This window comes from Lissotriton vulgaris, chromosome 8 (assembly GCF_964263255.1).
Source record: "Lissotriton vulgaris chromosome 8, aLisVul1.2, whole genome shotgun sequence".
NCBI classification, from domain to species: domain Eukaryota; kingdom Metazoa; phylum Chordata; class Amphibia; order Caudata; family Salamandridae; genus Lissotriton; species Lissotriton vulgaris.
The window spans coordinates 1506420214-1507263458 of record NC_141696.1 but is presented as its reverse complement, the minus strand read 5'-3'; the positions used below and the strand labels follow the sequence as shown (position 1 = coordinate 1507263458).

At 46.0% G+C, this 843245-nt stretch overlaps 6 protein-coding genes and 1 pseudogene across 9 annotated transcripts; 3 read left to right on the top strand and 4 right to left on the bottom strand.

Moving 5' to 3' along the window:
• Positions 1–87764: 87764 nt before the first annotated feature.
• On the bottom strand, positions 87765–111554 carry LOC147699018 (uncharacterized). The gene is made up of 2 exons (XM_086936297.1): positions 110484–111554; positions 87765–87929 (listed from the first exon to the last, which is right to left on the bottom strand). Exons 1-2 carry the CDS (start codon positions 111552–111554, stop codon positions 87765–87767), a joined length of 1236 nt encoding a protein of 411 aa, XP_086792423.1.
• Positions 111555–141753: 30199 nt separating this feature from the next.
• Positions 141754–146450, bottom strand: LOC147699017 (uncharacterized; annotated as a pseudogene).
• Positions 146451–158340: 11890 nt separating this feature from the next.
• Positions 158341–243748, bottom strand: FBXO40 (F-box protein 40). 2 transcript variants are annotated; one of them, XM_086935615.1, is made up of 4 exons: positions 243456–243748; positions 209209–209241; positions 195163–197067; positions 158341–165063 (listed from the first exon to the last, which is right to left on the bottom strand). In XM_086935615.1, exons 2-4 carry the CDS (start codon positions 209209–209211, stop codon positions 164857–164859), a joined length of 2115 nt encoding a protein of 704 aa, XP_086791741.1. In that variant the 5' UTR covers positions 209212–209241; positions 243456–243748; the 3' UTR covers positions 158341–164856. The 2 variants fall into 2 exon arrangements, with proteins under 2 accessions (XP_086791741.1, XP_086791742.1); XM_086935616.1 differs by lacking the exon at positions 243456–243748 and adding an exon at positions 242259–242495.
• A 66389-nt stretch (positions 243749–310137) lies between these two features.
• On the bottom strand, positions 310138–598879 carry NDC80 (NDC80 kinetochore complex component). 3 transcript variants are annotated; one of them, XM_086935611.1, is made up of 17 exons: positions 498420–498554; positions 457835–457933; positions 444149–444235; positions 439837–439960; positions 425243–425415; positions 415922–416024; positions 411587–411670; positions 410819–410912; positions 366089–366195; positions 361162–361306; positions 350304–350509; positions 341503–341655; positions 335649–335738; positions 327354–327446; positions 322339–322469; positions 315913–316015; positions 310138–312488 (listed from the first exon to the last, which is right to left on the bottom strand). In XM_086935611.1, the coding sequence occupies exons 2-17, from the start codon at positions 457924–457926 to the stop codon at positions 312348–312350; spliced, it is 1926 nt and encodes a 641-aa protein (XP_086791737.1). In that variant the 5' UTR covers positions 457927–457933; positions 498420–498554; the 3' UTR covers positions 310138–312347. The 3 variants fall into 3 exon arrangements, with proteins under 3 accessions (XP_086791737.1, XP_086791738.1, XP_086791739.1); XM_086935612.1 differs by lacking the exon at positions 498420–498554 and adding an exon at positions 598769–598879 and having other exon boundaries at positions 311919–312488; XM_086935613.1 differs by having other exon boundaries at positions 311919–312488; positions 498404–498438.
• Positions 499083–539621, top strand: TAF13 (TATA-box binding protein associated factor 13). Its single transcript, XM_086935609.1, has 4 exons — positions 499083–499387; positions 531847–531925; positions 537329–537426; positions 538894–539621. The coding sequence occupies exons 1-4, from the start codon at positions 499361–499363 to the stop codon at positions 539062–539064; spliced, it is 375 nt and encodes a 124-aa protein (XP_086791735.1). The 5' UTR covers positions 499083–499360; the 3' UTR covers positions 539065–539621.
• LOC147699014 (uncharacterized) lies at positions 555017–556980 on the top strand. Its single transcript, XM_086933542.1, has 2 exons — positions 555017–555155; positions 555269–556980. Exon 2 carries the CDS (start codon positions 555441–555443, stop codon positions 556920–556922), a length of 1482 nt encoding a protein of 493 aa, XP_086789668.1. The 5' UTR covers positions 555017–555155; positions 555269–555440; the 3' UTR covers positions 556923–556980.
• On the top strand, positions 559793–830601 carry LOC147699012 (importin subunit alpha-5). Its single transcript, XM_086935614.1, has 14 exons — positions 559793–560014; positions 611096–611232; positions 618756–618860; positions 631886–631985; positions 684667–684761; positions 710000–710131; positions 756539–756627; positions 772725–772824; positions 773181–773344; positions 774984–775062; positions 778877–779002; positions 790829–790956; positions 791056–791234; positions 829132–830601. The coding sequence occupies exons 2-14, from the start codon at positions 611104–611106 to the stop codon at positions 829317–829319; spliced, it is 1614 nt and encodes a 537-aa protein (XP_086791740.1). The 5' UTR covers positions 559793–560014; positions 611096–611103; the 3' UTR covers positions 829320–830601.
• Positions 830602–843245: the final 12644 nt, after the last annotated feature.

Below are 843245 nucleotides of genomic sequence, written 5' to 3'. Positions count from 1 at the left end.
TTCTTCCTTACGATTAACATCTGTGCGGTTTCCTGATCCCTTTTATCTATCTCTTGATCTCTTATCATTTACAGGGATTATTCTTCCTGTGCCATTTTGGATTTGGGTATGTCTGTGCATGCCCCTTACTTAATTTATACTCTGTATTGCTACCATATCGATTTTTTCTATTACTATGGGTCATTACTCTTTCTCACATTTTTCACATCAATCGTCACAGGGTGAACACTGGGTGACTGTGATGTATACTTTCAAATGGTTTTTAAACTGATGTTTTGAATGTGGTTTAAACTTTTTTAGATAGTTGGACGTTGATAAACAGAAAACAGTAATGATACTTTGTCTAAACATGTGTAGCCTTACCGTACGGTTTCCACCACACTTTCAATGGCTTTCCTTTCGACCTTTGCTCAACTGCACGGAGACACTAGGTCTATTTTGGTCAATGAAGCTGACTGCTGTGTAAAGTAATGTGATCAATGCTCAAATGTCATATTAGCTACTGAATGCTGCTTTGCACTTTTTTCCGTTCAATCTCACTTAGACTCATTCATTTTCTGTCGTATTACTGGTTGGTGATACATGACTTGTTTGAGCCTTCTTTGTAATATTAATTCAAATTCGTTAGAGTGTTGATTTTGAATCAGCAGTGGTGTTCTATACCACTAGTAATTGTACTGTATTTGTTGTTTTTTCCAGCCCTGAAGATTTGGAGTGTATTTCATTCCAATGAAACACGTGTCGGCTGGCGCAATAAAACATTATTGCTACACTTACCAACTGTCCTTTGTTGTTGCTACAAAATCAAGACCAAAGAATTTATTATAATTCTGTATCAATTTGTGGTTGCGCAGGTTTTTTTGCTCACTAAATTATATGTATGTGTTTTCACATTACATTGTCAAGGGGTTGTACAGGTCACCCCTTTCCTAGCAGCACCACTCTAGTACAATCATTGCTTAGACCAAACCAAATACTCGGTGGTGCGCAAAATTTCCCTTCAACTAAGTACCTGGCGCTTTGTCTGGATTAATCATACAGAGATGTCTTACAGTTTTGTTGTAAACAAACGAGGAGGCAACGTAGTGAAGTGAGTTCAGTCACAAGGTTTATTCAAGTTAAAGGGTAGAAAAACCCGACCAGCAAGACCGGGACCAAACGGGCAATAACCGCCGTTGGGACCGAACACTGGCCATGTAGTGCAAGCAGGCAGCTCGAGCTCAGCGCGAGATGCACGCTGAGAGTAGGGGAAATATAACACATCTCCTTTCCTTAAACAGTGGAAAAAGAGGAATGCACTAAAGTAAATCAAACAAAGAAGCACAGCAGAACACAAAAGAACATTGCTTATAACACGCAGTTTTCACTTTTGAAACAAGGTACCAAGTAACATGAAACTTGGCAAGTGGCATTTCCTAGAACATGAACTTAACACAAAACTTTCAAGTATCATAAGACCAAGTAACCCCACACCCTTCCTTAGGCAGGCGAAGAAAGAAAAAAAACACAAAAAAAAAACGTATACAAAATCTTTCAAATAGGCAGGAGCAACTCTTTTCCTAGCCGGTCTGCACACTTCTTCATTGACAGCCTTTTTGGTGACAGGCATATGAGTGGTAGGCTTGGCCTTTTTCTGGTAAAGTGCAACCCTGCGGAGGTTCCAAGTTTGCCCATTCTGCAGCCTAATGTAGTTACCAAGCACAGATTTTACCTGGTAAGGTCCTCTGAACTTGTTAAACATATTTTGATTCCCACCCGGTTTCACCTTAACCAAATCCCCTTCAGCTATGTTGGTGGAAACACTATTTCCCAATTTACTGTGACTGCTCCCCTCTACTTTCCCATGCAGCCAAGTGGGAATTAGCTTCGTACCCAGGAGTCTCCCTCGCATGAGTTCGAAAGGTGTGACAGACATGTTACTGTGAACAGTTGTGCGGTATGCCCACAACATTTCTTTAATCTCCTTCTGCACTGACCGACCGGAAGCTAAGGCAAGTTGCATAGTGCCCTTTACCAGTCTGTTCACTCTCTCGCACAATCCGTTCCCTTGAGGATTGTAGAGTCACGTGCGGAGGTGCTTTAAGCCCAAAAACACAAAATAATTCTCCATGGTCGCCGAGGTGAGTTGTGTACCGTTATCTGTCAGGACCATTGAAGGAATCCCCTCACGCCTAAAAATCTCATCTAGAACCTTGACTGTGGACTCAGCAGTGATGCTCTTCATGAAAGCAACCTCTACCCACCTAGAAGCCGAATCCACTAGCACCAAAGCAAACTTCTCTGAGTCCAGCAGGTCATGAAAAGGACCTATAAAGTCAATGCAGACCTTCTGCCATGCACCATCATCAGAAACAATTTGTCCCCTAGTGTCCTTACTAGCGCGAACCTGTAGCCTCTTTTCTGACTCTTTACACGACTGACACTGCTCAACCCAACTCTTCACCTGCGCATCAACTCCCGGCCACCAAAAGTCAGCCTTGACCCGTTTGCCAGTGAGGGTTTGTCCTAGGTGGCCCTCATGCGCCAAAGCAATGATACGAGGTCTAAGGGACACAGGAGGTATGTATTTCTCACCCCGCACGAGGATGGACTCAGTCAACAAAGAAATTTCATCCTGTAGCTGGACATAAGGCCTGAGAGCAGGTGAAACTGTACTTTGCCTTGACACCCCTTCCTTGCACATCTTAACCAACCCTTCCATCACAAGATCCTTTTTCATCTCCTCCACCCATTCCTCCTTGGATATAGAAGAGGGTAAATCACTCCCCAGGTCATCTAAAAATGCGACTACACTCTCAGTTACTAACTCCTTGGGCAGTACTTTAGTGTCTGGTAACCTCGACAAACAGTCAGCAACACTGTTGCACCAACCGGGTAGGTATTCCACATTGCACGTAAACTCTTGAAGGCTAACAGCTAGTCTCGCTAACCGCCCAGAGCAATTCCTAATACCTCCTGGAGCTAGAACCTTCAACAGCGGCTTGTGGTCAGTTCTGAGTGTGAATGTGATCCCCCACAGGTACCCACTTGTGGGACACCCCCGCGCCGCACGGCCACCAGCTGCTGCGTGTGCCCCAGTGCCTGCCTTCTGCCTCAGCGCCGGCCTCGCTGCCGCCTTGAGCGCTCCCCTTTGGTTTTCGCCGGTTTTTGACCTAAATTTGTGCTTGTTTTCTTTGTGTGCCGTATGATCGTTTGTTTAACTGTTTTTCCTCCGTTTTGACCTGCATTTGTGCCTGTATTTTTTGTGCCGTTTTTCTTCGTGTTTTGCCCTCCATTTGTGCATTTGTGCTTGTCTCCTTCCTGTTTGCCCGCCTACCTCGCCGCCCTCCGCTCTCCCTCCCCGCTCTCGCTTCCCGCCACCGCCATTAGCCCCGCCCCTTTTCTCTTCTGTTCCCTCCCCGCTCCCACCTCCCAGCTGCTCCGCCCACCCGCGCACTTGGCCTTAAATGGCGACCGTACGACGCAGGTGAGTGTGACCCACTTGTGGGACACCCCCGCGCCGCACGGCCACCAGCTGCTGCGTGTGCCCCAGTGCCTGCCTTCTGCCTCAGCGCCGGCCTCGCTGCCGCCTTGAGCGCTCCCCTTTGGTTTTCGCCGGTTTTTGACCTAAATTTGTGCTTGTTTTCTTTGTGTGCCGTATGATCGTTTGTTTAACTGTTTTTCCTCCGTTTTGACCTGCATTTGTGCCTGTATTTTTTGTGGCGTTTTTCTTCGTGTTTTGCCCTCCATTTGTGCATTTGTGCTTGTCTCCTTCCTGTTTGCCCGCCTACCTCGCCGCCCTCCGCTCTCCCTCCCCGCTCCCGCTTCCCGCCACCGCCATTAGCCCCGCCCCTTTTCTCTTCTGTTCCCTCCCCGCTCCCGCCTCCCAGCTGCTCCGCCCACCCGCGCACTTCGCCTTAAATGGCGACCGTGCAAGCGCGCAGCGGTCATGCGCAGCGGGCGCGCCGATTGTGCGCCGAAGGCGCGCCAAAGGTAAGCCCGTCTGCGCCCGTCCGCGACCGGACCGCGCCCAGCGCCAGGACCCCTGGCCCCCGAAGACCCCGACCGACCCGCCTGACGTACTCCGCCGCCACCCTCACCGCACTCAACACCGGCCGACTCCCAGAATGCCATCAAGCCACTCCACGACGTACCCACGGACCTTTCAGCTGCCACACCTGCAAATTCACCTGCATCCGGACCTGCCTCGCACCAGCACCCGCCAAATCGAACACCAGCAGCACCCACCTCAAGTGCATCCTGCTCAACACCCGCTCCGTCCACAGACACGCCATCGAACTCTGGAACCTCCTTGACGCCACAGCCCCTGACGTTGCCTTCCTCACGGAGACCTGGATGAACACCTCTTCAGCTCCCGACATCGCCATCGCTATCCCAGAGGGCTACAAGATCGTCCGGAGGGACCGCAACGCCAACCAGATGGGAGGAGGCATCGCCATCATCCACAGAAACACCATCCGTCTCACGACCAGCACCGACAACACCCTGACCACCGCCGAACACCTGCATTTCCAGATCCACACCAACCCGAACACCACCCTCAGAGGCACCCTGATCTACCGACCCCCTGGACCACGCACACAATTCAGCGAGGACATCGCCGACTTCGTCAGCCCGCATGCCCTCCCCGCCTCTGACTACATCCTCCTGGGGGACCTCAACTTCCACCTGGAGAACAACAACGACCGCAACACCACCACCCTGCTGGACAACCTCGCCAACCTGGGACTCAAGCAACTGGTGTCCACCCCCACCCACCTCGCCGGACACACACTCGACGCAGTATTCTCTTCCAGCACAGACATCGACTTCAGCCACGCCACAGAGCTTCAATGGACGGACCACAGCTGCGTCCACTTCACCTTCAAGAGAACGACGACCCACCACCACCAGCAACAGACCGCCCGCAGAAGCTGGAACAAGATCACAGCAGTCCAGCTCGCCACCTCCCTGAGCCAGCACCCTCCTGCCAGCTCAGAGGACCCCAGCCAGGCCGCCGACAACCTCACGAAGTGGATCAGCATCTGCGCGGATGAGCTCGCCCCGCTGAGGACCCCGCCCAGCAGACCCGGCAGCAAGAAAGCCCCATGGTTCACCGACGAACTCAAGAGCTCCAAGAAGAACTGCCGAGCCCTCGAGAAAGTCTGGAGAAGGGAACCTACACCGGACAACAGGACCTCCTTCAAGCTTGCCACCCGGAAGCACCACCAGCTGATCCGCGCCGCCAAGAAAACAGCATTCAAGGAACGGTTGGACAACAACGCACACAACTGCAAGGAACTCTTCAACATCGTGAAAGAGCTTTCCAACCCCAGCGCAGGAAACAACGACATCACCCCATCGCAAGACCTCTGCAACTCACTCGCTTCATACTTCCACAACAAGATCGCGGACATACACAACAGCTTCAACAACCAACCAACGCACACCATGACCGAACAATCACAATCACCCCCCACCACCACCCTCCACGCCTGGACCCCGATCAGCACCGAAGACACCATCCGCACGATGAACTCCATCCACTCCGGATCACCGACCGACCCCTGCCCTCACCACGTCTTCAACAAGGCCGACGCTGTCATCGCACCCCACCTGAGAGACATCATCAACACATCCTTCGACACCGCCACCTTCCCTGAGAGCTGGAAACACGCCGAACTCAGCGCTCTACTCAAGAAACCAACAGCGGACCCCACCGAACTCAAGAACTACCGCCCCATCTCGCTCCTCCCGTTTCCAGCCAAAGTCATCGAGAAGACCGTCAACAAGCAGATGGCCGCCTTCCTCGAGACGAACGGATCCCTCGACCCCTCACAGTCCGGCTTCCGAGCCAATCACAGCACCGAGACCGCCCTCATCGCCGCCACCGATGACATCCGTGCCCTGATGGACAATGGAGAAACAGCGGCCCTCATCCTCCTAGACCTCTCCGCGGCATTCGACACGGTCTGCCACCGCACCCTAGTACAGCGCCTCAGCAACATCGGAATCCAGGACAAGGCACTGGAATGGATCATCTCCTTCCTCGACGGAAGAACACAGAGAGTCCGCCTACCACCGTACAAGTCAGAGGCCTCCGAAGTCATCTGCGGCGTCCCTCAAGGATCATCTCTGAGCCCCACCCTCTTCAACGTATACATGAGCCCCCTCGCGGCCATCGTACGCAAACACAACCTCAGCATAATCTCCTACGCCGACGACACCCAGCTGATCCTCTCCCTGACCAACGACCCCGCCAGAGCCAACCTGCACGAAGGGATGAAAGAGGTAGCCGAGTGGATGACGACCAGCCGCCCGAAACTGAACTCGGACAAGACGGAGGTCCTCATCCTGGGCTCTTCCCCCTCCGCCTGGGACGACTCCTGGTGGCCTCCCGCCCTGTGCACCGCACCCAAACCGACAGACCATGCACGCAACCTGGGCTTTATCCTGGACTCCTCCCTCTCCATGACCAGGCAGGTCAACAACGTCTCCTCGGCGTGCTTCAACATCCTACGCATGCTACGGAAGATCTTCCGGTGGATCCCCACCGAGACCAGGAAGACCGTCACCCAGGCCCTCGTCACCAGCCGACTGGACTACGGCAACGCCCTCTACGCCGGTACCACCGCCAAGCTCCAGAAGAGACTCCAGCGGATCCAGAACGCCTCAGCCAGACTCATCCTCGACATCCCACGAACCAGCCACATCATCCGACATCTGAGAGACCTTCACTGGCTCCCCGTCAACAAAAGAATCACCTTCCGCCTCCTCACCCACGCACACAAAGCCCTACACGACCAAGGCCCGAGCTACCTCAACAGCCGGATCAACTTCTACGCTCCCAAACGCCACCTCCGATCAGCCAACCACGCCCTCGCCGCCGTCCCCCGCATCCGAAGAGCGATTACAGGAGGAAGGTCCTTCTCCCACCTGGCCGCCAAGACCTGGAACTCCCTCCCGACCGACCTGCGCCTGACCCAAGACCACCTCTCCTTCAGGAAGAAGCTGAAGACCTGGCTGTTCGAGCAGTAGCGGCACCCCCCCCCCCCCAGCGCCTTGAGACCCTACGGGTATGTAGCGCGCTCTATAAGTGTCATTGATTGATTGATTGACACGGAAATACCGAGTGGCCCACGCAGCCGCCAATGCTTCACGCTCTATGACCGAGTAATTCCTTTCAGTCTCGGTCAAGGAACGTGACGCAAACGCAACGGTGTTCTGTTTACCACCACCTTTTTGTGTGAGAACTGCCCCGATCCCAACAGAGCTAGCGTCAACGGTGAGGATAGTGTGAAAAGATTGTACAAAGCTTGAGAGGATATTAGCATCTAAAATATTTTGTTTGATCACTGAAAAAGCATTTCTCTGGTCATCTCCCCATGTAAAACCTTTCCCTTTCCTCATGATGGCACGTAAGGGTTCCACTTTCTCTGCAAAATTTTTAACGAACTTGGCATAGTACTCTACCATACCCATAAAAGACCTTAGTTTGTCTTTGTCATCAGGTTCAGGCACATTGCATATTGCACTTACTAAATCCTTCTTTGGCTGAATCCCAAGGCCAGACACATGATACCCCAAATAGTCTACTTCCCCAACAGCAAAAACACATTTTTCTTTGCGCAGGGTCAAACCAGCCTTTGAAAGAGCAGTGAGAACTTTGTTAAGAATAGCATTATGATCATCAGCATTTAAACCATAAATTAGGATATCGTCTTGAAAGAATACCACTCTTTCTATGCCTTTCAAAACGTCAGTGATGATTCTTTGAAATGCGCTTGCCGCAGAGCAGAGGCCAAAAGGGAGTCTTTTGAATTGATATGTTCCCTCCGGAGTGATGAACGAAGTGAATTGTCTTGAGTCCGGGTGAAGTTTTACCTGGTGGTATGCGCTGCGAAGGTCCAACTTCGAGAAAACTTTGCCTCCGCCCAAACTCAGAACAATTTCGTTTATGTTGGGGAGTGGAAAGTTGTCCATTATCACAGCCTTGTTTAGACTTCTCATGTCCACACAGAAACGCAAAGAGTTGTCCGGTTTCTGTGTGATAACTACAGGACTTAACCATTGTGTGGCCTCTACAGGTTCAATTATGTTATCGTCCAACAACTGTTTGATAATCTTCCTAACTTCATCTCTTGCGGACAAAGGTATTTTCCTTGCAGTGTGTTTCACTGGTGCAACACACTTCTTAGTTTTAATAATATGTTGATAACCAACAGCTTCCCCCAATTTCTCACAAAATATATTCTCATGCTTTTTTAGAATGCTCTCTAAGTCCCCAGGAAAGCTATTGTATTCGTTCTCATTATCTATACACAACACAGGTGGATCTGCTCTCGGGTTCACCCTTATGTTTAGTTCGTACTGGTGTAGCCATCCCAAAATGGCAGGACCATGAGGTGACACGTATACCTTCCCTCGAGTAACCCTTCCTTTAAACATAATATTGGCCTCAAAGAACCCAAGAACACCAATGCTTACACCTTGATAACCTCTCAGGGTGATGTCAGATTTGATAAGAGTTGACTCTTTGCATGAGGAATTAAACAAACTTTTTGGGATTATAGTATATAATGACCCAGTATCTACCATCAGGTTTATTATACACCCATTCAATTCAAAATCGGCCTTTGGGCGAGACAAAACAACATCTTCCGTCAACTCTTGACTACCAGCAGATGTAATCATCATTACCTCCGCCTCATCATCAGTGGTTTCACTTTCAATTATGGCAACTTTTTTAGAACCACTATTAGTTCTACACATACGTGCATAATGTCCTTTCTTTCCACACTTTAAACAATCCCTGGACAAAGCTGTACAGTTTTTTGAATCAGCTAAGTGAAAAGGACTACCACACCTGTTGCAGGAACGTGTGGTTTGTCTGAATCTGTTTGGTTGCCCACTCTTACTAAACGAGGTTGAGGCTTTCCCTCCTCTATTCACCAGTCTCCCTTGTATTGGGTTGACACCCTCTGAGCTATCAGTTTGTAACACTGCAACTTCCTGCCCACTGGCGTGCCCATGTTGTATCCTCTTAAGTTCCTTCATGCATCTGTCACTTTCTTCAGCTACTTTGGCAATCGTGATTGCCTCAGTGAGAGTGGGATTTTTAGCTGCCCACAGCTTTTCTTGTGTTTTTTTGCTAAGACATTGCACAATTAACTGATCACGGATCATTTCATCCTGAATATTGCCAAATTGACACTTCATAGAAAGTTCTCTTAGCCTAGACACAAACTCATCAATTGTCTCATTCTCTCTTTGAGGGGCAGTGTAAAATTTATGTCTGCGCATTACCACATTTTCTTGTTTTGCAAATCTCGTATACAACCTAAACAAAGCATCTTTATATACATCATCAATATCTAAGGGTGGGCTCGGTAAATACTTAAAGACTCTCTGTCCCTCTTTCCCTAATGCACCCAGTAATAAAGCCTTTTTTCTGACAGCAGAAAACTTTGTGCCATCTAATGCTACGATGTAGTTCTCGAATGCCTCACACCAGTCATCCCATTCCATGGATGGCTCACCCGGGGCACTCAAGAAAGGGACAGGGGCTAGGATGGTGTTGTTTACATTCATGGCGTGAACAGTGAATTAAAGTCACAGTAAGGTGAACAATTAGTGTGTGTGTCACTGCAGTTTTGGTTTGCAATTGTATGACACACTGGATTTAAAGTGAGTGTGTCACTGTTGTCTACAAATTCTGTGGCTTCCCATATAAGTGTGTGTGTCACAGTTGTTTTAATCTCTTTTCCTTTAGAATGACACACAGTATTTAAAGTGAGTGTGTCACTGTTCGCTGTATTCCAATGCAGAAAGTCTCTACGTTTTAAATTTGTTCCTGTGCCGCTTTCAGACGTATTCTATGTCAAGTTCAACAAGTTTGTCTCTAACCCTTGAGCACGTTGCCCTTTTAAGTAGTCTTTTCCGTTTTAATTTTCTGCTCGTGCCGCTTTCAAAGCAACTTGCATCAAATCCCTTAGCGCGTTGCCCTTTTAAATAGTCTTTGCCAGCGGTGGGGCTCACCAATGTTGCCTTTCGGTACAGAGGGAGATTTCCCTTTTAAGCGCGATGGCACAGAGGCGCTGCTGTCTGCGTTGACGGGCTGGGAACTAATATCCACCGCTCCGTCAAGCTTCACGCACAACTAAACTTTCCCGGTGAGTTATTTTAACATACCTTCTTTAAAGGCTTACGGTACAGTCTTTTCCTCTATGCGACACTTCACGCCGAGTCGCAGGAGCTCTCCTTTGGTCGGGTCTTTCGGTTTTTGCCCTTTCGACGTGTTCGTCGTCAGTTTCCCCTTTTCCCTTCACTGTCGTCTTCTGAAGTCGCCAAAATGTTGTAAACAAACGAGGAGGCAACGTAGTGAAGTGAGTTCAGTCACAAGGTTTATTCAAGTTAAAGGGTAGAAAAACCCGACCAGCAAGACCGGGACCAAACGGGCAATAACCGCCGTTGGGACCGAACACTGGCCACGTAGTGCAAGCAGGCAGCTCGAGCTCAGCGCGAGATGCACGCTGAGAGTAGGGGAAATATAACAAGTTTCAAAACAATTATTCCAGTTCGTTCATAGTTCTTGTGAAGAATAAAGTGACTAGTGCATTGTGCAATTCTGGTGCAAAATTTAGCAATTTGAAGACAAACAATATTAAAGAAACACGTCAGTCGATAGTGTATGTTGGAATGCCTAAATGGGAGGGGAATTAGATGTTAGGCTTCCTGAGATATCTTGTAGGCCCTCTATATCAATTTCATTTGATGTGTATTGTCCTTCTATGTCTGTCTTTTGTTGGGGTTGCCCAACCATAGTTTGCTCTTCCACAGATAACATCCTCTAATTCTCATTTGTATCCCAATTCCACTCTTTCCCCTTTTGGGTAGGTTCTTAGGTTCCACTACTATTTTAATTCCTGATTCCCAGATGTACTTATGAAAATTTTCCGTCTCCTATGCTCCCAATATCTAATGCTGTATATCAGTCCCATGTGTTTTCACAAATGAACATGCAGCTCCGCATCCATATTGTGACCAAATGGTTTCTCTGTTCCCAGAGCCAGAATTAATTTTGACTCAGCTCTTCTTAAGTCCAGGTTTCTATCTCCCCCTCTTTCATTCTGTTTTACCAATTGGGCACCAAAATATCTCAGTCCTTTCGTGTTGCCCTGATGTTCCTCTGCGAAATGTTTGGCCATGGGGTACGATAGATCCTTATTCATTATAGGCTCGAAGATGTTGTAGGATCTGTAGTTTGAGTTTATTGATCGTACTCCCCACGTATATTTTCTTGCAGGGGCTTTCCAATACGTATATTACGTATTTTGATTCACATGTGATATGATCAGTGATTTGTAATCTTTTTGCGTTTAGCAATGGATATATTTTAGTGTTATGTTCATGTTCACAAGCTTTACACTTGGATTATTTCCAGAATCCAGGATTTGTTAGCCACGTGCCTTTTTCTTTTTCTTTTCCACTTGCTTCCATGTGGCTATGTGTCAAGAGGTCTCCTAGTGATGCCGTTTTTCTGTAAGTGATCTCTGGAGTCAGTGGCATATTTTTCTTTAGGGAGTCATCAGGCAGTAAGATCTTCCAGTGCTTTTTGATGATATTTCTTATGCATCTATTTTCCACATTAAAGTCCAGGATGATTTGAGTAGTGTCCTCATTTTCCATCTCTTCTCGTAATCCAGATCTTGGTTTCTCTTTGAATCTGTTTTGGCACCTTCAACGACATCCAGAGGGTAACCTCTTGCCAGAAATCTGGTACTGGTTTCTTCCAGATGTGATCTGATGTTGGTTGGTTCAGAACAATTTCTCTTGGTACGGAGCATCTCCCAGTACTGGTTGCTCCATTTGAGATGTTGTGGATGTCCACTGTTTCCATGCAAGATACTATTTGTGGCGGATGGTTTTCTATGGATTCTCGTACTCATTTCTTGTTTTTGTTCCTGAACAAAGACTTCCACATCTAAATAGATTACCTTCGTCTTACTGTAGGTAGATGTGAATGATAAATTGAAATCATTTTGATCAAGACTTTGGAGGAATCCATCGAGACTCAGCTGGTCTTGTTCCCAAATTAAAAACAAGTCATCGATGTATCTCATCCACGATTTGATATTTTTTAAACTTAAAGCTCTCTGAAACTACTGAACAGGTTAAACGAAATTATAAAAAGCACACTTTTTGGACCAAATCTAGCTTTCTGCCAAATTTGGTGTATTTCCGTTCAGTCGTATTAAAAAAATGAAAAATCCCCATAGATATAAATTGGGGAAAACCCATTTTGGGACCCTCCTTTTTTCTTGGTACCTGCTTGATGGATCACTCACAACACAGCAGCTGAACCAGAAAGGGGACCTTTTTGGAAAAGTTTGTAAAGATTCGTCAAGCAGGGCCAAAGTTATTGGCAAAACATATATATACATATATATTTACCTAGAACACAAGCACCAGGACGCTCTGGTTCACTCATAAGTACGGCTTTATTGTTGCTTCACAAGTAACTGGTAACACGTTTTGACCGCAGCCGCTGTCTGTGTCAAACCCTCTACCATTGTCATCAACCAATTATTTACACATGTTTATAACGTTGAAAACTTTTTGGGAAAATTTCAAGTGACAGTGTCACTATCAAAGTTAAAGTGATACGTGCAAGTGTTAACCTGACATGTTCCTTTAGTTAAAAGGTTAATATATGCTAAAAGGTAAAGTGACAAGTGCCTGAATATTTGATGTCAGATTACCATAATGTTGCACATGTTGCGCTAATGTAATTTCATATATTTACACATTCATATATAGAAATGCTTTCACATAGCCAGTTCATAAGTGATTGACAACACCGTTGAAAATTAGAAAAATCACAAATTAAGAATTAAGAATTGCGAATTAGGGGCAAGTGCCCTTTCCTAATCTCGTCATGTGTGTTCCATCCCCAAATGACTCAAAACCCGTATTAGCAGCATCAACAATATTGTTAAAGAGTGTGCAAAATCGCAACATTCAACATGGCATCATTATTACTAAAGTGCATGTGCAATAGACAATACAAAAACATCAGGAGTTTAATATATTGCATATAGAAAATTCATGGATGGCTCTGGAGAGAAATGCAGATAAATTCTGGTACCATATCACAATTACATTGTTTCTACAGTAGTCGGAGTGGGATAACTGGTTTATTTTACAGATGTACGTGCATATCCTCCTCAGTGTTGAGACCAATCGGAATCATAGAATGTATCTGGATTCAAGCTGTTTCAGATATCTTTCTCTGTTCCCACCTCTCAGTCTTAGTGGCACCTGGTCGAGTCGAAATATTCTAAATCATTGATGTTACTATTGTGGCTCATTTAAAAATGTCTCACCATTGGATATGTCTGATCTTTATTTCTAGTGGCTCTAATGTGTTGCAACACACATTGATGTGCACGTAAAATGGTGCTGCCAATATAAAGCTTTTGACAGATGCACCTCAACACGTGTACTGAATATGCACTCCTGCAAGTGAGAGGCTTTGTAATCTGCCATTTTCTGTCCCCAATATGTAGAGGCACCTCTGTAGTATTAGTGCTATAGTTACAGGCTTTACATTTATGGCACCGTCTAAAGCTTCTTCTCCCTCATGTCTCATGTTGTTTGTTCCCTGGACTGTTAACTACTAGGTACTGTCTCATTGATCTAGCTTTGCAGAATGGTTTTTTATGTAATCTGGATCCTAATATGGGATCGCTACATAATAGAGGCCAGTTTTGCAGAAAAATTGCCTTATTTTTTGGTGCTGCATATTGTACCTAGTAATAAAACGAAATTTCTGTTCAGCTGTATCTGGAGTGCTTGTTTTTGTTTCCTCTGTGAAAATCAGTTGTGTCCTAGGTTTTAAATTAGCTTTGCGCTTCGCTTCCTCTAAGATGGCTTGATTGTAACCTCTCGCTCTGAACCTTTGTGACAGGTCAGATTGAGGTTTCAGGAGCTGTTTGGAACTGCTACAGTTTCTTCTCATTCGTAGATTTTCCACGTAGGGAATATTGTATTTTTCAGTTTCGTAGGATGGACCCACTGTGCATACAGCACTGTGTTCCCTACTGTGCTCTTTCTAAATGTCTTTGTTTGCATTTTTCCATCTGCCACATATACTCTTAAATCTAAAAACTGTACTTCCTGATCGCTGAGATGTGCAGTAAACTGTAGATTTAAATTGTTATTATTTATTCTGTCCACAATACCTTCCACTGAAGATTTGTTGCCATGCCATAGGACAAATAAATTGTCGATATAGCGTTACTACAATATCACATTTTCAGACATTTCTTTAGCATTCTCGGTAGCTGGCACCTGCCCATCTGCAAATTTTCATAGCTGGGGGTGAACCAGGTGCCTATCGCAGTACCTCTCAGTTGCTGGTACAGCTCCTAACCAAACAAAAAGATATTATAACGCAAGCACCCTCCCAGCATGCACATCAGTATTTCAATGACTGATAGAACCTGGTGGCAGCTGGTTCGCAGCTGCTGCGGTGCTTGTTGGCTCGCCTTGTAATTTTATTCTGCTGCTAATTTTAACCTTTATTCTTGTCGGTCTCCAACCTGGTCGCTGCTGCTCCCTCGCTCCAACTACCACTCCCCTAGCCCCGGTCCGGCACGGCTGAGTGCCGCTTGATCCGGAGGGCTGACGGGGTTGCGGCCGCCATCTTTGGAGGGGCAGAGCATTCCCTAGGGTAGGGCTCCAGTCACCGCGCACCTAGGCTACAAAAGCCACGACCCATGCGCATGCGCAGCGGACGCGTTAGAACCTGGTGGCAGCTGGTTCGCGGCTGCTGCGGTGCTTGTGGGCTCGCCTTGTAATTTTATTCTGCTGCTAATTTTAACCTTTATTCTTGTTGGTCTCCTACCTGGTCGCTGCTGCTCCCTCGCTCCAACTACTGCTCCCCTAGCCCCGGTCCGGCACGGCTGAGTGCCGCTTGATCCAGAGGGCTGATGGGGTTTTGGCAGCCATCTTTGGAGGGGCAGAGCATTCCCTAGGGTAGTGCTCCAGTCACCGCGCACCTAGGCTACAAAAGCCACGACCCATGCGCACGCGCAGCGGATGCATTAGAACCTCGTGGCAGCTGGTTCGCGGCTGCTGGGCTCGCCTTGTAATTTTATTCTGCTGCTAATTTTAACCTTTATTCTTGTTGGTCTCCTACCTGGTCGCTGCTGCTCCCTCGCTCCAACTACCGCTCCCCTAGCCCTGGTCCGGCACCGCTGAGTGCCGTTTGATCCGGAGGGCTGACGGGGTTGCGGCCGCCATCTTTGGAGGGGCAGAGCATTCCCCAGGGTAGCGCTCCAGTCACCGCGCACCCAGGCTACAAAAGCCACGACCCATGGGGGGGCGGAGCCAGACTGGCGGCCAAGATGGTCGCCCGGGCTCCCGGCCCTGCCGGCCCTTCTCCCCCGCCGCCTGATTCTATCGACCATCCCGCTCAGCTCCGGTGCTCCCGTGTGTCGGAAGGGGCGCTGAGTAGATGCGTCCGACTCCGAGGGATTTCCGTGTCCCGAAGGCGGAGATACGGACCTTCGTGATTCTGGCCTGCACGAGCTTTGAAGCCGGGACCCCGAGTGATTCCACCGCTGCCCGATAGTGCAACAACAACGGCCGCACGGACTCAGCAGGTGCAGGTCAACCGCTATGAAGGTCAGCCCACCCCCGAGAGCTCGCCCCCAGCGCTCGCCCCACGGACCACGAGGACGAGAAATATGCCGTCCTTCATCGCTGATCTGGTGTCCCCCCCGTCCCCCCGACGGCCTTGGTTGCCTAACAGCTGCTCTTTGTTCCCTGGTTGGAACCCTGTTTGGCCCGCAACGCGCTGCTCACACTCCGCGCCCCACTTGATCGGAGTAGGTTGCGGCGTAACACCATTGTGGCACCTTTTTGGATTGCGGGGGCTCGTATGTGCTCCTCCGCCGCAAAGTGGGGATGACACTCTCACTGTGTACCAACGTGGGGGAACTGATGACACCATGCCTTTTTCTACACCTAGGGCGGGCGGCCCTGGTATTTGGCGACGCGGCGTTCATGCTGGGGGTCCCTCCTGTGAGCGGCGCTTTTATAAGATACACCTGCAAATGGCGTTGGCAGTGCGCACTGTAGATCTAGGGGAGAGGATCGTATACCCCCCGTGCACTGAAAGTGCGGAATCGGATATGGACTACTACGGGGGTGACCCGGTGCTCTTGGAATGAAAAGACGACCCGGCGCCGGTGTCCTCTTTGCGAGACTTTGTTTCATGTGGCCCCTGTTATACCTGCTGTACCGGCGCTGCGGTGGGAACTAGATTTGACTCTATCGGTGGTAAGATAGGAAAGTTTGCACATGTGGGACTCCTTGTTTGTTCCTACTGGATTACTCCATGGACACTTGATTTCAGGGATACATCGCTTATTTGGAGCAACCACCAGTTGTGTTTCACCATTCTCCCTCTCGCGCGCCTCTCCTGGCGACGTATATTGCTGTTGGATCCGGAAACTACGAAATGGCTGTTCTTGTTGTGTTGCACATTGTTCTCCAGACCGCGGGCGGCCAAAATGGCGGCGGATGACTTTTGACTGTACAGTTTCCTGAGACATTGCAAGGTTTCCTATTCCTTCCCGATCTGGCCTGCCAGTTCACCGTAGTCTTCTGAATGCCTGATCCCGCTTTACAATGTCTGGGTCATGTTTCTGATTAGGGCTAAATATGTTTACGTGAATCAGTGGTACTTTGGTTCCTTTGTAGCAACACGGGGGAACTTCCATCTTGCTCGGGAAACTTGAGGAGCTGGGCTGTAATTGCGATCCTGATTATGTTTGTGTCTTTGATGCTTTATTGTCAACTCCGGCATCATAGCAATGACACGAGGCGGCGGAGGGGGGGGGCGGGGGCCTGTAATGGGGACCCTCCATGTTCTCTTCTTTCCCTACCGTGGGGTTCTATTTCATTTCTTCCTTTTCCCTTTCTTCTACTTTTGTGGGGATTATTGTTTCTTTCTCCCTTCGTATATTTCTTCCTTCTATATTTCGGGTTTAGTCACTGGGCGACAGGCACGCTGCTAGGGGGTAGGCCGTAGCCGTATGCAGGGGTGCAGGGTGGGGGGATTGGGGGGGGGGTATTTTTGTTTTTTCCCTTTCTGTTCTATGGCCTTCCTTTTCTTGTTACATTTGGTTTCTCTTTACTTTCTTCCTTTTCTTCTTCTCTTTGAGGGGGCTGTTTAGAGGTAACTAGTTCAAAATAAGGGTGTATGTTTTTCAATGCTTTACGATACGGCGGGCAGGCACTGTTTAGGTGGGGAAATGTAATGTTTATTGTATATCCTGATTCAACGCACTGATACCAATATCCTGCCTACGGTGGTCCTGCTTGTGAATATCCTGTATTATGTGTAACCCTTGCTTTGGAATGGTCTAATTGTGCGGCATCAGATCCTGCTCCTTCCTAATTCCTTTAAAAAAAAAAAAACCTTCTTTAATCCTGTTGCCAAGTTGGTACTAAGCTTTCCTGAGTTACACCATAGTTTTTGGGAGGCGTACTCTTGCATTTCTCCTGTTTTATACTGTTTGCTTCGATCACCTCCATATTTATGGTCAACTGTGATGGTTGGTAGACTCTGAATGTAACTGATTAATGTACCAATAAAGGTTTACCAAAAATAAAAATAAAAAGCCACGACCCATGCGCACGCGCAGCGGACGTCTTAGAACCTGGTGGCAGCTGGTTCGCGGCTGCTGCGGTGCTTGTGGGCTCGCCTTGTAATTTTATTCTGCTGCTAATTTTAACCTTTATTCTTGTTGGTCTCCTACCTGGTCGCTGCTGCTCCCTCGCTCCAACTACCGCTCCCCTAGCCCCGGTCCGGCACGGCTGAGTGCTGCTTGATCCGGAGGGCTGACGGGGTTGCGGCCACCATCTTTGGAGGGGCAGAGCATTCCCTAGGGTAGCGCTCCAGTCACCGCGCACCTAGGCTACAAAAGCCACGACCCATGCGCACGCGCAGCGGATGCGTTAGAACCTGGTGGCAGCTGGTTCGCGGCTGCTGCGGTGCTTGTGGGCTCGCCTTGTAATTTTATTCTGCTGCTAATTTTAACCTTTATTCTTGTTGGTCTCCTACCTGGTCGCTGCTGCTCCCTCGCTCCAACTACCGCTCCCCTAGCCTCGGTCCGGCACAGCTGAGTGCCGCTTGATCCGGAGGGCTGACGGGGTTGCAGCCGCCATCTTTGGATGGGCAGAGCATTCCCTAGGGTAGCGCTCCAGTCACCGCGCAGAGGAACTCTACTGTTGTCAAATCCATGGAACCCTTAGCCCCTTCCTGTTCTCTTTTATTGACAGAAACTTGGTTCTGCCCAGACTCCCTTCCCAATATCCTTGCATCACTACCCTCTTCTTACTATGCCCTGTGGGCTGATCGACTGTTGGGCAAGGCAGGAGGAGACGTCGCTCTGATTGTCCGGTCGGACCTCCACTTTAAACTCTCTCCTCTCCGATCATCCAGGGAGCTGAGTGTTTAGTGATGCGATCTGCTTCTTTTCAAACCCCTATCACCTGTGTCCTTGTCTACCGCCCACCTCACCATGCCCCCTCCTTTGTGACCGAGTTCCAGGAACTACTTGCCACACTAGCAGTTAACCACTCCTCTGTGCTAGTTCTCGGCGATTTTAATTTCTGGCCACTTGACCCCGCAGAAGACGCTGTATCTAGAGACTTCACAGACCTTCTTCATAGTTTAAATTTCACCTCACATGTGTCTGTTCCTACTCACATTAAGGGTCATATCTTAGACCAAATTTGGTCTCTGAACATCCTGATCTCTCCTACTACCATCACTCCCTGCCTCTGGTCAGATCACTTTTGAATTCCGTTCTCTTTAGATTTCCAACGGTCCAAGCGCCCCACCCTTCCTAGGAATGTCTGGGCCCGCAGTTGGAATAAGGTTGACATCCCTGCCCTCTGCCTTTCCCTCCAAGACTCCTCCCCGGCTTTAGAAGCACTCCCTTCCTCCTCCCGGGTAGCCGCTATCAACGCCTGGCTATGTAGGTCATGCAGTCAAGTGGCCCCCTTGAAACTTGTCGCAGTGAAACGTGCTCATAATGCCAACAAATGGTTCACTGAAGAACTCAAGGCAAAGAAGTTAGCTGCCCGTCAGGCAGAACGTGCATGGAGGCGTACCTACTGCCCAATATTGAAAACTCACTATTCATCCATGCTTAATGCATATAAAATCGCAATCCTTTTAGCCAAGACTAATCATTATTCTGACAAAATACTCTCAGCTGAAAATCAGCCTAGAGAAATTTTCTCTACTGTTCACGAGTTGGCTTTGTCAGATAGAACCTCCCTTAAACCTTTCCCTTCCCAAGCCCTCTGTGACTCCTTAAATACTTTCTTCATTGAGAAAATTGCAGCTATTAACGCCGCATTCCCCCCATTCCCCTCCGGCTCCCGAACCCCCCCTAATAAGTTTCATTTAGATCATATACCTCTGCTGACCAGAGAAACGCTATCTTCTCTGGCGGTCCGTGTCAAATCAGGCTCCCCCTCTGATGTCTGCCCAGCTCCCGTCCTGAGAGAAATCTTTCAAGCCTGCCCCATCTCTCCCTTGGTATTCCTTAATGACTCCAGGGACGGTACGGTCGCTGATCTCCATAAAACAGCTATAATCATTCCCCTACTGAAAAAACCTGGTGCCGACCCTTCCTCCCTCACTAATTATCGCCCCATCTCCCTTCTCCCTTACCTGGGTAAAATCTTGGAATGCCATATTTGCTCTGTCCTCAGCTCTTTTGTGGAGGAAAGTGGCTATCTGGCCCCCTGCCAGGCTGGATTCCGCCCTCGTCATTCTACTGAGAAGGTCGTGGTTTCAGTCTTAGACAGCCTCAGGGAGGGGATGGACAAGGACTGCCCCCAGGCTTTGGTCCTTCTAGATCTGTCCGCTGCCTTTGACACGGTCGATCACTCCATTCTTCTCGACCGTGTCAGGGCAGCCGGCATCGGCTGGCCTCCGCTGGCTTGGCTTACTTCCTTCCTGAGGGACCGTACCCAGGCTGTTCATCTAGAAGGGTTTTCTGCTCCCCCACGCAAGGTACAATGTGGTGTCCCTCAAGGTTCCTCCCTTTCCCCCCTTTTATTCAACCTGTAAATTTTCGCCCTCATTTTTGCTTTACAGCAACAGGAGGTCACCGTCTTTAACTATGCAGATGACTTCCAGTTAATCTTTAACCTTTCCCAGTCTCCTGAATCCATCCATAACTTCCAATCTATTATGATATTTATCAGGGACTGGATGAACTATAACCACCTTAAACTGAACCCAGATAAAACCGAGTTGATTTTGACGGGTGGTACATCCAGTCCCTGGACCCCCACGTTTTGGCCCCCCTCACTTGGTCCCCCTCCCTCACCTTCCCACTCAGTTAAAACACTTGGGATCACGGTAAATCAAAATTTAACCCTGCACTCCCAGATTAGTATGGTGGTATCCTCTTGTTTTTTCACTCTCCGCATTATCCAGAAAATTTCCAGATTCTTCTATCCCTCTGCTCTCAAATTCATCATGATGGCAATGGTATTATCACGACTGGCTTATGGTAATATCTTGTATAATGGCGCCCCAGCTTATGCCCTCCGACGCCTACAGCTGGTTCAGAACCAAGCGGCCCGCCTCATTCATGGTCTCCCTAAATTACATCACGTCACCCCTGTATTGAAGAACTTACACTGGTTGCCTATTAGGGAGCGGGCCCTCTTTAAACTTGGCTGTACCGCGTTTCAGGGCCGAGCTGGAACCGCCCCAGCGTTCATAAATTTGGCAATCTCAAGCTACATTCCGGTAAGAGAGCTGCGTTCATCCACCCAGTCCCTCCTCTCAGTCCCCCGTTTTAGAAAGAAGAGGATGGGGGTGGTAAAATTTGCTGTTCTCGGTCCTACTTTTTGGAATTCTCTCCCTCTTGCCCTCAGATCCATTCTGTCCTACCCCGACTTCCGTAAGGCCCTAAAATCCCATCTTTTTCTGCAAGCCTTCTCAGTTTAAAGTTTTCCCACAGTCTCCATCCAGGCCCTAACGTTCCTCAGCGCAAAGAAACCACCAGGTATATGTGCGTTTAATAAATGTTTTTAAATTCAAATTCAATGTGTTTATAGAATGACATGGGTCGCAAGCTCAAAAAAGTGTTGGACTTCATTCATGCCATCTGAGTGGGAAATGCTTGTATACAGGTACGAGACATCTAATGTAATCATTAAGTTGTCTTGTTCCACTCTACATCATAGATTTTCTTCAAAATGCCTCCTGTATCCTTGATATACAAACTACAAAAAAGGTTTTTTACAGGGTCTTGAAGAAAGTGGTCCAAATATTTAGAGGTCTTTTCAAATAGACTCCCTTTGGCCGAAATTAAGGGACGGCCAGGTGGTACATTCATATTCTTGTGAATCTTAGGTATAAGATACAAGATGGGAGTGATAGGGGAATATATTTTGAGGAATTTGTACTCGTGATACGAGTCCTGATATTTTCCATTGTAATAAATCAGCATGAAATTTCATTGTTACGTCCACGAGACAGCTCTTATCAATCTTCGAGTAACAGTTACTGTCATTCAGCTGATTCAGGGCCTCCTCTTGATACATGGTGAGTGGCCAAAGCACTATATTGCCACCTTTGTTGGCCTGTCTCACCACTATATCAGGACAAAGACGCACTTGGCCACTAAACGTTTGTACCCTACTGATGACTTTTCTCCTGCCGGGCTTCATTCTAAATTACTATATAACTCTTTTATGTCTTGCACTACGCGGTCTGAAAATAAATCTATGGGATACCTCGGAATCTTAGAAGAAAACGCCAACCTAGGTTTGAAAGGTGTATTTGGCCTCTTATATACATTTAGGGCATAATCTCTATCCAATGTGTCATCAGTTCCATCGTTTGAAATCGCCTCTCGAAAGGCTGTCCAAATCCTGTAAAAATAAATTATATATATATATATATGTATATATATATATATATATATATATATATATATATATATATATATATATATATATATATATATATATATATATATATATAATATCCAAGTCAAAATTCACACTCCAATTCCTTACTTCTTAAGGCAAGTATGAAAAGCACGAACGCGGCTTGCATCAAAAAACATTTTTTCGGCAAAGTTCATCGGCAACAAAATAACAACTCGACGCGTTTCGGGGAAGGGATTCCCTTGGTCACGAGTCAAGATGTGTGCAATCAATTGGTTTAAATAAACAAACATGTGATCAGGACAAAAATAATCATAAACATAAACAAAGGACTCTCGTTTAGCGTTTGCATTTCGCTAACATACCCGAAAATGTGTATCTACATCTTTATGTTCTGCCAGATTATATGACACCATTCAAAAGGCATGAGAGACAGAATACAACTTAATAAATCGTCAACTGTTATTAGCAGTATGTCCCTTCTGTTTGTGCTATTAATTTTCAATAAAGTTATTTCAACATTTCCACTTATTTACAATGAATATCGCTTTCGAATTAAATATTCGGACTGAAATCACGAATATTGCCCCAGTGGGCAAAAAGCGCTTAAGATTATATCAGTCAAATTTGGAATTGACACGAAAACCACATCAATGTTTCATATTATTTTGTTAATGCCTGAAACACTATGCATTTTTAACCCGCATATCAATAAAGTTATTTTAACACTTTTCAATTTGTGTAATGGAATTGCGCCCAAGTGGGCAAACCAAGTATGACTTGATGCGGGGTTCAAACTCCTCAAAATATCGCCCAAGTGGGCCAAAGCGCCTAGGATTATATTAGTCAATACATCATTTCTAAGTGGAAAAACCATTATTCACAATTAATTGCCCAAAATTCATATAAATAGCATATAATCCTGCCCTTGTAGTCATGGCTTTCAAGTACTGTTTTCTGTCTTCAGATGTCCAAAACATTCCTTGTGGCAGTACTACTTCAGTAATATGTCAAAAACACATTTCCTGGAAATGAAACCAAATAGTGCTCTAAAAAATCATTTAAATAATTTTGTGTCAAAATGTACATTAAAACACACAAACTTGATAAGTGTGGAGAGTTAAAAAGACTGTATACGGGCACATGTATTTCTTTACGAAAAATGGGTTCTCCATCGGCGAATATATATATATATATATATATATATATATATATATATATATATATATATATTCACTGAAAAAACCATAGGTTATAGATCATATATAGTTAGGAATTCGCATTTACAAAACCTTGAAAATTCAATGAAAAAACCATAGGTTATAGACCATATATAGTTAGGGATTAGCATTTACAAAACCTTAATTTACTCGCACAAAACCATTGAAATTCGCATATATAGTTAGTTGCACTAACTATATATCGCGCACCCTCAATCCACTGCTGATGATGTCACATATTACATCATTCACTGATGACATCACTGATGACATCTCAAATGACATCACTGATGACATCACTGATGACATCTCATTTGACATTACTGATCACATCACTGATGATATTATTCATGTGATAATACGATGAACCTCTTCCGACTCTAATATAACCTTAGATACAATCAGTGTAAACAGACACTCACAGACTGTCACTTATCCATGGAGTTACTCACACACCTAGTCAGTCATGCAAAGAATCAATCACACCTCCATTTTCTCAACTATACAGTTATACACACCTTACTTATTCAAACATATACTAACACATATTTACTCTCTTATAGAATCCCTGATACATGTTCACAATGATCCATACAGCCACTCACACATTCACTGGCTCTTATGCACATTTATTTATATATGTCAACTCTCACATGTACTGTGTTTTACATATGTACTTACTTTGACATGTAGCACTGAGAAATCCATTCACTCACCAATACACTCATGCAGACAGTCAACCGCCCGTACAGCTGTTTCCACATGCACTTTTGAACCCATACATATAGTGAATCAACTACTCACACATCTATGCACAGAGTCACACACCTCCCAGCCACCCACACACACACTCAGTCTCCCATACAAATACTTGGGCAACCAATCAATAACCCATATAGTTACTCATATAGCTACTGATCAACACATGCAGCAGTTTACAGAACAACAGACATAATGATGCACACATTAAGACAGTTTAGTCACTAACCCATGCACTCAGTGAGACACATTAAATCACTCACTCATACAGTGAGTCATGCACCTACTAAATCCTTCATCCAGACACTTATACATCCACTCATTCTTCAATATGTAAGACATATTTTAACTTTACAGAAACATACAGTCACTGGGTGTTGTCATCAGTGATGTCATCAGTGATGTAATTTGAGATGTCATCAGTGATGTCATCAGTGATGTCACTGACCATGTCATGAATGATGTAATATGTGACATCATCAGCAGTGGATTGCGGGTGCGCGATATATAGTTAGTGCAACTAACTATATATGCGAATTTCAATGGTTTTGTGCGAGTAAATTAAGGTTTTGTAAATGCTAATCCCTAACTATATATGGTCTATAACCTATGGTTTTTTCAGTGAATTTTCAAGGTTTTGTAAATGCTAATTCCTAACTATATATGGTCTATAACCTATGGTTTTTTCAGTGAATTTCAATGGTTTTTTAATAGCAAATATCAAAAGCTGTAAAATGTCAAGTAAGTGATAGGTAAAAACATTTTCGTATTTATGCACGCTGATGTGCTTTGAATGCTGCCCCCCCTCCCTCCCTCCTCCTCTTTTCTTTTAGGAGTATTCTCTCTTTGCAGATAGTGAAGGAGTAAACAAAAGGAATCAAGCAAAATCAGTAGGCCACTAATGGGATCTCTTTTTGACCTCGCTAAAATAGAAACATTAGGAACAACCCCTCATGAGAAATACGAAACTAGTGAGAGGAACTGAGCTCGACACCATGATGGCTGCAAGACAGCTCGGCTCCGCCGCCCACCCCGCCCAAAACAACGACAAACCCTATGCAAATATTATAAATATATACAACACACCAGCAAAGTAACAGGGTAAAACGTTTTATTAAATAACTATTTACATGGCAGCCCGCTGCAACATCCATCACTGTTCCTGTCGAGGTAGCATAGCTGGCGGCCTAGGGGTGGAGGACCGTTGTGCAAATTGCCCGGGGACGACACCATGCGCCTAGGCTCGTCCCCAGTACATCCAGAGGTGATGTCCGACAAGTTGTGTGGGGGGATGCCTTGCTGATGCCGCCACCCCCACCACCACCTTCTTATTGCCTGATCCGGCTAGCTCAATCGATCGAGCATGAGACTCATGCACTCTCATCTCCTTGGCCTCAGTCAAGCATCAATATTAAGATTTTCATAGGTGAGTGTAGGTTCATGGTTTTCCATCCACAGACTAAAAGCCTGGAGTGGCAATGAAAGAACAATAACTAGGTAAGAAGGAAGGCAGAGGTTGTGGGAAGGACTCTGAATATGGTATGTTGCTTGGTCCCTGAAATGCTTCGATGTCACTGCCTTGCACAAATGGCATAAGTCCTGGATGTTGAGTGCCATAGTTGAGGGTTCGGAGCAGCGCTTGTAACACAGTCTGAAGCTTATTTGCACCTGCTGCAGCTTCACTATTCTCAAAGTAAGTGGGGGCTGTTTGTGGACCTGACTGCATTGGAAAACAATGTGATACGGTGCCTCCCTGAACCGCTTGACAGAAACCCCTGAGATAATTGCGCCTGCTCCACACCTTGTCCCACAATCCGTTTGACCTAAAGACACGTCCTGCGGTACCCTGGTCCGACCATCACATATACCTGCGCCAGGAGACGGCATGGGGTGCAGTAGAAGGGAGAGGCGGCGCGAACGAGCCTCCCCCACCTCCCCAGGTGGAGGTTTCTCAGCTACACCCCAGCGCTTCACTCGACCAGCTGACTTGCGCCCACTCTTCCGACACAGTGCCTCGCTCGGCCAGCTGAATTGCGCCTGCTCTTGCTATTACAACATCTCACCCGCCATCCAACGGAATTGCACCCAATCTTGCGGTACAGCGACAGGCGGCTGCTACGGAGCTCACGAAATGGCGGTCGGCTCCACAGACTTGGGCCTGGCCTGCAAAGATGGCTCTGGGCAACCGTGGAACTCGGACGCTTGACTGCTAGGGCATGGGCCCCATTCCCAAAAGAGTTCCCTTCAGCCTTGAAGATTCTACAACAGTCACCGAGACCCCCGACTCCCGTAGACTTCCGGTGGGGAGCGACTGCCACGATTACTCGCGGAATGGCCACGACGTATCCACGAGATGGTGGTGCTCTCATGCTGACGCCAGCTTCAGTCTGAAACATCTAGAAACACTGTAGACTACCAATTCGATCCGTTCCGGTGGAGCCCCAACGTGACCCGGTAGAGAAGAACTTGCCCTCCCCTCTTTGACTGATGGTTCTTGTTGCCTGTCCCTTCTCTTGTCATTTAACAGAACTTTTTGGACTGCTGCAAGGGGTTGTGTTCCGACCGCTGGTTGGTGGAGACATTTTGACTATATTCTGGACCTGCGTTGTCGCGTAATGCGTCATATGACGTGCCGCGTTAGCGCACCCGGAAGTGCTCCGGTGCGCGAGGCGCAGCTTCCCGGAAACGATCCAGAGCGCGGCGCGCAGCGCGTATCGTAAGCATAACAGATCATGTGACTTGTTAATAAAACTTTTCATTGGTTCATTTTACTTTTGTTATTCTAATGATGAAAGGCTTGGTCATATGACCTAAAAATAACACTTTTCATTGCTTTCGAACATTTTTTTTGCCCAAATGATGAAAGCCCCACCTTTTTTTATCTCACTCTGACTTGTAAAGCAAAGGACCCAGATGCATTTACAGTTTATCACTAACAATGTTCCAGGCTAATGTATTTTCCCGGGAAATTTACAACTGTCCTGCAAGTAAAATATTCCCTTTTCGAGAAAAAGGGCGTTTCTTCGTCCCATGAGGGAGCCGTTGACCAAAAGAGGCTCGGCCTGCTGTCTTAGTCGCTGATAGGCATGAATATCGGATTCTTATCGATCACTTTATGTTGCAGGACTGGAAAACACAACAGCCCTTGACCATTTATCTTTACTGCTTTCCTGGGTATTATACCTTTTAACCGTCATGTAATCGGGCTGCTTTATTTCACTTGCCTTTTACTGATTCGAAAACAGTAGCTATTATTCAAAACTTTACCAAAAAAGGTACTACTACCATGTTTTGTTTTAAAAACCTTTATTGTGAAAATGTCAGTATACAAATACGGGCCTATAACCACGTGGGCCGGCCACGGAGCAAACTGGAATCGTATATGATGAGGGGACATTTACACTGTAGAAGAACGTAACGGGCGGGCCATTAGGTTGCAAGAACTAAGGTGTCTAACAGTTGCGGAATCGGTGGACGTACATTTTATAATTAAAGTACGACAGGGCCAGTTACAATAAAATTATGTACATATACATTTTCGGGCAAGTACCATGGGTGACGTTAATTCGATCTTTCAATAGTACAGTAATCAATAACACATCAGAACTTAATATCAATAGGGATGTCCAAATGTTCAATCAGTACTCGTCCCCGCCCGCCATGTGCTTCAAAACTGCATACGTATCTCGTGATATCAAGGTTGGACAACCAGTACACAACAAGGAGTTACGAGTCCCATTTATACCGGCACCATTTTAGGCGAGGCCGGGCAGGTCCAGGATATAGTCAAAATGTCTCCACCAACAAGCGGTCGGACCAGAACCCCTTTCGGCAGTCCAAAAAGGTTCCGTTAAATGACAACAGAAGACATAGGCAACAAGAACAATCAGTCAAAAGAGGGGACGCTTTCGTGAATGGGGCCCATGCCCTAGCAGGCAAGCGTCCGAGTTCCAAGGTGTCCCAGGGCCATTTTAGTGGACCAGGCCCAAATCCAAAGAGCCGGCCGCCATTTTGAAAGTCTTGTTGCAGCCGGCTATCGCTGCACCGCAAGAGTAAGCGCAATTCAGCTGGATGGTGGGCGAGCCGCTGTAGCCGCAAGAGCGGGCGCAACTCAGCTGGATGGGGGGGGTGAGGCACTGTGCCGCAAGAGCGGGCGCAATGCAGCAGGAAGGCGAGTGAAACGCTAAGGGGCGCCCCACGCCGTCTTTCGGCGCAGCATTGTAGGATGGCCACACCAGTGAAACTTGCTGGACACCACCTCGGTGCCGTCCGGATCTCGGCGCGTTCGAGCCACTGTACCGCAAGAGTAACCGAAACTCAGCTGGATGGCGGGTGAGTCGCTGTACCGCAAGAGCGGGCGGAACTCAGCTGGATGGCGGGTGAGTCGCTGTACCGCAAGAGTTGGAGAAACTCAGCTGGATGGCGGGTGAGTCGCTGTACCGCAAGAGCGGGCGGAACTCAGCTGGATGGCGGGCGAGTCACTGTACCGCAAGAGCGGGCACAACTCTGCTGAACGGCGAGTGTAACGGCAAAGGGCGCCGCACTGCACATGAGGTGCCTCCACCTAGGGAGGGGGGAGAGGCCCATTTGCGCCGCCATTCCCCCCCCGCCCCCCCCCCCCCCCCGCGGGCACCCCACGCCGTCTTTCGGCGCAGCAGTGTAGGATAGCCACACCAGTGCGGCAACTTGCTGGACACCACCTCGGTGCCATCCGGATCTCGACGCGTTGTGCTGCCTTCGGCCTATTCACACATCGGTCCGCTACTGACGCCGCCTCACAGGCCAACGGATTTTGTAGGCTTTTTATAGCCCAAAGCCGCATAACAGGTCATGTGACTTGTTTATAAAACTTTTCATTGGTTCATTTTACTTTTGGTTTCCTAATGATGAAATGCTTGATCATATGACCTAAAAATAACACTTTTCATTGGATTGAAACATTTTTTTTTCCCAAACGATGAAAGCCCCACCTTTTTTTTTCTCACTCGGCAATCCAAAAAGGTTCCGTTAAATGACAACAGAGGGGACAGGCAACAAGAACCATCACTCAAAAAAGGGGAGGGAAAGTTCTCCCCTACCGGGTCACGTTGGGGCTCCACCGGAACTCATCGAATTGATAGTCTACAGTGTTTCTGGATGTTTCAGACTGAAGCTGGCGTCAGCATGAGAGCACCACCATCTCGTAGCTCCGTCGTGGCCATTCCGCAAGCAATCATGGCAGCAGCTCCCCACCGGAAGCCTGCGGGAGTCAGGGGCCCGATGACTTTTGTAGAATCTTCAAGGCTGAGGGGACGCTTTCGAGAATGGGGCCAAAGCCCTAGCAGCCAAATGTTCGAGTTCAAATGTGTCCCAGGGCCATTTTAGTGGACCAGGCCCAAATCCGAAGAGCCGGCCGCCATTTTAAGAGTCCTGTAGCAGCCAGCAAGAGTGGGCGCAATTCTACTGGATGGTGGACGAGACGCTGTAGTCGCAAGAGCGGGCGGTAAACAGCTGAATGGCGGATGAGGCACAGTGCAGCAAAAGCGGGCGGAAAACTGCTGATTGGTGACTGAAACGGTAAAAGGGCACCCCACTACAGCAGACGAGCCTCCACCTGGGGAGGCCCGTTCACCCCCCCACCCCCGGGGCGCCCCACGCCGTTTTTCAGTGCAGCATTGTAGGATGCCAAGACTAGTGCGGCAAGTAAAGGACATCACCTGGGTGCCGTCCAGATCTCCGCGCGTTGTGCTGCCTTCGGACTATTCGCACAATAGACCGCTACCGACCATTGTTGCTTTTGTTTAAAAAATTTTTTTTTAACGTGTTTACTGTTTTTGATGCATTGTATATATTTATAAGGTATTAAAGTGTTATAATCCTACTACTTTGTTGGAGTGCTATATATTTTTAATGTGACACATAACTGTGAAGACTTTGATGTACAAAAAGGCATCCCTGGAATCTTCCGCTTCAGGCTCGGTCCCACACACCCTCACAGTGAGAATCCCCTCCCCAATCACAATACAGGATCGTTATCAGATAGTAGGAACGGGTGTGGTGTGACGGATCTCATAAGGTGGGGGCCTTGATCTACTGTAACTCCTTTGAAGAGGGGTGATTCTTTACAGTTGGGGCCATAAACTACATCCGCAGGGCTAGGTGATAGCCTGGGACCGGCCTGGACAATCAGACACAAAGGAAGAGGAGTGTCAGAGGGTGCGGTAGTGAATAGGATGAAAGGGAGGTGTCGGGCGGGCACAGGGTGTGATTCTCAGGGAAGAGCAGCGCAGATGGGGGGAGGTTTATGGCCCATGCATAAGACAGAGAGCGGGGGTGACCAGTGCGTGGGGGAGATGTTTGCGAGGGTGGGGAGCCATGCTGAGGATCGGCGGCGTGCAGAGAGTGGGTCTGGTCAAGGCATCTAAAATGGCTGCCGTGCACGACAAAAGTGTGGCATTGGAAAAAAAGCAAGATGGCGCAGACAATGTTTATCAATACGGATTAATTTATAACAATTATTTTTAACAATATATTTACTCGCAGTGTCAAAATGGCGTTCAACACTTCCTGATTTCCTTCGAATCGAACGTTAACAGACGTCACGCAGCAAAAAAAAAAAAAACAGCCGCTGGAAGACAAGTATCAACATATATGAGCATCCTCAGCCACCCTCAGAAAACATAGGGGGTCAGGATAAGGATACGTCTCCCGTACCCCCTTATACCCATTTCTCACATTGTTTTTCCTCCATCTTGTAACTTAATTAAAACGAAACACAAAATGGCGAATTCCCGTTTCGCGTCCCGATTCGCTACCCGGTTCGCGAACCGGAAAGCGCTACTACCGCAAAAAAATCAAATTTTTTTTATTTGCCCCACGGGAACCTTTAATAACCCCAACATCATTCCTAGGGGGTCAAGAAGGGTCTACATTGCCCCCTTTCATTAAATTCCCCCTCCGTTTTTCTCCTCTTCTTGTCTCTCGATCCTACCGAGAGACAAGATGGCGGCCGCTCCGGACTGTTTAGAATGTTGACAAACACCGGAGAGCCAATCAGCTTCGCTTCGCAAAGCTCCGTTACGCGAAAAGTACGCGAACCAGAGCGCTACCCGGGACGCTGTCACAGATATATCTGTTTTTTTAAACGTTAATTTCTCAAAATCCACTGGAGCACATATATTGAGACCCAACAAAGGCAAATCGGGCTAACAGTCCCTACAATTTTGCCAAGTTTCGTGCAAATCCATTCAGCTGTTCGAGCTAAAAGTGAGGCCAAACGCCCTATGGAAAACTCAAAAACGCGTTTTGGGACCCCCCTTTTTTCTCGGCCCCCCCTTGACGAAACCCCCCCAAATTTTCAGGGGCTGCTCAGAAACAAAATGTGCCATTTTCCTGAATATTTCAGCCGATTCCGTCCACAAACGCCAAAGTTATTAGACATAGAATTTTCAAAAGTCCCATAGAGAAAAAATCCTAACTATATATACCTACTGGCGACCGCGAACTCAACAACATGGCATGAGCACAATTTTCATTACAGAAGAACACATTCATTTGTGGTAGGCACGGGGAGACAAAGCGATTTGCCTGGAATCACAGGACGTTGATCTGATGCCGAGATTCGAACGTAGCTCCCCAGCTCTAAAGTTCGCAATTCTAGAACTTGTGGCGGGAGGTGTGTCTAAAAGTGTATGTCGGTACTGGCCATCAATGAGAGAGACCTGTGCATTTTTCAAATGGGTGGTGAAAAAATATGAGTATGTTGCTGGAGATGTGGGCCGCCGTGCCACCAATGTACTTACTGGGGGAGGGTAAACACCCATTATTCCGCAACTTTCTTTCCGAATACCATCACTCCGCATACTTTCATTACGAAAGTACCATGACTCCGCAATGCCATTATAACGCATGGCATTACATTTTATATTCTTTTACCACGCATACATTTACAACGAAATTCATTGTAAATGCATGAATGGTAAAAGCATGTTTTTTTTCTTGTTTGGATAAGGTAAGTATGGGTATAGGGGTATATGTTTTGGGGTACTGAGGTATTTTAGGGTTCAGGGGTAGGTTTGGGTTTTGGGGTACAGTGGTATTTTTAAGGTTCAGGGCTAGGTTTGAGTTTTGGGGTACAGGGGTATTTTTAGGGTTCAGGAGTATGTTTGAGTTTTGAGGTACAGGGGTATTTATAGGGTTCAGGGCTAGGTCTGGGTTTTGGGGTACAGGGGTATTTTTAGGGTTTAGGGATAGGTTTGGGTTATGGGGTACAGAGTATATTTATAGGGTTAAGATGGGTTAGTGTTTAAGGGTGTTGGGGTATTTTAAGGTGATAAACAGGTTGGTAACAGTTAATAGGAGCGCACTGCACATTCAGGTCAATGTAGGTTAGCAATTGTAGAAGGGTGCTCAAGAAGAGAGGGGGCCCGTCACCACAACCCCAAAAGATCAACCAAAAGTGGTTGAATAAACAGTTTAAAGTTCCTCTGAGCACTCCATAAAATTACACACAGTCTCTGTAAAGTCTTCTTTGATCAATTTAATGTCCAGTTCGAACTGTATTCATTTCAGGTCCCACCAATTAATAGGAGGCTGCGTCTTATTAATTGTTGGAACCTGAAATGAATACAGTTTGAACTGGACATTAAATTGATCAAAGAAGACTTTACAGAGACTGTGTGTAATTTTATGGAGTGCTCAGAGGAACTTTAAACTGGGTATTTTAAGGTATAAGGGTGGGTTATGATTAAGTGGTGCAGGGGTATTTAAAGGGAGCAGGGTGGGATTAGCACACGATATGAGACATGGCATGAAGGGCGGAACGTACCACATGCCCCCAGCGTTTGTCACGCCCCCAGCACACGCCCACAGCACAACACAGACACGCCCACAAGAGACTACTTCGCTGGCACGGTTCTTTTACCTTTTAAATGTATATGGTGGGCGTCTGCATAGCCTATGTCCTTCTGCTGCAGCTGCCCTTTCCAACGCTGTATTGGGTGTTGTGATTGGTGCTGTGGTTCCTGAGATTACCCGCCTCAAAGGTTTGGGCTCTCTCTTAATTATATCAGTATGGATATATATATCGAAAAAGGTTCTTGGTCGCAAATGCACGGCGAAAAAGATCAGGTGCAGACCTCGTAGAGACCTCTTTTTAATCAGGACACAGCAAACAGTCTTGAAGTGTAAGCAGAGTAAAAATGTATTTTACCAAAATAGTTTGACAAGTGTCAATCCATGACGCGTTTCGCTCCACGAAGGAGCTTGGTCACATGATGCGCCCCAGAGTGCATTGTGTTTTTATAGTAAACATAAAAACAGGAAAAAATTAACACCACACCTATTGTGATAGACATAAATAACAGACTATGTATGCAGCCGCCTGAAGTTTTGTAAAAAGTACAAAATACAATTTGAGACATAAAAGTTTGGTCGGACGGCGTGGTAGCTGTGGGGCCGGTTGGTCGGCTGACTGACGGAAGAAAACGGCAACCTAGGTTTGAAAGGTGTATTTGGCCTCTTATATACATTTAGGGCATAATCTCTATCCAATGTGTCATCAGTTCCATCATTTGTATCGCCTCTCGAAAGGCAGTCCAACTCCTGTAAAATATCATATATATATATATATATATATATATATATATATATATATATATATGATTGAAAGGGCTCCCGACCAGAGTTTCTTCCTCCCAGGAACCACACAAACGACTCGCACACCAGGGTCCGTGTTCAAAATGCGTTTATTGGGACGCGTTTCGATCAAACGGTCTTCTTCGAAAGCCAACCACATATAAACACAATCACCATTTTATACACCTAGCAGTGCTCCAGGAGGTAGAGGAAACTGAGGTAGGACTACATTTTAAGTCAAGACTACATTTTCAAATGAACTACAAATGAGGTAAAAGACAGACTGTGTGGGGATACGGTCTCGAAAAATAAGGATAGCCATGATTTAAGGTGTACATTTAAACACAAATTAAATGCTTTCTGCTTGAATTGAAATTAAGGTTAAAATTAAAACTAAAACACAAGCATGGACAATTACATACAATTGTTCGAATTGTCGTATTAATCAATGCACAGTTCATGTACGTTTCTAGTTCATGCCTGAAATTAAATAACAGTTGTGCATAGAAACATATATTTTCTCCAAATATCTTAGAAACCAATTATTACTGTCACAGATGTCTGTCTTGTTAATGCCAGCCCCAATTCAGGTAGGATAGAGCTGGAATGGGGAAATGGGTGCGCGCGTCACGGCCAAGTGGTCAAATCTTTATTACTGTAGACGAATTTTTGAGTGGTAGTCTAGGAGTAAATTAAGACTTAAACAATTAAAATTTGCAATCCTCTAAGGAGGGGGGGGGTTTCCCACAATCAGTGACGGACTTCTCCAATACCATGTAGGAGCCGCTTCATAAGAAAACTAAAATAAAATAAAAGAAAATTAAAGGTGAGAGGGTGCCGAAATTCTTCTTTCAGCCCCGTGAACTATACAAAAAGTGAACCCTATGCTGCTGAGATTTGCCTAGCCAGACAAGCCATGATCAGACACTTAGGTGTGATTGTGAAAAATAGAAATTGTGGAATTTAAAGGAAGTGCCCATAAAAGGAACAGGAAAGGTCATTTATCCTAATATTAGTGCAATATTGCTCCCGTGTCTGCCAGAGAGTGGATTTGGCAATGGTGTTAGTTAAGATCTAACATTCTAAGCTCGGATGTAATAATGAAATTAGCACACCTGCATTAGAGAGAGCCCTCTCTGCGCAGGATTCATGTGAGTGAGGGGAAAATGCAGACACAGAAGCCCAGATAGAGGGATCCGGGCAAAAGCATTGAATAGGACATGGGTTGAACTGGTGCAGTATAAAGGCAGATCTTCCGGCTCAACATAAGGTTCTTAGCCAATGTGCACGTACAGTTCCTCATCCTCGTTCAAACCAAAGGGGTTTCTCGAATCCAGGCGAATGATATATCGAGATTTCAGGACACGCAGCTGTTTGAGACGGTTACCCCCTCTGGGGTTCGCTGGGACTCTGTCAATACCAAAAAAGGAAAATTGGTTAACATCGCTGTTGTGGACACGCAACCAATGTCGAGCAGTAGCATAGGACATATCAGCATTCTTGATTGCTCTCATGTGTTCTAGAATTTGCTTTTTTATCGGGAAAATGGTACTCCCAATGTAGAACTTTGAGCATGGACATACAATTACATATACACAATGATCGGTGTTACAGTTCATGAATTTACTTATATTCTCACTTTTTCCTGTGGGGAGAGGATAGGACTTAACATTCTTACTGGTAGCACAGGCCTTACATTTGCCACATTTGTAAAAACCTTTTTGTTCTTTTAACCAGTTCTTCTTCTTCACTGGGCCCTCAAAGTAACTCTTAACCAGGATGTCTTTAAGAGAACGTGCCTTTCTGTAAGTAACCTGGGGTGAGCTGTTGACCAATTTCCCTATAGTGGGATCACTTTTGACAATGTGCCAATGTCTCTTCAAGATTTCTCGTACTCTGCCTGCTTCCACACTGTATGTCGTTATCTTCCTGACGTTACTCGATCCCGGGCTATTGGGATGTTTGGTTATTCTCTTGCTCAGAAGTGACTCCCTATTCCTGGCTTTCACTTTCTCCCTGGCTGTCAGTAATGCCTGGTTTGAGTACCCCCTCACTCTGAATCTCTGGGTCATTGTGTCCTGTGCTCTCTCATAGCTATCATTGGAGCTGCAGTTTCTTTTGGCTCTTAAAAATTCTCTGTACGGAATGCTATCCTTCAGGCTGCTAGGGTGGTGGCTTTTCGCATGCAAGATGCTGTTCCCGGAGTTGGGTTTCCTGTATAAGTCTGTTTCAATCATCCCTTCCTCTACTCTGACTGTGATGTCCAAAAAGTCCATTTCCAAAGGATCTACCTTACTTGTGAATTTAAGATTCACATCATTTTTGTTGTTGTTAAGTAGGAATTTATTCAGATCAGATCTTGTTCCATCCCAAATCAGAAAGATGTCATCTATGTACCTGGTGTAGAATACAATATTGCGGGTAACATCAACATTGTCCTCAGACCACAGAATTTGCTCCTCCCACCATCCCATTAGCATGCAGGCAAAGCTTGGAGCAAAACAACTCCCCATAGCAGTCCCAACTTCTTGCTTGTACCAGTTGTTTTCAAACAAGAAGAAATTATTTGTAAGGCAAAATTCCAGCATTTCAAGTAGCATTTCCGTCTGGTTAAGGTAGAAGATCGATCGGTCTCTCATAAAATGTCTGCAAGCTCTTAGACCATCGGCGTGTTTAATGCACGTGTATAGAGAGACCACGTCAATTGTAACCATACAGAAACAGTCCTCCCATCTGATACCCTCAATCTTGGAAATAAAATCAGTGCTGTCTCTACAGTATGAGGGAAGGGTCAAAACATATGGGAAAAGAAAGGTGTCCAGAAAAATGGAAGTACTTTCAAGGAGACTGTCATTGGCCGATACAATTGGTCTCCCAGGTGGGTTAGTCTTGTCCTTGTGGACTTTAGGCAACATATAGAAACAGGGGGAAACTGGATGTTGTACACGTAAGAATCTAAACTCAGATTCAGCTAACAGATTCTTGCCTCTCCAGTCTTTCAGTTTTTCATGATAAGTAGAAATACTAGTCACATAGTCTTCCCTGTTCGCTCTTCTATGGTTGCCTGATAGCTCCAGTTGTTTCCTAGCTTCCTGTCTATACAGATTAACATCCCACAAGACAACGTTGCCACCCTTGTCTGAGGGTTTGATTATGAAGCTTTGGTCAGTATTGAGAGTTTTTAGAGCTTCCCTTTGTCCTGGTGTCAAATTGTGGGCATGTTTATTCTTACTCTTTTCCCACAGAACAAGAAGATCCCTATTGACTATCTCATGAAAAGTCTCTAGATTGTCATGGGGAGTAGTGGGGTTAAAAGTGGATTTAGGTCTGTGGCACGTTACACTACGTCCTCCTAGTGTTAGTCCCATCCTGTCCAATATTTCCACATCATCCAAACCACTCACATCTTCTCCACACAACTCAAATGCACTCGCCAAGCTGTCAACATCCTGTATCTGTAAGACTTTGGACACCTGTGGGCTCCAAACAGTATCACTGCTCCTATGTTCTAAAGCACGTTTTTTCTTTAGTGCAAACATTTTCATCAGTTTCAATTTTCGGACAAATAGAAAAACATCAATCCTGGTTTGGCTGTAATCGAAGTTGGCTGTCGGGCAAAAAGTCAAGCCCAACTCCAAAACCGATTTTTCAGCCTCAGTCAATACGTGGGAGGAAATGTTAACAATGGTCAAATTGGGCTCACCCATCATTGTTGCTTGTTCTGTCGTTGTGTCTTCCCATACGACATTACTCCTCTTGTGTTGCTTCCCCCCGCGCCTTGTTGTTTTCCTCTTGTGTTTCCTCCTCTTCCTCTTCCGTATGTTCGATTTGGTGGTCTTGCTCTTAATGTCAGTGTTGACTGTAAAAAATTATATTCTTCCAGGGGTTTAAAGGAAAGAGCACTCCTTCCACTCGTATCCACAATCTCTTCAAGGTCCGAATAGGTTTCCGAACCAGATTCAGAAACCGTAACATTGCGTTGTTGCCCTGCCAGTTGTTTAAATTGTTTAATTGCCGCATCATATTTCTTTCCAAATGTGAGAATCCGCCCACTGGCATAATCTTGTTTGTCTCTTAAGAACTTGGTCTTCTTCTTTTGTTTGATCTCATCCTCGTACTTTTCGAGCCTCTTCTCCATTTGTTCGATGGCTTTGGTTATTTCTTCTTTGGCATCATGTTTATCCAACTCAGCTTTTAGTTTGGCAATGTCCGAAATGACCTGTTCCAGCTCCATACCCGCATACTTTGACAGCAGGCCAAGCATGTTCTTGCAGGTCCCTGCCATTAATTCAGACCGATCCGAAATCAGTTTAGGGTGGGGGTTCTGGTATGTGGGGGTAATCATGATTCTCAGGCCCCTTGGCACCCTCCCCACTTCTATGTAGTTATTCAACGAGGTTACCTCCCACCATCTATTGACTTCTTTTTTCAAGAGTTTCTCATACTGAAACAGCATCTGTTTTAATGTCTTATCTGGTGTTGTTGTTACCGTTTCATTGATGTTAGCTGGCCCCGTGTTTGCCGTTTCATCTTCACAGAATAGTGATCGTGCCTCATCCATCCTGCCTGCACGGCGACTCAATGTTTTTGCACTCGCGTTGGTGCTTGTGTTGGTGCTATTCATGTCAGCATTCATATTTGTTTCATTCCCCGTGGTGTTCTTATGGGTTGCAGCTGCAGAAGCGGCCGCCGCCGCTTTCTGTGAGCCTCTCGTCATGTTGTCGTTCGAGGCATCCCGTTCCTTTGTAGGCACCAATGCTTGTTTCGGAACACGGATGAGAACTCTGCCGCGCCGCCGTCCTCGAATGGTAGCGCGGTACCTCTGCCCGATTACTCCTCTTCAGGAGGAGTCACAGGTCATGTGAAAATCAGATTACAATAGCTGTAGACTTAAGCTATCATTATCCATAATATGTCTGTTGACGTGGTTGGTGCAGTGGCAGTCTCCTATGTTGTAACATTTAAGTCTTCTAATTGATGCAAAAAGCTGTGTTTAATACATAGGTTGTGTATATAACATTTTTAGATATACTCTTCCGATCTTATGTTTGCGTGATGCCATCTAATCAATTCCACAGTGTTAAACTTTTGTATCTGATCAACCCCACCCCATACAGTACACCAATGCTCATGATGGACAGAACATATGACCGATTATATTAGTGGTTCCATAACATGCAGTAATGTGTCCATTCTCAAGGTGAACTCTGCAATGGTTTAGACAGCCCAAGTGGGCTGGGGTATATCACGTCAAGCTGCTACTGTATAGTCCATTCATATTGTGGGTTTTTTGCTGCCTCCATCTGTGGATTCAAAGAACCACTCCCAAAGGTGAGAACCCCTGTATCTTTCATCTTCTGTTACCATCTTGAAATGTTTCAGTCTATCATCAATGGGCCAATCCAATCAGAATACTTATGACTACCAAATCGCAAGCCAAATCCAAGCAGTGGGTGGGGGCTTTCCATATTTCCAAAAGATTGTTCTGCAATTCTGACAATTGTGTTTACTGCTTCATGTGCCCCTGTATGTATGTACTCCCTGTTGAAAACCGATTTTAGAGCACCAATGAGCAATCAGAAATCACAATATTCAATATCCGGTTGCAAAACAGATTGTTTGAGGTGATGGAATGAAAAGTCAGCCTTTATTCACCGAAATGAGATATTGAAATAGGTATTATGCCAAAAGGTAAGTCTAAGTGGTGGTATTGATTTGGCATTCATACGTACCCTGATATGGTTAGCCTCTATGCGAACCTTCTAGTTCCCTTTTAGCCCCCTATTCTCACTTTATCATCCCCTACACATGCACAGTGGTATGTGGCCAGCACCTTTTAAATGGTGTTGTGCACTTCTCTTGTGCAAGATTCAGGAGCTGTTTAGACAAGATGGGCCTTCCTCTTTTAGGTTTTGGAGAAAAACTCTTTCCTTGAACACACAAAGATCAATTACCTTACTTGAATTGTTCCCCGCAGCTGCACAGAGGGGCAGACAGACAAGCTTTGGGGTTTTAAGCTGAGTGATGGGTCTTACAATGCAGTGTCTTACAGTGCAAAGTTCAGTCAGCTTGGTTATGGATATGAATCAGAGTCCGCTCAGGTACAGAACACAAACTCTAAAGGGCGAGGGAGTACAGTTTGCAACAGCAGGCCTCGAGATGCAAAACTGCACGGCCTGCTAAAATGGAGACAAGGTGGGGTTACACCAAAGCAGACACAGCGCTCACAGACCAAGCCTGGCTGGTGGCCAACTATTGAGTACTAACAACGGTTATTTAGGTAACCCTAAATTTTAAAGCCTGGGGTACCACAATGGGGCCTATTCCGATATCGGATGGACTCAGGTCCGTCCGACATCCGCCAGGAGCAGTAACCCACCAACCTGCTGTTGTGGGTTACGGCCCTGCTAATACGATGCACACTTGTATACTTCACAATGCAGGCATGCATTCCGAGCGGAATGCATGCCTGCATTGAGAAAAGCCGGGGTGCAGTTCATCCATGCACCCTTTGGCCGGCACCCCAAGGTACCTGCGAACGGGTGCAGGGATCCACAGAGGGGCACCATAGGCCTTGCACCCATGGGGGCCCTGCTGGGGGCCCCCAAAGACAGTTTCTGACTGCCTTTTATTGTCGGACAGCCTGGCACGAAAAGGCAGTGAAAAACTGCCAGTAGGAAAGAGGCGACCGGGGGAGTACTGACGGATTTCCCGATGGCAGACGGGTTCTCTTAGCCCATCGAAAGCCAACCTGGAAATCTGAGTCGGATTCCATTCCGACCGAGCCCATCGGAATGGCTCGGTAGGAATGGAATCCGGCCGGCACTGACCGATTCGGTCGGAAGGACTCCGAACATGGTTCGGAGCCCTTCCGACCCGAATCGGAATCGGCCCCTATAACTGAACAACTCAGAGAAAATTTGACATTGCCTGATCATTGGAAGAGGACTATTGTCATTTGCGATTAAATGTATCATAAATCTGAATTTTTCTTTGCCCCTCCTAGGAGTGGACCCTGTATTTTGAGAATGTAATTAACTGTGACCGTTTGAACTGCAGCACGCCTATATTTTGTAATTGGTATTTTATTTATATAGTGATTGTTATCCCTGATAAGTCATTGAAGCGCTTTTCTGCAAGCAGCACGCTACTCAGGAGCCCAAAGGTGGATTAGTAGCGGCAAATATAAATTATTCTTGGGAGTGGTAGGAGAAGTAGACATGAGTCTGTTAGTTAGATGAATAGGAGAAAGGATGAATAGAGGAGGGACGAGTCGAGAAAAGGATTATTTAGACGTTCATAGGAGTAAAAGAAGTTTAGGATGAGTGGGAGATCCTGTTAGTTAGATAATAGGATAAAGGATGGAGAGAGGAGAGAAGAGAGAAGAGTTTTGAAAGAGTTGTTTGGGAGTTCATATCAGTAAAAGAGGTGTGGGAAGTAACAGAACAGAGGTAGGGTAAATTTTCTAAGACTGATCGGATGAGTTATAGAGTGGTGATTTGATGAGTTTTGGGAGATTAACTATATTTTCTTTTTTTCTCTCTGTAGTTGAAGGAAAATATATAAGTATGTAGATACATGACCACACATGAAAGTTATGTATACATAGATATTTTAGCATGACACGGATATGGAAAAAAATTAGGAGATATAAAATTGTATTTGATAAAGTCCTATTTGTACGTGCATGAATAAATATTTACAAACTCATGCTTTCCACTTTTAGGAGAATGTGTGTGTTTTATATTTTATTTAGTATGTTTCTTCAAGTCAAGTCAAAACCACTTTATTCGATGTTTCTTAATTGTCTTTTTTTTAATATTTATCCCAATATTTCGATAGTGAAGCACTTATAGCTACAATTAATAAAATCATATTCACACATTGTGAACGATATGTTATTATAGGAAAATAAACGCATAAGAATGCACTTGTCTCCATATATGTTATTGATGTATTGATCTTTATGGTTAGAATGATAAAGTTGTATGTATATGTATGGAATATGTATTTTTTTAAATATATTTCATTACTTATTGCCATTGTCTAGTAAGTATAAAATATATATATATATCACTCCACCAGTGCCGGTATGAGTACTGCAGCTGTCCTGAGCGGTCCAGGTCAGGTCACCGGCAGACCTCTGTATTCACTCCAAATCACCTCTCGTTATAAGAAGTTGACCAAGACACTCAGAGCTTGCTTGCAATCCATTTATTTCTGCAAGTGAAAAGTCACGGCGCGTTTCACCATTACAGCTTGTTCACGCTCGCCTGACCAACACAAGCGGCCATTTTTAAAATACCTATGCTATTTATGTAATGATCTATATACATTTTAAGCACACATATGTAATCATAAGTAATTATTTCATGTGTACATATGTTAAGCATAAATATAAGACGGTATAAACATTTATATTCATATGTATTACATGCATTTACACAAAGAAATGCACATATCTGAATACATGCATATAGTCACAGTATACATATTTACAAACACCAATATATGCCCTATTGGTGCCTTGTGCATACTACTGCTGTACAGTGGTAGAATATGGTTGTCATGAGGTCCAGTGGACTATTGAAGTTTCTGTCCATTTTTAATTGTACTTCCTGTTTGCTTGGTTGAGTATAGGTAAGAAAATGGAGAACAGCGAAAGTAAGGAAAATGCTTACAAATTGTATCAAAAATAAGTTTGAGTGAATAAAGTTTGGAACTGGAAAATCAAGAAGAAATAAAACTGTTAGCAGCAAGAAAAGGTGTGTATATATATATATATATATATATATATATATATATATAGAGAGAGAGAGAGAGAGAGAGATATATATATATATATATATATATATATATATATATATATATATATATATATATATATATATATATATATATATATATATATATATATATATATATATATATATCTCTCTCTCTCTCTCTCTCTCTATATATATATATATATATATATATATATATATATATACACACCTTTTCTTGCTGCTAACAGTTTTATTTCTTCTTGATTTTCCAGTTCCAAACTTTATTCACTCAAACTTATTTTTATAATATATATATATAATCGCGCTTCCGCCGGCAGTGGATTTCGCACATTTCTCGCAGCAGATATTGAAAGAAAGCAGGTCCGTCCGTGCAGGCAGCATTTATTTACAAGCTGCAGCGACCAGCAGATTCCAGGGCACAGCTGGCCTCCCGGAGGGTACCATTGCGCCGAGGTGTTTGGCCCCGCGGAAGGCGCGGGGCTGTCAGTCACCGAGTGAGCACCTCTCTAATGAGCCGTGCGCCGCGAGATGGAATCGCAGCTGGTTGGCAGCTCCTGGCACAGCGGTGCCCACCGTGGCGCCCGAGCAGCAGCTGCCCCGAGGTGATAGCGAATCTGAACGTTTCCCACTCTGGCGGGCTCGTAACGGGGCCGTGACTAATACAACCCCCCCTCCTCGCGCACGCAGAGCCAATGGTCTCCCCCTGGCCTCGCGCTACCTGGGCGCGAGGCAGGACAATCGAGCCGGCGCGCGGCTCCGGGTGTTACAGGAACAAGGCGCGCGGGCAGCTGTGCTAATGGAAAAGTGCAGGCCCAGCAGCGGGCCTGGGCAGCGGGGGACATCGAGGCGCTAACTCGATGAGCTCCCAGCTGCGACAGGGAACAACAGCCAGGCCTGCTTAGCATGGGAAACGTGTGTCCGGAACCAATGTGTTTCTGCCTCAGGCTTGCACGTCATTTAGACCATCAGTTTTTCAGTACCTGTTGTATTCAGACTAGAGATTCGGTTAAATGCAAACAATCGTGTCCCTTTGTAATGTCAGTCTATTAGGGAATATTGTCTTTTTAATTTCACCACGTCTCACCTGTGTTTTGTGCCACATCATTATAATATGTGGAATACATTTCCTCCTGCAGTATATTATAAGGATATTGCGAGTCACCCAGGAGTAATATGACCATACACAGGAACAAGGGGGCATATTATCAAGGGTGTAATCGCCGCTTTTTCAGCACATAGCGCCGAAAAAGCAGCAATTTTTATATCACTCTATCAACAAGTACACGTTAACAAGCGGTAGCACGTGGTTCCTTGCTACTTTGCATGTCAGCAATCAATATCGCTAATGACATGCAAAGTAGGCGTTCCCGTCCATAACTCCATGTCAATTCACGCTGACAAGGCTTTGCGCTATTTACAACCCTGCAGCAGACCCGCGAAGCGATAAAAAAAACTGCGCTAACCACGTTTATCGCTGGAATTTAACGTCTGCTTTTTATTTGACTTAGCTATGCTAATAATGGGAGGTGGATTGTATGATTATGTCCACACTCCCCTATCAGCAAGCAGCCCCATGGCGCTGTGAAATTTTCGCTGGATTTCACACGCTATTTCTAATTTTCGTCCCCTAGCGCTGGAATTACATCGCCTGTTAGCAAAGCGTTGATAATACGCCGCTAACATGGCAATGTAATCCGGCGATAGACGTCGATAAACAGAAACACGCTAGAACGCTTAGCGATGTTTATCGCTATTCTTTGATAATATGCCCCAAGGTCTTTTCGCCCTCGTTCCTCTCTGAGGTTTTTGGCCTTGTTCCTCTATAACATGGGTACTCACAAACTTATTCCCAGGGTCCAAAAGGTGTGTGATGTCTGTGATGTGACTAAGGGCCGCATGGCCAGTGGGGTGCAGTGGCCCTTTGCTGTGGGGGGCATTGGCGGTAGGGTGGGTGTAGGGGAATCAAAAATTAGCTAGCATTCGCACCAAGAATTTTCAATTCTATTAAGGACATAGAGGCAAGGATTATGCTATCTCTTTCTTTACTGTAAAATCACAGCAGCCAATAAACACACAATTAGTATATAAAACAAGCATTTACAATGCAACGGTCTCGCCTTAGCAAAAGTTAGAGCTATTGGCATTGTAAATGACAACATTTTTATGTATGTGTTGGTTTTGAAAACAGATAAATAAATGGCATTGTCATTTACAATGCCAATAGCTTACTCTCTTGCAAATGCAAGACCTATTGCATTTGCGCACACACACACAGAGCCACACACACACACACACACATACACACAAACACACAGAGCCACACAAACAGAGCCACACAAACAGAGACACACACACACACACAGCCACAAACACATAGCGCCACACAGAGCCACACACACACAGAGCCACACACACACAGAGCCACATACACACAGAGCCACACACAGAGCCAAACACACAGAGCCACACAGACACAAAGAGACACACAGAGCCAGACACACACAAAGCCACACACACATGCTCAGCCAAACACACACAGAGCAACACACACAGCTATGGCCCTGCAATGGGCTACACGTGTGAGCTGCCTGACACGTATAAATGAGCAAGCTATTTATGAATGCGCCCCCCTCCTCAACAACTGCAGTCAGTCTCACAACAGATCCCTGGGGAATGGGAGCGGCAGGCGGGGCCAAAGGACCGCTTATTTTATGCAAAATGTAGATTCGCCATACCCCGCTACCATTTTCAGTGACAATGGGAACTTCAAGCAGACACTTGCACAAGAAAGGAACGACACATTACTAGAGGAGGGCGAAGGTGCTTTGTACACATGCAGCTTTTATTCCCGTTCAGAACTGGCTCGTTTCAGAGTTCTTTTGTAGAGCAGGAAAGGTGTCCAGGAAAGTGCTCTGGGACATCCTTGGAGGCATTAACTACTCACAATGACCGGCAGGCCCAAGGCTTTACCCCAACTAGGCGCTAAGTAGACAGGGGCAATCGGGCGGGGGTGTCCGTATATATACAAGAACACATACTTGTGTGCGCCTCCACTGTGTGGTGTGAGACACATGTAACTGTATTTGCACGTGTAAAAATAGTGTAAAAGAGCGCCTGCCTGGTCACTCCCATACCAAAAGTAAATACATTCTTGCGAGAAAAAAAGACAGTGGGCCTGGGGGGTAATGGAGGAAGAAGTGGTGGAAGCAACAGGCAGTGGGCACTCCTTAAGTGTGTGGATTCATTTACTTTCACGTGGAGTTGGCATAACCTGTCTTTATTTGTATTCTAAAATGCCTTACGTCATGCTCCACCATCAACACCTCCGATCTAACAGTGGTAGGTAGCCCCAGGGATCGGTGGTGGGTTTCTGTGGGTTGTATGGTACGGTAACCCTACTACGCAGCTACTGTGAACATCTTGAAGCTTACACTCATAAATAGCCATCCTGGAGCTATGCCCCTATACCGCTCCTGGGGGCTGTTAGAAGCCTGCAGGGGTAACATCACCCATACCACTACCGCATTATCCTAATGCGCAACGGGCCCGTAGGAGACGCAATCCTCCTCCTGAGGTCTGAGGCGCAACAGTGTGGTAAGCTAGCAATAATTCAGCTGCAATTAACCGATGACCTCTGCCCATTTTAGCATGCGTTTACACAAACCCATCCAGTACTTCAAGCTAGGGTTCCAGCTGGCCCCGGGGCACCACATGCCCTGGAGCGCATCCCAGACTGGGTAAAGCACGCATGACAACCCAAAGGTCCCTGTCCTGGGCAGACCTTAGGTCGTATTAGGTGTTAAAGCAGGACGGAATAATAGCACACGTCCCCCGCAGCCGAACCGGCACTCATATTTTGCCGAACCACGTAACGACCACCCCTGTGGCAACTCTGAACTGGGCGCAACCATACACCTCTCCAGAATAGCGTGTCCAAACTAATGATAATTAGCTCCATCATGAGGGGAGAGCTGGCGAAAACCCTTGACGGGCACAGCCGAACAGTTGTCCTGGACAGCATGTACAAACTACTCCTTGTAGTATCTGGTGACCATACCGGCAAACAACTCGCGCTATCCTGTAACAGAGTACACCTGAAATCCATCTGCACCGTAGCAGCACAAAATCACGTCGTTCATGTAGTCTTTAACACATAATGTAATCCCGGGCCTGTCCTATCCTGCGTGCCTCACAAAACACTGAAGAAATCATTTGTGGCCACTGGGGCGCCATCCCCCACGAATGAATAAATAATCCCCAGAGGCTCATGACCGGGAAAACGGTGATTTATCATGCATTCTGAGGCCATAAAGGTTTTCAAATCCCCACTTTCTAGTCCCGGTGCAGGGACATTACCCGAGGCGGAAATACCGACGTTCGCGGGAGTGTGGGGGTGCGTCGGATAGACTCACCGCCAAAAACCGACGAGACCTGCTTATTCGAGCAATAAACACGACACCCCCTCCTTCAGCACCTTGAGACCCTCACGGGTGAGCAGCACCCTCTATAAATGTATTGATTGATTGATTAATATAATGGACGAGTTTTACCTGATCTCGGTGACGTGTCAGTTGTAGCATGAAGCATAACAGATCTGATCCTTTTCATTCACAATGTTACTGTTTCACGTACTTTGATTACTATGCAAATGGATACTTAAGCAGACAGCAGTTGCATGTTTGCTCTGTTTGTCAATCTAAATGGATTTTCTGTAATTTGTTTCTTGAAAGGTACAGTTCAAGGCATGAAAACCAATAAAGATCATTGTTACGTCTCACAAGAGCAGCAAGTTCTGGCTTTATGAAGTTTATCAAATCTTGTTGCAAAGCTACAGTAGCAGCGCCAAAACCGAGCAACCTCTGTTGGTTGCTTGCCGTATTTGACCATGGCCAACTCCATTTAATGGAGCAAGTAGCAACAGTGAAACTTTCTGCTGATATGATATGCTCAGCATATTTAACACGGGTTCAATAAAACAGGCTAAGTACAAGAAAAGTGTATGTCCTTGACCTTGTGCTTTCGATCTGTCTAGAAGGGGTTCTAATAGGTCTGCAAACAAAATGTGATGATCCAGACACATCACACGCCAGTGCCTGTAACACACTCGTCTCGGTTCTGCGCTGTGCAGTGGAGTCAGAGAGTGAGTCTCTTGAGACTAGAACAACCGCACCAGAGCCTCCAGTTTGTAAGTGAGAGGCTAGGAGGGCGCCCATGCCCTTTTTGTTGCACATACCATCAGATTAGGCCACAATCTGATGGTATGTGTAAAAAAATGAATTGGGCCTGTATTACTTTTGTTGGCCGCCCCATGCAGTTGCGCTGAGCCTGCCCTTCTGCTGTGGATGCCTGAATGTCAATCTGCAGGTGGGATGTCTGGTGGCCTAATAATAATAATAATAATAAAAAACATTTATTAAGCGCCTGAATACACTGGAACAGTGCGTCTCCGCGCTAGGATGCGTACCAACATTGAAAATCAAGAACAAACCATGGAGATGAGGAACAAGGGGAAGGGAAACCAACAGAAAACTAATCTTTCGGGAATAGATGGGTCTTCAGCTTCTGCCGGAACCTAGTTTCCGATGGCTCCATCCGCAATTCAACAGGAAGATCATTCCATTGTTGACTGGCCAGGAATCTAAAAGAACGCACTCCCATCCGTGCTTTGTGTATGCGGGGTATCACAAACTGCATACTGCCCGTGGATCTCAGGAGTCGTCTGGGACGATAAATAGTTAGCAGCTTGTGGAGATAGACCGGACCCTTGCCATGTGCAATACGGTGACTAAAGCACATGGTCTTAAACCTAATGCGCTCCCTCATGGGGAGCCAGTGCAAGCGTTGCAGTGCACATTTACCAGACGACCTCCTCGGCAACTTCAACACAAGCCTGGCCGCCGCATTTTGGACACACTGTAGCTGGGTCAATCCCTTTTTACTAAGGCCACAGAGCAGGACGTTCCCATAATCAAGATGGGACGTGACCAGTGCGTGGACCAGGGTTTTCCTGTCTTTCATAGTTAGGAGATCCAGGATCTTCCGCAGGACCTTCAGTATGCCGTAGCATCTCCCCGCCATCTTACCTATGTGTTGGGAAAATGTGAGCTTGGAGTCCAAAAGCACACCCAAGTTCTTCACAGTGTCAGAGGGGATGGGTGTAGGACAGCTGAGGCTGGCTGGACTCCTACAGTTATTTACTGCACTGCAGTAGAGGGGTCAGACTTGGTGAGATCCCTACGGCTCCCCTGTTATAAGACATGTGACATAAATGCAGTAAGGGGGACTAAAGACAATGAGCTACTGCCTTTTCACTTGCTACTGCTTAGACCGCCCAGCTCCTGGTGTAGTCTGTTTTGTGTTTCTAACCTTGTTATTCTCTCTCTACACCAACCCGTCCTTGGGATTATTGTCTCACACCTGTTTTTCATCTTTGCCACATTCTTTAAATGTTCATTGTACAACGTGAAAGTTGCAGCTTTTACTAATTTAATAGGTTGGTTAAAGTGTTCAAAGGAGTGGCTCAGAGCCCCACTATTGCATTTTTAGTGGCTGTGGACCTGAAGCCGAGTCCCTCATGTTAAGTGCGTAATAGTCACTTGTGTGCCACATCCAGGGCTTTAAGTGGGCCGGGTCTCACCGGATCTGAGCACCGGCAGTTTTTTTAAGGGGGCCTCGAAACGGGTCTCTATCGGGCTCTGTTTTGAGCCCTGGCACAGGCGGTCCGTTTTTTTCAGGACTGCAGTGACAGCAGTTTGCTGTCACTGCAGTCTGAAAAAAAGTGCCAGTGCTCAAAACAGAGCCCGATAGAGACCCCTTTCGAGATAGCAAGCACATCGATGTGCGCTGCTCACACTGCTCACTTCTCTCTGGTGGAGAAGTTTGGGCATGACGTCATGCCAGGTGAGTGTTGTGGGGGAAGAGGAATCCTTTAAAGAGTCATTTTCTTTCTGGATTTCTTCTCTTTCTGAAACGCAAGAGAAGCAACATTGTGGTAGGGTCACCAGGGCTTTAATTGGAAGCTTTTTCAATATTATATGTAACAAGCCATAGTTGCAGCTGTTTTTATCTTATGCACCTAATAACCATTGACAAAGCCAATAGTCGTGAATTGATGTAGGTATGATGTTACTTGCGGTACCACATATCTGAATGCAAAGACAGAAACAGCAAAATACAAGTTGGGCGGCACACTATGCTAAACACAGATTTTTATTGTGTTTTAAAGCCACACCCTAATTACACTGGCCTCGCCCCTTTGAGACCCCCCCTTTTTTCATCCCACTTAAAGCCCTGGCCACATGACTGTTTAAGCTATGGTTACGAAAGCGGTCAGTGGGACTCAACTACACGAACATGATTGGGAAGACAGTTGGGACTTGGGAGTGATAAGTATTTACTCCGGGAAGCTGCACGCACCGTCGCGCGGAGTTTGCAACAATAATGTAATCATGATGATTGTCACGGTGACAATCATCATGATGATGTGACAATAATTATGATTAAAATGGTTGATTTATTGCAGTCTCCGCCGCGACAGTTTGCCCTGCTCAGCACCACAAGCCATCTCGCTCCCGCAATACCACTCAGGCCACTCCTCACAGAACCATGTCAGTCTGGGGGCTACCAGTATCCACAACAGTCTGTGGGCAAAACACCACTGCGCAGATGAGAACCGGGCCAGGGCCTATACCTAAATGTGGCTTTGATTTAATCCCGGGCCGGTCGCGATCCCTGCCCAGTGCCTCCACTGCCCATGATCATTCATTCATTGCAGACAACTGCAAAGACAAACTCACCTCGGCGGATAGGGGGGCTACTGGAAGAAAGAATTAAATTATGGCCGGACGGCCAGGCCTGCGCACGGTGCGGTGCGGCTGTCTCATGGATGCAGGCAGTCACAAGTATTTTAAAGTGCGCAAGGTCAAATGCGCATGCCCCACCCCAAGGGCGAATTAGAGAGTAAGCTTGCAGACACGGCCGGAGTCTGCATGCTGCGCACAGTGCCACAGACACCTCCTCCTGTCCTGATTATCAAATCTACCGGGCAGAGAGACCAGGTCACGGACGGGGGTGCACCAGAGCAAATGCAGTTGTGCTTTTTACCCATGCACCGCGGAGCGGAGACACTTATGGAGAGGAGTATTAGTCTGTCTGACTACTGTGACTCTGACTCGCGTCATGGACCGAAAATCGTCCCCAGACAAAAAACCGGACCCCTTTGAGCAAACCGGCCCCCCACCTCATTCAGTCTACCGGGGGATTGCGGTGCCCGGACTTACCAGTCTGGCCCTGCGTGGGAGCACAGGGAGGAGACTGCGAGCGAGCGGCGGAGCTGACACAGACTGACGAAAAAAAGCCCCGGGAAGAAAAAAAAAAAAGTAACACCCACAATGGCCCACCTCTACATGACGGCAAAAAGGGACGGGGCTTAAAAAAAGACAGAAACGCCCAGGAATCTGTTCCAAGACTGATTGACATAATTCTCTTCCAATGGCTAGCCTCCATTTATGGAGCTAGCCAATGAAAGAGAGAGGCGGGTTCAACCCCAGTACTGAGAAACAAATCTCTCGAGCTGCGCGTCACTGCTGCGCGGTGTACACCAGTTGAGACCTAAAAACTACATTGTCCATGATGCTTTGCATCAGCAATGCCTCCTTTGCCCTCATAAGAGCCCTGGGAACAGTCCCATCTTCCTCTTTCTTTGCTCGAACTTGCAGAAAAAAGTCCATAAACCAAAAGTCTCATAACATCCTCCAACATGGAAAGTAACAGGAAACTCATTTCCAACTCAATACTTCAAAGGCAGAACTTGTCACTCATTCTTCTTATCAGCACCTAGGAAGATAGATATAAAAACAACTCGTAACTTCTTTTTAGCACCAGCTTTTAGCTTCATAACAACGGGTGGGTAAGCATGATCAATACATTGAAACATAGCCAAGTGGGATAATCCTCGCCTCCGTGTCCTTAATAGAATTGAAAATTCTTGGCGCGAATGCTTGCTAATTTTTCATTCTATTACAGGACCGGAGGCTTCGGATTATGCTAGTTTAACGCTTTATCAAAAACAACAGATGTAATATCTCCCACCGGCTTATAATAAAATTGTTTGAATGTCGACTCAGACGACCAATCAGCACAATGCATGATATCTTGAATATGCGCTCCTAGCATATATGACTTTGATGCCATGGCACCACGCACTAAATGAGCGTCAAACAGTTGCACATCAACACCAGCTTCTTTCATGATAAATTTGAGCCATCTGGAAATAATCCCAGCAGACACAGACTTAAAAGGTTTCTGCACAGCAAGCAAAAGCTGGGTGACCTCCACTGGTCTCAGAGAACGAGTACATTCCTCGTAAGTTTTCAAGCATTGGACAACACATAATTTAGCATTACTTGGAAAAGCATTATATTGAATGTGCCTGGATAGAGTTTTCGTATGACCTGTAATAGTAAAAGAAACTCCTTCTGGAGTAAATACTCTAACTGTAATTTTCAACGCCCACACATCCGATGAACGTCTGCAAGCCGATAAGCATAAAAGCATAGCTAACTTTGCAAACAATTGTTTTCGCAAGAGAAGATCATTAGAAGGCGAACTATCGAATAGTTTAATGACCAAAGATACATCCCATAAACCAGAGCACTTGGGTTTAAGAGGATTAGCCACTCTAATGCCCTTAAGAAGTTTATATATCATAGGGTGCATACCTACCGGTTTCCCGTCTATTTGGATATGACCCGCAGAAATGGCCAACCGGAAATTATTCACTGACCTATAGGCCAAACCGCCAGCTGCTTTTTCCGAAAGAAAATTCACGATATGGGAAGGTCCTGCCCCCACGGGATCCAAGTCCCGTTCCATGCACCAACCCATCCAGCCTTTCCAGGCTGAAGAATATCGCTTCCTAGTGGACGGGCCCAAGCCTGTTTGATGAAGTCCGAAGTTATTCCCGAAACTCCAGGCAAACCCCACTGTTGCCCGAAAGCCTCCATGCCATCAGCGACAGTCGCCGTGATAGGATCAGCGGATGTTGCTCCCCGAGAGGTCCCTGGAGAAGAGACTCCGACCAAGGGAGCATCCTGGGGAGATCGCAACACATCCCCAACAGAACCGGAAACCAAGGTTGCGATCTCCACAGAGGCATCATTAATATAACCTCCACCTTCTGCTTGAGAATATGAGAAGTCACTCTCGGAATGAGAAGGAAAGGTGGGAATACGTAGTTCACTGCTCCCGACCAATACTGGAGAAATGCATCCGTTGCTGTTGCTGCTGGATCTGGCCTCCAACTGAGAAATTTGGGAAGTTGCCGGTTCAGCCTGGAAGCAAACAGGTCTACCTGACACGGACCCCACAGGTCCTGCAACCATAGGAACACACTGGAAAGAAGCTTCCAATCGCTGTAATCCCTGAGATGTCTCGAATTCCAGTCCGCTATGACATTGGACTATTCCGGTATGCATTCTGCTATAACCGTAATCTGACGGTTGAGGCAATAATGCCAAAAGTCTTTGGCAATCTCCACCAGCATGGACGATCTCGTCCCTCCTAACTTATTTATGTACCTCACCGCAGGCACGTTTTCCATCCGAAGAAGAATGCAACAGGATGTCTGCCTGGGAGACAAGGTCCGGATCGCAAACGACCCTGCGAGGTGCTCTAGACAATTTATGTGTAATGCTTACTCTTGAGGGGACCACCTTCCGCCTGTGGAAGCACGGCCACAGTGCGCTCCCTAACCCCAACGGCTGGCGTCGGATTCTATGACCACCTCGGGTTGTGAGCCGAAAATGGCTCTTCCGTTCCTCGCTTCCACGTGGCCCAGCCACCAGCGCATCTCGTCCCTCACCTCTTGCGAAAGGGGGACTAGGTCTGTATAAACCAGACCCTTCTGATGCTGTATCTTGAGTCTCTGTAACGCCCTGTAATGAAGGGGTCCTGGAAAAATTGCCTGAATGGACGACGCCAATAAGCCCACAACTCTGGCAATCGTCCTGAGTGAAACCATCTGTTTGCTGAGAAGTGACACAATCTCCTTTTTCAGGTCCTTTAACTTCGATTTCGGAAGGCTCAACTGAGACTTCTGGGAGTCTATCACAAAATCCAGAAAGTCTGTCGACTGAGACGGGCTCAACGCCGATTTGGCCTGGTTGATCACAAACCCTAGGTTCTGTAACAACGAAATAGTCATCTGTAGGTGTTGCAATACTAGCTCTGAACTGTGGGCCATGATCAATATGTCGTCCAGATAAATTATCAAGGGCACTCCCTGCTCCCGGAGATGCGCGACCACCGGCTTCATTACCTTGGTGAAGCACCATGGAGCCGAGGAAAGCCCGAAAGGAAGAGCCAAATACTTGAACCACCGACCGTTCCATTGAAATTGAAGGAAACGACAATGAGGAGGATGAATGGGAATGGATAGATACGCATCCTTGAGATCTAGTCTGACTAGCCAATCTCCTTGCTCTAACAAATCCACCAACAGGTGGATTCCCTCCATTTTTAAATGGTAGTAGACTAGGAAATGGTTGAAATCCCCCAAATTCAAAACTAGTCTGTGACCTCCACCCCTCTTTTGAACTAGAAAGATATTGCTGCAAAACCGTGCGGACTGTCGTCGCACAATGCTATGGCGTGCTTTTGAAGCAATTCTTCTATTTTGCTGTCTATAAAAACTCTCTCTTGTTGGGAAAAATGGAGAGTCTTCTGAAGTGTGCCCTGCCTGGGTGTGTCGTAGAAGTCTAGATGAAATCCCTGAACTGTCTGTAAGACCCACGCATCCTGAGTAAGGAGGCGCCAATTGTGAAGGAAGAACTAAGTGCGACCAGCCCAATGGTAAAAGAAAACAATCTGGAATTCTGGCCGTGGAAACCAGCTCTGTTGCCATCACCTTTAAATCTGCGTCGAGTGGGGTAGAACGTGCCTCCTCTTGTCGAATCCCACTCTCCTCTACCACAACCATGGTCACCTCTGGGGGACCCTGGTTGGTGAAGCGGCCTGGCGAGCGTCCCCTGCCTCACCCGGCCCTATTAAAAAGGCCCTGCTGGAAAACCCACTTGATTCCTGACTGTGCCTTATCAAGTGAGGTGAACGTGCCGACGTATTTAGACACATCCTTTACAAAGCGAACACCAAAGAGGTTGCCCTCGGCTAGGGGGCCTGGTTCTGCTGCCGCTAGGTCTGTAAGGTTAGTGTCCATTCTCATGAGCAAGGACTTGCGCCGTTCTGTAAAAAGTGCGTAATTGGGATTGCCAAGCAAGCAAATGGCCCTTAGAGTCCAACCTGCTAGGATATCGGGGTCCACCGGGACGTTGGCTTCTGTTGGAGCCGGGACCCTGGCCGGCCAAGACTCGCGTCGAGGTCAGTCAGGGATCACCATTTCCAAGAGTCAGGGCAAGGGAGTCACACGCCAAGGCAACCCCCACTCGCCCTCTAGGTAACGTGGCGCGAGCAGTCAAGGCTAAACTTGGAGGCGATGTAAGTTAAGTATTTGCGCACGCACCCCAGCAACAACACCCAAGGCCCACCACAAAGAAACACTCCACACAAGGTTATGTAAAAATAGCCTTTGTATTATAATAAATATACATCAGATAAAACACACATCTTGTTACACTGTGCCAACAGGCACGGGCGGAATTTACAAGGGATATTTGTACAGGACAGGGCCACTTGGACACTGTCAAGGGTATCAACACTTCTAGCAGCAATACTTTCAGTAATAAAGCAATACCTTCAGTAATAACACTTTAGCAATACCTTCAGTAATAAAGCAATACTTTCAGTAATAGCACTTTAGCAATACCTTCAGTAATAAAGCAATACTTTCAGTAATAGCACTTTAGCAATATCTTCGGTAATAGCACTTTAGCACACAATATAAAAGTAGAGCATACAACCAGTGATCACTGGTAACAGGGCCTCTCTAGCACCACCTGTACTAGGGAGAAAACAACCACCTACACGTCACACTACCTGTAGGGGTGTAAAAGCAAAACACATGATGCAATAACATTCAGAGGTGTAAAGGCACATGACGCATAAATAATACATTCAGCGGTGCAGAATCAATAACAATTGCGCCAAACTCACAAGTCACCACCTGTGACTGTCCCGGTGTCCCAATGTCAGGGCCTAAACGTGGCAGTTGCCCACAAAGTGCTGGGCAACTGGAGCAGGGAAAGTTAGCGCAAAGTTGGAGCCTCTCTGGGCTCAAAGAACCACCACTGTGGCACTGGTGAGCCTCTCTCAGGCTCTCTTACACCAGAAAGGGGGGGGGCTGCTGAGCCTCTCAGGGCTCCAGTAACAAAAAGGTGCAGCCTCGCTGGGCTGGGGGGTCCCTCTCTCTGGGGACCCGGAGTAAAGACAAGGCCCTTGCGTGTGGAACATGAGCCCGCATTACTATCGATGCCCAGGCTGCTGGCGCAAGTCGCCTATTAGTTTCCATTCTGAATAGTTACCAAAAAAAGAGACGGGCGCTGGAAGCCGGAATCAAAGAACAGAGTTTATTTCTCATGAGGAGAGCCAGTCATTTCAGACACGAAACAAGGTGTCATCGGGAGGTGCTCTAACAAGTGAGCTGAGACTCCGTCTTTTATACCTTACAAAACACTTGGCATTACAATCAGGACATTGTGACACAAAGAAAAGACATCCCTATAATCCTCGTGTCAATCCTACCCCACATATGTTATCAATAGAGACCCTTGAACTGTAGATAAGAGAGGGGGCAATGACGCAGCTGAATGTTCCGCTGATTATTAGGATGTGTGCGCCTGATCGTAGCCCAGGGGGTGGGGAAGCCAGGATCAATAGTGGGTCCTTTGAAGAGGAATGACTCCATACAATAAAGGGCAGTAAACAGTATCTCCCGGCTTAGGCGATGGCCTCGGACATGTGCGGACAGTCCATCGCGGAGGGAGGGTTTACTAATAGAGGGGTTATTCATGAAAGGAAAGGAGATGTTGGTCAGGCGCGGCCGTGACTCCCAAGGACAGGGTCTTGCAGAGGAGGAAGGTTTACGACTTGTCCATGTGAGGGAGAAGGAGGGGGTCAGGGTGCGCGCAGGGACAGAGTCGCACAGAGAGAGAGAGAGAGGTCTTATGACTTATGTGTGAGAGAGCGGGGGCAGTCAGGTGCAGCTGGGGAGGGCTATGTCAGCTAAGGCAAAGGATGCCTCTTCAAGAGGGAATGGGGGAGTTTGCGTGGGTCAAGCAGGAGGGTTGTCTTTCAGGGCAGGGTCGCGCAGAGTGCTGGGTTTCATGGTCCATGCATGTGAGGGTGGGAGGGGGGTGCTCAAATGCGCGCAGGAGGGAAGCCGGGGATTTTATAAAAACGGACAGAGAGGCCATGGCCTAAAATGGCTGTCATGTATATATGGGCACGGGCTTTCATTGGCAGAATGATGCGGTCAATATTTCAGGGTATACGTGGTGCCTACAGGGAGGGGGACGGGAGAGGGCAAATGAACGCCGCTTAGGTACATTAATTTTGCTAATTTCCACAGTCGCCGCTTTTAACATAAGCGAGTTCATTTTCCTATTCTTCCTGGTTGATGGGCGTACATATAAACAGGTGGTTGATGAAATAGCATTTGTCAATACTAACACATTGCACAAAAATCATGAACAGTTGATGTGATGGGCAGAATGCAGCACATAGGAAATTGCATTTGTCGAGTTCCTATCATTTCAGAAGCACTACATAGCATACATGTTTCTGACTTAAAAATGTGACCAATGGACATTTTGACCAAGCAGTTGAGGGCGGAATCAGTTCAATATACAAGATCTCTTCGTCACAGTGTCTTTTAGCAATGAGCCATCACTGGTAGGCTCTAGTCCGTGTCCTTTCGTTGGCGCTGTTGAGCACCGGCGGTGGAGCTATAGGTCCAGCTCGGGTCTATCCTTACGCGTTGCAGGGTGCGGTCAGTCCTCTGCTGTTAGACCACAGTCCTGTTCCCTAACCAGTCCTTTTAGCGGTGCCTTATGCTCGGCACCTATATTTCCGTGGCAACACCCTTTTCCCATCTGAACGCTGTTCTTCCTTTTGGCAACAAGTCACGGGGAAAAGAGGGTGTGTGGTTCAAATAGTCGATAGGAGAGTGAGTGGAGTTGGGTCGGAGTTCCTGGGACACCCAAAAGGGACCAGGGGAGCAAAGGATAACAAGCAGGCAGGCCCATCAATCGGGCCCAAAGAAGGGGGACGGAGACTCCAGGCACACGTGGGTTAGCAGGCGGAGGGCTTCAGGGTAGCCCGTCGCTTCCACGTTTGGGATTGCTGTCTCGTCCCGTATCTAGTTGCTCTGCGGCTCCACCTTTGGTCGAGGTCGCGCGTGTCTCAAGGTCTGCAGTCAGGCACGTCCGACCCTTCTCCTCCGGTGATCGCAAATCTTTGAATAAGTACAAAACAAGTTTTAGAGAACTGACAGAAGAAGTCATTTATGCAGGTGAATTCCTCCCTCATTCCTGCGCACTTGGGAGATACGCTCATCGGTCACGGTCAGAGATCCATTACCGGGCAGTGCATATGTCAACATTCCTACTGTGTTCATGCTAAGTGCATTCATCGTCTATTCATGACATAAATGTATAGAAATAATATTCCCATCAACTGCGCATTTCATCGATTACAACATTCTGGAACTTCCAGTGGAGACTTGCCTTTCAAACCCAAGCCCTTAACAATCTAACATTTTCCTTCGAAGCTGGCTAACCTTTCCAAACAAGGCGGGGGCGCTATCATCGAGAGTCACGAAAAACAGGTTTTTCTCGAGGGACGACAGTTACTCATGGTCATCATGTTTATATCCGGGACAGCAGCTGGGGTCTATCAAATGGGGCGGGGATGCTTCAGGCGCTCGCGCTTGGGTGCAAAAAGAAAGGGGGGGGGGCAATCTGGGCATTGGGGGTCAATCTGGACATTGGCGTTCGTCTCTGATGAACAGAAAAATAAGGTGCCATTGACATACAGTTCCCCTATAAGGGCCAGATTGGGGGACCTTAGTCGTCTTACCTGTCCTTTCTTTCTCAGCCAATTCGAGTTCATTCATTTTGCAGAAAGGAGAGGTAGTAATATGGCGAGGTACAATCATTTTAGTTTCGGTCAATTTCGCTGAACACCTTCGTGTCCAATAATTATCCAATCAGACTGGTGCCTGCGAGGCACGATTTTACCATAAAAAGGAAGATGAAATAAGGAGACTCTCATAGAGTGAGAGTCGTCCGCGATCTAAACGAGCCATTTGGTACACGTATGACATGTAGTGAGAGAGAGAGAGAGAGAGAGAGAGAGAGAGGGAGAGAGGGAGAGAGAGAGAGAGAGAGAGAGAGAGAGAGAGAGAGAGCGTGAGGGAGAGGGATAGAGAAAGGGAGAGACGTGTACAAAAATAGGTCATTTGGTGCGTTCACAACACAGAACAGTAGGGGGGTCAGGTAACGGAGAGACGTAAACAAAGAAAGAACAGAAACCCCTACAGTACACACACACACACACTCAGACGAAGGAAGACAGTACATGTATTACATACATAAGACATTCACAACAAAAACATAAAACAATAGTTGGCCAACGAGATCTATATATATTTTTTATATCCTACTTATCTTTTACTATCCTATTTACCTATGTGCTTAGCTCTGTCTACCTTTCCCTCCCTTTTCCCTTTCGCCTGTTATCTTTTCGAGCGTTCTCAATTGCCAATACTTACACCTTGGTTAGTCGATCAGAAATGAACCTGGTCGCGCTATTTACCCATGGTTGGATTTTAAACCATTCTCCAGTTTCTTCCTTTGGTGGGAAGTTCTTCAGGCTGATGCAACGGCAAGTATTGGTCGGGAGAACAGTCGGACAGCTTGGCTAGATCTATGAGAGTGTGAGAAGGGGGCAGTACATTTTGAACATCAGCAACATTTCTAACTTCCCAGACGGGAGCAGCCTTGGTAACCCTTACCCGTGCATTTTTCTTTTGTCTTTTCCCTACCTAGTCAAACGTCTAGTTACATTCTTTAACGTGTTATCTCAAGTCAATTTTCGTACAGTACCCGTCAAGTCTCTAGGTCAGTCCATCCTCCCAGCCGTTCTAACGTGCTAATTTCCAGTCAATTTCCGTCATACAGTACCCGTCGAGTTTCCATGTCAGTCCATTTTCCCAGTCGCTATGCTCTAATGGAGGAACAGTCATATTTAAGTCTACGTTTCTAAAAACTTATCGTCATAAGGACTATGCTCATATTCCCTCCTTCCCTTTTTCGTCGGTGGTTCGATCATCGTTCTCCCATACTTCAGCCGATGTTCCAACGCGACCTGCAGAAGGGAGGAGAAAGAAGGGGTGGGGGGCAGCATTCAAACCTCATCAGCATGCAGTAATCCAGAAATGTTTTTACCTACCACATACTCGACCTATCTCCACGTAGTGCATTTCTTTGCCATCTCAGCGTTTAAGCCCAGAGGGACCAGTAGCGTCAGATAGATAATCATTGATGATCTGCGTATCTACGTGAGTTACTTGGTCGCGACCCCTTTAGGTTGCGTGCAAGGGTGGCGGTCAGGTGGTATTTCTGTGGTGTCGTTTAAAAGCGTCTAAAACTCTTTTCCGGCTGCCTGTCACACATAATGTAGCTGCTAAATATCGGGTCCTTTTTAACCTTCAGCCTTCATCATACTTTTCTCGTTGCTCACAGTAGTAATACATTCAAAACTCATTAATGCAACCGCTACAACTATGCCTTCTTTTTCAAAAATATTTTAATAAAAAGTGCTGGTGTATAAATACAGGCCTACAACCCAGTGGACCGGCCACGGAGCAGATTGGAACTGTACATAGGAAGAAAGAAGTTGGTGGCAGTTCATTGCACAAAGTGCGGCAGTGCAATAAAATTGTATCGAACTTTACTACAGAGCAGGCATGATGCATATCAAGAATTCGGTTTTTCAATTAATTCATTAGTTCATTATCCAGGTGCTCGTTCACTGTCTAAATTACACCAATCCATAGTTCCCATTCATAATTAGTACCTGTGAGAAGTTGGCCCGATATGCAACGTTCGCTATTCTAGCGACCGCTATGTATCGTTCCAACGACCCTTATGGTGTTTGGTTGTAAGGTAACCTATAGACCAGCTATCCTAGTAGCGTGGATACGAGCAGTCTAAGGCTAAAGACTCGAGAGGGCGTGTTAAGCCAGCTGTTTACCACACATGTACCCCTTGAATACCCAGTGAAAGGACACCACACAAGTGTTATGAAAATAAACAGGATATTTATTAAGAATCACAACAGCCCTGTACTCTTTATGAGGACAGGGTACTAAGCACAAACCAAATCTCTTTAGCAAATACTTCAAGTGCACAGTTTAAAACAAGTGTCCGAGGACACGGAAAGGTTAAGGTCTCGGGCGGACCCGATAAGGCAAGTCGGAAGCGAGGGACTCGGGACCCTAGAGTAAGGAGGCTATGCAGGCACCGAAATGCCGAGTTACCTAGCCACAAGGGCTGCGGCTGCACAAGTCTTACAGGCGTCGGGGTCTTCGCTGACGAGCCAGGAGCCGGAAGGAAGGAGTTGCTGGCCGGCGACCAGTGCTGAATAGTTCGTAGAGATCCAAGCCTGGATCGGAGATTGATGAAACCTGAAAGCAGAGGGGACCAAGTTCGTACTACTAGCCAGTAGTCAGAGGGTACCAGGAAGGCACCGGTTGGCCGTCACCTCGACTAGGTGAGTGGGCGACGCTAGGCTCTGCAGTCTCGCGGACCAGGAGGCGTTGTCGGCGACCACGGTGGAGGTGCGAGCTGTCCCACGAAGGATGATGCTGTCGGCGTCGCTGGGCCCAGGATGGGGCAACAAGCCTTGGCAGATCTCAGGGCCACGGGGTGGGCCTAAGATGGCGTCTTGAGTGGACCAGGAGGGTCCGGGGTGCTTCTCGCAAAGATGGAAGCAAGGGCCAGTCTGGAGCAACCAGACCAGCAGTGATGATTCTCGGATGTCGTCACAGAAGGGCACAAGCCAGCGGCGAGTGACCAGACAACGTGCTGAGCAGCGAGCAGAAGGGCCCCACGCAGATCGTGGAGATGCTGGGAGACTGCACTTCGGTGCTAGAGCGGCTCAGGGTCGGGGCTTCTCGGACCCCAGAGCACTCACCAGAGAGTTACCTCGATGGTCGTGCTGGTTTTTAAGAGCGTGCAGGTTTCTGATGATGGCCGGTCCCTCGAGGTCTCGTCGCACCCACAGATCACAGCTGAGCTGATGACGTGGGTAGAGGTCAGAGGTGCCAGGGAAGCCGGTTCTCGTTGAGCTGGGCCGTCGGATCCTTGAGGAAGGACTTGCAGCAAACCGCAGAGTTCTTAGATGGTGCCTGCTGATGCAGGGTGACTACTCCTTAGCCACAAGGGAGAAATCTTGAGAAGAGTCTTGAGTGTCCTTTCGTAGAAAGTAGTTCTTGATTCAAAGATGATCTAATTTGGAAGGGTCCCCGCTCCGGCCTTTATCCTAAAGAAAAGGGGTGGGTACATGACTAGGTCCTGCCCTAAGGGTGGAACCAGGAAGGGGGGTAGTTACGCCCCTCTCCCCTGCCGGGCTTTCCCCAGGCCAGGGCTGTCGCCCCTGGAACTGGTTCTAACCGGCAGATGCGTAGTGAGCACCGGGGTGCCACTCCGCAGTCACCTTCTCGCCAAAGCCCTACCTACCCAGAATACACAAACCCTGTCTGGGACGGTGCGAACAGCGCCCTCGACAGGAAACCCTTTGTCCAAGCGCTCCTCGCTGGAAGGACTCCCAGCAGCAGGAGGTCAGACTCGTGTCTGTGGTGGCAGCATCCATTTTGTGGAGCTGAGGCTTTCGTTAACTCTAACCGGGGTTCACAGTTACGTACATGTCGTGTCCCTCTAGAAGGGTGGAATGTTAACCTCGTCGCCAGGGTTGGTGAGAGGGCAGCATCCCGATTCGTATGACACCTTACTCGACATGTCTTGATAACGCGACACCGAAGTTACCGATGTGGTACGCGTTATCATGGAACAGCCATTGGGTCTTGATTCCGCAAGCTGCAACCGGGCTCGGCTCGGGCCTGAACCTAGCTCACACGAGCCCACGCACTCTGCCTTCAGGATTGTTAAGGCCTGCCATAGGAGTGACTGATAGGAACTCGGGTGTCCATTGTATGGTTAGATATAGAGCTACTATACCTAAAGCGAAGGGTGGTTACACGTCTTCGCCCCAGCTGTCGTGCAGCCAGTTGTGTCAAATTTAGGAGGCCAGCCAGGGGTGGCATAATACATGCTTCAGCCCCTGGCGGCCCTGGGAAAACCTATGCCCTGCGTTACGGGGTCTGATAAGGTGGCCCAGTACCAATTGGAAATGTACCTAGGGTACATGGAATCCATTTTAAAGAGAGAGCAGTAGGCCTGGGGTCCTGATTGGCAGGGTCCCAGGTCGACTATGTCCAAAACCAGCTAAAACACAGGGCAAAAAGTTGGGGGCAACCATAGTCAGGGTGTACCTTCCTACACAACCCCCCCCCCCAAACGAAAGGAGATAAGGCTATCCTTGTCCAGGTAAGCCTCTATTACCTAAGTGGCCATATAAGGAAGGACCAGCTCTGGCTTGGTTTCCCCCTGTGTCATGGTCCACTAGGCAACCCCTCACCCTAAGGGTATCTGAGGGTCTCCACCATAGGGAATCTCTGTCTTTGGTGTGTTTTGGGAAAGACGAAGGCTGATGCTGGGATGGAGTACTGAAGTGAGGCTCCTCTACCTTTGGGCTCAACTTCCTCCAATCACCATTCATCATGTGTGCCTTTCTTTCTTTAGCTGAGATGCACTGAGCTCTCAGGGTCAGCCTCTGGCTACCTAAAGCTGGAGGCTGAGTCCCTCTGTTTGGTTTACTGGAGGGACAGGTCAGGTCTGGGGTTTTTAGGCCCCATGTTTGGCTGTGCCCAACAGTGTCCAGCTGTGGGAGTTCCCTAACTACTTTTAAGGGGGATCCCTCAGGAGTCTGTTCTATTTTCACTTGGCTAGGTTTACCAGCTTCAGTGATCCTAATCTGTTGATTAAGGGGTTCCTTTGGACAGGGGGCCCTTTTGGGTCCACCACTGGCCTCCCTGTTCTCTTCAGCCCTGGGCTGACTGAGGCAGGGTAGAGAGGTGCAGGTTACCTGCTCCAGACTGGGTCCCACCTGGGAAGGTTCCACTGTCATCAGGGGCTCTGCCAGGGTAGGCCTGACTACCTCTGGGGCAGTTCCTTCAACAGGGGTAGAGTCAGTTCCCTGAGGGGGCTGGCTCTCACCTAGTGTCTGGGAGGGGGAAGACTCTTCTTCCTCCTCAATGCTCTCTGTTTGAGTGGAGTGATCCATTGTTTCAGGCTTCACAACCTCACTATCTGTTTGAGTAGAGGCTGAGACCATTTCAACCTTGCCAACCTTTTCAGGAGGGCACTCAGTCTGTGTTTGGGCTGTGACTGTCACAGCCCTCCTATCCTGTTCTGGAAAGTCTGTCTGAGCCTGGGCAGTGGCTACCACTGCCCTTCCAACCTCTTCAGGGAGGAATGGTGCTTGGACTGGGGCTGTAGCTATTACTGCCCCACTAACCTGTCTGGATAGGCCTATCATTCTGGAATGAGTTTCTTGTTCCACCTCAGCCCATGCTGAGAGTTCCAGGTCATTCCCCAGTAAGCAATCCACAGGTAGGTTATCTGTCACTGCCACTCTCATGGGCCCTGTGACATTACCCCAGCTGAGCTTGACTACTGCCATGGGATGCCTTCTCTTCATTCCATGAATGTCTGTCACCTGATAAGTAAAACCAGGGGTCAGTTGAGCAGAGGGGACCAGATGGTCACTCACCATGGTGAGGCTGGCCCCTGTGTCTCTGAATGCCTCAACTTTCCGACCATTCACTAAAACTTCTTGTCTATACTTTCCCAAAATGTGGGGTCCAGTAGTGAAGTTGGCAAACCCCATGCCAGTCTCACAGACAAGAGTGTGGTCAGGGAACCTGGCTAGGCCATAGTCCTCCTGATTGCCCAAAGTAATGCCCACCACATTCTTGGGGGCACTCCCACCACCTGGGGGATTACCACTAGTGGTAACAGGAGGTTTAGGAGTATTACCTGGGGGTATATTTCCCCTATTACCATTTTTAGGGCAACTGACATCACTCTTGTAATGACCCACCTGTTTACAGGTATGGCAATAGGGTTTCTTCTGTTCTGAAGGAGTGTTCTGGGACCCACCACCCTTGTTGGAGTTTTGGGGCCCTTGGGAAGTCTTCTCTGTGGATTTATCCCCACCCTTCTCTTGAGGCTTGGTTGATTCCTTTTTCTGGTCACCACCCTGGTTTTTAGGCCTAACCCTGGTTCTGACCCATTTGTCTGCCCTCTTACCCAATTCCTGTGGAGAGGTCAGATCAGAGTCTACCAGGTGCTGGTGTAATAACTGGTTCTGACAATTATTTAAGATTTGCTCCCTCATAATTAGATTATACAATCCTTTAAAATCAGTAACCTTACTACCCAGTAACCAGCCTTCAAAAGCCTTAGTGGCACAATCAACAAAGTCAGTCCAATCTTGAGACTGAGTTTTCTGGGTGTCTCTGAACAGCATCCTGTATTGTTCAGTGGTTAAACCAAACCCATCAACCAGTACATTCTTCAAGATTTGGTAATTGTTAGCATCCTCCACCCTTGTGGTGAGGAGCTTATCTCTACCTTTACCATCAAAGGAGAGCCACAAGATAGCTGCCCACTGACTTTGGGGAACACCCTGCACAGTGCAGGCTCTCTCCAAAGCAGTAATCCATTTGTGGATGTCATCCCCTTCTTTAAAGGGGGGCACTATCTTATTCAGGTGCTTTGTATCAAAACTCCTTTCCCTATTGCTAGGTTTATTGCTGCCACCAGTGGGCTGTAGCCCACATAATTCTTGCTCTCTAGCAAGGGCAAGTCTCTCTTTGGCCTCTCCCTATTAAACACCAAGGGAGGCGCGGACGCGCGCAGCGGCGCCCTGATTAAGAGGGTGAGTTATTTTTGAAGGCTGCATTTCTCCTTCGAGAGTTACAGAATGATGTAAAAACTGCCTGAGACCTAAAATCCATTTAGCCTGCATATTTTAATCCCCACACTCGATCCTTCTTCGTCTAGTACCCCGTGATACTAGTGACTTTTAAACGGTGTGGAAAGCACTTATTTTAAATTGTTTTGCAACACTTAACAATTGTTTTAACACGGACTAAAAATGTATATTGTTGTATTTCCCTGCTGACCCCGGTCCGCCGCGGCTTTTGCCGTTTGTTGCGGAGGGTCGCTTGCAGGCATATTCACTTCCGGTTTCCCACACGGAAGTAGAGGTCAGCGCGATAGTGCTCCGACTCCCTCTCCCTATTAAACACCAAGGGAGGCGCGGACGCGCGCCTAAGGCAAGCCCGTCTGCGCCCGTCCGCGCCTGACCGCTGCCAGCTGTCCAGTCACTATCTTTCCATCTATCTACCGGATTTTTCTGCACTTCCTTGGCTCTAGAAATGACTTTCTGCACTCCGACCTCCATCAGGTATGCACGACAAGATCTGGTGACTCTAAATCGCCCTCCCCTAACGTTATCTGACAATCTAAAAACTGATCTCTCAAAAGCCCCCAAAGACTGTATTAGGTCGCCTTACGACCAAACAAAACTCTGTCCCATATTAGGGAAATACACTGCTATATATGTGAATGCCAGATCTATCCCTAAACATGCCATGGAAATATGGAGTCTCCTTAATGATGAAGAACCAGAACTGTGTTTCATTACGGAAACCTGGCTGCATGAACATGCAACCTCGGACCTCCATATTGCCTTTCCCCCACAATACACCATAATAAGACGAGATAGAATAGGAGGTAAAGGTGGTGGAGTACTCATAGCAGCTACAAAGAACATAAATGTTCAAATCATAGACAGTCTAGTAGTAAGTGACACTGAAATTTTAATTTTCAAAATCAACGAGCTAGAAAAGGAAGGTATTTGGAAAGGGGCTTTATTATATCGCCCTCCAAGAAACAAAGGAGATTTTGCAAATGCCCTACTAGAAACCATCGCCCCTCACGTACTGACGTCTGACAATTTCTTACTATTAGGCGATTTTAACTATCATGTGGATGATCAGTCCAAAGCGGACACAGATAAACTGATCTCCACAATGAACACACTTAATCTGACACAATTGATCACTGGTCCCACCCATCTAGCTGGTCATACTCTTGATCTTTTATTCACAAATTCGCCAAATGTCTCACTAAAGACTCCCACTCCATTATTATGGACCGATCACTTTCTGGTGAAATTCTCTATAAGTGGACATAGTGCTAAAAATATAATAAATAAAACGCAAAAAGCATGTCGAAACATGAAAAGGGTTACCCAGGCCTCTTTTTCAGCTAATTTCAAGATAGATCACATAAATCTCAAGGAAAATGTACACCTCGGAGCTATACACCTGGAGTCTGCCATTCATAAAACACTAGACAAAATAGCCCCCTTACGAAAGGTATACTGTAGGGAAAAAACCTCACCATGGTTTACCGACCAACTGAAATATCTTAAAACTCAAACAAGAAATGCCGAAAAAATCTGGCGTAAAACAAAAAACTCCAATGATCGCCAAATTTACCAAACCCTACATACTGAATACATGAGGAAAATCAAAGCGGCAAAAAAAAACCATATAGCTGAACGCATAAGTAAAGCTAAAAACTCGTCCAAAGAGCTCCACCACATACTAAAAGAACTTACGTCCGTTAAAAGCCCACCAGAGGCCCCAAAAACCAAAGAATGGACAGAAGATCTTTCAATGTTCCTAGACGATAAGATCACAAAAATATGTCAACCATTCAATGTAGAAAATACATCTCTCCAACACCTGGACATAGAACTACACATGAACAAAGAGGTCTCTTCCTCTAATTGGTCCACTTTTGAATTACTAGACGATGATAAAATTCTACGTCTAGGACATAAAATAAAATCCGGATCTCCCTGTGACCACCTAACATCCAAACTATTTACTACTCTCTCTCCAGTGTTGGCCCATCCCCTCTCCTGCCTCCTAAACACATCCCTGAGAGAAGCGGAATTTCCTCAAATCTGGAAAGCGGCTAGAGTAAAACCTCTACTAAAAAAGCCTGGTGCGGATGCAAACACCTTTTCAAACTATCGCCCCATCTCCTTGCTACCTTTCTCGGGGAAGGTGCTGGAGGCATTTGTAAATGAGCAGTTGAGAAGCTATCTCGAGAAGAACAATCTACTTGACACCTCACAGTCAGGTTTCCGTGCGGCACATAGTACGGAGACAGCCCTGATAGAGGTGACGGATAACATCAGAGGTGCCCTTGACAAGCGCCAATCATGCATTCTGGTACTTTTAGACCTATCAGCTGCCTTTGACACCATCTCCCACCATATCCTAATCAGACGATTGTGGGAGTATGGTGTCAAGGGGCAGGTCTTAAAGTGGTTCATTAGCTATCTGTCAAACCGAACCACCACACTGCAATTAGATGAAACTTTAGCCAGCACACGGCCAGTTACAAGGGGTGTGCCACAGGGCTCTATTCTCAGCCCCTCACTTTTTAATGTTTATATGGCCCCTCTGGCCAATCTCATTAGGGCACATGGATTTGACGTGTTATCATATGCTGATGACACGCAAATACTTGTTACCCTTGAACATGATATTAATGACACCAAAAAACGCTTTAAAAAGTGCCTAATAGAGGTTAAAAACTGGATGAGTCTAAACCATTTACAACTAAACGGCGCAAAGTCTGAAATAATGACTTTCGGTCAAGCCAGCGCACACTGGTCTCAGGACTGGTGGCCCCCGGAAATGGGGGAATGTCCGGTCCCAAAAGAATCTGTCCGAAATCTTGGAATCCACATGGATAATAAATTATCCATGAAGGACCACGTGAACCACACCGTTGGAACCTGTTTTGGAATCATGCGAAGTCTCCGTAGAGCCTTTAAATGGATACCAAAAGAAGCACGTAAAGTTCTAGTTCAGGGCCTTATTATAAATAGGCTAGATTACTGCAACTCCATTCTGCTTGCCATAAATGAATGCCACATAAAGAGACTGCAAGTTGTTCAGAACACTGCTGCTCGTCTGATTTTAGGACTCCCAAAACGATCCCCCTCCCTTCCTAGCCTGAAAAATTTACACTGGCTACCCATAAAAAAGAGAGTTATTTTTAAAACCATGTGTCTGGTCCATAAACATATGCATGGCACTGGACCCAAATACTGGAACCAAAAATTGACTTGGTACCAGCCCGGACGAGAACTGAGATCTAGCTATAAGTTCCAACTTACGCCATCTAGAATACAAACAGTCAGGAATGGGGGACGTGCTTTCTCACATATGGCACCTCTCCTATGGAACAAACTTCCTCTGAATATTCGTGCAACGACCGAGCACATGAGTTTCCGAAGACTGTTGAAAACATGGCTCTTCAGCTAGGTCTCCGCCTTTTTCGCAAGATTTCTCTCCTTTTTACTCCGGGGCTGTCCGCATGCGCCATGAGACTCCCTCACGGGACGTGATATGTTTTGCGCAATACAAATTTCCAGACTAGACTAGACTAGACTGGCCAGGGCAAGTTCTTCCCTTTCAATCCTCAGTTTGATTGCCCTTTCTTCAGCTTCATACACTCTCCTCTTAGGGGAAGACATTCCTCTGTGAGAAGAGTTGAGAGAGCCATTGGTTCGAAAGGATCTGTTAGAGCCTCTTGATAGAGACCTAACTCGTCCATTCCCAATGTTAAGCTGACCTGATAGTGGTCCCAGGGGTCCCCCAGTACCACTGTCATGTTTGCTTAAGTTGGACCTGCTTAGTCTGACGACTTCTACCTGTCCCTTATCTGCCTCATCCCCAGAGAGATCCTCATCCTCATCCTCCTCCACATCTTCGTTCTCAGTTGCGAGGTGGATGAGGTCAGGATCGTCCCGGGTTCCCTCGAGGGGAGGCATGTCTCCTTCTGGATTAGAAGAGCTACGAAGTTTCTCAGCTCTCCTGGCATCATAAGTCTCCAGGAGACCAATCAGAAAGGACGTTGTGGGGTTAGACCCCTGCTGAATCTTCCTGGAGTGACACAGTCGTCTTAACTCCTTGAAGCTCAGCACAGTATATCCTGAAGGGATGACCTGTGGAGGGTCAACTGACACAAGGGGAGACCCAGAGTTTCCTCCTTTGTCCGACATACTGTTTCTAGTGTGGTGTAAGTGATGCACCTACCTACACTATGTGTTTACCTACTGTTCCCTTGCTAAGAGTTGTAGCTAAGGTGTGCTAAGCCTTGAGGAGCTACAACAGCTGGTTCAGTAGAACTCAGAGTATTCTAAGCTTTAGTTATATGTACTAACAGTACTTGTGCGATCTTTCAACAAGATATTCTTAGGATACGTGTGGTAAAACAACAGCAAGCTCAAATCCCAACCGCTGCTCACCAATGTGAGAAGTTGGCCCGATATGCAACGTTCGCTATTCTAGCGACCGCTATGTATCGTTCCAACGACCCTTATGGTGTTTGGTTGTAAGTCAACCTATAGACCAGCTATCCTAGTAGCGTGGATACGAGCAGTCTAAGGCTAAAGACTCGAGAGGGCGTGTTAAGCCAGCTGTTTACCACACATGTACCCCTTGAATACCCAGTGAAAGGACACCACACAAGTGTTATGAAAATAAACAGGATATTTATTAAGAATCACAACAGCCCTGTACTCTTTATGAGGACAGGGTACTAAGCACAAACCAAATCTCTTTCGCAAATACTTCAAGTGCACAGTTTAAAACAAGTGTCCGAGGACACGGAAAGGTTAAGGTCTCGGGCGGACCCGATAAGGCAAGTCGGAAGCGAGGGACTCGGGACCCTAGAGTAAGGAGGCTATGCAGGCACCGAAATGCCGAGTTACCTAGCCACGAGGGCTGCGGCTGCACAAGTCTTACAGGCGTCGGGGTCTTCTCTGACGAGCCAGGAGCCGGAAGGAAGGAGTTGCTGGCCGGCGACCAGTGCTGAATAGTTCGTAGAGATCCAAGCCTGGATCGGAGATTGATGAAACCTGAAAGCAGAGGGGACCAAGTTCGTACTACTAGCCAGTAGTCAGAGGGTACCAGGAAGGCACCGGTTGGCCGTCACCTCGACTAGGTGAGTGGGCGACGCTAGGCTCTGCAGTCTCGCGGACCAGGAGGCGTTGTCGGCGACCACGGTGGAGGTGCGAGCTGTCCCACGAAGGATGATGCTGTCGGCGTCGCTGGGCCCTGGATGGGGCAACAAGCCTTGGCAGATCTCAGGGCCACGGGGTGGGCCTAAGATGGCGTCTTGAGTGGACCAGGAGGGTCCGGGGTGCTTCTCGCAAAGATGGAAGCAAGGGCCAGTCTGGAGCAACCAGACCAGCAGTGATGATTCTCGGATGTCGTCACAGAAGGGCACAAGCCAGCGGCGAGTGACCAGACAACGTGCTGAGCAGCGAGCAGAAGGGCCCCACGCAGATCGTGGAGATGCTGGGAGACTGCACTTCGGTGCTAGAGCGGCTCAGGGTCGGGGCTTCTCGGACCCCAGAGCACTCACCAGAGAGTTACCTCGATGGTCGTGCTGGTTTTTAAGAGCGTGCAGGTTTCTGATGATGGCCGGTCCCTCGAGGTCTCGTCGCACCCACAGATCACAGCTGAGCTGATGACGTGGGTAGAGGTCAGAGGTGCCAGGGAAGCCGGTTCTCGTCGAGCTGGGCCGTCGGATCCTTGAGGAAGGACTTGCAGCAAACCGCAGAGTTCTTAGATGGTGCCTGCTGATGCAGGGTGACTACTCCTTAGCCACAAGGGAGAAATCTTGAGAAGAGTCTTGAGTGTCCTTTCGTAGAAAGTAGTTCTTGATTCAAAGATGATCTAATTTGGAAGGGTCCCCGCTCCGGCCTTTATCCTAAAGAAAAGGGGTGGGTACATGACTAGGTCCTGCCCTAAGGGTGGAACCAGGAAGGGGGGTAGTTACGCCCCTCTCCCCTGCCGGGCTTTCCCCAGGCCAGGGCTGCCGCCCCTGGAACTGGTTCTAACCGGCAGATGCGTAGTGAGCACCGGGGTGCCACTCCGCAGTCACCTTCTCGCCAAAGCCCTACCTACCCAGAATACACAAACCCTGTCTGGGACGGTGCGAACAGCGCCCTAGACAGGAAACCCTTTGTCCAAGCGCTCCTCGCTGGAAGGACTCCCAGCAGCAGGAGGTCAGACTCGTGTCTGTGGTGGCAGCATCCATTTTGTGGAGCTGAGGCTTTCGTTAACTCTAACCGGGGTTCACAGTTACGTACATGTCGTGTCCCTCTAGAAGGGTGGAATGTTAACCTCGTCGCCAGGGTTGGTGAGAGGGCAGCATCCCGATTCGTATGACACCTTACTCGACATGTCTTGATAACGCGACACCGAAGTTACCGATGTGGTACGCGTTATCATGGAACAGCCATTGGGTCTTGATTCCGCAAGCTGCAACCGGGCTCGGCTCGGGCCTGAACCTAGCTCACACGAGCCCACGCACTCTGCCTTCAGGATTGTTAAGGCCTGCCATAGGAGTGACTGATAGGAACTCGGGTGTCCATTGTATGTTTAGATATAGAGCTACTATACCTAAAGCGAAGGGTGGTTACACGTCTTCGCCCCAGCTGTCGTGCAGCCAGTTGTGTCAAATTTAGGAGGCCAGCCAGGGGTGGCATAATACATGCTTCAGCCCCTGGCGGCCCTGGGTACACCTATGCCCTGCGTTACGGGGTCTGATAAGGTGGCCCAGTACCAATTGGAAATGTACCTAGGGTACATGGAATCCATTTTAAAGAGAGAGCAGTAGGCCTGGGGTCCTGATTGGCAGGGTCCCAGGTCGACTATGTCCAAAACCAGCTAAAACACAGGGCAAAAAGTTGGGGGCAACCATAGTCAGGGTGTACCTTCCTACAGTACCCACCCTAAATCAGTTCATTGTCCAAACACATGATCAACATCGGTATTGCCTTTCTTTTCTAAGCACATAATCACTATCCATCTTATCGACTTTCATTGTCCAAAAATGCATACATATCTCAGAGCATCAATATTCGAGCAATCCAGGTGAACAGGGAGTTCGAAAGTTTCCTTTCGTGTATCGGCGCCATTTTGGGCGAGGTCAGGCAGGTTCCGGTATAGTCAGAATGTCTCCAATGACTCATGGTTGGACCAGAACCTTCCGTTGGCAGTTCAAAAAAGTTTTTTTCGCAATGTGGTAACAGTCTAACAATATGGACCATCAGTCAAAGAGTGGGGAGGGCAACAACAATTTTCCTACCGGGTCATTCTGGTGTTCCACCGGAACTGAACAAGTCTGTGCCGTGGCTGTGTTTTAGCCATTTTCAAACTGAGGCTGGCGCCGGCAGGAGTGCGTCGATGTTGCGGGTCCCAGTGAGGGGGACGGGGGCGCCCATGTAGAGGGGTCGGGGGCCCCCCGGCTCTTATAGAATCTTCAAGGTCGAGGAGAGATGGCATGGGGCGTGTGCCCGCCCCGGGCAAAAGACCGCTTTTCGATGTGGACCCTCTTTAAGTAAGAGCGTTGGGGTGTCGCTGGAAGCCTCCACCTGGAGGGAGGTGGGGGAGGCTCGTTCGCGCCGCCTCCCCCTTCCAGCGACCCCTCGCCGATCCTCGGCTCCGCCGCTTCGATATTGGCCGTGCCGGCTATTGAAGATGGGGGGGGAGGTCGGTGGCTGAGGCAAGACAGCCCCCCCCCCCCGTGGCCTGCAGGGCAGCAGAAGAGGAGAGAAGGAGAGGCCATCACGGTCTTCTGGGCCGTCCGCCCCACAGCCTCCCCTTCCGACTGCGTCCAGGCGAGCCCCGCATGCCTCGAGGCCTCGCCTACCGGATGGGCGTAACCGCGGACCTGTGGCACTTCGGGAGTTTCCGGAATGGGGGTAGGTACCTATTGATTTGTATCTATTTCATGTGACCGTTATTGGGGCGTGGTGGGCAATGAGGCAGACATGTTTGGGGCAGGAATAGGCAACGGAACCTAGCTACCTCGTGGCTTGCCTTGATGTCAAGCTTGTCTTCCCTCGCCATTTTTATGTTTCTTATTACGGGTTATTTCTAACGTTTCTTATTTTATTTTTAGCGAAGTTGATAACTCCTCAGTGGCCTACTGATTTCGCTCAACTCCTTTTCTTGTATTTTTATGCCATAACCTATTATAAGCTATAGCGACTAGTCCACACTTAATGAACAGGTCCTTATTAGGCGTGCCCTTCAGTGGAGCTGGGTGGTTCAACTCTAATAAGCGGTCCGGGTTAAACAGGCTACCAACCAGTGGGGAGAAGATAGGCATGACGGATTACAACGGGGACAAAAGTCTGCACTACCTATCTTATCACGGCGGACAAAGACTAGACAGAATATTTCTATTCTCCGTTGTTTGCCGGCGGTGAATACCTCAAACGAACCAATACCGAACAATCGGTCAATCAAACAATCAGTGGGGAGAATAAGTGGGCACGAAAAGTTATCGTTGCCCACTCTTTCTCTACCTGCAAAGCGAGACCTTGTTCTTCCCTGTTTGCAGACAAAGAATCTCCAGACAATAATCCACGAACGGCAGTTCGGGAAACAGTGGGGGAGGAAGATAGGCACGACGGATTACAATGGGGACAAAAGTCTGCGTTACCTATCCTTCACTGCTTGCAAAGAGAGAGCCTGTTGTTTTCTCCGTTTGTAGACAGTGAATCTCCAGAGGTTTCAACAAAGCGTAATACTAGTATTATCCCAACCAAACAATCAATTCACAATTTGTCGCATTTACGCGACCTTACCCGGACCGGACCGTGTGGGCAGTTCTTCGCCTTCCTCCTTCCAGCGCCCGATCGTTCTCTTACTCCATGATTTTACCGCAGCAGTCCTGTGGGATTCCAGTCAGGACAGTAGGTCACTCGAGAGAGGTCCGTTCAGAATCGGTGAAGTTCATTCAATCGGCAGCCGGACGAGGGCCCTCTCAAGGCAGGTATACTCCGATCATTTTAGATGTTCACCTCATCGTCTGGATCTCTCTCACTGGACCTTATGTCACTGATGGGCCCCGCGTTGGGACGCCAATTGTGGAACATGAGCCCGCATTACTATCGATGCCCAGGCTGCTGGCGCAAGTCGCCTATTAGTTTCCATTCTGAATAGTTACCAAAAAAGAGACGGGCGCTGGAAGCCGGAATCAAAGAACAGAGTTTATTTCTCATGAGGAGAGCCAGTCATTTCAGACACGAAACAAGGTGTCATCGGGAGGTGCTCTAACAAGTGAGCTGAGACTCCGTCTTTTATACCTTACAAAACACTTGGCATTACAATCAGGACATTGTGACACAAAGAAAAGACATCCCTATAATCCTCGTGTCAATCCTACCCCACATCTGTTATCAATAGAGACCCTTGAACTGTTGATAAGAGAGGGGGCAATGACGCAGCTGAATGTTCCGCTGATTATTAGGATGTGTGCGCCTGATCGTAGCCCAGGGGGTGGGGAAGCCAGGATCAATAGTGGGTCCTTTGAAGAGGAATGACTCCATACAATAAAGGGCAGTAAACAGTATCTCCCGGCTTAGGCGATGGCCTCGGACATGTGCGGACAGTCCATCGCGGAGGGAGGGTTTACTAATAGAGGGGTTATTCATGAAAGGAAAGGAGATGTTGGTCAGGCGCGGCCGTGACTCCCAAGGACAGGGTCTTGCAGAGGAGGAAGGTTTACGACTTGTCCATGTGAGGGAGAAGGAGGGGGTCAGGGTGCGCGCAGGGACAGAGTCGCACAGAGAGAGAGAGAGAGGTCTTATGACTTATGTGTGAGAGAGCGGAGGCAGTCAGGTGCAGCTGGGGAGGGCTATGTCAGCTAAGGCAAAGGATGCCTCTTCAAGAGGGAATGGGGGGGTTTGCGTGGGTCAAGCAGGAGGGTTGTCTTTCAGGGCAGGGTCGCGCAGAGTGCTGGGTTTCATGGTCCATGCATGTGAGGGTGGGAGGGGGGTGCTCAAATGCGCGCAGGAGGGAAGCCGGGGATTTTATAAAAACGGACAGAGAGGCCATGGCCTAAAATGGCTGTCATGTATATATGGGCACGGGCTTTCATTGGCAGAATGATGCGGTCAATATTTCAGGGTATACGTGGTGCCTACAGGGAGGGGGACGGGAGAGGGCAAATGAACGCCGCTTACGTACATTAATTTTGCTAATTTCCACATGCGAGCCTCTCTGGCTCTCTAAACCAGAAATGGCGCCCTGAGCCTCTCTCAGGCTCTAGGCACAACTGCGGCGCTTCTCTTTGGGGAGTCCCCCCTCTGGGGACTCGGAGTGAAGGTGGGGCGCTCAGAGCCTCTCAGGGCTCGTGAAATTACTGTGGCGCCTTGGAGCCTCTCGTTGCTCCAATACTCAGATGCCCCCTGAGCCCTCAGGCTCAAAACACAAAGGCGCGAGGTCGCGCTACAGAGAGGGGGCGGGCGGACACCGGCAATGTGTCCCGACGCTCCCCCCCTCCTCTGCAGGCACCTGCACTCACCGGGTTCGCAGCGACGGCGGGTCTCTCCCGCTGGTCCCGGGGCTCTCCTTTCCTCTCGGGGAGCCTCGGCAGGCTCTCTCGCGGCTCGGTGGAGAAGGCGGGACTTCCAGGTTGACTCTCCCGGGCCGCGAGGTGATTGGACGGCCGTCCCTTCACTTCCGGGTCGCCGCGGGCAGCGCGGCGGCTCGCTTCTAGGCAGGCAGGCGGCTTACCAGATGATCCGAGGAGTGGGCTCCCTCGTAGATCAATAAATCGGGCAGAACACTACGGCAATAAGCGGGGTGGCACCCGCACCGTCAACTCGCCACACGGGGCGATCGGATGCCGGGTGGGCACCGGCCTCTGCGGACCACAGCGCTCCCAAGCGCTGCAGGCACCATAAAGCGCTCGTGAGCGCTAAACAGCAGACAAAAGCGCTCTCCAAGCGCTAGGGGTAAAATCCAGCGCTCTCCAAGCGCTAGGCAGGCGATCTCCGTGCTCCCAGCGCTGAAGGGCAGAGAGCAGCGCTCTCAGGCAAGAAGTCCTCAGTGCTCCCCAGCACTGGAGGACAGGGCAGGGCTCCAGCAGGGCTGGAGGCAGGCAGGGGGGGCAAGGCTGGGCCAGAGCCAGCACACTGGGTCTCCAGGCAGGGAGACTCCCCAAGTGGCGGTCCTTCTGGCCCCAGCAGCGGCACAAGCCCCCTCTGGCAGGATTCAAAAGTAGAACATTTTCCAAGGGGACACAGCCCCTTCTTATACTGTAAATTCCTTTGTTACAATGTGCAGGGTGGGGGAAAAACCAGTCGCAGCTGGTTCTGGAGCACTCTTGATGGCCCAACCACCCATTCCTTTCACTGGGGAGGCTAGGGTCATTAGACACACCACAGGGGGGCGGAGCCAGCATTGTGTGGGGAAAACCCAGCCCATCCAGGACACAGGTACACTCCTCCCACACATCACTCATGCTAATCTCCCACTCACCACCGGGCAGACCCATCCAGTCTTCCTGGAGCCTGGCATGCCAGCCAGCTCCAGCCAATCACGCTCCAGCACCCTCACTGCACACATATCTCAATGTCCAGAAGTAGCACTTCCCAACTAGACACACACATGCCGCAGACACCATCTCGCGGCATTCACTCTCACGAGTTTAAGCATACCAAACTCGAGCCTGCACTCCCCATGCATCAGGAACTACCAGGGACACACACATTCCCCATGCATTCCTATGGGAGGGCAGGCCAGCCATACTACACGCACACACTTTCACTCTGGGACTCAGGGGAAAGTGCGCAGAGACCCAAAAATCACTAACACAGGGTCACAAATAAGGCAAAAAGTCTAGGGGTGAACCTACCCTGCGGGCCAAGTCCAACACAACCCCCTTCCAGCCAAAACGCAGGGGAGAACAATCACCACCGTGATGGACTTCCCTGCTTGGGGCGATAGAACACGGACGCAGGCCCGCCACTGCCGGGACACCCTCCTGTTCTATGCCACGGTGAACCCCTAGGGTTCCTTCTAAAGCTACTGTAAGGACCAACTGGGCTACCCCACTGGTACTCCTCAGCTGTCCGCGGCCAGGACCAGGCCCTGGGCCACCCAGGTGCCACCGGTCCTTGCCAATTCGCAGAGCGGGGGGTAGTAACCCCTGGCACATAGTGTCCATTCTCCACTCTCCCTGTCTTCAAGACAGGACTAGACTGCCACTGGTTCTCCAGCCTAGGGCCTACAACCTCAGGCGGACCAGGAGTCTCAGGGAAGGCTCTCCTCCCCTTACCTCTTCTCCTAGGGTTCCTCCTCCTCCTGCGAGGGGTACCCTTTAACCGCCACTCCAACCCAGGGTTTAACCCCTCAGGTTGCACCGGGGTCAGAGGTGGGCTTTCCCACCCTCTGCACCCCCTTCCAGAGGTCTGCCCTCTCCCAACTGGAGAAGTTCCTCTGGAAGAACCGGTCAGGACACTGGTTACAGTCGTCCTACCCTTCAGGTGAGGCCGAACCTGAACCTGGCCTCCCAACCTCCGGTCTAAAACCTTTGGTGGAATAATTGCCTGGCACTCCAGGACTTCTGGGGATTCACACGCAATCCCCCTGAGGCTGACACATGACCCATGTGTCGTGTGACCGTCTGTCTGGCGCAGATCTCCCGCTTCCTGTCCACCTGACAGTGCGCAAAGATCCCCCAGACCAGAAGTGGCGCCACCCGGGTCCACCCAAGAAGATCTAGCCCCACTGGCTAGTCTCTGGTCCACTGGTGCATCCACTGGGAAACTCATCCCCCAATCACTCCTCGCTTCGGACTTCTGTGCCCTCCCAACTGGAGCGACACTGCCGGACACTGGAACCCCTGGAGTTCTAGTTACAGACACTCCAGGTTCCCTAGACACTAGGAGATCCTCCTCAAGTGTACTAACAGGACAGCTTAGGTCCCCAACCTGGTGTTCCCTCAAGAAACCACCCAAGTTCTGAGACAGGGCTTCGGGCCTCTGGGTGCTCTCAGCCACCCCCTGACTCCCGCTCCACTGAGCCAGGCAGTCAGCCCCTTCACCCTTCTCACTATACTGGGACCTAGCTGGGCTACACTGAGCCTCTTCCACCACGCTGGGCTGGAAGCTCCCTGTACCACTGCTGTTGGACTCGCTCACCAATGACTCTACAGAACCTCTGGCCCTCTCCCAGCGGTCTGCTTCCACTGCAAGCTCACATGGTTCAGACAATCCACACCCCAACAGGTGTGTGCGCAACCCTGGAGAACAACAACTGAGCAACTGCTCTCTGAGAAACATATCGAACAATATGTCCCAATCACATTTCGTGGGCTCCTGTACCCAATCACACAGGGCTCCACAACAGTCCTCCTCAAATTCTACCCAAGACTGGTGAGGCAGCTTCCTACTGCCCCTGAATTTCAACCTTAACTCCTCCTCTGGGGAAACAGGTACCATACTCTGGGAACTGGGAGTGGGACTGTCAACACCAACACTTAAAAAGCTGCCACCACTGGACTCCACCCTCCCTGGGGGATCCAGAAAATTCTGACTGCGGTCAGGGGATAACCTACACTCTAGGGCTATCTTCTCCCTGGCCAAGGCCCTCTCAGCCTCTGCAGTCCGCTCATTCACACCCAGCTGCGCCATCTTCCAGGCATGCTCTAACCTGAGCTTCTTCATGGCCAGCTGGTGCTCCCTCTCTTCTCTCCTATCCACCCACTCCTCTGGGGACAGGGAAAGGGATGGGGTGCTACATCTGACACTGGACCCAGCAAGGGACTCCCTATCTAGGGGGTACTCGCTCTCTGCTGGCGCCCATCCACTGTCAAACTCACTCTCCACATCAGACTCTTCCGGGCTCTCCTCAGACCCACCACCCTCATGGTGTGCGGTCCGGGCCCTCTCCCTCTCACTGTGCTCACGCTCCCAGTCACTCTTCTGCCACAGGATCATGTTATCCCTAAGCTTGGACTGGGTGTCTGACTCACTCACTGTGATGTCTCTCTCCTTACATAACCGTACCAACTCATGCACACTGTACTTAAACAGGTCACAAAGGTTAAAAGGAGATTCCATCTTGACAGGATGCTCACAGACACATGCAACACAAGGGACCTAGCAATCTGAAGTAAAAGTACACAATTCCAAAACTTCCACACTCTCCTTAAAAAAAGAACTCACTCATGCGTCCAGGGAAACACACCATTCATCCACACACACCCTCCCCTCGGATCGGTAAGGCAGTTTCTACCACCCCTGACTTCTCAACCTGACCACATGTGACACAGGTACCAAACTCTGGAAGCAGGGCGGGGGACAAATGTACTGAACACAATTATCAAATGACACTCTTCAGGAGAAGCAATAATGGAACTTCACCAAAAACACAATAATCCCCAAAAATGTGGTCATCTAAAATGCAGAGCTTTGTAGTGGCCAGTTGCCACTGTGGTACAACGCAAACACAAATCCTTATCCTCACCGCTTGCCGCCAATGTTGGAGCCGGGACCCTGGCCGGCCAAGACTCGCGTCGAGGTCAGTCAGGGATCACCATTTCCAAGAGTCAGGGCAAGGGAGTCACACGCCAAGGCAACCCCCACTCGCCCTCTAGGTAACGTGGCGCGAGCAGTCAAGGCTAAACTTGGAGGCGATGTAAGTTAAGTATTTGCGCACGCACCCCAGCAACAACACCCAAGGCCCACCACAAAGAAACACTCCACACAAGGTTATGTAAAAATAGCCTTTGTATTATAATAAATATACATCAGATAAAACACACATCTTGTTACACTGTGCCAACAGGCACGGGCGGAATTTACAAGGGATATTTGTACAGGACAGGGCCACTTGGACACTGTCAAGGGTATCAACACTTCTAGCAGCAATACTTTCAGTAATAAAGCAATACCTTCAGTAATAACACTTTAGCAATACCTTCAGTAATAAAGCAATACTTTCAGTAATAGCACTTTAGCAATACCTTCAGTAATAAAGCAATACTTTCAGTAATAGCACTTTAGCAATACCTTCGGTAATAGCACTTTAGCACACAATATAAAAGTAGAGCATACAACCAGTGATCACTGGTAACAGGGCCTCTCTAGCACCACCTGTACTAGGGAGAAAACAACCACCTACACGTCACACTACCTGTAGGGGTGTAAAAGCAAAACACATGATGCAATAACATTCAGAGGTGTGAAGGCACATGACGCATAAATAATACATTCAGCGGTGCAGAATCAATAACAATTGCGCCAAACTCACAAGTCACCACCTGTGACTGTCCCGGTGTCCCAAAGTCAGGGCCTAAACGTGGCAGTTGCCCACAAAGTGCTGGGCAACTGGAGCAGGGAAAGTTAGCGCAAAGTTGGAGCCTCTCTGGGCTCAAAGAACCACCACTGTGGCACTGGTGAGCCTCTCTCAGGCTCTCTTACACCAGAAAGGGGGGGGGCTGCTGAGCCTCTCAGGGCTCCAGTAACAAAAAGGTGCAGCCTCGCTGGGCTGGGGGGTCCCTCTCTCTGGGGACCCGGAGTAAAGACAAGGCCCTTGCGAGCCTCTCTGGCTCTCTAAACCAGAAATGGCGCCCTGAGCCTCTCTCAGGCTCTAGGCACAACTGCGGCGCTTCTCTTTGGGGAGTCCCCCCTCTGGGGACTCGGAGTGAAGGTGGGGCGCTCAGAGCCTCTCAGGGCTCGTGAAATTACTGTGGCGCCTTGGAGCCTCTCGTTGCTCCAATACTCAGATGCCCCCTGAGCCCTCAGGCTCAAAACACAAAGGCGCGAGGTCGCGCTACAGAGAGGGGGCGGGGCGGACACCGGCAATGTGTCCCGACGCTCCCCCCCTCCTCTGCAGGCACCTGCACTCACCGGGTTCGCAGCGACGGCGGGTCTCTCCCGCTGGTCCCGGGGCTCTCCTTTCCTCTCGGGGAGCCTCGGCAGGCTCTCTCGCGGCTCGGTGGAGAAGGCGGGACTTCCGGGTTGACTCTCCCGGGCCGCGCGGTGATTGGACGGCCGTCCCTTCACTTCCGGGTCGCCGCGGGCAGCGCGGCGGCTCGCTTCTAGGCAGGCAGGCGGCTTACCAGATGATCCGAGGAGTGGGCTCCCTCGTAGATCAATAAATCGGGCAGAACACTACGGCAATAAGCGGGGTGGCACCCGCGCCGTCAACTCGCCACACGGGGCGATCGGATGCCGGGTGGGCACCGGCCTCTGCGGACCACAGCGCTCCCAAGCGCTGCAGGCACCATAAAGCGCTCGTGAGCGCTAAACAGCAGACAAAATCGCTCTCCAAGCGCTAGGGGTAAAATCCAGCGCTCTCCAAGCGCTAGGCAGGCGATCTCCGTGCTCCCAGCGCTGAAGGGCAGAGAGCAGCGCTCTCAGGCAAGAAGTCCTCAGTGCTCCCCAGCACTGGAGGACAGGGCAGGGCTCCAGCAGGGCTGGAGGCAGGCAGGGGGGGGCAAGGCTGGGCCAGAGCCAGCACACTGGGTCTCCAGGCAGGGAAACTCCCCAAGTGGCGGTCCTTCTGGCCCCAGCAGCGGCACAAGCCCCCTTTGGCAGGATTCAAAAGTAGAACATTTTCCAAGGGGACACAGCCCCTTCTTATACTGTAAATTCCTTTGTTACAATGTGCAGGGTGGGGGGAAAACCAGTCGCAGCTGGTTCTGGAGCACTCTAGATGGCCCAACCACCCATTCCTTTCACTGGGGAGGCTAGGGTCATTAGACACACCACAGGGGGGCGGAGCCAGCATTGTGTGGGGAAAACCCAGCCCATCCAGGACACAGGTACACTCCTCCCACACATCACTCATGCTAATCTCCCACTCACCACCGGGCAGACCCATCCAGACTTCCTGGAGCCTGGCATGCCAGCCAGCTCCAGCCAATCACGCTCCAGCACCCTCACTGCACACATATCTCAATGTCCAGAAGTAGCACTTCCCAACTAGACACACACATGCCGCAGACACCATCTCTCATTCACTCTCACGAGTTTAAGCATACCAAACTCGAGCCTGCACTCCCCACGCATCAGGAACTACCAGGGACACACACATTCCCCATGCATTCCTATGGGAGGGCAGGCCAGCCATACTACACACACGCACTTTCACTCTGGGACTCAGGGGAAAGTGCGCAGAGACCCAAAAATCACTAACACAGGGTCACAAATAAGGCAAAAAGTCTAGGGGTGAACCTGCCCTGCGGGCCAAGTCCAACAGCTTCTTTTGCCGCTAAGGCCATCTCCAGGATCTTCGCGAGATGACCAACCACGTCAAGAAGCTTATCTTGAGAACCGGGCCAAGCGCAGTCGATCTCTTTCATCGGATCTTTTGCGAATTTATTTAAGAGTGTATGCAAGCTAACATCTATTTCTGGTGTATCAGCGACCTTGTCCGGTAAGTCAGGTCGAGGGCACTCTGACCTAAGTCGGTTCCGAACCTCCTTATCAAATCCTTTCCTGATGTTTTTGTGTAGGTACTGCGGCACCGGAGCCCAATCGGATGACCTTGGGTAAACAATCTCACTAGGATTGAAAGTAAAAGGTGTATTAGCCGGAGCTACTGCACTGGAAGAGGCAACTTTCTTTGCTTTTTTTCTTAGAAGGGGCCTCCTCATTGGTAGTGGTAGTGTCAGTATCAGTATTAGTAGTGTCCGTGTCAACGTAGACCTTCTGTTTGGACTTTGCCTTACCGCCGGAAGCGTACTCATGATCCGCACTAGACACAGGGGGAAGGGAACTTAAAGCACTAGCGTGCGGCCATTGACTTTCTTTCACTGAATCAGTAGCTGGTTGAGCAACATTGATAGATTTATCCTTAGTGAACCCATGACGCTTTGCAAAAGTTTCAAGCTGCTTTGTTATTGGCTTAAGAGCAGCTGCCAATGCTTGTTGCACAGTCGTGGGTACTGCGCTCTCGATTGCCCTGTTAACTGAGGATTGGACCGACGCGTCCAGAGCCTCCACAATCTTGTCCTCAATAACAGTCTCAGGCTGTTCATCATAATATTCATCCTCCACATCCTCACCATATTGCACCCACTCCTCCATAATAGCACAACAGTGGGGCAATAGAATGCTCAATTAAATGCAAATGAGGAAGGAAATCCAGGAGGAGTAAAGGGGGGGTCAGGCCAAATGCACATTACATTATATCCAGTCAACAGAAGTACCAAGACCCCCTCAGCAAAGCTGTACTCAAGTTCTTGCAGCCCAATAAGGCGTAGGAGTCGAATTCAAATTATATATATGGAGCGTGTGTACACTCCTGAAGGGCACTGCTATTACAGCTAGTTAGGCGTCCAACTCCACCAGCATCCAGGCAAGAAACGCGGTGAAAATACGAAAAACGGGCCGATTCCGACGTGCGTAACCCAACGTGCTCCCAAAACAACCAAAAACTAGCCCAATGGGCTCCCGCACGCTGCGCACGTCGGCCAGATGGCGATCGGCTCTCCCAGCGCTCCAGGCGATTAGGGAGAGCCCTGCGCATGTCAGCGTCAGAGCGCGACTGATGCAATCAGTAAATTCAGCCGCTCCGCGGCCCGGTACTTCTCACGCTGCACAGCGCGCCGCTACACTACTGGAGGAGAACAGTGCAGAGCTCCGGCACAGAGTGCCAGAGCGCTGGGCAGTAAAACGCTGTCAACAGAGTAAACCAACAAACACAGAGAATGCCCTCAAGAAACGAAACAAAGAGTCGGAGCAACAATAATGGAACAATGCACCCTGCAATATCGCGGAAACATGCTGCGTTCGAGTATTTACAATAAACATAAGCTTCTTCAATATGACAAAAACGAGAGTAAACACCAAAGAAAGGTAAACAAAACATTTCCTGTATACATGTAATACGAAGCGCAAAGCGCTAATGTCCTATAAGCATAAACCTAAATCAAGTTAGGCAAGTAAGCATTATCGAGTAGGGTACTTATTGCTTGTTGTGAGCAGCAAAGAAAGAGGAAGAGGGGACTGTTCCCGGGGCTCTTATGAGGGCAAAGGAGGCGTGGCTGATGCAAAGCATCATGGACAATGTCGTTTTTTTATATACTAATTGTGTGTTTATTGGCTGCTGTGATTCTACAGTAAAGAAAGAGATAGCATAATCCGAAGCATCCGGTCCTGTAATAGAATCAAGGCAAGTACATCTAGTTGCTAAATTGCACAATGTGAAACCAGAAAATCTGGGATTAATCCCAGCTTCCTCACTTTACCAAATTGTGTGATCCTAGGCAGTAGTTTATTTCACTTTCCCGTCTTTTTCTTCATTATCACAGCAAAAAATGTGGGTGCCCTGGGCACAAGGATGATTTTGCAACACTTGTACATACTACTTATACTTACATCATTCTATGTTTACCATGTATATAAGTGACTGCATAAAGAAGTAGATCTTTTATCATAACTATTTAAATACAATTGCTTCACTATTGAATAAGAAAAAATGAAAGTACAGCAACACTTGAAAGTCTGAGTTTATTAAATGCAACTTTAATCTATATATATTACCTTATTTATACATATATACCATCCATGTACTTATGTATCTTTATATGTATTACTTTGTTTCTAATTCAGCACATCCAATGCACTACCCTATATTTCACCCTATGGGGCACATTAGGACGGCGGGCGGACTTTGTCCGCCCGCTATCCTATCGCAAAAATGGAACTGCCCGCCATCAAGGCGGGGGTACCTTGGGGGCCATTAGGATGCGCCCACCACAGTGGCGGGCCCATCCTGCATTCCTGACATTGTGGCGGGCGGTGCACTCAGCACTGCCCGCCACAATGCCAGAAAGGCATGTTGTGCACTTTCATGCACAACATGGCAGGCACCGCGCGGTGCCTTCCATGTTGTGCATGGAACTGCAGGGGGGTACCATAGGTACCCCCATGTGCACCCCCACCCCCCAGAGTCCCTGAAGCGATTCCCAGAAAGGCATGTCCTCGACATAATGCTAATATTGATGGCGGTGTCTCCCAGACACCGCCACTATGAGTCGTCCGGGCGGAAAACCGGCGGACGGTCTTTCCGTCTGCCGGGCTTCCCCCCGCCATGGTAATGTGGCGGGGGTGAATTCGGGCAAAGGTTTTTTGCAGGTGGATCGCCACTGCCATACGGGCGGTGGCGATCCGCCCGCAATCATAATTGACCCCAATATCTCTTGCAATATATTCTCTACCTCACCTATCTGACTCATCTCAAACCTCATTCTACTCCTCTCTACCAATGCACTACCCTATTTCTCACCCTATACCTCTCTCAATATATTCTCTACCTCCACACACTAATTCATTCCAAAACCCATTCCACTACTATGAGCCCCAAAATAACCCTTTCTAGACTCTTCCCTCCTCCATCCCTCCTTGCATCATTTCTTACATCTTTTACTATTCAGATCTCCAAAACAAGCCTTTCTAAACCCTTCCCTCTGACTCTTCCCCCTCCTACTGCTATGAACTCCAAACGAAACAACAACTTTCTAGACACTTCCATCTTCCATCCCTCCACTATGCCTTTTCAATCCAAATAACACATCCTTAAGATGGTCTGACAGACAAATTTGCCACAAATAGACCGAAACATCGACTGATACATCTATTTTCTCAGCATCTGTTGCTCTTTAGGAATTGTTCTCTGTTGTTTCAGATTCATTTCCTTTCAATTTTCATTTGGAATAGATGTTTACACCTATGATTTGTAGTTTTTTTGTATATCCTCTATCATGGTGTATTGTTGTATTCTAATGTACCCTTTTTACATTTTGTTTACATTAAAAACTGTGTACCTTTAAAAAAAAGATATACCTATGTTTGTTAATTTTCTGTTGTTAAATACCTAGGTTTTGAATAGCCTCATTGATGTTTTTGATTTTTCAATGGTTAGCTACCAATAGTGGTTGAACGTATAAGTAACTCTCTTGTATAAAATTGGACTAAGAGTAGCTAATAAAATCCCTTGAAGGCACCTTTACCTACTACTAATCTACCTTGCCAAGCCTCCAAGGGCATATTGGGTTTCCCACTTCTCTGTTACTATTGTCTCCATGCAGGCTGCAACGCAGCCTACCTGGAAAGAATGGTCTCCCAATGGGCGCCTGGCTGGGCGCCGTCCCGACCAATGACAACCCTGCCAGCGTTGTGATTGGATTAGGGGAGGGAAGGGATGCTCCCTGCCTCCTGAGGCAGGAGAACAGAAGCAGGAGCCAAGAAAACGCGGGACCAGCCAGCCGGTGGACAGGTACGTTTTAAAAATGAATTATTACATGTACAATCCCCCCTCCCGACGCGATCCCCCCTCCCCGCGATTAATGCCGGCAGCGACTGTGTGTCCATCACGTTTTGGATGATCTGTCTCTCTCTGTTTTTCTCTTGTTTTCTCTCTCAACGGTACATAGCTGCTATGAATGTTTGCACAAGAACTTTAGCATTGAAACAGGCCCCCTCAGTGGTTAATGTGTAGAAATGTAAGTGCCCTGCCCCTTTCTCAGGAGTCTACTGTGGCCTGCACAACTCACTGTCCCTGTCAGCGCTGCTAACAACAGAAACAACACGAGCAGTAACCATCACACTGCAACAAGTGTGATAATTCAAACTATCCTAGGGCACCCAAAGCTATAATAATGGTTTGAGCGACAGATGTTATTCATTTTTGTATGGATGTTGACGTATTAATCCCTGTTGTGCTTATATCAAACTTTGACAGACAGCGCGACCATGTGATGGACTATCACTAGACCCAATGCTGACAATTAAGTGCCGGTGCCGAGCACCGGAAATCACCGGCTCAAATTAAGCACTGCTAAGCCTGCATTTGTTGTTTGGTAAGGCAGCACCTGTCTTGATAATAACATTATGGTGACTTAGCACTTCACTCGCAGGCACTCTCTGTCTGCTCTGGAAGTCACAAAACTCAGCCCCTCCCCTTTTTAGGTCGAGCCTAGACGTGCAAGCAATGCAAAGCATTGCTTGCTGTCTGCTCGACAACTATTGCTGTCCTTTTCTGGGAATGTAGACATGAGTCGGACGCGCGCTTTTCCAATCTCAATTTTGACCGCGGGAGCGGCATTCCGAGACGCTCTTGCGCAGATGCACACACAGCCCCTGCTTTCGCTTGGCTCGCATGCACTAACGGCGCACACACACACAGCCAGCCCCCACCCCCCTGCACACACACACACACAGGCGCGCGCACACATACACACACTGCCGCCCCCACCCCACCTGCACACACACACACACATACAGACACGCACACACACAGACACGCACGCATACACACGCCGCCGCCCCCTACCCCCCCTGCACACACACACAGACACACACCCCCGCCCCATGCACCGGGAGATCTGCCATACCCCCGAATTGGTACTTACTGGTTAGGCGCAGGAGCGGTCAGCGGAATCTCCAGCTCTTCCTCCTCGTACTCCGGCCCGTCTAGAGAGTCAGGCTCCTCTGCAGCTCCGGAGGCTCCGGGTGGAGGAGGCAGTGGTGGGAAGCCCGGCTTCAGGGGAAGGACCGATAGGATCATCTCCCGCTGGGGAAGAAGGTGGAGAGAGTGGCTGCAAAACCGGCAGCTTCCCACAGACCGGGGGCGCATCCGCGCCAGCCTCCACCAACATCGCAGGGAGCGGCGGTTGCAGGCCCCCAGCGTAGGAAACAGGTCTTGCGTTGCACCCACTGGGCGGGGGCACTACCAGGAGCGGAGTCTTCCAAACGGAAGAGGAAAAGGGGACGAGACCCATGACGCACGACACGGCACAGGGAGGCGGTGCGCGCCAGGCTTCTGTGGCTGCCTGGAACCTGTGCGCGCGCTCCTTCTGGCTACGAGCTGTGCGTGCACTGTCCCAGTGCCGCGGTCACAGCGGGCCGCCTCTCCTATCAGCTGGATTCGCTGCCGGGGGTGGGGTGGGGTGCGGTTCATAGGTTCTATCTGCCTTCCCCTTTGAAAAAGAGGGCTCTTCCCATTCTTTTCATGTCCGAACTTGAAGAGCGGGAGTGCTAAGACTGTTTCCATTGCAAGGTATCGGTAGGTGCCCTGAGTTCTGACCCTGCCGACGTCCAGCGCGCAATGGACCCTTAGTATCGTGACAATTGCACCACGCTTTGCTTCCCGTCTTAGGCTTCTTCCCTGTCAGCCGAATTCCACAAATCGGGCCGTGGCACGCCCGACAATGTCCCTTTTTGTAGCGCCTCTTGCCAGTTCCCCTCGTGACCTCATGGAGGGATGGCCATCGCAGTCTTTACTGACCCGAAAACGAGTATTACCTTTTCAAAGCCACTTAAAATAGGTATTTTACAGATTTATGACTAGCTGGAATCCCTCCTTTCATTCAAACCTCTTTATCAACGCGATTGGCTGATGTTGAAGTCTGATACACATCTGTTTTGTTAATTGTTCCTTTCTGTATAAGGTTGTATGTTTATGCCAGTAACGACATTTGTGACACTTTAAGTTTTGTGCCTATGTTAAAGTTTTTCTGACGTGCAATTTTGGGTCCGTATGCAAGTTACTAATTTTAATATTGAATGCAGTAGTAACCGGTGAATTAATGATGTTGCACTTGAAACAATTTTACATTATTTTGTTCAGACGTTTGATTAATAATGTTGAATAGTTAGACTACATTTTCGGACGAGACACCATTTATTTCAAGTGGATGCAGTTTCTGGTGTTCTGATCATCTTGCTCCTGCTCATTCCCCCCGTCCATCCATCCATTCGTCCATGCATCCATCCACTCACTTATCCATTCATCATCCATCCACTCACTGATAGATCCATTCATCCATTCAACCTTCCATCCACTGACTGATCCATCTATCCCCTCACTGATCCAACCATCCACTCACTTATCCATCCATCCATTCATCCATCCACTCACGGATCCATTCATCCACTCACGGATCCATCCATCCACTCACGGATCCATCCATCGCCTCACTTATCCATCCATCCCCTCACTGATCCATTCATCCACTCACAGATCCATCCATCCATCCATCGATACATACATCCACTCACGAATCCATCTATCCACTCACGGATCCGTCCACTGAACGCCACAGCACCACTGAACGCCACAGCACCACTGAATGCCACAGCACCACTGAACGTCACAGCACCACTGAACGCCACAGCACCACTGAATGCAACAGCATCACTCAACGCCACAGCATCACTCAGCACCACTCAATGCCACAGCACCACTCAATGCCACAGCACCACTCCACGCCACAGCACCACTCCATGCAACAACATCACTCCACGGCATCACTCCACGCCACGGCATCACTCCACGCCACAGCATCACTCCATGCCACAGCACCACTCAACGCCCCAGCACCCCTCAACGCCCCAGCACCACTCAACGCCTCAGTACCACTCAACGCCCCAGGACCACTCAACGCCCCAGTACCACAGCATCACTCAGCACCGCAGCATCACTCAGCACCACAGCATCACTCAGCACCACAGCATAACTCAATGCTACAGCATCACTCAGCACCACTCAACGCCACAGCACCACTGAACGCCACAGCATCACTTGGCACCACTGAACACCACAGCATCACTCAGCACCACTAAACGCCACAGCATCGCTCAGCACCATTGAACGCCACAGCATCACTCTGTGCAACCATTCAATTCAACAACAACTGGTTCAAATATGCTCTCTCAATGTTTCAAGCTTTATTACAAATGTCACCAAAAAAATGTTAATATTTCACTTCTGTTCTTGGATTTTCGTCACAATAAAATACAATGAACATAATCTTCCCAAAAGTTATTTACAAAAGTTTAAGGTATTGCCATTATAAATTACAATAACTTTTATTTAAGTATTAATTATTTAAAAAATAAAAGCCATTGGTATTTGCAATACATGTAAGTCATGTAAATACAACACATATTGCATTACAAATGCTATAGGTGTCACATTTGCGAAAGGTATAACTATTGGCATTGTAAATGGAAAGGGGCGACCATTCGGTCCCCCCGAACGTATGGCTGAGTACCACGAGCCCCCCGGGAAGCCATTTTTTGGGCGGGAGGCGAGCCTCGGCTGGTATGCCCGAAGCGGCGTAGCCGGGGCGCGCTTTTTCCCGCCCTAGAGTGGGCTGGCCTAGACACTGACGCGGCCGGCCACGCCCTAGGGGCAGGCAGGGGCGGGTTTACGCCCGCCCTGAAGACGGATAAAAGGAGCAACAAGCCAAGAACGCATCCTCTTGTTCCTGTGCTCTGAAGCTGCACCCCCTCGCTGCACGTGAGCTCGAGACGGAACGAAGAGCCAATTTTGAGTGTGGTAATCTTTCTTGTTTGTCTTACAGATACTCTGTTGGAGAATGCCTAAGAAAGTCGGAAAGCGAATGACTACCGACCAGATGCTGCGTGTTCTTATGAAGGAGGTGACCGACCTAAAGAAGCGAATGGCGGAGAAAGATGGGGAAGAGGGGCCGAAACGTCCGTTGGCTGGAGCAGCTCCGGGAGGAAAAGGCAAGAGGCCCAGAAGGGGAGCAGCTGGAGGGGACACCCCGGTTCCCTGTACCCCACTCCAAGAGCCAACTCCGGTGCCGGCGGAGGGGAATCCGATTCCCGTGGTGGTCACCCCCGTGTCCGGGGAGGATATGCCGCCCGAGCTGGCAGCACAATTAGCAGCGTGGTTGGGTAAAAATAACGAGGGCGCCACGGCTGACGACGCACGGGTTTTGATGAGGCAACTGCGTGAAACAAGGGAGGCGGCGAAGGCAGCATCGCCAGTTATCACGCCGGCCGCGGCAGGAGGAAAGCCACCTGGGATAGGCTCAGCCGCAGATACAGCTTCCGGTTCAGGTAAGCGGCCATTGCTGATTGCGAGGGATGAGTCTGCCCCGTCACGAAGGGAAAAGTTGGGTCAACATGTCCCTCTAGCTATTAAGGAGAAGATATGGGCAGATGAGTATGTAAACATCTTCTCGTTGCTTACCGATCATTATGAGATGGAATATGTTAAGAGCCAAAAGGAGCTCATGCATCCGGGTGTTTGGCGCGCAAAGATGGCCGCCTTCAAGGTAAATGAAAACATTGGCAATTGGGGCAAGGCGTGGGGGATTTTTACATCCATCCTGGGCGAACGTAGGCCCGAATTGCTGTCTGAATTGCCGATTTATCAGTCACGGATCATGGGGTATTCTGTGTCATATGGGGGCAATCAGTGGTTCTGTTACGATAATATTTTCAGAAAAGCGAAAGAACATGATAAAAACTTAACTTGGGATTGTTACGATTCTGTGTCATGGTCGAAAATGGCGGATACGGGTATGTTGAATCTGCCATTGGTAGGGAGTAGTGTGGGGGAGTCCTCCCGCCAATATTCTGGGACCCCCTTTCGATCAGGCGCGAGTAACGAATACCACTCCAGGCCGAACGGCACCACAGGTAAAAAGGGGAGTTGTTGGAATTTTAACAGGGGTAAATGTACGAGGCCCCAGGGGTCATGCAAATTTAGGCACGAATGTAGTGGGTGTGGGCAAGCGTCCCATCCTGAGTCCATGTGCAGAGCCAAAACGGGTGATAACGAGGGTAGAGGAGGCGCCAAACAGGTCTGAAATAGTCCGAGGGGCGCCTTTACCTACTCCGATTGATACCATGGCAATGATTCCTTGGCTCAGCGAATACCCGGATCACGCTTCCGCTGGGGTGTTGCGGAACGGGTTTTCATATGGTTTCCGCATCCCAGTGGGGGAGTTTCAGGGTTTAGCGAAATGTAAAAACCAAATATCAGTCTTGCAGCACACGACCGTGGTACAAGAGAAGATTGGGAAAGAGGTGGCTCGAGGTCGAGTCGCCGGTCCGTTTAACGTGCCACCGGTTGCTAACTTTGTTTGTTCCCCTTTAGGGGTGGTCCCCAAGAAGGACCCGGGTGAGTTTCGGCTGATACATAATTTGTCGGCCCCACGTGGTCTTTCCGTAAACGATGCGATAGACCCGGCAGTGTGTTCAGTACGGTATGCATCTTTCGATGAGGCCGTAGCCATATTGAATCGCCTAGGGCCCGGTGCGCTGATGGCGAAATCTGATATCGAGTCAGCGTTCCGGTTGCTCCCGGTACATCCAGACGATCAGCGTCTTCTTGGTTTCATGTTTCAGGGACACTATTACATGGATAGATGTATGCCAATGGGGTGCTCTATATCTTGTTCCTATTTTGAGCAGTTCAGTTGTTTCCTGCAATGGGTCTTCACAAGAAAGACGGGGTTTCATCAGGTTATGCATTATCTCGATGACTTTTTGTTTCTAGGGGCAGCCGGGGATCCGGAATGTGGTCAGGCTTTGAATGAATTTTGTGTCTTAATGAATCATTTTGGTGTGCCATTGGCACCCGGTAAGACGGTGGGTCCTTCGACTTGCCTCGAGTTTCTGGGGATCGAGCTCGACTCGGATGAGGGTTGTTTTCGTTTACCAAGAGAAAAAGTGCTAAGGTTCAGGGCATCCCTGGAGACGTGTATTAGTCAGTCTAAGGTTAAGTTGCAGCAATTACAACAATTGGTGGGACAGCTGAATTTTGCCCTGAGAGTAATACCGATGGCCCGCCCCTTTTCCCGCTCGATCGCTCAGGCCATGGTCGGCCTGAAGGAGGGTCACCATCGCACGAGGCTCTCGGCCGAGGTTCGCCAGGACATGCGCATTTGGTTGGCATTTCTGGCGGATTTCAATGGTCGAGTTGTCTGGAACAAACCGGCAGTGTCCTCTGAGGAGCTGGGCCTGTGGACAGATTCGGCAGGGAGCATTGGTTTTGGCGCCATATTTGGCACACAATGGTCAGCTCAGAAATGGCCGTCATGGTGGCATGAGGGTGGGCTGACGAGTAACATTGCTTTTCTTGAACTGTTCCCCATTCTGGTGGCCCTGAAAACTTGGCCTGAGGGGTTTAGAGATCACTCTGTGGTATTCTGGTCTGATAACATGACCGTGGTTGAGTGTATCAATAGCCAGGCGGCACGATGCAAATGGATCCTGAGGCTGCTCAAAGAAATTGTCTTGTTGTGTATGCAATTGAATGTCCTATTTAAGGCGAGACATGTGCCGGGGGTGATGAACCAAGCGGCTGATGCGCTTTCTCGTTTCCGTATGCAGGCCTTCTGGGGTTTTCTGCCCACAGCGGACCCGGTGGCGGCACCCTTTCCCGAAGCTCTCTGGTCTCTCGGTGCCCCGAACTACGAAACCTCGTGGGAGAGAGTTTAGCACCCAGGACAAGGAAGGCTTATGAAGGGGCGTTCCGTTCCTATTTGGCCTTTTTGGGGACTGCTGGAGGGGAACTTTGGGGCCAGGAGGAGTGGGTGGTAAATTTTTTGCTGTCTTTACATCAGGCAGGCAAATCTGTGGCTACGGCCCAGAGGCATCGGGCAGCCATTTCCTTTGTGGCGAGGGCTTATGGGATCCAGGACCCGACAGCGTCTTTCGTTGTACAAAAAGCGCTACGTGGGTGGCAACGCCTTGAGGGTCGCAGAGTAGATGAAAGGCGCCCGATAGGTCTGGATAGGCTGGCCCTGTTATTATCTGTACTCCCTTCAACGTGTTCATCCCAGTATGAAACAGTGTTATTCAGAGCCGCTTTTGCGCTGGCATTCCATGGGGCTATGCGGGTAAGCAAACTAGTGGCGAGGAACAAGCGGGATGTGACGGGGGGACTGTGCCGAGAGCACGTTCAGGTCAGAGGGGAGACAATGTCCATCTCATTTGCCAGGTCCAAGACCGACCAGGGTGCGATGGGGGACTGCATAATCATACAAAGGATTCCCGGGTCCTCCATGTGCCCAGTAAGTTGCGTAGAGGAATATTTAGCGCGAAGGGTGGCATCATGGGGGGGGACCTTGTTGAGACACGCTGACACCACCCCATTGACGAGGTTTCAGTTTCAGCGGGTGCTTGCGATGTCAATTTCCGCTGCGGGCTTGAACCCCGGCGAGTTTGGGACCCATTCCTTTCGGATAGGGGCTGCTACAGAGGCTACAGCCAGGGGTCTGAATGTCGAACAAGTTAAACGTGTGGGGCGTTGGTCCTCGAACTGTTATAAAAGGTATGTGCGGTTGCACATGTTGTGAAGCTGTAATGATGTACTCACGCTTCTTGTTTTTGTTTGGTTTTTCAGTTGCGCAAGCCTACGAGGCGGGGCGGACTGTGCAGTCGACCCAACACCGGGTCAGCGGTCAGACATCACCGGCTGTGAAAAAGGAGGTGTGGGTCGTGGGCCACTCATACGTGAGGCGGGCCGCGGACGTATTCAAAGCAGGTGACATGATTCACGTGGCTGGGGAATACGGGTACAGTGTGTCCTTCTACGGAAAGGGCGGGCTCTGTATTGACCAGTTTCAATCATTTTTTGAGGGTTTGTTAGGGCGGACGAGGTCACCGCCGGCTATAGTCATAGTACATCTTGGGGGCAACGATTTGGTGTCCACTGGTAGACGACTACTTCTTGAGGCGATGCTTTCCACTGTAAGTTGGTTAGCGAGAAGAGTTCCAGGGTGCACAATCGCATGGTCCCATTTGATCCCGCGAAAAGTGTGGCGGGGGGCTCTTTCAGTTTCTGCTCTGAATCATTCAGTAAGGAAGATTAATAATAAAGTGAGTCGATTGTTCCGTTCAAGTACACTGCATTCTATTTCGCATGGTTGTATTAAAGGGGACAGTATGTATTTGGGTGATGGTGTTCATTTGTCCCGGGTGGGGAACGAGTTACTCATAGGAGACCTGATAGCTTGGCTGGGGACTTTGAGACATGACCTTTAGGTAGGAGTGTGTGGGGGGTCCGGATAGCCGGTCAACTATCCGGCCTGTGGCGGTAAGGTCATGATCGGTGAGCACTAATTGGTAGATCCCTATGAGTGGGCGTCACCCATTACGGATGGGAGCGCTCGAGGGAGGTGGCCATTGGCCCCTCAACGGGTAGGCGGTCCCTTCTAAGGATGGGACGCCGAAAGGAAAGGAAAGGCGGTCAAGGCCCCTTCCTGGGTAGGAGGGGCTACAGCCCCCTCCTGGGGAATTTCCCGGGGCCAGGATATCTGCGACGGCAGATGTGGTAAGTTGTGTGGGGTTTGGGAGGGGGTCTACGCTACCTTCTAGATACCTCACACGAGTCCTCGGACGACCTTTAAGTGGCGTCGAGTTTATTGGGGCCCCCGTCAAGTCAAGGGAAATTGGTAGTTGCACTTGAGGTACACCTCTGTGCGGTCGCCCCTCACAAGTGAGGGGGATATTTCTGGTTTAGGGATCTTGACACCGGTTACGACCTTGCCGTTGGCCCTTAAACGTTAGGATGTATAATTTCAAAATGTCAAGTTAATGTTTTGTAGGATGTTAGTTCGGCTAGGAGAACCTTTGTATTAGAGAATATGTTAAGGTTAGCCAAACATCGCAATGTGGTAATGAAATTGTACATAATATGAAACTGTTATTTTAATGTTTTAATTTTGTTTCATATTTTAATAAATACGGCCGGGAGGGTCACTCCCTCCCGTCTTCCAAAAGTTCAGAACTGTTTCCGGTTTCCCATCCTTGGGGAGTGTGTTGAGAGGGGGTGGCGGGTATCTCGGCCATATGGAAAGGGGCGACCATTCGGTCCCCCCGAACGTATGGCTGAGTACCACGAGCCCCCCGGGAAGCCATTTTTTGGGCGGGAGGCGAGCCTCGGCTGGTATGCCCGAAGCGGCGTAGCCGGGGCGTGCTTTTTCCCGCCCTAGAGTGGGCTGGCCTAGACACTGACGCGGCCGGCCACGCCCTAGGGGCAGGCAGGGGCGGGTTTACGCCCGCCCTGAAGACGGATAAAAGGAGCAACAAGCCAAGAACGCATCCTCTTGTTCCTGTGCTCTGAAGCTGCACCCCCTCGCTGCACGTGAGCTCGAGACGGAACGAAGAGCCAATTTTGACCCACCCACCGGCCCCTGAGGACAGCCAGTTGTTTTGAATAAAGCTTTGATGTGGTAATTCTATTTCTTGCAGGTTGTGGTGATTGTCGTGTTATTTTGAGTATGCAATAAAGAATGGTCAGCTACAGTATGTTTTTCAAATAAAGTAATTCTGCACTAGTATTGATCAGTAATCACACGTGAAATGGTTATGGTTGTTTTGTAATTGAGTGATTTTAGTTAAATTGTCGTATTTATTTTTGGTCGGGCGGTAAGGTCATGATCGGTGAGCACTAATTGGTAGATCCCTATGAGTGGGCGTCACCCATTACGGATGAGAGCGCTCGAGGGAGGTGGCCATTGGCCCCTCAACGGGTAGGCGGTCCCTTCTAAGGATGGGACGCCGAAAGGAAAGGAAAGGCGGTCAAGGCCCCTTCCTGGGTAGGAGGGGCTACAGCCCCCTCCTGGGGAATTTCCCGGGGCCAGGATATCTGCGACGGCAGATGTGGTAAGTTGTGTGGGGTTTGGGAGGGGGTCTACGCTACCTTCTAGATACCTCACACGAGTCCTCGGACGACCTTTAAGTGGCGTCGAGTTTATTGGGGCCCCCGTCAAGTCAAGGGAAATTGGTAGTTGCACTTGAGGTACACCTCTGTGCGGTCGCCCCTCACAAGTGAGGGGGATATTTCTGGTTTAGGGATCTTGACACCGGTTACGACCTTGCCGTTGGCCCTTAAACGTTAGGATGTACAATTTCAAAATGTCAAGTTAATGTTTTGTAGGATGTTAGTTCGGCTAGGAGAACCTTTGTATTAGAGAATATGTTAAGGTTAGCCAAACATCGCAATGTGGTAATGAAATTGTACATAATATGAAACTGTTATTTTAATGTTTTAATTTTGTTTCATATTTTAATAAATACGGCCGGGAGGGTCACTCCCTCCCGTCTTCCAAAAGTTCAGAACTGTTTCCGGTTTCCCATCCTTGGGGAGTGTGTTGAGAGGGGGTGGCGGGTATCTCGGCCATATGACAAAGCTATTAATTTCGCTATTTTCAAAACCAACACATAAATAAAAAAATTGTCATTTACAATACCGATAGCTCAAACTTTCCTAATGCGAGACCTATTGCATTGCAAATGCTTGTTTCATTGGTTGCCCTCTGTGGATGCTCCAGTTGCCTCAACAGTACAGTGTGCGGTAAAGCAAACACAGCAAACACTCACTCAGCGGGGCAGTGGAGTTAGGTCCTCAGGAAAAACATGGTGGCTGCAATTGCTGATTCGTCTGCCTAACATCTCTATGGGATTTGAATGTTTTTTAGCGGCAGTGGCTGGCAGTGTCACCCCTCCACTTTGTTTCATTGGCAATGAACGGTCTAATCCTCCAGATCAGAATGCCACCTAGCGTACAGAGCCTCTTCTTGCTCCTAGGTCTCTTGAATATTTATTCGGACTCCAAGCCGTCCACCCTTTATGTTGGAAATTACTGTCAGTGTCACACTGTTTATACGAGCTGCGAGGTACACCTAAAGCAGAGGAGCCGAGGGTCCGGAGGTGAGGGCGAGGCCTCGGGATCTCTTATGGAACCCATGGCTTCCAAAGAGGGGGCACTTCACCACCTGCCTGTGCCACTAACAACGCTGCACTTCCGTGGTGTATCAACTTTGCCAGTGCACGTGCTGAGGGAATGGCAGAAAACTTCCAGAAGGAGCATGGTAAGCGACCCTATCACCTATCTCAGCCTCACTCTCCCAATGCCAATCAATGGAGAAACATGACATTTAGTGCCAATCTGTGGTATGTTGTTTCACGCACAGCAGGTGGGTTCAGTAAATATGGGCGCACAGGTGAGATGCTTGTCCAATATGCTTTTGTTTATTGTCAGCAAGCTACTTTTGTCTGTATTGAATTTAATACTTAGAAACACCCGCTGTTTGATATGAACATGGGTGGGGGCCTCCAGCAGGGTGCACTGTTGCTTTGTGCAATGGCAAAGTAAGACTAGGTCATCGAGGGACCTTGCTATAATCCGGTTGATGGTCCTGGTCAGACTGTGTTGAGTAAGAATGCACTTGGAACACACTGGGACTCTGTGCCTGGCGTAACTTCTGGTGTCTCCACTGTTGAAGTTAAGGTCGCGCATCTAATGCGCTTGAGGAATGTCACAAAAGAGCTTGTTCCAGACTTTTCATCGTGGCAGCAAAGAAAGCCCTTAGCTGCGTTTCTGCATCCTGCGGAGTGAAACGCTGTCTGTCATCCACTCTGGTGCCAGATGAGAAAAACAAGGACCTCCTGGGTAGTAGTGTAGTCCACTCTGGGGCCTGCACATCCTGCTTGGTGCAGCCGGGTCCCCCAGTGCCCTTCCGTTTCTGGTACTTTGCAGCAGTTTTAAGATCTTCTGTGAGTTTCTCGTGATCGAAGAGGTGTCATTTCTAATATTTATATGTTTCTGTGTTTTCATTGCTTGATTTTACTCACAAGAAAGTGTCCCTCATAGTTGTTGAATGTCACTCATTATAACACTGAAATTATGAACAATTCACATATAAGCAATCTGAAACCTTGGCAGCTAAGCCCTTGAAATGTGTGTGTGGGAACTCACTGCACATCAAGTCTGTGGGCTCTCTCCTTCTCATCCTTCTTGATACATTTCTTACACATGATTTAAGTATGCTGTTGCACTGTGGCCTTTTGTTTGCATCTCTCTTGACAACAGTCTGGGCTACAAATTCTATCCGACATGACCCTAAACATAAGCTGAATAGTTTTGTATATGGTTTGCTATCATAGACAGTGCAGGGCAGTGCAACACATGGGATGTACGTTGTTACAACGCATGCTTTTACCACGCATGCCTTTACAACGCAGGTTTTTCAACGCAAGTCGTTATAATGACTTGCGTTGGGGGGTGCTGGATAGTGAATAGTTTAATTTACTATTCCAACTCCAGTCCCCGTGGATAGTAGGGAAGGTGTTGGATAGTAAATTAAACTATTACCTATCCTAAAGCGCCCCCCAGCGCAATTCGTAGTAATGACTTGCGTTGAAAAACCTGTGCTGTAAAGGTACTGCGTTGTAAAAGTTGCGTCGTAAAGGATTTTTCCCAACACATGTATTGACAGGCATAGACTTTCTTGTGACTTGTGCAAATATTTGGTCTTCACAGAAAATCAATTTATTACTTTTATTAAGACGTTTTAGTCACAATTATATGATAAAAACATTTAAATTACATATTTAAATCCTTTACTGCCATCTGATGAATCGAGTTCAATACACACACAATTTAATTATAACAAAAACGTCTGTGAGAAAGACAATTCATAATAGGTTACAGTTTTGTGCAAATAATCCAACCCCCTATAGCACCAAAGGTTATGTATAAATTATTCCAGAGAAAGTAAAATCAATGACAGTCATAGCATGCTCTACATATAGACCCAAAATGTACATTCTTGCTAAAAACTGTTACTGTGGGGCAAGATTTTGAACAGAAACTGATACGTAATTTCTTTATAATTAAAACGTCTGTAAAAGGTAAAACATATCAATTCATAAAGGATACCATTTTATGTAAGTAATCCACTCCCCCATAGCAGGGGCGTAACACAGGCTCCCGAATCCCCTGCGGTGCGGGGGGTCAGAGCTGTAGGGGGCCTCCTCAGCACAGTACTCAATCCTGAGCGCTCCGGATTAAATCCAGAGCGGGGGCCCCTCTGTGTACATTGCAGTGGGGCCCCTTAAACGTTCGTTCCGTCACTGGCTGGAAACGTCTCTTTTTCTAAAAAATTTCAATTTTTAAAGTGTGCAGCCTCGGGGTGGATGGAAATAAAACATTCAGCAAATGAAAAATAACTAACTAACAAACTAAAGCAATACAGGGTGGTTGCAAGGTGGCCAGATGGATTTATTCACACCTAAACCCATTAGCGCCACTTTACAGTGAATGCCAGTGAAGCGCTGCTTTTGTTTTCTCATTTCTCAACATTGCTTACCCTGGGTGGGAAAGTGCACTATTTCTGGAGGTACCGAAATACCTGCTTGATGGGTGAATTGGAAAACAAAATATGTACAGCGGCTTTGTGTTCACAAACGTGGTCTTTTTAAACCAAACTGCTTATGTTTTGTATGGATATAAGCAATGGGCATTGAAACACGTCCCTTCTACGCCCTGTAGTCATGGCCTTAACTTTTCAGGCGAAAGCACTCACTAATTTCTGCATAATGAGTGTAAAAAGAAAAAGGTAACCATGTTGTTTCCTGCTTACATTTCACATGCTTTACTTAATCTTTTATTCCCTATGAGTGTTTGCTTTTTCTAGAATGTTATTAACTTTTTTTTTAGGCAGCATATTGCTCTTGTCTAGTGCGTGATTTGAATTGAGTCACACCCAGCTGCTTATAGCGGGTCAGTGCAGTGCAAGTTTCTCTCAGTGGGGCAGTATGGTGTTCAGTGGGGGAGAGGAGGGGTCACTATGGTCAGAGCTGCTGAATTTGGAACTGGAAAACCAGGTTCAGCCTTCATGACCAGTCCACCAGACCACTCTACTGAGGGAGCACATTCCCATGCTAGACCTTAGAAGGCCCCACAAGACCTTAGAAGCCCTGGTGTCTTACCACCAGCAGGTGGACCCTAGCAGTGGCAAGTGTGGGTTAACCTAGAAGGCCTGTCTGCCACATATAATTCTGAAGTTCACCTTCAGTCTTGCAGGCAGGCCTATAAAGCAGCACACCTTAGAGTGACAGTGACTCTGTCACTGAGGTCACAGGACCCTTGAGCAGGGTGGCTCTAAGGCAGTGTGACCACACCAGGCAGTGAGAAGCCGCAGTTCGTGCAGGTAACAGCAGTGAGGCAGAGGGGCCGGGTAAGGGGGGATTCGAGAGATGATGCAGAGGGAAAATCAAATAAATAATACATTTTCCCTCTGCATTGTCCCTCATAATCCCCCTTTACCCGGCCCCACTATCCACCGCTCTTACCTGCACGGACCGCGGCTGGCTCTGTCTTCAGGTGGGGGTGTTGTGTTTGCAAGTATAATATGGTTTTAAAAGCACTTGCTACCTCCTTCCTGGCCTCCATCAATTTTTGGCAACAATAAAAATGGCATGATAACTCCAGTGATTCATGTTCTTAGAAGACACAGAAGGTGTTTAGTCTAGTGGACATTTTGACTCACGGAAAGAGGGATAATGTGCCTGCTGCTAAGAACATGTACCATACAGATCACAAAGTGCACATAATGTAAATAGTGTAACTGTGCTACAGCGTGACTCAAGAAATTAATTCTAAATCACCATGGCCATTTCTCCAAAACCTCAGCAACACGCATAATATTCAAAAGTGGGGCCCATTACACTGCACACTTACTCTGTTCATTCGGCTTCACAGATTTGGCCAAAGAACCAGGAGTCCTACTATTACATTGGCAGAGTGTCTAAACCTATTTAACTATTTTATTTACACCTGCAATGTAAAGCAATTTACCATGGTTTCATTTTAAACACCATTTTATTCAGACACACCACCATTATGGCAATGGATCTGCTAGAATGAAAACTAGGCATAGGAAAAACCAAAGACCAACTTTTACTTCTCCATTTATCTAATTTTTATTCAAAACAAACTTTTAGTATGTCCGACATTTAGGCATTTATTTATTTCTTTATTCAATAAGAATCTTTAACTTTATTTTCAAAAATGATCATTTATTTTAAAGCTCAGAAATAGACATTTATTTAAAGTTTAGTAAAAGTTTAGCAGAGAACAGATAGTTCCAAATTCATTCTCTCCTAACATCCCTCGCTAACACCCTCATCTTATCCTAAAAGACCTGCAAAGAAAACCAAAATAAATCAGAAGTTCTTACATCCAAGAATCGATCTTCAATCCGGCAGTACTTCCAAAGGAAATCGAAAGAGCGACCCCTTCTAAGCAAAATCAGGGGTTTATATACACTATTTTCTAGCTTAGTCTATCTAAAAAGTAACTAACATCACCAATTCGAGTTCTGATTGGACAAATTTGGGGTAGATGAGCGCTTCCTCATTACAGCATGTTTTTTCACGATGATTCAGCAGAAAAATAAAGGGGCTTTGTTTAAGACAGTTTGTGGCCTAGGCGCTTCCTTTACTTGAAACATAGGAGAAAGTTTTCAGGCTCTGAGCATTACATCGTCCATGCTTGGCATCCATCCTAGGTTCCGGGGCAAGGTGTCCTTGAACCTCCCATCCAAGCACAGTTAGCTCACTCGCGCTGGCAGAATTTTGAATGCACATGCGCAGACCAATACTTGCTCGCAGTGACTCAGAGCGGCCATTTTCAGAGTAGGCCTCACAGGCCACATTTTGGAACTATCATAGAAACAAACACAAATTCATGTTAATTATGGTAATGAAACCCTTCTGTTTACCTCCCACCATTCTAATATTTCCCTATTAGTTGTTACCAAGCAAATAAGCCACATAAATGTGCTTCGTACTTACATATCCAGCGACTTTTTGGCACAAAACGTTTACAATAAGCACATTTTAATTGCGTTTGTTTATACTTAAGCTGTGCATTAATTCACATCACAATAACAACACATATTAGCTCATTTTATGGCATCATGCAAGCAAGATTAGTACTCCCCATATTTTCGTGAATGCATCTTTATACTATGATTGATTAGTTTACCACATCACACTATGAGTAAAATATTAACGTTATGGAACATTGATTTCGAGAGGGGTACACAAAATTTTGATTTACCACCTCGCTCCATCAATTCCCTCATCTGGTGATCCTATTACCAAATATCTCTCAAAATTTGGGAAAATTTAGCTGAACATGTTTCAAGTTCTTCATATTAGTATCATTTATACTCTAGTATCCTTCTCCTTTATTTCTTTAAAAATCGTTTCTCTGGAATGTCTATAGAGGCGAACTTTGTAGTTCCCCTACAACTGAAATGGCGATGACCAGAACTGGTCCTCCCCGAACTCGCACTTGCAATGCACCGCTGTAATGTATGCCTTCTATGTCAATTATTGTACGTAATGTCTGCCAATTGATCACTTACTCTGCTTTGTTTAATAAAATATATATTTTTTTAAAAATCGTTTCTCTGACTTCTTCCATCTCTGTTTCATTCTTTTCTCTTTCTCTTGCTTTTCTTTCTTGAATTGTCTTTTTTTAATTGATTTTCTAAAATCTCTTCTACTTTTGCAGATACATCATAGTCTTGTCAGAAAAATCACTATTACTATAATTGTTATTGGTATTAGTATTTTACCTACTATTGAACTACCTAGTTCCTGAAACCAATGCTTAATTGCTGTAAGACTTCTACCTAATTTCTCAAGAACACCTTCAACCTCCAGTGGTTCAATCTCTTTATGTAAATTTGTAATGTTTGTAATATACCTTTCTAAATTTTGACTTTTATCTGGAATATAAGTACAACAATGTTGCACTTTCAATATTCCACACACTCCTCCCTCTTTCGCTAAAATTATATCAAGGGCAAGTCAATTTTGCATTACAATTGCTCTCATGGCAACCATTTCAGTATCAACCACCAGGAAACCTCCTGCAGTATCTGTTGACAATCGATCAACTATCGTAGACAATTTTCGGATTCTATTTGCATTGAATGAAGTTCCCACTGCTGGTATCAGTGCTCCAAAAACATCACCTATTATTTCTAATACACGCTCTCTTTTCTGTCTACTAAGAACTTTGCCTATCTCATGTTTACCATTAGTACCTCTATCTACATGAAACATTTTTGGAAAGACCAAACCCACATAACAAGTGCCATACCAATGGTCAGGTAACTTATAATAAGCTCTATTCCCACAAATAAAATAAACACCAGGGAAAACAGGATCTTTTCCTCTTTTAAATCCCTAACCCCCTATAATTCTATAGGTGTCTTTACATTGACTTGCACCCACGAAATAATTGTCATACCCAGTATTTTCTCTTCTTATACAAAATTTCCCTAAAATTGGTGTATCTATGTTTATAGCTACATTCAAATTCTTATCATCCAGATTTTCATCATTAAATGTCCAATACTTTGATTTTTCATGTTTTACTTTCTCACTTCTTTTATAAGCACTTCTTCTCTCTTCAACCATTTCTAAAAAAGTATTTTCCTCAGTTCTCAAATTACATGTCAAATTATGTTTAAAAGCATACTCATGAGTCAATTCTTCTATTTCTAAGAAACATTCTCCCATAACTTTTCCAGATCTCTTTTTGTTCAATGAATTATCAATTCTTAATTTAGCAAAAATCTCATCTACATTGGAATAATGGTATTCCAATTTTCCAACCTGATAAAACAAACTTGCAATTACACTACAGGTTACTCAATTTGTAAGAGAAAGGTGATGATATGTCACACCTTCTGACACTGATGCAGGCAATTTTACTCAAACATAGCAAGCATCAACATTCATGGTGTTGATATACTTAAGCAATAGCTTTGAAAATGTATTTTGTAAAAAATCACTGATAGACCTATCCTGATGCAACTCTGGTTTATACACATGAGTCTCATGAACTTCTACTTTCTCACTTGGCTTATTCAGACTCACATTTGCTTTTAATTTTGTTAGATTATCCTGGAAAGGAATAACAATAGCTAAAATGATCCATAATATTATCAATAATCCCATACAAATGGAACAACATCTACACCATTTTCTAAAAATAGAACACTTTGTTTTATGGTTATTAATAGGCATTTTCCCTAACACAATTTTCTTCGACCTTGTGTCACCTATAGATTCTACAATATTTGTTTACTAACAGAGTTTTCTTCGACATTGTGTCAATTCTATTCTACTCTATATTATAAATTATTTCTCTAACAAGTTTTCTTCGACCTTGTGTCAACTCCGACCTTTTCTATATTTACAATATCTGTCTCACAGGACTACAGGCTTTTACTTAATATCATTTTCTCTTAATACCAATCAATTTTCTCATAAGATGACTTCTTTACTCACTTTTCCCAATTGCTTTTGGGAAGTACAAGTTTTCTTGACTACTATTACCATCAGCAATGGGTGGTAGGACTCTATAAGTCCACTCAGGCGATTTGTACTTCTGATTTGGTTGTCTTACTCTTTTTGGCCTTTGAACAACTTCTATTTTCTTGCCCAGTGTTTCTCTCTGGCTAGTGATCTCATTCACTTGCTCTTCTGTCTCTTTTGCTTTGTTTACAAGTTTGAATCTCAATTCACCAGTTTCTTTAGGCCAATTATCTCCCTTACGGAGTCTCTTGGTCTTTGGCTCTATTGTGTTATGCTCCACTCTCCAAGATCTTTTCCTTGGACTTTTTCTTAATACAATTTCATCTGAACTGTCATCAGTTTCACTTTCAGTATCTTCAACTGTGTCATTGATTATGATTTTTACAAAGTCTTTGTCTTCGTCAGATTCAGCTTTCTTTTCTGTTACTCTGTTAGGAACACCTTCATAACTGGTACTTGGAATCTCATCCTTTTCGTGAGTCACTTCCCCTTCCCCAGTTTCAGGATTTCCGTTCCTGCCTTCAGAGTTTCCTGATTTCTCATCAGCTTTTTCCACTTCAATGACCTTGTCTTCACTTGCTTTTGTGTCTTTATTGGTGTCTGTCTTTACCGATTCTCGACCTTCAAATTGATCTTCGGAGTCTGGTATCTCCACAATCTCCCTTTCACCTTCACCTTCAGACACAGAACTGGCTTCTGATAATTGCAGATGTTGACGTTCCTGTCGATCTTCAGTATCTGGATTCTCTTCTGATTCAGCTTCAGAATCAGAGTCAGTTGTACTTTCACCGTCGTATGGGTATTCAGGTGCAGGCACACGGATGGTGGGACTGGCATGTACCCGCCTCTTCAATCCAGCACACTTGACTGCAGTAGTTACTGACCAGGATTACCTGTTGTGGCTTCTGCCACCGAGGTACCACACAGTTTCTTCTGCGATGTACCTTCCCTCGAACCCAGTTTCCAGGGACTAGATCATGAGCTGGATTTTTCTCTTTAGAATTTGACTCAGTTCCCACCTGTTGGAGCACAGAAGTTACCACATCAGACAGATTTTTGCAGTAGTCCAATATGATATCATCATTTATTGTTAGCAATTTGTTAACAGGTACATAAGCTTGTCTCATTACCCTGCCCATCAAAATCTCATGTGGACTTAGTCCAGTTTTCTTGTCAGGAATACTTCTCAATGTCATCAGGACAAGCGGCAAAGCATCTGGCCACTTAAGTCCTGTTGCCAAACACATCTTTGCAATTCTGTTTTTAATAGTTCCATTTACCTGCTCTACTACCCGTGAAGCCTCAGGTCTGTACGCACAATGCAGCTTCTGGCGAATGTCCAGAGCTTCACAGATATTTTTGCATCAACTCATTTTGAAAATGTGGTCCGCGGTCTGATTCAATGGACACTGGGAAACCGAAAGGCAGAATTATTTCTCGTAAAAACAATTTGGCAACAGTTATTCCATCATTCTTCCTTGTGGGGAATGCTTCAACCCATCGGGAGAACAAACAGATTATCACAAGAACATATCTAAGCCTGTTGCATGGGGGCAATTCCACAAAATCCATTTGAACTCTTGTAAATGGACCACCCTCCCGTCCTATGGTTCCCAAACTCACAACGGTTCTTCTGTTTGGATTAAATTGTTGGCATACTAGACACCTTTGGCACAAACTTTCAGCAATCATCCTGAACTTGGGATTATACTAAGTTTGAAAAGACGAATCATGGCATCTCTTCCAATATGGGCTTGACCATGGTGCATTCGAGCCATGTCTGAAATCATGCTATCGGGCATTGCTGGTCTTTCATCTTTGTAAACCCAAATTTCATCATCTTTCCTTTGTCTACATCCTGCCTTTAGCCAAATATCTTTTTCTTCTGATTCTGCCTCCTCCTGCATATGCTTCACTTCCTGCCATGTCTCAACTACAGTGGTTAGCATCAAAGGCTCGGAACATGTTCTTTTGATTTATCTCGATTGATTGAAATTTTATTTTTCACACAATGCTTTGCAATGGCATCCGCATAATTATTTCCTTTAGAAATATAATCCTCATTCTTTTTGTGTGCTGTACACTTTACTACAGCTATTCTTGCAGGAAGCTGAAGTACATCAATCAGTGTCTTCACGAATTCAACATTCCGAATGGGTGTTCCCGCAGAAGTTAAATAACCTCTTTGAGACCAGAGTTGTCCATAATCATGAACAACTCCATAACCATATTGACTATCAGTCACTACGGGTACTTTCACCTCTTTTCCCAGTTCACATGCTTGTATCAAAGCAATCAACTCCGCTACTTGAGCAGAATGAATTCCTTTCAAACAAGATGCTTCCAACACTTCTGCTACTGTACAAATGGCATAAGCAGCACTCAAAATGCCACTCTCTGTCCTCAGACACGATCCATCTACAAACATCACATAATCTGATTCAGGTAATGGTTCATCCTTAATATCCGGCCTAGGTTTTGTGCAATACTCAAGAACATCCAGACACTTATGATCAAGCTCACCTTTCTCTTTTGCTTCAATGGTGTCAGGTAATAATGTAGAAGGATTAACATTCACACATCTGGCAATAGTCACATTTTCAGCTCCCAAAATTACCTTTTCATAACGGGTCATTCTGCTGTTGGTCATGTATTGTGTCTTTGCTCTTGTGAGGAGAATCTCCACTGAATGAGGTATATACACCCTCACAGGAAATCCCATCACAATTCCCTCACTTTGCTCCAGACTTACACTGGTTGCTGCTACTGCTTTCAGACATCTTGGCAAACCCTTTGCAACAGGGTCCAAAACAGCTCAGAAATACGCAATTGGTTTTCTAATTTTTCCATGTCTCTGAATTAATACTGACAATGCACATCCGTCTCACTCACTGCAGTACAGTTCAAACTCTTTTTCATAATCAGGCATACCTAATGCTGGTGCTTCACACAGTTTTGTTTTCAGCTGTTCAAATACTTCCATTTCAGTTTTAGTCAAAACCATTGGGTCTCTGATGTCTGCTTTTGTCAATCTCTGTAGTGGTTTTGCAATCAATGAAAATCCACTAATCCACTGTCTACAATAACCTACCATTCCCAGGAACATTCTCACGTGTCTTTGAGTTTTGGGTGGTTGCATTCCTTGTATCATTCCGATTCTTTCTATCGTGACTTGTCTGATTCCTTTTGCAATCTTATGGCCTAAATATTGTACTTCTTTCTGACAAAACTGCAATTTTGATGGAGACACTTTATGTCCCTCTTCTGCCAAATGATTCAACAACGCTAGTGTGTCATTTACACATGCATCTTTTGTTTTTGATGCAATCAAAAGATCATCGATGTATTGTACTAATATAGACTCTCCAGGCATGTTCAAACTTTCTAATGATTTCTTTAGCAACTGGTTAAATATTGATGGACTCTCAGTGTACCCTTGCGGAATTCTACACCATGCTAGAATACGATTCTGCAATCGGAACGCAAAAATTGGCTGACTTTCTGTATGTAAAGGGACAGTAAAGAAGGCATTGCATAGGTCAATCACTGTGTACCATTCTGCATCATGAGGAATTTGGTACAAAATCACTGCTGGATTTGGAACAATCAGGCAAAATGGAACAACAATTTTATTAACCTTTCTAAGGTCCTGAACAATTCTAAATGTTCCGTTTGGCTTTTTCAATCCCATGATCGGTGAGTTACAAGGACTGCTTTCTATTTCTCTAAGAATTCCTTGCTCAATCATTTTGTCAATCACTGGAGTGATTCCCTCCATTATTTCTGCAGTCATCTTAGGTTGAGTTATATTTGGGTAATTTGCACCTTCTTTCACTGTAACTTTTAGAGGATCAACACCTTTCATCAATCCTATACCTTTTCCAGTAAAATCCCATACTTCCTCTTTCACCACTTCTTTCAACTCAAAAGGAATCTTTTCTCTATCAAAAACAGGAAATAACTTGCTCTGCTCTGCCTCAATCATGAACATCGTCATTTTATACAGATTGTCTTCATCTGGGGTTAGCAATTCTATGCCATTTGGTGAACTATATATGGCGCAATTCATTTTACACAATATATCCCTACCTAACAGATTAACAGGACTACTGTCACACACCACAAATCGATGCATATCTTTGTAACTTCCAATTTCTACTTAAACTGGTTCTGTCAAAGGGGTTTGTATCTGTCTATTTGCTAAACCTACAACTTGGATGCTCTCTCCCGAGAGGGGAAGATTTTGAATTTCCACTGACCTAACAGTAGAACAGTTAGCACCAGTGTCCACTAGGAAAGTTATTTATACATCATTCACCTTTCCGTTCACAAATGGACCAGACTGATCTACCTCAAGAGTGGCTCCAAGCACACACTCTTCTCCCTCTCTCAGGCACCCTCATAAACTTTCATCCGACTCACTGCGACCTTCTTCTTGTAACCAATACTGAGGACACGCATTCCCTCTTTGCGGTCTTTTTACCTGTTCACCTCCGCTGAATCCTGTCTCTGCACTGTATCTCTGCTGGTTTACACTGTTTGGCAGTGGCGGGTGTGGCACATGACTTTGCTGGTTTGTTATCTGCTGTTGTTGCTGTTGTGGATTTACCTCAAACTCCACCTGCAAATTCAATGAATTATTTTCTGTATTAACTCTTGGCGGACATTTACACTCTTTCTTCCAGTGCCCTAACTTGCCGCAGTTAAAACAAGGATACTTCTTCTTTAGTTCATCTATGTTTCCCACTAACTTTGGTTTACCCTTAAAATGTCCTTAATTCCCTGCATTTTTACTTTCCATTTGCGCTACTTGTTGTTCCGCTACTTTTACCTGTGCCCACATGGCTTTCTCTTTCAGCTTTTTCTGTTTTGCATCAATCTCTTCACTGCAATATTTCACTTTTCTCAAAACATCATCCCCAGTACCTGACTGCCAACCTATCATGTTGTGTCGAATCATGTCTCCAATCTCTGGTCTTAATCCATACACAAATCTGTATATAAAGTGGCTCATATCCTTCCCATTTAATTCCTCATAACGACTATACTGTTTAAAAACTAACAGCAATCTTTCATAAAATGAATGTACTTATTCTTTTGTCTCCTGTGTGGTCCTGTCTATTTTTACCCAATCAGTTTCTTTTGGAGGTATTTTATTTTTCAACCATACTATTACCTGTTCATATTTCCGCATTACATCTGGTGACGGATCTCCTGTGACTTTGTCTCTGGCAAATTCTTCCCTTGGCCAATCTATAGCTATTTTATATTCTGTCCATAAATCTGCTGGCACTACTATGTCAAACAATCCATCTAGATCAATCCATAGGACTTTTGACACTTTCACAAATCTATCTACTTGTCGATACCATTCTACCGGTTTCTCTCTCAATCTTGTGAAATCATTAGTAAATGACAATATATCCTGTCTACTCCAAGGAACATGTACATATCCTCCTCCAGGTATCTCTCTCATAGGAAACTCAGTTGTTACTGCCTCTTTTTCCCTGACCGGAAAAGCTAATGTGGATTTGTCACTATTGTCTTCCTTCTTCTTTGCCCACTTAAGTCTCCATTTATTTACATCTCCCCATCTTCGCAACAGCACAATTAGCTCTTTTATTTGCAACAACCTTCCTGCAGTATTCATATTCTCAATGTCTCTTTCTGCAAAATCCACTCTGTATGATTTCTGCAATGATTTAAATTTTGAAAATTCCACTCCCAATTCACTCGCTAATTCTTCCAATCGATCATACACTGTTTTAGCTCTCCATGTAATACTTTTACACATAAACATAAGTTCATCATCCTTATACGTTTTTAGTCTATCTGTACCAATTGTTCCAATAATTAGTTCTTCCATATCCACTTTTAGTTTTGCCACATCCAATATGTTTGGCTCATTCTCTTTTAATTTCAAAGTTTTAATCCAGTCACTCAACTCCCTATCTGACGGTCCTACAGGAGTTTGTATTAAATCTATTTTATCTAGACTTTTCTCTGGTGTTGCAGAGTCAGATTCTGCACCAATCGGGTATTTGTACAATGAACTTTGGTTAAAAGTCAATTCAGGTGGATTCACGTTAACAATTCGCTTTATTTCTGACAAATCAGGATAAATATTCTCTCTTGCTTTTTGCAAACCTTGTTGTAATGGAATTGTTAAACTTGGTTCTTTTATTTTCGGATTTTCAAATACTGGTATTACAGGCCCTATCGTTACAGGGACAGTCACTGCTTCCATGTTTTTAGTAAGGTTGATGTTAATGTGTAGAACGTTCATAATCAGAAATATTTGGTTGCACATCATTTCGATTTTCACTACTTTGCACACTTCTGTGTGAATCATTCCTTGATACAGGAGTACCTGTAATTCTAGCTTCCACAACAGGTGTATTTGGAATATATCTAACCTCTACTCTGTCTGGCACATCTTTCAAACTCGAATATGGTCTTGGGGGTTCATTATTTCTTTCATCGATTACCGGAGCATTTGGAGTAGTCCATAAAGAACTTGGCTGATATGGTGGCGGTCTCCTATTTAATATTTCTTCTAATACAACATCTTCTGATTCACTGTCACCATAACTTTGGTTCGCTGTCTCTATATTCTTTTTCTTTACTGTACATTTCCGACCCTCATATTCATCCACTAACCTAACTGGATACATACCATCAAACATATTACTCTCTCTCCATCTACGCAGTCTGCTTTCATGAGTTTCACCCCATAAATTTTGACCTCTACCTCTCGGTCTGATATGTCTGCATAGCCTTTCACTCTCTTGTGCATGCATCTCGTCTTCCCATTCAACTAAGGCCTCAAATTGTGTCGGTCTAGGTCTTGGCTCAAGCTTCATCATTTTGTCTCTCAAATTTCACAAAAAACTGCAGAATCAATCGATCCTTCTTCAGGAAAAGCTAACACACCATCATCCTGAGTATACCTTGCCCAGTTCTGTAACCAAACACATGTATGGTAACCATATTTTGATAACATGTAAGAAGCGGGCGTTTTCGGTGGACGAAGTAATTTTCCCTCTCTAGTCACAATTTCTTTGTCTTTTGAAAAGAGATTCTTTAATTTCTTAAACCATGAAGGTTTCTTCTTCTCTTCTTCGTAATAATAAGGCACTTTCTGATAATTCTCTGTCTTTCAAAAGATCACGCACTTCCCTGTTTGCTGTTCCGTACACCAACCTATCACAGCGCAGTTTACACTAACGCACCAATTAGAACAAGATATGTCTTTCTAGTGCTTAACCAATCACTTTGCTGCTTTTTCATGATGAACCTATCAGCTCCTACTCTGTCTTGGTCACGTGAACCAATCCCAGCGCGACACTTTTGACGTCACCAGCGCTCCGGCTTCAGCAGCGCCAACTGACCCCTCCTTTACAGCGTTTTATCAAGAAGCCGTATTTACAAGATATTTTACAAAAAATCAGTTAGTAACTTACATAAAACAATACCATTTGCCTGTTTCGCTAATAAAGTGATAGAATTTTCAATCGCACAAGTATTCTGTAACCGGAGTAGGCGACGCTTATCTCCTCAGAATTTTAGACTCGTCGATAAAGCAACAATACTGGCCTTACCCTTCTATCAGGCAATAACGAACTTGTTTCTCCAGGTAAGCACATACAGAGATCTTTTTCACCTCCTTAGAGACAATCCCAGAGTTTCACTTGAACGCGTATTGCAATTTCATTTACACACGCTCATACAGAAAACCCTATTCATATATACATGAACTCTGTATCGCCAGTAGGCAGCGCTTCCAGCTAACTCACCACAGAATTCCTCTATCGTTAGTAAAGTAGACACCACTCCTTTACCCTTCTATCAAGCTCGGGTTGAGTCCTACTACTCTCCTCAGCGATAAGTTTTAGTCAGGATCACAAAGATCCCTATGCTTGAAAGCCAAGATTTCATAGACTACCCTCACTATACATTTATCCCTTCACACCTAATGTCCCTAAACAGTGATATACGACGATACTACCGCAGTATATGACAATACTACTTTTTTGAAACAGACCAATGCACTGTGCGACTTTACTTGCCACACTTCCTCTGCCTGCAGACAGAGGCACTAGCTTCACACAACACTTGGAAGCTTTTCTGAACTACATACAATGTAATACAAACTCAACAGATGTTAGTTCATAAATCTGTAAATTTTTAACTCTATATAATGCTTTATACATAATCCTAGCTAATTTCCTTAGCAACCACTACTCTGCTACCAAGATATTACTGCTACAGCGGGACTCCAGAAATTAATTTTAAATCACCATGGCCAATTCTCTAAAACCTCAGCAACACGCATAATATTCAACAGTGGGGGCCATTACACTGCACACTTACTCTGTTCATTTAATTTGGCTTCACAGATTTGGCCAACGAACCAGGAGTCCTACTATAATATTGGCGGAGTGTCTAAACCTATTTAACTATTTTATTTACACCTTGTCAACAACCCCATGACACGCCTGCAATGTAAAACAATTTACCATGGTTTCATTTTAAACACTATTTTATTCAGACACACCACCATAATGGCAATGGATCTGCTGCTAAAACTAGGCTTAGGAAAAACCAAAGACCAGCTTTTACTTCTCCATTTATCTAATTTTTATTCAAAACAAACTTTTAGTTTGTCCGACATTTAGGCATTTATTTATTTCTTTATTCAATAAGAATCTTTAACTTTATTTTCAAAAATGATCATTTATTGTAAAGCTCAGAAATAGACATGTATTTAAAGTTTAGTAAAAGTTTACCAGAGAACAGATAGTTCCAAATTAATTCTCTCCTAACATCCCTCGTTAACACCCTCCTCTTATCCTAACAGACCTGCAAAGGAAAACAAAATAAATCAGAAGTTCTTAAATCCAAGAATCGATCTTCAATCTGGCAGCACTTCCAGAGGAAATCGAAAGAGCGACCCCTGCTAAGCAAAATCAGGGGTTTTTATACACTATTTTCTAGCTTAGTGTGGGAGGGCAGGCTTGATAAACAGGCGCGGAGGCTTAAGTATAGGTTGAAAAGAAGGTTTATTAACAAAAGTAGTAGATGTAGGTTGTTGAGTTATGGTTATTGGATGTTTTTCTTCTTCATCCGAGGTATCCCTTGAACTGGAATGGTCTGAGGATAGGGGTGTTCTCCTTCCTTCTGGTTGTCCTTGACCGTGATGTTCACCCCGGAGGCTCATAGGGGGATAAAGAAATGACAAAGGAGCCATCAGAATAGTTTGGCACTATTTTAAGGTTGTAATTACCATCACCTCACCTTGGTGTACTAGGGTTTTTAAAGTGTCGCAAGAAGAGTTCCAATAGCCCAGGTTATGGTAAGCCAAGGATAAGAAAAGAAAATGAAGAAGGAAATATAGGTGTATTTACCCGCCTTGTGTTACTCCTTATTAACGATAACGTCTGTGCTCAGCTGAGAGAAAGAAACGGTGCCCACATACAGTCAATCCGACAGTAAGCGTTTGTAGTCACAAAAGAGTTATCCTTCACAACCCTCTGTTACACGCAACTGCCTCGACTTCCCACTCTTTCCCACCCTCTTCCAACTGCTCCCAAGACCCTGATACTAACCTGGCTCCGCCGTAACTCTCCTGAGTCACGGCCACTCCCCAGCCACCTCCGGACACCACCAGTCTTCGGACCAGGCTTCTTCTTCTTCCTCAATGTTGTCCAATGTCCAGCTCTTCTTGGTACCGGGTCCCGCGTCTTCTCTCTGCAAGCTGGGTCCCACGTCTTCTCCTTTCCTCAGGTCGTGTCCCGCGTCTTCTCTCTTCCAACCGGGTCCCGCGTCTTCTCTCTTCCAGCCGGGTCCCGCGTCTTCTCCTTTACTCAGGTCGGGTCCCGCGTCTTCTTTCTGCCAACCGGGTCCCATGTCTTCTTACTCCCTCGTTGTCTCTCTTCCGCCTTCTTCCTCAATGTCACGGTTGTTCCGCTCTTCCCTTATTGGTCCCGCGGTTCCACTTCCAGGTCGCGAAGGCGGAACTTCCGGGTTGTTTCTATCGCGTTCCTGTGAAGATAGAAGAGAGGAATCTGGATCTTGTGATCTCGTATAACGAGATGGAACCTCGCTCCGCTCAGGTACTTTCTCACACTTAGTCTATCTAAAAAGTACCTAACATCATGAATTCAAGTTCTGATTGGACAAATTTGGGGTAGATGAGCGCTTCCTCATCATTACAGTATGTTTTTCACGATGATTCAGCAGAAAAATAAAGCGGCTTTGTTTAAGACAGTTTGTGCCTAGGGGCTTCCTTTACCTGAAACATAGGATTAAGTTCTCAGGCTCTGAGCATTACATCATCCATGCTTGGCACCCATCCTAGGTTCCGGAGCAAGGTGTCCTTGAACCTCCCATCCAAGCACAGTCAGCTCACTCGCGCTGGCAGAATTTTGGATGCACATGCGCAGACCAATACTTGCTCGCAGTGACTCAGAGCGGCCATTTTCAGCCTAGGCCTCAGAGGCCACATTTTGGAACTATCATAGAAACAAACACAAATTCATGTTAATTATGGTAATGAAACCCTTCTGTTTACCTCCCACCATTCTAATATTTCCCTATTAGTTGTTACCAAGCAAATAAGCCACATAAATGCGTTTCATACTTACATATCCAGCGACTTTTTGGCACAAAACGTTTACAATAAGCACATTTTAATTGCGTTTGTTTATACTTAAGCTGTGCATTAATTCACATCACAATAACAACACATATTAGCTCATTTTATGGCATCATGCAAGCAAGATTAGTACTCCCCATATGTTTGTGAATGCATCTTTATGCTATGGTTGATTAAGTTACCACATCACACTATGAGTAAAATATTAACGTTATGGAACATTGATTTCGAGAGGGGTGCACAACATTTTGATTTACCACCTCTCTCCATCAACTGCAACTAATGAAACTGGTCCTAGGATGCTTGTTTCCAGTTCAGGGAGGACCTGACCTGGCAGTTCGGGCTGGACCGTTCCCATTAAGCGCAGGGTGAAGACTGATTTGCAGATTGCTGGGTTCAAACTGAAATGGCATGGTGAGCAAAAAACAATGGATTTAGGCCCAGATCTCTGTACTGAGTTGAATGCATGACATTGATCTGCATTCTGTTCATCAATTGTTGTTTTTTGCATAATGTAAATAGGTCAGTGGGTTTCTGCTTTTGCCAGAGAGGCCCTATTGTTACTTGTAGTTAATAAGTTAAAATCCTAACATAGAACAGTGAGCTATTAACTGTTATGTAAGAGCTGCATGCAAACTGACTGCAAGGTATAAATTAGAGTGTAATGGGTCTTTGATTATCCTAGTGTTATAAAAAGGGGTTCATTTGGGTAGAAATCAATTCTGATTATTAAAGAGAACCCCCAACCATGATATTACGTTTTAAATTCCGAGTTTGTGTTTCTCCAGACCAATCACTATTAAGCTATGCTGTTTACAGTATGGTTATCATGTGACTCCTACACCTTGTGGTCCTTTTTCTCATGTAACATTTCCTATACAGTGATGTACATATGTATGATTGATTGTCTCTTTGTAATATGTGTGATGTAAAGCGCTCTGACACTCTGCACGGGTATAAGTGGTGCTGTAAATTTTCTGATACTTTATTATTTTGACATTTTTACACATGCTAACATCCTTTGCAAAGATTTTTACTTATTAGTACCAGTGGAACATACAACTGCAGTAGTGAGAAAGGTGACCAGTCAATTCTTTCATGGGGCCCTCCATTTCACAGCAGCACAAGTCACATTTCTTAGTAACTTTTAATACGGTTGAGGTATAAACAATTTATTAGTTAGAATCGTCCGATTACGCAGCAGATGATGTATTATGTGGCAAATATGACAGAGCCATAACTATGTGGAAAACATTTGCAAACTAGGATATTTTGACATTCATGTTTGAACTGCTCTTGTGGAAAAGGGATGATGACAGAAACTCCATGGCTGGGATACAAAAGGCTTGAAATTCCACTTTTAAGGATATTTGGGACATTCTTTGATTGGAAACGTATCTTTCTTTGTGAATGTATTTTAATGTCAATAACTAATATTAAACCTTAAATAAACATGTGTATCCGTTGGTTAAATTAAATAACGTAATAAGCTGTAACCGGTTAGTGAAATGTCAAACAAATACTAAAAATTGGGATAGTTTGCTCTTTCTGCCACTCCTCTGACTCTGCCCACTGACCCAATCCATGGGTTATTCCTGCCCTCTAATTCTCCGCACACAGTTCCCCTACTTTTTTTCCCCCACTTCGACCACTGGGTGGTGGGCGCCGGGTGGCACTGTATGGGGGCATCGTGACCGGGCCAGAGAAATTAATTTAAAGGAAAAGAGCCCTTAAGCGGCAGCAGAGCTAGACGCCAGCCCGGTTCCGCAGCGTAGTGGTTTAGTTTGTTGTGAGCAGGGGCGGAGCGAGGTGGTGGCTGGCCTCAAGCTCTAGGCCAGGCAGGCTCTGATTGATGACTCGGGGAGCGGCTATCCCGGACCCTGGTCCTCCATTTAACTTAGCCAGCCATGAGCCATTACCACCCCTCAGAGGTCGAAACATGCTACATATATCAACCTGGAATCCAGGAGGACCTCGAGGGCAAGTGGTGAGCAGGGGGCAGGAGGAGGCGGAGAGTATTCACTATATTTCGGCTAAAGCATCACTCAGGCCTTTTCCAGAACTCATTAGAGAATACATATACAGCAAAACTAATTGGCAAAACATACATTGCCTCACTCATGGGAAACCTAACTGGTCTTCTGTTACTAATTTTTTTAAAATTATTATTATTATTATGGGCCTTTTTTTCCTCAATGAACTGAGAAATTCTGACACTTCCCTTTTCAAGAACTTTTTCAAGAACTATTCAGTGAGTGCACCCTTATGGCTGAAGGACTCACCCCAAAAGGCATCCAAATCTTGCAGTTGCACCAGACCGCTACGAATATCAGTCATTCTGTATATAAAGCAAACAAAATATGCCTTAGCCCACTCACACCATTGCTGCAAATGGGTTAGCAAATGTTTAAAATAAATAAAGTGGGTACTCACTGTCCAATATTGCTGCATTAACCTCAGAAGTGCAGTCACTGATCTATCACAGTTATTACAACCTGGCAGTGACGTGCTGCACCACGAAAGGAAATCAGTCCTCTTTAGAAGTGTTACTTCCGGTCGCACTAAAGAGTAGTAGCCCTTTGCAAAAGTGTTGGTACCGCAAGGGTTGAAGTACACATTGTTTTGTACACTTTTTACTATGAACCTTTGCACAATTGTTTGAAGTTAAGTGTCCAAGCAATTCTCTTTTAGACCTGGGAACTTGCTTAACAAAGGAGGAACACACCTGCCTAAAGATGAATGGCGGAAAAACAGAGCTAATGATCCTAGGTAACACCCCAGGCCTTGACCTGAAACAAATCTGGCCCAGTTGTCTTGCGCCTGCTCCTCTTACTAAGACCAAGATAAAAAGCCTGGGCATTTGGCTAGACAGCTCCCTTAAATTAGATGACCAAGCTGTAAAAGTCACAGGAGCATGTTTTGGGATCATGCGACTCCTTCACAAGATTCTTTCCCTTCTCCCAATGAGTGCCAGGAGGATCTTGATACAGGCCCTGGTCCCATCTCAATTGGATTACGGAAACTCTTTATATCTGGGAGCACCCATAGCGACCCTGAAGAAACTTCAGATTGCACAGAACTGTGCAGGTAGACTACTGATGGGTGTACCTAAAAATAAATCTGCCAAACAACCCCTCAGAATCCTCCACTGGTTACCGGTTGCGGCGAGAGTTAAATTTAAGGCCCTTTGTATAGCCCACAGGACCTACTGGGGGCTAGGCCCGGCCATTAACAGACCTCTCATTACTCCTTACCAACCAAGAAAATTCCTGCGCTCCTCCAATCACCATCTAGCAGTCACATTGAAAATAAAAAGGTCGAGAAGTGGAGGCAGATCGTTTACCTATAATGTAGCTAAACGTTGGAATTCTCTGCCCCCCCTTATCCGTGGCGAATCCTCTCATCTTACATTCTGGAAACTGCTCAAAACGTGGTTATTCAATCAATCTACTTAACAATTATACTGCTTTCTGGCTAGTCACAAGGGCTGGGACGCCCTCGGGTAGCTATGCGCTATACAAAAATCCAATAATATTAATTTTTAAATGACTTAATGCTATTTTATATGAAGAATAAATTGGTTATATTTACATTCATGTTTCGTGCTCGACAATTCATTTTTTAGTGTTCTCTGTAGGAATGTCTGTGATTTATGACTGGGTATCCTGGTGCTCCATAAGGTAATAATTTACTATGCTTTAAAAGTTAATACAATCTAATATGTAACAAAAAATGCGTTGAAAAATGCTTTGTTTGGCCTTTCTGTCTAAAATGTTCTTGGGGGGACAACCCCCCAAACTCCCCCTAGTAGTGGTTACTCTCTGCGCTTGCTCGCTACACGCCATGTGGGGGCGGCTCTAACTTTTAATTTGTACTCTCTGATTCACTACTTGTGTCTATTTTTGGTACTCTCTGAAAGAAGGACTATGGGTATATATGACTTAACCGCATCGCTGCTGCGGCTTTTCCCGCTGTGTGTGGCAATTTTAAAAAATTTGTGTTACAGCTCGTCATCAGCACACGACCGCCGTAGCTGATGACGAGCTGAGCTCGTCATCAGCAGCGAAGAGGTTAATGGGTAACCTGGTGCTCTTTAAGCTCATCATCTACTATTTACTGGGCTTTGAAAGTTGATACAATTGAATATGTAATGGAAAATGTGCTATAAAATTCACCATTTTGGTCTGTCTTTTTCCAAAATCTTCTTGGGTGGAGAACCCCCCCAAACCACCCAAGTAGCGGTCGGGCTCGCTCGCTGAACTCACTCGCTACAGGCCGGACAGGGGCTGCTCTGGAAAAATTTGCCAGGGCTGCTTTCAGTTCCCAGTCCGGCCCTGCAGGGAGCAGTTGGGCAATTAAACACGGAGTGTCACACTGGTGATTTGACCCCCACTCACCACATTCACAAGTCGCCGATCACCTCTGCACGGTTATAACTACCTTCTCAAGATTCTGCTGCACTCCTCCCCTTGAATGTGCTGCATGCTCTACTGACTTCCTGTGCTGCCCAGACCTCTTTTTTCAAGGCTTTGCTCCACTCGTTGGTGGTGTTCGACCCCGGGCGACAACACCCTGCACTACTCATGCCTGCTTTGTCAAAGCACTGGTCCACTTAACGAAGAGGGACGCTGCTCACCAATGCCATGCCTTCCCGCGGGTGTACAGACAAAATATCGACTCCAAAATATCGACTGGACATAATATCGAGTTTTAAATATAGACTGGACAAAATATCGACTGGACATAATATCGACTACAAAAATATTGTTTTTCAGGTAAGTGAAGTAATATCGACTGTATAAAATATAGATAGCAAAAATATCGAATTTTTAATAATATATAATATTTTATAGTGTATTTTTATGTAATAATATGTGTGAATAGTGTGTATTAATGTTATAAAATATTTTATTAAATGAATTTTGTTTTTATAATAATTGCGTAATGTAATTCTGTAGCGGGTTGTGGGTTTATAGGGGAATAGGGTGGGAAGTAATTTAATAATAATTAATTAATTAATATATGTTTGTTAATATTTTTAATTAAAAATTAATTGATAATTAATAAATATTAATTAGTTAATTAATTAATATAATTTTGAACATATTTTGTATTAGTAATTAATTGTTAATTAATTAATTGTAATTAGTTAATTACATTAATTAGAGTAAATATTTAATATATATAATTTTGTGTTATTTTTAAGTAATTAATTTGGAAAAAATAATATTAATTATTAAAATAATTACAGCTAATGTTCTAATATATTTACTTTATTGTTATTGTTAATTAATAATTAATTGGTAATTAAATAATATTGATAAATTTTGGGTAAAGGAGCATTTTTAGGGTTCAGGGTCAGTTTTCTGTTTTAGGGTAAAGGGGTATTTTTGGGGTTCAGGGTCAGTTTTCAGTTTTTGGGTAAAGGGGCATTTTTAGGGTTCAGGGTCAGTTTTTAGTTTTAGGGTAAAGGGGTATTTTTAGGGTTCAGGGTCAGTTTTCAGTTCATGGGTAAAGGGGTATTTTTAGGGTTCAGGGTCAGTTTTCAGTTTTTGGGTAAAGGGGTATTTTTAGGGTTCAGGGTCAGTTTTGGGTTTTTGGGTAAAGGGGTATTTTTAGGGTTCAGGGTCAGTTTTGGGTTTTTGGGTAAAGGGGTATTTTTAGGGTTCAGGGTCAACAAATAAGATTGTAAAAAATTATTTTTATTATTTTCATTTATTATTTAATTATTATAATTTAATTTAAGTAGTTTTAAGTATATTTTAGTAATTAAAATTTAATATTAATTTAATTTAACACTGTTTTTAATAAAGTCGATATTTTTTACATCTATATTATTGTTAACGATATTTTGTACTCGATATTTTTGTACTTACCTGTTTGTAGATACAAACTCGATATTTTGACTGTCGATATTTTGTCCACGATATTTTGGCAAGTCGATATTTTGTCCCTCGATATTATTTCAGTGATCCCTTCCCGCGTAATGCTGCTCACTCCAAGCACTGCTCATTATCTACTCCTGCCCTTAAAGCTGAACATTCTATGCCGACATTATATTTCATTTATTTATTTGAAAAGTTGTACATAGCGCTGGCTAGACCCGGAGGTACATGAGGTAGGACATAGGTTTCAGAACATTGTTACATAGTTACATCAGTTGCTGGAGCAACGCATAACATAGAAAGGGAAGCAGTATCACGTAGATACCTGAGTAGCGGAAGCATAACATAGCATTAGGGGGGAAAAATCCCCTTATATCCCTCGATCCATCATTTGTGTCATTCTTCCCATGGCTGTGTCGTTGTGACTCGTATGGCTATGGCTGGGGTTCCTTGGTGTCGCCTCTCCGCCTGGGCTCACAGGTGAGCTTGCGGCTGCACTGAATCGGCTTGTCAGTAGCATGTAGGAGCAGCTGCGACAAGAAAACATGTTATTTCACGCTGTAATAGTATTTGTGTTCTGCTCGTGGTCCGCTTTGACATTGCTGCAGGTGGGTGGCGTTGGAGCATCCTTTTTGGAATCCACAATAAATTCCAGCAATGCGGCGAGGCTTTCCATACCCTCTCCCCTCCATCCTCTGAAGGGGCCAGACATCACAGGAAGTAGGGGAGAATCATTCCTGCACCTTGGGACAATAAATCATCCTGGCTGGTGGCAGCCCGTCCTTGGTTTTGGGGAAGCCCAGGCCCTCCAGGCTCACTCTAAAAGTGTGAGGTGGTCTCCTCAGTGGGGTTCACGAATTTCCCAGTCTTTTGATCTCCCTTGTAGGACCAGAGGCATAAGCATGCATCCCGAAGGCCAACACCACACCCCCTCCTAATCCTGCACCACTCACACCTGCTTGCTCCACTTAAACATGGTGTACGCTGTTCACTCGTGCCTCCTGAGGGCCTTGCCCTGCTCGCCCGCTTAGGTGAGCTGTTGTGTAGCAGAAGTGCATCTTTCATCTTATTTCTCATAACAATGATCACTTCCACTCGATGCTCAAGAGCTCCCTAAGCATCTGACAGCACCTGGACTCATTAGACAGACTCTCTCGCTGATCTCACTTCAGCTCAGAGCTGGAGCATCAACTGTCACAGGCCATAACATAACATAACATAACATAACATGTATTTGTAAAGCGCACATTTACCGCAACTGGTATCTTGGCTCTGAATAACAGATGTGTATTGTTACCCAACTCAATGGTACTCATTTTATCGACCTCAGAGGATGAAAGGCTGAGTGGACCTACCGGGATTTCAACTTGTGGCCATGAGGCCAGAGCTGCAGCAAATGTAAATGTGTGTTGTATTTGTATAGCGCGAACAGTAACCCGTAAGCACCCCGGCGCTTGTACTCCTACCACAAGGGAACCCCTCCTGGCTTTTCCTTGTGAGGTGTCCACTCCTGGGCATCCCATGGTGAAACCAGGCATCCCTTGTGTATCGGGGGCCGTTGTGGAGACTAAGCAAGCTATTGCCCAGAGTTGCAGCGTGGGGCCCATGCTTAGATTCGACACTGAGGCGAGAATATCCGGTCAGAGGAATTTAAGCCCGATCCCGCCGAGGCAAGAATTGAACCCTGGTCCCTGGCCAGTGCTCTGCATCAAGGTCTGCCACTCTAACCATTGAGCCACACTTCTCCACTGACAAATCGGTCCAATGACACTCAAAATATTAGATCATATTCAGGCAGGTGTTTTTGGATTTGTTTATGTTTATGCTGATTTAAGTTAAGCCTGACAAGCCATTAAGCCTGCCGGTAATCACTACAGGCCTAGCAGTTTAGGTGAAAAGCCGTGCCAGGATTGACAGTCACTAAGCGCTGCCTGCTCAGGGCTAAAGATGTCAGCCTGTCCCATGGCAGTTCTACCCGAGGAAGTGCACCCATCACAGAGCACTAGCAAGGAGGCGGAGCTGATCCTCCGTGTCTTTCTTAATTCACTCTCCTGCTGCTTCTGGTGGCTTAGTGCACTGATGCCTCCACTGTAGAGGCCTGTGTTTAACCTCATGGTCACAGGTTCAAATCCCAGGGGGTCCACTCAGCCTTTCATCCTTCTGAGGTCGATAAAATGAGTACAGTTGGGTAACAAAAAACAACTGTTATCCAGTGACAAGTTACCCTTCTGGGTGAACGTGTGCTTTACAAATACCCATGTTATGTTTGTGCTTCGGGTAGGTTTATAAGCAGGTTTGGTGTGTTTGGGGAACACATGCTGCCTCTTCTTTACTGGCCCCGGCTTTGCTGTGGTGAACTGTGAGCACGGTGCTCTATTTCATCACTGAGACTCTGAAGTGCCACTGTCGGTAGTCACATTCCGTCCTTTTCCTTGCTGGTCCAGTCTACTTTGTTAAACAAGAACTGGCAAAGCCAAAATGTCTGGCACTAATATGCAACTACAAGCAATCCTCATTTGTGTTTGCCTCAGCAACAGCACTTTAGAATCAGATCCATGGGCGTTACCAGAGCCAACTGACATCAGCAAATGTTAAAGAAGTTATGCCCATGCTGCTGGGTGCCTTCTGAAGACAAGCCAGTCACAGTAAGGGCTGCATTCAGCCTGATAGGTGGAGGGCACATGAGGCAGTTAATGAAAGAACACAGGGTGATTAGGACAGAGTGCTGGAAATGGAAAATGAATGTTTGTTTAATTTTGTGCTAATAAATGCACAGGTAACTTTAAACAACTTCTTGTTTAAGCTGATGCACAATTTTTCTTTATTAAAACCAATCATAGGAATAGATATCCTTCTGAGACCCATGGAAACCTTCCAGAATCTTACAAAACAAGATATTGCTCCTCAGAGGGAGATTTTGAGGGAGGAGGAACTAGAATAACATTTATACACAGGACCGTAGTAGATAAGGACGAGCCAACAACTTAAGAGGGGAGCTGAGCCAAAGGTCTCAAGGTCCAGGCACAAGCGGAACAATGGAATAATTTGGCATGGAAATCACGCAACAGATATTGTATTAAGACGCACGGTAAAAAATAAAAAATTGACTGCAATCAGTTAATTTGAAGCCAGGATTGGTTCCAGGTTTTTGTTTACACTACAAAAAGAATAACTGTGGGTCTACAAGGAATCTATGTGTGTCAAGATAACTTGATGTGCACTCTAAGTGTGTTAGTTGAGCACACAACAGGATATCACACTGTGTGGGAAGATATCCATCAGTTACTCTTCCTTTGCCGCCCTTTCATCATTTAAACCACTTCCCTAAGTGGAGAATCTTTGTTGTTGCCACCTCACTTAGTGTAGGTTGGAAATGGCTAGTTCTATAGGGTAAGGGGCAAAAGGAACTAGTGTTAGTAACTGAAAGCAGTGCATGAAAAAGTTGTGGAAAAGAAAAAGTGCTCTATTAAAATTGGAGAGCGAACGCAAAACTATTTTATTCTGGTGCCGTTCACTTCCAAAGTTAAAAACAATTCTGTGCAAAACAGCCAGTAGGTTCACCTAATAGCTATTGACCATTACATCTGGCCAGTAGCTATTAGGTGAACCTACTGGCCTACTGGCTAACACTAGTTCCTTTTGCCCCTTACCCTATAGAACTAGCCATTTCCAACCAACACTAAGTGAGGTGGCAACAACAAAGATTCTCCACTTAGGGAAGTGGTTCAAATGATGAAAGGGCGGCAAAGGAAGAGTAACTGATGGATGTCTTCCCACACAGTGTGATATCCTGTTGTGTGCTCAACTAACACACTTAGAGTGCACATCAAGTCATCTTGACACACATAGATTCATTGTAGACCCACAGTTATTCTTTTTGTAGCGTAAATAATGTTTAGGGGGTTGTAACTGTGTGGTCGTTAAATATTCCCTAGGACCCTCAATCCACCTGTTTGTTGTTGTTATTCCAGGTTTTTGTTCTCACTCTGTGTAATGAAGCCATTTGATTAGTATCCCTTTCTCACTCCGGTTTGATATCAAATGTTATTTTGCCTTTCATTCTTTGTGCATGAGGCTAGAGCGTTGGCTAGCAGCAGAAGGCACAAGAAAGCCCACTGCAATGTGGGCTAAAGGGCTCAGGAGAAGCTCGAACTGAACCAGAGTATAGCATCTGCCTCGAGCATTCAGTGGCTCACCCACCCTATACTGAGTATTATGGGCCTGAAATAAGCTTAGATGCTTTCTCCAGTGTGATACCAGTTTTGTATGTGAGGATATATTAGCTTGCATAGCTGAAGACCTTCTTGTATCTGTGTTGCATGTGAGGGAAACTTGCACTGCTCCAAAATGGTATGCAACGCTTACAACGCGCACGTTACCACGACCTACCATTACAGCGCGGTCGTAACAACGAAAGTTGTTACCACGCATTGCGCTGGGGGGGCGCTCAAGGATAGGAAATGATTTAATTTACTATCCCAACACCTTCCCTACTATCCAAGGGGACTGGTGTTGGAATAGTAAATTTAATTATTTAATTTTACGCCCCCCCCAGCGCAATGCGTGGTAACAACTTTCGTTGTTACGACCGCGTTGTAATAGTAGGTCGTGGTAACGCGCGCGTTCTAACGTCATACATCCCTCCAAAATGCTCCACAGTGTGTGTGTGTGTGTGTTTGCACACAGTCTTGGGTTGCTGTTGCAGATACTGACCATGTTCTGTGCACGCAAGAGAAGCTTGCATTGTTTTTTACTAGAAAGGTGTGTATTCTATGGGTATGAGGGAAGCGTGCACTCTAGCCTGTCACTGTACCTGTTTTGTGTGAGGACGTTGCTATGTGCGTGAGTCAAGTTTGCACCCATACCCCCCAGTGCAGTTCCTTACACTTGTACCAAATATTAAATCCTGCTTATTCTTTGTATCTAAAGGAGGCATTAGGTGGTACTGCACAATGCCACGCTTGCTCCATGTCTTCAAAGGAAAATCGCACTAGCCCTGCAATAGCCTTCTTCATAACTTTGGAGGAAGCTTGCACTGGCTAGCCCTGCGGTACCACATTTGTTCCATGTTTTTAAGAAACCTTGCTTTCTTGTCAGTGCTTGGCTCTGCCTAGTTGACAACCCCTAGTCTTTAGGATGTCAGGCAGTCTGAGTGCCAGTATTTTGCCTACTTACTCTGCAACCAGAGGAGTCCAACCTCCGAAGATATTTCCTTTAAGTTTATCCCCAGCAGCTTATGCAAGGTCAGACTAGTGCTAATAGAGTAATGAGACTACCAGCAGCTGCGCTGCCAATGCTACTGGACCACAACTTTCGTGTGCAGAGCACCGGACGTTACTGCTGCCAGCTTCAAAACCATACCACCATCTTTAAATGGTATTCTCCATACTCCGCATAACGTTTTTACTGTTCTTCAATTAGCAGACCATTGTGAACGTTAAAAAAAAATCTTTTATGGAAGCACATGCAATCTACACTTAGGGGATGTCGCCATGGAAGGGCTGGCAGGGATTTGCTTTGGGGATCCGTTGCGGGACCCCGGGGATTGGGAATGCAGTGCCTGCCACATTGTGCATGGCAATGTACAACATGGCATTTTACCATTGCGGCGGGTGCTGCAGCCACAAGCACCCACTGCAATGTTAATATGCCAGATGCAACCGCCGCGGTGGTGGTCTCATCATAATTGGGGTGGCTGGACTGCCGCATGGCAGGCGGGCAGTCTTGTTACCGCTAGGGTGGTATGCAGACCAAAGTCCGCCCACCATCCTAATGACCCCCTTAGTTGCCATTTTTATGTTTTCTTCATTCATTTTTATCCTATACTTGTACTACAAAGAAAACAACCTCCTTGGTTTTTAGACGGCACAGTGGAACATTTTTTGTTGTAAAAACTCTTCCCGGCAAACATTTACCAAAGATCGAACTCAGACTCTTTTCCAGGGCCTGATTTAGATCTCTGCGGACGGGTTACTCCATCGCAATGGTGACGGATATACTGTCCGCCGAAATATTAATTCCATTATATCCAATAGCCTCAGGGACATTCTGGCTTCAATGCAGCTCACCTCAACAGCTTTGAATTGTCCGAGTGGCCCGATGCACCAGATACTCAACCTATGCCTCCCGGGCCGCCATCTATCCAAACTCGGCTCCTTCCTAGTCAGCAGTGTAACCAGGTGTGAGCAGTTCACTTGTGTGAGTCCAAGATAGCTCCCATGGGTAATGAGTGCATTGTGAGGGGTTTGCCTGTGAAAAAGCCGGATTAACATTGTCTTTAGTGAGCGCAGGGTAAGTGGTCTACAAGTTGAAAGTTGCAGGACACTCTTGGATGATGAATTATTAATTTTAAGTATGTTTTATATGTACACATTGTTGTCTATGTCTGATAGTGATGTGTGGATTTTATTTATTATATGTATATATTTATGTACCTATGGTTATTATAAATAGATATTTCATATATTTTGATGCAGCCCTAAAGAATTTCGTTTTTTTTAAACGGAACGCATAGGCTGTGGCTGTGCTTGCTGTAATCAATAACAAAAAGAGAAAAAAGTTTGGAAGCAAAATGAAGAAGACAGAAAAAATTTCAGAAAATGTCATTTGGTATTTTAGTCTTATGATTTTGGATGCATGTCTGTAATTAGAGATTGAAAGTTGTGCCTTTGTAAGTGCAGAGTGAGGCATATGCTTGTGTGAGTGCTGGGAGTGGCACGTGCCTATGTGAGGGTAGCAGGGTGAATGTGGGGCCCCTGCTTGTTGTGTCTATGTGTCCATGCACTTTACAAGGGCCTAGCCTATTGACTTTGTTAATGCTTGTTAGGGATAGGACTTTGACTTGCAGAGATACACTGCAGAGGGTGCAAATGCAATAGTGTGTGTGTGTGTATAAAAATAGCAGTGGTTTTTGATACTGCAGATATAGACTAACAAAGGAGCTTGAGGAGTGTTGGGGCAGCTGATATACTGAAATGTCACCCCAGTGAGGGGGCTCAGGTACTTTTCTTGCACTAGTGCCCATGGAAACCTAACTACGCAACTGAGTCAAACTTGTGTGTGTTCCTCACCTGGAGCATAACCTCTTTACCACCCTCTTGACAAGCTGGCTTGTGTCCTTCCACTTCTCACTTTTGGGAACTTTTCGTATCTTTTTGATTAAGCACTCCACCAGAGTACATATGTTTTCCAACTCTCGCCCTCTTTTGTTTCTTACTCCCCCAGCTGAGCACTCTTTGTTTCGCCCTCATGTGTGCTTCTCCATGCTTCCCCCATGTGCTCCTCCCTTCAGCGTGTGTTGCTTCACCCTTCCCCAGCTTTATGGTTAATTTATCCCCCACCAACTCCCTGCTGCTCCCCCGTCAACTTGCTCCCTCCACCCACTCCTCCGTTGCCTCCCACCCTGCGGTTCTGTTTTTTAACTTTTTTTAGAAGTGCAGGCACCAAACTACTGCCATTACTTAAGATGTATTTTGTTTTACCAATTTAAAAGTGCAAAGTAAAACAAAATGGCTCCACATCATTCTGTTGGCATGTGCTTGCTTGGTGACGTATGCGCGCGCCTACAGATTAACATAACTGCCAACAACAAACCTTTTTTTTTATGGGCAACACTAAACAGCAAAATCATTGTGCTTTTTAATCATCCTGTTCAGGATCGCAATAAAGTTTTGGCAAAATCAGTGGGCAGGGGCGGCTGGTGACATTTGAAAGTGGTGAGGCGTAAACTAATTTGTATATTGCACCGCAGCGAGCGAGCGAGCCCGAACCACCTTGCATCCATCCATACATCATTCATGCATCCACCCATCCATCCATCCACCCATCCATCCACCCATCCATCCATCATCCATCCTGCATCCATTCATGCCTCCACCCATCCATCCATCCATCCTGCATCCATAATTCATTCATGCATCCACTCATCCACCCACCCATCCATCCTGCATCCATCCTGCATCCATCATTCATTCATGCATCCACCCATCCATCCACCCACCCATCCATCCTGCATCCATCCTGCATCCATCATTCATTCATGCATCCACTCATCCATCCACCCATCCATCCTGCATCCATCCTGCATCCATCATCCACCCATCCATCCACCCACCCATCCATCCTGCATCCATCCTTCATTCATGCATCCACCCATCCATCCACCCATCCATCCATCCTGCATCCATCCTGCATCCATCATTCATTCATGCATCCACCCATCCATCCATCCATCCATCATGCATCCATCATTCATTCATGCATCCACCCACCCATCCATCCTGCATCCATCAATCATTCATGCATCCACTCACCCACCCATCCATCCTGCATCCATCCTGCATCCATAATTCATTCATGCATCCACCCATCCATCCATCCACCCATCCATCCTGCATCCATCCTGCATCCATCATTCATTCATGCATCCACCCATCCATCCATCCACTCATCCATCCTGCATCCATCATTCATTCATGCACCCATCCATCTATCCATCCACCCATCCATCCATCCACCCATCCATCCATCCACCCATCCATCCATCCACCATCCATCATTCATTCATGCACCCATCCATCCACCCATCCATCCTGCATCCATCCTGCATCCATCATTCATTCATGCATCCACCCATCCATCCTGCATCCATCCTGTATCCATCATTCATTCATGCATCCACCCACCCATCCATCCTGCATCCATCCTGCATCCATCCTGCATCCATCATTCATTCATGCATCCACCCACCCACCCATCCATCCTACATACATCCTGCATCCATCATTCATTCATCCACCCATCCATCCATCCATCCACCAATCCATCCTGCATCCATCATTCATTCATGCACCCATCCATCCACCCATATATCCTGCATCCATCCTGCATCCATCATTCATTCATGCATCCACCCATCCATCCATCCATCCACCCATCCATCCTGCATCCATCATTCATTCATGCATCTGCCCACTCATCCATCCTGCATCCATCCTGCATCCATCATTCATTCATGCATGAGGGCAAACCGATATGTTGTGGGTATTAAATTGCTTAATAAACGTCAGTATTGGAATTAGAATTAGTAGAGGGGATCTTATGTTATCATTACACCTGTCAAATGACTGCATTGTTACTTCATTCAGTGTGTTTAAGAGTTTAGTGAAAAACGTTTTCTGCACAGGAAAATGTATGTTTATTTCGGTTTTCATACTTTTACAGACTGTCTTCCTCTGTTCTAAGTGAAATACTTTTGTCATCTGCCTGGGGCTTCTTATCTCTGTGTTCTGGGAAGTGCGGGCGGGTTTTCTACACAGTAATATAAGGCCACAATTGTTATATGGGGCAGTCGCGGCCAGTGGAACGACTCCAGTCACGGCCGGCATGAATCAGGGGGCTGGGGGGAAAGGGGGTAACCGCACGGAGAGGGGGGGTTAAATTTTAATGCAATGAATTAAACTTACCAGGCATGAGGCATCTTCTTCGGTCCCACATCTCCTTTGCAACGCTCAATAGGAAATACTAACGGCGCCAAATCAGGAGACCAAATGCGATGGGGGTGGGTGGGGGGGGTGCGGGCGGCGGACCCTTGTTTCCTTGTATCCTGGCATTTGATAGGGCATGGGGCGACTTTGCGCAAAACGCATCACCGCCCGGGCAGGAACCTATCTACAGACGCATGCACTATACTGGGCATGCGCAGCATCCTAATGGTGTGTGAATGTGAGTGAGGGGCAACGCTCCTCACTCACATGCGCAGTTAGACCATCTTCTGGAAGCCTGCTCTCACCTGCGTGCGCAGGCGAGAGCAGGAGACATGCGCACTTTAACCCCTGAAGCACCGGCCGGCCGGAAATGTAAACAGACGAATTGTGAAAGCTGTCAATTCGTCTGCTTACATTCCTGTTGCCCAAACTGAAGTGAGCAGTTTCTTTTGTGGGGCGCTGCCCCGGCGCCCCTATGGACCAGCCGCCCCTGTCAGTGGCTTCAAGAAGTGAGACCTATTGGCTTTGCCGGTGGTTGTTGGAAATACCACCAACTTCTTAGTGAAGGTTTAAGTTTATTGATCCTGTTCAGACCAGAAAATTTTGTGGCATTCCAGCCGGTGTTACTGCTTATATTATATGTAACCAGCAGAGAGAGCACTTTTATTAGAAATGGCTATAGGTTTTGTGGTTCTTAAATTCATGGAAACTTTATAACAAGAACTGGCAAAGCAAATGGTTTGGGCATTGGCTGTCATCCGTTTGGCTTTGTAAATCCTTGTTTTGTTTTTTCATAGTTTTCGTAAATTTTTATTTTTGAAGGAGGTGTCAGGCTCTCACCAATATAAATATTTAAACAAATTGCTAAATGCAACTGTTAGAAATTGGGTCTCTAGTTGGCAGAGATATGCACCCTGTCGAAGTAGGGTCTACAATCCTAGCCAGGGTAAGTCAGATACACACCCTTAAGTTAACTTTTGCTCACCTCTGGTAGCTTGGTACAGAGCAGGCAGGCTTAACTTAAGAGGCAATGTGTAAAGTATTTGTGGAATACTTGTTAAATATGTTCGGAAAATAGAGCGTAATTTATTGAACAAAACAAGGCCGAAATGACAAAAATACAATAAGTAGAAACGGAGTTATGAATTTTGAAGAATATCTTAAAATATAGTGCTTAAAAGCATTAAGCGCCAATAGGGGCCATCGGGTCGTGCTGGACCGGGTCAAATCTGCAAAGTCAAGCCGACCGCAACGGAGCGTGAGTCAGTTACAGGAGCCACGCAGGGCCAGCTGCAAAAAGTACCTTCACGGAGGAAGGGTTGACGTCGAGGAGCAACTGCAAGAAGCAGTCAGTTGTAAAGCCTCGTTGTGATCTTTCGGATTGTAGACAATGCATCGGTTCTGAGTCACGCAGTTGGCCGATACATCGTCGTCGAACCCCTGGTGATAAAGGCATTGCGTCGTCATCGATCTGCGCAGTCGGCTCTGTGATGTCCTCATAGCGGCTATGCGTCGGCCTCTGAAGGAAATGCTTTGTTCCTACTGGCATAATGTGTGGATTGTGAGGCTGCAGCACAGAAATACCCACTTTATAGGGCCCAGGACTGGATTGGCACCACTTTGCAAGGTAGGACTCACAGATGGCAGAGTCCAAGTGCTGGTTGGAGAGTTGCAGGCAGTCTTTAATGTCCCTGAGACTGCAGAACAAGCAGGAAAGCCCTTGGAGTCACTCTGGGTTCAAGTGGTGTAGGTCTAGTCCTCCTCAGCGAGGCTGGGTGGGCAGCAGGCAGGTCAGCCCAGCAGCAAAGCAGTTCTTCCAGACCATCAGACTGGCAGTCCTTCAGCAGTACAGCAATCCTTCTTCCTGGCAGAGTATCCACAGGTCCAGAAGTGTACTGATTTGGTAGGGTCAGAAGTCCAGTTCTTATACCCAGTGGTGCCTTTGAAATGGGAAACTTCAAAGAGGGGCTTTGAAGTGCACAGATGTCCTCCCTCTCCTGCCCTGGCTCCAGACACACTGCAGGGGGTATGCAGATCTTTGTGTGGAGACAGGCACAGCCCATTCAGGTGCATGTGTCAGCCCTTCCCTCCCATCCTGCCCAGGGTGACCCATCAGGATGTGAATGGCCCATCAGGATGTGAATGGCCCATCAGGCACAACTAAGCTCCCTTTGTGTGTGACTGTCTAGAGCAGGGGTCTTCAAACAACTAAATGGGCTTTAATTGATCCCAGGGCGGGCACCAGGCTCTGGTTGAAAGAAGCAGCATGCTGAAAGCAGTGCTTTGCTTTAGGCTGAAAACAAATGATCAGCAGTAAGCCACTTTGTAATGGGCCATTACTAACATATTTTGTAATTTATATCTTGCTGGGAGTATGTGTTAAAAGTGGAGAGACTACACATATTCTTCAAACTTCCCTGCCCCCCATGTTGGATAATCACACTGTAGATACCTTAACACATTAGTAAGTGCTAGCTAATCAGAATAGTATGTTTCACAATCATGCATTTTTAAAATGTTTAACATAACTGTAATGTTTAAATAAGTCTAGACATATTTAACCATTGCATTAGGGGACACCATATTTAAAAGTTTGACGACCACAGGTCTAGAGGGAATGTACAAAACCCAGCTATCAACCAACCCAGGTTTGTATTGGGGACATGCAGCTGGCACACAGGGCATAAGAGAAGGAAAATGGCAACTTTCTGAGAATGGAAATATTTAAGTTGTAATCATAAATCCAACTTCACCATTAAATAGGACATATCATTACAAGTCCATAGGTACCAAACATGAATGGTCTACTCCTTCTCAATCAGCAATTACATGTAATAAAAGTTTTAAGGAATCCCCAATGTTATCCTATAAAAGGGGTAGTTCTCACAGTAGTGAAAAATGAATTTGGGAGTTTTTCACTTCCATGACATGTAAAACTAAAGAGCATATGTCCGACTTTTTATTTACACAACATCCTGCCCTACCTTAGGGGTGACATGCATGCAATAAAATGGAAGTTTAAAGCTTGGCAAGAGATTTTAAATGCCAAGTCGACATGACACTCAAATTGCATGTACAGGATCTGCAGTGGTAGGCCTGAGACATGTTTAAAGGGGGTGGCACAATCAGTGCTGTAGGCCCACAAGCAGCATTTACTTTACAGGCCCTGGACACATATACTGCATTTTGCCAGGGACTTATAAGTAGACCAAATATACCAATTGTGGATATACCAATATTACCATGTTTTAGGGGATTGAGCACTTTAGCAATGGTAAATTGCCCAGAGTCCTATGGCCAACAAATATAGATCAGCAAAAAGTGAGGCAAACAGGCAAAAGTGGCTTGTAATGGTGATGAGGCAACCCGAATTAGACCTGAAGTCGATGGACAACCTTCAACTTCAGGTGTATTCTTTACTCTTTTTGGGATGTTATTCCTACTGAGCCAATCCTGATCAATAAAAAATCTGCAGACTCCACTATTTAATAATGCAGATGAATGAATTGCTTTCTCTTCTTCCACTCTCAAAACAAAAGGTGAAAAGAATAGATGACTACCAGTGTTATTTATAGATAATCCAGTACAAGGAAGCCAATGCACTCTTCTTTTTCTTAGGCGATGAATGGATCCTTCCTACATTCTTCAAAGATCATCTAACACCCGTCTGAATCATATCTCTAACATTAAGACAATATAAACATAAGCAAGACTTTTGCAAGCATTCCTTTTCACTCTCACAAAAAGGACTTCTTACTGATCCTATTTCCATATGTTGGCCATGAGAAAAAGTATCCACTGGAAACTCTGACCAGCCATATAAGGTAACTCTGGATAAACTAGAAAAATGTCCTCAGGAAGAGCTGGGTGAGCATGCACAGAAAGATGGCCACAACCCAGTAGCTCCGGATATGCCCTTCACGAACGGCGAGCATTAAAACTTTATTTTGGGCCATTTTCTATATTAAATGTCACATATTTTTACCTTTAAACCACAAGGCTATCTAAAATCTGACTTTACCATGAGAGAAGATTTTTCGTTACAGTTTCAAAGACACCAAACATGAACTAGTTACCTGCTCCCATATGGATATTATAGCTTATTAAATGTAATCAGGTAACTTCAATGACACTGTCCAAGGATCCCTTCACCACTAAAGCTAAAGAATCTCTGCATGCCTCCTGAAGAGACTTTAGACAATACAGAACTCAGCGGCAAGGCTCATACTCGACCTCCACAGAAGGATCCACATCACACCACATCTCAAGAAACTACACTGGCTCCAGATTCAGAAGAGATGGCAGTTCAAGCTGCTGACCCATGCCTACAAGGCCCTATTCAACGAAGGTGCAGCATACATCAACAAACGCCTGACCCTTTGTTCAGCTTCCCTCTCTTACACAGATACTTCACAGATCGGTCAAGCCTTCTTGCACTTGGCAGTGAAGACTTGGAACAACCTCCCCCAGCACCTCAGGACTGCATTGTCATGTCAGCAATTCAGAAGAGATCTAAAGAAGTGGATGTTTGAATGATCAATCCTCCACGCAGCAGCAAACAGCTCCAGCGCCTCGGGTCCCTCACGGGTGAGTTGCTGCGCTCTATACATGTCTGATTGATTGATTGAGCCTATGGGACTGGTAGGCCTGCAGTCGTGGATTTTAAAGTGTCTCACTACCAGGAAATGTAAAACTTAAAGTTAGATGTCCTACTTTTTAAATACACTGCACCCTGCCATCTGGACTATTGAGAGCCTACTTTAGGGGTGTCGTATATGTATTAAAAAGGAAGGTTCGTACCTGGCCAAAGGTTTATTTTGCCAGGTCGAAATGGCAGTTTAAAACTGCACACTTCAGACTGCAATGGCAGGCCTGAGACATATTTAAAGGACTACTTAAGTGGGTGGCACAATCACTGATGCAGGCAATCAATTTACAGGCCCAGCATACATGGAGGATGTATGACGTTACCACGCATACCATTACCACGCATACCGTTACAACGCGGTATTTACAACGCATACCATTACAACGCATAGCGCTTTGAGGTGCTGGATAGTGGTAAGTATAATTTTATATTCCAACTCCAGTCCCCGTGGATACTAGGGAAGGTGTTGGATATAAAATTAAACTTATTCCCTATCCTAGAGCGCCCCCCAGCGCAATGCGTTGTAATGGTATGCGTGGTAATGCCTGCGTTGTAAGTGTAGTGCGTGGTAAAAAATGCGTGGTAACAGTTGTACACCATCCATGGAGTACCACTGTACTAGTCTTTTCAAGTAAATTAAATATGTCAATTAGGGTTAGCCAATGTTGCCATGTTTTGAGGAGTAAGCACATGTCCTTTTGCTCTGGTTAGTAGTGGTTACCTGTGCAGAGTCCTAAGGCCAGCAGAAACGAGATCAGCAAAAATAAGGGGAGGCAGGCAAAAGGTTTGGGGGAAGACCACTCGAAGGCTGAAAGGTCTAACAATGGCGCTTATAATTTCCAACTCATAAAGATTTGACTTTTTTCTCTAATCACCATAGCTCATATTCTCTAATTGATGAGTATTATCCTCAAGAAACATATTCCATTCTATCACTGAACGCATTATTGGAAATATTGACGTATCAGATCATGCAATGACTTCTTTAGGTTTACAATTGGCTAAATCTCACTTATCCCAATCAAGATGGATTATGAACTTGATGTTGCTCTTAATGAAAATAATAAGACTAAAATGTTTTAGGGATTGAAGAATATTTTTTTCACAACTATTTCCATAATGGCACACCAAAATAAATATAGGCAATAATTTATGACCTATAGTAACAAATAGCTAATTATGAACACATTTAATAATAATTCTTTTAAAATTCAATTACAAAAGCTTTGTTCCGAATATAATTTTTGCAAAGTAAATCAAATCAAAAGCTACATTCTATTTTAATGCCACTAGATCTGGGACCCTTCTAGCAAATTAATTTACCGTTAAGAAAAACAGAACTCAAATTCATGCTATCTATAGGAATGATGGAAAATTGCATTAACTAATACTGATATTGATAATGAATTTTTAGAATTGTACTCTTCATTACATTTCAAATCTGAACACATTAACAGTCTCTTATAGTTTTGTTTTTGAAATCCTGTAATCTTCCACTAATTTCCTAATCTGACAGATCTATTTTAGAAATACCCATTACCAATGAAGAAATTAAAATAGCTATTAATTTGTTGATGCCATGCAAATCACCAGGATGGAATTAATAAAATATCTTCTCCTTGCCTCACTCTTTACTTGTTTCAGTTGTTTACTAACTTTAGTGATACTGGTGTAGTTTCATGTTCTTTTATTGAAGTATTGGTTATAAGTCCCCCTAAACCAGATAAAGACCATACTAAGGTATCAAACTACCGCCCTATCTTCTTAATCAATCAAAATTGTAAAGTTTATGCAAACATCCTGACCACTAGACTATCCAAAATTCTATCATCTATCATTCTAGTAGATCAAACAAGTTTTATGAAAAATAGATGCTCTGTTAATTATACAATACATTTCTTCTATGTTTTTGAAGCTATTCCATCTTTATCTTTTCCTTCTGGCCTTCTAGCACTTGGTGCTGAGAAAGGTTTTGAGAAAGTTCACTGGCAATTTTTATTTCATACTCTTTCTACCTTTATTTTGGTGAATTATTTATGAGAATGATTTCTGTTCTACACTCGTACTCCTCTGCCAGACTATTTAGCAACGTACACTTTCCTAAATCTTTTCACCTTTTAGGGGCACTAGACAAGGTTGCCCATTATCACCTTTATGTTTCTTTTTTTGCTATTCAATCTTTACTTTCCATTATCAGAAATTCATCTGGAATTGAAGGTCTCACTATTAAAAACATTACCCTTAAAACCTCTGCTTATGCAAATGATGCTTTATTATTTATTAGTAACCCAGAATTATCTATACCTTATATTCTCACTCTTATAAGGTATACATGAATATTCTTTTGTTTCTGGTTAAAATTTTCAACACATATGAACATTAAATATTTCCTTTGAATGCCATTGTACTCATGATATGCTAAACAATACTAATATAATACGTCAAAAAGAGGAAAAAAATATAAGGGAATTAAATGTTCACACTCAGCAATCCATTTCATTAAATTGTGAGTACTTAATTTCTAAAATTACTGAGAAAATCCAAAATGTATCCACATTACATCTTTGATGGTGGAGTTAAACTGAATCTATTAAAATGATTATTGCTGCTAAAATATTTTATCTATGCTTCATACGCATTTCCCTCTCACATTTTATAACAAAAAGTAGACAGGACGGTATCTGAATTTATTTGGAGTCATAAACCCCTACGTTTAAGCTATGCTATACTGAAACTTGCAAAGATTAATGGAGGACTTGGTTTACCATATTTTTATACATATCACAAAGCTTTCATTGTAAAACAAGGCTTGCTATGGTTTACACAGGTAGACACCCCTAATTCATCTACATGGGTTCAAGTTGAACAAAAACTAATTTTGCCCTTTCCATTACCTGCACTAATATCCATGTCTAACTACAGTCTTCTAGTAAAATCCTCCACCATTATTACATTTACTACAGTCATAATACACGATTGTGACTCTTTAATTAAATCACCTATTTCTGCATCTTCAAAATTGTCTTTATGGCATAATCTACTAATACAATTTGTTCATAGCATCAAATTCTGGAAATCTTGGATTAATGTTGGAATTTTCTATCGCAGTGATATTTGTGATAATGATGTCTTTCTTATCTTTTTCACAATTACAACATAAGTTTTCATTACCTTCAACAAATAGTTCTAAATATAAACTTTTATGTAACTCCATTCGTATAGTTTTCTAAACAATTTACCCAAAATCAAAATGTTCGATTTAGGAATATGCATCAATGTTTTCAAAGTGGTTTCTAAGTTTTATAAAAAATTACATAACACAAGTAATGTTAATGTACCCTTTATCAAAGTAACACCTTTATGTTGCTGAACTGTCTCTGTACCCTACATAAATTGTTTAAAGCCAAACTTTTAGATTCCTCGCTATGTTGGCATTGCAAAATGATGGATGGTTCATTAACACATGTATTGTTTGAATGTACTAATATTTCAAAATTGGAAAAATGTATGGGACATATTTATGAAAATACATCACATTCCTGATAGTCTCCCATATGACAAGCTTATCTGTAAATCTATTTCTTTGACCTCTAAATTATCTGATATACATAACAAATGATTTAACTTGCATCTTTATTACCAATTCATACATAGTGATCCTGGTTTTCATTCGCTCAACAATGAGCTAATTTACTTCCTCTTTTTATTTGTTTTGGAAACCTGCTGAGGATTATAATGCATTGTATTTATATTGTTCACAGCTTATATATATACAGATTATTCGAATTTAGGCATGTTATTCCTTCTAAGTGATGTGGCTCTTGTTTCATTTATTTTTCAGTTCATTTACAAATTACATCAATTTTTTAAATTTTTTACTTTTACCGGTACAGTATTACTTAAATATATTGTGTTTTTGGTAACGTGTGCGAGAAGCAGACCAGGACAAGATAGGGTATTCTTTTAACAAAGTACTGTTTATTGGGACTCTAAATCAACAATATGAAAACAAGGGGTGTTATCCCAGAGACTTCTGGGGAGTCTTTACTTGGTCCTTTGGTACAAGGGATTATGGGAGTAGTAGTCCGGTTTCTTGAGACGATTTTGTGCTTTGTTGTAGTCCCTTCCGGCGCTAGACTGGGTGATGCTCCGCAGGGTGTTGCGCCGGACCACAGGGGAAGAAAGAAAGCAAGAAAAGAAACGACAGGAAGGAGTTTCTCCTTCCTCTCTCTTTCATAGGTAAGGGAGGGGGGGAGTGGGAAGAGTCACCACCGTCACCAGTGTATCAGCGGTCTTGCTAATCTCTTTCTATTTCGTCCTATCTGATTCCTTCGCTCATGCCTCTATACTTCCTTTGTTAATAATGGTTTAGCGCCTTGACGCCCAAGGGTATAAGCAGCGCTTTATAAATATTAAAAATAAATAAATAAATAAATTAGCGGTTTTAGGTTTTTCTCATTCGTACCGCCCCCACCCTTCCCTTCAACCCGGGTCCCTCCCGGAGTCAGCCCGAGACGCCCCCGTACCTTGTTGAGCCACGACCCTTCTCCTGGGCCGTGGCGGTCTTCAGCGCTGTGCCAGCTAGGGTCTGGCTGCCCTCCTCTTCGCTAGTCCGTTCTCTCCTCCCGCGGTGCAGACTCTTCGGTGCTGGCTTGTTCTGGGTTCTTCTGCGACACGTTGTTCCACGGCAGCACTTCAAAGGTAGTCACCAGCGTCTACTCCTCCCAAGCGTTTCCTAACGAACAAATGTCCTCTTCAGTGTCTTCCTTTTTCAGCACGCGTGAACCACGTGATCCCATCTGCTGACCGGCCCAGGCATGTGAATTAAAGGGGCCGTACTCCCCGGGGTCGTTCTGTAAACATAGAATGGGAGAACAGTGAGAGGAAACGTGCCCCGATTGTGCGTCCATAGAGTTCGAGTCCTCACACACCCCTACCCTAGTTTGTTCATGTTCGGGGAACAAAGGAAGGCGGGAAAGAAAGTCAGCATTTCCATTGTCAGTTCCCTTCCGATGGACCACCTCAAAGGAAAAGGGTTGGAGGGACAAGAACCATCTCAATATTCGTGGATTGTTTCCCTTGTTGCGGCTCATCCACTGTAAGGGAGCATGATCGGTGTAACGAAGGAAACGGGCCCCCTCCAGATTGTATCTTAGTTTCTCAATTGCCCATTTAATAGCCAACCATTCTTTCTCTATTATAGGATACTTCTGCTCCCGGGGAAAGAGTTTTCTGCTGATGAAAAGGATTGGGTGTTCAACACCATCCGATGACAACTGGGACAAAACTGCCCCTAACCCATGTTCAGAAGAATCTGTGTGTAACAGGAAGGGTTTTGAAAAATCTGCAGTCCTCAAAATGGGGGCAGAGGTTATGGCCTTTTTCAGATTCACAAAGGCTGTTGTGGCGCTCAAGCTGGGGTGTTGGAGGTCTTTATTCTTCACGTTTTTCTGCAGTAGGTCGGTTAGGGGAGCAGCCAGTTCAGAATATTGTGGGATAAATCCCCTGTAATAACCCAGGAGTCCCAGGAACGCCCTAACCCCTTTCTTGGTTGACAGAAAAGGGGCCTCTACTATTGCCTTCACTTTCTCAGACTGTGGTTCGATAACACCATTTCCCAAAAGGAACCCGAGATATTTCACCTTCCTGAAGCCTGCTCTGGATTTTTTTGCATTAATATGAAATCCTGCTGCTTGAAGGGGCGTAAGAACCTGGGTACAATGTTCTAAAGGGGTTTCCCAGTCAGGACTGAATATAACGATGTCATCAAGTTATGCGGAGGAGTACTCCTGATGTTGCTGCAATACCTTGTTCATGAGACGTTGGAACGTGGCGGGTGCCCCGTGCAATGCATTGGGTAAGACAGTAAACTCATACAGGCCTGTAGGTGTAACAAAGGCAGTCTTTTCCTGGTCTTCTGGTTTGAGGGGCACCTGCCAATAGCCTTTTGTGATATCAAGGGTTGTAATGTATTGAGCCTCCCCAAGTTTCTCTATTAATTCGTCAACTCTAGGTATGGGATAAGAGTCACATTTTGAAAGTGAATTTACAGCGCGGAAGTCGATGCAAAAGCGAACTGAGCCATCCGGCTTTGGTACAAGCTCGATTGGAGAGGACCAGTTGCTTTTGGATGGCTTGATAACGCCCAGGTCTAGCATGTTCTTAACCTCTTCTTCGATGGCTTGTCTCCTTGCGTCTGGGATGCAGTAGGGTTTCTGTTTTACGATTTTTCCTACTTGTGTTTCTATGGCATGCTCAGCTAACTGGGTTTTCCCTGGTAGGTTGGAAAACAGATGGGAAAAGGGGGTCAGGGTCTCCTGAAGGGTTCTACCCTGGTCTGTCGTCAAATCAGGATTGACAACCAGCTCCTTCGGTGTGGTTTCGTTCTGGGATGGTTTGCTTATGTGATGTATATTTTGAGGGGGGGGGGGCTAGCCACTTTTTGAGCAGATTTATGTGGTACAGTTGGGTCTTCTTAGGTTTGATCTGTATCTTGTAAGATGTTAAACCTACTTTCTCTGTGACTTTATATGGGCCTTGCCACCCTGACCGTGTTTTTCCTAGGTTAGAAGGTAGGAGGACCAGTACCCACTCTCCTACATTGAGGTGGCGCCACTTTTTCCCTTTGTTATGTAGCGTTTGTTGTTGTCTTTGGGCTTTCTCTAGATTGGAATCAGCAAACTCCCTTAGTTTATGAAGTCGGGAGTGGAGGTTTTGTGTACACTCGAGAAAATTTTTAGTATCCTCTTCCTTTTCCTGTTCCCATACCTCCTTAGTGATCTCCAAAAGGCTCCGGGGTTCCCTTCCATATAGGAGTTGGAATGGGGAGCACCCTAGACTGGCTTGATCCTGGCTCCCGTTTACATACAAAGCTAGAGGAAGTAGGAGATCCCATTCTTTACCCTCAATGGTTAAGAGCTTCTGCAGTGTCAGCTTCAAAGTAGCGTTGTAACGCTCACAGAGTCCATCCGTCTGGGGATGGTATACAGACGTTTTAATGTGGGAAATATCCAAAGACTTACAGATTTGTCCCATTAGCTTAGAGACAAAGGGGGTACCCTGATCGGTCAATATTTCCCGAGGGAAACCGACCCGAGAGAAGAGCTCTAGGAGTTTCTCAGAAATGTTGCGGGTTGTGGGAGTGCGTAAAGGAAAGGCCTCCGGATATCTCGTGGCATAGTCAACCACGACCAAAGCATAGATATGACCCTTCTTGGTATGTGGCAATGGACCAATGAGATCCATATATATCCTTACGAATGGGTTATCCACAATTTGAATTTGAATTTGAATTTAAAAACATTTATTGAGCGCACTTATACCGAGCGGTTTCATGGCGCTTTAGGATTACGACCAGCAGATAGCAGCAGGAGAAGGCATACTAAGTGGCAAAGGCGCTAGAAAAAAGAAAAGTGTTCAAATTTTTGTGGAACTCTAAATATGAGGATGAAGTACGGAGCGCCAAGGGGAGGGAGTTCCAGAACACTGGTGCAAGGGCCGAAATTTTGCCCCGCCAACTTTCTTTTTCTTGAAGCGGGGTATGGTCAGAAGTGCCATGTGGGTTGAACGAAGTTCTCTGCCCGGTAAGTAGGGACTGATGGCTGAGCTGATGAACTCAGGGGCAGTGCCCATCCTGGCCTGGAAAGTGAGGCAGCCTAGTTTGAATAGGGATCGTTCTCTCACGGGCAGCCAGTGAAGTGCCTTCAGCAATGGAGTGGCTCAATGGTATTTGGGCAATCCATGAATCAGGCGGACAGCCTGATTCTGCACTAACTGCAAGCGATGTATGGCGTAGGCCGGCGCGCCGTTGTAGATTATGTTTCCATAATCGAGGCGCGAAAGTACCAAAGCCATTACGATGACCTTTAGCGCCGGGAGGGAAAAAAAGCGAGATATTTTCCTAATTATCCTGAGGGAAAAGAAGCAGGAGGATACCACCGAACTAACTTGGGAGTGCACAGAGAGTTGTGAGTTAAGCAGAATCCCAAGGGTCTTAACTTTAGGGACCGGGAGTGGGGGAGCACCAAGTGATGGGGGCCAAAATAACAGGGACCATGGACTGCAACCACCTCCAGTCAAGACTAACTCAGTCTTGTCTGGATTGAGCTTGAGGTGGTTGCAGTTCATCCAGTCCTGAATGAATAGCATAACAGTTTGAACGTTCTGAGCGGACGAGGGGGAATGGGAAAGATTGAAGATTTGCTGGAGGCCATTGGCGTAGTTGAACTCCGTGACTTCCAGCTGCTGCAACATAAAAATGAGGGGGTAAATGCATAAATTTAACAAAAGGGGGGAAAGTGATGAGCCCTGAGGGACGCCACACTCCACCTTGTGGGAGACGGCCGTGAAGTCAGCAAGGTGGACCGCTTGAGCCCTATCACATAGGAAGGACTCAAGCCATGAGAGGGCTAAGCCCTCTATGCCCGCCGCTTTGACACGGGTGAGGAGGGTGGAGTGGTCCACCGTATCAAAGGCGGCGGACAGGTCCAGAAGGATAAGGGCCTGCGAGAGATTGGTGTCAATGCCCTCGCGAAGTCCATCCATTACCGAAATCACTACCTTCTCCGTGGAGTGTAGCGGTAGGAAGCCCGCCTGGCGGGGGGAGAGACAGTGATTTGCTTCCACGTGAGTGCTCAGGGTGGTGGTGACATGAGTTTCCAAAACCTTTCCCAAATAGGGTAGCAGGGAAATAGGGCGGTAATTGGAAGGGGATGAAGGGTCGACACCAGGTTTTTTCAGGATTGGAATAACGACCGCTGCTTTGTGAAAGTTGGGGACAATTGGCAATGGTTGTAACGGAACTGCTGGTGGTCTGTATGGGTTCTTTTTTTGGCAAATCTCGCACTCTTGGCAGAAACGAGTGACTTACGAAAATATGCCAGGCCAATAAAAATGTCGCAATAACATCTGCATTGTCTTTTGAGCCCCTCTGTGCCCTGCAAGCAGATGTGAATGAGCAAAAAAAAGAACCTGTTCTCGAAAGGCTTGAGGCACCAACAGCTGTGGTTCATCCCCTTGTTTCCCTATGCGATATAACACGTTGTTTTTTGTTTGGAAAGACGGGTAACTACTAGATGTTTGTTGCACTTGAGCCCATGCTGATTGTAAGGTTGGGTCATTTTTCTGTGCATACTTGAAACTTCGATCTATGACCGATGGAGCTTGGGTTAGAAGAGTGGGGACGGACGGGGAAGGGATGTTCTGCAACATGTTTCTTAGCATTTTAAGGAAGGAGGGGTTGTCTTGCCCAATTATCATCTGCTCGGGCAGACTAGGAACAACCCTGAGCCGGATACCTATAGTCTGACCTTGGGGAAGAGTGACAGGGACGTGTATGACCGGATAGACCTTAACATCCCCGTTGACACACCTAATTGGCACTGAGTCTTTGACCTTATCAGGGAGAGGTAACACAATGGACTGGAGAATGACTGACTGTTTGCACACTGAGTCTAGCAACGCCCTCACTTGTACCCCCTTTACTTGGACACTTACGTGGAAACTGGGTCCTAGTTCCGCGGAATATAGAATAGAACGGGGAATACATCCAATGTCCATCGGCTCCTCAGGTGGTTTCTTCCTGGGACAATTTCGTGCTATATGCCCCCACTCTCCGCATTCAAAACACTGTGGATTACTTAGGGGAGGTGGTTCTAAACGGGGTGTTCTTGGCTTTACTAAGTCCAGCGGGCCTTTAGGGGTTTCTTTTCAGGTTTTACTGGGCCTCCCATCGGTTTTGTAGATTTATCAGAGTCCCATGGTAAGGTCCTGGGTTGTGCCCTATAGAACGTAGTGGTCATTTCTACTGCCTGTTCAGGACTTAGGTGTTTGTGCTGCTTCAGCCATCTTTGAATGGGGTATGGCAGGGCCTCTAAGAACTGCTCTAAATAAATCATGTCCATGATCTCATCCTTTGTTTGTGAACGGGGTCTTAGCCACTTATCCGCTGCTGCTTTTGGCTTAAAATATAGAGTTTTGGGATTATCAGATGTGGTGCCGCGTTCCTTCCTGAACCGAACCCTTTATGCCTCCGCATCCATGCCCATATGATCCAATATTAGGTCCTTTATTTCTGCATACGGAGTATTGCCATTAGGATTAGCCACCTGGTAAGCGGCATGTGCTTCTCCAGTAAGAAGGGGCGCTAAGAAGAAAGGCCACTTTGCTTCAAGCCACCCAGATGCCCTTGCTGCCCTTTCGAAGTTAAGGAGGAAGGCATCCGGGTCCTCTCCTGTCACATACTTCTGGAGAGATACATTTGGCCCAGTTCCTGCCCTTATTTGTAGTTGTGTGGTTAACTCCCGCCTGTCGTCAGCTACTTTCTGCATTTGGTCTGCATGGTTAGCCAGACTATCTCTCATAAGTTCCCGGTCTGCTTGGGCAGAGGTCATGCAGAGGTCATCGGTTTTTCTACTGACCATTCTAGCTTTTCTTGCCCACGGATTAGTTGCTGGATTAAGTTTTCCATCGTGAGGTGACCAAGATCCCACTTCTGACACCACGTGTAACGTGGGCGAGTAGCAGACCAGGACAAGATAGGGTGTTCTTTTAACAAAGTACTGTTTATTGGGACTCTAAATCAACAATATGAAAACAAGGGGTGTTATCCCAGAGACTTCTGGGGAGTCTTTACTTGGTCCTTTGGTACAAGGGATTATGGGAGTAGTAGTCCGGTTCCTTCCAGGGTTTCTCGAGACAATTTTGTGATTGTGGTAGTCCCTCCCGGCACTAGACTGGGTGATGCTCCGCAGGGTGTTGCGCCGGACCACAGGGGAAGAAAGAAAACAAGAAAAGAAACGTCAGGAAGGGGTTCTCCTTCCTCTCTCTTTCCTAGGTAAGGGGGGGGGAAGTGTGGGAAGAGTAACCACCATCGCCAGTGTATCAGCGCTCTTGCGGCAATTAGCGGTTTTAGGTTTTCTCACTCGTACCGCCCCAGCCTTCCCTTCAACCCAGGTCCTTCCCGGAGTCAGCCCAAGACGCCCCCGTACCTTGTTGAGCCACGACCCTTCTCCTGGGCCGTGGCGGGCTTCAGCGTGGTGTCAGCTAGGGTCTGGCTGCCCTCCTCTTCGCTCGTCCGTTTTCTCCTCCCGCGGTGCAGACTCTTCGGCGCTGGCTTGTTCCGGGTTCTTCTGCGACGCGTTGTTCCACGGCAGCAAGGTAGTCACCAGCGCCTGCTCCTCCCAAGCGGGTCCTAACGAACGAATGTCCTCTTCGGCGTCTTCCTTTTTCAGCACGCCTGAACCACGTGACCCCGTCAGCTGACCGGCCCAGGCATGTGAATTAAAGGGGCCGTACTTCCCGGGGTCGTTCTGTAAACATAGAATGGGAGAACAGTGAGGGGAAAAATGCCCCGATTGTGCGTCCATAGAGTCCGAGTCCTCACATTTTAATATTTTCTTTCAATATGTACTGTTTCTGTATTCTTGTATGTATTGTCCTTTTCATTTTCAACATCAATAAAATATTATGAACTCTAGAAAAAATTCCTCAGGACTTCTTTCTTTCTTTTAATCATTTGTGCAGCCTATGCTCAATTAACAACACTTGACTACTGACTAGCCAAGAAGTGTCAGCTGCCAATTGACGAAAATGAGTTGCATAAATCATAACATCCATTCCACTTTGCTGAATACCCCAGAAATTAGAGTAGTCCAAATGCCTTATGTTTCCAAACAGGCTTCTGAATTTGTTACATGAGGGGTAGCCCAAGCCAAAGCAAGTCCTGTAAGGCAACCAATACCTTGATCCACCTTTACTTATTTTGGTTAATCTGTGGAGGGCAAAAAGCCAGATGCACTATTAGAAACTTCAAATATTCTCTTACGTTCATAGGATCCCTAGAGAACCTTGAGGCATTGGTAAAGACTTTTGGGATGGTTCTTCACCTAGAAAACCAAGATCTGTTTTAATTAGGAATTCTCAAGGCATAACTGTTGTAATTCTTGTGGTACGTCCAGAAAATTGAAATGCAACTTACTCTTGTGATTGCCTGATTTACATATGATTTCACAGAAAAGACTGCCTCTATTCGAATTGTCAAAATATTCCATCATCATGGAAAAGTAATTCATATGCTTAACTGTGCCCTCACCTTTATAATCATGTAAAGAAGACCAAGTTTAACATCCTGTGTCCACTGCAATATTCTGCAACTCTACCACCTCCACTACCTGTCCTGACTAATGCCAACTGATAACAGAACAGCCCTCCAATTGACACAGTACCATCAGCGCAGAACATGCAGCGAGAATGCCCAGCTAAACGTTGGGCGTGGTACCCGGAGCACACCACCTGAGTTTTCACAATCTTCCTCTGCCGAAGGACTCCCGTCAGTAAATCCTGAATATGCCCTTGGTTTTCCTGATTGCCCTTCTTCATCCATATCCTTATCCCTGTGGAGACAGACATTAAAGTAATCTGAAACCCCCAAGTATGCTTTAAATTCGCTGCAGCGGCAATTCCGCCACAGCGCTGGGGGGGGGGGGGGGCAGAGCGGCGGCCGCATGCTCGTGACGGAGCAGCTCCGTCACGAGCCGCGGTTGCGCTGTGCTCATTACTGAGCGGTTCCGTCATGGCCCCGCCTGCTCAATAGAACGCGCCGCGCAGGCGCGAAATCAGCGCCGCGCAGGCGCGGTGGCAGGGCCATGACGGAACCGCTCCGTCATGAGCACAGCTCAGCCGATGCTCATGACGGAGCGGCTCTGTCATGAGCATGCAAGGGGTTAACATGTACCTGTATGCCCATCCCTATATTGTCACAGATATTAATATACTCACATAATATAATACAAGCACTGAGTTTTGGCTTACCCCTGCATGCTCTGTCCCTGTGAAGTCACACATTAAAATACTATGAAAGCTCTCACACACAAACACTATGCTTGGACACGAACCTTCATGCTTCTTCCCTGCAACGTCACACAAATTACAATACTCTGAGATTCTTCATATTCAAGGACTAAGCTTAGGGGTTTTCCTGCATGCCCTATTCCTCTGTGTGCACACCATAAAATAACCTCAATGCTCCCAGATACAATGGTTATGCATGAACCTTCACCTCAATATCCCCTCTCTATGGGCCCGATTCACAGAATGAACTTAAGACTCAATCCTAAACTTACTACTATTTTGGTATTCACAGAATGCACTTACTACTTTTGGCATTCACAGAAGTTAGGATTTTGTCTTAAGTCTGTCTTAAGTTTGTCTTAAGACAAACTTAAGACAAAATCCTAACTTCTGTGAATACCAAAAGTAGTAAGTGCATTCTGTGAATACCAAAATTGTAGTAACTTTAGGATTGAGTCTTAAGGAATCGGGCCCTATAGGTCAAAGAACAAAGAGAAAACATTCCAGCTGGGCTTCCCGAAACCTAATCTACAGCTAAGATGTAGATTTCTTTGATGGCCACAGTACCATTTCCTAAACGTTCCAAATAGGAGAGGTGTCCTTCATGATATTATTAAAGGTTTCCAAGCACCATTTTCCAGTTATCTCCACCTGATCAATGAGATATGTGATGGTAACCACTGGATAGGATACAGTGATTCCTGCAAATCTCAATAGACTGATGTCAGATCATTCTTGACTTCTAATGATTCTAATGATTCGAAGATAACCTTGAGCTGTCCACTCTTGACGCATCACAAGGACCATTTTGTGGTGTGCTCAGCTGCGTTGTTATGATTTCCAGTGGTAAAAAAAAAGACTTACTCTATCTCAAAGAGTTTCAAACACCCAGTTTATTCTCAAAAACAGGCAAATGGGAAGACACAACATGTGTATATTAGAACGCATTTTCATAATAATAAACTCAAAAAAATACATCTTTGGCCTTCTGTGCAACAGCTTGCCCATTTGGCATAGCAGTAAGAGTGCTTTTCATAGTGTCCTAGTTGAGTAAATATAAATATTGTTGCTTTTTATCATATCATTTTAAAGATCTAGACATTTAAAGCATTAACAAACTGCATGTTTATGGTATCACAGGTAGAAAAATATATTAGATTTACGCTTGTCCCACATCTGGTCTAGTCTTAGCAATGGTGAGCTGGACAACATGGCTAATAAGTGCTTTCCCACATGCATGACTGTCCAAGAGATTATGTACTGGTAGGTAAGCAATGGGGGTAAATAGACTTTAAACATTCTAGGGAAAGGGAATATCATTCTTATGGAGATCAGCTTCTTCAAAGGTGCTTCTCTAGTGCAGTTGTTCATAACCTGGTACCTGTGTAACCTTGGGTCTCCATGACAGCTACTCAGGGGGTCCGCAATTTGTTATAAATTTAAATATGAGCAGAACAATTTAAAACCCCTGTACATGGGAAGTAATTTGAAATTGGACACTAAAAATGTGCATCCTTAGATTGTTTTGTAGGAGCAGCAAACATAATCAGGTATAGCCAATTGGTGGCTTCAATTAAAGCTCGGGTATCCGCCAACAAGATGAGAGCATGCATCAGGGGCAAACAAGACAAAGGGCCGGATTTAGAATTTGTGAGAGATGTTACTCCATCACAAACGAGCAGATATCCCTCTACCTAATTACAAGCGCATCATATCCTAAGGCAATTTTTATAAAGCAGGATACCTGTCATGTTTGATGACCTAACCCAACATCCAAACTCTAAATGAGGCCCAAAGTAAAATGCTAAAGTCTACTGTATCGCATTATCTTTCAGAAATGAACTCAGATTTTGTAAAGCTCTAACCTTCCCATTACATTTTTTTAGTGTGAATTAAATAACATATTATGTCATTTGTGTATGTGTATGACGTATACTTGTTTTTTGTATTTTTGTGTATTGTTTTGAAGCTCAAATCGGAGAAATTTCTTAGATTGAAATTCCGAGCTCTCAGTAGTGATTCTATGGGTGTCCATACAAAAGGTACATTCAGTTCCTGCTCTAACTTTGCCACAAGGCATCCAGACTTGTTGTGATATCATACTTTAGTGCATTTTTAAAAGTTTTCGCAAATTACCATCGACTTTAAATTTATGGTAATATGCGATCCCTAATTGTGAACTCTCAATTTAAAATTGCATCATGCATTGCATTTAGGGATTCGCAATTTGCAATTCCATAAATGCATTTGTAATTTAAGTAATCTGAAATTTTCAGATTACTTAAATTGAGAATTTGCATTTGGGATGATGCATTCCAAATGCAAAAATACTGGTCGCAAAGAGGGCGATTTGCAGAATCGGCCTGTTAGCGACCGGTATTTTCAATGATGTATGTGCCCCAATGTGTTTAGCGAATTAATCAGGTCACATAGTTCGTTGATCTGCCAGGAAGTAGCCTGCAAGGTCATAAATAGCTTGCAGTCAGAAAGTTGAGCTACTACATGAAGCATAGACCTTGGCTTCTTCTTGACTCAAGTAGAAACTGCAAAAATAGGTTATCACAAGTTCCATCTGCTAGAGAGATAGGCTAAAATGCACCAATTACATAAGAGCCTGCTCCCTCTATGCTATGGTTTCTTACACCTTTAAACCTGAACACGTACATAGGAAGAAATGCCCGGTGCACATCCTGCCATAGCACACACTGACACACATGTGTACGCTTATGCCGAAATCACACCTACACGTCTGAAATTTGGCCACTCGCTTCTGCAGAAACCACAGCTTCACACCTAACTGGCTAGATGGCTTAAAGGAACATACCACATACAAAAGAAGTTTGGCCAATAGGGATTGAGCAGGACAAAACCACTCGCTGAGCATTTAACCCTTTGTATGCGGGGTGGATTTCCACGATGTGCTGGGGGGGGGGCGCGCACAGCGCCCCATGCTCATGACGAGCTCAGCTCGTCATGAGCCACGGTGCTCGTGTGCTCATAACGAGATGAGCTCATCATGACCACACCCGTTTGTGTAGACGTTCGTACAGCAGGGGAATTTCCCCAGCGTTCGAGCGTTCTAACGGTCATAACGAGCTCAGCTCATCATGATCACCGGAGCACGTGGCTCATGACGAGCTGAGCTCGTCATGAGCGTTCAAGGGGTTAAATAAAGATATCTGTCACTTAGATTTCGAGCACTGAAACCGAGAGGCAGGTTTCCACGCTCATCATATGAGGCTAGGCCCACCTACATGTGTTTCTGTTTCCGAGAAATTGCTACATCTACTGATGCTATCTTGTATGTCCTGTGTGAACATTACTTACGTCATTGGTCCACTTGTGACCTTTTCCTTTGTGGTTTGGAAGAATAAATAGAGCTGATTCTGAGCTAAAACCAGAGACATCAAGTTGCTTCTTCTCTGAGGTGAACTGATCGCTTGTGTAGTGACTGATCCTCACTACAGAATTGTAATAAACCCATATTTTATTGTCAACTTGCTTTTTTGCTGTTCGTTCAATAGATTTTCTTTCTTTTAACAGGACATATTGTCACAAAGAAACAAAAAGCAGATGTAAATTCTAAGGATGTTGAAAGGATCCCTATGACTTACAGAGGAAGAGCGATAGGTAATTTGATAAACAGTTTAAACATAAAACATATTCCCTCACTTCTCTATGCAACATCCATCTTTAGTGATAAGGTAATATCGGACATGAACGCAATATACATGCAAAATACCAGATCCATGCTTGAGTTTCGTTCAGCTACACCTCACTGTTAACTATACTTTGAGTTACATTTGAAGTCAATATATGTCCATGACATTATAGCTGAAATTTATTATATCTGTGACTGCAGCACCGCAGGTAGAAATACATTAAAGTGTTTAATTGTGGAAGAGTTCAAATCCAGGCACTTAAGAAAAATGGACATGGAAATTTCAACACTTAACAAAGTGATTAACCGCATGCGCGCTAGCGGGTTTTCCCGCTGCGTGCTGAAATTTGAAAATCGCGGCTTTCGTGACAAAGCCAGCTCGTCATGCGCGCAGTGCAGGTAACGCCCATGACGAGCTGGCTTTGTCATCCGCATCGAAGGGGTTAAAGTACATGAACGACCACAATAGGTTGATCTCCCCCAAATGACTAGAAACTTGAGTATTAAATTATTAAAGAAAACTTTGCTGAGTAACAGCCATGATGAAGATTCATTGTCAATTTTGAGGTATAAACATACGGATTTGATACCTGACTCTTATTTTACACTAAAGCAACCATATATCAATTGTAATTTGGGGGCTGCATTAAAATACACACTAGACATATTATCTGCTTCTGCCCATAACAATTAGACATCCGGAAATAATATTTATTGCCAGCTTTAGAGAAGCCAAAATGAAGATGGTTAGTGAGACTGTAAAATACTGTTTTACTACAGAAACTAATCATTTTATTAGCACACTTATTAATTTATTGGATTATGCTTACTGTCATCCAAAATGAATAAAATAAGTAATTTTAAATCTACTAAAATTTTATATAATGGGTTTTCAAGGTTTTTAACTTCATATGCAATGGTCTTTATTGAGCTACGTGCCAATGAAGAATCGATCTCCCGTATAATTGTATTTTATCTTATTTTTTATGCATAAAATATTGTAACCACTGATTTATGCAACTACCTTTTCTCTTTCTCTCTCTACAGGTAGCCTTGTTTGTACTGCTAGAAGAGCCTACGCCAAGCAACATGCGATCCCAAACACATTCCCTCTTCTAAGAAAGACAAAGTTTGGAGAACTGTGGATATTCCGCAGAATGGTTGTTAATTAATTCCACTCACTGCTGTTCCTCCTAAAATTAGGTTAGCAAGTCATTCCATTGACAGAATATTGTCCACCAACACTCCTACATTTTTATGGCCACAAGGCTATAATATGTGTCCTGCTGGGCCATGCAAAAAAGGCCCTCTAATCTCATCCCTGCCATTATTCTTTATGATGAAAAGAAATAGCAGTTCAAAACAAACAAATATCTTCCAAACCAAATTCAGAAGGTGCCTGGCTTCTCACCACCTATTACTTTAACACCGTCGCTGCTAATGGAATTCCCCTCCTGTGCTGTCCCTCATTGAAATGGGTGTGGTCGTGACAGAACCATTCCGTCATCAGCACAGCCCAACCGTGACTGATGACGGAATGGTTCCGTCACAAGCATCGAAGGGGTTAGCACATGCTTTCTTTATATCCCTGTGTCTCAGATGTTCTTCTCCAGATGTACTTTGACACAACCCACATGCCAAAATATCTGTACGTCCTACTACATATTTTCAGCACACCCCGCCTATAACCACTAAATATGTTGATCGTGCCACAGAATATCCATGAATAAATAAATATATGACTAGATTCTGGGTTTATGGCAGTGCTGGCTAGGTCTAGTAGACAACAATGTTGGTAGGAGTTAGGCTGAGTTTTTAACAGAAAACTGCTGCGGGGTTTTAGGCAAACATGCAGGGTGCTCGAATACACTCATCGAAGGCTGATAATGCTTTAAAAGCAATGGGTCTCTTCAGAGGGAGGTGTATTTTAGTAACTTGTCATTGAGCACTTGAGTAAATGTTTAGATGCTGCCAACAACATTTGGAACTGTCTGTTCAATCCTGTATCACCTTACTTAGGTGAGTGACGACCTAGAAGACGATGTCTCCTGACTTTTGCGTGTGATCTGGGTGCTCTCCAAATTTTTGTCAGTCTTCCAACTGGTTGAATGTTACTCTATTTTATGCCACTACACAGGCTGGCAAATACATCATGGCCCGTACATCAAGGGCTGTTACATTGTCTTGATGGTCGGGAAACTCCTCGGACCTCCATTTTTTAATTTCTTAAATTAAGTTACCATTACTTTATTTTTATATAAATAAATCATACCCTTACCTAATGCCTCTGTAGTAGGAGTATACCTTCCATTCAGTTACTCCCTTGTCCCATGCATAGTTTATAATGTACCTAAGACAGAGAAGCCCCTGGTTTTGTTGTCAATGCAACTGTCCAATGTCGGAGTGGAGCTGTGGAGACCAATGCACCCGCCACCCTAATGGAAAAAGTTAGAATGAGTTTAATACAAAATTAACAGGTGTTGCAAAGTCATACTGTGCCCTGGGCACCCCCCTACAATTTGCTGACTGATACTGGTGGTAACTGACTCTGACTGACCCTGGGCTCTGCCTGACCGGGCCCAGGGCCAATGCTATGCTGAAAGATACACATTAGAATACCGTTAAAACACCTATGTACACTAGGTTACACAATGGTATGGTGGGGTACCCCTTTGATTGGTATGACCTACCCTATAGGACCCTAGTATATAATAGGCAGGGGGATTGAAACTAGCTACCCGGAGGTTAGCGCCGGGAAACCTCTGGGTAGCTGCGCGCTCAATAAATGTAATAATAAATAAATAAATACCTAGAAGTCCCTAGTACTCTTGGGCATGGCGGTTTAGAGGTCAGCAACTCTTTTTGCACTTGCATGTGTGCACTACTGAGGCCTGAGGTCAGTGTAAAAGTAGCCCTGGGTGCCAGGCTGCTTTTAACAAACATTGGCGTAGCCAATAGGTCTCGCCTTTGGGACCTTATAAGTGTTTAGTTATCCAGCAAAATATCCTTGGTGCAACAACATCAAGTGCTGCATGGCTAAACACTTATAAGGTCCCAAAGGCAAGACCTATTGGCTATGCCAATGCTTGTTTAAGGGTAGGGCCTGGCAGAAATTTGCTGCCTCTCTTTCAGAAAAAAATGTAATTAAAAAAGAGGGATAGGTGGACTAGGGAGGAGCATATGGGGGAGTAATAGGTAGTGATCATGGGGAATAAACTAATTATAATGCTAAGTTTGGGAGAAGGGGAAAGCCGCACACAAGGGAGAGAACAACTTAGGGTGCACATAAAGGAGAAAACAACATGGAGTGTGGAGAAATTTTGTAGCCGGAGAAGCACATAGAAGAGAGAAGCAGAAGAGGGAGAGAGCAACGTGGAGCTTGAGTGCAGGTATTTAACTGGGAAAAGTACACAAAGGAGGGATCTGGAAAACACATGCACCTTCATGAAATGCTTAATCATAAAGAAAAAAGTGGTTCCCTAAAAGTAAGCAGTGGAAGGAAACAAGTCAGCCAATCAAAATGACAGTAAACAAGCTATGCCCCATGGGAGGGACAAATACAAAAAGCGGAAGGTAAGACATCGAATACGAAGCACGTAAATGAGAGTGACAATGAAGATAACTGATGGTAAGCAATGGGTAGTTTGTAGGTCCACTGCAAGTTCTTGGTAAAGCTACAATAGTTCTTCTGCAACCCTACAGTATACTCGGTCTGCTACGCAATCCCTAAAAACAAAGGTGAGTCAGGTGCTCAGATCTGCCAAGTGATCACATAGTATGAAAACAATCAAGTTAACTGGTAATGGTGACCCATGGCACCTTTGAATGGCTAGAGTGATCCGGTCGAATTGCATTGTCTAAATATGACAATGGCAGCAGAGTGGGAAACTGCTTTTAATGGTGCAAGGAGGGGCATAGGAAGCAGTTTTATATTTGATTCTCGATATGACCACGTCTTGAACTAGGTTCTTAATAATTCTGGATTTATGCTTTTTGGACAAAAATAAAAAGGTAGAGAAGATCAGAAATGTAAACAAGACATGAAAAGAAACATTTGGAGTGCGTGAATCGAATAGATTACAATATCTACCAGTTGGAAAACGATCATTACACTATCAGAGCAAGATGGAGGCAATAAGAGAACTTTACCCTGTGAAGAAGTTTACTCAAACGCATCTGGTCTCCAAAGGGCTTTATAAAATCTTAATTGACGCAAAAAAAAACAATCAAGAAGGGATTGCAGATCAAATGCACATTGAGAAATTTATGAAAAGAAATGCTAGACAATATAGCGAGACATACCAACAACGTTTATAAGTATGCTAGAGAGGACATTAGGATATACAAAACTGTACAAGTAGCACATAACTCAAGAATGGCTACACAATGTATATACCTCTAGCTCAGGTAGGTGCTGGATCTGCACGTTAGACATGGGTACATTCAGACCAATTTCGTGGACCTGTTCATATCTCAGGAAGTTTTGATATTACCAGGGGTAACACATCTAGAACTAGGAAATATTACTAAAGCAGATAGGTTACTAATGCGACGGATGCCGGGAGCATCATGCATGCTCGTATTGGGCTACTGAAAATAAGCACTTCCCCCAGTGTTGGTTAATGGTCCCTTAAATTGTGGTTACTGCTAACAAGTGAAAATTTGACACATGATCCATCATGACAGAGAAAAATATTTTTCAAACGTCACGTTTATGGCTTAAAATGCTAAAATGGAGGCATAACAGCAAAGAAATGGACTTTAAACGTACAGGAGTGCAAACACGGTTCTGCATTTTGGAAGTATTTCACAACTCAGCTTCCAATAGTCAATAAGTAACTGATTAGCCAAGTATGTTCCTCTGTAATTTGGAAATGTCGGGAGAAGGATGGGAACAGCTCTTTAAGTGGGCAGGGGCTAACAGGTACCTGCACTTCTTCAATTTTGAAGGCATGGTACCGGCACTTCTCTGCACTGATCCAATGTTTTTAATCAGAGTGCCAGCACTTCTCAGAAGGAAACAGGTACTCTGGGCCAAAGAGTAGCTGCACTTTTATATTTCCATTTTAAACACTGGTTGGAAAATGTATACATTCTGAAATCCTAAATTACAACATCTTGCCCTACCTGAGGTTGTTTACACTAAAATAAAGGTCTAACAGCCTGATTCATCAATCTCCCGTTTTGCGAGGCCCTAATAGCGAATTATAGCGATTCGCTATTAAGGACTCGCAAAACGGGATTCATGTAGGATTAGCAAAATTTATTGCGATTCCTACTGATTCCTTAATTGCGATTAGCAAATTGCTAATCGCAAATAAGGAAAAACTCCCCATTCATTCCTATGGGCCAAAAGGCCCATAGGAATGAATGGGGAGTATTCCTTATTTGCGATTAGCAATTTGCTAATCGCAAATAAGATTGCGATTTGAAGGGTGCCAGGGGTGTCCAAAGGACACCCTGTAGCACCCCTCAAATGCACATTTGAACAGGTGTTGCGCACACACATGTCCAGAGGACATGTGTGTGTGTAACATGCAAAAGAAAAAAATGCACTAAAGTGCATTTTACTCTTTTTTCGCAATTTACCACCAAGTCTGACTTGGTGGTAAATTGCGACCAAATATTGCGAATTCGCAATTTCCAATTGGTTGATGAATTGGATTTAAGGAATCTCTATTAGAGATTCCTTAAATCCAATTCCTCGCAAATATGCGAGTTTCTAGATAGCGATTTTTGCATTTGGGATGATGAATCCCAAATGCAAAAATCGCACTCGCAAACGGCCAGATTCTCAGAATCTGGCCATTTGCGAGCGCAATTCTTGTTGATGAATATGGCTGTAAATATACATGCATAAATAACAAAATCAAAACCAACCTAATGTGGCTCTGAATGTGCCTTGATTTCCGCTTGCAAGTGTGAGAGCCGCTGTAAGAATTAAAGAAAGACAGGCAGACAGTACCTTTTCGTCTTGCATTTTCCTGTCCATTGTTTCCCTGCTCCACTCTGTGCACCTCCAGGCCAGTGAGACACACTAGCAGTTTGTGCAGCTAGGTATATCAGTTGGGGGAGGAAAAGGGAGGGGACTGGGGGAGGGGTCAACAGCCACAACCCGAGTTTGTATTAATAAATGCACGTAGATAATAATTTGACATAAGTGTATGATATGTTGGACAGAGCTGATAACTTAAGTTTTTTTGCAAGTTAAAAAAAATGAATGGTTTGTAAAAATAAAGAAAATGTTTTAAAAAGTAGCAGTCTTCTTAACACACTGATCTGTCCAGTTAGAGCAGTGCTTTGAGGACTTTTTTTAGTGCTGCTCCGAGAGATTGGTGTAAACTTCGTGTTTTTGCTGAACTCTGAGATTTTTTTGTCTGCTGTTTTTTCTATAGGGCAACCTAGAGTTATTGGGGAGACTTTAGCTACAAGGGGAGGGACGGAGATGCGGAAGCAACACTGAGGAGGCAGGGGTACACCAGGTCAACACTGGGGAGGGCAGGGGCGGATAAAACACTAAGAAGCCCATGAGCGAGTGCAAGTGGGGGGATGGAGGAAAAGTACGCAGCGACAGGCAGCCGCACAAAGGGGGGGGAAGAAGTAAACCAGGGAAATAGCTCAAAAACAAGAACTCTAAGAGTTCTTACACAAAATGAAACTAGCGCGTGAACATGAAATTGGACATCTACAGCTCAAGCCTGCCTGGGCTCCCGGGCTAAATAAATGTTGTGAGCTGAATTCAAGGCGCGCAACGCGCTGAAAATATGCCAGGGCACACCAAACAAGCATTGGCCGCGTGGCCGGGCCACAAAATGAAAAAAGAATGACAAACTTTTTAAAACGCAAGTTGTGCGCAGGCACGCGCGCGACGAAGAAAAGTGTTGTACATGTCGCCGCGTGCTTGTGCGTGTTGGGGTAAGCTGGTCGCCGCTTTCGCCGCTTTGGAAGCACTTCCAAAAGTGGCTTACTAAATGTCTCGATGACAGCGCATGTGCGCTGGATCAGCGAGACCTAATAAATTGTGCCCAAGCTCTACTTTGGGGTTTGGGGCACCTAAAAATGGATAACCTACCATGTTTGTCATATTAGGAACCCCCAGGGTCTCCCCTAGGTGTCCCAGGGGTGGGGGGGTCAGATATTTATAAGGTACACCCTTATAAAATGAGTTTTATATGTCCTGGGTTAAGTGAAATTTCACATTTTACTCTCCACATTGTTGTAAAGTGCTGCTCAAATTCGACTTTGATGCTAGGAGCACTGTGGAGGGAGGATCTGCATTATTTCTACAGATTCAGAACCCCTAAAGTCTTCCGTAGTTGCAGATGGGGTGGGGAGCCTGTAGAAATGAGTAAAGTACTTATAACATATATTTTTGTACGCCATAGTGCTGGAAAAATGGCCCAAGTCATTTTCCCCATTGCAAATCCCAGGCCACATGGGTTAACATGACAAGAGGTTAGTAACTAATAACTCTTGATGGAAAAAGGCTAGAAATACCATTCAAAGACTTCACAGAATGGCATTAAAAAATCCAACAATATCATATTGTTGAATTTCTCCTAAAATCCCACAGACACAAATTTATAAGACTTTCTTGTTTGTTGATCCAAATTCAGCATTCCAGGATTAGCCTGGCTGCTTAGAAGAGGTGATAAAGGACCCCCTGGGGTTAACCAGCTCCGCTGGGAGGACAGTGTGCTGCTACACAGGAATGTCAGAGCAGGGGGAGGAGTCATAAACCATGGTTTTCAAAGAAAGGGGATGGCCTCAGTGTCAGTTTCCACTCCACACTTTTGACCCCAAACAGACCTAGGATTAGGGAAGGTATGTGCAGATGGTGGGGGGGAGAGTCTATGGAAATAAACCATCCTAGGGGATATGTTTTGCCAGCTCTTGACTCTCTGCTTGCTCCAGAGAACTGGGAATACGTATCTGAGAGGTGCAGAGCCTCTAAGATCTGCTGCTTGAAACTAACTGAAGCAAAAGTGCCCTGTTGAGAAGATTTGCTGTGAAAAGATTTCTTAGGCCTGACCTCTGAAGACTGCACCATCTGAAACTACAGCCCTGTGGATTATCTTGCTGCACAATAACTAAAGAGTGGACTCCATGAAAGCTACAGGTTAAAGGAACTCATCTGGAATATCACCAACTAAATCTGCACATTGGAGATTCACCAGTGGATTTGTAAGGGTTTTGTACCAGTGGATTGTGGGAACTGAAGTCCTCAACTTTCAAGGACCGTCTTGGAGCTTCCAGACCCTTGGAGTGAGTTTGAGACACTTAGGGACCCCTTGAGGAACTTCAGGAAGAAGTTCAAGAAGTTTGGAGAACTTTGGAGCAACTTTGGAAAAAAGCTTCATAGAGGGACTGACTCAACCTGGCCAGCCAGGCCACCTGCCTTCAACCGCGAGCCGGCCAAGCCAACCAGGTTCGTCCCACTAAAAGCACTATTGGTCCAACTTCCAGAGTTTGATTGGGACTAGAAGAAATCTGAAGCCGGCAAACCCTCACCAGATCAGGCTACATGAAGAGCATCGATAGACCCCTGGAGAAAAATCTCCAGAAAAGTTTTTAAGTCTGCTCGTAGAAAAGCTGACTGGGAGCAACCGCGGACACCAAGCCGCCTGCCCTCCATCGCATGTCCGCCTGGATTCCTGGGCTGCCCCGCTGAAGCGCTAAAGAAAAAGTTTCTAAGTCCACTCCAGGGAAGTTGACCGGGAGCTCGTCGAAAGGCAATCCGGCGAACCCTCGACGAATCTGGACTGGCTGGGAGCTTTGAGGGTCCTTGGGGAGAAAAGCTCAAGAAAAGTTTCTAAGTGTAAAGGTAGAAACTGAGAAAGGGACCTGCAGCGAGCTGTAGCTGCTCAGAGCTCCATCGTGGTCGGCCTGAAACTTTGACTTTGACTCAGTCTATCGCGAACAGGTACCGCTATATTTTGCTAAATCTTTGAAAATTCATATCTCCTGTTCCCTACATTGAATATTTGTTGTTTTGGTGTCATTTTAAAGATAACAATATGACCTGTTTTGATAAATTGGTATTGGATTTTTATTATGTGTTGTGTCTTAATTATTTACTGAAACTGTGTTTTTAAATGCTTTACATACCTGTCTTTGAAGTTACGTGGAGAAGTGTGGCTCAGGGGTTAGAGGCGGCAGACCCGGAAGCTGAGATCGGCCCTGGACCAGGGTTCAATTCCCCACCTCGGCGGGTCTTGGGCTAAAAATTCCACGGACTTGATAATTCTCGCTCTGGTGCCTTCTCGACACACTGGTTCACACTCTGCAACTCTGGGCAATAGCTTGCTTAATCTCCACAACGGCCTCTTGCGGCGGGATGCCTGGCTTTCACCCTGCGGATACCCTGCCGGGGTTATCTCACAGGGGAATACCAGGACGGGTTCCCAAAGCAAGCGCTTAGATACAGACCTCGGTCAGTGATTTGCGCTATATAAATACTTGTACATTTACATTTACATGTACATGCCTGCTCGCAGCCAAGCTACCAAGGGTTGAGCATAGGAATACTTTTCTAAGACCTATGCTGAGTCCTACCATGTGTTAGTGGCCTTATTCCCAGTGGCAGACCTACATTTGCCCCTACCAATAACTCACTTTCCAACAGCAGGAATTTATGTTCTGTGAAAAGGTGACAATATTACCTTTCCTGGTGGCTTTAGGAGTCCCCTAATTTGAGCTGAACTTCTTCCATTTTGTTGTGCATCAGTTTGACCACATTTTTCAAAATACATTTTTAGCTGTTTCAGATATGAAATACCATTCCCTTTAAAAAACCATAACCATGTATTCCTGTTGCCTTAAATGTTAATGCTTCCTTGCACATGTATATCACAATGTGCTCTGCGATATTAAATAATTGAATATGGATTTGGTTTTTATTTTAACCTGAACTGTTCATCAGCCGTGACAAGCATGCAATGTTTCATGATAATCATAGGCCTAGAAGCCATTTTATTTTAGGTAATATATCTGCCCATCTCCTGCTTAGCCTCACTTTCAATGTTGGCAAAGAGAAGCATGATTTTAGTAGAATGTGTATGTATCTTTGTCTTCATTTCAAAGACTTCCTGCTTCTCTCCATGAGAGCATCCTACCTACTGCTCACCATTTAGTTGAGTTGAAGCAACAGTTCTTTCAAATGTTTATGTTCCATAAACTTGTATTGCGAGAAAAGTGTATAAAAACGATGCAAAATTTCACGTGTTTTAATGATATATGCTGCAAATGGCATTTTGAGCCAGAGCTCTGGTTGGTTGAAATAAATAATGGGTGTGTCGCTTAATATTTATAAATGTCTTACATGCATGTTAGACCATTAGGCCCTCTGACTTGTATTTTATTTCAAAACTTATTTATAATTTAATTATACATAATGTTTACACTAGTTTCTATGGCACTACGCTACTGTATTTTGAATGTATTATTACCTCTCTACTGGACAGATTGCATTTTTATCTGTTATTCACTTATGTATACCCTGTAAACAGGATCAATGGAATCACACAGCAGAGAAGGTCAAAATAATGCCACAGGGTTAACTAAATTATGAGGCACGAAAATTGTAAATGATGTGGCATAATGTGGCACATGTTATGGCAGTATTGCTTCATTATTTCGCCTTTTTTACACGTTTACACGTACTGATCAAACGTTTCACTCCATTAATATCCATGTAACACTTAAATAGAGCAATGTGCAGCTGACTGTTCATTTTTACAAAGGCCCCCTATGCAGCATCATGTGAAATGTGTGAACGTGTATTTAGTAATATTTGATCCGTTTAAGTTAGACACCATTTTTTTTGCTAAAGTCTGCAAATTCTGAAGCATATGATGAAATGTGTGGCAAGTGCAGCGAATCCAGCGCTCTGAAGAAAATGCTGCGGCATCGCAAAATCGCCTAATTCCAGTGTTCTTGTTTATGGGATTATAAAATCCGAGCTCTGGCAGCAGAGATCCACGAAGGTCCTCAGTACATAAAGGCATTTAATCCTGGTTGCTGGCCACATTATGCTACGGGCCATCATGAAAAAAGGCTATTCGTCTCCGGCAGGGTGCTCAGCTGGCAGTAAAATCTATCTGGCTAGATAGACTAATTTACATAGAGGCATGCCACATGGACCTGACGTCCACCGCGGGCAGTCTTATACACTTTGGCGTTCCATTGCTAGCTCGCGGTGGAAGTAGTATCATTGCTAAGAATAAGACCAGAATTTTTCTTTTTACTGTTCTGTTCCTCCAAAGTTTTAATCTGAGGAACCCTTTTTTTTCAAAAGGAGTACCTCAATGGCATTGACAAATATATAGCCAAAGACAAGGCTCTATGCATGCTGTCATAGGTAAATTACCTTCATTTCACATTCAATAAGAAAACCTCCTTCCAGGACCCAACAAAATGGGCAAGTGCATGGAAATGCTTTCTGATACCTCCAAACACTAAAAACAAAAAAAGAGTGGATAGACTGCCAGTTGCTTATGCAATTAGGGCTGTGGGAGAATAAATGTCCGGCTAGGAAGTCTTGTGCTTTCTCTAATGGTGCACAGTGGTGTCTCTTAGGTATATGAAGTAAGGCTCTTGTATAGACAACTATCAATTATTGAGGTTTAAAAAAATAATTATGTGTAGTGCAGGTGACCATAATAATAATAATAATAATAATAATAATAATAGTTGCATTGGTAAAGCGCATGGTTACACTGAGCCAGTGTGTCCCCGCGCTACTGTACTTGACAAGCGTGGTTCCACTATGGAGAGACACCACTGCCACACTTCCAAGCTATGTGCATAGGATGATCAAATATGTAAAAGTCAGTGATGCATTATGTCTACTGCATGTAGATGTGTTCTGGCCAATTGAGGTTGGTTTGTATTACACACATTGATGTCCTGTTATATCTGACTGACTTTATCCCACATTGGGTAAGAGATGCAATAACTTGAACAGAAAAACTAGCTATGATATTGCACATAAGGAGGATATTACAAGATGTGCTACTAACATCTATTATACTCATTTTGCCCGAAGAGGTACATTTCGCACTTTCTGCCTCCTCAAATGCTATTGTCCTCTAGAAATTTAAAAATTGTCCATCTTTAGAAATGGAGATGACAGCAATAATTTGTTTTCTATTTTTTGCATTACTTGTTGATGATTGAGTGATGGAGAACAAGCCTGGATTAGCTCTGGTGACACAGATCTGATCTTGTAGATGGCAGACAGTAATTATTCACTAGGGTACCATGATACCGTGATGTTGCTCTGAAGTCCTTAGAGAGTCTCCAGCCTCTTGATGTCGATCCGCTTCTGATGTACGACACAGCGAGTCTCTGAAGGTTCAACTGCTCAGAGCCTCTGCCTTAGGTTGATGAGGCGTGCCTGGGATGGCCTATTGGCCCTTTCCTTGGGTCCACACATGCTCGTTAGAGGGAAAGGGTCCTTCTTCGGTTCCACGGCATAGAAAGGGCAGGTCTTTAGATGTTCGGACATTGATGGGATGTCATTGAACTCCCATTTGGACACCGTAGAGAAGAGGCTGCTGAACTGCCAAATCTGGTTACAGCAAGAGAAAAAATAAAATAACAATAAGTAATATTAAAAGATACTAGCAATTATAATGTTTTTAACATTACCAGTCAGTAAAAGTCACATATAAGAATATAATATTTTAAACATTACAATAGAAAGCTATCATTATTAAAGACACTTTCAACCAGTGTTGAAGTGCATGTAAGACAACTCATAATATAATAAATACTAAACAGCCTGTTTAGCTCTGATGCAATATAAACAAATTACAGAAATTCCAAATTTCTGTATAATATTCCTGTATACTCTGTGTTACCAGATCCATTGATTAGGTCAACACCGAAACATCAACCTTTTATGTTGGCTAAAAGCAATGTAGAGGCCTTTAAGAAAAAAATAGAAAGGGTTTCCCTTGGCCTTCCTACTGCAGGAACCTGACAGTTCTAAGAACCTCCACCCCTCCATTAAATGGATGTATATGATGGTGAAGTAGGAGCAATCTTGTAACAGTTTCAGGAGGATTCTAAGATGCACCCTGTAGCATATTTATCTAGAAAAGTAAAATACACCATCTTTTGATCTAAAGTAACTTAAAGCAGTGGCCAATGCATGTAGTTGTCGTGGATTAAATCTAAAAATATTCAGAAGAGCTGTTAGAATTAATTCCTGATCACAGAAATTTGATATACTATTGTTATAAGGATACTGCTTGTCTCCTGATTAAAATTTATGAGCATCAGAATGTCAACGTTGGTTTCTAGACCAAGTAACAGACGATGACAGAGAGTCTGAATCCATTGAATAAAAAATGTAAATCAATTGGAGTAGTGGAGTGATTTAATCAGCTAATGTTAGTATCATATGAAAATTTGGGACTCCTAAATAAGAATTGAATTCAGCCTCAAGTAAAGGAAATGTAGTGTGCAAACTAGATCGTTGTATGAACCTGCAAGAGACAAGGAGGAAGTGGGCTTGATTGCAAAAGACACTGGAGTTGTTTTTTCAACTGTTTGCCAGACTCAAGAGGAAAGAAATTGAGGGATATGTAAGGTCATGTGGTCCATATATATATTACTGATGCCATTCCTCACTCTTAGTACAGGTTGACATATTGTTTTTTTTATTTGCTGAATACCTGTTTTACATTAGAGCAGAACAGTATGGTGCAATTATGGTTGCAATGGGTGTGGTTTCAAATATTTATGAAACAACAAAGGAGCGTCATAACAAAAAAAATTAAAAAGAGCAAGCATTTAGCAACTCTCACAGTCTCAGTCAGCTGTGAGGGGAACCTCTTTGGGTTGTTCGGAAAGCTCTCACTTACCAACCTGGTTGGTAACATGTTTCATCATTGGGCCCCACCAGGAGCGGCCGAATGCCACCCTTGTGTGCTGCAACGCCAGGTTACTGCGGAGCAGGCTTTTTCAGTGAAGTGTGATTTAAAAAATGTACCAATTGTGTCAAAGAAAGACATTTTAATAGTTTTGCCAATTGGACATAAATAAAAACAATGGTGTGGGATAAAGGACAAAGATTAAAAGTCCAGATTTATCCTATGTGTGGTCAACATGTTTCTGCCTCAATGTTAATGGTATATCAGGCGTTCGTCAGGAAAGTGAAGTAGAAATATTATAATAAACCCCGGTGGTACGGGCGCGCTGAGGCCCACCCTAGCCTGGGGTACAAGTGTTAAAAGAAAAAATATCAAAAAACACTACCTCAAGATTCCGATTTGTTAGAGTGGAACGGAGTTTATTAGAAAGTGCTAATCGTTAAAGCACCATTGGTCTCAGGTGGGGGGTGGTAGCAAGATGGTACACCGCCCTGTATGCTAGGCACCCGCTTGGTACCTAAGCGAACCCTCGATTGCTGGACCCCAAGTGGTTTCAAATATGGCAGAGTACTGTTGCATTATGTGGGTTGTCTCTTTGAGATTTGCTTATCTATGTTGATGAGTCACCTGGACTCACAACATATGTAAATATCTTCTGCGGTACTTATTGGGTTGCTGAAATGAAATCTTTTTAGCAATCCATCCACAGTCTGAGGGCCATAAAGAACCCTTTTTTTGCACTGGGCCAGTTTGCACAGATTTGTGGTTCTTAGGACCAGATGTATGACCATTTAATTTTGCAACTTGCAAATTGCGATTTTTAGCGACTCACAAAATGAAATGTACCAATGTGTCTCATTTAGCGATTCCAAAGGGGTCACCAATGATCTACCCCACTAATATTCATGAGGTAGGTTTAAATTTGCAACTCATTGGGAATGGCCTGTAATCATAGAGCTGGTGGCAGGCTGGGGTCAGCAGACCACCATCTCTGCGATTGTTTTTTAAATAAAGCATTTGCTTTCTAAAATGTAGCCCCTTTTACTTAAAAGAAAACAGGGTGCATTTAAAAAAGAAAAATGAAAAGTTTCCTTTATCGTTTTTTAAAAGTAGGCAGTGGTCTGTGGGACTACCCCCTGCACTTAAAAAATGTTGCCGCCCACCTTCACAAAGTTTGTGAATGGATTACTGCCTCCTTCACAGAGTCAGTAAAATATTAATGTTTAGCAACCGAATTCTGGTGGCAAAACATTTATACATGCCGCTGCGACTCTCTATTAGGAAGGTATGCCCTTGAAACGCCCTAATAGCGCAAACCCTATTTTGCGAGTCGGTAAGAGGCTACCGAATAGCAAAATTGGGTTAGCACATTTCAAAAGCCGTTTTAGCAGTTGCAAATGCACAATTCTCCATTTGCGACTGCTAAAAGGGTCGCATATCTGGGCTTTAGAGTTTTTAGATTGGGCACCACTCAAAACAAGAGAGCGACTAATAAATGCCAAGTCATGGCTGGAAGCTACCTCTTAATGATCATTCTCTTTCATCAGTTTGCACTCATGGTCTACTCAGCACAGCTCATTGACCATTGGTAATGTGTGCCACTATACTAAACTCTGTACTAAATAAATAAATACATGAGTCAATAAATATAAAGAAGGTAACTCTTCTTGAGGCCTTAATGGGAAAGCCAAGGCTAGCTGGTCTTGTTTTGGACTCTGATGACCTAGTTCAAGCCACCTGAAAAATGTTGATATTAATCTGAGAGAAAGCAACTTGATTGTAGGCTGTTGTTTCAGAAAGCAAAACTCAGAGAAAGAGAACAGAGAGAGAGGACTAAACACCATTGATGTGGTAGAAGATCCAGGTCAAAGAATTATGTGTCCAGAGGGGGCGTGGCTTGCGCGCCGCTTCTGCATGGCGGACTGCGCTTGAGCTCCGAGGCGAGTTCTCCCGTCGGGCTGATTTATCCGTTCCCCGACTGTCCCTGTGAGCGGAAAAGGCAGCCTGCAACAGCGGAATGTGAGGGGAGCTGTTTCCTGAGGTTTTCCTGCTGCTTTTGACACCGGCTGCATGTTTTGTATCTGACGCTCGTTTTCCTCACGGATGGCCGCCATTTCCTTCCCCTGACGCAGTGACATTTTCTCCTCAGGAATGCCGGCTTCGCTACAATGTTGCAGGTCGTGGGGGTTGCCCAGTGAGTTTCTTCTATGATGCCTGCACTTGGTAACGTTTTTGCCTATTTTATGCTATTTTCTTACTGCTTGGCTGGGAATTAAGCTGTCTACGCGCTATTTTTCTCTCAGTGCAACTTTCTCATTCAGGTGTGGAGATTTTTTCCTGCGAACTCCGTGCTGTGCCCTCCTGCATTAATTGTAGCTTTATCATTCTTTGGCTACCTGTCTGCCTTGCATATAAGTCCGCCGCTATTTTATTATAAGTGCCCATTCAGCTCAGTGTGCTGTATTTCTTATTTTGGGCTGAAGGCTGCGCAGTTTTGGCTCTTCTCTCTCCTTCCAGTGGCTATATATTTTTTCTTTGTGGTTACTCCTTCATGGCTACAAGTATGGGTCGCTCCATGAGTAACAAAGACGCTAAAGATGTTGGTACGTCACTGAAAAGACCTAAGGCGGTGTCTCCTACGCCTGAGTCTGCTCAGTCAGACACTACCTCCACGCTGGACACCATCTTAACGCGCCTTAATGAGGTACATGATATTGCGCAGTCCACGAAAACTAACACGGATTTATTACAAGTGAAGGTGTCTGCTATCAGGAATGACTTTAAAGCCCTCCCTCTTCGTGTATCTGCTACGGAATCTCGAATCAGTTGTGCAGAGGATGGTATGCATAAGCAATCCAGATCCCTCAACCACTTGGAGCGCTCAATGGCGGCGTTGCGCAGAGACCTAACTGAGCAGGAGGACCGTAATCGTAGATCTAACCTACGCATTTTTGGGCTGCCGGAAGATTCAGAGAAATCATCTTCATCTATGATAGAGTTCTTATCCCATTGGATTCCGGATACCCTACAAATCTCTTTCCACAGAGACTTTGAGATAGAAAGAGCACACCGTGTTCCAACGTTTCGGTCTAAGACAGCTACCCAGCCAAGAGCAATCATTTTTAAACCATTGAGGCATCAGCATACTGAACTGATTCTCTCTCATATGCGGAAAGCTAAACAAGTCGTCTGGGAAGGTCATCGGATCTCAATTTCTCAGGACTTTGCCAGAGATACGGTTTTATAAGGAGAAAAGGCTTCCTGAATCTTCGTAAACGTCTTTCTGAGATGGGTATTCCCTTCTCGTTTTCTGGTCCATCGAAATTCCGCATTACTTATAAAGGACGTTCTAGAATTTTTGAGGAACCGGCTGATCTAAATACTTTCCTGGACAACCAGTTGGAGATAGAGATGGAGATTCAAAAAGCGACTTCACAGTCTCCTGGTGCCTCGGGCACTTGAACTGTCTTCTTCTTATCTCTGGATGTATCTCTCTGCATGTTTGGTTCTCTCTTCTCTCCTGTTGTTCTTATGGGCCGACCTTAATGTCCATAAATGTTCATGATATTTTTCTGTTCTTCTTATGTTCACACTCATTTCTGTTCTATCCTTCTTTCTGACATTCATACTTGTCTGTTCCCTTTATCGCTCTCTTTCTAATAGTACCTCTTAGTATCTCTTTAATGTGTTCTTCTCCCCTATTTTACTCCGCTTCTTCAACTTTTCGTTCTTTCTTCTTACTCATTTAATCATTTCTTCTATGCTGCTCTTTTAGTTGACTTCCATTATTCTTATTTCTCATCTCTGTCATCTTTTCTTTCGACTTATTTCTCCATTTTTTTGATGCTCATCTCTTTATAGTTACTTTGCTTTTTCTGTAGGGGATTTTTTCTATCCTTCTTTTTTCTCTTTTTTCCTCCTATTCTGATATTTTCCTACTTTTCATCTCTCACATATATTATTATTTTTTTTTTTTTTTTGAAAATCTTTATTGAGATAAAGTCATCAGTGAGATACATAATACATTCGAAGGATGTACGTAATCATCATACAGGTTGAATGAACAATAATCATGGTCTTGTAGTGGTCGATAACTATATGACATGGGGATCATGCACATAATTAATGTGCCATTCATAATCAGTTGGCAAGCATTACTGTCGATATAGTAAGTACGTCGGATTCCGTCCCTTACATTATCCCCAAAGTTGTTCCTGAAAATGAATCATGGTTATGAGTAGATAGATTGTATCAAAATCAATGAAATGAGTAATGGAATAACAAGAAACAGAAAATTAGAAAATTAACATCGTCATCATCAAGCAGTTTTTAGACAGTTGTACATCATCACATAAAGCAGTAAGTTGATAGAGTCTGCATAGTCCGGTATCCTGACAATAGCGGGTGCCTAGCCGTTCATGGTGCCCAAGGCAGGACATACCCCCTTTCAATCCTCATCCTCCTCCGAGTCTAGATCCTCGTTTTCTGGGAGAGGGTCACAGATGTCACCCCTGTATCTGTTCCAAGGGGACCATATTTTATTCCACTTCCTGGGGCTCGCTCTGAGTACATACACTCCTCGTTCCACTACCATCAACATGTCCATGTTTTTGGCCCAACTTGCTGCCGTAGGCGTGTCCTGTGCACCCCACCTCTGTGCTATGTCTCTTTTCGCTACGGTGATGGCCAGGGTGGCCCATAATTGCCCATACCTGTCCAGATCATTGGGGTCCCAGATGTTTAAGAGGCATTTACGGGGTTCAGGCAGGACAGATATGTTAAGTGTCTGAGAAACTGTGCGTAGAACCTGTTTCCAGAACTCCTGTATTAGTGAACATTCCCACAATGTGTGAAACAGGGTTCCCTCCTCCCCACAACCCCTAAGGCAAAATGGGTGAGGAGCTCTCTGGATTTTGTGTAGTAGTGACCTCGTGTAGTAGACTCGATGCAGGATTTTAAGTTGTACTAGTCTAAATTTCATTGATATGCCCACTTCCTTCGGCGAGGCCAGTGCTTCGTTCCATTCCGTCTCGTCTACCGCCCCTATCTCTCTCACCCACCTATCCTGCAGCGGCAGTGTGGGGTCTTTCATATTATTGACCAATTTCTTATACGTAAGGGAGGTGGCGCTTTGCGACATGAACTCTGTCAGGAGCCTATCTTCCAACGGGGATGACTCAGGAAGATCAGTGCCCCGTGGAATCGCTTTAAGTAGGGCGTGACTGATCTGAACATATCTAAAGGTCTCGGTTGGGCCCAGACCATACTGTTGTTGAAGCTGCTGCAGAGGAATCACTGCGCCCTTGTCCCATAGGTCCCCCACTGTGGAGATCCCTATGTGGTCCCACTGTGTGAACCCCTTACATGCTCTGAGATTACCCAATTGCTTGGTGTCCCATAGTGGTGTTAGTTTAGTAATTCTGCCCTCCCAACCTAATCGAGCCTGCGCTTTGTGCCATAATGTTGCCGTGTGGTGTGTTGGGCCAATCAATCGTTTGACTTGGGTTTTGTTGTACAAAACCGAAAGCATTCCCTCGGTTCCTAACTGTGACCAGTCGGCCTTATAGGCCGGATCTTCTCGCGAAACATGCACCCAGGAGTTAATCACCTTAAGTTGGGCCGCCCAGTAGTATAGTTGGACGTTTGGAAGAGCAATCCCTCCTCCGTACCAACTCCGCACCAATTTATCATGGGCAATGCGTGCCGGGCCATTGCTCCAGAGGAGGTTGGAGACTATTGCTGCGATCTGTTTGAAGTAGCGTGGTGTCACTAAGTGAGGTGTATTCTCCAGAACGTATAGAAACCTGGGAAGCGCCATTATTATGTTTTTTTTAATATATATAGTTATAGTGTATTCATTGAATATGTAGTTATTTTTTTTTTAGGATATACATATTGCGTGTCATGCATTAATCTACTGTTCATGATTTTCCTCATGCTTTCTTTTCTTATCATGTTTTCTAATAATATTTAGTAATATAGCTATGTTTCGAACCATTGACTGCTTTATATGTGCTTATACATTATCTCAGTTAGAGTATGCTTATTTACGTTATTAAGCTGCTTGGCGGGACTGTTTTTTGTTTGTTACCAGTTTCTTTTTTCCTGCCATCCGGATATTATAGTTTTTTGGGGCTATTGTTATCAACTGTTTTTTCGACTAGTACGGTCCCTTACTTGCCTTTCCACGTTCTCCCTGATATGCTGTCGACGTCTTAGTGCTATTATATGCAGTTATGAATTGCTTATTCACTATGCAGTTTTCTTTTGTAGGACTTAAATTTTGTTTGCCATGCTGTACTCTAGTGTTCATGCTTTACATCTTGCTGATTATTCTCTTTAGAATTTGTTCTCTTATATTTGGTACTATAACTATGTTTCTCTTTATTAGACTGTTAGCTAAATGTGTTTATGTATTTTATTAGCTATAGTTTACTTATTTATCTTCTTCAGTTGTTGTGCGCTGCTACTTTTGTTTCTTACCAGTTCCCCTATTCCTATTATTTGGTCACCATATCTCTTTGGGGCTATTGCTATTACCTATTTATTTGCCTAGTACGGGTCCCTTACTCGCCTCTCCACGTTCTCCCTAATATGATGTTGGTCTCTTTTAGGCCTTCCCTCCTGTTTCTTCTCTCCCTCCTTTCTTTTCTCTTTTCTTCTCTTCTCCCTTTCTCTTTTTCTTGGATTCCCCAAATTTACCCGCCTAATGTGGTTCTTTTGTTTGATGATTGGCTCCTTGTAGTTCTGTCGTTGGTCTTGTTTCTGTCACCCATGTTGTCTTTTTTCGATTTTTATGTTTTTCCATGCCGGGTTTGAATGTATTATCCCTTAATGTTAAGGGGTTAACTCATCCGGTGAAGAGGTCAAACATTTTAGATTATTGTAAATCCCTGTCATCTGATTTGGTTCTTTTTCAAGAGACCAAGCTCACTAACAAAGAAGCGTTGTTTTTGAGGAAGGAATGGGTTTCGGATGTTTGTTGTTCTGATGCCCTGGGTAAACGAAATGGAGTTATTACATTAGTCTCAAAGAATTCTGGGTTATCGCTCCTTTCTTCTGAGCATGACTCTGAGGGTCGTTGGTTATTATCTAAATTGTCGGATGGCCAGCATGATTTGTATGTGATGAATATTTATGCACCTAATATTGATGATTCGTCCTTCTGGAAATCGGTTACCAAAAAACTAAATGACACCCCGCACTCTGGCAATCTTATTGTTGGTGGTGATTTCAATTTACCAATGGACCCCCTGTTAGACAGGAATTCTGCATTCCAGTTTCGTCCTCCTAAATCCCACAAACAAATGCTCAACATGTGTTCGATTACTCAGCTTCAAGACATTTGGCGTCTTCATAACCCCACTGGTAGTGATTTCTCTTTCTTCTCTTCGCCTCACTCTTCCTTCTCTCGTATTGACTATCTCTTAGTTCATTCTTCTCTTGTTTCATCTTCTTCTTCTCCGCTTATACATCCTATTTTAATCTCTGATCATGCTGCGGTCACTTTTACTTTATCATCGTTTGCCCCTCGTTCACGAGCTCGCTCGTGGAGATTGAATACCGAAGTTTTACATGACTCTTCTCAGGTTGCTGAATTCTCTGAAGATATTGATACCTTTTTTCGTGAGAACGAAGGCTCTGTCTCTTCCCCAATTGTTCTATGGGATTCCTTTAAATGTACTTTCCGTGGTCAGGTCATTAAATGTATGTCCAAACGTAATTCGGCTATTAAAAAAGAACTTACGGACTTGTCATCTGAAATAAAGACTTTGGAAGTTTCCTTCAGGCATTCTAAGGATCCAACTTGTTTACAACAAATAAAGTTACTTAAATACAAATATAATACCATTGTTACTAAAAGAGCCTATATTGGGGTACAAGCTCAAAAATCAAAGAAGTTGCTGTTAAAAAATCGAGCTGGGAAAATCTTGGCTGCTACACTAAAATTTAAGGACTCTTCTTTTAAATCCTCGCAGATCTCTTCTATTACTGACCACGCCGGTTCTAAAAAATTCCAAACACAAGAGATACTGGAAGTCTTTCGTGACTTTTATAATAAGTTGTATACTCCCTCTAATCAGTCCTCTTTTGACCAGTGTCAAGCTTTTTTACAATCGGTTCCGATTCAGTCGGTCTCTGATGCTGATCGCTCTTTTTTGAATAAACCGATTTCCCCCGACGAAATCGAGTCTGCGATTAAAACTACTCGGTCTGGTAAAGCTCCAGGTCCTGATGGGTATCCAATCTTATTTTATAAAACTTTTCTCCCTACACTTGTCCCCAAATTAAAATCTGTTTTTGACTCTTTTATTAAAGATGGGTCTGTATCGGGTACGTCTGCTGAAGCTACTATTGTAGTGATTCCGAAAGAGGGGAAAGATCATTCGGATCCTAAAAACTTCCGACCTATCTCTCTCCTTAACATGGAAGCAAAGATTTTTGCTAAAATCCTGGCCAAAAGACTAGAATCCTTTGTCCCTCTTCTTGTTCATCCTTCCCAAAATGGATTTGTGAAAGGCCGTCTTGCGCGAGACAATGTCCGCACTTTCTGTCATGTTCTCGGTGTTGCCAAACGCTCTCTACTTCCTGCCGCGGCCTTGGCCCTTGATGCGGAAAAGGCTTTCGACAAGGTTTCTTGGCCGTTTCTTCGTGCGGTTTTATGCGCGCACAATCTTGGTGACTCTTTCATTAATATGATTATGTCCTTATATTCTCAACCCAAAGCTAACATTAGAGTTAATGGTGCGACGTCCTCTTTTTTCAATCTTAGTCAGGGCACTCGACAGGGTTGTCCCTTATCCCCACTCTTATTTTTATTATCCATTGATCCTCTTCTTCGTTTGATTGACCTACATCCTGATATCAAGGGTTTCTCTTTTGGCCCTCACTGTATTAAAACTGCTGCATATGCAGATGATGTTCTTATTTTTTCGGATGATATCGTTCTGGCAATCCCGGCTATTTCTAACATCATTTCTCTATTCTCTTCGGTTTCCGGATATACCCTAAATACAGACAAGACAGAAATGTTCCCTTTAAATGCCTATTGTTTCCCCTCGCATATGGGATCAGCGGGCTTTAAATGGCAGTCTACACGCTTGAAATACTTAGGGATTTATTTTTGTTCTGCTTTGACTACCACTATTGCCTATAATGAATCTCAGACTATACTTAAGGTGCGTCGTCTTTTGGATACATGGTCTCCGAAACATATTTCTTGGTGGGGTCGCCTCCAAACTCTCAAAATGATGATCACGCCGATTATTAATTTTGTTTCATCCATGCTGCTGATTAAATTGTCAGATTCCTTTTTTCGCGAAATCGATATTCTGACCTCTAAATTTTTGTGGAATGACAAACGTGCTCGACTTGCCTACAAATTTTTGCGTCGTCCTTGTGATATGGGAGGTTGTAATTTTCCTGACTGGGAGAAATATCAGACTGCTTTTTTGGCGTCTCAAGGCGCTTTATGGTTTTCTCCGCCATCTCTGCATGTTCCTTCTTGGCTGCTCATAGAACAGCATTTAGCATCTCCTTTGCCTACTGCCTCTTTTTGCACTGCATCCACTTTGCATATCCTATTTTCCCGGTCTATAATTCTTGATACAATTGCGGCGGTTCGTAAAATAGACAAGAAGGTGGCAATTCCGTTGCATAAAACCAGGTGGACATCTATCTGGAGAAATTCCAAATTTAAGCTTATCATTTCTCCCACCCTCATTGGGCAGACAAAGGAATCTCTCTTGTTAAACATTTATATGGTGCTTCTGACGAACCATTACCCTTCTCTACCTTGGCTCAGAACCATTCCTTAACAAATCTTGATTTTTATACTTTTCTTAAAATTAAGGTGGCCATTGCTAAAGTTCGTCTTCATCCTACTTCTTCTACTATCTCTCTTTTTAATATTTGGATCAAATCTGGTCATGTTGCCTCCAAAATTTATAAATTTTTGTCCTCTGCTTCACTCCCTGACCAGACGGTTGCTCATCGTAAATGGTTACATCATTTTGATCATTCCACTACAGAACATATTTCCTCTGAAACTTGGCAATCAATTGGTAAATTCTCTCTTCGTAATAAAATCGCACCTTCTTTAATGCAGTCTAAGTTTTTTTCTATTAATCTTCTTCATTGGACGCCTGTACGGCTTCACTCACTTCACCTTAAAGAAGACAACTTATGCTGGAGCTGTGGCCTGTTGGCAGGCGACTTTCCTCATATGTTCTTTCATTGTTCCTTGCTTCAACCTTTTTGGAACCTCATTCAGAAACATCTCTCTCTTATCTTTGGTATTGAGCTCCAACTTTCCTTCCCCGTAATTTTATTAGGCCCACTGGCTGCCCCTACTCCTCTTTTTTTAGATCCATTGGAGTTACAGTTGTTGGATCTTCTCCTGACTGTAGCGGTGAAAATTATTCTTATGGAGTGGAAATCCTTTTCATCGGTTTCCTATCATACGTAGTGGGCTTGGGTCTCCTTTTTACGTAGTGCTCATACTTCGGTTGATCAAGCTCACCTCTCTCCATCTATCTCTAGTGGGGTTTGGAAAGCTTTGGATGATTATATGGAATTGTCTTCCAAGGGGTTGGTTCCTCAATTTCCTTTTGATGTGTCTGTCTAATTGTTGTCTGCTATTTGGTCTCCAGGCTGGGTTAGTCATGTGGGAATCCTTCTTCTCTCTTTTTTCTCTTCTCTCCTTCCTGTCTTCTTTTCCTACTCATTCTTTCTTTACTCTTTCTCTTTTTCTCCTCTCTTCCTCTCTCTGTTTCCTCCCCTATCCCCTTCTCCACATTTGATAGTGATTCATATGTTTTAAGGCCTTGGTAGAGGTTTTTACTTGAATGAAATCTATAGCTCTCATGGGCTATTGTTCATTATCTATATTTAATATCTTGATTTTCCTATCAATTCTAGCCCTTTTTTGCATATCTCTATTGCATCGATTGTATCACTTGTATTGCATTATATATTCATTCTTCTTACCATTATTCTCATCAATAAAATTTTCTTGAAATGAAAAAAAGAATTATGTGTCCATTTGTCAACCCCAGGAGGATAGAAACAAAAACAAAACAACTGTCCGGCTTAAGAACCACAAGAATCCTCTGCCACTCTCGAGTGTTCCAACATTTGTGTATGATTATAGGGAGGTTGGCAAAATACGTCCATTACGGAGTCTGTGGCTTGAAGTAGAAAGTTTTTTTGGAGTTGAAAAACCTGACAGTCTCAAAATGTCAAGCTTGGCATTTGCATAAACTTGACTGTATTGTATTGAAGGCACTTACCAGTTTCCAATGCTTTTGTGACTCATAATGTACACATTATGCCCCATTAAAAATTAATAGAGAAATGGGGATGAAATCGGTGCCCCCTATCCTAGAGGGCTACAATGATGAATAAGTGGTTAATAACTGTATATGCCGCTGCACGCCATCGTTTAGATACCAACGTCTGAAATGGGTAGTATCCATTTGTAAAGTGGAAGCTGCTCTAAGAGATGAGAAGGCCATATCCATTTCAGATTTTTAGGATATCTGTATAAGATACATTTAAACTCAGTGAATTTAAATGGGCATCCTCATTGATTTGTCTAGCATAGATCTGACCCTCCTGGATTGAGGTTGGACCCTGTACTAGAGCATCGGGCCACCTACCCTACATTTCAAGTGTAAACTACAACACACAGTGACCAACCAAGAAACTGGGACGTTGGCTGACCCAACAACCGCAGATCCCTTCTATACACTTATTTATTTTATTTTTATTTTTTGTTTAATGCGATTTTATATTGCGCGAACTTTACCCGAAGGTGTCAGAGCGCTTTACATAAGAACTAGTTGCAAAACATAAGGATTTAGGATTACATGCGTTACATAAACGATACACACAGAAAAAAAAATTGCAAATGTACAAGATGTAAAGTCACACAAAGAAGAGACTGGTGATTATAGTTATGTCAATATACATAGGGAAGGGATATGAATGGATATACTCTAAGAGTCACATAGGAATGGTAGAGAGTACAATGGTCTACTGCATATACTAGTGAATAGAGTTATCTCTATATACATAGGGAAGGGATACGAATGGATCCGGCAATCCTGCAAGGTGGCAGCCTTATGTTTTACCATCTTGAAATGGCTTACAAAAAGTCTCTGGATGCTGCCCATTTCCACCCAAAAAACCGTAATCAATGCCCTTATCACATCCCGGCTTGACTACAGTAACATCCTGTACCTGGGTTCAAATAAAGCCGTAGTGCGGAGACTGCAACTAGTCCAGAACTCAGCTGCTAGGCTGCTGTGTAAAATCCCAAAAACCGCCTGCATCTCGGCTCATCTGCGAGACCTACATTGGCTCAGGGTGGAGAACCGTATCAAGTTCAAAGCCCTGAGCTATATGTTCAGGATAAAAGCGGGCACAGCGCCTAAATATCTTCAAGCTTTAGTCCAACCTTACACACCTAAGCGTAGCCTACGGTCACAATCCGCAGCCAATTTTTGCGTCCTAGGTTCAAACTATCAAGAATGGGAGGTAGATCATTCACACACTTAGGTCCATCTCTCTGGAATGAGCTACCCTCCCCCCCCCCCCCCCCCCCCCCCATATACGCAAGGAGGTAAACTACTTGAGGTTCCGTAAAAACATCAAAACCTGGTTGTTTGATCAATAACAGCTCCTGCCAGGTCCCATGCCTTACCACTGTGCTACGTCATGGCGCCGGGAAACCCTTGTTGGGTAGCTGCGCGCATTATAAGCTTAACAAATAAATAAATGGATATACTCTAAGAGTCACATAGGAATGGTAGATAGTACAAAGGTCTACTACATATACTAGTGATTAGAGTTATCTCTATATACATGAGGAAGGGATACGAATGGATATACTCTAAGAGTCACATAGGAATGGTAGAGAGTACAAAGGTCTACTGCATATACTAGTGATTAGAGTTATCTCTCTATATATAGGGAAGGGATATGAATGGATATACTCTAAGAGTCACATAGGAATGGTAGAGAGCACAGTGATCTACTGCATATACTAGTGATTACAGTTATCTCTAAATACATAGGGAAGGGATATGACTGGATATACTCTAAGGGTCACATAGGAATGGCAGAGAGCACAGTGATCTACTGCATATACCAGTGATTAGAGTTATCACTATATACATAGGGAAGGGATATGAATGGATATACTCTAAGAGTCACATAGGAATGGTAGAGAGCACAGTGATCTACTGCATATACTAGTGATTACAGTTATCTCTAAATACATAGGGAAGGGATATGACTGGATATACTCTAAGGGTCACATAGGAATGGTAGAGAGCACAGTGATCTACTGCATATACCAGTGATTAGAGTTATCACTATATACATAGGGAAGGGATATGAATGGATATACTCTAAGAGTCACATAGGAATGGTAGAGAGTACAAAGGTCTACTGCATATACTAGTGATTAGAGTTATCTCTATATACATGAGGAAGGGATACGAATGGATATACTCTAAGAGTCACATAGGAATGGTAGAAAGTAAAAAGGTCTACTGCATATACTAGTGATTAGAGTTATCTCTATATACATGGGGAAGGGATACGAATGGATATACTCTAAGAGTCACATAGGAATAGTAGAGTACAAAGGTCTACTGCATATACTAGTGATTAGAGTTATCTCTATATACATGGGGAAGGGATACGAATGGATATACTATAAGAGTCACATAGAAATAGTAGAGTACAAAGGTCTACTGCATATACTAGTGATTAGAGTTATGTCTCTATACAGTAAAGAAGAGTTCCATTAAGAGGGGTCGGAGGGGGGATGCAGTCACAGCACCAAGGGAGGGACAGAGAAGGGCAGGAAAGTGAGACAAACGAGAGAGGGAAGGAGATAGTAATGAGTAAGACAGTGAGGAGTGTGTCAGAGGCAACAGGAGAGACAATAGAAAGGTCGCTAGGACAGAGGGGGAGGTCAGAGATTGCTAAAATGGCAGAGGAGAAAGGTAGAAGTAGAAGCGAGTCATTAAAAGAAAATAGTGGAGAGCACAAAGGTCCAAGTCCGAAAGTCCAGAAAGAGGGCTGACATAGCCTGCAAGTCCAGGGTGAGAAAGGCAGTCCGCAGCAAAGTCACAGCCTCATCGTTCATAAGGAGCTGGGGCAGAGGAGTTCAATCCGGAGACCAGGGGGTCAGGGAAGAAAGACCACAGGCGCCAAGGCAGAACGGGAGGCAGCAAGTCTAAAACAAAGTTTGAAGGGAAGGAGGGGCCTCTCACCAGAGCCCATTTAAACACGATGTGGGTGGTGGCGTTGTGCGTAAGGGGTGAAGGTCATGTTGACGCTGTAGGTGCGGTCCCGCTCCAGCGCGTTGGTCATGTGGCGCTGGCACGGCTCCCGTTGCAGCGGGTGGGTTGTGTGTGGGTTCATCCGCCCTGGTAGTTGTGTGGGAATCGGCGGCGGGCCGGCAGGGGTGCAAGCAGGCAGCAGACATATGGCAGCAATATGTGGGAGCTATGGACGCAGAAGGCAAAGAGCGCCCAAATGAAGTCCTTCACCGCAGGAACTGCCAGGAGAACGGGCGCCTGAGATGTTGAATCCCGAAAAGACCGCCGTGTGGGCAGCGGCGGCCGCCATTTTAGAGTCAGGCACCGGTGGAGGCTGCAGCAGTGATGCGGCGCTTGGTGCCGATCATACCATCACTAGCGCTTCTTGCCTGTTTGGCAGTCGGGCGAGGTGGGGGATCTCCGGCGGCAAGTCCTCCCCCAGCTGTCTCAGCGGGAGCCAGCAATAACGCTGCTGCTCCGATGTCCTGCCGCCATGTTGGGAAGCTGGTGAGCGCTCTCCTCAGCAATCCGGGTAAAAAATCACCCCGGCCCCGCGACTCCAAGATCTCCAAAACACTTCCGCTAATGCCTCACAACCTCCCACGCCCGGGACACGAAAGATGGTGGCCCCAGCTGTCTGTGACCGCACAAATCTTCGCACAGAGGGCGTGTGAGTCGGGAGCCGAGACGGATTAGGTCCAATCGGCTCCCGGCTTGCCTTATAAGGCGAGGTGGGCACTTGCTGGAGGCCCAGAAATCTGCAAATAAACGGGGCAAATACCGGATGGGCACCGGCTGAGAGCAACAGCGCTCCTAAGCGCTAGGCAGAAGAAAAGCGCTCTCAAGCGCTAGGCAAAAATAAAGTGCTTTCAGGGGCTGGGGTCCCAAAAGCCCAGGGACCAGCACAAAGTCCTTCCAGAGTCCAGAACAGCAGTAGTCCAGGGGTTGGGCAGGGCCCAGGAAGGCAAGCCTTCCCCTGGGCCCAAGCAGCCGCATGCCCCTGGTAGATTCGAGTTGGAAACTTATGATGATGGTATTTTTTTCCCTATCAAGGACACTGGACCACATGTGACTGGAAATGGGCTGAATTATAATGTGTTCAATTGCCTTTATATTCATGTCAATTTGTTCCAGGTTTTTTGTATAGAGTATGCTTGAACCTTCTGCAGCCTGCGGAAGTAATTTACCTAAAGTATGGATTGGTATCGTTGCTACCCTTGAAAAATTTCAATAAAAAGATTTTTACATAAAATCTGAAGAGTAAACATCTGTCAATCCTGGGGTATGTTTAAACGGGGAGAGAAGCTTTAATGTATTTAATGGGCATTTTTTTCCACTTGTTTCTCTTTACAAAGGATGTCAAAGACTAAGGTTCAGTGACCCTGTTCTTTTGTGATCTGTTTTATGGGCTATTAAAGTTTTGATTATTTGATACTTTGTCAGACAGCATTTTTAGCTCTTGTTTTGAATTACTTTCCTTTAAACTGTTGGATTTTGCAACTTTTTCCACAGACTCATCTTGTGTCAATTGCTGACCATACGAGTTCATTCTGGTTTTCTGTGAAACATCACTGCTCTGTATTCTGTTGGTATTTAGAGCTGCACTATGTTGGCTTAGCCCAATTCCCCTTTTCCTTATCCCATTGAAAGTTGAATAGGGGTTCTTCTTTCAGTTTTCTGTAACCCAGCTGATATTGTTTCCTTTATTGTCTCAAATAAGACAAATTGTAATTGGAGATAAGCTTTAACCCTCCCATGCTCATGACGAGTTCAGCGCTCACACAAGGGTATAATCCCCCTGCTATGCTGAGTGTTCTAAAGGAACGGGCGTGGTCATGACGAGCTCAGCTCGTCATGAGCACCGGGGCCCTGTGCGAGCCCCCTTCACCCCAACACAGCGGGGGAATTACCCCCGCGTCCAAGGGGTTAAAGACCCTGCATTATAAAATCTATGTTTGATAAGAATTGTCCGGAAGGTAATATATTCAGTCCCACCCACCCCCTTCAGCGCTTTGAGACCCTCACGGGTGAGTAGCGTGCTTACAATTTCCTGTTTAATTGAGTCCCCTTTCTGTCTACTTTATCATTTGGCAACCCGTCATGGGGTAAATACAACTGGAACATGATCTTCTCCCAGATTATTCGGTGAATTGATAAGTCCGTTTTCCAGGATCACACTTATTGGCATAATTAAAGTGGGTAAACAAATGTTCACTTAGTCGTTCCCCAGTTATATTTTGCGGGAGAGTTGTATGGGTCTTTTGGTTTTTGTTTATGGCTACTAGGGCTTCTAAAATACCCTTAAGAGACCCTTGCATAAGCAATAATGCATCCAATAGAGTCATGTAGGACCTATGTTTACACTTGATACCAGTAAAGAGGGCAACAGATGCCAGTTTCAACGGAGATCACAGGATCTCAGTTTATAGAGGCATCTGTTAAACATATTTGTTCTACTTCTTTGGGCATGTGGGAGTGTTCTACTTCTGCTCTAAGGTTGGACCCTTTAGTGTCATTCATCAGTATCTCTCGTATACACTGTGATAGACTGGGACTTGGAGACCCATCAAAATAGACCAAGTGATCCTGTAATGTTCATACTACTTTCTCCCCGTGGATCTCTTACCAAATTTGTCCGATTGTCTACTGGAATACTTTTCTGGGCTCCCCATTTGCAGAAAAAAATGCTTTAAGACAAATGTTCCTGCTGGAGTCTGATAAAGGGGATCTATTGTCTTTATCATTTGAAAATGTAGCATTTTCCACCAATTCATATTCATGGCTACCACTGGGGCTTCTAAGTCCTTTATATGTTGCTTTGATGCTTTACCTTTTCCCTTGGACTCAATTTTCAATTCAATTCAAAAACTTTATTCGATCATTTTTTTTAAAATAATCATAAAAGTGCATACAGTACATCACATAATATACAATTAACAAATTACATTTTATAGACATTAAGTTACAAAAGACATACTTTTCCTGACAGATACAGATTTTAAAATATATACAGCGGTAAAAAAGCACACATCAGGTTCATCAAGTGCAAATAAAAGGCTCATGGCTGATTTCATAGAAAATACCTTATATTTTTTAAAAAGTGGTTTCAAATAGATAATACGGAATTGCAGGTAATAAGGGCAAATCAATAGAAAGGGCTCAGTGCTCTGCTTTGAGGTCCCATCACACCGGCATGGGGCTACAGTATGTAACTTGATGCGCGGACAAGCAACAAGCATGTGAACAGTCCCCATTCGTAGTCTAGTAAGGACATACTGGTGTGATAGTATAGTTACCATTTTTAGATATTCTGCAAAACCAGGTTCAGCCCTGTTATATGAATTGTAAAAGCGGTGTGTAGAGTACTGGCTGGTGGCAGCACTACGCTTTTGTGCCTTAGCCCTCATATACACGTGCTTTAGCTCTTCATTTGGGATGTCCGAGGCACTGGAGGGGTTTTCACGGACATTCAGCTTAAAAACATCTTTAAATGAAGAAAAAATGTAATTGAGCCAGGGAATCAGGTTACACTTGTCCAAGTGGAGACAGTCATTAATGATTTTCCTTGTGAAACTGGTTTGTTCTTTAAGCCAGATAGATCTCCATACCAGTAGGGGTCTAAGGCCAATAAGATCTGATAGATGCTCCAAACCAACCTCCTGGTGGATCAAACTGGTAGAGACTGAGGATGGTAAACAGAGGAGTTTCTTAATGAATTTAATTTCTTCAACTTGAAGCAAGTTATGATTACAGTGTCCCCATACCCCTGACCCATAAAGGGCCAGAGCTACACATCTATGGCGATATATGTACAACATATCGAATATGTGCCTTGAGCCCAATTTGGATGCGAATTTAAAAATACCAAATGCACATTTGCCCATTTTTGCCCTGACGTTGGTCATCTCATGAGACCATATACCCCCGCTGTTAAAAGTAATACCTAGGTAACAAAATGTGTCAACCACTTGGATCGTTTGATCCTTAAACGAAAATGATCTTAATTTTTTTACTTTCTTTCCACAAGCCAAGATGAAAGTTTTTGAATTGTTAATCTTAAGTTTTCTCCCATTAATAAAATCCAGAAATGTATCCATAAGTCGCTGCAGCCCGACAGGGGTTCTGGATAAAAGAACCATGTCGTCCGCGTAAAGCAGTACCGGAATTGCTAAACCATCAGCAGACGGAGCATCGGCACTAACTAATCGCAATTCCGACTCTATGGCATTAATAAAAAGAGAGAAAAGAAGGGGGGGCGAGAACACATCCTTGCCTAATGCCGGAACCTACTCGGATACTAGAGGTACATTCACCCATTTGCCCAAAACGGATCTTAGCAGACAAATTGCTATACAAACGTGCCAAAAAATGAATAATTTCGGGTGGGGCCCCCATATTCAATAAGGTTGTCCATAGTAAACCGTGGTCAACCAAATCGAATACACTTGAAAGACCTGCAAAACAGAGGAACAGCGAACCCTGTTTGGCACGCGTATACTTGCCTATAATAAGGTCTAGGTTGATGCACTGTTCTATAGTGCCTAGCCCCTTGCGAAACCCAAACTGGGAGTCCGCAAGGATGCCATAGTCTTCAACCCATTCCTCCAGGCGAATCAATAACACCTTGCTCATTATTTTCATGGAGGAGTCGAGGAGAGAAATAGGGTGATAGTTCTTGGCCTCGCCCCTATCTCCCTTTTTATAAATAGGGATAATAATCGACTCTCCCCAGGTCTGTGGTGCAGAGACCATAGCAACAGCGTTAAAGACCTTGGTCAACAGGGGGCTCCATAGCAATACATCTGTTTTGTATAGGTCGATAGGGACCCTATCAGGGCCGGGTGTCTTCCCTCCCTTACTACACCGGATGGCATTAACCACCTCAACGATTGTTCGCTTTTGGGCTGAGTGGTCGCTCCCCAGTGTCTCTGGTGACATCTGGTATCGTTGTGCTGCGCTTTCACCTTCAACTGCCTCGTATTTAATTGCCTGCAGTGCCGCTTCGCTTTGTTTGCACTTTACATTGCCACTGTTACTTTCACTGTTAATGCGCGATATCCCCCGGCGCTCTGCTTTGCTCTCCCCTCCGCTGCCATTTTGTTTGTTGTTGTCGTCCTTTTAAGCCCGCCCGCCTCCCAGCTGAGCCGCCCTCGCCCCTCCCCCTCCACTATCCATATATGACAGATGCTTTTTCGCGCAGCGTTCACGCGCAGCGTTCACGCGCAGCGTTCGCGCCCCAGTCGCGCCGAAGGTGCGCCAAAGGTAAGCCCATCTACGCCTGTCCGCGCCTGGACCGCGCCCAGCGCCAGACCCCCTGGTCCTCGTATTACCCTCCCTCCCCGCATTACCTACGATGCCACCACCCTCCTAGCCCTTAACCCCGGCCGTTCCCCCAACTGCGTCCAAGCCGCTCCTGGACACACCCACGGACCCTTCTCATGCAACTCCTGCAAATTCAACGGCACCAACAACAACGCCTCATCTACGATCACACAACAGACACCCGACCCCAACCACCTACAATGCATCTTGCTCAACACCCGATCGGTCCACAGGCACGCCATTGACCTCTGGAATCTACTAGACACCATCTCTCCGGACGTCGCCTTCCTGACAGAAACATGGATGAACGCCACCTCAGCCCCAGACATCACCATTGCCATCCCGGAAGACTATAAGATCATACGCAAGGACCGTACCGGCCACACAGGAGGAGGTATCGCTATCGTCCATAAGAAATCCATCCGCATCTCAACCAGCTCAGACGTCAATCTCGCCAACTCTGAACACCCCAACTTCCAGATCCACATTGACCCCAAGACCACACTCAGAGGCACCCTCCTCTACAGGCCACCAGGACCCCGCGCAAAGTTTAGTGAAGACATCACGGACTTCATCACTCCACACGCGCTCCCCTCCGAGGATTACATCCTTTTGGGCGACCTCAACTTTCACCTTGAAAAGAACAACGACCGCAACACCACCACCCTGTTGGACAACCTCGCCAACCTCGGACTCAAACAACTTGTCACCACCTGTTATGTTATGTTATGTTATTTATTCTTTTGTATAGCGCAGCGGTTACTCAAAAAGAGTGTCCCGGCGCTTTAGGTAAGGAGAACTGATTTCAGAATAACACAACACTGTTAAAAAGGTTGAAAAGCAAACAGACAAAAGAGAGGAACTGCTAGCAAACCTATTGGGTAAACAGCCAAGTTTTAAGACCTCTTCTAAAATCAAGGAGAGTAGTCGCCCCCCGCAGTGGGAGCGGTAGTGAATTCCACATCTGTGGAGCCAACAAACTGAAGGAGCGGCCGCCCAGGCGAGCCCTCTTAACACGCGGAACAGCGGCCAAAAGTAGAGATTCAGACCTCAGCGAGCGGGCCGGGTGATAAAAGGCCAGTCTTTTTTGGAGATGTTTTGCTCCCACGGCATGGAGTGCCTTGTAGGCCAAAGTCATAGCCTTAAAGGCGATCCGTTTGCGGATGGGTAGCCAGTGCAGCGTCACCAATAACCCGGAGACGCTGGTGCGTCTATTTAGGCCAAAGATGGCCCTGGCCGCCGCGTTCTGCGCAACTTGAAGCCGCTGCAACAGGTACTCTGGCAGGCCCAGGTAAAGAATGTTGGCATAATCCAACCTGGAGCCTATCAGAGCCTGCACAGTCAGCCTCCTGTGCTCCTCAGACAAGAGAGGCAGAAACCTCCGCAACATTTTTAAAAGGCCGAAGCAGGTGCCGGTCACCCCCAAGATCTGGGCTTTCATCGTCAGCCCCTTGTCCATCTTGACCCCCAGGTTTTTAGCCATGGGGGAAGAACCGGACGGAGGGAACATGTCGATGGGCCACCAGGCCTGCCAGCTAGGCTCCGTATCGCACCCGAAGAAGAGTACCTCAGATTTGTCGGAATTGCACTTGAGGCTGTTCAGTTGGAACCATGTGAACACAGCCCCAAGGCAATTCCGGATACTCTCCCCGTCAAAGTCAGCCCCTCTCTCGCAAGAGAAGAGGAGTTGGGTGTCGTCGGCATACGACACGATCCGGGCACCAAATGACTCCGCCACCGCCGCCAAAGGGGTCATAAAGATGTTAAAAAAGGGTCGGGCTCAATATAGAGCCCTGAGGGACCCCAACTCCCAAAGGCGGCATCACAGCGGTGTCAGATGATGTCCAGACCGTTTGCCGGCGGCCGGCTAAAAAGGACGAAAACCATCTGAGCACCGTCCCCCGAAGACCAATCTCAAAGAGTCTTGCGAGCAGGCCCTCATGGGGGACGGTGTCAAAAGCCGCCGACAAATCCAACAACACCAACATGACTTTGCCCCCGGTATCCAACACCCCTTTGATGGTTTCAGAAACCTCAAGGAGCGCGGTCTCGGTGCTACGATTTGAACGGAAGCCCGACTGGGAGTCATGTAAGATCTCATGGGACTCCAGAAAATTGGAGAGCACCGACTGAACGTGCTTCTCCAAGATTTTTACAAGGGCCGGCAGCAGCGAAATTGGCCTGTAATTGGCTGGAGCTTTCGGGTCAAGTCCCGGCTTTTTCAGCAACGGGATGACCATTGCCTGCTTCCACACTGGCGGAACCACTCCCAGACTCAACGAAAGGTTGAGAAGAGGGTGCGCCAGTGGATTAACCACCTCCGCCAATTTACCCAAGAGCTTAGCAGGGCAGGGGTCAAGCGGAGACCCAGATTTTAAATTGCCCATAAGCGCTAAGGAGGCGGAGGCTGGCAAAGATGGAAACTCGGTCAATATGGCGCCCTGCACAACTGGGGGAGACGTACCAACCTCGGACATCGGCGGTCTAACAGGTACACCAGATGGAAAAGAGTCCTGGATGAGTTTAATCTTGCTTGTAAAAAAACAAGCAAGATCCGCCACCCAGGATTCTAAGGGCCCCTCTTCCGATGCAATAGTCCGAGGGGAAATGAATTCTCATACAATGGTAAAAATCTCCTTACTAGAGTTCGAGGCTCCACCCACATCGCAGGTCACACACTCGACCCTATCTTCACCTCCAGCAAACATGTCTCCTTCAGCCACACCACAGCTCTCCTTTGGACTGACCACAGCTGCGTTCACTTCACCTACAACAAGCCCACCTCCAACAACCACCCCCAACCCACTCTGCAAAGAAACTGGAACAAAATCACCATCGACCAGATCTCCTCATCACTTCTTCTAATCCCCCCAGCCCACTCTTCCAACCCAGACCAAGCAGCCACCAACCTCACCCAATGGTTATCCAACAGCGCCGACATCCTAGCACCACTGAAAAAGCGACAAATCAAACTAGGCAGCAAGAAAGCCTCCTGGTTCAACGATGATCTTAAGAAATTCAAGAAACTCTGCCGCTCCCTTGAGAAGGCCTGGAAAAAAGACCCAACCACCAGCACCAAGGACGCCTTCAAAAACGCCACCCGCATACACCACCAACTGATCCGGACCGCCAAAAAAGCCGCTTTCAAGGACCGACTAGATAACAACCCCCACAACAGCAAGGAATTATTCAACATCGTCAAGGAATTTACCAACCCCCCGGCCAACTCCAACGACATCACCCCCTCTCAAGCCCTCTGCGACTCCCTAGCCTCATTCTTCCACAACAAAATTGCAGACATCCACAACAGCTTCGACAACCGACCCGAAGACCAACCCTCCCAACCCCCTTCAGGACCCCCAACCCCCCTGAACATCCTCAACGACTGGAAGCCTATCTCCACTGAGGACACCATCCGTTTGATGAACTCTATCCACTCAGGATCCCCCACAGACCCATGCCCTCACCACATCTTTAACAAAGCAGACTCCATTATAGCACCGCACCTCCGAGACGTCATCAACTGCTCCCTCAACTCCGCAACCTTCCCGGAAAGCTGGAAACATGCCGAACTTAGCGCCCTTCTGAAGAAACCCACAGCTGACCCCACCGAACTCAAAAACTACCGCCCTATCTCACTCCTTCCATTCCCTGCCAAAGTCATCGAGAAAGCTGTCAACAATCAACTAGCCGCCTTCCTCGAAACCAACAAATCCCTCGACTCCTCACAGTCCGGCTTCCGAGCCAAACACAGCACTGAGACCGCTCTCATCGCTGCAACTGACGACATTCGATCTCTACTGGACAACGGAGACACAGTCGCCCTCATCCTCCTCGACCTCTCCGCAGCCTTCGACACAGTCTGTCATAGCACCCTTCTACAGCGCCTCAGAAACGTCGGAATCCTAGGAAAAGCACTGGAATGGATCACTTCGTTCCTCACCGGAAGAACCCAGAGAGTCCGCCTCCCACCATTCAAGTCAGAGGTCACTGAAGTCATTTGTGGCGTGCCACAAGGATCTTCTCTCAGCCCCACCCTCTTCAACATATACATGAGCCCCCTTGCGACCATCGTTCGCCAACACAACCTCAACATCATCTCCTACGATGACGACACTCAACTGATCCTCTCACTCACCAAAGACCCTAACACCGCCAAAACCAACTTACACGAAGGAATGAAAGACGTAGCTGAGTGGATGAAGCTCAGCCGTCTGAAACTGAACTCCGACAAAACAGAGGTCCTCATCTTAGGCACCTCCCCCTCCGCATGGGACGACTCTTGGTGGCCAGAGGCCCTTGGAAAAGCACCCATCCCGACAGACCACGCTCGGAACCTGGGCGTCATACTAGACTCCTCACTCTCGATGACCAGACAAGTCAACGCCGTTTCATCATCTTGCTTCAACATTCTTCGCATGCTCAAAAAAACATTTCGCTGGATCCCCACCGAAACTCGTAAAACGGTCACCCACGCACTGGTCACTAGCCGCCTGGACTACGGAAACACCCTCTACACCGGTACCACCGCAAAACTCCAGAAAAAACTCCAACGCATCCAGAACGCCTCTGCCAGGCTCATACTCGACATCCCGCGTAAAGAACACATCTCTGGTCATCTGAAAACCCTCCACTGGCTCCCTGTAAATAAGAGGATTACTTTCCGCCTCCTTACCCACGCACACAAAGCACTCTACGAACTTGGACCTGAATGCCTCAACACACGACTGTCCTTCTACTCCCCCTCCCGTCAGCTACGATCCTCCAACCAAGCTCTTGCCACTGTACCTCGCATCAACAAATCCACCATGGGAGGCAGATCCTTCTCCTACCTGGCAGCCAAAACTTGGAACTCCCTTCCCACACACCTTCGCCTTACTCAGAACCACCTAGCATTCAGAAAGCAACTTAAAACTTGGATATTCGACTAGTAACTCCCCACCCCTCCGCAAGCGCCTTGAGACCCTATGGGTATGTAGCGCGCTATACAAATCTTTTTGACTTGACTTGACTAATGTTAAGCGGTGTAGGGGGACCAGAGTCAGCAACCGTGTCTCTCTCTGGGGATGTCCCTCCTGGGTTAAATATACTAGAAAAGTAGGATACCCAATTTTTCTCGCTTACTTGGGCAGAGAGTACAGGGTATACCTCGTTATGTAGGAATGGCCTATTAACAGTATTCCAAAATAACTTGGTGTCCCGGAGTTCCACGGCCTTGGACATGTTGTCCCACGCTTCCTCCCTTAATTCCTGCTTCCTTGAATTCAGGTGCATTTTGTAAGTACGCCTTAGAGAACTGACCGCTTCCCTGTCCCTGGGTTTACTAGCGAGGGCATTTTAAAAATTTTGTAAGGATTTTGTACATGCCCTGTTAAACCACCCTCTAGGGGCCCCTAGTCCCTTTGCCTTGTTGCTAGTCAGAATCTTTTTCGGAATCACGTTAATTGTATCAAACCCAGCTAATATACCTGTCAGGCCTGTATTGGGCTCGAGACAACATTCCACCTCCTGGAGGCATGCAGACACGATTTTGATCAACAGCTGTTCCTCATTATGCCTCCCCCATTTAATCCTTGGACCATTCGGTCTAGCGGGATTAAATCTGCCACTGTTCCATGTGACACGTCAGCCTTATCCCCCCACATAAACAAATGCGATGTAAGACAATTGTGATCACTAAGAGCCAGATCTAGTACTTCCGGGGTGCTACACAAGGTGTTTATACTTGCAGAGGCTATGAGGTAGTCTATGATAGTGGCAGAGTTCCTTCCCACAAAGGTAGGTACCAAATTACCCTCGTTATCTTTCCTGGGCGACAAAATCAGTAAATCCAATTTAAGCAGAAGGGTATTAAGTGAATCACCATAGGCCGTATGTAGGAAATGAGCCTGGTCTTCCCCATCCTCCCCTCCAAAACCACACACCCTCGAGAAAGAATAGGGGCACATATGAATATTAAAATCTCCTCCCCACAAGATATCAAAGGGAACACAGGTTTGCCCACACAAATTGTCGACTGCCGCATCAAGTTCATCGACCACTAAAGAACTGGAATGGTTAAACACAATATTATAATGGTTGATTATTAAAACATTCCGGCCACCATTGTGCTGCAACCATAGTACCTGTGAATGTGAACCAACTGTCATGTGAGTTTTAACTCGCACCGGCAGACTCACTGACAGCAGAATCACCAGCCCACCTCTGGCTCTACCCATATTGGAGCTCTGGGCCAGACAGTTATAAGCAACATAGCCATCCAGAAGGATATCTTCAGTACACCGCGTCTCCTGGATACAAAGAATATCAAACTTAGTAACAAAATCCGACCAACCAAGGCAGTCCGCCTTATTATACCACCCTGCGATATTCCAACTCATTAACTTATATCCTTTCCTGGAATACTTGCTTCCCCGGCAATATGTGTTCCCATATGGGGGGGATGCAGGAATCTATTCAGTAGTTCATCTAAAAATAGGGGGTTGGTAGGTGCCATCCGGGGTGCCATGGGGGGTGAACTAACGTTTTGGGCAATGACTGAATCCGGGTATACCTCTAATCCCTCATCTCCATTTAGCGGGCAACCTAAGATAAGTCCAGTGTCATAATCATGACAATAACCCGGGAATCCCTGCTCCCCAGAGTCATTAAGGGGTTCCATTTGGGCCTGATTATATTGTGAGCAAACTTCCCCGTGAAGAGTAATAGAACCCGAGGGATCATTGCACCCCATGGACCACTGAGTATTGTCAAACAATCTCGGGGCTTCGGCTTCAGTTCTTCCCGTCGGGCTACTTAGGCGTGTTACAGTAATTAAAGTGTTGTCCCTAGGAATCCCCATCACATCAGCTCCGTTATTAGTGCCCTCCGTGCTGAAGGTATGTATTCCACTTCCCTCAACCATGTTCACTTGTGTAGCCCTTTCTTCGTCTCCATTCCTTAATGTCTGTCCCTCTTCTGAAGGATTCAAATCACTCTTCTCAATGGTCCTCCACTATGTTGCATCGACGCATCGCCTCAGCTCATATCCGCATCGCCTCAGCTCATCTCCGCATCGCCTCAGCTCATCTCCGCAGCACTCCTCTTCCGTTGAACTGGGTGTCATGCTCCAGAGTGCAAAGGGGAAAGTGAACAATGGAACCCAGTTGGTAACTTTATCGGAGATGGCCACCCTCTTTGTGCTGTGTGGGTAGACACAATTTATAAATAAATCCCCTTGTCTCAAGCTCGTTCTAGACTTGCAGCAACCACTGCAGACCCAGGTCCAGAGGCCGAGAAAGTTCCAAATATACTACTAAAGAGGAAGCACAAGTCCAGAGCCCACGGACGGAGGTTGTTGCAGAAGTCAGGGACAGCAAGAACATTGTAAGGAGAGAGTGCCTGGGAACTAACCACAGAGGACATTTAGGGCCAGGCCACCCCTGGCAGGCTCTTTGGAGAACGCTTGCTGACGCACTGCTCAGTTTAATTCGCCCGCTGTCGATTTGTGCTGCCCAAAAGTCTAGGACTGCCGTGAAGGACATGAGAGGCAGAGTCAATGGTTACCCCTGGGCCAATTCGTGGCAATAGCCACCCTAGATCAAGCCCTCAGGACACCGCGTGCTGCCCCGTCATAGAGTTTCTGTCCTTAGCTCCATCTCCATCTGTGTCTGACGTGGCAGTGGACGTTTCCAGCTGACCAGGACCAAGCCTTGATGTTCAAACTGAGGGAGGAATCATGGGAGAGTTGGTCCCAAGGAGTTAGGTCAACAGGTGGCTAACCAAAAGGTGTTCACTCTGAGAAAAGTGAGGGTTTTCCCTTTTCAGTGGTCAGCTTCAATTGGTGTTAGCTCTCATCCAGTGAGAGATTGCACTTAGGCACCCCTGGAACCAGATGTGTGGTTGCAGAATGTATTGAGTGTTATCTACATTGCAATACAACTGCAACCCAAACTAAGCAATTTGGCTAAAAGGGTCCCATAAATATTAAATAAGGTCGGACTCAGAGGGTCCCTGCAATGGAGGGAAGAAAGGGGCAAAAGTAACTGACTGTCTTTGATCTTCAAAATCTGATGCCAGTAAACTGAGGGTATGTTGTGCGCCCTAAATGCTGCCAAGGCAATACAGCAGAATGTGGTGAGAAACTGTTGAAAGCTGCAACAAGCTCAAAGTGGACGGAGATCGCTGGTCCTCCTTCAACCCAAGAGCAAATGACCAGTTGTAACATATCACCCAAAAGTCTTGAGGCGCTGAATAACAGATGTATATTGTTACCCAACTCAATGGTACTCATTTTATCGACCTCAGATGCATGAAAGGCTGAGTGGACCCACCGGGATTTGAACCTGTGACCATGAGGTCGAACACAGGCCCCTGCAGTGGATGCATTTGTCCACTGCACAATCAGACCCGGCTTTTAGACTGCTCAGGAACCGATTGAAACATACTCAAAGGAATTGTGATCGGATTCTCAAGGTCCATAAACTGCAGTTAGAACTGATTGTGTCACCTTCGAAAAAGCTCCTTTTTTTAGGTGATTATTTTTTGTACGTGGGAAGAACCTCAGGAGAAAAACTCGATGCCAAGGTGCGGAAAAAGCTACTGAATGAACATTATGTCGTGACTCTAGATCAGATCCCAATAAACCCCTTTCACCTCAGACATGGACACAGATTTCATGTATCGATCCACATCCAACACATGTCAGTACAGTTTTAATTTGGAAACAAAAATCCATTTGGTATGGCATGTGATTTGTTTTTTTTTTTGGGGGGGGGTTGTTCTACTACCACAATAGTCTTTCCAAATGTTCTCCACCATAGTAGAAGAAAGTAGACCAAGACCTTCAAGTCTAATATAAAATCAAAGATTTCAGAGAAATTAAGAAATGTGGCTGAAGGATGAGTGTAATGAAGGAATTTCTAATCACAAACATGGAAGACCTAATAAGAACTGTCATAGCAAAGCACACTAAACAGTACACTAGTATTACCTATCACTGATACTTCAGGGTAGCACAATCGCTTATAGACACTAACACCTATGTCTGTGGCAAATCTTTGACATTGGCTGTTGCTTGTGTGTGCATGGTGCCGGCAATTTTATTAAGGACTTCCAATAGACTATTTCCTGCCATTTGTTGCGTTAACTTGCCTTTGCACGGGGTCTCCATGACTCGCCTCCATGCGAGTAGCTCTTCTTCTCCCACCTCAGAAGGACCATTCCTCGCTGATGCAGCAGCGTAGAGCTGACATCTCTCATTAGACTCGACACCTGGGACAGCTGCGACAAGCTGAAGCTGTCCAAATAACTAGCAATATGGTGGAGGATCTCCAGCGGCAGGGCGCCCAGAGCATCTTTGCTCTTTCCTCGCTTGCTCCTGGAAAGGTTGGGCTTGACGCCCTGGCAGAGGACTGAGGACAAGTGTGGCCGACTGGCAAACGTTCCAACCTCTTTACTGTAGATGATCTTGGCCTGTTGCCCTGAAGGGCGGAACTGGTTCTGAACGAAGGTGCATCCCAAGTAAGAAAGCGGACAACGCAGTTGGAACCAGCCATTGAGGGAGGACTGTACATCCGCATGAACGTTCTTGAAGTGAGAGGGAAACTCATCTCTTCGGAAGAAATGATTGCAGGTGAAGGTGAAGGCAGAACAGTTTCTGTTATGTCTTCGGGTCACGCACTCACTCTGGAGACCCAGGTGGAGCCTTGGGCTCTTTTGAACCTCCAGATCTGCAAGGACTGTAGTACGGGAGAATGGCGGCAAGCCAAAATCATACGTCTGGGTTGCAATATCAACTAGCAGGCCATCTGTGACATTCGTTTGAGATATAAAATTCATTTTTAACTCCTTTTCCATTGAACACAGCAATGCAGTTGCTACAGCATCCATGTTGGGAGTACCCACAGGGGTTGATGCCAAGTCTGATGTATCTACACCCTTGTTTGCCTTTACCATCCTGAAGCCCTCATTTCCTATACGTGCCCTGTTGCCACTTCTGTAGCTGGTGGGAACCCTAAACGTGTTCACAATCTTCAGCTCTTGCGCCTCAAGGTTACCATACACAAAGTCCTTCTCCTTAGGCGTGCATGCCTCCATCTGTCCAAAATGAATAAGCATCCGTCCATGATGAACCAGATACATGTTGTAGTCACTCACAGGTGCTTCATTTCTTAACCTCTCCAACACACCCTCCTGCCAAGGCGCAAAACCAGTTTTCTCTACATCTATTTTACGTTGCTCATCTATATTATGTTCAGCAGCTGTGGCTTCGGTCTGCTTATGGCTGCTCTCACCGCTTGCATCACTGACGTTCCTGGGGCCATCCTTTTCTTTCGGTTTTGACGTCGGTTCCTTGTTGAGAAGAATAGATGCAGAAAGCTCTTTACTAAATATCCCCTCCCATTGTCTGTACTGCGATAGATCCATACCTTCCTTACTCCTTGCCAGTTCTTCGTAGTCTTTCTGGGTGAGCTCCACCTGGTCACTGCCGTTCATATACACGTCATCAGCCTCAGCTTCATCGGCTGGTCCCTCATCGATGCCACCAGTAGCCCCTTCTTCCAAGCCAGTGGCGCCGTTGACATCTTCGAGATCTTTGCTCTGTTCCACAAGTTCTGGGAAGAGGGAGGACATTTTCAGTGAGTCAAAGAGGGTGTTCTGGTCCCTGAGGGCAAGAGCGGTGTCTAGGCATTCCTCAGCATGCCCTTCCTTCATGATGTTGTCATGTAGCGTAACATCCGCGTCTATTGTGGGGAAACGGTTCCACTCCATGGCGCAGCAGACCACGCTGGCAGGACAAGACTTCAAGTGCTTGGCCAACTTACAGCGGAGCATGGAGAAAGGGCATCCGTAGCCAGAGTTGAGGCATGGCACCTGTTGCATGGGGCAAAGCAGTAGGTGCTCCTCCTCCTTGCACAAGTGGAAGGTGGCACCACAGTGGGAGCTGCATTTGACCATCACACAAGAGACGGCGGGATCCACCGGCGCTCGGCAGTGACTGTTGAAACATTTTTCACAGTGTCGGTGCTGGCCCGGGTTGGTTCTTTGCGCTCTTCCCTGGGAATGACAGCAACAGAAGAAGAAAGAGAAGTTACTTGTATCATGAGAAATGTATTAGTCGTTAGATAGTGTATGCTTTTAGACATATAGTACAACATTAGAGCATTATGTGGAGCCATTGAAGTAACATGGTGCAACTCAGTGCTGTCATTATGGCTATGGATTCTAAAATATAAATCACAATTCCTGTCTCTATCTGGACTTCGGATAACATTAGCAATTTACTTCACACTAAATTCTCCTGATATCATTTATCTACTACAGAATTTAAAGCATGTGTAAATGTAGACTTGAAAAACATCTTTTTGGAAAAACATGGAGAAACTACCAAAATATTGACCTTACATCAATATATCTCTTCAGAAATTGCTTCTAACTTGCACCTAAATCTGCTATCCAGCACCGGCGCCCAGATTAGCTACCACTGGAGCTAGAATAGTAAATTAATCTAGGATTTAAATAAGTGGGTACTGAGTTTGGCTGGATAGAAATCAAGATTTTGTTCACTAGGGCCAGGCGTTTTTCATGCAGGTAAAATATTTTGTTACACACATTTTGTGAAGTTTTGCAACATTTTCTTGGCCCATATTTTATATGATTTTCACCCACAGGAGACTGATACAAGCAGAACACTTGGGGACATTGTCTGCTTTATGCAGTCTCCCAATATCTCACCTGTTGTTTCAAAGCGGTCCAAATTCCATTGAGACCCCAGCAAGTATATTTTGGGAAATGTCACATCATTTCAGAAGATTTCACAAAGAATGGTGATTTGCCTGCCTTGGGCTCTTGCACGTTGCAGCCGTCCTCCCAAAATACACTTTAAATCTCCTAATATGTGACTTTTTCTGTGATGATGGATGTTACTCAACTGTATACAAGGCATCAGTGGGTCTAATGTCTGGCAGAACAGCAAAAATGCATGTAACCATTGCTCATGGAGTCACCATAAGTCATGACACCAGATACTAGGAATGAACAAATATTCTAGCTGTTGAAGTTAAAAATTGAGACCATGGGGCAGGTAAGTTGATCAGATATGGCTGACTTCCAATCGTTCAACCACTGTCGTATGACATGGTCAAAGAAAGATCTAATGGTGACCAAAGAACTGCAAGACAAGACCTGCATCTGAGTTATCTTTATACAAAGGAGCAGCGGGGTCCTCAAAATTCGGAGAAGAGAGGGGTAATCGATAACTTCAGTCGAATCTGAGGCGGAAATGAAGGACGCAAAGGGTTCCTTTAAGGTTGGCTGGAATCAAGATCCGCACCTCGCTGTGGCGGAGGAAACACCTCCATTATACCTACGATGGACGGTCTACCAAATCTTAAGCTGGACGCTCTTGCTGCAGAGCTTTTTTTACACAGTGACCTTCCGCCAGCCTCAGGAAACAAGCATTGGCATAACCAATAGGTCTCGCCTCTGGGACCTTATAAGTGTTTTGCCAGAGGGATGCAATTTAACATAAAGGGATCCCCCACCTTGTTGATACATGCAGTACCTGCAGTTCAATTAAACGAGAAGAGGGCATGGGTAAACCTCTTATAAGATCGCAATCAATAGAGAAGGCATGCAATACTGTAACTTGTGCGTGCTTTCACCTTATAAATATTTAACACATGATTCGAGGCAGTTGAATGCTAGAAGCGAGAAGTGAGGAAGAGGCGGGGAGAGGAAGGTTCGGAGAGAGGAAGGGACGGAGAGAGGGAGAGAGGAATGGAGGGAGCGAGGAAGGGCCCGAGAGAGGAAGTGAGGGAGAGAGTAAGGAAGGGAGAGAGTGAGGGAGAGAGTGAGGAAGTGAGGGATAGAGGGAGTGAGGGAGTGAGGAAGTGAGGGAGCAGGGCCGGTTCTAGGATTTGCGAGGCCCAGGTCTAAAAGGGAATGCGCGAGGCCCCTCTAATGTAGATAAGTGGCCCCTTGCAAGGAGACCATTCACAGACACTGTGGGAGGCCTATTGTCCAGCATTTTTTCGCCCCCACAGTTTTAACTTTGAGCCCACAAGCATTTCTCACACCTTAAGTCCGATAGGTGTGAGAATTGCTTGTGGGCTAAAAGTTAAAACTATGGGTCTCCCACAGTGTCTGTGAATGGGTCTCCTTTCAATTGAAGGGAGCGTCTCCCTCCCTTATGTATCCAGATACCATCCCTGAGAGGCCCGGGGAGGGGGGCCCCTCCATTTCAAAGAAAGGTGACACCTTTCTTTGAAATGGATCGCCAGGGAACTGACAGGACACATCACCAGTGCGGGGCCCCATGCTGGTGCGAGGCCCTGGGCAGCTGCCCATGCCTAGCGCCAGCCTTGTGAGGGAGGGAGAGAGGGAGGGAGGGGGAGAGAGAGGAAGGGAAGGAGAGAGGAAGAGATGAATGAGGGAGAGAGGAAAGGAGGAAGAGGGGGGAGAGAGAGGGAGTGAGAGGGAGAAGGAGAGAGAGCAGGAGGAAGCGAAAAAGAAAGGGACGGAGAGAGGTAGGGACTGAGAGAGGGAGGGAACGAGGGAGGGAGAGGAAAGGAGGGAGATAGGGAGAGAGATCGGAAGGGATGAAGAGAGGGAGGGGAAAACGAGAAGAAAGTGAGGAAGGCAGGCATTAGAAAGGGGAGGTGGAGCGGATAGAGTCTGAATCGTGTGAGGCGGAACGAGAAGAAAGCTGATGATCACTCCAGGTTTTCGGGTACCCCGCCCCACCATACTTGGGTTACATTCTCCACTGTCCGATCACGTCACAATTCTCTGGAGAATTTGACATGTCTCTCATTTAACCTTCCAGCACATCATTGTCACTCGCCCTGAAAGGTTCTTCTCCCTTGGTTTTAGTGTGTGACCGCCACCCCCCAAAACACGTTAGCACTCCCTGCGAAGGATCAAGGCATTGAGCGTAGGTCGAAAGGAGGGGTGAAAAGGAGAGCCGGAAAAGAGCACGGGGGAGCGAAGAAAAGTACCAACCAGTTCAGGGAGTGGTCGGAAAAGTGATGGAGACCTGCACGGTGAAGGAGGGTTGGAGGGCTATGCAGAGTTGAGGGGAAGTGGCGTGGAGTGGTCTGGTGAAGCCGAGACCCTCTGAGAAGTTATGAGCGACCCTCATTTGACACTCCTAGGGGCGTTAAAGGCGACTGGTTGATTGCTCCTTCCCACCTGCTTCTCCCTCACTTTCTCCATCAGCATTCAAGCACCAGGGGCGGCCTTAGGCATGTGCAAGCTGCGCACCTGCACACGGCCGCCAAACCCCAGGGGCCACCACGCCAATATATATCTTTAATATAACAATCCTCTGAGGATGGATACATATTAGCGTGGCGGCCCCTGGCAGGGATTTGTCAGGCTCCAGCTCTGTTCCACTTCCAGACACCCTTTACCCCCCCCCCTTCACTGGCCTCCGTGCTCCGCCCTGCCCAGACCCCTCTTCCGGGCCCCCTACCTACGCTCCCTGCCAAGGGCCACCATGAGCCTAGAGCCGCAACTGCAAGCACTCCGTTAATCACAACTTTTGCAATATTCTTCAAGGATGCCTTTAGCCTGGAATAGATAGGAAAGTCTTGAGCAGAACTAGGCTCCCATTAACAGCCCCCTAACATTCTGAACTTCAAATGCCTGCCAGGGTTTCGGTTTATTTACAATGTGACTTGGAGGAAAAAGCTCCAGCACAAAAGATGCTGTGACCAATTCAACTTTAGAAACTAGTTTTTATCCCGAGGGCAGAGAAGTCGAAGTTGACAGGAAGTGTTAGGAATTGCTTTTACATACTTTTTTAATTTACAAAAGCTTTTGCTGTACTCGGCATTAAAGGACGGGCAGTGTGGAATTTTAACATTGGATGGTTGGCATTATATTGAATTAAATACAGTAGTGACTTATTCTTGCTTGCTTCATGAGTCTTTGTTGTGTGGTCAGTCCCAGGTATGGCCCCCAAAGCTTTTAGCGCAGACTGGCCATCCAGCATTACCTCGATTGAGTTATCGGTAAGGCTGTACCTTTCTTTAGCATGCAATGTGATCATCTCTCCACCTCTCTCTTTCTGGACACTTCCAGCACCAAATCGTAAGGTAGACTTCAACCTCTCTGTCCCTTTTTGTACAAACTCGACCCCTGGCACTGGGCAGTGCCACTGGAATTATGTGATTCTCTGGCAAGGGCGTTTTTGCATAACTATAAATGTTCTGCATTTGCCACTTAATCCATCATCTGCTACATAATCTGTAGATGTTAACAAAAGTATTGGTTTCTAGCTCAGTGACAACAAAAGTTACTAAAAACGTGGCAACACATGTTCCAGTACAGTGGAAAGCCCTTCGTAAAGGCTGACTGGTAATCGTTCAGTTTTTCATAACTATATTTGATTATTAAACTGGTACCAATGAGGTAAAGCCTTTGCTCCGTGATACTTGTGTAAAAATAGGCAACATAATGAAGAAATACTATCATAAAATGTGGTGCAGCAGACCACATAATGTGCCTTTTTTTGCCGCACAATTTAGTAAACCCTGCCGCACAAATGTAGGTCCTCTTCTGTCGCATAATTCCAATGGCCTTTGTATGGGGACATTAACATTAGTGCTGTGGGCCCTGCACATCATCAATGGGAATGGATTTAATAAAAACATGATAATGTGTCACAAAACAATCAAATAACAATATATGTTAATACGCGTGTCCACATGTTACATTCCATGTATATAATTATATTGTATGTTATGTCTCTTTAAATGCATTGCATCTTTCAGTGTTCTCACTACCATGCTTAGAACCTGTACTGCTTCTAGGCACCAGGTCAGTTGCTACTGTTCCTGCCTGCCAGCCAGATGCTGTGTTGCTGTGCCGCATTACTTGGAATAAAAACCTTCAAATTATTACCAGTCTCTACCTGACTTGTAACAAAATTTGTCGACGAGGGTCAAGTAAGAAGGAACTACACTCCATCAACTTTGTAGCGGCACAGGTCTGGAGTAATTTCTAAACTTTCTAGCAATCCTTGCGTTTAATATCGAAATATAAAGAAGAACTATTTCAGAGGAGGATTTTCTACTATTTTCCTGGAAACCCGGTAATTATAGGCATTTTGGGTCGGGAGAAATGCATTTTTGATTGAAAAGAAGATTTTTCAGCTGTATTTTCTTTTGAAAGCGGAATATCAGCGCGAGTGTTGCTCACCTGTTTATCATCCGCGTGCGTATAGCTGTCTCGAGCCTGAATACTCTTGGATCGCATCACGCACAGCTTAGAAGAACGGTCATCAGCAAGCTTTGTTGACGAACAGAAGACGTGGCGCCTTTCGTCATTGTAAGGAACATTCCTCGGCAAGCCGTGTTGACGCAGAGAAGACGTTGCATCCTACGTCATTCGAAAACAACGTGGCGGCCATTTTGTTTATGTTAGTTTCCATGACTACACTTCACCGAGTGCAATTGCAGTAATCGGGATATTTTCTTTGTGCTTTTACCGATACAAGCGCTTTTAAGACTTCAAAGTAAGTGGCGCTTATACTTTACAACTTCCCAGCACTAAGACAGCAAAGTATTGATATTTTTTTTAAATTTTGTCCTTTCCACGATGTTGCTTCACAATTCAAGTAACACATGGAAGTTCTTCTCTCGTTATACTTAAGGCTGACTGTTGGCAAATATACTTTTTCTTCACCACATATTTTTTTTTTTTTAAAAAGGGTACATTTTACAGTTATGGCCATGCAATTTGATCCACCGGACAAGTTTTTACAAAATAAAGGGGATCCTCCTTTACCCTGGACACGTTGGAAGGAGGAGTTCATCAATTATATGAAGGCAATTGACGGTGAACGCATGGAAGCCGAAAGAAAAAAAATGTTACTACATTGTTTAGGGTCAGAGGGACAAATGGTTTTTAGGGCCCTTCCACAAATTCCACCTTCAGAAGGTGAAGGTGAAGGTAGTAATGTATACAAGGAAGCTTTATTAAGGCTAGAGAAAAGATTTAAACTAGTTACAAATATTGCGTTAAATAGGTATACGTTTTATACTAGAGCACAACATGTTTCTGAGTCGTTTGATGATTTTATTACTGCTCTGAGGTTGTTATCCATTCATTGCAATTTTGGCACTATGTGCGATGAAATGTTAAGGGATCAAATTATTGTTCACGTAAAAAATCAGAAAACACAAGAGCATTTGTGGGAATTGGGTGATCCTAAATTATCTGAAGCCATTGCTATTGCCAAATCGTTAGAGCAATCGGAGAAGTGGATGATTACAGTTAAAAAACACACTGAACATAAAAATGAGTTGGTTGATGAAGTGTGTTCGCTCAAACGCACGGAGTCAAATTCAAATGTAAGTGTCCATCCCAGTGCTAATTTCAATTCTAGTAAGACAAATTTTCATGGCACTGTTAGAAGATTCGATAAACCTTTTATATGCTTCAGATGTGGAAGTAGAACGCATTTAGCTTCATATGGGGGATGTCCCGCCATTAACAGAGAGTGTAGGAAATGTAGTAGGTTGGGGCATTTTTCAAACATGTGTAAAGATGTAAAAAAATGTGTTCCTAATTCCCAGGTAAAGATGGCATCTGTTCTGGAAGAAGTTTCCAATGTATGCAAGTGTGAATGTTCTGGAAACCATTGTGGGGACAAGAAAGGTTTTGTTGTGTTCTTGATGGAGGGTATGTCAAACGTCAATGATCCTGCTGATTGCATGTGTATTAAAAAACCACTGTGTGAAGTTGAAGTCTTGAACATCAAATTGAACATCATGGCTGATTCATGTTCTCCTTGGACAATTATTACGAAGGAATATTTTGATATTCGACTAAGTTCAGTTCTTTGTCTTAAAAATATTTTCCCATCTGATATTTGTGCTTTAAGTTTCAATGAAACTAGAATTGATATGTTGGTTTTTTTTGTGGTGGATCTTACTTTCAAAGGAAAATGTGTGAGTGTTAAGTTGTACATAGCTCTCAAAGGTATTAATGTACTTGGTTGGAGAGACCAGTGGAAATTTGGAATCATACTCAATCCTCGTGCGGAAGAGCCAGTGATGTTGGATGTGAATGCGGAGATAAATAACATTGCCATGGTTGAAAATGAGAATTTAACCAAGTTGAGTATGTTAATTAAAACAGAGTTCAAAGATGTTTTTTCAGATAGATTGGGGAGGATTAAGGATTATTCGCACAGAATTAAACTCAAGAATGATGTGATTCCTCTCAAACAAAAACTGAGAGGCGTACCCATTAATGTTAGAGAGGAACTTAAGAAAATGCTTAATGATTTAGTTTCAGAAAATATTATTGAAACAATAGAGTCTGCAGAATGGGTTTCTCCCATCGTTTTAGTTAGGAAACCGGATAAAAGTTTAAGAATGTGTGTGGACCTTCGAGCTCTTAATGCAAGTATCATTGTAGACTGTCATCCTCTTCCCAATATAAATGAGGTGGTATCAATGTTGGAGGGGGCGAAGGTATTCTCCACTTTAGACTTAAGATCTGCCTACCATCAGGTTCCCCTTACTGAAGACTCAAAATGTTTAACAGCTTTTATCACTCCCCAGGGGTTATACCAGTATACTAGAATGCTGTTTGGCTTAGCTTCGGTGGCCTCTGTATTTCAAAGGGTCATGTTTAACATGTTTAGAGATTTTGATAATTTTGTTAAGTGCTTCCAGGACGACATTTTAATTTTTTCAGCTACTACTGATGAGCATTTACAACATCTACAGAGTGTGTGTGGAAAGTTGAAGGAAAATGGTCTTACCTTAAAACCTAGCAAATGTAAGATGTTTCAACACTCTGTAGAATACTTGGGACATACTTTGTCGGGAGATGGTGTGGTTCCGAAAAAATCAAATGTTGATGGTATTACAAATGCCCCTGCTCCTAAAAATAAGGAACAGTTACTCTCTTTCGCAGGTATGTGCGAATGCTATAGTAAATTTGTATATAATTTTGCATCCAAGATGGAACCTTTAAGAAGACTTCTCAGGAATAATTCAGTTTTTCTTTGGGGACAGGAACAACAAACAGCTTTTGATCTTATCAAGTCTGATATTTTACAAGCTCCCACTCTTAGGCCTTTTTGTTTAAACAAAATGTGCATAATTACTGTGGACGCCAGTATGTACGGGTTGGGTGCTGTTTTGTCTCAAATTTCTGGGAAGGAGGAGTGGAATCTTTGTTTTACTTCACGTACACTCAATGAAACTGAACGGAGATATGCGATGATAGAAAAAGAACTTTTGGCTTGTGTATGGGCCATAGAACATTTTCGTAACTACATATGGGGTAGTAAGTTTCTTTTGAGGACTGACCATAAACCTTTGGTTAATATTCTCTCTACGGGTGGTGGATGGAGTTCTACTGCTCGCATAGCCAGACTGACTTCAAGGTTGCAGGAATACTGTTTTACTCCAGAGTTTGTTCCTGGTAAGAAGAATGTCATTGCGGACTTTATGTCTCGTATGCCTTGTAAGACTATTTCGGATAGGAAAGCTGAGGAAGGTGATATAGTTATGTGTTTACAGGATGTTTTGTCAGGTTCGTTTGATGATATTTCTGAACAGGCTTGGAAACTTGCTGATGAGCAGGATGTTACCTTACAGAGTATTAAGAAGTACATTTTGGAAGGCTGGCCTGACAAAAGGAACTTATCTGATAGTGCCATGCCTATGTTTTCTGTTCTTGATGAGTTAGAATTAGAAAATGGTTTGATTTTTAAATCTGGTAAACGTGTTCCTCCTTTTGATATCCAGAAGGTAATTTTGGACTTGGCACATAAAATGCATCCAGGAATGTCGGCTATGAAGCGTCTTATAAGAAATTACTTTTGGTGGCCCGGTATCGATAGAATGGCTGATCGCAAGGTAAGAGAATGAGAGGTTTGTATGGGAAGTGAAAGAATGTTGAAGGTCAATGGTCCCCCCTTAAAAAATTCAACTTGGCCAAATGTACCTTGGAAGAATTTTTTTTTGATATTTCTGGTCCGTTTATATGTCTCCCTGTTGATTCCCGTTATGCTTTGGTTCTTGTGGATTACCACTCTGAGTGGCCTGAAGTCAAGTTTGTTTCTTCAGTCTCAACTAACGTTGTGATAGAGTTTTTCAAGGAGGTGCTTTCCAGAGAAGGGTCTCCGTCAGTCCTTGTTACTGATAATGGGGTGCAACTTACCTCTTTAGAGATGGAAAGTTTTCTTAAACAACTTAATATCAAACATTCTTTGGTTTCTGTTTATGAACCGCATGAGAATGGTTTGGTTGAACGTTTCAACAGTGTCTTGAAGGGTTTTGTCTCTGAGGTCATTAAAATTGGGTCTGGTTGGAAGAATTTATTAAGAGAAAAACTGTGGTTATACAGAATAACTCCCCATTCAACAACTGAAGTCAGTCCTTTCCGTTTGTTAAAAGGGCGTGATCCAGCTTCGTCAATTTGTCCATGGTGGTTAAAAGACAAGTGTCCCAATATTTCTTTCTCTGAGAATCTGTTAAGGGATGTTGCACAAAAAGTGGAATGCAAACAAGCTAAAGTTAAAGAATGGTATGACAACAAGTGGAAGGCCAAAGAGCCACATTTTTCTATTGGTGATTGGGTCAGGATTAGAAAACCTGGTTTCATCACCAAATGTTCAAATAAATATGGTAAACCCATGAAGATTGTTAAAGTTTTTAGCAACAGTGTTATTACTCAAGATGGTAAGTTATGGAACATCAAACGTGTTGCTAAATGTCCTTCTTTGCAAAAAGTTTCTGAGCCAGATGTACAGTTGTATCCCAATGATGACATAGCTTCAAGAGTTAAGACGTCGGTTCGCTCCCGAATTCCACCTGGTAGATTTGCTGTTTATGTAACTTAAGTTTCCTTTTATTTCCTCTTCTTTTCTTTGATAAAAGGGAGATGTGTTACATTCCATGTATGTATATGTTATGTCTCTTTAAATGCATTGCATCTTTCAGTGTTCTCACTACCATGCTTAGAACCTGTACTGCTGCTAGGCACCAGGTCAGTTGCTACTGTTCCTGCCTGCCAGCCAGATGCTGTGTTGCTGTGCCGCATTACTTGGAATAAAAACCTTCAAATTATTACCAGTCTCTACCTGACTTGTAACACCACACTTCGCAGAGGCAGTTATATTTCAGAAGAACAACAGGTAAAAATGAAGCATTTTCACTACGGAAAATAACAGGCATGGGTTAGATTGTAAACCTCGAATTTCCGTTGAAAACACATGCAGCAGATTCGAACACTAAAGCAGACCCAAGCAAAACTTTTTATAATTATTGTTTTCCAGAACTTGCTTTCCTTTTTCAAATACACAGTTTGCAAAATAAAACCGTTTATATTTTATTTTATTTTTATAGTCGATTGGAGCCTGAGGAATGTTAAGAAAAATTCTTAACTAACATTTCTCACATCATTTTAGGCCTTGAAATCTAGGGTTCGTATTGCGATTCCTCTTAACCCTTAGAATACTTAAGGGACATTCTGCAACTATTGAGTGTGCCTATAGTGAGTGAGAATGGCCACTGAGCCGACATCACGATTATCAGGCGTAAATCCTGATACAGGGTGAATTAAACAAGACGCTTGCACAACTGGGAACACTTCTGACTTTTAAACTTTCGATCTGAACCTAGTTGCCTAGAGTGGGTTGACGTCGCCCACTGTCACATACCTTGGACAAAGACCACTGTATTTTCATGGGCACACACAGAGCCCTGTGTAGGTACTGTGACTCAAATGCCCAACTACTGAAAGTATAAAAGACATCAAACAGGGGACAATTCACTCGTATGTAACAGGGTCGGTCAGGTGTAAAAAGAACAAGCATTGGCCGCGCGGCCGTAAAAGAAAAGCCACGCGGCCACAAAATGAAATTTTAAAAAACATGAGTGGTGACGGAGTGGTGCACACACGTGTCACCGCAAGTGCTACCTTGCCGGCCACCAGCTTGCTATTACGCGCATGCGCACAAGCTCTTGTGCGCGTGATAGTAAGCTGGTCTCCGGGAAAGTAGCACTTTTCCAAGCAGCTACTAAATGTCTTGACCAGACCAGCGCATGCGCTGGCTTAGGCCGAGACCTAAAAATGGCCATGGCCGCCATTCCACTATGCCCGCATGGCACAATGCAGTTCCCATTTCAGACTGAGGTAATTTAAATGTCTTTTTGATAGTTTTTTAAAATAGTTTTATTGATTCAAGATGCAACATATATTTATTATCGTATGTTCTTTTATGATTTTATTTGTAAAATCGAATTAAGATGTTTTGAATTAAATTGAATTGTATACCCCAAGTTGGGGATAAATTTCCAGTACATATATGACAAATGTCCATGACCTGCTGGGAGTTTCCTCCCAGCACATTAGGGTGTTGTAAAATGCTTTCCTTAAAAGACAATCAGGTGTTTATGTTGGATCTATTGATGGACCCACAAGTGTAAATTGCTCGACCTAGTCGGCAGGCATAATTTCTAGTGCTATCGCAGGTGAAATGCTGAGCTCAGGACAGCTCTATCCCCAGACAGACTTGTTCCCTCCCCTGCGGTAAAGGAGGCAGGAGAACAGCAAGGTGGGCGACCAGAACATTCCCCATTTTTGGACAAACGCTGTGTTTCCACCAAGCTCTAAATCTGACCCTGTGCTTCAGAAGACATCAGTTCCAGAACACATCAATGTCGTCATCACTCCTCCCAAAAACCAGACCAATGAAGTTGTTACCACGAATGAGATGCAGCGGGGTGTCTCAAACTTGAGAGTGCAAGGGAGGTGCCTGTCCTACAGTAGGAGACTCCTGACACGTGGACCATCCTGCAAGAGACATCGAGGCGATGGAGAGGGGTCTGGGTGGTTGTGACTCAAGGTAAGGAAGCACGGTAAGAGGGCTGAGCCTATCCACTGGCATAGAAAAGATTATTGTAAAAAAAAGGAATTTGTATGATTCAGAGTATTGGTTTACTTGCACCGTGCACTAAATTGCAGGTACTTGTCCATGACTCTTTGCTCTCATATGATCCAAGCTCAAATCCCTTTGCCTTACAGTCCCTCAGAGGATTAGGCGCCGACTCGGCACACCTGTGGCCACTCTTTGCAACACTCACTCAATATGTTTTCTGGCCTGTTTTCCTCACTCATGAGCACCTGTGTCATTACATACAAACCAACCATGCAGGTCACACTTACCATGGCATTGACAGTCTGATGGTTTTACAATCCCTGTAAAGAAAATAGAGGTAATTAGCTTTAAGATTGTTTTAACTTCTAATCAATTTGAAGAAAGCATGTGAAAAAACAAAACTTATAAGGCAATTAAATCTTGTTAGAAGAAAACGTATTTGATTTAAAACGATGTTATGGCACCTCAGCAGGGAGAAACATCCTTTACAACGCAACTTTTACCACGCAGTGCCTTTACGACGCAACTTTTACAACGCAAACCATTACAACGCATTGCGCTAGGGGGCGCTCTAGGATAGGGAATAGGTTTAATTTACTATCCAACACCTTCCCTACTATCCACGGGGACTGGAGTTGGAATAGTAAATTTAACTATTCACTATCCAGCGACCCAAACCACTATGCGTTGTAAAGGCATGCGTTGTAAAAGCATGCGTTGTAACGTCATACATCCCTCAGCAAGATCTGGGACATTTAGTAAACATGCCCCACCTGAAGCAGTTGCCCTTCTCCTGGCTTCTATTTAGTGATTAGGAAGGCCGCCTCATAACTCGAGTGGGCGGGGCTCACTGCGTAGTGAGTCACTGTGACATGGGACGTAGGGCTCTTTAAAAAGGGGCGTCTTCAACTCTTTTCTACTCTGGAGCAGGGCTGGGGCGGTCCTGAAAGATATATTTATGGCACTTAAAACACTGTTGTGTTCAAAATGTAATGCGCAGACTATAATCTGACAGGATAATCTGAACTAATTGATAACAAATATTATAATAAAAACCCATTGCAGGCCGATCCCATTCAAACCCAGCCTGAGAGAAGGTTTAGCTGATCCGAGTTATTCGGCTACATGCAAGCAGTGCTTTAAATGGGCGGGTACTCATCGGTACTGAGTACCGGCACTTCTTATTTTTACCAAGCCGAGTACCGGCACTTTTTATTTTTCCAGTGTTAAGGAGAGTACTGGTACTCTGGGTCGGACTGATAAGGTGGCCACTAAACTGGTGCCCGAGGGCCAGCTGTGTAGAAAAGTAGAAATATTGATGTACATAAGCAACGTTCATTTCCCTTTTCCCACTCCTCTCCCTGCGCGTACCATGAATACCGTAAAGCATTAACTACATCCCACTGCCAGCAAAGGCCTGTACTCCTGTGTACATGACAGCCATTTTAGGCACCCTGGCCTTTCGCCCGCCTAAGATTAGAATCACCGGCTTCCCTTCTGCGTGTATTCGAAATCTCTCTCGTGCATAAACCATGAAACCCTCTCCCTTTGCGCGACCCTGCCCCAAGAGGCAGCCCTCCTGCTTGACCCGCGCAAACACCCCCCCTTTTCCTTCTTGAAGAAGCATCCCTCGCCTCAGCTGACATAGCCCCCCAGCTGTATCTGACTGCCCCTGTTCTCTCATGTACGGGTCATAGGATCTCTCTCTCTCTGTACGACTCTGACCCTGCGCGCACCCTGGCCCCCTCCCTCTCCCTCACATGGACAAGTCATAAACCCTCCTCCTCTGCAAGACCCTGTCCTTGGGAGTCACGGCCGCGCCTGACCAACACCTCCTTTCCCTCCATGAATGCCCCTCTGTTGACAAGCCTTCCCTCCGCGCTCGATTGTCCACGCGGCATGAATACCACTCCTTTGATGACCCCTTCCCCCGAGTCCGGCTGACCACACATGTCCAGGGCCATCGCCTAAGCCAGGAGATACCATTTACTGCCCTTATTGTATGAAGTCACTCCTCTTCAAAGGACCCACTATTGATCTTGGTCTCCCCACCCCCTGGGCTACGATCAGGCGCACACATCCTAATAATCAGCGGAACATTCAGCTGCGTCATTGCTCTCTCTCTTATCAGCAGGTCAAGGGTCCCTATTGTGAACACATGTGGGGTATGATTGACACGAGGATTATGGGGTTATCTTTCCTTCGTTTCACAATGCTGTGACTGTAATACCAAGTGTTTTGTAAGGTATAAAAGGTTGAGTCTCAGCTCACTTGTTAGAGCACCTCCTGATGGCACCTTGTTTCGTGTCTGACATGACAGGCTCTCCTCATGAGAAATAAACTCTGTTCTTTGATTCCGGCTTCCAGCGCCCGTCTCTTTATTTGGTAACTATTCAGAATGGGAACTAAGAGGCGTCTTGCGCCAGCAGCCTGGGCATCGACGGTAATATGGGCCCCTGTTCCACAATTGGCGTCCCAACGCGGGGTCCATCAGTGACATAAGGTCCAGTAAGAGAGATCCAGACGAAGAGGTGAATATCTAAATGATCGGAGTATACCTGCCTTGAGAGGGCCCTCGTCCGGCTGCCGATTGAATGAACTTCACCGATTCTGAACGGACCTCTCTTGAGCGACCTACTGTCCTGACTGGAATCCCACAGGACTGCTGCGGTAAAATCATGGAGTAAGAGAACGATCGGGCGCTGGAAGGAGGAAAGCGAAGAACTGCCCACACGGTCCGGTCCGGGTAAGGTCGCGTAAATGCGACAAATTGTGAAATGATTGTTTGTTGGATAATACTAGTATTACGCTTTGTTGAAACCTCTGGAGATTCACTGTCTGCAAACGGGGAAAAACAAACAGGCTCTCTCTTTGCAAGCAGTGAAGGATAGGTAACGCAGACTTTTGTCCCCATTGTAATCCGTCGTGCCTATCTTCCTCCCCCACTGTTTCCCGAACTGTCGTTCGTGGATTATTGTCTGGAGATTCTTTGTCTGCAAACAGGGAAAGAACAAGGTCTCGCTTTGCAGGTAGAGAAAGAGTGGGTAACGATAACTTTTCGTGCCCACTTATTCTCCCCACTGAATTGTTTGATTGAACGAACATTGATTGTTCGGTATTGGTTCGTTTGAGGTATTCACCGCCGCCAAACAACGGAGAATAGAAATATTCTGCCTAGTCTTTGCCCGCAGTGATAAGATAGGTAATGCAGACTTTTGTCCCCGTTGTAATCCGTCATGCCTATCTTCTCCCCACTGGTTGGTAGCCTGTTTAGCCCGGACCGCTTATTAGAGTTGAACCATCCATCTCCACTGGAGGGCACATCTAATAAGGACATGTTTATTAAGTGTGGACTAGTCGCTATAGCTTATAATAGGTTATGGCGTAAAAATACAAGAAAAAGAGTTGAGCGAAATCAGTAGGCCACTGATGAGTTATCAACTTCGCTAAAAATAAAATAAAAAAAAAACGTTAGAAATAACTCGCAATAAGAAACATAAAAATGGCGAGGGAAGACAAGCTTGACATCAAAGCAAGCCACGAGGTAGCTAGGTTCCGTTGCCTACTCCTGCTCCAAACATGTCTGCCTCATTGCCCACCACGCCCAAATAACGGTTACATGAAATAGATACAAATAAATAGGTACCTACCCCCATTCCGGAAGCTCCCGAAGTGCAACAGGTCCGCGGTTACGCCCATCCGGAAGGCGAGGCCTCGAGGCATGCGGGGCTCGCCTGGCCGCGGTCAGAAGGAGATGCTGTTGGGCGGACGGCCCAGAAAACGGTGATGGCCTCTCCTTCTCTCCTCTTCTGCTGCCCTGCTGCAGGCCACGGGGGGGGCTGTCTTGCCTCAGCCACCGACCACCCCTCCCCCCCCCTCTGTCTCTCGCCTGGTCCGACCCGCGAAGAAGGCCGAAGCCAAAAGCGAGAACGGCGACGCTTACAGGTAGTCCCGCCACATGTCAAATTCCTGGATAGTTACAGGTAGTGCCGCCACATGTCAACGCCTGGACAAGCGCAGGTAGTCCCGCCACATGCCAACGCCTGGATAGTTACAAGTAGCCCCGCCACATGTCCACTCCTGGAGAGTTGGAGGTAGTCCTGCCACATGTCAAAAAGGGGGGGGGCTGTCTTGCCTCAGCCGCCGACCCCCCCCCCATCTTCGATAGCCGGCACGGCCAATATCGAAACGACGGAGCCGAGGATCAGCGAGGGGTCGCTGGAAGGGGGAGGTGGCGCGAACGAGCCTCCCCCACCTCCCTCCAGGTGGAGGCTTCCAGCGACACCCCAACGCTCTTTGCTTAAAGAGGGTCCACATCGAAAAGCGGTCTTTTGCCCAGGACGGGCACGCACCCCATGCCTTCTCTCCTCAACCTTGAAGATTCTATGAGAGCCGGGGGGGCACCCCGATCCCTCCGCATGGGCACCCCCGCCCCCCTCACTGGGAACAGCGACATCGGTGCACTCCTGCCGGCGCCAGCCTCAGCTTGGAAATGGCTAAAATGCAGCCACGGCACAGACTTGTTCAGTTCCGGAGGAACACCGGAATGACCCGGTAGGAAAATTGTTGCCGCCCTTCCCACTCTTTGACTGTTGTTGGACTGTTACCACATTGTGCAAAACTTTTTGAACTGCCGACGGAAGGTTCTGGTCCAACCACGAGTCATTGGAGAACATTCTGACTGTACTGGAACTTGCCTGACCCCACCCAAAATGGCGCCGACGCAAAATGAGACTTTTTGAATAAACTTTGTTGCACCCTGACCACGCAGCTTTTTGCACCGAGATATGTATGTAGTTTTCTTGGATAATGAAAGTAGATACGAAGGATATTGAGTATGTGCTTGGACGATGATCTGACTTAGGGTGGGTACTGATTATGATTTGGAAAATGAATTGGTATAATTTAGGTGGTGAATGAACATTGGATAATGAATTTATGAATTTATTAAAGATGAATTACTGACATGCATCATGCTTGCTCTGTAGGGAAGTTCGATACGATTTTATTGCACTGCCGCACTTTTATGCAATGAACTGCCATCAACTTCTTTCTTCCTATGTACAGTTCCAATCTGCTCCGTGGCCGGTCCACTGGGTTGTAGGCCTGTATTTATACATCAACACTTTTTTTTATTAAAAGTATTTTGAAAAAGAAAGCATAGTTGTAGTGGTTGCATTAATGAGTTTCGAATGTTTTGCTACTATGAGCAAAGAATAAGTATGATGAAAGCTGAAGGTTAAAAAGGACCAGATATTTAGCAGCTACATTATGTGTCACAGGCAGCCGGAGAAATGTTTTAGACGCTTTAAAACGACACCACAGAAATTCCTCCTGACCGCCACCCTTGCACCCAACAAAAGGGGTTGCGACCAAGTAACTCATGTAGATACGCAGATCTTAAATGATTATATATCCGACACTACTGGTCCCTCTGGGCTTAAACGCCGAGATGGTAAAGAAATGCACTACGTGGGGATAGGTCGAGTATGTGGTAGGTAAAAACATTTTCGGATTTATGCGCGCTGATGTGTTTTGAATGCTGCACCCCCCCCCCTTCTTCTCCCCCCTTCTGCAGGTCCCGTCGGAACGTCGGCTGAAGTATGGAAAAGCGACGATCGAGCGACCGAAAAAAGGAGAAAAAGGGGATCTGAACATAGTACTTATGCTAACAAGCTTTTGACAGACGTAGACGTAGATATGACTGTTCCCCCGTTAGAGCATAACGACTGGGAGGATGGACTGACATAGAAACTTGACGGGTACTGTATGACGGAAATTGACTCGACATTAGCACGCTAGATAACGCGAGTTTAATTAGATAGGGAAAGGACTAGGAAAAGTCCTGAGGTAAGGGTACCCAGGCACCACCCGTCTGGGAAGTTAGAAATATTGTTGATGTTCGAAATGTACCACCTCCTTCTCACCCTGTTATAGATATAACCAAGCTGCCTGACTGTTCTCCTGACCAATACCCTCTGTTGCATCAGCCTGGAGAACTTCCAATCAAAGGAAGACACTCGAAGATGGTCTAAGATCCACCTATGGGCAATAGCCCGACCAGGTTAATTTCTGACCGGCTGACCAAAGTGTAAGTATTGGCAATTGGGAGCGCTCGCAAAAATAGCCGACGAGAAGAGAAGGAGGAAAGGTAAAGAGAACTCAGCCCATGGATAAATAGGAGATTAAAAATGCGCAGCGTGCGCAAGGAGATTTTTGTTTGGCCAACAACTGTTTTGTGTTTTGTCGTGAACGCTTCTGTATGTAACACATGTACTGTCTTCCCTTGTCTGAGTTTGTGTGTATGTAATGTACAGATTTATGTCTTCCCTCTGTATGTGTTTGCGTGTTACCTGACCCCTGTCGTTCTGTGTTGTGAGCGCACTAAATGACCTATTTTTGTACACGTCTCTCCCTTTCTCTGTCTCTCTCCCCCACTCTGTCTCTCTCTCTCTCTCTACATGTCATACGTGTACCAAATGGCTCGTTTAGGTTGCGGACGACTCTCACTCTCTACGAGAGTCCCCTTGTTCCATCTTCCTTTTTATGGTAAAAATCGTGCCTCGCTGGCACCAGTCTGATTGGATACTTCTTGAACGCGAAGGTGTTCGGCGAAATTGACCGAAACTAAAATGATTGTAACTTGCCATATTACTACCTCTCCTTTCTGCAAAATGAATGAACTTGAATTGGCTAAGAAAGAGAGGACAGGTAAGATGACTGATATCCCCTAATCTGGCCCTTTTATAAGGGGGAATATATGTCAATGGCATCCTAATTTTTATTGTTAGAGACAAGCGCCAAGGTCCAGATTGACCCCCAATGCCCAGATTGCCCCACCCCTTTGCACCCAAGCGCGAACGCCCGAAGCATCCCCGCCCCATTTGATAGACCCCAGCTGCTGTCCCGGATATAAACATGATGACCATGAATAACTGTCGTCCCTCGAGAAAAACTTGTTTTTCCTGACTCTCGATGATAGCGCCCCCGCCCTGTTTTGAAGGGTTAGCCAGCCTTGAAGGGAAATGGTAGACTGATAAAGGCTTGGGTTTGAAAGGCAAGTCTACACTGGAAGTTCCAAAAATGTTGAAATTGGTAAAATACGCAGTTGATGGGAATATTATTTGTATAAATTTATGTCATGAATAGACCGTTGGCATGAACACAGTAGGAATGTTGACATATGCACTGCTTGGTAATAGACCTCTGACTGACCGATGAGCGTATCTCCCAAGTGCGCAGGATTGAGGGAGGAATTCACCTGCATAAATGACTTCTTCTGTCAGTTCTCTAAAAACTTGTTTTGTACCTATTCAAAGATTCACGATCACCGGAAGGAGAGGGGTCGGATGTGACATACAGCCTGGCTACAGATCTTGGGACACGTGTGACCTCGACCAAAGGTGGAGCTGCAGAGAAACAAGATACGGGACGAGACAGCACTTTCAACGTGGAAAATGAGGAATGACGGGCCGCCCTGAAGCCCTCCGTCTGCTAACCCACGTGTGCCTGGAGTCTCCGCCCCCCTTCTTTGGGCCCGATTGATGGGCCTGCCTGCTTGTTATCCTTTGCTCCCTTGGTCCCTTTTGTGTGTCCCAGGAACTCTGACCCAACTCCGCTCTCTCTCTCTCCTATCGACTATTTGAACCATACACACCCCCTCTTTTCCATATGACTTCACGCCAAAGGGAAGAACGGCATTCAGATGGGAAAAGGGTGTTGCCACGGAAATATAGGTGCCGAGCATAAGGCACCTCTAAAAGGACTGGTTAGGGAACAGGACTGTGGTCTAACAGCAGAGGACTGACCGCACCCTGCAACGCGTAAGGATAGAACCGAGCTGGACCTATAGCTCCACCGCCGGTGCTCAACAGCGCCAACGAAAGGACACGGACTAGAGCCTACCAGTGATGGCTCACTGATAAAAAGACACTGTGACGAAGAGATCTTGCGTAATGAACTGAATTCCTCCCTCAACTACTTGGTCAAAATGTTAATTGGTTGCATTCGTTTTTGAAAGTCAGAGGCATTTATGATATGTAGTGCGTTTGCACCTATGTACTGCATTCTGCCTAACACATCAACTGTCCATGATTATTTGCCATATGCCAATATTGACAATGCCAATTCTATGACTGCGCCTGTTTACATGTACCATCATCGATTACGAAAATGAACTTTTGCTATGTAATAAGGGGCGACTGTAGAAAAGTAGAAATATTGATGTACATAAGCAACGTTCATTTCCCTTTTCCCACTCCTCTCCCTGCGCGTACCATGAATACCGTAAAGCATTAACTACATCCCACTGCCAGCAAAGGCCTGTACTCCTGTGTACATGACAGCCATTTTAGGCACCCTGGCCTTTCGCCCGCCTAAGATTAGAATCACCAGCTTCCCTTCTGCGTGTATTCGAAATCTCTCTCGTGCATAAACCATGAAACCCTCTCCCTTTGCGCGACCCTGCCCCGAGAGGCAGCCCTCCTGCTTGACCCGCGCAAACCCCCCCCCATTTCCTTCTTGAAGAAGCATCCCTCGCCTCAGCTGACATAGCCCCCCAGCTGTATCTGACTGCCCCTGTTCTCTCATGTACGGGTCATAGGATCTCTCTCTCTCTGTGCGACTCTGACCCTGCGCGCACCCTGGCCCCCTCCCTCTCCCTCACATGGACAAGTCATAAACCCTCCTCCTCTGCAAGACCCTGTCCTTGGGAGTCACGGCCGCGCCTGACCAACACCTCCTTTCCCTCCATGAATGCCCCTCTGTTGACAAGCCTTCCCTCCGCGCTCGATTGTCCACGCGGCATGAATACCACTCCTTTGATGACCCCTTCCCCCGAGTCCGGCTGACCACACATGTCCAGGGCCATCGCCTAAGCCAGGAGATACCATTTACTGCCCTTATTGTATGAAGTCACTCCTCTTCAAAGGACCCACTATTGATCTTGGTCTCCCCACCCCCTGGGCTACGATCAGGCGCACACATCCTAATAATCAGCGGAACATTCAGCTGCGTCATTGCTCTCTCTCTTATCAGCAGGTCAAGGGTCCCTATTGTGAACACATGTGGGGTATGATTGACACGAGGATTATGGGGTTATCTTTCCTTCGTTTCACAATGCTGTGACTGTAATACCAAGTGTTTTGTAAGGTATAAAAGGTTGAGTCTCAGCTCACTTGTTAGAGCACCTCCTGATGGCACCTTGTTTCGTGTCTGACATGACAGGCTCTCCTCATGAGAAATAAACTCTGTTCTTTGATTCCGGCTTCCAGCGCCCGTCTCTTTATTTGGTAACTATTCAGAATGGGAACTAAGAGGCGTCTTGCGCCAGCAGCCTGGGCATCGATGGTAATATGGGCCCCTGTTCCACAGCTGTGTGCCGTTTTTTTGGCTGCATGTTGGCTGTTGCTATCTGTCTGTATTATTCTATGGCAAGCTGCCCGATGTGGCCTGAACGGCCTATTGTAGGCCTGCCGCAGGGGCAAGAGGGCCTCCGCTCCCTTCCTACCCAGATGTAAGCTCTCCTTGTCCTCACCACCCCCAAACCAGGCGTCGATGATGAGTCGTCTTTATTAGTGTTTGGGACATTGGTGAGGGCCTGTGCATGAGTGGGCGTGCATGAACGCGGGTACAAAGGGCCATTTTCACCCCTTGGCCTCCCACTGGGGTCTGACTGTCTTTTTCCTGACTCACTTGCCCCTGCGAATCCACCCCCGCCCCAGGCCTCCCCATCGCGCCTGCTGGGAATTCAGTCCATGAGGGGCGGCAATGAAGTGGTGGAGATGGCATGAGCGGCCTCCCTGGTGTCCAGGTGAGGTGGGAGGAGGTCACTGACCTTCCCATTGTAGGGCAGTATTGTTCTTCCCGTGACCTCTATCCTGTAGGACTCTGCACATGCAGTGGAAGAGGTGTGGCACCCTGGCCAGGGCGACTGACGTGGGAATCTGGGGCCCACGGTTTGATCCCCCTCCACCGGCGGCAGGTCAGCCCAGCACCATGTGACTCTGGGCAATAGCTCGCTTAATCCTCCCGACGGCCCCCAGCGCCGGGATACCTCCGGGTAACTGTTCGCGCTTTACAAATACTGGATTTACATTTTACATGCTCACCACCCTGCAGTGCTCACTGTCTGCCACTTCAAGCTCTCCTGCGGTGGGGCCTTCTGCCCACTGGAGGGGAGGAAAAATGAGGGTGAGTGAAGGCGAAGAATGAGGAAGAAGGAGCAGAGAGTTTAAAATAGGAAACGATATAAAGGCAGACAGGCAGATAGAGATAAGGAAGAGATCCAGACGGCTATGGAAAGAGGTAGCGAGGCGCGGAAACGGCAGATTAGAAATAGAAGGAGTGGTGGTAGAGAGAGTGCTAGGATACATTTGGGGTAAAGAGAGTGGGACAGAATTAGCTACAAACAGGAGAGAGGTGAGTGCGGGAGGGATCTTGAGGTTAAAGATGTGAAGACAGAGAGTGTATGTTTGAGAGGAACAGGATCAGGAGCCATTTGAAAAGAAATGCCTGTAATGCTTGTTTGTGTGTGTGCACTCTTGAATATATAAGGATTGCGCCAAATGCAAACAAGAAGGAACATTAGAATTATTAGGATATTAAGAAGCTGAAAATATTTCAAAACAAGGAAACATGAGCATTTGGTGTTTGGCCTTCATTTTGTGTAACGAGTTAACACATTTTGATTGGATTGATACATTTCTCACATCTTTTGTTCTGTCCCGCAGCCGTTGTAAGTGCCAGCGTCTCTCTCTTCCTAGAGCACATTGATTATCAGCCTGAAAGTGATAAAAGTACTGTTGATGGCTTGGCTCATTCAGGGTTACAGCTGTTAATCTGCAGGTATGGAAAGTCTGAGTCCACAATCCAGGGTACACAATAGAAGTGTTTTTGCATCATCATGTCTCACTCCGCCTCTAGCCACGCCCCTAGCTCAATTGAATGAGTACCTGCACTTATTTTTTCCCATTTAAAGCACTGCATGTAAGGATGGAGGTAAGTAACTGTATTAGCCTTTCCACTTCTATTATGTAAATTTGAGAACATTTGTAAAAAGACAGCAATAAAAATTGGAAAAAAAATTATCGCTGGGAGGAAATTCACTGGCAAGTTGGGGGTGAGGGTGTGGCACAGTCCTGGGGTGAACTGGGTCTAGGCTTCCCGACCGCCCAACACCCACTCCCCGCAAAACCATAGGTATAGGAGAAGTGTGGCTCACTGGTTAGAGGATGCAGACCTGGCAGCAGAGGTCAGCCTGGGACCAGGGTTCAATTCCCGGCTCGGCGGGGTCTTGAGTCCTAAAATGTCAATGGACTCGACAATTCACGCTGCGGTGCCTACTCGATTCACGGGTTCACACTCTACGACTCTGGGCAATAGCTTGCTTAATCTCCACAACGGCCCCTCGTGGCGGGATGCCTGGCTTTCACCTTGCGGATATCCTGCCGGGGTTATCTCACAGGGGAATACCAGGACGGGTTCCCTAAGCAAGCGCTTAGATACCACTCCCAGCAAAACCATAGGTATAAGCGGAGGTCCAGCAACTTCAAGCAGGGCACTCTTCAGAGATATACAGGTGTGGTGCGTAATGTGACAAAAAGCAAAGCGCGACAGCCCTACAGAGTAAAGAGGACCACACTAACTGAAAGTGCAAGGCAAATATTTTACAAACAAATGAAATAAAAATGAGAAATGAACTATTATTCGGGAGTTATTTATTTGTTTTGCAACACTTATTTAATGGCTATCGGAGTACAGAGAGCAACGTGTACCAAGCAGGGTATCGATTCAACTATACATAGAAAAAGAAAAATGTATTTGTTTTCACTCGTTTCTTCTCCGCGATTACAGTGACGGAGTTCATATAAGAAAATACCCCGGCTGTACACAATTCTGGAAGGTGCAGTGTGTACACCGGGAATGCATGAGCAGGGACAAGGGGTATGGGACAGTGGAGCACTAGGAGGTAAAGAGGAGACCAGGGTGGGGATTATGGGTGTCCGCAGGGAGGGGCAAGGAGGGGCGCTTACCCCCCACCCCCGGATTTTTCACGTGCCCTTTAATGACTTTACCCCTGCCCTTTGACATAGTCAACAAGCATTTGCAATGCAATAGGTCTCGGTTTTGTGAGAGTTTTAGCTATTAGCATTGTAAATGACAATACCTTTTATTTATGTTTTAAAAACCAAAACATAAATAAAAGGCATTGTCATTTACAATGCCAATACCTCAAACTTGGGTAAATGCGAGACCTATTGCATTGCAAATGCTTGTTCAGCAAGGAGGGGTGGATGTTCCTTCTCCTTCCAAGGAGTGCAATGATATTTCTTCAGCCTTGCGGTTTTTGGTGAATGAAGACTAGTGTAGGAAGGTGCCGAAAACCTGGCTTTTTGGTGTAAATTAGTTGGGGCACAGTCTCTGTCCGCCTTATTAATTTTACAGAGCCGGGAAACCTATGGGCAACTGTGCATTTTACGTTTTATAAATCTGCATTATTACTATTAATAATACATTAATCTCAGATGGCACAACAACTGAGCAGCCTTGAGTGCCTTCGACCAGGGCAGGCCTGCTTGTACAGAAGAAAAGCCGAATAAAATATACCTGAATGCACTCTGACAGGGGTTTTAAAAAAGAAGTCAGGCGAAATTTGACTACTCTGTGCAGACTAAACTTGTGTGATGACACTGACAAAAGTTGTGCCTGGCCCCCCAGAAACAAAATGCTCCTTTAATTTGTGTTAGATGAAGGGGTGCTAACCAGTGTAAGAGAAGGGCGGCTCCCACGCAATACCTTTGCAAGAAAACAAATCCCCAGTTAATAGAAATAAGATGGGTGAAATGTATGAGTTGGGTGAATATATTCTGGAAAAAAGGACATTATATATGTAGGGTAACTGGTAAAAAACAGATTGTGCTGCCATGGTGTTTTCAACGTGGACCTGGATATACCATGCTTACCATACATTTCACCACCTGCCACCTCACTTACAGGCTTAAATAAAACAAATTTGGTTCAACATTAACTAATACAATGAGCTGCACATAGTGCAGTGCAACGGCAGACACTTTGGAGAGGGCAGCTGCACAGCTGACTGCTGTATTCAGGTATTATTAATCTGGGATTAAGTGATGGCATTAATTAAGTGAAAGCTTTTGTCCAGAATGAGAATCCATCAATGTCCCTCATTGCTGAACGTCCCTGAAGGATGCTGCGTTGAAAAAACATCCAGACTTATTCAAACGTAATTCAAACAGGTTGGAAACAAGGACTGCTTAATTGTCACGAGAATTACTAGTGTCATTATTTTGTTGAAATCCATATGACACCATTGGCGCATTTATTAAAAGAGCTCCTATTTTAAGAAGACAGAGTGCCGGAAAATCCCAACATTGGATAGCTCCTCTTAAGGTAATAATAAAATGCTGTTTCTGTGCTTCCATCCAAAGCAACAAGTGTACATATAGATGTGTATGTATGTATATAGATGTGTAAGTGTGTATATATATATATATATATATATATATATATATATATATATATATATATATATATATATATATATATATATATATATATATATATATATATATATATACATACTACTATTATAAAGAGAGAACTGTGTCCTTTGAGCCAGGTAAACTCGAAAAGTACAGCACCAATCCAAACACCCGAAGACATATTTGAAAACCTCAGGGCAAGCAGAAGGACATAGGCTATATAAAAAGAAAAAATATACATTGTTAAAAAAATTAGAAATAAAAATAAAGTAGTGCCTTGTAAGTATTGCCAGCCGCGACGTCTGCGTGATGACATCGGGAGCGCGGGGAGGAGCGGCGTTCAGAAGCAACAGGAAGAGCGGAGGACATGAGCGCGGGGAGGAGCGGCGAGCGGCGGTCAAGCGGTGAGGAGCAGCGAGAAGCGGAGGAGCAGTGGAGCGGTGAAATCAGCAGCGCGGGGTGGAGCGGCGGGTGAGGTAAGTGAAGCAGCCAAAATGCTGCCCCCAGCCCCCTTCTGCCCCAGGCAACGCTGGGGCGGGCTGCTAGTATATATATATATATAGAGAGAGAGAGAGAGAGAGAGAGGGGGGGGAGAGAGAGAGAGAGAGAGAGAGAGAGAGAGAGATAGTATCCAGAGAGAGTGGGGGTCAGAAAGCAAAAGGGGGCCACAGAACACAATAAATAGAGAGACAGATTAAATAGACAGGCAGAGAGAAAGGCAGACAGACACAGAGAGATAAGCAGGCAAATGGAGAGTGAAAGAGAAAAACAGACAAAGAGAAAGGAGAGACGCAGAGAAAACTAAAGAAATGCAGACAGACAGAAGAAGGCAGAGAGGATGTGAGAGAAACAGAGAGAGGCACAGAAATAGAGAGGTAGTCGCAGAAAAGAGACGGTAATAGAGGCAGGGACAGAAATAGAGGGAGAGAGAGGTGGGAGCACAGAAGAGAGAGTGTGGGCACAGGTGAGGTAAATAGAACGAGGGCCAGCGAGAGAGGGAGAGACAGAAATAGATGCAAAGAGGGAGACATACGGACCTGGGGTTTCCCCCAGCACGCGTTGCCCCACTGGTTTGAAGACACTCTGGCCTGGCCTGCAGCTCCGGTTGTGCTTTGGCGGGAATCGTGATACCAGGACAAACCCGGAGACCCCTTATCGGCAGAGACTCGTTCTGTGACCTTGTGGGAGCTCCTAAGAGTCACTTCCGGGGACACTTGTGACTCAGGAGCGTCGGGTTTGAAGGAGGCCGCTGGGATTGGGGAAAGGAGAGGAAAAATTCGGAAGCATGGAGGAAGGAAAATCAAGGGTGGAAGAAAGAGAATGACACAGCAGGGAAATAAATTAGACAGAAATGGAGGGGGTAGAAAATACACAGCTGGGGCGTCAACACAGAAATAGAGAGGTAGTCGCAGAAAAGAGACGGTAATAGAGGCAGGGACAGAAATAGAGGGAGAGAGAGGTGGGAGCACAGAAGAGAGAGTGTGGGCACAGGTGAGGTAAATAGAACGAGGGCCAGCGAGAGAGGGAGAGACAGAAATAGATGCAAAGAGGGAGACATACGGACCTGGGGTTTCCCCCAGCACGCGTTGCCCCACTGGTTTGAAGACACTCTGGCCTGGCCTGCAGCTCCGGTTGTGCTTTGGCGGGAATCGTGATACCAGGACAAACCCGGAGACCCCTTATCGGCAGAGACTCGTTCTGTGACCTTGTGGGAGCTCCTAAGAGTCACTTCCGGGGACACTTGTGACTCAGGAGCGTCGGGTTTGAAGGAGGCCGCTGGGATTGGGGAAAGGAGAGGAAAAATTCGGAAGCATGGAGGAAGGAAAATCAAGGGTGGAAGAAAGAGAATGACACAGCAGGGAAATAAATTAGACAGAAATGGAGGGGGTAGAAAATACACAGCTGGGGCGTCAACACATGCAGAGCGCTCAAAGGAGAGAGGAAAAACAGAAGGAAAAAAACTATGGGGGAGATCAAAGTTTGAAATCTGATAGAGTTAGACGAAGAGAGAGGGTGAAAGAAAACGAGGGAGAGAATTTGTGTGAAAAAAGAGACGGTAGTGATGAAAGTGAGGAATGCAGTGTAGTGGCGGCAAAAGTGAAAGTAGTTTATGCGAAAATAGAGATGGTAGTGATGAAAGTGAGGAATGCAGTGTAGCAGCGGCAAAAGTGAAAGTTAAAAAAACAAGCCCGGGAGTTGTGTGTGCGTGCGCGCTAAAAGAAAATTTTAAAAAAGCACGCGAGTGCGCGAGTGGTGCGCGCGCGCTCATTGGCAAAAGTGAAAGCAGCTGCAGCGTCACGTCTGGTGAGTGGTGTGCGATGTGCACACACCATGATGAGAGAGGAAAGCCAGATGGCACCTCCGCTCGTAACTGTGCGCGTAACTGCACGCTCTGTGCCACACAAAAAGCTGTGGTTGGCTTTTTAAAGCCCACTCACTAAATGTCTCGAAAGAGTAGCGCATGCACTGGCTCAGGCAAGACCTAAAAAGGGTCTGAGGATGCATGATGTTAAAATGATGCCCATGGTGCGGACGATATAGAAGGGTCTGCGCCAGGGCGCCTTGGCAGGGTTATGGGAGTAGGGACTGAGATCTCCTAGGGGTATTTAGGATGGTTTATCATACTGACGATTTAACTACGGGGCACGCCATGGTACCCATATGAAGGAAGGCCGGGTAGGTGGACTCATGGGGGCGAGGTGTTAAAACTTATACGGAAGGTTCCCCCATACTGCCTCAAGGACCTGTATTTTGTTGATGAGTTTCGAGGTAGTGCTCATGGCTACTCTCTCTATGGAGCTTGATCAGCCCTTCGGTGCATGTCGGGGTACAGGCTTGTCGCCAATGGAGGAGTAGGCACAGCTGGACTACAGAAGAATACGTTCTGCATAGAGTAGTGCCTTTCATTTCTCCTACATCCGCAGTGATCCCTTCTACTTCTTGCACAACTCGGACTGCCGCTGCCAAGAGTTCTAATGCTAAAAGGAAGAGAAGAGAGGACAGAGGGCACCCCTAGTGGGAACCATGGCCAATTTTGAAGGCCTCCGAAAGGAATCATCCACACGCAACCTCTGCTGTAGGCGCATCGCACAAGAGGATAACCTTGTGGAACCTTGTGTATGAAGTTATCACTCAGAACCATATAGGACAGGATGTACAACACACTCCACCCAGTCAAATGCTTTCTCAGCGTCTAATGCGAGCGCCAGCGTCTGTCTCTGTTGGATCATCTTTCGTCAGCCATAGAAGGTGTGCCATCTCCCACAAATGAGTGCAGGAGCTATGGTCCGAGACAGACCCCACCAGAGATTCAGGATAAATTGAGGGATCAATTTACCTAGGTGCGTCGCCAGGATTTTAGCCAAGATCTTTAGATCCACAGCCCCGTAAAAGTAAAGATATCAGGAGGTAACTGGTGCAATCCAGTGGGTTTTTGTTAGGGCCGGCTCTAGGGCAGTGCAAACGATGCCACGGCACCTGCCGCTGACTTTGGAACGTGCGGGAGAGTGTTTTCAAATATATTGTGGATGTAAAAGCACCGGCTGCAGCTTCTTTGCCTCCAGAAACTTCTAGGCAACAATAAAAATGTTAAGATAACGCTGGTGATTAATGTACCTGCTGGAGAGAGATCGGAGTTTTGTCTAGTGGAAGTTTTGACTCATCCTAAGATAGCACAGAGGGTTAATATGCCTGCTGCGAGGAGAGTGCAGCATACAGATCACGGAAGTGCAAATAATGTAAATAGTTCAGCGGGTTACTGCTTTTGTCACAGAGATCCTTAACTGTCATCAAAAAGCTGCATAAAGACTGCAAGTTATAGGTTAGTACATTATGTTTTCTTACCCAGTCTTTCATTATCCTGATGTAGCAAAAAGGGTTCGTTTGGGTAGGAATACATTCTTATTAGTAAAGAGAGCCCCCAACCATGGTGTACAATTTTAAATTCTGAGTTTCTGCTTTTCCAGACCAAGCACTCAAACTACACTGCCTACCAGTATGGATGACGTGACTCGTACACCTTGTAGTCCTCTGTCTTGTGTAACATTTCCTATAAACTAAGTCACACACGTATGATTCATTGTCTCAGTGTAATGTGTGTGTGTGTGTAATGTAAAGCGCTCTGACACCCTACACTAGCATGAGTGGCGCTATAAAACTAAAGGAATCAATGTGAGAGCGAGTGGTATGGAACCTTGAGGGGCTCTGTTAAGGGTGCCGTAACATAGGCCCAGCGGTTTACACTGTGTACTTTAAGTTAAATATTTAGTTGTTTATGAATTACAGTACCTTTTCTTTTCTAAAGTAAAAGCACTGCCTGGACATTTATTTATTTCACGTTGCTGCACACAAAACGGAGGTCTACGCTTTCTAACCACCACCCCCACCTCTCTCAGTGACTGAAGGCATGGAGGAGGAATGGGTGAGAGAACAGATGGATGCTTCCAGACACTTTCATAGATAAGCCTTTGCCAATGCCTGTTTTTATTTGCAAGGAAAATAATGTTCCTGATGAAAACTTCCCTTCCCCTCTATGCCCCTAGAAAGATGTGGTTGTAACATGCTCTTTCGCGGTCTTCGTGTGCTATTATCGTCCTGTTCTTTTAGATGTAACTTTGAAACTGCAGGCACGTGAGGAAGATACCTCACCAATTATATTTATTCTTTCTGAACCTGAATGTATCTTGTGTTTGCAACTTTTAAATTGCGCGCCTGCGGACAGTACATTGTGTGCATTGAACCCGCCGCATTCTCTGGTTTACTCTTGCACTTACATGCTCACTCAAACAGGGCGCTTGGGTAATTAAACAATGACGTAAGGAACATTGTTTGCCAGCTGGTCTCCGAATGCCAGAGCATGACGCGCTGGTTTCCATGAAGACGTCGCCCATCTCTATGTTTGGGATGGAAAGAACAAGATGGCGGGAGGCCAGTCAAACCCCACGCTGCAGCACCCGGAGTGTCAGGAATAGCGCCGAGAAACTAGCCGAGCCGCCCATCTGTTCCTGGGTCTGTTAAAGCGTTTGCACAGTCGTAGATATCATTGGTGCAGCAGGTGCAGCAGCACCAGGGCTCCTTGGCGGGATGGGCCCTATGCACCCTAGTTCGGCCTGTGTTTTTTCGTAATGACCTAAGGTGGGGATAGGCACACTTCAGCCTTGTGGCATGACCATTGTGAAACTGACGTAGCAGGAAGGAAGTGGCGTCTCAGGAATGACGACACAGGAAGTGGCATCAGAGTAATGGACATTTAATGATTGGCTCCGTGAGGAAGCCAGTGGGCAGAGGACCAAGAGTGTGTGCGAAAACGAGCTCAGAGGCAGTGATTCGAACTGGTACTGGGGCAGGTGAATATACATGGAGACTGGCACTGAGTGATGGCACTGGCACGGTAGAATACATGGAGAATGGAATCGGGCAGTTGGCGGAGGTGAGGTGGCATGGAGGCTGGCATTGGGTGCTGGTACTGGTGGAAGTGGAGGTGGGCAGGTTGGCATTAAGTGCTGGTACTATGCCCGGGGAGGTGCATGGAGACTGGCAGTGTGTGCTGGTACAGCAGGAGGTGGGTGTATGGAGGGCGGTATTCAGTGCTGTTACTGGAGAAGGTGGGCATGCTTGGAGGATGGCACTGGATGCGGACAATGGGGCGGGCGGGCTATGGAGGCTGCCATTGGACATTTTCACTGGGGCCGGTGGAGGTGCACGGAGACTGGCATTGGGTACATACTGGTACAGGGGTGCGGAGTGCACAGAGGTTGGTACTAGAAGCTGGTACTGGGATAGATGAGGGTAAGTATAGGCTGGCATTGGATGCTGTCACCGGGGCAGGTGGGGTGCATGGAGCCTGCGATAGGGCACTGGCCTTGGCAAGTTGCGGTGCATGCGGGCTGGCACAGGATGCTGGTATTGGCACCAGTGGGGTGCAGGGAGATTGGTGCAACCTTTTGAAACAGGTGGTATGCATGAAGGCTGGCTTTCGGCACTGGGGCAGGTCAGTATGTGTGGAGGTGATCCCAGGGTGTTGGTACTGGGGCAGGTAGGGTGCTACGAGGTTGGCATATGGCATTGGTATTGGGACAGGTGGGATAAAAGGAGGCTGATACTGGTACTGGGGTATTTTGGGGTGTATTGAGGCTGTCAATGGGCGCTGGTACTGGGGAGGAAGGGTTGCATGGAGGTTGGTAGTGGGCACTGGCGCTGGAAAAGGCAGGGTGCATGGAGGTTGGCTTTGGGTGCCAGCACTGGGAGAAGTGGGGGGGAATGGAGGCTGGCATTCGATACTGGTATTGGTGTACATGGGGCGCATAGAGCCTGGTAAAATAAACCTTTTGCCATGATAATCCTTCCATTTTAACACTTATATGACACCCCAAAGTAGGTCCTAAAGGCCTACAGGGCAGGATGCATGGTATTTAAAAAGTAGGACATGGTCCAAGCGGTGAAAAACCCTCAAAGTCATTTTTGACTGTAGCAAGGCTAGCTCTCCCAAAGACTAACACTGGGTTACCTTATTACGCTTTATAAGTGATAACTTTACTTTGGGAGCAGATGGAGAAATACTTCCACTCATTTGAATTGTAAGTTAAAATCCTCTTTATTAGTAAAGTCAGATTCTAAGTTCCTATTCTGAGAATGCCACTTTTTGAAAGTTGGCATCTTTCTGCTTTAAGCAAATATCCCTTTCTGCCAGTGTCCAGGGTCACATTAATGTTAATGGTTCACCTGTGGTGTGATGTGTATTCTTTCCGTACGGGACAAAAGGGCCCTGGGTGTGGGGAAAGCTGTTCATCTCCTAAACAGGATGGGCTGGTGTAGTACTCTGCCATTCCTGAGCTTCATAGGGTAGTCTGAGGGCTGTACTCAGCCCTTCCTAACTTCCGTAGGTTCCTGCCCTTTTGCTAGCAAATGCAGCTCACACTTGGGCCTGTCTGCCCTTTGTCCCCCTCGACAGAATGGAGCCAGACCAAGGGAAAAGGGAAGAACTGATCAGAACCAGTTTAGGGCTAGACAAAGGGGATGCCCTCCACACGCAGGTTGACACTAAAAGGTGCAGCCTCAGAACCTCTCATCAGCCCACTCCTGGACCTGTTGAGGCTCAGAAGAAGGACTTCCCTTTGTCTGAATCCCAAAGGACAACTGGACCTGCTTGCCTTGAACCCAGTGAGGAAAAGTGTCCTTCTTGTCTGCATTTATTTTGTGTCAGGGATCCATTATTTTTCCATTGAGATTTCGTGTCAAACACCACTGCACGACCCTCCTGGTCGTTTTTGCTGATGTCTGATGCCTGATGAAACTCTAACCGTCACGACCACCCTGCCCTTCCAGCTCCTTGTGGTTGAGCCAATTTCGAGAAAGGGAACAAAGAATTGGTCTCACCACCCTAGGGCTGAACTCCTGCACGCACCCACCTGTTTCACAAGACTTGGTCACATCACAGTCCCAGAACTTGTTTCTTTCACATATCATTCTGTTCAAGATCTGTCTGTTCTCTCACTACATATCCTGTCTTGCAAGACCGGTCCGTAATCTTTTGCACCATCTGTTGCAGCACTGTCCTGCCTGAACAAAGGATGGCGTAACTGCATTCTGACTTGGGGGTGCCAGGCCCCCATCCGAACGGGTTTCTTAAGGTGGGAAATGTGTATTTAAGGCCTGTAAGCTGCGGAGTGATGCAGCAGCCTCCTCTGTCTTGTCTATGACGAGCTTGGGACTCTGTTCCTTAGCCCGGGCTATTTGAATAAGACTTGGTTCATCCTGCAGACGAAGGCTTCTGTCTCTCCTTTTTTCTATATAAGGAGGGTATGGAAGACTTGGGCGGTTCCCCCGCCACCGAGACCCAGTAAGTGGGTGTAAACGGTTCTTCACCAGGACCCCAGAAGTGAATCCCATGGTCACTTGGCAGACCTCCTGTTTCAGCACAGGGGCTCAACTAGCTCCCAGAGACCGTCCCTGCAACTACCCAGCTAACAAGTGCCAACTGGACGTGCCTGAACCCTGCTGATGGCCTGTGCTAGAGTGAGCCTCGATCCCCAAGATGTATCCCCAGGAGAACACTTGGCTGGTATCAGAGTGTACTCTTCCAAACTTAAAACTGCCAGAACTGGACTCCAGAGGTTCTGGGCTCTTCGCGTAGAAAAGAACCACCCCTGGTCTCCTTGTGAATGTGAGCGGACTTCACCAAAAGGCCAATGCAGATCTTGCATATGATTGCCAATGTGACTTATGGGATACAGACACCAGACTTCAGCGCCCGTAGCTCTTCGTGTTGACAACAACTGCCTTACATTCCCCCACAAGGTAAAGTATCAATTGGTGACCAGCTCTTTGTGCCGATGACAATCGCACCACCAACACGAAGTGCTGACCGAGGTTTCTTGCGTGGAATAGGACTCAGTTAGGAAGTAATCTTTCCACCGGTCACTGTATTCAACCTGCACTTCATCGCAGATGGCCTGAGCTTTTAAATTTGCCCTGATCCAGCATGATCAGATAACCCCAATTGGTGCTTTCTGCTTCTTGGTGCTGTTTTTACTTATAACTTATTCTTAACTCTGGTTGTACTTTTTGAATTTTTGTTGTTTTGGTGTCATTTTATTTACTAAACTTGTCTCTATTTTTGTAAATTGTTTGACTTTTTTTTGTAAATTGGTAAGGATTTTTCTTGTGTTGTGTTTTCACTTTAATACTGTTTGAGTGTTTCATATGTACTTTAAACATTGCCTCTAAGTTAACCCCTTCGATGCGGATGACAAAGCCAGCTCGTCATGGGCGTTACCTGCGCTGCGCGCATGACGAGCTGGCTTTGTCACGTTACCCGCGATTTTTAAATTTCAGCGCGCAGCGGGAAAACCCGCTGGCGCGCATGCGGTAAAACCGACTGCCCCTGGTTCAAGCTACCAGAGGGTTAAGCAGAGGCTTAGTTATTGACAATTGTGGTTTGCTCTGACAAGGATTGTGGTTGTTGCCCGAGTGGGGCGCTCTCTTCTCTCAACTAATAACTACAATTCTTACATCATCTAATGGTTTATGCTGACGTGGTTTTTATTATTTTTAGTTCTTAAAGGTATGTCTATATGTAAATCAAGATGCTGCATTTATTGCAATGATTGTTTAGTCTTAATGATGCTTTGGTGGCTGCAACTTCTACATTTGTTTACAAAATATCAGATACAATTGACAATCAGATACTATAAAAACCCAGGTATCGAATCATAGTCAGAGAGGGACTACGCGCTAGGGCTATCACACCCGAGGTTATGTCGGTTTACAGCCCCAGTTTGAGGTGACGCTGTGGACAGCGAGAAGTGGCCGTAGGCCAACCGCTGTTTATTCCAAAGCCCCAAGAAACTGTGACAGAGAATAGCTGTGTTGTTATTAAATAACAAAACAGGTATGCTGTGCAAAGCAATTTAAGAAACTCAACTATAGGCTTGCTATTTACGAATGCTGCTAAATTTTAGCAGGGGCTTAGAAATTGCTTGAAGTTGTTTGGATTCCAAGAACTCAATAACAATGCTAGAAATGTTATTGCTGTTTTCGCTGACTCTGATTAGGTCCCCTGGAATTATGTGGAATGGGAAGGCCAAAATATGCACCAGGGTTAAGTAAATTATGCGGCAAGAAAAGGCAAATTATGCAGCATAATGCACCACATGTTGTGGTAGTATTGCTTCATTATGCTCTAATTTTTTCACTTGTCAACACTGTTCGGGCATTGGTTGTATCTCATTAGTACTAGTTTAACACCCAAATATAGCAATAGGCAATCGAAAGGTGACCAGTCAACATTTGCAAATGGCCTTCCACTGCATGGTATCGTGTGTTGCTTGTTTTTTGGTAACTTTTGAACTGTTTGAGCTAGAAACTCTGGGGCATATTAGCAAGAACCTCGTTAAAATTATCGCTGTTTTAGCGGCAGGAAACTGCCACTAAAACGGTGATAATGGGCTTGATAATATGCGTTATAGAATTCCAATAGAAGCCCAGGTTAGATGTGCAGGACATCTAACCTGGGCTTCTATTGGAATTCTATAACGCATATTAGCAAGCCGATTATCGCTGTACTGGAGACAGTTTCCTGCCGCTAAAACTGCGATAATTTTAACGACGTTCTTGCTAATATGCCCCTCTTTTTTTTGGTTAAAATCTGCAGACTATGCAGAGAACTCAAGTGGCTCCCAGTGGAAATGAGGGCTAGTTTCAGAACAGCCTGTCTCACTCACAAAGCCTTGCACACGGGCAAACCTGAATATTTGGCGGCTAAACTCAAAAAAGCCGGTCAGGCCAGAAACCTCAGAAGCTTGAACTCTCTTCTACTCATCCGGCTGAAAACTCGAAAACAAAATACTGCGGCTCGATCTTTCGCCGGGAGTGCGCCCAAAATCTGGAGCTCCATTCCCCTCCACATCAGAACTATCCCCTCCTTTGTAAAATTCAAGAGTCAACTCAAAATCTTGTTCCTCGACCGCTCCCTAGGGAACCGATAGGAGCAGTCGGAGGCCGGAAACAGGCCCTATGTCAGCAAGACCTCGAAGCAGAACTCTCCGCCGCTGACGTCCCTATTATTGTTTTATGTGATTATCTGCATTGTATCTTATGTAAAGCGCTCTGATACCCCCGGGTCAGGCCAGAGCGATATAAAACTTCCTAAATAAATAAAAAATAAATATTGTAGCAAATGCGGCAAATCTATCATTATTCTGCAGCCGCACAGTGGCATAATTCCAGTGGCTCTGACTATGATATGCTTTGTTGCATTTATCTTTGTATTATGTATGGTTATCATACATATTTTATGCACTAGGCTAGGATTTCCAAATAAACATTTCAAAATACATATCCCGTTTCTTAGTGGTGGTATGCGTGTGTTATTCATTCATGAAAGAGGGTTTGGAGTTCCACTGTGGGCCTGAACTCATTTTTTAGGACTGATTCTTACCAGAAAACACTTCCTGCACAGTACTGCTCAGTGGGTTCTGTATGGGTTGCAGTCCAATTGGCGTTCTAATTCGTATTTTTGCATTGACCAGGTCCTGGCACCGGGGATTAAAAATCCAAGCACTGTGGCTCTTGGGGTGCAGGCCTCATATCGTATCAAGAGCAGACAAATAAATACCTGACGGTAAATCCATAGGACAGTCAATAGACAGTACAAGCAAAAACACAGGCTAGAGAGGATACTGCGGGCAAAAACACAGGCTAGAGAGGATACTGCAGGCAATAACACAGGCTAGAGAGGATATTGCGGGCAAAAACACAGGCTAGAGAGGATACTGCGGGCAAACACACAGGCTAGAGAGGATACTACGGGCAAAAACACAGGCTAGAAAGGATACTGCAGGCAATAACACAGGCTAGAGAGGATATTGCGGGCAAAAACACAGGCTAGAGAGGATACTGCGGGCAAACACACAGGCTAGAGAGGATACTACGGGCAAAAACACAGGCTAGAGAGGATACTGCGGGCAAAAACACAGGCTAGAGAGGATACTGCGGGCAAAAACACAGGCTAGAGAGGATACTGCGGGCAAACACACAGGCTAGAGAGGATACTACGGGCAAAAACACAGGCTAGAGAGGATACTGCGGGCAAAAACACAGGCTAGAGAGGATACTGCGGGCAAAAACACAGGCTAGAGAGGATACTGCAGGCAAAAACACAGGCTAGAGAGGATACTGCGGGCAATAACACAGGCTAGAGAGGATACTGCGGGCAAAAACCCAGGCTAGAGAGGATACTGCGGTCTAAAACACAGGCTAGAGAGGATACTACGGGCAAAAACACAGGCTAGAGAGGATACTGCGGGCAAACACACAGGCCAGAGAGGATACTACGGGCAAAAACACAGGCTAGAGAGGATACTATGGGCAAAAACACAAGCTAGGGAGGATACTGCGGGCAAAAACACAGGCTAGAGAGGATACTACGGGCAAAAACACAAGCTAGGGAGGATACTGCGGGCAAAAACACAAGCTAGGGAGGATACTACGGGCAAAAACACAGGCTAGAGAGGATACTGCAGGCAAAAACACAGGCTAGAGAGGATACTACGGGCAAAAACACAGGCTAGAGAGGATACTGCGGGCAAACACACAGGCTAGAGAGGATACTACGGGCAAAAACACAGGCTAGAGAGGATACTACGGGCAAAAACACAAGCTAGGGAGGATACTGCGGGCAAAAACACAGGCTAGAGAGGATACTACGGGCAAAAACACAAGCTAGAGAGGATACTACGATCAAAAACACAGGCTAGAGAGGATACTACGATCAAAAACACGGGCTAGAGAGGATACTGCGGGCAATAACACAGGCTAGAGAGGATACTGCGGGCAAAAACACAGGCTAGAGAGGATACTGCGGGCAATAACACAGGCTAGAGAGGATACTGCGGGCAAAAACACAGGCTAGTCAAAAAGTTGAAACACAAGGCAGGAGAAACTCATCACTGCTTAAGAGTAAAAGTCTAAATACAGGACTGCTAAACTCTAGTGTAAGATGCAAGACAAAAACACGGAGCATACAAAACATGTGAACAGTAGTAAGTAGAAGCGCAACATCATAGAACGACGAAATCAGCGACCAATCAAAACACAGGACAAGTAAAACACGGTCGGTCAACACACAGGATAGTCAGAACACAATACAACCAAAAAACTGGTCCATGAAAAAAAAAACAGGTCAGTCAAAACACAGGGCATTATATTTGGAACCCCATTTCACTCACAAAGCACTGGTAACCATGAAATTCCAATCTAAAACTTGAATTATGATCAGTAGAACCAAAAACCAGCATGACTGAGGGCACCCATTGGACCTGCTCCTTGGCACAGGGACAGATCAGCTGCTGCTAGGCGCGTTGCATGGGTAAGTGGAGAAGTGTGGCTCAGGGGTTAGAGGCGGCAGACCCGGAGTGGAGAAGTGTGGCTCAGGGGTTAGAGGCGGCAGACCCGGAGTGGAGAAGTGTGGCTCAGGGGTTAGAGGTGGCAGACCCGGAGTGGAGAAGTGTGGCTCAGTGGTTAGAGGCGGCAGACCCGGAGTGGAGAAGTGTGGCTCAGGGGTTAGAGGCGGCAGACCCGGAATCTGAGATCGGCCCTGGACCAGGGTTCAATTCCCCGCCTCGGCGGGTCTTGGGCTCAAAACTTCCACGGACTCGATAATTCTCGCTCCGGTGCCTTCTCGACTCACGGGTTCACACTCTGCGACTCTGGGCAATAGCTTGCTTAATCTCCACAACGGCCCCTCGCGGCGGGATGCCTGGCTTTCACCTTGTGGATACCCTACTGGGGTTATCTCACAGGGGAATACCAGGACGGGTTCCCTAAGCAAGCGCCGGGAAACCCACTACGGGTAGCTGTGCGCTATATAAGCTCAAATACAAATACAAATACAAGTGATGGTGGCGGCTCTCTGGCAGTGGCAGCATTGCTGTGCCAGCCCCTGGTCTGCAGCTCGATTGCAGTTAGTTATGCAGCTGTGTTGCAGCCAGGGGCGTTGCTTTCTTTGGTGCAGCAGGTGCAGTGGCACTGGGGCCAAGAGGCAATTCTTTCGCTGGAATGCAATAGCGCACTGCAGTCTCAGTACAGGCGCTGGATTACAGCGCGAGTCCAACAGCTCCACTGCAGTGTCAGTACGGCTGCAGAACTCGGTTTCAGTTTGCTTGTTGGTTTTCTTTTTTTTTTCCACTTTTTTTTATTAACATATAAAATTGCATATCAGAAAAAGTACAAACAGTATGTTCTGCAGCTGAAATGCAGTGACGCGCTGCAGACCCAGTACTGTGCAGGATTGCAGTGCAAGTTAAACAGCTGGACTGCAGTGTTCGTACTGCTGCTGAACGTCGGTTTCAGTTTACTTGTTCTGCAGCTGGAATGCAGTGTAATTTCTGAATGTGAATGCAGTGTCGGTGTTGTGCTGGGCGTGCAGTCACATCACAGCTTCTGTATTGCAGTGTCAGCACTGTAGCTGGGTTAGAGTGTCAGCTCCACAGCTGGGCCACTCAGTTCTGTGGATGAATTAAAGTGTTAGGTCAGCAGCAGAATTGCAGCCACCACACTGCTGCTGAATTCCAGTATTGCCACTGCTCCTGGTTTGCAGTGTCAGAAAAGCAGGTGGATTGCACTACCAGAGCTGCTGCTGAATTGCTGTGCAAATTCTGCTGCAAAATTGCAGTGCAAATTCTGCTGTTAGACGACAGCGTCAGTTATGCAAGTGAATTGACGACACAGAACTGCTGCTGAGTTGTACTGTCGGTTTTGCAGCTGGATTGCACTTCGAGTATTGCTGCTGTGATGCAGTGTCAGCTCTGTAGCTAGATTCCCACCATAGCACTGCTGCTGCAGTGCAGTCAGTTCTGCACCTGGATTGCAGTGCGACTATTGCTGCTGTGGTGCAGTATCAGCTCTGCAGCTGGATTGCCACCAGAGCATTGTTGCTGTGATTCAGCGTTAGTTCTGCAGCTGGATTGCCATCAGAGCACTGCTGGTGTGGGGCAGTGTCAGTTCTGCATCTGGATTGCCACCAGAGCACTGCTGGTGTGGGGCAGTGTCAGTTCTGCATCTGGATTGCCATCAGAGCACTGCTGGTGTGGGGCAGTGTCAGTTCTGCATCTGGATTGCCATCAGAGCACTGCTGGTGTGGGGCAGTGTCAGTTCTGCATCTGGATTGCCACCAGAGCATTGCTGCTGTGACGCAGCAACAGCTCTGCAGCTGAATTACACTGCGAGTATTGCTGCTGTGGTGCTGTGTTAGTTCTGCAGCTGGATTGCCACCAGAGCACTGCTGCTGTGATGCAGTGTCAGTTCTGCAGCTGGATTGCACTGTGAGTATTGTTGCTGTGGTGAAGTGTCAGTTCTACAGCTGGATTGCCACCAGAGCGATGCCTACTACTGTGGTTCAGTGTCAGTTCTGCAGCTGGATTGCCACCAGAGCAATGCCTACTACTGTGGTTCAGTGTCAGTTCTGCAGCTGGATTGCCACCAGAGCATTGCTGCTGTGATGCAGTGTCCGCCCTGCAGCTGAGTTGCCCCCAGAGCATTGCTGATGTGGTGCAGTGTCAGTTCTGCAGCTGGAGTGTACTGCGAGTATTGCTGATGTGGTGCATTGTCCAGTATGCAGCTGGATTGCCAACAGAGCATTACTGCTGTGGTACAGTGTCAGTTCTGCAGCTGGATTGCACTGCGAGTATTGCTGCTGTGGTGCAGTGTCAGTTCTGCAGCTGGATTGCAAACAGAGCATTGCTGCTGTGGTGCTGGTGCAGTGTCAGTTCTGCAGCTGGATTGCACTACTAGTGTTGCCGCTGTGGTGCAGTCAGTTCTGCAGCTTGATTGCCACCAGAGCATTGCTGGTGTGGTGCAGTGTCAGTTCTGGAGCTGGATTGTACTGCCAGTATTGCTGATGTGGTGCAGTGTCAGGTCTGCAGCTGGATTGCCACCGGAGCACTGCTGCTGTGGTTCAGTGTCGGTTCTGCAGCTAGATTGCCACCAGAGCATTGCTGCTGTGACGCAGCAACAGCTCTGCAGCTGAATTACACTGCGAGTATTGCTGCTGTGGTGCTGTGTTAGTTCTGCAGCTGGATTGCCACCAGAGCACTGCTGCTGTGATGCAGTGTCAGTTCTGCAGCTGGATTGCACTGTGAGTATTGTTGCTGTGGTGAAGTGTCAGTTCTACAGCTGGATTGCCACCAGAGCGATGCCTACTACTGTGGTTCAGTGTCAGTTCTGCAGCTGGATTGCCACCAGAGCAATGCCTACTACTGTGGTTCAGTGTCAGTTCTGCAGCTGGATTGCCACCAGAGCATTGCTGCTGTGATGCAGTGTCCGCCCTGCAGCTGAGTTGCCCCCAGAGCATTGCTGATGTGGTGCAGTGTCAGTTCTGCAGCTGGAGTGTACTGCGAGTATTGCTGATGTGGTGCATTGTCCGGTCTGCAGCTGGATTACCAACAGAGCATTACTGCTGTGGTACAGTGTCAGTTCTGCAGCTGGATTGCACTGCGAGTATTGCTGCTGTGGTGCAGTGTCAGTTCTGCAGCTGGATTGCAAACAGAGCATTGCTGCTGTGGTGCTGGTGCAGTGCCAGTTCTGCAGCTGGATTGCACTGCTAGTGTTGCCGCTGTGGTGCAGTCAGTTCTGCAGCTTGATTGCCACCAGAGCATTGCTGGTGTGGTGCAGTGTCAGTTCTGGAGCTGGATTGTACTGCCAGTATTGCTGATGTGGTGCAGTGTCAGGTCTGCAGCTGGATTGCCACCGGAGCACTGCTGCTGTGGTTCAGTGTCGGTTCTGCAGCTTGATTGCCACCAGAGCATTGCTGGTGTGGTGCAGTGTCAGTTCTGGAGCTGGATTGTACTGCCAGTATTGCTGATGTGGTGCAGTGTCAGGTCTGCAGCTGGATTGCCACCGGAGCACTGCTGCTGTGGTTCAGTGTCGGTTCTGCAGCTGGATTGCCACCGGAGCACTGCTGCTGTGGTTCAGTGTCGGTTCTGCAGCTAGATTGCTACCAGAGCATTGCTGCTGTGGTAGTTCTGCAGCTAGATTGCACTGCTAGTGTTGCTGCTGTGGTGCAGTCAGTTCTGCAGCTGGATTGCCACCAGAGCATTGCTGCTGTGATGCAGTCTCAGTTCTACAGCTGGATTGCCACCAGAGCAATGCCTACTGCTGCTGTTCAGTGTCAGTTCTGCAGCTGGATTGCCACCAAAGCATTGCTGATGTGATGCAATGTCAGTTCTGCAGCTGGATTGCCACCAGAGCATTGCTGGTGTGGTGCAGTGTCAGTTCTGCATCTGGATTGTACTGTAAGTATTGCTGCTGTGGGGCAGTGGGGCAGTATCAGCTCTGCAGCTGGATTGCCACCAAAGCAGTGCTGATGTGATGCAGTGTCAGTTCTGCAGCTGGATTCCCATCAGAGCAGTGTTGATGTGGCGCAGCATCAGTTCTACAGCTGGATTGCAGTGCTTGTATTGCTGCTTTGGTGCAGTGTCAGCTCTGCAGCTGGATTGCCACAGAGCAGAGTTGGACTGTAAACTACAGGCATGAATTAGGTGACTGAACTGTAGAATACAGCCATAATATGGGTGCATTGGGCTACAAACACCCTGGGGTCCAGGCGCCATTGCACCTGCCGAACTATTGACAGTTGCACCCCTGGATCTAGGGTGCTCCTGTAATATTCTTTTATGTTGAATGTGTTCTTCGCTCTTTGAACTGGGAGAGCACTCAATAGCACACCATAGGTTCCTTGCTTATTTTACATATTTACTTCAGTCACATTTGTAGCAAATATATTCACAAGTTCGCACCATAGGGAGGTGAAGTAATTGGACCAGAGTCGAACAATTTTGGGGGGTGAAACCCGAGATGGGATTCCAGTGCATGATAATGCTGTAACATGAAAAGGAAATACAAACGTCTATCCCTCAGCCTTCAAGCCTGATCCCCCGCCCCCGTCTCTCCCTCAACCTTCAAGCCTGATCCCGCCCCCAGTCCAATGCACGGTTCTAGAACACATCCACACAAACTCCTCACTGCGCAAACTGATAACTAGACTCTACGCTTTGGCGCTCGCTGCATCCCCAGCCGATAACGAGCGGTCACGGCTGGCCTGGGTGTCTGATCTCGGTAAAGTCTGGACAATGGACATACTGCTGCAACCAGTCCCAGAGACTGACCCCGAATTGCCGTTTGCGCCTCATACACCTAAAATATCTCCACAGACGCTACCGTACGCCCACTATGCTTCATGAAAACATGAAACATGAACATTTTATTGTTCAGTTACTAAAAACTTACAATTAAAACAACATTATACAATTCTTCTTACATTTCACACATTATTAAGACCACATAATTAAAAGAAACTTTTCATCAATGTATAAAAACCAAATATAAATAAAACCATCCTCATTGTCCACGGTTAAGCAATTTCTTCTCCACTATTTCTATAAACTTCAAAAGTCTACCCGTAAATAGCAAGCTTTCTCCTTGTAAACTGGCTATGACTGCTTGTCGGCATGTTCGTATAATTTGACTATTAAAGTCCGACCTTAACAGCCTCCTACGTTCTTCTATTAGTGCAGGGCAGCTACAGATGATATGACAAATGTCTTCCCTCTTGTAATACCAGAGGCGGCACACCCTCTCACTACTCATCAATTTTCATGTAGGAGCGTCTCCAAGAAATTGGCTACTTCCAAATCGGAGATTCATCAGCTTCAGCTTTGCTTCATAAAATGGGATTGTGTGCAGACTCCAACAGCTTGCGATGCGCGGCTCCCGACACCCCATTCATGCGCCTAGCCTGGACGTGCCCCAAGGTTGTGGCTTTCTGGCATGACGTATCAGGAGTGCAACACCCATTGGGCTCCCGGGGCTTCAGCCCCCCCCCCCCCCCGTTGTGTGTGTCAGCCCGGGCTGACACAGCTTTGCGGGCTGGCGAGTGTCTAATTGCAGCAGCACCCGAGTACTTAACAGATCTTTAAAAGACCATTTACTTGTAAATGGGGCTTTTGTTGTGTGTTCACCCCTTCTTACATCCACTCTGTCTATGGTTGGAAGAATTAGCTCCCCCCGAAATATTTTCCAGCCCCCACCCCCGAAATTTGGCTCTAGTTGCCCGCCTGTGACGTATGCCGCATCATCGGCGACATCACCTCGATCACCCTATCTCCAGACCCTGTGGTCTGCCTAGTAGGCCATGTCAAAGACCTACCAGATGCCAACAGTTGTTGATTGCCATGCTGTTAATACTTGCTCGGTGCCGGGTGACGATCCATTGGGGTCGGAAACCGGGGCCAAGACCCCAGGCATGGTTGGCGGACGCTGCACATTGTCAAACTCAGTTGATGGAATACTGGAACCTTATACCCCCAACCAGTAGACCACATGATATATGGGTCTCCCCTGATAACGTATCTACAGAGACCGCACAGTAGGCCTCCCACCCCAGACCATGCCCAGGTGAACCTAAATGTGCCCCCAAGGAATACGGTTCGAATACAGAACGCAGACCCGTATGCAGATATGACGCAGTGAGGCTATATGCACTAGGTTTGGTCTGTCTGGGTATCCGCATGTTGTACAATATAGCCTCCCAGGAGTTCATGCTGTGCCAATGTTGCCATTTCAATCCGATGCCATCATGTACTACTGTGTCTTCTAAATGCATAACGTGTAATGTGTGATTTTCCAGAACAAAGTAAAATTAATTAAAAAAATAATACATTTATCAAAAACCTGCAATCCTGACGATCCTCCAAAGAAAGCAGCAAAATGTGCCATATTCTTTGATGAAAAAGTGAAATCATTGGTGGATCAGGTCATTGATCCTACCCCTCTAGAGGAGCGCAAATCTTTAGTCACTTGGCAGCACTTTGACGTCATCTCTGAAGATGCCTGCCTCAAATGCATTCTCGAAACAAAACCCTCTAACCATTCTTGCGACCCCATCCCGAGTGACATCGCCACCGACTTCTACACCCACACTCTTTCCTATTGGAGCAGTCTGATTAACATTTCCTCAGCCAAGGCTCTCTTCCTGTTGCCCTTAAAACAGGGCAGGGTACCCCACTTCCAAAAAAACCTCCGCTGATGCCAACAACCTCAACATCTTCCACCCCTTCACCAACCTCCCCTTTCTTGCAAAAATCACAGAAAAATGTGCAGCGAAACAACTTTCCCTACATATTAAGGATAATAACCTTCTCGACGAATTCCAATCTGGTTTCATGCAAGACTGCAGCACTTTTTCCAATTAAAATAAAGCAACTAAAAAGATATATATATATATATATATATATATATATATATATATATATATATATATATATATATTAACAACTCACCTAAACTGGACTTCAAACCAATGCAAACGGCTACAAGTCCAATTTCCGAGGGACCCTCTTCCTTAGGGTGAATGTTCAGAGGGTATAAAAAGTCTCCTGGCGCATTCCCCAAACTTTGCCTCACGCGTCGGAGGGTCGTCAATTGATATGTTAGCTTCAGTTCAGATTCACAAAGACGCCTTTTACGTCTGCGGTAGGGGTCGGATTCTGGGTTTCAGGCACTCTCGAAGCATTCTAAAGGTGCTCCTGCGACACGTCAACCGTGGCACGTGTTAGGAGCGCTGACAGCATCTGTGACTACGGAACCGGAAGTGCACAGATGTGCATTTGTGGGCATCCAACACACCTTACCCGGCAGAGCCACACTCGGGGTCTACCCACAACCCCCCCCCCCCCCCCCTATCAGCAGCGTTGATCACAATGAAATGTCACCATATTGAGTAAATCTTCATTGCCAGACTAAATTCCAGCCAATCCAGAGTGTGTGGGCGAAGAACATAAGTTTGTCCTCATAAATAACCGCAGCTGCCCACCCAGGGTCACCTTGGGAGTTCAATATGTTTAGAACACTATCCAAAGAGCAAGGTTGCTGGGTTGGTGACAACAGGAGTCACGAAGTGCATGGTGACCTTGTAAGGATGACAGGCTCTGTAGGCCCTGCCAGATCTGTATTTGTGACGCCACATGACCTCAAATGTCAGCGATCAGTGTTTAACTCACAGAGACACTCTGTCAGCTTCACTTCAGAAACTAACATCATTGAGGGTCGGCCACCACAATAACAACTTAAAAGTTAATTAGATTTTTTTTTAAACTGCCAATCAAGGCTAGAGCAATCGCTATTGTGAGCAAGTTACAGGTTCTCTCCCTGCAGATCGACGGCTCGTGATGCCCAGAATGCCACCGGCTTCCATCTCATCACCCCCGGGTCTCCCTCGTGACGCCCAATCCTTCTGCTTCCCTCTCCAAAAAGCGAATCTCCAAGTCGGGAAACAGCATCTAAAGCCCTGAAGCGCCTTGAAAGCAGAATCGTAACTTCAAGGCGCCCCCTCGTGTTGGTTCAATCAGTGTGCAATGCCACTCGTCTCAGCCAGCAGGCAACTTAAGGAGGGTTCGAGATGTCAGCGGATGGTCTTAAAATCTGGCACGCGCAGCTTCCTTCAAACTTTTGGTGTGAATTTCCCAAGTTTTCCTTACCTCGAGGCCGGAAGTCCACGGGTGAAGTCCCCAGAGGTGTGCACGAGGGCCCTGCTGTGCACGCGGTGCCCCTACCCGTGCAGAGGTGTGCACGCGGTGCCCCCTCGTGCAGACTGCAGAGGTGTGCCCGTGCTCTGCTGCGGGTCTCTGCTGGTTGTTTTGGGTCCAGTGCAGCGCGGTCTGGAGCGCAGTAGCAGGCGGGGGTGCGAGGAGGCAGCGTGCACACATATTTCAAATGTTCCTGTGGTTATAAATACAGCCGGGCCCGCTGGGCCGCGACACGCCGGCTCGGCTTTCCAGGGCTTTCTTTCTGGCCTCTGCGCGTTAACACTGTCACCGCTGAGGGGGGAAGAAGGAAGGAGAGCGCGTGCCTGCCCACAGTGGCACGGGGGAGGCCGGAGGGGGCTGGCAGAGTCACCAGGCCGAGTCCCACATACCCAGCCGCACACGTACATCCCCTTAATGTCATCTGTGCCCTCTGCCAACCCTGGCATCCGCCACACTCGTGCCAGTCACCTCTGTCCTTTCTGTGCCCTCTGCCAACCTTAACACCCCCTCCACTCGCTTGCAGCGTGGGTGCCAGTCACCTCTGTTATTTCTGGTCCTTTCAAGTTTTCAAGTTTAAATACTTTATTCGACAACATTGTCATAAAAGCATATTTCCCTAAGCTAAGCAGAATAAATACTACGCTAGAATTTTAAGAACAGAATAAAATACATATTAAATACCATTCATTTTATACTTTGTTGACGAATAATTCAATTTGTAAAATTTATACATTATAAAATCAAGTCACAGCACAAGGCCTTTGCATGTTAAATTTGTCATTATAGATACATTTCCCATAATTAATTGCAGTTTTAAAGTGCGCGTTCGTATTATCCAGGCCCACCCCATGTATTTGGCTACAGCAATTGCAAGATTGGGGGCACAATTTGATTTTAAAATCCTTAGTGCCTCTAGATATTTCCTTGTCCCCATATTCCTGCAAACCGGTTTTAACCATCTGCTTCTTGGGGCAGCATATAATGGGCAAACAAACAGAAAATGTGGGATGTCCTCTACATGTGCTTTACAATAAGAGCAAGTATTTACATTACCGGGGGACCATTTGGCCGTGAAGGCATTGAGGGGTAAAGAGCCAATTCTAAACTGAAAATACAGCTTCCTATCTAGGGGTTTAGAAATCAAATCCCAGTACTGTTCACATTTAGGAGTGATTTTGAAATCCAAGAACTGGGATGTCAACAAAGATGGTTGGTTGGAAATCAATACAGTATTATTTATCATGTCCCAGTACATTTTTTCAATGAGGCCTTAGATGGGAAGGCGTGTGGGTCTACTGTAGTCCACAAATGATCAAGGTGCAGTTTATGGAGCATAGTCCTAACTTCTTTGAGCCAGGATATTTTATGAAACCGGTCAGAGCTAACAACATCCATAAGGGCAGCTGCGTAGTGACTCAATTCAGGAGTAGTTTTTACACGCCTCCAATATAGGAGGGGGCTCAATCTGACCATGTCCTCGATCTTTTTCCTCCCGAGATCATATTGGAGCGGGGTCGAAGGAGTGCTCTGGGGGACACCAGTTATTCGTCGAAGAAATTTGTTTTCTGCAACGACTAATGTGCTCAGATTGGTGGAGCCCCATAACTCTGATCCGTAAAGGCATGCGCCCAACACTTTCATGCTATAAATCTCCATTATTGGCTGGATAGGTTTTGTAAATGAAGATTTATGTTTTTGGGCTATTGCCCCTGCCAATTGGTTAAACTTTAGCACCACAGAGTCCATATGGGATTTCCAGTTCATGTTGGCCTGTAAAGAAATACCTAGATAGGTAAAAGTATTCACTTCCTCCAGTGAAGACCCATTAAAATGCATTTTCCCCTTGAATTTCTTGACAGGATTCAGGTTCATACATTTAGTCTTTGTTGTATTTATTTCCAAGCCCCGGATCTGACAGAAGTCACCAAAAGCGTTTATTGTCTTTTGCAATCCGCTAGGGGTCCGCGAGACCAGCAAGGTGTCATCTGCAAACATTAATACTGGGACCCGCTCCCCATCTAATATTGGGGCATCTGTCGGAAATTGCTTTAAAAAGTCAACTATGCCGTTGATGTAGAGGGAGAATAAGGTGGGGGCCAGGACACAGCCCTGCCTTATCCCTCTATCCACGGGGAAGGATTCAGTGACATCTCCCTGAGCACCCCATCTAATCCGGGCATAGTTGTTTTCGTGCATCCTCACGAGCAAAGTCAGCAATTCAGGACTTATTCCAAGATCCCGCAAGACGATCCAAAGTTTTTGTCGGGGAACTAAGTCAAACGCTGACTTCAGGTCAACGAAAACAGCAAATAATGGACCATTTGTCAGGGTTACATTTTTCCAGTACATAGTTAAAAAATGGAATGGTCGACAGAGCTGGTCAAAGGGCGGAAGCCAGCTTGGTACGGGGAGAGGATATCCTTATTATCTATCCAGGCTTGTATTTTGTTTTGTATCATCCTGCCCATTAGTTTTTGTGCAGAGTCGATAAGGCTAATGGGCCTGTAGTTACTTGGTAAAGCCTTATCCCCTTTTTTAAAAACAGGTATTATTTCCGCTCCTTTCCATGTTGCTGGGATCATTGCTCCTTGTGCGATAGCGTTACCAAGCCATACAAAATATTTACACCAGTTGGCCCTGTCCGATAAGAACACATCCGCCGGTATTCCATCAATTCCTGGCGCTCTTCCTCTGGTTACTCCATCCATTGCCTCGTTTGCGTCTTTCAATGAAAATAATTCATGAGTATAGAATACCCTTTCTGGAGGGGGTTCAGTTTGAGGAGGCAAATTGTCTGCATATTGTGGTTTAAAAAAGTCCACCCAAGCCTCCTCTGCTACATGATTTTTCGGGCAGTCAGCTATTCCCCCACTGCCCCACTTTAGGATGGCCCAGAACTCTTTCTGTTGTTTGTCTGCACATGCTTTCTTCAGATCTAACCATAAATTCTCATCCCACAATCTTTTTGCCCTAATTTGTGCTTTCCTGTACTCATCCCTGGCCTTTATAACTCCTATTTTAGACCTCAGCGCTGTACTGAGTTTCTGTCGCGCTTTTCTCCAGGAATGGTCATACCACCCTCTTTTTATTGGTGGTCTGGTACCCTTCCTCTGCTGTTTTTTTTTTAAAAATAACTTCTGTAAATTAGCAAAAAACTTTGGCTGTGACTCTTCAATCAATTGATTAAAATTTATTTCATTAGTGAAAATCTGCAGTCTGGTAACCTCTTCAGTAACTATCCTCTCTAGGGCCTGCATATCCCCAGGTTTATCTACCAAGGTTGCCCATTTAATGTGACAGAGATTATTGGTTGAAACAACATCTAGTGTCGTAAGGTCCCTGTTCAGGTTAATTGAGTTTACACCTTGTTCCAGATTAAAGAGCAAACACAATGGGTTGTGGTCGCTCTCCAATCTCGGAATCACTTGCATATCTACCACTTTATGCCAACCTCTGACATCTATAAGGATGTAATCTATCCTGCTACTTGACCTCGAGTTGTCGAAGGTATGCTTACCCTGTGGATCAGAGGGGGTGCGGCCATTAAGTGCCCTCAATCCCCTGGACAGACATAGGCTCTTAACCTGTATTGCCACTTCTGTCCACTTTTTTACCAGCGGGAGATCTAATTGGGGAATTCCCCATTTGGTATCTTCCTCTTGGGCCAGATCATTATCCTCACATCCTAGTGGTTCGAATGTTGTGTTCAGGTCTCCCCCCACCAGGATAGTGTACTGCGAAGGTAGAATCTCTAGGTCGTTATCTAATGCACCTATCACATCAGAGGCTGTACCCCCTTGGGTTCCCCTGGCATAGATGTTGTATAAGGCCAGGTTATGGCCATCAGCCCAGGTGAGCACTAGAGGGAGTAGGTCACTATTGTTAATATGTCTCTGTTTGATGGTACATTGCAAGGATTGACGTATCAAAATGATTAGACCCCCAGAAGGCTGCCCCTTTGTATTCTTTTTCGCAGGTACATAGAAATGTAAGAAACCCTGGCGAAAAACTGATGCCACTGCCCATGTTTCCTGCAACATGATAACATCATGACGGTCAATGAACTCACACCATTCGGGAGTTTCTAGTTTATGGTGGATTCCCGCTATGTTCCATGAAGTGAATTTAATGCTACCTTTCAACTCAGTGTTCCCCTCTTGTAAAGGTGTGCCCTGATTAAGGGGAAGCAAGAGGGATAAAGAAGTACTTTCTTCATTGCTAACAATGGTATGGGTAGTTGGTGGGGTGTACTCTACTATACTAGGAGTATGTTCTCTATGGTCGGGTGTCTTACCCTCACTATAATTTGTTTCTAGGTTCTTTATAATACCATCGTTTCCATAGTTGACCTCTACAGCCATAACCTTTCCTAAGCTCCTCCATTCTTCCAGTCAGTCGCATTCACTTAGACCCGAAAGGGCCGAGAACCTATTTTCCGTCAAGATACCCCAGTTATTTCTATTACCAAGGGTTTTGGCTTTTCTTGATACAGGGTTCCACTTGGTTTTCAACATTGTTGGATTTAAGGTGTTGCCTTTTTTGTATAAAAGAAATCCAACGTTAGTGGCACTATTTCAGTTGATCTACGCTGAGGGGGGTATATATTAGCTTGGATATTTGGCAGAACTTCTGGGTCGGAAAGATGTAGCACCACACTATCCCCCTTAAATTTTTTGGTACCACCCCCGATCCATTCAACTCTTCTAGCTTTAACTACTTCCTGTGCCAACTGATCCCTGCCTCCCGGATTAAAAGCCATGTTCCTTGATATCCAATGGAGTGATTTATTTATCAAAGAAGGAATGTTCTCTACTTGCCCTGATTCCAGTTGGGGGACGTTTGCTAGGACCAATATTAATGGAGAAGCCTCCACAATAAATTCAACGAGCCCCTTCTCTAGATTGTCATCTTCTTTTCTGCCTCTATGACTCGGCCCTGCAGAGTCCCCTTTATTAATATCTGGATCTGAGTCTCTCAAGTCCCCCCTCCCTGGAGCTGTACTACCCATGGTGTTCAAGGGAGTATTTGCAAATAGATCTGACCTAGGGACAATTTGGGTAGATTTTGATTCGACTCTTGGTGTTTTTGGCAGAGGGGTTTTCGTTTTTTCTTCTAGCGATTTTTGCAGGAGAACCCCCAGCCTGTTCACCTCTTCTGTAAGCTGGTCTATTTTACTTAGGAGCGGTTTGGTTATAGTTTTGATCTTATTATCTACGGCATTAAGCAACTTCTTGAATTGATCTTCATCCAAGTGAACCTTCCCTCCTAAGTTACCCCTTGTATCATCTCCACTATTTTCCTGAGGGGAAGCATCGGGGCGCTTTTCACTTGATCGGAGGCCGCCCCGTTTGGATATATTCTTCTCCCCCCCCCTTTGTTACTCTCGGAGCAGGGACCGGTGCAGGGGCCTCCTCTTCTAGAGAAATAATTTCTTTGTCCTGTATGCTCTCAGGAGCTGGTCCGGAGATGGCTACTAGGAGCTGAGTCAATGGATTGTTATCTGGGGTCTGGAACACCTCATTGCTAATATCAAGAGCGGGAGTAGATAAAGGCGTGTTATCGATAAGCAAGTCTGGCGAGTAACTCAGTCCCAGGGATGATCTCCTGTCGTGGTTATTTTGGCAACTTTCTGAACCATATAATTGTCTATGGTATTAATGGGGACTGTTGATTTAGTTTTAGACATTTTAATAGACAACTTTTCCAAGTAGCGACTATGCGGGTCTGTGAGGTGTTAGTACAAGGTGGTATCCCAGACACATACAATTATTTTTGGGAGATTATGACTTACTTGGGAGTTTTGCACAGCGGTCTGGGCCCTGCCCCTGTCTCTTCCTGCCGATGAGGGCCGTAGAGGGCCCGCCCTTTGCCCGGGCTTCGCCCCGGGCGTCCCGCTCGCGTCCCGAGAAGCGGGGTTGTCAGGGAATTTATTGCGCCTCCTGGCGCTTGCTCCCCGCGTCTGTCGTCAGCAGCTACGCGCCGCCGCGAGGCCTGCCGGGTGTTGTAGTCCCCGGAGCGGCGGTGCGGCGTTTGTAGGCTTCGTGACTCTTGGCGGTGGCGGCTGGTACCTCTGGCAGCTATCCGTGACTCTCGGCAGTGGCGGCGATAAGTAGATCTCCCCCGCTCTGCCGGGGTGTCAGGGAATTTATTGCGCCTCCTGGCGCTTGCTCTCCGCGTCTGTCGTCAGCAGCTACGCGCGGCCGCGAGGCCTGCCGGGTGTTGTAGTCCCCGGAGCGGCGGCGCGGTGTTTGTAGGCTTCGTGACTCTTGGCGGTGGCGGCTGGTACCTCTGGCAGCTATCCGTGACTCTTGGCGGTGGCGGCGGTAAGTAGATCTCCCCCGCTCTGCCGGGGTGTCAGGGAATTTATTGCGCCTCCTGGCGCTTGCTCCCCGCGTCTGTCGTCAGCAGCTACGCGCCGCCGCAAGGCCTGCCGGGTGTTGTAGTCCCCGGAGCGGCGGCGCGGTGTTTGTAGGCTTCGTGACTCTTGGCGGTGGCGGCTGGTACCTCTGGCAGCTATCCGTGACTCTCGGCGGTGGCGGCGGTAAGTAGATCTTACCGGGTCCTTTCTACCACTGGCAGCGGGTGTTGGCAGCTGGGGGAGCCCCAGTGCTCCTCGTGTGGCGGTCGCAGTGTCTGTTCCCGCCTGGCATGTGATGCCTACATAATCCTTCCTACTTCACACGACTCTTGTTGCCCAGTCATACTTTCTCAGCACAGGCCTTGATGATTGGATGAATGAATGAATGACGTGACTTGTAAAGCACAGGGCTGCTTCTAGAGTGTCTAGGTGGCACACCCCAAGAGTTTATTCTTTAAACAGATGGGGTTTTAATTGTTTATGGACAAATGTTTTGTCTGGCATGCATCTAATGTGAGAGGAAGAGCATTACAGTGTTTGGCCGCAGGGACTGGACAGGCCGAGCCCCGCCCGCCCCCATTTCTTCTTTTTTAAGTTCAAAATATGTTATTGAAGTTTCTTAATGGACAATAAACATGGACATACATAAAACAAGCATTTGAAATGCAATAGGTCTCGCATTAGGAAAGTTTGAGCTATTGGTATTGTAAATGACAAATTTTATATTTATGTGTGGGTTTTGAAAATAGAGAAATTAATAGCTTTGTCATTTACAATGCCAATAGTTGTAACTTTCGCAAATGTGACACCTATAGCATTTGTAATGCAATGTGTTGTATTTACGTGACTTATGTGATGTATTGATATTACAAATAACAATGGCTTTTAATTTTTTTAATAATTAAAACTTAAATAAAAGTTATTGTCATTTATAATGGCAATAGCTTAAACTTTTGTAAATAACTTTTGTGAAGATTATGTTCAGTGTATTTTATTGTGACGAAAATCTAAGAACAGAAGTGAAATATTAACATCTTTTTGTGACATTTGTAAGAAAGCTTGAAACATTGAGAGAACATATTTGAACCAGTGTTGTTGAATGGTTGCACAGATTGATGCTGTGGTGGAGCTGAGTGGTGCTGTTGCGTTCAGTGATGTCGTGGTGGCGACGAGTGATGCTGTTGCGTTCAGTGATGTCGTGGTGGCGACGAGTGATGCTGTTGCGTTCAGTGATGTCGTGGTGGCGACGAGTGATGCTGTTGCGTTCAGTGATGTCGTGGTGGCGACAAGTGATGCTGTTGCGTTCAGTGATGCTGTGGTAGCACATAGTGATGCTGTGATGCCCCTGAGTGATGCTGTGGTGATGCTATCAATAGGCAGAGTGAGTGAGGGCGATAGATATATAGATAGACAGAGTGAGTGAGGGCGATAGATATATAGATAGACAGAGTGAGTGAGGGCGATAGATAGACACAGTGAGTGAGGGCGATAGATAGACAGAGTGAGTGAGGGCGATAGATAGCCAGAGTGAGTGAGGGCAATAGATAGACAGAGTGAGGGCGATAGATAGACAGAGTGAGGGCGATAGATAAACAGAGTGATGGCGATAGACAGAGTGAGGGTGATAGATAGACAGAGTGAGGGCGATAGATAGACAGAGTGAGGGCGATAGATAGATAGATAGATTGAGAGCGATAGATAGAGGGCAATAGATGTGTTACAAATTAAGCCCTAGGAAAGGACAGCACTCTGACACCTTCGGGTAAAGTCCACGCTTTATAAAAATGCATAAATACATCTGTTAATAACACGTTTCAAGGAGCGCAGTCGTCCAATTCGACTGTAGCTGTTGGGCTGGTACTTAAAATGCATATGTCCACTGTTTGGCAGGCCACTCTGTCCTTTGTGCTTTGGTGTCACTGCACCTGCTGCGCCACTAATCCATACGCTTCAATCTGAACTCTAAACTATGCCCATGCTCTTAATAAGATCTCTGCTAGCAGATGTAACAAAGCCAGGATTTAGTTGTAGTTTCAGCCGATATTGTAACAATATTTTTATTTAGATTAAAGCCACATTGTGTATACTTTATGTGCCTTATAACATAAACTGATAAAAGGAAGAGAATCCGTGAAGCCTCATACATCGCGTTAAGCTTCAAAATAATGTGAATACAGGCACTTTTTTTTGTTCACAAAATAACGACTAATAAAAAAAAAATCAACTTTAGGTACGTATGTAGACGTGCACGAAAAAAATTGTTTCGGTTTAACAAAAACAACGTTTAACACAATACGCTTTAAACTATTTCCCGAGAAAAAAATTATGCACATGTTTATTGTGACACTGGGATAATTGTAATGCATTGCCATTTAGTTCAGACAAAAACACAGACTGAAAGTCTGCTATAGTGTGAAACATCACGTTTTCACCATTTGGAAAGGAAACCAGACCAGGATAATTAAGTGCTTTAAGCTTTGTAGGGGGTGTGTGAGGGGTGCAGAGGCCTCAAATGGGCATCTACAGCATGTCTGAATGCTGCGGATCCAGAACCCTGATGCTTGTATCTTCTTCTAGAAGAATGCATGCGTTTACTTAAACCGCACTTTCCAGCACCCAGTACTCGGCGCCAAGATGTCATAGGAGGTGAACGTGTGAGCTGCAAAAACGCCTGTGATGTTACAGAACAAAACTAAAGTAACGCTCTTCTTGACCAATTCACAGGGACACAGTGAGCTAATCCCCTGACTCATTATGATCACAGCCACTTTTGCTGCTGCCTGATCAAAGCTGGCCTTTGAAACTTTACCTTCAGCTTGTTATGACAAATTCACAGCTGATCAGAGAAAGTCAGGAAACAACAAAGGGCAGCCTGATAAGCCATAGCATTGCCAAGAAGGGGGTGGCATGGGGTCGATAAGGGGCAGTTTCCAGTACACACTTCACTGCTGGCAGGTTCACCTTCATTGCTGGTGAAACAATAATTTCCAAGAGCAAAGGTAAGCATCAGCCGTTCACTGCAAGGCACGGCTAGAGGTGTATTTACATTAGGTGCAAACTGCAGAAAAGTTCCGAAGGCAGTTTTTTCTTTCAATTTCACTTATGTTCGCTGCTGAGAAGTCAAACAGAAGGGGCAAGCTGCAAGGTCTAGCATGTATGAATGTAAACATGCATAGAGGATGTGGCCTAACGTCTAGAGCGGTTGACCTCTATGCTGGGGATGGGAAACCAGGTTCGAGTCTCAGCAGAGACGGTTGACATTCTGTGAGTCAGAGCAAATCACGTAATCGTCCCGTGCCTAACAACACCATTGCAATTATATGTGCACATTGCACGCATATAATACAACTCAGCTATCAAGCTGAATTGAATTATTTTGAAACAGTAATTATTTGCGAGTACCTGTGTGCCTGCAGTTAATGTTTGTGTCCCCACCAGGCATCTAATCCAAAGCATGCAGGAATAGCTTTGGAAAGACGCCTACACATGCTTGGCTCCTATCAAAAGAAGCCCAACGCTAGGAATGGCTCAGTTTGCTGCATCACTTCTCCGTACATATGCCCTGTCTCTTCAATACACCCTATTTAAAAAATGCCAACATTTCATGCTTTCTCTTCCCGGTCTCTCAGCTTCAGCTGCACGGTGATGTGCAGCTTACAGCCAGGCAGTGATCCCTATCTGGTGAGCACTTGGATTCTGGAGTCCAGCAGAGGGCTGCCACTGCAGTGCGCCACACAAGCCGTGCAAGCATTGCCCTCACCATAGTAAACCGACCACGCAAACTTCACCTGTAGTCAGTAGATGCGGAGCCGCGCTTGCTGTCAATTAATAACTCTGTGGCAACGTTTGAAAGGCAAATGTTCTGTGTTGCCTCGCATTACCTGGGACCTGTTCTCTGCAGCCTGATATCTCCCAAGTTCCTGGCTCCCTGCAATACTTACTGCCGGCCGCAAATCCTTTTTTTATGTGAGCTCGGATCTGGGGATAATTTGCTAGGTGACCAGCTAATCCGATGTCTAGCGAGATCGGCAGCACAGGCACAAAAGGTAGTGTTTTAAAAATTGCAGCGTGAATAGTAGTGCTCGTGAAAGGCACAGCGCTCATAAAAGCTGTGGGGAGGAGAAATGCGAGACACAGCCTGGCGGCCGTGAAGTGTGAAGCAGTGGGCGGGGGAGCGGATGCCTTTGAAGTGAAGCTCTCGGAGGCAGGCGGCTCGGGAGCGAGGGGTAGGGTAATTGGAAGTGTAAATCAGCATGAAAGCTAATGTGGGGGAAAAGCTCGTGCTTGTGTTCACGTGAACTGTTTGAAATCCGCCGATGGTTTGAGAACTTATTTTGCCCACTATAATTCTCCCCTATCCATTCCTTGCGGAATGGGATAGGCGAGGCCTAAAAATAGTATTGAGCAATAATATCTATCACAATATATAGAATACAAAATCCTCATTTTCATTACAATAGATATGAAACTATTCATATTCATAGAGAAATAAAGAGGGAGGGAGGGGCAAGAGAACATCCAAAAACAACCAATGCGTAAGCTATAAATAGAGCTACTATATCTTATTAGTTAATGTAATACATAAACACTAAATAGGGAAACAAGCAATAAATATACCATTAAGACGATAAATAAACATCAACAGGTATCCAGAATGACTGATAAGAGTTAGAGTTATGAGTAACCCATTTCTTCTTTTTGATAAGGATGAGCTATCTGCGAACAGAGGGGTCGTGGAGGACAGTACCTGAACAGCCCTTTCTGCAGGTAGGTGGGACCTGTTTTGTAGGAGGCCGCATGCGCTACCACCAGCCGGGCGGCTCTAGGCTCATGGAGGCCCTGGGCAGGGAGCGTAGGTAGGGGGCCCCGGAAGAGGGGATCCGGGTGGGGCAGAGCGCAGAGGCCAGTAAAGAGGGGGGGTCAGGGTGTTCGGAAGTGGAACAGAGCCGGAAGCCGCCAAATCTCTGCCAGGGGACTCCACGCAAATATGTATCCATCCTCAGAGGATTATTATATTAAGGATATATATTGGCGTGGTGGCCCTTGGGATTTGGTGGCCCTGTGCAGGTGCACAGCTTGAACATGCCTAAGGCCGCCCCTGCCACCAGGGCTTTGGCGATAACCCCTCTTTGTTGCGGGGAGCCAGTGCAGCTGGATGCGGTATTGAGAGACAGAGGTAGACTTAGGGGGTTTCAGTAGCAGGTGAACTGCATGTATTTAATCTTTCGTAGCCTTGATGACTACTTACCGTCCGCTCTCAGACTATCCACCCTGTCCTTGCCTCTCCACCTCGAGCCAGACTTCAGAAGATGCTACAGACTCTGGAAGACTCACCTCTTCCCTCAAATATGCTGGTTTCCACTCACCAGAAGTCCTCTGTCGGCTCTCCTGTTCCACTTACACACATTTACAAGCACTATGAGGCAACTTTTATTATAAACGTTTATTACAATTGTACTTGAGCATAAAACATCAAATAAAATGCCATCATATAGATGAGGTTAAGTCCCATTCCATGGTGGGTCAAGAAGGAACCACTGGTTCACACCGCTGATGGCCAGATGTGTTTGCTTGACCAATAGCACCCTGGAAGTCTAACTTAGAGGAAGTGATTGTCTATTTCCTAAAGGAAAGACTCCTGCCACCTTGCTTGGATCCTGAAGGAGTAACCAAGACGGTGTGGAGCTGACCAGTTAATGGAGCATCATGCCTACTGTCAGAATATATTTAAGAACTATATATATATAAACTAAAGTCTTCAGGGACGTTCTAGTTAGGAAATAGAATTTAAAAAAACCTTAGAAATTCCCTGAAAAAGTAAAGATGACAGGGAATTTATAGCTAGGTTCAGATTTCACTCCTACAAAACCAGTGAATTTCAGCAGTTATAGTTTCCTGAGCTAACTATAACTTACGCCCCCACAATGCACTGCTTATGACATCACATATATCATCAGTCATGACATGGTCAGTGACATCACTGATGACATCCCAAATAACATCACAAATTACAACACTGATAACATCCCCCACAGAACCCCTCGCACATCCACACACACCCACACAATCACTCATACACCCACTCCCGTAGTCATTCACACCCCACTCACTCACCCACACACTCACTTTCCATACATCTACTCACACAGCCACTCCCACCCATACAGCCACTCACTCACGCATACAGCTACTCACACACCCACTTATTCACCCATACAACCACTCACACACCCAGTCACTCACTCATATTGCCTCTCAAGAGAGCCCCTCACTCACCCATACAACCACTGAAACACCCACCCATGCAAGCACTCAAATGTGTACTCACTCACCCATGCAGCCACTCATATAGACACTCACTCTCCAATACAACCACTCATACAACCCATCAGTTAAACTGGCACGCTCTCAAACAGCCACTCACTCACCCATACAGCCACTTACACATAGTCACTGATCCATACAGCCAATCACTCAACAATACACTCATACACCCACTTACTCATCCATAGAGCCACCCAAACAGTCACTCACACAGCCACACACTCATCCATTGATACATTCACACACCCACTCACTCACCAATACAGCCAGTCACACATACACTCCCACACCCATACAGTAACTCACACACCCCACCCACAAACAGCCACTCACAAACCCACTCACAAACATCTACAGGCACCCAGGCATCCACTCACACACAGATACAGTGACAGAACCAATCACATAATATATGTTTGAGTAAGTATCACTCATTAGTAGTACACAGTCTAATCATTTAACTTTTGCAGTACCTTAGCATGTATGTTTAGCAATCATAACCGTTTAGAAAACCCTCACAATCACCGGATGATGTCATCATGTACCCAGAGACATAGCAGGAGCCGGCCCTGGAAGGTGGTGGTGCCCACAGCCATGTATCGCTCCTGAAGGGCGGAGGGGGGGCACACAGACCCCCTTCTTTCATTTAAAAGTGCCTGCCCTGGAAAGGTTGTGGTCCTGGGACCGAGAACGGCCCTGGGGCGGAGGCTCCTTAACTTTAAAACAATATAAAGCCCCAGGGAGGTGGTGGTCCCCTTGGCTGGGTGTTCGCACAGACCCCCTCTTGAGTGTGTATTTGTGCCCTGGAAGGTGGCGGTCCCCAGAGGGTCCGCGCTGCTCCCCACCCCATAATTAAAAGATAAGCCGTGGGGAGAAGGTGGTCCCCGGGGCATAATTAATCGCCAGGAGAGAGGCCCATGCACATTGCCTTTTTTTTGGGGATCCCCTGGACCTGCCCCAGCCAAGTGCTATAAGCTAAACAAGTGTGGAAGACCGGGATTTTTTTGTTTTTTTCGGCGAGAGAGCACAGGTCCAGTGCGACTCCCGCTGGAAAAAAAAAGAGGTTTTTTTTTTTTTTCATTTCCAATCTTTATTTCGGCCATTTGGCCATAAAAGATAAACAATACACATATACAGAATAAGAAATCAGTGCATTTACAATATAAAACATTGGAATAGTATACTAGAATACATTAAAAGCTATGAGTCTTAAAATTAGGGGGAAACCAGGGTCTTTAAAATGCGATTACGGGTGTGCCAGACATTAGTAAGGAATTTAGCCAGAGCGAACACAGTTGGGCCTGAAACATCAGATTTTAAAATCCTGTACATTGGGGCGTATTCCCTGCAGCCCATATTTCTTATCAGTGGCAACAGCCAATATTTCCTTGCGACCCTATAGGCTGGGCAGAAAAAAGCCACATGTAAGTCAGTTTCCTCCGTGGCATCACAGGCCGGACACTGCTTGATAGAGGGGGGTGATGACCAGGAGCTAGTAAAAGATCGAAATGGCAGCGTACCGTATCTCCATTGGAGAAAGAGCTTTCTGGCCAGCACTGGGGAAATGGCATCCAGGACCCCCTCAAACCTATATAGGTCCTTACTTTGTACAAATACCGAGGATAGTGACCCTTCGGCCTGACTTTCTAGGGCCCTTGCTCGTTTTTGTTCAAAGTATGCATTAGCCAGAGATCTTTTGGAGATATTTGGTGCGGCACTGGCAGTCTCAGACCATAAGTCGGAAAGCCCTAGTTCCATGCAAGTGTTTTGGATGTATTTTATCCACGGGATCCGAAACGCTTTTGGGTGGGTCAATAATTCCAGCAACTCCGCCCTGTAGGCTGCAAGATTGTTACTGCTCCACAGCCTACGTCAAAAGGCTATGGGTCTCAGACCTATTTCTTCGGCTATTGGTCGTAGACCTAAATCAAGCCTTAGGGGTAGGAGCGGGGTGCTGGGCGGGAGTGCGGCTATCTGCCTGATAAAATTGTTCTCTGTTAGTGACAGACTGCGGCATGATGTGTGTCCCCAGAGTTCAGCCCCATACATTGTCGCTCCCCTGGCCTGGACCTTATATATCTGGATTAGTGACCCCAGCGGACGGTATGAAGAAAAGAGCTTTTATTTTCAGACTCTAGAAATAGACCCCCCGCCCAAAGAGGCGTAGGAGTGAGGGTATTCCTACCTGTCCCCTTCTCTTTTTTCCTGTTTTATGTGAGCCCCAAGATGGTCAACACTTCCTGGTTGAAGAGTTAGCAGACAATCACATTTCAGCACAGGGACTGCCGGATCCTCGGAGGATCTGTGTCCTTATGTATCTAAACTTGAATTCCTTTTAATATCTAAAAAACGACTTTACAGATATACACCCATTTGCAAATTGTTTGCTTTATGGACCAACAGCAACTTTTCTACCAAATTTGGGGTAATTCCGTTCAGAGATTCCGGCTGTAGTAGTTTCTAAATTTCCTATCGGAATTAACATGTGAAACGCACATTCTTTGACCCCCCTCCTTTTTCCCAGACGCCGCTTGACTGATTGTTCTGAAACTTTCCATGAACAATAAGAATCACTGGGGAATTTTTCTTTGAAAATGTTGCAACTATACCTCAATCGGCATCAAAGATATGGGCAAATCAAAAAACGCGTTTCCTACAGAAACAAGGTCCGAACTATGACTACCTACTGGCAACCACCACATAGATATGGAGTTATGAAAAGTAACTCTGTACTTATCTATATACCTTCGCAATAGTTTGACCTCAATATTTTGACCCTGCAATATTTCTGTTCTCACATACAACCGTGTAGTAGTATTTAAAAACAAGAGAAAGTAAATCCCAAGCAGGAAGTTTGAAGATGTCCATCCTAACCTAAGAAGCCCCTGTAAAGAGGTCTCTACATTTCTATGAAGGTCAGATGAATGATAATGCGCTAACATGATTGTTGAAACATTTCTTACAAATTTCACTCAAATAGCTCCCTCTTCCACTCTCCCTTTACCCTTACTATCTAAAATAAACACTTACTCAGTAGCGTTGCTACTCTCATTAAAGGCGTGGTAGCCCTTGGCCAAAGTATTAGTTATTATGGTTCTGTTATGGTGGTGGTATGGTGCCCTTCTAAAGTACATCTCAACTTTGTAGCAGATCAGCTGCCTTCTACTGTGAAGACTGCGCTTCACTCTCACATCTTGAACTGTTGCGAGACTCATCTACAAGCACATTTTTCTATTTCCAGTAAAGGAACCCATACTTTCTGTTATCACATTACAGAAAGAGACTGCTCCAATCAGCCCCTGTCTGTGTATATGTTGTATCCCCGCCCGCTGCCTCCCTCCCCTGGTCTTGCCCACCTTAAAACACCACGGTTATGAATGTTCTTTACAACAGGAAGTGCCAGTTTTTCTCATGGAGGAGCTTGGGTGTCCTGAGTTAAGGCAGCAGAGGAACATACTCATTATGATATTAGGAAGCCGGGATTAGGTTGGAGTAATATTGCAAACCTACTTGCTATAAGTATAATGTTAGAGATAAACCATTTCTACACCAGGAGGCTATAGGAAAACAAAACGTATGGTAAATTGTTGAGTGTGTTGAGAAGTTTATTAACAACGTGTAACTTTGATGCCACTACAAACCAGGGGCCTCATTTATGAGGCTGTGCGTCACTTTTTTACGCCGCCGGTGCGTCACTTTTTGTGACGCACCAGTGGCGTAAAAAATGCGCCTTGTTGCGCCATATTTGCAAAGTGACGCATCTAGGTAGATGCGTCACTTTGTAAACCCCTGCCCCACATTATACCTGCTCCAGGTATAATGTATGCAAGGGGTGCATATTGACGCAAGGAAGGGTCGTAGAAGTAACGCAGTGAAATCTATGAGATTTCACAGCGTCACTTTTAGGGCACCGTTGCGTCAAAATCTTGCTCCTGCTTCACAGCAGGCGTAAGACTGACGCAGGCCCTTTCACATTGGGCTTGCCCCATGTGAAAGGACGCTTTGCTGGAGTTGTGACACACTCCAGCAATGCGTCACTTTTGCGCTTACAGAGACGTCAGAAATACTGACGTATCTGTAACTCCTTGCGACATGATGCGTCATACATTAAATATGACGCACCAGGAATGTCGCAAGGAGTGCGCACTGAGAAGTGACGCATCGCTGCTTTCACGCAGCGATGCGTCATTTCTCATAAATGAGGCCCCAGGTGTTGAGAGACCAGCTGATGGTGAACACGAATAGCAAAAGGACACAGGAGTGAATGTGGGTTAGTAGTGGCTCCATTCTTCAAGAAGTGGTCAAGACCGATAAAGCTATCACGCAATCTGTGACATGGGTGAAGGGAGTTAATCAGAGCAAGCATGAAAGAAGAGTAAATGAAATTTGCTTTGTAAGCTGCAAGCAGTGTAGAAATGAGCAGCCACAAGGAATAGCAGTGACTCTAAGACTGTGTGCTACAGATATTGGAGTCAATTTCACATGACAATTGTTGGAAATTGGGTTACTGGTTGAGGGTGTTGAAACCCTATTGAAACAGCAGCCACAATCTGTATCAGGGTGAATCACAAGCAAACACCACATTGACCTGTGCTTAACCCTCTGGTAGCTTGGTACAAAACAGTCAGGCTTAACTTAGAGACAATGTGTAGTGTATTTATGCAGCACTTCAAATAGTAAAACATTATTTGAAACCAAAATGGCAAATATCCAATCAGTAGAGCTGAAGATATGCAATTTTAAAATTGTAAGTGAAAATAGTGTCTAAAAGCACAAAGCGCCAAATATCGTTATCTGGTTGCGCCAGACCGGGACAAAGTCATAGGTGCAGGCCGACAGCGATGGAGTGCTGGCCAGATTCAGGGCCCAAGTTAGGCCCGTTGAACAAAGTACCTGAAATCCTGGTTGCAGAGTGGTGCGATATCCCACTTTGAGAATGCGTTGTGCAGCAGCAGTTCTGAGGAAGCTGCAGGGCTGTTATGCAGACTCCTGCATCGTCATCGAGGATGCCGTCAACAGGGGCTTGCGATGCGAAGTCCTATGTCGAAGAAGTGAGGTTTCTTTACCCTCATTTTGCCTCAAAACACTATTCAACTTGCACCTTATCTGGGGTGTCCGGCCCTTTTGCTGGGAAATGAAAGAAAGAGGGTTCACATTGTACTGCCCTTGGATTGTGAAGACCCCTTTTTCAAAACACATTTTCTGCGAGCAATTCTGCTCCTTAGAAAAGTGCTGGCGGAGTAGGCTTAATCATTGAACTCCTGATCTGACCTGCTTCCCTGTTGTTTAATCCACCTTAATAAGGGTAACTAGAACTTACACCTTCTATGTCCCTCCTTCGAAATATCCAGTCTAGCGATGCTCTTTACCGATTGTAGCCAATCCTTGTATCAAGGAGGGGTCTGGGCCACCCATTGATTGCACATTTCTCTGCATGCCAGTAATATTGTATAGGATAACAATTTTTGTTTGCGGGTCCAGATATTCAAAAATAATCAGCCGAACGCTTACCTTAATTTGGATCTTCAGAATATCAGACAAGGCTCTACTCACGCCCTCACAAAATAACTGGATCGTTGGGTAATGTAAAAACATATACACGTCATCTTCTTCATGCTGCTGCATTTTGGACACGCCACCTCACCTCCCTTTTTAAATTTCGAGAGCCTTTGTGGGGTCCAATATGCCCTATGGGTGGTGAAAAGATGATTGCTTTTTAAATAGACAGGTTTTACAATTTTGTACATCTTAGACATAGATACTTGCACTGGTACTCCAGCGAGGTCTCTGGCAAGCATCCTCTCCACAACTACCCCGACAAGGTGAATTCTCAGTCTTCCAACTCGATCATAATCCAATACGATACAGCTGTTTCTTTCTTCACCAAAGTTTCCAACATCAATTCAAGTTCATTCTGATCACCTACCGTTTTGCCTAGAGATTGGTACCAGCTCTGTATCTGGAGGAACTTGAACGTAGAGACCTTATGATATGTCTTTTGTTTGCACATCTCACAAGTTATCAAGAGTCCCTCGTGGAGTAAATGTTCCCATCTTGTTATACCGGCCTCACGAAATGGTATCGCCAGCATGTTCTTTGTCCATCTGGAGAGCCCGGAGAATCCCAAATGGGGGCTAAATGACTGAAGTACGGAAGTTTTAGAGTTTTAAAAAATCTTATACCATGTCTCAGCCATGCCCCTAAAATTTTCAACCTGACCGTCTTGAATTTTTTAGGATTGGCATTTTTGTACCTAAAGCCACCTTCCCCTCCTTTATCCTGCTTTAGCATCTCCACCAGTAGCCTTCCAATCTCTGAGCTTGTGGGACTGTCTAACAGCATTTTCCGTTCTTTAACAAGCATGCCCAAGAGTAAAATAGGAAATCTGGTAGTGCTAGCCCCCATTCTTCCACCCTCCTTCTCAACTTCCTCCATGCTATCCGTGGCCCTTTAAAAGACTAAATGAAGCTACTGATCTGGCTTTGCAGCATCGCAAACCCCTCCTTCTTAAAGGGTAAAGGAATTGAATTGAATAGGAAGGTGAACTTGAAGAGGACCATCATCTTTACCAAGTTAGCTCGACTGAATAAATTGAGCGGGAGATATGACCAGTTTATCAACATAATACCACTTCCTTCCTGACTTTTTCAAAGTTTCCTTGGATAGCTTGATGATATCTTGAGTGATCTTAACCCCCAAGTATCTCATTTCCCTCTTAACCTTATCACCCCCTAACTCTGTGTTCCAAGCCATTATCCCTGTCTTCACTTCATTGATGTCATAGCCAGAGGTCTTCCCCACATCAGCAGTTAGTGCCATCCCGTGACCCAGAGTTCTAAACAGGTGAGTTGTGTAGATAAGAAGGTCATCCTCATACAACCCTAATGTTCGAGGCATATGAGCTGCAGATTGTACACTATGCATTAGATCGCCACCTGGTGTTGGGCTCGGATGATTGCAGGTGGTTGTCTTCTTGGTAGAAGTCTTTGTAGTCACAAGATAAGTGACTCCTCCCTTGGACAATACTGCGCATGGGCATCGGCTCCATCCTTAGATTGTTTTTTTCCGCCACTGGGTTCGGATGAAAGTTTCTCCGCTCCGGCTAGAAAAACACTTTTCAGCAACTTCGAAGTGCAGAACTTCCTCAAACTTCTAAAAACTACCCTCGACATCGACTACAATACTTTCTACGCCATCAGTTCCATTTCGGTCATCGACGCGGGCCGTTGGGCCTACCGACGCCGTGCGGCCTACACCACATGGAAAGAACTCAGTTCAAAAGATGCCTGTTATGTTGAGCAAAGTTTCCACATAGCGACCACCACGAGGTCTGCAACCTCTGTCTATCGCCGGAACACGACGAGTCGACCTGCACAGCTTAGGCATCCTTCCGATCGAAGAAGACCATCCGGGTTCGGAGGGCCCGTCGACACGAAATGAGGAGATCAGCTACAGCACCGGAAGGCATCTTCGACGAAAAGGTTCCCCTCGTTCCCGAAGAAGACTCACCTGATCTCTAGATGGTATCAGAGGCAGACGACTCAGATGACTCCATTCCATTGGGTCAGCGCGTGAGTACTACTGCTCCTGCACCAAATATTCTGGCCAAACTGAAGGCAAAGGTCAGCACTCCGCCCAAAGGGTCCAGTCGAGACCGAATACCTGCTTCGAAAGCCCCGCCTTCCAGCCCGGCTCCGAAGAAACCAACTAAGCCTTCTAGTGCCTCAACACCGAGCAAGCCTCTTCCATCGGCACCGAAAAATAAAGATGCCTCGGCGCCGAAGCCAAAAGACACTTCTGCACCAAAGCCTAAAATAGTACCGGCACCGAAACATAAAAACGTACCGGTACAAAAACCGAAAGAAGCACCGGCTCCGAAGCTATCCACTTCCACATCTTCGGCGCCGAAGAACACAAAGCCTGATTCCGAGGTGCCTAAATCCTCAAACATGCCTACAAAGCCGAAAACGACACCTTCGGCACCGAAAACTATGCCACAGGATGTTATAACACCTCCCAAGGCTAAAGACACACAACAACCTCCCCTGGTACTGAAAAAATCGACGCCCAAGAAGGTTGTAGAGGAGGAGGAACTTTTTTGACCAGATCCTCGACAAAAGAAAATCTACATAAACCCAAAGACACGCCATGTAGGTGCTACACCTCACAAGAAGAGACCAGCAGATGCACCACCCACACCTGTGGTTCCTGCCAAGAAAAAGGACTGTGCAACATCTCCTATGCACCCTTCCTCTCCTATACCTTCTCTTCCTTCTTCTCCTGTTCCTCCTCACATTTCACCTCAAATCTCTCCTGTACATTCTCCATTATCATCACATTCCCCACAGCAGAATGATGATGAATACAATTTGGGTGGAGGGGAGGACATTCAAGAACCTGATCGATACCATGTAGATAACATTCCTGAACCGCAGTCATACCCATCAAAACCTTCCCCTCCAGAAGATACCATTGGTTTAGGTCAGGGGTCTCCAACCTTTTCTGTAGTGAGAGCTACTTCTGATCAGTGAAAATCATAGTGAGCTACTAAGGGCCAAGCAACTGGCGCATTTTTCCGAGAGACTCTCTCACGTGCAGCTTCATTGACTTTTTAAGACGACGCCTAATTTCTTCAGAGCCCATACTGTGGTTTGAACAAAATACTTGGGTTCCCTAGAAAACACTGACCTCATCTAAGCTACTCAGCACATTGGTTGGCCTTGCCGTGCTCCTCAACGTGAAGTCCTTCCCATTATCCATGATGGTGAACCCTTAGTTTAATTTGTTGCAATGTAATCAAATTTAAACAGACGGTAACCATGGGTGGAGGGGAGGAAATGAATCCTTAATCTTCATGCTGAGGATCTCTGGCCTTCACCTGTAGGCCATAAATGACTCCCTTACTGCTTCCCAAAAGACCACTTCCCATCAAGGCGAGCTGCCCTCCTCTCCTGCTCTGACTGCAAATATGTCCCCTGGTGAAAGTGTTGTAAGCCAGGCCAAAGGCAGAGATATGGACATCTTATGGATTTTTTGGGCCTGGGCCAAAGGTATCTTGGAGGCCCCTGTTCGGAAAACAGCTTTGAATTTATGATCCATTCTCAGCTCTTGCATGTAGTCTTTGGTCAGGTCACTGACAGTGCAGAGGTACATTTGTCCAAATTCTAAAGCGGTTACATTTTATATATTCAGGGATAGTGGGGTATGTTTTCAATGTTGTAATGCAGCAGCTCACTAATATTACTGCAAATAATTCTTGCGACACCCTCCTATTTCTCATATAGGAGGTCTTGTTTTGATCTAATAGGAACTTTATTTATGGATGTTGCATGAAACAAACACAACATTTCTCTGCAAAAACGTCTGTAATAGACTTTCACAGACATTAAAAATAAATTAAAGTTAAACAATAAAACAATATGTTGAAGAATTATTCACGGTTATAAGTGCAAGACTGTGAAGAACAGAGCTTGCTCTATCAGGGCCCCTTGGAAGGCTGGGACCTTGGGCCAGAGTCCACTTTGCCCACGTATAAAACATTCCTGAGCAGAGGTATTTATAACTTCTGAGTTGGCATCCATTCACACCCACTATACTTTGAGAGCTTAAATCAGGGGGTCTGTACTTCAAGATCCCCCTGCAAATCATTTTATTTTTAGATATTTCGTAAAATATGCCAGTAATCTATATCGTGATGAAAATGCAGTTTGCTGGGAAACTTCTACTATCTTGCTAATTATTTCGCTGCATCCTACGGATGTTGTTTGTTCACTCCAAAAGTTTGCCATTGAGTTAGGCATCGTGGCACGCGAAGCATATTCTTGACCTCTGAGTGTAACTTTCCCCAAACACCAAAAATCAATTTTTAGCATTTTAAAGGCAAAACAACAGTAAATGGCCACCGTAGTTTTATTTTCCATTAGGGAATGCTATCTCTGGGAATCTACATGTTGCACTAAATATTGTAATTCACAAGTGCATTTTAAATTACTGAATTTTGGTATGATCAGCTTAGGTTTGTTTCACTGCCAATATTATGAAGTACGTTTTGACATTTTTATTTTAATGGTTAGCATCACGGATCTCTTCTCCCCCTCCTCACTCTCTTCACGCCCTCCATACTCTTCACTGGCCGTGGTTCTGGGCAAGAATATGTTTGGCGCCTTTGGCTGAGAAATACTAATGCTGGCTTACGAGCAAACAATTATGCTGCGACTAATTCAGGCAAGATATTCTGCAGGCTGCAAACGCACAACATTGGACGTGCACAGTGCCATGATGAAACATAAAGCGGCCTGATAAAAATCTAGGAAAGAATTGTAGGAAACGTCTTCTCGCATAGACAGCTTACACTTACAACTACACAAGAACAATTAATTCAGGCCAGGGCTTACCGGTCGATCTGCTACTTCACACGCAGAACAAAGATGCAGTGCCTGCCTCGAAAATGCAAGTGGCGCGGGTACTGGTAGGGTAGCAGTTCAATACTGCCTGTGCCACACCACTTGCTCATTACCAAGCTCTCCAGCCCTTCCTGCTCTGCAGTGGAACATGTCCTGCGGGATGAAAGCGAGGTGCCAGGCTGCGGAAGGCAGGTGGCGCGAGTATAACTCTAATGAAGCTCCTCTTCAGCCCGCCCCGCCGGCTTCATCTAAGCTTAATTGAGCTTATCAAAGCAGCAGGTTTGGGTGAGGGCTGCAGCAGCTACTGAAAAAAGGCCAAAAAAACAACAAGGACAATAAAGGACTACACAATAAAAATGCTGCCACGAGCTACTCACAGGGCCTCAGTGAGCTACTGGTAGCTCGCGATCGACGGGTTGGAGACACCTGGTTTAGGTCATCTGTTAAACAGAGCTGCTGTTTACCATCGAGTCCCTATGCATTCCGATGACATTGAGGAGGATTTTCTCCTAGATACATTTGAGCAGTCTCAGCGGTCTGCTCAAATTCTTCCCATGATCAAGGGGGCCATCAAACACGCTCCAGGGGTATTTAAAGACCCTGTACACACTAGAATATTAAACCCTAGAATCGAGACTAAATATAGACCGACACCCACAGATTCAGTCTACATTAAAGGCCACCTACCACTAGACTCATTAGTTGTGGCCAATGCTAGGAAAAGGGAAAACTCTCAAACTTCTTGCGAAGCACCCCCACCTGACAAAGAATCAAAAGTAATTGATGCATCAGGTAAAAGAATAGCTGCACAAGCTACAAACATTTGGTGTATAGCAAATACACAAGCCCTCCTCTCTCGTTACGATAGGGCTCATTATGATCAATTAGAAAAACTACTTGAGCTCCTACCAAATCAGTACAAAGATCAAGCAAATGACCTTATACAGGAAGGCAAGTTATTATCCAATACCTCAATAATATGCGCGCTAAATGCCGTAGACACAGCACCTAGAGCTGTAAATACCAGTGTCATACTTAGGAGACATGCGTGGTTACGCATTTCAGGGTTTAAACAAGAAGTGCAAACCACCATTTTAAACCAACCATTTAATCAGAACCAGTTATTTGGCCCAGAAGTAGACACTACACTGGAAAAAATGTCTATGGGGGCTTTACAGTCCACACCAGCTAGATGCTCCTTTCGTCGCTCCTACTACAGAGGAGGCTCCAAACAAACTGTAGCAGACACTACAACATCTTTCAAATCACAAACATCCTCTAACAAGGGATACTTTAGAGGAGGATACAGAGGCAATAGTAACAAGGGCAGAGGTAGAGGTAATAACAACACCCGAGCCTCTTCCGCCACTAAGCAATGACTTCCCTACGCTCCCCCCACAGCATTCCACTCCTGTAGGGGGGCAGATGAACACAGTTCCTGCCTGTCTGGAACTCCATTACAACAGACAACTGAGTAAGACAGATTATTCAACATGGCTACTGCCTAGAACTTACAGCAACCTCTCCACACATCCCTCCCAGACAGCGTCCAATGTCTACAGACCAACTGACTCTGCTTCAACAGGAAGTTCTGTCACTTCTACAAAAAGATGCTATTCAAATAGTTCCTTTACAAGAACAAGGAACAGGGGTTTACTCGCTGTACTTTCTAATTCCCAAGAAGGACGGGACACTAAGACCAATTCATGACCTCAGGCCCCTCAACCATTACATACAATCAGATCATTTTCATATGATCACTCTACAACAAGTGCTTCCACTGCTGCAACAAGGCGACTTCCTTACAACACTAGATGTAAAGGACGCCTACTTCCATATCCCCATACATCCTGCTCACAAAAAGGATCTAAGGTTTGTACTGAAAGGACAACACTATCAGTTCAAAGTCCTTCCATTCGGAGTGATAACTGCACCACGGGTATTGACAAAGTGCCTTGCAGTGGTAGCAGCACATCTCAGACGACAACACATACATGTCTTCCCTTATCTAGAATACTGGCTCATAAAAGCCAAGTCATTCAATCAGTGTGTCCAACACACACATCAGACAGTTCAAACGTAGCACGACTTAGGGTTTACAATAAACTACACCAAGTCGCACCTGCAGCCTTCGCATGTACATCAGTATCTAGGGGCTACACTAAACACGTCTACAGCCCTAGCGTATCCCAGTCCAGCCAAGATACAGAGCATTCAAGCCTTAGTCACAGCTTTTCAACACCAACAGACTCTGCAAGCCAGGGTGTTCATGAGACTAATAGGCATGATGGCATCTTGCATCTTCATAGTACCACACGCAAGATTGCAAATGCGTCCGTTACAAGAGTGCCTAGCACAACAGTGGAACCAAGCTCAAGGTCAACTAAAAGACCTGGTGTTGGTCGACAGCCGCACACATCGCTCTCTGCAGTGGTGGAAACCAAAAACCTGGCAAAGGGGCGGCCGTTCCATAAGTAGTGCTCACAACAGATGCATCCCTCACAGGATGGGGAGCCCATCTCTTACATCATACAACTCAGGGTCAATGGAAAAATCAACAAACTGTTCCATATCAACCATCTAGAGCTGCTGGCAATATTCTTAGCACTCAAGACTTTTCAACTTTAAGTACAAAACAAAGCTGTCTTAATCCGGACGGACAATATGACAGCCATGTATTATATACAAAAACAGGGAGGGGCCCACTCTGCAACTGTCCCAGCTTGCACAGAACATCTGGAGATGGGCCATTCCTCAAAATATATATCTATTGGCAGAGCACCTTCCAGGAGTTCACAATCAGGTAGCAGATCTGTTGAGTCGGCAGTCACAACAGATTCACAAATGGGAACTACATCCGCAAGTTCTTCAACCATTCTTCCAAAGGTGGGGGCACCCACACATAGATCTGTTTGCCACCCACGAAAATGCAAAATGCCCAGCCTTCGCCGCCAGGTTTCCACACCCACTGTCCGAAGGCAATGCGATATGGATGAACTGGTCAGGCAGATTTGCGTACGCTTTTCCGCCTCTCCCACTAATTCCATTAGTGGTGCGCAAGCTCAGACAACAGTCTCTCACATTGATCCTAGTAGCTCCCACATCGGCACGCCAACCGTGGTTCACCACGCTACTAGATCTCTCTCTAGTTCCACATCAGAAGCTACAGCTCACACCCTCCCTGTTAACACAGAACCATGGAGAAATCAGACACAAAGACCCAAACCAACTGAATTTGGCGATCTGGCTCCTGAAGTCTTAGAGTTTGGTTATCTAAACCTACCACCAGACTGTATGAACATCATTAAAGAGGCTAGGAAGCCCACTACCAGAGCGCGTTATGCTGCTAAATGGAAAAGATTTGCAATATATTGCAAGAATAATCACATCGATCCCCTGGATGCTTCCATCCAAAATATCATTTGTTACCTTTTACATCTACAAAGGTCTAATTTGGCATATTCTTCCATACGCCTGCACCTTGCAGCAATTGCAGCCTATTTAGAAAACAGGCAACATGTGTCTTTCTTCAGAGTACCTGCAATCAAAGCATTCATGGAAGTCAAGTCAAGTCAAGTCAACATTTATATAGCGCATTACATACTCAGAGGGTCTCAAGGCGCTTGAGGAAGGGGGGAGAATTATTTATCGAATATCCAGGTTTTAAGTTGTTTTCTGAAGGCTAGGTGGTTTTGAATAAGGCGGAGGTGGATGGGAAGGGAATTCCTGCTAAGTAGTAGAAGGATCTTCCCCCCATGGTGGTTTTGTGGATGCGCGGAACAGCGGCGAGGGCTTGGTTGGACGAACACAGCTGGCGGGTGGGGGTGTAGAAGGATAGGCGCGTGTTGAGGCATTCGGGTCCAAGATCGTAGAGGGCTTTGTGTGCGTGGGTGAGGAGACAGAACGTTATCCTCTTATTGACGGGGAGCCAGTGGAGGTCTTTCAGGTGGCCGGAAATGTGGTCTTTGCGAGGGATGTCTAGTATGAGTCTGGCTGGAGCGTTTTGGATGCGTTGGAGTTTTTTCTGAAGTTTTGCGGTGGTACCGGCGTACAGGGTGTTTCCGTAGTCCATTCGGCTTGTGACCAGTGCGTGGGTGACCGTTTTTCTAGTTTCGGTGGGGATCCAGCGAAATGTTTTTTTGAGCATGCGTAGAATGTTGAAGCATGATGATGAGACGGCGTTGACTTGTCTGGTCATCGAGAGTGAAGAGTCCAGGATGACGCCCAAGTTCCGTGCGTGGTCCGTCGGTATGGGTGCTTTTCCTAGGGCCGCTGGCCACCAAGAGTCGTCCCAGGCGGAAGGGGAAGTACCTAAGATGAGGACTTCCGTTTTGTCCGAGTTCAGTTTAAGACGGCTGTGCTTCATCCACTCGGCTACTTCTTTCATCCCTTCATGTAGGTTGGTTTTGGCGGTGTTTGGGTCTTTGGTGAGTGAGAGGATCAGTTGAGTGTCATCAGCGTAGGAGATGATGTTGAGGTTGTGTTGACGTGCGATGTTTGCGAGGGGGCTCATGTATACGTTGAAAAGGGTAGGGCTGAGAGAAGATCCTTGTGGAACGCCGCAGATGACTTTGGTGGCCTCTGACTTAAAAGGTGGGAGGCGGACTCTCTGAGTTCTACCGGGGAGGAACGAGATGATCCAGTCCAGTGCTTTTCCTTGAATTCCGGTGTTTTTGAGGCGTTGTATAAAGGTGTTATGACAGACTGTGTCAAAGGCTGCAGAGAGGTCAAGGAGGATGAGGGCGACTGTGTCTCCGTTGTCCAGTAGTGTTCGAATGTCGTCTGTTGCTGTGATGAGGTCGGTTTCGGTGCTGTGTTTGGCTCTGAAGCCGGACTGTGAGGGGTCGAGGGATTTGTTGGTTTCGAGGAAAGCGGCGAGCTGATTGTTGACGGCTTTCTCAATGACTTTGGCCGGGAAAGGGAAGAGCGAGATGGGGCGGTAGTTTTTGAGTTCGGTGGGGTCTGCTGTGGGTTTTTTCAGAAGGGCGCTGAGTTCGGCGTGTTTCCAGCTTTCCGGGAAGGTGGCGGAGTTGAGGGAGCAGTTGATGACGTCTCGGAGGTGGGGTGCGATGATGAAGTCTGCTTTGTTAAAGATATGGTGGGGACATGGGTCTGTTGGGGATCCTGAGTGGATGGAGTTCATCAGGCGAATGGTGTCATCAGTGGTGATTGGGTTCCAGTCGTAAAGGATGTTCGAGGGGGGTTTAGGTTCGGAGGTGGGTGGGGTGGGTTGGTCTCCGGGTTGGTTGTCGAAGCTGTTATGGATGTCGGCGATTTTGTCGTGGAAGAATGAAGCTAGGGAGTCGCAGAGGACTTGAGAGGGAGTGATGTCGTTGGTGCTGGCGGTGGGGTTGGTAAATTCTTTGACAATTTTGAATAGTTCCTTGCTGTTGTGGGCGTTGTTGTCCAGTCGGTCTTTCAATGCTGATTTATTGGTTGACCGGATAAGTTGGTGGTCTTTGCGGGTGGCGTTTTTGAAGGCGTCTTTGGTGATAGTGTTTGGGTCTTTTTTCCAGGCTTTCTCAAGGGAACAACAGAGTTTCTTGGATTTCTTAAGGTCATCGTTGATCCAGGGGGCGTTTTTGCTGCCTAGCTTGATTTGATGTTTTTTCAAGGGTGCTAGTTTGTCGGCGCTGTGGGTTAGCCATTGTGTGAGGTTGATGGCTGTTTGGTTAGGGTTCGACGAATAGGCAGGGGGGTTTTGAAGAAGCGATGTGGAGATCTGGTCGATGGTGATTTTGTACCAGTTTCTTCGCAGAGTTGGTTGAGGGTGGTTGTGGATCGTGGTCTTTTTGTAGTTGAAGTGGACGCAGCTGTGGTCCGTCCAATGGAGAGCTGTGGTGTGATTGAAGGAGATGTGCTTGCTGGAGGTGAAGATAGGGTCGAGTGTGTGTCCTGCGTAGTGGGTGGGGGTGTTTACAAGTTGTTTGAGTCTGAGATTGGCGAGATTGGTGGTGGTGTTAATGTCGTTGCTCTTTTCCAGGTGGAAATTGAGGTCTCCCAGTAGAATGTATTCCTCGGAGGGGACGGCATGTGGGGTGATGAAGTCAGTGATGTCTTCACTGAATTGTGTACGGGGTCCTGGTGGCCTGTAGCAGAGTGTGCCTCTGAGTGTGGTCTTGGGGTCGGTGTGGATCTGGAAGTGAAGGTGTTTGGCGATAGCGAGGTTGTCGTCTGAGCTGGTTGAGATGCGGATGGAGTTCTTATGGACGATGCCTCCTCCTGGTGCGGTCCTTTCGGATGATCTTGTAGTCTTCCGGGATGGCTATGGTGATGTCTGGAGCTGATGAGGCATTCATCCAGGTTTCTGTTAGGAAGGCGACGTCCGGAGAAATGGTGTCGAGTAGATTCCAAAGGTCGATGGCGTGTTTGTAAACTGAGCGGGTGTTGAGAAGGATGCATTTTAGGTAGTTGGTGTTGGATCTCTGTTTGGTGTTTGTGGATTTGGTGTGGGTCTTGATGCAGTCGAACTTGCAGGAGTGGCAGGAGAAGGGTCCATGGGTGTGTCCAGGTGCGGCTAGGTGGCACTTTGGAAGGATTAAAAAGAATAATCCCACCCAGATTGCCACCTTCTCCTGTGTGGAACCTGAATCTTGTCCTTACAAGACTCATGGGCCCCCTTTAGAGCCTCTACATAAATGTGAACTGCAATTCCTAACATGGAAAACAGCTTTCCTTGTTACCATTACCTCTCTCAGTAGAGTAAGTGAGATACAAGCTTTCACTATACAAAACCCATTTTTTCAAATACATCCTAACAAAGTGTTTCTTAGATCTAATCCAAAATTTCTTCTAAAGGTCATTACTCCTTTTCACCTAAATCAATCCGTAGAGTTACCTGTGTTTTTCCAAAACCCAGACTCTGTAGCGGAAAGGGCTTTACACACAATAGATGTTAAAAGGGCTCTTTTATACTATATAGATAGAACTAAATCCTTTCGAAAGACAAAACAACTGTTGTATCTTTCTCTCCTCCACACAAAGGCAACCCCATCTCGAAAGGTCGGATTGCATGGTGGATTGTAAAGTGTATACAAATATGCTACATTAAAGCTAAACGTACATTAACCGTTCCTCCTAGAGCGCACTCCACTCGCAAACTAGGAGCCTCTATGGCTTTCTTAGGAACATACCCCTAGAGGACATATGCAAGGCAGCAACATGGTCTACACCACACACCTTCATGAAACACTATTGTGTTGATGTGCAAGCCAAGCAGCAAGCTGCAGTAGGCCAGGCTGTCCTTAGAACTCTCTTTCAAACTACTGCAACGGATACAGGTGACCACCGCTAAGGGAGACACTGCTGCACAATCGATGCATAGTGTACAATCTGCAGCTCATATGCCTCGAACGGAAAATGCTACTTACCAGTATGCATCTGTTCTTGGCATGTAGAGCTGCAGAGTTGTACACGCCCTCCCGCCTCCAGTTTTTCATCTTACTTAGATGCACATGCATGGACATCCTTTTTTTCTTTATTTCTACTGACTCCATCATTTCCCAATATGGCGAAAAACAATCTAAGGATGGAGCCGATGCCCATGCGCAGTCACCTATCTCGTAACTACAAAGACTTCTTCCAAGAAGACAACAACCTGCAATCATCCGAGCCCAACACCAGGTGGCGATCTAATGCATAGTGTACAACTCTGCAGCTCTACATGCCAAGAACAGATGCATACTGGTAAGTAGCATTTTCCTTCTTCCCCCAGTTTTCAAATTGGAATGGTACGATATCCGGGTCATTCCTGATTTTCCTTGCTAATGGTTCGATGTATAGATCGAACTGTAGTGGTGACAAGGGGCATCCTAGCCTCATGCCCCTGGTGAATTTGTCAGGAAGCCATTGACCAGCACCTTAGCTTCTGGTGCAGCATAAATTCCCGCCAGGGCCTTGCAAAAGTTTGTTGCGAGGTTTAGAGACTTTACAGCAGCTTATAAGAAGACCCAGTTCACTCAGCTGAATGCCTTAGTAGCATCTAATGCCACTACCACAAGTGGGAGCTCGTATGTTGTAGCCAAACCTATAGAGCGGATAAAAGTGTAAGTCTGCTCTTTCAAAGATTTTCCCCATATAAACCCCTTTTTTTTTTTTAAGATTTTTATTTTTCATACCATCAATGCAGTATAACATTTTTGTATAACGAAATTCAATGTCGCACAACACTTCATTACAGTTCAGCATACTAATCATTGCAAAGTCACAATATTGTAGTCTGGCATCATTATAAACCGCACCCGCACACCCTGTGAGCTTCATTGTCCATCAGAGTCTGAGTCTTCATCTTCTCGGTCAGGTGGTGGATCACATAAGTCTCCCCTATATTTATTCCAGGCCCCGAGATTTTACTCCACTTTTTGGGGCACCCTCGATTACTGAACACTGTTCTTTCGGCTATCATGGACGCGTCCATGTCCCTTCCCCATGCAGCAAGAGACGGTGCCTCCGCCCCTCCCCATTTCTGGGAAATGTTCCTTTTTGCGATCATGATCCCCAGTGTGGCCCAACTTTGAGCCGGACGAGTGAGGTCATTGGGTTCCCATAAACACCGTCTATGCTCCGGTACCAGTGACAGCCCATCTGATTGCGACATTGTTCTCATCACTTGTGTCCAGTATTCCAATATTTTAGGACAGTCCCATATGGTATGAAAAAAGGTGCCCTCATTCCCACAGCCACGCAAACAGAAGGGGTGCGCTATTTTTCCCATCTTGTGTAAGGTGTGTCTGATGTGGTAGGAGCGGTGTAGGATTCGGAGCTGCACTAGCCTGAGAAGTGAAGGTATGCCCACCTCCCTTGGGGAAGCCAACGCTTCCTGCCACTCCGAATCGTCAAAAACGCCTACGTCTTGGGACCATTTGTCTCGCAAGGGTCCCATCGGGTCAGGGAGGTTGTTGACTAATTTGCGATATGTGAGTGAGGTGGCCTTCTTTTGCATGTAGTCAGTCAGTAACCTATCTTCCATCGGTGATGCCTCCGGGACTTTGGTACCGGGTGGTAGTGCCGTCATTAAGGCGTTCCTTATCTGCGTGTAATGAAACAGTTCTGAAGACGCCAGGTCATATTGTTGTTGAAGACTCTCAAAGGGGACTATTTCGCCACCATGCCACATGTCTCCCACCGTGGATATGCCAATATCATCCCAATTATCAAAGCCCTTACTTTTTCTGAGTCTGCCTAATCGCTTTGTGTCCCACAGTGGAGTGAGTTGGGTCAGAACCCCACGCCATCCCAGTTTGGCCTGGGCAGCATGCCATAGGACAATTGAATGTCATAGTGGTCCAATCATTGCTGGGGTCAGTTTCCTGTCGTAGAGGGGAGAGAGCATACCTCTCGTGCCCAATAGTGCTCTGTCCGCCTTGAATGCTGGGTCTGATTGTGGGGCATGCAGCCATTGATTAATTGCCTTCAGTTGCGCCGCCCAATAATAAAGTTGTATATTTGGGAGCGCTATTCCTCCATCATACCAGCCGCGTACCAACTTGGATTGCGCAATGCGTGCTGGCTTGTTACCCCATAGAAGAATACATATAAGAAGCGGGGCAGAGCCATCATTTTGAAAAGCGCTGCTTTTCCCAACAAGGTCAGCGGCAATGTTCCCCCATGTCGGACATCTCTTTTGAGACGGTCCAGTGGTGGTTGCAGATTCCTGTTAAATGATTCACTAGAGTTGGTGGTGACGTAGATGCCCAAATATTTAAATGTACTCTCTGCAATCTGGAGTGGGCAGTTCTCAGGAAGATGTGGCGGGGGGCCGTGTAGCACATACAGTATTGATTTGGACCAGTTTATGGTGTTTATGGTGTACCCAGATGCTCTACCGTAAATCGTACAGATATTTAGAAGGGTCAGTATGGAGCGCATAGGAGAAGTCAGATAGAGCAGGATATCATCTGCATATAATGAGACGCGATCTTCCCAACTGTCTGTCCATTTGAGTCCCCGTATCATTGGCTACCACCGTATCCACGCTGCCAGGAGTTCTAGTGCCAAAGCAAAAAGCAGTGGTGACAGGGAACAGCCCTGGCGCATGCCTCTTGCCAGGGGAAAATCGTTAGAGACGTGACCATTAGCAGTGACATGAGCCATTGGTTTGGTATACATAAGTTGAACCCATGCACAGAAGTTTGGCCCAAAGCCCAGGTGATGTAGCACAGTGAACAGAAAGGGCCATTTGACCATGTCAAATGCCATTTGAGCATCTTTTGACAGTACCACCGCCGGTTCCTGTATATAAACCGCTCGAGCAAGCACTCCATGTAATCTCCTCAGGTTGAGGACCTTGTTTCTGCCTGGCATGAAACCTGATTGGTCTGGGTGTATGAGTGCTGATAAATGAGGTGTGAGCCTATTAGCCAGTAGTTTTGCAAGGATCTTAGCATCTGCATTTATCAAAGAGATAGGGCGATACGAGGTACACTTATCAGCAGGTTTGCCCGGCTTCGATATAGCCACTATGGTGGCCGTCTGTTGCTCCAGTGGGAGTTCGCCTACTTTCAAACTGTCAGTAAACATATTTAACAAGTGAGGTACGATGGTCTCTGCCGTCCTCTTGTAGAGTTCGACAGGTATGCCATTTGGTCCTACAGCTTTACCCGACTGCAGCCCTCCGATTGCCACCTGCGTATAAACCCCTTTTGATCTTCATGTACAACCTCAGACATAACCCATTGAGTCTTCGAGCCATAATTTTCGCAAAGATCTTATAATCGCAATTTAAGAGCGATATTGGCCTATATGAGTCACAGTTCTAGGGGCATTTCCCTGGTTTCAGAATGAATGTAAATGATGGCCTCTTTCCATGCTCAATCCCCTTATTATCTCCTAGAAGGGTCCCTGTTTGCTCACACCTAACCTGTTTTACCCTGTTTCTCACCTGATCATTTTGAGCTTTCCATGCAAGTAACTTACTGCATCCGCCGCCATATTCAATGTGGGCAAGCCGACTGACCTCCCATTTTTTCCTAACCCTATCTTGTAGGACTGTGGTTAACTTTAATTTTACTTCGGTTATTTCCAATAGTGAAGCTTCCTGGTCCCCCTGGCTTATTCTTGGATTGACCAGTTCCTTTTTTAATGTCCGCACTGGCTCTTCTAACATTCCAACTTCTTTGTAGTAGTGGCTCCTATTTGCTGCCCCTAGAGCACCTAATCTGCCTCTCAAGTAGGCAGGAGTGACCCAGGGGGTTTCTGAATTTAGCTATACTGATATATACAGGGCCATCTTAATTTTCATTTAAACACATGTAAGAAGGAGAAAACTTCCATGAATGGAACATTTGTGAATTGTACATGGTTTCATACCAGCCTCCAGATTTATATTTCTGGCAGTCATGAAAATGAAACGTATAATTGGTAAAGAAAGCTAAAAGATTTGATTTGTCATCTCTCTGAAAATAAGGGTAATTTCTTTAAGAAATTAGAGTAACTATCAGGAGGCGGAGCCTCACAATTTTTCTATTGTGTGTAATTGCCTATTTCCCTTGGGTAGCTCGTTCTATGTATGTAATAGTGTGCATGGTGATGGTAACATTTCTTTGTAATTTGCTGAATTCAAATAAGGATCTTCATTACTCAAAGTAGCATATTCCGGTAAATCAGACATCATTCTTTGGTCTTTATGTCCTCGTCATCTTGACTACAACCTGTAATAATAATGTCATTCATTGAAACATTTATCACATAAGGTAATTGCAATGTCTCAGTAGGTCCCATTAGCTGATATGGAACCTTCTCCCATAATATGCCCTCAGGCACAAGATAAGCTGTGATGGTTGCATAGTAGAGATCCATTCAAGCTTTGCGAGATGACGAGTGTGGCTGCAGCTCACGAACCTTAGGTGATGTAATTGCTCTTGGAGGGACGAAGTGTCCATTCAGTAGCAGTAGACCGAGGATCATCTTGGATAGCCACATGATGAAAAGAAAAGTTCCCAAAGTGATCCAGGAATAAGACTAAAGTGGAATCAAATACCTCTTATGAACAGGGCCGGCCCTAGGCATGTGCAAAGTGTGCACCTGCACAGGGCCGCCAAACCCAAGGGGCCGCCACGACGAGGATCAGATGGATCACTGTGGTGATTAGTGCGCTTTACAGATACTGTTTGACTGAGGCGCCATTTTTGACGGCTGGCAGGGTCTTGTCCTGACTGCTGTCTGCTTGTGCAGAAGCCCCCAGAGCAGAGGCCCTTTGTACCACCCCCGGCGCGGCCCCTGACTCCAGGTGCTGCTCCATGACGCAGAGGATTGAGGGGCCCTTCATAAGGCTTCATCACTCCTCTTACATATCATGGCATCGTCTAGGCACACGAAGAATAATCATAAGTCAGTCATTTTGCTGTTACTTCACTGTACGGCTCCGCACTCCAACTGCCGCACGTTCCCGCTGGTGCCCCATGCATTTGACAGCAAATGTGGAAATGTCCTCAGGATCAGAGCCGCGAGGATGCTAAGCCAAGGGCAGGGTCCAGAGAAGCGCCGTCTTTGTAGTAAGGACAACATTTCCTTCTCAACACTTACTTCCTATGTAAATTCCCAGCATTGATGTTACAATATCCTCTTGTTCTTTGAACCTCTATCATGTCCCTAACTATACACAATTACTGCAAAATTTACGTTGCCTGTAAAAGATATGAAAAATACAAGTATTTCTCTGTCTATGCTCATACCTTGCAGCATGTTTTTTTTATCTTCAAAGCTTTCTGTTATGAGTGCCTTTTTCCCCTATGATTTGTGTGCGTGTGTTTGTTCGTGAGTGTTTTTTTAGGTATTGCCTATTATCTGGCGAGCTTATTACTTCACTGCTTTGCATTTTGTTCTTAAAGATGTCCACATTGGCAGATGACTGTGGCTTCCCAAAGGCCTACACGTCATATTGCCAGCACCAGGGATACGAATAAAAACATAGGTGTTAATCTCCTTTGCTTCTGAAAGTACCCCTAATATTCAGACCCAAAAACATGCAACTTCGGCAACCTCTTCCCATGTATGCAAGGCTGCTGGCAGGTTACCCTCTCAAAGTGAAAATAAAGAATTACACCTGCAAATGTCGCTTTTTAAATGTTCTCTATCTGTAACCCTCAAGCTATGTAATTCAAATGTAGACTTCATTATATTAAAATGTCATTAACCTGTAGCTCCGATCTATGTATTGTATTGTATTGTATTGTAGCATACTTGTATAGCGCAACCTGTCACCACCAAGGGCATCCTGGCGCTTTGACCCATGATCCAGCGGAAAACAGTGGCTCAACCTATCCTGGGAAAGAGATGGGTTTTCAGAGCCTTTCTGAAGGCCAGAAGATCTTCAAGGCTTCTCAAGGATATTGGCAGAGAGTTCCAAAGTTTGGCCGCCGCTACTCTGAACGAGCGGCCACCCATTCTCACTCTCTGGAAGCGCGGAACTATCAGTAGCCTGGACGCCGAGGAGCGTAAGGCTCGAGATGGACAATACCAGGCAAACATTCGCCGCAGAGGAATAGGGCCCAGGCCATGAATAGCCCTGAACACAGTACAAGCTGCTTTATAGCGAACCCGCAGGTGAACCGGCAGCCAATGGAGTTCTCGCAGCGCTGCCGTAGAAGAACTATGATAAGGGCGAGTTTGGCAGCGATGTTCTGCACCCTTTGCAGCTTGCCCAGAAGTGTTACCGGGGCATCCAGAAGCAGTGCGTTACAGTAGTCAAGTCGACTTAGAATGGTACAACGCACTACTTCTGGCCTGGCTTGCTCCGGGAGAAGGGGTAGGACCTTGCGCAGCATACGAATAAGCATCATACATGTGGAAGTGGTCTTGTTTACATGTAGATCTAGCTGCAGGTTGGGCCCAAAAGTAACGCCCAAATTGCGCGCAGATTGTGCGGCTGACACCGTCTCAGAAAAGGACGGAGGCCAAAAATCGGCCGGCAGATCGCGATGTAATGTAATTGTAAAGCTTTAGGTGACCTTCACGACCAGATGTGGACTATAAAGCATCCTCAAATTAAATATATTAAATACATTAATATATTCCTCATGATTGTGCTCCGACTTGGAGCTTGGCTTCCGTTGGTGAGAATAACAATTGTTGTTTATCACTTGTTTGTCTGGGCCGGATGATGCGCACTTTCTTACGTTTCTTTCCTCATTTCATTTGGAGCGAGTTTTGCTAATTTTATGTCCTCCTTGAGCAGGGTACTACACAGTTATTGCTCGTTTTACGCTAGCCTTTATACCTGGATTCCTTGAACCCCGGACTTGCTGTTTGGCCCCAAACACCCTCCAGGCGCTGCCCCGGGCCCGACCTGGCTTCTTGGCATTCTGGCAGGCGGCGTGTCTCCTCTCGTGCCAGGGACAGCCCCGCGTTGTACACAAACACCCATACGGATACTTTTTCGCACGCAGCGCATGTTGTGACCACAAACAGCGCCTCAACGAGTATAAATACCCTCGAGGCCGCACGCTGTCCGGAGGTCGGCGGGTTTGTTGTGCGCCCAGAGGCCGCGTCACAGCGGGCCTCGGCCGATGGTTACACCTGCCACCGGGGGAGGTTTACACCCAACAAGCAGAGCTTCGAGGAGTCAACTGGCCCATGACCCTCGAAATATGAAACAAACAGAACGTTTGTCCCAACTTGTGATGCCGGAGGGCTCGCCGCCTCCTGGGCAGAGTGCCTCGAGTCGAAGCATGCGCTCTTGCGCCCAGGCGCTGCGAGGGAAGGGTTTGGCCTGGTCCCCTTCCCACATGCACACCTGCTCAGATTGTCCTACAAACAGTGTGCACAATGGCAAATATTTAGGATAACAAGGAACCAACCGGCAACCGCCCCTGAGGAGAGGGCGGGCACAGGACACCAGACCTCCGCAGAAAGACGGACAGGACACACTGACAGTCAGGCCCGGCTCTAAAGGGCGGGCAGGACACTAGACCTCCACAGAAAGACAGACAGGATACACTGACAGGCAGGCCCGTCTGGCGGCCCCCTGGCAGGATTTGGCGGCCTCCGGGCAATGGCAGCGTGAGTGTTGTTGTTTTCAGTTTCACTTGCCCAGCCAGCCAGCAGTTTGGGTCCCAGGGCCGTCAATCTTAGCCCTACTATACCAATGACGTGACGGCCCTGGGACAGCCCCCGCGCGCTGTGCGCAGTGCGCAACTGTGCACCTGCTGCTCTTAGCCGCTCAGTGACGCGTCACGGTGGTCACACTCCCGCCAGGGAGAGTGCGTGACGTGAGTGAGCGGTGCGTCGTCATCGTGTGAGATTGAGAATAAAGAACAATTAACGTCGCCACCCGATCATCAGACAGAGAACACCTGTCCGACTCCGGCACTATCTCGACTCTTCCCCGAGTCCGACCCTTCAAATTTGGAATGGTGAGAGTCCGACTCTGTCTCTGAGACGAGACTGCTCACAAAATATTTATTATGTAATCGCCTGTCTTTCCAGTTGAGCTGCCTAGTTATGTGAGTGTTAACAACATGTCTCAGATGCGCAGCGTAGTCAATACTGAATGGTTTGTCTGCATTATGCATGTTCACGACACGCGTGTGTATGCACATTTGAGTGTGTGCCTGTGCATAACCGAGAACTCATGAATGCATGTGTTGTGTGCTCCTCAACTTGTGTGTGTGTTCCTGTTGTGCGTGAGTGCGTGTGTGCGTGCATGCACATTTGTGCGTTCGTGAGCACGCGAATGTGTGGTTGTTTGTTTCTGGCTGCCTTTTATATGCACTAGCCGTGCTTGTTGAGTTGAAGGGTGACATACGAGCAGCGAGATACGCCATCCGCCAAGCGTAAGACACCATATTCGATATGGCAGCCATATTACTGTTTCCGGGCAAAGAGCCACCGATTATTTCTCTGGGGGGTTGTGGGGGTCCGGTGCCCCTGTCATGGCAGCTGTCTGTGCGCCCAGTCCCTCATGTCTTGTGTCACAATGCCCTCCTCCTCCTAAATTGTATCGTTCTGAGACAAATTCGGAAGGGTATGAGCAGCCGCAGGTACTGGTCAATCATCTAACGACTTTTCTGGACGTATTATTAAAACCCCTTCCTGAGCTCCGCCCCGTCCGGACCCCCTCTTCTGGGGCCCCCACCCACGCTCCCTGCACAGGGCCACCATGAGCCTAGAGCCGGCCCTGTTATGAAACCAATGATAGACACGTAGCAATCTCTGCCGTTAAGTGACTGTAGTGTATGTTGAAAAGTCCTCTGTGTTGAAGTCAGAGTCACTCTCATAATTAGTTGTCTCTCGAAAAGGTGGTAGTTAATAGTAAGCCATGGAGCTGCATTGAACAGTAGCAACGGTAGCGATGGCAGCATCAGATTCAACTGTGGAACTTCATGCTCTGCAAAGAGCTGGAGATGTGATATGCTCAAATATCCCTGGCTGGGAACTCGAGCTAGTAATATTAGTTTTTTGTTCAATGGGTACTTCTTTTAGAGTAGGGAGAGGTTCTTCTATGAATCCTTCTTGATGTCTGTGATGGTCTGCTGTAGAGAGACACACAGTGCTTTTTCATGTGGTTAACAGACACCTGTCTGTTTTTCTTGAACCAGACAAACAAGGCAGGATGACATTTCTTTTGCCTTTTAACCCAAGAACTGGAATGGGTGGTCTGAGCAGACAATGGTTCAAAAGCTTGCTTGTGGAGTTTTTCATGATCTAAATCCCCAACATTGAGAACCCACTCATCAGCATCAGTTATAACCTTCTCTTCACAGTTGGCAGTGTCAGAGTGGCTGACGTTAGACAGCTGGTCTCTGACCTCGTGGAAACTCTGAAAACATTCAACCGCTTCGCCAAGTCAATTTATCTTCATCACCATCTTCCCAGGAATATCTAAGCCAGTCACATACATAGGAAGTCCAAAGAGTGCAGCCTTTTAATACTCTTCTAGGCAATTTATTTAATGCTCTATGGACATAGATATAAATCATGCCTTTAGCGTGTTCAACTAAACTGTTTAACTCAACCCTAAACGGGTTTCTGAATTGCATTCAAACTCCCAGAGCAGATATTGAATCCCTTTAACCCCTTAGGCGCGGCCGCGATTCTGCGCCTGTGCGGCACTTTTATTGAGTGGGCGGGTTCATGACGGCCCCAGCCGTCATCAGCACACGAGCACCGTGATGCATGACGGCCGGGGGCCGTCATTAGCATGGAAGGGGTTAAGCCTTAGAGCCGAACACAGGACAGTGAAATTAATGTACTGCTGCAACACTGCAAATCCTTTACGTCTGCTAAAGCACTTGTATTTCTCTGTTGCCACACCCATAGAAATCGAGAACATGAATTGATTACTACCAAAGGTACAAATATTGTTTAACAGAATCTATTGGACCGATGTGGTCTAAACAAATCTCCCTGAAAGGGATGATGGTGGCTGTGAGAGGAATTGACAAAGGTCTCTTGACAGTGAAATGCTTAATTTTTTGACAAATGTCACACCATCTAACATAATCTCAAGGCTGCTTGTATAAACCAGGCCACCAGTAGTGTTGCTGTAGCATTGCTACGGTTTCATTGACTCCTGCGTGGGCAGAAGCCAATCTCATGAGCTTCCCTGGTTGAATCAAATCTTGACAGCTTATTACGAATTCTTCTGTCTCCCACTCCTGAGGGTGTGACTACAGGAGTGTGACATGGATTAAGGGTGTAAGAGTACTTGGGAGGAAAGCCTGCAGGAGGCTTCCTACCTTGCTTGGTTGTGTGTATGCCTGTTAAGATGTTCATCCTTCACAGCTAAGTTGGCCGCTCAGTTCCATTTGGTGTTAATGTCATCACGCTGACTTCCTAAAGTGTGCGTCACATGGACGTGGAAGCTTAATTTGTGAGACAGATATCTTTACCCACAGCTGGGTATTCTCGATAGGTTTTCTATTTGAATCCTTGAATTCATTTAAATGCCAATTTTGCAACTCAACATTATAACTTTGATCGCAGAAGGACACAATGAGCGTGGAAACCGATGAGTCAACCTTTTGCAATACAAGGAACAGGGCATGAGGTTTTGCATGTTGTGCAGTGCTATCACCTAGGATTTTAGTGTGGGTATGCTGTGGACTGAATTCACCATGCACTTTTGCATGAACTGTGGAGTACCTATATTTTGCTCCTACCACTGGTTGTGCAGAGCCATTCGTTTACATTATGCTCTGGTAAGACTCAATGGGCAAAGCAGTTGGAGCAATTTGTTCCTATATTAGAGAAAAACATGGGTACAAAGAGTGAGATCATACTGAAGCTTTACATCCACTGCATTTATGGAAGAGGTCTACTGCCCCCACCTCGGGTGTAGGTGCAAACGTTAGTAGTGCTTACCTCTGTGGCTGCCTCTAGTGCTAGTATGGGTGAAAATGAAATGCAATCATTAGTTTTCCCTACCCCAAAGGGTACTCTTCAAAATAGATGTCTGCACAGCTGCAAAAATCTTATATGCTGGTGGAAATATGAGTGACTTGGTATGACTGATAACCAAGTTGGCCTTACTGTCCATGGTTTTAAATATTTAGTCTTGAGTATGTTTACATGCAGAGCACGCAAGATATTGGTCTTTATGTTCGTCCATTGTTTTGCTGAAATTTTGGGAGAAACCAAGCCAATCAAGGGCTTGACTTGCTCAGCATAGTAAGGCAAGTAAGTATGTACAATGTTGAGGAATCCCAGCAGGGACTGCAACTTTTCCAGCATGTCAGGAGGAAGCAAGGTAGCAAACGTCTGAAGGAAATCAGGAGTTAAACTCTTGCATAAGCTAGATAACTCATATTCTAGGAAGGTCACCACTAGGTAGGCAATCTTAGATTTTTTAGGTTGATTTTCTAACCACCATGTGATGTCAATATAGTCACAAATCTGTACACTTTAGTCAGATGTACATCCAGATCATCATCTGGAAGATAGGTATCATCAATGTATGATAATACCTCAGGGTCTGCTTGTACCAGCTCTATAACTCGTGATGAGAAAAAGCCAGGACTGTTCTTTTAGCCCTTAGGCCCATGTTGAAATTAGAACTGCACCCTGTTGAAACTAAAGGTGGCTAGATACTCACTTTCAGTTGATGTTTTGACTGAAAAATCCATTTGGAAATGACCAGGGTCATTTTGGATTTTTTCTGCACCAGATTGGTCATTACACCTGTGCTATGGGCATTTTTCACTGCTTATGCAAATCTAAATTCCTATAGTCTAAAAGTGTCTGTTGGAATCAGCACCTTCTGGTTGGATGAAGGGGTACTCCCAACCAGGCAGAATCCACCACTCCCATCAAGGGCCGCTGATTACACAAACTGTACAACCCAAGCTCACCCTCCGGTAGCTTGGCACTGAGCAGTCAAGCTTATTACAGAGGCAATGTGTAAAACAAGGGTATAGCACTTGGGGGGCGAAGCTTGGCACCAGCCAAGATGGCCGCGCAGTAGGAGAGCTCAGCGGCAGCCTTCCCGTTCTCATCGAAATCCTGCAGGCATCCCCCCCGACCCTGAGGTGCAGGTAACACCGGGGTGTCCGTGCTGGTTGTGGCTTGCTGGTTGTGGCTTACACCTGAAGCCAAGGCGGGGACAAGAGCTAGACACGACCTTGGCTGGACGCCACCGGCACAGACCTCCATAGAACGGTGAAAGACCGCGGGCCTCATCACCAGCCAGTCTACGGGGGATCGACGAGATATGAGACCCCGCCAATGCTCTGAAGTGGAAATGAGACTCGGCTCCTGCCCCCCTCTTCTGCAGTCGTGAGTGAAGACGGTCGGCGGTGTGGATGGGGCCGAGCGGGTCGTACTCAGGGACTGAGACCTGAGCCGCACCATTCTGCTGGAATCGTAAGCAACACTGGACTAGGCCGCATCATCGAAGATCCCTGGACCAGGGGCGAGACGGGTGGACAGGGAGGCGCTGGCCCCAGCGAAGTGCGTGGACCGCCTGGTGTTCTGTGAGTCTCTGGGCGGGGCTGCAGTCCTGGCCTGCTATAGGGAGGAACCAGAAGGTCCCCTCTGACTGGGTCAACACCGGCGGTCTAGTAGGCAGGTAGGGGGGGTCTACACTAATAGGACTAGTTCAAAAAGATCAAAGTTATGTCTGTTTAATGTTTTTCCTAACCCACACACGATCCACTATTTGAGTTACCATTCCAAACACAACACGATGGGCAACAGCAAAGGGACATAAGGGCGGGGAGGGAGGACCAGATACCAACTATCTGAGCACCTTTATGGGATCACAATCTACGGCCACATTAAAAATCCTGACATGGAACGTCAATAGCCTAGGAGATAAAATTAAGCAGACCATGGTCTTATAAAACTTACATAGGCATTCCCCGACCTAGTCTTCTTGCAACAGACGCACCTACGAGGCAACCACTATCTAGCACTTAAAATATTTGGATACACCCTCCTAGCCCATGCAGGCTTTATGTCAGGCTCCAGGGAAGGGACGATTTTGGCAAAAGACTCAGTACCTATCTGGCTGAACCGCATCTGGCAGGACCCATTGGGTGGGTCTGTGGCACTAGCTGAGACATGGCAGGGCCGGAATCTAAACCTATGCTCCATATACATTCCACCAAAGTTGTACACGGAGACCCTCCCAGAGCTAAGCAAAACATTACTAGACATGCCTCCTGGTGTGCTCATATTGGGAGGATACACGAATGCTGTAATGTCCCAAGACCTGGGACTGTGGTGTCTACCCAGGCTGGGCGGCCGGATCCCTTACAGCGATTCGTGGAGGCAATGGGCCTCTCGCATCTATGGAGACTACACAACCCGACCAGCAGACAATATACACATATTTCTGCAGCACATGGTAGTGGGGCGTGTCAAGACTACCTCTTTACACAATGCATGCATGTGGGACACTTCCGTGGGGCACAACACAAGGCGAGGAACATATCTCTCCAGTCGAGGCTCTGTTTCAGGGCACTTCCAGAGACCATACCCATACCAAGTAGAGCTTCCTGGTATATTAAGGACAAAGAATTCCAAGATAAGTTGAGAGAGCAAATGCAGTAGTATCTTTATGAAAATATGGGGTCGGTTAGAGGGGTGACAAACTGGAACGGGAAATTGAAGCCCAAGAGCGAACAATATTGCACAATGGGACAGGTGACCCCAAACTAAGGCACAGGGTATGCCTCAAACAAAGGGAGCTCAGATACCGAGAGAAAGACATATAACAACAGCATGCACAGAGGCAGCTATATGATCTTGGATACAAGGTCAAGACAGATAGTGGAACTGGGTTGTGGAGATCAGAGGGACTGCCTAAATGGTATGAAGTTCTGGAACAGTTATAGCAGAGGCCTTTGCATCCTATTATGAGTCACTTTATCAATCAGTGACAACTAGGAGAGAAGAGTGCTGAATTGTTTAGAGACATCTCTCTGCCGACAGAGGACAGAGAAACAATTGAACAAGACTTGACAAAGGAAGAAATTGAAGGGGCCATCCGGGTCCTACAGTCTGGAAAGGCCATAGGCCCAACGGGCTGTCCGCAGAACTCTGTAACTGTGTGGCAACAGGGGTGGCAGAACGAATGTTAGATATGTATCACTCTGCATTACAGGATGGGAGTCTACCGGAAGATCTAAGATTAGCCACAAGCATGGTCATTCCAAAGAAGGAAAGCCATTGGAGTTGTGCAGCTCCTACCTGCTCATTTCCCTACTTAATTTTGAAACCAAAGTCCTGGCAAAGAGGTTGTCAAATTGACTTGGCCACATAATTTCCACAATAATCCACCGGATCAGTAGGGTTGATGCCTCAGAGAGGTACCAGACTGAACCTTAGAAGGCTTTATGGTGTAAAGCACATTACGGCGTCGCATCTAACTGAACTTGCTGCAGTACTGTCACTGGATGCCCGCATGGCATTCAACAGCATTGAATGGCCCTACTTACTAGTGGTCCCGTCCAGACTGGGTTTTGGACTGAACTGTTGTGCTTGGGTCTGCCTCCACTATCGTGACCCAATGGCCCGGTCGGTCTCTAGATTGTTCACAATTCACAAGGGTGCACAACAGGGGTGTCCGCTTTCACCCATAATCTTCACGATAGCACGTGAACCACTCATGGCGTGGGTCCGTGGGGACCCCCCGATCAGAGGTATTGACATTGGGGGTGAGTGAGAGGAGCGTATTTTCTTGTACGCTGATGACATATTACTGTACAAATATAGACCCAGACAGACGTTTCACAGGCTCATCAACATACTGACTCTTTGGTAGTTATTCAGGGTACCAGATAAACTGGGATAAATCCCTCATTTTCAACTGGTGAAATCCCGCCACTCACAGCTTACTGCATGGTCCTAGTACAGCGTGACAAGTTCAGATACCTAGGTATTTCGATTACGAATTCGGACAAGGATTTCCTAAACCTAAATATACATATCCACCTGACGAGGCTACATGGGGAGATAGCACACTGGTGGTGGCTACTGATATCCCTCATGGGTAGAACGTTCTTGTTTAAAATGATGGCCCTTCCGTGAAGAAAACCCCCTGGAAGATACTGGATACTTTTTTTGAGAGAAATTGAAGGGGAGCAGCGCAACCTCCTGTTGGAGGGTGGTAAACCATGAGGATGAGGGTCGGAGGATGAGGACTAATGTCTTCTTCCAGTGGAGCTTCAGGCAGCTGCTGCTCAATCAGGTCGTAATGTCCTACATTCCTTCCTGGAAGCTGAGTCTGGTGAGGGAGAGAATGAGCTGGGTATCGTCGCCGTAAGATACTATGCTGAGTCCATGCTCTCTGACGATGGTGGCCATGTAGATGTTGAAAAGCATGGGGCTAAACGATGATCCTTGGGGTACTCCGCAGCTGATCCCTGTGGGTACGGAGAGAAAGTCTGATTCTTCGGGTGCTGCCGGTGAGAAAGGAGCTGAGCCAGTCGAGGGCAGTCCCCTGTATGCCGGAGTCGTGGAATCTGGCGGTGAGAGACGGTGTCGAAGGCATCAGAGAGGTCGAGCAGGTTCAGAGCTGCGGTGTGTCCTTGGTCGAGGAGCGTGCAGATGTCATCTTTGGCAGCGAGTAGGGCGGCCTCGGTGCTGTGGATGCTGCGGAATCCAGATTGGGAGGGGTCAAGGATGGAGTTCTCATCTATGAACTTTGTTAGTTGGGAGTTTGCGATCTTTTCAGTGACTTTGGCTGTGAAGGGGAGGAGAGTGATGGGTCAGTAGTTCTTGAGGTCTGTTGGGCCTGCTGAGGGCTACTCGAGGATGGGCTTGACTTCCACGCGCTTCCAGTTGGGGAAAATGCCGGTTTTGCGGGAGGCGTTGATGGTACGTCGTAGATCCGGGGCGATGGCGGCAGCAGCTCTGTGGAAGATGTGCAGAGGGCAGGGGTCCATGGGGGCTACTGAGTGGATGCCTTTTATGGTCGATGCAGTGTCTTCAGTGGTGACTGGGGTCCAGGAGGAGATGGTAGGTTGACTTTTGTTGGTGGGGGCAGAGTGGGTTCAGTGTCCTGTGTTTCTTAGTCAAAATTGTTGTAGAGGGATCGTATTTTCAGGTGGAAGTAGGAGCAGAGTTTGTTGCAGAGGTTCTGGGAAGGTGTGACGTCCATGTCTTCGCTGGGCGGCTTGGTAAAACCCTGGATGATGTTGAAGAGTTCCTTGGCGTTGCTGGTGTTAGAGTGGATTTTGTTAGGGATGAAAGTCCTCTTTGTGGATCTGACGAGTTGGTGGTATTCTGTCATGTGGAGTGGTCTTCCGTAGTTTTGATGTTTCTCCAGTTCTACTCGAGGCGTCTGCAGGTGCATCTGGCTTCTTGGAGGTCGGTGGTGAACTAGGAGGCCTTCCTAGGTCGCTGTCTGTCCAGATTGCGGAAGGGCCGAGCTTGTCTGCGCATTTGGTGATCAATCTGTGAAGTTCTTTGGCTGCAGAGTTGACATCGTTCGCGGTGGGGGGCCTCGCAATTAAGGGTGGAGTTGAGGTGTTCCCCAGTGATCTTGTTCCCGTTCCTTCGTGGTGGGCTGGGTGCCGGTTTGGGTGCGGTGGGTTTTTCGACATGGAAGTGAACACAGTGGTGGTCAGTCCCGATTGGTTGCATGGTGTGGCTGAAGTGGACGTTGTTACCTCCTGCGAAGATGGAGTAGAGGGTCTGTCCTGCCTTATGGGTAGGGGTGGTGACGAGTTGTTGTAGTCCGAGGTTATTGAGGTTGTCGAGGAGGGTGGCGGAGTTGGGGTCGGGTGAGGTTGTCAAGGTCTTGCTCAGACACCTGAGCAGCGGCGCCATTAAATAGGGAAGGGGGAGGGAAGCGCAGCAGGGAGGCGGGAGCTGGAACCGGCAGGGTGGAGTGGCTGATGGGCAGCAGTGGCAGGAAGGAAACAGGCACAGAGGACACAAACAGGCCAAAAACAACAGGAAGACAGAAAAACAGATAAAAAGGCACAATAACAAGACACAAAGGCACAATAACCAGACACTAACAAAGACAGATGGGAGAAAAAATGGGCACAAACACTGAGATATGCAGCAGCGGACCAGGGGAAGAGCAAGTTCTCCCACTGGACCACCAGGGAAGAGGCGCAGGCAGGTGCTTGCAGGTGGAGGAGGACCTCGAACACCTACCATGTAGCAGCAACTGGTGCTCGATAAAAAAGCGCTCTGATATCCGATACCTTTGGGTCAAGTATGCGCTATATAAAACTCTGTAAAATAAAAAACTAAAATACCAGCTCAGAGGTGAACAGGGTCACCGGCAGAGGCACAACAGCGGAGCTGCTGGGAGAGAGAGCAGGTCTCTGACCAGGAGGTAAGAGGTCTTGCTCAGACCCCCAGCAGTGCACGCCTTTAAATAGGGAAGAGGGGCCAGAAGCGCACCTGGGAGGCGGGAGCAGGAAGCGGCAGGGGCCCCGGGGCAGCAGCAGCAGGAAGGAAGGAAACAGGCACGGAGGACACAAACAGGCCAAAAACAACAGGAAGACAGAAAAACAGATAAAAAGGCACAATAACAAGGCACAAAGGCACAATAACCAAACACTAACAAAGACAGATGGGAGACAGAAGAACAAGTTACTTACCTTCGGTAACGATATATCTATAAGAAACATAGGTTAGTTATAGATTCCTTACCTTAGAATTACCCCCAAGCATCAGACTGAATCCGGGAAGTTTCTAATTAGCAGTACACCTGCGCGTCGAAAGGTGGCGTTGTTTGGCTCCGTGTTCGTCATGGTCGCTGGGATGACATCGCAGTAGCTACTTAGATGCCGCCCTCGCACGCTGACGTCTGTTCTGTATAGAACTTTCCACACCAGAAGCGCAGAGCCATGCAAGACACTGACCACTGGTGCACAAAACTAGGGCCCTGAAAGGAAATCCGTAACCCTAGAAGTCAGTTCACAGAACGGGGAGGATGGGTGGGGCAGTAAGGAATCTATAACTAATCTATGTTTCTTACAGATATATCGTTACCGATGGTAAGTAACTTGTTTATCTGAAAGAAACAGTTATTTATAGATTCCTTACCTTAGAATAGTTACCCCAGCAATACCAACCCTGGAGGTGGGTCTGCGATCCAAGTTCACACCCCAATGCCCTGGAGAACAGACCAGCCAAAGAAGCAGTCTCTCTGGGCTTGGCTGTCCAGGCAGTAGTGTCTAGTGAACGTGTGCAGCGATGCCCACATAGCTGCCTGACAGATGCATTGAGAGGGCCCCCACGCCCCAAAGCAGTGGCAATTGCTGTCGCCCTGGTGGAATGGGTGCTTAGCCCCACTGGAGGCTCCTTCTTTGCCAAGGAATAGCACAAAACGACCCATCTAGAGATGGTCCGTTTGTGCACGGTCCAACAAAGAGCTGGTCATCCACCCGGCATTGCTTTGTGCGATCCAAATAAAATGAAAGCGCACTTTTTGGATCCAGACAGTGGAGCCGCTCTTCCTCTTTGGAAGAATGCGGAGGCGGAAAGAAGGTGGACAAAGTGATGGTCTGTCCAATATGGAAAGGAGTAACTACTTTGGGAAGGAAGGATGGACGAGTTGTAAGGACAACCTTGTCTGGATGGACAGTCAGAAAAGGAGGCTTAGAAGCATACAATCCTACTAGGTATGTGGGTGAGGGTCTTCCTAAAAAAAAAATGTTTTTCCTTGAAACATAAACATGGATCTTTTACCCCGTAACTAGTTCCTATTGATTTCTGCATACATTAACAGAGGAAATGAACTAGTACACGTCCTTCCCCTCTCCCCCGCTTGATACATAGCATTACCTGACAAGATAACATCACAGACTTCAGGAGGCAGGTCAAAGAACGTCAACTACAGCCGCTCAATCTCCACACAAAGAGGTGGAGGCTGGACAGGTTCGGGTGGAGGACCGTCCCCTGCTGCTGCGACAGAAGATCCTCCCGAAAAGGCAGTCTGATCGTAGGATCCATGGCCATGTGTAGCAGCGCGGGATACCAGACTCTTTGTGCCCAATCCGGAGCCCCAAGAATGACTTAGGCCCGGTCGCGCTTGATCTTCTTCAGCACTCTGGGCAGAAGTTGTATAGGCAGAAAGGTGAATAGAAGACCGCAACTCCACTCGCAACGAAAAGTGTGACCGAGCGAGTGCCGCCTTGGAAATATCAACACGCAGAATTGCTGACATTGCATGTTCTCTTCGGTGGTGAATAGATCTAACCAAGGCTCTCCCCACTGTTGAAAGAGTCCTTGCACCACCTCCGTGTGAAGACGCCATTCGTGATCCATCATGCACCTGTGACTGAATTCGTCCGCCCTCGGCGTTTAGGGAACCTGCCTGATGTTGAACCACCAGGGATATGCCCTGATATTCTAGCCATGTCCAGATGCGGAGGGCCTCTTGACATAGGGTCCATGACCCCACCCCGCCTTGTTTGTTGCAGTATCACATGGCGGTGGTGTTGTCCGTGAACACCTGCACTACTCTTCCCCGGACAGAGGGAAGGAATGCTTTGAGTGCAAGACTAATCGGCCGAAGCTCCAGAAGGTTGATGTGGAGCCTGCACTCCGCCAGAGACCTCGATCTCCGCCTCCCCCATGTGGCCGCCCCATCCCAGAAGGGATGCATCAGTCACCACTGTGAACTCTGGTTTGGGAAAGGGTGAGGGATCTGCCGTTGACCCAATCCAGGTTCATAAGCTACCACTGCAATTGATGTGCAATGCCCTCCAAGATCTGGATGCAATCAGACAGGTTCCCCTGATGTTGTGCCCACTGGAACTTCAGGTACCACTGCAGAGCCCGCATATGCCATCTGGCTTGGTTCACCAGCAGGATGTAGGAGGCCATCAGGCCCAGTAGCTGGAGAGTCAGCCTGACAATACCCGAGATAGAGGCTGAAATATCGGAATCATAGCCCGAATATCCCGGACTTGCTGTTCAGGAGGGTAGAGCCGAAACTGCATCGTGTCCAGAACCGCTCCGATGAAGAGGAGCTTCTGAGAGGGAGTCAGGTGTGACTTTGGCACATTGATGGAGAACCCCAGCGAATGCAGGAGGTCAGCCGTAGTCTGGAGGTGGAAGACGACAGCCTGGGGCGAGCCCACCTACAACAGCCAGTCATCGAGATAGGGGAAGTGTGGAACCATGGATCTGCGCAGATGCGTTGCGACCACCGCCATCACTTTTGTGAACACCTGACGGGTGCTGATAAGGCCAAAGGGGAGCACGGTAAACTGCTTGTGGCCTACAGTGAACCGTAGGTAACGCCGGTGGGCCAGCAGGACGGGGATGTGAAAGTAAGCACCCTGCAAGTCCAACGCTACTATCCAGTCTCCAGGGTCGAGGGCAGACAGGACCTGGGCTAGCGTCAACATTTTGAACTTCTCCTTCCGGAGGTAGCGGTTGACGTCCCTGAGAAGCAAGATAGGACGCAGGCCTTTGTCCTTCTTGGGCACCAGAAAGTAGTGGGAATAACAACCACAACCTACTTCTGGGACAGGAACTCGCTCAATGGTACCCTTGGCCAAGAGTGCCGAAACTTCCTGTTGGAGAAGGGTCAGATAATCCTCCGACATGCGATGGTACTGACGTACCATGGATGGAGGGGTAGTCTCGAAGGTGAGGGAGTGGCCCCTTCGGACTATTTGCAAATCCCACCCGTCCGACTTGATGGTGTGTCAGTGGGGGAGGTGATGGCGAATCCTGTCACCCACTGGCGATTGGTGGCACTGAAAGGTTGCACTAGGAGGGTTTGGAGGCTGCGGCAGGGGAGGCTGTGGTGGACTGGCCCGCCCGCTGGCCCCCGGAACCACGGCAGTGGTTCCCACGTCCCCGGCCTCGCAGGGGCTGAACAGCCTGCGCTGGCCTGTGGCTCTGGGCAGGATGTGGCGGGGCACCCCTTCTGTAGCCACGAAAGGGGTGAAAAGCAGACTCCACAGGGTGGGTGGTGGAGAGGCCCAAGGACCTGGCCTTAGCCCTAGAGCCCTTATAGCACTCTAGTGCATTGTCTGCCTTGTTGACGAAAAGGCGACGGCCATCAAAAGGCATGTCCATAAGAGTGGATTGGACATCCCCTAAAAAACCAGTCGACCTCAACCAGGTGTAGCGTTGAAGGGTTACCGACGTGGAAATCGTCCTGCCGAGTGAGTCAGTGGTATCCAGCCCACAGCGGATGGTAAACTTCGCTGCGTCTCTCCCCTCGGCAACTGCACGAGAGAGGACGGCCCGGGTCTCCTCCGGGCACTGAGTTAGCACTTGCACCACTGTATCCAACACAGAGTTGATATAAAGGCCCAACAGACATGCAGTGTTTACCGACCGCAGTTCCAAGCTGGAGAAGAAAACATCTTCTTCCCAAGATGGTCCAGCTTTTCGTATTTCCTATCAGGTGGTGCGCTGGGGAATGCACCTTTGGAGGTAGAAGCTTGGACTACCAAGTCTAAGGGGTAGGGTTTTGGGAGAGGAAAGATGGGTCGCAAGGAGCCGGAAGGTGGCGTCAGGCAATCATCCTATCCACAGGAGCCCCTGTGATGGGCATGGACCAGGTGCCCAAAAGGATGTCAGTGAGGGCTTCATTAAACAGCAGCAGGGGCTCAGAGGGGCTGAACAGCTTGCGCTGGCCTGTGGCTCTGGGAAGGACGTGGCGGGGCACCCCTTCTGTAGCCACGAAAGGGGCAAAAAGCAGAATCTACAGGGCGGGTGGTGGAGAGGCCTAAGGACCTGGACTTAGCCCTAGAGCCCTTATAGCGCTCTAGCGCGTTGTCTACCTTGTTGCCGAAAAGGCGACGGCCATCAAAAGGCATGTCCATAAGAGTGGATTGGACATACACTGAAAAACCAGTCGACTTCAACCAGGTGTAGCGTCAAAATGCTACTGACATGGAAATCGTCCTGCCTAGTGAGTCGGCGATATCCAGGCCACAGCGGATGGTAAACTTTGCTGTGTTTCTCCCCTCGTCAACTGCACGGGAGAGGACGGCCCGGGCCTCCTCCGGGCACTGAGGCAGCACCTGCGCCACTGTATCCAACACAGAGTGGGTATAACGGCTCAACAGACATGCAGTGTTTACTGACCGCAGTTCCAAGCTGGAGGAAGAAAACATCTTCTTCCCAAGATGGTCAAGCTTTTTGGATTACCTATCTGGTGGTGCGTTAGGGAATGCACCTTTGGAGGTAGAAGCTTGGACTACCAAGTTCAAGGGGCTGGGGTGTTGGAAGAGGAAAGATGGGTTGCCCGAAGTCGGCGGTGGCGTCGGGCAATCATCCTACCCACAGGAGCCCCTGTGTTGGGCCTGGACTAGGTGCCCAAAAGGATGTCAGCGGGGTCTTCATTAAACGGCAGCAGGATCTCCGAAGAGCTCGCTGCCGGTTGAAGCACCTCTGTCAGGAGGTTAGTCCTGACTGCCACCGTAGGTAGCTCGAGGTGGAGAGCCTCGACCGCCCTACACAACACCACGGCATAAGACGCTCCCTCCTCCATAGCCACAGTAGGAGGAGACAACATGCCATGGTCTGGTGAGTTATCCAGACCACTGACTTCCCCAAGTTCCTCTCTCAGTCCGGTTCATAGCCTAACTGGTCAGTTAGAGGGTCCCCAGACCCCTCCCAGTCCTCCTTACCCTCTTCTGGCTGTCAATCTGGTCTAAAATAGCCAGGGTAGAACAAGGGCACAGAAGTACCTATCAGCGCCGGTTGATGCTGGTCCGGCTCCGCGTCTACTTCGAGGTGGAGGCCGGGGTCGACATCGGCTGGGGACACAGTTGACGCCGGCTGCAGACATGGTGATGGTGAAATCGGCACCGCGGGAGGTGTCACAAGGTCAACCGGCACCGATCCGAATCCAGGCCTGCCCTGCGGTGCCAGGGCCGAAGCCCCCGGCATCAAAGGCCCAGGGAACCCAGCCGAGTCCACGGGGCCCAAAGGTACACCAGCGGAGTTGGGCTGCCCAAAGATAGCATGCATCACTTCGTAAAATTGACGAAGCTGGGCAGGGGTCGCTCCGGGTCCCGGGAAGGGAGGGTGGGAAAGCCGGAGTCGACCCTTCAGGCTCCGCATGTGGAGCCGCGGGAGGAGCACCACCCGCATCCCTTGTACCTGACTTGGAAGACGAATGATGATGGTGGCTCCGCGACCGGTCCCTCGACCTCCCACGCGACTGGGACATCGAACGGTGCGGAGCCGACTGCCGGGCCTCATAAAGCTTTCAGGACTGCTCCTACAAAGACTTCGGGTTCATGGTCCAGCAGTCGGAGCACGACTTGGGGTTGTGGTTGTGCTACAGGCAAAACAGGCACATGCAGTGCGGATCCGTCACAGACATCAGTCGGCTACTGGACCGCTGGCCTTGAAGCCGGCATCCGTGACATGCACCAGGAGTCGAAGACTCAAAAACAGTGTCGTCAAAAATCGGCAAAAAAGTCAGTCAAAAACAAACGCGCGAGGGCGGTGTCTAAGTAGCTACCGTGACATCATCCCGGCGACCATGACGACCGAGACCACCTTTCGACGCGCAGAGGTACTGCTGACGAAAAACTTTCCGGACCCAGTCTGACGCCTGGGGGTAATTCTAAGGTAAGGAATCTATAACTAACTGTTTCTTTCAGGTAAAACGGGCACAAACACAGAGACAGACAGCAGCGGACCAGTAGAAGAGCAAGGCTCTCCCACTGAACCAACAGAGATGAGGCGCAGGCAGGAGCCTGCGGGTGGAGGATTGCCTCGAACACCTACCAGCTCAGAGGTAAACGGGGTCAGCGGCAGCGGCACAACAGCGGAGCTGCTGGGGGAGAGAGGGCAGATTGGTGGTCCCGGAAATCTATAACTACTACCTGGCGACCCAGCTTATTAATGTAAATGGCTGGGTTTTCGTGCCGAACTCTGAACCGGCATACCAGGTTGATCATCACTCAATGGGGTATGGAGGGTACTCTGCAGCCCTGTATCGCAGGAGCAGGAAAAGGTCTCTGCCCATACACACACAGACAGTGGTATGAGCCTGGCATGCAGCTACACAATCACGGGGATGGGAGTCCAAACTAATACAACAAACTCCGCTCTGGGGAAGTGATGCATTGGGCAAAGTAGGACCCCTACAGGGCTTCCGTAGATGGCGCCTTATTGGCATATAAAACCTCGAGGCTATATGGCCCATGGTCACCTTCGAAGAACTGCAGACAGCATATCAAATGGCCGATGGGGAACGGTTTCGCTACCTACAAGTGAGACAAGCCCTAAAATGTCATGTGCTAGAGAGGGAGTCATTGCCAGACTACTCCCCGCTGGAGGATCGACTGTTACTCGACCCCATGATTGATAAGGTGGTCTCCCTCACATATCGGAAATTAATGAACAATCTCCCATTGTTCATAGTCAAGACACACATTAATCCATGCAATATGAATATCATGTACTAATGGGCATAAATCACTCTTCGCAATAGTACTAGCAGTGCTAGGCCCAATCGTGTTGATCTATCACATCAATAATATGCACACATGAGAAAAAGTCCTATTCTAAACCCTACGCAGCACCCCTCCAGATACTAGGACACACGCAGCAGAGGTCACACTTAGTCTGGGGCCCCGAAAAGAAGGTGGGGAAGGGTAGTCAGAATACACAAGAGGAAGATGTCAACAAGAGGGTCTTGGCACCACTCGGGAAGTTCACCAACAGGTTACGAAGCAGAAGCAGGCTGAGGACATCAACTGGTTACAAACAGTGGTCCGTCCTGGCCTTCTGGCACCATCCAGTTCTGCTGAGCACAGGGGGGTCATGCAATCTCTTGACCTGCTCCTGAACCTTCTCGGAAGCATTCCTCCAGCCTAGTCATCACTCTCCCGCCTACCTGGCACCAAGACAACAGTGTCCAGACCGCGTCAGCACAAGACACTGTTCGGACACAGTTGGAACTACTCAACGCTGGAATATACACTCAAACTCTTGCTTCTATTGAAGCTTCACTGGCTGCTTAGCTGAACCAACTGGACCTAATTATATTCGACCAACTAGGACATACAGGCGGTCGTTCAGCTTGAAGGCTTCTATAGTTACTACCTTACGACTTTATACAGATAAACTACGCCGACTTCGGCTCATGATGTCTATTACTTTTGCAAGACACATTACTTTACAACTTGTGCCCTGAAGAAGCCTATGCTCGGGCGAAACGCGTTGTCTGTCTCCAACAAAATTTATACCAGGTGCATTTGAAATAAAGATACACAAAGACCGACGACTACCGATTGTTTTTACATTCTGCACATGTTACATTGATCTACTTGTTGATAATTGATATTGCCTCTCATTCACATTCAATACAGTGGAAACATGTTCAGAGTCCTAGGGTCAAGAAAAGACTAGGAGGGCAAAAAGCAAAAAGGTTTGGAAAATTCTCCCTAATAAGGCCATGTCTAAGACTATCCTATAGGATCCATATGGTTTAGAGACGGAAAACAGGAGGCGTGTTCACTGGTGACAGACTAGGCGCTGCGATACCCTGATATTGCAATTGATCGAATATTGCTTTTATACCACATTTTGCTTCTGGCTTTAAAGTGTTTTGCACTTGAGGTTCACTGCATAAGAGAACGACATGTGGAATGGATTGTTTATTCCAACCTGCTTGATTTCTGTATAAGGCTAGAGCATGTCTTACAGCCCAGTCACTGATTTCCCTGATGTCTTCAGGTACCACGGGAGAAAAAGCTACCCTGATAACTTCTCCCAGGAGCGGTTCCCTAATAAAGACTGGAGGCAGGCCTCTTTAGATAGGATGATGTCATAATCATCAGACAACTGGGACCAGAAGACACCCATTCAATTTGTATGCTTAAGCAATAACCCTCTCAGGTGGATTTAAATGATTATCTAGAGTCTCAACTCGTATAACATATCGGTTGGATTTGCATCCAGTACCGGTCTGAAGCACTACTGTGAATTCTGCGCTGTCTAGAAGTGCTCTCTCCCAAGTCCTGTTACGCAGGAGGACTCCAAGTTGTATTAGCATGTTTTTGTTTTTTAAGAAACTCCAGCTACTTATTTTCTTCTTTAATGGAGTTCTTGAGTCCAATCCTTTTTCCTCCCTCTTTACACTGACGCCAGTCTCCCGCCCTGCTTCACTTTTCCTGCTATACTCCTTCTTTCTTCTTCTTCCCTTCTTCACTTTTCCTGCTATACTCCTTCTTTCTTCTTCTTCCCTTCTGTTGCAGATTTCTCTTTAACTGAACCCTCATTGTCCTGGTAAGGTTTTAGATGTGGCTTAACTGCTTGTGTACTCAAGGTAATACGAGCAGCAGAGGTATAAACGCCTGCGATTATTTTCGGTGGTTCTCGTTCACAATACTGAACCGGACTCCGGAGCCGGTTCCAGTCTGACATATAGCCAGAACCAAAGTGACTCCCTTAATTATTGAGGAGACAGAATCTTCAGATTGGCTCTCACCTGTGCTCCATGTGAAGAAGACCAATGGAGATCTGTGCTTATGAAAGATTTTCACAAATGAAACTTTGGTATTCGCAGAAGACAATGAAAAGCATTACGCTGCCCTTAATGTATATGATATCCCCTGGGGAGGGTTAAACTTTACTTCGTGCATAGATGGGCTCTGCCCAAAGCTCCAAGGGTACTGTTTTGAACTATCATATATGCCAGGGAGCAGGAACCAACCTGCGGATTGCTTGTTCCATTTACCATGCGCAAGCTGCACGAGAGAAAGGTGGAAGTGTCTGCATGCATCGGTGATGTTTATTCCATACAAGGACAAGAGTTTACTGGAGAGCAGTGGTTCTTGGACCATGCAAGCGATGGGGTGCTCAACCGTGTAAAACAAAATACACTTGCAACGGTTGACTTCCTAAAAAAAAAAAAAAACATGAAGTGGGCAATGCATTCTTTTGCCCGAATCTCTTTGAAATTAAGACTTTGTTTTGCACAATGGCAAGTGTTTCTCCAGAAGGAATACGGAATCTTTAATGAAGATTTTCCACAAGAGGCATTTAGGGATGTACACGCTAAACACCTACTGAGAAGGCATTTCTGGTGGCCAGGCATGGATGCTGAAGCTGAGGGTTTGGTGAGTGTGAGGAGTGCCCGCAAGCGACGAAAACTGTAAAATCCCCTTCCTACCTATGCGACAGGGACAATGGTAGGCTTGTGCTCGGCTATATATTGGTTTTGGAATTGCTGGATCATTTAAGAGATTACTCACTCTCATCTAGTATGTGCTTGTCCTTAGAGATACCATTGAAAAGCGCCCATGTACGTGGAGATGGTGTCTAGGGCACTTGATTTCATCCTCGCAAGCGTTCAATAGCAAGGGGTACCCTGAAAACACTGTCACTGACAACACTGTACAGTTTACTTTGAGGGACATGTCAGAGCTCTTTCTACGCCATAGCATTAGGACTGCACTTAATGACCCGCGATATAATGACCAGGTGGAACGTTTCAATTGGCGCCTTTAAAAAAAGTGCGCATCCGGCCTCTGAGGACATATCCCTGTGTCTCTGGCCATCAGAAGCCAGGGACAAACGTAAAGCACCATGCAAGTGGTAGCAAATTAATAGAGAGAGCAAGGTTGCAATACAACAGGAACCTGGATCCAACTCATGAAACCACTAAGCACAAAAAGAGCATTGCTTCCTGGCCACCCTTGCTAAGTTGCTAGTGCTCTTACAGACCAAAGGCCTCCAAGAGGTCCATCCATGCTTTGCTGCCGGCTGTCCAAGGAAGGCCCTCCTTTTGTACAGCCCCTAAACCGAGGACCGCCATCAATAAAAGAGCTGTGCAAATGACTGTTTGTGTAGAACCGAGGAAAAAATATATGCAGTTTATAATGATGCTTTTGAGCCAAAGTAATCTAAACATCCACATTTATATGCAGAAATGTATTGAGGAACATTCCCTTCCCTACTCCCGAATCAGTTATTTTTAATTTAAATAATGATGCACACTTACTGCCTTAAAACACGTTTTTTAACACCGTCTTTTCCCAAAGATCCATTATGGCCACTCTCCAGACTTCCTGTAAATGTCTTTTAATTCCATCTTATTGTTCATACAGTTATTATCCAGTAAAAATGCATTGTATGCTTTAAAACCTTGTATATTGTACCATTTTGCCCACAAATGTCAGGGAAGAAAGCCACTCTGTGCCCTACCAATTATGACTGATTAATGAGGAGCGTGGCACCTAGTCTTAAAACTATTCCCGATCAATCCGCTAGATGGCAGGCACTGGCAAAGAATGTGAATTCTTTAAATCTAACCATGTCAAAGACAGCACCTACGGATTACAGTAGTATGCTCGAATGCATAGATTGAGACTTCCACTTCAGAATAATTCAGCGAGCAACCTGATATTTATAATTTGTCCTGAGGCTTTTCACACTAAAATACAGTGCAACAAGGTAGTTTGCATTTCCCATGTTTACATGTAAAGTTGCATAATTTCCCCCAAATTTTGGATAGTTACGCAAAGAGAAAGTTTTACCAACATGGGAAGGTCAGACCTAGTTGAGAACCCGGAGTAAATCTTCAGGAGAGACCTGCATAGTGTGAAGTAGAATTGTTTTTAATAAGCGCACTTGGGTCACGGAAGAAATGGAGCTGAGGAAGCCCAGTGTCCGAGTGTATTCCTTATTGAAAACAGGGCCCTAATATGTGCCAGGGCCCTTGTCCGATGGCTACTGCAGCTCTAACCACCCATTGCCCCTGCCAGGGTTGCAAACGACAATACCTATTCAACTGTTAACCATAACACTCATACACGTGTGATAATTCAGACTATTCTAAGCCCCCAAAGTTATAGGAATGGCAGGAATTTATCGTTTTAATGTATATTGAATTAATAAACAGCTGTTGGTCTGCTCATCTCAGAATTACATAATTAAGTGCTGATGCAGCGCACCGTAAACCACCGGCTCAAATTAAGCACTGGTTTGGACATCTTTCAGTACCTTCTGACCCACCCTTGGGCACAGAAAGGGCAGCTTCTCTCACCCTGTGGCTGCGACAGGAAGTTTCCACAGGACATGATGCACTTCTTAATGTTCTGTAGATTTTAGGAGGTACCAAGAAAGTCTTTTTATAGTTCCTATTCTTAAAAATACAAATTTTAGGCAGGTTAGACCTTCTTTCATCTTTTTACAATTACTCTCAGAGAATACTGTATTATATGTTCTTAGTTTTTTAAGGGCCACGATCAGACTTGGGACCAGTTGTGATTAATTCTTCATGGACAAATCTCCGGCACAGCGGTGACTAGAGATCCTTCTTAATGGTTTAATTTATGGTCATGATATGAGATCCCTTATTTGTTTTGCACTCTATGGGGCCATGATGAGATTGTTTCTAATATAGTGCCTGTTATTTATCCTGTATTTTATGGGGCTCTGATGAACAATTTTACTGTGTTTGATATAACATTTTGTGTATTCTTAATTTTTTTGGGGCTGTGATTATGTCATTTTCTTTTATTTCCGAACTTCGCTTACCTCTTGATACACGTTTTGGTGAAATGATGAATCCACTGAATTGCCTCTTTTAGTCCTTGATGCTAATTGTTTACTATGTTTGATTGACTTTTATGGTTTTCTTTGTAAAAATCGAATAAAGTTTTGTTGACTGATTGAATAGTAACACAATTGGAATTACATGAATGCTGCATATGCTTGTTTCAGAGTAGAAAAGGGCAGGTGGTCCCTCACGTGTAACACACAAAAGGTGATGGGACAAATGCTTGCAATTGGAAGGGTGCAATAGTAAAAGCCCTCCTAAAAAAACCTAGCCTAGACCCCCTTGACATGGCGCACTACAGGCCCATCTCGCTACTTCCGGGACTCAGTAAAATCACGGAAAAATTGGTTAACTTCCAGCTATCCAACTTCCTTGAGTCCAACGGTGTGCTGAGAAGTTCCCAAACAGGCTTCCGCCCGGGTCAAGGCACTGACACTGCCTTGCTGGCAGTCGCGGAAGAGGCACGTTGCATTTTGGATTCAGGAGGATCAGTGGCAGTGATCCTCCTGGACCTTAGTGCAGCGTTCAACACTGTTAACCATTGAGTGTTACTTCAACGACTGTCAGATGCCGGAGTGAGGGGGACAGCGCTGAAATGGCTCAGGTCATTCCTCAGCGAACTGACCTTTCAGGTCTGGGAAGGGGGCGCACGATCGCATCCACCCACCTCCATTGTGGAGTGTCCCAGGGCTCCTCCCTGAGCCCCACATTATTCAATGTGTACATGGCCCCCTTGGAGGATGTGATGGCTCCATTTAACATCAAAATCGTGAGCTATGCCAATGACACCCAGCTGGTGTTTGCCCTCTCCCAGGCCACGGAAAATCCCCAGGTGCTACATTCCTGCCTATCCAAAGTCCACACCTGGATGGGGGAATGAGCACTTAAGCTGAACGGTTCAAAGACCGAGATAATGCTGATGGGGATGAAAAGCCCCTCACTCCCCCGGTCTGCCTGGCCTAGCTGCCTGGGACCCCCCCCCCCAAACCTAAGGCTGAGATCAAGAGCCTTGGTATTTGGTTGGAGCAAGATCTTTCCTTCAGGACCCAGGCTACCAAACTGGCTGGTGTCTGTTTCGGCCTTCTCCGATCGGTGCACAAAGTGCTGCCTCTGCTTCCATTTCTATCTCGGAAGCTTTTGATCCAGGGCCTTATTATATCTAGATTAGATTTCAGTAATGCAATCTATCTGGGTGCCCCTGAGATCACTCTGAACAAACTACAGCAATTTCAGAATGCGGCAGCACGAATGCTCCACAACACCCCTATGTCACGATCGGCCAAACCCGCATTGAGGGCGCTGCATTGGTTGCCAGTGCGAGAAAGGGTGAACTTTAAATCTCTCTGCCTTGCACATAAAATCTTGCAAGGCAAAGGCCCTCCTGCCCTTCAAAAGCTGGTGAACCCATATAAGACAAGTAGAACACTACGCTCAGACCAACAACACTTACTCATGATCCCCAGGGTCAAAAAGGCCCGCTCTGGATGGAGAAGATTCTCCGTAAAGGTTGCAACCCTCTGGAACTCACTCCCCCTAGGTTTGCACTCGGAGCCATGCCTTTTGCGTTTTCGTAAACAACTGAAAACTTTTCTCTTTTGTTAAACCGCTGTGCCTCTCTCTCTCTTAATTTGTTACTCTGTTTGGTGAAGCGCTGGGATGCTCTAGGGTAACCACGCGCTATACAAAACTGTTTTAATAATAATAATAAGTCTAACCCAGGGGTCTCCAGCCTTGCCTGTAGTAGGAGCTACTTATGCTCAATGGAAATCATCCAGGGCTCTTATTATTAGTGATTTAAGTGACCACTTCCAACAAGATAACCTAAGTGTGCCACCCCATGCAAGATGGTCAGCAGTGACCAGAGAGCATCGGGCAGGATTGACAGAAGTAATGTAAAAAATGAATGCTTTATCGATTTGGAATGCCTTTACAGTGGCGGTGCCCAGGGCAGGAGGCCATCGTACGCAAACACAACCTCAGCATAATCTCCTACGCCGACGACACCCAGCTGATCCTCTCCCTGACCAACGACCCCGCCGCCGCCAGAGCCAACCTGCACGAAGGGATGAAAGAGGTAGCCGAGTGGATGACGACCAGCCGCCTGAAACTGAACTCGGACAAGACGGAGGTCCTCATCCTGGGCTCCTCACCCTCCGCCTGGGACGACTCCTGGTGGCCTCCTGCCCTGGGCACCGCACCCAAACCGACAGACCATGCACGCAACCTGGGCTTCATCCTGGACTCCTCCCTCTCCATGACCAGGCAAGTCAACAACGTCTCCTCGGCGCGCTTCAACATCCTACGCATGCTACGGAAGATCTTCTGGTGGATCCCCACCGAGACCAGGAAGACCGTCACCCAGGCCCTCGTCACCAGCCGACTGGACTACGGCAACGCCCTCTACGCCGGTACCACCGCCAAGCTCCAGAAGAGACTCCAGCGGATCCAGAACGCCTCAGCCAGACTCATCCTCGACATCCCACGAACCAGCCACATCTCCGGACAGCTGAGAGACCTTCACTGGCTCCCCGTCAACAAAAGAATCACCTTCCGCCTCCTCACCCACGCACACAAAGCCCTACACGACCAAGGCCCGAGCTACCTCAACAGCCGAGTCAACTTCTACGCTCCCAAACGCCACCTCCGTTCAGCCAACCACACCCTCGCCGCCGTCCCCCGCATCCGAAGAGCGACTACAGGAGGAAGGTCCTTCTCCCACCTGGCCGCCAAGACCTGGAACTCCCTCCCGACCGACCTGCGCCTGACCCAAGACCACCTCTCCTTCAGGAAGAAGCTGAAGACCTGGCTGTTCGAGCAGTAGCGGCACCCCCCCCCCACCCCCCCCCCACCCCAGCGCCTTGAGACCCTACGGGTATGTAGCGCGCTCTATAAGTGTCACTGATTGATTGATTGATTGATCACAAGGCCACCGCTTCAATGCCCCTGGCTCCAAACTACTAATGTGAGTAATAAGCCTCCCCAACATAGTAGGATATATCACTCAAATGGCAGCTTTAAATATATTTTGGCATTTCAACCATTTTTCTCCAAACATCAGCATTTGAATTCTGAGAATCCGCCTATTTGCTCTCAAATACACACTTGCCAATTACAGTCTACATATTTTGATTCAACCAAACAAACACATATGTGGTTCACTGGGCTGCTCACAGGAGAGATACTTACAGGTAGCTGGAGAGCTATCCGTAGTTCACGAGCTACCCTTTGCAGAAGCCTGGTCTAGCCAGTGGCAATCACTTGGGGCAGCATTCCAACCAGTTGTGGTTTTGGCCACCATGCCACCTCAGACTAGATGAAGGCATATGCAATCCATCTTGGTCTTACCCCAATAGGAACAGCCCACCCCAAATTGCCTAGCCAGGTCCTCTCTGAACAGGAAGACAAGCAACCCAAGAACAATTTATTTGATTTGATTGTAGGATTTATATAGTGCACAGTGCCCGGGGGCGCCTAGGCACTCAGAGGATAGTCAACCGGCATCTGAATAATGAAAGTGGAATTTAGCTAGCAAATAACCAGGTTTTTAGTGATTTCCTGAAAGTGAGTAATGTCGGACTGTTCTTAATCTGGGATGCCTCTGGGTAGCCATGTGCTATATAAATGTGTATTCATTCATTCTATCTGGAGTAAAATCCACTCTTTCACTGTACCTAGAACGAAGCTTCTTCCTCCCCAACGTGCTTTCTTATCTTTGAGTGTCTGAAGTAGTTTGCACTGAAATGAACGTAGGTTTCTAGCAGGCTGGTACCAAGAAAAGTGTTGTCTCAGAAACATAGGTCCGGTTACCTGCAGAGCCTTGTAAACTCGATGGAGGGATTTTAATTCTGTCCTCTTTATCAAGGGAAGCCAGTGAAGTTTCTTCAAGCCATGGGCAATAGGCTGGCATTTGGCAATGTCCAGCAGCAATCTGGCAGCTGCATTCTGTGCCCAGGACGTGTAATTGTCCTGTTCACAGTAGCCCCTGTTCTAGGCTTGGACCGCGTGCCTAGAAGGACATGTGTTAGTGCTTCATTAAAGGGCAATAGGGCCCAACCAGCACAGTAGAAATTTACTTCTGAGAACCAGTGGGGGAAAGGAAAAACTCCTTCCTTTACTGCCTCTTTGTTCCCCCCCCCACCCCCAGGAGAAACAAGCATTGGCATAGCCAATAGGTCTCTCCTTTGGGACCTTGTAGGTGTTTAATTATCCAGCACAATATCCTTGGTGCAACAACATCAAGTGTTGCATGGCTAAACACTTATACGGTCCCAAAGGCGAGACCTATTGGCTATGCCAATGCTAGTTTTGAGTGAGTAGCTCGTGCAGGTATGCCACTGTGAGGTAGAGATGCTGCAAGTGCTTTTACAGGAGCCCCTGTGACATTGCGCCTCTTCAAAATGTATCTTGGGTCGGGTGTAATATTTCTAGCCCCTATTCCCATCTTCTCGCACCCAATGCATCCTTAAATGTTCCATGTAGAGCCGGGGTTGACACTTCTATTACCCCTGCCCTCTAGTGACACTTTACCTGTCACGAGTAGTGGTGGACGTGGTGGTGATGGACGTGGTGGTGGTGGTAGTGGACGTGGTGGTGTACGTGGAGGTGGTGGACTGGATGCTGGTGGATGCGGTGGTGTACGTGGAGGTGGTCATGGTGGAGGACGTTGTGGTGGATGACATGGTCGTGGTGGATGTGGTGGTGATGGGTAGAAAGGCAACTCTAGCTCCTGACAGAATGAAACTCTGGACACAGAAGACAAAATAACATTTTGAACGTATCACAAAAGGAGCGCACGCTGATGTGGAGAGTCACGAAAGGCACGCACGCCGACATCACATGTAATCCCCAAGAAACGCTGTACTTTCTCCCCCCCAAAAAGTGCCTAGTGTCACGTCGCCAGTAAAGCCTTCAGTCTGCGCGTGCACATCTTCTGTCCCTCCGCGTGCACATCAGAATCATATCGATTCCAAAAGGCCCTCGCCTTGGCCAGAGCATGCGCGCTAACGCCAGGCGAGACCTAAAAATGTACTTTTTATCCTGCGCGCTGGAAGCAATTGCTCCCCGGCCTGCTCCGATTACATCGGCAGGCCTTGCGTGCGCCAACATTATCAGATCGCCAAAAGAGGGTCGGGGTGGCAGCAGAAGCGGTTCCACTGGCATCCCCGGTAGGGGCCCGTAAATGGGAGGGCCATGGGGGTAGCACCAGCGCGTCCCCAGTGGGTTAATGCCAGGACATAATGGTTACGTCCTTGGCACAGCAGGAAAGGACATAACCATTATGTCCCTGGCACACAAGGGGTTAAAAAGGCCTCCCTAGTCACAGGTAAATGTTAGCGGACATCTGGGCAGGTACCTTTTTTAGTCCCACCTGACTTCTGTCTCTGGGGGCGCACTTGAAAGGAGGGGAATCATGAAGCAAAAACAATTCTTGTGCATCCACTGTCTGTGTGCTGGAAAACCTTGCTTTTTTCTACCAGACTTTGGTCTCTGTGTTTACTTTACCTGCGATGGAAACATACAGAGGTGTAACGACAGCGTTGTGAAGGTCGTTTTCCCCCAGGAACATTTACCCCATTGGTTACCGTGAGCCCAGGAGTCATTCACACCAACTAGCATGAATGTGGCATCTAAAGGCACCCACTTCAGAACACTCAGATGTGAGTAAGATCAGCGCTGACTAAACTTTCTGTCTGCGACCTGAGAATAGCCCTGAGGTACTGGACTGGCTCGCTTTTGTACCCAGGATAAAGAAGTGGACTCCAAGGGTCATAAAGCTGACCTCAAGTTAAAGAAACAACAAGCTACAAGAGGTTGTTACCTGCAACTACCCAGTTAACCAGTGTCACCTTGACCTGGACTGAACCCTGCTGGTTGCCTCTGCCTGACACTCCAAAAGTCTCTGCCTCCGTTGAGGTCCACATTGGGGTGGGGAGAGCAGGGAGAGGGAATGGTTTGGGACTTTTGAAGTGTAATGCTGTGGTGTATTGGGGTTTAGTAGAGGGCAGGCACAGGCACAAACGAAAAATGAAGGACATCCACCTATATGGGCAAAAACTAGAGACCACACAAAACTATTCCTATTTGGGCGTAGCGATAGATAACAAACTAGCTTGGAATACAGCTGTAGAAACCAGAAAACTACTTTTCCTAAGAACTACAGCAGCTCTAGCAAACTTTTCCAGAAAGCCAGGGAAAAGACCTCCTTGTGAACTTATAAAGATTTACCAAGCCAAATGTCTATCAGTGGCTCTCTACGGTGCCGGCGTCTGGGGGTTCGCACCGACAGATGAGATCCAGAAAGTGGAAAGCTGAGATATATTTTGGCGGTCCCGAGAAGCACGGGTACTATGGCGTGCCACATAGAGTTGGGTCTGCCACATGTTCCTGATCTAGCAAAAGCTGAACCAATATTATTATGGCATAGAATCTGGAGGGACGAGAAAGCAACTCTTACCCAGTCCATTTTAACAGACTGCCTAGCATTGGATAAGGCTCACAACTCCAGGTGGCTGTGCTACATAAAAAAGTTTTTGCAAGATCTAGGATGGGCAAGGTACTATTACGATCCCTCTTCAATGTCCGAAGTCTCAAGAAAGGAACTAAAAATGAAATGCTTATCCCATTTAGAGGAATTGAGACTAACAAAAGAGGTAACAAAACCGTCAGTAATACGTTTATTACAAATACAAACGACCACCTCCATTCAGCCATACCTTACACTAAACACTTCAGGTTATGAGAGGTATCACCTGGTAAGGTTTAGGCAGAACCTGTTCCATCGATTGGTCACATTCCCCACAAGAAATAATTGGGCCAAAGACCTTCCGTTGTGTCCATGTGATGACATTTCCCCTCAATCGACCATGCACACCATCCTCTTCTGCAAATTTGTCCACGATTTCAGGAAAATGTGGTTGATCCAGCTACTAAAACAGACTGGACTCAGACAATGCCGCCTAGCTTTTTTATTTCTGCAGCAGTTGGATGGTGAAAGGACTACTTATCTTGTTGTGAACTTTCTGAAATGCACGGTCAGACATAGAGCCTTCTTAAGCTAATTATTTGTTATTTATTTTTCATTTTTTAATGAGTCATCTATTGAACTTTTGGCGAACTTTTAACCACATGGCTGCTAGGCGTTTTCCCGTCCTGCGCTGAAGAACCAAAATTACCATTATTCATGACGAGCTGGCCTTGTCATCCGCGCACGGCAGGTAAGCGCCATGACGAGCCCAGCTCGTCATTAGCTTCGAAGGGGTTAAATGTATCAATTTAGTTTTAAAAATTAAAAGCGAGAACTCTCACGTATAGTCTCGTTTTTTTTAATATGGTATAATTGCATCATTTTTTAACTGAGCTCTGTACGTGGAAGACTTGGCATGATGGTTTTTATTTGTATATATTGAATTTATCGTAAATGTAATGTATTGTCATATGATTGTTGTTCGCTTTTTATGATTTATACTCTAAATCGAAATAAAGCTCAATTGACTTGACGGGTTTAGTAGACTTGAGTCAGAAGGTAAAATCTTTGATCAGGATAAACCTGGTTGTTGTATCCATCCCAAGCTCCATTGCGGTTAGCGTCCAATTGCGCCTAGGTCCTGATCATTGGCACTGTATGCTTCTTGGTGCTAGTGCTAATAAAATGATAAAAAGTTATATTTCCAGTTTCCCTAATGTATGTTTATCATTTTCTTTCTTACATTTTACTCAATTTCTCTAATTTGGCTTAGGATTTTTATTGTGCTGGGTTTCAACTTTATTTCTGTTTTGGTACTGCATAAGTACTTTATATATGGCTCTAAGTTAACCGGGTCTGATCTGTGCCATACGTAGCAGGGGTTAAGCTCAGGTTAAGTTACTAACTGGGGGTTTAGCCAAATAATGGTTGTGATTATTCTTTGAGGTGGGTAGTCATCCCCAAATAATAATCCAACAGATTCCTCATGTAAAAAGTAACAAGGGATCTGTCTGGTCCACGACAAAAACAATAGGACTGCATAAAAGGAATTCTTTCAGATAAAACATCACACATCCTGCAAAAACTATCCATTTAGGAAACTGAGGAAACAGGTTAGTAGAGAAAGGCTCTCCAGAACAGGTTTCCTTAGGTATGCTTTTTCTTCATGATCACATACAACCAAAGACACAGCCAACAGGCCATCAAAAAATCATCAAATGATTGTTTCAACAAACAAATGACAAGTGATAGCACATGGTTCATCCTCCCCCCACACACCAAAGTCAGAGGGTCCTCTTTCTCAATGAACAGTTCATCACCAAGGAGGTGATTATGGATTCTACGTCTGCTGGATCTTTGACAGACCAAACTTGAGGAGCGTGCTGAATTCAGTATGGTAAACGCACTAACTCCGCAATGTGCAGGAAGGTCTTTCGCATGGAGACATTTTAGGTCTTCGGTTTAGTGATGAAAGTGGAGGGGAAGCTTTTAATAAACAACAGATTCTAAAGTTACTATTAAAGGCTATCTTATATATACAGATTGTTTTGCATTAAAAGTTGGCACAATGAAAACCATAAAACAGACTGCGAGTGTGAACACTTAAACATATAAAAGAGACGCTGCTAAAGAACAGGTATGTACAAGACAAAGCTATGCTAAGGAGCATGCACGACATGTACTACAAGGTACAGCTAAGTTGTTGTGCAAGAAATCTTCAGAGACAGAACAATGAAAGGTGCAGCGCTTTCCATTAGCATGATGCTGAAAGCAAGTCTGTACGTCACGATGCCTTCATATGGTTCTCTGGTGGATCTCGGCGTTAGCGTAAAGGACCTCCCAAATTGACACTTTGTTCCACAGCAAATGAGGAAACTCATCTTGTCATCCTATCACCTCACTTTTCTTCCGGGTGCAGACTTTCTAGCACTACTTTTTTATATTTGTCAGCCATCTCCCTGAAGTCTTTCCAAACATCATCTCTCTGCACCTCTTCCAGGTCTTTGGCAGCCTTTGCATTCAGGTCATCCAAATATTTCTAAGGGAAAAACAGATTTTGTGAAAATGGGCAAAGTTTTCCAAGTAACTTTTCTATCAAAATACACAGATCCAAGAAACACTGCTGCCTAGTATAATACACACTTGACATAACAGGTAACATTTGATCTACCATGAGCTGTTCCTTCACTGGTTTAGCATAAAACAAGCAATGGCAAAGACAAAACATAGGGCCTTTTTATTACTGACAACAAAACATACACAGCTTCTCAACCACATGCCCATAACACCATTTCTCTCTCTCTCCCTCCCTCCCTTCCTTCCTCCCTCTCTGTCTCCACCCATAAACTCACACACAAATGTGAACCACACATTGCTCTTACACATACACAAAATAACAAGGATACTGTGGGTGTGATAGTAGCGGTGGTACTGATGTGGCAGTGATGGTACTCGAGGATGGGGATCATAATGCAGATGTTGTTAATGGTAATGTAGATGATAGAGGTAGCAGTAGTGATGTTTGTGATAGTGGTTCTACTGGTGATGGTGGCGGGAGTGATGACAGTAGTAGTAATTGTGGTGACAATGGTTATGGCAACTGTGGTGGTGATGACAGTTGAAATGGAGGTAATGAGTCACTACAGTGTGAAGATCTCAAAAGAATATGCACGTCACTGCCCCCATTCCACAAACGTCACCTTGCAGGACTGGTGCCGGGCGCGCAACACTGAAAAGATATTAGCGGCCACATGAAGCAGGCACCGCAGACTAGAAGCAGATACCACAGAGAGCCATGGGAAATAGGGAGGCGGGACACAGCAGGAGCCAGGATCCCTGCAAGCATCAGTGAAAAGGATGGGGAAGAAAAGGAGCCAGGGCAGCACTCATTAGGAGGGTGAGATTGAGCAGGAGTCAGGATCACTGTGAGCAGCAGGGAGGTGCTTACTATGGGGGAGTGGCAGAGCAGGAGTCAGGCTCACTAGGAGAATCAGTGAAGGGGGGTGGGTGCGGAGAATAAAACAGGATTGCTGTGAGCAGCAGGAAAGTACATATTAGTGGGAAGGGGGGATTGGGAGGGGGGAGGGGGGGTAGAGCAGGAGTTAGGATTACTGCGAGAAGTGAAGCACCTACTAGGGCGGCGGGGCACAGCAGAGCGGGGACCACTGTGAGCAGGAGGGAACCACTCCTGAGGACGGTGAAGCAGAGCAGGAGCACTGAGAGCAACAGTGAAGCACTTACTCGAATAGCGGGTACAGCAGGAGCCAGGATCACTGAGAGCGGCAGTAAAGTGCTCACCGGGGGGCGCGGGCTGAGGCTAAAGGAGGAGGAGCCAGGGTCGCTTTGAGCAACACTGAAGCGCTCATCAAGGAGGTGGGATAAAGCAGGCGAGAAACAGATTGACACAGACTCTTTTGGGTCTCGTGGAGTGGTGTGGCTCACTGGTTAAAGGCGGCAGACCTGGAAGCAGAGAACAGCCCGGGACCAGGGTTCAATTCCCGACGCGGCAGGGTCGTGGACCAGGGTCAGCGGCCTCGATAATTCTCGCCTCGGTGCCTACTCTAACCAGGGATCACACTCGGCAACTCTGGGCATTAGCTTGCCTCATCCCTACAACGGCCCCCCAGATTCGCCGGGGATGCCTGGTTTCACCTTGGAGATACCCAGTAAGGACCATCTCACAGGGATAGCCAGGACGGGTTCCCCAGCGGTCTACAGCGCCACAACGCCTCAGGGCAGCAGTGCACTTTACAAGACCACATACATTACATTACATTGGATGTTCTGTCCAGAAAGACACTAAAATAGCAAAAACCTCACTCACACTGCCTGACCAACCATACAAGGAAAGGTGTCCTGTGCGCTGACGCAAAATGTGACTAGCATTGCGTACAAGCCAATGGCTGAAGCAGGCTGACACGCCTTCCAGTCTATGTATACTCTCTCGTGGGATAAACTAAAGTGTGACTGAAACAGCAATGGCTGAAGCACTCTGACACCAAAGCGCCTTGCTGTATTGTTCAAAGAATATGATATATTCATAAGTGAGATCACTATATAGTGATGAAAAGTCTGAAGCTGTTAATAGGCCAGACCTAAAATTACACCAAAGAATCCTTACAACAAAGGCAAATGTGCTTGCACATGACCACAAGACATCATGTTTCTAGAACATTGGCCGGTGCTCTGACATTGACTAACTATAGTTTTATCCTCTAAATTAGAGAAGCCTCCAGAGATCCTATTACCAGAGGAGGCAGCCAAGAAGAACAGAGCAACCGGTTTGTTCTCTGAAGGTCAACCCTCACTTAGGGCTTTTCTTCACCATTGACCACCAGCTGAATACGCCCGGACAACAATAGGATTTCCTGCTGTCTTGCTTCACCTTTTGTTTTTCTTGTAAATAAATATGGCTACAATGGACAGAGCCTGTGTTCTGGGACCTCCAACATTGAAGCAGATAAAACATCTGAGGTGTTGGCTGCCAGTGCAGCATGCTGGGATTGTGGGAACTCCTCCTGACTTAACTGTTAAGCTTTTACTTTATACGAGATGGCATGCCTATTGAAACAATGTCCTTTCATGTCTTCTCTTTTAAAAGGCCAAAATTAAAACAAAACAAAATGGTTTGAGCAGAAATGCAGTCTTGTGTATTTGTAAACCCAAATTCCATCTTTGTAGGGTTTTTACATAAATTGTGGTTTTTGTTAAGACAGAACATGGGAACAGAAGAAATACATCTTGTGGGAATTGTTATTGGAGAGATTCATTTCAAGTAGGTTTCCTTGGTGCCAAGTATACTGAGACTTCAGATGCCACTGAAGAGCCCATATTGTTTCATGGTAATGTACACTAGCAAGATGCAAGCTGCCAGTGAGAGCTGTTCTCACTGAGACCCAGATCAAGGGTCGAAACATTAAGTATCTTAGTCCAAATGTCCTGGACTCGTCTAGGTGGAGTGAAGACTAAAAACAGCACCAAATCAATGATGGTTCTGATAATATGTAGCCTCTGTGAAGGAGTCACGTGTAACTTTGTCACACTGTCACGGGTAACTTTGTCACACTCATGAAAAACCCCATGGTTGACCACTGTCTGGAGATGCTTCACAAATGTTTGAGGCAAGCCCGTCTTCAGCAACCAGTCGTTGAGGTATGGAAAGGCTGGTATTCCTAACCTCCGAAGATGGGCAGAGACTACCACCATCACTTTCATGAACACTGGTAAGGCCAAAGGGGAGCATTGCAAACTGTAAATTCTCCGGACCTACCTGAAGCTGCTAACCGTCATTCATTGTAACTTCATTCTCTCTTGCACAGCACTTTCAAGTCCCTCAAGCAGCACAACTGATAGTGCATTTAGGTGAATATTATCAATTGGAGAAACAGCATAAGCACGAACAAACCAACCAAATCTAAACTATCTCCTGGACATTTTGTTTGACATTACCAAAAATGTTATACCTCAGTTGTCTCCAAGTGGAGGCCAATGGCTTCTGTCACTCTATTTAATTTGTTCCACAAATGCCTTCCCACATCAGTCGTCTGTTGATCAACCAGTTGGAGCCTGTGAAACGGAAAGAGATACACGAATCAACCATTTGTTAGAACTTTCAAGTAGCAACTTGTTAGCATATTTGTTAACATTTTATTGAAACGGATCCTATTATGAGCATTATTCCTTGAAGCCGCAAGGCTTATATGGTGCCTGGATCCTGTTCGAACCACAATATGAAACACCAAAATTAACAGGTGCTCGATCCTGAGTCTTATTCACCTCAGTCATAATTCCACACTCTGAAATCTCTGTCCTCTAGCCCTTTCTTTAGAAAAAAGTCAGAGCCATGCTACCAATGACAATCCAAGCACAAACGTCTACTTTATTCATCAAGTTCTAGTCATGTAAATTGATATGTAAATTGATACTTGTATAGTGCACTACTCACCCGCCAGGGTCTCAAGGCGCTTGTACGAATACCGCTGTGGAACCCATCCTGGCTTTCCCTGTGAGGCGTCCACTCCTGGGCACCCCCAAGGTGGAGGCCAGGCATCCTTAGCGTTGTGGGGGCCGTTGTGGAGATTAAGCAAGCTATTGCCCAGAGTTGCAGCGTGGGGCCCATGATTGTAATAGGCACCGAGGCGAGAATTATCAGGTCCGTGGAATTTTTGAGCCCAAGACCCGCCGAGGCAGGGAATTGAACCCTGGTCCCGGGCCAGACCTCTGCATCAGGGTCTGCCGCTCTAACCATTGAGCCACACTTCTCCACATTGAGCCACACTTCTCCACAAGATAGGTGGGATTTTTCAATCCCATCTATCAGGTTAATCAATCCTTGAGCCTACAGGGATTAAATGCAATTCATCTGGAAATTTGTACTGTGCTGAACATGAATGGAAATCTGATGTAAGTACAGTGAGAACTGCCTTGTGGTATTTTTCCCATGGTAGGAAGTGCTTTTTCAGTGATTTGCACCATGAGAAGGGGTTCTCTGTCTTGATGATGGGTTTCCAAAGTTGGGCCTCTAGCACGGGGAGGTGTTGTGCAGTCAGTGATGAAAGTAAATGTTGCTGGAGAAGAGGATGTAAATCCTTTGGTCCATGTAGAGTTACTGAGGTGCACTCTGTGCCCCTCAAGGATTGCTCTGTTTCTAAAGTGATCCACTCTGACCTTTCTGTAGTTTTCCCAGGTACACTGGGCTCAGAGAATCTCAATTCACAACTAGTGATGGATTATCGTTCTTAAGAATCTGCAGGGAAGGAATAGAAGCATGTGTCGCTGCCTCTGGGGTGCTGATTACTTGCCTCACCGTTGGTCTGGGAACATGAAAAGGATTTGCCGGTTTGTGATATGCTAAGAGTATCAATTAGGGCAAACCGATTAAGACAGTAAAATAGCAATGAACAACAAATATGCTTCATACTATGGTGCTTAATAAAGCAAACAAATGCCAAAACCCATCAACTGAGGATGTGGTATGTTTGAAGAACTCTAATGGTTTTTCCAAATAAAAACCAACTCTTGTTCAGTGAAGACACTGAATTCTGAAACACTGGTCTGTCAAACTCCTTCACTGCAGTCAATGACAACCCTGTATCTCAGATTTGAATTAAGAAGACACAGTAGTGAACTGGAAATCACTCTGTATGAAAATGGGGAAAACTACAGCGCTCAATCTCAACTTCTTCCTAACACTCTTATTGTAACTAACAAACTAATAGTTCTGCTTTACTGTCCCATGCATTAGCTCAAGCTCCTTCGAGCATGCCTTAGATCCTACGCTCCTCCAAATGGTAAATGATTAGCTACAACAGGCACCAGTCAAGGTTTATCCCTGTGAGCGAGCACTGCATGCTCCCTCTGTTACGCACCAGTCGAGGTCTATCCCTGTGAGCGAGCACTGCATGTTCCCTCTGTTACACACCAGTCGAGGTCCATCCCTGTGAGCGAGCATTGCATGCTCCCTCTGTTACGCACCAGTCAAGGTCTATCCCTGTGAGCGAGCACTGCATGCTCCCCCTGTTACGCACCAGTCGAGGTCTATCCCTGTGAGCGAGCACTGCATGCTCCCTCTGTTACGCACCAGTCGAGGTCTATCCCTGTGAGCGAGCACTGCATGTTCCCTCTGTTACACACCAGTCGAGGTCTATCCCTGTGAGCGAGCATTGCATGCTCCCTCTGTTACGCACCAGTCGAGGTCTATCCCTGTGAGTGAGCACTGCACGCTCCCTCTGTTACGCACCAGTCGGGGTCTATTCCTGTGAACGAGCACTGCATGCTCCCTCTGTTACGCACCAGTCGAGGTCTATCCCTGTGAGCGAGCACTGCATGCTCCCTCTGTTACGCACCAGTCAAGGTCTATTCCTGTGAGCGAGCACTGCATGCTCCCTCTGTTACGCACCAGTCAAGTTCTATCCCTGTGAGCGAGCACTGCATGCTCCCTCTGTTACGCACCAGTCGAGGTCTATCCCTGTGAGCGAGGACTGCATGCTCCCTCTGTTACTTACGTCATTCGAGGCTGCACACCAACTATGAGACGCCATAACTTTTCAGTAAAAATATATTGTTTATTTGCTTTGGATTCTGTTCACTTTTCATTTCGAATAATTGATCCATTCATAATGCACTGTACATATTTTTCAGATAATCAGTGATGAGAACATTAGTATTTTCTGTGTGTTGTACATTTATTTCAGAAGAATTCACCGATATAAGGCTCCTTGTAGATTGTCCACCAAGAAATGTATTGGGGCTATCTAACAAAGTGACTAAGATAACATTTGTGGGTGGTTACAACTAAATGGGGTTAACATTATTTTCTGGGATGACCACAGCTCTTTAAACGAATCTCCTTACACAAGAGTGAATACGCTGTTCAATGGGGAGTGGGAGACATTTCGTGTTCTAGATTGGGTGCATGTATATTCTCATTCCCGGCATCCCCCGCAACTAACAAACCTCCTTTACAGATATCCCAAACTCCTGCCCCCAGTATGGATCCCGTCCATGTGCTGCTTCGCCATCTCTACGTCCAGTAGACACGGCTCCAATGATGGGTGTATCATCTGTCTGTCTTGAATAACACCTCAACTTCTTCTAACACTGAGATTCTCTACAGTTCAAGACACTCAAACCCACACACTATCCAAACTCCTTGAAATTCAGCGACACCCTCATAACATTTTCACAAGTTTAGTCCTCCTCCTGGGTATCCACAAACATCACCCATTCTGCTGGGAAAAAAAATCCCATCAAAGCACCAGCAGCTAATCTAGACACAGACCTGCACTCACTGACATCAGCCAAAGCCTAACCTAATTACTCCTCTTGATGACAAGTCGTTAAAACAACTCCCCACCTTACAAAGACCTTGTAAGTATGGCCATGTTAATTAATGGCGGCCTTTCCACACACTCTGGATAACAACCAGCCAACACTGAACACAGCATTGTTCCGACACCAAATGCACACAATGTGCAGCAGTCCACCTGAGCCCGCTGACCTTCCTCTATATTCTGCTCTGTCTTCCTAAGAGACCTTAGTACTTTTTTGACTTTCAAAACTGAATGCTTAGTATTACCTTACCCTCTCTTTTCTCTTCCTCACTTTCTACCCCATGTCCACAATTCCTTCATTTCTATTGGGGCACGGATCTACGCACCTGCTAACCCTTCGCTCGCCCCATCTGAACAAAGGTTCTCTCTTCTCATGGATGCAGTCTGTCCACATCTGCATCCTTTCCAGATCACCCCCACCCCCCCCGCACCCTCCCCTCCTCTGATATGGCATCTTGCCTCATTCGTTCAAACACACCACTATCCTACCTATTCTTAGCCTTTCCTCTCTGCCGAACTACCGCCCTATTTCACTTCACCCTCATCCTTTTAATATCTTGAAACAAGTTGTATTCAATCAAGTGTCTTTCTAGCTTGATCTTAACTCTCGCCGCTTCCTGTTCCACTACAGCGCTTGACCCATTTACTGACTGCTCTTTTCAGTCACTAACATCACCTTTGCTCAGACCAAGCTTCCTTCTCTTCTTTACCTTTCGCCTCTTCAAGTACTGTTAACAACTCCATCTTGAAACCCTTTCTTTCCTCCTGAAGTATCAGGGTTACACTTCTCCAAGGGCCCTTTCACTACCTCTCAAACCTCACCACTGCACTCCAAACCTTTCGACCCCCTCTTTCTTCCCCTGTTAGGGTCTGTCAGATGTATGCTCCTTTTCACCATCCCTCCAGGTTATCCTACAGTGTATTTTCTACACTTATTATTCTCAAAGCCTTTTTCTCCTTATTTGTCCCTTTTCTTAATACTTGGCTTTCCAACTATCTGTCCGCTAGCCAGACTTTCTCCCATTCACTCCATCCCACTTCACCTATCCTTGCCGCATTCCTTACAATTTTTATCTCCATCTTTTTTATTTTTCCTTCATGTTCTCTTATGTATTTAGCGCATTTCTCACCCAAGAAGCAACTTAAATCCTTAGGTCCACTCTGTCCCTGTTTGCTATGCTCTGCCATTTCTGTTTCCACCCTCCTCTCGCGCTGCCTTTTAATTTGTCGTTGCAGCTCCCTGGCTCCTCTATGTTCAATTACATTTTAGCGACGCCTCTCTATTGGTCCTCAAACATAGGAATTCTCTTTCATTTACCATTTGCACGATTCCCTCACTTATTCTTTCCAGTCCCTCTAAAAAGAAGTCTACTAGCTTCGAGCTGAGCTGCATAATTGGAACTGGGTTCGAGTCTCGGCAACGACGCTGAACATCCTGTGATTCTGGCAGATCACTTAAATCTCCACGTGCCTAACAAAAATGTATGTAATGCAACTGCTGCTATGTAAAGCGCTCAGATACCCGATTCGGGTCAACTCGCGCTATATTAAAACACAGTACAAAAAAGTGTATATTATTCTGTGTGCTTTAGTATGTTATTTTACCACACTTACGTTTGTTTTGCCGATCACTTTAGCAATAGTGGAATATAAATTCAATAAAACATGAAACGTGAGAGACGGTTAGTCCCACTCAGTGTATGGGCTATAGGAGACCAGAGTGGCTCTCTGATCATATTCAGTCAGAGGGTGATGGCCTTCGAGAATGCACCACTTTGCGGGGAAGGAACGCTCACATTCGCAGTTACTTTTTTTTTTGTTTTTTTGTTTTTTGTAAAACAATTTTTTATTATTTTCTGTGTAACAAACATACACGTTGACATTCAATACGACAATAATACTGTAAAGATGCAGAGAACTATTCCCCACATTTGAAGCTTCACATCACAGCAACATTTGCTAAGGATCAGTAATCATTTTTCGCAGGCTCATTACCCGGTAATACCCTTCCCGGAGTTACTTTTTGAACGACTTTGGCTCTAATACAAGACGTAAGAAAAGGACTGCGAGTTTCCTGTCTGCATGGTCCGTGCCCTGTGCTTCGGTTCTACCTCCGCACAAGTAAAAGTAACCCCCCCTTGATCTGCGAGTGGATGCGTCTTTCTAGCAGACTAGTGTTGGATGCAGGTGAAGTCGGAGGCTGTGGAAGGAGGGAGAAGGGTCTGAAGAGGAGGCGCAGATGGACAGTAAACTTCAGGGGACCTGAGGGGGATATGTTTGGAAGCAGGAGGTCAGGGTCCGAATGTCAGTTCCCAATAGCCCTGTTGCTCTCTTTCTGCAGGGCATTCATGACTGTCATTTCCTTTGCACCTACTGAGTGTCTTCACTTTTTTTAAATTTTTTTTAATCTTTATTTTTCAGTTTTAATGCACACTGCTCAGGGAATCCATATTAGAGCGGTACATGGTCAGGCGCTTCATCCTACAACAATGATATACTGCGATATTTATGGCATTATTTGGCAGCAGTAGATGGATTCCTGGCATCAGGGCAGTGCAAATGAACTAACAGCCAGTCCAGATGTCTCGGAGTCAGCAATATTGAGAACTATAACGACTGCGGATTCAGCAACAGATGCACAATCCTCAGCCAAGCGCCACCCCAGAGATCAGCGCGGTGCAGAAATGTGGATATAGTGTACAATATTAACCGGATCATCACTCCCATGTGACGTTTTCTTGGCCCACCCCTTCTGGCTCAAGGCCTCTCTCCACCTGCCTTTCAGAGACCCTGCTTTTCTCAGCAATATACGCCCTGTAAGGGCCCCAGGTCTCTTTCGGGCGTGAGTGTCTTCACATTCGGGTTGACTCGACGGGCAATGAACAGCCTTCATTGCTCATAGTGCCGAGCAACAACAACTAGGAATATTTAGCATATGTACAGTAAAATAGAACTAATGCGTGCATGTTCAACGGAAATATAGAAAATGAGTCAGAACTCTTGAGAAGGGACGCCCTCCATTCTGAAACGGTCATGTCCCAGGTACAGAATACTCACTGCTGCTGGGCCTCCTGCAAGGACTTGAGTGTTTCTTCCAGGTTTGTGCTGAGGCCGGACTCCAGAATCTGTCGGTGCTTCTCAAGAGATTCCATCTCCAGAGCAAACTTCTTCTGCTCCTCTTCAGATTCCTGCAACAATTTTAGATCATAGAAAGAATAAACTGCAAATGTTTTATCATAACTGGAAAGTTTATACGGGCTATTGTCAGTATAGTCGTACCCATGTCTCTATTGGACCAGTAAAAACTGGTTGCTGATCTTATCTGTAACTGCAGACCTCCCAAAACACTGTACTTGGCATGGTACAGGATCCCATCGGTGGCCAACGGACACCCCAGCCAAAGCGCCCCAGATGTTGACTGGGATGAGAACGGGGCACCCGATGACACAAGCCCACAATGAGATGTGGTACTGTTAAGGATAGGGGTGCACACAGAAGGGTACAAAGTTCCCCGGGGAGAGGGCTACAGTGTGGAGAAGGAAAAGGAGTGCAGAATCAAGGAACTAGGAAGGTTCCCTTGTCGGAACTAGAGAGCCTCACACACCCAGAGTGCTAGGTGTGAAACACACCCTGACTGTAGGATGTCCAGTTTCATCATCGGCTCACTGCTCCTCGTCAGACCGGCGCTGCAATGTCTGACGGAATGCCGAAAGGCACTCTTTTGGCGGAGTTCTTTTGTTCCTTGCCGATGGTGTGTGTGAGTGAGAAAAAGAGGAAGTGTAGTCGGTGCAAAGTGAGTGAATATTAAAACGGGGTAAGCAGTCCACAATGGATTTTATTGACGTGGCTGATTCCCTGATTAAAAGGGGTGAGAGGGGAGCTAGAAACTGTAGAGTGTGCAGAAGACTAACTCTACCCCCTGATGTGGTCAACATGTTTCTCGCCAACCGGCGATTCGTCAGGACCTTAACAAGGTACTACACAAAAAAAGGTGATACAATGCTCATTCAGGAAGTAAAAAGCAAGTGAAAATACAACCTCACTGGGTCGGGTACAAAGAGGGCCATTGGGTCCTGCTCTAATTAGGCGACCCTAAGGGAGAGTAACACAGGCCTCGCAGCATGCTCCCGTTAGGCCAGCGCTGTCTGATGGGTGTACCTGTGTACAGACGCTGGGACGGCGGCGACACCTACCCCTCACGCTCGCGGCACCTGGTCAGGATAGGGGTGCAACAGTGATCGAGGTGGACATGAAACAAAGAATTCTTGGGGGAAGGAGATCACGTTAAAAAGGACTGGGATGCAGTCACCTTTTATCCTGACATGAGCAAAGGCAGCTGATCACGGAAACAAATCAAGACGGACATAGCTTTTCACAGTGGCAACTGCCAAGGAAAAGGCAAAGTGCAAACACCGGTGAGATGAGACTAAGAGGGTTCAAAGTCAGACCAGCACTGAGCAAGAAATTGTAAACACCATGGACCAACTTGGTGCCAATTTCTTTCGACAGACAAGGTTATTTTTGCCACCGCTAGTGGTCAAGGTCTTTGATTGGCTGAAGTGTCTGAGGACTGATGTAGAGGAACCGATCATCCTGCTGCAAAAGCAGATCCATCCTGTGTGGAAGAGGAAGTGGGGAAGGAGTGCTGAGTTCCAAAGAATTCAGAGCACCAAATTCTCCTTCCTCAATCTGCAGAACCTTTGAGAGACGTGGGATTGGTATGAATACTTCGCGCAGACCCCCTTGACCATTTGAACCCAAGGCATCACCCAGGTAACTCTTCTAAGGGAGGAAAGAGCAGCACTAACAGAGGACACCTCGAGTGATGGACTTTGATGACGAGATCCACACAAGAACACCACAATCTGGAGACTGAAGGGCACCTGCCAGATGAACACCCTCAGGGAAGCTGGCCTGCTGAAGGGCCCATGGCTAAAGGCATAAGGGCTCGAAACAAGGGTCCAAGACTCTACACCACCCTCTCTGTTCACATAATGTACGGTGGATGTGTTCTCTGACAGAATTTCAACTGTGTTTCCTGATATGAAAAGGAGTAATGACTTAACAACAAAGCGGACTGCCTGCAACTCCAGCACATGTATGTGCAGCTGTTGCTTAGACAAAGACCGAAGACACTGCATGGTCATCTCGCCCAGAAGAGCACCGCAGTCCAAGGAGGAGGTGATTCTAATGACAGTGGCTGGCACCTGCGAAGGGCTGAAGGTGCAACTGACAGAGATAGGAAGAGCAAATCCATCAATGGTGATCTGGGAAAAGGAGATGAAAATCCACTACCAAGCCGAAAGGCTCATGATGCTGCAGCCGCTGCCTTCTCAGGCACCACTAAAGGGGTGCACAGGCCATCCAGCATTCAGAACACACAAAATGCATGACGCCCTGTAGCCAAAGGACCAGCAGAACACGTATCGGAGTCCGATTCAGAAACACTGGAATCATACTCAAAGCATGTGCAATCCTCTGAAAAGGTGATAAAGCCTGCGTGCAGATCACATGCAACACTGCACCTATGAAAGAGGAGGAGGGACTTCTGGGCGCTGATGGAAAGCTCAAATTGAGCGTAAGGGTCACAGTGCACTGAAGATGACAAGCATAGGAGACCTCGCCTTCATAGCACAGTTATCCAAGTTTGCAGAGGTATCTGGACAAGCTGAGGTTGCGGACGTTGTGAGGGCTGCCCTTTGGAGAAGCCCTTTAGCGACTGCACTGCTGGTGGAACTGCTTTGCAGGGGTGCCAGACCCAGCAAGCTTGCAATTGGAGGACTATTTCCAAGACGTTCCCAGGTTGAGTAAGCCTTCTCCACATAGAGCTGCTCACCAGTGAAGGGCACACCTATCAATGTTGCCTGAATATTTCCCAAAAAACCTGTGAAGTTCATCCATGCGAGTCTGTGCAGAATTACTGCTGTGGCCATGGATCTTGCGCAATTGTGTTGGCAGAAACCAAGCGGACTCAGCATTTGCTTCAAAGTGCCCAAACCATCTCTCACCTAATCTAAGATGCTCATGATGTACAGGCCGACCAAAAGCAAAGCTGTGCCATGCACAATCTTATCTGCCCAAGCAGACTCACAATACAGAGAAGCCATGAGAAATGCATCTGGATTCAGTTTGGCTGAAAACTCTAGTAAAGGATTGTCACCCGGAACTTGGAATCTGAGGGTGCATCAAGGTCAGAAGCATTTTGTAGGTGAAGATAAAGACCAGCATTTCAGTGACAAAATGGAAGACTGTTATCTGCCTATGAAACCTCTTCCTTTGTGCTTCTATAATCTCAGTTGGGGATGTGTAAGGCATCAGGATATGAGCCAAAAATCTCTTCAGTCGAGTGAACTGTGTAAGGAGGTGGTCCTCGGAGCAGGGTAGGACTTCTTCTTTTACCAATCAAACATTGTCAGATGGCTGAAGCACCGCAATGGATGGGTTCAAAGTGGCGCTCGCTTCATGGGCAGGGTCGAAGGCAAGGGTAGGATTGAGGGTCCAGCGTCATAATAGGTAATGGCTTTCCAGCAGCAGCGCTAAGGCTTGAACCTGAGGGGGTGTAGAGTGTGGGGGTGTGTAGGATGGACCCACTACAATCATTAAACTTGCAATAATGCCCCATCCTTGGGGAGTGGCCCAGAGGGCTGTTAACCACCCTGAAAAAGGCCAACACCGCCTTTTGAGGGCCTCAACCTGTGAAGGGTTAGTGGGGCTGGAAACTTTGGTTTGTTTGCAGAGTCACTGAACGGCCTGTTAGTGCAGTTGTTTCATTATGGAATAAGAGGTCTTCCACAGACGTTATTGTGGGAGGATCCATTTGGAATTTAGGGAACTTATCTGAGGGAGTGGGGTAAGGCTGTTTTTAGAGTACCCTTATGAATCCTCGCCAGGACATGCACATGAAGCGCTCCAGACCTGTGTCGATGAGGTATGGAAAAACAGGAGCTGATGACAAGAAGGCACCATGTATAGCTGGCCATATATAGCAGTATATTACAAAAACAAAATAGCCTCCACCCCTTAAGTATCATACTTTGTACCGCCTCAGATACCAATGTACCATCAATACAAACCAAAATTGCGGATTTTTTCCTCTCCTTTTCCCTAAATAGTTCCTCTTTCCTCCCTTGGTCACTACAAGTTCTTATAGCGCGGGGATGCCTCCGGGTCACCAGGTGCTCTACAAATCGTTAAATAAATAAATAAATAAAATTACAACTGGCACTTTACTGGGCTGCAGTGATTGCCCTTTGAGGTTGTGAGGATCTGGGTTTGTCACTCAACAAAACAATTGTGCATATGCACTAAAAATGTACATGTACATGCACATGTACATGTACAGGAATTTATATAGCGCAAATCACCAACCGGTCTCTAAGCACTTGCTTAGGGAACCCGTCCTGGTATTCTCCTGTGAGATAACCCCGGCAGGGTATCCGCAAGGTGAAAGCCAGGCATCCCGCCGCGAGGGGCCGTTGTGGAGATTAAGCAAGCTATTGCCCAGAGTCGCAGAGTGTGAACCCGTGAATCGAGTAGGCACCGGAGCGAGAATTGTCGAGTCCATGGACATTTTATGACTCAATACCCCGCCGAGCCGGGAATTGAACCCTGGTCCTGGGCTGGCCTCTGCTTCCAGGTCTGCCTCCTCTAACCAGTGAGCCACACTTCAAACATTATGAAAGTTCTTAAAATGATTAACAGCATATACAAATATCTTAAAAATATATTCTAAAGTGCAATCTTGCAAACAAGCAACTAGCAGCATTGTTGTACGTGTATACACGATTATAAAAAGTGAGGGAGAAGAGGTGAAAGGGTGCACAGGTGGCAGCAGTTTTCACAGACTAACATCAACAGTGCTACAGAAACTAGTAATAGGGATTAGGACAGCTACTACATTAATTAATTTTTTTTAAAAAACCTTATGGCATGGCCATTTCAGGAATCCATTGGGGGTAGCTCATCGAAACATGCAAATAAACAGAAACCCCTTTATTAGAAATCACTCAATTATGGATACAATGTAAAATTGGTTTATAAAAGGTAGACTTCGTTTATGCAGCGACTCTTACCTCCGTTTTCTGCTGATGCAGCTCCTCCAGCTTTTGACATTCATCGGCGAGCAGCTTTACATCGTGTTTTTTCTCCGCTAACGTTGTATTCACCTGTGAAAAACATTCCGATTAAAAATCTACACAAAGCAAACCCTTCTAGAGACAAACCTGTGTGTTACTGGAAACAGTACTAAATGGTACAACTTTCAAAGAAGAACATCATCATTATCTGTAACTCTGGATTGTATATTTCAGGTCAAGTAAATGCCCCTAATATTTAATATGAGGCACGTAACTAAGCCACTCCCTTTGTAATAAGTACACCATAATAATTCCATTAACAGAATGACACGCCTCCAATCAACCGCCTCTGGGATTATCTGGATAAAGCATAGAAAGAACTGGAACGAGCCGGTGCCAAAGACTGCATAGAGTCACCTGGCGGGCTTTGAAAAGAAGGTACCACAACGCAAAGCTACTATATAGCAATGCGAGTTGCAGTTGCCACTGCGATATGAAAGGCACACATGGACTCCTGAAGATGGTGGCAACGGGGTGTTCCACCTTTACCTGCATTCGAAAGAACGTGCTACAATGTTTTGTGACTGCTCGTGAGGTTGTCGAACAATGAATGCTCACCAACTACCCTTGTCAGTAACCATTAAGTAGTTAAAGACTGTCCATGTCATTAACCATTCACCACGTGTAGCTGAAAGTCGTCTGCTATATGATCCCCCTACCAATGTGTCCCTTCCATAGTTTGTATTTTTGTGTGCATTGCAAGTCCTCTTCCTTTAAACATCAGGGGCTGGCATGAAACCATAGCGAATCCAGCACTGGTTATCTAGTGTCTCTTGGAAACCTCCATCTCTGCATTTTCTGGGAGTCACACAGTAAACCTGCCTCATGAGTGGATGAGGCAGTATTTCTTCAAAGCCTTGCCTTGAGTTGTGCTTGAATAGCTCAACTGGCAGAGCGTGAACCATTTGCTAGGTAACACTGCAGACGCTGCACAACCACAGTGCTGCATGCAATGTGGATAACTGCTCCTATATCTCACAGATGCTCGGGACAAAGGTTAGGAATGGATAACGCTGATCTGCTTAACTCACAAGTCTGACACAAATACGAAATTACTAGTAACTTGTTGTTCCTCACCAATATACTTGTTCTCCCATAACTTGTGCTGCAAGGTAACTATAACTCATACCTCTTCCATGCAGTTTTCTCAATAATGTACCCCCGGGGACCCGACGCACCCTTGGGGCGTATAAAGAAAAAAAACAAGGGCGGGAAAAAGCAACATTTTTTATTACATTTTGTTGGGGATCCTACACATTAAAAAAAAAAAAATAGGGGGAATCGCCACCTCTCCAGGGCCACACTCTAAAATTAAATAGGGGGCCACAACCTCTCCGGGGCTAAATTAAAAATTTGAGTGGGTGGGGGGGCGCAGCCCCCATCCTGGAACCAATAATGGCCCTGAGGACGTCCAGCGCCAGCTCCTGCAATGTCCCGGGGTTCCCACCCCTGAAACATTGCTGTTTGCTATGGCTTGACACCAGAGGTCGAAATCGACCCGGGAGGGGGCCGCGCTGCCCCCATCCCCATTTCATAATAGACTGGGCCCTGGTTATGTGGTTCCAGGGAAAGGGGGCATCGCAGCCCCACTTCGCTAACAAATGAAAAAATAAAATTAAAATTAAAAACCTGAGGCAAATCGACGGAGGCCATGCTCCTTTCACCACCACTCTTCAAATGCACCTCCTGGCACAGGGGAATTGAGTCCTGTTGAATGCTGAGGGTCTTGGTTGGGGAATGAATTTCACTTTACTACTGAGGGCCTCAGGACTAAAGTGGACTTCCTCCCCCAACCATTGGTGTACCAGGAGGCGAATTGCAGAGGGGTGGAGGAAGGTGTGTGTTGCCTCTGACAACCTTTCAGCAATCCAGCTGTGTGGGTCCCTCGTTGCTCAGGGAGGGGGGCTCCTTACCACCCTCCATTAAAAAAAAAAAAATATATATATATATATATATATATATATATATCCAGTCTTGCCAAACTTGTACATTTTGAAGAAGGCGCTGACACCATGAATCTGAATCCAAACTCGATTTATTCGATCAGTATCTGCTTAGACGCGTTTCGGCGTTGCCGCCTTGTTCACTACATCTGCATTTACATTTCGTTTCTACATATATACAAGAAAAGAGTCATGGGCGTGTCAATCAATTAACATACAAGTTTAAACCAGATGTTGCCATGGTTACACTGAGGCTCACCTGTGTGTTAGAAAGGTCTTTCTTCAGTTTTTGCACATTTGACACGTTGTGTTTCAGAAATATATTTTAAACATGATTTAAATTCAAAAATCACCAAAACATGTGTTAAAAATAATATTAGTTACCTTATTCGTCATGTAGCCTGTTAATAATCACAGCTAACATTTAAGGTAAATGACAATGCATAACATTCTCGTGAAAGAAAGAATATATATTGGTTAGCACACTTTGCTACTGGTTCCCCGTGTACTTGCCATGGATGTTCCAAATAAAAGGTCCTGTTTTGGTATGCCCTATGGTTTGCCTGTGTTAGCTTTGTACGTGATCTCCCAACGTGACTGCATGTTTGATTGAGCATGCTCACCAACCCGGTTAGCTGCGTCGTGTCACCGACTGAGAACTACTACAGTAAGTGTTGCGCGCGCTTGGGCTGCAGTGTGTTTGACCGTAAATACATGCTCATTGCTACTGCTCGTGGTTATGCGCCAGAGTAATATGTCGTGTTGCCCGAGTGGGCATAACTACTTGTACGATATTGACAGGCGAAAAACACTTGTTACTGACTTGCGCATAAATCACTGTTAGTGGTTTGTAGTCAGTAGCGTGTTTGGTATTTGTAAATTTTGTCACGTCTGGAGTTTAAGGCTTTGTATAATACTAGCGCGTGTGTTTATCACGCTGGCCATCCAAGAGATGTCTCTATAAGTGGACTGAGTGGACGGGAGGTACATGAGGCAAAGTGGCTGCATATGAAACGTGAGGTGTAAAATATGGTGATAAGTGCTATGTGCTCAGACATGTTAACTGTTTAAAATGTGCTTAAATTGTGCCCCTGGGTGACCCGTGAATTTAGTAGTAGATGAACTGCAGATGTTACACGAATGGTGTTTCGGGAGAGGAGGACATACAAAGGGTGTATTCTAGTAACATGGTTATAAGTGGACACTTAAGGCTTCGTCCGCATTCAGACCGAATGGGATCTTGGAGTTAAGGAGTATAATATACCTTGACTCCAAGCGGCGCAGAGCTAGGGGGCGATTGCCTCCTCTCATGTTTTTCGGAATGCTATCAATTACAAAGTACTGGATGTTTTTAGCATTACCATTGTGACTCTCATGTATATGTCGCGCTACGGGGTACGTAGGATCATTATTGGCGATTGCTCGCAGATGCTGTAAGATCCGTACGTGTGCCGGGTGAATCGTGGAACCTACATATTTTTTCCCACATGAACATGATAGCACATAAACTGCAAATTCTGTTTTGCATGTAAACACGTCTCTCAGAACATATGGTTTAATTCTGAAAGGGACTTGTACTTTGGTAGTGTTCACACCATGGGTGCAGGCTTTGCATTTGGAACACTTTTTAAAGCCCCTTTGTGAATCTAACCAGTTCTTTGTCTTTTTGAGAGCTGGCGCATTGCATACCAGTTCTTCTCTCATAGATTTAGCTTTCCTGAAAGTTATTAATGGGCTAGTGCCCACCGATTCACCTATGCTAGGGTCTCCCCGAACTAACGGCCAGTGTCTGGTCAGGATTTTGCGTAGGTTACTGTGGTATCTATTGTAGCCTGTTATTAGTCTAGGAGGATCTTTACTATTGGGCCCGGTTGTGGTCTTTGTACTGGTCATGGGGAAAATAAGATCTTTCCTGTTTTTACCCTTACATTTGTCATCGGCCCTCTGGCAAGTGCTGTTAGTGTACCCTCTTTTTCTTAACCTGTTAAACAGCTCTAGTTTGGCATTGGAGAGTCCCTCCTTGGTGCTGCAATTTCGTGTCATTCTCAAGCACTCTGCATAGGGAATCGACTGTTTTAATGGTGTTGGATGGAAGCTATGCGCGTGTAACAGAGCATTACCTGCAGTGGGTTTTCTATACGTTCGTGTCTGTATTTTGTTGTCTTGCACATACAGTTCTAAGTCAAGGAATTGGATCTTGTGGGCATTTGTGTTACATGTGAACTTTAGGTTTAGTGCATTTTCATTTAGTGCCAATGCGAAAATTTCTGCTTCTTCAACACTTCCTTGCCATAAAATGAAAATGTCGTCAATATATCTTTTGTACATCACAACATTGTTGACCATAATGTCTCTGTGTTGGACTCTCAGGACCTGCTCCTCCCACCAGCCCATGTGTAGATTTGCATAGCTGGGGGAGAAGCAAGTACCCATGGCTGATCCTTGGAGCTGTTTATAATGAAGCCTATCAAAAATAAAGATGTTATTTGTCAGACACCACTCCGCCATTTCCAATACCATTTGTGTATGCTGATACAGTTCAATGGGTCTGTTTCCGAGGTAGAATTTCATGGCATTGAGGCCGTCTCGATGTCTAATGCTCGTATAGAGTGACTGGACATCCAGTGTCATGAAAATATATATATTCAAACACTTCCTCCGGCTCGCCAAAGAACTGGGGCACACTTCTTTAGTTTTCCACAACAGGATTTTATTCACGATCTTTTCAACATGAAAGCGAGTGATCAAAGCGTTTCGATGCTGCTGGCATCTTGCACGCGATTGTGAGCCCCAGTTCTTTGGCGAGCCGAAGGAAGTGTTTGAATATTGAAACGGCGTGGTTCTGCCGTAGGGAGAGGCACCCATAACGAGCGTGTAACGGCTGGGAAACCTGAACCGCTGCGAGATATATATATACAGTCCCCAGGGGGTGCAGCCCCGCGGGCCCACAAAGGGTCGGGAAGGGAGCCTCACGGACCCCTCCCTTTCAAATTAATATGGCCCAGCGGGATGGGGTCCCTGAAACGTGCTAAGGCTCAGGGAGACGCAGGACAACCTCACCAATTATTATATTTCGGCACCAGGGGATGGGGTCCCAGGGCCTCAAACAGGCTTGGGGACTGGGGCAGTGGGACCAGAATCTGCTCTGAGTGGGGGCCACACGCATGTCCTGCCCCTCAAATAATCATTTAAATCGACCTCCGGGGCAATTAAAAGTAAAACAAATGATGGTGGCCCCAAAATTGTTTTTTTTTTGTGCTATCCAGTGAGAGTGTATAAAAAGATTGCGGCCCAGGGCCCCATCCTCCCCAAGGGCTTTAGATGCACATTTCTTTAATACTGAACCACATTACGAAAAGCATACTTTCTGAGTAATGTTTGAGCCTAATGTGGTGTAATTTCGTTCAGTTGTTTTGGCTATATAGGAGAGCAAAGTTTCCGAAGGGAAATCACATGGGAAATCGATGTTTTGGGACCCCCTTTTTCCTTGGTTCCTCGCTTGAAGGATCAGCACAAAAAGTTCCATTAAGGAGCTGAAGTGAGTGAATCTTTTTATTAGAAAGCTTTCTGCAGATTCGAACAGCTTCAAAATTATTTAAAAAAATCAAAATATTACTTTCCTGTGGAAAGTCAGACTACAATTACGTTATCTATCAGACACTCATGAATTTCTACATTACTGAAAGGCAGCGAGGTTCACACATACATCCACTTTTTGCATTTTTGTATTTAAGTCAACTGATGCACAAGACATTATCCTTCGAATATTTAATCTACAGTACATATGGAGAGTTGTTCTGGCTTTTGAACTGTATTAACGTTTTAGAAAATCTCCAGCCAAGGATGTCCAGAAAAATGGGCTGCATGTTCGAATATGGGCCTATATCAATCACCGAAGCAGCATCTTGAGAACCCGCCCCCTCTTCATTACTGATCAATGCTGGACAGGTGGCTCGAAAGATTCAGCCTCCTTAATTGTATATACCCATGGTTGCAAACCTGTTTTTTAAATCAACTACATTCATGTGTACTTTCATATTTATTTTTTGGATCAAAGAATATATATTTAGGAAAGGAGAATACCTAATTAAAACAAGCACTGGCGTTGCCAATAGGTTTCGCATTTGGAAAGTTGGAGCTATTGGTTTTGTAAATGACATTTTATATTTATATATTGTTATTGACAATGCCAATAACGATATATAAATATAAAATGTCATTTTCAAAACCAATAGCTCCAACTTTCCAAATACGAAACCTATTGGCAACGGCAGTGCTTGTTTTGCTTACAGTGTGGCAGGCGGATTAGGGAGAGGCGTGGAGGGAAGCCGGATGGGGGCGGGAGAGCCTGGTGGGGGGGCGGGAATGCGAGCGAGGGGAGGAGAAGTGTGGCAGGCGGATTAGGGAGATGCGTGGAGGGAAGCCGGATTGGGGCGGGAGAGCCTGGTGGGGGGGGCAGGCATGCGAGCGAGGGGAGAAGTGTGGCAGGCGGATTAGGGAGATGCGCGTGCTTGTGTGGTCACGTGACCCGCTTTTGTGGTCACGTGACCCGCTTTTGTGGTCACGTGACTCACATGCACTGTGAAAAAACCGCAGTGGTTTGATGAGTCGATGGAGCACTTGAATTCTCGCCTATTACATTCGCAAGCGAATGATAATAGGCGAAAACTAAAAATACCTGACGCAGGCAGGCGACAGTAATTCTGTGTGCACGAAAACAAATTAAACTTTTAGATTTTTTTTTAACAAAACCATAAACTCTCTAGAATACATCAATGCTTACTGCAAGAACAAGTGACGTATGCACCCTTTTGTCCTAAGTGCAAGTATTGAAAACACAAGAGAAACACCTATTGGCTGGTTTAGAAAACACCAATTTCACTTTCAATTCAATATAGCAGTCTCAATCGCTGTTATATGTGGAACACAGATTCATTTGGTAAATTTTTGAAGTTTCACAAAAACAGCCAGTTTGTTTCATTCAGTCGGAGGGGGGGGGGGAGGAGGAGGGTGTGTGATCTCCAACCTTTCCACCGATAACAGCTACTTCTGTTCAATGTTAATCATCTGGAGCTACTATATTTAGTATAGTAAACATATCAAACCAGATTACATTAGTTACCACACTATGCACGTTAACAAGCAGTAAACATGTCCATGCGTTAGGCAGGGTTGCCAACAGTTCTGTCAAAAAGGGTTTGGCAATTTGGGATTCCTTGTCATGGGTAATATGTAATAGCCATAGCTGCAGTGCTCCTGGCACTAAAGTAATAACATTAGTAATAATTCTCCCCAATGTCAAATGAATTATCAATCAATAGCAGATTTATATTTATTTTGGAAATTCAACCCTTTTTCACATAACATCAGCTAATGAGTACAAAACACACATTTCTGCCTCAAATACACTCTTTGCAATCTTGGTAGCCATATTATTCTATCCAAGCAAAAGCTTCTGGTTTATTAGGCTGGACTGCACACAGGAGAGCTACTTACAGATAGCTGGAGAGCTACCAGTAGCTCACGAGCTACTGGTTGGAGAAGCCGGTCCGATAATGGACTTTTTAAAGGCTTACGTACACTGTGCAACCCAAAAAGATGTCACTTTTCAGACCCAGAGTTTATATCCAGAGCAAAACCCATATTTGTTTTATCACCTGTCGTAGACTGTAGAAGTATCCATGTCTGGCAGCAACTAATTGGATAAACAGAGAAAACTAAGTGGATCCGCCCTTATCTTTTAGAGCTGTATAGGTTTCTGAACACACTTTTCCCAAGCAGCTGCAATAATATCTTGCCCCAACGTGAGCAGGAAAGTCCATGGTCAGTTTTGCTGTGTTAGTAAACAGGGTGTGAGAAAAGCATGCCTGGCCTTACAAAGACCAACCTATGCGCTGTGTCAAGCAATGGCATAGTGGTGGGTCAGCTCTTTCCTAGGAGTAGGAAATCCGACTGCGTAAGGTAAGCAAGTCATAGATGTAGCTGTATCATTCACTGAAGCATTACTGACCAGCTCAGCGCTAGACCGGTGGTGAGAAAGATTTAGTTTCTTTAGTCTTGAATACGGATTGTAGGACTAGTGCATGCTTTTCTTTGTAGATCAACTCAACTCCAAACAATTTATTAGATCATATATTTTTGGATGAAATATTTGATATACGAATGGCCAATAACGCACTTAAGTTCTCAAAACAGGATGAAATTTACAAGATGCCCCAATACTTCAACAACACTTAAAACAAAGTCTTCTTTGCGTTATAAGGCCTGGCGACAAAAAATTGAAACTCACATGTTCCAAAATTTCCTCTATACTGATTTTGCGGTTGTTGGCGACTGTGATTTCACCTTCGATGTGATTCATCAGCTTCATCAGCGGAGCCTGCAAATTACAAATCCACAGCTTACATTTTCACTTTCTTTGCGATGTAATACTGTACCGCATACAAACATGGAAAAGTGTATGCACTGTGAAGTGGAATAAACACAAGAAAAGTACACTTACTTACTGGCTCCCTTATCCCTCCCTACTGTACCTTTGTATGATTAGAATTATTTTTCCTATGACAGACGCATACAGAAGGGTCCACAAGAATGAAACAGGAGACCTGAGGGCAAAAATGGCACAACCCACATTCTGTCCTTGCCCAACAGAAGCATGTTCAGTCTCACTGCCTAAGTTTGCTTTTAGTACTCCGCTACATTAAAATAGCATACATAGAGACACTCAGTCGGTTGGAAGGCTGCTGGGTCAAGTGAAGGAGTAATTCAAACAGTATTACCAGAAGTTATAAACTTTAGTAACTAGAAGTTGTTTCCCTTACATTCTAGCCCCTCCTCTAGAGTATGAAAGACTCCTGGGGTAAGACTAATGTCAACAGAAAGGATAAACTGTCCCAGAGAGGGTGCACTGCAGAAGAGAGTCACAGAAAGGCCACTAAAACTGCCTTGGACTCAGCAGTGCAGATATTGATCTATGGAAGTGTATGAATATTATCAAACGTAGAGCATCTTAGAATGCATGGTTTTATGAGAGGTCGAGGAATGCTATGGTACAGGTAACTCCAGAATGCAAGATACAACCCAGGTGCAAAAGATGTCTAAGAATGTTTGCTGGTCATGCTCTTGAAGGAACAAAGCTGTCTGATATCTGGGTTAAAATAAGTTCCTTTAGCAAAAAACAAAAGGGAAGTGAAAACACTGAGTGGAATCTGTGTAAAGAACAACTTACAGTAACACTCTTTCTGGAAGAGAATTTATCTAGCCGCAGATTCCTCACCCACCCCGACTGGATTCTATCCATTAATATGATCTCAAGTCTAGGAATCTGCACACTGTTCACAACCAAAGATTACCACCTGTTCAATAGATACGAAAGCAGTACCTATACAAATGTGGGTCTCTGAATTGACCCAAACTAGAAAGTCCTGCATTGACGAGGGACGGAGGGAGATCCAGACGAGGACAGGGGAAGAAGAAATAGAATATCAATCACATCGAGAGCAGCAGACGGGCACAGATTAACTTGACTTAGTCTGTGCTTGGTACGTGCTCCACAGAAAGGAACAGAAGTGACTCTTGGCTTCCATGGGCCAATTAGGAGACTACAAACAGGAGTGACACTGAAGCCAACAAATGGTAAGCAATGGGCAGGCTCCAAGCCTTTTTTTATACAAAATTAGTGTCTAGGAAGGGAGTGCATGCAGCGCATGCACGGTCCCAGGCTCAACCTAAAAAACAAAAAGCAATTTATGAGAAGACCTAGCCTGGTATTTAATCTCTGTCATTACAGCACAGCGAATGAGACAAGATAAATACAAAGTTGACCGGCATCTTTCACTACCTACAAAAAACCGTCTTGGTCGCACACCACTGTTTGGTGAACTTCTGCTCTGGAGGGTTTTAGTGATTCAAAATGAATGTGCAGCTGCCTCTTGCGGCAGTTCTGAATAACAAAGTCTCAAATAATAACTGATCTTTGAATATCACAATTGCTTTTTACAGACCGATTGTACCCCTTAAATAATGTAATTGTTTTGCTGCGATTTTAAACATTATATTTATTCCATTTTCCATTTGGTGATGCAAAAATACTTTACAAGCATTTTCCCTGAAATCAGTCTGTCAATTTCAGCTTCTGCTACTAGGTGTAAGGTCCTCGAAACCTGCTTTTCTTAACAGAAACTAGATTGCTTTATTTTTGGGAGTGCATACCCTGCTCTCCTCCCAATTATTAATTCAATTCCTTATACTCAGAAAAGAAACAACGTACAATGAAAGCGAGAATCTTTGGTAGGAGTTCTTTCAAGGAAAAGTTTTAAACTTTTACATTCTTTATATACATTTACAGATTACATCCTGTAGCAAAATGGGACATGTATGGACAATAAATAGAAGGTATAGGGACAAACTCTCCCATTGATGTACCAATGAGAGGAAGGTGAACTGATATCTGAGAGATGAGATTATTGAAATAACTTATTCAACACTCATGTCAAACAGAGGCTGCTGCATTTTCAGATGGTCTGTACATTCCGAACAGACATTATGGAGGTGTCTTTTAGATTCCAGTACATTTTAGTTGCGCTCTACCACAGTCATCACTTTAGTAAACACAGTAGTTGTGAAGCTCAGGTGCCTGGCAGAACCTAATACAACAAATGCACTACCCAAGCCACCAACTGGAGAAACTTTTAATGGCACCACTAAGATTTTACGGTGGGTATTTAATTTTGGCTACATTTGAATTGCACTAAGACTACATTTTGAGTTGCACTAAAGAAGATACAAAACAAAACTAGGAAGATGAATGTAATGAATAAAGACATTCTTTTGAAATAAACCTGCGGAGTCTGCGCATCATGTTAGATAGGAACTAAAAATGTGGAAAACCATATAACTTTGTATACTGAAATGTTGTGCTGGACCACAGGAGTTTTATATCTTGGGAATTGTAAGTAAAGAATAAGTCTCTTGACTAAAAGCAGGAAAGAATAAGTCTATCTAGTTGCCAACAATCAAAAACATGGAATAGAACCAGGAAACTGCTAGAACGCCCTGAGGTTCCGGACGTGCTGTATTTCCAGAACAGAACTATAGAGACTGCATGTTAGTTTCAGAGAGGTGGGATGCACGAGGAGAAACCAGACTCCCAGGTGATCGACTGGATTAACACTAGAATCAGCCACAGGAGTGAGCAAGTCGTTTGAAGGGTTAGGCCAATCACACCATATTGGCCAAACAGTTATGGTGTTTAGTTCTGCTCCAGCCTGGTCAAATCACAGTATCTCCGGTGCTACGACACGGCCATACCTTACTTGATCTGATAGCTCTCAGGTCACCAAACACATTCATTCGATAAAATGCCACCTTCAGGAATGCATTTTTAGGTGTGGCATATACCGATGTTTAGCTGTCTCCCAGAGCTCATATGCATACGAATAAATAATAGAGCTGGGGAATGGGCAGCCATCACCCATTCATTTGTTGCAGTGCCATTCACATTTTGGAGTAGCCCATGAGATCCATTCATTGATTAGAGCATCAAAGTGACATCATTCTCCCTGCCACCAGTAGCACACTTTAAATCAAGCCCTGCTGTCACAGTAATAGTTTTGAACCTCACTGCTATACCAAAACATTTGTATAAAGAACTAACAAATGCTACTGCTACATCACACAACACACACGCCTTGAAACCTATCCGATAACTCACCTAGCTCAAGTGTTTCAAGGCCATATTCTCATATTAGTTTATTTTTACGAAGCCCATGAACCGATGTTTTAGCCTGGCTGATGAGGGTTATGAACCCGATACCAGTCCTAGGATGCTTGTTTCCGGTCCAGGGAAGACATGGCTCGGCAGTTCGGGCTGGACTGTTCCCATGAGGCACAGGTCAGACTGATTTGCATATGGCCATGTCTGAACTGGGGTGGCTGAGTGGGCTAAAGAATGATGATGGATTAAACCCAGATCAGTTGACTGGGGGTGAGTTTTTGATTTGCTCAAACGCTCCGTCCATCATCCCCTTTGGTATCGCTTCGTTTTATCTAGGCAGAAAAGGATGATTATTTACACCTAGTGTTATGACCATCACATACAGTTAGGCCAGTGGTTGAGTGCCCTCACAGAGAACTTTGGCCAATGACACAGTGAAACTGTTGATCCCTAGATCTGCCTCATCTGATCCTTCTTAAGGAATCACTACACGCCAAGAATGCCATCACCTGTGCTGCTTTCTCCCATGTTGACTGCACTGAGCCACTAAGCAATGTTGGTGACGGGACGAGAGAGGTTTGGGCTTTCGGGTCGGATGCAGGATGTTTGAGTGCGTCACAGTATTTGGAAGATCCCAGAAGTACAGCTGTACTAATATAACCAAAAGACAGTACCAACGCCAGCGGTGAGCTCAGGCTCACAAGCATCTTGGGCATGTCATGCACCATGAATGTGTTTTAAGAGAGTGGAGTGAGAGGTGATCTTACGTTGAGGAAGTAAATGTGGGAGACAGACCAGAAGAGCATTACCTGACAGAAATGAAATCTATTTAGCAACCTAAGGAGCATAATAAAAAGAGAACTATTGGATCTTTCCAAGACCTAGAAATGTCCTCTGTTACTGGAGAATGAAGCCAAGTATGGAGCTACAAAATGGTCATGAAGGGAAGCTAGGTCTGAAACACTATCCAATGAACACACCGTTAAAGGCTGTGACAAGAAGCCAGACAGCCGTCCTAAAGCTAAGACAAACTAGTTAATTTACAGGTATAAAGTATCTACCTTCTTGGATCTTTATGGGCAGGGCTGATGGATTTCCAATTAGTCAAATAAGCTTTGATACGACTGGGCTTCAAGATGGGCATCATGTAAGACACTGGAGGGGACTGGGTATGGGGCAATAGGGCTAAACTTTGTAGCCAAATCATAGAGGGTATATGGTCAGATGTTGGTACTTGGGCTAAACAAAGTTCAGCCAAACGTAGGGGGTGACGCAACAACACCACTAATTGGATTAAAAACACATTCTGATTGATTGAAATGTGTGCATTTTAAAAAGGAAAGATCAGATTCTGATGTTACCATTCCATAACTTCAATAACTTCAGAAAGCAAACATACCCTTTTCCCATCACCAAGACATGTCAGAACTTGGTGATGAAGTCCAAAGAGGAGGAAAGGTAAATAACCAATGGGCGGCTGGTGCAGCAGAGTGATTAGAACAATTTCCTGATACATCATACCAATAGGTTGTGCATGTTGACAATGTCCAATGTCCAATTCAACTTTAAATATCATTACAAACAATTAAGTCATAAGTCATAAGAAGAGTTGCAGGATGTAGTGATAGGAGGAAGATGATTAGGAGGAGGAATAACAATTGTTTCTAGCTCTGCGCTACTCCAACCTTCATTGGCACCAGTTACTCTTTATCAAACGATCTTTGGGGATCAGACAGGTTCTTTAAACGGTTGCAAACGGAAGCTTGAGACTATTCAGCTATCACAGGACAGACAGGAGGGGATTTACTGAAGGTACCCGTCATCATTTAAATAAGGAAACAAACCACTGCTGCATGCCTGGGAGGAAACAGCCTATTTAGGCCCCTCACTATGGAACACCATGCCCACAGCTCTGCGTAACGACACGGATTACATCCACTTCCGCAAATCCCTGAAGACATGGCTTTTCAATAAATAGTTCTGCCAGCCACTACCATTTGGTCTCCGATCTGCGTTGCGCCGGGAAACCCTTTTTGGGTAGCTGCTGCGCATTACAAATTGAATAAATAAAATATTGCATTTTCTTGCAGCCAGACACAGAAACACAACCTGCAAAAGAAGGAATTGGCAGGCAAATCAAGGGAAACTTCCTATCATAAACACCCTCCAGTACTACAAAGAGGACACTTTATTAGGTAACTTTAAATTATTATAGGTGTAGAAGTACAGTGTCTGATTCTTTACAGCTGCTCGAGATACTTTGTGCTCTGGAAAGTCCTAGTGCAAGATGCAACTGCCAGGAACAAAACGTTATATTATTATGGATCACCAAATACCATCAGAGATTTTAATTGTGAACATTTCATATTTTTCATTTCACACTCAGATGCTTAACATGCAAATTAGACAAACTCTTGATAATACTTACAATGATACTAGTTCGGTACTGAGTGAGACAAGTTGCGTCACTGTTTGGATTAAACTCAATCTGAAAATTGTGACCACTTGCATTTTCTGCTGATGAAGGGATTAATTTTAGCTTGCGAGCCACTTTATGATATTCTATTAGTTGGGCTTCGACCTGCAGAGGAAAGAAATTGTTATAATGCGTTGAATTCCCCAAGAAATTCAGTTAAAGCTAAGAACAACTTTTAAATCAAACTAAAAAAGTCAGTAAAACACATTTCACATTTGTTTTCTTCCATTTCATTCCTCTGGGTCATTCTCTAGCCATGGTCCATCATGCTCCCATTCATGACATTTCTAGCTTAACTCTACATTGGTGGTTTGAACTGTCCTGAAGCCAATCAAGTGCCATCTGCAATGGAAAACACTTGTTTCAAAGATGGGCTAGAAATGTGTCATCAGTCTTTGGGCTGAAAGTCTTTTCCGCCTCAGCTGAGCTGTGGCTCCTCCTTTTCTGGTCCGCAAGTGAAATTCACTGGTACCAGAGAGATCGGAATTGACCAGCCGGATGGATATCCACTCGTGGCACCTGAGGTGATGTCTACTTAGAAAATCACATGAAAACTCTAGCACTTGTGATCACATTGGGAAGTAGCCACTACAAATCAGATGGAATATAGAGGACATTTTCCTGGCAGTGCTTCAACATGAGCGCATTTTGCTCAAGAGCCTGAAGTCAAAGACCAACTCTGCCAAAGTTGTGCAAGAGCTTGTTCTTTTGTGCAGACCACACTAATGCCTGTGGTGTTGTCCCTCATATCTTTTCATGTGGTACCCCCAACAACATGGACTTAGGTTTTTACTTGAGACTCTAATGGGCGAGTAGTGCGCACTATTAACCCTGATTGACTGATCAATATTGGATTATGCTCCTCCGAGATAGACAATTGGTACTAACCACATTGAGCATGCTTCCGTGGATGTAGCAGGTGAGTCGATGGTCATCAATATTGTCTCTGGCCACAAGCAGGTGGGGCCAAGAGTGTATACGGTTAGTTTCTTAAGAGCGTCAATCCAGTAAGTCCACAATATCCCACCCTCCAACACTATCTTAACTGTTGACCACGTGGGGGAAATGAAATAGGCCACTATGTAGCTGCATTGCCAGGGGTGGACTACTGGTTTAAAGATTGTTACTTCTGAAAGAGGTATGAGTTTAGTAATATTTGTAAAATTTTAGAGAGGCTTTCTCTTTTTTTGATTTGGCCATGATTGTAACGAACTTCTTTTTAAATGTATGCATTTAGGACCGATCATGGGCCACAAAGAACTGCCTTGACCTTTCTTGTAGAAGCCAAATAAAACTGAAGACTCCTGAAGCGCTAAACATTAAGCATGGGCCATGGAATACGATTCATGATGGTTTACAAGCTAAGATTATTTGTGGAGAGGTAGACTCCTATAATGCAGGATGGTAGTGTCCTTTGAAGAGATAAACCTGTTTGAGGCTCTTTTAGACATCTGTTACTATGGGTAATCCAGACCGGTTGGCACGCTGGACCTCATGGTCATAACTAGTGTTCAGAAAGCAGTTTCACGAGTTTCTATGCCATGTGATGACAATTAAGGAGATGCACAATCGCCTTTTACTTTCCTGGGCTTTTAAAGACATTATTTTAATGAGTGTCAGATGTAAACATGATCACTGGGATGACCGCATGTTCCGGACAGTGACCCATCCTGAGCACTATGTTCTTTCTGACCATCTTTGCCATAATGGAAACTGGAGGAAACACGTAATGGAGACGTGTCCCATTCAAACCTGAAAGCAGCCCAGGTTACCTTTTAAGGGGGAATTCTCAGAAGCAAAAGTGGGCACCTTTATGGATGTTGCAAGTGGAACAGAGGTATGTATGACATGTTAGCAACTGGAAAGTACTTTGCCCACATTTTCGAGATGCATCTCCACTCATGGGTGGGTATTATCAGTCAGATGACCGCATCAGCCAAGTGTCTTCCTCCTCCTACTTCACTAGACGTGCTTCGGTTATAATGACATTGTTAGCAATCTCCAACACAAGTTCTCATCAGCCCGCTCAGTGTTTAATTAAGCCCACTTCCCAACTTATTTTGATGTAATGGAAAGGCTTCTTCAAGAAGCTATAAGTATCCAACCAGTGAAGGCTTCTCTCCTATCATCAAAGGGGCTTGGTAAGGACATCATCAAGGGACAGCAATACGTCAGACCATGCACTCCAAGGCTCCAGAACCTCCATGCCTATTAGTAGTCACTTCAATGGAGATGGCCTCAGTTTGAAGACTTTCAGCAGCCTTACTAATACATGAAAAAGAACCAATTGATGGACAGAATGCTGGATAATGCAAACATTCACCCCCAGTCACAAGGATCTGGGTTTAATCCATCATTTTTTTGCTCACCACACCACCCCAGTTTGGACCCAGCCATATGCAATTCAGTTTTGATCCTGTTTCTTGTGGGAACAGTCCAGCCCGAACTGCCAAGCCAGGCCCTCACTGAACCGGAAACAAGCATCCTGGGACCGGTTTCAGGGCATCACCCTTTATCAGCCAGGCTAGCTTGAATCCAGTAGTGTAGGTAGCACGGGACCCACGTCTGGGCATTCCCTTCCCACCTAGGGCGACATATGCAAAAGAAACAATTGATGGACGGAATGCTGGACAATGCAAACATTCACCCCCAGTCACAAGGATCTGGGTTTAATCCATCATACTTTTGCTCACCACACCACCCCAGTTTGGGCCCAGCCATATGCAAATCAGTCATGACCCTGTTCCTTGAGGGAACAGTCCAGCCCGACCTGCCAAGCCAGGCCCTCACTGGACCGGAAACAAGCATCCTGGGACCGGTTTCAGGGCATCACCCTTCATCAGCCAGGCTAGCTTGAATCCAGTAGTGTAGGTAGCACGGGACCCACGTCTGGGCATTCCCTTCCCACCTAGGGCAACATATGCAAAAGAAGCAATTGATGGACGGAATGCTGGACAATGCAAACATTCACCCCCAGTCACAAGTATCTGGGTTTAATCCATCATTCTTTTGCTCACCACACCACCCCAGTTTGGGCCCAGCCATATGCAAATCAGTCATGACCCTGTTCCTTGAGGGAACAGTCCAGCCCGACCTGCCAAGCCAGGCCCTCACTGGACCGGATACAAGCATCCTGGGACCGGTTTCAGGGCATCACCCTTCATCAGCCAGGCTAGCTTGAATCCAGTAGTGTATGTAGCACGGGACCCACGTCTGGGCATTCCCTTCCCACCTAGGGCGACATACATTCACCCCCAGTCACAAGGATCTGGGTTTAATCCATCATTCTTTTGCTCACCACACCACCCCAGTTTGGGCCCAGCCATAAGCAAATCAGTCATGACCCTGTTCCTTGAGGGAACAGTCCAGCCCGACCTGCCAAGCCAGGGAGGACCTGGCTTGGCCGTTCAGGCAGGACTGTTCCCATTGGGCGCAGGGTCAAGACTGATTTGTATATGGCTGGGTCCAAACTGGAATGGCGAGCAAAAAAAATATGGATTTAGGCCCAGATCTCTGTACTGGGGTGAATGAATGACATTGTTCTGCATTCTGTCCATCAATTGTTCTTTTTGCATTTGTCACCTCGAGTGGACGGGTATGCCTAGACGTGGGTCCCGTGCTCTCCGTGCCATTGGAAAGCTATCCTGGCTGAAAATCCGAAACCGGTCCTAAGATGCTTTTTTCCGGTCCAGGGAGAACCTTGCCTGGCAGTTTGGGCTGGACTGTTCATTCCCATTGGACGCAGAGTCAAGACTGATTTGCATATGGCTGGGTCCAAACTGGTGAGCAAAAAAACAATGGATTTAGGCCCAGATATTTGTACTGGGATGAATGTATGCCATTGTTCTGCATTCTGTCCATCAATTGTTCTTTTTGCATTACTAATAAATGAAGCAAAGGAACAGCATCGCTCCAAGGCACTACAAAATAGGAAAGGAAATCCACTTGCAGCGAATGAGTGTGGCCTCATGAATGACATCGAAGGAAATGCCAAGGCAGGAAGTTGTCACAGTCTTGGTGTGAGCGGAGTCAGAGTTATTGCAGTGCACCAACCTCACAGGGAAAGTAGTTTCACTGAGTGGAATGCGGGAACACCTATGGAGGGTCGACCATTGCGAGAGGTATGTATGTTTGGAAAGGGTGGTTGAGCAAACTAAGGCAGTTAGCTGATGGCTACCAGCAACCTCTCGGGTATTTCACAAGAACTGTGATGGCTGACATTCTACCAGTGGCTGTAGTTGTTGCACTGTTATGGAAATGTGTGTACGAGAGGAACAGGGATGCTACAGCAAAATGTTGAAGTTTGATGTAAAATAGCTATTGATTTTTCATACTGACGAGAGAGATTCAGGACCAAGAAAAGGTTTAAGCATGCTTGACTTTGAAAAGGCTTGAGCTCAAATACATGTGAACTCAAATGAGGAATGTTTGAGGCACATGTAATGCTTTTTAAAGATGCTAAAATGACCAGCCTTTAATAAGCCTTAGGACTGAGACCTTTTCGCTGGTGCGATCCTAACTTTCAGCACATCATTTGAAAGATAAGCACACAGAAAGCACATGAAATGGCGGACAGATGGGCAAACACAGGAGGCAGTGATTGTGGAGTTCTAATCCGTGCTCTTAACCCGGTTTTTGCCCTCCGTCATCAAACCTGGTGATCTGTATCATGAAGAAGAGGCTAGCAAGTGTTGTGGTGAAAACTGAGATGCAATGCCAATTGACAAAAATGAATGCACAAACAGGACAAACAAGAGCATATTGATCTGTCCCCTTACAGAAAAAAGCAGGAACAGATACATCACAGATCCATTGGGTGAGGGGGTTGGAGGGTACACACATGACTAGTAAGGCTTGCTCCAGTTCCATCCTTAATCTGGAAGGATGTCATAGGAATAAGAATAAACAGCATTGGGATGTTAGAGTAATTTACTGCAGCAAACATATATATAAGATACAAAGACCATGGATGGTAAATCACCTGTTAGGATAATAAAAGTATGCTCATTCTTTCAAACAACCTTTATTATAATCTTATATCTTGTTAGATGTCTAAGAAAACTGGGATTAATAGGATATTTGTGGGGTGGTTACCTGCTTGAGACAGATACAGATCTTATCAGCCGTAACAAATGAATTCCCCATTGGGGCGAGACAATACTTTATATATAATGATACTATGATTTGAAAGACTAATGCCATTATCTATTATTCCAAGGGTCGGCACTCCTCGCCAGCCCATGAAGTAACGGACAACGCTGGGCAGGGTGAGCTGAAGGAATGCATGGTTTACCACACTTGCCACTGATATACAAGTGTTTGCAGTGTCACTTCCTCTTCACGTTGATACAAGATTTCTACATGTCAGACTGCTACCATTACAGCATTATGATGGGTACAAACGATAATGTTGTTGTATTTTTTATCCTAAGTAAGCGGATATAATCAGTGGAAGTAGGACTTTTGTGTCTCACCTGGTGTGATTTATCCACAGAGACTTAAAAATAAGGATAGCTGAGTAGCCCCGAAGAATGCCCCTCACCATTTACATGGCACACAGAAGGGCAGAAACATATTGGCACATTAGAAGATTGTTAGCACGATTGTACCCTTAAATAATCATACCTAATGTGGCTTGCTACGTATGATTCATTGGTATCCCATGCATTGAGCTAGGTGGTCATAAGCGCAATCATGAGGGGGGGTGTAGGTTAATTGGCTCGCCGGACTCAGTTCTCTGGTGGAGGTACCTGTTTCTCTGTTAAGTCCAAGGCCCGCTTGAGCTTCATATATTGCTGTGGCCTCTGGAGTGCAGAGCCCTGCGCCATTAGATGGGCGCTTTGAACGAGATTTTTATGGGACAGGAATGTATTTCCTTTATTTGGGTGCCTAACCCAGATGCGCACAGAGAAATAAGGTTGACACTGCTACATGTTTTGTTGTCCATTTATAAGTAGGATGAGCCAAGGGGGTGGGGGTTGGGTTTTGTTCCCTTTTTAGGTTCCTTATACGTTAATTGAACACGGATATATAGTCACTGTTAGACCTGTCTGCCTTTGGGTAGTCCCTCCTAATTAATTATTTATTTTGTCCCCTTTTCGCCCCTCAAACCTTTTTATCTTTTTATGTCCACTGGATTTTTGAGATGTTGACCTAGAGGTTAGGTGCTCTTGGCCCTCATAGTTTTCTTTTAAGGCCTAGGTGCCTTCCTGACTAGATTTACTAGACCCACAAAATGGTCGTCAGTAACTGTCATAACTGACACTTCAAGAGAAGGGACCATTGGATAACATTAAGAAGGTACTTGAACCTCCTGGAGGGTTCTGAAAGCCAGATCCAACCTATATAAGGCCAGAACCAGGGCGGCCATTTTAGAGTTAGTGGAGAGTGACCAGAGGAGGTTGAGTGATAGTTGGCGAGGAGTAAAGCAGTAGTGAAGGGAGGAAAGCGCACTGTGAGGGGTTAGATCGACCCACGGGCCGGCTGCTCTACTGTGCTGGTTTGTCCCCCTTTCTACTGACTAAGCCCTAGCACCGATACCTCATCCCTAGCTCCAACTATTGACTTGTGCCCGGAGAGTAACTTGGTTGGACTATCCTGGATAAGCGGCTGACTGGCTAGGGAAATCACCCAAAGAGGCTCCCATCTGTAGGCGGTTAATTTCTGCCTGTCCGGCCCTTCGGGAACTAAACTGGACTGTCGCCTTGAAGCGTGAGAGGGAGCGGTATTTTGACGGTCCACCCAAAGTCCTGAGCGCCCGTAAGGAAAAGGGAAGAATCCTACCGTGTGAGGGCCTGCCGCGTTGTCCTTGCCTCGAAACGGCTGGCGCATCCTTACCGGGCCGTTCGAGAGGGCTAGCGGGGAGAGCCGCTTAAGGAACCCAACCAAGAGACTGGCTTCGTGGAAGTCTGCATTGACGAACCAGTGACGCGGAAGAAGGGGGCGGGAGCCCGAGGAGGTTGGCTGGCGTCTGTTTCCACCCTTCTCGACGCCTGAGGTGAGGGCGGAGCGCTGAATAATCAACAACGCGGAAGGAGGAAGTGCGGGGAGATTCCGGGTCTGTCAACCGCCGGAGCTGTCAGCGCCAGGTCAGAGGGCTCCTCGGAACAACGTCGCTGAGGTGAGCGGAGCTGCGGGACCGGACTGAGGCGAAACTCCCGGTAAGACTGTGGGGAGGAAGCGCTAAGTCTAAGCGGATGCCGATGGTGCCTGACTGAGCTTCGTGAAGGAGAGCCTGAGTCTCCACCGGCTACCCACGTGGAATAGAGAAAAGAGCAGATCGCTGAGGTCGTCTGTGAGCAAGACTGGGGTAAACTTTAGGCAGTACTTAAGCAAATAAGTGAAAGTGCAGTAAGGGTGAACATTGTTTAATCCCCATCAAGATCTGTGAACTCCATCGAGACATTTGCCTAGGCAATTTCACTGAATCTATTTAACAGTGCTATAAGTAGAACTGTGTAGGCATTTCACTGAATCTATTTAAGAGTGCTATAAGTAGAACTGTGTAGGCATTTCACTGAATCTATTTAAGAGTGCTATAAGTAGAACTGAGCAGGCATTTTACTGAACCTATTTATATGTGAAGACTGAACTACCTCACGCTGGGTTACTACTATCAGAATTGAATGAATAGCTCAATCTGGATGTAGGAAATATCTATGCTTGCTAACTTCTAAAGTTTATGATGCATGTCTTATTTGTTTAAGATGCAGGAGTTGTTAAAGAACTCTCCTTTCAGGGTAAAGGAACGTCAGGAAATGCCAGTGATGATTTTTCTTCTATAAAAACTGTCTAGTTGCTGATTTCTTTTATGTAAAGCTAATTTATGTGCTGTGACTAAAGACTGCTAAGTAACCACGGAGATATAGAGAAATCTTTTCATAAAGCAAACCGTATTTTTCTAACATTGGTGTAGTGTCCTTATTTTTGAGTGGATGAACGTTATGTTACTGAAGGGTGTGACGCAAACTTAGCACATGTACTCTGGAGTTAGGCCTTCCTACTTAGTGCCAAGCTACCCTATGTGACGGAGGTCCCAGGTCCAACAGTCACAATACAGCTGGGCGATATGTCTGATTTATGCATGATGTGCTGCCCTCAAATTCAAGGTACTAAAATGTAATTCATGTCTAGGTCTCCTCGTGGGTCTGCATTCTATCTTGTCACAATTCCGTTGGGGGGTATGCACAGTCTGATTATGTACTGTAATGTTTTTCTGCAATAAAATATGTTTAAAAAAAAAAATCATACCCAAGTTAGTACCTTAGGTATGATTACTTTTATAATCATACCTAAGGTACTCCCTAATAAAGGGCACTCCTGTGGTATACCTTAAGGCATTCTTAACTCTAAGTGGATCACTGTATTATCTAGAAATGAGCTTATCGCAAGAATATCCACATAAAATGAGGTTGAGTCCGTCCTGTACCTAGGGTGGGATAGGTGGCCAATGACGAAGCATGCCAAATGACGTGGGCGAGACCTTCTCATCCAAGTAAATGACTTTTTGCACATCTTGCCTCTAGGTATTTGTATTAGGATAGGGAAATATAAGATAATTTACAGTGCCTGTGTGTTATTAAGATAACAAAACCATCAGCTGCCACATTGTTGAGTGTTGTGTAATATTGCGCTCCTTTACGAAACAAGAACTGTTATTTGAGTAAAGAGGCATAAAAAAACACCCCCGTGCCTGGTCTATTAAGCGATTATTTTTTTCAAATCTTTTAAACGGAGAGACTGGTTTTACTTACACTTTCTCGTATTTTGGCAAATCGCAGCTCCTCATTCCATAAATTCTTTCTGTCGTCATCCAGCTGCTTGGTGTGGTTGTTTATAGTCTGCTGTAGCTCATTTTGCTCATACTTGATCCGCTCAATGTCGGCCACCGAATATTTCTGATTCTCCAGAATGTTCTTAAGGCGAGCGTCCTCCGCGTTCATTGCTTCAAACTCCAATTCTGTGCAAAACAAAGACATTATAAACTCTGCAGAAGGGCTTTAAAGCAGGCATTCTTCTGTGTTTTCTCACCTTGAAAATGGCTTCGTCAGGCTGGGACCACCCTTTTCAATAAGCTGAAGTACACAACTATTTCTGTATGTTTTGTATATTTGTGTCCTCCTCAGTGTTCTCTGCTCTCCTCCTTCCCACTTCACCACATATACACCATTAAATGATCCGCATATTTTTTTTGCATGACCCATCTTGTAACTGGTGTCTTGAAACTCTGTTTCTGTAAATGGGCGTCAACTTTGTTATGGTTGGGACTGAAAACCTAGTAAAGCACTGTCACCTATATTGGGTCTCTCATGTGTTACTTGGAACCACAAATAAATGCATTTTGCTTTTATCTGGTCTCTGGGACTCACCAGTAGACCTCCTGGTCCAGTAGTTTAGCACTGCTCTAATCCTTTGTCTTCATCAATCCCAACTAGAACTAGGAAGGTAGTACCATTGGTTGTAGTAGTAGTAAAATGCAAGTAATACACTCATAGTGGTTCGCAGTAGAAGTAGAGTCTGAACTAGAAGTAGGTTTAGTACCAGTGGTTTCAAGAGCATTTGTACGACTCTAGCTAAAACTGAGAAACAACTTTACTAAACTACTTAAACGTGATACGGGGCAAATCAAACCTTTTCGCTGCAGTGCACAGCGGTGTAACAATTCATGTGATGATTAAGATTTTGAGGTTTCATTAGGAGTTCACTTGTCATCATTTTAATAACTCCCATGTGAAAGGCACAAAAACATACTTTATATTAACAATAAAAAGAGGACAGAACTTGGAGCATAAAGTTACTTGACGAGAGACTAAAGAGCAGAAGACTCCTTGAATATCAGCTGTTTAGTGGGGTGAATTCCCTAACTGAGGCTGCATTGGAGTACCTGTACCAGCACGGTACGGGTAAGGAGGCAGTCCTTCCCATAGCATGGTTTAATATCTTAGTTCTGTTCAAACACCCTTCAAGGAGCTCAGGCAGGAAGTGCAGGTCCACTGGTGAAGCAATCTACATGGCAAATACCTAAATCCAAATCTTACAAGGGTCTCATGTCATGATGGGATTTGGGAGAATCAACATAATAGTTTTTCAAAAATGAAGAAACTAAATGTGAAATTGCACGCAAAGGAATTATAGTTTGAGTTTGTGTGTTGCACTAGTTGAACCTCTTCTTGAAGCCACAAAGATAATCAAGTTCTAACCGCGGTGGCTACTTTACTGTGCATGTTAAAGACAACAATGAAATCGCATGTACACTGATTTTGGGCAAATTATTACTTTGGAGCCTTTGGTCATCTCCTCTGACCAAACCTCAAGCAGCTCTCTGACCGCATAATCAATAATTTCACCTGGAGAAGCGTTAGTGTGTCTGTCTTCATTGAAGTGGCAACTGCAGCTAAACAGTTTGTCAGTGAATAAAAGTCTTCATTTGGCTGCACTGAAATGTTACCAGCATCCTGGCAGACCTGCCTCTGAATGAAGTTAATATAGACCCCTGCACAAACCATTAAGCAAAAGCCTCAAGTGACACATGTCAGTCAATGGCAACCTATTGCAGAAGAGAGGGGACTCTATTGCTTGGTTGAGATAACAGAGTCATCTAGCCGCATATTCAAAATCCTGCCACCTATTAACAATAGCATAGGAAAGTCCAGTAATAGAGAAAGAATAGGTCCAGCCGTTGAGGCCCAGAAACAATGCAGCATGTCCAGCTAGCCCATACGCAAAGGTGATGTAGAGTCTGTTCCTGCGAAACGGTACAACCAAAGGTCACAGTCAAATATGAAACAGATCGAGCTTGACTGAAATACCCATCTTTTCTAACCAGCTCTTACCTCCTGCGACACAGAGACCCAGGCAGGGTGCAGGCCGGGCAAAGGTTGCGTGAATGAGGAATCCGACACATTATTCAACATACCACAGGGGGAAATAACACGTTAGTACAATGGCATTGGTTTTCCTCACTCTACCCTGATTATGAACCTTTGACAGACTCAGGCTTGTGAAACTCAATAAGATCCGGATGCACCAGACCTCTCAGACTTGGTATCACCCACTGTGACATCTCTTTGGCCATTTTTAAAGAACCAGATAAACCAGTGGCCACAGTGGTTTGGTTACAACAAACGATGATCTTGGCGCCCCATTTAGGACCTAAGATCTCTACATTTGATATTCATTTAAATATCTTCAGTAACTTAGAAAATGGTTTGGTATAATAATCATAGAGCTGTGTAGTTAAATCCATCACCTTGGTATTCTTTTGTACACAAAGCAGAACCGTTCCCACCTAATACATTCACAAAACACATGCGTATGTGGCTTTCTAACTTCCCACATCATTGATTACATGTATGATTTCCTTAGCTGCAACCAGCTCCTTTCCCACCAAGCCGTCTCTATAAACACTCCAATTAGGTTTGTAACTCAACAACACATCTAGCCCAAACCTGTATGTAGTGTTGCTAACTAATAGCAATCCTGAAAGGAACTGAAAAACCAAACCTTAATAGTTATTTTATTACGATCTTCAGCCATGCCAGTGACACTCAGGGTCATTCAACCATGCACATTTCCTGACCAGTGCATTTTGTGGCATAAATTATATCTCATTTTGTGTGCCCACATTTGTCACAAAATTCCTTTATTCAGCGACAAAGTTTCCAGACATTGTTCTGCTGTACCAGCTCCCGTTAAACTGGCCACAAAATATATTTGTGTAATTCACAATCCGTTTTTACATACTTCAAATATTTCCCACAGTGTGCTAACAATCGGGGCCAACCTCATTCGTCGAATAAAATTTCCTAACATTATGTGGTAGTTTGTAGAGAAAATGTTGCTACTCAATATACATCAGTCTTAGATCACCAGCTAAACCCAATGAAGCCTAACGCCTATCTTTCCAGACTACCACACGGTCTTATGTCAGCCTTGGCTAGGCGGAACACTCCTCTCCACCCCTGCATAGGAAGTGGAATTTCAGGAAACTGATCTCGGAACAGGCATCCCAGATGGATTGCATGGACGCATACTTCTGGTACAAGAAAATAAACTATTATATACAAGGTGACTTTTGGGCATCAACAGTGCAAATTCTCTCATCTTCACTAGACACAGACAGGAAGCTGTGTTACCTGTGCCGTGCCATAGGCCCATCCAGGGGATTACAGTAGGCTCCCACTTGGCTTACTTTATTAATGATCTCAGCTCAAAGCCATATTTTGGGACTGCGTGATTCAAATTCAGTAAAACTGCTCGACTTCAGTGGTAAATTGTGCGCATAATGTGGCTGCAGTAGGAGTCCACGAGGGGAAACCACAAACACACACAGTCACTGGACACTCCCACCCCAAGTAATTTGTTTTAAAGTTTTTAACATAGAGGTAACACACAGAGAAAATTATTTCCAAGTAATGGATTTCACAAGGCCTGCGAAGATGAGCAACAGCCAAGAAATCCATCCTCATAACTCCACCTCCCCCAACAACCATGGTCACAGATTTACCATAGATGAGAGATCACCTCTACACATCAACTGAAGCAGTAACAATAACACCTCTAAGGTTTCATAACATCTACAGTAAGCATAGGGGCAATCTTAGTATTTATATAACAAATTTCAGGATCATCCATTAAATAAATAAAAATAAATAATATGCAAATGCTTGGAGCCCTACTAAACTTGATAGCGCTAAAATAATTATCAGAAGAACCAAGGGCAGATTTATAGATCATATCAAATTTGGAACTTTTCCCATTCAAATAAAAGAATCTATCCATGGCCAACTGGTTAAATATTGAAGCAACTTTTAAATGAAGACTATTACTAGCTGAAGACTCTGCTAGCTTGGAATCCTATCACATTTACATATCATCTCTATACATGGGAACCTGAGCCTCAGTAGGGCTACATTAAAGGTGTCTTGGATCAGGTGTCCCAAATGATGTTATGCCGGTAAGGATCTATTATCAAAAGATAACCAGCTGAAGATATTTCCACCAAATATGCATCATATTTCGGGGCGTTCCACATCCACTCCAACGGCTGGCATTGGAGGAGCAGTTTGCCATTGTACCCCAACCATACTGCATTGAACAGTCGTAAAACACCTTTCAGTATTTTGTGTATATCTCATGCTTTTCGATCCTACATCTCATAGAGCCCTTCTGGCTCCATTACTACGCAACAGTTACGAATGCCTAATGGTAAGTGTCCAATGGAAATGGTACCTTTAGATCCTGGAGCTTGGGCCCGATTCTGTTGCAATTGAATAGACGCCTTTAAAGCAGCACATATCACTGGTGTGAGAATAACCCATTGCCCAATCTGAACAGAATGTAGATTTCCCCTACTTCCAACCTAATGTCCTTCTTGCAATGGCCAATCAATGTCATCCTACCATCTGAAAACATGAGGGGTCTCAGAGGAGTAGCTGGGCTAAATTAATTTCTAAAGCATGGTGTAGTGCGAGAGAAAAGATGTCAGCTATGTGTGATTGTTGCTAAGTACCAGTTAAAACTTCTTTATCTGCTGCTGATGTAAAAAGACAGTTGTATCTCTGCCTCAGGAAGCCGACCCATGCCTAATAACTCCCATCCCCATCACTGCATGCTCTATGTGAATCCACATTTTATTGGTAGCAAATTTTAACAAGTGGGTAAAAATTTTGTGTTGCACTGTTTGGTAATACAAGCAAAAATCTGTTGGCGACAAACTTCAAATGATATTTAACCCCTTCGATTCTGATGACGAGCTCAGCTCGTCATCAGCCACGGGGGGCGTGTGCGGATGTTACCGCCGCAGCGATGAGGTTAAGGTTTAGTAAAGTCTGCTTGGGCAGACCAACCTTTGCCCATTCAAAAACACCGTAGAGACCATCGCCTGAAACTTATGATAGAATTCCCGTGCCACAATACCACTCTAAAACAGGTCTCCTAAATGGATGCTCTGCTGCTAAACACCAACAGGAATTACAAGATGGTATTGCCCAGTCGAATCGTAGCCGACAATTGATACTGGAGTTGCCATTTTCAACTTGGTTCCCCCAAATTACTGCATCTAAAAACAAGGCAGTCATATAATGAGAGGAATAGAGGTGCAGAAGCTCAGTTTCAATAGAAAACACCCTGCCATCTCAACTCCATCCAACTCTGAAACTCTTATTTTTTTTTTTTTTTTTTTGTTCCTCATCTCCACCATGGTACTAATCTGTCAAGATATTCGGACAGGGTAATCTGGCTCATAGTATGACTGACACGCTGCCTCAGCCAAAGGCTGGAAGGGGCCATGTTCGATGTGCAATTCCGTCTGCACCCCTCAGCAATGTCATTTGAACTATTCACCTTAAAACCCCATTATGTTTGCGTTAGACAGATATTTACCAATAGCCAGTTACCACCATTGCTTTTGCCACCTGATCGCTAAATAAAGAGCGAAGATGTGTTAGCAGAAGAAGTGTATCATGGCTTCGTAATCATTGGAACTGGGGGAAAAAAAAAAACAAAAAAAAAAACAAAAAAAAAACCCAGCTCAAACTCATAGGACTAATATCTGCCAAAATGCTCTTTTATTTGTTATTCCAGACCTGGACATGTCCATCTTTGATGTTTGCAACATTGAGGAGCACCAGTCGTAGAAAGTCGGGGGAGAAGCCTCTTTCCACCGCTTGCATATTTCTCGTCGGGCCAACAACATGGAATAAAACAATAGGTTATTATTAGGGCTGCGTTTCTGCTCCTTAACTCCAAATATTACCAACCGGAGATCTATTACAACGGTGGAGCCTGTAAGAGATGTTAATTTGTTACCTATTGATTGCCAATATGATGTTAACTGTGGGCATTCATAGAACATATGTGTGTCTGAAGCCCCCACTAGGCCACATCGAGCACACGCAACCGGCTCCGCTCTTGTAAATTTAGACAATCTTTGTGGGGAATAATATGCCCTATGCATAGTGAAAAGATGATTTCTACGAAGCCAAGCCGGTTTCACTAAGTCCCAGAGAACTTTGCAAGATGTTATCCATAGTTCATGTAAATTAACAGATGGCAACAGGGAACCCCAAAGTTGATCCAGGAGATGGAATTCACCGTCTATTTCCTCCAAGATTAAATTATAGAAGAAAGAAACCTCCTTTGGTACAGATGTCTTATCTAACAGAGAAGATTCCAAATAACTGCTGCCACCAATGGGCAAATGGACGCGGCGAGATGTCCGAGAGGATAGTGCTTGTGCCCAGCTTGAAATTTGTAAGTACTTCAGTCTAGAAAGATTGGGGCCCACTTTACTTACTAAATGTTCCCAGGATAGCATAACCCCTTCTACAAACAGGTCACCCCAGGTTGAGATGTTAGCATCTTTTAGTGGATATGTTAATACATCGTTAGCCCAACCAAGAGAAGCAGGAAGGTCCCATATGGGAGAACGGTTTGAGTAATATCCTATTTTGGTAGCAACTCTGAGATTATACCAGGTTTTTGCTAGGCCTGACAACACCTTCAATTTGATTTTTTTGAAAAATTTGGGGTCTCCAAACTTAAAAAGAAACCCCTTCTGCCCTATCCCTTCATACTGTAGTAATGCTTTAAACATTAATCCTATGCCATGATCTGATAGAGTGTTTAAGAGCATTCGGGCATGCGACATCTGAAAAGCCCAGGCATAGATCTGAAGGTCCGGGCCTGCCAATCCCCCCTTCTCCCTGCGCCGCCTTAATTTCTTCCATGCAATTCTTACACTTTTCTTCTTCCATATAAAAGAAGATATATCAGATTGCATCTTCGCTATTAGTGAGGTTTCAAAAAATAGGGGGATACTATTAAAAATAAAAGTTAACTTAGGTAAAATAGTCATTTTCACTAGATTTGAGCGACCCAAAAGCGTTAAAGGGAGATGACTCCAAGAGCCCATTAACTTCCTACATTCCTTGGCAACTAAGTTAAAGTTTGTAGAAGCAATTAGGTTTATGTATTTAACAATTCTTATACCCAAGTACCTCATACTGCTACAGAGTTGCACTGGAAGCCCTGTTGTTATACTGTTCCATTCCATGACCTCGGTCTTGGAGGCATTTACTTCATACCCGGAGATCTTACCAAATTCCAGTGCTAGTTTTATGGCAGATGGAAATGCAGAGCTGATGTCTTTTGTAATTATCATGATATCGTCCGCATATAGGGACACCTTATTTTCCCAATCTCTATATTTAAATGGTATAATGCTACTCTCATCTCGAAACTCTTATTTGTTAGTATGAGTGCAACCTCTCTCTCCTTAACATTCTTCTAATCCTCCTCAACCTTTGTACTAGTAGATTTGAACATATACCTTGATATCCATTGGGATTAATCTTTCTTATGGTTTAACCACATCTCTTAGAGAAATGCGTTTAACCCACAGCAAACGGCACAAGGTTGATGCAGGGTTCATTCAGAATATGGAAACGGACATAAAACATCTGCCTGTTTGGTCAGACAACGTTTTGATTGGCTTTCAAGTTTCTCCTCTTCCTTATTCGGCCCAGAAGGATTCCTGAAGATCCAGATTCATAACCGGTCTCAATATTAAGATTTCTTCTTTGGCCTAACGGATATTAGCTCTAGATTTCACCATCTTCTTTCATACTGACACTTGCAATATGATATTTCATCATCTTTCTTCCTACAAGTAAAGCTGTCTCTCACCTATAAACTGACCAAATCCAGAGTTCAGTCACATCATGCAGTCTGGTTTGACAACAAGCTAAATGTCAAGAAACTGGCTGGACGTAGAGATGAGCCTAAATGGAGAAAACCCCAAAGCCAAGATAGCAAATGACCACTGCTCGCTTATGAAACAATAAAAAGCTGCCATCAAAGAAGCGAAACAAAGTTTCTTGGATGGGGAATTAGGAAAGATGTGGTTTGGTTGCAACAGCTGCCGGTTTGGGAACCTGAGGAAATGGGTCTGAATGCCAGCCTCAGTGCTTTTGGGCAAGCCACTTAATCACCCTGTGCATAAAAATGTGGACTGTAAGGTGTGAATCGTATGTATGTAATACCCATTTCATTTTTACGATCTTGTAGATCTTTTCTCAAGTAATGTACAGCACTCCGTTGCTTCCTAACATTGGTCTGTCCTACATAAACACCCATACACAGATACATACAAGGAGGAGGGTCAATCTCGAAGGCTATTCCAATTAGAAACATCAGTAACTTAGGGTCATTAAGGTTACTTACGGGTGGTCCGTTCTCTTCAGCTCTTTTGAAGAACTAAGTCAATTATTTGTTGAAAAAAATAAATATCATGCGCCTTGGACTGTCCAAGATGACTCAATGGCCAGTCAGGGGTGCTTATGGATGGCAGTGTCCTTTCAACCTACCATGCGGAAGAGGTTGATTCCATACTATGGGCCCTCAAACCACCCGACTCCACCTGCATCCACCACCAGCAAGGCTCCAGAGAGCAGGCCTTCTAATTCTGCTATCCGTCAGCTTATGGACTTCATCATTGGCAGTGCCATCTCAGATTACACACAAAAACTATATTTAGTGCAGTCCAACCACCAACCTGTAATGTAACTTGGACTTATATAGCGCAAAACTGCCACCCTGCGGGTTTCCTAGCGCTGCGACTCACCCTGTCAGTGTGCATAAAGATAAGATATTAGCCGGTTTGGAAAAGCTCGTTTTAGTAATCCCTGGGGAAGAGCCACGGGAAGCTGCCTGTCTTTACAAAGATCTTGGAAAATAAAATCTGGTCAAACAACTCCAACTGCACCTGCACATTAATTGGATGTCTCCCCTTCAATCAGGTATTTAGCATAAAAAACACTAAACACTGTACAGAAAGTGTGCTTCTGGGCTGATCCCCTCAGATCTACTGAGGATTGACTTGGCTCCCAGCTCCTTATGTTGGCTTTGGCATCTGACAACATGGCTTGGAGTGATTGCTCCAGAGAGCGAAGAATTAGTAACTCATCCTTTTGTGGAAAGTATAGCAGATTGTAAGCCAGGTATGGTGGCTTGGTGGACTAATACGTCCTCTAAAGGGGCCGGTGTTTGACCTCATGGTCACAGGCCAAATCCCAGAAGGTACACTCAGCCTTTCATCCTATCAAAAGCCTTCTCTGCATCTAACACCAAGACATAGCAGAAATGATAGGACCCCCTCAAGATTTAATCAGGCCAGGGAAAGGAGGGGAATGAAATAACACACAAAAGGAGAAGAACAGATTTCCCTTACCGGCCACACGATCTAAATGCCAATATGTCTCAAATTCATTATATGATATAGGTGACAAAAGCTCAACAATACATTACTTTCTTTCAAAAGGTATAAGTTTTATTTCATTATTTTTTATAAAAATAGGTCAGAATCGAGCAGAACGAGGAAAAATAAAGGCCAGAATTGTGCAGAATGAGGCAAAATAGAGGTTAAAATCAAGCAGAAAGAGGCAAAATAAAGGTCAGGTCTCAATGATGAGGGTGAGGGTGAAGATGGTGTCCTAGACTTCTGTGGTGTGTTTGCAGAGCGATCTGGCGTTAATCAGGAAGCATGAAAGTAGTTCCGGGGTGGTGTCGGTCTGCGGGTTGGCATGGGACGGGTTTCTGTGTGGGTAGGTTGTCCTGGGTTGCAGGTGAAGAGACAGCTGGGGCAGGTGAATGGTCCTGCTATGGAGCTGGGGATACCAGCCAGCAGTTGAAGATCTGTAGACTAGTACATGCGAGTGTCCAGAGGACCAGGGTTCCTGGCGCTGGGTGCTATCCAGGAGCAGACGGGCTTGCATTTGGAGCAGCAGCGGCGGCGTAGATGCGTTGCAGCCTCCATTATGTAGGTCCTGTGAGGGTGAAGTGTCGCTGGGGAGGTAGGCGGGTTGGGAAACAGGTGGCGAAAAATGGGAAAAGCAGATATTTGAAAAGAAGCAACTCCTGAGGAACCAATAGCTGGATGGCAAGTTGGCTGCTAGGGACTGTTTAGCCAAGGGCAGGAGTAGCCCTATCAGCGGTCCAGCAGTCCAGAGTATGGAGGCAGGTAGGAAGCACTACTGGCAGCAAGGGGAGCTGCTGAGGACTCCCTACTGCTGAGGACTCCCTACTGCTGTGGACCTCTTACTGATCTGGACTAAAGTTGGTGCGTATTGCATCTCTGCTACCGGGAAGCAATGCAACTATGCAAATGGGTTGCTGAGGCTACAACTTAAGACTGCACGCTCTCTAATGATATGGGACCGTGTTACATGGTGGAATGTGTGGTATAAGGTGTAGGGAGGAGGGTGTTGAACTCGGTGTTATTTGTACAGATCACTAAATCAGAAGAAAATTTAAAATGGTCTATACTATTTCTAAAATGCCCTGTTGAATATTGTCACATGTATTCCAGTATTGGATCAATAAAAATATATTAAAAATAATATGTTCTTCTAGGTTTACCTTAAAGTTACTCAGTAGTGCTGACACAATCCACATATTTCTATACTACATCATGTCTTCAAAGTCAAAAACTTTACAATGTTTTATGCTGCATATTAAAGCGGAACAAAGTAATTGCACTCATTTATACGTTATGCCATCATGGTTAAAAAAAGGTCTGCTCAGTTCTAAAATATAAGAAGTAATCCTACTTACCCGCAGCCTCTACATCTTTAGAGATACACTCCGCTTTCTGCTCCAAATTAGACAAACGGGACCGCAACTCTGCCAAGTAAGTCTCATATGTGTAGATGTCTTTTTCAAGTGAAGCTTTCTGCTTTTTCATGGCAGCCAAACGATCCTGTAATGGAAAAAAGATAAAGTTACTTTTAGGTTGGCCCAGTTACTCCTAGTGCATATGCTCTCTACTATTCCATAGGTGGCTGCCATGCCAGATACTGTCAGGAACAGACCCTGCTTCAACAGCTGCAAACAGAGTCTGCCCACCTGATGCCAGGTATGTGATCCTCACATCCTTCTTCCCTTATGAAGGATGGCTCAACCACTAACCACTCTCATCTGTTAAAATGAGACTAACTGAGGGTGGAAGAGAGCTGGCAATGGTCAAGACCTACTAGGATAAGGAGGCGTCCTAAAGGTAACCTAATTCTATTCTTACATCCTGGCTCACTCTCATTTTCAAAGAAATGGAGCATTAAGATTATTCCTACACAAACGGGCACTGCCGAGCCACAGGCCAAGTGTGCATTGCTTGAGAAGGAAGGCAAAGAGACCAAAGAATTATTGTGGTGTAGCCAGTGGTAACAACCCTACAAACCATTCTGCAAACAACCGTCGGGGGAAAAGGCACTGAAGTCACCCTAATTCTGGTGCAGCGAGCTGGGACACCGGAAGGAGGATTCGGATGCAATGAGCAGTAATCGACATTGCAGGAGGTGAAATGTTTGGAAAAGATGGCCTTACCAGCATCTCTCTCAGTTGGTGGGTTTCAGCTTAGTGAAGCAGAGAGCATGCCAGACATCAATCTGTGCCTGGGAAAAGATACTGGGATGAATCACAGGCATCACAAATCCCCCGACGGAAACACAGTGTTCAGAGGTACAGTGGCTTGAAGTGGATAGTAGTAATAGCAACTAGAAATTAAGTTACTCAAGAGAGAAGGCTCATGTCTAGAAGACGATGGCCTCAAAGGGATTGTGCATGAATTTAGCCAGGGCCAGATTCAAATTCAAACTCATGCGAAATGTCTGTCAGAAGGTTTACTCGTGTACAATTTAGCAAAATGTATTTTGCACAACTTTCGCCCAAATTATGCATGTTATGATCCTCACAACAAACACCACTTACCAGCTATGCATGCTCTATAGAATCCTTTCTCTGCTACCCATGTTCTACCAATGGTCTTCACAAAGATCCACTATTGTAATGAAATCTCGTTAGGCCTGACAGCCAGTACAAAGCTCCAGAGAAATAAAAGCAGGTCACTCCTGCCACTCTTGGACAGAAGGACACAGACCTTATAGATCACTTCACTGGCTGTCAACCAAAGAATGTGTTGAATTTAAGAAACTACACTTCATCCATAGAGGCCTCCATTATCCATAAACTTCCCACAATTGCCTTAGGGCCCAGCTGTTTAATCACCAGTCACCCTTCCTTCTTTGATGGAAAGGAAGCTCACAAGGACATGGCAGAACACGTTTTGCCCTCAGTTATTGCCGACTCCCTCTTGAGGACTAAATATGTAATTATGAATGCAAAATGAAGGAGCAAAGCATGCCTAGTCTGTTATCTCTTTCTGAATCATGTATGTTATCTATGACATGTTTGAATAAAAATATTCTGAACAGAGAACACTGATCACAACAAAACGATTCCTCTTGAATTTCAAAAACAGTACTGAGACAGGAGAGTTACTTATCTAATTGGCACATACCAAGACAGGAAGAAGTTGGTCAAAATCAAGTGGGATTGTAACAAAAGATGGTGTGGGTAGAAATACAAAATAGAGTATTATAAACAAGACATCTCTCAAAGTTAAAAGAAATAAACATCTGCATACAGTGCATGGGAGTATCAAAAGAATTGGCCCGTTGTCATGCTCCATCCATGTTCTTTTCGACATGTGCTTTATCCTTTTCCTGCTTTTTCAATCCTCACTGCGTTCAGTCATTTGTTCGTATGCACATCATTCAAGAATAGCGTGCATATTATTTTTGCTGTTTCATTCATACGTATTCACAGTACAATTATGCTTCTTTAACGGTTGCTAATGCGTCACTACAATATATTATTTATATTCGTGTAGTATGATATTGAGAAAGAAACAATAGTTTTAGACAAATGTTCAAGAGAATTCCCACATTTGTTTTCGGAACTTACATCGCAAATCACAAGACAAATTTTTCTGATAAAAAAGTTGAGTAAACTTATATAGGATATATAGACACACATTGTAGCTAGAATGAAAATTTCAGCATTCTATGAGGAAGTATCACATTTATAAACTTTCCATGTGAAAATTGTATATTAGAGCTTGCGGACGACAGTGGCTGGCTAGATATCTGGTTCTAGAAAGAACTGCAACACACCAAAGAGTGACCTTGCTTCCCACACAGACTGAAAGAGCATTGACTTATAAACAGTAATGTTTGTGCCAGGCTATTTGGGGAATACTATTCATGCTATTTTGGTTCTGAAGTAGATATTGGCTTGAGGCTAGGAAAAAAAGGATAACATCACTGACTAAGGGTATCCAAATATTTATTGAACAATGAGGAAATGAGAGGAACAGACTATCTGAAGAGGACCCTTCCTACAAATAATGCAATAACCAAAGCAACCCTTCAAGATTGTGAGAAAGAGTGGTGCGTGACTTTAGCATAGCACTTTACACTGTTCCTTTACTAATGTAAATAGAGCATGTTAGGATAAGTGAGAACTAATACAAGGCTCCTCCACTTGGGGAGGGGCACCTCTGAGCACAACTTCGGGGGACTCAGACGGTCTTATTCCATATATCTGTGGATCAACATAAGTTCATTCCAAAAAGTTCATTCCAAAAGTACCATATAGTTCATCCAACATGTGAAATTTATTAAACTTATTGCAAATTCATAGTTTAAGTGGCATCACGATGTTCAAAAGATTCTGGATGAATAATGCGATGTGACACATGTTAGCAAATCCCGATGCATTTCGGGCACCGCCCTTCCTCAGGGGGTTACTCTACAAGCAAACACAAAAATCTACGTATCAGTTACATAACCTCATCTTCACATTAAAACAGAAGCGATTAACAGGTCTCCAATCAAACGAAAAGTAATCAGACAGTTAAGGTAAAGAAAAGACGGTGCTGTAACCGTAAAGAAGTGAATCGAAGATACGGAAAATGTGGACTAGCCCGTGAAATAACAAAAGATCTGAGTTGATAACTGACGCCGATGAATCCCAAGCTGACGAGAGGTCACCCAGTGAAAGTAACCCCCCCAGTGTCTAAAAAACATTATTGCGTGTTAGCAGTGTGAAACAAACAACAGACCCCCACTCAATCGTGAAATGTGACGATTCAAACTATGAAGTCCCGAAAGGGTACTTACAGTGTCAGAACTTCGTTAGAACTCCGTGGAGTTCCGCATCAGAAAGGTGAACCGAGCCCACAACTACGCGGGCGTATAAGGGTGTACAGGGTGATCAAGACAGAAGAAGGACTAACAGAGTAAAGCCTGTAGGTGGTCGCCATCTTGTAGCGGGCAAGATAATGAGAAACGGAACGTGAAAAGTTCTCACAGATCTTTTCACTGTTTGGCCAGACAGTGTTACCTTTTTGAGCACACTACAGAACATTACAAATCTACAACTTTTTAGATTTACCTGCTGTGCGAGTTCCATTCTCTTCATGTTAGGATAAGGACAGCATAAAATAGGGGTCCAAGTCCTGAAGAAAGCTGCTGACCTTTCAGGAGGCTTGAACGGTCAGCTGAAACATGTTGGCCACTGGAAATGTGGACCATTGATTATCCTCGCTATATGTTCCAATATTACTGTTTTTAATCTTATCCTCGGAAACCCAATTAAAGTTATTCAAGGTTCACCTCTAGGAAATTTAAAAATTTTTCCATGTGGATCCCCTTGTCTATTTATGCGTCTTTGGATTACTAATATTCGCAAAAAAGGCCTTCATGAAGGGTTTGCATACAATGGAGGCCATCCATACTACAAGTAATGGAGTCCAGGTGAGGAGCAACCCAATGATGAAGACTAGCACCCTAGGTGAGTGAAGCTTTTCACCCTTTTAAATAAAATGAATAAACCATGTTCTGATAGAGATGAACCACTCCGTTCCTATTTTTCTCATTATTTAATCAGTTCTCACAGTCTGAATATTGGTTTTGTTTGCTGTTTCATCTAAATATTGCAATCTAACATTCTGCCAATTTGATCTTTTTCATGTATTGCATTTATTCTATTCGTTATAATTTCTGCAGCTACATTTATTCATATACTCTGCATTAGCCTAGGAGTAAATGAAGCCTCAAACTCCAGTGTGGATTTCATGTGTGTGTTTATTTTTAAGGAAAGGTGTTCCAGTAACCCATTTTAAATAAATGGATTCCTGCGGTCTCTATCAGGAGTGATCCTGCCCCAATAGACATGATCTTTAGGTAAGATGTAGGAAGTGCATGTTTACAGCGGACATGAAAAAGGTACTTTAAATAAAGTTTTTGCAAACCTAGCAGTCTTATTTCATAAGTACAAACTATCATTTCACAAACGTCTCTACTTTAGTGACTTGAATGAAAGACTAAGGAGATGTATTTATGGTATGGGGTAAAACAATCTGCCTTCTTTGCCATAAAATTGAGGGTGGTGGTGAATTGTTTTGTTATTCATTTGGTGCGATTATTTGGTGGACTGAGGCATACACTGCAGGGAATTGTGTAACCTGAAAGTCACAGGTTCATATTTCTCTGGGTCCAGTTCAGCCTCTCTTCCTTAGGACAATGAAAGCAGTACTAATAAGTTGGATGCTAAAGCCCTATGTTAGTCCGAAGCCATAACTTTGGTGATAATTCTACTAAGACCTAAACATTGGAAAGACGATTCAAAACACTTTACTTACCGGTTCATTGTCTTTATCTCTTTCAAGCCTTTCCAGTTCTTCAAGCAATGATTTGTGTTGTTCGTGCTGAGCTTCCAACTGGGATTCACTCACTTTATAAATATCCTCTACAGAAAAAAGTGAAAGTATTAAAAGCATAGCGATCATTCCTACTTCGCGCAGAACAACTACTACTGGCTGTGGTAGGCCACTTTATATAACCAACTACATAGAATGTGTTTGTCTTTTATTTTACTTAAACAAGAACTCTGAGGAACTTTTGGTATAAGCAGTGAAAAATAGACTGATTTATTTACCCATTAGTTCAACTAACACTTGGATGCTGAGATTTGAGGAATATTGCCTACTGTCACCATTACAAAATAGCCTGAGCAAGTGCCATGTAGTTAAAGAAGCTGCCTTTGAAGGAAAATTACAAATGTGCAGGTTACTTCACTATATAACTGGTTCTCCAACAAAGACCATCTAGGTCACAATTGTGGATACGCTTTCTGAAATCTTTAGACCCTGGGGCAGAGCAGACTTCGTCAAATTACCATCATGAGACAGAGTACCCAATGAACTGTAATTCAACCAACCCACTGAGCACTACATAATAAAAGTGTGTATTAGGTAATGATCAGTCCTGTGAGACTCACAGCATATTTGTTATTCGTGACTCCAATCCTCTTTTCACTATGAAATGACAAACCCAAGAATTTACATTAGGAATATTTCTACAACTTTATTCAAATAAAAATATGACCCTAGTGTACACAACATGTACCCTGGTTACTACGAAAACAAACAAGGTAGTGGCAATAACATTTGTTAATAAAAAAGTAAATAATGCAACATTAAATCAGTAATTTAGAGTTCCTCTGCATCAGTTCTCCATCCCCTCCCTAAGCTAATGTTGGCACTGAAAAGGAGTCAGTGTTACTTTCATCGATGGCCTTTTTCTCACTCACATACGTTGAATAAGTTGGGCAGTGCAAAGCTGTGAATGTGCACAATTATGAGATGAACCCCACAGATTGGTGCCAGGCAATCGACTCCATGAGGGAGTCAACATCCCCTGCAACTACACGGTCACCTCAGCAGGGCGGAATGGCAGTAGCGGGCATAGGGCATTTTCCCGGAGGGACGGAAGGGTGGGGGCCGGTATTGGATCCATGGGTGTGGTTTTGGACCCATTGGGGCCGGTTTTTCAGTAGTGCTGGAATATCAGCCCCCTGTAACAAAAGCAGGAGCGATGCTTCTAACTAGCAATCCACCCCGCTACTGGGGCCGGTCTAGCAGATTGCCAGGGCTGGTTGATGGTCCCCGTCTGGCCTTGCACCTCAGTTCTTGTGGCAAAGAGACATCTGCAGCAGGCCCAAATCACAGCACACTTCATTATGCAATGTTTCAGAGTTCCTGCTTTGGTTCATCACCTCTGCCAGAATATCTGCAATATGGGATCCATGTGCCGAATCACTGACAAAATATCGACTACAAGAATATCGACAAAAGTAGTGTTCTGTAAGAAGATGGTGTGCCCTCTGTCTCTGCCCTGAACAGCTAAGGTGTCTCATAAGCCCATCTAGAGCTAGATGCGCCGTCCTTTAGCCTTCAGAAATTAGAAGGTATTTACAGCTTTTGGCTTTGCAACCCTCAGCATGCTGTCCCTTCGAACAAAGATTCCTCTCTCCTATTGACATTCTCATTCGGCTTATATACTCTCCTTCAGACATCCTTGAACGATTTTTAAACAATCAATATGAAGGCTCTAATATCCTTTCACCTACATATGTTTCAGTGAAACCTTGTTTACAGTTTAGAAAAAATAACTATAAAAACAAGATTTGAGATTATACTGAAACAAACATAAAACAATATAGTCGAGCAAACTGAACTGCAATGAAACAACAAAATTATTCTGGCTTGTGTGCATTTCTAGTTAAAAGAAAATGCATTTGAATAAATGTATAGGAAATATAAGGGAGGAGACCTATATAGGAAACATATGAAGATCATATCAATGCTTGCCTAATATTATGCCAGAATTGAGTGGATGATTACAACACTTTGGTTAAAATCTTTTATTCAGTGAGTCATACATTTGGTTTGGGGCACAAAGGAATGAAGTTACCTACCTTTAACTCCTGCTCTCCAGTACTAGTATCTTTCATAGATTCACATGCTTGCATTATTCCCAGTCAGACTTGGAACAATCAGTAACAATGTTCATACAGAAGAATAACCCTTATACTCAGCAACCTTTACATTCCAAATACTATCTGCAATCTAGCCACAATTGTAAGTGATCCAAACTAAAGCCAATCAAAGAGCAGCCTCCCCCCAACCCCCCTCTTGCTGCTCCTTGTCAGAAGCTTCCAACTATCAGAGTTTCTACCTCATAATTTGCTCATTTGACAATTTCTTCAAATCTCATGGCAATTGGGTGGGTCGCATGTGAATCTATGAAAGAGGTCAATGCTAGAGAACAGGAGATACAGGTAAGTAACTTTTTTCCTTCTCCAGCATTGGGTCTTTCATAAATTCACAAGCTTGAATTCAGATCATCACAGCAGTACCCACCAAGGTGGCTGGAGGGCATGAGGCCTACCTTATGCAAATAGGTTTCGGAGTGCTGCCTTTCTTACAGCTATATCCTTGTTGGGATCAACATCAATGCAGTAATGCTTAATGAAAGCATGTGATGTCTTCCCTGTCACTGCTTTACAAATGTCTTTTGAAGAAAGTCCAGCAAAAAAGACTGTTGTTGTTGCCATATTAGAATGTGCTTTAACTGTTCTTTTCAATGGCGTGTTCATCAATGCATGAGACTTTTCGATACAAGACGCAATTCATCTCGCCAGAGTCTGCTTGGTTAATGAATGTCCTTGTTTGCGGTGTCAGAAGCCACGGATAACCAACGTGATTTCTGAAGTCTTTTCTACTACTCAAACATAATTTAAGACTTCTCATTACACCTAAAGAATGCAATGTTCTCTAGGCTGCCGGTGTTCGATTTGGAGACAATGATGGCAAGACAATCCTCAGTTTTTTACATAAAATGTAGATGCTCCCTGCGGACTCGGCCGCTCCCCACGCTGCTCCCTGACTCGCCTTGCCTCCCTGCTGAGTATCTGTAACGGGGGTGAGGTCGGAAAGCGTACCCCGGGGGAATGGTGGTATCCGTGCCCCGCTGACCCTGAACCTCCTCCTTCGTTACAGACTGACCCCTGGAGGAACGATCAGTGCAACAGCAGCGTGGACGGCGATCACAGGGGCCCCTTTAACTGGGCGTTCGATTCCGAGAAGGAGGACCCGCCCCCTGTGGACGTCAGCACTACCGGAATGGTCAAAGGCCAGGATGTGATGTACGGAGGGTGTGTTTACACCCCGGAGGAGCGGAAGGAGGAAGTCGAGACGGAGACAAGCGGAGAGAAGGACGGAACCGAGGAAGAAAAGACCCCTGAAGAACATCGAGGAGGCGAGGTGGAGCCGGTGAAGAGAGGAGAGCCAGGAGGCCAACGACCCCGTGAACCGCCGTGCCACACTCCCGAGGGAGGAGTGTGGCTGTCACAGGTACGGCGGCCTTGGGCAGCCTGGGTGGGGAGCTGGAGTGCTCACGTGTAGAATAGTGTAAAAAGCCCTTGTTTGTTTCATCCCTAACGTGTTTTCGACCCCCCCCTTCCACTACCCGCTTCCGTCCCTGTACCTCACCTCCTATCCCGCCCTTCGATCACCGTTGCACTAAGACTTATGAGCACTGCTGTACACTAGGGCTGTCCTCACTACCCCGGTCCCTGAAGGTGCATAAACTGAGAAGAGCATACAGTAACGGCCTCCCTCTCTCTCTGGTCTCTTACATGTCACGGAGCTGGTCGGAGTCCCGCTAGAGCGTCCACACATACCATCAAGAAACTGACGGAACAAAAACCACGGATCCCAGCGCATTTCCCCGAGACCGCCTGACCCAGAGGAGGAGAAAGACATTTGTATATAAAAGCACCTTAAAAATAAAACCCTCTTTGCCCGCAACACCTGGTGTCAAGGTCGTCCCTGTAACCCCGCCTACAGTATCGTTACGCAGCTCCGCTGCTCGCTTTGGCCGCCACTGCATTGCTGCTTGACACTGCCTTGATTTGTCTGCATCGCACTAATCTGTATACTATTGCTTATTTAGAATTACTGCTTTGCATTCATTTAAATATTCAGCGCCGCTCCGCTGCTTGCCCTGGCCGCTGCTGCCTGGTTGGCATCACATTTCCTTTTGCCGCTTTGCGCTGTGTGTCACTGGGGTTACAATCGATTTCTGCAGGTTCAGTGCAGCTGATCGATCCTGTAAGGCCGCCGGCCATTTTGTTGTTGTTGTTGTTGGTCGCCCTGCCCTAGTCTCCACCCCGCTCCCGCCTTCCCAGCTGACCCGCCCTCCCACTAAGCTCTACCTCCGCACTCTGACCCTAACGCGCTGTGACCGTTCTGCTCCCTGCGGACTCGGCCGCTCCCCACGCTGCTCCCTGACTCGCCTTGCCTCCCTGCTGGGTATCGTTGCGCAGCTCCGCTGCTCGCTTTGGCCGCCACTGCATTGCTGCTTGACACTGCCTTGATTTGTCTGCATCGCGCTAATCTGTATACTATTGCTTATTTAGAATTACTGCTTTGCATTCATTTAAATATTCAGCGCCGCTCCGCCGCTTGCCCTGGCCGCTGCTGCCTGCCTGGCATCACATTTCCTTTTGCCGCTTTGCGCTGTGTGTCACTGGAGTTACAATCGATTTCTGCAGGTTCAGTGCAGCTGATCGATCCTGTAAGGCCGCCGGCCATTTTGTTGTTGTTGTTGTTGGTCGCCCTGCCCTAGTCTCCACCCCGCTCCCGCCTTCCCAGCTGACCCGCCCTCGCCCCTCCCCCCCTCACCACCTTATATGACAGGAGTATTTGCGTGCAGCGTTCACGCGCAGCGATCGCGCCCCATTCGCGCCGAAGGTGCGCCAAAGGTAAGGCCGTCTACGCCCGTCCGCGCCCAGCGCCAGAGCCCCTGGTCCTCGCAATGCCCAGCCCTCCCGCATTACTTACGACGCCTCCACCCTCCTAGCCCTTAACCCCGGCCGACTCCCCAACTGCGTCCAAGACGCTCCCGGACACCTCCATGGACCCTTCTCCTGCTACTCCTGCAAGTTCGACGGCACCAAGAACAACTCCTCAACTACGTACACACAACAGATATCCGACCCCAACCACCTACAATGCATCCTGCTCAACACCCGCTCGGTCCACAGGCACGCCATCGACCTCTGGAATCTACTAGACACCATCTCTCCGGACGTCGCCTTCCTAACAGAAACATGGATGAACGCCACATCAGTCCCAGACATCACCATTGCCATCTCGGAAGGCTATAAGATCATTCGCAAGGACCGTACCGGCCATACAGGAAGAGGCATCGCTATCGTAAATGTAAATGTAAATGTAATGGGCATTTATAGAGCGCTGCTACCACTCCAAGGAGTATCTTGGCGCTTACACAACCCAGGTGGAAGAGTTGGATAGGGAAAGAAGTCCAGGTTTCTTAAACACAGCCACTACACTAGGGTTCTACACAGAGTGTCAGACATGGAGAAAATCCAAGTTTTCAATGCCTTCCTAAAAGGGGCTTCTTGGGAGAAAGACCGCAAGGAAAGGGGGAGTTTGTTCCAGGCCTTGGTTCCTAGTACAAAGATGGATTTGCCACCCTTTGTAGCCAGTTTAAAGCGGGGAATGGTAAGTAAGTTCTGGCTAGCGGATCTTAAGCAGCGTGCTGGGTAGTATCTTTTGAACCCCCTTCGTAAATAGGTCGGGCCACGTTGATGGAAGGCCCTAAAAGTGATCAAGAGAAGTTTAAACAGAATTCTCTTTCCTATTGGCAGCCAATGTAAGATATTTAGACCTGCAGAGGCAGATGATCTACGGGGCAGACGCAGTACGAGGCGGGCAGCCGCGTTTTGGATCATCTGCAATTTGTGGAGCACGATTTTGTTTGCTCCAGCATAAAGTCCATTGCAGTAATCCAGCCTAGAATTTATTAAGGCCACTGCGACTGTTTTCCTCGCCGAAAGAGGAAGGAGGTCAAAAAATTTCCTAAGTGCTTTAATAATTTGGAAGCACATACCTGCCACTGCTACAGCCTGAGGTTTGAAGGATAGGCAGTTGTCAAACTTTATGCCTAGGTTACGGGTGGATGCAATTGTGTTAGGTGGAGCTTCTGCATCCGATGGCCAGCATACTGTGGGGGAAAAAGGATTATTGATCCCTATGGGTAAAATTTCCGTTTTTCCGGCGTTGCACTTTAGATGGTTGTTATTCATCCATTTGAATGTTGCTGCAAGACAGTTCCTAAGATCTTCCTCGGCACCTGGTTGTTCCTTATCCAGCACCAAAATCAGTTGGGTGTCGTCAGCGTATGAAATAGAACTGATCCTGAATGACTCGATCAAGTTCATCAGGGGTGCCATATATAGATTGAAAAGGACAGGGCTCAAACTGGAGCCCTGTGGCACCCCTGAGCAGACGTTTTTAGCCTCAGACTGATATGGGCCAAGCACTGTTATTTGGCGTCTGTTTGTAAGGAAGTTCCTACACCAAACCAACACCTGTCCTCCCACACCTGCGGCAGCCAACCGGTCCAGTAAGATGTTATGGGACACGGTATCGAAGGCTGCCGACAGGTCAAGAAGGATAAGGACAGCCTGTTTTCCCCGATCCATTGCTGCTCTTAAAGTTTCAGCAGAGTATAGTAAAGCTGATTCGGTAGAGTGTTCTGACCGGAAGCCTGACTGATTGGGATGGAGAACGTTATTCTTCTCCAAAAAGTTTGTCAGTTGACTATTGACAAACTTTTCAGTCAGCTTAGATAAGATGGGTAGCAGAGAGATCGGGCGCAGGTTGGAAAGGGTAGTAGGATCGGCCAGGGCCTTTTTTTGGAGTGGCTTGACAGCTGCAAGTTTCCAATCCTCTGGGATACTTGCTGTTGCTAGAGAAGAATTGATGATACTGTTAATCATAGGATTAACTATCTCTATTAGATGGTGCAACACCGGAGGAGGACAGGGATCAAAAGGGGAGCCTGATTTGATGGCTAAAATAGCTTTGGCAGTTTCCTCCAGGGGGACTGGGGCGAACTCGTCAAAGCGGAGGGGGGAAGTCATCTTCGCTATCTTTTCGCCATCCGTTGTGATGGTGGTTTCTGATGGGAAGGTATTAGTGATAGTTAGGATTTTGTTATCAAAATAATCAGATATCGCGTTACAGAGATCTTGCGATGGAGGGATCTCTTGCGATAGAGCTGAGGGCTTGATAAAATCCTTAACAATCCTAAAGATAGCTTTTTGCTCTTGGCCTGCTGAAGAAATGGCCTGTAGGTAATGGGATTTTTTTGCTAATTTTAATCCTACATGATATTTCCTTCTAGCTGCTATATAGATGTTACGTGCGGCTGTGTCGAAATTACGACGCCACCTCCGTTCTAGAGTTTTCACTTCGCCTAGCTCAGCCTTAAGAGCTGGTGAAAACCACGGGGCATTTTTTTTTCTTATTCCTAGGTTTCATGTTCTCATTGTTAGCTGGTATAAGCAACTTGCCCGCTCCAGCAATCCAATCACAGAAGATTTGATAGTCTGAAGAAGTACAATCGGCAAAAGTTGGTAATTCATTTTTAAGTTTTTCAACAATGTCGGCTCTCCTGGCTAATGTCTTCCAATTCGGAGTGGGTTTTATATAAGGGTTATCTGTACCTTTTAGGGAGTTAAAAAAGGATTTCCGGGTTTCAGCTATAAGGAAGGGAATTAAAAAACAAGCATTAGAAATGCAATAGGTCTCGCAGCATTAGAGTTAGTGCTTTTAGAATTGTTTATGGGTTTTTTTGTAAATCTTTAGCATGAGGTTGAGGGTGAGTGAGGGTGAGTGAGGGTGAGGGGTTGAGGGTGAGTGAGGGTGAGGCTGAGGTGTTGAGGGTGAGGGTGAGTGAGGGTGAGTGTGGGTGAGTGTGGGTGAGGGTGAGGGGTTGAGGGTGAGTGAGGGTGAGGGGTTGAGGGTGAGTGAGGGTGAGGGGTTGAGGGTGAGTGAGGGTGAGTTAGGGTGAGGGGTTGAGGGTGGGTGAGGGTGAGTGAGGGTGAGGGGTTGAGGGTGGGTGAGGGTGAGTGAGGATGAGTGAGAGTGAGGGTGAGTGAGGGTGAGGGGTTGAGGGTGGGTGAGGGTGAGTGAGGATGAGTGAGAGTGAGGGTGAGTGAGGGTGAGGTGTTGAAGGTGAGTGAGGGTGAGGGTGGGTGAGTGTGAGTGAGGTGTTGAGGGTGAGTGAGGGTGAGGGGTTGAGGGTGAGTGAGGGTGAGTTAGGGTGAGGGGTTGAGGGTGGGTGAGGGTGAGTGAGGATGAGTGAGAGTGAGGGTGAGTGAGGGTGAGGGTGAGTGAGGGTGAGGGTGAGGGTGAGTGAGGGTGAGTGAGGGTGAGGGTGAGGGTGAGTGAGGGTGAGTGAGGGGTTGAGGTTGAGGAAACTGAGTGATGTTGTGTCCAGGAAAGAAGTCCCCATGCTTACCACAGCAAATGAAGATGTTACTAACTTGTCATGAAGGTTGGGAGGCTACTTGCACCAGTTTTGGTAGAATGTCAAAGTTACCCAAAGCATTGGAGGATTATATAGTGAATTAATCGCTTCTTTATAAAGGGAGATGTTGTAGGTCTCGTTGTTCTGTTTATTTACTGCACGTGCTCACATTTAATTGGTTATTTCAAGCACTTAATAGTGGAATTCTCATGTTGTATTTAACTGACGTCAACTCCATATGTTGGCATTCCGACTTCCCTTCTACTCTGCGTTGCCACTCCCCCTTATCTTCCCCAAGCTCGTTTGTCACAATAAATACTTGAATTCAAGTAAGCAGATTTCTCTATGTTATTTAACCGTCACTACAAGCATCTTCCTGTACCACAGAATTATAGATGTCTGTAAGAGTATATTAGATCAAGTAGCTATATGTCAGAAGTAAATTGTTTAAAAATCAACCAGTGATGTTCTCCATAACATTATAAGAATTTCCATATCCTTTTTCAACCTTCAGTTTCATAATTGTTAAATAAGGCGTTTAATGATGTTTTAATACAATATGTACCAATACGTTTTCAGGATTTATGGTTTAAATATCGCTGATAATCCTTCTGGAACCAGAGGCGGTACACTGTAATTAACAAATTTGACCTTACAAGATGGCCGCATCCTTAACCACATTACTCTATATATGAACCACGTTGTTTTTAAATGCCGTTTTCTTTCTCGATGGCTTGTTATAGAGAAAGAGGGACGGAAGGCAAAAACTACTACGGGGCAAACACACTAGTTTGCCTGGCCACGGAAGGACCTGTTAGCCAATGGAGAGCTAAGTTTCCACTCGCATTAACCAATCAAACTACAGTATATTTTCCCCAGCCCCTGTGATGGGTGGGAATTTTGGCAGGGAAGGCGGGGTTATACTAGCAGCATGGTAGTGTGGCTCTCACATGTGTAAGTGTGCTGTGCAGGAACAGCTCACAGACGAGTAGCAGAGAAACGTCCAACGGCAAAATGAAGAGGAAAGCCGAGCAGCCACTCGCTGCCAGGAAGGTACAGTGTCTGAGTGCTGATAACGCTGTAGATCTTGAGTGCTGAGGTGGCCCCGCTGCACACACGTTGTTCATAGTGCAGGGTCTGTCCAGTGTTTTGGTCCTGATGGATGTCTGCAGAGCAGGTCGGGTACTGGGTGACGGTGAATTAGATGCCTGGCATCTATGCAGATGATGTAAAAAATGTACGGAACTACGTAACCGAAAGTAAAGAAGAGTTCGATAGTCCGAGTGATGGGTCTTTACAGAGTGTCACTGCTTTGTATGTACAGAGGCCGGGTGTGATGAGAAGGCACAGAGAGGCATATAAGCAGATTGTAGAGGAGGTACAGAAAACCAGGGTTGAGGTGTAGAATCAATGCATTCGCTGTGTAGAGAGAGCCAACGTGTTGAACTGGGGGAGGCTGTGAGAGAGAGTAGGCAAGGCTAGCGGCAGGCAGGCAAGGGAGGAGAGGAGGAGGGGGGAGGAGAGTAGGGGAGGCACGGCCTAGCGGCCGTGCAATCAAGTAGTGAGGGGGCGGAGCTGGGGGAGGCTGTGGAAGAGAGTAGGCAAGGCAGGCGGCTGGGGGCATGTGCACGCGCATTTAAGCTCAATGCGCATGCGCATTGAGCTTAAATTTCTCGTGCACTGCAAGGAATCGCCACGATTCCTTGCAGTGTGGATAAAGAGCGGATAAGTGCCAATACTCTCGCCTTGCTCGATGCGCATGCGCATCGACAGGCGAGACCTAATGATCTGTCCATACCTAAGGGCAGGGAGGTTTGACTATCAGGCTGGAAAAGTTAGAGCAGATACCGTCTAATAGATGTCCTGCTTGATGTGTAGGTTCACGGTTCAGCAAAGTGAGTCCCAACACTTCAATTGTGTCTAGAAAGCAAATGACTCCAGGATCAGTTGGGGCCTCAAGATGTAAGTTGAGGTCACCCAACACCGTAAAATTAGAGAACCTGAGAGTTAAGTCACTCAACACGTCACCAACAGAGTCTAGAAATGTGGAGGGTGGGCCTGGGGGGCGATATATAAGGACTCCAGAAAATACAAGAGAGTAATGAATTGCTAGAGAGAAAGCTAGTGCTTCTGACTCTTTTAGCTCCGTCAATGCTTCAATAGTGCATTTAAAATTATTCCGATAGATAATTGCAAGACCCCCTCCTCGTTGTTCCTGCCTATCCAAACGTAGGATATGATAGTCATGTGGTAGGGCTATGGCAAGGGCAGGATTAGACCATGGCTTCAGCCATGTTTCCGTGATGAAAAGACAATCCAGATGAGATTCAGTAATAAGATCAAAGATGTTCTGAGCGTTTTTTACTAAGGAGCGGGCGTTAATTAGCCCGCCTCGAAGTAAAATGGAATCACTGGATGTCTCTGACGGCAAGTCAGAATTTAATGTTAGCCGGCAGTGAGCACAACAAGCCCGGCCATACCAAGTGTGGGAACTAAGGAGCGATGACAGGGAGCATGAGGACCCCGAAGTGATAGTAAATAATCACGTGACATACTTGAATCAGGAGGCATCCTGGGGCGATAAGAATGAAGATCAGAGTCTCCCGCCTCTCGCGCCTCCTTAGCGCTGACGGGCGCAGACGGGCAGACTCTGGCTTGACTCAGGCGAGAAACAGGCGCTTCCTCTGCGCGTCACCGCTGCGCAGGAGAATGTGAGCTTTAAATACAGGCTCACCTGGTGTCCACGCAGAGCACTAGAGCGCTCTGACCAGTGGCACACTTGATCCAGAGCAGTCCCAAGATGGCGGCCGGGCGCCTCGAGCAACACTAATATACCACAGTAATCCGCTCAACAAGCGGTGGGGACACAATTTAAGTGCAGGTATGTGGGCGGACTGGTGGGAGTTAAAAAACAAAGATTACAATTAAATTTTTCAAGTTTTGTGAAAAACGAAAGTTTTTTAAAAAAGTTACAGCGCTGCGCGCCTAAACACACGCTAGCACTAATGCGCGTTTTAAAACAGGTACAGCTTTCCCTCCATAAGAAATCCCTCGTCCATAAGAAATCCATCCGCATCTCAACCAGCTCAGACGTCAATCTCGACAACACTGAACACCTTCACTTCCAGATCCTCATCGACCCCAAGACCACACTCAGAGGCACCCTGCTCTACAGGCCACCAGGACCCCGCGCACAATTTAGTGAAGACATCACGGACTTCATCACTCCACACGCGCTCCCCTCCGAGGATTACATCCTTTTGGGAGACCTCAACTTTCACCTTGAAAAGTACACCGACCGCAACACCACCACCCTTTTGGACAACCTCGGACTTAAACAACTTGTCACTACCCCCACCCACATCGCAGGTCACACACTCGACCCTATCTTCACCTCCAGCAAACATGTCTCCTTCAGCCACACCACAACTCTCCATTTAACGGACCACAGCTGCGTTCACTTTACCTACAACAAGACCCCTACCAACAACCATCCTCAACCCACTCTGCGTAGAAACTGGAACAAAATCACTATCGACCAGATCTCCTCATCGCTTCTTCAAAACCCCCCTGCTCACTCCTCAAACCCCGACCAAGCAGCCACTAACCTCACCCAATGGTTATCCAACAGCGCCGACATCCTAGCACCACTGAAAAAACGACATATCAAACTAGGCAGCAAGAAGGCCTCCTGGTTCAACGATGATCTCAAGAAATCCAAGAAACTCTGTCGCTCCCTTGAGAAGGCCTGGAAAAAAGACCCAAACACCAGCACCAAGGACGCCTTCAAAAACCCCACCCGCATACACCACCAACTGATCCGGAATGCCAAGAAAGCCGCTTTCAAGGACCGACTAGATAGCAACGCCCACAACAGCAAGGAATTATTCAACATTGTCAAGGAATTTACCAACCCCTCAGCCAACTCCAACAACATCACCCCCTCTCAAGCCCTCTGCGACTCCCTAGCCTCATTCTTCCACAACAAAATTGCAGACATCCACAACAGCTTCGACAACCGACCCGAAGACCAACCCTCCCAACCCTCTGCAGGACCCCCACCCCCCTTGAACACCCTCAATGACTGGAACCCAATCTCCACTGAGGACACCATCCGTCTGATGAACTCTATCCACTCAGGATCCCCCACAGACCCATGCCCTCACCACATCTTTAACAAAGCAGATTCCATTATAGCACCGCACCTCCGAGACGTCATCAACTGCTCCCTCAACTCCGCAACCTTCCCGGAAAGTTGGAAACATGCCGAACTCAGCGCCCTCCTGAAGAAACCCACAGCTGACCCCACCAAACTCAAAAATTACCGCCCCATCTCGCTCCTTCCATTCCCGGCCAAAGTCATCGAAAAAGCAGTCAACAACCAGCTCGCCGCCTTCCTCGAAACCAACAAATCCCTCGACTCCTCACAGTCCGGCTTCCGAGCCAAACACAGCACTGAAACCGCCCTCATCGCAGCAACAGACGACATTCGAACTCTACTGGACAATGGAGACACAGTCGCCCTCATCCTCCTCGACCTCTCCGAAACCTTCGACACAGTCTGTCATAGCACCCTTTTACAGCGCCTCAGAAACGTCGGAATCCAAGGAAAAGCACTGGAATGGATCACCTCGTTCCTCACCGGAAGAACCCAGAGAGTCCGCCTTCCACCATTCAAGTCAGAGGCCACTGAAGTCATCTGCGGCGTACCACAAGGATCTTCACTCAGCCCCACCCTCTTCAACGTATACATGAGCCCCCTCGCGATCATCGCACGCCAACACAACCTCAACATCATCTCCTACGCCGATGATACTCAATTGATCCTATCACTCACCAGAGACCCTAACACTGCCAAAACCAACCTGCACGAAGGAATGAAAGAAGTAGCCGAATGGATGAAGCACAGCCGTCTGAAACTGAACTCAGACAAAACAGAAGTCCTCATCCTAGGCACCTCCCCCTCCGCCTGGGATGACTCTTGGTGGCCAGATGCCCTTGGAAAAGCACCCATCCCGACGGACCACGCACGGAACCTGGGCGTCATCCTGGACTCCTCACTCTCGATGACCAGACAAGTCAACGCCGTTTCATCATCTTGCTTCAACATTCTTCGCATGCTCAAAAAAACATTTCGCTGCATCCCCACCGAAACTAGAGAAACGGTCACCCACGCACTGGTCACGAGCCGCCTGGACTACGGAAACACCCTATACGCCGGTACCACCGCAAAACTCCAGAAAAAACTCCAACGCATCCAGAACGCTTCAGCCAGGCTCATATTAGACATCCCGCGTAAAGAACACATCTCTGGTCACCTGAAAAATCTCCACTGGCTCCCCGTCAATAAGAGGATTACTTTCCGCCTCCTAACCCACGCACACAAAGCACTTTATGAAATTGGACCTGAATGCCTCAACACACAACTGTCCTTCTACACCCCCTCCCGCCAGCTACGATCTTCCAACCAAGCCCTTGCCACTGTACCTCGCAACAACAAAACCACCATGGGAGGTAGATCCTTCTCCTACCTGGCAGCTAAAACCTGGAACTCACTTCCCACTCACCTTCGCCTTACTCAGAACCACCTGGCATTCAGAAAACAACTTAAAACATGGATATTCGACAAGTAACTCCCCACCCTTCTTCAAGCGCCTTGAGACCCTCTGGGTATGTAGCGCGCTATATAAATCACTTGACTTGACTTTGGGTATGACCGCCATTGTACTGAGTTTATTCATGCTTTCGCCTCTTTGTACAGCGCTCCGATACCCGCAAGGGTCACGTTCGCGCTTTATAAAACTTTTCAACTAAATTAATTAATTCATTCATTCATTAATTCATTCATTCATTTTGGAATGGTTCCAGGTTGGAGCGGGAAAACTGGCCCTCCTGGACTTCGAACCATACTACTTAGGTGCACAACTCCAGGGTGTAGCTTGATGGCTCTCGGGGCATTCCCTGCACGAGGCAGGCCTCTCTATAACGAACTTTCAGAACAGTCTTTTGATCTATATTCTATAACTCTCCACTTGTTCGGACTCTCGGGCTACCAGGGCCTGTTTAGCCAGAACTAATAGATGAAGGAGCTTGACGACGACTGTTGCTCCTGCTACCCTCTTATTTGGGAATACTGACCACAAGAGTGCGACAGAGTAGGGCATCAAAATGCTTGGGAGGCTGATCTAGCTAGATCATTTCAATACACAAAATGAACAAAGGCTTTGGAGAATCACCTAAAGGTTTCTAGAGTGGCACGTTTTACATATGCACAATTTAATATTCTAAACAAAACCCATCTCATGCTAGCCCGCATCAATAATATATTCCCTGGTTCAAACATTAACTGCCCGATGTCCACCTCCACATGCCATGGTCCTGCCCCTCGACACAGACCTATTGGTCATGGTACAAGTAGGTACAAGTATTATCAAGCACAACTGGCCTTCCTGTGCCTAGGGCCCCTGATGCTGTACTCGTGGGGCTGTTCCCTAGTCCAAACTGGAGTGACCAACTATGCTCTGGAACCTCCCCCCCGCGTTGGCAAAATTCCATTACTTTCGCGCTAGACACACACTCCGCACAATGCTGGGTGAAGAAATGTTAGAATCACCGGAATATAATCCACTGACGTATATAATAACAGCTAAGGGCCCGATGTAGTTAATTCCTATTTACCTACTCTTAAATACCGAATCATACCGATTCGGTATTTAAGAGTAGGTAAATAGGAATCGGGCAGATGTAGGTAATTCTTATTTTTTAATTACCGAATCTGTAAAATTCGGTATTTACCGATTCAGTAAATACTGAATCAGTATTTCCTATTGATTCCTATGGGCCTTGAAGCCCAAAGGAATCAATGGGAAACACCGATTCGGTATTTACCGAATCGGTAAATACCGAATCCTGCAAGGATGAACAGGTTGTCACTTTGACACCCTGTAGCACCCCAATTCCAGGCTTGAGTGCCATGTGGCACACATGCAGGCCCTAAGGGCATGTCTGTGTGTCACATGGCACAGGTGTACATGCACAGATGTGCATGTACACCTGAATTCGGTATTTTACCACCCAATTGTATTGGGTGATAAAATACCGAATTCTGAAGGCCTGTAGCACTGTAAAAAGTGCTACCTACATCTGGGATTTACCGAATCGGTAAAATTACTGATTCGGTATTTTACAGAATCGGTAAATTTACCGATTCGGTAAATTTACTGATTCTGTAAAATAATGGCCCCTACATCTCAATCACTAAATACCGGTCGGTAACGGACGAATTCGGCCGTTACCGACCGGTATTTGGTGACCTACATCGGGCCCCTAAATCCCCACAACACATGATCTCGATATTATATACTCTTTCCAACACAGGCACTGGTCCTTCCTACATGAAAGCTCTACTGGAATGGCGCGCAGAATTAGAGATAGACATCACGGATGAACAGTGGATGTATTGTTGAGCAAGTACGAGCTCTATCTCTCAGAATGGAAGACATCATTTAGAACACTTTAGGTTTATACAAAGGGTGTACTATATTCCAGTCCGCCTACATAAGTATAGTCTCATAGAGGATGACAGATGTGCTAAGTGCGGGCGGAGTCCACAAATTTTACACATCTCGCTTGGGATTGCCCTGGTAGCAAGAAGTTATGGGAGGAGGTACATGTTGCATTACAAGACATAGGGGGGGTGAAACTCACTCTAACTCCAGTGGAGGCCCTATTGGGCTATGTTAAGGAGTACCCGAAGAGCTCGCGTAGATTACTTGCACTGGGCATCCTGATTGCGAAATGTAGAGTAGCGATGCAGTGGATGAAAGGGCCCACCCCTACAATTAAGGAACGGTGCACAGACCTGACGTACTGCAACACACAGTCGGAAAATTATAATGCTCTCACGCCCACTCAGTGTAAGCCAAAAGATATTTGGGACCCTTTTAAGGCATACCTCAATCGCCACACCATTTTCGATGAATCAGAGGAAGAACAAGATAGAACAGGGGTGGCTAACTTAGCAAGCATGCAAATTGTAGGCACATAGTACGGATTTCCTCTTTTACACAAAGGGTTGGGGCCGGGTCTGGTCACCTTTATAGCAGGAGTAATTTATTTTCTGGTTTCTAGAGCGTAATGTATGAATAGCAATGGGAATGTCTCTTTCGCTTTATATAAAAAATGGTTGTAATTCAGCTGTAACTGTCATGCTACTACATGTCTTCTCCGTGGGCTGCCCCACTTAATGTAAAGATTATTGGAGTACATGTTTGTATGCATAATGAAAAAAAAAGTTTTAAAAGAAAAATCTATGCTCTGGAAACAATATTCCCCCCCACCTTGGCAGTCTGGGCACAAGCGATTGCTTCATGGAGCCGGGTGAAAAGCACATTGTTACACCGCAAGGAGCAAGCAGGCAAGAGAAAGCATTGTATTGCACACACGAGACATGATATTGGAGAACTTTCAAAGAAAACACTAAGGACAATATTCACTCACCAAGATGCTCCCTTGACCCACATGGACCAGCCTTACATACACACGCTGTAGATGACTCTAACCACTGGCTGGATGGAAAGGGACTTGACATGAGGGGAACCCTAGCTGGACACTGCTATTTACTGTAGAACTCAAGTGCCTTATGCGTAGATATAGTTGGATTACACCCTTAACTGCAAATTATTCTGATAACCTAGATAGAATGGAAAGGGGTGGGGAGGAGGTCCTACAGTCATTGCCGTTATGTTTAATCTGTAATAGGTTATGTAGAAAACTGCCCTATTGACTATCTTACTCCATGCAGACAATGTGATTCTGATCTTAAACTGAAAATGCATATTTTACTCTGAACATGTATGTAGTACATCTATAACTACATGTACTTTATTCAAAACATATATATTTCTCAAACCTGGATTCATTCTAAGTTAGTTGATCCTTTGCAAAATGTAAAAAATGCTCTTTACATGAAAATGCCTGTAATTCAGTTACTCTCTCACCAAGTTATGGCTAGAAGCAAAGCTATCTTCAATGCACACAGCTCTTGCAGACTACATCAATGCTAGCACAAACAGCAGCAAGGAAATCTTCACAATCCCCCCTTGGAAGACCTTTGTAACAACTTCTTGGAATTCTTCTCAAACAAAATCACCTACAAATATGGCAACTTGATCCTACACTTGATCCCATCTCCGTCGCAACTAAAATCCCCATCACAGCCGAAGAACAAACCCTGACCTCATGGTCCATTGTCACACCCGTCAAAACCACAGCTATAATGAAGACCATCCACTCAGGCCCCATCTGACCCTTGCCCCCACCATCCGTTCACCAAAGGCCTCCTATATATCAGTGAAGCAGTAATACCAATCCTCAACAGCTTCATCTGTTCAGCCACATTCCCGGTCTCCTGTAAGCATGCCACTGTCACGCCCCTGCTTCAGAAACCATCCACTAACTCGGTCACATTCTTCAACTACAGAAACATCTCCCTGCCACAATACCCGGCCAAGATCTTAAAGAAACAAATCAACTGACGCCTCACAACCACCACTACCTCACCACCACACAATCTGGATTTAAGACCAAGCAGAAACAGAAACAGCACTTGTTACAGCCTCATATGAGATCAGCATGATCCTTGACAAAAGAGCCACTCTGGCTCTAATCCTCCTGGTCCTCTCTACAGCATTTGACACTCTCTCACATCCCATCTTAATCAGGGGTCTGAATGAGATTGGCATCCAAGGACTCGCTAACCACTGGATCGGCTCCTTAATGGATAGATTCCAAGTTGTCGGTCTGGCACCTTACTCCTTGGAAAACCGCAAACTGATCTGCGAAGTGTATCATGGATCATCGCTCACGTACAACAGCTTAAAACACAAACATGATCCTTCTGGCCAGCAGCATCCATGCACACATCAACATCCTATCCTATGCCAACAGCACGCAACACATACTCTCCCTTTTGGACAATACCCTCAAATAAAGAAACAAGTTCACCATACGCATGACCAAAGTCACTCATTGGATGAAAGCCAAGCGCCTCAAGCTCAACATCGACAAGACAGATGTCATGATCTTTGTCAAGAACACCTCATCCTAGGAATTCAACTTGTGGCCAGTAGACCTCGGGCACTGACTCAGCACCCGCACCAGGAACCTCTGAAACATCATCAACAGCAAACTGGACATAACTGCACAAGTCATATCTGCCAAGTGATTCCTGCTTCTACACCCTGAAGATGCTGAGGAAGATCTTCATGTGGCTCCCAGGCAACACTCACACTGAAGTAACCAGCAAGTTGGACTAACGGAACACCCTCTATGCATGGATCACCAAGCAACTCACCAGAAGACTACAAACCATCCAGAACTTGGCAGCAAGACTCATCCTCAACTTCCCGCAGAGAACTCGCATCCCACAACAACTCATGGAACTTCACAGGTTCCCAATACACAAACGTGTTATTTCGAACTTCTCACACACACACACACATTCAAGGTACTACACAGCTTAGGCCCCACTTACCTAAATAGTCATATCTCCCTTCACCAACCACCCAGACACCAGTGCTCCATAGGAATCCTGCTCACATACGTCTCATGTATACAGAGAACCAGATCAGGAGTGCAGGCCGTCCCATACATTACTCCTAAAATATCAAACAACCTCACACTCCACATCTGAGACACTTCTCTTGAATTATGCTAAAAATGCTGAAGACCTGGCTTTTCAATTAACCAACTTACCATAGGCAGGGCTAGTAGAGCACACACACCTATTCAGTACCAGGATTCCCTTGTGTGTGATAGGGTTCTTTACATATACATGTAACATAAGGTATGTTGGATTGACGCCTAATGAATGGGCTCAAAAGGCAGGTGCATCAAGGCTGCTAGGACTGTATTTCGCTCCCATTTTGGAACCAGCTTCGGAGCAGTAGGAACCATTCTGAATAGATTCTTTTATCATTATCTATGAATATAGTGATACTTTATCAAGTACCCATAGAAACTGTGATACTGCACCTACATGTATCTTAATTGACACAATGGATAGGCCAGCTTTTTCTAAACTTAAGACAAATGGCAGAAATTGGAGAGGTGACATCTTTATTGGGATTGAGTTTAAGGTTTCGCCTGCACAGCAGTTGAGCTTTGCTTGCAAAATCTCTTGTAAATAAAATGGTAAAAAACATTTTTTTTTTTAAAGGGGCTTAGATCCTGCCCATTGCTTACCTTCATTTATCATTGGTTGGCTCCTCTATCACTCTTGTTTCTTTGCTTCCTATTGGTCAGCGCCTCCTCCTCGCCTCTAGCTTCCACCTGGGTTTCGAGTCTTCGTCCTGCCATGGGGCTTGGACCAAGAACTACTTCCTGTGGCCATTGTCTACTTTCATTGGCCATAAGCTCCTGCAGGTACTTTTGTATTTTTATTTTTTATTTTCCACGTGCATTAACTGTTTTTTTACCCCCTCCTCCCTCCTTGTTTTGGTTTTTTATACGCACAGGGAGATTTCATGGTTCTTGCCCATAATCTCTGTTGAGTCAACACAGACTCAAACCTTGATCCCCCAGGTCCAAAGTCGGCAGCTCTGTCCGTACCACGCCATCTGCCCCAATCTAGCCTAGGGTTAGATTTCAGGGGTGGGACTATGACGCAACCTCTTCACATGCTGTCCTTCTCATCCCCTATTCCAGTTCTTCGCCTCCATTTGCAGTCTTGTTACTACATTACTACAACATGAGCCATCTGGTGCTATTGGTAGAGGAGGGGTTGAGGAAAGTGCTGTACTTCAGTAAAGTATTTACAACAAGGGGTGGTGAGGGACAGAGTCTCTGAATTAAGCAGAAAGCTCTCACCCAGTCAAGAGATCAGGGCTAGATCCAACACCGTTTTTTAGCTCACTGCACCATCCCAGTTTCAGAACCTGGCTGTTTGCAAATTAGTCTGTTCCTGTCCCAGTGCATGATGGGAACAGGGCAAACCAAACTACAAAAGCCAATTCTTACACTGGGAAGGAAACAAGCTCCCGGGGACCGGTTTCTGGCATTACAGCCGTCTTCGGCCCGGTTTGCTTGAATCCTGATGGTGCAATGAGCAAGGGTCTCACATCTGAGAATACCCTTCCACGCTTAGGGTGGACAAAAATATTTACAACAAGGGGTGGTGAGGGACAGAGTCTCTGAATTAAGCAGAAAGCTCTCACCCAGTCAAGAGATCAGGGCTAGATCCAACACCGTTTTTTAGCTCACTGCACCATCCCAGTTTCAGAACCTGGCTGTTTGCAAATTAGTCTGTTCCTGTCCCAGTGCATGATGGGAACAGGGCAAACCAAACTACAAAAGCCAATTCTTACACTGGGAAGGAAACAAGCTCCCGGGGACCGGTTTCTGGCATTACAGCCGTCTTCGGCCCGGTTTGCTTGAATCCTGATGGTGCAATGAGCAAGGGTCTCACATCTGAGAATACCCTTCCACGCTTAGGGTGGACAAAAATATTTACAACAAGGGGTGGTGAGGGACAGAGTCTCTGAATTAAGCAGAAAGCTCTCACCCAGTCAAGAGATCAGGGCTAGATCCAACACCGTTTTTTAGCTCACTGCACCATCCCAGTTTCAGAACCTGGCTGTTTGCAAATTAGTCTGTTCCTGTCCCAGTGCATGATGGGAACAGGGCAAACCAAACTACAAAAGCCAATTCTTACACTGGGAAGGAAACAAGCTCCCGGGGACCGGTTTCTGGCATTACAGCCGTCTTCGGCCCGGTTTGCTTGAATCCTGATGGTGCAATGAGCAAGGGTCTCACATCTGAGAATACCCTTCCACGCTTAGGGTGGACAAAAATATTTACAACAAGGGGTGGTGAGGGACAGAGTCTCTGAATTAAGCAGAAAGCTCTCACCCAGTCAAGAGATCAGGGCTAGATCCAACACCGTTTTTTAGCTCACTGCACCATCCCAGTTTCAGAACCTGGCTGTTTGCAAATTAGTCTGTTCCTGTCCCAGTGCATGATGGGAACAGGGCAAACCAAACTACAAAAGCCAATTCTTACACTGGGAAGGAAACAAGCTCCCGGGGACCGGTTTCTGGCATTACAGCCGTCTTCGGCCCGGTTTGCTTGAATCCTGATGGTGCAATGAGCAAGGGTCTCACATCTGAGAATACCCTTCCACGCTTAGGGTGGACAAAAATATTTACAACAAGGGGTGGTGAGGGACAGAGTCTCTGAATTAAGCAGAAAGCTCTCACCCAGTCAAGAGATCAGGGCTAGATCCAACACCGTTTTTTAGCTCACTGCACCATCCCAGTTTCAGAACCTGGCTGTTTGCAAATTAGTCTGTTCCTGTCCCAGTGCATGATGGGAACAGGGCAAACCAAACTACAAAAGCCAATTCTTACACTGGGAAGGAAACAAGCTCCCGGGGACCGGTTTCTGGCATTACAGCCGTCTTCGGCCCGGTTTGCTTGAATCCTGATGGTGCAATGAGCAAGGGTCTCACATCTGAGAATACCCTTCCACGCTTAGGGTGGACAAAAATATTTACAACAAGGGGTGGTGAGGGACAGAGTCTCTGAATTAAGCAGAAAGCTCTCACCCAGTCAAGAGATCAGGGCTAGATCCAACACCGTTTGTTAGCTCACTGCACCATCCCAGTTTCAGAACCTGGCTGTTTGCAAATTAGTCTGTTCCTGTCCCAGTGCATGATGGGAACAGGGCAAACCAAACTACAAAAGCCAATTCTTACACTGGGAAGGAAACAAGCTCCCGGGGACCGGTTTCTGGCATTACAGCCGTCTTCGGCCCGGTTTGCTTGAATCCTGATGGTGCAATGAGCAAGGGTCTCACATCTGAGAATACCCTTCCACGCTTAGGGTGGACAAAAATATTTACAACAAGGGGTGGTGAGGGACAGAGTCTCTGAATTAAGCAGAAAGCTCTCACCCAGTCAAGAGATCAGGGCTAGATCCAACACCGTTTTTTAGCTCACTGCACCATCCCAGTTTCAGAACCTGGCTGTTTGCAAATTAGTCTGTTCCTGTCCCAGTGCATGATGGGAACAGGGCAAACCAAACTACAAAAGCCAATTCTTACACTGGGAAGGAAACAAGCTCCCGGGGACCGGTTTCTGGCATTACAGCCGTCTTCGGCCCGGTTTGCTTGAATCCTGATGGTGCAATGAGCAAGGGCCTCACATCTGAGAATACCCTTCCACGCTTAGGGTGGACAAAAATATTTACAACAAGGGGTGGTGAGGGACAGAGTCTCTGAATTAAGCAGAAAGCTCTCACCCAGTCAAGAGATCAGGGCTAGATCCAACACCGTTTTTTAGCTCACTGCACCATCCCAGTTTCAGAACCTGGCTGTTTGCAAATTAGTCTGTTCCTGTCCCAGTGCATGATGGGAACAGGGCAAACCAAACTACAAAAGCCAATTCTTACACTGGGAAGGAAACAAGCTCCCGGGGACCGGTTTCTGGCATTACAGCCGTCTTCGGCCCGGTTTGCTTGAATCCTGATGGTGCAATGAGCAAGGGTCTCACATCTGAGAATACCCTTCCACGCTTAGGGTGGACAAAAATATTTACAACAAGGGGTGGTGAGGGACAGAGTCTCTGAATTAAGCAGAAAGCTCTCACCCAGTCAAGAGATCAGGGCTAGATCCAACACCGTTTTTTAGCTCACTGCACCATCCCAGTTTCAGAACCTGGCTGTTTGCAAATTAGTCTGTTCCTGTCCCAGTGCATGATGGGAACAGGGCAAACCAAACTACAAAAGCCAATTCTTACACTGGGAAGGAAACAAGCTCCCGGGGACCGGTTTCTGGCATTACAGCCGTCTTCGGCCCGGTTTGCTTGAATCCTGATGGTGCAATGAGCAAGGGTCTCACATCTGAGAATACCCTTCCACGCTTAGGGTGGACAAAAATATTTACAACAAGGGATGGTGAGGGACAGAGTCTCTGAATTAAGCAGAAAGCTCTCACCCAGTCAAGAGATCAGGGCTAGATCCAACACCGTTTTTTAGCTCACTGCACCATCCCAGTTTCAGAACCTGGCTGTTTGCAAATTAGTCTGTTCCTGTCCCAGTGCATGATGGGAACAGGGCAAACCAAACTACAAAAGCCAATTCTTACACTGGGAAGGAAACAAGCTCCCGGGGACCGGTTTCTGGCATTACAGCCGTCTTCGGCCCGGTTTGCTTGAATCCTGATGGTGCAATGAGCAAGGGTCTCACATCTGAGAATACCCTTCCACGCTTAGGGTGGACAAAAATATTTACAACAAGGGGTGGTGAGGGACAGAGTCTCTGAATTAAGCAGAAAGCTCTCACCCAGTCAAGAGATCAGGGCTAGATCCAACACCGTTTTTTAGCTCACTGCACCATCCCAGTTTCAGAACCTGGCTGTTTGCAAATTAGTCTGTTCCTGTCCCAGTGCATGATGGGAACAGGGCAAACCAAACTACAAAAGCCAATTCTTACACTGGGAAGGAAACAAGCTCCCGGGGACCGGTTTCTGGCATTACAGCCGTCTTCGGCCCGGTTTGCTTGAATCCTGATGGTGCAATGAGCAAGGGTCTCACATCTGAGAATACCCTTCCACGCTTAGGGTGGACAAAAATATTTACAACAAATCGATTTTGGCCACTATAGGTGTGGCAGGGTATACTCAGACATGAGTCCCTTTCTCACTGCTCCATCAGGATTCAAGCAAGCCGGGCCGAAGAGGCTGAAATGCCAGAAACCGGTCCCCGGTAGCTTGTCTCCTTTCTGGTAAAGAATTGGCTTGGTAGTTTAGTCTGCCCTGTTCCCATGATGCACTGGGCCAGGGACAGACTGATTTGCATATAGCCAGATTCTGAGCTGGGATGGGGCAGTGAGATAAATAACGGTGATGGATCAAGCCCTGATCTTTGGACTGGGTAAGAGTGGTCTGCTCAATTCAGACACTCTGTTCATCACCACCCCCTTTTGTAAATCGATTTTGGCCACTATAGGTGTGGCAGGGTATACTCAGACATGAGTCCCTTTCTCACTGCTCCATCAGGATTCAAGCAAGCCGGGCCGAAGAGGCTGAAATGCCAGAAACCGGTCCCCGGTAGCTTGTCTCCTTTCTGGTAAAGAATTGGCTTGGTAGTTTAGTCTGCCCTGTTCCCATGATGCACTGGGCCAGGGACAGACTGATTTGCATATAGCCAGATTCTGAGCTGGGATGGGGCAGTGAGATAAATAACGGTGATGGATCAAGCCCTGATCTTTGGACTGGGTAAGAGTGGTCTGCTCAATTCAGACACTCTGTTCATCACCACCCCCTTTTGTAAATCGATTTTGGCCACTATAGGTGTGGCAGGGTATACTCAGACATGAGTCCCTTTCTCACTGCTCCATCAGGATTCAAGCAAGCCGGGCCGAAGAGGCTGAAATGCCAGAAACCGGTCCCCGGTAGCTTGTCTCCTTTCTGGTAAAGAATTGGCTTGGTAGTTTAGTCTGCCCTGTTCCCATGATGCACTGGGCCAGGGACAGACTGATTTGCATATAGCCAGATTCTGAGCTGGGATGGGGCAGTGAGATAAATAACGGTGATGGATCAAGCCCTGATCTTTGGACTGGGTAAGAGTGGTCTGCTCAATTCAGACACTCTGTTCATCACCACCCCCTTTTGTAAATCGATTTTGGCCACTATAGGTGTGGCAGGGTATACTCAGACATGAGTCCCTTTCTCACTGCTCCATCAGGATTCAAGCAAGCCGGGCCGAAGAGGCTGAAATGCCAGAAACCGGTCCCCGGTAGCTTGTCTCCTTTCTGGTAAAGAATTGGCTTGGTAGTTTAGTCTGCCCTGTTCCCATGATGCACTGGGCCAGGGACAGACTGATTTGCATATAGCCAGATTCTGAGCTGGGATGGGGCAGTGAGATAAATAACGGTGATGGATCAAGCCCTGATCTTTGGACTGGGTAAGAGTGGTCTGCTCAATTCAGACACTCTGTTCATCACCACCCCCTTTTGTAAATCGATTTTGGCCACTATAGGTGTGGCAGGGTATACTCAGACATGAGTCCCTTTCTCACTGCTCCATCAGGATTCAAGCAAGCCGGGCCGAAGAGGCTGAAATGCCAGAAACCGGTCCCCGGTAGCTTGTCTCCTTTCTGGTAAAGAATTGGCTTGGTAGTTTAGTCTGCCCTGTTCCCATGATGCACTGGGCCAGGGACAGACTGATTTGCATATAGCCAGATTCTGAGCTGGGATGGGGCAGTGAGATAAATAACGGTGATGGATCAAGCCCTGATCTTTGGACTGGGTAAGAGTGGTCTGCTCAATTCAGACACTCTGTTCATCACCACCCCCTTTTGTAAATCGATTTTGGCCACTATAGGTGTGGCAGGGTATACTCAGACATGAGTCCCTTTCTCACTGCTCCATCAGGATTCAAGCAAGCCGGGCCGAAGAGGCTGAAATGCCAGAAACCGGTCCCCGGTAGCTTGTCTCCTTTCTGGTAAAGAATTGGCTTGGTAGTTTAGTCTGCCCTGTTCCCATGATGCACTGGGCCAGGGACAGACTGATTTGCATATAGCCAGATTCTGAGCTGGGATGGGGCAGTGAGATAAATAACGGTGATGGATCAAGCCCTGATCTTTGGACTGGGTAAGAGTGGTCTGCTCAATTCAGACACTCTGTTCATCACCACCCCCTTTTGTAAATCGTACTTCAGTAAAGGGCCCTTCAGCTGACTACTCAACTATCTTTGCCCGTTTATTTATTCACAGTAGAGCCCAAAGCCAAGTAAGGGGTGGAATGTTTCTCTGTGGCGTGAGTGGCAGAAGTCTACTTACTCATGACTGGAGAGGCCTGGCTAAAAGCAACTACCCATAGCTGCTCTTGTTTCCTAATCTTTCTAACAGCATAGCCACTAAGCCTCACATGTTTGATAACAGTCCTTCCTTCCACACCTCCCCTTTCCCACAAACAGACGTTTGAAGAATGCTGAAGTGGTATTTAGATAAGCGAAGGAGGAAGGTGTGTTGAAGAAAAGGCCATCACAAGACACCTTTTCTGTTGATATTCTGCAGAAGCAGCGGTTTCAGCTGTTGTTTTTTTCCAAACCCATAAAAGCTTGTGTGTCTCACCTTACTGAAAACACAAGCAGCCTGATTTTCATCAGTCCACTGGCAATTAGCTTGCTTACTGCATCTACATGTTCACTTTTGGTGTACTGTTAAGGTAGGCATATGGTTTGCATCTGAATATTCCAGATAATTTTGAGTTTCTGTATTATTTCAAATTCACAAATAATCATAATGATAATTAACCAAAATGGAAAGTAGTGCCCAGTCTGAGATACTTTATGCGGCTCTAGGCAGGGAGTTTTAATATCATTGCTTAGATTGAAATATTTAGAATGGCAAATTTTGTGCTGTATGCCCTCCCTCTGAGACGCCTCCCGGTCCGCCATCCCACCAGAAATTTATATTAACAAAAAGCTCTATGATGCGGCCATCCACGCAGCTGAACGAGGCTAAAAACATTGACTAGGCCAATAGATTGCACAGGCGAAACCTATTGGCTTGATCAATGCTTGTTCCACTGGTCACCCACTGACGGAAACTTTTAGACTTTGGATTGTATGGCTTAACCATTGATAGCGCCCTTGCGGCCTTCAATACTTGTCTGCAACTCTCGGGGATTGGCAAATGTTCAAACTCTGTTGTCATGATGGTCTATGCTGTTAATCTCAACAATTGTGGATTCTGGCATCTTTCTCTTGATTCTTGAAAGCAGTTGAGGGTCTGGCTTGAACTGTACTTGTGGCCACAATTCTACATACCAGTGTTGGCATGACCATGCCGGGGCTATCAGTATGACTGCACGGTTCTCTCTTTTTACTTTGCATATCACTCTGGGAATTAGAGGAGTTAGAAGGAAAGCATAAATTAACATTATTATCTAATCCATTGCAAATGCATCCCTTTTGAGCCGGACATGGCCACCTGCATGTGAAATTCTTGCATTTGCGGTTTTGCTATGTAGCAAACATGTCTCATTCAGGAGTGACATCTCTAAACGATTAGGCGTATTTGACGGTCATCTATTTCCCGCTCATGGACATCAGAGTATTGACTGCTCAGACGATCTGCCACATCATTGTGCACTCCTGAAACATGTTCTGCAGACAGTTCCACATAGTGTTGAATCGTCTATAGCGACAATCTTTGGGTTTCTTGCAATAGTAGAAGTGATCTAGTTCCTACCCGTTTTCATATATAAAATGTGGTTGTGGTGTTTTGCTAATGCACCACTAAGTGGGTCTTGAATTGTAGTCAGGAAAGATTTTACTACCAACCACACTGTTCTGAATTCCAAAACATTTATGTGCAACTGGCACTCTTCTTTTCTCCTGAAGGGCAGGTTTCATGGATGGTGTTACAATATTACCATTGTCCCCATCTCCTGAAATCTGCTGCCACTGATTGGTCAGTTGTTCTTTTAATATGTTCATGTAAAGGCGAAAATGAGGCATCAAAAGAATGCACCAAGGCATTGCTTGTAGACTTGCTTTCACCTTTCTTACTGTGGTCATTTCTTTGAAATCAAGAATGTTGCTTGATGAATCCATTTGTTGCCTCCTCTTGTGATGGATAAAGTAATCCCTCTTATCACCTTCAGCGCGGCGCAGATTCCTGCGCTGTGCTGAACGTTCTAATGAGCCAACGGGCTCATGACGGAACGGTTCCGTCATGAGCACAGGCCAACCGACGCTCATGACGGAACCGTTCCGTCAATAGCATCGAAGGGGTTAAGTGGAAATTCTAGCTCCCAGGAAAATCAAGTCCTTGCTTGGGGTTAAACACAAGTTTGTTTTGCTGCCAGCCAAGCCTAAATTTAACGAGCTTCTTCTTGTTAAGTTCGTTATCAAGTGTTATGTTTCTGCCCTTTTCAGACAGTTGTCTAAGTGCAGATACACCATACATCCCTTTCATCTTATGAAAGCTACCAGTGATGCTAGTCATTTGGTGAAGATTCAAGGAGCTGACGTCAGGCCAAAAGGCAAGGCTTGGAAGTGGTAGTGGTGACCAGCAACAATGAAACAAAGGAATGTTTTGTGTGTCAGATTTATCAGGTGTTGAAGTACACATCCTCCAGATCTATAGATGTTAGATTGTCTCTCTATTTTAGGAATGGTAGTCTATCTTGTCACGTAACCATGCAAAAGCGTTGGCTCTTCAAGAATTTGTTAGAAACCAGGACTGTTCTTCAATCCCCTGATCTTTTTAATATGAGAAAGAATCTTGAGTAAAAACCTTTAAATGTTTCCTTTATTAGTGCCTTCTCAGTCAATTTCTTGCTGATCAATTTGGAGATCCACAACAGTAGTTTTTGCAGGTGTTGGTGGAAATTTAAGAGGGCTTTCCGTAAATTCTAGGGTGTGTCCATGATGGACAATGCCCAACACCCATGTGTCTGTAGTAATAAGCTGACAGTTTACTTGGAATGACACTCTGCTGCCCTACCCCACCCCTCCAGTGACAGTTCGACTGGAAGTAGATCTCTTTCTGGAAATCAAGTTCTTATCCCCTTTGAGTTGGATTTCAAAGACTGATTTCCTCTTCGCCTTTGAGCCGTTATTCAATTGGGACCTCTGCTGTCTTTGCTGATGATTTGATCCATATTGCTGTTATGGAAAAAAAAAATGATCCTTAGACATATGACTTGATTTTGCCACCTGAATCCTGTGTGATGCTATTTATTTTGCAGCAATCCTAAGGTTCTGGCTGTCTAGCATATCATCGTTTTTCTGAAAAACATTCCAGAGGTACAGTCCATTACAATGGACTGTACCTCTGGCTTGAATTATGTACTTTTCAGCCATTCATATGTACGCATCTGTGAGGTTTGCTAATGCTGGGATAGCAAGAAACCAGAGAAGAAAGTATAGTGGCACTGAAGGGTTTATTCAAAGTCCACACGTTTACAAAGCTGTAGGTCAAACATAAAGTAGATTCCTCCGTCAGGCCAGGGGTCCCGGATGGTACGTCTGAAAGGCGTCTTCTTACTCCCAGGTGGCGTGGCGCGGAAGGGAAAAGAAAGAGAGAAAACGCCACATTACTGGACTATTTTGTTTATCCGATATGTGGAAAGGGTAGGGCAAGGGCGTGAGGGAACACCAGGGACCACCACCGTCTGTCGTGTTTCTAAACCAAGGCGACACCGTATCCAACCCCGTCCCTTAGTCACTCTCAGCCGCCCCTTTAGCTGTTCCTCCCTCTGTGTGAAACAGTCCCCGTATACGAGCTCGTACCTTGCGGTGCCACACTTCTCCAGGTGAAGTGTGGCTGGGCGAAGCGTAGTACCGTTGGCCTCCTGGCTTTCCAGCGGTCGGTCTTTCCCCGTCTCCTGCTTCCGTCTCTTCGGGCAATTCGGTTCCGGGTTCCTTCCGTCCAGCGGCGAAGACGTCCGATGCTTCCTGGGCTGCTCCAGCGTTCGCGCCCTCCTGTTCGAAACCTCGCGTTATCAGCGCCGTCGTGGAAGATGATTGGACATCAGGGTACGACGTCACCGCCGAAGGCCCCGCCTCGGGGTAAGCCCAGGCGGCTGTGGAAGGTGCACAAACATCCTGTGTCCGCCGAGGCGGAAACGAAGAGGGACAAACATCAGTAGCAGAGTCGTGGCAGGTAGGAACCCCCTGACAGCATCAAAGTCGCATTATCCATCTGCCTAAAAGTTCAGGTGAAAGTGTCCATAGCAGCATCTATTAGTGTAGCTTTTGTCTTGTCCTTATCTTCTTCTGACAATTTTTCTAATAGCAACGCGGTTTCACTCTTTAGTCGTCGGTAAAATCTTCCAACTATGGCTGACGTATTAGCAAACTTGATTGAATCTGAAGCAAACGCATTTACTCTTTTTCACATTAAATGTCACTTACTGCCTTCCTTAACTGTTGGGGCAGTACATGGAGTTGAACGAACCTTAGACCTGCTTTGCACAGCGGCTGACACCACTAAATCGTTTTTGACTGGATTTAGAATACATGCTTGTGCCAAATTTGTGGCCTTCTATTTCTTCTATAGCCTAGATAGATTTACAGTCACTATTGCTGCATTGTGAGCAGACCACCTTACCATAGAAGTACTAAAATGGAATAGATCTAGCACTCCTAGGGGATTCTCTTTGAAATCAAAAAGAAAGCATACATTCTCTATAGAAGTAGTCAGTAGAGTAAAATGACGGGATGAGGCAAAATCTTTCTATATCATTCAGTGTAGAATCTCTTGGTATTGTTTATAAGCTTGCATCTTCTGGAATTAAGAAATCATTCCAATCTGAATCTATGCGCAGAGTTGCCAGAGGGTCTTGGGGAGATGTGTTTGCACCACTATCATTTTTTTATTTTATTTTTATTTATAAAGTTTTATATAGCTCGAACAAGATCCCAAGGGATATCAGAGCGCTTTACAATAGAATGGAAGGAAGGACATAAACACTCAAATGTCATCAAGTAGGGGTAAAAAAGACAAAGAAACAGGATTAATTGCAGATTCCAGGACAATTGCACAATGGAGGGTAATACAATAAAACCGGTGTGAACGGGCAACGAAGGGGGTCGCGGCAACAAGGAGCAGTAACAAAAGATGGTACAATGGACTTAGGAAAACAGTGTCTTCGAGCAGTTGAGCCTAGCCCAATTAGGGTAAGAATTTATTCATAAGGAATCTTTTGGCTTCCAATTTGAACACCTTCGTTGAGGAGATTCTGTGTACTTCCGGTGGAAGAGAGTTCCATATATTTGGGGCAGCGCCAGAGAAGGGTCTTTGACAAGTTCTCTTTTTGCTAAGGATGAGTGGTTTCAGGAGGAATGTATTGCCGCTTCTTGAGGCTCTTGCACAACAAGACCGCTCAAGTTTTTGCGCAAGGTACCTGGGAGTATTGAAGTGAAGGGCTTTGTGCGCCAGAACAGCAATCTTTAACTGAATTTGTGCTTCGTAGGGCAACCATTTAAGAGATTTTAGGACTGGGGATATGTGTTCATTTTGTTTGGTGCCTATAACCAGTCTAGGCGATACAAAAGGGGATGATGGACGGAGAGTTTGAGCAAATCAAACACTCACCCCCAGTCAACTGATCTGGGTTTAATCCATCACCATTCTTTAGCTCACTCAGCCACCCCAGTTCAGACATGGCCATATGCAAATCAGTCTGACCCTGTGCCTCATGGGAACAGTCCAGCCCGAACTGCCAAGCCAGGTCTTCCCTGGACCGGAAACAAGCATCCTGGGCCCGGTTTCGGAGTCATAAGCCTCATCAGCCAGGCTATCTTGAATCCAGTGGCCAAGTGAGCAAGGGACTCATGTCTGAGCATACCCTGCCAACTTAGGGCGAACAAAGCGATACAAAAGGGGATGTGGAGTGCAAAAAAACGATGGATTTAGGCCCAGATCTCTGTACTGGGGTGAATGTACAACATTGTTCTTCATTCTGTCCATCAATTCTTGTTTTTGCATTTGTCACCCCGAGTGTGATGGGTATGCTCAGACGTGAGTCCCATGCTCTCCACACCACTGGAGTCAAGCTATCCTGGCTGAAGACGGCTGATAGCCAGAAACCGGTCCTAGGATGCTTGATTCCGATCCAGGAAAGACATGGCTTGGCAGTTCGGGATGGACTGTTCCCATGAGGCACAGGGTCAAGGCTGATTTGCATATGGCCATGTCTGAACTGGGGTGGTGTGGAGTGCAAAAAAACGATGGATTTAGGCCCAGATCTCTGTACTGGGGTGAATGTAGGACATTGTTCTGCATTCTGTCCATCAATTGTTGTTTTTGCATTTGTAACTAGTCTAGCCGCTGTATACAGGGATGCCCTTAGTGGAGCCAGGGTGTATTTGGGAAGGCCACAGCAGGTAGCGCTGCCATAGTCCAGCCTCGGCTTCCGTTTCCGTATCAAGAATGTCTCACACGGCCAAGGCGATGTGAGGTCCGGGCGTAGATGTGATGCAAAGTATCGGTTTTGGGAAGCTGCAAGGCTGCGATGCAATGTCCTGCGTCATCGTTGAAGAGGCTGTCGACAAGGGGGGTTACGATGCGAAGTCCTTTGTTGAGGATGTGTCGCGCACCGGATGGTTCCAAAGAATCTGCGTGGCTTGCACTGCGTTGTCACTGGGGATGCCTGCGGCGCAGGGCCAGTGTCTGGTGAATGAATGACAGTATTTATGTAAATGTAAATGTAAATGTAGGTGTATTTATATAGCGCAACCTGTCACCCAAAGGGCATCCTGGCGCTTGCCTAGGGAACCCGTCCTGGTATTCCCCTGTGAGAGGCCCCAGCGCAACGTTCACTCCAAGGAGTATCTTGGCGCTAGAGGGGAGGAGTATGGAGGTCAATGGTGGAGGGCAGAGAGAGGGACAACTCTAGAAGAAGAAAGAAACTCAGAGAGAGTACCAATTTATCAGGTGTGTAAAATAACCAGGTTTTTAATAGTTTCCTGAAAAGAAGCTCAGCAGCTGTGCAGCGGCATGTTAGATGAGCCTGCAACGGCGATGTAAAGTCCTTAGAACTGGAAAGTCCACGCAGCAGAGGTGATGTTTCAGTTCTTCTCAGGCTTGAGCTGCGCAGCAGAGGAGATGCGTCCTAAATTAAGGTGCTATACAACAATCAGAATCGTCTGTATCATCTAACAGCAGTCCCCTGAACTGGATACATCTCCATCCATCCATCCCACTGTTCACTCTTATGGGAGAGACACCTCCCTTAGGTGATGGGGACTTCGCAGGGATTTTATTTCAGGCACCGGAATTGGTATTAATGCTGGTGTTTGAGGTGTGGATACCCCTTCTGACTGAGAGCCGGAAGTAGGAGGAGGAAGGGGTCTGTGATGAATGTCTCATCGCATTCTGCATGCTGGCTAGCTTTTGCAATTGAACTTGAACCAATTGCAGGGGAGGTAGACCCCATCAATGTCTTGTGAGTGCTTCGCGCAAAGGTCTGGGGGACCGCAGTTGCTGAACCTTACATGGAGGAGGATTATATTCTTTGTATTCCTTCTCCGAGTTCCACATACTGTATGTCGAGGTCTGAAGATTTGATAGTCTCTTCTCACTTTCTTCACTGGCTTGACGAGGCGTCTTGTAACAACTTCTTTGGAGGGAGCAATGGAACCGGCTGCACCATCGTAGTCTGTAGAGGTGCCTCATAATCTATGTAGCGCTTTCAGCTGAAAAACGCTGACTAGTCGTAGCACCATCTTAAGAATCAGCCTCATTTAATATTTTAAAATAATCACACTGGGGTTCTTAAAAACCAAGTTTGGAAATAATTGTGTGACACAATCTGCTTTGCTGTAAAAATTGTTTGAATAAAGACAAAAACATTTTATACAGAAAACGTTAGTAAGCAATCATGGCCTCCAATTCTGTGAACATCGTTACCAAACCCAAGCAGAAACATGGGGCAGGAATTTATTTTCCGCTGCATAAATTACAAACTTTCTATGTTTGAAAAAGCTGCAAGATATAATACAATAGCTACAATTGAATAAAAATGCAAGGACCCTAACTGGAATTCCTCATGGAGATGGGATTAGTTCAAAGAAAGGGGCAAAAACTGTCTATGCTTTGGTTAGTTAGTGTCAAACAAGGGATTTAATGAAGAGGATTTTCGCTTACGATCAAAGTTCTCCCAAAGTTCTTTAACACTTCTTTTATTTGATTCTAAACAATCATTTCAGTCCTCCGTAAAAAAAAAAACATTCGAAGCACTAAATAGATTTATGGTGCAAGGTTGTCTTTTCGATTTATGCCACACATCCCTGGCATAGTAAGCGTCACCATACCATTATGAATAATAAAATAAAATGACCCATTAATAGGATTTTCACTTAAACTGGTCTTCTGGCAATGATTTTGTATTTCTTCTTATAATCTAACCTATAGCTGTTCCGAATGGGTCAAAATATCTTCTCGCGACCAATCAACTCATCAGGGATGGACTGTCCTAATCACCATTTGTAATTTCCAGACAGTGAAATAATAGAGTCAAAACACAGATGTTCACAATGGTACAGATTCCACTGAGGGTGGGTCCTATTCTGTACGTTGATCCACAATGACCATCTGAGCTATCTTTGCAGCTACAATACAATAGGAATTACTGTTATGGTTTGCCTTTTGTTAAACTATGGAGTTACAGCTGTCATGCTTTACCCAGTGCTCATTTCACATACAAGATTATGGTTTCTGACTACGTATACTGAAGGTAGATCGGTATGGGCCATCGTTTCTTGGGGATGTCCGCTATTTCTATGCTATGAACCAGTTCTCAAATGCCATGTTTGGCACCTTGGTTCAGCAATGCATCCCTGCACTGTGATAAGACTCTATACACATTTGTTTCAATAATGTTTCTATACAAGTTTTTTTTATGAATGTTTTAGGAAAATGTTTCTGAAAGTTTGCAGATATTTCGCTGTCATTTATAATCAATGCCTCTTTGTATAACTGTAATTTGACAATCACAAAGATGTTACTAAAAAAGCTTAGAGAAAATTTCTTTAAAAGATTTTAGGAGGTACAGCGCCCTTCGTGTCAGTATCTCTATCCTACTGATGGGGAGAAAGAGGAGACTGGAGTGCCAGAGGAGGGCGCGTGCATCACCATGGCAGCAAGCCCTGGATCCCATCAGCCATCAGCACAGGCCTGCCTAGCAGACTTATGCATCATGGTTAGCAGTATTGTGTTTGTGCAGGGTTGCCAGAACAGGTATTCGTGAAATACGAACAGCATCTCTAACAAATGTATTTTTCTTTTTTTAATTCACATTTTGAATACATGTTTGGTGGTCAGATCAGGGCAACAAACTCAGACGTTACGAGAAAGCATGGCTCACAAATGAAACCATCCTATAAACCTTTTGTCGCCTCTGAGCTCTGAGGAGTGCCTCGAGTGTTCAAAATAAGTTCATTGTAGTCTCTACACTAAATCCCTAAAATCTGAACTAGAACTGTAGATCTTTGTAGCAGCCACGGGTAGTGAAGTATGTACTTATCTAACAATATTGATAACGCAGGCGTCTCTCTCGCTGTGTGACTACATCGGCGTATTCCATCTACTTGAAGAAAGGGATCGATATCCTTTCATGCTGGAAGTAAACGGATCTACTAGAGCTAAATTCAGCAGTTTGTAACACCAAATGTATTTTGTGGATTGGGGGTGTCTGGAGATCATCAGGTCTATATAATTTACATTTTTGCAGCAACTCCTGTAATATTCTGCAGGCCGTGCTAGTGAGTCACCGTGTCTCCTCCCTGCCACACAATAAAATAGGTAAGAGTCCCAATGGTAAGACACAACTCTAGAACCCTTTAATGCACCTTGGTGCCTCTTTTTTTAGAAGACTTGGAACCTTCAGACAGCTCCACCAATCATAGAACAAGGCTGCTGGCTACATCACTTCCCCTAACAACTTCCGTCCGTTACATTTGGGCTGAGCTGATGTTGCCTACGGTAGATCATCATCACCTGCAGCATAATTTAGGTATTATCTTAGTCATAATGATGCACTTTATTGTGAAACCGTTTTTCACTTATATTTTAATAATGTATAGTGTCATGCTTTATGGTTGTAAAAAAACAAATAAAGAATTTCTACTTAAAAAAATCTTAGCCACAAATTTATGATTGAGCAGCCAGACCACATACCCTCTGCCGAGTTTCATCACTGCTTTCTCTATGTCAATGATAATTCCAGCTTGCTTTTTCGATCACTTTGTAGTTTCCTAAGTTTGTTCATGTAACAAACCGTGATCAGCAGTGTGGCAGCAGGGACTGGAGTGGGGGTGCTGCTGGGGTGGCAGGAGGCATATGGCACTGGAAGATGCCGTTGCCTCTGCAATGGGAAGCAGGTCTTCTTAAGCAGATTGTTTTGGACGAGAGGGGTTTTGAGATGCAGGTGCATCTGTGACCACCTTTTCTGGCCGCGTGCTCCCTTTCGTATATCAATGCCTTCCAAGGAAAACAAATATTGCACTGGGAAAGAAGAACAAGACTGTCCTTACCGAGACCTTTCACCAGCAGAGAAGCCAGGCATGATTCACTAGTGGAGAGTGACCGCACAGCAGCGTCTCGGACGTATGGGAAATGCTTAATGAAAGTGTTAAAAAGTGAGTCGCAGTGCGTTGAAGAGGTGGATTATTCTGTTGAAGAGAAATTGGGCAAATTCAAGTTGCCCACCTTACAAAAGCAGGGAAGGATGAGCTCACACTTCAAAATGAGATGATCAAAGGGGAGAGCTCATGACAAGATAAGGAGCTCAGTGTGCCCAACAATTTTAGGACTTCGTTTAAACATCATATTCCCAGATGGAACTTAAGATGGAGGATTTTGAAAAGGAGGTGAAAACCTAGACAGTCTGCCCAGTTATGCCACCAACGTGGAGTTACAGGATAAGTTGCTTTGCTTCATTACGAACAAGTCCTGTAGTAGGACAGATACCCTAATGACAAGATTGAAAGTTATGTCTCCTCCCACAAATGGTCACTATGGAAAAAAAAAAATCAAAGCAGGCAGGCTTACCTTGGTGCTTGGACATTTCAGGAACTGTAAATTCTAAACCAGACTACCAAGTGAAAAAGAATAATCTCATCTTCAGTAGTTTCAAAATGTATGTCTTTAAAGACGTTAGCTTTGCTACTATAAAAAGGAGAATGGAGTTGCAGTAAATTAAAACATATTTTTTTGAGTGTCAGATGCTTCTCTGTGGTTTCCAGTGAAGGTGGAGGGAAAGACTGTTCTGATTCACCACAGCAGAATCTTGTGATTTATTGTAATGATTTAGCTGGTTGGGCGGGTTGAACCGTCAGGACTCAGCATCCAGCATCCCAACCTTGATATTGGTGATGACGTTTTCCGGGCACTGCTGGACGACAAACTCATGGTCAAGAGGAGAAGGAGAGGTGGATTCTGTGTTGCATAACCTTCGTTTGAATACGTGGTCTAATTATGCTTTCAATGGTGGAGGAACACTGTAGGAAGGGGGAGGCTCTAGTTGGCGCAGTGCAACACTAGCGACAAGCAGGGACTCTCTCTTCCTCGTCAGGGCTGAGGGTTACCTTCCAGACAACCTCTGCTTACCCTCTAGGTAGTGTGGCTTAAGCAGTCGTAGGCTAATCTTTGGGGCACATAGGGTTAAACACTTGCAATAGTACACCTTCACAACCAACCCACCACACAACGAGACCAGACTGTATTCGGTAAAAATATATATCTTTATATAGATTTTAAGCAGGCTTGTGAATACAGTCGATATACTTTATGAAAACGGTTGCAGGATACTTGATTCAGGTTACCACAGTTCTTATAGCAGTTCTCTTGAGGCCCGTAGGCCGGGGTTAACCAAAGTTCTTTGTGGAGCCGGCGGCTTCCAGGGGATCTGTCCCACGTCGCGTTGCCTTCCCGGGGTCGCTGATCGTTGCGGCTCTTCGGCCGAGCAGGTCACTGGTCGTCCGGGGCAGCGGTGTTCTGTGGCGGCACGGTCCTCTCCTCGTCGTCCGCTCCGACCTTGGAGACGGCGGCTGTGCGGCGGTGACAAGTGGCAGTACGGTCCCCAAGTGCAGGACGTACCCAGCCAAATGCCGGTGCAGCTGTGGGCTCACAGCTGGGCTGTCGGGCAGGCTACCGACCTTGTGGATTCTCGTAGGGCAACTGCCCGTCCTTGCAGGTGAGTGACTGCTCGCTGTGCAGTCTCCTCGAGAGCTCAGACCGGACGGGTCCTCCTTCCCTTTGCTCTCGGGCTCCCTGTGCAGTTGCGGTCACGGTGTTCGGGCCAGCGGCGGCTGGTCCTTGCTTTGCTTCCGCTGTTGCTGTGGGCCCCGGTCACGGTGGTCGGGATGACGTTGATGCCTTAGAGGAGATTCCTCTTTGTCGATACTGCGGCGATGGTCAGCACTCGCAGTCGCTTTCTTCCAAGGGGGTAGCGTCCACTGGTCCTGGGACGCTGGTCAGGGGGCAAGTTCAGTTGCAAGCCCTTGGAGATCTCTTCAGCAGAGTTTGGCACAAAGTAAAGCAAAAGTCTTCTCGTAGTCTTTTCTCTAGTCTCTCCTTCAGCAGCAAGGCACCAGACACAGGCAAGAGTCAGCACCCCTCCTTGTCTCTCGCGGTCCTTCTCGTCGGGCAGAGTCTTTCTGTGGCCCAAACCGGATCTAACTTTCAAGGAGCAGGGCTCCTTCTTTTATAGGCCAATTCTTTTGTTCTCGCAGGCCAGGGGGGCCTTTGCATAGCCACTCTCAGTTCTGGAGTACCCCGGCGGGTGTGCTCCGGCTTCTGCTTTCAGTGTGAGGGGCAGGCGCATCAGACGCCCCACAGGCGGTGGAGCCAGCATTGTCCAGACAGGGGTGGCCAGAGTACCTTGTTGATGGGGGCTTCGCCCTTCCTGGGCCAGGTGCCGGCAGAGTCATCCGCCGCTCCCCAGGAGGGTGGAGCCAGCATTGTGGTGGCCGAGCACAGTGACAGTTCGAGTCAAGAGGCACTCCTACCTCCCACTAAGGTGTAATCTGCGCATTCACCACCTGTCATCCCTCCAGCCCTGTCACTCACACATCCCAGACAGTCGGATACACATACTGGCAGAGGCAACTGAAATGGTTAGGCAAGCAAATGCTAACTTTCTAAAAGTAGCATTTGCAAACCCAGGATACTGAAATAAACTTGCCTACAAGAAATATCTCATCATCCTGAGTTCAGGCATACTAAACATGACTCACTACCATGCTCCTTGAGCCTGCGGGGATTATAGGGTGTAATAATCCTCGCAGCTCAGTCTGGCCTAACGGAGCAGGTAGCCTTCAGCAGTGAAATACGGTCTTCGTTGTAAGTCACTACCAGGACATGCCACGCTCATCAGGGCTTGTCCTACCTTACACCTACAACGCACCCTGCCCACAGGCCTACCATAGGGGTGACTAATATGCAGTCAAGGGAAGGGTCGGTGCGGGCAAGTGGGGACACTTGCCCAGCTAGCGTGACAGTACGAGACCGCACGCGGGTTCTGCGGTCGCAGTTCCCAGACACATCTTTACGGCTGCTTCGGTGGGTGGCGCAACCAGCGCTGCAGGCCCACCAGCAGTATTGGCATCTACAAGCCCCGGCACTCTCTCGTGCACTTTACTAGGGACTGACAGCAAATCCAATGCACCAATCAGGAATACCAATCGTATATACAATTTACAGTAGGGAGCACTTGCACTGCGGCACGGATCAGCCGTGGCGCAGTGCCCTGAGTATCGGAAAACCAGCAAAACATCGGAGGCACATCAGCAAAAAGTGGAAGGGAGACTCACGCCAAGGTGCCAGGTCTAACAAACACTATGTTGACACTTTCAACCATATTCTTCTTTTCTCTTTCCTTCACTTCCCAGCACACCTGCTTGTGTAGGAAGCAGTAGTTATATGCTTTGCATTTCTTCTTCATTGTGATATGAAGAATATTTTTTCATAATTAACCAGTTTAAGACTGAAGCAAGGGGGAGGTTCTGGGGGTAGCCAAAGCCCAAGATGGCTGTGCAGTCTCCAGGCTCCCAACCAGATCCACTTTTGTCTGCCTGCTGGAGTTCTCCGGGGAGACTTGGCACCCATCTGGACACATCTCCCAGCAGAAAAAGTAGTGACGCCAACCTCCTGGTCAGCAGCGGTTACAAAGTCGCGGGCCTGATGGAAAAGCCTGCTGAGTTCTCGTTCATGGCCGTATCAGCCTGTCTGCAGCGAGTGCATTCATATGCAAGCCCCTGAGGCGCCCATGATGGTACTTTGGCATGCCCCAGTTTCCGAGTAGGTGGTGTGTGAAACTGGAAGCATCTGAGGCCATAAATCCACTGTGTTGGTAAGGAGAATAAAGTTAGTGTGCCTACTTAACCAGGTCTGCAGCAATTCTGAAGGGGTCCTCCAAGGCACTGAGGGAATGTTAGATTGATCTTGAATGGACAGATGTGCCCTACTGCAGTTCCAGGCATCCTAAAAACAGTTCTAGAGACAGTCAACATTAGGAATTTGCACCCTGGTCATAGCAGTTCATGGAGACTTTAATCTGGCTAATCTCAACCCAGAGATCTTGTCAGAGAGGTGATAAAAGGGATGATCGTAAGAAGTGGATGGAGGAATTTTATACACCCTACTCTGCCATAAACAGGGAATTAAACAGAGAGAAGTGGTGGCATGCCTTTCTGTAGAAGTGCATCTCACAGGGATGGTAAAGTCCATTAAGATGCATTAGTGAGTTACATGTAGATTTACTTGGGAGGACCTCAAAATGTGAGGCTGCAGTCATGGCAGTGCAGCAGAGGTGAGCCTATCTGGCAAGGTGATCATAGAGAGGCGCGGAATGGAGGCAATAGTGAGAGGAACTGGAACCCTGCTTGTCTGCTGTCAGAAAGTCCTTCAAAGCCTGAGCTGTTAGGAGCATGGTGAATCTTCATGAGTACTTGAAGCTCTTAGACAACCTGAGAAGTGGGGCAAACCAATCTGGTAACCACAATGCTGTGGAACCGCTGGCGAGTGAAACGGAGGGTGCACCGCAAGTCCACTTTGAACTGCATCCAGAGCAGAGATTGGTGTGGTATTGTTACCAACTCTGTTTAGTGCTGATTCTTCATTCATGGGAGCTGAGGAGAACGTTTTGAGAACTATAAGCTATATCTCATCCTAAGAAGAGTAGACTGCATATCCCAATCTGGAGAATTTGGCTGTGAACTTTGGGCGACTTTGGTATCATGAGGCTTTTGCTTGATTCAGTGCAAAGGTGGAATGATGCAGTTCAAGACCTGCTGACTTAAAGATCTCTCTGTTATTGTCGGAAAACAGAGACTTTTTGTTTGCATTGTGTATGCTAATCATCTTAACTTTGTATCCTTTTCCATAGTCGAATTGTTTGGTTTTAAGATGCATAAATTCTACAGCTTTTGACAAACGGAAATGACCGTTTTATATACTTGCTTACCTCATTGGATTCCAATTTCTTATGTTTCTGCTCTAAAGTTAACTCCCCTCATTTTACATAGTGCGAAACTTAGAGCAATATATCCTTTAATGATCAATACGGCCGCCTCACAGTTTGTTTCTCAAGTCTCAATTTCTGCTTGATTCTCTAATAAATAATGGTTAATGAAGTCTTATTATATAACATATAGTCCTTCAAATGCACCTTATTCCGCTTCCACGAGCCAACAGAAAACCTGGCGCCATCTTCCCAATCATTCGTCAGCCTCCTTCCTCAAATTCAAGAAGCGACCATTTGTCCAGGGCGTGGGAGTTCCACGTTGTAGTGGTAACCCAAAAGTGAATGGTTATGATCTAGAGCATGTGACAGTGAGTCTCTTATGATGTTCCTTCCCTAATCTTTCATTACTTCTTCCTTGTGGTAAAAGCTATCAAGAACAGTATTCCAAGATGATGAAACTAAGATTTCAGTCTGCTTAGCTCCCTCGGCCATCCAAGTACGCCCATTGGGCTGGCTCAGGGTAATCCGCTGCCTCTCTCTCTACTTCAAACTGAAGCCCCTTCCAGGTGATCATCGTATCCACTGTACATCCCTGCGTATGGAAGAAACCAAGTTGGCTGGGCTAAGGCTTTCATCAGAAAGGCCCCTTCTCCATCCACACAGTCTGGCCTTTGGAATGTGAATGATGCTGGCAGGCTGCCTTGCCTGCTTTTCGGTGACAGATGGCCAGAGTACCTTTCCCAATCTAGCCCTAATTAGTCCAGCAGAGCCCTTTTATGAATGAAACTCAAATCCGTGGAGGCCAAAGCTCTGAATTCAGGAGCAGGACCTCAGGCTGCCTGAACAGGCCAGTTAATTTTCAGTTTACTGGGAAGAAATGTAAAACCTTTCTAGAAATCATACTTGGAGCATTGATACTACACATCTATGTCTGCCAATGAATTACACTTGCACCATGGAAAATTGCAAATATTTAGTTTATAGATTACGCCTAAATCATTCTGTTAAACGAAGCTTCCAAATCCCTGTGCAAACTTTACACCAGCCCCTCTGGTGCTGCGACTGCTAAGATCCTGATACCGCTCTAAATAAGTAGGAATCTCAACACTCTGGTTTTAAATCTGCTTCTTAAGGAACTGGCCCTTGCACCTGCAATGCACTTGTACATTTTACTTACCTGGGTCAGTTTAATCCTTACAGGTGGACATTGGATTTGATTTAACATGCCAATATTGGGGCGTACAAACTAACGTGGCAGGACTACTTTTTAGCCCATAAATTTTAGCCCATTGCCTACATTTTTAAAATCCCATATATGATGGGTAATACCACAAGGCAACCAATTTGTGCATTTGACCCATGCCACCTGCACACAGGGGACTTATCTACAAGTCAAACAAGCGAACGCCATGTTTTTGGGTATAGCATACATAGGGGGAAGCTGTTTAGCAGTTGTCCCCACTTTCCAGTGTCAAAATATGCCAGACATTCAGTTCTTTACAAAGCAAAAGAATTCTGGGGAGACCATGTGGAAAGCAGAAATGTCATACACCGATACAGATAGCATCACTTTCTTACGCAACCATCTTGTGATCTTGCATATTTTCTTCAGTTTTTGGACTGCCCTCAAGATATTGAGGACTTTCATCACTCGTAGGCAAACACTGCCAACATTTTGTTGGAAGAATTTTCTCCATCTTCTGGTTTGGTTGTTACGTTCCTATACTGCTCTTCCAGGTTTCACAGACCGCTCCATAACAACGATTACTCATTGCCCTGAAGCCCAAAACAGGGTTCTGAATCTGTGATCCTTCAGTACACTGCTAGAATGTTAGTTATTGTCAGTTATGCCCCAGTATGGATTTCAAAAGGCCACCTCATTCTTGAGAATTATTTTAAATTTGATTAGATCACTGCTTTTGATAGAGGGCTCACACTGCATTAGCGTTGCCTAGAACCGATGTAACCTCGCCCTCAAAGTAATGAAGGTATGGCTGTCAATGCTTTGATTGCCATTACTTAAACGTACAAGATAGGGAGTTGGAGAGGGGATGTGGACAAATGCTCCACCTAAGAGGCAGTTTGCAATTCATCTGCAATTTGATTGGTCAATGTTTTTTTCCTGGTTTTCAGGTCTTCTAGATAGCTCAGGGGCCAGATTACAAGAACAATCATCCAGTTTGGAGAATGCAAACTCATGCAGCTGATCAAAGGAGTAAACGACGGCAGAGGGAGCCGGCTAAAGAGGGACTTACAGGCGGCACAGAGTCTTACTCTGAGGGATCATTTGTACAGTGAGAGGCACATGAGTTACATGCATTTTATACAAAATTGTCTGACAGAATATTACAGATAAGCTGTAAGTGAGGATATGTGGGCGAAAGAAAGTCCCGAAGTCCTGTTTGTTGGGTCAGTTAGAAGATTCTTGTGTCCAGACAGGACATCTTCATGAATAATGTGACTGGCAAAGTCTACAAGCCAGCATCCAGTACAAAGAGAATCTTAGGTCTGTGGTCAATGAGAGCATCAGATATAAAAAACTGTTTTAATGACATACATATAGAGTTGGGAGGGTGCACAAGTTAGGTGGAGATGCGGTCATGGGTAGAAAGTGCGAAGAGGGTAAAGGTGTAGGGATTGATCTGAGGATCCACAAGGGAAATAGATGGGGGGAAGAGGCAGGGCAATTAGAACATCAGTGATACACTGTGTGTAGTGGGCTGGGAGAGAGGAGGAGTAGCAAGATCATTTGGAAGCGGGTCGGTAAGAGACAAAGGAAGGAGTAGCAGGAAATGTCATGAGGTAAAGGGAGTAGAAAGTGCAATTGACAAGAAAGAAACCGTGGATTTGGTGAAGAGGGTCACTTAAAGGTAGGTGAGGTTAGAGTATTTAATGAACTATTTGGAGGGGCACAGTGTGAAGATAGAGATCAATAATGATGGTAAACAGTCTGTTTAATTTCGTGGGCATACTTGTCCAACTGTTCCTGGAAAAAGGCAATGTAAATTGAAGCACTCACAAACTCATGCTGTCTAGATCTAGATTCCGTAAATCAAAAGAGCTATTAAATATTAACAGTCAGGAGCCTTCCAAGGCTTTTTAGCTGTAGATGATATTATAACATACTGAATTTAACAAAACCAAATCACCCCCAACGCTAAAGTGTACATCACAATCTTGGTGAACTTAAAATCACACATCACTTACTTAGTTTTGAGCACACCTCGCTATCAAGTTCTTCATACGAGTCACGACCCTCCATAAACAGCAAGTAGCACTTTGTAGTATAATCCATGAACAACTGTAACAGATTCAAGAAAATGGAAGTTTAAAGTTGATGCACAAATATACACTAGATACTGACAGAATAAACCACGGTCTTTTTACCTAAATGTCCATGTGATGGCTTATCCAATCAATTCACATTGCACGTGATGTTTTTGTTGTACATTTTACAAGACACCTCAGAAGCATCTTATTCTACCTATTTTATGTGAACATAATTTTAAACAATGTCGCCCTGTCTTATTATTTTGCAACAATTAACATCTTCATCAATTTGTTGCAAGGTATCCAATTACCTGTGGTCCGTGATTCACCTTAGGAAAAAATTGGACTATTAGACTTTTCTAGGTAATGACAGGGTGGCTTCCTTCATGCTGCATACTTAATACAACGCTATTACAATGTTTTTAACTTACTTGTGCAATACTGTCTTGTTTTATTTTTTATAATTAATTGATATTGTAATTTTTTTTATGCTTATATGATTTTATCAAAATCGAATAAAGTAAAGTATTGATTAACCGAAAAAACAAGGATATTTTAATAAGAGTTCTGTAACATAAATCTCAGAGTGAGCGGAGTGAGAAAACCAATGCAAATCTAAATATCAGTAACTCAAATTAAGCACTAGATTCTGCAAGTGAGTTAGAAACAAAATCGACCCAAGCCAACATCAAAAGTCTTTTTCACCTTATTGTTCTCAATTCCATCTTCAGTTACTTCTTCCTCCCAGGATTCCTGGTTCAGCCTAATTTCCCTGAGATGGTAAACCAACTGAGAAGCCAAATAAAGATCAGAGTTAAATGAGAAAGACCGGCAGGGTCAACTCCGTAAACCAATATATGCATATTTCATTCAAACCAGATACCACTACCACTGTCCAATGATAAACTATCAATTGAAGCATTACAGGCCATTATTCACGTATAACTTTAAGGTCAAATAACCAAGTTAGATATCTCATTTCTTAACATATATTTGGCCTATCCCTAACACTGTATTTTACTACGAGAGGCACAATTTGACAACGTTTATTGTTGGCTCTTGCGTGACTCTTCCTTCATTTGTTTTTCTTTCTTATTCATTATACACACAGCTTTGGGGGTCAGGACCAGAATGTAGGGGGCAAAAACCAGCACCAACGGTACAAGAGCAGCCGGGTGCAGGGTGCAATTTCCGCCTCAGGCGCCCAATGCTTTTCAATGAGAATTCTGTTTTCGACAAACAGGCTGCAGACTTTGCACATGAGGTTGCAGAAGGGAGGCCAACGATAGCAGATGTAAGTAGAGGTGTAGAGGGTCATAGGAGCACAATCAATAGGAGCACAGTCTATTCAGATCACCAAGGCCCATGGCCATAGGGTGCAGGGGTGCCTTTAGACGTCGGAGTCATCTTCCCGGAGCCAGTCACGTTCGGAGGGAGCCTCTGGATTCAGGCTGCAGGCTTCGTAGTGAAGTCCAGTAGGGGTCAGCCAACTTAAGGTTAGGACCGCAGGGGAACCGGTTCTGGATTTTTGGGCCACCTGGACACAGGCTGGAGGCGTTGGGTGCAAGTGGTCAGGACTCGCGGTTCCAGCTGGCATGGGGTCCTTGATGTTAGATTCTTAGCGACAGAACCTCGGACCTCAGGAGTTCTGGTCTTTGTGAAAGTTCAGGCAGTCTTCCTCTGGTTTCTGGAAGTCACTAGCTGCACGACAGGCAACTCCTTCTCGCAAGGTCGTTTTAAGCTGAATACAAGTCGGTAGGGCTGGGGCAAGGTCCGAAGTCTTTTTCAGGCTGCGCTGCACGGTGTCTTCTTCGTCTTCCTTCTTAGATTGCAGGTAACTAGTTTCAAAGTCTGAGGGAGCCTCCTAAATACTAGATTTAGGGGGTGTTTTAGGGGAGTAACAGGTAGGACAAATAGGCACCTCGTCTGGGGTGATTACACCCTCTAATATGCCACCCTCCGGTGGGAGAGGGCATACTCCAAGCCCTGATTGAAGGAGTCTCCTCATCTTCAAGATGAAGGGGACTCAACAGTGTGCTTAACCTCGCCTCCTCCACCTGAGGGGTGGAGTTGGCAAAGGGGGGCACACCTCCTAGTCTTTCTAAGTCTTCCCGCCCAAAGTCGTGGTAACTGGGGCTGCCATCTGCTGCTAGCAGCAGAGGCTGGCGGTTGCATTATTAAGGTGGCTTCCCCTTTGAGCACTCTGAACATCCTGGGGGAGGTCTGACACCTACACCCAGGATGTGCATTATTTCTGGTCCCAGAGAGCAGAGGCTCTCCACCCAGGGCTCCAGAAACATGTCTGTGTGTGGCAGGCTGCCTAAAGCCAGTCCATGACCACACCAGGGTTGGAAGGCTTTCAGGGGGCACCTCTCAGGTGCCCTCTGAGTACATAGTTTAATAAATCTCACACCGGCAGCAGTGTGGATTTATTACAAGGAGTCGTTTGGTACCAAACACTCCTGGTTTCAGTGAAGCCATCATGGTGCTGGAGAACTCGAGTGGTCGAGTTTTCAGCACAAGTACTCCTTATGGCTTCCCCCGCACTTACAATATTTAAGAATTGACTTAAGTTTTGTAGGGGCTTATCAACTCATACAGATATACCCTCACCTGTGGTATAATGCACCCTGCCTTAGGGCTGTAAGGCCTGCTAAAGGGTGACTTACCTATACTTTCAGGCAGTGCCGGCTGACAAGACACCCAGGCAGGGTTCCATGTCGAATTTGTCATTTTTCACCTCACAGGCGTATGCAAGCAGCTAGGGTAGTGGCATGGTCCTAGTGAGGGTGCTCCAGGGGACCCTCTTCAACTTCCAGGCCTAGGTACCCAGGGTACCACTTAGTAGGGACTTACAGGGACAGAAGCACCAATTGTGGCTATGATTTAGAGAAAGAGTACTGGTGCTGGGAACCTGGACAGCAGGGTCCCAGTACTCTATAGTCAAAGTTGCATCAAAAGCCAGGCAAAACGTGTGTGTGTGTGGGGGGGGGGGGGGGGGGGGGGGGGGGGGGGGAGGGAAATGGGGGGGTGTTCTGCAATAAAACCAGATTTCTTCACACCGTCTCACTTTCACTCCACCTTTGCCCTCCTACCCACTCTCTCCAATTCTTTTCTTCTCTCTGTTTTGCCTTGAATGAGCAAAATGTCATTGTTTTACAAACTATACAAACCAGAGAAAATAAGCGTATTGATTGCCTGATGTGAGGTCTGATATATTAGCCATAAAATCTAAATTTTCATCAAATATTTTTATGCAGATGAGGAAGATTTCTGCAGACCTACATTTTACTGCATTAAATGGATGTTTAACAAAATGGGTGCAGAGTAAGGAACTGTAACCTTATCTTCTGGGGCATCAGTACAATAGCTGTTTCAGTCGCACTCCTCTTCACCCATGACAGAAACCTTCCAATCGTCGATGTCCTTACTGTAAGGCTTTGTATTATCTTAGTGTCACTATGAAAGTGTCCTCTTCGTGATGTAGGCCCAGTGGCATCTACCTGCGGTCTATGGTCAGGTGAAGATCATCCTGGGTCACAGGTCTTCCCCACCATCTAGAATAGCAGGAATAATGCCTCAGAATGGCAGCCCAAGAGTAAAATTGGGGGGGTACTGCCCCAGGTCTGCGGGGACAGCTTACAGAAAAAGAACAAACGGCGGACCAAGGTCAAGCACATCCAGTCCATATGTACAGTAAATTGAAAAATGGTGCAACCACTTCCTGCACCCGCCGTCCGGAGGTGCTACTGATAACCACATTTTGGAGAAAGATGGAAGGTGCACTCGTGAAACCAAACAAGCAAAGATCAGTTCCGTATTGGAAATATGGGCAGGTCCCAGTCACCACTTTAAAACGGCATGTTTGCGTCTATCTGCATGATAACCGGCAATGCCGATCGACGCGAACATGCCGTTTTAAAGTATATTTTCCAGGACTGCATAGATAATAGGCCCCCTGATGGGACAGTGGTGACTGGGACCTGCCCATATTTCCAATACACAATTTGTGATGCTTGATACCTTGCTGCTCCTGGGCGCTAGATTACGAGAATACACACTACCACTGTGGCCAGACTTGCCCCTGAGGTCTCCCCTCTCACCATACATTCCTCTTACAATCACCAACTAGCTGGATATTTAAGAGCCCTGACCAAGTTCCCTCTGGAAAAATTGAGAACGTGGTTTCAAGCAGGCAGGCCCCAGGACTTAAAACCCTGTCAGTAAAGTTGATTGTGCAAGCTAGTCAGTAACAAAGGGGGAAACTTCCGTAAGCCCAGGCTTGACAGAAGCTCTATAACTGCCATATTGAGCAGGCATTGCCAGAGATTAAAGTCCGCTTGATAAGCATATTTATGCTATTGAATAACCAGGATCCTCTATCTCCTGTACTATTCATAAAGATATTTTGTTGTCCAGCAGCTCAATATGTAACTCATTAGAATAGCTTAAAGGAAGATGCGTGCTGAGTAGACCTGGTTACTTTCTATTGATGCGTTAATGGCAATGCCTAGGGCTCCACTCAGGTGGCAATATTCAGACTTCGGAGACATCATTTGGCTGGCTGCTGGAAACAGTTTGCATTAATGAACATGTCAGATACTTGGCTGTGTGCCAGTTTTTAAGATTGACTGAATAAAAGAAGTAATTTTGGAACTGATCTTTGCTTGCTTGATTGACTTCACAGCGAGTGCACCTCCCATCTTTCTCGAAAACTGTGGAGACAGATTCCCTTAATTCAAGTATAAATTCCCAGAATAATAGGCTCTTTTAGCATCCACAAATTAATATACTAGGACCTCTGGCACAGCTGGTCCATTGGGACCATACAGTTCATGAAATGTGATTTTCTTTAAGGGCACTCCAAGGTGCAGCTGGATAGGTTAGAAATGTAAATTTATGCTTCTTTCACTAGGACAATGTGATTGTATGGAATTATAATATGGTTATAAGGTGTAATACTTACACATTGGCACATCTTGAGATGTGATTTTTGCAAATGCATCCATGTATGCCACCATACAAACAACAAATTAGTACCTTGACACATTCCGTTAACCAGACCAGAGCTGCTACAATTTGGGGCCAAGTGTGTGGTGCTCCTACAGTGTACATGGAGCTTTTCGACAGTGGGAAAGGATACCTGAAAAAGAAAAAGGGACATAGCTGGACCATTCAAAAAAAACATTTCTAGTCATACGTTTATCAAATTGAGGGTTTCTAATGCATGCACTGTGAACCCCTACAGTTGGGTCTTGTCATGATGTTTTCTGGCCTTCTGGGTACATAATTCAGAGAGGAGATGGCTTTTATAAATACTATGTTTTGAGGAGGGGTTCTGGGAAAGCCTTCAGAAGTTAAGTACAGCAAAGAAGAGACTATATTAGCTTTTGCTTGTGCTGTTAATAATGTAGAGGAGCTGCTTTACATGGAAAGGCACCTGCTTCAGAGATGTGAGATTCTTTAGAGGGCTCTGGACCTCAGAGCAAGTGCTTCTGATGAAGGACTGGGATATAACCTGTATTGTTCGGTGGTCTCAAGCTAGCAGGCCCCAGGACTTAAAACCCTGTAAGTAAAATTGATTGTGCAAGCTAATCAGTAACAAAGGGGGAACTTCCGTAAACCCAGGTTGGACAGAAGGTCTATAACTGCCATATTGAGCAGGCATTGCAGAGATTAAAGTCCGCTTGATAAGCATATTTTTGCTATTGAATAACCAGCATCTTCTATCTCCTGTACTATTCATAAAGATATTGCATTGTCCTGCAGCACAATATGTAACTCATTAGAATAGCTTATAGGAAGATGCGTGCTGAGTAGACCTGGTTACTTTCTATTGATGCGTTAATGGCAATGCCTAGGGCTCCACTCAGGTGGCAATATTCAGACTTCGGAGACATCTTTTGACTAGCTGCTGGAAACAGTTTGCATTAATGAACAAGTCAGGTACTTCTAGTATTAGCAAATTTGAAATTCACTAGTAAGATTGTGTAATGTGATTTCAGCTTGCTGCTTGTTGGACTAGGAGTTCTGTGCAGGCACTGAACTGGCAGATAGCGGAGGTGGTGTTAAACAGGTGCTTTGTTTCAAGGGCTGTAGAAAGTCTGTGCTAGAGCACTGTGGTGAGACTAACAGTGTGGTCTGTAGCCTTGATAAAGAACTGATGTTCAAGCCGTGCTATAAACCATGTGCCTTGCTTTGCTATTTGCTTTTTTCTATGTTTATCAATTCAATTCAATTTCAATCTTTATTTCGGCATGAATGCCATAAAAGAACAATTGTATACATACAGTAAAACATGTTTATAAAAAACAAATTAGTACATAAATTCATTTTTTTTAAAACAATCGCATATATTAAAAAAGCGAGGAACATGAGATCATTCATTAAAAGACTATTCATTCTTATTGGAGACAGTTATAGACAACAGGAGTGGGATTTCGTCAATTATCCCCCTATTATATGATTGGACCGCAATTTTAACACATCTACTTAATTACAATCCTTAGCCAAGTTTTCTTCTTTGGAAAAAGATACAATACAAGAATCTGCTTACACTAAATACAATAGGTTGGCTTGTGTTGGTCGAGAGAATTCTCAAAGCCTGAGAACAGGATCTTACACCTAATGCTATACATATTGGTTTGATCCATCTTTTCCTGGCCTGAGCATATACTGGGCAGAAAAAGAGGATGTGTAACTCCTTTTCTTTTTGGTTACTTCCACACATGGGACAAGGTTCATCTTCCACATGGTTTGAAATATTTGCACCGCCAGTCCAGCGAGCCAATGTGGAGCCTGTTTGGAGATTGCCATATCTAAATTTCAGAAATAGAGTCTTTGCTAAAGGTGGTTCTATTTCGTCCAAAAAGGTCTCAAAGGTTGGTTCATCTTTGAAGGTAAGGAACCTGGTTACTATTGTCCCACTGGATGAAGCACTTTTGATCATGTCAGTAATATAAGACCAAAAGGCCTTTTTTACCATAGTTTTTGAATTAGCTGGTAATAGATCGGGGTTTTCCCAATAGTGTGTCAGACCTAGATTGGTAAGCCAGAATTTAACATGTTTGAACCAAGATATTACTTTGAAGCTATCAAGCTCCATAATTTCTATAAGCCCGTCTCTATAATCTTGCAGCTCAGGTACCTGCCATAGCCTAACCCGTAGCAATAGAGGGCGTAAAATGATATGATGGTCCGTTCTACGAAAATTTAAATCCAATTGGAGGGGCACCAGAGGAGTACTTCTGGGGACTCTGACCAGACTTCTCAAGAAGTTATTATCTAAGACACTAAAAGTGTCTTTCAACCCAGGGCCCCAGATTTCTGAGCCGTATAGCACTGCAGGTTGAACCTTAAATTTAAAAAGTTCAACTGCAGGAGATACGGCCTTGCTGATGCTCTGACCTTGCTCCCTGAGAATTGGTTTTGTATTCTGACTAAAGGTCATCTTGCTTTTTTCCAGTTGGGCTTTCCATGTAAAATTGGAATCCAGTGTCACCCCTAAGTATGCAAAATAGGGAACCGATTCCAATTTTAATCCGTTTAGAGTTAAGCAGCCTTTATCGGATTTGGTTGGATTTAGGGCCATACACTTTGTCTTTTTCCCATTTATCTCCAATCCTTTCTTATTACAATAATCATTAAAAGAATTTAAGAGAGCTTGGAGACCTTTTTTTGTCTGGGAGATCAAAATGGTGTCGTCCGCGAATAATAGGGAAGTAACTTTTTCCCCGTTTAGCTTGGGAGAATCGTTTTTGCATCCCTCTAGATGTAAAGGAATGTCATTCACAAAGAGTGAAAAAAGTGTAGGGGCCAGTACGCACCCCTGGCGCACACCACGCTCAATAGGAATTTTGGGGGTTAGTTCTCCTTTTGGGCCCCATCTAACTCTCGCGAAGTTGCCTCTGTAGAGCTCTTTTATTTGCACTATCAAGGTGGGTGGCATCCCTGCTAAACTCCGTGCTTCCCACAATAGATTGCGTGGGACTAGATCGAATGCTGCCCTTAAGTCAACGAACGCAACATATAGTTGGCCCTTTTTAATCTTAATATATTTCCAGTAGAGGCAGCAAAAACTGAAAATTTGGTCAATTGTACTAACTTTGGGTCTAAATCCTGCTTGATATCTAGTCAAAATTGCCTTTTCATCCAGCCAATCGTTAACACGAAATAGGATATGTCGCGCATAGATTATTTGAAGTATATCCATTAAGCTTATTGGCCGGTAATTAGAGGGGTCCATCCTGTCTCCTTTTTTAAAAATTAAAACAATTTCAGCCCCCTTCCAACTCTCTGGGAAGTCTAGATTTCGGGATAGCTCATTACACAAGTAATTAATGTAAGGAGCCCATATTTTTAATTCGCGTTTATACAGGTCTCCCGGAATCTTGTCTAACCCAGGGGCTTTACCAGATTTAATTTGGGTTATTGCCAATTCTGTCTCTCCTAAAGTAAAGTCCAAATTGTCTGTTGGAGGAGCATAATTTGGGATAACCGTGTCTGTGGAGGATTCCTCATATTCCTTATAGAGGCTAGTGAAGTGGTTTACCCAGGTCTGTTCGTCCAAGTAGACGTCCTTGACCACTCTCCCTTGGTGGTTCCCATTCGCTATTAACCTCCAAAAGGCTACATTATCACGTGTTTTTGCTGCGTGCAGCAACTCCGCCCATTTCTCTTCCTCCCAAGCTAATTTAGATGCCTTTTGGACCAATTTATAATTGTTCCTAGCTAACTTAATATCCGAGAGTGCCTTAAGTTTAACCGCAGCTAAAAGTGCCCTCTTGGACTCCCTACAGGCTTTGTTGTACCAGGGTTTGCTGTGAGACAAATTATGTGTCTTCTGCTGCACTTTCCTTGGCATCTTAGTTACTAGCAACTTTAAAGCATCAAAAAAATGTTGGTGTATCATCTTAAAGTGGCTATTGTTTCCCTCCTTTGAGGTGTCATTTAAATATGGGCCAAAGGTACATGCAAAAAGTGTGTATATTTCTGCGACAATTTCACCATTATCCAGTATAAGTGGCCATTTAAGAGAACGTCTATTGTTACTAATATGGATCTCATTGTGGTCACCATTAGTTACTTCTTTGGTCGTGAAGGAAGCTATATCTCCAAATAGGGAGGCCTCGATTTTAAGTTCTAGAGGGAAGTGATCACTTTCTAATCTTTCTATTACCTCCATGTCAAGGAGATATTCCCATGACGACACTGAGGCAATAATAAAATCTATGTTACTTTTGTAGTACCGTGTAGTTTTGGGGAATGGAGATTGCCTTTTCCCGGATCGCTCCTTAACAACTTCAAACATCTCACTTGAAACTCTTGTGTTAGACTTTCTACCCTTATTCGATGTTGACCTGCCTTTAAACAGAGCTTGGCTTCTTAAGCGCTTTAGTGAAATTAATAGTTTACATCATATCCAAACTAGGGATATTGAATTAGTCTCCCTGTTTGGTGAAGCCAATGTAACAAGTATAAGGGTGAAATTTTACTCTCCTATTATTGTAAATCTGATACTTCAGCAAGCTGAAAACTTCCAACGAATAGGCATTGATATACTCCCGATCTTTAACCCTGGAAATAAAATCTTGGAGTTTGGGGAGGTACCAAGAAGGGAGGGACACAATGGGGTAGCCTCCCCTCTTAGGGACCTAAAGATTTGGGTAGCTAAGGGAAAACGCTTGGTCTCACAAGTGAAGCCTCTTCCGCTGACTCGAAACTCCTCACTGGTAGAGGACAATAACCAGTGGAACTGGCTGCAAAGTGCCTTATCTACTAAATCTAAAGATGATCCAAGATTGTTTCAGCACCTTTAACACCCCACTAAATATTATCTCCTGGAATACCGCAGGGATTCACAGTAGCCCTGAGAAGTTTGAGTTGCTTGTTTCTCTAGGAGCAAATGTGATTTGCCTGCAGGAAACGTGGTGTATTGATATGCTGAAGGTTTCTAAGGATTACTATGTTCTGGAAGTTCCCGCCGTTCCCTCTAAGAAAGGCCATGCCAGGGGCGGGATTGCTTGCCTATTATCTAATAAATTACAGTGGAAATTTAGTCATTACATGGATCCTAGTAAATTGTTCCATGCTATAACTATTGACAATTTGTTTAATAATGGGATAAAATCCCCTGTGGTAATTTTGAATGTTTATATTCCTCCGGAAGAGTGTTTTAATGTGCTTTTAAAGCAGGTATTCCGTTATATTGATTTAATTAAAAATGTCCCATCCCCTCCGTACATTCTGTTGGTAGGAGACCTGAATTGTAAAATATCTAATTTTAGCCTGAATCTATTTAGGAATAAACCTAAAGAAGAGGCATATTTTGTTCCGCAGGCACTCTTCCCTGATAAATTAGTGACAAATAAAAGAGGGAAGATCCTACTAAATGAATTAGAGGCCGTCGATGGACTGATATTAAATGGGAGATTTCCGTCTGATGTGCCTGCTAAATTTACTCACAAGTCTCCGTTTGGGACCTCTATATTGGATTATGTTATCTCTGACTACGGTTTGTCCCCCCTTGTGCAGGATATTAAGATAATATTTACCCCGTTGAGCGACCATAGTATATTGCTTGTTACTCTTTCTTTAAAGCCTTTGATAATGGCACCTTGGTCTTTTAAGGGTAGTGACGTCGCTTTCCATGCCTCCTCGGGGAGGTGCTATTGGAATCCCAATGCCATTAATGGGGTACAGGACTTCCTAGACGAGACCCTATTAGTTTTAAATAAGTGGCATGGGAACGAAATAGCATATTTTGAAGAATTTGTTCGTAACATCACTTCTTATGCCAAAAAAACTTTTCGACCAAGAAATAGGGTAGCGGTCCCGAGTATACTGCATAGCCTGAATAAGGAAATAAACAAACTGGTTCGCAAACAATATCTTGATAGGGTTATGGATTGTGGTAAAGAAATATCAAGGTTAAAAAGAAAGAGAAGCAGAGTCCAATTAAAATTAAAAAAAAGAAAGGGAGGATAATGGATTAATTTGAGGGAATCGGTGGTCCATGGCAGGATTAGAGATTTTTGGACAATAATTGGTAAAGGGTGTGGGTCTAGACTTGGCCCCTCGCCTATCCCTATAGCGGAAGAGGATTGGATATCTTATATTCGGGAACTCTATGCTGGGAATGGGTTTTCAAGTAACAATATTAACACCAGTGGTCATTTAGGCAAAGATAATGTCATTAGTGCCTCTCCCGTGGGGCTTACTAACTACCCCGTTGAGAAGGAAATTGAGATGGCGATAAGAAACATGCGGGTCTCCGAGGCAATGGGGCCCGATGAGCTCCCCATGACGGTCCTTAAATCTGATCCTGTAAGGTGGAGTAAAATCCTGTTTCCCCTGTTTAAAGCATGTTTTACGACGAAAATGGTCCCTGATTCATGGAGGGGTAGTATCCTGGTCCCTATTTTTAAGAAGGGAGTTAGGGACAGCCCCAGTAACTATCGGCTGATTGCTCTCCTCGACTCCATCGGAAAAGTGTTTGCGAAATGTTTACTAAAAGCCCTCTCCGATTGGGTCGAGGAGAATAATATTCTGCCGCCAGAACAGACTGGCTTTCGTAGGGACCACGGTACGTTAGACAACCTTACCGCCCTGCATGTGGTTACGGATAAGTACGTTCAGGTGAGAGGTGGGGTGGTGTATGCAGCCTTTATCGATTTCTCCACAGCGTTCGATAAAGTGGACCGTGGAACGCTGTGGAGAAAATTGGCAGCGCTTGGTCTGCCATCCTACCTATTGGAGCTGGTGCGGGCTCTACATACAGAGACCTGGTGCAGGGTGTTGATGGGAGGCGAAAGGGGTCTTTCTGATATAATTCCATCTCTGAATGGCCTTAAGCAAGGTTGCTTGTTGGCCCCCCTTTTGTTTTCTCTGTACACGGTGGACCTACCCGCAGCCCTTTCTTCCAGTGTGGGCATTGCCCCGGTGCTCGGGGGGGCCCCTATATCTTGCCTGATGTACGCCGATGATGTTCTCATTTTAGATTTATCCCCCAAAGGACTTGCAAATCGGCTCAATGCGCTTCATATGTTTGCTGTGGCGCATCAGATGAAGATCAACATCACTAAAAGCAAAGTTATGTGTATAGCTGGTAAGAAGAGGTGCCGCTCCGTTGATTTTGGTTGGTTTATAGGGGGCCAAAAACTTGAGGTGGTAAAGTCCTACACTTTTTTGGGGAAAATTATTATGGCTAATTTGAGCGAGAAACTCCACATAGAACATTGTACACGCAAAGCTATTGCCCATGGCAAAGGTTTAAACTCTCTTTACCATGCAACGGGAAAACTGCACTTTCCGATTTTATTGGAAGTGTATAGATCAAAAATCCCCGCAACAATATTGTATGGTATTGGACTTATTGATATGAAAAAGTGGGACTTTTGCCATAAGATAGAGGGTAAACTTCTAAGATCTCTCTCCTCCCTAAACAACGCGTGCCCCTTAGCTGCCTGCAGGCTGGATTTCGGCCTCAGGAGTAGCTGGGTACAGGGACTATCTGCCCTTGTTAGATGGGTGGCCTGCCTTGCAAGAGCTAAGGTAGGGACAATGAGAGCTATCCTCAAAAGTGAACTACTGGGTAATTTCAATGAGTTTTCTCAACTTGTGCGTAATTTTCGAAAAGCTGTAAGCCTCCTCAAATTAGATGAAACTGCTTTGTTTTTGTATTCTTCTTTACAGTTAAAATTTGCTTTAAAAGCAGCTTCATGGGACTTGTGTTTCCAGACGGATAAAAAAGTAATTTGTGGTAAAAGAAAGGTAGAACATCTCCTTGATTCCTATCTGTGGAAACTCCCTCAGCCCTATGTAAGATGGAACCTACCACATGGTATCCGTAGATTTTGGTTTCTTTTACGTTATGATTTATTACCGTTAAACCGACTGTTATCCAAATGGAATGGCTCCTCTCCTCTGTGTAATTTTTGTAAAGTAAATATCCAGGATTGTATGCATGTGCTGCTGATCTGCCCGGCGCTTCGTAAATTACGTTGTAGATGGATAAAAGTAATCTGTTTGAATCTTGGCATTGTCACTTTGAACGATTTCCTGCTTGCACTTTATTCCCCTCCCAATGAAATGTTCTGTTTTCATATTTTTAACTTTTTTAAAGGGTTTTTAGCTATTTAATAATATGTCTATGGAGATGTACCTTGACTGTCCGACTTGTGTAGCTTTTTGATTCATATGTCAGCTTCGTATTTACCTTTGGATATTTTTGCTCCTCTCTTTGAGCAATGTAATGGTCGCGCTGTAACTGTTGTGTGTTATATTTTGTATATTTTATGTGGCCCTCTTTGAGAGCCAAAATCATAATAAAATTAAAAAAAAATATGTTACTTTTGTAATTCCCCCTAAGGAAGGTAGGCTTCTTCAAGCTATCCGACGATAGCCGTCCATTGCAGGCCCTAAAGCAGTGTTCTGCACATAGTTTCGTCATTTGGAGGGCCAGGGACGAACATTTAACTGGTTTGGTATTATCTAAAGCAGGGATCCTATTTGCCTCATCTTCTTCTAGGAAGATGTCGCTGAGTCCCATGATCGGCTCAAAATTACAGTTAAAGTCACCTGCCATGATAACAAAGTTCTCCCTCTATGTTTATCATCCTAGATGTGGGAACAGTCAATTATTGGCATGGGCAGTAATAAGCTTTATCCAGTTACTTTTAAGTAACGAGAAGTGCCCTAGAGGTTTAGGTGCTGGCTGTGAAGCAAAGAGACCAGAGTGCTAACCCTAGGCCTCCCTTTAAATAAATCGTACAATTATGGAAGACTCACTAGCTTTCTGTGCCCCATACTCAACAGCAAACAATCGGAGAGCACGTAAAACAATCAACTGTAATTTTATGTGCCATATGAACAAAATATATGCTACTATTAGGAGCAGACTAATAGTTAGGGCTCAGTCCATAAGCCTGGAGCATTTGAATAATTAATATAATTAATCTTGATGAAGCAAAAGTAATATAAAGCAAATTCTCCAAGTCACATTTCTGACACTACTAAGCTTCCATTTATTACAATGATTGCATGTCAGTGAAATCTGACACGAAAAACAAAATTATGCAATGAGGTTAAAAGAAATGGGATTTTATAAAAGTGGCAAATGCAAGAGTTCCAATTTGCACCTCCTGTTATTGCTAAACTAGCAGTCCGCTAGCAGTGGGCAGGTGATTTTTTGGCTCCTTTTCACAGTGTTCTTGATAACAAATTGTCCCAAATGTAATACATAAATAAATAACAATCTTGAATGTCTACAATGCTAGAGAAGCCTAAATTGATAGATAGGAAAAGGCCAAACATTGCTACACTTAACAGACCAAAGAATAGAACTGTGACCATATTAAATACCCAAGATCTTTAAATATCCGCGGAATCTCTTCTTCAAACTTGGCGAGAGGTGCCTCGTATCCTGGAGAAAGGCAGTTATAGATGAACGAAAAGATCTTTACAAAGTCCTTCGAAGAAGGTGCCTGGAGGGACTTCACAGATATGTTTTGGGAGTAGCCATTTTCTACAAGAAACTGAAGACATTAAGCAAGTTACTTTGGTGTAGCTGGCCTGCATACATACACACCCTTGGCAGGTGAAAAAAGGTAATACAAATGACACATTACAAGCTTCACTTACTTCTATCAGCCACAACTGGTTGGGGGAGGTAAGGGAGAGGGGGATAAAAACTCACGCAGCAACTATAATCCTGGTTACGGTGAAGTCACAAGCGAACCCAAAATTAACCTTTGCTCAACCCACAGGTAGCTTGGCACCGAGCAGTGAGGCTTAACCCAGAGGCACTGTGTTAAGTACTTGTGCAATGCTCCAAACAGTAATAACATGAAAATACAACCGAAGAAAACACACACCACATTAGAACAATAGAGTGAATTTTTATAAAAAATTAAACCTACAATGACAAAAATACAATCAGTAGAACTGGAGATAATAGCACCAAAAAGCACAATGCTGCAACTGTGGTTATCTGGTAGTGCTATACAGGGACAAAGTCATAAGTTCAGGCTGACTACAAGGACCCAATTAGGCCCGATGAACAAAAGTACCTTAAATCCTGGTTGTGTAAAGTTGCATGTTTCTGTGTCAAGGATTTCTCACACAGCCAAGGCGATGTGAGGTCCGGCCGGAGATGTGATGCAAAGCGTCAGTTCTGTGGAGCTGCAAGACGGTGATGCAACGTCCTGGGTCATTGTTAAAGAGGCTGTCGACAAGGGGGGGTTGCGATGCGAAGTCCTTTGTTGAGGATGCGTCGCGCGCCGGCTGGTTCCAAAGAATCTGCTTGGCTTGCACTGTGTTGTCACTGGGGATGCCGGCGTCGCAGGGCCTGTGTCTGAGGTTCAGTGTGCAGCGGCATGTCAGATGAGACTGCAACTGCGATGCAGAGTCCTTGGAACTGGAAAGTCCACGCAGCAGAGGTGATGCTTCAGTTCTGCTCAGGGTTGAGCTGCGCAGCAGAGGAGATGCGTTGGTTCTCCTGGGTACACACATGGGGTGGCAGAGAACCATCTGACCCACTTCCAAGGGTCCAAGACTCGGGTGGCAGAAGCTGGCAGAGTAAGACTCACAGTTGGAGAGTCCAGCTGTAAGAGACTAGCCCTTAGAGTCACTCTGGTGATCCTGGGTACAGGTTCATTCCTTCTCACCCAGGCAAGAGGGCAGCAGATCAGGAGAGTGGCAGTACTTTCAGCAGCACAGCAGGCCTTCTTCCTGGCACAGTTTTCCACAGGTCCCGAAGGGTACTGAAGAGTTGCTGTTTGAGGTCCAATATTTATACCTGGCGCCTTCTTTAAAATGAGAGAAGCTCCTACAGGATTCTTTAGAACTGCTCAGTTTCCTGGCTCCAGACGAACTACAGGGGTTATGCATTCCTTTGTGTGAAGGCAAAAACACAGCCTATTCTGGTATCAGCTCCCTGCTCCCCCATCCTGCCAGTGACTGCCCATCCAGGCACAACTAAACTCTCCATTGTGTGTGGCTGCTTGGGAGGAACACACAAAGATTGACTGTCAACTACACTTAGTCATGTGACCCAAGGACACGCTGGAGGCTCTAAATGGGTACTGAAGGACATGCCAACTTTCTAAAAGTGCTATTTTCCAAATTGAAATCCAACTTTACCATAAAAGAGGATTTTTCTTTACAATTCCAAAGACACCAAATATGAACTGTGTACCTTTTCCCTTAAAGCCATCCTTTTTAAATGTAATAAGGTAACCCAAAAGTTATCCTATCAGAGAGGCAGGCCTTGCAGTAGTGAAAAATGAATGTAAGAGTTTTTCACTGCCAGGACACGTAAAACTCAAAAAGTACATGTCCTACTTTATAAAATGTACTGGACTGCCCTCTGGGCTGTTGAGGGCCTACCCTAGGTGTAACTTATATGTATTATAAAGGAAGTTTTGCGTCGGACAAAAGGTTTATATGGTTAGGTCGAAAGGGCAGTCTAAAACTGCACACGCAGACTGCAAAGTTTGAGACATGGTTGGAGGGCTACATAAGTGGTGGCACAATAAGAGCTGCAAGCCCACTAGTAGCATTTAATTTACAGACCCTGGATACATGTAGTACTACTTTACTAGGTACTTACAGGTAAAAAGATGTGCTAATTGGGTGCAAGTCTATTCTACCACATTTAAAGGAGACAGCAAAAGCATTTTAGGACTGATTAGCAGCGGTTAAACTGGGTTAAAGTGCAGAGTCCTGAAAGCCAACAAAAATGGGGTCATAAAACAGAAGGATGAAGGTAAAAGGCTTGGGGATAACCCTGCATAAAGGTCCAAGTCCAACAGGCATCTAGACGTTTGCAAGGTAGGATTTCCCTTTAGGAGTCTACGCAAGCCTTATACAATAATGCCGTTTTCACTACACTGACAAACTGTCGACCATTGCAGTTTGTGGAATCACCTTGCTTGGCATGTGCACATTCATATACCAAGTTTCAGAAAGATGGATCCTTTGACATTATTTCATAAATGTCCTAACTCTGTCATTTAGCCTCAAGGAAGCCCAACACCTAGAGAAGTCCTGATCATAAAGTAGCCTACATAAATGTTTTTACTTTCTAAAGTCTACGTCACTCGCCATTAATATCTACCATTTAAACAGGTGGAAAGCCATTTTGTATGTATGGGGAGTTCATAGGAAATGTAAATGGGACCAGAAGCCAACTAGCATCTTGGACAAAGGAGTGCACAAAGTTATTGGCATACAAACATTTTAAAACATATCAACAATAAAGTTTGTTTGCATTGATCACTTTGCTTTTATTGCAATCATCCTTGATCCAAAAACAAGGTAATGCTTCACAATAATTCTCAAGGTGTATTGACACTATACATATATCAACTTCAAATTTTGTACAAGCAATCCCTAAATGTACTTGTAAATATGATTTTTATATTTTTGTACAGATGTGCCCCTGATGAAGGACACTGGTCCTGAAATGCATTGGGACGATGTTAATCAAGTTGTATGACACGGATAATTGAATTGCTTGTACAAAATTCGAAGTTGATATATGTATAGTGTCAATACACCTTGAGAATTATTGTGAAGAATTACCTTGTTTTTTAATCAAGGATAATTGCATTAAAAGTGATAAATGCAAACAAACTTTATTGTTGATATGTTTTAAAATGTTTGTATACCAAGAACGTTGGGCACACCTTTGTCCAAGAAGCAAGTTGGCTTCTGGCCCCATTTACATAACTCACTGTGGAAGGTAAACACAAAGAAAGGTGTAGCACACGGATCATAAAAACTTGATTACATTCTAGATTAAGTCATCTTTTACAAGGAGTGCACAATCTACATATAGTTTTGAGTTCATAGGAAAATCCCATTTTGTTTTGTTTTTAACTTTGTCAGTGTTTGGGAAATGTGCTCAAAACTTTCTCAAAGAAAATTGTAATTTACTTTTTTTTTGGTCTTGTTCATTTTGTACAGAGTGGTTACTGCGGAGCAAATTGATACAGGTGTGGGTGCCGCATGATTTCCTGTGGTTACCTACTAAAACGAAATCCATCCTAAATACTGCTGAATGGATCAACACCAAACAGAGCCTGGAGTGTGCTTTTCAAAATTTGGTGTGAGTGTTCAATATGTTTGAAGGGGTTTATTGTATATGCATCGAACAGTAAAAACTACAGTATCTGGATCGTGAATTGCAAAATCATACCTTAAAGGTACGATCATTTGGGTAGGAAGGTAATATGGAGTGGTGACTGGGTGCACACCTCAAATACCAGATATCCACTTGTATTCAAAATCGCAAATTAATTGATAATAGGTACAACCTACTTAATAGTGATATAACAAATGTATAGAACAATTTTCACGTGAATAAGAAAAAAATGTATTAGACTTGTAAATTCATACAGGGTAATGCCAATTATATTAATATGGTAAGAATAAATCCAATTGATTGTCATTCTTATAATGTCCCAGATCACAATTTTACAGTTCTTTATCCAATGGCCAAAAGTGGTCATATAATGTTTGCGTTCAGACCGGACAAACGATCTTGCAACTTTTAAAATCGGAATTCCTGAAATGATCTTAACAAATCTTCAATGCTGACAACATATAAAGTCATAGGCAAACCTTAAAGTTAACACTTTCCCCCCAGACATTTTGGGATTCACTAACCTCTCAGGCTGGCAAACACAATAAAAGAGATGGTTTGTCGCCATGTGCAATTGTTTTTCCACTGCTATAAAATGTAGGCTTCGAAATCCTTGTATCGGAAAAAAAGAAAATCTCAGGGTAGCATTTGGGGGTGTGAATACACACCACTACCTCTGTGATGACCAAGGGAAAAACAAGAGGATTGAGAAATACCCTACATAAAGAATAAAATTGCAATGTGGGTCTAAGGAGGATGTGTAAATGGTATAAGGTTGACAGAGCAATGGAGACGCTAAGCACATAGACAATGATCATAGTCATGATTAGTTTGTGAATCCAGCTACATAAAAACAGGGAATGTTTGCAATCAGTGGTGGTTTGTGAACCATGCTATGCACATAACAAAAATCTATACTCATTGTGTGCAGCGGAAGTCGAAGAATATTTCACGAACTAAATATAATTTAAATTAATTTTTACGTAAATAAAACAAAATCAGTATCCAAATCATGAGCAAGGAGGTCAGGAAGAAGGGTCTTAGACTAGAGTGCTGTCAGAGCTCCCAGCCCACTGTCTACGGTTGGGTGCAGCAAGCTCTGCGAGTAGAACTGGGTAATGAGCAGCCCCACTTACTTGCCTCTATGGGCTCAGAGGGTATAGTGTGTTACCAACCGTCACATCCTGCAACCAAAGCCTGCTAGGCATAACCAAAAAGGACAATAAGTGCATAGACTGTACTCGGGGCACTCATGCTGAGAACAAAGCCAGGGCACTGAGGGTGTTTGCACCCACTGCATTTTAGAAAAGGTTGAGGTTCATGCCTAACAACCTCCGAGATGCAATGTCTGGCCAAGACCAGGCCCTGTGCGCAGATCTTATGTCCGACTGGATGCTGTATCCCGCACGCTCTGAGGGAAGTGGTGTTCACCACAAGACATGGCTACATTTCAGGCTTGATTATCAAGCACAGCAAAACATGTTTCATTTAAGACATAGATGCCAACGGTGATATGGTATGAAGTCACAAGTGATTTCAGTGCCCTCTGCCATAGTGGGATCATGAAAAGTGTGTAAAGCAGGAGAAGGGCGTATAAGGTAACATCGCTCATCATAACGGTAGAATGTTAGTGGTTGTTTTTGATTATAACCAGAACTTTGCTTTAAATTGAAGATTTTAAGGGAGATTTGCATTTTTTTGTACTGAACACTACTTTTTAATGTAAGAATAGATCCTTAATATCCATTTACCAAAGTTTTAATTAAAATAATTGCCTTTCATGACAATTTAAGAAGGGAATATCTCTGCACTCCTTCCTCCACAACCAATTTTCAAAACTGTTATGGGGTTAGAATGTTCTCTTTAAAAATTATATAATGGCTGTTATTAATTCAATCACAGCCCACTTTATGTGCGTTCTCTATGACCACTAGGCCTAGCTTGCTCCTGTGCATCCACCAGCCCTTAAGCTCCACTAGTTTTTACACTAGGTTTGCTATGGGAGCCCAGCATATACTTCTGGACGGTAGCCAGACAGGACTGGAGAAGGGGTGAGGTGAAGCACTCCAGCACTTGAATGAGGATAGGGAGACTTTCTTCACTGTTGTCCTGGTTTTCACTGTTGATATTATCTACTGATTGTGCCAATGTGCTACATGCTTTGTGAGCTGGAAGTAATTCAACCAGATAAAATTGAGGACAATCTTTTTAAACTCATTTACAAGTAATCATTATTACTTTTAGTATTGAGGAGCTGAGCTTGCGTATGTGTCACCTCATCCATATTTAGTGGATGTCACTCTCTTTTTCACTTGTATTCAAGCAACTAAGAAACAAATAGCCTCCTGGATCATATTCCAAGTTAAACATACACCCGACACCCTCAGGGGACCTGTGCCCAAACTTGTGGGAGAACTGCACCCAACCCCATGTGGGCGGCCAAATAGCCCCAAAAAGCAGAACTGCAGCGGTGGACTGGCAGCCGGGCATGGCGCTCAACCCCCTACAAGCAGCCAACGCCCTCTGTGCACATCCTACAATCTGCACGCTGGAGGTTGGCTTCAAGGCATGGTCCACGACAAGACCCTTCTGTGATGACAAACAAAAGGCAAATGGAGAAACAGAGACAGATGCAGCCAAAAGATGTGCTGACCCAACATGAAGACGCAATCCCAAGAACCACCTCCACCATTCTCATGTGGCTTCAAACCCTCTTTTGGACCCAAACATGGAGACAGCTGCACTCCATACCCACACTGCTAGGTCTCCATTCTGCTTTTGTGGCCTTACTCTGGCATCTTCCTTTGTGTTCGGATATGGCGCTGGAGGTAATGCTTACTCCTTAGTATTGTCCAAGAATATGGAGACCGTACTTCAAATTTGCTTGTGCTGGCTGCCTTTTTAGGAAGGAAAGGTTGCTGGTCATCACAGAGGACTGGTGCAGCCTAAACTGACGCTGTATGCCAAGGACACACTGCGTGGCACAGGGCTAATAATGAACTACGGCTCCACCCGGCCATGAACGCCTGCATGTTCCAGAGAGATGGCAGTCATCTTGGATTATTGATTTCAACTCTGCTTGTGGTAGGTGTTAGAACCGGCTGTCTCTAGTTGGCAGAGGTATGCACTTCTGACAAATAGGGACACACCTTTTCTATTCAGGGCAAGGGGATCACACCCTTTGATAACCCCCGCTCACCCCCTTCGTAGCTTGGCAGAGCAGACAGGCTTATCTCAGAGGCTATGTGTTAAGCATTTATGACCACATACAGTAATACAGTGAATACACCACAAATGGACACGACACAGTAGTATTATCAAAATAAGGATTTTTATATAAGGCTTAGCACGAGACCAAATAACAACAAAAATATACCACAATCTTAATAAATACTCTTGGAAGGAAAAATAATAGTTCAAGTGTAGTGTCTTCTTAGCACAAAGTCTTTAGTATCCAAAGCAACTCTTCTTCTTTAAAACACAGTTCTTGGCAACAATGTAACCCACACGGGAGTCACTCGACGTCGAGGCAAAGTTAATCCAAAGGGTTCGGCGTCGACCGCGAGGAGCGCTACGTCGAGCCCGGAGTCACACAGACCCCTAACACAGTACCTTAGGAAAATGAAGCACATGATGATCAGCGGCGTCGAGCAATCCGCCGTCGCGCCTTCGGTGTCGATCAGGCCTCAGTAGTCGTCGATGTCGATGATGCTGTTGCAAGAGTGAGCAGCGCTCACAGCGTCGAGAGGGCATGAAGTCGAGGCGATCAGCAGCGGTGCAGACACGAGGTCCCTTGGAGCTGGAGCCGAACTCACTACTCACTGGCGTTGCTGCTGGCGTCGATCAGGCCCGGCGGCCGGCGTCGAGGAAGCGGGACACTGGAGCCGTTACTCACGATGTCGAGCTACATTCGACGACGTCCGTCGGCGTCGAGATTGCTGGTTTCTTTCAGAGGTGCTGGATTCTCAAGTTCCAGCAACAAGCACTTTTAGCAGATGAAGTCCTTTAGCCCTGTGACTTCAACAGGAGGCTGGCACTCTTCCAGCCCTTGGAGATTTTCTTTAGCACAGCTTGAGAGTACACACTCAGTTCCTCTCTCCTGGTTCCTTGGCAAAATAAAGAAGCACTGCAGGATTCCCCCAACAAACAGCACACTGGCGGAAGGGGTAGGCAAGTCCTTGGATCAGCAGGCTTCTTGTCCTTGGTTCAGGTTTCCTTGTCAGAAGTGATCTAAATTCTTGGTTCCGGGGTCCTTCTCTTATACCCCTTTTTGGCTTTGATCCCTTTGTCCATGCAGGGGAATTTCCCAACATCCTGGGTCTGTTGTGGGTGTAGCCAGGCAGAGGCACCTGGCCTATTCACTGAGCAGGGCTGGGTCCTCAGACGCCCAGCAGGAGGTGGAGCCAGCATTGTCACTGGCAGGAGCAGAGCTATCGGCCTCCTGGTAGGAGGTGGGGCCAGGATCGTCCATGGCAGGCACAGAGCCATCAGTCGCCTGGCAGGAGGTGGAGCCAGCATTGTATCAGGCAGGGCAGGCTATCAGCAACTACTCTCCCCCTACTCTCAACGCAAATGTCCCACTCATCCCACACTGACTCATTCAGACCTCTGGAGCCACCCAGCTCCTGTCACACACACACCAAACCAGCAGAAACCAGAAATAGTTAGACAAGAAAATAGCCACTTTCTAAAAGTGCTATTTTCAAACCCAGAGTCCAAAAACCATCCACACCAATGGATGCGTGATTAAACCCCGAGTTCAGGGATACCAAACTCGACATTGCACCATGCTCCCTGGGCCAGCTAGGATTATAGCATTAATAATCCTGGCAGCCCATTCTAACTAATGGAGAGCAGGTTACCTTACAATAGTGAAAAACGAATATGGCTGTAATTCACTATTAGGACATGCCAACTTGGTCAGGCTTGTCCTACCTTATACTTACAATGCACCCTGCCCGTGGGCCTACCATAGGGGTGACTAACATGAAGTTAAGGGAAGGTTTAGGGACTGGCAAGTAGGTGTACTTGCGCAGTCAGCGTGACAGTACCAGACTGCACGTAGGTCTAGCAATGGCAGACCTTCAGACACACTTTTACTAGGCCGCTCTTGTGGGTGGCACAACACGTGCTGCAAGCCCACGAGCAGCATTTGTATTTACAAGCCCTGGCACTCCTGGTGCACTAGACTAGGGACTGATAGTAAACCAAATAAGCCAAACATGGAATTCAATCAATACAGTAATTTTACATAGGGAGCACTAGCACTGTGGCACTGATTAGCAGTGGCACAGTGCCCAAAGCAATATACCAGCAAAAACATCGTAAAACAGTGGAGGCAAACAGAAACAAGCATTGGAAATGCAATAGGTCTCGCATTAGGAAAGTTTGAGCTATTGATATTGTAAATGACACTTTTTTATTTATGTGTTGGTTTTGAAAGTAGCAAAATTAATAGCTTTGTCAGTTACAATGTCAATAGTTTTAACTTTTGCAAATGTGACACCTATAGCATTTGTAATGCAATGTGTGTTGTATTTACGTGACTTAGATGTATTGATATTACAAATAAGAATGGCTTTAATTTTGTAAATAATTAATACTTAAATAAAAGTTATTGTAATTTATAATGGCAATAGCTTAAACGTTTGTAAATAACTTTTGTGAAGATTATGTTCAGTGTATTTTATTGTGACGAAAATCCAAGAACATTGCATTTGCACCTAAACACACACAGAGCCACACACATATAGATGTGGTGGTGGTGGATCTGGGGGATATGGTGGTGGTGGATGTGGTGGTGGATGTGGGGGTGGTGGTGATGGTAGATGTGGGGGTGGATGTGGTGGTGGTGGAGGTGGTGGATGTGGTGGTGATGTGGTGGATGTGGTGGTGGTGGATGTGGTGATGTGGATGTGGTGAAAGTGGTGGTGGATGTGGTGGTGGTGGTTGTGGATGTGGTGAAAGCGGGATACATGATCATACATGAGCTGTCGGTACGCGAGGCCTTACGCGAGGCCTAAAAATGAACGTATGTAGAACTTGGGGAAGAGGTGATATGACTTTGTGCATAATACAGATGATAGCAGAAGAAAGGTAAATGTAATCTAAGTGGATTCCGAGGTGGCAAATTGGTGCTCTTTTAATCATGGATAATGGATGAAATATTTTTTGAAAATGTTCAAGAAAGATGTATTCAGATTTTTTTGAATTATAGAAATGAAGGTGCAAGCATTATGTGTAGAAGGGTGTTGCTCCATTTTCAAGGCGTAATACAGGTTTGCTTCCTTGATATTTTATTTTTCTCACTCCACCTATAAGTTAGTGATCTGTTAGCTCATTGTATTGGTTTAGATCAAGGGAGGTGTTTGGATGAAAAGCTTTTGATCTAGAGCATGGCTGTTGTATTGAATGACATGGATGTTACACACTCAACGACATGCTTTAGTTTCTGGAACAATTGAGCATTTCAATTTCAATGACAGCTCAGAAACTGGCTTTAGACTTGATAGCAGTAGTCATGCATTGAATAAGGGATGTGCCAAACCAAAATGTGTCTCTAGTAAACTTTTCGTAATACTTGCGAATGCATAATTGCTACCTGGAGTTAGCAGAGTTTTTTACATTTGTGTTTTCAAATTAAAATCAGGACTTTTGCTTCCCTTTTAAAATGTCGTGAGAAAATAAAGATCTCCAACATCCATCAAATTCGCGAGGCAAGTGGTGTTGAAATAAAATTGCGAGAAAGTGCCAACTTGCACTGAGAAATAATAATGTCATTTTGCAGGGAAAACTGCGAACTGACAAACATGAGGAAATGAAGAAAAAAAGTCGGGGAACATATGAAGGGCAATAATCGGGCAGTTGTTTAGGACTATGCGAAGAAGCTATAACAATCGTGGTTGCATATACACAGCCATCGAAGTCGACATTATGAGAGCAACACGTTCCATTTATCCACATCGTGCTTATTGTTGTGAGGTTGATGGGTCTCTGAAGAGACTTTCATTTAGACTTTTCGATCCTAATGTGCTCAGTTATTACTAATTAAAGTAAACGTCGATACATCATTATGGCTAATACAATCAATGGACAGTACTCGCTATTGTGTCGTGTTACTGAAAAACAAACTTAATCTGTAGACCAGCCTTAATGTGGAGAGCTAATTTCTCTCTATCTCTCAGTTAACCCCACAGCCCAGGAGGAACTGCTGAAAGTTGAGTCACATTGAGAGAAATAGCACTGTCTTCAAGGACAGTATAAACTACCCCAGCTTCAAAACGCTCGTCCAATTTCCAATACCCATGCGAAACAAAATATCCGCTCTGAGTCTCGGAGTACACCATTAGCTTACCATAAGGTTCCGCAACATCTTGGCTCACGCTTAAGTAGACTTCAATGATGGAAAACCTACTGCCACAGTCCTCCTAGCAAGGGCACCTACAGAAGGGAAGCGGAAGTAGACAAGTTACTAAATCCGCTCCTGCGCAACTACAGCAGTCACGCACTGCACTATTTACTGGATTCGGGACTCGCGTCCCGAAAAGCAGCCTTCTTAAGGTCAGGCAACTTTGTATTTGTTTCGATTGCTATACTGGACGTCATCCGATGGGTAAATTACGTACTTTATGCCTGACTACAAAATAAATGCCGAGCAGGTTAAACGTATCCTCTGTCTACTTGTGTGTCGCATTCGACGTCATAATATAGACGAAATGGCTTTAGCAGTGAAGAGGCGTTGTCATTAATGCGGAAACAATCGTCAGGGAATCCGTGTTCGGCGTCCGCTGCAACGCTAACCGCGGCACAAAAGTGAATAATTTACGTTTTCATAATTTTGTGCCCGTTTGCGCATAGAGATTGTCTGAATCGTATTCCAACACACGGTTAAAACCCATGTTTAAAATTACCCCCGGTGCGACACGGCAGGCAGCGGAGGAGAGTAGGAGGAGGAGGGGGGAGGAGAGTAGGGGAGGCACGGCCTAGCGGCCGTGCAACCAAGAAGTGAGGGGGCGGAGCTGGGGGAGGTGAATAATTTACGTTTTCATAATTTTGTGCCCGTTTGCGCATAGAGATTGTCTGAATCGTATTCCAACACACGGTTAAAACCCATGTTTAAAATTACCCCCGGTGCGACACGGCAGGCAGGGGAGGAGAGTAGGAGGAGGAGGGGGGAGGAGAGTAGGAGGAGGAGGGGGGAGGAGAGTAGGGGAGGCACGGCCTAGCGGCCGTGCAACCAAGAAGTGAGGGGGCGGAGCTGGGGGAGGCTGTGAGATGTGCACGCTCTTTTAAGCTCAATGCCCATGCGCATTGAGCTTAAATTTCACGGGCACTGCAAGGAATCGCCACGATTCCTTGCAAGTTGGTTAAAGAGTGTTTAAGCCCCCATAGTCTCGCAAGCTCGATGCGCATGCGCATCGACAGGCGAGACCTAAAAAATGGAGGAGAGACTCAAGCCAATGATGCTAGGCCTAACAGTAGGCGATCGTGCTTCAATATTGCTGAAGCCAGGACATTGCTACATGTATTCCTTAGTTTCTCACATAGACCAAGGCTTCCTAAAGTATTGTTTTGAGTGGGCAATTGAATTACTGAAAACAATCCTGAAATCGTATAGCTGATGACAATGAACTCTGAACTGCTCTCTAGGACATTTATTTAAACTGACTGGGATTTTAGTATAAACAGGTTACTGTGCAAAGAAACAAAAAAGGACTCTTGAAAGTGGATTTTTGCACCTGAATTTAGAAATGTCATCTATGAGGTATTAGAGTTTAAGCCAGCATTTACAATTGTTACAATTAGTGAACAACAGGATATTAACAGTATTATTTGGGAGTTCTACTGATGTCACGTAGAAACTATAGTTCATCTTCCACCAGAGACAGTGTGGCAACAAACCTTGATGAAGATATTCAAAGCATAGGGAGAAATATTAGCACACATACATATTTGACATACTTATTTTTTGTATGCTCGAGTTTTCAGTAATTATTAGTCTCATAATGAAGTACAGAGTTGGTTACACGGCTGTATACAGATTAACAATTGGAGTTACATATAGGTAATTAAATGACAAGTCACTTAAGATATCTCTTTATCTTGTAGGGATTAGCTACATTCGTCAGACCTCATCTATCAGCCAAAAACAGAAGTGGTAGAGTTCTGCATCTCTGTGTTCTTTCTTATGCCATTCTACTCGCCGCAATTCCACCACTGGGTCTTATTCTTGCATATGTAGTCACTGATGGGGGTTGTCAAAGACAGAAAACAGGATTGCTCCAGGTGTACTTTGAGCACAAAGTGCAATTTGACACTTCATCCAGATGACCAACTGTAACCGAACAGTAGGCAGGTCATCCAACACCAACTGCGGGATGTTGAGAAGCAGACATCCCACATTCTGCAGGTGCAATTAAATGTAAGCCCTTTCCTCCCCCACTGAAGAGACTTCGCTTCTGCTGCTTCTAGTTCAAAACAAGGTACAAGTGGGCAGGTTTCTTTCTCTGTTGTCTTAAAAACAGTATCTGCTGCTCTGGGGATGGAGGGTTATTACATTACATCTTGAGCTGCGGAGCTGTGAAGGCCCAAGTCAGGTTTTGAAAGATCACTTCTCTCCATTTCTTGTCTGCCTTTTCTTGGACAAAAGGTAGTAAAGTAACCACTCTATCAATTTATTTTTATGCAGCACTTTAAAACCATACTACTGCAGTGTCTAAGCACAAACTTTATCGTCCACAAAAGGATGCAGAGCCGAGCAGGTCCTGCTGGGATTCAAACGTGTAACCTAAAGATCAGAACAGGCTTCAGAGGCAAGAGTTTACTACACCAAGCCATTTTATCAGCTACCTGGAATCAGAAATCTGTTAATCTTTTCAGGTATTTAGGAAGGCCCTTGGAACTCAGACTTTGGGGTGCTAGATGGGAATTCGATAACAAAGATTTTCTTAGTGCTTTCAGGGAATCAGGAGGTACACAGGAACAAGAATGATGGCAAGTAATATCCAGGAACTTTGTGCCGTGTTCTCCACCATGGTAACAGATTGTAAAGGCCGGGTTTACTGGATCCCTGCATTCAGACCTCCGCAGTACAATATGGAACAGGAGTTGCACATGCTGCGGAGTGCCCCAAGAGGTCTTGGCAACAAAACTAGCTCACAAACCACATTATAGCATACACTTTGAACCATAAAAATTGCATGTCCAATAAATACAAATGAAAAGTGTTTTATGCCTAGTTAGCAAAAGGAAAAAACCTTAGCATAAGCAAACATACAATAAATGTGTTCACTGTCAAAGTAGGGCCTAAAGTGCTCTGCTCAACAGAGAAAAGAGCAGAGTTGGAGCACCCGGTGATTGAGTCAGTTCCTAGAGCTCTGGCAAGCTGTAAGGTCAGAAATTCCTGCAAAGGCAATAACTTTGCAGTGGTTTCATATGGTGGCAAGGACTGTGGTGCTGGCCAGTGAGAAATGGCAGCAGCATGACTGAGTAACCAAACATGAAGAAATGGGAAGCTTACAACTTATTAAGGAGTGAAGATCAACAAGACGTAGTGGAGGACATGCTGCATCACTATATGTTGTATAACTATACATTGCTTGTACTCCTATTTGGGTGGTGTGCAAAAGATAGCTCTTTTCACACACAATTTAAGCAGGAGAAAATTTGAGCAATACCAATTTAAGCAGTAAAATGTGCATTTCAACAACAAACTTATAAAAAAGCACCACAAGCTTGTTGAGACTGTAAAAACCAACCTCAACGCACGGGTCTACTTTTTGTGAGGTGGAGGCGAAGAAAAGGACAGTACCTCACAGAGCTGTCGAATGCATTGTTGAATGTAGGATTTGTCATGAAGTGGTCTTGGCTCCTTGATTTTCTCAGCGCCTCCGTAAGGACCATACTGACTAGTTCGGACAGTGCCAGTACTTGATCTGAATTAGATTTTCAGCAAAAAAAAAGAAACATTGCCATAATAATTTTGCAAAAATACGGTCATCGCATGCACTTCCAAATTGCTTTACACTTAAAACCATGTTATGCAATTTAAGTCTACGGTGGGGCGATGAAATGCAGACGTCAAAGACTGATAGAGGCATATACATGACATTTCCAAAAACAATTGAGTGAAGAAAAGATTACTATTTAAATGTCTCACTGTTGCAACCTCTTTGGAGTTAGTGGGAAAGTTTTTGCCCATTTCAATAGAAAATGTGTTGTTTGGAAAAAGAAAAAAAAAGTGCACTACCACCTTGTGCTTAAGTAATATATTTATTAAAAGTGAGCATTTAAAGATGAACTGAGAAACATTCTGCCCTAATGGCAATGCTACTAATGAATTAGGAGGCAAGTCATGGCTCATGTGTACCTTATATGTGGGCTAGATTCATATTATGCATGGAACAAACATTTAGTCTATGAAATCAAACCGAAGAGGCTTTTTATCTCTACAGCAGGAATGCTGAACTCACATAGGAAGGTGATCTTATACGTGATAATGAAGAAAAAGGTGGCTCTGAAAAATAAAATATTTGCCTAGGATGACATAATGAGATTACCTTATGGGTCAAGTACATTACAGTTAGGTCGATTAGTCAAGTTACTAGACCTGGAGGTCTAGTAAAAATTTTATAATTTTTCGTGGCCTGGGAAAAGGTAAGTCTTCAACTCTTTCCTAAATGTGGGCACTGTTGGGACAATCATGATGGATGTGCAATGTCATTCCAGATCCATAGATGGACAGGCAGATCGGTAAGGGGTCCTGATGCTTTTAACCCCTTCTATGCTGATGACGAGCTGAGCTCGTCATGCAACGCGGGTTTTTCGAAAAACCCAGCACACATCGGGAAAACCGCTAGCGCGCAAGGGGTTAAAGCTGGTGCATATGGCTATGAAGATAGTGCGGACTGAAAAGGCGCAAGAGGGGAATTCCACAAGGGTGCGGGTGGTCACTAACTTTCTTGAAAATGTTACAGGGAACAAACAACGGCTATTGATTGCTTCCCAATAACATTTGGACTCAGAAGGCATGGAATTCCTCATCGTTATGAAATCGCTGTGGACGATCAAACATCAAAGATAAATAGCCACAAGAGAATGAATTACCCAACAAGAATACTAGTCACTGATCAGAGAGAAATATTACTCCCTGCTACTCATTGCTCAGAACTGTGGTACGGTTCACATTACTCTATGGGAGATACTAGAGATCAGTGCATAACTTAGAGGGTTTGATCTATTTAAAAACAGCTAAGCACCCTTGCTCCTGGGAGCCAATTTGTTCTTCATTAAAAATTGCGAACCAACAGCCTCACCCACTCACGAAGGGGCTTGACTAGGGTTCAGCAAGACACACGTTCTAGGAGTAGAAATTTATTCCGTGCGGGCTTTTGCCTTTATGACGGCTCCTCACTGCTTCAATATGTATAAAAGGCCAGTAACCAACTTCAACACCATTTAAGCTACTTGGATTCCTCAAGGTTCAACAGCAGAGAAAAACATTGTGATCAGTCACTTTCAAACAACTTAAATTAGAACCGCTGGTGGTTCTTTATTTAATAAATTATAGGATACTCAGCAATTTTATTTGTATTAATTTAAACCTCTGTACAATGAAGTGAGAAGACATTTGCCCATTTAGACTAATATATTTAAAGTACCATTGAATAATAGCAACAGAAAGCATTTGTGTTGTTCGTTCATTAATCCGTTTTGCAATGTTCATTTTATTAGTTCACTCTGCTTGTATTACATTTAGTACCATCAGACAGAAAACCCAAAGCAAAAGAGAATTGTCAATATTTATTTGGGAAGGGTACTGTGCAAGTATTCCAACACTAGGAGATATAGTGAAATTAATAAATCAGATTAAATGCATCCCTTATTAGAACATTGGAATGTTGGGAGCTCCATTGAAGACAATGAAGTAGCTGAGGGCTAATGGCTGGTACAAGTTAAGTTATTTGTTTTAATTCAATGTTAATTGGAGTTTTTCATGCTTAAAGGTAAACTTCTGGCAAGTGTGTGCAAGTGTCATCAGGATTGTACCAGTGGCTGCAATAAAGTACTTTTGTTTTTAGCATTGCAAAATTTGGAACTTTCCTGAAATTGCGGACCTAATTATGCCGGTTGGGCAGCTGATTTTAGGGCCTTAATCCAGGATGGGTGATTGCGGAGCAGAATCTGGGTTTTAAAACCTGAAAGCTGATGCCATTTTGTTTGCTGGGGGAGGAGGGTTGTTGGTATGTGGTGGCCAGGGTCAGACTGGCATAAAGGGCAATCAGGCAGTGACAAATGGACTTGTCTGACAGGTTAGTGTGAGGACAAGATTTTTGGCTGGTTGGGGGCCTCTTATGTAATATTTTAAACGAGGTGGTACATCCTGGATACATATGTTAAGAAATATTGTCCCACATCTGGGAGCTCTTTATTTGCTTGTTATACCGAATGTCTGAACTTACAAGATCTGTTGTTCGTGACCTGTGCCCTCTCCCATTCATGTGGGTATGTCCTATATTTAGTATGCTGTATGACTTTCTTCATTTTCTTCTAGCCTTTTTTGATAATGGACTCGCGACTGGGTGTGGTAAACGGAGTCTGTTGAGGTTATTATTTTTTCTTCTTGTTTATATATTTCTGTGTCATGCGACCATGTTCTTGGTTGGACGCTGTACACGTATCCTTGATTCTGAACACAATCTATCTACTTACTGGTACGTTGGGGATATTATCTTAACACTTTGACACCCTGTATTGTCTGTACTCTTGATTCTGCCCCTTTTCAGCAAACGCTATAAAATGAGATTTTATCTATGAAATGTGATTTATAACTTTGGTTTCATTGAACCCCACAGATTTGAATTCAGGTTACTCCTCTTAATAAGGAGTGTAACCCCGCATAACCATTTACTTGGATTCTGGACCTGGTATCCTAAATATCCAGAATAAGAAACACATATATGGAACTTATGATTTATTTGCGCCCTGACGAAGGAGTTTAGGACCATTAAGTTCCTTTTCCGAAACGCGCGTCGGCGCCTCTTTTTGCTTCTCCTTATATTTTTCTATTATTGATTGAAATGGATTATTATTTATTGTTTATCTTTTGATCTTTGTGTGCAGTGAGTTTGTGATGGTGTCGAAATTGGTTGTTCAGATGAAGTGTATGAGTGGTTTTGACTGACCGGGTATGTCTGTTTGTGTTTTTGGTTCATGGAGGTTCTTTTGTGTGTATATAATATAAATATGTATATATAGATAATTTGTTGTGTACTGTGGTCACGAATATGAGTATATATTGCTATTATGTGTCAAAGTATTAGAAAAATATGTCAATAAAAAAATGACAATATTTTTTGAATAATTTCTGTTTGTGGGACAATGTTTCTTAACATATGTATCTAGGATGTACCACCTAGTTTAAAATATTACTAAGTGAGGGGCCTGTTCTTGCTGCTGTTCATTTTTCCCTGCCCCCCCCCCTCACTTCATCAGTTTTCAGGGACCCTCTGTTGTTACTGTTGGGGGCCTCTTATGGCCAGATGGTCAGGTTTTTACTGAGGATTTCCCTGATGCTACGACAAGCATTGCCTGCAGCAAACACAGTCTCCCATACCTTGCATGTAAAGGTGTCTTTACAAGTTCAAAACTGGCCTAATTTAAAATGTGAGCCACATTTTTAGCTATCTGGATCACTAATGAGGGCCACTTTATTGTGTTTGCAAGATGCTTTTAAGGGATGCCAGATGCAAGAATTCAACTAGTTGATTAGTAGTTTTGAAGTCACTTTCTGGAAGAAAGCGTCACACTTTGTTTAGGATAGAGAGCTGATGCAAGGCTATCCATGGTTTTACAGCAGTGTGTTCCTTGAGGGTGAAGTTGGTGTCCAGGGTGAATGCAAGTGACTTGGCATTCAGTTCAACAACATTGAAATTCCTGAAATAAAGGTCTTGACATTAATGCAAACATCTTTAAAAGATAGGGCAGACATTAATCACGTATAGATTGCTCGCATCAGCTTAAGCAGCCCTCATACAAACACACTGAACAAGGCGATAGCGAGCAGTGGGAAAACACAGACTTCAAAGCAAGACATGGATTATAAATAAGCACTCTGTCCGTACCTTTTTCCAAAGAGGTTAGAATTTCTCTCTGACTTGGCCGAGGTGGGGCGAGTTAAGCTCAACTTTCCAAAACCAGGACGTACTTTACTGAAAGAGGGAAAAAATGTTGTTAATAATATAAAGAAAAATGATGAAAGCTTATTTTTATGCAGCATTCCACACCACACTTTTACCATTACTAATTGCTGTAAATAAACGCACACTGTTACTACTATGCAATTTATGGGACTGGCTTTAACCAACACTGGAACAAGAAATGCAGATTTGGCCTTGTTGGCCATGCAGATCACAATAGTACCCGCAAAAAGGATTTTGTTCACTGAACCATCTTCCTGGTATATACGCGAGTGGAACATATTTCTGAACAATTACGGAGCTGAAATGTTCATAATATATTTTTTTGAAGCCATTAAGTAGCAATCAAACTCCAAACTGTAGGGCACAAATCAAGCATGTACTGAAGACCCAGGTATAGTGGAGTGGAGACCAAAAAACAGGAAAAGAATAACTTCATGGTAATTCTAGTGCTCTTACTTATTGCCGCCTCTCCTTCACAACTCGTGTGGATGCCTGCACAGCAACCAGGACCAGATAAAAGGTCTCCAAAAAATAGCTTCACATTAAATGTTTCTGCAAAGGACCTCAGACAGTTTCCTTTTCTTGTACATAGTCCCCTCACCCCTTCAATCAAGGCTCAACCGTTGCAGCACAGTTCGTTTTTTATGTTCCGCTTTGTATGACTGGCGCACACATTTGCTAATGGATGAAAGGACTTGAGTGTGGTGCAGGAGGGATTGACAGGAATTGGGGATCAAGAAATGTGATATCAAGATTTGGAATTTAGAATCAAGGGTTGGGAATCAAATATCGAGGATCAAGGCTTCATATCTGCCCTTATTTTTTCTCTAACTTCTCTCAACTTGCTGGGAATCTAGTCCCTCAGCACCAAATGCTTTGAGGAGAGACAAAATATGCCAGATCCGGTGTGAGGAAATGGGGTTCTGGTGCATTACCCACCCCCACACACTTTGCCATCTTTTGACTGTAGAGTACTGAGTACCTTCTATCCAGGTTTCCCTAAACCTGATCCACAATTGAGACAGTTTCCTAGGGACCCCTCACCTAGACCCTGCATGCATTGTCTGGTGCAGACAAAACAACAAAGTCAACTTGGCACACACCACGCCAACTAGCACTGCCAAAGACATACGTACATCTCCCCTCTGGCACGCCTTACCAGCCCTAAGGCAGGATGTACTATATCACAGGTGTGGGCATATCTACATGAGCAGATATGCCCCTATAGTGTTAGTGTTGATTCCTTAACATTTTAAGTGCCAGTGAAGCCATAGTGAGTATATGGGCTGGGAACTTGACAACTCTAGTTCCGCAGCACCACAATGGCTTGACTGAACCCAGGAGCGTTTTGTACCAAATTGCTCCTTGTAATAAATCCACACTGATGCCAGTGGGAGATTTATTAAACCATGTACCTTAGAAGTGCCCCCTGAAAGTCTACCGACCCTTTTGTGGTCACTGAGTGGCTTTAGGCAGCCTGCCGCACACAGACAGGTTGTGGACCCCTGGGTGGAGAGCCTCTGCTCACTGGGACTAGAATCAATCCACATCCTGGGCAGAGGCGTCACACCTCCTCCCCCTGGATGGGCCAGTACTCGAAGGGAAAGCTTTAAAGGCCTGCCGCCTTGGTAATTAGGCCCCCACCCTATGCTGCTCGCAGCAGATGGCAGCCCCCGGTTTACACCCCCACTTTGGGTAGGAAACCTTTGAAAGGCTAGGAAGTTGCCCACTTTAGCAAACTCCACCCCCCAGGTGGAGGAAGCAAAGTGAAGCACACTTTTCAGTCCCCTCCATCTTGAAGATGAGGGGACTCCTCCAATCAGGGCTAGGTCTATGTCAACTGCCACAGGAGGGTGGCAGAATAGTGGGTGTAGTCACCACTGGTAAGGTACCCATTGCCCCTACCTACTACTCCCCTAAAACGCCCCCTAAATTTAGTATTTAAGGGGCTCCCCAGACTAGAAGTTAGATCTGTGACAACCTAGAAAGAAGACATTCCTGAAGCCGACCAAGCATAGCAGCCAGAAGACGACAACTGCCTTGGCTCCAGCCCTCCCGGCCTGCCTCCATCTTCGACGAACCTGTAACGCAAAGGTGACCAGTCTTGCAGCCAGAGACCTCTGAAAACCCTCGGAGGTCTGCTGCCTTCGAAAAAGACCCCAAATAAACTCCAATCCCTCCATATCCAGCCTCAACTACGACTCCTGCCCACTCTGCTCCTGACACTTCTGGCCGAGTCCGAATGACTCACCTGCTCAGTGAAGTCTCCCGAGCGATCCAGACCATGAATCCAACGTTGACTTGCCTCTCCTGGCCTCCATGGCCGGTCTGCAGTGTAAATCCAGAGGCTTCCCCTGACCGCGACCAGCTAGGGGGAAAAAACTGACGTCGAAAGGCACCCCTGCACCCAAAGCCCCTGGTCCTTGGTGAGCGGAACCAAAGGTGCCACTATGACCCCCTACACCTCTACTTACCTCAGCTGTAGTTGGTCTTGCTTCTGCAACCTCATGTGCACAGTCTGCAAACGGTTTGTCGAAAAAGGAATCCTCATTGAAAAGCATTAGGCGCCGGATGTGGAAATTGCACCCCGCACCCGGCTGCCCCTGAAACACTGGTGCTGTATGTTTGGTGCTGGTTTGAACCCTCCGTGCTGGTCCTATCCCCACAGCTTAGGCCCTGCAACCAATCTACTTACCTGCAAGTGTGGCTCCATTTAAACACATTGGGCCAAACTCCAACATTTGCCTCTGTACCCGGCCGCCCCGTGCCGCTTGTGGTGTAGTTTTGAAGTCTGGAACTGTAAGTGTAGTACTTACCTGTTTAACCACAATTATGTTTTCCCCATAGGATAACGTTGAACTGTTCAGAAATTGCACTGTGTCAACTTTTAAAATTGAACAATAATTTTATTTGAATACGTATTTATCTTATTGCGAAGATCTTGGTCTTAAAATAAAGTACAAACAAAGCTTCTTTTTTCTAAAATTGGTGTGGATCTCTGTTTTGAGTTGTGTGTTATTTATTGGTCATCGTGTATGCATCAAATGTCTCGCACTCCTCTGTGTTAGGTTTAAGACTGCTCGCCCACACTACCACTAATAGAGCACTTTGTGTTTTACATTGAGCCCTGTACACTTTTGGGGAACCCCTGGACTCTGTGCATGGTATAACCACCTAGTGGCATACCATGTACAGAGCCAGCTTCCAACATCAGACACCAATCAAATATTTTGCACTGAACTTCCTGGCCAAAGGCAGCATCGTTGAAAGAATATGTGGGGTATCGTACTAATGCTTGCAAAAGCCACGTGGGTAGCCCTATTTGCTGCTAGAGAACCACTTGCAATGGTGACATGCCTAAGGAAAATCACAGGTGCTGCTTTGGGTCTGGTGTAACAACCACAAGATCTCAGCAGAGGTACCTCTCTTAAGTCACAGGCTTTGAAGATGCAACTATCTATACTGTTGCCTGGCTTAGAATCACGATTTGAGGAGAGGACAGCCACATTTCTAAAGAAAGTCATTCTTTACAGGTAGAATTTAAAAGCCATAGAAACATCAAATGTTTTGATTGTTTTCTTAGGGGATAACATGCAAGCTTTCGTTAGGATACACAAATTGATTAAATGAAATTCTCTCAAAATTTTGGGAAGAAGGCAAAGGATGTTATTGCAGGATGTTATTTCTTAACTTGACCTGCCATAGTCTAGCAAATTTACTAGTTTAAAACCAATCCTAGATATCAGGTCTCTAGAGCCAATCATGCCCATGATGAGTCGAGTTTGTTGATATCAATGTAATCCTTTATTACCCGAAATATCTTGCTATAAAAACAAATTGAATTATTCCTTTAATTCAGTTGATCTAGGATGCTGCAGCGTCAACTCATTAAGGACTACACAAGCAACGTATAATTGCCTCAAGAGCCTCCTCTCTGAGACTCTTTTTAGGGACTAAAAATGTCCCGATTGCTGCAACAAGTTTATATTTTTCAATTCCTAAGATCTTAAACAAAAATGCAGTGCACAGAATTGTGGAAATTCTCACAAAGCAAATTTCAAAGGCCTGGATTCAAGCATTTGCATCATCACTCTTGAGGTATAGTGTGCACAGAGTCCAGTGGAACCCCAAAGGTAGGAAGGGGTAAAGTTTGATAGCACCTTACTCTCCATTTGTGGTAGTGTGGTCGAGCAGTAAGGCTTTATCAGAGGACAGTGTTAAGTATTTGTTGTACACACTCAGTCAGCAAATGAATTCACACACTCAAAGACTGAACTTCAGACCAGTTGTTTTTGTATAGAAATATTCTTTGTTATTTTATTTTCTAGAACCAAGCAAGCCTGGCACAGGTAAGCAATAAATACTTTATGTTAGTAATGCAGTTTGTACACAGTTTGAATTGTAATTGCATATGCACTTTGTTTTGACTTGCAGTATGGTTGCAGAGAAATGCAATACTTTGTAAATACAGTACATAGACTTGAAAGGGCTTTTCAGTAAAATACCAGGTAAGTTACTTTGTGGATTACTTTTCTTACTCAGAGTAGTATACCTGGATACTACACAAGGGCATTTCCTGCAAACCGGTAAGTAAATTCGTTTTTGTTAAACAGTGTAATTTTTAAGAATTTCTTTAGCTTTTCAAACTTCACACTTCAAAACTTTTCCAAGAAAAACAGTCAATATTATCCTATGGAGGAAAACAGAGTTATCGGTTTTAAGCTAAGTGGTAGTGCGAGTTGAGGTTCTGGGGGTAGACTCAGGGGTCCACCAGGGTCAGGGATGCACTCTCGTTACACCCTCGGCGGCACTAGAGCGGTCGGGTGCTGAGGCCCAATGTTATCCAATAGGGGTTAGGGGCCTCCGGTTGGTGGCTGCTGACAAGCAGGCCACTTGGTCGTGGGAGCAAAGCTCCTGGACTTTAGCTCAGGGCAAATGGGGGAACAAATGTGCACCCTCAAAGGCAGTAGGGCGGCCTGGTGCAGGGTGCTGTTTCGACCTTGGGCGCCCAGTTGTTTGCAATTGGGAACCTCCGGTTTGCAAAGGCACTGCAGGCTTGGGGACGAAGGTCTTCTGGGTGCGACCACCACTTCGAGAGGTAAGTTGGGGGTTGGTTAGGCACAGTCAGTTTGACTTTCGGTGTCGGATCTTGGTATCAGCTCCTGGTCGCGGTTGGGGGGGACCTTCTGGATTTAGGCTGCAGGCGTCGGCTTGAGGCAGGTCAGGGGTAGCCTAGATCTTGGGTCAGGATCACCAGGGAGACCACCTCGTGGTATTTGCCCACTCGAGCTCTGGCAGTGGACGGCGGGTGCAGAGTGGTGCAGATTTGCGATTTCCGGCCAGGACTATAGTGTGCAGATGAACAAATCTGGTGTTCACAGGAGACATAGTCTTTGTGGTTGAAGGCAGGCAGGTCCTCCGGGGTTTTCGAGGTTGCTGGCTGCAGGACACACCAGGATTTTGCAGGAGCAGGTTCGAGGAGGAGACAGGCCGATAGGGCTGGGGCCAAGTCAGTGGGCGTCTTCCTCTTGTTAGCGTCTACACGGCTGTTCGGTCCTTCTTACTCTTCTTGTAGTTTCTTCTTGTCTGAGGGAGGAAGGTTCAGGGGTGCCCCTAAATACTAGATTTAGGGGTGTTACAGGTAGGTACCAATGGGTCCCTTCTCTGGGGCGGGTACACCCCCTATTATGTGTTCAAGGTATGGGTCACGCACTCCTCGTTTGTGAGTAGGTTAAACAGTCTGTGGTGTGCCTCAAAGATATCACCCCCTGACGAGAAGGTGTGGTAATCAAAACGTGGTCTGTGGCGCCTAGGATAAGCGCCAACTCTCTGAGCACAACCTCTGTGAAACGAAATCCGTTTCTATGTTCAATGCGTAGAATGCCAAAATAAAGTTTAAACCAAAATTGTATCAAACTTCTTCATGTTTTATTCACATGGGTTTCTCATTATTGGTCACGAAGTTTCATTTCCATAACTATGAGTTATGGAAATGAAACTTCGTGACCAATAATGAGAAACCCATGTGAATAAAACATGAAGAAGTTTGATACAATTTTGGTTTAAACTTTATTTTGGCATTCTACGCATTGAACATAGAAACGGATTTCGTTTCACAGAGGTTGTGCTCAGAGAGTTGGCGCTTATCCTAGGCGCCACAGACCACACCCCCTATTATGCCACCCTCCAGTTAGAGGGGGGCATGAGCCAGAGTCCCCTCATCTGCAAGATGGCAGGGACAAAGTTGTGCTTCACCCCACCTCCCCCACCTGAGGGATGGAAGTGGCAGAGGTGGGCACACCTCTCATCTTCACTTGTTTTTCCCGCCCGCTCTTCTGCCCAAAGTGGGGGTCAGAACCAGTGAGGACCAGTTGCTTAAAGCAGCCAGTGGCCTGGGTAAGCTCACAAAGGCGGCAAGCCTGTGAAGCTTCTCCTTTGTGAACCCGGGCCATCCTGGGGAAGGAGGCTTGGCACCTGGTCCCAGGATGTGCATTGTTTCAGGCCCCATAGAGCAGCAGGCCCTCGACCCAGGGGTCCAGAAACATGTCTGGTGGTGGCAGCTGAAAGCAGCCACTCAGCCTGGTCACTAGTGATAGGTTAGTTTTCAGGGGGCATCTCTAAGATGCCCTCTGTGTGCATTTATTTTTTATTAAATCTCCCACTGACATCAGTGTGGGTTTAATGTCCTGAGAGGTTTGATACCAAATTTCTCAGTTTTCAGTGTAGCCATTATGGTGCTGTGGAGTTCGTAATGACAAACTCCCAGCACCATATACTCTTAATGGGAGCACTGCACTTACAATGTCTAAGAACGGACTTAGACACTGTAGGGTACAGGGCAGTGGGTTGTAGGCATGGCACACAGAGATGTGTGCCATGTCAACTCTTCACTTTGTTCTGCACCAAGACACGCAGCCTGCAAAGACAGTGTGAGAGTGTAATGGTACAGGACCTCTAAGGGTGACACAATAAGTGCTGCAGCCCTTAGAGGTCTTCTCTGCTCACAGTACCCTGGTACGTTTGGTACCATTTACCAGGGGCAGACCTGTGACCAGAGATGCAAATTGGGTTTAGGCTTCAATGCAGTTTTAGGGAAAGAGCATAGGCCCTGGGTACCTGATTAGCAGGAGCCCAGGGCACACTCAGTCAAAGCAGGAGCCCAGGGCACACTCAGTCAAAGCAATTCTGCAAAAAGTGGGGGAAACCAAGCAGAAAAAGGACACTTTCTCACAGATGGGTGTTGTCTGATGTTGGCCTTCGAGCCCTCTGTTGTGACATGGGGATACTGCTTCAAGGCACCAACATGGCCAAAGTAAATGTATTTTTCCCAATGTATATGTTCAGAGGAGACCACTAAGGTCAGAGCAGTGACTAGTGGTTGCACCTTTCTTTGTCATAGCAGGCAAACTTAAAAAATAATAGAAACGGAATGTTGCTAAGACACATTCTCAGTGGCCAACATGAATGCAAACATTTGCATCCATCGCTTTTTGTCTTGGCCATGGTGATTGGTCTAAGGACAAAACTTGATTTGACGTGGTAACAGAGCAATGGGTGTTAAGCAAGTAGATTACGGGATATAACATAGTGGGGCAGGAGGTAATCATGTATATGGTGCTGAAAGGAACGGAAGAACCTTTAAGTCAGAGATAGCAATGAGAGTTCTCAGACATTGTTTTAAGTCATAGTAGCAAAAACTTGGCGGTTAGCAGGTATGATTAGGTGCTAGCAGGGAGAACGGCCTGAACATCACATTGGCAAAAACTTTTGGTTAGGAGATGAAGGTTTTGTGTTGAAAAGTATAAATGTGCTCTATTGGGGAATTAGCTGATGAAGAATCTATAAATGGACCTGTAGTAAAGTGAGCAAAGTAGCTTAGTGTAATAATGATAAAGAGGTGGTGGAGCACAGACGGAAGCAAAGTTGAGTACCATCAAGAGATGGGAGGAGAAGCATCATTAAAGAAGGTTTTCCTCCAAATAAAAGACAAGATGACGTTGGTAAGTAGTAGGTGGAAGCAGGCAGAGGGAATTTAATGATTCCACAGCCACCATAGTGTCAGATATGGTCTTATTGTGATTATTTAACACTCAACAGACGATGATGGCTATTACTAGTACATTCAAGTTCTAAAACATGGAGTTCTTACAAAAGGTGTATCTTAGCCCACAACATGTGCCTTCAGTACATTCCTATACAAGCTGCATCCTGAGGATTTCCTTGTTGTTTGTTTTTCTGCTTTCTGAAAGGTTGGGTTACAACAACATACCAATGGTTTGGCAGCTTTAGGGACAGATAGGGTTGTTCTCATGGACTTGTAGGGCAAAAGGTTTGTCTGTGAGGTTCAACTGCTGGGGTCTCCTACATTCCTCCTCTCTTTTAAGTTCTATATAATGATCTAGTATTCATCCCCTTGTTAAGGCCCAATCTCACTTTGCCTGTAGGAAGAAAGAGGTTTGTCTGTCAGGTAGTTCTAGGGATCTCCTGTCTTCTTTCCTGCTTCCCCTCTGACTTCTGGCTTAAATACACTACCTCCTGTTATCAGCCCTCCTTTTCTGAGGCAGTTATAGGTTAGATGTACCACCAACTTCCTCCCATACTGACTAATCGGTTGGGTGTAAGCAGTATGTATGGACTCTTCCTCCCTTGGTATCCAGTCATGGTGGCTGCGGACCAACTGGCTAATTGTGACAGTGTGTGTCTCTGGTGGGCTCCCTCTCTTACCTACAACCAAGAAGGAACTGATGTGGAAACACCACGAACACAGCCATGCTCACTGCTCCTAGGCAGCAGTAGCCACCTTGTATGCGTCTTCGCCTGTGTTTAACAGTGGATGGGACAGGTGAAAGTGCTTCCCTTATCATGCTGTATCTCACATAGGCTCTATACATCCCTTTATAATACCTTTAAAAAAATGATCCCCTCGGAACTCAACCTTTGCAGTTTTAGATCGAGAAGTACTGGGAGACGCCTCCTAGTTTACTGGCTCAGGGTTTGTGAGCGAAGAAAGGAAAAGGCAGACAAATGGTGAACAGGTCATTGCAGATTTAGTCTCCTCATCTTTCTTCTTGGCAAAACCCTAACACTCCTTGCATGTACTACTATTAAGACGCATAAACGTAATGCACAGAGAAAACAAAAGTAGCACACAGCAAACACTGCTAATGTCTACCCGACTGAACTAAGGTGGCACACTTATATGTTGGGTGGGAAGGCAAAAAATCAGCTGTCCAGTGGGCATGTACATTTCAGTGCCCATCACACAACCTGCAACAGATGATTTCTACATAGCGTGGATTATGCTGAAAGTAAAACAGTCCCTCGATTCAAAGTCTGAAAGGGTTCTTTACAGTCTTCAAGTGCATACTAGTGGAATGTATGAAGTTACAACGCATACATTTACAATGCATGCCTTTACAACAGTTTTCACTTCGCAACATCCTTTACAGCGCATTCTATTTCATTGCATGCCATACATCGCATTTTCAGAAACTACCTTTACAACACATTCCATTATAACGCATTATACCTTTACAACGCATACCATTACAATGCATATCATGACATCGCATTTAAGGCAAGTGTTAGATAGTATAGGGGTAGAAATTACAATTCTAACTCCAGTGAGTGCAACAGTAGGGCAAGTGTGATGTTATCTTATGGGGCATTTATATAGCGCATTATCACCGAAGAGGTCTCTAAGCGCTGTCCGAGAGGGGTCCATAGAGAGAGGCAGAGAATCAGGATTGCTTTATGTTAGAACCTAGTTGGTATGTTCCGTACACCCCTTCTCCCTGACCCGTGTGGGTCCTCCCACTGTGAAGCTTACTGTGGAATGTTGAGGTGCTCTTCAGTGAGGAGAGTTGGATGGCCAATAAAGAGTATTACTTCCATTTGTGTCCTGGTTCTTCAGTAAGCTCTTACTTCCAACACTGGCGACGGAACTGCGCAGGGGGCAGTTAGTGGTCATCTCCCCTTTGCGTGCTCTCTCTACACACAAAGAAGATTAATAGGACTTTGGTGAAAGGACCATTTCGAGTCTGGCGTTCAAGGCTGAGCAAGTGTAAGGATCGTTTTTGGACCTGACTAAAAGTAAGCTGACCTTCACGAGCAAGTTCTGAGGGAAAAGGAGAGACTAAAGAGCAGTTTGGTGTTTACCCTAAGTGTGCAGTTTAAGTGAAGGAGAGACTCTAAAGAGCGGATTGTTGTGCCTTTTAAGAAGCCTTCCCACCCTAGTGTGCACCCTTTTTGCGGGTCATCCCCTGGAACTTTCACGTACCTTTCTGTTGGCAAACTGTCAGCGGGTAGTCTATCTGTGGTGACTGGTACGGCGCTGTTGCAGGGGTTCATGCTGAGGATATCCGTTCTTGACCTGGTCGCTCTCTAGACTTGCATCTCAGTCCGTGTTTACTCTGAGAGGAACTGTGCCAGATAGTGGAATTTGACTGAGCAGCGCCTCGCAAGCTGGTGCCGGCATTTTCCGTGGGTTTCCCTGTGGCCGATTCCGTATCGTGTGTGAGGGATCGTGCCTGGAGAGCAGTATCTGTGCACGGCGGTGCCTCAGTAGTTTAGCCCGCCTCCCCTGTCAGCGTCCCTGAGGCAGATTTCATCCGGTGGCCTGGCGGAGTCTCCTACCGGCGCATGCGTGTTTTCCTCAGATAGTGTTCTGAGGAGGTTGTCCGAGTGCCTGGTTCCGCCGGGGAAAACAGTGCCGGCGCACCAGGAGCAAAGGGCCGGAGACCAGCGTCTGCTACCAGATCCAGTTTCATCTTGATAATTTATGCGAAGCAGTTGGTCACTAGGAAATATTTTCGTCAAGGATCTCCACATAGCCGGCGGTGAGAGGGGTCATCAAAGGAAAAGAACAGTAGTAAGAGCTGCGCACTGCGTGAGAGGCGTCTGACTGTTGGTGCTCCACACTACGATGCTAAACGTCTGACTGTTTGGGTGCTATTTACAACAAAGGGGACTCTGTTCCTGTACTATATCAGTTGGTGAATCCACCCAAACATACTACCTTGCTTTTCTTTCGCAGCGGTTAATTGTTATTGTGTGGCCATATTCTATGAGGGACAGCGAATTTTGAGGAAGGTGAAGTGTGCCTGTGTCAAGTTTTTGTGCATTCTGGGGTTATTCTACTTCCTAGGTACATTTTTCCCTTGTGGTGCCGTTTGTAGATTTCTTTGAGGACAGAGAAAAGCCTCTTCCCTTTCCAGCGTCCCTTTCCGTTCTCCCCTCTCCCCCCCCCCCCCCCCCCCCAAACCGTGGTGGTAAGGTTCCCTCCATCGCAATCCACGATGGCAGCAGCAAGCATGAACCAACCCCTTCCCTTCCTAAATGACATTGGGGAACCTGAGATAACTTGGAAAGAATGGGTGAAGCTTTTTGAGTCCTATCTAATAGCGATTGGGGGACAGAGGTTTAATTCCATAAGGAAACAGCACATTTTGTTACACAATTTGGGTGTGCAAGGGCGTAAAGTATATGAGAATTTACCTGTACCAGAGCGTGATGAGAATGCTGTGGGGGAGGTGGATGTGTTTGTGCAGACCATGGAAAAGTTAGAGAAGCATTTTGGGGACAGAATAAATGTGGTCCTGGAGCGTCATAAGTTCTTTAAGAGATGTCAGGGGAAGCAGGAGTCAGACGGATCACAAGCCCCTCATGTATGTGTTCTCTGTGAAGGGTTTAGAGAATTGCACCCCACGCATTAGCAGGTGGATCTTGGGACTTGAACATTATAACTTCAGAATTGAGCATGTACCGGGCAAGGAAAACGTCATTGCCGACTTCCTGTCAAGGTCACCACTACCGGAGGAGGAAGGACCTGAGGAAGTTTTGGACAGCCCCATAATGATGATAGATTTTCCTGCCATCACGGAGAAAGAGTGGGAAGAGAATATGAAGGAAGACAGTGAACTTAAAGTTCTAGTGGAGCGGTTAAGGAAAGGATGGCCCATAAACAAGAGAGATGTTGAAGCAGAACTGGAAGGATTCTGGGAGGTACGGAATGAATTGAGCGTCATCAATGGGAAGGTTTACCGCAACAACAGGGTAATTCCGCCAAAGGGATTACGGAAAAGAGTGATAGACCTGGCGCACGAAGGTCACCTTGGGCGCAGTGCCACGAAAGGAAGATTGAGAACGAACTTTTGGTTTCCTAAAATGGACAACATGACGGAAGAAACTGTAAAAGAGTGTGGAGCATGCGCCAGATGCGACAAGACAAAAGTAGTACACAAGTCGCCTTTGTCTCCAGTGGAGGTTCCAACCAAGCCATGGAATAAACTAGCTTTAGACATCATCGGACCCATGCAAAACCTTGGGGTGCAAAAGAGATTCATGTTGGTTCTGATAGATTATACCTCCCACTGGGTGAAGCAAAAATTTGTACACACTATCAACACCAAAGCAGTGATTCAATTCCTAAAGGAGGTGTTTTGTGTAGAGGGCATCCCCTCCACTTTAGTTACTGACAATGGGGTACAATTCACTTCCAAGGAAATGCAGAAATTTCTGGAAATGTCCGGCATCAAACATGAGACCACAGCGCTCTATTGCCCTAAGGCCAATGGCATGGTGGAGAGGGCAAATAGGGTTATCAAGGAAAATATCCAGCTGGCCACCATAAATGGTCGTGACGTTGAGGATTGTTTGACGGAATGTTTGTGGGCTTACCACACCTCGCCCAATAGAATAACTGGGATCTCTCCTTTTGTATCTTTACGCGGGAGGGAGCCAAGTACCAAGTTTAACCCCTATTGGTTAAATGGGGGGAAAATCAGGAATGTGGACAGGGAGGAAGCAGGAGAGAAGGTCAAACAACATCAATCTGAATACAAACAATGGTATGACAAGAAACATGGTGTGAAGTTGCAAAGGTGGGAAGTGGGGGACATGGCGCAGGCCAGAAAGAACACCAAGTTGGGAACTGACAACAGCAAGTTCCATGCCCCCAGCAAGATTGTCAAAGTGTTAAAAAATATTGTTCAGTTTGAAAATGGTCAATGGTGGAGTTGTGACAATATTGTAAAAGTGCTGCCATAACCTTTTCTCTACAGGTTTCCTGTTGTTCCCCCAGGGGAGCCTATTAGTCTTTGTGAAGTGTTATCTCCTTGGCATGCATGGTGGGAACTCAATATGAGGGAGGGAGATGTGTTAGAACCTAGTTGGTATGTTCCGTACACCCCTTCTCCCTGACCCGTGTGGGTCCTCCCACTGTGAAGCTTACTGTGGAATGTTGAGGTGCTCTTCAGTGAGGAGAGTTGGATGGCCAATAAAGAGTATTACTTCCATTTGTGTCCTGGTTCTTCAGTAAGCTCTTACTTCCAACACTTTACATAGGGCTCCAAGCTTGCAGGAAGAGAACAGTTTTTAATGTGTTGGATAGTGTAGGGGTACTATACGTTGTAATGGTATGCATTGTAATGACTTGCGATGTAATGCCTGCGTTGTAGTGGCATGCGTTGTAATGACATGCTATGTAAAGGCTGTTGCGATGTAATGACTGCTATGTAAAGGTATTGCAATGTAATGACTGCGTTGTAAAGGTTGATTCCTACACAAGTGCATATAGCCCCTAGCAAGTGCCTGTCTGCCATCACTTACTTCTGGGGTGTGGTCTGGTTTGTCCTGTGTGACTCCTGCACTCTTAGAGGCAGGAGAGACTGTCTGCCAATACCGCTTGAGCTGCGACTCATTCTTCAGCTGGAGGAGAAAAGAATAATACAATTACCATAGTGCATGTTAAAAAAAAAGCCCTTACTGTCCCCCTCACTGTGTGAAATATCTCCGGCATACTTCTCCGCCTGAACCCTATGTGCACGATCTGCAGTGAATGGACTAGATCACCAATCACTGACCACAAACAGTTATAAACCAAACCACAACGACAGGTCTAGTGGTTCAAGCTCAAGTGATGAGCGTCATGTGCAAAGATGTTAGAACGATGTTCGTACCTGGTAAGAAACTGTAATAAGACTTTAAATCTTGTCACATTTTATGTGAATTCAAAGACAGAGGTCAAATGTCAGGCTCTGTCTTCCAATGGAGCTTTATGCTTAATTTTCTTTCTCTGACTTCAAAGTGGTAGGATTTATGTGACAATCTTGCTGAGTACTGGGGGTGGGAAAGGAAACTTATTTTTCAAACACACAACAAAATTCAAATGTCCGTACATGAACTGTGCACATATTTTGGAATTTATCAGCATTATGAAGGCACAAATGAAGTGCTTTTTTTGTAATTCTGAAGTTTGGTGGAAACAAATATTTTAATATGATCAAAGCAAATCAATACACTAGGTGATGTCATTTCCACACATTATCGTTTGTGCACTATATAGTTTTACCACTATATAGTTCTACCAGTAAAAACTGTATAATGGTCATTTAAATTGAAAATGTGTGGTCTGCAATAGCAGTGCTCTCCACTATGCCTACTCCACTCTATGCCACAACACACTACTCAACTCTATGCCACATTACTCTACAACACTGCATTTCACACCACTCTCCTCTGCGCCATTAACTAAGTCATGCTGAACAGCAGCCATGTTGGTGTACAACATGGCTAAAACACATTGGCAAAGCCAATAGCTCTTGCATAGGCGAGACCTACTGGCTTTGCCAATGCTTGTTTAGGTCAGGAGCCTAAAATGTCCTTCGAATCATTTCTCCATTCCTGGCATGCACAGGATGGGTTTGTTTATTAAAAGAGGAGACCTGTGTTCAATCGGGCACCGAGTGTTAGGCCTACACCAGGAGACGCCGTGAAGGGACCTCAGTGCGGCACGGATGCACAGAGTAACGCGGTGGGCCACCAGGGTGAGTTCTGCCCCTCTGGGCCCCAGCCTGGCAGTTGGACAGTGACAGTGACGCCCACGGAAATGGGCACCGTCTTTTACCCCTGCTAGGGGTGACACCCTGACTGCTGCAAGGAATTCTCCCTGACATTGCAGTGAAGCAAGTGCCATTGCTTGGGGGCATCACGCCCAGCAGGTGCCCTGAAGCAGACTCTCAGGCCAGTGGAAGTGCACTGCATCATGGGGCAAGGCTGAGGTTGTCACGGCTGGGGTTTGCACAGCGCCTTGCTGCTTACTATATGAAGAAACGTGTAGAGTAATGCAGAATTAGCATGGCGTCCACTGGGGGAGTGTGCACTATACCTGAACAAGGAGTGCTCCCTTATGACAACCCCTTGGAGCTACATTTGAGCAGTGTGAAGGGACCGATTGCCCAGGAGGTGGGACCAGGCTTGTGTCCCCTTCGTGATTTTCTGCTGTGACAGCCTCTTCCCCTCATCCCCCCACCGGAGGGCAATAGACTAGTACCTGTGGAGTGCTGGTGCGCAGAACTGCAGTTGCTGGTGATGCGGACAGGCGCCTGGTGTCTGTGGAGAAGAGCCTTGCAGTCTAGCGTGGGTGCATCCTCTTCGGGTTCAGCTGCTGCATATCAATAAATCAATCAGGGATTTGTGAAGCACCCTACTCACTGGTGAGGATCTCAAGGCGCTGGCATTTGGTTGGCTGACTTGCAAGGGTGACGGCCCTCTTCTCTGACTGGCAGCAGAAGGGACCCACTGGGTGAATTGATTGTTGTGGGGCCTATGGCACAATTAGTGATATTTGGACAATGCGCAGAACTAGACCAAAGGAAAGTTGGTTCTCTGTGGAAACTCAGGTGGTGCCCCAGGTGGAGGGGTCGCCTTTGGACTCTAGGCTAGAACACCCAGTACCTGCTCCGCAGCTCACATGGAACAGAATAGCAACAGCTATCACGTAGTCCAAGCACATGCTCCAACCACAGATTGGTGAGTTGGTTACAGAGCTGACCCTCCTCAGGGTGGACCACCAAAAACTGTCAGACTAAGTCAAAGCTACTAATGCGATTGTGAGAGAACTCCAAACAGCACAACGCTCCTTTCTGCAGCAAAGGCTGATCTAACAGAGCGTTTGAGGGTATTGGAGAACACCCTTGAAGCTGCAGAGGAGCGCAATATTGTCAGGATAGTAGGTTTGCTGGAGGGGGTGGAGGGCAGCAGCATGGTCCCATATCTGGAACATTGGATGAAAGTCGAAGTAGCGCCCATTGAACTTTCTCCTTTCTCTGCTCTGGAAAGGGTACACAGGGTCCCAGCAAAGGCCCTGTGGCGGCCGCAGCGACTGGTGGTGACTACACTGCTGTATTACAGAAATTGTGATACTCGGCTCCAGAAGCACATGTGGATGGCCCTTTTCATATTGAGAATGCAGCAGTGACCATGTTTCTGGACTTTCCTGCAACAGTGCAGGCCAATAATGCATCCTTTCTTGAATTGAAAATATGACCGCGGGAAGCAGGGGTGTGACACTCCCTTTTAGTCCCGGTGAAACAAAGAGTGATGATCGATGGTCCCCCGCACATCTTCTTAAATCCTTCAGACACCTGGAAGACGTTAGATCGGTACCATGCTGCGTGCACAGGTGAGAAGGCAGTGAGGGGCAGGCCATAGCTGAGACACCCAGTGCAAAGGAGACTCCCCGAATATACGCACCGTGAGCATGTAAGAAAGTTGACAAGAGCGGCAACGGATGTGGACAGGGCATAGGCATTACTGGTAGCAACTGGATTCACTGGTGGGGGACAGAACGGCACAATCTCCCAGGACGGCACAAGCTCTGAGGCCGGGGAAAAGGCATTGTGCTGAATGGGCACAGCATATTATTTCCCTGCCTGCTGACAACTTGCTAATATATATGTCAAATGTGAAGACTGATGTTCCATACATGTTGCAATAGCTACAGGAGTCTGGCAGGGGTTCAGGTCTGCGGGTGAACCTGACGAAGTCCTGCGTCTTCCGCCTGGGGCTGGGAAGATCTCATTCCTTAGGACCGGACATCGGTGACGCAATAAAACCTTTTGCTATTTGGGGATTCAATTTTATTGCAAGCTAGAGGACATGCAGAGGATAAGCTGGATCTCGCGCTCCTTGCGTGGCCTTTTGGCAGACACTGAAGCTTCCCCTTAAGGTGCAGATCATGCTCGCCAAGATAATGATGTCACTCTGGTTGCTTTATTACTTCACTAATCTTCCCACGTGGATACCGGCGGGATGAGTCAGACAGCTGGACTCGCTCCTTCGGGACCTTATATGGGATAGTGGACGCCATCAGGTGTCTCTTGATGCCCTTAAGCAGCCCAACTTAGGGAATGGCCTGCTGCTACCGGATTTTGAGTACTATTATGTAGCAGTCCAGTTGTAATGGATCTCCAAGTGGCTAGTAGGAACAAATTTAACTGTATTGGGGTGACTTGGGGATTAGCCTAACCAGGGGGCACTGCTGACGCAATTCCTGCAGCAGGTACCAGGAAAGGGAGAGACGATTTGTTGCTATCCACAGCTCTCCACTGTTGGAGGTGGTGTGTTAAACGCATGAAAAATTGCCCACCGTATGCCCCGGTTCTCCTGCTGGTGGGGCTGCCCTGCGGTGAACCCCCACCCACCATAATCCTTGCGGTGCAGATGGCCAGCTAGACAAAGGTGACTGGTTACGGAAAGTGACTGTTAGGAGACCTCCACACTAAAGCCTCTGGCAACTCAGATTGACTCCTATGGTCTGCCACTGGGGCAGTTCCTTCGTACGAAGCACTTGTTAAAACCTTCACAGCTATTTGGGATAAGGGAATGGATGAGCAGTAAACACATGAGGTACTCCAGCTGTTATTGTCCATGGCTTCTGGGAGGCACTTGATGGAGTGGCTTTATAGAGCCCTAATGAGATGGTTAGGAAACCACTGCATGCACTAGGAAAGAAGTGGGAGGAAGCATTGAGAAGGAACATACCGGACAGTGACTGGGTAAGAATGTTAGTGTATCCACAGAGGGTTTCACTGATTTGGCAATGATATCAGTCAGGAGGCAGATTAAAAATTACACGGAAGTGAGCGGAGGGCCTGTGGTGTCCAGATGGGAATCTGCAATTAAGGAGTGGGCTAGGGCAGAAGAGTTAGCGCTTTGGAGGGAGGTAGCAGGGAGAGGTGAGGAGAGAGGAGATGCCCCATAGTGCCTCTTTAGACTTAGGTGCTGGATGCTTTTGGGAATCAGGCGGCTGGGCTGCACCCTCCTACAATGCATCGAGTTCAGAGGAAGGAGGTGAAACAATAGACCAGTGGGCTGCTTGCAGCAATTTTAGACGTCTTAACTATCTTGACGGTAGTTGAGGGCCCATGAGGGGGAATGTAGAACGTACCATGGGTTAGCCTTTGCCTGGTATTGTTATCCTTGGCTTTTTGGGCCTGTGCCGCCTTCCTGATTGTGTGGGGGGAATTTCGACCCGGCCTCCTGAGGTCGTACCTGGCGAATAAGTGATTCTATAGTTACCTAGATCCAACTGTTTGCCATGTTTGGTTACTATTAATGTTTTCAGATCTGTTTTGTATCTTGACAGAAATTATGTATTGGACAGGACATTTCTGGTCAACTGTAAAGACCACTGCTATACAAAATTGCTGTTCTTGGCTACTCAACGACATAGTATAACTTTCTAAGAGATCTGTCATTACATTGTATGTTCAGTTGGATGTGAGAAAAGCCTAATAAATATAGCAGTAGTCCTATACCAGTGTGTACAGCCTGCCATAACTTTACTAACACATTACTACCAACAACTACATTGGGATTGTGAGCAATAGAAGAAAGATATATGATTAGATAATGCCTTATTAGAAATATATACATGCAGCGTCTTGTAGTTTTACACGAGAGTGATTTGTTCCTTACGATTGGGGACAAGTATGAAGGATTGAGGATCATTTGGAAATCATATTGTCGTAAAGGATAGGCACTTTATTGTCCTGGTGTCCAGTTTCTGTGACTAGAGAATTTGAGTAATGTATTGTAAATTAATGCTAGTGTAAATGGTAAAGCGAAGAAACGTCCTCTGGTGTCTCTTTCTCACAAACGTAGTAGTGCATTAAACCTTAAATATACTGCAGAGAAAGACTAAGGACAGGATGATATGGATCATAGCCAGTAACATTTCAGGCAGAGCTCAGTATTTGAAAGGCTCTGCTAAGCCCTACCAGCACGAGACGGTTGCAAAATGTCTCCATTGGCCTACCTTATATTAAATTCTAATGAGACTCTAAGAAAGTGCTAGGAGGAAGACTATTGGGCAGTGCAAAACACTACAAATCTAATTAAAACAAACCAAATAAATAGGAAAAGAAATATTGTTGTGAGCATACTCTGAGCGAGATTTGTTCAACAAGGAGGACGTCATCTAAACTCGGTTCAAAAGTCTGCTTTTGTATTAATTATTTACCTTTTTTTTCCAACCGGTAGTTTTCACTTTTACTCTCAAAATTGACACTAAAAAATAAATAAGGTCAACTATTATATCTGCAACAACAACAAGGTGATGGATGGAATGCTTGAATTAATCTAAGCCACTAGTAATCGCTCTGGGTCGCATTCCAGTCCATTGTTTTTCGTCCACCATGCCACTCTAAATAAAGGCCCATCTTATGTAAATTAGTACCAAACCTCCTCCTCAGTCCATCCTGAACAGCAAGGCGAGGCCTTCCACCCCCCAGATTTGACCACAGGCAACACCAGATGGGTTTTCGACGTATGGCAGACTGAGCATGGGACCCACGTCTGCCCATACCCATCGGGTATGGGCAGACGTAATATCTGGCTTGGGAGCCATGGGCTCCTATGGCAAAATGTTAGTCCAGCGTTTTGCTTAGAGGATCTTATTTATTGCAACACAAATGGAGTGCCTTATGATGTCAAATCAGAGTCCATTTTTGTAACCCTGATATGTCAGGTTTTCTCAAATGACGTAACAGTGGCTTTCAATGTACTAGCCTCAGCTGTTGACAGACTATGTTATTTAAAAATGTCCTAGCTTTATTTGCAATAAAGGTGAACATAAGCCCATTTACCATTAAGGAATCGACAAGCCACAGTATTAATGCTTACACAGAGAGCTGGCTGTTAGCTATGTTATAGCTTTTAATATAATGTGACTTCATTGGGGAAGATCTATTGGACTGTTCCTGGCTCCTGCTTAGTTTGTTACACCAAAATGGAGAACTGGTATAGTGTTGGGGCAATGAAGACTCAAGTTCAAAATGTACAAAGAGTTCCTTATAAAAGCTTTGTAAAGGTCAATGAGTAAAAGACAGAGCTTTAAAAGTGATAACAGGCACCATGAAAGTATCCGAGAAAAACAGTGCTTGAAACAGTGCTTGCACCTTGGCAGGACTGAAAAACTCCAAAGAGCCGATGGACACTGAAAGAAATCTATTGAAGGAACACTTCTTGGGACATACGTCACCAAGCAGAAGCCACGATTCCATTTGTTGTGTTCCAGTACAGGAGCTTTTCATTTTTTTAGGATCCAATCAATGGCTTTGTGTAAACCTACCTTTATCCACTTGTATTTGAAGTTTCATTTATTTTTGGAGTTTTAAAGTGCATGAACCAAGATCCAAAGGGTGCGAGAGCATAGAGGATGGGTTTTTGTAGCAGTGATAATCAACTATCCATATTAAATTAACAAGAAAATTGTAGCAAAGCCTAGAATAGTTTAACTGTGGGTGCAGATTCCCAGAGTTCATGCTCCTCAGTCTGATAACTGGAATTGTAATGCTGTAGCAGGCAAGGGTGGCGAGGAGGAAGATGTAAATCAGAGGACAGAGAAGAAAAGAGCACCATTCCTGCCACATGAAGATGCTGATAATGCAATGGTTCTGCTTTGTCAAACTCCATCAATTGTAGGAGTAAAAGAATTTAAAATAGGCAATTAAGCCTATAGTTATGACTCTGAAAGTGGGTTGTAACTCCAAATATAGAAAGCATTGTTGAATGAGTTATTTGAAGGTGCCTGTTATTGTTGCACTTGTGGGACACCCCCACGCCGCACGGCCACCAGCTGCTGCGTGTGCCCCATCGCCTTGCCCTCTGCCTCGCTGCCGGTTGACTCTGCTGTTGTTTGTTTTGGTTTTGTTTTGTTCGCCATTTGTGCTTGTTTTATTATTATTTTTTGCCCGTGTTAGCGTTTTTGATCTCCATTTGTGCCTGTATTATTGTCATTTTGTGCCCGTGTTAGCGTTCTCCTTCCTGTTTGCCCGCCTACCTCGCCGCCCTCCGTCTTCCCTCCCCGCTCCCCGCCACCACCGCTGACCCCGCCCCTTTTTTCCTTCTGTTCCCTCCCCGCTCCCGCCTCCCAGCTGCTCCGCCCACCCGCGCACTTCGCCTTATATGGCGACCGCGCGAACGCGCAGCGGGCGCGCCGATTGTGCGCCGAAGGCGCGCCAAAGGTAAGCCCGTCTACGCCCGTCCACGCCTGGACCGCGCCCAGTGCCAGGACCCCTGGCCCTCGAGGACCCCGACCGACCCGCCTGACGTACACCGCCGCCACCCTCACCGCACTCAACACCAGCCGAGTCCCGGGATGCTGCAGAGCCACCCCACGACGCGTCCACGGACCCTTCAGCTGCAACACCTGCAAGTTCACCTGCATCCGGACCCGCCCGACACCAGCACCTGCCAAACCGAACACCAGCAGCAACCACCTCAAGTGCATCCTGCTCAACACCCGCTCCGTCCACAGACACGCCATCGAACTCTGGAACCTCCTCGACACCACAGCCCCTGACGTTGCCTTCATCACGGAGACCTGGATGAACGCCTCCTCAGCGCCCGACATCGCCATCGCCATCCCAGAAGGATACAAGATCACCCGGAAGGACCGCAACACCAACCAGGTGGGAGGAGGCATCGCCATCATCCACAAGAACACCATCCGCATCACGACCAGCACCGACAACACCCCACCCTCCGCCGAACACCTGCACTTCCAGATCCACACCGACCCGAAGACCACCCTCAGAGGCACCCTGATCTACCGACCTCCAGGACCACGCACTCAATTCAGCGAGGACATCGCCGACTTCGTCAGCCCGCACGCCCTCCCCTCCGCTGACTACATCCTCCTGGGGGACTTCAACTTCCACCTGGAGAACAACAACGACTGCAACACCAGCACCCTGCTCGACAACCTCGCCAACCTTGGACTCAAGCAGCTGGTGTCCACCCCCACCCACCTCGCCGGACACACACTCGACGCCATCTTCTCATCCAGCAGAGACATCGCCTTCAGCCACGCCACAGAACACCACTGGACAGATCACAGATGCATCCACTTCACCTTCAGAAGAACGACGACCCACCACCACCAGCAACAGGTTGCCCGAAGAAGCTGGAACAAGATCACAGCCGACCAGCTCGCCGCCTCCCTGAGCCAGCACCCTCCGGCCAGCTCAGCGAACCCCAGCCAGGCCGCCGACAACCTCACGAAGTGGATCAGCAACTGCGCGGACGAACTCGCCCCACTGAGGACCCCGCCCAGCAGACCCGGCAGTAAGAGAGCCCCATGGTTCACCGACGAACTCAAGAGCTCCAAGAAGAACTGCCGAGCCCTCGAGAAAGCCTGGAGAAGGGAACCCACGCCGGACAACAGGACCACCCTCAAGCTCGCCACCCGGAAACACCACCAACTGATCCGCATCGCCAAGAAAACGGCTTTCAAAAACCGACTGGACAACAACGCACACAACTGCAAGGAACTCTTCAACATCGTGAAAGAGCTCTCCAACCCCAACGCCGGAAACAACGACATCACCCCTTCGCAAGACCTCTGCAACTCCCTCGCTTCCTACTTCCACAACAAGATCGCAGACATACACGACAGCTTCAGCACTCAACCGACGCACGCCACGACCGCAGGACCTCCACCCACCGCGCCTGGACCCCGGTCAACACCGAAGACACCGTCCACACGATGAACTCCGTCCACTCCGGATCTCCAACCGACCCCTGCCCTCACCACGTCTTCAACAAAGCCGACGCGGTCATCGCACCCCACCTGCGGGACATCATCAACACCTCATTCGACACCGCCACCTTCCCCGAGAGCTGGAAGCACGCCGAACTCAGCGCTCTACTGAAGAAACCTACAGCAGACCCCACCGAACTCAAGAATTACCGCCCCATCTCGCTACTCCCGTTTCCAGCCAAAGTCATCGAGAAGACCGTCAACAAACAGCTGGCCACCTTCCTCGAGACGAATGGATACCTCGACCCATCGCAGTCCGGATTCCGTGCCAACCACAGCACCGAGACCGCCCTCATCGCCGCCACCGACGACATCCGAGCCCTGATGGACAACGGGGAAACGGCGGCCCTCATCCTCCTAGACCTCTCCGCGGCTTTCGACACGGTCTGCCACCGCACCCTAGTGCAGCGCCTCAGCAACGTCGGAATCCAGGAGAAGGCGCTGGAATGGATCGTCTCCTTTCTCGACGGAAGAACACAAAGAGTCCGCCTACCACCGTACAAGTCAGAGGCCACCAAAGTCATCTGCGGCGTCCCTCAAGGATCCTCACTGAGCCCTACTCTCTTCAACGTCTACATGAGCCCCCTCGCGGCCATCGCACGCCAACACAACCTCAACATAATCTCCTACGCCGACGACACCCAGCTGATCCTCTCCCTGACCAACGACCCCGCCGCCGCCAGAGCCAACCTGCACGAAGGGATGAAAGAGGTAGCCGAGTGGATGACGACGAGCCGCCTGAAGCTGAACACAGATAAGACGGAGGTCCTCATCCTGGGCTCCTCGCCCTCCGCCTGGGACGACTCCTGGTGGCCCCCCGCCCTGGGCACCGCACCCAGACCGACGGACCACGCACGCAACCTGGGCTTCATCTTGGACTCCTCCCTCTCCATGACCAGGCAAGTCAACGCCGTCTCCTCGTCATGCTTCAACATCCTGCGCATGCTTCGGAAGATCTTCTGGTGGATCCCCACAGAGACCAGGAAGACCGTCACCCAGGCCCTCGTCACCAGCCGACTGGACTACGGCAACGCACTCTACGCCGGAACCACCACCAAGATCCAGAAGAGACTCCAGCGCATCCAGAACGCCTCAGCCAGACTCATCCTCGACATCCCACGACACAGCCACATCTCCGGACACCTAAGAGACCTGCACTGGCTCCCGGTCAACAAGAGAATCACCTTCCGCCTCCTTACCCACGCACACAAAGCTCTCCACGACCAAGGCCCGAGCTACCTCAACAACCGAATCAACTTCTACGCTCCCAAACGCCGTCTCCGATCCGCCAGCCACGCCCTCGCCGCCGTCCCACGCATCCGCAGAGCCACTACAGGAGGAAGGTCCTTCTCCTACCTGGCCGCCAAGACCTGGAACTCCCTCCCGGCCGACCTGCGCCTGACCCAAGACCACCTCTCCTTCAGGAAGAAGCTCAAGACCTGGCTGTTCGAGCAGTAGCGGCACCCCCCCCCCCCCCCCAAAGCGCCTCGAGACCCTACGGGTAGGTAGTGCGCTCTATAAATGTCTTTGATTGATTGATTGATTGATTGATTATTCGAAGGGAGTTATTTGAAAGTGACCAATTTTATTCAAGCTATAGAGTAATGGACTGGCATACAAATGTGAAGTTCTTGGGAATTTCATCATAGTGGTGTGGCTAAATGGTTAGAGGCGGCAGACCCGGAAGCAGAGGTCGGCCCGGGACCAGGGTTCGATTCCCGACGCGGCAGGGTCTTGGGCCATGGTCAGCGGACTCGATAATTCTCGCCTCGGTGCCTACTCCAACCTTGGGTCCCACTCAGCAACTCTGGGCAATAGCTTGCTTAATCTCTACTAACGGCCCCATCAGCGCCCGGGATGCTTGTCTTCACCTTGGAGATGCCCAGGAGGGACCATCTCCCAGGGAAAGCCAGGATCGGTTCCCCAGCGGTATACAGCGCCGGGACGCCCCTTTGCTGGGGCAGCTGTGCGCTTTACAAGTATACAACATTGAACATTTAACATTTAACATTGAATCAACAATTGAAAAAGTGTAAACAATTAAAGCAAGCATTTGCAGAGCCAGATAATCCGACTTTAACATGTTAACAAGTGCCAACACAAGAAAAAGAATTGCTTTGAGGTAAAGATTTGAATGTGACAGTGTGATGAATTATTTTCATTTATGTAAAACTCCCTCTTGCAGTCGAATAGAAGACTCTTAAAATGTGAGAAAAATTGTCCTCAGGGTGCAGGCAAATCCCACTTTCAGTACATTTTAAATGACTGGTAACAATAGGCCTAAAGACAGCTGCAATCTCAAGCCAAATCTAAAAAAGAAGGGATGTTTACATGTGAAATAAAATAATACGTGCATTTGGGAAAGGTTCCTTAAAAAAATAAGCTATTATATTTTCTGAAGAAAAAATGTAGTGAGCGTATGTCCACGCCTCTCTGTACGTTGAAAAACTAAATATTACATATTTAGTTGCACGTATGTGATTACTCCAACTTTGATTCTTGTGGCACTGCTATGTGTTGTAATTAAATGGTATTTATACACCTGTGGGAAGAATGACTGTTAATTACACTCACTTAAGTTATGGGCCCAAGACGCAGACAAAGGTTCAAGGGTCAGGGTGTCGGGAGGGATTAACAGCTGTTAAGGCCATGGTCAGGGAGGGCTGAGGAAGAATGAGCAGCCTCTCACCTGAATGTATGAATGGTGAAAACAGCTTCATCCTCCTTTGGTGCCCCTTCCAATAAAGCTGCTGGTACACAGATGGCTGTCTGGGCTACTCACCTTGCTTTCGTTAAAGTGAAGCCCAAACAGCCAAAGAAACGCAGAAAACATTTGTTTTAATTTTTCTACTTTTCTTTGGTTCTTCAGGCTTCCCGTAACCAAAAGCAATGGGAGGGGCCTGGACAGCCATTGGTGTACAGACATCTGTTAAACAGGAGTAAAAGGGAGTGGTGCCTTTGGAAAATGGACAAAGCTCGAAAAATGATAGTTTCATTAGATCTGCAGGTCTAGTAACTTGAAATATCTACTCGACCTAACTGTAAAGCACTTTACCTCGGTCTCTGACAGCCGAACAAAAGTGACAAGTTAACAAGATTCTAAGGCATTTTTATTGCTCACTCACTTTGTGAGCAATATAGATGCCTTTAAATCTTGCTATCTTGTCACATTTGCTCTGCTTTCTGAGGCAGAGGTCAAAAGTCAGTTTGTCTTACTACTCGCCAGGAAGGGTGAGTAGGACCTAAAAATAGCGCGCCCTAATTAAATCTGGCTCGCAAATGCGATCGCGCGAGTGAATTTTTCGAGCCCTGATGGAGTTGTTTTTTCACAAACACATTCAGGCGAGAGGCTGCTCATGCTCCCGCAGAACTCCTTATCTGCATGCAGTATACTTTTCTGGAGGTGGCTAGCCACAAAATGCTCCTCTTGTGGGCCTGAAAACGTCAGAACATTAAGACCTTCATTGAAGACAATAGAGCGGCACTGAGCTATAAACACTGATAAAGGCCAAAAGTGACCCTTTTTATTTTAGAGTTAAGCAACAGCTCACCTAATTCACTACCATTGCAGCCTTTTGGACGCTTATAGGAACCTTGCAATTTCAGAACAGTGCCATCAACATGATTCTGTGGAGTCTGCCCCGGAACAGGAGAGAGACAGCCACACAGCCAATGAGAAGCAGCTTGGGCCACTCACTGGCCTTTCACACCTTTGTCACCCATGGGGTGTGGTGGTGCAGGGTGCAGCATCAGAAATAGCAAACAGGAACTACACCATACACCAGGGTTGGGTTGCAACTTCCGGCCATGTGCCAATCAGTCCCATTTACCGTTACTGGTGACCGTGCCCGGTCACCAGAGTACATGGTTCATCGCGCACCTGATATAGTCAGGTCAAACCTCTATAGGCCAGTACACTACCGCCCCATCTGATTTTTGCCAATAAAAGCAGGGAGAGGTGATTGTATTTTATGTGTGTGCTTTTCTACTGTACAAACTCCAAAATCAATGTTATTGACCAATTTGTGCTTTAAAATGAATCAATGAACCAAAGTTTCCGTCAGTACCGCCACGATCTAAATAGTGTTCATAGATCTGCACGCAATAACACTCATTAGGTCTCGCCTGTCGATGCGCATGCGCATCGAGCAAGCGAGAGTATTGCGACTTATCCACTCTTTATCTACACTGCAAGGAATCGTGGCGATTCCTTGCAGTGCCCGTGACTTTTAAGGTCAATGCGCATGCGCATTGAGCTTATGCGCATGCGCATTGACCTTAAAAGCGCGTGCGCGTGCACGTCCGTCTTTGTTTACCCGCTCCGCCCCCTCCCGCCGTGTCGCATTTCTCCTCCCCATCCCCTCTCTTCCTTCCGTCTAACGCCGTCTAACTTCCTTCCGTGTAACATCGCCGCAACGGTCACATCACTCGTCTTTCCTAACACTAAGGCTAACCCTCCGTCCTCCAAGCCCACCCCCCCCTCCCCCGGTAAGACTCCACGCGGTTTGCGTCCCTCGCGCAGCTCACCCGCTCCGCCCCCTCCCCTTCCCGCCGTGTCGCAGCCTACAGCAAGACTACGTCTCAGTCCGCCGCGAGCCATGCTCATCTACCGGGCTGCAGGCACACTGATCCTGCCAGTCATTCCCACAGGCCGGTCGCAGCTCCCTCGGTGCCGCCCGTCCTCCAGCTGCAGAGCACAGCGTCACACGTATCTTGTGTGTGTAAAGGTGCCCCTCCGATCCCTAATATAACCATTTGAGGGTAAAGGGCTTCTCTCGGGTCACCATTTAGAGGTTAGTGGTGCCGAAGTTTAATTTTAGATAAAGAGAGGCCCCCAAAGATAAGGCAGTCAAGGCGCCCCCAGTGACCCGCTCACCGCGATGAGCCGCTTCCGCTCTTCACTCACCGGTTCAGGGAACGTTCAGGAGCTTTCAGGGCCTCGGGCGCAGGCCTCCTGACTACGTTGTTGAATGTGCCTGCCATCTCCATCAATCACCCCCTGTGTTCCCCGGCACTCTCCACTGTTACTGGAGGGACACACGGGAGATTGTGTGGCTCACAGGTCTTCCCCTTCGCTCTGAGTCTCCGCTGCCACTTCAGTGCAGTGATGTCAGGTAGAGGACCCTTGCCAGGCTCACCTCCAACACAGTGTCTTGGCTCCCTGGGGGCTTGCAGTTCTCCGCCACCCTCCCGATGCTGCAGCAGGTCCTCCGCGTCGCCCCGGCAACGGGCCCTCCACCTACGCCCTCTCCGACGCCATCTTGATTCCACGGCGGCCACCAGTCTGGAGTCTGATTCACGGCAATCCTCACCACTGGGGTATATCCCTCGCAGCGCCACTGTTCCGCTGATTCCCTCAATCATTGAGAATTGAATCACGTGTTTTGGAGGTGGCAAGCGCTATGGATGCGCTCTCCTCAGGCTGTTTGGAATGCTTTTAAGATGGCAGCCTCACAATGGTCAGTCAGACTTCCAGCTGTCCCGCAGTCAGCATTTCTTCAAAACGGACAATGCGGGCATGTTTTGAAAGGTGCTGTGTTCCAATGCAGTGGGTCATCTGCCAAGTCAGATGATAGAAGCGTGGGTCCCGACATTTAGTCGTGAAGCTCCCAAGCAACACAGAGCTCTACAGAGCTGCGGCCATCTCACTCACCCTCAACCCCTCACTCACCCTCACTCACCCTCAACCCCTCAACATCAACCCCTCACTCACCCTCACCCTCACTCACCCTCACCCTCCCTCACCCTCACTCACCCTCACCCTCACCCACCCTCACCCTCACTCACTCTCACTCACCCTCACTCACTCTCACTCACCCTCACCCTCACTCACCCTCACTCACCCTCACTCTCACTCACCCTCACCCTCACTCTCACTCTCACTCACCCTCTCTCACTCACCCTCACTCTCACTCACCCTCACTCTCACTCACCCTCACTCTCACTCACCCTCACTCTCACTCACCCTCACTCTCACTCACCCTCACTCTCACTCACCCTCACTCTCACTCACCCTCACTCACCCTCACTCTCACTCACCCTCACCCTCACTCTCACTCACCCTCACTCTCACTCACCCTCACTCTCACTCACCCTCACCCTCACTCACCCTCACTCACCCTCACTCACTCTCACTCACCCTCACTCACCCTCACTCACCCTCACCCTCACTCTCACTCACCCTGACTCACCCTCACTCTCACTCTCACTCACCCTCACTCTCACTCACCCTCACTCACCCTCACTCACACTCACCCACCCTCACTCACCCTCACCCTCACTCACCTTCACCCTCACTCACCCTCAACCCCTCACCCTCACTCACCCCCACTCACCCTCAACCCCTCACCCTCAACCCCTCACCCTCCCTCGCCCTCCCTCACCCTCAACCCCTCACCCTCACTCACCCTCACTCTCACTCTCTCACCCTCACTCTCACTCACCCTCACTCACCCTCACTCTCACTCACCCTCACTCTCACTCACCCTCACTCACCCTCACTCTCACTCACCCTCACTCAACCTCACTCACCCTCACTCTCACTCACCCTCACTCACCCTCACCCACTCACCCTCACTCACCCTCACTCACTCTCACTCACCCTCACTCTCACTCACCCTCACTCACACTCACCCACCCTCACTCACCCTCACCCACCCTCACCCTCACCCTCACTCACCTTCACCCTCACTCACCCTCAACCCCTCACCCTCAACCCCTCACCCTCAACCCCTCACCCTCAACCCCTCACCCTCCCTCACCCTCACTCACCCTTAACCCCTCACCCTCACTCACCCTCAACCCCTCACCCTCAATCCCTCACCCACACTCACCCCCACTCACCCTCACTCACCCACACTCACACTCACCCACCCTCACTCACCCTCACCCTCACTCACCCTCACCCTCACTCACCCTCACCCTCACTCACCCTCACCCTCACTCACCCTCAACCCCTCACCCTCACTCACCCTCAACCCCTCACCCACCCTCAACCCCTCACCCTCAACCCCTCACTCACCCTCACTCACCCTCACCCTCAAACCCTCAGCCTCACCCTCACTCACCCTCAACCCCTCACCCTCACTCACCCTCACTCACCCTCAACCTCATGCTAAAGATTTACAAAAAAACCCATAAACAATTCTAAAAGCACTAACTCTAATGCTGCGAGACCTATTGCATTTCTAATGCTTGTTTTTATCTTGAAAAGTTGACATGTGTGAATTAAGCGTGAAGCTCACCAAGTGAGAATGTACTGACCTTTGCCAGTCCCCAGAACCCCTGCTCATTTTACCGCAGATTCTATTAGGTACTCGTGTGATGAGCTCCTGAGCTTGAAAATCAATTGCCCCTCTCCAGCTTGGGCCCCCCAGGACGGTTCTTTTAAATGTAAGTTTTGCACAACTCAACTCCCATTGGAGGAGTCTGTCTCTTGTCCTTTAGACTACACCGATTTTAAGTTTCTTAGTCTAAACTGCCGTTCACTTGTGAAACATCATGCCGAGGTCTTTGATCTTTTAGCCGACGAGTCTCCGGATGTTTTATTCTTACTGAAGTTTTTGAAATACAGACTGGGGATCTTGCCTACCAGAGAGCATCAACCACCATGGCTAAGGAGCAATGGCCATGAAGTCTGTCCGCTCTGCAATCTAGCTACGGGTGACATACTTCACATGACCTGTCTTTGTGAAGAACTCCGACAAGCCCGCCGACAGCTACTAAGGGACCAGTTCAAGCAGCTAGGGACCAGCACGCGTAGGCAGGCTGTGCTTGCATGCTTGAACCCTGCGAACCCAAAATTGAACTGCAGATATGTTAAGTATCTCACCACGATAGAGCAAAGATTACCCAGTGAAGTAGTGTGGCTCACTGGTTAGAGGCGGCAGACCCGAGAGCAGAGGACGGCCCGGGACCAGGGTTCGATTCCCGACGCGGCAGGTTTCTGGACCAGGGTCAGCGGACTCGATAATTCTCTCGCCTCGGTGCCCACTCTGATCAGCGATCACACTCGGCAACTCTGGGCATTAGCTTGCCTCATCTTCACTAACGGCCCCACCAGACCGCCGGGGATGCCTGGTCTCACCCTGGAGACACCCATTAAGGGACCATCTCTCAGGGAAGCCAGGAAGGGTTTCGCAGCGGTCGAAGCGCGGAGATACTCCTCCGGGAGTCGATCCTAGCGCTATATAAACCTGCAATTAATTAATTAATTAATCTACAACCTGCGGCAAGCACTGGTTCCGGCACCTAATGGACAAACTTTGGGCCTAGGGAAAACTGAAAGACAGATTCTTTCGGTCCCTTACCGCACGGACTTTGATAACGACAATTATACAGACTTTTTTATCACATTTTTAAAAACTTGCTTAAATGTAACGATTGTACTGGTTTTAGTTAACTATAAATAATAAATGTATCTTATCTTATCTTATTCTTAACTGAGACCTGGCTTAAGCAAGACTCGGTGGCGGAGCCCTGGTTGGCTCTTCCTCAAGGTGTGTGATGAAGAGTGTAAACAGAGGGGGCAGTAGAGGGAGCGGTATCGCAGTCATTGTTAACAATGTTTACACCTGCAGTTTTATTAAGGAGAACATAGTGGACTGTGAAAGTGCACTGTTTAAAATCATGCTGAATTACAACTTCACTGTGACCGGCCTCCTCATCTACCATCCCCCAGGTCCCTCTAGCCTATTTAGGGAAGATTTATTGAACAAAGTCGTGTTACACGCAAATAGGGCAGCGAATTTCACTATCTTAGGGGACATTAATCTCCATCTTGAGAATAGTGGGAAGGTTGAGATCACCAGTTTTTTGGCTGACCTAGAGGCTTACCAGCTGGCTCAGCGTGTCCTTGAGTGCACGCATGTGGCAGGTCACCTACTGGACCCCATATTTTCTAATTCAAGTTCTTTAAAGGTTTTGCTGCCAGTCCCGCAGGCTTGGACTGACCACTTTTTGGTCTCGTTCTCGCTGCAGTTGCAGGGTAACGCCAACCTGATCCGCCCCGTCCCAGTCTTAAAACGTCCCTGGCATAAGTTGGATATGGGTCTTTTTTCCGCTTGTCTGTCCAGTCATAGGCCTCAGCTGCCACTGGATGTGGAGCTGGCAAACTCGCGTTTTCACGGGTGGTTGACATTAGGCTTGGAAAGCTGCATCCCGGCTAAATTGGGGGGGTGGGGGGTGGGGTAGATCCCCGGGCTGTCCAACCCTTGGTTCAACGATTCGTTACATAGCCAAAAAAGCTTGAACGTGCCTGGAGACACTCTTACGATGTGGCAGCAAAAAGTGAATATCGAGCGGTCATCAAGCAGTACCATAAGCTTATTCGGAGAGCACAAGCGGAGTACGTGGCTGACAAAATCTTGGCTAGTTAGTACTAACCCCGCTAATACGATCTTCTCCTTGCTTGAGGGTATGAAGAGCGCAGGTGCAACCGAGGTCTCCCTGATTTCCTCGAACCATCAGTGTAATGAGTTGGCTCGGTACTTTGTGAACAAAGTTGAAAAGATATACCTTGGTCTGCCTACCTTGGCCTTGTCTGCTGAGGTGGCGGATCTGGGGGTTTTCGGTCTTACGATGGGAAACTGCCAGTCATGTTTTCCTCCCCTGTCACATATGGAATTAGAGTCCCTTTGTTTGAAAATTAAATCGGGCTCGCCGGCCAACCCTTGGACACCTGCCCATTTTCGCCAGTTTTACACTCATCTCTTCTCTGAATATTGACCTGGTCAACTCTTCTCTGTCGTCACCATCCGTACCTAGGGCGTGGAAACATGCGAAAGTTAATCCGCTGCTTAAAAAACCTTCCTTGAATCCTGCCGGGTCTGGCAACTACCGCCCTATTTTCCAGCTGCCTTTTCTGGCGAATTCCACTCTCGCTAAGTTTATCGAGCAGAATGCTATCCTGGACCTGTCACAGCATGGTTTCCGAGCGCGCCACAGCACAGAGTCCGCTCTGTTGGTAGTGACGGAAGCTATCCGGGGGAGCCTGGATGTCAGCGATTCAGCGGCCTTAGTCCTTTTGGACGTAAGCGCCGCATTTGATACCGTCTCTCACGCGATACTTCTAAAACGCCTAAAGGAAATTGGTATCAGGGATGTGGCTTTGGATTGGTTCCTGTCTTTTCTGGAGGGGAGGTCTTTCCAAGTTTCCGTGCCACCTTTTCACTCACAGGAGTTTTCTTTGCATCAGGGGGTGCCGCAGGGCTCAGTCTTGAGCCCCTTACTGTTCAACATCTATGTCCGACCCCTGGCTGCGGTAGCCAAAGGTAGGGGATTGTAATTGGTGCGGTATGCCGACGACACCCAATTGGTGATCGCTTTCTCTAAGAAATGTTGTACCAATCTGGACAAGTTTAAAGAGGACCTTTTAGCGGTTGCGGACTGGATGGCAGTAAACTGCCTGCAGTTGAACGCCAGTAAGTCTGAGATCTTATTGTTCGAGAAGGATCAGGAGTTGTGGTCTGAGCAGTGTTGGCCGGATCGACTTAAACCCGCCCCTTTGCCCAAGAAGGCTGTGAAGAACCTGGGCGTGTGGTTCGATAGCGGCCTGACTTTCGACACTCATTCAAAAGTAGTGGCAGGGGCTTGTTTTGGGCTTCTGCGAGGCTTGAAACCGCTGCTGGGTTTCTTTCCTCCCAAAGTGCGTCAAACCATTGTCCAGGCGTCAATCCTATCTAGACTGGACTACGGCAATTCCCTCTACCTGGGCGCTAACAAGGCCAGTATTAAGCGTCTGCAGAGAGTACAGAATGCAGCGGCTCGCATTTTGGTTGCACTTCCGAAATTCTGCTCAGTTTCTCATGTGCTCCCTAAACTCCATTGGTTGCCTGTTGAGAAGCGCATTCAAATCAAGTCTCTTTGTGTGTTGCACAGGATCTTGACGCTACAGGAACCTTTGGGGTTGGCCAATTTGTTCGAGTTTTATGTGCCAGGGCGTCCTCTTAGATCTGCCAACCAAGCGTTGGTCTGCATTCCTCGAGTTCTGAAAGCCAGAGCTGGTGGCCATTCGTTTCGAAGTTTGGCTGCACAACTCTAGAATTCGCTCCCTGCTTCCATCAGAGCAATCCAGAACCACCTGGCCTTTCGAAAAGCCATAAAGACCTGGCTTTTCCCCGTTTAACTTTTCATTTTCTTCCCTAGGTTCATGTCTTAGGCCTGTGGTGGCCCTGAGATGCCCCGTTGCTGGGGCAGCGATGCACAATACAAATCTGACTACTAATAAAAATATAAACAACAAAAATGTTGGAATAATTGAAGGTGTCACAGCATGGGATTCTTTAAGGCGACCAGATGTCTCCATGCAACTGGGTAACCAGTTTCCTAGTCGTGGGATCTAATTAAACAAATCGGTGCAGACTGGATAGGAGATGATTGGCTGAAATGGAATCAAAACCAATCGCACCGCAGTGTACTTACTTGTAATAGGAAAGGCCAGAACATGAAAACTGAAGTCTTCTGGTCACCTATGTCACTCGAAAAGGATATGCATCCCTTCTAGTCTTCCCACCACAAGGATTAGAGGGTGGCTGATTTAACCTCTCCTACAAAAGATGCTCAGCCCGTCCCTCTCATGCTAGATGATACTAGCCCATGCTAGCTTCCTGCTGCCTCGCTTGTGCTCCCGTTTAGCCCTACTGTGACTTATTTCTGCTGAGCGTGCCTTACTATTTTTGCTGATTGTGCCTGTTAATCTCGTTGGCTGTGGCCTGCTATTCCCACTGATTGTGCCTGTTATCTTTGCTGATGCTGCCCTTGTATCTCACGGATTTGCTCTTGTTGTTATTGTGTGCCCTTGTATCTTATTGCATTTACTAAACTAGCCTTGGTAAGTGTGCAATTGTCATATTCATTTCGGTTTACGTTGCTGCTCCTTTTAGTTTTGCCACCCGTCTGAGTTTTCCTGCCTTTGTGTGTTCAGTCCGCTTTCCATCACTGCTAACCCTGCCCAGCACCCCTCCCACGACCTACTTAATGGAGGCCGCCGGTGGCGCAACAAAGGCAAGCCCATTAGTCCCTGGACTGCGCCCAGCGGGTGGAACACTGGATCTCCCTTACCCACAGCTACACCACTGCGGAACTCATCACCTTGTACTCCAGAACCCACAACACCTGCTGCCGCGTTCAACAGTGGGACCTTTCGCACACCGCCACTGCCTCTTCTCCTGCAACACCAGAGCACCCATGCACGCAACTGCCGCTGCCACGCCAACCACGACTGCGGCTGAACTACTCCACTGCCTCCTGCTCAATGACCAATCGCTCTGCAAACATGCCAGGGAGATCTGGGATACCATCACCTACCTCACGCCTGACGTCATCTTCCACACAGAGACCTGGCTCAACCCTGCATTCCACCCGACATCGCCACGGTCACGCCCAATGCCTACAAGGTAGATGTGACGGGGTGCCCGGGGCGCCCCCTGGGGTTGATGTAACTTGTGCACCCCCCTTTCTGTTTCCGCAGCCCCAACTGGATTCGACAGGCTGGCATCCCGGGGAGGAGCAGTACAGCGGAGAAGAAGAGGACCTGATCGGCGGCCCCTTTAAGTGGTCTCCGTGTTCTGAGGGGGAGTGGCCCAACTCCGCTTCAAATGAGGCAGGTGAGACAGGCCAGGTGTGTCTGTACACCGGCGGAGCAGTTTGCAAGAGGAGAGGCGCGGAGCGAAGGGAAGAAGAAGAAGAGATCGAGTGGTGGGAGGACGACTCACCAGACTGGAGATTACAGCGACGGACCCAGCCAAGTGAGCCTACGGAGGAGGCAGTGACATACGAGGGATTCCCGCGGATGCAGGAGGATCCCCCGGACTACCGACAGAGAGCCAACGCGGAGTCGGAGCGAAGCTCGTCGGACATCAGCCCAGCAGAAGAGAGGCTCGAGGGCGAGCACGGAGAGGACGTCTCCCAGATCGAGGAAGAGCGAGCGGAGCCCCGCAGCGGCGACAGTCTTCCATCATCCACCGGAGGGGATCCAGAGGCCATAGCGGAGCCAGGAGGCCACCGACCCCGCCATCCGCCCAGCCACTCCCCCGGAGGGGCGTGGCTTCGCGAGGTACGTGAACGCATAGCGGGTTGGATCGGGAGACGGGTGAGGCGTTAAAACGCTTCACTCTTAGAGAAGGGGAAGGGGACAGGGAGGAGTGTTCTCTTCTACCATTCGAGAATTACACGAATACACGGGAGACAAGTAGTTTAAACGTTGGGAGCACTACTTAGACTTCACCTCACGTTCCCCCCCCCCTGGTGTGTGGGATTTGTACACTGAAAGGCCGTGACAGTAACGCGCTTTTCTCCTTTCATTTGTATGTGTCCGGATTGAGTGGACGACACGACGGAGCCTGACGCGGTCGACCGAAGGCGGACATTAAAGAAAAGGAGGGCAGAGGGTGTCCTCTCCAAGAGCCGGACTGAGAGGAGTCGCTCCCCAAGGAAGCCACAGGGTAGACTCAGAAGTACCGACCAGCTATTGTCCACAATAAAACCTTTTCCTTTGATAACTAAGACCCGTCTCTTGCCTCTTCCTGCAATCCCGCTTACAGTAGCACACCAGGAACGCATCAACAAACACGAAGGGGGGATTGCCATGATCCACCAAGATTCCATCCACTGCACCACCGCCACGGACGACATCACCCAGATCATGGTACACCTCGACTTCCAACTCAGAATAGACGGTAAAACCACCATCAGAGGCATCCTCGTCTACAGACCTCCAGGATCACGTCCCGGCTTATGCGATACCATGCCCAAATTCATCATCCTCAAGCCAAAGAAACTGAACACTACATCTTCCTCAGAGACCTCATCTTTCACCTTGACAACACCAGTCTTCTCGAAAGCATGAACATAAGCCTCACCCAGCTAGTCACCTGGTATTTATTACAGAAACCTGGTTAGATGACAATAATTCCCCTGATATTGCCTCTGCCCTTCCTTTTTTTTATTTTTATTTTTTTATATTTTTTATTCGACTTTTCATTGTATAACCAAGAAACAAGCATGTCATTACTCAGCACATCCCATCCCGGAGCCCTCCCACCGCACCCCAACATCCTGGAACCTTTTAACATAAATATCCGACACTAGCAGTACTAGCACTATATGTATTCTGCAGCCAAATAGGAGAAAGGAACAGCCAACAACCCACATTCCTCCCACCCTCAAAGCCCCAGCTACCGCAATCAAATCAAAGACCTCCATCCAGCCCATGATACCGACGCCACTTCCCCCATACTCTACCAAACTTTTTGGGGCACCCTCTTGCCTTGTACGTGACCCTCTCAGCAGCGATACACAGGTCCATTCCCCACGCCACTCCTCCAGCTGTGGGAACTCTGGAGCCCCCCACTTCCTGGCCACATCCCTCTTGGCCACCACCAAGGCCAGTACTAGAAAGATCAATTGTGGGCGACTCACATCTACCTCATTTGTCATACCCAGGAGGACCAACCTAGGGTCGGGCTGGAGAACCACCTCCAGTACCTCTCTCAATTCCCGGAGCACCACGCCCCAGAAAACCTGTATGTTCGGGCAGGACCAAATGGTATGAAAGAAATCCCCCCCTCTCAAAACCACATCTCAGACAGCAGGGGTCCGACACCCTCCCTATTCTATGTAATCTAGCTCTGTCAAAATATGTTCTATGGAGCACTTTGAATTGTATAAGTCGAAGGCGAGATTTAATTTCCACTTCCCGAGGGTGCATCAAAACCGTCCCCCAATCCACCTCATCCATGGTCCCTACCTCTCTCTCCCAGACTTCCCTAAGCTTCCCCAGCCCGTTGGGCAAATTATTCATTAGGGTCCTGTAGGTGAGGGATATCGCCCTATGTGTGGTCTGCTCCTGCAGTAAGCGTCCCTCCAGCGGAGCATATTCCGGGAGAGGCCCAGTCAGTGCCCTCTCTGCCCTCCAAGCATGTCGCAGCTGCGTGTATCGAAAAGACTGTGTTTGGCTAAGTCCATATTCCCTTCTCAGTGCGGCAAATGACTGCAACTCCCCACTCCTCATCACGTCTCCCAGTGTCGAGATACCTATCGCGTCCCAGGCCGAAAACCCCTTCAACTTATTCAACTCCTTCAGCCAGGCACACTTCCAAAGGGGAGTTTGTCGTGTCGGTTTACCGTCCCACCCTGTAGCCTTCGTTGCCCTAGTCCAAACCCCCAGAGTAACCCTCGTAGCCGGGAGCAGTCTGTCCTTCCCCTTGTCACCATATAAAAAGTGTAGGCATGTGTGCCTGTCCATCATGTAGCGTTCTAGAGCATATGTGGGATGAAGGGCCGGGGCATGTATCCATTCATTTATAGGTGCCAGGTGTTCAGCCCAGTAATACGCTTCCATGTTGGGTAGCGAAATACCCCCATAATATTGGTGCCTCTGCAGGGTAGACAGCACCACCCGGGGCTGCTTCTCCAGCCACAGGAATGCGTGCAGTTCCGCATGTATATCCCGAAAGATCTTTCTCCGGAGAGCGAAATATTCATTCTGGAGGGCGTATAAGAATCTCAGAAGCGAGATCATCTTAAACATGGCCGCTCGGCCTAACAGCATCAGTGGGAGTAGCTTCCACCGCGCCGCGAGGAGCTTTACTTCTACGTTCAATAACGAAATAGGTCTATAGGACGCACAGTCTTCCGGCGTTTTACCCTCCTTATAAATGGGGACAATTGTGGCCTGTCGGAGATCCAATGGTAGCTCTCCCTCCTCCGCTGCGTCCTCGAACAAGCCTAACAAGTGACGGGGCAGAAGGTCCGCTGTTTTTTTTAAAAACTCCGCCGGGAAGCCATTGGGGCCCGGGGATTTTCCTGCCCTAAGCCTAGACAACGCTTCCCTGACCTCATCCACCGTGATATCGGCTTCCAAGTCGCACTGAGCCGCGTCCTTAAGGCCTGGGAGGTCTATGGAGGACATATACCGCAGAGCATTGTCCGTCGTCCCTAGGTCTCTAGCTTCATAGAAGGCACCATAGTAGACCGCAAAAGTTTCTGCCATATGATCGTCTGTTTGCACCCAGTTCCCTTGGCCATCTTTCACTTTCTCCACCGACCTTGCGTCCCTCTCTTTCCTACTAAGCCAGGCCAACAGCCTGCCAGACTTATCTCCAACATCGTACAAGCGGTGCAGCGTCGCCATGGCCTGTGCTTTCGCCTCTCCCATCAACAGATGTCTGTATTGGCGTTGCACGTCTAACAATTGTCGGAGGGTGCCCAGATCCCCCTCCAGTTGGTGCATCTGCTCCAGAGCTAGGATACGTGCTTCCAGCGCACGTGTTTCTTCCTCCGCTTTCCTCCTCTCCCCGCTACTCTATTTTGGGCTCTGTCTCGCAGCACCGCCTAAAGGGCTTCCCAGAGCATCACTCGGGAGGGAACCGAACCTTCATTTTCTGCGATGTACACCTTCACGTCAGCCCTAAGGCCACGTAAAATATCAACATTTTGCAGATCCCATGCCGCTAGACGCCACGTATCATTTCTCGGCTTACCCCGACGTCCCCAGAGTTCGGACAGTAGGGTAGAGTGATCCAATATGCCCCTCGCCAGATACTCCACCCTGTCAGTAGGCTGCAACATCTCTCTTGCCATAAGATGTAGTCAAGGCGAGAGTAAACCTTATGGGCCCCCGAAAAGAACGAAAAGTCCACAGCCTCCGGGTGTCGCCACCGCCAAACATCTATGAGGCCCAACGTAGTCATCGTCCTCTCTAACAAAGTGCCAGCTGTAGGTCTATCTCTCCCACCCGTTCTATCTCTGCCAAGGTCCATGACGTCATTAAAGTCTCCTCCCAGAACCTGGATCGTGTCCGAGGTATTAAGTAGGATATCAGTGATTGCTCTGAATGTACCTGCCTGCAGTTTAGGTGGGGCATAGACCGAGAGGAACGTTTGTTCCCTCCTCCTCCAATGGCCCCCTACTCCTACGTATGTCCCCTGCGGGTCCACCCAAGTTTGTGAGATGTGAAATGGCGGGTGTTTCCTGATCAGGATCGCTACCCCCCTGGAACCGGAAGTGAAGCCTGCATGTGCCAACGCCCTATATTGTCCTCGAGCAAGGAAGTTACATTTAGTGCCCTGCAGGTTTGTTTCTTGAAGTAGTATCACATCCGCTTTAATGCTCTTAACATAGTTGTGCACTAACCCCCGCTTAATCTTGTTACCCAGGCCATTGACATTCCAAGTTAATACCTTAATCCCTCCTGAGGAGGGGTCCTCCCTCAGTGATTGTGCAAATACCCTATCCTGCATGACTGCTGGGATCATCCAATAGGCGCCACGTAGCGGGCCCACAGGTTCGGAAGCGCTTGAGCGTCTTGACATGCAATAAACCGGTCCCCCTCAAAAACCTCCCCCACCCCCACAATAACTACAAACAATTCCTACCCCCCATCCCGATCCCCAAACCTGGAACTGCCCATCAATCCCACGCCCCTCACGCCACCTCCTCCCCCCTTCGGTCCCACCCCCACCATGGGATCACGGGCAGGACGTACCAGGAGGAGAGGGTCTGTCGCCCACCCTGGGAACCCCTCTAGCAAGCCAAATCCAGTGCAACCCTGGGGCCCCGAAACCCCGTCCTTAGCTCTTCACAGTCACTAGAAAACAATGTACTCCAATACCAAAACCAGAGTCAAACAGGGGAAAACAGGAAGGGGGGGGGGTGGGGGGGGGGGTAGTGGGGAAGCCAACTTGCGTGCTATCCGGCTATGAGCCTGCATCACCAATGTCCCGAAAGTCCCATCCTCACGAATGTGAGTCCCGGATATCGCCCGGGGAGGCCGCAGCCCTGCCGTCCGCCTCCTTCTCTATCTCATTGATTGCTACCACCAGAGGATGCATGAACGGGGTCCTCGCGTCCTCATCACCAGAAGAGTGTCCACCAGTGTCTTCCTCTCTTTTGGATCGCGCATTCCGCACCAGACAGCTGAATCTTGACCCTGACCGGTCACCCACCACTGGGGAGGACGAGTTCCTCTGTTTCCTCCGAGCTGAGTTGTTTGCCGGATAAGGAGTTGACAGTTGCCTCCTTGTGCCGCGGGACCACATGGCTCTTTGTGATCGTGGCTGGCGCCACTGGGCCCCCTCCATCGACGTGCCAGGCTCCGATCCCCGCCGGCCCTCCCGCTCTCTCCGGATCGGGCGCTCCTCGAGTCATTGCCAGGCATCTTCTGGATGTGTGAAAAAGTGCGTCTTCCCCTGGAACATAACTTTCAATTTCGCTGGGAAGAGGAGCACGTACTGCAACTGCAGATCTCTCAGCTTCGCCTTCACCTGATCGAACGAGCGGAATTGTTTCTTGACTTCCTGGCTGTAGTCCGGGAAGATCATGATGGACGCATTCTCCATTCGGATCTCCCCTAGTCTCCTGGCTTCTCTCAGGATCGTGTTGCGAACCGCGAAATTCAAGAAACGGGCAATCACAGGTCTAGGTCGGGCCCCCTCCGGTGGTTTTGCCAACAAAGCTCGGTGCGCCCTCTCTATAATAAAGCAGTTGGAGAAGCGCGCCGTAGGGAAGGTCTTTTTGAGCCACGTGTGCAGAAAGGCCTCCATGTTTCCCTCAATTCCTTCCCTAAAGCCCACGAAGCAGAGGTTGTTGCGGCGTGCCCTGTTTTCCGCATCGTCCACCTTTCACTGCAGGTGCTTGTGAGATGCCTGGAGCTCCGCAACGTCTTTCCTGAGGCTCTGTATAACATCCTCTGCATCACCAAGTCTGTTTTCTGTTTTTGCAGTAGTCACCCTCTCCGTCAAATTACGGAAGTCCTGACACAAAAGGGTTACCTCCAAAGCCCACGAAGCAGAGGTTGTTGCGGCGTGCCCTGTTTTCCGCATCGTCCACCTTTCACTGCAGGTGCTTGTGAGATGCCTGGAGCTCCGCAACGTCTTTCCTGAGGCTCTGTATAACATCCTCTGCATCACCAAGTCTGTTTTCTGTTTTTGCAGTAGTCACCCTCTCCGTCAAATTACGGAAGTCCTGACACAAAAGGGTTACCTCCGACCCCACCTTGCCGATTTTAACTTCAAGGGCCGCTCGTGACGCCTGGATGGCCCCCATCAGCAGAGCCGTGTCCGAGCGGGGAGGCTGGGTCTCAGCGTCCGTGACAGGAGGCCCCGTGGCATACCTGTCCAATGTTCCTTGCCTAGGGGTCCTGGCCGCCACCTCCTTCTTCCCCATCCTGGGCGCCCAAGGGATATCGCCACGTGTGACAACCCTCGCACCTCAGCTGTATCAGACCCCAGCCACCGGGTATGGGGCTCCGCCCGTGCCTCTGCTGTCTTGAGTTCAAGGACCAGGGGTTCAGTCCTCTCCGCACTCACTGATGGCTGCACCGCACCCCCCAGGGCTAGGTGTACTTCCCCAAGTTATCAAAACGCCTGGCCGGGCACTTTGGGTGCGTCTCTGGGTCAGTCCGAGTATAGTATGCCACTACTTACCGTCCTCTAAGCCTCCAGGCCGCGGTCCACCTCCAGGGCCTCACCACCAATCGAGCAGCAATCCTCAGTCGGGCACCGCTGTTTTCTGCCCCAGCCTACGATCGGGCCCCAGTGCCCCCGCCATCATCCACGGGGGCCTACAGTGCCATGCAGAGCGTCTCAGCACCCAGGAGATTCCTAATGCCCAGGCCTCCTTTCCTCCTCCGCCAGTCCCAGATATGTTGCAGGCCTCACCGTGGCAGAGGGTCCCCGGGTTGCAGGGCTCCCATCCACCGGCCGAGAGTCTCCGGGGCCCACCTTCCCAGGCTCCGTACCTCGGGCAGAGTTGGCCTCTTCCACTGCGGCCCTTACAAGCGATCTCCGCCCCTCAGGACCGGTCTCCGCTTGCCGCCATGGGCTCGTCCTCACCTCTCCAGGCCCCTGCCCTGCCCCGGGCGCTCCCCCGCCTCTCACCGCGGGATCAGGGCGCGATGCAGGGCTCCAGCCCTGTCCGCTCAAGCGGCCACACTGACTCACTGCAGGTCCGGGGAAATGCTCCGGCGCCCCTCACGCTCCTCTCACGGGGCCCCGCGGACCTCTGCCTCCGCCACCCGCCTCCGCTCACGACTGTGGATCGTGCCATGAAGTTCTCCCCCTCAGGGCGCCTCTTACTCCGCCCGATCGCGGGTCAGGGTCCCAGTCCTCGGTCAGCCCGCCGGAGAGACCCCCCGCGGGTCCGTCTTCAAGGCACCAGCTTTGCCTCACCCGCGGCCGGCTGCCGCCATCTTGATTCCTGTTGCGCCCCGGAACCGGACGATAATCAGTCGCCAGGACGTCAGCCAGGGCACCGCACGCCTCCTTCTCCGCTCCGTACGTGCACCGGGTCGTCAGGCCGTGCCAGGATTCAAGAAGTGGAACCTTCGGGCACCGTTATAGTGTCGGATCAGAGTCGGCTCGCCGGAGCTGCCGGGAGACTCGACCTAGTCGGCCATGTTGTTGGCCAAGCCCGCCCTCTGCCCTTCCTTTTGGCTATAAATTATTAAAGTGTGAGACAGAGGCGGAAAGGAGGAGGAACCACCATCATTTTTAAGTACTGCAGTACTGATAGCTGTTTCCAAGCTAGGATCACCTAAAATCCATAACTGTTCCTGAACGTCCTTACTCTTTATGTGCACAATGATCTGATCCCTGATCATTTCATCAGTCAGAAGACCAAAATTACAATGTAATGATAATGCCCGTAAAGCTGTAAGAAAATCATCAAAACATTCTTTATCATCCTGAACTCTAGTATAAAACTTGAATCTATTAAGTGCTACACTAGTAATAGGTTTAAATCTCCCTTCAATCCGTGAAACAGTTTCATCATATACATTACTCTCACCACCCGACCTAACAGGTGGCATTGTTCTAAATACTAACTGTCCTTCTGAACCAAGACAATGTAAAGAAATGTTCTTTTTCCTCTCTGCGGACATCCGTTCTCCGTCCATTGCCTTGAGATAAGTAAAAAATTATTCTTTCCATCTTGTCCATGGAATAGGTGGATCGCCTTTGGACTGCAAAAATTTTGATGGAGGATCAAATTGCATCTCAAATGATATATTAAATCCTAAATGTAAGATAAATACCTTAACAAGTACAGTGGTTCATCAAAATTAACAAAATTGAGAACAGGGGAATAAAATAATATCACCATAGAATGTTTAAAATGAATCTTAAATTAAATAAAAGTTAAAAATAATTTCTAAAAATATCCAGTAGGTGGCAGTCTTGTATTAAAATCAAATGAATTCCTCTTCAAGTCTTCACTGTATATAAACTCCAAAGATACAATGCAATGTAGACAAGCACTGGCGTTGCCAATAGGTCTCGCAGAGGGAAAGTTGGAGCTATTACAATTGCAAATAACAATGCCTTTTATTTTTGTTTTCATTTTAAAAACATAAAGGCTTTGTCATTTACAAAAGCAATAGCTCCAACTTTCCTACTGCGAGACCTATTGTGCACTGCACAGTGTGGGTGAAAGTGGCACTGCGTGGGTGTGAGTGGCGTTGCGTGGGTGATAGTGGGCTTGCGTGGGTGTGAGTGGTGTTGCGTGTCTGAAAGTGGTGCTGTGTGGGTGAAAGTGGCACTGCGTGGGTGTGAGTGGCTTTGCGTGAGTGAGTGAGTCAGTGGCGTTGCGTGAGTGAGTGGCGTTGCATGTGTGAGTGGCGTTGAATGTGTGAGTGGCGTTGCGTGTGTGAGTGGCGTTGCGTGGATGAGTGGCGTTGCGTGGATGAGTGGCGTTGCGTGGATGAGTGGCGTTGCGTGGGTGAGTGGCGTTGCGTGGGTGAGTGGCGTTGCGTGGGTGAGTGGCGTTGCGTGGGTGAGTGGCGTTGCGTGGGTGAGTGGCGTTGCGTGGGTGAGTGGCGTTGCGTGGGTGAGTGGCGTTGCGTGGGTGAGTGGCGTTGCGTGGGTGAGTGGCGTTGCGTGGGTGAGTGGGGTTGCGTGGATGAGTGGGGTTGCGTGGATGAGTGGGGTTGCTTGGATGAGTGGCGTTGCGTGGATGAGTGGCGTTGCGTGGATGAGTGGCGTTGCGTGGATGAGTGGCGTTGCGTGGATGAGTGGCGTTGCGTGGATGAGTGGCGTTGCGTGGATGAGTGGTGTTGCGTGGATGAGTGGGGTTGAGTGGATGAGTTGCGTTGCGTGGATGAGTTGCGTTGCGTGTGTGAGTGGTGTTGCTTGGGTGAGTGGCGTTGCGTGGGTGAGTGTGGTGTTGCATGGGTGATAGTGGGCTTGCGTGGGTGTGAGTGGCGTTGCGTGTCTGAAAGTGGTGCTGTGTGGGTGAAAGTGGCACAGAGCCTTTCATGTGGCCTGGCGCAGGAGAAATGCTGCTGCTGGGAACAGATGGCCTGGCCGTGAAGCAGGGGGCGGGGCAGCGCTGGGGAAGCCTGTGGGAGGGTGATTGATGCCTTTGATGTGGCGATATTAAACACCCCCCCATGACGAAGTTAAACAGTGGAAATTCATTGGGAGAGCAGACTAAAAGTCACGTTTAAGGCTGTGATTCGGACCTTTTGAGGAACGCAGAAAGAGGAAGATTCTTCCTCGTGTTGGCATGGATGGGTTAAAAAAATTGTAAACAACTTAAATCTCCGGTTTTAAAGTGAATTTATTAAATTAACGTGAATACCTACAAAGTGGCCTTTATTTTATTATTTGCAATCCATGCTTACTTTAAAAAAAATCCTGATGCAATGCGAGTTTGCTTGATATGATAAAGGTGTAATATCAAACAGATTTAAAATGCTACACAAACAAAACGACTTTATGTAGTATTCTGCAGGCCATCGCCTTCACAACAGATTACCAACGCATCGCATGCAGCTACGCCCTGCCACACAAGTGAGAAGCCGAGTCATACGTGTCCTTCCATTTACAACAGACAAATGCCGACCAAGTGCCATCTTATAAATACTTGATCATTTTTAAATAATTCAGGCTTCCATCAGGGGTCATTTTACTTGTTATTACATAAATTATTTACACGATAATTAGGAGAATGTACAATAGAAAATCTTCATCTAATTGTTCACTTAAGAGTATTGCGGGCAGAGACTGTGGCGCTGTTGCGATGGCTGTGGTAGTCGTGGGTAGGCTGTGAGTAGTAGCGTTGGAGGGTGAGGGGAGAACTTGGGCTTCGGTGGTGGGGAGACGCTGGGGGCAGGAGAAGACGAGAGCGGGGTTAGTGGAAAGTGGGAGCGGTGGTTTTGGGGCAGGGGTTGGAGAAGTGGTGGGGTGTGCGAGGAGAGCGAAAGTGGGGTAGCTAGGAATGGTAGGTGAGGGGGTCGGCGACGAGAAAGGAGGCATGGTTTAGACACATTTTGACGGGCATGTCCTAGCTTAATGAAATTGTTGTATGCTGTCACCGTCCTCAAACACAGTGGGAAAAGGCAGAGCCAGGGAAGTAGAGAGCCAGGGCTAGCCGGGGCCGGAACTGAAGTGCTGGCGGGCAGAAAGGATGATGCGGAGGCAAAGACGAGGGCCGTGAACAGTGATGTAATTAGGGGGGAGGAGGGACGGAACTGAAGTGCTGGCGGGCAGAAAGGACGGCCGTGGGAGGTGGGAGGAGATTGAGGAGCAAATGGGTCTGATGTAATGTGAGGAGGGACGGGCACAGTTCTGAGTGTCTCCAGTTGTTATTAAGAGCAGAACTCTGAGAAAATCTTGGCTTTACCAAGAACGAGCATCTGATTGACTGATGCGGAGGCAACGACGAGAAAGGAGGCATGGTTTAGACACATTTTGACGGGCATGTCCTAGCTTAATGAAATTGTTGTATGCTGTCACCGTCCTCAACCACAGTGGGAAAAGGCAGAGCCAGGGAAGTAGAGAGCCAGGGCTAGCCGGGGCCGGAACTGAAGTGCTGGCGGGCAGAAAGCAGGGCTCGACAAATCTGAAAAATTGTACTAGTCCTGCAGGTCTAGTTACTTGGAAAATCCCCTCGACCCAAGTGCAACCTACTTGACCTCTGTCTGTGAAATCGGAGCAAAAGTGACAAGTTAACAAGATTTAAAGGCATCTTTATTGCTTAGCCCCTTTGTGAGCAATAAAAATGCCTTTAAATCTTGTTATATTGTCACTTTTGCTCCGTTTTCCAAGACGGAGGACAAAAGTTAGTTTGTCTTCCTACTCGCCAGAAAGGGCGAGTAGGACCTAAAAATAGCTCGCCCTCATCCATTCTCCCTCGCAAATGCGAGCGGGCGAGTGGATTTGTCGAGCCCTGGAAAGGATGATGCGGAGGCAAAGACGAGGGCCGTGAACAGTGATGTAATTAGGGGGGAGGAGGGACGGAACTGAAGTGCTGGCGGGCAGAAAGGGCGGCCGTGGGAGGTGGGAGGAGATTGAGGAGCAAATGGGTCTGATGTAATGTGAGGAGGGACAGAACTGAAGTGCTGGCGGGCAGAAAGGACGGCCGTGGGAGGAGATTGGCAGAAAGGACGGCCGTGGGAGGAGATTGGGAAGCAAATGGGTCTGATGCGCAGAAAGGACGGCCGTGGGAGGAGATTGGCAGAAAGGACGGCCGTGGGAGGAGATTGGGAAGCAAATGGGTCTGATGCGCAGAAAGGACGGCCGTGGGAGGAGATTGGCAGAAAGGACGGCCGTGGGAGGAGATTGGGAAGCAAATGGGTCTGATGCGCAGAAAGGACGGCCGTGGGAGGAGATTGGCAGAAAGGACGGCCGTGGGAGGAGATTGGGAAGCAAATGGGTCTGATGCGCGTGCATGTTTAATCACGTGGTTCACGTTAACTACATGAAAACCGCGGGGCTGAAAGCCCTTTGGTTTGAAGATGTTTTCGCCACTTGAATTCTCGCTCCGCTCGATGCGCTTGCGCACATCGATAGGTCGCGAGACCTAATAAAACGATAGTTTAACAGTTAGTCTTAATATAGAACAGAGCAACAGTTTGTAAAAAAAAAAATCCTTGAAGAACAAATGAAAGTCGTTTTGGTCAAAATTCTCCCGAATAAGAACTAATTTTAATGGAACACGCAAGGAATTCAAGAGCGTGTAAAAGTGTACCTTTTTTTTTAATGGGAAAGCAAAAGCGGTTCGATTTCCTTTCTCCGGTAGCTACAAGTGAAACGCTTCGTGTTTCTTACTCCGGTAACTTCGGTTACCATGCAAACAAAATGGCGGCTTGGCGTTAAGCGTAATGACGCAGTGCGCAAATCCACGTGTAGCTTGATGACGCTGGATGAAGTGTTACACAATGAGCGTCAGGGGTGACGTAAGCAATTTGTCTCGAGCAGACTCAGCAGCTTCACTCACCAAAACGCCGAAAACACGCAGAAATGCACAAAAGCCTTCAAATTTCACGAAACTTCACCAGAGTAAAGAGGAAATCAACACAACACAAACCGCTTCTCTTCTCAAGTAAGTAATGTCGTTTTAAACTTATTCGTTCGTGGATTCTTAAAATTCCTGCTCCTGTGCTTCAAAAACGCGGCAGAAATATGATGGAGGTCCCTCGTCGCCAATATTAAAAGTAAAATGCTTAAATTGTATAAAAATCCAAGAGTTTATTTAAAGTTTGCAGAAGAAGCACAGCACGTCCGTTACACAGCAGATCCTGGATAAAACAGTTGAATACAGAATCTGGAACCCAGCATGTAAAATACAGGCACGCATCATACATTCCAGGCTCCAGCAACCAGAAGGAAAGAGTAGACATAGAAAACATAACTTAAATAATTAAAGAATGCAACACCCTCATATGGACCGACCATTCTTTAATAGATTTTTCCTTCACCCTGCCGGCCTATAAACCCAGCTCGAGTACTTCATCGATAGATGGAAAAAGAGCTGGAATCTTATTACCCCTGAACGGTTTGCCTCACGCTTCCCATTAAAAGACCAGGCTTTCTTAGGGACACCGCCAGTACAGACAATGGTTGACACCTTAAACTCAGCGATAACTTTTACACTGGACTGATGTGCTACTAAGATAGTAAATAAATCTACAAGGAAATCACCTTCTGAAAAGTGGTATTCATCCAACCTTAGACTCCAAAAAAGAAAATGTAAATCATTAGAACACAAATGGAGAATAACTAAAGATTTGAAACAAAAATGATCTTATGGAACAGAACTAAAGAATTATCATACAGCCCTTAAACATGCTAAGAAGGCTAAAACGAATGGAAGCAAACAGTAATTGAAACCAAGAATTATTTAAAATAGTGAAGGAACTGTGCAGACCAGCAGGCTTGTCACAAACTTTGACCCCGTCAGTAGATAACCGCAAGAAAGTTTGTAACTTTTTCTCCAACAAAAAAAACAAATCTATACTACATTTAATATACAGCCTACTCCACAGGATACTGATTGGGAAATCCTGGAACCCCATCTTGGTGCTCGAACGCACGGAGAAAATGTTGACCCTTTCTCTGATGAACAAGTTGCCAAAGCGACGTCTGAGGTCAAATCGGGATCCTTGCTCAACCCCTGCCCACATTTCATATTTTATCGTCTTTTATCAGTTCTCTGCCCTTATATTACACACATTTTCAATCACTCACTAGATACAGCTGTGTTCCACAAGTCCTGGAAACAAGCAATTGTATCCCCTTTAGCAAAAAAGCCAGCATGGAGGTTACCAATCTAAAAAACTACAGACCAATCTCCCAACTTCCCTATCTGTTGAAAGTTTTGGAGATTGATCTATTAACAATTAACTGATTACTTTGAAACAAATGAGCTTCTGGATTCCTCTCAGACTGGCTTTAGGGCCTCTAACAGTACAGGTGCCACTCTGCTAGCCATACTAGACAACATCAGACTTTTGCTAGATCAGGGTAAAGCTGTCGCCCTGGTCCTTTTGGACCTGTCGGCGGCATTCGATACGGTTTCGCATGACCTATTACTAAGAACTCTACATGAAAAGGGGCTTTATTCCAAAACTCTTCAATGGTTCAATTTGTTCCTGCTGAACAGAATCCAAACAGTACAAATTAGCTCTTTATCCTCCAACCCTAAAACTTTTAAATGTGGTGTTCCGCAGGGAGCATCCCTCAGCCCCCTATTCAATGACAATGTTTCTCCCCTGGCTACGATTGGGAGGAAATGGGATTTCAACATCTGGTCATACGCTGATGATACACAGTAGTTGACTGCGCTTGAGGAGAAATATGAGACCACCAAAAGCAACCTGAGCGGCTGCCTCTCAGAAACCACTGAATGGATGTCAGCCCATGGCCTGAAGTTAAATGCTGACAAAATGAGAGATACTGCTCTTTGGTAACACACACTCAATCTGGGACACAACATTATGACCCCAGTCATTGGGCACCGCTACCGTGCCTAAATGCATTTTTTAAAACCTGGGATTCCTGGTAGATAATACACTAAACATGCATAATCAATTCCAATCTTTGTGTGGCAAATGTTTTGCCATGCTCAAACTATTCAGGAGACTTTTTATGGGGATCCCTTTGAACTGGAGGAAAAGTATTACTCAAGCCTTGCTGACCAGCAATTTGGACTATTGGAATGCTCTTTATGTTGGCATGGCCGACTACCTTTTTTCCTCGTCTACAAGTTATTCAGAATGCTGCAGCCAAATTGGTTCACAACAAGGCCAAGTACAGCTCGGCTTCGGCCTGCTTGAAAGAACTTCATTGGCTGCCTATGAGACAGAGAGCCAAGTTTAAACTAATATGCTACATGCACAGAGTGTTACATAAACTCGACCCCAGAATTCTGCAGGAATTTTGATGTCCCCTCACAAGACCTTAGGTCAGGCAACCACACTCTAGCTAAAACCATACACATAAAAAAAACTTCGAGCAGGGGGTCGCTCCTTTTCCTATTTGGCAGCTACCCACTGGAACAAATTCCCACTAGAGCTTCTTCTCACTGAGGGTCAAGTTAGATTTAGAAAGAAGCTGAAGACATGTTTTTTCTCAGGACTCAAGTATTGATGTCCATGGATTACTGCTTTAGACCTTATGCTTTATGTCATATGGCACAAACCCCCCCTAACAGGTTTCCACGTATTCGAGCGCTGTGATGTCTCTTGGGATAAATGCCGCGCACTACGAATACAAATCACGCACACATTAACCACATGCGTGCTCATGACGAGTGGCCGTGTGCTTATGACGATCTGAGCTCGTCATAACGGCCGCAACGCTCGCACGCGGGGCTGATTCACCCGCTGTGCTGAGCGTTCTGAAGAAACGGGTGTGGCCGTGACAAGCTCAGCTCGCCATGAGCACATGGCCACCGTGCTGGGTGACGAGCTGAGCTAGTCACGAGCACCGGGGCGCTGTGCGCGCCTCCCTTCCCCCCAGCATAGCGGGGGAATTACCCCTGCTGCGAAAGGGTTAAAGGGCACATGCTGGGCCCTATCTTCACAGCCAGCAACAGAGTCAAGCACAGCCATTCCACCGAGCTCACCTGGGCGGACCACGCAAGTGCCCACTTCACCTACACAGTAGCACCCAGTGCCGCCAACAGACCACCCAACACTCCACACCGCAGCTGGAACTAAGTATCTGATAGCCAATGTACCAAAAACATCACCACCTGGTACTCACACTGCGCCAACAGAGTCGCCCCCATCAAACTCAAGAGATCCACCCTGGAACAGAGAACCAAAAAACAGAAATGCAAGCAACTGGAAAGGAAATTACACCAGCAAGGAGCCCACCAATCGGACCACCTTCAAGACATCACTCAACCAGTAACACAGACTCCTGAAAGAGACAAGAAAACGCCTTAGCCGACAGCATCAAAGCCACCACCAACCACAGCAAAAAACTCTTCAGTATCGTCAAGGAGTTCTCGTATCCCTCAGCGACTGAAAACACCATCACCCCAACCCAAGAACTCTGCGACACCCTTGCGGACTTCTTTCACAACAAGATCGCCACCATCTACAAAACAATTGAACCCCATCCAGCCCCCACCAACATCTTCTGCCTCCTCGCTTCCACAATCACAATATACAACCACTGGATCGCTGCTTGGACCAGCTCACTACACAGAGCACCACCGACATCATGCACTCGGTCCACTCAGGACCACCCACGGACCTCTACCCCAAACCACATGTTCAACCTCTGCAACAAGACCATCAGCGTCAAGCTCACATCCCTCATCTCGGCCACGTTCCCAGGCAAGTAAAAACACGCTGAAAACAAACTCCTCCTCAAGAAAACGTCCGCCGACCCAGACAAGCTAAAAAACTATCAGCAGAACTCCTTGCTCCCCTTTCCCACCAAGGTCCTCAAAAAGGCCATCAACCGCCAACTCGCAAAACACCTCGAGAACAATGATTCTTTGGACGCATCCCAGTCCGGATTCTAGACGAACCACAGGACCATAAGATCCCTGATCGCAGCCACGGACATCAGAACCCTCCTAGATCGGGGAGAAGCGGCTGCCCTGATCCTCCTTTCTGCAGCCTTCAACACAGTGCCCTTCCACACCCTAATAAAAAGGCTTCATCAGATTGGAAGCCAGGAGGACGCCCTCAAATAGATCACATCCTTCCTCACCGGAGGAACAAAGAGAATCCGCATTCCAGCATTCGCCTCAGGGCCCAAGAACATCAACTGTGGTGTCCCCCAAGGTTCATCCCTCAGCCCTACTCTGTTCAGCCCTGACCCCATGGCCAACATCGACCGAAACGACGGACTGAACATCATCTCTTACGCAAACTACACCCATCTCATACTCTCGTGAGCCAAAGGCCCTTCCACCACAAAGGCTAACTTCCACCTATACATGACGAGCGTAGCAGACTGGATGCAAAACAACTGCCTCAAGCTCAACACAGACAAGAATGAATTACTGATCTTCAGGAACAACATTTACATGTGGAACGACTCCTGGTGGCTTGCTGAACTGGGACCTTCTCCCACCCCCACGAACGTTGGCATGGTCTTGGACAGCAAACGCACCATAAAGAACCATATCAACAGTCTCCTCCATCTGCTTCCTCACACAGCGCATGCTCCAAAAGATCTTCAAATGGCTCCCAGTCTCCACCAGATGCACTGTAAGACCATTTGAAACTCAGCGACCAGACTCATCCTTGACTTACACAGGCAGACACATATCATCCCTCACCTGAAGTAACTCTCCTGGCTGCCCGTCCACAAAAGATGTCAATTCAAGATTTCTAGGTCAAGACCGGAGATTCAGATTATGCTTCTCTTTCTTGACTCTTCAAAAAACAGCAGCCAACCAAATTAAAACTTTAAAAACATTACATTTCCCATGGCTTCTGCACAGTCACCTGATCAACCATAGCGACCCAGCCTTACATAATTCACTTGTCACAACCCAGCTTCCTCTTTCTTTGCTGCTTCCCAGCTAATTAAGTGCACTCCTCATATTTTGCCTTTTAATGTTGTTATTCTCCAGACAGGGCGTCTTTTCACCCTCATCTTATATTGTGGAGCAGGGGAAGGGGAGCGAGGACGCACGACTAATGGTCGCGTGATCCTCTTTCTATTTTCTATGTTGGGTGGAAGACGCTCAAGCGTGGCGGTCACATTTGTTTCCCTCCACACTCTGGGGCTTGAATTGGACGAATAAAGAAAAGTGTTACATTCTCTTGTCTTGGCCCTCCGTATCTTTACTCTCCTTGGCCTCTGTTACTGTCAAGGGGTGGAAAATGTACAATCAATCAATCAGGTTGATTTTAAAGTGCGACTATTCACCCGCAAGGGTCTCTAGGCGCGGGGGCGAAACAGGAGGCACTCTAGTTTAGTCTAAGAGTAAGGTCTTAAGGTCCATCCTGAACTGAGGCAGTGATGGCTGACTTCTATGAAGAGGGTTAATATTAGTCTGGTTAAAACCACGGAGGTGTGCCGTGATGCCTGGTGCTCCCAGCTGCACCTGTCCACTTCTGCTGTCTTGCCAGAATCCTGAATGGGCCCAGTGGAGTTTTGTTTTGTCATTTTGTTCTCTCCCACAGGTTGCACTTGTTGTCCCATTTTTTATACAGTTTGGGAGGGATGTAGTGACTGGCTCGTCACCTTCTAGTGTTTCACAGTAATATGTCTCCACTAGCCACTCCTAGAGGGCTGCCTTCAACAATCACCCCACACCCCTCCATCACAGGTGTCACCAGTCACGTGACCCTGTCAATAAAAGAGGCCGGGCGCACGTGCATTGGGCCAGTTCCAGATACCATACCATAGTTTCTGCCTGGTTATTCTAAATGCATGGGGACCTAGGGCCCCGACCTTTACAGTCATAAGCCAAAAGGTATTTAACACCAAATGTTTTACAAAGCTCTAGTATACTGTATCAGACGGGCACTGCTTGCTTCTGCAGCCCATCTCCATCAAACAAACAACCACCACCCTCCAAACATGCCTGTATGATACCTTGGGAAGTACTCACGGTATAGAGTCCTGTCAACGCCATACAAAATGCGCGCTCCGGCACCAGCCAACAGCCGCCTACTGTGCTAACACCCACCAATCCGAGCAGAGCTGTCTGCCATGGTCCGCCAATCGGCTTTGTCCAGTGACATCGAAATCACGCCCAGTCGTATTACGTTCTGGTTTCAAAACTGCCTACCGCAAAACCGGATAAGACGTCAAGCACGCTATGGCCCCGCCTTCCTCTGAGTCGAATGCAGCTGACCGTACCCAAACAGTGTAAACAAGAAAGGGACTAGAGAATCACCGAGTCTGCTGCTTGAGGCACTCATGGGGCCATGAAATATTGATAACACCGGGTGAAACGAATCCCGTGCTACTCTGTATAAAAAAGCTAGAAAAAGTATTCAACCCTTATCGCAGCCAGGATTTAATTTGTTCTTGGTTCTGTAATCATTGGAAGCGCAATTAAAAAGGCTGAAATAGTTTATTTATTAAATAAATGAAATAAAAGAGTAATTTTTATTTAACCTTGGAGGGTGGCTCAATAGTATTCAACCAATTGGATGACAGCAAAGCTCCTTCTTGTGCAATGCGATAAGCGTTTAGGAGTATCAAACCAATGGGGTGACGGCAAAGCTTCCTCGTATACAATAGGAGCAAAGAAAACACTACATTGCAAGAAGTGAATACGACGACAGTAGAATTAGCGCCAACAAGCACAGTGTGTGTTTATTCGTGGCAGGAGCAGGCATTGATATTGTCCTGTCAGCGGCGCTGCTGTGCTTGGTGTTCTCTGCCCTCCTAACACCCTCGGAAAGGAGTTGGTTGTTAGAGATACGACGGTTATTAAAGCCTGTAACCCGCTTGTGTCTTTTTAGGGGCTGGGCTTGTTTGGACTTTTTTCTTTACAGCGGAAGTTATTAAATCTGGCACAAAAAACGAAAAACTAGCGAAACAATGGCAGACGAGGACGAAGATCAGACAGTGAGTGTTTTTAATGGAGTAGTAGCAGCTCGAGGAGGCCTTTTATCAAACAAAGGGGGCTTGGCAATGCTGTTCTCTATCCCACGTCGTCATCAGGGCCTCTTTCCCAGCAGCTCTAGTATCAGAGGAGTGTTTGGTGCGTTCCTGTCGTAGGATCTTGGCTTGTGAGTGTCCCAGTCAGTAGTAGGCTAACCCAGTTCAGTTCATGAAGCTTTATTCGGTACGTGATAAAAATGACCACAAAAGCATAGCACACAGGCAACCGAATTAAAAATACAAACATGATTAAAAACTCATACTTTTCCTAAAAGCCATCGATTTACATATAAAACTGGCAGTATAAAAACTTATGTCGGGGTGGTCCAGGTTATATAACAAACACATAGCATCCTCCACATTTAAAACTCCATACTTGAGAAATAATGTTTTTAAAAAGGAGATCCTAACATTCTGAAATAGGGGACAAAAAAGCATAAAGTGCATAGTGCTTTGATTTGAATGTCCATCACATGGGCATGGGCCCACGGGGGGCTTTTTAGGGTGAGGGAAGGCCACTAATGCATGAGCAATGCCAACTCTTAGTCTGGTTAGTACAAACCTGTGCGTTGGCCTGGTTACAACATTCAGATAACATTGAAATCCCTCAACAGCAATATATTTATTGTAAATTTTAACAGTAGCGAGGGAATTGGTTATTATTGAACGTTTTTGGGCTTTATGTAACATAAAGATATTTTTAAATTCCTGTTTCACAAGGCCTCTAGGGGTACAGTTTTCTGACAACAAATTAATACCAAAGATATTTTTATAACAATCTACAACATATTTGAGCCACAGTATCTGCATACAGTTGTCTAGGCTAACCCATTTAGTCAACTGGGGCAGATAATAATCCCGGACACCAAGATAAGAGGCCCTCATTAGTGAATTGGAATGCTAAACAAGTGGCCAATGTTGTCAATTGGGAACTTGTAAAATCACTCTATATAAAGTGTTTTGCAAAGTGTGGAAGATTGCATGTATTTTAGCTAGCTGCAGGCAATGTTCAGACCCCCTAGGATATTGCAGCATGGATTAACAAATTTACCGGCACAAATATGGAAATTTAGCGGCACAAATATGGAAATTTAGCCACATTTTTGCGGCACTTTATTTCACTCATAATCATCCATTTTCAGCTTTAACCACATGGCTGCTGCGGGGATTTTTGCGCTGTGCTGCAAATTGCTCTTTTGCTTCATTTCATGACGAGCTCAGCTCGTCATCAGCACACGACACCCGTGGGTGATGACGAGCTGAGCTCGTCATCAGCAGCGAAAGGGTTAAAACAATGGAAACTGTTTTAGCAGAGTATTCCACTTTGAAATAGGCAACCTGGGATATGGAACAGGGGAAGCAGCCCACGGGTGAATGCTGCTATCCCTTGGAAATGCAATCCTCTATTTGCTTAGCCCATTCTTGTAATCGGCACACCGAGGGAGAGGAAGACATTTGAAAGACGGTATTCTGCTTACTGGACTTGACCGGGCGTGAAGCTTCAAATGAGTCCTCATTGGGACCACTAGGGCAGCTTGTAATACTGAACACTGAGTGAAGGAAATGTGTTTTGTTTCTTAATTGCAAGTACCAAACAACACCAGTGGCTTGGCATGGCACATTTTGCACTACCCAAACCGTCTAGCGCCGTGAAGGGAGTGCACTACCACTCCCCTCAGTGCCTGTCACCCTCCTGGCCCCGCCCACAAGACTGCAGGAAAGGAAAAATAAAATGAGTGTTTAATATTGTTTTATTTTCCATTCCTGACATCTTTAATCCCCATAAAGCTTTCCGTAACCCTGCCTAGGTTAGGGTTGGAACGTTGTTTGGACGCTACCCAATTCCAGTAGATTCTTAATACTACTTTGGGGGGGCAGATTTAGTTACCCAGGCGTCCTTAAGGCCCAAGTAACATAAGAGTGTTTTGACGTGCTTGAGCCAGCTGATTTTGTGCCAACCAACCATGGACATGACCTCTGACAAGCCCTCTGCGTACTTGGTTAACTCCAGGGCGCGCCACAACCGAGCCCATAGTAAAAGTGGTCGAAGTTTGGCGAGGTCGGATATCGCATGGCAACCCAAATCCATGATCAGGGGGATCATAGGCGTGCTCTGGGGGAGCGCCATTAGGTCCTTAAAGAACTTATTTTCGGATCTCGTCAACAAGTCCACGTTACCCAATCCCCATAACTCTGCACCATACAGAGCAGAGGTCACTCCCTTAGCCTTGTATATGGCTACCACAGGGGCAATAGGCTTAGATGTTGCGCAACGCTGTTCTCGAAGGATAGTCCCCCCCTACTCTTTTATGACATAGTAGCATTTTCTGTAGGTGGGATGTCCACTTCATGTTGTCAGAGATGCGAATGCCCAGATAATCAAAAACTGTAACCCTCTCCAGTTGGACATGATTCAGGACAGGGGCCCTAATGTGTTTTTTTGGAGGATTTATTATCAGGTATTTGGTTTTATCTGTGTTTATCACCATGCCTCGCAAGGTGCAGAATGCTTGGAAACTATCTAGGAGAGTCTGTAGGCCAACAGGGGACTTAGAGATGAACAGGGTGTCGTCGGCGAACAGGAGAGTTCGAATTTTTTCGCCCGCCAGGGATGGTGCATCAGATGGGATTTGCAATATGTGCTGCACCACCCGGTTCACGTATAAAGAGAACAGGGTGGGAGCCAAAACACATCCCTGGCGGATGCCCCTATTCACCGGAATTCTACCAGTCTTTTGCCCCTGCTGGCCCCACCTTACTTGTGCGAAGTTGCCTTCGTGCATCCTCACTAGTAGCAGAAAGGACTCTGCTCTCATCCATTGTTGGATTCTCTGAAGGATCACCTTCCCTGCTACTTTCTGTGAGGAGTCCAGTAAACGTATTGGTCGGTAGTTGGCAGGGTCGTCCCTATCCCCCTTTTTAAAAATAGGGACGACCTCTGCCCCTTTTCCACGACTCAGGGACCTGTGCACCATTTACCATAGCGTTAATTAACATAGTAATGATCTTTGCCCATTTCGGCCGGTCAAAACGGATAAGATCTCCTGGGATGCCGTCAGGCCCTGCAGCTTTGCGGGGAACAATATAGTCAATTACCCTTTCTACCTCCTTTTGTGTGAAGGGGTAAATGTTGGAATCCTCCATAATTCCTGGGTGGTTTTGCACATTGTGCTGTAGTGAGACATTCTGGGAACATGAATACAGCTTCGAAAAGTTATCAGACCACCTTTGGGCTGATATATTGCAAGTTATCAGGGTTCCGTCTGGCCTGTTCTTTTCTCTAATGATACTCCAGAAACGTTGCGCATCCCTCCCTAAACTTGCCTCTTTCAGTGCTTCCCAGTATTGATCTTCCCTGTCCTTTTTTGCTGATGCTATAGCCTGTTTGTACTTACTCCTAGCCCATTTTAGCTGGTCTACCTGCCTGGACTTGACTACCTTAATTAACACTGATTTCTTTTTGCGGCACTCATTGTTCTACCAGCCTTTTTTGGCAACCGCCATTTGAGGCTTCCTTCTCTGTGCTGATGGGGTCTGGATGAGAAAGAGGTCTCCCAGAGAGGTGATCATTTTCTGGAAGATTTCAGAAACCTTAGACAGGACAGGTTGATCTGCAAGATCAACCAGTGCTGTTACTATGATTTCCTCAATACCCTTCAGCTTGCCTTCGTCAAGGGCAATTCTAGGCCATCTCAGGCGCCTTCCACAGTTGGATGGGTGTGCTTCTTTAGTTGACAAAGTTGGAGCCGCAAGTTTAAGATCTCCAATGTTTGGCCACAATGAGTCGACATGGAGCGATAGGGAATTGTGGTCACTATCGGTGGTAGGGAGGACTTCCATATCTTTCATTAGCTACCAAAGTTTAAAATCAAGAAAGATATAATCTATTCTAGAGGTATGATTCACTCTATTGAAGGTAAGGGCCCCCATTTGGTCTGAAGCTGATCTGCCGTGTACTGCTCTCTGGTCAAATTCGGCAGCCAGCGAGTTCAGCTGGATGGCTCGTTGCGACCACCTCTTTATGGGCGGTAAGTTAAGAATTGGGATGCCGCTTCTAATATCCTCCTCGTCCGTGTCCAATATATTCTCGGCTGCAAGGGGCTCATATTTACAATTAATGTCCCCTGCGACGAGAACATGCACACCACTGGGCCGCTGTCTAAGCATTTTTTCCAGAAGACTAATCTCAGGTGAAGGAGTTCCTCCTTTCGTTCCACGGGCATATATATTGTAGATATCCAATTTATTGCCCTTATGCCCTTCGCTTAGGGACAGGGCTAGGATATCGGGGGAATTACTTTGGATCTGTGTGATCTGGCAATCCAACGAAATGCTCACCCATATCTGGAGCCCACCCGAGGGGCGACCTCTGCCTGATTGGGAAGGTACTGCTGGAAGGAAAAAGATAGTATACCCTACTTTATAATGTGGAACCAAGCTCCATGTCTCTTGAAACATGCAAATTGCGTGGGACTCAATGAGCTCGTTCAAGTCGGGTACCTAAAATTTCAGCTACATTCCAGCTCAAAATCCTCAAGGGGGATGCATCTAGGGCCGGTCCTACGTGATTTAGGGGATTACCTGGTGAATGGCTGACCACCTCCCGGATGGGTTCCATAATAATACTTGTCTGGCTAGAATTAACAGGACAGGGAAAACTTCCAGACCCATTGAATTTACCCTCAGGGGATGCATTCAGGGAAGAAGGGACCTGGCAAGAGCCTACCTTGATGTTTACCTGGTGGCCCCGCAGATCCTCACATGAGATTGCTCCATCTAAGTCTATCACACAGTTTTTGTTACTATTCATTAGCTTATGAGGATCGTGTCAGTACATAGTCAGCCCCATACGGGTTAAAATCAAAATGGGCATTGTGAGGTGTTGCATGCCAAACTGGGTGGTTGCTGTGAATAGGAATGTCCTTCCGCCACCCTCCATAAAAAGACTGAGGCGCATACAGTTGGTGTGGGTGCATTGGTAGGGAATAGAAATATCCCAGGTCACAAGTTCTGATCACACTGCCCTCCTGGCAACCCTGTTGAGAATATATGAAGCCTGCAACTCTAGCATCTCTAAAATTTACTAGGATGCAATCCCCTGGGATATCCTTGGTCCTATTCCCAACCCAGTGGGTTCGTCTCACATGGAGGATCTGGCCGTTCATATAGGGTTGCAATGGTCTATTAACATTTAGCCAGTGGTTTTTTTTTTTGAGTTCTTGATATGATTCCCGCCTGCCAGGTTCTAGCTGCGGGACTCCAGTCAGGACCACTACAAACGGCGAACACTACGGGGGTAGATTGACATGTCTAGTAGTTTGTGAAGAGGGCGCTAATTTGCTTGGCTCTTGGCGTTGCACTAGGCTACCATTACCTGGCATAGATGGTTTGCTCAAATTATTAGCAACTTTGGGGCTACGGGCAGTAGCCTGCTGCGAGGCATCTTTCTTCTTTTCCTTATGTATAGTAGAGGATGGGGATTTGCTGGCTCCCTTCGCGCTATTCCGCACGTTGTTTGCGGCTCCCAAAGTGACACCAGGCTGGGGTCTGTGGTTAGCATCGGGGTTTACTTTATCCTGCAGCAATACGGGCGTAGTTACAGAGTCCAATTCAGGCGTCTTCCCCTGTTCAAAAGTTTCATGCCCCGGTCTAGAATGTAATTTAATCAGAGTTTTAAGTGAAAAAAAGTTGTCAAGAGTCGTTTGTTCAAATCTGTCTATTCTCGTTGTTAGTACCTTCACCCTCTCTAGTATCGGGAGAACAAGAGATCTTACGACTTGCTCAAATTGAGCCAGAGGGGGGGCCTGTACTGCAGACTCTGTGGGGATAGTAGGGGTTGGGGGTGGTATAGTTGGCTCTGGTCCGTCGCCGGGAGATGTACTATCGGTGTACCTGAATTTATGGCTGGCTTGACTAAGTTCCCCACCCTCCCCTTTTCCTTATCATTGTTACTGTTGTTATGGCCTGTGACCTTGAATTTTTTATTAGATTTCTGGCGAACCCCCTTCCGGTCACTTCCTGTCCCTCTTCCTTTTACTCAGGGTGTTATTATTGTTATTACTGTTGGACCTAGGGGGGTCAAGGTTCACAATGAGGTTTTGAGGACTGGGCGGGACTGGTGAGACACCCTAGTTCATGTTCGCCATGTTCAATAGTTGTACTCACTGAGGCCGATAGGTCCAGAGGGTCCTGACCAGATGTATTGTCAGGTGTGGCAGGGCCCTATGTCTCCACCTCCTCGATAGTACACCCAATAGAGACGTCTTTACGGTCTAATCCAATATCAGTCTCTAGGGTAGGGGTCGGCGAGGATGCTAACGCCAATAACCCTATCGACGAACGCTTGTTTAATAGCTCGGTAGAGATCCTTCGCTCGGTAATGGCTATTTCTTTCTCTAGAACAGAGAAAGCCCGAGTTATGAAGTTGTTTAGTGTACCGCAGACAACACTCCCTCACCCCGCCCTTTTTCCCTTACTTGCTTGCATGGACATTGGCATTTAGAGAAGAGTCCTAAGGAAGATATAAAACACAAGTAAAAATAGGGACTAGGCTTACAGAGTGGGCTGTGAAGCGATGTAAAACCTTAGAGGGGTGGCCTAGCCCAGCCTCCTCCGGCCTGTGGCGGCCTTGGACGGTCCCGCCCTTATCCCGGACTTCTCCCGCGCAGCGGTATGAACCGGAAGTTAAATGGCGTAGGCAAGGGGCTGTGCTTGAACCCCCGCTGCAGGTGTGAGGCAGAGTCAGGTCTGGGAGTTGAAGTCCCCGCGCTGCTGTTAGCACGTCTCTCCTGATCCTGGTTCTCGCTATACAGCCACCACAGGTCTCGCTCAGAGTCAGAGAAGCTCCCAGCGCTTCGAGGATCAAGAAGGCAAAAACAGCAGGAAGACGCACCTTACGCTGGGGCACGCTGCGGCACATTCTAATGGCCCTGAGTTCATCTAACATACTATCTCCTTCACTGTAAGTCAGTCTGTGCACATAATAGCGAAGCACTGCCAGTGATTTAGCCAGTAAATGTATCACATTATCTGTCGCACTATCACCATGTTGGTGAATCTGTTGCAGTCACTATTGCACAGTAGGTAATGATATATATTTAAGAGTTTTATATAGCGCTAGCTAGACCCAAAGGTATCAAGAGCGCTTCACAACCGTAAATGTACACATTACAGATAACAAGTATAGACAGAGCATCATATAAAATCTGTGGTTGAGCAGGAAGGAGGAAGAATAATAAGGAAGGTCAACTTGACGGTCTGAATGATAGACGACCCGCTAGTTGAGATGCCGGTTTAGGAGGACGTCCTTCAGTTGAGTAGGATGGTCCACTTCAGTTATATTAAACGTAATGCCTCCAATCTCTCCTCTTCAATCCTCCAGCAGCTGCCAACTCTTTCTGCCTCATGCCAACATTCTAAATGAGCTTTGGTGTCCGTCCGTCCCCCCACCTTCTAGAGGATAATAATGGGTGGATGGGGGGAAAACACAGGAGGGGAATGGGAGTCCATTCTATATTTTCTGTAACCTCTGGGATGGCCAAGTGTTCTGGCCATCACCACCCCACTCTGACCTACTTAATCCAGGTTGCCTTTACCCTCTGTCCATTTCAACATGAATTTGCAGACAGGAAGTGCTATACAACGACTGTGGTTACTTGAACCTTCCACGTGGTCCTAGCTTCTGTTCCCTTTACCACAGTTGGGCTAAGCCCCTGCAGGTTTACACAAAACCGATAAAGGCACATTTGAGTTGGTCAATCATATCATAGGCTACAGAGTTTTGAAACTTAAATGATAGAGTGCTACATAAACAACTGACTCCCAGTGACCAAGATGAATCTGAGAAAATAAAACCATTTGTCTTAAGAAGCACATTTCTTGGTAGCAGGTTCCAGTAGTTTACATACACACAAAGCTTTAATTGCCTAATTACCTTTCCGGTTTGTATACATTCCATCACCCCTGCTCTCTACTATATGCAGGTTTTCATTCATGTGTTTTTTTCCAGATCGTTTTTACACCGCTTCCTTCGTGTATGCTTAATAGTGTGAGACTCCGTCCCAGGTTTTCCTCGGTACGGTCTATGGGCCTATCCAGTGAAATGTTTAACGTGATTCTATGTCGCTCTCTCAGCCTCTCGCTCTGTCTGCCGCCAGGAATTCTCGCATTCTATTTGCCGAAAGCTCCTGCCGGTTCGGTGCAGCCGCATGTGAAGCAAGTGTGCCCTGGTCCTGCCTTGTGCACAATCTCCCCACACATCCTCAACGCATCCCCGCGGTCTGACCATGACCGCTCGCAACCTCAGACGGAGCCAGCTTACCACAGCAGTTGGTGCCTGTGAACCAAGGCTCGCAGCGCATCACAGAGCGCAGATCATCCTATTTCACAAATCATTGCATCAATAGCACTTATGTAAAAATCGCCACATTTTTACAAAAGTGCAGATTTCGCTGGCACTTTTGTAATAATCACTACATTTTTACAAATCGCAAAATCCTGGAGGATCTGAATGTTTCTTTTAGTATCAGAGACATCAACAGTACAAACCGGCCCATCAGACCATAAAACAGGCCCACAAACAGCCAAAAAAACAGAGCACACACTGACCTATCTGACCAGCCTGTCTGCAAAGCCTAATTCCTGTATAGGCCTGGCAGACCCTGTATAGTTATTCATACCAATGCTGTCCGGGCTGGGCAGCAACAGAGGATTTGGAGCTGGTTCTTGGTTGGTTTAGGGCTGGTCCTCTCCTGGCTGTGGGCTTTGCTTCTCTGTAGGTGTTCACATTTTATTTTAATTAGCTTCACTAAAGGTAAAAATGTTTTTCCTTTCACCTTCTGTGATGTATCTTCCCCCATCATCTCAGTCATAACTTGCACGACCGTACATCTCCCTCTCTGTTAAATAATAAAAAAAAAACAACATATATACAATCATAGCTATTAAATGAATCTTTGTGGCGTCCTAATCGTGTCTTCAGGGTCAGGCAGTAGAAGTGTATGTGATCTGCTTTGGTGTTGTAGGAATAACAGCGGTCAAGGGCTTTTAATTGTCCTTTGAGACCCAGTCTCTACATTGACATCAGTACATGATGAGCAAGTTGTTGGAAATGCAAGGAATCTCGTATAATGGACTTTCCAGGATGCTGGGCAGTCACCATTGTCCTTTGCTAGTCACAACATGAAATGGCTCAACATCGAAGCGAGCATCAGATTTTTGTCTTCTAGACTGATGCACAAGCACTCAATTGCCTCTAGTGAAAGTAACGTCTATTGCATGTCAGCGCTTACCTTCATAGATCTTCATTTTCCTTTTACAATCCAAGTCTTTTGTATGGGTTTCTTCCTCAGTACTTGAGCTTCTATTGGTCTGTTGAAGAAAATTGGTTGTCATGGCTCTCCCGAACATCAAGGTAGCATGCCTTTCAGTTGAGGTAGAGTGAGGGTTCGAACGATAAGCTTGAAGAGTAGAATTCAAGATAGTTTTAAGGTCAAGCTTTTCCTCTACAGCACGCTGAACAGCGTACTGATGAAACGTTTGACAAGGCAATTGGCCTGTGACCAAAGAGGTGTGCTCTTCTGTTGCTTCACATTAAGATGACTGAGAAAGTATCTGAATTCTCGACTGTGATTTTCGATGAAAGGCAGTTACAAAGATGACCGGCCTTTCAACTCTCATTGAGATGAGGAAACCAGTCTCCGTCTCGGAGAGCTCGTTTTGTTGCACTGATTCAACAATGTCCTTCAAGCGCTACTTCAATTATCTGTTATCGCAGACTCTCCATAATAATTCAAAAACTTCACAGAATAATGCCTTCATGAGTAACGGACAGTTCATCTTTGACATTTTTAAACTTCTGGTACCTCTCTGTCACTGGTAAGAGGTCGAGTGTACTGGTTCCAAGACTGATGCATAACAATGTTCTTTAGTTTTAACATATCATTATCTTGACTTGTGGCAGTAACAATTTGTTCTAAGAAAATGGAAGCTGGTGTGCTTGATTTCACAATGAAATGTATGTACGCTTGCTTCAGCTGTCTTGGAAGGGGTACCAATGCACTGTAGAGGCGCTTGTGAGAAGTAGTCTGCAGGGTTTTGGTCTTTCCCTGGACAGTGCACAATTGTGTAGTTGTATTCTTGTAATCGTGGGCCCCAGCGTTCAATGCGATAAGGCAATTTGGCCTTTGGATTGCCAAAGATGGTCAACAATGCTTGTTGATCTATCACAAGTGTGAAAGGCTTTCCATATAAAAATGAGTGGAAATGTTAATGAGCCCACACCACTGCTAAACTTTCTTTCTCAGGTTGTGAATAAGCACGTTCAATTTGGGACAAAGGTCTACCTGCATATGCCACAATATGTCTTTGAGCATTTGGGTGCCTGCTGAGCAAGTATTGCCCCTAAGCTGACTGGGCTAGCGTTAACAACAACCTCTGTATGACGCTTTGGATCAAAGTATGCAATTTCAGTAGCATTCTTAATAGCTTGTTTGATTTTCTTGAAGCATTGCTCTCATTCATGTGACCAATGACATGACGCATTCGTTTTCGTCAAGTCTTTTAACGGAGTACTTACGATGGCAAAGTTTTGCAAATATCTAGAACAGTAGTTGATAAGGAAGGAACGTAACATGGAAATATCTTGTGGGGGACTGGCAGTTGTCAATGACTGCACTTTCAGGAGCCATACCCCCATCAGGAAAGATATGGCCAAAGAATTTTACCTTTTTCTTATGGAACTCACATTTCTCAGCATTCAAAGTTAAACCTGCATCAGCGAGCGGATTACACACTTGCATCAGTGCTTTATCGTGCTCCTTCTGTGTAGCTCTGAACACCAATATGCCATTACTATAATGGAAAGCTTTCATGACCGGCTGTATGATATGTTGAATGGCATCTTGTCTCTGCAGTTGATGTCACACCAAAATGAGTCTTTTATACGGAACAGATCAATGTGTAGAAAAGGTTGTAATGTACCTGCAATTCTCCTCCAGTTTCAACTGATATCCTTTATTCAGATCAAGGCGAGAGAAGACCTTCGCACCATTCAATTGTTATCATGTCGCTCTCTTTCAATTGCCTTGTACACTTGACGCATATCTACACAGCTGTATACAGCTCTTCCATTGTCTTTTCGGGTACCACCACTATGCTCATTGATATCATGCTTGAGTAAGGATTCAAGTTCTTTTTCAACGGCTTCCTGTTGATGAAATGCAATTTGTCTGTGGTTTTGAGCAATCGGACAGATGTCCTCATTAATATGTAATTGTACTGTCCTAGTCTTGAGTTTTCTTAACCCATGAAGCAACGAAGCAAACTGATTTGCTATTTCGTGTGGGCATTCATGTTGTAGTTCACTGATATCAGTCTCATATCAGCAGCTGTGCTGAAATGGAGTAAACAGGCACTTGACGCAGTTCCTTGAAGTTCATAAATAGGTGCTTGTACTTTTGTTTTCTTGTGTATAATCGTTGCTACAAATGGACCCTGACTTTCATGTTCATGACCTGACTCACTCTGGGCACTTCCGGCCTCCATGTCAGCAGCTTGTCGATCAGCATGCTCTTCAGCACTGACAGCCACAAGAACTCGCTCCAGACTAAGAGTTTCTCTCAGCATTTGTTGTCTGAATGAATCGGACAGGCATCTGTCAATAACTTTAAGGCGTATAGCTTCCTCATCATTAAATTAATTGAACTTGCATTGTTTGATGTGCGTATCCAGTCTTTCAACAAAGTAATCGATGGTTTCAACAACTTTGTCGTTCCAAACTGAAAATGTACCTTTCGTAATCTACATTAGGCATTGGGTTGAACTTAAGATTCAACGCTGCTTTTGTGTTCCCAGTATGTAATTTCTTCAGCTCACAGCATTTTCTTTGACTTCTTTTACACCTTCAACAGCCAGACTCTTGAGAGATTTGATCATCTTCTTATCTGCTTCTTCTATTACATTAATGAAATCCTCAAATGTCTCTATCCAAGGTGTCCATCTGTTTCCAATGTTTTGCACTTTGGCGGTATCAAATAATGTTGATGATTTCAAGGCGCGGCATTCTAACCGTTGGTGGAACTTACTGATGTGGAAAGTAGTGTTCTTTCCAACGCTGCTTGGTGATCTTGTTTATGCAAACCATCTCTGAGGCCTTGCAACGTGCTGGTCTCTGGGTCATCTTTGATAGTTACGGGAAACATTACCTTATTCTTGGTCTCTATTGGAGCCCTTCACTTTTCTGGAGATTTTTGGAGTTGTTCTGAGTCACCACCCGGCAGCGTTGCTGGTGTACCGCTTCATGAATGGACGGCACCGTAAGAACAGCCCGGGCATCTCCTCTTGGGCCACTCCATCCAATGCTGTGGTATGATGAATCTCTTTACTCAGTTCTGGTAAGCAGATGACTGTTTCTTGTATTTGAATTGCTTGGCTTTTTAGGCATTTCTTGTACTGTGACACCTGGTTGAACTCTGCCTTGCAGCACCTCTGATTGCAGCTTTATCTTGCAATTTGTCGCTATTTGCTGCTCTTTCAAAACTTGATTGAATCCGCCGTTTAGGTTATCTCTCCTTATGATCTATACCTTTTAGGTTGCTTAGTAGTGCAGTATCTCTGTTTACGGCCTTCCCAGCAGGTTCTTGACCAACAATGTGTTGACGTCTCGTGAAGCTTTCGTTATCTTCAAATGCTTTACACTGGCTGGAGTTGTGCTTTGACTCCACATATGCCAAACGTTGATTCTGCACTTAAGTTCAGGCTCATGTGGAACGCATAAGTAATTTGCTGGATCACGGCAAACTGTCTTGGAGAGCACTGTCAATCACAGGGTTGCTTATCCCCTATCTCGCCGCCATTTTTGTCCCCAAAAGCCTGTGTACCCGTAAATAACTACTCCACATGCGGAGTGTAGTATTACACGTCTTTATTTGTCTGCGTGTAACCGCAAACTCAACATTCTAAACCTGCATTCACTTCACCATGCTCTTAACCCTTGCATCACAGTTCTGCGGAGCCAATCAGGAGCCAAAAGGGTTCGGTCATTGCGAACTCGCACAGTACTGTAATGAACACATTGTGCAGAGCTGCAAGAGAGACATCCCACAGGGCTGTTTGAAGTCCTGAAGCATCCCAGTTCGCCTGTTTAGATCTCGCCTAAGCAGCCCATCCGTTGTCTCTTCAAGACATGCTATATCTACTCTGTGTGCTTTAAGCACGCCCATCGCCTTTCATTCATTCCTGTTACTGCCCTTAGTAAATGTGTGCTTTTCTTTGATGATTCTGTTTTAATAGTCCCTCCTTTTGGGGTTTTGGTCCCTCTCATGGAATCTGCCCCTGTTACATGTGGTCTTACTATTTGTTATTTTGTGCGCACTGTTTTTTTTTTCTTTTTTCGTCAGCCCATGTTTTAGGATTGTAGCTAATTGTTTGTTACGCTCACCGTGTGGGAACTCTCCATGTATCGCAGTACCGCTGCTGTTTTCTCACCCATTTAGCAGTGAGATGAAGCTTGTGAGGTAAGAAATCTGTGCCTGCAGACCTTGTGGTGAGGTGTGTACCTGTACAGGAATATGGTAGAGGATTGCACGCGGAAGCGATTGCACCCATTGTGAAGCTTCTTGTGAAAAGATGCACAAAATGACGGCAAAGAGTGTGTCAGCCTCCCAGACTATGAACCGCCTGCTACTTGTGTGAAGAACAAAGAATGGGTAGCGACATTTAAAGAGGGTAATGGATTACCTGCTAATGGCATGAGAAATTCAGTGGATTGCTCATATTGGACTTGTGCAAATGTATTAGTGCTTACTTGAGGCATCCCTGTCTGAGATCAGAATCGCCGCTGTCTAACCTGCCAGTAAAGAGGGCATTCTACCAATAGCACCGTTAATTATTCGCTTTACTCCTCCCTCTGCCTAATAGGGAGAGCTCGTTTTGCCCTGATGTTATTTTGGAAAGGGGGCTCAAGAAACCTTCCAGACAGATTACTGTGTTTTTACATTTGTGTTTTGGCTGCTGTTTTCCTCTCGTGGCACTGCCTCCAATGAAGACCGATGGTTCACCTTTTGGTATTCAGAGCATCATGTTAACATGCCCATCTGCCTGGATCCTGCACGAAGTACTGCTTGTACACCATTGTTGAGACTGTCTGTTCCTTAAAGAAGTTGTTAGCAGAGTGATTTCTTGCTAGCCAAGAAAGGTGCAAGGCACTGTCCTGGGAACCCTCCCTCGCCAATAGTATAACTCTCCAGTTGCCAGTTTGCTCCATCTGAGTAGGCAATCTTTGACAGTGCAGTTTATAGGCCATAACTCCTGATGCTAGTGAATAACCCTGGAACAGTGCTACAGTGTTTAATACTTTCTCACAAAGAAGAGAACAAGGGCCACTGTTTATTGTTATGCACATTTGTAGAGTGCTTTATCACCCGGGCTGGTATCCTTCCGTTTAGCAGGTGATAGTCTAGGAAACAAACACACAAAAGGTAACGAGAGTATGCTTTAATAAGTCTAAGCAAATCGCTTGAGGCAGTATTCCAACCCATCGTTCTTTTGCCTACCAGGCCACCTCAGATTAGATCCAGCCATATGCAAATCACTCTTGACCCTGCTCCATTAGTAACAGTCCAACCTGCGAAGCCAGGTCCTTTCTGAACCAGAATTCAAGTAACCCAAAGCCGGTTTCACTCAGATTGGAGCTTTTTAGTTGGGGTTAGCTTGGTTCCAGTAGCACAGCGAGGAAGAGACCAACATCTGGGCATGCCCTTGGAATATTGGAGAGTTACATAAAATGCACAAAAGGTGATGGGAGGATGCTTGCAGTAAGTCTAACCATGCACAATCGCTTGGTGTAGAATTCCAACCCATCATTCTTTTGCAGACCATGCCACCTCAGATTAGACCTAGCCATATGCAAATCAGTCTTGACCCTGCTCCAATAGGAACAATCTACCTTGAACTGCCAAGTCCCCTCTGAACCGGAACACAAACAACCCATGCCAGTTTCACCCTGATTGGGACTCTTCAATCGCATGTAGCTTGGTTCCAGTACCTGAACTGTGTGCCTAATGGGACTACCCAAAAGCCGGTTTTTCAACTTCTTGCAAAAGTCAACAAGTGAGGCACAGGCTCTTCTTAACAATAGAATAGGGTCTAATGCTAGGTTTTGGCTTCTAACCACTCTGATGCATGTGGCAGCCTACAGGCACCTCTTACAATAGTATGAAATGGGCTGTCAGTTGCTGATACAGATGACATCAGTTGCTGATAAGGATGACATCTGTGGTAGCATAAAAGGAAGTAGGTGAGCGAGAAGCTGGTGGTGTACGTGGGGCTGCTGGCATACTTTTCATGTCTTTATTACTGAATACACCATTCCAATGAAGTTAATTAAATTATTTGTGTAACTCTTTTCTCAATGATCACCCTGGCAATACTTGTATTCAGGGTCATCAACAATGAAAACCCTGAGCAGTGCCAGTCTTGAAAATGGGTGTTTGTCTTAGCTCTCTGAAGTCTTATGGTGCACGGTTCTTCCACAGATGACCAAAAGAAAGAACGTCAGAAAATAGCCTGCCTGCTGTCCTTAAACCTATGTGCTTAAATCATTTGTTTGTTACTTTAAAACCCACTTTTGCAGATACGATCCAACGTTTTTCCTAACAGTGTGCTATGAAATACATTGGTTATTACCTGGGAATGAGGTTGCAATAATATTTATTTAAACAACACGCGTTTATGATGTCCCTTTTTTAGGTTTTGCAAGCACTTGAACTGTGCTTGTGAAATTTATTGTTTTTAATATAAATCTTAAATGGGGCTTACATCCCACCCCTTTGCTTTCCTTGCTTTTCATTGGTTTCTGTGCTTGTCATTTACTTTTCCTCCTCTTCTATTGGCTGTATAATTCTATTTTCTATTGTTCCTCCGTGTGCTTCTCTGATCAGTTTCCTGTCGCCAAAGAACTGGTTCTGTGCGCTTTTCTGGAACTATTTTAAGGTTTTTACCTGCACAGCGCTTGCGCTAAACTGCTTTTTAAAGTGCTGGCATTTCATTTCGAAGGCTTAATTAGTTTGTCCAAAAATCAGAGTGAGAATGGACACTTGTAATTGCGTTACCTAGGTTTCACTTTAAAAAGCCCTCATAAACGCAATGGTAAGATCGTTAGCGGTATATCTTGATTCTCCGCTTTTACACATGCGTTATTGCATTATCATTGGGTTTATTAATTGTACTGTATGCAAGCCTCTAGCCGGAGGCAACCTCTGGTTAATGCAATAGTGTCCAGAGATAGGTAATCGCCCTCAAAAATATTAAAAAACAAGCCTACTACCTGAAGTAACTTTTAATTAAGATTGGCTGAGGGTTGTTATTAAAACATATACATGGGTATACTGGTAGATCGTGTTACTGGATCCTATTATACCACTTAAAGAACGGTCGACATGTTTCTGCCCCACCATGCCCATCCGGTCTATGGGGCATTCATCAGGACCTAAACAATGATACTCACACGATTTGTGCAGTAATTTAAGTGGTTTTTGTGTAGCCACTGTTTCTTTTGGAGGTAATGATGCACCTGTAAATACAGAAACATAAACAATGCGGAGTATGCATATATAACACAGCACACATTAATATGTAGTTCTTTGCTCAATTTGAGTTGAAAGTGCAGTTGGCTCATTATAGCCTAAATTCTTACTAGAATAATGTAGGTATGGAGACTATCGTGGTTCAGCTATGTGTGGATGGTTGTTATCAAAGGTTCTGCTTCTATCATTACGAGTGGTCCGTTGTCTTTGCCCACTTTGTCGGGGTATTCCGCTATTTAAATAAATGTGTTTCTTCACAGTGTAAAGTTGCGTATTTTTAAAATATAGTGGTGAATGGTAGCGTTTTCGCCCGTTACCAATTCTCCGTTTATTGTCATATTGACCATTATTACCTCTGTTAACTTTCATGCACGTTTCTTCAGGGGTTAAGGATGCACTGATCCCAGGCTGTAAGTAAAGCAACAGAAACATCATTTAGTTAAAGTTTTACTTACGCGCTGGAAATCTCTCTCAGGTGTTAGCCTTACCCGCTTGCAGCGTTTCTGTGTCTAGTGCTGACTCTACCCCCGGAAGTGGAATACACTTCCTGGGTGTCCTTTACTTTTACTACAAGCGAACATCAACATAGAAACAGGACGGGATACATTTGTAGTATTCTTTATCTTCAGTCTTAAACGTTTTTTTTATATCGGTAAAGGTGAAATTTCAAATACTACTTTTTATGCCTGCCACTATCTTCACTATTGTTTCGCAAATAATCTTAGGTCAGTTATTTTACGTTGTGTGCCAATGAAGTATGAAACGATTCTTTCTTTGCAAGCAATGATAAACAGGGAGGGCAGACACATGTGGTAGTCTGGGCCTTCTTAGACATTAAGATCATTTCTGACCTGTTTTTCTAGTTTCATAATACTCAGAGTATTCGTATCTTAGAAACTGTATACATATTTCTCCTGATACACAACCTTTGGACATCAGGCATCAAGGATTATATGATCTCTTATGCCACCCTTTGCATTTTCTAATTCATTTGGTGGTTGTGCGGATTATGATTGGGGACATTCGGTTGTTTCTTTTTAAAACTGAATTTCATCATTTAGTAAATTGGTGTCAAGGGACATCCTCGTTCAGTCCTTCCATGTTTGTTTTTAATCGGTCCACCCATCTCTGTTCCTTTTCGAACAGGATTCTTTCTGCGTTGTGGGTTTTATTATGTAACATTTCTATTACACTCCATCTAAGATCTTCTGCTTGATGTCCTTGTTCTACAAAGTGGGCACACAGTTTTGTTGTGTTCTTTTTTTGTTTTGATATTACTTTTATGCTCTCCAATCCTTATCTTGATTTTTCTGCAGGTCATTCCGATGTATTTCTTTCCGCATGGGCATGCAATCATATAGACGACATGTGACGAATTACAATGCGTATGTTATCTTTGTGTCCAAAGCAATGATTCAGTCAGTTGTAATGTCTTTGTTACTGTAGTTAATTTACACACCACGCAGGTTCCACATGGGTAATGGCCTGTTATTGGGACCATACCTACATTCCTAGTCACTTCGATTTTTTTTTTTTTTAATGTTTCTGTGGTCGTGTGTGTACGAGTATGTCTCTTATGTTCTGGGTTCTTCTATTCGCGAATCTTGGTTTTGGCCAGTTAATTTTTCCAGATGTCAAAATTCGCCAGTTCTTATTGACAATTTTCTGTACAGCGTATGACGTTGAGTTATGTTGTCACACATGTCACAAGGTCAGTGATTTGTTCTTTCGCCGTTGTTTGGAGCAGACATTCTCTAGGCTGATGTTTTGCCCTTTTCTGGCATTTCCCTATTATGGTTGATGGATAATCTCTTTTCCTCAATTTCTGGCTTAGTTCTCTAGCTTGCTTGTTGTAGTCACCTGTCTTACTACAGTTCCTTTTGAGTCTTAGAAACTGACTGTATGGTAGGTTTTCTCGTAATGGTTTTGGATGAACTCTTATACGACAGTAGACTATTTTTCGCTGTAGATATGTAAAATGTTTTCGTTTCAATTAGTCCATTCTCAACAAAGATTGTTATGTCCAGGAAATCTAGACTATGATGATCTACTGTGAAAGTAAATTTCAGGCAAGCGTCTCTCTGGTTGAGCCATTCAATTAATACGTTTATGTCTGTCATTTTTCTAAAGCATTATGATATCATCAATATATTGTTTCCAAAACAAAATATTGGTGATAAATGGATTGGCAGTGTTGAGAACATGTCCCGACTCGAACTCACTCACATATAATCCTGCCACCGATGGAGCGAACGCACTTCCCATGGATGTCCCATGGCTTTGTACAAAGAGAGTTCCATTGTATTCAAAGTAGTTCTCTGTTGGAGCTAATCGACAGCACTCTAGTACAAAGTGGTGTGGGGTTCGATGGTTCCATTCTTCTAAAAATAAGATATTTTCCAGAGTTTGTAACGTCTTTTTGAGAGAGGCTGGTATATTAATTCGTGGTTAGTGACACCTGGTGTAGATGTCAACTCCCTGAGCACAACCTTAAGGAAACAAGACGTGTTTCTATATCATGTGATTCAGATGTCACCAAAAAGATTGAACCAAAATTGTTGAATTTTATCTCATGTTTAATTCACATGAATTTTATCATTATCTATGAAGTTCCATAGTATATGCATATCCAAAATCAATACATGGTGATAGTATCCCAATGCATTTCGGACACATGGTCCTTCGTCAGGGGAATCCTAAACAAAATGAAAATGAGGCAATCTAAGTATAATTCACCGGGTAGCAAGTTTCAACAAATAAAATAATGCTCTAACAGTTATGTAAGTGTTCTACCTGTGGTACTGATAGGTGAATATAGCGTGAGCCCAAAAACGTGCATTCCATGAAGTAAATCCCAATGTCCACACTCGTGCAAAACAGATAAAAAACAGCGCAGTTTGCGGTTTACATAGGGTGATAAACCAAATCAGTTTGCCCAAAGCGAAAAAGATGGAGCGGTCGCCATGTGCGGAGGATAGTCCAAGTAATCAAACAAACTAAGCGTGATAGCCCACTGTTAAACATTCAGATACTAAATTGTAGACGTTTGCTAAGAAATTAAAACGAAAACGAAACGCGTCTGCAGCAGTCACCGTGAATAAAAAAGCATCTCCGTAATAAAGACATCGGTGCGTGATATCCCAAGTAACAAACATAATTACCCAAGTCTGTGCACTTACGAGAAATTCAAAGCAGGATAGCGCGTCTAACCAGTGCGCTCTTCGCCATGTGGTGTGTGCAGTAAGCGTTCAATGTGTGCGGAGGTAAATAGAAAGCAGTCAGTGTGCATAAAAAGAGGACTGTGTCAAGGCGGCCATGTCGGAATGGTGAAACGGAACACCGAAAAACAAATGCTAAACATGAACTGATAGTGTGGGTAATGCGGAAGGTGAAAAACGGGAGGTGAAAATGCAAGGTTAGTAGAATGAAGCAGTTATGGTGATTGCAGGAGGGTTTAACAATAAACAGGTTCAACAGATCAATGCAACGAATAATTAGAGGGAAAGCAAGTATATGAAAAAGAGGAGAAGATTAAAGTGCATGTGTGTGGGTGTACCAATAGACAGATAAAGAACATCTATACATCTCATAACAATATGTATACAGTAAACGAAGGAGATAACTATAGGTAACATTGAAATTCCATCCGATCATTGAGACCAGAGGGTTTTATTGATTGAAGGAATTTGATCCAATGGTTTTCACGCTGTAGTAAAAAATTGTTATTGTCTCTGTCGTCACGCTTACTGACCACCTCCACTGCAGCAAACCTAAGCTGACTGATGTTGTGTCTGCTGTCCTTGAAATGTATAGCCAGGTTAGATTTCATGTTGACAGTCCTTATGTTGCTCTTATGTTCATTGATTCTCTGTTTCAATTTGCGTGTGGTTTTTCCAGTATATATCAGCCCGCAGGGGCATTTCACAATGTAAACAACATTCTCAGCGTCACAAGTGGCATTCAATTTCAAATTGATGTCAGTTCCTTTCATGGGATGTTTAATCACCGAACCTTTGATCATGTTATCACAATTTTGGCAGTTAAAGCAAGGTTGGTTGCCTTTGTATTTAATCGTCGATATGGATTTGGGTTTCTTTAGAAGTTCTTTAAGATTATTACCTCTTTTATAGGCAAACAGTGGTTGCTCATTGAAAATACCATTGAAATCTTGTTCCCGACAGATAATGGGCCAATGTTTCAAAATGGCAGATTTGTATGCCCTTGATGATTCAGAGTACTTAGATACGACCACCAGGCTGATATATAACAACTCCACATCTATGAAATGAATGAATGAATGAAATGAAAATAGCTCTTTTATAGCGCATGGCTACCCGGAGGCATCCCAGCGCTTGCAGCTACAGAAAATAAAGTCGGATAAAGAGAAGGTTAGTTGGTAGGGAAAAGCCAGGTTTTTATTTTCTAGCCCTACCAGTAGCATTGTCTCTTCATTGAAACTCATTCCTGTTAGTTGATTCAGCAGGTCTCGAGTATCTTTTAAATATGTTGGTGTTCGTTGAACTATTGGCTTGAAGAACTGGTCGGTAAATTTAGACAAGGGTTCAAAACCGAGCCTATACCCGAGACTGTCTCTTCATTGAAACTCATTCCTGTTAGTTGATTCAGCAGGTCTCGAGTATCTTTTAAATATGTTGGTGTTCGTTGAACTATTGGCTTGAAGAACTGGTCTGTAAATTTAAACAAGGGTTCAAGAACCGAGCCTATACCCGAGACTATCGGGCGACCAGGCTGGGTATTGGGGGGCAGAAACATGTCAACCGTTCTTTAAGTGGTATAATAGGATCCAGTAACACGATCTACCAGTATACCCATGTATATGTTTTAATAACAACCCTCACCCAATCTTAATTAAAAGTTACTTCCGGTAGTAGGCTTGTTTTTTAATATTTTTGAGGGCGATTACCTATCTCTGGACACTATTGCGTTAACCAGAGGTTGCCTCTGGCTTGAGGCTTGCATACAGCACAATTAATAAACCCAATGATAATGCAATAACGCATGTGTAAAAGCGGAGAATCAAGATATACCGCTAACGATCTTACCATTGCATTTATGGGGGCTTTTTAAAGTGAAACCTAGGTAACGCAATTACAAGAGTCCATTCTCCTTTTTTTTGAAAACCTTTATTGTGCAGATGGTAGCATACAAATATGGGCCTACAACCAATCAGGCCGGCCACGAGGCAATCTGAGAAGCACGTAAAGCAATAAAGAAGTCTCACGGCAGTCACCCATTATATTGCTGACTAGTAGTACAATCGTAAAGGAGCTGAGTGTGACCGGCGGACGTAGGATCAAAGAAAGTTAATTTTATAATAGAGATTATAGCAGGATCAGGTGCAGTTTAATCATCTGAGTGCCATAGCGGCCACGTATCGAATAGCAAAGCATTAAGGCATCATTAAAAACAGTCATCAGCAATAGTCTACAGCAATCAGAGTATAGATGCCACATTTCCAATCAGTACCCATCGTAGCCCGCTACGTGCACACAGACCACGAAATTTTCATACTCATACCTAACTGAATAACCAGAACGGTACAAGGAGATACAGTCATTTTCTATACTGACCCAGAAGATAAGAAAAAGGGGGGGGGGATGCTAAAAAGAGAAGGAAAAGGAGGAACGCCGTGCTGCTGTACACGCCCCCACAGCGATCGAGGCGAGCAAAGTAACTGGGGACCACGTTATCGGGGTGGGGCGTTCAAGTCAGGATATCCATGCAAGCAATGTCGTATAAAGTAAGAAAACCTCAAACCCCCCCACGAGCAATCCCACCGTGGGAAACACGCACAGACCGGCGTCCTAAGAAAAGGACACAAAAGAGCCGTAGAACTAAAAAACCGTCAGAAAAAGACCCCACCCCACCCTGCACCCCTGCAGAAGGCTACGGCCTACCCCCCCCAGCAGCGTGCCTGTCGCCCTAAATAAGAAACCCGAAATATAGGAAAAGTTAGAGAGAGGGAAAAGAAACAAAAGAGACAAAAACAGGAAAAAGAACCAAGAGGAGAGAAGAGCCATCAATCGAACCATTCGGCCCCTACCCCCCGCCATAACACACATTAATGCAACCTCAAAACGAAATTGACATAGTCTCGGGTATCATAAACCATCGAAGGAATCGTCCATAGTATCAGGGTTGAGGGCACTCCTCATCTCCATCCGCCAACCATCAGTCCTCCGGGTCCAGAACCGGCTCACCCCTGTCCTTGCCTGGCCACCGCTACTGCGCGTGGCAGAGTAGTGGACAGCAAACAAATCAAAGTGGTGAGGCCGTATGGCAGAAACAGGACAGACCATGGGAGAAAACCAGAGGACTCCAGCAACCAGCGGCCAAGCAAGAACATTGTGCGCCAGTCTAGGCGTTTCAGCAACGACAACGGGCACAACAAACAGTGTGGGTAAAGTCTCACCGCCCAGGAAAGTAGAGTCGTCCCCGCAGGATAACACTGGGGTCTCGCCGGAGCAGTTCTAATCGGCAAACTACATTGTTCCACTATCAGTCGAGCGGGAACGGGCCCCGACACAGTGTCCACGCCTGCCGCGATCAAGGCGACCCCGGGATCCAGGGCCGCTGGAGTACAGTTCCGCTGATGCACAATGACAGCACTCCTCACGGCAACAGAGTGGGAGAAATAGCACACACTCGGGGCCGAGCCGCATCCACAAGGGACGGCCCGACCACAATGGCGGTCGACCTTCTATCCAGCCCGAGGGCATCGAGGGCGAGGGTCGCGCGTAAAGTCTTTAAGGCGTCAAGAACATCGCCAAGTGTGGGCTCCCGCACACCTGACCAGACCTCCGTACACTTCAGGGACTCAAGTTCGCCGCTCCGGTTCAGTCCGTGACTCAGGGCGCCGGGCGCCATCTTGCAGATCCAGCCGCGTCCCCGTGCGCCTCAACCTCTGGAGCGGGCTCTCAAGCAAGGCCACCACGGGAGCCCCCTCAAGCCCCAGGAATGGCAACCTGGGTGCAGAAAGGAGAGCCACCAAAAGGGGGACCGCCAGCGCCACCGCTCCGCAGGCGCCACACACCGACTCCGGGCGCAGGGCTTCAAGATGGCCGGACAAGGCAACAAAGAGGGGAGCCTCCTACACGGTCTTCCCCCGTCCACGGTGTGCTGCACCTCACCACGGTGCCCTCCGGCCGCAGGACCGGGCCTGATCCGTTGCAATCGGCATAACCGCACCACAGCCTCTCCCAGGCGACCTCTCCTCCCCACCAGGGGCCGCCATCGACCCCATCTTGCCGGCTAACCTCAACAGGCAAATCCCCGGTCTCTACGCCGCGGAGGCCCCAGACCAAGCAGGGGTGTAACTTCAGATCCACAGCTCGCAGGAGGCCCCGGGACAGATGGTGAGTACAAGCTTTCCTTCGTCTTTCCAAATCTTCCCGAGTATGTCGTCTCGGGGCAGGATACGTGTCAGGATCTGTGCGTTGGGCAGGAAGGCTAGCGGAGCCGAGCTACAGCGCGGCCATCACGGTCGCGAGCTTGGCTCCTCCCACAAGTGTCCATTCTCACTCTGATTTTTAAATGTTTATACGGGGAAACTGAATGGACAGATATTCCTCCTCCCTACCTGGTGATTAGTATTAATTAGTTTGTCAACATTTTTCGCCATCTGATCTGGTGTGTATAATCTGCTTTCTATTTCAATCGCGCTGTAAATGTTTCTTCTTGCACGAAGCTTTGAAAGCATTGTTTTCCAAGCCTCCCTTTCAGCCCTCCGCTCCGCCTCTGGTCAAACATAACGTATTGCAGCCTGCGAAACGTCTGTTCGACAAACAAATTAAGAACGAAGTTACGTGGCTCGCTCTCTAGTCATTATCAGACTGTCACTGACTCTCGAGTATTTATCTTGTGTATATTTAATTTAGAGCATTGTGACACTGCTGAGCCTGTTACAGCTCAGTCTGCTCTCCTCTGCCTGAGACTGCGCTGGACGGTGGCTTGGCGGCGGGCTGGCTGGGCTGCAGCAGTAGTGAGACAGCACTGCGGCACGGTGCTGTTGTCACAATAGTCCTTTCTCTGTTTCCACGGTCGTGGCTGTAGGTGATGTGCAACTGGAAGAGCTGTTTCCTAGTGACAGCCCCTAGTTACTGGCACGTTACCACGGATCCTGCATGTTCACCTAGCAGGATAGCCTGTATCAGCTGTGAGACCCCCTCCAGAGCTGCAGCAGCAGCCCAGGCAGACTCATCAAGGCGAGCAGAGGCAGTAATGACCACAGGCAACTACAAGCAGCAGCAGATGGTCACCAGGAGCGCTGGCACCTCGTCAGCCACAACAATGCCACCTACATCCCACCTGAGCTCATGCCCAGGTAAGCGAGGGTCCTCTACTTGTAGCTCTCCGAAGGGTTGGACAATGCTTTGCAGAAATGTAAACACTTACCGCCTCATGCTGTTATCGGGCTGTGATTATTGTAGTGGCTAGAGCTTTGCTCATCTTCATGCTGTCTCCCGACGGACCAGATTCCATGGCTGCTTAAGCGGCTGGAGTACTTCGGTAGAGATCGAGCTCTGAGAGTCGGATGACTGAATGATCGGGTACTGACCTGCTGGGCCTGGCTGCAGCTGATGGTACTAAGCCTAGAAACCTCACTAGGGCATCCAAGAGCATTCATCTCGACGAACGGAGCACAGGCCCTCTTGGGCGGGTACTACCATGTCCGGCGTCACATTGATTTGTGTCTGGCACAAAGCCTTAGTTTTCATTTTGTACGTTCAGTGGCTCAGACTATTGCTTTTCCTTTCGCTACAGGTACCATGGCACTCCAACCTCCACAAATATTCAAATCAAGCTCCCTAATAAACTAACTTGGACGATGTTAAGGAAACAGTCCTTTGTGTACGCACTCATTTAATACGCAGTTTTAGTGTTTTCTGCAGATCCGTTTTTAGATCGAGCCTGGGCGGCGCATGCTCTGCGAGGCATGCTTTATTCAAGTATTGAGTTGAAGCTCCACCCATATTTTTAATTGGCTTGTGTCATTGTCCTTTGTAAATGCTGGCTTCTGATTCGTTAATAGGCTTGTTAGTCCCTCCTTAGTACCACCTTGTCTTCATATGTAACCACACATGAGGACTGGCCCTTTTACTTCTGTTACACTCTCTTAATTAGTCTGTAAGCACTATTTTCTTTAATGAGTTTCTCCTACTGCAGGTACAACATGCTTTCCTTTAACATTCAGTGCGCCATGTACGATTTCACTTTCCAAGCAGCCAGGGACAATTGCGACCGCTTCTTTTACAATGAAATTAGTGTTGCGTTTAAAAGAGTTTCAGCGATTGGAATTGTAAATGACAATGCCTTTTATTTATGTGTTAATTATCAAAACAGATTCATAAAAGGCATGGTCATTTACAATGCCAATAGCTTAGACTCTAGCATATGCAAGACCCATTGCATTGCAAATGCTTGTTATTTTCAGCATTTATTATTACTCGAGGCGTAGAACACATCGTGCTCCAAGCCTCACTTTCAGCCCTAAGCCCCGCCCTCCACTAAGCCGCAAATTGTATTTTTCATTTTCCGTGTTCAGTGGCACATACCACGGCTTTTATGTTCGGTACAGGTAAGATGCCTTTTGCAGTTTTGCACTACTTTTTATACTGCTTGCATTACAATTATGCTTGACTTCAGAACCAGCTATTCTTTTAAATATGCTGTCTGTGTAAATGGATGAGCAGATGGAGCGTGGAGTAGAGCATGGGTCAAGAAAATCTTTTGTTGGGTCTCGCTACAGAGGGGGAGAGTTGGCTCTCAGAGGTCTCAGAGGCCCCTCATGTACAAGCAGGCCCTCACTGCTCATGAAAGCACATTAGGCTTTTCTTTAATTAAATGCATCATTGCCTTCTGAATGGATCAGTGCTTTGTTGTAGTGTAAAGCGGTCACCACTTGTGTGTTCCTGCTAATTACCCATTGTGTAGCGCTTTTTATTAATAACAGACGAAACCAATTCATTACTTAAGCAATTTTTTTTTTAAAATATAAAGTCCATATAATTTAGAGCACTGAAAGTTATCTAAAAATTCATGTTTTCTATTCATTAGGTTTCGACCTGGCGAGGGGCACGTCAGTGCCCCTCCCAGTTCGAAAACTTTTGTTTTCAGTAGGGATGTCGGCACCGCCTCTGCCTCTCATTGGCTAGCTCCATAAATGGAGGCTAGCCATTGGGAGACAGAGGCTGTCAATCGCGCTTTCTCTTGAAAACTCGATTCGGGGGCGTTTCTGGTGCTTTTTTTAAGCCCCGCCCCTTTGTCCCGGGCCGCGCTGCGATTGGCTGCCGGCCCGGAACACCCCCGTGACGTCATTCCCGGGCCGCGCTGTGATTGGCTGACGTCACGGGGGTGTCCCGGGCCGGCAGCCAATCACAGCGCGGCCCGGGACCTGACTTGTTTTTTTCATTGTTTTTAAGCACTCCATGATGGTGCATTAGCTATCTCTCTCCAATTGTATTCTCAGTGGGTGAATACGCTTATGGATTGTTTTAAATCTATTTTGTGATTACGATGTATTATTATATACTTTTATGGTTTTATGTCTATAAACCGAATAAAGATTTTGGACGAATGAATACCCGTACCTTAAAAAAAATCCAAACTTGTGTAATGTAACGTGCTTATGCCAATTCCCTCAATACCTTTGGGTCGAGTTTGAAGGATAATAACACCGAAAATAAATAAAGTGTCAAAGTAAACTGCGGCCACTGCCCCCGTAAGTCAATCTCTGGCCCGGCCTCAGCCCAGCTACATGAGAACCACTACCAGAAGCTGATTTGTCCATCCGTCAGTCATGAAAATATCAGACCGTCACCCGACCGGGTGCGACTGATTCTAATCATTCCGTCCAAGCACTGCACACACTGACCGCCGGTGAGCCCTACTCCCACCCCGCTTCCTCCCTCTCCTCAGCCAAAACTGAGGTCAAACGGTCCAAGAGAGGCTGACTGCATTCTTTCTATGACCCGTCAAATTAAACTGGGCGTACTTAACAGGAGGGTGCGGCTCGGACATAGGTATGTGCAAACTCCATAACCAATCAGCACTAAGGAATTGTGTGCGGCGCACAAGGATTGGCTGATGTGCCACCAATGCGCCAATCCCAAGTCACCTTAGAACAAGGGCAAACCCTGCACCCAGAAGGACCCCAAAATATGTTCAGAGGGATCGGCTTGTATGCGACCCGGAAGAGCTGAAATTATGGTTAAATTGACACGCGTGCGATTCAAGTGCAAGGATGAGCTGTGGTAAAGGCTGAAGTCAAGGACGTCCAGTGTAAGTAGAGGACAGTTAATGTATGGAAAGACTGTCGGGAGATTTAATTTTGAAACGTGCAACCCAGTCTTGGCAATGTAATGTAAACATTGGCAAAGCCAATAGGTCTCTCGCTTTGGACCTCTTTTCCAGTGCTTTCTAACATCGGTGAATAGAGCATTGCATTTCTGTAAAACATATTTAAGTAATACAGTAAAACTAATGGTAATCAATGACACATGGGTTGTAAAAGTGAAGTTCGGAAACGTATTTTTAAATATGAGCAACGCTTTAAAAGGTTTGTTAGCAGTAATGCAAAATTGTAAAGGTAAATGTAGAACCTTTTGTGTTGCATAATTATTTTTCACATTGGTTTGTAAATTTGTGCACCTTGTTCGCAGTTTCTTGTGCTATTTAGTGGGAGCATAAGCAATATGTGTATTGAGCAAGGAAAGATTTCCAAAGTCTGTTATGATCATGCTCAGCTCATCACTAATTTTGTTACCATGTGCCTAACACTAGCAGTGATTTTAGGTTTTTGCTACACAATCCGCATTATCATGGACGGATTTGAAGTCATATTTTCACCTGATGGTGAAATATTTGCAAAGATTTACAGATCATGTTTACTTGGAGCACGTGATGATTGTCAGCCCTGGAATGACCCTGTCAGTGGAATGCAAAGGGCATGACATTTAGCTTTGTAACATTTAAGTATGGTAACAAATTGTTTAGAGTTAGTTCTGAAATTATTTTGTGACGCACTCGCATATGCTCAACTTTGACATAATCTTTACAGCGGGTGCTGTAATATAGTCATTGTGTTGCTATTACGCGGTGCAAGTGTTCTTTGTGTTTCTGGTGCACAGCATTGTATTAAGACATGAGTGCATGTTTAGGTACCCGATATAAACATTATGTCAAAGCTGAGCAGAGGCGAGTGTGCCAAAAAAGTATTTTCTGATGTAACTTAATGATTTGATGTTCGTAATTTAATGTGCACACAGCTTCATGGTAGACTCTTACTATCAGGTTAATTTCAGTGCGGACAGTGATAATATGCACAAAGTTAACTTATCAAAAGAAACCTTTGGAAATAATAATGCGACTGGTGGAAATATCAACCCAAAGCCGCCCGTGATCAGGCGGATAAGAGATATAAAGATTACCTAAAACCCCTGTAAGTGTTTGGGACACATTTATTTATTTATTTATTTATTTATTTATTTATTTAAAAAGTTTTATATAGTGCTGCTGGACCCAAGAGTATCAGAGCGCTTTACATAGTGATGGCACATGAACATAGCAGGTACATATTAAGTAAAATATATAGTTAGAAATGGACAAGATACAGTGAGAGAAATGGTCATTAGAGCAGATTAGAGGTGGTGCAGGGGGAGTTGAGGATAACGCTAAGGGAGAGGGTGAGGAGGGTGGGAGGGTGAAATGAGAGGGGGAGAATGTAGGGTGACAGAGAGAGAGTGACAGATGGGAGATGCGGAAGTTCAAGGTCAGTGAGAATTAAGAACCCCAGTATTTATTGAGGAGAAGAGCTTTGAGTCTCTTTTTGAAGAGAGGATAGGAGGGGTTGCATCGAAGGTCTTTGGGTAGTGCATTCCAGATAGTGGGGGCATTACCAGAGAATGAACGAGATTGGGTCTTTTTGCATTTAAGTTTGGGAGGGATAAGGGCTAGGGAGTTAGTACTTCTCAGCGATCTAGTGCTCCCTGCTTTTTGTAGTTTACTTGACAGGTAAGAGGGGGTGTCTTGGTGAAGCGCTTTATGGGTGATGCAAGCAATCTTGTAGGTGGAGCGACCTTCGATTGGGAGCCAGTTCAGATTTTTGAGGACAGGGGAAATGTGGTCGAATTTACGACAGTCAGAAATGAGTCTGGCGGCTATGTTGAGGACCGATTTAATTGGTGCCAGGTGGACCTTGGGGGTGCCTGCCAGAGTGGCGTTTCCATAGTCTATCTTGGATAGGACAAGAGATTGTACGACAATTTTGAAATCATCAGCTGGATTGAAAGGTTTAACTTTTCTGAGGTGGTGTAGGGTGGAGAGAGCACTTCTTGCTGTATTTTTGATGTGGGGGATGAGGGTAAGGTTCTGGTCAATGCCGATACCCAGGGATTTTACCGAATTAGAGGTGGAGAGGGAGCAGTTAAGGGCAGTGATGTCTTTAGTCCAGAGTTGAATGGGTAGGGAGTTAAGTTTAGGAGTGAAGAGGATAATTTCAGTTTTTTTAGGATTGAGTTTAAGATGATTAAGGTGGAACCAAGCTTGGACTTTCAGCAGAGTGTCATTGAGGTGAAGGATGTCATTGTGGGTTTTGATCTTGTAGTATAATTGGGTGTAATCGGCATATAGGTGGTAACTGATTTTGGCTTGTTTAAGGTGTTACTAAATTTAAGGCCTCCAAAAGCCTATACGCTTTACGCTTGAATAAAGTCTTTCTGAAATAACTTTCTTACATAGCCTTGCTGTGGATTTGGTATTGTTTCAGAAAAGGATTAAAGGCACACCCCCATACTTTCCCACACCAACTTATGCTTAAACTCAGTGCTTTAAAAGTGAGTCTCTGCAGGACTTAGGAGGCTGTCTCTATATCCTTCCCAATACCCACTCTAGGACGCCTTGGCCTGGAATGTATACAGCTCCATTTAGGTAATCAATTATGCCTGCACCCTTTTGGCCAAACGACCAGGGCAACCAGGGGTGGCTGAGTGAGCAGGCACCAGGCATAGGGACTCAAGAACCAGGTTTGAGCCTCGCATTGGCTCAGCATCCTGTGACTTTAGGTACTTAATGCAATCATTCCTCCAAAACATTGCATGTGACCTTGTGTAAAGTAACAGCTGCTCCTGTGAAAGCGCTCCAATACCTTCAGGTCGAGTTCGTGCTATACAAAACTGCAAAATAAAAAATAAACATATTTCAACTCCTTGCAGAATTTAACCCTCCTTTTTTCATGTACTACAGTGACTGTATTTTGGTGAAATATGCACCTTGGCGTTACAGAAGGCCTTTAAGAGGGAAATACATTCTTAGGTTAAGACAATTGGTAAAATAGTGCAGCCATATATCTGAACAGACAATGCAGCCAGATGTGTATTAGATCAGAAAAGCACATGTAATTGAATCACCCGAAAGACGAGGACTTTATTTTGGGAAGGGTGGAAACGTTGGGGCTGTAGGCATGCCCATGAAAGCATATACTATAAGAACATATTTTGCAAAAGCATACACTCAACAAAATGGACTGTCAAAATCTCAGGCTTACATACATACCACCCAACAAAATTGATACCTGTATTTGTTAAATTCAGTCAAATTCATTCATCGCAGATCTTAGGGCCAAGGTACATTTACTATTCAAATTTCAGCCTTAGAATACTTGTGGGCAGGTGCTCGGATTGAGGTGCAGTTCGAGATTGTTTGTGTTGTGGAGTTTTATGCTTTTGCAGAATATTTTTAAGGTGGGAATGTTAATTACAGTAAGTGTGGGGTGTATTGGGTCCATATATATGGCTGTAAGGTCCTAGCATTGGTTGCTGTTTGGGATGAGGGAACATTTGGACGACTGAACTACCGGACGCAATGTTCCCTCTTTTCTTTAAAGAGCATACTTTTTTTTAATAACATTCTAGGGAGCAGATTTAATTTTTGTTGTCTCATGTGGATGTTTTTGTTGTTTCTTTTTGTATGGGAAGCGTTTATTGCACGTTCATCATTCTATTTTGAGGGCAAACTGGAGTTAGTGTTTTTATTTCTCTACAAAGCTGGTGCAACTTGCAGTGATATGAACATGTAGCAGGTAAAATGTCATATTTTCTGGGCTTGACTGTACCATACAAACAAGGCAACTAAGTGGAAATTGTCCAGAAGGCCTTCTTCACACCTCAGAAGTGTGTCAGGTGTGGATAGAACATCCACCCACCTGCACCTCACCCCCCCCCCCCCCCCCACACACACACACAAGCAAAGAAAAGGTTGAGGTAATCAGTGGATGAGAATGTAGTGGGCAGTGTTCAATTTAGGAATCCCACTTGCAGTTAGTCAAAGAAAACAGAACACAGTTGCCATATGTATTTGTTAAAACATGCCTCTGTTGGTTCCCTTTATGCAAACACACTGGGAATGTATCTTTGCACCGCATTGTCAAACACAATGCCAATAACTCAAACTTTGATGCTGCGAAACCTATTGCATTGTAAATGCTTGTTTTAATGGGTAATACGCATTTGATTTGAAAAATTGAGCACCAGAAATTAGACTATTTTACAAATGTTTTAATTTTCTCTTTTCCCAGCATATGCAGTGTAAGCTTAAAAGTAAAAATGCTGCTGTCAAAAGGTTGAAGACCTAGGTTTGCAGAGAAAATTTTTAAACCAGGGCACTACTTTTCAGGCGCTGTGCACATGTAATTGGGGAACAAAATGTAATGGGCACTTTCAAGAACCTCCCATATGACATACTTTCACTTGTATTTTCCTGTGTTATGTGTAGATCATCTCAGTTAAAACTTTAATCTCAATTTCCTTCTCTGCATTGTGTTAGTTCGATGACGACAACGAAGACACAGGCGGAGGCACCGATGGCGGTCAGGGGCGAAGGAAGAGACTCTTCTCCAAAGAATGTATGTTTTAGTAGCCTGGCCACTACATTTTCTTTTTTGATGATTTCCTGTCTGCTTTCTCTGGCTTTGTGGCTTTCCAACCTTTCGAGAGTGTGATATTGCAACCTTTCATGTCACATTTTGTTAGGAGTAAATGTTTAACTGAATCGTCAGTCACTTTAGCTCTCTGCGTTGTCCTGGTAGGGGTATGCAACTGCTCCTGTTTTCTGACTGCATTTCCACTTTGTAATCAACAATTGCCACCCCTTTCAGGACCAGTAGGTTTCGCTTGTTAAACCTTAAGCTCAACTCTGGGTAGCTGTGGCTCTGAACAGTCCGGCGTACACAAAGGAACCATTTTTAGGTATTTAAACAGCACCCAAACAATTGAAGAACAAATTCACGAGACACCAGAAATCTGACACCAATTTATAAAAATGGACTGTATTTGTATGTATTTTTAGACACCATAACGAAACGGATCCACCGGAGGGTTCTGGAAATACAGCAATTACAATTATAGTAAATATGCACTTTTTCACTTAACTGCGAACAAGCATTGGCAAAGTCAATTAATTTGACCCTTAGAAACTTTTCGAAAAAAACTTGGGGAAGTATCACTACATTGCTTTGAGTTACTTTTGGCAAACAACTGTCAGGTGGACCAGCAAGGTCCTCAGAAAAAGTGAACTCCTTGTGAGTAGCAGTCTTCAGTTAGTTCAAGGCACATTCCTTTGCTATAGGTTCCTATGGCAGTGGTCCTGATGCAAAGGATACAGTTTACTGAAGATGCTTGAGGATGCTGTGGATGTGATGCAGTCGACCGAGTTCTTCCTGCAGCTATGCTTTGGTCCACGAACTTGGCGAGGTGGTCCAGGCTACTTGGGTTGATGCCCTTTAAAGTCCTCTTATCCCTGTAGAAGTCCAGTCGCCACTGGGCTACCTGTCACTCTGTATCACGGTGACAGCGGAATCCTTCCTGGCTTGATAACTCAGCCTTCTGGGCAACCAAGCTCCAATCTAATAAGACTTCTTAGTCCAGCTGACTGAGTGCAACTTTGAGCGTCAAGAAACGGCAGCTTAAAGATTTGGGGTACCAACTCGCCCCAGAAAGCTTTTTCAGCTGTTGTGGTCGCTGTGCTGCGTACAGGAGATCTGGCAACTCACCCCTGGAGTCTCTTGCTTCTGCTGGGCTCTGGAGATGATTTCTCCATGAGCAGAACACAGCATACACAGCCCCGTCTCCTTTACTAGCCACCAGGTTCAGCAGGTGCAGTTCATGCCTGTGCAGTCTCTCTTTGATGGTTCCTTGATGCAGCAGGGCAGTCCTTTCTTTGGTCCTCTTCTCCAGTAAGTCAAGATCTGAGTTCCGGAGGTGCCCTTTTTATATTCTGAAAATGCTCTAGGGTTGGATGCGTTTGGTGGCCAGTGGGCTACCATGTTCCCCACCTCCTGATGTTGTGGCATCTGGCTATCACAAGATGCATCATTCTGCCCACTTCCAACATGGCAGAACCCCACTCTTGGCGTCCAGACACCCCTAGCCTAACCCAGAGGTTTGGCTACCAAGGGGGCACCATGCACCTGGAAAACTGGTTTGGCAACTGGTTTCCCCTCTCCTTCCAGCACGCTAGACTGTCTGCATATACAGTAGGGCAGCCCCTGTACCAAGTGTTCCCTATTTGCTCTTCAAAGTCAGCTTCACCTTTGAAGCTTGCCGTTTGGGCCAACACCAGAGTGGCTACTTGCTAGAGAGAGGTAACACCTCTCTTCCATGCAGGTTGCTATGGTAGTGTTTCCTAGAAGTCATTTGCACATCTCCTCATGAGGGCAAAAAGCTGTCTGGCAGGCATACCAGGTGCACAACTGTAAACCGCCGCTGGAAATCTTGGTCAACTAAAGTGGCAACTTCTAAATATGCTGTGACAGTTGCGTAGCAGGCTCGACTCTGAAAAGCCGGCAGGGGAGGAGTTAGTGGTATGCCATGTGCGCAACTGCAGGCCCAAAGGATAGTATTAAAGTAATTTTCAGTTTGTAAATTGGCCGGTTATTGCAAGCACAGTTACACATTTAATATAGCCTTATAGCCCGCCGTAGCGGCTATACCGGCCATTAAAAGCTCATTCGGCTCGGGCCTTTAACAAGGGAGTGGGACTTTATTGGCCGGTATAGCACAGCTTGGAAGGGCTATAAGCCTATTAGAACATTTCTACACTAGAGGGTAGGATGTTCTAACAAATAAAACAAAGGCTTCAGGAGCCCGAGGGGATTGAAATGCCCTTGGGCTCGAGAGGACTTTGTTCAAACCGCAATGGAATGTTGCTCTGCTGGCTTTCACCGGCCTGTAGAAGCATGGAGCACTCCATTGTACTCAATGGAGTGCTCCACATTCCAATGTTCTAATAAATGTTAATGGCATAATGTAAACAAAATATAATAATGTATCAAACGCTTGCTGTTTCTTTGCGGTGGTTAAGGATCGGTTGCTAGCAAGCATATTTCAAACTTCCACATAAACCAATATATTCCTCTTATTATAATAAACCCTTTACTGCAATCAACAAAGGCTACGTGACTTTGCAAAAAAACTATACTAAAACAAACCAGAATTACGGACACTCGCCCATGTGCACTGGAGTGCTTTAAACATCGCCAACCACTTCAAAGTGTGAGACTGGAGGAACATAGGCTCGGTAAAGATACAGCGACTTCATGTGAAGCAGTCGCACCAGAGTGAGGTTGTTAGTGTTTGTAGGGACGCTGCGGGTGCCTCGCCCAGTCGACAGGGCATTAAAGGATGCGAAATACAGCTCTCCTGGATGATAAAAGAGCGAAAGATAAAACATTGCCAGCAAACTGAGTGAGGGGTTCAAGCCCTCATCGTGGGCTGGACACTTGTAGCTAACTCTCAAGAAGGGGTAAGCCCCCGCCGTGGGGGGGTGGGGGGGGTCATTCCAACCCTGTGAATTCTAAGAAGTCGCAGTGCCAGAAACGAAGCTCTGAAGCACACCTTCTAAGTGTAGCCATACTGAGCAAAAGAATATGCCAACAAACACCTACATTAACAACAGAGTAAGCAAACCTCTAAACAAAGTATACTGTATTTATAATAACATTTAAGGAAATATTACATCAGCAAAGGCTGTTATAAATATAATGTGATTTTGCCCACCAAAAAATTATTGTCTTTATGTAATGTAACTGGTGCTTGTGTAAAGCGCTCCAATAAATTTGGGCCGCGTTCTCGCTATATAAAACTTCTTAAATAAATCTATACCGAAACCACTAAAGGATTGGTAGAGCAAACTGTCGAACATTTAATTTGACAAATATCCCGTGCGCACTCTCTCGAAGGTGAGAAAAATATAGTGATGATGAAGGGCCCCAGCCATCAGACACCAAGTGCTGACCGTAGGCAGCTTAGAAGTCCTCGAGGTCTGAGAGCATTCCACCTTTCTGAAGAGACAATTTAGGCTGAGTTAACAGCCCAGAGACTACTACAGCAGCAAAGATGTGGTGTGACATAAAGAAAAACTCCCTGCTATCGAGAGAATGACAGGGCAGACTTCTGGTACTCAGATAGACTAAGGAGGCTCAATTCTGAGCGAGGGCGGCTTTGAAGGGTGTAGTAAGGAGCAGAGAGAGTATGTGTTTGTCGAGTGCCTCCACCTCGGTCAGTCCTGATTCATTAGCCAACTGCGTTGAGCACGCTGGTACTTGTTGTTCAAAATGTCAAATTACAAAATATGTGAATTTAAGTCACAAGTTGCTTAGTGCTGTTGGGTGAAAAATCAGGGCTGGCAGAAGGTCACCCTACTCACATAGAGCCACCAGACAGTAAAAGTGTGTTGTACAAGGAAACAACAATGCACACTGTCTGTAAACTAGAGACTAGTAAGTAAGGGTGTGCAGATTCAGCCCAGGAAAGGATAAGGTGGTAAGTCGCAGGTAATGCATTCATTATTTGTCGGGAAGGAGCCTTGCACTTAGTCCTTTGGGGATCTGCCGCTTTTTCTGTGCCATGAGTGCAGGGTTCCATGCTCTCCTGTTGGGGGTAATACCCTCGATCCAGATTCTGCTCTCCCCGTGTTTCACCACCTTGCCAAGCTTGGGCACAGACAGAAAGGATGAGTGCTGTAGACAAAGAAGACGGACACGCGTCTGACTCTTAGTACAGATGGCGCCATCTTGGGAGGTGTCTACCTTTTGCTTTCACCTTGGAAAGCTGCAAAATTCCACTCCCTGTTGTTGGATAAAAACAAAGATCACATGCCTGGATGGTGATTTAAAAACTAGAAGAACATAAAACTGGCCCCCTACCCAAGTCTAACTTTCCCAGCACACCTAAAGAAACAATTGATGCCACCTCGTCCACCGCCAACAGCGGCCCAACCAAGATGGAAGCAAAATGGATCAACAGCATGCAAACTCTGCAGCTGCAAAAAAGAGGATTTTATTTACCTAATTTGTATATTCCCCTTTTTACACACAGCACGTGTCACTTTATTTAAAAAAAGATTTTATAACCAAAGGAATAAGGACATGCAGGGCTGCTATTATACAAGGCCTAGACCCATCAGACACCCAGTTGAACTGTAAACTGCTAAAATACATCAAGATTCATGAACAGGTTCTTAAAATCATGGTCTAGCAAGAATGATGAATTTTATTATAAACGAAAGGGAAAAAAATATCTATCAAAATTTAAGAGGGTACCATGCGACATTTTAGAAACTGATTAATTAAATGACCTTACCTGATGAGTACCTATAACTTAAACAGTGTATGACACGATTTATGAATGTTTATATGTAACATTGTTACGGTTCTAATTAACCAAATAATAAAGCTATTTATTATTATTAAAGCATAGTGGGTTGGTGTTCATAAACATCTTAAATCAACACTTTGAATTTTGCCCATTAGACATTACTTTTTACATTGCTTTTCAGAAATGGAAATCTATGCAGAACTTATCGAAAGACCTGCATTTTCCAATTTGTTGCAGTTTTAAGTGTATTTTCAAATAATTTGTTGTGGGCGTTAATGGCTTTTATTTTTTGCAATGCCCCACCGTAAGTGCAAGAAGAACATTTCATTAATTAATGTCTGACAATCTAACTTTGCAACCCTGGAACTTCCACCCGCAAGCTAGGATGTGTTATTTGTATACAAATCCGCTCCACTGGGACCTTTGCCATAGCCCGGCAGCTGCAAATGTGTGGACGATAACCGATCCAAGCGAGTGCCAGTTAATTGTACATTTTGGACAGTGTTGAATACATGTTTGAAGTTCTGTCTTCCTGTGTTTTGCTGAAGGGGAGTATGTGTGGTGTGTCTTGGTGAACAGCAATGTTGTGATTTCAGTATTCAGTCATGTAAAAGTTGCTTAATTATTGACATCCCTTATTGATTTTCTGTTAGTGCGCTGCATGATGTATGGATTCGGGGACGACCAGAACCCATACACGGAGTCTGTGGATATCCTGGAGGATCTGGTGATCGAGTTTATCACTGAAATGGTGAGTAGGATCAGCACTTTTGGCAATGCCACGTGTCTGATATTTTTCCTTTGTCTGCGTTCTCTCTGATCCCATTATTGTGTTTTGCATAGAGCCAGGCCCGACCATGCCATCCTCTCTCAAGTTGACATGGGATTCTGATGAATTGCTGTTTTTGCTAAAAGTTACCAGGTCAAACCTTCACTAGGAAGAGGACCTCTGGTCCTCTCAAATTAAAGCCTGTTCACTTTAATTGGAATACAAATGCCAAATTTCCTAAATGCACAATTCAGGATCTCTTTAAATTTAATTATTCGCGTTTATGTTGGAAAAAATGCAAAGATTACACCCTCAGTGAGATCACAAGCTGTTGACCTTGGCTTTCATGCACTCATCACAGGGTGAACCGGAGATGCCCTGTGTTTATTCTGTGATGAATTGGACAAAAGCTTTCGATCTCTGAATAGGCACTTGAAATCAGCACTTCTCCTTCTGCCACAGGTAACTTTGATTGCTGTCAGATGACATGCTAGCTTCTCAGTAAATACTGTAGCTGTACTTAATTGCTGTCCTAAGGAGCCCTTTGGACACATAGGCTCTCCGGAATTAAAATAGTTTTCGCCCAGCAGCTCAGTTGCCCTTTGAGGAACATGGCTTGGTTTATTGATTGGAAGACCTGTCTTCCATTGGCCAAGGTGTCAAACCTAGTAACCTACCACCTGCAGCTACCTTATTTAGGTTTTTATTGGTTGAGAGTCTGGCCACCTCAAGAGTTTGAGCACAGAACAGTAAATGTGCATGATGTATATCTGCTAATAGTCCTATATGTTCACAATAGACATGCTGTACAGATTGGATACTAGAATATGCGATAACCTGTTTAGTTCTGGTTAGAAACAGTTGCGGGGCTTGGCATGCCTTCTGCTAATGGCATACTGCAAGAAGATGGTGGCATTCGGCAGGCAGCAGCTACATTTCAGTAGTGCTCATCATGGGATAAGATTGCAAAGCATTTGTACATTCAAACCAATCGCTTCTGGAAAGAAGGTAGCTATGCACTTAGTTCCTAGTTTGAACTCCTTTTCAGTGTGCATTTTCCTAGCTAATGACCAAGTAACTACCAATCATTAAAGCTACATTCAAAGTCTGCATTTCCAAGGTGGTGCTTTGCATAACATTTAAAAGTGCTTCAGCAGTACTACTCTGCTGAAAACAATGATGTTCTACATCACTACAATGCAAAAAGTGAGGCTTAAGGTGGTACACACTTTGCACAAAGAGGTACAGCTTGTAAAGGTAAAACCTGCCTGATGCATTCCACTTAGTAACCCACTGATTCCCTAGTTCCTCATCCCAATCCCATATCATCCCTCAAAGGCGCTCCTTTCATTGGATGATGTCACACCAGGCATAGAAACGCGGATAAATTGCAAGTCAAACTTCCACACATTTACCTTTCTTGTGCATGTTTTTGTTTCCAATTATTAGACTCACAAGGCGATGTCGATTGGGCGGCAGGGTCGAGTGCAGGTGGAGGACATTGTGTTCCTGATCCGGAAAGACCCACGCAAGTTTGCCAGAGTTAAAGATCTGTTGACGATGAACGAGGAACTCAAAAGGGCCAGGAAAGCTTTCGACGAGGCAAACTATGGCTCGTGATCACCACTCAACTGCACATCATCCTACTGGGTGGTCGCGATGTGCTTGTTGGACCTTGCAAAGGACACAGTCGTTTTAAAACCTATAATGCGGAGGATCAATGAAGGTGCTTTCAGATAAACCTCCATTGCCAGGACAGATGCCTTGTACTTCTGTCTACTCTCATTCTGAGAGCACATTTCAAGAAAACATGTCGGAGTATAAATATTAGAAGAGATTTTTTTATGTATTGGTTCTTATATTTTTTTGAAAAATATTCCCCTGTCCTTTATATCATTATCAGACATACCTGTGTGTGTTCTAATCTCTCTAAATAGTTGAGGACCTGTTTTAAAGTGCAAATTGTTTCTTCACTTACCTGCCGAGGGATTTTTACGAGCAGCGGAAATACACACACTCTCTGTATTTGATTATGAGCTAAACAATTGTGTTGATTTCAGTCATGTCATATCTTGAAGTTTATATCACGTGTATAATCTCTGGAAATGTTTGTCATGTTTCTTTTTTGATGAATAGCAAATAAAAATTACCCCCTTTCTAAAAGTAAGAGAAAATCACATTTGGTGTAACATGCACAAAATCATCTTGAAGGGACATTTTTCCTTAAAATATGATGTTTGTCCTGATGCTGCTGACTTTGAAACTACGATGTGAATGAATGTTGTTCTTCAAACTATAAATGAGGACTCCTCTAAGTCATTTTCATCTCGTTGATCCTGCTCACCAGGCCTCAGTGTGTCAATAATATTAAGTGAAGGTGTCCTAGTGACTCTGGTACTGGTGGTCCGTAGCCCCCATGTTCCATACTCTTATGTCTCTCTTTGAAGCCCAGACTTGAAATCCCTTTTGCACAGCACAGGTCTATTATCTCAAGCACTAAGGGCCTGATTTAGTTCTCGGCGGACAGGTTACTCCGTCACAACGGTGACGGATATCCGTTCTGCGGAAAGAGAAATCCCATAGGACATAATGGGATTTATATTTCGACAGACTGGATAATGGTCATCGGGTTACTCCTCCAAAATCTAAATTAGGCCCCTAAAGCTTATGTGCAGCACAGCCGTGCCTATGCATATGCACCTAAGAGCACAGCCCTACTGCTTGTTTATGCCAGTGGCTGAAAGCCCAGATAAATGGAGGTAGATGGGTTACATGTAAGGGGTACAGAAGATGCTGTCCAGCACCCACCTGTAGCTCTTATGTGTTAAAAAGGGATACTGCACTTGATCTTTACCACAAAGCTGAAAAGTAAGTCCATTTTCCTAGCGGGAGAAGACTGCGACAAATGCAGGGTGCCCGGAGTGCTTTCGTGGCAGAGCCAACCCAGAAGGAGAGAGCGGGAGATTGGCAGAACGGACTGCAGCGTTCCCACTTCTAACTCTCGTGGTAAAGGTGCAGCACAAGGTACACAAACACCCAGTGGACTGTATTTAAATAGCAGATCCAAGACAAGTTCTAAGGACCCTTTACATCAAACAGGTGAACTGATGGTTACAGCATGAGCCGTGGGAGTCCCATCGGATGTGGGACATAGGCATTGAATAACAGGAAAACCCACTTACCAAAAATCCACTCACTTCAATCCACACTGGAAAAGATTAAAAAGTACAAACCATGATGGTTAATTGAGAGAAACCTTACAAAAGGCAAATAGTCACTTTAAATCAGTATCAACTTTTAGTCAAATATTCTAATATAAAGTCATAATGACTGTCTCTAAAGGAAAAAAAAGGCTCTGAAATTATTCTAGATATAAATCAGTAGTGAATCTGGTATGAAACCTGCCTCCAGAAAGACCAGGGAAAGTCTGTGGCTCAGACCCCAAATATAGAGTTTTATTTATTTTCATACAGAGCAATCATACTGGCAGTGTGAAGTGGAACAAGTTACATCACAACAGCAAATGTTAAAACAGAAATACACATCACGTGAAAAAATACTTTTAATCTACTACTAATGAATAATCTAGTATTTTGTACAGAAGAGAAAACCAAGGCACTTTTAAAAATATAGATGCAACCTCTGCTATACCAGAATAAATGACCTTGTAAGACGGTCAAGCTCCACTCCTTCTTCCAGGAACATCACAAACCAAAAGAATACTTTTTAAAGATACAACGAAACAGGGCCATAAAGCTTTAAATTAACCTCTTAGCTGCTAGGACTCTTCCCCCCCCCCCCCCCCCCCACCCCTCCAGTGCTAAGCCTTTTTTTGGCTACATGGGGTAGTTCACTCTTAGGCCCCTGTAACCCTTAGTTCACATAAGGTATACACGTCAAATTTGTGTACTTTTATGCCAACATCCTGAGAATTCTAAAGGTATCCAGGGTTTGTGGACTCCCCTGGAAGGGGCCGAGAAATTAGCTAAAATACGCTCCATTTTGTTTTTGGGGGGGAAAATGCAGTAGAAGAAAGCATCTGGTTTTTTTCCCTGAAAATTGTATCAATAAAGGGGTTGTGTTGCTGAAATCACCAGCTTTTAGAAACAGTCAGACTTTAGTCAGAAAACCAAACTTTTCTACAGTTTTGGCATTGTACTAGGACGTAGCATATTTTTCCTATTTTTTGTGCTTTCAAATTCCTTCCAGTTAGTGGTAGAAATGGGTGTGAAACCAATAATGGGTCCTGGAAAGCTATACATTTCTAAAAGGTAGACAAAAGTCTGAATTCTGCAAGGGGTCATTTGTGTAGATCCTTCAAGGTTTTTCTAGCAGTTAAAATAAACAATATTGAAATTGCGTTAAAAAAACAGCCCTTTGTGCAAATGTTTTTACCTGTAACTTCTTCTAAGTGTGGTAGTTTTTTTTAAAGCAATATACCGTTCGGTCCGCCAGTCCCTTCTGGTTGTGGTGAGATATAAGACTTGTAGGTTCAACTAGACCCCGAGGTAGCCAGAGTCAGTAACTGAGCTGCGCCTTGCAATGTTTTTTTTATTGTGTACCGGGTATACAGCAATTCATTTATTACAATAAGTATCAGGGAAATCTTTATATATCCAAAATGGGAGCAACATATAGAGTTCAGGAGCAGTAGTTATTTGCACATGTCCAAAATTGTGGGTACCCATTCTAGCATGTGTGTTAGAGGACATTTCTTAAAATGAGATCTTTTTTTACACATTAGCTTACATTTGGAAGGCAGAAATGTATAGAAAGTAAATTGTTTATAACACTTTTTCTACAATTCTGTCTTCTCCTAAGTCTCCCTATAAAAATAGTTCTTCACTGGTGTGGTTAGGCCTAGTGCCTGCAACAGGAAACGGCCCAAAATGCAACATGGACACTTCATATTTTCCAGTGAAAATGGAACCCTTTTTCCCAATGGGCCTAGCTGTGGGTTTTGGACCCTAGCTCAGCCGGTACCCTTGGAAACCTAGCAAACCTGTACATTTTTTAAAAACTAGACACCCAGGGGAATCCAGGATGGAGTGACTTGTGTTACTTTCACCTGGTTCTGTTACCCAAAATCCCTTGCAAACCTCATGCTATGTTAAAAAAAAAAACATTTCGCTCACATTTCTGTGAAGGAAAGTTCTGGATTCTGTGGGGAGCCACAAACTTTCACCCACCCAGAATTCCCCCAAGTCATCCGATGTATATGGTACCTCACTTGTGTGGGTAGGCCTAGTACCCATGAAAGGAAGCGCCCAAAATCGCATTGTGAGTGCATCAAATGTTTACAGTGAAAACTGACCCTTTTTTGCAATGTGCCTAGCTGTAGGTTTTGGACCCTAGCTCAGCCGGCACCCTTGGAAACCGAGCAAACCTGTACATTTACTACTAGACCCCCAGCGGAATCCAAGATGAAATTAGTTGTGTGGCTCCCACCAGGTTCTGTTACTCAGAATCCCTTGCAAACCTCAAACTATGTTAAAAAACAAAAAAAACACATTTCACATGCATTTCTGTGATGGAAAGTTCAGGAATCTGCAGGGAGCCACAAACTTCCAACCACCTAGCCTTCTCCAAGTCTCCTGATTACAAATGGTACCTCACTTGTATGGGTGGGCCAAGTACCCACGACAGGCAAGGGCCCAAAACATATTGTGGAGACATCAAAATTATCCATCACAAAACAACCTGGTTTTGCAAGGGAGTCACCTGGGTATTTGGCCCCGGGCTCGGCGGCCATCTAGGGAAACCTACCAAACCCAGACATTTCTGAAAACTAGTTACCCGGAGGAGTCCAGGGAGGTATGGCTTGTGTGGTCACCCAACGTTTTTCTACCCAGAAACCCCTGCAAACCTCAAATTAGATTAAAAGATCACTTTTTCCTCACATTTCTGTGTGAGAAGGTTGTAGGATCACCGGTCAAACACAAATTTTCTACCACCCAGCGTTCCCCCCCCCCCAGGTCTTCCGATTTAAAAGTGGTACCTCACGTGTGTGTGGGCCAAGTACCCGTGGCAGGAAAGGGCCCAACACGTATTGTGTAGACATCAAAATTACCTATCGCAAAACAACCTGGTTTTGCACGGGGGGACACCTGCATTTCTGGTCCCGGGCTCAGCGGTCATCTCGTAAAACCTCCCAAACTCAGATGTTTCTGAAAGCTAGACACCTGCAGGAATCCAGGAAGGTGTGGTTTGGTTGGATCCCCCCCCAACGATTTCTTAACCAGAATCCCCTGCCAAACCCAGTCCTCACACCACCAGCCAAGCCCCAGTCCGCGCACACAGCCAGCCAAGCGCCAGTCCACGCACACAGCTAGCCAAGCCCCAGTCCACGCACACAGCCAGCCAAGCCCCAGTCCATGCACACCGCCATCACATGTTATTTAACTAAAAAAGCAAAGACAAACCACTTGGAAATTGATACAAAACTATAACTACAAACACAACAGCTGTAACTAAATACATTCACTAATGCCAACCGTGAAACGGAACACAAAATATAAAACAAATCAGACCAGGCAGTTCACTCCCTAACACTCCTGTGTGTGATACAATCTGAAACGTAGGCACACACACCCCAGGATTAGAAGCAGGACCTTTCACTTAAGACACACGCGAAAAAAACAGCAGGCATCTGCTTCGGTCTACTCCGTTCCGCTCGCAAAATCCTCCCCCCTTCTCCCGCAGCAGTCTAGGAGGCTACTGATACAAGGTCTAGTTCTTTCTAGACTAGACTTCAGCAACGCTATCTTCCTGGGAGCCCCGGAAGCTACAATCAACAAGCATCAACAAACCCAAAATGCCGCTGCCAGGCTCTTAATGGGTGTTCCCCTCAGGTTATCAGCCAAACCTGCTCTTAAAGCGCTTCATTGGCTCCCTGTGCGAGAGAGGATTATTTTCAAATCCCTATGCATTGCTCACAAAAGCCTGCAAGGTAAAGGGCCTCTGATTATGAGAAACCTAGTCACCCCCTACAAACCCAATAGACCCTTGCGCTCTGACAACAGGTTTCTGGCCACGGTGCCCAGAATCAAGAAAGCTCTCAATGGAAGCCGCCGTTTCTCGGTGAATGCAGCCTCACACTGGAATTCTCTCCCACTGCAACTACGCGCGGAACCTGGCCACCTCCGCTTTCGAAAAGCACTGAAAACTTTCCTCTTCCCCAAATGATCCCCCCCCCCCCCCCCTCTCCCCACCCCCTCACAGAGTCTTACTCTATTTTAGCGCTGGAGTGCCTTCTGGTAACCACGTGCTTTACAAAAGCGCCATACAATACAATACAATACAGAAGCGCTATCAGTACTGTGCATATGACTCTCTTTCAGCATACCTCTTTGCAAACAGACTATACATCTCTTTCAATCTAGCCACATTCTCCACCACTCTAAGTCTAGGAACACTTGCCTGTTCCACTACAAGGCTGCCTATCACAGACTCCTGAAACAGAACAAAAGTCATCCTTGACGCTGGAGAACACTCCTTGAACTCAATAAAAGCATTAAAAGTTGCTAATTGGAAGAGATGGATGGCCAACTTCTTATACCAAATGTAATCCTTACGAACAGCAGTGTAAGGTTCCAACCTCTGAAAAACTCTATCTACACCACCCATGTGCTTATTGTAGTCTACAATGCACACAGGTTTCTGCACTTCAGCAACCTGACCCCAGTCACATGTGAAGTACTTTCATCATGAATGGTAGTGGACGTCCCTCCTGTCCACAATTTTTACAGCCAGCAGTTCATCGCTACGCAAGGCACTGCCCTATCCCCTCTCAAGCTTTTGGCGAATAAGCTCTTTTGGGTAACCTTTACGGTTAGAGCAGATTGTGCCACAAGCAACAGTGTCCACTTTGAACAATTTCTGAAAACAATTGCACAGCAGTGTAGAAGTTAGCTGGGTACAAATGGTGACCTTTGTTGCTCTTCCAAGTTACTGCACAATTTTCTCTAAAACCCCAAAAGTGGATGGACAGCCAGGGAGGTGGGTGGATGTTGGTAGTGGAATTCCTACCAGTGTACACCCGGAAATCGACCTATCTTGTCCTGCATATACATCTTAATTCCATAACGTGCCCTCTTGCTAAGAATGTACTGCCTGACAACCAAACAGCCTTTGAACCGGACCAAAGACTCATCAACAGCTATTTCTTTCACTGGAGCATAGATCTCTGAAAGCGATCAAAGTGATCAATGACAAGCCGAATCTTAAAAAGACTGTCACAATCTGGGTAATCTTGTGGCAACGCCGAAGAATTATAAACAAAATGCAGCATCCGAAGCAAAATTAAATACTGATCACGACACAATTGCAGGAAATATGGGGGTTGCCATCAAGAGACTGGTAGACCAATATGAAGGACGGGACAGCTTCCTTATGAAGCCCACCAAAAAAGTTAAACTCAAAAACAACTACACCTCATCCAGATTTGTGGGAGTCCATCGGGTGGCTCTAGAGCGGGGCCTAAGTCTGGCACTGTGTCCCTCAAATACTGTTCAGCATACAAATTAGTCTGCTCAACAATCTCAGTTAAAAATACATCATCCATAAACAACTGAAAACACTGTATAAGCAAAATAATTTCACAATTCCCTCTACACCCTGCATCTCCACTAAAGGCAGGCAACCCTGACTGCACAATGTTTTGGTCAACCCAGAGTCCAGCACTTCCAATGGGAAGCCTTGCAGCCCCAGGCTGCAATCTAACTGCCTTTTGATCCACCATCTACACATCTGTGCCCTCCTCTAAAACAGGCACTTCATCCGCACTGAGAGTAGCTTCATCATCAGATGATTCCTCGTGGACAGAAAACACACTGCCAGAATCTTGCATTTCCTTCTCTGCCTCAGATGCTATGTCAGTCTCCTAATCTTTGTCAGAGGACGATTCAAAAAGCATACCAACCAACGTCTGAGCAGTGATCCTGCAGCTAGCCATAATCCTTAATAATAAAGGTAACGTGACAAACAAGTCAACAACAACAAACACTTTCTAAAATAAGTAATAAAATATGGCTTCATCACAAAGACATATTTTCACCAAGACTATACAACTCACTTTTGAAAAACCGCGAGACTCGCCACTACCTACTCTGCACAATCGTAGCAAGGACCAACAATATCCCACAAAATAAGAAAATAAAATTACACATAAGGCAACACAATACACATTGTGCACAAATCGAAAAAGAATTTCACACTCAAAACATAAGGTATATATGCTGCTATTATGATACCACTTACAAAATGCCCATTCATTCATGACAATAATACCCATTTGGATTTAACACAACACAAATCTTTTTCTTACCAAACCCATGCAACTACGCAAACTGCAGATCAATCACTACCGAAACTGCAACCAGAAATCAAAAGCTTTACACTAGAATAAAATGGAGAAATAAAACATTACAATCACATATGCAAATAATGCCCCAGTCCACATACAGTCCACCAGCCAAGCTGGGGAGCAGGTGGGCCTAAAAGCGTAAGGCTGATCTGCCCCCAAGGGGGGTAGTCACAGTCAAAATAACCCCTAAAAGGGAAGCGAACATTGCCCAGGGGCAGCTCCCCAACAACAGCATTTAAAAATGCTGTCTAGTGGCTTCTGCACCCCTTTGGGGCAGATGGGCCTAAAAACATACAAATGGCCAACAGAATTGCTCCCCAAAGGGGAATGACGCTTCCCCAAGGGGCCGCTCCCCGCCAAAATTGGAGGAAAGAAAAACCCTTTCCTTTCCCCTGATGCTTTTTTGGTACTAACCCCTTTCCCCCGCACTCCCCATGGAGGAACTCCCTGTTCTCCCTCGACATCTAATGATGTTGGTGGGTGCTCCACACTGACATCATCAAATGGGGGGGGGGGGGGATGTCAGCGAAAGGGCTTCCGCTGCCATCCTTGGTGGGGGCAACAGGAAGGGCGGCCCACGGGCAGAGCACCAGCGCTTCCCCCGTGAGTGGATGCTAAGGCGGCCAGGAGCCTTCCGACACACACGCCCACAGTCTTGTCAAATGTGTCCTGGCAGTCCGACTCACCGAACGGGTTAAAAGTGTTTTATGAAATGCTGAAGGACACTTTTGCAACTTTGTGTTCAGGCAGAGAAATGAGAAAATATGTTAACTTTGGAAGTGTGCAATGTATAACAAATGAGAGGGATTTGAGGCCTAGTTATGCTAACTTAAAAAGCTTTGTTGTGTTTACTGCTATCTCACATGCTCAGTTTGCATCTGTGAGGCTACAGTGAGGGCAAGCAGGCACTGCCACAGTGCTTATTGTTCTCAAACGTAGATTGAAAAAAACATCTTGCCTTGAGCTCTGATGCTGCATCCGCACACCCTCTTCCGTACTGGTAGATGTCCATTTAGCAGAGGCAAGCTTCCTTGTTTCAGAGCTGCCAAAAACACACTGCGCCACCTTGTGTCACACAATATCAGCTCCCTTCACCTGGTGAGCAGCAGATCTCCCACTGTGGCAGGGAAGACAAGCTGGAATTTATTGCAAAGAGTATATTTCCTGCTTGTATTTTGCTGCTTTAATCAGCCTGTGTCCGTTAAGGGGTGTGAAAACATCCCAGCACATCAGCATCATCTTCAGCGAGCTTATATATTTTTTTTGTAGGGTGGGGTGGGGGCGTGGAGGTGACGGGGCAAAGTGCATCCATCTCAGGTACTTCTCTGAACGAGTCCCTGCCCTCTCCAGTGCCCAACCACTCCACACTGATTTGCTTTTTTCAAATCTTTTTCTTAATTGTATTTATTTTGAGTTGGCTCATTTGTTATTTAATTGGCAGAGCCTTCAGGAGACTAGCCAAGGAGAGGAAGTGGCAGAATCTGTGAGGGATAATTGCTGAAATGTCATGTGTCCCTGCCTTTGCAACTTCCTGCTGTCACTGGCCTAACCCCTGCAGCCTACTCTACACAACTACCTAGGCCACTACTACGTCAAGGGTCAGAGAGCAGTTGGCTGAAGCTCCCTGTATCCTGAGGCTTGGGGATGCCCAGTTCCACATGGCTTGGAACTGTGGGCTGAAGATCACCCACCCTGCCACCCAGCTGCCACCGCTTACAAGAGGATGAGGTGGAGCCAGAAAGAAAGCATCGCTGATCCGGGTGGTAGGATCACTGTAGGTAAGGCAGGACCAAATAGGGACTGGGCACAGAGACTTCTGGGTACTGCTGAATCCTCAATCTGGAGCAAAGAACCATTATGAAAGCCCGCATTATGCACTTTCAAAATGAGTGAAATAGTGCCTTTGGTTGTAGGGCTGGAAAGATTAAAAACCGGTCCCTCCAATCTACTCTGCTTGAGACAAAAGGAGGTCAACTGGGAATGCCAGGAACCAAGGGAGTTGAAGAGAACTCCCAGGTAGCTTAACTTGCTAACACAATTCATACCGTGATTATTGATTACAAGTCTGATTAAGGTTTTTTCGCTGGGTCTGCAGGCCATGATCTGTGACTTACCGTAGTTGGTTACAATATCAAGATTGCTCATCAAATGAACAAAACAGTCCATGAGCACTCGTAAGGAATTGGGGGTTTGAGCCAGTAGGACTGTGTCGTCCATGTAGAACAACGCGGGCACTGAGCTCCTTCGATTCTGGGAGTATCAACTGGTCTTGAGATCAGATGGAGACAAAGGCCATTTATATATAAAATAAAAAATAAATGGGGCCAGAAGATACCCTTGGTGCACACCGCTAATTTAGGCGAAACTCAGGGGACATTCTCCAGAATGGCTAACTTGCACTATCGTTGCCAGATCGGCGTGCAGACTATGCAGAAAATTAACTACAAGTACGTCTACGGCTAGATCCAGCAACATTAACCATAACTTGGACCAGTTTACGTAATTGAATGCCATAGAGAGGTCCATTAAGGCCAGGTACAGAGGGCTGCACATTACAAAAATATATTTATTAATGATTTAACTCCAATTTAGGCACTGCTCAACTGTACCCAGCCCTAGTTGAAACCCATACTAAACGGGAAAGAATGTTATGCTCTTCGACCCACCAGGCAAGACTGTTGTAAATCCTTCTACGTTAAATATTGACAGGAATGTCAATGGGTGAGATAGGCCTGTAGCACTTAAGAGCCATAGTATCACCTTTTTTTTTTTAATGGGCATGATGGTCAAAAGGGACCAGGAACATGGGATATGGGTATTTAAAGAACAAATAAAAATGTTGGTAATCAAATGTTGCATTTTCAAAGATGGATTGGGACCCTGTCTCACCCGGGCATGTTCCCACCTGTCCTCCGGCATATGGCTAACTCCACTTCTGGCAAAATTATTGCAAGGGGCGGAGAGTTCGATAACTTTGATTGTAAATAATTAATGTTCTCTTCTAAGTGATAGTTGGCTGAGAAATGTGAAACCCAATCCGACCATAAGATGATGTATGCACTGCAGCAGTGACCTTATAGGGGCATTCCTAAACCTTATTCTCTTCACTGTGCCCAAAAGGTACTACTATTACTTCCCCACCTTAGAAAGTTCCTGTAACTCCCGCTTGTGCAGGACCTCCTTCCTAGTTTTGTGGGCGGTCGTATAAGCCAAGCGAGCCGGTTAAACATCAGCCTGGGCTCTTGGGGCGGTGAACAAAACCCACCTCAATCTGTGATCAGCCACGGAACAAGAATAATCAAACAAACCGCTGGACCTCCTTATCAGCATGAACAGGTTGAGAAGAAACTGTTTGATGGCCTAGCTTAAGCTATTATAATGAATTGACATAATGTCTTCATAAGCTTCTGACTGACAATTAAGAAATAACCCCTGGTGCAGGAGAGTTTTTAAGGCGTTGGTAAGATTTTTAAGCTACCAGGAGAGACTGAGGCTGTCACTAGAATGTTGAGTGGGTAAAATCATAGCGGTGTGTTGAAGTTTGCTTAAAGGCAAGTACCCCAAGATGAAATGGGCAATATGGTCACTTCATTCTGTCTGCTCGACCCCCTCGGTTGAGACAACAGGGTACTGTTCTCTGTGCACTCATATGGTTATCGATTGCTGTGGTGCCCGGAGATCACAACGTAGTAGATTCGAAAATATCAGGGATGTTGTACAAGGTAAAGTTCTTATAGGTATTCTAATGCTGGTTCCTGTCGGATGCGACTTGAAAGAACCACGAGATACCCCAGGCCTGTTTCAGAGCGGGAGCGGCGTGTAGCGCGTCCTCTCTCCGGGCACTGTGTTCCTGTTTGGAACCCAACGGTCACGGGCCCGGCTGGGTCGGAATTATCACCGCTTGCAACCCAACGGTCACGGGCCCGGCTGGGTCGGAATTATCACCAGCTGTGCCACCTTTTGATCTTGACACAGCCATTTAGCCCTGAGGAATCGCGAGTGCGATGAAACACGTGTCGGCTGGCTGTATGAGTAATTAAAGGACTCCATGAATCACTCTTCTACTGGAGTTTCCAAGAAAAACTTTTGTCACTTTCATTTCTGTACCAAATGCTTTATTGTTAAATAACAATCTGTATACTGTGGTTCTGAGTGCACCGGCAACCAAGTTAATTAGTGAATTGGTAGTTTCTCTACTCAATCTGAGTGGTTCTAAGGCCTTCCACTCGCCGGTTTGCACCTTATGATTTTTGTGTTCTGTAACTTTTGTGCATCAAGACAGGCAGTGCACCCAGTGCCGTAACTGACTAAAAGCCTTACGGGATCCCAACTCCTCTGTGCTAGTTTTTTTCCCTGCTCGCCAACAAAAAGAAAAATTTCTACCCAAGTGGCAGTTTGCGCCGCACTCCGCTGCTCGAGTTTTCTTGTCACTTTGCCCAGGCCAACCTAAATGTGACTTAGAGCTGCATCTGCAACATAAAATACGTTTCCAAGAATTAACTTTAAACCTGTCTCCAGGACTTAACATGTCAATGTTTTTCTTTGATTCAAATTTCTTTTCGTTTACAGCATACATTAAAGGCATTTGTGAAGACCAGAAGACAGTGCTCTGGCCAATAACACTGAATGCTCAATTTCCCTAACAATGGCTAGAGCGGTCGACCTCAAAGCTGGGGGACCGGTTTCGAGTCTCCACAGGGACGCTCAATATCCTGTGATTCTGGGCAAATCACGTATTCTCCCATGTCTAACAAAATTAATGTGTCAGTCTGTAATACAACTGGTGCTCATGTAAAGCGCTCTGATACCTTCGGGTCGAGTTCACGCTATATAAAACAAAAAACAAAAAAAAACATGTTGATAACCTTGTGTAAGTTGGATCCCTGCAGGCTAATAGTCTCTCCTAGACTTTTTTAAAATAACAATGGAACACAAACTGCTCACATTTCATGTACAGCATATATTGAAGGCCTTTGTGAAGATTCAGAAGACAGTGCTTTGGCCGATAACATTGAACGCTCAGTTGCCTTGACAACGTCGATAACCTTGTGTGAAGTTAGATCCCAAAATGCTAACAGTCTCTCCTGAACTTTTTTTTTACAATTGCAATGGAACACAAACTGATCTCTAATATAGGTGTTTAATATGTCTCCAAATTCATACATGCCTGACAGAATTTGTAAAGCAGCAATATATTCTTCAATACTCTCATGTTCAAGTTGTTTATATATGAAAGATCCACGCCTTTCAACCATGACATTAGGCTCTTCTGTAGGATGCTTTTTCATCCTTTTCACTGCTTCCTCATATTTGTTAAATTGAGTGAACTGAGCAGGTGGTGGTTCTATTTCAGGCAAATTATTAAATATATCCTGACCCGCATTGCCTAACAGTCAAAGCATTAATGCTTTCTTCCATTCTGGTTCATATTTTTTTCCATCAATCGCAACCAAATAATTTTCATACACCCTGAGCCAGTTCTTCCATTTCATTACTGGTTTCCCTGGACTTTGTAAAAATATTGCGGGTTGATTTATTCCATGGTAGTTTGCCATTTGCACGAAAAAAACTGTAAGCATTGTGTGAAACCTGTGAATCATCAAAAGAAATTTCACTGGTCACAAAAGTATTATAAAATAAACAGCTTACTAAATCAAGTTTATTAGTGTCAGATATACTCTAAAAGCACGCAGCGAACGTACCCTCACAACATGTTCTTGAAATCCTAAAGATTGGTATTAAATCAATTGTAAATCACAAAACCAAGTTATAATAGCAGCATGTAACGGTCACATTGTGTGACCCTGCATAATAACTGATGTAGACTTCAGATCCTTTGATGCTCACTCGGGGAGGGACCGACGCATGCAAGGTAAGTTACTTCAAGCACTCACGGAATTCATTCAAAGATTCAAAATGTGAGTTTAACTAGCATTGTAAACATTGGTGCGAGCATGTACCAAATAATCAGCCCTTCAATAGATTAAGTGTTTGTTTCTTTATTAACTGTTCGATTCATTAAAATCATTACAGTAAAATTTGCTATGCTGTACCTCCTTCCCACCCCTCGCCCTCACCTCTATTGAGGCCTTGGAGCAGGAACATTCCCCTGGCCCGTGTATGCTCTTAAGTCAAAGTTATTTGCACTTGCAGATGGATAAGGCTTCAGCTACAGGGCCGATTGTTCGTGAGGACTCTCCTCCTGGACAGTTGGTTTTGTATCCTAAATTAAGGCAAGTCTCTTCTTGTTGAGCATATACTGTGCTACCTTACACAAGGCCTTGCAATACCACCATTACCACCACCAACAATATCACTACCAATACCACCACCATTACCACCACCAATACCACCACTAATACCACTACCAATACCGCCACCCCCAATATCACCACCACCAATACCACCACCACCATTACCACCACCAATACCACTACCACCAACACCACCAACATCACCAATACCAACACCACCAATACCACCAACACCAATACCACTACCACCACCACTACTACCACCAATGCCGCCACCAATACCACCAGTATACCACTATTAATACTATCACCAATACCACCACCACCAATACCGCCACCAACCACCTCCACACCACCAATACCACCACCACTACCACCACCACCAATACCACCACCACCAATAGCACCATCACCACCAATACCATCACCACCACCAATACCACCACCAATCCAATACCACCCCCACCAATACCAATGCCACCACCAATACCAATACTACCAACAATACGACCACCAATACCACCACCACCAAAACCACCACCACTAACACCACCACCGCCAATACCAGTACCACCACCACCAATCCAATACCACCACCAATCCAATACCACCACCCCCAATATCACTACTAACACCACCACCGATACCAGTAGCACCACCACCAATAGCACCAATACCACCAATAGCACCAACAATACCACCACCAATACCACCTCCACAACCAATACCACCAATACGAATACCATCGCCACCAATACAGTACCAATACCACCACCAGTACCAATACCAATACCACCAATACCATCACCAATACCAATACTACAACCACCAATACCAATACTTTCAACACCACCACCTCAGCGCCTCTTGCTCACTAGTAATAGAAGGGGCACTGTACGAGGCCGGAGCTGCAGCTGAGACTATTCCTCCCTCCCTCCGTGCCTGCCATAAAGCATATCCCTCCCTGTACAAGGAGGGGAAGCCATGGCCCTACTACAGCTGGGATGTTTTCATTAGGCCAAAGATCGCAATGACATTACGCAATGTTGGCACGCTGGGCCTGCCAGGGCCTCACTGCGGGTGCTTGAGCCAGGCGGGAGACCTGACTTCATGGAACAGATCTGCCTGCCCTGGCCTTCCTCCTCTTTCCACAAGATGGAGCCCAGCATGACCTCAACATCAGACCGGGGATCCAGCATGCTGCTTCCGCCCACCAGCACCCTTCCTTCTTCCCCTACGGCCATCTCCACCTCGGGGACCCCTACGGACCCAAGACCACTTCCCCTAAGTGCAACACCACCTGAACGCCTGGCTGAACGATGGCAAGAATGTCATGCTCTGTAAATATGTAATATATAATTGTCCAACCCTAATCGCTTTTTAAAATGTAATCTTGAGTGATTTACAACTTGTATATATGTAACTCTAACCGCCAGTATCTGCAGTAGACGTATGTACTTACTACAATTCTTTTGTGAATTTATAGTTTTTCTTTTTGTATCTTTTATGAAACTCATGTACTTCGAAGTCCTTATGTAATGTAAATGGTCCTTTTGTAAAGCGCTCTGATACCTTTGGATAAAGTTCGCACTATATAAAATCACATTAAATAAATACATTTTTTTAAATGCAATAGGTCTCGCATGTGCGAAAGTTTAAGCTATTAGTATTGTAAATGACAATGCGTTTTATTTATGTTTTAAAAACCGAAACATAAATAAAAGGCATAGTCATTTAAAATGCCAATAGCTAAAACTCAGTGAATACGAGACCTATTGCATTGCAAATGCTTGTTTTTCGGTGCTCTTAATTGAATAAAAACTTTCAGACGCGAAAGCTGTGAAATTCTGTATGTTTCGGCCTCAAATCAGTGTTTTTATATTCGCTTTTGTTAATGCCCCTTGGTTCGGCCCCCCCACTCCCCAGGGGGAGGGGGACAGTGGCTGGACCGGGGGTCTCAGTGGAGGCCACCCCCGGGGGGCAGAGCCCGAGCACCCAATGATTGGCTGGAGATAAGGGGAGCAAAGGCAAGGAAAGAGAAAGAGCGGGCCCACCAAGCATTGGGGCTGGGCCAGCTCAGCCATAAATTTAAGGTAGGAATGTGTAGGGGGATAAGGGCTATTTAAGGGTGGACACCGGGCACAAGGCCCTCTTTTCTCCGGGGAATTTTGGCAGGAGAAGAGGTGCAGCGTCGACAAAGTGCGAGAGTGAATACGGTTCGAATACAGTGGACAGTGAAGGACAGAGCAACGAACAGAGTGGGGCCAATAGTGGCGGAGGTCACTGACTGGGCAAAGGGTCAGGAAGAGCACAAGGGGTCGAGGCGTGACGGAAGGTCAGCAACGGGAACGGGATTGTTCCAGGCACACCGGATAAGGATGGGAGAGGAGGGGATGTTTCACGGCGGTGCATTGGAACTAGCAGCAAACGAGGAGGCTGGACCTAGCGGGGTGGTCCCGGGAATGGAATACAACAGCGGCCAGGATGCTCAACAGCTGTGGGCCACTTTTGCATCAATAGCAAAGGCAAAGAATTGGGAAGGTTGGGAGCTGGCAATGGCTCAAATGCAAGGACAGGCCCCAGAAGGCGTTGGACAATGCAAGGACGTGGAGGGGTTGCAGGGGGACTTTTTTCCTATTAATGGTCATACCTATGCAGCGACACGTGGGGAAAAAAGGGGTATGGAAAAGAAGGCGAGGGGGCGTGGTGGAGCTGTCGCAGGAGCCAAAAAGGCAAGGTTACACACAGAGGACTTAACAGCAACAGCATTTATGGGTGATGATGCACAAGGTGCGGCAAATTTGCGCAAAGACCAGTCGAGTAAACAAGGGGCATTAACAGCTGAAAGTGGTTCCTTAGTGGGAAAGATTCCGTACAGAATGGCCAGAGGCGCAACAAGAAATGACACCCTTCAAAGAGGATTACTGGAGAATAATGCATTAGAACGGGAACTACAGAATATGGCTGAAGAGGCCCTAGCGGTGGGAACAAGACACCGGTATCGGCGCTGTGTGGACACTTTCCAAAACATGACGCCAGAGGTCTTCATGCTTCCGGACAATGTGCAGCAACTGGGGATGCGGGTCAAAAAGTTTGTGGTGTGGGCCAAGGGGGCCGGAAAATCCAGATCATGGGTGGGGGAGCACCTCGCAGCAATAGCATACTATTCAAAGATAAGGGGTTTGGAGGATCCGACGAAGGGTTTTGTGCTTAGGGCAGCATTGAAAGGATGGGCCAAAAAGGAAGGCAAGAAGCAGGACAGCAGGTCCCCGATTGAATTTAACACACTTAAAATTTTAATGGACAGCATCCCTAGGGTGTGTTACTCGGAGTCTGAGAGTAAGTTGTTCAGATTAACATTTTCTCTGGCCTTTTTTGGGGCCTTTCGCATTAGTGAACTAATAGCCAGGGCGAAAGGGGACAAAAGCAACAGGGCCCTGTTAGTGAAGGACATATCCTTAGGCACACACCAGGTGTCCCTTCTGGTGCGACAATCTAAGACAGATCAGGTGGGAAGGGGACAGTGCATCACACTGAACAGGATGGAGGGGCACAGCTCCTATTGCCCAGTGACGCTTTTAACAGGGTACCTGCAGGAGCGGGAAGGTGCTGATAGGAACAGCTACCTCCTCACTCACAGGGATGGGACTCCGTTAACACTTTATCAGTTTAAAAGGGTGTTAGCAGCAACGGTGCAAATATCCGGCCTCCAAAGGTGTCACTACACTACACATTCATTTCGCATTGGGGCAGCCACCACAGCCTTCCAGGAGGGCATGTCGGCGGAAGGAATAAAACAGATAGGCAGATGGGAATCGGACAGGTTTAAGGGGTACATTCGCCCAACAGCAGACAGATAAGGAAATTGGAAAGACATGTGTTGCGGCTATTCAATTGGGGGATCTGATATACATTCTGTACAGCGAGCTTTATGTGTAATAAAAGGATGATGGGTGACGTGTACTGAACATTTCCGTGCTTCTGTTTAATTCGCAGAATACAAAACAGTGTGGGTCATCGGACACTCATACGTGTCCAGGGCGGCTAACAGAGCTCACTGCCTTGGGTGGAATGCTACGTTCCCATTTCAACGGACAAGGGTGCAATGGTTCGGAAAAGAGGACTTGCGCTGGAGAGAATTGTGGGGTGTCATTGAGGAATTGCGCGCAGGTGCGAAGGATCCGAGTATTTTAGTAATTCATCTAGGGGGAAATGATCTTCCAGAGATGGGGCGGGGTGACCTGCTTCACACATTAAAGAAGGATCTCACCAATTTAGCAAAGTGCATGGGCTCAACGGAAATAGTATGGTCCGAGATTATTCCTAGAAGGGTATGGGCTGGGGCGCGCTCCCAAAATGGCATGGAGTTGTCAAGGAAGAGGCTAAATAGCTTGATGGTCAAATTTCTAAAGGGGGCAGGCTTAGAGATTATCAGGCACACTCTGATTAACTTGCGGCAGCCGCAGTATTACAGAGCGGATGGGGTGTACCTCTCTGACGCAGGGGCGGATGTCCTGCTACGAAATATGCTAGCAGTGTTGTATGCAAGGGGCTGTTGGTAGTTTGCAAGAATGGGGCCGCAGTCAAGGCATGGGGGGGGGCCTCGCAGGCAGCGATAGCTACCGGCGAGGCATGGCGGTACTTACAAAGCGATCCAAGAAGAATACAAAAAGCAGGTGGCGCAGAGGGCTCAGACTACAAATGGGGCAGGCGGGACCCAGGGGGTCACTGGCAAGCTCCCCGAGCCCCCTGTGTTCAGGTGAACCGGAAGTAAACAATTAATGGCGCAACGCGGGCGGGGGGCGGGGGACAAACGCCAACCCGGAAGGGAATGTGTGGGCCCCGGAAGTGAAAAGGTCACCCGGCCGGGTGGGAACCGGCTGGTTACCCGGGAGTGATTGGACACCGGAGGCAAAGGGGCCATCCGGTTTGGGTTAAAGCAGACGCTTACCCAAGGAGTGTGTGGAAACCGGAGGTAAAAGGTTACCCGGTCGGGCCGGAAGCAGAAGCTTGCCCGGAGAGAAAGGAAAAGGTGTGTCCCAGGGAGGGGGTTGCCTGGGCAAGGATAGCTGCACTGAATGTAGGGCACAGTGCAGAGGCATTGGTGGTTAAGGACGGGGACAAGTCACTTTGTAAAGAGAGCCGCACTGAATGTAGGGCACAGTGCAGAGCTGGTTGTGTAAGGACGCACGGTCGCCAAAACAGAAATAATGGCTTGTAAAGGATCGCTTGTAAGTGATAAATGCCTAATAAACTGCGGCCTTAATTCTTCCATAAAATAAACTGGTGTGGTCTGAATTTATTGGGATTCGGGCGGTGCGACCATGTGGGGGGTGCCTCTGCTGTGCCCCTTGGTTCGGCCCCCCCACTCCCCAGGGGGAGGGGGACAGTGGCTGGACCGGGGGTCTCAGTGGAGGCCACCCCCGGGGGGCAGAGCCCGAGCACCCAATGATTGGCTGGAGATAAGGGGAGCAAAGGCAAGGAAAGAGAAAGAGCGGGCCCACCAAGCATTGGGGCTGGGCCAGCTCAGCCATAAATTTAAGGTAGGAATGTGTAGGGGGATAAGGGCTATTTAAGGGTGGACACCGGGCACAAGGCCCTCTTTTCTCCGGGGAATTTTGGCCCTACGGACCCAAGACCACTTCCCCTAAGTGCAACACCACCTGAACGCCTGGCTGAACGATGGCAAGAATGTCATGCTCTGTAAATATGTAATATATAATTGTCCAACCCTAATCGCTTTTTAAAATGTAATCTTGAGTGATTTACAACTTGTATATATGTAACTCTAACCGCCAGTATCTGCAGTAGACGTATGTACTTACTACAATTCTTTTGTGAATTTATAGTTTTTCTTTTTGTATCTTTTATGAAACTCATATACTTCGAAGTCCTTATGTAATGTAAATGGTCCTTTTGTAAAGCGCTCTGATACCTTTGGATAAAGTTCGCACTATATAAAATCACATTAAATAAATACATTTTTTTAAATGCAATAGGTCTCGCATGTGCGAAAGTTTAAGCTATTAGTATTGTAAATGACAATGCGTTTTATTTATGTTTTAAAAACCGAAACATAAATAAAAGGCATAGTCATTTAAAATGCCAATAGCTAAAACTCAGTGAATACGAGACCTATTGCATTGCAAATGCTTGTTTTTCGGTGCTCTTAATTGAATAAAAACTTTCAGACGCGAAAGCTGTGAAATTCTGTATGTTTCGGCCTCAAATCAGTGTTTTTATATTCGCTTTTGTTAAAGAATATACTGTGTTTATAACTTAAGGACCGGCGGGTCCAAATATAAACCTGAGCAGAGTTTGGAAATTGAGTCACAAGCATTTCCCTGAATTGATATAAGGAGTACTTCTTTCATGTCGCCCTTTCTAATCTTCCTTTCTATTTCCATGTCGTGAATCCCTTCCTACGCAAATGACGTCATTCCCTGTGCTGGGCTGAAGGGAACACCAACACGCATGTGTGACGTCCCGTTACTTTAATTCTCAAGCACGATGGGAGAGCGAGTTCAGGTGTTATGAACAAAGGCTGTGCCTGTCTAAAGGAGAGGGAGTGCGGACTACGTTTCCCGAGACGCTTTTAAGCTAGCACTAAGACTCAGATCAGCCCCTAACTGACCGCCGAGATTCCTGGGAAATATAGTCTTTCAGCGCCCCACAACAACGAGCTGCAGTAGCGAAAGAAACTACATCTCCCACATTCTTGCGGGGTGCCAGGAGAGGCCCGTCGAGCTCGCTCACCCAGCCTTGGTACGTGCGCACTAAAGGTACCGGCTATCATTGCGAGGCCTGCCTCCTCCAGTTTGGGCTGTCTGATCGGCTTTTGGCCACACACCCTTGGGAGAGCGAGTGCGCGCGCAGGGTGAGCCTGACAGCCGTCTCACCTGCCGACCGCCGACGCGAGAGCGACGCTTCTGCCCGAGAGACCCAGCAAAAGGTAACTGCCGGTGGGAGCTGCGTCAGCGCCATGCCCTGCCAAGGAACCGCCGGGGCGAGGGGGGTTAGGAAGGTCACGCGCGCTCGGTGCCTGGCTGCGCGTAGACCCCCCCCCCGCACCCTCCGGCCTGGCCTCCCCGCCCTGAGGCCCCCCACCCCCTCCTGTGCCAACGAGTAGTGGGGTCTGCCCACCTATGGAGGCCTGGGGCGGGGGTGATGACAAAGTGCCCCAGTCAAATTTTAGCATGTCGGTCAGCTGGCAAGCCTCTGGCGGTGGCCACGGGGCCCAGTGCCACTTCATCAGTCAGGTATTTAGTCTGGACAGTGCCAGGGGCACGAGCTCTAACAGTACCACCCAGTTGGTGGGCACGTCAGTGTCTCATTCGAGGCCAGAGGGTTGTAAACGTAATTTAGATGGATCACAGGATTCTTCTGCTTGAGTTACAGGGTAGGTTTATTAAGTTTATTTATTAAGATACAGCAGAGCAATACACCTCACCAGCTGACCAGACCATCAACTGACAAGTGTGGAACCTTCAAGTAATGTTCATTATTGTATTGCATGTTTTATTATTAGTGCATTGTATTCAATTTCTTGGCTACATGTTATTTGCCATATTGTCATTATTTTATTTGTTTCATCTAATGTATTCACAATGCATTTGTTCCCCATAAAGAAGGGAGATATGTTGTAACTTATATTTACCTGCTGCTCAGCCAGCGTGGCGTGGAATGTAGGATGGGATTTACAACACAGAGCCTTTAAGCATCAGCGAGGTCAGACCGATGGGTGCACTTAGAATTTGCCTGGCCCTGTCAACCGGGATTGTACCTAGCACTTGGCTAGTAAATTAGGAGATCCATAGTGAACTATCCAAGATCAAGATTTGAGGGTGCCTGATGCACACAGCTGCCTACTTGGAGGCTTGCTTTTAACTTGTTTCCAGGTGATGATATAGGCTAATAATATCGGTTGGGAGCGAATTTTCATTTTAGGTGGGAGATGTGACTACCACAGTGATTCAGCGGAAAGCTTACCAAATTCTTATCTCTCCACACCACAATATATTATTATTCCAACTGGGCCCATAAACTTAGAATATCTTTCTCACTAATTTATTTACCATCCTGTTTACTAAACCATAGTCCTCCAATGGATCTTTTTTTTGAGCTAACAGGGACTTGGAGATTTGGAGAACTTGAGGTAATTTCCTTATGAGGACCTAAAATAAAGAATTGCCTTAACACATGCCTGTTTACATTATCTTTGCCATACACCGAAGCACAAACCGTGAGACAAGTAAATATTGACCAAAAGAATGAGATAAAGACAATAAAAATTACTCATGAAAACATTTATCTAAAGACTCAATTTGAATGGACAAATCATGAAATCGTATTCTAAATCGGATTTAATACCCGATAATTAGTACAAATTGCTACACAAGAAAATACAGTTAAACACTGAACATTTGCTGGTTGCCTGTAGAGAGTAGTAGATAAACAAAAGGAGAATTCAAGACTCAGTTGTCAGATTATACATACCCAAATATGGCTGAGATTTAGTCCGTCTTCAGATATGAAATTTGCCAAGTCAGAAACTGCAGCACAACGTGCCACAGAAGGAGTCGGTTAACCCTTCAACCGAAAGGTTATTTTTCTGCTTACCTTTACCACTCTGTAAAGTGCAGGTTCTGATTGCCAATCAAGAAAGTTCTGTTCAAAGTTTGGCACTGAGGGAAAATTAAGAGTCAATCCAACTGCATGCTAGACAGGGAAAATTAAAATGACAGCCAGCCCCAATGCCTCATTCAGGGGGCAATTATATTCCCAAAAGTTCACAGTTTACACCCACAAAGTATCTTTTATGTCAATCCATAAAGGTTTCCATTAGTCGCTTACAGTGGGATGTTAATGGGGTGATCAATGCATCATTAAATCATCCGGAAGAATTAAGTAATCCGTTGCAAATTCATTAGGTTTGTTAACTTCAATCAATCAATCAATCAATGACACTTATAGAGCGCGCTACCTACCCGTAGGGTCTCAAGGCGCTGGGGGGGGGGGGGGGGGGGGGTGGAGGGTGCCGCTACTGCTCGAACAGCCAGGTCTTCAGCTTCTTCCTGAAGGAGAGGTGGTCTTGGGTCAGGCGCAGGTCGGTCGGGAGGGAGTTCCAGGTCTTGGCGGCCAGGTAGGAGAAGGACCTTCCTCCTGTAGTCGCTCTTCGGATGCGGGGGACGGCGGCGAGGGCGTGGTTGGCTGATCGGAGGTGGCGTTTGGGAGCGTAGAAGTTGATCCGGCTGTTGAGGTAGCTCGGGCCTTGGTCGTGTAGGGCTTTGTGTGCGTGGGTGAGGAGGCGGAAGGTGATTCTTTTGTTGACGGGGAGCCAGTGAAGGTCTCTCAGGTGTCCGGTGATGTGGCTGGTTCGTGGGATGTCGCGGATGAGTCTGGCTGAGGCGTTCTGGATCCGCTGGAGTCTCTTCTGGAGCTTGGCGGTGGTTCCGGCGTAGAGGGCGTTGCCGTAGTCCAGTCGGCTGGTGACGAGGGCCTGGGTGACGGTCTTCCTGGTCTCGGTGGGGATCCACCAGAAGATCTTCCGTAGCATGCGTAGGATGTTGAAGCACGCCGAGGAGACGTTGTTGACTTGCCTGGTCATGGAGAGGGAGGAGTCCAGGATAAAGCCCAGGTTGCGTGCATGGTCTGTCGGTTTGGGCGCGGCGCCCAGGGCGGGAGGCCACCAGGAGTCGTCCCAGGCGGAGGGTGAAGAGCCCAGGATGAGGACCTCCGTCTTGTCAGAGTTCAGTTTCAGGCGGCTGGTCGTCATCCACTCGGCTACCTCTTTCATCCCTTCGTGCAGGTTGGCTCTGGCGGAGGCGGGGTCGTTGGTCAGGGAGAGGATCAGCTGGGTGTCGTCGGCGTAGGAGATTATGCTGAGGTTGTGTTTGCGTACGATGGCCGCGAGGGGGCTCATGTAGACGTTGAAGAGGGTGGGGCTCAGAGATGATCCTTGAGGGACGCCGCAGATGACTTCGGAGGCCTCTGACTTGTACGGTGGTAGGCGGACTCTCTGTGTTCTTCCTTCAAGGAAGGAGATGATCCATTCCAGCGCCTTGTCCTGGATTCCGATGTTGCTGAGGCGCTGTACTAAGGTGCGGTGGCAGACCGTGTCGAATGCCGCGGAGAGGTCTAGGAGGATGAGGGCCGCTGTTTCTCCATTGTCCATCAGGGCTCGGATGTCATCGGTGGCGGCGATGAGGGCGGTCTCGGTGCTGTGATTGGCTCGGAAGCTGGACTGTGAGGGGTCGAGGGATCCGTTCGTCTCGAGGAAGGCGGCCATCTGCTTGTTGACGGTCTTCTCGATGACTTTCGCAGGAAACGGGAGGAGCGAGATGGGGCGGTAGTTCTTGAGTTCGGTGGGGTCCGCTGTTGGTTTCTTGAGCAGAGCGCTGAGTTCGGCGTGTTTCCAGCTCTCAGGGAAGGTGGCGGTGTCGAAGGATGTGTTGATGATGTCTCGCAGGTGGTGTGCGATGACAGCGTCGGCCTTGTTGAAGACATGGTGAGGGCAGGGGTCGGTCGGTGATCCGGAGTGGATGGAGTTCATCGTGCGGATGGTGTCTTCGGTGCTGATCGGGGTCCAGGCGTGGAGGGTGGTGGTGGGGGGTGGTTGTTCGGTCATGGTGTGCGTTGGTTGGTTGTTGAAGCTGTTGTGTATGTCCGCGATCTTGTTGTGGAAGTATGAAGCGAGGGAGTTGCAGAGGTCTTGCGATGGGGTGATGTCGTTGTTTCCTGCGCTGGGGTTGGAAAGCTCTTTCACGATGTTTAAGAGTTCCTTGCAGTTGTGTGCGTTGTTGTCCAACCGGTCCTTGAATGCTGTTTTCTTGGCGGCGCGGATCAGCTGGTGGTGCTTCCGGGTGGCAAGCTTGAAGGAGGTCCTGTTGTCCGGTGTAGGTTCCCTTCTCCAGACTTTCTCGAGGGCTCGGCAGTTCTTCTTGGAGCTCTTGAGTTCGTCGGTGAACCACGGGGCTTTCTTGCTGCCGGGTCTGCTGGGCGAGGTCCTCAGAGGGGCGAGTTCGTCCGCGCAGTTGCTGATCCACTTCGTGAGGTTGTCGGCGGCCTGGCTGGGGTTCGCTGAGCTGGCAGGAGGGTGCTGGCTCAGGGAGGTGGCGAGCTGGTCTGCTGTGATCTTGTTCCAGCTTCTGCGGGCGGCCTGTTGCTGGTGGGTCGTCGTTCTCTTGAAGGTGAAGTGGACGCAGCTGTGGTCCGTCCATTGAAGCTCTGTGGCGTGGCTGAAGGCGATGTCTGTGCTGGAAGAGAAGACTGCGTCGAGTGTGTGTCCGGCGAGGTGGGTGGGGGTGGACACCAGTTGCTTGAGTCCAAGATTGGCGAGGTTGTCGAGCAGGGTGCTGGTGTTGCGGTCGTTGTTGTTCTCCAGGTGGAAATTGAGGTTGTATTACATTTTCATCCCTGCCATGAAAGTAGGTAAAACTTTAGTTTGCTCACAGTCTGTTCGTTCCAAAGCGCTCTCTCCGGGTTTGTAATATTATTGCTACATTTCTGTCAGAGGTGTTGCCTAACTAGAAACAAATCCATTGTTAACCAATACCAAATAGAAACTTCATGAAAAGATCTGTGTCCAAGGTGACTGCTTCATAGAATTTTACAATGAAGTAAGAAAGAAAAGCATTTGAGGCCTACATGAAATTTCGCTGAATCATTGCAGTGTTTTGATTATTATAAATCAAACATTAATTATTTCAATAGCTCTTGATTAGTTCAATTACTATTCTCCTTCAAAGGTTACATGTCAATATTAGGCACTACTGAAAATCTAAAATAAAAATAAAATAATCTCTTTATAACATCATTTGTACGTTATCTATTTTCAAAGCAAAATATTAACGGGTCACACTGAAATACACGTTTTCACTACATAACGTTACAGAAAGCTGCAGATTTGCATAATATCGATTATTACTAGAGCAAGCATTTGAATAATTTCAGGATCTTTATCATGCTAAAAATTTAATTTTCATGTATCTTAAAAGTTATTGTCACCACACTCTGTTAGCTATATTTTGTTTCTCAAAACCACGTAAATATGTACAGGCTTACTTATTGTTTCTCTCTTTGTTTACGTTTTAATTTTATCATGTTTCGAACATTCTGCATGACTTTACGATGCAGTATGAAATCTCAAGTATTTCGACTTAGCCAACTTACATTTCTCCAACAATAATTGTCATAGATATCTTTTGATAGCGTGAATTGGTAGAGGCAAGCATCATTAAACATTTATGTTCCATCAACAGTAATAAAAACAATTACGCACTGAATAAAATAATTCAGTGGTATGTGAGGAGCAGAGCGACAAAGTTGTTACCAGACTTAAAAGCGCAATAGCGCAAGCATGCACCACCTGCCAAACAAACAATGATCGTCTGCAGTCTTTGGCCATCTCTAGAACATGGGTCATTCTCTAGCCAGGCAGACAGCCTTCATGTTAATACTGGGGCAGGATTGTATATTCCTTGCTGCATATGAAACTGGTATCCTGGCTTTACTTTTGATCCTACCGTTATGGTAAATTAGTGCGAGCACAGAGTACTAGGCCTGTCCCCAACTTGTGGTCCAGAAACGGTTCCGTTACCTAATGCAGGGCACCATGAACACCCTCATAAAAAAGCTGACCACTGTCTGCTGTAATAGGTTCATCATTAAAGCTGTGGTCGCTGCGTATCGCGTGGTATTATATTGCGGCTAGACCTTTATTCCTCTTATCAGAAAAAGAGCGGTCTACCACTCTTGTGTGAAGTTTCACCTTTGTGTGTTGTGTGTGACTAAATACTGAAGTAAGTTTAACTATTTTAGATACCTGCTTTAGCACAAGATGGAGGATTGGGCCAGCTTTCCCTTCAGGGAAAATGTAACTGGGAGTATTCCTGTGGCTGGAGACACTGAAGGTAGGAGGTGGGGACAGGACACCATTTAGATATTCTGTTAAAACTGCTAGGAAGGAGCTCCTGATTTATTTTTTCTGAGCACTGCCATTTGGTAGGAGTGAGAGTAGAACGGCAGTTTCTCTGTTGTTCAACATAAGGAAGTTTCAAAGCCAGACCTGTCCTTTTGTGCCCCCCCACCCACCACATCACTGCTTCAGGAAGGGTGATTACTGCAGAGTTCAGAGATATCACACTACATTATGCTTAAGTTTTGGTACTCCTGCTCGGAGCCAGCCCTCACTTCACACAAAGGCAGTGTCCGGAGAGGAGCCTGAAAGAGCACTACAAAGAACCGCCTCCCAAAGGCTTGAAAATTGGAGACCGTGGATCCCCATCCCAAGTCTGGTAAAGTGCATAAAAATGAGATTAAAAATCACTACTTTGATCACAGTCTCAAATTCTTAGTAGCCAAGTAAGTGATTACTCCTCATAGTATTCCAAGAGCTGCAGAGTGGTGGTGTCTCCTGGACAGCCAGTATCTTAAATGTAAAGGGCTTCACCTGAAGTTTGTAGGAGCTGCTGAGGGTCTTTCTGGTGCCTAGATGCCTGCCTGACTAGCGTGCCTAGTCCTGCAGCATAAGAGCTTGACAAGGCGGAGATCCCCAGCATGCTTCCATTGAGTGGCATAACCATCGAATGCGGATTACATTGGAGAGCAATACCATAAGCGACCCATGACACAAGTGGGTCTCCCAGTCAGTTTGAACAGTTCCTGCTGTGAAAAACCACAAAGGCTAACAAATTAAGAGTGTCTATCTGCTGCGCACTGGTGTTATAGATGCTAGAATATAACAAAGACTTATCGCTGCTAAGGGTAGCCTAGTCGGCCTTGTGACCGCAGCTGTAGAGCAAGATGTGATTTGATGCCCAGGCCCACGGTGCTTTAATCGTCCAGCTACGCTGGTGCAGAGGAGTGGGGGGGGGGGGGGGGGGGTTTAACAGTGACACAATTTTGCACCAGCACCTAATTCATGCACCTAGCATAGAATACTGTTGACTATAGCCACTAAGGGACCTCACTGTTTAAAGAATTGTTGGGGCAAGACCACAGAAATATTACGGAACAGGTAGTCATTTTGGTACGATGATCGTATCTTCAAAGCGTTACACCCTGCAAATGCAAGGTAGCAATGTGACTAGATTACTCTTCTTCTCTAGTCTAGTTACAACCACACCATAATTTAGACTACTGCTCATTAGGGCAATTCCAAATGCCTGTTTTTAACCGAGTCTCTACATTATCGTAATGGGTATTCTAATTGGCATGCAGGGATGTAACTTGTTAGGGGGAATATTGGAGATTTTTGCAGTTTATTGCAAGTCCTGATAGGTAATCAAATTTACTGTTCCCACAGACCAGTGTATTAAAATGCTCCTGGGCTCTCTAACAAAAAGCACAATATCATACTCTTGTAGAGACAAGAGGAGCCCTCGCTCCCTGATTTGAAGACCTCTGACTGTCTTATTATGATCCTGCTGTAATTTATATGTTAACAGTTTTATCTCTAAAGCGAAGAGGATAGGGAATAGCGGAAATCCCTCCCTTGTGCCTCTGAAAATAATAATTGGGCTGGGCCGCTGACTATTCACATGGTTTCATGCTGTGTGCTGGCTAACAGCAACCATATCCAGCCCAAACCCAAAAACGACCTCAACATGCACATACTTTCCTATGCGATGAGAAGGTATTCCCGCTCAAGTGATTGCATTGAATTGCCAGTGTCCAAGACGATGGCTGCCTTGTTAAGGTCAGCATTCAATTGACGTAATGGTGTAAATATGGTTAACAAATCGAGTGTTGTAAACCTACCAGGTATAAATCCAGACTGTTTGGGATCCACCATCTTTGGGGTTGTGGGGAGGTTCCTGATAACGAGGAGATTGGCAAGGTTTTCAATGCCAGTATTTATGAAAGACAGCAGGTGCTAGGATTTATGTTAGCCTTGCTGTTTATCAGGTTTGAGCAATGTGATTAGAATAGCGCCCCTCCTAGAGAGGGGATAATGTGCGCCAACCACACTTCCTCAGAGAGCTCTAGTAAGTGGGACACAGTGTCCTCCAAATATTCACTGATCTAAGCATGCCTTTGCTAACCTTTTGAGTAATGGAGGTCTGTGTAAAATCTTGTGAATCCTTCCACATTGTCATTAGCACCCCATGGGCATTTTACATAAATTAGCCAAGCGTTTCCAAATTTATCGCTTCCCTATGCTCCTGGAGGTGCATCCCTATATAATTATTTAATCTCCTCGTCTGTTACCTTCAGATATTCTGTGAGCTTGTCTTGAATGTCAGCCAAAATGAAAGCATCTAGGGCCTGCATGGGTTTGATTTCCAATTCTAGGATAGATACTTTTTCTTCAATCTAGTCATATCGGCTTTGAGAATGTTTAATATCCCGTTTTGTTTAACCATGCAAATGCCCTGAACACCCCCTTTGAATAGTTCTCAGTGTGTATTATACAGATCGACGAGCCCTTGTTTATAGAAAAATATTATAGAATCTCTTTAGCTCCTCCCCAAACGCCAGTGCCCCCAGTGTGAGTGGCTCCCCCAGAAAGCTTGATTCACCCCAGGAATCTTGTTCTCGAGTGGTACTGGTAAACAATTTGAGAGCATTCTTAAGGGAGGCTCACTGATGCAGTTCAGTTCAGGAACGTACATCTTGGGAGAATAAACCAGGTGTTTTGCACTGCAGGTACAAATGGACCTTCATAGGCAGCTGGGTTCCTATTGCGCCACACGTCCACCATATTGTGTAGCATCATTTCTGTCAAGTGTGGCTGAAGTACCCACCCCAAATTGTTCTCTGAGGGGCCACTAAGCGGCCCCTATACCACAACACCTGAATGAAACCAGAGTCATCTACATTAGGCCCATATGTGTTGATAATGGTTTACCTCCAAGCACCTCCCACACTGTAATATTGTCCCCAGTCATCAGACACTGATTGCAACGGATGTAATTGCAGCCCTTTCCTGACAGTGATGGCCACATCCCTTGTTAAGGGCGAGAATGATGCAGGCTAAATATATACATACAAACAGACTGTAAATCTGGTCTCAGTTGTGGCGGTCAAATCCATTTCTTGGAGTAGGGTGACCTACACTTTATGTAGGTCCAGGTGCACCTTTCGTGGGCTGTTAAACAGTCATGTACGAAAATATTCTTTTGCCTTGTACGGATGTCATGATAAGAAATATAGCACTGAAATTACTCTCCTACTGTTCGGAAGGATGGTAGGCACGGCTGAGTTAAAGTTCAAGTTTTAATTGTATTAATAAAATATGACACACCAGCACGGCGAAGGGTTCCGTACAGGTTGCAGGCTGGGTCGATCTAACCAACTGCCACAAAACAACTGTCAGCTGGCATTCTAGAATGCCAGCTGATGTCATACATAGCAAGCGCGAGGGCATGAACGTGCGTGGCGGAGGCTTAAAGGGGACGATGGGTAGCGAAGGTTAAACTCCAACACAACACATCTCCTTACGGAGGAAAACAAAGTTGTGGTTCATAATAAAGAGAAAGGGAAGAACCGCAGACATAGTATGTTAGTAACAAACAAAGTCTTTGTACTTTCTGAGCTTCACAACACTTCGGCCATACTGATGCATCCTGCTTCCATCGCTTTGTCGCCTTCTTTTTTCCAGTTCTTCCGACTCAATGATTCTCTCTGTCCCAGTAAAACCCTCAGCATTGCTCCCTCTTTTACAATAACTTCCTTAGGATCCTGATCTTCCTCTGACTGGCAATCACTCACCCCACCGTGCGACTCGGCCGAACTACTAGTGCCGCCATCTCCGTATTCCACGATGGACTCAATGTGCGCCTGGTCAATACCAACCACATTGCCATTGATTTGGGATAACACGGGTGTGCAGTTCTCTTCTCCATCCGACTCTGATCCTTCATTATATCAACCAGTCAAAGTTGCCCTTCTTATTAGTGTACTCCTGTTCCTCATGTTGTGGTGATCCGGCAGTGCTCTGTTAATTTGTTCTAATGTCTCTTTCTTCCTCTGTAGGTGTACAAGCTGATAGCGCATATGCATCCACACCTTCCCATCGCTGAGGAGGGCAGAATTGCAAAAGACTTTCTTCACTACTAACGGTTTAGAAAATCTATTTTGACCCTTTTCAACAAAGCCACTTTTCTTCACTCTCACTCTGTCTCCTTTGATATTGATTGGTTTGCTCTTATGTTTTGCATCATATCTTTCCTTACATGCACTTTGTTTCTTTTGGATGCTCTCCTTGGCCGATGCACTCGACCACTCTGCTCTCCTAGCTGTTTTGAACCATCCAACGTTGTCCTTTGATAAAGGTGTCCTTCCTCTCATAAACTCGAAAGGGCTGAAGTGTGTGCTCTCTCCTGGTGCAATCCTGTATGCCCAGATTATTTTGTACACCTCTTTCATCCAACATAGTCCATTGTTGTTAGCAAGTTGTATTGTGCCTTGTATTACTCTATTGAAGCGTTCTACTGCACCGTTTCCAGCGGGATGGTACACAGAAATGGTTTTATGTTTAATTCCATTCCTTTCCAGGAACATTTTTGAAGCACCCTGATGTGAATTGGCTTCCATTGTCACTAACAATAGTTTTTGGTATGCCTTCCCTCGTGAAAACTCTGTCCAGGAATGTGACTAAATCCTGTGTCTCAACCTTATGGCATATCTTTATCGCAGGCCATTTAGAGAAATGGTCCACCATGACCACAATGTGTACATGTTTTCCTTGTACCTTATGGGTCCCATAATGTCAATGGCCACTGTTTCCCATGGCATGCCAGGACATTGTAATGGTTGCAGAGGGGGTTTCATCGTAACCTGAGAATTGTCCGAATTTTCACACTGGACCCAGTTTCTCACAGCGGGTTTCATTTCTGAGTCGCAGCCTGGCCACCAATACCAGCTCTTAATCCTGTGTTTTGTTTTGTTTATGCCTAGGAGTCCTTCATGGCATATGTTTAATATTATTTTCCTTAGTACGACAGGAGGTATAACCTTGCCTTGTCTCACCTTCCCTGGACAATTCATTTCTGAGTTTCCCAGAATGGTCTAAGCTCATTTCTTATACTCTTCATGCTGGGCCAGCCACTAACAATGAGCCTGTGCACTTCCTGAAGTGTCTCATCCTTTAGGTATGCCTTATTCCAGTCATCGTTTTGTATGCTGGGGAACTCATTGATGCCTGCCACGCAAAATTCCTCTTCTTTCCCCTGGCTCCTCTTGGCCCGGTAGGGGTAGTCTGCTTAGGAAATCCGCAACTACTTTTTTTGCACTGGGCCGGTACTGCACGTCATAGTTCTAATCTAGCCGTCTCACAGACAGACGTGCCAGTCTGGGTGATCCATTATATAATCCTTTTACGATAAGAACCGTTGTGAGCGGTTTATGGTCACACCGTAAGGTGACCTTTTTTCCCCCAGACATCATGCCTCGCAAATTTCCTCTTTGAGGGTATTGAAACTCTAGTTGCAACCTTGAGACCATTCAAACTTGTTCCTAGATTTTAACAGTTTTCTAATGTTATAAGTCTTTGTGGAAAAGTTCCTCACGAACTTCGAATAAAATTCCACAAGTCCCAGAAATACTGAGTTCATCTTTATTCTTAGGAACTGATGTCTCCTTGATTGCCTTGAGTAGCTCTTTCTTGGGCTTTACTCCCTCTGTGTTATTTCATGCCCCAGGTACCTTACTGTTTTTTCTGCAAACGTACACTTTCTTTGCCCTACAGTCATTCCACACCTTTCCAATATATTTAGTATAAGTACCAATTTCTGATTGTGGTCCTCCTGGTCTTTGCCCAATACAAGAATGTCGTCTTGAAATATGAGAACTTTTTTTATTCCTTTAAACAGTTCATGCATGAGCCTCTGGAATAATGCTGCTGCCAAAGCTAATCCAAAGGGTATCCTCTTGAATGTGTAACACCCGAAATGTGAAATGAAGGTAGTGAGATGCCTGCTTTCAGGGTGCAGAGGGACAAAGCGGCGTGATGACGTAGCACGCAAAGAGTTGCCATTTTGAAAGGAGTAAAATAAGCATTCTAGACTCTTACTTGACGCACTGTAAACGTGCGTGCAGCCATATTGAAACGCAACACCTACCCATTGCCCCCAATAGGTTTGTCAAATACTGTACATCTAGAAGTTACTTTTAACAATTTGGAGACAGTGGCTTTTGGCTGGTGTCAAAAACCATCTCCTTTAGCATCCAATACACACATAGACTCCCTAAATGAGCCAGTGACCACCACGTTCATACCCTCCCTCCCCGCAATTCGAATAATATAATCACTAGATTAACAATGAATAAGCTAAACAAAGAGCAGCACTTAACCCGGGGATAGCCTTGAGTGGGGGCCTCCATACTTAACTGTCGTGAAGGTGGCCAGTGGCGAAAATAACTGATGCCGAAATAAAGCGGCAACAGATCTAATCAGCTGGATTTTATAATTCAGAGACATAGTACCCCGTGCCAGCACTCGCAGGTCGTGGCTCATGCGTAGCCGATATACGTACTAAGTATACATTATACCATAATACTAAGACACATAGTAGACAAAACACTGCATCAGCAAAGACAGGCAACAAAGGAGAATGTTGCCCATATGCCAAGTTATCGTTGAAAGCAGTACCAATGTAACTTGATGTCATTTCAGTCATCGTCTTTGCTCCGACAGGTAGGTCCTCAAACAGCTTGGATGTATGCATCTCCACCTTTCTCAAGAAAGCCATTGCCAACTTGGGGGTATTGAAAACAGTCCCTTTGCCCTTGACGGTGATCTTTAGGCGGGCTGAGTAGCATTTTGTATTGTTGTCCTTCTTGCTGCAGTTGTTTTGACACGACTAAAGCAGCCACTGCAGGGGCCTGTATTCGACCTCATGGTCACAGGTTCAAATCCCGGCGAGTCCACTCAGCCTTTCCTCCATTGGAGGCCGATAAAATGAGTAGCATTGGGTTTGGTAACAATAAACATCTGTTGTTCAGCGCCAGGACACCTTCAGGTAATAGTGCGCTTTACAAATACACCTGTTATGTTATGTTGACACGTAGAAACGCCTGACAGACCTTTTAAACCACGATAGTGAAAACTGAGTATAGGGTAGTGGGGTTTACTTGATAAAATAGGGATGGTCAGATGAATGCTGTATGTAGGCCTCTAAAATTGAGGAAACTGGCAATAGGTCAGGTCGTAGCACTTGATAGTGGTCTGAAGACCAGTGATCTATGTGCCATCTCTACAATCAAAAAGCACGTGAAGCTCTCTGTCCCAAATAGTGTGGTGAGCATCATTTCAATATAGACATCCACTTTACCTGTGTTTGTGGACTGTGGCACACACAGAATCCTCAAGTTATTTCTACATGACCTGGCCTGCAGATGTTCATACTTAGCTTTGATGAGGCTGAGATTTTTTCATATGGAGTAGCTTCTTGTTACTGCTTTTTGTCTGCATCCTGTGCAACTAATATTCCCTGTTCAGTCTCTTCAATCCAATCTTGGTGTTTTGTCGACCACAGGTGTCATGAAATCCATCCTGGATGTCAGGTTATCAATTTCGTTGTCGGTTGACATGAAGCTCTTTCACATTTCTTGTATGAGGGACTTGACCCCATTGCCCGCCATAGTGACCTTCTAAATCTTAGGGTTCAGATTGGGATGAGGACTGCACGTCTGTTACTTTAGTTGAGCGTTTAGTGTCAAACTTGTCTTAGTTGCCTGTGGTCCCTTGTACCCATGTCTGCAGAGTATGTTGCACTGGATGGTTTATTGTAATTAACGTCATTGATACGGTCAAAGAGGCCACATGCACAGCTCCCCTTACCCCAAGTGCTGGTTAGCCAGTCTCCTAACTACTCAGGACTTAGGCTGTACAGTAACAGTGCAGCATGCACAGGAACACCCAGTATGTTAATATTAAACAGGTGAAACAAGCAGCAGGAACATGCACTACTGTATCAGCACTTTTGGTCTAACATGTTGTAGTTCTTTAATATTGGTGAGAATATTGTGCAGGATGGCTGCAGTTTACACTACGATGCATAGGAGCTCCTCACCATCTAGTGTGCACTTATTATAGCCTCTCAGGCACTGAAATGTAGATTCCATGGCATATAGGCAGCAGGCTTCTAGACTGCATTGCAAAGGTGAAGCGCATTTACATGTAGGCCCACTGGACCACCCAAGCAGATTGACTGTACTTCTACTCTGTGTCTGCCCATAGCCATGGTGTGTACAAGTAGTGTGCGCTTCAGAGCCGGTTGTACGACGCAGTTAATTACTTTGCATGCTTTTGCCACGCATTTTTTAGCGTGCATGTTTTTACAGCAAATATGCATTTACAACCCATGCCAATACCGCGCATTGTTTTTAGATTTAAGAACAATGTATTTGTCGGGGGAGACCACACCAACTTACCTTAAATGTGTGGAAATTACCTGTGTTGTAAATGCATATTCGCGGTAAAAATATGCGTGCTAAAAAATGCATGGTAAAAACACAACTGGGTAAAGGCTGTTTCCCTTCAGAGCCCAGTTGGAGAAATGGGTTCCCCCCCCTCATCCATACCTCCTTCCTGAGGAGGACCACATCTGGTGTCAAATTTGCTGTTGGGATGGATGCAACCTTAGATGATTGTAGTTCTAGTGTGGCATTTTGTACTAGCACCATCAGCTATCCACCCCACGTACATATTCACCTGATGGACACTGGCAGTGCCCTGGCTCTCCGCTGCAGTCAAGGGCATTCTCTTTCTTGTGGGGCATTATTTACCACGTTTTGGTTTAAGGTGTTTTTTATGGGGGCACCACTGAAACATTCAAGTGCCCTGTGAGCATTGAGTTTCAGTGTGCTTTGTGGTGGTTTTGCCTTAGACTGAACGGTAGGTGGTGGATATGTCTGCATGTGGCCAACACTGCTGTATCGCTGGTTTCGTGTTGTGGAAAGCCATAGTGTGAGTTTCTGCAGCACCTCAGTGGCCCAATGTTGGGTCTGTAAAATACATATGCTTTCTACTTATTGAAGAGGCGTGGAAGGCGCGTTGCCACATCGCCTTTTGTTCTCTATAAGCTCCATTTTCTTTCAAAAGCACATGTGGCATAGCTTGGAAACACTGTGGTGCCCATCTTTGTACTTTGTGCTCAATGCTATTGGAAATGTTGGACGGGTATGCCCAGACGTGGGTCCCATGTTCTCCATGTCATTTGTGTCAAGCTATATTGGCTGATGAGGGGTGAAACCCCGAAACCGGTCCTAGGATGCTTGTTTCCAGTCCAGGGAGGACTTGACCTGGCAGTTCGGGCTGGACTGCTCCCATTGGGCTCAAGGTCAAGCCTGATTTGCATATGGCTGGGTTCAAACTGGAATGGCATGGGGATCAAAAAAACTATGGATTTAGGCCAGATCTCTGTACTTGGGTGAATCAATTGGTCTTTTTTGCATTGGAAATGTATGGTAGAAGTCTTTGAACTTTGGGTTCAGTTTCATTGAAGAATCTTTGCTATTGCATTTTCTGAAAGCATACATTGGTCATTTTTAAACGTCATAGCGGCCAACTTTCTACTGTGATGGCAATATCTAGATAGCGTGTTCTTTTTACAGTCCCGTTCAGTTGGATTTTTTTTTTTGCCGGTAGCTAGTATATCTAAGTATTGTGAATTTGTTAGTAACATATTTAGTTAAATTCTATAATTCCATGTCAGTCATGCAGTAATCGATCTCCCCTTTTCTTAGTGAGCCAGGACAACCTGCCATGAAGAGGGATAAATGACTACAGTTATTTAAAAATGATATGCTTGCAATTTATAGGATAGAAAAGAAAAAACATAATTTTAAATCTTTTGGGTATGGAAGGTGAAGAGATGTTTGAACATTTACTTTCTCTTCCACCTCCACAGATGGAGATTGTTTTTACAGAAGCTCACTTCACTGAGGAGCTACATATTGTGATAGAGTATTTCATTGTTAAATTTGTCATCAACATTTTAATTAATCTATTGAATCCATTTCTTTTGAAGTGGCTGCTATTTCTAGGAACGTGTTAGGCCTATCTAACCTTATAGATAGAGCGAAAATAGTTAAATTATAGAATGTAAATTTTAAAAACTGGCGTTAATGTTGTGGTTCAAGACAACATGTCTACTTATAAATCCTGTCTAGCTGTTGGCTAGGAATGATTCAAGTGTAGTAAAGAGGAGAAATTCTCAACTGTTTGTATGAAACCTAAAGTTCTTTCTGGGAAAGTTTAACATAGAATTTGACAGCGAGGTAAAGGTAAGGAAAATCTGGGCCCTATATTTTTTTCTGGCTGTAGAAGAACCCTGTGCACTTTACCCTTGCTAATAGGTGATAAAGTGCCTGTGCTCCCCTGTTATATTCCCTAACCTAGACCCAAGTAGCAAAGTGACCTTTTATCTACATGTGTCCTACTTTGCTCTGCATAACATTTCTAGCACTGACCTTTTACCCAGTAATGTACTGAATGAATGTCCATTGGTTTCCTTGAAACTAACCTAATTTATTATGTATGAGGATTTTTAGTAAAATGCTCCGGGCATGATGTTCATAACAGGATTAACCTACTCTGGTCAAAAGTCATCGCTATCTTTCATCCTAGAGCGACTAGGCCAGTTTGCATAATTACAATTATGGGCCTTATTGCCCATAATTACAATTATGGGCCTTATTGCCCATAATTATTGATTTGGGCCCATCTACATAATTGTACTCGCAACATATCGTTTGTGGTAGAACCCCCATATGCTACCATTTTGGTATAGAAGAACCGCACCTTCCCTAGTAAAGGAGAGTAGATGCTTCCACGCTGAGAAGACACTGAGGTCCTGGCCTGCTGAAGCTTCAACACCTGCGGGGTGTCCAACTCGTGACCAAGACCGGGTCCTTCATTCTCTCCCATCAGGTCATTGGGTTGGCTCTTTCCTAGGGGATTCTTGGCTTTCCACCCACATACATGCTAGGTGAACTTACCCCATCGTAGGAGTACGCTTGATTAATGTCGGGTTTATGTGCCTGCATATATTCGTGTTTTAGCACCATGGTAGAATTCTGCCTTCTATTTACTCTGTTGGTGCTTGTAATCTTACGTTGGCTTCTGTCTATTGATTGTAGCAGCAAACATGTTTCATACTAGAATGACGCTGGTTCAATAAATGCTCATTGAAAATGTCACCATTTATTCTGTGCCCCTCTCTGAGACTAAATGAGCACGCTTGACTGAGCGAAACGTACTGTACTGTTTCCACGATCCCTGAAGGGTCAAGGGTTGTCATGTTAGATGGTTTCCAGAAACGATGCGCTCCTTTGTACGGTTAGGGTGCTTATGGTGGCACTGTGAGCAAGCTGGTTCATAGGCCAACCTATCCTGCTGGGGGTGTCCGGAATCATCATCAAATAAGCTTTATTCGGCTTTTGACCATAAAAGCAACACAAAAAAAATGCATACATGCAAAAATAACTCAACATAACATTGCCTAATTAAAAGAAAATAGATTTAAACCCAACTAAAATGGTTTAGCATATCAACGATTCAAAATAATAACCCAAGATACACAGAATCCCCCTTTTTCACCCGCTATTATGGTGATTCGGTGCTCGGGGACCAGGGTAAAAGTCATGCAGGTCCCAAATACAGATGGAGCCATCTCCAAGTTTGGGCCGGGTAGATCGCAAGTAGGGGGCAATGTTCCTGTGTTTAAACTTAACCAAAATCAAGTCCCCCGGAACATTTTTAGGCAGATGACCAAGCCACCCCACCCTTCTGACGCTCAGTATCCCACCGTCTAGCGCAGAAGGTAATGGTCTATTGTTTTTGAGCCAAAAGATGGCTTTGTTCAGTAGGTCCTGATGCAGTTCACGTTTTCTCGGTCTGAGTGCGGGGACCCCAGAGAGAACGGTGACATATGGGGCTGCTTCGGGGGGTAAATCAATGCGATGCCTTCTTTCTGGTGCGATCACAGGAGCTCTATGTGGGGCATGATCGGGATTAAGGGTATCATTGCGACCACTTTGAATGGGTGGTATAACAGGGGAGTCAAAAGTTTGCAGTATCCTGGGAGCATTGTTCGTAGACTTTTCCTGGGTGTTAGTGGGGGTAGAGCGTGTGGGAGTAACAGTGTTTCCGGTTAGTGGGTATGACCGTACTACAGTTTTTTCGATCCTGCACAGTCTGTCCCCCAAATCATTAATTTTTACTACCAGTGGAGATAGAGCAGTGTATAACAGACGCTCGATTTGGGCCAGAAGGGTCGATTGTCGGGGGGGATCGAGTCTCAGCCTTATCCAATGGTACTGAGGCTGGGTTGGGGCCAGGTACAGAGGGGCTGCAGTTAATAGATGGGAGGAGGGTTGTATCGGGGGATGCCTGGGGAGTGCAAATTGCTTGATCAGTGATTCTGGCCACTATGGGGGGGGTTGGTGCATCCGGGATATAGTTTGTGCCACAGAGGGCATTCAGCTCTTCCCAGATGGACATTGTAGTTGGGTGACAGAATCCTGGTGACAAGAGCAGACAGTTCAAAGCGGTAGGGATGGAAAGGATAGAACCGACTGTACCTTCTCCTGTGATGGTGCCAAGAGTGGTGGCCCGTCCCGTCCTCCTTGTGCCTCTGAGGGCCACAGAGGGCCCGCCCTTTGCCCGGGCTTCGCCCGGCGTCCCGCGGAGCGGAGCGCTGTTTGTAGGCGCCTCCTGGCGCTTCCGTCGTGTCAAGAGAGCAGCGCCGCCGCTCAGGCTGCCGGGAGATGTGGTCCCGGGGCGGCGGCGCTGTGGACTGCACAGATTGACTCCTGGCGGTGGCGGCTGCAGTGGGGGCCTCCTCGTCTCCCCCCTTCACCCAAGGTAAGTTTTTTTTGATGCCCCCAGTGTCCGGAATCAGTCTAGACACCAATCTTTTTATTTGTTGTCCAACGAAAGTGCAGATCCTATATATTTTTAGGATATACACGACAACCGAGAAGCTCACTTCACAGAGGAACCACACATTTTGATGGAGCTTTTCAATTGTTAAACTGGTCTTCAACATTTTAATTAATCTATTGATTCCATATCTTTTGAAGTTGCTGCTATTTCTAGGAACATGTTTGACCTATGTAAACCTTAGAGCGAAAATGGTTAAATTCTTGAATGTAAATTTAAAAAACTGGTGTTAATGTTGTGATTCAAGACGTGTCTACTTTTAAATCCTGTCTAGCTATTGGCTAGGAATGATTCTCAAATGTTTGTATGAAATCTAATTAACATAGAATTTATTACAGCACATGATGACACGCAAGGTAACGTTAAGGAAATTTGCCCTTTATGAGTGGTCACTCTAGATCTTCTTCTTTTGCTGGGCACTATTTTTTTTCTGGCTGTAGAACGCTGTGCACTTTACCCCTGCTAATCGGTGATAAAGTGCCTGAGCTCCCCCTTTCAACATAATGAAATTAGCATACCCCTGATTGGCATGTCTGCTTACTTGTAGGTCCCTGTTATATGGTATAAAGGGTACTTTAAGTTAAATGTCGCTAGTGGACCTTTGCACCCATTGTGCCATCTGCTACAGTGACAGTGCGTACATGACTGCATGGCTATCCTATTTAGCCTGGCTGTTGTAGTTTTAAACTCCATATTCGATCTGTTAAGTTTTGTTAAGAGGTCAAAAGTATTTTTAAATATTTCATAGTCACCCTCATTTAGGCCTTATTGCCCATAAGTCAGGGTACATGGTATTTAATATTAGGATATGTAGGAATTAAATGTTAAACTTGTCCTTACAGTGAAAAAGCCCCAAAAGCTATTTTCACTGTAGCAAGGCCAGTTCTTCCATAGAAAAAATGGAGTTGCATTTAATAATGCTAATTTCGGTTTAAAAACACCTACAAAAATAAACCACTATTTCAGTAACTATTACAAACCCAGTTCAGTGGTCAAATCGGATTTTTGATAAATAATAATGGAAAGGTACTTTTAGAAAGTTATCTTGTTACTTCCTAAAGCCTTTGGAGGCACATTTGTGTTTATCAGACTTCTGCCAGCCAGTTTTTAAAGATGCGAGAACACTGCTTCCAGAGCAGAGAACAGAAGGCCTTGAGCGGAGATGTGGTGGGATTCCCTTGTACGGCATTCCCTTATACAGGATTACCGTATACAGGATTACCGGTGGGGTTGGCCCAGGAACTGGATTACCATCAAAGAGGTCTCTGCTGTCCAAGGCAAATACTGGATGGCACCTGTGAAGGGCCCTTTCTTGGTTGTCCTGGCAGGCTTCAGTAATAGTGGGCTTCTTATTGACATTACAGTGCCAAATCCTGCAGGACAGGTCGACTGGGGTTTACAAATAACACTGGAGGTGCATTTGAAAGCAGGATGCCAAAACAGTTCTTGTGAATCTGCCATCTGATTGCTGGGAAACCCTTTTTTGTTCTCTAGATATAATGCCTTGTTGGAGGATGTCTCGGAAACACCACGGAGTTGAAGCTCTGTCCTCAACTCCCCCACACCGGTTCACTCTACACCAATGAAGTATATATACTGGTGATAAGAGTTGATGCCAATGTAGGGAAAGCAGGGAAACAAAACAAGGAAAGATTGGGGAGACACAGGAATTCTAAATCCAGGATGCGAAGAGAACTGGTCAGCACTCACTATAGTCTCAGGACCTTCTCCTATAAATAAAGAAAAATGATTAATAGAGTATTTTAGTATATCTGTGAATATGTATGTAATTAACAGATATACTTGGTACCTGGAAACTACTTGCAGTGTTTCTACCTGTACGTGACTTCACTTCTGTTGTCTTCACAGAGAAGTAGGTAGTGTGATGCAGAGGAAAGAACACTCCTATAAGATAGGGATCTTATGTTAGCTTTCAGGGTGTAACATGGGCAGATATGTGTATAGTGGACAATATATATAAAGGTACCTAATGCTTAGCGTGCCGTGAGAAGAATGACTCCCTGTTTCTCCACAAGAAGTAAATCCTGCATCCTAATAGTAATTCCCTAAAAACATAAGAGAGATAATCAGTATCTCCTTAGACTATCTCGTGCAGATATTGACCCTCAGGGAAATGGTCGTACCTGTTTTGTGTCATCAAAATAAGGCTTAGAAGTATTTCTGGAGCTCAAATGCACAATCTGAGGTGCTCCTACTAACAACATAAAACTACCCCTGCTTCTACGTATAAAGCAAACAAAAACTCCTTAATGAGGTTCGACAATTATCCAACAAACAAACACCAGCGCCAAGAATGCACTGGTTTGTAAACTCCCACGAGTTTACTCCTGAACAGGATAGCACTCGTACTTAACTGGCTGGCAGAGTGCTCGATAATCAGGAAGACGACGAGAAACCGCAGAGGAATTCCGACGAAGCCCGGACGCCACCACCGTGACCCGGAAGCGATGCTCATAACCCGGAAGGAACGCAAAGCGTCGTATCATCAGAGAGAAAGGACTTTATAGCAGTATCAAGCATGCGCTAGTCCTTGCGCATGCGCTCTCCAGACCCTAGCGACTCTCGCCAACCAAGCGTTTGCCAACCACGTCTGTATCGGATCGGCAGGCATGACACTAGACCTCTATCTCAGGGTTTATTTTGGAGGCAGAGTGATTGCCCCAATCTGGATTTTAGTGTTTGATCGGGGAGGACACTAGGATTATCACAATACACTCCCCATACACACCTCGGGCATTAATCACACCTCAGGCCTTCAACCTCAATTTTAGTGTGACCGAAGACTAACTTGAAAATGTCTAAAGTAATTGGGTTGGCTATTGGTTAGGGCATGGCCAGAAGTCATTGCCAATCACTAGCTTGTGCCAAACTTTAATGTAGCATCTCCAGGTGCCCCCTTTAGAACACTTCTGCACCCGAGGAAGATCAGAAGAGTACTGAGCCTGTTGTCTGCTTTCTGAGAAGAGCCTAGAACATTGGACCTGGTCTGGACTGGGCCCTGTTGTTTAGCCCTGGTCTGGTACTCTGTGTGTCTTGAAGCACCTCTCCCGAGGCTCTAGGGAGCTTTAGAGGTGTACTCCTGTGGTGGATTCGGACTTGAAAGTCTAACATTAGAAAGTAAAATCTTTGTCTAGGTATTGTGGTTGGTGTATACATTCCGCGCTCCATTGTGTTGTGTCAAATTATGCCTAGGTCCCAGTCTACCGCAACCATTGTCTATCATTGGTACTTTATACATGTTTCCGCTATTCCTACGTGAAACTTTAAAAAAGCAGATCTCATGTTCCTCCTATTAGATGTTTGTCATTGTGTTCCTTCTGTTTTTCTAATTGGGTTTGGGATTTTTATTATTTTAATTTTCATCCTTTTACTGTTTTGGTACTGCATATTTACTTTACACATTGCTCTAAGTTAAGCCTGTCTGCTCTGTGCCATAGCAACCAGGGATTTGAGCTCTGGCTTTAATGACACTGAGTTCACTCTGACAAGGGGTGTGTGGTGGGTAGTCAGCCACCCCAGATAACCACATTTCTTACAACATGGTTTTAGATGAAAGTATGGATTTGATATGTGAAGATTATATTTCTGAGAAAATTGATTCAGTTTCTGCTTCAACATCTGTTTTCTAATTGGATGTGAATAGAGAGACTATAAGGATAAATGCTTTTCTAATAGTATATTAAATATTAATGAGGAAGAGTTTAAAACCCCTAACTGCAGTTTTCCTAACTCCATTATTCTGTGTAATCTACAAATATTAAGGGTGGTTGATATACCTGGGGTAAAGTCATTCTGGTTCGGGTGCAACCGGCTCACCGCAGTAATTTTACTGATAAACTTAGTCTGTTCTAAGCATTGTTAATGGATGGTATGAAGTGACCTCCAATGGGAATTTATCGGGCTTGGGGAGGGATGCTAGTGGTGATTCACTGAGTGATGGTGGGAGCTGGCCCTCTAAGTTCAGCCTTGTTTAGTTCCAGAAGCTTGGGGACTAAGAGGGGTTTGTAGGCTTTGTAGAACTTTAAAGGTAACCTGTCAAGACCAGGAGTTTTATGCGTTGCTGCTCCTCTGATGATTCCTCGGATTTCCCGGATTGTGACCTGTGCATTGAGCTCCTCTCTGTTCAAGGATCCAGGGCATGTAGTGCAATCCCATTGATAAAATTGCAGATTTGTGCCTGGCGGTCGGTTTATGGGGCTGGAGCAGGGGTGTCTTATAGGGTATGGTGGTGAATGCAGAGTGAATTTCCGCTTGTCTAGAATTGAGTCTGGTCACTCTGACCATAGTGATGGGGGAGCCAGGTGTCATGCTGCACAAGATCCAAGCCAGTAGGTGGCTTGATTTGTCCTTCTTCAGCATGCATTTTCGCCTGGTAATGTCCGAAGTCCAGGCGACGTAACTTCTCTACAAGTAAGGTTGATGTTTTAAGGCTTTTGTACAGGGTGGCTGCTCCACAGAGTCTAGTCCGCCTGCCTCCTCTGAAGTCCCTAGCAGTCTCCACGAAGTCCCTATGCAGTCCTGGGCTGGCGCCTACTACTGCACAACTGCTTTTACCTCTAACTACTACCTTCAAAGATTCCATTCTATTTGCCTAAATATGGCTGAGCCCCAATTGCCTGGGAAGTAATGGTATATAACCTTGTGTATCTTCTCTGAAGGCTTGGTCCTCTAACATGGCAGGCTGCAAACGCCACATAAGGATTGGTGGTCGCCTCGCCCCCAACTGAGATGGACTTGAAGTGGATTATGATCGGAAAATGTTTTTCCCGGGTATCCTGCATCAATGACCTGTAACTGAATAGTGGAGTGATTGAGGATACGCTATAACCGCACATGTAGCTCATGCAGGGATAAATAATAGGAATATACCCTTGATCTCTGGTTAAGGACTCGCTAACTGCCAAGCAGAGATCATTGAGAGAGCCATTGTGAAAGGTAGTTAGAAGCTGCCACCACGGGGAGGCGGTTGGGGGATTATGACCAGTCTAATTGTGGATTAAGGGCACAGTTAAAATCCCCCCTGATAATCCAAAGGCCCACCTAGTGAGGACAATCGAGAGATGTGCTTAGAAGGCTGGTTGCGCTGCATTTGGTGTGTACGTGGAATGGGCCTGCTATCAAGTTGGCCTTTCACCAGGGCACATCGTTCCTCTGGGTCAATTTCTTCAGCTAGACAACGGAATGGGACCCCTGACCAGATTCATGAGCGCCACCTGTTTGAAACTAGAATATATAGTGCCGTAGCATTAGCCCCACCAGCGCTCTTGTAATCGAACTTCCTCACCCTTTAACGATGTGCGCTTCCTGTTGAAGCGCTATCTGGGCTCCTCCCCTCTTAATGTATTGTTTCACTGCATGTCGCGTGTTTGTTGTCCCTAACCCACGAACGTTCCACGTTGGTATACCCATTCTAGCCATGTAGATGTATACAAGGGAAGAAAGGAAGGGGGGGCAGAGGGGGGAAAGGAAAGAAGGGAGCCTCCTGAACCTGCCTGTATGCACCATTTTGTGGAGGGATCTCTGCAGGGGACTGGGCCAATCCACACTGCGTGATTGAAGAACCCTCAACTCCCAACCCAGGGTGGCCACAGAACTGGTAGCTATCCAAACAGGTAACCAAAAGGCCCATGGATGGGAAGCGGCAGATCATACACATTTGTAAATGGACTTCAGTAGAGAAGTGGAGGGCGGTATACATGCCCTTGCTAAACAAAGCACAACTAAGAGAGTGAGGTGAAGACATGGTAGCATACCCATTTCTTCAATAAGACAGAAGTACTGGGAGACAGTGTGGAGTGCACGGCCACCAGTTTGGGTTGCACTCTTAACATCCTTTGGCGGTTACGGGGGTATGGTAGTCCTCAACGGTGAATCAGTGTAGGAGAATGGGCCAGTACCTGTTAGAAGACATATTAGAAGTGGGTTTTGGACAGACTTTGGATGAGTTATCGCCCATGGCGACTACTAGGGACTCATTATGTTGTTGGGTGTCAGTGGGGTTACATTTGGGTGCACCAAGGATGCGGCACTGTCCATCGAGGTACGCTAGTGAAATGAAATGAATTAATGAAATAAAAATGTATAATAAATGCGCTCTACTACCCCGAGGTGTCTAGGCGCGCAAGCTAGCAAAACTGGGCAGTGCCAGGTATAAGGCCAAGGGCTAAAGGCTCCTAGAGATTAAAAAAACATGTTTTTAGTTTTTTCCTAAAGCAGAGCAGGTCTGGTTCCTTTTTCAGGAATAAAGGGAGACTGTCTCAGAAAGTGTTCTTGGAGGCCTTAGGTGCCGTAGAGCGTTTCTCAGCCCACCAGGAAGTTGCAGTAGACCGTGCCTGGTACTGGTCCTTCTGCATGTGCCAATATGGGGGCTCCACGGACCTGGGCGGTTCAATTTTCATAGTCCCGGCGCCTGCCTCTCCTCCCAGGCCTGTCTGCTCAGAGTCTCAATGACCGCAAAGGCGGGACCGACGTGTCGTATTGACCATCGGTTTGGTGAAGAAATAGCTGGAATTGTTGATCATGACTTTAAGCTTGGCAGAAAACCATGCTGAGTATCTGAGGCTGACTTGTCGTAGCTTCCTCTTTACTCCTAGGAAGGAGGTTCTGCACTGCCATAGTGTAATCTGCAAAGAGATAGATGTGTGTATTTTCATACAGGATTTGGCCTGCTGATCGGGGTATGTAGAGTATGGTTTCTTTGTTTCTGTAATTCATCTGTCTGGCCAACAATGGCCTAGGGGGGAGCCCCCACTGGTGGCCTGCATGCTAGAACTTGTTGGGTACGCTCTACCACAAAAATAAGGCAACCATTGAGTAGATGTCGCCGCCTGCGTTAGCCAGGCCATGAAGAACTGCACTGAATCTGAGCCCCCTGCCCCTTCAAGGAAGCCAATGATGCAGATATTGTGACAAGATCGCGCTTCAGAGTCTTCCGCCCTACTTTCAAGTTACTGGACCTTGGCAGTAAGAGACCAGACCTTTCCCGCCAGTTCCAATTGTTCAGGGTCAGAATTCATTTATTGCACTTGTCATATGGTCAACACGAGCAGTGAGTTTTTATCTGCTCATTGCTTACCAATCCCACTCCAATTGCCACTGCATCAATCCTGCCGCGCAGCTCTTCTCTAGTGTCTGCGATTGGTTCAATATTTTATCCAGTTTAACATCTGAGTGGCTTGTGGGCAGGGCCGGACTGGCCATAGCGGGCACCGGGCAATCCCCTGGTGCGCCGCACGGGTGGGGGCCGCTTTTGGGCCCCTGGGGGCCATTTTTGTTACAGGCCTGTTTTTGCAGCATAGCTGCAAAAACGGCCCTATACCAAAAACCGGCCCCGGCAAAGAGCTCTGTGGCACCATAAACCCCAGCCCCCCCACAACCCCCTCCCCCGAGTGGTTACCAGTCCGGCACTGCTTGTGGAAGTCTCTCCAGGTGGAGGCCTGCGCTTCTTTGTCTACCCATCATCCGAAGAAACTGTCCATCCACCAGGTTTCAGGGAGTAACAGCTGCACCAGGCCAGGGACACACTGGCACAGAAGTCACCTGTTGCAGCCCCCCCCCCGCAACACTCTTCCCCCCCCCCCCACTCAGACCCCCCCCCACCCCCCCCCCCCCGCCCCGCCCACCTGGACCTGTCAGTCCCCTGTTCACCCAACAGTCCGGGAGGCAAGGTTTCATGCACAGCCCTGGTAGAGGTCTAGAAACATCTCTGGGTCCCCTTCTGCATCCTAATCCAGGCTATCTCAATACCAATAGATGTGCCATTCACTGGTATCAGCAGGCAAGCTCCGCCGACTGTGCTGCTTAGTGGTGGTTGCCCGGTATTGTGTTGGGATCTGCCTCATCCCTCATGCCCTGACTAAGTATAATTAAACAACAGGGGGTGGTGATGGACAGAGTTTCTGAATTAAGCAGAATACTCTCACCCATTCAAGAGATCAGGGCTTAATCCAACACCGTTTTTTAGCTCACTGCACCATCCCAGCTCAGAACCTGGCTATATGCAAATTAGTCTGTCCCTGGCCCAGTGCATCATGGGAACAGGGCAAACCAAACTACTAAGCCAATTCTTTCACTGGGAAGGAAACAAGCTACCGGGGACCGGTTTCTGGCATTTCAGCCGTCTTCGGCCCGGCTTGCTTGAATCCTGATGGTGCAATGAGCAAGGGACTCACGTCTGAGTATACCCTTCCACGCTTATGGTGGACAAAATAATTAAACAGGGGGTGGTGATGGACAGAGTTTCTGAATTAAGCAGACTACTCTCACCCAGTCAAGAGATCAGGGCTAAGTATGGCACAAGCATTCCAAGCTCCTTAAGTCTGCGCTGTCAGTGAAATAGTTAGGTAGGGGTAGCCACACCTGGGTGCTCCTTTTAGCGCTGTCTCATGGGTAGGCAGGTTCCTAGCCCTCCCTGCAAGATGTACTGCTTGTGGACGGGCTATGTGAACATAGTATATACCAGCGGTGCCCGGTAGTATCTCAAATGGCCCCTCGCAAAGAACCCTGCTTTGGGTGTCAAGGGTTGCCAGTAGGTGTAGCCTTCTCTTCTGTTGCCAAGCGGCATGATGTTCGGGCCTACTGTGGTAGTCTGTCACCCAGGGAAACGTATCAGGCCTTCAATTGCTCACTCCACCTAGGCCTCCGACTGGGCCCCCGGACATGTAGTGAGCCCAGTGATTCCCAGTCCTCTTCCAAAGACATTGGGGATGGCCGCGCGCCCTTCTGTCCAGGTCAGCCCCCAAGTTGGGCTCAGCCAAGAGGACACAATCAGAGAATCATCACCCTTCAGCAACAGCATGGCCTTCACACAGGGGAGTGGAGGATCCACGCAGACGCACATCGCTGGTCTTGAAGTGTGTAAATCACAGGGTGGAGGGCCTTGCACATCTCCGCTGCCAGTACAAAATTTGAGCCCCCCCCACCTGATACAAATCTCACCTTGATTGGGGGCAGCTTAATGGGCTGCCGGTCAAGGGGACCTTTTTTCCAGCGTGAAGCAAGGCTCTGTCGGCTGCTGGGAAGTGTGCAGATAGGCCACTGAGGTCTAAGGGCTGCTCATTGCCCTCCTCGCATAGTCTCCAAATGGCACAGACCTGTGGTCCTCCTTAGCCCCCTGGACGCCTTCCTGTTGAGATGGATTCACTCGGAGGCGGTGCAATCATCCAACAAGGTTTATTGTAATGCAGCAGCCCACGAGGCACCCAGAGCAGCCGGTTGGAATCTCGCGCAACAGGAACAGCTGTGGAATACAACCATCGCCCAGGAACGTGAGGCAACGTTTGTAAGTAAATAACATTCGAGGGCACGCGGTGTGGCTGCGGGTCCTCAATCAAGAATACACAACAACTACATCACCTTTCCCTTTACAACGAAAAAATTATAAAAGAAACTTTTTGGGCTATACAATCAAGTTATCAATATCGTGTAGTACTAAAGGCATAAGCATAGATGCAAAAAATAGCAAAGAATTAATACATTACAAAGTCTGCAAATTTCGAAGGAGTTTTGATAGTGCAGGGCCTTGTCACTGAAGTGTCAGTAGGGTTAGACACTGAGGTGCTGACTGAAATGGGCAGTGGGTAAAAGGGACTACCATAAACACCCCCGGCAGTTGAGACTGAAACACAAACCAGTTAAAAATGTTTGTACCCTAATTGCGCAGTCTGATTCTAAAACGGGTTTAGTTCTGTCAATAATGATGTTGGCTTGCTGAGGCGTCAATCTGACTAATTGACGTTTGTTCCACCACCCTCTGCCCGCTAGCAATACAGAAGGTTTGCCAGCTCTTTCGACTTGGACTGGAATTGAATAAGTGGATTGACCTTTGGGACTCTTAAAGGACTCTTTATGATCACCCAATCACATACAGTAATTGGTTGCAAGGACACATTGTGGTTTTTATCAAAGTATTCTTTAATGTTATGCTGTGAGAGTGTCACTTTGGAAACCAGTTTCCCTTTCGAAATGGCAACCTCGTCTATCCGATCATCTAGCCAACATAGTAATAGGTTTGTGTGAGCTTCTCTGCCTCAAAGCAAGGAAAAAGGTGTTCAGCCTGTCATACAATGTGGGGACGTGTTATAACACCACACTTTATGTTTAATAAACTTTTCAACATCCATGGTGCTTGCCAATGCGGTTTGCACCTCTTTCTTGAGAATCTGTTGCCCCTTTCGACCAAACCATTGGATGAAGGGGCGTACAAAGCCGCTCGTAAGTGTATGATATGTTCTACAAAAAATGTGGACATACGATCAGATGAAAAATGTGAACCATTATCGGTAACCACTTGTTTGGGTGAAACTTCAATGAAGAAAACCTGCCTTAAAACCTCAATAGCTGACTCAGTCTGTAGACTTTACAAAAGAAAAGTACATCCATTTAGAATGATAGTCTATCAAAAGTACAAAGTACTTCATGTGGTCTGGCAATGTAAGGAATGGTCCTGAAAAGTCTAACCCCAATTTCTCCCATGAGGCATTAGGATACTGGACAGGATGCAAAGGGGTGTTGTGTGTCTTCCAGTGTTAGTCGGAAATGAGACATTCAAGGCACCTATCAATCAAATACTTCACCTGGGCATCAATTCCTGGCCACCGGTAGTACTGTCTAATTTTCATGATGGTTTTGGTAGAACCTAAATGGCTTTGGTGTGCATGTTTACTGATAGAATACCTTTTTTTTTGTCGGCGGTACGTACAATACCCCTCTCATAAGTAAACCATTGGCTAGAGGCAGTTAATCCGCTACTTGAGCAAATGACTTCAATGATCCACTTAGCATTCTTTTTACTGGCCAACCTTGAACATTATACTCTGACTTTGCTCCAGGTTTCATCCTCTGAGTCAACCAGTCTAATTCACTCAGACCTGCACACAAATCAAGGTTAATGGCATCCACTGACGCCACACAGACCACATCATCCACAAAATCTCCTTCTTCCACGTCTTCTACAGGCATACGTGAAAGGCAGTCTGCGCGGAAAAAAAAATCACCCCTTGAACATGCCTAACTTCAAACACTAATTCTAGCAATTTGGACTCTAATCTTGTTAATATTGCTGACAAATTGTTACTGGCTCGGTTAGAACACAAACCCCTAGTGCACATGTTTTCTGTTTGTAGAATAAATTCACTTTCCCAGACGTACAGCCCAGACACAAGCTAAAACCTCCAGTTCGATTGTGCTATGTTGTTTCTCGCATTGTTTGAGGGCTCGTGAGGCAAATGCAACTGTATTTTCTTTACCTGTTTGCCTTTGGCTCAAAATATCCCCAAGACCCTTCAGACTCACATCTACAGTGATAACAGAAGTCAGACCTTCTTGAAAAGCGCTTAAAGCAGGAGCTTTCTCAATGAGTGCTTTGACTTGAATGTATGCTGTTTCCTTGTCTAGACACCAAGTTTACTTAGCTCCTTTTCCTAATAAGGACTTGGGAGGTTCCACAGCTTTCGCATATTCGGTAACAAACCTGGCATAGTACTCCGCGAAGCCAAGAAAGGAGCGTAAAGCATCCTGGTCAGTAGGAGCCTTAGCCTCCTTGATGAGTGACAATTTGGGTTTTATTCTGAGCTGGATATTGTATGACCCAGGTAATCTAATTAGTTTGTGGCAAATTTGCATTTATCCTTCCTGATTGTCTTGTTTCTTTGAGTGAAAATGTCCAATACTTGATGTACCAACCGATTATGCTTTTCTAAGGTATCAGCGTGGATTAGAACATCGTCCTGGTAAGCTTGTACACCCCTGAGGTTGCCAAACGGATGATCAATCAGTCTTTGAAAGACTCTTGCGGCGGACGCCAACCCGAAAGGCAATCTCTGGTACCTGTAGGCTCCAAACGGTGTGACAAACATAGTGAGTTCCTGTGAGTCTTTATCTAGGGCCACTTGGTGGTAGGCAGACCTCCAATCAATCAAAGATAACCATTTTGAATTTCCTAAATTGGCCAACAACTCATGTATTTTAGGGAGGGGATGACAGTCTATGAAAATGTTGGCATTAAGCCTTCTCAAATCAACGCAGAGTCTGATTTCTCTAGACTTTTAGCGCGCCACCACGATGGGTGCGACCTAAAGTGAGGAGTCGTATGGTTCGATGATTCCCTGAGAGCATAAACTTTGCAGCATGGTTTTGAGTTCATCTCTCACTCTCACTCTGAGGAGCGGGTCTAACTTTATGAACCACACGCTGAGCATGAGGCTTAAGTCTTATGAAATGTTCAAAACCTTTTACACTGCCCACTTCTTCACAAAATACGTTCATCAAATAGAGTAAGAATACTTTGTGCCAGATCTGTGAGCTTACAATGTAATTTACAGGTAAATCCCCCAAGACAAATGATTATCAGAACCAGGCTTCAGAATAATGCCCATTTTTAGGTCGAGCCTTTACCATTCCGCAGGAATGGGAAATGGGGAGAATTCAAGTCGGCTATTTTCTCGTCAAACCAAAGGCCTTTCAGCCGCGGTTTTCTTGCAGTGCCCGTGAACCACGTGATAACATGCACGCGCATTCAGGGCCAGCCAGCCCAGCACATCAAAGGGCTTCTCCTCCCCTAATTATTCATGGCCGGCCGCAGGCCGGCCGTACTTTCAGTTTCCCCAGAACGGCTAATTAGGGGAGGAGAAGCCCTTTGATGTGCTTCACACCAATGCGCCTCAGTCATTCCTCTTCTTTGTATTTGCTTCCAGACTCCGATCTGCTCATGTGCACAAGACGCTTTACACATTACACTCATCTGCCTGAAGTGGGAGTTTTAAACAAGCAAAGCTGGTCCTTCTGTACTTGCAGTTTCACTTCTAATGTGTGTTGTTATTTATCATGATTTTTAGCTTAGGTGTATCACGCTTGTTCATGAGTTTGATCTCTTCATACTGTCAAATGTTTTCTAAGTTGTTTTGGATTGTCTTACCACTGGAGGTCTCCCTGTGCTACATTTAGCCTCTGACACATGCAACGCCACTCAACCACGCAACGCCACTCAACCACGCAACACCACTCAACCACGCAACGCCACTCAACCACGCAACGCCACTCAACCACGCAACGCCACTCAACCACGCAACGCCACGCAACTACGCAACGCCACGCAACTACGCAACGCCACGCAACTACGCAACGCCACACAACTACGCAACGCCACTCAACTACGCAACGCCACTCAACTACGCAACGCCACTCAACTACGCAACGCCACTCAACTACGCAACGCCACTCAACTACGCAACGCCACTCAACTACGCAACGCCGCTCAACTACGCAATGCCACGCAACTACGCAACACCACGCAACAACGCAACGCCACTCACACATGCAACGCCACGCAACCACGCAACGCCACTCAACCACGCAACACCACTCAACCACGCAACGCCACTCAACCACGCAACGCCACTCAACCACGCAACGCCACTCAACCACGCAACGCCACTCAACCACGCAACGCCACGCAACTACGCAACGCCACGCAATTACGCAATGCCACGCAACTACGCAACGCCACTCAACTACGCAACGCCACTCAACTACGCAACGCCACTCAACTACGCAACGCCGCTCAACTACGCAACGCCGCGCAACTACGCAACGCCACGCAACTACGCAACGCCACGCAACTACGCAACGCCACTCACACATGCAACGCCACTCACACATGCAACGCCACGCAACTACGCAACGCCACTCAACTACACAACGCCACTCAACTACGCAACGCCACTCAACTACGCAACGCCACTCAACTACGCAACGCCACTCAACTACGCAACGCCACTCAACTACGCAACGCCACTCAACTACGCAACGCCACTCAACTACGCAACGCCACTCAACTACGCAACGCTGCGCAACTACGCAACGCTGCGCAACTACGCAACGCTGCGCAACTACGCAACGCTGCGCAACTACGCAACGCCGCAACGCCACGCAACTACGCAACGCCACGCAACTACGCAACGCCACGCAACTACGCAACGCCACGCAACTACGCAACGCCACTCACACATGCAACGCCACGCAACTACGCAACGCCACTCAACTACGCAACGCCACGCAACTACGCAACGCCACTCAACTACGCAACGCTGCGCAACTACGCAACGCCGCAACGCCACGCAACTACGCAACGCCACGCAACTACGCAACGCCACGCAACTACGCAACGCCACGCAACTACGCAACGCCACTCACACATGCAACGCCACGCAACTACGCAACGCCACTCAACTACGCAACGCCACGCAACTACGCAACGCCACGCAACTACGCAACGCCACGCAACTACGCAACGCCACGCAACTACGCAACGCCACGCAACTACGCAACGCCACGCAACTACGCAACGCCACTCAACTACGCAACGCCAATCAACTACGCCACGCCACTCAACTACGCAACGCCGCGCAACTACGCAACGCCGCAATGCCACGCAACGCCGCAACGCCACGCAACTACGCAACGCCACGCAACAACGCAACACCACTCAACTACGCAACGCCGCTCAACTACGCAACGCCGCTCAACTACGCAACGCCGCTCAACTACGCAACGCCGCTCAACTACGCAACGCCGCTCAACTACGCAACGCCGCTCAACTACGCAACGCCGCTCAACTACGCAACGCCGCTCAACTACGCAACGCCGCTCAACTACGCAACGCCGCTCAACTACGCAACGCCGCTCAACTACGCAACGCCGCTCAACTACGCAACGCCGCTCAACTACGCAACGCCGCTCAACTACGCAACACCGCTCAACTACGCAACGCTGCGCAACTACGCAACGCTGCGCAACTACGCAACGCTGCGCAACTACGCAACGCTGCGCAACTACGCAACGCCGCAACGCCACGCAACTACGCAACGCCACGCAACTACGCAACGCCACGCAACTACGCAACGCCACGCAACTACGCAACGCCACGCAACTACGCAACGCCACGCAACTACGCAACGCCACGCAACTACGCCACGCCACTCAACTACGCCACGCCACTCAACTACGCAACGCCGCGCAACTACGCAACGCCGCAATGCCACGCAACTACGCAACGCCACGCAACTACGCAACGCCACGCAACAACGCAACACCACTCAACTACGCAACGCCGCTCAACTACGCAACGCCGCTCAACTACGCAACGCCGCTCAACTACGCAACGCCGCTCAACTACGCAACGCCGCTCAACTACGCAACGCCGCTCAACTACGCAACGCCGCTCAACTACGCAACGCCGCTCAACTACGCAACGCCGCTCAACTACGCAACGCCGCTCAACTACGCAACGCCGCTCAACTACGCAACGCCGCTCAACTACGCAACGCCGCTCAACTACGCAACGCCGCTCAACTACGCAACGCCGCTCAACTACGCAACGCCGCTCAACTACGCAACGCCGCTCAACTACGCAACGCCGCTCAACTACGCAACGCCGCTCAACTACGCAACGCCGCTCAACTACGCAACGCCGCTCAACTACGCAACGCCGCTCAACTACGCAACGCCACGCAACTACGCAACGCCACGCAACTACGCAACGCCACGCAACTACGCAACGCCACGCAACTACGCAACGCCACGCAACTACGCAACGCCACGCAACTACGCAACGCCACGCAACTACGCAACGCCACTCGCAACTACGCAACGCCACTCGCAACTACGCAACGCCACTCACAACTACGCAACGCCACTCACACATGCAACGCCACTCACACATGCAACGCCACTCACACATGCAACGCCACTCACACATGCAACGCCACTCACACATGCAACGCCACTCACACATGCAACGCCACTCACACATGCAACGCCACTCACACATGCAACGCCACTCACACATGCAACGCCACTCACACATGCAACGCCACTCACACATGCAACGCCACGCAACTACGCAACGCCACGCAACTACGCAACGCCACGCAACTACGCAACGCCACGCAACGCCACTCAACTACGCAACGCCACTCAACTACGCAACGCCACTCAACTACGCAACGCCACTCAACTACGCAACGCCACTCAACTACGCAACGCCACTCAACTACGCAACGCCACTCAACTACGCAACGCCACTCAACTACGCAACGCCACTCAACTACGCACACATGCAACGCCACTCACACACGCAACGCCACTCACACACGCAACGCCACTCACACACGCAACGCCACTCACACACGCAACGCCACTCACACACGCAACGCCACTCACACACGCAACGCCACTCACACACGCAACGCCACTCACACACGCAACGCCACTCACACACGCAACGCCACGCAACTACGCAACGCCACGCAACTACGCAACGCCGCGCAACTACGCAACGCCGCGCAACTACGCAACGCCACGCAACGCCACTCAACTACGCAACGCCACTCAACTACGCAACGCCACTCAACTACGCAACGCCACTCAACTACGCAACGCCACTCAACTACGCAACGCCACTCAACTACGCAACGCCACTCAACTACGCAACGCCACTCAACTACGCAACGCCACTCAACTACGCAACGCCACTCAACTACGCAACGCCACTCAACTACGCAACGCCACTCAACTACGCAACGCCACTCAACTACGCACACATGCAACGCCACGCACACATGCAACGCCACGCACACACGCAACGCCACGCACACACGCAACGCCACTCACACACGCAACGCCACTCACACACGCAACGCCACTCACACACGCAACGCCACTCACACACGCAACGCCACTCACACACGCAACGCCACTCACACACGCAACGCCGCGCAACTACGCAACGCCGCGCAACTACGCAACGCCGCGCAACTACGCAACGCCGCGCAACTACGCAACGCCGCGCAACTACGCAACGCCGCGCAACTACGCAACGCCGCGCAACTACGCAACGCCGCGCAACTACGCAACGCCGCGCAACTACGCAACGCCGCGCAACTACGCAACGCCGCGCAACTACGCAACGCCACTCAACTACGCAACGCCACTCAACTACGCAACGCCACTCAACTACGCAACGCCACTCAACTACGCAACGCCACTCAACTACGCAACGCCACTCAACTACGCAACGCCACTCAACTACGCAACGCCACTCAACTACGCAACGCCACTCAACTACGCAACGCCACTCAACTACGCAACGCCACTCAACTACGCAACGCCACTCAACTACGCAACGCCACTCAACTACGCACACATGCAACGCCACGCACACACGCAACGCCACGCACACACGCAACGCCACGCACACACGCAACGCCACTCACACACGCAACGCCACTCACACACGCAACGCCACTCACACACGCAACGCCACTCACACACGCAACGCCACTCACACACGCAACGCCACTCACACACGCAACGCCACTCACACACGCAACGCCACTCACACACGCAACGCCACTCACACACGCAACGCCACTCACACACGCAACGCCACTCACACACGCAACGCCACTCACACACGCAACGCCACTCACACACGCAACGCCACTCACACACGCAACGCCACTCACACACGCAACGCCACTCACACACGCAACGCCACTCACACACACAACGCCACTCACACACACAACGCCACTCACACACACAACGCCACTCACACACACAACGCCACTCACACACACAACGCCACTCACACACGAAAAACCACTCACGTTGCCAATAGGTCTCGCAGTACGACAGTTGGAGCCATTACAATTGCAAATAACAATGCCTTTCACTTTGGTTATCATTTTAAATACATAAAGGGCTTTGTCATTTACAAAACCAATAGCTCCAACTTTCCTACTGCGAGACCTATTGGCAACGCCAGTGCTTGTTGCTAAATCCCGCCACTTAATAATATTCTTACCTCTGACAGCCACGTACATTTTTGTCACAGTTTCTCTACCCAAGCAAACTCGATTAGCAGAAATGAATCCCAGCATGTCAATGTCCTTTTCACCAAATTCCATTGGGTTGACGTCAATGGGAGACAGTTCTCTTTCCCAGAGTTCGTGCAATGTGGTATTTCTCAAATTGGTAACAGGGGAGCCAGAGTCTGCCATCATATGCGTAGTTACACCATCGATGCTTGCCTCACAAGTGGGACGTTTGATTGGAACACTTGCAGAGTTACTCTGTCGTTAAGACTACGTTACTCATTGAGTCATTACATTCATCCACTTGTGTGTCAATAGAGCTGACTCTTATGGTGTTCTTATTATTCCGGACACTGACTGAAAATATCCTAATTTCTTGCAAAAGAGACGATGTTTTCCTGAAGCTGGACATCCTACAAAGCTGCCAATGTGACTCTTGGACCCACATCTGAAACAAAAAGATCCAGCTTTGCACTGAGTAGCTTTGATACTCTTGCACTTATTGTTCACAGCACATATGTGATCAGCTTGAGTATTGTCCTCGGTTGTCAGGATGCTGACTAAAGCATTGCCGTGCAGAGCCTTGGTGAAAATGAGCGAACGTTCCATGCTTTTCACAAAGTCAATAGCCTCATCAAGGGTAGGGTGTCCGCAACTTATTATTCTTTCTTGTATTTTCCGTGAGGCACAGCTAAATACCGACTGACTGGTGTTGACAGTGAGACCAAATGCGCAGGTGGAAGCGAATAGTCTGAGTTCTGTAACATATTCCTCCACACTTTCACCTTCTGCCTGTTTGCTCTTGAAGAAATTGACACACTCTAACATGATGGGTTCCGATGCGAATAGTTTTTTTAAACACTCAAGATCCTCAATATAAGTGTTCTGTTGTGAATCACCAGAACGACTAGCAGGAGCTTGAATGCATGGTAAATTATCGAATATCTATTGGGCAGAAAATCTAAGACTGCCAAATAGGGCAAATTTTCTCTGAGGATTGTATTTGCCAGCGTTGATCGCCACAAGATGATTTTCAAAACATCTGAGCCACTCTGACCACTTGATAGCTGGTTTAACTGGTTTGGCTAAAAAAGGAGGCGGTCGGGTGATTTGCTGAGGGGCTGCCATGTTGCGGATAATGTAACCAGCCTTTTTATACTAAAATTAGCAAAATGTAAAATGAAGAGAAAAAAATATATATATATATTCTTTGTAATTTTTTTTACTTGTTGATAATTAGTGCGCAGTGATGAGCAGAAACAGTTAATAGACTTCCTGGCAGATGTGTAGACTTCACGATGTAGGAAAAGAGATTTCCTGCGAAGTGTAGACTATCTGTGTAGTTATGAAGGATAAACTGCACCAAGATGGCCACCACGTTGGACATCATGTGAGGTCATGTCAAGGAGGGATAGCGTGCTAGAGAACGCATGCAGAGAGGGGGCTTGCAACGGGGCTCCGCGAGGCTAAGTAGTGCTAGTCCCAAGGACTAAGTAAATAGATTTGGAAGAACTCAAGAAGTGTTGGGGAGACTTCTGAAAAGGCTTTGGCGTGTGCGGCACGGTGGAAGTTAACCGCTGATATAACCGACCTGCTGGCAAGGTGAGGAGACTCCAATGCGGCCACTAAACTGTTGGTGTCTGGCTTACCGTCGGTGGGCTGGTGTAGTGCAAGGCAAGATCTGGTCATCGCCAAATTGTTGAAATGGATTCAGTCGGAGGCTGTGTGATCATCCATAGAGGTTTATTGTAATGCAGCAGCCCACAACGCTCCCAGAGCAGCTAGCCAGAATCCCACGCCACAGAAACTGCCGTCTAACACAACCATCGCCCAGGAACGTGGGGCAACTTTTGTAAGTATATCGCTGGGTTGCCGCGTGTCCTCAATCAAGAATACACAACAGTACGCAAGTTACACTTACTACACTTCCTCAGAGCAGGTCCAGGTGCGCCGATCTGGTTCAGACGACCTCTCCACTTCTCCGCTGTGCCACTGGCCTGAGGCAGGCACCTCAGGTCTGCCTCCTCCCAACCATTTCCAGGGCTGAATGTCTCTCTGGGCACTGTGCCTCTCTATGACTTAGCTGGGGGGGGAGGGGAACGCAGAGGAGGCTGTCTGCCACTGGCAGCACAAGCTTTGGGTGGGGGTGGTGGCCTCCCCGCTCTTACCTGCCGTCTCTGGACAGCAATAGCCCCTTTCCCCTCGCTCTTCACTGCTGCTGCCGCAGGGCGGCAAGCACAGGGACCGCCACAGGCGGCCAGAGGGCTAGCCACTGAGGCATTGGTCTCTGGCTCATGTTCCGGGCTGCCCTCAGTCTCAAGGCAGTCAAAGCGCGTCCCTGCCACCTCGCTGTCAGTTCAGTAGACTCCACTACGGCTCCATGCCACTTACTCACTCGGGTTGCTGGTGAACGTTTGATGGCGATTTTGCCTCAGATCATGGGTTGCTGAGCAGAGGGATTTTAAAGTGTGTCCACCATCTTGCCTTGGCTGGCCACGCCCCAGCAACCCAACCTATTGATAGAAGCTCGGTCATCATAGATATATGCAAGAATGGTTCACAAGCGTTTCATTTAAGTATACATATGGTGGAAATTTGGAGTAGATTCAATTCGGCCAACCCAACACAATTATTGTATTCTACACATTATGCTGTGTGTTCATATCAATAATGTACAGTAACCAATCTAAAGACCCACTGTTTAATCTGAGTCAATCGTAGGTAAATTTCATAATGTGGAATTTTATTTATTTATAAAGTTTTATATAGCGCGAACTATATGCATCTCAACGAGTTGCCGTTCATGTGGCTGGGTGAGACTGGCGTTTACATTTTTTTTTTTTTTTAAATGTTACCAATCGAGGGGTTGATTTATATGGCCACTGGAGCATCGCTGGTTGAGTCCTGGCATTTGTTTCGAAATTGTGACTATTTAAAGTGCTGAATGAAGCGATTACCCGCCAGCCAGGAATTTAGTCTCATCTGAACTAGCGCAGACAGGCAATCTGTGCCTGTCCCCGTCCGCTTTAGTAACGGTTGCACTGCCTGTTCACGGTAGTTCATTTCATTCAGGAATAGATTTTTTTTTTTGTATGGGCCCCCCAAAAAGATGACTGCACACAAAGTAGTTTCTTGGTTTGGGGGCAGGAGGGCGGGGGAGGGGGGTCGAGAGATCAAAAGTTAAAATAACTTAAATAGCTTTTTAGGTAGCACATTTTTGCCTGAGCAATATGCTTAAGTAATTACACCTGTGAAAATGGAATTCACAAGTTTGTCTGGCATACACCTCGAGCTGTTTCATTTTTCCAGGTCTGCTTCTAGAAACATGCACATTTCTGAAAGTCTTAGTTCTGCTCCCAGGCAAGGTTAAGGCAGTTTTCTTCCTTTTCCTTTTAAATATTCACATGCATCCAGCATGTTCTATTAAAAGATGACTCCAAGTAATGTTATAGAAATCGCATTGTAGTTTTGAAACTGTGAACAGTGTACAACTTTTGCCCGTTTTTACCACGTTGCAAATATTTTTGGGAACATTTTATTTTGCAAGCAAAGTACTTAATAGTTAAGCTAAACTGTTTGCAACCTTTGCTTGTTTTTTCACATTGTAAATATGTAGTTTAATTGAAAAATCAGTTTTGTTTCCATCCTACTGCATGTATTTCACATATTTAAGAGCATTCTGGGAGAAATGTAAAATGTAAATAAACCACAAAATTGTTAGATTTTGCAAACATGCTTGTATGATTTTATATTGGAACAACTAAGCAGTGTAAGCGGAGCTTACAGCTCTGTGTATTTCCCCAGAGTGCTCGCTCAGACAGTAAAATCTTTGCATTAGGGATACATGAATATCATTTTGAACATCTTAACACTTATGTCTGCATATTTCGCTGTAGCAACAACAGTTCTTTTCCACAGCAACACTGTGGCACTTGAAACGTGCAGTCAAATTAGTGCTGTAGTGTCTTGAGGCTACTTGTGAAAGGGATAAAAATCATCAACACGTGTTTTCTTGGCCCTCAAGCAATATATGTTGGGTGTTAAGAATTTCACAACCTAGAGCAGTGTTTTGCAAACTGTGGGTCGTGACCCACTGGTGGGTCGTGAGCTGGTTCTTCGTGGATAGTGAAACTCCAAGAAATAAATAAAGCTGCCTTTAAATTCATTCTCTTGTCACATTTTGCTGTGCCAGAAAGACAGTGTCTCCTGTTTTCTGTAAGTGAGATTTCCATAGCTAAAAACAAATATCGTTGGAGATACTTCATCGAAGTTTCGGATTTGTTGCTAAACATGCAGAGCAATTTAAAGCTAGGCAATTAGTGGTTACATGGTGCATAATTTCAATCTTTGAGATTGTAGCTACCCCAAGACCCAACCAGGATGTTAATGCTTAACAAATCTAAAGATTTTACCAGATGGGGGAAAGACTATACTTTTAGTACTTCTCTCCAAGTCAGCTTTTTCCCATCCCAACCAGTCTTAGATCTGCTGTGCCCAGTTCTGCAAGCAAAGGAATTTGATTAAACACAGAAACATTTTAGTGCAGTTGAGAGGACGCAGTTTGTGCTAACAGAACCTTGTCTTGAGACCTTAGAGGTTTGCTGTTTGTCCCTATTATGGTTGACTGGTGTGCACTGCGGGGGTGAGCGCTACTAAGGTTAATATTTCTTTTTCAGATATGTTATGCCATCAAGTTTTTGGTTTGAAAATAGCCAACAATTCGCTCCCTAAACAAACCAGAAAATACATATTTCCCTGAGCCTCTAACCATTTCCAAATTATACCCGCACATGCTCACTGTGATGAGGACCATCTAGGTCAGGGGCAGTGATGACTGGCTTCGAGGTTCCGTAGAAGCTGCTGGAGGCAGTACGAGAACTTGGTAAGCAGGGAGAGGGGGCGCAGCCTCCGACAGTAGCAGGTGACCCAGTGCCATATGCCTACATGCTGGATTACAAGAAGGGGCATGTTAATTGCTTGAGGAGGAAGTGGGGTGAGGACATGTTGATGCCTTGCTCCCCAACTACAAGTGGTACTGTCTTTTGTGTTGAGGTTTATGCTGAGGCATTAAACAATCTTGTGGGGCAAATTATTTGCCTGGTGCCATTTCCTTTCTTCTCGATTCAAGTAACTCTTTGATTGTCCCTGTAGTAGTCTAAGTGACTCCTTATTCAGACACCTCATAGTCTACCCTTGCAGAGTATAGTGAAGTTGGTGACTAAGTGCAGACAGCCAATACCGAAACATTACACTAGCAAGAAGGGCCTGCCCTTCCCAGCAGATGCCAAGGTAACAATTGCCAGTCATCTGCCATTGCCCCTCCCAAAGAGACCATATTGCTGTTTGCCTTTCATGAAGAGCTCAGGGGTGTGTGCTGTGCCATTCTAAATATACCAGATTGTGCACTTTCTAAAGACTCTCTAATTTGCATTTGTAACATGAATGCACTTAGTATGTGTCTTTTCAGACGGACAAGACTGTATGCCTTGCACTTCAATGCTAGTGTATCCCATTCTTGTCAGCCTGTATTCACGCTGCATCAGACCTATGCCATTGCACAATGCTCCAGCCTGTTTTCACTTCCCATTCTTCAGTGGTACACCTGGTCTGCTCTTCCAGGCACCCCAGATTGTTCATAGCAGGCCATGCATGTATTGTGTGTGTGTGTACGTGCTCTATATATTGACAGTGTATGGTGTAGTGTACAAATCTATATGCTTGTATAACTCTTTTTGGCATGTGTAGCTGTAGATACTCATGCTGTGCTTACTCTTCTCATCTAGTGTTGGGCTTGGACGTGTGGAACTTGTTTTTCTTCCAAGAATTCTTAGTCACAAGATATAGCGACTCCACCTATTAGTGAAAATGAGCATAGGCATCGGCTCTATTGCTAGATTCTTTTTTTTTGTTTTCTTCTGCTGTCCGTTTCAAACGTGTTTCATTGAGCTCCAAGTTGGTGCCTCAGATGTGATCTTCGGGCCCATTCGGATCCGCTAGATCCATTGATATTCTACAGTCATTGTGTTCCCCTTTTTGTCATGCTTCTCTCATCTGGTTAGACTACAGACTGTCACCCCTCTCAGGGCCTTTTTCCTGTCAAATTGCCCACAGTGTCACACCTAGTATCCATGGGTAGACCTTTGTCTCAGGAGCACAAAGAGTCCTTCTGTGACGCTTGTCCCAGTGTCTGAAACAAGACTCTGATACTGTCGAGACTGGCAACTCTCGTCCGTCTCCATGGCGCAATGACAGGAAGATGACACTCCAGATCTGTTAAGTGAACAAGATGTCTAAGATGATCCCCCAGCATGCAAACGCTCCGTGCACAGGGGATGCGTCTCACCCGGGAGAACAAGATCGACGTAGCTGGTAAGCATGTAGCTCCGCAATTGTAAAGTGCCCTTTTTGGATGGTCTCTCCCCCACCTGCAAGGCCTTAGTGTATGGTACCAGTAGTACCCAGGGTAGGGATGTAAAAGAGGTACCAGGGCTGTAGCATGTATTGTGCCACCCTGAGTGACTTGAGTTGAAGTATGCCGGTCTGCCATGTCAGCCCAGTATGAGCAGTTCGCATGCTCGAGTTTGACCCTGCACACACCATGTGTGACTGGATCACCTCACTGCATTTAATTTCAGACACTCCTAAGGTAGGCCTCCTATAGCCCTGGAGGCAGGGTACATTATATTGTATGTGTAGAAGTATATGTGCAAGCATAAACTGCCCTGTGGTAGCCGTCTAACCGTAATTCTAACTCAAGTGACCGGCGGTATACAAGTTACCATGGGCTGGCATTAGCACACTACCTCTATGACGAGCACCATGATAGCCCGGCTGATTTCTTTAGTGTCAAAAACTGTGCTTTTTAACCCCTGTCACACTAGTAGTGGTGAGGTTCAACCAGCATGTACCCAGGTGGCCATTTAGACAGAGCCCACCTAGTTTAACCAGTGTTCTCATTCCTTGGTGGGCTTTTTCGAAGCTTTGCCGCCCAGACGCAAGGCTGACCTCATGCTGGCAAGTGTGTGCTGCTCCCAGAGGTCAGAGACAAAGGACCTGTGTGAGCAGGAGGTGAGCCTCCACCCACACATGCATGATGGCTAGTGAATTATACCAGTGTGGCGGCGAGCCTCAAAGGCTTCACTGACCCCACTGGACAAAGGAACTGTCCCCCACTTAAGGACAAAGCCTCCCTTGCCGCAGGCACTGTTTTTCGCGGGCCAGCTGGAAATTCGCTATGCAGGAGGCGTCCACCTCCACAAGGCTGACCACAGCCTTGGACCTGACAGCGGAGGTGTACGACTGAAGATAGTTCTGGCCTACTTGAACTAAGGCTGAAAAAAGGTTTCTGACTAGTTTTAGTGACCTACACCCACAGGATGTTGTCACTGCTGGGGCAGATTAGCAGCAGGACTAGATGCCCATTGACTACTAGTTCTCATACCCACTGATACCCCCTAATTCTAGGATTTAAGGGCACCCCAGACACCAGAACCTCTGATTCGATATTATGCCAAGAAGATACCAGTTTCAATGACCAGGCAGGATTCCACGAAGAGAGGAGGTAAGCTCTGCACCTGTGGCAGCCATCCTTCACTGGCTGAACGACCTGGCCCAGTGCCGACTCTTTGTTCTGTTTCCAGAGGGTTTTGCTCCACTCGCACCGCTCACACCTTTTGGCTAAGGTAACCACCTCCAACACTGCAAGCCTTATTGACAGCTCCGTTTCACAGCTTAAGTGCACCTCTCCACCGTGATCCCCTAAGCCAGATAAAATTGTGCTAGCTCTTGTGAACAGGTCTTAGGACTCCAGAGACCATAACTGAGTGTGTTCCGTACTTTCACCTTGCAACACTAGTTTTCAAATCCATCTCTGTTCCAACACCACCATCCAAGGTGCTCTCTACTGCTGACACAGGAGCGCACAGTATCCAATCCAGTGACCTCATAGGTTGACACGCCTGGCTGCGTATATCCGACTTCAAGCCAAAGCATCTGCTCAAAGTGCTTTTCAATGGAGAGCACCCTTTCAGACCACAGATTGACCAAATGCTGGAGAATAAAAAATCACAGATACTGCAAAGGGCCATGGGAGCTTTGCACACACCATCTGCCCGCAGCTCCTGTTTGAGATCTCAATACCATGGCGGCTCCAAGACCCTCTCACGAGGTCCCAACATTTTTTTAGGGGCAACAACCACAGTAGACCACTCTCTGCAGCTACTTCCGATAGGTCTACAGGGGGATAATAACTCCAAGGGCGCCTACTTTCACATCCGATTCACCACGCTCACCGCAGTTTCCTCCAGTTAATGGTAAGTGGTCAGCATTATCAGTTCAGAGTGCCTCCTTTTCGGGTCGCCTTTTGCCCCCAGAGTGTTCATTAAATGCCTTGCATTCATGGCCATTGCACCTCAGGCGACCCAGCATTCACATCTTCTCTTACCTCCACGGCTGGCTGATTAAGATCGCAACTGAACCCCATTGCTTAGCTCCCCACCAGGCCACCACGATCCTTACGGTCAAGGGTTCACCATCAATCCAACCTCTAGCCCCATGCCTTCTTAGTGGCATTCCTCAACTACAGTAGAGTCTTCCCCAGTCCAGCAAGAGTTCAAGCCTTCTAGATCTAAGAATTTGGTTACCTTAACATTCCCCTGGAGTTCATGGTCCTCCTCAAGTAAGCACATAGCCCCTCCACTGGCCCCTGCTATGCTGCATAATGGAAATGTGCATTCACTACTGTCTCCACAGGCACATTGACCTTCTACATACAGCCGTTCTGCATAATCTATCTGTTTTACCAGCAGGCCTCAGGCCCTTCCTACACTTCTTTCAGGTTTCACTTGGCTGCAGTTTCCAGCTACCTTCAGAACGGGGATTGTACCTCACTATTTAGGGTCCGTGTCATCAAGGCCTTTATGTAGGGAGTCCAGCAAGTCAAGCCAATGGCCCTGTTATGAACCCTTAATGTTGTCCTTACAAGATCCATGGATACTCCATTCAAGCCCCTACACTCTTTTCCCTTACAATTTTTTTTCTGGAAGGTAGCCTTCCTCGTCGCCATCATTTCTTACAGATGTGCGAGTGAGATTCAGTCTTTAACCCTGGAAGAGCCTTTCATCCAAGTCCACAAGGTCGAATAGTCCTCCAAACTACCCTTAGTTTCCTCCCTAAGGTAGTCTCCTCTTTCTACTTTACCCACACTATAGAACTTCCAGTGTTCTGTTTATCCAAATCCAGAAGCAGAGGGCTCTCCATTGACTCGACCCCAAAAGGTCCCACGTAAAGGCCATGCTCTTTCCAAACCCGAATTAGCATGTTGGTTAGTCAAATGTATTCATATCTGTTATGCCAAAGCCAATTGACCTTTGCCTGCCCGTCCCAGAACCCATTATACCTATGAAAAAGGGGCCTCTATTGCTTTTTTGGGTAAAACCCCTATAGCGGCCATCTGCAAAGCAGCCACATGGGCTACTCCACACACACATTGGCTAAACATTACTGTGTGGGCCAACGTTGGCCTGGCTGTACTTTGTACCCTTTTCTAGTCATGCATCCTCTGGCTAGCAACCGCTTGGGGGAGAAATGCATTTCAGTCTATGCACAGCATGCGTATCTACAATTACACATACCATGAACTGCAGATGTTAACTACATTGTAAGCAGCTGTTTGGGTTGTGGCAGGTAGTGCTTTAGATTCACATGCGCTCACCCTTCTCCCCAGAAGCATATGGTTGCTCCCGATGCCTTTTTAGGGCTCTCCCCTAGCGATGCAGTGCACAGCACTGCTCGCGCAGGCGAGAGTCCTTTTGTCCGGGGTTTGAAAACAGAGCCTGGAATTGCACATGCTGGTGCGTGTGCTTTTCCTTTTGGCTTCCGTTATTGGGTTTGAGTGCGTGTTTTTTTTTAAACGGCACCCAATAGGCCAAAGGCAGGCACATTGCCCTGCCCATGGCCTATTGTGTCTGTTACGTGCACCAAAGCCCACGTGGTTTCAATTATCGTGCCCAGACACTGGCGTGATAGTTGAAAACATATGGCTCGCTGTTGGGCGCGCACCACTCGCGGCCTTGTTTTTTTTTTCTTCAGTGACGTTTGTTCTTGGTTTGCAGTTGCTTGGCAAGATCGTGTCATTTTGAGGATTATTTCCTTTTCCTCTCTCTGTATTTACATTAGGTTTTGGTCATGAGGTTCCTCAAGTAGTCGTTTTGTTAGACTGCAGCTGCAACATGTAGCTTGAAACCCAGAGTATGTTTTATGAATGAGGGACATTTTAATTTCTGATTGATTACTTTTTTGTTTGAGAAGTGCTTGCTGCTTGGATGCCTTTGACGGGCGGTTGCACCAGACAGAGCTCGCTCAGTAATCCGGCCGCAGGCGCGAGTGGTCTGCTCACGTGACCTCCCTATCTCTCTTACAGGTATGTTTGGTTTTCATGGTTTGAAACCGATGCGCCTCTGCCGGCTGCTTCCTTGAGCTTCACATTGTTTTGGGTAATGACCAGCTCGGACCCTTCCGAGGGGGCAGGGGCCGCGCGAGCGCTGCACTGGCAATGAGTCATTGCGAGTTTCCAGCGCCCCTTGTGCGGTCTGGTTGGTGCACATACCTCTAATGCGTTTCCTCAACAAGAGACAGTTTTACAGCCTGCAGTGAAATGTCAGGTGAAATAATAGCTCGATTTGTTTCTAAGTCCCTAATTTCTAATTAAGGATTTACAGGAAACCTGCATTTACCCAGAGTGCCTCTGCTTCTGGCCTGGCTCGGGGTCTTGTGGGAGTTAATTTGACAGCTTGGTTGTATATCGAGGCCTTTCACTTCTTCATGTCATCACTTACAGAGGGGCCTCATATTGAATGGTTCACCTTTAAAAGTGTATCCCTTCAGGGAGAGCCAAGTCATGTAATGGTGGCGGTTGTAAACAATGATCTCATCTTACCCTTAAATATGATTGCTGCAAAGACAGTGATTGGTAGCAAGGAAGTAAATCACACCCTCGATCCATCAAGTTGACCTTCCTGGAGAGAAGCCATAGATTAAATGGGCAAAAAGACTGGACTGAATCTATACCCTTATACTACCTACCTCCTGAAAGATATTCCTGAGCTAAAATAGCAAGAATGTAATTGGCATCGAGGTTTAGGAAGCCATGTTGGGGGCTATGCCTCTCCTTACAGGGCGATGATTGAACTGATATAGAGAATGACCTGCAGCCGTTACATGTGTATACATTAGTCTGCCCCCTCTTAAGCCACTGGAATCCCCTCTCCCAAGAGTTATGGTCCAACTAGAGGCCAAGGATTGACTTGACATGTGGCAGAACCACCTATTTTGGTGGAACATCCCAGGCAGAGACCAAGAAGTGAATAGGCATGGAGACTAACTTCTCCTCATTTCTATTAGCAGGTCTGGTGGCTTAGGGGACTAACACGTCCACTGTAGGTGCCTGTGTCGCCCTCATGGCCACAGGTTCAAATCCTGCCGGGTCCCCTCTGCCTTTCATCCTTCCGAGGCCGGTAATATCAGTACCATTGAGTTGGGTAACAATAAACATCTGCTATTCAGCAACAAGATACCCTTCTGGGTGAACGTGCACTTTACAAAAACATGTTTTGTTATACACATGTTACTCCAGATGAAGCGTTGCCTGAGAGCAACTAAAAAATAAATCCTCTAGTAGGTCTGTGGTATTTTTAAAACAAGCATTTGCAATGCAATAGGTCTCGCATTATTAAAGTTTAAGCTATTGGTGTTGCGTCTATGCACAGCATGCGTATCTACAATTAAACATACCATGAGCTGCAGATGTTAGCTACATTGTGAGCAGCTGTTTGGGTTGTGGCATGTAGTGCTTTAGATTCACATGCGCTCACTCTTCTCCCCAGAAGCATATGGTTGTTCCAGATGCCTTTTTCTCTTTTTAGCTTTATTTTTGCATTGGCCTCTTCTTAAGTACCTCTGTACTCCGTGTGGGACTGCTGAAGCCAGAGTGAAAATGTGTGACTTTATTTATTTATTGTTTTGTTTAGCCCAGGAACTGAGGAGAACACAGTTTGAGTCCAGAGCTGAGACAGTTAAGAGCCTCAAGTGCGCGTGTGTGTGTGTGTGTGTGTGTGTGTGTGTGTGTGTGTGCGCACATGTGTGCATACTTTGTGTATGTGTCTGCGTGTGTCCCTCCTTAAAAACCAAATTGATCAATGAAGGTATGCCTGGTGTTAAAGTTCACCAAAAGTAATGGTGCACCCATCACAGGGGGTTCATCCCTGGCACAATTGTTTCTGGTCCTGGAATGACAGTGGTAATTGCACAATAATGGTCATCCTTGATATATTTTGGGCATTCTTGGTCTAGTGCTGTCCTACTGACAGCAATCACTGACCTAGATTAAGAGCTTGATTGGCCTAATTTTAGCCATCCCTGACGTAATGTTCCCCCCACACCACCTTTTCGTAATACCGTGGGCATCCTTGCCATTATCTTGTCCATTCTTGGCACAATGCTGGCCATGGTATAAATGTGGGCATTGTAAGCATACAATAGCATTGATGAAGTTACCCTAAACATCCATGGCCTATGAGATCGATTTGTACAGGTCAGTATGTGATGAAAATGCCAAGCCGATGTCTGGGTGATGTGTAGTTACAAATTAAAACCTACTTTCAAAGAAATCATTTTATATTTTCAGGAAAGATTTTTCATCTATGAAATTGTTTTTTGTTTGCCCGAAATGGCAAACAATATGTAGATTTTCAGAAACTGATAGTCTGATGAAGACTAAAGGTTGCACTTAAAGCTCTTGGTTGCCTGAAGAATTGGTTGGTCACTATGGATAATCCTGCTAAGGGTGGTCACTACTGTAAAGCTAACATATATGGTCACTATTGTACTGTAAAAACATTTGTTGGTAGCTCGAGAGGATTTTTCTTGAGCACAAGTAGCTCTCGCTATAGAAAAGGTTGCAGACCCCTGGACCTTCCACACCCCCACCTTTCTTCTGTGGGCCGAGCTCTCCTCTCTCGCAGAGGTCATGGGATCAGGCACTATGCCGGCAGCCGCTGTCAGCTCAAAGATAAGGCTCGGGTATACTTTGGGTCTGCATTGGAGTCCATGCATTGGTATAATTGCTGGAACCATAGGTCTGCACTGGTCTCTTGGAGCAATATGGTTGTTAGCAGTGCCTGCACATCCTATGTCCCCATCCCTTCACCCCTCGACACCTCTCTAAGGCAGTCGTGGCCGGCATGATTCCCGGGGGGTGGGGGAGGGAAGGGGGTTAATTTAATAAACAGCGTTGATTGTGTAGGACGCCGTCCATGCAGGCATCTATGGGGAGGCCGTTTTCTCCATGCAGGCCGCGCTGCAGCCTACATGGATTAAACAAAGTGCGCTATGACTGGTTTGGTCGGCACTGAGGCCGACGAAACAGTCAGCCCCCATAACATTGGGCTAGCCACTCCTCCCAGGCCTGCCCACCCGCCGCCCCCAACCAGGCAGGCCCTTCTTCTGCTTTCTCACAGTGCGTGAAGCAGAAACATAAAATGGCATTTATACCATTTTGCGTTTCTGCTTCTCGCACTGCTAGAAAGCAATGGTGCGACGCTCCGAGGCCCACTTGGAGGCGGCGCCCCTGCTCTGAGGGTCTCTGGATAAACGAAGGCGACTCACTCAATTGTCTTCGATTGCACTTTCTGTTGCTCTCTGGAGAGTGGGAGTGGAAAGCCCACCCACCTCTTTAGAACCGATTCTCATGAAAAATTGATTCAGATTTGAAGTTTCTATAAAAAGCAATGTTTTCATATTTGATCTATTGACTCTGCTCTGTAGGTCTCAAAATATTGGTTGCATTTTACTGGATTCTGTTTAGTATAGGTTCTACTGAGAATCTTGATCAGCATTTCTTAAACTGCTGGACAACACACCTCCTCCATTCCACTATTGGTGTGATCCATGAGCTGCTCTGATCTCTAGTGTTCTAGAAGGACAAGAATAACACTTCACCAGTTTGCTTTAGGTAGATAGATTTTTTTTTAACTAGTTCAGACTACAGCAGAAGCACGGTGGTGCCAAAGCAACTTTGTATGTGGGTGTAACATGAAAGAAAATAAGTGAGCTTTTATTAATGTTAAGTGGAAAGTTGGTGACTAAAGCGGGTTTTTAGTGTTGGTGCTATGAGTCTGCCCTACTGTAGGTTTGATTTACATTGGTCAGTTTAATCTAAATGTTAGCATTTTCTTGTACTTTTTGTCTTTAGGTATCAAAATGACTACTCCAGCGAAAGAGAACGTCCGTCTGAAGAGTTATAAGAACAAGTCTTTAAATACTGATGAAATGAGGCGGCGGCGTGAAGAAGAGGGGCTTCAGCTGCGCAAACAGAAACGTGAAGATCAGGTATATTTTCTAGTCCCCTGCACATACTTTCTCCACAAGTGAGAGCGAGGAAGGGGTGCCCTTTAGAAAGATTCCCAGAGGCGTGACATTTTGCAAAGGCAAGGCCTTCTTTGGTGCAGACACTGTTGGTCTCAATGCCCTCCCATTCCATGAGGTGACCAACAGCTTGAGGAAACTTAATTCCGACAGAATTAAGTAATTTTCGGGATGCTTTGTCTGAAGCCTTAAGCAAGACCAGTCCTTCTTCGTGTTCGCACCTACTAAAGATATATGGTTAATCTTTTCTCTATAAAGTGTACACATGATTGTATTTTCTATTTTCTTGATTTATCCCTTGTCTGAATTTGAAGTGAACTTCATACTCCGTTCTAATGTGTAGAAATATTGAAAATTCCATGATAAAAAAGTTAAAGCTACATACTTAACCATTTTCGATCATGGTTCGGATTTGTGCCCTTTCTTTCATCCATTCTTAATCTTGGAGTTTTGTCCCTGCTAATGCTGGTTCTGGAAACTGCCCCATCCAAGATTTTGAGCTCTCTCTGTCATTTCCACTGTACTTTCCCAGATACCCCAGCAGGACATTGGGGAGGATGAGAAAAGCTCCTTTTTATGCAACTGTTAAGTCCTGCCTTGACTTGTGGGGCCTAGAACCTGGCAAAGACACTGACCTCAAGGCTGTTACTAATATACTAGGACCTAAACCCAACCAAGTTGTGTCACTTGGTACTAACCTGGGCTCTATCTACAACTATACCAGGGCCCATGATGGAAAAAGAGCGTACCAGTGCAGTGGTGTAGCTGGTTTCACGTGTTACAGCTAGCACTAATTTGAGAATCCCTTGTCTTTAAGCAGGCTCATAGGCTGTGATCAAAGACACACTGATTCTAGCTATCTTCGGTGTCCGGACAACCACACTAAAAGTGGGTTCGAACTCCAAACCCTCTAGCTCAGGCTGCTGTGGGCAATTGCAGTCATGACTTCATCTTCCACATGGACATGGTGGCAAAATCTATTTTCTGGCTTAGGGCTGGAGGGTCTCTAACTCATACCAACACCAGGTTCATGACTGGTTATGAGCTATACCTGTGGCATATGTTTGACCTTTACAATTCCTTGCTCCCACACTATTTCCAGAAGATCTGCACATGTATACTTCACTTCCCTTCCACCCTCATTAATACAGAGTACCTGGGCATAGGTGGGCCTCATTGGAGTCTTTGCACCTAAAGCCAACAGTATAATGTGGGCCCGCTGCCAGCCAAACCTAAGGGCTATTCAGATAGTACTGGACAGATTAGTTTTTTTGTAGCTTATGAAGGCCTTTCAAGACAATCATTCTTTTGCTCCAAGTCTCCAGGAGCTGGACTGTGTTCCTCATGCCCACACCCTCCCATCTAAACTAAGATGCTTTTAGGGGAAAGATCAGACTTGCACCCCAGGCATCACAGCGGCCAAGAGGTATCGGCGCCTTTCCTCTGTCTCTATATTCTTTTGTCCTTAGTCCTAGAAGGCTTTCTTTGCTCTCATAGAGGGAAGTGTTTCTGTCCATTGTACCTAAATCAACACAGCTTATTGATCCGATCATAGTGTTAAGCTGTGGTCTGCCTGCTGCTTCTATGCAGTCCACCTCTTACCCTGTGTGCATTAGAGGAACCACTGCTTGAGGTAGAAAGGCTGCTCTTTTTAGGAGTATAGGAGCTGGTCACACCCTTTGAAAGAGGGTTGGAAATATACATGTGTAAGGGCAGAGGTTGGATGACTTTCACTCAGTCTAGTGCTTCACTGTCTCAGCCAGTTTCTCCCTTGAAGTTAAAGATACTGGGTCAGATCCTTCTCAAATAGTCAGCTGGCTTTGCTCAGTACAATGATTTCGTACACTCATCCAGTAAGGCACAACAATAGTAACTCCAATTCTTGATCTGAAACCTGCATTACCAGTGCCGCCTTCCTGAATTATTTCTTTATCGGAAAACCATAATCTTAAATCTGCTAGGACCTAACCCTCTCAATACAGTTAAAAATTTTGTTCAATGAAAAACCTAAATACTAATAGTTTTAGAGGAATACGTCCATTCAGATTTTTCTGGACTAAGTACTTGTAGAGCCATTTCTTCACCTAGTGTTTTGTCAGTCGTTCCTTAGTGCAATTACGGGAACACCATATTTTCCAGCGGCTTCTGAGACTACCTTCATCTTTCATCATGGTAATCCCCATTTCTGATCAGCCATGGCACTCAATTTATCTCTGGAGTCTGCATAAAATTGTGTAATTGTATGTTGCAATGAACATAACATTTGCATGCGCTATTTTAAGCTTGATTCAGAACTAGAAAATAGTAGTTTTATTGTTGGTGACATCTGAGCGTGATGCTTGTGAGACGTTAGCCTGTTACATGATGTCCACTATTCTAGTGGGCACCTTGCACCAGTCTAAACAACGCTTATGATGGTGGTTGTAAAGTCAACCTTATAGATCAGCTATCCTAGTGGTAGCATGGACCAGCAGTCTTAGGCTAAAACATCAGAGCATGTGAAGCAAGCTGCTTTACCAATTATAATCCATTGAATACCAAATGAAAGGACACCACACAAGGTATATACAATATATATATGTATTCATTACTAACGTAACCCCTCTGAACTCTTTGAGGTCAGAGATCGAGATACATTACAAGTTACTCAATAAGCATACCCTAAGTTGCACAAATGCAATTCTGCCCTAGGGGCCTCACGAACCATATACTAAGTAAGTGGTATAAGAACCACTTCAGGAATAGTGAATAGGCCTAAAGCCTAGGGAATTGCTGGGGCTACACTGAACAACCAAGGGATTGGAAGTAGGAGGCCCACGGGAGACGTGTGCAGTGTCTAAACACACACGGAAGTTACCATAGAGTTGAAATGGGAACGTAAAAGTTAGAAAGTAGTAGATTAAGGACACTTCCGGATGGACGGTAAAACCCTTTTAAACTAGGACACTTCGAGAGTCAACACCCACGAGAGCACCGGAGTACTGGAGTTACCTGACACAGGGAAGCCGGGTGCATAGGTGTTCTTTCGTGTCAGGTTTTGTCGCTGTTTCCAATGGAGAGCTGCAAAGAAGTGCTGCAGGCCACCAGGAGAAAAGTGTACGGGTGGATCCAAGATGTGAAGAACCTGAAAGCAGAGGGGACAGAGTCTGGGTCACTAGCCAGTGACCAGGAAGGAACCAGGCGATGTCGAGTGTTTCAGGTGAAGGTGAAGCTTGTCTCTGCAGCCACGAGGACCAGGAGTCCTCGACGACGACCAGGAGCTGGATTTGAGCTGTCTCACAAAGGATCTTGTTGACTGCGGTGTTGGTATCTGGATTGGACCCAACAAGCCTTGGCAAACGCAATCCACGCAGGAAGGGAAGATTGACTTCAGGTCAGACCAGCAAGGTCTGGGGAGCTTCTCCTTTGCAGGGAAGCTGGAGCATACCCGGAGCAACCAGGCAAGCGGTGTAGTTTCAAAAGGAAATCTTTTGAGGGCTAACTAGCCAACGGGCTAGCAACCGGGAAGACGCGTCGAGCTGAAATGCAGGAGCAGGCCCCACGCGGCACTCGTGGAGGGCTGAGCTTCGGTGCAAATGCTGCTCTCGTCTGGGGCTTCTCAAACCCCAATGCACAACTTCGAGGATACCTCAGAAGCTGCATGGTTAGCAAACAGCAGGTAGTCCAGGGTGTCTGGTCCCACGTCTCTCGTGTCCGCCATGGGTCTCAGCTTTGCTGTGGATGTGGATCGGAGCCGGAGAAGTCTGGAAGTCCAGTTCCTGAGTTGCTGAGTCTTCGGGTTCCGGTGGGAGCGTCAACAAAGCAAACCGGCAAGTCACTTGTGGTGGTCACTCCTTGAGTACAAGGGAGATGTCTTCAGTCTTCTAGTCGGAATAGAACGTCTAAGGTCCAAGAGTTTCGTTTCAGAGTTTCAGTCCAGGATGATCTAATGTCTCTAGACACAGCTCCTAGCTTTATACTAATCTAAGGGGCTGGATTACCTGCTAGGTCCCTCCTATGGGTGGAACCTGGGAAGGGGGTGGTTACACCCCTTTCCCGTTGGCCAGTTTCGCGCCAGAGCTGGGGCTGGAGTGCCCCAGCAACTGGTTTGAGCCGTGCTATGCATGGAGCACCTTGTGTGCCCCAGGCAGTGTCTGGAAAAACATCTTTCCATTGAACCCACCCTGCCCCAATCCACTACAGGCTGTCTGGGGAGGTGCTAGCACCTCCCTTGCCAGAGTTTCATCCAGCTGCAGGAGGGCAGACTCGTGACTGTGGCAGCAGCATCCATTTTGTGATGCTGGGGCTCTGTTGAACTTTAACCGGGTAAAGCAGTGCAGTAACTACATGTCTTCTTCCTCTAGAAAGGTGAACTGCTACCCCCGCTGCCAGAACTGGCGGGGGTGGGATAGTATTCCAAAGTGTTTGACACCTTACACGACTTGTTTTGATAAAGCCAAACCAAAGTTAGCATTAACTGCAAGGATTATAATGCACTTAAGAGTATATGGTATGGCTATATCATAGAACAGCTATAAGGACATGGTTCCGAAAGCTGCAAAAGGGCTCAGATCATACTAGAGCACCATCTAACATTAAACCAAGCACTCTGCCTTCAGGATTGTCAAGGCCTGCCATAAGAGTGACTTATAGGTATATATGTCTATATATATATATATATATATAAGGGTAGATATAGGTATACTATATCTAAGCAAGAGGTGATTACACCACCTTGCCCAAGCTGAGTGATCAGTCTGTGGTGTCAGTTTGGATGGTCAGCCAGGGGTGGCATAATGTAAATGTAAATGTATTGGCATTTATATAGCGCACTACTTACCCGTAGGGTCCCAAGGCGCTTCGACCGCTGCAAAACCCTTCCTGGCTTCCCTGAGAGATGGTCCCTTAATGGGTATCTCCAGGGTGAGACCAGGCATCCCCGGCGGTCTGGTGGGGCCGTTAGTGAAGATGAGGCAAGCTAATGCCCAGAGTTGCCGAGTGTGATCGCTGATCAGAGTGGGCACCGAGGCGAGAGAATTATCGAGTCCGCTGACCCTGGTCCAGAAACCTGCCGCGCCGGGAATCGAACCCTGGTCCCGGGCCGTCCTCTGCTCTCGGGTCTGCCGCCTCTAACCAGTGAGCCACACTACTTCACTACTTCCATAATACATGCTGCAGCCCCTGGTAGACCTTGGATGCACCTATGCCCTGGGTACCTATGATACACTATACAGGGGCTCACAAAGGTGACCCAATTCCCAATTAGGTATGTACCTAAAGTACATGGTATCAATTTAGAGAGAGAACAGCTAGGCTGTGGGTCTGATTAGCAGGCCCACACCCACACTAAAGTCGAAAAACCAGAGAATTTACAGCAAAAAGTGGGGGTGATCATAGAAAGCAGACCCTACTTTCCTACAATGCTCCTATCGAGAATTGAATTGATAGTGAAGCATGCATTCAACATTGCCAGTAGCGTCTTTGCCTGCTACAGTTAGGAACTGGATATTTATGCTGAAACATCATTAGTTGAGAATACTAGTGTTATAATTGTATTTAGTTTTGCTCAAAAAATGTAGTAATTTCAAGAATTTACCAGGTCAGAATAAATAAATGGCGTAAATTGGATACATTTCCTCTTCCCCAAGAACAAAAACAAAGCTGTCCGATATTGGTCTTCTTTTGGGTGCCTTTTAGTCTGTAGATATGTCCTGGCACCTGCTAATTCCAAATTCAGAACCAGAATGTTAACTACATCAGCAGTTTCTTCACTTGGGCAGGGAAGCATTGCCCCCCCTGCCTGCTGCGCTCCTCGCAGGGGAAATAAAATGGTGCTGAAAAGAATTTGTTGCCATTTTATTTTTCTGATGTGCACTGCAGCATCCAGCCTTCCCCGAACCCAGAGATATGTGGGCAGGACAGGAGCAGTGGCTACCTGGATGCTCCGAAGTGCACATGTAACTTTGGCCAGTTTTAACAGCTGGGTGGAGATCAAGCACAGGCCTAAAGGACATGAAGGAGCGTCCAGCCAGCCCACTACATCCAATCCTGGTGCTGCTCTCAAAGCATGTGAGCAGTGCCAGGATTGATTAAGGGAGATGGATGGGCCCATGCTAAAGTAGAGAAGATCGGTAGGAGCGAAGATGTGCAAGCAAAGTAATTGACAGCTGCCACTGGTTAACCACTGAGGAGTAGAACTAGTAGCAGGCTGATTAAAAATTTAGATACCCCAAAGATTTTGAGGCAGATCAATATAAACAATTGGAATATTCCAGTAAAAAAAATACATAGATGAAAGCAGGAATCATTGGAAATCTACTGGACCAGGGAGGAGACCAAAGTTGTGACGCACACACAAGGCTAAACAGTTTCCTTTTATAAGTTGCAGAGATGAGTGACTTGGAGCATGAAATATGAAATACCAGGAAGTTCTAACTCTCCATTATGGCTAAGGATTTACTATGTTACTTAAATTGCTTATGGAAAAACGTTTCCGAAAGAAATATCTGGGAAGGATTACTATAGTATAAATAGAGTAGAGCGCATTCAATATTTTCTAATTACTGTCCTACAGCTTTAAACAGAAAGTGGTCCACAGCAGTTTTCTTTCCAGTGGTGATGTCCTGGGTGTTCATAGTCTTAAGTCAACAGCAAGACAAAACTGTCTTGTTCGAGAGCAGGTCATCACCCTAGCCATGTTGCTGCTGACCTCTTAAATTGCAAGAGTTGATGGCAATAGAACCACTGATCAATATTGGGTTGGTCTCTACATCCATATCGGTAGGATGGAACATTGACTGGGACTTGAAGCCTAGGGGTTCTGAGACTTAAAGGCGTATGCTGCCTGCTTGATTTTCAGCAGAGTTTTGTTTACTTTCGGGAGGGTCAGGGAACCCAGGACCTGTTTTGGTGTAGGTAACATTGTGTGTTTACCCTAACCCGTCTGTTTCTGAAACTCCTTCTGAAAATTACAGAACACCTCAGATTCAGTCATTTTGGTGGCTTGACCTAATCAATATTAGTTTTCGGACCACTTAGATCTTCTCTTGAGGGCACACATACTACTCTTTACAGAGTGGCATACCATTCTAATCACTTTACTACTATGGCTAAACTATAGTGGCTGGTGCATGGTGATCTTTCAAGTCCTTAATCACATTATAGATTGCCATACAACTGTTCTCTCCAGCCTTTTTTGAATTTAGGGGAGAGTCTTCAGGTTCAAATTACAGTGCTTTGACTATATAAGGTGGGCCTGATCGAATGACTACGACCAATGACATGTAAAGTTTGGAGTTGGTTCCTTCCATCCTTAAGTTAGAGCCCTCTTATGAATGCACTCTAGTGAATATGCCTAATCCCTATAGTTATTACAAGAATGTTACTTTTCAAATGTTTCTATAAAAACATAATTGTCACCTGAAAGCCACAATTTGAGTTGTCTTTTAGTATGGTTCGTATTTAGTTATTCTGATTAAATGTCAGTATCTGGAATATTATATTTTCAGCTCTTCAAACGAAGAAATGTTGCGTGTGCAGAAGAAACTGAGGAAGAAGGCATGTCTGATGGAGGATTTCATGAAGCACAAATCAATAACATGGATCTTGCTGCAGTAAGTACAGTGTGGTTTGGTTATTCCTGTAATGAAAGGTTTACCAACCAGAGATGTTGAATTGATAAAGTTGATACAGTTGTGGTACTTGTGATGACAGCATTTTTTAATGATATGGATGCATGGCTACTGTCAGGTTTCTGATATTGGTAAATTTGCCCTTCCCAGGGGAAAAACACTGGTGGAAATCATGTTTTAGGATGTTACTGCATTTGTGTTTAAGGACCAGCATAAAATGCTAGCATTAGTCTATTTGAAGTGCTTAATATTTGAAGCTATCAAAAAACACTGCGATGGATGCAATGCTTGCATTAATCACAACCACACACAATCGCTCGAGGCCGCATCCCAATTAATCGTTTTTCACCCACCGTGCCACCTCAGTTTGGGCCCAGCAAGGGTGAAACCAGCCCTGGATTGCTAGTGTTTCGGTTGGCAGTTCGGGCTGGACGGTCACTTAGGAGAGGCTCCAGACTGATTTTCATATAGCTGGGTCCAAACTGAGGTGGCATGGTAGGCAAAATAAGGATGGATTGAGATGCGACCCAGAGGAAGTATCAGTGGTTGAGATTAATTCCAGCATGCCATCCATCACTTTTTGTGTACTTTAATATTTGAAGCCAGCAGTACTTTTAGCTAGTTGAGTAAGAGGTGTGGCGCAGCGGCCAGGGTGCCTGACTCCGGACTACAGGGTTCACGGTTCGATCCCCGGCTCCGGAGGCAGGTTAGCTCAGCACCATGGGACTCTGGGCAATAGCTTGCTTAATCTTCCCAACGGCCCCCAGCGCCGGGACATCTTCGTCGGAGGTAGCTGTGCGCTTTACAAATGCTGGCATTTAAATCAGTTGGAGCTTAAGTACCCAGGACCTAAACCGGGGGAAAAACTAGGTTTTATGCATAAATACTCTCGGGTGGATTGAGGGAGTTGGAGGCATGTGGTCAGGTTAAATAGCTTTACGTGCACTGCCAGATCTTATTATGCTGTGCTGCAAGACATATTGTTTAAAATGTTATGGGCTTGCAACCAGCCCACAGCATACCCTTAGTTGTTTCCTATGTTATTCGCTTTTGCAATCTTCAATTGATTACTACCTTTAGACTTCCCTTCCTTTCTTGTGTTGGTTCCGCCCTGGAGCATGGACAATGTATATGTATTCCTCCTTGTCTTTTTGCAGTGCACCATTTGTTTTTATAATATAAGCTTTTCGGTATGTAATGTGGTTTCCTACTTCTAACCCAGCTGCCTCTCTGCCAACAGCTGCAATGCTCCTGTACAGCATAGCTAAAAGACTTTGGCAAAACCATAGCTCTTACCTAGGAGAGATATATTGGCATTGGCTTTGCCATTGCATGTTTTTAGTTGCCAGTTGCTGACCATTGCTTATTTGTGCAACCTCCCATTGCTTACTCTTTTCTATTAAATTCCTGTCTGATTAATTTCGCACTAATGCTGTCATAATATGAATCTAGAGACGTTTACATGTAAAATCGGTTTATTAAAATGAACTTTAATATTAGCTTTAAAGACCGTTTCCTCTAAGAATGACAATGGAATAACCTGGATTCCAAACGGATGATGGGAATGCTGTTTTAAGACATAACGATTAATTTGTCCCAAAATCTGTTTTTCTATCAGAAAAACTATCACTCACTTGAGGTTAAAATGTTAAAACATGAAGTGGCCTTGCAAGTGGTAAACGTTTACAGTAAAACCATGGTTTGCAAACTCAACCAGCAAGATGTTCAACTTTCTCAAAACTGTTAAACATATGTGGTTCGTTTAAATTGATTGAATGGTTTTTGAAACATGGAAATTTAAATGGAATATGAATCTTTTAGTATTTGCACCATCTGCAAAATAATTATTTTCCTCCTCCTTGACCAGTCAGGTACACCAGTATTCCCTTTCCTGCTAATTCTCGTCAATTTTTGAACTAGAGCCCCAGTTCTGAGCAATAAAACACTTTTTTTGGTGAGCTAACCATCTGAACTGGAACCATAGATTACATCATTGACCACATGTACAAGTCCATGCTTGATAAATAAAATATGCTAACATTATGCAATGGGGAGTGGCAAAGAGTTGACTCCTCCAGTGGGCTTGATCCTCCTATCCTGTGACTGGCGGCAGATGTGCATATTATGATTAACACCATGCTTGTTTTTCTTGGGTTGTAATAGTAAAGATAATGCTATTAAAAAGGCCTTGTTAGTATAAACCGGATAGGTTTCCCCCAAATTGACTCTTATATGAAGTCTGTGATGCAGTACGCAGTGGGTTCTTACTGTACTAAAACTATAGTTTGGTAATGGTGTGAAATTTGACCTATGCATTGACTGTGCGTATGTTTGTGTGCCCCTGTGTCCTGAAAATAGAATAAGAGGCAGGGTACAAGTACCCTGACCCCTTGTCCAGGGAGATCCGAGGGAGGGGTCAATTAACACATTTTTTTTTGGAGGGGGGTACTTTGCAGTGCGTGGTACCATGGAACTCAGCACAGCCTCCATGTAATTTCGTAGTAGTACCGCCCCAAAAAATAAGGTTGGGCTTTGCAAGGCCATGGGAGTTGGATAGCAATGGCGTCCTGGACAACCGCAGGATGTTGGCTACTCTCAGTGGTTGGGTGCAGGGACTGGCCCTATGATCAGGGGCTGCGCGTTGCATTTGCCATGTGCAGGGGATTGGCCCCGGTAGCACCATGACCAAACGCTGAGCACAGTGGGGGCTTGTAGGAAAGTGCCCTTTCTGCATGGTTGCCCCTTAAACTTTTGCAGTTTGACTGAGTGTGCCCTGGGTCCCTGCCAATCAGCTTCCTAGGGCCATTGTTCTTTCCCTAATCTGTACCATTGTTTACACAATTGCCACAACTCTGGCCTACCTGTAAAGGGCTATTTATGGTAATAAGGGCATGATATCCAGGCAAAGGCCTCTGAGGGCTGCAGCATGTATTATGCCACCCTCTGGGACCTCTCACCGCAAACATACACCACTGCCATTGTAGCCTGCGTGTTGTGGTGCAGCTAAAAGTGAAGAGTCGACATGGAATACATCCCTGTGCCATGCCTGCCCAGTACTGCATTAGGCATAGTTAAGGCAGGGTGTCCTATATCTCATGTGAGGACCTATCTGCATGAGCAGGCAGGTCCCTATAATAGCCAAGGCCATCCTTCGATAATATAAGTGCCCAGTAAAGCCATCCAGAGTATATGGTCTAGAAACTGGTCATTACGAGTTTCCTAGCCTCATAATGGCTTTATTGATTCCTGGGATATTTGGTATCAAACATCTCCGAATAATAAACCTGCACTGATTCTATCTCCTGATTTTATTATTCCCTGCACTAAGGGGTCCCTTCTGGAGGGGACACCTAAACAAAACCAACCACAGGGGGTTCCTGACTGGTGATCCCCAGCCTGCCACCACAAGACATGTTTCTGAACCCTTGGGGTGGGAGCCTTCGTTCCCAGAGCCCAGAAACATAGCCTTTCAGAAAGAGTCATCTGTGGCTCAAGCTTCAAAGACCTTGCTGCCTTTGCAACATGACCCCCAGCCTCTCCTGCTATCAGGAGCAGGCCCCCTTCCTGGCTCGCCCCGTTTTCGGCGGGATGACAGACTGGAAACGTTAGCCAGCCCAGTGTGCCCACCAACTCCACCCCTCAGGTGAGGGAGGTATGGTGAAGCCCACTCCTCGGTGCCAGCCATCTTGCAGATGGGGGGCATCTCCCAATCCGGTTTAGGGAATGTGCTCACTTCCCCAAGTGGGGTGAGCACACCAAGGGTGTGGTCACCCTAAGGTCAGCAGTCTTTAGGCTACAACCTCAGGACCCCTAAAACGCACCCTAAAAATAGTATTTAGGGGTCAGCCCTGAACCCCGACTTTAGTACCGGACGACCTAAGACGATAAGCAGAGAAAACAACGCTGCAGATGAGGAACACCGCGACAACTGCTTTGGCCCCAGCCCTACTGGCCTGCCTGCTCCTCCCACAAAACCAGCTTTAAAAAGAAAAAATCGGTGGCCAAGATGGCGGTGTGAGAGGACGTGCCTCTCTGACCTCCCGCCGCCGGCCACTGAATCTAGCACTACCACAGCACCCGCCCGGCCGAGAGTGGCACCGGGGAGCCCCTGGCGCCGGCGCCCATCCTGTGACGACCTTCTGGCCCGGCGCTGTGATCGGAGGCGGCTTGACCCTTGCGGCGATCGGCCGCGGACGCCGCGGAGAGCGAGGCCTAGCGGGCCCCAGGAGACCAGGGCACGGCTGAGAACGAGGCCGAGGAGGGCGGAGCATCGGAGCCGCTGGAGTTCGCCTGAGGCGGGCACTGACTGCGGCGGCGGGTCCGGCCCGCACAGAGCCGTGCGAGGCTCCCCACGACCTTACGTGGGAGCTTCTGCGGACCTGCCGCCCCGTTCCAGATCGGCGCGCACCCTGCCCGGGCGGCTGTCGGCTCCTGCCGCCGGGCCTGGCGGAGCCGCCTGGCGGACCTGCGCGAGCCCCAGGAACCGGCCGCGAGGCCCCTGCAGCACTTCACGGCGGAGGAGAGAGGTAAGGGGGGGGGTGAGACAGTGACACCGCCCCCCCCCCCCGCACGTCGCCTGCATCCCAGTGCGCCTAGCAGACAGGGAGTTGGCGCCGCAGCGCGGGCCCCGACAGCGGCCCGCCATTTTGGACGGCGGGAGCCCGGGGCCGCGGGAGACCGCCGCCTGGAGGACCCGTGTGTACCCCTGAGACCCGCAGCACAGCCACAGGGACCCGCAGCGCGACCCTGAGACCTGCACTCCAGCACAGCAAGGTCGAGATACAGGGGGGGTGAGACAGTGCCGTCGGCCCCCCCCCCCCTTCTTTTTTTGGCCCAACCGCCATTTTAGGCGACCAGACGCCGAGGCCGCGGTGGACCGCGGCTTGGACCGGACACGGACCCTGCAACAGCCGACGTCGTGCGTGGCACCAGGGACCTGCGGCCTCCCTGCCCACCCTCTCGTGCGGCGCCAGCACCCACCCGGGAGACGCGCGGGGGCGGCGTCAAGGGGGCACACCTGGAGTGGAGCCGCCCAGCAGCACACAGCGCCCGCCTGCACGAGGAGCCCTACCAAGAGCCCGACCCTGTCCTCTCGCTTGCCCCGCGGGCTTAGGCGGCGGCCCAGGCACCCGACCGGGCACTAGACTGAGGAAGTTCCTGAACGCCATAGCGAGTGGAGGGCCCCGTCCCCCGGCGCAGCTCCGGTCCGCGTGAATCACTACGCAGGAAGCGCCGGTCATCCCAGCCCGGAGGGTCTTCCCCAGCGGAGGGGGTGGCCGACGGCCGCGGCGAGGGGCCCCGGAGGGGCATGTCCGGCGGGAGGACCAAGAAAGACCGCACCATAAAGGACCTCTTCGCCCCCACCACCATGGTGAAGCGGAATGGACAAGCAGGGCCCAATCCCCGGGGTGACGCGGAGAAGAAAGTGGAGGTCGCGTCGCCCTCCCAGGGAGCGGACCCCGAGGGCCCAGTCACGCGGTCCTTCCTGGAATCCCTGTTCTCCAGTTTGCGGGAAGACATCCATTCCCTGAAGAAGGAGCTTCAAGACGAGATCAAAGAGGTCCGCTGCGATACCGACGCCATAGGGGAAAGGGTGGCTGACCTGGAGGCGAAGAGTGATACACGGGACACCGAAATTGAGGCCCTAAGGCAGGAACTGGCTCGCATACATGACCAACAGGTGGATCTCCAAACGCATGCCGAGGATCTGGAGAATCGCTCCAGGCGGCACAACATTAGGATCAGAGGAGTACAACTGTCCCCGGACACGGAAGACCTCTTTCAGTTCACACGGGGCCTCTTCAACCACATCCTGGGCCGCCAGGCGGACGCCCCCTTGCGACTGGACAGAGCCCACCGGACGGGTCCGCCGAGGGCCGGCGCTGCTCACCCGGCGGACATCCTAGTGTGTGTACAGGACTACAGAACGAAAGAGGAAATCCTGAGCAAGGCTCGCCAGTTGGATAAGATCACCTTCGGCGACCACTCGCCGACGTTGTACCAGGATCTGGCCGCACTTACACTGGAGAAGCGGCGCACCTTTCGGCCAGTGACAGCAGAACTGAGGAAACGCAACATCTCCTATAGCTGGGGGCACCCTTTCCGCTTGGTGTTTCGGCTAGGCAATGTACTTCACCAGCCACGTTCCCTTAGGGACGCTTGCCGCGTGCTGGGCCTTGACGAGCCGGCGGCCGACGACGGCCCACTGGGCGAAGTGGCCCCCAACGAAGCGACCCCGGGACGCTGGCAACAGCAACGGCGCAGGCGCAAGCCGAGGCGCCCCGCGGCTACTGAGATAGAGGAGGGGCAGCGGGCTGCGGTGGAGACTGTAGCGCAGGGCCTGGCGCAATCGAACAATGGCTGACCGCTGGGAGAGACCCGCACTAGTTCCATAGGACTTGGCCGGGCCGGGCCAGACCAGTCCGGCGGCGGGGGCGAAAGCGGAGTGCTTGTTGGCCTTCCCGGATGGAGACTCTGACTCTTCACCTACGGCGGAGTGCTAAGGGGGGACCGACCTGCCCGCACTGCTGCCACTGTTTCCATTCTACGGACGTACTCTACCACGGGTCCAGTGGCCTTGTGACTGGACCTGGGACAATGTTGGACCTCATTTCCTTACCAGTTGGGGGGGAGGGTTGGGGGGTGATGCAGGAAGGGGGGGTGGGGAGGGAAGGGGTTGCTCCTAGGGAGGGGGGGACCCGGGAGGAGGGGGTTGCTCCAGTTGAGCCGAGGTTGGGGGGGGCAGTTGGGGATGGGGGGGTGTTGGAGGAGGTAGGGGAGGGGCGGGTGGGCTCTCCTTGTCCAGGGGATTGTGACACCACGGTAGGAGTTGGTAGGACTCCCTGCGCAGCGTCTCTTGCAGCCTGTTGGTCTATGGCGGCCACCTCCGGGTGGGGAATGGCATCTCCCTTATTACCCCAGACATGACACGTCACCTGACAGTGCTTTCGCTCAATGTGCGAGGTCTTAATAGTCCGAACAAGCGCAAAGCGATCCTCTCCTGTCTCGAGCGCTCCAAGGCGGATATCTGCCTACTCCAGGAAACACACCTTGTTCGCAGCGATCAGCACAGACTCAAATCACGCGCCTTTCCCTGGCAGTTCTTCTCCTCCTCCCCGAAGAAAACAGCGGGGGTGGCGATTCTAGTGGCTAAGTCCTTCGAGGGCAGGGTCCTCCAGAAAGAAGCCGAGATTAGAGGGCGACTTCTGCTTTATAGCTTCCAGGTTGCAGGCCATACCTTGCTAGTGGGTTCAGTCTATGGCCCGAACGAGGGACAGGAACGGTTCTTGCATACGGCACTAGAGACCGCTACATCTACCACACGCACGCACTTGCTGTTAGGGGGAGACCTTAACATTGTTTTTCACAACACGGCAGACCGCTCAGGCCAGAGATCCGGGCAGGTGGGAGCACTCACTGCAGCAGGACACGCGCATGTGGCGGACCTGGGCCTCATAGATTTATGGCGACACATGCACCCCCAGACCATAGCATACACGTACTACTCGGCGGCGCACAAGACGTATGCGCGGCTGGATTATTTCCTGTGCTCCGCTCAGCTAGCGCAGCAGGTCAAGGAGGTGGAGATTCTGCCGGCCGCGCTCTCGGATCATTCCCCAGTAGTGACGACACTTCGTGTGGGCGCCATGCCGGCTCCGCAACGACACTGGAGGCTGCGAGACGGCCTCTTGCAGTTGCCCGACACCCAAACCCGCCTCACAGCTGCGATTGACCACTTTTTGGAACACAACGCCAATGATGACACTTCAAAGGCCACTCAGTGGGCTGCCCTCAAGGCGGTCCTCCGCGGGGAACTCATCTCCATAGCCACCGCCAACAACAGGGATAGGGCGCTGAAGCGTGCCGAGCTTACCCAACGGGTAGCGGAACTAGAACAGATGCACCAGCGCACGGGGGCGGCGAGGGCATGGCGCCAATTATGCGCCGAGCGGAAAATGTTGGCGGCTTTGGACCAAGATGTAGCGGAATACGCCGCTATGCGCCTTAAGCACGCCTATTACACCGGAGGCGACCGATGCGGGAAGCTTCTGGCGAGCAGACTACGGGCGCAAACCCAACGGCAGCAGGTGCGATCCCTCCTGTCGGCTGATGGCAGCCAGATCACGGAAGACGCGGCGATTGCGGCAACCTTTGGCACCTTTTATGCGGCGCTATACGACGCGGACCACCTGGACCCACTCGCCGGCCCGGCCTACCTGCAGGGCGCGGAGCTCCCCTCCCTCAACCAGGACCAAGCGGACTTCTTGGAACGGCCCATCGGCCTGGAGGAAGTCATCTCTGCTATTGCCCGCCTCAAGGTGGGGAAATCCCCGGGACCCGATGGCTATACCGTGGCCTTCTACAAGACCTTTTGCCAGCAGCTTGCCCCCCTCTTGCGCGACCTGTTTAACACCTTTGACACGCCTGGTGCCATCCACCCGGACCTGCTGGAGGCGTCCATCTCTGTCATCCCCAAACCGGGCCGCGACCCGGCGACGTGTAGCTCATACAGGCCCATCTCGCTGCTGAATGTAGACTTGAAGCTCTACACTGGCATTCTAGCGGGCCGCATTGCGCCTTACATGCAGCAGCTGGTAGACCCTGACCAGGCGGGCTTTATCCCACAACGGCAGACTAGCGATAACACCAGGCGAGTGCTGCACCTCATTGAGGCCGGGTCACGCACTAAACCGGGTTGCATGCTCCTCACCATCGATGCGGAGAAAGCATTCGACAGAGTGCACTGGCCCTACCTCGACCAGGTCCTCCGCCAATTCGGATTTGGCGAGAAGCTCCGCCACCGCATCTTCAATTGCTACCGCCGGCCCAACGCCACGGTCAGGGTGAACGGCCATACCTCCCCGAGGTTCGACATCGGCAGAGGCACGCGTCAGGGCTGCCCCCTGTCGCCGCTTCTATTCGCTCTATACATGGAGCCGATGGCTCAGAGGGTGCGGCAGCATGCGCTCATCTCTGGTATCAAATTTGGTGCCGATACGCATAAGATCAGCTTGTACGCTGACGACGTCTTGCTATCCCTTACCGACCCAATGCAATCCCTGCGTGCTCTCTTTGTGGAGCTCCACACCTTTGCCCTGGCCTCGGGTTTTAAAATCAACTAAGCCAAATCTGAAGCCCTGAACATCTCCCTGACCCCAGACGTGGTGGCCGAGATTAAATCGGAATTCAAGATGCAGTGGTCGGACGCAACCGTCCCGTACCTGGGCGTCCGCCTGGCTCCTACCGTCAGGGGTACCGCGCGGGTCAACTACGGGGCCCTTACACTCAAACTTCGGGAGCAGCTCCGGCGTTGGAAGCCGCTCACACTGTCATGGCTCGGCAGAATTGCCGTAGTCAAAATGACACTGCTGCCGCAGATTCTGTATCTGTTTCAGACGCTCCCCTTGAACCCCCCGCAGGGTTGGCTTCAACAAACCCAATCGGAACTGTCACGGTTCATTTGGAACGGCCGGCGGCCTAGGTTTAAGCACACTCTCGCCACCCTGCCCCCGGCGAACGGGGGGGTCGGCGTGCCCGACCTCACCCTGTACTTTCAGGCAGCACAGCTACGCACCTTCGTGGAATGGTTCCAGCTGGAGTCCGGCAAACACTGGCTCTTCCTGGACCAGGCAGTGGCCGGCCGTACCCTCCAGGGCGTGCCTTTCCTACCACGCCGACACCGTCCCCCTAACCTGTACGCCTCTGAAATCACTAGCACCGCCCTGCGAGTATGGGACAGGGTGGCCGTGGCCAAGGGGCTGACCACCTTCCCCTTGCCTATGACTCCCATCTTTGAGAACCCAGACTTCTCGCCGGGCCTGGACCCCGGAGCATTCACGACGTGGCGGACGACGCCCTGTAGAGCGGCGGGACACATGTTCGACATCAAGGGGGTCCTCCCGTTCCAGCAGGTCAAGGCGGATTACGGCGTGGCCGAATCGGAACGCTTGCAATACCTGCAGGTGCGCCACTGGGTGCTCCACCCCTCGATCCGGCCCGGGGCCCAACGGCACCTCACACCCTACGAACGGTTGCTGCTGACGTGCACCTCGGACAAGAAATTGATTTCAGACCTTTATCAGCAACTACTTCTCACCCAGGCACACACGTACAACGCAGGTCAGGTCCGGTGGGAAAGGGACCTGGGGAGACAGCTCACTAGGAAAGAGTGGGAGGGGGTGTACCATAGGGCCAGACACTCGGCGCACCACACCAGGCTTACCGAGACATTGACTAAGGTAGCCACATACTGGTACCACACCCCTGAGCGACTTCATCAATGGGATGCCCGAATAAGTGACAGGTGCTGGAGGGGGTGTGGGGAACGGGGGACATTGGAACACCTGCTATGGAGCTGTGAGGCGCTGCGCCCCTATTGGGACCCTATCCTGGACCTTATTGACGCACACCTGGACACTCAGCTGCCTCGCTTCCCGGCATACATTATTCTAGGCCTCCCAAACGCCCTCATGTACCCTCTGAAATCCTGGAGAGGCCGCTTGATCGCTCTGGCGCTTGGGGCTGCGGTCCAAAACATCGTGGCCCACTGGAGGGCGACTCAGGCTCCGCAGCAATTGGGGTGGCTTCACCGGCTCTGGGCGATCCTGGGCATGGAGAAACTATCACTGGCGGCGGCAGGGAGGGGGGCGGATTTTGCGGAGCTCTGGCGGCCATTCCTCGCCCTGCTTACCGGGGAGTTTCGGGAGGTGAGCTGCCCGCGCTACCTGCGCCTGTTACGACTGGCAGAAACACCTCTCCCAGACCCCAAGACGCACACCCGTAAGCGCACAGGCCCTGCGCGCGCAGCACCACCACCTGATTGTTAATCATGGACCACAACCGTTAGACTACGCCCGGAAATGGACAAGGAGAGGGGAGGGTTAGGGTGGGAAGGGTAGGGGGGTTGTTTACAGTTCTTTGTTTCTCGAATTGCACTAGCTGTGATCAGCTTGCACCGTTGTAGCACCTCTTATGACGCGGCCGGCCCAGTTGGGTTGTAGGCGGCTTGCTGTGTTAACAGATGATGTACCCGCTGGCCTCGTGTTGGGTGCCAGTGAGGTCGCTGACCTAGGCCTCCCTGGAGTGGTGTCGGCTCTACAGATGTCTCGGAGGTGCATTTCATTGCCTATGCTCAATAAAATATTTAATACATAAAAAGAAAAAATCACAAAAAACCACAAACTGTCAAATGATATGATAGACGAAAATGTCAGTTAAATCTTTACATTTTAAACTATACCATGAAATTCACTGGTTAATTAGCTGAAGAAGCTAGAACGTGTGCCCTCGCCATTCAGTGCTGATGACCTCCCATATTACATCACTTATGGCATGTTCTATGATAGCATTGTGACATCGGAAGTGATGATATTGAGAATAACAATGTACCCTCCGCATTCCTGCTGTCTGCTGCCAAAATTGTCCAACTCTTGATTGAGATTTTTGCCACGCTCAGTCACTTCGATAGCAAATTGTTCCATTTGTCCAGAATCTCTTAATTACACTTAGCTGCTGTCCCTCTGTATAATACTCTCATTAGTGTTCCACCATTTCAAGCAGCTGACGTTTTTTCAATCTCCAGCTCTACATAAACCTCTCACATCTGCTTTCCCTTAAGTCTGAAAGCTGCCCACCTTCAGTCTCTTCACTAAAATTCAGATTCTGGATGCTCACAACCTATTTAGGGGCCTCTGGTTGACCCATGTAAAAAACATTTCTAGCCCATGTAATGAATGCAGGCATCACGATTTACATGGTGTGTGAAGTTGCTTTGATTTTTAACCTTACAAGGGGATTTTAAAGGCAGTGGTAGTATAATAGCTCAGACCGTTTGACTTCTTAATCTCCACCTTTTGTTTGCGACTTCAACACAAGGTTATGCCTTTGTCGTTTACTGAAAAGCACTCCCAACTCTAAACAAACACATTTTCAGGAATGGATAGGTTCATGCCACCTTTGAGACTCTGGGAGTACTGTTGAAGAAACTAATGATGGTGTTTTGCCTGCGAGTTGTCAACTTTTTATTATCGCTTCCCCATAAGTTTGAATTCAGGGAATGACTGAAAAAAATCAAATCAAATCCAACAAGCATGGGCAGCAGTCCTAGGTTTTGGTGGAAGAATGTGAAGAAGCCGCGGGTTAACAGATCTGGTATGCTGAGCCCAACCATAATAATTTATTACATGCTGCATCAGCAGTCCTATGTTGGACATTTCTGGAGCAGGTAATTGCGACGTGTTGCTGGAATAGTGCAGTAAAAAGTGAGGAGGATGAGTGACGGATGCTAATTGATGCCAAAGTAGTAGGGTAATAATTAACACTGCGCAAAGCCAGTAAGTCAGTCTGCTCATACTAACTGACTGCTACAGTAGGAATCAAATATGAAAACAGTGTCCAAGTTGATTAAAGGTAAGTTACCAAACCTCCTAAGAAAGCCGGAGATCGGCCTACAACATGAACACCTGGGAAGCTATTTTCCTAAATCTTTCAACCAGGTCTTTAAAAACAAGTGTATAACATATGGATCAATAGTTCTTTAGTTCTGTGGGTTAATCTGATTGCCATTGTTTGTGGTCATGCATGCTCCTTCCTCATGTCTATAAGATCCAATATGACTTAGTGCTTCTAATCCGCTACTTATTTTGGTCTTTCCATATATGGCGGAGGGTCTAATGTTCTTGTCGGCAATAACTCTTTCCAGTCTTTGCTTTATAAAGTAATTTCTCCTGCAGGGTTTTAATTGTGTTAAACAGGTTTTAGTTAAACTGGTTGTGATTAATAATTGCATAAGGGGCATAGACTACATCTTTATGCTATTTGTGTTCAGTTAACTTATTGATTGCAGACCTGTTAGTCTGCATGATGTGGAGAAGTTTGGTAGGTTACTGAGCATTCACTTGTATAAGCACATTTAACCTTTTCTAAGATTAACCCCAGCCTATAGGGAAGTTAAGTTAGAGTGTTGATTCACATCACTGTTTTAGCTAACTTCTCCTTTCAATCTGCAGATTGGCACCATTACTGCTGATATGATTGAAATGATTTTCTCAAACAACCCAGAGCAGCAGTTGTCAGCCACGCAGAAATTTCGAAAACTCTTATCTAAAGGTGAGTAGTGAGTGGATGCTAATGTTCCTAAGGGAGCATGAAGAATTTGACCTTGCTGACTTGGTTATTTATTTCAAACGGCGTAAATTATATAATGGTCTGTCTGAGGTGGTCTGGTAAAACCGCTTCAATAGGTATGTTTTCATCTCTGATTACTTGTATTAATGATGATCAAGGAAATATAAACCATTGATTGTTATTTAGAAGTGTAATTATCACCCTTTCATAAATTAGATACTGTGCTCTAGAACTTTACTTCTGATGGATTCTTTTAACATCAGATTCAGTACCATTAGAATATCTCCAGGTGGCAGACTATTTTCAGAAAATCCTTCAACAGTTCTCCTGTGTACCAGTAGGTGGTGCTTTGTGGTGATTTCACATCGCCCAACAGTTGAAAATTGGAGCACAATCCTTGCATGCTGACTTAAGGTTCTTTCTTTTCGTGGCCTTTGATGCTTCCCTCCCACCTTTGATGTTTTTGTCTGGCGACTCTAAACCTTTTTGCAGTGTTCTAGGGAAAGATGTGCCCACAAAAAGCAACAGCATTCTAACACTGGAAGAACGTAGTAAGCGGGTGTCTGTCATGGAACCACGTGAATTGTCTGTGGTGCTTGAGCACTAGGCACTGTACTGAGTCTGGCGCTAGGTGTGCCTTCACCCATCCCCAGGGGAGACGCTTCGCAGCGAGGACTCTGTGGGGCACACCGGCAGCAAAGGACTATTGGTCCCAGGACACACGGGGCTCACACCACCTGCCACTCTCTTGCCCCACCCCCCAGCAGCTGCATATTAACTTCTCGCGCCTCCCGCTTCGCAGCGAGGACTCTGTGGGGCACACCGGCAGCAAAGTACTACTGGTCCCAGGACACAGAGGGTTCACACCACCTGCCACGCTCTTGCCCCGCCCACCAGCAGTTGTGATATATTTGCTCTCTCCATCCGCTTCGCGGAACGAGTGCCTGGCGAAGCCCGGGCCAAGGGCGGGCCCGTCCTCGCCCTGAAGAGGCAGGGCAGGGCCCCCCCTCTTTCATCTAGGTTACGGGACACAAGGTACTGTTCTTGGCACCGTTCTCCGTGTGACTTTCTTTGGCATATACCTCGGGGCTTCTTTATCATCCATACCACCATCATTGGCGAACTTTAGGCATCGAAAGTTGTGTTGTGTTAGTACGTGGTTGTTAAAGCCCTAATTGAATATTTTCATACATTCAATGGGTAAAAGGAAGTCAATGGAGGGCGGGGGGGGGGCAGTTGGGAATAAGAGAGGTAAAAAAAAGCGAGCCATGCAGCCAGTAATTGTGTCCTTAATAGAATCGAGATCATAGTACATGAATGTGAAGAGATTTTAGGAGGCAATAATGTAGCAGCTAATACTGGTATAGAGCATCAGGAGGAGGTATTAGGTAACAATCCCCAATGATCAATTCCATCTATGTTAAAAAAAAGGCATATCAATCCACTAATCCAATTCTTCATAGCCCACCGGCAGAGGGTGCAGAGGTATTTCTTCCATCTATTCCTTTATCATCACCTTTAAATCTGATTGATCCAGGGGCTATAAGTCTCATTAGACTTGCTGATGAACATCCTCCGCCAATCCCCTGTTCTAATAGATTCGCAGCGCTAGAGTACTTGGCAGAGGGAACTGTACCCACAACAAGGAAGGAATGTAATGCTACTGGCGCAGCGGACCCAGTGATCAGATGTAAATGTAGAGATTCCAATGAGGGGTTATTACAGAAAGTGGAATTCCTCCAAAGAGAGGTTGACTCTTTGAGGAAAATGGTCGAAGCCTTAAACTGCAGGGCTAAATATAGGTGGCAGACCTTGAAACATCAGGGAGACCTGGAGGGGGGTCGGGTCTGAATAGGGTAGACTGACTAAATCCAGGGTCTATTGAAAACCTTATTATTGCCACAATAGGAGTCCGATGCAGAGAGATTAATGCCTCTGCTAACTCTCGATCTATAGGAATTTTAAAGGGTCAGGGACAAGACATAGAAGAAGTGCGGGCACTAATTGGTGCCCAGGATAATATTGCAGTGGAGGTCAAGACTAACACAAATGGGCTTAACCTTCTCTCTTAGAATATAGCAGGGTTAGAGTAGAAACTATTGCTCCCCGAATGGAACAAATTTGTTGAAAAGTTTGAGCTATGGCTATTCCAGGAGACATGGAGTCTAACCCCATTATATAAATCCGGTTACACTTCTTACTTTATTCCGCCAACTAGTTCAGGCAAGGGTCGCCCTTCTGGGGGATTACAAATCTGGATCAGCATTTCCCTAAATTGGACGATTGTCACAAATACCTGTCTGTCACAGGACATTTTGCATTTAACTGTTAGAGGAACATCCAACGATACAGCCTTAGAACTGTTCAACATCTATGCAAGAGGCTCCGTAGGCGCCCAGTTATCCCAGACTATAACAGCCCTGGAAAGTATGTTATCTTGCATTCCGACACTTTCCAACATTCTAGTAGCAGGGTACCTCAACTGTACGTTTGAACCGCTGAGTGCTGAGGATTTTCTGGGTGTCACCGAAGAGGATGCAAAATGGGCTATCCCACCCCTTAGTCTAGACCCCATTAAGAAATGGTCCCAGAGGGCTATCCAAATCAACGCCCTCACCCTGGAATTTAACTTAAGAGCCGTAAATGGGAGGACATGCTCTGATCCAAGCGGAGCAAACACTTTTAATAGGATAAGCTCCCCGTCTAGAATAGACTATATTTTTATTGATGTTCGATTATGGGGAGACCTTCAGGACATGGTAGTGTCACCCTCTATAGATTACGACCATAACCCTCGATGTCCACAATGTCTGGCGATCCTTTGGCACAGAGGCACATAGTCCTCCTCTAATGTCAACTAGAGAGGTAACCCCCTCTAACTGCAATAGACGCCTTAAATGGCTTAAAGTCTCCCAACAGGAATATCAATTGCAAAGCATCAGGGAAGTCCTTGAGTCTAAGAACAAGGAACTTGTGGTGCTTTTTAGTGAAATGGTAAAGGAATCCAATTTCCACCAGTTTTATCAGGAATCAATTGATGAATTGAGTTCATTTTTTATTGTTGAAGGGAAATCGGTCCCAAGGCGAGATCAAGCGAGGCCCACTAATCCATGGTATTCCACGGGTTGCAGGCAGAAGAGGCTGGCCTTATCTCTTGCTGTAAGGAAAAAAGACCTACCAACAATTAAAAAGGCAAGAAAAGAGTATTCCAAGGCACTGGTGGAAGCTAAACGCAATTGGGATGAGGCTCATTGGCAGGAATTAAAACATGCCTCCAAACAGAGGGACGCAAAACTATTCTGGGATTTTATTAATTGAGGGAACAGAAAAGGATCTGACCCAATCCCAAACCATATCACAGGCCAGCAATGGCATGAGCACTTCTCCAGTCTTTATTCCGGAGAAGAATGCCTTGTGTCCCCAGTTCTTGAACCCTCCCCAATTATCACTGGTGCTCACTCGGATTGTTTTGAGCTCCAAAAGGTGGAGCTAGCAATAAATAGCATTGCTCCCGGAAAGGCTGCGGGACCTGATGGTCTCCCCGGGGACCTGCTTTTGTACATTCCCAAGCCTTGGGCTCTCTTTATTTTTTCGGTAATGAGTTTAATAGCAAGGGGATCCCCAGTCCCAGATTCTTGGAAAGGAGCGGAGGTTGTTCCAATTTTTAAGAAGGGGAATAGGGAGGACCCTGCCAACTACAGACCGATTAGTTTAATCAATGTGATTCAAAAGGTGGTTGGCAGGGTCCTCCTTATGAGGATTAGAACATGGATGGAGGATGGAAACATCTTGTCCCATTATCAAGCGGGGTTTAGGCAAAAGGTGGGAACAATGGACCTGGTGTTCAGATTCTTCATGATCTATTGGAAAATAGTGATTATAGGGAAAGGCAGTTTGTATCTGGCCTTAATAGATCTGAAGACCGCTTTCGACTGGTGCCTCGGGATGAACTCTGGCAGGTCCTACAACAACTGGGCATTTCCCCTCGGTTCCTTGGCATCATAATATGCCTGCATAAGGACAACTATGCTAAAATTAGGTGGGGATCACAGGGGCAATTGACAGAGAGGATCGTGGTGAACAGGGGGGTGCGCCAGGGATGTGTGCTGGCCCCCACCCTGTTTTCATTATTCATCAAATGGGTGGTAGATCATCTTAAAGAGGAACTACCCGACGCTCCCCCTTTGGCGGGGGAGAAGACGCTAATCCTCCTGTTCGCCGACGATACCCTCTTGATCTCGAAGTCACCGGGTGGCCTCCAGAAACTCCTAAATAGGTTTAGTCTTTTATGAAATGCTCGGGGTTGGCAATCAATACAAATCAAACCAAATTAATGACCATCAACCCGTCAAAACGCTTTATAAATTGCATTACTCTGAACGATACCCCTTTAGACACTGTCGAGTCTTTTGACTGCCTGGGAATTTGGGTTTCTAAGAATATGAGGTGGAGTTCCAATCTAGACAAAATGCTCCTAAGCCATAAGCGGGTGTCTGGGGCTATCGTCGGCGAACAACATCAGTCTGAGAGTAGGCCAGTTGCCCCGGCGCTTGCGGTCTACGACGGCAAAGCACTTCCTTCGGCCCTATATGTGGCCGAACTATGGGGCTTCGAGAATGTTAGCGAGCTTGCTAAATCTGAAAATAAGTTTTTACGAGACCTTATCTCCCTCCCTATTTCCACCCTGTTGAAGCCCCTATTTTACGACATGGGAAGGCGTTCCATCTAGGATATTGCATGCCTTCGTCCCCTGCTCTTTTGGGAGCGCATAAAAAGGACTGCTGAATTGTCCAACTATTCTGCTGCCCTCGATGAATTGGTATCAGTCGATACAGGAAGCAGGATCAAATGGATAGTTGACCGTAGACAGCTTTTAATAGATATTGGACGCAGAGAGGCTTGGGTTAGCCAGACCCCACCCTCAAAACAGTATTTCAAGCGTGCCTATTGGGATTGGGTGCAGATACAAGAGTTATCTAACTCCAAAATAGGGATACTCACTGAGGGGTTCTTCGAACATAAATCCATTTGCAAATTGGAACCCTACCTCGATTTTATACAGGTCCCTAGGGACAGGGTCCTATATATGAAGTTGAGATTAGGGACCCTCCCACTCAATAGTGTGACAGCATCTTGGAAAGGGCCTAATCCAACACCAGTGCCCTGCCCAGGCTGTGCCTATCACAAGGAGTCTCTTGCCCATTTTTTCTTTGCTTGCCCTGCCTACAGAATTGCTAGAGCCAAATGGCTCAAGCCAGTCTGTAAAATGGTAGGCCTAATGAATCATCGCGCTGCATTACGCATTTTAAGAACTGATACCTCTTCACTAACATTGGTTTGTGGAGTAGCCAAGTTCTTGGGATGCGCATGGCTGATAAGAAAAAAGATCCAGGCAAAAAATGCGGCATGTCCCAATTCCCTGGATGTTTATGGTTGATAGATAAAATAAGATCAAGGCTCTGAGTGAATATTGTGTAGTGCAATAGCCTTCATGTTTCTGATCCAATAGTATTAATTTGTGAAATGGATTGCCCCTTTTTATGCGTTCGTCTTCCTTTAAATGTATGGAATTTAATTTAATATGCAATTTATATTGTAATGTATAGTATGATGCATCTTTATCTTGTTACATGCTTTTAGTATCTGAATTTTTAAATTTACATGCTTTTATGATATTTTTTTATCGAATAAAGCTCCTACTACTACCATCCCCAGGCAGGTCAGGACCATTAGGCTTTACAGAGCACAAGAAGGGGTTTGTGGTTGAGGCATAGCTCAAGCTCCAGGTAAAAGGCAGTTTCTTCTTGCTGGTACAGAAGGAACTGGTGCAGATCATTGATTTGATGCTGATCTTACCCCAGCCTGATCCAGGCCTACATCATACTTTGAAACTACAAAAGCACAACCAGTGAGTATACATCCAGATTTCAATCTATTCTCTCTCGTTTGACACCAGTAGTGGACTTTTGTATGTTTTCCCACCTCTACCGCCTTGGGTTCTGAGGAAGGTCACTCTAGTCCAGGCCAAAGTCTTTCTTTTTACCAGACTAAGTCAGGAGAATTTGGTATCCTCCTAACTGGATCCCACTTCTCGAGGATTACCGGACTCAACAACACGGTAGGGTCCTCCATCTGAGTGTCCAAAACCCTCACCTCCAGGCACGCAGAGTGAGCAGCAACAACTAAATGTGTTTAATTTGCTAGACGAGGTGGTGTTTGTCATACTCTCTGCCAGATGCCCTTCCACAAATTAGATTTACATAGGGCTCTGAAACACATTTCTATCTTTGTGTTCTGTTTCAAAAACACTGACCCCTTGCAATTTAGACTTATTTAGTTTTTTCTTTAGCCTGATAAGGCTGCGTGATAGTCATGTGAAAGGTTATGTGTTGACCCTTCCTTTGTTTACCTAACTGCTGTTCTTCAGATAATGTGTTGTGGTGCTTTTTACAAAAGATTTGAATCACAGTTCCCACTAACCCTTTGTTATGCCTCAATGGAATCTTAACTTTTGTTTGACATTTCTCTTGTGAGCACGGTTTGAGAAGGTACACCGTTGTTCACTATGCCTTTTTACGCTAAAGACCATATTCCACAATGCCATTATGTCCGCTTGCCATGCGAGTGAACTGCAGATGTTTTTGATGCATCTGCCTTGCACCACGTTCTTTCCGGGCAATGGGGCCAGTCGATTACACTTTAGCATTTTTCACATCACATCACCCCTCAAGAGATGCTTCATCGTCATGACTCTAACATGGTCCTGCGTTTTTACATCAATAGCACTAAAGACCATTGCATGGATGATCAGCTGCCAGTGGGTTCCAGTGGGTTCCTTGAGGCAAAGAATGGAAATCCTGTGCTGAAGAGGACCCTGTCATGGTGTTTAGACCTCTGTATAAGATTTGCTGCACAATATCCTAGAATCAGCCCCTGAAGGCTTTCATAGCGATACCAAAGGGGATGATGGACGGAGCGTTTGAGCAAATCAAACACTCACCCCAGTCAACTGATCTGGGTTTAATCCATCACTATTCTTTAGCTCACTCCACCACCCCAGTTCAGACATGGCCATATGCAAATCCGTCTGACCCTATGCCTCATGGGAACAGTCCAGCCCAAACTGCCAAGCCATGTCTTCCCTGGACTGGAAACAAGCATCCTGGGACCGGTCATCAGCCAGGCTATCTTGACTCCAGTGGTAGAGTTTGCAAAGGGACCCAACCTAGCCTTTTATTTTCAAAGGAAAAAGGCAACTAATAGCAGGCAATTAGCCCAAAAGCTGCATAGATAAATACACATTAATAAATTGGCACAGAGCCTTTAAGACCTCCAAGACCTTTCTGCTCCCATCATGCACCACAGGTGACGGGTCAGTTCTTTTTTCTGTCTTCTGTGAGGATCCTGGAGCATTGAGCTTGTCAATTTTTGATTGGTCTAGTCAGAAATTGGTTTTCCTGAAATATTTTCTATCTTCGTTTTTTGACTGCTGTTAGCTTTATTATATGTTTTCTCACAATTTTGTCAGCATTGTTCAATAAATGTCACTCTTGTGGGAAGAAGATGGCAAAGTCTGACACACATTCTGTCTGCATTGTGTGTCTACCATCCTCACACAATCCAGAGAAGTGTTATTGCCATCAATTTTCTAAGAGAACACTTCAGGACAGAGAGAGGATAAAGCTTCATGCCTTGTTGGGGAGAGGAAAAGGATCAAACAGTGTCCTTGGGAGCATGCTTTCAAAGAGCCCTACTCTCACGTTAGATCACACATATCAGAGAAAAAATTGCGTCATTCTCCTTCTCCAGCAATGGAGGTACAGCGAAGGTAGAGGTCCAGACGATCGACGTGGAGTGAAGCATCTTCTTCTCTTGGCATTAATATTGTGCAAATTTCGCCGGAGGGATCTCCTGTTACTGGGAAACCGACTCCTCCCATTAACCTTTCTTCAAGATAACTACGAGTGTTCGGCATTTGAGAGTTCCTCCTTAAAGTCCACGTTCAGACTTCTATCAAGCGTACTCTCCTTGCCCCAGTATTGGAACTTTCATAGATTCCCATGCTTTGTATCATTCCCCGTCGTTGGAATGGGAGCCTCAGTAAATGGAAAATACCTTAGTAGTAAGCACAAAGTGAAAAAATAGGCCTAGGCCTCATCTCATTTTGTAGCTTATCCACCTATTTTTGTAAAAGGGACCAAATTCTTGTAGTAGCCAATCAGAGCAGCCTCTCCTCATAGAACCTTCCTGAGAGAGCCTCAGAGCCTCATATTTTCTACTGCACGTTGTGCAAGGGAGTCTCCATTGAGCTCTGCTCACTTTTCTTCAATTCTTAGTATATTTTCTTCAACTTGTGTCTATTTTTTCGTCATGTCTGACAAGGAGAAGAAAGCACTTTTCAGAGTCTGTGCTACTTGCTCTAAGAAGAGGTTGTTTGTTGAGGACAAACATGAGGACTGCATATACTGCTTGTATCCGGATCATAAGGCCACGGACTGCAAGATTTGCAGAACCTTCTCCACCAAGACCTTGAGGGACAGAGAGGGACGTCTCCTCACTTGGCTACAGAAGATGAAAGACCGCAAAGAACTTCTGTCTTCTGACAGTGAGGGCTCCTCTTCGATGGTGTCATCAAGAAGGTCGAAAAAGAGGGGTAAGTCTCCCCCTACTACTTCTGAGGAGCCCCTTGTCAAGGCCTTGCCAGGGACCTCTGATAGGCCTGCTTCCCAAAAATCTCCTCACCACGGTGAAAAGGAGAGGCAGGGTAAGCTTGAGGAGTCACAACCTTCGAAGAAGGCGAAGAAGATCGACCCTGTGACTTCACCTCCCTCTGACAAGGATAGAGGGGTGAAAAAGCCTTCTACTACGACTCAGAAGGTCGTTTCAGACAAGAAACCGCGTTCGTCGACAGTGAAAACCACAGGTACGCCGACTATTTCTATTAAGAAAGACTTGTCTGTGAAATTAGCCTCGTCGACGGCACCTGCACCGTCGACAATGTTTAAGACGCCTGGTGCCTGTTAGTCGTCGACTAAAATGATTTTCTCCACGTCGATGACGACGAGAGTTGCTTCGACAGCGAGGACGACGTAGACGACCATGTTGACGACACCGGTGACCTTGCTGCTGACGACGAGTTCGTCGACGATCCCGTCGACGATCCAACCTTCGTCGACTATGACCATCTCCTCGTCGACGACTCAATCCTCGACGACGAGCGCAGTTTCTTCGTCGGCACCTCCGTCGACAAAACAGTCAAGTCAAGTCAAAGAATTTATATAGCGCACTACATACCCAGAGGGTCTCAAGGCGCTTAGGGAGGGGAGGAGGGTTACTTGTCAAATATCCACGTTTTAAGTTGCTTTCTGAATGCTAGGTGGTTCTGGGTAAGGCGAAGGTAAGTGGGGAGTGAGTTCCATGTTTTGGCTGCTAGGTATGAGAAGGATCTTCCTCCCATGGTGGTCTTGTTGATGCGGGGTACAGTGGCGAGGGCTTGGCTGGAAGAACGAAGTTGGCGGGAGGGGGTGTAGAAGGACAGTCGTGAGTTGAGGCATTCTGGTCCGACGCCGTAGAGTGATTTGTGTGCGTGGGTTAGCATTCGGAAAGTGATCCTCTTATTGACGGGTAGCCAGTGGAGGTCTTTCAGGTGGCCAGAGATGTGTTCGTTACGCGGGATGTCTAATATGATCCTGGCTGAGGCGTTTTGGATTCGTTGGAGTTTCTTCTGGATTTTAGCGGTAGTACCTGCGTAGAGGGTGTTTCCGTAGTCCAGTCGGCTCGTGACCAGAGCATGGGTGACTGTTTTTCTGGTTTCGGTGGGGATCCAGCGAAATGTTTTTTTGAGCATGCGAAGAATGTTGAAGCAGGATGAGGATACGGCGCTGACTTGTCTGTTCATTGAAAGTGAAGAATCCAGGATAACGCCTAGGTTCCGTGCGTGGTCTGTCGGGATGGGTGCTTTTCCAAGGGCTTCCGGCCACCAAGAGTCGTCCCATGCAGAGGGGGATGTACCTAAGATGAGGACTTCTGTTTTATCTGAGTTCAGTTTCAGACGGCTGTGTTTCATCCATTCGGCAACTTCTTTCATTCCTTCGTGTAGGTTGGTTTTGGCGGTGCTGGGGTCATTGGTGAGAGAAAGGATCAGTTGAGTGTCATCCGCGTAGGAGATGATGTTGAGATTGTGTTGGCGAGCGATGGCCGCAAGGGGGCTCATGTATACGTTGAAGAGGGTGGGACTGAGTGAGGATCCTTGTGGTACGCCACAGATGACTTCAGTGGCCTCGGACTTGAATGGTGGAAGGCGGACTCTCTGGGTTCTTCCGGTGAGGAACGAGGTGATCCATTCAAGTGCTTTTCCTTGTATTCCGATGTTTCTGAGGCGTTGTAAAAGGGTGCTGTGGCAGACTGTGTCGAAGGCTGCAGAGAGGTCGAGGAGGATGAGGGCAACTGTGTCTCCATTGTCCAGTAGAGTTCGAATGTCGTCTGTTGCTGCGATGAGGGCGGTCTCAGTGCTGTGTTTTGCTCGGAAGCCAGATTGTGAGGAGTCGAGGGATTTGTTGGCTTCGAGGAAAGCGGCGAGTTGGTTGTTGACAGCTTTCTCGATGACTTTGGCCGGGAAAGGAAGGAGCGATATGGGGCGGTAATTTTTGAGTTCGGTGGGGTCCGCTGTGGGTTTTTTCAGAAGGGCGGTGAGTTCAGCGTGTTTCCAGCTTTCCGGGAAGGTGGCGGAGTTGAAGGAGCAGTTGATGACGTCTCGGAGGTGCGGTGCTATGACGGAGTCTGCTTTGTTGAAGATGTGGTGAGGACATGGGTCTGTGGGGGATCCTGAGTGGATGGAGTTCATCAGGCGGATGGTGTCCTCAGTGGAGATTGGGTTCCAGTCGTTGAGGGTGTTCAAGGGGGGAGAATGTTCAGCATATGGTTGGGTGGGTTGGTCTCCGGGTTGGTTGTCGAAGCTGTTGTGGATGTCTGCAATTTTGTTGTGGAAGAATAAAGCCAGGGAGTCGCAGAGGGCTTGAGAGGGGGTGATGTCGTTGGAGTTGGCCGAGGGGTTGGTAAATTCCTTGACGATGTTGAAAAGTTCCTTGCTGTTGTGGGCGTTGTTGTCTAGTCGATCCTTGAATGCTGTTTTCTTGGCCTTTCGGATTAGTTGGTGGTGTGTGCGGGTGGTGTTTTTGAAGGCGTCCTTGGTGCTAGTGGTTGGGTCTTTTTTCCAGGCCTTTTCAAGGGAGCGGCAGAGTATCTTGGACTTCTTAAGATCATCGTTGAACCATGAGGCCTTCTTGTTGCCAGGTTTGCTTTGACGTTTTTTCAGTGGTGCTAGAATGTCGGCGGTGTTGGATAACCATAGGGTGAAGTTGGCGACGGCTTGGTCTGGGTTAGAAGAGTGGGCTGGGGTGTTTAGAAGGAGCGATGAGGAGATCTGGTCGATGGTGATTTTGTTCCAGTTTCTTTGCAGAGTTGGTTGGAGGTGGTTGGTGGGTTTTGGCTTGTTGTAGGTGAAGTGAACGCAGCTGTGGTCAGTCCAGAGGAGATCCGTAGTGTGGCTGAAGGAGACATGATTGCTGGAGGTGAAGATGGGGTCGAGTGTGTGACCTGCGATGTGGGTGGGGGAAGTGACCAGTTGTTTAAGTCCGAGGTTGGCGAGGTTGTCCAAGAGGGTGGTGGTGTTGCGGTCGTTGTTCTTTTCAAGGTGAAAGTTGAGGTCTCCCAGAAGGATGTAATCTTTGGAGGGGAGCGCGTGTGGAGTGATGAAGTCCGTGATGTCTTAACTGAATTTTGCGCGGGGTCCTGGTGGTCTGTAGAGGAGGGTGCCTCTGAGTGTGGTCTTGGGGTCGATGTGGATCTGGAAGTGAAGGTGTTCGGAGTTAGCGAGGTTGACGTCAGAGCTGGTAGAGATGTGGATTGATTTTTTTATGGACGATAGCGATTCCTCCTCCTGTGTGGCCGGTACGGTCCTTGCGTGTGATCTTATAATCTTCAGGGATGGCAATGGTGATGTCTGGGGCGGAGGAAGCGTTTATCCATGTTTCTGTTAGGAAGGCGACGTCTGGAGAGATGGTGTCTAGTAGATTCCATAGGTCAATGGCGTGTCTGTGGACCGATCGGGTGTTGAGAAGGATGCATTGTAGGTGGTTGGGGTCGGGAATCTGTGGTGTGGTCGTAGCGGAGATGTTGTCGGTGCCGCTGAATTTGCAGGAGTAGCAAGAGAAAGGTCCATGGGTGTGTCCAGGAGCGGCTAGGACGCAGTTGGGGGCGCGACCGGGGTTAAGGGCTAGGAGGGTGGCGGCATCGTAGGTAATGCGGGAGGGCTGGGCAGCGCGAGGGGCAGGGGGTCTGGCGCTGGGCACGGTCCAGGCGCGGACGGGCGTAGACGGGCTTACCTTTGGCGCACCTTCGGCGTGGCCGTAGCGCGTGGGACCATCTGACATTAATGGACAGTGGAGGGGGCGGAGCGTGGGAGGGGCAGCAGGGAGGCGGTAGTGTGGCTGAGGGGCGGGTCAGGGGAGAACAACAACAACAAAATGGAGGGTCCGAGGGAAGGCAGGCAGGGGCAACACAGACAATAAAAATGCAGCGAGTTAACAGCAAGCGCAATCAGAGCACAAGCGCTGGTGAAACAAACACTGATGAGAAATTGAGCAGCAGTCAGGATAATACATGCACAGCGTCGACAACTGAAAAAATTGTTTTTTCATGCAGAAGGAGGCAAATAACACCGGAAATGACATCTCCACGGCAAGTCCAGAAGAGTCCTCCTAACCTATTGCTAGATGAGAATTCTGAAGAAGAGGCTTATAGCGATTTTGGCCACGCTTATAGCCCTTCTGACCTACAAGTAAAGATTCAGGACATCAGTTCTGAGGAAGGGGAAATGGAACAACAACAATATGTTACACAGGATTTTTATGAACAACCGGAAATGCCAAGCATGCAGGTTCCTTTGCAGACACCTTCACGTCAATCTCGGCAGGAGATGGTGGCGATGCCATCCACTCTCATCTCTGATCTACAACTAATGTTGCAGGACTATCGGAGGCGATTTCCTACTCCTCAAGAGGTTCAACAGGTGCGCCCTCCTACACATCCGCCTCAGTTATGACAGCCTGTGGCAGGACGCTCTTTGCCTTCAAGAGCGCGTGACACAGAGCCCGTAGAGCATCCACCAGAGGTGGTGTCCATTCAGGACGATACAGATGATGATAATACCTCATCTGATGTAGATCACCAAGTGGACCCTGACCAAGACCAGAATGTAGACTGGAATCAGGATGACCCTCGAGATCCAGACGTCACAGGGCCTGATAACGCAATCTCTCCTCCAGGAGATGTCGGAGGTTTTCACAACTTGATGGAACGAGCTTCCAAGAGATTTGGTCTTCCGGTTAACACGGTTCAGTCTGAATGTTTTTTGTACGATTTCACAGAACCATTCCGGAAATCCGTACATTCAATCCCCATCATTGAAGGCCTAAAAGCTATGCAGAATCCGGCCACGGTCCTCCCGGTGCTCCCCAGACTGGAGAAAAAATATAAGGCGCCAGATGGCAGCCCGGCATGTCTACTGGGTCAACCAAAACCGGACTCGGTCATTTCCCAGGCCGCACAGAGTAAATCTAAAAACCCATCCACGCCGCTAACTACGCCACCGGATAAAGAAGGCGGACGTTTGGACAACGTTGGAAAAAGATTCTCCGCAATGGCCAGCCTCCTCGTTAGGGCGGCTAATGCTTTGGCGATTCTGGGGAGATACGATCGCCAGATGTGGTGTGACCTCTCCCCGTTCGTGGAAGAACTTCAGGAGGCATCTAAGGACGAGGTCAAAATGATCTTACTGGAAGGAAAGCGAGCCTCTTCTGAAGTAATCGACTGCGCTATGGATATAGCAACTACGGCATTCCGAGCGCTAGCCGGCTCGGCAGTTCTGAGATGCCAGGGTTGGTTGAGAGCCACGTGGTTCAGACAGGAGGTGCAAAATAAAATTCTATATCTGCCATACGATGGAGAGATGTTATTTGGCAAACACGTGGATGACGCCCTACAGGGCATAAAGAAAGATACGGATACGGCCAAGTCCCTAGAAACTTTACAATACCGCAAAGTGCCCTTCAAAGGAGCAAGAGGAAGAGGATTCTCCACCTATAGAGGCGGCAATCAGCACCGCTACTCTAACAGCTCACAACCTGGCCAAACATACAAACCCCAGTATTCTCAGAGGGCTTCTTTCTCTTGCCAGCCGCCGAGAGGACGACAAGGGCAGCAGAGGAGGGAAAATACCAAACGACAATAGCGGCCAGGTGGCTCTTTCTACTGTTCCTGTGCCCTCATTAACACCAGTGGGGGGGCAGGATTGCCCATTGCCTCAACAACTGGATGGTCATAACAGACCAGTAGTTCCTAAACATCATCAAGAAAGGACACACGTTGGAGTTCCAAGATCTTCCTCCAACGAGGGCTCCAAACGCCTTTACACCCAAACATCTGAAACTCCTTCATCTCGAGGCCCACCAACTCTTCACCAAGGGGGCAATAGAACCTGTACCTCTCTCCCAAAAGGGGAAAGGGTTCTATTCCAGGTTCTTCCTGGTTCGGAAGACGAAGGACAAGTGGCGTCCGATCTTAGATCTACGGCAGCTCAACACTTATCTCATCAAGTTGTCCTTCAGGATGATCACTCTTCAGGACATCCTCAGACTTCTCAATCCAGTGGACTACATGGCGACCCTAGATTTGGAAGACGCTTACTTCCATGTACCCATTCATCCAGCTCACAGGCAATATCTTCGATTTTACAGTAGGCAAGAACCATTTTCAATTCAAAGTACTGCCTTTTGGTCTCTGGTCTGCTCTGCGGATCTTTACAAAGGTACTGGCTCCGGTGGCAGCCTTTCTCAGAAAGCAGTCTTTCGAAGTCTTCCCATATCTGGACGATTGGCTGCTAAAGGCTCCTTCGTTCCAAGAGGCGTCCAGGGCAGTCACGAGCTGCAGACAGCTGTTCGAGCAACTGGGCCTTCAGCTCAACAGAGAAAAATCGATTTTGAGCCCCTCCAAAACAGTGAAGTTTTTGGGTGCGATCCTAGATACGGAGTGTGGCCGGGTTTTTCCTTCGGAAGAGCGCCAAACCAAGCTAATTCTTTCAGCTCGCCTTTTACAGACACGGAAGTTTCTGTCAGTTCGCAAATACAAATCGCTTCTCGGATCGATATCATCCTGCATACCATTGGTACCACACTGCAGGCTGCGAATGCGTCCACTGCAGGAACAGTTGGCCAAACAATGGCGTCAGGTGACAGGCTCCTTCAACGACAGGATTGTCATCACTCCGGAAATGCGGGAGGCAAGCAGCTGGTGGTTGCTAAAAGACAATCTTTCAGTAGGTTTACCATTCCAACTTCCTCCATCTCCCATAGTATTGACAACAGATGCTTCCATGGAGGGATGGGGGGCGGTCCTCCAAGAACTAAAGGTCAGTGGTCATTGGAGCCCAGTCCAAGTCAAGTTCCACATCAATCTACTGGCACTTATGGCCATTCGTCTAGCCTTAAAGGCTTTCCTTCCAAGGATCCGCAACCGTTCAGTGCTGGTTCGTACAGACAACACCACAGCCATGCACTACATAAACAAGCAAGGCGGAACGAGATATTGCACCCTTTTGAAGGAAGCACAGAGGCTTTGGAATTGGGTGATCCAACACAACATCACCCTTTCAGCGGAACATCTGGCGGGAACACTCAATGCCACAGCGGACGCTTTGAGTCGCCAAAAGACTATCAGCCACGAATGGGAACTGGATCAGGCCATTCTAGAGGAACTGTTTGCACGTTGGGGGACCCCAACCATCGATCTGTTTGCAACTCCCCAAAACGCCAAATGCCAGTCCTACGCAAGCAAAAGCAAAACAAGTTACTTACTTGTAACTTTGGTTCCCCAGTATTGGTAACCTTCATAGATTCCCATGCACCCACCCTCCTTCCCTGGGAAAGCTCAGCCTTATTGTCCTATGATGTTGCTGTTCACAACGGCTTCGAAAATCTGAGGCTCTCTCAGGAAGGTTCTATGGGGTGAGGCTGCTCTGATTGGCTACTACAAGAATTTGGTCTTTTACAAAAAGAAGTGGATAAGCTACAAAATGAGATGAGGCCTAGGCCTATTTTTTCACTTTGTGCTTACTATTAAGGTATTTTCTATTTACCGAGGCTCCCATTCCGACGACGGGAAATGATACAAAGCATGGGAATCTATGAAAGTTACCATTACTGGGGAACCAAAGTTACAGGTAAGTAACTTGTTTCCTTCCAGAGACTCTGCTCCTCCACCTGCTACGTCTACAGGAAGATCTCGGCACAGATCACCAAGGAGAACTAGATCCCCTCCATCTCGACAATCTCTATCTAGGACACCGCTTTGACGGTCGAGATCTCGATGTTCTTCCAGATCTCGAAGAAGTAGGCGAAGATCACCATTGTAGTCTACATTATCAAGGTCATCGGTGAGAGAATACGCACTTCCCTGCCTGCTACCCCTCCAGCTAGCGTGTCTCGGGTGGATGACGTGGTCACCTTTAATGAAGTCCTCTGCAGAGGTGCCAATAAGTTGAACATTGACATGGCTGTGCCGATTGCATCTTCGTCCGTAATATCAGAGACACTACACCATAGGTCCTCAGCAAGGCCTTTGCTCCCTGTGGGTTTTGGGCTCCAGCACTGCAGACCTTTTTAACTCCAGCGACGGTGGGGTCGGTTCCTCCACGCATTTCAAAACCGTACAAGGCCCCTGACCAGGAGCCACTGTTCCTACTACCAGATCCACCACCGAATTCCGTTCTAGTGGCAGCAGCCAGGAAGACACAACCTAGAGCAACATCCTCTTCAGTCCCTCCTGAGAAGGAGAGTAAACACATGGACTCTCTGGTGAAGTTAATGTGCAATACCTCGGCATCCTTCATGAAGGTGGCTACTGACTCTGCACTTCTTGGGAGGTACGACCAGTCTCTGTGGGACTCTTTGGCTTGATTCACAGAGAAGCTGCCCAAGGAAAGCCAGCAGGATTGTCATGAGATTTTACAGGAAGGTGGTCTTGTTGCAAACCAGGTAATTAGTGTGCTGCGGATGCATCTGATCTGGGAGCCGATGGATATTTCCACAGCATTTGTGCAAGACGTTTGGCCTGGTTACGAATCACTGGCCTTAAACCAGAAGCACAACGCAGGATTATTAATCTTCCGTTTAATCATACTTCCTTGTTTGGCACTTGTGTCGATGATGAAATATCCAAGGTGAAATCTTAAAGGGAGTAGACCTTGAGAAGCATAAGGATTTTCAATGCAAGTACCGACGATACGACAGTCTGCTTTTCCAACAGAGGGTTGAAAACCCCTCACTGGTCGGCTCGTCAACAACATTCCAGGTCGCATTGCCAACAGCGTCGACTAGGTTGAGGAAGGGGAGCTCCAAGACAGACACCTTCCTCAACAAAACAACCTACAATACAATGAGCACTGGATTCCGTTATCTCTGCTGCCCACTCCGGGGAGGGGGGGGGAGTAGTATCATATTAAATCCGGAAGAGTGGAGACAGATCACAAAAGACAAGTGGGTTCTCAATATTGTGCAGAATGGTTACTTGCTCAGATTCAAATCCTCACCTCCATCAGCACTACCTCATGGAGCATATGCCCAACAGCATCAGTTGTTCCAGTCGGAAGTGAACATCCTTCTAAAGAAAGAGGCTGTAGAAGCAGTTCCTCCTTCACAACAGAGACAGGGAATGTATTCCCACTACTTTCTGGTGTGAAAAAGAGGTCCTACCCAAGAGTACAGACCCATACTTGACGTGAGACTTTTGAACAAGTTCATCCGCAAAGAAGAATTTAGAATGTTAGCACTGCACCACATTTTTCCTCCGCTCCATCAAGGGGACTGGATGTGCTCCATAGATATGCAGGACACTTATTATCACATGCCAATCTCCACAAAACATAAAAATGTCCTGCGTTTGCCAGTAGCGTCTCACCAGTTCCAGTTCAAAGTACTCACGTTTGGACTCTGATCAGCTTATCGCACGTTTTCAAAATGCATGGCAGGAGTAGCGCATTTTCTTTACAAGCACCAGATTTTATCTATCCGTATCTCACCTCCGATTCTGCATACGAGAGCAAGGCATTCTGGGCCTTCAAGTCAACTACAAGAAAGTCAATTTTCAATCTGACTCAAAACTACCTGGGGGCTTCTGTGGGTACCGTAAGTGCACGCGTGTGTCCTTCGGAGGAGAGGCTATCCTCAGTACACAAGTGCTGCACTCTCCTTACCATCCGAAGGTCAGACAAGTGGCCTCACTTCTAGGCTCAATGGCATTCTTCATTGTTCCGAATGCCAGACTACAAATGCATCCCCTGCAGCAAACTCTAGAGGACCTGTTGTCACAAGTATCGGGCCGCAGGGAAGACTTTGTGGTTCATCCTCAGTCAGCCAAGGATTCCATCAAATAGTGGATGAAACGGTTGCATCTGCTGAAAGGAGTTTTTTTCCATCAGGATCTTCCCAGTCAGACAATTGTCACGTACGCTTCTCTTCTTTGTTGGCAGGCTCACATGGGTCCTCTTCAGGTACAAAGACTCTGGTCAGACGGATAAGGGGTATCAAATAAACCTTCTAGAGCGGAGAGCAGTACATCTCGCACTAGTCATTGCTCCCGTCCTTTCGCACACGCTCTCTGATTCAGATGGACAACACCACAACCATGTATTATCTGAACAAACAGGGTGGAACCAGATTGAGACCCCTCTCACAGGAGGCTCAAACCATATGGAAGTGGCTTCTCGCAAGGAATTTAAATGTTTCAGCAATTAATCTCCCAGGTAATCTCAACGTCCATGCAGACTCTTTAAGCCTGAACTTTGCCGAAGCTCTCGACTGTATGCTAAACAATGACGTCGCACATGACATCTCCCATCAGTGGGGTGTTCCAGACATTGACCTTTTTGCAGACGCTGCAAACGCAAAATGCCTAGTCTTCGCATCCAGGTTTCACCAACCAGGTTCCACAGGGAATGTGCTTTTGATAAAATGGTTGCAGACATTACTCCAAGCTTTTCCACCAATTCTGCTCATTCCTCTGGTGATCAGCAAGTTCTACAGGTCCAAGACCAGAATTATACTTATCGCACTACAGTGGCCTTGACCGTGGTGGTACCCAGATCTCCTTCAACTATCCAAGACCCCACACAGGAGGTTGCCTTGCTGTCCAGACTTAACTAAACAAGAGAAGGTTTTCCACCCCAACCTCACATCTCTAAGATTGACGGCATGGCTCCTGACGTCCTCCAGTACAGACATCTAGATTTGTCTGCAGACTGAACATTCTTAAGGAAGCGAGAAGACCATCCACTAGAGTCGTATGCTTTCAAGTGGAAACAATTCTACTTATGGTGCATCAATAATAATCATGATCCCATTCAGGGTCAGGAGCAGGTGATTTTACCATATCTACTGCACTCTGCCAAATCAGGCCTTCAGTTTTTTAGAATAGTCCATTTAGCGGCTATTACAGCCTAAAATCTCCTATGCAGGTTTCCTTTTTTCAACTTCCTGTGGTTAAAGACTTTCTTGAGTGTTTAAAGAAAGTCTACCCACCAATCCGAGCCTGTCCCCTCAATGGGAACTTAACATTGTTATTACTAGATTGATGGGAGCTCCATTCAAACCTATTCATAAGGCCTCTCTACAGCATTTGTCATGGAAGCCTGCTTTTTTAGTGGCCATCACCTCTGCTCGCAGAGTGAGATACAAGCTCTGTGCTGTAATGAACCTTATATCATTTTTCATGCACGTAGGGTGGTCTTCAGAACTCATCCGAGTTTTCTACCTAAAGTGGTCTCGGATTTTCATATTAACCAATCAATCACTCTGCCTAATTTTTTCCCTGACTCTTCAAATCCTCTGGAAAGGACTTTACATTCACTAGTCCTTAATAGGGTTCTGAAGTTCTATCTAGTCAAGACTAAGGCGTTCAGGAAATCAGGCCACCTGTTTGTAAACTATGGTTCCATAAGTACTGGTTGTGCAGCTTCTAAACAATCCATCTTTAGATGGAGAATCTCATGTATCGCATTGTCTTACCAGTTGGCCAACAACCATCTCCCTGGTAAACCGAAGGCTCATTTTACCAGGGGAAAGGCCTCTACTTAGAAATGTACCTATTGCAGAGATGTGTAAAGCTGCCACATGGCGGCCAGTGCATACATTTACTCGCCTTTATTGTTTAGACTCTGACATGCAGGCGGATGCTCAGTTTGGGCAAGCCTCTATAAGAAATTTGTTTGAATGACTTATCCTTGCATTATTTTGCTTGACTATACTGGTGTTCGCCCACAGGATAGTGGGTATGGGCTTCCTATTCTATTGAGTGCTTATGACTATTGATGAGTATCCCCTGGAAGAGAAGGATAAGTTACCGACCTGTAATTCTAGTTCTCTTCCAGGGTCATACTCATCAGTCATAAGCAAGCCACATCCCCGGGCGAATACCTATAGTATAGTAGCGTAGGCTTTGTTGCTTCATGATTCCTACATGGTCACTGTAAAAAAAAAAAAGAAAAAAAAAAAAAAGGAAAACCGGACCCAACTGTCACCTGTGGTGCATGATGGGAGCAAGGTCGTGTTTATCTATGCAGCCTATGGGCTAATTGCCTGCTATTGCCTTTTTTTTTAATAAATAAAAGGCTAGATTGGAACACTAGTGGAGTGCATGTTCTTTATAGAAATGCTATTTAAATTTATTGTTATTAAATAAAAAAAGCCTATGTAATCTTGGCATTTTAGCCTGTTGAATGTTTTCTAGGCTGCATGTTTATGTATATACATGTATATATGTATGTTTGAAGGTATTACATACATGTTATTTTTGCTAAACATACATATATATATTTCACTGAAAAAACGATAGGTTATAGACCATATATAGTTAGCTGGACATTTTATTGACATAAAACCAATGAAATTCCATATATAGTTAGTTGCACTAACTATATATCGCGCACCCGCAATCCACTGCTGATGTCGCACATTACATCATTCATGACATGGTCAGTGACATCACTGGTGACATCTCGGATGACATCTCGGATGACATCTCGGATGACATCTCGGATGACATCTCGGATGACATCAGGACACACCAATACCAGTTACTACATACTCGCTCACTGATTCCTACGTCTACACACACATTCACTCACTCACCCATAGAATCACTCATACATACAGTCACTCATTATTACAACACTATCATATGCACTCATACACCTATGCAGACACTCACACACTGCCACTCATCCAAGGAGTTACTCACACACCTAGTCAGTCCTGTAAAGAATCAATCACACTTCGATTTCCTCATCTATACAGTTAAACACAGAACACCTTACTTTTTCAAACATATACTAACACATACTTACTCTCTTATACAATTACTGATACAAGTACACATTGATCTGCACAGGGTCACACACCTCCCAGCCAGCCACACACACACTCAGTCTTCCATACAAATACTTGGGCAACCAATCAATAACCCATATAGCCACTCATATAGCTACTGATCAACACATGCAGCAGCTTGCACAACAACAGACATATTGATGCACACTTTCAGACAGTTTAGTCACTAACCCATGCATTCAGTAAGACACATTTATTCACTCACTCAGTCACGCACCTACTAAATCCTTCATCCAGATACTTATACATCCACTCATTCTTCAATATGTAAAACATATTTAAACTTTACAGAAACACAGTCACTGGATGATGTCATCAGTGATGTCATCAGTGATGCCATCAGTGATGTCACTGACCATGTCATGAATGATGCAATATGTGACATCAGCAGTGGATAGTTAGTGCAACTAACTATATATGGAATTTCATTGGTTTTATGCCAATAAAATGTCCAGCTAACTATATATGGTCTCTAACCTATGGTTTTTTCAGTGAATTTTCAAGGTTTTGTAAATGCAAATTTCTAACTATATATGGTCTATAACCTATGGTTTTTTCAGTGAATTTCATTGGTTTTTTAAAAGCTAATATCTATAGCTGTAAAATATATTCTTTATTATGTGACGTATCACGTAGCCACGTGAGACGCCTCATGACGCGTCGCATAACCGTGACGTATCGGCTCTGCAGCGCAGACAAAACCCGTAACGTAAGCGCGCCGGAGCACGCTTACAGATATATATATTTTTTTTTAACCTTAATTAGACAAAATCCACACGTGCACATATCTTGAGGCCTTGCAAAGGCACATCAAACAAACAGTCCCTACAATTTTGTCAAGTTTGCTGGAAATCTATTCCCTTAATTTTTTTTTTTACTGTTTCTCTTGGTTTTCCCCTTGTTACGCTTACCGGGACGCTACCCGGTACGCGAACCGGACGTTTTAAATACACAAGATTGCGGACTCCCGTTACGCTTACGGTTAGCTGCCCGGTTCGCGTACCGGGAAGCGCCTCTACCGCGAAAAATCACACATTTCTTTTTTTTTTTTGGGCCTGCGGGGGACTTTAATATCCCCCTCATCAATCCTAGGGGGTCAGGAAGGGTTTACCTTGCCCCCTTTCCTTCATTTCCCCCTTCGTTTTTCACCACATCTTGTCTCTCGAACCTACCGAGAGACAAGATGGCGGCCGCTCCGGACTGTTTACAATGTTGATAGCCAATCAGCTTCTCCTCAGACTCCCGTTACGCTGCCCGGTTAGCTGCCCGGTTAGCGTACCAGGACGGGCCTCTACGGCGAAAAATCGAAATTTTTATTTTTTTTATTTTTTGCCCCACGGGACCCTTTAATATCCCCCACATCATTCCTAGGGGGTCAGGAGGGGTCTACCTTGCCCCCTTTCATTAATTTCCCCCTTCGTTTTTCTCCACCTCTTGTCTCTCGATCCTACCGAGAGACAAGATGGCGGCCGATCCGGACTGTTTAGAATGTTGACAGAAACCGGAGAGCCAATCAGCTTCGCTTCGCGAAGTTCCGTTACGCGTCAGGTACGCGAACCGGGGCGCTAACCGGAGCGCTGTTACAGATATATCTGTTTTTTAAAACGTTCATTTCTCAAAATCTACTGGACCACATATATTGAGACATAGCAAAGGCACGTCGGACAAACTATATCTACAATTTTGCCAAGTTTCATGTAAATCCATTCAGCCGTTCGAGCTAAAAGTGATTCCAACCGCCCTATGGAAAAATAAATGGGAAAAACGCGTTTTGGGACCCCCCTTTTTTCTTGGCCCCCCTTGACGAAACCCCCCCAAATTTTCAGGGGCTGCTCAAACAAAATGTGCCATTTTCCTGAAAATGTCAGCCAATTTCGTCCACAAACTCCAAAGTTATTCGACATAGGATTTTTTCCTATGGGATTTCTGAAAATTCTAACTATATATACCTACTGGATATATATATATATATATATATATATATATACATATATATATATATATATATATATATATATATATATATATATATATATATATATATATATTCATATTCTCCAACCTCCGTTCTCCTGCCACAATCGTCTTAGCTCTCGATCACGCTGGAAACAGACACGGACCAAAATTTAGATGCTGGTTGTTAAAATTTATTCAGCTGTCGCCATAACGTTTCGGCACAAAGCCTTGATCACATGACCTGAATAGTCCCGCCCACACACAGGGACCCATATACATATATATATATATATAATTATATATATATATATATATGTATATATATATGTATATGGGTCCCTGTGTGTGGGCGGGACTATTCAGTGCATATGACTTTAAGTATACCCCTGGAAGAGAACTAGGATTGCAGGCAAGACATTGATCTATCTTTAGGGTGCTTTGGTCGGAGTCTACTCCCAATACCCTCCACCTTTGGGAGGTCCACCTGTGGTATCTATTATAATGTAGAGGAATTTGCGCTGAGAAGTATCTATCAAAAAAACTAGTTACCTACTTTGGGTAATTCTCTTTCCCACCATCTTATTTTGCAGAGTTGCCTTTTTACCATCTAAAAAAGGTTCCAAGTTAGGAATCCGCACAGTATCTCAAGCAATTTGTTCTACGCTCTGTTCCTAAGGATGCGGAAGGAGAAAGATGTATGAAAGACGTTTGTGCGCAGGTGTGACACTGATATGCAAGACTGATGTCCTTTCTGGGATAGTGTGGAGTTACCTTGGAACCACATGCCCTCTCCTACGGATGGGCAGGAGCTTTGCTGATTTCTCAGAATTCTGTTTAGCTGTGATGCATATTCTTCTTAAAATGTGAGGAATCTGCATTTAGAATAGTCATCCAAGCTTTACCCAAGCCAAGTGCCAGGCAGGTCGCTTAGCTCTGTTGGCTGTCTATTTTTTGTTTCCTGTTCCCACTGTCGTCCTCCCTTTGAAGCACTGCCTTCCCCCATCCCTGGGAAACTTAAAAAGGCGGTTGCAGTATAGACGTGCTGCTGGTGTGCTTAATACCAGTCAGTGTTTGCCTGTCCAATTCCACAACCCTTTTTCAGGTCAAATTTCTACTCTGCTCTCCCCCTGTGCTAGTTTAACCCTGGATCTCCCTCCCACTTCTCACTAACGAAGGAAGGTGCTTTTTGCTGCTGCCACTTTTCTACCGCATGGAATGGAAACCTGCTGTGGTCCAGCTGCTACTCAAGAAAATCTGACGACCTAAAGTCCTAGCTAATTTAGACTCATCTCTCTTCTCGTATATGGCCCGAGTACTTGAAAAACTGGTCAGTTTGCAAATCATCTGCTACCTCAAGGCCTGCAATCTTCTTCTTGATACCTCTGAATCAGGGTTTAGGGCCAGTTGCAGTACTAAAACAGCCCTGATTGAAGCCACAGATGACATTGGTCTTATTACTGATGGGGAAGTCACCGTGGCTCTGATCCTCCTGAACCTGTCAGGACTCTAGTGGACTATGGAAGGGTTGCTCTCTGTGGCCTCCCCCTTTAGACTACCGCACCATTAAAAGCCTCTATTAATGCTGCAGCCAGACTTATTACAGGCTCAAAAAAACGGTCACACATCTCTCCCGACCTCAGATCCCTAAACTGGCTACCATACAAAGCTAGAATACACCTGAAAATAGCATGCATGACACACAAGGCCATATACCACAACTCGCCCAGTTATCTCGCTCAGAAACTGACAATCTCGCGTGGCACAAGAGATACAAGAAGCGCAAAGAACCTTCTTCTGAAACCCCAAAGATTCCACAAGATGAAGACATATAAACGCCCCTTCTCTGGGATGGCCCCCAGGATATGGAATTCCCTTCCTCCAGAAATCACTTATCCCATCCACGGCTTCCTTCAAGAAAGAAGTAAAATCTTTACTCTTTGCTAAATTCACATGAATTTAATCTAATATACCTTCGTTCTCATTATCTCTCCGCCAAAAACTTTGCGTGTTGATCACCCATACACCGCTGCAACCTTCACCTTGTTTCATTTGCTTAATTTGTTTGCTCATCTATCCTGGACATATTTGCTGAACGTTGGCCCACCTTTACACCGCTGCTACCTCACCTTGTTTTTACATTTGCCTGATTTGTTTGCTCATATTTGCTTGATATATTTTGTTTAGTTTCCATTCCTTCATTTCTATACACTGGCCCTCCTATACACTGATGATACCCCACCTTGTTTACATTTGTTCAATTTGTTTCTGTTCAACTTTGTATTATATCTTGTTTAGCTCTTTATCTGTTTTTATCCCATGTGTGTGTAAAGCGCTCTGATATCCGCAAGGATCTTGGTCGCGCTCTATAAAACTTTAAAATAATAATAATGCCATCCGCCTAGTACACTTCCACGACATGGGGAACTGCTTCTCTGCCTTCAACTGGTTCCGATCTTTCCTTTCCCAACACACTCAGTCAGGTTTTCTCCCTTTTTTTCGTTCGGATCAAGTCAGCATCCTGTGTGGCGTCCTATAAGATTTTTCCCTCAGCCCCACCTTCTTCAGTATTTACATGGCACTTCTTCCTCTTTTTAATTCTCCAACCACCAATGAGCCCCATTATTGATCTCTCCTTCACAACTGTGTGACCTTAAAGCTTCTCTTCACAACATAGGCCCCTTCAACCTCAGCACAAAAATGTGCTTTCACACACTGTCCAGAATCTATCTATCTCTCACTCTCTCTCCCCCCTCTCTCCCTCTCCCTCCTTCTCCCTGTCTCCCGGAGCAAGTTTTTATTCCAAATGTTCCTGCAGAACTTTAGGGAAAAACTAAAAACCTGGTTATTCATATCTTCTGTTTCCTGCAAGCAGCCTTTGCGGCTGACCTTGTTCAAAGTCAGTGTTGCAAGCACAGATAACATAATGTCTCATTACAGTATCTCACTTGGAAGTTAGCTTTGTTTTAGGACTATTACATTGGCCAAGAGGGTTAATGAGCAGTGCTAAAAGAACTTTACACAACATTTCATAAGAGTGGCTTTAAGGACACGCCCAGCCTTTCTCCTGAAGTTGTTTCTGGCTTTTACATCAAACAATTGCTGTACTTGTCAACAGTAATCCCTTTTCTCCAGCAGAAAAGTAATTTCTCTCTTGACAGAAGAGGTTTGAGATTATATCTATACCTTGCATAAAATTAATCCGCTCCTTGCTAAATATGGCCCTCCATGTTGGCATGGCTTCCTCCAGTCAATCCATTGCCATATGCAAAGTCTTGTGATTGCCCTTTAGGATTAGTTACCCAACAATCGCATTACTGTCAAAACTAGAGCTCATTCTACAAGGTGAAAGTTGGCTATTGTGTCATGGTTAAGTAATGTACCATAAGCAGAGATTTGTTAGACAGCCACCTGGGAGCCTATCACATTTTCACCAAACGCTACTGTTTAGATGAGGATTCAAGAGCTGGCGCTTTAGTTTGCCAAGCTGCTTTGAAGAATCTCTGCAGATAAGGTTATGATTGTTAGTGAACCATGCCAAATTCTCTTTTTTCAGCTAATGATTGACACTTGAATATTTTTGGGTTCAGATTGCTATTCTGTTCTGTTTGACTTTGAATATTTGACAATAGAAAAGAAAATAACTTCACTGAAGTCCTAAATAACCCTCACTCCTGGATTGTCCGTTGTTCCAGCAGCATATTCCTTTTCTATTTTTTTAAAATTCTAAAAATTCCTTAAAAAATAACAGCATAACTGCCACTACAGTGCATGCTGGGAGATAGAACCTACGGATTCCTTTAAAAAACAGTTCATGTTTTTCAACCTTATAGACTTTTAACCTGACTTGCCCCTTTTCCTTATCTCTGTGACGTAGGAGTTTGCCCATTCCAATATGACAATTCAGCACACTTTCCTTTAGATACTCCAATACTGTCTGTTAATGAAGTAGCTGGCATATTTTTCATTTATGAAGGTTATACCTGCTTTTTAGTAGCTTTTTACCTTCATTTCAAGATCTGGATGATTTTACTTTATGAAAATTGTTCCATGTTCCCATTACGCAGGTGGGAATACTCCCATTTTTACTTGCGCGAAGATGCCTTCAATGTAGAACTAAGATTACAAGTACCCTTTTCTTTATTTCTACTTCTATGGTGTCCTTCCTGCGTGAGTGCAGAGATGCTCCTGAGGCAGTGAGCTGTTGTCCAGATAAGTGGGAGATGCCAGTATAATGGTTTTGTAATGATACAGCTGGTTTTGAGTGAGACCAGAAGGAGGAGTTTCACAAACGTGGAACGTCTGCAAAACCTTTAAATGCAGTTATTCGTTCCCAGTGGGGGTATGGTGACTAAGAACGAAAGTGACATCCCTGTAATTTCAGTTCTCTGATAGTGATTCTTCGATGAATTCATGGAGCATCATATGTTGGTTGCATCGAAACTAGGATGGTGAACTTGAGAAAGCAAAATTAACCTATAAAAATTACACTCCGCCACATAATATTGAGGCCCACCTGCCAGAGCTTTAATGCATAGTGCAGTTTTATGCTTCCTACCTGCCCCTCTCTTAAATTTTTCCTTGTTTAAAAAAAAAAGCAAAAACAAGACCATGCCAACGCCCCTCTTTATTTTGGACTTTATTGGTTAGCTTAAAAAAATGCTTTAGATTAGGTGGAAGTGATCGGGTATCCAATATGCAGGTGAATATATTCTTTGTCTATGAATTGATATAACGGTTCCTGTGATTCAACATTACTAGAATAACAAGTGAGTTTTCTCGATTCTCCTGCCAGTATGCAGCGTCCGAACATGCTCACTAGACGAACAATTATTACTGATTCATCTTTCTAGTTGATTAGTGTCGCCTTAGACAGTATTCTTCAATCTTGGACTGCTGTGATTGGTTTCTGCTGCATTTCTGAGTTAATACACAGATGTCTGTGTTTTCTGGCTGTTAATTTATTTATAAAGTTTTATATAGCGCGAACAAGACCCCAAAGGATATCAGAGCGCTTTACAATCTGTTGGAAGAGAGGACAAACACGATGGTGGTTTAGATATATTGTTGACACTTAATAACTAGCATAGTGCATTATATACAGGATAACATACCCCAACCGTACATTATAAAGATGTTAGAAGCCACATAGAAGCCACAAGGCACAGTTAATTAAACATGCGTTTAGATATAATGAAGGAATAGCGCTGTATAACGTACAGAATAATACACCCCAAAGGTATATTATAAGGGTATTATGTCACCATGGAAGTCACAAGACATGGCTAGTTCATCGTACGTGAATATATCTATAAAGAATAGCAGCATGTAATATACGGAATAACATACCCCCAGTTGTAGATTCGAGGTATGTGGTATGTATAGAGGAGTTATCTGACACGTAAGCCCTAGGCACCAGGCCAGGGGTACTAAGGAGGGCAGTGCCTGCCACTCTGAAGCCACAGCCGCAGTGTCGGCTGCCTGGCACGCATCAGGATGGAACATCCTGCGGCCGCCTCTGCTCTTTTTATGTCAATGAAAACATGTTGCGTTTGTTGTTGGTGGCGGGAAGTTAGTGTCTGTCCCGGGTTCCTCCGGATCCGCGGTTCCTCGTATGATCTTTCTCGCGGAAGTGGCTATCCATGAGGTACCCTAAGCCACCGGGGCAGATCCGGTCTCACCTGCAGCCCCCCTGCCCCTGGGCAGGCCTTACATGCCCCCTCCCCTGCGCCTAGTTCCTTTTGCCATGTGTCTAGTGCTTCTAGCCACTAGTTGATAATAAGCTGTCGTCCAAGCTGTCATAATATAATGACATGAATACATTAATGTCGCCATCGTGCTTGAAACAAGGCACCTTAGCAGCCTTCAAGGCGCATTGAGACTCTCATGTACCTTCCCCACAAACAAATAACTTTGAGCACGTTTACCTTTAATGATATGCACGTACTTTATCTTATGTTTGCATTTTTTTGAAATGCCCATATGCATGATTTTCCAACAGTATTTTAATTTGCATTAACTCGTCCTACGCCTAGCCTCGTCAAGACAAGTCATGCTCCCTGTCGCCCCGTGTCTTTTCTTCTTTGTTAGCATTTCTTCTCCGGATTTTGCCTCAGCGTTCATTTGAATTGAAGGAGTGAGTTTAGTCTCAACTTTTTCAAAGATTTCTCTCTTCTAGGTACTGTCTGTGTTAGTTGAAATCGCTTCATCTCCTGTTCCCTAAACGAAGAAATAACATTTAGGAACTCTCCTTGTGTTCAGACCTGACTGGCTGCTCGTGACATAAAGCATGTTGCTCCCTCACCAACAACCTTTTTCTACCTTTCTACCTCCATAAATTCCCACTTGGATGACTCTGACTGGGCACTCTAACATAACTACATATAAGTCATCTGATGTTCTCCCTGGAACACTACTTCTAGTCCATCATGCATGCTACCTCATAATTGTATCCATTATACGCTGTTATATCACCTACTTCACATGCCACTGGTTACTAACCCATATTTGGAAAGTACATAACTGCAACAGGTGCGCTGGGAGATTGCAACACTGCAGCTGGGGATAGCTGACAAATAAAGGGAAAAACAGTAAGTTCGAGGCATGTGGGCTGCTGAATTCATATCTGTGCATAGATCGCCGCCTAGTGTTGGGTCCGGATGATTGCACATTGTTGTCTTGGAAGAGCCTTCGAAGTATCACGAGATAGGTGGCTCCTCCCCTGGACTACAGTGCGCATGGGCATCGACTCCATCCTCAGATTTTTTTCCGCCATTGGGTTCGGATGTCTTTGGTTCCCTCTTGTTGGAATCGATAAGAATTAACTTAACTTTACTTGAGACCAAAAGGTCTTTAGGACTTGCGTCGGTATTGTCTTGCGTTCGGCTTCGCAACTTTCCTCGGCTCCAAGCCAAACTTGTACTTCTGTGTGCTTTCGGCACGGAAGGGCCTAGTCGACGCTCCAGACTCTTCGACCATCCATCATGGAACGAAGTCCATTCAAACGATGTCCGGTGTGTGCCTCGAAGTACCCACATATCGACGTCCACCCGGTGTGCAACAAGTGCCTGTCGCCGGACCACGACGAGGCCAAGTGTATGGCCTGTTCCAGGTTCCGGTCCAAGAAAACACTCAAGCTCCGTCGAGCTGCGCGCCTGGAGGCCCAGCAATCTGCACCGCCACCTACAGACATTTTCGATGCTGGGGAGGTCGAGGATGAAGATATCCAAGACATCTTGGAATCTAACACCGCGTCGGAGGTCGAGGACGACTACGACGCCGAGACCGAAGATTTCGGTGAAGTCGTCGAGGAGGTAGGGGACGACGACGGGGCCCTTGCCACCATGGAGGATAGCTCGGACGAAGAGCTTCCTCAGACGGACTCCGGGGCTGTTCAAATGCATAAGGCCCAGGTCGAGGGATCGCCTTCGGGACTTACCCGAAACCTTGTTGTGAGTTCCTCGGCCCCGCCTGCTGGCCTGGCCACGGACATTGGTACCGATTCACTCCCGGTGGCACAGAAACCGAAAGTGATATCTACGGTCTCGACGCCGGAGATATCGAAACCGAAAGTGCGCATCGCATTGGTCGGATCGAAGGCTTCGGAGGCCTCGGCGCCGAAGAAATCTAAGATGGCCGTCGAGCCGAAAAGCCACGTCAAAATGGCCGAACCGAAGGCTACTACATCGAAGGTGGAGGGGTCGGACGCGGCCGCATCGGCGCCGAAGACTGTCGACGCCAGCAAGGGTCGACTCGATCACAAGAAGATGGTCGACGACCCCAAAAGGTCTCTTACCGACCCGAAGAATCGGCCAGAAGACCCGAAGAACATCTCTGCCCTGCTTCCACACGACAAGGCCAAGGGAGCTGCGCCGAGTGCGTCGACTCAGAGGGGAACCTCGTCGGACTCCGCTCCGAAACCAACCGCTAGGACCCTGTCGAACCAGCGCGTCCATCCGCCGCGTTCACTAAGGTTACCGAGTCCCTACAGCGCATTAGGGACGGCACCTCAGCGGTCGAGCCGAAGGACCCTCCACCGGCAAAGCCTCTGGAGAAGCCGGCAAAGGCGCACACGCCGATCCTTTTCACCTTGCCGCCAAAGACGGCGCCGAAGGCTTTCGCTGCTAAACCGGGGGCCGGCGTACCCGACAAGGTGTCGTCGACGCGGAAACCATTGTTGGTGGTCTTCGGCCTCGACAACTTTCGGAAGAAGAGCGTCAGGAACATTTCATAGACGCCGAAACAGGCAGGCTTTCCCTCCTGAAGAGGAAAATCACTTCTGCGCCCCAGTTGGAGTCGTACAAGATCCCACTCAAACGAAAGATGGACTCTGCTAATTCTCCAGCCATGGTGGAGCCAATTTCACCACAGGCTCACGAACTCTCGCCCACTCACTCCAATGCAGAAGCTGGTGAAGGAGACGACGAGGATGAATACAGCTATCCCGTCTACACAGACCCAGAGGATGGGGCAGAACCCTGGTCTGCTGGTGGCGATCCTGGGGACCCGCATTCTGGACAGGACCCTCAGCTTTTCTCAGCGAAAACTTCCCCCACTGAGGACTCTGCGGCTTTCAATGCCCTCATTGAGCGGGCAGCAACCAATCACAGCGTCGAGCTGCATGCTGACCCTGTGGACGTCGACTTCCTCTTTGACACTTTTTCTGTCTCTGAAAAGACTGTGAAGACTCTGCCAATGCTGAAGGGTGTTTTGAAGCACGCTGCTGAGGTCTTCAAAGAACCCACCAGGGCGAGGGTCATCAACCCGAGGATCGACAAAAAGTACAAGGCGGCGCCCACAGATCCAACTTATATTAACACCATCGCTGCTAGTGATATTTTCCTCCTGTGCTGGGATTTTCAAAAGTCCATAGAGCATGACGAGCTGGGCTCGTCATCAGCGTGCGAGGAGGCTACTTCATGACGAGCCCAGCTCGTCATGAGTCTGGAAGGGGTTAAGGGACAGTTGCCTCTGGACTCTCTGGTTGTCTCCAATGCCCGGAAGAGGGCCAACTCTCAAATTACGGGTGATGCTCCTCCCCCAGACAAAGAGTCGAAAGTCTTTGAGGCTTCAGGGAAAAGGGTGGCAGCGCAGGCAGCCAACATATGGCGCATCTCTAACACGCAGGCGCTCCTGGCGGGTTATGACAGGGCACACTATGATACCCTAGAGACCCTTTTGCAACATTTACCCAATCAATATAAGGAAGGGGCTGAAGTGTTAATACAGGAGGGGAAGCTCATCTCCAACGCTTCCATAAAGTGCGCTCTGGACGTGGCTGACACCGCCGCATGCGCAATTAACACTAGCGTTATGCTTCGTAGACATGCATGGCTAAGGATATCTGGGTTCAAGCCGGACATTCAAACCACCATCTTGAACCAAACGGTCAACCCAGATCACCTGTTTGGCCCTGAGGTTGATACCACCCTTGAGAAGATGAAGAAGGACACCGACACTGCAAAATCTATGGGTGCCTTGCAGTCCCAGCAGTTTCGGAGTGGGTCCTTTCGTCGCTCCAATACTAAAGGCACCTCAAGGGGTCAACTTTCGCAGTCAGCGCAGTTCTACAAAAGCAACACCCAGACAACTTATACCAACAAGGGTCGAGGTGGATACCGCGGCAACAACGCCAAGGGCAGAGGACGTGGCAACAACAGCTCCAGGTCCTCTACCGCCAACAAACAGTGACGCATGGTAACTGCCCCCCGACCAGCGCCTTGAGACCCTCTGGGTAAGTAGTGCGCTATATAAATACGATGATTGATTGATTGATTGATTGACCACACAACACCAGTCGGGGGGAGACTCCAGCAGTTCCTGCCCGTGTGGAAGTCCATCACCACGGACAGGTGGGTCAGAAAGCTTATCCAATTTGGTTATTGTCTGGAGCTCACATCCACTCCACCCAACATACCCCCAAGGCACCGTCCTATGTCCGGCGAGCACTTGCACTTATTGCAGCAGGAAGTCACAGTCAAAAAGGGGCAATAGAGCTCGTACCCTTGCAGGAAAGAGGCGCGGGAGTTTACTCCCTGTACTTCCTGATTCCAAAGAAGGACGGGTCCCTCAGGCCCATCCTGGATCTCAGGCCCCTCAACTTTTACATCCTATCAGAGCATTTCCACATGCTAACACTGCAGCAAGTTCTCCCACTGCTTCAACAGGAGGACTTTCTGGCGACTCTGGACCTGAAGGATGCGTACTTTCACATTCCGCTACATCCTTCACAGTGAAAATACCTCGGGTTCACCATCCAAAACCAGCACTGCCAATTCAAGGTTTTGCCTTTCGGGGTCACCACGGCACCCAGGGTTTTCACAAAGTGCCTGGCGACGGTGGCGGTGCATCTAAGACGTCAAAACATCCATGTCTACCCCTATCTGGACGACTGGCTCATTCAGGCGAAGTCGGCCCAGCAGTGCGCCCACCACGTGTCCCACACCATTCACCTCCTGCACGATCTGGGGTTCTCACTGAATTACCCAAAATCCCATCTCCAGCCCACCCACATACGGCAGTATCTGGGTGTGACCATAGACACTCTGGCGGCCACAGCACAGCCGAATTCAGTGAGAGTCAACAGCATTCAATCGCTGATCCAAAAATTCAGACCTCAACACTCGCTTCCAGCAAGAGTGTTCATGCAGTTGATAGGCATGATGGCCTCCTGCATCTCCATTGTCCCGCACGCGAGACTACATATGCGGCTGCTTCAGGAGTGCTTGGCACGTCAGTGGACTCAGGCTCACAACTAGTTGAAAGACCTAGTGTTGGTGAGCGGTCGGGCATACAACTCTCTGCATTGGTGGAATCCACGAAACCTTTGCAAGGGCCGACCGTTCCAGGAGCCTGTGCCACAGATTATCCTGACTACGGACGCTTCTCTCCAGGGATGGGGAGCGCATGTACTCCAATACACTGTGCAGGGACTATGGACGCAGCAACAGGGGAATATGCACATCAATGTTCTGGAACTGATGGCGATCTTCATGGCACTAAAGGCTTTCAAAGTACATCTATGCAACAAGGTCGTGTTGATTCGGACGGACAACATGACGGCAATGTACTACATTCAAAAGCAGGGAGGCACACACTCTCCGCAGCTGTCTCATCTGGCTCAGAGCATGTGGAAGTGGGCCATTCAGAGGAACATCTTCCTCATCGCAGAGCATCTCCCGAGCAAGGACAATCAGATGGCGGACCTGCTCAGCAGGCACAGCCACCAGATGCACGAGTGGGAGATACATCCATCAGTACTCCAGCCGTACTTCCAAAGGTGAGGTCATCCAGAGATAGACCTGTTCGCCACAAAGGAGAACGCAAAATGCCAAAGCTTCGCCACCAGGTTCCCACACCCACAGTCGCAGGACAATGCGATATGGATGAACTGGTCAGGCAAATTTGCGTACGCTTTTCCCCCAGCACCTCTGATACCGCTGGTGGCACGCAAGCTCAGGCAACACTCGATGACTCTCATCCTAGTTGCTCCAACGTGGGCTCGTCAACCATGGTACACCACGTTTCTAGAACTGTCCGTGGTACCGCATCAATGGCTACATCTCACACCCAGCCTTCTGACGCAGAGCCATGGCGACATTCAGCACCCAGATCCGCAACAGCTCAACCTGGCGATCTGGCTCCTGAAGTCCTAGAGTTTGGCTACCTAAACTTACCTCCCGATTGCATGGACATCATTTGGGAGGCGAGAAAGCCCACTACTAGAGCCTGCTATGCGGCAAAATGGAAGCGGTTTGTCATTTATTGTCCGAACCACAACATTAACCCGCTGGACGCTTCTATTCAGAACATCATCTGTTACCTATTCCATCTTTACAAGTGTAATCTGGCCTATACTTCCATTCGCATTCATCTGTCTGCAATGGCCGCGTATCTCCAAAATAGACAGCACCTTTCACTTTTCAAGGTGCCTACCATCAAAGCTTTTTTGGAAGGCCTCAAACGAGTCATTCCACCACGGACTCCACCAGCACCCGAGTGGAACCTCATCGTGTTTCTTACCAGGCTGATGGGTCCTCCCTGTGAACCACTGCATTCCTGCGAGATTCAGTTCTTGACATGGAAAGTGGCTTTCCTCGTAGCAATTACATCACTACGGAGGGTTAGTGAATTGCAAGCCCTCACAATCCAAGAGCCATTTATCCAGATTCACTCCAACAGGGTGGTGCTCCGCACTAATCCTAAGTTTCTGCCCAAGGTTGTGTCTCAGTTCCACATCAACCAAACTATCGAATTACCCGTTTTCTTTCAAAATCCTGATTCGTTGGCGGAGCGGATGCTCCATACCCTTGACGTTAAACGGGCCCTAATGTATTACATTGATAGGACCAATGATTTTAGGAAGACTAAACAACTCTTTGTCGCCTTTGCACCACACCACAAAGGTAACCCTATTTCCAAGGCTGGTATTGCTAGGTGGATCGTTAAATGTATCCAGATCTGCTATCTGAAAGCAAAACGTACTCTTACCATTCCACCAAGAGCCCACTCCACCAGAAAGTTGGGGGCCTCTATGGCATTCCTTGGAAACATTCCTTTAGAAGGCATATGTAGAGCAGCCACATGGTCTACCACACACACATTTACTAAGCATTACTGTGTTGATGTGCTCTCCAAACAGCAGGCAGCTGTAGAGCAGGCTGTTCTCAAAACACTCTTTCAAACTGCTGCAGCTGGCACGGACGGCCGCCGCTAATGGAGGGACTGCTATGTATTCTATGCACAGATATGAATTCAGCAGCCCACATGCCTCGAACCGAATATGCTACTTACCAGTATGCATCTGTTCTTGGCATGTAGGGCTGCTGACATTCATATCGCCCGCCCTCCTCCCCGGCGCCTGTAGCAGCTGCAGTCTTCACTTATACTCATAGCATGGTCATCATTCACTAAGTTTCACTCCATCTTGGCCACAATGGCGAAAAGCAATCTGAGGATGGAGTCGATGCCCATGCGCACTGTAGTCCAGGGGAGGAGCCACCTATCTCGTGATACTTCGAAGACTCTTCCAGGACAACAATGTGCAATCATCCGGACCCAACACTAGGCGGCGATCTATGCACAGATATGAATGTCAACAGCCCTACATGCCAAGAACAGATGCATACTGGTAAGTAGCATATTCGTTACAAACAATTTGCAGTGAAATGAAAGAATAGTAGAATTCACATTTATTTGCTCACTTGATGCTGTAGAAAGCAGTAATTAAAAATATTCATAATTTTTTGGTGACAAATAAACAATGTTGCATATTCTAGGATAGTGGTATTAAATTATGTTCGAGGCATGTGTGCTGTAGATGCACATGGTTTGCATACTCCTGCCATCTAGTGTTGGGTCCGGATGTTTGCAAGTTGTTTTCTTTCGAAGAAGGTTTTCTAGTTACGAGGTAAGGTGACTCCTCTTTTCGGTGATAGTGCGCGTGGGCATTTACTCCATTGTTTGTTTTTTTCCGCCATCTGGTTTGGACGTGTATTGCTGCGCTCCAGTTCGAAAACGTTCTTCAGGTTCCCCTCTGTGCGCAATCCACAGTACCCACGGCAGTATTGTTCTCGTACGCATTTCCTTGTTCTCCGGGTATAAAATCGATTTGGAAACACACTATCTTCAGTCAGAAACAACGTGGACGGCCCTCTGACCTAGCCGCGTCGGTCTACCCTTCTGCCGATGGAACAGACTCCATTCCAATTCTGTCCTCAGTGCCACTCCAAGTACCCTCGAACTGACCTACATATACTTTGTAATTTGTGCCTCTCACCAGAGCAAAATTGAAGAAGACTGTGATGCCTGTAAGTTGTTCTGGTCGAAAAAGACTACGCAATCATCTGGCTCGACAAAGAGAAATGCAACACCAAAGCATTTAACGTACTCCGTATATCTTCGGGAAAGAATCCGAACATGAAGAGGTCGAAGCGTTGGCAGCAGAGAAGGAAGAAGCTGTCTCTGTTCCAGAATCCGATTCTGAAGTGGAGATTGATTTGGAGTTGTGCCTCCGGTACAGGGTGCCATAAGTACTAAAGACCCTTTACTCAAGAAAATGTATTCCATCAAGTATAAGGCTTCGGCACCACCTCTGCCTTTGGGCCCGGCACTGAAACAAACTGTCAGCCTTCTGGCTCGGGATTGAGTCGTCCAAAGTTTTCGTCTTCGGATCCGAAACCCTCCGCTCCGAAAGACAAGACTGGTTTGGAACCAAAGCCTTCTTGTTCTAAAGGCAAGACTAGTTCGGCACCGAAACATTTGATGTCGAAAATTAAAGAAAGCCTCATTAAGTCTCCGGAACCTATCCTGGAACTTTTCAAAGAAAAATGTGACCCTAAACAAAAGAAGATGCACATAAATTCAGATACTGAACATATTTTAGCTAAGACACCATCCAAACGGAAACTTCCTTTAGAGGACCTTGCTTAAAAGATTCCTCCTAAGAAAAAGGACATGGCTACAAGCCCTATTCATCCGCTTCCACCATCTTCACCACCCTTGCCAGGTTCAGATCCTTTACTCCTTAATCACCTCAGTGGTGTCCTCATACATTACCTGATATAGATTGATATATATATATATATATATATATATATTTTAATGATTGTTTTACTTTCACTACCTTCCTTTCCCTTAACATGTGGCTTCATGGTTGTCGCCATATAAATTTCTCTCAGTCTTTATTTTTGGGTGATAGTAAAGTTTTTTTCACTCGCATGTTTTGGACACAGCCACGTGATACTATTTGTGAATGTCTGTTTTCTGCTCAACTATATTGTGAATATGGAATAACATTGCTTCTTCACAATTGAATCCATTTCTTTTTCTTTTGGAGTTAACAAATTTGGCCAATTAAATTTTAAATATTTATGCTCTTTAGTGCCATACTATATGAATACATCCATAACCTTGCCATTCTGGATTTTATCCTACTGTTTACATTCTTTGCGTAATTTGCACTGATTGCATTTGTCACTTTATATGTTCATATTGCATTTGCACTTTATGGAAACATTTATAGAAATATGCACTTTATCGCATATTTTGCACATTGACAAGGTTGGTTTTACACAAACTGTACTGTATTCAATTGAATCTTCAATATGGCTTTATAAACTGTATTTTGCATTATATGCATTTATTTACTATGTGAAAAATTATTGCATGTTCGCTATATTTTAAGGTGGCCTTAAATTGCATTTCCTTAGAAACAATGGACTTATTTCTTCTTTTTTCTAAAGTGGATTTTAGCCACTTCCAATATAGTTAAAATTAACTTTTAGCAGAATTGTTTGGAAAACAGACTTCCTAGTACGTATTTTGGAGTATGTCCTTTATTTCTATGAACACATGGTGCTATGAATGAAAAAACAGAAAAGAAAAAAACGCTAATTGAAAAAAACTGTGAAGCACTGGCTATTTAACTGTGAAAGTTTTACTTACTGACTGTCTGTGAGCAAGGGCGGATGCCCGAAACGCGTCAGATTTTGTTGGTCTCAGCTTTTGAATAAATGTTGTGCCTTCAATCACGTTGGATTCGTGTGGTTTTCCTGGGTCGTTTAAACACGGAGCTTTGGAAACTGCTGTTTATTTATTTATATATATATATATAAATATATCCCCTAGAATACTCGCCAGTAGCACTGTCTTCTGGGAGTTGAAGTTTCATTTGTGCCACCATGGTTGAATCAACATGTGACTTGGGGGCGGGAGCCTACTTACTTTCCAATGAGGGTGGTACTGGACATTTCAAAGATGCAGGCGGGGTCATCACGTGTCAGCAACAGCAACTGAAGAAGGCTCATTGCCGAAATGCATTTTGCTATGCTGTCCACCATTAAACGGCTCCTGCAAAGTTCCCTCGTGTGGCCTCTTCTCCTTTCCTATCTGCGAGGAGTGCGGTTTATTATATATATATTTATATGTATATGTATATGTATATGTGTATATGTATGTTCGAGGCATGTGGGCTGCTGAATTCATATCTGTGCATAGATCGCCACCTAGTGTTGGGTCCGGATGATTGCACATTGTTGTCCTGGAAGAGTCTTCGAAGTATCACGAGATAGGTGGCTCCTCCCCTGGACTACAGTGCGCATGGGCATCGCCTCCATCCCCAGATTGTTTTTTCCGCCATTGGGTTCGGATGTGTTTCGGTTCCCTCTGTCGGAACCGATAGTTGTTCAACTTCTACTCGAGACCAAAAGGTCTTTAGGCTGGGCGTCGGTATAGTTGCGTTCGGGTTTCTTTCTGACTCTCAGCCCCAATCTCTTGCTGCCCTTCCACGTGCTTTCGGCGCGGACGGGCCTACACTACACTCTTGCTATGGAGCTGACTCCGTTTAAGAAGTGCCCGGAGTGTAACTCTAAATACTCACACCTCGATGTGCACCCGGTGTGCAATACCTGCTTGTCACCGGATCACCGCGAAGACGCCTGCATGGCGTGCTCGAAGTTCCGGAGCAAGAAGACTTTAAAGATTCGTCGAGCCCATAGGCTCCAGGCTAAGTTATCAGCTGCGGCGCCCCCACCAGAAGACATTTTTCAAGAATCTGTCGAGGACGAAGACGACGTGCAAGGTTCGGACTCTAATCCCGCATCCGAAGGGGAGACCTACGACGCGGGTGAGGAAAACTTTGCCGAAGTCACCGACGAGGTAGGGGACGACGATCAGACTTTTACCACGATGGGAGATAGCTCGGAGAAGGAGCATCCCCATACAGACTCAGGGGTTAGTCCCCTTCATACGGCCCAGGTCGAGGGATCGCCTTCGGGCCTTACCCAAGATCTAACTATAAGTCCTACGTCCCCGCCTTTGGGCCCGGTCACGGACATTTGTGAACCATCGCTTACTTCGAAGAAAACGAAAGTGAAGCCGACTGGTCCCGCACCCTCGGATGCGAAACCGAAAGCGAAAGTTGAGATGGTCAAGAAGGTTCTGGAGGCGTCAACTTCCAAGAAAGTCAAAATGGCCGACTCTAAGAGCCACGCCAAAATGGCCGACCCGAAGCCCTCGGGGTCGGTGCCGAAGGCGAAATCGTCCGACGCATCTGCGTCGGCTTCGAAAGGGGTCGCGGACCCGAAAAAGGCTCCGAGGAAGCGGCAGGGCGACGACGCTCATGGCCATGGGGCGTCGGCTCCGAAGAAGGTGGCTGCCGGCGATCAGGCTCTCGACGACGGGGGGTCGGTCGGACCGGTCAAGCCCTCTACGGCCTTGACGATGAAGGTAACGGAATCCCTGCAGCGGATCCGAAAGGACAGTGTGGTTCCCGCTCAGGACGCTGTGGCGCCTACGCTCCCACCTAAGCCTGCGAAGGGGCAAACGCCTATTCGTTTCACCCTACCACCCAAGACGGCGCCGAAGGCCTTCGCGTCGACTCAGGGCGGACACTCAAAGGAGGTATTGACGCCGAAAGCTACCTTGGTGGCGTCGAAGCTTCGGCTCCAGCCGCTTGCTGAGGAAGAACGTCGTGAGGTAATCATCGACGCCAACACCGGAAAACTGTCTCTCCTCAAGAGGAAGATCACGACGGAGCCGGCGTTGGAGCATTTCAAGATCCCTCTCAAAAACAAAAGGGACTCTTCGACTCTGGTGGAACCTGTGTCCCCACAGGCCCTGGGACTCTCGCCAACGCATTCCCCCGCAGCCGATGTGGACGAAGACGATGCCGAGTACACCTATCCGGTGTACTCGGACCCGGAGGAGGAGCGTGCCCCTTGGTCCGCCGGAGGCGACTCGGAAGACCCGCAATCGGGTCAGGACACGCAACTCTTTGCGGCCAAGACGTCCCCGACGGAGGACTCGGCAGCCTTTAATGCTCTGATCGAGCGAGCTGCGGCGAACCACGACGTCGAGCTGCACTCGGACCCCGTGGATGTGGACTTCTTATTCGACACCTTCTCTGTGGCTGAGAAGACAGTCAAAACGCTGCCGATGCTCAAAGGTGTGCTTAAACATGCAACGGAAGTCTTCAGGGAGCCCACACGGGCGCGTGTGGTCAACCCTCGAATCGACAGGAAATATAAGGCGGCGCCGACGGATCCTACCTATATCAAGGGACACTTGCCATTAGACTCCTTGGTTGTTTCCAACGCTCGGAAGAGGGAGAACTCTCAGACTACTGGTGACGCTCCTCCCCCAGACAAAGAATCCAAGGTCTTCGAGGCCTCAGGCAAACGGATTGCTGCACAGGCAGCTAATATCTGGAGAATTTCTAACACCCAAGCCCTGCTTGCACGTTATGATAGGGCCCATTATGACACCTTAGAGGCCATACTGCAACACTTACCTGACCAATACAAGGAGGCAGGGGAGATGCTGATCCAGGAAGGCAAACTCATTACAAATGCATCCATCAAATGTGCATTAGACGTGGCGGAAACAGCCTCCAGGGCTATCAACACCAGTGTGTTGCTTAGAATTGGCTTGGTAGTTTGGTCTGCCCTGTTCCCATGATGCACTGGGCCAGGGACAGACTAATTTGCATATAGCCAGGTTCTGAGCTGGGATGGGGCAGTGAGATAAATAACGGTGATGGATCAAGCCCTGATCTTTGGACTGGGTAAGAGTGGTCTGCTTAATTCAGACACTCTGTTCATCACCACCCCCTTTTCTGAATCGTTTTTGGCCACTATAAGTGTGGCAGGGTATACTCAGACATGAGTCCCTTTCTCACTGCTCCATCAGGATTCAAGCAAGCCGGGCCGAAGAGGCTGAAATGCCAGAAACCGGTCCCCGGTAGCTTGTCTCCTTTCTGGTGAAGAATTGGCTTGGTAGTTTGGTCTGCCCTGTTCCCATGATGCACTGGGCCAGGGACAGACTAATTTGCATATAGCCAGGTTCTGAGCTGGGATGGGGCAGTGAGATAAATAACGGTGATGGATCAAGCCCTGATCTTTGGACTGGGTAAGAGTGGTCTGCTTAATTCAGACACTCTGTTCATCACCACCCCCTTTTCTGAATCGTTTTTGGCCACTATAAGTGTGGCAGGGTATACTCAGACATGAGTCCCTTTCTCACTGCTCCATCAGGATTCAAGCAAGCCGGGCCGAAGAGGCTGAAATGCCAGAAACCGGTCCCCGGTAGCTTGTCTCCTTTCTGGTGAAGAATTGGCTTGGTAGTTTGGTCTGCCCTGTTCCCATGATGCACTGGGCCAGGGACAGACTAATTTGCATATAGCCAGGTTCTGAGCTGGGATGGGGCAGTGAGATAAATAACGGTGATGGATCAAGCCCTGATCTTTGGACTGGGTAAGAGTGGTCTGCTTAATTCAGACACTCTGTTCATCACCACCCCCTTTTCTGAATCGTTTTTGGCCACTATAAGTGTGGCAGGGTATACTCAGACATGAGTCCCTTTCTCACTGCTCCATCAGGATTCAAGCAAGCCGGGCCGAAGAGGCTGAAATGCCAGAAACCGGTCCCCGGTAGCTTGTCTCCTTTCTGGTGAAGAATTGGCTTGGTAGTTTGGTCTGCCCTGTTCCCATGATGCACTGGGCCAGGGACAGACTAATTTGCATATAGCCAGGTTCTGAGCTGGGATGGGGCAGTGAGATAAATAACGGTGATGGATCAAGCCCTGATCTTTGGACTGGGTAAGAGTGGTCTGCTTAATTCAGACACTCTGTTCATCACCACCCCCTTTTCTGAATCGTTTTTGGCCACTATAAGTGTGGCAGGGTATACTCAGACATGAGTCCCTTTCTCACTGCTCCATCAGGATTCAAGCAAGCCGGGCCGAAGAGGCTGAAATGCCAGAAACCGGTCCCCGGTAGCTTGTCTCCTTTCTGGTGAAGAATTGGCTTGGTAGTTTGGTCTGCCCTGTTCCCATGATGCACTGGGCCAGGGACAGACTAATTTGCATATAGCCAGGTTCTGAGCTGGGATGGGGCAGTGAGATAAATAACGGTGATGGATCAAGCCCTGATCTTTGGACTGGGTAAGAGTGGTCTGCTTAATTCAGACACTCTGTTCATCACCACCCCCTTTTCTGAATCGTAGACGCCATGCCTGGCTTCGGATTTCAGGGTTCAAACCCGACATCCAAACTACGATATTGAATCAAACAGTGAATCCTGACCACCTGTTTGGACCTGAGGTGGATGCCACCCTGGAAAAAATGAAAAAAGATACGGAAACTGCCAAATCGATGGGGGCTTTACAAAGTCAGCAGTTTCGGAGTGGTTCCTTTCGCCGCTCAAACTCCAGAGGCACCACAAGGGGGCAGGCATCCCAATCCTCGCAGTATTACAAAAGTAACACCCAGACCACGTACAACAACAAGGGTAGAGGTGGTTACAGAGGCAATAATGTCAAGGGCAGGGGACGTGGAAACAATAGCTCCAGGTCCACCACCACCAAAAAGCAGTGACGTCTTGTCACTGCCCCCCGACCATGCAACACCGGTTGGGGGGAGACTCCAGCAGTTCCTGCCGGCGTGGAAGAACATCACCACGGACAGGTGGGTGAGGTCCCTTATCCAGTACGGGTACTGTCTAGAGCTTACTTCCATTCCGCCGGACATACCCCCAAGAAGCCGTCCTATGTCAGGCGAGCATTTGACCTTGTTGCAGCAGGAAGTTCTAGTCATGCTGCAAAAAGGGGCAATAGAGCTCGTTCCCTTGCAAGAGCGGGGAACAGGGGTTTACTCCCTGTATTTCCTGATTCCCAAGAAGGACGGATCCCTCAGGCCCATCCTGGACCTCAGGCCCCTAAACTGGTACATACTCTCGGAGCACTTCCATATGCTCACGTTGCAACAAGTGCTTCCCCTGCTTCAGCAAGGGGATTTTCTGGCTACGCTGGATCTGAAAGATGCCTATTTTCATATCCCCCTGCATCCTTCCCACAGAAAGTATCTCAGATTCACGATCTTAGACCAGCATTACCAGTTCAAGGTCCTGCCGTTCGGGGTCACCACGGCACCAAGGGTATTCACGAAGTGCCTAGCGACTGTGGCGGCGCATCTCCGTCGCCAGCACGTCCACGTCTTTCCTTATCTGGACGACTGGCTCATTCAGGCAAGGACGGAACGACAGTGCGTAGACCATGTGTCACGCACCATTCATCTCCTGCACGATCTGGGTTTCTCTCTGAACTACCCCAAGTCCCATCTCCAGCCCGCCCACGTGCGACAGTATCTGGGCGCGACAATCAACACTCTGGCAGCCACTGCGCAGCCAAATTCAGTGAGAATCGCCAGTATCCAGGCGCTGATCCAACGATTCAGACCCCAGCACTCGCTTCCAGCGAAGGTGTTCATGCAGTTGATAGGCATGATGGCCTCCTGCATCTCCATTGTCCCGCACGCGAGACTACACATGCGTCCGCTTCAGGAGTGCCTAGCACGTCAGTGGACTCAGGCTCATGGGCAACTGACAGACCTAGTGTTGGTGAGCGGTCGGGCATACAACTCTCTGCATTGGTGGAATCCACAAAACCTTTGCAAAGGCCGACCATTCCAAGAGCCTGTCCCACAGATTGTCCTGACAACGGACGCTTCTCTCCAGGGTTGGGGAGCGCATGTACTCCACTACACGGTGCAGGGACTATGGACACTACAGCAAAGGAAGATGCACATCAATGTGTTGGAACTGATGGCAATCTTCATGGCCTTAAAAGCGTTCAAAGTACATCTGTGCAACAAGGTCGTGTTGATCCGGACGGACAACATGACGGCCATGTACTACATCCAGAAGCAGGGAGGCACACACTCTCCACAGCTGTCTCATCTGGCTCAGAGCATGTGGAAGTGGGCCATTCAGAGGAACATCTTCCTCATGGCGGAGCATCTCCCGGGCAAGGACAATCAAATGGCGGATCTGCTCAGCAGGCACAGCCATCAGATGCACGAGTGGGAGATACATCCATCAGTACTCCAACCGTACTTCCAAAGGTGGGGTCATCCAGAGATAGACCTATTTGCCACAAAGGAGAACGCAAAATGCCGAAACTTCGCCGCCAGGTTCCCACACCCGCAATCACAGGGCAATGCGATGTGGATGAACTGGTCAGGCAGATTTGCGTACGCTTTTCCCCCAGCACCTCTGATACCGCTGGTGGCACGCAAGCTCCGGCAGCACTCGATGACGCTCATCCTGGTTGCTCCGACGTGGGCTCGCCAACCATGGTACACCACGTTTCTGGAACTCTCCGTGGTACCGCATCAGAGGCTTCATCTCACTCCCAGCCTTCTGACGCAGAGCCATGGCGACATTCAGCACCCAGATCCGCAACAGCTCAACCTAGCGATCTGGCTCCTGAAGTCCTAGAGTTTGGCTACCTCAATCTTCCCCCCGATTGTATGGACATCATTCGTGAGGCAAGGAAGCCCACTACTAGAGCTTGTTATGCGGCTAAATGGAAGAGGTTTGTCATCTACTGTGCTAACCACAATATTGACCCGCTAGATGCTTCCATTCAGAATATCATCTGTTACCTTTTCCACCTGTATCAATGCAATTTAGCGTACTCTTCCATCCGTATTCACCTGTCTGCTATGGCAGCATACCTCCAGAATAGGCAGCACCTGTCACTCTTTAAGGTCCCTGCTATCAAGGCCTTTCTGGAAGGACTCAAAAGGGTCATTCCACCAAGGACCCCACCAGCTCCAGAATGGAACCTCAATGTGGTTCTTACAAGGCTGATGGGTCCTCCCTTTGAGCCACTGCACTCTTGTGAGCTTCAGTTTCTGACTTGGAAGGTTGCGTTCTTAGTAGCGATTACATCGCTTAGGAGGGTTAGCGAGTTGCAGGCGCTCACCATCCAAGAACCTTTCTTCCAGGTACATGCTAACAGGGTGGTGCTCCGCACTAACCCTAAATTCCTGCCCAAGGTGGTATCACAATTCCACATTAACCAGACGATCGAATTGCCAGTGTTTTTCCAAAACCCAGAGACGTTGGCAGAGCGCATGCTCCACACCCTTGATGTTAAGAGGGCCTTGATGTATTATGTAGACAGAACAAAAGATTTCCGCAAAACCAAACAACTTTTTGTTGCTTTTGCCACTCACCACAAGGGAAACGCAATCTCCAAAGCGGGGATTGCTAGGTGGATAGTAAAGTGCATCCAGATCTGTTACGCTAAAGCTAAACGCACTCTCACTATCCCACCGAGGGCCCACTCCACCAGGAAGTTGGGGGCCTCTATGGCTTTCCTAGGTAACATTCCCTTAGAAGATATCTGTAGAGCAGCCACATGGTCTACCACACATACTTTCACTAAACACTACTGTGTAGACGTACATTCCAAACAGCAGGCAGCTGTTGGTCAGGCTGTTCTAAAAACGCTTTTTCAGACTGCTGCAGCTGGCACGGGCGGCCGCCGTTAATGGAGGGATTGCTATGTATTCTATGCACAGATATGAATTCAGCAGCCCACATGCCTCGAACTGCAAATGCTACTTACCAGTATGCATCTGTTCTTGGCATGTAGGGCTGCTGACATTCATATCGCCCACCCTCCTCCCCGGCGCCTGTAGCAGCTGCAGATTTTTATCATATACATACATATGCTCATAGCATGGTCATCACTCACATTCTTCACTCCATCTCTGCCAATGGCTAAAAACAATCTGGGGATGGAGGCGATGCCCATGCGCACTGTAGTCCAGGGGAGGAGCCACCTATCTCGTGATACTTCGAAGACTCTTCCAGGACAACAATGTGCAATCATCCGGACCCAACACTAGGTGGCGATCTATGCACAGATATGAATGTCAGCAGCCCTACATGCCAAGAACAGATGCATACTGGTAAGTAGCATTTGCAATATGTATATATATATGTGTGTGTGTATGTATGTATATGTATGTATATATATGTATATATATATATATATATATATATATATATATATATATATATATATATATATATATATATATATATATATATATATATATATATATATATATATATATATATATATATATATATATATATATATATATATATATATATATATATATATATATATATATATATATATATATATATTTTATCACAAAGCTCCTGCATTCGAAGGTGCACTCCAGAGCAGTAATTGAGGCAGCCGGCATTTCATTTTCCTTTATTTATTTCATGAGGCCCTACGCGTTTCGAAGGCTTCCCTTCTTGTTCACGGGCAAAAAGGTCTGTTGTAGCTTAAGCATTGAGAAGCACTCCCCTTTTAAGATGTCATCGTCCTCAGGTGGGGCGTTTCCTTGTTGTTTGTTGCTTGCTGCATTCTGGGGTGTGTAGTGCATAGTGCTTCCTTTTCCGTAGTGGGTTTAAGCTGCTGCAGATTCTTTGTAATTATTTTGTCTTTGCTTTATTTTCGGCCCACAGTGGGCTTTAGGAATATGAATTCCGGTTCATTAACGAGCCAAACTAAATAAAGGAAAATGAAATGCCGGCTGCCTCAATTACTGCTCTGGAGTGCACCTTCGAATGCAGGAGCTTTGTGATAAAATGTAACTAACGGCGATTCCAGTCGTGAAGGCGTCACCACTCGCAAACCAGAGGCCACACGGACACTGCACTAATCACAGTCTGTGGATGGGAGAACAGTTTGGCTCGTTAATGAACCGGAATTCATATTCCTAAAGCCCACTGTGGGCCGAAAATAAAGCAAAGACAAAATAATTACAAAGAATCTGCAGCAGCTTAAACCCACTACGGAAAAGGAAGCACTATGCACTACACACCCCAGAATGCAGCAAGCAACAAACAACAAGGAAACGCCCCACCTGAGGACGATGACATCTTAAAAGGGGAGTGCTTCTCAATGCTTAAGCTACAACAGACCTTTTTGCCCGTGAACAAGAAGGGAAGCCTTCGAAACGCGTAGGGCCTCATGAAATAAATAAAGGAAAATGAAATGCCGGCTGCCTCAATTACTGCTCTGAAGTGCACCTTCGAATGCAGGAGCTTTGTGATAAAATATATATATATATATATATATATATATATATATATATATATATATATATATATATATATATATATATATATATATATATATATATATATATATATATATATATATATATATATATATATATATATATATATATATATATATATATATATATATATATATATATATATATATATATATATATATATTACTAATTTGCCTGTCGATCCATGGAATGATTACACTATTGATCCTAGCATGGATACTGACCCAGATCTATTTCCTGCAAAGCCATCACCACCAGATGATGTAGCTTACCAAGAGCTTATTTCTAGAGCAGCATTGTATCATGGGGTTGCATTACATAAAGAATCGTTGGAGGATTTTTTTTTATTTGAGACTCTTGGGTCTACACATAGGACAAGTCAAAGTCTTCCTATGTTAAAGGGCATGATTAGACATGCTGCCGAAATATTTAAAAACCGGGCCCGTGTTTTAACTCCCGGGTTGATAACAAACAATATATAAGCCATCGTCATCTGATCCCATTTTTATTAAGGGACAATTGCCTCTAGACTCGTTAGTGGTCTCGAAAGCGCATAAGAGAGCAAACTCACTGACCTCTGCCGATGCACCTCCTCCAGACTAGGAGTCTAAATTAATCTATGCATCTGGTAAGAGTGGCTGCATAAGCTGCTAACCACTGGCGCATTGCTAACTCACAGAGCCTACTAGTTACATGTGATAAAGCACACAGGGACGAGATGGAACTATTACTTCAATATCTCTCAAATGAACACTAAAATTAAAGCACGAGTTATTCCACGAAGGCAAACTCATTTCTAACTCCTCCATAAGGTGTGCTTTAGATGCTGCTGATAATGAGGCAAGGGGAATTAATTTCAGCATTCTCCTAAGAAGATATGCCTGGCTTAGGATTTCAGGGTTTAAATCCGAAGTTCAACAGTACATTTTAAACGCCCTCTTTGAGAAACAGCACCTGTTTGGACCTCATGAAGTGCAATCTCTATTGACACAGGGAGCCATAGAACCAGTTCTGATACAGTACCACGTTTTAGGGGGTTTACTCTCTGTACTTTCTAATCCCCAGAAAAGATTGTTCTTTAAGATCGATTTTGGATCTAAGAGAGTTAAACCAGTACATACTGTCAGAACATTTCCATATGCTACTTCAACAAGTGCTTCCACTTCTACAGCAAGGCGATTTTATGTCAACGCTAGACTGAAAAGACGCAGTGCTTACAACACACTAGACTACATTAGTCCTACTCCAACAATTGGGTTTTACAGTCGATACACAAGTCTCGTCTTCAGCCTTCACAAATGCAGTCCTATCTGTGAGCGACTCTCAATACTCACACAGCTCTAACCTCTCCCAATAAATACAGCCAGGATTTGAAATATTCAAACTGTTATTACAGTTTCAGGTCAACCAATACCTACCAGCCAAGTCTTTCATACAACTGTTAGGAATGATGTCATCATGCATCTCAATAGTGCCTCATGCAAGACTACACAACCGTCCCCTACAAGAATGCTTAGGACATCAGTGGAATCAATCACAGGGTCTGTTAATAGATCTAGTATTGGTAGACCGCCGCACCCATTGCTCTCTGCAGTGGTGGAACACACAAAACGTATCAAAAGAATGGCACTTCATCAACCCTGTTCCACAGGTTGTGCTAACAGCAGACTCCTCTCTCACAGGTTGGGGAGCCCATCTTCACAGCTACACAATTCAGGGGCTCTGGGATGACCAGCACAAACGTCTTCACATCAACTATCTAGAATTTCTAGCAGTATTTCTAGTGTTGAAAGCCTTTCAGTCTCACCTCACAGCCAAAGTTGTTGTAGTCCGCACAGACATGACAGCCATGTACTATGTACAAAAACAGGAGTGGGAACTTCATCCTCAAATTGTCTTTCCATTCTTTCACAAATGGGGATTCCCCTCTAATAGATCTGTTCGCCACAGTGAACAATGCAAAATGCCCAAACTTCGCCTCCTGGTTCCCACATCCTCTATCCAAAGGCAATGCCCTAAGGATAAATTGGTCAGGGATATTTGTCCACACTTTTCTGCCTCTCCCACTCTTATCATTTCTGGTTTAAAAGCTCAGTCAAACATCGCTCACACTAATTTTGGTAGCTCCCACATGGGCTCGTAAAACCGTGGTAAACAACTCTATTAGAGCTATCAGTGGTTCCACATCAAAGGTTGTCTCAATTCCAGCCTTCTAACTCAGAACCATGGAGAATTTAGGCACCCAAATCCCAAGGAGCTCAGCTTAGTGACTTGGCTCCTGAAGTCCTAGAGTTTGGATACTTAAATTTACCACCAGATTGTATGACTATTCTTAAAGAAGCAAGAACGTCTTCCACCAGAACTTCTTAAGCAGCTAAATGGAAGAGATTTGTTGTCTATTGCAGTAACTACATTAATCCTCTAGATGCTTCTGTATGAAACATTATAGCTTATCCTTTGCATCTACAGCATGCTCGTCTAGTCTACACATTTATTAGATTGCACCATGCAGCAGTAGCCACATATTTGCAAAACAGCATTGATCTTTGTTCAAAGTTCCAGTAATTAAAGCCTTTGTGGAAGGCTTAAAACGAGTCATTCCACCTAGAACACCTCCGGCACCAGTTTGGAATCTCAACATTGTACTTACAAGACTCGTGGGTCCAGCTTTTGAACCATTACACAATTGTGCTTTACAGTTTTTTATTGAAGGTTGCCTTCCTCATTGCAATCACTTCATTAAGAAGAGTTGGTGAGCTACAGGCATTAACCTTAGAAGAACCCTTCTTTCAGCTCTATAAAGATAGGGTAGTTCTTTGCACCAATCCAAAATTCCTCCCTAAAGTAGTTTCTGCTTTTTATCTTAACCAGTTAAATGAGTTACCTGTGTTTTTCCCCCAGTATTATTCCGTGGCAAAAATCGCTCTTCACACACTTGATCGTAAAATAAAGCAACTGTTTGGTGCATTTGCTCCACCTCACAAGGGCAATCGTATCTCAAAATATGGCATTCCAAGATGGATTAATAAATGTATTCAGACTTGCTATGCTAAAGCTAAAACAACTTTATACCTCCTAGAGTGCATTCATCTTGCAAAATAGGAGCAACTATGGCTTTTTTAGGTAACATCCCTATAGCTGACATCAGTAAGGCAGCAACATGGTCCACACCACACACATTTACCAAACTCTATTGTGTGGCTATGTTAGCAAGTCAACAAGCCTATGTAGGCCAAGCAGTGCTAAAGACACTTTTTCAGAGAACTGCAACATATACTTGTTAGCTACCTCTTTGGGAGAATACTGCTAAATAGTATAAGCAAAGCATGTTTTTATATCTACAGCACACATGCCTCGAACGGATTAGGTTCATTACCCAGTAAGCATTTGTTCTTGACTTGAAGATCTGCAGATTCACATGCGCCCTCCCACCTCCCCGGGCACCTGTAGTTGCAGTTCTCCTTATCCAAATTACATACGCATGGACATCTCTACTACAGTCACTTACTCCATTCTCACCCTTTTATGGGAAAAAAAATCGAACAATGGAGTCGATGCCCATGCGCACTATCACCGAAAGGAGTCGTCTCCTTACCTCATGACTCGAAATAAAACAACTTGCAAACATCTGGACCCAATACTAGAAGGCAGGAGTATGCAAAGCATGTGAATTTACAGCTCTACATGCCAAGAACAGATGCTTACTGGGTAAGTAACATCATCCTTTTCTACACTCACTTTGTTCTCTGCAATGTGGATCCATACGAAGATCTTCCTGTGCTTTTTTGTTTTGTTTTGTTTTTAACTTCCGTCCAAGGCAATAAAGAAAGTTATGCTTACTACATAGAGCAAATCCTTCCTAATAGCAGGCAGCAAAGTATTAGCAGCCCAACTAAAGAATATCTTTCAAAGATTCACTTGCTGGCCTTTGTCTTAACTTGCTGGACTAGTCCCAAAACATGCTATGTCTCTGAAAGACATTCCCTTCCTTCCAAGGATCAGTCTCTCCCTGAGCTCCAATGACTAGTGTTTGCAAAGATATACTCAATGAGGCCTGTTCACATGTTGCATGCCTATTTAAGGTGCCTTCTTATATGTCTGATTTGTAGAGATGCAGCATGCTCAATCTTTTCCTCTCTGTGCAGGCATTCTTATTTTTTACTTTGGGCCCGACTTGGCGGTATTCTTTTCGATCTTGGCTCCTTGATAACGAATAGATTTGTTTGTACATAGGTAATTACTGATTGTTTAACATTTGTTGTCTACAGAACCGAATCCTCCTATTGATGAAGTCATCGGTACTCCTGGGGTTGTGGCCAGATTTGTGGAATTCCTCAAGAGGAAAGAAAACTGTACATTACAGGTGCGCGCTTTGCATTTTCAACATGTTATGCATTTGCTCTAAAATCACTAAGAGGCAAAGATTGACAATTCCTATTCAGCTTATGTTCTTGTTTTAAATTATAATAAACTGACTACTTTTGTTAAATTATGTTGAAGTTGCTCAGTCTCATCTGTGAAACCTGATAATTGGAGATCTGTCAGCCTTCATCCTCTGGCTTTAGGGTGACTGCTGCTTATGCAGTTTGTGGCAGTCCCACAGCAGCTTTTTCTTTGTTGTGCCCTACTCTTTTAGTTTAATATATGAGTGTTTTGAGAAGAAAAGTGTATCCCTTACACCAGTTGGTTGTCTTCCTTGGAGAAGACTTGATTGTTGGGAGTTGTTGGGCACGTTTGTCTGTGTGTGTCAAATTTTAAAATTCGACAGATATTCAAATACTCTGTTATTTATTCTAGCTATACCATAATTCTCCTGCTCTTGAACTTGCATGCATCTCTAGTATGCAAACATTACACAAAACCTTAGTGTTTCTTCAATCATGGTTTCATATCCAACATACATAGTCTAATTAGTCTCTGTAGAGTAACATAATTCTGCAGTTGCTACTGACATTTGTATGATGACTGCAGGCGGCAGTCTTAAAATCCCCGGACGCCTCTTAGCATTTACTAAAATTCATAAAACCAATTTGGTCAGATGTATCGTTCATGTTCAGAGACTGTTTATGCCTGCCTTATTAACAGTCCGAATTATACTGCTGCATCCAGCCCTCCTCGTCTCCACCTAGAGATTGAGCAAGTTAATACATTTACTAGACCTGCAAGATTGCCACTTGATTTTGTTGTATTAAAGTAGAAGTACATTATTTATTTTAGGTAGATTTTTCTGATTGTTTAAGATGGAACTTGTTGAAATTAATACATGCACTGTTGGCACCTGTGCTTGGTCATTAGGTTACAGGTACCCAAACAAATGAGACCTTTCGTTCTGCAGACATTGATGAAATGAGTTCCATTGAATTGGTCGACAGTAAAAGTTAATCTGTTCACATTGCCAAGAGACCCCTCCAGTAAACATGCTTTCTATGGATATTGTGCCTGTTTCCGTTGATAACATACATGACTCACTGTGCCAAACACTACTACTAAATCTGTCAATAGTGACATTTGACAGAATCTGAACCAGCCCTACCAGCATTATGGAGGAAGTTCTTGTATTTAACGTAATTAATACTTATCTTTTACAGGTGATCCTAATATGTGACTGAATATTGCTCAGTCCTGTGAGCCTGCCAGTGGCAAGTTCACATTTGATATTCTGCTCCCAAGTCTTCCAGAGATTATCTTAACGGGTGGCCGCTGTGCTGCCAAGTTGTCATTTGTCATGTGGGATGTCTTTATCCAGTCCTGTCTTTCTAGCTAGAAGCATTCTGCCTTCCAGCACTTCATTTTGCTCAAGGCTCTGCATGTGACGTGCTCTTAACCAGTAAAACAGAATTTACTCCAGGTATCGTTGACGGGGCAGATATGCGATTAACTGCTCCCCAGGCCAACCAGTGTTTCACGGCGGTTAGGGGATGACAGTCAACCATACAATTAAGTTATTAGTTACTCAAATTAATTGCCCAGATAAATCACTAAAGTTGGAAACAAATTACAAAATTACTTTTTAGGTTGTTTTGTTCAAGGAGTGAATTAATTGTTTCTCAGCACTTGAAAAACAAAACATCTTGAATGGGTCAAAGCTAGGTTACTGACAGCTAGCTCTCAGACGTTCCAGGCCTACAGAATTTCAACAAGTTCAGAGACCTTGTCACTGGGAAAAGTTTTTACAAGCCTCCTATTTTGACAAACAAGACAAGTCCTTGCTGACTGTATTAAGGTTTGTTAGAGTAGGGGGACCAGGAGAGGGAAGTTATTTTTAGGCTTCATTCCCATACTTGCAGAGAAGATTAACATAGCTCTTTTTGCACAGCTTAAAGTAGAAAAACTTAAATGTATCTATCCCCTCACATGTTCATTCAAAGTTCAGTTGATCATTTTGTCCATGCGTTCAAAATTGCAACCTTCTCTTTATTCTCATTGAGTCATTTAATTTATGATTCTTGCACAGCTATTTCATATAGGTTCAAACATCCATTCAATCTGAAGCTACTAAAGAAACGTTTTGTTTCTATTCCATATGAGAGGAGGGCCTGGGTTCCTTAGTGAACAAAGTAAAATCAGGCTCACTGTTCAACTACTCTCCTCCAAATATTTTTAATCTGGCAGCAGGGACTATTTATTTGGCCCTTGAAGGGATCCTAAATCTGTCTCGAGTGAGGTGGTTCCCACAGTCTGAAAGCATGCAGTGATTAAACCACTGTTAAAAAAATTAAAATATCTTCCTTGGATGTTTATCGGAAATCTTCAATCGATTCTCTTTGCTTCCTTTCTTGGGTAAGATTTTCGAAAAACATGAGCAATCAAATGTTGGAGTTTTTGGAGAAAAGTATCTTCCCAAACAGGCTCTTGGCCCGGGCATGGCACTGAGACAGCCCTTTGCCAGTTGTGCAGGACCTCAGAATGACATTGGATCAAGGTGGTTCAGTGTCTCTGATCTTGTTAGATCTTAGTGCCGTGTTTGAAACAGTCTCATACAATTTTTCTTGAGAGGATACACAACTCAGGAGTGATTTGTTAGGCCTGTGGATGGATTGCCTCCTTTCTGCAGGACTTGAGTTGTCAGGTTTTCGATAAACCTTTCGATTCAGACCCCTTATCTCTCAGTGACTTATGGGTTTCCTTGAATCAATACTATTCTATTTAATCTGTATGTTCATCCTCTAGCAAATATTATTCAATCATTTGGTGACTCATTGGTCTTGTGTGCTCAACACCTATTGTCACCCATCTGGCTCCAGAAAAACATACTGAAGTAGGTCAACTAAAAGATTGTCTTACAACAGCAGGCAAATGGATTGGCCACATGTTTAAAACTCAAGGGTGATAAAATGGAAGCTATGGTAACAAGTAATAACTTAAACTGCTGGATGGTGCAGTGAGATAAATAACGGTGATGGATCAAGCCCTGATCTTTGGACTGGGTAAGAGTGGTCTGCTTAAATCAGACACTCTGTTCATCACCACCCCCTTTTCTGAATCGTTTTTGGCCACTATAGGTGTGGCAGGGTATACTCAGACATGAGTCCCTTTCTCACTGCACCATTAGGATTCAAGCAAGCCGGGCCGAAGACGGCTGAAATGCCAGAAACCGGTCCCCGGTAGCTTGTCTCCTTTCTGGTGAAGAATTGGCTTGGTAGTTTAGTCTGCCCTGTTCCCATGATGCACTGGGCCAGGGACAGACTGATTTGCATATAGCCAGGTTCTGAGCTGGGATGGTGCAGTGAGATAAATAACGGTGATGGATCAAGCCCTGATCTTTGGACTGGGTAAGAGTGGTCTGCTTAATTCAGACACTCTGTTCATCACCACCCCCTTTTCTGAATCGGACTTTAGATTGCTGGCCAGAAACTTATGGTCCTCAGTCCCAATCTAAAGCCACTGGTAAAAAATCTAGTAATGTAACTCGATAACAAGTTATTTGAGATGCAGGTGAAGAAACTGGCTGCCGGCTGTTTTGGTCTCCAAAATTGCATAGAAAAGTTCTGGACATATTACTAAAATCTACGGAGAGAACTGTTGTACTGGTGTTGGTAACCTCTTGCCTCGGCTATGGACATGTAATATATCTAGGAATTACACAATGTGTACTGAACAGATTACAGGTTGTTCAAAATGCTGCAGCACGCCTATTAAGGCTGCCTAAAAATCATTCAGTTTCAGATTCTTTGATCAAGCTTCATTAAAAAAAAAGATTACATTCAAAGCACTTTGCATTACACGTGGAGTATATAACAATGAGGGTCCGATCCTTTTTACATCACCCCTACAACCCAGCAAGATTTTTGAGATGATCTACCTCACTCAGCAATGATTCCTAGAGTTTTCAAAAGTAGATTTGGCTCTTTGTGTGATCTAGTCATGAGCTGTTTTGGTCTTGACCTAATTAGCACTGGACGGCCCGTTGCAGGTAGCCATGCGCTTTGTAAGTCTAATAGAATAGATCCTTCTACTTTCATTAGCCTTCCATCAGATCACCTAGATGGTTACATTGTGAAGTGATCATCTTTGCCATCATTTCCTTTTTGAGTTCAGGCCTTTGACTTGAGGAAAAGATGGTTAAGACTTTTTTAATCTTGGACCGCACTCTGGGTGTCTAGTTTCCAAGCTGCCCTTTTTGGGTATGGAAGAGCTTTCATAATTACTAGGCAGACTGCTCTACTAGGACCAACTTCCAAGTGTCCAGTTACCAGTTACAGTAATGGCTAAAGTGTTTTTGACTTATCCCCAGGGTTCTGACATTAATTCTTGGGTCTTACTTGACTGCAATGACACCCTGAGAAAGATCTCAAGTAGGTGGCTTTGCTATATGGTATCAGTGAAAGTTAACTGTGTGTAGGTCCATGTTGTAACTGAAGTCTTGTAGATTTGACTGGCCTCTGGTACATATAATGGCATCCTTTTTTTCTCCACTTCATTACTCTAAACTCCCTCACATCATTCTTTCGTAGACCTACAGATAATTCCTCTGAAATGTTAAACACAAATGGGGAGCCTGCCATCACCACTCAAGAACCCCTGCTCCTAGGCATTTCCTCATCTGGGTGGATTTTGTTGCTAGAGTTTACCTCGGTGTTGCCAGGTGGGAAGTAAATCGCCTCACCTGAGTAGGTCAGCTGTCATTTAGTCTTACCAAATCAGCAAAAGTATGGATTTCTGCTCTTTAACACCGTTTTCCATTACAGCACTACTAGGAATACTGCTTTTGTTTCCCTACTTTCAGGGATGTCGCGATGACTTGCTGAATTAACTTCAAACAATTCGAGTGAGTCTAATATGAAGTAGTACATCTTATTCAAAATGGTCCTAGTGCACACATAGTGAAAAGAGCCTAGCTGCAGGAGGAGAATGAAGTTGCTGACTTCCTCTTCTTTTTTAAAAATGTATTATTTTTAATACAGCCTCATCCCCTGCCAGAACAGTATATTTTTCTGAGATCCAGTATCCTTTCTGTGTTTGATGGGTATCCATTGGTTAGTTCTGCTAGCTGTCCCGTGGGCAGTTGCTTCTTGTACTGCTGTTCCCTTCCTAGACCTGGCAGCCCATTTTACTTTTCAACAAGAATCTTCACTGTTTGTTTTTTGCTACCTTGCTGCAGTTTTAGAAGCTTGCAGTTTAACATAGCCAAGGAGCAAGAAATTTACAATATTGATACAGATGTTAAAGGGCTTTAATAAGAATTCAGTAGATTTAGTTGATATATCTAACATAACTTTTTTATCCATTCTTGACAATAGGCAGTTGGAACCTGTTCTGCCATATCGAGGTGCTCTGTCGTCTCTATCCATTGACGAGGATAAACTAATCAAATCTGTTAACATTTCCAAAACTCACTTCTTGATAAACAGATTTAGAATAGTGCCAAGCGCCTTAAGCATCATCTTTTGCTCCACCACAGCTCTTTGTTTTATTGCCAGCTCTTGGCGTAATAGTGCTTCTTCCTCTTATGTTAACAAAGATGTTAAAAGCGTTTGGTTCGTGTAGGAAAGTGCCCCTTTTTCCATGGTACCACCCACTTTTCGTCTGATGCACTTTATCTGAGGGTGCGCCGAGTCCCTGTCAATTCGGTTCCCAGTGCCTGTGTTCTTTCCCAAAACTTTACCTTTGTTTCCACAATCCGCTCACCTATAGTAAAAAGTACCAGGGGTACCGAGGGCCTTGTGACCAGAGAGTGTCTCTAAGGGCTTCAGCATATATTGTCACCCTCAAAGGCACCTCACCTAACGCACATACACTGCCATTTCAGACTGTGTTGTGGTGCAGACAAAACCTAAAAGTCGACATAGCAGATCCCCCTATGTGCCATGCCTACACAACAATGCCTGTGGCATTGGTAAGTCGCCCCTGTAGCAGGTCTCACAGTCCTAAGGCAGAGTGAGGGCATAGCTGCATGTGTAATATGCCCTGCTATGCCCCTACAGTGTCTGTGTCCATTCAGACATTGTACGGGCAGTGTAGCCATATTGAGTACATAACCTGGGAGGTTGTCATTACGAACTCCACAACTCCATGATGGATTTACTGAATGCTAAGTAGGTTGGTATCAAACTCCTCCGCATATTAAACCTACACTGATGCCAGTGTGGGATTTAATACAAAATGCACTCAGAGGGCATCTTAGAGATGCCCCCTGAAAAAGACCAACTTCCTCATGTCCAGCCGACTTGTCTGCACCAGCTTGCCACACCGACATTTTTTAAACCCCCTAAGGTGAGGACCCTTGTGCTCTTGTGGGTCAGAAACAAAGCCTGCTTGGGTGGAGGTCACATCTACCCCCTAGCAGGAACAGCATTCAGGGAGGTGAGCCTCAAATGCTTCCTGACCTCTGTAATGCTAGCCAGGGCCATTCCAGCCAGTGGAGATGTCCGCCCCCCCTGACCAGGCCCCACTTTTGGCTGCAAGGTCAGCAGGAAAATTAGTAATCAAGAGAGTTGTACCCCCTTTCAGCCAGGACCACCCCTAAGGTGTCCAGAGCTTAAGTGACTCCCTCCTTAGGAAATCCTCCATCTTGAATGGAAGGATTTTACCTAATCCGGTTAGGGGGATTCCCTGTTCTCAAAGGGAGGGGGCATTAAAAATATTTAGTCATTAAAAGGATTTAGTCACCCTAAAGGCAAGTAGCTGATTAGCTACCATCTGCCAGTACCTGTAACACCCCTAAATTCAGTATTTAGGGGCACCCTTGATCCTCCGATTCCTGCAACCTAAAAAGACTGACGAAGAGGATGCCGTGCAGCAAAGCAAGAAGACACATACTGCCTTGGCCCCAGCCCTACTGGCCTGTCTACTGCTTCTTTAGCCTGCGAAGAAGTCGGTCCCGTGGCCAGTGACTTCCATGAACCTGAGGAAGACTGCCACTCTTCAATAATGACCAGATTTCCTGAAGACAGCCGCCATGTCCAGAAAAACTCCATCTTCAAGGACTCCGGATCCAATCCGCAACCCCTGACTACTTTGCACCCGACGCCCACTTCTGAGTGGCTTACCTGTCCAGCGACATCTCCCCAACTATCCAGACTTCGACTCCATTGGTGGCTGACCTTTCCTGGACTCCATGAGGTCACTCACTTGCAGCCTCTTCATGAAAGGTTCCCCTGACTGCGACTGGCTCCAGCAATGAAAACCTGGTGACAAACGGCCACTCCTGCATCCTCAGGCCCCGACTTTGAGGAGCCCAGCCGATGGTGTCCAGCAGCTCTCCAACTTGCCTGCCCAACCATTGGTCCCCTTTTTTGAGCCTCCTGGTCTGAGCCTGTAGCCTCTTTGTGTGACCAGAAACCTCCATAGAAAAGCATTGGGCGCCTGGCGCTGATTTGCACCCGACTGCCCCACTGCATCTGGTGGTGCAGTACTTAACTTAAACTGAACCTTGCCCAGTGTTGGTCAAAAGCCTTGTAACCTGGAAGAGTAAGTTGAGAAATTACCTGTTAATGCATAACCCTGTTTTCCTCAAATGGGATTGCATTTCATTTTCATCCTATTGCATACAAAAGTGTAACCATTGCTATTGCACAGTTCTACTGTTCTAAACTGATATCACTAAAGTATTTCTACTACTGTAAAATCATTTACTGCCTTGCAAGCCTGTTCCTAATGCATTTGAAAAGTATTGCTACTTTGAAACTGTTAATTACCTGCAACTGGGATCTATTGGTTTTCGAAATCACAAGGTAATAACTTTTTGATACAAAACAATTGTTCTTGAATTCAGTCTTTCGGTGTCTTTAATTTCTTGCCGGAGTGTGTTCAAAAAATGCTTAACACAGCCCTCTGATGAGCCTAACTGCTCGACCACAATACCAGAAATAGAACATCTGAAAGAAACAGGTTAGTGTTAGATTCCTTACCTTAGAATATCCCCAGGCGTCAGTCTGTATCTGGAAAGTTTTGCGTAGCAGTACCCCTGCGTGTTGGTAGGCTTCGTCTGTGGCTCCGCGTCAGTCGTCTGCATCGTTGGTGCCGGGATGACGTCCTCTGAGTACTTAGACGCCACCCTCGCACGCTGACGTCAGTTTTATTTTATTTTTTTGCGCCAGCAAGCGGAGATCCGGAAAAAGTGGTACCCTCTAGTAATTTTTTTGACTAACTTTTTCGATCCTTTTTGATCTGTTTTCGAGTCGTACGACTCAATCAAGCCCTGTGCCGACTGCAACCGACTGATGTCGGTTACCGACCCCCATCACCGGTGCCTGTATTGCTTAGGGGCCGACAACTATAAGTCGTGCCCTGACTGCCGGGCCTTGACGTCGATAGCTTGGCAGGAGCGGTCCCGTAAGCGTCTCGAGCTCCGGCAGTCGGCCTGCGCCTTTCACGGTATCGGTCCAGGAGGAGGTCGAAGGACCGGAGTCATCACAGTTTGGCGAGTCGAGACCACTCGTCGGGCTCAAAGTCCTCAGGTAAGGGGCACAAGAAGTCGAAGAGGCGTCATGGCTCTTCTGACTCCCCCCCCCCCCCCCCGACGCTCGCGCGACGTGGCCGGGGGTTCGGGCGACACAGTCCACACGGCTCCGCTGGAGCCGCAGGCGTCGCGGCCTGATCCACACCCGCCGGTCCCTGGGCTGAACACGACGTCAGAGGAGATCAACGCATTCCTTGTGGCCATGAGGAATCGCTCTCCTCCGACGGGCCTCTCGGAGGTGCCTTCAGGCCCCGGGGTTCGTCTGGGTGCCTTAGCGGGCCGGTGGAGGGCCGGCGCCGTCGACGACTTCGATCCAGACGCCGCATGGCCCCACTGGATCCGGGTCGCCGCTGGTCGACCTCACGACCCCTCCTTCAGGGCCGGCCCCTAGGGTGTCGCCTCCAACGCAGTCTCCGGAAGACGTCGTCCCCGATTTTCCCGTCTCCCCCGCCCCTCCCCCCCCCACCCCCCTCGATCCGGTTACGGCACCGGGACGGCGTCGCCAACGCCGCATTCGACGTAGAGAGAAGAGCAATACTTCTATGATCCGGCCCCATCCTTTGACTCTGATTACCAGGAGATGGGGGGCGAGGCGGTTTGGGAGGGGTCTGAGGACCCTCTGGCAGGGGAGTGCCAGTCGTATCAGGACTGGGCAGTTGAGCTAAGGGAGGCCAGTGGTCTGGACATTTTGCCCGACACTAGATTTGTCTCCCCTCCTACTGTGGCTACGGAGGAGGGGGCTGCCTAGAGTGTGGTATTGACGAGGGCGGCCAAGACCTTGGCTATTAAGCTCCCCGTGTCGCAGCCGTGAGACTAACCTCCTCACTGAGGTCCTCAAACCGCAGGCAAGGTCTTCAGAGCCTTTACTGCCGTTCAATGAGGCCCTAACTGACGTTCTGCTGGGCACTTGGTCCAGGCCCGCTCAAGGTCCCCCTGTAGATAGGAACGTGGCCAGACGCCACCGCCCGGCCCCGTGCGACCCTAGCTTCCGGTCCACCCAACCCACCCCTGAGAGCCTGGTTATCCAGGCCTCTAACTCCCAGACCGCATTCCCGACAGCTCCCCTGATCGGGAATCCAAAAGGTATGAACAGTACGGAAAACAGATGTTCTCCTCACTCAGTTTGGGGTTGCGGTCAGTCAACACCGCTTGCCTTTTGGGCCGTTATACCCACTCTCTGTGGGACGTGCTGCCACAATGCCCGGAGGAAGCCCGGGTAAAACTCGCCCAAGCTTTTGCGCAGGGACGGGATGCGGCACTGTATTCCATTCGATGTGGGCTGGATACCACAGACTCACTAGGCAGGGCGATTGCAACAACGGTAGCGGTTCGCCGCCACGCCTGGCTGAGGTCCGCCAATTTTTCGACTGATGTCCAGAACACCCTTATGGACATGCCGTTTGATGGCAGTCGCCTCTTGGGCGACAAGGCAGAAAGTGCGCTTGAGCGCTTTAAGGACTCCAGGGCTAGGGCCAAGTCCTTGGGCCTCTCGGCCCAGCGCCAGCAAACTGCTGCCTTTCGTGGGCAAGGAAGCGGCACCCCCCACGTCCTGCCAGCCGCAGACTAACATCCATCTCTGCATCGGACGTGGTAACCGCCGTGGCAGTGCCAGGGGACAACGGCGAGGCCAGTCCACATCCACCCCCGCAGCATCTGCCTCAAAGCCTTCCTAGTCTGAGCTTTCAGTCCCATTTAATGCCAGTGCGGAACAGGGTTTGCCATCACCTCCTCCACTGGCGCACCATCACATCAGACAGGTGGGTGCTGCAAATCGTCCGAAGGGGCTATTCCTCCCCTTCGAGGCGACCCCTCCAGCCATGCCACCGCAGTACCACCGCGTGTTGGGGGATCACTTGAAACTTCTGCAAGAGGAAGTTCCGGCCCTCTTGGCCAAGAGGGCCATCAAGCGCGTTCCTGGGCCAGAAGTAGGGTGTGGTTGTTACTCCCATTACTTTCTGGTTCCCAAGAAGGGCAAAGGGGGCCTAGGCCCCATCTTGGACCTACAGAACGTCAACGGCTTCCTCCGGAACGAGAAGTTCAAGATGCTGGCTCTGGCTCAGGTCTTAGCTGCCCTAGACCCGGGAGACTGGAAGGTAGCATTGGACTTGCAGGATGCTTATTTTCACATCCCCGTCCTGCCGGCCCATCGGCGTTACCTGCGGTTCACAGTAGGCCGCGAGCATTTTCAATTTACCGTGCTCCCCTTCTGCCTTACCAGCGCCCCTCGTGTGTTCATCTGCGCAGATTAGGGGGGTCAGTCTTCCCCTATCTCGATGATTGGTTGTTGATGGCGGGCTCGCCCCAGACAGTCGTCAGCCACCTCCAGACTACGGCCGACCTCCTGCACTTGCTGGGGTTCTCCATCAATGTGCTGAAGTCACACCTGTGTCCCTCTCAAAAGCTCCTCTTCATTGGAGCTGTTCTGGACTGAGCTGTTTATCCTCCCGAACAGCGGGTTCGGGATATTCCAGCTCTGATTCCGATCTTTCAGCCTTTATCCCGAGTCTCGGTCAGGTTGACGCTGCGTCTTCTGGGGCTGATGGCCTCCTCCATCCTTCTGGTGCATCACGCCAGGTAGCGGATGCAGGCTCTGCAGTGGGACCTGAAGGTTCAGTGGGCCCAGCATCAGGGCAACTTGTCCGACCACGTCTTGATCTCGGAGGGCACTGCTAGACAGTTGCAGTGGTGGCTCATGGACCGCGATTGGGTCAGCGGCAGATCCCTCTCCCTACCCCAACCGGAGCACGTAGTTGAGACTGATGCGTCCCTCCTGGGCTGGGGGGGCCACATGGGAGAGGCGGAGATCAGAGGCCTCTGCTCTCCGGCGGAGTCCTTGCTCCACATCAACCTTCTGGAGCTGCAGGCGTTCCGGCTTGCACTGAAAGCATTCCTCCTCTCTGTCCGGGGGAGTGTAGTGCAGTTGTTCACGGACAACACCACCGCCATGTGGTACTCCAACAAACAGGGCGGGGTGGGGTTGTGGACCCTGTGCCAGGAGGCTCTGCGCCTCTGGCAATGGCTGGAACATCCGGGTGTGACCCTGGTGGTTCAACACCTGGCAGGTTCCCTGAACGCCAGGGCGGACTAACTCAGCGGTCGGTGCATGATGGATCACGAATAGCGTCTGAACTCGGACGTGGCGCAAGGTCTCTTTCAGCAGTGGGGAGAGCCTTGGTTAGATCTATTCGCCACAGAAGAAAAGCGCAATGTCATCAGTTCTGCGCGTTGGAATTTCCAAGGCGGCACTCGCTCGGAGACGCTTTTCGTTGCGAGTGGAGTTGCGGTCTGTTGTACGCCTTTCCGCCTATACCACTTCTGCCCAAAGTGCTGAAGAAGATCAGACGCGACCGGGCCCAAGTCATCCTTGTGGCTCTGGACTGGGCGTGAAGATACTGGTATCCTGAGCTACTCAGCATGTCAGTCGATCTCCCGATTCGTCTGCATCTTCAGGAGGACCTTCTGTTGCAGCAGCAGGGAACGGTCCTCCACCTGCACCTGTCCAGTCTCCACCTCCATGCGTGTAGATTGAGCGGCGACAGTTGAGGCCATTTGACTTGCCTCCTGAAGTCTGCGATGTAATTCTGGCTCCCAGGCGTCCCTCCACAAAATCGGTATACGCCTGCAGGTGGAACAAATTTGTGGAATGGTGCACAGCAAAGGCTGTGGATCCACTTTCTGACCCCCTTTCTGAGGTTCTCCTCTTTCTTCTTTCTCTTGCCCAGCAGGGCTCTGCTCTGGGCACTATTAAGGGCTACCTTTCAGCCATTTCTGCCTTCTTAAGGCTACCTGATCAGCTCTCTCTTTTCAAGTCCCTGGTTGTAAATAGGTTCTTGAAGGGCATCACTCATGTTTCCCGCCTGTTCCTTTTGTGATGCCTCAGTGGGACTTGAACCTTGTTCTGACTAATCTGATGTGCGCTCCGTTTTGTACCGCTTTTGGCCGCCATAAGTGTGGTAGGGTATGCTCAGACGTGAGTCCCTTGCTCACTTTGCCACTGGATTCAAGCAAGCCGAGCTGAAGACGGCTGGAATGCCAGAAACCGGTCCTCTGAAGCTTGTTTCCGGTCCAGGGAAGGCATGGCTTGGCAGTTCGGGCTGGACGGTTCCCATGAGGCACAGGGTCAGACTGATTTGCATATAGCCATGTCTGAACTGGGGTGGCAGAGTGGGCTAAAGAACGGTGATGGATTAAACCCTCACCTTTTGACTGGGTGTGAGTGTTTAATTGGTTTAGATGCTCCGTCCATTACCACCCCCTTTTGTACCGCTTTTGGCCGCCATAAGTGTGGCAGGTTATGCTCAGACATGAGTCCCTTGCTCACTTTGCCACTGGATTCAAGCAAACAGGGCTGAAGACGGCTGGAATGCCAGAAACTGGTCCTCGGAAGCTTGTTTCCGGTCCAGGGAAGGCATGGCTTGGCAGTTCGGGCTTGACTGTTCCCATGAGGCACAGGGTCAGACTGATTTGCATATAGCCATGTCTGAACTGGGGTGGCAGAGTGGGCTAAAGAACGGTGATGGATTAAACCCTGATCTTTTGACTGGGTGTGAGTGTTTGATTGGTTCAGATGCTTCGTCCATTACCACCCCCTTTTGTGCGCTCCCTTCGAGCCACTTCATAATTGCCCTCTTCGTCTTCTCACTCTTAAGACTGCATTCCTGGTTGCCATCACCTCTGCCAGGAGAGTGAGTGAGCTTCAGGCTCTTTCTTCGCAACCTCCTTTGCTTACTGTCCAACCGGACAAAGTTGTTTTGAGAACGCGTCCCTCCTTTCTGCCCAAGGTAGTCACAGCCTTCCACATCGGGCAGTCCATCACTTTACCCACCTTCTTTCCACCTCCGCATCCCTCGAAAGAGGAAGAGAGGCTCCACCGTCTGGACCCAAAATGTGCGCTCTCATACTGGCACACGCCAGTTCCGGGTGGATGACCAACTCTTTGTTGGTTATGTGGGCGCTACGAAGGGACTGGCGGTGCACAAATGGACCATTTCCCGATGGGTTGTCTTGTGCATCAAGGCTTGTTATTCACTGGCTAAGAAGGAGCCTCCTGTGGGGCTACGTGCCCATTCCACTCGGGCCACGGCGGCTACTACTGCCCTGGGTCGGGGAGTCCCCTTGCAGGACATATGTCAGGCAGCTACGTGGGCCTCGCTGCACACGTTCGCTCGACACTACTGCCTGGACAGCCAAGTCCAGAGAGATGGCTTTTTCGGCCGTTCCGTTCTTCAGGACTTTCTGGTGTGATCATTGGTTTGCAGACCCACCATCGGGGTTAGTATTGCTGGGGTATCTATTCTAAGGTAAGGAATCTAACACTAACCTGTTTCTTTCAGATGCACAAGTTACTTACCTTCGGTAACAATATATCTGTAAGAAACAGTAGTTAGTGTTAGATTACCGCCCCACCCATCCTCCCCGTTCTGCGAACCGATATCTATGGTTGAGTTGAGATGGGACTTGTAAAGCGCAACTTTGCCCGTAGGCGGCAAGGAGCCACCGTAACCAGTTTACGGCCTCGGTGGAGAAATAGTGTACTAATTTCCTCAAGGTTCTAAGGACACCGCAGCATGTGGAAGTCGTCCTGCTGACCTGTTTGTCAAAGGAGAGCTTGGTATCGAAAAAAACACCCAGGTTCCGAGCGGACTGAGAGGGCGTAGGACAGGCTTCAAGGGCGGAGGGCCACCAATCCGTTTGGTCAGATCTCCTCCTTGCCTCCGAAGATTGGCACCTCAGTTTTTTCCCCATTTAATTTGAGGAAATTCCTCACCATCCAGCCTGCAACTGCTTCCATGCAGTTTCTAAAGTTCCGAGCTGTGATGTCAACAGTTTGTGAGAGAGAGACCATGATCTGGGTGTCATCGGCGTAGGATAGAACTTCCAGCCCAAATGATCTTACAAGTCTGGCGAGTGGTGTTACATAGATATTAAAGAGCGTGGGGCTCAAGGACGAACCCTGAGGCACCCCGCACTGCACAGGTTTGGCTGGGGAAAGAAAATCGCCCAGCTTGACCCTTTGTGCACGGCCATCCAGGAAAGATTTCAGGAGGCTAAGCGCCGGCCCGTCCACTCCTATCTCCCTAAGGCGTTTGGTTAAAATGGAGGGCGATAGGGTGTCAAATGTGGCTGTAATGTCGAGCAGGACCAGAAGGGTGGTCTGGCCACTGTTGACCTTAGCACGGATGTTATTTGTGACAACTGTCAGGGCGGACTCAGTGCTATGTGCCCTCCGGAAGCCGTGCTGGGAGGGGTCAAGTAGGCTGGAGTTCTCCAAGAAGGCACTCCGATGGCTGTTTAAATGGGCCTCTAGCATTTTTGCGGGGGCTGGGAGTAGTGAGATAGGCCGGAAGTACTTTAAAATCCCGGGATCCTTCTAGGCCTTTTTTAGGAGGCGCTTAACTATGGCCATTTTCCAGGGGGTCGGGAAGACACCTTCCTGGATTGCCAGGTTGATGACTTCCAGAAAAGCAGGAAGATGAACATCTCTGCATTCTTTAAAGATCTTCAGGGGACAAGGGTCGAGGGGAGGATCCTGATTTAAGCTTGTCTAGATGTAGGTTGAGTTGCTCTAGTGTGAGCGGGGGGAAGATGTTAAGATTACCCTGTCATGACTCTATTGGATCTTCTTTCACGGGATGTAACACTGGGACAGCTGAGGGTCCTAGTTCTTGAATAAGAACTTCTAGGCCTGAGTGGATGTCAGTTATCTTTTCATTGAAGAAAGTTGAAATCTGATCGCAGAGCTCCTGAGTTGCTATTGTAGGATCAGGGGATTGCAAAGCCGACAAAGACTCGACGATTTTGAACAATTCCCTAGTGGAGCTGAGGGTGGCAGTCAGTTTGAAGAAATGTTCTTTCTTTTCCGCAAGCACCGCAGTTTTATATTCTTTAAGTAAGAATTTGTTTGTTCTTTTCATCTGGATCGAGATTAGATCTCCAGAGCCTCTCTTGTCTCCTACATCCCTGCCTTAGTGACCTGAGGGTGTCCGATTACCAAGGCGCCGACTGGCGTTTTCTGGCGGAGTAATGCTGCTTGACCGGGGCCAGTTTGTCCACTGCCTTTAGAATGGAATTATGCAGGTCAAGAGCTGCGCTGTCAGTATCCCTTACTAATGATGAACGGTAACTGGACAAAAGGGGAGCTAATTAATCACTATTTATCCCTCTAAAATTCCTTTTTAATTCCCACTTGCTGGGGTCTGCTAGGAGAGTGGCATGGTTTGGGGGTGTGTAGTCCAGGGGGATGGCCATGTGATGTGACCAAGACAGAGGAAGGGGAGTCCCGATCTCTACCCTAGGGTCGTTGGTAAAGACCCCGTCCAAAGTATGTCCAGCTGTGTGAGTGGAACCCTCTACTCTTTGTGTTAGACCGCAGGAGGCTAGTGAGTCCAACAGAAGGACGGTATCTGAGGAATTATCCATCTCCAAATGGAAATTAAAATCTCCAAGAATGGTAAAGTTGGGTCTATCAATATAGGGTTCCAGTACCTTAAGTAGGTTTTGACAGAAGGATGGCCTCGGGCCAGGAGGCCTGTAAATGAGGATCCCAGCGAAGCAGATTGTAGGGGAAGGTTTGAGAGCAAAGTATAGGGCCGGAAAGGAGTCACGTGGTGAGGAAAGATGCTCGGTTTGACAACTTATAGAAGTTCTATGTAAAATACCCAGCCCGCCCCCCTCTCCCCCGTTTCGCCCCTCTATATTCATTCTTGCTAACGAGTACCCCTCCGGGATAGAATTCAGGAGCTCTGGCCCAGTATGCTCTGCAGCCCAGGTCTCCGTAATGAATGCCCAGGCAGGTTTTTTATCGGAAATAAAATCCCTTAAGGCAAAGTTGTTCTTAATTAGGGATCTGGTATTCATAAGAAACCCAGTCTCTCTAATTGGCCGGGGGGACTTGTGAATTCCTGGTCTAGAGTGCCTATTGTGGGAGATATGGAGGGAGGAGCTCTCCTCTCTCCCCGTGCATTGGCACTTGAGGGCATCCGGTAAATCCTCAGGTGGGAACGTGTGGTGACAGGATTTGAGTGAGGGTTTATAGGATAGCAATGTTCGTAGGGAGTATAGGTGGCTATCAGGAGCATGCGGACCTATATGAGCGGCCTGCCCGGCCCCCAGCGCTTCCTCCGCGCTGACGGGCGCAGACGAGCTAGACTCTGGCGCGACTCCGGCGCAGGTCTGGCGCATCCGCTGCTCTCGTCCACTACGCGGAACCGTGCCCGTCCCCTTTTATACTGAGCACTGGACTGCTGAAAGCGCTTCCCCCCCCCCTATCCAAGATGGCTGCTCCTAAAACGATCCCCGGGACCGGCCGACTCAGCACCTAACTTGGCTGAGAGCTGGCCCAAGGTGCGGGAATGGCGGGGAAACTGTCAATGCGCTCCTTATTCGAGGCAAAGTGCAATTAGGTAAGATGATTAAAAATTTTAAAAGATTGTGGCACAGCAAGGAGAGGGTACAGAAAATCACACAATACAGTCATCAAGCAACCTCCCGGCTTTCCGCCTCAGGAGGGAAGAAACACACACACAGCAAGGCAGAACCTAGCCAAGAGTGCCCCTTTTATACTGAGCGCTGGACTGCTGAAAGCGCTTCCTCCTTATCCAAGATGGCCGCTCCTAAAACGATCCCCAGGACCAGCCGACTCAGCACCTAACTCTGCTGAGAGCTGGCCCAAGGTGCGGGAATGGCGGGGAAACCATGTCAATGCGCTCCTTATTCGAGGCAAAGTGCAATTAGGTAAGATGATTATTAAAATTTTTAAAAGATCGTGGCACAGCATGGAGAGGGTACAGAAAATCACATAATACAGTCACCAAGCAACCTCCCGGCTTTCCGCCTCAGGAGGAAAGAAACACACATACAGCAAGGTTCATCCCTTTTGAGTATCCTAGTTTTATGGCACCAGTGTTGGTTTTTATCATGGCTCTGCATTTCTGGTGCGGAAAAGCTGTGTATAAGAACTGACGTCAGCGCGCGGGGGCGGCGTTTAAGTACAGACGCGGAGCCGCAGACAACTCCTACCGACGCGCAGGGGTACTGCTACGCAAAACTTTCCGGATTCAGACTGACGCCTGGGGATATTCTAAGGTAAGGAATCTAACACTTAACTACTGTTTCTAACAGATCTATCGTTACCGAAGGTAAGTAACTTGTGCGTTCAGTATTATCTAGTTAAGCCACTGTAAGCCCCTGGGGACCCACTGGACTCTGTGCACACTATACCTTACTTTGGTATAGCATATACAGAACCAGCTTCCTACAGTTAGCAAAAAGAAATACTCTAAATTAATATAAAAAGAAGTGGCTGAATTATATCATGGGCTGTGTTCAGCCTTGCATCCACTTGCACTGCCAGCTTTACAGAAGCTGTTAAGGGGAGATTGATAACTGCTTGTTCCTGCCTAAGATCATGTTTATAAATAATCTAGAGGATTTATTTTTGGGTGATTCTTGATGGAAAATAGCCCAACCACTATACTTCTATGACTTCAAACACAATATACTATTGTGTTCCTCATTTTGGTGCCATTAGCCTCTCTGTGATGACAGCCAATCCAATCTAATCCTTACACATGGCTGTCCTACTAATATTCCTTTTTGATTTCTCTTTGAAGCACCTGTTAAGTTAGAAAATGGGCGACACTGGCTAAACAAGTTGAATCCTGTGTTTCCTGGAGGTCTTGATAATTTACAAACCAGCAAGCGAAATTACATCGATCCATCACTGGGCAGGTAAAGTACCAGACGTCTTCTTTTTCTGCCTCTTCCCTAGAATGGGAGACCGAAATCTGTCTCAAACAGACTTAATAACTCAATCGTTCAAACTCAACCATTCTGCCCTAGATTAGGGTAAAGCAAAGCGTATAGAGCGCGTGGTTACTCCAACGGAATATCCCAGCGCTAGGACATCCCAGTCCTTAACAGCAGAACCATATCCACCAAAACCCCTAGTCCTAGCATAAAAGACCTATCTGGAAAAAAAGCAGAGATTAACACCACTAAGATGACTGAAAGAACCAAGTTTTAAGATTTTCTCTGAAACATAATTTCCGAAGGTTGCATCCTCCGCTCCAAAGGCTGTTTATTCCATGCTTTAGCTGATAGAAAGCTAAAGGACCTACCTCCCAAACGTGCCTTTTGGATTTTTGGCACTACCAACTTAGCAGTTCCTGCGGACCTAAGATTCCGAGTAGGTCTGTAAGGGGTAAGTAAGGGGCGCAGGTACCTAGGCTCGCTCTCATTGAGAATCCTATGGCAGAAATATAGAGCCTTAAAAGTAACTCTGGCTTGCACTGGTATCTGGCTCCCTCACGTTCGCTCCCTGGGTGTTCAATATAATCCAACTGCATTTTGAACTTTGTGTAGTATATTCAGATTGCTTTTTGTGATCCCTAAATTGAGGAAGTTGCAGTAATGTTTTTGGTGTCTAGAGGTAGAATATCAAGGATTTTTCGTAGCATTCTAGCAGGGCCAGAGTTGTTCTTTGTTTCAGACTTAATTAAGTTTGCCAGATACTCGTTTGGAACGGTCAGTCACAGAGCAGGGATTCGGCTTACTTTTTCTCGTTTCTCTTCCTTTCTCCATCCAGTCCACATCCCAATGTTGTGTGTACCCAGAGTATGGTGGGTTTTTGTTCAGCAGCGTTATGCAGTATGGAAAGCCTTCTTCAGTGTTAGAATATTTGTACCTATCTTCGCCTTTAATTGCTGGATGCATTGTACTGCTGAAGAAAATTTGGCTTCATAGGCTGTTTTTTCTTCTAAAAAGTGGAAAATGAAAATAAGTTTGGCTGTATGGCTGCAATGTGTGATGCCCATTTCATTTACCTGAATTTCTTATCTATTACATGTTTTTTCTTAAATGTTAAACAAAAAAACATTTTGCCTTTACATAGGCATAGTTTTTGTCCCATGTAGAGTACATTTGTTCTAGCTATCACGAGTGTTCCAGACTCCTTGGCCTTGCCTTGATGGTATTTAATGTTTAACGAGATATCCGTGATGGGCAGTTGTTACTTTCATCTAACAGTATCTTTTTCTATCATGGCAGAAATTTCTTTACTGCAAGCACTATTCAAGAAGTGCCAGACTTTGGGCATTGTAGAATACATCAATATCTCCAAAACTCCGACCACTCTCCACCCAGTCCCTATGCAAACTGTGTTCAGTGTTTGTATTCAAATACATTTTGAAAAAAACTGATTTTGCATCCAGTACAGAGAAACCTTTCTACCTGTCTGCTCTGAAGGATATTCCTCTTTAATATGGAAATAGCTTAGAAATCAAAACATCAGCCCTTCATATTTCTTTCATTTGGTCTTTGCAGTCTTCCCCTTTCACTATCCATATGGCATCCGGAACCCCTTATCTGGCATCTTGTTAGCGTCATCTACTTTGTAAAGTACATCAGTATGAGCATTCTTCTTTCTTTTTTTTTTTTTTTTTTTTTTAAATTTTTGAAAACCTTTATTGGTGCATCCAAAGAAGTACAAATAGTGGCCTACAACCCTCAGGCCGACCACAGACACTATTAAGCACATGGCGCATACAATACCGTGACGCAATAGCGCAGCAGGATCAAATAGCAAGCATTTATCAGTTACACTGTAGGTCACGTGAATTGCGCCGCAGGAGTAATGAAGGTTAATTTTAAAGTTTCGTAGCAACTAGTAATGACCAACTATTCCGTTTCAATAAAGATAAATTATAGGCGAAAGAAAAAACAGGGTCCATGTAGACGTGAAATAGCAATAGCGACAGAGGCATACGCAGCCCAGCTACTCAGATGGGAAACCCCTACAGGCGGCATGGCGGCCAGGATGTACGCATCAAGGATATTAGACCTAAGGCCCCAACAGTGATCTACTGCCATCCGCCCAACAGTAACATCGACACGAATCCCAGATAGAAAAAGAGAGTTAAATTAAAAAGAAAAAACAAGGCACCATAGGAACAAAAAGAAACAAAAACCCCGCCCTCAACCCCCACCCTACACGCATGCGAAGGCTACGGCCTACCCCCCCCCCCCCAGCAGCGCGTCTGTCGCCCCATAAACCCGAAATATAGAGTAGAGAGTAAGATAAGAAGGAAAGAAAAAGTATAATATCACATGAGAAATAGGGAGCAAGAAAAGAGAAATCTAATCTAAAACTCCCACGAAATAACTAACCCCGGAGGAGGGCCACAATTTCTGAGTCCCGGACTCCACCACCCGCGCAGGACCTACACCACATCCACTATGTCAGAGCGAATACAAAAGTAGTAGCCACTAATGGGGAGGGATATCCAGTGAGGGCCCCTGCGGAGAACCAGATAGCGTCCCAACCCGAGTCCCTCCTAGCCGATCAGAAACAAGTTAAGACCACCAACAATAACAGTCATCCCCGGACTCCCAGCCCCCCAGTACTATCACCCCTTTAGGAAGAATCAAAAAGTTTTAGATACATCAAGTACAACCCGGAGCGAAAATGAGCATGCCAAGCAATAGCAATTGCAATCAAAGTCACCAGTCAATCGGCCGGAAACAAGTCAAGGCACATCATCAGCCCTGGCCTGAGCGCTGAAATCCCTCCAGGCGCGTCCGCCGCCGTGTGCTCCCCTCAGGCCAGACAAAGGAGCAAGATGGCTGCTCCAAACAAAGAAGACGAAGAGAAGGAGGAAACGGGCATACACAGTCACCAGTAAGTTCAGTGCCCAGAATGACGGACGCTCCCTCCACAGCAGGCTGGCACATCGTCCACAATTGCGGAGAAGTAAACACGGAGGCAGAGGCAGCAAGGGGGGTCAGCACATGGGAGAACGATGAGTGAGGCCACAGTGACGACTCCGCAGTCGAAGTACCAGGCGTCGAGACGAGGGGAGACTGTGCAACTGTATCTTCAGCGGGAGAGGAGCACCCAACATTGTAGCCAGTAGCATTCCGCATCGTTTCACTCTCACGCTGCATCATTGTATCCGGGTTAGGAGTAGTCAGCGGTGGCAGAAAGCATGGCGGTCGCGGGCTCACCAGACACGGCACGACACTCTCAGTCTTCCGCTCCAGTTCTCCGGGCTGTCGGCAGCATGTCGCCCGCAGATCGGCGAGGGCAGAGAGGATATCGCCAATAGTCGGGTCCCTGTGCGGCTTTGGCTGTTCCAATGTACATGGCAGCTCCGTCAGACCATCCCCCAGCCCGTGAGCAGGCAGGGCATAGCGTAACGGAGGCAGGGGAGCAGCCACCAGTTCTCCCAGCAGGGGTGGCGACATGGCTGCTCCGGCAGTAAGCAAATGATGGAGAGAAGGGGGTCCCGTCGTCGATGAGGTCAGGGCGGGAGGGAGCCACCGGAGACGCGGCTCACCGACGCGGAACTAAGTAGAACGAGAGCCCCTTCGGCCACTAGTAGTGCGGGTAACCGTGGCAGAGAAGGTGCCCCAAGATGGACTCCGTCCTGGTAGCAAACAGCGCGTCAGGGGGAGCGCCGTGTGAGGGGCGCCCGTCTCGGCAAAAGTCAAGTCGATCCAGGAGGTAGTTTTACCACAGTGCCGGGGGGCAGTATTATCCACCACCACGATCGGCTGCACCTCCGTCCCGGTCGGCACCCACCCAGCCCGTCCCAGCAAACAATGCTCAGCCACGTCCAGCGGCGGCGAGCGGCTCTGGGTCTCGGGTCAGCATAGGAGATCGGCGAACGGTGCGAGTTCACCGTCGAAACAGACGATAAGGGGCTCAAAGAAGCGCCAGTGACCTCAGGGCATATTTGTTTCAGTTTGGATGTGGTGTAGGCAGGATCGCGGACAGGATATCTTTGCAGGATCGGACGACCGGCGGAGCCGAGAGCTCACACGTCCGTCCCGGTCGCCATCTTTTTTTTTTTTTAATTCTCTTTTAAGCACCCCAATTATCAGGGCAAATGCTTAACACTCATCGTCCTGAATAAAAATAGAAATATGGGCCACCTTGATAAGTGGCGTTCATTCTCGATTGATACAAGACTGAATTGGACTGATATTTATGAACAATAACTGCGCGGTGCGCTTCGCATAAATTGGTGGAACTTTTCTGACCCCTGTGGGGCCGCACCTCTTGAAACAGCGGGTACAGTGGTTGTGCACACAATATTTCTTTACCACATTGGACTTCAAATCAAGGGGTGATAAGGAGGGAGGTGCGATTTTAGTTTTGCCTCGCTGTTTCTTGTTTTGCATGTTACATGCTTGAATCTTCCCTGTCGTCATGGTGGGAGTCCCACGGTAACAGTTGTAATAGTGATAAAGCATAAGCATTGACTCCATTGTCAAATAAATTGTATTTTTTATATTGTTTACCTTGTTATAAAACATCCAAACTTCAGCCAATCAGCTGTGACCCTGGAGAACTCATCCCCTGCAGGGTCACCATACCTCCGATTTTGAGCAAGAGTGTAAACTAACTAAAATAGAGGTAGCAAAAGGTGAGCCTTACAGGTGAGGGTCGCATGTGAATCTATAAAAGATAGCCATACTTGAAAGCTCTGCGTTTAGGATCGCCCCTAGAAAAACCAGCAACCTGGAGGGGACAAGAGATAATTTTTCCTCTTTGAGGCGGAGACCAATAGACTAAAACAGTTGCCGGCAGGCTTGCATGGATTTCTTGGCTGCTTGGAAGGATGGAGCTTTGAGTAACCAATTGTCCAATTGGGGAAATACCTGGTGATCGGAACATCATAGAAAATCTGCCACCGGGGCAATGCACTTTTTGAAGACTCTGGATGCTGACTGTGGAAATATGCATCTAGCAGCGCGAGGGAGTATAGATAGTCTCCCACATCCATGAGAAGCAAAATCTCCTGGAGAGAAAGCATCCTGAATTGTATGAACTTGTTCAAGAACCTGATTTCCAGTATTTGCCTCCATTTCCCAGTTTTCCTCTGGAAGAGGGAGTAGAATCCCAGATTGCACTGATTGAGTGGTTCCTCTTCTATTGCATGCTTGGAAACGAGCGATCATATTTATTTTCTAAGAATTGGAAGATGACTATGAGATGTCTTCCGTGGCAGAAAATTTGGAGGCTGCTGAACAAATTCCAGGGTGTGACCATGCTCAAAAATGTCAAACACCCATTTGTCAGAAGTTATGGACTACCACTGATGACAGTGGAAACTTCCAATATCTGCAGGTGGTGAATCAGCAACTGGTGGGGTAGGAGATGGTAGCAATGGGGTAACCTAATCATCCCATTCATCAGGATCTGAAATTAGCTCACCCTCCTTCATTTGCGGATCATCACTGTCTTGCAGATCATCTGGAATGGAAATAGCCAGTAGTATTAGTTTCTCTTTAAGATATCTTGGAGTACTCTGAGGAGCAGGGCTAGTGGCAGGAACCTAGGGGGTTGTTAAGCATATGTGGCATCCAGGAAGTGTTTATTACAGTCCTTGATCATGAGACGTAAGCCTGTAACTAGGGATATATGGACACTAATGGAGGGTTTAAGCAGTTGATGGTGTTCTTTCTCCTGCTCCTCATAAAGATAATGCCATGCGCGGAGGGGAGGAAGGATCTCTTTCAGTGAATGAGTAGTAAGTAAACTGATGGATTACCGTCTCCTTCATCATTCTCCTCCTCTGATTCTTGTCATTTCACTTTCAATTGGGAAGGATGACACCTAAAAATCCAGGGGGCAAAGGATACATTTTTGAAAAACCCTGAAGCGCTGGCTTAGATAGTGGCATAAAAATATTTTTTCTTTCCGTCGATGGGGCCATTGACTATGCCGTCAATATGGCTGATGGTAACGCCAATGATGTGGCATGAGGAGTCTTCAACGGAGCAGCCATGAATGGAGCCGCTAATAGTGAGGTGCTTAACGAGCTAATCTTTGTCGTCTGGTAAGGTCTTGTCTCCGCTGAATTCAGGGTCACATCTTTGCTTGACGATGCTGTCGCCTTCGAGGTGGTAGATGTTGCCAACAAGACTGTTGGCGCTGCGCCTGAAATCGAAGTCTTCGTAGTAGACGCCACCGTCTTAGACAACGTGCAGTCTACGGGCTGTCTGGTCAGTGAGGATGGCTCCTTGAAGGGGATGTGAGAAGCAGACAGATGCGCTGAGCCAGACCTGTGAAGATACTGTGAAATACTATTGTTTTTCAATTGAGTCAGTGCTAGTAGTAGTGTGACTCACTGGTTAGAGGCGGCAGACCCGAGAGCAGAGGACGGCCCGGGACCAGGGTTCGATTCCCGGCGCGGCAGGTTTCTGGACCAGGGTCAGCGGACTCGATAATTCTCTCGCCTCAGTGCCCACTCTGATCAGTGATCACACTCGGCAACTCTGGGCATTAGCTTGCCTCATCTTCACTAACGGCCCCACCAGACCGCCGGGGATGCCTGGTCTCACCCTGGAGATACCCATTAAGGGACCATCTCTCAGGGAAGCCAGGAAGGGTTTCGCAGCGGTCGAAGCGCCTTGGGACCCTATGGGTAAGTAGTGCGCTATATAAATGCCTATACATTTAAATTTACATACATTTACAATACTTTAACACTACTATTACTACTGTTACCGTGTGACTCCTACCATGACGATGGGGTAGATTCAAGCATGTGAATCTATAAAAGATATCAATACTGGAGAACCACAGTGTACAGGTATGTAACTTTTTTGTTATCCAGCTGATATTTTTATCTCGTTTTGACCAGATTTTTTGGTTATGAACTCTGTTGTAAATACATGATTCATTTGTGTTTCAGTTCGAATCTGCCTGGGTACTGACCAATATTGCATCAGGAAATTCTCTGCAGACCCGCATCGTTATTCAATCAGGGGCTGTACCAGTTTTCATCGAGCTGCTCAGCTCAGAGTTTGAGGATGTCCAAGAACAGGTATAGCAGTGGTGAAGGAAAAATGTGTTTACTGTCCTCTATGTCATAATGAAAAACGATAGATTGATTGTTAGGAACAGAGGTTTTATTTATTTTCACTTTCTCCTGAGAATTTTACAATAGCTTACAATGTAGAAGTTTTTCTTCAAGGGACAACTTTGTGATGCTAAGCTTTTTATTACAGGCTGTGCAACTGCTAAAACCTGTGTGTATTAACCAAATGCAGCATAAATATTTGTGCTAGGGAGTAAGGTCAAATGCACACTGCAAAGGAGAGCCCATTGCAGAATTGAGCACTTTGAATATCCATGAATTACATATGATGATAAATAAATTACAAAACAAATACTGTGCGTTGTTTCATGCACCTCTGAAGTGTATTTTGTTAAGACTTTTAGTTAATCATGCTTTGATTCTTATCCTATCACCTGACTGAGCAACTATCTAGGAGTGATGTGTGTTTCTCATAAGTAAAGAAGGCACAGGTATATAATAGATGTACTAGATATGTGCCCCCGTTGAACCAAATAGTTTCAAATTTGTCAAACCTAAAAAGAAATGATGCTTCAATACACAGAATCATCTGAATAAATTAAAGCTTCGACCTGGTCACATCTCGAAACAGCGAATCACAGGAAAGTATCACTTTAATTTTGTAGTCCATTCATTCTGTCCTCTGTTCTTTTTATCCTTCCTTTAAGGGAGGGAAAATTAATGAGACCTTTCTTTATTGGGGTGGGAGGTCTGATGTTACGGCTAGACAATATGTTCAGCGGGGTCTGTCTTGACAAAGGGATCCAGTTTGCTTTCTAGATTGAATAAGTTATTGGACCACAGGTTACTGTGATTTCTTAGAGGACATTTTTATTCAGTGTCTAGAGATTTGTTTTTCTCCAGTGGGGCGGCAACATAGCAAACATGTAGTTGGCTTGGTTAGATCAGTGGTTCCCAAACTTTTTAGAACCATGACCCACTTTCTAGAATGATAAATGTTCGTTAACTTCCTTCCTTTCAATGGACATGAGGGGTGATTTTTGCATGTAACTAAAGCGTTGTTTGGTAGAGCACTGTCATTTACAGGCAGTACATTTTCCATTAACAAATAATTCACTAACTTTGCACTGACATAGTTTTACTGATAAAACCATGTTCGAGGCATGTGGGCTGCTGAATTCATATCTGTGCATAGATCGCCGCCTAGTGTTGGGTCCGGATGATTGTACATTGTTGTCCTGGAAGAGTCTTCGAAGTATCACGAGATAGGTGGCTCCTCCTCTGGACTACAGTGCGCATGGGCATCCTCTCCATCCTCAGATTGTTTTTTTCCGCCATTGGGTTCGGATGTACTTTCGTTACTCGGAGTTCGGAAATAGATTTATAACTTTCTAAAGGCCAAAATGCCTTCGGGCGTCGGTATTGTATCTTCGATCTGTACCAACAACTTATTCCTGTTCTTTCTACTCAGGCCGTCTAATCGGGCCGCATGGCCTTCTCGACACCAGGGCCAATCGTCGATGGAACGAAGTCCTTTAAAGCGATGCCCCAACTGTAACTCTAAATACCCACACATTGATAAACACCCAGTCTGTAATAAGTGTTTATCTCCTGAACACAACGAAGCCGACTGCTTAGCTTGTGCTCAATTTCGGTCAAAAAATACTCTTTGGGTTCGACGTGCGGCGAGGCAGACGATGCAGAGGTCAGCGCCTGAGCCAGAGAACATCTTTGAAGACGACGAAGAGGTCGTCGAGCCTGAAGACTCTGATCAGCAGTCGGAGCAGGGGTCTGAACACGACTCCAACTACTACGTCTATGACGAGGAAGACATGATCGAGGTAGGGGACGACGAACCAGGCATAGTAGCCGTCGAGGACGACTCCAGCGAGGACACTGGGCCGACCGTGAGTAAGGAGCCCAATATATTCGCAGGTTCAGATCTAGAGGCTCAGGTCGAGGCATCGCCGGAAGGCCTTAGCCAAGATAAAAACGCCAATTCTATAGCCCCGTGGTTAAGCCTGGATAAGAATATAATACAAGAGCCATCAGTGCGACATTACCAAACTTTGGAAAAATCAAAACCGAAAGTGATAGCAACCAAACAGAAACCGAAATTGATCGACATCCCATTCTTCGGACCGAAAATAGCGGATCTGTCTAAGCCGACCAAACAAAAACAGGTCGTCGACCCGTCAAGGTCGCATGCAAAGGTTGTCTAGGCCAGAGCCACTACTCCTATGTCCGCGATTAAGCTGAAGGTCGACGCCTAGCAACACAAAGAAGGGACTCGAACGGACAACGGTTGTCGATCCCAAACTACGAGTCGAACAACCGAAGCAAGTGCTCACAAGAACACTTAAGCCAAAATCAAGACTCGAGCCGAAGGGCTCCGTCGAACCGAGGGAACAAAACATCGCTCCGAAGCAGCAAGCTCCGAAGTCGACACCGGGCCAAAGGATGGTTATCGACCAACCAAAAACAGTCGGATCGATTACCACGGCTCCAAAAAAGATCATAGTCTACTAAAACGGTCCAACAACCAAAGTCTCTCGGACCGATAACATTCGGACTTCCTCCGCACGTCAAGCCGAGGATGGTCGAACAAGATAGCGGATTCAAAACGACCCAGCCAAAATTGGGGGAAAGAGCTACAGTACCTGAAAAACAGGATCCGTCAGCTGAAGAACAGTCCAAACTGGATGTTGACCCCGATACTTGGAAGGTTACCCTATTAAAAATAAAAATCAGGCCTGAAACTAACGTTGAGTCCTACAAAATACCTCTAAAGAGGAAAAGAGACACCTCAACATCTCCAGTTCTCTTTGAAACTATCACACCATATGTGCAGGAGACTTGAATGTACTCGCCCACACGCACAGATGACTATGGGGAGTATGAGGACAATGACCAGAATAATTATCCGACGGATAATGACCAGGACACACAAACTCATCCATGGACTGACCCTGTAGATCCTGGAGACTCTCAGACAATTCCTGACAATACTGCATACCCTGTTAAAACATTGCCTACAGAGGACACAGCTGCCTTCAACGCACTAATAGAAAGGGCAGCATATAATCACCATGTGGAGATGCATGCAGATCCCATCGATGAAGACTTCCTCTTTGACACTTTCAGCACCTCTGAGAAAAACGTCAAACATTGCCAATGCTAAAAGGGGTGCTTAAACATGCAGGGGATATATTTAAAGACACAACCAGGGCGTGTGTCATTAACCCTAGGATAGAGAGAAAATACAGGCCAGCCCGGTTGACCCTACATACATTAAGGGACAACTGCCTTTGGACTCTTTAGTCGTCTCCAATGCACGTAAACGTGCTAATTCTCAAACCTCTGGCGAAGCTCCACCTCCAGACAAAGAGTCAAAAATTCTGGAGGCCTCAGGCAAAAGGGTGGCTGCTCAAGCAGCTAACATATGGAGAATTGCTAACACGCAAGCCCTGTTTGCCAGATATGACAGGGCGCACTATGACACACTGGAGCAAATCTTCCAACATCTACCAGACCTTTATAAGGAAAAGGCAGAATTCCTGATACAAGAGGGAAAGCTGATATCTAACGCATCCATCAAATGTGCCTTAGATGCAGCAGACACAGCAGCCAGGGCTATCCACACCAGTACCAAATCCTGCGCACTCCAAAGCAAAATAACCAGTAGAATACTGTTAAGTAAAGTTCAAAAGAAACAAATGTCCAAAGTTGGTTCCAGGAGTTGATGTATATCTCCTTTTATTGGGTCATCACGTCAAATGGTAATTTTACAGCCAGCCGACACGTGTTTCGTTATAGTTCTGAAACAATCACAGATTCTATAACTCTTCAGGGCTCAATCGCTGGATCTTTATCAGCAATATAGAGGCGGTTCCTTTCGTCGCTCTGGCAACAGAGGAGCTTTTAGAGGAGCCTCAACACAGCAAACCTCTTACAATAAAGGCAACACGCAAAACACCTACAACAAGAACAGTAGAGGTGGATACCGTGGCAATAACACCAAGGGTAGAGGACGAGGAAATAACCGCTCCAGATCCTCCAACACCAAACAGTGACTTCTTGTCACTGCCCCCAGACCATTTAACACCGGTCGGGGGAAGACTACAGCAGTTCCTGCCAGTCTGGAAAAGCATAACTACAGACAGGTGGGTGAGGCAAATTATACAGCATGGCTATTGCCTAGAGTTAATCTCCACACCGCCCAACATAACCCCAAGACAACGTCCTATGTCCGCATAACACCTACACTTATTGCAGCAGGAAGTCATCAGCATGCTACAAAAGGGGGCCATAGAACTAGTACCCTTAGAACACCAAGGTACAGGGGTGTACTCTCTACTTTCTAATCCCCAAAAAGGACGGGTCTCTCAGACCAATTTTAGACCTGCGGCCCCTAAACCAATACATCTTATCAGAGCATTTCCACATGATCACTCTGCAGCAGGTGTTGCCACTGTTGCGTCAAGGAGACTTCCTCGCAACATTGGACTTCAAAGACGCATATTTCCATATACCTATACACCCGGCACACAGGAAATATCTCAGGTTTACAATTCTAAACCAGCACCACCAATTCAAGGTCCTCCCTTTTGGGGTGACAACAGCCCCAAGGGTGTTCACCAAGTGCCTAGCGACAGTAGCTGCACACCTCAGAAGACAGCATATACATGTCTATCCATATCTGGACGACTGGCTAATACAAGCACCGTCAGCCCAGCAATGTGCCAGCCACATGTCTCGCACTATTCACCTCCTGCACAGTCTAGGTTTTTCGCTGAACTACAACAAATCCCATCTCCAGCCTGCCCACGTGCAGCAGTATCTGGGAGCAACAATAGACACTCTGGCAGCAAAAGCACAACCAAATCCTGCCAGGATAAACAGCATCCAAACGCTCATCCAGAAGTTCATGTCACAACACTCACTCCCAGCCCGAGTGTTTATGCAACTAATAGGCATGATTGCCTCGTGCATCTTCATAGTCCCTCATGCAAGACTTCACATGCGTCCGCTGCAGGAGTGCCTAGCACGGCAGTGGAACCAGGCTCAGAATCAATTAAATGACCTAGTGCTGGTGACCAGTCGTGCATACAACTCTTTGCATTGGTGGAAACCACAAAACCTTTGCAAGGGGCGACTGTTCCAGGAGCCTGTACCACAAATTGTGCTAACAACGGACGCATCCCTGATAGGTTGGGGAGCCCATGTTCTCCACCACACAGTACAGGGCATATGGACCACGCAGCAGAAGAAACTGCACATCAACCTGCTAGAGCTGATGACAATTGTTATGGCAATCAAAGCTTTCAAAGTACATCTCTGCAACAAAACCGTGTTGATCCGGACGGACAACATGACTGCGATGTACTACCTACAGAAACTGGGAGGAACACACTCTCCACAGCTGTCGCATCTGGCACAAAGAGTGTGGAAGTGGGCCATCCATAGAAACATTTCTCTCATGGCGGAACACCTCCCAGGCAAGGACAATCAGATGGCGGATCTGCTCAGCAGATACAGCCAGCAAGTGTACAAGTGGGAGATTAACCCCTCAGTGCTTCAACCATACTTCCAACAATGGGGACAGCCAGAAATAGACCTGTTCGCCACAAAAGAAAGCGCAAAATGCCGGTCCTTCGCCGCAAGGTTCCCACACCCGCAGTCTCAGGGCAATGTGATATGGATGAACTGGTCAGGCAAATTTGCATACGCTTTTCCACCAGCACCGTTGATACCGCTGGTGGCACGCAAATTGCGCCAGCATTCCATGACGCTAATCCTAGTTGCTCCAACATGGGCAAGGCAACCGTGGTACACCACGTTCCTAGAACTTTCCGTGGTGCCCCATCAAAGACTAAGTCTTAACACCCAGCCTCTTAACGCAGATCCATGGAGACATTCAGCACCCAGATCCGCAGCAGCTGAACCTTGCAATCTGGCTCCTGAGGTCCTAGAGTTCGGCTACCTCCACTTACCTCCTGACTGCATGAACATTATCAGGGAAGCAAGAAAGCCTACAACAAGAGCTTGCTATGCGTCAAAGTGGAAACGGTTTGTCATTTATTGTAACAACAACGACATAAACCCACTAGACGCGTCCATTCAAAATATCATATGCTATCTTTTGCACTTACACCGCTGCAATCTAGCCTATACGTCCATACGGATACACTTAGCAGCCATAGCCGCTTACCTTCAAAACAGGCAGCACCTTTCATTGTTCAGAGTGCCTGCAATTAAGGCATTCATGGAGGACCTCAAACGAATGATTTCCCCCAAGACACCCACCTTCACCTGTCTGGAACCTAAACGTTGTTTTAACCAGACTGATGGGACCTCCTTTGGAGCCATTACACTCCTGTGAGATACAATTTTTAACATGGAAGGTGGCTTTTCTCGTAGCCATTACTTCGCTTAGAAGAGTTAGCGAGCTGCAAGCCCTAACTATTCAAGAGGCATTCATTCAAATTCACGCAAATAGGGTCGTGCTTCGGACAAACCCTAAATTCATGCCCAAAGTGGTATCACACTTCCACATCAATCAAACAATAGAACTGCCAGTGTTCTTCCCAAATCCACAGTCAGTACCTGAAAGAGCCCTGCACACACTGGATGTTAAGAGAGCTCTCCTATATTGCATTGACAGGAAAAAAGATTTCAGGAAGACGAAACAGTAGTTCGTTGCCTTTTCACCACAGCACAAAGGTAACCCTATTTCAAAAAATGGTTTAGCTAGATGGATAGTTAAATGCATCCAAATATGTTACATTAAAGCTAAACGTACTTTAACAGTGCCCCCAAGAGCGCATTCCAAGTCTTGCTGGCTTCTTTAGCATCTTTTCGTAGCCTAAGGCCATTAAAGGGATTTAGTGATGCATTCTATCAGGCTCAAGTTTATTATTCTTTGTGTTCCACAGATAAAAGGTCTCCGGTCCTCCATCACAGGCCAGTGGGTACCTGGAATAATCTGACTCTCTCCTTGTCTTACCTTCCAAAATTTCATAAATCTCCAGTGCTTACTTTGGAGAATCTGATAAAGACTTCTAGCCGCAGATTCCTTACCTTAGAATAATCCCCAGACGTTCAGACTAGATCTGGAAATCTTTTGTGAGCCGTACCCCTGTGTGCCAATAGGTGGCATTGTTCAGCTCCACATGGCAGAGGTCGCCAGAAGTGACTTGTGATGCCCCATATAGGTGCCGTCCTATTGCGCTGACGCCGGTGCCAATCTGTAGAAGAGGTATCCCCAGTCCCTTTTTGACTGACCTTTTTTCAACCCATGTGTCGAAGATTTTTTTAGGTCTCGCCTTGGCAAAACCATGCGCTGCCTAGGCGATGACCTTTAGAAATTGGTCTGCTCTTTTCCACACACTCGTGCATGTGGCGGCATCCACCTTGCAGGAGCAAGCAGCGGCGCACGCAGGGGCCATGTGTTATCTAATTACCTTTGACTTTCGTGCTGCCACATGCACGAGTGTGTGGAAAAGAGCTGACCAATTTCTAAAGGACTAAGAAATGATTTGGCAAAGAGGCCTGCAAGTTCATGGGATATTTGTAATGCTTTCAGAGAGGACAGCCTGCCGGTATTTAGCACTAGATTGCAGATTGGTAGGTGAAGCGCTATCTGGCTTTATTTCTTCTAAAGACGCATAAATCAAAACTCATTCTAAGCACCGATTTTTGCTGCTGCCAAAATGTGCTCAACATAGAATGATAGCAAACAGTGAAAAGAGGGACATCGTTAAAAAGAAATAGCACTACAGCTTTGTGCGTCGTTCACAAACTTTTTTGAATCTCAGGCAAGAAAAAGGGTGGTGTGTGGTAAAAACTTACATGCTATTTTTGTCCCTCGATTTTGGGGCATTTTTTTTGATAGAGGGCAGCATAAAGTTGTGTTTATGGTACTGCAGTTTGTATTTGGTGGATATTTCTCAATTTTTTGATCACATCATGAGATGTATTGTTAGCTTAGTTTCTCTCTGAGATGTTACTTGCATCACACTGAATAAGTCCAAACAAGGCACCATGATTGTTGAATGTCTTTGAGAGATATCTGTTTGTGTTACAGTTCCGACAGATATGACAGAGGTATTAGATTGACATAATAATGAATTTTTCTTTGTAATGTCAGTACTAAAGCCCCCCCAAAATGTGGGAGTATTTCAGATTAAGAACTCACATACCTACAGACCTGTGCCTCGTTAATTGGTTCTGGTGGGCGATCAGCTTTAAGAGGGCAGCAAAGTGGCCGGGAGGTGTGTTGGGTGTGATGGCATTCCTTCCATTTTCTTTCCTTACATTCTGAAACTGTCTGAGCTTCGAGAAGCTGTTGGAGTAAACCCTTCTATTCACCAAGCATATTATTCAGACTCCGCCTGAAAGTCTGTCCTGCGTGAAGCACACTTCGCTCAGTCATTCACAGGCACACAACGTACACAATCTACATGTGTGTATTGTGTTCAATGCAAGCATACATTGCTCTGACGTAAAATGAGGGTTTATTTGTAAAGGTGGGCAATTCTGCAAGGGTACGGACAAGTCCAGTGCTGATTAGATTTACCCTCACACAAAAGTAACATTTGGGCAATCACAGGTATTCAGTCTCTAACCTCTGACACTTAGCACAACTACCTCGCACCAATAGGGATCTGGTGTAAAACTTCTGTAACGTGCAATGTATATGAAAACTATTTTTGGAGGAACAGCAGAAAGTAAAATAAATAAAATAATCAACAGTTTTGCTTTTATTCATAAATTATGTTCTATGACGATTTGTGGCTTTCTCCTATGTTACAAGAGATTACTCCTGAATATTCATAGCGGATTCCAGAGGAATGTTTATGAATAATTGTTCTTTAATTACATCCCATTTAACCCGAAGAAAGACAACTCTTCCAGTAGAAAAAGCTTTGAAGTTTGTGCCCCATAAGCCCTAATGCATGTGTAATTTACATGATGCATTCATTGCACAATGATTTGTTTGATTAGGAAAGCAGGTGTAAAGTACGAATGAAAGTTATGTCATCGACTGCATATAAGCAAATGCATATATAGTTTGAAATTAGGACATTATAAACATTTAAGACTAGGAGACAAGTGTAAATAACATACATGGGATATTACACACTCCAAAAGCCTTAAGTTCTTGGCATATGAGCTGCAGATCACACACTGTGCATAGATCGCCATCTGGTGTTGGGCCCGGGTGTTTGCACTTTGTTGTTGTCCTGAAAAGTCTTTGGAAGTCACAAGAAAGGTGACTCCTCCTTTGGATGATAGTGCGCATGGGCATCAGCTCCATCTTCAGATTGTTTTTTTCCTCCATCAGGCTTGGATGTGTTTGTCGTGCTCCAGCTCGGTATCGTTACCGATTCTACTTTCGATGCGCAATCCTTCACCCTTTCTACAGTATTGTTTTCGATCGCGATTTCCAGTCGTCACGCAACTCTTCACGTCGAAGTCCTCGATTCCGATCGTTGACGAGGGCCTTCGGGCCTACTTGGACCTTGACATCTGGCTCATGGAAAGGACTTAATTCAAAAAGTGTCCTCAATGTGGGTCGAAGTTTCCCCACACCGATCTGCAGGAGGTGTGTAACCTCTGCCTCTCCCTGGAGCACGAGGCCAGAGACTGTGCTTGTGCCTCTTTCCGCACCAAGAAGACCATTCGGTATCGTCGAGCTCAAAGAACAATGGCTCGCTCGTCAACATCCATTCCTGACAACATCTTCCAAGAGGGCGTTGATGTACCGGAACAGGAGCGGGTTGAACAACTTCACACCAGCGCCTCCGAAGTAGAGGACTCTGACGTCGAAGAACTCACTCCTGTACAGCGGGTCGTAAGTAAAGACTTCTACCCTCACCCCCTCCATACACCATCCAAAAAGGCTTCGGTCACACCTTCACCTTCGGGCCCAGGTGCACACCGAGAGACTGCTTCCCCTGCCCCGCCCCCGGGCTCGGCAACAAAGCCTATTAAGCCTTCAGGCAACTCAAGCTTGAGTCAGTCTGCCATCGGTTCCGGAACACGACCACCGGCACCTAAAAAGAAACCGCCCTCCACCTCTGTGCAGATCGCTGCCACATCTAATCACACTGCACCGAAATCTGCAAGCACGGACCCATCCACTCCGAAAAAACATTCGGAACTCAGCAAAAAGCCGCTCCCTAAGAGTTTCGATCCACACCCTTCAGAGCCGAAAAAAGCCTCGGAGTTGAAAAAACAACCGGTTCCATACACAGACATCTACTCTCTACAACATCACGGTTCCAAGCCAAAAGAACACAAGACTGTCCCGGAGTCTGTACCGCTTAAGCTTATCGAGCCAAAGAAGTCGGTGCCAAAAGAGCACCCACTATTAAAAGAGCTAGTTAGCTCACCCTAAGTTCAAAGACGAGACCATTGGACACACCTGCACTGGCTCCACCACCTAAAAAGAGGGACATTGCTACATATCCCCTCAGAATTCCTTTTCCTCCACCTCCCCCACCTCCTCCTTCACCTCCTCCACCACACCATCCTCCTACACCATCTCCCCCACCAGGTAATGATGATGACAGCTCTGATGAAGGGGAGGGTGCAGACAGGGTCGGATTGGGATCACAATTCGGCCCGGGCACTGACGAAAAAAGTGGCCCACATTCAAGAGGCGTGGCCCATATTTAAGGGGCGTGGCCCGCGCTCAAGGGGCGTGCCCTTTCATGAAACACCATTTGCACAGACAAGGAATGAAAGTGGGAGGATACTGTTCTCGCACAGGACACAGGGCAAAAGTGCCAATGGCCTACATGCTGAGCAACTAAAAAAAATAGCAAGGCCCCTTTCTGTCACAAAATTATTCCAGCCCTCCAGCACAGGAACACCTGAAAAGCAGCAAAGCCCCTGCTATTACTAACCTACTTAGCCCTCCCCAGACCTTCAGCTCAGGAGCACATGAACAGGTAAGGCCCTGCAATTAGTAAATTAATCAACCCTCCAGGCCTCGCGAAAATGTCCTGGCAGGGGAGCACAAAACACAGCTTTCTGGGTCATCCAAGGTAGCCAGGTAGCCAGGGGGGAGGCTGAGGTGAAGCTGGTGCATGGGAAGTGCCTTCCCAGTGTGTTCTGGCAGTTTGAGTGTTTACCATTTACTGTAGTATTACCCTTGTACCTGTGTATGGTACCCTTTTGTAACTTGCACACGTCACTTTTCTCTGGTATCACACTGTATGCTACCTCTCACTTTTGTTTGCTTTAGATGCTTGCACAAGTGCCACCTTTGCCTACGTAACGTTTGTTCTTGTGCTGGAGTGTCTGCCATTTATTGCAGTATTATACCTCTACTTGTACTTTGTACGCTTTTGTAACCTGCACACATATCACTTTTTCCTCCTGTAATGTACCGATTGCTACCTCATGTATTTTGGTTGCTCACTATTGTCACTTTTGATTCATGTAACTTAATGTTTGGTTTTGTAATTTGTCCACTTGTAATTTTTCTCCTCATGTATTATTGCTGTTCCTTGTGTGAAGCGCTCTGACACCTTTGGGTAAAGTCCGCGCTATATAAAATCGCATAAATAAATAAATAAAATAAAAAAATCCAAACATCACCTGGCCCGCACAGCAAGACCCATTCTTCCTCGTCCACTATGCCCTGAATGTGAAGGGCTGTGGGCGAGGTGTTAAGACTAACACCGTTTCTGGGCTGCATGGGCGCCAGGGGGCCGAGGTGCAAATGGCTCAAAGGCCTGAGAAACACCTGGCCCCCAGGGAGGCCGATTATTGCAAACAATCACCCCTCCCCAGCCCAGCCTCAGCTTGATTGCTTAGCAGGGCAGGGGTGAAGGAGAGGCCACAGCTGACAATCGCTGTCCGGCCGCACAGCGAGGCTGCTTTCATTTTCTCTGTCTGTCTCCGTGCACTCTGTGGGCCGTTTTTTTTCCTCCCATTTCCTAGTCCACTCTCTGTGGACTGGGACAGGGGAGAAAAAAACGGCCCACAGAGGGCACTGAGGCACCGGCCCTTCGGCCCATTCCCGAATGCCCGCCTTGTCAATCCGCCCCTGGGTGCAGATGGGGAGCCACTAGGAGACCTTAGTCCACCTGTTTCCCCTGATCCCCTGGACGATTATAGCCCACCAGACGTCCCTAATGTTCCACAGGAGGAAATATATCCCTCTAGACCTTCCCCTCCAGAGGACACAACAGGCTTCAATAAGCTACTTTACAGAGCTGCCCAATGCCATGGGGTTAACCTACACACACCCAGTGGAAGAGGATTTACTAATGGACACTTTCGATACCACACAAAGATCCACTTCTATTTTGCCTATGCTAAATGGGGTTATCAAGCATGCACCCAAAGTTTTTAAAGATCCTGTGAGAGCTAGAGTTGTTAACCCCAGGATCGAGAAAAAGTTCAAGGCTGCCCCTGCGGACCCAGCCTACATTAAAGGCCCTGTACCTTCAAGATTCACTAGTTGTCTCCAATGCTAGGAAAAGAGCTAACTCTCAAACATCAGGAGACGCTCCAGCCCCAGATAAGGAGTCCAAACTCTTAGACGCCTGGCAAAAAAACAGCGTCACAAGCGGCCAACATATGGCGTATCGCTAACACTCAAGCTCTGTTAGCTAGGTACGATAGGGCACTTTACGATGAACTAGAGACCCTATTGCAGCACCTACCAGACAAATATAAAAACAGAGCCAATGACCTTATCTAGAAGGGAAAAATCATCACTAACAGCTCCATTCATTGTGCTCCAGAGCCGTCAACACTAGTGTCCTTCTGCGTAGGCATGCTTGGCTATGCATCTCAGGGTTTAAACCTGAAGTATAAAGTTCCATTTTAAACCAACCATTTGATCAGGAACACTTATTCGGACCTAATGTAGATTCATTACTCTAAAAGATGGAAAACAGACACAGATACAGCTAAATCTATGGGAGCCTTGCAATCGCAAGCTCCCAGACGTTCTTTTTGTCGCTCCTTCTTCAAAGGCACCTCCAGAGGCTACTCCTCCGACAACCCCTCCACCTCTTATAAGGCTCCCACCCAGTCTACGTTCACCAGAGTTTACCAAGAGGTGGTTACAGAGGCAACAATAACCAAGGTAGAGGCAAGACAAGCATTCCCAGATCTGCCTCCACCCCTACCCAATGACTTCCCTCTGCTCCCCTTAGACCATTCCACTCCTGTCGGGGGGAGAATACAACAGTTCCTTCCTGTCTGGAACAACATCACAACAGACAGGTGGGTGAATCAAATTGTTCAAACAAGTTATTGTCTAGAACACACTTGTACCCCCCACCCTCCCCCATATACCACACAGGCAGCCCCCAATGTCACTAGAACATTTATCACTGCTAAAAAAGGGAGGGCATCTCCCTTATGCAATAGAACCAGTACCCCTGCATCAGTGAAACACAGGGGTTTACTCCCTGTACTTCCTCATTCCAAAAAAGGACGGCTCTCTGAGACCCATTCTAGACCTCAGACCTTAAAACCTGTACATACAATGAGACCATTTTCACATGGTCCTGCTTCAACAGGTCCTTCTTTACTCACACATGGCGATTTCCTTGCCACTCTAGATCTCAAGGACGCCTACTTTCATATTCCCATTCACACCTCTCACAGGAAATATCTCAGGTTTGTAGTATCAATTCAAGGTACTCACATTTGGAGTCGCCACAGCACCCAGGGTCTTCACCAAGTGTCTAGCAGTAGTTGCGGCTCATCTAAGAAGGCAGCATATTCATGTCTACCCCTACCTAGAGACTGGCTCATAAAAGCCAAGTCATACAACCAGTGCGTACAACACTCATGCCACAATCAAACTGCTTCACGACTTGGGGTTTACCATAAACTACCCAAAGTCTCACCTACAACCGTCCCACATACAACAATATCTCAGAGCTACAATAAATACCTCAAAAGCACTTGCAACTCCCAGCCCAGCCAGGATAGCAAGCATACAAAGCCTTGTCACCAAGTTTCAGCCGCAACACTCTCTTCCAGCTCAAGTGTTCATGCAACTAATAGGGATGATGGCCTCTTGCATGTTCATAGTACCTCATGCAAGACTCCAGATGCGTCCTTCAGGAATGCTTAGCATGTCAGTGGAACCATGCTCAAGGTCAGCTGACAGATCTGGTGTTGGACGGTCGCACACATCGCTCCCGGAGGTGGTGGAACACCAAAAACCTTTCCAAAGGGCAACCGTTCACCGAGCCAGTTCACAGATAGTGCTAACAGGAGGCGCATCGATCTCCGGCTGGGGAGCTCATCTGTTGCATCATACCATACAGGGCATGTGGACACCCCAACAAAAGTTGCTCCACATCAATCATCAAGAATTACTAGCCATATTCCTAGCATTAGAGTCCTTCCAGGAACACGTTCTAGGCAAAGCTGTCCTAGTCCGCACAGACAATATGACAGCAATGTACTACATACAGAAACAAGGCGGGCCATACTCTGCAACTCTCCCAGCTAGCACAAAGCATATGGAAATGGGCTATTCCCCAGAAACATTTTCTCCTTGCCCAACACGTTCCAGGAGTCCAGAACAGGATAGCAGATCTGCTAAGCCATCAAACGCAACAGACTCATGAGTGGGAACTTGATCCACAAGTTCTTCAACCATTTTGCCAGTTGTGGGGACACCCAGAGATAGATCTCTTCGCCACACAAAAAACACAAAATGCCCAAGCTATGGCGCCAGATATCCACACCCATTGTCCAAAGGCAATGCGATCTGGATGAATTGGTAAGGCAGATTGGCGTACGCTTTTCCGCCTCTCCCACTCATTCCACTGGTGGTGCGCAAACTGCAGCAACTCGCTCACTCTCATCCTAGTTGCTCCAACATGGGCCAGTCAACCGTGGTACACCACACTACTGGCACTATCTCTAGTCCCGCAACAAAAACTACACCTCTCCACACCTCCTAACCCAGAACCATGGAGAGATCAGACATCCAGATCCGGCACAGCTCAACCTAGCGATCTGGCTCCTGAAGTCCTAGAGTTTGGTTACCTAAACCTTTCCCCTGATTGCATGAATGTTATCAAAGAAGCTACACGACCTACCACTAGAGGTTGCTATGCAGCCAAGTGGAAACGATTAGTTATATACTGCAACAATAACATCAATCCCTTAGATGACAATCCAACACATTATATGTTACCTAGTACATCTCCAAACGTCTAACCTAGCATACACATCTATTAGGTTACACCTTGTTGCTATAGCAGCCTATTTACAAAACAGACAATATTTGTCACTATTCAGAGTACCTGCCATCAAAGCCTTCATGGAGGGACTCAAAAGAATAATTACACCAAGAGTACCATCCTCTCCTGTGTTGAACTTAAATATTGTTCTCACAAGACTGATGGGTCCTCCATTCGAACCCCTGCACAAATGTGAATTACAATTTCCTACATGGAAAGTCGCTTTCCTAGTGGCCATTACTTCCCTTAGAAGTGAGCTTCAAGCACTTACTATTCAAGAACCATTTATACAATTTCATCATAACAAAGTGGTTCTCAGAACAAACCCAAAATTCCTTCCTAAAGTTATTTCTCACTTCCATCTCAACCAGTATGTAGAGTTGCCAATATTTGTCTCGCAACCACAGTCGCAGAAAGAGCTCTTCATATGCTAGACGTCAAAAGAGCACTTCTTTACTATATTGACAGAACAAAACCTTTTCGCAAAACTCAACAACTTTTTGTATCCTTCTCACCACCACATAAAGGCAATCCTATATCAAAAGCTGGAATTGCAAGGTGGATTGTCAAATGCATACAATTTTGCGATCAAAAAGCAAAACGTACATTATACACTCCTCCTAAAGCCCACTCTACCAGGAAAATAGGGGCTTCATTGGCTTTCTTAGGGAACATTCCCTTAGACAACATCTGCAGAGCAGCTACATGGTCTACACTACACACGTTCACAAAACACTATTGTGTAGATGTGCAGGCAAAGCAACAAGCTAGTGTGGGTCAAGCTGTGCTCAAAACACTATTTCAAACCACTGCAACAGATACTGGTGGTTGCCGCTACGTTGGAGAACTGCTATAAAATCTATGCAGTGTGTGATCTGCAGCTCCTATTCCTCGAACGGAAAATGCTACTTACCAGTATGCATCTGTTCTTGGCGTGTAGAGCTGCAGAGTCACACTCGCCCACCCGGTTACCTTTATCTGTACCAGTATTATCTTATTTAGATACAGCATACATGGTCATCTTTTCTGTTTCTCACAAAACTCCATTTCCCTAACTGGCGAAAAAACAATCTGAAAATGGAGCCGATAACCATGCGCACTATCGTCCAAAGGAGGAGTCACCTATCTTGTGGCATCCAAAGACTTCAGAACAACAACAAAATGCAAACATCCGGGCCCAACACCAGATGGTGATCTATGCACAGTGAGTGAATCTGCAGCTCTACATGCCAAGAACAGATGCATACTGGTACGTAGCATTTTCCTTACTCCTTTGATGTGGGCATTGTGTGCATTATACAAGTACAAGGTATGTTTAGCAAGAAAGGAGTAAATCGCCAACACTCGACTCCATATGCAATGCCTGCATCTCGGTGTAGGTATAAGCATTCTTTACACACGGTAAGGAACATGCGTAATGCAATACTGCGAAATGAGTAGCTGGAAGGGGTCAGGAAGTGGTCAGGAAATACCAATGTGCTACAATGCAAGTACAGGAAGGCGCTATAAGGCCAGGAAAGCATGTAACTCACCAGTGCACCACAACAGCACACACCGCGCGAGTCCTCATTGCAAGGTAAATGTATAGTTTAATAATGCACACTTTCCCAATGCATACATTTAATCTATATGTAAGATTAGGACACAAGCTGTGAATTAGCAACTTACATATATTCAGAACAGAAGAATAGGCACGGCGCACTGCGTTTGTTTGAACAATAGTTAAGTGCAGTTTGGTGTTATTTGGAGAGATTAAAGGTGCTCCTGCAGGTGACGCAACTGTCCTAATGCGTCCAAATGGTTGAAGGGTTGAGTGCGCTACTGAGGCGTAGGCGCATCCCTGCAGTCGGGCACACTTATATGGTTCTTTGTGCGGGAGACACAACTGATTCCACAAAAGTTAAATAAAGCATTTCAAATTGTCATATTGCTGTATTTATTTTGAGATTTTCATTTTGAAGTTTTGTACTTTCTTCATGTGAATCATCAAACAATGGATTTAGTTGACATAATTAAAGAGCTCCAATGCATTTCGGACTCGGAGAGTCCTTTCTCAAGGAGCGCTGCAACAAAGAACAAAATATAACTCAAATCAATGGTTGTGCCAATAATACAGTTGAATCATCCTGTAAGGTTAACATTGGTGCGTGGGTGAATTAACCGCATGCATCCACATAAATAATAAACCATCGATAGTGTCACAGACAGTATGCATATGTTATATACACAGTCATGAATGACATTTAATGGAGGCGATCTTGGAAGGAAATTAATGGAGGCAATCGTGAAGAAGAAAGGGTGAGGGTTGGTGGTGTATCCGGAAAACGGCATGCCGTCAGTGCGAAATGGGGGTGGAAAGTGGTGGGGTATTTATACAAAATAAAGCATCTGCTCGAGCAAGTCGAGACTTACGTAATAATCTTCGAGTCAGTATTTGCGTGGCACTGCAAAAAGAATAACGGAAAGCCCGTTTAGTGTGGGGGAGTCAGGGAGGGAAATACCAGGGCAGGTGGTCGAAACAGAACTTACTTGGTCTACGCGTGGAGCGTTTCAACAAAGTCTGGGTTCAGATTCCGGGGACTTCGCGGAGTGAACGCGGAGTTCCAGGAAGGGGTAGAAAGATAATAGAAACCAGTGAGGGACAACGGGGATGGGGGCAGAATGGTGCGGCCATCTTGGAATGGTAAACATGTGTGTGATATAATGGAATCCTAGGATGAAAGTGGCAAAAGATGAAAATGACCAACAAAACTGAGATACAATGAATCAAAAATGTACCCAAACGCGTATTATAAGTAGCAACTTAGTTCAGTCCGGTCGTTAAGACCAAAAGGCTTCTGTGATTGAAGTCTGTACATCCATGCTGTCTCCCTTTGTAGGAGGAACTTGTTGTTGTCTCTTCCTTCGGTTTTTGGGACAATTTCAAGAACCAGGTACTTCAATTGAGCTACGTTGTGATTGGCTTCGTTAAAGTGAGTGGCCACACTGGATTTGATGTTTTTGGTACGTATGTTTGACTTATGTTCATTCAAATGGATTTTTATTTTCCTGCTGGTTTTGCCAATATAAATTTTTCCGCAAGGACATTTGAGAAGATAAATGAGATTTGAAGAATCGCAAGCAGCGTCTACATGTAGTTTAATGTTGAAACCTCTCATAGGGTGATTGATGTTGTTGCCTCTGATGATGTTATTGCAGTTGTTGCAATGGTGACAGGGACGTGTGCCTGTATGTTTCACCGATGCGGTGGTGGTTTTTGACAAGATTTCCTTAATGTTCATAGGGCGGGTGTAGGCGAAAATAAGAGGTTCCTTGAAAAGGTCCCCAAAGTCTGGTTCAGATGAAAGGATACGCCAATGTTTTAAGATGATGTTCTTGTAGGATTTACTGGATGTGGAGTACCTAGAAACAAGAGCCATCCTTTGATGGTCGGACTTTTTTGTGCTCTTGAGAGCTTCCGAACGAGAGATTGAAGAAGTTCTGTTTATGGCCTCCTTAAGTGTTTCCTCTGGGTATCCTCTGTTGAGGAATCTTGATGCCATAGATTTAATTTGGTCCGTTCTCGTGTTGGGGTCAGATACTATGCGTGTAACTCTTAGCATCTGGCTGAATGGTAAGTGCCTTTTCAGGGAGTTTTGATGGAAACTGCTGTATAGTAAGGCGTTGTTTCGGTCCGTGGGTTTGCGGAATAGATCTGTCTGAATGCCATGAGAGGTGATTTTTATAAGTCCATCCAGGAATGCTATCTCCTGGCAGTTGATGTTCCACATGAACTCGATTCGATCGTCTTTTGAGTTAAAGTCTGTAAGTGCGAGTCAGAGTCCGAAATGCATTGGAGCTCTTTAATTATGTCGACTAAATCCATTGTTTGATGATTCACATGAAGAAAGTACAAAACTTCAAAATGAAAATCTCAAAATAAATACAGCAATATGACAATTTGAAATGCTTTATTGAACTTTTGTGGAATCAGTTGTCTCCCGCACAAAGAACCATATAAGTGTGCCCGACCGCAGGGATGCGCCTACGCCTCAGTAGCGCACTCAACCATTTGGACGCATTAGGACAGTTGCGTCACCTGCAGGAGCACCTTTAATCTCTCCAAATAACACCAAACTGCACTTAACTATTGTTCAAACAAACGCAGTGCGACGTGCCTATTTTTCTGTTCTGAATTCACATTTACTGCCCCCCAGGCAGGCGGCACGCACTCATCTTCTCGTTCAAAATGCAATACGAGGAAATCTCAAAATCTACGGAAGCTCGAGCCGACACCTTAGCTTTTGACACAGAAGCAACAGAGAGGATTTATGCATTAATCAATGAGGATTTGACCCAAACAACCACAAACAGAACGAAAGAACAATGTATCAAGCAACTTCTATACCTGTCAAAACGTTGCATAAACCAAAAACTCCATGCCAATACTTTAATTATCAAAAAGTACTTCGCATTCCCCGAGGCCTACGGATCGCCCTGAAACCGTCTTTATGCAAGAACTCAAAAGCGTTTCTGGAAAGATGGAACGCAATCCTAAACAAATGCAGTCTGGACCTGATACTATTAATCGTTGAGGAATTGTCGGGAATTCTAACTGAACTGACACATGAGATTACTACCATTGAAAATGAATTGAAGGAATCAATTACTCCCGAAGAACTCACAGCAACTTTAGAAGACATCAATAAACAACTGGACAGACACACCAAAGAAATCAACGAACGTAAAATCCGGAAATTTCGCCGGGACACCCTGGATTATAAATTAGGGGAGGTGTACACTTGGGCGGACGTCTACGCCCAACGCCGAAGGAATAAACCGTTCAATCCAAACACCGACACCTCGTCCTTCGGGAGCGACAATACCAGCCGTCCACCAAAAAGAACCCCAGCAGGACCACCGACCTCCACTGATCCACCTAGTGAAAGATCCACACCATCCACACACATCGATTTTAACCACCGCTGAGCCTTTTTTAGAAGTAGGCCCAGACAGAACCGACGACCCAGACGGGGCAAAAGGGCAGGAAAAAGAAAACTAAAGCACCCAACAACCTCTGAAGACCAAACAGAAATCCAGGAAGAATCGCTAGTGATCAACATCTCGGACACCAACCTCACTAGCCATGAAACAAGGATCCTCCAAAAGGGTATGTCATTCATCCCCACAAGCAACACCAATTTACTTGAGTTAGAAGTAAGCACCTTTAAACTCGCTAGAAAATTACGGTTGAAACACTTCTTTGAAAAAGTTTTAGAACTCCAAAAGAAACCAAACCAGACCTACTCTTGGGCTTACGACCTTCTAGTACCTTTATACCTCCTAGCAGTCATAAAAGCATTGACACCTTCGAGACCTTGATAAGACAGGACATTTCTAAAATTAACTGTAGGAAGAAAACCTGCAAAAACATCACGAACAAGGACATGGATGCCTTAAGGAACATCGCCAATAACCCTTCTATCAAATGCCTCAAAGCGGACAAGGGTGGCGCTTTAGTCATCCTCAACATGCAACTGTATAACCGGCGAATAACGGAACATGTTATGGACTCCAACATTTACCTGCCACTAGATGGGAACCCCACCAGTGAATATGAAATTGAATTGTCTAAAATCATTGACAAAGCATTAGAGGACAACATCATCGATGAAAGAACAAAAAGGTATTTGACAGTAGAAACCCCAGGAGGCCCTCCATCACCATGTTGCCCAAAATACACAAGAACCTTATGGACCCTCCATTTCGTCCAATCGTCTCCACCAGAGGATCGATACACGAACCAACAGGCAAGTTTATTGATCGATATCTGCAACCCATGGTCTTGAGTTTGGAAAGTTACATAAGACACCACAGAGTTCCTAAACAAACTGTCATCTATACAAATCAATGAGGACGAGAAATTGATTTTATGCACTGCCGACGTGAAAAGCTTATACACTTCCATTCCCCATGAAGGAAGAATTGACGCTGTTGAACAAGCCTTACTTCGATCCGACATCACCGATCCTTTGAAAACTTTCATCCTGGAACTTATGATATTTACTTTATATCAGTTATTTTTCTTTCGAACAGAAATGGTACTTACAAATGTCCGGAATGGCTATGGGCAATTGCGCTGCTCCCACATACGCTAACATCTACATGGGCAATTTCGAACTCAACAATATCCACATGAATAAAAACTGGACGGACAATCTGAAACTCTACGTACGTTACATTGACGACTTGTTCTTCATTTGGAAGGACTCCCAAGAAAACCTTGAACTCACACTTACAGACTTGAACTCAAAAGACGATCAAATCGAGTTCATGTGGAACATCAACTGCCAGGAGATAGCATTCCTGGATGTACTTATAAAAATCACCTCTCATGGCATTCAGACAGATCTATTCCGCAAACCCACGGACCGAAACAACGCCTTACTATACAGCAGTTTCCATCAAAACTCCCTGAAAAGGCACTTACCATTCAGCCAGATGCTAAGAGTCACACGCATAGTATCTGACCCCAACACAAGAATGGACCAAATTAAATCTATGGCATTAAGATTCCTCAACAGAGGATACCCAGAGGAAACACTTAAGGAGGCCATAAACAGAACTTCTTCAATCTCTCGTTCGGAAGCTCTCAAGAGCACAAAAAAGTCTGACCATCAAAGGATGGCTCTTGTTTCTAGGTACTCTACATCCAGTAAATCCTACAAGAACATCATCTTAAAACATTGGCGTATCCTTTCATCTGAACCAGACTTTGGGGACCTTTTCAAGGAACCTCCCATTTTCGCCTACACCCGTCCTATGAACATTAAGGAAATCTTGTCAAAAACCACCACCGCATCGGTGAAACATACAGGCACACGTCCCTGTCACCATTGCAACAACTGCAATAACATCATCGGAGGCAACAACATCAATCACCCTATGAGAGGTTTCAACATTAAACTACATGTAGACGCTACTTGCGATTCTTCAAATCTCTTTTATCTTCTCAAATGTCCTTGCGGAATAATTTATATTTGCAAAACCAGCAGGAAAATAAAAATCCGTTTGAATGAACAGAAGTCAAACATCCGTACCAAAAACATCAAATCCAGTGTGGCCACTCACTTTAACGAAGCCAATCACAACGTAGCTCAATTGAAGTACCTGGTTCTTGAAATTGTCCCAAAAACCGAAGGAAGAGACAACAACAAGTTCCTCCTCCAAAGGGAGACAGCATGGATGTACAGACTTCAATCACAGAAGCCTTTTGGTCTTAACGACCGGACTGAACTAAGTTGCTACTTATAATACCCGTTTGGGTACATTTTTGATACATTGTATCTCAGTTTTGTTGGTCATTTTCATCTTTTGCCACTTTCATCCTATGATTCCATTATATCACACACATGTTTACCATTCCAAGATGGCCGCACCATTCTGCCCCCATCCCCGTTGTCCCTCACTGGTTTCTATTATCTTTCTACCCCTTCCTGGAACTCCGCGTTCACTCCGCGAAGTCCCCGGAATCTGAACCCAGACTTTGTTGAAACGCTCCACGCGTAGACCAAGTAAGTTCTGTTTCGACCACCTGCCCTGGTATTTCCCTCCCGGACTCCCCCACACTAAACGGGCTTTCCGTTATTCTTTTTGCAGTGCCACGCAAATACTGACTCGAAGATTACTACGTAAGTCTCGACTTGCTCAAGCAGTTGCTTTATTTTGTATAAATACCCCACCACTTTCCGCCCCCATTTCGCACTGACGGCATGCCGTTTTCCGGATACACCACCAACCCTCACCCTTTCTTGTTCACGATTGCCTCCATTAATTTCCTTCCAAGATCGCCTCCATTAAATGTCATTCATGACTGTGTATATAACATATGCATACTGTCTGTGACACTATCGATGGTTTATTATTTATGTGGATGCATGCGGTTAATTCACCCACGCACCAATGTTAACCTTACAGGATGATTCAACTGTATTATTGGCACAACCATTGATTTGAGTTATATTTTGTTCTTTGTTGCAGCGCTCCTTGAGAAAGGACTCTCCGAGTCCGAAATGCATTGGAGCTCTTTAATTATGTCAACTAAATCCATTGTTTGATGATTCACATGAAGAAAGTACAAAACTTCAAAATAAAAATCTCAAAATAAATACAGCAATATGACAATTTGAAATGCTTTATTGAACTTTTGTGGAATCAGTGGTCTCCCGCACAAAGAACCATATAAGTGTGCCCGACCGCAGGGATGCGCCTACGCCTCGGTAGCGCACTCAACCCTTCAATTTACATATATGCCATAAACTGCGTGGATTGCAATGTAACACTTACTGACATGCATTGACTTAACTTACTCCCCCTAATTAATGAAGGTAGATATATTTCCAAATACGAGACATGCCTCCAACATAAACGTTGTGATTCCGGACACGCCTCAAATGTAACAGCCCTTCTTCTACAATGAGCCTCTTGGGCGTGGACCCGCCTCTCAGATCTGGAAGGTGAGGTTTTTAAAAGTAAAATGTATTGCACAGGCTGGTGTGACGAGCAAACCCGCCTTAAAACAGCAATGACTTTGGAGAACGGCTTAGAGGAGCTTTAAATATTGAGTGGTGAATAAAGGTGCGCTATCTATTCCGGCTGTAAAGCCGTCGTGTACCCGGAGATTGAGGGAGCGAGGGACGGGGAGCGGCGAAACGTTCCTTAAATCAAGAAATATTTCATAGAAGTGGTTTCACAAGTTTCTGTTAGTTTGTTCTGAATATCTTGCACTACTGTCAGTCTGGAGCTCCGTCCTCCCCACAGCTTGCTCGGTAACTCGCAAGGGTTTTTGCTGCTTCATTTAAACAAACTATCATTTTGCCATTGGCGTGCTCCCTGTTTTTATACTTCTTTGTGTAATTCTTAGTCTCAATAGGGAGTTGCTGCCTCACATCCGCCATATAGAATCATCAGCTCAGCGCTGTATGCTAGTACTAACACATTAAACTTCTTTCATTGGTTGAACGCATCTGTCAGAAAAAACTGAATACCTGGTGGCTTGTGGGGTAATTTATGAGCAGTCACTGGGTCTGTGTTTTCTGTAGCGCAGAGAAACTCCCGGGTATTCATTCATTTTATATACAATAAAATGTATTTAGCTGTTCATTTTTGCAGTATGGTATAGCATGGACCATGTCTGCACAGGCGTCACAGCGATGAACAAGAGCTGAAATCAAACAGAGTATGCTGAAAATATACATTCAATTCTAAAACAATGGTACAGTTATTGCATCTCTGTGTGTAGTCTGCTCACCCACCCATCTTTTGTTACAGATGTTTCTTGGAAAATGAAAATTTTTGTGATGTTGTTCTTGTGTTAAAAAATAACATTCAAGCAAATATGAACTAAAAATGGCAGCAAGGTATAATTCAGAGAATTAATCATCATGTAGTCACTTTGTGCCATGACAACATCATACTTGACATCCGTAACAATGGTGCTTTGAGAATTAAGCTCCGAACTACAGAATTGGGAAGCCTTCACCTATTATCCGGTCAGAGCAAGAAGCTGGAAAAACGGGCAACAATCCATTGGGTGGAGGAGGCGAGGGGGAAGGATAGTTGGTTGGATCATATTTCAAGGAACCCCCAAAGGTGTACCTCAGTATGAGGTAAGGTACATTTTATTGATTAGTTAATTGAAACCATAGCAAGTTTGCATAAAATACATTTCTTTATTATAACTTTACATAGGCAAAGTCAATATTGTGGTATTCTAGATCATAGAATTGTTTATTGTAGTATGGTAGTATGTCATGGGGGAATATTGGGACTCTGGTAGCTGTTGAAGAGGTGATCAGTTGTGTCTGCCTGGTTGTCCTCCTGTGGTTGTCAAGCTGTTCTACTTGGAATAAATCTTATTATCTGGAGCTGAGTTTGACTACTTCATCACAACATAAATTGGCGACGTTTGGGATACAGATTTATATATTGAAGACCGCGTTCACTCAATATAATCCTACTAACTGCCCATGATTTTCGGAAGATTCTGCTTCTCTACTTTGGCACATCTTATCGGAACACTGCTAATAACTTATTTTTTTTTATGTATCACTGTGTCTCATTTTCAACCAAGCGCTTTGTTTTCCTCGCGCTGACGGTTAAATGAAGGACATTTCATAAATACTTTGTTGCCATCAGCAGAGTTAAAGTATTTATACATTGAAGTATTGTGGATTTATGGCGGTTAGCAAGACTTACTTCTACCAATTTTGATGTTCAACGGCAGCATCGAGCGGTATTGAAACGTTACCGCGCATTGTTTGAATTCTTCGACCCGCGCATTTCTTTTCCTTCGAATTCCGTGTGCGTTCAACAATGCTCCCACAGTGTTTTTTAAAGCAATGCCTTCTGGGATTGTAACTTTGACCTCACGATGTAGACGCAACGTGTACTACGTGCCGCCATCTTAGATTTATTGGCACTTCAAGCTTTTCCAGTCGGATTGATGTCAGTTTTCTGCAATATTTTTAAAGTGATTTTCCTTCTTGTTGTATTTGCTTATATTTTTCAAAACTATTTTTTTTTCTTTCTTCAAGCAGTCTGGTATTCCTGTTTATTTCTCAAGACATAAGATACCAATAGTTTAATTAAATATATCATCTTATTTTCATTTTGATTGATTTACAAACTTATAACTTGGAGCTGTATTTGCTCAAACATGTCTAACATCGCTGCACCGCAACATTTTTTACAAGTTGTTGGTGAGCCAATCATAGAATGGGATTTATGGTTTCCCATGTTTTTAGCTTATGTGGATGTGTTTGAAAAGGATGTATGACATTACAACGCATGCTTTTACCACGCATGCCTTAACAACGCGGTTTTTACAACGCAAACCTTTACAACGCATAGCGCTTTGGGGTGCTTGATAGTGAATAGTTTAATTTACTATTCAAACTCCAGTCCCCGTGGACACTAGGGAAGGTGTTGGATAGTAAATTAAACTTATTCCCTATCCTAGAGCGCCCCCCAGCGCAATGCGTTGTAATGGTTTGCGTTGTAAAAGTTGCGTCGTAAAGGCACTGCGTGGTAAAAGTAGCGTTGTAAAGGATGTTTCCCGTTGGAAAAAGATGGTTGCTCAGCCAAAAGGAAACTTGCGTTATTGAGACATTGTTTAGGTGGTGCTGGCATAAAGGAGTTAGATAACTTACCTCCTATTGAAGAAGCTGGAGAAATGGATGTTTTTGAAAAGGCTAGTAAACAAATAAACTCGTTTTGGAAGAAAGATCAACACAGTAATGGAAAGGTTTACATTTTATTCACATGCCCCAAAAGCTGAGGAATCAATTGAAGACTGTGTCAGCATTACGTTCTCTAGCTTGTTCGTCTGCATTTGAAACTATTTCATATGAACAAGTACTTAGAGACCAGATAATGATGGAAACTAAGAGTAAAAAAATTCAAGAAAGACTTTGGTTGAGCGCAGAATCTACTCTTAGAGCAGTCATCAATATTGCTAAAGGAATTGAGCAATCTGAATTGTTTGTGTCCGAAATAAGGAATCAATCTGTTTAAAATGCAAACTACTGAACCAGAAGTTTCATTAGTAAAGAACCAAACTAGTAATTCAACTCCTAAAAAAGTAATGCAAAAGAACTATGTCAAGAAGGAGGTCGAAAAAAAACATGTGGATAATAAGACTTTTTTTCAGAAGAAACACCATTGTATGTTATATATGTAGTAGTTCCAACCATGTTGGTAATTACAAAGGATGCCCCGCTTGGGACAAAGTGTGCGTGAAGTGTAAAAAAAAAAGGAAATTTTAGCAACGTATGTCGTTATTTTCAGAGAGTCAACTAAATTTCTCAAGAAGAAGTTGTTCTACATGGTTTAAATTGTATTTTTTCAGTGAATGAAATTGACTGTATGAAATTTCCGTCATGTTTTATTAACATCAACGGCAAACCTGTTCAATTGATGGTAGATACATGTTCATGGTACACTATCATAGGAGGAGGTATATTGACGACGTCCTCTGTATCTGGACAGGTACAGAGGACCGGCTCCTGGGCTTCCTTTCATGGCTAAACCAGATTAATGAGTGCCTTAAATTTACTTGGACGATCAGTAGAACTACAGCAGTGTAGAACTACAGCAGTGTATCTTGATGTTGATATCTTGGCAGCTGACCAGAAATTGGTTACGACTGTACACCATAAAAAGACTGACAAGAATTCACTGCTTCACTATCAATCTTTTCACCCTCGAGCCTTGCGGGACAATCTGCCCGTAGGGCAATTTTTGCGCTATCGGCGCAATTGCTCCACTACAGAGGCATTTGTGGAACAGTCTGAAGATCTGGCTAAGAAACTTACCGCAAGGGCGTATCCAAAGAAGGTTGTGAAGCAAGCGCGTAAACGGGCATTGAATACGCCCCGTGAGTCACTTCTTGAAAGGCATGTGAAAGTCAAACAGGAATGCATACCGGTTGTCGCAACATTTGTCCCCTTGTCTACCAAATAGAGACAAATTGTGAGGAAACACTGGTCGATTCTCGATACTAGTATGGGAAAGATGCCACCCCCACGATTTGCCTTCAAAAGAACAACTAATTTGAAGGACAAATTGGTCCATACCCGAACCATAAATACCCCACTTGTCGACAGGTTACCAGCTGGCCACCATCCCTGCACTAGCTGCTCAGTATGCAGTTTGACAAAAACCACGAAGGCAGTTACCCTGAGGAATGGAAGAATCTGGCATCTCACCAGGTTCAGTAACTGCAATACTGTCAACGTGATCTACAGACTAACTTGCAAATGTGGCCTCCACTACATTGGACTCACATCCAGAAAGGTGAAAGTCCGAATACAAGAACACCTCAGCACCCTTAGAGCGAAAAAGCTGACCACGAGACTGGTGCAACACTTCAGTGAGATGAGGCACGATCCCAAGGACCTAGAGTGGGTGGTGCTAGAAAGAGTAGTGTGTGAGAGTCACAATGCTGAAAGTATTTTGGCCCGGAAAGAAGCGCGCTGGATTTACCAGGAACAGGTTGACCGTGAGGGGTTAAACGACTCCATTGAATGGAATAAGATTACCAAACGGTGATTGTGAAAATGGGTGGCCTTTTCTTTAAGTATCAAATTTTAAATGATGAAGTTACAGATTGTTGGGAAGATCATGTCTGAACATTGGAGAACAAATACAGTAACACATTACTAGTGCTCCGTCTTAAGATGGCCGCCACACAGTACTGCAGGTGCTATACAATCCTAGTGACCCCTGTACATTAGACCTTTTCATTCAGTTATTAGGCAGCGAATAGGCCTTGTATAATAATATCAATTATGCATTGTCTAGTGGAATTAGTAGGATAAGGAACAGGCGGTGCAAGGACAAACAAGTCGACTCTCACATTGTATCATACTATAATGGGTCCATCTTAAGATGGCCGCCACGCTGAACACATCGGGTCATGTGACATGAGACGCCAAGAGCGGAACTTTAAAATCATTAGTGAGAGGGTTGCGGGACTCGTCTGAGGTCGAGAGTTGCCGGCAAATCGGCGTGGGTAAGATGATCTATCCCATGCGGTAAGAGTAGCGTGCCCTTGATTACACCGGGGCGGTTCCTTAGGTGACCCGTTGGGAGTAGATCCATACTTGGGAATGTAACATTGGTGGGGTGTGCACTATTCGAGTGCGTGCCGGTTTGTGACCCTCCTCTCTTACGATCAGATGATATTGTTAGCGAGGATAGGTTGAGAAGTGGGATGTGACATGGCCGGATAATGACTAAACCCGGTATATATTTTTTGTATTTGTGCTTAGAATTCCTGACAATAGCGGGTTTTCAGAGGGACACGTGATCTATGGGACACGGATGTCCACAGTGAATGGGGGAGCAGGTATGCGTGTAAGACGCTAACCCCTGGTGATTATGCTACGGAGGATCTGTGCACCACAATCTTTTATTGTACTTGACCTAGCCGGCTGGCATATGACGGTCTAGAACCTTTGGCTCATTTTTATTTTTGCAATTTGTTGTTTGGCATTTTTACCATCACATGTGTGGTTTACAAGAAAGTGGAAATACAAGTGGATAACCCCTGTCAGACCTGAAGAAGTTGCGTAAAATAAGAGCAACGAAACATGTTGGCAACAATAATTCACATAAGATTTTGCTCAGTGTGACTTGGTTTTAATTTGGAGATCTCACAGCCCAGAATAAATTAAGAGTGGCCAGTCAGTTCTTTAATTTTAATTGTGTGAGATTCACGGCTTCTTTTCTCACTAGGGGTTACCGGTGTCTGTGTACACTATAATAGCAAGTGCCTGTGTTGACTTGTTATTGTATGAACAATCAGTGTACTACCTGGCTGATAAGAAAAAGTACTGGTATATGGTGTTGGCCTTTTTCTTTTGTCTGTCTTCTCTTTCCACTATTATAAGAGTGAGTCACCTATGATGATAAATGGGTACACTGGCAATTGCTAGCCAGATAACCCTACTTGGCGGTACTACTGTGAGGGGCTCACTCTTCTCCACATTTTTCTTCTCAAATTGTGTGGTTGGTGATGGTACTGTGACAATTTTAACAAAGCCTTTTGTGTACCTTGATAGTTTTCGACACTTGCACAGTGAACAGCCCAAAAATAATGGGCATGTGGTAGTAAAAGTTTTTCTACACCGCTACAATTCCTGTGTGTGAAATAGAAAGAGTAAAAGTGTCTGGAGGGACATGCCACATTGAGTTTATTACACTATCATAGGGAACAAACTATTTAAAGAAATTTGGGGTGCATATGAGTTATGGAACCCTGAAGTTCAACCAGGTGGGTATTCACGGCATAGAATAGACCTTGAAGGTTAGTTTTGGGCGAATATTGAATTCAAAGGTAGAATGATCAATGGTAAGGTGTATGTGGCCTCCAAAGGGGTATCAATTCTTGGTTGGCCACATCGATTAGGGATAAAACTTGATCCTAATGCTTCTTCGCCTGTAAGTGTAAGTTCTGAGTGTGATTTATCCAGAAATTTGAATAATATCAATGCGGTTCTTTTGCAAAAGAATCAGAGTATTAACAATGAACTGTTTATAACAAACATAAAAAGTAAGTACCCCAATGTGTTTGAAGATACTTTAGGAAAATATGTTGGGTTTCAATGATGGTGCTACTCCAAATAGACCTAGTCAGGAATGTCCCTTTGACTTATAGACCTAAACATAAAGAAATGTTAAATGATTTGGTTTCTAAACAAATCATTGAGCCTATTAAATCATTTCCATGTGTTTCTCCCATTGTTTTATCGCTCAAAAGTACTGGAGAGCTCCGCTTGAGTGTGGATCTCCGCAGTTTAAATAAAGAAATTTGGATAGATAAGCAAATATCCATGAATTGATTTCCACTTTGTCAAATGCTACTGTTTTCTCCACTATTGACTTAGCAAGCGCTTATCAGGTAGAGCTGCATGAAGAATCTAAAAAGATCACTGTGTTTGTTACTCCGGAGGGTGTTTCAGTTTTCAGGTATGCCTTTCGGATTAGCAAGTGCAGCTTCAGTTTTTCAACGTTTAATGAAAGAATTGTTGGAAAATTGTAAAGGAGCCATTGCTTTTCAAGATGATATCCTAATATTTTGATGCAATTGTCAGGAACATGATGAGAATTTAAATTCTACAGAAAGTTCAGGTGAAAGGCTTAACACTTAAGTTTTCCAAGTGCAAATTTAGACAGAATAAAGTGGAATATTTAGGCCATGAAATTTCTGATGAGGGTATTAAACCAAAAGTTAATCATGTACTTTGGCACTCATTCCAACTTCTAAAGAACAACTTTTGTCATTTTTAGGTCTTACAAAATGTTATGGTAAATGTGTTCAAAATTACTCAACTATTGTACACCCACTACTCTGTTTGTTTAAAAAAAAAAAGTGACATTCTTGTGGGGGTAAAGACCAACAGGAATCCTTTGATTTGTTGAAGAATAAAATTATAGATCCTCCATTCTTAAAACCATTTAATGTTGGTAAAGAATGTATAGTTTGTGTCGATGCCAGTAATGTGGGTCTTGGTGCGATATTGATGCAGAAAGAGAAGTAAGGTGAATATGCGGTATCTTATGCATCTAGGTCACTTCGAGATTCTGAATTTAATTATTTCACCATTGAAAAAGAACTACACTCATGCACTTGGGCAGCCCAACATTTTTGCCAATTTCTATTGGGTACCAAATTTTCATTAAGGACAGACCACAAACCTTTAGTGAACATGTTGTTGGCTGGTAGTGGCAGGATGCTTACTGCGCGTATGGCGAGACTTGCTGCGAAATTGCAAGAATTTCGTTGTCAAGTGATGTATGTTCCAGGTCGGTCTAACGTTCATGCAGACTGTCACGCTTTCCCATCAGAAAAAATGTTGATTCTTCTATTGGTGAAGAATGTGATGTAGCATTTACCATGAATGATATCAAAGCTGTTAGAGTAGATGGTGGTAAAATTTGGAATGCTAGGCGTATCTCTGTGTAATTCACAAGCAGCTTCAAATTCTACTTCGAACTTGCAAGCTGTCAAAGTCAATAATTTAAGAAGATCTTCATCTGACAATTGTTCCGACAACATGGAGTTGTTGTCTGGTTTTCATGAAGCATTTGATTCAGATCTTCAAGGGAATGTTGAAAATGAAATTGTACCTGAAAATGAAATTGTACCTGATTGTTATAGTACTGTACTTGAGAATATAGACTCTAACACTGAACAAGAAACGGATGTTATTAGGAAAAGTTTACGTGTCAAGCATTCTCCTATTAACTAAAAGACTTTGTTCGTTTTTAGTTCCTTTTGTTTTTTTTAATTGGCTTTTGTTCTGTTTTTCTTTCTTTCTTTCTTTCTTTTTAAAGGGGGGGAGGTGTGTGGTATTCTAGATCATAGAATTGTAGAATGGTAGTATGTCATGGGGGAATGTTGGGACTCTGGGTTGAAGGTAGCTGTTTAAGAGGTGATCAGTCGTGTCTGCCTGGTTGTCCTCCTGTGGTTGTCAAGCTGTTCTTCTACTTGGAATAAATCTTATTATCTGGACCTGCGTTTGACTACTTCATCACAACAAATATCTCTGCCTAAAGACTTATAAGGTCCCAAAGACGAGACCAATTAGCTATGCCAATGCTTGTTTAGACTGGTGTGGCATGATGTCCGCAAGGAAGGCTAGTTTCAAGCCCTGGAGCACCTGTCACTGGCAGATGGCAGTGACTGAGCCACACTTAGTCTGTCAGTGGGGCCTCTGCTATGCACCCCAAGCTCCTGAGAGAGAGCAGTCCCTTAAGATCCTTGCTGCTCGACGTGCGACGTTGCGATGGCCTTGGTCCGATTCAAGAGGAAGATCCCGGGATTGGTCGTGGAGCAACTCAAAGTTCTGATCAAAGTTGCCTGGGTAAGTCCCACAAATATAAAAAAAACAAGAACGCACAGTGGTCTTCAAGTCCACACCATCCGTTCAAGTCATCTGACAGGCGAGGGAGTGTTGGCACATGAGGCCTGGCACCATGGTTCAGCCTGCACTTGGGCTTTCTCTGTGTCTCCCTGAATTTCCAGGAACCAGAGCAACCCCCACCCAACTTTGAGAGGTTTGAGGCCATGCACGTCATATTTGGGCTTCCAGTCCTAACGGCCCCGCAGGAGCGAGTGGGGCCCCTACTGGTGTTCTACAGGCGGGTTTGCCCCCAGCGCCAGTTGGGCCACTTGGATCAATGGCTGGATTTGGACTGGTGGCACCACCTTGATCTTCCCAGGCTCCACTGCAGACGTCACTGGTGCCCACTAGCAGTACATCCCCTATAAGGAGCCGATGGGCGTCGTGTAACTCAGACTTCGGTGCTGGTAGGCGCGGTGGACCACCCAGGCCGGAGCCCTATTCTTTTAGGCTAGAACTTGGGGATGACTGGGAGGGGTTTCTAGACCCTGATAAATACCAGCCCCTGGATGTCACAGAGAACACCTGATGTGAGGATCTCACAATTGCTAGTGGTTTGGACACCTCCCCAGATACTGGCTTGGTTTGACCTCCTACTGTGGCAGCGGAGGAAGGATCCTTATTCGCTATGGTGGTGAGTAGGTGGGCTGAGGTACTGGGCCTTCAGCTATCCTCTGGGGCCGTTGAGCCGACTGTCTTGACTGAGGTGATTCAACCTCGAGTCACCACATCTGAATCGCTACTCCCATTGAACAAAGCCCTCAGACACCCAACTCGGTGCCTGGTCCAAGCCCTGTTCCGTAGCTCTTGTGAATAGGTAGATTGCCCCCCTCCGCACCCCAGGGGGACCCCAGTTTCCTCACAACACACCCCATCCTGGAGAGCTTGGTTGTCTAAGCCTCCACTTCCAACTTAAATCTTTGCACATTATCTTCCATTCCCCCAGACAGAGAATCCAAGAGGCTCGATACCTTTGAGAAGATGTTCTCTTCTGCCAGCCTGGCACTGCAGTTGGTGAACACAGTGTGGCTTTTGGGCCGATACTCCCACTCGCTCTGAGACTCTGTTGCGCAGGTGCTGCCGTTGGTCTCGTAGGAGGCCCGAGTCATACACTTCCAAGCTGTTGCTGACAGGAGAGATGCAGCGAAGTTCGTCATTCGTTGTGGGCGGACTACAACCGACTCACTAGGCAAGAGTGATTTCATAGTCTGTGGCCTTGTGGTGTCACGCCTGGCTGAGGATAGCTGGCTTTTCTGGGGATGTCCAAGCCTCTCTCATGTACATGCCCGTTGATGACTCTAGTCTCTTCGAAGACCATGCAGACTCAGCGCTCAAACACTTGAAGAACATCTGGGCTATGGCCAGGCCCTTGAGTCTTTCCATGGCCCCTTGCCAACTACTGCCCACCTTCTGCTCCTTTCGTGGCGGCAGTAGGGGCTTCCAGACGCGTCTCCAACAGCCCAGCCACCACAGCCAGCAGACTTTCCACTCCACCCACAGATGTTGTGGGTCAGGTAACCAGACGTCAGCTAGTCCATCACCCTGCACCTCACCCGGTATCCCCAGCCTCCAGACCCTTTAGTTTGCCTTAACTATCATGAGCACCCAGTGGGAGGCAGAATGTCATCACTTGCACCTCTGGCGGCTGATAACACCCACCCACTGAGTTCTCCATATTGTCAAAAGGGACTATTCCCTCCCCTTTGGCTACTTCTCCACCCATGCTACCTACTTGCGACAGGCTAATGAAGGACCACATCTTTTTACTGTGCCCTTGAAAGGCAGACTCTTGGCCAAGGGAGCCATGGAGAGGGTGCTGGCATCAGAAATAGGGTAATTGTTGCTACTTTCTAGTGCCCAGAAAGGACGATGTCTTTGTCCTATCCCTGACTTTCACTCTCTCAATTTCTTCCTAAAAAAGGAGAAATACAAAATGCTTCTGCTGGCTCAAGTCTGGTCAGCATTGGACCCGGGAGACTGAATGGCAGCTTTGGACTCGCAGGAGGTGTGCTTCCACATTCCCATCCTGCTTGACTAAGGGCATTGCCTGGTTCATGGTGAGCCACAAGTACTTTCAGCTTGCCAATCTGCCCATTGGCCTTACCAGTGCCCCTCAGGTATTCAAGGTTATGACTGTGCTTGCAGCTCATCTGCAGAGATCAGGGGGTTCCAGACTTCCCCCTGTCTCAACGACTGGCTGTTGAAGGCGGTCATCTCCCACCTCCAGTCTACAGCAAACCTCCTGCACTGGCAGGGGTTCTCTATCAACGTGCCCAAGTAGCACCTGATCTCTTCTCCGACTCTTCCTTTCATCGGAGCGGTTCTAGACACTGTTTAGTTTCAAAGCTCATCTGTCTGAGTAGCGAGTCTAGGCTATTCAAGCTATGATGCCGTTTTTTCAGTCTCTATCCTAGATTCCTGTGAGACTGGCTCTGAAGCTGCTGGGCCTTATGACCTCCTACATTCTGCTTGTGATGCATGCCTATTGGCACATGAGGGCTCTGCAGGGGGACCTGAAATTCCAGCAGGCGCAGCATCAGAAGAATGTCCCAAACATAAAACCGATCTCGGAGGACACTGCAAAAAGTCTGCAGTCCTGGCTGATGAAGTATGATTGGGTCTGCGTTAGACTCCTCTCCCTTCCGCAACCAGATCTGAGACTAGTCACAGATGCGTCACTCCTGGGATGGATTCAGCTATCTGGGAGAGGTGGAGATCAGAGGACTCTGGTCTCTGGCAGAATCCGGACTCGGTATCCATCTGTTATCCAGTATTATGGGTGTCTTTCATAGATTCACAAGCCTGAATCATTCCCCGCCGTCGAGACGGGAGTCTCCGGTACATAGAAAAGTAATGTCCTATAGACATGCATAGAGAAAAGTAGGCCTAAGGGCCTTGCCTTAGTAGCCTATCTATGTCCTTTTGTAAAAGGGACCAAACTCCAGAATGTAGCCAATCAGCTACCACCTCCCTTTAGAACCTTCCTGTCAGGAGCCTCAGTCTCTCAGATTTTCTACCGCACGTTGTGCTAGGGAGTCTCCACCTGACTTCTCCTCAGGTTTCCTAGTTTAATCTCTTTTCTTCTCAGAAATTGGATATTTCCTTTATAAATACACCATGGCTGATCAACAGAAGAAGGGTCTCTTCAGAGCTTGCTCTTCTTATGGCAAGAAGAGGCTCCACGTCTATGATAAGCATGAAAACGGCTTATATTGTCTTTATCCAGACCATTCTCCTAAAGAGTGTAGAATTTGGAGAACATTCTCTACAAAAACACTAAAAGACAAAGAATGCCGGCTGCTCCTCTGGTTGAACAGACTGAAAACCAGAGATGACCTGGAGTCTTTAGAGGACGGTGAGATGGCTTCAGTTTCATCTAAATTATCCTTGAAGAGCCCAAGGGTTGCTTCCCCTAGCCCTACAGACGTTCCTCCTAAAAAGACTGTCAAAAAGTCTTCTGAGGCAAGATCTACAACGTCTGACAAGGAGGTTCCTGCCTTCAGGAAGCCTGCGCCGCCGTCGACTATTTTGTCGACGTTTACCTCAGCGCTGAAGAAGACTGTGTCTACAGTCTGTTTCTACATCGACGGTGTCGACTACGATGGCGTCGTCAGCATTCTCACCGACGACGACTACTCCATCGTCGACGGCGGGTAAGCCTGTGTCGTCGATTATCCTCATTGCAAAGCCCTCGACGAAGATCCCGTCGACGACATCAGCGTCGACGACTAAGCCAACGCCTTCGACGAAGATACCCTCGTCGACCGGCGTGCCGGCGTCAAAGACACCGATGACGGTGAAGACATCGTCGACGAGCGCACCATCAACGACGGTACCGTCGACGAAAACATCATCGACGACGATTGACTCAGTCGACGACGACAATCGACGACGCCATCGTCGACGCTATGGAAACAATCGGACTTGATTTCTCCATTGTCAGCTGACAGTCAGCCGCCTACGAAAAAGAGCACGAGACAACCAATAACCCCTGACTTAATATCTCCAAGTAGGGTGCAAAAGTTACCCCTGTCACGTCTATTGCAGGACGAGGAATCAGATGAAGACCAGTACGGACAGGCCACCAGTCCTTCAGATATCATAGTAAAGTGCCAAAGCACCGATGAAGATGGCGATGAGGTGGTTTATACAGAAGAGACTGAACATTCGCATGTCCAGACGGAGGTCACACCTATGGTATGCGTTCCGGTGTCTATAGTTTCAGACTTACGGTTCTTGATCCAAGACTACAAGCAGCGCTTTCCTGAACCAACCACTGCCCCATCGATGGAAGCAAATCCAGCTACATCTGGACCGACACCATCCTCACGACCTAGACAATTCGCTTTGGTGATCCGTCAGGAAAGAGAACCAGTGCACAATGTCCCGTCTTCTGATGAAGTCGAAGAACCAGAAGAGGGAGAGGTTCAGGACGACCAGTCCAACCATAGGGACGATGAGGACTACATCGCTCCATCTCCGGCCACACCTGAACCCACTACCTCGGACTCACCGCCAGTGGACATTGGCGGATTTCACAATTTAGTGGAGAGAGCGGCCACGAGATTCCATATGACAATGGAATCCCATGAAACAGACTGCTTCCTATATGATTTTAAAGACCCGGTTAGGAAAACAACCAGATCTATTCCTATCATTAAGCACATATGGGAACAGGAAAAACAGCTAATGCAAACACCAGCCTTGGTCTCCGCAGTGGTACCATGGCTGGACAAGAAGTATAAGGCACCAACAACAGCACCAGCCTGCCTTACTAGGCATCCCAAGCCAGATTCTGTGGTTACCCAGGCAGCACAAAAGAACTCTAGGAATCCGGCATCTCCATTGTCCGCTCCACCGGACAAGGAGGGCAGGAAGCTTGACTGTATTGGCAAACGCTTTTCCGCCATGACTGTGAGAGTGGCTAATTCCATTGCGCTACTAGGCTACAAAAGGCAATTGTGGGAGGATATTGCCCCGTATCTGGCAGAACTACCAGATAATTTGAAAGAGGAAGTTCAATCACTCCTTAAGGAGGGCCAAACATCGGCATCGAAACTTATCGATTGTGCTGTAGATGTTGCAATGACCGGCTTCAGACAGCTAGCAGGGGCCGCGGTCTTGCGAAGGCAGGGGTTGCTTAAAGCTACATGCTTTTGCCAAGAGGTCCAAACTAAGGTACTGGACATGCCCTACGACGACAAGGACCTTTTTGGGGAGAAAATCAATGAGGCCCTACAAACGATCAAAAAAGATACGGACACGGCACGAGCGCTGAGCACATTGCAGTTTAAGAACCAGTCCTTTCGAGGGAGCAGGGGTAGAGGTCAATCCTCTTACAGAGGTTCTTATCAGAGCAAATCCTCATACTTCTATAACCAAGGCCGATCGCAATATCAACCGCACCAGCAGCAACAAGGTCGCCAGACCTCGTATGGAAGGTCCAACTACAGGGGAAAAAACCAAAGGAAAACCACTGGCTGACGCCAATGACCTTTTCCACCAGCCAGTCCGTCCACAATCTAATTTTTTTCAAACTTGGAGGAAAACTGACACACTTCCTCGACAATTGGAGATCAATTACAACGGATCAGTGGGTGCTTCAATTGATCCAATTTGGACATTCGTTGGAATTCAATTCAATTCCCCCGACAACTCCTCCTCGCAAGCTTCAACACAGGCGTTTACAATTACTCCTTCAAGAGGTCTCATCAATGTTAAAGAAAGGAGCGATAGAGCGAGTACCAACAGCTCACAGAGGAAAGGGATTCTATTCCTGCTTCTTTCTAATACAAAAGAAAGGGAAGAAATGGAGGCCCATCCTAGACCTCAGGGCACTCAACACATTCTTGAAGAGTCAATCGTTCCGTATGGTGACTATCCAGGAGATCTTGGGGTCACTAGAGGAAGAAGACTTTGACGTCTTTAGACCTGCAATACGCATATTACCACATCCCTATTCACAAAGGCCACAGGAGATTCCTCAGATTCGCAGTGGCAGGTCAGCACTATCAATTCTGTGTCCTCCCATTCGGCCTCAAGTCGGCACCCCGGATTTTCACCAAGTGCCTCTCCCCAGTGGCAGTCTTCCTACGACAGCAGGGACACCAAGTCTTCCCATACCTGGACGACTGGCTGGTAAAAGCACCATCTATAAAAGGCGCAGCCAAGTCCTCCAGCGCCTGTCTCAATCTTTTCCAGCAACTGGGTCTGACGCTCAATCACGAGAAGTCAACCTTACAGCCCTCCCGAGTTCTTACCTTTCTCGGGGCGACATTGGATACAGAATGTTCAAAGCATTCCCATCTCAGGAAAGGAAGCACAAGCTTATCACTCTGGCCACCGCAGTGGCCTCGAGAAAAACTTTGCTGGTCCGTACTTTCAAGTCCCTCCTGGGGATGATGTCCTCGTGTATCCTGCTGATTCCACACTATCTGCTCAGAATGCGCCCTCTGCAGGAGGCCTTGACCAGGCAATGGACTCAAAGCACAGGCTCTTTCGAGGATCGCATTGTGATAACTCAGCAAATGACCAAGGCCTTGCTCTGGTGGAGGTCGCCCAAAAACCTCTTGCAAGGGCTACCATTCCTGCTGCCTGCAGCTCCACATGTGATAACTATGGATGCTTCCCTAGAGGGCTGGGGAGCGGTCCTTCAAAAGTTGCAGATCAACGACAAGTGGACGGACCAGGAAAAGCAGCTCCATATCAACCTCCTAGAGCCAAGGGCAGTTTTTCTATCTCTGCAGGCTTTCCTACCGCGCATCAAGAACTCCCCAGTGCTTGTCAGGACCGACAACACTACGACAATGCACTACTTGAACAAACAGGCGAGGAACGCGTTCGTCCACACTATCTCGCGAATCGCAGAAAATCTGGAACTGGCTTGTGCTCCACAGTATCACTCTGTCAGTGGAGTATGTCCCAGGCAAGGACAACGTCATAGCAGATGCTCTAAGCAGACTGAGATCGCTGACCCACGAATGGGAGCTAGAACAAAAAGTGCTGAATCAAATCTTTTCGGAATGGGGAAGACCGCAGATCGACCTTTTTTGCCACCTGGGAGAACGCCAAATGCCGCAACTTCGCAAGCTGGCATCCCCAATTTCGGTCCGTCGGAAATGCATTTTCCATCGCATGGCGCAACGTGTTTGTGTACGCATTTCCCCTGATACCAAGAGTCCTCCGAAAAATGAAGACGGAGCACTGCACCCTGATTCTGATTGCCCCGTTCTGGCAGAGGCAGCATTGGTTCACGGACCTCCATCGCCTCAGTCCAACCGCCAATCCGTCTGGGCCAACATCCGTCCCTGCTCACGATGTCCAACGGCCAAGTACAGCACCCGAATCTGAAATCTCTCAGATTATCGGCTTGGCTCCGGAGTACCGAGAGTTCTGACAACTAGACATTCCGCAGGAGTGCAAAGATGTCCTCGCGAAAGCAAGAGCAGAGAGCACAAACAAGACCTATTCGTTAAAATGGAAACGCTTTTGCATTTGGTGTAAGGACAAAGATCTACACGCCTTTCAGGCTACTCCGGAGCAGTTACTACCATATCTGCTACTCCTGGCACATGCCTCTATCAGAGTACATTTGGCAGCAAACTCTCGCTTTACAAGAACTTCAAAAGGACCCTCTCTCTGGTCACACAGGTTAATAAAACAATTCCTTAAGGGGCTTTACAGATCCTTTCCTCGCCCACGGAGAGTTCCACCAACATGGCATCTCAATGTGGTCCTCAGCCAATTGATGAAACACCCTTTCAAGCCCATTCACAGGGCAGATGTCAAATACATCTCCTGGAAAACGGCCCTTCTATTGGCCCTGACCTCAGCAAGAAGGGTCAGCGAACTACAGGCTGTTTCCATACAAAATCCCTTTATGCAGTTCAAGGAAGACAGAGTGGTTTTAAGAACTAATCCTCGATTTATTCCTAAGGTCCCGTCTGACTTCCATTTAAATGAACCTCTAGTCCTCCGATCATTCTTCCCAAATCCCAGCACTGCAGCTGAAAAATCCCTGCACTCTTTGGACCTGAAGAGGTGTCTTAAATTTTACCTCGACAAGACAAAACATTTTAGGAAAACGAACCAGCTTTTCATCGCTTTCAGTAGACATAGAAAAGGCATGCCGCTTTCCAAGCAAAGTATTTCACGACGGATATCTTCGGCATTTGCCTTTTGCCACGACAAAGCCGGACGACTGTTGCACTCCAAAGTAAGAGCTCATTCTACAAGAGCTGTGTCCACATCGGCAGCGCTCTTTGCTGGGGTGCCAATATTGGACATTTGCAGGGCTGCGACCTGGAAGTCGCTGCATACCTTCACCAGGCAGTACAGCCTGGATACGGAACTGATGCAGGATGCAGCAGTGGGCCAAGCTGTGCTTCCCCATCTATTCCAGTGAGGTGAGCCTTCCTCCTTCCCGCCATCCTTCGCTGGTATGCACATTTATTTACTTATTTCTTGTTACTTGATGATGGCTCTTAGTCACATGATATGTATTATCTCAGACTGCTGTATGCTGTTCCATCAGAAATGTGCATAATGTATTGCTTGCTACTCTGATTCAGGCATGTGAATCTATGAAAGACACCCATAATACTGGATAAAAATGCGTTACCTGTAACTGCAGTTATCCAGTATTGGTGTCTTTCATAGATTCACATGCAACCCTCCCGCCTCCCCTGGAAGGACTCACTTCTTTCTCTAACAAGTATTACGCCTACCTAGCTGGGTGCGTATGAAAATCTGAGAGACTGAGGCTCCTGACAGGAAGGTTCTAGAGGGAGGTGGTAGCTGATTGGCTACCTTCTGGAGTTTGGTCCTTTTTACAAAAGGACATAGGCTACTAAGGCAAGGCCCTTAGACCTACTTTTCTCTATGTATGTCTATAGGACATTACTTTTCTATGTACCGGAGACTCCCGTCTCGACGAGGGGGAGTGATTCAGGCATGTGAATCTATGAAAGACACCAATACTGGATAACTGCAGTTACAGGTAAGTAACGCATTTCTTCTGAGCGATCCTGCTGGCATTAAAGCCCTTTCTACCCTCCATCAAGGTAAGCCTAGTGCAGGTGTTTACAGACTACACCCCCGTCATGTGGTACTGCAACAAACAGGGCGGTGGAGTTGTGGGCCCTCTGTCAAGAGGCCCTACATCTCTGGACACGGCTGGAATGTCTTGGCATTTCCCTGGTGAATTCTCCAAAAGCCAGTGCAGACTTACTCGGCCAAAGATGCCTAGCACATCACATATGTTGTCTCAATATGGAGGTGGTGCAAGATCTCTCTCAGCTGTGGGGAGTGCCATGGTTAGATCTGTTCGCAACCGCTTAGAATGCGCACTGTCAGCAGTTATACACGCTGGAATTTCCAAGGCAGCTCTTGCTCTGAGATGCTTTTCATCTCAAGTGGAGCTCTGGCCTCCTGTACTCCTTTTTGCGAATACCACTCTTGCCCGAGCTCTCAAGAAGATCAGATGCGACCAATCCCAAGTCATATTTGTTGGTCCAGACTGGGCTCTGAGAGTTTAGTATCAGTCTCCTGCTGGAAGCATCTATGTTCTCCATTCTGGGCGGTCTTAACCTGCATCTAGAGGATCGCAACTGCCCTATGATCCTCAACCTTGTCTCGGACTTAAAAGCGCTTAACCCCTTCAGTGCTGATGAAAAAGCCAGCTTGTCATGGGTTTTACCTGCGCTGTGCTTATGACGAGCTGGCTTTGTCATGAACAATGGGCATCTCAAGAATGCAGCACCGGACGGGAAAACACCTTAGCACCCAAGGTGTTAATGTCCAATTATGGAATGAAGGCCCCACACACATAGCAGGTCATTTACTAGACCCCATCTTTGAAAATTTTAACAACTTAAGATGTGAGCCCGCGTCTCCCATTACATGGTCGGACCATTATCCAATCAATTTTAAAATCTGGGTGCCCACTACATAAGAACTGAACAGAACTGAGGTCTGGTTCAGGAATTGGAAAAAACTGAACATAAACGATCTTAATTCGCAGATAATACGGACAAGGCCCGATATTAATCTTAATGAGCTCAAAATCAGTGATCATAAAGAGATCAACAGCTGGCTCTCTATAGCCGTACAAACTATCATTCTGCTTACACTGAGTAAACTGAAATCGTGTAATCCCCCAGTCCCGTGGTTTACAGAGAAATTGAAGGTAGAAAAAAGCAACTGCAAGAAGCTAGAGAGGCAGTGGAGAAGAAAATATGACACAGCCAGCAAGGAAGTATATAAGCAAGCGCTTAATGCTTACCACTTGTCTTGCAAAATAGCAAAGGGAGACCATACTAAAAACATTATTTTAGAAGCACAATGTAACCCCAGCACCCTATTAAAGTTTTAAAGGACCTAGCAGGAGCTGCACTCCAACCTGAACCCCCTACGTTGTCTACCACACAATGCAATCTCATTGCAAACTACTTTAATGAGAAAATAGCTAATATCTACTCAAACTTCAATGAAGGTTGCGACGTTACAGCCATCCCGTTGGTGACCCCCATTCTTAAGGAGTTTGACGTAAGGGATAACACTTCTGAGCACCTGCTCACTGCCTGGCAACCACTAGACACCACTACCTTCATGGAAGTACTAAGCAGCATCACATCAGGCTCACCTCAGGACCCAATGCCAGCCCACATCTTGAAACAGTTGGATCCATACATTTTGGATATAATTAGAACATTGTTAAATGCTTCCCTAACTGAAGCAGTTGTACCCGAAGACTGGAAACGTGCTATGGTAGTACCTCAGCTGAAAAAGGCGAACGGAGAACCGGAGGTCTTCTCTAACTTTCGCCCAATATCGCTCCTGCCTATATTTTCCAAAATCCTGGAAAAACATGTTAATAAACAGCTAGCGGGCTTTGTTAATAGCAACAAGTTACTACACCCCTCCCAGTCGGGTTTCAGAAGGGGTCACTCTACTGAGTCCACCCTACTAGGGGTAACTGAAGCTATCAGTCAGGTATTGGACAATGGTGGCACGGTGGCACTCATTCTTCTAGATTTGAGTGCCGCTTTTGACACCATCTCCCACAAAACCTTGACTCAGGCCCTAGAGGACATAGGGGTAAGAGGGAAAGCACATTGGAACAATTCCTCTCTCTCCGGACTTTCCAGGTCTTTTCCAAAAACAATGTCTCCGATATCCTGACCTCCCTTTATGGGGTACCCCAGGGCTCAATATTGAGTCCACTGCTCTTTAATAATTATGTAACCCCACTGGCTAAAATAGCAGAGGAAATGGGTCTCACTATTTACTCCTATGCGGATGACACACAATTAATGTTCTCCCTATCAGCCACCAACAAATCCACCACCTCCTCCCTCCGTTGTGGGCTTTTGAGAATGTCAGACTGGTTGCATACCAAGAAATTAAAACTGAACAGGGAAATAACTGAGCTTATCATTTTCGGGGAACATAAGGAACTTTGGGGTCCTACCCACTGGCCGACTGAAATGGGTCCTACCCCGGTTGCAGTACAATCCGCACGCAACCTTGGGGTGTTAATCGATGACAAACTATCCATGCGTTTGCAAACAGCTAAAACGGCCTCAACTTGTTTCGCCATCCTCAAATGGTTGAGGAAAATTCTATGGCAACTTCCAGAAGGGGCACAGAGAACAGTCCTACAGGCCCTCATTGGCTCAAGACTAGATTATGGGAATGTCCTATATCTAGGAGCCAACAAAGATATCACTAATCGTCTCCAGGTCATTCGAAACGCGGCCGCAAGGCTGCTTCTCCATCTTCCCGGGTGAACGAGTGTTGCGGATCATCTTCAGAAACTACATTGGCTGAAGATAGCCAACAGGATTAAATTCAAAGCTCTGTGTTATATGTTAAGGATCAGCACAGGGGAGGCTCCTGCTTATTTATGTAAGCTGGCACATAAATACCTACCCTCCCGTAACCTTCGGTCAATGCATCAGTCTAAATTTGCTGTCCCTAGGTTCAAACGTGCACGATTGGGCGGACGCTCCTTCACCTACTTGGCCCCGATTCTGTGGAACTCACTTCCGCTCAAATTACGTCTTGAGCCAAGTTACACCCAATTCCGGAAGGGCATTAAAGCATGGCTATTTAACCAATAAACTACACAATCATTCATAAACCTTCCATCTTACCCAGCAAAACCCATATCAAAGGCGCCGGGAAACCCTCAGGGTAGCTGTTGCGCCATATAAATTTAATAAATAAATAAATTAATAAACTGTTTAGCATGTCCATAGGCCCTCTGCTCAGGCTGCACCTTCGGGAGGAGCTCTTGTCACTGCAGCTGGGGTTAGGGGGTTACATTGTGGGGTTCTCCACCTGAACCTGTCAACGCTCTGCCTTCAGGCGTCGAGATTGAGCGTAGATAGTCGACACCTTTTGACCTTCTGTCCAAAGTCTGCAATGTTATCTTGGCAGCTTGGTTTCCCTTCACTAAGACTATATACGCCCACTGTGGGAGCAAATTTGGGGCATGGTTTACAGACAAATAGGCTGACTCTTTATCTGCACACTTTTCCCAAGTTTTTAATTTTCCTTACCTTGTCCCAGCAGAGCTCTGCATTGGGCACGTAAGGGTTATTTGCTAACTCTGGCTTTCTGCGGCTGCTTTGCATTAAGCTCTGCTACGCATTGGCCAAGAAGCAACCCCTAGGAGGGCTTGTGTGCTCATTTCAACAGAGCACAGGCTGCGACCACTGCGTTAGTATGTGGAATTTCGGTCCTGGATATCTGATTGCAATGTGGGCTTTGTTGCACATGTTCCCCAAACACTACTGCCTAGACAGTCTGATCCGTCGAGATGGGCACTTTGCCCGTTCGGTCCTATAAGACTTTCTAGTCTAAATCAAGTTCGCAGACCCACCTCTGGGATGGTAGTGCTTGAGTATCACTTCTAAGGTAAGGCATCTGTGGCTAGTAGTCTTGATCAAATGAACACCTATCTTCGGTAACATCCCTATCTTTTTAGAGGCTCTATCTATCCACCGAGTTCATACATACATACACACCCACCCATCCTCTTCGTGAACAGATTTTTAGGTGCAGGGCTGTTCCTTTTTCAGGGGCCTAAGTTTCACACACCAGTAGTCAGTGTTCTTCTTTGTGGTTTGGCCCTCCTGGTGTGGAACGTTGCGAAAAGCAACGGACGTCCGTGCCCTAGGGTGGCTCCTGAATAGGCACTGCAGGTGTCCCTTCCAGCACAGATTGCGCCAAGCAAAGCCGAGCGACGCAACCTACCGGCCAAAGGGGTGCAACTGCTTTAAAAATAAAAAATGGTTCCATTCTGACGCCTGGGGATTATTGTAAGTTAAGGAATCTAGAGTTAGAAAGTCTTTACCAATTAAGACGTTACTGAAGGTAAGTAACTATTCTACCGTGTAATGTTCTCTAGAGTAGACATGGTGACGTTGCATTTTCTATAACTATTAAAAAGTGACCTTTTCTGATTTTTGCTCTTGCTCCTTGTCTTAAATTCCCATGAATTTAAGTAGGTAATGATGCGGCCTGCATGAGACTTGTCAGTACATTCAGTACTATTCAGTAGCCTCAGAGTGCCTTTGAAATGATGATACATTGCAGAACGTTTTTGAATAACTAGATTTTTATTCTCATGCTAGAGACTGATTCTTGCTTATTCCTGTTTATCTTGCCAAACTGGCATGTCGTTGCATTATCGTGTGTCGTGCTAATTCTCGTTCCTTTTCTAGGCAGTCTGGGCTCTTGGTAACATTGCTGGAGACAGCACTGTGTGCAGAGACTATGTATTAGACTGCAACATCCTGCCACCTTTATTACAGTAAGTGGAAACCTTTTATTTTTAGTAGTATGTACTGTCTGTGGAAGGGAATATATAGACACAGTATGCATTACTAGAAGAAAATTGATTAATGGGAACTGTGCTAGTTAATTTTAAGGTAGTTCTGTCCCGTTTTGTAATAGTTTTAAAATCTTTTCAAAGGTCTTCCTGAAAGATGTCCGAGTGCTTTTATTATTCGTTCCATGTGAGGAACCGGGTCTGTTATATGCTGTCGTCTTCCCGAAGGACTTACTTGGTCCGCGAAGATGGTGAGGGGATCCTAGTTGCAGGGTTGTCGTCCCACTAAGTCCTCCCCGGTCTGGCCAAAGTCTGGTGTCTCCAGTCTGGTTCAACTCTTTGCATCGGGTCTTGGTCCTCGTTGCTGCACGACGGGTGTGGTAGTGACTGGAAGACCTTTGGGTGCCATTTGCCCAGCAAGCTTCTTCAGCTGTTGTGTCCCTCTGCTGCGAACAGAAGGCCAGTCAGCTGGCCCTTGGAGTTTCTTGACTTGACTGGGCTCTGGAAACTGCTTCTCCTTGAGCAGGACCCGGCAAACGCAGGACCTCTCTTCACTACCCAGCAGGTGCAATCATAGTCAGTGTAGCCTTTCTTTGCTGGTCCCTCAATTCAGCTGGGCCATCCTCTTTCGGTCCTTCCAAGTCGGTCGAGGTCTGGGGGCGCCCTCTTTATGCTCGGAAAGTGCCCTCTCGACAGGATGCTTTTAGTGGCCAATGGGCTACCAGGTGCCCATCCACCTCGTTTCCGATTCTTGTGAAGCGTTGCATCAGGCTATGCACCATTCTGCCCACTCCCAAGATGGTGAGACCCTTCTCTGAGTTCAGAACTTCCTACCCCACTGTCATATGGTTATTACGTTTCTATATATTGTGTTAAGTTTGCATGTGCTTATTAAATGTTTAAACGCCATATTTTCTTTCTGCTTCGGTTTGCACACGACACCTAATTGTTATTACAGCTTTTAACCTAGACGAAAGATGTGATTTATTTGAGAATAATATATTATTGTACTGGTATCAGTCGTGCCTGGAACACTTGGTACAACTGTCTGCACACTGAGAACTGCACACTCTAACACAAGGTTGCTGCAGGCCTGATCCTCGCACTACGTTAGTCATAACACAAATAATGTTTGTGCCAACTTTGGGCTTTACGTGAGTTCAAGATACAGTTACAGGGAATGAGAAAATACACTTGATGCTGGACATGCTGAGAGCTGGTAGCTGTTGATGTGATCTCCTCCTACTGAGAATTTGAGGTATGGGTCCGCCCAGCTAAGAGCCCAGATGAGACCTTCTTAGATATAATATAATATGCTAATTAGGGTGCGCGAAATATAGGTGATACAGAATTCTATAGATTTTTGCATCATAATATGTTATCACCATTTGCTTACTATGGATTAGTGACTATGCTGCTGACTCTGATTTTTATAATATGTATGTTGATATTATACAAGATACTGCGTTTGAGAATGCTGCATTGAAAAATAAACATTTCAAACTAGCACGTGTTTTCATTGCCTCCCAGTTTCGGTTTGTAATGATAATATAACGAAAGTGTTCATGTGTTCCACGATACCTGAGGTATTCTAAGTTCATGTTCTGGATTGTCTAAGACATTGGGAAGTATATACTACTGATGCGATACTGTAGCTAGCTAGGTAAGGGGATTTCTGAAACATAGGTGAGTTGTGGGTCACCCTGGCTCACCCAGGTTCTAGATCTCTGTGCACAGTTCTGTGAGAGAACGGAAACCCTGCGACATGGCGCCCATACGTTGGTTGGCCTTATAACATGACACTCGAGTAGTATATCATTCAAACCTTAACGCCTACATTCCCGTTTCCGGAAAACGGCAGTGTCGGAAAAAACCTACCTATTTTTGAAATAGGTCCTTTTCAAGCTTGAATCTATCTAAAACGGTTTCTTTGAATTACTACCCAGTTGTGCTGCAAAGTATAATTTGTTTTTTCTAGTTCCTGTGCTAACATGGCTCAAGCCGTGGACATCCCGCAGCATAGTCGCATTGCGGTGCGTGACCATTTGCGGATGTATGATGTTCCTGTGGAAGGCTTGGCTGTGGTTCTGGTGGTGAGTGCGGAACATGCTTACCCATACGAATTGTTTTATTCGTGGGTGACATTTCCGCCGGTGGACGCTAATTCTGGTGTGTTCCACTCATACACTGCTTCAGATGTACCGGCTGCGTACGCTCCGTACAGAGCACTGGAGGTTCCTATTGACGCTTGGCAGCATGGAGTTTGGTTTGGTGGCGCCCTACCGCACGCTTTAACCGCTCCGAGGTTGGGTCCTTTGTCCATTCCGGGCACTCCTTGGCCCGCTTTGGCTGGATTTACTCCTCACCCTCAACGAGCCACTTGTAACGTGGCTGATCTGCGGCGGCTTCATGAAGTCGCGGTGGGAGTGATTAGAGCGCTTGTTCATTACATTGGCCGTAATGTTCAGGACGCGGCCCCTAGAGGCGCACAGCTTCGAGCAGAACATGCTGGTCTGAAAATCAACCCGGTCATGGTTAATTCCGTGATGGGTAAGAAGCCCCAGGAAAAGGACGATTTTCCGTTCTGGCTTGCTGAAAAATTCGGCCAGCTGGAAGCTGTGTTTCCCAATACGAGTCCTGGTGATAAACACCGGATTCTTACACTGAGTTTGCCGAAAGATCTGGCTCCTGACCTTGCTGACTGTGAGACCTGGGTAAAAACTTTTGCAGCGGTCTATTCGAGGTGCTATGGCTCCCCGTCTGTGACCAATCTGGGTGGGGTCCTTAAACGTGTTCAGGACGAACACGGACCGGAGGCGGCTGTTGAATTTGGCATGCGCCTGTGTGGCTCCTTTGATGTAGTTTGCAATCTGATCCTTGCGAATGTCAAGGGGGATGCAGTGAACTTTCAAGTTGCTAACGCATTAGCGTTGGTACGCGAAGCCGACCGACCCCGACAGTTAGCAAAGATTATTGTGAATGCTTACAAAATGGTGGGCCGCAATGCGAAGGGGGTTAAATCTTTTCCTGAAAAGGAGAAGAAACAGCCCCAGGGTCAGACATCGGAAACTAGTGGTCAACAAAAGTCCAAAAAACAGAATTGGCCTAAAAAGCAGAATCAGGGTAAGCAACAACAACAACAAACACAGGTTTCTGCTCCTGCGTCTCCATTGCCAGCGCAGTCGGAACGTGTTTATGATTTGCGCGACCGCGCGATGATTAAATCGCCTGAGAGGTTTCAGGCTTCTGACCAACGCTCTCCTCGTTCCTTTCAGGACTCATCGGCTCCGTCAACCGGTGGTGGTGGGGGCGGCAAGGGCCGGGGTGGCCAACAAGGACGTGGTCAGCCCCGCCCGCGTACCAGTGGAGATCAGCAGGAAGGCTCTACGCCCAAGAGACCACAGTTTGCCACGAAGAAAGTCGCTGCCCTGACCGCGCATCGTTATGCCGAAGATAGTGAGAACGCGGCTTCGGAATTTGACGTGGGCTCTGACCTTGCTAGACAGCGCAGCAGAGATTACCATAGTGAGAGAGGCCCTCCGTCCACTGTTGAAGGTGACAGCGACTGACATTTATGTTGTGATAGAAACAGCAGATACGCATGTTGCTCCCCCTGAACGACTTTTTGAAATTGTCCTGTTAATTGAAGGTGACATGCAGCGAACTGTAAAAGGGGTATTTTGGGAAAATCTCTCGTCTACGTATGACATTTTGCTTTCGGAGGCTGACTGGCCCCCACCTTTTGTTCTCGCAGCTCCGCGAGGGGAGGAGGTAATCCTACCCAGCTTCGCGCACACTGTGCCGAGGGTGGAGGCGCTGCATTTTGCAGAAGAGTGGGCTCTGGCGCTTGCGCCGTCTGTGTACCGCAATCAATGTGGCTGGGATAAATTGTCACCAAGCCATGAGATTCCTTTACGGTCACAGCCACAGCCTCAACCTCAATATCCCATACGGCGTGAAGCGAAAGCTTCAGTCGCAGCTATCCTTGAACAATTGGAATATCAAGGTGTAATTGAAACGTGTGTGTCACCGATGAATAACCCCCTTTTTACTGTGAACAAGCCGGACGGCTCATATCGTTTGGTTTTGGATTATAGGCATTTGAACTCGCATTGCTGTAACTGTGCAGTACAGAATACGCACGGCTCTGCGTTAGTGAATAGTCTTGAGCGTAAACGGTTCAAAACCACGCTTGACATTTCCAATGGTTTTTATGCACATAGATTAGACGGTCTAAGTTCCCAATGGACCAGTTTTACGTGCGCCGGTGTGCAAAAAATGTTTAAACGACTCCCAATGGGCTACAAGAACAGTCCTGGAGTTTTTTCCGCACGCATAGTCTCTCTTTTGGAGAGCTTCGATCCAGTTGCTTGTTCGTATGTGGATGACATTTATCTCACAGACGACTATCTTTGGGAGCATCTGTGTCGAGTAAATAGCATAATTTGTAACTTTGCTGACATGGGTTACAAATTTAACTTTGCAAAGTCGCACATTGCAGAGTACACGGTGTTGTTTCTAGGTTACGAGCTTAACCATGAAGGGAAGGGTTTAGCACCCCATTTCCTGGAGAAATGCGCACATTTGTGCTCTCCTACAACACTGAAAAAATTACAATCTCTTCTGGGCTTTCTGAATTTCGGGAGGACTTACATTCCGGAATATGCCCAGCGTATCAAGCCTTTGTATGCTTTGATACAACCAAATTTTTCCAAATCATGCTGGCTGCCTGAGCATTCGGCCATTCTGCAGTCTTTGCAGGCTGATTTGCTCGCTTCTGAATACTTACAGACTCGTGATAACCAGACCAACCTGGTGAAAAGAATTATCCCTGGGGCGGTGGGTTTCACGTACCTGACTTTTAATGAAGGAGATACAGTACCTATTGCTTACAAGTCACACTTGTACACTTCGGCTGAATTGCGTTTTTCCACTGTGGAGAAAGTTTTAACGGCTGTGCAGATGGCAATTCTTAAAGAACGTGCCCTGTCACAAGGAAAGCGCATGTTGGTTGTTACCCCGTGTCCTGCCTTAGAGGCGGTTACGAAAGCCAGTGTACCTAATTCCAAAGCTTTGCACCCTCGGTGGATTCAATGGGCTGCGTCCTTGACGTCCCAGGATGTCACGTTTATTTTTGACGCCACTTTACGGTCACAGGAGTATTTACAGTATGAATTTGTTCATCCTGCTCCATTAGCAATGCGGCCGTTGGAGGATTTCCATTGCATCATTTACACTGATGGTTCGGCGCAGGTTGCGCATGGCTCTAAACATGCCTACGTTTCCGCTTGCGCCATTGTGGTCGGTGCCATGGTGAACGATGAGTTTGAGTCTAGTGTCGTGCACACGCAGACACTTGGTGACTGCACCGCACAATTAGCAGAGCTTCGGGCTCTGATGCTTGCATTAGAATACGCGGATCCTAGTGTGACGACTTTGATCGTAAGTGATTCTTACTACTGTGTCCAGTCTTACAATGAGAACTTGTTCTTTTGGATTCAGAATGATTTTCATGACTCCAAAGGTAGCACAATAAAACATAAAACGATCTGGGTCCGAGTGGCGGAACTTAAAGAGAAGCTGCCACTTGTGTTTGTGATTCATACTCTCGGTCATCAGCGCGTGGGGGTCCAAGCTGTTGGCAACTCGCTTGCTGATGAAGCAGCGAAGTCAGCGGTATCAAAATACTTAGTTGCAGCAGTCACGAGGTCCAAAAGCAAAATAGATGATGACATCTTGGCAGCTATAGCTGCAACGGAGAAGGGAGGTAAATATCCTGCGGGATTCCCTTCTAAATACACATACCACTTAAGTCCCGATAAGGTTCCTTATGTGAAAATCCCTGAAGTTGGCGAGCGTTTGGTTCCCAACTTGGATCGCAGAGCTGCTTTGATTACAGCGGCACATGAAGGTGTGGCACTGGGGTGTGGCTACCTCAGGCTACGTGCCACTAGGTAAACCGGTTTGGCATCCAGTTTCCCCACTCTGCTTCTTGCGTCAGCCAGTCTACCTCTACAGCGGGGCAGCCCTCCCTCCTGGTACTACACATCAGCCCTTTAACGGTTGCTTCACCTTTCAAGTCTGCCTTTTTGGGGCCGTGCCCAAGTGGCTTGCTGCAGGAGGGAGATGACGACTCCCTGGCCTGCAATCCCTCATTGTGCGCCTTCCTGAGAGTCGTTGCCATGTCTTTCCACCAGGGCAGAAAGCTATCTCTAGGATTAGGGTTGATGTGTGTTCGGGAAGTCACAGGAGTTTTAAAGACAAAGTGGCAACTTTGCTAAAGCTGCTCACTGAAACAAGTTACATTAATTTCGACTTGAGATAAGTCGGGCTTAATGTAACAAGTTGTTTGATAATTTGGCGTGCCCACTTTGGTCTCACAGTTCATGAGTTAGCAAAGCTGAGGGATCGGAGTGTAACCCTGTACTTGCCACTTGGGCGACCAAGTCTATCCACAGTAAAACAATAGTTTTGTGGGTTTTACTGGCTGTACGTGTCCTATGTCACACCCTGCCTTTTAGATTCGCTAGGCCCGCCTTAGGGGTGACTTACACACGTCTAGGGAAGCAGTGGCTTTGCCTTTGCTGTTAAAGGCAAAGTCAGGCTAGCAGTGAGTGTCTGCTCTCCCAGCCTGCAGTGGCGGACTGCGGGGCTCGTTTTACTTTGGGGACCTCCAGGGTGGTACACCCAGTGCTGAGAGTCCTGGGGTGCCTCTCTAATTTACATGCCTTGGTTACCAGGGTACCATTTACTAGGGACTTACAGGTAAGTTAGCCATTTCCCGTTGGGTACAGCCAATTCAGCATAAACTTTGTCAGGGCACTGGCAACGAGGTCTGGTTAGCAATCTCAGTTGAGAGACCAGCTGCATCAGCCGAAAAACTTGGGGGTGACCATACAGAAAGAGGTATTTCCTTCTAATTGACTACTAGTGAGTTATTTTCTCAACAGCGGTGCTACATACACTTATCTGTAGCTTGTGGCCAGGTGTAAACCTGGTAGAGCAGGTTCGTAGCATTGTGAGACATTTACTGCTACTACCTATCCACCAATTATGTGTTATCGAGTTTTAATGTTTTGAAATCCAGTATTCCTTTTGAGACTCCTCCCTGTCACTGGCAATTGTTAGGTTACCGCTGGGTAGGGCCATTCCTTTGTTTCAGCCTAACATCTCTCCCGCTTTAGCCACTCCCACTCCCACCCCGCCCCCTCCAGCCAGGAAGGCTCCAATCACAGTTAGTCTCTTTTTTGATGGAGTGTCAAATGTTGCTGAAAAGGTCTGCAGGGTTTGGTTTTAACACCTGGGGTGCATTCAAGGGGGCGCAAACAGGATGCCAAAACCGTTCTTGGGAATTCACTGTCTGGTTGCTGGAAAGCCCTGCTTTGTTCTTTTTGAAGTCTGTCTCTGAGTTTATTTGCGGCACAGTGCTTCAAACTCAATTTTAGTGTTAAATGTGGGAGGACACTGCTATTACCCTAGAGTATGTGTGAGCATGTGTGTTTGTACATAGAATCATGGATGGGTGTGTGTATCAAAATGAGTGAGTAAGTATAAGTGAGTCAGAGTGAGTGATAGTGTGAATGATTGATTCAGGGTGAGACTGAGTGCAAGAGAGTAGGTGAAAATTAATGAGTGCAAGTGAGTGCTAATTATAGAATAAGAGTGAATAAGTGAATGTCAGCGAGCATGTTATGCTTGCAGATCTGCTGTTGGCCCTGGCATGCTTCTTGGCTTATAGAAACACCCTTGACAGAATGTTGGTACTGGAATACTGGAGGCAATACCTGCATATTCAATACCCTTGTCAAAATGCTGATTCTGGCACACAGTAGGTAAAAAAAAAGCCAGTGCTGGCGTACCAGGGGAAATTATTGGCATAGGTGTGGCACCTGTGGCAAATTGTTGGTGAAGGCCCATTGAAGCAAATTCTTGGCATCAGACAGCTGTGACAAGGTCATGGAGCCATCTATGACAAAATGTGGTCCTTGAAATATTAGACATAACCTTTGACATAAAGGACCTCCATAGTGCAAGAGAAGAAGTATTGGGAAAATTCAGGCATATAGTATGTAATGTTTAGGCGAAAGGTGCCATCATGACAAAATGTTGGTCCTAGCAATGGAGGTAATTTATTTTTTCCAAATGGGGGACCCATAGGACATTTTATAAACCTAATTGAATTCCTAGGCCTGTCAGATTTCAGTAGCTTGGCAAACTATGAAAGTACTTCGCTATTTAATGAGTTCCCTTTTTAGAGCCTATGGCTTTGTAGCAAATTTATGTGAAAATTGTGTACTAAAATGAATAAGTAACGCCCATTTTTTCCGAAAGATTTCTCAGGGGAGAGAAACACCCACCCTGTTCTTCCCTAGAAGAATATATAATATGCAATTATGTAGCTTCAGCATTGTTAATTATTGTGATGTCATCAGGATTAAAGGTTATGTGACATTACTTCTTGGGACGATGCAGGGTCATATAATTTCACTTCCAGTGACATCATTAAGATAAGCGGGTATATGATATTAGTTCTGCTACCCCTGGTATTTTGGTGAATCAACGTCCATGGAAATGGCATATTGTAAAGGACTTATATCACAGCGATTCTTCGTTTTTGGGAATGCAGAGACGGGTTTGCTCAGGAGATCGTTTCGGGAAAACCGTACACAATTTAACAATTAAGTTCTGCAAAGTATCCTTCATGACTGGGGCTTTCTTCAGTTGTTCAGATGCAGGAATTCAGGAATGCCCAGACTTAACCTCCACGTACTATGAACCGGGGATGATGGGAAATACCCTTTTGATACACATCAAGGAGGTCAGTTTACACTTAAGTCAGAACTAGGTGTTTGTGAGGTGTCGAGTGCTCAAACAAAATTTATATGCATATTCATGCAACCGGCTTTTCGCCCACTGTGCTTTCAATGGTGGTGGAAAAACACCCTACTCCCCTGGTACAATTCGAAGATCGGTGAACATATACTATAAATTTGAAGCACACGCCATTCCATTCCAGTTGTGTTGTGTTGTGTAACAAACTGAATTATTGATGAACATAGGAGATTTCTTTTCTTTTGTTCAGTGTTAGATTTATTTTTTCTTTCAGATGACCTTCTTTTACCCAACACTTGTTTCGTCGTTTGATGGGAGATACCCCTACGACTTCATCAGGGCTAAAAGTAATACAAATACCACCATTTGTTTCATGATATTTTGACACAAGATACATCTATAATTGATTACAGTGCGTGCTCACTAATAGACCAAGAATTGGAGCTCCCTTGCTTTCGGTGTGCATTTTGGTTATCGTGGAAATCCCTGTCACAAACATATCTAGAAGTTGATGTAACTGTTAAATTGTAAAGCCAGTGCTAAGTATCGCACAGAATCTAGTGCAGGGTGGCTGCATGAACATGTACATTGTTTGAAACTCAGGCACGTGAGCGGAGGTACTGACTCGAGTGTCGGGCATGTGTTCAAACGTGGATTATGCTAATAATTTTTCCTTAACCCCCAGGAATTTGCTATAAGGGACAGATGTCTTTGTCCAGTACCAACGTGGTACATCAACGTCTAGATATGTTTGTGACAGGGATTTCCACAATATATAACGATAACCAAAATGCACACCTAACAATTCTGTTTGTTACACAACACAACTGTCATTGAGTGGTGTGCGCTTCGAATGTATAGTACCCACTTTACATTTTATCTGATCCTTACAGTGCTGATGAAGCAGTTCCACTGTAAGGTCAGAATAACCCTGACCGCTCTGGAGTAGCCATGCCAGTTGTGGATTACAGATCTTCTGCTCCACAGAGGAGGCTGCCATGCAGGCTGGATCTGGTTCTTAAGTTTGGAGTCCGGATCATACATCCCAACCTTTCATCAGTTTAACTTGGAAAGAGGACGTGGCCTAACTGTTAGGGCAGTCGACCTCAAATCTGCGAAACCGGGTTAGAGTCTGCAACAACGCTCCACATCCTGTGATTCTGGGCATATCACTTAATCTCCTCGTGCCTAACAAAAAACAAATTAATGTGTCAGTCTCTAACGAAACTGGTGCTCATGTAAACAGATCTGATAGTCGATACCTTCTGGTCTAGTTTGCGCTATATAAAACACTCTCCAAAAAAACGAAATTGACTGGTTCCTGAACTCATACAATACAGACTGCGAGGCAAAGTGCCTTTCCACCAAAACATCATACGCTTTCAAATGGAAGACTTATGCATCTGGCTCATCACAAACAAATATTACCCTTCCAGGTGTGCAGAACTTGTACTTCTGCAGGTAGTGAGATCTCGTTTGCTCCTTTATTCAATTAAGGTACACCTTCTGGCAGTTATTGCCCATAGGAACGCTCCTTCGCAAACCTTTCTGCAGCATACCAGTGATGAAAGAATTCTTACAAGGTATTAGAGGGTCCTCCCCCTCTCTATTAAGCTACCTTAACATCTGTCTATATATATATTTATATATATATATTTATATATATATTTATTTCTGCCCCTTATGACTAAGGCTGCTTTCAAAATAATTATAACTTTATCTTATAGTTTCAGTGCGATAGTGGCTTTATGCGCACAGGAGCCCTTCACTGTCCATAAAAACAGAGTGGTCATAAGCACTCATCCGACTATTCTACTTAAGACTGTTTCGGATTTCCATGTCACTCAAACCATTTATTTGTTCATTTTCTTTCCTAATATGTCACTTCCAGTGGGAAGGGCCATCCATACTCCTTTTGTGTTGAGAGGGTTGAAGTTCTGTTTGGACAAAACGAAAAATGTTAGGCAGACATCTACATGACACTTTTGTTTTGATTTGGAGTCCATGCTGGATGCCCTGATGGGATGGGCTTCCTTGAGGAATCTTTTTGAGGAAATCATTTGTTCATCTGCGTTGTGTATGTTGGATGGGCTTGCTCTATTCCGTGCTTCGGACTAATTGTTTTATTTTTCTTGGAGGAGAAAAAAAGTTACTCATAATCTAAGCTCTCCACTAGAGTAATCCTCATCAAAGTATTTAGAAACCTTCCTTGCAAAAATGAACATGAAATATTTATCTTCTGCCCTGAATACTTACTTTTTTACCATAAAAATTAGTCCGTTTTTCAGCCTATATGTATGACGGCCTATGTGCGAACATTGCCCTGTTTTTCCTTCCTTCAATTAAAAAAAAGAAAAGCTTGTGGTCGATGTTTTTAATGACGTTCTTTTTATTCAAGGTTTGTGTATACAATTACAGTTGGAATCACGTTCAAGCATACATGCATTACGATTTATGAATTACAATTCCCTGTGCAATGTCCATTATTCTAGCGTATCGTGTTTGGCAGAGTCTGCATGTGACAAATCATACTTAGGAAATTCGTTTAGCATACAGTGTTGCTTAAAGGTCCCCACAGGATCCTGTTGACTTCCTGTAAGCTCTTGTACATTCCGCTCTGGTGAGCATAAAATGTACCATGCGAGCTGGGGGGGGTCCAAGGGGTAGATCAGGGTAAGGGAGGGTCCTAGGTCGCGCAATTTAGCTGTGCGTCCTTGTGTAGGGTCTCACTGGCTCTGCGTGGTTGGGAGGGGAACTAAGCAGAGCGACACCTCTATCGTTGGAGCATAGAGGAAGCAGCTATATCAATCGTATGTGCACTTGCGTATTGTTGTAGGGGGGCCCCAGATGTCTCTGGGTCTGGTTTGAGTAGGCATCAAGTCCCAGAGTGCAGCTAACTGTTACTGACACAACGCCGCATCTCTGAGCCACATTGTTTTCTTGGGGGCCTGGTTCCTGTCCCATATCATGGCGATGCGTCTTTTGGCGAGCAGCAGTAACATCGCTCAAAGCCGTCTATCACCTGTTAGAATGTTCTTCACGTACCCTAATAGTGCCGTCAGTAGCGATCTGTCTATGGGTGTGTCTGACATCTCATCTATTGCGTCAAATACTGTCCCCTATTATGTGTGAATCTGGAGGCATTCCCATGCTAGGTGCAGGAAGGTTGCATCAGAAACCCTACATCTCTGGCAGCGCGCATCTGATGCCAATCCTAGTCGCATAAGCCTTGCGGGGGTTATATATGTGCCATGTAGGAAATTCAAATGTAGAAGACGCAGTCGGTAATTCGGGGAGAGGGTGCGCGCATATGCGCAGCTGTAGGTATATTGTTCCTTCGTGATAGCAGTTTCCCATTCCTGGCGGGTTCGGGTTTTGCATAGCGGGGCAGTGTTTTGCATGTCTGTATAGAGGCACATGATCAGCTTATGTGAGGATGTTTTTTTTTTTTTTTTTTTAAACACTCCATAGTCTGGAAAGTGTTTGGTGCCTTGGGAAAGGATGGGTGGTAAGCATGCAGCGCTGCTAGTAGCTGGAAAAATGTCATGCGGTCTAACACTGTAAGCTCCTGCCCCTCTCCCTCCTGGATGTGGATGTTGTTTATAGTCCCATTTTATTTAGGGAGAGATCCCTTGAATGGACCATGCAGTTCAAATATTTTGACTTTGAGGATTTTCCTGGCATCTATCTAGGATTACCGAGAAGTAACCTTTTCTGGCACAGATCTCAGTCTTAAACAGATTATAATCCATGTGTTCCTACAGCAATTAAAGGTACTCATGAGCAACCATTAAACCTGCCATCCAAACTTTTGACATTGGGGACCGATGTATAATCCCACTATTTTCTCAGTTGGGTACAGTGATTACCATGTAGAAAGGTTCTGAAAAGAACATGACACCATCTCGTATTCTAGCGGGGATATTGTTCCAGATCCTCGGCGAATAGCAGGAAAAGGCCTCTTGTCTTGTTTTGTCTTTTTTACACTTCTTAATGTGCAGTCTGATGGTGTCTTGGCTGCGAGTGTGCCGAGAACCACTAGAGATGGTGAGTTTGTCTGCAAGATAAGTGGCGGTGCTGGTTGTGATGACTTTGTAAATGATGCAGCAGGTTTTGAAGTTTGTTCGGGCTAGCAAAGGGTAGCCAGTGTTCCATCAGGTTGGGAGTTTGTGGTGCTATTTCTTCAGGACCGGAATGACGTGCTGCAGTCTGGTAGGCCATGGAATAGGATTCAGAAAAGGGGGTGGTGATGAACAGAGTGTCTGAATTAAGCAGACCACTCTTACCCAGTCCAAAGATCAGGGCTTGATCCATCACCGTTATTTATCTCACTGCACCATCCCAGCTCAGAACCTGGCTATATGCAAATCAGTCTGTCCCTGGCCCAGTGCATTATGGGAACAGGGCAGACTAAACTACCAAGCCAATTTTTCACCAGAAAGGAGACAAGCTATCGGGGACCGGTTTCTGGCATTTCAGCCGTCTTCGGCCCGGCTTGCTTGAATCCTGATGGTGCAGTGAGAAAGGGACTCATGTCTGAGTATACCCTGCCACACCTATAGTGGCCAAAAACGATTCAGAAAAGGGGCTGGTGATGAACAGAGTGTCTGAATTAAGCAGACCACTCTTACCCAGTCCAAAGATCAGGGCTTGATCCATCACCGTTATTTATCTCACTGCACCATCCCAGCTCAGAACCTGGCTATATGCAAATCAGTCTGTCCCTGGCCCAGTGCATCATGGGAACAGGGCAGACTAAACTACCAAGCCAATTCTTCACCAGAAAGGAGACAAGCTATCGGGGACCGGTTTCTGGCATTTCAGCCGTCTTCGGCCCGGCTTGCTTGAATCCTGATGGTGCAGTGAGAAAGGGACTCATGTCTGAGTATACCCTGCCACCCTAAGCGTGGAAGGGTATACTCAGATGTGAGTCCCTTGCTCATTGCACCATCAGGATTCAAGCAAACCGGGCCGAAGACGGCTGTAATGCCAGAAACCTGTCCCCGGGAGCTTGTTTCCTTCCCAGTGTAAGAATTGGCTTTTGTAGTTTGGTTTGCCCTGTTCCCATCATGCACTGGGACAGGAACAGACTAATTTGCATACAGCCAGGTTCTGAAACTGGGATGGTGCAGTGAGCTAAAAAACGATGTTGGGTCTAGCCCTGATCTCTTGACTGGGTGAGTGTTTTCTGCTTAATTCAGAGACTCTGTCCCTCACCACCCCTTGTTGTAAATATTTTTGTCCACCCTAAGCGTGGAAGGGTATACTCAGATGTGAGTCCCTTGCTCATTGCACCATCAGGATTCAAGCAAACCGGGCCGAAGACGGCTGTAATGCCAGAAACCGGTCCCCGGGAGCTTGTTTCCTTCCCAGTGTAAGAATTGGCTTTGGTAGTTTGGTTTGCCCTGTTCCCATCATGCACGGGGACAGGAACAGACTAATTTGCATACAGCCAGGTTCTGAAACTGGGATGGTGCAGTGAGCTAAAAAACGGTGTTGGATCTAGCCCTGATCTCTTGACTGGGTGAGAGTTTTCTGCTTAATTCAGAGACTCTATCCCTCACCACCCCTTGTTGTAAATATTTTAGGCCATGGAATAGGGCATTACCACCATCCAAATGCAAGAGTGCACTGGCTTGAACAGCAGCTCGAAGGCTAGTTTCTGTAAGAAACTGACTTTCTTTAGAAGAGTAAGTTATTACCTGGCCTTCTTTGTGTTTTGGGGGATTTGTTCTTGAAGGAGAGGTTAGTGTTCAGGGTGAATATGAGTAATTTCACATTTGGGAAGTGTTTGGTTTGAAACTGTCAAGGTTTGTCATTGTGCCAGGTTTGTACTGGATCTTGTTTTGTTCTTGGCAAATTCTTTCTTGGTTTGGTTGAGCTTTAGGTAGGTGCTGGACTTGCAGGTCTGGTTGTTGTTCTTTCACTGTTTGAATGCCTGAAGCAGAGCAGACTTTTAAGTAGAGTTGTGTGTCATTGGCATATTGGGGACTCTTGTTGCCATTATCAGAGTAGAGCACTAAGCGGCTCCATGTAGAGGATGTGGATGACAGGAGACAATATGGAACCCTGGGATACTTCATATGTTATTGGTGTATTTTGTGACCTGGAGGTGTCCATGTCAACAAACTGGTCAGTTGGAATGGTAGGAGGAGAACCAGTAAAGGACATAGCCAGTGAATCCCATTTATGACGCTAGGGTGTGTATGAGGGTGGGATGGCCTACTGTGTCGAAAGCAGCTGAGCGGTCCAGCCATATCTGGAAGCAGGGGGCCAAGAGGGGCATAGTCTATAATGTATAAAAAGGCTTTTTCCGTGCTGCAGCGTGAATCGGAAGCCACACTGGTAGTCACACAAGCTTGTTAGCTTTAATGTGAGTGGAGTTGAACATGTACAGCTTTTTCAATGATCTTACCACTGTATGGGAGGCGATTGATGGGATGGTGGTTGACAAGGTCATTCAGGTGTAGTGTATTGTAGTATCCTCAGTAGGACTGCCATTGCTTCCAGTCCCATGGGAAACCTAAAGTCTTAACCACCACTACAGCCCTGACTCCAGTATATCTTTATCATCAGGAAGTCCTAAAGGAGCGGAAGACATGTATCTTTCGTTTCATATCCTCATACATAGTCATCACTAATTGCTTTGCCAAATTTCTGAATCTGGACACTTGTATAATGTTTTTAGTTAGAATTTTTAGTTGAAACAATCACACTTGATCATATTAACACTCCACAGGGGTACAGTAATGCCTCCTTCCATTAGTATCTTAATTACTGACCGTAGCTTGATATCATTGTTCCTTTACGTTTTGTTTAATGTGCTGCATGTTGACCGCAAGGATCCTAAATTGAGTGATTTAGCCATTTTGATGTTCCTACCTCCAGTAATCTGTATGCTATTGGTGATTGCTCCATGGTATTTCCCCCTTACTCAGTTCAGGAGCTTAGAACCTTCCAGAGCTGCATGTAAATAACGCTTGGGGGTTGTCTAGCTTATATTCCTCCTGCATCTGCAAAATTGAGAACACAACCCTAGAGGTCCACACATCTACAGAGTGGATATTTCAATATCTCAACAATATTTGCCCCTTTCTTAACCCCTTTACCCCCAAACAAACCACCCTCTTGATGCGTCCCAAGAATACTGGCATTAATATATTAAATTAACTTGAAAAACCTTTATTAGATCTAAATTTGTTGTTGTAGTCTGTTTTCATTGGTGAATGCCTTGTTTTTGCTGTTAGGTTGCTTTCAAAGCAGAATCGCCTCACAATGACCAGAAATGCAGTGTGGGCTCTATCGAACCTGTGCCGCGGGAAAAACCCTCCTCCTGAGTTCCCGAAGGTAATGCATAAATGCAGAGTTTTTCTGATTGTGAACACACTAGGAATGTAAAGCAGTTTAATGGTTTTGATGGTGTCTTAGAATGGCTGTCAGCCAGTGTGAATGAGCAAGGGATGCGGTGATATCTGTGATTGAATACTTATTTGCATGTACATGATTTCTCAGATTGATCTGCGTGCAAAGAGTGCCCATAAATAATGCTCAGACTGTGCAAGGTTGTCAGGCAGCCGGTTAGTTATGGAGTAAACTATAGATGTTAAGTAAATAAGGGAGGAGAATCTATTCAGCTTGAGATACAAGAGTTAAAAATAAATATTTTATGTCTAATTCTTGAGCTAAATGATTTTCCTTTCTAGGTCTCTCCCTCTCTTGCTGTGCTGTCCTGGCTCCTCTTTGTGAATGACACAGATGTTCTGGCAGATGCCTGCTGGGCATTATCGTATTTGTCCGATGGACCAAATGACAAAATCCAGGCGGTGATTGACGCAGGAGTGTGCAGGAGATTAGTGGAACTTTTAATGTAAGATGGGCTTTATTCTCAGTTATTATAACTTTTAAGTTTATTGATTTAAATTTTCTAGAATTGAACGTCTTGAAATCTGGCATTTGAGAAGTTCTTCATTCAGAAAAAACTTTTAATGAGGTTCAAATGCTAACACACTCTGTCAACTCAGCTTGCTTCAAAAGAGCTTGTTTAATACTTAAATTCCGGCAATCGTCAAGACTACTCAGTCAGTCATACACAGTGGTTTTATTCCACAACTCCGTGTTCGTCAACAACACCTTTAATTTTGAGGTTAATTAGATGTGAGCGATCCTTATCAGATGTTTACCACTGGTTAGAACGGATATGTATTCAAGGAGAATTTCAAAAGCTTCCAATACTATAGGTCCGTATTTAATTCGCCTACCCTCCTAAACAAGGACATCATATTGTTCTCTGCGTTGCCTACTGTAGCGGCTGAAATACCTTGCCCCATTAGTTTTTTCCACCTGAGTCATCTTTGCCATTTGTCATGTTATTCCCACATGGGCTCCCTGAGGACTCCGAGGAATTGTGTGTTTGTCCCCTTCTTATTTGCTAAAAAGGATGGTCTCCTCCCTGATCACCCATTCTGAGTCTCCAACTCCCCTTTCAGTTTTTCTTGGCCTTTTCCCAAAGTTGGCCTTACTGATCAGAGCTGCAGAATTGTATTCATCCACATTAATCAACCTTTCTATGGCAAGCAGTGTTTTTTTCTTACTTTGTTTTCCTGATTATAAAATTACTACATCTAGCTCAAACTTTCATTCATCAAATATTTAATTAAACTGCACCCTAGCCATCTACAAACCCCCCTCCTCTTTGCCACATAATGGTCTCTGGTTCAGTTATTGGATGGTTCAGACTTGTGTTCAAATTAGTTTAATTTCTCAACTAAGGCAAACGTTTTAGTATAACCAGAATTGCAAATTGACATCTAGTGAATGATTATGGTGCTCCATTAAGAACAAATGTTTTAATCGCCAACATGTCAGTTTTGTTTATATTGTAAACAAAATAATAAAATTGATATATTACAATCAAGAATCCTTGGGACTCCGAAATTTTACTTTGAACTAGTAACATTTACAATACGCATATGTTAAATTTGCAATACTCCCGACATCCAGAGTAATCCTTATAATTTTGACAGCTGTAAGTATGTTCAAATACGCAGAATACATAAATTGACCCACAGCTCATGTGTTGAATGTTTCTCTGATCAGGGAAATTAAATAATGTCCTGCACGATATTGAAAAGAACCTCGCCATAACAGAAAACATCCAAAATTCTCCTTTGCAAATGTAGTCTGAAATTCTGAATTCTCATCGGTCACTAAGCTATTATGATGCTTGGATACCTTGGAATTGTGCCCAAGTATGCTGAGCACATTGAAAATATGTGTCATATGTACTTTTTCTTTTTAGTGCTCATATTAACTGCAAAATATAGCTCTAGTATTTCACAACTTAAAAGCGTTCACAAACATTGGAACCACTGTTAACTAGTCACGTTTTCTCATTTATGCCACTGTTGAGCAGCCATTGCCTGTACCCTGAATCTAATCCACTGACAAATGAAATGTTCTTGAATATAAAAATATTAACACAATTGCATGGCATATTTGTTTTGTAGGCATAGCGATTACAAAGTGGTTTCTCCTGCCTTGCGAGCTGTAGGGAATATTGTAACTGGAGATGACATCCAAACCCAGGTAAGACATGCTTCTGGTAAACTATAGATTATGCTTCAGCATAAACTACATTTAACTTGCCTAGTCCTCACCAGTACTGGAGCATGTTTTAAATACAATTATGTTAAACTGTCTTCAGTGGACAAATCTTTTCTACAAATGAAGATCTGTTTTTAGCAGTATATCAGAACGTTGTTAGTCAAGTTTTTTTTTTCTGTAAAAAAAGTTAATTATGTTTAAAATGTCAATATATTATTGCGAGTGGCAATAAACTTTCAAAAGCCTTTTTTAAATGAAAAATCTGAAAAATAAAGCGCAATCTGTAGATTATTATAGACTGCTGCTGATTGAGGTTAAACAAATAGTCCTTTAAATAATTGGGGTCCACTTTTTTTTCCATGTTCTGTTAGTTGCTACAGTTCAATTTTATTCCTGTTAACAAGGTCTCGGTGCAGGGAGATCTCCTGCTGCTTTTCTTGAGAAATATTTCCTAACATCTACATCTGTGTGCTGTTTTGTCACTTTTTGTGTCCTGCCTCTTTCTGGAAGAAAGTAGAAAACGATCCAAACTATTGTTGGATTGTGTGCCTACCATATATATTGTACAGACACATTCTCCTGTCTCTAAAACTTTCTCCCACAACCTTGAAGGGTAAGGTGAAAATAGGACTGCAAGGGCAGAAACATCAGAGGGTTATGGCAATTTTTGTGCAAGAGGTGTGGTGACCCCTGCCTTTACCAAAGTCATTACCGATGATTCTGAGACACACGAAAGGGACATTCAGAAAGATCTTTAGCTGACGAGCACAGTCATTACCTTTCGACAACAGGCAGCATATCTAAAGCACAGTTACCTCTAACGGTTGAGGGCCATTTCACCTTCTAGACCATACTCCAAAACTAAGGGTTTTGACATCAACGGATGCCATGATATCAAAGCAGCGGTTTACGTTCAAATGCACTTGTACATAGAGCTTGCACGCTTTTGCATCTTTTGGCGGGATGTATAAGGAATCTTAAATCAAGGAAGATTCTGCTAGGTCTCTTTTAATATTATTCAAGAGCATACTACCTGACAAAAGAATTAACTGTTCTCCCACCAAGTATCTCCTGTATCACCGCCAGTTCGTTATTCCAGTAAACTGCCGTCCGAACCCCCTTACTGAGGAGTTACCGTGCCCAACCGTAGTCGTTGAGGCCTTTTACTCCTGATGTCACGGGGCCTAGCCTACTATGGACACTGTACTGGACCAAGTACCCATTGTGCACTTGACAATCGGTTGTACTATGGGCAAGCAGTCAAAGGCTCTCTTAGGTGGAGGTGGGGGTGGGGGTGGGGTAATGGCGGAATTTAGGTACAGGTTAGTGAACACGACGTAGAACTCCAAAGCGCACAGCAATTTCAAGAAATTCATGTACAGCCAAATACTTAATTTTATATTACACATTTTATTTCTAACTCTACGCATTCAAGGGAGTATTACTACACTCCTGAGCAATAACACAGTCCCCTTGAGGTCGGGCTCTATTGTTTCGCTGGCAAATCCTTGCACCATCCACTCCTCATAATGTGGTCCGGGTTATTCCCCAGTTGCTGCTGGTCGCATCCTGGGATTGCTCACTAGTAGGTTTTACTCAAAAGTTTACCCACACTCCTACAAAGTGGTCAAAATGTCCGTATTGTACACTCTGGTCTTGGAAAGCAGGCCGTCACTAGTGCGCCAGGCTCCAAAGTAGGTGGTCTTGGTTTCCCTGGGCAATCTGTTCAAAGATGGCACCGGAGCGCCTTGTGTCACATACATAGGTCAGTGACCTACATCCATGCCAATCTTTTCTGTAGCAAATGGGGAGACGTGACCACTGAACTTCAAATACATTGGACTATCCAGGACTTGCTTGATATGTGGCCAAGGAGACCTCTTACTGAATGGTTTGCAGCATCACTGCGACATCACAGAGAAGTTTCAGTATCGCCCTTGAGGCAACATTGGGAGATGGACAGGCACCGCCCCTACACCGACAAAGCATGGGTTGGGCTCATAAGCGGCTACACAGCACTTTTAGAAAGGAACAACGTTGGTTCGGTGCTGCATAAAGCCACCTACCAGCTTGCCAAATTGCTGCTTTAAAGTTTATGGATCCAATCTGCACTTATATAGAGTATACACCAGAAAGAGTAGCTGAAGCAAACCAGGATTAGAATCATTTTACTTACACATATTGCTGTGCAGACCAGACTTACTATTCAGAGCACAATGAGGAATCCTGCACTTAATGATTTGTGAGGTTGATGACATGGCGCCTACATTTCTTCAATGTGACTTATTTGATCTAAATTCCAGATTGCATAATTATCTTGAGTCACCAAGTAACTTTCTTCATGCACTTTGTACAGAATTTCTGTATGTATTGTATGGAGAAGTTGAATGAGCACATAACATGACAAGAAGATTTTAATTGCCTTGCCATTTCCCATTTGTCAAGATCAGGATTTAGGTTCTCTATTAATGTTCATTTAGTGGCCATCACTACTCCAGAAAGTCCTTTGCAAAACTCTTTTATTCAAAATGTGTGTATTTAAGGACTTTTGGACAGCCTAAAGATGGTCACTGTGTTCCCCACTTTAAGATGCCCTACTCGGTGGTGGGAGCGACATGTTCACCTCCCAAAATGTTTGGTTGAGCCCATACACAAAGCTACTTTACAGATTTGTCCTAGAAGTTGCTTTCCATATTTGTCATACAGGCAGTAGACTGTAGAGCCAGATAGGTTTTCTGTTCAAGTATAGCTTTGTTAGAAACCCAAAAGCCTTTATTAGTAAAGTAATTTTAAATCATAAAGACAAACAGGCTATAGCTCTACTATAGCGCTTTTCCCTTATCCATAGCCGCTGGTCTCAAGTGGAAAGCCCTCATTAGAACCATGATCAGAGTAACTAGGAGAGAGGAAATTAGAAATACTAGGCAGTTATTGGTCAATAGGGAGCCTATCTGTTCTGGGATGGGGACAGCTAGATAGATTGTGCCTATATGGACATTATGTTAAAACGTGATATCCTGTCAAAAAACAAACCATTCCCTTTTAAGCAAGTCAAAGGCCTACTCAAAAAGGGGCAAAGTAGAAGAAACATTCCAGTTACAGAACTTTGCAAATCAGCTGCGGGAAGAGTAGTTCATATATTTGCGCTTCTGTCTCCATTCTAGTTTCCGACTAGATGCCAAACTGGTAGTTTTCTCTGCAAAGCCAAATTTGATAGGGCAGTTATTATGATGATCTTTTTTTGGTCTGTGTTTCTGACAGGTGTTTTTTTTTTTTTATTTGCTGGATGGTCGCACATTACCCTGAAAAGGTCCTGAAGACACTGGTGCTCTGTTAATTTGAAGGCGCATGACATACTAGATACTTGGTGTCTCTTTGAATAGGGAATTTATTTAATCGAAGGTGGACTTCATATGCAGGGATGTAGCTCATTGGTACAACACAATTTATATGTAGTTTTGTCTGTAGGGGGGGCAGGGTATCTTCTTTTATTTCAGTGCTCACTCATTCTTCATGTTTTAGACTTTAAGCCAGTGGACAGCCTAAGGGTTGTCTGTTCATAAGCCATTGGAGAAATAGCCCATCAAACAGTGAGGTGACTAAACGTCTTGCTCTTATTCTCAATCACTAATTTAAAAATAAATTGGCTTAGGGTATGTTTCTTGCATTCGCCTTTTAGATTGAGTTTTTTGGCCTTTCTGGTATAGGGCTTTTGGCAGAGTTATGCTGAGGTTTAGGATTGATAAAAAGGCATTTTTGTTGCTAACTAGCTTTCTGTGTAATTTACGTTTTTCAGGTAGTGTTGAACTGTTCAGCCCTCCAGAGTTTGCTGCAATTGCTTAGCAGTCCTAAGGAATCAATCAAGAAGGAGGCCTGCTGGACAATTTCCAATATTACAGCTGGAAATCGTGCTCAGATTCAGGTAAGCTATACCAGTCCTATTTCTGAACTTCTACCTGCTTAACTTTGGTTAAGGAGTTTTTTTGTTGTAATAGTCGCAAGTTTATACAGGTACAAATGCACTTTCCCTATTTCTCAACGTTGGAATCTGCTTTTACATTCATAAGCAGTAAATTAATATGAATAAAATATATTTGCCGTAGAAGTCGGCCATCTCCCAATAAAAGAGGAAATGGTGCTTAGAGACATCACTACTTTACGGAGAAGAACAAGGCAGAGCTCTTTGAAAGACTCCAGTTCAGCTGCCGGAGAATGCAAACCGATGAGCTGAACAAGCAATTTTCATGGCACGTCTTTACAGCCTGTATAACCGTTTGCTCTCAGCCCTCGAATGGACCTCTCAGCCTTTCCCCGATCTGTCTCAAATTTGCTTTGAAATCACTGCTGAAGTTGGCTTCTGTTGCTGGTGCATTGTATGTAGCACTGGTATCTTTACTGTGCCACCAGGGTTTGCGTTCCTGTAACTCTAGATGGCAATATTAAAGTATTCTCTAGCTGCTCAAATGTTCACTCGGTTGATCTTTCTGGTACTCTTGGGTGAACTCCATTTACTTTTATTGGGTTGCAAAGCTGAACCTGCAGGGAATGGGCTTCTCCTGCTGGTTGAACCCCACATTCTACTCTGTTCACTTAACAAATCTTGACTGTGTAGCTTCTGCCACTGCTGGATAGACTCTTGTAACATGAAACTTGGGACATTTCTGGTCCATGTTCGTTTTGGCTTCTGACGTTTTTACAGACCACCCTCGATATTGGAACAATGTGTTCGACCAATGTGTGCTGGAGATAGCCATGCTTTGCATACTCCTGCCATCTAGTGTTCGATCTGGATGTTTGCAAGTTGTTTTTCTTCGAAGAAGTATTTCCCAGTCACGCGGTAAGGTGACTCCTCCTTTTGGTGATCATGCGCATGGGCATCGACTCCAATGTTATTGTTTTCTTTCCGCCATCGGGTTCGGACATAGATTGCGGCACTCTGGTTCAAGACCGTTCTTTGGGATACCCTCTGTGTGCAATCTACTGTACCCTCATTTGTTTTGTTTGTACGTGTCCCCTTATTCCCGCGTGACGTTGTTGGTGTCCTTCGTGCCTAGACGTGTTGATCGACTTCCACTCCGTCATAATCATCCAGTCTTCTGCCGATGGAACGGACTGTTTCAATTCTGTCCTCTGTGCACTCCAAGTATCAGTGCACCGACCTGCATAAAGTTTGCAATTTGTGCCTCTCACCGGAGCACAAGGAAGAAAATTGCGACGTTTGCTGATCGTTCCGATCGAAAAAGACTGAGCGACCGTCTAGCTCGATGTACGGACATGCAGCGGCTGAACATCGACTACACACGGATATATTCGGGGAAGACACTGAACAGTAGGAAATGAAAGCATCGAAAGCAGAAGAGGAGGAGGCCTTTTCTATCCAAGAATCTAATTCGGAGATAGAGTTAGAGTCTGAAGACGTTCTAGCGGGGCAGGGTGCTTTAACTCATTTCCACCAAACAAAAGGCTTCTGGGCTATTACTGCATTTGGGCTCAGCACCGAAACCGCACATCAAGCCTTCCAGCTCGGGGTGGGGTCGAGAAACAACACCCTCGGAACCGAAACCTTCGGCTCCAAAGGTTAAGAAAGACCGGTCCAACCTGGCGCCGAGAATTTCGGCACTGAAACCAAAAGATACCCTTCAAAAACCTCCAGAACCTATCCTGGAACTTATGAAGGAAAAACTTGACCCTAAATAAAAGAAGATCTACCTTAATCCAGCTACTGGACATATTTTGGTAAAGGATGCAATACCATCCAAAAGAGACTGTTCCAGAGAATAAAAGCTACAAAATTCCCATAAAAAGGACATGACTACAAATCCTATGTATCCTATCCCTCAGTCCCCTCCACCATTTGCACCATTACCAGTCTCAGACCCCTTAAACATCACGTCAGAGGGCTCTCTATATACACAGCCTGATATAGAAGAGGGGGATTTTGATTGTCCACCACCAATAGATCCATGGAATGATTATAATATTGATCAACCTATGGATAACAACCCTGATTTATACCCTGCAAAACCATCACCCCCTGATGACAACACAGAATACCAGGAGTTAATCTCAATAGCAGCATCATACCATGGAGTTACACTATATAAGGAATCCTTTCAATTTGAAACATTAGGACAACTCAAAGTTTACCCATGCTAAAAGGCATGATGAGACATGCCAATGATATTTTTAAAGACCTTGTATGTGCCTGTCTAGTAACACCTAAAATAGATGATATAACCAACCTACTTTTTATTAAGGGGCAGTTGCCTTTAGATTCCCTAGTTAATTGATGCCTCAGTCAAAAGAATAGCTACGCAATCCGCCATCCATTGGTGCATTTTCAACACACAAGGGCTATTGACAAGATTTGATAAAGCCCACTGGGACGAAATGGTGGACCTACTCTAACACCTCCCAGAGGAGTATTAAAAAAGAACAGGAACTAGTTTAGGCGGGAAAATGAATATTTAATTCCGCCATTAGATGTGCACAAGATGCTGCTGACATTGCAGCAAGGGGAATTAACACCAGCGTTCTCCTTTAGAAGACCAACCTAACTTAAACTGATGAACCTCCTGGTTTAAACCGAGATTCTATTTTAAATGTTCAGTTTGACAAAGAACACCATTTTGGGCATTAAGTGGATGAGTCTCGAGAAAATGAAAAAAGAAACAGAAGTGGCAAAACCAATGGGAGCACTTCAGTCACCATCCAGTAGGTTCTTTTCGCCGCTCATTTTACATAAGTTTCCAAAAGCAATCCCTCCGATTCAAATGTATCCTCCTACAAATCAAAAATGCAACCCTTTTCATCTAGAGGTTTCTACAAGGGAGGTTACAAAGGGAACAATTACAAAGGGATCAATTTCAAAGGCAGAGGAAAAGGCACACAAACATGTACCTCCATCTCCCAATAAACAATGACTTACCTCTACCCCCCACCCCCAACCACCTTACACCTGTCGGGGGAAGACTACAACACTTTCTTCCCATTTTGCAATCAATAACAGACAAATGGGTATTCGACATCAGGGTATTAGACATCATCCAACATGGTTAGTGCCCTAGAACTCACCAGCAATCCTCCCAATATTCCACCTCACAATCATAAGCTTTCATCACAACACCAACAGCTACTCAAACAAAAAGTACAAGCTCTTCTAACAAAAGGAGCTATAGAAACAATTCCATTACAACACCAAGGTTTATGAGTCTACTCTCTTTACTCTCTAATCCCCAAAAAGGACCTGTCTCTTCGACCAATCTTAGATCTCAGGCCCTTAAACCTATACATACTGTCAGAACACTTTCACGTGGTTACCTTTCAACAAGCACTTCCACTTCTACAACAAGGCGACTTTGTCAACACTAGACCTAAAGGACATATACGTTCATATTCCTACCCACCCAGCACATCGCAAATATCTGAGGTTTGTGATGGCAGGAAAGCACTATCAATTCAAAGTTCTTCCATTTGGAGTGACTAGTACTCCCAGACTATTCACAAAATGCCTAGCAGTAGTAGCGGCTCAACTGAGAAGACCACAAATTCATGTCTTCCCATATCTAGAAGATGCCATAAACCTTTTCCATCAATTGGGATTTACAGTCAATGCACAAAAGTCCCTTCTTCAACCCTTAATACTGCAAACATCTGGGAGCACTGCTAAACACTCACACAGCTCTAGCTTCTCCCAATGCAGCCAGGATTCAAAACTTTTAAACATTATTACTGCAGTTTCAAACCAACCAGTACCTAACAGTGAAGACTTTCATGCAGCTGTTAGGAATGATGGCATCATGCATTACGATAGTGCCTCACGCAAGATTATGCGGAATGTCAGTGGATTCAATCGCAGGGTCAAATAACAGATCTAGTGTTGGTAGACAGGTGCACTCATCACTCTCTGCAGTGGTGAACACACAAAACCTATCAAAAGGGCTGCCTTTCATCAACCCCATTCCACAAGTCGTACGAACAGCAGATGCATCTCTCACAGGTTGGGGTTCCCATCTCCAGCATCTAACAATTCAGGGTTTATGGGACACCAAACACAGAAGTCTCCACATCAATTAGTTGGAGCTTCTAGCAGTTCAACTATCACTAAAAGCTTTCCAGCCTCATCAAGTAGGGAAAGTTGTCTTAGTCCAGACGAATATTACAGCAATATACTACAACAAAATGGTGGGGACACTCTCTGCAATTGTCACGTCTCTCTCAGATCACTTGATGTTGGGTGATACATCACAAAATTCATCTAGCAGAACACCTTCCAGAAATGCACTACCAGTTTTTCGACCTCCTCAGTAGGATGCAGCAACAAGTACACGAATGGGAACTTCATTCCCATGTTCTCCTTCTGTACTTCCCAAAATGGGGATTTCCACATAGACCTCTTTGCCACAGCATAGAACTCAAAATGCCCAAACCTCGCCTCCAGTGGGGCTAAGATCCTACCCCTTGGAATGCAGGGTCCATTTTCACACACATCGTATCCGTCTCAGGAAGGCCCCTCGGAGTCAGATGTCTGCAGTTTCCCTTGAGCCCCTAGTTATTGGCCTATCAGGAATGCTCAGATGTAGCTGTGCACCCAGATGTGGATTCGAAACAGGCCGACAGGCACACAAAGCCACAAGCACAGAAATGGCCACTTTCCCCAAGTGGCATTTCCAAATTAGTAATGTCGAGCCAACTCGCAGGATCCGAGAGGATGACCGGAGAGGATTTTCCATTACTAACTCATTGATATCAAACACAATACTGCTACTCTTCTGCACGTAGGAAGTACTGCGCAGTAGCCTTTCCACTGGTCCCCCATGTTAATCCATGCGAGAAGTAGGCCCCACTATACTGAACACACCATTCTGTGCCATTTACTACCAGTTTATGTAGTGCACCCATGCCCTGCCTTTTCCCAACACTACACCCTATCCTCAGGGAGTACTCCGATGTAGTGAAACATGCAGAACCTTTGCAAGTAGCTTTTTAAATGCCATGCCGCATAACCGTTGCCTGCACACGAGGCTCTGCCATGGCAAATCTGTGGCACATTTGAAGAGCTACCTCCATCCGTGGGTAGCACAACCAGTATTGCAAGCCCACGGAGGAGCATTTGAGTTACATGCCCTAGGTATGTCTTAACCCTAGACAAGTGAGTTACAGCTAACTCAAATCAGCCAATCATGTATACACCAATCACCAGTATGTATATGACAAGTACATCACTTTGGCACTGAATTGCGGTGTCAAAGCAATCAAAGTCTTAAAGCTACCGTTTAAATCAGCCGTAAACCAGGAGGGACAAGAGCAAAAAGTAGAGGGAAAGCAGCCTAAAAATGGCCATTTCCAGCAACCCTCCAAGGAAAGGCCTAGTTCAAGTTTTCATAAAACATTACTGCCATGTGGTAGTGCAACAAACAGGGTGTAGTGGGTTCAAATCCTGGCAGGTTCCCTGAACGCCAGGGTGGACAAACGTATCCATTGATGCCTAGTGTATTACGAGTGGAGTCTCCGTCCAAAGGTGGCACAAGGTCTCTTTCAGCAATGGGGAGAGCAATGGTTGGTTCTGTTCACCTCCACTGAAAATGCGCAATGTCAGTTTTGTGCGCTGGAGTTTCCAAGGGGGCTCTTGCTCAGAGACGCCTCCTCTCGAGTGGAGCTCAGACCTCTTCTATGCCTTTCTGCCATACCACTTCTGCCCAGAGTTCTCAAGAAGATCAGGGCCGCCCGGGCCCATGTTGCCCTTGTGGCTCTGGATTGGGCACTGAGAATTTGGTATCCCAAGCTTCTGCAATTGGGCATCAGTCCTCCGGTCAGGCTGCACCTTCGGGAGGATCTTCTGTTGCAGCAGCAGATGGTGATCCTCCAACTGAACCGGTCAACTCTACGCCTTCTTGCATGGAGATTAAGCGGTGACGTTCCTCGTGAAGTCTGCAATGTTATCTTGGCCAGGTGGCCCTCCCTCAAGACTGCATACGCCTGTTGGTGGAGCAAGTTTGTATCATATTGTAGGTCTATTGACCCTCTTTCTGCAACCATTCTGATGTGCTGCTTTTTATTTTGACCCTTGCCCAGCAGGGCTCTGCTCTTGGCACTCTGAATGGGTATCTTTCAGGCTTGTCTGCTTCCTGAGGCTGCCATACCAACCCTCCTTATTTAAATCCTCCATAGTACATGGATACCTGCACGGCCTTGTGCACGTTCCACCTGTCGCTTTCATTGTGCCTCAGTGGGACCTTCATTTAATCTTCATCTTCCCCATGTGTGTTCATTTCGAGCCTTTGGATAATTGCTCCTACACCTGCTCACCATTAAAACAAACGTTTTAATGGCAATTACCTCTGCCATAAGGGTGAGTGAGCTGCAGGCTTTATCATCCAAGCCTCAATTCTTGACCATATTTCCTGACAAGTTGGTGTTTCGCACTAGGACCTCTTTCCTTCCGAAGGTGGTTGCACCTTTCCATGTGGGACAATTTGTCACCTTGCCCACTTCTATTCTTCTCCGCATACCTCTAATGAAGAGAGCGACTTCACTGTCTAGACCTAAAGAGCGTGGTAGTTCTACCTTGACCGCACAAGAGTTCCTGGTGGAGAACCAACTCTTCGTGGGGTACTTTGGAGCGAAGAGGGGTCAGGCGGTGCAGAAGGACCGTTTCCTGAAGAGTCGACTTCTGCATCAAACTTTGTTATGCTCTGGCAAAGAAGCAGCCTCCTGAAGGTTTAAGGGTTCATTCCACCAGAGAGAAGGCTGCTACCCCTTCGTTACCACGTAGAGTCCCAGTCCTAGACATCGGTCAGGCAGCAACATGGGCATCCCTGCCCACGTTTACCAAACTTTACTGCCTAGACAGTGAAGTCCTCAGGGACTGCCTTTTTGGATGCGGAGTAGTGCAGGATTTACTGGCCTGAATTTTCTGTAGCCCCTCCTTCGTTGAGGGTATTACTTGGGTATCTATTCAAAGGTAAGGAATCTGCGGCTTTATGTCTTTATCAGATTAACAAGTTGCTTACGTTCGGTAACGCCTTAACTGGTAGTGACATGATATAGCCGCAGATTCCTTATCTTCCCACCCATCTTCACCACACTGCAGACCGGTTTCTAGGGTCAGGGCTGATCCCTTTCAGGGTCTTATTTTTCAAACATACCAATGTCCGTACCCTTCATGGCTCTGTACCTCTGACTTTGAAAGTCGTGAAAAAGTTACTGACGTCTGTGCGCTGGGGTGATTCCTATATAGGTGATGTGGACGTCACTTCCGGTGCGAACACCACGTGGAGCCATCAGACACCACCTACTGGTGCACAGGGGTATTGCTCGAAGAAAATCTTCCGGATCCAGTCTGCTGCCTGAGAAATCTGCGGCCAGATCAGGTCTCTAGCAGATCAGGCATTACCAAAGGTATGTAACTTGTTCATTAAGTTTATCTGTTAACAGAACATTTGGCCTTGATGCATCAAGAAGTAGATCCACAGGCACAAAAATTCTATTTTTTTTATTTTTAAGTAGTATCTAAATCTGAAGTGAGTTAGAGTCTAGACATAGCCAAGTAGTAGATGACCCATTGAGGTTCTAAAGTGGTTGTCAAAACTCACATACTGTTGTCTCCCAAAATAGCATGTTCTCCTGGGTTTCTGTGTAAGGTTACTGCTTGAGCATGGCTTCCAGCAAATCCCTACTTGTGGTTTCTAGCAATCTTAGTCACTATGGAACATTTATGCAAGAAGGTAGTAGTGTTCCTAACTTAAGAATGGACCGCGCATCAAAAAAGAGAACAAATATCTAAAAGTCCAGTAAATGACGTGATAAGTAAACAGTAGCTGTAAGTACAGCGGAGTGCAAGGTGGGCTGTGAGCACTTACTACCCAAAAGTGCCATAAGCAGATTGAAAGAACAATCTGCTGGAAAATTCACAAGAAAACCAGCTGATCCAGCACACCCATAGACAATATCTTAGGTTCTGAACACAACCCAATCTTCAAGGACCAATGTCGCTGATGTTAAAATAAACAATTTCCAAGAATCCTTATACAATGCAGGGCATCCAGAGGTTCCAAAGGATGAGATGGACAATCCACAAAGCTGCAGTATATGATGTTTTTATTGTTCTTCCAACACAAATTCAATATAAAGAACAGCCAACACGTGTTTCGTCTGTACCTGGTAAGTACAATGACTTTCTCAAGGCTAATGGTTGGTTCTTGATATTGTCAAAAATCCGATAGATACGACAAAAGAACTATAAAATCAGTGAAGAATCTCCACAACATAAGAGCTATACTCAGGTTAATCCTCACTGCCGTAAAAGTGTAGGCACAGTGAGTAAGGTCCACACTAAAGTACGTGCTCCAATGGACGTGCTTCAATATTAAAACCTTCCGGAACCGTGTTAATGAACCACTGTTGGGTGTGAAGTTCCCAATGTGCGTCGTTCTGAAGTCCAGAAAACGCATTCAAATAAGCTGTAAGCGGCTTGCAACAAACCTCCTAAAAGCAATAAGCTTCCTTATGGTAAGAAGAGGTCACACAGTAGTGGGCAACCTAACCGTAAAACATAATATCCGTATGTCTAAGCAGGCTCAAAGAACACGGTCCCCGCGCATGGTAACGCTCAACACAAACAGGGGCAGTGTTTGTGTCGCGCGTTGTGCGGGATAGCCTTCAAAAATCTCTAGATGCCTTGTTAGAATTTATGGCCACTTTGTACTGAAAGTACTGTATAAGAAGTCATTTGTAATGGTCTGTGGACCGAAAAGAACAGAAACCAACGTATTTAGTGTACAGGGGAACGAGATGGGAAAGGTTGAAACATTTTCATATCCAGCAATTGTTTTTAGCGTACTTGAAAAAGAGAAACCAGGAGTTTTTTGGACAGGTCCAGCACACATACTCCCTAATAGTAATAGTTTAAATGTATGGATGTGCAGTTCTTAAGGATATAAGCGGTAGTCAGGTCTCTTGAATAACCTTCAAAAGGAGGAAGTGCTCTCGCACACCCCGAAAGGTGTCATGCTTCATCATTTGAATGTGCTCATCGGGCCGACGCTGTAATTCCTGACTGGCTCCTGCAAAGGGGCTCTTTGGCGGAGTACTTTTAATAAATCCCTTTGGTGACCACACATGGACGGGTTTGTCAAGCTAGTTTTGGCAACCTGTCATCAGAACGACAAGTGGCATGCAAACAGTATGCAGGCTTTTAACTATGGTCCTGGTAACTCGTGTCTTTTCTAAGAGGGCCGCCTAAGTTGACGGTCTAGTCTTTCCCAACGCGACCTTAGGAAATACTCTTAATTAGCCCACCTCCGGCGTGTCTCAGTACGGAGTATGCAACTCCAAACACTGACGGCAGCAATACCGGTAAGCGCATGTTTACCTGCATATCCCCACGTATAGATCGTATGTGAGCGACCTGCTCTGGAAAAAAAAGTCCGCATTCGACCTACTAAATATGGGGTGAGTGATGGGGTGTGACTACTTGGGCTTTCACATGACTATATGACTATGAATATAGGATTGCTAGCAAACTGTATCAAGGCACAACTAGGAGGCTGCAAAAAGGGTTATTATTTGTTAACTTGTTTGTTAACTTCATCGCATTTGTCCTTGTTGCATTGAATTTTAACAACCGCATCGCCAACCACAAACCCTGGCAGTTTGCATGCCACTAGTTCTTCTGATGACAACAAGTTGCCAAAACTAGCTTAACACGCGTGCATGTGTGGATTGATTTGTCACCGGTCACCATCTGTAAATATGATTTTGAGAATGGTATACAATAATACGAATGTCTACCAAGTGTAAAGTCTCCCTGACGAATTGCCACAAGACCCCTTAGGGGCTGATGAGGCAAGAAACGTTGACCAAAACTAAATAGTATATATGCTCTATAGGATCATTAGCTCCGATGTGAGCTACACTGTTTTTATTTAGGTTAGCGAGCTGCATTAATAAAATGTATTTAGTTAGTCTCCCTAAACCTATTTTAAATCACACTTACTACACTACTCACTTCAGCTCACATACCCTCACTCACCAAACTGCTTTATCAAAAGAACTCCGCTAAAGAGCCCCTTTGCGGGAGCCCGTCAGGCATTGCAGCACCAGCCCGACAAGGAGCACTCCCAAATGAAGCATGACACCTTTCATGGTGTGTGAGGGCACTTCCTTCATTTGGAGGTTATTCCAGAGACCTGAACACCTCTTCTATCCTTAGGAACTGCACACCCCTACATGTAAACAATTGTTTTTAAAGCCCAGTTATCCTGGAATTCACTACTCACTTTAAGAGCTTTACAAACGGCTAGAGTTGTGGAGGCCCTTTTTAGGTTTGTTGTTAAATGTGGTCACACCCCAGTTAAAGAGATGCTGCCCCTTTATAGGGCCAAGTGTCTCATTTGCCACATATAAGGCCGCAGCATGGGGATATGCCAATTGTTTAAAGCTGCAGACAATTGAGAATGATTTTACTAGGAGGCTCCTGATGTTCCCAAAAAGTGCATCCTCTTATGCCATCTTGAATTGGGTTCAGAGCTAATAGTGGACTGAGTAGGTCTTGCCCCTTTACTGCTTTGGGCTAAGATCTGGGAAACACCTGAATTGGATTTTACTAACTCAATATTAATGGATTGTTTATCTAATGAAAATGTCTAAAGTATCCCCTGAGTTAATCCTCTTAAGAAATCGTGTGAGAAACTGGGTTTTGGAGATTTTTTTTTAACAATCCCATAAATATGCCTCGACAAGCTAAAACTAAATAAAAAATGCTTACAGAAGTGGACAGTGGAGCAGTTAGCCAGTGAGTAGTTTAGATTTAACTATTTCGTTTCATCTTCCTTGCCTCTACCTGATCGATTTCAAGAATTCTCAACATAAGTTTAATTTGACTAGCTTTCGCCTTTCTTCAATTCATTCTTGATTGCTTACCCCCAGCAATGTACTTGTTCCAATACCTTATGCCCCTGTCCTTGTTATAATTTTACGATGCACAGAGCACCTTGCACTTTATCCTCTTTTGCCCGCTGTACAAGTCTCCAAGAGCTAGATACTAGCTTCCAATTTAACCTTTATGTCCTTGTTCTCACTTAAAAGGTTATAGGTTTTTGCTCTCTTTGGATTCAATGGGTATCTGCTGTGCAGTTTTAAACTTTATAAAAGGATCAATTGCAGTCAGAAAGAGATATGGGTGAGGGGGCACTGGCATGCAAATGTAATGAATTGTTCCTATAGAACCGAATTAATGAGGGGGGTTTGCTGTAATGCTTATCTTAAAGAGTATTTTAAAGTTTTATGATGTGAATATGCATTCTGTGCTTTTATGGTTTATATAAATCTAATACAGCCTATTTGATTCATTGATTGACTGCTGGACCTTTGTGGAGGGTTTCATATATCACTGCAATGTTGAATTCCATGTGTTTACTTCACTTAGTTGAGTAAATATTCCCAATAAAAAAGGCAGATGATCCAAAAGTAATTTTTGATTGCTGATAGGTATCGATGAAGATCAGTAGTACTTGCTTTCCATTCTTGGTCTCATAATGACTTTTCCTTAATTTGCGGCTTTTGTAACAGTACCGATTCCGGGGACAGAGGAATCAAAGTAGATTTCTAGAAGAGCTGTGCAAAATCATCTCAAAGTTGGAGTAAAACAAGCATGATTGGGAGGAAATTGCAGTTTTACTAAGGGTCAAAATATGCCCCTACATATGCATACATTTGTCATGTAAAGTAAAGACTTCTTTTCTTACAGACCGTGATAGATGCCAACATTTTTCCTGCACTTATAAGCATTCTGCAGACTGCAGAATTCAGGACTAGGAAGGAAGCAGCATGGGCCATCACAAATGCCACCTCAGGAGGCTCTGCAGAGCAAATAAAGTAAGTGGGTCCTGCGCCTGTTAAACAAAAAAGGGGAAATCTTGTAAAGAGACTTTCCTGTATTGATTTCCTGCTAATAACATGTAATTCTGCTTTTAGGTATCTAGTAGATCTAGGTTGTATAAAACCGTTGTGTGATCTCCTCACTGTGATGGATTCGAAGATCGTGCAGGTTGCATTGAATGGCTTGGAGAACATCCTGAGACTAGGAGAGCAAGAAACAAAACGGAATGGCACAGGGATCAACCCATACTGTGCACTCATCGAGGAAGCCTATGGTAAGAGATATGGCTTTTAAAAAAAATCTTTTTATTGCACAAATAAGCAATCCACTCTAACATACAGAAGAATCAGGTGAACGGACAAGAAGCACCAAGTGGAGCATTATCCAGTAATCAGATATTCGCACAGAGGGATTTCGGACTTCTTGCATGACACATTGCAGTTGTACAATTTTGTTTTTGATGAAACCATAATTACAATAATCATATAGGAACGGAAAAAAATAAACATACAGAAAACAAATCATATCTGTAAGTTTGCGAGAACGGTAGAGCAGATCAATCAGCACAATAACAGTCTCAATCTTAGTACGGCGTGTCGGGAAATGTAAACAACAATACATCTTGCTACTGGCCAGTTTTCATTTATCACCATTTGAGTAGGAATAGAGTTCAACAGTGACACAGGTACAGCACAAGGCAGCCCATGGAACCCCCATGCCAACAACCAGTACGCCAAACAGCTATAGTTTGCTGCGTAGATCTCGTGTAACTTACACTGTAATAGTAGTGGTGGAGTCGGCCCCAGCGCCGCCATGGAGCCCATCCTAGCCCACCCCCTCCGGTACAATGGAATCAATCGATTGGGATTGTGTCTCCTGATTGAGTTTCACAACATACTTCCGATAGGACCCCCTAAATGTCTACTGGTCGGGAAGCAACCGAAATCTGTTGTGAATATTCTACACTGTTAACATTGCAGTAGGCCATACTACGGAGCCAAGCATGAACGGTTGGAGCGCGCCTAGCACACCAGAGCAGCGCTATCTCCCTTTTTGCCAAAAGAAAGCCAATGGATGTCAGTTTGCGGAGAGAGCGTGGGAAATTTGCAACGTAGCCAAGCAACGCAATTTCAGGGGTGGGTAGCAACTCCATGTCCAATATGTCCCCCAAAACACGGTGCACCTTTAGCCAGTATTCATGCAAAAGCGGGCACGTCCAGGAAAGATGGGCGATATCCGCCTGCGGGGCTCTGCACTTAGGGCAGCAGTGTGGCCTGCTAGAGTCAATTCTATCAGCCAGTGCGGGAGTGTGATACATCCTCCTCAGGAACCTAAAGTGTATAAGTTTGTCTGCTGTTTATGGACACGTCCCTAGTGATAGCACAGCACGACGCCCATTGGTCGTCTGTAATCTGGATGCCCAGGTCGCCCTCCCATGCGGCGCGCACCGCTGCGTCTGAGGAAGGAATTGAGGCCAGACATAGCTTGTAGAGCTTAGAGACAACGTGCGACCCAGTCTGGTTCTGTACTATAAATGTGAGTGCGGGGCCATCCCCAGGAGGGAGCGGGAATGTGGGGAATTCAGCACGGAGCATGGATCTGAGTCTAGTCAGTGTGAAAGAATGGTAAGAGATATGGCTTGGTGCTCATTTGATGCGAAGTTTAGATGAATGCTCTTCTGTTAGCTCTTATGGTCTGTTAGCCAGGCAGAGGCGAGAGCGAAAGTTGCTGCTTAATATTTAAAGGTTGCTTGTAACTCATTTAGCTAATGACACAAGGGCTACACGTGCATTTTACATGTAACAGTAATAAATAAGATAAAATTACTGAAGGAGAGAAATAAACTTGTAACAGTTACTGAAACTGTGAAGGAAAGTGGGAAAAGAATAATCTTTTTGTATGTGACCCAGTGGAGTCAAAGTACACTTTTGAGGTAAATGGTGTTGGGTTCTATATAATGTGGCACTTGCAATCCTTTAGACCCTGATTCTGAATTCAAGAACATTTTATTGCATAAGAAAACAATGTGCTGGGGGATGCCACCAAGGAGAGCCCGGTAAATGATTTTACTTTCTCGATCACTGGCTTTCAAGAAGATCGACAAGGACCTCTTTTACGTGGATCATAAATCTACCTTGTTAGTAAATTGGAGTTCAAAATGATTATCACACTTCCTGTGTGGATTTTGTACATTCACTTAATTTTCCTAGTAGATAAAACTGAGTCAGAATGGCAAAGACATATCCTTTCTCCTCGTCAGGGTCCCAGCACTGCTGGTCAGTATCATCTGCCACTCCTTTGGTAAAACCTGGAACTCACTTCCCACTAAAACTCACTTCCCACTCACTTTGCTAAAACCTGGAACTCACTTCCCACTTACCTTTGCCTTACCCAGAACCACCTAGCATTCAGAAAACAACTTAAAACGTGGATATTCGACAAGTAATTCCCCACCCCCCCTCAAGCGCCTTGAGACCCTCTGGGTATGTAGTGCGCTATACAAATTCTCTGACTTGACTTGACTCCTTTGAGGTCACGTATTGTGCTGCTAGTGGTGTTTTATTTTCATCTGTATTAAATAACTTGTCTGGTAGGTTGGGTTTATAGTGAAAATATTGTCCCTTAGTGTATTTAATAATATATCAAAATGGTAATGTATCCTCTTCTGGTTAAGTGTGGTGGCTGAGCAAACTGTTCTAGCAGTGAAGAGCATGTGCTCATGCTGGCACTCGATTAATTGTGCTCCAGAGTTGTTCAAGAAAACCGTTGACTAAATCGGGAAGAGCATCAACACCGAGTTGAAAGGCTCACATGGTGCTCAGCTTGTTCAGGTCTGTCGAGTCCTGTCCTGGGCTACTCTTTGAGAGGGTGCAACTAATGTCTCCACATTGCCTCTTGGTAGATGGCTGCTGACTATGCCAGAGTTCATTAAGTGATTAAAGTTGGCTATGTACAAGAACGAATGGTTGACCTGCATAATGGTAGTGGGGAATGGGGGTGGTTGAGACTTTCTGAATGCCACACAAGATATGCTGATTTTTCCAATGATGAATGAGTAGGTTTGAGATCCCCAGTGTGTGTGTGTGTGTGTGTGTGTGTGTGTGTGTGTGTGTGTGTGTGTGGGGCGGGGGGGCTCTTAGTAATGATAAAATGTGTGCATGCAAAATTCCACTGGAGACCTGATAATTAAGTCCACCTCTCTTGCAGTGACCCTAGCAATAATAGTTGCCAGCATAACCCCGATAATATATTTAACCCCTCCCCTGCTGATGACAGAACCGCTTCGTCATCAGCTGCGGTGGCGCTGTGCTGATGACGGAGCGGTTCTGTCATGGCCCGCCCAACGCTCCTGCGCGGCGCGAATTCCGCGCCTGCGCTGAGCGTTCTATTGAACGGGCGGGGCCATGACGGAACCGCTCCGTCATAAGCACAGCGCAACCAACGCTGGTGACGGAGCGGTTCCGTCACCAGCATGCGCCCGCCGTATTTCCGCCCCGCCCCCTTAGCACTGCGGCGGAATAGCCGCCGCAGTGAAGGGGTTAAAGTTGCATTGAAGTGTAGGCCAGTTTGAGGAGATGCTGAAGAGCAGCAATCAGATTGTGGATTGTTCTGCTTGTCTTTAGTACGCTTTTAGAGAATAGTTATTTGGGATTGGGTTTGGTTGCAAACAGAAGATTTTTTAAGTTATTGCTGGAGATTGTTAATCCTCTAGAATGACTGCTTAATAACCTTGATTCCCAGTATTTTTCTACAAAGCAATTCCGTAATCTCTATGATCTGTATGTGAATCAAGATCTGGCAACGATGCAACCTAGTTGGATAGTACCGGATGTCATTCTGGTCTTTTAACCACTACCTCTGTTACATTCTGATGAGCAGTCTGATAGGATTCCATTTGTTCTTGCCAATGCAGTAACTTTAATAGCCTATAGCTGTAGGCCTATATTTGGAGGAAGGGATTTTCTATATTTTTGCCATTGGTGAGGTTACATCTTTAATTGGGCAATGATCTTACGGTTCCCTAAACAGTTTGTTCTATTGAATGGTCTATTAAAGAACAGAAGTACCAGAGAGACTCCGCTTTAATTTTTTTAGAGACATTCTTAAAATCATTTGGGAAGCTGTGGCATATTTTGAAAAATCCAGACATAAACTGGTTCTTTGAGTCTGCTTCATTGAGTTTCTTTGTGTTGTACAGACCCCTTAAGTAAAATACCTACATTTGTTAGGGGGTAGAGGATGACAGAAGAGCAGGTGATCAAAATAAATAGTTCCAGTAAGAAATGTGTGGTTATTGAAAACGAGAACTTACTGTGTGTAGGAGCGGATGGTAACACTAAAGCAAAAAGTACTCCTCCCCCATTTAAGCTCAGTGGGATATTCACAGGAAACTGGAGCTTGTAATCGTGAGCAGGTTATTTGGAGATTAGTTGATGGTTAATGGTCTCTTCAAATGGAACAAGAGAACTTGGTTAGATCATGGCTTAGTTGCTGGTAATTGTGTTGTGGCTGGCAAAGCCACTTTGTGAACATACTTTTTTCCAAGTAATTGTTGGTCTAAAAAACTCTCTAGTTGGCATTTCTGTTTGTGTGCTTACTGAAAAGTCAATAATTGATGGGGAAATTGTACCTTCAGTCTTATAGTATAATAATTTAGAGACTAATATAGTTAATGCTCTTTAATCAATAAAAAAGTAGGCGTAAGAGTGAAAGACCCGACCATACCCAAAGGTATTCAGTCTAAATATTTATTAACAGAAAACTAATTTGCAAAGTTTTACAAGGAAATCGTATAAAAATAGACCTTAACCCATTAGACGAAAGTGGCAGAATTTCCTGTTCTAAGGAGCTCTTGAAAGAAAAATGAGCATTACGAATAGTTTGTGAAGCTGGGTCATCAAAATATTCTCTTGCAGTTGCAGCTTCTGTTGTATAATCTCAAATGTATTTTATCAAAGAAAAGCTAGGTACTGCATCTTAAGAGAGTCCTTGATCTCCCCCTAAAATCCAGACCTGTGTACAGAACAAAAAATACAACTTTTTTTTAAAAAACTTTGAACCGAGCCACATCCCCGCTTTAATAGTGGAAACCTAAATAGATCCTGTGAAAAACCATAGTCCTCTCAAAGCTCGGCTTCCAAGCACATAAAAATATTTAATATGGCAGACTAGAGTGAAATGCTCAGTCAGAATAAAAAATTAGACCTGTCAATCTTCTTCTGAAGATAATGATGACTTTCTACTTCTGTCCGAAGACTCCAACTGGCAACAAAACCGAAGATAGGCTTCCCCAATTAACTTAATATAGGGACAATATGTTTTCAATATTGAAAATCGTAAGGCAGACCAATTAATTTCATAATTAATTTTTCATCAGTAAAAATATTAGATTTTTTTACATTAGAGTATATTTGTTTTATATCAGAAATATGTACATAGATTTTTGTGAGCTCCATAAGGTTCAAAACATATATAAATAAGAACAGGACAAGAAACTAAAATATATTACAAAATATTTGTAAGGACAATCAGTCATACTCTAAGAAAAGGAATCTGAAAACATTAAACGCAGGTAAGGCAATGTATCATCAGGTTTATTCTTATGCCTAAATTTATAAAGCAAGAATTAAAGTTGACGGAGTTGCGCCGACGCACTTTTTGGTTGTAAAAGGCTAATGGAGGAAGTTGGTGCAACCTTCATCAGGGCTCTGTCTGTACTCTAGGCTGGCTCCATCAAGTCTGGGTAAGTTCAAAATATTTGGTCAGGCATAAGGGGCTCACAACAAAAAAACAGATGCTGCTCTGAAATATATAATAATAAATATAATCAATAGGGCTAGGTAAGGAAAAAAAAGCTACATAAGGACTCCATAATCCCAGAGGTGCTCAAGAGTGCATAGAAACGTAGGCCCACATGCAGTGTGAAGATAGGAGTTTCTAGGTAAATCCTCATGACGGTTGTAAATGAAAGCACAGTAGGGGATAGAGGTGAGAGAATAAGTGGAGAGTGTTCCGTTAAAAAATGATGGTGCCACAAGGGATATGTGAATATACAAAGAGTATATGGGAATTCATGCTATAGATTATACTGGAAAGGCTGGACAGAGACTGATGTAAACATGTAGGAAGCTGTACCTACTCTTAGAGATATGCACAAATTATAGTGGTCTAGTTTCATAGGAGGATATCATCTATTGAGATTTTGAGATGAGGGGTTTCCACAAAAGATCGGGGGTGAGAAACCAGTCTGCATGGAGACAAAATCAAAAGGAAAACCTAAATGAGGCATATGGATACAATGGTGGTTAAAGAGATTAGTAAGAATCTCCGAGTGCAGCATAAATGGACACTTGCCTGGTAGGTGATAAGGAGGTGAGGAAACGGGCACTGCTGTCTATTCCAATTCAGATGAATTAATAAAGGTGTAGAAGAGGTACCTTCCTTCTCATAACTTGGAGCATAATCCTGGAAATTGGATAAGATGCAGGAGGATTTAAGAGGGAAATGAGGAAAAATCATCTGAAAGGGGCCACACTATGCAAAATACTGCTACATAATTCTGAGGTAGAAGAGATTGTGGAGACATAGGGCCCAATCAATGGGACAAATAAATGGCAGGAAAAGTGGAATTAAGAAAAATGGGGCATCAGGAGGGATCAAGGTGATGATCAAATATGCTAGTACGGAGGAGGGTTCGAAAAAATGAAGGGGAAAAAGCAATCTTGCACTTGGAGGATCGCTCACGGAGGTCTTACCTTGCAGAGTCACTTAGTCAATGGCCGGGATTTGGCCAGTAGCGATAAGCGAGAGGAAACAGCCTATTGATAGTATTTAGCAGAATCTTAATAGGCATCTCAAACTGGGACACCTGATGGAGAAGGTGGTAGACTGTAACTATTCCATAGTTGAAAATATGAGGAAAGATGGCCGCCATATTGGAAGTGGCGTGGGACAAATGGAACAGTGCGGGTCTACATTCTAACTAGGTGGATGGACTCTCCGAGACGAGGAGAAAAGGCCCAAAGGGGTAGATAGTACCAAAGAATGATGTGCAGCCCAAAAATACGGGGCACATTGCCAAAAGAGGAGAGAATGTGGTTTGATGGCTAGACTGCCGACTTTGGAGCTGGGAATGTGGTGTTGCACTCTAGTCTTTCTCCCATGTCATGCATCCGCAGTGCATTATGGATGCATAGACATGGGGTGACACACCGTATTGCCTCCTGGCAGTGGCTCGCTCTACCTCTCTAAGAAAGCATGCAGCTCCTCATGTTTTGTGTGGACCTTCAAATTTGTTGGGTTTTACATTACATGCGCAGTACTACAATATGGTGACGAGGACGGAATCCGAACCCACGCGTGCAAAGCACAATGGCAACCTCAATCTACATAGCAGATGGTTCCCATCCATTGTTAACAGCAACCTAGAAAAGGCACAGAAAATATACAAAGAATACTACGACAAACCTGGAGTACTTTAGTGTTGGTAATTGGGTCAGGGTCAAGTTAGGCACCACCTGTAAGTAGGGGGGTAGCAGGTTCAGCCAGTCCCAACAGATCAAGGAGCTGTATTCCCTATCCGCCATGCTAAATAATGGAAAAATATGGTCTTTCACCAGAATGGTAAATGCAACAAGGTTCTATGGTGGGGGAAGGACATGAGTACTACAGAGGGTATTGATGGGTGGTTGGTCAGAGGTAGAAGGTTTAGAGCCCACTGCTGACAACAGGGAACCAGCTTATAGAGCGGAACGGTACAGTCTTCATGAGCCAGGGGAAGCAGGAAATCCTAATCACTCACCCAGCTCACCTCACCCTGAATCTAGTGACATCGAAAACCTTGAGACACAGAGCTCCACTGCCCAAAGCATTAATGAGGATGCGGGTACTGAATCTGGGTCGGAGTCCCTAGAAAGAGATATGCACTCTGCCCATGCTTCTCCTAAGTGCACCCGTAGGGGAAGAACTATTGTGTTACCAAAAAGATATGATGAATTTGATATGCAACCTACTTGAACCTTTTATGCTAATTTCAGCTTCAACCACATCATTATTCCATTCATTTATTGGATCTTCACATATAATTATTCCACAACTATTTATTTGGACTTGCTATTTTAGTCACCATTATATTTATATGGTATTTATTGGTTTGTCCTGTATAATGATTCTACAGCTATTTATTAGGACTTGTTCCTTTTTCGCCTTATTTATGCCACATCTCTATTACCCTTTTTGTATCCGGTTGTAAAGGGGGAAGATGTGTGGTCTTGCACTCTAGTCTATCTCCCGCGTCATGCATCCGCAAAGCATTGTGGCTGCACTAACGTGGGGTGAGACACCATTTTGTATTGCCTCCCGGCAGTTGCTCGCTCTCCCTCTCTAATAAAGCACGCACCACCTCATGCTCTGTGTGGACCTTCTAATTTGTTTGGTTTTACATTACATGCGCAGTACTACAGGGAAACCAAGGTTCGAGCCTTGGGGTCACGTCCACATTCTGTGACCTCATTATTAATGCTTTATAGACAAGCGTTTTGTCGGAGTGTGTTTTACTATTACGTTTCCTAACTTTGCTTCTGCCTGTCTTTAGAAGACCCTCATCCCTCTCACTTCTGTTGCTAACCACTACTGCAGCAGGGCTTATTGCAGGGGCCTCAGATGGGCACACACTACTCAAGGCTCATGGCTGACGGCCATCTTGGATACAAAGCAGTGGAAGCTACAGATGGTGCAGTGAACGCAAGCAAAAAAGCTGCCTCCTGCTCCTCAGGGACTCCTCACTGCCATAGACATAATTCAAGAATCTGGGGGGTTGTAAATGTAAATGTAGTATACTTGTAAAGCACACAGCTGCCCCAGCAATGGGGCGTCCCGGCACTGTATAACGCTGTGGAACCCTTCCTGGCTCTCCCTGTGAGATGCCCCTCCTAGACACCCCCAAGGTGAAGCCAGGCATCTCAGTGTTGGTTCACTTGACAAATCTGCGGGGGCAGCGACTCAGAGCTCAGACATGTCTGTGAATCCCTGCCCAGGCCACACCTCTGATAAAGCCACTCTTAATGAGTTTCTGGCAAAGGGTACCTCTAAACTCTCCATTCTATAGAGACTCTTCATCGTAGGAATCTTCATTGAAGTCATCAACATTGGCATAATTCCCTGTAGCATGCAGGGACCGGGGAACCCTTCATAGCAAAATAAGTGTCCATTTATCAGTAGAAAGTGTGAAGTTTTTAGTATGTCCATTTGTTGTGGAGCACCCTTCGAAATCATGTTTACTACAAGGATGATTATCTGAATTTTAGACCATTTATATTGACTTTTGTTTTATTAATGTTTTTAACTCAAACTTCGTTGCTGTGTCTGTATTGCAAACTGCTGTTTATGTCTAATGAGAAAGTTCAGCCTGATCGGCTTCCATCATAAGAATTACAAATCCTCCTGTCCCTTTAAGGCTTTGCGAGTTTCCACTACATCTGATGCCTTGTACTGGCAAATGCCTGTTGGCTTTTGTTTTCTGCCTTGAGTGGGATCCTGGAACGCATTGGGTCTGTTCACACCTGATAAATGTTTTAGAATTCAAATTCTTTCCCTCGACATTTATTTACTTATGGCAGGAGAAAAAGCTCATGTTCGAGGCATGTGGGCTGCTGAATTCATATCTGTGCATAGATCGCCGCCTAGTGTTGGGTCCGGATGATTGCACATTGTTGTCCTGGAAGAGTCTTCGAAGTATCACGAGATAGGTGGCTCCTCCCCCGGACTACAGTGCGCATGGGCATCCTCTACATCCTCAGATTGTTTTTTTCCGCCATTGAGTTCAGATGTACTTTTCTTTACTCAAGTTCGGAAACTCTCTAAAGGCCAAAAGGCCTTCGGGGTCGTGGTATTGTTTTGATCGGTGCCGAGTTCTTGTTCCAGTTCTTCTCCAGCCGGACGTTGAAGAGAGCCGCGTGGCCCTTTCGACACCGGAGGTCCGATCGTCGATGGAACGGAGCCCGTTCAAACGATGCCCCCTTTGCAACTCTAAGTACCCGCACATCGATGTACACCCGATGTGCAACAAGTGCTTATCACCAGAGCACGATGAGAACAACTGTCTAGCTTGTGCTCGATTCAGGTCGAAGAAGACGCTTAGACCCCGACTCGCAGCGAGGCAAACTATGTCGAAGCCAGCGCCTGACCCGGTGAATATCTTTGAAGAGGACTACGATGATGTCGTCGAGACAGAGGATCCAGAACAGCAGTCGGATCCCGGTTCGGAGCATGACTCCACCTATTATGAAGACGACTAAGACAACGTTGATGACGTATCCCCCATCGGAGCCGTTGATGACGACTCGAGCGATGAACCAGGCCTAACAGTGGGTATAGGGCCCGAAACAGACACTCAAAGGCTTTCCGGTGCTCAGGTCGAGTCATCGCCGGAAGGCCTTAGCCAAGATGATGAACATTCTATAGCCCCGCGTCAAGGCCCGGCTAAGAATACATCACATGAGCAATCGGTTCAACTACTCAAAACGAAACCAAAAGCCATTGAGTCAAAAACAAAACCGAAACTGCTGAAAACAGTCTTCGGGGCGAAAAGCTCGAACCCATCGGAGTCGACGACCCTGCGGGGTCAAAAGTAAAGAGTGTCGAACCAAAGATCGATGCGCTGAAGTCCGCCATTAAAACAAAGCACGTCGAAACGAAGAAGTCGACACCAGCGGACAGCGACACAAACCAGGGACTCTAGTCTCGGAAGATTCTCGATCCGAAGCATCAGGTCGACAGGCCACAGCTCGTCAAAGGCCTCGAGTCGAAATCCAAAAGCGCCTCAAAGGACCACGTCTAGTCGAGGCAGAAGAGCGCGCCTCCGACGCCACATGCACCGAAGTCGACGCAGAGCCACAAACTTATTGGCGAAAAGGCAAAGTCGGTCGGCCCTACATCAACGCTGGCGCCGAAGAAGGCCAGTCTGTCTAAAGACACTATTCCAACGATAAAATTCGGACTGCCACCGACTGCACGCCCCAAGGCGCTCGATCCAAAACCTGGGGTCGAAACACCCAAACAGGTGTCATTAGGAAAAAGGCGTCATCCTTTAGAAGAGGACGTTGTGTACCAAGAGCCCTCATATGATGAACAGTCGAAGCTACATATCGGCTCCGAATCTGGTAGGCTTACTATTTATCAAAGGGATATTAGGTCGGAAAATCCTCTGGAATCATACAAAATTCCACTCAAAAAGAAAAGGGATTCTGCAACATCACCTGTCCTTTTTAGGTCGAGCCTGGAATTAGCATCCGAAGGATGCTTCCAGGTGGAGAACTATAGCTACCTGACTCGGGGGAATGAAGGACAAGAAAGTGCCACGCGCTTCTCTCCGGCTGGATTTCACTGCGTGCACGCGCACCCACATTCACGCATGCGCACAGCCACACGCATACAGAGCCACACGCATACACAGGCACACACACACCCCCCTCCTCCCCCCCCCCCCCCCAGTCACACACACACGCATACACACAGACTCCAAGACACATACACACACGCACGCTCACACACATACACAGCCCCCGCCGCCGCACGCGCGCGCACACACACACACACACACATGCCCCCGCCCTCGCAGCTCAGCAACAAGGCGAAGCCCAACTCACCGGCTTCCTTGGTGCGGCGGCTCTCCTCCCATCCGCAGCTGCAGGGCCCGGCAGCAGGACTCTTCCTCCCTCCTTCGGCACCGGGGCGCAGGGTAGGCTCCTGCCTGCTCCGGTGCTCCAAACAGCTGCGGCTCTTCCATGGGAGGCGGGGTAGGCTCCCGCCCTCCTACTTCCTGTTTCCGGTTGTCCCGCCCGGCCTGCCTGACTTCCTGGTCGCAGGCCGGCGGCGATGTTCCGTTTGTACCGGGCTCAGGCCCGCACCATCGCGCTGCCTGTACTGTGCAGCACTATGCAGGGATGTCCCTTTCCCACCTCGTTCCTCCAAGGCCAGCTGTTGTGGGATGGCCTGACATGGATGTGTTCTTAATTCTAGATTAGATTGTATTACTAAATGCATGCAGTTTAGCCATTTGAAAGCGTATGTAAATCCAACTCGGACAAGAGGGGGCGCATTTAATCATTCCTTACGCCATTCCATAGCACTTCAGCGCGTTCTCTTTAAATTGTGTTTATTATCCTAATTATTGGCCAAATGTGCAGCTTGCAAGCGAGGCTGCTGACGCTGGTCTTCCAAACCGCAGATGTAACGTCTTGCTGCAACAAAACCCTAACCTTCTGGGCAGCGGTCCACACGAGTGCCACGTGTGATCCTCGCCATGGGCACTTCTGGGGAAGGCCAGGTGAAGCTGTTGTTTGGCACAAGCTACTGTTTATATCTGGATTGCCCTGGGCTTTTGAAACGACTCACTTGGATGAAGTGCAAGATTACATTCAAAATGAAAACACTGCCGATGACTTGAGTGTGTCATGGGAGTAGCTCCTAAGTATACATTACTGTTTTTTTGCTCGCTTTATTATGGCAGCCTGCTTGGGAAGAAATGATTCCTGTTGAGACTGTGGAGACCTCTCCTGATTCATTTGAGTGTTACAGCAGACCAAATCACGGCAAAGCTGTGCGATCACGCTTTTGTGCCTTCCGCCATTCAAAGCAAAAGTTGAAAATAATGTCATGTGTGCATACCCTCTCTCTGAACAAGGCGTTATCATGCGAAGCACGTGGGCATCTACAAGCTAATTAGTAATCACATCGTTTATTTAATTACTTGAAGGCTTTTACAATGGTGATCCTAGTCCGGGGAAATTAAAAATGCTTCAAGCAGAACAAGGAACATATTCTGAACCATTATCCACTTACCATGTTCCACTTACATGCTCCAAGCATGTGACATGCTCACACTGCTTCACAAACCATAACACACACAGCCAATTTAACTAACACCCATCATATAATTTACACAGCACAATGCCACAGAACCTCTCATGAGCACACTTATCTCAACACACCTACAATAATGTAACCTTATACACAGCAGAACATGTACCGTTACACATACACTATTATTCTATAACACATACTCTTGCATAATCAAGTCCCATCCCACACAGTCGCACATATACAGGCTCACACACCTTTTAATGGTAGCTTTTAGTCTTGATCATATTGCACGTACTGTTCTTTTGCAGTATGTGATGAAATGTACACTCACTGCTACCTGAATTCTGAAGGCGGAGGGTTGGGTGTGTGTGTGTCCGCTTTGGCACTCTTAATGCTGCAACCTGCCTGTACATCTTTGTTTTAGATAAACTTGTAATGTCGCTGCCAATGGTGTACCCGTGTTCTAGGTAATGCTTGGTAAAAAATATAGTGGGAGGTTACCCAGGAGTATGATTTTGGACTGATTTAGTCTGTGGCACTGAACCGGTCTTCAACAGAAAGGAGACAAGACCGTTAAAATCCTTTGATAGTGTCTTTGAGTGATGATGTTTTAGTTAAGTATATTTAATGTAATGTTTACCTCGGAAAAGGTGACCTATGCAATATTTAGCTGGCATATTTTAAGTCTATTTGAGTGGATTTGGCATTTGAAGCACACTAAACTCTTTGCTTCTTCCCGTTGACCTGAAAGTGCCACTTTGGGTATAATGCTGCGTTATGCTCTTTTTTTAACATATGACCAATGTGAAGCTGGAGGGGTCGTAAAGTAGGGGGCTCCCCTACTGAGGTTGGGTCAGAGGGAGGGGAAGCCAAGGTGAGACCATTAAAACGAGACAACCTGTGGCAGCATACAGGCCTGTAGGGCTGCGGGGGAATACCAAAGTACTCTGTGGAATTGCACCAAGAAATAGGCATAACCTCCTAATGAGCACGCTAAAGCTGCGTGGGGCCTGGGAGCACTGAAGTTAAAGCATCCTGAAGGTGCCCCTGCAAGGCATGTATATAAATTACCTGCAGTTTCCTGACAGCACCATTCCCCATTTGTGTGTTAGTTATTGTCTGTATATGCTTTTATTATTACTTTAAAATCCTTCACTCCTTCAAGGTGCTCATTTTTATACAAACAAAACTTAACTACTGCATAAAAAAAAAACATTGCCATTTACAATACTAAAAGCTCAAACTTTTCTAATGCGAGACCTAATGCATTGCAAATGCTTGTTGAAACTGTGAGGTACCATGGCCAGGACACTTCTGCATACTCACCCACTACTGAGGATATGGGGTATGACGATGAGGAACAATATAATTACCCTGCGGACACTGATCAGGATGACCAGACTCAAGCCTGTACAGACCCTGCTGACCAGGGGAATCACAGACTATTCCTGATACTCCCTCTTATCCTGTAAAAACTTCACCAACAGAAGATACAGCTGTGTTCAACACTTTAATTGAAAGGGCAGCACTAAATCATGATGTGGACATGCATGCTGACCCAGTTGAAGAGGACTTCCTGTTTGACACTTTCTCCACTTCAGAGAAATCTGTTAAAACTCTGCCAATGCTAAAATGTGTCCTTAAACACGCAGGGGACATTTTCAAAGAAACCACTAGAGAAAGGGTTATTAACCCCAGAATTGAAAGAAAATACAGACCGGCGCCTGTGGACCCTACATATATTAAGGGACAGCTGCCGTTAGACTCTTTGGTGGTCTCAAATGCTTGTAAGCGCGCCAACTTACAAACTACGGGTGATGCTCCTCCTCCAGACAAGGAATCGAAAGTATTAGAAGCTTCGGGGAAAAGGGTGGCTGCTCAAGCAGCTAATATCTGGAGAATTTCTAATACACAGGCCCTATTAGCCAGATACGATAGGGCGCATTATGACACTCTAGAGCAACTGCTACAACATTTGCCTGAGGCCTACAAGGAGGGAGCAGAGATGCTAATTCAGGAGGGTAAACTAATATCCAACGCATCCATCAAATGTGCGCTAGATGCAGCAGACACTGCAGCCAGGGCCATCAACACAAGTGTCATTCTCAGGAGACATGCTTGGTTGCGCATCTCTGGGTTCAAACCTTAGATTCAAACCACATTACTGAATCAGCCTGTGAAACCTGATTTTTTTATTTGACCCTGATGTGGACCTAATCTTAGAAAAAATTAAAAAAGACACAGACAGCCAAGTCTATGGGTGCCTTGCAGTCCCAACAGTTGAGGAGGTTCCTTTCGTCGCTCCAGTAACAGAGGAACTACACAAGGCCAGGCATCATAACAGATTCAATACAATAAAGGGAGCACTCAGACCACCTATAATAAAAATAATAGAGGTGGATACCGTGGCAACAGCAGCAAAGGCAGAGGACGGGGGAATAACACCAGGTCCTCCGCTAATACTAAACAGTGACGCCTTGTCGCTGCCCCCGGACCATGTAACACCAGTCGGGGGGCGATTACAACAGTTCCTGCCAGTCTGGGAGAGCATTACCACAGACAGGTGGGTGAGACAACTTATTCAGTATGGCTATTGTCTAGAGTTAACTTCCACTCCACCCAGCATACCCCCAAGGCACCGTCCTATGTCCGCAGAGCACATAGACTTATTGCAGCAAGAAGTTGTCAGCATGCTTCAAAAAGGCGCCATAGAACTCGTCCCCATACAGGAACAGGGTACAGGGGTGTACCCGCTGTACTTCTTAATCCCCAAAAAGGACGGGTCTCTCAGGCCAATACTGGACCTCAGGCCCCTAAACCATTACATCTTGTCAGAACATTTCCACATGCTCACTTTACAGCAGGTTCTACCATTGCTCAGTCAGGGAGATTTCCTCGCAACGCTAGACCTAAAGGACGCATATTTCCACATACCGATACATCCAGCACACAGGAAGTATCTCAGGTTTACCATACAGAATCGGCACTACCAGTTCAAGGTCCTGCCTTTCGGGGTGAAACAGCCCCCAGGGTGTTTACCAAGTGCCTAGCGACAGTGGCTGCGCACCTACGGAGAAACCATATTCACGTCTACCCCTATCTGGACGACTGGCTTATCCAAGCAAAGTCGGCCCAGCAATGTGCCAGCCACATGTCCCGCACTATTCACCTCCTACACAGCCTCGGATTCTCATTAAACTACACAAAGTCTCATCTCCGACCCGCCCACGTACAACAGTACCTGGGGGCGACGATAGACACTCTGGCAGCAAAGGCACAGCCAAACTCAGCAAGGATCAACAGCATTCAATTGCTGATTCAGAGATTCAGACCTCAACACTCGCTACCAGCACAGGTGTTTATGCAGTTGATAGGCATGATGGCCTCCTGCATCTTCATAGTCCCTCACGCGATACTACACATGCGTCCGCTTCAAGAGTGCTTAGCACGGCAGTGGAACCAGGCTCAAGGACAATTAAAAGACCTAGTGTTGGTGACCGGTCGCGCATACAACTCTCTGCATTGGTGGAACCCACAAAAGCTTTGCAGGGGACCACCGTTCCAAGAGCCTGTACCACAAATAGTGCTGACGACGGACGCATCTCTCCTGGGCTGGGGAGCGCATGTCCTCCATTACACAGTGCAGGGACTATGGACGACACAGCAGAAGAAGATGCACATCAACCTGCTGGAACTGATGGCAATCTTCATGGCAATGAAGGCGTTCAAGGTACATTTGTGCAACAAAGTCGTGTTGATCCGGACGGACAATATGACTGCCATGTACTACATACAGAAGCAGGGAGGGACACACTCTCCACAGTTGTCACATCTAGCGCAAAGCATGTGGAAGTGGGCCATTCAGAGGAATATATTCCTCATGGTGGAACACCTCCCAGGCAGGGACAACCAGATGGCGGATGTGCTCAGCAGGCACAGCCACCAAATGCACGAGTGGGAGATACAACCCTCGGTGCTACAACCGTACTTCCAGCAGTGGGGTCACCCAGAGATAGACCTGTTCGGCACAAGGGAAAACGCAAAATGCCAAAGCTTCGCCGCCAGGTTTCCACATCCGCAGTTTCAGGGCAATGCGATATGGATGAACTGGTCAGGCAGGTTTGCGTACGCTTTTCCCCCAGCCCCGCTCATACCACTAGTGGCACGCAAACTGCGACAACACTCCATGACACTCATCCTAGTTGCTCCAACGTGGGCGAGGCAACCGTGGTACTCCACGTTCCTAGAGCTTTCCGTGGTGCCTCATCAAAGGCTGCGATTAACACCCAGTCTTTTAACACAGAGCCATGGAGACATTCAGCACCCAGATCCGCAACAGTTGAACCTTGCGATCTGGCTCCTGAAGTCATAGTTTGGTTACCTGAACTTGCCTCCTGACTGTATGAATATTATCAAAGAGGCAAGAAGACCTACAACCAGAGCATGCTATGCGGCGAAGTGGAAACGATTTGTCATCTATTGTACCAATAATGACATAAATCCGCTAGATGCATCTACTAAAAATATCATATGTTACCTGTTACCTTTACATAGATGCAATCTAGCCTACAGTTCCATACGTATACATTTAGCTGCAGTGGCAGCTTATCTTCAGAACAGGCAACACCTTTCCCTCTTCAGAGTACCTGCTATTAAAGCTTTTATGGAGGGACTCAAACGAGTGATTCCTCCAAGACACCCACCTTCACCTGTCTGGAATCTGAACGTGGTTCTAACCAGACTGATGGGACCACCTTTTGAACCTCTACACTCGTGTGAGATACAATTCTTAACGTGGAAAGAGGCTTTCTTAGTGGCAATTACATCACTTAGAAGAGTTAGTGAGCTACAAGCCCTAACTATTCAGGAACCATTCATACAAATTCATGCAAATAAGGTAGTGCTACATACAAACCCTAACTTTATGCCAAAAGTGGTATCCCAGTTTCACATCAATCAACTATCGAACTGCCAGTGTTCTTCCCAAATCCAGATTCAGTGGCAGAAAGAGCACTACATACCCTGGACGTTAAAAGAGCTCTCCTGTACTATATAGACAGGACAAAACCTTTCAGGAAGACTAAGCAACTGTTTGTTGCCTTTTCACCACAGCACAAAGGCAACCCCCATTTCAAAATCAGGTTTAGCCAGATGGATTGTTAAGTGCATACAAATTTGTTATCAGAAAGCTAAACGCACATTAACAGTTCCCCCAAGAGCGCATTCCACACGCAAGTTAGGGGCATCCATTGCTTTCCCGGGAAACATTCCTCTAGAAGACATATGTAGAGCAGCCACATGGACTACCATACATACATTTACCAAACACTACTGCGTAGATGTACACTCTAAACAGCAGGCAGCTGTAGAACAGGCTGTACTCTAAACTCTTTTTCAGGCTGCTGCAGCTGGCACTGGCCATCAACGCTAGGGGGGACACTGCTATACATTCTATGCACAGATATGAATTCAGCAGCCCACATGCCTCGAATGGAATATGCTACTTACCAGTATGCATCTGTTCTTGGCATGTAGGGCTGCTGACATTCATATCGCCCTCCCTCCTCCCCGGTGCCTGTCGCAGCTGTAGCACTCAGAATTATTCTTAGCATGGACATCACTTACTGTATCATACTCCATCCCTGCCACAATGGCGAAAAACAATCTGAGGATGCCCATGCGCACTAGTCCGGGGAAGGAGCCACCTATCTCTTCGAAGACTCTTCCAGGACAACAATGTGCAATCATCCGGACCCAACACTAGGTGGCGATCTATGCACAGATATGAATGTCAGCAGCCCTACATGCCAAGAACAGATGCATACTGGTAAGTAGCATATTCCTTTTTTGGTCTTTTCTAGAAGTTGTTTTAGTCCAAATGCTTTTTTTTATTTGTGAAGTGCTCTTATTATGTAATGAGGCTGACACTTTTCCACACCAGGCACGTGGTGTTTGCCGTCTTTAAATTATTTCAAAATGTTTCAATTTTGCCAAAAGATTTCAAATTTTGCAGGCATTAGAATTAATGACAATTTAGAAGACAAACTTGGGAAGAATGCCCCAAAACAGACCCAGAAACAGTGCTTCCATTGTGGTGATGCTTACAAACCTTCAGGAATTTCACAGAAGGTGATCCAGTTAAAGATCAGAAAAGCTGTAAAAAAGAGCCATTGGCATTCTTGTCGAATGTATTGCTGCTCATCATTAGACTTGGACGTTGGTGAAGGCATGGGCCTGCTGTCCATCAGGAAGCTGCTCAATGCCTAAACAACCACAGAAGCAATAAGTCAACATCGGAGCATTCCAGACGCACAATGACATCTCCAGCGACTTACATTATCTCCTGATTGACGTTGATCCATCATTTGCCAGTGGTGGTTATGCCATGGAGACACCGGCCACTGTTTCCCAAATAATTGTCTACCTTTCCACTGGAAGATGAGTTTCGGCCAAAGAGGCAGACCATATCCTGGGCAACACCACAACCTGTGGGACTCCAAGGTTTGTGATTCTAGGAGAAGACCCTTTGTAAACTACCTTCCACTGCTAAATCTACTGCTTCCATATGGCATGGATTCAAGGCAGTCCTCGATGCCTCAAATGAGGAAGTTTGTCTTTGAAATAGAAACGCCACATGAAGATCTAAGTTTCAAAGACAGGGTGATGAGGGGTTCAGTCTTTAACCCACTACAGAAGAACCAGGTTGCCATCTTCTTGTGTGGGCCCCTTTGATATGAGGTCCTGTTACACTCCATCTCTCTGCTATATTTGCTATTGAGGCTCGAATAGATGATATCACAACTTTTCACAATGTTTTTAGGGGCCATTTTTCTTTTAAATTAAACCTACCACAGAAAGCATGGTAGAATTGTCTGTTCTGATGCAGATACTTCAACCTGGAGATGGCAGAGAGCAAACTCGTAACACTAGCTACAGTGAAAACCTGCAACTTCACTTCTTAAACATACATCTCCTTGGCACACAAGGCATGACCCTACTTGACAGAGGTAAGAGGTTAGATGTGGCTGTAAAGAAAATCCCTGGTACTCCAGCCACTGCACTAGAGACAGCTAGTGAAACTGTTTGGCCGTCATGGGCAAGAAATTATTGAAGTCCTTTAAATCCTATACCGATGTACAGAGATATCATAGGCAAGAGTTTTGAGGAGATGGTGCTTGTTGCATCTCTTGACTCAAATCAAGTCCTCAGTGTCACTATTAATCTAGGTAAGCTGGCTCACATCTGACTGTTGCCAAGGCGTCACTCTAGTATAATCTTCCTGATTGCACTTGACCACCTTGAAACTAGACCCATGCCAGAAAATACGCAACCTCTATTTTCATGCCCTGTATTGTTCGGCGGTTCAAAAGGGGGTGGTGATGGACGCAGCATCTGAATCAATCAAACACTCACTCCCAGTCAAAAGATCTGGGTTTAATCCATCACCGTTCTTTAGCCCACTCTGCCACCCCAGTTCAGACATGGCTATATGCAAATCAGTCTGACCCTGTGCCTCATGGGAACAGTCCAGCCCGAACTGCCAAGCCATGTTTCCCCTTTTATACCGCTTTTGGCCGCCATAAGTGTGGCAGGGTATGCTCAGACGTGAGTCCCTTGCTCACTTTGCCACTGGATTCAAGCAAGCCGGACTGAAGGCAGCTGGAATGCCAGAAACCGGTCCTCGGAAGCCTGTTTCCGGTCCAGGGAAGACATGGCTTGGCAGTTCGGGCTGGACTGTTCCCATGAGGCACAGGGTCAGACTGATTTGCATATAGCCATGTCTGAACTGGGGTGGCAGAGTGGGCTGAAGAACAGTGATGGATTAAGCCCAGATCTTTTGACTGGGTGTGAGTGTTGGATTCAGATGCTCTGTCCATCACCACCCCCTTTTTATACCGCTGTATTGTTCGGCAGCACCCTGAAGAAAAGGAATAGGATGTAAAAGTGGATGGTCTAGAAGTTCCTAAAGTCGTAGTGTAGCCCCAGAGACTTTTAATTTGTGGGGGGTTGATTTACCTTGTGGTCCTTATCAGCCACATTGACTTCATTGTCAAGAATAAAGGTACCCTTACCAAAGGAGAGCACCCAAGGGCAAATCAGTTTGAACTCAGCCGGCCAACCTTTTAGGATGACAGCCATGTGACCTGTGACTTCTCCCTCCTCCCTTCCCCCTCCATTAGCTGCTCCAGTAGGGGGCGATATTGAGGCATATGGAAGAGTGCAAGTGAGTGTTGACAATTGTGAAGAATGGGTTTTCTGTTGCTTCCTATTTTTTAAAAAGATTTAACATGTTTTGTTGAGTTTGAAGTTGAACCATGCAATATGGCTAACAATAACTTGTTGTAAACAATAAAACATCAAAATAACATACTTGCCCATCAGATCCCCCCCGCCATCACCGCATCTACTGCCTTACATATATGCCACATTGATGCCTTATTTGCCGTCCTACCCCAGTTCAGTCTTCCTCCCTCCCTGAAATGCCTGGGCTACATCATTAATCATGTGGTAAAAGGGATGCACTGGTGTCAGGTCTGCACCTCTGTAATCTGCCCATCTCCTCCGTATTTTGTGTTTTGGGGAGGGGCAACCCCTTGCCTTGCAGACTGCAATCTCTAAACCCATACAGTGGTCCATACCCCTCTTTCATTCTACAAGCAACCGGGGAGGGGAGGGGGGGACCATTTCCACTCTTTGGCTATATCTCGTTTGGCTAGCGAGTCCCAGGTAGAGTAGGGACAATTTATATCTGTCTTCGCCTAAGTCATCTGTAAGATGCATGAAGGCAATTTTCGAGTCCCTCAGGACTTGCCATGATGGAACCTCACTCAGACATGCCAATTACCCCGCCATAATCTGTCTAACTCAGGGCAGCTCCACGCCTTGTGTAGTAATGTGCCCTCTCCGGTAGAGTAATAAAGATCGGCAGAGGAGACGATAACCCCCATTCGCCACAGCCATTGCAGAGTGAAATATACCCTGTGTAGATATTTATGGTCCCCAGGTCTGTCAACGCAAGTTTACCCTCCAAGGAGGGAAATCTAGGAGCGTAGTGAATGTGGGTACATATGCGGACAGAGCGTGGCGGAACGGGAGATAACTATGGCACTGACTGTGATGTTGTTGATGTTCTGTCTGTAGGGATTGGTAGGACTTGAGGACTGTACCTTGTATTGCATCCTAGGGTGTTGATATCCTGATGAGGTCCCATTTCCGGAACCCCACTAGGACACCGACCTGTGAAAGCAGATTTCCTTGCCATAGTGCTGTCTGCTCACTCACTAAGCCTCACCATTTCATTGCCTTAACGATGCAAGCCCTTACGTTTAGCAGTTCTTGTCACCGTGGGAAGACCGATATCCCTCCCCCGCCCACCCCCCCAACTCCCCACTATACAGAAGATACTCAGTTAGTAGGGCGTTCCTCATCGCCCATTTGTCCAGGGCATATGCTGGGTCACCCTTTGTGTCATACCATCAATCATTTATAATTGGGATGTGAGCTCCCAGGTTCAACATCCACTGCAATACTACCACAGTTAGAGAATTGGAAGCACTTAAGTCTCTGGAGGTTATCCCTGTGGGTGCCATCTATCGCTGGGGCCAACACACCATTCCAGTCACCCCCCAGCACTGTGAGTCTGCCTGGCAGCTCACCCCAGAGCCCTGTCACGAGTTAAAATGAGGGATTGTCCTGGGGGCATATACACTTATCAGCTTGAGAGATTTTCTGTGCAGCGTACCTTCATCTGCAGTGTAGCTGTCATATGTGTCCGTCCATACACTAATATGCTGGACTGGACTACGGAAACACCCTCTACGCAGGAACTTTGGCGAAACTCCTGAAACGGCTCCAACGCATCCAGAACGCCTCCGCATGCCTGATCCTCGACATCCCCCGCCGCAGCCACATCACACCCCAGTTGAGACACCTACACTGGCTCCCTGTCAACAAGAGGATAACCTTCAAGCTCCTCACCCACGCACACAAAGCACTCCACATAACCGGACCAGCATACCTCAACAGCCGACTCAGCTTCTACACCCCCACCCGCCAGCTGCGCACCGCCGACCACGCCCTCGCCACTGTCCCCTGCATCCGAAGAGTGACCGGCGGCGGCAGATCATTCTCCCACCTTGCTGCCGAGACATGGAACACCCTCCCCATCCACCTACGGCAGACGCAAGACCTGCTGACCTTCAGAAGACTCCTCAAGACCTGACTTTTCAAATAGCAGCATTCCCCACCCCTTAGCACCTTGAGACCCTCATGGGTAAGTAGTGCACTGTACAAATGCTTTGATTGACTGAAAAGGGACTGTCTGCTTGATGAGCACACCTGACCCCTCGCGAACCCAGTGTGATGTAACTGGGTGTATCTCCATCTGGCCAGGCAAGGGAATTTATTCCTGACAAGGTGAGTTTCTTGTAAGAATAGGACGCTGGCCCCCACTCGCTTTGCTTGTTTCAGGACTGACCCTCTTTTAATTTTAAAGTAGGCCGTTAATGTTTCATGACGCCATTTGTAGATGGTCAACAGGACCAGACTGCCCAGGGATACTCTTGTCTTGGAGCTTTTAACTCTGGGATGCACGAAATCGAGGGTATCAGGCAGGCATAAAAACGTGAAACCAAACAAAGATAACTTAGGAAAACACTGTCTATAGTGGTGCAACAGCAGCTATGATGGACAAACTCCTAATCCCTTCCCACCGCCCAATACTTTGAGAACAGAACCCCACTCAGACCACCCCAATGGACCCCCATACCCAACGACTATTAGCCATTTTGGAAAAAGAGCTCCCACTCACATTGTTTCACAGTCACTTACGTAAACACACACTTCAGAATGTGTGGGAGACACTACCTATATCTTATTGTCAGCCTTTGTTACTTAAGAGAATTTGCACAGGATGTCTAAGATGCTGTGGCCCTCCCTCAGCTGCTGGGGTGTCAGTTTCTCGCCTGGGTTCCCTCCATGATGAGCGGGCCAGTCACAACTTTTTGCTGGGTTCTTTGCAGTCTTGATCTATTGTCTACTCTAGCAGGAATCTGAGTCAATGCGCAGAGGGGTATTTGGTTTGACATGAATCCTTTTATCGGTCCACTGAAATGCTTTCTCAGGTGAATCAAAGAATCAGTTTAGGTGTACAAATAAAAATCTCCAGTTCAGGGGTTATTTTATCTGGAAATGACACTAGACCATAAGTAAGTACATTTTTCACTCTGAAGATAGAGTACCCATACGTCTGTGAGAAATACCATCTTAAGATCAAACTTCCAGGTAAATCTCTAGGGTGCATGGCGTCTTGCATTTCCATTGTCCAGAATATGAGCCTACATGGGACTTCTCTTGCAGTGTCTAAAAGATCAGTGTGCTCTGAACAATTGGGATGCAACTGCATGATAATGAACGTAATGAGACTTGGTCTACTTAAAGTAGTCCCTTTCCAACAGGAAAATGTAACTCAAACTTTTGAGACCTTGCTTATCTGTTAGGATGGGGAGCTAGTCGAGGAAATTTGCGCACTTGCATTAACTGGAGCTTATGCTTCTTCATCTAGCCCTCATGGCTTTCTTATCAGACAATGAGCAGCAAACACAACAATCAGGCACTACGTAACAAGAGGGCACGAAATCAATAAAGTCTTGGGAGTCTCAAAGGATCAGGTTTTGGACCTTGACCAGAGGTCTTGCAATAAAAATGCTAAATACCAAGAATCCGAAAACAAGCGGATTTCCTAAGCTAATTCTACAGATAAAACCGCAACTGGATTCTAGATGAAGTTCTTTCATCACATCGTCCTAGATGGGGCTTTCCAATAAGAATTCTCTTTGCAGCCTCTCAAAACAAAATGCCATGACGCTACGAAGGTTTCCAGATTTCCATATGAAGGTTCATTGGGAAATATTCTTTTGATTAACTGGTCAAAGACATTACTTTACGCCTTTTCTCTTATTCTCACATTCATTCTGAAACTCTGCAACTGCTAAGTAACAATGATCCTCATTACTCATCTATTGGCAGAGGCAGTGGTGTTTTTGTGATCTGTTGCAAATGGTTTTTCAAGCCCTACAAGAGCCTGCCTTGCAAACTGAACCTGTTCTCATAGAATCAGTTATTATACCGAAGACTGACCTCCTTGAATTGGGCAGCATGGCTTTTGAGATCAGACCATGCATACCTCTGAATCTTCCTCAGCCTTCATGCCCAGATATTCTGAAGTAAGACATATGTCCGTTGACTAGGGCTTGCTATTCCTTGAAATGGAAGAGGTTTATTTATGGTGCCAGTGGAAAGACTAAAATCCAATCACTTGCCTATCAGGATGTTCTTTCGCTGTCTTTTACATCTAGCTCAACGTTGGAATGGTCTCCCATTAAAATACATTTTGCTGCTATTACAACTTACAGGAAAGGACCCCATTGGACCAGTTTTCAAAAGTACTCACCAGAAACATTTTTTGAAGGCCTAAAAAGAGCTCAATTGGTTTTATAGAAATTGATCGGTCAGCCTTTGAACTAATTTACAAGGCTTTGTTGCAGCATTGTGCCTGAAAGACTGCCTTTCTAATAGCAATTACCTCAGCTCATAGGGTTAGCGGAATTTAAGCCTCCGCTACTGACCATTTCCCGTCCAGTTTTCTTTGTCATCCCATCTTTTCCACCAGAGCAGTCTTTATAGTTTCTGGATTTAAGATGAGTTCTTTGTTTCTATCTAGTTAAAACAAACTCTTTACACATGTCAAATCGGCTCTTAACACCTTAGCTGCGTGTAAACATTTCTCCCCAGTGCTGCGCTGTCCATTAGAACTAGTGCTGAATGGACGTTCAATGGTCGTGCGCAGCACTGGGGAGGTTGCGCTGCTGACGACCATTGGCCGTCAGCAGCACTTAAGGGGTTAAATACAGTTCCATTTGCCGAGGTCTGGCCACTTCAGAACAGTCCTTTTCTTGTTGGATTGGGGCCTGTATTTCCCTAAGCTATCAATTGGCAAATAAAACCCTACCGGGGAGACCCGGAGCACATCCTACTAAAGGGAAAGCAACCACTACTGTTTGACTAAAAGCATTCCTCTTTCAGCCATGTGTAGAGTGGCTAGTTGGAAATTAGTCCGCACTTTCACAAGATTATATTGGCTTGATTCCAATATGAAAGCTGATTCTGTTGTTGAAGCTGCTCTGAGGAACATCTGCGGTTGACTCTTTCGAGGATCCTTCAGATGCTTAGTTTCTAATTTTTGATATAGTTAAACCTGCCCAAGAGCTGCTAGGACTACGTGTTTTCCCCCTGCTCCTCTATCCTAATGTTTGACAATCACTGAAGATCCTAAAATGCAGAATTATTTTTACTTTTTTGTGGTCTTGGTTCTGCATCATAGGACCTTTCATTGAAGCCCTTCTCCAAGACTTCTTTTTGGGATATCTGGAATAAAAACGTCTGCCGTCTATTCCTAGACCACACAATTCTGTGCTATTGTTATTTTGCGTGACACTGCAGCATCCTTTACATCACTGGAGAAGCATGTTGAGTGTGGATCAAGCGAAATGGGAAAAGTCCCCAAAGGGGGCCAAAGTCATCTGGAGGTCTGCCCCAGAACAAACTAAAAGCGTTGACCCAAGATGAACCTTGGAGGCTGCAAAGAACACTACAACAGAGTTGATCCAGAGCACACACATTCAAACCTGACGGCGAAAAGAAAGCAATGTAACAGTGGCACGAGTGAACATTCACATTACCAGCTAGAGGTGGAGTCGCACTACCTCTTGACAATTGTCCCGAATACCCATCTAGCGTGTGGCCCAGATGTGTGCACGTGCACACATCTGGACCCAACACTAGATGGCAAGAGTATGCAGAGCTTGTGAATCTACAGAAGTACATGCCAGTTACAGGTGCTTTCAGGGTAAGTATCATTTTCCTTATTCAAGATTTGTTCTTCTTTAAGGAGAAAAAACCCCACAAAGGGAGTTAAAGTTCTAAACTCCTTTACGAGATTAATTAAAACATATCTAACTACATTGGTTTAATTAAGGGTGAAGTCATGACCATTGCATTTGACGTGCAGGCTATGACCGGGGGGGGGGGGGGGGTCGGATGCATCTTTTCCCTAAGCATTGTCTCTTCTGAGTGACAGTTCTCCAATGCCACCACCCCTTTTAACTTTGAAAGAGAAGACTGTAGTACGTCCCAGCAGAGGCGTAGCTTGATCAATAAGATTTGAGGGTGGGGGTGGAGGGGGTGAACGTCAGATTCAGGCTGGCATTTAACCTCATGCGCGCGGCGGCTTTTCCCGCTGTGCGCTGAAGTTTTGTAAATACCGCGGTTCATGACGAGCTCAGCTCGTCATGAGCGTACGAGAGGTGTACCTCATGACGAGCTGAGCTCTTCATCAGCGTGGAAGGGGTTAATGTTTAAATACATCATAGGACAAGCCGGGTGCATAAGAAGGGCCTAAAGGGAAAGGAATGCTGATTGGTAGGGGTACTAAGAGAGAAAACACAATGTATTGCACAATAACCAATATTCTGAGGATTTTTAAAATGGAGGGAAGTTTGTGTGAGTTTGTCTGTGTATGTAAAGATGCTTGGAGAAATCAGACTAACGTCTCACAAAACCAGACTGAAAGCACCTGTACCCAACTATTTTTTCAGAAAATTGATCTATTGGGTGGTGGGGTGTAACACCCCACCTGAAGCTACACCCCTGGGTCACAGGATGAGCCCTCAATGAAAAAGCACTGTCATTCAAAACACTTGAGAGAGAGAGAAGCTCCGACCAATACAACACGTATAAACCCCACATCCCTCCTAGAAAGATCACATCATCAAGATTGAGCATTAGTGGACTCATCAAATCTTCTGACTCCCCATCTCCCAGAGTATCCCCAATGGAAGATATGCGGTCATTTCACTGGGATATGAAAAGGGCATCTCAAACGGAATAGCAAGCCATCTGTCATTTTCGAGACTCCTAAAACCCAAGACATCATGTTTTCTCTCATTCTAAGTCTTCTCGATTCCACTGTGTGTTCTCTATAAAATGTGTCAAGAAATAGACTTTCCGAATCTGGCCCTGAAGCCTCTTGTGATATATTGGTCTGCTGCCAGAATATGTTTCAAAACCCTTATATCAGATTTCTGAACTCCATTCGAAAGAGAAAGCATAAGAGTGCACTTGGTTGAGAGAAATAGTTTGTACAACCTCAGCTTTAGTGCTGAAAAATTCCATCGCACATCTGAGGTTACAACAGTGAGTTTTACAACGCTGTGATGATTCATTTTCATGTTCGTGTTCCAGACTGATCGGTAACACTAGACTTGACCAGTCCCATAAAGAGGGTATGATCATCTAGGTAAAGCCAAAGATTCTGCTGATCTAGCAGCATGAAAGTTATGACCTCTCTTTGATACAATTCCTGGCTGAATCTGGTCTTTGACCCTGAGGTGCAAAAAAAGATAATGGCCATATCATTTTCTAGATATTCTGTTTTTTGGTGCTCATGTGGTTAACTAACTCCAGAATAAATTCTAAAACTTTGAAATCTGCCTGATGGGAAATGTTTTTTCCTAAGTTTTTTTTCATGGGCTATAAAAGAGGCCAACAATGAACCCTCATTCCCTTTGGGAAGAGGCAGTTACTGTTGCAGTGCCAGAGCAATAATCATGGAAGCAGTTTTTCTGAGGGAAAAATCTTGTAAAAGTAGAGGCTTTCAACAATTCTTGCTCTGCCACCTGCACTCCGTTGGGAGGGAGAGTTGGATGTTTCCAAGCATTAACCTTCATAGCAGGAGGTAAAAGAAAAAGACAGTTGGGTTTCAAATAATGTGAAATCTGGTTACAAAATCAGATTCCATTCTTTCCCACTTTCAATTCTGGTGATGTTCAAAGCAATACACTTGAAGCGTCTGACCCGAGAGGCATTCTTCCTATGAAAAGAAAACAATATAAAAAAAATCCCCTGTTTGTACAAGAACAAGAAGTTATTTGTTAAGATTTTTTAATTTTATTTAGTTTTGTCCGTTCCTTGATCTGCAATATGCCAGTAGGTGATTGTTCCCTACTCCCAACCTTAGCTGAAGAGATTGGATGGTATAAATAGCTAACAAAGAGATTCTGAATTGAGGAGCAGCTCCCAGCAGCCTGACCTTGAAGAGACACGCCCCTTAAATAAGCTGCTGTCGGACATTATATCTGTACTCTGATTGGCTGCTGTATGTGGTGTTTCTATCAGGCTTAGTGTTAGTGTATTGATTGGCTGATAGGTCTAGGGTTCTGATTGGTCCCGGGGTTAGTGATTTTATTGGACGTGGGACTTAGGGTTAGTGTTCTAATTTGCGTATTGGTCTAGGGTTTTTGATTGGTTCCTGGGGCTTGAGTTTCTATTGGACCTATGGCTTAGGGTTTCATTTTTGATTTGCTGCTAAGACTAGGGCTGTGATTGGTTGCAAGAGCTTGGTCTCTTATATGTCCTAGGGCTTAGGGCTAGTGTTCGGATTGGTTAGGGTTTCCATTGGCTCGAAGGGGTCACATGACCACTAGGGCTATTTAAGCTCAGGGCGTCTCAGCCCACGAGTTGAGGCTAAGGGTGGGGAGGAAAAAGGCAGTTCCCTGTTTGGGCCTGTAGGGGGAGAGGACAAGGGCAGTTTCCTGTTTGAGACTGGTTGGGCCTAGTGCCAGAGATGCTGCCCTATTTTCCTTTCACCAGCACCCACCTTATCCCATCCATAACCACAAACCTATTAACACACTTGCACTACAAACAATCACTACAAACAAACCTGACGCACATTTCAATGTCTCAACGTCCATTACAAAACCACACAAAGAACACGTGTATATATCCTTCTACTCCAACTACCACACAATGGCACCTTCACTCACACACAAAACGCTACTCTATCCTATTCCACTAACCAATCCTCTCATCACCAACACAACCCAAATCAACACCATATGTAACTGTATCCCATCTAGGCAAACACCCTCTGCTCATGCAAAGCACCAGCACTATCCTCCAATTACTCCTAACAGACCCCTTTCTGTCACGGCCACACCTATACTCAAGTTTCCATCTTTGCATCCACCCACATTATCCAGTGTTATGGGTGTCTTTCATAGATTCACATGCCTGAATCATTCCCCGGTGTCGGGTGGGATTCCCCGGTGCATAAAAAAGTAATGTCCTATAGACCTATATTTAGAAAAGTAGGCCTAGAGGCCTCACCTTAGTAACATATTCATGTCCTTTTGTAAAAAGGACCAAAGAGTAGAGAACAGCCAATCAGCTGCCACCTCCCTCTAGAACCTTCCTGTCAGGAGCCTCAGTCCCTCGGATTTTATACCGCACGTTGTGTTAAGGGAGTCTCCACCTGAGTTCTGCTCAGGATTGCTTATTCAAAGCTTTTCTTCAACCTTTTGGATTTTTCCAGTCAAGTGAAAGCTGTATACTATGGCTGGCACTCCTAAGAAGGGTCTTTTTGGAGCTTGCAGCTCCTGTGGAAAGAAAAGGCTCCACATAGATGACCAGCAACAAGGACTGCCTATACTGCCTGTATCCTGATCATTCAGCTAAGGAATGCAAGGTATGTCGAACATTTTCAACAAAAACCCTTAAAGACTGTGAAGGACGCCTTTTGATCTGGCTCCAAAGGCTTAAGGTCAAAGACCATTTGGAATCATCTGATGAGGGCTCTTCAGTCTCCTCAAGAATGTCTCTTAAAAGGCCAAGGGTATCGTCCCCTAGCCCTATGGACGCTCCTCCAAAGAAGACATCAAGAAAGTCTTCAGAGGCTCTGTCAAAATCAGCTTCTGACAAGGAGGTTCACACCTTCAAGAAGCCTGCGCTTTCGACGACGACCACCTCGTCAACGACTTAATCAGCCTCCAGGAAAGCTGTGTCTCCTGTGTATGTCTCCACGTCGACGAAGACCGTCTCGACGACGACAGAATCGTCTTCATTCTCATTGACGACGAATACTCCATCAACTACAGCTTTTTCGTCAACGATTGCCATTAAGAAGTCAATGTCGACACCCAAGATCCTGTTGACTATTACCTCGCCGACGACGAGATCATCACCGTAGACATCGGTACCGTCGACTAAGGCCCCATGCACAAAGGCCTCTTCGACGAAAGCATCGTCGTCGACAACACTAACGACAACACCGTTGACGAAAGTTCAGTCGACGGCTGCATCAATACAATCGACGACAGCAACGTCGATGAATCCGATTATACAGTCGACGACAGACGCCCAGATTATAACAACTGTCGACACTACATCGTCGACGGTCACCCCGTCGACGGGCCCGTCGACATTGGGTGATTCTGGCTTTCAGGCAGCTTCTGTGCGTCTTAAAATCTCCAAGAGGATACTGGCGCCTGAGTTAACTTCTCCTAGCCGTGTGCCGAGTTTACCACCAACATGTCTCCTTCAAGATGAGTAGTCGGATGAAGGGAATATGTTTCAGGCAAATAGCCCCTTAGAACTAATTGTGAAATGTCAAAGTTCAGATGAGGAGGAAGTGCAAGAACACATAGTTCAACCACATATTACACCTATGGTCTGCCTACCAGCATCCTTGGTGTCGGATCTAAGAGTTCTTATCCAAGACTACAAGCAGAGATTCCCAGAATCTCCAGCTCCTACGTCAACCACAGCAGCACAGTCGCCAAGATCACGACCGCTGCCCTTGATTATCCAGCAGTAGAGAGTACAGTTGCCGATACCTCAATCTTCTGATGAAGAAGAGGAAGAACAACGAGAGGAAGGTGAGGTACAGGATGATCAATCTGTACATGAAGACTGGGACAATTACGTTATACCTTCGCCAGTACTCGCCACCTCCGATTCTCCGCCGGTGGACCTCGGTGGGTTCTACAATATGTTGGAAAGGGCCACTAAACGCTTTCAGATTACCATGGAATCCCAGGAGCAGGAATGCTTCCTGTACGATTTTAAAGAACCTATGAAGAAATCGTCAAGATCTATTCCAATTATTGATTATCTGTGGACGCAGGGAGTTCAAGTGATGCAAAATCCAGCATCAGTTTCACCAGTGGTCCCAGCGTTTGGATAAAAAATACAAAGCCCCAAATTCTGCACCAGCCTGTCTGACAGGGCATCCTAAGCCTGATTCAGTGGTAACGCAGGCAGCACAAAAGAACTCCAGAAATCCCTCGTCACCATTATCGGCACCACCGGATAAGGAGGGAAGGAAATTGGACAACATAGGCAAACGGTTTTCCACTATGTCAGCGATGACTGACTGTAAAAGCGGCAAATGCCCTAGCACTTCTTGGGTGCTATAACAGACAACTATGGGCGGATATAGCCCCATACCTGTCTGAACTACCGGATGCCTCCAAGGAGGAAGTAAAAGGTATCCTTCTGGAGGGTCAGACTTCAGCTTCAGAGATCATAGATTGCGCAATGGATGTGGCAATGACAGGATTCCGCCAACTAGCCGGGGCAGCGGTTTTAAGGAGGCAAGGATTGCACAAAGCGACCTCATTCAGACCAGAAGTGCAGCCTAAGGTTTTGGATATGCCATATGACGGTGAGCTTTTGTTTGGATCAAAAATTGATGAGTCACTCCAAAATATTAAGACACTGACACTGCAAGAGTGATGGGCACTCTCCAGTATAGGAATCGGTCCTTTCGAGGAAACCGAGGACGAGGACAACCCTCGTACAGAGGTAGTTACCGGAATAAGTCATCCTACTCTTCCAATCAGAGTAGACCTCAATACCAGCAGCGACAACAACAGGGCTGTCAGTCCTCTTATGGAAAGTCATCCTTTAGAGGAAGGGGTCAAAAGAGGAACAACGGGGGACGACAATGACTTGTTTACCCAGCCAGTCCAAACCTCATCTCAATCATTAAAAATTGGAGGAAAATTAACCCACTTTCTACAAAATTGGAAGAAAATTACTACGGACCCTTGGGTCCTTCAATTGAGACAATTTAGCCATTCCATGGAATTCGAGAGTACTCCTCCAAGGACTCCTCCTCGCCCAATGCACCACAAGAACCTGCGACTGCTTCTGCGAGAAATCTGTTATGCTCAGGAAGGGAGCAATAGAGGAGGGTACCATCAGCACAGAAGGGACAGCAATTTTATTCCCTCTTCTTTCTCATACAGAAAAAGAAAAAGGAATGGAGGCCCATACTAGACCTCAGGGCATTAAACAAATTCTTGAGGAAGCAGTCGTTTCGCATTGTCACGATCCAAGAAGTCTTGCATCTTCTGGAGGAGGGGAATTTCATGGCGTCCCTGGATTTACAGGACGTGTACTTTCATATTCCAATTCACAAAACTCACAAAAAATACCTGAGGTTTGCAGTAGCGGGCAGACACTTCCAGTTTCGTGTCCTGCCTTTGGTCTCAAATCAGCGCCACGCATATTCACCAAATGTTTTCCCCAGTGCCAGCATACGTCAGGCAAAACGGTCACCAAGTCTTCCCATATCTGGACGACTGGCTAGTAAAGGCACCATCCTTCACAGGCGCTTCCAGATCCTCCAACGCCTGTCTCAGTCTCTTCGACCATCTAGGCCTTACGCTCAACCAAGAGAAGTCAACTCTGCAGCCTTCCCAAACGATCACCTTTCTAGGGGCCACCCTGGACACAGGTTCCGCAAAAGCGTTCCCATCTCAGGAGAGAAAGCACAAGCTCCTTTCTCTAGCCTCGACAGTGGCCTCAAACAGTGCTTACAGTTCGTCTCTTCAAGTCCCTTTTAGGGATGATGTCATCGTGCATCCTGCTGATACCACATTGCCGCCTGAGGTGCGTTCCCTGCAAGATGCACTGTCAAAACGGTAGACACAATGCACGGGATCATTCGAGGACCGTATAAGGGTAACAGTGCAAATGGTCAAGGCCTTACGCTGGTGGATGTCGCCACGGAATCTATCTCAAGGGTTGACGTTCCTCCTTCCTGCAGCTCCACATGTCATAACAACGGACGCCTCCTTAGACGGTTGGGGAGCCTTCCTGCAGGTATTGCAAATAAGCGGCAAATGGTCAGTTTCAGAGAAAAAGCTCCATATCAACTTTCTCGAACGGAGAGCAGTCTTCCTGGCCCTACAGTCATTCCTACCATGGATTAAAAACTCCCTAGTGCTCGTCAGGACAGACAACACTACCACGATGCACTACCTGAACAAACCGGGAGGGACGCGCTTGCTCACACTCTCTCGCGAGTCGCAAAAAATCTGGAATTGGCTCATACTCCACAATGTAACCCTAAGGGTGGAATATGTTCCATGCACGGACAATGTCCTCGCCGACGCGTTGAGCAGGCAAAAGACATCGTCACACGAGTGGGCGCTAGATCGACAAGTTATCGACCAGATCTTCTCAAGGTGGGGCATGCCGCAAATCGACCTCTTTGCGACGAGATTGAACGCCAAATGCCCACACTTCCCAAGTTGGCATCCCCAGTCAGGATCTCTAGGGAATGCATTTTCCATCGCATGAGGCAACGTCTTTGCGTACGCCTTTCCGCCATTCCCGATGGTTCCCAGAGTCCTCAGGAAGATGGTGGAGCCTTGTACTTTGATTCTGATAGCCCCAACTTGGCCGAGGCAACATTGGTTCACAGAGCTCCACCGCCTATCCCTAGAGCCGCCAATCCGCCTGCGGCAGATTCCAACTCTGCTCACAATGAACAACAAGCAGGTTCAACATCCGGATCTGAAGTCTCTCAGGTTAGCCGCCTGGCTCCTGAGTACCAAGCGTTCCACAATCTAACAAGTCCACAAGACTGTAGAGATATTCTGGCAAAAGCACGGGCAGATAGCACAACCAAGACGTATTCCCTCAAATGGAAGCGCTTTTGTGTTTGGTGTGCAGATCGAGGAATTCGGCCGTTCTCCTCTTCACCGGAGCAGATCTTACCTTTACATCTGGCACAGTCTGGCCTAGCCCACTCCTCCATTAAAGTACACTTTGCAGCAATTTCTCATTATAAAAGAACCTTCACGGGTCAATCTCTCTGGTCAAGCAGGCTGATTAAGCAGTTTTTAAAGGGATTATACAGATCTTTCCCGCCAGTGAGGATGTTGCCACCTACCTGGCATCTCAATGTGGTTCTTAACCAGCTCATGAAGCATCCGTTTGAACCAGTACACAGAGCGGACCTTAAATATGTTTCCTGGAAGACAGCACTCCTCCTGGCGCTCTCATCTGCAAGGAGGGTCAGTGAACTACAAGCGTTTTCAATCCAAGATACTTTTCTACAGTTCAAAAACGACAGCGTAATCTTGAGAACCAACCCCTAGGTTCATCCCAAAAGTTCCATCGGACTTCCACCTAAATGAACCTGTAGTTCTGCGTTCTTTCTTTCCAAACCTAAGCACAGCAGCTGAGCGATCGCTGCATTCTTTAGATCTCAAACGATGCTTGAAATTTTATATTGACAAAACGAAAGCATTCAGAAAATCTAACCAGCTCTAAGTAGCTTACAGCAGACCTAGAAAGGGTCCACTGCTTACCAAGCAGAGCATTTCCCGATGGATTTCGGCAGCCATTGCTTTCTGTCATGACCTAGCTGGACAGCCATTACTTTCCAAAGTGAGAGCGCACTCCACTAGAGCTATCTCCACTTCTATGGCAATCTTTGCAGGTGTGCCGGTCATTGACATTTGCGGGGCGGCAACGTGGAAGTCGCTGCATACCTTCACTGGGCACTACTGCCTGGATACAGAGCTGATGAAGGATGCAGCAGTGGGACAAGCAGTGTTACGCCATCTATTCCAGTAAGGTGAGCCTTCCTCCGTCCCTCCATCCTACTCTGTTATGCACATTTCTTTACTAATGCTATTACTGATGTTGCTTGATGGTTCATAGTCGCCTGATATGCATTATCTAATGACTGGTATTTGCTGTTCCATCAGAAATGTGCTTTTGGCATTGCTTGCTACTCTGATTCAGGCATGTGAATCTATGAAAGACACCCATAATACTGGATAAGAAATGCGTTACATACCTGTAACTGCAGTTTTCCAGTAGTGGTGTCTTTCATAGATTCACATGCAACCCCCCCGCCTTCCCTGGAAGGACTCACCTAATTCTCTCAGTGACACGCCTACTTAGCTTAGTGCGTACAAAAATCTGAGGGACTGCGGCTCCGGACAGGAAGGTTCTGGAGGGAGGTGGCAGCTGATTGGCTGTTCTCTACAATTTGGTCCTTTTTATAAAAGAACATGGATATGTTACTACGGCGAGGCCTCTAGGCCTACTCTTCTACACATATATCTATAGGACATTACTTTTTTATGTACCGGGGACTCACACCCCGACGACGGGGAATGATTCAGGCATGTGAATCTATGAAAGACACCAATACTGGATAACTGCAGTTACAGGTAAGTAACGCATTTCTTCTCCTCCTACTTTTACCAAAAAACAGCCCTTAACTCCACCACACATATTACCTCTTCCAACAATTAAATCTAACACTCCTGACTTATCCACCTCCTCTCACACATCACATACACTATTTCCAAAATACATCACCACCTCCTTTACCTTGCAGCTTCCACTCGCCAACAATACTTTATATGCAAATACCTCTTCGAAAACAAAGACATCATTTCCTCTCACTACGCCTCAAAAACAAAACATAACACACACACACCAGCACAACAAAATCGCAAACACACACTACCTTCATAATACTTTGTCACAAACCCTGTTGCGGGTGCTTGGCCCACTCACACAAGTGAGGTAGCATTTTTATCGGAGACCCGGGGGAACTCTGGATGGTGGGAAATTTGAGTTGGTCTGGTGATCCCACAACTTTCCCACATAGAAAGTGAGGAAAAAGCTTTTTTTTAGCTAAATTTGAGGTTTACATGGGATTCTGGGTAGGAAAGTGTTGAGCGATCCACGCAATCCACACCTCCTTGGCTCCCCCGAGTGTCTGGATTTGGTAGGTTTCCCTAGATGGCCCCCGAGCCCCGGACCAAAAACGCAGGTGCCCCCTTCCAAAACAAGGTTGTTTTGTGATGGGCAATTATGTCTCCACAATACATTTTGTGCCCTTCTGTCAGCAGGTACTAGGCTTAACCACACAAGTGAGGTACCATTTTTATCGGGCGACTTGGGGAGAGAGGGGGACAGAGAATAGTAGAACAAGTGTTATTACCAAGTGTCTTTCTATGCATTTCTGCTTGCCAAATGTAAGACAGTGTGTAAAAGTAATTTTGAAAAATGCCCTCTAATTCACATGCTGGTATGGGTAACCCACAAATTCACAGATGCAAATAGCCACTGCTTCTAAACTCTGGTCTGGTTTTGTGTAGGGCCTTGTATGCGTGGGTAATACACAGCACACACCACACTCACACCACACTTGCCTCTCTCCTTCTCTTGAGACCGTCACGGGTGAGTAGCCATGCTTTACAAACCTTGATTGTTCACTAGGTAGCAGCCGGATTGGCTATTACATGAAGAACTGTTAATAGAACTTTACTGGGACACTGTTACAAGCAGCATACTTACCTGACATTCCCTCATTGCCTGTAGTTTCTTACATGTTTGAAAATTATTCTCTTACTCAGCTAGACATGCTTCGCTCTGCTGCCTCTATGTAATACTGTACATGGGAATTCCCTGAAAAAACATCATAAATACATCCAACACAATTTAAATTGTAAAAAAGTCGATTGCTGAGCTGGCCGGTCTCAGATTTTCTACCTTTAAAATGAAGGATATCATTAGACATGCACAACTCATGTCATTGTTATTTAATTTAATGTAAATTTAAATTGTATGTATGTTGTAAATGTATGCATTGTAAGTGTATTTAAAATTATGAAATACAATGCATCTTATGTGCTTGCATTGTAAATAACGCATTGTAAATGTATTTGTAGTTTTTGTTTTCTAGCTCGTGTTTGAATCGCATTTTACGTATTAAGAGGGTAATGCTATTGCAAAAGGATTGTTTCAAGCATTCTCCAGATAGATTCTAATGATGGATCCTTACTTGGGGTTAAGGTTTCCTTTCTAAAAAGGGACCGTTGCAATTGAATGTTTGAGGAAACCAGTAAATACGTTTCTCTTATTGTCTTGTTTATCCTTCAGTTATGTTATTTTGCCTCTCGTTTCCAGCATGCCCATACATCCCTTGACCTTTGTGGGGGTGTGACGTTGATCTGAATGAAATAAGATTAGACTGAATATTCATAGGAGAGCTTCTCTTTCCTGTTTTTCCTGAAGTGTCTTCGGTTTTCCTCTCTGCCTCTGTGATCCCTTGTGGGAAAGGTTAAACAGCCCTTTGTTCTTATGCTTCACAGGTCTTGATAAAATTGAGTTCCTTCAGAGCCACGAAAACCAGGAGATCTACCAGAAGGCATTTGATCTGATCGAGCACTACTTTGGAGCGGAGGACGAGGACAGCAGCATCGCGCCACTGGTCGACCTGAGTCAGCAGCAGTATATCTTCCAGCAGCGAGAGGCTCCAATGGAAGGATTTCAGCTCTAATCTGCTGAGCAAGAGGGTTCACCACTCCCAGTCTGTCCCTTGCCGGAGCTCAGAGCTGCTAGGCAGGAAATCTTTCAATGTCTTTCATAAAAATGTTTGCGCTCATTCGCTTGCCGTGCGCGCAGCCTCTTACTCTCTCAGGCACACACCTGACAGGAATGTTTAGCACCTCACAGCGGAGGAAGAACTCGACACCTGGACGTGATTTTGGGTGCTTTAAAACGAGAATTGCCCGTGGTGCACCTCAACAATGCATCTGCAGATCTACGTTTTGCACCAGACTGGACTCTACACATGGGGACATTGATACATGGAATCCCTCTTCTTCCTGAGGTGAAAAGTGGCACCGTCACTTTGACAATGAAAGAAAGACACAAGGTAAAGACATGAACACACGAACACTGACTCTCAGTACGAGACGGACGTTCACCTTCAACGCAACAAAAGCGCATTGGTGAAGTTAACACAGACTCAGTTGCGTGCATTTTTTTCACTGTACTTGACCTATAGAACTGCTTCTCCTGACTTCCAATCAGACTCATTTTATTTAAACCTCCACTGAGGATGAGAGAGCGAGAGAGCGCCTCGGACATGTTCATTTCTTGCTGGATGTGCAGGGCTGTGTGACTGGCACACATACGTTAGCCGATTGAAAAGGAAAAAAGATAAATATAAGCTAACTTTTGTCATGCACCCAAAAGCCTTCAATGGAAATGCTTTCTGGTTTTTATAAACATTTGACCTGAATCCTTCCATCTTTACGAAGAAGAAAATCAAAGCTCTCACACTGGACTATAGGCTGCCTCTTTGAGAAGTTCATACAGAATTATCCTTTATGGCCTCCTGCCCCACACAAGTCACTCGACTCAGAGCTGCTCCGCTTCAGGCCCATTACACCTACCCATATTTCCTTCCAAAACAGACTTTCAATTTCTGTTGTAATCCAAGCGAGGAAAGTGCTCCCTTGCCCTCAAAAATGTGACAAGCATTCTGCACTCAGCACCATTCAGGCTTTGTGGCCTAGATTTGGACCCTGCAGAATCCTTCCCAATTTCCTCATTCCCGTATCATAGACATCCCCAGAACTCCTGTTTTATTTTGAATGCTTCTTTGTTTGGTAGATTTATAGTTTGTACATTATTACATTATTTTTTTAATGTAAACTCTCAATATTGACATGGCTTCAATATTGATGCAAAGACACCCCATGGTAAATTGAGTGCCGAAACTTCAAGGTGCACTTTTTTTTGTTGCCATGTTTCTCTTAAGCTTGAAAAAGAAATCATTTATAAGCACTGCTCCAAATTCCCTTTCCCTTGGTAGGAGTCACAACAATGCTAATTTATTGTTTAAATTAAAAAAAAAAAGACCCATTTAAAATTCTTTCAGAGCGGTGCGATAATTGCCCAGGGGGGATCGTTGGGTTTTTGACATCTAAACATTTGCTCTTTTCTTTCAGTCTTTAGTTACTTTGCTATAAGGGCAGTAAAATGTTTTTTATAGTAGCAATACTGCACCCTCTGACTTTCCTAATTAATCTTCCATTTTGTTCGCCTTTGTGCTACAGAACGGTGGCATAGTGGGTTTCAAAATATACCTGACTGCTTGAACTGGCTGGTGAATTTGTCTTATGAATGCACTTTTTGCTGTCTTCCATGCGTGCCTCCACACTGTTCAGAGTATAAAGTATATAATCATTGTGAAGCATTTTTATAAGTGTGCAAAAGTTCTTGTTATGTCAGAATACTGCATCAAAACGGGCAGTATTGTTCGTTGGTATGGTCTTAGTCAAAATAAGATTCCGAAAATCCCTTCTCATAGTGTTTCTGAGCTCCTCTTGTTTACTTTTCTGGATTACTGTTCGGGTTCCAACTCTGATGCTTTTGAAGTCATGGCAGTTTCTCCTCAGTATATACCCCTCCCCTTTCGCCCCCCCCCCCCCCCCCCCCCCCCCCCTCAAATCATACCTTATTACCGGAGTCCTTTTGATTCTTTTTCCTTTACCTACTTGTACCTAATGCGTAGTGTCCTGGCTTCTCAAAATGCTTGTGAACGGCCATGCTTTTTGCTTCCTTTGTGTAAAGTCCCTGCTAACCTATACTTTTCATGCAATAGATCTTCGACTATCTCATAATGCATTATCTTACTGTGGAAAACATGTTGACTCGCTGCTCTGATCTCTGGCTTATACTTCCCAAATTGGAACTCCCTAGATAGATCTCCGCCTTTGACACCATGCGGTCTATAAAAACAAAAAATCAAGTTCCCACTGGACTGCATTGTATTCTGTTCTGTGTTGTCCTGTGGGCTGCTGGTACTAGAGCTCCAATCACTTATTTAACATGTACTGTTACAATATTTATTTCCAACGTAAATGTAGTCCTTTTCATAGCGTGGTGTTTGCAAGCAACTTTATTTTTCCTGTAGTTTAGAAAATGTTATGTCTTTTGTCTACATATTTTAGTTTAGGATAGATTATTTTGATCTCATCCTTACATATTGTCTTTGATCGATGTTGTCCATAGTATATTTTACTTTTAATGTCTTCTTCTTGGAAAACTCAAATACTCCTGTTTGCTGTGTGAACATGCTTTTAAACTCCTGGAAGAAGCATAGCACCAGTCTTTCATATTTACCTGACCATGGTTTGAGAGTTTTGGAGCATTTGGTTTTCACACTGAAAGGCTTCGAAAGGGAGTGAAAACTTTTCATAGGAGTCTTTTCCAGACAAATCCTAGATTCTTGGTGCTTAACCTGTATTTATCCCAGGATATCTAGTCAGTGTCCACTCAACAATCCAGCTAACTGATCATGCTGTTTCCATTAGCTAGCGAATGCCAATGATTTTAGTAGTAGAGTCCGAATGTTTGCTCCAGAATGGCTGATTTTGTAGGTGATAATTATAAAACAATCACACTCTTTGACTTTGTTCTGACAGTCTAAAACACAAAAATGTATTTTTGTCCCAAATCTCGCCAGTCCTACGTTGATTTTACTCCAGCTGTTGCACCTAAAATACCATATCAACAAAAGCCTGGCTTGTTTAGAGCATCTGGGTTTCCTCTGATGTGCATAGTAGGATCCTAGGCTTGTACCATGATAGGTCATTGTTTATAGCGCTGCCTTCAGAAACTTGTAGAAGAGACAAGGTCCAGTCTGAAGGAATGCTCAGTAGCACATACGCTCACTTTTTAGCTAGTCAGTTAATATGTAAAGGGATTTTGTAGCATGTTTTTTATCTCCGCAAAAGAAAAAATTCTCTCTCCTCTTGACAAACAGGTTTTTCTTACTGCAGTAAATGCGGAATTAATCCTGTGGACTATCGATCCCAAGCTGTTCAAATGTTAGAAGCTATTCAAACAGCGCTCTAGTTTAGTTTTGTTTGTATTCGAAAATGTTAAACCCAAAGTTATCACTTTTGTAGGATCAATGTTCTGCTCCTTTACTATAAAGCATGTGCAAGTGTTGAGTGGAGAAAATGAGATGTATCTAACAGTAGGATTTAATCGACCTGCTGCATATATTTTGAGATCTGAATGATGGAAAAGGGATAACAACCCTGTTTGGTATTGAAAGATCTGCTACTAAAATTGAAAAGTTGGAGCTGGTAACCCTGAAAATTCGATCAGTCTCTGGTCCCATGCTGAGTGCACTTTTGTGGTATTGATTTCCAAATGTCACAAAGAACTTTCTTTGCAGCCTTCAAAGGGGGTCGATGCTTTTACATGGGGTACAAAGCAGTCCATAATCTGTTAAAAGGGGATCTGTAGAGGTTAGAACACTGGGATATTGATGTCTTTTTCCCATGTGGTCATTGCTGAAGTCTTAAAACAGTGAATAGGCCAATACCCTTAATAAAGTCAAAATTGTTAGATAGTGTTTTTTTGGCTTTGTCTTGCTGTTAGTCTGAGTAAGGAGGGAATACTTCATCAAGCCCTGGAAAAACCTTTTACCTTTAAGCCTAAAAACATTGTCTTGTTATGGGTTTTCGAGCTTCCCAGCATACAGTATGCCCTTTGTAATTTCTGGCTTCAGGAGCCAGGCTGCCAAACCTGATGAGGCTGGACTTCTTCCTTTCCAGTTTAAACAGTTTCTTTACCAGTTTTTTGTTGTATGGCGAGACCCACAGAGTAGACCCAAATACCAACTATGGCATGTCTTTGTTTGAATTTAGAGGATCAGGTCTACTTTGAACTTGCCTTACTGCACTACTTTGTGCGTAGGGCATTGTGGAAACACCTCATTAATTTGTTTTTTTTATGGGCCCCCTTCCTATGTTATTTCTGGTGTTTGTTTTGGGCCTCACCTTTTAGCCAACATCTCTTGTTACGTTGTTGGAAAGACATGGCTGTTTTTAAAGTGATCAAGGGAGTGACTAACCATTTGTGGTTCATTCTGCCCATTTTCAGTTTCATTTTGTGATAGGTTTCAAGACGCAAGGAAATGCTTTTATGGTGTGCACTATTACCATGATTACATAGTTGATTGTAATTCCAGAAAGAATTGCAGTCTGCTTAGCAGCATGGACTGATAATTTCAAATGTATTTCCATTTCTAAATGACAGCCACTGACAATTTCTTAAATCATTAAAATTATGTACCCATATTATCTATTCTGTTAAACAGTCGCCCACCCCAACCTTTGAACTCATGTTCCCCATTGATGTCGAAATGGTTATGACCTCTTGTGTATTTGAGAAAACATGGCTAAGTTTGAGTTGACACTCCTGTGGTAGGACTAGGGCCAACTATCTTGCAGATACAGACACCTTTTCTCGGAAAGTGTTTTTTTTATAAATTATGTCCTTAGAAAAGTCCGATGAACTTATTACTTTGAAAAATGTCACTAGAAGATCAAGAAGGGTTTGATCGTTTAAGCTTCATTTGGATAGCGTTCAGCAGCTTCCATTAAGAGGCGTCATGGATAGCGTTAAACCCTGAAGAAAGTACTCGACATTAATAAAGGTGTTAAAGTACTCCAGGGTGGGTGTATGTTCTCAGTTGTTACAACCACCTTCTCATTTCATGCCATGGAATTTCCTGCTTACACTATTTAAAAACAAAACTTAATTACTAAGGTTTTGTCACTAATTTAACTACCTCTTTCCCTTCAGAATATCTTGCTGTTCCTCTGTTCAGAAGTAACCATTCTCCCATAACACATTTTCTTGGTAATGACCGTCACCAACATTTGCTGCCTTTTACTGATCTCAATTCCTCAATTTTCTGCCCCTTCCCCAGCATATCCTGTTGCAGACTTAAGATGTCCCCATCGTATTGCTACAGCACTATTGCTACAATCATAAAAGGTCAATTCAGTGTCCTTGTCATCTCTGTTGGCTGTGCATCTTACCCTTTGATGCGTTCATTCAAGTTCTGGTGCTTGGACACTTCAGTAATTTAGTGTCCCTTAACTAATCGCAGTCTTAGTTTTCAGCTGGAAATTCTAGGAGAATATTTGTTTAAATTTTATTATGCTGCAAACCTCATTCCATCGAGTAGTTTCACTATTGCTAATGATTCCAGGTTGGAGGATTGTTCATTGGTCAAAGAAATAAGCCTTCCAAGCAATAATTGCACCTGAAGTATCAAATGTAATGGTAGCTCTTGAAAAGTTGGAAAGTAAAACCAATATAAATTATGTAAGAGTGAAAAAGTATTCTTTTGCACATGTGTAAAGTTGTTTACTTTTAAAGATCGTTGTATTACTTGTTCTAGATAATGGCAGTTTAGTTGAATTTAAACAAGTAAAAATTTGTCAAAGGTACAGCTGTGGGTTTAGGTTTTTCAACACGGTTATATCAGTGTTGTGGCATTTTGTGGTTGTAAAATGTACAACCTGTCATTATGTAGAAAAATGCAAATGCTGGGTGTTACGGTACATATTTTCATATGCTAGGGAGTTGGAAAACTTTGCCAAACATATTTGGGGATTAACCCACAATATTATTGACTCATTTTATCTTTTTCTACAGATTTACTGTTAACTCATTTATAAATGCATAGTATTTGCATTAACTGTCAGTGAACCATCTCTGTCCTACACACTGTTTCATACATTTGCTAGTTAGAGCGTCACCAAATGCCTCACACAGTAGTGAGGGGAAAAAATGACTTACTTTTTGTGGTGGTCACACACAAGATGAAAAAAAAATAGCTGAATGCTGCATTGGCAACATCTGTGACATTGAATCGCAATGAACATCTGAGACTTGTTGCCATCTTATTTGGCGTGCACCTGCAGGAAAAAGTATTTTGAATATAACAAAGTGTGATTATTATTATGTGTGAGCTGGGAACGGTAAACATATGAGTGCTGTCCTGGAGCGGAGCTATCAAGACTGATATTCTGTGAATGAAAAGTATCTAACAAATAGCAATGCAGTAAGAAAGGCTCAAGAAAGAGATTTCCTGTAATATGGTTGCTCAGGAACAGGCTATATATATATATATATATATATATATATATATATATATATATATATATATATATATATATATATATATATATATATATATATATATATTAGAAATGGCAGTGTCTGATACTGAAACATGTGTTTCTATTGGCCGTTTGAAGATTGTTAATGACTATATTGGGTTACTGGCAGCTTGTTTTTGTCCTTACAGTGCGAATCTTCAAATGGGCACAGTTGGTCAGAATACTTTTGCTAGAACATCCAGAAAGACAGGGAATTGAAAGAGGAACAGAAAAACTTAAAATCCTATTTGCATTGGCCATGCATCTTTTATAGATTAGATGTTGGCTTTACCGTCATCCTCTTCTATCCAGCTTTGCAATAGAACATTTGCACATTGTATACCTCTAGTACACATCAATGATCCTACAACTGTAAAAAGTAAACTTTCAATAACATGTCCTGCTAATTAGACATACACACATAATGCAACTTGTGGTATGGTTTTCAGGTTCAACCGTTAGGCACTAGCATCACTCCAAATTCTCAATTTACAGGTACTGTTTTGAATGGCTAAAGCATCTTCCAAATCCAGCAGTATATTCAAAACTAATGTAATAACTGCTTTCAGGTTTCGTTATCCATATCTTACAGCCTTCTGCATGCCCTTTTTTGCCCCTGAAAAAGTTTGTCATGAGCAAACATTATACACTTCACCTTTCAAAAGTTACCATCCTCTGCCGGTGAGAATTCGCTCTACTATAGGCCTGATATAACAATGGTAGGCGTGTCATCTTGTCTCTAATGATAAGTGCTTCAGCAAAATAAACACTTCATTTTTTTATGCATTTATAATTTAATTGATTTTGTCGACAGTTATTTTAACATTAAAGTGTTACAAATACTTTTTTGTAAAGATCTTGAAGAAGACCGCTTTAATCACTGTTACTTTTTCTTGTGGTGTTTCCTGTTTTATGTGAATGGGTAGCCTCATTTTCTCTGTTTCAGCTAAAAGGACTTCTGTTATTTGAGATTGGCAAAGAAGCTTATTTAAAAGAAAAATCCCAGTGTTGCCTTTACACCACGTTTTGTACTGTCACTTTGGAATGTGACAATAGCACTGACCAGTAGAAAAAACTATTGTTTAGTTTCTTTTATTGTTAATTAACAAAGATTGGCAGTTCTGTGTGTTCTTAAAATTATGTTCCACACGCATCGAGTGGTATGGAAGAATATCCTTAGAAGAACAAAGCACATAAGTAATTTCTTTAAACAATTACTGGAAAAAATGTCTTGAACCCTTGTCCCCACAAATATTTCCCTTCAGGGGATTTGATGGCAAATGCCTAAGTGAGTTCATTAAACCTAGAAAAAATGGTTTAGTCTGTGGTCTTATTCTTTGTGTGTGTTTTTTGGGGCGGAAGGAGTGTGATGTGCAATGTATTCTTCTGCTTATTATTATTTTGTTCTTTTTCTTTTTCACCAATGTCTTCTCCTCGATTTGACATGTGCTGTGCACCACTAAAACGTTTGCTTCTTAGTTACTTCACCAGGGCCTTCCAAAGAACTTCGAACCCCATGATATCTAACAGAATGTGCTTTAAACACAATAGTAAGTGCTAAAGAGGATTGAAAGTCCATCTCTGCATTAGCCTGTGCTTCAAACAAGCTTGCACTCTACAAATCTGATTAGCTGCCATTTGTGGGGATATTTGATCCGCCTCAGCTATGGGCTTATAAGGGTTCTTGTACTTAGGTTTGTGGGGGCTGGTTATGAAATCATGGTTTGGGCTGCTTTTAAATTATAAATGAGGTAGACAAACATATTTATATATACATATTTTTTTTCTTTAGTAAGCCACATACATGATGAGCTTGTTGCAAATGCATATGCGTAGCCCTTCTCTGGCTGTCAGTTCTAGAAAGGCATCCGTGGCTGTTGCCAGGGGATCCGACCTCTAACTGAAAAATCTAGTTAGTGGGTGATCCAACTTGGAGGCAAAAAGGACCACAGCAATTTTCTAGATTGGCAAAAATCTCTGGAGTCCCTGAAATGACAGGATTGCCAGTTGGTCACTGTGTTCTCTTGTCTAGGCAGAGCTGCCAAAAGCTGGTTGCTAAATCTGATAGTACCTTGGAACAGGTGCCTCCTTTGTGATTTATGTATCTGACGGCGGAGACGTTGTCCATCTTTAAGGACGCAGTACTGAATTCTGTCTCTGGTCCAACACCGGACTGGGTAGGATCCTGCCAGGAATTCCAGGCAATTGATGTGATTCATGTTCCTGAGGGGACCCCACGACCCTCCTGTGTCCACACCGCGTGACTCCAAACCTGATCTGCTGGCGTCAGACTCTATGATTAGATCTGGGGCGGAGCCGAAAATCACTCTGCCATTCCACGCTTCCCTATATGAAAACCACCAACGGATCTCTTCGCATGCCTCCTCTGAAAGGACTACCAGTTGGGAATATGATAGTCCCCTCCACAGGTGCATCGCCTTGAGGCTTTGAAGAGAGCTGTAGTGTAAGGGTACTGGAAAAATCGCCTGGAACAATAAGACCCACCAGGCGTGCAATAGGCAGCAGAGAGACTGCCTATTGGAGCTGGGACAACGACTAGTGGGGATATTGTTCCATGATTATCATTTTGTCCTGATATACAATTAGACATGTCCCTTGGGCCCGAAATGCCCCACGACCCGTCTGAGGACGGAAGCTCCCCGGGACCGTAGAGAGGCCAAAAGGAAGGGTTGTGAGTTGATAAACTTAAGGAGTATTTTGGAAGTAGGAGGCAGCCATCCGAGCGGCCCCTGCCTTGGCTGGCCCCACGGAAAACCCCTGAAGGAATGACCCTTTTGATGGAGGATTCAACCTTGTCAAAGGAAGTAACAGTACTGACAAATTTACCCAGCTCCTTTATAAATGGTTCACCAAAATGGCCTCCCTGAGCCACTGCCCCAGCCTCTGAGTCTGCCATATCTCATAACTTTAGATCCACTTTGAAAAGAAAAGAGCGCCTCCACTCTGTAAACGGAGCGCATTTGGACATTGCACTCACCCAGAGAGTGCCTGTGGGGATAGAAGGTCCCCTGAAACCTTGGTAACTTCTGCCTTGTCCAAGATCCTGATGAGCGGGTCTAGGGCGTCCAGGAGTTTATCCTGGCACACCCGCCAGGACATGTCAATCTCCTTCTTGGGGTTTTTAATATATTTTGCCAATAAAGTGACCATTCTCTGGTCTAGCTCGGGAGTTAGGGCTACTTTTCCCTCTAAGGATGTCTGCGGGCATTCTGCTTTAAGGCAATTGCGGGTGTCTTTCCCTAGTGGCGTTCTGATCCGCCCTGCCACACAAGTTGCCACCTTAGAGGAGGTTGTCTATTCGGCAGAGGGGGGTGGGGGATATGAGCTCTTTGTGATCTAACATGTTAGAACCGTCAGCCTGGAGGGGGGCCTCTGTGGCTGGGGGCGCAGGGGAAGGGCACCACGGGTGTTCCTTGTCAGGCCCCCTGTGGCCATCGTCATCTGGGGACAGGGAAGATGTTTGGTCTACTAACCTACGTTGCGGACTCTCCAGGCATGGAGGCCAGTGGGGTCTGATTTAGGAATGCATTCCTGAGGTGTGCAAAGGCTTTGTGATCCACTCCTTCCTCCCGGGGGCCCTTGGCCGGTGTGAGATCAACATCAGTGGGCTGCGCCGGCGCGGAGTTGGAGGGGTGGGGGTCGGAGAGCAGTAGCTACAGTGCCCTGAGTCTGGCCAGTTGTGTGCATTCATGCTCAATCTTCTGTGACAAGCGCTGTACCATGGGTTTTTCCACAGTGCAGTAAATGGAGGTGTCTACAACATAATAAAATTCATCATCCCATAGGAGGTCAATTAAACTCTTTAATCATGACCAGTGATTAATACGGCACAACACAATAATAGCGGAGGTTCCGCTAGTTTCTCAGAAGTACGGCGCTATCTGGAGCCCCTAGGACGTGGGTTCAGCACTGAGTGCAAAGGTATAATGCAGTTATTAATGAGATACCCAGTTAGGGTAACTCCAAGCGTGGCGTTATAGCCGTGTCTACTAATATGGGCTTAGGTTTAGCAACTTTAGTGGAGTTTGCGAGTCAATGGTGATCAGAGGCTCGCAGCCGTAGAGGTTCAAACCCAGAGGACACCACCCACCAGTCTTTTCTATTTAATGATGGGGTACTGTGGCTACCTGGGAGTGAGTCCTTCATAGGCTCAAAGCCTGTCAACAATACGGATCCTATTGGAGCATCAATGCAGGCACTTACACCGGCCCCTCAGGGTTTCGGGTAACAACAAAATCAGGCTTGCAAGCCTGTACAGACCCCAGATAGGGACGTTGCTCTCCAGGGGCAGGTAGAGGCTGAGGCAAACAGTGCATGATTCTGGATCCCTACTGATAGGAATTCCAGAGTCTTGTATCGTGGGCCATAGAGAAACAGAACTACCACAGTTCCACTAGTTGGGGGGGAGGACCCCACTGCGGGCTCTACCGCTGCTAGGAATTTATAGTGTGGTCGTGTAGGAGTGAAAAGTGTTCGCGTGACGCTAAAACAACATGCACACTTGTAAAAGAAAGTAAACAAATAGGACATACATTGCAGAGAAGATGCGAGCAGCGAAAAAAGAGTAATTGGTGATCGAGGCAAAGGACTACGTTTAAGGATACTAGATTCTGACTGGACAACTACTGCAATATGGGACTATTGGACATACTTTTTTCTTCGATCCCCAGTGTTCCATGGGAAATAAAAGATGGCTGTCATTCAATAAAGTGCAGGAAGATAAAGTATAATCCTCGCCTCAGATCTTGACATGGAGTTGAGAATTTGTTGAAGTAATAGCTATAAAACCTTTTATTCTATGTCGGGACTGAAGGCTTCAGATTATGCTTGTTCAAAGCTGACCCAATACAAATGAAGGAACCTCAACAATCAGCTTATGATAGTAAAACCTTAAAAGTAGAACCTGAAGACCAATCAGATGCTGCCATAATGTCCTCTAAGTAGGTACCCCAAGAAATAGAACTTGGAGGCCATTACGCCCCTCATGGAATGTGCGCCAAATAAAGTATCCACACCTTCCTCTGACAACGACCACCTAACCCATCTGGCCAAGGTGGATGACCTCACAGGGCCAAATGGTTTCTGTGAAGTGATGGGCAACTGCCTACAAGTGGATTGGCGTAACTCCCAGGTGCAATCCTCATAAACCTTAAAGCAGCGTACTACACCATTTATGATTGTCTGGGTAAGTAACTCACACAATGAGAATGTGTCTTCGTGCGATCCGAGATCTTAAAAATCACCCCAGAAGGGGAAATAAACCCTACCTATTAACTTCAGGTCACAAACCTCCAACAGGTATTGTACTTGCGAAAGGGTTTTTCTATTCAAGGTAATGGCGGGCGCTTTGCTAATAGTGGACGCAAGTTTTAGGTAGTATAGAAAGATAAAGGTGTGGTGAAACTGGGCGAGGGGATAAGCCCTGCAACCCTCCCAAGTGTGTGATGGAAACAACCAACACACTCTGAAGCTTCAACAAGATGCCCTATGCACATAAGTTAATTCTCCAGTATTAGGGGTGTCTTTCATAGATTTGCTTGTGAATCTATGAAAGACACCAATACTGGACAACCACAGTTTACAGGTAAGTAACTACTGTTCGTATAAAAGGTGTGTCAATGTGGACACATGTGAGTTAGAATTCAAAGCCAGCAGAAACAACACAAGTATTTCTTGTTTGGTGTGTCAACAGTTCAGTCTCTTTTAATCACTCTAGCAAGCCAGCCTACATGTGTTTCGTCGCCCAGGAATAGTATTTCTGTGGCTCCTCAGGGCTGTGTGGGAAGTAAGACACGAATGGTAACTCTGACAAGATTAAAAACCAATCTGCAACCACCCCCTTTCTTCTGCACCAGTAAAATCGTACTTACAAAACCTTTGGGGTGGGGGTGCGTCAATACGATCACCTCATTTCACAAAAATTTTAGAATCTCTGCACTGAAGAAGCTCGCATCTTGTTGGTAAAAACTCACAAGAGGGGAGGTGCATGCTTAGTGGGTATTCCATAGAACTCCAGCTTGAGCCCCCTGCACAGTCTCCAACTCTGAAGGATCGGCTGTTATCTCGTGCCTAGTGGTAAGGACCTGGCACACCGTGCCCCCCCCTCCTCCCTCCAGAATGACCCTTGAAGGAGGAATAACGGGCACCTGACTTCAAGGAGTCAGTGTTTTTCAGATGCTACACCGAGATGGTTAGTCCCTTGGAACTGGCCTTGAAAATTTCTGGCTCAAAGGATAGAAGTTACCTTGACCATGAGCATGGCTCCATCCTTCCCTTGACCTATGGGATGAGCACATGTGTAGGAGGCCTGGCTGTACCCCCAGCCTAAGGCTCTGCCTCGATAGCACCCGGCCCTGGTTAAAAAAAGTATTTTGAAAGACCTTAAGTGAGGACTGCTCCTTGTCCATTGTCAAGAAGTTTGACACAAATTTTCCCAGATCTTTAGCAAAGTTTTCCTCAAACGACCCTTATGATGTATGAGGCCAAAGATAACCTTTAGAAAGCTATCCTACTGGTGGCTGTGGAGAGCAGCCTTCAAGCTTAATCTTGAAGGAATGTATAGCAGCTTGCTTTACCAGAATATCACCTGATTTAATTAAATGAAAGGATCACCACACAGTAGTTATATAAAAATATGTATTCATTAATATAACTCTAGTATCCTCTACACGAGGATGGAACACAAAGCACACAATACTAGATCAAAAGAACAGTTGAAAGTAGCACAATACACAACGGGCTCCAGGGGGAGACCAAACCTTATACTAAAATAGTAGTATAACCACCACGATTCGGGTCAAGACAAGGTCTGGACCAATTAGAATCGCTGGGACCCCATGCAACCACCCAAGGTGAGTAGATGGGGCCCCCACGGAGGACGGGTGCAGTGTGCTAACACGACCGCTGGCTCTGTACAATTCTATGGGTAAGTCGCGGTTGCAATTTTACCGTTCAAGTACCCTTCTAGGAGGACTTCGAGCAAACCCTTTGTAACTTAAGAGGTTGGAGAGCCACCTCACCCGTGGATACCATAGTACCCGAGTTACCTATCCCAGAGGAGCCTGGTGCAAAGGTCTGGAGTGGTGTTTGGAAACCGCAGTCTTTCTCAATGGAGGGCTGCTAAGAAGTACTGCTGCCGTGAAGAAGAAAAGGGTCCGGTGGAATCCAAGCCCGGATTCTGGAAGGGAGGAATCTGAAAGCTGAGGGGACAGAGTCTGAGTCACTTAGGAGTGACCAGGGGCTCGGTAGACGAATGCCCACTGATGATCGGTGTGAAGGGATGCTTGACTCTGCAGTCACGAGGACCAGGAGACGTTGACGACTACCAGGAGCCAGATGCGAGCTGTCCTACGAAGGATGTTGAATGCTGAGGGGGTCTGTGTCTGGCTGGAGCACCAACAAGCCTTGGCAAAAGCAACCCACGA

What these genes read in the sequence shown, in the direction of transcription:
- LOC147699018 (XM_086936297.1), bottom strand. Translation starts at nt 111,554, where the DNA reads ATGGAAGCAGTGACTGTCCCTGTAACGATAGGGCCTGTAATACCAGTA. An exon ending in TAATGCGGAAATATGAACAG is followed by an intron (nt 87,930 to 110,483) that starts GTAATAGTATGG and finishes CTTCTTCCCCAG; the next exon opens with CGGGAGATGATCCTATCGGT.
- FBXO40 (XM_086935615.1), bottom strand. An exon ending in CATGGAGACCCCGTGCAAAG is followed by an intron (nt 165,064 to 195,162) that starts GCAAGTTAACGC and finishes TGCTGTAACCAG; the next exon opens with ATTTGGCAGTTCAGCAGCCT.
- NDC80 (XM_086935612.1), bottom strand. Translation starts at nt 457,926, where the DNA reads ATGAGTCGCAGCTCAAGCGGTATTGGCAGACAGTCTCTCCTGCCTCTA. An exon ending in AACCAGACCACACCCCAGAA is followed by an intron (nt 444,236 to 457,834) that starts GTAAGTGATGGC and finishes TCCCTCTTTCAG; the next exon opens with TAAAGTACGTCCTGGTTTTG. An exon ending in CGAGGTGTGCTCAAAACTAA is followed by an intron (nt 366,196 to 410,818) that starts GTAAGTGATGTG and finishes TTTTTTCTGTAG; the next exon opens with AGGATATTTATAAAGTGAGT.
- TAF13 (XM_086935609.1), top strand. Translation starts at nt 499,361, where the DNA reads ATGGCAGACGAGGACGAAGATCAGACA. An exon ending in ACGAGGACGAAGATCAGACA is followed by an intron (nt 499,388 to 531,846) that starts GTGAGTGTTTTT and finishes GCATTGTGTTAG; the next exon opens with TTCGATGACGACAACGAAGA. An exon ending in TCGAGTTTATCACTGAAATG is followed by an intron (nt 537,427 to 538,893) that starts GTGAGTAGGATC and finishes TCCAATTATTAG; the next exon opens with ACTCACAAGGCGATGTCGAT.
- LOC147699014 (XM_086933542.1), top strand. Translation starts at nt 555,441, where the DNA reads ATGGGAGAGGAGGGGATGTTTCACGGCGGTGCATTGGAACTAGCAGCA.
- LOC147699012 (XM_086935614.1), top strand. Translation starts at nt 611,104, where the DNA reads ATGACTACTCCAGCGAAAGAGAACGTCCGTCTGAAGAGTTATAAGAAC. An exon ending in AGATTAGTGGAACTTTTAAT is followed by an intron (nt 773,345 to 774,983) that starts GTAAGATGGGCT and finishes TTTGTTTTGTAG; the next exon opens with GCATAGCGATTACAAAGTGG. An exon ending in ACTCATCGAGGAAGCCTATG is followed by an intron (nt 791,235 to 829,131) that starts GTAAGAGATATG and finishes TATGCTTCACAG; the next exon opens with GTCTTGATAAAATTGAGTTC.